This window comes from Microcaecilia unicolor, chromosome 7 (genome assembly GCF_901765095.1).
Source record: "Microcaecilia unicolor chromosome 7, aMicUni1.1, whole genome shotgun sequence".
NCBI lineage: Eukaryota > Metazoa > Chordata > Amphibia > Gymnophiona > Siphonopidae > Microcaecilia > Microcaecilia unicolor.
The window spans coordinates 282,448,610-283,511,723 of NC_044037.1; the positions used below are offsets into that span (position 1 = coordinate 282,448,610).

Below are 1,063,114 nucleotides of genomic sequence, written 5' to 3' on the forward strand. Positions count from 1 at the left end.
AAGCTGCCATACTAAAAACTCAGGAGTTGGGGAAAGCTTGCACATACAAGTGTCTTTTTAAGCACTTTTCTAAATTGCTGTATGGATTAACAAAATCAGGTATGACCCAATGATGCATTCCATGATATCAGACCAGCTGCAGAGTAAACGCAAGCAGCTGATTCAGGCCAATGAAATGTAGTTAATGCTGACACAAGAAGCTTCCTCTCAGTAGCTGAACGCAAAGAACGTACAGGGATATACAACTGAATCACATCTTTTAAATACTTTGGACTTCCCTGATATAAAATCTGATAAGTCAAAACCAGAACCTTATATAAGTACATAAGTAATGCCACACTGGGAAAAGACCAAGGGTCCATCGAGCCCAGCATCCTGTCCACGACAGCGGCCAATCCAGGCCAAGGGCACCTGGCGAGCTTCCCAAACTACAGACATTCTATACATGTTATTCCTGGAATTGTGGATTTTTCCCAAGTCCATTTAGTAGTGGTTTATGGACTTGTCCTTTAGGAAACCGTCTAACCCCTTTTTAAACTCTGCCAAGCTAACCGCCTTCACCACGTTCTCCGGCAACGAATTCCAGAGTTTAATTATGCGTTGGGTGAAGAAAACGTTTCTCCGATTTGTTGTAAATTTACTACACTGTAGTTTCATCGCATGCCCCCTCGTCCTAGTATTTTTGGAAAGCATGAACAGACGCTTCACATCCACCTGTTCCACTCCACTCATTATTTTATATACCTCTGTCATGTCTCTTCTCCAAGCTGAAAGCCCTAGCCTCCTTAGTCTTTCTTCATAGGGAAGTCGTCCCATCCTCGCTATCATTTTAGTCGCCCTTCGCTGCACCTTTTCCAATTCTACTCTATCTTTCTTGAGATGCGGCGACCAGAACTGAACACAATACTCAAGGTGCGGTCGCACCATGGAGCGATACAACGGCATTATAACATCCTCATACGGTATCTCACGGACACTGTAATTTCTGAGCAGTGGAACCAACGATAGTACTAAACCACCAGATTAAATAGCAGTAATTAAAAAGCATGGTATTTGGAGCTTTGAGGTTCCTTTTGGTTCAGTTTTGTAAATTGTGTTGTAATACAACATTTGCAGACTTTCCCTCTTGCCAGTAAACCTCAAGTCTGTGTATTTATTTGTAACAGCAGTGAGACATGCACACGTTTCCTAACTCCAAAAATCAATCTGACTGCAGAATTTTGCATCATTTGCAGTGCCTTACAGCATGTCCCTGCCAACCCTAAATACAATACATCACAAAACTCCAGTCTGGACAACACAGTGCTAAAATCATACCCTTCCGACACTGGCCTCAGTTTCAACAACATATGTAGATAGTAAAATGAGATTAAACACTGGCAAGTCGGTGCAGTAATAGGTCTGCTGAAGGGAAACATTGAAAGGACCTCTTTAATGGGAGGCGTTTCCAGAAGGTATCCTTGGCATTCCTTTGCAAAGGAAAGAATAAGTGCCTGTCTCCATATATGGCAACACTATTAAGTTTTTAACATAAACATGTACAAGCTGAGGACGCCTGGGGATTGGTTGCGCTATTTGGTGCAGCAGGGTTATTCTTCATATCACGATCATGTGTGAGGTTAAAAGGCTCCTTTGAATAAATAGACAGTAAAATGAATTTGGAAGGTTTGCAGAGTTTTAAAATTCTGGAACCTTTTACCATGCTTGGGTTTTAATTCCTTTTTTTTTTTAATTGGTTATGTGAGATTTTTTTTAAATGTACTTTTCAGTATGTTTCTCTATTTGGTCTATCACAATATGAAGAGTTGTACTGTTTCATGAGTAGCCCCCGTTCCTGATGTGTATCAGCATGACTAACTTATGGGCAGACCTGTTTAGGGGGAAGCAAAGAATGCAGTCTGATAAGAAATTGATGTTGTTAATCAGGTCTTTGAAAGAAATCCTATGCTAAATTTTTTGTGGTGCATGTACGCAGTTGCTTAGGGAAAGCTCTAGGATAAACTTTCTGTCATGCAAACCCTCACAGGAAACTTGAGCCTTTGAACAAGTCATCCCAAACTAAAAGAAAACTGGCAACCTGACTGATATTTGTGGGCCAAGACCAAACAGGGGTGGTGGGGGTGAAAGCTATCGTTTAATTATGGCATACTCGGTTGTTTTCCTTGAAAGAAAAAACATCTCTTGTGATTTGATTCAACTTGCAGGAATCCGGTTGGAGAATGCAGCTGCCAGGTTTCTCTGACGCTGAGCAAAAGTTCCTCTTGCAGAGAAGGAGCATTCAAAACGTAAGTACTATACGGTTCCCAGGGACTGCTTGTGTGGGTTCTATTTTTTACTCTGCTAATTCTCTGCCCTTCCAGACCCTGGCTAGCCATGACTCAAATTAATCCCCAAATGTGACCCAACAAATTGTTTTCATCATGCAGCTGAACCATTGTACACAGCCAGAGTAGAAGAGAACTTTTTTTTTGTGTACCCTTATATGGTCACTGAAGTCATCACTGATGCAATAAAATAATGAACTGTGTTCTTCTAATCACCCTCCTCGTCTATAAACACATTTCATCCTTGCTCTGAGATTGTTCCCTGAGGTTTAAACCAGCCCTTTCTGGTGCTTCTTTCTTTTCTTTGCTGATCCCAGGGGGAGGGAGGAGGCCGGCTCCAAAGGAAAAGAAGAGAGAGAGAGTGGTGATCATGGAGTAGCAAGATTTGGCAGGATCAGTGGTGGCATAAAGATCACTGGGGAATCCACTGAGGACGAGGAGGAGCAGGGCAACATTCGAGGATTGCTCAAGAGACGAACTGAGACCAAGGAGCACACAGAGGAAAAGCTCAGGGAGCAAGAAGCAGAGCAACTTGATTTCCGCAGCATTTTGGGGAAAAAAGTCGCCACCAGAAGCTTTTCTGAGGAGGAACTGAAAGAAATCCCAGCAGAGCAGATGGACTTCCGTGCTAACCTGCAACGACAGGTCAAACCAAAGACCTTGTCGGAAGAGGAGAGGAAAGTTCACACTCCCCAGCAGGTGGACTTCCGCGGAGTGTTGGCTAAAAAGAGCACCCCAAAACCTTCCATACCTGAGAAGGCACCCAAGCCATCCAATCCAGATTTCAGATCCATGCTTGGAACCAAGAAGAAGTCACCAACTGAAAATGGAAACAGCAATTCCAATGTCCAGGATTCCAAACCAGTGGAAAAAGAGGAAAAGAATGATCTTAACTGCGATCATGGGTGTTCAGTGGTAGAAGATGGAATAATTGAGAAGAAAGCTGAGAGCAAGGGAACCAAGCCATTGTTTGCAGAAAAGCTCCAGGATACTCGTGTGGTTGATGGTGAGAAGCTAGTGCTACAGTGCCGGATTTCCTCAGATCCCCCTGCAGCTGTCACCTGGACCTTGGATGGCAAAATCATCAAGTCATCAAAGTTCATCGTCATCTCTCAAGAAGGTAAGTGACCCAGTTTTCTGTTTCATGCATTATGAATTTTATTTCTTAAAATATGATGATATTAATGTTTGAATTTACTTAATTACAACTGCTGCTAGATTTGGGAATGACTCCAAATGTACTACACTTATTTTGATTTCTTTCCCAGTGCTCAAACAGCTGCATGTTGTTTGGCATGTTTGCTGTAAAGCCCTTTCAGCAGCTTGGTTTCAAGAGCTCACAGATGTCATATTTTTATACGATCTAGCGTACAGTACCTCACCAACACGAAAGTACCTTGTTTCTCTGAACTTCTTCATTTGAAAATCGCCTCTTCTACAGCACCCCCTTCCCAGGAAAAATGGAATGCTGTAGTTACTATCTGGATTAAAGTGTCAATGAAGACTTTCCAGTTTCTAATGTTAAGATAAATCTACACTGCTTCAGTATTTTGTGCTGGAATATGCTTGAGGTCAGAAAGTTGAAGAACTGATCCTTCAGTCTTTCTTCAAGTCTCCGTACAGTACAATATTCTTCCAGGATAAGACTCACAAGGCTTTTACAGGTTTTTGTTGTGTGCTTGACAATTCTTCATGTCAGGAACATTATTTTACAGCATGCTGTGATATTTTAGGTAATTGACTTGAGACCGTTTTAAGTTTCTCTGAAGTATACCAAAGTGCTGAAAGCCAAGAGCGTTATGTTTATGATAAAATTACTGTCTCATTCTGCTTCTGTGCAATTGAAGTGTCTTGCAGTTTATTATTTGGCAAAAGAATGAGTTTATTAATATATTGCCCAGGGAAAATTACATGAAAATATCAAAACACCCCCCCAACACCACCTTTGTTTAGTTCAAAATGGGTACATCAGTACCATAGTAGAGACATTCAAGGTCCTACAAAAATTCTTAACAGATGTATTGCTCCTGTAGGTAAAGCATATCAAGACCTATATTGTTCAGTGTTGACCTACAGTTTTTCTCTCATGGTAGGATAATGGTATTTCCAGCCGAGACTGGTGCTGCCATAGGGAAAATTCAGTCTGTATTACCATGTTAATAGACAAATAATTTGCAAAAGGTCACTGATTAGTGACTAGTAACCTGGAGTATTATGTAAACCTATTTTTGTTTATTTTGGTTACTTTCAAGAACTACTTTGTAGTACCTTTAGATAACGTTTAATATTGTCAAAGGATAACAGCTAAGTTGAATGACTTGCAGGGGCATTTTCGAAAGAGAGGGGCGCCCATCTTCTGACACAAATAGGGAAATGGGCGTCCTTCTCTCAGGGTCGCCCAAATCGGCATAATCGAAAGACGATTTTGGGCATCCTCAACTGCATCGCGGGGATGACCAAACTTCACGGGGGCTTGTCAGAGGCGTAGCGAAGGCAGGACTGGGGCGTGCCTAACACATGGGCGTCCTCGACCGATAATGGAAAAAAGAAGGGTGTCCCTGACGAGCATTTGGTCGACTTTACTTGGTCCATTTTTTTCATGACCAAGCCTCAAAAAGGTGCCCGAACTGTCCAGATGACCACCGGAGGGAATCGGGGATGACCTCCCCTTACTCCCTCAGTGGTCACCAGCCCCCTCCCACCCTAAAAAAAAATTAAAATTTTTTTTTTTTGCCAGCCTCTATGCCAGCCTCAAATGTCATACCCAGCTCCATGACAGCAGTATGCAGGTCCCTGGAGCAGTTTTAGTGGGTACTGCAGTGCACTTCAGGCAGGCGGACACAGGCCCATCCCCCCTACCTATTACACTTGTGCTGGTAAATGTGAGCTCTTCAAAACCCACCGAAACCCACTGTACCCACATGTAGGTGCCCCCTTCACCCCTTAGGGCTATGGTAATGGTGTACAGTTGTTGGGAGTGGGTTTTTGGGGGGGGGTTGGGGGGCTCAGCACCGAAGATAAGGGAGCTATGCACCTGGGAGCAATTTGTGAAGTCCACTGCAGTGCCCCCTAGGGTGCCCGGTTGGTGTCCTGGTATGTGAGAGGGACCAGTGCACTACGAATGCTGGCTCCTCCCACGACCAAATGCCTTGGATTTGGTCATTTTTGAGATGGGCGTCCTCGGGTTCCATTATGGCCGAAAACTGGAGACGTCCATCTCTAAGGTCGACCATCTCAACATTTAGGTCGACTATCTCTAAGGGCGACCTAAATGTTAAGATTTGGGCATCCCCAACCGTATTATCGAAACGAAAGATGGACACCCATCTTGTTTCGATAATACGGGTTTCCCCGCCCCTTCGCCGGGACGTCCTTAGAGATGGTTGTCCCTGTTCGATTATGCACCTCTTGGTCAATGTACCACTATGTAGTACTATTCGAGCGTCAATGTTATTTCATGTAGGTCATTATACACACAGCTGGTGCCAGTAGTTGTAATCAGTGCTCTGAGCTATGACACATGACATCTGAATACCACCTTTTCTGATGGCCAAGATATGAAAGTGATTGCTTAGGAATCTGGGGAGAGCTAGCAGTTACTTGCAGCTTGAATGACGCCCACTGACCAGCAGTAGTATGGGGATATTTTGTTTTGGTAGAAACTTTCTATCTTTTTACTTTCTGGAGTAAGAGGGAAGTATATTTTAGGGAGTAAGAGGGAAGTATATGGGTAGGGAAGAAGACAGATCTTGCACTAATACAATACCCTCTCAAGTAAACACACTTCAGTTACTACATTGAAAACATGAGTTCATGCAGGAATAGAAAGGTGGGGGACATCCCATTATATTATGACATATATTAATATATACATTTAGCAAAGCATTTTAGAGTTGTTCTTGGGGGGTTTTGTGTCCTCTCTCTCTCTCTCTCTGGAAGCTCTTCTATTTCCTATTTTACTAATGATCATGATGGAAGAACTGAGAACTGAGTTACCATATTTCCTGTCCAATGGTACTTTCTATCTAATGGGCCCTCTCCAATTAATAGAGGACTGTCTTTTCATGTATTGTGTACAGCGCTGCGTATGGCTTGTAGCGCTATAGAAGTGATAAATAGTAGTAGTAATGTAGAAGCCTGCCCTTGCAGATCAACAACACAGCCGCGCCGGCTTCTGTTTCTGTGAGTCTGACGTCAGGCTGTGTTGCTGATCTGCAAGGGCGGGCTTCTAGATGGAATGTTGCTAGTGGAGGAGTAGCCTAGTGGTTAGTGCAGTGGAACATGGAATGTTGCTACTATTTGAGATTCTGGAAAGTTGCTATTACTTGAGATTCTACATGGAATGTTGCTACTATTGGAGATTCTGTTGCTACTATTTGAGATTCTACATGGAATGTTGCTATTCCACTAGCAACATTCCATTTTTAGATTGTGAGCTCTTTGAGCAGGGACTGTCTTTTCATGTATGGTGTACAGCGCTGCGTATGCCTTGTAGCGCTATAGAAGTGATAAGTAGTAGTAGTAGTAATAGAGATCTCATAGAAGCCTTGTACAAGCCACTGTTTCTATCCTAGTAAACTAGGAGGATTATGAACAATCCCCCAGATTAAAGTGGCAACAATTAGAATTTACGTATCTGGCTAGGTTTATTCTATAAAGATGCGAGTGTAAATTCGAGTGTACGGATCTGAAAAGAGGGGGTATGAGTGTTCTAAGAATTTGCGCGCAGTGTTACAGAATGTGCCTGATCCACGCTTAATTTAAGCACAGGGATTTACACCAGGTTTCAGTTAGGCACAGCTCCTAGTCTATAAACGGTGTCCAACTCGGAGTGCTTAGCCAAGTACACTGCGGCGCTACAAAAATAAATACATTTTTTTAGCGCTGGAAACGACAACGTGCTGGTGTGGGAAGTTCTGCCAGCTGCTGAGGTAGCCCGGCGGTACTTCCTGTATAGCGAGCATTGGGCTTACCGCCAATTAGTAAAAGGAGCCTTGAGTTATCAAGTTGACTTACTTGGTAGGATTTAGGCATGAAGAAAACATTTATGGTTGATTTTTTTCTGCTGGTATTGATTTCTTATTTCCTTTATTTTTTTGTATTTATCAAGTTTTCTAAAGCTCTATGTATTTCCAACAAAGAACAAAAAGGTTCTCTGGAATGTACACAGTTGAAATACATGAGAAAGAGCTATGATTTTCTCTAAATACAGTACCAGATATGGTCATAAATTTACTCTCGTATGTAATGACCACTTGAGCAAATACTTACTTCATTGTTGTCCTTTACAGTATTCCTCTCTCTTTTGCCTTTCCCAGATAACTCTCAACAAAAATACTTCATGTGCAGTTTCCAGTATTTTTTTCCATTTTTCTCCCACAAATCTGCAGATTAATCATCAAAAATGCCTTTTGTGGCTGAGGGGCCGAGATTCATTCAGACGTCTAAGATACATGCTCTTTTTCAGAAAAAATGCCATATAATTAGAGTTAGGTTGCCTCAATTCTGTTGGGACTAATGATGATCTTTCAGGCCCAGCGAACCCGAGCAGCAGAAATCAGAAGCAGGGCCTAGGTACAGCTCTTTGGGTGCATTAGGGGCTTCACCACCCCAGAACTCCTTCTCGTGCCCAAGGAGGGATAATTTGTGTTGGGTTTAGCAACCTGTAATGTTTTGAAAAGCTGGTGCCTTTGGAAGCAGCGAGGGAGTACGAGGTCTCCTTCAGAGCAGTGCAGAGTACAAAGCTCTATAAATGAATGAGTTTCAATAATTATTTGCTTTACCGATGCTATGACGGCTTTGCCGATGTCTTCCTGAGCAACTGGAAGTTGTACAAAATCGCATTTCTTGCAGTAAATACTGGCAAAACTGCAGAAAGAAAACCCTAAGATGGCAGTTCTATAACTGGGTTACCTCTAGTTAGGTGATAGGAGCCTAATCTCTAATAGAACCAAGGTGCCTGGATTTTGTTATAGAATAACAGTGTAACTGGGATCAGCGCACCTAACGTGGGTTCTTGTACTTAATGCCAGCCATAGGACTGGTGTAAGTGAGAACACTAAATACAGCAGGGGCTCGGGTAAGTTACCCACTTTAGTGGGAACCCCACTCATGCTCAGCTCTTTTGTACGCTCCCTTGAGAATAACTGCTATGGGCCAGATTCTATGTAAGATGCCTAAAATATCCACGCGGTAAAGATTTCCTCCTAAGCACATTTTATAAGCAGTGCCTAGAATTAGGCGCAGTATATAGAATGCGCTTAGTTGATATCCCATCGCCTAAAACTACGCCCCTCCAATTACACCAACGAAAACACACACTGGGCCATATTCTATAACTACACGCGTAAATTTTGGAATATGCTTAGTGAGTTGTGTGCATAAATTCTAATTATTGACTCTTACCCTAGATTCTATATAGCGTGCCTAGAGATTCATGCCGAAATCCAAGCATATTCTTTAACAACACGCATAACCTAATTGGTTTAACAAGCTAATCAGCATTGATAACAGCTCTTAACAAGCAAAAATGAGCACTAATTGGCAATAATTAGAATTTACACGCACAACTCACTAAGCGTATTCTGTAATGCAATGCGCATAAAATTCTAATGCACACAGGGGAAAAGGGCCATGGTTATGGGTGGGGAATGGGCATTCCAGAATATATGTGTGTAGTTATAGTATATGGCCCAGTGCGTTTGTCTACGCGCCGAGATTTATGCCACATTTTCATTGGTGTAAATGGAGGCATATAGTTTTAGGCACTATGATATCAACTAAGCATATTCTATATACTGTGCCTAAATCTTAGTCCGCACTGATTTCCACGCCGATTATTTAGCCACCATATATAGAATCTCCCCCTTCCCCCTTACTACTCCTTATTGCTTGTTAAGTGCTGTTATCAAAGCTGATTAGCTTGTTAAGCCAATTAAGTTACGCACGTTGTTATAGAAAACGCCTGGATTTCGGTGCAGATCTCTAGGCGCGCTATATAGAATCCAGCAGTATGTAAATTAAGCGGGTATTTGCAGAATAGTGCTTAGAAAAATTAGTGGCATATACATGTGTATATTATTCTAACCATTTACACATGTAACGTACATGAAAATCTGTTCACCTGATTTATACTGTTACCTAATCCTTGCTTGCACTTGAATCTTTATAATTTAAGATACCTTTCCTTGGACCAACAGAAAAAAAACGTTGAAGTACAAATGGGGAAAAAAAGACATGGTAAAATGTGGTCCCCTGGTTTTTAGTGCTTGCCCACTTTTAAATTTACTACATTGTAGCTTCAATACATGTCCCCTAGTCCTAGTATTTTTGGTAAGCATAAACAGACGCTTCACGTCTACCCGTTCAACTCCACTCATTATTTTATAGACCTCTATCATATCTCCCCTCAGCCGCCTTTTCTCCAAGCTGAAGAGCCCTAGCCGCTTCAGCCTTTCCTCATAGGGAAGTCGTCCCATCCCCTTTATCATTTTCTTCGCCTTTCTCTGTACCTTTCCTAATTCCACTATATCTTTTTTGAGATGCGGTGACCAGAATTGAACACAGTATTCGAGGTGCGGTCGCACCATGGAGCGATACAAAGGCATTATAACGTCCTCATTATTGTTTTCCATTCCTTTCCTAATAATACCTAACATTCTATTTGCTTTCTGAGCTGCGGCAGCACACTGAGCAGAAGGTTTCAATGTATCATCACCTTTTACTAAGCTGTGGTAAGACTGGGCCTTAGAGCGCCCTTACATGGGTCTTTCCCACATGCTTTGGCCATTTTTAACTTGGTCATAAAAACCCTTATTTTCTATTTTTTTTTTCATTCATGACCATGTGCTAATGTTACTATTAGCATGCGTGGCCATTTAAAAAAATTATCACATGAGCACTTACCGTCACCTATTAAGGAGGTGAGAAGGGCTCCCGTATTAACCATGTGCTAACCAGTTAGCATGCGGTAACATAGATGCACTAACTGGTCAACGCAGGAACACCCACTCTGTGCCCCAGACACGCCCCCTCAAAAAAAATAAGTAACATGCTGTTTGCACATGAACATCCCCAAACTAACGCAGAGTGTGTCCCACATTAGGCATTTTTTTGTTGTGTTAGATGCAGGATTTGGGCGTGCGCCGATCCATTTTCAGCGCGCCTATAAAAAATGCCCTTTTTTCATTTTTGCCGAAAATGGACGTGCGGCAAAATGAAAATTGTCACATGTCCATTTTGGGTCTGAGACCCTACCGCCAGCCATTGACCTAGCAGTAAAGACTCACATGGTAATCGGGCGGTAATGACCTATGCGCGTCAAATGGCACTCGGAGCGCATCCGATACGCGCCTGAAAATAAAAAATATTTTTCAGATGCGCGCACAGGACACGCGCCAAAAATGAAATTACCGCAAGAGCCACGCGGAAGTCAGGCGGTAACTCCATTTTGGCGCACTTAGACACTTACGTGGCTTAGTAAAAGGGCCCCTGTGTTTCTATTAGTGATGCACGTGGCTCCATATTCACTAAGGGCTCCTTTTACTAAGCTGTGTTACTTTTATTCCCTAGAGCAGTGGTTCCCAAAACTGGTCCTGCAGGTACCCCAGCCAGTCAGGTTTTCAGGATATCCACAATGAATATTCATGAGAGAGATCTGCAGGTAGTGGAGGCAGTGAAATCCTGACCGGCTGGGGTACCTCCAGGTCCAGGTTGGGAACCACTGCCCTAGAGATTTGTGGCAAGACATGTGCATTCTTAAAATTCACCATGAAATTCCATGGTGAAATCTGTAATTTGCTGTAGGTTTGTAGTGTGCTGACATGTCGCAGCATGACTCTGGTATGCTCACATTCAGCAGACTGCCAAAACCTGTAGTTTCTTTCTCTATAACATCAGCAAAATTCGTCCCTTCCTCTCTGAGCACTCTACTAGAACCCTTATCTATACTCTTATCACCTTTCGCCTAGATTATTGCAACCTGCTTCTCACCGGCCTCCCACTTAGCCATCTCTCTCCTCTTCAATCAATCCAAAACTCTGCTGTGCGACTCATTTTCCGCCAGAGTCGCTACGCTCACATTAGCCCTCTCCTCAAGTCACTTCACTGGCTCCCTATCCGTTTCCGCATTCAATTCAAACTTCTCTTACTGATCTATAAATGCATTCACTCTTCTACTCCCCAGTACCTCTCCACTCTTGTCTCTCCCTACGCCCCCCCCCCCCCCCCGGGCACTCCGTTCTGTAGATAAATCTCTCTTGTCTGTCTCCTTCTCCACTACTGCTAATTCCAGACTCCGTTCCTTTTACCTCGCTGTACCTCACGCCTGGAATAGACCTCCCGAACATGTACGTGTAGCCGCGTCTTTGCCCATTTTCAAATCCAGGCTAAAAGCCCACCTCTTTAACGCTGCTTTTGACTCCTAATCATTGCTCACTTGCCTGTACCTGTTATCCCCACCTTTTTAGTCCCCTTACCTCTTAATTGTTCTGTCTGTTTGTCTGTCCTATTTAGATTGTGAGCTCGTTGAGCAGGGACTGTGTTTTACGTGTATGGTGTAAAGTGCTGCGTATGCCTTGTAGCGCTATAGAAGTGTTAAATAGTAGTAGTAGTATGTATGTGTGAGATGGAGGGAAGACACAGTTACTTCTGTCTATGAAGAAGAAATTTCCCGAGATGGCAGGAAATTGGCAAATCTGACTTTCATAGAGTAGATGGCCCAAACATGGTTCTAAGAACGAGTCAACTATAAATGACTTGGGTTTTTTTTTTATATCGGAAGAGATGAGCACAGAATGATGGGGTTTTCCATGAAACCTCAGATTTGCCGGGATCTGGTAAATGGCATGACTGAGTGTGTAGAGCATTAAAGTATCCCACTGAGATCCTCAGAATTATGTTTTTTTCCCCAAAACTATGGGAAAATAAACTGTTTCGTGGAGGTTACTGAGGGTCTTTCTAGAGGAAATACCACATTATTCACAAAGCAAGAACTTGGCTTACCGCCACGGATCAAGAGGCCAAACAGTTTCCCTTTCTTTCTCTTCAAGAATATTTGTTCAGGTAAAGAAAAATATGAAAAACAAAGAAAAAGTGAATGCCCCTAATAGGAAGGTAAAAATTACTTTCATCTGGTGATGTGTGATAGTTGCCATTACAGCTTATAAGATATACACAAATTACACTAATATATAGCAGCACCAATGCACTACTGTAGTAGAGGAGTCTCTTAATGGTTATTGCAATGAGCTGATCTCCCGGGGAGCTGGTTCAATTCCCACTACAGCTCCTCCTGACCCTGGGTAGGTCACTGAGGGGTCCGTTTACCAAGCTACAGTAACAGAACCCCTGTGGTGGCGTCAGCACGCGGGTTTGCTGTGCACTAAGACCCTCTTTTGCTGCTGTGCAGTAACAGTGGCGTAGCCAGAATGTAATTTTTGGGTGGGCCAGTGGGTAGGTTGGGTGGGCATGCATTTCTTCTTCCCTTCTCTACCCCCCCCCCTCCCATGAACTTTAAAAGTTAAATACTATAAATTTGAACCCCACCCCACCCCGACATCCCATCTGAGCCCCCCTGCACGACCCAGTCCCCACCTGCCTACCAGCTCCACGATCGACGAGCAAACGACCCTCGTCTTCCATCCGGCATCGTCTTAAAAAAAAAAAAAAAAAGCCCGGAGAAACGTTACGCCTTGCGTCTGCTGTGCACTGCTGTAAAGCAAGCAGCAAATCGTCTCGTCGGTCCTTCCTTCACTGTGTCCCGCCCTCTGATGTAACTTCCTATTTCCGCAAGGGCGGGCACAGTGAAGGAAGGACCGACGAGACGATTTGCTGCTTGCTTTACAGCAGTGCACAGCAGATGCGAGGCGTTTCTCCGGGCTTTTTTTTTTTTTTAAGACTCGATGCCGGATGGAAGACGAGGGTCGTCTGCTCGTCGATCGTGGAGCTGGTAGGCAGGTGGGGACTGCAGCGCCAGCAGAGCACCCCCCTCCCCACCTGCTGACACCCGGGGCTAGGCGGGCCTGGAGGGAAACTGGCTGGGCCTGGGCCCGTCCAGGCCCACCCGTGGCTACGCCCCTGTGCAGTAAGTTAACCGATAGCCGTGCAGCCATTTCCCAGAGGAGCCCTTATGACCACCTATTTATGTATGTATTATCTCACTTGTACCCCATGGTTTCCCAACAGCGCACCACAGAGGCAGACGTCAATGCAGTAAAAAGAAGCTAATACAGCAGAAAACCTACACAAAAAATAATGGGGAGGATGAGGAAGGGACGGGAGGAGTAGGGGAACCAGGAGAGAGGAGGGAAGGGGAATGTGTCCAAAATTGTCTCTAGATTGATGCGCATCCAACAGTGGAGACGCATGCTGAGTCCTTGGGATAAGCGTTTCCAAATAACATGGTCTTAAGTGATTTCCTGAAAGTTAGGTGGCTGTTGATGGGTTTTATGGATTTCGGCAAAGAATTCCAAAGTTGAGTGCTGATGAAGGAGAAGGATGTAGCATACGTGGATTTACTAATTTACTAATTTGTAGCTTCTATCGCGTGCCCCCCAGTCCTAGTATTTTTGGAAAGAGTAAACAAGCTATTCACGTCTACCCATTCCACTCAACTCAGTATTTTATATACCTCTATCATATCTACCCTCAGCTGTCTTTTCTCCAGGCTGAAGAACCCAAGCCGTTTCAGCCTTTCCTCATAGGAAGTTGTCCCATCCCCTTTATCATTTTCGTCGCCCTTCTCTGTACCTTTTCTAATTCCACTATTGGGCTCATTTTCGAAAGAGAAGGGCACCCATCTTTCGACACAAATCAGGAGATGAGCATCCTTCTCCCATGGTTGCCCAAATCGGCATAATCGAAAGCCGATTATGGGCACCCTCAACTGCTTTCCATCGCAGGGATGACCAAAGTTCCTGGGGGCATGTCGGAAGCTTAGCGAAGGCAGGACTGGGGCGTGCGTAAGACATGGGCGTCCTCGGCCAATAATGGAAAAAAGGAGGGCGTCTCTGACGAACGCTTGGCTGACTTGGTCCTTTTTCTTTTTACGACCAAGCCACAAAAATGTGCCCTAAATGACCAGATGACAACCAGAGGGAATCGGTGATGACCTCCCCCTACCCCCCCCCCAGTGGTCACTAACCCCCTCCCACCCTAAAAAAAATGTTAAAATATTTTTTCCAGCTTCTATGCCAGCCTCAAATATCATACCCAGCTCCATGACAGCAGTATGCAGGTCCCTGAAACAGTTTTAGTGGGTACTGCAGTGCACTTCAGGCAGGCGGACCCAGGCCCACCCCCCACCTATTAAACTTGTGGTGGTAAATGTGAGCCCTCCAAAATCCACCACAAACCCACCACTGTACCCACATCTAGGTGCCCCCCTTCATCCCTAAGGGCTATGGTAGTGGTGTACAGTTGTGGGGAGTGGGTTTTGGCTCAGCACACAAAGCAAGGGAGCTATGTATCTGGGAGCTTTTTCTGAAGTCCACTGCAGTGCCCCCTAGGGTGCCCGGTTGGTGTCCTGGCATGTGAGGGGGACCAGTGCACTATAAATGCTGTCTCCTCCCACGACCAAATGGCTTGGATTTGGTCGTTTCTAAGATGAGCGTCCTCGGGTTTCATTATCACCGAAAATCGGGGACGACCATCTCTGGGGACAACCATCTCTAAGGTGGACCTAAATGTGGAGATTTGGGCGTCCCCGACCGTATTATCGAAACGAAAGATGGCCGCCCATCTTGTGTTGATAATACGGGTTTTCCCGCCCCTTCGCGGGGGACGTCCTGCGAGGACGCCCTCAGGAAAACTTGGACGCCCCGTTCGATTATGTCCCTCTATATCTTTTTTGAGATGCAGTGACCAGAATTGCACACAGTATTCTAGGTGCGGTCGCACCATGGACTGATGCAAAGGCATTATAACGTCCTTGTTTTTATTTTCCATTCCTTTCCTAATAATACTTAACGTTCTATTTGCTTCCTTTGCTGCCACAGCACACTGAGCAAACAGTTTCAAAGTATTGTCAACGATGAGTCCCAGATCCTTCTCCTGGTCAGTGACTTCTAACGTGGAACCTTGCATCACGTAGCTATACTTCGCGTTCCTCTTTCCCACATTTGCCGAATTGTTCTGTTTCCACTGCTATGCAGGAGCGTTCTGAGTCTGAATTGTACCTCATGCAACATGGCTCCTATTGCCTCACCCCACCTACTACGCCACAGCCAAACAGGGGAGCATTAGAGGGGGAGTGATTTTTGCACCCCGTCTCCCACGCACCCTGTGAGGCTGTACCGCCCTTGGGATGGCCCTGCTGCTAAGGAGACATCCTATCTCCAACCATGGAATGTGACCACCTGGGGAAATTCTCTTTAGCCAAGACAATCTTTCCTGTCTGACTCGTTCTGTGCTCTACTGTCTTGGGTAGATAAGAATAAAAGATGAAATATGAGGGAGAGATAAATCCAAACAGTGTTGAGATGAAGTATGTGTTCTACGCAGATGACACTAAATACCACCTCTTCCACTGAATAATCCTGACAATGATACAAAAAAATCAGTGCTTCTGCTATGTTGTATTGAAAAAAATATTTTTTTATTTATATATTTTAAATTTATTGAGGAGGAAAAAAAGAGCTTCACAGTGCTCCTAGACTATATATTGGAGCTAAAACGGATACTTTTCTTAGCCTCTGTTCATCATTGGCTCAAAAAAACCCTCCAAAATACCATATTACTCTCAAATGCATTCAAACAATTAATGAAAATAACCGTAGTGACAATATCCTCTACTGGCATTTGAGAGTAATATGATATTTTGGAGGGTTTTTTTGAGCCTTCTCAATAAATTTTGAGCTGTTCTCAATAAATTTAAAATATATAAATAAAAAAATATTTTTTTCAATAGAACATAGCAGAAGCATTGATTTTTTTGTATCATTTTCAGGATTATTCAGTGGAAGCGGTAGTATAGTGATATTACACTAAACAGTGTGACAAGGCGGTGGCCGTAGCTAGAAGATTGCTAGGCTGTATAGGGAGAGGTGTGACCAGCAGAAGAAGGGAGGTTTTAATGCCCCTGTATAAGACGTTGGTGAGGCCCCACCTGGAGTACTGTGTTCAGTTTTGGAGGCCGTACCTTTGCGAAGGATGTCAAAAAAATGGAAGCGGTGCAAAGAAAAGCTACGAGGATGGTATGGGATTTGCGTTCCAAAACGTATGAAGAGAGACTTGCTGACCTGAACATGTATACCCTGGAGCAAAGGAGGAACAGGGGTGATATGATACAGACGTTCAAATATTTGAAAGGTATTAATCCGCAAACGAATCTTTTCCGGAGATGGGAAGGCGGTAGAACGAGAGGACATGAAATGAGATTGAAGGGGGGCAGACTCAGGAAAGATGTCAGGAAGTATTTTTTCACAGAGAGGGTGGTGGACGCTTGGAATGCCCTCCCGTGGGAGGTGTTGGAGATGAAAACGGTAATGGAGTTCAAACATGCGTGGGATGTGCATAAAGGAATCTTGTGCAGAAGGCATGGATCCTCAGAAGCTTAGCTACAATTGGGGTGGCAGAGCAGGTGGGGGGAAGAGGGGTTGGTGGTTGGGAGGCGAGAATAGGGGAGGGCAAACTTATACGGTCTGTGCCAGAGCCGGTGATGGAAGGCAGGACAGGTGGTTGGGAGGCAGGAAAAACTGCTGGGCAGACTTATACGGTCTGTGCCCTGAGAAAGACAGGTACAAATCAAGGTAAGGTATACACGAGTTTATCTTGGGCAGACTGGATGGACCGTGCAGGTCTTTTTCTGCCGTCATCTACTATGTTACTATGTTACACAGATGACATACAGTTCTACTATGAACTAGGGAAGCAGCGAGCGGAGAATCTTGTGGCAATAGCTTATTGTTAAACTTGCATCTGGAAATGATTGGCACAGAATAACCTTTTCTTAATTGGAGATAATTTGAATCGTTCTGGTTCACTAAATCAACTTATAGGTTTTTGACTGCAACAGTTGTTTTCGAGAATGTTGCTCATCTGGTGAAAGCTCCAGTGAAAGTCTTAGGGGTCAGTTTACATCAGGGGTTCTCAACCTAGTTCTCATGACTCACCTAGCCAGTCAGGCTTTCAGGATACCTACAATGAATATGCGTGAGATAAATTTGCATAGTGCATGCAAACGTATCTTATGCATATCCGTTGTGGATATTCTGAAAACTTGACTGGCTAGGTGTATTCTGAGGACTTGGTTGAGAACTCCTGGTTTAGATTAGATTTGCACAACAGGGTTGATCCAGTCTTGGGTTTATCCCATTGTATGCAGGGACTTGTAGTTCTGATTTCCCATTACATTCCTTAAGAAAAGCAAGACTACAACTCCCTGTATGCAATGGGGTTAACCCAGGACTGGATCAACCCTGTTGGGCAAATCTGGATCCAGTTGGCAACCTTATTTTAGATGCTGAACTAACGATGGATTTTCAATCTGTAAGTAGCAATTAGTGAAGATCTCATTTTGACAATTTGATTTATTTGGCCCAGATGTACTAAGTTCCCCGTTAAGAATCCATTCGTATTTTCAAATCGGTAAAAATTACTGATTTGGAAATGACAGATGGGCTCCCAAAGAGAATCGTATGCAAATAAACTGCTCATTGCTTTTGCGACCCAGCTCATTTGCATGCGATAGAGGGGGGAAGCCAGTTGGCCAGCTGAGCATGCACAGAGCAGCCCATCGCTAAGCGCGGCTGCTCTGCGCATGCTACAGTCGGCTCTCATACACAAGCTATGTGTATGAAAGCTGGCGTATATTTTTTTATTTTTCTTCAAAAACAAGCCGGGAGCCTGCACTCTCTTGCCGGGGGGTGGTCCACTGATGCCAGAAACCAGGGTGGGGGGGACCTGCTGATGCCAGGAGCCTGGAGTTAGCTCCGCTGATGCTGGGAGCCTGAAGTTAGCTCCTGTAGATTCCAGGGTTCTCTTCTCTCCTCTGCCACCCCCGCTTCCTTGCCAGGGGCAGGACAGGGCAGCGGCAGCACAAGAACCCTGTGGCTCTCCCTCATCTCTGCCTGGCCCCGGACGGCTGAAACAGGATCCTTTTCTCCCACTGCAGGGACTCACCAGCTCCCTACAGCTTTTCAGGTTGGAATTTTGTCACACGTTTTTGTGTTCTGATTAAAAAAAGTCCCTCTGCCCTGAAATTTTGTTGTGTGAAACTCACTCAAATTTCACGGGAGGTCTGGAGCTGTCAGGACCGACAGCTCCAGATGTCCTGTTAACTTTTCAACGATAAAGCTAGGGACTGCTTCTGTGCATCAGGTCAGAAAACGGCTATGCGTCACCTTGCATGCACATTTGTATAGTAATTAGCTCATTAAAATAGCTTTGCATTCCATTTTCATTAGCTGCTACCGTGATAGGAAAAGAGCTCAGAGAACCTCTTTGTGCATGTCTCGTTTTATGCCTTGCTCACTAAACCGGCTAGAACTGGTATAAAACCAACGTTGCTGGCTCGTTAAACCAGATAGAACTGGTTTTGTGCATCTGGGCCTTTATGAGCTGACTGGATTATTGTAGCATATTTTACGCAGAAGCAAAAAAGGATCCAATTTTGTAGATTACAGTTAGTGCAATCATGTAGTTCCTGTCTTTAAAGGGCTAAAATTAACTGGTCTGATGATGCCTATGATAAGAGAGCTGCATTAACTCCGTATAGCCTAAATAGCATCTTTGAAACTGTGTTCTTTGGCATTTAACATTCTCCATAAGAACTGTCCAGATTATCAGACTATGACGACATATCCTTGACGGACTCTAAGATTCGTACAGGAACTATTCTTATGAAGTTAAATATCAAGATACACAGATTCACAGTTTTTCATGTACAACTCCAAATGAATTCCTTTGTCAGAAAGGGTGGGGTTGATAGAAAAGTATTTGACTTTTTAGGAAGCATCACAAAACAGGATTGACTAATCTTTTGTATGAGGGTGGTCATACGTTTAGGATCATGTGGGTCCTATGGGATTCGTGTCTGTACAGTTATTTGTTGGTTTTATGTGTACTGTTCTATATATTAAAAAATGTAAACTGAATCCATGGGAAGATGAGATGTCTAATAATGAAATAAGAAATAAACACAGAGTAAACAGAGGAATGGATTTTTAGTGGTTGCAGTCAGTGTGTTAATTTAAATGCCGGCTACAGTGTGTAGTACATATATTTAGCATGCTATCAGGGGCATTTTCGAAAGAGAAGGGCGCCCATCTTCCGACACAAATCGGGAGATGGGCGTCCTTCTCTCAGGGTTGCCCAAATCGGCATAATCAAAAGCCAATTTTGGGCGTCCTCAACTGCAGTCCGTCATGGGGACGACCAAAGTTCAAGGGGGCGTGTCGGAAGCGTAGCTTAAGAGATGGGCATCCTCGGCCAATAATGGAAAAAAGAAAGGCGTCCCTGACGAGCATTTGGTCGACTTTACTTGGTCCATTTTTTTTTACATGAGCAAGCCTCAAAAAGGTTCCCAAACTGACCAGATGACCACTGGAGGGAATCGGGGATAACCTCCCCTTATTCCCCCAGTGGTCACCAACCCCCCCTCCCACTCTAAAAAAAAAAAAAAATTATTATTTTTTTTTGCCAGCCTCAAATGTCATACCCAGCTCCATGACAGCAGTATGCAGGTCTCTGGAGCAGTTTTAGTGAGTGCAGTGCACCTCAGGCAGGCGGGCCCAGGCCCATCCCCCCCACCTGTTACACTTGTGCTGGTAAATGTGAGCCCTTCAAAACCCACCCGAAACCCACTGTACCCACATGTAGGTGCCCCCCTTCACCTCTTAGGGCTATGGTAGTGGTGTACAGTTGTGGGGAGTGGATTTTGGGGGGGTAGTTGGAGGGCTCAGCACCAAAGGTAAGGGAGCTATGCACCTGGGAGCAATTTGTGAAGTCCACTGCAGTGCCTCCTAGAGGTGCCCGGTTGGTGTCCTGGCATGTGAGGGGGACCAGTGCACTACGAATGCTAGCTCCTCCCATGACCAAATGATTTGGATTTGGTCATTTTTGAGATGGGCGTCCTCAGTTTCCGTTATCGCTGAAAATCGGGGACGACCATCTCTAAGGTCGCCCATCTCAACATTTAGGTTAACCTAAATGTTGAGATTTGGGTGTCCCCGACCGTATTATCAAAAGAAAAGATGGACGCCCATCTTGTTTCAATAATAGCGGTTTCCCCGCCCCTTTGCCGGGACGTCATTACAGATGTGCGCCCTTAGAGATGGTCGTCCCCATTCGATTATGCCCCCCCACGTGTATAGTCGGTGGCACTGACCATATGCTGCTGACCACTGCTGTCAATACTAAGGACCCCTTTTACAAAGGTGCGCTAGCGTTTTTAGTGCGTGCTAAAAATTAGTGTGCGCTAACTGTATAGATGCCCATAGAAATATTATAGGCATCTAAATGGCTAGCACGCGCTAATTTTTAGCTCATATTAAAAACACCAGCACACCTTTGTAAAAGATCCCTAAGTGTATAAAATATCTGTTAGTGGCCAAATATGCTACTATACAGAGAGTTTCTGGTTACTTCCTTTGCTCTGCCTCTTAACTGTATGGATAGTGCCAGGGTGGAATATTTTCATTTTGGCATTATCTACCTAGTAATGTCTACAGATTTATTTATTTATTTATTGCATTCGTATCCCACATTTTCCCACCGTCTGGTAGGTTCAATGTGGCTTACATATTACTAAAAAGACGGTTACAAAATTTAGATTTGTAGAAGTCTAGTACATAATACAGAAGTACAATAAACGCTTAGGTTGATATATTAGCATATTGTGAGAGAGGTTAATATTATTGTTTTCCATTTCTGAACTTTTCGTGATGTATGGTGGTGTGGGATTAGGCAGATCCAGGGGAGAAATACTTCTTGAAAAGATGTGTTTTCAGCTTTTTTCTGAATTGTAGGTAGTTTTCTGTGAGTTTCAGGTAGTGAGTTCCAAAGCTGTGTGCCTGTAAAGGAGAGGCTGGTGGCATGTGAAGATTTGTATTTTATACCTTTGCAATTGGGGTAGTGAAGGGTTAGGTAGGTTCTTGCTATTCTCGTCACGTTTCTTAATGGTAGATCGATAAGTTCCGTCATGTAATCTGGTGCAAGTCTGTAGATGATTCTGTGGACTATTGTGCATATTTTGAATGTTATGCGAGCGTTAATAGGAAGCCAATGTAAGCTACTTAGGAGGGGTTTCGCGCTTTTGAAGCATGTTTTTCCAAAGATGAGTCTGGCAGATAAAGGACCTATATTTTGAACCCGGTTTTCCTTGGTCTCCAGCTGCTACACTAACCTTTAGGCTACTCTTCTTTAAACCGCTAGATCCTCAAACAAGGACAATTTCAAAAGTGCATTTCCATTTTCACCGTTGACAGACTGAGGCTCATCTATGTAATGGACTCAGTGGGGAAGAGGTGTGGTGGTTTGTTTCAGTACAGTGACGGGAAGTGTGTGTGAAGAACCGAATGTGGTGTGAATGTGTCTGGTAGGAGGTGTTGTACTGCATATGTATGTACTGCGATGGTCACTTTGAGTCTATGGGAAGGATGTGTGGGAATATGTAGTGGGTGTCTGTGCAAGCACTCATTTCCTTAAGTGCAGTTGGGTGTCTTTAGGAACGATATATTTTTATAGGGGGAATAAAAGGGACAAGTATTTTCCATTTCAACCCTTCCCCCCTTGCTTTCCTCCTTTCCCATTTCCCCTTTGTTGTCTCGGCTTCGTTTCTTTTCCCCACCTCTCCGTTTACTCACTACTCTTCAACTTCTTCCCCTTCCCCTTTGCTTTCTCCCTCCTCTCTCTCTCTCTCTAACTGCTCCGAGCACACGCTATTTCCAGGGGAAAAAGAAAACTCCCGGAAATGGCTTGCGCAGCGATAACCCGATGATAATCAGGCATCACCGCACACTGCCCGGTTACTGCTGGGTTAGCGCAGGAGCCCTTATCGCCACCTCAGTGGGTGGTGGTAAGGGCTCCCTGCTGCACGGCCATGATGTAAGAGTTCTCTTACCCCCATGGCCATGTGTGCTGGGGACGTTTTTACTCATTGCAGTAAAAAGAGCCCTGGTGCATGGGGGAAAATGACCTTCTGCTAGCGCAGGGCCCTTTTTCCTGCAGCTTGTTGAAAGGACCCTTTAATATTTAAAATTCTAGGGCCCTGTTTACTAAGCTGCGCTGTAGGTGTGCACACATTTTGGCAAACGCTGATAGAGAGCGCATGCTCATTTTTAGCACACGCTAAAAGGTTTGTGAGCCTACAGCGCGGCCTATTAAACAGCTTTGACAATGTCCAATAATGATTTGTCATGGCTGCTGTTAGGGTGATCATGATTGTTAGATTTTAATTGACAAAATTTCAGCAGGGAGTCTATGGGCCTGAAAGTTAATATGGGGGAGAGGGCAGGGAAGGGGTACAAGGCTCCTCTAAGTTGCCTTAGAGGTCACCAGAAAGGAGAGCATCACTTTGGTAAAACAGGAAGTGATCTTGAGCCAAGGACTTGCTCTCCAGAGAATGCAGTATCCTCTTGCAGTGAGGATATGTCTCCAGGGGCTTATGCCCAGGAGGAGAGGGTTAGAACAGCCATTTTAGTTGGAAATTCAATCATTAGGCATGTAAATAGCTGGGTGGCTGGTGGGTGTGAGATTCGCTTGTTCCCTTGCCTGCCTGGTATAAGAGTGGTGGACCTCAGTCATTGCCTAGATAAGATTTTAGACACTGGTTGGGAGAAGCTGGCTGCCTGGGTACATATGGGAGCCAATGTCATAGGAAAGTGTGGGATGGAGGTTCTGAAATCAGATGTAGGCTCTTAAGTAGAAAGTTAAAATCTAGAACTTCCAGGGTAATAGTCTCAGAAATGTTCCCTGTTCCATGCACAAGACCCAAAAGGCAGGCAGAACTCCAGAGTCTTACTGTGTGGATGAGACAGTGCAGGGAAAAGGGGTTTAGATTTATTAGGAACTAGGTTGCATTAGGGTGGGGGGAGAGGAAGCCTGTTCCACAAAGATGGGCACCAACTTCGCCTATGTGGAACCAGCCTGTTGATGCTAACAATTAAATGAAAGTAGATAAGCTTTTAAACCAGAACCTCAGGAAAAGCCAACAGTCATTCAGGAGTGAATGTTCTGGAGTAAGGTACCTTTGAAGCATATGAACATAAGGGTTGCCATACTGGGAGAGACCCAAGGTCCATCAAGCCCAGCATCTTGTTTCCAAGAGTGGCCAATCCAGGCCACAAGCACCTGGCAAGATCCTAAAACAGCAAAATAGGTCCTATGCTGCTCACCCTAGAAACAAACAGTGGATTCTCCCCAAGTCCATCTCAACAATGGCTCACGGCCCTTTCTTTAGGAAGCTATCCAAACCCCCTTCAATCCCCACCAAGCCAACTGCCCTCACCAAATTCTCCGGTAACTAATTCCAGAGTCCAGTCACACACTGAGTGAAGAAATATTCTCCTCAATTTGTTTCAGACTTGCCACTTAACTGCTTCACTGCGTTCCCCCTAGTCCCAGGCAAGGCTAGGGACTGCCATCTTTCAAGGTGACAGCGCCTATGATAGGCGCAAGTGGACATCGCTCCCGCCTCCCGAAGTCATGTCCCTTTATGCCTGGGGGACCCAGGGGTCAGGTTCGGGGGAGCGATGCCCACTGACTCCAATCATCGGCTCTGTCACCTTGGAAAATGGCAGTCCCTAGCCTTGCTTGAGACTAGAGAGGTTACAATAAAGGTAAAAGTAAGCCATGTCCCCTTAAGAGAAAAGTAGACAGAGATTAAGGTTGCAAATTTTCCTTGTCAGCTGTTAAGCAGATTGTAGATACAAACAAACACACTTTGTAATGGTATGGGGTTTATGTACAAGTCATACATGGAGAGACTTGTTGACCTAAACATGTATACCCCGGAGGAAAGGAAAAACAGGGGTGATATGATACAGATATTCAAATATTTGAAAGGTATTAATCTGCAAACAAACCTTTTCCAGAGACAGGAAGGCAGTAGAACTAGAGGACATGAATTTAAGTTGAAAGGGGGCCAACTCAGGAATAATGTCAGGAAGTATTTTTTCACTGAGTGTTTGGTAGATAACTAGCATGCCCTCCTGCGAGAGGTGGTAGAGATGCAAACAGAATTCAAAAATGCGAAGGGCAAACACAATGGCATCCCGTTTAGAAAGAATGGATCCAAAAAAGCTTAGATGAGATTAGGTAGGAAAGCCAGTGCTGAGCAGACTTCTGTGATCTGTGCCCTGATTGAGGCTGAACAGATTTGGATGGACTGGAGTGGAACTTTCAGTGGCTTTAACAACTTCAGAAATTTTAGAACAAGGCCTGTGCCAGACAGACTTCTATGGTCTATGCCCTAAAAATGGCAAGGATAAATCAGGATCAGATATACATATGATGTATTATATTATACCATATGTTATGAGTTTATCTTGTTGGGCAGACTGGATGGACCATACAGGTCTTTATCTGCCGTCATCTACTGTGTTACTACGTTACTATCAATTGTCTGCATGCAAATGCCAGAAGCCTAAAAGATGGGGTAGTTAAGAATATATAATACTAAGGGAGTCTTTTACAAAGGCGTGGTAGTGGTTATAAGTACATAGGTGTTGCCATACTGGAACAGACCGAAGGTCCATCAAGCCCAGTATCATGTTTCCCACAGTGGCCAATCCAGGCCACAAGTATCTGGCAAGATCCCAAAACAGTACAATACATTTTATGCTGCTTATCCCAGAAATAAGAAGTGGATTTTACCAAGTCCATTTTAATAATGGTCTATGGACTTTTCTTGTAGGAAGCTATTCAAACCTTTTTTAAACCCTGCTAAACTAACTGCTTTTACCACATTCTCTGTCAACGAATTCCAGAGTTTAATTACATGTTGAGTGAATAAATATTTTCTCCGATTTGTTTTAAATTTACTACTTTGTAGCTTCATTGTGTGCCCTCTAGTCCTAGTGTTTTTGGAAAGAGTAAGCAAGCGATTTACGTCTAACCGTTCCACTCCACTCAGTATTTTATATACCTCTATCATATCCCTCCTCAACCATCTAATGATTAGTGCTTGCTAAATACTAGAGATGCCCATGGGAATATATGCAACAGTATAACATTTTTTATCTAAGAATATTTTTTTTTTGGGGGGGGATCATCAGATCTTAATGCAACTCACACCATTAGAACATCTTGTTCCTTCTTCATATTGAAAAAAATGGTTGCGGTGCAAATCGTCATTAGATCACCCTGATTTTGTGATTTTTTTTTGGCATATATCTTATGTAATATTTTATAATTCTTTACAAGAAATGTAGTATAGCACAGCATAACACTTATCTTAGTAAGCTGGCGACAATATCTAATAGCAGGAGAACCTCCACCGACATGGCCAGGTTTCGTAAAAAAACTTCCTCAGGGGAGAGGTTCCCAAAAGATATGTCTCATATACTCCTGCATAGAAACAAAATGGCCGCCAATATTGCTGCAATATCAATGTTTGGGACATTTTATGTACTTTAGCTATATTTACGTCCCCACATTTGTTAAAAAAAATCTTTTAGGTCAATTAATTGGATTTTTCATAGGAATATATGGGCATCTCTAGCATTTAGCGTGTGCTTATTTTTAGCGTGCGCTAAACACATTAGTGCGCCTTTGTAAAAGGACCCCTAAATGAAGAGATAGATATAATAGACCTAAAGGAAGGAGGATAACCAATAGGACACTGATACTGGAGTACAAAGTACATTGAATTGATTGAGTGGATCAAATTTGAGAAGAGTGGTGCTATATGTTAAAGAGGACATTGAGCCATACAGAATAGATATTCTGCAGGAAAAAGATTGCAATGTGGAATCTTTATGGATGGAAATTCCGTGTTTGAAGGAAAAGAAAATAGTGGTGGGGTTATTCTACTGTCCAGATGGCCAGAATGACCAGCCAGATGATGAAAATTCACAGAAATGAGGGACGCTAACAAATCTGACGACAGTGTAATAATGGGTGATTTCAATGTCATATCAGGAAATGCCAGGGAGGTAAAGTTCCTAGATGAAATAAAAGAGGTTCAGGAACTGACAAGAAGGGGAACTATTTTAGATGTAGTCCAGAATAAAGGAGTTGGTGCAAGAGGTAACGGTGTTGGGGCCACTTGGCAATAGTGATCAAAACACGATCAAATCTGAGGCAATGACACTAAGCGATGACACTAAGGAAATATACTGCAGTGGAATTTCACAAGGACAACTATGAAAACATGAGGAAAATGGTTCAAAAAAGCTAAAAGGAACAGCTGCAAAGTTTAAATTGGGCATGGTTGTTGTTTAAAAATACTACCTTAAAAGCCCAGTCCAGATGTGTTTCATGTATTAAAAAAAGAAGGCCAAATGATAACCAGCTAGTTAAAAGTTGAGATGAAGCATCTTTCAAATAGAAAAATGATTTGAATGAAGAAAAAAGGAAGTAGCACAAGCACTGGCAGATGCAAAACATTGATAAGGAAGGCTAAAAGAGAATTTGAAGAGAAGCTTGCTCTGCAGGTCATGATGGCGTTCTAGACAGTTGTGCTGCTTCAGCTCCTGTGTACCTCCGCCTTGAGTGCTTGCCATTTCTGTCCCTAGGAGTTGTTTCAGATGGGGAAGAGGAAGGCGAAGTCTTGGGGCTGCCCTCCTCACCCTGGGGGGTTCTGTCTTGGCAGGCCAGCCAACGCTGGAAATGTTTGGTGATCGGGCATTAAAGGAGTCTGCGGTGGTTTTCGTAGACCAGAGTTTGGAGGGAGCTTCAGACAGCCCCACAAAGACCCAGAAGTGTTTCCAGCAGTGAGAGAGGTCATCGGAGCTGGAGGAGCGAGCACTGCTCACTGTGAATTCTGACACTGAGATGCTCCTGCTTCAGTATTTTCACCCTTGGAAGGTTCTGATGTATAGAGTTGAGGTCAGCTTGGAGCGCTTGCTCAGTGTTGAGAAGAAGCAGGGAGTGAAGTAAGCCCTTCAGTTTTGACTCTTGGCATTCTATCTAAACCAGCTGTTGTGACCACAGAGGCCTTGTGGGAAGCAATGCATGGTTAAAATTCCTCTTGTTAGCTGGGAAGCTATAAACTATCTAATACAGTGGATGTTAAGGTTCAGAGGATGGAGTAACAGGCCGCTGAAGTGAATGCTCTAGAGAAGAACGCGGAAGAACTCCAGAATGTTTGTGTTGCTCAGGCGAAGGACAAGGATGTTATAGCTCATAAATTGTAATAACTAAAGAACCAGGTAAAGGAAGAACAAGCTGAGGTTTCTAATTTCCCAAAATCTCATGTGGTAAGTCTGGTGTAACTGGTGAGGAAGTATCTAAAAAGGTGCATAGGCTTATTTTATTTATTACATTTGTACCTCGCTCTTTCCCACTCATGGCAGGCTCAATGTGGCTTACATGGGGCAATGGAGGGTTAAGTGACTTGCCCAGAGTCACAAGGAGCTGCCTGTGCCTGAAGTGGGAATTGAAATCAGTTCCTCAGGACCAAAGTCCACCACCCTAACCACTAGGCCACTCCTCCACTGTTGCTACTATTTGAGATTCTACATGGAATGTTGCTATTCCACTAGCAACATTCCAGTCGGCCCTTGCAGATCACCAATGTGGCCGCACAGGCTTCTGCTTCTGTGAGTCTGAGTACGTGCAGGACGTCAGACTCACAGAAACAGAAGCCTGCGCAGCCTTCTACATGGAATGTTGCTAGTGGAATAGCAACATTCCATGTAGAATCTCCAATAGTAGCAACATTCCATGTAGAATCTCCAATAGTATCTATTTTATTTTTGTTACATTTGTATCCCGCGCTTTCCCACTCATGGCAGGCTCAATGCGGCTTACATGGGGCAATGGAGGGTTAAATGACTTGCCCAGAGTCACAAGGAGCTGCCTGTGCCTGAAGTGGGAATTGAACTCAGTTCCTCAGTTCACCAGGACCAAAGTCCACCACCCTAACCACTAAGAGACTGCTTTTTGAAATTTTGCCATTATTTATTTATTACATTTGTACCCCGCTCTTTCCCACATACAGCAGGTCCAGTGCGGCTTACATAGTAAAAGAAAGCATCTTACATGGTAAAGAATACAGTAAAAAACAAGGAAATGTAGGAACAGTTTTATAAATTGTGATGATCATAACTACTTACATTATGAAAGGCATTACAAAGGACGTGAGAAGAATGTAACGAAGTAGAATAGGGAAGGTAGACAAGGATATGATAGGTGAAAGGGAAGGAGAATGGGAGGGAAATGGTAAAGGATGGAGGGAAGAAGATGAGGGATTGGGTATAACATTGGGGTCAGAGTAAGCGTCGACGTCTTAGCAGGAGTATCGTAGGTGATCTGGTGGAATTAAGCTGGTCCATTAGGGTAAACTTGCTTGAAAAAATGGGACTTTAACATTTTCCTGAAAGGTAAATAGTTATTAATAGCCCGGATGGGTCTTGGGAGAGCATTCCAAAGTTGACTACCCAGAAAGGAGAAACTGGATGCATAGTATGTTTTGTATTTGACACCTTTGCAGTTTGGGAGGTGTAGATTGAGGTATGTTCGCGATGACATTGTTCTATTTCTAATTGGGAGGTCAATCAGGTTGTTCATATAACTGGGGGATTCTCCTGATATGATCTTATGGATCATTGTATGGACCTTGAAGTATATCCTGTCTTTGATGGGGAGCCAGTGAAGCCTTTCTCGAAGGTTTCCAGCAGAAATTTTACTCCTATTATTTATTTATATCCCACATTATCCCAAACGAGTTTGAGTTCAATGTGGCTTACAATAAACAGTATAGGACACATAACAAAGAATAATGCATAAGAATTTGTTGTAAAAATCCAATTTTACAATACAGTATCATAAACGTATTGGGACACCTATGGATGTTTAACATGTAGAAAATCTATTATGAATGAGAAATTGTACGTGAAGCAAAGAGAAAGTTAATGGTAAATAGAGTAATAACCAATTCAGGTAATAATTAATTGTTTGAGATATGGTCGTTCTTTGTGAGGGTTTGTTTGAATCGGAACAATTTGAGGATTTTGCGGAATCTAGTCTATCCCTGTATATTTCTTATTTTGGGTGGGAAGGAGTTTCACCGTTTGGTTCCTAGGTAAGTGAAGTCTGCAGAGTGGACGGTTTTGTAGATCACTTTTTTGCAGTTTGGGAGGTGTAGTCTGAGATAGTTTCTTGCCTCATATTTAGTGTTCCTTTGAGGTAAGCTTATTAATGGTACCATATTGTCTGGAGCTGTGCCGTTTAGTATTTGAAAGATAAAGGTACAAAATTTGAAGGTGATTCTGGCTTTGATGAGAAGCCAGTGTAATTTGATTAATAAATAAATAATTATTAATTAATCATATTGTGCAAGCACAGTACTTATCCAGTGGCAGAAGAGGCACAGGAGAGCTGGGAGGATCACAGTCTTATGAGGACCTTACAGGATTCCTTGCGAGCTCTTTGGAAGTTTTATCGGAAAGAATTACTCTAGTGGAGAGTTTCGCCCTTGAACCTGAGGAGAACATCATTTTGCATTTATATTTTTGATATATAAACGAGCTGGATTCTAAGGTGCAGATCCTTCCTGACTTTACTTGGAATATGCAGAAAAAGTGGAGGGACTTCTTGGGTTTGAAGCCTAGATCCCTTGCTCTGGGGGCTAGTTTCCTGGTGAAATTTTCTTATAGATGTTTTATCACATTGGGGGGTAATTCTTATTATTTCTTTAATCCTCAACATTTATTGGAATTTTTTTGGTTGCTAAAGAAGAATTTAAATGTATGGCAACGGATGCTACGACAACCGTCAGTGCTGGCTGCAGTAGTTTGCTTCTCTGCCATCCATGGACTCCTTTTACAAAGCTGTGCTATTGATTAGTCGTGCACTAAATGCAATGAAACTCGTTCTATTCCCATGGACTTCTTTGCATTCAACATGCCACTAATGGTAGCGCAGCTTTGTAAAAGGAGCTCTATATGGTTTTATATTTGTTGGTTTTTTTATTTCCTATTATTGGCCACTATCCAGCTCATTTTCGCAAGTGATCGCCAGCCATCTTCTGACACAAATCGGGAGATGGCCTGCGATCTCCTGAACCCGGCCAAATCGGTATAATCGAAAGCCGATTTTGGCCGGGTTCAACTGCTTTCCGTCGCGGAGCCGGCGAAACATCAAGGGGGCGTGTCGGTAGGGTAGTGAAGGCGGGACGGGGGCGTGCTCACAAGGTGGCTGGCTTCGCCCAATAATGAAAAAAAAAGCCAGGCTTGTAGAGCATTTTGCCAGCTGTACTTGGTCCCTTTTTTTTCACGACCAAGCTTCAAAAAGAAGCCCCAACTCACCAAATGACCACCGGAGGGAATCGGGGATGATCTCCCCTTACTCCCCCAGTGGTCACCAACCCCCTCCCACCCAAACAAAAATTAAAAAAATGTTTTTTGCCGACCTGAAATGTCATACCCAGCTCCATGATAGCAGTATGCAGGTCCCTGGAGCAGTTTTTAGTGAGTGCAGTGTACTTCAGACAGGTGGACCCAGGCCCATCCCCCCCCTCCCCTACCTGTTGTGGTGATAAATAGGAGCCCTCCAAAATCCCCCCAAACCCACTGTACCCACATGTAGGTACCCCCTTCACCCATAAGGGCTATGGTAATGGTGTAGAGTTGTGGGGAGTGGGTTTTGGGGGGGATTTGGGAGGCTCAACACCCAAGGTAAGGGAGCTATGCACCTGGGAGCTATTTTTTTTTAAGTTTTAGAAGTGCCCCCTAGGGTGCCCGGTTGGTGTCAGGGGGACCAGTGCACTACAAATGCTGGCTCCTCCCATCACCAAATGCCTTGGATTTGGCCGGGTTTGAGATCGCTGGCATTATTTTCCATTATAGCCCAAAACCGATGCCGGCCATCTCAAACAAGGTGAACTCTGACATTTGGCCGGGCCCAACCGTATTAGCGAAAAAAAAGATCGCTGGCCATCTTTTTCAAAAATACGGTTGGCTCCGCCCACTTACGGCGCCGGCCCCGAAGATGGCCGGCCAGCTATTTGGCTGGCGCCATTCAATTATGCCCCTCTATATGGTCTAGAAAGCTTATATTTATTGTTTTTCATTGAAATGTTTTCCTTGTATATTTGGCTGCGTTTCTTTACGTTCATTTTGTTGTGAATGTAGATTATAAAAGTTAATAAACAGAAAATAAAAAAGTAAAATTTAAAACGAGATGAAAAGAAGCTAACAAAAACTCACGATGACTTTTTCAAGTACATTAGAAACAGGGAGCCTGTAAAGGAGTCAGTTGGACATTAAATCATCATAGAGTAAACGGGGCAGTCATGGAGGACAAGGTCATAGTGTAGAGGCTAAATGAATTTTTTGCTTTGGTCTCTTCCAAGGAAGATGTAACAGAGCTGGCCATGTCCCAAGAAACAAGTAGACAAGCTGTCTGCTAGCTCTGAAAGGAAAAAAAAAATTGTGAAAGCAGACATGGTGGATAGAAGACAAGAATTTATTCGTGGATTAGTAGCAGGGGTGTGCTGGTAAATTTTTAACAACGGGCTCTCTCTCCTGACATAGCCTGCTCTTAAATTTGGGGGGAGGGGGGAATCCATGCCTCTCTCTCCCCTCCCTTGTGCGGGCACACTAGGCATACCTTTGCCGAGCCCCACCAGCCAATAAATGGACTGCCACCATTCTCTGCTGCTTGTTTCTGGCTCTGAGCAGCATGATGGAACCTTCTTGCGCTTGCATGAAAAGTCCCAGCCTGATGCTCAGAGTCAGAAACAAGGAGCAGGGGGCAGCAGCAGTCTATTTACTTGGCTGGTGGGGCCAGCATCACTGCCAGCAAAGTAAAAGAGAATTCAGGAGGGGGCCCAAGCCCACATTTTGGGAGTCAGTTGTTAAAGTAGCCATGGGGAGGCCTACTTTAACAACCGGCTCCCAAAATTCTTAAAAACTTAACAAACGGCTCTCGCGAGCCCGTGAGAGCCCGCTCCAGCACACCACTGATTAGTAGTTACTATTGTGCCCAATACAGCTGTTTTTCCCCTTATGCATCGGGGCAATAAAAAGCAATTCGCCAGTAGGTATTACAGCTGGAGTCTGGTGGTTCTCTACTGGTGAAGTGCTTTTCATACACCATGTGGTTATTTATTTATTTGGATTTTGCTCACACCTTTTTCAGTAGTAGCTCGAGGTGAGTTACACTTAGATACACTAAGTAGTTCCCTGTCCCAGGAGGGCTCACAATATAAGTTTGTACCGGAGGCAATGGAGGGTTAAGTGATAATGTTTTGTCCCTGACGCAGCCCATGTAGGGCAAAACATGGCCATGTTGGGTGCAATTTTATCTGATCTACTAATAAATTCTTGGCTTGGACACTCTTTGGAAAACGGGATACTGAACTAGATGGACCACTGGTCTGATCCAGTATGGCTACTCTTATGTTCTTATAGTCTATCTACTGTGTCTGCTTTCGTGATGTTTCCTCAGGGAGCTGGCCATGCCAGGAATGGTATTTTAAAGGTCACGATTCAGAAGAACTAAAACAAACCTTGATGAACCTGAAAGGCCAAATTGACAAGTTAAAGAGCAGGCAATCAAATACACCGAATGATATATACTGCAGCGTACTTAAAGAACTCATAAATGAAATTGCAGTTCTACTATTAGTAATCTTTAACTATCATTAAAATTGGTTACGATACATGAGGAGTAGACGGTGATTAACGTAATGGCAATTTTTAAAAATGGGTTCCAGGGGTGATCTGGCAAATAGACTGATGAGCCTCATGTCAGTGCTGGATTAAATAGTAGAAACTATTATAAAGAACAAAGTTACTGAACACATAGACAGATATGGAGGAGCATTTTAGAAAACATATCCACTCAAAATATGAATGTCCAACTCGGAATATGTGTGACAGCCTGTTCTAAAATACATGAGAAATAGACATCCGTGTACTAGAAACATCCAGCACGAACATCCATTTTACAAACTGAAACAACCAAATTATGAACTGGGTAAACAAGGGGCATAGAGGTCTGTGTGACAACAGAGGGACATCCATCTTATGAAATGGCCACACAGTCATCTGTATAGAGCAAAGGGGTGAGAATCAGGTGATCCAAATTCAAGTCCCAGTTCTTCTGCATGTGATTTTTTTTTTTAATTGTGAGTCCTCCAGGAATGGAAAAATACCTATTGTACCTGAATGTACATCACTTCAGGCTTGGAGAAGTGGCCTAGTGGTTAGGGTGGTTCTGAGGAACTGAGTTTAATTCCTTCAGGCACAAGCAGCTCCTTGTGACTCTGGGCAAGTCACTTAACCTTCCATTGCCCCATGTAAGCCACATTGAGCCTGCCATGAGTGGGAAAGCGCAGGGTACAAATGTAATAAAAATAAATATATTCAGGTACAGTTGGTATTCTTCTATCCCTGGAGAGCTTATTATTTTAGACTCCTGAGGCAGGCCTGTGGCCGAAACACAGTACTGTGTCGAGTCATTGAATAAAGTGGTACCTTGTAGACTTGTATCCCATTTCCCTGGAGTCATTGGTCCACTTCCCACTTCCCTTATACTACTATCCCTTGTCAGTTTCACATTCGGGAGAAAGGGAAGGGGGACAGAAACCAATGGGGGATTAAAGAGGTGTCGTGCCTTAATCCCTCCAGCTGCTCAGTCAAAGCACCTTTCTGTAACCTGGACATGGCAAGGAACAGGTCTAAATATGAACATCCATCATTTTAGACTTGGACATCCCTTCCCCTTCTGTGATTGGAGTTGGACGTCCATATTTTGGGCCCTCCCTAGTCCCACCCAGAACACACTTAGACCACGCTCCCTTGCCATATGGATGTACTAGGACTAGAGGGCATGAGTTGAAGCTACAGTGTGGTAAATTTAAAACGAATCGGAGAAAAGTTTTCTTCACCCAACGTGTAATTAGACTCTGGAATTCGTTGCCGGAGAACGTGGTACGGGCGGTTAGCTTGACGGAGTTTAAAAAGGGGTTAGATAGATTCCTAAAGGACAAGTCCATAGACCGCTATTAAATGGACTTGGAAAAATTCCGCATTTTTAGGTATAACTTGTCTGGAATGTTTTTACGTTTGGGGAGCGTGCCAGGTGCCCTTGACCTGGATTGGCCACTGTCGGTGACAGGATGCTGGGCTAGATGGACCTTTGGTCTTTCCCAGTATGGCACTACTTATGTACTTATGTACTGCAATTTTAGACATCCATATCCTGCCTTTGTAAAATTGGAATTCAAGTATTATGGGCATTCTTAACAAAGCAGGAAGTAAGTCTGCAGAGTAGTCTAGTGGTTAGTGCAGGGGACTGCAAACGGGTTCACGTTCCACTTCTGCTCTTTTTATTTATTTGCTTGTTTATATTTCTGAGTCCTCCAGAAACAGAAAAGTGTCTAAGTATATAAGCCGCCTCAAAGTCTAAAGGCTTTAGAATTGGTGTACGTTCACTTACAGTAGGTATGTTGCTTTTCCTGGAGGGCTCACAATTACAAAATGAAAGAGTTTAGGTGGGATTTGAACCTCAGTCCCTTGGTTCACAGTCCACTGCACTAACCGCTAGGCTGACCCTCTGCATGAATGCTTATGTGGCCATTTTAAAAGAATACTGCTATACAGATGCCATGTCCCTTGTTTTCCCTGGTTCATAGTTTGAAAATTCCAGTTCGTAAAATTGATGTTCAAACTGGATGTTTCCAGCATATGGACATCCATCTCACATATTTTTTGAACACTGAAATCTTGATGTATTATTTCCTATTGGAAAATATATGTGAGATGGACATCTGTTTGGAATGTTCTGACTTGCACATCTTTTAAAATATTCCCCTCAAAATTATTCAGTTTGTTAAATTACATGCTGATTGTGAAAAATTGCAGGAGGACCTTTTTAGACTGGGCATCGAAATAGATTGAAAATTCTACAGGAAACAAAACACATCTTGGAATCCCTGTAGATTGAAATTCCATGTGTAAAGGGGAAAAGGATAGTGATAGGAGAGTATTACCGTCCACCTGGCCAGGATGAACAGACGAATGTAGAAATGTTATCGGAAATTAGGGAGGCTAACAAACTGGGCAACACGATAATAATGGGTGATTTCAATTACCCCTATATTGATTGGGTAAATGTAACATCGGGGCATGCTAGGGAAGTAAAATTCCTTCACTGAGTTTAATTTAGTTTTAGCATTTAGTTCATTTAGCAAAGCACTAAGGGGGTATTTCTATAAAAAAAAGGCACTAGCACGTTATACACGTTATATGGTTTCAGCATGTTATCTTATTGCTTGTATGTTGGGTAAATAGAGCATATTGAGTTGTTTACCATTGATGTTGTCAATAAATATATTTAAATTAAAAAAAAAAAGGCACTAACATTTATACAGCAAATGCACGCTCAAATGACCAGAATACTGGTATATATGTGTGCAGATAGGGCCAGACTACAAAGACACGCATAAACTTTACCAACTCGTGAACCAATGACTAAATACCACACTGGTTACCACAACCAACACAGACACCCCATCTGCAGACAAACTTGCTAAATACTTTAACGAGAAAATTATAAACCTACGCAATACATTACCACAGAACACCACCGACACCGAAAAATTCATTGACTGTCTGGACCCAATCCTCGGTGAATACCCAGCAGACCGAATCTGGACAAACTTCGATCTCCTCACCGATGAAAGTGTCACCCTAGCGATTAACAGGTTCGCCAAATCCCACTGTAAACTGGACATATGTCCCAATAACCTAATAAAATCCGCCCCTCAGCGCTTCATAACAGACCTCACATCATACCTAAACTACATGCTGCAACATGGACTCTTTCCTAAAGACTAAGGCAACATACTACTCACCCCAATACCTAAAGACTCAAAAAAACAAATGATATCACCAACTACCGCCCGGTAGCATCTATCCCTCTGGTAGTAAAACTACTGGAAAGCATGGAAACCAAGCAACTTACCGACTTTTTAAACAAATTCTCAATATTACTTGAATCACAATCAGGATTTCGCTCCAACTACAGCACCAAAACAGTAATAATCACTCTCCTAACCAAATTCAAACAAGAAATTGCAACTGGCAAAAATGTACTTCTCCTACAATTCAACATGTCTAGTGCGTTTGACATGGTAAACCATAAAATACTACTAAACATCCTAGAATACTTCGGGATCGGTGGAAGCGTACTTAGTTGGATCAAGGGTTTCCTAACCGCAAGAACATACCGAGTGATATCAAATTTGAACACATCATCACCATGGAAACCAGAATGTGGAGTACCCCAAGGATCACCGCTATCACCGACCCTTTTCAACCTAATGATGACCCCACTAGCCAAATCCCTATCCAACCAAGGCCTTAACCCTTACATTTACGCAGATGATGTCACGATATACATCCCGTTCAAACATGATCTAACAGAAATCACAAACGAACTCATGGGCGGATGCATTTCAATTAAAACTCAACGCAGAAAAAACACATTGCCTCACCCTCTCATCACAATACAACATGAACAAACACACCAATATAAGCACCCAAGACTACACCCTTCCTGTCTCAGACAGCCTGAAAATTCTCGGAGTTACTATCGACCGAAATCTCACGCTAGAAAGCCAAGCGAAAACCACAACAAAGAAAATGTTCCACTCAATGTGGAAACTCAAATGAGTAAAACCTTTCTTCCCAAGGGAAATATTCCGCAGTCTGGTACAATCAATGGTGCTAAGTCACCTAGACTACTACAACGCAATCTATGCCGGATGCAAAGAACAGATTATTAAGAAACTCCACACTGCCCAAAACACCGCAGCCAGACTCAAAAAACGAAATACGAAAGTGCCAAGCCCTTAAGAGAAAAACTACATTGGCTCCCAATCAAAGAACAAATTGCGTTCAAAATCTGCACCCTGGTTCATAAAGTTATCCACAGTGAGGCCCTGGTTTACATGACAGACCTCATTGACTTACCAACCAGGAACTCAAAAAGATCAGCACGCAAATACCTGAATCTCCACTACCCTAGCTGCAAAGGATTAAAATATAAATCAACATATGCATCCAGCTTCTCCTACATAAGCACGCAACTATGGAATGCACTACCAAACGTCATGAAGACAATGCACAACCTAACAAACTTCCGGAAATCATTAAAAACCAACTTGTTCAAAAACGCATACCATAATGATCCAACTTAAACACCTGAACCCTGCAACACAACAAAACTTACACCATAACTGAACAAAACTTAATTCCTTCTTCTTATTACTTAATTTACTCTGTCACTTATGAACTTTAACGCAATACTACCCTGTATTTCTCATACCGGAATTGGCGATCGCCATCACGGTACTATGTAAGCCACATTGAGCCTGCAAATAGATGGGAAAATGTGGGATACAAGTGCAACAAAATAAATAAAAAAAATACATGCCAGAGATCCAGCCAGACACTATTCTTTAATATGCACAAATCTTTGATAGTACGTAGTTTGCAGGTGGTCATTCATATGGGCAATGTCTGGGCGGAGCATAGGTGGAGTGAACACTTATATGTGTAATTTGTAGAATACTGTGAGTTATATGTGTATCTCTAGAATGTAGGTGTGAGCATTTACACCAACTCTGTGACTCACTGGTGTAAGTGCTCATGGCTAAATAGAGAGGCTTGCAAATTTATTTATTTATTTAACTACATGTATATCCCACACATTCAAACATCTGAGCAGGTTACAATATACCAAACACAATCATAAACAAAACACAATTCAAAATCAAAAACGTACCCAAACACATAAAAACCCCATAATCCCAACCTCCCATCTAAGAAGCAGAGAATGCCTTACAAAATAGAACCTTCAATTGTGTTCTAAACAAAGACAAAGAAGAAATTTGGCACCAAGCCAAAGGGAGAGGATTCCACAAACTAGGACCAACAACAGAAAAAATCTGAGAATGAACCGCCCGCAAACGAACATCATGAAATGAAGGAACAGCCAACAGATCTTGACCATGAGACTGAAGAGTTTGTATAGGACAATACATTCGCAATTTCTGAACTAAAGCCAACGGAGCATCATCATGTAGTGCTTTAAAAACCAACACCAATAACTTAAACTCAGTGTATATACCATTACATGAGTATTTTATAAAGCAAGGGGTCCTACTTTCTTTTAGAGAATAGGCTCCAGTTAGGCAACCTTTAGGCACCTAAATGTAGGTGCCCCATTATATAGAATCACCGTGGATGTTGACTAAGGTACACTAATGTTTTGCACATAACATGAGTTAACTTAAAAAATAAAGATGTGTTAGGTGCCATGAACCTCTGCAATATCTATTGGGGGCATTCTCTGCACTTTAGGGGTCAACTGTATCACTAATGTGGAGCATAATTCATTAATATTACTACTACTACTTATCATTTCTAAAGCGCTACCAGACGTACGCAGCGCTGTACACTTGAACATAAAGAGACAGTCCCTGCTCGACAGAGCTTACAATCTAATTAGGACAGACAAACAGGACAAATAAGGGATAAGGACAAAGAGTAGCAAGATTCCGGAATCCCAAACAATAGCAAGATTCCGTGCAGAATCCCAAAGAGTAGCAAGATTCCGGAATCCCAAACAATAGCAAGATGCCATGCAGAATCCCAAAGAGTAGCAAGATTTTGGAATCCCAAAGACTACTACTACTACTGCTTATAATTTCTACAGCACTTCTAGACATATGCAGTGCTGTACACTTGAACATGAAGAGACAGTCCCTGCTCGACAGAGCTTACAATCTAATTTAAATGTTTATATTTCGTAAACTGGATCATCATAGTCTTATTATTAGGAATTAGTTTACTGTCTCCATGTTTTTAGGGGTAAATTCTATAAATGGTGCCAAAATGTAGGTGCTGGGATGATGCGCACTGAGTGCAAATTCTATAATGGTAGTTGCACGTGGAACTGCTATTCTAGAATATTAGTGTAAGTTCACTGTTTCACACCTAACTTTAGGCACGGGCACTCACACCAGGTCTAAGGCTGTTGGAAGTGCTCACGCCTAGCAATTGTCAGTTCAGCGTGTAACATTTGTGTGTAACTCCTAGGCATGTCCCTGACCCGTCCATGCCTTTCCCACGGCCACATCCCCTAGAAGTTGCATGTGACAGAGATTGCGTACGCAGGTTCTGTTTATTTATTTATTTATTTTAAATATTTATGATCTGCTTTAATCCCAAAGCAGGTTACATTAAAAACATACATAAATTCCTATCAAAGAACGCATTGCTTTCAAAATCTGCACCCTGATCCATAAAATTATATACGGCGAAGCACCAGGATATATGGCAGACCTCATAGACCTACCAACCAGAAACACAACCAAACTAGCACAAACATACCTAAATGTCCACTACCCAAATTGCAAAGGACTCAAATACAAATCAATCTACGCATCCAGCTTTTCCTACATAAGCACACAACTATGGAACGCATTACCAAAAGCCGTGAAAACAACGTACGACCACCTAAAATTCTGAAAATCACTAAAAATTAACCTGTTCAAAAAGGCATACCCTACCGACCCAACTTAAATGCCTGAACCCTGCATCACAACGAAACTAAAGATCATAATGGACATAAAACAACTCTTCCTCTCTACGATTCCCTAACTGTCTATTCCACATGAACCTTTATTCTACCACAACATCTCTCTGTATTTGTTCATACCGGTATTGGCGATCGCCTTTACGGTACTATGTAAGCCACATTGAGCCTGCAAATAGGTGGGAAAATGTGGAATACAAATGTAACAAATAAATAAATAAAACACAACAACAAACATCAAAACCAACACATATTCAAAACATTTATTCTGTATCCCAACCAAAAAGATTTGCCTACAAATATGTGACTGCAAGAATAAATTTATTATGTTATTGGCAACTGTCAAATGGTGCCAATTAACACCCAATTATTAAATTAAGTTGTGCACACAACTGACCTTATTCTAGTAACATACCAAAGGCGGGACGGTGGGGGGTAGTTCATCCCGGGTGCGGGCAGCAATGGGGTGCACAGAGCAGTCTCACGTCTGTTGACTCAGCTGGTTCCCTGCCCCCTCTGATGTTACTTCCTGTTCCAGGGCAGGGGACCAGCAGAGCCGACAGCTGTGTGACTGCTCTGTGCACCCCCTTGCTAGGGGGAAGGGTGGTGAGGGTGATGCGTCTCGGGGGGTAATGCACCTTGAGAGGTGGGGGTGAGGGGGTGACGTGCCTTGGGGGTTCGGCACAGCGGCGACCTGCCCTGGGTGACAAGCACGCTAGGTTCGCCACTGCCTTATTCTATAAATTGGGTGCCCCACTTTGTGAACTAAGTTTAAAGTTAGGCAACCCAAGTTTATAGAATTAGGGGGTTAATGTCATGCTATACCTAATGTACACTGCTTTGGTGACTGCTAGTATGTAATGTAGTTTGCTCTACCTCTTGAGGTGATGTTAATTGTTTTGTGTTGGAGTCATCTTCAACTCCTCTCTCTCCTTCTCCACACATACTCAGCAGACTGCTAAAACCTGTCATTTCTTTCTCTATAATATCACCAAAATTCGCCCTTTCCTTTCTCAGCACACCACCAGAACCCTTGTCCACACTCTTATGACCTCTCACTTAGACTATTGCAACTTGCTTCTCATAGGTCTCCCACTTAGCCATCTCTCTCCTCTTCAATCTGTTCAAAATTCTGCTGCACGACTAATATTCCGCCAGTGTCATTATGCTCATATTAGCCCTCTCCTCAAGTCACTTCACTGGCTCCCTATCCGTTTCCACATACAGTTCAAACTCCTCTTATTGACCTATAAGTGCATTCACTCTGCAGCTCCTCAGTACCTCTCCACTTTCATCTCTCCCCGGGAACTCCGTTCACTGGGTAAATCTCTCTTATCTGCACCCTTCTCATCCACCGCTAACTCCAGACTCTGTTCCTTTTATCTTGCTGCACCATATGCCTGGAATAGACTTCCTGAGCCGGTACGTCAAGCTCCATCTCTGGCCGTCTTCAAATCTAAGCTAAAAGCCCACCTTTTTGATGCTGCTTTTAACTCCTAACCTTATTCACTTGTTCAGAACCATTATTTTATCATCCCCACCTTAGTAATTCCCTTATCTCTTATTTGTCCTGTTTGTCTGTCCTAATTAGATTGTAAGCTCTGTCGAGCAGGGACTGTCTCTTCATGTTCAAGTGTACAGCGCTGCGTACGTCTAGTAGCGCTATAGAGATGATAAGTAGTAGTGTTATTACTGTGTTAGCAGTTAATGCGTGGTAACGTCCCCCTGTAAACTACAAGGCACAGCCCCCTACCTATTCTACACCCACTTATGGTGATTTCTGTGTTACACCTTTAGCATGTACAAGCGACAGATTTTCTAATTAATAGTCATGAATTCAGAAGAACCAGCTTAGCAGTATTAGCTGTGGTTAAGTTTTCTAACGCTTATCTGTATATATATGTGCTAAATCTCATGATGACTGGTGATAATTTGAAATCAAAGCTGATAACTATTAATATGTAGGTTGTATGCGAAACCTGTAATGCATCTGGGCTTTTTTTTTTTCTTTACTGCTGGCTCAGGGCCCCTGTGTTCCCTGACTGTTGACAAGTCTTTGCCTGAAGATGAGGGAGAGTACAAATGCATAGCGGAGAACTCAGCTGGAAAAAGTGAATGTGCCTGCAGCGTTTTCGTGGACGGTAAGTGATACTAACTGATAGGGGCAGCCCACACCAAAGTTTTTATTTCCTGAAAAATATTTGTAAAGCGTCAGTCACTACAAGTTCTAGGCTTTGTGTCTCCTTTCTCTCACCCCATCCCTACCTCACTTTCCAGCCCCCACCCAAACACACATCCCTGGTCAACCTGTCCTTGCTGTTAAGCTGCAAGAAATAGCCACCACGCTTCCCCTGTGCATTCTTTCCATGAAAAATAAACTTGAAACTCAATCCTCGCAACAAAAGAAGCCGAGGAGCCCAGGGTATGGCGAGAGGAAACTTTCATGTCTCTCCCTGTTTCACTCATGTGGCTCACTCAGAGTATAAAAGTATTATGTAGAACTTGTGTGCTATTTCTCTCTCTCTCTCTCTCTCTTCCACCCTCTGTCTTTCTTTTTATCCAGACTGTATTTAGATGTGCTGGCCAATGAGCAGCTTTTTTCCTTCCGACCTTGCACACATGGATTTACCAAAGTCTGTTTCTAAAGGAAAGGTCGCGTCAGCCTGAATAATATGAATGAAGACAGTTTCGCCTTATCAGCTTGTTGTAAGGAAAGCTGAACCCTTTTACTGTTTTATTAGTTTCATGCTGCGAGTTCTGTAGCCTCACTCTAGACCCCCATATTTGGACTGCAATGCCGTAGGCGGCCTCCAGGCCCATATTTGGCTTGTGCTGAACTGAACAACATTCTGTATAGATGAAAGAAGCCTGAAAAGGCATGATTTTAAAGAAGGAAATGGCCTAACAATGCATTTTGTTCAGGCAAACGAGCAAGAATCAAGGAAATCGTCTTCCTACTGATGACACGAGGCCATATTTGGATTACGGAGTTCAGGTTTGGGGTACCCATTTACAAAATAGATGGATAGCCAAAGAGGGTTATTTTAGAAGCCCTATTTGCAATTTCAAATTCTGGCAGTCATACGCGCCTATCCCAATTTCAGAAAGTGCTATTTATATGTGAAAATCCACACTATGTAGAGATTTCAAGGGGACCCAGTTTGGACAGGACTCAAATGGCTTGTGTAGGTTTGTGAAATCGGACATTTACACAGCCTTCTTGTGTTTCCCAAAGGTTTGGGGTTTTGTCTTAATGTGAGTTACTTTCTGTCCTCCCTATTCTCTCAATTTCGTTAATTTTGTAACCTGCTTAGACATGTTTTTATGAATAGCGGTATATCAAATAATAAGTGGAACTTGAAAGGTTTGGCAATATTTATGGGATTGCTTCTTTTTATATGATCGACTTTGTTCACCTTATCCTAGGAGATAAAACATATCATTTTTGTAACCAGATGACGTTAAGCTTTCCAGCACTAAATAGGACCAAATCCTACAAATCTTTGACATTGTCTTCTCTTTATTAATACACTAGTAAAAAAAGGCCCGTTTCTGACACAAATGAAACGAGCACTAGCAAGGTTTTCCTCAGAGTGTGTATGTTTGAGAGACTGTATGTGAGAGTGACTGTGTGTGAGAGAGAGAGTGAATGTGCGAGTGTGTGTGTATGTGTGTGTGTGTGTGTGAGAGAGAGAGAGTGAGTCTAGGTGTGAGTGTGTCTGTGAGAGAGAGAGTGTGTGGGTGAGAATGAGAGTGTGTGCAAGTGCGTATGTGAGACACAGTGTGAGAGAGAGAGTGTGTGTTTCACACAGATACAGTGTGTGCGAGAGAGAGAGTGTGTGTGAGACACAGACTCTCTGTGAGACTGAGTGTATGAGACCAAGAGAGTGTGTGAGTGACTGTGTGACACATAGAGAGTGAATGTGATACAGTGTGAGACATAGAGTGTGTGAGAGAGAGAAAGACATTGACTGTGAGAGAGAGTGTGTGTGAGAGAGAGAGTGTTTGTGTGACAGAGATACCTCCCCCCCCTCTCTGGTGTCAGGCCCCCGCCCTCTCTCTCTGGTGTCTGATTGTTACTGTGCAGGACGCTGAGCTCTGGCTGTGCTTCAAGGAACTGACCAATCCTATTTAATAGAATGCACCTCCAACATTCTGAAGCCGAGAAACCTCGTGTGGTTGGTCACTTCTGCTTGTGACGAACCCGGAAGTACGTGATGTCAATTCAGCAGATGGATACAGAGAGCAGGAATGCCTCAGCCATGTAGTCAGCTTCAGAATGTTGGAGGTGCATTTTATTATATAGGATAAAAACATGGAACTCTCCCTGTATCAGTCAGAATGCTAAATAAATATCAGTTATTCAGAAAGGCAGTGAAAACCACTTTATTTCAAGAGTATTTGTTATCCAAATTATGATTTATCTTTTATTCTTATTATGTAAAACTTTTTAGCATAGGTCTTTTGTTGTGATTTCTAGATTGTCCTTGTCTTCTTAACTGTTAACTGCTTGGAACTCAATAGGTTGTTTGCAGTCTCTGTTCCCTGTAAGCTGTGCGGGTGCCCTTCTTCTGCATTACTACCAGTAGGAAGTGGTGCTTTAATATTGGGTTTTTAATTGCTAGGGAAAGGCAAGTTCCCTGGAGTCCTGCAGAACTTGCCTGTCCCTCAGTACAGAACATGTGATATTCAGTACTGGCAGAACTGTAGATGGAAGACTCCCACTTAGCTTAAGGGAAGCAGTGTTTGTGGTCTATAAGAACTGAAGTGTTCTGTTACGTTATATTACACATGGATGTTGTAAAATCACTACTTCTATATGTAATTGCTGATACCACCACGTGGAAGCTACCAGGCCCATTCTGTTTATTATTTCAACATGTATCTTTGTAAAATGACTACTCCCGCTCCATGTACCAGCAAATATATGTGCACTCCTGCAGGTATTTTAGAAAAAGCTCTACATTGGCAAATCCTTTTCTAAAGTACTACTGGAACGTGTAATTAAACTCTGGAATTCGTTGCCAGAGAATGTAGTAAAAGCAGTTAGCTTAGCGGGGTTTAAAAAAAGGTTTGGGTGGCTTCCTAAAGGAAAAGTCCATAGACCGTTATTAAAATCCCTGCTTATTTCTAGAATAAGCAGCATAAAACGTATTGTACTGTTTTGGGATCTTGCCAAGTACTTGTCACCTGGATTGGCCACTGTTGGAAACAGGATTCTGGGCTTAATGGACCTTCGGTCTGTCTCGGTATGGCAATACTTATGACCCTGGACATCCCAATTCTGATCTCTATGCTATATAAAAATGGGCTTCTGATGCACAATTCTACAAAGGGCACGAAAGGGGTCCTTTTACTGAGCTGCGGTAAAAAGGGACCTGCGCTAGCATCAGCATGCGCTGAGGCTCTCTCTTACCATGGCGGGTAAAAGGCTATCTTTTTTTGAAGCAAACAAATGGCCACACGGTAAGTGAAACACTTAACGTGTGGCCATTTCGGGGGGGGGAGGAGTCCTTACCGCCACCCTTTGAGATGGCGGTAAGGGTTCCCGCGCTAACTGCCCGATTACTGCCAGTTAAGTTCTGGCACTTCATAAATAGGACGTATTTTTGTAGCACCAGAAATGGTGCGCGTTAGGGGTAGGAACTACTGCCAGGCTCCTGCGGTAACCTGGCGGTAGTTCTGGATTGGCGCGTGGTAAGCCCTCAGTCGGCTTACTGCTGCTTAGTAAAAGTCCCCCAAAATCTGAGCAAAAAGGCCAATTTGGGCGCCTAATCCAGTGGTTCCCAAACCCGGGCCTGGAGGAACCCCAGCCAGTCAGGTTTTCAGGATCTCCACAATGAATATTCATGAGAGAGATTTGTATGCAGTGGCAGCAGTGCATGCAGATCTCTCTCATGAATATTCATTGTGGAGATTCTGAAAAACTGACTGTCAGGGTGCCTTCAGGATCAGGTTTGGGAGCACTGGCCTAATCCACGATCGAATACTAGCAATGTGTTACTTACCTGGGAGCTTTGTTTTGGATCATTTTTACATTGTTTGGACTCAACTGCTGAATATTTCTTTGGTTCATTTCAGAAAGTAACAGATGCAAAATTTGATTAACGAGCATAAAAAGTGCTTAACATGTGCGAATCCCCTTTATATAGGTCAATTCAGCATTTGAATTGGTCCTTACATTTTTTATGATTATTAACCAGATCCAGGGCTGGATTTCCCATTACACACAGAAGGCGTGTGAGTTTGCATGTACCTTTTCCCCTAATAGGTGTGAATACACGGGGCCTTGTAGTTTTGAGGGAAGCCACCAGATCTGTTTTTTCAGACTTCAAAATTAAGCAGGCAGAGGCAAGACCAATTCAGGATAGAAGTGCCGATTTCCAACCGCCTGCTGACCGGAGGAGGGGGAGGGAAGTGCCTTTGGGCAATGAGATGTACATCCAGCACTGATAATTCACCTATATATAGTATGAAGCTCCCTAACCAAAGGACCTTTGTATTAAACTGCGCTAAGCTGTAACGTGAGCTTAGCGTGCTGAAAAAGGCTTACTGTAGGACGCACTAAAACATCCTGCGGTAATTTCCCTGTTTGCATGCGCTAACCATGCGGTATTTATTGTTTCTATTTATTTTGGGGGGAGGGGGGCATGGCACGGGTGGAGAGTGGGCGTGAAAGTGTTAACCAGCTAACATGTTCACATTACTGCACGCTAACTGGTTAATGCAGACTTGATACAGGAGCATTTACTAAATGGGAGAGGGTAAGTGCTAATAGAAAAAAAAATAGCTGAGACAGGCAAAAATAACAAAGGAAAAAGCCTTTTCTTACAGCCAAGGTAAAAATAGGCATAGCATGCGGGGAAAGTCCCATGTTAGGATGCATTAAACCCATATTTATTGTTATCACAGCTTAGTAAAAGGGCCCCACGGTTATCCTTTCACTTTGATAGATAACACTACTTTTTGCCTTGCTCTTCTTTGAGCCCAGAAACTTTCCACAGTTTTGTGTACAATAAACATGCATGCAAGGTGCCAGATAAGACTTGGTACGACACACAAAGTCAGGTGCTCGGATTGCTGGAGACAGACAACGGCTGATCAGAGAGATTCTAAAAGTCCCTGTGTCAGGAATGGCATTGGGAAACTGCCAGTTATATCATTCATCAGCACTCCACCTGTGCATCTCATGTATTTTCATGAGTTTTCTAAGGACTTGTATTCTTGGCGTAGTGGTGGATACTACAATGAACAAACCCATGCAGTATCCCTAGCATTTTTTGTCTTAGATGTCCTTGCCTTGTTTTAAATTTCATTCGGTAGTATTGTCATCGTACATGTAAAAACTTTTTTTTGATTCCCCTTGACAACCTGCCTGGGTCACTTTGATTATGTTAGAAGTTTCCCCTTTGCCTAAGATCCCTTTGCTCTTTCTCTCTCTCTCTGCTGAGAATCCCCCTCTTTCCCTGTCCCCCCAAACCTCTTCTCCTTCCTCTGTTCCTCTATCATCCCTTCCCAGCACCGATGATCAATAAGATTTTTTTTCCCTTGCAAAAGAGCCAAACTCATTGCCGGAGAAGGTAGTGACGGCAGCTGGCCTTGCTAAGTTTAAAGGGGGTCTGGACAGATTCCTGAAGGAAATGTCCATTGATCGTTATTAAATTTGGGGGTTTTGCCAGGTTCTTGGGGCCTGGATTTGCCGCTGTCAGAGACGGAGTGCTGGGCTTGATGGACCTTTAGTCTTTTCCCAGCGTGGCAGTGCTTATGTGCGCGCATAAGAAATGCCAGAAAATTTCTTTAAAGAAAAGATTTATGAAAACATAAATGAATATGCAAAGTTTGGAAATGTGCCACATATTTGCCAAAGAATATGCAACGTTTTGCTGCAGAATCTTGAAAAATCTGCTAAAGGAAACCATGTTTTATCTCAGTGGTTAATTAAACAAAGTTCCACCCAAAACTGAGGTGCACATTCACAGTCCTCCTCACATACTCCTGACTCCAGAAACATCACTTCTTGTTATTCCCTGAAAACAGGGGTGGTTAGGACATCAAATAAAAGTCTTATTAGGGACACAGACATGCAAACATAAATTATATGCACTTGCACATACCTGACTATCTCATTAGCTTACGTTTTCTTCAGAAAGTAGGCTAATCAAAAAGCAAAAATTAATGAACAAAGCACTTTCTCCCATTCCCAGCCACCCAAATCTTCCTATTGCAAAAGACAATTGATGTTGAACTGTTTTCTATAGATGCTACTACAGAAGGAAAGGATGCAATCTATATAAATAAAAATGTAAATGTTCGTTTGTTCAAAATCTTAAATATCCGAAAGTTCTTCACTGATTGCTTTCAAATTTGGACACAACGTTGCATTCGAATACGTGCATGTTTTTATATACCTACTATTATATAGATGTCACAGCTGTCGTACTCGCGGAGCGGAAGCAGTGCGACGAGTAATTGCAAATCAAACTGAGGAAGAATGGCCATCACCGAACTAGCGAAACACACAAAGAATGGCTCAAATACGTGCCGAGGAAGCAGCAGAGCGACGTGCAGCCAGACTTGACGATGCACGGCTGCGAGCACGGCGATCGTGTTCTGCAGCTTCAAATCTGCTTTGTTCTCAACAGAATCAACGCGACAGGCTGAGAGTGGCTTAAATCTCCGAAAGTTCTTCACCGATTGCTTTGAAATTACGCACATGTTTTTATATACCTACTATTATATAGATGTCACAGCTGTCGTACTCGCGGAGCGGAAGCAGTGCGATGAGTAATTGCAAATCAAACTGAGGAAGAATGACCATCACTGAACGAGCGAAACACACAAAGAATGGCTCAAATACGTGCTGAGGAAGCAGCAGAGCGACGTGCAGCCAGACTTGACGATGCACGGTTGCGAGCACGGCGATCGCGTTTTGTTGCTTCAGATCTGCTTCGTTCTCAACAGAATCAACGCGACAGGCTGAGAGTGGCTTAAATCTCCGAAAGTTCTTCACCAATTGCTTAGAAATTTCGACACAACGTTGCATTCGAATACGCGCGTGTTTTTATATACCTACAATTGCAAATCAAACTGAGGAAGAACGGGCATCAGCGAATGAGCGAAACAGACAAAGAATGGCTCAAATACGTGCCAAGGAAACAGCACAGCGAAAAACATCGCTCGAGGCTCTTGATCGATCATTGCAAGATTTGCGTGGAAACATCAGACCATTTGGGAACACATTAATATTGCTTGCAGGAGATTTCAGGCAAACATTACCTGTAGTTCTTTCTTTTCCATTTAACCAGACTGAGCCACAGCAACGCGAGGCTGGGTAGAGCTACTTCATATATATTTTGTGACTGCTAAGCTTGAACTTGGAATGTCTTGGACAGCAGTGGACTTGCTTTCTTCCGACCCCCTCCAAACTGCTTTCAAAACAGGTGTGATGCCTGTGTATTAGCTAGTGAAGCTAAACTTCCACCAGGAGTATCATATCCTTTGATAATGTGAGTGGCAGCTCCCAATATAAACAGCAGTGAAGAGAAGAGGAATTTTGACTATATAACAATACCAGCTAGAGTTCTTAGGTACAAAGCACAAGTGGCTCTGAACCCTTACGGATACTCAGATGACACAATCAGCCAAAAAGTGCTTAAATGTATGTATGTATTTACTGTATTTTTTATTACACCTCTATATCAATGGTTCCCAAGCCTGCGGTGAAGCTACAATGTAGTAAATTTAAAACGAACCGGAGAAAATGTTTCTTCACTCAACGTGTAATTAAATTCTGGAATTCGTTGCCAGAGAATGTGGTAAAGGCGGTTAGCTTAGCGGAGTTTAAAAAAAGGTTTAGACGGCTTCCTAAAGGAAAAGTCCATAGACCGTTATTAAATGGACTTGGGGGAAAATCCACTATTTCTGGGATAAGCAGTATAAAATGTTTTGTACTTTTTTGGGATCTTGCCGGGTATTTGTGACCTGGATTGGCCACTGTTGGAAAGAGGATGCTGGGCTCGATGGACCTTTGGTCTTTACCAGTATGGCAATACTTATATACTTATGTAACCCCAGCCAGTCAGGTTTTCAGGATATCCACAATGAATATTCATGAGTTAGATTTATATGCAATGACGGCAGTACATGCAGAAATAACTCATGAATATTCATTGCAAGTATCCTGAAAACATGACTGGCTGGGGCTCCCCCAGGACAGATTTGGGAACCACTGCTCTATATATTTGTTGCTCAGAAGGAGAGACTAGGTCCATTGATAAGACACCATTACAAACCTAAGCATTTTCTTTAGTTTGCTAAATATAAGATTTAATATGTACTAATTGTAAGCCTCTGATCAGCATCATAACATAATAAATGATGGCAGCATATCTAGTCTGCCCATTAATGTCCTTAATATTATAATTGATCCAGTCCAGATTACCCCATGTCTTAGAAATGGCAAAAGTAATTTCATGGCTGTTTTGAGTTGAAACACTCTTGGCAAGATGATCAAAGGTAAATGTAGGTGCTAGAGGCCACTAGCATTCGCATTTACCTGAGCTGATTGATCAGCGAGCTTTGGCATGGCAAACAACGAGTGTGCCAAGAAACACCGGACCCCCCTCCCCTCCAAATAACAAAAACACCTTGGTGGACCAGTGGGGTCCTGGTCTTCCGGCCCTTCGATCATCCACCCTCCCCGGTGGCCAGTGGGGAGGGGTCAGGTCAGGTTGGACCCCTCTTGTCGTGGGTCCAGTGGGACCCACAAGAGGGAAGCCCGACCTAACCTGACCCCCATCCCCACCCCTGAAGGCCAATCTCTCTCATGAATATTCATTGTGGTTATCCTGAAAACCTGACTGGCTGGGGTGCCTTCAAGTCAAGAGTTATTAAGATGAGTATCAGAAATGCATTCAGAGATAAAAATAAAGATACATTTTAGATGAAGCAGAATAATTTTTTAGTTATTTAAAGGGCCCTTTTACTAAGTGGCGGTAAAAAAAAAAGTGGCCTGCAGCAGTACAAGCATGTCTTTTGGGTGCGTGCGGGGCCAGTTTTTACCGCATCCTGGAAAAAAAGGCCTTTTTTAAGGGGCTGGAAAGGGGGCAGCAAAATAAAAACCAGCATGTGTCCGTTTTCAGCCTAAGACCTTACTGCCACCCATTGACGTAGCAGTAAGGTCTCATGTGCTACCCAGGCAGTAGGCATGTAGTTTATTTTCTACTGCATGTTTTTGGAGCGTGCCAAATTCAGAATTACCACCCGGGCAACGCTCCAAAAATACGCAGTAGAAAATATTTTCCACCATGTGGCACGCAAATTCAGAATTACCACCCTTTTACACGCCTTTGTAAAAGGGCCCCTCAGAGGGGAATTTTTCAATGTGAGCTACCAATGATGGATTATTTTACCACAAGTCATGTTATTTTAGCAGTGGCGTACCAAGGGCGGGGCGGTGGGGGCGGTCTGCCCCGGGTGTATGCCGCTAGAGGGATGCAGAGAGCAGCCGCGCACCTGTCGGCTCAGCTGGTTCCCTGCTTCCTCTGCCCCGGAACAGGTTACTTCCTGTTCCGGGGCAGAGGGAGCAGGGAGCCAGCGGAGCCAACAGCCGCGCGGCTGCTCCCAGCAGCCAAGAATGCACCCCGGGGAGGGGGGGGGTTGATGTGCCGGGGGGGGTGTCATTGTGCTGGGGGGGGGTGTCGTGCTGTACCCTGGGGGGGCAGATGCCGCTGCATCTGGGGGGTGGGCAGCGGACCTAGGATCGTCACTGTATTTTAGCACATAAAATGGTACCGTCTGCTAAAATGGCATGACTTGTGGTAAATTAACCCATCTTAACTTCCCCCCCCCCCCCTCCCTCTTAATGGCACATCCTGGTCCTGAACCTTTTACCGAGATAACTTCCAGCAATACTGAGGCACAGGGGCGTAGCTACGGGGGGGGGGGGGCCATAGGGGACTGGGCCCCCGCAAATTTTGTCCAGGCCCCAGGTTTGGATGGCGGGGGTCCCCAACCCCCACTAGCTGAAACCTTCTTCAGCACCGGTCTCTGGCGCAGCCGCGTTCGTTGCCTGCCCTCTGCTCTTCTTGCTCCTCCTGTGCACGCTGAGCGTCAGCGTGCACAGGAGGAGCAAAAAGAAAGAAGAGCAAGGGGCAGGCAGCGAACACAGCTGCGCTGGAGTCTGGCGCTGAAGAAAGCTGAGGGGGGTGGGGGGGCGGCACTCAAAATGTGCCCCCAACCTCGGGCTCTGGTCCCCTCCCACCGTGAGGTCTGGCTACACCCCTGCTGAGGAGTAGTAACAGATGAATCTGACTGAACTAAATACAGAATAATGGAAACTTCAGCTTTGGTAATTCGGAAATTAAGAAGGAAAATGCAATTTTCAGAATCCCGTGTAAAAATATTGAACACATAATTCCCAAAAGTTTAGCTGTTGGTTTTCTTTCTCATGCCAGTGGTGCAAAAGAAATATACTCAGGTTGGCTGAAATCTATGTCAGAAATATTCCCCTATATCTAATTTTTAAGCACCTTCCAAATTCAGAGATTTGGCATGACAGTTTACAGGAACATTGTTAACTAGAGGACTATGCTGCAATGTTACTTTCCACGCCTGACTGCTTGATTTACATTACTTTACATTCTTCTCTGTGGCCCTTGTCCATTCTTTGCTGTTCTGTAATTTTGATTTCATGAGCACTGCCAATGCAAATAACATTTCACAGCGTTGGATACAAAGAAAAAAAAAATAAAAGTCACTTTCTTTTCTGTTTAATTTCAGATGCACCGAATACAGAAGTTACGAAGTCTGCTGAGAAAAGGGTCAAAAAAACCAAGCCCACAACTCCTTCCTTGCCAGCAACAGAGAGTAAGCCTTGATGATAGATTTATCTACTTTTTCTTTGCCAGGCCTCTAACGTTACGAGATTCCAGAAGACTCTCCCGCGGCTAGGTCCATCTCGCCTTCAGCAACCCCAGAATACTGTGATACGTTTGGGTTTTTTTAACACATTAGTCATTCCAGGTGAACCAAGACTTTTCTTTAAAGAAAACTTTTATTTATTTATTTGCATTTGTATCCCACATTTTCCCACCTATTTGCGGGCTCAGTGTGGCTTACAATACTTTGAGAATGATGGAAGTACAATTGGTTACAGTACGATTATGGATTACATTATGATGAGTTATAGAAGACAGAGTAAATACAGGATATCATTTGGGAACAGAACATCAGAAGATAACAGTGGTGAGTTGAGAGGGGGACAAACAATATCGAGGGAACATAAAGGTCTAACATTTTTATTTGTGGGTAGGGTTTTAAGGGTGGTGAGGATACGGGAGAAGAGACTTCAGGATAGAGTGTTTTGGTGCGTATCTATTAGTTTGTATGGACTTCATGTGTTTTGATCCTTGCCGTAGATTTCTCAAAGAGATAAGTTTTCAGTAGTTTGCGGAAGTCGGTCAGTTTATAGATCGTTTTCAGATTGCGTGGTAGTGTATTCCAGAGTTGTGTGCTCATGTATGCGAAGGTCGATCCATGCAATGCTTTGTATTTTATTCCTTTGCACTTAGGGAAATGGAGATTGAGGAAGGTTCGGGAAGATCTTTTAGCGTTTCTGGGTGGTAGGTCTATTAAATCAGACATGTATGCAGGGGCTTCACCGTGAATAATTTTATGGACCAAGGTGCATACTTTGAAAGTGATGCGTTCCTTGAGTGGTAGCCAGTGTAGTTTCTCCCGTAAGGTTTAGCACTTTCGTATTTTGGTTTTCCGAAGATGAGTCTGGCTGCTGTATTCTGGGCTGTTTGAAGTTTCCTCAGTATTTGTTCCTTGCATCCTGCGTATAATGAGTTGCAGTAATCCAAGTGACTGAGTACGAGTGATTTTCATAAAATCAGTGTTAAATGAATGCAAAATGAATCATCAAAGAAATAGTTCTAGACCTCCTTTTGTTTGGTTGCATTCACTTCATCTCCAGCACCATTCGTATTCCTTCTCATACTGTACTCCTTCAGATGGTGCCTTATTCCCCTCTCTGTTACTCTTGTATTTCTAATCTCCTGGGCTGGAGGAATTTATCTCCTTAGGTGGTGGTCAGAGGGGATATTCAGTGGCCCTGTGCTGTGGAATATCTGAGCACAGCCCATTAAGGGCCAGATTACTACTACTACTACTATTTAGCATTTCTATAGCGCTACAAGGCGTACGCAGCACTGCACAAACATAGAAGAAAGACAGTCCCTGCTCAAAGAGCTTACAATCTAATAGACAAAAAAATAAAGTAATCAAATCAATTAATGTGAATAGGAAGGAAGAGAGGAGGGTAGGTGGAGGCGAGTGGTTACAAGTGGTTACGAGTCAAAAGCAATGTTAAAGAGGTAGGCTTTCAGTCTAGATTTAAAGGTGGCCAAGGATGGGGCAAGACGTAGGGGCTCAGGAAGTTTATTCCAGGCGTAGGGTGCAGCGAGACAGAAGGCGCGAAGTCTGGAGTTGGCAGTAGTGGAGAAGGGAACAGATAAGAAGGATTTATCCATGGAGCGGAATGCACGGGAAGGGGTGTAGGGAAGGACGAGCGTGGAGAGATACTGGGGAGCAGCCCTTCCCTTACCGATTTCATAGCGAATCGGTATGGAACGGCCATGCATCAAGAGAATGGAATGCAAATGAGCTGCTCGTTGTAGCTCACTTGCATTCTCTATTCCCTCGGAAGCCAGTCGGCCAGTTGGCCGGTCGAGCATGCGCAGAGCAGCCAAGCGTTATGCCAGAGCCGGTGGTGGGAGGCAGGGATAGTGCTGGGCAGACTTTTACAGTCTGTGCCAGAGCCGGTGGCGGGAGGCGGGGCTGGTGGTTGGGAGGCGGGGATAGTGCTGGGCAGACTTATACGGTCTGTGCCAGAGCCAGTGGTGGGAGGCGGGGATAGTGCTGGGCAGACTTATACGGTCTATGCCAGAGCTGGTGGTTGGGAGGCGGGGCTGGTGGTTGGGAGGCGGGGATAGTGCTGGGCAGACTTATACGGTCTGTGCCAGAGCCGGTGGTTGGGAGGTGGGGCTGGTGGTTGGGAGGTGGGGATAGTGCTGGGCAGACTTATACGGTCTGTGCCAGAGCCGGTGGTTGGGAGGCGGGGCTGGTGGTTGGGAGCCGGGGATAGTGCTGGGCAGACTTATACGGTCTGTGCCAGAGCCGGTGGTTGGGAGGCGGGGCTGGTGGTTGGGAGGCGGGGATAGTGCTGGGCAGACTTATACGGTCTGTGCCAGAGCTGGTGGTTGGGAGGCGGGGCTGTGGTTGGGAGGCGGGGATAGTACTGGGCAGACTTATACGGTCTGTGCCAGAGCCGGTGGTTGGGAGGCAGGGCTGGTGGTTGGGAGGCGGGGATAGTGCTGGGCAGACTTATACGGTCTGTGCCAGAGCCGGTGGTTGGGAGGCGGGGATAGTGCTGGGCAGACTTATACGGTCTGTGCCAGAGCCGGTGGTTGGGAGGCGGGGCTGGTGGTTGGGAGGCCGGGATAGTGCTGGGCAGACTTATACGGTCTGTGCCAGAGCTGGTGGTTGGGAGGCGGGGCTGGTGGTTGGGAGGTGGGGATAGTGCTGGCAGACTTATACGGTCTGTGCCAGAGCTGGTGGTTGGGAGGCGGGGCTGGTGGTTGGGAGGCGGGGATAGTGCTGGGCAGACTTATACGGTCTGTGCCAGAGCCGGTGGTTGGGAGGCGGGGCTGGTGGTTGGGAGGCGGGGATAGTGCTGGGCAGACGTATACGGTTTGTGCCAGAGCTGGTGGTGGGAGGCGGGACTGGTGGTTGGGAGGCAGGGATAGTGCTGGGCAGACTTATACGGTCTGTGCCAGAGCCGGTGGTGGGAGGCGGGGCTGGTGGTTGGAAGGCGGGGATAGTGCTGGGCAGACTTATACGGTCTGTGCCCTGAAGAGCACAGGTACAAATCAAAGTAGGGTATACACAAAAGGTAGCACACATGAGTTGTCTTGTTGGGCAGACTGGATGGACTGTGCAGGTCTTTTTTTCTGCCGTCATCTACTATGTTACTGTATTCCTGGTGCAATGACATGTATCCCAACAGATCTTCAGTTTTCTCTTCACTTCTCCGCATCTAGGAAACCTGTGTCTATCCCACCTTTCTATGAATTATTTTATTCTTTCCTCTACCCAGTGACTATCCTAGGTCGGCTGGCACCCAGGGCGGATCGCCGATGTGCACCCCTCACCTCCGGGTGCAGCATGACCCCCACCCCCACCCCCGGTTGCATTCTTGGCTGCTGGGAGCAGCCACGTTGCTGTCGGGTCCGCTGGCTCCCTGCTCCCTCTGCCACGGAACAGGAAGTAACCTGTTCCGGGGCAGAGGGAGCAGGGAACCAGCGGAGCTGACTGGCGTGCGGCTGCTCTCTGCACCCCTCCAGCAGCGTGCACCCGGGGCGGACCGCCCCCAACCGCTCCACCCTTGGTACGCCGCTGCCTCTACCGCTTTTCCTGAAAAGTTACTCCATGCATCCACTATCTTTTCCGTAATTCTTTTTTTTTTTTGGCTGGGTTTTAGTGCCGAAAGACATAATTAGCAACTGTCCAGAATTTTCCCCACTAATTTATTTTATTTATTTATTTGCTACATTTGTATCCCACATTTTTCCCACCTCTTTGCAGGCTCAATGTGGCTTACAGAATACCGTAATGGCTAACACCATTTCCGGAATGAGAAATACAGAATATTATTGCATTTAGATAAATATACAATTAATTTCAGTTATTTGAGAGCAAGGGTAATGTATAACCAGTGGCGTAGGAAGGGGGGGCGGGAGGGGCGGTCCGCCCCGGGTGCACACGCTCGGGGGGGGGGGGGGGGGTGCCGGCCCCGCTGGTTCCCTGCTCTCTCTGCCCCGGAACAGGTTACTTCCTGTTCCGGGGCAGAGAGAGCAGGGAACCAGCGGGGCCGACGCAGCTCCGAGTGACATGCACTCAGGGCGGATCGGCTCTCCCGCAGGTAAGAATGCGGTCCGGGGTGGGGGGGTTGCGCTCCGGGGGGGGTGTGCGCCACAGAGGGGGGGTCGCGCCGTGCTGCACCCAGGGGAGGGGTACGCAGTGGCGACCCACCCCAGGTGCCATTAGTCCTCGCTACGGCACTGTGTATAACGGTCAATAATGAAAATTTGATAAAGTAAACAAATAAAAGAGTACAATTTTAACTTGTTCTAGTAAAAGTTTTGATGTCATTACATTTGAGGAGGATCTTTATGATAAGTTTCCTTGAACAGGTTAGTCTTTAGTACTTTCCGGAAGGCTGCCAATTCGTGCGTTGTTTTTATGGCACTTGCATAGGAGCCCAGTATAAGAGGCTTGGACAGGCTAAGCCTCCCCTGCTGTGCTCTCAGAGGTTTAAATTGTTGATTTACCTCCATCCTCACAGCAGGAGCTGCAATGAAAACCCTCTAGCCTTGTGTAACCAGTTGTAGAAATTGGTTTATGGTTTGTTTACCTTACTGCTGGGAGAGCAGGGGGAGGGGGGGTTGGCTGGGTTGCCAGGGATATATTTAAGGAGGATGACTTCCTGACCTGCACTGAGAACAGATAGCAGCAGGATCGGACAACCAGATAACAAAGGTAGAAAAGATCATTTTATTTTCATTATAGTGTTTGGAATATGTCCACTTTGAGAATCAGGTGCTCAACATTAAAAATTTATATTTATTTACTTATTTATGGCATTTTATCCCATATTAAACATGAATTAGGGTGTTTTGTGGCTCTACATGAGAATTGTGATGATATGATCCCTTGTTTCATATTGTTGACGGCCTGCATTTTCCGTTTGGGTGGTATATTGGTGTATTAGGTTCTGCCCGGTGTAATATTTATGGTACAGTAAGGTTCTGAGTGTGTTTTTGCACAAAGATGTGCATAGTGTTTTGCAGTTGAGCGATTGTGCTTAGAATATGCTTTGAGCAACCACTTTATTCTTTGACATATGATACATATCTAATATCTAAATTTAATAAAAGATATTAATTGTGACTTTTATTTTTATTTATTTTTTTCTGTGTGTTATCAGACAATTATGGATTTAAGCTCCACCCCTGGCCCCACACCTAACCCCGCCCCCTTTAGCCTCCCCAAACAGTTGGGCCACCGACCACCTATGGGCACTTGGTAATGCATTCCACAGTTGTGTGCAGGTGTAGGAAAAACTAGATGCATATTTTGACTTATATTTAAGTCCTTTGCAATTGGGGTAGTGAAGGTTCAAGAATGTGAGTGATGTTCTTTTTGTGTTCCTTGCTGGTAGATCTATAAGGTCTGACATATATATCGGGGCCTCGCCATGAATGATTCTATGAACCAGGGTGCAGGTTTTGAATGCAATTCGATCCTTTAGTGGGAGCCAATGTGATTTTTCTCTGAGGGGTTTGGCTCTTTCATATTTCGCTTTTCCAAATATAAGTCTGGCTGCAGTGTTTTATATGTCCTCTGTACTGATTTACCTTTTCTAGAACCCTGTAATTTGGGGCCCTAATTCTAGACACTAGGGGGTCCTTTTATTAAGCCGCGTAAGCATCTACACACACCCAACACACACCAAAATGGAGTTACCGCCCGACTACCTTGTGGCTCTTGCGGTAATTTAATTTTTTGTGCGCGTCTGCTACGCGCGTCTGAAAAATACCGTGTGAATCTTTACCGCTAGGTCAATGGCTGGTGGTAAGGTCTCAGACCCAAAGTTTTCGCCAACAAATAAAGGCCTTTTTTACAAGCGCACTACAAAATGGATCGACGTTTGCCCAAAACCCGCGCCTACACTACCGCAATCCATTTTTAGCGCGCCTTTGTGTTGTAATGGTGCAACGACTGTTACCCCTTTCTCCACAGGGGCCTTAAACCCTGCCTTAGTAGCACCTCCTGCTGGCTCAGGAAGCAAATGACCTGAGCTAGGAATAAAGGGGTCCTTTTACTAAGGTGCGCTGAAAAGTGGCCTGCGCTGGTGTAGACACATGTATTGGATGCACGCAGGTTCATTTTTCAGCAAAATGAAAATTGGCACACGTCCATTTTGGGCCTGAGACCTTACCACCACCCATTGACTTAGCGGTAAGGTCTCGCACGTTAACCGGGCGTACAATGCTGATTACTGCCCGGTTAGCGCCACGTGCCGGAAATTTCCCGGCACGCGTAGTAGGCGCGTGTAAAAAATGAAATTACCACCCATGCCAATTGGCACATGTTCGGCACGCATAGGTGCCCATGCGGCTTAGTAAAAGGGCCCCAAAGGTTACTCTGTTTGACAGTGCATAATTTATTTTTATTTTATTTTATCTATTACATTTGTACCCCGTGCTTTCCCACACATGGCAGGCTCAATGCAGCTTACATAGTATCAATATAAAGAATTACAAAGTCGTAAGAAGAATAAACAGTTTGTAGTAAACGCAAAATTAATGGGGTTAACGGACAAGTGAATTGAACATAGGAGGGACTGGGTGCAGAAGGAAATGAGTGTTGGGAGGTAGGCGTAGGAAGATGGAGAGGAATGGATATGGGGTAGCAATAAGGATAATGGGAAACATGGTCAGTGTATAAACAATCGTCAATAAGAATCATGTGGGCAAGCTTTGGTTAGGTTGAATCGTTAGGGTAGGCTATCTTGAAGAGATGGGTCTTCAGTGCTTTTCTGAAGGGCAAAAGGCCATTAATGGTACGGATAGGTCTTGGTAGAGCATAATGCTGCCACTGAGACATTGGGATGACCCAAGAAATATTCTTAAATGTTACCCCAAGTTTTTTCTAAAATTTACTTTCCATGTTTGCATTTTTTGCATTATTTATTGCTCTGTCCCTACAGATACGTGTGGATGTTCTGCATTTGTTTTTTTATATTTGTAGTTCTAATATGTGACCATCTCTGAGATTCTAAACAACAGTTATTCTTGTCATGTTTTAGCTTTTTGAATGTATATTTATTCCACCTCATGTGGGAAATGAAAAATAATTACGTTTACATGGTAAAATGATTTTTCTCTGATACAACTAAAATGGACTTAGTGGGTTTTGGAAATAAGCCCTTGAATTGCCCAAAAAGTAACAGTTCAGCATGTAAGCACCCTAAGTCGTGATATTGCCCGGAATCGATGCTGTTATATTTTAGGTGGGGAGACATACCCCACAGGGCATCAGGGCATCTAGGTACCCATTTATACAGTTGCCACCTAAGTGTCTACATGTCTTCCCTGCCTTGTTAGAAAATTGCCTTCCCTGTGAATACTTTCCTCTCTGAGCTAATTGCCCTTTCTCCTTTAGCACCTTGGCCCACTCTCACACTACAGCAGAGCATTCTTACCAGAGGAATTGTTTCCACTGGAAAAAATGCATGGGGGACTTGGAGTTCCTGTAAGCATTGTACCTGCTGCCTGTGCAAAATTAATCTTCTACCTGCTACTGCAGAGCTTCCATTTCTTGATTTCACTTCAAACTGGTTTCTAAGCCAGGTCATTCTTTCTCCCGCTGACAGATGTTAGCAAGATGTCAGCCGTGATTCTGTGAAGGATGAATTTGCTAATGAGCTTTGGGCCCGGTATCTCATGGTCAGTGGTGTGTGGATGTAACGCTGGTTAGGTCACAGTACCACTAAGAAAAGACATATAAAGGGTGGCATATCTGAAAGTAAATGAGAAATGAATTTGTGGATTTTACCTTCTAGTCTGTATTTCTAGAGGACATGTGCATGAAGTTTTAGGTTTCGGAATACGTGTCTGGATTCTTTAAGCAAATCATGAAGCGCTTGAGTTTATGCTCATTTTTTCCATTCCTTATCATATGTCAGCTGCTCTGAGTTATAAGCATTGTATAAACACACAGCGTGACTGTTAATGCATATGTCTGCCGTATAAAATGTAGTGCCATGTCTCCCTCGCTTTCGTCTTCTTGCGTAACTTAGTCAGTCTGTTTCTTGCCAGATATGATGCAGGGCCAGTGAACTGAGAGTCTATCCGTCTATGAAAAGAAAAGCTGCACATTTAACGATAATACCAGGATCTAAACCTTGGAACCACAGGGTTAAACATATGTTATGCTACTGTCGTTCTTAGCTGTCTGTCTGGCTACCAGTAGATTTGGGTGGCAGGGTTGCTCCTTCACTCCCAGGCCAAGCTTGGTTTTGTCTCATTGCATTCATGGATTTGTAGTTCTGATTTTTCCAATTCATTTCCCTGAGACAAACTCAGAACTACAAATCTATGCATGCAGTGATGTATAAATGGGATCATCCTGGCCAGTATGGATTTTGATTTTTTGGATTTCGTTCTTCAGTTAGAAAGTGCTGAAAGTCAAGTTATAGTACATAGGGCCAAACAGGTAAAGTGACTAGCCCAAATTCACAAGCAACATCAGTGGGAGAACTGGGATGTGAGCCCTGGTTTCTTTCATTTTCAGCCTACTCCTTTAATACCCCACAGCTAAGGTAAAGTAAGCGCACAACTATGGAACGCATTGCCAAAAGCAGTAAAAACTATGCTCGACCACCTAAATTTTTGGAAAGCACTAAAGACAGTTCAGAAGAACATACCCCACCGACCCAACATAAAAATACCTGGACACTTGCAACACTATCCAGCTTATTTTCGAAAGTGATCGCCAGCCATCTTCCGACATAAATCGGGAGATGGCCGGCGATCTCGGAAAAGCGGCAAAATCGGTATAATTGAAAGCTGCTTTTTTTACAGTATCGCCGCTTTCCCTTCGCCTTGCCGGTGAAAGTTCAAAGGGGCGTGTCGCTGGCAAAGCGAAGGAGGGACATGGGCGGGCATGGGCGTGGCTACCAGATGGCCGGCTTTCGTGGATAATGGGAAAAAAAGCGGCGTTAAGCAGTATTTTGCTGGGTTTACTTGGTCCTTTTATTTTCATGACTAAGCCTCAAAAAGGTGCCCCAACTGACCAGATGACCACTGGAGGGAATGGGGGATGACCTCCCTGTACTCCCCCAGTAGTCACCAACCCCCTCCCACATGAAAAAAATAAAAATAATGCACTTTTTTGCCAGCCTGTATGCCAGCCTCAAATGTCATACCCAGCTCCCTGACAGCAGTATGCAAGTCCATGGAGCAGTTTTTAATGGGTGCAGTGCACTTCAGGCTGGCAGACCCAGGTCCATCCCCCTCCTACCTGTTACACTTGTGGTGCTAAGTGTTGAGCCCTCCACCCCCCCCCCCCCAAATCCCACTGTACCCACATGTAAGTGCCCCCCCCCCCCTTCACCCATAAGGGCTATGGTAATGGAGTAGAAGTGTGGGGAGTGGGTTTGGGGAGGATTTGGGGAGCTCAGCACCCAAGGTAAGGGAGCTGTGCACCTGGAAGCTTTTTTTGTATTTTTTAAACATTTTTAGAAGTGCCCCCTAGGGTGCCCTGGCATGTGAGGGGGACCAGTGCACTACAAATGCTGGCTCCTCCCACGAGCAAATGCCTTGGATTTCGCCGGGTTTGAGATGGCCGGCATTTTTTTCCATTATCGCTGAAAAACAAAACCGGCCATCTCAAACCCGGCGAACTCTGGCATTTGGCCGGGCTAAACCGTATTATCGAAAAAAAAAGATGGCCGGACATTTTTTTTCGAGAATACAGTTCCGGCCAGCTGTTGTGCCGCCGCCAAAATAGATTGCCGGCGATCTATTTCGCCGGTGACGTTCGATTATGCCCCTCAATGTAACCAAAGACCGTAACGGACATTACCTGACTCTTCTTCCCCCTTTCCCTCTCTAAGTTCCCCCCAATTGTACCTACCATACATGCACCTCATTCTACCACAATATCACTTTGTATTCATTCATACAATGTATTTGTTCAGACCGGAATCGGCTAATGCCGTTAACGGTAATACGTAAGCCACATTGAGCCTGCAAAAATGTGGGATACAAATGTAACAAATAATAATAATAAAAGTAGGAACCCTATTCAATGGGCAACGAGCAATAAAACCAATTCCAGCTACATGTGATTATTCTCCTTAGTTGTGCTGCAGAATCTGAGCCAGAGAACAGTTTCCAATACTGCGTGAGCTGACAGCCTTAGAAACAGCCCCCAGGGGGAGGGGGAGAGACATTTGGCAACAGCATCAGGTCACTAGCTCCTTGGGGGCTGATTGTAATGTCTGTTTAGGTGACACAGTGCATTCTTATAGTCAAGAGGAGACTAGTCTATTGCCCTGGAAGGAAAGTCTTAGCCCTCTAATAGCTAAGGGTGCCTTGGGGAATAGCTGCAGCATATCACAGTGTTCAACCCTTCCTGTTTCCCAGCAGAAAGGGTAGGACATATGTGCCTACAGAAACATGACACAGACTAAAGGAGAAAGGGAAATATTCCTGTGCATCTTTTCCTTCTAGCAAATATGCATGGGATCTGCAATAGGATATACTCCCTGGAAGGTGTAAAAAAAAACATGAGAAAGGATCTAGTGAAGCTTGAGGAATGGTCTCGAGTTTGACAGTTATGATTTAATGATAAAAAAAAAATGCAGGATCATGCATTTAGGTTGCAAAAAAGAAAAAGATGAAGCAGTTCAGTATAAGGGATAAAATTCATTTGTTCACAAAACAATAGAAATCAAACAAAATAAAACATGGAAAAGAAAATAAGATGATACCTTTTTTATTGGACATAACTTAATACATTTCTTGATTAGCTTTCGAAGGTTGCCCTTCTTCGTCAGATCGGAAATAAGCAAATGTGCTGGCTGACAGTGTATATAAGTGAAAACATTCAAGCATTACTATGACAGTAAAATAGATACCATTGGAGATTCTACATGGAATGTTGCTACTATTGGAGATTCTACATGGAATGTTGCTATTCCACTAGCAACATTCCAGGTAGAAGGCTGCGCAGGCTTCTGTTTCTGTGAGTCTGACGTCCTGCACGTACGTGCAGGACGTCAGACTCACAGAAGCAGAAGCCTGCGCGGCCACATTGGTGATCTACAAGGGCCGACTTCTACATGGAATGTTGCTAGTGGAATAGCAACATTCCATGTAGAATCTATAGAAATCAAACAAAATAAAACATGGAAAAGAAAATAAGATGATAGCTTTTTTATTGGACATAACTTAATACATTTCTTGATTAGCTTTCGAAGGTTGCCCTTCTTCGTCAGATCGGAAATAAGCAAATGTGCTAGCTGACAGTGTATATAAGTGAAAACATTCAAGCATTACTATGACAGTAAAATAGATACCATTGGAGATTCTACATGGAATGTTGCTACTATTGGAGATTCTACGTGGAATGTTGCTACTGTTGGAGATTCTACATGGAATGTTGCTACTATTGGAGATTCTACATGGAATGTTGCTACTGTTGGAGATTCTACATGGAATGTTGCTATTCCACTAGCAACATTCCATGTAGAAGGCTGCGCAGGCTTCTGTTTCTGTGAGTCTGACGTCCTGCACGTACGTGCAGGACGTCAGACTCACAGAAGCAGAAGCCTGCGCGGCCACGTTGGTGATCCGCAAGGGCCGACTTCTACATGGAATGTTGCTAGTGGAATAGCAACATTCCATGTAGAATCTATAGAAATCAAACAAAATAAAACATGGAAAAGAAAATAAGATGATTCTTTTTTTATTGGACATAACTTAATACATTTCTTGATTAGCTTTCGAAGGTTGCCCTTCTTCCTCAGATCGGAAATAAGCAAATGTGCTAGCTGACAGTGTATATAAGTGAAAACATTCAAGCATTACTATGACAGTCTGACAGGGTGGGAGGATGGGGGTGGGTAGGAGGTATGCATGGGGACATCAAAGCATATCATTGATATTCTAACAGGATGGGTGTGGATAGGTGAGGGGTGGGGTGATCAACAGAGAAATACAGCTTTATGGTTTATAATGGGCTAGGAACCCCAGATCCTATTAAGTCCTTTCTCCTACCCACCCCCATCCTCCCACCCTGTCAGACTGTCATAGCAATGCTTGAATGTTCTCACTTATATACACTGTCAGCTAGCACATTTGCTTATTTCCGATCTGAGGAAGAAGGGCAACCTTCGAAAGCTAATCAAGAAATGTATTAAGTTATGTCCAATAAAAAAGGTATCATCTTATTTTCTTTTCCATGTTTTATTTTGTTTGATTTCTATTGATAACCTTAAGAGTGGACTAACACGGCTACCACACTCCTTCACAAAACAAGAATGGGATCTGTTTGCGACAGCCTCGGAAGCAGGTTGAATGCTGAAAATGCTTTGGTTTTTTGTTTGCATCAGGTGTTTTTGTGGAGTTCAGTGCTGACATCTGGAATTAGATAAGTGATCGCTTCTTTCTTTCATCTTTTGGATTGCTGGGATTTTTAATTGGTTGCATAGCGTTGCATTCATATGGTACATGATTTTTGGTAGTTAGCATACTTACACAAACTTTTCTACACATACAATAAAGTGATTCGGAAAATGACCAATGATTTAAACTTAGGTCCTGGATGTGGAATAGCTGTGTACTATAAGAGGTCCTATCACCTTGTTATTTATACTTTGATGTCATTTTTCCTCCATGTTTTTTATTTTATGTCCAGCGTTGGACACCTTTGAAAACATTGTGGCTACGCTGACTGAGAATATTTTATTGATTGACTTGTGGGCTCTTAGACATTTTCTTAAGTTAAACAGGCTGAAAACAAATGCTGTCTGATTTGGGGATTTCGATTCATTGCCACAGAAATTCCTGCAACTTACTACAGGGAAATTTTTAAATATCACATATAAGTCTAAAGTTTTAGGTATTGTACTAGATTTGAGGTTAACCTTCGAAGACCAGATTAATGCTCTTGTTAGGAAGTTTCGTCTTCGTCAATTAAGGGCAATTCAGTCCAGTCTCAGTGTAGAAAGTTTTAGAGGTATGAGGAGAGACTTGCTGACCTGAACATGTATACTCTGGAGGAAAGGAGAAACAGGGGTGATATGATACAGACATTCAAATATTTGAAAGGTATTAATCCACAAACGAACCTTTTCCGGAGATGCGAAGGCGGTAGAACGAGAGGACACGAAATGAGATTGAAGGGAGGCAGACTCAAGAAAAATGTCAGGAAGTATTTTTTCACAGAGAGAGTAGTGGATGCTTGGAATGCCCTCCCGCGGGAGGTGGTGGAAATGAAAACGGTAACGGAATTCAAACATGCGTGGGATAAACATAAAGGAATCCTGTTCATAAGAAATGGATCCTAAGGAGCTTAGCCGAGATTGGGTGGCAGAGACGGTGGCGGAAGGTGGGGATAGTGCTGGGCAGACTTATACGGTCTGTGTCAGAGCTGGTGGTGGGAGGCAGGACTGGTGGTTGGGAGGCGGGGATAGTGCTGGGCAGACTTATACGGTCTGTGCCAGAGCCGGTGGTGGGAGGCGGGACTGGTGGTTGGGAGGCGGGGATAGTGCTGGGCAGACTTATACGGTCTGTGCCAGAGCCGGCGGTGGGAGGCGGGGCTGGTTGTTGGGAGGCAGGGATAGTACTGAGCAGACTTATACGGTCTGTGCCCTCAAAAGGACAGGTACAAATCAAGGTAAGGTATACACAAAAAGTAGCACATATGAGTTTATCTTGTTGGGCAGACTGGATGGACCGTGCAGGTCTTTTTCTGCCATCATCTACTATGTTACTATGTTAGATATTGCTCAGGCTGTCCTTCTACCTTATCTTGATTATTGCAATTCTTTATACAGGCGAATTACTATGAAACTGTTAAGGAGATTACACAGCAGCCGGAATAATTTTTAAGTTGAATAAATATGAAAGAGTCTCTCCACTCCTTAAAAAATTACACTGGCTTCTGATCTCCTCTTGTATAAAGTTTTAAAATTGCTTGTATGTTTTTTTAAATCTTTGATGGGTCAGAACTCAGCAAGCCTATGTAAATATTGTCTTTTGCTTTCCTTGGGTAGGATTTCTATCGCAATTCACTCTTACACTTTAATGTTTCTCAGTTCTGGAGGCGTGCACTTGAAAAGTTATTTGACCAATTCTTTTAAATATTTGGCTGTAAAAATCTGGAATGATACTCCCCACCAGATTAGGTCTGTTTGTTCTTATTTTATATTTAGAAAGTACTTGAAGGCTTTTATGTACTCAGATATTGATTCTGCTTGATATTGTAATTTTCTTTTTTTGTGTGTGTTTTGCCTTACACTTCCATCTGAATGTGATGTTTTCCTCTCTTGTAATCCACAATCAATATGGCGGAATATGAACTTTGATTGCAATGGAATGTTTATTTTCATATATTATTATTTACAGTTGCATACAGTTTATAGACCACCTTTACTCCTTTCCCTTCCATTGATTGGTAAATATAACATCAGGGGCATGCTAGGAAGGTAAAGTTCTTAGATGAAATCAAGAACTACTTTATGGAGTGGCCTGGTTCAGGAACCAACAAGAGGGGGAACAATTCTAGACCTAATCCTTAATGGATCTCGTGATCTGGTGCAGGAGATTATGGTGCTTGGGCCACTTGATGACAGTGATTATAACATGATCAGATTTGATATAATCTCTGGAGTAAGTACACACAGGAAATCCAATACGTTAACATTTAACTTTCAAAAAGGAGACTATGATAAAATGAGGAGAATGGTTAAAAAATAAACCTTAGAGGAGCAACTGAAAAGGTGAAAACTTTACATCAGGTGTGGATGTTATTCCAAATTATCATCCTGGAAGCTCAGACCAGAGGTGAAGGAAGCTATTAGAGCTAAAAGAAAATCTTTCAGAAAATGGAAGAAGGATCCAACTGAAAATAATGGGAAACAACATAAGGAATGGCAAATCAAATGCAAAGTGCTGATAAGGAAGGCAAAGAGATACTTTGAGTAGAAGATTACGTTGGAGGCAAAAACACGTAGTAAAAACCTTTTTAGGTATATTAGAAGCAAGAAGCCGGTAAAAGAATCAGTTGGACTGCTAGAAGACCGAGGGGTAAAAGGCGCACTCAGGGAAGACAAGACTATAGCAGAGAGGCAAAATGAACTCTTTGTTTTAGTCTTCACCGAGGAAGATGTGGGAGAGAAACCAGTGCCAGAAATGGTATTCAGTGCTGATGAGTCAGAGAAACTGAAACACATCTCTATAAACTTGGAAGATGTAATGGGACAATTTAACAAAGTGAAAAGAAGCAAATCACCTGGACCGGATGGTATACATCCAAGAGTACTGATAGAATTGAAAAATGAACTTGCAGAGATGGATTTGGTCAATGTAAATGTTGCCTCACCAATCTAATACACTTCTTTGGGGGGAGTAAATAAACATGTGAGTAAAGGTGAGCTGGTTGATATTGTGTATATGGATTTTCAAAAGGCATTTGACAAAGTACCTCATGAAAGACTCCTGAGGAAATTAGAGAGTCATGGGATAAGGAGGTAGTGTTGTATTGTGGATTAAAAACAGATTAAAAGATACAGAGAGTAGGGTTAAATGGTCAGTATTCTCAATGGAGAAGGGTAGTTAGTGGGGTTCCCCAGGGGTCTGTGTTTGGACCCGCTGCTTCTTAACATATTTATAAATGATCTAAAGATAGGAATAACTAGTGACATAATTAAATTTGCTGATGACTCAAGGTTATTCAATATAGCTAAATCACAAGAGGATTGTGAAAAATTACAAGATGATCTTGAGAGACTGGGAGACTGGCCATCCCAATGGCAGATGACATTCATTGTGAACAAGTGCAAAGTGATGCATGTAAGAAAGAGGAACCCAAATTATAGCTGCGTCATCAAGGTTCCACATTAGGAGTCACCACCCAGGAAAAGGATCTAGGTGTCTATTTGCAGCTTAGAAAGCAAATAGGAATTATTGGGAAAGGAATGTAAAACAAAAATGAGAATGTTATAATTCCTTTGTATCCATGCTACGACTGCATCTCGAATACTGTGTGCAATTCTGGTCATTGCATCTCAAAAAAGATATAGCAGAATTAGAAAAGGTACAGAGAAAGGCGACAAAAATGATAAAGGGTATGACTTTTCTTGGAGGAAAGGCTAAACTGGCTAGGGCTCTACATCTTGGAGAAGAGATGGCTGGGGGGGGGGGGGGGGGGGGGAGACATGATAGAGGTCTATAAAATACTGAGTGGCATGGAATGAGTAGACATGAATAGCTTGTTTACCCTTTCCAAAAATATTAGAATAGGGGGCATGCAATGAAGCTACTAAGTAGTAAATGTAAAACAAACCAGAGAAAATACTTCTTCATTCAATGTGTAATTAATCTCTAGAATTCATTGCCAGATGTAGCTTAGCAGGATTTAAAGAAAGCTTTGGAAAATTTCCTTAAAAAAACAAAAAAAAAGTGAAGATGATAAGGACAACTGGATACTTCAATATCTTTAATAATCAACCGTCACTTGATTCAACATGGGCCATGTTTTGGCTGTAGGGCCTGTATCAGGAGTCTGGTGAATTACTCGTATATTAAGAAGGTCTATGGAGTGCTGAAGCAAGAATCGAGCACTTTATACCGTGATCTAATTATCTCGACAAAGGGAGGACTGTAAGCTTATCCCCCAAACTTAAGTTTGTGACAAAAAAAAAGTCCTAACTCATTATTAACATGGACCTGGGAAAATCCACTGCTTATTTCTAGGATAAGCTACATAAAGTATGTTTTACTGCTCTGGGATCTTGCCAGGTACTTGTGACCTGGATTGGCCACTGTTGGAAATAGGATACTGGGCTTGATGGACCTTCGGTCTGTCCCAGTATGGCAATTATGGCAATGCTTATGTTTTTATGTTCTAGAGTGTGAAGCAGTTGAGAAGGACAGAGGGTTGTGGATAAGGTGAGAGACAAAGAGCGGAAGCAGGTCTTTGAAGGAGGGGAAAAAGGGTATAAATGGGGCAAATGAAAGGGGACCAAAACAAAAACAGGAGGAGCCTCTAAGTCAAGAAGACCCAACAAAGTAAAGTAGAGTCTGACCAAAGGACGAATCCAACACTGGAGTTGTTATGTAGAAATGCTTTATTGATGCTGATATTGTGGGACCCAACATAGTCCGTGTTTCGGCATCATGAAACGCCTACATCATGGGTCAGATAAGTAATTCCTCAGGAAAAACCTTTATTCCAAATCAGTCGGGAAATAACAAACCGAGGAACTATAATATATCCAAACAGATAGACCGACACTGACAAACTCTGTGGGGTCTGCGTAACATAAGAGTAGCCATACTGAGTCAGACCAATTGTCCATCTAGCCTAGCAATCCGGGGGGGGGGGGTGGGTGGGCTCGGTGGTGGTGGTCCTGCCCCGGACCCAGCTCGGTTTCTCGGTGGCCCTGAATACTGCTGACATAGGCACTACACTATGGAGACAATTCTATAACTGGGTGCCTCCATTTAGGTGCCCCAAGGATGTGTGGTAGGAGCCTGTTCTATAACGGAGCCTGGGCAACTAGTCTTTTCTCTCCCACTGTGACATAATAAGAGAATCCCACCCCTAACCTGGCTGCAGTACAGGAGATTAACCCCCCTCACAGTAGCCCAGGGTGCCACTTTGATGTTGAGCCATCCTGGTAACAGGCCAGAAAGAGCAAGGGGAATTGGTTCATGTGTTACATCTCAGCTTCAGTAAGACTTTTGACTCATCTTGCACAAGGCACTCATGAACTACAAAAATATAATCTATACCAGGGGTTCTTTTTTCCTCCAAATATTTTATTAATTTCCAAGAATACAAATAACAGGAAAACAATGATGGAAAAACATAGGAAGCAAGAAACACAACAGGTGGGAAAGGAAAAAAAAAAGAGAAAGGAAAGAAGAGAAAAAAGGAGGGGAAAGCATCCAGGTGTTTAACAAATAAGTCCTTTGTACTGGTTTAAGGTGTGGCCTGAATAGTTTGGAGGTAGTTGTCCAAAATAGACCAAATTTTTTTCTTAGATACTATCATCCGACTTTTCGCAGCCATGGCGAGCTCAAACTCAGTCCTCAGGAAACACCTAGCCAGTCAAGTTTTCAAGATTTCTGCAATGAATATGCATGACATACATTTGCATGCACTGCCTCCACTCCATTCAAATCTATCTCATGTCTATTCATTGTGGATATCCACAATGAATATGCATGAGAACCCCTGATCTAGACTAGTGGTTCCCTGTCCTTAAGAACTATCTGTCAGTTACGTTTTCAAGATGTCTCATGCATTATTGTTATGGATATTTGTCTATGTTGGAGGCAGTTGCCCATTGATTTTCTTTGTGAAAATCTTGAAAATATAACCAACTTAGGACTCCTTGAGGAAAAGTTGGAGAACCATGGATCTAAACCATGCTTTTTTCAACCTGGGGTGGAGTGGACTGGAGAACACAATTAAAAACATAGGGGTTGATATTCAGCCGGCGGCGCTCAGCATTTTGCTGACAGCCGCCAGAGTTATGCCTGGAAATTCACGCCGGGTTATTGAATTGCCAGGTTTATGGAGCAGGCTAAACCATAGTCGGTTAAGTGCAATATTCCGCTTAAAGATAGGACTGACTTTTATGCAGTTACCATGGCTGGATAAGTGCTGAATATCGGCCCTTAACCAGCCAAATGCTGACTCTGTCCCCAGAACACACCCAAAATAGCTGGTTTTGAGAGTGGACCTTTTCAGTGGTGTTAATCAGTTAAGTGTCGCTGAAAATGAGTAGGTGACCCAAAACAAGTGATTTAACCAACCAGGATCCATTTCTGGCTGTTTAAGAACATAAAAACATAAGAATAGCCATACTGGGGCAGACTGATGGTCCATCTAGCCCAGTATCCTGTTTCCAACAGTGGCTAATCCGGGTCACAAGTACCTGGCAGAAACCCAAATAGTAGCAACATTCCAGAACCCCAAAGAGTAAAAGATTCCAGAATCCCAAATAGTAGCAACATTCCAAAACCCCAATGAGTAACAAGATTCCGGAAGCCCAAAGAGTAGCTCCATTCCATGCTACCAATCCCGGGGTAAGCAGTGGCTTCTCCATGTCCATCTCAATAGCAGACTATGGACTTATCCTCCAAGAACTTGTCCAAACCTTTTTTAAACCCCGATTCGCTACCACATCCTCCAACAATGAGTTCCAGAGCTTGACTGTTCTTTGAGTGAAAAAAAATATTTCCTCTTTTGAACCTAGCGGAATATAAGAATCATATAGCATAGCATAGAATAGAATAGCACTCTAGCACTTATTCACATAAATGTGCATTATATGCATTTAAATGCTAGTATTTGATAACATGGAGGGGCATAATCGAACGACGCCAGCCAAATAGATGGCCGGCCATCTTCAGGGCCGGCTCCGCAAAGGGGTGGAGCAAACCGTATATTCGAAAAAGATGGCCTGCCATCTTTTCTTTCGACAATACGGTTGGTGCCGGCTAAATCTCAACATTTAGGTCAAATGTTGAGATCGCCAGGTTTAGAGATGGCCGGCTTCGGTTTTCGGCCATAATAGAAACCGGGCCCGACCATCTCAAACCCGGTGAAATGCAAGGTATTTGGTCGTGGGAGGAGCTAGCATTTGTAGTGCACTGGTCCCCCTGACATGCCAGGACACCAACCGGGCACCCTAGGGGGCACTTCTAAAAATTAAAAAAAAAAATTACAATTGCTCCCAGGTGCATAGCTCCCTTACCTTGGGTGCTGAGCCCCCCAAATCCCTCCCAAAACCCACTCCCCACAACTCTACACCACTACCATAGCCTTAAGGGGTGAAGGGGCACCTACATGTGGGTACAGTGGGTTTGGGGGGGGGGTTTGGAGGGCTCCCATTTACCACCACGTGTAGGGGTAGGGGGGATGGGCCTGGGTCCACCTGCCTGAAGTGCACTGCACCCACAAAAAACTGCTCCAGGTACTTGCATACTGCTGTCAGGGAGCTGGGTATGACATTTGAGGCCGGCATAGAGGCTGGCAAAAAAATGTTTTTAATTTTTTGGTTTTGGGTGGGAGGGGGTTGGTGACCACTGGGGGACTATGGGGTGGTCATCTGGTCAATTGGGGCAGTTTTTTCAGGCTTGGTCATAAAAATAAATGGACCAAGTGAAACCAGCAAAATGCTCGTCAGAGCCGGCCATCATTTTTCCATTATTGGGCGAAGCTGGCCATCTCGTAACCACACACCCATTCCACCCCCATCCTGCCTTCTGTACCCTGCCAACATGCCCCCTTGAAGTTTCACCAGCTCCGGGATGGAAAGCAGTTGGCGCCGGCCAAAATCGGCTTTCGATTATACTGATTTGGCTGGGTTCAGGAGATGGCCGGCCATCTCCCGGTTTGTGTCGGAAGATGGCCGGCGATCTCTTTCGAAAATAAGCTGGATAGGCACACAAACAGTGCCTAACTTCAGGCACCCTGTTATAGAATTAGGGGATATATGATTTATATTAGTGGTTCCCAAACCTGTCCTGTGAGACCCCTTGGACAGTCTGGTTTTTAGGATATCCACAATGAATATTCATGAGTGAGATTTGCATGCACTGCCTCCACTGCATGCACATTTATCAAGTATATTCATTGTGGAAACCCAGAAAACCCAACTGGCAGAGGGATCTCCCAGGATAAGTTTGGGAACCACTGATTTGAATAAAATTAAATGAAAATTGGTGTGGGAATTGGAGATGGAGATGGGGGCAGAACTCAGGTCCCCCCAAACAAAAAGGTGATGCCCCTAAGGGAGGGGAGAGTAGAGAGAAGGGGAATGCTAGATGAGGGGGGAAGGGGAGAGTAGATGATAGGAGAGAGAAGAGAGAAAGGAGGCACTGGAACCGGGGGGCAGGGGGCACCAGAGACCCCAATACCAGTCCTGAAGGGTTGTTGGGTTTTTTTGTATCAAAACCAAGAGAATGGCATCGGATTAAGCATATGCGATGAGAAAATGACTTTCAATCAAAGTCGCCAATGGGCTAAGAAAACTGTTGAAAAAGAACGGAAGCAAGAATAGAGCCTTGTGGGACACCACAATGTAGATCAAAAGAGTAGGAGGTTGAAGAATAAGTCGCTACTAAAATTCAAAAGACTGCTGCAAGGCTGTTGTGCGATGCCCAGAAGTTTGATAGAGCAAACCTTTTCCTGTTTACGTTGCACTGGCTCCTACACAAGCTTGTGTCATTTTTAAAGTCTCTGCAATTGTATTTGTTCGCAGTGATCGCTAGTGACCTTTTATTGTCTCTGAGTTTGACTTTGTGTTATTTTCAGTGATTCAGTAGTATCATATGCTCAACAGAACATCAGCATATTGACCCCTGATGACGGCTTTATAGCCGAAACACGGACCATGTAGGGTCCTAATAAAGTCTACTTGGAGTTTTCATTCTGTGAGTTTTGACTGGTTTCTTGGATTGGATTTTCTTCCACTCTGCATTCGTTCTCCATTTTTAAAATTTGTACATCGTTTTTTCGATCTGTTTATGGCCTGGCTTCTCCTTGTATGAATGGTTCTATCCTTTTGCCTAAAACTAATAGATCTCTATGTAATCCTGATTGTTTGATTTTACATTTTCCTAAGGCAAAAGGAGTTATTACAGACTTGATACTTTAACTTTGGCTATCCAAGCTGCTTTAATGGTCAGTTCACTACCTTTACACATCCAATGAGAAACACAAAACATGCAATTTCACAAATAATCGAAAACCTATTTGTTCTCAAAATGTTTTAGTTGATTTGATTATCTAGGTTATATGTATTCCCAGTAGTGATTCCTATGTCTCTTCAGCTCCTAGAAATGACTAGTTCACTTGATATAATCTACATTGAGCCGGTTGTTAGTAAATAGTGGAATATAAGGATATTGTATTGTATTGTTATTGTATTGCAATCTTCACTGAATGCAAATCTATCTCATGTATATTCATTATACAGATAATATTGTTGATTCTATTTTTTGCTCCTTTTACTTTTATCTAAACAACCATTTTTAAATTTTATATTATGGTGCTCAATACATCTCCATATTTCCTTGCTGGGAGATTATAGTCTCAGATGAAAATACCATACCAGTAACACTAAAAAAATGTTTTACTATGAAGATATATATAGATAATATTTATCTTAAACTGACTCGATGTTGGTGTGGAGGAGTGGCCTAGTGGTTAGGGTGGTGGACTGAGGAACTGAGTTCGATTCCCACTTCAGGCACAGGCAGCTCCTTGTGACTCTGGGCAAGTCACTTTACCCTCCATTGCCCCAGGTACAAATAAGTACCTGTATACAATATGTAAGCCGCTATGAGTGGGAAAGTGCGGGGTACAAATGTAACAAAAATAAAATAGATACTATTGGAGATTCTACATGGAATGTTGCTACTATTGGAGATTCTACATGGAATGTTGCTATTCCACTAGCAACATTCCATGTAGAAGGCTGCGCAGGCTTCTGTTTCTGTGAGTCTGACGTCCTGCACGTACGTGCAGGACGTCAGACTCACAGAAGCAGAAGCCTGCGCGGCCACATTGGTGATCTGCAAGGGCCGACTTCTACATGGAATGTTGGAATAGCAACATTCCCTGTAGAATCTCAAATAGTAGCAACAGTGGAGGAGTGGCCTAGTGGTTAGGGTGGTGGACTTTGGTCCTGAGGAACTGAGTTTGATTCCCACTTCAGGCACAGGCAGCTCCTTGTGACTCTGGGCAAGTCACTTAACCCTCCATTGCCCCATGTAAGCCGCATTGAGCCTGCCGTGAGTGGGAAAGTGTGGGGTACAAATGTAAAAAAAAAAAACTCTTCACCCTTGTTACAAATTGAGTCCTGTGCTGTTGACTTGGAACTATAGATAATCCTCAAGATAAGGGTCACCATAAAGTCAATACATAAAATTCCTTATAGCGTGAGTATATATCAACTTGAAATATTTATAAATCTGGTCAACCAGCATTAAGCATGAAGTAGGAAAAAGTCTCAACAGGCTGTTTTTAATTATAACGGAGCTCTAGCTGTTATCATTGGCTGAAAATACCTCCCAAACTGCATATCTTTTTTCTCTTTTTTAGGCATACATTTTGCACATACTTTCCCCAAATAATACCACTTAACGTAAAACGTGCTGTGATGCCTTCTGTGAAGTGCTCCATGATCAATGATGGCCAGAGTTTTCTCTTGCTGCTTCGGGGTACATTGATATAGAAAAACGTTTTCCTCCCTTCTATGTTCTTTTTCCTACTTCATGCTTAATGCCGGTTGCACAGATTTATAAATATTTCAAGTTGACATATACTCACGCTGTAAGGAATTTCATACATTTGCCTGCAAGTATAGATCTAATTCTTTTTGAAACCCTAACTTTGAGATATAGTTGGTTCACCATCAAGTCACGCATTCCATTTATTCTTATTGCACGGAGCGCCAAAACAGATCTTCAAAAGTCCGAAAAACAACTGTAGCCAGAGCGCTCTGGTAAAATCCCCAAACTCATCCTCTGGTAGATCAGTTTCCCCCTCTTGCTATTTCTGTGGCTGAAATCTTCTTACTAAAAAAGTTCCAGTTCCAGTCCAATTCTTGCAAAGGATCCAAAAACTAAAAACATTCCAATCCAATGTGCTGTTGATCACGTCATTCAGTACTCCACCGTCATGGTCTCTCGGTCTCAACATGGACCATGTTTCACAATCTGCTTTATCAGGAGACCAAACTGCTAAAATTCCATACATACCTTTTATTTATCTTACAGTACTAAAATTCAAAACTTCATATCAATTACTGCTGCCGGATAAGAGCAAGCCTTTCATGCTATGGCATCTTCCTAAAGGACGCCTACACATGCGGTGTTAGGAAACCAACTGGGCTTAAAAGTACCCCATTCCTGGTGGGTGGGGTTATTGTCAACAATCCACTCCAATCTTTATTCAGTCCTTTAGGCATCACAGTGTCCCATAAATATATACATCTTTGTTCCTTATGGAGCAATCGCTTCTGAATATCTCCTCCAAAATGAGCTTCTACTTGTACTTAGAACCACAAATTGAAAAACTTCCAATTGATGTTTCATGTATACCCAATGTTCCATCAGGGGAGAATCCAAACATTGCAACCTGATGATACTTAAATGCTGAGCTATGCGATATTTCATTTTTCTAGTTGTTTCACCTATATGCTACATCGCACAGGGGCACTGTACCGTATATACCACTTGTTGGGAATCACGGTTCGTAGAAAAATTCAACAACAAAAAAATCTTTTCAATTTAGCCACCCAAATTTTATCAGTGTCCATTGCATATTTACAGTATGTGCAATGGTTACATTATGAGTGTCCTCCATGATGGTTCATTGAAGACGGAGCCCTCTAATGACCATTAAGTAATTCCCCTAAATTAGAGCCTATGGTGAATGCTATTGTAGGATATTGCTCAAATCCTGCATGTAGAGAAAGTAATCCACAATGTCTTTTAATGGAATTTTGTATTTCTTGCATTTGGGCATAATAAGGAGGAACTCGTTTGATTCTGGAATGTGCCTTCTTCATATAGTCTTCTGTAATAACCAGCAGCATTGGGTATTACTAACCCATTTACAGGTAAATGCCTGTTTCATTACCTTATGGGGATATCTTCTGTTCCTAAATCTTTGATATATGTGGTGTGCTTGCTCCCTATACTGTTGATTATGAGTGCATAATCCTTTTATCCTAATAAATTGACCCACCGGAATACTATTCTTTAAATTATTCAGATGATGACTATTATAATGAAGGATAGTATTCCAATCAGTGGGTGTTCTGTAATCCTGAGTATAAAATTATCCCTGCTGATGTTGAATCACAATATCCAAAATTTCTACTTCATATCTACTTGCATGAGAGGTAAATTTGATATTATTATCACACTGATTAAGAAAATGTATAAACCCTGGTAATGATATTTCATCTCCTTCCCATATCAACAAAATGTCATCTATAAACCTTGTACATGCTTTAATATGACCAGATTGGGGGCTATGATATACGTATTTCTCCTCAAACTCTGCCATATATAAACAAGCCACAGCTGGGGCTACAGTAGCCCCCATGGCCACCCCCTTAACTTGTAAGTAGAATCTACCCTCGAATGTAAAATATTTGTGTTTAATAACTAATTCTGCTAAATCACTTAATAAATCAACCAAATTACCCAAAATATGAATATTATGTAATGTCTGATTCTTAATATGTAATGCACTAAAAAAATTTTTAATCTGAAAATATATATACATAATACTTATCTTAAACTGATGCACTATTGGTGTTCCCATTATTATGATATTCTCCCAGCTGCAATTTCACTAAACTCGTCAACCTTGTGACTAATGCATAGCTCAGCATTTAAGTAACATCAGGTTGCAACATTTTGGTACTCTCCTGGTGGACCATTGGGTAAAGATGGAACATCAATTGGAAGATTTTCGATTTGTGGTCTTAGTACAAGTAGAACCTCATTTTGGAGGAGATATTCAGAAGAGATTGCTCTATAAGGAACAAAAATGTATATATTTATGGGATACTGTGATGCTTAAAGAATTGAATAAAGAAAGGGATTGGAGTGTATTATTGACAAGATTACCCTGCCCACCAGGAATGGGGTATTTTTAAGCCCAGCTGGGTTCTTCACAGTGCATGTGTAGGTGTCCATTAGGAAGATGCTACAGCATGAGAGACTCGCTCTCATCCGGAGGCAACAGTCAGTATGAGGTTTTGAATTTTAGTACTGCAAGATAAACAAAAGGTGATTTAAGGAATATGTTTTGTTAATACCTATGTGATTTTTGCAGTTTGGTCTCCTGACGAAGCAGATTGTAATACATGGTCCATGTTGAGACCGAGAGACCGTGTTAGTGGAGTATTGAATGACATGATCAACAGCACATTGGACTGGACTGTTTTTAGTTTTTGGATTCTTTGCAAGCATTGGAATGGAACTGGAACTTTTTTCAGCCACAGAAATAGCAAGAGGGGGAAACTGATTTATCGGAGGATGAGTTTGGGGATTTTACCAGAGTGCTCTGGCTATGGTTGTATTTTGGACTTTTGAAGATCTGTTTTGGCACTCCATGCAGTAAGAATCAATGGAATGTGTGACTTTGTGGTGACCCTTATCTGGAGGATTATCTATAGTTGGAAGCCATCAGCAAAGGACAAGGGTGAAGAATTTGATGAAATTGCAGCTGGGAGAATATCATAATGACGGGAAACACCAATAGCGCATCAGTTTAAGATAAGTATTATCTATATATCTTCATAGTTAAAAAATATTTAATGCTACTGATGCAGTGAGTTTCACCAGAGACCATAATTTCCCAGCAGGGCAATATAAGAACGTAAGAATAGCCAGAATGCCAAGAATCGGTAGCGCAGCTTTGTAAAAGAAGACCTGTGTAACTTTGTAAATCTATGTGCTTTGAAAATAAGTACATAAGTAATACCACCCTGTGAAAAGACCATCGAACCCAGCATCCTGTCCACGACAGCGGCCAATCCAGGCCAAGGGCACCTGGCAAGCTTCCCAAACGTACAAACATTCTATACAATCAAGCCATTGTGACATCACTAATGAGGTTGGCTCTTATTGGTGGAATGAGCCACTATGACATCACGATAGGTTAAATCACTGCTCTATGTAATAAAAGTGAGCCAAGTAGAGAACATAAGTACATAAGTAATGCCACATTGGGAAAAGACCAAAGGTCCATCGAGCCCAGCATCCTGTCCACGACAGCGGCCAATCAAGGCCAAGGGCACCTGGCAAGCTTCCCAAACGTACATTCTATACATGTTATTCCTGGAATTGTGGATTTTTCCCAAGTCCATTCAGCATTAGTGTGTGGTAATCATTAATAAACAACCCCCTGCTAAAGATCTCAATCACACAATTCTTCCTTGTGTGATCCTGGAAATACTTACTTTCTAGCATCAGAAGTAAGTTATTTTTGTTTTGTTTTTTACTGTGCTCTGCATTCAGGAGTAGACATGCCCCGGTAGCAGCATAGTGAAATATGCCCCTAAAAACTGTTTTATGTTTTTTTTTTAGCTAGGATCCATGTAAGAAAAAACCAGGGGAGGAGCTAGGAGGCCCCAAAGGTCATAAAATCCATTTTGGAGGGAAAAGTGTCTTTTGCCTTTTTTTCTGCTTCCCAAAAGGAGGCTGAGAGCTCAACAACCAGATGCCCCAGGCCTTGTGGAGGGTGGGCCCCTAAGGACTAATCTAGTCACAGGGCAGCCAGATTACCCAGTTCCAGGGAGATTTTTTGGCCTAGTTTAAAACATAACTCAAAGCAGTGTGGTATTTCTAGTCCTTGATTCTACCCACTGAAATTGGCACTGAAGGTCCCTTAATACATCAAGACTGGATTGTCAGAAATCCAGGACTGGTCTAAAATCTTCCTTCTTGGAATTGGGTAAGTTGGAAACTTGATCATCAGAGGGCAAATGAAAAGAGGGCAATCCCCCCCCCCCCCCCCCCCCCCCCCCCGAAGCAGGTAGCAGTCTACAGCCTGATTATGGAAAGGTCCAGATTCATCACTCAGGTTTCATGGAAGGTAAAAAGAGAGAGAGCTCCCTACAGGACCGGAAACTTCAAGGTAAAGAAGCTGGTGGATTCCCCAGAGTGTTTTCTGTCTCCCAGAAACACCTAGCAGTCCAGAGCCCAGATTCCTCTAGAAGGTACTAATCCAGGAGTAATCCTCCATGACCAGTAGTAGAGGCCCAGTATGCTTCAGATCCCAGTTGAGGTGAGGGTGAGAGAGAGCTGAGAGACTAAGGAAGTTGGTGAGGAGTCTGGATGTCATGGTAGAATATAGGCATGAGGACCTACAGAAGAATGAGTAGTTCTTAGAAGTATGAGTGAAGTAGCTACATCTCTACTGGGGTAATAGGAGAGGAACACGGGAGAGCATCCCCGTAGCTGTGGTTTTTTGCATGTGTTTACCTCCAGCTCACTAAAGGGTTAATGCTGCCCTGCTTGTTGTGATAGCCTGAGTACAATGGATCCTGCTTTGGAGTGCAAGGGATGGACTAGGTGACTTCTTAAGATCTGTTTCAGCTTCACTTACACAGAGCTAAACTAAACATCACATGAAAGGAAGCAAAACGAAAAGAGATTTCAAAGGGCATTTTCGATAAAATGTCTAAGTCAGATTGTAGACATTTTGCTAAAAACATACAAAAAACAAGTGGTGAACATAGCCATTTTCGAAACTGAAAAACATCATATCTTTTTAGTTTGAAAATCACCTTTTTCTAGACATTTTGCGCTCAATGCTTTTTTCTTTTGGGGACCACTTTGGAAAAAAAAAAAGTCCAAGAGAAAACTGCCCAAAAAACAGTCTTTGGGATGTCTGGAGGCCATCATTCTTAGTAGACTGGCCACACAGATGTCCTAGCAGAGCATTGGTGCAGTCTAGAGGACACTGCAGTGCACTTCACATACAAATAGCCATACTGGGTCAGACCAATGGTCCATCTAGCCCAGTCTCCTGCTTCTAACAGTGGCCAATCCAGATCACGAGTACCTGGCAGAAACCCAGTTACTAGATGCTTTCCATGCTACTAATCCCCGGGCAAGCAGTGGCTTCCCCTATGTCCATCTCAATAACATGCAATGGGCTTTTCCTCCAGGAGCTTGTCCAAACCTTTTTTAAAAGGTCCCAGGTACACATCTCACCATAACCCCCTTATCCCCCGGATTCTATATATGGTGCCTGGATTCTGTGCGGAGATATGGGCATAACTTAAATTGCATAACAAGGTAATCGGCATTTTTAACAGCACTAAAGCAATAATGAGCATTAATTGGGAATTATCACAATTTATGCGCAGGAATCACTAAGCATATTCTAAAAAGAACTGTGCCTAAATTGCAAAGCGCGCAGTTCAAAAGGGGCATGTTTATGGGTGTTTCAAAATTTCCACGTGTAATGACAGAATACAGCTCAGTGCGCCTAAATGTACACACATAGATTTACACCAGGTTTTTATTGGGATAAATGGGTTCAGGTAGATGTAGGCGCTATGGTATTCACTAAGCATATTCTGTACACCACGCCTAAATCTTATAGAATATGCTTAATTCCATGCAGAATTTTTAGGGACTATATATAGAATCTGGCCTTATTTGTATGGTAAGCCTTCCAGGAACACAGAAAACCCTACTATACTTCACGACACCACTATAATCACTAAAAACCAACCTGTTCAAAAAGGCATACCCTACCGACCCAACTTAAGTGCCTGAACCCTGCAACACAACGAAATCAAAGCTCGTAATGGACACTGATAACTCTTCCTCTCTACCATTCCCCAATGTGTCTGTAACACATGAGCCTTATTCAACCTGTATAATTATTTGGCAGCCCAGGCCTGAGACTTTGGTTCAGGATGTAAAATGATATAAAAACTTACAGGCCTGCATCTCTGACTTGAACTTCAGAGTTGCTCAATTTGGTGGTAACAGTTGCTTTTATAACTAGTACAAAATGGCTCCTCAGGAAGCTATAGCAATATGGTGGTCAGAACAGCCAGGTGCAAGGGAATTGCAAAAGTTTGTGGTTAAGCAAGCTAAGGATGAGAACATGTTTAGGATTTGAAGCTACTCATTAGCATAAGCCAATCAGTGTTAACCATGACATTAACTAGATCCAATCAGATGTGCTTACTGTCATATAACCAGTATCTTGTATGAACATATAAAAGTTAGGGTACTTCCTGCTTCAAGTTAGGGACGGCCATGGCTACTCTCTCTCCATGGGAAACAAATGCAGCACCCCAGAATTGGCTAAAAACCCAATTGCTTTCCCATGTATATCATTGAGTGGTGAAATAAATCATAAAAGACTAATACCCAGGTAGCACCTGTTTGCAACTGGGGAATTATATTCCTATAACCAATTGAATGGTATTTCTTTAGACAAATAATGTTCTGTAAATTGTGTCTGCAGACTAATGGCTAATTGTAATTATACTTGATGCCTAAGAAATAAAAGATACCTTCTTATACTCTTAACTATATTTAGTATGTGTTCTTGGCTACTTATGAGCTAGTACACAGCTCTGGTAAGTAAGGAGTTCAGATATTCGAGGTGAATATATTAGAAGCAGCCTTAGGGAGTTTCCTGTGCTCGAGATACCTCCATTTGGTCTGGGGGTGTCTCAGGGACTTGAAATAACCCTAGAAATAATTCAGACCACAACATCACTTTGTATTTGTTTCTCTACTGGAGGTGGCGAACTCCTTTATGGTACTATGTAAGCCACATTGAGCCTGCAAATAGGTGGGAAAATGTGGGATACAAATAAATAAATAAATAAATAAATAATAGCCCTCAAGCTTGCAGGTGTCACCTACATGTAGGTATAATAGGTATTTAGTAGTTTTTGGAGGGCTCACACATTCCACCAAACGTGTACCAGTTAGAGTGGGATATGGCAGTGGCGTAGCCAGACAGCCAATTTTGGGTGGGCCTGAGCACAAAGTGGGTGGGCACAAAATTTTCTCTCTTCCCTCCCCCATTGTCCAGCATTTTCCCTTTCTCTTCCCTACCATCCACTGTCTATCTTCTCTCCCTGGATCCATCTTCCCTCTTTCTCCCCTCCCTCACTTATGCATCTCTCCTTTCCTCTCCTCTTCTCCACCTTCATGTCCAACTTTTCTCCCTCTCCCTGCCTTGAGCCCCTGGTTTGACATCTCTCTCTGCCCTCCACCACCACCATCATCATCTCTCCATCCTTCCTTTCCCTCATGCCATGTTCAACATTTCCTCTCTCACCTCTCCCTTCCACTTCCATGTCCAAAATGTTTTTTTCTCTCATGCCCTTTCTCTCCCTCTCCCCATCCCACCCATATCCAACAATTCTCATTCTCTTTCCCCTTACAGCATCTCTCCGTCCCTCCCCAGCTCTACCCTGGCTCACTCCCTCATCCCAACAGTGCTCCTGTCTCTCCCCGACCCCCCACCCACACACCACCACCACACATACACACGTTTTTCCCTCCCTTTCCCCAGCGACAGTCTGACACCTGGCTGCAGGCGTTCTTTCCCCTCCCCTTCGGGCAGCGCCGCAGTCTATCCCTACAGCTGAGCAAAGCTGCACCGCACCGGGTCCGTCTCCGTCCTGCCGCTACTTCCGCCCTCCGGCTCCGTTGTGATCTTTGTTTGCTCTTCTGCAGCGGTTCCGGATCCGCGCGCTCCCAGGCCTGTCTGTATGCTGCCTGCGACTGCTTCCTCTGAGCTGATCCCGCCTACTCTTCTGAAGAGGCGGGGCCCAGCGCAGAGGAAGCAGTCGCAGGCAGCATACACAGACAGCCCTGGGAGCGCACAGATCCGGAACCGCTGCAGATAAGCAAACAAAGATCACGGAGCCAGAGGGCAGAAGTAGCGGCAGGACGGAGACGAACCCGGTGCGCTGCAGCTTTGCTCAGCTGTAGCGATAGACAGCGGCGCTGCCCGAAGGGGAGGGAGGGAGGGGAAAGAAGGCCTGCGTGCCGGCGAGGGATCAATTCTTTTGTCGTCGCTCTGCATCGTCGCTGGGTGGGCCTGAGCCCAAAGTGGGTGGGCCCAGGCCCACCCAGGCCCATCCGTGGCTACGCCCCTGGGATATGGGCCTGGATCCCCTTCTCTACGGTCCACTGCACCAACCACTAGGCTACTCCTGGGACATGTCTGCTGCTTTCACAAAAAGGGTCATGATACATGAAGCTGTCATACAGCCTGGTCATATAAGACACCATTTGGTCACTTATTCATGATTGAAACAGGTCTAGCCAAAAACATCTTAATTTTAGCCCTAGACATTTTCATTTTGTTTCACCAGTGGCGTTCCTAGGGTGGCTGACACCCGGGGCGGATCGCCGTTGCGGCCCCCTCCCCCCCCACCCTGGGTGCATCACGACCCCCCTCCCACCCCCAGCGAAACGACACCCCCCCCCCCCCGCCGTGCATTTTTACCTGCTGGGGGGGTGTCGCGCGCCTGCCGGCTTCGCTCGTTCCCTGCTCCCTCTGCCCCAGAACAGGAAGTAACCCGTTCCGGGGCAGAGGGAGCAGGGAACGAGCGCTGCTGACAGACGCGCAGCACCCCCCCAGCGGCGTGCACCCGGGGCGGACCGCACCCACCGCACCCCCCCCCCCCCCCCCACTTAGTACGCCACTGTGTTTCATTATTGCAGAAAAATGTCTACCTTTTGGTGCTTCCCATGTCCTGCCCTAAACACCTCCTCCAATATGCTCCATTGAAATTTGGACGAAACTGGGCAGAAAAATATCTACAATCGGAATGTCGAAAATTGCAGCTTGGAGATCTTTGAGAGAAAAATGTTCATCTGCCACCTTTTTTTGTCTGTTTTGAAAATGAACCCGTCACTGGATGCTCATATAATCAGTTATAAACTTTCTAGTCTCATGTTTACTATCGTTTAAGATGTGAATTTCTCTCAACAAGAAGCAGGCGTAAGAGTTTTTACTGAAATGCTATAACAGTTACAAAATATGACCTTTGAAGTCAGAATGATTGAATATTTTAACACCCAACAGAAAGGACTTAACCAGAACCTGGGGTTCCTAGCCCATTATAAACCATAAAGCTGTATGTCTCTGTTGAACACCCCACTCCTCACCTATCCACACCCATCCTTAGAATATCAATGATATGCTTTGATGTCCCCATGCATACTTCCTACCCACCCCCCTCCTCCCACCCTATCAGACTGTCATAGTAATGCTTGAATGTTTTCACTTATATACACTGTCAGCTAGCACATTTGCTTATTTCGAACTGACAAAGAAGGGCAACCTTCGAAAGCTAATCAAGAAATGTATTAAGTTATGTCCAATAAAAAAGGTATCATCTTATTTTCTTTTCCAGGTTTTATTTTGTTTGATTTCTATTGGCAGCTTAAAATGTAACTTGACGATGAGTTTACTAGTATCAGCTGAATCCCTAACAGCTGGTACCCTACAGAAATAGACAATGCTTCAAACCACACACATCTCTTCTGTAGTTTGCTTAGAAAGCCTGAGCCAAGAGCTTGAAGGAAGAATGGTTTATTGAAAGCATGTGCTGATGGGAAATGAAGACCTTTAGGTTAAAGTGCTTCCTGTCCTGTGCTGTGGGAGACCAACAGTTCTGTGCTTTTACTGTCTGTTCGTTTGTTGCAAGGAAGATCCAGACAAAGAATGGCCTGTGTTTTGTATTTGAGTCTTTCACCTGCAAACAGTTGTATGGTGTGGTGGGAGATATCTTTCCGAGTTTCAAGCCTTCACAGATAATGTCTTCTGGCCTTGCTTTTTCTGTTCCTTCCCAGGGTTACCAAAATATCTCATAGTCCTCAGGGAATGACTGAACTAGCCCTTCCGTAGCACTCAGTCCACTGCGTACAGAAACTAGGGAAAACAGATGCCGATATCCCAGAATGCAGTAGAACCAACATTAATGAAAACCTGGATTTACTCAGCTTGCCCCAAGTGACCCGGAACCATCTTAGAATCATTTTTCCCACTTCACATGCAGACATGTGCACTTGATTCCCACTGTTATGGCTGGTTAGAGCTGATATTCTGTTCTATTCTATACAGACACTTCTATACCGCTTATAAGCGTAACTTCAAAGCAGTTTACAATCAGGAAGATATCTTATTGAGACATGAATTACAATTTCAGAAGTATCAAGAAGTATACAATAAATTAAAATAGATGTGATTTTAAAGCTTCATGAAAGGAGATATAGTTTGCAATTATCCGTAGAGAAGCTAGAATTGAATTCCAGATCTTAGGACCTTGCAAAGAGAAGGAAAGTTCCCAGACTAACCTCAGCTTCAAGTTCTTTACTATTGGTATATCTAATGTTAGATTTTTGGAACTCCTCAAATGTCCTCTGGTACTTAGAGGTGGTATTAACTGACCCACCATTGATGAGGTTTCCCCATAAACACTTTTATGAACTAAGCATGCAATTTTAAATTTAATACGTGCCTTCATTCTTAACCCATGTAGTTTCTGTAATAAAGGGCTAGCTTACCTATATTTTCCCAATCCATATATTAAGTGAGCGGCCAAATTTTGTAATAGCTACAATTGATTCAACGGCTGTTTACCGATACTTACAGATGAAATTTAATGTGGAGAAATGCAAAGTGATGCACATTGGGAAGAATAATCCAAACCATAGTTACCTGATGTTAGGGTCCACTTTAGGAGTCAGAAGTACATAAGTATTGCCATACTGGGAAAGACCAAAGGTCCATCGAGCCCAGCATCCTGTTTCCAACAGTGGCCAATCCAGGTCACAAATACTTGGCAAGATCCCCAAAAAGTACAAAACATTCTATACTGCTTATCCCAGAAATAGTGGATTGAGTCAGCACTCAAGAAAAAAAATGTAGGTGTCGTATTCAATACACTGAAATCTTCTGGTCAGTGTGCGGAGGCAGCAGCCAAAAAAGTAAACAGGATGCTAGGAATTATTAGGAAAGGGATGCAAAATAAGACCAAGAATTTTATAATGCCTCTGTATAACTTTATGGTGTGACCTCACCTTGAGTATTGCATTCAATTTTGGTTGAAACTATATCATGTATTATTGCTCTCAAATTAGAGATTTACCTGAGCATTTGACCTAGAGATTGTTAATTAATAATAATTAGCCTCATACGCCCAGGGTACCTTTATGTTAGGATACCACTGACTGGCTCTCATCATTGGCTAACCACCAGCCCGAAACTGCAGAGAAAAACTCTCATGTTCAATCTTTCAATGAGAGAAAAGTCTGCAATCTCTAAGGCAATGGAAAAACAATCAAAATCACATAATATTTAGGTCAAAAGCCCAACCAATTCTCTTAATGACCAAAGAAACTCTAAATTTGGTCTATAAGGATCAGAAGACAAAAACTATAAATGTCCCAATCTATAAAGTGGCATCCGGATTGAAAAATACATATACTTAGCTTCACCACCAAAGGGTTTCCAAACTTCGTAATAATATATTTTTTCTCCAATCAATCCTGGTGACCAACTTCAAATCTCACTGTTCCCCCACAGGATTCATATTACTTTCTCTCCTCCATGTAGTTCAACATCTCCTCATTCCTCTCTTATTTCTCGACAGAAATAGGACTCCCACTGTTTCGCTGCTTCCTCAGGAAAAAAAATAAGAAAGAATGACCCAGTTTCTTCTTCTTATCCACGCGAACAACCATTACAAAATGGTGATAGTTTATATAGGACGCCTTGAGGTTGACGCCTCCTTCTGCTGACATCATTTCCTTAATAACCAATCATTGAAACACAAATTAATAGAATGCAACCCACTCCATAGGTCCATTCAACCCTTTCGGATTAACTGTTTGTAGACGGTAAATCCACCTTAGTTCTGCGTTTGCTCCTGCAGTGGCTAATATTTTTATGGACAATCTGGAGGAACATGTTATATATAAGTTACCACTGTTTCGCCATGCTTCCTGTTGGTGGCACTTTATAGATCACATTTTTATGATCTCGGATGCAGACGAGGTGTTGCTAGAAAAATTTATTCAGGATCTTAATAGGTGTCATCCGACTATTAAATTTCAATATACATCACATCCTTCTGAAATAATCTGAATCCTGTGGGGGAACAGTGAGATTTGAAGTTGGTCACCAGGATTGATTGGAGAAAAAATATACGATTATTACGAAGTTTGGAAATCCTTTGGTGGTGAAGCTAAGTATATGTATTTTTCAATCTGGATGCCACTTTATAGATTGGGACATTTATAGTTTTTGTCTTCTGATCCTTATAGACCAAATTTAGAGTTTCTTTGGTCATTAAGAGAATTGGTCGGGCTTTTGACCTAAATATTATGTGATTTTGATTGTTTTTCCATTGCCTTAGAGATTGCAGACTTTTCTCTCATTGAAAGATTGAACATGAGAGTTTTTCTCTGCGGTTTCGGGCTGGTGGTTAGCCAATGATGAGAGCCAGTCAGTGGTAGCCTAACATAAAGGTACCCTGGGCGTTTGAGGCTAATTATTATTAATTAACAATCTCTAGGTCAAATGCTCAGGTAAATCTCTAATTTGAGAGCAATAATACATGATATAGTTTCTACTCTTTTTGCTCTTAGCAGTCTTTTGAATTCAATTTTGGTTGCCATATTTCAAAAAAGATGTAGAATTAAAAACGGTTCAAAGACGAGCAACCAAAATGATAAAGGGGATAGAGGAAAGGCTAAAGAGTTTGAGGTGCTTCAGCTTGGAAAAGAGATGGCTATGGGGGGATATGATTGAGGTCTATAAAATCCTGAGTGGTGTAGAACAGGTAAAAGTGAATTGATTTTTCACTCTTTCAAAAAGTACAAAAACCAGGGGACACTCAGTGAAATTACATGGAAATACTTTTAAAAGAAGTAGGAGGAAATATTTTTTCACTCCGTAGTTAAGCTCTGGATCTCACTGCCAGAGGATGTGGTAACAGCGGTTAGCATGTCTGGAGGAAAAGTCCATATTCTGTTATTAAGATGGACGTGAGGGAGGCAACTGTTTGCCCTGGGATTGGTAACATGGAATGTTGCTATTAATTGGGTTTCTGCCAGGTACTTGTGACCTGGATTGGCCACTGTTGGAAGCAGGATACTGGGCTAGATGGACCATTTGTCTGGCCTAGTATGGCTATTCTTATGTTTTTTAATGGCATTAGCATCCAGTAACTAATTGGTGTTAACCACAGTCGGTATTCTACAAATTGAGCACATAAAATCCATAGAGCACAGCTGCTAAGGCAGTATGGACCTGGGAGGAGTATGGGCAGGTCAAGAGCACGCAGGTTATAGAATACTTTCGGGTTCATGCCTGTCAGTAGGTAGACGTGAGCATTTACACCGGGCATTGAGGTAGCATAAGTGCTCGCACCTAAAGTTAGGCGTGTAACTTTGGACTTATGCTAGTATTGTATAACGCAATTACATGCATAATTGCCAATATAGATGCCACTTGGTGCACATCATCTGGGCGCCTAACTTTAGGTGACCTGTAGAGGAGTAACCCCTAGACTTGGGGCAGCGGTTATAGCAGCAGAAGGTACAGATAGCCACTTAGGGGGAGGGGGACCCTAATCTGGCTGATTCACTGAGTTCAGCACCTCTCCTTGGGTCAACCCTGCACGAAGTGCAAGTTTCACTCAAGGCTGGAGTCACAGGATACATTGTATTGGACTTTACTGTGGATATTTCTTAACAATTGGTGAGAGTTAACTATATAAAATATCATGTATGTGTGTGTTGTGTATGTATGTGTATCATGTATGTGTATGTATGTATGTGGAGCTGGAGGAGTGGCTTAGTGGTTAGGGTGGTGGACTTTGGTCCTGGCAAACTGAGGATCTGAGTTCGATTCCCACTTCAGGCACAGGCAGCTCCTTGTGACTCTGGGCAAGTCACTTAACCCTCCATTGCCCCATGTAAGCCGCATTGAGCCTGCCATGAGTGGGAAAGCGCAGGGTACAAATGTAACAAAAATAAAATAGATACTATTTGAGATTCTATATGGAATGTTGCTATTCCACTAGCAACATTCCATGTAGAAGGCTGCGCAGGCTTCTGTTTCTGTGAGTCTGACATCCTGCATGTAGAAGCAGAAGCTTGCGCGGCCACATTGGTGATCTGCAAGGGCCGAGTTCTACATGGAATGTTGCTAGTAGAATAGCAACATTCCATATAGAATCTCAAATCGTAGCAACAGTGGAGGGGTGGCCTAGTGATTAGGGTGGTGGACTTTGATCCTGGGGAACTGGGTTTGATTCCCACTTCAGGCACAGGCAGCTCCTTGTGACTTGTCACTTAACCCTCCATTGCCCCATGTAAGCCGTATTGAGCCTGATATGAGTGGGAAAGCGCGGGGTACAAATGTAACAAAAATAAAATTATATTGCTATTTTTAGTAAAATTCCAAAAAAGGGAAACCGCAGTGTGATACACTTACGCCAAGCCCCCTCCCTGCCCATCTTTAAGTCTTTGCTTAAAGCCCACCTCTTCAATGCTGCTTTCGGCACCTAACTCTTACCTTTCAGGAAATCCAGACTGCCCCAGTTTGACTGCCCCTATCGAACTGACTGTTCACTTGTCCTTTAGATTGTAAGCTCTTTGAGCAGGGACTGTCATTTTATGTTAAATTGTACAGCGCTGCGTAACCCTAGTAGCGCTTTAGAAATGTTAAGTAGTTGTAGTACATCCGTCCATCCCTTCCTCCTCTACTTCCATGATCTTACACCAATGAGCATCCCAGGAAAATGTTCCAGTATTATCACCATTAGAAATCTGTCTATTTCAATACATTTCCTCCAGCTATAACAAACACCCTACCAGGCAAACTTCTCCATAAAGTTATGTAAATACAAAATGCACACTGTTTACATACTTACCCTTTATTCCAGATGATTTATGATGGGATTCCATCCAAGTGTTCTTCCTTTTACTAAACAAGCTCTCATCTTTAGCCATTTAATGTAAATGTCTTTATGTATGCATTTAAAATAATAAGTATTTTTGGACGAATTAGAAAGATTATAAAATGTGACAAAGCTGAATGTTTTCATAATGGCATTTCTTTTTCTTGGAAAATGCAATTTTTATGGGAACAGCCTAACGTAAAAAAAAAAGTCAATTAATCTTCACTTACATATTATATTAAATGGTCTAATGATGAGAGCTGCTTAGTGAGAAGAATGGTTCTTAAAAGGTAATCAAATACAGAAATATATATCGTTTATCGTTTATTTATTTTCTATACCGTTACTTAATTGCATACACAAACCAGAACGGTTTACATTCTTTAAAAATACACAAAACTTTAAAATAACCTACAGGAACTCCATTTCTTTAATAGGAAAGCACGGCAAACCAAAAGCATCCATTCTGAGAATTAAAAAAAAACAATAAAACAATCCATTCATAACAGATTTATATGAACAAACATATGGTTTTATCTACATATACATTCTGCCCCTGTTTCCCTTTTTCATCCCAGATTACTAAAACGTATTTTGGAACAGGTATGTTTTTAAAAGTTTACGAAACTTAACATACGACTCTTCTAATCTGATAATTTTGGGGAGGCAATTCCAGAGAGCAGGAGCTACATAGAAAAAAGCTGAATGTCTAGTAGATTCCCATCTAGCCTTTTTTGGTGATGGAATTATTAACTTATCATTTAATGATCGAAGTGTTCGTATAGTTGTATAGGGTAGAATGACATTCGCTAAATAGTTTATTTGGTGGGGGAGGGGTTGCAGTGGGGACCAGAATAGTATAAGTGAGAATTTAAGAGGAGGGGCTGTCAACAAAACACGTTCTGTCTGGTTCCTAAAATATGCGATAAAACATAATATAAAAAAAACATGTCAGGATACTGAGAAAGCTGTTGCTGATTTGGGTAAGAAACACGAGTAGTGTGCTCAAACGCATTACACAAATGCGTAAGTAATATAGTTATATTATTTCAAGGAATATTGCGGTACTTCAGGACATAATAGCCTATGCATTAAAATGCATTCTAAAACAGCTATTAATGGCTAAAGCATTGAGAGGTTTGGTATGCTTGCTAAAGCACTGCTGTTATAGTGATCATCCAGAACCAGGGTGCACACTGATTCAAAAAGTGTAGTGCAGGGATATCCATCCTCAGCCCTCACCCAGTCGAGTTTTCAGGATTTTCCCGATAAATATGCATGAGATCTATTTGCATATGGTGAAGACAGTGAATGCAAATAGTTATCGTGCATATTCATTGGGGAAATCCTGAAAACCCAATTAGACACCCTTGCCCTTGGGTGACCCAACCATGACAAGAAATGCGTCCCCATGGAAATCACTATGCCCTCACAGTAGGGGAGTCTTGCTGGGCAGCATTCTTGGAAGGAACATTGTAGAGGAGGATCTGCTTTGAAGGTCCCTCATTGCAGAACTTTGTGTGTGTGGGGGGGTCCTCTATGGGCCAAGAGATCTTGCAGGGAGAATATAACATAGTAACATAGTAGATGATGGCAGAAAAAGACCTGCACGGTCCATCCAGTCTGCCCAACAAGATAAACTCATACGTGCTACTTATTGTGTATACCTGACCTTGATTTGTGTCTGCCATTTTCAGGTCACAGACCGTAGAAGTCTGCCCAGCACTAGCCCCGCCTCCCAACCACCAGCCCCGCCTCCCAATCTCGGCTAAGCTTCTGAGGATCCATTCCTTCTGAACAGGATTCCTTTATGTTTATCCCACACATGTTTGAATTCCGTTACCGTTTTCATCTCTACCACCACCCGCGGGAGGGCATTCCAAGTATCTACCACTCTCTCCATGAAGAAATACTTCCTGACATTTTTCTTGAGTCTGCCCCCCTTCAAACTCATTTCATGTCCTCTAGTTCTACCGCCTTCCCATCTCCAGAAAAGGTTCGTTTGCGGATTAATACCTTTCAAATAAGGTGAGTTACATTCAGGTACACTGGATATCTATCTGTCCCAGGAGGGCTCATGGGTGTGTCATGGCTTACAGTCCTGACAAGGAATGGGGCTAGCCTTATGATGTGATCTTGCTGTCGTTATGAATCGAAACACAGCCTTACAGGGGATGTTGGACTGCCTTCAGGGGGGGTTGCAAATATGAGGGTATGATCTCAACGAAATATTAAATATCTTCATACCAGTCCTGTTGGCATACTCACATGTAACACCCAGTCCAAGTAAGTGTTAAAAGTTTAGGGCTCAGACGTGAAATTTCTATCTGACATTGCTTCCTGTACATGCACTTACATGTTAATTTTAAATGTGTTCTAAGACAATTTAGCATCCAGACTTGAGCCAGTGTATGATATACTATTCCAAACGCATGTTGAATGGTCTTTGTGTGTTCATTGAACTTTAGTGTTTTGGCTCTATAATATAAGCTGGTTCCAGTGTGTTTTATGAACAAAGATATCTAGGGCACCTGTTGATTGACCTTGGGTCTTAAAGGAGAAAAATGTTTCCTTCAGGGGCAGTGTCTCCAGATGAGTTAGTTTTGCACATACCATGACAGTAATGAACCTCAACTCCTATGCTGAGTATGAGCTCGGTCTCTCAAATGTATTGCCATAGTACTTGTATAATGCCAAGGAGAGCTTCCTTCTGGAGTTCGTATGATGTTACATGTCTAGGTGATTTATCCAGGTGTGCTTGGAAATTCTTCTTAATGAGGTCTTTGGCACCCAAAATGATGGGAAATATTTCTGTATCCTTCTGCCACATTTTCTTGGTCTCAGACTACATTTGTTGGTGCTTGAAGATCTTTTGTCTCTCTCCACACGGTTCACAGAGTAGACTCTTGGGAGTGACACCTCTATGATCAATTTCCATCCTAGTATTTTTCTATGTCCAGTAATGACCAATTAGGAATTTTATTATTGACTAGTGAAAAAGGCCCGTTTCTGCCTATGATGAAACGGGCGCTAGCGGACACAGGACTCCCTTCCCCTCCCCTTACGCTAGTCTCCCTGGTGGTCTAGAGGTACCTGTTCGGTCGGGGCAGGAAAGAAAGAGCGCCCTCTTTCCTGCCCGTAGCGGTGCTGCTAGCTGCCCTGCTGCATCGTGTGGGAGTCCGGCTCTCGGCGTTTCAAAATGGCCGCCGAGAGTTGAAGTCTCGCGAGGCAGCTTCAACTCTCGGCGGCCATTTTGAAACGCCGAGAGCCGGACTCACACACGATGCAGCCGGGCAGCTAGCAGCAGCGCTCCGGGCAAGAAAGCGGGGGCTGTTTCGTTCCTGCCCGAGCGAACAGGTACCGCTAGACCACCAGGGATAGTGGCGTAAGGGGAGGGGAGGTGACAGGGGGGAGAGAAGGTGATGAGGGAAGAGGGGGCGACCGGAGGTGGGGCGGTACCTTTAAAGGGGTGGGGCATTGGGGCGAAAGGGGCGGGGTGATGGGCACGTCCTCAGCGGCTGCGATTTGTTGGAAGGGGAGGAGTAGGGAAACACACTCCGCGTGTTTTCCTACTACTCCCCGTGCGTTCATTTGCCTTGTTGCTTACGTGTTCCGCCCTTCGACGTCATCACGTGTGACGGGAGGGCGGGGCATGAAGACATGGCGAGTGTTGTGGCTTCACCACCATGAACTTACGAACTGGTGTCTGAGTGCCTGCAGTGACATCAGTGTCCTCAGAACGTTGAGGGTGTGTTTTATTATAGTAGATGGTCTTTGCCCCAATAGTAGGGATCAGTATTTTCCTACCAAGACTGCTGGAAAAAGTAGAAAAGCTGGCAAAGATCACTATCAATTGCATTGTCCCCAAATCATTGCTTCTTTTATTTGTAGCCAAATCTATTAGTTATATTAACCAAATGGCAGAAAAAGTAGTGGAACTAGGAAAAGTGTTCCAAACAAACTATCTAACAACCAAGGCTAAGTGCTTTGTTTTGATTGCCTGTTCTTCCTAGTTAAAATTTTCTAATAAAAATTTTCAGTTTAGTTGTATTATATGAGAAGGCTAGATGATTGATGATTGTGGACTTATTTTTTTATTTTATTTTTGTTACATTTGTACCCCGCGCTTTCCCACTCATTGGCAGGCTCAATGCGGCTTACATGGGGCAATGGAGGGTTAAGCGACTTGCCCAGAGTCACAAGGAGCTGCCTGTGCCTGAAGTGGGAATCAAACTCAGTTCCCCAGGACCAGAGTCCACCACCCTAACCACTAGGCCACTCCTCCACATTCCATGTAGAAGTCAGCCCTTGCAGATCACCAGTGTAGCCGCGCAGGCTTCTACATGGAATGTTGCTAGTGGAATAGCCACCTACTGCGAGTAAGTGTAATAATAAACAGTTATTTCACCCGTATGTGATCAATAATTTTTATGTGTAGAGTACCCTCAGATATAAACCACCGTGACTGCAGTCAATAATGCTGCTACAACGTGGCATAGCACTTCTTTCATTGGGTAACTCTTACTATATTTTTTTGGGTAAAGAGCAACCTCTGCTCATATTTTTTTGCATCCCAATCACCACAGTGCTATAAAATCACTTATACATTTGTTTAAAAGATTACATATACTAGGTGAAAAAAACTGTACACTTATCTCGTAAGTTCTTGCCTCTCTGGCAGAACTGTGTTGCCTTGCTGAAACAATTAGCAATTGCCTTCCCCTGGATCCGCCCGACTCCGCGGGGTTTCAAAACAATTTCCTCAGGGACAAAGGGTTAAGGCTACATAAATCGCTTCTTCTTCTTTATTCTGTCTCAAGCAATCCACAAAACAAGGCAAAACCTGCTTTTACCTCGTGGCTTATAAAGCATCTGCGTCCATGTGAAATCGGAGATCACATGGACGCAGATGCTTTATAAGCCACGAGGTAAAAGCAGGTTTTGCCTTGTTTTGTGGATTGCTTGAGACAGAATAAAGAAGAAGAAGCGATTTATGTAGCCTTAACCCTTTGTCCCTGAGGAAATTGTTTTGAAACCCCGCGGAGTCGGGCGGATCCAGGGGAAGGCAATTGCTAATTGTTTCAGCAAGGCAACACAGTTCTGCCAGAGAGGCAAGAACTTACGAGATAAGTGTACAGTTTTTTTCACCTAGTATATGTAATCTTTTAAACAAATGTATAAGTGATTTTATAGCACTGTGGTGATTGGGATGCAAAAAAATATGAGCAGAGGTTGCTCTTTACCCAAAAAAATATAGTAAGAGTTACCCAATGAAAGAAGTGCTATGCCACGTTGTAGCAGCATTATTGACTGCAGTCACGGTGGTTTATATCTGAGGGTACTCTACACATAAAAATTATTGATCACATACGGGTGAAATAACTGTTTATTATTACACTTACTCGCAGTAGGTGGCTTTTGAGTCCTGGTTTGTGTTTATTAGCAGTTGAATGTTACCAGAGACATTGATATTGTGAACTCGTTTTCTGCTAGTGGAATAGCAACATTTCATGTAGAATCTCCAATAGTATCTATTTTATTTTTGTTACATTTGTACCCCACGCTTTCCCACTCATGGCAGGCTCAATGCGGCTTACATGGGGCAATGGAGGGTTAAGTGACTTGCCCAGAGTCATGGTTATGGTTGAGATCTGAAATGGGATGGCTCATAAGAGGCCTAATAACCTACAATAAAGTCCTTATGTATGAAACTGGTATTCTTCTCATTTAAGTTTAAAATAAACATTTTTCCTTGGTTCTTAGTTTGTTTGGAATACTTTTCCTAGTTCCACTACTTTTTGCTATTTGGATATTCCTTGCTAGTAATGGTGAATACCCCATTGTTGGTATATTGGGTCACAAAAAAAATTAGCTATTAGGAATCCTGCTGTTGTAACCTTCACTTGTAGGTGGTGGTAAAGCTTCCTTTCAGTAGTCATGCATGTGGAAAGAAATGCAACATCTGGCCAGCAAAAAGAAAAAGAGAGAGAGATTATGCTGAATCAAATTTAGCACAGCTTTCTAACCTTTATCGCAGTTAATATTGCTTGCCATATTTGTGAAAAAGTACCATCTCACAGACTCTTAAAGAGCTGTACAGTGCTCAGGCTAAGACTTCCACATGTAGTACCTTCAAAAGTAAATTGTTGTCTCAAATATATTTGTTACAGTTAAAGCATGTGTTGGCATGACCACCTGGTTTGAGATTGAGGGTTGCCTCCTCACTTAGATCATCTCAAAGATCCTAATGGAATCCTGGCTTGTGCCCATTTCATGTTTGGATTTGTAGTTCTCATTTTCCCGAGAAAAGTTGGATTGCATCTCCATGCTGATTTAGCTCCTCGGATTAACCTGGGTGTGGTGACCACATTGCTGAGGGAGCGTGCAAGTTGGTCCTGGCATTTTTAGCTTCTGTTGATAAAAATTCTAGGAATTGCTCAGTATTAAAAAGATGTTAAGCAGTCAGGACTGCTCCTTATGATTTTGAGACTGTTGGCCACCCTGACTTATGTCCATATCAAAATAATGGAATAAGTTATTATCGGACATCTTGCCTTCAACATGATGAGAGCTGAAATGAGGGTGCTGGAGTATGTCTCTGTATGACCCTGTACATTTGAAAGCACTCAGAATAAATTATATTAAACAGTAAACATGATTGGGGTAGATTTATCAGATTCTTGCTCCAAATACACCAGTAAAAATCTCCCTGGTATCTTCAGTGGACAAATTGCTGAGGGCAAAACAGGAGCTAATTTCTGGCAATAAGGCAAAATTTCATTTCATTTAATAAGAAAGAGGAGAACAAGGAGCAGAATCAGCTCCTTCCTTTCCTGTGTCAGTCTGCAGAATTAGCTCTTTCACCTTTTTTTAATCTGATTTTCATGTAATATTCCTTGTTGATGAATATTTCCCTTCATGTCAGGTCTTCGGATTTCACTTTCATCAACCTGTGCTCCAATCTGCAAAGGGAAGGGGAAAGGGGAAGGAAGGAGTTCAGGGAACACAATACATGCCATTTTTTGTATAAAGCAAAGAATCCCAGTTTTCTTATTAGGTTAGAGGTCAGTTCTGAATAGCCTGCTGAGGAGATAAGGTAACTGAGTATTTTTATCTGGGTTTTTTTTTTTTGTAGCATTGATCTGGCTCAAAGTGCCACTGAATATCCAGCCAAATCAAACCACACAAACAAAGAAAGCCTTGGCACTGACTCAAGCAGTAGAGATCACCTTATACCTGTAGAAGAACCTTCTCAAAAGGTTCCTACACTTCATCACCTTACGAACTTGTCCTATCACTCTCTTCATACCACTGCCCTCTGTTTTTGTGTTTCCACACCCCTCCTCCCCAAGAGCAGTAGACTCCCTCCCTACCTCTTTACCCCCTCCCAAAGAGCAATAGGTCTCTTCCTTCATGACCCTCCCCTCCCCCCCGAAAAAAGCAATAAGCCACATCCCTACCCACCCCTAAAAAGCAATAGGCCCCCTCCTGAAGCTCTCCTCACCCCTAATCCTTGTAGGATTCTTATGGTGGTCCAGCAAGTTCTTCAGGGCAGGACCAATCCTCAGTCACTTCTGCCATGTTGGCTACAGTCTCAAAATGACCGCTGTAACCTCTAGCAGCAGTCTCATGGGCCTATCATTCTTTGGGAGGTGTTGTAAGCTTATGTGGATATCAGCTGAGACCTGCATAAATGTCTTATATGGGTCCCAGCTGAATATCAGCCAAGGACCCACAGAAGTCCTGGCATCCAGCATATGTTCAGTCAAACTCAAATATTCAATGCTGGTGCCTAGACATGGCTCAGCATTGACTATCCAGGTCTAATTTTGCGGGCGACGGTCAGCGCTTTTAAAAGTTGAATATTGACTGGCAACTTGATATTCAGGTTCTGAAGTTAAAGACAATTAAATCATTTTTGGATGCCAAATTATTCTAGTCTGTCATTTTGGGGGGCTAGGAGGGCCACTGCTTTTATGTATTTTTGCGAGTAAAATATATCCATGTGGAATGTAACAGGAGGTCTGTGTTGCGTTTTTCTTGCAAAGATGCTATATCTGCATGGATTTGCTCGTAAAAGCAGCATTAAAGTAATTAACTTTTTAATGTCTTTTAGATGAAGCAACAGTGAAGAAAAAACCAGCCTCCAAGACACCACCAAAGGCAGGTAATTAGCTGCAATGTGAAACTCTTTGCTGCCTCTTTTTTTGTTTTTTTTGAAATTTTTCTTTTCCAATGGTGTCGGTAAGTATATAAAACTCAAACCTTCAGAGTAATGAATTCTATTATTTTTGTTGTTTCAGCTATTTACCTTTCTTTTACTGGACCAGCATAAAAGGGGATAGTGTAGACCTATATGCACATCATCATCTTTGGATAGGTCATATGTTTAGGGTTACCATATTTTGTCCTCTGAAAAAGAGGACACATGTCCCGCCCTGCCCTTGCCCCACCCACACCCCGCCCCTTTCGCATATTCCCCTCCCCTGCCCCCCATCACCTCCCCTCCCCTTACTTACTATCTACTGCCCTGGTGGTCTAGTGAACTCTTCGGGGCAGGAAAGAGCCCCCTCTTTTCTGCCCGGAGCTCTGTCCTTGCCCTGCATCTTGTTGCTGTGACGGTCTCGGGATTCAAAATGGCCGCCGAGAGTTGAAGTCTTGCGAAACCGCTTCAACTCTCGGCGGTCATTTTGAATCCCGAGACCGTCACAGCAACAGAATGCAGGGCAAGGGCAGCGCTCAGGGCAGGAAAGAGGGGGCTCTTTCCTGCCCCGAAGAGGTCACTAGACCACCAGGGCAGTAGATAGTAAGTAAGGGAAGGGGCTGGGAGGCTAGGATAGGCCGCCCGCCCGTTTGTCCAGAAATACGGACAAATGGGCAGACTGGCAAAACCCGTCCGGACGCCCGGACATGTCCTCAAAAAGAGGACATGTCCGGGTAAATCCATACATATGGTAACCCTACATATGTTGGCACCAGTCTAGTTTTCTCTTGGTCCAGTACAGATGTCTAAGGTCTGCAATGTGTTTCTGGTCATTTCATCACGGGGCCAATATAATTCCAAAGACAGATCCAAATGTAAGGCACTCTATATTGGAATATCACAGCAACACCATTTTGTTTTTTCTAGTTTTACCTCACGGCAGGAAACAGACTCTTCTGCAAGTTGGATAATTGCTTCATAAAGTATAGATTCTATCCTGTGAAGGGTAGTAGTCCAGTGAGCTAAGCAACAATGTTCATGATTTATCCCTTAATAGGTATAACAACTCTCTTTTTTATCTGTTCTATCATTCCTCTACTACCTGTATTACTACAGCTTATCATGTCTATAGCGTTTGTAGATACATACAGCACTGTGCAAATACATAAAACTGAGACAATCTTTCTCCAAGGCTCTTACAACCTAGATGTGATGCACAAAAATACAATTTCTAGTAATCACTTAATCGTTACAGTTAAAACACGTCTAGACTTGGAAAGAGTTGGGGGACGGGGTTGAATATAATCTCTGAATTGAGTCTTTAAGTGGGGTTTGAATGTGATCAGAGAGGAAGCAAGACATACCAATTCAAGAAAGTTGTTCCAGGTACACAGTATCGCAAGATAAAAAGAGCAGAGACAGGATACGTAGAAATACAGGTCGACAAGCAAGATGTAAGTGATACTTCCATACTTACTATACCCTAAATGAGAGACATGAGTGGTTTCTGTGTAGGCACAGGGATGTGTAGCTCCAATTTTCATTCAATTCTAATCAAAATTGTCAACCTCATCACAGGGTGTTTGACAGGTGCATAGATTCAGTATTGCCCAAGAGCTGTGAACATTTACTGTCTGATATTCAAAACCATTTAATTGGCCAGGAATGGCACCTGGCCGGTTGGTTGGTGCTTAACCGACTATCCACCAGTATTCAGTGGGAGATAGCTGGCTGCCTCCCGCTGAATATTCCCAGTTAGCAGATAGTCAATCATCTCATGCAATATAATTGGCATATTCACTGATTTTCAGCGCATCTCCGGTTAAGTTTGGTGGCCAAATCTGGCCATGTCAATAACAGGTCTATCTCTGGCCGCTATGAACTAACTGTCCAGTGCTGAATAGCGACTTGGCCAAGGAAACAATTATTCAATACCAGTCACTGGAAACAGCCCGGCATTGAATATCCGGCATAACCTCTGACCGCGGGAGTTAGCTGGGCTAAATCCCGCGGTCTGAATATAAGCGTCTTAGAGTATGCTGCACAATTTGCACATTCTGCTTGGACAGACTGTTTTACGAGTAATTGATAGTGGAAAGTACTGGTTAGAGTATATAGCGATGAACTGAACGTCGCATTGCACTTTTTTTGGTTCAGGTTCAGTTTATTTGATATACCGCAAATATATTGAAAATCTACGCGATTTAAATTGATAAAACTACTTTTCTTGGCAGCAGCAATGCAGTTTACAAAGGAGTTTAAAAAATAAAAATACTCTACACATAACTGAATTTGATACAGTATAGAGTAGAATTAACATCAACTACATAGATAGACATCAGACTATAATGGCATTAGCTGGCACGTGATTAATACTACTACTACTACTATTTAGCATTTCTATAGCGCTACAAGGCGTACGCAGCGCTGCACAAACATAGAAGAAAGACAGTCCCTGCTCAAAGAGCTTACAATCTAATAGACAAAAAATAAATAAAGTAAGCAAATCAAATCAATTAATGTGAACAGGAAGGAAGAGAGGAGGGTAGATGGAGGCGAGTGGTTACGAGTCAAAAGCAATGTTAAAGAGGTGGGCTTTCAGTCTAGATTTAAAGGTGGCCAAGGATGGGGCAAGACGTAGGGGCTCAGGAAGTTTATTCCAGGCGTAGGGTGCAGCGAGACAGAAGGCGCGAAGTCTGGAGTTGGCAGTAGTGGAGAAGGGAACAGATAAGAAGGATTTATCCATGGAAGGGGTGTAGGGAAGGACGAGTGTGGAGAGATACTGGGGAGCAGCAGAGTGAGTACATTTATAGGTTAGTAGAAGAAGTTTGAACAGGATGCGAAAACGGATAGGGAGCCAGTGAGGGGTCTTGAGGAGAGGGGTAGAAGGAATTAATAGGAGGAAGAGCTGGTACTATGCTCTAATGCTTGTGTATACAACCCAGGTCTTTAAATTGGTGTTAAAGTAGAGTGTCCAATTTACTTTTTATGTAGTGAAGAATAGAATTTCAGAGAAGCAGTGTCTGATAGCTAAAGCCAAGCTGGCGAGTGAATTCCAAGCATAGAATCAATACCCCCCAACTCCACCTTCCCTGGAACTAAAGAAGTAGTAGGAAGTGGTGAGAACATCCCAGGAACAGGAGAATCCAGAGTGCAAGCCCCCACCCCCCCCCAAATTTGCCAGTGCAGTGACCATTAGGAATCAAACGGTAGTGGTGGTTGGTAATTCCGTTTTAGGGGATACTGAGGTGTCCATCTTCCGACTAGACATGATGTCCCTGGAGGTGTGCTGTCTGTCTGGTACCAAGATCCAAGATGTTATGGAGACTTTGCCAAGACTCATCAGGTGTGCTGCTCATTCATGTTGACACAAATGATACGGCTAGGTATCCCAGCAAACATATCAAAAGTGACTTCATGTCTCTGGGAGAGAGGGTGAAGCAGATAAGTGTGCCAGAGATGTTCTTGTCAAAGCAAAAAGGCTTGCATCCTGCAGATGAGTGCATGATTGCATGGATTGTGTCGGAGAGCATTTCAGCTTCCTGAACCATAGGATTATTGATTTTCCAAGGGCTACTGAGCAGAGATGGTGCCTACCTATCAAAGAAGGAACAAATTGACTTTTGCAGCAGGCTGGCTAACCTACTGTAGAGGGCTTTAATCTAGGATCACTGAAGATGGCTGAACAAAGCCTCCAGGTGAGTACCTGTTCAACAAGGCATACCACAACGATCCATCCTAATTCTGGACAACGAAACTCAAGCCTGAACTGAATAAGACCCAACTCTCTAAACTCAACTACCAAAGCCTACTCTACCATGAATGAACTTTCAACGAAATACCACACTATCTCTTATTCCTAACATGAACTCTTTATACTTGACTGCTTAATCTGCTATGTCAATCATGATCTTTAATGTAATACCACTTGGATCTCTCACTCCGGAATGGCGATCGCCATGACAGAACAATGTAAGCCACATTGAGCCTGCAAATAGGTGGGAAAATGTGGGATACAAAAGCAATAAATAAAAGTAAAAGCCCTCAACAAGATACAAAACAGGATGGAGTCGGTCCAGAGGGTGGCTACTAAAATGGTCAGTGGTCTTCGTCATAAAGTGTATCTGTGTTCTTTGGAAGAAAGACTGGAGAGGGGAGATATGATAGAGACATTTAAATACCTATGTGGCATAAATGCACAGGAGGCAAGTCTCTTTCAATTGAAAGGAAGCCAGCACTCTGCAGCTCCTCAGTACCTCTCCACTCTCATCTCTCCCTACATTCCTCCCAGGGAACTCCGTTCACTGGGTAAATCTCTCTTATCTGCACCCTTCTCCTCCACCGCTAACTCCAGACTCCGTTTCTTTTATCTTGCTGCACCATATGCCTGGAATAGACTTCCTGAGCTGGTACGTCAAGCTCCATCTCTGACCGTCTTCAAATCTAAGCTAAAAGCCCACCTTTTTGATGCTGCTTTTAACTCCTAACCCTTATTCACTTGTTCAGAACCCTTATTTTATCATCCTCACTTTAATATTCTCTTATCTCTTGTTTGTCCTCTGTCCTAATTAGATTGTAAGCTCTGTCGAGCAGGGACTGTCTCTTCATGTTCAAGTGTACAGCGCTGCGTATGTCTAGTAGTGCTATAGAAATGATAAGTAGTAGTAGTAGGAATGAAGGGGCATAGGATGAAGGTGAAAGGTGATAGACTCAGAAGTAACCTGAGGAAACACTTCTTCACGGAAAGGGTGTTGAATTCCTGGTGGAAGTTGGTGGAGATGAAAACAGTATCTAAATTCAAGAGAGCTTGAGACAAGTATATAGGATCTCTAAGGGAGTGATAGGGAGAGTAGATGGCATGGATGGGCAGACTAGATAGGCCATATGGTCTATATCTGCATATATTTTTCTATGTTTTGATATAAATAAAATATTAAATATCTCTATAGAAATGGGAAAAAAGGACACCATCTGGAAAGCTGTGTATGATAATGTCCTTAGTATGGGAAATAAAGTTCTGGCTCTGGAAGAGGCTGAATTGGATTTAGTGGTTGTCATGGAAATATGGGTCATGGAAAACCATGACTGGGATATAGTTATACCTGGCTATACTCTATTCAGGAAGGACATGGTAGCAGGAAATGGAGGAGGAGTGATGTTATATGATAAAGCTAATATTAAAGTGACAAAATTACAGGACTTGCAGGGTGAGGAGGAGGCACTGTGGGTTAATTTGGAAAGAAGGAATAGATCAACTATTTACATTGGTGTGTATACAAACTTCCTTCACAAACAGAAGTGAACAGAGATTGGACTGAAGATATTTACAATATAGCTATGAAAGGGAAAGTTCTATTAATAGATGAATTGGTAAAGGTCCCAAACTCTGGAATAAATTGCCTAAGGATATTAGAAAGGTGCTCAAAACAATTCTGCTTTCTCAATATTTGAATGCTGCCTTAGTTTGATATTTTGATATTTAAGTGATGCTTTTATGTTTGCATTTTGTATTTCAATGGATTTTTGTTCCATTCTCCCCTTTGATATTGTAATCCATCCACCTTGAGCTCTTTTAGGTAAAGCAGTCTAGAAATGCCTGTATTACATTAGATTAGGACGTCCCTGTTTCAGTTGTTCTGCCCCCATTTGTATAGAAGCAGGGAATTGAGTCATGCCCTTGAACTACAAATCCCTGCAATCCAGTTGTTCCCTCTAATAGGCTGTTTTAGAGCACATGTCCGGTTCCCTGTTTCTTATGGGACTCTTTCTATTGGATTGGCTTGCTTTGTCCTCTGTGCATGCTGGGTTAGTTGCCCCCCTCTTTCTCTCTCCATCAGATCTGTTGAATTAGTCTGCAGCATAACTCCTCTGTGAACTGAAATTGCCTATGCTGTATTTTGCTGGATGCAGTGGCGTACCAAGGAGGGGGGGTGGGGGCGGTCCGCCCCGGGTGCACGGCACTGGGGGGTGCCACGGCGCGCGCCTATTGGCTGAGTCCGAGTTCGCTAACTTTGCTAACTTCGTTCGTTGTTCGCTGCAGCTCCCTCTGCCCCGGAACAGGTTACTTCATTTTCCGGGGCAAAGGGAGCTGCAGCGAACGAACGAACGAAGTTAGCAAAGTTAGCGAACTTGGACTCAGCCAACAGGCGCGCGCCGCAGCACCCCCCCTCCAGCGGCGTGCACCCGGGGGGGGGGGTGTCATTTCGCCGGGGGGGGGGAGGTGTCATTTCGTGGGGGGGGGCACATCGGCGATCCGCCCCGGGTGTCATGCAGGCTAGGAACGCCACTGGCTGTATGACCCCCCTTCAAGACAAGTAGGCACTGATATTTTCAAAGTGCATGCATGAATTATAGTATTTTACAATTTATGCATGTACTTGTGTACTCTGCTCAAACTCCATCCCTATGCATGCCCAACAATATAGGCATGTTCGCTGATCTGTGTTGCTGTCTCCTTGAGTCCTGACGTCGCACGTTCCTTTAAGTGAAACTGAGCATGCTCCTGAAGTCAGGAGGAAGAAAACACAGATCAGCAAACGTGGCACGCCTGCATGTTCCTTTAAGTGAAACTGAGCGTGCAGGACGTCAGGACTCAAGAAGACAGCAGCACAGCACAGATCAGCGAACGTGCCGAAGACCGGCACTGAAGAAGACTTCGGCTGGCAGGGGTTGGGGACCCCCACCAGCAAAGGTACCTTGTGGCAACAGCGGCGGTGGGGGGAGGTCGGAAGTGGTGGGGGGAAGGTCGGCGGCTGGGGGAGGCGGGCTAAAATGTGCCCACCCCACCTTGGGCTCTGGACCCCCCTCCCGCCGAGGTCTGGCTACACCCCTGATTAGCACACCAGCTAAATGCCGAGTGTGCCCTCGGAACACCCCCAAAATAGCTGGTTTTCAGTTTGGTTCTAACTACCTGATTATTTTCATTGGCACTAATCAGTTAAGTACCGCTGTTAGTCCCGAACAGACGATGTAACCGACCAAGCGCCATTTCTAGCCAGTTAAATCACTTTGAATATCGACCTCAAAGTTACTATCATCCTTGTGCTTGTTGCTTCAATTATTACCATTTAATGGAAGCTGGCGGAGCTCTTTGTTATATTTCCACAGTAGATATTAAAATACTAGGTATACAATCCAAATTGTAGAGGTGTGCACGGAGCAAACATTTTCATTTTATTTAAGCATTGTTCCCGGGTGTTTTTGGATGCTTTTCAGTTCATTTAATGCATTCATTCTAATCAAAACGTTTTAACTTGTTGTAATCAGCCTAACACACTGCAAATTGATTTAGCACACGGAAATTTTTTTAAGGCATCTTTTGAACCAAATGCACATTGATGATTGTATAGTCCTAATGTCTATAATATCCATCCAAGGAGATGACCTGCTAAGGCTGTTTTCCCCATTCCACGTCCGTTGAATCAGCTCAAACAGCTAAACTTCAACAGTACCAAAACCAGTATGTTATAATACATGGAGAGATAGCAGCAGGTCCTCTTTGACTCCAGTGTCGAGGAATACAAGAAATGTGCCACTTTTTCTAAAAACAGGTTTTTCTCATTCAGCTCTACCACCTCAGATCCATCAGTTTCCAGAAGACAGAAAAGTGCAAGCTGGTGAATCAGTTGAACTGTTCTGCAAAATTGCAGGAACCCAACCCCTGACACGCGCATGGATGAAATTCAGAAAGCCGGTAAGTAACATTTTATGACAGACAAAAATATCTGGTTTTGGAGCAACTGTTCAGAGACAAAAACATAGTAGCATAGTAGATGACGGCAGAAAAAGACCTGCAGGGTCCATCCAGTCTGCCCAACAAGATAAACCGTGTAAGTCTGCCCAACACTATCCCCGCCTCCCAACCACCAGCCCCTCCTCCCACCACCGGCTGTGGCACAGACCGTATAAGTCTGCCCAGCACTATCCCCGCCTCCCGCCACCGGCTCTGCCACCCAATCTCGGCTAAGCTCCTTAGGATCCATTCCTTCCGAACAGGATTCCTTTATGTTTCAAGCTATGGATAGATTTTTGGGTGAGTGTAAGAGGTAGTGCCTCTCCCCCAAAATCGGAGACAGTAAAGGTGGGCCATCCCAAAGCTGAAGATTTACCATTGCTGTGCTAGAGGTTGAAAGTCAATGAGTGAGGTTTTTCTCGTATGCCTGATCCATGTCACACCAGCTATGGCAGATGTACATTCTAAGAACTGACATATTCTAATCATTAAATAGAAAATAAAATTCTTTTTTCCTACCTTTGTTGTCTGGTTATTTTTTTTTTATTATTATTTTTGTCCCATTCTCTGGTTTCTGCTTTCCTCTGTCTTCTCTAAACTCTTTTGCCATGGTATCCTTGCCATATAGCATTTCTTCTCTCTCCATATCCGTCATCCATCTTCCCTCTGTTCCCATCTCCCCTGTGCGCATACCCCTGTCCTCCTGCTGTGTTCATCATCTCCCCTGTCAGCGTGCCTGTTCTTGCCCTGTCCAACATTGCCCTTCTGTGTCCCTATTCCTCCCCAAATCAAGCTTCTCCTGCACCATAGCCTCACCCCCCCCACACACCCCTTTCAAGGTCAGCATGTCTCCATCTCTCTTACTTCTCTCGTGTCCTCTTGCCCAGGGCCAGCATTTCTCCCTTTCTCTTCCCTTCCTCCTGATCCCCTCTCAGGAATCCTGCAAGTGTCCCAGAGTCTTTTCTCTCTCCTGCTCTCCCAACACCCCATGGGTCCAATCTCTCTCTCTCTCTCTCTCCCTTTATCCTTCCCCCATAGATGCCAGAATCATTTCATCTCTCCCCCCCCCAGGCGGTCCTTTAAACTTGCCATAGTTTTCCAGCAGTGGCAGTGGTCAAGACAGGCTGGCTCTGGCTGGCCCTAAGGCCTTCCCTCTGCTGCATCCCGCCCATATTGACACAACTTCCTGTATCTGGAGAACCTAAACTGCATCTTTAGAGGTGCATTCACTTTACTTTAAATCACTAATTTACTGTATATTCCATTGATCACCTCCAGTTCTCAGCAGGTTCCAAATTGACCACATTAAAAAATGGGGAAAACCAAATTTGTATAGGTCACCTAGGTCAGAAAAGATACATCCTAGGTGGCACATTCACAGTTAAGAACATGAGAATAACCATACTGGGTCAGACCAATGGTCCATGTAGACCAGTGTCCTGCTTCCAGTAGTAGCCAATCCAGGTCACAAATACCTGACAGAAACTCAATTAGTAGCAACATTGTATGCTACCAACCCCGGAGCAAGCAGTGGCTTCCCCCATGTCCATCTCAATAATAAAGTATGGACTTTTCCTCCAGGAACTTGTCCAAACCATTTTTAAACCCAGATACACTAACCGCTGTCATCACATCTTGTGGCAATGAGTTGCAGAGCTTAACTATTCTTTGAGTGAAAAAATATTTCCTCCTGGTTGTTTTGAAATGATTTTCATGTAATTTCATTGAGTGTCCCCTGGTTTTTTCACTTCTACCCATTCTACACCACTCAGTATTTTGTAGACCTCTACCATAACTCCCCTCAGCTGTCTTTTTTTCAAGCTGTAGTGCCCTAACCTCTTTTAACCATAACCTCTTTAACCTATTTTACAAAAGATGTGCTAAACACATAACATATGTATAAGACAATGGGAAAAATACATATATTTTGCAGTACATACAGCGGAAACAGCCATTTTACAAAAAATAGTGCTGGGCAGACTTATACGGCCTGTGCCAGAGCCGGTGGTTGGGAGGCGGGGCTGGTGGTTGGGAGGTGGGGATAGTGCTGGGCAGACTTATACGGTCTGTGCCCTGAAGAGCACAGGTACAAATCAAAGTAGGGTATACACAAAAAGTAGCACACATGAGTTGTCTTGTTGGGCAGACTGGATGGACCGTGCAGGTCTTTTTTCTGCCATCATCTACTATGTTACTATGTAAAAAGAATGGCATCACTCAGGACTTGTACGTGTAAGTACCACATTTTGCTACCTACATATATTAGTACCCACACATATCTCCAGCTGTGAGGAACTAAAGCCAGTGCAGAGCAGACTTCTATGATCTGTGTCTCGTATATCCGGATAGGCTGAAGAGAGCTTCGACGGCAACTCCATAGTAACATAGTAAATGATGGCAGATAAAGACCTGAATGGTCCATGTAGTCTGCCCAACAGTCACACTCATTATCAAGTCATGATTAAACCAACAATGAATGGAATGAAGTATACTGAAGTGACTGTGACATGACCCATTGCATTAACTGTGGATGGTTTTATATCATTTAGATTTTATTTTGATTGTATTTTAAGATGATTGTTGGTTTGTTTGTTTGTTTGTTTATTTATTTATTTATTTTATTGATATTATGCATGTTTTATTGTTACCTGCTTTGGGTTAAGGCAGATGAAATACTCGATCATTGTCTCATTTTGGCATTTCTAGGACATAGACCGTAGAAGTCCACCCGGCCCGTCCTTAGGTTTCAATTACTGAACTTGCTGTCGAAGCCCACTTCAGCCTTATCAAATCCGTCTTTTTATTTCTGGGACACAGAACGTAAAAGTCTGCCCGGCACTGTCCTCATGTTCCAGATTACTCAAGTTTCCATCAATACCCTCTCCAGCCCATCCTAAAATGGATTGCCATATACAGGATCCAGACCATATAAGCTTGCCCAGCACCAGCCTTAGTTCTTCACAGCCGTAGTCGTGATCTAAGCGCCACTTGACATGCAAGCACACCTGAAGCCATTAAAGTTTTGTTGTTTATACCATTCATTTTCTAGTTAGTGATCCTCTGTGTCATCCCATGCCATTATGAATTCCGTCACCATTTTTTTCTCCACCTCCTCCCTCGGTAGGACATTCCAGGAATCAACCACCCTCTCCGCAAAAAGAATTTCCTGACATTACTATCCAGCTTATTTTTGAAAGAGAAAAACGCCTATAGTGTGACCTAAATCGGGAGATAGACGTTTGTCTCGCAAAGGCGCCCAAATCGGTATAATCGAAAGCCAATTTTGGGCGTTTCCAACTGCACTCCGTCGCGGAAATGAATAAAGTTGATGGGGGCGTGTCGGAGGCGTGGTGGAGGCGGAACTGAGGCGTGGTTATCAGCCGAGGAGAGATGGGTGTCTTTAGCTGATAATCGAAAAAAAGGTGTTTTTACCATGATTTTGGGTCACTTTTTTTTTACCCTTTTTTTTCACGAACAAGTCCCAAAAAAGTGCTCCAACTGCCCAGATGACCACTGGAGGGAATCAGGGATGACCTCCCCGGACTCCCCCAATGGTCACTAACCCCCTCCCACCAAAAAAAACCCACTTTACAAACTTTTTTTCCAGCCGACATCCCCCAGCGGCGTGCACTCGGCGGATTGGCTCTCCCGCCCGCCCCTCACCGTCTTCCAGGTATGTTCTCGGGGGGGGGGGGGTGCACAGCGGCAACCCGTCCCGGGTGTCAGCTGCCCTTGCGACGCCACTGTATTGGAGGACATATTGGCGGAGTAGCCTAGTGGTTAGTGCAACAGACTGGGGAACTGGGTTCAATTCCCACTGCAGCTCCTTGTGACTCTGGGCAAGTCACTTAACCCTCCATTGTCCCAGGTACAAATACAGTGGTGGAAATAAGTATTTGATCCCTTGCTGATTTTGTAAGTTTGCCCACTGACAAAGACATGAGCAGCCCATAATTGAAGGGTAGGTTATTAGTAACAGTGAGAGATAGCACATCACAAATTAAATCCGGAAAATCACATTGTGGAAAGTATATGAATTTATTTGCATTCTGCAGAGGGAAATAAGTATTTGATCCCCCACCAACCAGTAAGAGATCTGGCCCCTACAGACCAGGTAGATGCTCCAAATCAACTCGTTACCTGCATGACAGACAGCTGTCGGCAATGGTCACCTGTATGAAAGACACCTGTCCACAGACTCAGTGAATCAGTCAGACTCTAACCTCTACAAAATGGCCAAGAGCAAGGAGCTGTCTAAGGATGTCAGGGACAAGATCATACACCTGCACAAGGCTGGAATGGGCTACAAAACCATCAGTAAGACGCTGGGCGAGAAGGAGACAACTGTTGGTGCCATAGTAAGAAAATGGAAGAAGTACAAAATGACTGTCAATCGACAAAGATCTGGGGCTCCACGCAAAATCTCACCTCGTGGGGTATCCTTGATCATGAGGAAGGTTAGAAATCAGCCTACAACTACAAGGGGGGAACTTGTCAATGATCTCAAGGCAGCTGGGACCACTGTCACCACGAAAACCATTGGTAACACATTACGACATAACGGATTGCAATCCTGCAGTGCCCGCAAGGTCCCCCTGCTCCGGAAGGCACATGTGACGGCCCGTCTGAAGTTTGCCAGTGAACACCTGGATGATGCCGAGAGTGATTGGGAGAAGGTGCTGTGGTCAGATGAGACAAAAATTGAGCTCTTTGGCATGAACTCAACTCGCCGTGTTTGGAGGAAGAGAAATGCTGCCTATGACCCAAAGAACACCGTCCCCACTGTCAAGCATGGAGGTGGAAATGTTATGTTTTGGGGGTGTTTCTCTGCTAAGGGCACAGGACTACTTCACCGCATCAATGGGAGAATGGATGGGGCCATGTACCGTACAATTCTGAGTGACAACCTCCTTCCCTCCGCCAGGGCCTTAAAAATGGGTCGTGGCTGGGTCTTCCAGCACGACAATGACCCAAAACATACAGCCAAGGCAACAAAGGAGTGGCTCAGGAAGAAGCACATTAGGGTCATGGAGTGGCCTAGCCAGTCACCAGACCTTAATCCCATTGAAAACTTATGGAGGGAGCTGAAGCTGCGAGTTGCCAAGCGACAGCCCAGAACTCTTAATGATTTAGAGATGATCTGCAAAGAGGAGTGGACCAAAATTCCTCCTGACATGTGTGCAAACCTCATCATCAACTACAGAAGACGTCTGACCGCTGTGCTTGCCAACAAGGGTTTTGCCACCAAGTATTAGGTCTTGTTTGCCAGAGGGATTAAATACTTATTTCCCTCTGCAGAATGCAAATAAATTCATATACTTTCCACAATGTGATTTTCCGGATTTAATTTGTGATGTGCTATCTCTCACTGTTACCAATAACCTACCCTTCAATTATGGGCTGCTCATGTCTTTGTCAGTGGGCAAACTTACAAAATCAGCAAGGGATCAAATACTTATTTCCACCACTGTAAGTACCTGTATATAATATGTAAACCGCTTTGAACGTAGTTGAAAAAAACCACAGAAAGGCAGTATATAAGTCCCATTCCCTTTCCCCTTTAATCCAAAAATAGTCAAAATATGCCTTTAGTCTCTAGGAAGTTTCTTTCTCCATTCCATACAACTTTAATACATGTTGACATATAATCAGGCTTTGATTTCATCTGGTAGCACGCTCACTCCCCACTTATCGTGAACTTGTAACATGCTGCTGGAATGCAATCTATTAACTGTGACCCACTGATATTTCCCCCTTCACCCAGTTCCACGCCTATGCAAGAATCTCTCTCAATAGACTCAGCCTCGTCGTCCGTAATTTGAAAAACTACCAAAATCCAGCTTAACTAGAAGAATCTTACTTCCCATCGCAAGCGTGCTGTGGGAAATTCTTAAAAAGCCCAGTAAGTTTGGCCTGGGGGGACACATTTCTCCTGAAGTCAGGCTGACTATTCTTAGTTGTTCCTTTCCCCTTCTTATAAGCAAGTATCTCATTTTTCACATGTCATTTTAGTATTCCCAAACCTCCCCCCTCCCCCCACCAAAACTCACCCCACATTGACATTAGATTCACTTGTCTGCTTCTGATTTAGGTCTGATGTTTTGGCTTTTTTTTTAACAATATGGAAAGAAACATGGGTCTGTGATTAGGCCTCAGGATTGTCCTCTGGTTTTTGACTAATTCCCAAAATATTAAGCAGAGTTAGTCCTGCAGCCTAATCTCCCATCCAGCACTGAATATGTCTTTTACATCTTATACACATTTAATGTATGTGATTTTCTTTTGTGCTCACTATCCTGCTTATTTTCGAAAGAGAAAAACGCCTATTGTGCGACCTAAATCGGGAGATAGACGTTTATCTCGCAAAGGCGCCCAAATCGGTATAATCGAAAGCCGATTTTGGGCGTTTCCAACTGCACTCCGTCGCGGAAACAAATAAAGTTGACGGGGGCGTAGTGGAGGCGGAACTGGGGCGTGGTTATCAGCCGAGGAGAGATGGACGTCTTTAGCTGATAATCGAAAAAAAAGGCGATTTTACCGTGATTTTGGGTCACTTTTTTAGGACCCTTTTTTTTCACGAACAAGTCCCAAAAAAGTGCTCCAACTGCCCAGATGACCACTGGAGGGAATCAGGGATGACCTCCCCGGACTCCCCCAGTCGTCACTAACCCCCTCCCACCAAAAAAACCCCACTTTACAACAGGGGCGTATCTGCGTGGGGCCACAGGGGCCTGGGCCCCCGCAGATTTCGCCCTGGACCCCCCTACTGCCGCCGTGGGTACCTTTGCTGGCGGGGGACCCCAACTCCCACCAGCCGAGGTCCGCTTCCTCCTGCCGCTGCAAGGTTTTTTAAGTTCATCAGGATTTGTCCTCCGTCACTCTGTGCTGCTGTTCAAAGAAGCTGCTAGCTGAATGCAGTTTCGGACTGAGTCTGACGTCGCTGCTGCACGTTGTACATGAGTCTGACGTCCTGCACGTACAACGTGCAGCAGCGACGTCAGACTCAGTCCGAAACTGCATTCAGCTAGCAGCTTCTTTGAACAGCAGCATAGAGTGACAGAGGATGAATCCCGATGAAGAACTTAAAAAACCTCGCAGCGGCAGGAGGAAGCAGACCTCGGCTGGTGGGGGTTCGGGTCCCCCACCAGCAAAGGTACCCACGGCGGCAGGGGAGGGGGTCGGAAATGGCAGCGGCGGCTGAGGGGGGCTATAATGTGCCCCCTCACTCTGGCTTCGGCCCCCGCTACCGCCGACTTTCAGATACGCCCCTGCTTTACAAACTTTATTTCCAGCCTGTATGCCAGCCTCAAATGCCGTACCCACCTCCATGACAGCAGAATGTGTTTGATCCTCTCACAGCCTTTCCCTGGGTCAGATGTGGCTCTCAGGTGCACTACAGGGTCACATCAGCATTGCATTGTGGTGGGTGTAGGGTATTGGGCTCCGTGATTTCATTAGCTTGTGTTACAGTCTCACGATGTTGGTAGTTGGTAGGCTCTTCTCCCATGGTGCTTTTCCCCCTGCCTACTGAGTCAGAGTGTGCCCTGTTGTGTTTCCTGTTGTAGTCCATGCGGTAGTGGCCATTTTTGTAAGCCAGTTTTAGTTCCCTTTCCTGTGTTAGCCATGTTACAGAACTTAGTTCTTCCCTTGAATGTGGCTGAAAGAGGGAATTGTACAGCATTCTGCCAGCTCTGACCTACTGCTCATCTCAGTACCAGGGAGACTCATTGCCAGTGGGGCACAACCTCTGATCTGCAGTTAACAGTGAGTAAAGGCGGTTATTCCAATAAAGGACGTTTTCGGAGAGATTAGTCTTCAGGTGTCAACTGGTGTGCCAATGTTATACAGCAGCAACAAGTCCTAGAGGCCTGCGTGTATGCAGGTCCCTGGAGCACTTTTAGTGGGTACCGCCGTGCACTTCAGCCAGGTGGCCCCAGGCCCATTCCCCCCCCCCCCCCACCTGTAACACTTGTGCTGGTAAATGGGAGGCCTCCAAAACCCACTGTACCCACATGTAGGTGCCCCCTTCACCCCTAAGAGCTATGGTAGTGTTGTACATTTGTAGGTAGTGGGTTTTGGGGGAGGGGGGTTGGGTGCTCAGCACCCGTGGTAAGGGAGCTATGCACGTGGGAGCGTTGTCTGAAGTCCACCGCACTGACCTCTAGGGTGCCCAGTTGGTGTCCTGGCATGTCAGGGGGCGAGTGTACTACGAATCGTGGCCCCTCCCATGACCAAATGGCTCGGATTAGGACGATTTTGAGCTGGGCGTTTTTAGTTTCCATTATCACTAAATAAAACAAACGCCCAGCTGAAAAACGTCCATTTTTTTGAAAATACGGTTCGGCCCGCCCCTTCACGGACCCGTTCTCAGAGATAAACGTCCATGGAGATAGGCGTTTCCGTTCAATTATGCCCCTCTATGCATCTGTTATTTTCAGTGTGTTGTTTTCTAGCGAAAATGGTACCGGTACTCAAACGCCAGGCCACCCTTCAGGGGTGGGGTGATCGCTGAGGGACCCACCCCACAATAGTCAAGCCCCCTGCAAACCAGTCACAGAATCTATGACAAGGCAGAATTTGTACGTAGAGCCTGAGCTCTTTCATTAAAACTTGGGGACCATGGGTCGATTTTAGCAGACAATAGAAAAGGTGCCGGTACTCAGTACCCATGGGCGTAGACTGGGGGGGGGGCGAGGGGGGGCAATGCCCCCCCAAACGCAGGGCCGGCAACAGGCAGCTCTCCCTTCACCCCACCCTCTCCCCGTTCCTTCTCCTCCCCCCCCCCCGGCCCCCCCGTGAGCCGGCTCTCCTCCCTCCCTCCGTATCCGTCCCTCACCGACCTGATCTTCGAATCCTTTGCCTGCCCGCTAGGCGCTAGCGCTCTCTCCCCTGCTGGTTCGCGCTTTAAAAATGGCCGCCGAGACTTTCAGAGGCGGCCTCGCGAGAAGTCTCGGCGGCCATTTTGAAGCGTGAACCGGCAGTGGAGAGTCAGCGCTAGCGGGCCGGGCAGGTGAAAAATTCGAAGATCGTTGGTGAGGGACGGATCCGGAGGGAGGGAGGAGAACTGGCTCGCGGGGTGGGGGTGGGGGTGGGTGGGGGGGGGAAGGAACGGGGAGAGGGCGGAATTAGGGGAGGGGAGAGGAGGGTCACTGCTGGACTAAGTGGATGGAGGGCAGGGGAAAGGAGGGCCACTGGGTATGGGGGCAGGGGAGAGGAGGGTCACTACTGGACTGAGTGGATGGAGGGCAGGGGAAAGGAGGGCCACTGGGTATGGGGACAGGGAAGAGGAGGGTCACTGTTGGACTGGGTGGATGGAGGGCAGGGGAGAGAAAAGAAATGCTGGACATGGATGGAGGGGAGGAAAGAGTGAGGAAGGAGATGAGATGAGGGAAAAGGAAGAGAGGAGAAAAACTGCACATGGATGAAGAAAATAGGCAGAAGCTGAGGACCAGAAATGAAGAAGAAAGGAAGAAAGAAATAAATAAATGGAAAGGAAGCCCTGGAAACGGAGTTAAGAGGACAGATAGCAGCAGAATCAGATACTGCACCAGCATGATCAGAAAAACAGTCACCAGACAACAAAGGTAGAAAAAAATCATTTTATTTTCATTATAGTGTTTACAATATGTTCACTTTGAGAATCAGGTGCTCAACATTAAAAGTTTATATTTACTTATTTATACCCCCCCCCCCCCCCCAGGCTCTCTCCCCGGCTATAGCCAGCTCTGCAATTTGGGGGGGGGGGGGCGCAGAGGGGGACTGGGGGGAGAGCCTGTTGTTAAACATTTGCCAGCTGTTGAGAATTGGGGGGTCCCGAGCCCCCCAAGAAGGCTAGAGTGACCTCAATCTGACTCCATCTCTAAATAACACTAGTACTGGGGTAATCCAGGAGTTATGAGGTTTTAAAAGGAATTGCCACTGAGAGAGACGTTAGGTCTCAAATACCCGCATTAGTCCGCCTCTCAGCACTGGCAAGGAATAGATACCAGCCTTATGACAAACTGGATTTAGGCTACAGGTTATATAATGCAGCGAATGATAGCCTGATGTAGCAAAAGCATTTATACTTACAGCCTTTCATCATTAAGTGAAGCCCACAAACCATCATTTAGAATGAAGAGTTTATTTGCATATCAGACTTTAATCAGATACATTCATCAGACAAATTCTGGATTCAGCTGACCGGAGCTCTGCTGCTTCCGAGGCGTTGGAGAAAAGTTCTCCTGAGTGCTTGCATGCACCCTGCTTTTATACAATTTGGTCACTATACAAGTCTATGGAGAGGGATTTTTTTTTTCTCTAATATTGCTTAATCTATGAGTCATGACCTCCGGCCAGGTGCTCTTCCGTTTTAGTATTGCAACCTGTTGTGCAATTTCCCTTTTTGTCAACATTTCCCTAGATACGGACATCCAAACATCCAAACATGGACATCTCCCTAGATACGGACATCCAAACATGAACAAAACAACTTTTTTTATGAAGATATCTAAATATAGATATCTCAGGTTCATATCATCTTGTAATCTGACTTAGCATTTTAGCCATCAATTCCTTGATCTTGGCTTTTGCACTGCTTTTGAATGTCACACCAAATTCTAATGAGGCCCAGTCAGTGCCTTTTAGCAGTTTAAGCTGTTTAAGGTATGTAAATTGATCCACCACTATTCCAGTGGATGGATCCCAAGCGGGGACACATATTAACTTACAGGTAAAGCACGTCCTTGCTCAGCCAGTCATAGATTTTTAAACCTAGCTGGTATTTTTACAGCCTGAGTCCTAAAATCTGGCCTTCCACCCTTCCGGTGGGCATCCAGTGAGGGCCTCTTGCTGTAGTATAATTATACATTCCCCACTTGTCACCCCCTCTGGAGAGGGGTGACACAAAGCTCGTCAAGCTTGTCATCATCCATTCCAGAAGGTGGCAAGCTATCAAACTAGAGGGGGAGTTTTGGTCTTACAAATTGTTAGAAGGTATGGTGCAAGATAGGAAACTTCATTCTCAGGTGATATATTATTTGGGCATATGGAATTCCCTTTATATTACCCAATCCCTTGGGCCTTAATCTTGATGTTACCCCTCTTGAGGCTTACTCAAACCTGTAGTGAGAGAGGTTTTATGAATGGGACAAATCCATGAGTTCATCTACAAAATCTCATGAAGTATAGGTATGTGGGTAATAGCAATTTAAGGTGGATCGTACTAATAAACACTTTCAGGTCTTTCTATGGCTTCTATTGTATCTGTTGCATAGTGCATGGGAGATAATCTAATGTATCTATCTCAGTGGTCTTGAGAAGGAACAGTGGTTTCGATCAAGCATTGTTATGGGCTCAACAAATACATGGTTAGTACTCTGTTTGCAGGCTGTTTTAGGTTGTAGGTATTCAGAATCCTTAAACAGGTCGGAATGCCTGGACCTTACTATTACTCATCATTAGCATCCAATCATGAGCACTAAAAAGTGGATAACAAAGGTCATACATGGATCTTGACATATGCATAATGACCTGGAAGTATGGGAAGCATTTTATATATCCGTTACCCCACTTGCAGCTTAGTCAAACCTACAGAAAGACATGCAGCTTAAGTAAGCCTACACCAAAGTTAAACAATTGCATAACTGGTTGATACTAACAGAGTTTACACCTACATTATGATATCTTAGCCAGTATTAGGGTTTGATGTTACCCATGTATCTGAGCAATATCAACTTCAATTTCAATTACATAAACAGAAATAACGGGGAAACTCTTAGAAAAACATTTAGAACAATAAAGGAAATAATAGGAAAATAAAAATAAAACCTTTTCCATATATAGACAGGATTACTGCTAAACTGAAAATAAAACAAAATATGAATGTATAATGTCCATAAACAGCAACAGTAATTCTCAAATTAAGTATCAGTTCTGAATTCTCTTTCATCGATCATGGTTGAGGCGGTGGAAGCGTTGAAGGATCTGGACGGAGATCTGGGTTTTCAGGCTGGCCTGCTGAAGGAAGTGGCCGGTCTTGAGATGGTTAAGCTGGTAACATCTGGTTCTGCGGCTGAGTAAACCCGTATATCTTTCACATGGACCCAGGACTTGTGGTCCAGTAGTTTGCAAGGTGTAAAGATTATTGCCACAACCTTGGGGGATCTAACATCATTTGGGCCTGGATAGATCTTGAAGACGTATTTATGGTGTACAAACTTGGATCTTTCCATGTCTTTATTCTAGGCAGGCACCATCATAATCTGTCCATCAAGATGACTGTATGCCTGAATGTTACATTGCTATATCTTGGTGGGCATAATCAGCGTGAACTGAATAAGCAAAAATAATATATAGATGTCAAGAGACATGAAAGACAATGTAAACATGGAGAAAACAGTGCTAATTAAGTGCAAAAGCAAAAGCGAAACCATAAGGGTTCAATAACGAAAAGCCAATTTACATAAATAGCAATAGTATATATGAAATTATATCTCCTGATTGGTAGGGGTCAGAGCTTCAACTGCAACCCTCTTAATACTAGGAATTGGGATCTGCATAATATATCCCCACTTCTGGCTTGCATAATGTGCAAGACAGATTGGTAATTACTACTAAGAGATGATCAAATAACAATAGGTCTGTATATGTAACAAAAGAAAAGGGCACCAAAAAAACAATATAAATTGAAAATTAAGAGATGATGTTGATTGTTCAAGTTATTGAGGTATGGAGAGTCAGAAATATGGTGCACAAAAATAGTCAAAAGGCACAGGCAATGCATTGAAATCTATCGCCAATAGGTATGGAATCTTCACCTGCGATGACTAAGATTGGGGACAATATGGACCGAGCTACTGATATTATTGGGAACACCAAGGGTTGAGCCCTCAGCTGCAGGAGGCCAGCAGGACTTACGAGTTAGATAATTCAGAAAGAAGGGTGGCTTAGGAAATAGTCATAATCAGAGCAGAAGGCTAATGTGTAGGAATTTAAAACTCATAACTAGTCCAGGTGATGGAAGTATCTTCTGGAATCACGGTCGCTGTCTGTTGTAATAGAGAGCTTATACGTAAAGTGCCATGTAGGTTCTGGAAAAGATGAGCCTGCAAAAATATTTAATACAGCAGAATATTTAAGAGCATAACCAAGAAGGTCAAAGTTAATGACATCATCTGGACAAAAGAAAATTCTCATTGGAGAAGGTAGCGCTTCTTTGTCTTGTCAGAGGTCAGTTGTAGCAGAAGTACCAAACTGGAATAGAGGCGGTAGGTCAGGAATTGGATTAGCAGTCTTCACTCAACCTACAGGACTTAATAAATAGAGCTAATATAAGAAGTAATATCAAGTGGTCAAATCTCAGCACAGGACCATTAGAAAGAAAAAATCAAAGAATGCATTGTTAGTTCCTTGGGGCACCAATAGGTGGAGCGTAGTTTAAATATATAATAGCTGACACTACGTATTTATTTACGTTTGTACTGTCTCTCTAGGCCTCTTGCTGTAGTATAATTATACACAGCACACCACTGCCTGTCGCCAAACCCGCTGCCTCTCTGATTCAGTGGCTATCCATTGGCAAACGAACACTGGTTATTCCCAAAAAAGCCAGCTCTTGCTCCCTTCCTTCCTCCATATTAGCATAATTTGCATATACATATATGCAAATGAATATGCTAATATGCCCCGCCCCTTCCTTTGCCCCCCCAAATGAAACAGTCAAACTACGCCTATGTCAGTACCCCCAAGTACCCCCTCAAAAAAAGCCCTTCTAAAGAGTGACAAGATTCCATGCAGAATTTCAAAGAGTAGCAACATTCCATATAGAACCCCAAAGAATAGCAAGATTCTGGAATCCTAAAGAACAGTATGTTTTTTCTAGCAAAAAAGGTGCTGGTACTCAAATGCCAGGCCACCCTTCAGGGGTGGGGTGATCACAGAGGGACCCACCCCACAATAGCCAGGTCCCCTGCAACCAGTCAGAGAATCTATGACAAGGCAGAATTGGTGTGTAGAGCCTGAGCTCTTTCATTAAAACTTGGGGTCCATGGGTCGATTTTAGCAGACAATGGAAAAGGTGCTGGTACTCAGTACCCCCAAGTACCCCCTCAAAAAAAGCCCTGGTTATTTTATCCATGGAAGGGGGTGGGGGGGGGGGGGGGTCAGCTAATTTCTGACCATATTCCTGGAAGGAGGAGGAATGTGGGAAAGTAAGAAGGAATATTTTTCCTATGTATTATTGGGCTCATTTTCTTTTTTTTTTTTTTTAAACTTTATTTTTGTGTATAAACAACTTAGAAATACAAACTTTGACATCCCTTTATACATCCTATAGACATCCCCTTTCCCTTCCCTCCTCCCCTCCCCCCCCCCCCCTAGTCTCTTCATATTTCTATGGATCTCTGTGGTGTCTCTGCTTTTATACTCCATACTTCGGGCCCATAAAAAGGACCGAGTTTGCCAAGTGATGTCACCTCCGTGGTATTATCAATTGCGGAGCATCTAAGTCAATTCCCGCTTGGGATCTCCAAAGCTTATATTTGTCCCATATTTTGGTAAATTGGGGCAGCTGATTGTTCTTCATCCCTGTAAGCTTTGCCATTTGATACATATAGTCCATTTTATGTAAAACTTGGACAATTGGTGGTGCCAGCGATTGCTTCCAGGCGGCCGCCAGTGCAATCTTTGCCGCTCCTAAAAACATGGAAGCCAAACGGTGAAGAGGTGTCAGAAGTCCAGGAGGGCGAAATTGCAACAAGCAGTAGTCCAGTGTTTGTGGATATTCTTTACCCAATATCTGTTTCAATAACTTAAGACATTCCTGCCAATACGATTGTATCTTTGGGCATGACCACCATATATGTTTCATATCCCCCCTCACTTGACATCCCCTCCAACATTGATTCGAAGAGCCTGGAAACATTTTCGCTACTTTATGTGGGGTATAATACCATCGGTATAGGATCTTATATCCATTTTCTATCATGGAACTACTTACTGATCCCTTTAATAGAAAGCCTATCGCCTTTTCCCAACTCTTCAATTCATGTGTGGCCCCTATATCTTGTTCCCATTTCTGTATGTATTGCTGAATTGGGGTTTTATATGAGAGTAGTGCCCCGTATATTCTTGACACACACCTTTTACGACTATTCCCTCCCATGGCCCGTTCTAATTCTGTTTCCTCCTTTTGTAGCTCCCCTTTGGCTTTTTGAAGAATATAGTCTCTAATTCTAGTGTAATATAACAGGTGATGTGCTGGGAGATTATATTCATCTTGCAGCTCATTATATGAACGTATTGTCCCCTCTTCCCATATTTGATCCAATTGTTTCAACCCTCTCTGTCTCCATTGCTTATATATTGTATCTCCCTCTTCCCATGGAAATCCCGGTGCCCCTTGTATATGCATTTTACGGAAATATGTTCTCTGTGGACAGACTTGTTGGCGTAATGTATTCCATGTCATTAAGGGGTATGCCACTGTTGGGGGTAGCAATGTTGCCATTGCCCTAACCCGTTTACTGGGGAGCCATAGTAATGCTGCTGGGTGATTAAGTCCTATCCAGTGTTTTTCAATTTGTAACCATGGTTTGTCTTCCTCATTAATCCATGCTGCTAATATTCTTAGCTGTGCTGCTTGAAAGTATTTAAAGAAATCCGGCACTCCCATTCCCCCCTTTTTTTAGGTTGGTATAGCATTTCTGCTTGTACTCTAGGCGGCTTATGGTTCCAAATGTACGCAAAGGTTTTTTTCTTTAGTTGTCTAAAGAATTTTTTGGGGATTTGGATTGGTAATGCTATGAAGAGGTATAAAATTTTGGGTAGCAACATCATTTTTATTGCTTGTATCCGGCCTAACCAGGACAACTCCAGCCCTTCCCACCTCTCTAATTCCTGTAACATTTCTCGCAATTTACCTGGGAAATTTGCCTCGAAAAGAGTGTTTAGACTAGGTGTCAAATTAACTCCCAGATATCGAATGGAGCGCTTTGTCCATCTATACGGGTGTCATTCTTGTAATTTATCTCTGTCTTCTGCATTTATATTTAAGCCCAATATCTCTGATTTTGTCATATTTATTTTAAATCCTGCTATTCGCCCAAATTGCCCCAATGTTTGTTCAATATTCTGTAATGATCTATGAGGATCTGTTAGAGTCAAAAGGATATCATCTGCAAACAGCATAATTTTATGTATCTTATGACCAATTTGGATCCCATGAATGGCCTCCTTTGCTCTAATTACCTGGGCTAATGGCTCCATCGTGAGGGCAAAAAGCAGGGGAGAAAGTGCACATCCCTGCCGTGTCCCCCTGTTTAATTTAAAAGTGGCTGAGCATTCCCCATTTATAATCAATTCTGCTAATGGCTGCTCATACAGACGCTGTAGCCATTTTATATATCGGCCCGTCATTCCCATTTTATGCAGAACCTTAAACATATAGGGCCAGTGCACTCGATCGAACGCTTTCTCAGCGTCGAGAGAAAGTAAGATTGTTGGTTGCTGTGTGCTATTTGCCTCTTGTATTAAATGCAGTGCCCGTCTGATATTGTCAAACGTTTGTCTTCCTTCTACAAACCCCGTCTGATCATTCTGTACCAATTCCGGCATAAGCCTCTGTAATCGCCTGGCTAGAATTTTCGTGAATATTTTATAGTCTGTATCTAAGAGTGATATGGGTCGATATGATCCACATTGCACCGGGTTTTTCCCAGGTTTTAGGAGAATACTAATATGAGCTAATCGCCATGAGTGAGGCAATTCTTTTTGGTGTTCTATCTTATTTAATACCCGAACCAACAAAGGCGCCAATATTTTCCCAAAACATTTATAGAATCTATTCGTGAATCCATCAGGCCCTGGAGCGGGCTCATTTTCAAAAGAGAAAAACATCCAAAAAGGGGCACAAAGCAGCAGATGGGCGTTTTTCTCGCAAAAATGTCCAAATCACTATTTCTGAAGGGTGGTGGGAAGCGGAGCTGGTGGTTGGGAGGCGGGGCTAGTGCTGGGCAGACTTATATGGTCTGTGCCCTGAAAAAGACAGATACAAATCAAGGGGCTGGTGGTTGGGGGCGGGGATAGTGCTGGGCAGACTTACACGGTCTGTGCCCTGAAAAGGACAGGTACAAATCAAGGGGCTGGTGGTTGGGAGGCGGGGATAGTGCTGGGCAGACTTATATGGTCTGTGCCAGAGCCGGTGGCGGGAGGCGGGGTTGGTGGTTGGGAGGCGGGGATAGTGCTGGGCAGACTTATACGGTCTGTGCCAGAGCCGGTGGCGGGAGGCGGGGTTGGTGGTTGGGAGGCGGGGATAGTGCTGGGCAGACTTATACGGTCTGTGCCAGAAACGGTGGTGGGAGGCGGGGCTGGTGGTTGGGAGGCGGGGATAGTGCTGGGCAGACTTATACGGTCTGTGCCCTGAAAAGGACAGGTACAAATCAAGGTCAGGTATACACAAAAAGTAGCACATATGAGTTTATCTTGTTGGGCAGACTGGATGGACCATGCAGGTCTTTTTCTGCCGTCATCTACTATGTTACTATGTTACATTTTTAGACGTTTTTCTGTGCAGTTCATCTGCAGGTCGTTCAAAAAGGTGACACCTGCAGATATAAGGGCTATTATAGTGATGTGCAGTTGGGTACACTAAGTTTTTGGTGGGTTTTGGAGGACTCCCTATACATTATTAGGGGATAACGATGAGATGTGTACCTGGGACCTTTTATGTAAAGTCCACTGCAGTGCCCCCTAGAGTGCCCCACTGCTCTGCTGGGATGTCTGTGGTGCCAGTCTACCAAGAATGTTGGCTTATCCTACATCTCAATAGCTTGCTTTTGTGCGTTTTTCCCTTGGATGTTTTTTTTTTTTTTTTTTTCGAAAGTGGTCACAAAACAAACCGCACTGAGCACAAATCCCCGGATTCTATATATGATGGGTAGATTCCATGCCCAAGTACAGGCATATCATAATTGGCAGAACAAAGCAATTAATGTTTTTAACTGCACTTAAAAAGCAATAATGAATACTAATTGGCAATAATTACAATTTATGTATGGAAATCGCTAAGCATCCTATATAATAATTCTCACCTCCAACATTCTGACTTGCCTGGGACCGTGGCTCATTCCGAGTTGGTCTGCTAGACTCCCTAGATCAGGCTGACATCACCGTAGCCATTATGATGTCAACTTCAGAACCCGGGGGGGGGGGGTGGGGAAACATGCCTCACAGCTGAACCATATCCAGAAGTGTGTCGCTGGACATGGGTGGCTGGAGGGGGGGCAGGGGAGAGAGGAGGGCCCCTGGACATGGGTGGCTGGAGGGGGGGCAGGGGAGAGAGGAGGGTCCCTGGACATGGGTGGCTGCAGGGGGGCAGGGGAGAGACGAGGGTCGCTGGACATGGGTGGCTGCAGGGGGGCAGGGAAGAGATGAGGGTCTAGACATGGGTGGCTGCAGGGGGGGCAGGGGAGAGAGGAGGTTCACTGGACTTGGGTGGCTGCAGTGGGCGTAAGGGGAGAGGAGGGTCGCTAGACATGGGTGGCTGCAGGGGGGCAGGGGGTCGCTGGACATAGGTGGCTACAGGGGGCAGGGGGGAGAGGAGGGTCACTGGACATGGTGGCAGGAGGAGGGGCAGGGGAGAGAGGAGGTTCGCTGGACATAGGTGGCTGCAGTGGGTGCAGGGTTAGTGGAGGGTCGCTGGACATGGGTGGCTGCAGGGGGGCAGGGGAGAGAGGAGGGTCGCTGGACATGGTGGCAGGAGGGGGGCAGGGGAGAGAGGAGGTTCACTGGACATTATTATTATTATTATTATTAACATTTGTATAGCGCTACCAGACGCACGCAGTGCTGAACACATGACATAGAGAGACAGTCCCTGCTCTATAGAGCTTACAATCTAAAAAATGGGTAGGTGCAGGGGGAGAGGAGGGTCGCTGGACATGGATGGCTGCAGGGGGAAAGGAGGGTCACTGGACATGGGTGGCTGCAATGGGCGCAGGGGGAGAGGAGGGTTGCTGGACATGGATGGCTGCAGGGGAGCCGAAGAAAACCTTGCTGCTAGCGCCCATTTCATTTGTGTCAGAAACGGGCCTTTTTTACTAGTATTCTATAAAGAAGTGCACCTAAATTGCAAAGCGCGCAGTACAAAATAAACATGCATAGCTTAAAAGGGGCGTGTTTATGGACGTTTCATGGGCTTTCCAAAGTTTCCTGTGCGTAATTACAGAATACGGGTCAGTGCGCCTAAATCTATGGTCAGGGATTTTGCACCATGTTTTTATTGGCATAAATGAATGCGCATAGAATTAGGCGCTATGTTATTGACTAAGCATATTCTATATACTGCTCCTAAATTTTATAGAATACGTTTAGTTCTTTGTGGAGTTTTTAGGCGCCATATATAGAATCTTCTCCAAAATGTCTAAAAACATCTAGAAAATGGCCATTTTTGAACCAAAAAGATAGACTTTTTTCAGGTTCGAAAATGGCCATGTTCGCCACTTGATATTTGGATGTTTTCAGCAAAATGTCCAAAATCGCATTTAGATATTTCCCCCTTCACCCAGTAATTTTTAAGAACATACAGCTAATTGAAGGTGAACATTTCAGTCCCATTGGTTAATGTTGAGCGGGTTATCCTATATAATAATTTGTACCTCCAACGTTCCATGGCTGGCTGTCTGGGTTTGTAACATCTCCTGACGTCAGAAAGCCTCCAGCGTTTCCTTCCCTCTCACTGTCCCGCCCTCGTGTAAACACATAATGACGTCAGAGGAGGACGGAACAGTGAGAGGGAAGGGAACGCTGGAGGCGAGCTGACGTCAGGAGATGTTACGAACGGAAGCCAGCCAGCCAGAGAACGTTCAGGTACAAATCGCTGGACATGGAGGGGAGGAGAGAATCGAAGGACATCGAGGGGAGGGGAGGGGAGTGCAGGGCAGAGGAGAATCGATGGACATGGATGGGAGGAGTGGAGAGAATCGCAGGACACGGATGGGAGGGCAGGGAAGAGGAGAATCGCTGTACATGGAGGGGAGGGCAGGGGGAAAGAGAAAAAAAACACACGAGAGCCTTCCTAGGGCCCGTTTCATTGTTGATGAAACGGGCTCGGTTCCACTAGTGAGGTAATAAATGAAATGAAAACTCTATTGAAGGTTGCCTTAGGTAGGAATGGTTTTACACAGTACTTTGCTCTTTATTTTATATCTGTGGAAAAGAATCTCTGAAAATTATTTGGTTCTCTGTGATGTGTAAATTAGACAGATTAATATTAAGGTGCCTCTGTCAGCTTTATAAAATTCCATCATAGTGTTTTTTTTTTTTTAAATACTGTCAGCATTTTTTAAACAATGCCATCACTTCAAAAACTATTCCAATATTTTTATTACATTTGTACCATGTGCTTTCCCACTCATGGCAGACTCAATGCGGCTTACATGTGGCAATGGAGGGTTAAGTGACTTGCCCAGAGTCACAAGGAGCTGCCTGTGCCTGAAGTGGGAATTGAACTCAGTTCCTCAGGACCAAAGTCCACCACCCTAACCACTGAGCCACTCCTCCACTGTTGCTACTATTGGAGATTCTACATGGAATGTTGCTATTCCACTAGCAACATTCCATGTAGAAGTCAGCCCTTGCGGATCACCAATGTGGCCGCGCAGGCTTCTGCTTCTGCGAGTCAGACTCACAGAAACAGAAGCCTGCGCAGCCTTCTACATGGAATGTTGCTAGTGCAATAGCAACATTCCATGTAGAATCTCCAATAGTATCTATTTTATTTTTGTTACATTTGTACCCTGCGCTTTCCCACTCATGGCAGGCTCAATGCGGCTTACATGGGGCAATGGAGGATTAAGTGACTTGCCCAGAGTCACAAGGAGCTGCCTGTGCCTGAAGTGGGAATCAAACTCAGTTCCTCAGGACCAAAGTCCACCACCCTAACCACTAGGCCACTCCTCCACTGTTGCTACTAGTTGAGATTCTACATGGAATGTTGCTATTCCACTAGCAACATTCCATGTAGAAGTGCAGGATGCCAGACTCACAGAAACAGAACGAAGCCTTGCAGATCAGCAACACGGCCACGCCGGAGAAGAGGACCTCAGTTGGTGGGGGTTGGGGTCCTCCGCCATCAAAGGTAGGCGATGGCGGCGGTGGCGGGAGGGGGATCGAGAGGGTCGTCAGCAGGGGGGGCCATGGCCAAATCTGCGGGGGCCCGTGGCCCCACGTAGCTACACTACTGAATCACAAGCCATAGTATGACTTATTTTCTGCATTTTTAAAAATGTTTAAAAGCGTGGCTATTCAATCAAGTGTTTTAGTTATTCTTTTATGTATTTTGAAGGGGGGGGTTGCTTATTTTTTGTGCTCATATTAATTTTATTTTATTGTCTGTTGTTCTCCACCGCCTAGAATTGCTTAGATACAATGAGTTGTAAAAAAAATAAAATCAATCAATAAATAAAGGCTACAGCATGGACAATGGCAGTCCATCCTTCCCCCATGTTGCCTGCCAAACATGTCTCAGACCTGCTGTTCATCTCTAGAGAGAAATTAACTTTCATGTCTGCCAGGGCTGTCTCTGGGGGAGGGGATGAGGTGAAATGAGACTACTGTCTAGGAGTCTGTGCACTTTGATCCTGTTCTGTCTGTCGGTTGCACTATAAAAATGTGACCTGTTGGGGCAGACGAGTGTCACGAGACTGCAGGGTACTCTGTGGTTCTGACTTTAGACTGAAGCCAGCAAAGGAAGCAGACACAGGTAAAATGTGTTGCTCTTCTGCAGCAGGGAAGGTGAGAGATATGATTGTGTCAATTAAGTCACATTTTAAAAAATGTGGCCTAGTGGTTAGGGTGGTGGACTTTGGTCCTGGGGAACTGAGGAACTGAGTTTGATTTCCACTTCAGGCACAGGCAGCTCCTTGTGACTCTGAGCAAGTCACTTAACCCTCCATTGCCCCATGTAAGCCGCATTGAGCCTGCCATGAGTGGGACAGCGCAGGGTACAAATGTAACAAAAATAAAATAGATACTATTGGAGGTTCCACATGGAATGTTGCTACTATTGGAAATTCTACATGGAATGTTGCTATTCCACTAGCAACATTCCATGTAGAAGGCTGCGCAGGCGCACGTGCAGGACGTCAGACTCACAGAAGCAGAAGCCTGCGCGGCCACATTGGTGATCTGCAAGGGCCGACTTCTACATGGAATGTTGCTTGTGGAATAGCAACATTTCATGTAGAATCTCAAATAGTAGCAACAGTGGAGGAGTGGCCTAGTGGTTAGGGTGGTGGACTTTGGTCCTGGGGAACTAAGGAACTGAGCTGGATTCCCATTTCAGGCACAGGCAGCTCCTTGTGACTCTGGGCAAGTCACTTAACCCTCCATTGCACCTTGTAAGCTGCATTGAGCCTGCCATGAGTGGGAAAGCGTGGGATACAAATGTAACAAAAATTAAAAAAAAAAAAACAAATCGGAGAAAATATTTCTTCACTCAATGTATAATTGAGCTCTAGAATCTGTTGCCAGAGAAAGTGTTTAGAAATGTTAGCATAGCAGGGTTTATAAAAGGTTTAGACACATTCCTGGATGAACATTTCATAAATCATTATTAAGGCGTATTTGGGAAAAAAAATCCACTGCTTATTCCTAGGATAATCTATTTACTCTTTTGAGATCCTGTCAGGTACTTGTGACCTGGGTTGGCCACTATTGGAAATAGGTTACCGTGCTTGATGGATCTGTGGTGTGTCCCAGTATGGAGATGCTTGTGTCGAAGGAAGCTGGGAGTTAAAAGATTGTACTGATGTATGTGAGGGGGACCCAGACAGGCTGACCTGCCCCAGTCCCTGAACCCCTATTGTGTCAGCCCATATACCTGCACTATGTTAGACCTCTCTGCTGACATTTTCAAGAAAGGTACTGATTAGTGCTAGATTGTGGTCAACTGTTCACCCAAAACATAACTAAGGCCACAATTCATTTTACATAGGCCACCATACAGCTTTTGCGTTGTAATGATTTTTGGTCTGTATCAGTATGAGTTGGATTTAAACTGGTGGCTTTCACTGTTTGAGTCAGGAGTGTAGCCACAGTGGACCCAGGTAGGGCTAGGCCCACCCAGCAGCCGCTAACCTGGAAGCCTCCCCTCTGCCACATCTTACACCCTCTGTGGCAACTTCCTGTTTCTGCCTGGGCAGGAAGCGGCAGGTGGGAGGCTTCTGAGTTAGCAGCAGGCAGCATGTGGGAATCGCTGCTGTTGCCGTGGACCCATTAAAGAGAGAGAAGAAATGCTGCAGGGAGTGGAGGAATAGAGAGGGAGAGTTGTGTGGAGGAAGGGGAGGAAAGGAGAGATGCTGCATTGGGGTGGGGGAGAGTGAATTTTTAGATATGGGGTGGAGGAGAAGAAGGGAATGTTGCTGCACGGAAGGGAGGAAGGGAGTGATGCTGCACTGGGGGAGAGGGACAAGAAAGGGTGAATTGTTGGACATGGGCGTGGAGGGGAGGAAGGGACAGATGGGCAAAGGGATAGGGAGAAGCAAGAAAGGGAAAATCGTTTGTATGGGGGTGGAGGGGAGGGAGATGTTGGGCACAAGAGAGGGAGAGAGAGAGAGATAGTGGACAGTGGGAGAAAGGTAGAAATGGAGGAAGGGAGAGTGCTGCATGAGGGAAAGGGGGAAGAGAGATGTTGGATCTGGGGTACAAGGGAAGGGGAGAGAGGGAGACATGTAGGACATGAGGTTGGATGAGGGGCAGAGAGAGTTGCATAGGAGGTGGAGAGGAAAGAGAGGGAGATTTTGGATCCAGGAGCAGATGGGAGTGATGTAGAAATCCCGGACAGTGGGAGTGAGAGAAGACAGAGGGAGAAATGCTGGACCATGGGGGACAGGACAAGAGGGAAGAGAGAAGGGAAAGGGATATGTCAGGCTATGAGGGTGAAGAAGAAAGAAAGAGAGAGAAGATGCTGGGCTAGAAGGGTGGAGGGAGGAAGATGCTGGGAATGGTGGAACCATGTGGGAGAGTCCAGGAGGGGGAGGATGAGAGTGGCAAGGAAATGGATGCGAGGATAATGATTACAGAGGGTAGAAATATGGTAATGTGGAGAAGAATAAAGATGAAAGGGAGTGGAGGGCTGGGGAAGGAGTGAGATGGGGAATGGGAGAGCTAGTGGGTGAGAGAAGAAGATGGAAATCTGATAGGTAGCTGAAAATTGAAAAAGAGGAGAAGGGTGAGAAAGAGGGTGAAATCTGAGTTGACAGAAAGGCAGAAAAAATAGAGAGGAAAGAGCTAAAACGGAATGATCAATAATCAGAGGTAGGTGTAGTGGGGTAGACGGCAGAGAGGAGAAAATACAAATGGACAGCAGCCGCTTGAAGGATAATTAGTAGACGACAGACAAGAAATTGGAACCAACATAATGGAAAAATAAAACATCCAGACAACAAAGGTAGAAAAAAGCATATTATTTTAAATGTTTTAAATGGAATATATTAGCTTTGGGAACTGTGCATAGCAAATGTCTTTGCATTGTGTTCAGTAAGAAGGAAATGCATTTCTGTTTTTATTTCTCCAGTTTTGTAGTACATGTTAAGTTCTTGGGTTTTCCCAATTCAATTTTTGTCTAAATATTTTTATTTGTTATTTGTGATCCCTTGTTCTGTATTTGGTGAGGGTCTGGTGGTGTGATTATAATGGCAGATGGGGAAATTGGAGGGGAGGCGGGGAGGAGAGGGGTTCAGAGAGGGTGCCTTCTTATATTTTCTGACCTGGGCCAGAGCATGTCTAACACTGGCCCTGATCCTTGCTGTATAGCTGGTGGGGATCCCCAAGCATCCCCAGCTAAGGACCTTTTCCAAAGGCGGCCAAAACTCTCTTCTACCAAGCTCTGCAGTTGGCGATCTCTAATCATGCATGTGGTGCTGGCAGCAGTGGCTCAGGGACATTGCTACTGCCTGCCAAGCTTGGTAAAAGGGAGTTCTGGCCACCTTCAGAGGAAGTCTTCAACCGACAGAGCTTGAGGATCCTCATGGGCTAAAGTATTTATATTCTGAAGTGAGGATAAGGCAGGGCAGAGAAACTTTTATGCCCACACCAAATTGGGCGTCTGGCTTTCCCACTGGTTTGAGTTCAACAGAAAATGCAGATCTTTCCAAGAATAGTGATCAAAGTTTCCCCACCAGATCTTAGGATACACCAATACAAATCTGGTGGTTCAAAAAAACCTCACTGGGTTTTCTTCGAGGCCTATATTAGATTTCTTTTCATCCGTCCTATGTTTTGACATCAGTGGATTTTTCCTTCAGAAGAGACTTGTCAAACCAATTTAATAAGCACCTCCAAAATAGACAGGCCAGGTAATACAATCAAATGCTATAGTAAATATTAAAGCAAGATCAATTCCCAAAACACAATAATGAGAAGCAATAATGTATTGCAACATGAAGATGGAAAAATAAAGAAAGGAAAAAGCCTTAAAGAGCTCCAAGTCAAACAGAACCTTCAAAACTGGAACTATTCATCATAGGCATTAAAAAAAACCTTGCTGATTAATAACCATTCTCTATAATTTATTAATCTGATCATCTGCAAAAGTCCAAAGTCCAGTCTCCAGTATCAAATAGTTCAAGTAATAGCTAACAAGTTTAGGGGTCCTTTTACAGAGGTGCGTAAGATTTCCTTTGAGTGAGACGCTCACTTTAGCTTCTCCAGTTGTTAAAGACAGCGTTTTAATGTCTTGAGTTCGAAGATCTTTGTAGTGACTGTTTGAAAGACTGTTTACACAGTATGATTATAAAGGTACAGCTTGTTTAATAAGGTTTCGTTTGACAGAACATTCCATATAGATTTCCAAACGACAAGAGAACACATACATGGTGTAAAGACTCCTGACGCAGGCCAGTTGGGCCGAAACACAGCTGTGTCGAGTCATATCACCTTTCAATAAAATTTGCATTTTTATGTTTTTGTGTGTCGTCTTGAGTTTTTTTTTTTTACTTTTTTTTTTTTTACCTTTTATTTTTATCATTTTTTTATTTTTTATTTTATACTTAGGTTTTTTTATTGTTTATGTTTTCCCTTTTTTGGGGGGGGTCATCTTCGCTGTTTTGTGTTATTATCTACACGTGTCTAGAGCACGCCAAATCAGCATTACTGCCTGGCTACCATGTGCCCCGGGCAGTAATTCTGAATTTGGCGCACGCCGAAAACACGTGGCAGAAAATATTTTCTAGCGCGTGGCACTTTCCCGGTGGTAAACAGCATGCCCCTTTCCTGTCCCATTTTTTTAAAAAAGCCTTTTTTTGCAGACATGGTAAAAAGTGGCCCAGTGCGCCCCCAAAACACGCGCCTACACTACCGCTGGCCATCTTTTACCGCGGCTTAGTAAAAGGAACCCTGAATGAGAATTGATGGGGGGGGAGCTTTCATTTGAAAATGCGCCAGCCACAGGAGTGAGACTCAGTTTCTAAAGTGTATATTTTCTCCTGCTATGAAAGGGAAAGGGAATTGGGACTTGATATACTGCCTTTCTGTGGTTTTTGCAACTACATTCAAAGCAGTTTACATAGTATATTCAGGTACTTATTTTGTACCAGGGGCAATGGAGGGTTAAGTGATTTGCCCAGAGTCACAAGGAGCTGCAGTGGGAATTGAACCCAGTTCCCCAGAATTAGAGTTCACTGCACTAACCACTAGGCTACTCCTCCACTAGCAACATTCCATGTAGAAGCCTGCCCTTGCAGATCAGCCGCACAGGCTTCTGTTTCTGTGAGTCAGACGTCCTGCACATACGTGCAGGACATCAGACTCACAGAAACTGAAGCCTGCGCAGCCGCGTTGCTGATCTGCAAGGGCAGGCTTCTACATGGAATGTTGTTAGTGGAATATCAACATTAACATTCCATGTCGAATCTCAATAGTAGCAACATTCCATGTAGACTGTCAAATAGGGAAAGGGAAATGGGACTTGATATACTGCCTTTCTGAGGTTTTTGCAACTACATTCAAAGTGGTTTACATATATTCAGGTACTTATTTTGTACCAGGGGCAATGCAGGATTAAGTGACTTGCCCACAGTCACAAGGAGCTGCAGTGGGAATCTAACTCAGTTCCCCAGGATCAAAGTCCACTGCACTAACCACTAGGCCACTCTGTGTGTACTGTGCTCTGCCTCTCCCAATCTCACCACACCCTTTTACCTGTGGGTATACAGCTGTTTATCCATAGAATTATGCCTTTCTGATTTCTCTAGATTAAAGAAAATGACTATATCAAAATAGAGAACACGGAGAATACCAGCAAGCTAACCATCTCCTCAGCGAGGCAGGAGCATTGTGGATGCTACACTTTTGTTGTGGAAAACAAACAAGGCAACAAGCAAGCACAAGTCAACTTGACCGTGTTTGGTAAGTACACTGTAACCCCCTCATGCTATTAACTTGCTCCCCCAAGTGATAGGTTAAGGTCAGTTACACATGGAACTTAAATAATCAGACACTAATTGGCTTTAACAACTGATTATTGGCTGTAATTGGTGTTGATACTAAATTTAGGCCTACTTTATAGAAGTAGCCTAAATTTCCACACGGATTATAGAATACGCCAAGCGCCTATCCAAGCGACTAAATTTAGTTGCGGGCAGTTACGCCAAGTAAATCGTGGTGCAAATGCCGACGCCTAAATTAGGAGCAGACCGGGTGTATTCTATAACCACGCGCATAGATTTTAGAAATGCCCACGACCTGCCCATGCCCTCTTTTTAACTATCACGCTTATTTTCAAACGAGAAGGACGCCCATCTTTCGACACAAATCGGGAGATGGGCGTCCTTCTCGCAAGGTCGTCCAAATCGGCATAATCGAAAGCTGATTTTTTTTGACACCCTCGACTGCTTTCCGTCGCAAGGACGACCAAAGTTCACGGGGGCGTGTCGGCAGGGTAGCGAAGGCGGGACTGGGGCGTGATTAGGAGATGGTCACCTCGGCCGATAATAGAAAAAAGAAGGGCATCCTTGACGAGCACTTGGCCGACTTTACTCGGTCCATTTTTTTTGGCGTCCAAGCCTTGAAAAGGTGCCCCAACTGACCAGATGACCGCCAGAGGGAATCGGGGATGACCTACCCTTACTCCCCCAGTGGTCACTAACCCCCTCCCACCATAAAAAAACAAGTTTGAAAATACTTTTTTGCCAGCCTCTATGCCAGCCTCAAATGCCATACTCAGGTCCATCGCAGCAGGTCCCTGGAGCAGTTGTAGTGGGTGCAGTGTACTTCAGGCAGGCAGATCTGGGGGGTGGGTTGGGGGGCTCAGCACCCAAGGTAAGGGAGCTATGCACCTGGGAGCAATTTCTGAAGTCCACTGCAGTGCCCCCTAGCATGCCCTGTTGGTGTCCTGGCATGTAAGGGGGACCAGTGCACTACAAATGCTGGCTCCTCCCACGACCAAAGGGCTTGGATTTGGACGTTTTTGAGATAGACGTCTTTGGTTTCCATAATCGCCGAAAACCGAGGATGACCATCTCTAAGGTCGACCTAAATGTCAAGATTTGGGCACCCCCGACCGTATTATCGAAACGAAAGATGGACGTCCATCTTGTTTTGATAATACGCGTTGCCCCGCCCCTTCGCGGCCCCGTCCTTACAGTTGGGCGCCCTTAGAGATGGTCGTCTCTGTTCGAAAATGCCCCTCTATGTGACTTAGAATTTACACGCATCACATTATAGAATACGCTTAGACAGTTCTGCGTGTAAATTCTAATTAATGCCAATTAGCAGTGGCGTAGCAAGGGCAGGGCGGTGGGGGCGGTCCGCCCCGGGTGTCAATGGGTGGGGGAGTGCTCCGTCCACCCCCCCCTGGCGCAGCGCCTCTCACTCCCCCCCGACAGTCCCCACCTGCCTACCAGCTGAGCTCCGGCCGGCACCTCCAATCTGCAGCGCTGCTGACTTTAAACGAAGAAAACTGTCTCGTCGTTGGCCCTTCACTCACTGAGTCCCGCCCTCGAGGAAATAGGAAGTTATATCAGAGGGCGGGACAGCAGTGAAGGGCCAACGACGAGACGGTTTTCTTCATTTAAAGTCAGCAGCGCTGCAGATTGGAGGTGCCGGCCGGAGCTCAGCTGGTAGGCAGGTGGGGACTGTCGGGGGGGAGTGAGAGGCGCTGCGCCGGGGGGGGGGGGCGTAGTTAGGGTCCACGCCAGGGGGGGGTGCCGACGCCAGGGGGGGTGCCGTGTTGCACTGCACCCGGGGGGGTGCACGCAGCGGCGATCCGCCCCGGGTGTCAGCCAAGCACGGAACGCCACTGCCAATTAGTGTCAATAATTGCTTGTTAAGTGACAGTTATCAGTGCTGTTTGGCTTGTTAACTAATTAAGTTGCATTTTATATAGAATCCAGGGGTATATCTGCATATATTATTTGTGCTTTATATCAGAAAGTCAGATGTTTATTTTGGGCTTAGAGGTTAGTGCGTATTTCCTGTGGGAGATTCATTGCCCTAAGCAGAAACAGTGTATCTGGCTCTGGGTTTGGAACAACAAATAATCAAGACTGCTAAGATTAATTCATGTAGAGCTTTTACATATAGATAAAGTGGCTAAATATATCTCTAGAAAGGAGGAAAAAAAGACCTCAGCAACTACCTCTATATCAAAAAAACTCTCCTTTAATCATCGATCTCAGATAAAAAAAAAAACCTTGTAAGTGAATTTCATTCCAACGGTCTTTGTGATTTGATTGTGGGTTCCCTTGTTTGGATTTTATAGCTTATCTGATTTGATTGAACCATGACTGGATGTGAATGTTGATCTTTTGGCTTGAGTACTCGGACTCAGATTACACAGGCTAGGCCCTGAGCAGGGCTGTAAAGGCAAGCAGTCTTTTTCTAAAATAGAAATAAACCCGATGTGGAAAGTAGGAATGGAAACCACAACACTGGCAATTATTAATAACTGAAATGGATTAAGAGCTCTAGGTCGAGAATATTCAAGACGTGTCGCTTCTTTCTCTTTAACATCAGCAAAATTCGCCCTTTCCTCTCTGGTCACACCACCCGAACTCTCATCCACTCTCTCATTACCTCTCGCCTTGACTACTGCAACCTACTCCTCACTGGCCTCCCACTTAACCATCTATCCCCACTTCAATCCGTTCAGAACTCTGCTGCACGTCTTATATTCCGCCTGGACCGATATGCTCATATCACCCCTCTCCTCAGGTCACTTCATTGGCTTCCGATCAGATACCGTATACAGTTCAAGCTTCTCCTTCTTACCTACAAATGCACTCAGTCTGCAGCCCCCTCATTACCTCTCTGCCCTCATCTCCCCTTACGTTCCCACCCGAAACCTCCGCTCACAGGACAAATCCCTCCTCTCAGTACCCTTCTCCACCACCGCCAACTCCAGGCTCCACCCTTTCTGCCTCGCCTCACTCTATGCTTGGAATAAACTTCCTGAACCCTTACGCCAAGCCCCCTCCCTACCCATCTTCAAATCCTTGCTCAAAGCCCAGCTCTTCAATGTTGCCTTCGGCACCTAACCTTTTTACCTATTCAGGAAATCTAGACTGCCCCAATTTGACTGCCCCTATTTGACTGTCTGTACATTTGTCCTTTAGATTGTAAGCTCCTTGAGCAGGGACTGTCCTTCTATGTTAACTGTACAGCGCTGCGTAACCCTAGTAGCGCTTTAGAAATGTTAAGTAGTAGTAGTAAGTAGTAATATTCTACCAGCTACTACAAAGCCACAAGTAACCTAGGAATACTGAGGATGTAGACTTTCCTTAGGAACATGCTTATTATAGTGAGGTATGTTTTTGCACTTTCTGCACCTTAAAGGCAAAACTTAAAGAAGCAGTAAGTACAAAGCAGATGGTAAATATCGATGACATGGCAAGCATCTACCCTACAATCACTACACAGAGCAGTAACCATGGGTGATCCCATGCTTTCTGCCGACTGCCAAGGCATGTAACATGGGCCCCAGCACAAACTTAAACACTAGAAATGGTATGGGGGTACAACCCCAACACCATGACAGCATCCCCTCTGACAATACCTCCCAGTCCGCTGCCCCCTGAAAAATGAATCCCACCTGCACTCAACTCCCTGATCAAGCCCCTCCCCTACACACACACACACACACACACAATGCAGCGCCCTCCTAGAGCAACCCTCTCTCTACAGGAACTCCCCCCCCCCCCCCAAAGCACTGTTTCCCCAAAGGCCCCCTCACCATACCCTGACCCCCTCATACCAGGACTTACTTGGTGGCCTCTCTGGTAATCTGCTGAGTCCAAAATAGTGCCTATGACCACTGTTCCCTCTAAGCTGTGCAGGAGTCCTCCACCTACAGTCCTGCCAGTGGGGGCGCTATTTCACTATCACATTTTTAATAGTGAGGGACAGGCAAGTTCTGCAGGACTCCAGGAAACCTGCCTATCCCCTAAGAATTGAAAATGCAATATTGAAGCACCAACCCCCCACTGGCAGCTTAGAGGGGAGAGTGCCTATGACCCCTAGCAGTAGGTCTTACAGTACTACTGCTAGGGGTCATCCTATAGGGGGAACAGTCTTACCCTGACCCAGTAGACTACAAGGGAAGCACCTGAGTTCCAAGTGGGAGAGAGAGTTGGGGAAAGGCTTGGGGGACTGTTTAGGGGCTTCAGCTGTGAGTTTTCTTGTGGGGAAGGGTTGATCTTGGGGGGACTTCATTGTGAGGGGGAGCCTGATCAGGAGGTTTTGTTTGGGAGGGTTTCTTTCTTGTGTTGGGGGAATCAAAGGGACTTTGCGACAGGGGCGTAGCCAGACTTTGGCGGGAGGGGGGTCCAGAGCCCGAGGTGAGGGGGCACATTTTAGCCCCCCCCCCCCCGCGCCACCACCAACTTTGACCCGCGCCTCCGACCCTCTCGACCCCCCTCCCGCCGCCAACCCTCCCCCACTGCCACCGTCGCCTACCTTTGCTGGTGGGGGACCCCAACCCCCACCAGCCGAAGTCCTCTTCTTCTGGCTCAAGGCTTTGTTCTGTTTCTGTGAGTCTGACGTCCTGCATGTTGTACGTGCAGGACGTCAGACTCACAGAAACAGAACAAAGCCTTGCAGATCAACCAGTAACGTGGCTGCTGGCTGATCTGCAAGGCTACGTGCTGTTTCTGTGCAGGACATCAGACTCACAGAAACAGAGCAAAGCCTTGCAGGTCAGCCAGCAACGCGGCCGCTGGCTGTTCTGCAAGGCTACGTTCTGTTTTTGTGTAGGACGTCAGACTCACAGAAACAGAATGAAGCCTTGCGCCGGAAGAAGAGGACCTCGGCTAGCAGGGGTTGGGATCCCCCGCTAGCCAAGGTAGCCGACGGCGGCGGCGGGGGAGGGTTGGCGGTGGGAGGGGGGGTCGAGAGGGTCGTCGGCAGGGGGTCCAGGGCCAAATCTACGGGGGCCCAGGCCCCCGTGGCCCCACGTAGCTACGCCAATGCTTTGCCCAAGTGACGTGAGGTTAAGTGCATTTACACTATTGGCAGTCATGACAACTCGTGCATAGTACTAACTCATACTCTTGCTGTCAGTTCCAGCTACGTTCTGTCACTGCCCAGATTCTGCTTGGATCCTGCCTTAACCTACATTAAGCAGCTAGCACGGGATATTTTACACGCTCACTGATTTTACTCTGCAGTAGCTATTAGTACAGTTCTATATTAACAGCTATTGCACATTAACACCCTTGCTGGCTGCTTAGCATGATTTAATGAATAAACCTTTTCAGCTGGGGATTCTCACCAAAGGCTGCAGATATCTGTGGTTTTCAGGAAATCCTTATTAAATATTCATCACAGGGATTTATGTTCCCATTGTCTATGGCTGTAGCTGAGTTGCAAAGCTTGATTTAGAAAACAGACCCTGAGATCTGGAGTTCAAAACTCTCAGTCTGATGGATTCCAGTAAGCCAGCTGTTTCCAGTTCTGACAGACACAGTGATATGGATACAGAAGTCCATAATACATGTTCCCTGAAAAATGTATATATTAAAGCATGAAGTTTTTGTTACGATACCCAGTAGCTACACTCTGCTCTGCAGCCCACTGGGATCCAGTCGCTTACTGTTTAATGCAAAACCTGAAATTATTTCTCTGTTATGTCCTTAATGCCTAAATAAATAGTTGGTTCTGCCCTTTTTACTTTTCAAAAAGTAAGGCATGTGGGAAGAAGTTACAGCTCATTTTGGAAATTCCAGGCGTGGGAGATGACCCCCAGTTACATAAGGAGGTCACATGATGCTGACTGTTAAAACAGTGAATTTGGCAGAAGGACTGTTTTGGCATTAGCTTATATAATGGGTTCTTTGATTTATTTCCATAATAAAAACATACTTTGGAACCCATTGTGTTCATAGAGGGTTTAAAAGGGGCAGATATTCCAAGGTGATGTAGAGTTTTTATTCCCTTCACAGCTAAACCTTCCTCCCAGCTAGAGGACAGCAGATTCTAAGATATTAATTCACAAAAACAAATGTAGAATTCAGAGACAAGATATGGAACTTCAAGGTGGCAAAGTCAGGAAAAACATTAGGAAGTATTTTTTTTCATGGAAAGGGTGATGGAAGACTGGAAAGCTCTCCCTGACATAGTGGAGAAAAAAACATAGTAACATAGTAGATGACAGCAGAAAAAGACCTGCACGGTCCATCCAGTCTGCCCAACAAGATGAACTCATGTGTATACCTTACCTTGATTTGTACCTGTCTTTTTCAGGGCACAGACCGTATAAGTCTGGCCAGCACTATCCCCTCCTCCCAATCACCAGCCCCGCCTCCCACCACCGGCTCTGGTACAGACCGTATAAGTCTGCCCAGCACTATTCCTCACCTCCCAACCACCAGTCCCGCCTCCCACCACCGGATCTGGCACAGACCATATAAGTCTGCCCACCACTATCTTCGCCTCCCAACCACCAACCCTCTCTTCCCCCCACCGGCTCCACCACCCAATTTCGGCTAAGCAGTGGTGGAATTCAGAAAGGTGTAAGCGAAGGAGCAGCCTAGTGGTTAAAACAGTGGACTGAGAACCATGGAAGTCCTTATAATCCTGGGCAAATCATTTAGGTGGCAATTTTATAAACTAGTGCCCACAGATGGGCATCCAAAGCTGCATGATTTGTGCCAATTCTATAATGGCATATGGGCACCCAGATTGCATTAAAGAACACTAGCACAAACTGGCATTGGCACATCAAAATGTATGCAAGCCCACTTATGGTGGGTTCATTGCTGGCAGATGTGGCAAGCTGTGTGGGTGTGAGTAGGAAACATTCCCATGCCCTTTCAGGCTCCTCCCACATGTGCATCCCCTTGCAGATGTGCACAGTGCCACTTATGCACCCTTATAAGAATATAACATAAGAACATAAGCATTGCCATGCTGGGAAGGGAAATGGGACTTGATATGCCGCCTTTCTGAGGTTTTTGCAACTACATTCAAAGCGGTTTACATATATTCAGGTACTTATTTTGTACCAGGAGCAATGGAGGGTTAAGTGACTTGCCCAGAGTCACAAGGAGCTGCAGTGGGAATTGAACTCAGTTCCCCAAGATCAAAGTCCGCTGCACTAACCACTAGGCTACTCCTCCACGCCAAAGGTCCATCAAGCCCAGTATCCTGTTTCCAACAGTGGCCAATCCAGGTCACAAATAGCTGGCAAGATCCCAAAAAAGTACAAAACATTTTATGCTGCTTATCCCAGAAATAGTGGATTTTCCCCAAGTCCAATTTAATAACGGTCTATGGACTTTTCCTTTAGGAAGCCGTCCAAACTTTTTTAAAGCTCTGCTAAGCTAACTGCTTTTACTACATTCTCTGGCAACGAATTCCAGAGTTTAATTACATGTTGAGTGAAGAAACATTTTCTCCGATTCGTTTTAAATTTACTACATTGTAGTTTCATCGCATGTCCCCTAGTCCTTGTATTTTTGGAAAGCGTAAACAGACACTTCACATCTACCAGTTCAACTCCACTCGTTATTTTATAGACCTCTATCATATCTCCCCTCAGCCACCTTTTCTCCAAGCTGAAGAGCCCTAGCCGCTTTAGCCTTTCCTCATAGAGAAGTCGTCCCATCCCCTTTATCATTTTCGTCGCCCTTCTCTGCACCTTTTCTAATTCCAATATATCTTTTTTTGAGATGTGGCGACCAAAATTGAACACAATATGCGAGGTGCCGTCACACCATGGAGCGATACAAAGGCATTATAACATCCTCATTTTTGTTTTGCATTCCTTTCCTAATAATACCTATTTGCTTTCTTAGCCGCAGCAGCACACTGAGCAGATCAACATGAAGAAAACCAATGTTTGGTTTTCTTCATGATCTCTAACTTTGGTGACTTTTTTTTAACGATTGTGATGAATTCATTAGTGCAGGAGTGAGAACAAGTTGTGCCTTGAACTCCATCAGAAGCAGCCAGATTCAGATACTGTATGAACACTATCGAATAGAGTGGCTTCTGACATTTAAGGGCTTTGAATGTTCAAGGCTGTTTTCTCCATTCTTGGCAATGGAAAAATCATCTTCTGGAAAGACTCCCAGGATTGAATTGTTATGATTTCCCACCCCCACCCCCCTGTGAATTCCATTAACATCCTTGAACTGTGCCTTTAAACCAGACTTAAAATGAGAGATTTGTTCAGACTGAAAGATGGAACCTGTAAACTAACAGACTGACTCAGATGAACTAGAGTGAAGATGCTCCCCCCGCCCTTTATTTTTTTTTACTTACTTTGAACCCTTAGTTTTCTGTCCACAAGAAGATGGCTTACAAGTGTCCGGTGAGAGTTCCAGGAGTCACTTGCTAAATTCTTTTGTGAAAGCAGTGGCGTAGCTACAGGTGGGCCTGGGTGGGCAGAGGCCCACCCATTCTTGGCTCAGGCCCACCCTGTCTGGCCTCCAAAACAGTTCAGCAGCAGCTGGCTCACTCCCCTCTCTCCCTCTCCTCCACCCGTGGACTTGGCATTTGCCCCCCCCCCCCCCCACCCACAGCTTGGCAACACTCCCCTTTCTTGTTCTAACTTGACACCTTTCCCAGCAGCAACAGTGATGCAGTCTGTTGCCTGCGCCAAACTCAGTCTTCCCTTTACCACTTCCTGTTTCCTCTCTGGCACGATCCGGCAGAGGGAAGTCTACAGGGCTGGTGCAGGCAGTGGATGTACATCACTACTGTTGCTGCTGTCGAAAGTACTAAGGTATGGGGGTTGTTTCAGAGAAAGAGGTATTGCTAGGCTGCAGGGGTGGGGGGTTAGAGAACTGCTGGATCTGGGGGCAGAGGAGAGGGAGATAGATGTAGGATAAAAGGGGGGGGGACTTTAGAAGGCCCACCCATCCAAACTCTGGGCCCACCCAAAATGACATGTCTGGCTAAGCCCCTGTGTGAAAGCAAAGAGCATCTCAATAAATGGCACGGGAGAGACGAGAATGCCTTCCTAAGGGATGTAGTTATCAACATGGGCTACCATTAAGACGGGTTAATTTTCCACTAACTCGTGCTATCTTAGCATAGCTCCCATTTTATGTAATGGGACCGAGTTACTAATAACCAGGGTCAACAGTAAAATAACTTATTTTAATGGTAGCCCATGTTGATAACGCCCCTCCCCCCCCATCAATTTGTCAGTAGTATATGAGTAGGTAGGTCACTTGTAGGTAGGCCAACAAAGTGATTAATTGGACATGGATAAAATCATGACTGTAGAAAAGTATATGTAGCACTTAAGAAATGAACCTCTTTAAGACTGTTGCTTTCCCTACTGGTAAGGTCATTGGCATGGTATACCAGGAACGGAAAGGAATGAAGAAGTGGCAGAGACATGCTAGGTAGAGGAAGGATTAAGCTTTTCAAGTTCCATTTGGCAGAGACATGCTAGGTAGAGGAAGGATTAAGCTTTTCAAGTTCCATTTGGCAGAGGTTCAGTATATCCTGTTAAGTATCCCCTGGAGAGTAACATGTCTTTGTTGGGTAAGAATATGGTCAGGTGTTGAATGAAAGAGTAGGAACTGCTCAGTAGTCAGATGGGGTCACATTGCACTCTGGAAAGGAGTCGCTAGTAGAGCACCCTTCTATCAGTTAGGGAGCTTCTTGTGTTTATTATAGACAATTAGGGTGTACAGTCATTTGAAAAGGACATGGAAACCCCAGCATATAACATGACATGCTGTGTCATTTTCAAGTGAGCCAATTAAAATATTTCATTTTTGGATTTAAGCATGTTCTAAAGCCAGCTAGCGTGCTCTGAAATCCTTTAGAATGCACTAAACTATTTAAATAGTTTTACAGCACACAATCTGCCGGATTCTGTATAGGTCACCCAACACCTGGGTGTGGATCACAGATCCGCTCGTAAACTAATTGACTAATTAGGTAATAATGATCAGTTATTGGCATTAACAAGCACTAATTGTTAGTCATTAGTTGTTTGCGTACGGATCTTCACTATTCCCCTATTCTATAACCTGCGCACTTAAAGTATCTTGCAGGGAACTCCAAAGGGAGCAGGGCCAAGGGAGGGGCATGGGTGGTTCAGGGGCATTCCCAGGATTTAGGCATAGTGTTAGGGAATCTGTACTGTATTGTATAATACAAATTGGCGCAACACGGCACCGTGTTTCGGCAATAGTGCCTGCCTCAGGAGTCGGTATTGTTGTTGAAATGTAGCAGTAGATGTTTCAAATAATGCAAAACATAGTTTAAGTCTTTAAAAAGACTGTTGGTTGCACGGTTGGCGTCTTCAAACAGTTCATAATTAGAGCCCCAGCTGAGAAAAGTCTTGATAAAGACTTAACCTATGTTTTGCATTATTTGAAATATCTCCTGCTACATTTGGGTACCATAACAACAATACAGACTCCTGAGGCAAACACTACTGCTGAAACACGGTGCCACGAGAAGTCAGTTTGTATTATGGAATAAAGTACATACTCCCTACTCTGTCTCCCTGGTCTTCTTGGAAGAGTCCTGTTGATCACGCTACTACCCCTTTCCTGACTCTTCTTGTTCGTAGTGGATCTTCTTTCTCTACCTTGGTGGTTGATCCACACGTTAGTTGGGTGTGAGCATTTATACCAGCCTTTGGTAGGAGTAAATGCTCACATTCAAATTTAGGAGTAAAAATGCACAAGTTAATGTACGCAGAATGTTCAAAGGGCTCTAGAGCAGTAAACAATATGCACGCTAAAGATGGCCGCAAACTGTATTTAAATGTACTCAAATGGATGTTAATGAGGTCATTTGGTATTCCATCCCAATGCTCAGAGAACAGCGCAGAAACAAATGCTGCCCTTCATGCTGGAAACTTATCAGCTTGGGGGTGGCATTAAAGGTTTTCAAGAGAGGATCTCTTCAGAATTTGCTGCTTTTGTTTTTTGGGGTTCTTTTTTTAAGAAGACGGAAAGAAGTCTGTGCAGCCTATAAATGTTGATAGCATACTGTAAGTACATAAGTAATGCCACACTGGGAAAAAACCAAGGGTCCATCGAGCCCAGCATCCTGTCCACGACAGCGGCCAATCCAGGCCAAGGGCACCTGGCAAGCTTCCCAAACGTACAAACATTCTATACATGTTATTTCTGGAATTGTGGATTTTTTCCCCAAGTCTATTTAGTAGTGGTTTATGGACTTGTTCTTTAGGAAACCGTCTAACCCCTTTTTAAACTCTGCTAAGCTAACCGCCTTCACCACGTTCTCTGGCAACGAATTCCAGAGTTTAATTACGCGTTGGGTGAAGAAACATTTTCTCTGATTTGTTTTAAATTGACTACACTGTAGTTTCATCGCATGCCCCCTAGTCCTAGTATTTTTGGAAAGCATGAACAGACGCTTCACATCCACCTGTTCCACTCCACTCATTATTTTATATTACCTCTATCATGTCTCCCCTCAGCCGTCTCTTCTCCAAGCTGAAAAGCCCTAGCCTCTTTAGTCTTTCTTCATAGGGAAGTCGTCCCAACCCCGCTATCATTTTAGTCGCCCTTCGCTGCACCTTTTCCAATTCTGCTATGTGTGCAAGTCCCAGCAAAACAGACACTGCAAGCACACATTGGTGCTGTTCTTCTGAGCTTAAATATGAGCCTTTCGAGTGAAAACAATTTTTGTGGCGGAGTGGCCTAGTGGTTAGGGTGGTGGACTCTGGTCCTGGGGAACTGGGGAACTGAGTTCGATTCCCACTTCAGGCACAGGCAGCTCCTTGTGACTCTGGGCAAGTCACTTAACCCTCCATTGCCTCAGGTACAAATAAGTACCTGTATATAATATGTAAGCCGCATTGAGCCTGCCTTGAGTGGGAAAGCGCGGGGTACAAATGTAACAAACAAAAAAAAAGGTGTAGAAGAATGGTGCCGATGTGTGCTTTCAGTTCCGGTCTTGCCCGGGCATGCACACAAGAGCTGTACTTACCATGAAACTCTTGTGCATGTGCACTGGACATTTTTTTGTTTTGTAGCGCACATATAATTTGAATACCATTTGCCTTGAGCATTGCAGAGCTAAGTTTCTGCACTGATCTTGCGCAAGGGGATCTGTGCTGTTGGCTTTAGCGCCGGACCTTTGAGCATCAGCCCCTTAGAAAGCAAGGGGTCTAACTTAAATAGTTACATGCAAAGTCTGAATGATGCATGAAAATGATCTCAGCTAGAGTACTATAAATGGACAATAAAGCAGCCTGTATCTGACTTATGTATTAGGGGCATGTGTGGAAAAAACATCGCTTCATGTCAGTCTTTTGTTTTGAGTGCATATATGCATGCAAAGGAGCGCCTAACTTCAGGCGCTTTGTTACTGAATTGCCCTTAAAAGGCTAGATTCTATATATGGCGCTTGAAAACTCTGCATGGAAAAAAATACACCTAGGCATATTCTGTAAAATATGCCCAAATTTTATAGAATAGGCTTACAGGTCCGCATGGTATATAGAATATGCCGAGTGGCACTCTATCCTGCTTATTTTCGAAGGAGAAGGCTGGCCATCTTCCGACACAAATCGGGAGATGGCCGGCCTTCTCCTGAAGCCGGCCAAATCGGTATAATCGAAAGCCGATTTTAGCCGGCTTCAACTGCTTTCCGTCGCGGGGACGGCCAAAGTTCAAGGGGGCGTGTCGGCAGAGTACCGAAAGCGGGACGGGGGCGTGATTAACAGATGGCCGGCCTCGGCCGATAATGGAAAAAAGAAGGCCGTCCCTGACGAGCATTTGGCCGACTTTACTTGGTCCATTTTTGTTCACGACCAAGCCTCAAAAAGGTGCCCGAACTGACCAGATGACCACCGGAGGGAATTGGGGATCACCTCCCCTTACTCCCCCAGTGGTCACTAACCCCCTCCCACCCAAAAAAAATTAAAAACATTTTTTGCCAGCCTCAAATGTCATACCCAGCTCTATCACAGCACTATGCAGGTCCCTGGAGCAGTTTTTAGTGGGTGCAGTGCACTTCAGGCAGGCGGACCCAGGCCCATCCCCCCCCCCCACCTGTTACACTTGTGGTGTTAAATGGGAGCCCTCCAAACCCCACCCGAAACCCACTGTACCCACATGTAGGTGCCCCCCTTTACCCCTTAGGGCTATGGTAGTGTTGTACAGTTGTGGGTAGTGGGTTTTGGGGGGCTCAGCACCCAAGGTAAGGGAGCTATGCACCTGGGATCAATTTGTGAAGTCCACTGCAGCGCCCCCTAGGGTGCCCGGTTGGTGCCCTGGCATGTGAGGGGGACCAGTGCACTACAAATGCTGGCTCCTCCCATGACCAAATGGCTTGGATTTGGCCGGGTTTGAGATGGCTGCAATTAGTTTCCATTATCGGCGAAAACCAATGGCGGCCATCTCTAACGCCGGCGATCTCTAAGGGCGGCCCAAATGTTGAGATTTGGCCGGCCCCGACCGTATTATCGAAACGAAAGATGGCCGGCCATCTGGTTTCGATAATAAAGTCGGGTGCGCCGCTTGACGGGGCCGTTATTAGAGATGGCTGCCCTTATAGATGGCCGGCCCCGTTCTAGTTCAGCGCTAATCACCTCTAACATCTACATTAGGTTTTGAGCATTGGCCTCTAAGACCTGTTACTGAAAATCTGGTGGCAGTGACACTGGAAGCAAGTGTTTAAAAGCAAAAATGAGAGAACATTCACCATGACATTTTTGCAGTATAGAATTTATGCTTTCAAAACCCTTTGTCAGCAATGTCTATCCCGATACAGCCCACAGTAGAGGGGTAATTTTTCATCTTAAAAATTTACCTCACAGTGCAGGTGTCTTTGGGAGGAGTGCAAGTGGAATCATGAAATACACCCAGTTTATAAAATACACCCCTACACTTGTGTTCACCCCTGTACATTTAAACTACTTCTGGGCAGATGTAAATGTCCAACTTGTTTAATAACCTCAACAGACATCACATGTCATGGTGGGAGGGGGGGCAGAATGACAAATTTTGGGCCAGCTTGTTAAAAAGGATTAAAACTTTTAATTTCATGTATTAAAGTTTCTGTTACATTCTTCTCACAGAGATCTAGACAGATCACAAGTTGATATGTGTATATTCATTGTACTGCTTGAAAACATACTAGATTCCGTAGTCCAACTTTTTTCAACTACTTTTTACTTTGTAATAAAAAAAAGTGTACCTGAATGTAACTCCTGTTGAACTGCTACTGAAAAAGGAGTGAGCTAAATCCAAATAAATAATCATTTTTATTTATTTATTTGTAACATTTATACCCCGCACTTTCCCCACTCGTTAGCAGGTTCAATGCGGCTTACATAGTAAATCAGGTTGACAAAGTAATGCAGAATGGTTGCAGCTGTAATATAGTAAGTAAAGAGGTGCTCATTTATGTATGGATAGGTAAGATGGGCAAGGAAGGAGGATGGAAGAGGTAGGGGAAAGGGAGGAGGGTGTGTATTGGGATTAACGTGTTACTTAGTATGGGGAAATGTAAGGGTGGGGTAGGAAAAAGAATGTACTAGATAGTGTAGGGAGAGCTGGAAGAGGGATATACTAGAAAGGATTAAATAGGGGAGCATGTTCCAGGTTCTGTTTTCATAGTCTGATCCGGTAGTGCTGATGGACAGGTTATTTGTGTAGGCTTGCTTGAAGAGGTAAGTTTTTAGTAGCTTCCGAAAAGGTAGAAGGCTATTGACTACTCGAATGGATCTTGGTAAGGCATTCCAGAGTTGGCTGCCTATGACGGAGAAGTTGGATACATAATATGTCTTGTACTTAAGTCCTTTGCAATTAGGAAGATGCAAGTTGAGATATGTTCGAGAAGATTTTAAGCCGTTTCTGGCTGGAAGGTCAATCAGATTATACATGTAACCCGGGGCTTCTCCGTAGATAATCTTGTGAATCAGCGTGTGGACTTTGAAGTGTATTCGTTCAGCAATAGGGAGCCTACTACTACTGCTGCTACTATTTAGTATTTCTATAGCGCTACAAGGCGTACGCAGCGCTGCACAAACATAGAAGAAAGACAGTCCCTGCTCAAAGAGCTTACAATCTAATAGACCAATGAAGCTTTTCATGGAGAGGAGTTGCGCTCTCAAATCGCGACTTACCAAAAATAAGTCTGGCAGCCGTGTTTTGAGCGGTTTGAAGTTTTTTCAGGATTTGGGCCTTGGAGCCAATGAAAATACTGTTACAATAGTCAACGTGGGTAAGTACAGTGGATTGAACCAAGTTGCAGAAGGTATTTAGGGGAAGATATGATTTCACTCGTTTCAGCATCCACATCATATTGAACATTTGGATTTAAAAGGATTTAACCTTTTAATATAAGGATGCTCTGTGTTTGTCCCATGCCTTTTTGAATTCAATCACTGCTTTTGTCCCTATCACTTCCAAAAAACTTTTGTTTCATTTTCAGGTCATTTTAGTGAGAGTTTCAGGAGTCATTTTAGGTTTTTTGCAGTTTTCTCAGCAACCACTTTGAATTTCAACGAGAAACTGTACATATTTTTTTAGTCATCATACTTGCGTAACGCCCTCTTACAAATACATTCCTGGATCTGGGGCCCAACCTAACTGGAGTCTCCCAAGGGGTAGTCTCTATCGGTCCCTTACTCACTTGGCACTCGGTGCCTCCACCTGAAGGAGAAAAGCATTAGCAAGTGGGATTACCCTCTTCTTCCCCCAAGAATCCAAAAGATAGCTGCGAACTGGGCTGGCCAATACATTAAAACAGGTTTTATTGAACTATTTACATAGACCTTTCTATTTTTTTTTAAATTACATTTGTACCCTGCGCTTTCCCACTCATAGCAGGCTCAATGCGGCTTACATATTATATACAGGTACTTATTTGTACCTGGGGCAATGGAGGGTTAAGTGACTTGCCCAGAGTCACAAGGAGCTGCCTGTGCCTGCAGTGGGAATCAAACCCAGTTCCCCAGGACCAAAGTCCACCACTCTAACCACTAGGCCACTCCTCCACTTATAACTTATAACTAAGAACTGAGGATTTCTTATCACATCAATTCAGTTACCATAAACAAACACCAACAAATGTCAACAGTCTTGGTACTTAACCCAGTAGTAATGCACTTAAACCAATAGCATTAGTCTATAACTCATATCTTTAGAACCAGTCTTTCACACCTTTCAACCCCTTTCAGTCTTGCTTGTCAAGGTAATAGCTCTAAGATCCTCTCAGCTTCCTAGCTAAGTTAGTATGTGGGCATGGCTGTGTTGCCTAGGTCCCTTCTCTCCTTTCCTTTCAAGTCTACCCTTTCCCAATCCCCTCAGATCTCAGCCCTCCGCTGAAGACATCTTGGGTCGGTAGCTGCTGTTCTGAACTTCTAGGCGGGCTAAGCCTGTCCCTGCAGCCGCTTCCTGGAAGCTTTTCCTGAGCTCTGAGGACCCAAGAGCTAGCCTCCTCCACCTGGCTCCTAGTGCTAGCCATACCTATTGCCAGTTGCACTCCAGAGGTCTTCTCACTGGCTGGGCCCCCTAGTTCTGATTGCACCCCGGAGGCCTTGTCCCTTTCTTGTCCTCTCCAAGAGAATCCTCTGGTGTTTCGCCCTGCTGGGGTTCAGGCTTACAAGCCCTTAACAAGGCTCTGCAACCACAAGTACCAGAGTTCCCCTCTAGAGGGCTATCTCTGCTTTTGGGAGACTGTCCCAGATCATCTGCAGCACTTCCATGATTTTGGCGATTGTTTGCGGCTTTGGGTGGAGCTTGAGTTAGACCTCCAACTTTGTTCCCTAGACATGGTAGTCCAAAAGGTTTAGGTCCTACGAATTTTGAGTCCACTGGTCCTTTGCAATGAAATCTGGACAGTTTTTTCATATATTGGTAATTTTACAGTGCAAACATTTTTGACCGCATGAAAATTGCTGAGTGGTCACGCTAAAACGTTTCTAACTTCGTCTTGTCTAAAGATAATCTCATTCCACTTGGCACATAAACTTATATAGTAACTGCAAATAAAACTGTAAAATGTCACATTGAAATTCCAAGCGGTTGCTGAGAAAACAGCAAAACAAACTCTAGGGGATCACTTTCTTCTGCCTCACCCTGTGTATCATTGCTTTGCTAGAAATGAGTGGGCTAGATGAGAGCTAATGCTCCATCTCTAATGGAAGGAGTGACATGAACTAGAGTTGTGAACGGGGCGTAGCTACTATGGGGCCACAGGGGCCTGGGCCCCCATAGATTTGGCCCTGGGCCCCCCCCTGCTGTGACCCTCTCGACCCCCCCTTCCCGCCGCCAACCCTCCCCCACTGCCATCGCGTACCTTTGCTGGCGGGGGACCCCAACCCCCAGCAGCCGACGTTCTCTCCTCGGCTGCGCGGCATTGCTTGCTGAATGATCTGATCAAGTTTAACGTGCAGGACGTCAGACGCACGCACAGAAACTTGATCAGATCATTCAGCAAGCAACGCCGCACAGCCGAGGAAAGGACTTTGGCTGGCGTGGTTGGGGTCCCCCGCCAGCAAAGGTACGCAGCAGGAGAGGGTTGGCGGCGGGAAGGGGGGGTCGAGAGGGTTGCGGCAGCGGCGCTGGGGGGGGGTGAAAGTTGGCGGCAGCGGGCGGGGGGTTGGCGGCGCTGGGGGGCAGGCTAAAATGTGCCCCCTCTCCTCGGGCTCTGGACCCCCCTCCCGTCGAAGTCTGGCTACGCCCCTTCACAACTTGTGAAGTCATCGTCGTAAGTTGATAACAGTGTTATTCAATAGCAGAGGAGAGTGCACTTGCTATTGATTACTTCTCCAAATTTTGTTTACTAAGGAGAGGTTCAGGAAGTTATTTCTCTCAGTCTGTTTTCCATAAAATATGCCACTCTGCATATTATAATTTATGAGGAACAATGCTTTGAACCAACAGCCCTTTTGCTCTTGTAAAATAAGCCATCTTTTCTAGGAGAATAGAAGGTTTTACAGTGACCCTCAGGCCCTGTCAGCGATGGCGGAGGATACAGTTATGACCTTTTATGGTTCCGTTTCTCTTCCACTGATGAATTTGAAACCAGGCCCTTGCCAATGCTGTCGGCATGGATGGGGTCCAGCTGGCTCCAGCAATATATTAAATAGCTTCCCTGGCTAAACAGCCTGTGGAATGGAATTAAATGGTTGCTTTCTGTCTGCCCTTTATCTGGCACACAACTATCCCAAAAGCTAATAATAGTACTGTAATATGAGGAGTTGCACAAAAAAAAAAAACATTTAGATGAAATAAAAGACGTACCGTTGCCTTAACACTAGTTTTGAGAAGTTTAATACTGATTTTGGAAGTGACAATATGATATCGCTGGCTTTCAGCACAAATTCTCTGTTCTCGGATTCCCTTTATTCTTCCACGGAAAGGACTTTAAAAGTTGTATCTTTGCAAGGTGTCAGGAACTTCTAGTTTTCATTAGTCTCAAACTTTTTTAAATTTATTTATTTTTTTAATCTTAAGCGGATTTTCCTTGCATGATTCAGAGGAGATAAACCCTTTTTTTAAGGAACATTTCTCTATAGAAATACTACTGAAAACAGATCTGTTCAAGAAGGCATACCACAAACATCTCTCTTAAATACTATATAATAAGACTATACACGACCTAGACACAACCGAAATCTTATCACTTAACTGATTAACCTCTTTGCTATTAGTGAACAAGCTCTATCACTTTTATCCCTATGTCGAATAGGGTCTCTCAATAGTTGATGACCTAATGTATGTTATAATCCAGTTATCACTCAGGAACCTGCATGCAATACCATAATGTATTCTTCTTTACCATGTGTGTACGCACATGGTATATATATAGACCATGAACTGTTCCATGTACAGTGGCGTAGGAAGAGGGGGGGCGGTGGGGCGGTCCGCCCCGGGTGCAGGCCGCTGGGGGGTGTCGGCGCCTCGCTGGTTCCTTGCTCTCCCTGCCCCAGAACAGGTTACTTCCTGTTCCGGGGCAGAGAGAGCAAGGAACCATCGAGGCGCCGACACCCCCCAGCGGCGTGCACTCGGCGGATTGGCCGTCCCGCACCACCTTCCAGGTATGTTCTCGCGGGGGGGGGGTTGCGCTACGGAGGGGGGAGGGCGCGTCGCGCTGCACCCGGGGGGGGGTGCGCAGCGGCGACCCGCCCCGGGTGTCAGCTGCCCTCGCGACGCCACTGTCCATGTATGTTATGTTCCATCTATGTTACCATGTATGTACGCACCTTAATGCAACACCATTTGTAATTCTGTTACCCGGAAATGGCAACCGCCATTACGGCAAATGTAAGCCACATTGAGCCTGCAAATCGGTGGGAAAATGTGGGATACAAATGCTACAAATAAATAAATAAAATAAATAGTGATAGGGCCTATCAGGAAGAGCTGGTCTGCCTGCCTGTCTCTTTGTCCGTTATGCGGGTGCGTAAACAAACCTGGTTTGTAATAGGATGTAGGTGCTAGCAGGAAGCAGAGTGGTGACTGAGAGATCGGGTTCCGCCCCTAAAGATGCTTGGGGTTGTCTGCAGGAGAAAAGTTCCAGGCCAGACTGGAGCAGTGCGCAATGAGAAGCCCAAACCCCATAGCACGAGAAGAACCATCCTGACAGTGCTGCAGAAAAGAGAGAAGTGTGATACAGTGAGCTGAAACCCCATGGCCCAGGAAAGGGAGGCCCTACTGCTACCAACAGTGTAGCAGTATAGCGGCTGGACTGACTCCTGGAGAAACAGTAGAAGGAAACGAGGGGAAGGGGAAGGGGAAAGGAGATGATGCAGAGAGAATGCAGTGTGAGTATGTACAGGCAGAGGAGGGAGATAGTGCGAGGGGAAAGAACGTGGGAGGAGGAAGAAAAGTAAGGATACCTCAAAACACACTCTCACTCCTCCAGACCTCAACTCTGTAGATGTAGTTTGGGGTGTGGACATGGTGGGAACAGCATGCTGAAGTTAATGATGTGTTACTCCCCTTGCTTCCTCTTCCAGTATAACTTCCTTACCCTCTGTATATCCTCCCCCCCCCCCCCCCGAATAAACAGTCAAACTACACCTATGCCCAGCACCTTGACATCTCCACACCCTATTACATCCTCCAACCATAGCCGCTGAGGGGGGGGGGCAGGGGAGACAAAATTCCCCGGGCCTCCATCGTCGACCGTCTGCCACTGGGCCGGGCCCCCTGCATTGAAGTCACAGCGCCTCTCACCTCCGTGTGAAAGTGCCGCAGGCAGCAGGGCAGCAGATCGCCTCCCTTCGGGCCTCCTTCTCTTCCTGTGTCCCACCTTTGTCTGATGTAACTTCTGCGAGGGCGGGACACAAGGAGGGAAGGAGGGCTGAAGGGAGGCGATCTGCTGCCTGCAGCGCTTTCACACAGAGGTGAGAGGCGCTGTGATTTCAATGCAGGGGGCCCGGCCCGGTGGTGGACAGAGGGGGGCAGGTGCAGGGGGGGGGGAGCGGTGGCAGCGACCTCGGGGGGTGGAGGGGGGAGCGGCAGTGGCGACCTTAGGGGGGCGGCGGGGCAGGGCCCCGGGAGTGGCCTTGCCCCGGGCCCGAGCCATTCTCTCTGCGGCCCTGTCTCCAACCCCGAAAAAACCCAATGCTCCAAAACTGCCCACAGTGACACACCTTCCACCACACCCCACACAAACCCTCAACCCAACATCACATGTGAATCTCACAGACAAATATCTACTTTTTCCCTATAAACCTGCACAGATACCAGGTCAAAATAGAACTGACAAAAACAAAAAGACAAAAAAGCCCCTGACAAAAGGGCCTTCCCACAATTTAGCCTCCGACAAATGGGCCCAGCCCTGAGTATTTTACCTGTTCTGCTCCTGTATTATAAGGGTGAAATAACATATTTTGAATGTGGTTGTTGTGAAGGTTGAATTTATTACTTTAGTGGGGAAGACATTTTTTAAAAATAGCAGCCTGCCAATCAGTTCCACGTAAGTCTCTAGGAAATGAAGGAGTGTTTATGGTAAAACAATTTTATCAAGATTTGGGGTTGAGTTTATTGAAATTGATTCCCTTGAATAAATTCTCAGTTACTATGTTTTGGAAATTATTATAATAATAATGTAGTGGGTTATTATCCTATAAATTAAGCTTGGGCAGTATATCAGCACTGCGTCAGTTATATGATTTTGCTGTCTGTAGGTTCACCAGACTATTATGGAAATTGTGAAGGATGTGGACATTGATTATAATGGATGGCAGTGTTTCTATTATAGGATATCAAGTGATATATGAGATTATTTATAGAACGATATTTGTAAGTCTGTAAATAAAAAAGAAAGATTAAATTGTAAGAGATATTTCTGCCAGTGTAGGGATGAGTATGAGTGTATGATATGAGTGGGCTGATTAGTGTGGATGGGGCTTTTTCGATATGATGTCTAAATCCGATTCTAACTTTCCAGTTCAGTTTTTTACCTTCATATTACTTGTCTGTGATTCCTTGTTCATGTTTGCAGCTTCTGTATACAGATCTTTAGCCATTCCTTTTGTTCTGCTTTCTTAACGGATAAGGCTGTTTAGGGGCTATTTCTCAAGAGCTATTTTGTTACAGATGTTATTTTGTCAAGGGCTGTTTTGTTACAGGGCTATTTTGTCAAGGGCTGTTTTGTTCCAGAGGCTATTTTGTCAAGAACTATTTTGTTACAGGGCTATTTTGTCAAGGGCTATTTTGTTACAGATGTTATTTTGTCAAGGGCTGTTTTGTTACAGGGCTATTTTGTCAAGGGCTGTTTTGTTACAGAGGCTATTTTGTCAAGAGCTATTTTGTCAAGGGCTGTTTTGTTACAGAGGCTATTTTGTCAAGGGCTATTTTGTTACAGATGTTATTTTGTCAAGGGCTGTTTTGTTACAGGGCTATTTTGTCAAGGGCTGTTTTGTTACAGAGGCTATTTTGTCAAGAACTATTTTGTCAAGGGCTGTTTTGTTACAGAGGCTATTTTGTCAAGGGCTATTTTGTTACAGATGTTATTTTGTCAAGGGCTGTTTTGTTACAGGGCTATTTTGTCAAGGGCTGTTTTGTTACAGGGCTATTTTGTCAAGGGCTGTTTTGTTACAGAGGCTATTTTGTCAAGAACTATTTTGTCAAGGGCTGTTTTGTTACAGAGGCTATTTTGTCAAGGGCTATTTTGTTACAGATGTTATTTTGTCAAGGGCTGTTTTGTTACAGAGGCTATTTTGTCAAGAGCTATTTTGTCAAGGGCTATTTTGTTACAGAACCTATTTTGTCAAGATCTATTTTGTTACAGAGGCTATTTTGTCAACCAATTCTACGACCAATGGGTCAGCTTTATAGCAATTTAACATATGGGTGAAAAAGGAGGAAAATGTCTCATAAATCACCCAGTCCATTCTCCATTCATATAACTATAAGGAGCAATGATGAAGACTTTCAGTGATAAATGTAATCATCGACCAAAAACTTCCACTATCCAAAACCATATGTTATGCACAAAGTTTTACTTAAACAAATAAAGAAACTGTGCAAAGTAACTAGTGGTACACTAATAAACTAGGCAGTGTGGTACTTATCTTCGGCTCCGCAGGTCCGAATGGACATCTGTTTCGCCGTCGTTTTGTGAGGTTACTGTCATAAGCTCATTTCCCTTGGCAAAGCGATCGCGAAACGGATGTCCCTTGGGACCTGCGGAGCCGTTGGAAGTGTACATCTTTCAACTTGTTACTCCTTTGGACCGTGTTTGTTTAAAGTGGGCTCTGTAAGAAAGATGCTTATGAAGGCATTAAGGAGGTAAGGGGAGGTTGGTTTCAGGTGAAAGTGGGGTTAGCTTCCTTTTATTTATAAACTAGTAAATAAGGCCCGTTTCTGACACAAATGAAACGGGCGCTGGCAAGGTTTTCCTTGGAGTGTGTATGTATGAGAGAGAGAGAGAGAGTGTATGTGTGAGAGAGAAAGTGTGTGTGAGAGATGGAGTGTGTGTGTGAGTGAGAGAGAGACAGACAGAGAGTGTGTGTGTTTGTGTCAGAGAGAGAGAGTGTGTGAGAGACAGAGTGTATGTGTGTGTGAGAGAGAGAGAGAGAGTGTGTGAGAGAGAGTGTATATGAGAGACAGAGAGTGAGTGTGTGTGTGGGGGGGCTCCGAGTTCCATGAACTTCTCCTTCCCTCCCTCCCTCTCCTCCCCTCCGAGTTCCAGGCCCCCTTCCGTCCGAGATGCAGGCCCCCCTCCCTCCCTCCCTCTCCTCTCCCTCTCTCTCCTCCCTTCCGAGATCTTGCCCCCCCTTCCCTCCGAGTTCCATGCCCCCCTCCCTCTCCTCCCCAGCGTGTTCCATGCCCCCCTTTCCTCGGAGTGTGTATGTTTGAGAGAGTGTGTGGGTGAGAGATGGAGTGTGTATGTGAGAGAGAATGAGTGAGTGAGAGAGAGAGAGACAGACAGACAGAGAGTGTGTGTGTGTGTGTGTGTGTGTTTGTGTCAGAGAGAGAGTGTGTGAGAGACAGAGTGTGTGTGTGAGTCTGTGTGTGAGAGAGAGAGTGTATGTGAGAGACAGAGAGTGAGTGTGTGTGTGTGTGTATGTGAGAGAGAGAGAAAGAGAGAAAGTGAAGCCTTCAAGCCTTGAAGCATTTGTGTGCTCTGTAAGGCTCCATCTCCTCAACTGACGACACGTAGTTCCGGAACGTTGCAGGAACGCTTCAAGGCTTGAAGGCTTCACTTTCTCGGCTTCAGAATGTTGGAGGTGCGTTTTATTATATAGGATGTTCTAAACAGTGCAAACTGCGCTCAAAAGAAACATGACAGTCAGTTCTAGGCACTAATATGAGCAAAAGCAAAAAAAGCTGCTTCTTAGTTCACATAAAGGAGGTGATTCTATATGAAGCCATCTGCGTGCAGCAAGGCCTGTAAATAACAGGTTTTTTTAGTCATTTGCATATGTAAGTGCCCTCTTACAGAATACCAACTAGCAGGAAAGTACATGCCATGCTTTGCTGGTGGATGTACACCTGGGTGGAGTTCAGGCAGAGCATGGCTATAGTATACAGGTAGCTGCTTAAATTACTTATTTGTTACATTTGAATCCCACATTTTCCCACCTATTTGTAGGCGCAATGTGGCTTACATAGTACCGGAGAGGCGTTTGCAGACTCCGGTGAGAACAAATACAAAGTGATGTTGTGGTAAGATCAAGTTCATGTGGCACAGCCACACTAGGGAATCGTACAATGGAAGAGTTGTGTTATGTCCATTACGTACTTTAGTTTTGTTGTGTTGCAGAGATCTGGCATTTACGTTGGATCGGTAGGGTATGCCTTTTTAAACAGGTTAGTTTTTAGTGTTTTCCGGAAGTTTAGGTGGTCGTTCATAGTTTTCAAGGCTTTTGGTAATGCGTTCCACAGTTGTGTGCTTATGTAGGAAAAAACTGGACGCGTAAGTTGATTTGTATTTGAGTCCTTTGCAGCTTGGGTAGTGCAGATTTAGGTACGTAACATAATTACAGAATGTTGTTACGTGTGTACGTGCTAATACAGTCATTCCCAACCCAGTCCCATCGGGTTTTCAGGATATTCACAATGACTATGCGTGAGATGACAGTGCATGTAAATCTATCTCCGACGAGATTAGGCTGTGCTGATATCTAGGTGTGATATTTTACTCCAGGCATAGGGCTGGTGTAAGCAAACGCACTTTAACGTGCAATGCATTTTTGACCCTTTGTGCTCATATTCAATAAAGGAGATTAGATGCCTACTTTTCTTTATAGAATAGACTTAATGTAGGTGCCCTATGCAATGCCCTGATATAGAAGAACCCTCAGAGTTGTTTTAGGAAAACTCTTTTAATTTCTAGTTATTTATGGGAGATTATTATTATTATTAACATTTGTATAGCGCTACCAGATGCACACAGCGCTGAACACCTGACATAGAGAGACAGTCCCTGCTCAATAGAGCTTACAATCTAAAAATAATACAGACAGACAAGACAATTAAGGGCGAGGGAAGTACAGGGTGAGAAGGAACAAGGGGGGAGACAATTGAGTAGGAGCTAGGAGCCAAAAGCAGTGGTGAAAAGGTGGGTTTTCAGCATAGATTGGAAAACAAGTAGAGATGGAGCTAGACGTACAGGCTCAGGAAGTTTATTCCAGGCATAAGGTGCCGCAAGGGAAAAGGGACGAAGCCTGGAGTTAGCTGTGGAGGAGAAGGGGGACGACAAGAGAGATTTGTCCAATGAGTGGAGTTCACGGGGAGGAATGTATGGAGAGATGAGAGTGGAGAGGTAATGGGGGGCTGCAGAATGGATGCATTTAAAGGTCAGTAAGAGAAGTTTGAACTGTATGCGGAAGCGGACAGGGAGCCAGTGAAGTGACTTGAGGAGTGGGCTAGTGTGGGTATAACGATTTTGGCGGAAAATAAGTCACGCTACCTTTTCTAGGACCCGCATCATGATGTCATTGTTCGATGAGAAGTCATTGGTAGTCTCAAAAGCCTTCACGCTAAACATCCACGGTTTAAGAGATCCTCTCACAGGTTACTTTCACTTCTTTTAATGTCATCTGAACATTTTTTTAAACCTTTCTACTACTACTAATCATTTCTATAGCACACATTATGTGGCCCTGTTACTAAGCTGCAGCAAAAAGTGGCCTGCGGCAATGCAAGCACTTCATTTGGGCATGCGCTGGGCCATTTTTTTTACCGTGTCCTGGAAAAAGGGCCTTTTTTTAAAGGGCTGGAAAATGGACGTGCGGCAAAATAAAAACCAGCGCGTGTCCATTTTCAGCCTGAGACCTTACAGCCATCTGTTGACTTAGCGGTAAGGTCGCACACGCTACCCGGGTGGTAGGAATGCAGCACGCGCACACTGCCGTTTGCAGCAGGGTAAGCGCCACACGATAGAAAATATATTCAACCGCGTGTTTTTGGCGGGTCCCAAATTCAGAATTACTGCCTGGGGCACGTGGTAGCCGGGTAATGCTGATTTGGCTCACGCTAGATGCGCCTTTTTAAAAAGGCCCCTATATGCAGGTACTTTCTCTGCATATAGGGGCCTAACCATTAGGATTCTGAACAATGATAAAACAGGAAGACTTGTCAATGTTAACCATGTTGGCTAGAGTACATTCATTTCATAAAACTTCTTGTCTTTATTGTGTGTGTGGAGTAGATTATAACCTTCATCTCTTATATCCATCCAGTCTGCCCAACCAGATAAACTCATTACATATGGTATGTATACCTAACCTTGATTTGTCCTTGACATTTTCAGGGCACAGACCATAGAAGTCTGCCCGGCACTGGATTTGCTTTCCAAGTACCGGTGTTGCCACCCAATCTCTGCTAAGCCTCTGTGGATCTATTCCTTCTAAACAGGATTCCTTTGTGTGTATCCCATGCATTTTTGAATTCCATTACAGTTTTCATCTTCATTACCTCCTGCAGGAGGGCATTCCAAGTATCTACCACCCTTTGAGTCTGCCCCCCCTTCAACCTCAGTTCATGTCCTCTAGTTCTATCACCTTCCCGTCTCTGGAAAAGGTTTGTTTGCGGATTAATACCTTTCAAATATTTGAATGTCTGTATAATATCACCCCTGTTTCTCCTTTCCTCCAGGGTATACTACTACAACTACTATTTAGCATTTCTATAGCGCTACAAGGCATACGCAGCGCTGCACAAACATAGAAGAAAGACAGTCCCTGCTCAAAAAGCTTACAATCTAATAGACAAAAAATAAAGTAAGCAAATCAAATCAATTATTGTGTACAGGAAGGAGGAGGGTAGGTGGAGGCAGGTGGTTACAAGTGGTTACGAGTCAAAAGCAATGTTAAAGAGGTGGGCTTTCAGTCTAGATTTAAAGGTGGCCAAGGAAGGGGCAAGACGTAGGGGCTCAGGAAGTTTATTCCAGGTGTAGGGTGCAGCGAGACAGAAGGCGCGAAGTCTGGAGTTGGCAGTAGTGGAGAAGAGAACAGATAAGAAGGATTTATCCATGGAGCGGAGTGCACGGGAAGGGGTGTAGGGAAGGACGAGTGTGGAGAGATACTGGGGAGCAGCAGAGTGAGTACATTTATAGGTTAGTAGAAGAAGTTTGAACAGGATGCGAAAACGGATAGGGAGCCAGTGAAGCGACTTGAGGAGAGGGGTAGTATGAGTAAAGCGACCCTGGCGGAAGACGAGACGGGCAGCAGAGTTTTGAACCGATTAGAGAGGGGAGAAGTGACTAAGTGGGAGGCCAGCAAGAAGCAGATTGCAGTAGTCTAAACGAGAGGTGACAAGGGTGTGGATGAGGGTTTTGGTAGAGTGCTCGGAAAGAAAGGGGCGGATTTTACGGATGTTGTAAAGAAAGAAATGACAGGTCTTGGCGGTCTGGTGGATGTGAGCAGAGAAGAGTCAAAGATGACCCCAAGGTTTCGAGCCGAGGAGACAGGGAGAATGAGAGAGCCATCAACAGAAATAGAAAATGAGGGGGAGTGGGGAGGTGGGTTTGGGGGAAAAATGAGAAGTTCGGTTTTGGTCATGTTTAATTTCAGGTGGCGTTGAGACATCCAGACAGCAATGTCAGACAAGCACGCTGAAACTTTGGTTTGGATGCAAGGTGAGATATCAGGGGTAGAAAGGTAGATTTGGGAGTCATCAGCATAGAGATGGTAGGAAAAGCCATGGGATGAGATTAATGAACCAAGGGAAGAAGTGTAGATAGAAAAGAGGAGGGGACCAAGAACAGATACATCTTCAGGTCCGCAAGTCTCTTCTCATACGTCTTGTAACGCAAATCCCATACCATTTTTGTAGCTTTTTCTTTGCACTGCTTCAAGTCTTTTTACATCCTTGTGCATATCTGTACAGTGCTGTGTTCATCAGGCAGTCGCTATAGAAATGATAATTGGTAGCAGTACTGGGATTTATCCTGCGTTGTTTGCGCCATTTGCACAGGGGGTCCCGGACTCTGGATGAGTGCAATACTCATCTTTCCTTCTTCAAAAGGAACTGTGAGGCAAATTGTGCAACAGGTTAATGCAGTGGAAAGTACTGCAGCCCAGGAAGCATCTGGGCTCCAAGTCAAATTCTGCTCTTAAATGGAGATAATTTAAAAGCCAACTGGATGCTGCCTGTGCACTTTTCCGTGCTTAGCAGTTCAGCAACAATTGGAAAGATTCATTGGAGATTGTGCTGGGTAAATTTTCAAAACTTGTTTACCAAATAGTTTTGCCAGGGATTAGTTCTGTTGAATCTCATGGTGAATTGGAAGCATAACTTCATAGAGGCTCTATTTTAACTGATTTGGCTATAACCAGTGTGTTTTTTCTAGCAAAAAAGGTGCCGGTACTCAAATGCCAGGCCACCCTTCAGGGGTGGGGTGATCACTGAGGGACCCACCCCACAATAACCAGTCCCCCTGCAACCAGTCACAGAATTTATAACAAGGCAGAATTGGTGTGTATAGAGCCTGAGCTCTTTCATTAAAACTTGGGGGACCATGGGTCAAAATTACCAGATAATAGAAAAGGTGCCGGTACTCAGTACCCCCAAGTACCCCCTCAAAAAAAGCCCTGGGTATAACTAGTAGAAATGTGATGGTCCGATTGACTGTGGGTTTTGTGCACACACAGAAAACAAAAAGAGTTTAAAAAAATCTAAGGTAGGTAGGACTGAATAAAAACTTTCTGGTCAATATTCAAAATAATTTAACTGCCCAGAATTGGCTGCTGGTCAGTTAAATCTCTTTTTTCGAGGCTGTCTGCTCATTTTCGGTGGCACTTAACCGGTTATCTATGCTGAAAATGAATGATTAGCACCTAAGCGAAAACCAGCCATGTTGGGGGAGTTCCATGGGCAGAGTCAGCACTTGGCCGGTTAAATGCCGCGTTGGTGCCTACGTGCACACAACACGTGCCAGTGTGGAATTACCACCTGGCTACTGTGTGACCCGGGCGATAATTTCATTTTTTACTCGTGTCTGCTACGCATGCCGGAAAATATATCTTATTTTCTGGTGCACAGCACTAACCGGGTGATAATCGGCATTGTACACGCGTAGATGATTACCATTCAGTTAATGCGTGAGACCGTACTACTAAGTGAATGGGTGGCAGTAAAGTCTCAGACCCAAAATGGATGCGCATCAATTTTTACTTTGCTGCACGTCCATTTTCAGTCAAAAAAAAAGGCATTTTTTACAGGCCCACTGAAAAATGGATCAGTGCGCGTCCAAAACACGTGCCTACACTAGCGCAGGCCATTTTTCAGCGCACCTTAGTAAAAGGACCCCTTTATGCAGCAACTCATGGCCGGTCAAGTTCTCAATATCGACTGGCTCCGCATAAAACAGATATTCATTGCCAAATCCCGGACATGGCCTGGAACTGAAAATTTGGGAATAACATCAGCGGCGGTCAGGAAAAATGCTCACCACTGTCAGCTAAATATTTATCCCTCTGCATGAATAATTAGATATGTTTTATTAGGGGGACTTTATAGGACATAGCTCCAGTGCTCATATTAGCCCTCTCCTCAAGTCACTTCATTGGCTCCCTATCTGTTTCCGCATACAATTCAAACTCCTTTTATTGACTTACAAGTGCATTCACTCTGCAGCTCCTCAGCACCTCTCCACTCTCATCTCTCCCTACATTCCTCCCCGGGAACTCCGTTCACTGGGTAAATCTCTCTTATCTGCACCCTTCTCCTCCACTGCTAACTCCAGACTCTGTTCCATTTATCTTGCTGCACCATATGCCTGGAATAGACTTCCTGAGCCGGTACATCAAGCTCCATCTCTGGCCATCTTCAAATCTAGGCTAAAAGCCCACCTTTTTGATGCTGCTTTTAACTCCTAACCCTTACTCACTTGTTCAGTACCCATGTTTTATCATTCCCACCTTAGTAATTCCCTTATCCCTTATTTGTCCTGTTTGTCTGTCCTAATTAGATTGCAAGCTCTGTCGAGCAGGGACTGTCTCTTCATATTCAAGTGTACAGTGCTGCGTACGTCTAGTAGCACTATAGTAATGATAAGTAGTAGTAGTAGTCTTTGGGATTCAGTAATCTTGCCACTCTTTGGGATTCCGGAATCTTGCTATTCTTTGGGATTCTGCACGGAATCTTGCTACTCTTTGGGATTCTGCATGGAATCTTGCTATTCTTTGGGATTCCGGAATCTTCCTACTCTTTCTCCTTATCCCTTATTTGTCCTGTTTGTCTGTCCTAATTAGATTGTAAGCTCTGTCGAGCAGGGGCTATCTCTTCATCTTCAAGTGTACAGTGCTGCGTACGTCTAGTAGCACTATAGTAATGATAAGTAGTAGTCTTTGGGATTCCGGAATCTTGCTATTCTTTGGGATTCTGCACGGAATCTTGCTACTCTTTGGGATTCTGCATGGAATCTTGCTATTCTTTGGGATTCCGGAATCTTCCTACTCTTTCTCCTTATCCCTTATTTGTCCTGTTTGTCTGTCTTGATTAGATTGTAAGCTCTGTCGAGCCGGGACTGTCTCTTCATGTCCAGTGTACAGCACTGCGTACGTCTAGTAGTGCCATAGAAATGATAAGTAGTAGTAGTAGTAGTAGCCTACTGGTATACTACAGATCTGAAAATGCATCATCTTAATACTGTGTGAACAATGATAGTTACCAGTGCCAAATTTATTAGCTCAGTATTAAAAAGAACATATACATCTAGGGGCCAATATAAAGCCTGCGGAAAGCAGCCCATTTAAGTGCCGCGATCGGCGCTGACCCTGGATATACTGAAAACATTCTTGTGCTCCTCAACAGCCGTACAGTTCAGTGTGGATGTGGATCACATAAATCAAGGAGTTCAGACAGACCTGAAGAATCAGCGATTAATTCTAATATCCAATAAGCTTGCAATATTATATTCAACCTGTCACATTCTTGCAAATATAAAATAGAATCCTAAACAGTTTGTAAATATTTATTTAAAAAATATGCCTTTAACTGCTTCCTAAAAACCATATAATCTGGAATAATTTGAATATCAGCCAGAAGAAAATTCCAGACTTGAGCTGCTAAATATTGAAAACTGGTTGTAAAACTTTGTTTAGAATGGGCATGTTGAGGACTGGGAAATTGCAAAAGTAAGGGGTTCCTTGAGGAGATATTCCTAGACCGTAGAAGTCTGCCTGGCCCTATCCTTATGTTCCAACTGCTGGAGTTGCTCTTAAAGCCCACTCCAGCCTATTCTCTCATTTGTGGGACACAGACCATAAAAGTCTGTCCGGCACTGTCTTCATGTTCCAGCCACTAAAGTTGCTGTCTAAACCCTTTCCAGCCCATCCTGAACCAGATTGCATTGTCTAAATCCCGATTGTGCCCCATGCAAGGTGTTATGTCTAAACAGATAACATTGTAATTGTTCCCTAACTATTCCTTCCAGCATTTTAGTAAACATTATAGATGCTACTGGTCAATAGCTGGATACTTCTGACAAATTTCCCCTGCAATTCATGGATATAAGAGTAAGAATAATATGACCCCAAGTTTGAGGGAAACTCCCCTTTTGACAGTGGTTGATTAGACCACTTAAACACAGCCTTGCCCCAAAAAAGATGATGCCAAGGCTAAGGACAAAATTAAGACGTTTTTGGCTATACCTGTCATTCACAAGTGACCAAAAGGTGCCCTAAATGACCAAGAGGGGCATAATCGAATGGGGTGCCCAATTTTTCATGAGGGTGTCCTCGCAGGACAGCCCCGCGAAGGGGTGGGGAAACCCGTATTATCGAAACAAGATGGGTGTCCATCTTTTGTTTCAATAACACGGTCGGGGATGCCCAAGGGGGGGGGGAAGGGAATGGGGCTTGATATACCGCCTTTCTGTGGTTTTTTAAACTACTTTCAAAGCGGTTTACATAGTATATACAGGTACTTATTCGTACCTGGGGCAATGGAGGGTTAAGTGACTTGCCTAGAGTCACAAGGAGCTGCAGTGGGAATCAAACCCAGTTCCCCAGGATCAGAGTCCGCTGCACTAACCACCAGGCTACTCAACATTTAGAGATGGTCGACCTAAATGTTGAGATGGTCGACCTTAGAGATGGTCGTCCCCGGTTTTCGGCCATAATGGAAACCGAGGACGCCCATCTCAAAAACGACCAAATCCAAGCCCTTTAGTCGTGGGAGGAGCCAGCATTCGTAGTGCACTGGTCCCCCTCACATGCCAGGACACCAACCGGGCACCCTAGGGGGCACTGCAGTGGACTTCACAGATTTCTCCCAGGTGCATAGCTCCCTTACCCTGGGTGATGAGCCCCCTAAAACCCACTCCCCACAACTGTACACCACTACCATAGCCCTAAGGGGTGAAAGGGGACACCTACATGTGGGTACAGTGGGTTTTGGGTGGGTTTTGGAGGGCTCACATTTACCACCAGAAGTGTAGCAGGTAGGGGGGGGGAGGGCCTGGGTCCACCTGCCTGAAGTGCACTGCACCCACTAAAACCGCTCCAGGGACCTGCATACTGCTGTCAAGGATCTGGGTATGATATTTGAGGCTGGCATAGAGGCTGGCAACAAAAATATTTTAAGTTTTTTTTAGGGTGGGAGGGGGTTGGTGACCACTGGGGGAGTAAGGGGAGGTCATCCCCGATTCCCTCTGGTGGTCATCTGGTCAGTTCGGGCACCTTTTTGAGGCTTGGTCACAAGAAAAAATGGACCAAGTAAAGTCAGCCAAGTACTCGTCAGGGACGCCCTTCTTTTTTCCATTATCGGCCGAGGACACCCATCTCTTAATCACGCCCCAGGCCCGCCTTCGCTACGGTGCCGACACGCCCCCGTGAACTTTGGTCGTCCCTGCGACGGAAAGCAGTTGAGGATGCCCAAAATTGGCTTTCGATTATGCCGATTTGGGCGACCCTGAGAGGACGCCTATCTCCCAATTTGTGTTTGAAGATGGGTTCCCTTCTCTTTCAAAAATAAGCCTGCAAGTGACCACTGGAGGGATTAAGGCATAATCTCCCTTACTCCCCCAGTGGTCCCTGACCCTCTCCCAGCCCCCTAAGATGTGACACCCAGATACACCTGCCATTGAACAGGCATAACTGACTGCGCCTATATTTAGGCATGACCATGTAGGTTCATGCTAGCATTTTATAATGGAATCAAGGCATCCCGGTGCTGTTATAGAACAGGATCTCCCTGTGCGGAATAGAATTGCACCCAAGTGATTGCAGATAGCCTGGAGATTATAGGGTACCTTGAGGATTCTTCAGAAGAGATCGCCAGCTGTGCCACTATCTTGACATTGTTTGTCTTCAGACAGGAAAGAAATGACTAATGAGACTTTTTAGAGATAGAAATGCTTTGGAAGAGTTGGCTCTTCTTCGTTTTAGTAAATTGATGCCGAGCAAGCACAAGATGTTCCTGCAGATACATCAAAGCGATATATCTCTGTAGGGGTGAGTTTTATGTACTCTGGCCTTGTAAGTTCTTGAGTAAGGCTCCTATTGACTAACCTGAGCAAATTTGTGCACTGGGATTTACTAACTCAGAGGTTAGTGAATATCATGGAAAATGTATTTTGTGTTGCTGCAGCCGGGAGCATTGTTCATTCCAGGTCGCAGTAATACAAAGGTAGTGGGCCCCATCCAGGGATGTGCTGGTAAATTTTTAACAACGGGCTCTCTCTCCGGACATAGCCGGCCCTGAAATTTGGGGGGAGGGGGGAATCCATGCCTCTCTCTCCCCTCCCTTGTGCGGGCACGCTAGGCATACCTTTGCCGAGCCCCACCAGCCAATAAATGGACTGCCACCATTCTCTGCTGCTTGTTTCTGGCTCTGAGCAGCATGATGGAACCTTCTTGCGCTTGCATGAAAAGTCCCAGCCTGATGCTCAGAGTCAGAAACAAGGAGCAGGGAGCAGCAGCAGTCTATTTACTTGGCTAGTGGGGTAAAGTAAAAGAGAATTCAGGAGGGGGCCCAAGCCTATGTTTTGGGAGTCAGTTGTTAAAGTAGCCATGGGGAGGCCTACTTTAACAACCGGCTCCCAAAATTCTTAAAAACTTAACAAACGGCTCTCGCGAGCCCGTGAGAGCCCGCTCCAGCACACCACTGGCCCCATCTCAGGCTCGCTACTGCTCTATAGCAAATGCAGATGTGTCCGTGTACTCTAAAGTGTGTACACATGTATTTTATACGTCACAGCTTCATCCCCCCTACCCAAAGTGTGCCCCCAGGAACATTAAAGAAGGTGTTGTGTTTCTTCATACTTTCTTTTTGCACGTGCATAGAGTTTTTGCTATGCATTACATGCAGAAAATGCTTTATAAATGTATCCCCCAGGCTAATGTAAGGGTAGACATGCTTTCTTGCAGTTCTTTCCTAGTCTTGTTTCAGTTTCAGGGATGAAGCAGCAGAAATAGTACATTTGGATGCGGTGAAAGTTGGTTTGGAGCTCATCAAGCCAGGCGTGTGCATCCTTGTGTCTGTGGTTGTTCGGCAGAACATAGTGAAGGGCTTCCTTGACGTCAGCCCCCACATGAATTACTGATAATCTATGTATTATATGACATGTTTCAGTAAGTTAGAGAAGAAGCTACAGCTGGCCAAACCCTGGATATCTGCTCTGGGAGCCACTTGTCATATTAGAAAAGATTTACACATTTCTGGAAGGAATATTTTTTGGCAAAAGATTTTAGTGTTAATGGATATCTTCATTGTAGACAAATGAAACACAGAATAACTGTTCTAATTCCTAAAAAGAAAACTGTAATAATAGGAAGTTATCAAGGTGCTATATTTATACCCTTTGCTAACAATAATCTACCTCGTATAGTCCCTTTTTAGGACATTATGAAGTTAAGTGTTTGGTGTTTCTCAACAGCCAGTCACTTTTCTGATATACACACGATAAAATACATGAGTGTTGTGCATGTATGACAGCCATTATTATATGGAAATTTGCCTTGTGCCTATCCATTGTGGATATCCTGATTTATAGCTGTGTGTCTGAAATTCCGTATCAGTTTTGCTTATTAATCTTTAACGCCATTCACCGTATGAGCATTGAAGAAGCATTTTGTTTCTTAGGCTTAAAAGTTATTTAGGACCAGTCCGATGGCGCTGTTCAAAATGCTGCACATTCCTACGTGGAGAGGACCTGGATTCAATTCCAAGGCCAGGCTTTTAATCCTAGGTTGGCCAGGGTTAAGGGTGCTACAGAGGAAGCATCCATGATCTTTGTGTGAAACCTGTCTAGCCATCATTCAGTGGTGACACATAGGGGATAATTCTATAAAGAATCTTCGAGAGAAGCACAGTTAGATGTCGACATCTTGCTAACATATATGCAACATATACCATATAAATGACCAGAGGACCAACAAATATGCATGTAAATGCCAGACATCCAGCTGCGTGCTCTCGTCGGTAGCTCATAGTTTGCAAGGTGTGTACATAGTGCTTAGGTGGGAATTTGGCAGGTGAGAAGTCACATGGGTAGATCACAGGCAGGGCATAGAATTATGCACTTAATTATACCGTGCTATAAGTTTCGTACATATCTCTAGAATCTAGGTGTCATCATTTACAGCAGCTGTATGGCAGGCGTAAGTGCTCATTGTTAAATGCAAATGTAATCCCCTGGAGAATTTGAGTGGGCAGAGACTGGGTGAATTCTTCCACGGGAGTACTAGAATCTATGATTCTCTTACTCAAAGGTATTGGGGGGAGCGGTTGTTGTCTGGTCAGGACGGTTAACCCAGCCAGGGGGAGTGTAAAAATGGTAAGATTGGCAGATTGATGTCACTGGGGGAGAGGAGTGTTGGGAGAAATAAAAAAGGTGGGGCCACTTTAAGCACCTAGTCTTTGGTTGTCCACACCCCCTGCCAAGACCCATGAGGAGAGGAGGTATCCTGTCTGGCGTTACAGCCCGGGACCTGAGGTGGAAAGGGAGTCCCTACTGAAAGAGCACTGACTGAAAGAATAGCTCAGAGAGAGAGGAGAGGGGATTCTTCCTGGGAGCAGAACAGGTGAAGAAGACCTGTTTGGGGTCAGAGGTGGATGAGAAGAATTGCATCTGTGAGTGGAAGTAAGAATGGATTGGGAGGTCTGGTCCTGAGGTGGTCCAGTGGCTGGAATAACCCCAGCAGGATGCTTGTTTGACGAGTTGTCAGACAAGCTGCAGCCCCAGATTGTGATTGGCTGTTGTAAATAGTTATCTACTAAGGATTTCTTATCACATCAGAACTCCTCAGGGGGGGGAGTATCCCCTGAGACAAACACCACATCAATTGAATTACGTTGTTTATTATTGAAAGACCACGTTGGATTGTTGCTGATCTGTTAGTAAAGTTTACCGGTTTGAAATATAACTTGGAGCGGAAGTGTTTTTTTTTTCTCCATGGGACTATGATACAGAAACAGAGGTAGTGACTTGGAAACCCCATGGCCTACCATGATGTAGCCCAGCCCTGGCCCACATCCATCTCAACATCTGAACTCTGTTTGTATATCCTGGTCCCAGGTACCTGACCCAAGATGCTTAGCCAGTGCCTGTGAACTGAGTGAGTGGGACCAGGATTACATATATGCATGTATATATCTGATTATGCTAACCATCTAGAAAGGAAATTAGGTGCCTGTTTTGAATAGGCTCCAATTAGAATTACCCATTTAGTGGCCATCTTAGCTGGTTCCTGAAGAGAGCCTTATCCCCTGACCAAAGACTGTTGCAATGACTGGGCAAACTGAAGTTTAAATATTTATCTTGTGTATGCATGGTGAATTTCCTCAGTAGTGTTCTACAATCGATAGATAATAATCTAAACATAAAATTTGCAGTTACGGTATTTGGTATACAAGTATGAATACTGATATAGCAGATCCAGATAGTAAGGTTGCTTTGTTATCTGGTCCTGGCTATGTAACCTGTGTTAAGGACATGAGTCTTTCTTGACTTTTTCTGATCAGAAGGTCGTGACAATTCCTAAATCTTTGTCCTGACCCCGGGATAACATCAGAGCATGAGCAGAATGATAATGGAAATCTGAAGGGCAAATGGTGTCCTCGCCTCTCCTTGGCAAGGGTTTAAGTGATATTTGATGGCTAAAAACTGTGCCTCTATCTGGCTTCTATTTACCTCTATTGAAGAGGTTTCAATTAGGTTGTAACTAGAGAATGACACAGGGACAAAGTTTGTCCCTGGCCCATCCCTGTGGTCTCTGTCCCCATCCCCGTGAGCTCTGGCCCTGCCCCATCCCCACAGGCTCTGTCCTCATCTGCACAAGCATCAAACATTTATATTTAAATCTTTTTATTAACGTATGAAAAGGAACAATATTCTGTACAACTGTTGTTTATAAATCACAAATAGAAAACACAAATAACAATGAACATCTATAATAACCCTCCCCCACCCTCTACCCTTCCAACCCCAACAATAGCTGACTTCCACCACCCCAAGGAACCCTAATCCACCCTGTTAAAATGTTCAGGGATACAAAATAGAAACCGCTCTATATGTCCTGACAGGGGAGAAATATGCCTTATGAAGCACTGTTGTGATTTTTTTAAATCTGTGGATGAATAATATGCAGAGATGCCAAGTTACCCATTCTAGGAGGGAGACTCTTTGACTGGTCCTGGATTTCTGCCAATCTCATTCAGGTGCATTATGGGACCTGCAGCACTGATTACAATAGACAAAATCACGGACTACAATTACTACATCGCTTTAGGCTGTAAGTTTAAAACCAGGGCCGGTCAAAAAGTCTCCCTCCTGGAATGGGTAACTTGGTAGCTCTGAATAAGTTAGCAACAATCTCAGGATTCAGTCTAGATCTCCCGTCTTCCACAATCCTTCCCACAATAGAAAATGTCCTCTCAGAAGATGTGCTGGTAGCAGGAATGCACAGGAGCCCCTGTGAAAGCTTTGTCAGTTTTGGCCAGCGCTTTTGAGTTTTTCCAAAAAATCAAAACATTGTTGTCTGCATGAAAGAATGACACAGGGATGAGGAAGTTTGTCCCCACCCCATCCCCACAGTTACTATCTCCGCCCCGTCCCATCCCCGCGGGCTTTGTCCCCATCACACCCGCGAGCTCTGTCCTCTTCCCTGCTGTTATCCACGTGTCTTCGTGTTATTCTCTAGTTGTATCATCCAAGAAGCACTTTTTCCCGTAGACAGAAGATGGAGAAAAAATCTTTAGTACAATTACCTGTAAGGTAACGCAGGTTCAATTTATTTATGAAGTCAGCCTTGCCACAAAGTGGGAAAAAGGGTTTTAAGAAGCCAAGGGCCTGATATTCAAAACTATACAGAAGGGTAGAGTAGAAATAGAAAGTGAAGCAATTGAATTGAACTCTAGGGGTAATGAGGAGGGCTGTATTCTGCTTTTGTATATATTACTAATGTTGTATTAATGAATACAAAAATACAGTCCTGATGACTCTTGTTCCTTGTGTGTGCAGATAAACCGGATCCTCCAGCAGGTCAGCCATGCGCATCGGATATACAGAGCTCCACCCTCACTCTTTCCTGGTATGGCCCCACATATGATGGCGGAAGCGTGGTACAGTCCTACAGTGTGGAATGCTGGGACACGGTGGAGAAGAAATGGGCGGACCTCACTACTTGTCGTAGCACTTCCTACAACATCAAAAACCTGCTGCCTGACAGGGAGTACAAATTCCGTGTGCGAGCTATCAACATACATGGCACTAGTGAGCCCAGTCAGGAATCCGAACTTGTTAAAGTGGGAGAAAAGAAGGAAGGTGAGAGTAGCGATCGTCTCATTGGTATAGAACGAGAGAAGTCTCAGGTTCAAATCTGCTTTACGCATAGAACAGCCTGAGATGGTAGAGAGCAAAACAGTAACAGAATTTAAGAAATCCTGAGATAAACACAGACAGCTTTAATATTTAATAGTTGGGGTTTATTTTAAACAGAAGAACAAAAACCTTGCAGGAAAAATATCACTCAGAAGACAGCGAAGGTGACAATAAAATGATGATACTGTATAGTCAATAGTTTATTAATCGATAGAAATAACTCAGCAGTGATGACTCAACATAGCCGTGTTTGTCACGTACTCAAAACTGGAAACTGGGTTTGTGAGCCCTTGGGCCACTGCCAAGGAGCAGCAGTGGCAGGCAAAACCACCCCACACCAGAAGCAAGGCAGAACAGACGTACTGGCAAATCCAGGCTAGGTCTCTGGTGGTCAGCCAGCAAGCGGAAGACTGGTCCAGGCAAAGGTTCAAAAGGCAGGCGGCAAGCAAAACAAAGTCCAGGTCCAGGCAAAGGTTCAAAAGGCAGGTGGCAAGCAAAGCAAAGTCCAGGATCAGGCAAGGTTCAAAAGGCAGGAAACCAGCAAACACAGAATCAGGTCCAGACAAAGTCTCTCAGGCAGAAGTGCACCAGCACTCACATACCAGGGCCTAAGACGCAATGCAAAGGCAACTGACTGCAGTCTCTAGGTGATTAATAAAGCCCATCCACACCTGAGATGCAGCTGCAGCAACTCTGAGTAACAATGGAGGCTGTTCCCACAGGAGATCTCTAAGGACCAAATAAGGGCTTCCTTCCTGTCCTCGTTACTCCAAGATGGCTTCCTATGATGTGATCTATCCAAGATGGCTGTACCCCTTGAGCTATCCAAGATGGCTACGACTCTTGAGCCATCCAAGATGGCTGCCGCCATTGATCCAACCCAGATGACGGCGGCCAGAGATAGGAAACCGAAACAGATCTTCCCAAAGACAGAACTATTCCAGAAAGGATAGGCAGAAGCCAGCTCAGAAGCTGACCCCCAGAAATCAGGTAGAGGCTGTGAGGGGTCACGACCACAGACGTGACTAGTGTTTCAGCAACTGGCCTGCCTCAGGAGTCTTCTTGAGGTATGCAGCTCAGCGGCTGAGTCTATCATCACTTTCTGTTTTATGGTATTGCTATTCTGGTTGATAGGGTACATTAAAAAAAGGCAGGAAACTTCTTCTAGACTAATGACTGCTGGTCTTTGTCTTGAGACAAAGACTAACAGTCTTTAGTCTAGAAGTATCTAACGCACATGACAAGGGCGTGCAAATCTACTGACAAGAGTTTCCCACTTTTTTTTATATACTCTATCAACCAGAATAGCAATACTTGACGATAGTCTCAGCTGCATAACCCAAGAAGACTCCTGAGGCGTTATTACTGCTGAGTTACTTCTATCAATTAATAAAATGTTGACTACACAGCATCATCGTTTTATTGTCACCTTCGCTGTCTTCTGAGTGAGGTTTATTTTAAAAGCCAGGAACTACATTTAAATTAGTCACAGATGTTTAACGCTGCTATCTGTAAATGAGTGGCGCTGAGAATACTACCACTATCCGGATAGTCAAGCCACTATCTGGATAGCTCTCCAGAAAAAAAACAAGACAGTGATTTTTCTGTTCTAACTTTATGTAGATGGTTATCCAGATAGTGGTCTGAATATCATCACTCTCCAGATGACTTCCTGCTTTATCCAGCACTGTCTGGAGAGTACCCAGGTGCTTTGTGAGGATATTCAGCAGTACTATTTGGTGAAGGCCTGACTGTGTTCTGTGTGCATAACCTAGGTGAGATATTTTACTAGTACATAGGCCACTATTATTAATTGTGGGAGTCAATATTTAAGATTATTTTCATATATACAATCCATAGCTATTAAACCAGGTGAACTTACATTTAGAAAAATTATTTTAAAAAATGTTTGTCATGTGCTTAGAACACAAATGTGGCTATATTAATAGAAGTGATACCAAAACATGGCCACTGTTATCTATCATTGCACACGTGGAGGGGCATTTTCGAAAGGGACGTCCATATTTTGATATGGACGTCCTCGCAAAATGTCCCGATCTAGGGGCGGGGAAACCCTTATTTTCGAAACAAGATGGACACCCATCTTTTGTTTTGAAAATACCGTGAGGGGCATCCAAATCCTTAAATTTGGTAGTCCCTAGATTTGGTCGTTTCTGATTTTCGGTGCTAATCGAAACCAAGAACGTCCATCTTACCCATTGGCTTAGCGATAAGGTCTCATGCGTTAACTGGGAGGTAATTGTCTGCTCTCGCACATTGCCAATTACCGCCCAATTAGCGCCACGCGGTTGAAAATAAAAAATATTTTCTGCTGTGTGTATCAAACGTGCGTAAAAATTGGAATTACCTGCCCGGGGCATGCAGTAGCCAGGTAGTAGTTCTAATTTGACATTCGTTGTACGCACATAGTCGCCTACGCACCTTAGTAAAGGGGCCCCTAAGTATGCGTTTAAATAAATGTGTGTAATGTGCATTAACGTGTGTTAACTATTTAATGCACTTTAGTCAAAGAGTTCCTAACCTTTGATGTGAATAAGAACAGGTAGGTTTCACTACTACTTTTGTTCAACCAAGAAGATCTTGTATGATTCTCGTTATCCATTTCCAATTTTTGTATTTCAGAGCCTAAAGAAGAAGCTGAGGTGTCAGATGATGGTAAGTTTTATTGAACAGGGCAGAGCAATCCATACAGCTTGAATACATGTATGCCATTAATGGGAATTCCTAACTCTCTTGTAGAAGAAAGTGAACCAGACTATCGGACTGTTAACATGAATACAACCGAAAAGGTGACAGAGTTTTATGATATTGAGGAAAGATTAGGAACGTAAGTATGCTTTTTTGTTATTTATTCTGGAAAGTGTGTGTGTATAATTATTATATTATGTTATTATATTATTATTATTATTATATACCCCTCTCCTCAAGTCACTTCATTGGCTCCTGATCAGATACCATATACAGTTCAAGCTTCTCCTACTAACCTACAAATGCACTCAATCTGCAGCCCCTCATTACCTCTCTACCCTCATCTCCCTGTACGTTCCTACCCGTAACCTCCGCTCACAGGACAAATCCCTCCTATCAGTACCCTTCTCCACCACCGCCAACTCCAGACTCCGCCCCTTCTGCCTTGCCTCACCCTATGCTTGGAATAAACTTCCCGAACCCATACGCCATGCGCCCTCCCTGCCCATCTTCATATCCTTACTCAAAGCCCACCTCTTCACTGTAGCTTTCGGTACTTAACCACTTACCTCTATCCAGGAAACCTACACTCCCCAATTTGATTGACTGTTTACCTGTCCTTTAGATTAACTGCTTACCCGTCCTTTAGATTGTAAGCTCTTTTGAGCAGGGACTGTCCTTCCTTGTTTAAAATTGTACAGCGCTGCGTAACCCTAGTAGCACTTTGGAAATGTTAAGTAGTAGTAGTAGTATATAATATATAATTATTATTATTATCTATTGGCACTATAACACGTGCACTAACTGGCAGACCAAGGCAATGCACAATCTAAAAATTACATGTAAAAACACTTAGAAAAGGAACTACAATATTTTGATAGGAAAGAAAAACTCACACTCAGACCATTGGGGGATTAACGGATTAATCCCTCCAGTGGTCAATTAGGGCATCTTTTTGTGACTTAGTCGAGATTAGGTACAGATAATTAAAAAAGTCCCAATTATTGCCCTAGACGTTTTTATCTTGTTCCATTATTCTGGGAAACCATCCAAATTCCGGCCCACCCAAATCCAGCCCAAAACATGCCCACTTGCGGTTTAGACAAACTCAGACAAAACCGTCTCAAATCTGAGTTTTGAAAATTGCAACTTAGACGTTGTCCTGTGAAAAACCCCAATCTGGCGCATTGTGCTGCTTTTCGGACATTTTTCTCTTTTGAAAATGAACACTATAGATTATAAAATCTTACAATCTACATGCATTCTTTTGCAGTCTAGGTGTGAGCATTTGCACCAGCTCCGTGGCTGGTGTAAAATGTCCATGTCTGCAAAATAGGCACATCTAAGTTGGCTTCATTAGTATTCTATAAAGAAAAGTAGGCTAGGCGCCCCCTTATGGAATTATCCTCACAGTTTCATGCACATACTTTTTAGATGTGCATGTGGTTGTGCAATTTTATAAAAACCTATGCTTTATAGGGAAAAGAAACATTATAAAATGACCTGCTTAATAGGTTATGCTCCAATTTATTAGCGTAGAGAAACAAAAATAGTTTCAGTAGTATATACATTTTCATAGCATTCATGTTAGTACAAAAAGCATAACATATACACCAATGTCTCCCATGCTAATTAGCTCAAAATGAAAGGGCAGATGAGTGCAAAGAGTTTCACCTCCACTAACAAAGAATGCTTCCTTTTATCCCCACCCCCCAACCCCAGACTCCACTCAGAGTGGAGGAGTGGCCTAGTGGTTAGGGTGGTGGACTTTGGTCCTAGGGAACTGAGGAACTGAGTTCGATTCCCACTTCAGGCACAGGCAGCTTCTTGTGACTCTGGGCAAGTCACTTAACCCTCCATTGCCCCAGGTACAAATAAGTATACAATATGTAAGCCGCATTGAGCCTGCCATGAGTGGGAAAGTGCGGGGTACAAATGTAACAACAAAAAAAAACCCTCTGAATGCTGACGTACCTTAACTACCTCTCTAAGAAAAACTCAGCCCAACCCCCTCACCCTGGTCAAGAAAGTCCAATTCTCCCAATGCTTGTCAAGGTTGTGGTCGTGCCCTTATGTTCAGACCTACTGTTTCTCTGAATCTAGCTCTGTGACCTCTTCAGTCTGCCTTTTTTCCTGTTGTTGTTCTTCCTGTTAGCCAAGCCTCGCTTTGGTGTCCCTGAAGCCAAGCCTCGCTTTGGTCTCCCTGCTTCTGCTTCCTTTCCTACTTGTGACATCATCAGCCTACTCCTTTATAAGGACCCAAGGAGCTTTCCTGCATTGTATAAAGGTACTAGTTACCTGTAACCTAGAATGTCCAGCACTCCAGGGATTATGGACCTAACGCCACCAGGTGGAGAGACAGAAAGACGCAGAAGGCTATAGTAATATGAGAATAATCAGTAATTGTTTATTACACTTACCAATCAGGATTACAATTAGAATATGTAATATAATTAATTAATTCTCATATGAGACAGCAACCAGGACACAAACTTGACCTCTGACATTAGCTCCCTGATTGCCTCTCTCCATGATTCTCCTTTTATACCCTTTTCTCTCATAGGCTAGTATTGGAAGTACAAAGTCAGCATATTCTAGTAAATTCTATCTTACAGAAGCAAAGTTCTTCATAACATATTTGCTTATCATAAGTAAGGTCACTAAGGTTATCCTACTTTGCAAAAAATATCTTCCCAGCAACCAAAGTTGTGTCTCTTCATTATCTGCTTTCATGGTCAGCAGCAAATTCCCCCTTACATTACTACATTCATGCACAGTATTCTCCTGCCACACATATCTCTGTTATGACTCCATATCTGCCTGTCTCTCCAACAGAAGGGCAAGCTGACATGAGATTCACATTCTGTGTAATTCTTATTATTTAGCTTCTCAGTGACTCTTAACCTGTTCATAGCCTGTTCACAGAGGCCTAGCTTTGCTCATAATTCTCAGTTACTGTTGTAAAGTTATTTTATGGTTCATGACCTGCATGTCCCATATAAACAGTCTATTTTCCTTTTCTTGTTGTACTGTTGTTTGATTCTGAGGGAACTGGTCTTCTTGTTATGCTGTGTCTTTGGGCACAGCCCTGAGCCCTGTGTGAGTGGTTTTGGTTTGAATCTGTATGGATTACTTCCCTGTTGGGTTTGCTCTCAAGCAAAGCCCTCTTCTGTTTCTCTGTGTGTGTTGTTCTGCTTTAAACCTGTATGGATTACTAGCCTGTTAACTTTGCACCCAAGCAAAGCCCTGTTCTGTTTTGCTGTGTGTGGTTCTGGTTTGAACCTGAATAGATTCCTTTCTTGTTATGTAGGCTCTCCAGCTTAAGCCTGCTCTCTTTCCTTGTGTGGTTTCCCCTTGTTACCTTTCACTGTTCAGAGAGTCGGTTGTTGCCAGCCCAGCTGCTTTCCTTGATTACTTTGCTTCCACAGCCTAGCTGCTTTCCTTGATTACCTTGCTTCCCGTGCAGCTGGGTGTGCTCTGACGCTGCCTGCCTTTCCTTTCCCTTCCTGGCCGAGTTCTGGTAAGAACATTGTATGTTTATCTCTTTGTTTGTTTTAAACCTTTGACTGCAGTGTAAGCCCTGCTTCTTTCTGATGTGTTTTAGAAGCAGCCCTTCCCTTTAGCCTGCTTTAACCCTTTAGTCTGCTGTGTATGTCTCCTGATTCTTGTGAGCATTCCTCCTTATCTGATTTGTGTATGTAAAGGCAGCTTTCCCTGTTTGCTTACTTTTCGCTTTGTCTCTAGTGTCTGGTATTTGACTCTGTGGCACAGCCTTGTGAATTCCTATAAGCGGCTTCCCTTTATCCTTGTGTTGTGTGGCCAGCCTTGTGTATTCTTGTGAGTGGCTCCCCTTTACCATTGAGTGCTGTGTGGCACAGCCTGGTGTATTCATATGAGTGGCTTCCCTTTACCTTTGAGTCCTGTATGGCCAGCCATGTGTATTCTTGTGAGTGGATTCCCTTGACCCTTGAGTGCTGAGTGGTACAGCCTAGAGTGTATTCCTATAGTTGGCTCCTCTTTACCCTTGAGTGCTGCGTGGCCAGCCTTGTGTATTCTTATGAGTGGCTTCCATTTTCCCTGAGTGCTGTATGGTACAGTCTAGAGTGTATCCCTATAGTTGGATCCCCTTTACCCTTGAGTGCTGCGTGGCCAGCCTTGTGTAGTTTTATGAGTGGCTTCCCTTTTCCCTTGAGTGCTTAGTGGCACACCTTTGAGTATTCCTTTGAGTGGCTTCCCTTTTCCCTAAGTGCTGTATGGTACAGCTTAGAATGTTCCCTCATGAGTGGCTTCCCTTATCCTTGAATTCTGTATGGCATAGCTGTGAGTGTTCCTCTGTGTGCTTTCTGTTTGAGTTCTCTTTGTGAGATTTCTGATTGTGTTTGCTTTTTCATTTAGCTGTGGCTACCAGCACAGCCTTGAGCGGTCTCTCTGTGTGGCACGAGTGGGCTGTTCTTCTGGTTAGCTGTGTCTACTAGCACAGTCCTGTGCATCCCCTCTGTTTGAGTGGGTTGCTCGTCCTGTTAGCTGTAACTACTAGCGCAGCCTTGAGGGGTCTCTCTGTGTGGCATGAGTGCTCCGTTCTTCCATTTAGCTGTGTCTACTAGCACAGTCCTGTGCATCCTCTCTGATTCTGTTTGAGTGGGTGGTTCTTCTGTTTGCTGTGACTACTAGCTCAGCCTTGAGGTACTTTTCTGTTTGATTTTCTGTTTGACTTGGTTAGGACTATTTATTTATAGCTGTGGTTCTAGCCCAGCCCTGTGCTGCCTTCCTGTGTGGTTTTCTTATCTTTTACTCGTGGTTTTTACCATGTGAATCTAATGGGGTTGTCTCTCCCCCTTCAGTTTCTCTGTGCCTGTTTGTAGGGTCTTTTGACCCTGTGTTTTTGGCTCTGTTTAGTGCAGTGTGTATGCACTGCTTAAGTAGTACTTGCTCAAGAGATTCCGTTCTGTTTCTATCCCCTTTCCTCTGGTATGCTTTGGTTCCAGTTTGGCCGTGAGGCTCGTACGCTTGGACTCTGTACGAGTGGGTTCCGGATTGGCCGTGAGGCCCGCCTGAGTGGTTTATCTCCCTTTTCTGGTGGTGCTTTTGCTTGTCTTGAGTGTGCTTTATTTGCCATGTCTGGTATCCTGTTTGTATTCAGTGCCTGGTTCTCCTTTGCTCTGCGCCTCCCCAGAGGACTTGTCTGCTGCAGCCCAAGGGCTCACCATCCCGGGTTCCATGACAATGCTGACCAGACCCCACAGCATAACCACATTCCATTCAAGGTAACCCGCAGGCCATCTCTCACCTACTTAAAATTAGTCTGTGCTACTTCAGAGGGTCCTTCACTAGCCAGGGGGACCTGAGGGCACAATTATAATTATAGACAAACATTTCACAATTGATACTCAAGTTTTCTCAGTAATCACAAAATCTGTCAGGTCTCTTTGGAAGCTAAACAGGATCAGACTCTATTTCTCATCAGAAACATTCAGACTATTGGTACAATCATTAACATTATCCCAGTTTGATTATTGTAAATGCCATATATGCTGGCTGTAAGGAGTACTTGTTGAAAAAACTCCAAACAGCTCAAAACACTGCAGCCAGGTTCATATACAAAATCTCTCATTTTGAAAGTGCCTCCCTTTTATTAAATTACACTGGCTTCCCATCAAAGCGAGAATCACCTTCAAATTATGTACCTTTATCTTTCAAATGCTTAATGGCACAGCTCCAGACTGTATGATACCATTAATAAACTTACCTCAAAGAAACACTAAATATGAGGCAAGAAACTATCTCAGACTACACCTCCCAAATTGCAAAAATGTGATCTACAAAACTGTCCACTCTGAAGGCTTCACTTACGTAGGAACCAAACGGTGGAACTCCTTACCACCCAAAATAAGAAATATACAAGAATTTACTAGATTCCGCCAAATCCTCAAACCGTTCTTATTCAAACAAACCCTCACAAAGAACAACCATATCTCAAACAATTAATTATTACCTGAATTGGTTATTACTCTATTTACTTTCTCTTTGCTTCAAGTACAATTTGTCATTCATAATAGATTTTCTAAATGTTAAACATCCATAGTTATCCCAATATGTTTATGATACTGTATTGTAAAATTGGTTTCTTACAACAAATTACTTTCTTATGCATTATTCTTTGTTATGTATCCTATACTGTTTCTTGTAAGCCACATTGAACTCAAACTTGTTTGGGATAATGTGGGATATAAATGTCACAAATAAATAAATCGCCGCTATCACATTCCAGAGCTTTCTAAAATATTCTGGAATAGCTTCCCAACCTCTCCAGCTCTTCAGATCCACATGTAGCCAAGCTTTGGAAAGGAAAAAGAGTCAAAACAACATCTAAGGGAAAGTGGGTGAGATACGTAACATGTTCAGAGGAAAAGAAAAACATGAAAAGTTGTCGTTTTTTTTTAAATCAGAACCACAAAAGTTTGGCCCAGATGTACATACTAATGAGTTCTCTGTTGCTCTTGCAGAGGAAAGTTTGGCCAGGTTTTCAGAATCGTTGAGAAGAAAAATGGAAAAGTGTGGGCTGGAAAGTTTTTTAAGGCATATTCAGCAAAGGATAAAGAAAGTATACGGCAGGAAATTAGTATCATGAACTGCTTACACCATCCCAAACTGGTTCAGTGTATAGACGCCTTTGAATTCAAGTGTGACATCGTCATGGTCTTGGAACTGTGAGTATTAAACAAAAAATACATTAATTGTGTCTAAAAAGTGTTCGTTTAAATAATTAGTAGCAATATTTCATAAATTACACTGCGCTGTCTGAAGAACAAGCCGCTGTGGACTCAAGATATCCACCCTGAATAAGTATATTAATTCTCCTTAGTAACTTTAACTGTTTTCAATATTTAACAAAACTTTATTTATTCAATGTTTCTTTTACAATTTACAAAATCGTAAAATCCTCCTTATCCTCACTGTTTCAATCACATGCATGCATACCATACACTTCTCTTCATTCTAACTACATTCAAACATAAAATCCATCAACATCACAGTGTGAGTAAATACAGATTATTCATATTCATGATTAAAATTCAACTTGTGCATTGGTAACTCTATTGATTACTCCTATCTCTGTTATATCCACTGGGATTCTCTATACAGCTCACAATTCTCGATATTAAATCTAACAGTCAAATAGATTCTGCTTGGTTTTGTAAACAAGCTCTTATCTTGAGTCGTTTGTTCAATTCACATCGGGTTGTTAATTGCCTCCTTCTCTCAGACTCAGTTCTTTTTCCAATACACAGGACTTCGATCAGAGGACTGCTCTTTATGCCGTTTCACTTTGTCATGCTGAGCACTGCTCTATTTACTCCAGCCAAGCAGTTCCTTGATTATCAATCCCTCCTCTGTTTGTAGGCTTCACTCTGTATTTGTGAATAATATGTGTATACAACCTGAATATGTATGAGATAGATTTGATTACAGTGGAGACATTGCACATTCAGGGTTGATATCCTGCATGTTCATTCTGAAAACCCAACTAGCTTGTGCCTTTCAAGGGCTGGAGCTGCCTGCCTATGAACCAGAGCCGTAGCGAGGGGAGCTGACACCCGGGGCCAGTACTGGTGGGGATGTAATTCATCCTCCTGGATATTCCCATCCCCACCAGTACTGGCCTTCCGACAGCCACCCAATTTAAAACACAAGCTAATCAATCAGAAGTAAACTTCCATCACAGACTGAAAAGAAACAGAAGGGCACACTTCCCTGTAATTTATCCAGTTGCAAACTATGCCAAAATATTTCACAGGACCCCAAAGTCATCCACAAAGGAAAGATATTCAACATAAAGGGATCTTTCACTTGCTCATCTTCCAATGTGGTATATATCATTCAGTGTAAAAAATGTAACGAAGGATGCTATATTGGAGAAACAGGCCAGATGTTTAAGACAAGATTCAATTTACTTAGACATCACATGAACAATACTGGTGCCAGCAGGGTTCCCACACCTGTTGGTCAACATTTTACAGGAGAAGGACACTGTACCTGTGACTTCACAGTGAGAATCCTGAAAGGTAACTTTAAAACCATACAAGAACGTAAGACCTTTGAAGTCAGAATGATTGAATATTTTAACACCCAACAGAAAGGACTTAACAAGGATCTGGGGTTCCTAGCCCATTATAAACCATAAAGCTGTATGTCTCTGTTGATCACCCTCCCCTCACCTATCCACACCCATCCTGTTAGAATATCAATGATATGCTTTCATGTCCCCATGCATACTTCCTACCCACCCCCCTCCTCCCACCCTGTCAGCCTGTCATAGTAATGCTTGAATGTTTTCACTTATATACACTGTCAGCTAGCACATTTGCTTATTTCCGATCTGAGGAAGAAGGGCAACCTTCGAAAGCTAATCAAGAAATGTATTAAGTTATGTCCAATAAAAAAGGTATCATCTTATTTTCTTTTCCATGTTTTATTTTGTTTGATTTCTATTGATAACCTTAAGAGTGGACTAACACGGCTACCACACTCCTCTACAGTAAAATGATGGAAAGTAAAAGCAGAAAGGTTCATAGATTGCCCAGAGACCAATGATTGGGGTATAGTTCTACCAGGCAATAATCTGTCCATGGAGAACAGAGAAGGAAGAAGTGGTGTTATAGCAACAGGATTTCAGGACTTTTATGGAAGGAAGAGGCAATGCAGGTTAATCTGGAAAAAGGGAATGGAAAATCTATTTATATTGATGTGATGTACAATTAAATCTCTGTCCATCAGCAGAAGTGGACTTTCACAATATACAGTAGCTGTGAAAGAGTAAGTTATGGCATCCTCTGGCAAAGAGTTCCTTCCTCCTATTTATTTTAAAAGTATTTCCATGTAACTTCCTTGAGTGCCCCCTAGTCTTTGTACTTTTGGAACAAGTAAAAAATTCATTCACTTCTACTCGTTCTGCACCACTCAGGATTTTGTAGACCTCAATCATATCTCCCCCTCATCCGTCTCTTTTCCAAGCTGGTAAATAAATCCTAATAATAAATAATAAAATAATAAATATTAGTGAAAGCTGAAAAGTTCTACAATTTGGTTCCCCCCCCCCCCCCCCCCCCTCCCCGAAGCAGCAAGTCTCTTGCAAAACAAGGAGCTCTTGTTGAGGGTGTTGGAATAGTGAGTTTTGTCAACTGTATTGTGCTGGAAGAGCTATCCATGGCCATCAAGGAGTCTTCATGGGGTTTTCTGACATCGGCGGTTTGAGAATGAAGAGTGAAAGCTGATGCTATGCGGATGACCCTAGGTGGAACGATGCTGTTGGAAAGGACTGAAGGATGTTTAAGTGTTTGTTGGCAAGCTTGTGTTTGTATTTTGCAGAACCCTTTCATTTGACATGTTTATACTCATTCACTTAGGAGACATTTGGATTTTTGGTCCTGGGGAACTGAGTTCAATTCCCACTTCAGGCACAGGCAGCTCCTTCTGACTCTGGGCAAGTCACTTAACCCTCCATTGCCCCATGTAAGCCGCATTGAGCCTGCCATGAGTGGGAAAGCACAGGGTACAAATGTAACAAAAATAAAATAGATACTATTGGACATTCTACATGGAATGTTGCTACTATTGGAGATTCTACATGGAATGTTGCTATTCCACTAGCAACATTCCATGTAGAAGGCTGCGCAGGCTTCTGTTTCTGTGAGTCTGACGTCCTGCACGTGCGTGCAGGATGTCAGACTCACAGAAGCAGAAACCTGTGTGGCCACATTGGTAGGGCGGGCTTCTACATGGAATGTTGCTAGTGGAATAGCAACATTCCATGTAGAATCTCCAATAGTAGCAACAGTGGAGGAGTGGCCTAGTGGTTAGGGTGGTGGACTTTGGTCCTGAGGAACTGAGTTCAATTCCCACTTCAGGCACAGGCAGCTCCTTGTGACTCTGGGCAAGTCACTTAACCCTCCATTGCCCCATGTAAGCCGCATTGAGCCTGCCATGAGTGGGAAAGCGTGGGGTACAAATGTAACAAAAATTTAAAAAAAATAATAATCTTTTGAATCAGTTGTTTTTCTCCTGTTTGGAGGTTTTTACGCTGATGCTTTTTTTCCTGGTCTCTGACGCCAGTGATAACAATGGGACTCCTTGCATGATAGAGGGTTCTTTATGGAGTATCTATAGGTCCCCTATCAGGAGCTTTGAGTTGTCCATTGTTTAATTATATAATTGAGTATATGGTGTAGTTTATTACAAACTTTGTTACTTTTTGAGTAGAAACAAAAGGTAAAATTACGCTGTTGCTTTTTAATCCACGTCCCTGTGGTATATGCAACAAGGAAGATATTCATGACTCAGCAGATATTTCCAGAGACATGTCTGGTAAAAGTAACTAATATATAAGCAAACTTGAATTCCACCTTTGCTTGTCTTGGAAGAAATGAAAGTATTATTTTAATTCTGGGTGCAATCTGTATAATTTCCCTCTGTAGCTTGTCAGTAGCTTATCAAAAGGCAGCTGCATTAACCACTGTAATTATGGATTTGCTAAAGTCCTGCAGCACAGTGAGTCCAGCTGTTTCTATTTCTGGCTTAAATCTTGCTGGATAGTGCTTTTTCTGTAGCTGGCTAAGAACATGTAATAACTGGAAACACATTCCTTGAATTTAATTTTCCCTTCTGAAATTGATTTATATGCGGAGAAAGTGGTGAAGGCGGTTAGCTTAGCAGAGTTTTAAAAGGGGTTGGACGGTTTCCTAAAGGACAAGTCCATAAACCGCTACTAAATGGGTTTGGGAAAAATCCACAATTCCAGGAATAACATGTATAGAATGTTTGTACATTTGGGAAGCTTGCCAGGTGCCCTTGGCCTGGATTGGCCGCTGTCGTGGACAGGATGCTGGGCTCGATGGACCCTTGCTCTTTCCCAGTATGGCATTACTTATGTACTTATAGCATATAGCCAGTCACTAGTACCAAACCAGTGTACTTTCAGAGGCAAAGGACGATAGTATTTATTTGTAGCTCAAGGTGAGCTGTATTAGGTGTTTTCCTGTCCCCAGAGAGCTTATAACCTATATTTGTATCTGAAGCAATGGAGAATTAAGTGCCTTGTGCAAGATCACAGAGTTGCAGTGAACTGGGCTTCCTCAGTGCTCTAATGGTCAAAAGTGCAGTATCAGTACCTTGAGAGTTTTCCTTCTCACAGGAGGCAGAGTTAGTGAGGTGAGATCTTCCACCATAAACTGCATCAACTGATCTGATCTGAAAAGCTGACTGTATTATGCCCGTTGGTGATGCAGTACTAAAACATTGTGCAACGTAATGCAAGGTTCCACGTTAGGAGTCACCTACCAAAAAAGGGATCTAGGTGTTGTCGTTGATGATACGTTTAAACCTTCGGCTCAGTGTGCTGCTGCTGCTAAGAAAGCAAATAGAATGTTAGGTATTATTAAGAAAGGAATGGAAAACAAAAATGAGGACGTTATAATGCCCTTGTATCACTCCATGGTGAGACCGCACCTCGACTATTGCGTTCAGTTCTGGTCACCGCATCTCAAAAAAGATATAGTGGAATTAGAAAAGGTACAGAGAAGGACGTTGAAAATGATAAAGGGGATGGGACGACTTACCCTATGAGGAAAGGCTAAAGTGGCTAGGGCTCTTCAGCTTGGAGAAAAGGCGGCTGAGGGGAGATATGACAGAGGTCTATAAAATAACGAGTGGAGTTAAACGGGTAGACGTGAAGCGTCTGTTTATGCTTTCCAAAAATACTAGGACTAGGGGACATGCGATGAAGCTACAATGTAGTAAATTTAAAACGAATCAGAGAAAATGTTTCTTCACTCAATGTGTAATTAAATACTGGAATTCGTTGCCAGAGAATGTGGTAAAGGCGGTTAGCTTAGCAGGGTTTAAAAAAGGTTTGGATGGCTTCCTAAAGGGAAAATCCATAGACCATTATGGACTTGGGGAAAATCCACTGCTTATTTCTGGGATCTTGCCAGGTATTTCTGACCTGGATTGGCCACTGTTGGAAACAGGATGCTGGGCTTGATGGACCTTTGGTCTGTCCCAGTATGGCAATACCTATGTACTTATGTAAATCTCGATCAAAGGAAGGAAATAAAGTTCACCACCCTGAGCTGCTGCTGAGCCAGGGAGCCACTGCCACATAAAAGCTGACATTGGGCTAGTGTATAGCCTGGCCTGCATGACCTGAAATGAAGCCCCAGGATTTCTCTTTCTGATCATGTTTAGTGTCATATTTTACTGCACTGACAGCTAAAATGACAAGCTCATTAAGTTTCTTTAGCGAGAGGAAGTAACCTGGTCAGTTAAAATAACAAGATGACAACCAGGGAAGCCAGGGTTCATGTCCCACTTCAGCCAGTGTTGCTCTTTACATTACTCTGGTACCCATATGGGTTGTAAGCTCTTTAGTGAAAGGACAGTATGTCTCTGAATAATTATTATCATTGCACAGTGCTGCATTAATTCAGTAGCACAGTAGTTCACAACCCAGTTCTCTGGACACACCGAGCCAGTTGGTTTTCAGGATGTCCAGTTATTACCCACGCAGACTATTGCAATAGTGTTTTCTTGGGATGTAAGACCCAAGTCCTGAAAAGACTTCAGACTGCCCAGAACACGGCAGCCAGACTTATCTTTGGCAAGTCAAGATTTGAAAGCACATCACCTCTTCGAGAGAAGCTTCATTGACTCCCCAACAAAGAAAGAATAAATTTCAAGGTCCATACAATGATTCATAAGATCATATACGGAGAATCCCCTTGCTACATGAATGACCTGATCGACCTCCCAATCAGAAACAGATCAAAGTCCTCACGTACTTACACCTTCCCAACTGCAGAGGAATTAAATACAAAACCTACTATGCATCCAGTTTCTCCTTTCTGGGCAGCCAGCTTTGGAACGCTCTACCAAGATCCATCCGAACAATTAACGACTATCTACCCTTCAGAAAAATGTTGAAGACACATCTGTTCAAGCAAGCTTACCCTAACGACCCAACTTAATTTTATAAGCCCACCCACACAATTCCTAATCTGACACTGATTGTACCTTAGAACTGTCTCCCAATCTCCTTATACCTATCCCCAGTCTTTTCTTCTCCATCTTCCCTACACCATACCCCTCCCAATCTCTTTTCCTTTTGCTTATCCTATCTTTGTTTACCTTCCCATATTCAAGTCATATATTCTTAAAACCTTACTATTACTATGTTTATTACAGTTTGTAATATTCTCTTTACAAAACTTTGTAATTCTATTTACTATGTAAGCCGCACTGAACCTGCTGTGTGTGGGAAAGCACGGGATACAAATGTAATAAATAAATAAATATGAATCAGGTAAATTTGCATACAATACAGGTAGTGTCTTCATGCCTATTCATGGTGGACATCCTGAAAATCCAACAGATGGGTGTGTCCAGAAAAGTGGGTTGAGAATCACTACACTAGCACCGTCAAATGTTTGATTTACAAGGTCCTCAGACAAAACGGGCCAGAGTAGCAACAGAATAAGTTAGCTCTCTACATGCCTTTGAGACCTCTAAGGAGTATCACTATTTGTACCCTCGTCAAAAGAAATTGCACAATGTGATGGCTGCCAGCGAGCCTTCTCAGGGGTAGCCCTCATACTCTGAAACTTACTTCCAGAGGGGCTACACCTAACTGAAAAATTACACCTAACTGAAATTCCAAACCACCTAGAATACAGCAGCCAGATTAGTTTATCAAAATTCGACAGTTCTAGACCCCCTTTGTGAGAAACTACACTGGCTTCCAGTAAAGGACCGAATCACTTTTAAAATTTGCACCCTGGTCCATAAAATTCTTTATGGTGAAGCCCCAGGTTACATGGATGCCATTATCAATCTGCCATCTAGGAATTCTTGCAGAACATCTCGTTCATATTTAAACCTACATCATCCTACCTGTAATGGTCTCAAATATAAATCCACTTACGCTTCCACCTTTTCCTTTATTAGCAGTCAACTATGGGATGCATTACCTAAATCTGTGAAAATTATTCATGATCATCTGAACTTCTGAAAATCTCTTAAGACCAGCTTATTTGGAAAGGCTTACCCTAATGGACCCGTCTTAAATCCATAATTCCTGGAACATGACTAATGTATGGACCTCATGGACCCTAGTACCCTTCCCCTCTTTTCTGTCGACCCTTGTAATTACTATCCTTCCTATTCACCTTACTGTACTTTCCACCTTATAATTGAAAGAGAAAAACGCCTAGATTTCGACCCAAATCGGGAGATAGACGTTTATCTCTCAAAAACGAATAAATCGGTATAATGGAAAGCTGATTTTGGACGTTTTCAACTGCACTCCATCGCGGAAGCGTACAGAGTTGACGGGGGTGTGTCGGAGGCGTGGCGAAGGTGGAACTGGGGCGTGGTTATCGGCCGAGGAGAGATGGGCGCCTTTCGCCGATAATGGAAAAAAAGTATGCGTTTGTAGCTAGAATTTAGGGCACTTTTCCTGGACCCTGTTTTTTCATGAATAAGGCCCCAAAAAGTGCCCTAAATGACCAGATTACCCCCAGAGGGAATCGGGGATGACCTCCCCTGACTCCCCCAGTGGTCATTAACCCCCTCCCACCACAAAAAAATGATGTTTCACAACTTTTTATTTTCACCCTCAAATGTCATACCCACCTCCCTGGCAGCAGTATGCAGGTCCCTGGAGCAGTTGTTAGGGGGTGCAGTGGACTTCAGGCAGGTGGACCCAGGCCCACCCCCTCCCCTACCTGTTACAATTGTGCTGCTTAATGCTTAGTCGTCCAACCCCCCCAAACCCACTGTACCCACATGTAGGTGCCCCCCTTCACCCCTTAAGGCTATAGTAATGGTGTGGGCAGTGGGTTTTGAGGGGGATTTGGGGGGCTCAACACACAAGGGAAGGGTGCTATGCACCTGGGAGCTCTTTTATCTTTTTTTTTGTTTTTGTAAAAGTGCCCCCTAGGGTGCCCGGTTGGTGTCCTGGCATGTGAGGGGGACCAGTGCACTACGAATCCTGGCCCCTCCCACAAACAAATGCCTTGGATTTATTCGTTTTTGAGCTGGGCGCTTTCATTTTCCATTATCACTGAAAAACAAAAACGCCCAGCTCACAAATTGTCGAATAAAACATGGACGTCTATTTTTTTTCGAAAATACGGTTCGGTCCGCCCCTTCACGGACCCGTTCTCGGAGATAAATGCCCATAGAGATAGACGTTTTCGTTCAATTATGCCCCTCTTTGTCTGTTTGTTTACCGAATTGGCGATTGCCTATACGGACTGATGTTAGCCACATTGAGCCTGCCAATGGGTGGGAAAATGTGGGGTATATTATGTTATAAATAAATAAATAAATAAATAACTGAAGACCACCTCTACTTCAGGAAGCAGGTGAAAGCCTGGCTCTTCTCCCAAGCCTTTAATTCATGTGGTGATTGACTATCCACTCACTTCGCACCCGGACTAGCTTGCTGCCACCCTCTAACTTAGTCCAGTTCTTCATATCTTATTTAATTGTACATATGATGTGCCTTCAGTTTAGCCACCCATCTAGTTATCCCAGTTGACTATGTATTATTCATCTTGTCCCCTGTATAAATGTCAACGGCCCTTGGCCCCTCGGCTACATAAGATATTTCATTGTATTGTAACAAGAGTATTGGCATCATATTAATGTTTATGCAGTACTAAATAAGTACTAAGGAGGTTTTTCAGCCTATGATAAATATCAGATCCCTGTATAGGTCGAGTAATCGGCAAACGGGATTGATTTAGTACCGAAAGGGACCATCATAGACCTTGGTACTTTGAGGCGATTTTCCTCCATTAAACAAAAAAATTCCCCATTCTTACTAGATAGTGGTGATGTAATTATAGTACTATATTGAATGAGTGAACCCCACTACCACGTTATTGCCAGGCCCGTGCCAAGGGTCTGTGCCGCCCCCCGCAGACGAACAGTTGGCGCCCCCCCCCCCCCCCCCCCGCAGATGAACAGTTGGCGCGCGCGCCCCCCCCTCCCTCCCCGTGAAGATAATCGCGGCGCGCCCTGGGGGCCTTTAAATCTTTTACTTGCAGTCGCAGCAGCGTCTGTGAAAGCGGAGCGCTGCCGACGTCTCCCTTCCCTTCGCGCTGTTGGTTCCCTCAGTGTCCCGCCTTCTTCTGACGTCAGAAGAAGGCGGGACACTGAGGGAACCAACAGCGCGAAGGGAAGGGAGACGTCGGCAGCGCTCCGCTTTCACAGACGCTGCTGCGACTGCAAGTAAAAGATTTAAAGGCCTCGGCGGCGCGGGGCGAGGGTAAGCACCGCGGCGGCGCCCTCCAGAGGTGGGCGCCCTCCTGCGGTGCTTACCCCGCTTACCGCATCGGCACGGCCCTGGTTATTGCGATTTAGAGGATCATATTAATGTTTGAATGTTCTAATGCCTGCCATTAGGGTTAGATGTTTCATTGGTGTTATGGTGATATTGCTTCATATCTGTGTTGTTTGAATGTCCTTCCATTCTATTTGTATTCTGACATTTTATCATATTTCTGTTATATGATTGTTCTACAGTGCTGTTAAATGTGTACACTTCTAATACTATATCATACTAGCCCTATTACTAGGTTTCAATTTGCCATTTCCAAGTTTACCTCATTAATTGTATTTATGCTTATATTTGGGTCATTTTACTATTATTGTGCTGTTAACAAAATTGTAAGTTTGATCTAAAACTGTACCTGCTATACGCTGCCTCGGGTGAATCTCTTCATAAAGGCGATTTATAAATCCCGATAAAGAAAAACAAATGAGAAGTATTATTATTACACCACAGATCTGGCTTATCTACGGTATGACTGCAATTTTTTCAAAAGCGCACAGTTGTTAAAATCAGCAGACGAAAATACAAATGTTATGACTGGCTGCAGCGTTTTCAGTCTGGTCCAGGAGTGTACTCTGGTTTTCATGATATCCACAAGGAACATGGATATAATATTTATTTATTTAGGCTAGTGGAGGAGTGGCCTAGCAGTTAGGGTGGTGGACTTTGGTCGTGGGGAACTGAGGAACTGAGTTCGATTCCCGGCACAGGCAGCTCCTTATGACTCTAGGCAAGTCACTTAACCCTCCATTGCCTGCCATGAGTGGGAAAGCGCGGGGTACAAATGTAATAAAAATGTATTTATTACATTTGTACCCCGCGCTTTCCCGCTCATCGCATGCTCAATGCGGCTTACATAGTAACAAGAGAATACAATCTGTAGTATCAGAATCAACAAAGGAGGTATGCGATAGGACAAATGAACGAGGAGTAAATGGGATAGAAGAGGTATGAGAAAAAGGATAGGGATAGGTAAGGAGGTGGGGCGATAAAGGAGAAGTTGGGAAGAACATGGAGGGTAAGAAGGTTGGTAGGAGATATTTTCCTGAGTCATTGTTGTTAATGATTAGTTGAACCGGTAAATAGATGGATTGCTTATGATTACTTGTGGTATGTCAGGTCATTCAGGTAAACCTGTTTGAATAGATGGTTTTTCAATAGTTTCCTAAAGGGAAGATATTCACTAATTGACCGAATGTGTCAACTAATAATGCTACAACTATAAGTTATTCCAAAATCTTTATTACATCCTTCAAAATTTGTATTAAAATATTATGAAAGTATAACATCACATCTTTATAGTGCTGTTCTCTACCTAACCTAAACATATATCACCACTATCCTTTATATTATACCAAATACTGCTAATAACCCTTCTGCTCAATGGGATTAATAAGAATCTTCACAAAAAATGATGTACTTATCTCAACAATCCTCCAACAATTTGTCCAGATAGGATATCCGCGTTGCTCTGCGCCATGCTGACACAGTGCAGTAATTATAGATCAGTGTATTAGTCAGTTCAGTCAACTTTCAAAGATATAACAATCCCCAAGATGTTATATGTAGTCGGGTGCCGCAACGTTGTATATCACCATAAAACAAGGGCCCTTATCGTCTTGTCTGTCTGTATTACTTTAGATTGTAAGCTCTATTGAGCAGGGACTGTCTCAGGTGTTCAGCGCTGCGTGCGTCTGGTAGCACTATACAAATGCTAATAATAATAATAACTCAATAAAAAGAAAAATAAATCCACGAGAATGTTAAATGAAGGAGAATCTACATTGGAGGTAAATGGCCATCACCAGGTTGAAGAAGCCAGAGAAAATCCTATAGAAATTAGCTTTTATTAATGCTGCCAAATTATACAGGAAGCAAACCAAATGTAGCTGCCAGAACAATGATTCTCAGCCCAGTGCTCTGGACATTTACTGTCTGTCAGGGTATCAAAATGTCCATAATGAATATTCATGAGAGAGATTTCAATTGCATTGCCTCCACTGTATGCAAATCTACCACATACCTGGTTTTTTTATTATATGGGTTTGATATACCATCATTAGCACTGTATTGCAGCAAAATGTTTTTACAATAAAAACATAACAAGGAGAGGAAAGGAGATGATTTGAAAAGGTAATACATGAGGGATGAATAGACGGGGAGAATGTGAAGAGATGGGAGGGTGGGGGTTGAACAAAGCCAAGTGAGGGGAGGAAGGAAGAATAAGAAGAGTGGGAAGGAGGCTGCCAGGAAGGTCTAGGAGTCCAACCATTTGAAAGAGCCAAGATTTCACCACTTTCTTAAACTTAGGAAAAGAATCTTCAATGTAAATGTAAAGAGGAAGAGAATTCCGTAGGCAAGAGCCAAGATAACCGAAGGCAAAATCTCTAGCCATGTCAAGACAGAATGTCCTGAAAAGCCCAGTTGACTGGTTGTATCCTGAGGAATGTATTAAAGCAGTAACCTAGTCTTCACGACACATACAGCCACTTAGGTTTTTAGGATATACACTTGCATGCACATTTAATTCATGTATATTCATTGTGGTTATCCAGAAAACCTTACTGGCTGGTGCTGGTGCTTCTCCAAGCCAGGTTGGAGAACCACTGTAGTGTAGTCAGTTCTCTTTACAGAGCCGTTGTTAAATATGCTGGGGCTCAGGGTAAAAATTTCAGAGGTGAGGCGGGGGGCACAGAATCCACCAGTAGGCTGTGTCTTTTTCAGTTTCAGATAGGTTTAAGGCTCCCTGTCACAGGGGCGTAGCCAGACAACAGATTTTGGGTGGGCCTAGGCAAGAATTGGGTGGGCACCAAGTGTTCTCCCCCCCCCCCCCCCCAAAAAAAAAAATTATCTCAGCCGGTGGGAAAACGCTTCTTTCCACCTTGGCAGCAGGCATGCACTGAAAACTGAGCATGCGCAGGTGCCGGTGTCATGGAGAGTAGCGTTTTCATTACCATCAGGGGAAAATCTTCAGCTGGCGGAGCTTGGGATTCCCACCAGTTACCACTAAACATGTGCTACTGTTGGGTGGGCCTGAGCCATAAATGGGCCCCTGTGGCTACGCCACTGCCCTGTCGCTTGGAGGCTCAGGACACTTGCCCTGTTTGCAGCCCCCCTAACACCGGCCTTGCCTCTTTACTTATACATGTTTGATCTACCCTGAATGATTGCGTATTTGGTGGCATGTGAATATTATTTATAGCATGTTGTCAGCAAGTGACTGTAATGAAAATTGCTTTGTACTTAAAATGCCATTGGCAGCTTTACGAGCAACGGTATTTGGTTGCAGTTTTTTTTTTTTACCACAAACTTTTACTATAGTGTTAATCTAAGCCTAATGTTTTGATTTCTAGTGTTTCCGGAGGAGAGCTTTTCGAACGAATCATCGATGAAGACTTTGAACTGAGTGAGAGAGAAGTTATCAAATATATGAAGCAGATTGCAGAAGGCGTCGAGTTTATCCATAAGCAGGGAATTGTTCATTTGGACCTGAAACCGGAAAATATTATGTGTGTCAACAAGACAGGCACAAAAATCAAACTGATCGACTTTGGACTTGCCAGAAGATTAGGTAATATGCTTCTATGTACTGATATTACTTAGAATCCTACAGGTCAATATTCAAATGTCATGGTTAGCATTTAAGTCTATTCCGTATATCCAGCACTTTTGTCCAGATAGTACCTTATCAACGACCATCTACCCTTCAGGAAAATATTGAAGACCCACCTCTTTAAGAAAGCTTACCCAACTGACTGTACTTAAACTTTTAAACTTATCCACTTGATCCTGGTCCTGAGGACTGTTATACCTTTGACTTTCCAGCTTATAATTGAAAAAGAAAAACGTCTATATTGCGACCCAAATCGGGAGATAGACGTTTATCTCACAAAAACGAATAAAGCGGTATAATCGAAAGCCGAATTTGGACGTTTTCAACTGCACTCTGTCGCGGATGCAGACAAAGTTGATGGGGGCGTGTTGAAGGCGTGGTGAAGGCGGAACTGGGGCGTGGTTATCGGGCGATCAGAGATGGGCGCCTTTTGCCGATAATGGAAGAAAAATATGCGTTTTTAGCGAGAATTTAGGGCACTTTTCCTGGACCCTGTTTTTCCACGAATAAGGCCCCAAAAAGTGCCCTAAATGACCAGATGACCACTGGAGGGAATCGGGGATGACCTCCCCTGACTCCCCCAGTGGTCACAAACCCCCTCCCAGCACAAAATATGCCGTTTCACAACTTTTTATTTTCACCCTCAAATGTCATATCCACCTCCCTAGCAGCAGTATGCAGGTCACTGGAGCAGTTATTAGGGGGTGCAGTGGACTTCAGGCAGGTGGACCCAGGCCCATCCCCCCCCACATGTTACACTTGTGCTGGTAAATGGGAGCCCTCCAAACCGCCCCCAAACCCACTGTACCCACATGTAGGTGCCCCCCTTCACCCCTTAGGGCTATAGTAATGGTGTAGACTTGTGGGCGGTGGGTTTTGAGTGGTATTTGGGGGGCTCAACACCCAAGGGAAGGGTGCTATGCACCTGGGAGCTCTTTTACCTTTTTTTTTTGTTTTGGTAAAAGTGCCCCCTAGGGTGCCCGGTTGGTGTCCTGGCATGTGAGGGGGACCAGTGCACTACGACTCCTGGCCCCTCCCACGAACAAATGCCTTGGATTTCTTCGTTTTTGAGCCGGGCGCTTTCATTTTCCATTATCACTGAAAAACAAAAACGCCCAGCTCACAAATTGTCAAATAAAACATGGACGTCTATTTTTTTCGAAAATACGGTTCGGTCCGCCCCTTCACGGACCTCGGAGATAAACGCCCATGGAGATAGACGTTTTTGTTCAGTTATGCCCCTCTTTATCTCCCAGTTCTACTCATGCACTTCCCTCTATCCTTCCTTATCATCCTTCCTATTCCTTATCCTTCCCTATCTCTTTTCCTTTTGGTATTCTATCTATTTGCTTGCCATTTACATTTTTAACTCACATTTCCTCAAAACCTCACAATTACTACGTTTACTACAACTTGTAAGATTCTCATCTAGATTTTGTAACTGTATTTACTATGGAAGCCGCATTGAGCCTGCAATGTGTGGGAAAGCGCGGGGCACAAATGTAATAATTAATAAATAAATAGTAGACCATGGAAAGCAAGGACTGCCGCTATCACTGCTATCCTTCTAGCTTTGTGGTTTAAGTTAGGACAACCTTTTTCTTGACCTAAATTAATCCACATAGCTAATCGGATAGCAGCTGGATATGGCAGTTTGGAGGAACGCCCTTGTTCCACCGGGGAGGTCTGTAAGATTTTTAAGCAGCGCTATCCAGCGGATGTTAGTGAAAATTGGTGGCTCTGGCACTTAACCTTATAGGGGCGGTTCTATAACAGGGCACTTGGTAGGCATCTACTTTTCGTTGTAGAATACAAGCCTAACTGGGTACGAACGCACCTGTCATTTAGGTGCGAGTACGTGCCACAGTTCTGCGCATAACTTAGAGACTGTATAAGTTTGGCTCTGCCCATGCTGCGCATCTGTCTGTGCTCCCCTTGCAAATGCACGCTATGTTAATTAAGCAAGTATTTGTAGAACAGTGCTTAACATTTATGCATGTCAGGCACACGTAACTGTTAGCGCCTTCTGAAACCCTGACCAGGATTGGGCGTAGCCGGAGAAAATAACACAGCTGGACAAAAGGAAGAATGCAAAAATAAGTATTTATTTAGAAAAACAGAAATTCCCGGGCCTGTTTCTTCACAGAGCCAAGTCGTAGCGAAGGTAAACCTCTCCTCAAGACCCTTCACTGGCTCCCTATCCGTTTTCGCATCCTGTTCAAACTTCTTCTACTAACCTATAAATGTATTCACTCTGCTGCTCCCCAGTATCTCTCCACACTCGTCCTTCCCTACACCCCTTCCCGTGCACTCCGCTCCATGGATAAATCCTTCTTATCTGTTCCCTTCTCCACTACTGCCAACTCCAGACTTCGCGCCTTCTGTCTCGCTGCACCCTACGCCTGGAATAAACTTCCTGAGCCCCTACGTCTTGCCCCATCCTTGGCCACCTTTAAATCTAGACTGAAAGCCCACCTCTTTAACATTGCTTTTGACTCGTAACCACTCGCCTCCACCTACCCTCCTCTCTTCCTTCCCGTTCACATTAATTGATTTGATTTGCTTACTTTATTTATTTTTTGTCTATTAGATTGTAAGCTCTTTGAGCAGGGACTGTCTTTCTTCTATGTTTGTGCAGCGCTGCGTACGCCTTGTAGCGCTATAGAAATGCTAAATAGTAGTAGTAGTAGTAGTAGAGGAGTAGCCTATTGGTTAGTGCAGTGCAGCTCCTTGTGACTCTGGGTAAGTCACTAAACCCTCCATTGCCCCTGGTACAAAATAAGTACCTGAATATATGTAAACCACTTTGAATGTAGTTGCAAAAACCTCAGAAAGGCAGTATATCAAGTCCCATTTCCCTTTCCCTTATGACATCACAATATCAGAAGTGAGCCCAAGTATCGGGCAATCAAGCCATTGTGACATCACTGATGAGGTTGGCTCTTATTGGTGGACTGAGCCTCCACCTACCCTCCTCTCCTTCCTGTACACATTAATTGATTTGATTTGCTTACTTTATTTTTTGTCTATTAGATTGTAAGCTCTTTGAGCAGGGACTGTCTTTCTTCTATGTTTGTGCAGCGCTGCGTATGCCTTGTAGCGCTATAGAAATGCTAAATAGTAGTAGTAGTAGTAGTGGTTCAAGAACACAGTTATTAGTATTTATGTTCATGTACCCTCGGGCTCTGGCCTGTTTCCTCACAGAGCCCAAGGCATAAAATGGGAAACCCCCTGCAGTTTCTGCAAACGGCAGTAAGCCGCCTCTGGTGGTAGTCCTGTAGTTGCGGGGTTGCCATGCCCCAAACACAGCCTTTCAGTTATATTTTACATGTCAGGTCTTCCAGCAAACTTGCAAAGTTTAAACAGTTAGCAGCAAGGGCTTACCTCAGCCCAGTCACAGCACTGGGATGTCTTCAGTCAAGGCATACTCTAGGGCCTCTCCTCTTTCTCCTCTGGGCTCTCTCTAACCTCTGCCTTGCCCTTCCCTTTTAAACTACCCGCTTACTTCCTCCCATGGCAGGACCTGTGCTTTTAAGGTGGCCCTGTTTCGTTATAGAAGGATCTTTCTTAAGGTGGCCGTGTTTCGTTATAGAAGGATCTTTCTTAAGGTGGCCCTGTTTCGTTATAGAAGGATCTTTCTTAAGGTGGCCCCGTTTAGTTATAGAAGGATGTTTCTCAAGGTGGCCCCGGCTATTGAAGGGACTTTCCTTAAGGGAGAGGGGCAATGTTCTGTAGACCCCATCACATGCCTATTGTATAGAATTGCCCAGTACAGATAAGTGCGTTTGAGTATTGACCTGATTTTTTTTTTATTAAGTAGTTTTCCTCATTCTTTAAATATTTATTTATTTATTTGCAGCATTTGTATCCCACATTTTCTCCCACACAAGCAGGCTCAATGTGGCTTACAAGACAATAAGAAATAGGGTCAGGTAAGGAAGGGATACATGTGTAAAATAAGGTACAAAATAAGAAGGATTGAAATTGTCCTTTGAGGCAATATAATGTAGGGTCTATTGAGTAGCACCAGTAGGGTAGGCCTTACAAAACAGAAAGGTCTTTAAAGATCGTCGAAATTCTTGACGATCATGCAGCGTTTTCACACAGTTCGGTAATGCATTCCACGTGTGCGTTCCCAAGTAGGAGAAATTAGACGCGTAGGTGGTTTTGTATTTAAGACCAATGCAACTGGGATAATGAAGATTCATATAATTACGAGATGATCTGATTCTATTCCTCGCCGGGAGATCAAGTAAATCAATCATATAACCCGGGGCTTCACCGTGGATTATTTTGTGGTTTGAAGGTAATATGGTCCTTAATTGGGAGCCAGTGATATCATGCAGTGATCCGCAAAGTATATTTTCAAACTGATAATTCCAACAAAATATTAGTATAATTAGAAAGTTATGACTCCTTTTTCTAAACCAACCCAACATAATTTTTCCAAAGATGCTGCATAGGTGCGACTGAGGACACATACTGCCGGATTCTGTATAGTGCGCTTAGAGATCCAGGCGTATTCTATAACAATGTGCATAACCTAATTGGCTTAACAAGCCAATCAGCGTATTTAACAGCACTTAGCAAACACTAATGAGCAATAATTAGCATTTACGCGCATAACTCGCTAAGCGTATTCTGTAATGAACTGGGCCTAAATTCTAAAGCTTGCAGTTCAAAAGGGGTGTGGCTATGGGCAGGGAAATGGGCGTTTCATGAGTGTTCCAAAATTTACACGCGTTGTTATAGAATATGGCCCAGTGTGCGTAAATCTACGCACAGGGATTTACACCACGTTTCCCTTGGTGTAAATAGATGCACATAGTTTTAAGCAATGGGATATCAACTAAGCATATTCTGTATACTGCGCCTAAATCTAGGTGTCGCTTATAGAATACGCTTTGGCAGAAATGTTTACCACACTGATTTTTTAGGCACCATATATTGAATGTAGCCCATAATTCCTTCTCTTCCGATGGTTCCATGAGATTGCAAAGGCTTATGCACAGCATCGTCAGTGGATAGTCCTCCAAATGCTATAAATGACGCGTAAAGCTGGGTGCGTAAATGCATGCCCAGTTATAGAATAGGGACAGTTATGTATGTAACGTAATTAGCTAAATGTTGCTAAATTGGCTCTTAATTGGAGATAAGTAACAGTGGCATTATCAAGTGATTATTTATTTATTTATTACATTTGTACCCCACATTTTCCCACCTATTTGCAGGCTCAATGTGGCTTACATAATACCGTAAAGGCGTTCGCCAAGTCCGGTAGAGAAACAAATACATGGTGATGTTGTGGTCGATTAAGGTTCAGGCACAATGTGAATCGAGTTCAGGCACAATGTGGATCGAAGAGAGGAGAGATTATGTGGAGGGGCATTTTCGAACGGGGACGGCGCCCAACTATAGTTGGATTTGGACGTCCTTAGATTTGGATGTCTTTCAGTGATTGGTAACAATTTGGATTCATGCATCTTGCTAAGCGCTAGTCTATAAAGATCTGCATGCAACTCATAAGGGGCGTGGCCATGGGAGAGGCATGGGTGGATCAAGAGCATTCACTAATGTGTGCAATATTACTGAATACCGGGGATCTCCACTTATGTGTCAAGATTTACACTAGGTTTCAGTTAGTGTAAATCCTTGCGCCCAAAGTTTGGCATGGAAATTGGCTCGAAGTACTATTCTATAAACAGTGCATAACTCAGAGTACCGTTTATAGAGTAGCGCTCCACGCAGATTTTTTTTTTAAGCGGATAAGGGGAGATATGATTGAGGTCTACAAAATCGTGATTGGTGTACCACGAGTAGAAGTAAATTGATTTTGCACTCGTTCCAAAAGTACAAGTACCAGGGGACACTCGAGGAAGTTACATGGAAATACTTTTAAAACAAATAGGAGGAAATATTTTTCACTCAATGAATAGTTAAGCTCTGTAACTCTTTGTCAGAGGAGGTGGTAACAGCAGTTAGCTTATCTGAGTAAAAAAGGTTTGGGAGAAGTTCCTGGAGGAAAAGTCCATAGTCTGCTATTGAGTCAGATATGGGGAAGAAACTGTTTTCCCTGGGATTGGTAGCATGGAATGTTGCTGCTAATTGGGTTTCTGCCAGGTACTTGTGACCTGGCTTGGCCATTGTTTGGAAAACAGGATACTGTGCTAGATGGACCACTGGTCTGACCCAGTATAGCCACTCTTATGTTCTTACAAATCTAGTCCATGTTGTGCAGTGCTGAAAATACATGCATACTCTGTACGTATATACATAGTAGATGATGGCAGAAAAAGACCTGCACGGTCCATCCAGTCTGCCCAATAAGATAAACTCATAAGTGCTACTTTTTGTGTATACCTTACCTTGATTTGTACTTGTCCTTTTCAGGGCACAGACCGTATAAGTCTGCCCAGCACTATCCCCGCCTCCCAACCACCAGCCCCGCCTTCCACCACCGGCTCTGGCACAGACCGTATAAGTCTGCCCAGCACTATCCCCGCCTCCCAACCACCAGCCCCGCCTCCCGCCACCGGCTCTGCCACCCAATCTTGGCTAAGCTCCTTAGGATCCATTCCTTCTCAACAGGATTCCTTTATGTTTATCCCACGCATGTTTGAATTCCGTTACCGTTTTCCTTTCCACCACCTCCCGTGGGAGAGCATTCCAAGCATCCACTCAATAAAAGATTAAAAGGACCAACTCAATGTGCAGGGAAACATAAATCATAGAAACACTACCCCAGCATCTACATGCTACTTAATAATTGTCACCAATGCCCCAAAACTCATGAAAATCTTTAACACGTTTTTAAATTTTTGTTGTGGATCCTCAGAAGCTTGGCTAGCTGAGTGCATGTAACTGTTTCAGTTGCATACGCTGTCTTTTTGTCCAATTTTTGATTGTTAATGGCTCTTTAGTTTGCATGCAGATCTGGGATCCACACCCAAATTTGGGCACCCAACTTTGAACAACCTATAGAATTCAGGAGTATCCGAATAAAAATATCTAGCATAACTGGTCCCTCACTCTGGAATGCTCTACTGACTCACCTTAGATTAGAATGCTCCTTAGAAGTGTTTAAAAAGAAACTGAAAACATTTATTTTCCCAAGACACTTTCAATTAATTATTAAGGACTCTGCTCCTGCTTCTGCATTCCTCTGGGAGGCTTTCATGGAATCATCGCTGGTTCTGTTGCTACTTTTCACTGTTAGTTCTTTCTACATTTATTCTTTTTTTAATGCGGAGTTTTAAGCATCTGCTTAAAGCTTATTTGTTTTCTTTGGTTTTCCCTATTGTAGGCCAAAATGAATTATGAGCTGCTTGAATGGATGTTTCTGGTGTGCTATGGGATGTTAGTTTAATCTTGAGTGGATGTCTTCTCTGTGCTGTGTACTTTCCTATGCCAATGTATTTTTATTTATTTGTTTGTTTGTTTGTTGCATTTGTACCCCACATTTTCCCACCTATTTGCAGGCTAAATGTGGCTTATATAGTACCGTCAAAGGCGTTTGCCCAGTCGGTGGATAGCAAATACTAAGTTGTATAGTGATCGTATGAGGAATAAGTGGAGGGTCGGAATGGATGAAGATTGCGTGTTGTACTGTTCGATCATAGTCATGCTGTGTTGGTAGGTGAAGAGGGTTACGTGGGGTCGTTGGGGTAGGCCTTTTTGAAGAGGTTGGTTTTTAGTGATTTCCTGAAGTTCAAGTGGTCGTGGATTGTTTTCACAGCTTTTGGGAGCCCATTCCATAGTTGTGCGCTTATGTAGGAGAAGCCGGCTGCGTAAGTTGTTTTGTATTTCAGTCCTTTGCAATTTGGGTAGTGTAGGTTTAGGTAGGATCTTGATGATCTGACTTTGTTTCTTATTGGTAAGTCTATGAGGTCTTTCATGTATTCTGGGACTAAGCCGTATATGATATTGTGGACTAAGGTGCAGATTTTGAAGATGATCTTTTTCCATGCCTTTTTAAAAACTTATTTTATTGTAAACCAACTTGATATGTAGTGTGGGTATACTGAATTTAATCAAACTGTAAAGTGTAAACTGGCCAATGCTAAATATTCACCTAGCCAGTTAAAGGGCCCTTTTACTAAGGCATGTAGGTGCCTACACATGTCCAACGTGCATCAATTCGGAACTAGCACCCGGCTACTGCATGCTCTAGGCTGTAATTCTATTTTTTATGCGTGTTCGATACGCATAAAATTTTTTATTTTATACCATGTGGCACTAACCGGGCGATATCCGGCAGTGTATACATGCTGACGATGACCGCCTGGTTAACGCATGAGACCTTACCACTAAGTCAATGAGTGGCAGTAAGGTCTCAGGCCCAAAATGGACGTGCGCCAATTTTTATGTTGCTCCACTTCCATTTTCGGCCCCAAAAAAGGCCTCTTTTGCAGGTGCGCTGAAAAATGGACCTGCTTGCATCCAATACACGCGCCTACAACAGCACAGGCCATTTTTCGACGCACCTTAGTTAAAGGACCCCCAAGTTAGCACTTGCCAAAAAAAAATCCTGGATATTCAATGCTGGTCTTTGAGAAGAGCCCGGCATTGAATATCTGGGGTCAGTTCCAACCGCGGAACTTACGCAGGATGCCTCCCGTCAGCAGAATATCGGCAACTAAGAGAAAGAGAGCCAGGTAAGCTCTAACGTAGTAGGGTAGGTTGAAAGAAGACCACTGGTCTATTGTGTTCAGACTACCGTAGGGTAATCTGCATTTGATAATTCGGAAGAACAAGTTTCAAGAATGCGATGAACATGACCCGCTTTTCAGGCTAAGTGAAGAACAAACTAACAACATTTGCGATATAATAGAGCGACACCTGTAGGAAAAATTAAGAAAAGAAGAGAGTTAATATGGAATGATGCAGTTTTTGAGTATAAAGATCTTTTTTGACTTTTAAAACCTTTATATTCCTATTGCACAGATTCTTTTCTCGGTCTTTGCTTCTTCCTAAGTAAATGTCACAAGATGGTTTATGGTTTATTATTTTTAATTTTATATTTATGCATTATTATTATTAGCATTTGTATAGCACTACCAGACGCACGCAGCGCTGAACACATGACACAAAGAGACAGTCCCTGCTCAAAAGAGCTTACAATCTAAATAATACAGACAGACAAGACAGTTACGGATGAAGGAAGTAAAGGGTGAGAAGGAAGGAAGGGACAAGGGGAGGGCAGTTGTGGCTAGGAGCTAAAAGCAGCAGTGAAAAGGTGGGTTTTCAGCATAGATTTGAAAACAGGTAGAGATGGAGCTAGACCTATAGGTCCAGGAAGTCTATTCCAGGCATAAGGTGCCGCGAGAGAAAAGGAACGAAGCCTGGAGTTAGCAGTGGAGGAGAAGATAACATTTGACATCTGAAACAAACTCCTCATTACAGGTAAATATAAATATTACAGAAAACCATCCAAAGAAAAAAAGCACATTGTAACAGGGAGTATAATCTCAGAAAACTTAAGAAATAAAAAGGAAAAAGAAAGGTGGAAGAGTCACTGAAAAAGGCTAGTTAGCAGGAGACTTTTAAACTAGTACCTGAAAGAAAGTATAGGAAACATCTCATTAACAGCACCAGCTATCCATTTAAAACTGCCATTACATCAAGCCAGTAGAGAGAGTGGATGCCATAATGATGCAGTATTTGAGTATAAATGGTTTTTGAGTCTTTCTGTTAGCCAGAAAATTTTTAGAATGTACTGGGTCATGAAAAACATAATTCTTGGAATCTAATTCAATAAAACATTTAAATGGATACTGAAGGAAAAATGTTCCTCTAAGGGCCAGAAGTTCAGATTTACAAGCCAAAAAGGCCTTTCATCTAAGCTGAGTGGCCCTACAAAGGTCAGGAAATATTTGCACGTTTGTGACCCAGAAATTCAACATGCTTATAATGAAAATCAATTTAAGGATCCAGTTTCTGTCTGACTCCAGCACAAAAGATACAATCAAAGTATCTTTAGTCACTACAGAAATAGACCCTCCAGAAATCCAGATCACTCAAAACTATCAGATGGATCATCTTTTCTTGCTCCAATCTGGGAATTTCCTCTCCAGACCACATAGTACGGATGGGTTACTGGTGGCAAGGACTCCTTAGGCACTTGCTTAAAAATATATTGGCGATTTTGCATTTCAATTGGTTTAATAACTGGAGATATGGGAAACTGCAAATTCGAGCATCTCTCATAGTTCTCCAAGGTTTCCAGTTTCTGACGAGTAACCATATGATCTTTAATTAACATATTATGCTCATATTTCAACATTTTCAAATACTTTTCAAAAGCCGAAACTATTTCTCATACTGAGTCAAAAGTCCATCATGCCGAGTTACCTGGAACTGCAAGAAATCTTTCCCCATGTTCAAATAGTAATTTTTATAGTTTGTTTGTCCTTTTATACTTTGTATGTGGTTTGTTCTCTGCTTAGACTCTTGCAGACATAGCAGGTTATAAATAACATTTTATGATTATTATTATTATTACTATTAATTGTTCAAATCTATTAAGCAAGGAATCTTCCAACTTCCCAGTGGTGTCCCAAATCTCCTCAAATGTGGTTTTCTCTGGTCTCCTCTTTCTCCCCACTACTACTACTTGACATTTCTAAAGCGCTACTAGGGTTACGCAGCGCTGTACAATTTAACATAGAAGGACAGTCCCTGCTCAAAGGAGCTTACAATCTAAAGGACAAATGTACAGTCAGTCAAATAGGGGCAGTCTAGATTTCCTGAAAGGTATAAAGGTTAGTTGCCGAAAGCAACATTGAAGAGGTAGGCTTTGAGCAAGGATTTGAAGATGGGTAGGGAGGGGGCTTGGCGTAAGGGCTCAGGAAGTTGATTCCAAGCATAGGGTGAGGCGAGGCAGAATGAGCGGAGCCTGGAGTTGGCGGTGGTGGAGAAGGGTACTGAGAGGAGGGATTTGTCCTGTGAGCGGAGGTTACGGGCGGGAACGTAAGGGGAAATGAGGGCAGAGAGGTAATGAGGGGCTGCAGACTGAGTGCATTTGTAGGTAAGAAGGAGAAGCTTGAACTGTATGCAGTATCTGATTGGAAGCCAGTGAAGTGACCTGAGAAGAGGGGTGATATGAGTATATCGGTTCAGGCGGAATATAAGACGTGCAGCAGAGTTCTGAACAGATTGAAGGGGGGATAGATGGCTAAGTGGGAGGCCAGTAAGGAGTAGGTTGCAGTAGTCAAGGCGAGAGGTAATGAGAGCGTGGACGAGAGTATGGGTGGTGTGCTCAGAGAGGAAAGGGCGAATTTTGCTGATGTTGATGAGAAAGAAGCGACAGGACTTGGCTATCTGCTGGATATGCGCAGAGAAGGAGAGGGAGGAGTTGAAGATGACTCCGAGGTTGCGGGCAAATGAAACAGGGAGGATGAGGGTGCCATCAACTGAGATAGAGAGTGGAGGAAGAGGAGAAGTGGGTTTTGGTGGAAAGACGATAAGCTCGGTCTTGGACATGTTCAGTTTCAGGTGGCGGTTGGACATCCATGCAGCAATGTCGGATAAGCAGGCCGATACCTTGGCCTGGGTCTCCGCGGTGATGTCTGGTGTGGAGAGATATAGCTGGGTGTCATCTGCATAAAGATGATACTGGAAACCATGAGATGACATCAGTGAGCCCAGGGAAGAGGTGTAGATTGAAAAAAGAAGGGGTCCAAGGACAGATCCTTGGGGAACTCCAACAGAGAGCGGGATGGGGGTGGAGGAAGATCCATGAGAGTGTACTCTGAAGGTGCGGTGGGAGAGATAGGAGGAGAACCAGGAGAGGACAGAACCCTGGAACCCAAATGAGGACAGTGTGGCAAGAAGTAAATCATGATTGACAGTATCAAAAGCAGCGGATAGATCAAGGAGGATGAGGATGGCGTAGTGGCCTCTGGATTTGGCAAGGAACAGGTCATTACAGACTTGAGAGAGTGCCGTTTCTGTCGAGTGTAGAGGGCGAAAACTGGATTGAAGCGGATCGAGGATGGCATGAGAGGAGAGAAAATAAAGGCAGCGGCTGTGAACAGCATGCTCAAGTATTTTGGAGAGGAAGGGTAGGAGGGAGATGGATGGAAGCTCCATTGAGGATCTGAGCCAACTACTTCAAGTTGTTCAAGCTTCAGATTCAAATCTCCCTCAGCAGGGGAACCAGAATAGCTCTCCGTATCAATTGAGATTCCACTGCCCTATCTTCAGATCGAACCATGGCAACTACATTGGCATCTACCGGTTTCCCCTGCAACGGCATTGTGTCACCAATTCTTCACCAATTCTGGGTCGAGGAGGAGTCTTGTGGCATTCAAGACTCAGAGTGATGTTGAAACGCAGTGTACCATGCCTCCTTCTTGGGGCACCCCTGCCCGAGCTTCAAGGCTGGCCATGGAAACCACAAAGCTTAAGATCTTCTTTTGAACAAGAGTTGACCTCCCTCTGGGTTCAGACGGGAGGTCCGGGTTTTCCCCTTGCATTTAACCAATGCAGACCCCACAAAACTCACAAACTAGAAGATTCATGTGTGCCTGTGGTACCACCTTATTTATTTATTCATGACATTTATACCCCACATGCTAAAAATGCTACCGTGCCTCTGTAAAAGGACCCCTTAACCGGGTAAATGATAGCCACTCACACATGCCCAGACATGGCCTGGCATTGAGTATCCAAGCATAAAGCTGCTGGTAGCCAAAAGAATGCTGACCACCGTCAGCTGAATATTTATCCCATATTTTATTGCAGGTCAGGTGACTTTGTCATTAGCGTGCGGTACCTGCATGGAGTTAACGCGGGAGCACCTACCACTGCGCTAAGTGCTCTCGCGTTAACTCTGTGTTAGCCAGTTTGTGTGCATTAAGTATAACATACTAGCTGGTGAATACTCCCTTGCCCATTCTCCACCCATGATACACCCCCTCCCAAATATATTTTTAAAAATTCAGAAGCATGTGGGTTAGCACACGCAAACAGGCAATGTACCACAAATGACTAGATTCAATACATGGCACCTAAATAATTAAAGCCACATATAGAATCTATCCCGTTGCAGTATATTACCGTATTTTTCAGACTATAAGACGCACTTTTTTCCCCCAAAATTTGGGAGGAAAATGGGGGGTGCGTCTTATAGTCCGAAGGTAGCGAGTTCGGGATCTCCCTCCCCTACTTACGTCACGCGATGTTCCCTGGTGGTCTAGTGACGTCGGGGCAGGAAAGAGCCCCCTCTTTCCTGCCCAGCGCGCTGCTCTCCGTCCTCCTGAATGCTGCCTGACGGTCTCGGCGAGATTCAAAATGGCCGCCGAGACTTCAATTCTCGGCGGCCATTTTGAATCTCGCCGAGACCGTCAGGCAGCATTCAGGAGGACGGAGAGCAGCGCGCTGGGCAGGAAAGAGGGGGCTCTTTCCTGCCCCGACGTCACTAGACCACCAGGGAACATCGCGTGACGTAAGTAGGGGAGGGCGATCCCGAACTCGGACAAGACGCACCAGAGCACCTAGGTTTTAGAGGAGGAAAAAAGGAAACATTTTTTTTTCCTATTTCCCTCCTCTAAAACCTAGGTGCGTCTTATGGTCCGGTGCGTCTTATAGTCCGAAAAATACGGTACCTGTTTGCACGTGCTAACCCACATGCTTCTGAATTTTCCAACCAAGCATATTCTGCAAGCGGAGCCTAGATTTAAGCAAGGTATACAGAATATGCCTAGGTAGAAATCGCAGGGCATAAAACTATGCACATCCATTTACATCAACAAAAACGTGGCATAAATCCTGGCACTTAGATTTACACGCACTGGTGCGTTTTCTATAACAGCGCGTGTAAATTTTAGAACTCCCGTAAAACACCCGTTTTCCTGACTGTAACCATGCCCCTTTTTGCGTGTCCGCATTAAAATTTAGACACAGTGTGTTATGGAATACGTTTAGGGATTTGTGCGCGTAAATTCTAATTATTGCCAATTAGTGCTCATTATTGTTCTGTTAAGTGCTGTTAACAATGCTGATTGGCTTGCTAAGCTAATTAAGTTACGCATGTTATTATAGAATCCACTTGGATTTTGGCGTTGAACGCTAGGCGCGCTATATAGAATCTGGGGGAAAATGCTTCACCATGTTTCTGCGGCAACCTGTTCGTGCACACTAATCCCACTTAACCTCCTTTAATAAAAGGGCCCCCTACTCACAAAGGGGGCCTTTTACTAACTTGCACTGAAAAATGGACTGCGCTAGTGTTTTGGGCACGTGCAGATCCATTCTTCAGCGCACATGTAAAAAAAGGCCATTTTTTTAAAAAATTTTTGCCGATAATGGACATGCGGCAAAATAAAAATTGGAGCACGGCCATTTTGAGTCTGAGACCTTACCGCCAGCCATTGACTTATCGGTAAGGTCTCACACATTAACCGTGCGGTAATCGTCTACGCGCGTAGAATGACAAATAACCACCCTGTTTCTGCCGCGCGCCAGAAAATAACATTTATTTTCCGTCACGCATAGCGGATGTGCATCAAAAATTAAATTACCACAAGGGCCACGTGGTAGCTGGGCAGTAACTCAAAATTGACACATGTTAGGCACGCATAGAGGGGCATAATCGAACAGAAACGCCTATCTCCATGGGCGTTTATCTCCGAGAACGGGTCCGTGAAGGGGCGGACCGAATCGTATTTTCAAAAAAACATGGACGTTTATCTTTTTTTGAGCTGGGCGTTTTTGTTTTTCAGCGATAATGGAAACCGAAAACGCCCAGCTCAAAAACGAATAACTCCAAGACATTTATTCGTGGGAGGGGCCAGGATTCGTACTGCACCGGTCCACCTCACATGCCAGGACACCAACCGGGCACCCTAGGGGGCACTTTTACAAAAAAAAAAAAAAAGGTAAAACAGCTCCCAGGTGCATAGCACCCTTCCCTTGGGTGTTGAGCCCCCAAAACCCCCCTCAAAACCCACTGCCCACAAGTCTACACCATTACTATAGCCCTAAGGGGTGAAGGGGGGCACCTACACGTGGGTACAGTGGGTTTGGGGGGCGGTTTGGAGGGCTCCCATTTACCAGCACAAGTGTAACAGGTGGGGGGGGGGGATGAGCCTGGGTCCACCTGCCTGAAGTCCACTGCTCCAGTGACCTGCATACTGCTGCCAGGGGGGTGGGTATGACATTTGAGGGTGAAAATAAAAAGTTGTGAAATGGCATATTTTGTGGTGGGAGGGGGTTCGTGACCACTGGGGGAGTCAGGGGAGGTCATCCCCGATTCCCTCCAGTGGTCATCTGGTCATTTAGGGCACTTTTTGGGGCCTTATTCGTGGAAAAACAGGGTCCAGGAAAAGTGCCCTAAATTCTCGCTAAAAACGCATATTTTTTTTCCATTATCGGCGAAAGGCGCCCATCTCTGATCGGCAGATAACCACGCCCCAGTCCCGCCTTCACCACGCCTTCGACACGCCCCCATCAACGTTGTCCGCATCTGCGACGGAGTGCAGTTGAAAACGTCCAAATTCGGCTTTTGATTATACCGCTTTATTCGTTTTTGGGAGATAAACGTCTGTCTCCCGATTTGGGTCACAATATAGGCGTTTTTCTCTTTCGATTATAAGCAGGTTAGGCGCCTACGCGGCTTAGTAAAAGGGCCCCAAAGAGACATGTGAAAACTGGCCCAATTCAGTGGGAGAAGGAAGCTCATATCTATTGCAATGCTCTTCAAAAGGTTATTGTAGTTTTCCGCAAGAATGCCCATCTGCAAACAGTTCATCGTTGCAACAATGTCAATGATATTAACAGCACATATGGATTTGTGCCTAAAACTACACATGCAGCTGGGTCCGTTTGTACTTAATTTTGCTTAACAAAAGAAAAATAAATAGCTAAAGAACCCCAAGAATGCAAAGCATTAAGTTCTGCCCTCAGACACAACAGTTCTTTTCTTTCAAGCACAAAGTTTGGTTTGTTTTAAAATAAATGACAAAGTTGTGGTCTGCGCTGGAGGATGGATGGATTTCCTTTTGTCCCATCTGTAACTTTTGCCCAGAGTCCTTCAAGACTTAAATACACTTTCCATTTCCAAATCGGGGGGGGGGGGGGGGGCTTTTACTAAGCTGTGCTAAAAGGGGCCATGTGCTGTGATTAGCACGTGAGTTTCCCCGTGCGCTAAGGCCACTTTTAGCGTAGTTGTAAAATGGACGCATTTCTATTTTTTTCTATTAATGGCCAGGTACCCTATTGCTTTAAGAGAGATTTTCCTTTGGTTCTTCTTAATTTTCTGCACTAAGTAGCACATATTTATTTATTTATTTATTACATTTGTACCCCGCGCTTTCCCACTCAAAGCAGGTTCAATGCGGCTTACATAGTAATTGGGATTACAAAGTATTGGTGGAGAGAAATAAGTTGAGTATTATCGGAGTAATAAAAGAAATAGGAATGTAGAAATGCAGGGATGAGGGGAGTGGGAGAAGGATGAGCAAGGGTGAGTGAGCAATTGGAGGGGTAGATGAGGCGGAGGGGAATGGGCAAGAGTGAAGGGAGTAGAAGAAGTATGAGCAAGGGTAAGTGAGCAGTTGGAGGGTAGATGAGGCGGAGGGGAATGGGCAAGAGTGAAGGGAGTAGGAGAGGTGTGAGTAAGGGTAAGTGAGCAGTTGGAGGGTAGATGAGGCGGAGGGGAATGGGCAAGAGTGAAGGGAGTAGGAGAAGTATGAGCAAGGGTAAGTGAGCAATTGGAGGGTAGATGAGGCGGAGGGGAAAGGGCAAGAGTGAAGGGAGTAGGAGAGGTGTGAGTAAGGGTAAGTGAGCAGTTGGAGGGTAGATGAGGCGGAGGGGAATGGGCAAGAGTGAAGGGAGTAGGGGAGGTGTGAGTAAGGGTAGGTGAGCATTGGGGGAGGGGTCGATGAGGCGAAAGGGGATAGAACAGGGGAAAATGAGGTGGGAGATGTAGTCTAGGTCATTGTCATTGTCTCCTGGATATGTGATGAATAGATGGGTTTGTTGTGGTATAATGATGTTATTCTTTTTTTTTACTATTTTTTATTTCTATTATGTGCTTTTCTTTCAAGTGTTTTTGCTTGTATAAACTTACAAGTGCAAATATAAAGAATTGGCGGCCAGGTACTAGTTTCCCAATTAGCACATGGCCATTAACATGTGAGCCCTTATCGACGCTTATTTAGAAGGCGCAAAGGGCTCACGCATTAACCGCATGCTAATTAGTTGGCTTTGGCAGTGTAGCTGATTAGCACTGGGCACACCTACTCTCTGCCCCCCCCCCAAAAAAAAAACCCCACACCCACGGCACTAAAAAGTATTTTTTAGAACCGGAAGCATGCGCAGATGCCTGAACTACCACTGGGCACCTGATCACACCCCGCGATAGTGTATTATGATGCGCAGGAGACACATTAGTGCCCACATGACTCTTAGTAAAAGGACCCCAAGATTTGGAAATATCTTTAAAAAGGTTCACAGTAAAATGTCATGAACCCGTAGAAATCTTAAAAGTCCATTCAACCTTTTTTGTTTCTTTAAGTAGAGGAGTGTGGTAGCCGTGTTAGTCCACTCTTAAGGTTATCAATAGAAATCAAACAAAATAAATCATGGAAAAGAAAATAAGATGATACCTTTTTTATTGGACATAACTTAATACATTTCTTGATTAGCTTTTGAAGGTTACCCCAAAGTGTGTAAAGGAGAGGGAGAAAAAAATGTATTTTTCAAATCTCCCTTGTGGTATTGTGAAAACACTCTTTAGCTGATTTTGACTAACTGATGGATCAATTTTGGAAGTCTCAAAAATTCAAAGTAAATGGCTTGTGTTTGACATAGAAATTTTTTGCACATCTTAAGACCTGAATAGTTCAAGTAGATTTACATTTTTTTTGACTTACTTGCATAGTTACAATTTAAGGACGGAATTTCACTCTTATTTAAAAAGTTTATAAATACTGGGGAACCAATTTTCAGACAAGGTTGAGTTCCGCAACAAGGTTTGCTAAACTTTGGCTTTCTCTACATTTTTGATCATTTTCAGCTGAAAATTCACCTAAATCTAGGCAATCCGATTTAGGTCACTCAGCCTTGGCCAAAAATATGACCCTAAACGTTTTCCCATTCCCCCATTCCAATCTATTTTACTAAGCTGCGTAGGTGCCTATGCGTGCCAAATTGGAGTTACCGCCCAGTTACCGCATGGCCCTTGCGGTAATTTCAATTTTGGCGTCCGTCCACAAAATATTTTTTATTTTCTGGCATGCATAATGGACACCCACCAAGTGGCATTTGACGCGCGTAGGTCATTACCGCCCAGATTCGTTACCACTAGGTCTATGGCTGGCGTAAGGTCTCAGACCCAAAATGGACGTGCAACAATTTTCATTCTGCTGCACGTCCATTTTCGGCAAAAAAAAGAAAGAGGCCTTTTTTATAGGCGTGCTGAAAAATGGATCGGCGCGCATCCAAAATCCGTGCCTACACTACCGCAAGCCATTTTTCAACACGCCTTTGTGAAAGGACCCCAAAGTGTATAAAGGAGAAGGAGAAAAAGAGAGGTGTTGGAGGTGGAGAAGCCATTATAGTCCTTGGCTTTTGTCTTCTTGGGGTTGGTTTTGGTTTTGGTTTTTTTTTTTTTGCTTTCCGTCTTCCCTTCCCCAACTCTGATTTTTCTTTTGCGCTCTTTCTACCCTCCTTGGATTACTGTAAACATTTTTTTTTTCTGATTCCCTTGTTTTTTATTGTTAACCACCTAGTGGTATCATGTGTAGTTTTGGCATTATATCAAGCTAGCATAAAATAACAAAATAATTATTAAAATGTTTTAGTTACACTAGTTGCTCTGAGTGTGCTTGATGAGTCAGGCTAGTTGTATTATTGGAGGGAGATTCCTCCCTTTCTTCTCAGGCATTAATTGCTATATCCAGCAATAGTCCTGGCTCTCACAATTACTTTTGTTTGTTTTTAAATTGAAGGTCAATTGAATAGTGTCCACAGTCACACAGCAAGTAGGTAGAGACAGCAGGACAGACATGATGAGCCAAAAGGCAATAAGTTGTGTGTCACATCTCAGAGGTTGTATAAATATAACTGCATTACAGAAGAGATAGTTGTATTTCTGTTTAAAATCCTATGTGCTCACTGTATTTGAGCGTCCGCTAGGGCCACCTTACTACTGTACTATCCTATCAAATCCTAACAGTGAACTGTCCCTATGATATATGCTACAACGGAGGAAAAAGCCTCAACAGACTCCTTAATTTGGCTTTACAGCTCTTTAATTGCCGGAGTTCTTGCTGTCATCATAGGCAAAAAACCTCCTCTTTATATATTTTTCTCAACCAATTGTTGTTTTATAGCGAATCAAACCAGCTGTGTTCAAAACTACTGCCGCTTGGTCTCTCCTCTCCACGGCCGACATTGGCCAAAGTTTCGGTACTTCTCACTCGTCCTGCCTCAGGGTCCGTGGTATTGGCGACTCTGTATGAAAACAGCAGCAGAATTACAACAACGGCCGTTCTCACGAATTCAAACTATGCCTAGTTCCTTCTATAACCCTCACTTCACTACAGTCTGTTCTCCTCTCCGGAAGTGGTTAACCTCTTCCTGCTCTCATTTTATGCGTTGACGTCTGACGTCATCTCAATTCATCCTCAATGGCCCGGTCTTTTCCGAAAAAATGGACCCATTCTAAACTAGTATCCAACCTCCTTGGGTGCACTGTCTGTAACCGAAAGATCCATCTTTGTTCTTGTTGAACTAACACCAGTTTCTTATCTCTGTTAGGATTTGATGGGATAGTAAAATCCTATGTGACGATAAATGATCATCACAGCAGTTTCCTAAGGAGGAATAGGCATTTAGCAGAGTGGAGGTACAAAAAGGATTTTCACGTCCAATGGTGCACAGATCTTTTGACCTATTTGTTTAAACAAAAATGAGTGTTGTTAACTACTTATGTTCTTTTTCTTTCAGAAAATACTCCAAACTTGAAAGTTCTCTTTGGAACGCCTGAGTTTGTGGCTCCAGAAGTGATAAATTATGAACCTATTGGCTATGCAACGGATATGTGGAGTATAGGCGTCATTTGCTACATCCTGTAAGTTCACTTGGTTGTCTTTTGGATTGTGACTGTCTTCCTGAGCTCAGTGGCAGAATGTTCTCAATGAAAATAGCTAACTCACGTGAACTCATAAAATCATTCATGGAGAGGCCCCATCATACATGTCAGACCTAATTGACTTACCAGCACGAAATACCAAAGGCTCATCACGTACTTTCCTAGACCTTCACTACCCCAATTGCAGAGGTCCTAAATACAAATCAATACACGCATCTAACTTCACATACTTCTGTACACAATGATCGAGGTATATAAAATAATGAGTGGAGTGGATCAGGTGGATGTGAAGCGTCTGTTCACGCTTTCCAAAAATACTAGGACTAGGGGGCATGCGATGAAACTACAGTGTAGTAAATTTAATACAAATCGGAGAAAGTTTTTCTTCACCCAACGCGTAATTAAACTCTGGAATTCGTTGCCGGAGATCGTGGTGAAGGCGGTTAGCTTGGCAGAGTTTAAAAAGGGGTTAGACGGTTTCCTAAAGGACAAGTCCATAAACCGCTACTAAATGGACTTGGGAAAAATCCACAATTCCAGGAATAACATGTATAGAATGTTTGTACGTTTGGGAAGCTCGCCAGGTGCCCTTAGCCTGGATTGGCCGCTGTCGTGGACAGGATGCTGGGCTCGATGGACCCTTGGTCTTTTCCCAGTGTGGCATTACTTATGTACTTATGTACTAACTACCGAATACTATAAAAACAGCACACGACTTGACAACCTTCCGGAAATTATTGAAGACGCGCCTGTTCAAAGAGACTTACAAAAAGAATCCTCCTTAACGATTTGATTCCAATCTATACCAGAACCAACTAATACTGATCCCTTCTAATCTGATTATTTTAATTAATTATACTATCATCATTGAACATTATATCCTATTCTGCTCTCGCTTATATGTTATGTATTATCATTTTATTTACCCTATTTACCTGATATTCCTGCATATTAATTGTAACAATATGCTGAACCTCTTACTCTGTTAATGGTGATGCCATTGCAACATAATTTAAGCCACATTGAGCCTGCAAATAGGTGGGAAAATGTGGGATACAAATGCAGCAAATAAATAAATAAATAAATAAACTATTCTTTAGTTGGAAAAGGTACAGCGAAGGGCGACGAAAATGATAGTGGGGATGGGACGACTTTCCTACGAAGAGAGGCTGAGAAGGCTAGGGCTTTTCAGCTTGGAGAAGAGACGGCTGAGGGGAGATATGATAGAAGTGTATAAAATAATGAGTGGAATGGATCGGGTGGATGTGAAGCGACTGTTCACGCTATCCAAAAATACTAGGACTAGAGGGCATGAGTTGAAGCTACAGTGTGGTAAATTTAAAATGAATCGGAGAAAATGTTTCTTCACCCAACGTGTAATTAGACTCTGGAATTCGTTGCTGGAGAACGTGGTACGGGCGGTTAGCTTGACGGAGTTTAAAAAGGGGTTAGATAGATTCCTAAAGGACAAGTCCATAGACCGCTATTAAATGGACTTGGAAAAATTCCGCATTTTTAGGTATAACTTGTCTGGAATGTTTTTACGTTTGGGGAGCGTGCCAGGTGCCCTTGACCTGGATTGGCCACTGTCGGTGACAGGATGCTGGGCTAGATGGACCTTTGGTCTTTCCCAGTATGGCACTACTTATGTACTTATGTACCAGACAGCAATTCTAGTAACTTCAAATTGCACTAGTAATGAAACGATAGACACCACTCACATATAGTAACTAGTTCCCAAACCTGATCCTGGAGGCACCCCAACCAGTCAGTTTTTTGTGGGGGGATATCCACAATGAATATTCATGAGAGAGAGTTGCATGCAGGGGAGGCAGTGCATGTAAATATCGCTCCTGAATATTCATTGTGAATATCCCAAAACCCTGACTGGCTGGGGGGCCTCCAGGACCAGGTTTGGGAAGCACTGCACTAACAGGTGTCAAGGTTTATGCACACATTTACCCCCTAATTCTATATAAGTTGCCAAAAATTGTGCACGCAAATTTGGGCACGTGCCCAATTTAGCACACCGTTTAATTGAATAACAAGCCAATTATTGTCACTAATTAGATTTAGTTGGCATGCAATGCCAATTTTTTAAAAAGGTTCCAGAGGTGATCCGGGAAAATATAGACTGGTGAGCCTGATGTCAGTGCCGAGCAAAATGATAGAGACTATTATAAAGAACAAAATTACATATTCAAAAGGCCTTTTTTCAGGCCGAAAATGGACGTGTGGCAAAATAAAAATTGGGTCGTATCCATTTTGGGCCTGAGACCTTACTGCCACTCATTGACTTAGCAGTAAAGTCTCACGCATTATCCAGGCGGTAATCGTCAGTGCGCGTACACTGCTGATTACCGCCCGGTTAGCACTGCACGCTGGACATTTTCCGGCACTTGTAAAAATTAAATTACCGCTCGGGCTACGTGGTAGCCAGGTGATAGTACCAAATTGGTGTGCATTGGGTACGCATAGGCGCCTATGCAGCTTAGTAAAAGGGCCCCTATATGTTTGAATAGATCGTCGAAAGCTAGTTTCTTTGGAGCTGTAACAAATTTTTTCCCAGGGGGGTATTTTATGCCAGTGACGTAAGAGCATCCTATGCAATCCTACCATAACTTTCTTCTGTTATACAGAAGTGGAGGAAAGGGTTCTGAGGATTTGTACTCCATCAAACAATGTTGGACATTTAAATCCTACTACTACTACTACTAATTATCATTTCTGTAGCGCTACTAGACGTACACAGCACTGTACAGTTGAACATGAAGAGACAGTCCCTGCTCGACAGAGCTTACAATCTAATTAGGACAGACAAACAAGAGATAAGGGAATATTAAAGTGAGGATGATAAAATAAGGGTTCTGAACAAGTGAATAAAGGTTAGGGGTTAAAAGCTGCATCAAAAAGGTGGGCTTTTAGCTTAGATTTGAAGACGGCCAGAGATGGAGCTTGACGTACCGGCTCAGGAAGTCTATTCCAGGCATATGGTGCAGGAAGATAAAAGGAACGGAGTCTGGAGTTAGCGGTGGAGGAGAAGGGTGCAGATAAGAGAGATTTACCCAGTGAACGGAGTTCCCTGGGAGGAATGTAGGGAGAGATGAGAGTGGAGAGGTACTGAGGAGCTGCAGATTGAATGCACTTATAGGTCAATAAGAGGAGTTTGAACTGTATGCGGAAACAGATAGGAAGCCAGTGAAGTGACTTGAGGAGAGGGCTAATATGAGCATAACGACCCTGGCGGAATATTAGTGTTGCAGCAGAATTTTGAACAGATTGAAGAGGAGAGAGATGGCTAAGTGGGAGACCTGTGAGAAGCAAGTTGCAATAGTCTAAGCGCAGGTGATAAGAGTGTGAATGAGGGTTCTGGTAGTGTGCTCAGAAAGGAAAGGGCGAATTTTGCTGATATTATAGAGAAAGAAACGACAGGTTTTACTGCTTGCTATCTTAATTTTGAGAAGAGTGTTTGGTGAAGAATTTAAAAAAAAACATTGCCACAAAAGAAGAAAAAGCAACCTTTCTTCACTATATCCAAGAGGCAGGCACAGTGACTTTAGTCGACTTTGCAGATGTTCCAGAATTTTATGACTGTTCCCAAAACTGGAAGAAACATCTTCTCAAAGGAGAGTCTTTTTCAGACTGTCTGGGGGGGAGTTTTGCTATTAAAGTTGTAAAAGTTACTGGTAGGAAAATAATGTGTCTTTCGTGGAAAACAACGGTTCTGTGTTGTTTCCAGGAAACTCAATCTGATTGGCATAAAATCAGAACAGAAAACATAATGTATAATCGTTTAACTTCCCCCAGGCCATACTGTGCATACTATAGTAACACTCTACTAAGAATATTTCGTTGGTTGTTTGTTTGCTTGTTTGTTTTGGGGTTGTTGTTTTTTTTGTTTGTTTTCTGTTTTGTAATTCTGTATAAAACTGATTTCTCCATTTGTGCTCCAGTTTTAGGATGAGCTCGGGCATCTGTTGTGTGTGTCCGTGGAAGGCAGCCATTTTAAATCACAGGGCCAGAGGGCTCATAAATCACAATTGTGCTGGAAGCAGAAGACAGGGCTAGTTAACAGCTTTCTGATGGGAAGATAAGGAAAAGGAAATGTGAGGTTATTAACAAGGATGGGGTGCTGTACACTCATATATCCGCTCTTTATTTATCTGAAGAATTGCAGCTGGGACTCATTCCTTTACTTAAACCAGTGACTTACTACAGTTCTAGGAAGCAGCACATCTACTGAATTCCATCACTAAGATTAGACCCTAGGAAGGGGAATTCAGATGAGGAGCTATGAACACCAGTACCTTAGGGGCGTATCTGGAATCCGGCGGTAGGGGGGGCCAGAGCCAGAGAGGGGGGGCACATTTTTGCCTCCCTTCCCCCCCCCACCGCTGCCGCCGCTGCCTCTCTCCACCCCCCTCCCCGCCGTCAACCCACCCCCACTGCTTACTTTTACTGGCGGGGGGCCCCAACCCCCGCCAGCCGAGGTCCGACCCGCAGTCTTCATATTTCATCTTCCTCCGACTCCTCCGTGGCCGTGCTGCAAGGAAGTAACGCTGCAGTGCTGATTCGTTGAATCCAGTTCGGAGTCTGACGTCGCAGCACGTTGTACGCGCGTACAATGTGCTGCGACGTCAGACTCCGAACTGGATTCAACGAATAAGCACTGCAGCGTTACTTCCTTGCAGCATGGCCACGGAGGAAGACGGAATATGAAGACTTCGGGTCGGACCTCGGCTGGCGGGGGTTGGGGCCCCCCGCCAGCAAAAGTTAGCAGCGGGGGAGGGTTGACGGCGGGGAGGGGGGCCAGGGCGAAATCTGTGGGGGCCCAGACCCCTGTGGCCCCACGCAGATACGCCCCTGGTACCCATAGGATGCCCCATCTTCCTTTATAAAATGTGCCCACAGCAAAACTTTTAAAATGTTTCTCAATAGATTGCTTATTTGGCAAATTGGCACTCTGCTTACTTCATAGTGCAAGAGAACAGGTGTTCTTAGTACTGTAATATATCCAAGCACTATAACCAGATCCCTAATTTCCCACAGGTCTATATGGCTTACTGGAAGGGGCACAAATTGTAGCTCTTTCTGCAGATTTTCCCCATTTCCCTGTGTAATTCCTGTAGGAGACTGGGGTCAGAACATTAGCAGTAGCAGCGGTGTTGGCTCTTGCACCTCTTCCACTTTGTGGCATCATCGTGGCTTGCCCACGGTGAAATTCTTCAGGACATGACCTCCTCCTGTTGCTGGGCCCAGAATGGAATGTGCAGAACTGTGCTGTCCTGTATGGTTCAAAGTATGACAGTGGCCCCAGGCAGCACAGAGGGGATGACACAGCCTGACAGGCACTGCCCTCCTCGTAAAGTCGCATTGCAATGGGAGGGCAAGTGAGGAGATGAGAAGTAGGAAACTGGGGAATGTAGGGTTCCTAAAGAAATGGGGAACCAAGAATGTGAATGGAGAGGGGACAATAAATGAGGGGGAAAGAGTGGCAAGAAAGTGAACGGGGGGGTGAGTAGGTGAGGATACTGGTGGTGCTCTGGGGTATGCGTGAAAGGATCTTGTGGGAGCTATGAATGAGAAGATAGGACGAGGGAAGAGTGAGTGAGGAGCTCCGAGGAAATGTGGTGAGGGATTGGAAGGGCTATGGGGTGTAGGGAGAGGACTGAAGGGGGTGTGAGTGAGGTAAGGAATGGAATTGGTATCAGAGGAGGGTTCTATACTGACCCCATTTTGCCCTCTGAGATTTCAGATCCTGTCCTCTGCCCTGTACTTCCTCCCCCTCTGTCAGCTCCCATTCCCTCATCTTCTTTTGATTCCTGATTCTCCCTATCCTCCCCTTGGTGCCTCAGTCCCTCGTCTGTCTATCCCTCTGCTCTGAGATTTCTCCTCCATTCCCTCCGATGCCCCATGTGAAATACAGGTCTTCAGGCAATGAGGTACTTCCAGGACAGGATTAGCTTGTCTTGAAAATCTGGAGTCAGCGACCTTAATATCACCAGCCCCTGCCAACCTGAGGCGTATCAAGCCTGCATCTCCACACACTGTAATGCTCAATTATAGCATTGAGCCATCAGATCAGCCAGTCCTCTCCCACCTTGAGTTCACGTACATTTGGAGCTATATCAGTCTTACTGAAAAGGGTTAATAGCCATCAGTGCAATGAAAGAAAGGTTTGTAGTAGCTGATGGCAGTTTGCGCCTTACAAAATACTCCTGTGGAAACGATTTAAAATTTTTAGAAGTTTATATTAAATATTGTGTGAGATTCCAGGAAAGCTCCAAGTTAAGTATTTTGTGAGAGACTTTGGTAAACAAGCTGTGTCCTGGATGTTAATGTAATTGTAGCATTATGGCTTGAGTACAAAATGCATTTTTGAGCTCAGAGGGCACAGCTTTATCAGTTTACTCTTACATTCCAAGCTAGAAATTGTTTCCATAATCTGTCAAAGCGATGGCTGTTCCCTATTACTTTAAATGGTTACCAAAAGACCAAGGACTGAGGATCTTGGTCAAGCAGATAAGCAATAGAGAACAGTGCAGTTCTATTTTATGGCAGGACAGACAGTGGCTGTGGATTTCTGTACTATGGGGCTCATTTTCAAAAGAGAAAAATGGCCAGAAAGTGTCATAAAGCACCATTTGGACGGATTTCTTCTCAAAACCTCCAAATCAGTATTTTCGAAACCTGTTTTTCAGACGTCTTTATCTATGCATTTCATCTGACGTTTGTCCAACTGACAAGAGGGCGTGTTGGCGTGTTTTGAAGGGGATTAGGGCATGCCTAACACTTGGATGTTTTACAGCTACAATGGAACAAAACAAAACGTCTACGGCGAAAACGTCAACGTGTTGGTCTAGACCTGTTTTTCTAACGAATAAGACACAAAAAGGTGCCCTAAATGACCAGATGACCACTGGAGGGATTCGGATATGACCCCCCTTTACGCCCCCAGTGCTCATTGACCCCCTCCCACCACCAAAAAATGTGAATAAAAATAGTACTCACCAGCCTCTATGACAGCCTCAGATGTTATAAGCAGGTCCGTTAGAGCAGTGTTTCCCAAGTCCAGTCCTGGAGTACCCCTTGCCAGTCAGGTTTTCAGGGTATCCACAATGAATATGCATGAACTTGATTTGCATACACTGCCTCCATTATATAGGAGTGGTCTAGGGTTTAGGGTGGTGGACTTTGGTCCTGGGGAACTGAGGAACTGAGTTCAATTCCCACTTCAGGCACAGGCAGCTCCTTGTCACTCTGGGCAAGTCACTTAACCCTCCATAGCCCCATGTAAGCCGCATTGAGCCTGCCATGAGTGGGAAAGCGTGGGGTGCAAATGTAACAAAAATAAAATAGATACTATCTGAAGTCAGTTCACTGGCTTTCGATCCGTTACCGCATACAATTCAAGCTTCTCCTACTAACCTACAAATGCTCTCACTCTGCTGCCCCCTCCTTACCTCTCCACCCTCATCTCCCCCTACATTCCTACCCGGAACCTTCGCTCACTGGACAGATCCCTCCTTTCTGCTCCCTTCTCCACCTCCGCTAACTCCAGACTCCGCCCTTTCTGCCTCACTTCACCCTTTGCCTGGAATAGACTTCCTGAACTGATACGTCAGGCCCCATCCCTACCCATCTTCAAATCCTTGCTCAAAGCCCATCTTTTCGACTCTGCTTTTGGCACTTAACCTAACCATTACTCCTCTATTCAATACCATTACCAATCTGTCTGTATTATGCATTTGCATACCTTAATTGTCTTTAGCTGTTTAGATCTATTAGTCTGTCTCTATGAACTATTGTGTAATCAGATGTACTATGCTGTCCTAATTTGATTGTCTCTGTTATGCCCTTTAGATTGTAAGCAGGGACTGTCTCTCTTCATGTTTGATTGTACAGCACTGCGTAAGTCTGGTAGCGCTTTAGAAATATTGAGTAGTAGTAGTAGTAGTATTCCAGGACCAGACTTGGGGAATACTTCATCAGAGCAGCATGCAGGTCCCTGGAGTAATATAGTGGTGGGTGCAGTACACTGTAGACAGGTGGACCCAGGCCCATACCTCCCCTTACCTGTTACATTTATGGTGTAAAGTGTGAGCCCTCCAAAACTCATCAGAAACCCACTGTACCCACATATAGGTGCCCCCTTCACTCATAAGGGCTATTATAGTGGTGCACAGTTGGGGGTAGTGGATTTTGGAGGGCTCATCAGACAAGATAAGGAAGCAACAGTGATAAGTGTACTTGGGAGCATTTATATGAAATCAACAGCTGTGCACCCTAGGGTGCCCCATTGCTCTCCTGGGATATCTGGGGAGCCAGTCTACTAAAAAATACTGATCCATCCTACATCCCAATGACTTGATTTTCTATGTTTTTTTACTTGTGCATTCTTTTTTTTGAAAATGGCCTAAAAAGATAAATGCACAGAGCACAAAACCTTGTTACAAATGGCATTTTAAAAAAAAAGCGTTTTGTAGTTTTGAAAATGGTCATGTTTTCTATTCGGATTTTGGACTTTTAGAGCAAAACGTCCAAAGTTTCACTTAGACGTCATATCGAAAATGCCGCTCCACGTAAGTTAGGGATGTGCATTCATTAGCGAGCATTCAGTTTGTCAGTGTGCCTTTAAAAATTTCAGGCATGCCAAGTCACACACATTAGGCGTGTGACACACGCATTTGCAGGGGCATGTGGTTAAGGCCTTCAGGAGATTCACTGAATCCCCACCCTGCTAGGCAGACTTGCCAGATGGCGAAAACATTTTCCAGCCTAATTTGTGGCCAAAGGTAGCCCAAAAAATAGCCCAGTATTAATAAGATGAATATTAATAACTTTGATATGAATATTAATAAGGTTGATATGAATATTAACATTGATATTATTGATATTGTTTTAATATTGATAACGCTAATATTAATAATTTCACATTTTCACACTATCTTCAACCTGTACTTTCTTCTTTATGCAGAAAGCAAACACACCTCAAGGGAATCCACTATCATGCCTTCTAATCAGCACACATGGGCTGGGGACAGTGCATCTATCATATTTCCAGGAATATTCTCTTAAGATAAATACATAATACTTGTCATAATCATAACCGCAAAATAATCATAATCCACATAATAATAATATCGAACTAACTTCACTTTTCTTTTTCATAAAAAGTAGACTTTACAATTAATTTACGTAAGCACTTAGCAGTCCAAAACACAGTTTATACCTAATCGTGCAACCACCCTTAGGTATTTTTAATTTGAATTTTGATAGGGGACAATGGAAGGGAGGGACGAAGAATAGGAAAGCAAAGGGAGGCAGAGAAAATGGGGTGATCAATGCCCAGGTGCTCACCAATGCTAACCTTTGCTTCCCCCACCAAAAACATTTCATTTCTCCAAGTGCTTCATGGGATACAGTGGAACCTACTGTGGATCAACAAACACAAGTTCAAGACCAAAATGCCTCAAAAGATCTGTCAGCAGATTTGGAAGAGACATTTTCTGATGTTCAAGAAAGAGCTACATTGTTCGTTTCATTTGTTTTTGAGCAAGACTTGAACTCTGTAATGAAACTGTATTTTCGTAATTCCAAAGCAATTTTTTGTGATTATACCCTGATGTGACTAAGGCAACTCTGGATAGAAGAAAAGAGTTTTTGGTGATGCGTATGGAGGCGAGAAACTTGGGGGTCTTCATTTTATTTGCTTATCCCTACAAGTGTTTAGTTCGATGGTTAATAACTAGTCAGATTTAATGTTAAATAAGCTGAGGATTTACCGTGTTAAGGCTTACACCTTTTTTCCTTTGTTCCTTGTGTATCTCCTGTTTAATTTTAGGCTTCTACTCCATGTTTTGTGGTCTGAAAAAGAGGTTGAAGATATTTCCTTTGTTAATTTCTTATTAAGAGTTACTTCTCTGTTTTTCTGTAGCAAGTAATGTTGCTTGTGTGATATATTGCATTACTGAAGAGTTCTGTGCACTCTTAAGTGCCTATGGTAAACAGAGTAGAAATAGGTTGATCGTGACTGCCCTCTGGAGGCCATTGTATTTCCTGCTGTGCCTGATTTTAATAGAAACCTATAACCCCAGACTCATCTGGTCCTTCCTGTGGCAGTTCTATTGTCCCCAGCTTTCTCTTTGTATCCCTGTACTAAGGATCCTCTGTTGTTAACCTGTACTTTCTTCAAATATATTTGTGTGTTTGTCTCCCCTGCATGTTGCGAGAGGCCATTTCATTTTCCTACCACCCTTTTTGCAAATGAAAAGTGCCTTGCAGTGCACTAAGGGGGTAATTTTTAGTTTCAATCATTTTTACTGATCACACATCCAATCAAACAGCATACAGATAGATGCAATGCATGTATAACCATTGAACATCTTACAAATAAATGCGAAAACAATAAAATCGTACTCGTCATCAAAGTTTTTCTTTTAGGACAATAAACCCCCCTTCCCCTGAAACTGAAATCTCCCCATCCACTAATCTCCCCCCTAACCACCCAACTGTAAATCCACATGTAATCTTTGAAGTTCCCTACCTCCCCCTCCCCACCCACCCACCCAACTAGGAACTCAGAATTCCCCCAATAGGAGTATAACATACAAACAAACAAACCCCTCTCATGTCACATTGAGGAGTAGGCTACGACCTCGAGGGTGTAGAATCTGGAGATAATGGCCAAAAAACTTTTCCGTCTCTTTGGTGCTGACCGGGACTCCTGTGCCTCTCAGGTCGCCAAGAGATGTACCTGGTTCCTCCAATGCCAATAAGCCGGGGGGTCCTGTAACGTCCAGTATTGCAGGATACACTTGCGGGCAAGCAAGCATAACTTACGCTGGAGCATCACTTCATTTTTATTGTGGCTCCTAAAGGCCCCCGGCACATCCAGTAGCAGCTGTTCTACCGTTCCCATAACCTTAATTCCCAACTCTAATTCCATAAAGCGTTGTATACGACGCCAGAAGGCTTGCACTGAACGGCAACTCCACAACGTATGGTATAGTGAGCCCTGGCCTCCCCCAGATTTGAGGCAGGTAGGCCTCACCAACCCCCCCCCCCCCCCCACGTGAAACAGCTGAGAGGATGACATGTATGCTCTGTGAATAGTGTGATAGGTACATTCCCTTAGTCGTGCATCAGTGGTGAGGGTGGGTATACGTGCTACTGAGAGTAAAATGTCCCATTGTGCCAGGTTAACAGGTGTAGGTCTGCCATCTGATTATATTGAGTGGACACACTCTTTGCTGTTAAATTATAAACAGAAGGTAGAGTATCTTAGAGGCTCATCTATAGTTAAACCTGATAAACAAATGTCTTCATTGGGAAATGTGTAATTGTATACCTGTATGTGGATATCTTTGGTAAAATTCACAAGCACCTGTGTTGACATCTTTACTCATAACATCCTTACTCATAAGATGAGGTTCTGGAATGATTTCTCTTTTCTCTTTCTTTGTTCCAACAGGGTCAGCGGACTTTCTCCATTCATGGGAGACAATGACAATGAGACTTTAGCCAATGTTACCTCAGCAACTTGGGATTTTGACGATGAGGCCTTTGATGAGATCTCCGAGGATGCTAAGAAATTCATCAGCAGCCTTCTGAAGAAAGACATGAAGTAAAGAGATGAAAATGTGAAATGTTGTGATTCTGCATATTTTACATCTCTTTCCAGTCTAGCGGAAGCAGGTGTCCTATGTTGCCCTCCCCAACCATAGCAGTCAATAGCAGCATCCAGACCAGTTATTCCCAGACTGTGAATTGGTATGCCAAATGGGATCACATCATCAGTGGTTGGGGGGTCACAGAAACAGGGCCACTCCCCCTCTCACTGGACTTCTACTGTGACCTATACCATTTGTGGCAGTCAACATGGGGGCCTGTGAGTCCATGAACATTCACAAGCCCTGGAAACCCATACTGAATAATGGCGTCTGTGAGGGCACACCTCCTCGTAGGCCCAACGCTGGCTGGTTCCACTGCTTCCATCACTACTGCTGCTGGCTTCCTGCTTTGGACGATTGTAGGGTGGGGAAGTGGCGACCTGATATTTTTGTTTTCATCATCATCTGGAGTCACATACATTTTCATTTGTCAAATGAACTATTCTAGAGCCTGTGACATAGTGTCAGATCCTTAAAGATTGATATTTGAAAAAATCTATCTGATTAAAATCTGCTTATAACTGCATAACTCTAGTTAAAAATTCATCCAACTTAAAATCATTCCACACAAAATCACTGTGCGCATACACCGTGTTTCCCCGAAAATAAGACAGTGTCTTATATTAATTTTTGCTCCCAAAGATGCACTAGGTCTTATTTTCAGGGGATGTCTTATTCGGGAGTAGTTGGGGGACTATGGCGGTCGGGAACAGTATTGAAGTGGGGGGCGGTATCCTGCAGGAGTAGGCCGTGGCTCGCCTATCTGCCCACAGTGACTGCAGGACTCGAGCGGAGCAGAGCCACCCTGGCCAGGCTGGGAATGGAGGAGGGGTATGAACTAGGGAAGGTAATGGAATGTGGGGCCGGGCTGCTCTGGCTGGGGGTCTCGGGAGGTTGTGAGGGCGCAGGATCATCCCTACCGTATTACAAACGTTAAAAGAAAAAATTCTACGGTAGCTCCGTTCCCCGTTGGTGGCGCTTTATGCACTCCTCCTGTACATTCGCAACACTTTCCATCCTTCTAGTCTGACTTAGCCCTTGGCGATGGAGCAGCGCCGAAAGGGCTCAGTTACTCATTTTCTTTTCTTTTATTATTTCTGCAAGGGGGATGTTTCTTTTCTTTCCAGGCTCACTTACCGGTAGTTGATCTTCACAAAAGCGTAAAGGAGGATGGTAGGAGTCTGCTGGACAATAGATTTTCCACCTCAGTCTTGTTCCTTTAATGTTATTTCGTCTTTGGGTTGCAGCGAAAAAAATTAAGGTTTTTGTGTCCATGTCCCATCGGGGCCAAACAAAAACTTTGCTAGGTCTTACTTTCGGGGGAGGCCTTATATTTAGCAATTCAGCAAAACCTCTACTAGGTCTTATTTTCAAGGGATGTCTTATTTTTGGGGAAACAGGGTACCCCCAACCCCCGGTTTACAAAACTGTATGGCAATGCCGACACAGCCCATTCAAAGTGAATGGACTGTGTAGAGCACCAGCAGCCACTAGTGAAGCTTTGTAAACACGGGGGATATTTAGCCAGACAAGAAAACCTCCCGGTTGAGTTGTGCCCAAGACAGACATCAGATTTATCCAGTTTGTGTATAATCAGCAGTAGCACACTTAATTATGTGGACAGCTCCATTAGCACAAATATCGACTCCTTGCTCTTTATTTTCATTTTGACTTCCTCCATGTGGCATAGAGAAAAGAAGATATTTTGGGTTACATGCCAGGAGATGTTTGTTGGCCATAATGTAGAGCAATTCATGGTATAATGGTAAGGAACATCTTAGTGAAAAGTATGAGCTCTACTGTGGTGAAGGCCCAAAGCACACTGTACTCTATTTTAAGAACAGTTTTTGTTACGCTTTTTGGTTTTAATCTAATTTAACACAGAGACTTAGAACCTGCCACTTTCAGCAAAAAAAACCCCAAAAAACTCTGTGCACAGAATTTCCCTGACACCTACTCCTACCCCCACCCCCAATCTAGCCACCTAAAGTAGGGCCTCTACATGTCAGCTTATGCTACCGTTCTATAACAGATTAGGGGGCCCTTTTACTAAGGTACACCAAAAAAGTGGCCTGCACTGGTGTAGGTGCGTGATTTGGACACGCGCAGGTCCATTTGCTCAGCGCGCCTGGAAAAAGGCTTTTTTTTTTGGTGCTAGAAAATGGACGTGCGGCAAAATTAAAACCGGCGCGCATCCATTTTCAGGCTGAGACCGTACCGACACCCATTGACTTAGCGGTACGATCTCACGCGCTAACCAGGCGGTAAGTGCCCAGCGCGCATAAACTGGCAATTACCGCCGGGTAAGCACCACATGGTAGAAAATAGTAAATATTTTCTACCACATGCTTTGGGCGTGCATCAAAAATGGAATTAACGCCCAGGGCAAGCAGTAGCCAGTTGGTAGTGCCAATTTGACACGCATGTAGGCGCCTACGCGCCTTAGTAAAATGCCGCTAGGTGCGCTAACGTGGCATTATAGAATACTAGATCCTGCAGTGCCTGTTAGATTCTATCTGTTAATGCTGTGGTACAAAGCTTTTAAAACTGAGTGGAAAAGACTATGGAGATTAGTTGTTAAAATTTGCTTTTTATATTTTTATTTTTGCCTAACACTAACCTACAATTCCTCCTTTAAACCCCAATCTTTAAGTTCCCACAGCACAAAGCAAAGTAGCGTTCACTTACCAGAGAAATGTCCTCTTCTCTCAGAACTTCTCAGAAGCGGGTAAAAGGGAAGGCCTCACTTTCCTACAGGAGATGGCTGAGCGGCAAGTAAAGCACTTGCTGTGCGGCCATTTCAAGGGGAGCCCTTACTGCCACCCATTGAGGTGGCGGTAAGGGCTCCTGCGTTAAGCCAGCAGTAACCTGGCAGTTCGTGTGACTGCCCGATTACCTCCGGGTGGACTCCAGAGCTACCAAAATAATTAAATAAATACATTTTTTTGGTGCCGGAAATGATGGCGTGGTAGGGGTGAGAAGTACTGCCAGGCTGCTTGTGGTAGCCCAGCGGCACTTCCTGTATAGCGAGAGGTACGACCATATTGGGCGTTGGGCTTACAGCTTCTTAGTAGAAGGACCCTAAATTGCATACATAAGTGGGAGCCCTCCCTGTATCCCACCTATGCTCCGCCTTTGAATGCACCCCCCCCCCTTGCAATTCGTACTTTGTAAGTTAAGCAGGTATTTGCAGAGTAGCACAGAGGCAGAATTTTGTATTCACATGCATATGTGCGCACATGTGCACTTGCGTGTCAACTTTATAAATGTGATCCCTTAAGAGAGTAATGGTACAAATGCAGGTATGGGTATAATTCTCTGTGTGGACTTCACTGGATTTTTCAAAGCAAAAAGGACATACGTAGTACCACTATGAAAATTACCGCAGGAAAACTATGCGCTTACACGTACGCCTACTCCATGTGTCACACAATTATTCTGAGCTAATTTGCACGTTGTATGTTTGAACTTTCAGAAGTATGTACATAACTACAAACTCCACCTTAGCCCCTCCCCAGTAAAGGCTCTGCTCTCTGCAACTAAAAGTATACGCACTCTTTAATCCACATCAGGGAAGTAGTTTCGTTAATGGCCATTATCATGGATAACACTGTTTTATCTATGAAAATTGCTTGGAACATTATTCTACCTCTGTGTGTGAGAGAAATGCTTACTACATCTATGCTACAATAACAGGTTCAAAATGATAATAATTCACAGGATTATCTACGGTGAAGCCCCAGAATACATGTACAAAATTGATTGACCTTCCTGCCAGAAACGAATCAATATCTTCTCGAACTTATCTCAATCTGCATCTCCCTAATTGCAAAGGACGCAAATACAAGACTGTTTGCGCATCCAACTTCTCCATCTTAGGCAGCCAACTATGGAATGCCTTACCAAGATCTATTCGAACAATCAGGGACCTGCTACCTTTCCGGAAACTTCTAAAAACTTACCTCTTCAAACAAGCCTACACAAATGACCGGACTTAGAATATGAGTCCAAATGCACTACCGGATCTGACCATGATGACTGAATCTAGAATGTGCTTTCTAACACATCCCTCTTCCTTCCCCTACCTATACATTCTCGCATACTCAACAATACGCCATTCCCAATATACACCCTCCTCTTTTTTCCCCTACCTTTACCTTCCTCCCTTCTTGTCCATCTTACCTATCCATACCTAATCGACCACCCCTTTACTCATCAGTTTATAGCTACATCCAGGGGTGTGCTGGTAAATTTTTAACAACAGGCTCTTTCTCCGAACGTAGCCAGCTCTGCAGTTGGAAGGGCCAGGGGTGGCCAGGGATGGGGGGGGAGCAACACTTGCCTCTCTCTCCTCCCTCCCTTCGTGCGGGCACGCTAGGCATACCTTTGCTGGCAGCCACCACTCCCAACGTCTTGCTCTGAGCAGCATGCTGGAACTTCTCTCACATGCTCGAGAAGTCTCAGCCTGCTGCCCAGAGCTGGAAACAAGGAGCTGGGAGCAGCAGTAGTCTATTTACTTGGCTGGCAGGGCTCAGCATCCCCACCAGCAAAGTAAAAGAGAATTCAGCAGGGGGCCCAAACCCACATTTTGGGAGCCAGTTGTTAAAGAAGCCATGGAGGGCCCTACTTTAACAACCAGCTCCCAAAATTCTTAAAAACTTAACAACCGGCTCTTACGAGCCTGTGAGAGCCTGCTCCAGCACACCACTGGCTACATCCACCCTATGTTACTCTGTTCACCTGATACGTAAGCCGCATTGAACCTGCTATTGAGTGGGAAAGTGCGGGGTATAAGCATTACAAATAAATAATGAGCAGAATCTGAAATCCCTGAGCTTTATTCACCAGCACAAGTTGAACAAACCGTTACTTTTCAAGAAGGATGTTGAGGAGTTTGCCAGAGTTAAAAGTTCTTTGTTTATAGTGTGGTAACCTGTTTGTTCCTAGGCCTTAAGCTCCCTGTTGCCTGATATATTTTGCTTCAGGAAGGACTGAGCATTCTCTTGTCTCTTTTGTGAGCAGGAATCGCTTGAATTGTACCGAGTGCCTTCAGCATCCCTGGCTGCAGCAAGACATCAAAACCATGGAGGTCAAAACTCTTTCCAAAGACAGAATAAAGAAGTATATGGCAAGAAGAAAGTGGCAGGTATTACGCAGTGGCATAGCCAGGGGTGATTTATTTTGGTGGGGCCTCAGGTTAAACCTGGGTTGGCATTAGACAGTGCAGATTTTGGCATCACCTCCAGTTCTGCTCTCACTGACCCATGCCACTGCCACTGACTGGGTGGGCCTGACTCCAATGTGGTGGGGCCAAGGCTCACCCAGGCCCACCCATAGTTACGGCCTTGGTATCAGGGGCGTATCTGGACTTCGCTGTTAGGGGGGGGGTCCAGAGATGAGGTGAGGGGGCACATTTTAGCCCCCCCCCCCCAGCGCCTCTGACAACCCCTCCCCGGCGCTATTGCCGACGCCACCCGCCATTGCAGACACCCCCCACGCCGCCAGAACCACCTCCAACAACTGTGGCCCGCCCACCGTCGCCGTGACTTCGCCTACCTTTGCTGGCGGGGGACCCCAACCCCCACCAGCCGAAGTCTTCTTGCTTCGTTTAGTTTCTGAGTCTGTCTGACGTCCTGCAAGGCTTCGTTCTGTTTCTGCGAGTCTGACGTCCTGCACGTTGTGTACGTGCAGGACGTCAGACAGACTCAGAAACCAAACAAAGCAAGAAGACTTTGGCTGGCGGGGGTTGGGGTCGCAAAGGTACTAGACGGCGATGGCAGGTTGATGGCAGGTTGGCGGTGGGAGGGGAGGGGGGTTGAGAGGCTCGTTGGCAGGGGGGTCCAGGGCCAAATCTATGGGGGCTGTGGCCCCGTGGCCCCATAGCAGCTACGCCCCTGCTTGGTATTACAATTAGGCTGAGTACACAGGGCATGATTTCTTCACCAATAAGGGGGAGAGTATCAGATTACTAAGATCTGGAGCAATGTTTGTACTATTGTATAGTATTCGATGTGTACTATAGCATTTGTTCTAACAAAAGAAAGAATTTGAATTTTTTTGGGCACCATCTCGCCGAGTCCTAATTTAAACTGTTACGCACCCATAGAAAATAAAGTCATATGTTTGTATTCGTTTTTGACTGATCCAAAACCCACACATTGGAGTCGTTTCAGTTAAGTGGGTTATTTTTATTTTTTTGAGGGAGAAGAGAGAGAGGTTTTTTTTTTTTTAAATTGAAAATAAAACACAAAACTTTTTTGTAACAGTACCCGAACCACAAGAGTGTGGACCATCTTGGGTTTGGCGCTTAACTACTACTACTACTATTTAGCATTTCTATAGCGCTACAAGGCGTACGCAGCGCTGCACAAACATAGAAGAAAGACAGTCCCTGCTCAAAGAGCTTACAATCTAATAGACAAAAAATAAATAAAGTAAGCAAATCAAATCAATTAATGTGAACGGGAAGGAAGAGAGGAGGGTAGGTGGAGGCGAGTGGTTACAAGTGGTTACGAGTCAAAAGCAATGTTAAAGAGGTGGGCTTTCAGTCTAGATTTAAAGGTGGCCAAGGATGGGGCAAGACGTAGGGGCTCAGGAAGTTTATTCCAGGCGTAGGGTGCAGCGAGACAGAAGGCGCGAAGTCTAGAGTTGGCAGTAGTGGAGAAGGGAACAGATAAGAAGGATTAACATTAGCCGATCCTGTTTTCATCCTTCAGGGCTATATCTCAGTCACTGCTCTTGCATTAATTATGTATTTTAATTTGTGTTTTAACCAATTAAAGCACCATTTCCACTCCTAACCAACAAGGAAGCCAATTGCTATAGCTTTCTAGAAAATTTCCTGCGTATCTGGTGGGAAAATCTTATTGTGAACTCTATAAAAATGCATTGCGCAGGTAAAATGATGGACTAACTCCCCGCACAGAAATAGCATGTTTCATTTCATTTTTGCTTTCTATTTCAGAAAACAGGCCATGCTGTCCGAGCCATTGGACGACTTTCCTCCATGGCAATGATGTCTGGTCTAAGTGGAAGGAAGTCCTCCGGAAGCTCACCTACCAGCCCTTTAAATGCAGAAAAGCTAGAAACAGAAGGTAACGATCCCATCGCATCTCTGGCTTGATCGGGGAAAGAATTCACAAATCTTAGGCCAGGGATTGGGCTCAAAAGCTGCTCCATAAATAAAGTGTTCTATTACATAGTAGCATAGTAGATGACGGCAGAAAAAGACCTGCACGGTCCATTCAGTCTGCCCAACAAGACAACTCATGTGTGCTACTTTTGTGTATACCCTACTTTGATTTGTACCTGTGCTCTTCAGGGCACAGACCGTATAAGTCTGCCCAGCACTAGCCCCGCCTCCCAACCACCGGCTCTGGCACAGACCGTATAAGTCTGCCCAGCGCTATCCCTGCCTCCCAACCTCCAGTCCCGCCTCCCACCACTGGCTCTGGCACAGACCGTATAAGTCTGCCCCGCACTATCCCTGCCTCCCAACCTCCAGCCCCGCCTTCTATTGCCAGCTGCTGAATTCCCTCAGCCCAGTGGTGTGCTGGAGCCGGCTCGCACCAGCTCACAAGAGCCGGTTGTTACATTTTTCAGCATCTTGTGAGCCGGTTGTTTACCGAGAGCGAGCCGGCTTGCCTCTCCTCCCCCCACCCCGCGAGCTGCAGGCTCCCCCGGCTGCTCCCCAGGTCGTCCACCATCTCCTGCTGCCCTCAGCTCCCCGATAGCCCTCGTTTCCTTCTTGCCGCCGCCCTGCCTTTAAATATTGTATTTTTCCTTGAGTCGCGGTGCTGGCATTGAAAGCAGCAGGCTCGGCTCGCCTCCTGCCTTCCCTTCCCTCGCTTGGTTCCGCCCTCGCAGAAACAGGAAATACATCAGAAGAGGGCAGAACCATGCGAGGGAAGGGAAGGCAGGAGGCGAGCCGAGCCTGCTGCTTTCAATGCCGGCACCGCAACTTGAGGAAAAATACAATATTTAAAGGCAGGGCGGCGGCAGGAAGGAAACGAGAGCTATCGGGGAGCTGAGGGCAGGCAGGAAATGGTGGACAACCTGGGGAGTGGGGGATCGGGGGCGAGGGGGATGGAAGAAGGCAGGAAAAGTAGGCTACTGGCGTTAAGTGGGGGGAGGGGCCCAGGGAGAGAGGAGAAATTGCTGGACATGGAGGGGAGGGCAGGGGAGAGAGGACAGCTGCTGGATATGGATGGATGGAGGGGCAGGGGAGAGAGGAAAATCGCTGGGTATGGTTGGCTGGAGGGGGGCAGGGGAGAGAAGAGAATTGCTGATATGGATAGATGGAGGGAGGGCAGGGGAGAGAAGAGTTGCTGGACATGGGTGAATGGAGGGGAGGGCAGGGGAGAGGAGAGTTGCTGGACATGGGTGGATGGAGGGGAGGGCAGCGGGGAGAGGAGGGTTGCTGGACATGGATGGAGGAGAGGGAAGGGAGAGAGAAGAAATGCTGGACATGGATGGAGGGGAGGGAAGAGTGAGGAAGGAGATGAGATGAGGGAAAAGGAAGAGAGGAGAAAAACTGCACATGGATGAAGAAAATAGGCAGAAGCTGGATCCACTGGACAGTCAAGTCTGCGGAGGACCCAGCTTTTACTTACAGTTGTAGGGCAAGAAATGAAGAAGAAAGGCAGAAAGTAAAGAAATAAATGGAAAGGAAGGCCTGGAAACGGAGTTAAGAGGACAGATAGCAGCAGAATCGGATACTGGGCCAGCATGATCAGAAAAACAAAGCCACCAGACAACAAAGGTAGAAAAATCATTTTATTTTCATTATAGTGTTTGGAATATGTCCACTTTGAGAATCAGGTGCTCAACACTAAAAGTTTATATTTATTTACTTATTTATGGCATTTTATCCCACATTAAACATGAGTTAAATTGGAACCTGGGATCATTTAAAATTTTTTTTTCCTGGAGTAATGCATTGCCCCCCCCCCCCCCCCCAGGCTCTCTCCCCAGCTATAGCCAGCTCTGCAATTTTTTTTTTTTGGGGGGGGGCGCAGAGGTGGACGGGGGGGGGGGTGCAGAGGTGGACCGGGGAGAGAGCCTGTTAAACATTTACCAGCATACCACTGCCTCAGCCCCTTCCAGAACAAGTATAATTCACTCATACATTGGTTGTACCCAGGGCTGTGGAGTTGGTACTCCAAACTTTCATCTCCGTCTCCTCTGTTTTTCTACTGTCCGACCCCGATTCCTACTGATAACGAGCTTTAAAGTTTTTCTTCTGGTTCTAAAGTACTTGTAAATTTAACTTACAATTTACCAGTACTTAGGTCTAGGAAAAATATGTAAGTATGAAATGATAAATGTACTATATATTATAATGTTGTAAGCTTTCGTTTTGAAGCTGGAGTCGGAACATTTTTATCAACCCCAACACCACCCAAAATTACTTCCGACTGACTCCGACTTCTCAGCCCTGTTTGTACCATATCCTGAAACATATGACAGAATGACCCCACTTCTGTCCAAATTGCATTGCTTCCGCTTGAGGTTGAGGCTTGACTATTATTTAAATTGTGGATATCTGTGTATTGAGATAAGTACTTTCATCAACACAACTGTTTGACTCTTCAGTTTACCTCACTAACACAAGTCAAGTTGAAAAGGATACACTCTCTAACCTTGTCTTATCAGGCAGCTTTAGCGTGGAACTCTCTCCCACTAGAATTAAGGTTAGAAATTAATTGAGAGGCCAACTGAAGCCAGGCTTTTCAGTTTCAGCCAAAACCAAATGTGTGGCTGAAATCCACTGATTGGTTTCAGCCAGAACTGATACTGGCCAGGCTCCACCCCCTCCCAGACAGTACCCACTCCCCGCCGCCATCACCACACACAGCCTTCCTCTCCCTCCCTTTCTCTCAGACCCACCTGTCAACACCCCCCAGGCCTACCTTAGGTGCTGGTGGCTAGTGGCCCAACCAGGGCAGGAGCAATTCACAGCTCCAATCTCAAAATGGCTGCTGTGACCTTCAGCGGCAGTGTCAAGAGACTGCAGCTAAAGGCAGCCGTTTCCAGAGAAAAAGCTCTTCAAAAACCAGGTAAATGTGTTTCTATGGGAGAAGCAGTTCTGATTTCTGCAGCATAGAACCTTTATTACAGTGATACTTAGCCCTTAGGGAATTTCTCCTTTCAAACTATCTCTCGTCTGTTCTCTACTCTACCAGTCACAGACCTGAGCCAACAACACAGAGCAGTAAAAAGTATACCGACAAATCAGTGGCCAAAAACTCTGTGATCCTCTGTCTCAACCCTTCATGTGATGATGAGGAGGGCAGGCAAGTCTTTAGCCTAAGCTCTATATGAACATGAAATCAACCCCTTATGAGCCATTCCAATAGAGACAACATTTTTAGACTTTAAGGATAACAGAGTGCAAAGCAAAATATGTGATCAGAAAAATGGGAAAAAGGTATACCACTCACGCATCAAGTTTCCTAAAACTTCCAGTGAAGCAAAAGCGCCATCTGTAAAAACAGGGAAAATCTAAATGCACATAAGTCATCCTCCTGGGACTGCCAGAATTTTCTCCCCTGTCCCTTACAAATTCTAAAGCTATCAGCAGAATACAGGAGGTGGATATACGGGGACCCTTTAAGTATTAGGTATTCTAAATTCTGCCCCAGAGGTTGAGTGTCGCAGGAATAAAAGAATGTTTTTTGCGGATTCTTCATTCAAGAGCAAAAGTGCACCACTTTGGTCCTCAAGGGCCACAATCCAGTCAGCTATTCAGGATTTTGACAATGAATATGCATGAAATCTATTTGCATGCACTGCCTACATTATATGAACTAGATCTCATGCATATTCATTGTGGAAAGTTTGAAAACCTAACTGGGTTGTAGCCCTCAAGAATTGAGTTTGTGCGTCCTCCGTTCTAGATGGGTAACGAGTACATATGCCGATAATGGGATAGGATGGGCCGTCAGACTCTCCAGTCCAATCCAGTGGATATAGGAAGAAGAAAGAGACCAGAAATAGACAACAATAATATATCTTGAAGTTAAAAAAGACCTCTCCGTCCTTTTTCTCTAAGGGAAGATAATGTGCTGAATCTTATTTCAAATCCTTTCCATTGCCAAACAATATATACTGTATTTCAGTTGTATCAGTCAAAGCAGTTCACTGACTAAAATAAATAAACCAGAGAAAATTAAAAGAACTATAAAGCAAAAGAGGAAAATAGAAAGTTACCAGGAAGGTAAAAGTTAAGTTTCCCCAATGTTGAGGGCAGCCCCCACTGTCCTAGGATCCTGAAGGGAAAGCAAGAGAGAAAAGGTGGGTTTTTAAGGCAGATCTGAATTATAAATAGGCTTGTTCTGAGGGGACAGAGGCAGGGAGGGAATTCCAAAGGAAAGGGGGCCCCCCGAGAGAAAAAAGCAGAGTGGCAAGTAGAGTTGAGAGCAGTAACCAAAAGGAACAGAAGGGGAGATGGGGTATAAGGAGCGATTAAAGAAGATAAATAAGCAGGAGTCCTGGAAATAATTTTTTTGAGTATAATGATAACTGAGTAAAAAGAGAATCTGGGGGAGAATCAACATTTTACAAATATTGAACTTCCCCTACCAAGTAATGGTCAGATCTTTCCAGGAGCTCAGATCCATTATAATACTATGGGCTGACATAACCTGGATAATGCCACTGAAAACTAGCCTTGCTTGCCCTAGCACTAGCCGGCTAATGCCAGCTTGGTCTAGGGGTGGAGCTAAGGTGGACCCAGGAGTTACCTGGTTACAGACAGCAAACCCTTTGCATTTATACCTTAGAGGTATTATATATCTCCTTTGCAATCTTTCCTCCAGAATATACATGTTTAGACCTTTGTCTGTCCCTTAAGCTTTATGACAGAGACTATTGACCATTTTAATGGCCTCCCTTTGCTCCAAGTCTATCTGATTTATGTCTTTCTGATGGTGCAGTCTCTAGAATTGCACACAATGGGGCCGATTACATAACTGGGGCAACCCCTTTTAGAGGTCCCAGTGCCGTGTAGTGAGAACCCATTCTATAATAGCATCTAGAATGCTATTGCAACATAGACCTGGCATAACTGTGGTTGCATAAATGCAGCAAGAGCATGTTATGTAAGTTGCATGCATAAGTGGTAAACATACATATGTCCAACTCATGTGAAGAATACTTCCTTTGCATTTATGCACTATCCCCCAGATTCTAAATAGTACGGTTAGAGATCCGTGCTGAAATCCAGCAAGATTCTATAACAATGCACGCAACTTAATTGGCGTAGCAAGCTAATTAGAGTTGATAACAGCACTTAACAAGCAATAATTAGAATTTACGTGCTAAACTCGCTAAGCATATTCTGTAACGCAGTGCACCTAACTTCTAACACATGCAGGCAAAAAGTGGCGTGGTTATGGGTGGAGAAATGGGTGTTTTTGTGGGCATGCTTAGTTATAGAATATAGCCCATAGCTTTGTTCTAACATACACAGTGATTCTTATGTTGCCTAAGACTTCCAAACAATTCTTGCCATAGTTTCAGAATTCATACCACGCATGTTTGAATCCCATTACCGTTTCATCTCCTCCCGCGGGAGGTGGTGGAGATGAAAACGGTAATGGAATTCAAACATGCGTGGGATAAACACAAAGGAATCCTGTTTAGTAGGAATGGTTCCGTGGAATCTTAGCGGAGATTGGGTTGCGACGCCGGTAATTGAGAAACAAAACGGGAGCTGGGCAGACTTCTACGGTCTATGCCCTGATCGTGACTGAATAGATAGGGAGGGGCTGGAGTGTAAATTTTAAGGGGCTTCGATGTTAGCTTCAGAACTTAGTACAAGAACAGTGCTGGGCAGACTTCTATGGTCTATGTCCTGAAAAAGGCAAGGACAAATCAACACTCGGGTATACAGTGGGGGAAATAAGTATTTGATCCCTTGCTGATTTTGTAAGTTTGCCCACTGACAAAGACATGAGCAGCCCATAATTGAAGGGTAGGTTATTGGTAACAGTGAGAGATAGCACATCACAAATTAAATCCGGAAAATCACATTGTGGAAAGTATATGAATTTATTTGCATTCTGCAGAGGGAAATAAGTATTTGATCCCCCACCAACCAGTAAGAGATCTGGCCCCTACAGACCAGGTAGATGCTCCAAATCAACTCGTTACCTGCATGACAGACAGCTGTCGGCAATGGTCACCTGTATGAAAGACACCTGTCCACAGACTCAGTGAATCAGTCAGACTCTAACCTCTACAAAATGGCCAAGAGCAAGGAGCTGTCTAAGGATGTCAGGGACAAGATCATACACCTGCACAAGGCTGGAATGGGCTACAAAACCATCAGTAAGACGCTGGGCGAGAAGGAGACAACTGTTGGTGCCATAGTAAGAAAATGGAAGAAGTACAAAATGACTGTCAATCGACAAAGATCTGGGACTCCACGCAAAATCTCACCTCGTGGGGTATCCTTGATCATGAGGAAGGTTAGAAATCAGCCTACAACTACAAGGGGGGAACTTGTCAATGATCTCAAGGCAGCTGGGACCACTGTCACCACGAAAACCATTGGTAACACATTACGACATAACGGATTGCAATCCTGCAGTGCCCGCAAGATCCCCCTGCTCCGGAAGGCACATGTGACGGCCCGTCTGAAGTTTGCCAGTGAACACCTGGATGATGCCGAGAGTGATTGGGAGAAGGTGCTGTGGTCAGATGAGACAAAAATTGAGCTCTTTGGCATGAACTCAACTCGCCGTGTTTGGAGGAAGAGAAATGCTACCTATGACCCAAAGAACACCGTCCCCACTGTCAAGCATGGAGGTGGAAATGTTATGTTTTGGGGGTGTTTCTCTGCTAAGGGCACAGGACTACTTCACCGCATCAATGGGAGAATGGATGGGGCCATGTACCGTACAATTCTGAGTGACAACCTCCTTCCCTCCGCCAGGGCCTTAAAAATGGGTCGTGGCTGGGTCTTCCAGCACGACAATGACCCAAAACATACAGCCAAGGCAACAAAGGAGTGGCTCAGGAAGAAGCACATTAGGGTCATGGAGTGGCCTAGCCAGTCACCAGACCTTAATCTCATTGAAAACTTATGGAGGGAGCTGAAGCTGCGAGTTGCCAAGCGACAGCCCAGAACTCTTAATGATTTAGAGATGATCTGCAAAGAGGAGTGGACCAAAATTCCTCCTGACATGTGTGCAAACCTCATCATCAACTACAGAAGACGTCTGACCGCTGTGCTTGCCAACAAGGGTTTTGCCACCAAGTATTAGGTCTTGTTTGCCAGAGGGATTAAATACTTATTTCCCTCTGCAGAATGCAAATAAATTCATATACTTTCCACAATGTGATTTTCCGGATTTAATTTGTGATGTGCTATCTCTCACTGTTACCAATAACCTACCCTTCAATTATGGGCTGCTCATGTCTTTGTCAGTGGGCAAACTTACAAAATCAGCAAGGGATCAAATACTTATTTCCCCCACTGTACATATAAAGTATCACATACCATGTAAAATGAGTTTATCTTGTTGGGCAGACTGGATGGACCGTACAGGTCTTTATCTGCTGTCATTTACTATGTTAGTATGTTAGTGCAAATGATCATATTCACAAAACATTGGGATATACTATCAGGTTCATTTTCAAATGAAATAGATGTTCAAAAAGTGACATAAGTCAGCATTTGGAAGTTTATCTCACAGCAACATCCAAATCAGTATTATCGAAACCTCTTTTTGGACGTCTTTCTCTGAAGTTCATCAGAAGGACGTCCAAATCGCAAGGGGGCGTGCTAGGGATGAGTTCAAGGCGAGACTTTGGCATTCCTAAGACATGGACGTCTTTCAACAATAATGGACAAAACAAAGACGTCCAAGACTAAAACTTAGATGTTTTGAGCTAGACCAGTTTTTATAGCAAATAGCTGCAGTGGGAATTGAGCCCACTTCCCCAGGATCAAGGTCTGCTGCACTGGCCACTAGGCTACTCCTCTAGTCCACACAGGAGGTGCCCCAAATGGCCAGGTGACCACCTCCCCTTACTCCCCCAAATCACAAAACATTTTTCCAAACAACATTTTCAAAAAGAATAGATAGACTTTGTTTTGTAGAAAATGACCTTTCCTGTTCTGATTTTGGACGTTTTACAAAAAAACGTCCAAATTCAGACTTAGATGTCATATCCAAAAATGCTCCTTCTGCATTTGACTTGCCCAAAGTCACAAGGAGCAGCAGTGGGAATTGAACCCATGTGGCCGGGGATCAAAGCCCACTGCACTAACCATTAAGCCACTCCTCCTCTGTTTTGGACATCTTGCATTTGGACACCTTTTGTTCGAAAATGGACCAAAAGAAGGGAAGTCCAAATCACAGGACGCCCATAGTATTTTCGAACACAAAAGATAGACGTCCATCTTTTTCGAAAATGACCTTCTTTCCTGTTTGGAATTTGGACGTCTTTGTAAAACGTCCAAATTCTTATTTAGACGTTTCTTTTGAAAATGCCCCTCTATGTCATGTTGTAACCTCTCGTTTTGGTGCCCTCTCAGATGATGCTGCTCATGTTTTCCTTGAAGAAGTTGATGAAGAAAAGGCCAATGTCAAACCCTACTTTACCAAGACACTGACTAATATGGAAGTTGTAGAAGGAAGTGCTGCTAGATTTGACTGTAAAATCGAAGGTAATGTGCCTTTTTGTTTCTTTTTTTGGAGGTGGGGTCTCCTTCTATTCTTTTTTATTTTGCTGCTATCTCTTCTTTTCAGAAATTGGCCGGAAGCAAGACTGTACTGATGTGCTTAAAAATTATGCTCAGAAATTAGGCCTGCCATTCATTTACATAAATTTATCAGCCTAGTGCTAAACTCCTTTTTTTTCCCCTCCCTAAATTCACCCCTGTTTCTCCTAACTTTAGGAGTGTGAAAGACAATTCTATAACTGGGCACATGCAATTACCCCCCGGGTGTACGCCTCAAGGGGGTACAGGGAGCAGCCGCGCGGCTATCAACTCCGCCGGTCTCTCTCTGACATTACTTCCTGTACTGGGGCAAGGAACTGACAGAGCCGACAGCCGCGTGACTGCTCCCTGCACTCCCAGGAGATGGTGTGCCCGGGGGGGGGGGGGGGTGGAGGTGATGCACTGCAGGGGCATAGCCAGACTTCAGCGGGAGGGGAGTCCAGAGCCCGAGGTGAGGGGGCACATTTTAGTCCCCCCCCCCCCCCCCGGCACCGCCGACTCCCTCCCCGCCATTGCTGACCCCCACCACCACCACCAACTTTGACAACCCCTGCCGACAACCCTCTCGCCACCAACCCTCCGCCGTTGCCGTGGGCTACCTTTGCTGATGGGGACCCCAATCCCTGCCAGCCGAGGTCCTCTTCTTCCCGCGAAGGCTTCGTTCTTTTTCTGATGTCCTGCATGTTGTATGTGCAGGACATCAGACTCACAGAAACAGAACGAAGCCTTCGCGGGAAGAAGAGGACCTCGGCTGGTGGGGATTGGGGTCCCCCCACCAGCAAAGGTAGTCCACGGCGACGACGGCAGCAGCGGGGGAAGGATGGCGGTGGGAGGGGGGTCAAGAAGGTCGTCAGCAGGAGGGGGGGTCAAGAGGGTCATCGGCAGGGGGGTCCAGGGCCAAATCTACGGGGGCCCAGGCCTCCGTGGCCCCATATAGCTACGCCACTGATGCACTGTGGGTTGCACCCTGGGTGGCAGCCAACCTAGGAATGTCACTGAAGTGCACAGAAAAGCCCCACTTACACATGTAAGTGCACTATGCACTATTCTATGAAAGGACATGTAAGTACCATAGCATATAAATTATCAGTATGTATAGAATTGATTACTATGAAAATTAGTTGTTTGTAAGAAGCAAATAGATAATAAAACACTAATAAATGACATTACTAAAAAAAAAAAGGACAAATATATAGATCATAACGTGCCAATTTTAATGAAGAAACAATCTATATATATAAAACTCACCCTCAACGTTCTATTGGCTTCTGACGTCACTGAAGCCAAGGTTCGTATGTTCGAAGCTCTGAAGCCTCAAAAATCACAGTCTCTGGGCCCCGCCCTCGCGTCAAACGTTATGACGTTGAGAGCGGAGGCGGAGCAATTCACCGCCCTCGCGTCAAACGTTATGACGTTGAGGGCGGAGGTGGAGCAATTCACCAACATCGACGACGGGTTGGGGGGGGGGGGGGGCCACAGGAAAGCCTTGCTAGCGCCCGTTTCATTGGCTCCAGAAACGGGCCTTTTTTTTTACTAGTCTGCAATAAATGTATAGTGCAGTGGTTCCCAAACCTGGTCCTGGAGACAATCCAGCCAGTCAGATTTTCAGGATATGTACAATGAATATTCATGAGAGAGATTTGCATGCACTGCCTCCACTGTGATATTCAGACCGTGGGCGTTAAGATTGGCTAACTCTCACAGTTGGTGCTGAGCCCGGATATTCAATGCTGTGCCATGTCTGGTGACCGCCATTGAATAACCAGTTTATTTTTGGCCAGGACGGGCCAAAGATATCCCATGTTTTCACGCGGCGAAATATGGCCGCTACGCCAGCTTTAAAAAATCGGCGGATAGCCAGTTATGTCGGGGCAGGGGCGTATCTACGTGGGGCCACGGGGGCCTGGTCCCCCGTAGATTTGGCCCTGGACCCCCCTGCCGACGACCCTTTCCACCCCCCTCCCGCCGCCAACCCGCCGTCGCCTATCTTTGCTGGTGGGGGACCCCAACCCCCGCCAGACGAGGTCCTCTCTTCTGTTGCAGCAAAGCTTCCTGTTCTGAGTCTGACGTCCTGCATGTACAACGTGCAGGACGTCATACTCAGAATTTGAAACTGAAGGAAGCTTTGCTGCAACGGAAGAGAGGATCTCGGCTGGCGGGGGTTGGGGTCCCCCGCCAGCTTTGCAACGGAAGGACCTCGGCTGGCAGGGGTGGGGTTCCCCCGCCAGCAAAGGTAGGCGACGGCGGCGAGGGAGGGTTGGCGGTGGGAGGAGGGGTGGAGAGGGTCGTCAGCACGGGGGGGGTCAAAGTTGGCGGCGGGGGGGTCGGCGGCGCCGGGGGGGTTTATAATATGCCCCCTCACTCTGGCTCTGGCCCCCCCTCCCGCCGATGTCCAGATACGCCTCTGATGTCGGGTGATATAACCAGCTATCTGCTAGACACTAAGAGGGAATATTAAGCGGAGTGTAGACGGTTATTCTCAGCTGAATATGGGCATATAAGGTAGTTAAGCACTATTTAACCGGTCAGCAGTCATTCAGGCCGGTTACATAGTGCTGAATATCGAGGGGGGGAAGGTGTTTAAAAACACAAGGCCCCTTTTACCAAGCTGCGACAAAAGGGGGCCAGCGCTGGCATCGGCACGTGTTTTACATGCACGCCAAGGCCCCCTTTTACCGCAGCTGGTAAAAGAGAAGTCTTGCTTTCATATAGGAAATAGCTAGGCGACAAGTAAAGCACTTGCCGCGTGGCCATTTCAGGGGGTGGGGCCCTTACCCCCACCCACTGAGTTGGCAGTAAGGGCTTCCGCGTTTTTGTAGCGCCGGAAATGACAGCGTGCTAGGGGTGGGAAATACCACCAGGTTGCTGCAGTAGCCTGGCGGTACTTCCTGTATAGCGAGCCTGTTAGGCTTCCTGCCGCTTAGTAAAAGGAGCCCGCAATGCGCATTTAAAAAATGAAGTATCACATTACATTGATATATGTAAAATAAAAGAGTGATCATACCGTCTGTCTCTACACAGTTCCAAAACGCTGCGCAACCTCATACTGTGAACCATTCTGTGATGATTTTACTTGAAAGAGTGTCTTGCCTTCATGAGATATAATTTGCTAATGAAATTTTAAAAAATGACTGAGAATGTAGGCGCCATGTAGGCGCCTATAGGGATATTGTAGGCATGTACATGGGTAACATGCATAAATGGTTAATGCGCGTTAAAAACATTAATGCACCTATAACGCTGCTCAGTAAACAGGGCCCTAATAGAGCAAATACAGGGGTGTATTTTAAAAAGTCGGTAATGTCTAAGATGCCTTTTAAAAAGAAGAAACTCCTGCACAAATTTGATTGGCGTTTTATGTAGGAGTGTTTGGTATCACCTGCAGTCACTGTCGGTTGACTAATATGTTTTAACAAACATAATACTATGAATTTCTAATAGCTCACTGAGAAACAGGAAATACATGCTTGCATACAGATAAATTAAACATATCCACTAATGTCAACTCTTAACAAGGATTAAAAAAATGTAATGAATACGTGAATGGTGAAATGGATGTATGGGTAAGGAGTGAAATGATATAAAATAAATGTTACTGTGCAAAAACCAAGACTGTCTGTGACTTATTTAATCAAATGAAAAGGGGACTGATAAATATTGTGACACACAATGAGGGGCATAATCAAAAGGGACGCCCAAGTTTTGCTGAGGACGTCCTTGCAAAACGTCCCGGTGGAGGGGCGGGGAAACCTGTATTATCGAAACAAGATGGACTTCCAGCTTTCGTTTTGATAATACAGTTGGGGACGCCCAAATCTTGACAATTAGGTCATCCTTAGACTTGGTCGTTTCTGATTTTCAGTGATAATCGAAACCAAGGATGCCCATCACAGAAACGACCAAATGCAAGCCCTTTGATCATGGGAGGAGCCGGCATTCGTAGTGCACTAGTTCCCCTCACATGCCAGGACACCAACTGGGCACCCTAGTGGGCACTGCAGTGGACTTCATAAATTGCTCCCAAACCTTGTGTGCTGAGCCCCACAAAACCCACTACCCACAAAACCCACTACCCACAACTGTACACCACTACCATAGCCCTCACGGGTGGAGGGGGGCACATAGATGTGGGTACAGTGGGTTTGTTGTGGGTTTTGGAGGGCTCACATTTACCACCACAAGTGTAACAGGTAGGGGGGAAGGATGGGCCTGGGTCCGCCTGCCTGAAGTGCACTGCACCCGCTAAAACTGCTCCAGGGACCTGCACACTGCTGTGATGGACCTGAGTATGACATTTGAGGCTGGCACAAAATATTTTTAAAGATGTTTTTTTAGGGGAGGAGGGGGTTAGTGACCACTGGGGGAGTAAGGGGAGGTCATCCCCGATTCTCTCCGGTTTGTGTCGAAAGATGAGCGTCCTTCTCTTTCAAAAATGAGCTGCAAAACCGTTTCTCACGTGTGCCGTATTATGCCTTTGTTCCACCAAATCTCTGAGCAAGTGAATTTCCTAAAATGTTAAACAGAAAACAAGTGGTAAAAACCACCGTTCTTTTGTCATATTACAGGCTATCCTGACCCTGAGGTGATCTGGTACAAAGACGGTCAACCGATCAAGGAGACCCGCCACTTCCAGATTGACTATGACGAAGATGGGAACTGTGCTTTGACCATTTCGGAGGTTTGTGGGGATGATGATGCTGAATACACTTGCAAGGCTGTTAACAGCTTAGGGGATGCAACTTGTACTGCAGAGCTGATTGTGGAAGTGATGGGAAAAGATGAGGAAGAGGAAGAAGAAGAAGAGGAGGAGGAGGAGGAAGAAGAATGAAACATCTACAAGGAGGGGAAATGTCCAACATCACAACCTAGGGGACTGTTCATTGTGACTGTGTAAAATGAATTGTTAGGTTCACCTACAATGAAGAATCCTGGTTTAGGTTTTTGGCAGAGGTGGGTTCTTCAGCGTGATCAGTTGACACCTGTTTGCTGTATTTCAGGGCATTACTCTGGATTGCCAGGCACTTTATGTTGCTGTAGGGATCAGATTTAATTTAAGAAAACCAGATCTTGGATGCCCAGCTCGCGCTGATCCACCATTTTAATAATTACATGAGTTTTAAAGCAGTTCATTCTGTGAGATCGTTAGCAAAAGCTAAGACAAAGCAGAATTGATGATAAAACCCTAAAGCCACTGCTCGTCAAGAGGGGATCCTTGCTAGCCCAGTTGTTAGGGTATCTTACGTATCGATCCCCATAGAAATCTTTTGACAGATGACCTCAGCAGTTCTGTATATTTAGAACATAGATTTCCTGACGCATTCTTCTCTGTGTTTAGTGCCTAATATATTGCTGAAAATTGATCCAAACGCGCCTTGGTCTTATCAAAACTCTCTGGATGTTTTCTTTCTAACCACATTTTTTTTCTCCCTACCACCATACTCCAGGTACATTTTCACCTTAATGCCACCCTTCCCAAGCATACCTATGTTATCTGTACAACATGCATGTTTCTTCAGGACATACAGCCTCATGTTTCTAAATAGATTTCCTCTCAGCTAGCCTGCATGTGACCTTACACTAAGCTGAACGGCACTCTGCCAATATGCATTGACTTAGTACGGGCCCAGTCTGGTTAAAGGTCTTAAGGTTGTTTGGGTTCCATCGTATCCTCTATGTTCATTCACCTTTCCACAAAGTTTTCACCATCTGCACAAACCCAAATTCTCACCAGGAAGTGAGGAAGAAGAGTATTTAGTAGCTACAGAACAATGTATTTTTTAGCTGCGCCTACTTACTGGAGCCTGGGATGTAGCATTACAACTCCACAGGTTGAAGCATAGCTGTCTGCCTTTTGGCAAAAGGCTTCACTCTTTCTCTGGCCAGAAAAGTAACTGAACACGTAGAAGTCTACTGAGGTAGTAGTTTATTTAATACTTCATATAGTGATGTGAAATGTTAGTTGTGAATACTCTATAGGGGGTAGAGGACAGTATATATGTTTGAGTATGCAGATGTATTTCTATATGGACTAATAGGGTCCACTACAAAATCCAAAATGAGTGTGAAGACATGAAATATAATAATTGTAAAAAAAAAATGTCTCACAGTGACAAATTACTTTGAGACATTTTTTACTATTTCTAAATGGACTAATCGGTGCATACATCGGCAGGAAAGTTTGACAAAGTCCCTTATGAGGACTACTGGATTGTAGAAACTAGTTATATAGATTGAAAAAAAAAAAACATTGCATCATCGTTCAAGTCCTCATAAACATTACTAGTACAGAAAAAAAAAGATTTACGTGCCAATATGCTTAATGAAACATTTCAAGTTGGACTTTTGGACTAGTCCAGATTTAACACTTACCCAAAACCTCTAGATTTGCAGTCCCAATAGTTCCTGTGTTCTGAATGCCTTTCAGATAAGGGTTAAATCATAAATTTAAATAAATACCCGGAGAAACAAGTAGATATCTGATCATCTAGCTCTAGTCCTCTTACATTTTATGCATTGTTTGAGGTTTAGATTGGTAAGTGCAGCTTTGGTAAGGTTTTGTGTGCTGTCCTCATAAGGACTGTTCTGTATATGAACGTATGCGTATATGTATATAGACAAACAGATACATAACAGTAAATATGCAGAATGGCAAAACGTTAAGGCCCCCATTTCTGGAGAAATTACAAAAACAGATTTCAAATGATGTTTAGCTGGAGACGGCCATAGGTTACAGAAACGTAGTCTGGGTTAAATGCATCTTTTTCAGATATCTTTGCATAAACCATTCTGGCGTTCATTTTGGAGTTGTATCAGAAAGGCCCCTGGCCTTAGGGCTCTGTTTATCAAGGAGCTGAGCTTTTTTTTTTTTCTCTTCACGATTAGAATTTGCGCTGGAATTACGTGAAACTCAGCACATGTTAATGTTCGTGTCAATCTCATTCTGCACTAAGGCTTGGCCTCTCTTCCCAAATTTGCACTGTGCCGCTCTCCACTCACCCGTTCTTTTCCTCGAGGAAAGCTTGCTGGTGTGACATACTGACTTTTGAACAAGCAAGCCAAAACTTTACTAGAAGGCAAATCACAAATTTGAGAGAGATGTAAAGTGTATTTCCACAAACTTCCTTTTTCATGGAAGAATGAATAGTCCTTTGGTTTTGCTTCAGCAGTTAAATTAGATATTATCGTAAAATAGTACATCTATAAAACTAAACCAAATAATATCAATGAATCACTCCATTACAGTGTCAACTGTATGTCTTTACGTGCCAAAAAAAAAAGAGCCCAAATCCATGTACACAAAATCGTTCCCTTTAAATATTTCTGCATCCTTACATTCTTCAACTGCAACAGCAGAGAATACTTTGGTCTAAGAGAAGGAGATAAAAATCAGAAAATTGTGAGCCGAAGATAAAGTGCAATTGTAGGTATGCCTAGGTTTGCATGGATAGGCCCTTACCTGGTATGCCAAAACGCCTACCGTGTCTGCTAATATAAAGGAAGATATGAGAAATGTAATGTTCTGACACGGTTCAGAGACACCTCACAGCTAAACAGAAAAAAAGGGGAAACGGCCCCCCCGGAAAAAGAACTGTGATCTCTTCTCATCAGCAATAAAAGTGATTTATGCACACGGACTTTGCAGTACTTCCACAGAATTCGCACTTTCCGCCTTTTGTTATTTGTGTGCAGGTAATATCAGATACCATAAGCTGATATGCATACAGAGGTCCAAAGAGAGTTGCTGCATATCATTCCAAATAGATATAGATAGATATATACATTTTAACTATTTTATCCTCTTCCAGATTTTGTGTGTGTGAAGACCATTTTGAACTTCAAGGCTGTATCTGTAAGAAAACTTTGTGTGGACTTTAAGTCGGGCAAGCAAACTAACTATGTGTTTGTTTATGCTGTCATTTCACTATCAACCTTAGGATATTTGATATTACCTAGTCTTATGCATCATATCTGAATTCTGACTCTAGCACGGTGGATCGCACAACTGGTTTTTATGACCACTTTGCTTTTTTTTTTTGTTGCTTGGTTTATATTGCAGGCATGTCTTATTTGTAATGGGTAAAGGAAAAAAAAACCAAACTTTTCTTAAAATAACCACGGCATTGACACAAGCGCCCTTTCAAAGGAAGGTTTTGAAACTGACAAGAGTTTTTCTCACTGTTAACTGTGCTTAGGCAATTTTTTTATTTTTTATGTTTTTTTTTTTTTTGCTTTGTTTTTTTTTTTTTTTTTTGGTTTGGTTTGGTTTTTTTACTTTTACCTTATCAAAATTACATGATCAGTTTCTGAGTCTATTAAAATATCTGGATTGCAAGAATTGAGAACACAACAAGTTCTAGCTACTCACTCTTTCTGAATAAATATTTCCACAAAGCAACGCTGTTTGTATAATCCATTGCAGACTCTCTGTTTTATTTAAAATAAGAAAGCCAAATATAATTTTCAAGTCTGTTTGAAAAGGCATGTGTCTGTAGTCTTCATGACAATGGAATAAGTTGTCAAAATTGTGCTAATGCTTGTTTTATTTAAAATTGACTTGGAGGGGCATAATCGAACGGCGCCGGCAAAATCGATGGCCGGCCATCTTCAGGGCCGGCGCCATAAGCGGGCGGAGCCAAGCGTATTTTTGAAATACGCTTGGCGCCGGCCAAATCACTCACCGGGTTTAGAATAGGATCGCCAGTGGATCGCCAGGTATAGATGAGATGGCCGGCTCTGATTTTCAGCCATAATGGAAACTGGACCCGGCCATCTCAAACCCGGCGAAATGCAAGGCTTCTGGCCATGGGAGGAGCCAGCATTTGTAGTGCACTGGCCTCCCTGGCATGCCAGGACACCAACCGGGCATGCGTTGGGCATGGGAATGGTGCTATTCTATAACAATGGCCAAGAGTTGAGCGCCAGCATATTGGCATCCAACTTTGGACATGGGAATAGGCTCTAAGCACTACTCTATAAATAGCGCTTAACTCGGAATGTTATTTATTGAATAGCGCTGCACGCCAATCTTTTTCTTTCACAGATTTGTCAAAGCCATTTATAGAATTTACCCCCCCCCCCCCCAAATCTATTGGGATTTTAGTCCATTCTCTGGTTCTTAGTCAATCGGACTACTGTAATTCCCTTTCTAATGGCCAGCTAATGCAGGACTTGAGGTACCTTTAGACAATCCAGAATACAGCCAAATGGAACCACGCAACATCGTTGCTCAAAGAAGAATAATGACTGCCCGTTGCTACCAGGATCAGCTATAAACTCCTCATGTTAACCTATAAGGTTCATTTCTCAGTATTCCCATTGTTTCTTTTTCGCTATCTTATCCTCTCTGTACCTAATCGGGCTCTACGCTCCACCAACCAGCAATTGCTGGTAGAACCGTCCTATTGACAAATCTGTTTATGAGCATATACGTAACATTGTTCAGCGTGACTGTCCCATCTTTATGGAATATCAAACACAAAGGAAAACAATCCTCCCATAGAACAGTGCAAAGGTTAAAAAAAGAGGATGGAAGGAGCCAAACCACAAAGCAGGATGATGTAAACTGGCTCAATTTATCATCCAAATGTAAATCCAATATACAATCTTCTTGGAGTAATATCCAATATTAGTGAAAAGGAACAGTGGCACACAGATGTTACTTCCAGGGGCATAGCTACTATGGGGCCACGGGGCCTGGGCCCCTGTAGATTTGGCCCTGGACCCCCCTGCCGACGACCCTCTCCCGCCGTCGCCGTCTGCTACCTTTGCTGGTGGGGGACCCCAACCCCCACCAGCCGAAGTCTTCTTCCTTTGTTTTGTTTCTGAGTCTGACGTCCTGTACGTTCTACGTGCAGGACATCAGACTCAGAAACAAAACGAAGGAAGAAGAGGACCTCAGCTGGCGGGGGATTGGGGTCCCCCGCCAGCAAAGGTAGGCGGCGGGGGAGGGGTCTAAGTTGTTGGTGGTGGTGCTGGCAGCAGGGGTGTCGACAATGGTGGCACCCGGGATTGGCGGCGCTGGGGGGCTAAATTGTGCCCCCTCACCTCGGGCTCTGGACCCCCCTCCCGCAGAAGTCTGCCTACGCCCCTGGTTACTTCATCATGAAAGAAACCCAACACTGCAGTATTTCAGGAAAAAAACTTGCCTTCATCAGGAGTCCATAATTATTGAAATGCTCTTAAAACATGTACTTAACCACGTCACTGCAGGAATATCACCGAGGAGCAAACACTGGCAAAACACTGACGGCATCTCACCTTTAGCACATATAACGGAATTAAGGTGGGATTTGTACCTGGGTCCTGTTGTATTAAGTCCACTGCCCTGCAGAGATGTCTGTTCTGATGCCAGACAGATGTTTTTGTGCCTGCTTTTTTGGTGTTAATATTTTGGATGTTTCATTTTGAAAAACGGCTGTTCATTTTGGACGTTTTCAACACAAGAATGTCCTCGTGTATTTTCGAACAGGAAATCCCAACATTTTTCCTGTTTAAAAATGGCTGTAAGATGGACGGGGGGGTTTTAAACATTATGAACAGGTCGTCCCAATTCTAGCTTGAACATTGTTTCGAAAATGCCCCTCGGTCGCAGAAAGAGATGTATCAGTGTAAGTGTGTGTCAATAGTACTTTCCTTGCCATTGTGACCACAAATGTGTGTTTTCATATGCATTCTCTTAATGACAAATTGTGCCTAATGGGGGGTAATTTTATAAATGCATGCACACATAAAAAAGTATATGCCTAGGAGGAAATTTTAAAGAAGACTTACATGTTCAAAAACAAGCCATTTACAAATATAAATCGGCACAAACATAGAGGCAGATTTTAGAAAAAATTCATAAATTAGAGCTGAGACGTCCAAGTCGGGATGTGTCAAGTTCCGCTAGAATTTTAGAACACTATTGGGCTCATTTTCAAAAGAGAAGGATGTCCATCTTTCGACATAAAACAAGATGGGCGTCCTTCCCCCAGGGACGTCCAAATCGGTATAATTGAAACCCGATTTTGGACGTCTCTAGCGGAAATCCATCGCAAGGATGTCCAAAGTTCAAGGGGGCATGTTGGAGGCGTAGCAAAGGCGGGACTTGGGCGTACCTAACACGTGGATGTCTTTGACCCAAAATAAAAAAAAACAAGGACGTCCCTGACGAACACTTGGATGTTTTCACCCTGTCCTGTTTTTCTTACGAATAAGGCATAAAAAGGTGCCCGAAATGACCAGATGACCACCGGATGGAATTGGGGATGACCTCCCGTTACTCCCCCAGTGGTCACTAACCCCCGCCCACCCTCAAAAAACATCTTTAAAAATATGTCATGCCAGCCTCTATGCCAGCCTCAGATGTTATACTCAGGTCCATGATAGCGCATGCAGGTCCCTGAAGCAGTTTTAGTGGGTACTGCAGTGCACTTCAAACAGGCGGACCCAGGCCCATACCCCTCTACCTGTTACATTTGTGGAGGAAACTGAGCTCTCCAAAACCCACCACAAACCCACTGTACCCATATATAGGTGCCCCCCTTCACCTGTAAGGGCTATGGTAATGGTGTACAGTTGTGGGTTTTGGGGGGCTCAGCACATGGTAAGGGAGCTATGTTCCTGGGAGCAATTTATGAAGTCCACTGCAGTGCCCCCTAGGGTGCCCGGATGCTGTCCTGGCATGTCAGAGGGACCAGTGCACTAGAAATGCTGGGTCCTCCCACGTCCAAATGGCTTGCATTTGGACGTTTTTAGACATGGACATCTTTGGTTTTGAAAATCACCGAAAGTCAAAGACGTCCATGTCTAGGGACGTCCAAATCCAGGGACGTCCTTGGTATTTTCAAAATGAAAGATGGGCATCCATCTTTTTTCGAAACTACGGAAATCACTAAAAACCTACTTGTTCAAAAAGGCATACCCCACCGACCTTACTTAAATACCTAAACCCTGCAACACTAAGAAACCAAAGAACGTAATGGATATAACTTAACTCTTCCTCTATACTATTCCCTAATATGTCTGTTCCACATGAACCTCATTCTACCACAACATCACTGTGTAACTGTTTATACCGGAATTGGTGAACGCCTTTATGGTACTATGTAAGCCACATTGAGCCTGCAAATAGATGGGAAAATGTGGGATACAGATGCAACAAATAAATAAATATATAGAATCCCGAGGTTAGCGCCAGTTCTGGAACGGCAATTGCATATGAAATTGCCGTTATAGAATATGGCTTACGTCGTCTCACGTGGGCTTAACTTTGGACAAGAGCATTTACACCATATGAAAGGCTGGTGTCAATGGCCTGCACCTAAAGTTGTCAGTTGAATCCATAAATGATAATAGCATTCTGTAACTTTCATGCACAACTGCATGACACACACCGACCTACCCATAACCTACCTCTCTGTAGTTGTGCACTAAACCATTTATTCACTAAGATCCTGATATTCATCCGCCAGCGGTCAGCATGTTTGCCATCCGCCACTGGCGTTAAACGGATATTCAATGCCGGGCTATTTCCAGCAACCAGCATTGAAATAGTTAACCAGCTAAAAAGTTAACCAGCTATGCTGATATTCAGTGCTAACTAGTTAACTTTGTAGCAGTCAAAGATAGGCCTATTTTGTCTACTCAACATAGTTGGTTTGGCACTGAATATCCACCTAACCAGCTATGTCATATGATATAACAGGTTAGCGGTTAGCTGCTAACCAAGATATTCAGCGGGAGATAACCAGTTATCTCCCGCTGAATATCCGTGGTTAGGTGCTATGATCCAGCGAGCGAGGGTTGGGGATAGACCTACGCAATAACACAGCCGCATAAAGGTGTAAAACTGAAAATAAGTTTTCTGTTAAAAAAATACCTGAGGCCTGTTACATCACAGGGCCAGGAACACAAGGTGAACAGTCTCTATGGTTTAACGAATACAGGGTTATCCAGAGCCTGTGGCTGACAGGACCCAAATACAGCCTGGGGCTGTTGACTGCCACGCCTCAAACACAGTTTGTAAGCTCTTCTCTTTGAGTTCTAGGTAAGGCTTACAAGTCTCCAATGTTCTCATCAAAAGTGGCTTACCTCAACTAAGTCATGGTCACTAGACATAAGTCGTGGTGGGCTTGAACTCTTCCTTTTCTGGGTCTCCTTAACCCCAATCTGGCCCTACCTTTTATACTTCCTCTTTCCTGTACCTTCGGCTCCACTCCTCCCAAGCAGGGTTGCCAAATAAAAAAAAAAATTCCCACACAAAACAGCCCAAAACCCGCCCAAAAACCGCACACACCCCACCCCCTCCGTCATCAACCCCACCCCTTCCGTCATCACCCCGCCCCCATCGTCATCAGCCCTGCCCCCACCGTCATCGTCCCGCCCAAAACGTCAGCAAACCCCGCCTAAAACGTCACAAACCCCGCCTCTGTTGCCATTAGCCCCCCCCCCCCCCCACCGGCCGAAAAACCGCCCCAAACCCGCACAGAAAAAACAAAATGAGCCCAAAAAACCGCAACCCGCCGCAGGCAAAAGTTTCCCGCGGCGGGTTGCAGAAAACCGCCCAATTGGGTGGGAAAACCGCCCATCTGGCAACCGTGCTCCCAAGGAGATTTGATTGAGAACATGAGATGGCATGATGTCAAAAAGTTGAAGCCACTTAGGTTAGTCTATGTTTCTCCTTCCCCTCGTAGCTGTCATTCTGTGTACACTCAAAACAAAGCAAACAAACCTACGAGCCGCTGCATCCACATTGTTCTTTATTGTTGGCAGCATTTTTATTTAATCTAATATTTTCAAACGTCAGCTTGTACAGCGTACTGATATTCACAGAGGAAGTATAATAACGGAATAGCTTTTCATAGGTAGAGTAGGAATTTGTTATAAATCGTAATCAGTGTGTCATTTGGAGGGGACACCCTAGCATGTGTTATATTTGTGCAGAGATTTGTTTCTCCTGGTAAAGGGCCACTAAAACAGACATCATGTTATGAGAATCAGGTGCTCAACAGTCAGAGTTTCTATTTATTTGTTTACTTATTTATGGAAGTTATATCCCACATTAAACATGAATTAGGTTGAAACCTGGGAGCATTTAAAATCTTTTTTGTGTGTGTGTGCCTATATCAAAAGAGAAAGATGGTTTGTGAGAACTTGCTCCTTTTGTTTTGTGGAATGCAGTGGTATATTATAAAAATGCACCCAATATTGTTTATTACTACTGTTTAAAATAAAGTTATTAAATAATGATGGCAGAGCTACCTTCATGCAGAAATAAGTCATCACAAGGACACAATATAAGAAAACCAATGGACTGCATTAGCCCATTTAGTTAAACAAATGAGAGATCAGCATGAAAGAAAATATTTATTTTTGTTATTTTGACTTATGAAAACCACTTGTCCCTGAAACATTCTCAAAACAGAATAATCCATTTGTACAAAAGAGATGAGTTGAAGATGTGATTCCATGCGCCCCAATGAAAGGAGAGTTTAATTTTAATTCCAAACTTTAGAACACCAGGCTTCCCAAGAAAGATTACAACAACAGTTAAGAGGAACCCATCACTAAACAGAATATCCTCACTGATATTTGGCCATGTATTACTGTATTGCATAGAACAGTGTATACAAATTAGTACAAATACAGCCTTTATTAGTGCTGTTTCCACCACCTACAATAAAGTTTGAAGCTGTTTTAGTGATATTCAGTTTTGATATCATGATATTTATATCTACATATGGGATGATTTCAAATAAATTTAGAAGCTGTCAAATAAGTACAAAAAAAAATTATATACATATATAGTACTCCACCCTTTAAGGCACTGCCTATCCAACTGGAACAGCTTTTGACTTTTTACAGATGAACCACGCATAGGCAGTCCATTATTTCTAACAATCTTTTACTATTGCTTTCAATAGAGTTTGCTATTGCTTTGGGTGTACTTGTGAGTCCGCCTGCTGTCAGCAAGCTACGCCTACTGGCTTCAACCCATATAATGGGCTAGATAGCCTCCTACCATCTCCTGTTCTCAATCTAACCTCCTTGACTTCTCCCACCCTCCCTGGGCAGACTAATGGGTTTAAGGCTATCTGAGGGACTAGGGTGAGGGGCAGTGTTCTGTGTTTAAATGCTATTTGACCGGCCAGGAGCACACAGAGAAGGAAGATAGTTTATTTCCCTTTTATTTGATTAAAGATAACACAGGTATCAAACGGCAAAGCTGGAAGAAAGAAAAACCGCTGTGCCAAGACAGATGAACAAAAGAAGATAACAAGAGAGCTAGAAGACAAGGATGAGTTGGGATCCCAGAGCACATATGGATATTTCTTTCTTTTATTTTTTTTTATTTACAAGAGTAAACAAACAAACTGGGTTCAGTAATACTTATCCTATTGGGTTTCTATCAGAACCTGAGATGCAGAAACAGGTCTAAAGGCAAAACATTTTTTAGTTGATTCTTAGGGTCCTGTTTACTAAGCCACGCTGTAGGCGTACTAACATTTTAGTGTGAGCTAAAAATTAGCGTGCACTAATGATAGAGACAACCATTATATTACTATGGATGTCTCTAGTGTTAGTACACGCTAATTTTTAGTGCACGATAAAAAGTTTGCATGCCTACAGCGCAGCTTAGTAAACAGGGCCCTTAAAGATTCCAAGAAGGTTATAGGTACTGAAACTGGATCCAGTACTAGGATCATATGCTGTCTTACATTTCATATGCAGTTTGGAAATATTCCAACTATCCCCCCCCCCCCAATTATCAATCTGTTTACTGAATTGACTATCTCACAGTTAATTCTACGAAGTTCTGAATTAAACGTTGAGCAATAAAATATGTTTCGCACATTTTTAACCTGTGTCTTCTTTGAGAATCTTGTAGCACCTTGTGATTTTCCTTATTACAACATCCATCCCCAGATTTTCCTGGAAAGTCTGGCATGTTCTCAGTCCCCTCCCCCCTCCCCCCTCCCCCCCCCCCCCCCGGCTCTATCCACCAAAGCACCGCCCGAGGTAGTTGGCCACTTGGACTACAACTTATCATTCTGGGTATGCAGTAAGGGATGCTGTTGGTGACAGGCAGAGGTGCAGGTTAGATTAATCTAACCACTAAGTCACTCCACGTCACTCCACCACGCTGGCTGCTCTTCTTTTGCTATCACCTCTCTTGCTGTCCTAAGATCTCTCTGACTCATTTTTAGGCTCAGTAACCATTCTCTCTCTCTCTCTCTCTATGACATAGACAGTAATGAGCCTGGTACAAGATGGGGTAAAATGGAAAACTGTTCTCTGTTTTCTGTAATGTACTGCTTCCCCAATCTGTCCTAGGGACTCCACAGCCAGTCAGGGTTTCAGGATAAGTATGAATGAGATAAATTTGCATCCAATGAAGACAGTGTCCACCCTTGAAGTGTTGAAAATCCCAGGAGAGCTGGCACTTTTATTCATTCATTCAGATGGCACTGAAAAACAACTGAATTGTTCTCATCCATGGAGTTTGTCAGATATGTGTTTCAACATACACTAATTGACTTACAGTGTCCTAATTCATCAGTTAATTCATGTTAAATAAACTTTGCACAGTAAAAATTTTTAAGGCATACTAATAAATCGAATGCACACTAACAAATGTGCATCTCTACCGTTGTGTTTGCATCTCTTTATTCCTCCATGACCCCAGTTGAAATTAATACACTTGTATTATTATTATTATTATTATTATTATTATTATTATTATCAATGCTGTAGTACTGCCAGTCATATGCAACTCTTTACAGACACATTTACAGCAAGTCCCTGCTTCCGAATGTTACAATCTAAAAAAAATAGATAAAACAATCACAGACAAGACAAAGGTCCTTCACTTAATTTCTATTTTCTAATCGAGAAACTGAGAAAATAAATTATGACCTCAGCACTAATATACACCAATAGTAATGAGAGAGTATGAGGTCACTTGTGATTCTCTTGCTCCAAAGGGGGTTCAAAAATTGCTGGAGAACTGTTGAATATATCCAATAAATATTTGTTAACCCTTTTTTACAGCAGTTTGGAATCTGCCTGACTGCTTATTGTAAGACTTGTGGAATAATGAATGGTACACAGAGATCACAGGTGCTGCTTCTATCGTTCTCCAGCAGAGGGCAGTGATGGCAAGTTTCAGTTTTATATCTTTTCCTAAATGAAAAAAAAAATTGCATAGCCTCAGGAAGCCTGTCTTAAACACTGCAATGGATGTCACCCAGATTTGAAAAGCCATGGTATTTATTTTGTAGAACATTAAGATGAAAAGAACTGGGTCAGACCAAAAAACCCAGCATCCTGCTTCTAACAGTATTCTCAAATACCTAGCAACATAGCAGCCAAATATTCAATACTAGTAAAAAAGGCCCATTTCTGAAACAAATGAAACGGGCGCTAACAAGGCTATTCCCCTCCATTCACCCAGGCGGAGCAACCCTCCTGTCCCCTCCATCCACCCATGTCCAGCAACCCTCCTGTGCCCTGCATGCACCAATATCCAGCAACTGTGCTGTCCCCTGGCTTCCCCTCCATCCAGGCCTGTGCAGCAAGTGTCCTCTCCATTGCCGTCCCCTCCAGTTCCACGTCCCCTCCCCCGTCGATGTGCACACGCCGTCTGTCCCTCCATGCCTCCCCCTTCGAGTTGCACGCTCCCTCCTTCCCCCATCAAGTTCCGTTGGATGTGCTTTCCTCCCAGTGTGTCCGTCACACTGGGAGGGAACAGGTGGATGTGAAGCATCAGTTCACGCTTTCAAAAAATACTAGGACTTGGGGGCATGCGATGAAACTACAGGGTAGTAAATTTTTAAATAAATTGGAGAAAATGTTTCTTCACCCAACGTGTAATTAAACTCTGGAATTCGTTGCCGGAGAACGTGGTGAAGGCGGTTAGCTTGGCAGAGTTTTAAAAGGGGTTAGACGGTTTCCTAAAGGACAAGTCCATAAACCACTATTAAATGGAGATGGGAAAAATCCACAATTCCAGGAATAACATGTATAGAATGTTTGTACGTTTGGGAAGCTTGCCTGGTGCCCTTGGCCTGGATTGGCCGCTGTCGTGGACAGGGTGCTGGTCTCGATGGACCCTTGGTCTTTTCCCAGTATGGCATTACTTATGTACTAATGAACAGGGCCCTATATGTTCCATCTTTGCTTATACCTTATGCTGTCTATTAAAGTGTTCTATTACGTATTGTGTTGACATTGTAAGTAATGCAAAGGTGGAAGTGTCAGTGGAGTCAGTACTATGTATTTATTAGGATTTATTTACCGCCTTTTGAGTGACTTCTTTCAAAAAGGTGGTAAAGAAATCCAAATAAATAAGTAATACTGACTCCACTCTCCCGTGGCCAAAACCGGTTTCACCTCAAGTAACCCTGATTAATATTAGATACATTGAATTGTTTTTGGGTGTGATGATGACTGTAGCCCCCTACTGCGATTATGCCGTCTGAGCAAAGAAATAAGGGGGTTTTTTTTAGGGCTCTTTTCAATGAGCACCCAGTTAATAATAATTGAAGTATTTTTGAAATAATTTTAAATAACAATAAAAAATATATATTTAGAATGTGTATATACATTTTATGTGATGCTTAGTGGGGGGGGGGGGGGGGGGGGGGGGGGGGGTCTTTTCCTCCAGGAATTTGCCCAACCCTTTTTTAAACCCAACTATGCTCATTTCTGCTGCCACATCTTCCGGCAACAAATTCCAGAGCTTAATTGGGCATTGAATGAAAAAATATTTTCTTTGATTTGTTGAAATTGAACTGCTAATTCATTTCATTGAGTCTCTCCCGTACCTGTACTTTTTGGAAGAGTAAACAACTGATTTGTGTTTACTGATTCCCTCTACTCATGACTGATTTTATAAACCAAAATTCAACTATAAAGCCTGCTTAACTTCACCGTGTACTGACCAACTGACCTGCGCACTCAAAGATCAAAACCAGTCACCAATAGGTCAAGTCTCAGTGCTACACACCCCAAACAGGAACAACTTCTCAACATAGGGCTACAGTAATTCTAATCACAGGCAGACTAAACTGACTCACAATAAGTAGAGCAGTGGCATAGCCATGAGGGGCCTGGGCCCCCCCCCCCCTGTTTGAACTCAGGCCCCTTCGTCAACCATAGCACCTGTTGAATGACTGGCATGAATCTCTATGTTTTTGCACCTTTTTTTTTTTTTAAATGGACCAAAAAACAAAACATCACAATACCTTGTTCAAAACGATATTAAAAAAAAAAAGATATTTTTTTATCTTTTGAAATGACTTTTTCCTATTCGGATTTTGGATGTTTTGTGCAAAGCGTCCTTAATCGGACTTAGACATCATATCGAAAATGCCCCTCCACATATCCCTTTGGGACCTAACTGTGATAGACATCTTGAGAAATTACAAAATTGTTTGATCAAAATAAACCAGATGATTTTGAATAGACTTAAATCAGACCCTTCGAAATGTAAATTTTAGTCAGAATCAACTGACTCTGGTTCCTCCAAAAATGTACGAGTTAACAGTATTGAAGTCAGTTGGTTCAAAATTCATAAGATTTGAAGAGAAGACTATTGATGAAGTTGTTGATCAATGGAATACTGTCTTGATTGACTCATTGAATGAAGTAGCACAAAAATAAAAACAAACCTATGTGCTGTAAAGCACTCTCATTCTGTGCCCTGGTTTGATGATGAGTTCAGAGTACTTAAGAAAGACGCTTGTAGATCTGAGCATGCTAGGAGGAAACTTACAGTTTAAAAATGGAGTTGTATAATTATGCTACGTTGAGTGAAAACGTATTTTTATAAGATGATAGAATCATCTCCCTCTCAATCTAGAGAGCTTTTTGCCACGTGGAGGGAGTCTTGATGTGGTGATTCCTAGTCAGCAATTTGATGATGCCTTCATGAGTAAGGTTTCTAATACTATAAAGTCTTTTGATATAGTTCAGACAGTGGGTTTTAATAGATCCTGCTTTACATGTTGAAGGGATTTGGAATGAGTTTGCTTGTGTGAATAGTGAGCAAGTGACAATGGTAATGAGCAAAGTCAGATCAGGCTCTGTCATGCCTCTGTTGCTAAGGCTTTAGGTGAGGTGACAGTTCCTTTTGTTACCCATTTAGTTAACAAATCATTGACAGAGGGTAACTTGCCAGATTCTTTAAAGATTGCGTTTCCTAAGTTGATACTAAAGAACAAGCTTGATGCTTCTAAGGTTGAGGCCTATTTCTTCTCTTCAATTTTTAGCGAAGGTGATTGAAAAGGTTGGTTTTTTTCTCAATAAGTAGACTCCGAATGAATATCAAATTCTTGATCAATATCACTTTGGCTTTAGGTGTGAACATGATACCGAATCTTTATTGTTACCTATGACACGTATTATTAGGGCAGACTTTGATAAGGAGGCTTCCTTTATATTAGTCTCATTGGAATTTCTGTTGCGTTCAACTCGATCAACCATGCACTGCCATTGCAACGTTTGCATTTAATTGGCATTGCTGGCATTGTTGAAAATTGTTTTTTTTTGTATTTTCCGAAACAGGTTTTGTGTTGTGCAAGGAATAGAAAGATCAGAGATTATACACTTAACGACAGGTGTTCTCCAAGGCTCTGCCCTTTCAGCAATCTTGTTTAGTATTTTCCTTCTTCCTTTTTGTGCTCTTTTGAAGGGTTTGGGTCTTCATTATAGGATTTATGCGAATGCTATTCAATTCTCTTTTTAAAATTGAAAATTCTGCGACAGAAAGTATTTAGTTGCTATGTCTATATTTGAGGATTATAAAACAATGGATGACAACAATTTGTCTTAGGGCCCCTTTTTACTGGGAATACAAAAGGTTTACATTTTCCTCTCCTTAACTGTAAGATGAGCAATTGATAATTGCAGCTCAGGACTGCAAATTACAGACAAAATTCACATCACCTTCTAACGCCCATCTCCTTCTACACCTAATTCCTCCTTTGTTCAATTTACTTATTTGTTAACCCCATTAATATTATGTTTACTACAAATTGTATATTCTTCTTACGACTTGTAATTCTTCTTTTTGTTACTATGTAAGCCGCATTGAGCCTGCCATGTGTGGGAAAGTGCGGGGTACAAATGTAATCAATATATATAAAAGGCGAGTGTCGTACTCACTCGCAAATGTGCAGTAGAGACCTTCTCTGCCCCGCCCCCGCGTCAATACGTAATGACAGGGGGCGGAACAGAGAGGGTCTGTACTGCGCATTTCTGAGGGAGGGACACCGCCGTTTAACGCTCCCCCCACCCGAGTCGCCGCCGCCACCCACCTTCTACCCGGTCGGGCCCTCGCTCCACTATTGAAACAGCGAGGGTCCGGGAACGCAGCACTGAGCTCTGCTGAGCTGCCGACATCGCCCTTCCTTCTTCTTCTCGCAATACATTAGCTGTTCCATCATTTAAAGCTGTATATTTTGATGAGTATAGGAATTTGATTTTTTATATTGCTGGACCGAGGCAGTGGCATTCTTTATCTTTAGAGATGAGGGCTTTGAAGAATTTGAATGATTTTAAAAAGCATTTAAAGACCATGCCATAACCTCCGCTCTCAAGACAAATCCCTCCTTTCAGTACCCTTCTCCACCACCGCCAACTCCAGGCCCCGCCCTTTCTGCCTCGCCTCACCCCATGCTTGGAATAAACTCCCTGAGCCCATACGCCAGGCCCCCTCCCTGCCCATCTTCATATCCTTGCTCAAAGCCCACCTCTTCAATGTCGCCTTTGGCACCTAACCACTATTCAAGAAATCTAGACTGCCCAACTTGTCATTTCGTCCTTTAGATTGTAAGCTCCTCTGAGCAGGGACTGTCCTTCTTTGTTAAACTGTACAGCGCTGCGTAACCCTAGTAGCGCTATAGAAATGTCAAGTAGTAGTAGTAGTGGTTAATATTTCTATAGAATAATTGTTGCTGATTAGGACTGTTGCTCTTTGATAGTAGTTTTATTGCTTTTATGCGAGTTTGTCTTTGTATGTGAGGTTTATAGTCTTACCCCCCTGTTTACCAAGCCACTTTACTGTGAATCAGTCACTGTTTGATGTGTGTTCATTAACTAAAAGCCATTTTACACATTTGCTACGACTGAATATTGCTTTAACAAAAGTAGCCCCAATTTTTATTTTTTGTGTCCTCTTTTTTTTGTTTTGTTTCCACAAATATGGTAACCCTACCTTTGCAAAACCATGCATCAACTTGACTCCTTGATTTATGCCGTTGTCACTCCCAACGATGCAACTGCTGTTGTAACATCTGGAATCCTTCATGAAACCAGCCTGTTTGCGGAACCTGTTGCCCTTGAACAGATACTACCCTGCCCCAAGCTAAGCCCTCCTATGTCTGCATTCCCCTCTTTCAATGACACTCCTCCACCTATGGAGCTAGAGCCTCAAAACGTTCTACAAGTTTCTCTCCAGCCACCCTTCTGTGAGGCAATGTCTATTTCCTCTGGCCATTACCAACCTGTAATCCTCTACACATACATGCAAAACAAAAATAAGTGGTCATACCAAAAGACTAGGCATAATTCTCTCAACCTAGTTTCTGTGGAGAAAGAGGAAATCAAAAATGATATCCAAATCCTCCATATGGGATAATAAAACATAAGAGTGACTCTTATGTAAGGGTGTTTATAAAACACTGCCCTTCACCCTTAAGAAAAGTGCCTCTCTAACTAGCCTGGGCCACTTTAAGAGCACTGATCCCGCCCCAGAAGAAAGAAGCAAGAAGGGGTGGAGTCAATACCTGGGAGTTTAAAAGACAGGGCCAGGATAAGGTTAAGGAGGCCCAGGGAAGGAAGAACTGAAGCCTTTATGCCTCTACTGAATACATTTAAGTGCTCTGGCCTGGCTGAGGTAAGCCAACTTTTGTTTCTTGTTAAGACTTGCAAGCTTTGTTGAGGTCTGGCTGTGGTCCCAATACATCTAATCATTGTACACCGATTTTCAAAAGAACGTCACCAAACATCCACCATATGTGATCAAAGTCTTATAAAAAGACAAAGCACTTAGCTTTGTAGTTCTTTTGGGTTCCAACACGGACCATGTTTTGCAATGGAGCTGTCTCAAGGAGCTCAATTGACAAGTGTTCTGGTTATGTTAACAGCATTCAGTTCACACACTTACACAGAACACCGGTGTAAGTGTGTGAAGTGAACTGGGTTCCTTGAGACAGCTCCATTGAGAAAAGACCCGAAAGAACTTCAAAGCTAAGTACTTTGTCTCTTTGTAAGAGTTTCATCACATATGGTGGATGTTTGGTGAAGCTCTTTTGAAAAATGGTGTGCTATGATTAAAAGCAGGGCTTTTTTTGAGGGGGTACTTGGGGGTACTGAGCACCGGCACCTTTTCCATTGTCTTCTAAATTTGACCCATGGTCCCCAAGTTTTAATGAAAGAACTGAGGCCCTACACACCAATTCTGCCTTGTCATAGATTCTGTGACTGGTTGCAGGGGGCCTGGCTCTTATGGGGTGGGTCCCTCAGTGATCACTCCACCCCTGAAGGCTGGCCTGGCATTTGAGTACCGGCCAGTGGCGTTCCTAGGGAGGCTGACACCCGGGGCAGATCGCAGATGCGCCCCGCCCCCGGATGCAGTGCGCCCCCCCCCCAGCGAAAGGACACCCCCCCCCCCACGAAAGAACCCCCCCGGGTGCATGCCGCTGGGGGGGGGGGGGGTGCCGCGCGCGCGCCTGTCCTCCGTTCGTTCCATGCTTCTCTGCCCCGGAACAGGAAGTAACCTGTTCTGGGGCAGAGAAGAAGCATGGAACGAACGGAGGACAGGCGCGTGTGGCACCCCCCCAGCGGCGTGCACCCGGGGCAGACCACAACCACCGCCCCCCCCTAGGAATGCCACTGGTACCGGCACCTTTTTCGCTAGAAAAAGTACACTGATTAAAAGTATTTAGACCGATTTGGTCTGTGAGTGTCCTTTGAAAATATATGAGCACACTTAAAGATTTTTTTTCCACAATTAAATATGTCATTTAATAGGAAGTCTTCATTTGATGATGTTTCTCTGTGGATTAGTTAATAATGTGAGCCATCTAGTTTTCCCCAGAGATACTTTATACATTGTACCTCTCAGAAGTTTTTACATTAGCAGCAATATTAACACAGAATGTGTTATGTTTAAATGAGCTCTTGAATAATTTTAAATAGTAAAGAGCTTGGCACAAAATTCCACACTACTTGAAAAAATTATGATACTGTTATCACAAATTAACTTGCATTCACTGCTAACACACAATAACGTCATTTAGGTACTAGACCCTTAGTGAAGGTTACAGAGAGCAGATGTCTTGTTTTCAAGGCTATTGTATATTGTTGGCTCTTTGTCCAGCTCTGGTGAACTCTGTTTAAACTCAGCATGAGAAGATTATAACATATTGCACTGTGTATTTCCTTCATTTAATCTGAAGTTCTCAATTGCAATCCAGTGTAAAAATAGAGCTTTATTTTTGGCTCAGTGGTGCTGCTGTTAAACCATATCCAGCAGGGGGAAATGAGCTGGTACAGGTAGAAAAAGAAACCTGTTGGCTTGTTAATCCCTCAGCCTGAGTGCCTTTCGGCTTTCGAACGTCAGCAGTCCTGGGGCATAAATAAACCTTTTCACTTTCTTTCAGCATACTGCTCTGCAGGTTCCAGGTCATCTCCACTTGGTTTACCGGTGCAAAACCAGTTTACTTATAGCACAGAAGGAAAAACAGCATGCGTGGGATAAACATAAAGGAATCCTGTGCAGAAGGAATGGATCCTCAGAAGCTTAGCCGAGATTGGGAGGCGGGGCTGGTGTTTGGGTGGTGGGGCTAGTTCTGGGCAAGACTTCTACGGTCTGTGTCCTGAAAATGGCAGATACAAATCAAGGTAAGGTATACACAAGAAGTAGCACGTATGAGTTTATCTTGTTGGGCAGACTAGATGGACCGTGCAGGTCTTTTTCTGCCATCATCTACTATGTTACTAGGTATGTCCTCAGTACGTGATCAACCGACAGCATTTGCAAAATGATTCCCACCAATGTTACTTCTAAGTGGAGCACATGAACGATTGCTCATACATTTTAGGAGCGTTGCTCACAGATTTTAGAGTTCAGTAATGCCAAGGAAGAGTTGAATCCAACTCAAATGGTCTCGTTTCTCACCAGCAAGGGCTTTCACTCACAGAAGTTACAAATTCTTCTTAACACTCAGTGGCATGTGAAGTTAAAGATTCTTTATTCATAATTCACTTATAAAAAGTGGGATATGCATAAAGGAATCCTGTGCATAAGGAATGGATCCTCAGAAGTTTAGCTGAAATTGGGTGGCGGAGCAGGTGGGGGGAAAAGGGGTTGGTGGTTGGGAGGCTAGGATAGGGGAGGGCAGACTTATACGGTCTATACCAGAGCTGATGATGGGAGACGGGACTGGTGGTTGGGAGGCGGGAAATACTGCTGGGCAGACTTATACGGTCTGTGCCCTGAAAAGGACAGGTACAAATTCAAGGTAAGGTATACACATATGAGTTTGTCTTGGGCAGACTGGATGGACCATGCAGGTCTTTTTCTGCCGTCATCTACTATGTTACTATGTTACTATATGTATGTCAACATGGCCACGTTTCGCCATAGCTACATCGGGACACTGGCCCTGGTATGAAACGCTGACACTTCACAGCGGATACACAACGTTGCACTGGCTTCCTGTTCTGGCTAGAACACAATTTTTAAATTGTGCACAATGATTTTTAAGGTCATGTATAGAATGGCACCACTATAACTTAGCAATTTGGCTATTCTGTTACATGATCCTGTTGCAGGTAGAACTTGAAACCAATTTATGTTGCGCGTTCCTTTTGTGAGTCAGATAAAATCAAAAAGAATTTTTGATTCTTCTGTTCAATATCAAGCAGCATTGATATGGAATTCTTTACCGTTAGAAATTCGTACACTTACTGGGATATTTCGTAAATAACTGAAAACGTTCTTATTTTCTAAATATATAGCTGTTGATAATTACGCCATGGATTTTATTTATTTATTTATTTGTTGTATTTGTATCCCACATTTTCCCACCTATTTGCAGGCTCGATGTGGCTTACATAGTGCCGGAAATGCATTCGCAGACTCCGGTGTGAACAAATACAAAGTGGTGTTGTGGTAATAAAAGTTTGTGTGGAGCAGTCAACGGAAGAGTTGTGTTATGTCCAGTACGTACTTTTCTTTTGTTGTGTTGCAAGAGATCAGGCTTTTAGGTTGGGTCGGTAGGGTATGCCTTTTCGAACAGGTTGGTCTTTAGTAATTTCCGGAAATTTAGATGGTCGTATGTTGTTTTCATGGCTTTCGGTAATGCGTTCGACAATTGTGTACTTATGTAGGAAAAACTGGATGCGTTAGTTGATTTGTATTTGAGGCATTTGCAGCTTTATGGCTTTATAGAGTTATATTATGCTTTTAGACTGTTTATTCTACTTCTTGCAATTTCCTGGCTTGTTTTGCCAGTCTTGTTTTTCATTGTTATCCGCAATGAACCAGCATATGGTATTTGCGGAATTCTGTATTTTAACAGTAGCAGCATTTACAGGAGAATTTCATAAATGGTGCTGAAAATTGCACATGCAAATTTGGGTGTGTGCCCAATTCACATGAATAGTTTAATTGAGTAACGAGCCAATTAACGCCAATAATTGGGTACTAATAATTATTGGCTTTAATTGGCAACAATTTGGATTTACGTGTGCATCTTCCTAAATGCTTTTCTATAAAGATTATTATTATTATTACATTTGTATTATTATTATTATTATTATTACATTTGTATCCCGCGCTTTCCCACTTAAAGCAGGCTCAATGCGGCTTACATAGTAATGGCTTACATAGTAATGGAAGTATAATATAACAATATACTATAAGAAATATAACAGAGTAATACAAGAGATAAGTGGGTAGAGATAGGTAATGTGGAAGGGAGAAAGATGGGAGATATAGTCTGGAGCAATGTTGTTGTCTTCTGGATATGTGTTGGGTGGATGGGTTCATAAGATTAGTCTGGGTCATTTGGATAAGCTTGTTTAAATAGATGGGTCTTTAGTGTTTTCCGGAAGGGTAGATAGTCACAGATTGAGCGGATAGGTCTGGGGAGGGTATTCCAGAGTTGGCTGCCCAGGTAGGAGAAGTTGGATCCAAAATAAGTTTTGTACTTGAGTCCTTTGCAATTGGGGTAATGCAGGTTGAGGTAATTTCGCAAGGATTCCGACATGTTTCTGGTTGGAAGGTCAAACAGGTTAAACATATAGCCCGGAGATTCACCATGGATAATCTTATGGATTAATGTATGGACCTTGAAGTTGATTCGCTCTTTGATGGGGAGCCAGTGAAGTTTTACACGAAGAGGTGTTGCACATTCAAAATGTGATTTGCCCAAAATAAGTCTCGCTGCTGTATTTTGGGCAGTCTGAAGCTTTTTCAGGATATGCACACACAAGTCCTTAAGGGCTAGATTCTATATATGGTTCCTGAAAAATCCATGTGGAAAAAAATACACCTAGGCGTATTCTCTAAAGTATGCCTAAATTTTACAGGATAGGCTTAAATTTCCATGCAGTTTATAGAATACTCCGAGCACCTCTCCATGTAATCAAATTTAGTTGCAGCCATTTATGCCACGTTTTACTTGGCATAAATCCCGATGCCTAAATTAGGCGCAGAGTGGGTATATTCTATAACAACGTGCATAGATTTTAGAAACACTAATGCCCCGCCTATGGCCACGCCCCCTTCTCAACTATGCGACTTAGAATTTACACGGACCACATTACAGAATACGCTTAGCACGTTCTGCACTTAAATCTTAATTAATGCCAATTAGTGCTGATAATTGCTTGTTAACATCCAATTGACTGCGCTGATTAGCTAGTTAACCAATTAAGTTACGCGCATTTTATAGAATATGCTTCGATTTCCATGTGGAAATTAAGGCACGATATATAAAATCCGGCAGTAAGTGCAAAACTGAAAAGGGGACGTGGCCATTTGGGGACACTGGCAGGTCAGGGGCTTTCACTAATTATGAATGCACTATTATAGAATTTGGGGCATTCGCACCCTATTGAGGTGCGGGGATTTACACCAGGGCCCAGCTGGTGTAAATCCTCATGCCTAAAGCTGGACGCGGATTCCAGTGCTACACGCTATTCCATAAACAGGACCCAACAAATAACATATGTAGGGCATATTTCAGGTTCACATGGGATGTGTTACTGGGATAACTCTGAGTGCCACCAAATCTGGGGCTCCAAGTACCAGGAATGAATTGACGAAGGGCCCCAGCAGGGTCTTTTTACCTCCAAAATGTTTCCACAAGCACATCAAGTCCATGGTAATATTTCTTAAGAGAGTGTTAAGACTGTTAGATTCTGTAATTGTTCAGCCTAGGGAACTTTTTCTATTTCTGCATTCTTATTGCCTGCGCCGGCCCTGCAGTCTTCCATCAGCCAGGTCCCGCCCTTGGTGATGTAATTTCCTGCTTCCTGTCTGGCTGGATCCGGCCAATGGAAGCCTGTGGGGCTGGCACAGCAGCAATAATGGGTCACTGCAGGAGCTGGGGACGCCTGTAAGGTACACCAGGGAGGGACGGGGTTCAGCGACAGGCAGACAGATGCTGAGATGCCGCGGAGAAGGAGAGATGTTGATGAGGTAGGCACAAAAAAAAACAACCCTATATTTTTTAGTCTAAGTTAACTCTGGTCCCATCCAAAATACTGGGTCTGGCTACACCACTGGTTTGCAGGCATCATGCACAGATTTAAAGGAGAACTTTTCTGGAACTGGTTGGTATGGTCCTTCAAAATGTACATATGTTTAGGGCCCTGTTTACAAAGGCGCGCTATAATATTCCGATGGGCGTCTACACGGTTAGCGTATGCTAATTTTTAGCACGCGCTAAAAACGCTAGTGCACCTTTGTAAACAGGGCCCTTAATATTTATGATGATAGTGCATTACACTTTAAAAAAATATCCACACTGGCATTTATACCTGCTCTGAGTCGCGCTTAACTGTCACCCACCTGTTCATTTAGACCTGCGCTTCAGAGGAGGGCTTAAGGATGGAGTTAGGCTTATCTTTTGGGGGTTAAAAACCACCTGGATTCGGAAGAAAATGAGGTTCGGAGCTCAGCTCCTCAAACGGTCCATGTTTGCAAGAGGGTAGTGGTGCTTATGGGTAAATAGAAAAATTGCTGAATATTTACATAAATGCTGCTAATTTACATGCACAAAGCTCCAGAAAGATGCCACTAATTTTTGAAATATTTAAGTTTGTAAAGTGGCTTCTTCTCATGTGTGTGCTACCAAATATATACATCTTATTTTTTTGTCGCACTATACATATTTTGCAAAAGGCTTCATGTGCTGAGTGCTGGGTCCAAGCCAAAAGCAGCATAATAGTGTTTTTGCCTGTGATGTGACTCGGGGTCTTCTCCTGATGGGTAATGTACGCTTTTAACTACTCAGCTCTTTAAAGCTTGCTGTTTAACACCTGTGGGCACCACAGGGTAGCTGAAGATTCATACAGTGTCTCTTTCTTGATTGCTTGGCTCTCACATGCTGAGCAGACAAATGGGGAGGGAGGGTGGTAACCTCCTCATGGCAGACAGCTGTAACAAGCTGCAGTCTTTACATTTCTTTTTTTTGTCTATTAGATTGTAAGCTCTTTGAGCAGGGACTGTCTTTCTTCTATGTTTGTGCAGCGCTGCGTACGCCTTGTAGCGCTATAGAAATGCTAAATAGTAGTAGTAGTAGACTTACCACCTAGGAATGCCAAAAGATCATCCCGCACATTCCTTGAGCTGCACTTCCCCAGCTGCAAAGGAATGAAATACAAACTAATGCATGTGTCAAACTTTAGCTACCTGAGCACACAGTTATGCCGCGCAGCTTAAAATCAATCTACGAAAGAACGAACGTCCGCATATTACTGAAGACCCATCTCTTTAATAAAGCATACCACAAAGATCAACCAATGTGAATATGCACAACTCGCCCATCTATGTTTAGAACTGTTTCACTATATCTGCTTGTATATTATAACTTTGTTTAATTATCATCATGCTAACCAAGACTTTGTAATACTAAGAGGCATATTTTCAAAGCACTTAGCCTCCCAAAGTTCCATAGAAACCTATGGAACTTAGCCTCCCAAAGTGCTTTGAAAATATGCCTCTATTTGTTTATTTACTAATATTCTTCCAACACTCATGATGTATTGTAAGCCACTTTGAGCCTGCAAAGAGGTGGGATAAGGTGGGATACAAATGCAACAAATAAATAAATAAACTCTGGAATTCGTTCCCAGAGAATGTGGTAAAGGTGGTTAGCTTAGCGGAGTTTAAAAAAGGTTTGGAAGGCTTCCAAAAGGAAAAGTCCATAGACCATTATTAAATGGACTTGGGGAAAATCCTCTATTTCTGGGATAAGCAGTATAAAACGTTTTGTACATTTTGGAGATCTTGCCGGGTATTTGTGATCTGGATTGGCCACTGTTGGAAACAGGATGCTGGGCTTGATGGACCTTTGGTCTTTCCCAGTATGGCAATACTTAGTTATGTACTTATGTATGAACTTCAAAACTAGTAAAAAATGTAAAACATTTAAAGATAAAAGTGATCAAACACTTGAAAGCAAAGGGACATTACAGAAATATGGGTTTCCCCGACTCATTACAAAGAGCCTGATTCACTAAAGCTGTTCTCCCATGCTGTGGAGAAAAAGCCTTAGGGGCCCTTTTACAAAGCAGGGTTACTGCATGCAAAATTGGAACTACCGCTGGCAGCTCCGGCTCAAGAGTCTGCCATTTCCAGCGTGCTGACAAAACATTTTTATCTATTACGGCACTATCCCAGCGGTAATCAGGCATCGCCACATGCTGCCCAGTTACTGCAGGAGCCCTTACCGCCACCTCAGTGAGTAAATGCGCCCCGCCACATGGCCATGCAGTACGAGTTAAAAGGGACCCTGACAAGCGGTAGAAATCAGCTAGCGGTAAATGGCTTGAGACCTAGGAATGTAATGGGCATTGCAAGTTGATTTCTACTGTGAGCTAAAAATGCTATATGCAGTCCCTATAGGGCTCACAATCTAAGTTTGTGTACCTGGGGCAATGGAGAGTTAAATCAGGGCAGTGGCGTACCTAGGGTAGTTGACACCCGGGGCCGGTCATTTTTTAACACCCGCCCCCCCCCCCCCCTCCAAAATCTAGTACTAGGCATGCCGAGAATACAAAACACTCAGGACCTATAGAGCAATTCTAGCATACCATAAGCAGTAATTTCTACAAGTCACACAAGGAAAAGGAAAGCATCTTAAACACTACAGTGAGCACTAGAACATCAATTCACCTACTGTAAAACGAAACCAGGCAGAATAACACAGATTGTCCATCTTGCACAGTCAATGCCAACCGAAAGCCATGTCTTTTTCACAAACACAGATACACCCTAATCCACTATAGAATAAGCAATAATAAACTTTCTATTTAGACAAAAATTAAACTGAACCCCCAAGATGCCAGACTCTGCATACAATGCAACACCACAGAAACAGAAAATGTCCCCTAGTTTTGCACAACATAAAGACAGCAGATGTAAATTTGAAAAAACTAACAAGTACCAATCACCACGTTACAAATTAACAAATAGAAATAAAACAAATATAGAAAATAAAATAATACCATTTTATTGGACTAATACATTTAGCTTTCAGAGGCCAAAACATCCTTCCTCAGGTCAATACAGTATAGTGCTGTTACAATATCCTATCCGGACCTGAGGAAGGGGGTTTTGTTCTCCGAAAGTTAGCCAAAATGTATTAAAATTAGTCCAATAAAAAGATTACCTTGTTTACATGTTCTATTATAAACATTAACACAGCTACAATACTACTTTATCCTAAAGCAAAAAAATAAAAATATATATTTTATTTACAGTTTGTTGTCTCTGGTTTCTGCTTTCCTCATCTTCTTTTCACTGTCTTCCTTCCATCCAGCATCTGTCTTTCTTCTCTCTCTGCCATCCAGTGTCTGCCCTCTCTGCTGTCCCCTCCATCCAATGTCTGCCCTCTCTCCCATCTACATCCGCCCTCTATCTCTGCCCCTTCCATCCACCATCTGCCCGTCTGCCCTCTCTCTCTCCCCCTTCCATTTACTCTCTGCCCTTTCTATCGCTTCCATCCACTGTCTGCCCTTTCTCTCTGTCCGCTCAATCCACCATTTGCCCTCCCTCTCCCATCCATCTAGGGTCTGCCCTCCCTCTCACTCCCCCTTCCATCCAGGATCTGTCCCCTCTCTGCCCCTTTTTTTCAGCCCCCAGTTCCAGCCCCACTATCCCACCAGTCCCCAGTTTCAGCCCCAGTCCTTTTCTCCCACCAGTCCCGAGCTTTAGCCCCCAGCCACTTCTCTCTGTCCCCTTTTTAGCCCCCAGTTTCAACCCCAGCCCTTTTATGTCACCAGTCCTGAGCTTCAGCCCCAGCCACTTCTCCCTGTCTCCTTTTCAGCCCCCAGTCCCCACAATTTCAGCCCCTGCCGCCTTTCAGCCCCCAGTCCAAGTACTAGCCCCCTTATCCCACCTACCCTCCTTCAGCCCCCAGTTTCAGCCCCCTTCATCCACATGCCTTGCCCCCCTTTTCAGCCCGACCCATTCTCCCACCTGACCCAGGCATGCCCCATTTTCCGTCATGACCCCTTCTCAAAATCCGTTCCAGCCCCCTTCTCCCATTTGAGAGCCCCCTCCTCCCATCTGAGAACCCCCACCCCACCCCATCTCCCATCTGAGAACCCCTCCCCTCCCCAGTCCCCTTCTCCCATCTGAGAACCCCCTCCCTACCCCAGTCCTCCCATCTGAGAACCCCCAGAACACCCCTCTCCTCTCCCATCTGAGAACCTCCTCCCCACCCCAGTCCCCTTCTCCCATCTGGAAACCCCCTCCCCACTCCAGTCCCCTTCTCCATCTGAAAACCCCCTCCCCATCTAAGAACACTCACAACTGAGAACCCCCTCCCTACCCCAGTCCCCTTCTCCCATATAAAAAACCCCTCCCCTCCCCATGTAAGAACCCCCACAACACCCCTCTCCCATCTGAGACCCCCTCCCCACCCCAGTCCCGTTCTCCCATATGAAAACCCCCTCCCCTCCCCATGTGAGAACCCCCTCAACACCCCTCTCCCATCTGAGGACCCCCTCCCCACTCAGTCCCCTTCTCCCATATGAAAACCCCCTCCCCTCCCCATGTGAGAACCCCCACAATACCCTTCTCCCATCTGAGAACCCCCTCCCCACTCAGTCCCCTTCTCCCATATGAAAACCCCCTCCCCTCCCCATGTGAGAACCCCCACAATACCCCTCTCCCATCTGAGGACCCCCCCCACCCTGACCCGACTCTCCTGCTCCCACCCTACCTTTAAAAAAAACTTTTTGAAGCGTCGTTGCAGGCAGCGCCTCGTGTCTGCCCTGCTGGTAAAAGAAGTAAATCTCTTCGCTTCGAAGTTCGTCGTCGTCGGGCCTCACTATGTCCCGCCCTCCTCTGAGGTAACTTCCTATTTCTGCGAGGGCGGGACATAGTGAGGCCCGACGACGACGAACTTCGAAGCGAAGAGATTTACTTCTTTTACCAGCAGGGCGGACACGAGGCGCAGCCTGCAACGACACTTCAAAAAAAATTTTTTAAGGTAGGGTTGGAGCCGCGGGAGCGAAGCAGATCACCCCCCCCCCACACCCACTGACACCCGGGGCGGACCGCCCCCACCGCCCCCCCCCTTGGTACGCCACTGAGTCAGGGCCTCTGAGAGGGGGGGCAGAGGGGACAAAATTCCCCGGGCCCGGGCCTCCAAGGGGGGCCCTACGCCGGTCTTACCTGCCTGCCTCCTCGGCTCCGGGCCCCCTTCATTCAAAGCGGCAGTCGCAGATCGCGTCTCTTCTGGCCTTCCCTCCCTGTGTCCCGCCCTCGCGGAAACCGGAAGTTACATCAGACGAGGGCGGGACACAGGGAGGGAAGGCCAGAAGAGACGCGACTGCCACTTTGAATGAAGGGGGCCCGGAGCCGAGGAGGCAAGCAGGTGAGACCGGGGACTGCAGTGGCAGGGGGTGCGACGGGGGGCGGCGGCGGGGGGGGCCGAAGCGGGGCAACGGGAGGGCGGAGGCGGGGCGGCCTTGTCCCGGGCCCGGCCTAGTCTCTCAGCGGCCCTGAGTTAAGTAACTTGCCTAAGGCCACAAGGAGCTGCAGGGTCACCAGAATCCAAGCCTACTGCACTCCATGAAGCCCAGCAACCTGTTTCCAACAGTGGTCAATCCAGGTCACAAGTACCTGGCAAGATCTCAAAACGGTACAATACATTTTATGCTGCTTAAATAAGCAGTGGATTTTCCCCAAGTCCATTGTAATAATAGTCTAAGCTAACTGCCTTTACTATATTCTCTGGCAACAAATTCCTCCATTATTTTACCATTAAATCTTGCTATTTTAGCACAGGTCCCATGAGATCTAGTTACTAATAACTGGGGTTAACTGTAAATAACACATCTTAAGGATACCCTTCATTGATAACTTCCCCCATGTATATCATTGTGGGCTACTATTAAAATATGTTATTTTACTGTTAACCCCCGTTATTAGTAACATAGTAACATAGTAGATGACGGCAGAAAAAGACCTGCACGGTCCATCTAGTCTGCCCAACAAGATAAACTCATATGTGCTACTTCTTGTGTATACCTTACCTTGATTTGTACCTGCCATTTTCAGGACACAGACCGTAAAAGTCTTGCCCAGTACTGGCCCCACCATCCAAACACCAGCCCCGCCTCCCAATCTCGGCTAAGCTTCTGAAGACACAGACCGTAGAAGTCTTGCCCAGCACTGGCCCCATCATCCAAACACCAGCCCCGCCTCCCAATCTCGGCTAAGCTTCTGAGGATCCATTCCTTCTGCACAGGATTCCTTTATGTATACTCCACGCATGTTTGAATTCCGCTACCGTTTTCATCTCCACCACCTCCCGCGGGAGGGCATTCCAAGTGTCAGTTGTTGTCAGACATAGGACAGGAAGGAGGTGCTGTCAGAGGCTCTGAGGAAAGGGAGCCAGGCCTGGTCCCTTCCCCAGCTAGGCGGAGGGGTCCTGGGGAGAGAGGCCCAGGAAACTCCCAGGCTATGGGGCCTACAAGGCCGAAGGATCTGAAGGCCCGGCGGAGTAGCTCTCAGCCAGCCCCTCCTCCAGCACGAAGGGAGCGTAGTCCCCTGGACCGTAAAGCTTCCAGGGCCAGGGAGGATTGTGGATCTGGCGCCTCCTCCATGACCCAGCGGCGTCCAGGTAAGGAGCCTGAAGATCATGGGGGAGGAAGGAGGAAGGTTGAGGCCCTAAAGGTGCAGACCCAGAAGGAGCAAGGACAAGAAGGAATGGAGGTGGGGCAGGAGGCCCAGTTGGGATTTGAGGAAGCCGGCAGTGAAGAAGAGTGGTCAGAAGAAGGGGAGGAGGCCGGTGAGTGGGAGAAGATGGACCCAGGACAGTGTGCCAGAGAAACGGTGGAGCGGGTGAGGCACATCAAGTCTCTGGAGAAGGAAATAGAGGAGCTGGGGAAACGGTTGAAAATGACTAAAGCCATGAGTAGGCTTGCCCCAGCAGAGCATGGTCAAAAGTATAAGACGGAAGAAAAGCGCTTAACAAAGTTGCTGAAACAGAAGGAAAAAAGAATTGCTTGTTTTAAAACAGGCTCTGCAAATCCCTTGAGGGAGGTTTATGAGAATCAAGAGAGGATGCAGGCTGGTACATCTAAAACTATGAGCCAGGAGGTTTTCTCCCCAGCACAGGAATCTACCAGTTTAAGCTCAGGAACATTGTTTCATAAAAGGCAGTTGGTAACAGAGATTGTACAAAGTCCAAACAGTCAAAGTACATTGCAAACTATGAAAGCCCTGATGAGCCCAAGGGAAGAGGGAGTACTCAGGTTGGATACGGTTCCAGGAGAAGGGGGAGGGGCGGATTGTTTGGCCTCAGGTATTCCGGTAGAACAGAAAGGAAAAGACACAAAGTTACAACACTGTCATATTATTGAAACGGATGGAGACAGGCTTTTCACCCAGGACAATTGTTCAGTACCCACTAGTGGGGAAGAAGAACAGGGTGTGGAAAAAAGTATTGAACTTACCTGTATGGAGAGATTGCAAGAGAAGCAAAAGCCAGCAGGCTTCCAACTGCAGGAGCACTCCAAAGGTGCTCTGATTGAGGCAGCAGTTTCTGGTAATCAATTATCATCAGCTGTGCAGCTTGGCTCAGAGCAGGTCTGCCCGCGAGGTCAGGACGGACAGGAGGAAGAATCAGGAGAGGTCTCTGTTCAATCTGCAGTCAAGGTTGCAGGGGACCTGCTAGGGTATGGTTCCCAGGACATGGAGAATCAGCAGGAGAAAGAGGAGCGGGAACAGGAGTTGCATGGAATGGAGCAGGACATTGGACCAATTGCTCAGTCCAGAGTAGGCTCTGAAAGTGCACTAATTGTTAAAGCTCCTGATGTCCCAGTTGAAGGTCTGGGTTTGAACTGGTTGAGGGGGGGGCTGTGGGCGAGGGGAGGGTGGGGGGCGGGGGGAGGGTCTTGGTCAAGAGAGGGGTATGCTTTCTTGTCGGCAGGTGGGGGAGGGGGATGTGGGGAGCCGGGATTCGGAGGAAGGGAAGAAGGGTATGGGAGAAGTGAGGGGGGCGGGGGAGGGGCAGGGTGCTCTTTCCTTTGCGGCGGTGGTGAGGGGTGAGGGGGGAGGGGAGATGGGGGGGGCGGCCAGTGCCTGTGGAGGGATCAAGGGGGAAAGGGGGGGAAGGGAGAGGGGCGGGGCAAATCCCCAAACGAAGGAATGTTGTGCAGATTAGATGGGTGGGGGAGGGGGCTATGCCTTCTCGGGAGATGGTTTTGAGGATGGTCATGGGTCTGGGGTTTGTGCCGGAGGACTTCTATGCCTGTATTCACCCAGTTAATTTGCCTGAGTACGATGTTAGTTTTCTAACGCAGAGGGGTATGGAAATCTTTTGGGAAAGGTATGAGGAGGTGAAAGGAAGGGGAGATTGGAGCAATTATGTGGTTATTCCTATTAGTAGACCTGACTTGGTGCAAGTCACTGTATTGGTACGAAACGAGTCCATTTCAGGGGCAGACCTGGCCTACTGGTTACAGAGGCATGCGGATTTGAGAACCCCGTTATCCAAACTCCCGGATCCAAGTAGGGTGTGGGCAGGGGGGTGGGGGGCTTGGGTTAAGCTAAGACAGGAAGGGCAAGTGGTCAAGCACATTCCTTCTGCGGCTTTTATTGGCCGGGACAGGATTCTCTGTTTTTACAAGGGACAGCCACGGCAGTGTTTCCGTTGCGGATCCTTTCGCCATTATAGTATGTCTTGCCCAGTACAACAGTGTGTAAAGTGCGGGAGTAAGGAGCACTATACAGAAAATTGTTTCTCTATCCGTTGCAATTTGTGCGGGGGTCTGGGGCATGCCTTTAGAGACTGCCCGAGGGCGCGTCATAATAGGAGGGATGAGGGCAGGGGGAATATGATTCGGGGAGAGGGGCAGGATCTAGGTCAGGGTTCTGGGGGTCTGGGGGTTGGGAGGGCTTGGGAGGAAGGGGGAGGAGAGGGAGGTTTGGGGGTACAGGGGAGGGGTGGTTTGCAGGGGGAAGAGGAGGGTTTACGGTTAGAGGAGGGCGGGGGTCTAGAGAATAGAGGGGGACAGGAGGGGGAGGGAAAGGGAGAGTGGGTTCAAGTGTCAAAATTAAAGAAACGGAAGGTTTCAAAGGGTAAGGGTTTGACATTACAGGGGTCGCCTGGGGTGGGGCAGGGGGGTAATCGATTTCAGATTTGGAAGAAGAGGATGGGGGGGGCAGAGATACAGGGGGAGGGGGATGATGGGGAGAAGGGACCTCAGGAAGAGGGAGGAGGGGAGAGGAGTCGGGGAAAGGATAAGGGGGAAAGGAGTCAAGGTAGGAAGGGAAGGGGTACCCATGACGAGGAGGGGGGGATGGAAGTGGAAGATGCTGGGGTTGGGGAGGAGGAGGGGGTTCCGGTAGGGAAGGGTGGGGGGGGTAAGAGGAGGATGGGGCAGGGGGTGGTTAGCCAGGAGCAGGCTCAAGGGGACGGTAGTGTAGAGGTAGGAAAGGAGGGGGAGGGGGTGCAGAGGGGAGAGGTTCAAGAGGGGAAGGTTGCAGGGAGGGATTCCGTAGGGTTTAAAAAGAAGAAAGGGAGGAAGAAAGGAATGAGGGAGGGGGGAGGGGAAGGTGGGGATCAGGATACAAGGATAAGGGACTGGGCGGCAGAGATAGGGGATAATGGAGAGGAGGATTACATTCTGGGTAGCAGGTTGCCACAGAGAGTAGATAGTATGCAAAGGAAGGAGGAGAGTGAGGAGTTGCATGAGTCCTAATGGGGGGTATGGCAGGGCTTCTTCTGACGTTCGCCACCCTAAATGTAGCGAGTGTGGCTTCCCAGAGAGCTCAGTGTTTGGCCTATGAGTGCTTTTCTCAGGTTAAGGCCGATTGTTTTCTGATTCAGGAAACGCGTTTGCAGAACCTGGAGCAGCTGAGAAGGGCGCGCAGGGATTGGAGATGGGGACCCTCGGTGTGGGGGCTGGCAAGGGAAAGATATGGGGGAGTGGGGATTTTATTTAAGTCACATAAGGTGGAAATTCAGCGTGTGATGGAACTCGGGGTGGGGAGGTGTTTAGTGGTAGACGTATTATGGCAGGGTATGGCGTTGCGAATTATTAATCTTTATGGGCCACAGACTAGGAAGGAGCGCAGTTTGTTATTAGGGAAGATCAGGCCTTACTTGTTTACTGCACGCCAGGTAATTTGGGGGGGAGATTTCAATTTAATTCTTAGGAAACAGGATAGTGGGGGCACTAAGGTACAGGTGACATATGATGGGGTGCGCTTGCTCGGGATTATGAAAGAGGGGGGGTTGATAGATGTTCACATAGAACATTTCCCAGATGAGGATGGATTCACGTTTAGCAGGGGGAGATGTAGGAGCCGTATTGATCGGTTTTTGGTTCGAAGAGGGGTATGCCAGCGGGGGCCTCGCCTGCTGGACGTGGATTTTTCCGACCATAAACTGCTTCTGGTGGAAGTAGGGGGGTCGGCGGCTCATAGGATAGGTAGGGGGTTGTGGAGGATGAATTTAAGATGGGTCCAGGATGAGGAGGCTCAAAAGAAATATTTGAATTTTTTAGAAGACCAGTTATCCTTACGGGGGATCTTTCCCTCCAGAGGAGAATGGTGGGAGGTGGTGAAAAAACGGACGCGTTTCCTTTTCATGGGACAGGCACGGAGGAGGGGAAGGGAAAGGACACGTTTGGGGATGGCCTTGAAGCAAAGGAAGGATTATTTGATTTCCAAGGGAGGGAGGAAAGAGGATATCCAAGAATTGCAGTGTCTGTTAGAGAAGACTCAATACGATCGGTATTCCTCTTTAGTTTATGAGAGGGACTTTGGTAAATTGATTAGCCCAGATCCCTTCGTTTGTTGTAGGGAAAGAAGAGAGCATAGGGTGGTGGAGGGTTTTAGGGATACTAGGGGGGTGATGCAGGATTCCAAAGAGGGAATACTGAAGGTGGTGGAAGAGCACTTCAGGGGTTTTTTTTCGGATCAGCACTTGGATGGGGGGAGGATGGATCAGTATGTGGAAGGGACTCCGGGGGTGGGGAATTGGGGGTCTCATTTCCAGGCCCTTTCGTGCCCCTGGACACTGCAGGAGGTTGAGGAGGCTATAGGGGCCCTGAGAAAGAGGACATCTCCGGGGCCGGACGGGCTGCCGGCAGAATTTTATCATACGTTTCGCAGGCGCCTGGCTCCGATTTTATTGGATCTCTGGGAAGAGGCACGTCAGAGGGGGTCTCTTCCAAAATCCTTGTTGGAGTCTGCATTGATTTTGTTAAGTAAGGGCAAAGATCCGCAGCTGTTAACTAACTGGAGGCCTATTGCGCTACTAAACTGTGATCGTAAGATCTTTGCGCAGATGCTCTTCAAGCGTATGCGGCAATTCTCGGGGGACTTGTTGGCAGCCTCACAGGCTTGTGGGGTGCCGGGTAGAGGGGTTCTGGAGGCTGCGGCATGGGTGAGGGAAGGTTTAGAGCGGAGTCGGGAGGAGGGGTCAGGGTGGCTGATGGTGGCGCTTGACCAAGAGAAAGCCTTTGACAGGGTCCAATGGGAATTTCTCTGGCGGGTTTTAGAGTATTACGGGTTCCCTAGGGATTGGGTGGCACAATTACGATTGTTATATTCTCATGCACAGGCATTTCCATTGATCAATGGGTGGAAAGGGGGGGAATTTGAGCTGACGGCAGGGGTTCGGCAAGGGTGCCCTTTAAGCCCTTTGCTGTATGCATTTTCTATAGACCCTTTTATTAGGCGTCTGGAGCAGGGTGGGGTGGGAGGATTGAGGGGGGTGGAGGTAAGCACGGGAGAACAGTTGCGGGTGGTGGCATACGCAGACGATATTACTGTGTGGGTGGCGAACAAAGCAGAAGGGGATAAACTTTTGGAGTTCATCCATGATTTCGCAGGGGCTACAGGGTCACGGGTGAATATCCACAAATGCAACAGTTTGTGGTTGGGGCCAGGAGGGGAGCAGTTTGAATTAGGAGGGGGTTTCCCGGGGTGGTGGATAGAATGAGGGTTTTGGGGATTTACTTTGAGATAGGAGATTATGCTAAATTCAACTGGGACAGTTGTCTTCAGGAAGCAAAGGGGCGGGTGGACAGGTGGAAGAGGTGGAAAATGTCCATGGAAGATCGGGTGAAACTCATCAAGACCCATTTGGTGCCCCTCTTTTTGTTCATCAGCTACATTTGTTTGGTACCTGAAAAGTGCTATGCCTCGTTGTATAGCATTTTCTTCCAGCTGCTGTGGGGCAATCGGTTGAATCCAGTTAAACGAAACACCACATATCTATCTAGGAAGGAGGGGGGGGTAGGGATGATCAATCCGGTTTTGTTTTTTAGTTCTTTGTTTGTGCACTTTAATCTAGGGAGAGCGGTGGGTCAGGCTCCTCCAGGGTGGGCGAGTAGTGTGCTGGGGTGGTGGGAGAGGGTTTGGGGGGGGTGGAGGAGAGGGGAGAGGGTAGGGGTATTGCGGAAAGGGGCTCCGGAAAGGGTAGGGTACTATAAAACGTTGGTAAAATTAGTACGGGTCTGGGGGATTCTAGTGGGGGAGATTAGGGATGGGAAGAGAGGAATCTGGGTGGAGAGAGTGCGCTCCCAGATGTTCTCTTCCCCTCTGGTACTTAGGGATGCTCCTAGGGAAGTGCTGAGGCAGGGGCTACGGAATATCAATTCGGAGAGGATTCCGGCTAAATATCGGGACATTGCCTGGCTGTCCCTACACGGCAAATTATATGTCAGAGAGAATCTGAGAGATAGGAAGATCCAGGACAGGAACTGTCCAAGGGGGGAATGTGTGGGGAAGTTAGAAACCATGGACCACTTTTTGAAGGACTGTCCCTTTTCCCGGGGGGTGGGTGACAGGGTTTCTGCTCTCCTCCAGATCCCCACGTTCCGTTCCTATACGTATGCGGACTGGGTGTATGGATATCGATTCAAGAGAGGTCAGCTGGATCCGGGGACAGGGTTCTTGATTTCGCTCATTCTCCGGTTCTGTCTTTGGATGGCTCGTTGCCGGGTATCCTTGCACCAAGAAGATAGATCCATTGAACAGGTCAGTTGGGATGTGGTGCGGGCGGTACAGCAAGTGGCGCAATGGGAAAGAGTGGAGAGGGATTCACCGATGGTGTCCTTGTGGTGGAAGCATGTGAGGTTAAAGGCCTTATGATTATAGTTACTGTGATGTTGTGTTGGTTTTAATTGTAGGGGGGGAATAAGGGGGGGAAAGGGAGGGGGAGGGGTGTATATACGTATAGGGGAAGAAGGGATTGTTTTGGTGATAGAATGGTTTGTGTTAGGCATGTGAATAGTGGTATTTATATGATTTCTGTATTTTTGTTATTCGTTGCTGTAAATAAAGAAATCTCCAAGTATCTACCACTCTCTCCGTGAAAAAGTACTTCCTGACATTTTTCTTGAGTCTGCCCCCCTTCACTCTCATATCATGTCCTCTCGTTCTACCACCTTCCCATCTCCGGAAAAGGTTCGTTTGCGGATTAATACCTTTCAAATATTTGAACTAGTAACTAGGTTTCACTGAATAAAATGAGAGCTGTGCTAAAATTGCATGAGTTATTGGGAAAAGAACTTGTCTTAATGGTAGCCCACGTTATAACATCATTCCTAATGCAGCTTAGTAATAAGAACCTTTATGTAACCCAAGGACCCATCATTTGTCATTTTGGGCCACATGGGCTAGGCAATTTTCTCATAGACAAAATTTGCAAAACCTTTAAAACATTTGGCCCCAAATGGGAGAAAACCTTTAATAATTGGGTCCTTTTTTTAGGGGACCTTTTACTGAACAGCAGTAAAACGTGGCCTTAGGACGCCCTTACATGGGTCTTTCCCTTGCGCTGAGGCCATTTAATCGCTAGGGTAAAATGGTCGGATTTGTTATTTTTTATATTAATGGTCACACATTGATTTTGCATTAGCGCTTAAGGGCTCATGCGCTAATTACGCACTAATCAGTTAACGTGCGGAAATGTAGCTGCGCTAACTGATTGGCACAGAACACATCTACTCTCCTCCCCCAGGGGTAACGTGCACTCATTTATTTATTTATTGCATTTGTACCCCCCATTTTCCCACCTATTTGCAGGCTCAATGTGGCTTACATAGTACCGTCAAGGCATTTGCCCAGTTGGTTGATAGCAAATACAAGGTTGTATAGTGATCGAATGAGGTATATGTGGAGGGTCGGAAGGGGTGAAGATTGTGCGTTGTCCAGTACGATCATTAGGCATGCTGTGTTTCTGGGTGAAGAGGTTTACGTAGGATCGTTGGGGTAGGCCTTTTTGAAGAGGTTGGTTTCATACTGAAATGACCATGGGATGCATCAGTGCACACCCCATGGTATGCCTTTGCTTGCTGCACTAACATCCTTTGGTGCTTACTGCAGCTTTGTGAAAGGGCCCTTAAATGATTTAAAGGTGATGAATAGAAGCAGGGCCGCCGAGAGGGGGGGACGGGGGACAAAATTCCCCGGGCCTCCGGGGGGGGCCCGGCGCCGCCGCTGCAGTCCGGCCCGCCCGCCCTCCATCACTCCCTGGCATTGAACTTAAGCGCCTCACCTTCGAAAGCACAGCAAGCAGCGGCAGACCACTCCTTCCTTCCATGTCCCGCCCTCGCCTGATGTAACTTCCACGAGGGCGGGACACGGAAGGAAGGAGTGGTCTGCCGCTGCTTGCTGCGCTTTCGAAGGTGAGGCGCTTAAGGTCAGTGCAGAGGGCCTGGGGGTGGAGAGATGGCCCGGTGGTGGGTGGAGGGGGGCCCAATGACCTCGGGTGGGGGGGGGGGGCCCGGGGGCGGCCTTGTCCCGGGCCTGGCCCAGTCTCTCGGCGGCCCTGAATAGAAGTAACACAAAACAAAAAAGAAGATAAGATGATACCTTGTACATTTTTTTCACTAGCTTTCGAAGGCAGTACTTTCTTTTTTTGAAAGTATTGCCTTTAAAAACTAATAAAAAAAAAGTATTAAGTTAGTCCAATAAAAAAACGTGTCATAGATTTGTGGAAACTCCATGTCATGTAACACTATACACGTGGATTAGCCGGGAGAATGGTGGCTATAAGAAACAACGCTGCCGGCCTGGCACCTTAATTGGAGTGATCAAAATATGCCACATGAAGGGCGTCGTGGCCCCGCGCAGATGTGGAAGGGATACCGTAGGTTACGATGAATATGGCTATGAAAAGAGGAGGTTATCAACATCACGTTGGTTATTGTTTAGAGACAGGGACAGGTTAGGAGGTCGCCTCACCCCATGCTTGGATTAAACTCCCTGAGCGCATTCGCCAAGCCCCCTCCCTGCCCATCTTCAAATCCTTGCTCAAAGCCCACCTCTTCAATGTCGCCTTCAGCACCTAACCACTACACCTCTCTTCAGGAAACCTTGACTGCCCCAACTTGACATTTCGTCCTTTAGATTGTAAGCTCCTTCGAGCAGGGACTGTCCTTCTTTGTTAAACTGTACAGCGCTGCGTAACCCTAGTAGTGCTCTAGAAATGTTAAGTAGTAGTAGTAGTATTACATATAGCAGTGATTTAACCAGAGCTGAGATTGTGATGTCATAATGCCTCATTCCACCAATGCCTAAGAGCCAACCTCATCAGTGATGTCACAATGGCTTGATTGTCCTATATTTGTCTCACTCTTATCTATTAGATTGTAAGCTCCTTTGAGCAGGGACCGTCCTTCTTTGTTAAACTGTACAGCGCTGCGTAACCCTAGTAGCGCTCTAGAAATGTTAAGTAGTAGTAGTAGTAGGTGTTGATGAGCTGTTTTGTGATAACTTTAATAAAATGTTAAACCTTGAAACTGGGGGGGGGGGGGGGGAGGCCTATGGGATGGGGTAGGGAGTGGGGGGAAGAAAACAAAAAGTTAAAACTTTGATGATGAGCTTATTATTTTGTACTTATTTAGATGCTTGTGTTTCCATCCATGGTCATATGAGCTCGTTGGATGTTTATTTGTTGACTTTTCAATAAAATTGTTGAAACATAAAAAAGGTTTCATCTTATCTTCATTTTACTTTAGTATAGTTTAGGGTTTTTTTTTCTTCTATTTATTACCTTTAAAAGTGGACTAACATGGCTACCACACCATTTTATCCATATTAGTGATTAAAAATGCGACTACGGATTTACATTTAATCATTGTTCAGCCTCTACTACTACTACTATTTAGCATTTCTATAGCGCTACAAGGCGTACGCAGCGCTGCACAAACATAGAAGAAAGACAGTCCCTGCTCAAAGAGCTATGTAATAAAAGTAAGCCAAGTATAGGACAATCAAGCCATTGTGACATCACTGATGAGGTTGGCTCTTATTGGTGGCCTGAGGCATTATGACATCACAATATTAGCTCTGGTTACAAGAGACTACTACTACTACTACTATTTATCACTTCTATAGCACTACAAGGCATACGCAGCGCTGCACAAACATAGAAGAAAGACAGTCCCTGCTCAAAGAGCTTACAATCTCTCCCCCTCCCCTCAGCCCTATAGCAGCTCTCCCCTCTTTCAATGATTTGTTATCTGCCTGATTTCACTCATCTATTTTCAGTAAATAAAATCTCCTGACTTTTGCCTGAAATACGTTTCTGAACAAGCTCTGTCACCAGGAGAGATCAGAGTACAGCAAGGAGCCGACACAGCAGGAGGAAAAGGATGAGTCGCGCTCAAATCAAGGTCAGAGCTGAACAATGGTGAAGACGCAGTTCAAATCAGTTCTATTTTCTGCTCCAGCAATTACATTCTTAGGCTGAAATAAATTGAAATTCATACACATTGGTAGGTCAAAATGACATTGATATGCCGTATGAAATGGAATCCAAAGCTGAACCACTGGAAGTGAAGATTTTGCTAAGCTGTATGATGTCTTCTGTGTCAGGCATCCATTTTTCAAAGCCCTTCCCTTTCACAGACTCATTTTATGACAGGTCACCTAGCTTTGGAGGTTGAAAAAGTGCCTATTTTGAGCCTATTTTATAAGGAAACGTGGAGGGGCATTTTCAAAAGAACATCCAAGTCAGATTTGGGACGTCCTGCTCATAACGTCCCTAAAAAAAAAAGTCCATCTGACAGCCGCTTTCCATCAGGAAAAACATTGAGATTTCTTGTTCGAAAATACGTGAGAAGGACGTTCTTGCGATGAAAACACCCTAAATGAACAGCCATTTTCCAAAATGAAATGTCCAGAATATGAACGACAAAAATGCAAGCACAAAAACATCTGTCTGGCATCAGTTGTACCAGAGCAGAGGGGCATCCTAGTGGTCAGTGCAGTGGACTTTGAGGAGTTTCTGGGTCCCATTGCTTAATCAGCACATCAAGCAGGCTTCCAGAGTCAAATCAGCTCTCTAAGAGACTGATCTATTTTTAAACTCATAATTTCCCCCGTTTTTCGTAAGGACGCTTCCTTCTATTACCTTTCAGACATAGAAAGTTCCTTGGTTTTAGGCAACTGCTTTACCTAACAGAGCCACTAGAGGTCTCTGCACTATCAACACCACTCTAGCAGTGTGGATAATGATGGGAAACCTTTTTATCCTGGGTCACATCCTTATACTTTATGTATTTTAAAGGGCAGTTCTATAATTCTGGCAGACTCTTTGAGTGCATAAATATCTAGAATACTTATGTATATAAATGTACACTTAGCTGTACAAGTGCTAGCAGGGTGCCAGAGTACTAATATTTATTTATTTAGATTTTGCTCACACCTTTTTCAGTAGTAGCTGAAGGTGAGTTACACCCAGGTACTCTGGATATTTCTCTGTCCCAGGAGGGCTCACAATCTAAGTTTGTACCTGAGGCAATGGAGGGTTAAGTGACTTGCCCAAGATCACAAGGAGCAGTAGGGGGATTTGAATTGGACACCTCTGGATTCCAAGGCCAGTGCTCTAACCACTAGGTCACTTCTCCACTAGCAACATTCCATCTAGAATCTCAAATAGTAGCAACGGAATCTCAAATAGTAGCAACATCCCATGTTCCACTGCACTAACCACTAGGCTACTCCTCCACTAACAACATTCCATGTAGAAGCCTGTCAGCAATGCGGCCGCGCAGGCTTCTGTTTCTTTGAGTCTGACGTCCTGCACGTCTGCAATGGCAGGCTTCTATTGCTAGTGCAATAGCAACATTCCATGTAGAATCTCAAATAGTAGCAACAGAATCTGAAATAGTAGCAACATTCCATGTAGATTCTCAAATATTTATTTAGATTTTGCTCACACCTTTTTTTCAGTAGTAGCTTAAGGTGAGTTACACTCAGGTACACTGGCTATTTCTCTGTCCCAGGAGGGCTCACAATCTAAGTTTGTACCTGAGGCAATGGAGAGTTAAGTGACTTGCCCAAGATCACAAGGAGCAGCAGTGGGATTTGATCCTGCCACCTCCTATCTCTGGATTGCAAGACCGGTGCTCTAACCACTAGGCCTAAAGTACAGAGCACGTAAGAGCAAGGCGGCCACGTTTTCGGGCCTGCAGTTACACCTGGTCTAATAGTTGCTGTAGTGTGCGGCAGCAGCCAAAAAAGCAAACAAGATGCTAGGAATTATTAGGAAAGAGATGGTGATAAGACCGAAAATACTATAATGCCTCTGTATTGCTCCAGGGTGCGTCCGCACCTTGAGTACTGCATTCAGTTCTGGTCACCATATCTCAAAAAAGGTATAGTGGAATTAGAAAAGGTACAAAGAAGAGCGCCCAAAGTGGTACACAGTTTTGGAACGCACTACCCAAGGCCCTAAAAACCATGACCAATCTAACCAGCTTTCGCAAAGCTTTGAAAACGCATCTCTTCAACAGAGCCTACAAAAGTCACCCTCAATGAAACAAATCATTCCTTAAACCACCCAAGTACACCAAATCACCTCTCTCACAACCTTACCTAACACCTTCTACCTAAATTCCTCTTTCACCTCAGCTTATGATCGAACAACTGTTTTCTTAGATCATGTAATGACGTTCTCATTTCCACACTCTTTAAGCCACATTGAGCCTGCAAAAAGGTGGGATAATGTGGGGTACAAATACAATAAATAAATAAATAAATAAAGGGGATAGAACTCCTCTCGTACGAGGAAAGGCTGAAGAGGTTAGGGCTCTTCAGCTTGGAAAAGAGACGGATGAGGGGGGATATGATTGAGGGTGTAGAACGAGTAGAAGTAAATCAATTTTTTACTCATTCCAAAAGTACAAAGGCTAGGGGACACTTGAGGAAGTTACATGGAAATACTTTTAAAACAAATTGGAGGAAATATTTTTTCACTCAATGAATAGTTAAACTCTGGAACTCTTTGCCAGAAGATGTGGTAACAGCGGTTAGTGTGTCTGGGTTTAAAAAAGGATTGGACAAATTCCTGGAGGAAAAGTCCATAGTCTGCTATTGAGACAGACATGGGGAAGCAACTGCTTGCCCTGGGATTTGTAATTTGGAGTGTTGCCATGATTTGGGTTTCTGCCAGGTACTTGTGACCTGGCTTGGCCACTGCTTGGAAAACAGGATACTGGGCTAGATGGACCATTGGTCTGACCCAGTGTGGCTACTCTTATGTTCTAACTGTGGGCACACAAATGGTAGGCGTACCGAAACTGGGTGACATTAGTATTTTGTAACAGAACCTGGGTGCCCAGATGTCATTATAACATGGTGACTCAATGGAGGCACCTAGCAGTAGAACTGTAGAGATTAATTCTAGAACAGGATAAGAGGGTAAGCAGGCACCTATTTCAAGCCTATTCTGTAATGAAAATTAGACGCCTACATTTCTTTCTTTCTTTATTTATTTATTTATTGCATTTGTACCCCACATTTTCCCACCTCTTTGCAGGCTCAATGTGGCTTACATAGTACCGTGAGGCAGTGGCGTTCCTAGGGGGGCTGACACCCGGGGCGGATCGCCGATGCGCCCCGCCCCCCAGGTGCAGCGCAACCCCCCCCAGGTGGACGCCGAAGTAACCTGTTCCGGGGCAGAGGGAGCACAGAACGAATGTAGTCGATGGGAGCGCGGCACCCCCCTCCCCCCAGCGGTGTGCACCTGGGGCGGACCGCCCCCACCTTGGTACGCCACTGCCGTGAGGTGTTAGCCACTTCCGGTGATGAAACAAATACAGAGTGATGTTGTTACAGAACATTAGAGAATCAAGAGAAGAAGAGAGATGTATTGTTCATTGCAGGTTACAGTTTCGTTGTGTTGCTGAGTTCAGTTCCTTAAGATGGATCAGTAGGGTATGCCTTTTCGAACAGATCGGTCTTTAGTGATTTCCAGAAGTTGAGGTGATCCTGCATTGTCTTTATGGCTTTCCGTAATGCGTTCCATAGTTGCGTGCTTATACAGGAGAAGCTGGATCGTTTATCAAATGCTAGCAGAAATGGTGGAAAACACTTAACCTCAGCCCTATCCCTAGTGTAAATGCTCGGGTCTAGATGTCAGCCAGAACACATAGAAATTGTAGACTACAGTGATTTGCGTGCATATTTTGATGTGCCACCCAAACTCCTGGTCCACTTGCAAAGTGCGCCCCATTGAAACATGGCACATAGTTTCGTGTTGGTTGGTATTCTGTAAAAGGCCATTTGAATGCGCAAGTGGCCACTTATGTCTGCATATGGCTTTCCACCAGCTCAAACTAGGCAGCTCCTTAAATAATTACTCCCTTTGAGGGTAACTTTATAAAGTCGTGCCAGTTCATGCACGTTCTCATGCACCTACATTATGCCTATCTTGTAAGGTCATGTACATTCCTTCTTGTGTCTATAAAATACTAGCACAGGCACAAAAGAACGTTTACACATGCAGACGCTAGTACTACTACTACTTATCATTTCTAAAGCACTACTAGACGTACGCAGCGCTGTACACTTGAACATGAAGAGACAGTCCCTGCTCGACAGAGCTTACAATCTAATTAGGACAGACAGACAGAACAAACAAGAGATAAGGGAATATTAAAGTGAGGATGATAAAATAAGGGTTCTGAACAAGTGAACAAGGGTTAGGAGTTAAAAGCAGCATCAAAAAGGTGGGCTTTTAGCCTAGATTTGAAGACGGCCAGAGATGGAGCTTGACGTACCGGCTCAGGAAGTCTATTCCAGGCACATGCTGCAGCAAGATAAAAGGAACGGAGTCTGGAGTTAGCGGTGGAGGAGAAGGGTGCAGATAAGAGAGATTTACCCAGTGAACGGAGTTCCCGGGGAGGAGTGTAGGGAGAGATGAGAGTGGAGAGGTACTGAGGAGCTGCAGAGTGAATGCACTCATAGGTCAATAAGAGGAGTTTGAACTGTATGCGGAAACGGATAGGAAGCAAGTGAAGTGACTTGAGGAGAGGGCTAATATGAGCATAACGACCCTGGCGGAATATTAGTCGTGCAGCAGAATTTTGAACAGATTGAAGAGGAGAGAGATGGCCAAGTGGGAGACCTGTATGAAGCAAATTGCAATAGTCTAAGCGAGAGGTGATAAGAGTGTGGATGAGGGTTCTGGTAGTGTGCTCAGAAATGAAAGGCCGAATTTTGCTGAAATTATAGGGAAAGAAATGACAGGTTTTAGCAGTCTGCTGAATATGTGCAGAGAAGGAGAGGGAGGAGTCGAAGATGACCCCAAGGTTATGAGCTGATGAGACAGGAAGGATGAGAGTGTTATCCACAGAAATAGAGAATGGGGGAGGAGGAGAGGTTGGTTTAGGGGTAAAGATGAGAAGCTCAGTCTTGGTCATGTTTCGTTTCAGATGGCGCTGAGACATCCAGGCTAGCAAGTACACACATAAATTAAAGACGTTTATAATCGACATGCATAAGTGCAGACCCTGCTCATGATCTGCTCAAACTCTGCCCCTGTGCACGCCCCAAAATGAAAGTGCACGCCATGAAACTTACACGCGTACTTTCACACCAGTCATTATTTTATGAGGTCATTTATGCACCTAAGTAGATGACTCAAGTACTATCATTTAGACACATTCTTAGTACTTGTAACCTGCATTGTAACACGTGGCAACTCAACTGGCAAAGGATTGGGCATCCGAACAAAATACCCCAAATAGAACAGCATAGCAGAGAGGAAGAAGAAAGCAAGAGAGAGAGAAATCTCCCAGAGGAAAACAAATAAGTCAAAGACAGCAGAGGATGAGAAGAGATGAGGAGGAGTGGTCTCATAGGCGGTCGGTGGCCCAACTGTTTGGGGAGGCTAAAGGGGGCGGGGTTGTGGGTGGGGCCAGGGGTGGAGCTTAAATCCATAATTGTCTGATAACACACAGAAAAAATAAATAAATAAAGATAAAAGTCACAATACCTTTTATTAAATTTAGATATTAGATATGTATCGTATGTCAAAGAATAAAGTGGTTGCTCAAAGCATATTCTAAGCACAATCGCTCAACTGCAAAACACTATGCACAAATTTGTGCAAAAACACTCAGAACCTTACTGTACCATAAATATTACACTGGGCAGAACCTAATACACCAATATACCACCCATACGGAAAATGCAGACCGTCAACAATATGAAACAAGGGATCATATCATCACAATTCTCATGTAGAGCCAGAAAACACCCTAATTCATGTTTAATGTGGGATAAAATGCCATAAATAAGTAAATAAATATAAACTTTTAATGTTGAGCACCTGATTCTCAAAGTGGACATATTTCGAACACTATAATGAAAATAAAATGATCTTTTCTACCTTTGTTGTCTGGTGACTTTTTCTTATCATGCTGGTCCAGTATCCAATTCTGCTATCCAGCTTATAATCGAACGAGAATAACGCCCAAGTTCCGACCTAAATCGGGAGATGGGCGTTCTTCTCACAAAAACAAATAAAGCGGTATAATCGAAAGCCGAACTTTGGACGCTTTCAACTGCACTCCGTCGCGGGTGCGGACAAAGTTGACGGGGCGTGTCGGAGGCGTGGTGAAGGCGGAACTGGGGCGTGGTTATCGGGCGAACAGAGATGGGCGCCCTTCGCCGATAATGGAACAGTTTTGAGCTAGAATTTAGGACACTTTTCCTGGACCCTGTTTTTTCACGAATAAGGCCCCCAAAAGTGCCCTAAATGACCAGATGACCCCCAGAGGGAGTCGGGGATGACCTCCCCTGACTCCCCCAGTGGTCACTAACCCCCTCCCACCACAACAAATGATGTTTCACAACTTTTTACTTTCACCCTCAAATGTCATACCCTCCTCCCAAGCAGCAGTATGCAGGTCCCTGGAGCAGTTGTTAGGGGGTGCAGTGGACGTCAGGCAGGTGGACCCAGGCCCATCCCCCCCTACCTGTTACAATTGTGCTGCTTAATGCTACTAGTCGTCCAACCCCCCCAAACCCACTGTACCCACATGTAGGTGCCCCCCTTCACCTCTTAGGGCTATAGTAATGGTGTAGACTTGTGGGCAGTGGGTTTTGAGGGGGATTTGGGGGGCTCAACACCCAAGGGAAGGGTGCTATGCACCTGGGAGCTCTTTTACCTGTTTTTTTGGTTTTGTAAAAGTGCCCCCTAGGGTGCCCGGTTGGTGTCCTGGCATGTGAGGGGGACCAGTGCACTATGAATCCTGGCCCCTCCCACGAATAAATGTCTTGGATTTATTCGTTTTTGAGCTGGGCGATTTCATTTTCCATTATCGCTGAAAAGCAAAAATGCCCAGCTCACACCTTGATGAATAAAACATGGGCGTCTTTTTCTTTTAAAAAATACGATCCGCCCCGCCCCTTCACGGACCCGTTCTCGGAGATAAACGCCCATGGAGATAGGCGTTTCTGTTCGATTATGCCCCTCCATCTGTCCTCAGTGCAGTTCAGGAAGTCATCCTCTTTAAATATCTCCCTGGCAACCCAAAATGATGTGCTCAAAAAAAATCATTGATTGTGATTGATATAGTAACACCCTACACAGATGTAGAGGAGTATTACAATAGAGGGCCACTGTCAAACCAGGACAGTCATAGAGAGGAGCTTTAGCTTGATGAAAAGCTGCTTCCAGGGGAGGGGGGGGAGGGGTATAGCCCAGCCAAGATATATCACATAGTCATGGTAGTATGAGCATGCTCTATAATGTGGCAAAATGCGCAGACTACCCCTTCCTGAGGCAGAGGAAGTTCAAGAGCAGACAAAGGAGAATGTCAAACCACCTATACAGAAAGAGCTAGCCCATCTCTACCAGCTTGCCAGACAGCAAGCAACAAACTCATACAGAGGCATTTCCAATGAAGTTATGTGCATGTATTTCTCCCCAATGGTAGAGCACTGGTCTTGAAATCCAGAGGTGGCCGGTTCAAATCCCGCTGCTGCTCCTTGTGATCTTGGGCAAGTCACTTAACCCTCCATTGCTTCAGGTACAAACTTAGATTGTGAGCCCTCCTGGGACAGAGAAATATCCAGAGTACCTGAATGCAACTCACCTTAAGCTACTACTGAAAAAGAGGTGAGCAAAATCTAAATAGATAAATAATGCTGGATACCAGATAAATAATAAACAGCAACAAAGAAAGCAGGAGAAAATCCAAAATAGACCTTTTTGGTGCTCTTACTCTTTGTGGTTTCTATCTGGTCTATTTTGGTTTTTCTCCCGCTTTCTTTGTTGCTTTATGTGTTTTGCGGGAGACCTGGACCTTCTTTTGTTGGTTAAATAATAAACAGCACCATATTTGTTTTTAAATGAAACAAGTTTATTTAGAAGCAGATTGTTCCAAAAAGCAGGGAATTCACTTAAACTAGACCCAATGAAAATTTACATATTTAAAAGGGAAAAAAATCATCATGTTTCATGCCTTTTCAACTTCTGTTGCCTTTGGCTTGTAGCTGAAAGTAAAAACAGTGTGTCAAGGAACCTGCTGATAGATGCCAAAATTCCTGACAAGTTCTGAGAAAAGGTGCTGTGACTGCATATTATTTGCAAAACCTGCTACCAACAAGAGGAAATGAATTAACTCAGCTGAATTACCTGAGCTTATACAACTGCATGACCCAGGTGCATGTCCTGAGAGGCAAGTGTCTCAGAGGCTGTTAAGATAGAGGGAATGAGGCCAGGGGTACAGAATTCTGCTTTTCAGGATAGCTGAAGTGACAGCCACCCAGAGTGCAGACTTGACCGCACCCTTGCCAGGTGTCATGACTCCAGTGAGTCCTTAGTAGATGGTGTCCGTGAATATTATGGTCAACACGAGCAAGGTGAAGGTAGGGAGCATGTGATGCTTCTGCTGTCATGTTTCTACGTTTCTATCGTGGGATCCCTTATGAAAAGGAAGAGTTAGGGGTTACAGAGGATGAGCAGATTGGATGGGCCATTTTGACCTTTATCTGCTGTTGTGTTTCTGTGCTTCTATGTTTCTGGACAAGGACTGAGGGAGTGGAAGTGGGGAATGCTGTGTTGCAACCACCCCTGATAAATCATCAAGGGAGTGGAGGGAAATAACTAATTCTGAATATCTATCCAAGGTGCAGAAAAGGCTGTTCCCAGCAATATTACTACTACTACTACTATTTAGCATTTCCATAGCGCTACAAAGCATACGCAGCGCTGCACAAACATATAAGAAAGACAGTCCCTGCTCAAAGAGCTTACAATCTAATAGGCAGAAATAAAGCAAGCAAAGCAATTAATTTGTAGAGGAAAGAGGAGAGGAGGGTAGGTGGAGGCGAGTGGTTGCAAGTCAAAAGCAATATCAAAGAGGTGGGCTTTTAAACTAGATTTAAAGATGGTCAAGGATGAGGTAAGACGTAGGGGCTCAGGAAGTCTATTCCAGGCCTAGGGTGCAGCAAGACAGACGGAGCGAAGCCTGGAGTTGGCAGTAGTGGAGAAGGGAACAGATAAGAAGGATTTATCCATGGAACGGAGAGCACGGGAAGGGGTGTAGGGAAGGACGAGTGTGGCGAGATACTGGGGAACAGTAGAGTGAATACATTTATAGGTCAGCAGACGAAGCTGTCTGTCTATCCAGTCTGTCTATTGAAAGCCAACCAAAACATGGATTTAATACAAATTTTCTAATACAGAAGAACTCTCCAATGGCCTCCCTCTCCCCACACAAACACACACAAATAGAAAATAGCAGGCCACATGCAAATAATTATTGACTCTGTGGCTTGGAATTAGTTGCTTAAGTATACCAATTACTGTATCACTGTGCCTCATCGCGTCGGCACCGCTTTAACCAGGGCCAGTACAAGCCTTCAGGCAGCACAAACCAAGCAGCACATCACGCTTCAGCTCTTCTACGTGCAAAACAGCTGTGCCTCAAACACTCCGCAGTCTAGCTCCTACAGCAAAAGCTGAGTGCACTTTTTTCCCTTCCTCTGCAAATTAGATATTGACTTTTTCAGTGCTAGGTTAACCTTGTCCTTGTCCCTCCCCAGCACCCCAGCCCTTCACTTGCTAAACTTTCCGAGCTGCCTTACTGATTTATAGCCCTTGAACCGTGCAGCATGATGGACATGGCTAGTGTAAGACTATCAGGAGCCCTAGGTAAACCTTCAGTCTTGCGCCCCTCTAAATTAATTTTCAATCTCACTCCCCTCCCCCCCCCCCCCCCCCCACAGATTAATCCTGTACAAAAAAAAGCATAATTTGACATCATTTATTAGCTCATACCTTTTGCAGTAGTTACATCCAGGAACAGTAGGTATTTGTCGCTAGTGGGCTACAATCTAAGAGGCCCTCTTACTAAGCTCAGTGTGTGCTAACAAACATAAGTATTGCCATAGAGGGACCGACCAAAGGTCCATCGAGCCCAGCATCCTGTTTCCAATAGTGGCCAATTCAGGTTACAAGTACCTGGTAAAATCTCAAAACAGTACAATACATTTTATGCTGTTTATCCTAGAAATAAGCAGTGGATTTTGCTCAAGTCTATTTTAAGAATGGCTTATGGATTTTTCTTTTAGGAAAACATCCAAACCTTTTTTAAACCCTGCTAAGCTAACTGCTTTTACTACATTGGTGCCACATGGCCCTTAGGTATAAAATAGGACGTGCATCATTTAGAGGGCACTAAGCTCTAATAAAAGGGCCCCTAAGTTTGTATCTGATAAAATGGAGGGTTAGGTGACTTGCCTAAGATCAGAAAAAGCAACAGAGGGATTTGAACTGGGATTCTCGGTTTGTCATTCCAATGCTCTCACCACTTGGTTACTCCTCTGCTCCATACCTGTAAATATTTGGGTTGATATTCAGCGGGACTTAAGCGTCTCCTACCCGGATGAATCTCATTGACTGGGCCATACCCACATATTCAGTGGCACTTACCCAGGTGAACAGCAATTTCATAACCTAGGCACCCGTATTTATTTATATAATTTAGATCCTGCTCAATCTCACCATTCTTGGCAGGTAACAGTTTAAAACATACATAATCCATATCCAACTTAACGTAAATCAAAACATCAAACATCAAAACCCATCTCCACAACCTTCATAAAGTCTAAATTATAAAATAATCTTCTTATGCATCCTCCAATAAACTTCTACTCATGCACCTTCATTCTTGATTCCTACCATATGTCTGCTCAAAGAAAATTGTGTCTTCGGGTCTTTTTTAAATGCTCCCAAATTCTCAACACTTGTTAATTTAGAACGTTTAGAATAATGGCCTATAAACATAACTTCATAGGCTCCTTCGGAACAACTGTGGAGATCTCAGATGCTCTTCATTTTTGCAATGGAAAGACAAAACAAATTAAAGATGTGTCTTCTCTTCTTGGACAGTGGTTCCAGCAAGTCTGGTAGCCATTTTGCAATACTATTGATGCCCATTGCTCACAGCCGGGTCTTGAACTGTTAATTGCTGAAGCTCTCTTATGAGATGTAGCCTTATAGTCTCACAGAGTAATGCTATCTTGTGGTACCTAGGGGGGGTGGGGGTTGGAAGGAAGGGGGTGAGAGAAAGGAGCTTCAAGGAGTTTGGGGTACATTAGCTGTTGTACAATTTCCTTTATCATGCCCCTCATTATTTTTAATGTATGTACTGCAATGGAGTTTTGTCTGTTTCACTGAAAGAATAGCTAAGCTCTGGAACTTGTTGCTGGAGGATGTGATAACGGTGATTAGCATATCCGGGTTTAAAAAAGGTTTGGACAAGTTCCTGGAGGAAAAGTCCATAGTCTGCTATTGAGACAGACATAGAGATTGGTAGCATGGAATGTTGCTACACTTTGGGGTTCTGTCAGGTACTTGTGACCTGGTCTGGCCACTGTTGGAAGCAGAATACTGGGATAGATGGACCATTGGTCTGACCCAGTATGGCTATTCTTATGTTTTTAAGTTGCGCTTGTTGTCTTTTCTTGTTGGACATGAAAATAAAAAATACTTTTCCATAATGACATATCCTATATAATAATTCTCACCTCCAAGGTTCTATGGGTCTTGCTGCCTGTATTCGTGACTTCTTCGGGGTGTGCTAGGCTCCGTAGCACAGGCTGACGTCACCATAGCCATTATGATGTCAACAAAAGGAGAAAAACAACCACATGCATGCCTCACAGCTGATCCACCCCCCTCCCAAAAAAAAAAAAAACTGGCTCGCGCGTATTTGAACCACCATACAGCTTGAGAGCAAAAGAAAAAAAAAGTGGCTTGAGCCTGCCTGACGCCACTGACGCGCTCAACAGCCGCCCTCACAACTTACCGCAGTGGCTAAAGCCTGCCTGCCTCGCGAATTAGCCGCCCTCCTGATTAATGAGTGACGAGACACGACCCGACGAGGTAAATGAAGATGACTTTTAAAATTCGTAGGGAGGGGGCCTGGAACTGGAAGGGAGGGAAGGAGGAAGGGAGGAACGACGATTCTGGAACTGGGAGGGGGGACCTTGGAACTGGAAGGGAGGGACCCTGAAACTGGGAGGGAGGAAGGGAGGGGGGACCCTGAAACTCAGAGGGAGGGAGGGGGGACGACCCTGGAACTCAGAGGGAGGGGATGACCCTGGAACTGGGAGGGAGGGAGGGCCCCTGGCACACACTCTCATTCTCACACACACACACTCTCTCTCACAGACACACTCACACCCAGTCTCACTCTCTCTGTCACACTCACACACTCGCACATTCACTCTTTCTGTCTCACACAGTCACTCTCACACGCACTCTCTCAAACATACACACTCCGAGGAAAACCTTGCTAGCACCTGTTTCATTTGTGTCAGAAACAGGCCTTTTTTACTAGTAAGCATATAAGTACCCACAAATGCAAAAGTTCTGCCTAAGTGCTATTCTGCAAATACCCAATTCACTTACATAGTGCGTATCTGCAAGGGGGCATAGACATGGGTGGAGACATAAGCAGGGCTCCCCTACGGCTGGTGTAAGTGCGGACACCTGAATGTGAGGCTCAGGTTCAAATTTATTCATTTTGATATACTGCCTCTTACAAAGGTGTAAGCAGTTCACAAAGCAGCAATAAAATACATAACACACAATAAAATAGGCCATTAACAGCAACACAACTCCAATGCAATGTTGGAACTATCAGTCCTACTGTATCCCAGGCTCCACACCCACGATCAGCAATCAGGCCCAGAAACCCACTTTAGAAACTTTCATGAAAAAATATGGGTACACTAGAATTCTATAACGGAGCCTGTGTGCCTAGGTTCCTTTATACAATCAGCTCCTACACATGCCCTTGGGACACTTAGGGGGAGGAGTCCAGTAATAGAATTGCCCCCATTTTGCCACTGAATATCTGGGCATACCACCATAGTATTATCCCATTAGTGTTGTGACAGTCCAGGGATGGATTTGAGCCAGACTTGGAAGTAATCCGGACACCACCGATATTCAGTGCCGGCCTGGATAATTAACCAGGCATGTCAAACCATATAAAATGCAGTTTTATCAATGTCCGGTTCGCTATCTGGGAACAGCACAGAATGTCAACCATATCCAGATAACTCCTGATCGCCAAACGTCTAGAAGTTCAATGCTGGTACACAGAGAGGGGCTGGCACTGAATATCTGGGTCCAGAAATGTCCATGGCAGTCAGCTTTTCAAAATATGTTGACCACCACGGACTCAGTATCGCTCAGATTAAATTTACGAAAGTACCCATACTGGGACAGACCGAAGGCTCACCAAGCCATTATCCTCTTTCCAACAGTAAGCAATCCAGGTCACAAAATACCTGGCAAGATCCCAAAAGAGTAAAACAGATTTTATGCAATGGATTTTCCCAAATCCAACTTAATAATGGTTTATAGACTTTTCTTTTAGGACTTTGTCTGTACTTTTTTAAAACCCTGCTAAGTTAACCACTTTTACCACATTGGCACCAGAGCTTAATTACACATTGAGTGAAGAAATATTTTCTCCGGTTTATTTTAAATTTACTACTTAGTAGCTTCATTGTGTGCCCCTAGTCCTTGTATTTTTGAAAACAGCTGTGTGTGTGCGTGTGTGTGATTATGCCTATGCATTGTTTAAGTAAGTGTATAATTTATCTAATTGCTAGGAAAAAAGGCCCATTTCTGACACAAATGAAATGGGCGCTAGCAAGGTTTTCCTTGGAGTGTGTGTGTTTTACAGAGTGTGTGTGAGAGTGAGTGTGTGTGACAGAGCGAGAGTGAATGTGTGAGTGTGTGTGACTGTGTGAGAGAGTGAGACTGTGTGCGAGAGTGTGTGTGTGTGTGTGAGAATGAGAGTGTGTGCCAGGGGCCCCCTCCCTCCCAGTTTCAGGGTCCGCCCGCGCCCCCTCCCTCCCAGTTCCAGGGTCCGCCCCCCCCTCCAAGTTCCAGGGTCCGCTGTCCCTCCCACCCACCCAGTTCCAGGGTCCTCTCCCCCTCCCTCCCAGTTTCAGGGTCACCCCCTCCCTCCATCCCAGTTTCTGAGTCCGGCAGGCCCTCCTCCAAGTTCCAGGGTTGGCCCCCCTCCAAGTTCCAGGGTCTGGCCACCCACCCTCCAATTTGCAGGGGCCGCCCACCCAGTTCCTGGGTCGTTGGCCCCCCTCTCTCCCTCCCTCCCAGTTCCAGGGTAGTTGCCCCCTTTCTTTCTCACCCCTCCCCTCCCCTCCAGCCACCCACCTGCAACGTTGTGAAGCTGACTCCTTGACTTCATTGAAGTGAAGGGTTCGTAATTTTCGTCAGGTTCATCGCTCTGTAACCATCTCTGTTTACCGAGAGAGATGGTTACAGAGCGACGAACCTAACGATGCTTATGAACCCTTCACTTGAAGCCACGGAGTCAGCTTCAGAACGTTGAAGGTGCCTTTTATTATAGTAGAGAAATGGTTATTTACCTCTGTAAATGGGATAGTTGAAAACTGCCCCCCCCTCACCCTTCCAGCAGGTAAAAGTAGATGCTGCCTGTTCTTCGGCTTAGTGTAGCTCTCAAGATCTATTTTCCTTTGCCTGCAGCTGCTATTTGCCACCTCTCAGAAGTTGTTGCTGCCCTAGGCGACAGCCTAGTTTTTGTCATTGTTAAGCTGGCCTTGACAGCGAAAGGTCTTTTCCAAACACAACAGGGCAAATTAAGATGCTAGTTGTGAATATCGGGATCCGCAACTTGATTTGAATATTGCCTTGGCTTGCAAATCTTACCTTGCCTTATCCCGAGCTGCTTCTGAAAGATGGACCTACAAAAATTTAATGGAACTTAATGGAGCTGTTAAAAGCTTTTAAGACTTTTAATAGTCTTTAAGGATTGAGGATTTACTTAATTAAATCTGGCCTCCCTCATGTTATTGCTGTTTTTTTTTTTTTTTTTTATTTTAATGATCCATTCACATTGCTCATAGTAACTCTACAATAAGCACAGACTAGTGAATACATGGATAGAATGAATGTTTAATTCAAGTCATACAGAAACGATAGGTACTCCCTGAAAAGCTTACAGTCTAACTCTGACAAAACGCACATAAACTTCATAATTACAGTTGCAGAGTTGATTAGCTTGGCGGAAGTAGAATATGTCAAAGGATTCCCAATTCATACGCTTTACAAGTTAGCGTGTTCCAGCCGGGTGCTATTCCATTCCAAAAGTGTTAACATACATATGTAGGACCCTCTGGTACCTCCTATGTTCAGAGGCGTCTGCGTCTTACCTTCCAAGCTCATGTGGAACAAAGTGGTGGGGGGAGGGGAAGATTTACACCAAAACTCTATGTTCTGTGGTTGCTTTATGTGGAAGCTGTCACCCACTCCCACAACAGTCCTTCGCCTGCCCCTCGCCTTCCTGCATGCCGCCCATAACTTAAAAGTCATCTTACCGGGGTCCCGGCGGCAGCAGTAGTGAAAGACGAGCAGGCTCGGCAACTTGGCGCTAAGTTCAGCCTGCCTTCCCTTCTCGTTGCTCTCTGGTCCCACCCTCATTTCCTGTTTCCGCAAGGGTGGGACCAGAGACAGAGCTGAGAGCAATGAGAATGGAAGGCAGGCTCAACTTAGCGCCGACTCGCCGAGCCTGCTCGTGCTCGCCTTTCACTACTGCTACCGCCGGGACCCCGGTAAGATGACTTTTAAGTTATGGGCGGCATGCAGGAAAGCGAGGGGCAGGCGAAGGACTGTTGTGGGAGTGGGAGAAGAGGTCGGGCTGGACATAGTAACATAGTAGATGACGGCAGAAAAAGACCTGCACGGTCCATCCAGTCTGCCCAACAAGATAAACTCATATGTGCTACTTTTGTGTATACCTTACCTTGATTTGTACCTGTCCTATTCAGGGCACAGACCGTATAAGTCTGCCCAGCACTATCCCTGCCTCCCAACCACCGGCTCTGGGACAGACCGTATAAATCTGCCCAGCACTATCCCCGCCTCCCAACCAGCCCCGCCTCCCACCACCGGCTCTGCCACCCAATCTCGGCTAAGCTTCTGAGGATCCATTCCCTCAGAACAGGATTCATTTATGTTTATCCCACGCATGTTTGAATTCCGTTACCGTTTTCCTCTCCACCACCTCCCGTGGGAGAGCATTCCAAGCATCCACCACTCTCTCTGTGAAAAAATACTTCCTGACATTTTTCTTGAGTCTACCCCCCTTCAATCTCATATCATGCCCTCTAGTTCTACCTCCTTCCCATCTCCGGAAAAGGTTCATTTGCGGATTAATACCTTTCAGATATTTGAACGCCTGTATCATATCACCCCTGTTTCTCCTTTCCTCCAGGGTATACATGTTCAGGTCCGCAAGTCTCTTCTCATACGTCTTGTAACGCAAATCCCATACCATTCTCGAACTCGAGTCAGAGGAAGGGAGGGGGGTCTGGAACTCAGAGGGAAGGAGAGAGGGGTCTGGAACTTGGTGGGAGGGAAGGAGGGAGGTCTGAAACTCGGAGGGGGGTCTGGTACTCGGAGGGAGGGGGTCTGGAACTCAGAAGGGGGTCTGGAACTCTGAGGAAGGAGGGAGGGAGAGGGGGCTGGAACTCTGCGGAGGGGGGGCTGGAACTCTGAGGAGAGGGGGGAGGAGGGGAGGGGAGAGGAGGGGTGAGGGAGAAATGCACCACCTGTAAAAAAAAAAAAAAAATTAAGCACCCCCAATCATTTTGAAAAGTTGGCTCCTCTGAACTCACACCTGAACACTGTGGTTTGCTGAAAGATTTCTCCTGGTATTAATGCAAGCGTTTGGTTGCTGTTTCAGGGTAGACGGTGAGGACTCTTGAGGAAGCACGAGTGAAACGGGTCCGTCGGGACCTCACTCCACAAGCGAGCAGCAACGGAGCAACCAGCACAGGTAAGTTTTTTGGCTTTAAAGACATTGCCTAAGTCATTTGGGTTAGAGATCATAGTAAAAAAAAACATTTTTTTGAGAGGTTTTTGTGCCTATGATTACTTTTTCACTGTCGGCTCAGAGCGATTTCATTATTAGACTGTTTTAAGTCTTTGTTAACTGGTCCGGTTTCAGTAACCGAGTTGAGCCACAGTGGTATGAGGTTTTTCCTCTCATTTCCGCAATAACATAAGCAGTGGTTGTCAATGTGTTTATTTGATTCACAGTGTGTTTGGTTAAATGACTTATACTGTGCCAGAACTGAAAACTCTTCTCTTTTCTATCTGGTCTATAATATAATGAGCTCATTGTGAACATTATCCACCCTAAAAAGTTGTTTTGTGGATATATATATATTTTTTCTTACATTTGTACCACGCGCTTTCCCACTCATAGCAGGTTCACTGCGGCTTACATATTATATACAGGTACTTATTTGTGCCTGGGGCAATGGAGAGTTAAGTGACTTGCCCAGAGTCACAAAGAGCTGCCTGTGCCTGAAGTGGGAATTGAACTCAGTTCCTCAGGACCAAAGTCCACCACCCTAACCACTAGGCCACTCCTCCACTGTTGCTACTATTTGAGATTCTACATGGAATGTTGCTATTCCAACATTCCATGTAGAAGTCGGCCCTTGCAGATCATCAATGTGGCCGCGCAGGCTTCTGCTTCTGTGAGTCTGACGTCCTGCACGTACGTGCAGGACGTCAGACTCACAGAAACAGAAGCCTGCGCAGCCTTCTACATGGAATGTTGCTAGTGGAATAGCAACATTCAATGTAGAATCTCCAATAGTAGCAACATTCCATGTAGAATGTCCAATAGTAGCAACATTCCATGTAGAATCTCCAATAGTATCTATTTTATTTCTGTTACATTTGTACCCTGCGCTTTCCCACTCATGGCAGGCTCAATGCGGCTTACATGGGGCAATGGAGGGTTAAGTGACTTGCCCAGAGTCACAAGGAGCTGCCTGTGCCTGCAGTGGGAATCGAACTCAGTTCCTCAGTTCCCCAGGACCAAAGTCTACCACCCTAACCACTAGGCCACTCCTCCACTGTATTGACTAAATAAGTATATGTTTTTGTTCCTAGTCATGCATTCAAAGGTTATATAATCGTTTCAAGAAAGCCAGTTAATCATTTAACTTATTAGTGGAACATAATCACAGAGTCATGGTATGGTCGCATATTCACTATGGTAATACTAGATCTCAACTGAGAAACAGGTTACTTTCATTTAGTCTTCACTGGACCAAACTTGCTTAAAAGGCGGAGGATAAAGAATTTTTTTGTCCCACATTATCCTAAGCAAACTTTGGTTCAATGTGGCTTACATTTGAGTAATGCGGACGATGTTCGCCATTTCTGCATATCCTCTCCTGAAGAAGTAACGAAACAGTGAGAATTCTATGACTGTCGAGAGAAAGACAGAGATTGAAAGGGAAGATTTGTAGGGATTTGAAAAGACTATATATGTAATACCATCTTGCTAGAGAACTGACAGAGGTGCCCCTCGGATGTGGATTTTTTCCTGCCCGAGTTATAATGCCATTGTATCACTCCATGGTGCGACCGCACCTTGAGTATTGTGTTCAATTCTGGTCGCCGCATCTCAAGAAAGATATAGTAGAATTGGAAAAGGTGCAGCGAAGGGCGACCAAAATGATAGCGGGGATGGGACGACTTCCCTATGAAGAAAGACTAAGGAGGCTAGGGCTATTCAGCTTGGAGAAGAGACGGCTGAGGGGAGACATGATAGAGGTATATAAAATAATGAGTGGAGTGGAACAGGTGGATGTGAAGCGTCTGTTCACGCTTTCCAAAAATACTAGGACTAGGGGGCATGCGATTAAACTACAGTGTAGTAAATTTAAAACAAATCGGAGAAAATGTTTCTTCACCCAACGTGTAATTAAACTCTGGAATTCATTGCCGGAAAATGTGGTGAAGGCGGTTAGCTTAGCAGCGTTTAAAAAGGGGTTAGACGGTTTCCTAAAGAACAAGTCCATAAACCACTACTAAATGGACTTGTGAAAAATCCACAATTCCAGGAATAACATGTATAGAATGTTTGTACGTTTGGGAAGCTCGCCAGGTGCCCTTGGCCTGGATTGGCCGCTGTCGTGGACAGGATGCTGGGCTCGATGGACCCTTGGTCTTTTCCCAGTGTGGCATTACTTATGTACTCTTTTCAGCCATACGGTTTTTTTACATTTCATTTTCCCTTGTGAATTGTATTTTTCATTCATTCGACACATGACATTACATATCTTTCTAGGCCTATTTTGATATTATCTGTGCATATAGTTGTTTAATTATCTATTAACTCTACGCCGTTTTTTTTTTTTTTACTACAGATTGGTTTAGTTACCCCACTCTGTAGGTTTTTCGGAGGTGGCGGCTGGCCCATGATTGAAGCCTATACAGGTGTGTCCACTGAAATGTTACCCTTGGCCACTGAGGCCTTTTATTTAAATCAATTATGATATACTTTTTGAAAACAGCACAGATAATTCTAATAGTCAATTAGAGCGAGTCGTCGTTTTAGTTTCTTACATTTGAGCCACCGTCAAAAAAAAAGTATCCAAGTGGCTCTCTGCCCAAAACAAGGAACTATTTCACAGCAACAGTTTGGTCATGAAGTCCTGTTGATAATTGTAGAAGCTGCGGCTTGCAACAATTGAATGAAGTGGCTTCAGAAAGTTTTGCCAGCGACGTATGCCTGCTGCCCAACTTCCAAGCAGACGCGATCTAACACAAAGCTTAAACAAACTGTATGACATTCACAAGAACTTGCTTGTTACAGAGTTACAACAGGCGGAATATGTTTCTGTAAATATTAGATCTTTGGAGCAGCCACAAAAGCGGCTTTCTTGGAGTGATCATTCATGACGTAGACAAGGAGACACTTTTGCACCATTCCCATGCTTAGGCTGTTCGAGGGCTTAAACATTCCCATACAGCAGGGGCGTAGGCAGACCTTACGGTGGGAGGGGTTTGGGGCACATTTTGAGTGCTTCCCCCCCCGGCATCCCCCCACCGCCATGCCCCGCTTCGCCTCACCTCCCCCCGCCGCCACCGCCTCGCACCTTCTTGCACCCTCCCCTCGTCTCCTTGCACCCTCCCTCGCCTTGCAAATACCTTTGCTGGTGGGGATCCCCAAACCCCACCAGCTGAAGCCTTCCTTCAGCGCTGTCTCCGGCGCAGCCGTGTTCCTGCCCTGCTCTTCTTGCTCCTCCTGTCCTATGCACGCTGACGCTCCTTCTCAGTTTCACGTAAAGGAACGTCAGCGCGCACAAGACAGGAGGAGCATGAAGAGCAGGGCAGGAATGCGGCTGCGCCGGAGACGGAGCTGAAGAAGGCTTCAGCTGGTGGGGTTTGGGGACCCCCGCCAGCCAAACCAGAGGCCCGGACATAATTTGTGGGGGCCCAGGCCCCCATGGCCCCCCGTAGCTATGCCCCTGCCACACAGGGAAGAAGATTACCCAAATGATGGATGAACTATTTGCAGAATTCCACATAACTAAGATCACTGACAGTGCAGGAAATATTACAAAAGCCTTGCGTCTTCTGAATGACATTTGTCATTTCCGAGTCAGACGTGTTCGAAGCTGCTGATGTTAGATCTCTGTTTGATGCAGTCAAAGATGAATCATGTGCTGATGACCATTGACTCCAACTGGTTGCACAAGCACAATAGATGTGCCAATCACACACTCAATCTTGTAGCAGCTGTTGACAGCCGCCAAGCACAAAAGATTTGTGGTACAAGCAAATGTTTGACAGGACCACGGGGAAAGTACAGGTTCTTAGCAATGCACTCAATTGGAGGGATGTTGTTGAAGAGGTGGCTGGTCTTACATTCTTCAATCCAACCTGCACAAGGTGGGTTTCGGATTCCTTTTAGCCATCAGTCAACTGGTTACAATTGGAACGGAGAAGATAGGAGAATGTCATCCTAAAATGGGACTAGAACTAATGACTGATACAGAGAAGGACTTTCTGAGGAACTAGGTCAGCAGTGCTTTTTTTGTAGGGAAAAAGGTACCGGTACTCATTGTGGGCGGGGCCACCACCTATGGCTCTGCCCCTATGATAGCCACACCCATGTTAGCCACACCCCTTATACCAACCATGGCGCATATAAACAGGCATCATTGAAAATATTATATCAGTATAGGACAAAAAAATAACTTTGAATTTTTTCATTATAAATAATTTCTGTAAGACGTTACAGCTCCAGTATACCCAGTGCAAAATAAGATAGCAGATGTAAATTCTCAAATTGGACATATTCCAAACACTAAAATGAAAATAAAATTATTTTCTCTACCTTTGTTGTCTGGTGACTTTGTTTTTCTGATCATGTTGGTCCCAGTCTCTGATTCTGCTGCTCTCTATCTGTTCCCTTAACTCCGTTTCCAGGGATTCCTTTCCATTTATTTCTTTACTTTCCTCCTTTCTTCTTCATTTCTTGCTCTACATCCATAGGTAAAAGCTGGGTCCTCTGCAGACTTGACTGGAGGAGGTATAGAGAGGATCCAGTTTTTGCCTATTTTCGCCATTCATGTGCAGTTTTTCTCCTCTTTTCCCTTTCCCTCATCTCCGTCAGTATGCATCTCCTTCCTATTCTTCCCTCCCCTCCATCCATATGCATTTCCTGTCCTTCCTCTCTCTTCCCTCTCATCCATCCATGTCCAGCATTTCTCCTCTCTCCTCCCCTCCATCCATGTTCATCTCACTTCCTCTCTCTTCCCTCCCCTCCATCCATGTTCATCTCACTTCCTCTCTCTTTGCTTCCCTCCATCCATGTCCAGCCTTTCAACTTTCTCCCCTCCATCCATGTCAAGAATTTCTCGTCTCCCCTAAATCCATGTGCATCTTCTCCTCTTTCTTCCCTCCCCTCCATCCATGTACAGCATTTCTCCTCTCCCCCTCCCCTCCATCCATGTTCATCTCACTTCCTCTCTCTTTCCTCCTCTCCATCCATGTCCAGCATTTCAACTTTCTCCTCCCCTCCATCCATGTTCATCTCACTTCCTCTCTCTTCCCTCTCCTCCATCCATGTTCATTTCACTTCCTCTCTCTTCCTTACCCTCTATCCACGTCCAGCCTTTCAACTCTCTCCCTTCCATGTCCAGAATTTTTCATCTCCCCTAAATCCATGTCCAGCATTTCAACTTTCTCCCCTCCCCACCATCCATTTGCATCGCCTTCCTCTGTCTTCCCTCTCCTCCATCCAAGTCCAGCAATTCTCCTCTCTCCCTTCCCCTCAATCCATGTGTATCTCCTTCCTCTGTCTTTTCTTCCCTCCAACATTTCTCTTCCCTGCCCTCCATTCAATCCATGCCCAGCATTTCTCCTCTCTCCACTTCCCTCCATCCATGCGCATCTCCTTCCTGTCTTCCCTCTCCTCCATCCATGTCCAGCATTTTTCCTGCCCTCCCCTCCATCCATCCATGTCCAGCAACTCTCCTCTCTCCCCTGCCCTGCCCTCCCCTCCCATCCATGTCAAGGGTAAACTTCTACAAAACAGATGAGGATGTGATTCCATGTGCCCCAATGAAAGGAGAGTTTAATTCTACTAACATTTAATTTTAATTTATTCCATCGTATTTATAAGCACCAGGCTTCCCAAGGCAGATTACAACCAGTTAAGATGAACCTATCAGGAAACAGAATTTTCTCACTGACATCTGGCCATCTGAATTGTACAGAAGCACAGTGCAGAAAAATGAGCACAAACTACAGAATTTATAATTGCTGTTTCTACTAGCTACAATAATTTTTTGAAATTGTTTTAGTGATATTCAATTATGTCTTTTCTCCTCCACCTTGTAAGGCACTGCCTATCCAACAAAAACAGTGTTAGACTTGTTAAAGATGGACCAACAATAAAGAACGACAACGTGGATGCAGCAGCTCACAGGTTTGCTTGCTGTGTTTTGAGTGAACAGCAATGTCGACTGCGCGGGGGAGTAGAAACAGAGATTAATCAAATGTCTTCCTAACTTACAGTGGACTAGATAGGCTCACTTCCACTCCACTCTCTATTTACCCGAAGTCCCAGCGGCGAACCGGTGGGCGGCGGCAGTGAAAGCAGCAAGCAGGCAGGCCCGCCTCCATCCTTCGCTTCCCTGCCCTCTCAACGTCCCGCCCTCGCGGAAAGGAAATTACATCAGAGGACGGTGGGACGCAGAGAGGGCAGGGAAGCGAAGGATGGAGGCGGGCCTGCCTGCTTGCTGCTTTCACTGCTGCCAGTTCGCCGCTGTGACTTCGGGTAAATAGGTTTGCAGGGGGCAGAACGGAAAGTCGGGGAGCTGAGGGTCAACAGGTGAGCCAGCCTTCAGAAAAAAGGTGCCAGTACATCGTACCGGCACAAAAAAAAGCACTGTATGTCAGTGTCATGAAGCTGTTGTCAGCCATAACCGCAGGGCCGTGCCTAGGGTCTCTGGCGCCCCCCTGCAGCCTATCAGTTGGCGCCCCCCCTGCAGACTATGAGTTGGCGGCGGCGGCCCCCCCCCCCCCCCCCCCCCCCCCCCCCGTGAAAATGATCGCTCACCACTTGCCACACTGACTTTCTTTTTCTGATCATGCTGGCCCAGTATCTGATTCTGCTGCTATCTGTCCTCTTAACTCCATTTCCAGGGCTTCCTTTCCATTTATTTCTTTCCTTTCCTCCTTTCTTCTTCATTTCTGGTCCTCAGCTTCTGCCTATTTTCTTCATCCATGTGCAGTTTTTCTCCTCTCTTCCTTTCCCCTCATTTCATCTCCTTCATCTTTCTTCCCTCCCCTCTATGTCCAGCAATTTCTCCTCTCTCCCTGAACCCTGCCCTCCCATCCATGCTCCTCTGTCCCCTGCCCCCTCCATTCATCCCTTTCCAGCAATTCCCCTCTCTCCCTGAGCCCTGCCCTCCCAATCCATGCCCATCCATGCTCCTCTGTCCCCTGCCCCCTCCATTCATCCCTTTCCAGCAATTCCCCTCTCTCCCTGAGCCCTGCCCTCCCAATCCATGCCCATCCATGCTCCTCTGTCCCCTGCCCCCTCCATTCATCCCTTTCCAGCAATTCCCTCTCTCCCTGAGCCCTGCCCTCCCAATCCATGCCCATCCATGCTCCTCTGTCCCCTGCCCCCTCCATTAATCCCTATTCAGCAATTCCCCTCTCTCCCTTCCATGACCCCCCCTCGCATCCATGCTCCTCTCTCTCCCATGTCCCAGCCTGGCCCGCCCTCTTCTCCCCCCCCCCTTCGCATCCATGCTCTCGTTTCTCCCCTGCCCTCCCGCTCCCATTGTTCAACTGCCCCACCCTCTTCTCTCCCCCCAACATCCCTTTTCTTTTTTTTTCTTTTTAAATTTACCTCCGTGGTGGTTCCGGCAGCGCAGCGTCAGGGAAGGAGGCGGCGCTCTTTCGGCGGAACACAGCGAAGGGAAGGCTAGAGACGTCGGGAGCGCCGCCTCCTTCCCTGACGCTGCGCTGCCGGAACCGCCACCACGGAGGTAAATTTAAAAAGAAAAGAAAAGAAAAGGGATGTTGCGGGAGGGTGAGCGAGGTGACCATGGTGTGGCGGCGCCCCCCAGAGGGAAGCGCCCCCCTGCCATGCTTACCTCGCTTACCGTGTTAGCACGGCCCTGCATAACCGATATTCTGTAAGCTGAAAATGATTGCTATATTGAACGTGTAATCCCCACGATAATGGGAATTCAGTCAAAATTACAGGGATTGGCTAATGATGTAAGCTTAGTTAGGATAATGTAGCCACTAATCACTGCTCTGACAAAAGGAAGTGCTTCAAGGGTTGGTCCAGTAACATAGTAACATAGTAGATGACGGCAGAAAAAGACCTGCACGGTCCATCCAGTCTGCCCAACAAGACAACTCGTGTGTGCTACGTTTTGTGTATACCCTACTTTGATTTGTACCTGTGCTCTTCAGGGCACAGACTGTATAAGTCTGCCCAGCACTAGCTCCGCCTCCCAACCACAAGCCCCGCCTCCCAACCACCGGCTCTGGCACAGACCGTATAAGTCTGCCCAGCGCTATCCCTGCCTCCCAATCTCCAGTCCCGCCTCCCACCACTGGCTCTGGCACAGACCGTATAAGTCTGCCCAGCGCTATCCCTGCCTCCCAACCTCCAGCCCGCCTCCCACCACTGGCTCTGGCACAGACCGTATAAGTCTGCCCAGCACTAGCTCTGCCTCCCAACCACAAGCCCCGCCTCCCAACCACCGGCTCTGGCACAGACCGTATAAGTCTGCCCAGCACTATCCCTGCCTCCCAACCTTCAGTCCCGCCTCCCACCACTGGCTCTGGCACAGACCGTATAAGTCTGCCCAGCACTAGCTCTGCCTCCCAACCACAAGCCCCGCCTCCCAACCACCGGCTCTGGCACAGACCGTATAAGTCTGCCCAGCACTATCCCTGCCTCCCAACCTTCAGTCCCGCCTCCCACCACTGGCTCTGGCACAGACCGTATAAGTCTGCCCTCCACTATCTTCGCCTCCCAACCACCAACCTCTCTTCCCCCACCTGCTCCGCCACCCAATTTTGGCTAAGCTTCTGAGGATCCATTCCTCAGTATTTGAAGATGATGACAATCATATTCCAACAATGCTTGTTCTGAAGTTCAACTAAGCAGAGAAATCCATGGTTTGGGCTCTTCAGCTTGGAGAAACGACAGTTGAGAGGAGATATGATAGAGGTCTATAGAATACTGAGTGGAATGGAGCGGGTAGACGTGAATCGCTTGTTTACTCTTTCCAAAAATACTAGGACTAGGGCACACAACGAAGCTACAAAGTAGTACATTTAAAACGAATTGGAGAAAATATTTCTCTATTTCTCCACTCAACGTGTAATTAAACTCTGGAATTCGTTGCCAGAGAATGTGGTAAAAGCAGTTGGCTTAGCAGGGTTTAAAAAAGGTTTGGATATCTTCCTAAAAGAAAAGTCCATAAGCCATAATTACAATGGACTTGGGAAAATCCACTGCTTATTTCTGGGATAAGCAGCACAAAATCTATTGCACTGTTGGAAACAGGATACTGGGCTTGATGGACCTTCAGTCTGTCCCAGTATGGCAACACTTATGTACTTATGTATGTACTTATGTACTCAATAGAAAAGCTAAACAAAAAAAATACAAAGGCCATAAACACTAAGACACTTCAAAACTCTTCGTAGGTTTTATGGAGGATAACTGAGAAAGACTGGAGGGTGTTGAGGCTTCATTTCATTTCATTTATTATCATTATGTCTTCTTGAGTCAGTCAGTGCGTAAGGCGAACAGATATATCTTCCACATTTGTTGTCTTGTGTTTCATCAACTGCTTCTGACTAATAGATATACAGCTTGGTGAGATCCTTTTCACCTGTTTGATGCCATCCAATATTCTATCAGGTATATTTATTTTTTATTTTTTTTTGGGGGGGGGGGGGTTGTCTAGGGACTACATAGTTTGTTGAGAAGTATTGCTCCCTTAAAATTAGTTTTAGTCTAGCAGTTTCTTTATCCTGCTTTGCGCTTCCTGCTTAGTGGAAACCCTTCTCTGGTGGGCTACGGTGCCATCAGCTTTTATTTGCGACTGCCAGGGATTTAGCTCAGACCTTTTCAGTAGTGGTTCAAGGTGCATTACATTCAGGTTCATGAGGTATATCCCTATCCCTGGGGGCCTTAAAATCTAAGGGAACCTTTTATTAATGGTTAGAATGCGCTAAGCGCCACATGGCCCTTAGGAATAAAATAGGATGTGCAGCATTCAGCATGTGTTAATGTCCATCAGCTAAGTTCGCACCTGAGGGCATGGAGGGTGAAGTGACTTGTCCACAGCAGCAAAGAGTGTGTGTGGGATTTGAACTCTGGCCACCCTGGTTCTTGGTCTGCTGTAAAACAAAGGGGGGTGGGGGTGGGGAAGATAGGCTCTTTCCAAACAATGGAGAAGACGTATGATTTTAAGTAAAAAGTAACGTTGACTCAACACAGCCGTGTTTCGGCGCTGTAGCACCTTCTTCAGGAGTCTATGAAAACAAATATAAAACACGAATAGTGCAAACAAAAGGCAATCAATAATAAACATTAAAAACATTTTATAAGACATTTACAGCAGAACCCGAATCGGCGGAACCACTCCTAAACACCTATGAGAAATCAACTTGGAGTTTTTGGCTCCCGTGGAGGTTACATTGAATACCATCTGGAAGGCGCTTCGGGACCTAACGGTGGCAGTAAATAATTTTGTTTCAGATATAATTTTATTAGAGAGTTGCATGGACAATTTAACTGAACCCTTTGAGAGTGAAAAATTGATATAACAAATAATTCTACATGAGCAAGAAGTGGTTATGATTTTGAAAATGATAATAGACCAGAAATTTTGAATAATAAAATGAATATTATTATAGATGATTAATATTGAGATTATTGTTTTTCCCAGAGTTCCGGGTATGACTCCTAAAGTTTTCCTCAGAAATATTTCCTCAAATTATTACTTTAAAGGAGTGAAGCCTGTGAAAACTGGGATTGCTTTAATCAGTGGGATTTGAATTAGAGACTTAAGTATATGTATTGTTAAATAACTTCTGGTTTTTAAAAGAGAAAGAATGTAATCAGATCTATTATTTCTAACTAATATTGGACAATAGGAATGTTTTCAATGAAGTGATTTGACTATACACCGTATTGGCCTTGAAGAAGCCAACCAGATGATCAATGTGGAATAATGAATTAGACGAGTAATATCTAGGGATAATCAGGTTAATACCACGTTTTTTTTCCTGTTTACTGTTTAATTGAGCTCCTTGTCTTGTTTCACTCTCCCTATTTAGTGGTCTAAGGAAGAGAACAGAATTACCTGACTGAAATAATTCCTACATATTACTTTCTCTGTATTTCCAGCAAGTTGTTTTATCGCTTGTAAAAATTTAAATGGTTATAAATAAAAAAAACATTTTATAAAAGAAATATAAAAAAAAGTAATGGAAATCATCATGCATAACATATCAAAGGTGTGAAAACAAGATATTAAAAATTAAAATACACTTAAAAACACATAAAATGGTGTTGCAAGGACATAAGAATGTTATATTGTATACCATCATGTACATATATCATAAAATATAAACAAGAATACTGTATAATGATTTACATGTCTAAACAAACAATACAGATATTCTTCACATAAAAACAATATGTATATGTATTTGGCAATACATGACAGCTAGGAGACACACTTGGTCTGCTGTAACCACAAGGCCTTCTCCTCTGCTGATTTTATTAGATCCTACCTCGGAATTCCCAGATCTGTCATATGGACTCCAGAGTCAGTCAGGTTTTTAACATATCCAAAATGAGTATTTATCAAATACTTTGGAAACTGAGCATATGCAAATTTTGTTCATGCATATTAATTGTGGATATCCCAAAAGCCTCACTGGCTGTGGGGACCCCAAGACAAGCTTGGGAAGCCCTAAATTAGCCCGTTCCTCGCAGCAGAGAAGCCAGCTCTGTGGGTGCCAGTACTGAGCAAGTTCCTTTATTGTATATGATGTAGCCCAGTCATTTTTGTAAAGTTGGAGCCTATGCATTGCAGGTGCCACAGACAGCAGCTGTCTCAGGAAGCTGATTAATGTGCATTGGAGCCGACTCTGTGGGTGCTGTGGGTGCTTGAGCACCCCCAATATTGAGAAAATTCCTTGTATGTGTCCAGGGAGTGGTTATTTTCATTGGGTTTAGCACCCCCAATAATTTTGAAAAGTTGACTCCTATGTTAATGTGGACTCTAAGCCCGGTGAGTTGAATGTTGAGCCCTGTGTCTGCAGTGTCCATAGAACTGGTGGAGCCAATGGAAGACCTGATCTGTGAATTCAGCATGCCCCTGAGATCAGTCTTTACCACTTTGGAAATGTAGTCTGAGACATTAATGGGAAAGATTTGAATGTTTCTATTTTTGGGCGAATCTTGAGCTACAACTGATGATTATTTTGGTCTTGCAGGCTCTTTACTTTCTATTCTGTTAACATAGAAATGCAATACTAATAACACTTCAAAGAATAATGTTTAAAAAATCACTATAATGTATTTCCTCAGTTCTTTGCAAGACGTTTAGGGGGTTGTTATTAAGGTACTCTACACTATTAACGTGTATTATTTGCCCCTTAACATGAGTTACACGGCAATAACATCTGTTATATTATTGTAATGAATGAGTGTTATCATTAGTTAATGCAGGATACGTAGTAATGAGATACAAAGCACGCAAATGCATGCAAAACACTTCATAACTATAAAAATTGAATAATGCAGCTATGGTAAACATCACAAGCCATTTTATTCCTTGAAAAATAAAGACAGCTAATAGTTGGCATTATTTATGCTCCCAGGCCACATATTAAAGAGCCCAGGTGTTAGTTTTCTCTGCTATCCCTGATGCTCCCCCATATGCTTCCCAGAGCTGGAGGTGAGGGGCGGTGCTGGTGGTTGGGAGGTGGGGCTAGTGCTGGGCAGACTTCTATGGTCTGTGCTGTGAGGATGGCAGATACTAATCAAGGGCCAGGTATACACAAAAGGTAGCACATATGAGTTTACCTTGTTGGGCAGACTGGATGGACCGTACAGGTCTTTCTCTGCCGTCATCTACTATGTTACTATCTAGCTTATTTTCAAAAGAGAAGGACATCCATCTTCCAACACAAATCGGGAGATGGGCGTCCTTCTCTCAAGGTCGGCCAAATCAGCATAATCTAAAGCCGACTTGGCCCTTCCTCAACTGCTTTCTGTTGCAGGGACGACCAAAGTTCACGGGGGCGTGTCGGCAGTGTACCGAAAGTGGGACAGGGGTGTGGTTAAGAGCTGGGCGTCCTCGGCCGATAATGGAAAAAACAAGGGCGTCCCTGAAGAGCATTTGGACGACTTTATTTGGTACCTTTTTTCCAAGTCTCAAAAAGGTGCCCGAACTGACCAGATGACCACCAGAAGGAATCGGGGATAACCTCCCCTGACTCCCCCAGTGGTCACCAACCCCCTCCCACCCAAAAAAAAACAAATTAAAAAACATTTTTGCCAGCCTGTATGCCAGCCTCAAATGTCCTACCCCAGCTCCATCGCAGCAGTATGCAGGTCCCTGGAGCAGGTTTTAGTGGGTGCAGTGCACTTCAGGCAGGCGGACCCAGGCCCATCCCCCCCTACCTGTTACACTTGTGGTGGTAAAGGTGAGCCCTCCAAAACCCACCCGAAACCCATTGTACCCACATGTAGGTGCCCCCGTTCACCCATAAGGGCTATGGTAGTGTTGTACAGTTGTGGGAAGTGGGTTTTGGGGGGGGGTTGGGGGGGCTCAGCACTGAAGGTAAGGGAGCTATGCACCTGGGAGCAATATCTGAAGTCCATTGCAGTCCCACCTAGGGTGGCTGGTTGGTGTCCTGGCATGTGAGGGGGACTAGTGCACTACGAATGCTGGCTCCTCCCACGACCAAATGCCTTGGATTTGGTCATTTTTGAGCTGGACGTCCTCAGTTTCCATTAGCGTCGAAAATCAGAAATGACCATCTCAAAAACGACCTAAGGACGACCATCTCTAAGGTCGACCTAAATGTTGGGATTTGGGCGATCCCGACTATATTATCGAAATGAAACATGGACGCCCATCTTGTTTCGATAATACGATATGCCCCGCCCCTTCGCAGTGCCATCCTCAGAAATGGACGCCCTTATAGATGGGCGTCACCATTCGATTATGCCCCTCCACGTTACTATATCAGATCACCCCCCCCCCCCGAAGGGCTCTCCCTCTCCTCTCAAGCCCTTCCCACAGTTTCCTGTAGCCCCCACCTCCACCCCAGGACCTACCTTTACTAATCCCTGGGGTCTAGTGGGTATGGCACAATAGCAATCCTCATTTGCTCCTGCTCCTGCCAGCATTGGGTTCAAAATGGCACCAGTGGGCCCTAGCAGAAGTCTTGCAGTACTTTTGTCCTTATAGAGCAGCTTGACAAGTGGTAGTACCAGAAGACTACTGCTAGGAGCCACCAGTGGCATTTTGAACCCAGCACCAGCAAGAGTAGGAGAGACTGGTAATTGCTCCTGCCCCCTACCCTCTAGATCCCAGGGATTGGTAAATCTAGACCCAGCAGTGGGCTTATGAACAGGGCCGCCGAGAGGGGGGGGCAGGGGAGACAAAATTCCCGGGCCTCCAAGGGGGGGCCCAGCGCCGGGGTCAGACCACCGGCGCTGCAGTCCCCGGTCTCACCTGCCTGCCTCCTTGGCTCTGGGCCCCCTGCATTTAAAGCGACAGTCACAGATTGCCTCTCTTCGGGCCTTCCCTCCCTGTGTCCCGCCCTTGTGGAAACCAGAAGTTACATCAGACGAGGGCGGGACACAGGGTGGGAAGGCCAGAAGAGAGGTGATCTGCGACTCAAGAAAGGCAATCTGTGACTGCCGCTTTGAATGCAGGGGGCCTGGAGCCATGGAGGCAGACAGGCAAGACCAGGGACTGCAGCGGCGGGGGGGGGGGGGGGGGGGCGGCGGAGGTGGGGCGGCCTTGTCTCTTGGCAGCCCTGCTTATAAAAGGGTGGGAGAAGGCTTGGGAGGAAAGGGGCCAGGAGAGGGATCTGATATGGGGGGGATCTGATATGGGGAAAATAAGGGGGAAAACTAATGCCCAGCTCCTTTAACATGTGGCCTGGGAGCATCATGCCCGATATTCTTGGTCAGTCTGAATAGCATAGCTTCGGAGGTTGATCACAAGTGGTCTTATTCGTATACCAAAAGAGTGACTAACCTGTGGTATTGACCTACAGGTCAGCCACTACCATGGGAAATTAAAGTAGGGTAAAAGCCCGTCTTTTACTGCTCCTTAATAACTACCTCCTTGCTCTGTAGTATATATAAATCTAACCTCTCTAAAAATCTGGTTCCGTATCTAGCAAGCTGCTGCAGAACAACAACTATGAAATCCTTCAAAATAAACATTTCCCATAAACTGAGCTACAAAAACAAAACCATGATTGCTATGATTGGATGAAATTGTATCATGGGAACGCAGCTATAATTCCAGGTCTCATGGCATTTCTCTGTGAAATGTCCATTTCCAGTTGTTGATGACTTTATATATGTTTGTTTGCCCTGAAAATTGGTGCAAACATTTTCTTTTTTCAGCCCTCGGCAATCTTCCAAACGTGAGAGCGTTTGTTGCATGTAGTGGTTTTCAAGAAAGATGAATGTAAATTAAATGATGATTTTGTTTGTTTTTCTATCTTCTCATCTTACCTGTCTCAGGCTCAGCAACCCTTCAGATACTGCGCATAGTTGAAAACCAGTGCTCTCTAGTTTTCAGACGTTTAGCTCTACATAAGTACATAAGTATTGCCATACTGGGAAAAGACCAAAGGTCCATCGAGCCCAGCATCCTGTTTCCAACAGTGGCCAATCCAGGTCACAGATGCCCGGCAAGATCCCAAAAATGTACAAAACATTTTATACGGCTTATCCCAGAAATAGTGGGTTTTCCCCAAGTCCATTTAATAACGGTCTATGGACTTTTCCTTTAGGAAGCCGTCCAAACCTTTTAAAAATTCCGCTAAGCTAACCGCCTTTACCACATTCTCTGGCAACGTATTCCAGAGTTTAATTACACGTTGAGTGAAGAAAAGTTTTCTCCGATTCGTTTTAAATGTACTACATTGTAGCTTCATCGCATGCCCCCTAGTCCTAGTATTTTTGGAAAGCGTGAACAGACACTTCACATCTACCCATTCAACTCCACTCATTATTTTATAGACCTCTATCATATCTCCCCTCAGCCGCCTTTTCTCCAAGCTGAAGAGCCCTAGGCACTTTAGCCTTTCCTCATAGGGAAGTCGTCCCATCCCCTTTATCATTTTCGTCGCCCTTCTCTGCACCTTTTCTAATTCCACTATATCTTTTTTGAGATGCGGCGACCAGAATTGAACACAATATTCGAGGTGCGGTTGCACCATGGAGCGATACAAAGGCATTATAACGTCCTCATTTTTGTTTTCCATTCCTTTCCTAATAATACCTAACATTCTATTTGCTTTCTTAGCCGCAGCAGCACACTGAGCAGAAGGTTTCAACGTATCATCGACGACGACACGGGGGCAGTTTGCCATATGCAGTTTGCATCCTTCGTGCCTGAGAATTATCACCTGCCAGGATACGTTCAGAAAAAAATCCATCGAATTCAAGACATTGATAAGATATTCATAGTAACATAGTTTTCTCCATGGAGACTGACAATAAGAATTTTGACATTCATAGAAACACAATACTTGCATGAAAATTGACACTAATTGGAAATGAAATGGTCCCATCATTGCAGATGTTCTTATAGTTGCTAGGGGGGTCAGGCACTAATTATGAGTGGAAATGTTGATAGCAGAACGTGTTGCCATGGAGAATAATATGAACATCACTGTTGACCTGTTATTGTCGTGCAGAATAAGACATAATCAAAGCTATCAACATACTGATATTATAATATTATTTTGGCTATGATATGACAGCTTAACCAGAACACCTTACGTATTGTCTCATGGTGCATGTATTGACGTACGTGGTGATAAAGGACTAAATTCTATCAATGAGCACTTAGCACTGCTGTATAAACGGCACTCAAAGTTGAACGCCATTTACAAAGTAGCACTTAACAGAGGGATCCATGCGAAGATTTACACCAACTGAAACCTGGTGCAAATCCTCACGCCTAAATTTTAAAGTCTATACTATGATTCACAGGATTATATATGGAGAATCCCCCAATTACACGAACAACCTTATTGACCTCCCAGCCAGAAACAGATCATCGTCGTCCCGTACCCATCTTAACTTACACCTCCCCAGTTGCAAAGATATTAAATATAAGACTTTCTATGCACCCAGTTTCCCGTTCTTGGGTAGCCAGCTTTGGAATGCTCTGCCAAGATCCATCCGAACAATCAATGACCATCTACCCTTCAGGAAAATGCTGAAGACCCATCTCTTCAAGACAGCTTACCCGCCTGACCCTACTTAACTTTAAACTCTCCCTCCTTATTTCGGTTCTGATGATCATTATACCTTAGACTATATTTCCCAATCTCCTTCTCCCCTTATCTTTTCCCATCCATCCTTTACCCTTTATCTTTTCCTCTCCATCCTCCATCTCTACACCCCTCCCAATCCTTTTTCCTTTGGCTTATCCTACCTTTGTTTGCCCCGACATGCTCAACTCACTTATTCCTCAAAACCCCACTCTTACTACATTTACTACAGCTTATAATATTCTCTTTAAAGACTTTGTGATTGTGATTATAATTATATGTAAGCCGCATTGAGCCTGCAATGTGTGGGAAAGCGCGGGGTACAAATGTAATAAATAAATTAGGCAAGGATGGGGTCCTTTTACTAAGCCGTGGTAAAAAATGGTCCGTGGTAGTGTGAGTGCGTCTTTTGGGTGCGCGCTGGGCCATTTTTTTACCGTGTCTAGGAAAAGGGGCCTTTTTTAAGGGGCCGGAAAATGGACGTGCGTTAAAATTGAAACCAGCACATGTCCATTTTCAGCCTGAGATCTCACTGCCACCCAATGACCTAGGTCTACCCACACAGTAAGCATGCAGCATGCGCCAGCTGCTTTTTACCACCGGGGGAGCAACCCATGGTAGAAAATAGAAAATTATTTTGTACCGTGGTATTCGGCACGCTTGAAATTCAGAATTACTGCCCGGCTCACACACCAGCCGGACAGTAGTGCCGATTTGGCACATGCCGTATTCACGTAGACCCTTCCATGGCTTAGTAAAAAGGCTCCGATCTGCCTTATTCTATAACACTGCGTACAAATTCCATGTACATCCCCGCCCTGACCATGCCCCTCCCATGGCCATGCCCCCTTACGGACCATGCGTAAAAATGTACGCACACATCTTTATAGAATGCTGACTACAAAGACGTGTGTGTAAATTCTAATTATTGCCAATTAGACCCAATATTTGATTGTTAGCGCCCAATTATTGACACTAATTAGCTCACTGTTCAATTAAATTATGTGCGCAAATTGGACATGTACCCAAATTTGCGCACGTAATTTTGAGCACCACATCTAGAATTAGGGGGGAAAGTGTCAATGTAAAGACAGAGACACCAAAGAACTGGTACTGAAAGCTAGTACATTGGAAGGTGACACTAACATAGAAGGCAGAATGTCAAACTGTGGTCTACATGGAAACTCAAGTGGCTCTATAATTGCTTTATTACAGGTCTTTTCTTCTGCCAGTACTCCCTTCCCTCCTTCACCTCTGCTCCACAATGTCTGCAAGTAAATGTGTGAAGTAAACTTCATTTACTCACAGCTTTATTTATTATTATGGAAGTTGAATGATGCTAGAGGATGGGGGGGGGGGGGGGGGGGGGAGAGAGAGAGAGAGGGATGGAAAGTACTGAACTGGCAAAGTTTAAAAAGGGGTTAGACGGTTTCCTAAAGGACAAGTCCATAAACCACTACTAAATGGACTTGGGAAAAATCCACAATTCCAGGAATAACATGTATAGAATGTTTGTACGTTTGGGAAGCTTGCCAGGTGCCCTTGGCCTGGATTGGCTGCTGTCGTGGACAGGATGCTGGGCTCGATGGACCCTTGGTCTTCTCCCAGTGTGGCATTACTTATGTACTTATGTACTTATATGATGAGTGAAGTTGGAGGTCTCATTCTCTCTGTGTGCATAAGACTATCAATCATATGGAAGGTGGAAGGGCTGCTGTGGGGATGTTATTTTTCATTTTGCTTATTTTTGGGATATGCAATACGTTGCGATAGTGAATTATTGAAAGAACTGTGAAAGTAGAAGGTTCATACCAGGGAGCTCATGGTAAAAAGCAGGACAGCAGTCTGTTTAGGCCTTGAGTTGCTTTTCCTCTTCCAAAAAGGCAGTACAAATGTGGTCGTGATTCTTCTGGGAAGAACACCATGAGCTAAATTTTATATATGCTGCCTAAAAAAATCAGCACCGAAAAGTACCCGCTTATGCGGTATTCTCTAGGCCGTGCCTAAAGTTCAGTGCGGTTTATAGAATAACCGCTTAAGTGGAGAGGTCGCGTGTAAATCAAGGAACGCATTACCTTCAAAATGTGCTCTTTGGTCCACAAGATTATCTACGGTGAAACTCTAGGATACATGGTTGACTTGATAGATCTTCCGACCAGAAATAGAACGAGTACATCACGTACCTATTTGAACCTCCACTATCCGAGCTGCATAGGACTCAGATATAAATCAGCCTATGCATCCAATTTCTCCTATTTAGGCACACAAATGTGGAATGCACTATCAAAGACTGTGAAAACGATTTATGACCATCTTAACTTCAGGAGATCATTAAAGACTTACCTGTTTTGCAAGGCCTATCCCATTGACCCTACTTAAATGCATCAACTCTGCAACACAACATAACCTTAGATCGTATTGGACATTATATATTCCTTATTATCGTTGACCCTTATTGTACCTTAGACCCTAACCTTACCTGACCCCTATTTCAACCTACAGTAATACCTCGGTTTTCGTTGACTTCGGTTATCGTTGGTTTCGGTTTTCGTCGATTTTTTTCCGCAAAAAATTTGTCTCGGATTTCGTCGGTTGCCTCGGATTTCGTCGGTGTGCCCACGTGACCTCGCTGCTAATTTTGCGAAAACAAAGGGCGATCCATGCGTTCTTCTGCTCAGTGATCCATATATAATTGCCTCGGTTTTCGTCGGTTTCGGATTTCGGCGATTGTTTTCAGACGGATTATCGATGAAAACCGAGGTATCACTGTATATTTGTTTACCCCTACCGGACTTGGCGTTCGCCTTTACGGTATTTTGTAAGCCACATTGAGCCTGCTAATGGGTGGGAAAATGTGGGATACAAATGTTACAAATAAATAAATAAATAAATAAATTAATTAATAAATGTATGTGCTGTCATTTGCACCAATGAAAACGTGGTGCAAATGCAAATGCCTACATTTATATGCCGAGCACCCAGATTCTGTAATGACGCGTGTAACTCAAAACCATGCCCCCCCTGTTCTACCCCAAAATGTCCAAGCCCCTCCCATTCCCTTGCCCTCTTTTTTGCACCATGCATAAATTTTAAGCACAGATCCTGCATCTAAATCAGGGGCTTAGCTACGTGGGGCCACGGGAGCATGGGACCCCGTAGATTTGGCCCTGCCCCCCCCCCGCCGCCAACCCCTTCGACCACCCCCCTCCCGCCGCCGCCAACCTTCCCCCACCACAGCCGTCGGGTACCTTTGCTGGCGGGGGTCCCTAACCCCCGCCAGCTGAAATCCTCTTCTCCAGCGCGTCCGCGTTGCTGATCTGCAAGGGCAGGCTTCTGTTTCTGTGAGTGACGTCCTCGTGCAGGACGTCAGACTTACAGAAACAGAAGCCTGCGCGACCTCGTTGCTAATCTGCAAGGGCAGGCTTCTGTTTCGTGAGTCTGCGATAAAAAATAATTCTGTGTGCGCCCAGAACACGCGTCTACATTAGCGCAGGCCATTTTTCAGCGCATCTTAGTAAAAGGACCCCACGGAGAGGACAACAAATTGCATCCCTCTCCCCCTTAGACATGGTATCCACTGCTTCTACTCATAATAATATAATTCTGCCCCCTGCCCCCCACCTTATCTCGTAAGGGATAGCCATGCATAAATTTTACCTTCACTCATAAACAGTTCACAATCTCATTCTGTGCTCTGAGAGGGAGCACCTGTAAATATAGCTCCCATACTCTTAAAAATGCTTGCCTAAGCTTTGAGAAGGCCCCACACCCGTACTTTCCAAGCACACCAAGTTATGTAACAAATTCCTCCAATGCCAGAATGATTTTTAAATAAGTAAGTAAATCCTCTATACCAGGTGACCCTTCTGCTGGAGAATCAAAGCCATTCTTTCCAGTCATTGGGGTCCTTTTACAAAGGCGCGCTGAAAAATGGCTTGTGATAGTGTAGGTGTGGGTTTTGGGCGTCCGCCGATTGTTACGTGCACCAGAAAATAAAAATTATTTGTCAGGTGCACTTAGCGGACGCATGCCAAAATTGAAATTACCACAAGGGCGACACGGTAACAGGGCAGTAACTCCAATTTGGCGTGTGTTTGGTGCGCCTAGGTGCCTACGTGGCTTAGTAAAAGGGGCCCATTGTTTTGAAACTGGGTTTCATCCAAGGATACATAAAACCTCTTAAAGTTCATTTCATCTTTAAAGAATTTAGACAGTTTCTTTTAAGGTAATTCTGCATGAAAATTGTCAATGGGTTTTTGAAGATCTGTAGTTGTTTAAGATGTAAAAAAACAGAAGAAACCAGTCTTCGCAAAACATAATGTCAAACAAAACAGCGAAGATAACTCAAAAAAGGGTAGATGATGCTTCTAACGTAAAAACAAGTTTCTTTAACATGAAAAACTATATTATATAAAAGGTGGGTGAGACTCGACACAGCTGTGTTTCGGCCTATCTGGTCTGCATCAGGAGTCTTTACACCATGGGATAGCTCACTCCCTATGTTTTATTTCGTTTTATTTCTCCTGATGAGAGACGCTGACATCAGCTCTGCTCATTTCCCCTGGTTTGAATCTACATTCGCTGCTATATGCTTCTCGAGATTTTTTTTTTTTTTAATTGAGAAGTCGATCGCACAGATGCTAGAGTACAATCATATGTACCACCTTTAAAAGACGAAAGTAAACTTTTCTAGAATAGATGACATAAACATAGGGAGTGAGTTATCCCATGGTGTAAAGACTCCTGATGCAGACCAGATAGGCCGAAACACAGCTGTGTCGAGTCTCACCCACCTTTTATATAATACAGTTTTTCATGTTAAATAAACTTGTTTTTACATTAGAAGCATCATCTACCCTTTTTTGAGTTATCTTCGCTGTTTTGTTTGACATTATGTTTTGCGAAGACTGGTTTCTTCTGTTTTTTTACATCTTAAACAACTACAGATCTTCAAAAACCCATTGACAATTTTCATGCAGAATTACCTTAAAAGAAACTGTCTAAATTCTTTAAAGATGAAATGAACTTTAAGAGGTTTTATGTATCCTTGGATGAAACCCAGTTTCAAAACAATGGGCCCCTTTTACTAAGCCACGTAGGCACCTAGGCGCACCAAACGCACGCCAAATTGGAGTTACTGCCCTGTTACCGTGTCGCCCTTGTGGTAACAAGAAGCGTCGTCTACCCTTTTTTGAGTCATCTTTGTTGTTTCAGATGTAACACCACTTTTTCCATCTTCAGTTGGCTCCCAAGCCCTTCAGTCATTTCAATGACCTATGCAAAGAGTCTACCGAATGCTTATTATTAAGTATGGAATTACAGAGTTCTCCACAGTTTTATCTTTTGTAAATAATTTAGGCTCCTTCAAAATCCTTAACTTCCATGAAATTCTCTCTCGTTTGCAATATTCAACCCTGATAGATCTTTTGAGCAATGCAGCCCTTTCTGATTACTGTGAGCACAAAGAGAAGTCTGAAAGAATGAAGTTATTTTTAGGACATTTGTTACATGCACTATACCAGGAATTATATGTCAGGCATCAGCATCAAAACACAATGTCCAATAGAAATTAGAGTACAGAGGTGTGGTAGCCGTGTTAGTCCACTTTTAAAGGTAATCAATAGAAACACAATAAAACATGGAAAAGAAAATAAGATGATACCTTTTTTATTGGACATAACTTAAATACATTTCTTGATTAGCTTTCGAAGGTTGCCCTTTTTCCGATCTGACGAAGAAGGGCAACCTTTGAAAGCTAATCAAGAAATGTATTTAAGTTATGTCCAATAAAAAAGGTATCATCTTATTTTCTTTTCCATGTTTTATTTTGTTTTATTTCTATTGATTACCAATAGAAACTAAGAAGCCCTTACGCCAAGCCCCCTCCCTACCCATCTTCAAACCCTTGCTCAAAGCCCACCTCTTCAATGTTGCTTTCGGCACCTAACCTTTATTCCTTTCAGGAAATCTAGACTGCCCCTATTTGACTGACTGTACATTTGTCCTTTAGATTGTAAGCTCCTTTGAGCAGGGACTGTCCTTCTATGTTAAATTGTACAGCGCTGCGTAACCCTAGTAGCGCTTTAGAAATGTCAAGTAGTAGTAGTAGTGAAGAAATCAAACACTGTTGTGTCGTTCCAATATTGTTGTTTGCCTAGACTTGAGTCTTTTCTCTGAATTGAATAATAGGCCTTTGGCGACAATGGACAGATGCTGTTCCAGAGAATCCGTGAAGCTATTTTTTTGGGGTTTTTTAAATAGTAATTTCTGAATCGTAAATATTTTTATGACTTGTTGTGATTAAGTTGTTTCAGAGTACTACAGAAATAAATAAAGAAAATTCTCTGCAGGCAGGCGAAAAACTGGCCATGTCAGAGCTGTTTTCATTGCAGCTTGATGTCTGACTCGCAGGTAGTTTTTCAAGAATTTTCACATAGGCGCTGTATGAACTGACTGTGAGTGCAATTAGAAGTTGGAAGCAGAATTAAACGCTAATGGGGAAATTGATTAGACTGATCATTACAAAGACCATTTTGGGTGCAAACAACTTGATTGGTTTTTTGTTCTAAAGTCTTATACTTCTCTTTAATGGTAAATTTCTCTGTGGAATTGGTTCGTTTTGCAATTATTTATAATTTAAGTGACGTATTTTGTTTAGGTAATGGTACCCACTGTAAGCGTCTACTCTACTTCAGAGAATACTAGTGAAATGGCCGAAAACGCACTCACATTAGGTGTAATCCCCCGGATTCTATATAGCATGCCTAGAGATCTGCGCTAAAATCCAAGTGTATTCTGTAACAATGCGCATAACTTAATTGGCTTAATAAGCCAATCAGTGTTGTTAACAGTACTTAAGTACATAAGTATTGCCATACTGGGAAAGACCAAAGGTCCATCAAGCCCACCATCTGTTTCCAACAGTGGCCAATCCAGGTCACAGATACCTGGCAAGCAATAATGAGCACTAATTGGGCAGTAATAATTAGAATTTACACACACAACTCCCTCGGTGTATTCTGTAATGCACTAGCAGGCTTATTTTCGAAAGAGAAGGGCGCCCATCTTTCGACACAAATCGGGAGATGGGCGTCCTTCTCCCAGGGTCGCCCAAATCGGTATAATCGAAAGCCAATTTTGGGCGTCCTCAACTGCTTTCCATCACGGGGACGACCAAAGTTCACGGGGGCATGTTGGAAGCGTAGCGAAGGCGGGACTGGGGCGTGCCTAACACATGGGCATCCTCAACCGATAATGGAAAAAAGAAGGGCGTCCCTGACAAGCACTTAGGCCTACTTTACTTGGTCCATTTTTTCTTGCGACCAGGCCTCAAAAAGGTGCCCGAACTGACCAGATAACCACTGGAGGGAATCAGGAATGACCTCCCCTTACTCCCCCAGTGGTCACTAACCCCCTTCCCACCCTAAAAAAACTTTTTAAATATCTTTTTCCAGCCTCTATGCCAGCCTCAAATGTCATACCGAGCTCCATGACAGCAGTATGCAGGTCCCTGGAGCAGTTTTAGTGGGTGCAGTGCACTTCAGGCAGGCGGACCAAGACCCATCCCCCCCTACCTGTTACACTTGTGGTGGTAAATGTGAGCCCTTCAAAACCCACTGTACCCACATGTAGGTGCCTCCCTTCACCCCTTAGGGCTATGGTAGTGTTGTACAGTTGTGGGGAGTGGGTTTTGGGGGGGCTCAGCACCAAAGGTAAGGGAGCTATGCACCTGGGAGCAATTTCTGAAGTCCACTGCAATACCCCCTAGGGTGCCCGGTTGGTGTCCTGGCTTGTCAGGGGAGCCAGTGCACTACGAATGCTGGTCTGCTGCCCCTCACTATCTTTCTACCCTCATCTCCCTTACGTTCCCGCCCGTAACCTCCGTTCACAGGATAAATCCCTCCTCTCAATACCCTTCTCCACCACCGCCAACTCCAGGCTCCGCTCATTCTGCCTCGCCTCACCCTATGCTTGGAACAACCTTCCTGAGCCCTTACGCCAAGCCCCCTCCCTGCCCGTCTTCAAGTCTTTGCTTAAAGCCCACCTCTTCAATGCTGCGTTCGGCACCTAACCCTTACCGTTCAGTGAATCCAGACTGCCCCAATTTGACTGCCCCTATCGGACCGACCGTTCACTTGTCTACAGATTGTAAGCTCTTTGAGCAGGGACTGTCTCTCTTTGTTAAATTGTACAGCGCTGCGTAACCCTAGTAGCGCTCTAGAAATGTTAAGTAGTAGTAGTAGCAGTAGTTCCTCCCACGACCAAATGGCTTGGATTTGGTCGTTTCTGAGATAGGCGTCCTCGGTTTCCATTATCACCAAAAATCGGGGCTGACCATCTCTAAGGACGACCATCTCTAAGGTCGGCCTAAATTTCGCGATTTGGGCGTCCCCGACTGTATTATCAAAATGAAAGATGGACTCCTATCTTGTTTTGATAATACAGGTTTCCCCGCCCCTTCGCCAGGATGTCCTGCGAGGATGACCTCAGGAAAACTTGGGCGCCCCTTTCGATTATGCCCCTCCACATCTAAATTTTAATATGCTCAGGCAAAAAGGGGTGCGGTTGTGGGCAGGGAAATGGGCGTTTCAAAATTTACATGTGTTGTTATAGAATATGGCCCTCTGCGCCTGCATCTATGCGCCAGGCTTTACGCCATGTTTTCATTGGTATAAATGGAGGCGCGTGGCACTAGGATATCAACTAAGCGTATTCTTTCTACTGCACCTAAATCTAGGTGCCGCTTACAGAATACTCTTAGGCAGAAATGTTTTCTGTCTGGATTTTCTAGACGCCATATATAGAATCTGGCCCAATGTGATCATAGATGGACATAAATGATAAAAAACAAGTTCCCTCGGGATCCTATATATGGCACTCAAAGATGCACAATGAATTTATTCATGATCCAGAAATGTGTGTGCATCTTAATTACTTAACGAGCTCATTAATACCAATAATAAAATGCAAATCATCAATTATTGGTGTTCATTGGCCTCAACTTGGACATGCACACACATCTCACTGCCTGCTACTCTATTGGCGTGCAACTCAACAGGGTCGTGGTCTTAGAAGGGGCATGGGCAAGTCCAAGGCATTCTTCCAAGACGCATGAAGTCTTATAGAGTCCAGGGGATCTGCGCCTAACTTGCGTGCCAGGATTTACACCAGGATTTAATTGGCATAAATTCTCGTAACCAAAATTCAGCGCAGGAACTGGCTCTAAGTGTTATTTTGTGAACAGCGTGCAACGCAGAGCACTGTTTATGGAATAGTGCTCCACGCAGACTTTTTGGCACCATTTTTAAAAAATGCCATTTAGTGAATCTACCCCCCCCACCTGTTTACAAAGCCGCGCGGCAATGCCGACACAGCCCACTCAAAGTGAATGGGCTGTGTTGGCATTAGCGTACCGGCAGCCACTAGCAGGGCTTTGTAAATAGGGGGGTAGTGTTTTATGTGCTTACCTGTGTGCGCTGCTGATCTGCCCAAACTCTGCCTACGTGAATATCCACCTGCAAAGTATACTCCATCGAACCATGGAAAGTACTTGTTCTGCTAGTCATTTACATGTGTAAGTGGCCACTTATGAATTGGAATAAGTAGTAAACTGCCATTTACATGCCTTCGAGGGTCCATCGAGCCCAGCATCCTGGATTGGCCGGTGTCGTGGACAGGATGCTGGGCTCGATGGACCCTTGGTCTTTTCCCAGTGTGGCATTACTTATGTACTTATGTTCCTACCACCTAAAATAAGACAGCTCCTTGGTCTAAGCTGTTTGAAACCCAGAGGTTCTGTAATGATTTCCAAAAAGTACATACATGTCATGGTTTGATACTTGTCTGCAGGGGCGGACTGAGAGTAGGCCTCTGGCCACTGAGAGTACTCTGGGGCCCCCCCACCACATGCTACCACTGCCCTCCCCCACACATGCTACCACTGCCCCCCACATGCTACCGACGCCCCCACACAAGCTACCACCGCTGCCCCCCAATGCTACCGCCAACCCCGCAGCCCTTACCTTCCTCCATGTCCAGCATGTCCTCCGATCTCCCCTTCTACCCTCCTCATGCCCAGCGTGTCCCTCTGACTCCCCTTTCCCACCTTCTTCCATGATGCTGCTGAGCGTGCCACTGCTTCTGCTGTCTACAGTGGCTCCACAGTTTAAAATGGTGTTTGTGACCTCTCACGGTAGTCTCGCGAGAGTTCACGGCCAGCATTTTAAACCGCGGAGCCAGGCAGTGGCGGGGAGAATCATCACTTTGCCAGTGCAGCTCTAGTATGTGGTGGCAGCGACGGGCAAGGGCAACCAGGCAGAGACTCTAGGCTCCCCGGAGCCTCTGGGCCCTCGGGCACTGCCCGGTTGCCCGAATGGTCAGTCCGCCTCTGCTTACCTCACATTCCTTAAGAGCCTTGACATTACAAATGCATGTTGGCAACCTGCATTGCCAGAAACATGTAAAGAAGGGCTATATCACTACACAGTTTTTATCTTTGGTCTTTGTGCTGCACCAACTAGGTTTTAGCAATTAATGGATAGACTCTTAAAACCCCCAAAAGCAGGGGTCTCCAAACATCTTGCATGAAGGGCACCTAACACATTCCGAATCACTGAGGGGTCCTTTTACTAAGCTACAGTAAGCGCTAAGACACGCTTACTATAGCATAAAATGGTTTACCGTGGGACGTGCTCAGACGATCTACGGTAATTTTCAAATTTGCATATGCAAATTGTGTGCTTAAAATTTTTTTTAATTTTATTGCGGAGGGGCATGTCTGGGGGGGAGGGGTGGAGAGTGGGCATTCCTATACTAACCAGTTAGCGTACATAAGTACATAAGTAATGCCATACTGGGAAAAGACCATAGGCCCATCGAGCCCAGCATCCTGTCCACGACAGCGGCCAATCCAGGTCAAGGGCCCCTGGCAAGCTTCCCAAATGTACAAACATTCTATACATGTTTATTCCCGAAATTGTGGATTTTTCCATTTAGTAGCGGTCTATGGACCTGCCCTTTAGGAAACCGTCCAACCCCTTTTTAAACTCTGCCAAGCTAACCGCCTTCATCACGTTCTCCGGCAACGAATTCCAGAGTTTAATTACGTGTTGGGTGAAGAAAAATTTTCTCCTATTTGTTTTAAATGTACTACACTGTAGTTTAATCGCATGCCCCCTAGTCCTAGTATTTTTGGAAAGCGTGAACAGACGCTTCACATCCACCTGTTCCACTCCACTCATTATTTTATATACCTCTATCATGTCTCCCCTCAGCCGTCTCTTCTCCAAGCTGAAAAGCCCTACCCTCCTTAGTGTTTCTTCATAGGGAAGTCGTCCCATCCCCGCTATCATTTTGATCGCCCTTCGCTGCACCTTTTCCAATTCCACTATATCTTTCTTGAGATGCGGCAACCAGAATTGGACACAGCATAAACTGACCAGATGACCACCGGAGGGAATCAGGGATGACCTCCCCTTACTCCCCAGGTGGTCACCAACCCCCTCCCACCCAATAAAAAAATACAACACATTTTTCCAGCCTCTATGCCAGCCTCAAATGTCATACCCAGCTCCATGACAGCAGTATGCAGGTCCCTGGAGCAGTTTTTAGTGGGTGCAGTGCACTTCAGGCAGGCGGACCCAGGCCCATCCCCCCCCCACCTGTTACACTTGTGGTGGTAAATGGGAGCCCTCCAAAACCCACCCGAAACCCACTGTACCCACATGTAGGTGCCCTCCTTCATCTCTAAGGGCTATGGTAGTGGTGTAGAGTTGTGGGGAGTGGGGTTTTTTTTTTGGGGGGGGGGGTTGGGGGGCTCAGCACACAAGGTAAGGGAGCTATGCAGCTGGAAGCAATTTGTGATGTCCATTGCAGTGCCCCCTAGGGTGCCCGGTTGGTGTCCTGGCATGTCAGGGGGACCAGTGCATTACAAATGCTGGCTCCTCCCACTACCAAATGCCTTGGATTTGGTCGTTTTTGAGCTGGGCGTCCTCGGTTTCCATTATCCCTGAAAACCGAGGTCGCCCATCTCTAAGGTCGACCTAAATGTTGAGATTTGGGCGTCCCTGACCGTATTATCGAAATGAAAGATGGACGCCCATCTTGTTTCGATAATACGGGATGCCCCGCACCTTCGCCGGGGCATCCTTAGAGATGAGCGCCCTTAAAGATGGGCGCCCAGTTCAATTATGCCCCCCACGGCTCCCCCCCTATGGTAGCCACACCTTACAGTAGCCACATCCCTTTTACCGGCCATGGCGCATATAAATAGGCATCATTGAAAATATTACACCAGTATAGAAGAAAAATAACTTGTTTTCTTTTTCATTATAAATAATTTCTGTAAACTGTTACAGCTCCAGTATACGCAAAATGACAGAAACCAAATGAGCATAAAGACCAGGAATTAGGAGAACAGTCTTGCCAAACTTGAAACAATATGTTATCAAAATCTCAGAACTTAACAAACAAATCCCTATTCAGACACTTGGCCTTGCAGTCACACATGCAGAACAGAGATAGCCCCTCTTCAAATTTTAACCTGAAATCCTAAGAAGCTAGACTCTGCGTGCAGCACAATACCAGAAAAACAGAAACACATTGCTATACATTGCAAAATAAGAAAGCAGATGTACATTCTCAAACCGGACATATTTCAAACATTAAAATGAAAATAAAATGATTTTTTTTTCCTTTGTTGACTGGTGACATTGTTTTTCTGATCACGTTGGTCCCAGTCTCTGATTCTGCTGCTTTCTGTTCTCTCAACTGCATTTCCAGGGCTTCCTTTCCATTTATTTCTTTACTTTCCTCCTTTCTTCTTCATTTCTTGCCCTACATCCATAGGTAAAAGCTGGGTCATCCGTGGACTTGACTGGAGGAGGTATAGAGTGGCTCCAGCTTTTGCCTATTTTCTCCATCCATGTGTAGCTTTTCTCTTTTCCCTTTCCCTCATCTCCTTTCTCTTTCTTCCCTCACCTCCATCCATGTCCAGCATTTTTCCTCTCTCCCTCCAATGTCCAGCATTTCTCCTTTCTCTCCACCCCTCCATGTGCATCTCCTCCTCTGTCTTCCCTTACCTCCATCCATGTCCATCATGTCTCCCCTCTCCTCTCCCCTCCATCCATGTGCATCTACTTCCTCTGTCTTTCCTCCCCTCTATGTCCAGCATTTCGCCTCTCTCCTTTCCCCTTCAGCCATGTGCTTCTCCTTCCTCTGTCTTCCCTCCCCTCCATGTGCAGAATTTCTCCTGTCTCCCCTCCATCCATGTCCAGCATTTCTCCTCTCTCCCTTCCCCTCCATCCATGTGCACCTCCTTCCTGTCTTCCCTCTCCTCCCTCCATGTCCAGCATTTCTCCTGCCCTCCCCTCCATCCATCCATGTTCAGAAACTCTCCTCTCTACCCTGCCCTCCCCTCCATCCATCCATGTCCAGTAACTCTCCTCTCTTCCCTGCCTTCTACTCCATCCATATCAACAATCCTCCTCTCTCCCCTGCCCTCCCCTGCATGTTCTGCTGTCTCTTTTCTCCTCCCATCCATGTCCAGCTATTGCCCTCTCCTCTCATCCATGTCCAGTAAATTCTCCTCTCTCCCCTGCCCTCCCCTCCATGTCCAGCGGTTCTCCTCTGCCCTTCCATCCATGTCCAGTGACTTGCCCCAGCCCTGCAAGCAAGTCTGGGGAAGTGTAGGGCACTGAAGCAGATAAACAGAGGGAAGGAGGGATTCTGGAGCAAGCTGGGACACAGGAGAAGCTGAGCTATAGGAAGGCAGGGAAGCTGGGAAAAGGAGCAATAGCATCCACAACAGAGACCAGCCCAGACGAAGATCAAGGCAGAGGAGCTAGTGGAACTGTGCTGAGAAGCAGTGTCCTGCCGGGACTAGGGCAGATCTACCTTGGGAGAAGTGCAGGGATGTGCTGAGTGTAGTATTGTCCACGAGGGGCCGTGCAGTCCGGGGCAGTGCTGAGGAGATCAGGGCCAAAGCAAGAAGCCGGGAGGGAGTGGTGTGGCTGGGGGCCCCACATCCCTGAAGAGTTCAGCCTGTGTGTGGGTCCAGCCATGTATGCCCTGGTCCAGAGAGAGTGAAGCTGACCCCTTGAGATTTTGCCTGCTTATTGCAGAGTAACTGTGAATATTTATCCTTGAAGTATTTATTACAGAGAGCCTGAGTTTTAGTAGCAGAGATAGGTAGGAGCAAAGTATTAATTGAGTTTGTGCACGTTTGGGATGTCGTGTTATTGCAGATGTCGGGTTGGGGTCTTGGTACATTTTATAGTAAATTTGAACACCTTATTGACTTTGTAATTTATTGAAAAGTATGTAATACCTTGTACTTATCTTTATTTAATGCCATCACACTTAACAATTGGTACCAACTTAAAGAAACATATCCAAGCATTTCCTTTTATTTTGCTATTTAATAAAATATTTAATATTACTTCCCTCACCCATAACTGTCTTGTCTGTCTGTATTATCTAGATTGTAAGCTCTTTTGAGCAGGGACTGTCTCTTTGTATCAGGTGTTCAGCGCTGCGTGCGTCTGCTAGCGCTATACAAATGCTAATAATAATAATAATAATAATAATTTCTTGTGCAATCTCTAGGTTTCCTGGAGCTTATTTGGGAACCCCGCTTGACATTTCTATTTTCATTTATCTAGTTATTGTAATTGTCCACTCTACCACTAGGGGGTCTACAGTTACTTCATACATTCTTCCCTCTAGGATCTCATAAACATATTTTGGTTTAAGCGAATCCGCTTTTCCTTTGCACAAAAAGGGTGGTCACCTATCCTTCCACGCGAAAGCTAAAAAAAAACAGCAAACCAAACAAAACATTAATCTATCCAGCTCCAGCTTTCCAGCTCCCCACAGGTTCAGATTCAGGCACGGGGTTTTGGAACAAATCGGGACATGAAAACAAACAAAAAAAGTCAGGTAGCAGATATCCAATTGCAGTGCAGGAAAAGGATCTGACAGCCACAAAGCACCAATCACCTGCATCTAGGGGCGGGGAGAGGGGCTGCAGTTTGGTTGAATGGGAGTACAAAGACTAGTTTGAAAGGTGCAGATCGATGGTGCCCAGGGCGAAAGTGTGTGCGCGCGCGCCTCGTTCTTCTTGCTGTGCTGCTGCTGAGTGGGGCTGGAAATACAGAGAGGGAAGCCTTGCATAGGGAAAGCTGCACTTGCAGGCTCTGTTTCAATTTACCAGTGTGGGTTTTTTTTCCTCCTCCACTTCTGTATAAATATGAAAGAGTGATACTTTTTACAATTTTTTATTTATTATTCACGTTCAAGTGCACGAGTAGAAACAATCTTTGTGTGGAAGACGCTTGCCAGTGTGACTCTGCGATTGAAAAAAAGCCTGCATGTTAGGGGAATGTGGTTGTGCATGACCTGTTTGATTTCATTGCCAGGTCTTACAGATCTCGGTTTACAAGCGATGCAAAGGGGGACTTAAGAACTCGTGAAGACCTTTGATGTGTGGCGAATTTGGGGATTGCCTTTTCTGTGCTGTGCATTGGCCCAGCACTGGATGGGAAATGCCCCTGCTCGGCTAGTGGATGTATTTCTCCTTCCAAGAATCGACTCGTTCCTGCATGTTGGTGCATTTGACCTGAAGGACGAGGAACTGAAATTTGACTTTGTTGTTAACAATTTGTGGAAAGATGCATCAGCTCAGTTGTAAGGAGAACTAGATGTACCGAAAACCCAAGTGGAGAAAGGTTCTTCTCGGGATCATCTCATCTGTCCTGCAGCCCTATTTATTGGCTTGGACTGGAGGTGGGCTGGAGGGAGAGAGGAGTTGCCTTTACAAAGTATTCCTCCTTCTCCCAACACCTTCTTTTAATACCAAATGAAAAATCAGCATTACAAATGCCCTGCCTGCAGTTTGGGCTTTGCATTTAGCCAGCTGATAAATCACAATCTGCTCTTCTGACGACGGCCAGCAACAGACAGTTTCTTACAGATATAAAGTGTTTTTGTTTTCTTTTACCTATCTTGATAATTAAATCTAAGAATACACACACACGCATTTCACTTTCGATCTCTGAATTTCCAGCGGATGAACCGTCCAGTGGAAGTCAATGCACTTTTTTTTTTCAAAAAAAATCCAGTTTACGTTGGGATATGTCCGAAAATGAGACGCGTAGCCTGGAATACCGAGGAGCTCCGATTTTGAGCAGCTCTGCAGCTAGAGCCTTTAAGTAGAGATGCCTTAATCTAGTTGCCGCCCCCCTTTCTTCATAAAGTGGATTATTTTACTTGGACGCATATGTGATTCATCAGAGACAGCTTCCTCTGCCCTGCTGAAGATTAAGCGATCGTGTTGAGAGACCTCCACCAAGACTTAAGACAAGTGTGCAAATCCCCTTTTCTGGGGAAACATGATTTACTGCAGACAGGCTACAAGTGATGTGGAATTACTTAGCTGCTTCCAGAGAATCAGGTTCTAGGAAGAAATTGATTCCCGGTTCACAATAGTGATCTCTAAGAGAGAATGATGGCAATAAGGCAGCTGGACCGCACCGTTATTGGCAGCTGGTGAATGGTGTATTTGCAGGCCATCATTATCAAAGCACTCTTTAAACATGCTGGCTTTCTGTGACTGTTGAAAGATGTGAGGGTTGGACTTTTTGTGGTTTGGCTGGTGTCACTGTATTTAAGAAGAGGCTTGCTGAGCAAAGCCATGTCTCGATCTAATAGCGTCAGCCCTCCTGGTTTTGGGACTTCTGGTCCAAGGGCCTGTGCTGAGCACAGGTCCGCCTGGGGAGACCCAGAGTTCAGGATCAATGGGTACTCCACCAGATCCTCCAGGAAGACAAGCTCCCGGATGATGAGCAGATGGAGGAGCGAGGAGGACTATGAGGCTCAGCCGGGAAAGAACTCCACGCTGGAGAGCAGGGTGAGTTTCAGGTCGAGGTCTGCCTGGCAGGACCGTGGTGAGGAGAGCCGGAACAACAGAGCCAGCATCACCCCCAAGCATCCTGATGGAGAAGTGAGGCCCAAGTCTGTGGAGCTGGGGCTGGAGGAGAGGCGAGGAAAGGTGAAGGCTGACGAGGACCAGAGCTCCGAAGTTCACTTCTCCATGGCAAGCTGCTGCACCAACCTCCTACAGATCTTCAGGTCCAAGAAGTTCCAGTCGGACAAACTTGAGCGCCTCTATCAGCGTTACTTTTTCAGGCTGAACCAGAGCAGCCTGACCATGCTGATCGGCGTGCTTGTGCTGGTGTGTCTGGTGATGCTGCTTTTCCACTCCATCCCTGGAAATTATGAAATACCCTATGTGGTAGTCCTTTCGGTGGCCATTTTGGTCATCATAGTGCTGATGGCCGTATGCAACAGGAATGGGTTTCACCAGGACCACATGTGGATTGTGTGCTACTCCGTCATCCTGGTTATTTTCATGGTACAGATCGTGGGGGTGCTGTTGGTGAATCCCAGGAGCGCTTCAGAGGGGGTGTGGTGGACAGTCTTTTTCATATATGTGATCTATACACTGCTTCCTGTGAGGATGAGGGCTGCTGTTATCAGTGGAGTTATTTTGTCTGCTACCCATCTAACCATTTCTCTCAAGATAAATGAAAAGGATGATTTTCTCGTCAAGCAGGTGAGTTTGTATGTTTTTGGTTTTTTTTTTCGGTTTCGTTGGAATTATTCCCTCTGAATTGCTTGTATTCTACTGCGAAAAGTAAGTAGAGGAGCACATATTTGATCTGCTGAAAAAAGTCGATAACCTGCTTTTGGTGACTAGAAATGGGGCAAAGCCAGGTGGTAAAATCCTCTCAGACTTCAGCTTAACAACTGCAGATGAGGCAGGGTCTCTGAGATTTCCCTACCAGCCATTCCCTCCCCCCCCCCCCCCCCCCAACACCTTCACGCCCAGCACTAGACTGAAATAGCTGATCTGAACTCTACTGCTTCTGGTGAAGCAGGGTGGCATGGTGCCCTTTGCCTTCACCCCCTTATCAGTCGGCGGAGTCCCATTCCTGTTGACGCTGACATTTCTGTCCTCTGCATGCGATTTGAGCTGTAGGATGCTGGTTCCACTGCTTCTTACCCTCCCTCTCCTCTCCCTTTCCCTCACAGCAGCATGTCTGCCCCGATACTCCTGATGTTCGTCTCCTCTGTTCTCACCCCCCCCCTCTGAACTCATAATCGGAGTTGCAGGACCCAGTCCTAACTGGTATTGATGCTTTATCAACCCCCCCCCCCCCAACTCAATTCAAATAGCAGGAGCCTATTTCCCAGTTTCCCTGATACCCTCGAGTAGTGTGATGTGGTAGCCATGTTAGTCTACTTTTAAAGGTAATCAATAGATTATTTTATTTGTATTGATTACCTGATACTCTAGATGCTGCCTTCCTTTCCCATTCCTAAAACAGTAGTGGGGGAGAGCTCCTAGCATCCAGCTCTGCTCCATGATCCCAGACTATGCTGCCATTTTAAAAAAACTTGCGGCTGATGTACGGAACTCACAATGTGGAGGGTCCTGGCACAAAGTGAATTTGGGATTGGGCAAGGGAGAGGAAGGGAAAAGGTATTGGATGCAGCTAGGAATGAGTGCCTGTCTTTCCGAACGGGGACGATAGATGAAGATAGGTCAGATGAAATAGAGAGAAATCCACAATGGGAATAGAGTGGATAATCAGACGCAGGAGAGAGACACAGAGAGTCTGAGGATGAAATGGAAGATCAGACAGATCAGGGGACTGACACCAAGATAATGCCTGTAGTGGAAACCGAAGCTGTGGTCGGAGGGAGAAAGAGGCTTACGGGTGACCGTACACAGGGAGTGGAAGAGAGGCTCTTCTGCCAGGGAGGAGGATAGGGAGAGGAGAGAGAATGTAAAAAGCGGAGATGCAGGGAAAATAAAAAGGTACAGGGTAAAAAAGAATGAGGAAGAAAGACATGAGCAACAGTGGAAAGAAGCTTCCCGGGAGAGAAAGTGACACCGCCTAGGCAAATAGCAGAGAGGGAAAAAGTTTAAGGAAACAGGAATGAAAAAGGGAACCGTAAAACAAAAGAGAAACAAAGGAAATGGAAGATACATCGTCAAGAATAAACGACAAAAGGTATTTGATGGGTGTGGGAAACTCGAATCGCTAGATAACTGCAATTATGATATGTCCCACTACTTAATGGGTATCCACCAAAATCATATAATATTCCTTACTTTGTGGAAGAGAGGAGAAATGAATAAATGACAGCCAGACAGGTTAGAAACTAGATTTCTCTTTGCAAAAGACAAGTATATCCAAATATTTCATGTGATATTGTGGCACATAATGTTATAAAATGGACTTAATTTAAGAATGACACTACCGCTTTGGTAGAAAACCGCTTTACTAATGCTCTGTAAATTCTGTTTGCATTCAGTTGCCTCATTTTTGCATTACTTGGTGGCTTCTCATTAGTGTCCGTGACCTTCACTATATTGCACTGTGTCTTGACATTTCTTAAACAGAGCCTAAAGAAAAGCAAATGAGGGAAAAGTGCTTTTTCAACGAGGCCCTCGGGACCTTTTATTAAAAGTACAGTAAGAAGTTAACGTGAGAATTAGTGCAGGCCATAGGTGCCAGCTTTTCAAAATGGTTGGGGAGGCAGCTCGTCTCTGGCCAGGCTGTCTTTAAAGGAAGAGCACCGCAGGTGGTGCCACAGAGGGAGGACTTATGGGTAAAAGAAAGGCAAGGGGGAGCACCTCAAGTCCTACCAGTCTCTCTTCATCCCCAACCTCAACTCATTGCCACAGTTCACCATCCTACTCTCAGTCCACCTACGCCCAGGGCTTTTTTTGTGCCGGTACGCATCGGTACGGCGTACCGGCACCTTTTTTTCCCTCGGCCAGTCCTACACCCTTCCTCTCACTCCCCTACATGCTGTTTTTTTACAGACTCAGCAGCGCAAACGGTGCAGCGATTGAGAGAGGCTGGCAGCGTCGGAGCTTCCCTCTGCGAGCCCCGCCTACTTTGTTTCAACTTCCTGTTTCCGCAGAGGGAAGCTCCGACACTGCCTGCCTCTCTCAATTGCTGCACCGTTCGCGCTGCCGAGTCCGATGCTGGCAGCCTTTATCACTTCACTGGCTGGCAGGCAGTGGAGAAGGAGGATGGGCTGGGGGTAGAAGAATCGCTGGACATGGATGAGAGGGGAGGGCAGGGGAGAGAGGAGAATCGCTGGACATTGATGAGAGGGGAGGGCAGGGGAGAGAGGAGAATCGCTGGACATGGATGAGAGGGGAGGGCAGGGGAGAGAGGAGAATCGCTGGACATCGATGAGAGGGGAGGGCAGGGAAGAGAGGAGAATCGCTGGACATGGATGGGAGGGGAGGGCAGGGAAGAGAGAATCGCTGGACATGGATGGGAGGAGAGAGCAGGGAAGAGAGAATTGCTGGACATGGATGGGAGAGGAGGGCAGGGAAGAGAGAATTACTGGACATGGATGGGAGGGGAGGGCAGGGGGAGAGAGGAGAATGGCTGGACATGGATGGGAGAGGAGGGCAGGGAAGAGAGAATTGCTGGACGGATGGGAGGGGAGGGCAGGGGAGAGAGGAAAATCGCTGGACATGGAGGGGAGGGGAGAGAGAATTGCTGGACATGGATGAGAGGGGAGGACAGGGGAGAGAGGAGACATGCTGGACATGGATGGGAGGGGAGGGCAGGGGAGAAAGGAGACATACTGGACATAGATGGGAGGGGAGGGCAGGGAAGAGATTCGCTGGACATGGATGGAAGGGAAGGGCAGGGAAGAGAGGAGAATTGTTGGACATGGATGAGAGGGGAGGGAAGGGGAGAGCGGAGAATCGCTGGACAAGGATGGCAGGGGAGGACAGGGGACAGAGGAGAATCGCTGGACATGGATGGAGGGGAAGGAAGAGGAAGGAGATGCACATGGAGGGGAGGGCAGGGAAGAGAGGAGAAATACTGGAAATGGATGGAGAGCAGAGCAGGAGATAGAGGAGAATTGCTGGACATGGATGGAGGGGAGGAAAGAAAAAAGAAGAAGAAGATGCACATAGATGGAGATGAGGGAAAGGGAATAGAGGAGAAAAACTGCACATGGATGGAGAAAATAGGCAAAAGCTGGATCCATGTTATACCTCCTCCAGTCAATTCCATGGAGGAGGACTCAGCTTTTACTTATGGATGTAGGGCAAGAAATGAAGAAGAAAGTGAAGAAATAAATGGAAAGGAAGCTCTGGAAACGGAGTTAAGGGAACAGATAGAGAGCAGCAGAATCAGAGACTGGGATGGACAGAAAAACAAAGTCACCAGACAACAAAGGTAGAAAAAATCCTTTTATTTTAATTTTAGTGTTTGAAATATGTCCAATTTGAGAATTTACATCTGCTGTCTTATTTTGCACTGGGTATACTGGAGCTGTAACAGCTGACAGAAATTATTTATAATGAAAAAAAATCACGTTATTTTTTTCTCCTATACTAGTATAATATTTTCAGTGATGTCTGTTTATATGCGCCATGGCTGATATACGGGGTGTGGCTAATGTAGGTGTGGCTATAATAGGGGCGGTGCCATGTGTGGTGAGCCCGCCCATAATGAGTACCGGCACCTTTTTTTCTACAAAAAAAGCACTGTCTACATCACACTGTGCCTTCCAGTCCACCCTGACCCATCTTAAGCAAGAAGAATGCTGTGATCCTGTTCGGGGCAAGCAAGCATTTTATGTATTTTTAGTGCGCCACGGTTGATGTGAACTCAGCCTTCAGCTGTTCTCTTCATTTTAGAGGATTAAGAACCAACAACCCCCTGACACAGGCGCTTTGCGCCGAAACACAGCCTGTGTCGGGTCCGTGATACATGACGTACAGTTAAAGACTTTGCCCCACTTGTGAAGGCTCCTGGTACTTTTTTTTTGTTTTCTGGCCTTCTATACAACCCACAATCTCCCCCTCCTAGCCAGTCCTCAATAGACCCTCTTCCCTACCTAACCTGTGCACACCATACACTTTCTCTTCTCTCAGACAATCCCCCCTTCTTTCTCAGTCCCTCACTGCCTTAAATGTCTTCTTTCTTCTCTCATCTATGTATTCTGTTTTTCCCTCACTTCTTTCTCTCAATTCATAGTTTGATTTTTGTTTTGGGGTAGGGTGCTTAATACCCCTCCGTACCTACTTCTCTCCCCCATTCTACTCTTCTCTGTTCCCTGCTTCTTCTTGACCTGACCTGCCTTGCTCTCCACTGATTCCTCCCCCCATTTAACTTCCCTCTCACTCCACCTTGGTCAGTGCCCCTCCCTGCGGGCTGGGCTTACATCCCTCATACCTCCTAAGTGGATTCATCTCACATTTAAAATTTTTATCTCCACTCTTCCTGGCAAGGACCATATTCTTACTCCCAGGGCCCCAGAGTTTCTCTATTCCATGAACTCAAATCTTTCCATCCTCTGGGACTCACAGATTGAAGTACAAAAGCAGTTCCACATCCAGAAAGGCCCTATGAGCTGCCCCACCGCCTACATGCACAAACCTTGGAAGTTCAGCGTCAGTTGTTCCATGGCCCCCAAGGGCTCCATTTGCATGTGATTCTTCCTGCCTGCTTCAGGGTCAGACTGACCATTCGGGCAACCGGGCAGTGCCCGAGGGCCCAGAGGCTCTAGGGAGCCCAGAAGCTCTGCCTGGATGCCCGGCGTACCGCTGGTGATCTAGTGGCCTCAGCAGGGGGGGGAACTACTACTACTACTACTATAAATCATATTCTTTCCTGCCTGGCCCACTGGGTTGCCGTATTCCCCCCCCCCCCCCCCGGTACCACTGTATTTTAAAAATGGCGGCCGAGACTCCCTGCAAAAGTCTCGCAAGACTGTCAAGACCTGCGAGACTACCGTGGGAAATCTAGGCCGCCATTTTGAAAACACAGTGGCACCGGCAGGCGGAGGAATAGTGGCAGTGCAGCGGGCATGAAAGAACATGCCCCCCTCCCCCCCACAGAGGCCACCAGACTACCAGGACCCTTCAGGTAGGACCGGGCAGCGGGGACGGTGGCTGCGGCAGCAGGGGTGGCAGTGGGGGGGAGGGGGGTCAGGCAGCAGGCTAGGTGGGGGGCCTAGATCACCCTCAGTGCTCGGCGGCTCAAACCGCCCTCAGTCCACCCCTGACCTTCAGACTGAAAAGTCCAAAGATCATATTCTGAGCAGGAAACCAGTGAACCCAAAGGTGTGTATTCACATCAACCCGCTGTGTACCAGCCCATCCGCTCAAGGTCTAGAGGTCACAGAGTAAGTGGTTGGCTGACCAGTGCCTTCTGCAAAAATGGAAATTGGCACCTGAGTTGGCACAAGCCCCTTCCTTTCTTATCCTTCTTTCTCTCTCCTTTTACCAAACGTGGAGGGGCATAATTGAACGAAAACGTCTATCTCCATGGGCGTTTATCTCCGAGAACGGGTCCGTGAAGGGGCGGACCGAACCGTATGTTCGAAAAAAAAAAAAAATAGACGTCCATGTTTTATTCGACAATTTGTGAGCTGGGCGTTTTTGTTTTTCAGCGATAATGGAAAATGAAAGCGCCCAGCTCAAAAACGAATAAATCCAAGGCATTTGTTCGTGGGAGGGGCCAGGATTCGTAGTGCACTGGTCCCCCTCACATGCCAGGACACCAACCGGGCACCCTAGGGGGCACTTTTACAAAAACAAAACAAAAGGTAAAAGAGCTCCCAGGTGCATAGCACCCTTCCCTTGTGTGTTGAGCCCCCCAAATCCCCCTCAAAACCCACTGCCCACAAGTCTACACCATTACTATAGCCCTAAGGGGTGAAGGGGGGCACCTACATGTGGGTACAGTGGGTTTGGGGGGGTTGGACGACTAAGCATTAAGCAGCACAATTGTAACAGGTAGGGGGGGATGGGCCTGGGTCCACCTGCCTGAAGTCCACTGCACCCCCTAACAACTGCTCCAGGGACCTGCATACTGCTGCCAGGGAGGTGGGTATGACATTTGAGGGTGAAAATACAAAGTTGTGAAACATCATTTTTTGTGGTGGGAGGGGGTTAGTGACCACTGGGGGAGTCAGGGGAGGTCATCCCCGATTCCCTCTGGTGGTAATCTGGTCATTTAGGGCACTTTTTGGGCCCTTATTCGTGGAAAAAACAGGGTCCAGGAAAAGTGCCCTAAATTCTAGCTACAAACGCATACTTTTTTTCCATTATCGGCGAAAGGCGTCCATCTCTCCTCGGCCGATAACCACGCCCCAGTTCCGCCTTCGCCACGCCTCCGACACGCCCCCGTCAACTCTGTACGCTTCCGCGATGGGAGTGCAGTTGAAAACGTCCAAAATCGGCTTTCCATTATACCGATTTATTCGTTTTTGTGAGATAAACGTCTATCTCCCATTTTGGGTCGAAATCTAGGCGTTTTTCTCTTTCAATTATAAGGTGGATTGTCTTCTATCTCCTTCATTCTCTGCCCAGCACCCTTATCCGCCCACATGACTCAGAAGGATATGGGGATGGCACTTCACTGTAGAAGCACTCACTCATTCATGGTGCCCTGCACAGCCATACGGGTCACGTACCCCCAAACCTAGCCTGCGCTGAGTCAGAAGTTGAGCAGCAGAGCTGGTGCTGGAAGTGAGAATGGAAAGCCTGGGCTTAGGAGCTGAGCCAAGAAGGAAACCAAACCAAGAAACACACACACAGTTGGAGGGCAGTGAACCCCCTTGCCCCCTTCTAAACTCTGTCCTGTAACCTCTTTCTGTGGCTGCCGTATGATTTCTTTGGACCAGTACAGCACAATGAGCCTAATTAGTTCAACACCAGAAGAGGTAACGGTGGAACGACTGTTTTATTTTTGTGGGGGAAAAAAGGAGAGGGGTGTTACTTTATTCCCCTTTCAATCGGAGACTTGATCATAATAGCGGGGATGGGACGACTTCCCTATGAAAAAAGACTAAGGAGGCTAGGGCTATACAGCTTGGAGAAGAGACGGCTGAGGGGAGACATGATAGAGGTATATAAAATAATGAGTGGAGTGGAACAGGTGGATGTGAAGCTTCTGTTCACGCTTTCCAAAAATACTAGGACTAGGGGGCATGCGATGAAACTACAGTGTAGTAAATTTAAAACAAATCGGAGAAAATTTTTCTTCACCCAACGTGTAATTAAACTCTGGAATTCGTTGCCGGAGAAAGTGGTGAAGGCGGTTAGTTTAGCAGAGTTTAAAAAGGGGTTGGACGGTTTCCTAAAGGACAAGTCCATAAACCGCTACTAAACGGACTTGGAAAGATCCAAGATTCTAGGAATAACATGTGTGGAATGTTTGTACGTTTGGGAAGCTTGCCAGGTGCCCTTGGCCTGGATTGGCCGCTGTCGTGGACAGGATGCTGGGCTCGATGGACCCTTGGTCTTTTCCCAGTGTGGCATTACTTATGTACTTATGTACTTATAAATCTCTGCTGCCAAAGAGAAGCAATTTTGAGGATATTTTTTCAGACCATGGCATCAAATACTGGCACAATTCCCTCTTTTTCTCCCATGTCCTTCCAGTAGAATAACGTATTAATTCTGGTGGCTACAGGGCTGGGGGAGAAGGGCGAAATACAACTACTGCCTACCCTTGATCCAGCTCACTAAAACAAAAACAGTTTTCCAAACTTTGTGTCTGTAGTTTAACTTCCGTCCTCTGTCTCTACTTGTTCTGGGTTTTCTTCGCTGCCCTCATATTCCTTCTTTACAGAAAACTAGCTTAGCGCAGATTCTGCACCAGACTTTGGGTGCGGCACTTGCGCCGGCTGAAAACCTGGCGGAAATGCTGGAGCGCAACTAATGAGAGTCGGGGCACATAAATTACCCAATTCTATGTAATTTAATTTAACGTGAGCATTTATTTTCTGCTTTACCTTCCAGCTCAAGTTGGGTTACGGTAATGTAATAACAAACATTAAAGGCTTCTTTTACTAAATTGCGCTACCGATTCCCACGCAACAAATGAAAGGAAGCCCATTCAGTTCCTATGGGCTTCCTTTCATTTGCCATGCTGGGAATTGCTAGTGCAGTTTAGTAAAAAAAAGGACCAGAATATCTTAGCTAGACATTAACCCCCCGGCCCCCCCCCCCCCACCCAATTTGCTAATCTGCTGTTGTGGCTGCTGTGTTCTAATGTCGACATAGCCCTTTCACTTTGAATGGGCTGTGTCTGCATTGCTGTGTGGTAACCGCTAACGTGGCTTAGTAAACGGGGGGGGGGGGGGGGGTGTAATTCAACTAACTGACAAATATTCCAGTGTTGTGTTTGAAAAAGTCTTCAAACCATGTTTTCACATATCCCGAGACATCAGTCTCATTTAACCTATACAATATAGTATTACTAGTAAAAGAGGCCCGTTTCCAACAGAAAGGAAACGTGCGCTTGCAAGGTTCCAGGGCCCCTCCCCCTCCTCTTCCCCCCCTCCTCCCCCTCATCATCCCCCTCCTCCTCCCCCCTCCAACCTTCCCCCTTCCCCCCTCCTCATCACCTCCCTCCTCCCCATCCTGACCCCCTCCTCCCCCTTCCCCCTCCCCTCAGGACCCCCCACTCTCTCTCATCTGAGGACCCCTCCCCCCTCTCTTGTCTCAGGACCCCCCTCTATCTGCGCCCCCCCTCTCCTTCAATTTCCGCAGCCCAGCACCTCCCTCCCTCTGTCTCTGTGGCCTCCGAGTGCAGTTTCTGCAGTTCTGCAGTTCCTGTGGTCCCGTCCTTCTGCAAACAGGAAATGAGGGCGGGACCAGAGGAACGGCTGAAAGAAGCGGCGTCTGTACTTGCTGGACTTCAGTGTTGCCGGCCGAGCAGGAGATAAAACTTTTTAAACAGCAGCTGCCACGTACGAAGGGCTGGGGCACCCGCACACGTCCTCCTTGCACTCGGAGGCCACAGAGACAGAGGGAGGGAGGCGCTGGGCGGTGGAAATGGGAGGAGGGGGGCACGGAAATGTGAGGGGGGGCGTGGAACTCGAACAGCAGTGCAGCCATCGCGGCCCGTGGAACTCAGACGACAGGAGTGGAAGGAGGAAGGGAGGTTGGGGATCATGGAACTCGGGGGGGGGGGGCGTTTGGTTACTCACCTCCGGTGGCTCCTGCTGGGTTCCCTTCCCTCTCACTCCCCATTGGTCCGTCCTGTGACGTCATCCCCAGGGCGCACCAATAGGAACTGTGTTACGAATCCAGGTAGCCAGATGAATGTACAGAGGTCCAAATTATTATATAGGATAATTCACTGAATCAGGCTTGTCCAACCTATGGCCTGTGGGTCTCAATCCGGCCCACCAAATACTCTTTTCTGGCCCTCAGATGCTTGCTAATTCTTGTGGTGCTTATAGCGGGATTCCTGCTTCCCCGCCACAACTTGGTTCTCTGTAAGCATGAGCCACACAGTGCTAGAAATTCAACTTGAAACCGCGAGACCAACCCAAATTCTAGCACTGCATGGCTCAGACTTGCAGATAGCCAGTGGGGAAGCAGGAATCCCACTGTTTCTTCTGCAGCTGAAGCCAGGTGAAGGAAAAGAAACTAGGTGAAGGCTGAGGAGGTTACTTGAGCAAGAGAGACTGGGTGAAGGCTGGAGGGGGGGGGGGGAGATTACATGAGCAATAATGAGACTGGGTGAAAGCTGGGGAGAGGACAATTCACCATCATATTTTGCTACTATTTGATGAAACATATAACAGTTCGTTTCTGGCCCTCCGAATGTTACAAAATATAAAATGTGGCCCCTGACAGAAAAAGGTTGGACAAGCCTGCACTAAATGAAAGGCAGCAGATAAATCTAACTGCGCAATGAATGTCTGAATACCTTTATCTATACATAATCTTAGTTCTGTTAACAGTGCTGCCAATACAGTCTCTGTACTAAACAAAGTTCGAAATCTTCTACTACTTACTACTTCTTATTTCTAAAGCGCTACTAGACATAAGCAGCGCTGTACACTTGAACATGAAGAGACAGTCCCTGCTCGACAAAGCTTACAATCTAATTAGGACAAACAGGACAAATAAGGGATAAGGGCAAAGAGTAGCAAGATTCCAGAATCCCAAACAATAGCAAGATTCCGTGCAGAATCCCAAAGAGTAGCAAGATTCTAGAATCCCGAAGACTACTACTACTACTACTCATTTCTATAGCGCTACTAGACGTACGCAGCGCTGTACACTTGAACATGAAGAGACAGTCCCTGCTCGACAGAGCTTACAATCTAATTAGGACAGACAAACAGGACAGACAAGAGATAAGGGAATATTAAAGTGAGGATGATAAAATAAGGGTTCTGAACAAGTGAATAAGGGTTAGGAGTTAAAAGCTGCATCAAAAAGGTGGGCTTTTAGCTTAGATTTGAAGACGGCCAGAGATGGAGCTTGACGTATCGGCTCAGGAAGTCTATTCCAGGCATATGAAATCCTGACTGAGAGTCATCAAAATGTTATACTCCTCTAGATAATCCTGCAGTTGAAAGGCTGCCACTCCCTCTTGTATTTTAGTAAGAGCTGGGAAGTGTTCTAAGGTCTATAATTAAAATAAATAATATTGCGCGTAATTTCTGGGTATGCCAATACCAGCTTACGCTACTGTTCTATAACTGAATCTGAGCACCCAGATGTCATTATTGAATAGGCTTTCACGATAAAGCATCGGACACCTAAAACGAGGCACCTACTTATAGATTTGTCCCCTAAAAGGGCTGATTCAGTTGTATAAGCGGTAAATGCTATGCACTGGCAGGTGGAAGATCCCCAGTTCGAACCCCCACTTCTGCTGTCTAGGGGGGAGATGCATTTAACATACCAGGAAAGCAACCTGCTTTTTGACTAGTTCCAGCTGGTTTAGCTAGCATCTTATTCAGCGGGAGATGCACAAAGGGGTTCTGCAGGCTGTTTTCTGTTTGTGTCAGCAGTCAGTGGGAATGGCATGCAAAGTTATTAAAAGGAGCTGATTACCATTCAGATGTGCAGTCCGAGCGATGGATAGACTACAGCCCCTGCCTTTTACGACAAAAGTTTTATGGGAGGTCAGGAGCTGTCGTAGCAGCACAGTGGTAAGCTGAAGAGGCAATTTCTGTCTCTTCTGTGTTGAAAGGACGCTAGTCCTGGACAGTGCTGCTGGAGGGGAGCCCAGCAGGTAGGTGAGGGCTGTCTCCGCTTGTGCTGGTTTCTTTTCCTCTGCTCTTTCTCCTCTTTTCCTTATTCTTTCTTGCCTTCTCTTGCGGTAGAGGCAGCTGAGCTCCGCGCTGCGGGGGATCGTGGAAAATTCAATGATTGAAAAGTAGGAATAAATCAATTCTTTTTTGCCTTTCTCTTCCTCCCCTCCCCAGCTGTGGAGGCGTTCAAAGTTTGAAAAAAAAGTTACACACGACTCTCATGCAGCTTGTATGTGTGTATGAAACCTGTGGAATGCTGTGGAGGGTTGTTCAGGGCATGTGCATAGCAGCCACGCTTAACGATTGGCTGCCCTATGCATGCGCTGGCATGAGCTGCATGATAAAAGTCTGTGCAGCACATTTGCATGCATTTTATTTTATTTATTTATTTTTAACATTTTTTTAAATTTATAACCATTTAAATTTTTACAAGCGATAAAACAACTTGCTGGAAATACAGAGAAAGTAATATGTAGGAATTATTTCAGTCAGGTAATTCTATTCTCTTCCTTAGTCCACTAAATAGGGAGAGTGAAACAAGACAAGGAGATCAATTAAACAGTAAACAGAAAAAAAAACACGTGGTATTAACCTGATTATCCCCAGATATTACTCGTCTAATTCATTATTCCACATTGATCATCTGGTTGGCTTCTTCAAGGCCAATACGGTGTATAGTCAAATCATTTCATTGAAAAACATACTTATTGTCCAACATTAGTTAGAAATAATAGATCTGATTACATTCTCTCTCTTTTAAAAACCAGAAGTTATTTAATAATATATATACTTAAGTCTCTAATTCAGATCCAACTGATTAAAGCAATCCCAGTTTTCACAGGCTTCACTCCTTTTAAAGTAATAATTTGAGGAAATATTTCTGAGGAAAACTTTAGGAGTCATACCCGGAACTCTGGGAAAAAAACAATAATCTGGATATTAACATTCTATAATAATAATCATTTTATTATTCAAAATTTCTGGTCTGTTATCATAACCACTTCTTGCTCATGTAGAATCATTTGTTATATCAATTTTTTACTCTCAAAGGGTTCAGTTGAATTGTCCATGTAACTCTCTAATAAAATTATATCTGAAATAAAATTGTTTACTGCCACCGTTAGGTCCCGAAGCGCCTTCCAGATGGTATTCAATGTAACCTCCACGGGAGCCAAAAACTCCAAGTTGATTTCTCATAGGTGTTTAGGAGTGGTTCCGCCGAGCATGCATTTTCTTTTTTGAGAATCGCTTGCTATTTCCACCACTGTAATTTTCGAGAACGATTCTTTCTAGGGACTTCAGTGCATCAGGTCCTAGGTTGGCTGGGGATTCTGTAGAGGCAGCATTACAGCCCCAGTTGGGCGGGAGTTGTGGTCATCGCTTAAGGGCAGTACCAGTGATCGGGTTCAATACCCAAGACTGAGCGCCGTCAGGGCAGTGACCACACTAGGTGTGTTGGCGGATCTAATGGAACCAAGGAATTGCCAGGTAGTTGCTATCGGTGGCATAGCCACGGGACAGGAGGCCTCGGGGTCTAGGTTCCCCTCCCCCCCCACACACACACATTGGACCCAGGCCCCCTTCAAAATTGTGGTACCAGATGCATGGCTGGAGGGGCTGCTCAAGCCTCACCAGCCAAACAGATGCTGTGCCAGAGCCGTGCCCTGTGACCGCTGAAGCGGCGAGGAAGCCGGAAGGGTACTCCAGCCGCCGGTGCTGGCACTTCCGTTCATACTCTGTTTATGCATTGAACTGAGCATGTGTCGGAAGCTGGAGAACTGAGCAAGCTGCTTCAGAGATCAGGGGTGCAGCTCTGGCAGAGAATTTCTTCCTCTTGTGCGGCTTGAGCATCCCCACCAGAAAAGGTATCATTTCAGGGGAGAGGGAGGGAGGGAGGGAGGAGAACTGACAGGAAGTACTTGGCCCTCCAGTCCATCCCTGGGCCTCCCTCCCCAAAAAAACTTAAGTACATAAGTAATGCCATACTGGGAAAAGACCAAGGGTCCATCGAGCCCAGCATCTTGTCCACGACAGCGGCCAATCCAGGCCAAGGGCACCTGGCAAGCTTCCCAACGTACAAACATTCTATACATGTTATTCCTGGGATTTTGGATTTTTCCAAGTCCGTTTAGTAGCGGTTTATGGACTTGTCCTTTAGGAAACCGTCCAACCCCTTTTTAAACTCTGCTAAGCTAACCGCCTTCACCACATTTTCCGGCAATGAATTCCAGAGTTTAATTACACGTTGGGTGAAGAAATATTTTCTCCGATTTGTTTTAAATTTACTACACTGTAGTTTCATCGCATGCCCCCTAGTCCTAGTATTTTTGGAAAGCGTGAACAGATGCTTCACATCCACCTGTTCCACTCCACTCATTATTTTATATACCTCTATCATGTCTCCCCTCAGCCGTCTCTTCTCCAAGCTGTATAGCCCTAGCCTCCTTAGTCTTTCTTCATAGGGAAGTCGTCCCATCCCCGCTATCATTTTAGTCGCCCTTCGCTGCACCTTTTCCAATTCTACTATATCTTTCTTGAGATGCTGAACACAATACTCAAGGTGCGGTCGCACCATGGAGCGATACAACGGCATTATAACATCCTCACACCTGTTTTCCATACCTTTCCTAATAATACCCAACATTCTATTCGCTTTCCTAGCCGCAGCAGCACACTGAGCAGAAGGTTTCAGTGTATTATCGACGACGACACCCAGATCCCTTTCTTGGTCCGTAACTCCTAACGTGGAACCTTGCATGACGTAGCTATAATTCGGGTTCTTTTTTCCCACATGCATCACCTTGCACTTGCTCACATTAAACGTCATCTGCCATTTAGCCGCCCAGTCTTCCAGTCTCGTAAGGTCCTCTTGTAATTTTTCACAATCCTGTCGCGAGTTAACGACTTGAGTTGATATCGCAAGTTTGCGATATCAGATCCCAGCTCTGGTTCTGACAGAGCTAGAACTCTAAACAAGCAGGAGAAAACTGTTGTGTGTAAAAAAAAAACAAAAATCAGAACAAAAGCAAACCACATTAGACGTGCTATCAGTGACCCCACATGAATGCAAAAGATACTGGGCCACCGCACAGTAAAACATTAATGAGAAGCAATCCTTATATTTGTTTGTTTTTACAGTTTTGCGTAAAGCACAGCAAAATAACACGTTGTTACAGCATGTTTTCTCGTAATTATAATTAACTTGTTCTTGTAGGTGTTTGTGCAGCGATGTGTGGATTTTGCATTGGAACTGGGTATTTTTATGCACCATTATTCACAGGGCCGGGTTAAAATTGTGGGAGTCCATACGCCTTGATGGGGAAGGGAGGGGAGGAATTTAGTGCAGCAGCTTATCTCCTGCAAGCACTTTCAGCACATGTCCAGTCAGTCCTCGTGTGCTGATAGGCCCTGTGGTGGCCTGAACCCTAATATGGAAAGATGATCCTTAGTGGTAGTAATGCAAGACTACCACTAGGGTTTGCTGGGCATCATTTTAGATCTGCACTGTCAGTGCAGGAGAGACTGGGAATTGCTTCTTCCCACTCCCTTGACCATCACTGATTTGTTAAGGTAAGGGTGAGGGTGAGCCATGGGGGAGGAGGGTGCAAGGGTCTTTATGGACCTGGGGGTGCCACTTGGGATAGGGAGGCATACCTTGGGGGGGGGGGGGTAATTGGAGACATTATTGGGGAAGACCTATGTAGAGGACTGGTACAAATAGGTGATGCCTTTTTAAGAGGCAGCCCGGAAGCATCGGGCTGCAGCTTGGTGGCCTGATGCTCCTGGCTGATTGACTATCCCTGTTTGCAAGGTGACGCACAGGTAGTACAAGTCCATTGCCACAGCAAACAGCAACCTATGGTACAGAGATTCTGCAGGTTGATGATTCTCATGGTAAGTCATGGTGTGTGGTAAAGGCTCGCCTGTTAGTGCACCTTGATAACTTCCAATGGAAAACAAGAATTTATGGTCATGGCAGGGGTTGTTAGTAACGATTTGTTACATAGGATTTTTTTTTTTATATAAATTGAAAATGTGCCTGTAGTCTTTACTGACTCTATGTTTCCTAGGTTGTTCTTTCTGCTTTCTTTTTGTCAATTGTGCCAGAAGCGCTGTTGACTCCTCAGCTTGTCTAGGGTCTGTCTGGAAGGGTATTTTCAAGCCAGAACCCTTTGGCATCATTTTAGTGTTAGTGCTAGTTTTTGGGATATCCCCAATAAATATTCATGAGATGGAGCCACCCTCCTTTTGGTCCATGAGAAAGGCCTGATCTACACATTCTGTTTATATGGGAAACCAGATTTCCATTATGTGGCTTCCCACTATTCCAGAACCTGTGAGAATAGTTGTGTCCATCAACCAGTAGGTGAAGATAGAGAACTGAAACTGAGCTGAGACATATCTCCCTTGGGATCCAGTCCAGCTCCTCAGTATTTTCTGTCTCCAGCAGATGAACGGGCACACTTTTTTCAGCCTCTAGTTCTAAGTGATTTGCTCCTGGTCCAGTTGGTCTGCTGGTCCTCAGTTGAGCTTTGCAGGTGACTTGAGTCTGCAGAGTCATATCTGGAGGTCCTCAGATCCCTGTCTTTGACGCCCTGCAAATTTACTTCTTCCCTCCTTTCACCTTACCCGTTTCCTGTATAGCTCTCTTTTTCCAGCACAACAACCTTTAAAAAAAAAAGAAAGAAAGGAGAAAGAAAGAGGTTTATGTTGAAAGTGGGACAGAGTATCAGTCCTGATCCTTTGTTATCTGGGGTAATTGTGAGCTTCAGCCGACAGTGGTAAGCCCGACTAAAGTTTGACTCAGGACCGCTTGGAAGGCTGTAAGTTCTACTTGGTGCAGGGGAGAGATCCTGAATCACCACTTAGGACCACATTGTGCTGTGTTTGTGACTGTGGGGGTGAATGGCGACTCCCGCAGAGGCAGTTAAGCATTGTTCCAGCTGTGGGACCTGCTGGCCAATGTCGGGGCATTTCAGTGTGTGCAAGCCAGGAATCCGAGAGATGTGGAGGAAAAGGTTGGTGGCAGCACATCTTCGGATTTGGCGCAGCATCTGGTGGACTTTGAGCTCTCTGGCAGGGCCGATGCGCATTTGATGCAGGAGAGCGCAGGAACAGGCGCCATGTTGTCCAGGCCGACTGGCAGTGAGGAACAGCCTCTGTCTGATCATGCACCGAGCAAGCCACCATTTTATAGCCTCAGGGCTTGACAGGGCATTTAGCTGCATGGAGATCTTTGTTTTCTCTGGAATTTATATTGCTCTTACAATCACACCAGTCTTCCTTTTGTGCGGATGGAAAGTCTTCCTCAGAGTCAACTAAAGCACCCAATGCTTTCCGAGCTTCACAGTGATGCGAGGCTGGCCCATTCTTCTCTTCCTCTGGTGGGAGGATGTCTTTAGAAGTTTCGGGAGGAGTTGGCCGAGATCACATGAGATCACTGGGTTCTGAATATTCTTACAGAAGGTTACAAGTTGGAGTTCTCCCGCCTGGTCGTTCCTCTCTTCTTGCAGCCTACTTGATGAAAGGGAGCCAAGGCAGTCAAGGTTCAGGTCACTACAGATTTCTTGCTGGCACGTTAGGCCATTGTTCCAGTTCCCCAGGCCGAACAGGGACAAGGCAGATACTCCGTATTCTTCATTGTCCTTCCCGCTATTCCAGAGGCCCACCCAAGGATTCTGAGATGTTTATTCGCTGCAAAGTAATGGATCAAATAATGACTGACACCTTGCATGGTGCTTTCTACACAGTTGTCCAGAGATGAGAGAAGTCCACATATGTTTGGTCATCTGGTTAATGTTAGGTTAGCGAGGTTGCTGTTTTTGTTCTGAATTTATCCTTACTGCTTGTCTATGTAAGAGCTGGATTGGATGCCAGGAGAGAGATATCTCAGCTCAGTTTTCAGTTCTCTATATCCACCTGCCGGTTGGTGGACACAACTATTCCCAGAGGTCCTGGAATACTGGGAAACTACATAATGGAAAGAGATTTCACAGGTAAGGCCTAATTTCTGCATTTTGAGGACCTCCAGTGTGGTCCAGGGGCTGATTTATTAGAGTATCAACAGTTTAAACTCAAAATTGTTTATGCATTTGCAATACGACTTTTCTTTTACTGCTGTTCAGTGAATGTTGAATTTCTCTAACAGCATGAGGGTGTTAATGTAATTTATTTGACATGTTTGCTATCACTACGGGTGGTGGGGTGGTTAATGAAAAACGTTACTTGTCTGCATGCATATGGAGCCTTTTAGTGTATCTGCAAAGCACACCCGCCTCACGACGGTTCAAGTCTTGGTGATGCGATGGCCGGTTGCCATAGAGATCTCATTCTTGTTTAACTTGGCCCCACTGCTTCCTATAAACCCTTCCTTTTTCTCTTTTTCTCTTTTCAATCCAAGTTGTGTGGAGGTGGATGGGAATGAAGGCAAAATAAATGAACATCCTGAATCTGTTTCAGCTGCCATTCCTTTCCCCAGTGCTGAATCTTGTGCTGGATGTTACGCTAATGCAACACGGCCGATACCAGCGCTTCTGAGTTCAAGTGGTGAATCATTGAACTACTGACAGATTGTCTAATTAATGTTTTTCTTCTGCTTGTTTGTGGATTACAGACGTACTCAGGGGCTTTACTGAGGTTTTTTTTTTTTACCACATATTCTTTCCAGGGCTGCTCTGAAAAAAAAAAAAAATAAGAAACGTAACCTATCAGGCCATTAAAATAGTTTAATATATCTTTGCTTTATTAATTGTTAAAAGCATTATTTGTGAGTGTTAAAATCCAACATGTGTGGCTACGTTTCTGTGTGTACACCAGCCCTTGCGTCATCACGGGAAGAAACTAGTTTTCTCCGACTAGCAATTTTTGGATTTTACTACTACTACTACTACTTATCATTTCTATAGCGCTACAAGGCATACGCAGCGCTGTACACCATACACAACAAAAAACAGTCCCTGCTCAAAGAGCTTACAATCTAGCATCCAGAGCGTTAAGATTTTTATACCCCTTGGAGAAATTTTGGAACACCGCTCTAACAGTGTCTGACCTCCAAAAATGGTACCTTTTGAGGGTTTGAAAACTCATATTCAGTAGGACCTTTGATTTATGTTGCCTGAACAAAATCTCTCTATATAATAATTGGTCAATCTGTGTCCCTGGATGCTGGCTGGCTGGGTTCGTAACAGTATGCAAATGAGCTACTACGTCATCGACTACGTAATCGGCTTGCCTCCAGCCTTCCCTTCCCTCTCAGTGTCCCGCCCTCGCAGGAAGAGGAAATTACATGAGAGGAGGGCGGGACACTGAGAGGGCTGTTGTGGGAGAAGAGGGTGGGCAGGTGAGGGCTGGGGTTGAACTGGAACTCGGGTGCTTACAAGGGGGGCAGGTGGGGGTTGAGTCACTGAACATGGATGGGATGGGATGGGAGGGAAGGGCAGAGGAGAATCGCTGGACATGGATGCGATGGGAGGGGAGAGCAGGGGAGAATCCCTGGACATGGAGGGCAGTGGAGAGAGGAGAAATCACTTGACATGGATGGGAGGAGAAGGCAGGGGATAATCGCTAGACATGGATGGGAGGGGAAGGGAGAGAGGAGAAATCGCTGGACATGGAGTGGAAGGCAGGGGAGAGAGGAGAATTGCTGGCTATGGATGGATGGAGGGGAGGGCAGGGGAGAGGGGAGGGCAAAGAGGAAACAATAGAAAAAGAAACGCTGATCTGGAAAGGGAGAGAATTTAAAACATAATGGCGATTAGACGATAGCCTTACTAGGGTCTGTTTCATTTTTCGCAAAATGGGCTTTTTTGCTTGTGTATCATAATTGCAGAGAATCCAATCTCACATTACTAAGTGTTACTAATGTATCATCACAGCACTGTTTATTACTGTTTCCCCTTGCTAGAATGTTGGTCTGCCCTGATAGTCAACCCATTGGAATGGAATTAGGAAGGGCTCCATTCCATACCACTGATGGACCTGTGCCTGGGGAAGGACATTTTTGTGTCTACCATATATGAATGTGTCAGAAGTCTAAAAAAATAAGATTGTGAGGGAATATCCTTAAGGGGACGTGGCAGCATCCCGTAGACCAGGGGCGTATCTGCGTGGGGCCACAGGGGCCTGGGCCCCCGCAGATTTCGCCCTGGCCCCCCTCCCCGCCGTCAACCCTCCCCCGCTGCTTACTTTTGCTGGCGGGGTCCGACCCGCAATCTCCATATTTCGGCTTCCTCCGTGGCCATGTGCTTCCAGGAAGTAACGCTGCAGCGCTGATTCGTTGAATCCAGTTCGGCGTCTGACGTCCCAGCACGCAGCGCTGCAGCGTGTTCTTGTACACGCTTTTGTAATTACTAGGTTGGATTATTGTAATGCTCAGTTGTTGGGTGTAAGCTAGAAGGAAATCAAACAATTACAGATTATTCAAAATGTTGCATCAAACATGGCCTAACGTGGAATGCACTAAAGTGTTACACCTTAGTTTTTGCATGTGTGTGTGCTAATCATGTAGGAAATATCTTTTGCATTTTTAAGAGACGTCAGGCGGAGAGTGGGCGTTTCTGTGCTAAACAGCGCGTCTACATTACCATATGCTAACTGTTTAGCACATGGCTAACACGAGAGCTCTTTCCACCTCCTAAATAGGTGGTGATAAATGCTTCCACAGTAATCTTTTTAAATGACTGTGTGCTTATAGTAACAATGCACAGCCTTAAATGACATAAATAGGAAATAGGGGTTTGCTACAGCCGTGGTAAAAACGGCCTTAGCGTAAGGCAAATTCTTGCTGCAGCTTAGTAAAAGGACACTTAAGTACACAGTACAGTGTACTATACTCATAGAGACCACTAAAGCACTAGCTCTGTATCTTATGAGTACTGTTTTTCCGAATATGCGAACATATACTGTAGGCATATCTGACAACTATTAGCTGTTTCAAGTTACTCTACAAATACTCTCCCCGTCATCATCGTGACCTCTGACGCAGGTGCGGAGCACCGAAACACGGCCCATGTCAGGTCTTTCTTCAATGATTGTTTTTATCAAAGTTTATAATTTAAAGAACTGTGTCCCTCTTTTTAAGGCCCTTGGTGCTGTTTTCTTTGTCTGGATTCAGAAAATGGCATGCAGTGTTAGGTGCTGGAAAGATCCACAGTAACCCCCCCCCCCCCCCGCCCGATATTCAAAAGCATTTAACTGGACAGGATCGGCACCTGGCCAGTTAAATGCCCCATAACCAGCTATCTGTGAATTTTCAGTGGGACCTGGTGTGAATCCTTGCACTCAACTGATGGCAGTTGGGTGCACAAATAACCCCATTCTATAACATTGTGCTTAAATTTTGCAAATGCCCCTGACCCTCCCATGCCCATCCCATGGCCACACCCCATTTTGAAGCCTAATTAGTGCCTATTAAGGGCAATAATTGATTAATGACTTGGTATCTAATTTGCAAATGGATCTGTGTCCCAAATTTGGGAACCATTTAGTGAATCGGGGGTTATATTCCTGCTAGGAAGAAAATATTCTAAAAGAGTTGTAGAGTCTAAAAGTGATGTCAAGAAGACAGTCCTGCTCAGTCCTTCTGGGCTTGTTAGCAGTGCTGTGCTTTCAGTTGAAATTAATATTACCGTGTGGTATGTGTTACTGGAGTGCGAGCTGTTGCTGGTCTGCTGCGAAAATGAGCTCAGTGTTTTCTTTCCCAGGTCTTGAATGCAAAAATTATAGGGACAGGCTTATGAACCTCAACATGTATACGCTGGAAGAGAGGAGGGAGAGAGGAGACATGATAGAAACGTTTAAATATCTCAAGGGCATTTATGTATAGGAAGAGAGCCTTTTTCAACTGAAGGAGAGCTCTGGAATGAGGGGGCATATGACAGAGTTAAGAGGGAATAGACTTAGGAGTAACCTAAGGAAGTATTATTTCACAGAATGGGTGGTGGAGGCGTGGAATGGCCTCCCGGTGGAGGTGGTGGAGTCGAGGACTGTTCCAGAATTTAAAAAGGCATGGGATAAGCATGTGGGATCCAGTGGCGTAGCTACAGGTGGGCCTGGGTGGGCCAGGGCCCACCCAGTTAGGGTTCAGGCCCACCCAACAGTAGTACATGTTTAGTGGTAACTGGTAGGGATCCCAAGCTCTGCCAGCTGAAGACTTTCCCCTGATGGTAACGATAACGCTACTCTCCACAATGTCGGGGACCTGCACATGCTCAGTTTTCAGCGCATGTCTGCTGCAGACTGCCAAGGTGGAAAGAAGTGTTTTCCCCACCAGCTTGAGATTTTTATTTGGTGGGGGGGGGGGGGGGGGAGAAAACTTGGTGCCCACCCACTGCTTGCTTAGGCCCACCCAAAATCTGTTGTCTGGCTACGCCCCTGGTGGGATCGCTTGGGAACAGGTAGAGTTGGGGGTTACAGAGGATGGGCAGACTGGATGGGTCATTTGGCCTTTATCTGCAGTCATGTTTCTATGTTGATGTTCAGTTTACGCTAGTGTACGTTTTCAGTTTCTGAAACCTGGTGCGATGGCCGAAAACTGCTGAAAAGTTTGGCAGTCTCTTCCCTTCAAATTCCCTACCCCCCCTACTTTTTCCTGATATGAACATTGAGCTCATTATTTTATGTGTCCCTTATTTTGCCAAGTAAATTAAAACAAAGAAAACAGTTTGTGCTCTTATGTTGGGGAACAGCTGAGATGGACAAAGCATGCACTGTCATGGTCTCCTGGAAAGATGTAAAGTGGGTGTTTTGTCATGAAATGAAAGCATTTCTCAGTTACAGGGAATACATGCAGAACGGTATTGCAGTCAGTGGTACCTAATTTTTTTGGACTTATTGACATACCAGTTTGTATGTTTGTAACCCCTTTTTGCCCAGTGAACGTCAAGGCGGCTGGATTATTTTAAGGATTTTTAGGACTGTTTTGTGAGGACAGAGCCGGGACCGGCAAGCTGAGAGGCTGAAAGGCACTGAAAGTCCATTCATGCAGCACTCTTCTTGCATTTAATAGCTTTACTTAAACTTGGATGAAGCAAGCAAAAACTTAGCACAACTTTTCATAATCAACTATTTACAGTCACTAGTAGAAGAAGGGTAATATTCAACATTTACAGTCTCTTGTTAGGTTGTCTGCCAAACCACCTGCCATTGTGGAGGTTCTTTGCAAAAGTCATTTACAGCTGTCCTCTCTTTGAATCCTGTTTCCAGAGATTTGCTGCTTCAGTAAATCTCGTCCAGGGAGCTGAGGTCTGAGAGCCTACGGGTTCAAAGTCCTTTGTAGGAATTTTCTTTCTTGCTGGGAGCTCAACCGCTGGGGTTCTCGGTCCTGATGTTTCTCCTGGGCAGATGTTTTCCATTGCTTCACCTCTTTCTCCTCTTGCAAAGGCAGTGTTGGTGGTCTGGTTCCCACTTCAGTTCCACCCGGAATCAGTGCATCACCTGTAAAAGGTTCTGTTACTGTTGTTTCGCACCTCTCTTCGCTTCTGCATTGGCTGTGTTAGTCAGTCACGCTCCCCCCTTGCCTAATGGTGCAATGGCCAGAGGAGCAAAGAGCAACATCACTCCCTGGACTTGGTATTTATAGTTAAACCTTTTTTATTAAGTGGACAACCGGAATAGCCAGATGACCAGCCAGAACACTCCAGAAGAGAAACAGGATTACAGAAATAAAAACAAAGGGCAAACAACAAATAGCAAAGGTGTACACACTTGGGTATTTCACTGTAGAGTACACCCTGCCCGACCCCCCCCCCCCCCAGCCCCCTCCTCCTCTGTGCATTCCGATACAATGAGCCACTCAATGTCCGTAAAATGAGAGGTCCAAGATCCTACTCCAAGCAGTAGGAGTTAGTGTAGTCCAGAAGGGCTCCCAGGTGACCTGGAACAGGCGTCCCGCCGTAGAGTCTAAAGACTATGTGGCATCTCTCTATAGCAAAAACATGGATCATGACTGCCCGCCACGTGGTGTCTTCTCCAAAAGCCACACTGCCAAGAGCACCTTCAGCACCATCATTGCAGCCCAGCTGAGAAATCTGACCATGCCCCACTGGTGAGGAATCTCTGAAGGGGCAACTCCCAATATGAGACTAGAGTGAGCTGGTATAGACAAATGCCAGGTTCTGGAAGCAAAAGACAGAATTTGTCGCCAAATAGATTGAATTTGAGGACATGACCAAAGCACATGACCTAAGGATGCATCCAGTTGACTGCACTTGGGAGAAGCAGAAGAGGAGTAGATCTTCATAACAAAAGCCCAATGTGGAGAATAATAAAGTCACAGGTTAATTTTGTATTGTAACTCCCATTGTGGTAAATGCTTCGTCAGGCTCCGAATGTGGGTGAGGCTAGAGAGTAGACAGCCCTCCGGCAGCTCAACGCCCAAGTCAGTCATCCAAATGTCGTGTCCAGTGTCTCGTATACTTCTGCCGTAAGGCATATATGATCAATTGTGGCATGATAGTGCTGAAGCTGCAGGTGCGAGAATACAGCCTGGTGGGACAGGTGAAATTTAGTTCTCAGGGAATCAAAGGACTTGAGTGAACCATTCTCCAGTAACCCGTGATGCAAAAGATAATAGTTTAGAGTCAGTGCCTGGTGGGAAAGCTGGATTGTGGCAAAGTGGCAACTAGGGAGTCATGGTGGGCTCAACACCATGAAAGTGGCAGAGCTAACACCAAATGACACGCAAGGGCCAGTAGTGTACATAAGCTTGGGGCACCGGTGGTACTGCAGACAATGGGGCATGTAGATAGTAGGCAAGGTGAATAGGACCCATGATCTCCAATTCCAAGGCTGTATAGATGAAATACCCAGTGTTCCTAAACCAATCATGAATGTGCCTCATTCCACAGCTAACAGTCAAGAAGCAAAGGCTAAGGAGGCCCAGGACCCCCCCCCCCCCCTCTCACGCAGCAACACGGATGTCCTGAGGGAAAGCTGGGGCCTCCTCCCTGCTACAAAAATTGTTGGAACAATGAATTTAACAGCTTGGAAAGCAGCTTGGAAGTGAACTCAGTTGCCTCTACCGGTGTTAGCTATGTGGACTCTTGACTTGGAAAGATCTCAGCTTGCAGAACCATTAATTTATTTTATATGTTGCAAGGAACATATTAAATAAACTCATTTCCCTAACAAAGAAAGGGGGTAATGACGCCACCTATGTAATTCCTGGCCTTAGTATTTGTAGTCTCTCGTATTTTCCCTCCAAAGGATGTCTCTTCTTCCTACTGTTATTCATGCAGGAGGGTCAGCCCTGGTTCTGGAAGCTGAGGTCTTTCCAACTCAAAAGTCCACATAGCTAACTCTGGTAGAGGCAATTGCAGGGGTGTGCTGGTAAATTTTTAACAACGGGCTTTCTCTCCGGGCATAGCCGGCCCTGAAATTCTTTTTTTGGGGGGGAATACATGCCTCTTTCTCCCCTCCCTTGTGCAGGCATGCTAGGCATACCTTTGCCGAGCCCCACCAGCCAATAAATGGACTGCCACCATTCTCTGCTGCTTGTTTCTGGCTCTGAGCAGCATGATGGAACCTTCTTGCGCTTGCATGAAAAGTCCCAGCCTGATGCTCAGAGTCAGAAACAAGGAGCAGGGAGCAGCAGCAGTCTATTTACTTGGCTGGTGGGGCCAGCATCACTGCCAGCAAAGTAAAAGAGAATTCAGGAGGGGGCCCAAGCCCACATTTTGGGAGTCAGTTGTTAAAGTAGTCATGGGGAGGCCTACTTTAACAACCGGCTCCCAAAATTCTTAAAAACTTAACAAACGGCACTCGCGAGCCTGCACCAGCACACCACTGGGCAATTGAGTTCACTTCCAAGCTGCCTTCCAACAGGCAGAATCTGTATGTCCTCGACGAGTTTTTATACAGTACTTTTCCAACCAGGTTAAAGAAATACAGTTGTGATATTGTGGTAGAGATGAAGGGCCTGCCTGTTGCTTCTTGCATGCACAACGTTTTTGTAGTCGTCAGCTTGAAGAGACAAGGTTGCCGGGCGACTGTTTAAATGCAGGAAGTGCAACACCTGTAGCGTGTTTTATCATTAATGGCTTTGGAAAGTATGCCATCCCTGCTAATGTACCATATGTTATCAGAGGCATTGTGTGAGCTGTACATGCCATAGATGCTTGAAACAGGGCTACAGTGGCAGCCAAAATCACGTGCTTGACTCCAGAAATAACATCCAGGCAACTACAGTGAAATTGAATGTTTGCTGTAGGCAAATAATGGGATGATTAATGCATGTTTATGTGTAGATATATATGTGGGCCACGTAATGGAGGAGTAGCCTAATGGTTAGTGCAGAAGGCTGAGATCCTGGGGAACTGAGTTCAGTTCCCACTGCAGCTCCCTGTGACCCTGGGCAAGTCACCTAGGGGCCCGTTTACTAAGCCGTCCGTGTAGGTGCGTATGCGCACCCAACACGCGTCAATTCAGAGTTACCACCCAGCTACTGCATGGCCCAGGCATTAATTTCGTTATTTACACACATCCACTACGTGCACCGGAAAATCATTTTTATTCTGTAGCATGGCGGAAACTAGGCGGTAATCGTCATTTTACGCATGTAGATGACTCCAAAATGGACGTGCGCCGATTTTCATTTTGCCATACGTCCTTTTTTGGCAAAAATTTTAAAAAAGTCTTTTTTGCAGGCACGCTGATAAATGGACCTGCGCACGTCCAATACGCGCGCCTACAACAGCGCAGGCCATTTTTCGGCACACCTTAGTAAAAGGACCCCTTAGGGGAAGATTTAGTTAATGGCACCCAAATTTTGGCGCCTGAAAAAAAGTGCACTGAGCACTTTACTGGAAACAGCACTCTTGAGTTGAGTGCCGTTTTTAAAAATAGCCCATAGCGCCAGGATCCACGCCCAGCTTTTAGGCGTGAAGATTTATACCAAACAAAACCTGGTGTAAATCCTCGTGGCGTAAATTAGGCGTAGACCCCCCCCTTCTAAGTTCCTGCCATGGCCACACTCCCTTTTCAGTTACACGCTAAAGGATTTGAATGCACGTCGTTATAGAACGCGCAAAGCCAGAAGCGCGTGCAAATTATTATTTATTGCATTCGTATCCCACATTTTCCAACCTATTTGCAGGCTCAATGTGGCTTACATAGTTTAGTAATGATATTGTCATTCCAAGATATCAGATACAATTAGTAATATGTAGAGATTAAGTAAGGGGAAGAAGAAGGAAGTGATTGGTCGGGTAAGTTTAGAAGGTGGACTTTCATAACTGGATGGATTGGTGAGGTGGATTATTGGGGCCATCGATTCTCTTTGTAGGCCTTGTTGAAGAAATATGTCTTCAGAGATTTGCGAAAGTTAGTTAATTCCTCAGTTGTTTTCAGGTCTGTGGGTAATACATTCCATAACTGCGTGCTCATGTAAGAGAAGGTACTGGCATACATCAGCTTGTGTTTTAGACCTTTACAGCCGGGGAAGTGCAGATTGAGAAATTTGCGGGACGATTTTGTGGCGTTTCTGGGAGGTAGGTCCACAAGGTTTAGCATGTAGATTGGGGCATCTGCGTGAATGATTTTGTGTACAATCATGCAGATCTTGGACGCAATGCGTTCCTTAAGTGGGAGCCAATGAAGTTTCTCTCTTAGGGGTTTTGCACTTTCATATTTAGTTTTTCCAAATATGAGTCTGGCGGCAGTATTCTGGGCTGTTTGGAGTTTTTTGATAGTCTGTTGCCAGTTAGCACGTTAATTGAATGCGGCCTTGGCACTAATTGTAATGTTACTCAAACTGCACATGCAGCTTGGACGTGTGCCTAAATTTGTGTAAGCAATTTTTAGCGCCATATATAGAATTTAGGGGTTAACCCTCCATTGCCTGAGGTACAAAATAAAAATAAACCCTTTAGACTCTGAGCCCACTGGGGACAAAGAAAGTACCTGCGTACAATGTGTACAGCGCTGCGCATGTCTGGTAGCACTATAGAAATGATTAGTAGGAAAACAATCACTTGAGTCTGAAGTCTTGCATAGAGGTGAAACAGTGTAACTCTTGGAAGCTGATCAAAAATGTAGTAAGGTTATCTCAGTGAAAGGCTATTGCCTACAGCTTGCCTGACTCTTATTTCTGCATATCCGAGTGGACCAACATGACAACCACAATTCATTGCTCATAAACAAAACAAACTATTTACCAGATATTGTGGTTCACCAAAACACAAGCAAAGTGTAATCACATTGTTCTCATATTTCCCATCCCTTGTGTCACTAATTTGTTCTGTGACTCTGATGTCATTTATGATTTACTAGTTAAAAAGGCCCGTTTCTGAGACCAATGAAAAGGGCGCTAGCAAGGTTTTCATCATAGTGTGCATGTTTGAGAGAGAGTGTGTGATAGTGACTGTGTGAGAGAGAGAGACTGAGTGAATGTGTGAGTGTGTGTGTGTGTGTATGTGTGACATAGAGTGAGGTTGTCTGTGTGAGAGTGTGTTGGCTGGCTGGTTGGTTGGTTGGTTGGGTGGCTGTCTGTCTCCCTCCGATGTTCAGGCTGGCCGCCTGTCTGTCTGCGTGCCTACAGGATGCGAGGGCCGGGCAAACACTCATGGGCAAACTTTGATCTACACCACCACAGATTTAGAATGTTGGGACTTATGGAAGCTTCATTAGAATGTTGGAGGTGCGTTTTATATATAGAGATGGTGGTATCTGTGAATATGGGTTTGTTTACCTTTTTTTTTAGCTTTTCGTTCATATGCTCAGTCTGAATTTTCAGTAGAGCACAGCTTAAGTCTATCTCGGATAAAATGCTACAACATCTAGGTGTGAAGACAGGATGTTCACAGTTTCCCATATATGTTCCAAAAGGCCACTCTCAGAACAAACTGAAGTCCTTCTTACCACAGACTGCATTCCAACTTCGCCTGGAGTCAGTGTGGGGTTGGGCGTTAGCTGGCTGCTCTGTTGTGAATGTGGTTGGCGGTGCTCAGATATGAGCCTAGTGTGATATCATGCTTCAAAGGGCCGTTTGGAGCTCCTGTGTCTTGGGGTGCTTCATGCAAGCCTATAAATCCATCGCTCAAAACTGTTCAATAAGCTACAAATTGATCTGTTGGGCTTCTTCCACTTGCCAGACTCCTAAATCTCTCCCATCCAATTTTTGGACTCTTATCATCAAACGTTTCAGAGAATGTGGATTCCTAGTTAGGGCACATCCATAATTGATAGAGAGCTACCAGAAGAAAATCTAACAGCTTCCAGTGTATTTGAATTACTGTTAGAATTTGACTATGGTATGAAGACAAAGAGAAGGATGTGGTCCTCACGAAGAAGACTAGGATGCAAAAGCAGTGAGGAGTAATGCCAAAAGGAGTCACAGTAAATGACAGCAGATAAAGACCTGTGTGGTACATCCAGTCTGCCCAAAAAGATAAACTCATTTTTCATGGTATGAGATACTTTATATGTATACCCGAGTTTGATTTGTCCTTGCCATTCTCAGGGCGCAGACCGTATAAGTCTGCCCAGCACTGTTCTTGTACTAAAAGTTCTGAAGCTAACATCAGAACCCCTTAAAATTTACAATCAAGCCCATCCATAACACGATCAGGGCGTAGACCCTAGAAGTCTGCCAAGCACTGGTTTTGCTTCCCAATTACCGGCGTTGCTACCCAATCTCCGCTAAGATTCCATGGATCCATTCCTTCTAAACAGGATTCCTTTGTGTTTATCCCATTCATGTTTGAATTCCATTGCCGTTTTCATCACCACCACCTCCCGTGGGAGGGCATTCCATGTATCCACCACCCTCTCTTTGAAAAAATACTCCTGAGTCTGCCCCCCTTCAACCTCAGTTCATCTCCTCTAGGGCTACCGCCTTCCTGTCTCCGGAAAAGGTTTGCTTGCGGATTAATACCTTTCAAATATTTGAACGCCTGTATCATGTCACCCCTGTTTCTCCTTTCCTCCAAGGTATACATGTTCAGGTCGGCAAGTTTCTCCTTGTACGGTTTACAGCGCAAATCCCATACCATTTTTGTAGCGTTTGTTTGCAACGCTTCCAGTCTTTTTATATCTTTAGTGAGATACGGCCTCCAAAACTGAACACAATACTCCAAGTGGGGCCTCCCCAATGACTTGTAGAGGGCCATCAATACCTCCTTTCTTCTGCTGGTTATACCCCTCTCTATGCAGCCTAGCATCCTTCTGGCCATGGCCATCACCTCGTCACATTGTTTCTTCACCTTTAGATCCTCGGACACCAACACCCCAACTAGTAAAATAAAAATACTTTAATAAATCCTCAATTCAGCAACCAGGTTCCACAGTTTTAATCAATAAATAGTAATGTGATTGTTTGTTGGCATCGATTTCAGCATCAGTGTACAGCCTGACTACATTATAAACTCAGATTTATCTTTTCAATTAAGCAACACAACTTCTTTAGAGTTATTGACTTCTGACACAAGCCTTGGAACTGAAAACGGCCATGTTGAGGCCTTTGTACCACAGGCTATCACTGATAGACGAGTCTCTTGTGCCATGGGCTATCATTCATGGTTATTGATGACTGAGTTCTTGTATCATGGATTATTGCATCATGGATTTTTATTGATTAGTGCTATTGATTAACACTGTGGAACTTGGTTGCTGAGTTGAGGATTTATTAAATTATTTTGGACTCTTTGGTATATCACTGCAGGATATTTTATTTTAGTATGGTTGACTTCTGAGTATATTATTCAGCACTGAAAGTGTAAAATATCTTTATTTAGCATATTAACATTGACAGTATGACATTTTTATATGTTAAACCGTGGAATTCTATAGAGGTGCTATTAATAGAATTTCAAGGTTAACTGTACATAGTCAAATGAAATCATGTTCCAAATTAGTGAGATTCCCCCACTCATCCCCCCTCCCCCACACACACATATTTGAGCTTTTCTGTAATACCTCGTGAGTTGTGTAGGTTTCAGGGGTTGGAGGAACCAAATAAAATCCTTCCCCTCAAATTCTAGAGAATGAAAGCTTTATGAGTCAGAGGAGAGAGAGCTTTTCAAGAGCATGCATATGATAAAGGCATGTGATGCCTGCATGTATTTTTTGACTTGGAAGAAAAGAAACCGCCTTCCTGGTGGCTACCGGTGAGGAGCCATTTATGTTATGCAAAATTGTGAGGCATAGAAGCATTTAATCCAGCCAAAAGTTTGGTTAAATGAATTGAAATGCTTCTTAATTTCATATCCAAATTATCTTCAGGCATTGTTCTTTCACTTCTTTTTAGGGAACATCATTAGGCTAGGATTATATGAAAATAGGCTGGATGATACAGATTTAAAAGTGCGTGATGAAGCTGGAGAAAAGAGTGTGGACTATTAACTTGCAGTGGGATTTCAGTAATTCCCACTCACACATAATATTTCATTTAGGGTGATATATGTATTATCCCAGTGTGTTAATTGCTATGGCAGGAAAAGTCAACACAAGAGCATTCCGCCTTTTTAATTATTTCTTTTCCCTTGAAAATGAAGGATAATGATCAGGGAGCCCCAAAGGAATGAGCTTTTGTTCAGACACTAATTAATATAGGTAAGACTCAGGGTAATGTTACCTTGTGCTTTGCTTTCCCTGTGGGAGCAATGAAAGGAACCAGTAAAGAAATCGGCACATGTGGTGTGAGCTGATCCTGAAGCTTCCTGTCAGCAAATTCTGCTGTGCAAAGAAAAAGAAAAAAGCAAACACAGTTTAAACTGATGTTTCACTTTTAATTTAGATTCCCAGACTTTTTGTGAAGTGAAAATGTGTTTAAACCAATTTTCACCCAGATTTTATCACCCCAAACCTACATTCGGCCTCTTCATATAGCTCATATGCTGTTTGATTGATTAAGGGTGCATCTCAGACGTGTCATATTACTCCTGTGTTATAAGAGCTACATTGGTTACCGATTGCTTTGTGCAATCAAATCTTGACATTAGTGTTCAGATCTTCAGCTAATGTTGCACCCTTGGTTACCATCCTACTAGAACTTTGAGATCTCAGGAGAAATGTGTATTAGATGTCTCCTGTTCATCAGATCCATTTGGAAGAAGATCAGAAATACTTATTTTGTATTGCTGGTCCTACTCTGTGGAATATTCTCCCATTGGAACTAAGGCAAATGACCTAATGTCTTTCTGTTAGGAAACTATTGATGGTGTATTTGTTTCAGCAAGCATTTGTTTAATCCTAGTAACATCTGAGCAAAATGAGATTATGATTTATTGCATAGCTGTGGGGACTGTATGTGGTATTTGTTTTAATTGTTGTTTGTTTAATCATAGTAACATTTGATCAAAATGAAATTATTGATTTATTGTATAGCTGTGGATTGTATGACTGAATTGATAGGGATGGGATGGAGTGTAAATTTTAAGGGGCTTTGATATTAGCTTCAGAACTTAGTACAAGAACAGTACTGGGCAGACTTCTACGGTCTGTGCCCTGAGAAAGGCGCTGCGTATTGTGATAGTCACATCCAGGATAGTTGGGTTAAGGCAGTTTCAGTCTGAAATACAAGTCCCAGAAGGCATTGCAGGCAATGAGCCAGGGGGTGAGATGAAGAACCTGGACTGGACTCCTAGCTGCAATAGGGGAAGACATGGGTGTAAGCTGGCAGGATGTGTAGATTGGCAGCCACTAGGGGGAAAGAGAGATAGGAAACCCTGTGTGCAGGAGCTCATCATTAGTCTAATGCTTAACTCAGCTGGTATGGATGTGGGGGAAGCTAATGAGAGGAGAATGATTGGTTGTGGTAGCAGAAGTCAGGGATTGATTACGTAGGTGGGAAGGAGTCTCAAGAGAGAGAAGCAGTTGCAGGCTGAAAACCCTTGGGTAAGAGAGGTCCCTAACGTCTACCAGTGAAGCAGATGCAGGGTGGAATCCCTTGGGTATGAGAAGTCCCTAAAGTATGGAACCTATTATGAAGGTAAAGAGAGTAGAAGGTAGAAACCTCTGTTTTGTGATTTAACTGTGATGATGAACTCAATGAACTGCTTTTATTTGGAATTGAACTACTGTTATTGTGCACTGGATAAAGAGCCCAGACTGGAGCTGACTGTGAGCCTGTATTGAATCCTGGTATGTGCTGATAGCCTACTGCTTAAAGGGGACTATTTGCCACACACTTTCAGGTGGCTTATATGTGTTTAAGATGGAAGGTGTATGCTGCTGTTGGAACTGTGTTTCAGGTCTACTAGAAACCTGCATGGAATAAAGTCCTTAAGATTGAAGTTGCTGGTGGACATTTATTTCTTGACTGTTCCAGGAGCCTGTGGCTAGAGGAGATTGTTCTATCCTTGGCTGCACCTAGAGGTACCTGGTTACAGTATGTCTAGTAGCACTATAGAAATGATAAGTAGTAGTAGTAGTAAAGGCAAGGACAAATCAAACTCGGGTATACATATAAAGTATCACATGCCATGTAAAATGAGTTTATCTTGTTGGGCAGACTGGATGGACCATACAGGTCTTTATCTGTCGTCATTTACTATGTTACTATGTTACTATGTATGTGATATTTGTTTTAATTGTTGTTTCCATTACGTTCATTCCTACTATTCCAGGACAAGTGGGTAGTTATGTCCATCGACCGGCAGGTGGAGATAGAGAATACAGAACTGAGCACCACTACATAGCTCCCTGCTCGCAGCTCAGCTGCTCAGTATCTTCTATCTCCAGCAGGTGGATAGACAGACTTCCTCTGTCTCTGGTTCTGAGGCCTTGCTCCTGGTCCAGTTGGTCAACTGGTTCCCGGTTGAGCATAGTGGGCAGACATACCTGGTGGTGCTGGGTCCCTGTCGTGCTTTCCCCCCTGGAGTGTTCTGCATTCTTATGGGAGCCTGCTCCATTCCCTACATTGGACTCAGTGTCTGCAGTCACCTTGAATTTTCCCTTCCTGGTTGCTGGCGGCATTGCCTCGCGGAATCTGCTAGATGGGAAGCTGAATCAGACCTTGTAGCCCGTCTTGGAGGTGTTTGCATTAGGAGCTGCAGGCTATTGGTAACCCTTTATCTTTCCCGCTGTGGGCTGTCTTGGGTCGAGAGCTGTGGCATGGGCCTGTTTGCAGTGGCAGCAGCAGTCTGTTTCCCGGGGCAGTCCCTGGGCTGCCTGGTTGGAGGCACGTTTTGCCTGTCTGGTGGACGCTGTGTATGACATTCTTCGGGCTTCGGCCTAGGGTATGTCTTTGGCATTCACCACAAGCTGTCAGTTCTGCCTGTGGCTGTAGGCAGTGATTGCCACCTCCAAGGCCTGCGTGGTCAGGTTTTCACTTTGGGGCACCTTACTCTTTGTGTACACCCTCAGCGATTTGGTTCAGGAGCTCGGTAAGTTGGGCTCCAGCGTTTGCCAGGGGACGCTCCTCGTTCTTGGACCGCCCTGTGGGCTCGGCAAGTGCCTGGTTTCGTGTCAGCACTAAGGGTAGGCCTGGTCCTCAGAATTTTGGCCAGAGGGCTCGGTTTCGAGCCTGGCATTCTCCCTTCTGGGGGACAGGGAACCTGGAACCAGCAGGGCACTCGGGGTAAGTGGCTGCTGTCACCCGGCCATCCTTGGGTGGCCTGGCATGAAGCCGCTTTCGGGCATTTCGGGATGCGTGGACTACCTTCTCCTCAGCTTAGGTGCTGGATTTTCGGGGTGCTGGCATCTGGTTGGCGTTTTCCCCTCTGGTAGCCCCTCTCTTCTTGCAGTCTCCTTGTCAGAGGGGGCCTCTGTCTGCTCAGAGCGGAAGAGCAGTGCAGGTGCTGCTATCCTTTTGGGCCATTATTCCTGTCCTTCCTGCCGAGCGCTGTTTGGGTCGCTACGCCATCCTTTTTGGGGTTCCCAGGAAGATGGGAACAGTGCAACCCATTCTAGATCTCAAGGGATCCACAGGTATCTATTTTCGGATGGCGGCCCTCAGGTCTCTGATTGCCTCCGTTTGGGAGAGAAAGTTTCTCTCCGCTCTCGATCTTCTACTACTACTACTACTACTACTACTACTACTACTACTACTACTACTACTACTACTACTTAACATTTCTAAAGTGCTACTAGGGTTACGTAGCGCTGTACAATTTCACAAAGAAGGACAGTCCCTGCTCAAAGGAGCTTACAATCTAAAGGACAAAATGTGCAATCAATTTGGGGCAGTCTAGATTTCTTGAATAGGGGTATAATGGTTAGGTGCCGAAAGCGATCTCAGGGAGGCATACTTCTCTTTCCCACTACGGGCTGTCTTGGCAGTTCATTCCTGTTCTGGACCCTGCCACTTGGTTCCGTCGGACCTGAGGACCCTTTTTGAGGTCATGCTCATAGTGGCGGTCTTTCTGCGGAGACACAGGTTTTTGTGTTCTCCTGTACCTGGATGACTCCGGGTCTCTTCTTGCCTAGCCTGAGTAAAGACCCCTTCAGCGCTGGTTCACCCCCAGTTTTTTGTCTGGTTTGGATGCTTAATTTCAACAGGAGCAGGCTGGCACCAACATGCCAACTTTTATTCCGATGATCTTGAGTGTTTCTTCAGAGGGACAGCGCTTTAAGTTAGCTTCCAAGTTTCTCACTCCTGCTTTGTCACCAGCCACAGGCCTGGTATTTCGTGCAGGTCCTTAGATCTATGGCAGCGGCCAAGGAAGGGGTTCCTTCTTCTCTCATGCGGCCGCTTTAGGGGGCCCTGCTCAGCCGCTGGTCTCAGGTTTTAGAGGGTGGCGGCATCTGGCTCTTTTGCTCTCAGTGCATGAGGGGGTTGCTGTTTCCCCAGTCATTGTCCCTGGGAAGGTCCTCATCGAGCCTGCTTTGGGAGGTGGTGTCTATGGATACCAGCTTCTCGAGCTGGGTAGTGCCCTTTGCTGGGGTTCCTTGGTGCAGGGCTTTTGTCCTGGAATAGTGGGAGTGAATGTAATGGAAGGAGAAATTAGGTCTTACCTGATAATTTTCTTTCCATTAGTTCTTCACACTATTCCAGGAGCCCTCCCATGGTGCAATGCTTTTGTTAGTGGCTCTAAATACTGTCTTTGTATCCTGTTTTCCAGGGGCCTTATCTTTGAATGGTTCTTGGGGCTGGATATGTTGATTGCTGGCCATGCTCCTGATTGGGTGTGTTTTCTTCCTTGCTTGAGGACGGATACTGAGGAGCTGAGCTGCTAGCAGGGAGCTATGTAGTGGTGCTCAGTTCTGTATTCTCTATCTCCACCTGCTGGTCGATGGACATAAACTATCCACTTGTCCTGGAATAGTGTGAAGAACTAATGGAAAGAAAATGATCAGGTAAGACCTAATTTCTCCATGTTTGTTTTTTATATTAAATATTTTATGTGTGTTTTATTGTAAGCTGCTTAGATTTTTGAGATGATGCAGTCTATACTTTAAATAAATAAATAAATAAAATAGTGTAGCTGCCTTTTAAAACTCAGATGTGATTGTGCTCTTAACCATGACCACAGCATAAAGTTCTACCAGTCCAGCAGAAGAAGGCAGGCTGGGCCCCCAGGACCTCCCTAATGAACATTCATGAGATGCATTCCAATAGGTCCCACCCACATCCACTGGGGAAACCCTGAAAATCCAAGAATTGCCATGTACATGGGGGGAAAAATATGCAGCACTACCCCATTTAGAGGTGAAAGCAACTTTTTTCAATTGCTGCTCCTGACACCAGCCATGTCCTTACCCCCAGACACCCAATCCCACAGCACCAATTGACCAATCAATTCCTCCCCCTCTCCCACATTACAGCCCACTTTTAGCCACCTCCCCAACCCACATAGCAATCTGACCCCTATCAGTACCACCTTGATGCTACCATTAGGGGCTGTGGGTACCTTTTTGAATCTGGGATTTTGCGGAGTGGGAGTGATTGGGCATCACTCCCGCTCCCCGCTAGACACAAAGGACCTCCGGTAAGAGATAGAGGTTGGAGCTGTTTGTCTGGGGGGGGGGGGAGTTTGAATGGAGTAGTCTTATGATTGACGGTGGCAGGGTTATGAGTGTGGAGGAGTTTGCCCTTGGCCTTTGCAACTGCCCTTCCAGCAGGCACTTATTTGTGCCTCAGGGCAGTTGGAAATGTGAATATTGTTTCCCCTTCTAAAATGGGGAATAGACATTTAGATGTGGTAAGTTTCTCCACATGTAAATAGACCACTTCCTAAAAGGACTTTGACATATGCATTTCAATCTGCATGTGTAAAAGCTGTTACAGTATTTACAGATGGGGTGGTTCTAAAATAAGGACCTAAGTCAATTTTGTGCAAGGTTTTACTAAGTCGATTCAAGAACTACTACTACTACTACTACTTAGCATTTCTATAGCGCTGCCAGGGTTACGCAGCGCTGTACAAGTTTAAACACGGGGAGGGACAGTCCCTGCTCAAGAGAGCTTACAATCTAACGGTAACAGACTACGTAGTCAGTGTAGGTAACAGGAATGGGGAAGGTGATTCAAGAAACCAAATGCATACTAATGAGAGCAGTGTGTTGATCTGCAAATGTTTAGAATGCAAATGAAAACGTGGTTATTCTCCCAGGCATTTCAGACGTGAAGGCACATTTAAGGTAAAGCTTAGAAATCCGAATTGATATGTCCAGGTTGGGATGTGTACAGGTCCAGTTATATTTTAGATGAGGATGTGCTGACGTAAAGACTTTTCAAAAATACACGCAGGAGTGTTTATGTTTATTTAAAACAAATACCCTATGATCCATGAGGAGACCCATGTTTCGAGTCTCTTTATGTATATTGACCCAATGGATTCATCCAGAGGCTTCCCATTTTGATGCAGTGGCGGAACTATGCGCATGAGCCCTTGCGGATGGCGTGTTTGTCTGTTAATACTCGTAGTTGAATGTTTAGGAGGCGATTCCTTAAGATTTGGACACCGTTTGTGAATACTCTTACTGCACAAGTTTGCTCGGTAATATTGAATAATTTGGAAATGTAAATTTTGTATGTATTAAGCAGTCCTGTTCGTTTTCTCTTGCTTTCTTCAGTGTTTAGTGTTGGGAATGGGGGGTGGTGGTGGAGGATGTGTTTTCTTATCATAAGCTACAATCGATACATATGCTTTGTTGGTTGGTGATGATTTAGCTGTTGCCTTTTTCATTGTGTACTTTGCCATTGTAGTCTTTGGTTATAGACGTATTTTCAAATAATAAAATATTATATACTGCCTACCTTTTCTAAGACCTAAGAGGTTTACAATAAAAATTTACATAATTAAAACCAGAAAATGAAAAGCACTCTATGAAATCACAGGAAAGACCAATGACACTTGCATGCGACTAAAATGATAGAGGGGATGGGACGACTTCCCTATGAAGAAAGACTAAGGAGGCTAGGGCTTTTCAGCTTGGAGAAGAGACATGATAGAGGTATATAAAATAATGAGTGGAGTGGAACAGGTGGATGTGAAGCGTCTGTTCACGCTTTCCAAAAATACTAGGACTAGGGGGCATGCGATGAAACAGTGTAGTAAATTTAAAACAAATTGGAGAAAATGTTTCTTCACCCAACGCATAATTAAACTCTGGAATTCGTTGCCGGAGAACGTGGTAAAGGCGGTTAGCTTGACAGAGTTTAAAAAGGGGTTAGACGGTTTCCTAAAGGACAAGTCCATAAACCACTACTAAATGGACTTGGGAAAAATCCACAATTCCGGGAATAACATGTATAGAATGTTTGTACGTTTGGGAAGCTTGCCAGGTGCCCTTGGCCTGGATTGGCCGCTGTCGTGGACAGGATGCTGGGCTCGATGGACCCTTGGGCTTTTCCCAGTGTGGCATTACTTATGTACTTATGTCCTCTACTTGGCACACTTTTATTACATAGAGCAGTGATTTAGCCTATTGTGATGTCATAGTGGCTCATTCCACCAATAAGAGCCAACCTCATTAGTGATGTCACAATGGCTTGATTGTATAGAATGTTTGTACGTTTGGGAAGCTTGCCAGGTGCCCTTGGCCTGGATTGGCCGCTGTCGTGGACAGGATGCTGGGCTCGATGGACCCTTGGTCTTTTCCCAGTGTGGCATTACTTATGTACTTATGTCCTCTACTTGGCACACTTTTATTACATAGAGCAGTGATTTAACCTATTGTGATGTCATAGTGGCTCATTCCACCAATAAGAGCCAACCTCATTAGTGATGTCACAATGGCTTGATTGTATAGAATGTTTGTACGTTTGGGAAGCTTGCCAGGTGCCCTTGGCCTGGATTGGCCGCTGTCGTGGACAGGATGCTGGGCTCGATGGACCCTTGGTCTTTTCCCAGTGTGACATTACTTATGTACTTATGTCCTCTACTTGGCACACTTTTATTACATAGAGCAGTGATTTAACCTATTGTGATGTCATAGTGGCTCATTCCACCAATAAGAGCCAACCTCATTAGTGATGTCACAATGGCTTGATTGTATAGAATGTTTGTACGTTTGGGAAGCTTGCCAGGTGCCCTTGGCCTGGATTGGCCGCTGTCGTGGACAGGATGCTGGGCTCGATGGACCCCCACTCTTTTCTTTTTCTCCCTCTATTGTTTCGTGGGGATTAAGGATGCACCTCCACACTTCGTGTGGCTTCCTTTTTTAGCCATTTTACAAACCTACATGTGTTCCTGCTGCTAATTTCCAACAGTGTCCGCAGTCTTTTTTTTAAATTTTACTATGATTTATTTATTTATCCCACTGGTAGTCTGCCAGCAACCTAAGCGGATTCCAGTATGAAAACATACACAATGTAAAACTCACCTACAAAAACAACAAAACACAGCTGCTCCTACATATTAATAACACTGTACTGTCTTACTCGCTCCTCAAAGTAGTACACAGTCAACCTACTAAAAAACGCACACCTAAATAAGTATTTGGAGGGGGCAGTGCCGTAGCGAGGGTGCCTGACACCCGGGGTGGGTCGCCGCTGTGCACCCCCCCCCGGGTGCAGGGCACGGCGCCCCCCCTCCGGAGCGCACCCCTCCCCCCCGAAACGCACCCTACCTTTCAGCGGGGGGCAGGCGGGAGGGCCGATCCGCCCCCAGTGCACGTCACTGGGAGCTGCGTAGGCTCTGCTGCTTCCCTGCTTTCTCTGCCCCGGAACAGGAAGTAACCTGTTCTGGGGCAGAAAGAGCAGGGAACCAGCAAGCCGACATCCCCCCAGCGCGTGCACCCGGGGCGGACCGCCCCACCGCCCCCTCCCTCCTTACGCCACTGGGAGGGGGGAATTAACAAGGGGAGATTATGATTTAGAAAGCTATTTACATATGCAAATACATAGTATGTAGACATTTCAAGGGAGCGTGGATTGGGTGGGACTTGAGCAGGACTAAAATCTACATGTGAGCTCCCAATTTCAGAGCAGTAACGCACGTGTATGAGGGGAAAAAAAAATCTTACATTGAGATTCACACCTACAAAATGACATATAAGTTTTTAAAAAGTGATTGTTTCAGCCAACCCTTTACAGACAGGATTAAGAGAACAATCTTCCTTACAATAAGTATTGCCATAGTGGGACAGACAGAAGGTCCATCAAGCCCAGCATCCTGTTTCCAACAGTGGCCAATCCAGGTCACAAGTACCTGGCAAGATCCCAAAACAGTACAATATATTTTATGCTGCTCATCCTAGAAATAAGCAGTGGGTTTTCCCCAAGTCCATTTTAATAATGGTTTATGGACTTTTCTTTTAGGAAGCTATCCAAACCTTTTTTAAACCCTGCTAAGCTAACTGCTTTTACTACATTTTCTGTCAGTCAGCCTTGTACCTACATCTCATCGCCAGTCAGGTAGGCCACACACATCACTCATGCTGCCCATGTACTTCACTCACCCAAATATGGAAAACCTTTACTCATATCACCGTAGCAGCCAAAGGAGGGTCCTACCTTTAGGATCACTTCCTGCCACACTAACAGGTGATGTTCTCTTGTCTGATGACCTTATTCCTAAAAGGCAGCAAGAAGCTTCCAGATGGGAGGTGTAACAGCTTTACTATATCTCTGAAGATTTCCTTTTTATACCTGTCTGTTTGTCTCAGTTCTTTCAGACCAGCCACTTGTATTTCCAGAGATCATACTCATTCTGTGAGTGCCATGAGCTCTTTGCAGCGGGTGCACACATATGACCTCTCTCCAGTAACTGCCAGTATCAGAACCTTGCCCCACTGTGAAAGACACAGGTACACAGGAAGCATGCAAGAAAGCTTTAAAAGGGTTCACTAGTGCAAAACAGATGAAGGACACTCAACACCAGAAGCACAATCAACATATTGGAGGGTGGGAGAGAAACTCACGTGGCAGGCAGTGGAAAAGGCTGAAGCCGGGGAGAAACCAGGCATTTGAATTCTGCTTTCACTGTCGCCATGCTGCCCTCCCCTGCTGCCACCAACCAATCCGAGAAGGGGGTCCCGATGATGCCACAGCAATATACTGGTTGTGTCATGAGACCCCCCCCCCCCCCAGAGTACCAGTGAAAGCCGGGAGGTTGGAGATGAACCCTGAGCACTGAGTGTGGCCACTGCCGTTACCTGGCAGTCATGTTCAATATACTCACTACCCTCACAAAGAAGATTACAAACAGTGGAGGAGTGGCCTAGTGGTTAGAGCACTGGTCTTACAGTCCAGAGGTGGCCAGTTCAAATCCCACTGCTGACCCTTGTGATCTTGGGCAAGTCACTTAACTCTCCATTGCCTCAGGTACAAACTTAGATTGTGAGCTCTCCTGGGACAGAGAAATATCCAGAGTACCTGAGTGTAACTCACCTTGAGCTACTACTGAAAAAGGTGTGAGCAAAATCTATATAAATAAATACATACATACATTTGGCATGCCAGTGGAAAAGAATTGCCACTAGTTTGCTGCTGGACTTTTGTCTGCATTTATTTCTTCTAACTCAGAAGGAATTTAATTATGTAATTAATTAGAAGGCTAGTATAAATTAGAGTAATCCGGTACTAAGTTTTGACTCGGGCAAAGGAATAATGCCGTGGTAATCTCCTAGCAGGACTTTGCTAATGACTGTGCTAATTTTCTACAGGAAAGCTCACCCACACACAACTTTAGTAAGTCTATATAAGAGGGACAGATACAGGAACTTGGGTGGGTGAGAGATAAATTAAAAAAAAATCTAGTACTTAAATTCCAATAGTAGATTCTAGCTGGCCACAACAGAATGTACTGCACAAGAAGATAAGAAAGAGAGAAAAAGATATGTTTAAATTTGGAAGGCACACTAAGGGCTGGCTCCTTTTACAAAACCATATTAGCGATTCCGGCGTGGCAAATGCGATGAAGCCCATTCAGTTCCTGTGGGCTTTGTCACATCTGGGGGGCTCTTTTACTAAGCCACATAGGCGCCTGCGTGCATCCAACGCACGCCAATTTGGAATTACCGCCCACCTACCGTGTGACCTGTGCGGTAATTTCATTTTTTACGCGCTTCTGTTAAGTGCGCCGGAAAATCGGGCGTTAATCAGCGTTGTACGTGCGTAGATGATTACTGCGCGGTTAACGTGAGAGACCTTACCCGCTAAGTGAATGAGTGGCGGTAAGGTCTCAGACCCAAAATGAACGTGCGCCAGTGTTTATTTTGCAAAATATTTTAAAAAAGGCCTTTTTTACAGGTGCACTGAAAAATGAATCTGCGCACGCCCCAAAACACATGCTTATACTAGCGCAGCCCATTTTTCAGCGCACCTTAGTAAAAAAGACTCCTAGCTGCGCCTGGAATCACTAGCGCAGCTTTGTAAAAGGAGGTCAAACATTCTACAGAGGTTTGGGAATCAGGTTTAAAACCACGGAAAGACTGCAAAAATTAGAACATAGACTGCAAGGTCGTCTCACCTTTTCTATCTAAATTACTCACTAGTAACTGTTTAACATTTTAAAATATGTTTCTTTATTAATAGATCAATACAATTTTCCTAAAATAAAATCCATTCCCTTAACCCATAGTTATTAACCAATCCATACACCAATACATTTAAAACCAAACAATTCTCCACAATACTCTTTCAATACACATTCAAATAGCATATATCTGGCAATCTTTTACATCAATGTGTGATCATAGCTCTTTAGTCATGTGTTAACCCATTGCTCCAGAGTCTCCCACAAGATTCAGCCTTGCTTCAAATCAGACTCATTGAATCACCAACTTGTAAAGTAGTTCTGTCCTTTTTTTTCAACAAACCGTTGTAACGTTAGTGATAAATCTTGAACAACCATTGATGATGTCAGTCAGCAACATCCAAAACTGTCCATTTTCATTATTGGCAGTATCGTGTGTTCCAGATATATATATTTTTTTGAAAATGTTGTTACATTTGTATTAGAGTTTCAATCTCTCCTGTTCTTATAGTATTCCACCATACGACCAGGACCCAACATGCTCATGTTTCGCTATAAAAGCGTCATCAGGGGTCTTGAATTCTAAACACAATAACAGTGGGTTTTTCTATCTAGAGGTATTGACTGGGTGAAAAAAAAAATCATGCGGAGAATGTTTATTTGATTTTTCCAAGAAAACTAGGTACTTCATCCCAGGTATTTATTTAACAGTGAGTATATGTCTACGTGGTTACTGCGGGTTGTACACTCAACTTACTGGCCAAGCAATGCCCCTGGAGTTAGACCCCGAAGGAGCGCAGTGACGTGACAGGCGAGAGGAGGAGCAGCTACAGAGACTGCGTTTTAAGACTCGGGCATTTGCGAATGATTTGGGCTGGGTTTAAAAACATTTATCGCTTCTTTTCTTTTTGTAGCGGCCGCTGCTGCTCAACAGGAGAAGCAGCAGCGACCGGACAGCGTTACCACTGGCAGCTGCGGGTGGCGAGGGGGGGGGGTCTGATGCGCTGGGGGGGTGGAGGGGAGGGTCGCTAGACATGGGTAGCTGGAGGGGGGGAGGGGAGAGTCGCTGGACATGGATAGCTGCAGGGGGGGCAGGGGGAGAGGAGGGTCCCTGGACATGGATGGCTGGAGGCGGGGCAGGGGAGAGGGAGGTGGGGAGGGGGTCCTGAGACCAGAGAGGTGGGTGTAGGGAGGGGGGCCCTGCGAGAGGGGGTGGGGGCTCACACTCACTCACTCACTGTCTCTCACATACACTCTCTCTGACACACTCCCTGTCTATCACACTCTATCTCTCTGTCACACACACACAGTCTCACACAGACAGATACTCTGTCTCTCACACACTCTGTCACACACACAAACACACACACATGCTGTCTGTGTCTCTCTCTCACTCTCTCTCTGACACACACACTCCATCTCTCACACACTCTCTCAAACATACACACTCCAAGGAAAACCTTGCAAGTGCCCATTTCATTTGTGTCAGAAACGGGCCTTTTTTTTACTAGTTTTTAATGCATCTGCGTCTGTTGTCCTATGTATAAATATTAGTGTCACATAAACTTCAAATGCAAGAAATTATTGCAAGGCTATTGTTTATGTGCAGATAAACCCCAGCGGATGTATGCTAGCCCTTTCATTTTCTTTGGACATGTGCACAAGAAGCTGTGTTTATTGGCAGGCATCCCCTAATTAGTATGCGAGTTCTGCAGGCATAAGATTTGCATAGAATTAGCTTTCTGCATGGTGCAGTTATAAGCTTGTGGTTAAAGCCATGTGCTCAGCCATCTACATGCAGAGCTGTTCCTGGTGGCTTTCTGTATCAGTCTCTAAGACTTTCTCTGGTTTTGTTTTTGCTACTTACAAATTTCCATTGCTTTGAAATTATCACCAGCTCCTTCACCTCCAAATCTGTTCCCTAGCTGTTTAACCTTCTCCCACCACTGCCATCCACTGTGGGGAGTGTCCTGAGAACCAGGGGAACTGGGTTTGTTTTCCACTGCAGCTCCTTGTGACTCTGGGCAAGTCCAGGGCCGCCGAGAGGGGGGGCAGGGGGGCAAAATTCCCCGGGCCCGGGCCTCCAGGGGGGGCTCGGCGCCGGGGTCAGGCCGCCGGCGCCGCAGTCCCTGGTCTCACCTGCCTGCCTCCACGGCTCCGGCCCCCTTGATTCAAAGCGGCAGTCGCAGATCGCGTCTCTTCTGGCCTTCCTTCCCTGTGTCCCGCCCTCGCGGAAACCGGAAGTTACGTCAGACGAGGGCGGGACACAGGGAGGGAAGGCCAGAAGAGAGGCGAAGGCCAGAAGAGAGGCAATCTGCGACTGCCGCTTTGAATGAAGGGGGCCCGGAGCTGTGGAGGCAGGCAGGTGAGATCGCGGACTGCAGCGGTGGGGGGAGTGGTGGGGGGAGTGATAGGGGGGCAGAGGTGGGGCGGCCTTGCCCCGGGCCCGGCTTAGTCTCTCGGCAGCCCTGGGCAAGTCACTTAACCCTCTATTACCCCAGGTATAAATTAAATACCTGCATATATTAGGAAAACCACTTTGAATGTAACTAGAGAAAGGCACCCTCTCGGTAACGAAGCATTTTATTACATATGAATTAACCTAGCCAGCTTTTTAAGTATTTTGAATATAGATTTTCATAGTAACATAGTAGATGACGGCAGAAAGAGACCTGCAAGGTCCATCCAGTCTGCCCAACAAGATAAATTCATGTGCTACTTTTTTGTGTATCCCTTACCTTGATTTGTATCTGCCATTTTCAGGGCACAGACCTTAGCAGTCTTGCCCTGCACTAGCCCCGCCTCCCAAACACCAGCCCCACCTCCCCCCACCGGCTCTGCCACCTAATCTCGGCTAAGCTTCTGAGGATCCATTCCTTCCGAACAGGATTCCTTTATGTTTATCCCAAGCATGTTTGAATTAAATGCTAGCTAAGGCGAGGCCACCCACATGTGTGTTTTGTGATCAGCTACCGTCAATGATTCTCCGAAGTGCAGATCAGATTTTTTTTCCTACCGAGAGAAGCATCCCAAACAACAGCATAAGCTTCTGTCCCACAGATATAAATTGTGCAGACACACCCACCCATTTCAGATTTCATGCATACTTATTCTAAAAATTACCATTTCAATTAGCATTTATACTAAATCTAGAAAGGGATTTTGTGAGTCACCGTTATTAACGTTGGAAAAGAAATAATGAAAAGAACCAGAGAGACTGGAAACTATTTTGTGGGCGTACTGGAAAGAGAAGAATGATTGCTGGTACCCGCAGCCTGCCTAATGAACCTCAGGGGTGTGGCACACTCTTGCAAACGTCATATTACTCCCAGAGAGGCTACGTATAACTCGAGACTACCTCTACTTCAGGAAGCAGGTGAAAGCCTGGCTCTTCTCCCAAGCCTTTAATACTTAGGGTGACTGACTTGTACATCCATTCTGTACCTGGACCAGTTTGGTAGACGTGGAGGGACATAATCGAATGGTGCCGGCCAAATAGATGGCCGGCCATCTTCAGGGCTGGCTCCGCAAAGGGGCGGAGCAAACCGTATTATTGAAAAAGATGGCCGGCCATCTTTTCTTTCGATAATACGGTTGTGGCTGGCTAAATCTCAACATTTAGGTCAAATGTTGAGATCGCCGGGTTTAGAGATGGCCGGCTTCGGTTTTCGGCCATAATGGAAACCGGGCCCGGCCATCTCAAACCCGGCGAAATGCAAAGTATTTGGTCGTGGGAGGAGCCAGCATTTGTAGTGCACTGGTCCCCCTGACATGCCAGGACACCAATCGGGCACCCTAGAGGGCACTTCTAAAAATTAAAAATAAAAATTGCTCCCAGTTGCATAGCTCCCTTACCTTGGGTGCTGAGCCCCCCAAATCCGCCCAAAACCCACTCCCCACAACTCTAGACCACTACCATAGCCCTAAGGAGTGAAGGGGAGGACCTACATGTGGGTACAGTGGGTTTTGGGGGGGGGGGGGTTGGAGGGCTCCCATTTACCACCACAAGTGTAACAGGTAGGGGGGGATGGGCCTGGGTCCACCTGCTTGAAGTGCACTGCACGCTAAACTCAAGACAAGTTCTTTGTGTAGTTAAGCAAGAGATAAGGAACTGATCTAAGTTACAGTATCCAGTTTATTTTCGAAAGAGATCGCCGGCCATCTTCCGACACAAATCGGGAGATGGCCGGCCATCTCCTGAACCCGGCCAAATCGATATAACCAAAAGCCGGTTTTGGCCGGCGCCAACTGCTTTCCGTCGTGGAGCCGGCCAGACTTCAAGGGGGCGTTTCGGCAGGGTACAGAAGGCAGGACGGGGCAGGACAGGGGAGTGGTTATGAGATGGCTGGCTTCGCCCAATAATGGAAAAAATATGGCCGGCTCTGATGAGCATTTCGCCGGCTTCACTTGGTCCATTTATTTTTACGACCAAGCCTCAAAAAAGTGCCCCAATTGACCAGATGACCACCTACTCTGACTTTGTAGAGTCATAAGAACATAAGCGTTGCCATACTGGGTCAGCCTGAAGGCCCACCAAGCCCAATATCCCGTTTCCAACATTGGCCAATCCAGATCACAAGTCCCTGGCAAGATCCCAGAAGAGTAAAGAGATTTTACGCTGCTTATCCTAGAATATGCCGTGGATTTTCCCATCTTAATAATCACTTACGGACTTTTAGGAAATTATCCATACCTTTTTTTGAACCCCGCTAAACTTACTGCTTTTGCCACATTCTCTGGCAACAAATTCCAGAGTTTAATTACACATTGAGTGAGGAGCATATGGGGTTAGTGAGAGTCCTGCAAAATGCTTGTTGAATACTGTAAAAGTACTCAATGGCTATCAGATCTTCAAAATTCTGCTACTGCTTAAATGACTGAATATCTAGAGATGATCTGCGTGTGGCATTCTTTTCTTCCTCCTGGTGTAAAAATAATCAAGCAGATACCTGTTTTTTTCCCCCACATAGATGTATCCTTCTTGAGATAGCACTAAGGGAGGAGATAATATAGTACCCCTCTGTGTATAATCTTGCAAATGAATATTAAATAACTTTCAGATTTTTTTCTGCCCCAAATTACTGTTTGATTTAAATTAGCAATTCATAAGACACCTGTAACGATTGTGCAGTTTAATCATCTCTACAGTGTTCCAGCAGGCTGAGGTTTTGTGGGGTTTTTTTTTGTTGCTGGGTTTTTTTTGGTGGTGGTGGGGGGGGGGGGGTGTGGGGGTCAGTCTCTTCTGTGGTCCTCCCTGTGGTTAATCTTTAGGGATGGCCTTAGCCTTGGTAATGCTTTATGTGGAGGGAGAGGGGTTGGAAAAGAAGTGGAGTCCCTTTCTGCCAGAGGTCAAGGCGTATGACCCTTGAGAACTACAGTGCCCCGCTTCCTTTCAAAGGCAGAAGAGCCCTGTTCATACTGTTCCTTCTAAGCTGAGTGGGAGTCCACCACCTACAATCCTGCTTGTGGAGGGGGGGGGGGGGGAGCAAGTGGTGCTGAGGAGTAGCCTAGTGGCTAGTGCAGCAGCCTGAGAACCTGGGGACTTGGGCCTGATTCCCACTGCAGCTCCCTGTGATCCTGAGCAAGTCACCTAACCCTCCATTGCTCCAGGTAAGTACCTGTGTATAATATGTAAACCACTTTGATTGTAACCACAGAAAAGCAGTATATCAAGTCCCTTCTCCATTCACCATTACATTTTCAATAATGAGGAGCCGGCAATTACTGCAGGAATCCAGGGAACCTGCCTGTCCCCAGCAACTAAAAACACAATACTGAAATACCCAGTGCTTATTTTTTTGGGGGAAAAAAGGTACCAGTACTCATTGTGGGCGGGGTCACACCTATGGCTGTGCCCCTATGATAGACACACCCACATTAGCCACACCCCTTATACCACCCATGGCGCATATAAACAGGCATCATTGAAAATATTATACCAATATAGGAGAAAAAAATAACTTGTCATTTTTTTTTCATTATAAATAATTTCTGTAAGCTGTTACAGCTCCAGTATACCCAGTGCAAAATAAGACAGCAGATGTAAATTCTCAAATTGGACATATTCCAAACACTCAAAATGAAAATGAAATTATTTTTTTCTACCTTTGTTGTCTGGTGACTTTGTTTTTCTGATCATGTTGGTCCCAGTCTCTGATTCTGCTGTTCTCTATCTGTTCTCTTAACTCCATTTCCAGGGCTTTCTTTCCATTTATTTCTTTACCTTCCTCCTTTCTTCATTTCTTGCCCTAAATCCATAAGTAAAAGCTGGGTCCTCCTCCGTGGAATTGACTGGAGGAGGTATAACGCGGATCCAGCTTTTGCCTATTTTCTCCATCCATGTGCAGTTTTTCTCCTCTATTCCCTTTCCCTCATCTCCATCCATGTGCATCTTCTTCTCTTTCCTCCCCTTCATCCATGTCCATCATTTCTCCTCTCTCTTCCCTCCCCTGTATCCATATCCAGCAATAATTCTGTCACCCCTGTCCTCCATCCAAGTCCAGCATTTCTCCTCTCTCTCCTGTCCACCCCTCCATTCATCCATGTCCAGCAGTTCTCTTCTTTCCCCTGCCCTCCCCTCCATCCATCCATGTCCAGCAGTTCTTCTCTCTCCCCTGCCCTCCCCTTCCATCCATGTCCAGCGATTCTTCTCTCTCCCCTGCCCTTCCCTCTCATCCATGTCCAGCGATTCTCCTTCCCCCATCCTCCCCTGCCATCCATGCCCAGCAAATCTTTTCTCCCCCCCCCCCCCCGTCCTCCCCTGCCATCCTTGTCCAGTGATTCTTTTCTCCCCCCCCATCTTTCCCTGCTATCCATATCCAGCAATTCTTCCTCCCCCTTCCAATCCTCATTCTCCCGCTGTCTTCCTGCGATTCCAGACCCCAGCATCAGCCAGTGCATAGTTCTGCATAGGCGGGACTCACAGAGGGAAGGCCCCAATGCCGACAGCGTTTCTTAATTGCTGCACCGTGCACTGCCGAGGGTAAGGAGGGTCGCAGGGAAGAGAGGAGGAAGGATGCAGGTCAAACTCGCCGGGAAATAAAAGGTGCCGGTACGCTGTACTGGTTCGTACTGGCACAAAAGAAGCCCTGGAAATACCACCCATCACTGGTGACAATGTAGTTGGAGGACTCTTGCTCAGTTTAGAGCGAACAAGGCCTGAGCAGCCTCACCTTCCTAAGGCTGGTCTTGCCACTGACACTTTACTGGCTTTTAAGCTCTCTGCAGAACAAATCATCTAGGCTAGCCCAAGTCCTGCAAAATTACGTTTCAGTGCTTTACTTTTTGAAAATGCCTTCCTTTTTAGGATCTTTGCTCCTAGTCTAGGCGATAACTACTACTACTACCGCTACTTATCATTTTTAAAGCGCTACTAGACGTATATAGCGCTGTACACTTGAACATGAAGAGACAGTCCCTGCTCGACGGAGCTTACAATCTAATTAGGACAGACAAACAGGACAAACATGAGATAAGGGAATATTAAAGTGAGGATGATAAAATAAGGGTTCTGAACAAGTGAATAAAGGTTAGGAGTTAAAAGCTGCATCAAAAAGGTGGGGTTTTTAGCTTAGATTTGAAGACGGCCAGAGATGGAGCTTGACGTACCGGCTCAGGAAGTCTATTCCAGGCATATGGTGCAGCAAGATACAAGGAACAGAGTCTGGAGTTAGCAGTGGAGGAGAAGGGTGCAGATAAGAGAGATTTACCAAGTGAATGGAGTTCCCGAGGAGGAATGTAGGGAGAGATGAGAGTGGAGAGGTACTGAGGAGCTGCAGAGTGAATGCACTTATAGGTCAATAAGAGGAGTTTGAACTGTATGCGGAAACGGATAGGAAGCCAGTGAAGTGACTTGAGGAGAGGGCTAATATGAGCATAACGACACTGGCGGAATATTAGTCGTGCAGCAGAATTTTGAACAGATTGAAGAGGAGAGAGATGGCTAAGTGGGAGACCTGCGAGAAGCAAGTTGCAATAGTCTAAGCGAGAGGTGATAAGAGCGTGGATGAGGGTTCTGGTAGTGTGCTCAGAAAGGAAAGGGCGAATTTTGCTGATATTATAGAGAAAGAAACGACAGGTTTTAGCAGTCTGCTGAATATGTGCAGAGAAGGAGAGGGAGGAGTCGATAAATGGATTCTTGGTTGCAGAGGAGTGAGCAATTGTCCTTTTCCGTTGAAAGGACTGAAATCAAAGCGAGTCAGGTGGAGCACTCCAATCTGTTGATTCAGCTCTGACCTAAAGACAGAATGATAGGTTTGACTCACTTGCTTTTTACTCTAAGAGAAATGGTCCTATAATTGTCCTTAGCCTGATAAGGTTCTGAAGAACCACGGGCTCAACTGTCTTCGAAAACTCCAAAGTGGGAGGTAGTAAAGGATATAGACAGAATATGTTGTCCTCTGCCATGAACATGCAGTTGAGGAGGGCAAACATTCATTGATTTAAAAAAAAAAAAAAAAAAAAAGGATGCTTCCATCGTAAATGGAAAAATTGAACAGTTCTGTACAGGAAAAGCTTCTATATCCCAAGTGACTCTAGAGATCTATGAATTTCCTCAGGCTGTGAGGCGTTGCGGTGTTCACGTAGGCAGCACCACGAGTTTCCTGCATAGATGATCCGTAATCTCTGGATTGCCTAAAATCAGTCTTCCTTTTTCTATAGACTATATATAAGCAGTCATTACAAGAAACCAAAAATGTTAGATAGATCAGTCCAGTAGCTGACCAAAATGATTCAAATAATTAAAATTCCATCTTGTGTTCTGATTTGTTTTTCTTTCCTGCCAAGTTACCCCACCATGGGCTGCTCTGCTGAGCCTGACCAGACCCCCAGACAGATACTACACTGATATTTGTAAAACCTCAATCCAGCACTGATGACAGAAGAGCTGGCAGCACACTGCTGTTACGTGTAGAATGTGAACTGTGCATGTGCAGCTGAAGAGAAGACTTGGTATTTTTGACCCAAAGCCCAAACAGAGTCATGAGAAAAGAGGATTTAGGTCCCCAGATCCCCTGCTTACTGCCCTGGGGCATGTCACGTTCAGTGACAGTGTCTTGGCCTGCTTCGTTTCCAGACAGCTGTTTCTGGCTCTCAGAGGAGTAACATTTCCCTCCCTAATTAATCCTGCTTCTTTTCTAGATAACGCACAGTGAAACAAGTCAGGCGGCTTCCACTTCATAATAAGCTTACTATATATAGGCACTAGAGATGTGCACAGGGCAAAACCTTTTGGTTTGTTTTCTGTTTATTTGGTCTTTTTTTCCTGATTTATGTTGACCTTTTTTGGTTTGTTTTACACGTTCATGTTAATACAGGCGTTACAGCTGTTCAACACACACTAAGGGCCCTGTTTACTAAGCCGCGTTAACATTTTTAACGCGCATTAACTATGTACGCACGTTACCTGTGTACGCGCCTACGATATCCCTATAGGCGCCTACATGGTTAGCACGTGCGCTAATGGTAGACGCGTTAAAAACGCTAACGCGCCTTGGTAAACAGGGCCCCTAATTAACTTAACTAGACCGTTCCAAACCAATGGCTATGCACCCCAACCAGCAGATGGCGATACGACATGGACTAGTTAGTCTAGCAGGATTCAAGGAAAGGAAATTAAAAGGTCACCTTCTGGTCTTTTGTGCATATTGTCATTCTATACACCAGTGGCTTTACTTATTAAGAGCTTCTAAACTTGCAGGGCTGGAGAAATCTCATGCACCAAGGCTGGGTCTGAAGAGTGGTGGCCACTGGCCTGAAAAGAGATGCAACATCTGCTGTTAGTCCTTTGGAAGGACACTACTGCTGATGTCAGCCTTGGCCCAAGCTTTAGGAGAGATACCAGTAGTGTAGCCAGCCCAGGCTCCAGGAGGGAGACAGTGGCCCAAGGTTATCCCATTCCACAAAGCTGAATAAAGGGTGGAAGGTGAGGTGAAGGGGAAGAGTGTAAGTGACTGGAGGGAGGGAAAGAGTAGGGAAGACGATAGAAGGGTGGGGGAGAAGCTGTAGGGGTAGGAAGAAGGCTAGAGAGTAATTGAATGGAAGAAGGTGAAAGAAGTGAGGGAGGGGAGCTGATTGAAAAACCTGGAGGGACTTGGAGGATGAGATCTGAGCAGATGAAGGAGGGGGATAGAGAGTGCCCGGAAGCAGGAAAGTAGGAGACAAGGGGAAGAGATACCTTAAGCTCCCCGCGCCTTCCTATCCTGGATAACATAGGGGTCCTTTTACTAAGCCGTGTAGGCACCTATGTGCATCCTACATTCATCAGTTTTGAACTACCACCCGGCTACCATGTGGCCCGGGTAGTAATTTCATTTTTTACGCACGTCCACTAAGCAAGCTAGAAATTTTCAGCGCTAACTGGGAGGTAATCGGCATTGTACATGTGTAGACCGTTACCAACCAGTTAACGTGTGAGACCTCACCGCTAGGTCAATGGGTGGCAGTAAGGTCTCAGGCCCAAAATGGATGTGCGCCAATTTTTTCACTGATGTATATATATGTTTATTTGTGCTTTAACCCTGTATTCATACATGTTTTTGATTATCGTAATATCTTATCAGTTTTTATTTTGTAATATCTTCCATTACCATTTGTTTTTAGTACACTGGTATTTGAGTTTTTACTTTAGATTTGGTTTGCTTTTATTCAATTTTTATTCAATGTTTATTTGTATAAATGTGTGTTTTGTAGACTCCTGATGCAGGCCTAACGGCCGAAACACAACGTTTGTGTCAAATCTTTTTTTCATCAATAAACAAGTATTCTTAAGATTCATCTCTCCAGGCTTTGTTTTGCCGTGGTCAACCATCCCAGTGGAGGAGTGGCCTAGTGGTTAGGGTGGTGGTGGTGGACTTTGGTCCTGAAGAGCTGAGTTCGACTCCCACTTCAGGCAGCTCCTTGTGACTCTGGGCAAGTCACTTTGCCCTCCATTGCCCCATGTAAGCCGCATTGAGCCTGCCATGAGTGGGAAAGCACAGGGTACAAATGTAACAAAAAAAAAAAAAAAAAATTACCAATTTTTATTTTGCCACGCGTCCATTTTCAGCTTAAAAAAAAGAGGCCTTTTTTGTAGGTTCTTCTGAAAAATTAACCATGTGTCTACACCAGCACAGGCCATTTTTCGGTGCACCTTAGTAAAAGGACCCCACAGTGTGGGCGCTTTGTTAGTTCACTTTGAAGGTAATAAATAGAAATAAAACAGAGCAAAATAAAGGAAAAGAAGGTGATAACTTTTTATCGGACTAAGTATATTTTTGAAAAACTTTCAAAGGTAGAACCCGAAGAAGAAAGAGGATCTGTTTTTCAGTTGCTGGGAGGGGAACAAGTAGTTGAAGGGAAGGAAAAGAAGCGGATAAAAATAAAGACCCTGATAATAATCAGCCTTGGGAAGTATACACAGAATATATCATTAACCAGAGTTTTGGTGATGTTAAATACTGTATTTCACAAATATTTTCAGAATAGTTACTCTAGCAGTTTGTTTTTGTTGTTTGTAGTTAAATATTTACTTTTTTATTATTTTAACACAGAAAGTCTATGAAGCGTTGTGCATTTCCAGTTCTGACATTATGTAATGTTGCAGTCTGCTAGGCATAGTACTGACATTCATGTGGCCAGCTGTGTATATTATTGCACAGCAAGTCAAATTGGTTTACAATATAAAAACAAAACAAGCAACATTAAAGAACTCCATTAAAATAAAGAAAAGCACAAAAATACATCGTTTAAGTCAAGACAGCACAAATTATACATACATACATAAAAAAAAAAAAAGAATACACGACAAACGTAACCATCATTCTAAAAAAAAATTATACATAATTACAAATTCCAAAAGAATACAAGACAAACATAAAACAACAATCATTTTTAAACAGCACTCACAACCGTATGGGGGGTGGGCTCTAGTAATTCCGCTGCAGAATTTAGTGAAGCTGACATGAAAGGAGAGTTAGGAAACCTGAAAAGTGAAGTGAAAAAAGTGTGTTTTCAGAGCAGTGTAAAATAAAGTAAATAAACTTTCCAGCCAAATATGTTGGGGAAGTGAATTCCATGAAACTGGAGAAAGAAAGTAGAAAGCAGAATTGCATGTGGATTCCCATCTAGCACTCGATGGAGATGGTAAAACTAACCTAGTGTCAATCAAAGATCGAAGAGTACATGGCTGGGATTTAGGGAATAGTTAGAGAAGCTAGATAAGAGGGAATAGTTATATGCAGATCTTTGTGTGTTAGAATCAGAACTTTGAACTTAACCCTATATTCTATTGGAAGCCAGTGAAGGCATTGAAGAAGCAGGGTAGCCCTATCACATCTTGAGGCCCTACAGAAGATACGATCTGCCATATGTTGTAATGTCTGAAGTCTTTTAATGTTTGCTTTAGTGATACCTGCATAAGCTACACTACAGTAATCATTAACATATGCATAGAAAAGCGTATGTAAAGAATCTTGGTCAATTAGATATCTCATTGACCTAAGACAATGTAAGAAGAAGAAACCAACCTTCATGACATTAGAAATTTGTGGTCCGAAGGAAAAGGCCGAGTCAGTAATAATTTCCAGATATTTAAATGAGGATACTGGAACAATATGCCTATCGAACAGAAATGGATCCACCAAAGGGGGAGGTAAAGAACCTGAGATCCAAATAGCTGTGGTTTTATTTCGGTTAAGGACTAAACAGTGTTCCAGAAGCCAATTGGCTGCTTCCCTTTTTAAAGGGGTTAAGTCGATTGAGTATGGATCAGTATAATGAACTGACAGAAAATCGTCCGCATAAGAATAAGAACTTATACCATGTGACTGAATAAGTAGGGCTAAAGGAATGACAAATAGATTGAAAAAATGATGGTGATAGGACAGAACCCTGCAGCACATCACATGAGAGGGAGTGAGAAGAGGAAACAGAAAAAGATTGTGAAACCTTGAATGAACGACCAGTCAAAAAAGACGAGAACCATTTGTGTACAGAACCGGTTAATCCAAGCGAATGCAGATGTTGGAGAAGATCATGGGTGATTAAATCAAATGCAGTGGATAGATCCAAAGACACAGTGAGTGTTATCTGTCCTCTCTTTAAATGGGAGTGTGTTTAACTCAGCTGAGCTGCAACGACCGTTTCTGTACTATATCCCGGCCTAAAGTCAGATTGACATGGTTGAAGAGCATTAATAGCTTCTAAATGCCTCTGGAGTTGAGAAAAAAAAACACAGATTATAATATTTTTGACAGAAATGGTAAATTTCGTACAGGACGATAATTGTTAGGTCTTCCTGACCAGATCTCCTTCCTTAAGGCACTCTGCGTCTCAGAAGGGCTGCAACCTAGCTGACCTCCCCGATCAATTCTCGTAATTTGGGAACAGTTCTCTTTGTTCCTTTGTGGATCTGGAGAACATAGGGTTAACATTTGTCTTAAATAGAGAATGAAACGGAGACAAACTTTGTTCCCATTCCCACCCTGTCCCTGTGAGCTCTGTTCCCGTCCCCATAAACTCTGTCCCTGTCCCTGCGAGCTCGGTCTGATCCCATATGCAAAGGCCTCGAACAGTTATGATTTTATATGTAAATCATTTTATTTAATTATAAAAAGAAACAATATTCTGTACAACTGTGGTTTTATAAATCACAACAATACAGAACAAGGATGAACAAAAGCCCTGTCTCCCCTCATAATATCCCTTCCACTGTCGGGAAAACTGACAAGCCAAATTACTACAGAGTGCTACATAGAAAATTTATGCTAACAGAATACCTCTGCCAAATAAATAATAGCATCATCCCTCTGTGTCCATATATCATCCGCATGCAGCATCTCACCCTCCCTCTGGACCAGCATCAGCCCCCTTCAGCTCCCTCCCTCCAGTGCTGCCTCTGTCCCCTTCAGCTCCAGCCCTCCCTCTCATGACAACCTGTCTTGTCTGCAGCTTTCCCCCTCCCACCCCCAGAACTGAACTTGTTCACCAATTTACTGAGGCATAAGCTTTCCAGGACAAGAGTTCACTTTTGCAATGAGGTAGCTGGTCTCAAGTAGGAAAAATTTTAAACTACTAAATTTCGATCTTCAAATGGGCACCCTACTTAATATACTTTCATTCACCAAGACAACTTGTGAACATAACATGTAAGAACTTGGCAATATTAAACTTTGATTACTTGAACGATAAGAGTACTTTGATGCTCCACAAACCCTCTCCTCTCTAATGTACCGTACACTCTCCATGTCTACCCCACTGCCCACCCATCACTGATGGGATGCAGTAACTGTGGTTTTCCCTATGGTCACTGACCAGAGTAACTTCTGGGTCAGGTGAGGCTGAAGGGGATGTCATCGTTGATAGAAGGGAGAGCTCTGGCGTTACTGCCAGCTGTTCCCGCAACATCGAGCACAGCACGAACAGCGCCGGAGCACCAAGCAGCCCACAGGTCCTCACCCTCCATTTCCCTATACCGCTTCGCAAGCCGGCCCAGTCCTGAGCAGTGCAACCAATTAGACGGCAGCGCTATGGCCAAACCAATGCCACCACGCCATGTCAGTTTGAGGTACGCTGTGAGAGGACGTCACTGCCAGTTGGAAGATGAGCTAACATCTGGGTGTGTGTTAGTCCTCAAATAGTTGGAAGAGGTGGGTGGAGCCTGGAAAGCAGCGGCAGAGCAGGGAGGGGAGGGATGGAGAAGGAGATGCTGGACCACGTTTTTGTTTTTTACTGCGGGAGCAAGGCGTTTTACTACTCTTGCAGGGAGGTAAAAAGTTTTGCTTCTGCACCTGCAGTAAAATTTTTGGTTTTTTTTTACCACAGATTTACCGTGGATTTTCCCCTTCTTTCTCTATCCCCCCTAACTCAGACCCCCCCCCCAATTCTCTGTGCTCCTTTCTGAGCCTGGAATCTCCTCCTTTCCCAGTTCTCTTCCACCCCATCTGAACCTCCAACATTTCTTGCTCTCTTTCCGCCATTTTGTCCTGCCTCAAAGCTATGCAGAATTTCTTTCTTCCTCCCTCCCTCCTCGTTATCGGTCTAGTTATGTTTTTATCTTTCTAGGTGAACCAGATGCTTCATTGAAGATTTAAGATTTCAGGTCATCAGGGTCAGGCTGAATCAGTCCTGGCTTTGCCTTGTCCCAGCTGTAGGCTTATGGTTCTCTTCTAAGAAACACTGGAGCTAGAAATCCATAGATGGAATTGGGGCACATCGCTGACCTCTGCTTTGAAACTCTGCCAGGTTTGCATTCTGAGACTTCCAGTGAGAACTTCCAGTGGTAGCTGACACTTTGGAAAACAGATTATGGTGGAAAAAATCTTTTATTTGAAGTGTTGAAACTATGGTTCATGTTCTTTTCTTCACCATGTTCCCTCAGTTTCTATGTTGCAGGTTATACGCAGCTGGTTAATTAGTCTGGAAGCATTTGTGTGGTGATAAAACGCAGATCCGCGACTCTGACTCTTGGTGATTATACAGCAGAGGCATAAAATAGGCACATGAAAACACATTAACTAGGCATGGATTTATAAAATTACCCTCTTTATGTAATTTGATTTTTAAAAACTTATTTTAACAAATATTACCTCGCTAGTTACTCCCATCTCTAAATCATTTATAAATATATTAAAAAGCAGTGGTCCTAGCACAGACCCCTGAGGAACCCCACTAACTACCCTTCTCCATTGAGAATACTGCCCATTTAACCCCACTCTCTGTTTCCTATCCTTCAACCAGTTTTAATCCACAATAGGACATTTCCTCCTATCCCATGACCCTCCAATTTCCTCTGTAGCCTTTCATGAGGTACCTTGTCAAACGCCTTTTGAAAATCCAGATACACAATATCAACCGGCTCCCCTTTGTCCACATGTTTGTTTACTCCTTCAAAGAATTGAAGTAAATTGATCAGGCAAGATTTCCCCACACAAAAGCCGTGCTGACTTGGTCTCAGTAATCCATGTCCTTGGATGTGCTCTGCAATTTTGTTTTTGATAATAGCCTCTACCATTTTCCACGGCACCGACGTCAGACTCACCGGTCTATAATTTCCCGGATCTCCCCTGGAACCCTTTTTAAAATGGGCGTTACATTGGCCACCCTCCAATCTCCGGTACCACGCTCGATTTTAAGGATAAATTGCATATCACTAACAGTAGCTCCGCAGCTCATTTTTCAGTTCTATCAGTACTCTAGGATGAATACCATCCGTCCAGGAGATTTGCTACTCTTCTGCCCCATTACGTCCTCCAGGTTTACCGTGAGTCAGTAAGTTTCTCCGACTCGTCTGCTTGAAATACCATTTCCGACACCGGCATCCCACCCAAATCTTCCTTGGTGAAGACCGAAGCAAAGAATTCATTCAGTCTCTCCGCAACGCCACCCTGATGCCGGCTAGGAGAAGAACGCTGTCAGACCGTGATCCCCCCCCCCCCCCCCCCTTGCCAGTTAGGTGGAAGGACCATTAAGGCCAGGGGCCGTGACATTCTGGCATTCAGGTAAGATGAGCTAGTACAGGCTGTACTTTAAATATGAAAAATTCTGTATCCTGTAAGTAGCAATCCAAAGAGATAAATTAACTGGTGTCAGTTCCATGACTTTGTTTTCTAGAAGTCATAGTTGAATTGGGAGAGCTCCGGCCTCTGTGCTGATACAAGTAGGCCATTGTGTCAGATTTCCCCTCTACAGCAGCGTAATGTACATTCCTCCTGCACTTCAATTATGTTATAGTGTTTCAGTAATTTTATCCCAGCAAAATCTCGCTTCCAGTGAGCCTCTTGTTTGTTCCTGATGTCTGTTCAGGAGAATCGAGGCCACATGGCTTTCTGGCCTTTGTTATTTTAGTATAATTGTAAATAGATTTACGGTTACCATGATCATCTCGGCTCATCATCTTCCATTCTCCCTCTCACGTCCTTTTAACAAATGCCCCCCTCCCCCACTGCTCCAAGCTGCTCCTTCAGCAGATCAGCAGTGTGGGATCTCTGTTCCAGTTCCAGAAGGGAGGGGGAAAGGTGGCATCCTCAAAATCCATCTTCAGTGTCATTTTGGGCTCTTTTTGGGCTATAATATCTTATTTACTTTGGATAGATTATTCAGTACTGCACAGTGGCGTAGGAAGGGGGGTGGTCGCCCCGGGTGCACGCGCTCGGGGGTGCCGGCCCCGCTGGTTCCCTGCTCTCTCTGCCCCGGAACAGGTTACTTCCTGTTCCGGGGCAGAGAGAGCAGGGAACCGGCGGGGCCGACGCAGCTCCGAGTGACGTGCACTCAGGGCGGATCGGCACTCCCGCAGGTAAGAATGCGCTCTGGGGGGGGGGGGGGGGGGGCCCGCAGAGGGGACCGGGTCGCGGCTGTGGGAAGTTCAGTAGCTGTTTGAGATGATGTCATTAGAAAAATTATTATTTTTGATGATCTAGGACTACTGCATACTTCTAGTGCTGCCTTTGCCTAGGCATTTACGACTCGAACTCTGTACGACTGTTAAATACACAATTTGACCCCTGAGGCAGGTGCCTTGTTGGCGCCGAAACATGGCCCGTGTCGGGTCTCTGGCTAATAAAGTACTCCTGTTGTCCTAGTCTTGAAGGCCCAGTGTTACTTTTTTTCTTTTGGTTTCTCTGATTGTATACTGTATTACCCTCTCTGTCTGTATTATTTTACTGTTAACCCAGGTTATTGGTAACAAAGGGGCCCTTTAATTTAGCTGCATTAAACGCGAACGAATGTTAAATTAAGTAAAAAAAAATAGCCTTATGTGGGACACGCTACAGTGTTCTGTATTAGCTGTGGGATCTGTGCACAGTAATTAGTTTTTATTTTATTTATTGCATTTGTACCCCACATTTTCCCACCTTTTTGCAGGTTCAGTGTGGCTTACATAGTACCGTCAAAGGCATTTGCCCAGTCGGTTGATAACAGATAGAAGGTTTATTTATTTATTATTTTTGTTACATTTGTACCCCGTGCTGTCCCACTCATGGCAGGCTCAATGCAGTAGGCAATGGAGGGTTAAGTGACTGGCCCAGAGTCACAAGGAGCTGCCTGTGCCTGAAGTGGGAATCAAACTCAGTTCCTCAGTTCCCCAGGACCAAAGTCCACCACCCTAACCACTAGGCCACTCCTCGTATGAGTTCGAATTGGAGGGTTGGAAGGGATGAAGATTGCGTGTTGTCCAGTACGATTATAGTCTTGTTGTGTTGCTGGGTGAAGAGGTTTACGTGGGGTCATTGGGGTAGGCCGTTTTGAAGAGGTTGGTTTTTGGAGATTTCCTGAAGTTCAGGTGGTCGTGGATTGTTTTCACAGCTTTTGGGAGGCCATGCCATAGTTTTGCGCTTATGTAGGCGAAGCCGGATGCGTAAGTTGTTTTGTATTTGTATTTGATTTTGAGGGGGGGTGTATTGGGGTGGGAATGGGCGTGGATGCGCTAAACAGCTTGCGCATTCACATTACCACCATAATAACTGGTTAGCACATCCATAAATAGGAGGCAGTAGGTGCTGTCTTGGTAATTTTTTTTTAATGGCCATGTGGTAATACTTCGCATAGAGGGGCATAATCGAACGAAAACGTCTATCTCCATGGGCGTTTATCTCCGAGAACGGGTCTGTGAAGGGGCGGACCGAACCGTATTTTGGGAAAAAATAGACGTCCATGTTTTATTCGACAATTTGTGAGCTGGGCGTTTTTGTTTTTCAGCAATAATGGAAAATGAAAGCGCCCAGCTCAAAAACGAATAAATCCAAGGCATTTGTTCATGGGAGGGGCCAGGAGTCGTAGTGCACTGGTCCCCCTCACATGCCAGGACACCAACCGGGCACCCTAGGGGGCACTTTTACAAAAACAAAAAAAAAGGTAAAAGAGCTCCCAGGTGCATAGCACCCTTCCCTTGGGTGTTGAGCCCCCCAAATCTCCCTCAAAACCTGCTGGTGCTGGGAGAGTGAGTGTAGTGTGCTGGTGCTGGGTCTCACTAGGTACAGTAGGTGAAGGTGTGCACAGTGTGCACAGTGGTGTTAATAGGTTTAGTGGGTTGCAATTGTGGTGGTGGGACACCTGCATGTCAATCATGGATGTGCTGAATGCTGTGGCTGACACTTTGCTAAATGTGGATGAGAGTTTGAAGGGGAGACCCCAGAGGAGATGCCCCTATCTGAGAGTATTTAGGCTCTGGACTCTCATCCTGGATATCCATGCCCATTCTCTGCCCTCGACATGACCCGCCCCCAAAAATATAAAAAATAAATATGTCATGCTTGGTGCATTTAGATGACAAAACTAATGTGGAATGCTTTAGTGTGTCTTACATTAAGCCATTTTTGCTGTGTTAGGCACATGGCAGTGGCTAATACAGCTTAATAAAAGATCCCCTTTAATAGATGCAGACTAACTCATGCTATGAGGTAAAATGCACAAGTTCCCTTTTTCCAAATCACCGTGAATAAATGTATACCATATCAGTTTTTACCCTTTATTCACACTATCCAGCTTATTTTTGAAGGAGACTGCTGACCATCTTCCGACACAAATCGGGAGATGGCCGGCCATCTCCTGAACCCAGCCAAATCGGTATAATCGAAAGCCGATTTTGGCCGGCGCCAACTGCTTTCCGTCGCGGAGCCGGCCAAACTTCAAGGGGGCGTGTTGGTAGGGTAGCGAAGGGACGGGGGCATGATTTGAGATGGCCGGCTTCGCCTGATAATGGAAAAAAAGAAAGCCAGCCTTGATGAACATTTCGCCGGCTTCACTTGGTCCCTTTTTTTTTCAGGACCAAGCTTCAAAAAGGTGCCCCAACTGACCAAATGACCACCGGAGGGAATCGGGGATGACCTCCCCTTACTTCCGCAGTGGTCACCAACCCCCTCCCACCCGAAAACAAAACAAAACATTTTTTTTGCCAGCCTCTATGCCAGCCTCAAATGTCATACCCAGCTCCCTGACAGCAGTATGCAGGTCCCTGGAGCAGTATTTAGTGGGTGCAGTGCACTTCCGGCAGGTGTACCCAGGCCCATCCCCTCCTACCTTTTACACTTGTTGTGGTAAATGTTAAGCCTTCCAAAACCTCCCAAAACCCACTGTACCCACATGTAGGTGCCCCATTCACCCGTAAGGGCTATGGTAGTGGGGTACAGTTGTGGGGAGTGGGTTTTGGGGGGGATTTGAGGGGCTCAGCACCCAAGGTAAGGGAGGTATGCCCCTGGGAGCTATTTTTGAAGTCCACTGCAGTGCCCCCTAGGGTGCCCGGTTGGTGACCTGGCATGTCAGGGGGACCAGTGCACTAGAAATGCTGGCTCCTCCCACGACCAAATGCCTTGGATTTGGCCGGGTTTGAGATCGCCGGCATTCGTTTCCATTATCGCTGAAAACCGATGGTGGCCATCTCAAATCCGGCGAGCGATCTCTGACATTTGGCCGGGCCCAACCGTATTATCGAAACAAAAGATGGCCGGCCATCTTTTTCGATAATACGGTTCGGGACCCCACTGTTTGTGGCGCCGGCCAAATAGATGGCCAGCCATCTGTTTGGCTGGCGCCGTTCAATTATGCCCCTCTATGGCAGTTTGAAGATAATTGGATTGTGCTGATACTGGAGTCAAGCTTTTACCCTGTACTGGCATACGTTTCTTTATAGATTAAGGATGTAGAAGAAGAGGGAAACATTAAAGTTGGTGTGCTTAGCTGGTTAATTTTAGATGATTAGCTTTCATGTCAGGCACCCTTCCATTAGAGTGAGAGAGAATTTTTTTTATCACGTTCATCGCAAACAACAGCGCTCAGAGAATGTTCTGTGGTCTGTCTCATTACAATAAATGGCATTTCGTTTCCCTCGACTGCTAGAGCTGTCATTTGCACAATTAATTGTCACTCTCTAACATTAGGATTTCTTGTTTATGTTATTAGCATCATTTTTGATTATAACTTGAGAGGGCTTTCCTCTTCCAGTCCTCGGTTTCCAAGCGGAGCTATGCCAGTTTAGCTAATGCTGTTTAACGGATCCAACAGCATACACTGAAAAAGTATTTATTCATTTGAACATCTGTTATACTGTCAAATGATCCAAAGGTATCATGGCGGTGTGCATTATAAAATTGGTTCAGAGAATGAAAACATTGAAATACAGTGAAACGAAAGGAAGGGAAAAGCATAGCATAACATAATGAACATAATTAAAATGTACAATCGCTAGTGCTCAGTCACTTTACGCTGGCTGTAAAGAACAAATCATCAAGAGACTACGAACTGCCCAGAATACTGCAGCTAGATTCATATACGGAAAAACAAAATATGAAAGTGCTGAGCCCCTGAGGGAGAGATCACACTGGCTTCCACTTAAAGAACGCATCACGTTCAAGATATGTTCTCTAGTTCATAAAATCATCCCCGGAAATGCCCTAGCATACATGTCAAATCTGGTAGACCTACCACCCAGGAATGCTAAAAGGTCATCCCGCACATTCCTAAATCTACACTTTCCCAGTTGTAAAGGCCTAAAATACAAACTAACGCTTGCGTCTAACTTTTCCTACCTGAGCACACAGTTATGGAACGCATTGTCGCGCAGTTTAAAAACTACCTATGAACTAACTAACTTTCGCAAATCCCTGAAGACCCACCTATTCAACAAGGCATACCAAGAAGAGCAGCAACCATAAATGTAATTCATCGCAACCTTACCTAATAGCAACACTGTCCGTTTATAACTACTTGTTTTGAATTTCGATCGCTATTTTCTATGACATCTCCACCCTACCTACTATCAGGAATGTTTTCTATTTATTTTACTTGTTTAAATTTTGATTATGCTCCTCCTTATGTAATACTAACTGTCATCTCCCAATCTACCATCTACTAATAACAACACATTGTAAGCCACATTGAGCCTGCAAAGAGGTGGGAAAATGTGGGATACAAATGCAATAAATAAATAAAATAACGTTAATATATTGCTGGAACCATAGGACAGATTTGAAGATGTCAGAACCTGGGTTTAGCATATTTCCAAATCATCATTCCGGTATAAGGCCAGACCTAATACTGGAAGTACATGGAAACAGAAACTTAATGAAATTACATGGGTCTTTTTTTATTATTATTATTTCAAATATAATTGATAAACAATCGTTATCAAGCCTAAGCTTGTACAGAAAAGTATATATTACAAGCATAATTAATATAAAGAAGAAAACAAAAAGAGAAAATGAAAAAGTTATGAATATGTATATATACTCAAGTCCTCATTTTGGATCCAAGACTACCAATAGTGGAGTAAAAAGGAAAAACAAAAGGAACATTTTCAAAAGTAATTTAGAAACCTTTCTAACGTCTAAGTGTCGTATTTTAACAGAGCTCTAATAATGTCAATAAACATTAACATTATCTCAACCCCAAAGAGCGTTTAGTTACAAGGAATTCTGTAAGCTGGGATGGCTCAAAAAAACCCCCAATATTTAACTGATTGGAATCTGACTATACATTTACACGGGTATCGAAGATGAAAAGTAGCCCCAGTCTGAAGAACTCCTTGCTTGAGCAGCAAAAACTACCTACGTCTTTTTTGAGTCTCACCCCATGCTTGGAATAAACTCCCTGTGCCCATACGCCAGGCCCCCTCCCTGCCCATCTTCAAATCCTTGCTCAAAGCCCACCTCTTCAGTGTTGCCTTCGGCACCTAACCACTATACCTCTCTTCAGGAAATCTAGACTGCCCCAACTTGACATGTTGTCCATTAGATTGTAAGCTCCTTTGAGCAGGGACCGTCCTTCTTTGTTAAACTGTACAGCGCTGCGTAACCCTAGTAGCGCTCTAGAAATGTTAAATAATAGTAGTAGTCTCTTTAGTTACATCTGGGAATATTGATATTTTAAGACCCATAAATTCTTTATCTTTGTTTTTAAAGAACATTTTCATAATCCATACTTTATCCAAAGTTAACGCACAGTTGCCTATAAAGTAGAAGAAATACATGGGTCTTTATACTTATAAGGAATGCTTTTCCCTAGTCTGATATTATAAGTACGTCATTTTTATTTGTATGTCAGTTAGATTTAGAAGACAGGGAAGGGAGCATGTGCTGTTTTAGTTCAGGACCTTGAAAAGGAGGCGTACCCTAATGGTTAGAGCAGCGGGCTGAGCTGCAGCAAAGCTTGGTTTAAAACCCGCTGCTGCTCACTTTTGATGTTGTAATTACGTCACCGGTTTTGCCAGTGAGGTGCTGTTTGCTTTGCAGAGCCATTTGTTTTGTTAGGGATTACACGGCATTTTATCAGCCAGGATTTTGATGTCTTCTCTAAGTCAAGTTTTGTCGCCATCATACAAATGATTTGTTCGACCCCTGGGGCAGGCCTTTGCGCCAAAACATGGCTGTGTGGGGTCGGTTTTATGCCTTTTATTATCATATAGAGGGGCATTTTACTACTACTACTATTTAGCATTTCTATAGCGCTACAAGGCGTACGCAGCGCTGCACAAACATAGAAGAAAGACAGTCCCTGCTCAAAGAGCTTACAATTTTCGAAAGAAACGTCCAAGTTGCGATTTGGACGTCCTTCCAAAACGGCGAAATCCAGGGGCGGGGAAACCTGTATTTTGAAAACAAGATGGACGTCCATCTTGTGTTTTGAAAATACTGTCAGAAATGTCCAAATGCTTAAATTTGGACATCCCTAGATTTGGATGTCACTAGACATAGACGTTTCTGACTTTTGGCGATTTTTGAAACCAAAGACGTCCATGTCAAAGATGTCCAAATGGAAACCATGTAGGCGTGGGAGGAGCCAGCATTTGTAGTGCACTGGTCCCCCTGACATGCCAGGACACCAACTGGGCACCCTAGGGGGCACTGCAGTGGACTTCATAAAATGCTCCCAGGAACATAGCTCCCTTCCTTTGTGTGCTGAGCCCCTCAACTCCCCCCAAAACCCACTACTCCCAACTGTACACCACTACCATAGCCCTTACGGGTGAAGGGGGGCACCTATATATGGGTTTGTGGTGGGTTTTGGAGAGCTTGCTGTTTTCTCCACAAATGTAACGGGTGGTGGGGGGGTATGGGCCTGGGGTCCGCCTGTCTGAAGTGCACTACAGTACCCACTAAAACTGCTCCTGGGACCTGCATGCGCTGTCATACACCTGAGTATGACATCTGAGGCTAGCATAGAGGCTGGCATGACATATTTTTAAAGATGTTTTTTGAGGGTGGGAGGGGATTAGTGACCACTGGGAGAGTAACGGGAGGTCATCCCCGATTCTCTCTGTTGGTCATCTGGTCATTTTGGGCACCTTTTTGTGCCTTATTCGTAATAAAAACACGTCCGGGTGAAAACGTCCAAGTGTTTGTCAGGGACATCCTTGTTTTTTTCGATTATGGGTCAAAGACGTCCAAATGTTAGGCACGCCCAAGTCTCGTTACGCCTCCGACACACCCCCTTGAAATTTGGACGTCCTTGCGACAGACTGCAGTTTGGAGACGTCCAAAATTGGGTTTCGATTATACTGATTTGGACGTCTCTGGGAGAAGGATGTCCATCTTCCATTTTATGTCGAAAGATGAACGTCCTTCTCTTTCGAGAATGAGCCTGATAGTCTCCTATCCATAGGGTCGGTTTTATGTCTTTTTATAGTAAAGACTCCTACAATTTTGACTTCCTTTTTGATTTCCTCTTTGAGGTTGCCTTACTCTTTTGTTTTTTTTTAAGTAAGTAAACCCTCTATTGCCTCAGATACGAACTTAGGGGCCCTATTACCAAAGGGCGGCGGTAGGGCTACCATTGGCCTAGCACACAGCAAATCAACACTACCACCGGACTCGCCCAGGAGCCGGTGGTAATTCTGACGCACCATTTTCAGCACTAAAAAATATATCTCACCGGGGCTCCAGCAGTGAATGACCATGCAGCAATTTTTAAAGTACCACACAGCCATTTACTGCCCTTTAATAAAAGGGCTTTTTACTGGTGACAGTAAAAGGTGACCTCAATGTGTGGCAATCCCATGCAGTGACACTACTGCGAGCCACCTTGTACCGCCATTTGGTAAAAGGGGCCCCTTAGATTGTAAACCCCCTTTGGATAGGAAAATGCATAATATACTTGAATGCAGGGGCGTAGCCAGACTTCGGCGGGAGGGGGGTCCAGAACCCAGAGTGAGGGGGCATATTTTAGGCCCCCACGGTGCTGCCGCCCCCCCCCCCCCCCCGGTGCCATTGCTGAACCCCGCTGCCATTGCTAACCCCCCACCAACTTTGACACCCCCCCGCCATTGCCGACCCCGCCTGCCGACGACCCCCCTCCCACTGCCGCCTACCTTTGCTGGCGGGGGACCCCAACCCCCGCCAGCCGAGCCAAGGTCCTCTTCTTCCCAATCCCGCGCAAGGCTTCGTTCTAGTCTGACATCTTGCGCGGGATTGGGAAGAAGAGGACCTCGGCTCGGCTGGTGGGGGTTGTGGTCCCCCGCCAGCAAAGGTAGGCGGCAGCGGGAGGGGGGTTCATCGGGTCGTCGGCAGGGGGGTCCAGGGGCAAATCTACGGGGGCCCAGGCCCCCGTGGCCTCATACTAGCTACACCCCTGCTTGAATGTAACTCACCTTGAGCTTCTGAGAAAGGTATGAACTAAATCCAAATCTGTTAGGAGAAGGATCGTTTAAGCTTAAAATTCATGGTAGTGTGTCCTGTTTTATTAGCTGGATAAAAGTCCAGTGTATAATTAATGATTAGGGGAGAAGCAAAAATGAGGGAAATGTTTTAGACTTTGAAGGAGATGTAGACCAGAAAATCTTCCTGTCATCTGATGTCTCATGTCAGTACAAGCACATTTCCTAGAGAAAAGAATGTCACCGGAAGTCGTGAGTTCTGCTAATACCTACTTCACACATCTGGCAAGAAATGGCAACTAGAGCCAACTGCAGAAGTGTAGCCAGGCTATGACGCCAAGGGGAGCAGAGAGCAGGCATGCATTTGCACTACGTAGGCTTCACGGACTGCTGTGAAATAGGCGACGTTGGAAGTCCGTTTAGGGAGCGGTTGCTGTCCTAGTGCCCCACCTAGCTATGCCTCGGGCCAGCTGGAGACATCAGCAAAGCAAGCATTTTGGCCATTGTTTTGACAAGTAAAGACTAGGGATGTACATTCACGAGCTCACATTCAGTATAGTAGCAAGTCCTAAAAATTTAAGGGGGCAATTCTATAACTGGGTGCCCTCTTTTAGATGCCCTGGAGGGGCATAATCGAACGTCGCCGGCGAAATAGATCGCCGGCAATCTATTTTGGCGGCGGTGCAACAGCTGGCCGGAACCGTATTATCGAAAAGATGGCCGGCCATGTTTTTTTTTCGATAATACGGTTTAGCCCGGCCAAATGCCAGAGTTTGCCGGGTTTGAGATGGCTGGTTTGTTTTTTCAGCGATAATGGAAAAAAATGCCGGCGATCTCAAACCCGGCGAATCCAAGGCATTTGGTCATGGGAGGTTTTGTGGTGCACTGGTCCCCCTGACATGCCAGGACACCAACCGGGCACCCTAGGGGGCACTTCTAAAAATTTTTTAAAAATACACAAATAGCTCCCAGGTGCATAGCTCCCTTACCTTGGCTGCTGAGCCCCCCAAACCCACTCCCCACAACTCAACACCATTACCATAGCCCTTATGGGTGAAGGGGGGCACCTACATGTGGGTACAGTGGGTTTGGGGGGGGGGGTTGGAGGGCTTAACATTTACCACTACAAGTGTAAGAGGTGGGGGGGGGGGGGATGGGCCTGGGTCTGCCTGCCTGAAGTCCACTGCAACCAACAAAAACTGTTCCAGGGACTTGCATACTGCTGTCAGGGAGCTGGGTATGACATTTGAGGCTGGCATACAGGCTGGCAAAAAAGTTTTTTATTTTTATTTTTTTAGTGTGGGAGGGGGTTGGTGACCACTGCGGGAGTAAGGGGAAGTCATCCCCCATTCCCTCCGTTGGTCATCTCGTCAGTTGTGGCACCTTTTTGAGGCTTGGTCGTAAAAATAAAGGACCAAGTAAACCCGGTGAAATACTGATGAACGCCACCTTTTTTTTCCATTATCCGTGAAAGCCGGCCATCTGGTAGCCACACCCATGCCCGCCCATGTCCCCCTTTCGCTACGCTGCCGACACACCCCCTTGAACTTTCGCCGGCTCGGCGACGGGAAAGCAACGATGCTGTCAGAAAAGCCGCTTTCGATTATACCGATATCACCGCTTTTGAGAGATCACCGGCCATCTCCCGATTTATGTCGGGAAATGGCCGGCGATCACTTTCGAAAATAAGCCTGCTGGTGCCATGTAGTGAAAGCCTATTCTATAATGGCATCTTGGCACCCAAATACCATTATAGAATGTTAACATAACCACCGTTCCCTCTAAGCTGTGCAGGAGTCCTCCAACCACATTGCTACCAGTAGGGGGTGCTGCTTCAATATTCTGTTTTCAATCACAAGGGACAAGTAGGTGCAGATGACATACAAATACTATGGGGCTCATTTTCAAAGCACTTAGCCTCCCAAAGTTCCATAGAAACCTATGGAACTTAGCCTCCCAAAGTGCTTTGAAAATATGCCTCCATGCCTCCTAGATCGTTCTAATGTCTCCGATATTCAGTATTTTAATGACAAGCTCTCTATACCATTTCTGGCTGGCTAAAAAGCAGTAAATTGAAGCTTAGTCTTGAAAAATCCAAGGTGCTTCTCATATCACACTGTGAAAAGAATGTTGTTGTTTCACACCTTATTCTTATATTCAGGGTACCTGTTCCTTTTATTCCTATGCACAAAATCCTTGATTTCATAATAGACAACACCCTCAACTTTAGGACACAGTTTTCTTCAGCTGTGTAAAAGTGTTTTTTTCATACTCAGGGTGATCAGATCTATTTGACATCTATTTATACCACCAGCTATATAGACTTTTGACGCACTCGCTTCTCCTTAGCCACCTGTAATGCACTCTGTAAGGGCCTCAGGGTCAAGGACTTAAACCGCCTACTACTTTTGCAAAATACATCAGTTAAGTTTATACAGGGGACCAAGAAATACAACCATGTCACACCCTTACTTAACAGTACAAAGACAGTGGGAGAGCGACCAAAGATACCAAAGACAGGAAGATGTTCCTTAATAAAAGAGTTTATTTGGAGTATGAGGACTCGACACAACGTCGTGTTTCGGCCGTTAGGCCTGCATCAGGAGTCTATAAAAATATACACATGTATATATAATATAATATAAAAATAATAAAAGAATAATGAACATATATAATACACACGTATTTAATATAAAAATAATAATAATATATAAGACTAGTAAATGAGGCCCATTTCTGACACAAATGAAACGGGCGCTAGCAAGGTTTTGTCGGAGTGTGATGTTTGAGAGTGACTGTGTGTGAGAGAGAGAGAGAGTGAATGTGTTTGTGACAGAGTGAGACTGCTGGGTGCGAGTGTGTGTGCTCTGTCCCCTGCCCCCCCCCCCCCCCCGCAGCCACCCAGCGATTATCCTTTTTTCTTGCCCCCCCCCCGTATCCACCCAGGGTTGCTCTACACTCCCCTGCCCCCCCTCCCGCCACCCAGCGAGTCTCCTGTGTCCCCTGCTCCCCCTACAGCCACCCAATGATTCTCCTCTCTCCCCGGCTCCCCCCTCCAGCCACCCACTGATTGTCCTCTCTCCCCTGCCCCCCCTCCAACACCTAGTTATTCTAGTTTTTCCTTTGGGCCCCCCTCCAGCCACCCAGCGATTCTCCGTTTTCCCTTGCCCCCACCAAGGCTCTTCTCTCCCTGGGCCGTGCCCCCCCTTCCAGGCACCCGGCGAATCTCCTGTCTCCCCTGCCCCATCGATTCACCGCTGTGCACCCGCCCTCCCACCTGTGGTTGGTCAGCTGTTGCGTGTGACGTGCGTAGGGTGAGCGATGCGATTCGGTGTCATTGCTCCGCCCTCAACGTCATCATGTTGTGACGCGAGGGCAGGGCAGACACTCATGGGGCAAACAGCGATCTACACAACTACACACTACTTCCGGCTTCAGGCTTCATTAGAACGTTGGAGGTGCGTTTTATATAGAGAGATATGGAAAAGATAGAGGTAAAAAAATAATAATGATAATTCTAAATAAACTTTAATCAATAATATAAAACATTAGGCTAAATATTAAAAACGAATCAAATTTAGAGGACAATATATATGAAAAACATATACATATATGAACTTTATAAAAAGAATAATAAAATAAAATGTGTGTGTATATTAGTAATGTTTGGATGGTCATAATCGTTTAAGGTACTTTTGGCTGAAAAGCAAAGCATTAGATAAACGTGTCAACATAATAAAAAAGGGGTTGTTTAAAGTACACTATGCTAGTGAATAAACTGCCGTTGTGTGAATAAACTATGTGACAAAACAGAGCACATGATCAAATACTGATTTAATAAATTTGAAGTGAGGGATGAATAAGGGCCTGATTGCAAGTGAATTAACTATGGCTAAAGACTGTGTGGATGTAGAAGAAAAGCCTATATAAATGTAAATGGCAAATTTAATGAGGCGTCGATTAGTCCTCATACTCCAAATAAACTCTTTTATTAAGGAACATCTTCCTGTCTTTGGTACCCTTGGTCGCTCTCCCACTGTCTTTGTACTGTTATATTTATCGTGGGACATTTTGAGTTCTCCGCCTGCCAGCGGATTTCTTTTCACACACACACCCTTACTTAAAGCAGCTCACTGGTTACCCGTTGTACCTAGAATTACTTACACAATTTTGCTCCTTAAATTTCAAATTCAGAAGTCAGACTTCTCCCTCTTCCTCTCATGAGTTCTTATCCCTTATTCTACCTGTCGTGCACTTAGATCCTCCCAACAGTATCTTTTAGTAATTCCAATATTTAAGCAAATCAAATATGAGAGTACACATTGCTCCATCTTTTCTGTCACTGGTCTCAGCTTATGCAATGCATTACCTTCACACTTGACTTTAAACATCCCTTGACAAATTTAAGGCTGCATTAACAACCTTTTTATTCATGAAATCCCTGACATTGCAACTCACAATTCATCGTTCTTTCCTTTCCCTTTCTCCTCTTCTGCTATACCTATATCTTTCCTATTGAAAATTGTAGTTTTCTTTCTTCATTTACTATCCCTTTATTGTGTACATATCCACTTTCCCTTAACATTTCTTGCTGTCTGAGGATGTTCTCATAACGTGCGGGAGATCAAGACATGAATAAACTTGGAAACTTGCTCTGGAGTCCTGCAGAACTTGTTTGTCCCTTGCAATTGAAAATGTGATATTGAAACAGCACCCCCTTCTGGCAGGAATGTAAGTGGAGGACTCCCGCATGGATTAGAGTGAACATTGAGCGTAACCCAGCATTGCTGCACCTAACATTTTTGCACCTGCAGTTGCACCAGCCTTAGACCTGGCATAACTGTGGTCACATAACTGAGGCAAGGGCACATAAAACCTACAGTATTCTGTAAGTGGCAGCTCCTCCTGTGCCCCCTCATCCTCCCTCTACCCACCTCCTTGCATTTACACAGAATGCCACTTAAGAACATAAGAGTAGTCATACTGGGTCAGACCAGTAGTTCATCTAGCTCAGTATCCTGTTTTCCAAACAGTGGCCATGCCAGGTCACAAGTACCTGGCAGAAACCCAAATCGCGGCAACATTCCATATAGAACCCCAAAGAATAGCAAGATTCTGGAATCCTAAAGAGTGACAAGATTCCATGCAGAATCTCCAAGAGTAGCAACATTCCATGTAGAACCCCAAAGAATAGCAAGATTCTAGAATCTAAGAGGGACAAGATTCCATGGAGAATCTCAAAGAGTAGCAACATTCTATTCTACAAATCGCAGGGCAAGCACTTGCTTCCAATGTCTGTCTCAATAGCAGACTATGCCCTTTTCCTCCAGGAATTTGTCCACACCTTTTTAAAACCCAGATATGCTAACCGCTGTTACTACATCTTCCGGCAAATAGGTCCAGAGCTTAACTATTCGTTGAATGTTGGTATTCTTACATTTACGCATCCAAAAGGCATGTACATGCTGCTACCCAGTTACAGAATTGCTCTTTCATTTTTCACAAAACCGATTTTAACATGTGTTTAACTTGTGAATTAAAACATGCAATTGATTGTCGTGTATTAAAAAGTTCTATTGCATGTTAAAAAGTTCTAATGCATGTTAAAAAAACATTGCTAAATACAGTCCTGGGAAAAAAAACAAACAAAACATCCATAGAAGGGGTGGCAAAAATTGTTTTGCATGAGGCAGAAGCAAACCTAGTGTTGGTCCCAGCAGCAGCTCCTAGGTAATTTATTTATGTATTTATTTAAGAGATTTTATAGCCTTTCTGATCCACAATGTTCTCAGTGGTTTACAATAAACATGATAGCATTAAAATAGGACAAAACAACTGAAATTTAAAAAACAAAACAAAACAGAAAAAGCCTGCCTAAATAAAAAAGTCTTATCTATAACTGTAGCTTGTGAATAAAGAGAATAGATTCTGATGTGGCTGATGTTCAAAGTGTGAGAAGTGATACAGAATTTGATCTGACTGATATAGATGTGAGTGAGAGAACAACTGAACCTACACGTTGTTCTTCCAGGTCAACAAAAGGAAAATGTCCTACCTTTCTCAGCGAACATTATGTCTTGAAATGAAACTGGTTGTAAGAAATGTAGTACCTGTTTTGATCTGAAGTTGGAATATTTGTGTGAAATGTTGGGGACAACATTTGGTTAGAGGGGCGCAAATGTAACCCGGTGGGTTATATTATTTTTATTTTTACCTGGGTTCCCAGAGATTGTTGGTGGTCAGTGCTGTGACTCCAGAAGCAGTTCTGGACTTCCTGCATGGAGCTGCGCTGTCTGCGGCTTGCCCCAATGCTCTGAGTGTTGGATAAGTCTGTAAATGTATTTAAATGTGTGTTTAAACATATAAAAAATACAATGTATGTATAGTTTGATGACACTACTACTACTACTACTACTACTTGACATTTCGAAAGCGCTACTAGGTTTACGCAGCGCTGTACAATTTAACATAGAAGGACAGTCCCTGCTCAAAGGAGCTGTATAGTTTGATGACACCAGTGATTGTGGGATGTTTTGATCTGAATGTATAGAAATTTTATGGGGTTTTGTCTGAAAGTATAGCTTTTCTATTATTTCCTATGGAAAGTTATTTTCAAAAATGGAGATTGTGAAAAAATGTTAATTAGTGTCCATGAGGCAAACACCCTGTGTTCTGACACCTTATTGGCCAGCAGAGGTCAGCTGGTGATTCAGAGACCCAGTGTCCCTTGGAAACATGTTCTTAACACATTTGGTTCTTTTGTAACATAAAAATACATTTATACGTAACACAAAAAGATAACTAATCCATAATCTCTTGTAAATACTACTACTACTACTACTATTTAGCATTTCTATAGCGCTACAAGGCTTACGCAGCGCTGCACAAACATAGAAGAAAGACAGTCCCTGCTCAAAGAGCTTACAATCTGATAGACAAAAAATAAATAAAGTAAGCAAATCAAATCAATTAATGTGAACGGGAAGGAAGAGAGGAGGGTAGGTGGAGGCGAGTGGTTACAAATGGTTACGAGTCAAAAGCAATGTTAAAGAGGTGGGCTTTCAGTCTAGATTTAAAGGTGGCCAAGGATGGGGCAAGACGTAGGGGCTCAGGAAGTTTATTCCAGGCGTAGGGTGCAGCGAGACAGAAGGCGCGAAGTCTGGAGTTGGCTGATCGCTGCCTGCAGCGCCGCGCCCGCTCTCCAAAAACATCTCTGCTTGTCCAAACTACCTCCCCCGTTTCCGCAGCAGCCGCTGCCGCCCAACAGGAGAAGCAGCAGCGGCCGGAAACGGGAGCCGGCGCCGCGTGTATTGCAGCAGACACAGAGAAGGCCCTTGCTCGAGATTTCTCCTTCCTGATTGTCCAGGCACTTGGAACCATGTAAACCAGTATGCAAGAGCCTAAAATGTAAATGGTGTCGACCTCAAAGAGGCAATGGGAGCTGCTAAACAGAAATTCAGCATATACCTGAGTATGTGGACACATATACTACTACTACTACTAATAGCATTTATATAGTGTTACCAGACACACACAGCGCTGAACATTTGACATAGGGAGACAGTCCCTGCTCAAAGAGTTTATAATCTAGGTATACAGAAGTATATGCCAGTATTCTAACGGTTTAGAGAAATATTTCCCAAGTCCAGGCCTGGATTACCCCCTTGCCAGTCAGGTTTTCAGGATATCCACAGTGAATCTGCATGAACTTGATTTGCATGCACTGCCTCCATTATATGCAAATCTCTTTCATGCAGATTCCTTGTGGATAGCCTGAAAATCTGACTGGCAAGGGGGGACTCCAGGACCGGACTTGGAAAACACTGGTTGAGGGCATATCTGGCGCTTTCTTTGTAGTATATAGTATAATATTACCCACTGAGTGGCATAATTGATGAGACCAGGCCCTGCCCATGGAAAGGGATAGGCTCAGGGCCACCGAGAGGCTAGGCCAGGCCTGGGGCAAGGTCGCCTCACCCCCCCCCCCCCCCTCCGCTGCCCCGCCTCCGCCCCCCCGCCGCCTTCGCCCCCCACCGCTCCCCCTGCCACTGCTGCCCCCTCCCGTCGCTCCCCCCCACCGCTGCAGTCCACGATCTCAACTGCCTGCCTCCTCGGCTCCGAGCCCCCTTCATTCAAAGCAGCAGTAGTTGATTGTGTCTCTTCTGGCCTTCCCTCCCTGTGTCTCGCCCTCGTCTGATGTAACTTCCGGTTTCCGCGAGGGCGGGACACAGGGAGGAAAGGCCAGAAGAGATGTGATCTGCGACTGCCGCTTTGAATGAAGGGGGCCTGGAGCTGTGGAGGCAGGCAGGTGAGACCGGGGACTGCAGCGGCAGTGGCCTGACCCCGGCGCTGGGGCCCCCTTGGAGACCCGGGCCCGGGAAATTTTGCCCCCCCCCCCCGCCTCCCCCCTCTCGGCGGCCCTGGACAGGCTAGAGATAATGGTCAGTGGTGTGGCCAATAGCGGAATCAGAATGTGCCAACTGAGAGAGAACTACTGAGTGGCATCACAAACAAGATCAGGCCCCACTGGTGTAGGCAGCGAAGCCGATGTGACGTGCAGGTGGGCCAAGTACTAACATCCAGCTTACAGGGAAAAAATAGAAGAGGTGGGGACAGGAAGCGAAGGAGGGAGATAACTGTGAGGAGGAGAGGGGAGGAGAATATGGAGGAAGACCAAGATGGGAGAATGCACATTGCTCTTTCAACAACAGACACCCCCGTCTCCTCACTCATGTACACACAGCCATAAGGTACCCCACACATAGCCCCAAGCCACACACACACATGCCTGTTCACCATATGCACACTTCCAGCCATGCATGCACACAGAGAAATGCCCAACTACATATACATGCACAGAAGTGCACATACTGCCAGGCACACATGTGCAAAAGTACAAACACTGCCACCTACTCTTTCCCCAGCCCATCGTATTAACAGACACCATCTACCAACGCATCCACACCTCTCATGACCTAGTAGGTAGGAAGTATGTTACTGGTTGGGAGTCCTATATATTGTTGAGTAACGTGCTTTTGGAGGGGGAGTTGTCCCAACCTACAGATAACCTTCAGCCAGATGTACAAGGTTTATTTCTGTCCACTGCTCCTTCTGCATGAAGGGATGGAAAACCTAGATGGAGTTTACACTAATACAGAAGGAGCAGTGGACAGAAGTAAACCTTGTTCTGGCTGAAGGTTTTCTGTAGGTCGGGACCAGTCTGCTGAAATGATGACAGCTCGACATGCTCATTTGCCAACCTGCGAGCCCACAATCTTCATTGCTGTTTAGGAAGTTCTAAGTTCTGCCATCACTGACAGTGAACGGTTTGGGCCTAAATGTTGACTTTCTAATGGAGAATTGCTGGGTTCTCTGGGCTCTGATTACAGAGATAAAGTTAATGTCAGCCACTGCAGCTGCACAGCCTGCAGGTGGTATACAGCTGTACTACTCAGGGCTTCTTTTAAAGAGAATACTTAATTATAAGGCTCCGGTTGAGTACTTTGTCACTTAATAATAGGGTTATGGATTGGAGAATCAATTTAAGAAGTAATACTTGAGACTTCAGACTATCAGCTTTTCTTGTGTCTGCCGTCAATTTAACTTACGAGTATTATTTTCATTTTACATAGTAACATAGTAGACGACGGAAGATAAAGACCTGCACAGTCCATCCAGTTAAACTCATAATATAAGGTATAATATGTGTACTTGATCCTGATTTGTCCTTGCCATTTTCAGGGCACAGACCGTAGAAGTCTGCCCAGCGCTGGCTTTGCCTCCCAATTACTGGTGCTGCCTTCTAATTACCACTAAGCTTGTTTGGTTCCACACCTTCTATACAGAATTCCTTTGCGTTTATCCCATGCATTTTTTAATTCTGCTACCGTTTTCACCTCCAGTACCTACTGCGGGAGGGCATTCCAGATATCTACCACCCTCACTGTGAAAACTAGTTCCTGACATAATTCCTGTGTCTTCCCCTCTGCAACCTCAGTTCATGCCCTCTAGTTCTATTACCTTCCCATCTCTGGAAAAGGTTCACTTGTAAATTAATACCTTTCAAATATTTGAATGTCTGTATCGTATCACCTCTCTCTCTCCTTTCCTACAGGGTATACATGTTCAGGTCATCAAATCTCTTCTCTTATGTCTTGTGACACAAACCCCATACCATTTTTGTAGCTTTTCTCTGAACCGCTTCAAGCCTTTTTTACGTCCTTAGCAAGATATGGCCTGTAAAACTGGACACAATAGTCCAAGTGGGGCCTCACCAATGACTTGTACAGGGGTATCTACACCTCCTTTCTTCTTCTGGTTATACCCCTCTCTATAGAGTGTAGCATCCTTCTGGCTGCGGCCACCATCTTGTCGCATTGTTTCGTCACCCTGAGATCCTCGGGCACCATCACCCCAAGGTCCCTCTCCTGAGCTGTACTAATATGCTTTTTACACTAACTTCACCTCATGATGTATACCCTTTTGCATTTCCAGTATCTCCCTTTCAGAGTATGTTTTCCCTGCTGAATTTATCTCTGGAGGGTTCAGATAAGGAAGTGGGCAGCAGTACCCTGAATCATATAGAGATCTGAAATTGTTAGAAGGAATTAAATTTCTTTCATGGGTGAAATATAAATTGGAATGAAAAAAGATAGCTTGAAATGAATTTTCCTAAAAAAGAAAAGGCATATTTATAGTGCAGTGATTTTAAAACAATATCCCTCAGAAAGTACAAACTTAGATTGTGAGCCCTCCTGGGACAGAGAAATATCCAGAGTACCTGAATGTAACTCACCTTGAGCTACTACTGAAAAAGGGGTGAGCAAAATCTAAATAAATAAATTATTTGAGATTCTGTTGCTACTATCTGAGATTCTACATGGAATGTTGCTATTCCACTAGCAACATTCCATGTAGAAGCCTGCCCTTGCAGATCAGAAGCCTGTGCGGCCGCATTGCTGATCTGCAAGGGCAGGCTTCTACATGGAATGTTGCCAGTGGAGGAGTAGCCTAGTGGTAAGTGCAGTGGAACATTGAATGTTGCTACTATTTGAGATTCTACATGGCATGTTGCTAGTGAAAGAGTGGCCTAGTGGTTAGAGCAGTGGTCTTGTAATCCAGAGGTGGCCAGTTCAAATCCCACTACTGCTCCTTGTGATCTTGGGCAAGTCACTTAACTCTCCATTGCCTCAGGTACAAACTTAGATTGTGAGCCCTCCTGGGACAGAGAAATATCCAGAGTACCTGAATGTAACTCACCTTGAGGTACTACTGAAAAAAGTGTAAGCAAAATCTAAATAAATATTGAAGATTCTACATGGAATGTTACTATTATTGGTGATTCTACATGGAATGTTAATGTTGCTATTCCAACTAGCAACATTCCATGTAGAAGCCTGCCCTTGCAGATCAGCAACGCGGCCGCGCAGGCTTCTGTTTCTGTGAGTCTGACGTCCTGCACGTATGTGCAGGACGTCAGACTCACAGAAATAGAAGCCTGCGCAGCTGCATTGGTACAAACTTAGATTGTGAGCCCTCCTGGGACAGAGAAATATCCAGAGTACCTGAATGTAACTCACCTTGAGCTACTACTGAAAAAAGGTGTGAGCAAAATCTAAATAAATATTGAAGATTCTACATGGAATGTTGGTAGTATTTGAAATTCTGTTGCTACTATTGGAGATTCTACATGGAATGTTAATGTTGCTATTCCACTAATAACATTCCATGTAGAAGCCTGCCCCTGCAGATCAGCAATGCGGCCGCGCAGGCTTCTGTTTCTGTGAGTCTGACGTCCTGCACGTATGTGCAGGACGTCAGACTCACAGAAATAGAAGCCTGCGCAGCTGCATTGGTACAAACTTAGATTGTGAGCCCTCCTGGGACAGAGAAATATCCAGAGTACCTGAATGTAACTCACCTTGAGCTACTACTGAAAAAGGGGTGAGCAAAATCTAAATAAATATTGAAGATTCTACATGGAATGTTGGTAGTATTTGAAATTCTGTTGCTACTATTGGAGATTCTACATGGAATGTTAATGTTGCTATTCCACTAATAACATTCCATGTAGAAGCCTGCCCCTGCAGATCAGCAATGCGGCCGCGCAGGCTTCTGTTTCTGTGAGTCTGACGTCCTGCACATACGTGCAGGACGTCAGACTCACAGAAATAGAAGCCTGCGCAGCTGCATTGGTACAAACTTAGATTGTGAGCCCTCCTGGGACAGAGAAATATCCAGAGTACCTGAATGTAACTCACCTTGAGCTACTACTGAAAAAGGTATGAGCAAAATCTAAATAAATAAAATAAGTGGGTGCATTACCAGCAGACTGGGACAGCTGATGAACACTCTTGTCACATTATGAATCTGAGAAGCCAAACACATTAGAAAACAAAAAACATATGAATTAACCTCGTACAGAACAACAGTGCAAAAATCCAGATCCAGACCACATTAACCCATTACAAGCTCAGAGAAAGCCTCCAAAATCCAGTACAGATAAAACAAATAAGATGAAAATGACTACGACAAAGCCTGTGTCTTACTTAGGCTATCACATAGAAGCAAGAGAGAAAGACCAAAAAACCTTTTATACCAAATATGCACTTAACCCAATAGCTACTCATTAAAAATGGAACAAGGGGGCTAAATTAAGAGCCCATCACTCAGCTGATACATAATTAAGCTGTGGAATTTATTTCAGGAGGATGTGGTACAGCTCACTTTTTAAAAGATGTGGGTGAGTTTCAAGAGGACAGTTTATTAATAATTGTTTGCCAGCTACATAAGAACATAAGCGTTGCCATACTGGGACAGACCGAAGGTCCCAAACCCAGTATCCTGTTTCCAACAGTGGCCAATCCAGGTCATAATTACCTGGCAGGATCCCAAAAGAGTAAAACAGATTTTATGCTGCTTATCCCAGGAATAAGCAGTCAATTTCCCCAAGTCTTTCTTAAGAATGGTTTATGGACTTTTCATTTAGGAACGTTTCCAAACCTTTTTTTAAACCCTGCTAAGCTAACTGCTTTTGCCACATTCTCTGGCAATGAATTCCAGAGCTTAATTATATGTTGAGAGAAGAAATATTTTCGCTAATTCGTTTTTAATTTTCAGCTTAGTAGCTTCATAAGTAGCTATGTTTGAGAAGTATCACCTCTTCTGGCACTGAACAACAGGGAGTGGCTATCCCCATTAGGACTTACTGGTTCTTCCAAGCCATTGGCAGAGACAGGATCTGGCTTCCACAGAGCATTGGACTGAAGCAGCATGACACTTCTCATGTCCTTCAGACCCAGATGCATTAAAGTCGTCGGTAATTCCCGTTCCCTACCGATTCCATAGCGAATCGGTAGGGAACGAGAATTCACTAAGGAAAGGGAATGCAAATGAGCTACTCGTTGTAGCTCCGTTGCATTCACCATTACCTCGGTAGCCAGTCGGAGAATCATTCGGTTATGCTCCTCTTCCAGGTCTCTTCAGCCAGTCAAGCGCGTCTAGCTTGCTGGTGTCAGCTAAACGCACTCTGATTGGCTGAAGAGGCCTGGAAGAGGAGCATAATGGAAAGGGACGTCCCGAACTCCGGATCAACTCGCACGTCTCCGATTCCCTTCTCCTCGCACAGCTACAGAAGGTGAGCAGCGCCGGGGAGACAAAACTTTAAAAAAACGGCGAAAAGACAAATAAAAGACGTCCCTCACAAGCGCAGGCAGAGTGCGTCCATAAAGGACGCCCCTCACGTGCGCTCGCTGCTTTTTTTCTTCTTTTTTACCTTTTTTTGGGGCCCTTTTTGTTGGATTATTTGTAGTAAATAATTAGCAGATTTTAGTACACACAGCTTCAGCTTTAGAAATGTTAATTTCTTTCTTCATCTCTCTCTCATTCACCCCTGAATAATTCACTGCTGAGTCACTTTAAAGTTGAAGTAACAAAACATCTGTTTACTCACAGTTTGTAGTTAGATTATAATCAGACAGGCTTATATATACATATTACTATACATTTGTATTATCAGCTCCTTCCATGTGCTTAGATGGTAATGGATGCTCACACCACCATAGATCCTCTCAGGTTAGGAGAGATCATGAGCTCCATGTGCTGCATCTGCTGCATCTAACCCCCACAGGAAGTTGCATAGCAGTGTGACCTCTCTAAGTAATTCACATCAGAGGTCACAGAGTAATCACAGAGAAATAATAGGTGACAGGCAATGCATGAAAAATATAATACATTCCAACAAACCCCTTCTCATGCATAACTGTCATGCAATTATTTATTCATACAAAGTCCAAGCTTTATACGCAGATTCACAAAACGTTCTCTGGGTAACGGTTTGGTCATGATGTCAGCTGTCATCTCACTGGTGTGACAATAGTGTAGACTGATGACCCCTTCTTTCGCCAACTCTCGCACGTTGTGGTATTTCGTTGCGATGTGCTTGGTGCGTGACTGAACCTTGTCATTCTGTGACAGTCGGATGCAGCTCTGATTATCTTCCATTATCTGGATTGGTCTCTGTTCAGCTATTCCAAAATCCAGCATAAGTTTTTCAATCCACATCAGTTCTCTGCACGCTTCCGATACGGCCACATATTCAGCTTCTGTAGAAGACAAACTCACAATACTTTGTTTATGACTGGCCCATGAAATTTGTACATTTCCATACATAAACACATATCCACTTGTGGATTTATAATCAGAATGATCCCCTGCCCAATCTGAATCACAGTAACATATTAGTTTTGGATTACTATTGGCTGAAATCTTTAATTTACAATCAATGGTACCCTTTAAATACCTTACCATCCTTTTAACTGCAGTCCAATCTGATTTGGTAGGTGAGCTGACCCTTCTGCTCAAAATTCCTACTGCATTTGCTATATCAGCCCTGTATGTGGTAGCTAGATATAAAAGCTTACCTATGGCTGATCTATATTGGATGTTATCTGGTAAAGGTTCTCTTACTGTTTCATCCTTCAGAAAATCAGTGATCATGGGAGTGCTTACAACTTGGGCATCTTGCATACCTAAACTTTCAATAAGCTCATTTATTTTCTGCTTCTGGCTTAGAAGATAAGAACCATCATTTTGTTTCTCAATTTCTATACCAAGATAGTATGACACATTACCCAGTTCTTTTATCTCAACATTGTGGTTTAAACACTTTACAATGTCCTTGTACTCTTGCTCACTTTTGCTTGCAATGAGCAGATCATCAACAAAAGCTAAAATGTATGCATATTGTCCATTTGTGCACCTAGTGTACAAACATTTATCTGCTTCACCTTGCTTAAATCCTAAATTTGTCAATATTTCATGCAATTTATCATTCCAACATTCTGCACTTTGCTTTAATCCATAAAGACCTTTGTTTAATTTACACACTAGCTGTCTTTGTTTTGTATTTATGAAACCTGTTGGCTGTTCCATATACAAGTCTTCAGTTATATCTCCGTGAAGAAACGCTGTTTTCACATCAACGTGTTTGACTTGCATGCCTTTTGAGACTGCAATGCTCAGAAGTGTTCTGATTGTCGTGTGTTTCACTACAGGTGCAAACACTTCATCAAAATCTTCTCCATATTTTTGAAGATATCCCTTTGCCACTAATCTGGCTTTATACCTTTCCACTTTTCCTTGTGCATTCCTTTTTAACTTGAATACCCATTTGCATCCTATAGCTTTCTTGCCAGGAGGTAATTTTGTAAGAATCCAAGTATTATTTTTATCCAATGCATCAATTTCTTCTTGTGCAGCTTTATGCCATTCAGCAGCTTCTTCTGCTGGCATTTTCTCAATCTCATCCCATGTTAAGGGCTCTTGAGCTTCTGCTGACTTTGTTAGGTAAGACAGTCTTGGGGGTGGAACACCTTTGTTTTCCCTGGATGATCGTCTGACTACAGGTTGGTCCGACCTTTCTGCATCCTCTAAATCTGAGAGTTCTTCTCCAATTGATTCCCCTTCTCCAACTGTACTGTCTTCTTCAATGATCCTTTCTGTGTCTGCTTCCTCTGCCTGTTACTCGTTAGATATAGGTGAGTTGCTTTCAGACATCTGCCTTGGTATGGCATTTATATACACTGGCATGTCTATTATGGTTCTAGTTTCATATTCTGGATGATAAGGCTCATCTGGGATAATCCAGCCTTTATCAACCCTTTTGTTTTCATCAAAATATGTAACATGTCTTATGCCAACAATGCCAGTTTTCAGATTCAAAATTCTATATCCTTTGTGTCCTGGAGCATAGCCAACTAAAATGCCCCTTTCTGTTGTGGAATCCAGCTTATGCCTTCTTTGCTTTGGTTCATGAGCATATGCTGTACTTCCAAATGTTCTTATGTGTGACAGGTTTGGCTTCCTACCATGCCATGTCTCATGTGGTGTGCGCTCAGCGCCTTTAGTTGGCATTCTGTTTTGTAGGTACACTGCTGTGAGAATGGCTTCCCCCCATAGTCTTTTAGGGAGATTGCTATCTGACAGCATACATCTGGTCATTTCCACAAGTGACCTAAATTTTCTCTCTGCAACAGAATTTTGCTCTGGTGTATAAGCTACTGTTGTGATATGCTGAATGCCTTCTTGTTCTAGAAATGTGCGCATGCTTTGTGAAGTGAACTCACCACCATTGTCGGTCTGAAGAACCTTTGGTTTTCTTTCAAATTTATTGCTCACCATGGCTACGTATTTCTTCAGCATGTCTGTGACTTGACTTTTCTCTTTCAGCAAATAGGCCACACAGTATCTAGAGAAATCATCCAAGAATATTAGCACAAATCTGTTATTTCCCAATGATGGGATATTAAACGGTCCACATAAGTCACTGTGTATTAAGTCCAGTACTTTATTACTCCTATTTCCTGTGTATGCGGGAAATGAGGGTCTCACACCCTTTTGAGTAACACAGTCTATGCATTTCTCCATTTTACCAGCATCTGCACTTATCTGAATGCCAGTGGCTAGTTGCTTACTGTAAAGATCCTGGATCACCTTAGAATCACGATGTCCCAGGCGGCGGTGCCAGATTTCCAGACTACATTTACCATCATTCTTCCTTACTTGCGCCATATGTGAGGCTTCACCTGAAATGTTCAGCTTATAAACATCATTATGCATAAAAGCTTCAGCATACACTTCATCATTTTTAGAGATTGTGCACTTACTGTTTTCAAAATGAATCACAAATCCCTTCTTATCTAATGTAGATACACTAAGCATATTGCAAACTGCTTGGGGAATATACAAGACATCACTTACAGGAATTTCTTTAACTTCATTAGACACTTTGCATTTTAAGAATCCAATACCTTTTGCTTGGATCTTAGCAGTCCCTGCGTTTGCAGTTTTAAGACTACCTTCCTCTGGACACATTTCCTGAAAGAAATCCTTACAATTGGTTAATTGGCATGTGCTCCCTGAATCCAAAATCCAAGTACTTTCATTTGAATTATTATTTACCATAGTCAAAGATTTTTCTGCCATTAGAAAGCCCTTGTGTTTATCTTTGTCCTTCATACATTTCCTGGTTTGAAAATTCTTTAGTTCCATTGGCTTAGGTGAGCTAGAGGGAGTGTTTTGTGTTTCCTTACACCATTTAGATACATGTCCCTCCTTTCCACATGAGTAGCAAATCAGCTTGCCCTTGGGTGGAGTTTTCCCATAGCTCCGCCTTCCTCTGTTCTTTGCCAAGAAATTTGTTTCATTTCTCTCTGACTGACTTTGAGAACACATCTCCTCAGAATCATTTATTATGCATTCCTGCCTTAGTTTTGATGTTGTCTGTTCAAAAGATTGCCCTTCAATGGCCTCATTTACAGACCTAAAAACATCAAACTTCTTTGATAGTGAGGTAAAAAGAAATGCTCTTTTCAATGCATCACACATGGGAATTCCAGAAAGTTCTAACTTTTGAAATGAAGACATAAGATGCATAATGTGATCATTACATTTACTTTTATCCCTTAATTTGGTTTCATTCAACTCTGCCAACCAAATTGGTTGCTGCTTTGCATATGTAGTTGCATACATAGTTCTCAGTTTATATAAAATGTCCTTTGGTGTATCTTTTCCCTCCACTAATATGGCTTGTTTCTCTGAGAGAGCTTCCAAAAGCATGCACTTCACATAATAGTTTGCATTGTCCCATTCAGCCATATTTTCAGCTGTTCTGTCTTGGTCTAAGCATATATTTAATCTTTTTGCTCGAAGGAGACATATGAATCTTAGTTCCCACTGCCGATAATTAAACTCAGTTAATTTAGGCACCTTGAGAGAATAGAAAAATGGTGAATTTCTTCCCTCAGCCATTTTCTTAGCCTTCTGTCTGCTGTGTGGGGGGAGAGAGAGACAGACTGAATCTTTCCTTTAAAACTTAAGAGAAAAATGTGGCCTTTTTTTCTGCCTGGTAATATTTCTCTTCTTTTTCAATTCCTGGACCCTGGGCCCATAACCCTTTTGTTGGATTATTTGTAGTAAATAATTAGCAGATTTTAGTACACACAGCTTCAGCTTTAGAAATGTTAATTTCTTTCTTCATCTCTCTCTCATTCACCCCTGAATAATTCACTGCTGAGTCACTTTAAAGTTGAAGTAACAAAACATCTGTTTACTCACAGTTTGTAGTTAGATTATAATCAGACAGGCTTATATATACATATTACTATACATTTGTATTATCAGCTCCTTCCATGTGCTTAGATGGTAATGGATGCTCACACCACCATAGATCCTCTCAGGTTAGGAGAGATCATGAGCTCCATGTGCTGCATCTGCTGCATCTAACCCCCACAGGAAGTTGCATAGCAGTGTGACCTCTCTAAGTAATTCACATCAGAGGTCACAGAGTAATCACAGAGAAATAATAGGTGACAGGCAATGCATGAAAAATATAATACATTCCAACACTTTTCCTTTCCGATTCCCTCACAGGAGTCCTAACGAGAGGTGCAGACCTCCCGTTGGGGTTCCCACGGTAAGGGAATCGGAAAAACGGTAGTGCAGCTCATTAAAATAGCCTTTGGATAATTTGCATTCCGTTTTCGTTGCCTGCTACCGTGACAGGGAAAATGCCCTTAGTGCATGCATGCCCCCGGTAAACTACTTGCATTTTAAACTGGCTGGAACCAGTTTAAAACGCAAGTTGTGAGCTCGTTAGGTTTAGTGCATCTGGCCCTCAGTCCTCTAAGGCCTGCTGGTGCTCTGCACCTGTTTACAGGCCCTGAACAGGAAAGGTGTATTGCTTTCTGAGCTTTGTTGGATTATGTTCTGCTTATATGACCAAAGGCAGTGTGAAAGCATCTAGAGGGTGATACCCTCATTAAGGGTTTCTTCCTGACATTAATTATCTTCCTGGACTTTATGCTCATTAGCATCAGAATCATTTCTATTGTACTATCATTTATCTCTCTAAGCAAAGTCATTTGTTACTAAATTAGCAGGTTGGAAGGGTTAAGCTTGAAATAACAATTATCAGTCTATTAGTGGAAGGCACAGGCATGAATTTCCCTCCTATTCCTTTGGCCTGTGGAATGAAGCCAGTAACATTTATATGCAAATTTAAGAGCACTTTGCAAGTAAATTTCATGGGAGCTGTTGGCTGTTCTCTTGGACACAAGAAGGCCCTCAGCATTACTCATCCTATCCATATGAAGAAATGAAAACAAGGAAATTATGAACGAGAAAAGAACATGCAAAAACCTAAAATATAAATGGTGTCAGGATCAAAGAGGCAATGGGAATGATAGAGATTCTAAAGATGGCGGACGGCAAGGCCTACTCATGCTCCTCAGCTTAAGCTTCCGATTGATTGATTGATTGACTTTTGACATGGTCTATTGACTTAAGTTATTAAAACAGGGCTTCCCAAACCATACAGATTTTTATAGGCTCCTCGATGACTATTAATGAGATAGTCTGAATAATTTGGAATAACAGGAAATGCAAATTAGGGATATTGTGAAAGGGTTAGTTAACATAACCATGGGTCTTGAGAGTGTATTCAGGAGCAGCCTGTGAGGGTTGTGGAGGGATACTGGGTCATATGCAAAGACGTATCGCAGGGGCTCATTTGCAAAGATCAGTAGGACCAAACAGCGGAACCATGAGTGAGAAATGGTTCCTCGCTTGTAGGGCCAGCCCTGAGGATATTATGTCCTGGATAGATTGGATACTTTTTAAACTGGTGAGTTATGTTTTCAAAGACGACATTTAGCATCTTCTTTTACAAACAATTGAAAAGTGTGCTCTGGAGGTAGTGCACTCTGGGAAAGCGGAAAGAAAGATGGCTACTGTCCCTTTGATAACCCCTACTAGAGGTTGTGTTGTGTAGAAGACAGGCCTTGAGTCAGTAAGAGCTCCTAGCACCACTCAGACATTTAGGGGCCCTTTTACTAAAGGGCGTTAAGCCCTAATACGCAGGGCTGCCGAGAGGGGGAGGGCAGGGGGGACAAAATTCCCCGGGCCCGGGCCTCCAAGGGGGGCCCGGCACTGCAGGCCCCTCCACCCGCCCCGCTCCATCCACCACCGGGCCGGGCCTCCCTGAATTCAAATCATAGCGCCTCACCTCAACCTCGCTCCGTGTGAAAGAAGTGCAGCAGCGGCAGTCTGCAGATTGCCTCCCTTCGGGCCTTCCCTCCCTGTGTCCCCTCCTTACCTACAAATGCACTCAGTCCGCGGCTCCTCACTACCTCTCCACCCTCATCTCCCCCTATGTTCCCGCCCGTAACCTCCGCTCACAGGACAAAGCCCTTCTCTCAGTACCCTTCTCCACCACTGCCAACTCCAGACTCCGCCCATTCTGCCTTGCCTCACCCCATGCCTGGAACAATCTTCCTTCACCCATACGCCATGCCCCTTCCCTACCCATCTTCAAATCTCTGCTTAAAGCTCACCTCTTCAATGCTGCCTTCGGCGCCTAACCACTCGAGATATATAAAATACCCCAATCTATCCACCCTATCAGACTAACTGTTCACTCGTCCTCTAGATTGCTCACTTGTCTTTAGATTGTTTTCTTGTCTTTTAGATTGTAAGCTCTTTGAGCAGGGACTGTCCTTCTATGTTTAAATTGTACAGCGCTGAGTAACCCTAGTAGCGCTTTAGAAATGCTAGTTAGTAGTAGTAGTAGTAGTGTCCCGCCCTCGCGCTTCTTTCACACGGAGTGAGGTCGAGGTGAGGTGCTATGATTTGAATTCAGGGGGACCCGGCCCAGTGGTGGACGGAGGGCGGCGGGTGGATGGGGGGCGGCGACAATGATGACCTCGAGGGGGTGGGGCCCTGGTGGTTGGGAGGCGGGGATAGTGCTGGGCAGACTTATAAGGTCTGTGCCCTGAAGAGCATAGGTACAAATCAAAGTAGGGTATACACAAAAAGTAGCGCACATGAGTTGTCTTGTTGGGCAGACTGGATGGATCGTGCAGGTCTTTTTCTGCTGTCATCTACTATGTTACTATGTAAATGGACTTGGGAAAAATCCACAATTCCGGGAATAACATGTATAGAATGTTTGTACGTTTGGGAAGCTTGCCAGGTGCCCTTGGCCTGGATTGGCCGCTGTCGTGGACAGGATGCTGGGCTCGATGGACCCTTGGTCTTTTCCCAGTGTGGCATTACTTATGTACTTATGTCCTCTACTTGGCTCACATAGAGCAGTGATTTAACCTATTGTGATGTCATAGTGGCTCATTCCACCAATAAGAGCCAACCTCATTAGTGATGTCACAATGGCTTGATTGTATAGAATGTTTGTACGTTTGGGAAGCTTGCCAGGTGCCCTTGGCCTGGATTGGCCGCTGTCGTGGACAGGATGCTGGGCTCGATGGACCCTTGGTCTTTTCCCAGTGTGGCATTACTTATGTACTATATAAACAATATTAAAATATGCACATAGTGAGGAAAATGTGGGATACAAATGCTATAAATAAATAAATAAATAGATAAATAAATAAATACATAAAATGTGCACAAACATTTATGCTCTCTCCTGATCAGAGACATATATTTGTATATATGTCTAATGTACTAACTACACCCTCTCCAAAAGACATTACACGATGTGATACCCGCAAGCGAGCCTTCTCTGGAGTAGCCCCCACACTCTGGATTGCATTGCCTGAAAGACTCCGCTTAACACAAGACTACCTCTACTTCAGGAAGCAGGTGAAAGCTTGGCTCTTCAACCAAGCCTTTAACGGAAGAAGTAACTAACTTGTTAGTCTCACTCACACACACAAGGATTGACTCGGGTTGCACATACTGTTTATCCACTCCTACCCTAGCTGAGATAATATTTAACCATCTCTCTGACCTCATGTGCAACTTTCTTCAAATCAGTCACTTTCTAATTCTTCCTACTTTCTTACTTATCTATATGTTACAACTTTGCCTTACCCTTCACTACCAATTATAACGTTCTAGTACATATTGTGTTGTCATTGCAAGTAGTATACTATCCAGCTTATAATCGAAAGAGAAAAACACCTATATTGCGACCCAAATCGGGAGATGGGTGTCTTTCTCCCGTGGGTGCCCAAATCGGTATAATCGGAAGCCCATTTTGGGCGTTTCCAACTGCAATCCGTAGCGGAAAAGGGTAAAGTTGACGGGGCATGTCGGAGGCGTGGTGAAGGCGGAACTGGGGCGTGGTTATCGGCCGAGGAGAGATGGGCGTCTTTAGCTGATAATCGAAAAAAAAGCGTTTTTACCGCGATTTTGGGTCACTTTTTTTGGACCCTTTTTTTTCACGAACAGGTCCCAAAAAAGTGCCCCAACTGACCAGATGACCACTGGAGGGAATCGGGGATCACCTCCCCGGACTCACCCAGTGGTCACGAACCCCCTCCCACCAAAAAAAAACTCCACTTTAAAAACTTTTTTTCCAGCCTGTATGCCAGCCTCAAATGCTGTACCCACCTCCATGACAGCAGAATGTGTTTGATCCTCTCACAGCCTTTCCCTGGGTCAGATGTGGCTCTCAGGTGCACTACAGGGTCACATCAGCATTGCATTGTGGTGGGTGTAGGGTATTGGGCTCCGTGATTTCATTAGCTTGTGTTACAGTCTCACGATGTTGGTAGTTGGTAGGCTCTTCTCCCATGGTGCTTTTCCCCCTGCCTACTGGGTCAGAGTGTGCCCTGTTGTGTTTCCTGTTGTAGTCCATGCGGTAGTGGCCATTTTTGTAAGCCAGTTTTAGTTCCCTTTCCTGTGTTAGCCACGTTACAGAACTTAGTTCTTACCTTGAATGTGGCTGAAAGAGGGCATTGTACAGCATTCTGCCAGCTCTGACCTACTGCTCATCTCAGTACCAGGGAGACTCGTTGCCAGTGGGGCAGAACCTCTGATCTGCAGTTAACTGTGAGTAAACGCGGTTATTCCAATAAAGGACGTTTTCAGAGAGATTAGTCTTCAGGTGTCAACTGGTGTGCCAATGTTATATAGCAGCAACCAATCCTAGAGGCCTGCATGTATGCAGGTCCCTGGAGCACTTTTAGTGGGTACCGCAGTGCACTTCAGCCAGGTGGCCCCAGGCCCATCCCCCCCCCCCCCCCCCCACCTGTAACACTTGTGCTGGTAAATGGGAGGCCTCCAAAACCCACTGTACCCACATGTAGGTGCCCCCTTCACCCCTAAGAGCTATGGTAGTGTTGTACATTTGTGGGTAGTGGGTTTTGGGGGAGGGGGGTTGGGGGCTCAGCACCCGTGGTAAGGGAGCTATGCATGTGGGAGCGTTGTCTGAAGTCCACCGCACTGACCTCTAGGGTGCCCAGTTGGTGTCCTGGCATGTCATGGGGGCGAGTGTACTACGAATCGTGGCCCCTCCCACGACCAAATGGCTCGGATTAGGACGTTTTTGAGCTGGGCGTTTTTAATTTCCATTATCGCTAAAAAAAAAAAATGCCCAGCTCAAAAACATCCATTTTTTCGAAAATACAGTTCGGCCTGCCCCTTCATGGACCCGTTCTCGGAGATAAACGCCCATGGAGATAGGCGTTTCCGTTTGATTATGCCCCTCTATGCCATACTTTGTATTGTTGTTCGAATATTTTTACTGCTGTAATTGCCTATTGCTCATGTTTGATCTATTCTTACTGTACACCACCTTGAGTGAATTCCTTCAAAAAGGCGGTAAATAAATCCTAATAAATCCTAATAAATAAATATAATTATCTATATCTATATATCTGCAGCTTCAGTCTAGGCACAGTTTTCTGCCACTTTGCCCTTAGTATTTTATGAAGACGTACAGGCACCTATATGACTTTATATAATGCCTTCAAAATAGGCACCTACTTGGTTTTCACATGCGGGCAGCCTGTTATAAAATTATCCTCTCACTTCATGGTTACTCTCTGCTAGTGGTTACAGTGTTAACCCAAATCAAGTACCCTCCCCCCCCCCCCCCCCCCCCCCCAACACCAAATACCATATTCTTTGAGTTTACTAAAACATGAACAAGTGGGGAAATCATGAGAGCATGGATCATGGAATTCTTTCTGTGTGTGCGTGTATGCACATGCGCACATGAGTCTGGGCTTGTATCGTTGCTCTGTATGTTTGCCTGTGTGTCTGTATATTTCTGTTCCATATGTTTGTGAGTGAATCTCCGTTTTGTTTGTTTGTTTGAATATCTGGGCTGGTATGTCTGTAAATGTTTGTATGTATAGGAACATGTGAGTCTGTCAGTGCATGTGTGTGTATGCATGTTTGAATTCTTACATATATGCAGGGCTTTTTTTGAGGGGGTACTGAGAACCGTCACCTTTTCCATTGTCTGCTAAAAGTGACCCACGGACCCCAAGCTTTAATGAAAGAGTTCAGGCTCTACACAACAATTCCGCCTTGTCATAGATTCTGTGACTGGTTGCAGGGGGCCTGGCTATTGTGGGGTGGGTTCCTCAGTGATCACCCCCACCCTTGAGGGGTGGCCTGGCATTTGAGTACCGGCACCTTTTTTGCTAGAAAAGACGCGCTGCATATATGTGTGTGTATTTCTATCCGTGCTGGCTCTCTGTGTGTCTGTGATCGGGAGAAGAGATGAAAGCAAAGTGTTGTTCAAAAGGCCCAATTCTTTTGTCACTGTATTACAGCGAATAAGTGGAGGGTAATAATCACACATTTGCTGCGTCTTAATTTACCATGGGAGCGACTGCTTGCAATCTACCTCATAATCAGCATTATTCCATCCCTGCTACTCTATACTGAGAAATACAGTTTAAACAGTCAGTATTTCTGTAAAGATTTCCGACAGGTTCGGGAAAATATTTTCCCATTGCTTTTCCTTCATAATATAAACCAAAGAACGACCCCAACAGCAAACCTTATTTAAAGTACGTTGCAGGATTGTGTTAGCAAAATTGTCAGCAAACCTCCCTCTTCATTCTGTCAGGTAAAAGGGTTTCCATGGGAATTACTCATCTCGTTATTTTCTATGCCATTCTTCTAACTCGTTTTATTTTATTTAAGGACTATCCATTACCCTGACTCTGTAAACAACCAAAACAGTTTTATGCTAATGTAAGAGAGAGTTAGAAAGCCTATTTTATCCTTAATAACGGACTAGGAAGAGTCAGGAAATGTTCACATTTTGCCCTTCCTGAATTAGTCTTATCTCTAAAAAGCAGCATCGGTTGAGAAGGCTCAAAAACCACATATGATACACCCCGATGTGTCGCCAGACACTATGGCTATAGATCCCTGGGTCACATGAGCAGAAAGTGAAATATTGGGGGTGCTCGAGCACCCACGGAGTCGGCGCCTACGGTGCCCATTGGAGCCGACTCTGTGGGTGCTGAATATTGAGAAAATTCCTTGTATGTGTCCAGGGAGGGGTTATTTTCATTGGGCTTAGCTTTAAAACAGGGGTGTGCTGGTAAATTGTTAACAGGGGGCTCTCTCTCGCCAGCAAAGTAAAAGAGAATTCAGAAGGGGCCCAAGCCCACATTTTGGGATCCATTTGTTAAAGTAGCCATGGAGAACCGGCTCCCAAAATTCTTAAAAACTTAACAAACGGCTCTCGAGAGCCTGTGAGAGCCTGCTCCAGCACACCACTGGCTTAGCACCCCCAATAATTTTGAAAAGTTGGCTCCTGTGATGGTGCCCACTAGTCTGTTTGGGATATCTTTGTGGCCAGTCCATTAAGAATGCTGGGCTCCCGTACATCGTAATGACTTGACTTATTTTTGTGCATTTTACCATAGGTTTTTTTTTTTTTTTTCAAAAATGGTCCTAAATGATAGACACACAGAGCACAAAAACGTCTAGCAAATGGCCATTTTCAAAACAAAAAGTTGGACATTTTTCTAGAGTGCTACTGGATTTTTGGACCATTCTTGCAAAACATCCAAAATCGAATTTAGATATCATATCGAAAATGCCCCTCCACGTGGATTCCTGTCTTCCCCTTCAGTCATTGGACGGTCAGGGCTTATTATTTTGAAAGAGAATCTCAAATGTCATGTTTAAAATAATCTGTTATTTATTTATTTATGACATTTATATCCCACAGTATTCCCATCCATAGGCAGGCTCAATTTATTTATTTATTTATTGCATTTGTACCCCACATTTTCCCACCTTTTTGCAGGCTCAATGTGGCTTACAGAGTATGGAAATGAGAACGTCATTACATGATTTAAGAAAACAGTCGATCATAAGCTGAGGTTAAAGAGGAATTTAGGTAGAAGGTGTTAGGTAAGGTCGTGTGAGAGGTGTTTTGGTGTATTTGGGTGGTTTAAGGAATGATTTGTTTCATTGAGGGTGACTTTTGTAGGCTCTGTTGAAGAGATGTGTTTTCAAAGCTTTGCGAAAGCTGGTTAGATTGGTCATGGTTTTTAGGGCCATGGGTAGTGCGTTCCAAGACTGTGTACGCAAAGGTAGTAGCATAAGCCTGTTTGTATTTCATTCCTTTACAGCTGGGAAAGTTCAGGTTGAGGAATCTGCGGGCCGATCTTTTGGCATTCCTGGGCGGTAAGTCCACTAAGTTTAACATATAGGGTGGGGCATCTGCGTGAATGATTTTGTGTACAGTCGTGCAGATCTTGAACTCAATTCGTTCCTTGAGCGGGAGCCAGTGCAGTTTCTCTCTGAGGGGTTTCGCACTTTCGTATTTAGGTGTTCCAAAAATGAGTCTGGCTGCGGTGTTCTGGGCTGTCTGGAGTTTTTTGATGGTTTGTTCTTTGCAGCCTGCGTACAGAGCGTTACAGTAGTCCAATTGGCTTATTACCAGTGACTGTACTAGGGTGCGGAAGATGTTTCTTGGGAAAAAGGTTTTATTCTTTTGAGTTTCCACATCGATTGGAACATTTTTTTCGTCGTGTTCTTCACGTGGGTGTCGAGAGTGAGGTTTCGGTCAATGGTGACTCCAAGGATTTTCAGATTTTCTGAGATAGGAAGTGTGCAGTAGGGTGTGGTTATTGTGGAGTATTTGTTTGTATTGTGGGGTATTTGTTTGTATTGTAATGTGGCGTACAATAATTAATAAGCAACAGTAGTACAAAGTACAGTAGACAAGGTCACAGGAGAGAGAGAGAAACAACGAAGAAGGAAGAGAGGGGAGGAGATAAATCAGCAAGGAAGGAGTCGTGGGCTAAAAGGGTATGGCACCTGTAGGGCTCTTAGCATATGCACTGCCAAAGAGGAAGGTCTTGAGTCGCTTCTTGAAGGTCGGGTGATCAGAAGTGAATTTGACCTCTCGAGGCAACCCGTTCCACAATTGGAGTGGAGGAGTGGCCTAGTGGTTAGGGTGGTGGACTTTGGTCCTGGGGAACTGAGTTAGATTCCCACTTCAGGCACAGGCAGCTCCTTGTGACTCTGGGCAAGTCACTTAACCCTCCATTGCCCCATGTAAGCCGCATTGAGCCTGCCATGAGTGGGAAAGCGCAGGGTACAAATGTAACAAAAATAAAATAGATACTATTGGAGATTCTGTTGCTACTATTGGAGATTCTACATGGAATGTTGCTACTATTGGAGATTCTGTTGCTACTATTTGAGATTCTACATGGAATGTTGCTACTATTGGAGATTCTACATGGAATGTTGCTATTCCACTAGCAACATTCCATGTAGAAGGCTGCGCAGGCTTCTGTTTCTGTGAGTCTGACGTGCAGGACGTCAGACTCACAGAAGCAAAAGCCTGCGCGGCCACGTTGGTGATCTGCAAGGGCCGACTTCTACATGGAATGTTGCTAGTGGAATAGCAACATTCCATGTAGAATCTCAAATAGTAGCAACAGTGGAGGAGTGGCCTAGTGGTTAGGGTGGTGGACTTTGGTCCTGAGGAACTGAGTTTGATTCGCGGCATAGGCAGCTCCTTGTGACTCTAGGCAAGTCACTTAACCCTCCATTGCCCACTGCATTGAGCCTGCCATGAGTGGGAAAGCGCGGGGTGCAAATGTAAAAAAAAAAAAAAAAATTGAGTGCTGAGGTAAGGAATTGATGTGCTAAACAGCTCACTGCCTATTAATGCACTGAAAAATAATGCACAGCGCAATGTGAAATAAAGATGCATTGACACCAGAAAGCTACAGTTACAGTTTTGTATTGTCATCCTCATTCACATACCCAATTTTACCAACTTATGGCCTTGTTCGCATTTCATTATAATATGCATGCTAATGGATAACATTAGTATGTTGGCAGTTTTGCAAAATTAGCAGGATTGCATGATGGGAAAGTCAGTCTCTATTCACTTGCTATTTAGCAGCTGCTTTGGCATGTGAAAGATGTCAGTAGGATTTTCAAGTACAGCATGTGCCGGTGGACAAGGCCGTGTCACAGGAAGATAATGGCTATAATTAGACTAGAGGAAGTCCTGTGCTGTAGGACAGTGGCAGAGAGGTGGCCCTTAACTTCAGCAGAAGCTGCACTTGTATCAAGTGTCAGTGATAATAAATTCTCATTCATTGGTAATTAGCCCGAACTGACATCGCTTGTAATGTCTGAGATGTCCTTTGCAGTAACTGAAAACTACATAAGTTTTGCCATACTGGGACAAACCGAAGATCTATCAAGCCCAGCATCCTGTTTCCAGCAGTGGCCAATCCAGGTTACAAGTACCTGGCAAGATTCCAAAACAGTACAATACATTTTATGCTGCTTATCCTAGAAATAAGCAGTGAACTTTCCCCAAGTCCATTTTAATAATAGCTTATGGACTTTTATTTTAGGAAGCAATCCAAACCTTTTTTAAACCTTGCTAAGCTAACTGCTTTTACTACATTCTCTGGCAACGAATTCCAGAGTTTAATTACATGTTGAGTGATGAAATATTTTCTCCAATTTGTTGTAAATTTACTACTTTGTAGCTCCATTGCGTGCCCTCTAATCCTAGTATTTTTGGAAAGAGTAAATAAGCCACTCATTATTTTTATAGACCTCTGTCATATCTCCCCTTAGCCGTCTTTTCTCCAAGCTAAAGAGCCCTAGCTGCTTTAGCCTTTCCTCATAGTGAAGTTGTTTCATCCCCTTTACCATTTTTGTCACCCTTTTCTGTACCTTTTCTAATTCCACTATGTCTTTTTTAAGGTGTAGTGATCAGAATTGTACACAATATTCAAAGTGCAGTCGCACCATGGAGTTATACAAAGGCATTATAATGTCCTCATTTTTGTTTTCCATTCCTTTCCCGATAATACCTAACATTCTATTTGCTTTCTTAGCCGCTGCACACTGAGCAGAGTATTCCAACATATCATCCATGATGACGCCTAGATCTCTTTTCAGGTCAGTGACTCCTAATGTGGAACCTTGCATTCCATAGGGGGTTCCTCTTTCCCACATGCATCACTTTGCACTTGCTCACATTAAAAGTCATCTGCCATTTAGACGCCCAGTCTCGTAAGGTTCTCTTGTAATTTTCCACAATCCTCTTGCGATTTAACAACTCTGAATAACTTTGTGTTGTCAACATAGTAACATAACATAGTAGATGACGGCAGAAAAAGACCTGCACGGTCCATCCAGTCTGCCCAACAAGATAAACTCATATGTGCTACTTTTTGTGTATACCTTACCTTGATTTGTATCTGCCATTGTGTTGTCAACAAATTTAATTACCCCACTCTCATCATTAGATCATTTATAAATATGTTAAAAAGCAGCGGTCCCAGCACAGACCCCCCCCTGGGGAACCCCACTATCTAGCCTTCTCCATTGAGAATTCTGACTATTTAACCCTACTGTCTGTTAACCAGTTTTTAATCCACAATATGTTATCAATAGAAATCAAACAAAATAAAACATGGAAAAGAAAATGATACCTTTTTTATTGGACATAACTTAATACATTTCTTGATTAGCTTTCGAAGGTTGCCCTTCTTTGTCAGATCGGAAATAAGCAAATGTGCTAGCTGACAGTGTATATAAGTGAAAACATTCAAGTATTACTATGACAGTCTGACAGGGTGGGAGGATGGGGGTGGGTCGGAAGTATGCATGGGGACATCAAAGCATATCATTGATATTCTAACAGGATGGGTGTGGATAGGTGAGGGGTGGGGTGATCAACAGAGACATACAGCTTTATGGTTTATAATGGGTTAGGAACCCCAGATCCTTGTTAAGTCCTTTCTGTTGGGTGTTAAAATATTCAATCATTCTGACTTCAAAGGTCTTACGTTCTTGTATGGTTTTAAAGTTACCTTTCAGGATTCTCACTGTGAAGTCACTGGTACAGTGTCCTTCTCCTGTAAAATGCTGACCAACAGGGGTGGGAACCCTACTGGCACCAGTATTGTTCATGTGATGTCTATGTAAATTGAATCTTGTCTTAAACATCTGGCCTGTTTCTCCAATATAGCATCCTTCGTTACATTTTTTACACTGAATGATATATACCACATTGGAAGATGAGCAAGTGAAAGATCCCTTTATGTTGAATATCTTTCCTTTGTGGGTAACTGTGGGGTCCTGTGAAATATTTTGGCATAGTTTGCAACTGGATAAATTACAGGGACATGTGCCCTTCTGTTCATCGATGACATTTTTATGATTTGGACGGAGGGTGAAGAAACTCTGAAACAATTTTATTCTGCCTTCAATACATACCATCCTACAATCAGATTCAAAATTGACTTCTCCCCAGAAAAAGTCAATTTTTTGGACACCACGGTCTCAATTAGTGATGGCTGTATACAAACATCTATATACAAGAAACCCACAGACAGATGCAGCTACCTCCACAACTCCAGCTTCCATCCTTCACATACAAAAAGATCCATCATTTACAGCCAAGCCACAAGATACCACCGTATCTGCTCTGACCCAGGGGACAGAGACAGACACCTTAAAAGCCTGAGTGCATCCTTCAAACAGAAAGGCTACAACCCCAAAATAATCTCCAAGAATATTGCCTCCTCCCTCAAAACACCCAGGGAGAATCTGCTACAGTACAAGGAGAAAAAAATCCACAGACAGAATCCCACTTGTAGTGACATACAATCCAGAGCTGGAAAAACTGAGGAAAATCATAAGAGATCTACAACCTATACTCCAGGAGGATGAATTACTGAAAGAGATATTCCCATCCCCACCAGTACTGGCCTTCCGACAACCACCCAACTTAAAACACAAGCTAATCAGAAGTAAACTTCCATCACAGACTGAAAAGGAACAGTGATTTCATAGTGAGAATACTGAAAGGTAACTTTAAAACTTTAAGACCTTTGAAGTCAGAATGATTGAATATTTTAACACCCAACAGAAAGGACTTAACAAGGACCTGGGGTTCCTAGCCCATTATAAACCATAAAGCTGTATGTCTCTGTTGATCACCCCACCCCTCACCTATCCACACCCATTCTGTTAGAATATCAATGATATGCTTTGATGTCCCTATGCATACCTCCGACCCACCCCCATCCTCCCACCCTGTCGGACTGTCATAGTAATGCTTGAACGTTTTCACTTATATACACTGTCAGCTAGCACATTTGCTTATTTCTGATCTGACGAAGAAGGGCAACCTTCGAAAGCTAATCAAGAAATGTATTAAGTTATGTCCAATAAAAAAGGTATCATCTTATTTTCTTTTCCATGTTTTATTTTGTTTGATTTCTATTGATAACCTTAAGAGTGGACTAACACGGCTACCACACTCCTCTACTTAATCCACAATAGAACACTACCTCCTATCCCATGACTCATCAATTTCCTCTGGAGTCTTTCATGAGGTACTTTGTCAAATGGCTTTTGAAAATCCAGAATGTCGACCGGCTCACCTTTATCCACATGCTTGTTCACCCCTTGAAAGAAATGTAATAGATTGGTGAGGCAAGATTTCCCTTCACTAAATCCATATTGGCTTTGTCTCTTTAATCCCTGCTTTTGAATATGCTCTGTAATTTTCTTCTTTATAATAGTCTCTATCATTTTGTCCTGCTACAGAGACATTCACTAAACGTGGGGGGTGGGGGGAAGCAGGGCTTTGCAGAATGCAACATGGAGTTTTCTTACAAAAAATTACCCACAGAGAAACAAGTAGAAACCTAAGGATAAATTTTCCTTCAGCAATAATCGGCACAAAATCTATCATCGTATTTTTTCTTTTGCTTTGTCTCACGAGTGCAATCGTGGATTTAAAACTGGTTAAAAGATAAAAACAGAGAGTAGGGTTAAATGGTCAGTATTCTCAATGGAGAAGGGTAGTTAGTGGGGTTCCCCAGTGGTCTGTGCTAGGGTCTCTGCTTTTTAGCATATTTATAAGTAGAGGAGTGTGGTAGCCGTGTTAGTCCACTCTTAAGGTTATCACTGACTCCCGTGCGGCAAATGAGAGGAAGCCCATATAATCTGCTAGCTGTTTACCGGGGATATTCTAATCAACACAAAAACAAAAGACGTGAAACTGATAGTTCAGGTTGTTGACACCAATCTTTCCAAACACGTACTGAATTGAAGACTTAATATTGTTATTTGAAAGAGCCCTCAGCATAAACCACCACTTTTAAGGCAGTATCATTTGTTTTTTTTGCCTGGTGGAATAGCACCTCTTTCATAGGGCTTTTTCTTATATGTGCTTGTACGGGCTATTGCAGCGAACCAAACGTGCTAACAAAATATTAGTGAATAAATCAGTGATGGGCAACCTTTTGAGCTTGGTGTGTCAAAATTCACCAAAAAACCGAGCATAACTCGGGTGGTGTGTCACTTCAAGAAAAATCACTGCTACTAGGACCGCCCCCGGGCCCCCCCTACCCGAGATCGCTGCCCACCCGAGGTTGCCGGGCCCCCCCTCCACCCGCTACCGGGCCCGGAACTAACCTTAAAGCCTCCTTTCACGTCGCAGCAAGCAGCAGCAGGGCAGACCTCTCCTCCTTCCTTCTGTGCTCCGCCCTCGCGGACGTTACGTCAGGCGAGGTCAGGACACGGAAGGAAGGAGTGGCCTGCCCTGCTGCTGCAACGTGAAAGGAGGCTTTAAGATTAGTTTCCGGGAGCGAGGAGGGAGGGCGGACCACACTGCGGCGGCGCCGCGTCATCGAAAATGGTGGCTTGTAGTTTTTTTCAACTGCCGATCTCTCGCTTATGAGTCCATTAAATTTCCCCTAGTCACGCCCGACACTGCGGGTTTCACTGCTTTCCTTAGGGACTCGGGTTAAATGTCATGTTGTCTTTTGCCATTGGCTTAGACCACAACGCCATGCTCATTCAGCAGGGGGTAGCCAGCTATCCCCGCAGAATATCTTTGGATAGCCAATTAAGTGCCATTTAACAAACCAGGTAATGATCAGTTAAATGGTTTTAAATTTGGTGGGGGAGGGGGGATGTGTTTCAAGTTAGGCGAGGTTTGTAGAGTAGCGCTTACGTCCTGGATTCGCGCCCAACTTTAGGAGCGGCCATTTGCACCAACTAAAACATGGTGCAAAATACCCGAACGTAAATTTAGGCGCTGATGCCCTTATTCTCTAACTACGCTCGTAACTTAAAGGAACGCCCCGATCTGCCCATGACTCTCCCATTTCCACACCTCCTTTTTTGTCTCGTGCCCAAATTTAGGCGTGTGCATTTCAACTAAATCTAATAAGTGCCAATAATTGCTTGTTAAAAAGCCAATTAATGGCGCACACAAATTGTTTTGCATGCACAGGCTTTAGCGAACTTTATAGAATTAGGGGGTGTCCTGTGTGGCAATGGTGTACCAAGGGGGGGCGGTGGGGTCGGTCCGCCCTGGGTGCACGCCGCTGGGGGGTGCCGCGGCGCGCGCCTGTGGGCTCCGACTTCGCTAACTTCGCTCGTTCGCTGCAGCTCCCTCTGCCTCGGAACAGGTTACTTCCTGTTCCGGGGCAGAGGGAGCTGCAGCGAACGAGCAAAGTTAGCGAAGTCGGAGACCACAGGCGTGCGCCGCGGCACCCCCCCCCAACGGCATACACCTGGGGGGGTGTCATTTCGCTGGGGGGGGAGGTGTCATTTCGCAGGTGGGGGGGCGCGCATCAGCGATCCGCCCCGGGTGCCATCCAGGCTGGGAACGCCACTGCTGTGTGGTTCAAATTGGCAGTCAAAGCCAGCGTGGCAAAAGAGGAGGACACGGCCTGTCATGAACCTGCTCTGCTGTTTCTACTAAGAAGTTCAGGAGAGGGAAGAAGGGACAGTAGGCCGGGGGGGGGGGGGGGTTGTTGCAGGAGGGGGCTGTGCGTGCCTGAGCCACTGAAGGGAGGGGGATGGGAGAAGAGATTTGGGGGTGTAGTACTCTGAGCCAGTGGCTCACCCGTGTCATGACTTAAGCTGGCCTTATTGATAGACTTTGGTCTGAAGGGAAAGGGGGAAAGGGAAATGGGACTTGATATAATGCCTTTCTGAGGTTTTTGCAACTCCATTCAAAGCGATTTACATATATTCAGGTACTTATTTTGTACCAGGGGCAATGGAGGGTTAGGTTAAGTGACTTGCCCAGAGTCACAAGGAGCTGCAGTGGGAATCAAACTTAGTTCCCCAGGATCAAAGTCCACTGCACTAACCACTAGGCTACTCCTCCACTAGCAACATTCCATGTAGAAGTCGGCCCTTGCAGATAACCAATGCGGCTGCGCAGGCTTCTGTTTCTGTGAGTCTGATGTATGTGCAGGACGTCAGACTCACAGAGACAGAAGCCTGCACAGCCGCGTTCCTGACCTGCAAGGGCAGGCTTCTACATGGAACGTTGCTAGTGGAATATCAACATTAACATTCCATGTAGAATCTCAAACAGTAGCAACAGAATCTCAAATAGTAGCAACATTCCATGTAGAATCTCAAATAGGGAAAGGGAAATGGGACTTGATATACAGCCTTTCTGAGGTTTTTGCAACTACTTTCAAAGTGGTTTTACATATATTCAGGTACTTATTTTGTACCAGGGGCAATGGAGGGTTAAGTGACTTGCCCAGAGGCACAAGGAGCTGCAGTGGGGATCGAACTCAGTTCCCCAGGATCAAAGTCCACTGCACTGACCACTAGGCTACTCCTCCACTAGCAACATTCCATGTAGAAGCCTACCCTTGCAGATCAGCAATGCGGCCGGCCGTGCAGGCTTCTGTTTCTGTGAGTCTGACGTCCTGCAGGACGTCAGACTCACAGAAACAGAAGCCTGCGCGGCCGCGTTGCTGATCTGCAAGGGTAGGCTTCTACATGGAATGTTGCTAGTGGAATAGAAACATTAACATTCCATGTAGAATCTCAGATAGTAGCAACAAAATCTCAATAGTAGCAACATTCCATGTAGAATCTACAAATAGTTTCAACATTCCATGTAGAATCTCAAATAGGGAAAGGGAAATGGGACTTGATATACAGCCTTTCTGAGGTTTTTGCAACTACTTTCAAAGTGGTTTTACATATATTCAGGTACTTATTTTGTACCAGGGGCAATGGAGGGTTAAGTGACTTGCCCAGAGTCACAAGGAGCTGCAATGGGAATCGAACCCAGTTCCCCAGGATCAAAGTCCACTGCACTGACCACTAGGCTACTCCTCCACTCATTCCACCAATAAGAGCCAACCTCATCAGTGATGTCACAATGGCTTGATTGCCCGATACTTGGCTCACTTCTGGTATTGTGATGTCATAAGGGAAAGGGAGAAAGGGAAAGAGGACTTGATATATTGCCTCTATGAGGGTTTTGCAACTACATTCAAAGTGGTTTACATACATTCAGGTACTTATTTTGTACCAGGGGCAATGGAGGGTTAAGTGACTTGCCCAGGGTCACAAGGAGCTGCAGTGGGAATCGAACCCAGTTCCCCAGGATCAAAGTCCGCTGCACTAACCACTCGGCTACTCCTCCACTCTGTGAAGCAATATGGCACATCTTTTGTTCTTATTGTAGGTGTATAGCTGGCATCCTCATTGTCCTTCTGAGACAAATTTCTTCAGCCAGGAAATGTGTAAATGCAAGCAAGTTTGAAAAATTGTTTGTGTGGCATTTTTGAATATGTTTTTCCCCGGGCTGAGGCTGTAGCAGAAAGGTGTACTGCCAATATTTTTGGCCAGCTCAGAAGGCATATGGAGAAATCCAAGCATGTAAAACATTAAAATAAAATATTAATACCTTTATTTCATCCCAGTTGAAATAGTCCATGGGGAAACCCCTGGTGCAGAACAATTTTAACTTGATGAAATAATGGTATAATGCAGGTTATACATCTTCAGCTCCCTAATCACGGGGAACTTTACATTAAATAGATATCGAACTGAACCTAATACTTAGCAGCCTCAGAGTCATCTTCAACTCCTCCCTCTCCTTCTCTGCGCATATCCAGCAGATAGCCAAGACCTGTCGCTTCTTTCTCTTTAACATCAGCAAAATTTGCCCTTTCCTCTCTGATCACACCACCCAAACTCTCGTCCACGCTCTCATTACCTCTCGCCTTGACTACTGCAACCTACTCCTTACTGGTCTCCCACTTAGCCACCTATCCCCCCTTCAATCCGTTCAGAACTGTGCTGTACGTCTTATATTCCGCCTGAATCGATATACTCATATCACCCCTCTCCTCAGGTCACTTCACTGGCTTCCGATCAGGTACCGCATACAGTTCAAGCTTCTCCTTCTTACCTACAAATGCACTCAATCTGCAGCCCCTAATTACCTCTCTACCTTTATCTCCCCTTACGCTCCTACCTGTAACCTCCGCTCACAGGACAAATCCCTCCTCTCAGTACCCTTCTCCACCACCGCCAACTCCAGGCTCCGGACTTTCTGCCTCGCCTCACCCTATGCTTGGAATAAACTCCCTGAGCCCTTACGCCAAGCCCCCTCCCTACCCATCTTCAAATCCTTGCTCAAAAGCCCACCTCTTCAATGTTGCTTTTGGCACCTAACCTTTATACCTTTCAGGAAATCTAGACTGCCCCTATTTGACTGACTGTACATTTGTCCTTTAGATTGTAAGCTCCTTTGAGCAGGGACTGTCCTTCTATGTTAAATTGTACAGCGCTGCGTAACCCTAGTAGCGCTTTAGAAATGTCAAGTAGTAGTAGTAGTAGCAGATCCACAGCAACTTTAATTCTATTCTAGACTGACTTTCATCCCCCCAGTAATACATAGATTAAATCCATACAATAAAATCACTAACCGAACACACATTACCTGAGGGGGTCTTTGACAAAGGCACAGTAATGTTTTTAGCATATGCTAATGATTCGCACATGCTAAAAGCTAGAGACTCACATAGGAATATATGGGTGTCTCTAGCGTTTAGCGCACACTTATTTTTACCGTGCGCTAAAAATGCTAGCGCGCCTTTGTAAAAGGACCCCTGAATTTTTTGAAGACATTTCTACCCATTGTCCAACCCAGAGGCAAGCTGGTCAAAAAGAGATCTAACTTACTATACGTGGAGGGGCGTAATCGAACGCGAACACCCATCTACATGGGCGTCTATCTCCGAGGACGGGTCCGCGAAGGGGCGGGCCAGACCGTATTTTTGAAAAAGATGGGCGTCCATCTTTTGTTTCAATAATACGGTTGGTGCCGGGCAAATGCATCGGATTTGGGCGGATTTGAGCTGGGCGGTATCGGTTTTCAGCGATAATGGAAACCGAAGGCACCCAGCTCAAGAACGAACAAATCCAAGGCATTTGGTCGTGGGAGGGGCCAGGATTCGTAGTGCACTGGTCCCCCTCACATGCCAGGACACCAACTGGGCACCCTAGGGGGCACTTGTAACAATTTAAAAAAATTAAAATACCTCCCAAGTCCATAGCTCTCTTACCTTGGGTGCTGAGCCCCCCAACCCCCCCCCCCCCCAAAACGCACTCCACAGAACTCTACACCATTACCATAGCACTTATGGCTGAAGGGGGGCACCTAGATGTGGGTACAGTGGGTTTTGGGGGTGGTTTGGAGCGCTCCCATTTACCAGCACAAGTGTAACAGGTAGGGGGGGATGGGCCTGGGTCCACCTGCCTGAAGTCCACTGCACCCACTAACAACTGTTCCAGGGACCTGCATACTGCTCTGATGGAGCTGGGTATGACATTTGAGGCTGGCATACAGACTGGGAAAAAAAAGTTTTTAAAGTTCTTTTTTTTTGTGGGAGGGGGTTAGTGACCACTGGGGGAGTCAGGGGAGGTCATCCCCAATTCCCTCCGGTGGTCATCTGGGCAGTTGGGGCATTTTTGGGGGATTGTTCGTGAAAAAAAAGGGACCAAAAAAGTGACCCAAATTCTCGCTTCTGCACCCTTCTTTTTTCCATTATCGGCCGAGCACGCCCGTCTCTCCTCGGCCGATAAACACGCCCTAGTCCCACCTTCACCACGCCTCACACATGCCCCCGTCAACTTTGTCTGTTCCTGCGACAGACTGCAGTTGGAAGCGCCCAAAATCGGCTTTCGATTATACCGATTTGGGCGCCCATGAGAGAAAGTCACCCATCTCCCGATTTGGGTCGAAATATGGGCGTCTTTCTCTTTCGAAAATAAGCTGGATAGGCCTTTTGCAAATGTTTCTGTAACCAGAATGAACTCTCATAAGTGCAGGTTGCTGCTACTGCTAGTTATCATTTCTATAGCGCTGCTAGACGTACGCAGCGCCGTACGCTTGAACATGAAGAGACAGTCCCTGCTCGACAGAGCTTACATCTAATTCATTAGGAAAAACTAGTCCTGAGCAAGCTGATTTGAAAATGGAGCCTCCATCCCTGAGTACACTGACTTGAGTTTCCTTATTGGCAGAGATTGGAGAGGTATGATCAGTGGTAGCCTGAGGGTTGTTGACGCTATGGACATGATGATAATTTGGAGCTCCTTGGAGCCTTCATTTTGATGATCCGTAAGCAAGTTGAACATTTTCATTTTCTATTTCACTTGGCCGTAACCATTGTAATGTTTGATAGCAACTACGGACATTTGATAGCAATTGCAAACAATAACACCACAGATAACTATTTGCCCAAATATCTGAAATACCCACTTAGATCACCTGTCTGTCATGACATCTACGTAAACACTGAAGAGTCACGGTTAGCGGGAATTAGGGTGGGAGACATTACAGTAAAGATGTTTCTTGTCATAACATCAGCATAAATTTAAACAGAAATGAAAGTGTGTTAAAAATGTTTATGTCATAATATTTTACTGTTCGTTTGCAGAGAATATCCTAAATATTAACAAAGCCTATTCACTCCTGGTTATTACTAAAGAGTGTACAAAACAAGAAGCAATCAGTGTGTGTGAACGTAGGTAAATATTAACCCACCGCAGTCGTATCCTGAATCTTTTTAATATTCTTTAGGGGAATTAGATAACTAGTTGGGTTAAAATGCAAATGCATTCACTTCCTTGCGAAAATTTTAAAGTATGGGGTCCTGAACAGCTATCTAGTTTGCGCTAGGGCCAATACATAGGGTGGACAAGTTTCCTGGAGCACCATTTTATCCAGTTTGCTGTCCTGTTAGGCCAGTCTTGGGATCACAAACTTAAAATTTAAGACAGACCCTTTCTGTCACGCTCTAGTTCTTCAGGAAAGCAGAAAAACACTTGTCATTAGTAGTGTGGATTACAGCAATTTCTTTGCTGGCAAGTGTACACCCCCCCCCCCCCCCCATGTCCACTTAAGCTGTCTTCAACTTGTGCAACATAAAGCCATTGACATCCTGTATAATGCCAAATGCTCAGACCACATCACCCCTCTGTGGTAACAGCGGTTAGTGTACCTGGGTACCCTCATCCTCTCCGTCTCATCTGCCCGCAACCTCGGAGTCATCTTTGACTCCTCCCTCTCCTTCTCTGCGCATATCCAGCAGATAGCCAAGACCTGTCGCTTCTTCTTCTTTAACATCAGCAAAATTTGCCCTTTCTTCTCTGAACACACCACCCGAACTCTCGTCCACGCTCTCATTACCTCTCGCCTTGACTACTGCAACTTACTCCTCACCGGACTCCCACTTAGCCATCTATCCCCCCTTCAATCTGTTCAGAACTCTGCTGCACGTCTTATATTCCGCCAAAACCGATATACTCATATCACCCCTCTTCTCACGTCACTCCACTGGCTTCCAATCCGATACCGCATTTAGTTCAAGCTTCTCCTTCTTACCTACAAATGTACTCAATCTGCTGCTCCTCACTACCTCTCTACCCTCATCTCCCCTTACGTTCCCGCCCGAAACCTCCGTTCACAGGACAAATCCCTCCTCTCATTACCCTTCTCCACCACCGCCAACTCCAGGCTCCGCTCATTCTGCCTCGCCTCTCCCTATGCTTGGAACAACCTTCCCGAGCCCTTACGCCAAGCCCCCTCCCTGCCCATCTTCAAGTCTTTGCTTAAAGCCCACCTCTTCAATGCTGCGTTCGGCACCTAACTCTTACCTTTCAGGAAATCCTGACTGCCCCAATTTGACTGCCCCTATCAGACTGACTGTTCACGTGTCCTTTAGATTGTAAGCTCTTTGAGCAGGGACTGTCCTTCTATGTTAAATTGTACAGCGCTGCGTAACCCTAGTAGCGCTTTAGAAATGTTAAGTAGTAGTAGTAGTGGTTGAAAAAATGTTTGGAAAAATTCCTGGAGGAAAAGTCCATAGTCTGCTATTGAGATAGACATGGGAAGCATGTAGTATGGGATTTGTAGTATGGAGTGTTGCCACGATTTGGGTTTCTGCCAGGTACTTGTGACCTGGCTTGGCCACTGTTTGGAAAACAGGATACTGGGCTATATGGACCATTGGTTTGACCCAGTATGGCTACTCTTATGTTCTTATTTGAGACCGACATGGAAAGCAACTGCTTGCCCTGGGATTTGTAGTATGGAATGTTGCTACTCTTTGAGATTCTGCATGGAATCTTGTCACTGTTTAGGATTCCAGAATCTTGCTATTCTTTGGGGTTCTACATGGAATGTTGCCATGATTTGGGTTTCTGCCAGGTACTTGTAACCTGGCTTGGCCACTGTTTGGAAAACAGGATACTGGGCTAGATGGACCATTGGTCTGACCCAGCATGGCTACTCTTATATTCCCAGAAGGGCATCAAGAGGTGGGATGCCCCTGATAGGGGCTTTGTCCTTAAGCTGGAGGTCTGCGGACTGGGAAGGAAGCTGCAAGGATATAGCTTTGCTAGCATCAATCACCTGCTCTTGAACAGGTGGCATATTGAAGTCCCGGTAGACTTATCATCGAAGATGATAACTGCTGATGAGCTCATTATCATCATATTTGTATACTTTGCATGCAAAAATTTTAGCATGCAAGCAAATGACTGATTAATTGCAGCTTTTCACTTGTGCTAAGCCTTTAGTGAATCAGTTGACGTACAGTTTGTGCACTAAATATAAGCAGCCTTCAGTGAATTTGGTCCAAACATGTATGTACTATACTTGGTTTGATGCAAAGAAATCAGTTCTTTCAAGTTTGACCGCTCCCAAATCAACCATGTTTGAGCAATCACTGGGGTTTGTGACTATCCATCAAAAAGCAAACTGGTTAATAAGTCCTTTATATAAACGAATAAGTTCAGTTTCAGAGAAGGCAATCTGTTAGAATCTCAATATCCAGTCATGCTGGTAACTTTCAAGATGTCCTGTCTTTAAGATTCCATGAGTACTTGAAGACCTCCTCGTTCTCATGTCTTAGGATCGAAAAGGGAGGAAGGGCGGGGCACACAAAAGTTAAGGAGTTCCTATTTTTAAAAAAAATAATTTTTTAATACAATAAATAGTTTTGCTGGGTCTAAATTTGTCTTTTTTTTGGCATTCTCAAGTCTAGTTAGGTCCAAGGTAGGAGGAAACGCTGGCTGAGATATACTTCCTGTGTTGAGTTTCCTAATGGAATTTGGCCTGATTCTGCATTGTGCCAGAACTGAAGGGTGTGTCTTAAATTTGTTTATCTATCCATCAGCTGTATAATCCCCAGACACAGCCTGCAATGGCCATATGTGTGCACAATGCGGTAATACAAGAGACTTCATGTACCCCAGGTCTACTGAGAGATACTGATCATTCCTCTTACATCTCACTTCTGTATGAATAACTAGCAACACAGATAGAAAGGTTTGATACCCAAAAGACAAGGCAAGGACCAAATGAAAATAAGTACTTCACCAAGTCCTCTACTGCCCTGAATGTAATTTACCTTGAGCTATTGATGAAAAGGCATGAACTATGTCCAAAGTAATGATTGCAACCTAAAAAGTTACCAATAATAAAGAATGACTACGTAGATGCAGCAGCTCATAGGTTTGTTTACCTTGTTTTGAGTGTATGCAGAACGATGTCTGCGGGGGGGGGGGGGGGGGGGGGGGGGGGAAACATAGACTAACCTAAGTGCCTTCAACTTTTTGACGTCATGCCGTCGCCTGGTCTCAATCAAACCTCCTTGGTCTGAACCATCATTCCACTTCTGTTCCTGTGCAGCGAGGCACTGACTGAGTAACTAGGATTTAGCATAAGAATCAGGTCCTGGGTGCTTTGTTTCCATGGAAGTCGTTTGCGTTATGGATTTCAAAGTGTTCAGAGAACCAGATGTTCATACTGTCCACTGTATTGTACATTGAGACTCACCATTTCCTTTGTACAAAGCCACGTTTAGCAGTCTCTTTGTTTACTTACTAAGTCGCTCTTCACAGCAGGGAGCCATTTAATAATCTGGTTGGGGCTCCTTAGACTACATAACTACACCATAGCAACATCTCTACCCTACAGAGCTCGCCTTCTAAGTAAAGAATGATCAAGGGATCAGCACAGAGACCTTGAATATAGGCGAATCACATGACTGAAGGTGGCTGCCTACTGTGATGAGCAAAAATTTGGAGCGCATACCCCTGGATTGTATATAGCATGTCTTAGTTACCCACAGTTATGCACGTAAATCTAGGTGTATTCTATAACTACGCACGTAGGTTAAGTGTTTTAATAAGCTGCTAAGCGCTGTTAACAGCTCTTAACAAGCAATAATGAGCACTGATTGGCAAAAATTAGAATTTACACACTTGCATTGCTAGACGTATTCTGTAAGGTACTGCGCCTAAATTCTAATGCACGCAGACAAAAAGGGGCTCGGTTAGGGGCATTTAAACGGGCATTTTGTGGGCGTTACAAAATCTACGCGCGTTGTTATATAATATAGGCCAGTGCACGTAAATCTATGTTCAGGGATTTACGCCAGCTTTTGTTGGTGTAAATAGATGCACGCAGATTTAGTCGCATTAACTATGCCTAAATGTATTCTAAATACCGCACATAGATTTGTATCGCTCCATGGTGCGACTGCACCTCGAGTATTGTGTTCAATTCTGGTTACTGCACCTCAAAAAAGACATAGTGGAATTTGAAAAGGTGCAGAGAAGGGCAACAAAGATGATACAGGGGATAGGACGGCTTCCCTATCAGGAGGAAATTTTTCTTCACTCAACGCATAGTTAAACTCTAGAATTCGCTGCCGGAAAAGGTGGTTAAGGCTTTTAACTTAGCGGACTTCAAAAAAGGGTTGGACGGCTTCCTGGAGGAAAAAGCCATAGAATGTTATTGAATGGACGAGGGAATACAGTATTTCTAGGATGGGCGGGACAAATTGCTTGTTCTTTTGGCCGCTGTCGGTGACAGGGTGCTGGGCTCGATGGACCCTCAGTCTTTCCCAGCATGGCGATGCTTATGTAGATTTACGTGCGGTATTTAGAATACGCTTAGGTGTGATTGTCTACCATGCATTAATTTTTGGTGCCATATATAGAATCAGGCCCTTAGGCTGTTTCCATGTTCGCAGCCCGGTGTTTTAGTAGTTGGCACTGCTAGGTTCGTGTAGATTGATGAGGTTAATGGATCTGCAGAAATACCGTTCATTGTTTTTCTCCATTCATTGTTGCTCATTATCTGCTGGGACGAAAAGAACACTGACTACAATGGGCGTCACTGTAACAAATGAACCAATAATGCATATCACTACCGACTGGGCATGTTTCACTTGCTAAACAAAGTATAAACTCTTTGTTACTAGGAAATTTACTGTATTGTGGAAGGTGAACTTATTATTCCCTAATGATAGTAATGCACAGTAAATTTGTTGCTACTAAGTTTTGCTGTTTATTTGTTCTGCCACTGCCTGGATAAGGGAGGACTTTCTCGTGTGGTGAGCAGGGCAGATGTTCTTTCTGGCGTAAAGTTTGCTCATTGTTCGGTGAAGTGGAAAAGGCAGGTTCAGAAATTAGCTGATGAGTGAACCTGCTGGTCATGCCTCATGCCAATTTATTTGTATCAGTACTATGAGCTAAATACGCCCCACAGTGGTAGTGAAATTCCATAAAAGGAGGAGACAAAAGATTGCCATTAACCAGCTCTTTCAGAAGACAGGAATGCGTGAATTTTATCCATAACTGAAAGATTAGCAGGCTCATTTTCAAAAGAGATTGACGTCCAAAAAGTGACATGTCAGCATTTGGACGTTTATCTCACAGAAACGTCCAAATCAGTATTATCAAAACCTCTTTTTGGCCGTCAGAAGTATGTCCAAATCTCAAGGGGGCGTGCCAGGGGTGTGTTCAAGACGGGACTTGGGGTGTTCCTAAGACATGGACGTCTTTCAGCCATAATGGAACAAATAAAGATGTAGTTGTTTTGAGCTAGTCTTGTTTTTATGACGAACAGCTGCAGTGGGAATTGAACCCATTTCCCCAGGATCAAAGTCTGCTGCACTAACCACTAGGCTACTCCTCACAAGAGCTGCCCCAAATGACCAGATGACCACTGGAGGGACTCGGGGATCGTCTCCCCTTACTCCCCCCAATATTTTTTGTAGAAAATGACCTTTCCTGTTCTAATTTTGGACGTTTTACAAAAAACATCCAAATTCAGACTTAGATGTCATATCCAAAAATGCCCTTTCTGTATTTGACTTGCCCAAAGTCTCAAGGAGCAGCAGTGGGATTTGAACCCATGTTGCCAGGATCAAAGCTCGCTGCACTAAACATTAAGCCACTCCTCCTCTGTTTTGGATGTCTTGCATTTGGACGTTTTTTTTGTTCGAAAATGGACCAAAAAAAAAAAAGGACGTCCAAATCACAAAGACGTCCAAATCCAAGGACGTCCTTGGTATTTTCAAAACGAAAGATGGACGTCCATCTTTTTTTTTTTTAAATACGCTTTTCTCCGCCTCCGGATTTGGACGTTTTACAAAGACGTCCAAATCCAAACTTAGACGTTTCTTTCGAAAATGCCCCTCTAGGTTACTTGCAAGTTAGTTCCAGGTTTTTAAGGGGCCCTTTTACTAAGCCGAATGGCGCCTACTTGCGCCCAATGTGCATCAATTCGGAGTTACCACCCGGCTATCGTGTGGCCTGGGTGGTAATTTTGTTGGAAAATAATTTTTATTTTTCGGCCTGCGGCAGAAACCAGGCAGTAATCGTCATTGAGACCTTACCGCTAAGTCAATGGGTGGCAGTAAGGTCTCAGACCCAGAATGGACGCACACCTATTTTTATTTTGCCGCACGTCCATTTTCGGCAAAAATTTTATTTTTACAGGCGTGCTAAAAAATGGATCTACACGTTCACGAAACACGCGCCTACACTACCCCTAAGAGCAGAGAAAATGTAGAATACAGTTCGGCTTTGTTGGCCAACATTGATGCCGACAAACAGCCCCGAGGGCAAGTGCCTTTAATTTTATGCAGTATGCTGACGATGATGGAATTATGTTGTTCACTGTGTCTCTTTGGAAATGTTTGCTGTTATGCATTAAGGGGGTAATTCTACAACCCAGGTGTTAATATTTACAGTCATTTGTTGTGAGTATAATTAAATAACAACCAAATGACGGAACACAAGTCTCAGAAACAATAGAAAATGTGTAGAGTCAAATTTGAAGATGAAACACAGCAGGCTTCAACGAAATTAGCTCCCAGCTGATAGAAGCAGAGATTGCAAATACTTTGCACACTTCAGTGGCTTAAGCGTGTTTATAATATTTTCATTGCACCTGTACCAGCTGCTACAGTTTCCTAAAGAAGCCATAATGTAGAGCAAGATCAGTAACGTAGGATGGGCGTAGGCAAAGCTGTTTTCATATTATACTGACGCTGTACACTGGACATCTCCTGATACAGGTCAGAGGAAGGATAAAAACAATTCCGGAGCCTGAAACTGCACAGTTACTACTGCAGGGGGTAATTTCATAAATTTTTATCATGCGTAAAACTTTGTTTTATATGTAAAAAAAAAAGAGTTTGTTTCAAATCTTTTCCAGAGAAGGGGAAGCGGTAGAACTGGAGGACGTGAATTGAAGTTACAGGGGGGTTGACTTAGGAGTACCCCCAGGAAGTACTTTTTTTCACAGAGAGGGTGCCTGGAATGCCCTACTGCAGGTGGCGGTGAAAACAAAAACAGTAATGGAATTCAAGACTGTACGGGATCAACACAAAGGATTCCAATATGGAAAGAGATTGGAATCAAAACGATACATAGCCGTGAAGCAATTCCAGTAACCAAGAAGTAAAGGCTAATACCAGGAAGACTTCTGTGGTCCGTGTCCCGATTGTGGTTGGGCTGTAGTGGGGCTTCATCAGCAACTCCAGTAGTTGAAAATGAAACTACGGCTGGGGGAGATTTCTATGGGCTGTGCCTTGGAAATGGCAAGGACAGCTTAAGATCATATGTTATCATCAGTGCGTTTTTTTCTAGCGAAAAAGGTACCGGTACTCAAACGCCAGGCCACCCTTCAGGGATGGGGTGATCACTGAGAGACCCACCCCACAATAGCCAGGCTCCCTGCAACCAGTCACAGAATCTATGACAAGGCAGAATTGGTGTGTAGAGCCTGAGATCTTTCATTAAAACTTGGGGACCATGGGTCGATTTTAGCAGACAATGGAAAAGGTGCCGGTAGTCAGTACCCCCAAGTACCCCCTCTAAAAAAGCCCTGGTGATCATATGCTATGAGTTTATCTTGTTGGTCAGACTGGATGATCCAATGTCATCTACTGTGTTACCCCATGGGTTACCTGCATTGCCAACAAGGTGTGTAGGTGTGTTCTGGGGCAGAGTTTAGGTGTACAGGGGAGGTGCAGCCTAATGGGTAGTTAAGTGGCCAGGGAATCAGGTTTGGTTCCCACTGCAGCTCCTTTTGACTCTGGACAAGTCACTTACCCTTCCATTGCCCCAGGTACAAAATAAGTACCTGTATATTTATTTATTTAGGTCATTTATACCCCGCCTTTTGCCGCAGTGTAGCAGCCCCAAAGCGGCTTACAATGATCTAGTAAAATAAATACAGTTACAATAAAATAGTTAGGATCGGAAAATCAGGGAAAGAAGGGAAAGGGAAGAGAGACCAAGAGGGACGGCAGAGATCCAGGCGAGATGATGAAGATCCAGGTAAGACAACGGGGCTGGAGCCGGTCCAAGCAAGATGATCCCCAAACGAGCACTAAGAAAAACAGCAACAGCAGGCGGCCAGGAGTGAGGTGACGAGCACCAGAGGCTGAAGAAAGCTGAAGACCAACGGCGCAGGCACCAAGATGGTGGATCGAATGGTCCTCCTCCGCAGCTCCAACCGTCAGGGCCTTCCAAGCCAGGGCAGCACAGGCAGCAAACTCCCAGACGGAGGTGGTGAAGATTGGGAGTAAGGCAGCCACAGCAAACAAACAGCAGACCACGGCTCCCCGGACCATAACGATGAACAAACGCCGACGGACGTCCCGAGGGCCCTCAAGAGCAGCTGAGCAGCCAGCCCACCGACACGCAGGCAGCGAACCATGCTGGCCAGTGCTTCCCCACAAATCACCACAGTGATTCGGGAGAAAAGGAGCGACATCTGGACACCGCAGCACCCAGGAAAACCGGCGTGACCGAAATCGGGCCATCATTCGGCCAACAGGTAACCGGACGATGGCGAGCTCCGAAGTGGTATCAGGAGCTTGCGGATCATTAGCCCGTTAATCAGCCGGTTAATCAGCCGCCATCTTTCGAATATAATGGAATAAAGTCAGCAAATGAAATTATTTGGGCACCAAAAAAAAAAAAATGCACATCGAGCCCTGTTCTATAAATGACACTCTGAAAGCCCCTTTTACAAAGCAACATAAAATGTGTCGTACTTTGTTGGGATCTTGCCAGGTTCTTGTGACCTGGATTGGCCACTGTTAGAAACAGGATGCTGGGCTTGATGGACCTTCGGTCTGTCCCAGAATGGCAATTCTTACGTTTTTAGAGAATCCTAGTGGTACAGGCATTGGTGCGCCTAAAATTTAGGTGTCCGCAGTTCCACCAGCTATTGAGCTTGCATTTTTGTGGGCGCCAAAATGCAACAACAACGCATGACCTGTAGGTGGGAGCCCCATCTATGCCCTGCCCATGCTGCTCCTCTATGTGCGCTCCTTTGGGAATACGTGCTTGTGTAAGTTCAGTGGGTATTTGCATAGGCGCCCAGCTGGGGCTTTTGCATAAGTGCTAGTATTCTAGACATTTACATGCACAAGTGTTATGCAAATGTGGGTGCTTAGATTATACAGTTGCTCTTGTAGGCCCCTATGGGCCTGATATTCAGCCAACAGCGGCTTTGCTGTCCGCCCCCAGCGGTAAACCCGGATATTCATTGCCGGGCTGTATCCGGCAACCGGCATTGAATATCCGGGTTTATTTTGTTCGCTAAAAAGTTAACCTGCTATGCCAATCTGCAGCGCTAACCGGGTAACTTTTTAGTGGTCAAATATAGGCCTGCTGTTTAAGCGGCCTATTTTGACCGTTCAACATAGCCGGTTTGACGCTGAGTATCTCTACACCTTCCCGTCTAGCTGCTAACCATGGTATTCAGCGGGAGATAACCGATTATCTCCCACTGCATGTCTGTGGTTTGGCGCTTAAACGCTATTTAACTGACCAGGAGCCGTTCCTGGCCAGTTAAATAGTTTTGATTATCGGGTGGGGGGGGGGGGGAGGGGGTATGTGTCTTTATAAAATAGGCTAAACACACTTAGGTGAGCCTCCATAAGCACATCAGTGCGGACCTGGCACACATGAAAGCTTGAACACGTGCATTTCCACGCATACTCTTGCATCCTGTAGTACAGAGCAGGGGCTTAGTCAGACTTCGGTGGGAGGGGGGTCCAGAGCCCGAGGTGAGGGGGCACATTTTAGCACCCCCCCAGTGCCACTTCCACCCCTCCCCGTCCCTTTTGAACCCCACTCCCGCCGCCAGGTACCTTTGCTGGCGGGGGTCCCCAACCCCCGCCAGCCGAAGTCCCTTTCAGCGCCGGTCTCCGAGTCCGGTGCGTTCGCTGATCTGGATTCTGTTTCTGTGAGTCCTGACGTCCTGCAAGTAGGAACGTGCAGGACGTCAGGACTCTCAGAAACAGAATCCAGATCAGCAACGCGCCGGAGACTGGCTGGCGGGGGTTGGGGACGCCTGCCAGCAAAGGTACCTGACAGCGGTGGTGGAGAGGGTTGGTGGCGGGGGGAGGGGGGGTCGAATGTGGCGGGGGGGGGGGGGGGGGTCGGCGGCGGGGGGGAAGTGAAAGCAGGGGGGCCAGAGCTAAATCTGCAGGGGCCCATGCCCCCATGACCCCACCTAGCTACGCCCCTAGTACGGAGTTCTAATAGCTTGCTTTTCTCTTTCTTTCTGACGTAATATTGGCACTTGCATTGCATCTGTTCCTGACTCACACATGAACAAAGAATACTATGACAACCTTATAAATTGGAGAAATGACTTTGGCCGCAGCTTTATTAACCAATCAAAAATTCATAACCAACACAAATAAAAATGTTATTATCAATATTTCAATGCAACCTTCACGTTTCTTATTACCTTTTATAAAGCTAGTCAGGGCCAACCTAGCTGCACATATTTACTCCATCAAATGTATTAATACTCCATGAACCACCTTGTAAAGTGAGACCTGCGGTGACATCAAGGCCTCACTTCTGCTTCTGGCGGTTTCGCACACAATCAGGTTACACTGTAAAATCCATATAGCCAGTACCTTCATTGTCCTTAAATGAAGGCTGCTTGAAAAATTCTCATTTAAATTACCGCAGCTGTGACTTAAATTACCCCTTTTAGCCTACCCTAAACATCGCTATCCCAACTACAAAATTACCCAAAATCCCAATCCTCACTCTTCTAAATTTTGGGGAGAGATAGGGTGGGATGAAATTTCTTTGCTTCAGTTCCCTTAACTAGATTTCCTCCTTGCCGCCCACCAATTTTCCTGATTTTCTTGTGCTGTTTTGCTCCGCCCCCAACCTTTAACAAACAAAGTTACATATTTTATTTATTTTGGTTACATTTGTACCCTGCGCTTTCCCACTCATGGCAGGTTCAATGCGGCTTACATGGGGCAATGGAGGGTTAAGTGACTTGCCCAGAGTCACAAGGAGCTGCCTGTGCCTGAAGTGGGAATTGAACTCTGTTCCTCAGGACCAAAGTCCACCACCCTAACCACTAGGCCACTCCTCCTCCACTAGCAATATTCCATCTAGAGGTCGGCCCTTGCAGATCACCAAAGTGGCCGTGCAGGCTTCTGTGTGTCTGACGTCCTGCACGTACGTGCAGGACGTCAGACTCACAGAAACAGAAGCCTGCGCAGCCTTCTACATGGAATGTTGCAAGTGGAATAGCAACATTCCATGTAGAATCTCCAATAGTAGCAACATTCCATGTAGAATCTCCAACAGTATCTATTTTATTTTTGTTACATTTGTACCCTGCGCTTTCCCACTCATGGCAGGCTCAATGCGGCTTACATGGGGCAATGGAGGGTTAAGTGACTTGCTCAGAGTCACAAGGAGCTGCCTGTGCCGGGAATCAAACTCAGTTCCTCAGGACCAAAGTCCACCACCCTAACCACTAGGCCACTCCTCCACTCCACATACCCTTTGAAGTCACATTCTTTCTGCTCTAATTTGGGTGGTTTACAAAATCTCAACATCTCTTCTCAGAAATCCCTTCTTGCTAATTAATTTGTTAATTAATTCAATTACATTAAATTTCATTAATTTTAAGTTTTAATTCCTAAAGTCTTTATAAGACTCACATTGCAAAACAATTAAATTATCTTTATATCAAGTATATTTCTCCCCCGCCACCACCCATTTTTCTTTTATCCCTTCACCATAACAAGATAAATATAGGCACTACTGCCGTAATGCCTATATTGTCCACCTGTAATTGATCTTATGGGTTTTCTTGATATTTTATTCATGAGAGCACTTAGAGGTTGATATTCAAAGCTATTTAAACGTCACGAGAAGCTCCTGGCTATTTAAATCATGCTGTTTTAAATCTTTTTTTTTAATTTAAAAATGCTTACAACTGATTTGTCTGATTTGACAGATGACACCATTGATGCTTCTAACTTGTCTATCGGCCACCAGGCTTATGGTCAAAAATTCAGCAAAGATGATTTGAAGTGATTTCTTATTATTCTTCATTTTTAAATGAGTTATTCTCTTGGGTGACTTTATTTTGTACCTTGAGAATGATGAGTTTCTGACCTGGTTATATTTTCCTGATTTTGTTCCAGTTCAGATTCATAATAAGGGTCACTCTTTAGACCTAAATGTTTCCAATTCATCTTATGTTAATATCAAACAATAATTGGAGTCCTGTTTTATGATCAGATCATTTTACATTGCCCTTTTATTTCAAAATAAGTTTATTGTATTGCTGTGTTTAAGGGATGTTGTGGGTCCTAAACTGAGAGTGGCTTTTTTAGAGGTAAGAGAGATAAAAATGTATTCTGGAAGGCTCCATCAGATAAACTGAAGGATGATATCTTAATGGTATCTCATTAAAAATAGAATGTAGATGCCTTGAAAGATTGTATTAAGGAGTCTTGGCATATAAAAATGCCACGTTATAAATCTAAGATCTCTTCATCAAAAAATTGTATTATGCTGAACTTACTGAATCTAATCCACTGTCCTCTAAAGTTCTTTTTCCAACATTTAATAAGTTGATTTGATTTCCTGAACCTAGTAAAGATGCTCAATTACTCGCTGATTATTTTGCTACTAAGGGATACTAAGATCTGTAAAGACCTTGAAGTAAAGCAGCACTCAGAGGGACGTAACGAGGATGTTTTATTAAATGACTAGTAAAACATGCCCGTTTCTGGAGGGAATGAAACGGGCGCTAGCAAGGTTTCCCTCCCGAACCCCCCCCCCCCCTCCCTACCCACCCCTTCGGCGTTTTGAACCCACTCTCCGCCATTGCTCCGCACCTCGTTAACGCACGCCACCTTCATCCACTGACGCCATTGCTTCGCCCTCGTTCTTTGACGCCATTGCTCCGTCCTCGACGTCATCACGTTTGACGCGAGGGCGGGGCCCAGACACAGTGATTTCGGTGGCTTCACCACCATGAAACCTAAGGAAGTGCCCGCAGGAACTGACAGTGACGTCAGTGTCCTCAGAACGTCGAGGGTGAGTTTTATTATATAGGATGAGACTAAGCAAATTTTTGTGGATCGATGCTGGTCCACTTTTGACATGGTCTCAGGAACTGAAGTTGTCTCGCTGATTTCGGAAATTTTCACGTAAACAAAGTTTACTAGATTCTTGCCATTCATATCTATTAGGCTGTGCCCCTACTGATGTGTTGTCTTGGAGAACCACTCTAATTAATCAAATTCTGCATCTGGGATGTTTTCCAAAGGAATTGGGACACATAACATTGACACCTATTCCAAAAGTTAATAATCTGAATATGTCTCTACCTGCTAGTTTCAGACCAGTTGCCAGCATTTCACTGTTTGCAAAAGTGGTTGACGCTATTGTTGGGATTAAGTTGACCAGCTATCTGGATAAATTTTCATTACTTCGTGATTCACAATTCGGGTTTAGAAGTAACCATAGTACAGAATTGTTTCTTCTTGTATCGTTAGCTGAAATAAGGACATCTTTAAGTCATGGTGTTCAATCTTTATTGCTTCAGTTTGGTACAGTGGATCATTCAGTTTTACTTGCTAAGCTCGCGGAGATTGGAATAACAGATACTGTCTATTCATGGTGTGAAGGTTTCTTAAGTAATCGCAGTTATTGTGTAAAGGAGCAGGGAAAACAGTCGGAGCCTTGGAGACCAGCCTGTGCTGTCCCTCAAGGTTTACCCCTCTCACCTGTTCTGTTTAATGTTCTCATGAGCATGTTGAGTATGATAGTGTTGGTCCCTGGAGCACGTTTAATATCACACGCAGGTGATATTTTCATATGGTTTCCTGTTGCAGGAAATATTGATCAAACGTACTCTGATATTTCGACCTGTATCACTAAAATAGGACATTGGACAACAAAGCATATGTTAAAACTTAATGCAGATAAAATGAAAATGTCATGGTTTGGTACAGATCTGGCCTCTATTCCTGTGTCTGTTCCAGTCGATCAATCTCATAAGTTACCAGTGGTAAATACTTTTAAAGTTTTGGGAATCGGTTTCAATTCTACACCGTCATTTGAACCTCAAGTTAATAATGTAGTAAAAAATTGTTCTTTAAATTGAGGCAATTGAGATCATATTTTCTTTAAAAAAAAACCTCTATGCTCTCATGATTCAATCTTTCATAATGTCACAATTAGATTACTGCAATTCTGACTACATAGGACTTTCCAAGACACACCTTGACAGATTGCAGCTATTGCAGAACACTGCAGCTAAGTTGGCTTTTAGTTGCAATAAATATGATGGAGTAACTCCTTTATTGGTGAGCTGCATTGGCTCTCAGTTACAGCAAGGATAATATACGATTGCTTGTTTTGTTTATAAATCTTTATATGGTCAAAATTCTTGCCATGTTTATAATCTTCTAGGTTGATGTTTAAGCTTAAGGATAATAATTACCTTATGTATCTATCTATTCAAAGCATAATATCTAAGAAAAATCACATAGTACATAAGTACATAAGTAAGTACGTAAGTAATGCCACACTGGGAAAAGACTAAGGGTCCATCAAGCCCAGCATCCTGTCCACGACAGCGGCCAATCCAGGCCAAGGGCACCTGGCAAGCTTCCCAAACATTCTATACATGTTATTCCTGGAACTGTGGATTTTTCCCAAGTCCATTTAGTAGTGGTTTATGGACTTGACCTTTAGGAAACCGTCTAACCCCTTTTTAAACTCTGCCAAGCTAACCGCCTTCACTACGTTCTCCGGGAACGAATTCCAGAGTTTAATTATGCGTTGGGTAAGAAACATTTTCTCCGATTTGTTTTAAATTTACTACGCTGTAGTTTCATCGCATGCCCCCTAGTGCTAGTATTTTTGGAAAGGGTGAACAGACGCTTCACATCCACCTGTTCCACTCCACTCACGAATGATCTTATTCCTATCAAGCTATAAAAGTTTGGAATTCTCTGCCAGCAAATCTAAGATATAAAACTCATTCCGATTCCTTTTGAAAACAGCTAAAAACTATTTTATTCATTGATTATTTGATCTCTAAATCGAGAAATTTAGATATTTGCATTTATTTGGCTGCTCTTTTTGTATTTTTGTCTGTATATAGGATTTATTTGTTATTTTTATCTCTCTGTTCGTATATAGAAGGATTATTTTAATAATTTTCATTTTTAATGTATTACTATGTATATTTGTACACCGCTTTGGACCCATAGAGGAATTAGCAGTTCATAAACACTGGATTAGATTAGATTAGATAAGGTTAAGCATATGCCCCTGAATTCAATAAAAGTCACTAAAACTTGCATGCCCACCCAATGTAATTGAATGAGCCAAATAGCACGAATAGTTGTCTTGCTAACAAGCAATTATTGGTACTAATTAGATTTAATTGAAATATACATATGTAAATTTAGGTGTGGGATCCATGCCTAAATTTTATGTGTGAGTTCAAAAAGGGGGCACAGAAATGGGAGAGTCATGGGTAGAACAGTGGCATTCCTAAAATTTATGCATTTAGGGTCTCCTGGACCACCATGAGTTTTAAAGGTTGGAGGGGGGGTCGGGAGGTGTACAGTCATCACTGGACAAGCAGCTCTTGTGGGCATGCACCAAGAATGCTCGGATCCTTTTACTAACCAATGCTCAAAACTAACAGCGTGCATATAATTTGCATGCTGTTAGTTTTGAGTAGGGTTGCCATATATCCGGATTTACCCGGACATGTCCTCTTTTTGAGGGCATGTCCGGGCAACCGGGCGGGTTTTGCCAATCTGCCCGTTTGTCCGGATTGCTCAACAAAGGGGCAGGCTCGCGGGCGGATGGCCCACCCGCCTGCCAGCCTGCCCATTTGTCCAGAAATCCGGACAAACGGGCAGATTGCTAGCCCCCCCTCCCCTTACTTACTAGTGCCCTGGTGGTCTAGTGACCTCTTCCGCCTTCGGGGCAGGAAAGAGCCCCTTCTTTCCTGCCCGGAGCGCTGCCCTGCATGCATCCTTCCTGTTGGTGATCCTCGGCGCTGATTCAGAATGGTCGCCGAGAGTTGAAGTGACCTCGCGAGACTTCAGCTGTTGGTGACCATTTTGAATCGGCGCCGAGGATCACCAACAGGAAGGATGCATGCAGGGCAGCGCTCTGGGCAGGAAAGAGGGGGCTATTTCCTGCCCCGAAGAGGTCATTAGACCACCAGGGCAGTAGTAAGGTAAGGGGAGGGGGTGACGGGGAGGGGGGGTGACGGGGTATGTGACAGGGGGAGGGGAAAATGTGACAGGGGGTGGAGTGAGGGTGTGACAGGGGGCGGAGCGAGGGTGTAAAGGGGCAGGGTGGGTGTGAAAGGGGTGGGGAGGGTGTGTGGTGGGGGCGGGGCATGTGTCCTCCTTTTGGGGGGACAAAATATGGTAACCCTAGTGTTGAGCATTGGTCGGTAATTGCAGCTCGTTTTTTTCCGGCACTGTAGGAAACTGGAGAGAGAAGCAAATAGCAAGTGTTGCACACAGGTCAAGAGAGCAGACGCTAAAGCTGTCCTTAGAAGAGAGACTTGGGGGCCAGAGAAGGGGGCTAGGCAGAGAGCACACAGAGGAGCCCTGCACAAAAAAGCCCCATGCAAGCTGTTTGTGAGGGCCAGGAGAGCAGCTGAAGAGCCACTCATCACAATCTGTTTGATACAGTTGCCATCTGACAATGTCACATTTTGTTTATATGTCGCTCTCCTTTTGTACCCCATCGCAAAGCTTGATGGAAGATTTATAGCATTAATCGATGCATTAAAATACGTAGCCGTACTACGCTTTTTATCCAGTCCTGGGTCACATTGCATCAGTCAAATGGAGAAGATGATGGAATAATCAGATTACTTTTGGCTTCTTTTCCTTTTGCCTCACAAAAAAAATTCAATTACTTTGTAAGATTTGAAGTTGTCCTCTACTGTAATTTGTTAACTTGCAAAATAATCAGATTGCTTTAATAACCCAGCCATCCATTGGGACTTAAGAGTCAAAATCATGTTCTGAATTCTCAGAACTGATTCAGTCCTTTCCACTGCCCATAAAACAGCTTCTTACTCAATCTCACTTACTTGGTTGATATCTTGGTTTGGAAGGAGTGCCCAGGGATAGCACTCTTATCTGTGCCCTTCTCCTTCTCTGCCAACTCCAGAATCCAGTCCTTCCATCTCGCTGCGCAGGACACTTGGAGGAGACTTCTTGAGTTGGTACGTCATGTTCTGTCTCTGGCCCTATTAAAATCCAGTCTAAAAGCCCACCTTTTTGAGGTTGCTGTTAACTCTTAACCCCTTATTAGACTGTTTAATACGTTCCCATAATTAATGAAACTCCCTAATCTTTTACTTGTCCTGTTTGTTTGATTTGAAGAGGCTGTAAGCTCTGTCAAGCAAGGACGGTCTCTTATGTGATTTTGTACAGTGCTGTGTATGCCTAGTAGCGCTGTGGAAATGATTAGTAATAATAGTAGTGTCTTTGCAGAATCAAAACTATTTATATTGAGTATTGTACAGTAACCAGCTGGATTCTATACAGGTCGTGACACCTTTAGAAACATAGAAACATGACAGCAGATAAAGGTCAAATGGCCCATCCATTCTGCCCATCTGTAGTATCCATTATCTCCTCCTTTCCCTAAGTGATCACACATGCCTGACCTATGCTTTCTTAAATTCAGATACAGTTCTTGTCTGCACCACTTCCACCAAGAGGCTATTCCACGAATCCACCACCTTTTTCGTAAAATGTATTTCCTTAGATCAGTGTTTCCCAAATCGGTCCTGGAGTACTTCCTTGCCAGTCAGGTTTTCAGAATATCCACAATGAACATGCATGAAATTGATTTGCATACACTGCCTCCATTATATGCAAATCTCTTTCATGCATATTCATGGTGGATAGCTTGAAAACCTGACTGGCAAGGGGGTAGTCCGGGACCGACTTGGGAAACACTGCTTTAGATTACTCCTGAGCTTATAACAACCTTATGACCGCTCATTCTGGAGTTTTCCTTCATTTGAAAAAGGCTCATCTCCTGTACATTAATGCCACAGAGATATTTAAACATCTCTACCATATCCCCTCTCTCCCACCTTTCTTCCAGAGTATACATATTGAGGTCTATAAGTCTGCCCCAAACTCCTTATGACAGAGACCATTGACCAATTTTGTAACCGCCTTCTGGACCGATTCCGTCCTGTTTATATCATTTTGAAGGTGTGGTCTCTAGAGTTGCACACAGTACTCTAAATGGGGCCTCACTAGAGACTTATACAAGAGCACTATCTCCTCTTTTTTCCTGCTGGCCATTCCTATCCCTGTGTGTCCTTCTGGCTTTGACCATCGCTTTTTCTACATATTTCTCACCTTCACCCTTGAGCCTCACAATGCATGTTTTCCTCTTCTCAATCCTGTCTTCTATTTAGAAGGAAGATTAAAACATTCTTATTTTAGAAATATGTATTATAGGCTGGTATTGTTCATTTTTAAGAGGGTTTTGTAATTTCCGGAGTTTTGTTCTGGTCTTCTTGGCCGTTTGTGACCTACTTAGAACTGAAAGGTGGTAGGGGGATACAAATCCAGATGTTAATATTAATTTTGTCACTTCATGGAGTTAATGTTAATGTTAATTTGGCACTTCATTTAGTTGCTGAAAGACCTCCAGGCTGGTTATTCAAATGTACGGTTTGAGGGGAAGGTTGTTTACTCTTTCCAAAAATACTAGGACCAGGGGGCACACAATGAAGCTATAAAGTAGTAAATTTAAAACAAATCGGAGAAAATATTTCTTCACTCAATGTGTAATTAAACTGTGGAATTCATTGCCAGTGAATATGGTAAATGCAGATAGCTTAGTGAGGTTTTAAAAAGGTTTGGATAGCTTCCTAAAAGAAAAGTCCATAAGCCATCGTTAAGATGGGGAAAATCCACTACTTATTTCTATGGTAAGCAGCATAAAATGTATTGTACTCTTTTGGGATCTTGCCAGGTACTTGTGACCTGGATTGGCCACTGTTGGAAACAGGATGCTGGGCTTGATGGACCTTTGGTCTGTCCCAGTATGGCAACACTTATGCACTTATCCTATTACTTACTTATCTAAAAAATTTCTTGTCCCCCAATTTACCATATTAGCAATATTTTCTTCCATTTGCATCTTTGCTTTCCTGACAGCTTTTCCAACTTCTGTTAGATTTTCTAGGTATTTTTGCCTGTCTTTCTCTTTCTGTGATGTATTGTAATTTATGAAGACTAACCTTTTTCCCATACCTTTTCAGCTACAACATTTGAGAACCAAAGTAGCCTTCTTTTCCTCTTAACTTTTATGTACTTTTTTAACATAAAGGTTTGTCGCTTTTAAAATAGCTCCTTTCAGTTTTGCCTACTGATGTTCTACTTCCTTCAGCTGTTCCCGTCCAACTAACTCCTCCTTTAGGTATTCTCCCATTTTGACAAAGTTAGTTCTTTTGAAGTCTAGAATATTCAATCTTGACTATGCCCTCTCCTCCTGTGTCTTAATATTGAAACACATCATTCGGTGATCACTAGATGCCAAGTGATCTCCCACCGTAACATCACAAACACTCTCCTCATTTGTAAGCACCAGGTTCAGAATAGATCCATCCCATCTGAGTTCTATTACCAACTGCTGGAATAGTTCTTCCTGTAGTGAATCCAAGATCCCCTTGCTTCTAGATGATCCTGCAACAAGAGTGTATCAACGTCTGGCATATTAAAATCACCTATCAGTAGTACTTCAACTTTCATAGCTATCTTGTGAATGTTTTCAATTAAATCTCTGTCCATTTCTTCTGACTGTGAAGGGGGGCCTGTTTATCACACCAATGTATTGCTCCATGGTGCGATCGCACCTCAAATACTGTGTGCAGTTTTGGTCAAGGCATCTCAAAAAAGATAGAGTGGAATTTGAAAATGTACAGAGAAGGGCGATGAAGATGATTATGGGGATGGGACGACTTCACTATGGGGAAAGGCTTAAGCGGCTAAGGCTCTTCAGCTTGGAGAAAAGACGGCTGAGGGGAGATATGATAGAGGTCTATAAGATAATGAGTGGAGTGAAACGAGTAGACATGAATCGCTTGTTTACTGTGGACTACGGGGCACGCAATGAAGCTACAAAGAAGTAAATTTAAAACAAATCGGAGAAAATATTTCTTCACTCAACATGTAATCAAACTCTGGAATTCGTTGCCAGAGAATGTGGTAAAAGCAGTTAGCTTAATGGGGTTTAAAAAAGATTTGGATAGCTGCCTAAAAAAGAAGTCCACAAGCCATTATGAAGATGCACTTGGGGAAAATCCACTGCTTATTTCTAGGATAAGCAGCATAAAATGTATTATACTGTTTTGGGATCTTGTCAGGTACTTGTGACCTGGATTGGCCACTGTTGGTAACAGGATGCTGGGCTTGATGGATCTTCGGTCTGTCCCAGTATGGCAACACATTTATTCATATGTTCTCTTTCTCTACACACACACATCTCTCCGGTCTGTATTTAATTTTTCACACATGCTGCCTGTGACCAGCCCCGGAACCTTAATTGTGCCATGTCCCATCCCGCTAGAAACAGTGAGATACATTAGAGGGGGGCAGGACGTAGCAGAAGGAAGGCTCCGGGGCCAGCAGCAGGCAGCCTATGTGAATTACAAACACTGGTGGTGACCCCTGGTCTTAAAGACAAATTTAAAGGTGTCGGAGTGGGGATTGAGAGGGAGAGGGAAAGATGCCAGACAGCGGGCATGTTCTAAGAGCTGAGGTGCTCGTATTCCACCACCACACAATAATGTGCACTTGATGACCTCACAGCGGGCAAGCGCTTAGAAAGAAAACTGCTTGTCAAGTCGGTCCCCTCAGAATCAAGCATATTAAATTCTTTCCTGTCTAGTGGACAAGTCAGGCATCCTGACAGGTCAATCCACAGAAGTCGGAACCCTCTTGTGTTTTGGTGATCTGTGATAATTGACTCCAGCAAGTTGTAAATTGAAGTAAGAGATGAATGGCACTTTTGGGGAGGTTAGGGAATCTGCACTATTGCCGCAATGTATATTCTAATCAGTGCTGTGTCCTAAGGTCTTCAGAGATCTTCCGCTTCTTTTTGGCTTGTACTAATTGCTTATAGAGAGAGTAATTTTATGAAAAGATCAGTCAGGCTCCTATGTCTTGCCTGTTTTATAAAGACAGATAGACATTTATGTGTCTGTATAAAATTGCACTGAGAAGCAGCAGAAATCAGGTTTAAGATAAGGCCACAGACATTTATACCTGCTCGAGAGCAGGTGCGAATGTTCGTGCATACAGTATGTATGAAAGCATTATCCCCCGGATTTCATATAGAGGGGCATAATCGAACGGCGCTGGCCATCTTCATGGGCGGCCATCTATATGGCCGGCGCCGCAAACAGTGGTCCTGAACCGTATTATTGAAAAAGATGGCCGGCCATCTTTCGTTTCGATAATACGGTTGGGGCCGGCCAAATGTCAGAGATGGCCGGGTTTGAGACAGCCGGCATCGGTTTTCGCCGATAATGGAAACCGAGGACGCCCATCTCAAACCCGGCCAAATCCAAGGCATTTGGTCATGGGAGGGGCCAGCATTTGTAGTGCACTGGTCTCCCTCACATCCAGGACACCAACCGGGTACCCTAGGGGGCACTGCAGTGGACTTCAAAAATTGCTCCCAGATGCAAAACTCCCTTACCTTGGGTGCTGAGCCCCCCCAATCCCCCCAAAACCCACTACCCACAACAGTATACCACTACCATAGCCCTTAGGGATGAAGGTGGGCACCTACATGTGGGTACAGTGGGTTTTGGGGGTGCTTGCAGGGCTCAACACTTACCACCACAAGTGTAACAGGTAGGGGGTGGGGATGGACCTGGGTCCACCTGCCTGAAGTGCACTGCCTTGGATTTGTTCATTTTTGAGATGATCGTCCTTGGTTTCCATTATGGCCGAAAACTGGGGATGACCATCTCAACATTTAGGTCAACCATCTCTAAGGTCGACCTAAATGTTGAGATTTGGGCATCCCCGACCGTATTATCAAAACGAAAGATGGATGCCCATCTTGTTTCGATAATATGGGTTTCCCCGCCCCTTCGCCGGGACGGCCTTAGAGATGGGCGCCCTTAGAGATGGTCATCCCCGTTCGATTATGCCCCTCTACGAGTCTACCCATACTTCCTTTTTTTTCTTTCTATCACTTTTTTTGTGGAATAATCTAACCCCCCCCCCCCCCTCAGATCCAAAATGTCCTTCCCTAAATTTAAGACCCTCTAGAAAGCTTAATTTTTGAGCTGACTTTTGGTACATCTGCAAAATGTCCCTGAGTTTGGGCATGGTATATGGTTTGCTGGTTTTATGTATATTTGGTTATGACTGGTCTATTGGTCTTTGTGTACTCCTTGGTATAATTGGTCTGTTCCTTTTCTTTATTTTATTTGGCGATCCTTTCCTGTTGTTTTTATAATTTCATTGTAAGCTGCTATGGTCTGTGCACAGTAATAGTTGGTAATCAAGTATTTTAATAAATATAAACATAACCATTCTGGAAGCTACCTGTATAACTACTACTACTTAACATTTCTAGAGCGCTACTAGGGTTACGCAGCGCTGTACAATTTAACAAAGAGAGACAGTCCCTGCTCAAGGAGCTTACAATCTAATAGATAAGAGTGAGACAAATATAGGACAATCAAGCCATTGTGACATCACTGATGAGGCTGGCTCTTAGGCATTGGTGGAATGAGGCATTATGACATCACAATCTCAGCTCTGGTTAAATCACTGCTATATGTAATACTACTACTACTACTTAACATTTCTAGAGCGCTACTAGGGTTACGCAGCGCTGTACAATTTAATGAATAAGGATGGTCCCTGCTCAGAAGAGCTTACAATCTAAAGGACGAAAAGTCAAGTTGGGGTAGATGAGATTTCCTGAGAAGAGATGAAGTGATTAGGTGCCGAAGGCGACATTGAAGAGGTGGGCTTTGAGCAATGATTTGAAGATGGGTAGGGAGGGGGCCCGGCGTATGGGCTCAGGGAGTTTGTTCCAAGCGTGGGGTGAGGCGAGGCAGAAAGGGCGAAGCCTAGAGTTGGCGGTGGTGGAGAAGGGTACTGAAAGGTGGGATTTGTCTTGAGAGCGGAGGTTACGGGTAGGGACGTAAGGGGAGATGAGGGTAGAGAGGTAAGGAGGGGCTGCAGATCGAGTGCATTTGTAGGTGAGTAGGAGAAGCTTGAACTGTATTCGGTATCTGATCGGAAGCCAGTGAAGTGACTTGAGGAGAGGGGTGATATGAGTATATCGGTTAAGGCGGAAGATAAGATGTGCGGCAGAGTTCTGAATGGATATAAGTGGGAGTCCCACCCATACTCCAACCCTCTGTACACCCCCCTTGCAAATACATATTATTTAAGTGAAGTGGATATTTGCAGAATAGCATATGGGCACCCTGCTAGCATTTACCCGCAGCACGTAGAATTGGCCTGTTAGTTTTGAGGAAATCAATCTGGTTTTCGTCACTCAAAACTACAATGAAATTGAAAAATAACCTCTGATTTTTTTTCATTTAACTTTGGAGACTAAGGAACATTAGTTATGCTAAAAATGAATGGATTATTATGGGTTTTTCAAGATAATGTATCTTTTTTGTACATTAGCTTAAAAAATGTAAACACGAATAAAAAGGCCATGCCACATTCACAGTGTCTTTCTAACAGTGGGATTTTTTTAACATGATATAATGGAAAAATCTTTCAAGTTGAATTAATTCCTCTGTGATTAAACTGTTTGGCAAGATAATCTGCAAAGTGAATTTCCACATAAGAATAGACATACTCGGTCAGACCAATGGTCCATCTAGCCCGGTATCCCTCTTCCAACAGTGGCCAATCTAGGTCACAAGTACCTGCCAGAAACCCAATTAGTAGCAACATTCCATGCTACCAATCCTGGTGTAAGCAGTGGCTTTCCCCCATATCCATCTCAATAACAGACTATGAACTTTTCATCCAGGAACTTGACCAGATACTCTAACCGCTGTTACCACAACCTCCGACAGAGTTCCAGATCTTAACTGTTCTTTGAGTGAAAAAAACATTTCCTCCTATTTGTTTAAAAAGTATTTCCATGTAATTTCATCGAATGCCCCCTGTTCTTTATACTTTTTGAAAGAGTGAAAAATCGATTCACTTCTACCCGTTCTACACCACTCAGGATTTTATAGACCTCAATCATATCCTCCCCTCTGCCGTTTCTTTTCCAAGCAGCAGAACCCTAACCTCTTTAGCCTTAACTCATATGGGAGGAGTTCCATCCCTTTTATCATTTTGGTCACTTTTCTTTGAATCTTTTTCTAACTCTGCTATATCTTTTTTGAGATACGGTGACCAGAATTGAACGGTTCCAGGTTCACCAAGGTTTCTTTCAGTTCCTCCACATTGTTGCCCTTGTAAACCATTTCCAGCACAGGTAGATTACATCTTCTTCTGTAAAGACCGAAGCAAAGAATTAGTTTAGGCTCTCCGCTATGGCCTAGTCCTCCCTGAGTGACTGTTTTTCTCCTTCATGATATAACGGTCCCGTGGATTCCCTCACAGACCTTCTGCTTCTGATGTACCTGAAAAAGGTGTTACTATGAAGTCTTGCAAGGCCACCGTTTGAAGTCTCGGCAGCCATTTTAAAGTGGCACCGGTAGCAAGCGGGAAACTTACTTGTCTTCTTTTTGAGGACACTGGGGGGCGTCCAGGCATGAGATTCCAGCCTGCCTGTTTGCCTTCAAACCCGGACAAACAGTCAGGCTGGAAAAACCTGCCTGTATGTCCCACAGTGTCCTCAAGAAGAGGACATGTCCGGTTAAAACTGGACATATGGTAACCCTACAAATGGTGTCCTGTGAGGACCAGTTCTTAGTTTTTTTCTTTTCAATATTTTTGTAGGTGGCATCATGGAGAGACTGTTGGGAAAGGTGATGATACCAAAATTCACAGGAGGGTAGACCCTCTGAAGGTGTGGAAAACGTGAGGAAGAATCTAGTAGCCCAAAGAATGGCCTACAGTTTGGAAGCTAAGAGTTAATGCTAAAAATGTGTGGTCATACATCTGGCAGTACAAGAGTGCAGTACAATATGGGGGTGAAATTCTGTGTACAAAAGAGTGGGATTTGGGGATGATTGTATCCGATGATCTTAAGATGGCCAAACAGGTAGAAAAGGCAACAAGAAGAATGGTTTGGTTCATTAGTTGAGGAATGACCAGCAGGAAAAAGGTGATACCACTTCTATATAAGTCTCTAGTGAGACCTCATTTGGAGTACTCAGCAATTCTGGATACTGCATCTAAGAAAGGATATAAACAGGATGGAGTTGGTCCAAAGGGCAGGTCAGTAATCATCGTCATTAAGTACACGGAGACAGACTTAAAGATCCAAACATACATTCCCAGGAGGAAAGGTGAGAAAGAGGAGATTCAGTCCACAGCGGTCAGCGTTTTTAAGCTGCTAATAACCATGGATAGAATTAATTCTCCGAGGACAAGCAGGCTGCTTGTTCTCACGACTGGGTGACGTCCGCGGCAGCCCCCACCAACCGGAAAGAAGCTTCGCGGGACGGTCGGCACGCAGGGCACGCCCACCGCGCATGCGCGGCCGTCTTCCCGCCCGTGCGCGACCGCTCCCGCCAGTTCCTTTTTTTCCGCGCATGGAGAGAGTCGTGCCTTGCCGCTCTCTCTGTTCAGCCGCCGGATTGTTCGATCGCGTGTACGCTGATCGTGTTTTTTTCTACTTTTTACTAACGGTTCGTTACCGCCCGGTTTCTTTTTACCAAAAAAAAAAAAAAAAAAAAAAGAAACCCTGCGCGTGTGGGGCACGCGCTCCCTTTTTTCCCTCGCTTCCAGCGGGGCCGCCGCGTTGCGGCCTAGTGGCCGCACGGTCGTTTTGCTTTTTCGTGGTGTGATTTCAGCCACCATTGACGACTTTGACTTCGCCGATGCGATTTTTCCGTCGATGTCCTCGAAGGTCCAGAGTGGATTTAAAAAGTGTGGTCGCTGCGGCCGGCCGATCTCGCAGACCGACACCCACGCTTGGTGCCTCCAGTGCCTCGGGCCGGAGCACAATCTCAAGTCGTGTGCTTTGTGTCTCGGTCTCCGGAAACGGACTCAGGTTGCGAGGCAAGTTCTACGGGACCGTCTTTTTGGAACTTGCGCCGGCCCCTCGACGTCGACCTCGAAGGCATCGGTATCGACGCCCGGTCCTTCGGTACCGGTATCGATGCCCGAGACATCGGCACCGATGGCAGCGACCCCAGGAGAACAGGTCCCGTCGGCCCGCCGGTCCTCCGGTGAGAGTGGGGGTGAGAGGCCGCGTGGGCAGTCGGCCCCGGTCACTCCCTCAGCTCGTGGGCCACGGGACCGAACCCTGTCTGACCCCTCCTCCTCCTCCATGCCCTCCGGCGCCGGTGACGGGCATCGGAAAAAAGACAAGAAGCGTCGTCACCGGTCGCCCTCGGTGCAGCCCGATGTCGGAGAGGAGGCGACGCCGAAGCGTCACCGTCGAGAGGAGCGGTCTCCGCCGGTTGTGGAGGTACCGACGCGTCGGGGTTCCGGCACCTCGTGCCGTCTCCTGGCTCCCAGCAGCTTCTGGCACCGACACCCCTACCGGCCCCACCGCCTTTCCCGGCAGCGGGCCTGGACGAGTGCCTCAGAGCCATCCTTCCGGGGATCCTGGAAGGGCTGATGCGCCAGGCTGTGCCGGCGCCAGGGGTGCTTGCGCCCTCAGCGCCGATGACTGTGGCGCCGGCGAGCTCTAGCCCGGCGCCGGGGCCGTCGACACCGCCGCCGCTTGCGGTGCCGGTCTCGACCGCCACGCAGGTGGAGTCCCCGTCGATGGAGGGAGCTCCGTCCCCGCCGGCGCGGGAGTCCACCGCTCGACGACACCGAGACCCTGGTGCCTCGACGTCGAGCCGGGCCCGGTTCAGGACTCAGCTACATGAGCTTATGTCCGACACCGAGGATGAGGACTCGTGGGGGGAAGAGGAGGACCCTAGATATTTCTCCTCAGAGGAGTCTACGGGCCTTCCCTCGGACCCCACGCCTTCACCGGAGAGGAAACTCTCACCTCCCGAGAGTCTCTCTTTTGCCTCCTTTGTGCGGGATATGTCTATCAGCATTCCCTTCCCCGTGGTCTCTGTGGAAGAGCCGAGGGCCGAGATGCTCGAGGTCCTCGACTATCCATCACCACCTAGAGAGTCCTCCACGGTGCCGCTGCACAATGTCCTAAAGGAGACGCTGCTTCGGAACTGGGTGCGACCATTAACTAACCCCACCATTCCCAAGAAAGCAGAGTCCCAGTACAGGATCCACTCTGACCCAGAGCTAATGCGGCCACAATTGCCCCATGACTCGGCGGTCGTGGATTCTGCTCTCAAGAGGGCACGGAGTTCGAGGGATACCGCCTCGGCGCCCCCGGGGCGGGAGTCTCGCACTCTGGACTCGTTTGGGAGGAAGGCCTACCAATCCTCCATGCTCGTGACCCGCATCCAATCATACTTGCTCTATATGAGCATTCACATGCGGACCTATGTGCAACAACTGGCGGACCTGGTCGAGAAGCTCCCGCCGGAGCAGTCCAGGCCTTATCAGGAGGTGGTCAGGCAGCTGAAGGCGTGCAGAAAGTTCCTGTCCAGGGGTATTTATGACACCTGTGACGTGGCATCTCGTGCTGCGGCCCAAGGTATAGTGATGCGCAGGCTCTCATGGCTGCGCGCCTCTGACCTGGACAACCGCACCCAGCAGAGACTGGCCGACGTCCCTTGCCGGGGGGATAACATTTTTGGTGAGAAGGTCGAGCAGATGGTGGACCAACTGCATCAGCGGGAAACCGCTCTCGACAAGCTCTCCCACCGGGCGCCTTCAGCATCCACCTCCACAGGTGGACGTTTTTTCCCGGGCCCGGCAGGCTGCACCCTATTCTTTTGCGAAGCGTAGGTACAACCAGCCGGCCCGAAGGCCTCGTCAGGCACAGGGACAGCCCCAGCGCGCTCGTTCTCGTCAACAGCGTGCGCCTAAGCAGCCCCCTGCGCCTCCACAGCAAAAGCCGGGGACGGGCTTTTGACTGGATCCATGGGAACATAGCCGCCCTACAAGTGTCCGTACCGGACGATCTGCTGGTCGGAGGGAGGTTAAAATTTTTTCACCAAAGGTGGCCTCTCATAACCTCCGACCAGTGGGTTCTCCAAATAGTGCGGTGCGGATACGCCCTGAATTTGGCCTCCCTGCCTCCAAATTGCCCTCCGGGAGCTCAGTCTTTCAGCTCCCGCCACAAGCAGGTACTTGCAGAGGAACTCTCCGCCCTTCTCAGCGCCAATGCGGTCGAGCCCGTACCACCCGGGCAGGAAGGGCAGGGATTCTATTCCAGGTACTTCCTTGTGGAAAAGAAAACAGGGGGGATGCGTCCCATCCTAGACCTGAGAGGCCTGAACAAATTCCTGGTCAAAGAAAAGTTCAGGATGCTTTCCTTGGGCACCCTTCTGCCAATGATTCAGGAAAACGATTGGCTATGTTCCCTGGATTTAAAGGACGCCTATACTCACATACCGATACTGCCAGCTCACAGACAGTATCTCAGATTCCGCCTGGGCGCACGGCACTTTCAGTATTGTGTGCTGCCCTTTGGGCTCGCCTCTGCCCCATGAGTGTTTACCAAGTGCCTCGTGGTGGTAGCGGCCTACCTACGCAAGCTGGGAGTGCACGTGTTCCCATATCTCGACGATTGGCTGGTCAAGAACACCTCGGAGGCAGGAGCCCTCCGGTCCATGCAGTGCACTATTCAACTTCTGGAGCTGCTGGGGTTTGTGATAAATTACCCAAAGTCCCATCTCCAGCCAACCCAGTCTCTGGAATTCATAGGAGCTCTGCTGAATACCCAGGCGGCTCAGGCCTACCTTCCCGAAGCGAGGGCCACCAATCTCCTGGCCCTGGCTTCGCAGACCAGAGCGTCTCAGCGGATCACAGCTCGGCAGATGTTGAGACTTCTGGGTCATATGGCCTCCACAGTTCATGTGACTCCCATGGCTCGTCTTCACATGAGATCTGCTCAATGGACCCTAGCTTCCCAGTGGTTCCAAGCCACCGGGAATCTAGAAGATGTCATCCGCCTCTCCACCAGTTGCCGCACTTCACTGCTCTGGTGGACCATCCGGACCAATTTGACCCTGGGATGTCCATTCCAAATTCCACAGCCCACGAAAGTGCTGACGACGGATGCATCTCGCCTGGGGTGGGGAGCTCATGTCGATGGGCTTCACACCCAGGGTCTGTGGTCCCTCCAGGAAAAGGATCTGCAGATCAACCTCCTGGAGCTCCGAGCGATCTGGAACGCACTGAAGGCTTTCAGAGATCGGCTGTCCTGCCAAATTATCCAAATTCGGACAGACAATCAGGTTGCAATGTATTACGTCAACAAGCAGGGGGGCACCGGATCTCGCCCCCTGTGTCAGGAAGCCGTCGGGCTGTGGCGTTGGGCGGGCCGGTTTGGCATGCTCCTCCAAGCCACGTACCTGGCAGGCGTAAACAACAGTCTGGCCGACAGACTGAGCAGAGTCATGCAACCGCACGAGTGGTCGCTCCATGCCAGAGTGGTACGCAAGATCTTCCGAGAGTGGGGCACTCCCTCGGTGGACCTTTTCGCCTCTCAGACCAATCACAAGCTGCCTCTGTTCTGTTCCAGACTTCAGGCACACGGCAGACTAGCGTCGGATGCCTTTCTCCTCCATTGGGGGACCGGCCTCCTGTATGCTTATCCTCCCATACCTTTGGTGGGGAAGACCTTACTGAAGCTCAAGCAAGACCGCGGCACCATGATTCTGATAGCGCCCTTTTGGCCCCGTCAGATCTGGTTCCCTCTTCTTCTGGAGTTGTCCTCCGAAGAACCGTGGAGATTGGAGTGTTTTCCGACTCTCATCTCGCAGAACGACGGAGCGTTGCTGCACCCCAACCTTCCATCCCTGGCTCTCACGGCCTGGATGTTGAGGGCGTAGACTTCGCTGCGTTGGGCCTGCCTGAGGGTGTCTCCCGGGTCTTGCTTGCCTCTAGGAAGGATTCCACTAAAAAGAGTTACTTTTTCAAGTGGAGGAGGTTTGTCGTGTGGTGTGAGAGCAAGGCCCTAGAACCTCGTTCTTGCCCTGCACAGAACCTGCTTGAATACCTTCTGCACTTATCAGAGTCTGGCCTCAAGACCAACTCAGTAAGGAATCACCTTAGTGCGATTAGTGCTTACCATTATCATGTGGAAGGTAAAGCCATCTCTGGACAGCCTTTAGTCGTTCGATTCATGAGAGGCTTGCTTTTGTCAAAGCCCCCTATCAAGCCTCCTACTGTGTCATGGGATCTCAACGTCGTCCTCACCCAGCTGATGAAACCTCCTTTTGAGCCACTGAATACCTGCCATCTGAAGTACTTGACCTGGAAGGTCATTTTCTTGGTGGCAGTTACTTCCGCTCGTAGGGTCAGTGAGCTTCAAGCCCTAGTAGCTCATGCTCCATATACCAAATTTCATCACAACAGAGTAGTGCTCCGCACCCACCCAAAGTTCCTGCCGAAGGTGGTGTCGGAGTTCCATCTTAACCAGTCAATTGTCTTGCCAACATTCTTCCCCAGGCCGCATACCCGCCCTGCTGAACGTCAGTTGCACACATTGGACTGCAAGAGAGCATTGGCCTTCTACTTGGAGCGGACACAGCCCAACAGACAGTCCGCCCAATTGTTTATTTCTTTCGACCCTAACAGGCTAGGGGTCGCTGTCGGGAAACGCACCATCTCCAATTGGCTAGCAGATTGCATTTCCTTCACTTACGCCCAGGCTGGGCTGGCTCTTGGGGGTCATGTCACGGCTCATAGTGTTAGAGCCATGGCAGCGTCAGTGGCCCACCTGAAGTCAGCCACTATTGAAGAAATTTGCAAAGCTGCGACGTGGTCATCTGTCCACACATTCACATCTCATTACTGCCTCCAGCAGGATACCCGACGCGACAGTCGGTTCGGGCAGTCGGTGCTGCAGAATCTGTTTGGGGTGTAAATCCAACTCCACCCTCCAGGACCCGAATTTATTCTGGTCAGGCTGCACTCTCAGTTAGTTGTTCTTCGTAGGTCAATTTCTGTTGTACCCTCGCCGTTGCGAGGTTCAATTGACCTGGGTTATTGTTTTGAGTGAGCCTGAGAGCTAGGGATACCCCAGTCGTGAGAACAAGCAGCCTGCTTGTCCTCGGAGAAAGTGAATGATACATACCTGTAGCAGGTGTTCTCCGAGGACAGCAGGCTGATTGTTCTCACCTACCCTCCCTCCTCCCCTTTGGAGTTGTGTGTTTCATCTTTTGCTAGTCATTCAACTGGCGGGAGCGGTCGCGCACGGGCGGGAAGACGGCCGCGCATGCGCGGTGGGCGTGCCCTGCGTGCCGACCGTCCCGCGAAGCTTCTTTCCGGTTGGTGGGGGCTGCCGCGGACGTCACCCAGTCGTGAGAACAATCAGCCTGCTGTCCTCGGAGAACACCTGCTACAGGTATGTATCATTCACTGCCTGGCTGTTCAGTACCTGGCCATGTCTGGTCCCTGGCATTGAATATCTTGGGTAAGTGGCAGCACTGAAAGTTAACTTGGCATCAGCTGATATTCAGACCAGTGCTTGGTTAGGTTGGCAGATAAAGTTAGGACAGCCTTTTTGCTGTCCTAACTTTATCCACTTACATAACTAGTTAGCAGATTAGACATTACCACTAACCAGTTAAGTTTCCAGCTCCACCCCCGGACTGCACCGGCACTAAAACTGGACAGTGCTGTGGTGATCAGAGACAGTGTTCAGTAGCACTACCCACTTAACTACCATTGAATATTGATGGATGAGCATCTCAGTGGGGTTTAACCAGGCAGGAGCCTCTCCTGTCCGGTTTAAACCCTTTTGAATATCAGGCCCTTAAATACCTCCAGGGTATAAATACATGGGAGCTGGTCTTTTTTTTCAGTGTAACTGAGGCTCTGGAACAAAGGGTCATTGGATGGGAGTGAAAGGGGGTCGAGAGGAGTAATCTAAAGTAATAGATTTTTTTTACAAAAGCATAGTGGACAATGGAACAACCTCCCAATGGAGATGGTTGAGATGAAGACAGCTTCATAGTTAAAGAAAGCATGGGACAAGCCCTGAAGATCTCTGAGGGAGAAGAAGGGATTGTAGAGGCTGGGCTGGTGGTTTGGATTCTCAGACCTGATTGGCTGTGCTCGTTTACTGCCTCTATGTTATATGCTTCTAAAGTCAGCGGTGGGTGTATAGCATTGGTGAGTGATTGCATTCCAAGGATTCCAGACACGTTGTATTGGGCACAGTCTACATATGCCCTTGAAATATGTATTTGTTTTGTTTTGTGCTGTTATTATGGCCCCTGCTTGTTCACTTCCAGTTTGCTGCCGTTCTGTACAAGGGCCCAATGAGGGGCATAATCGAACGCGAACGCCCATCTCCATGGGCAACTATCTCCGAGGACGGGTCCACAAAGGGGCGGGACAGACCGTATTTTCGAAAAAGATGGGCGTCCATCTTTTGTTTCGATAATAAGGTTGCTGCCGGGCAAATGCATCGGATTTGGGCGGATTTGAGCTGGGCGATATCGGTTTTCAGCGATAATGGAAACCGAAGGCGCCCAGCTCAAAAGTGAACAACTCCAAGGCATTTGGTCGTGGGAGGTGCCAGGATTCGTAGTGTACTGGTCCCCCTCACATGCCAGGACACCAACCGGGCACCCTAGGGGGCACTTGTAACAATTAAAAAATTTTTTTTTAAATACCTCCCAAGTCCATAGCTCCCTTACCTTGGGTGCTGAGCCCCCCCCAAATCCCCCCCAAAACCCACTCCCCAGAACTCTACACCATTACCACAGCACTTATGGCTGAAGGAGGGCACCTAGATGTGGGTACAGTGGGTTTTGGGGGCGGTTTGGAGAGCTCCCACTTAGCAGCACAAGTGTAACAGGTAGGGGGGGATGGGCCTGGGTCCACCTGCCTGAAGTCCACTGCACCCACTAACAACTGCTCCAGGGACCTGCATACTGCTGTCATGGAGCTGGGTATGACATTTGAGGCTGGCATACAGGCTGGAAAACAAAGTTATTAAAGTTCTTTTTTTTTTGGTGGGAGGGGGTTAGTGACCACTGGGGGAGTCAGGGGAGGTGATCCCTGATTCCCTCCGGTGGTCATCTGGGCAGTTGGGGCACTTTTTTGGGACTTGTTCGTGAAAAAAAAGGGTCCAAAAAAAGTGACCCAAATTCTCGCTTCTGGCGCCCTTCTTTTTTCCATTATTGGCCGAGCACACTCATCTCTCCTCGGCTGATAAACACGCCCTAGTCCCACCTTCACCACGCCTCAGACACGCCCCCGTCAACTTTTTCCGTTCTTGCGACAGACTGCAGTTGGAGGCGCCCAAAATCGGCTTTCGATTATACCGATTTGGGCACCCATGAGAGAAAGGCGCCCATCTCCCGATTTGGGTCGAAATATGGGCGTCTTTCTCTTTTGAAAATAAGCCTGAATGTCATCAAAAGTAAAATTTCAAGTTTAAAAAGGGAATAACGAGGGCCAAATCAGTGATAAATAGGCGTCCTGTGAAACCTTTGCTCAGGCAAATAGCTCTCTCAAATAGCTGTATTAATCACTTTCTGTCTGATCATCAAAGCCAGTTAAAAGGCCAGGAGAGGTTTCTGGCCATTCAAATGGCTTGTCCAGGGGTAACCACGGATATTCAGTGGCACTTAACTGGTTAGAACCACTGAATACCCCCGCTAACCAGCCATCTCCTAACTGGTTAGGTTAGGGGTGGGCCAGGGTCGGAGCACAGGTGGAGATTAGTGCTGGTTAAACAGTTAAGTAACCACATAAAGTTAGGACAGCAAAAAGGCTGTCGAATTTTATGCACTGAAGTTTACTGGGCAATGGTCTGAATATCGGCCGGTTCCCGGTTCACTTCTGGGCAGGGGCGTAGCCAGACTTCGGTAGGAGGGGGGTCCAGAGCCTGAGGTGAAGGGGCACATTTTGCCCCCCCCGGCGCCGCTGACCCCCCCCCGCTATTGCCAACACCCCCTCGCCATTGCCGATGCCACCACCACCACCAACAACAACAACAACTTTGACCCCCGCTGCCGACGACCCTGTCGACACCCCCTCCCGCCGCCAACCCTCCCCCGCCGTCACTTACCTTTGCTGGCGGGGGACCCCAACCCCCGCCAGCCGAGGTCCTCTTCTTCCTTCGTTCTATTTCTGAGTCTGACGTCCTGCAGCTTTTGCTGGCTGATCTGCAAGGCTTCGTTCTGTTTCTGTGAGTCTGACGTCCTGCACAGAAACAGAACGAAGCCTTGTGAGTCTGACGTCCTGCACAGAAACAGAACGAAGCCTTGCAGATCAGCCAGCGGCTGCTGGCTGATCTGCGAGGCTTTGTTCTGTTTCTGTGAGTCTGACGCCCTGCATGTACAACATGCAGGACGTCAGACTCGGAAACAGAACAAAGGAAGACGAGGACCTCGGCTGGCAGGGGTTGGAGTCCCCCGCCAGCAAAGGTAGCAGACGGCGACAGCGGGTTGGCGGCGGGAGGGGGGGGTCGAGAGGGTCATCGGCAGGGGGGTCCAGGGCCAAATCTATGGGGGCCCAGGCTCCCGTGGCCCCACATATCTACGCCCCTGCTTTCGGGTGATCGCTGATACCCAGATATTCAACGCATGCCCTGACATTAGATAGCTGAGGTCAGTTGAGCCTGCAGCTGCGAGCAGTTCAGAACCCCCTTACCACCATGGGCTGATTATTTAGCATTTGTCTTTTGTCTGTGGGATTCCTGCTTTGGATTTGTCTATGTGGGAGTGGAGAGGAATAACAGAACCTCATAGATATAGTAGCCTTGAATACGTGGACTTGACATTTCCTCATGTGGCTGTGTTGCTTTCAAATGCTTCTGTGCACACACAGGCACTCTCAACCCGCCTCCTAGTCCTACCAAGGGGTTAAGAGCATAAAGCAGACGACCCTGAGGGAGAGGTTGAGTGCTGCTAATAGGTTTGCATTATTTTAGTCCCAGAGGACAGTGGGTCACGGTTTCAAGATGACAACCTGATTTGCATATGATTGAGCCAATTAGCAGACACATTTGGAATTTTCATATGGATGAAATATCCGGAGTACTTTAGCCTGCTGGTATTGACCCCAAAGCGTGCAAAGAATGATGAAATGTGATATTAGGCCAGAAAAATGAGAGAGTTTTGTGTGTGTTTCGGGCACTTTTAGCCACTTGAGAGATGTGATTTTCTAGCCGCAGGATACTGTGTAGTGCTACTGTAGGGAAGTGATTTTTCCCCCTCAGTAATCAAGGTAAAATGTGAAATATTTAACTACTTCTCTATTGAATAATGGATATTTCCTCTAGTGTTTTACAGGGTGCACTGGATGTGACTCCCAGACCCTGTCCCACCCCTGGATGTGTCTGGCAGTACAGGAATTTGAGATATGAGACAGAACTACTCAGTCTGCCCTGGCAGACTCCCTGTTGTACCATGGGCAGCTGCTGACTTATTTGGGAAAACTGAAGCAAGAGAGTCCTGGGGGAGGGGAGGGTAGCCTGGTCTGCACAGATTTTTTTTTTTCATTCTGAACACCTCAACTCCAGAGAGCTCTCAAATTTACACAGAGGAGGGCAGAGGAGAGAGGAGACATGCTGGGCATGGATGGGAGGGGAGGGCAGGAGAGAGAGGAGAATCCCTGGACATGGATGGCAGGGGAGGACAGGGGGCAGAGGAGTATCGCTGGACATGGATGAGAGGTGAGGGTAGGGGAGCGAGGAGACATGCTGGACATGGATGGGAGGAGAGGGCAGGGAAGAGAGAATTGCTGGACATGGATGGGAGGGAATGGCTGGGGAGAGAGGAGTATCGCTGGACATGGATGGAAAGGGAGGGCAGGGGAGAGAGGAGAATCGCTGGACATGGAGGGGAGGGCAGGGGAGAGAGGAGACATGCTGGACATGGATGGGAGGGGAGGGGAGGGAAGAGAGAATTGCTGGACATGGATGGGAGGAGAGGGCAGGAGAGAGAGGAGAATCGCTGGACATGGATGGCAGGGGAGGACAGGGGTCAGAGGAGAATTGCTGGGCATTGATGAGAGGGGAGGGCAGGGGAGAGAGGAGACATACTGGACATGGATGGGAGGAGAGGGCAGGGAAGAGAGAATTGCTGGACATGGATGGGAGGTAAGGGTGCTCTCATGTCAGTGCAGGGGGCCTGGCACGGAGGGGGGAGGGAGCGGCGGTGAGGAGGGTAGCTGGACATGGGGGGAGGGCAGAGGGGAGGGTTGCTGGACATGGGGAGAGAGCAGAGCATAGAGGAGGGTTGCTGGACATGGGGGGAGGGCAGGGGAAAGAGGAGGGTTGCTGGATATGGGGGGAGGGCAGAGGAGAGAGGAGGGTCAGTGGACGGGGTGAGGCCAGGGGAGACAGGAGGGCTGCTGGACATGGGGGGAAGGTCAGGGGAGAGAGCAGGGTTGCTGGACATGTATCGATGGAGGGCAGGGGAGAGAGGAGGGTTGCTGGACATGAATGGATGGAGGTGAGAATTATTACATTTTGCAAAACACAAATCTTGCCCGTTTTAACGGGCTTAATGGCTAGTATGTTATAAAATATGTATGTAGATTGCAACTACACCCCTCTTGTGCCCAAACTGTGTCCCTGGGAGCATGCTTACTTCTACACGCACATATTGTGATGCAATTTTATAATGCAAAACAGGCTTTATACAGGAAATCCATTATAAAATCACCTCCTTAAAATGTGGGTTGGTGGTGACGACAAATACCCACAAACTTTGCACCTGCTTTTTTTTTTCTTTTCCAAGCTGGCAGTTTGTTTTTCAGCTCATTTGGAGCCAGTGCCATAAGCCTTCATTTAGAACTCCCTAGGAATTTTTTACTGAAGCCCAGGCATTGTAGTGACATTCCTGGCCACAGACCATTCACCAGGGTTCCTTTCGGAATCCCGCAATCCTGGACACTGAATCCAGCAAGGAGACGACTCCTCCCTCCCCCAGGAAGAATCCTATCCACATCCCCATCCCTGTCTGGCTCAGAAATCAGGAAGAAATCAGCTGGCAAGAAATCCCAGGTCCTCTCTGGCCCAACTATATGTTTTCAAGGTCCTCAGACAAAATGGGCCAGACTAATTAAAGAATAAGTTAGCCCTTTACACACCTTTGAGACCTCTAAGGTCCTCTTAAGGATCATCACTATCTGTCCCCTCATCAAAAGAAATTGTACGGTGTGATACCCACCAGCGAGCCTTCTCAGGAGTAGCCCCCACACTCTGAAATGTATTCACCAGGGACAGAGAAAATACCTGTATATAATATGTAAACTGCATTGGTTGTATCACAGAACGGCGATGTATGAAATGCATTGTGCTTAACCTTCATACTGATCCTTTAATTACAGAATAGAAGTCCCAAATGTTATCCAGGGCAGGGCAAATTAGGGCACTTTTGTTTTAAATCTGAGGAATTAGCTGATGAATGTTATTTGCATGAAAATGTTGATGATTTGCCTGAGCAAAGGGATTGTGCTAGTGTGGGCAGACATATACGGTCTGTGCTGGGGCTGGTGGTTGGGAGGGGGGACTAGTGCTGGGCAGACTTATACGGTCTGTGCCGGGGCTGGTGGTTGGGCGGCGGGGATAGTGCTGGGCAGACTTATACGGTCTGTGCCGGGGCTGGTAGTTGGGAGGCGGGGATAGTGCTGGGCACACTTATACGGTCTGTGCCAGAGCTGGTGGTGGGTGGCAGGGATAGTGCTGGGCAGACTTATACGGTCTGTGCCAGAGCTGGTGGTTGGGAGGCGGGGCTGGTGGTTGGGAGGCGGGGATAGGGCTGGCCAGACTTATACGGTCTGTGCACTGAAGAGGACAGTACAAATAAAAAAAAGTAGCACATATGAATTTATCTTCTTGGGCAGACTGGATGGACCGTGCAGGTCTTTTTCTGCCATCATCTACTATGTTACTATGTTACTATGATTTGCTTGCTGCTGGATTAGAAAAGAGTGGAAGGCGGAACCTCTCAGACTAATGTTTATTCATTGAGAGAAATTACTTCTAATAGTGTCTGAAACACTTGTTTGGCGGCTTTTCTTTTTCTCCATTGATTGTTCTATACCTCAAGTGCCTGAAATGCCTGACCAGGGGAACTCCAATGCAGCACCTATAATCAATTGTTAACAGCCTTCAGCACTCCAGTGCTCCAGGTCCTGATAAAATTCAGACCAGTTCAATGAGTCCTGAGCCTCAGAAAGAAAGGACCAGCTCAACCCTTGTTGCAATTCTCAGATATTTTACAGAGAACTCCCACCCTCCCCCAGCTGATATTCAGCCACATCAGTCAGCATTTGATTTAAATCTCAGCCACCCTGGTTTTTTAATAGCTGGATATTCAGTTCAAGTATCTGGACAGTGGCCGGAGCTAAATATCCAATTGAATATCCAGATGTAACCTAATCACTAGCAGTTATCCAGGGAACAACGATATTCAGACCAGTACCTGGATATATAACTGGGTAAAGTGAGGACAGTTTTTTTTTGCAGACTGGATATTAGGGATGGGCATTCATTTACAACAATATGGGAAAACCCCGTGTTATTGCATGTTGTTATCAAACGAAAACGAGCAGAAACCCCCCCCACAAAAATCAATGTTTTACCGTTTGCCAATAATAGTGCACCCTCTTTCACAAGAGTGCATACTGTTTGCAAAGAGGTCGTTGCCAGATTTAAAAAATTTTCCCCGCCCAAGACCAACCCCAAACCAGCCCAAAACCGCTCAAAGTCAAAACCCGCCTCTGAGATGTCATTAACCCCGCCTCCTGATGTCATTAACCCCACCTCCGATGTCATTAACCCCGCCTCCCGATGTCATTAACCCTGCCTCCGACACCGCCCAAAGCCCCCCAGCCTTCAAAAATTTCCCGCAGCCGGTCGCGGAAACCCGCCCAATTGGGTGGGAAAACTGCCCATCTGGCAACAGTTGCGCAGTCATTGTGCATGCGCCAACGACTGCGCAGGCGTGCATACTGTGCATTCTTTCAAACGGAGCGTGCCTTCTTTGCGCATAGAACACACTCTTTCAAAAGAGCGTGCACTTAATGAATGACTTTGCTCCCATGATGAAAATATGGCCAAATGAAAACTAATAAAATAAGCATTTCCAGAAAGAAGACGGCAGACGATAGGAAATGAAAAACTTCTGACGTCTGTCCCTACTGAGTATCAGTGCTAACCAGGTAACCTGAAACGACACCCAGGATCCACGTGGATAGTGCTGAGGCAATCTGGAAATTTAGGGGCATTATCCAGATTATGCAGCTGAAAATAATGTCATGCAAACAGGACTTCTCTTTTGACTTTGGTAGTGTTCCACTGTTGCTGATGTGAAATTTCTCTTGGTTCTGGGAAGGGGGATTCACTAGGGACCTACAGCGCTGGGAGTAGGTCTTCTGACACCAGGGGCAAAGATATACAAAATTAGATGGTTCCACTTGCAGCCCGGCTCTCGAGACCGGAGGTCACTGCCTAAAGAGATGGCAACTGGGGCAATGCTGCCCAAAACAAGATGGTTCCCCTTCCAGCCTAGCCCTAGAGACCAGAGGTTGTGCCTAAAGGATAATGACATTATCACCTGAAAAAAGTATAGCCAGTAAGTCGGCTCTTGCCACAGAGAATGTTACACAACTTCTTCAGGAAACTGTTTATATTTTTGTGACCCAGCAGCTTTTTCCTGCTCCCTTTTTTCCCTCCTGGGGATCAGCCTACAACATGGAGCTATGAGCCTTCATTAAGAACTTAAGGACATAAGAATAGCCATACTGGGTCAGACCAATGGTCCATCTAGCCCAGTATCCTGTTTCCAGCAGTGGCCAATTCAGGTCACAAGTACCTGACAGAAACCCAAATAGTAGCAATATTCCATGCTACCAATCCCAGGCCAAGCAATGGCTTCCCCATGGCTGTCTCAATAGCGGACTATAGACTTTTGCCCCAAGGAACTTGTCCAACAGCGCACATCCCATACCGCTGAAATAGTGCAGAAAAATACTCTCCAATGTTCATGGGAAATGCTAACCAAATTATATGCGCACTGTAAAAGCAAAAGCGGGGGAAGGAACGTGCTTGGCATATGCGCAGAAGCGTTTCGTGTAAGTGCAGCTCTTGTGCACATGCGTTAGGCGAGCCTGACTGTGCAACACGCATCAGCGCAATTTTTTTCCCTTGAAAGGCTTATATTTAAGCTCAGATAACAGGCGCCCATGTGTGCTTTCACTTTTGGATTTGCCTGGACTAGCGTACATTTCTTTCTCAATAACTGCGCTTACAGGCTTGCACGGGCTTTCTTCTGCTTCCAGCAGTAGAAATTCAAAACTGGCGGACTTTAAACTGGAAATCAAAAGAAAATCCTCTATCCAAACCTCCCACTGCCAACTCCGAGCTGGCGTAATTTTCCAACAGTAAGAGCAGGGTTGGTTTGTGCGCTGTTCTCTTGAGCATCTGGAAGGCATAGCAAACGACAACATTAGCATAATTTTGACTACATTTAAATACAATTTGCGACCATCTTCCCTGCAAGTTGTTTCCTGTGCTAAAGCCCCATGAGCCTTCTGCTCAGATTTATATACGTGCTATTCCCACGCTAACTGGCCTTACCGCTGGCGGTGGTTTTGAGAATGGGCTTGAAAGTTAAGGAGCATAATAAATGTTTTGGATATCAGACCCATTCCACCTTATAATTGAAAGAGAAAAACGCCTAGATTACGACCCAAATCGGGAGATAGATGTTTATCTCACAAAAACGAATAAATCGGTATAATGGAAAGCCGATTTTGGACGTTTTCAACTGCACTCCATCGCGGAAGCGTACAAAGTTGACGGGGGCGTGGCGAAGGTGGAACTGGGGCGTGGTTATCGGCCGAGGAGAGATGGGCGCCTTTCGCCGATAATGGAAAAAAAGTATGCGTTTTTAGCTAGAATTTAGGGCACTTTTCCTGGACCCTGTTTTTTCACGAATAAGGCCCCAAAAAGTGCCCTAAATGACCAGATTACCACCAGAGGGATTCGGGGATGACCTCCCCTGACTCCCGCAGTGGTCACTAACCCCCTCCCACCACAAAACATGATGTTTCACAACTTTTTATTTTCACCCTCAAATGTCATACCCACCTCCCTGGCAGCAGTATGCAGGTCCCTGGAGCAGTTGTTAGGGGGTGCAGTGGACTTCAGGCAGGTGGACCCAGGCCCATCCCCCCCCTACCTGTTACAATTGTGCTGCTTAATGCTTAGTCGTCCAACCCCCCCAAACCCACTGTACCCACATGTAGGTGCCCCCCTTCACCCCTTAGGGCTATATTAATGGTGTAGACTTGTGGGCAGTGGGTTTTGAGGGGGATTTGGGGGGCTCAACACACAAGGGAAGGGTGCTATGCACCTGGGAGCTCTTTTACCTTTTTTTTTTGTTTTTGTAAAAGTGCCCCCTAGGGTGCCCGGTTGGTGTCCTGGCATGTGAGGGGGACCAGTGCACTACGAATCCTGGCCCCTCCCACGAACAAATGCCTTGGATTTATTCATTTTGAGCTGGGCGCTTTCATTTTCCATTATCACTGAAAAACAAAAACGCCCAGCTCACAAATTGTCGAATAAAGCATGGACGTCTATTTTTTTTCGAAAATACGGTTCGGTCCGCCCCTTCACGGACCCGTTCTCGGAGATAAACGCCCATGGAGATAGACGTTTTCGTTCGATTATGCCCCTCATTGTGTTCTAAAGAAGCAGAAGTATTGATTTTCTTTCCAGGACAAGGTTGATGTCTGACTTGTTTGCTTGTGATTATGGGAAAAAGACAGCTTGGTGGCGGCAATAACGTTAAGCGACTTGGAAGTTGCAGTGACAGCTGGAAAGTGTTAACGTTCTTTGGTGATTAAAGTGTCATCATGTGAAGAATTTCTGACTATAAAATATGTTGACTGTGGAAAGCCCCTGTGTGTCTGAGCCCAGCAAAAATGCACAGACAGTTCTCTTTTCCTGACAGGTGAGAAGGAGAGTCAGCACAGTGCGTTCTCACTATCCACCGGTATTTGTGGTTTTGCATGTCAGTGACGGTGCGAATAGAGGACTCAATTCTCCATTTGCGCAGCCGTGTTCGCGTATTCGTGGACTTAACGTATTTCGAAACAGCCTTTTTTTTTTTTTTTCACTTTCTCTGTGCGTTTTTTGATGTTATTAACAAGTTAATTGTATATGTGTTTTAAGTGCTGTCCTATTCAGGAACCTAACCCTGCATTTCCCATAAAACTAATTGTTCACTTTATTTATTGCACTTGTAACCCACATTTTCCCACCTATTTGCAGGCTCAATGTGGCTTACAAAGATCTGTTATGGCATTGCCATTCCAGGGTAGAGATACAATTGGTCTTACAAAGAGATCGAGGATGCCAAAAAAGAGCTAGGCAAACAGTGTAGAAGGAAGACGCTCAGAGAAGGGGAGAGTGGTGAAGTATTATAATTAAGCTATGGCTTCTCGTGGTGGGCCTTGTTGAAGAGATAGGTTTTCAGAGATTTGCGAAAGTGAGTTTCGTAGAAATATAGGCACAACTGGAACCTAAACTCTATTTTACCATATTTATTTATTTGTAGCATTTATACCCCGCTCTTTCCCGCTGGGTAGCAGGTTCAGTGCGGCTTACAATGTATGGATTACAAAGTATCACAGAGATAACACAGTTGAATAGAGTAGGACAAGAGGAAGAGATGTGGGGGGAGGATTGAGGTATGGTTAATGTTAGTGGTGTGGATTAGGTTCGTAAATTAAGTCGGGTTGTTTGGATAGGCTTGTTTGAAGAGGTAAGTTTTTAACAGCTTTCGGAAGGGTAGGTGTTCGCTGGTTGTTCGGATGGATCTTGCTCAGTATTTTGGGCTGGTGGTTGGGAGGCGGGGATAGTGCTGGGCAGACTTATACGGTCTGTGCCAAAGTCGGTGGTTGGGAGGCGGGGCTGGTGGTTGGGAGGCGGGAATAGTGCTGGGCAGACTTATACAGTCTGTGCCAGAGCCGGTGGTGGGAGGCAGGGATAGTGCTGGGCAGACTTATACGGTCTGTGCCAGAGCCAGTGGTGGGAGGCAGGGATAGTGCTGGGCAGACTTATACAGTCCGTGCCAGAGCCGGTGGTGGGAGGCGGGACTGGTGGTTGGGAGGTGGGGATAGTGCTGGGCAGACTTATACGGTCTGTGCCAGAGTCGGTGGTGGGAGGCAGGAATAGTGCTGGGCAGACTTATACAGTCTGTGCCAGAGCCGGTGGTGGGAGGCGGAACTGGTGGTTGGGAGGCGGGGATAGTGCTGGGCAGACTTATACAGTCTTTGACCTGAAGAGCACAGGTACAAATCAAAGTAGGGTATACGCAAAAAGTAGCACATATGAGTTTATCTTGTTGGGCAGACTGGATGGACCGTGCAGGTCTTTTTCTGCCGTCATCTACTATGTTACTATGTTACTATGTAAGTCAGTGTGTAAAAATAAGGGCATGTTGTTATGTGGACCCCTGACTGAAATGGTGCTGATTTGATTATTAGAGGCTGCTGTTTTTGCTTGGTCACAACATCTGTCATCGTGAGCTTGTTATGTTACAGAATCATCTGTCAGGGGTGATAGAAAAGAACAATTTCTACATGTTCAATTGACCCAGTGCTTAAGAAACTCTTCCTTAATAAATATCTTTAACGCTAGAATTATTTGCTCAGGGTGTCTCTATATTGATTTAATAATCTTGCACAAATCGAGTAAACCTTTAAGTCTAGCTTATGCCTCATGAAAATGGAACACTTTGGCAGATGTTGACTGTATAATTCAAAATGCAAAAAGCCAGCAGCACTGTGCACTGACAAGGAGACCATCCCTAGTTTGATCCCCCAAGTAGGTCTTCCTCTCAAGGGAGACCTCTAGTGGCAGAATTCAGAGAGTTCCATCCAGACGGAGCCTTGGGGTTTGGCCCCTGGCCCACAGCCATCTCTGCAATGACAAGACTAGAAACACCGAGGGAGGAACAGTGATATAAAATAGAAGAAAAATCCCCCAGTTAGTTGCAAATGAAGGTTCGTGATGCTAGGATTCCAGCCATAGTTACAACTGAGCTGGAAGCCAAACAGAGCAGGAGGAAGCTGCCAGGGCAAAAAAAACCCCCAAACATGAGCATAAAATGGCTTGACAATTTTCCATAAGAACAAGTCTTATTTTAAGTGAGTCATATTTTCCAAAAGGACATATAATTTCTATTTGAGAGGTCACACAATTTGTAAAAGGACACTGGTATTTTATTTAATCTTCCACTTCAGCAGGAATACTTTTAGTATGGCTCACATGAATTTCCTTGTCATTAGAAGCCTTTCTCTCCAAGTTCCATTCCTGTCTCCCCCTCCCCTCCTCTTTCTTGCTGTCTTGTGCCTCTTGTCTTTGTTGCTATGAATTTTTTTTTTTTTTTTTACTTTCACAGGGTCACAGTACATTTAAGGTTAGATACAAAGAGACTTCAATCCTTGTACTTTACCAGGTGCTTATATTCCTAATGTATGTTCCTTACTGCTGCAGAGATACCAAAGTTACACACATTAGGTGTGTGACACACATTTGGCTGGCTGCAGGCAGCGTGCGTGACCTCTAGAAGTAAAGATACATTTTAAAGTAGACTGGCTGGGAGATTGAGAGGGGAAGAACACAGATTGTAGGTGGGGAAAGAGAAGTAGAGGGACAGATACTGAACTGCGAGTAGAGGGCGAAAGGAGAGAGATGATGGACGATGAGAGGGAGGAAAGGAAGAAAGAGGGAGAGATATTGAACCCAGGGGTTGAGGAGAGGGAGGAAAGAGAGAAGCAAAGATCTGGATCGTGAGGACAGAGGCGAAAGGGGATGGAGAGATGTCGGACTGTAGGAAAGAAGGAAGGAATGAGAAAGATGTTGGACCCAGGGGCAGAGGGGAGGGAATGAAGAGAGAGGAAGAGATGTTGGACTTAGGACAGCAGGGAGGGAGAGAGAGATGCTGGACAATGTGAGGGAGGGAACAGAGGGGGATTTTGGACCTGGGGTAGAGGGGAGGGAGGGATAGAGGCTGAACAATGGGAGGCATGGAGTTATACAAAGGCATTATAGTATTTTCGGTCTTAGTAAGCGCCAGTCTTCAGTAACGTATACTTTGCAGGCAGCCATTCATATTTATTTATTTATTTATTAGTATTTATTTACCGCCTTTTTGAAGGAGTTCACTCAAAGTGGTGTACAGTAAGAATAAATCAAACATAAGTAATAGACAATTACAGCAGTAAAAATATTCAAATAATAAAAAGTATGACATAGAGGGGCATAATTGAACGCGAACGCCCATGTGTAAAAACGTCCATCTCCGGAGACGGCTCCGCGAAGAGGCGGAGCGAACCGTAAAATCGAAACGAGATGGCCATCCATCTTCGGTTTCGATTATACGGTTCGGCCCGCTGAAATCCCATCATTTGTGTGGACTCTAGAGATAGACGACACAAATGGTGAGATCGCTGGACCTAGAGATAATCGAAACCGCTGCCGACCATCTCAAAAACGGACCTAATCCAAGCCATTTGGTCGTGGGAGGGGCCAGCATTCGTAGTGCACTGGTCCCCCTGAGATGCCTCTATGCCAGCCTCAAATATCATACCTAGCTCCATGACAGCAGTATGCAGGTCCCCGGAGCAATTTTAGTTTAGTTGGTGCTGCGTGGGACCCAAGCAGAGAGCAAAAATCGGAAGAAAAAAAAAACCATGCAAGTGCAGTCAGGGACGTCCAAAAAAAAAAACCATGCAAGTGCAGTCAGGGACCTCCAAAAAAAAAAAACATGCAAGTGCAGTCAGGGACGTCCAAATTAAAACAAGAGTAATAGTGGGATTTGAACCAGCCACCTTCTGATTACAAGACCTGTGCTCTAACCACTGCACCACTTAATCAGCTGCTTCCAAGTTTCTGTCAGCCAATCACAGCTCGTCTAGCTGACACCAATGTCAGGTAAATGCAGGGCTTTTTTTGAGGGGGTACTTGAGAGTACTTAGTACCAGCACCTTTTCCATTGTCTGCTAAAATTGACCCATGGACCCCCAAGTTTTAATGAAAGAGCTCAGGCCCTACATACCAATTCTGCCTTGTCATAGATTCTGTGGCTGGTTGCAGGGGGCCTAGTCCCTCATGGATCACCCCACCCTTGAAGGGTAGCCTGGCATTTGAGTACCGGCACCTCTTTCACTAGAAAAAACATACTGGGTAAATGAACTGTGATTGGCTGACAGAAGCTTGGAGGGACTTAATGGAAAGGGAAGGAATATCTAAGCACCTGAGTAAGTGGTGCAGTGGTTAGAGCACAAGTCTTGTAATCAGAAGGTGGCTGGTTTGAATCCCCTTACTATTATTGTTTTAATTTGGACGTCCCAGACTGCACTTGCATGTTTTTTTTCTTCCGATTTTTGCTCTCTGCGTGGGTGCCGCTCAGCACCAACTAAACTAAAATTGCTCGGGGGACCTGCATACTGCTGTCATGGAGCTAGGTATGGTATTTGAGGCTGACATAGAGGCTGGAAAAAATATTTAAACAGTTTGTTTTTTAGGGTGGGAGGGGGTTAGTGACCACTGGGGGAGACGGGAGATCATCCCCGATTCCCTCCGGTGGTCATCTGGTCAGTTTGGGCACTTTTTGGAAGCTTGGTCGTGAAAAAAACAGGACCAACTTTGTGTGGACTTATTGTTCGTCGGGGACATCTTGCTTCTTTCCATTATCAGGCGCGGAGGTCCATCTGTTAACCACGCCCCGGAACGCCCCTGTCCCACCTTCGCTACTGTTCGGCCACGCCTCCGAGAATTTCACCCGTCCCCGTGACAGAAAGCAGTTGGGGCCGTCCAAATTCAGCTTTCAATTATACATGTTTTTGAGACGGACGTCCATCTCCCGATTTGTGTCGGAAGATGGGTGTCCGTCTCTTTTGAAAATAAGCTGGATAGTATACTACTTACATTATGTAATAAAACATAGAGTATGGGCAGAACATGGGCGGAGTACATGTACATAAATTATAGAATACTATGATTTATACACATATATTCCCATGTATAGATAATTTTTTAAAATTGTAATTATATGTTATGTTTTTTTGTTGCTTGTTACTGCTTTAGTATTGTAAAACTGCTTTAAAGGCTTAGTTGTGTTAAAAGTATATTAAGTTGATAATTCAAATCAGTTCTAGGTGCGAGCAGTTCTCTCACTGGCATAAGAGCCCATGTGCTCAGGGAAGACTTCTCACTTCGTCCCCTTTCCTGTGGGGCACATAAAATGTTTTTAAAGACTGGAAGGAGGCAGACACACTCGGGCCAATATTCAAAGCGATTTAAGCGGGTAGGAGAGGCTCCTGCCTGCTTAAATTGCTTGTAAACGTCTATTCCCCGATATTCAGCGGCACTAAAGTTGCAGTATCGCTGAATGTCGCCTCTGACCGCTGCCAACAAAATGAGGCTGGTCGGAGCGGTATTGGGGGGGGGGGGGCGGCGTTAGGGAGGAGCCTGGGGTTATGTAGGTGCCGGTAATATTTAGTGCCGGCACCCACATAGCTAAGTGGCCAAATTTAGGACAACTCAAAAGCACTGAATATTGGCTGGGACCTGCATAACTTTTTAAAAAAGAAGTTCCCCCCCCCCCCCCCCCCACCCATGAGCACTACCACCCTGAAGCAGGCTGCCACTTCCCTCCCCCCAGGTCGCCGCTTGTCTCAACCCCCCCCCCCCCCCCCCCCCCCCCCCCCCCCCCCCCCCCCGCTGTCATTTAGGTAGGTTCTTTGGGGCCTACCTGAAATCCCTGGTGGTCCATGGGGGTCAGTGAGGCAGGAACGAAGGCCACGCGCTTCTTCTCCTTGTGGCCACTAAAGGAAAATGGCTGCCGCGACCTCTCTGGCCTGGCACTGAATATTGGGGACTAATTTAGCCAGCAATGGTAAGCGTTTTAAAAAACACTGACTGTCACCGGCTGAATATTGGGGAGAACTGTACTTAACTCTAGTTGTGCTGCTGCACCACCTCCCAGTGAGCCTTCAGATTTTCTCCCATTTAACCGGGCAGCCAATAAAATGCTTAAGCACTTAACCTCAGATTGCCTCAAGGCCAGAGTATTGTGGTATGAACCGCAAGATCTCATGATTGTTATCGAGAAATGTTAGCTGCATGGCAATAGGAAATGAGGCACTTTAGCGCTTTGCTTGCTTCTGGGCTTCACTGGGGAGAATTTGAGCACTGATCGGCAGATGACATGGGGCACAGCTAGACTAAAGGGTGGTGTGTCCCGCAGTCACTTCCTTCCAGCATGGCTACTACTGCCTCATCTGTTTTTTTGTTTGTTTTTTTAAGTAGGAGGCCTCTACCCTTTTGCCAGGCTTGCTTGATGATAGCTACACCCCTGCCTATTGCATTATGGGACTTGCAGCACTGATTTCAGTGGGTGGAATCAGGTACTAGAAATCCTACGCTGCTTTCGGATGTAAGTTCAAAACTAGGACTGGCCAAAAGTCTCCCTCCTAGACCTGGGCAACTCGGCAGCTTGGGTGTATATGGGTTATGTGTTGCACTCAGCAGGGAGTTGCAGGAACCGTTGCAACAATGATCACAGCACGCTTAATGGAATATAGGGTATCAACATGTTTTGTGAATATTAAGATCCATTGTGAGTCTGCGCTGATCCCAACAAAAGAACTCACCAAAGTGAGAGATGATAAAATATTAAAAGAAAAACAGTAAAACAGTCTACAATTTATCAAATGAAAGGTTTTTAACTTCTTACGGAATTGCATATAATTTACTTCTTGATGAATCAGAGTAGATAGATCATTCCAAATAGTAATGGCCTGAATAGATCGAACAAAGAATAGAGGGTCACATGGGTCAAACACTTTCAGGCCGGTCAACAGACCAGCCACCATATTCTGCATTGAATCCAGTGGTGTGCTGGAGCAGGCTCTCACAGGCTCGCAAGAGCCGGTTGTTAAGTTTTTAAGAATTTTGGGAGCCGGTTGTTAAGTAGGGCCCTCCATGGCTACTTTAACAACTGGCTCCCAAAATGTGGGCTTGGGCCCCCTGCTGAATTCTCTTTTACTTTGCTGGTGGGGATGCTGAGCCCTGCCAGCCAAGTAAATAGACTGCTGCTGCTCCCAGCTCCTTGTTTCCAGCTCTGAGCAGCAGGCTGGGACTTCTCCAGCATGTGTGAGAAGTTACAGCATGCTGCTCAGAGCAAGACGTTGGGAGTGGTGGCAGTCCATTTATTGGTTGCCAGCAAAGGTATGCCTAGCATGCCCACACGAAGGGAGGGAGGAGAGAGAGGCAAGTGTTGCTCCCCCCCTCCACCCGGCCACCCCTGGCCCTTCCAACTGAAGAGCTGGCTATGTCCGGAGAAAGAGCCTGTTGTTAAAAATTTACCAGCACACCCCTGATTGAATCCCTCATCCTATATACACTCATCAAATATTCTTCACAAGGAGTCGCCTACTAAAGGTATTTGGAGGCCATCTTACATGGAAACTGCTGCGGACAGCACTGATAGTCCAGTTCCTACACAGTTTTTTTGTTGTTGTTGTTGCATTTTTGTTCTGCAGTTGAACAATGCAGAGTATGTGTAAAGTCTTCATATAAATGATACCATTTGTTGCTTCAAAAGGAGCACTGCAACATCTTCAAGATGCAGCAAACGATACTTATCTTTGCACAGAAATATATGCTAGGCCCAACACAGGCCATGTTTTAAAGATGTTCTGTCATCAGAGGTCCAGGATTACCAAATACGGTGCAGGCTACACATCAGCACTGCGCTTAGTTAACTCTTGTGGCAGGCCCTATCTTCTCACTAAAGAACAACTACAAGACAATGAATGTAAGGTTGGCTGCAAACAGTTGTAAGAGGCACTGTAACCCTCTTTAACTCAATATATTGATGCCGACAGTGCAGCCACTGACATCTTGGTACACCCAATGCAGCAACCGCCATCTTGGTACACCCAAACCAATGACAGGACATCCAGATGATTGGCGTTCAGTCAGATAATCGGTGTTGTACTTTATATTATACTAGTCGTAAAGCCCGTTAAAACGGGCAACATTTTTGTTGTGAAAAATGTAATGAAATAGCCAAAGCAAGAAATGAGAGTTCCTCGGAGTGTGTATGTTTGAGAGTGTGTGTGTGAGAGTGACTGTGTGAGAGAGAGTGAATGTGCGAGTGTGTGTGAATGTGCGAGTGTGTGTGACAGAGAGAGAGTGAGACTGGGTGCGAGTGTGTCTGTGAGAGTGTGTGTGTGAGAATGAGAGTGTGTGTGAGTGCGTATGTGAGAGTGAGTGTGAGAGACAGTGTGTTTCACACAGATACAGTGTGTGTAAGAGAGAGTGTGTGTGAGATAGAGAGAGTGTGAGAGAGTATGTGTGCGATACACAGACTCTGTGAGACCGAGAGAGTGTATGAGACAGAGAGAGTGTGTGAGAGTGACTGTGTGACACATAGAGAATGAAGGTGATACAGTGTGAGACATAGAGTGCGAGAGAGACAGTGTGTGAGAGTGAGAGAAAGACACTGACTGTGAGAGAGTGTGTGCATGACAGAGATACCTCCCCCCCCCCACCCCGGTCTCATGACCCCCTCCCCCTCATCCCCCCTCTCTGCTGAAGAAATGAGAGTGGATGTGTACAGTACAGTTTTATATACTACATTCTTTGTGTGTGCGTGTGTGTGAGAGAGAGAGAGTCACTGTGTGTGTGAGAGAGAGTCACTGTGTGTGTGAGAGAGAGAGAGAGAGTATGTGTGTGTGTGGGGAGGGGGAGGGGGAAGAGAGAATGAAAAAAAGGGCAAACAACTTCAGCTGTGGTGGCAAGGGAGAGGTGTTGCGCTCTAAGCAGCCGCAAAAAAAATTGCCAGTGCCAGCCCCGTACAGCGGTGACAGGAAAGAAGCAGGCTGCACACATCTGCCAACTGCAACCTGGGGGGGGGGGGGGGGGGAGAGTTGTCCATCATAGTCTGACGTTGAGCACATCCAAAGTCAGAGCGAGGTTTTTAACGCTTCCCCTTTCATCTGTGAACGATGTCGTTACTCACAAATAGCCCCCCTCTTCTCTGGAAACACCATGTTTGGCGCATGCGTTAGTCACAGCGTGTGGCGCCGAGCTCGTGGGCTCCAGAGAAGGAGCCCAGAGGCAGTGGCAGGCTGGACAGCGGACATTTCAGCACTCCCGTCCCCACCACTACGTTTCACTACACTCGCCTTAGCTCTGCCGCCCCGTATTTCCACCTTCGCCACCCACTTCACTCCTCCCTTTGGCCTTCGGGGGATTTGTAATTGCTGCTGGCATTCGTGTGCCAAGAGTGCGGTTCCTTGTGAACAGCTTTTCCCCCGCCAGCACTTCCTTCTTCTGACGGCAGAGACCTGTGACGTGCCGCACATGAGCAGAACAGTTGCGCTGTTCTGCGCATGCACGGCACGTCGGTCACTCTTCATTTATATATTAGGATATTCAGTATCTGAATTATATTAAACTGCAATTATACCAACCCTCTTTCTATGGATCTTTTTAATTTTTAGCTATTAAATATGTAATTAAGGTCCCTGTTTACTAAGCCACGCTATAGGCGTGCTAGAGTTTTTAGCACACACTAACGCTAGAGACCACAGGAATATATGGGTGTCTCTAGCGTTAGTGCATGCTAATTTTTAGCACACACTAAAAATGCTAGAGCGCCTTAGTAAACAGGGGACTAAGTATGTAAGAGCAGCTTGCAATTATAGGTCGTTTCTTGTCACATATAAATAGTGTGTGTTTTTTTAAAGATTTCTTATTGAATTGTGTTTAGTGTGTATTTTGTCTTTGGCTTCTGTGCTCAGTTAGTCATGGAGTGCTTTTTAGTTTAGTCTTAATTTTGACTAGTGCAGACAGTCTTGATATTCCGTGTGCTTTAAGTAGACAGGAGAGTCTAAGTGGTCTGGCCATCAATATTCAATGACATCCAAGCAGGCAGTGAGGCTGAATATCTGCTCTGTCTTCCTAGGTGGAATCCAGGCAGTGCCAGTGTAATCCTGGGATGGAGTCATGGAGGAGCCAATATTTATGCAGCCATGGGCTGTATTCACTGCCGGGAACTGCATAGCTAAGCAGCCAGATAGGAAAAGGCAGTCCTAAGTTTGGTCACTTAGCTATGCGGGTGGCAGTACTGAAATTTGACCAGCACCCACATAGGTTCAAGGTTGCTGGCTGACATTCCAATCCCTCAGCTCACCCCTCAGATCTTATCCCACCCATACCCCTTCCTCTGTGGTTCCAGTCCCTACCCCTACCTCTGTTCTCCTTCAGACTCTTAGGACCCCTGCCTGAATATTGGTTGGGATCAGGGCTGCCAAGAGACTGAGATGGGCCAGGGGCAGGGCCGCTGTTGCAGGGCTGCTGCCGCTGCTGCCGGGCCCAATCAGGGCTGTCGCCCCCCTCCAGGATCGTCTCCCGCCCCCCCCCCCCCCCAGGATCACTGCCCCCCCCCTAGGATCGCAAGTACCTTGGCTGGTGGGGATCCCAAGGCCCCGCCAGCAGAAGAGGTCTTCCTCCAGCACTGACCTTTCCTCTGCCGCTTTGCCTGCCCCTGCGGCTGCTTTTCTCTCACGTCCTGCATGCTTGGTTTCAAAACCGAGCATGTGTGGCCTGAGGGCCCAGCAGCCGCTTGGCAGGAAATGCAAGGGGGGATCTGGTGCTGGAGGTTTCTCTCTCCTGCTCCAGTCAGGACACGGTCACCTGGGTCCTGTCTGGAGCAGGAGAGAGAGACCCCGGTGCCGGACCTCCCTTGGAGGCCCAGGCCTGGGGAATTTTCCCCCCCCTCTCGGCAGTCCTGGTCGGGATGCGCTTAGATGCCAGTGTCCAGCACATGCATGGTCATGCCTGCATATTCAATGCTGGTGTCCAGATGTGGCCCTGCATTGAATATTTGAGTATAATTTAGCTGGTGGCAGTCATCACTTAAAAAACGCTGACTGCCGCCGGGTGAATATTGACTAGTGAGAATTTTATCTTTGTTTAAAGTAAATTATGGGCCCTTTTACAAAGGCGCATAAGGGCCTTCACATGTCCAGTGAGTGCCAAATCTTATTACCGCCCGGCTACCACATGCCCCAGATGGTAATTCTGAATTTGGCACGCGCTTGCCCATTGGTGAACAGCAGTGACCGCCCGGGTAGCATCTGAGACCTTACCGCTAAGTCAATGGGTGGCATAAGGTCTGAGGCCGAAAATGGATGTGCGCTGGTTTTTATTTTGCCGCACGTTCATTTTCTGGCCTCTTAAAAAAGGCCCTTTTTCCAGGACGCGGGAAAAACTAGCCCGGTGCATGCCCAACAGACGTGCTTCCACTGCCACGGGCCACTTTTTGCCGTGGCTTAGTCAAAGGGCCCCTAAATGACTTATTCTCTTCCTTTCAAAGTTTGTTTTCATGATTTTTTTGGTATGAAGGTATGTTTTCTATTCTTCTTTTGTTCAATGATGACATCTATCTCAATATGTATATATATTTTTTGTGCATACATGCTGAATGTTTACATTTATGCAATCTGCATATAACCTGAAGTGGGATACGGGCTTCCGATTGAAAAAGGTTCCCTATCTCTGACCTAAGAGCATTTGTGGCCAAAACAGGAACTGAAGATTGCCACAGCTCCCCCCCACCCTTCCCCCATGAAAACCAGCAATATATCACATTGGCCAAAGTTAATAGGAATTGTGAGCAATGACATGAAGGACAATGGGAGTGGTGAAGAGAAAGGTCAAAGAGATTGCCAGTGTTGTTAGAAAACAAGCCCCAGTTGTGTACAGAAGCATTGGAAAAGCATTTATTTTTAAAATTTGTAATTGATACATCCCCTGAAAGGAACCAATAACAGCAGCTGTTCCAAGACCAAGGAAATATGGCCGTCTTCCAACATGGATATTTTTTTTTTTATAAGCAAAGTGCACTGTGTCATTTTGAGTGGAGCATAATTTGTTGTATGGAAAATGGTTCGTTATTGCATCTAGCTATTTAAAGCATAATAGATCATAATGTCTTTGTTTAGTACATCAGCTGAACCATCCTCTCATGTGGAACATTACAGTGTCTATGAAATATTGTACAACTTCAAGGCAGAAAGACTACCTCAAAGCAGTAATTGTTTTGCACATATTTTCGGTAGAGAGACTTACACCCCATATAGCCTCTGAGTTCTCTTTTGGAACGATTTCCACACTTGCACCTTGAGGGGCAATTCCTTCCCCTGGAAAGCACCTTCTCTATAGAAGAATATTTGTGCAGAGAGTGAAGAGAGGAGAGGACCGGGAAGAAATATACGATCTGTAGGCCCTGGAGTAGAAGTCCAACGATGGACCATCCCACAACTGTGATACCCATTTACGAATAATAATCTATAAAGCCACCAAAACTAGGGTAGTTGCTGTCTGAAGCCACTGGCCGCCTTGTTCTCATGCGCGTAAGTGTTATATCCATGGGCGCTCCATGCAAATTACTTCAGCCTTATGACTGCTTCTTCTGTCTTCAGGAGGCCAGTGCTTTTAATTTGCTTCTCCATTCTGCCCCAACTTCATTGGCTCTCAATTAAAGTGAGGATGTAAAGCATTATGGCCCGGATTCTATATATGGCGACTAAGGTTTGTGCGCAAGAGTGGCCAAATCGCACATGCAACTTAATGGAATAACAAGCCAATCAGTGCCGCTAACTAGCCAATAACAAGCAATAATCGACACTAATTAGAATTTACGCGTGCAACTTGCTAAGCGTATTCTGTAAAGTGGTGCACGTAATCCTAATGTGCAGATCTCAAAAGGGGGTGTGGCCAGGGGAGGGGCATGGACAGGTTGTAGGCATTCCTAACATTTATGTGCAGTTATAGAATGTGCCCGATCTGGGCCTAAGTTAGGCGCAGGCATTTACACCAGGTTTTACTTGGTGCAAATGGCCACCCCTAAGTTTTAGTCAAAGGGATGGGCGCTTCATGTATTCTATAAAATGCACCTAACTTTAGGCGAGTTTTATAGAATAGCGCCAAGCATGTTTTTTCACCGCCATACATAGAATCTGGCCCTATATGGCTTGGATCCCGGCTATTTGAGGGATCGTGGGGCATACTATTCTACTAGAAACCTGAGATCAACTCGGGAGTGCTTCCAACTAATAAATCCTGTCTTTTAAAGAGAACTAGTAATTGGACAGTTTTACGGAGAGGTCCAGAATTATGGAATTCTTTGCTGTTAGACAATAGGAATGACATTGATTATTTAAGATTTAGAAGGCTAGTAAAAAAAATCTTTGGCAAGAGTCTGGACTAGACTTGTTTACCTGAAATAGCATTATTTTGCTTCTTGCTTTATATATATGTACACTGGCTTTTGGGCTGGGTTCTATCATTTTTAGATGAGTATTTATATCATTGTTAACTCTTATTTTTGTGTACTACAGGCCCGTTTTCTCTGTCTAGAACTGTTTGGCTTAAGTGGAATATAAATGTCTAAATGAAATTTAAATTAAGTCCATTTTTATCTCTTCTCCCTTAGGGGTGATTATGAGTTGCTTTATGCTGAATTCATTCTCTAAACGACCAATATATTCAGTGCTATTTAACTGGCCAGAAATGGCTCCTGGCCGGCTAAATAGCACTTAACTAGCTAAGCGCTAATATTCAGCGTGAGATAGCTGATTATGTCTGCTGTGTATTAGCGCTTAGCGCATACCCCCCGATTGTATATAGAAAGCATAGAGATCTGCACCAAAATCCAAGCAGATTCTATAACAACGCGTGTAAACTTAATTGGCTTAATCAGCCAATTAGCGTTGATAACAGCACTTAACAAGCAATAATGAGCACTAATTGGCAATATTTAGAACTTACGCGCACAACTTGCTAAGCGTATTATGTAACGAGCCGAGTCTATCTTCTAACATGCGCAGACAAAAAGGGGCATGGTTATGGGCGGAGAAATGGGCATTTCATGGGCATTCTGAAATTTACATGCATAGTTATAAAATATAGCCCTCTGCACCTAAATCTATGCACCGGGATTTATACCATGTTTTCACTGGTGTAAATGGAGGCGCGTAGTTTTAGGCAGTGGGATATCAACTAAGCGTATTCTATATACCGTGCCTAAATCTAGGCGCCACTTATACAATACGCTTAGGCGAAAATGTTTTCCACATTGAAATTTTAGGCACCATATATAAATCTCCCCCCCCCCCCCCCCCCATAGCAGCTAACTGGCTATATCGTGTGATATAACTGGCTAGCCACAAATATTCTGCGCTTCGCCGGCTAAGTTTAGCAGCCAAATCGGACCATGTAAGTAGTGGTCCTGTCTTTGGCCACTATAAACTTAATTGGCCAGCACTGAATATTAACTTGGCTGGTTAAGTTTAAGCCGGCAAAAAAAAAAAATGGATATCGAATGCCGGTCACTGGAAACAGCCCGGTATTGAATATCCGGGCTCCACCGATTGAGGCATTTAGCTGGCCTTCCTCCTGCGGGCTGAATATCGGACGGTAGATGTATTAGAATGGTGACAACACCATCTCCAGACTTGCTTAAAAATTCAACAGTGGCAGAAAAGGTGAAGCATGAGGTGTTTTTATCAACATTACCTTCGTATAGCATTTTTGTGTACAAGCATAAAAGGCTGAAGCAGTAGTGCATATATTAATGATCTTGAGCTTCCACATGAAATATTAAGAATGTGGTAGGTGAAATTAGGTATTGACATTGTGGTCCTGGCTAGGCCAAAGCCTTCTGAGAGTAAGAATCAGTTGGTGTAGGCCCCAGCTCCAGAGCAACAACCTAGATCGCCATATATAGAATCCGGGCCGTAATGCTTTACGTTCTCACTTTAATTGAGAGCAAACGAAGTTGGAGCAGAATGGAGAAGCATATTAAAAGTATTGGCCTCCTGAAGACAGAAGAAGCAGTCATAAGGCTGAAGTAACTTGCATGGAGCGCCATTGGATATAACACTTAGGTTCATGAGGACAAGGCGGCCAGCGGCTTCAGACAGCAACTACCCTAGTTTGGTGGCTTTAGATTACTAGTGGAGCCCAGCCCATTTCCTCAACAATGAAATAAGCCTTAGAAAGGCCTTCTTGTAAGCAATGTTTTGTCTCTCCCCTCCCCTCCATGTCCAGTGATTCTTCCCTCCCCTCCCCTCCCCTCCCCTCCCCTCCCATCCCATCCCATCCCCTCCATGTCCAGTGATTCTCCTCTTCCCTGCCCTCCCATCCGTGTTCCGCGATTCTCTTCTCTCCTGTCCTCTCCTCCCATCCCATCCATGTCCATCGATTCTGCTCTGCTGTGCTCTGCCCTGCCCTACCCTTGATGTGCCGCGATTCTCTCTTCCTTTGTACCTCATCGTTTTCTGGCTGGTCTGGCTGGTTTCCCTTCCGTTGGTAACATCCTGACGTCAGCTCGCTTCCAGCGTCTCCTTCCCTCTCACTGTTCCGCCCTCTGACATCATTACGTTTTGATGCGAGGGCGGGGCATTGAGGGGGAATGAAACCCTGGAGGCTGGCTGACATCATGAGATGTTACGAGCCCAGGCAGCCAGACAGCGATGGAACGTTGGAGGTGCAAATTATTATATAGGATTATTGTAAAGGGGTATCCCAGTTGTGGGATGGTCCATCGTTGGACTTGTACTCCAGGGCCCACAGATCGTATATTTCTTCCCGGTCCTCTCCTCTCTTCACTCTCTGCACAAATATTCTTCTATAGAGAAGGTGCTTTCCAGGGGAAGGAATTGCCCCTCAAGGTGCAAGTGTGGAAATCGTTCCAAAAGAGAACTCAGAGGCTATATGGGGTGTAAGTCTCTCTACCGAAAATATGTGCAAAACAATTACTGCTTTGAGGTAGTCTTTCTGCCTTGAAGTTGTACAATATTTCATAGACACTGTAATGCTTCACACTCTTCTTTCATCTATGTCTGTGACAATTAGTTCTCCGGGGTAACAGGCCTCCCAGGTTCTAGGGCAAACCTATTCCCTGTCTGAATCCACACACAGTCTTTTCTCTCTGGGATCCACTTCCACACAGACTTCTTCCAAAGACATCCTCTGTGGTCCAGCTCTTGAGTGGGGCTTCTCTGTCATGGTCCTGTCGGATTGAGGGCCAAGCTGTACTTCTTTATTGACTGGCAGGCAGAGGGATGAGGAAAACCTTTGTCCTTTCACATTTGGTTCACTGAACTGAGAAAAGTCACGGGAGTCTTCACAGGAGACAGAAAATAAATAAGTAGACGGTGGCCACATGGATGCATCTTGGCCTTCTTCCTTTGAAAGGCAGTGAGAGACCAGGCAGGCGAGTGAAAGACACTTTGCAGACATAAAAACACTGTTCAAACTTAGAAATATACTCAGTTTACTGCTTGCTGGGCGGATCAGTACTGAAATAGGGAGGGCAAATTTTGCTGTCTGAGAACTAGCTACCATTTCCCTAGGATCAACAATGCACATACTTTTTCACCTGTGGGAAAAATTAGTTGGCTTGAAGTAAGGATTAGGTCAAGGGAACTCTGTGCATTGTCTGTGGAAGGGAAAGAGCAGACACACTTTTCTGCAGCTACTTTTTCCCTAGGCAGGTTTTGAAGGGAACAAACACACATGAAAAGCTCAACTGGTGTAAAAATACCCATGGATTTTGCAAGTACCTGAGCCATTTTGAAAACTGCATTCCATAAACCTTTCTTCTCTCAGCAGACATTTTTATTGTCTGGGTGTTAATGACATTGCGCTGGTTTGTTTGGAATTTGACCTACCTTGACGGGCCTGAGCTCTGCTATGGTAGAAAGGTGCCGAATTACAGATGGCCGGATTCCAAAGGCACTTTTCAAGCACAAATAACATCCTCAGTCTTTTTTATTGGAAATCCCGCTGCCCTGCCAATTGCGCTTGAAGTGTACAATCTGATCACTCCCTATAAAACATCACTGTTTATTGTAGCTAACTCCTCGCTGCTCCAAGGCCAGGCACTGCTCCCATAAATATAAAAAATAAAACTATATGGGTGAGAATTATGCGTCCTCGTTCTTGTTCCAAGGGTTTTTGAGCCTGAAATAGAGATACTGTTGAAAAACATTTTGAGACGCTATTTTAAGCTTCTCCAAAAATGGCCCTTCTTTCTGTATTTACAATGTTAGGTTTTTTTTTTCTCATTTGTAATCGGCTCTGCTAGAAAATAGAGGGGAAGTGCTTGCCTAAATAGTCCCCTGGGTGGTTAGATCAACTTCAAAAATAAATTCAGACAACTACATTTTGCACAGCACTGCTCTTTTCTCACTCTTTCCTATTTATAAGGAAAAAAGAACACTTTTCTAGGTTACCAGGACGCCTAATGCCCTTAACCAGCATATCAACTTTACGCGATTCCATAGTCCCGGGCTGTTCTTCCTCAAAATGTAATGTGTTAGCTACCAATGAAATGAGCTCCTGCAGATCGTCTTTGTGAAAGATCCGGACAACCGAAGGATCTTCACCTGGAAAAGAAGGCTGTGCCGCTGCTTCTGACTCGTCCGGATCCTCAAACTGTGGGGGTCCTCTCGCATGTCTGTGTCTCCCAGAGAAGGAATGTCCAGGTCCTGTTCACAATCCTGATCCTCAAGTCTCCAGGACTCTCTCGGCTTCTTAGCAGGAACTTCCTGCCTAGATGCACCCTCAGCAGAAGTAACACATGAAGGACCTGCTTGCCTCAAAAAAAAAAATGCCTGATACATTTGTAACACAAATTCTAGATGAAATCCTCCTTCCAGAACCCCCCCCCTGAGGCAGGCATGAGCACAGCGGGCTGAGCTTGCACTGAAGTAGCAGCTCTGTCCTCCACGTTGGATGCAGCAGACAAAATGGCCGACGTTCCCGCCCTGACCGGGGCGAGCCTCGTTTCAGGCCTCCGAGCAGCCAGCGCTGGGACGGCTGGAGCTGCTGGAGCTGCCGGAGCCGCCATCGCAACAGACACAGTCGGGACCGACGAAGGAGCCACCGCCCCCGAATCCTTGATCGCTGTGCAAAGTTTACATGCACCGAAGACTCCAACCCCCCAGCACTGGCAGACTGCACACCGGCGCAGCTTTTCGCTCATGGCGTGGTTCCAGAGAGCTGCTCTGCCGTTCGCGTCCGTTTTTTTTTTTCTTGGCTGCCTTCTCCCTAGGCTGAACTACTCTCCCACCGGAGAGAGTGACCCCTCCCCATCCCACAGAACAAACACTACCGCTGGCTGGAGGAAAGTAGGAGGTAGTTGAGGGAGGGACCTGGTGCCTCCGGGTGTAACACCTCAGGGCTGACTAGAGTATGCACTGCACCTTTCTACCCCTGATATCTCACCTTGCATCCAAACCAAAGTTTCAGCGTGCTTGTCTGACATTGCTGTCTGGATGTCTCAACGCCACCTGAAATTAAATATGACCAAAACCGAGCTTCTCATTTTCCCCCCCCAAACCCACCTCCCCGCTCCCCCCATTTTCTATTTCTGTTGATGGCTCTCTCATTCTCCCTGTCTCCTCAGCTCGAAACCTTGGGGTCATCTTTGACTCTTCTCTCTCCTTCTCTGCTCAATATCCAGCAGATTGCCAAGACCTGTCGTTTCTTTCTTTACAACATCCGTAAAATCCGCCCCTTTCTTTCCGAGCACTCTACCAAAACCCTCATCCACACCCTTGTCACCTCTCGTTTAGACTACTGCAATCTGCTTCTTGCTGGCCTCCCACTTAGTCACCTCTTCCCTCTCCAGTCGGTTCAAAATTCTGCTGCCCGTCTCGTCTTCCGCCAGGGTCGCTTTACTCATACTACCCCTCTCCTCAAGACCCTTCACTGGCTCCCTATCCGTTTTCGCATCCTGTTCAAACTTCTTCTACTAACCTATAAATGTACTCACTCTGCTGCTCCCCAATATCTCTCCACACTCGTCCTTCCCTACACCCCTTCCTGTGCACTCCACTCCATGGATAAATCCTTCTTATCTGTTCCCTTCTCCACTACTGCCAACTCCAGACTTCGCGCCTTCTGTCTCGCTGCACCCTACGTCTGGAATAAACTTCCTGAGCCCCTACGTCTTGCCCCATCCTTGGCCACCTTTAAATCTAGACTGAAAGCCCACCTCTTTAACATTGCTTTTGACTCGTAACCACATATGGTTAGGCAGCAAAAAGACATGAGTGCCTAGTGCATGTATGTTCTTCACTGCAGATTATTGGCACCAATGACGTGTGCAAGTGGCGTGTCCTAGTCGTCCGTTTGTAGAATTGCCCCATTTGCCTCCTCCTTCCCCATCTCTTTCCCCTGCACTTGCACACATAGGTGTCCTGAAACATATGTCCATACTCTTAGCCCCCGAGTGGAGAGCAATTTTCAGCCTGTCCTGCCTCCACATATCGTCAGAGACTCCAAGAAATGCAAATATTTTATGCTACTTTTTTTCATTTGCAAAGCAGTACTATATTTAAATATTTCTAGATTTATACCCTGGACGCACAGTCTTAAAATCTTACTCTTTGGCCTCCAGTCTCGCTCTTTCCAATGGTTGACCATTGATGTCTTTGGTATGTTGTGTCCTAGGTGAATCTTTGATTTTGCATCCCCTTCAATTAAACTTTCAAGCCCCTAGTCCACTCCAATCACAATCACCCTAGCTAAGGTTACCATATGGCTCCAGAAAAAGGAGGACACATTGATCCAGTCCGGGTTTTTGCTTCCATTGAACGCAATGGAAGTAAAACCCGGACTGGCTCAATCTGTCCTACTTTTTCTGGAGCCATGTGATAACCCTAACCCTAGTACCACCCCTCCCAGAATGAACTTGTAAACAAAAATAATTGGATATTTATTTATTTATTTATTTATTTGCTGCATTTGTATCCCACATTTTCCCACCTATGTGCAGGCTCAGTGTGGCTTACATTGTTCCGTTATGGCGATCACCATTCCAGAGTGAGAGATACAAGTGGTATTACATAAAGATCATGAGTGACATATAGTAGATTAAGCAATCAAGTATAAAGAGATCACAATTCGGGATAAGAGATAAAGTGGTATTGCGTTAAAGTTCATATGATGGATCGTTGCGTTATGCCTTGTTGAAGAGGCAGGTTTTCAGTGATTTCCGAAAGTTGGTTAAGTCGCACATTTCTTTCACGTTGAGTGGTAGTGCATTCCATAACTGCGTGCTTATGTAGGAAAAGCTGGATGCATGGGTTAATTTGTATTTTAGTCCTTTGCAGCTGGGGAAATGGAGATTCAGGAATGTGCGTGCTGATCTTATAGAGTTCCTGGGTGGTAAGTCTATGAGGTCTGACATGTAGACCGGGGCATCTCCGTAAATGATTTTATGAACCAGGGTGCAGACTATGAACGTAATACGTTATTTGAGTGGAAGCCAGTGTAGTTTATCTCATTATCTTATTACTTTATATAATAATATTAACAATAGATACAGTCTGCAATAAATAAAATCTTATTACTTTATATAATAAGTAGCCTTTGAGCCCGTAAAAACGGGCTATTATAGGAAGGGGGGGTTGAAAGGCCCACCCCCGCCGCCGAGTTCGCCGCTGCCCCTCCCCCTCCGAATTCGCGCCCCCCACCGAGCCGTCACCACCCACCTTCCACCCGCTCCGCTATTGAAACAGCGAGGGTCCGGGAACGCAGCACTGAGCTGTGCTGAGCTGCCGACGTCGGCCTTCGTTCTTCTTCTCTGCCTGTCCCGCCCTCGTGTGACGTAACATCGTCGAGGGCGGGACAGAGGCAGAGAAGAAGAAGGAAGGGCGATGTCGGCAGCTCAGCAGAGCTCAGTGCTGCGTTCCAGGACCCTCGCTGTTTCAGTAGTGGAGCGAGGGCCCGACCGGGTAGAAGGTGGGTGGCGGGGGCGACTCGGGTGGGGGGAGCGTTAGACGGCGGTGTCCCTCCCTCAGAAATGCGCAGTACAGACCCTCTGTGTTCCGGCCCCCGTCATCACGTATTGACGCGGGGGCGGGGCAGAGAAGGTCTCTACTGCGCATTTGCGAGTGAGTACGGTCACTCGCAGTTTATATGTTTGATATTAACAATAGATACAGTCTGCAATAAATAATCCTAATAATAATCCTAATAAATAAATAAAATATCAGCTTTTAAATATTAAGGACCCTGTTTACTAAGGTACACTAGTGTTTTTAGCGCATGCCCATACGAATATTGTGGACATCTACACGGTTAGCGCGGTCTAATGCTTAGCACACGCTAAAAACGCTAATGTGCCTCTAGCATGGCTTAGTGAACAGGGCTCAAATGTGCAATCCCATTTTATTTGGCTGTAACTCGCACCTTTTTCAGTTGAAGCTCAAGTGTATTGAATTACACTAGATATTTCCTTGTCCCCAGAGGGCTTACAATCTTACCCCTCTGTTTATTAAGCCTCACAGCAATGCCGACACGGCCCATTCAAAGTGAATGGGCTGTGTCGGTAGAAGCCCAGGGAAGTTGCTAGCACAGCCTAGTGAACAGGGGAGTAAGTTTGTACCTGAAGCAATGGAAAGTTAATTGAGTTGCTCAAGATCACTAGGAGCAACAGTGAGATTTGAACTTGGCCTCCCTGGTTTTCAGCTCAGTGCTCTAGGCTACTCCTCCGCTCACTTTAGATTGAATGTAGGAATCAGAATTCTTACGTCTAGGCCGGGTGTGTACAATTCCGGTAGTATTTAAGAAAAGGATCTGCTGACGTGTGTACTTGTTTTACAAATCTACATGTCGACATGCCACTAATTAACAACAGAGGCCATAATCCTTAATTATATACCATTTGGAGGGGGAAATTAGCAATGGAGGATCAAGGGGGCAAACTCCCTTCATCCAACCTGTAAAGAGGTGAGTGAAACAAGAACCTTTGCAACGGATAAAGGTGTGAAGGAAGAGCTGTAAATGCAGATGTTGAACTGTCAGCTCATACGTGTGTATTTCCTTTCTGTAGATGCAGTGGCGTTCCTAGGGGGGGGGGATGCCCCCCGTTGCGGATCGTCGATGCGCCCCGCCCCCCGGGTGCAGCGCCCCCCCCGGAAAAGCGTGACCCTCCCGGCGAAAGAACCCCCGATCCCCCGGTGAAAGAACCCCCCCCCCCCGGGGGCCCGCCGCTGGGGGGGGGGGGGGGGGGGTGCCGCGCGCCTGCCGGCTCTTCATTTTCATATTCCCTCTGCCCCGGAACAGGAAGTAACCTGTTCCGGGGCAAAGGGAGCTTGAAAACGAAGAGCCGACAGGCGCGGCACTCCCCCCAGCGGCGTGCACCCAGGGCGGCCCGCCCCCCCCCCCTTGGTACGCCACTGTGTAGATGTTTGGTCCTGCCCGAGCCGTGCCCAAATCACACCCCCTTGCAGGGCCATTGAGAGACTTGGCCAGGCCTGGGGCAAGGCCGCCCCCGGCGCCGCCGCCCCCCCCTCTCCACCCGCTCCCCTCCGTCCACCACCAGGCCGGGCCCCCTGAATTCAAATCACAGTGCCTCACCTCGCTCCGTGTGAAAGCGCAGCAGCGGCAGTCTGCAGATCGCCTCCCTTCGGGCCTTCCCTCCCTGTGTCCCGCCCTCGCAGAAGTTACGTCAGACGAGGGTGAGACACAGGGAGGGAAGGCCCGAAGGGAGGCGGTCTGCAGACTGCCGCTGCTGCGCTTTCACACGGAGTGAGGTGGTGAGGTGCTGTGATTTGAATGGAGGGGGCCCGGCCCGGTGGCGAACGGTCAACGGGAGGGCAGGCGGGTGGGACTGCGGCGCCGGGCCCCCCCTGGAGGCACGGGCCTGGGGAATTTTGTCCCCCCTGTTTCCCTCTCGGCCCCTTGTTATCTATTCATGGGTACTGAGCAGAGAGGCAGTAAGCACTTGGAATTCCCTGAGTGCTTCAGTAAAGCCATTTGCATTTGTGGTTGACCACCTATAACTAGTGGTCTGCTGTGTGGCTAGAGGAATCTGGCCAATGGACTCTTGTGTACATCCTTGTAGCCCAACTGGATGGCCTCCTGCAGCTGGGTATGACCACCTACACTCTACAGCTCCTGGCCATGTTGAATTTCTATCCTGTAACGTGACATTAGCAGCTGTGAGATGCAGTACAAGTTGTCTCTTGAGGGCTACTTGCTTATACACATATGGGAGTAAATATTCAGAATGATTTACCTGGACTGGAGAGGCTCCTGCTGGTTAACAGCTGAAGAGCGGGTGGGTAGATATTTTATTCTCATTGCTGATTCAGATGCAGATATTGCCACCATCAAAACCAAATCTTTTCTAAGGTTCTGTTTTAGTTCTGTTTATTTATTTGTTGCATTTGTATCCCACATTTTCCCACCTATTTGCAGGCTCAATGTGGCTTACAATTTTTCCATCATGACTTATGTCATTTCAGAATACATATACAATTGGTAATATATATAGAACACGAATGCTAAATGAACAGTCGGATAAAAAGGGAAAATATACAAATGGTATCACATATTGAACATGGATTGCATATTAAAATTAAAAATACGGTATATGAAGAGAGTAATCCTATTGTTAAGAAGATGATGGTGAATTGCAATTCCAATTATAAGTCATTGTGGTATGTCTTATTGTAGAGATGTGTCTTCAGTGCCTTACGGAAGTTAATTAGGTTGTGAATTGACTTTTAGCGTGCTAATCGGATCTCTGTAGTCAAGGAATATAAAACAATAAATTTAATAAGAATTGACCGTAACTAAGGGCCCCTTTTACTAAGTCGCGTAGGTGGCTACGTGCGCTGAACGCACACCAAATTGGAGTTACCGCCTGGTTACCGCGTGGCCTTTGCGGTAATTTCAATTTTGGCGCGCATCCGCTACGTGCGGCTAAAAAATATTTTTTTTTATTTTCTGGCGCACGTGACGGACGCGCGTAGGTCATTTCCGACCAGATTCTTTACCGCTAGGTCTATGGCTGGCGGTAAGGTCTCGGACTCAACATGAACGGGCGCCAATTTTGATTTTGCCGCACGTCCATTTTCAGGTGCGCTGAAAAATGGATCAGCGTGCGCTCAAAACCCGCACCTACACTACCGCAAGCCATTTTTCAGCGTGCCTTTGTAAAAGGACCCCTAAGAGAATGTTGTATATGAGATTCTGTTTTGTGGCCAGTCACGAAGCAGGAAAGGCATATGTTCTTTTTCTGATTTTTAATGATGTTTCTCCTTAGCTGCAGTCACCCCTGTGGCAACCAGTGTTCTCCTGTCTCTCCACTGCTCTGCTCTTTAGCTATTCTGTCACTCTAATTATAATATTTAGTGCTAAAATGCATCAGGATTATGTCATTTGTCCCCAGGCCTTCATGGCAGCTGTGGAACTCTTTGCCAGAGGATTTAGCAACAGCAGTTAGCGTATCTGGGTTTAAAAAAAGGTTTAGAGAAGTTCCTGGAGGAAAAGTCCATAGTCTGCTATTAAGACAGACATGGGAAAGCTACTGCTTGCCCTGGGATTGGTAACATAGAATGTTGCTACTATTTGGTTTTCTGCCAAGCAGGGGCGTAGCCAGACCTCGCCAGGAGGGGGGGGCCAGAGCCCGAGGTGGGGGGCACTGTTTAGCCGCCCCCCACCCCGCCGCCGCCGCTGCCACCACCACATCGGACCCCTCCCCCGCCGACCTGCCCACGATCCCCTTCAACCCCCCTCCCGCCACCAACTCTCCCCCGCCATCGCCGCCCGCCTCGTCGCCGCAAATGATACCTTTTTTGAAGAGAGACTGCCGGCGTCGAAACAGCTGATTGCCGGAACTTCGTTGAAGAAAAGCGCTACTCGAGCGCGGAAGGAAGTCTCTCTTCAAAAAAGGTATCATTTGCGGCGACGGCGGGGGAGAGTTGGTGGCGGGAGGGGGTTGAAGGGGATCGTGGGGCAGGGGGCCAGGGCCAAATCTACAGGGGCCCGGGCCCCCTCAGGCCCCACGTAGCTACGCCACTGCTGCCAAGTACTTGTGACCTGGCTTGGCCACTGTTGGAAACGGGGTACTGAGCTAGATAGGCCATTGGTCTGACCCAGTGTTCCTATGTTCTAATATGTACCTATTAATGTGGTTTCAGCTGTACCCCCAAAATTGCACTGGCCGCTCTCTTGCTGATATGTAGCAGCCCTTTACTGGATAGGTTCACTGAATATCAGCACTGACCACTGTAGCACTGTCCAGTTACTGCCAGGGTGGTTTGGGGCTCCAGTGCCAGTAACTGGATAGTTATCCACACACGTAGGGCCACGTATACAGGGTGAGACAAAAAAAAAAAAGTAACCCCCTAGAGTTTTTTTGCCATTTTCTCAACAACTGCTTTGAATTTCAACAAGAAATAGTCGTCATACATGCATTATTATTAAACAGCATTTAATTATCTTAAGCTCTGTTAATGTTACTGACATTTTAGTGTTACTTCTTAGCGATTTTTGCATGTTCAAAAATGTTCGAGCTAAAACACAGTAAAATAACGTCACTCAAATGATACAGTTAACAATGTGTCGGAATTTTGCAGTCACTGTGAATGCTCAAAGTGTCCACCTCCAGCTTTAAGATAGGCCTTCAGTCGCTTTGGGAAGTTCTGAACAGCCTTGATGACGGATGGGTCCCTGTGGCAGGCTGTCCCAGTGCATCTGCAGCGCTTCCTTGAGTTGGGCAATTGTTTATGGTTTTGTGTGGAGCTTGTGACAGAACTCGAACAGTGCTCCCCAGACAAAAGTCTATCCAGCTTATAATTGAAAAAGAAAAACGCCTATATTGCGACCCAAATCGGGAGATAGACGTTTATCTCACAAAAATGAATAAAGCGGTATAATCGAAAGCCGAATTTGGACATTTTCAACTGCACTCTGTCGCGGATGCAGACAAAGTTGATTGGGGCGTGTCAAAGGTGTGGTGAAGGCGGAACTGGGGCGTGGTTATCGGCCGGTCAGAGATAGGCGCCTTTCGCCGATAATAGAAAAAAAATATGCGTTTTTAGCGAGAATTTAGGGCACTTTTCCTGGACCCTGTTTTTCCACAAATCGGGCCCCAAAAAGTGCCCTAAATGACCAGATGACCACTGGAGGGAGTCGGGGATGACCTCCCCTGACTCCCCCAGTGGTCACAAACCCTCTCCCACCACAAAAATATGCCGTTTCACAACTTTTTATGTTCACCCTCAAATGTCATACCCACCTCCCTGGCAGCAGTATGCAGGTCACTGGAGCAGTTATTAGGGGGTGCAGTGGACGTCAGGCAGGTAGACCCAGGCCCATCCCCCCCCACCTGTTACACTTGTGCTGGTAAATGGGAGCCCTCCACACCGCCCCCCAAACCCACTGTACCCACACGTAGGTGCCCCCCTTCACCCCTTAGGGCTATAGTAATGGTGTAGACTTGTGGGTGGTGGGTTTTGAGGGGCATTTGGGGGGCTCAACACCCAATGGAAGGGTGCTATTTTTGTTTTTTTTTGTAAAAGTGCCCCCTAGGGTGCCCGGTTGGTGTCCTGGCATGTAGGGGGACCACTGCACTATGAATCCTGGCCCCTCCCACGAACAAATGCCTTGGATTTATTCGTTTTTGAGCTGGGCGCTTTCATTTTCCATTATCGCTGAAACCAAAAACGCCCAGCTCACAAATTGTCGAATAAAACATGGACGTCTATTTTTTCCCAAAATACGGTTCGGTCCGCCCCTTCACGGACCCGTTCTCGGAGATAAACGCCCATGGAGATAGACGTTTTCGTTCGATTATGCCCCTCCACGTCACTCTGACATCATTAACAGTAAGCTGGTACCCCCTTTTTTCTTTCAAAGAATGGTAGTTTTACAGTGCAGACATTTTTGAACCTGTGAAAATTGCTGGGTCTGTAACTTTTTCTGTGTTTAAAGGTCATCCCATTCCACTCAGCGCATAAACATAGAGAGTAACAACAGATAAAGCAGTAAAATTTAACTGACATTCCAAGCGGTTGCTGAGAAAACAGCAAAACACTCTAGAGGATTACATTTTTTTTGCTTCACCCTATATAGCAGACTTAACTTGCCCGAATAGCTATTGGAGTACTGGCACTGAATTTTGGCAGAAACTGGATCATTTTCGAGAGTCATGGAGAACTCAGGGATTCAGTGAGGTGTCCTGATTAGGTCCAGCACTGAATGTATGGGTCAAATTCATCTTGCAACAGTCAGCACTTATAAAAATTGCTGACCACTGCCAGCTGAAGAGCGGGTGGACAGGTATTTTATGCTCATTGCTGATTCAGATGCAGACATTGCCACCATCAAAACCCAATCTTTTCTCAGGTTCTCTTTTAGTTCTGTTGACTTTTAGTATGCTAATCAGATCTCTGTAGTCAAGGAATATAAAACAATAAATTTAATATGAATTGACAGTAACTAACTGAATGTTGTATATGAGATTCTGTTTTGTGACCAATCTTAAGTACATAAGTATTGCCATACTGGGAAAGACCAAAAGTCCATCGAGCCCAGCATCCTGTTTCCAACAGTGGCCAATCCAGGTCACAAATACCCGGCAAGATCCCAAAAATGTACAAAACATTTTATACTGCTTATCCCAGAAATAGTGCATTTTCCCCAGGTCCATTTAATAACGGTCTATGGACTTTTCCTTTAGGAAGCCGTCCAAACCTTTTTAAAACTCTGCTAAGCTAACAGCCTTTACCACATTCTTTGGCAACGAATCCCAGAGTTTAATTACACGTTGAGTGAAGAAACATTTTCTCCGATTCGTTTTAAAAGTCCTAGTATTTTTGGTTAGCGTGAACAGACACTTCACATCCGTTCAACTCCACGCATTATTTTATAGACTTCTATCATATCTCCCCTCAGCCGCCTTTTCTCCAAGCTTGAAGCAGGAAAGGTTCTTTTTTTCTGATTTTTAATGATGTTTCTCCTTAGCTACAGTCACCCCTGTGGCAACCAGGGTTCTCCTGTCTCTCCACGGCTCTGCTCCTTAGCTACTCTGTCACTCTAATTATACTATATAGTGTTAAATGCATCAGATTGTGTCATTTATCCCTAGGCCTTCATGACAGCTGTGGAACTCTTTGCCAGAGGATGTAGCAACAGCAGTTAGTGTATCTGAGTTTAAAAAAGGTTTGGACAAGTTCCTGGAGGAAAAGTCCATAGTCTGCTATTAATACAGACATGGGGAAGCTACTGCTTGCCCCAGGATTAGTAACATAGGATGTTGCTACTATTTGGGTTTTTGCCAAGTACTTGTGACCCAGTATGGCTGTTCTTATGTCAGACAGCCTGAAACTCCTCGGCGTTACAATTGACCGCAACCTTACACTAGAGAGCCACGTGAAATCCACAACTAAGAAAATGTTCCACTCAATGTGGAAACTCAAACGCGTGAAACCATTCTTCCCGAGAGAAACATTCTGGAACTTGATACAATCAATGATACTAAGCCATGTAGACTACTGCAACAGAATTTAAGCGGGATGCAAAGAACAACTCATAAAGAAACTTCAGACCACTCAAAACAGGGCAGCCAGACTTATACTAGGAAAAACGCGATACGACAGCGCCATGCCCCTACGCGAAAAATTGCACTGGCTCCCAATCAAAGAACGTGTTGCTTTCAAAATCTGCACCCCGGTTCATAAGATTATCTACGGCGAGACCCCGGGATACATGACAGACCTCATTGACCTACCAATCAGAAATAAATCCAGATCAACACGAACATAGCTAAACCTCCACTACCCAAGCTGCAAAGGAATTAAATACAAATCAATTTATGCATCCAGCTTTTCTTACATAAGCACACAACTATGGAACGCACTACCAAAAGCCGTGAAAGCAACGTATAACCACCTAAACGTCCGGAAATCACTAAAAACCTACCTGTTCAAAAAGGCATACCCTACCGACCCTACTTAAATACCAGAACCCTGCAACACTACGAAACCAAAGAACGTAACGGACTTAATGTAACTCTTCCCCTACACGATTCCCTAACATGTTGATCCACATGAACCTTATTCTACCATAACATCACTGTAAAACTGTTTATACCAGAACTGGCGAATGCCTTTACGGTACTATGTAAGCCACATTGAGCCTGCAAATAGGTGGGAAAATGTGGGATACAAATGCAACAAATAAATAAATAAATAAATAAATATGTACCTATTAAGTGGTTTCACTGTATCCCAAAAGCTTCAAAAGGGTAATTCTATAACTAGGCATATACAGTTATACACACCTTGTGTATGTAAGGGGTGCATTAATTGGTACCTATGCAAGCAAGTGCACCAGGTGCTATTCTATAAAGTAGCACTAAAGTGCTATAGCATGTAAGTGCAAGGGGGTGTACGTGTGGGCAGAACAGAGGCGGGCCATGGGCATGTTGCAACATAGAATATTATCAGTTGGGGGCATTGCATGGCACACTTTATTGGAAAGTTAAGTGCGCAATATCAGCACTTAACCAGCCAAGTGCTGACTCCACCCCCGGAATGCTCCCGCCTCCCTAAATAGCCGATTTTCAGTTCAGCACTAACTGGTTGTTTTCAGCGTCACTAACCAGTTAATTATCACTGAAAATTAGCAGTTAGCCCTGAACAGTTGATTTAACTGGCTAGGAGCCATTTCTGACTGGTTATAGCACTTCAGATATCGACCCCCACATTGATAACTCCCCCCTCCCTCTTAATTAAAGAAAAAAGAAATATCTCTAGAAATTGAAATCACTGTTATATGTAATAAAAATGAGCCAAGTATAGGACAGTTAAACCATTGTGACATCACTGATGAGGTTGGCTCTTAGGCATTGGTGGAATGAGGCATTATGACATCACAATATCAGCTCTGGTTACCAGAGACCGAAACTGTTCACACTAAAGGGTGTAGTTATCAATGTGGGCTACCATTAAGACATGTTCTTTTACCACTAACATGCTATTTTAGCAAAGGCTCCATTTTCAGCCTAATTCTATATATGGCACTCAAAATTGTGTGTGGAAATTTGGGTGTGTGCCCAATTTCCATATGCAATTTAATTGAATAACAAGTCAATTAGCTAATTGGGAACTAATAATCAATTATCAGCACTTATGGGCATTCACTTATGCGCTGGGATCCGAAAAGGGGGCACGACCATGGGAAGGGTGTGGGCGGATCAGGGACATTCTTGGAATTTACACGCAGTCTTATAGAATAAGGGAGATCCTTCCGTAATTTAGGTGCGAAAATTTGCACCAGATTTTACTTGGTGTAAAATCCTTGCACCTAAAATTGGGTGCAGATCCTGGTGCCAAACACTATTCTATAAACAGTGGCCAACTTTGAGCGCCGTTTATAGAATACTGCTTAGCAGGAAATTTTATCGGCGCCAGATGTTGCCCTGACAGGTCCTGGAGGCGGGCCGGCCCTTCAGTTGGCGAGGAGATGGGCAAGACAACTATATGTAGCAGAAAGCTACACTGGCTCCCAATCATAGAACGCATTGTGTTCAAAATCTGCACCCTGGTTCACAAAATCATCTATGATGAAGCCCCGGGATACATGACAGACCTAATCGACTTACCAACTAGAAACACATCCGAATCAGCATGAACATTCTTAAACCTGCACTACCCAAGCTACAAAGGACTTAAATACAAATCAACTTACGCATCCAGTTTCTCCTACATAAGCACGCAACTGTGGAATGCACTACCAAAAGCCTTGAAATCGACGTATGACCACCTAAATTCCCGGAAATCACTCAAAACTAACCTGTTTAAAAAGGCATACCCCACCGATCCAACTTAAATGCCTGACCTCTGCAACACAACAAATCTACATTGTGTAATGGACTTAACTCAACTCTTCCGTTCACGATTCCCTAATGTGGCTGTGCCACATGAACTTTATCCTATCATAACATCACATTGTATTTGTTCACACCGGAGTCTGCAAACACCTCTCCGGTACTATGTACGCCACAGTGAACCTGCAAATAGGTGGGAAAATGTGGGATACAAATGTAACAAATAAATAAAATAAATAAATATACAGAATCTAGCCCCTGATGCAATGAGACCTAGATACTATTAACTTGGGTTAATATTAAAATAATACATCTTAACAGTAGCCCATGTTGATAACTTCACCTCTAAGTGTTAGTGTGTTTGCACAAACATTTTTTTCTCTGTGCTGTAAATATGATATAGTTCTGTGCTTGTGATACAGAATGGTATAGAATGTACTGTGTGTGCCTTTGGTAATGAAATTAGGCATGTAAAGTATCTTTAACTATTCCCCAATCAGTCTCTGACTAATAATACTGTATATTATTTCTCATACATAATCATTATTATTTTAGTAGACCTCAGAGGTATTGTTGATGTTAAGCTTTCACTTTGATGTTATTAAACATCTAGAGATCAAACTTATTTGCCTCTCGTCATTGGTCAAATATCAATAACTTAAAAAAAAAAAAAAATTTTAACTTTTAAAGTGGAAAAGAAAAATCCGTTGTACTTAGCTTTGTATCAACTAAAGCTTCAAGTCTTTAAGACTTCTGCCACTCGTCAACTAGGGCTGCACACCCAAGTCTTTATGACTTCTGCCAGTCATCGTCTGGGGCTCCACACCGACACGTGTTTCGCCAACTAGGCTTTATCAAGGCTGAATGCCCCTAGAGAAAAACACTTATGATGTTTATCTTGATAATGTAAATTTTATAAATACATCTTAGTATCTTTAACTATACATTTAGGACTCTCTCCCTCCCCCCCCCCCCCTCGATCAGTTTTCAACATATGTACAAGGTCCTTGGATACACAAATTCCTATGTCTCTTGCACTTGTGATATCTGTGGGGCACTTTTGCTTGGGAAATTCCACACATACTCTCCCTTTCCAACCCCCTTGGGACAAATCCTTTTACCCGCAGCTAAATCTAGTGAAATGTAGGTGGCTAGATTTACCCTTGGTGAGGGGATCTAGAAGGGTAGCTACCTTGTTTCCCAACTAAAGTCCTTTGAAAAATGACCTTCTCTTGGACAGATAAGGGTATCAAGGATTAGGGCGGTCAGAAGGGGTGTGTGATCGTCATTGGCATCAGCTCCAGTGGACGTCAACGTGCCTTTTCAAGAGGGCTGGGCATTGGCTCTCCCTGCAGCTGCTTTAGCCGTGGCCACCATCTATCCTTGACCTGCCAAGCACCAAGAACATTTAGAAGTTCATTGGAAACCCCAACACTACAATGGGCTACAGTGGCACCTTCTTTTCACTGTGAAATATCAGTGTAAAATAGTATCTTGTAGATTGTACAGTTATGAATTTTTTTTTCTGTCAATTTCAAAGCTAGAACGTTGACAGGGAAGAGGTCTACATTTCACTTCATGAAAAGATGCTGACCACTGTCAGGAACCCTCAGGGAGAAAGTTCAAACATCACTGTGCATTCTGTAGCTTTTTATGAAGGAAACTGGTGTTTGAACTTTCTCCCTGAGGGTTCCTGACAGTGGTCAGCATCTTTTCATGAAGTGACATTATACAAAGAGCTACATTATATTTTCTATGTGATGTTTGTATTGCAAGAGAACAGTGGAAATCACTTGATGTTGCCCTGGGGCTGGATAGTAATGCAGTGGCGAAATCTGTGGCCACAGTTTGTTAAATGTTTAGATCACATATTTTCCATTACCATTTGGTGACATTTGGCTTTTTAACTTGGGGATTGCTAAGAAATGTGAACGTCTCTCCTCTCATTTAATTGCTTTCAGTAAATGACAAAGGCTAATGGAAAGTACATGTTGTGCGCGGAAGTCAGGCGCTAATGTGGATGGATACTCTGAAACCTCGCTTCTAAAAACTGACTGCTAACGGCAAAGAGTTAAGTGAGAAAACACACAGCTGGCATTTGGAGCATGCCAGCTTTAAATTTTGCCTAACTGTAAGAGACAGGCTCCCTTTTGCACAACATGGCCAGCGTCTGTTTTGGAAATGTTTTTCTTGCAAAGAATATCATCATATTTAATAATTGTTCCTATTTGCTCCTGTTTTGGAGAGCTGGCATCTGCTGTGGGAAAAGCAAAGGGAAGAAAACCGTCTGGAATGATTCTGCGTTTATAATTAACAGCATTGCCTGGCAGTGCTGTCTTTGGAAAGAGCTTCAGTGGGAAATGCTCTTAACCCTACCGGTTCTGTCCCCACGGATGGCTCTGCCCCTGGTGGTAGGTGTAAGAAATGCAGGGAGGAATTCTGTGAAGAAGGTATCAACATTAAGGCCCCCTTTTATCAAGCCACTCTAACGGCTGTCGTGCAGTAATGCCGACAAAGCCCATTCAAATTGAACGGACTTAGTCGGCATTACCGCAATGGCGGCCGCTAATGCGGCTTGATAAAAGAGGGCCTTAAGCACCAAGAACATACATAAATGAACAGAATACCAGCATATATTGGATACGTGTTCACATACGTGTTATAAATGCCAATAATGAAAAAGGTATGAGCAAAAATCTAAATCTAAAAAAAAAACCACTATTCGATAAAATGGTGCCTAATGTAACATAGTAGATGACGGCAGATAACGATCTGTGACGGCACATAGTTTGAAATTGGGCATTGCAAGGGTAGAGTCCAGGTAGAGTGTGAGCGGGATGTATAGATACAAGTTAAATTTATAGAATATATAAATTTACATCTGTTTATTTTAGCAATCTAGGTGTAGTCATGCTTAAAATATAGGCATGTATTTGCCCTGCTCAAATTATTCTATAAATGAAAATAGAGGCCTACTTTTGTTTCTAGAATAGGCTCCAAATAGTCACCTTCTTGACGCCCAAAAATAGGTGTCCCTTTATAGAATTGCCCTGGAGATACATTTATATGAACATCAAGGTGTGTTGTTCATCATTACATTAAAGTTAAGGTTATAGGCCACACATACCTTACAATAATTCTGCATGGCTTACAAAAGAATAAGAGAGGACAAACTCCTGAACTTACATAAAAATATATAAAATATTAAATCTTATAAATGGGTGAGACTTTTCAAATTTTAAAAACCAGCCAAGTTTTTAACCTGCAATTCAGAATTCTATAAAATATGCCTGTACTGACTTTAGCGCATATATGAAAGAGGGGTGTTCACATGGGCAGGCAATGGGCAACTCTACTGAATGCATGCGGATGTGGTGCCACCTAGCTGCCAACACTTACACCAGCTGTGGACATGGTGCAAATGATCACGGCTACGTGTTTATTTGAACGATTTGATAAACCGGTCTTCGACTAACCCTATCACAGCACTTACCCATGAAAGTACCCTTATAGAATACTGCTTGGAGGAAGTGACGTCACGTGCCAAGGTGGAGGGCTAAAAGACGAGCTCCGTTGGGGCGATTAAAGAATCGGCGATAAAATCCTCCCCGAACAGTGAAAAGTGGTCGGACAGTAAGGGAAGAAGTCCCTTTAGGTAATGCCTCCAAAGAAAGCGTTGGATCAATTCCGTTTTACGCCGGAACGGCGGGAAAAAAGTGGTGACGGGAAGCAAGGTCCAGAGCTGCGGGGAACAAAGATGGCGGCCGTACGATCAGCGCCGGAGCCGAAGGACAAGGGAGAAGACGGCCGAGAGGTGGCAAGTATGCTACCCGCGGATGTTGCCGAGCTATTCCTTGAGCTGAAATCGGAATTTGCGGGGGTCCGGCGTGATGTGCAGAATGCACTCAAAGAAATTCGAGACGAGGTACGAGAATTAGGAACCCGCATAGGTGAAGTAGAAGAGGGAATGGTGGCCGTGCAATCTGAAATGGACACTATGCAAAGGAAAGCCTCAGAGGACCAGGGGATGCTGTATCAACTTAGAGATCAAGTGGAAGATCTTGAAAATAGATCAAGGCGGAACAACCTCAGATTTAAAGGCATACCAGAGCTAGATCTCTTCACAAACTGTGTTAGCGTTATTAAGGAACTTTGCCAGTATATCTTGGCTTTGGAGCAAGAGACCCCACCCCCAGAGATTCACCTGCAACGGGCGCACAGAGCGCTGGGCCCCCGCAGAGATAACCAACCGTGGGATGTAGTGGCGTGCTTTCTTGACTTCCCGATAAAAGAGAGAATCTTGAGATTGGCTCGGATGCGTAAAGAGCTAATTTGGAAGAGCTATAAAATTGAGGTTTTTCAAGACTTGGCACGCACTACGCTCCTCAAACGGGGCACCTTTAAAGAGGTAGCCAGCTTTATGCGTGCCAAGGGAATTAAATACCGCTGGCTGTTTCCTCTCGCAGTATGGATTACAGTGGAGGGGAAATCCCGAAGAGTGCTCACGCCAGAGGAAGCATGGACTGCACTGCGGGCGCTGGGCTGTAAAGATGTTCCTGATCAGTCTCAAGAGCCACAGAACCAGGCTGCTCCCAGACAAGACTCGGCGTGGCAAGTGGTGGTCGCGAGAAAACAGAATAAGGACAAACATGTTCATTAGAGTGGACTACCTTGAAAAAGGTTTTGGGAGTTTATTCTGAATTTGGATTAAGCATTAAGAAGGGGAGTAAGGGGTTTGTTGAGGGGGAAGGTTATTTGAATTATAAAAACTAAAAACTAAGTTTAACAAGATATAAAAAAAAAAAAAAAGCAGGGTTGGAGAGGGGAGCAGGCAGTGGGAAATGTGAATGTATAGTGAATGGAGGGTGGAGAGGGGTGGGGGGGGGGATTAAAATAATGGATATGTTTTGGCCAACGCCTCAGGGACGAGATGTCAATTTTCCTACCATAGCTGATCAGGATACCCTAAGATCGGCAAGGGGAAGGGTGGGAGGGGAGGGGGGAAAGGGTAGGGGGAAGAGGGGAGGGAAAGGTCAGAAAGGGTTAGGAAAAGGGGGGGACTTGTTAACAATAGGCTCATGGAATGTTAATGGGCTTAATCACCCTGGGAAAAGGAGTCTGGTCTTTAAAGAAGTGCAAAGGATGCAATGGGATGTGTCCCTATTACAGGAGACGCATTTGCGTCCAAGAGATGGGCACCTTCTGAGGCATAAATCCTTTAGAGAGGTTCGGGTACATCAGGGTCGGGAACCCAGGAAAGCCGGGGGAGTGGCTATATTGGTGAGACACACGTGCGGGCTGCACATTCAGGAAGAATTCCGGGATCAGAGCGGAAGATGTTTGGGAATCAGAGGGTCGTTACAAGGAAAGGAGATTACTATCCTTAATATTTACGCACCTAATGTGGGTCAGAAGCAGTTCTTTGATGCATTAAAGGGAGAGGTCCAGGGCTTTCTTAGAGGACAAGTGTTCATTGGGGGAGACTTTAACGTTGCCCCTGATGGAGAGTTAGATCACTCCAGGGGGCACGGAGGGGTGGGGGGCCCGGGACGTAAGGCTTTGTTATCTTTCTTGAGGGACTGTGAAACAGTGGATAGCTGGCGCTTATTGCATGGGACTCAGAGGAATTATACCCACTTTTCTCATGCGGCCCAGTCATATGCGCGCTTAGATAGCATATGGATACACCGGAATTGCTGGCACCGGCTGGTAGAGGCAGAAATAGGGACAAGTCAGATATCTGATCACGCTCCTGTATGGATCAGATTGCAAGGGCTGCAGGGGGAGTAGAAGAGAGGATTTTGGAAACTTAATGAAACACTTCTGGGGGACGAGGTGGTGAGAGAAGAAGTTAGAAACACCATAGTGGAATTTTTTCAGCTTAATGACACGGGAGACATATCAGAAGGTACTTTATGGGATACAATGAAAGCGGTAGTGAGAGGGGTCTTTATTAAATGGGGAGCCCGCCGGAAAAGGAATAGAGAGAGACAATCATTGGAACTGCATGGTAAGTTGGTGTACTTGGAGAAACAACATAAAAGGAAACCTACCAGGCAGTTGGGAGAAGCGCTTAGACAGGTGAGGAAAGCTCTGGCAGAGTTACAAATACAAGAGATTGAATTTATGCAAACTAAATGGAAGCAGAGGGTGTTTGAATTTTCAAATAAATCCAGTGCATTTCTAGCGGGGAAATTGAGGGCAAGGAAGGTTAAGACCCTGATCCAGAAACTGAAAGATGGGAATGGGGGGTGGTATTATACGGATGGGGACATAGCCAGAGGATTTCAGGACTATTATGAGCAACTCTATACGGCTAGGGAGGAGACGGATAATGACAGTATGTTAGCTTTCTTGGACCGTATCCCACTACCGCATCTGTCAACAGAAGAGGAACGGCGTCTAGGAGAGCCGGTTAGGTGGGGAGAGTTACAGAGGGTTGTTGGGGCTCTACCGAATGGGAAGGCCCCGGGATTGGATGGATATTCCTCTCGTTTTTATAAATGCTATGTGGAAGAACTGGGACCTCATCTACTCAAACTTGGAAATGGGGTATTGGAGGGGGAGAGTTTGGCAAATTCTATGATGGAAGCGGGGATCTCGTTATTGCTAAAACCAGGGAAGGACCCCACAGCATGTGGGTCTTATCGCCCTATTTCATTGTTAAATGTGGATGTAAAGATCCTCGCCAAAGTGATGGCTAATCGGTTGGGGAGGGTCCTTCCTGGGTTGATAGGGGAGGAACAGTCAGGGTTTGTCCCGGGACGGCAGGTAGGGGATAATGTGCGACGTACCCTTCATTTGCAGTGGGCAGCGCAACAGGGACTCCCGGGGGCCCTGATGTTAGCAATAGATGCTGAGAAGGCATTTGATAGGGTGGACTGGGAGTTCCTGAGAGAAGTGATGAGACGAATGGGAATTGGGGAGGGTTTTTACAGTTGGTTCTCTGCACTATACAGGGCCCCAAAAGCCCGACTGCGGGTCAATGGGCATTATACACCATTTTTTGATATTCGGAGGGGGACTAGACAAGGGTGTCCCCTCTCCCCTCTCTTGTTTGCTCTATATATTGAACCTTTGGCTGTGCTTATAAGGGAACACCCAGATTATCAGGGTTTTATGGTGGGGACGAGGGAACATCGTCTGGCCCTATATGCAGACGATTTGTTACTATATGTGACAGACCCGGAGAAGACACTAAAGGTAATAGGGGAAGTGATGGGGGAATATGAACAATTCGCAGGGCTCCGTGTCAACATGGAGAAAAGTGAAGTCTTGGGTGTCACAGTGTCTCAAGATATGGAATACCAGTTGCAGCAACAATTTGCATTTAAGTGGGCTAAGCAGAGCATAAGATATTTGGGGGTGGTCATTCCTAAGGACCCTAAAATACTTTTTGATTTGAATTATGGGAAAATTGTGGAACGGATCCGACAGGATCTGTCACGGTGGAAAGGAATGTGGGTATCCTGGTGGGGAAGGATGGCAGTCATTCAAATGAATATTCTCCCCAGATTGTTATTTTTGTTTCAGTGTTTGCCAGTAGCGCTGGCAAAGGGGACGCTGCAAAAATTACAACGTCTGATACTACAGTTTGTTTGGGAGGGTAAGCATCCTAGATTGGCAAGGAGAGTGTTGTGGGGGGAGGTGGAAAGAGGAGGAAGGGCACTGCCACGCCTGGAGTGGTACTTTTACGCAGCGCAGGTGAAAATGGTGCTTGAGTGGGAGAGGAAACAGACTAAGTTGGTATGTCAGTTAGAACAGGAGTACTTCCCTTTGAGGAGCTTGAGATCCCTTTTGTGGACCTCTGAGGGATTGGAGGCTCGGCTAGCAGGGGTGGATAACCCGTTTTGTAGACACCTCTTACAGGTGTGGGAGCATTTTCGGAGGATGTGGGGACAGGGTGAGAGGGTGTCTACTAGGGCTGAGATTCGATGGGAGCCAAAATTTGGGGCGGGAAAGGAGAATAGGGTATTCCTGAGATGGGAACGTTTGGGTATCCTAAACTTTCGGGACCTGTTGCAGGGACAACAGATGAAACCCTTTGAAGAGCTTAGGGCTCAATATGGGCTGCCGGAAAGTGATCGGTTCTCGTATATACAAGTTAAGCATTTTATGAGATCCATGGGGTGGAGGGGGAACAAAGTACAGGAGCAGGAGAGCTTGGAGAATTTGTGGGGTATGCTACAGAAGGTTCCAAGGACTATCTCAGTAATTTATAGGTTTATTATGGGTAGTGATCCAACCCCATTCCGCTTCAAGGGAGCCTGGGAGTTGGATTTGAAATGTAGTTTCACAGATCAGGAGTGGGAACGGATATGTGGGGAGGTCTGGCGGGCTTCCACTTGTGCATTAGTACAGGAAAATGCATACAAAGTACTGTCTAGGTGGTACTATACCCCTGAGCGTCTTAGGAAGATGTATTCGACTGCTTCTGATCGGTGCTGGAGATGTGAACAGGAGAGGGGCTCCTTTCTACATATATGGTGGTCCTGTACCCGGATATTGCCATTTTGGATAGAGGTTATCAAAACAATGGTTAAAATGACAGGGATTTCAATGGTGTGTAGCCCGCAGGTGTGCTTATTGGGAATGCATAATGACAGTGATTCCTGGGAGCGAAGCAAGCTGTTACGCTGGGGTATGGCGGCAGCTAAATGTCTTATTGCCCGAAGGTGGAAAGATAGGAATCCTCCTTCCATGGGCGAGTGGAGGGAGAAAGTGGAGCAATTTGTACTCATGGAAAGACTCACGGCATACCGTAGGGATGGGGAATTGAGAAGGAAGAGGGGGTGGTCACGGTTACGAGGGTGGTTGGCACACATATAGTTGGGGGAAGTGGGAAGGAAGGGGAATTTATAATGATCAACAGCATGGGGTTTAAGAGGTAAAGGGAGGGGGGAGGGGGGGAGGGGGGGCTAGGGGGATAATAAGGGTTGAAAATTTATTGACTGAGGAAAAATTGGATGGTCTTTTATATTTGTATTTAAGAAAGTTGAAGTACAATGGTTGTTATTCAGAATTTGTATCAATAAAAAAGATTTAAATTAAAAAAAAAAAAAGAATACTGCTTGGCAACATGATTTTTGGGGCTAATTTTCTGGCGCCCCCTTAGGTGCCTTTCACTGAACTGTATCTTAAGTACTTGCCCAAACTATGGGAACCTTTTACTAAGTAAGGTGCGCTAACAGATTTAGCGCGTGCTAAATGATAAGATGCCCATATGAATAAAATGGGTGTCTTAACATTTAGTCCATGTTAATCATTAGCGCACTTTAGTAAAAGGACCCCTATGCTTTCAGTCTTAGTGTATGCCTGACATCAAGTACCTCCCCCCAAATTACTGTGTTCTCTGCTGTTCAGTGATTACAAGGTTATTTTTATTTTTTGTCATAATTGCCTTGATATTGTAGGCCTTAAAATATTTGTTGTGTATATATATATATATGTAAAGGGAAGATATACACGAGAGCTGAAGGAGCCAAATTTAATTACATCTCCTACTTCATCTTGGGATAAAAGTTCTTAGGTTTCCATAGTAACATGAAGAAAAAGATAAGCATCTACTTCAGCTGGGCACACAGGAGAAATATTCATCTGAGTTAAATAAATGAATTATACTGTGCAGTATATTATATCTGCATTATATCGATCAGTCGGATTCCTATTAAAGGAAGCAGTTTTACTGCAATACAACATTAATATGTTTTGGGAACATTTTTTAAAGAGAAACACAGCGTATACCTTGTGATGCCTATAAAAAAAACCTCACAAAGGAGCATTGTATACAGGAGAGAATAACGCTGTAAGATAACAACCCACCCATGAGAGCCTAGGGGACTAGTTACTAACCTGTGTTAAGGGAATAATGGCAAAATCGTGCATTCTTTTACCGTAACACCTATTAGTTTAGGACACCACAGGTGATATAATAATGAGATGCAAAGCACCTCATTATTATGCAAATCAAATAACACAGCTAGTGTTGAACTCCACATTGAGCTGTTGTTATTTTTCTGGTCTTATGCTCCCAGTTGCAACGGCATTATTAACGTTCACCATGGACCCCTTCCCCTCAGCTGACTCCCCTCTAAACATACCCCTACCCTTCCAATATAGTTTTATAAACCTCAGTCTAAGCACCCCACTCCTTTCAACCCCAGGTCAGTGACCTCCCTTGAATACCCCCTAGTCACCTAGAGGCCCCATCCCCCTGGCCTACCTCTCCAGGCCTTGGTTGTCTAGGGGGTAGAGGGCAGGATTGATCCCCAATCGCTCCTACTTCGTGTGGTTCTGGATTTAAAATGGCACCTCTCAACCCCTAGTGGTAGTATCACTGTACTATCATTAGGGGGTCAAGTTGCCATATAAGGACTAAAACATCAGATGACATATTAGTGGTCTGATGCTCCCAGGAAACAGAATAATGCAACTTGTGAGGTTGGTCGCAAAATACATTATTTCTTTACATGGAGAGTTATTAACCAGTGGTATTGAATTCAGTATTTTATTTCAGCTTAGTAACTAGCCCCCTCATGATCCCATGTTAGCCCTAAGATCCTAAGAGATCAACCAAGCCTGAAAGACTAAGGAGTCTAGGTTACATAAGTACATAAGTAGTGCCATACTGGGAAAGACCAAAGGTCCATCTAGCCCAGCATCCTGTCACCGACAGTGGCCAATCCAGGTCAAGGGCACCTGGCACGCTCCCCAAACGTAAAAACATTCCAGACAAGTTATACCTAAAAATGCGGAATTTTTCCAAGTCCATTTAATAGCGGTCTATGGACTTGTCCTTTAGGAATCTATCTAACCCCTTTTTAAACTCCGTCAAGCTAACCGCCCGTACCACGTTCTCCGGCAACGAATTCCAGAGTCTAATTACACGTTGGGTGAAGAAATATTTTCTCCGATTCGTTTTAAATTTACCACACTGTAGCTTCAACTCATGCCCTCTAGTCCTAGTATTTTTGATGAATATGTAAGGAGATCAGATGGGACAACCGAGCCACCTGCAAGGAGGGTACTTGTGGAAGAGCTCGCTGAGAAGACCTCAACTTGTCCTGATGATCTTGAAGTCTAGCACCATGGATCTGGAATTCTCATTGACCGACTTTCCTCATAATGTTCTGCACACTCTAAATTTCTCCATGCCTTGCAATAAACATAACCTTAATCGTCAAGAACCTCCCACATTTAATCTGTGGAGCATTCCTGAAATAACATGATGATGATACAATCAGTAAGAGTTTTATTAATTTAGTTTTGCTTTAAGATGACTTTGAAGAAACTCTTTATGGTTAGATTTACTAAAGCCTGCTACCAGCATTACGTTACTAGTGGGAGTGTGCAGCCACAAAATGTTTGGTTGTGCCATTTCCAGAAATGTTTGTTTTCTTCAGGTTTCCTTATGTCGTCATGTGAGCAATGAAAATTTTTTTTTGAACCAGAGCTAAATATATTAGGAGATCTACAAGTGAAGGGATTGACACAGAATCACTCCATATAAATAATTAAGATTTTTTGTTTATAGAGATGTTCTCAGAGTTATACACTCACCCAAGTGAGGCGCCACTAATCTGAGCGGCGCCTCTAAGGGTGGATAAGATTCGCAATCATAGAACTTATCTAAAGGTATTTTTTGAAAAAAAAATTTTTACACACCCTTGTGTCAATTAAATATTTCTATAAGTGTGTCTAATACCTTAAATAACATGGAGTGAAAAAAATGAGTCAATTCCTGCACTCCTCCAATAAAAACCTCAATGCACATCCAAACTCGCGTGTGCTGTTATTTTGTAATAAGAAAAAAGAAAAAATGTTAAATGTAAACTAATATCAGCATTTGATATCTTAATAAATATAGGCACTTAGCGTTATCAGAAGCCTTGTGTAGATTCCTCAGTGGTTATAATCCTTGAAAATCCATACTTGTAATCTTACTGGGATTCATCATTCTCCACTGAAAGCTTTTCATGCTTGTAACTACACAATAAAATCATAACGAGTCTGACTCTGCAGGGTTTCGAAAATCTTCCTCAGGAACTCCGTATATGATATTGGTAATCCAAAGCTGAAAAAATGTGCCTCTCTTCCACGATAACATGTGGGTCATGTGAGCAATGTCATTAACAGAGTACACTCTTTCGAAAGAGTGCACTTTTTGCAGAGTATGCACGCTTTCAGAAGAGTGTGCACTATTAACAGCATGAGAAAACATAAAAGTTGCCCCATGTTACAAAGCCACGCGGCAATGCCAACACAGCCCATTCAAAGGGAATGGGCTGTGTTGGCATTACCGCACCGGCAGCCACTAACGCAGCTTTATAAATGGGGAGGGGGGGGGGGTTAGTGTTTTCTCTGCCCATTTTCATTTGCCAATAGCATGAAATGACATTTCCTGTGTTGTTTCAAATGAATGCACATACTTAGTTGTTAGATAGGTTCCATTTCATGGACTTGCGGTAAATAATATTAATTAATGCGTATTAGCATATGCTGTTGTGGTAACACACTTTTTAAAATCTAGCTCTTAGGGAGTAAAACGCCCTTTAATAATTTCTATGATGAATTTGTTAAAGGCCCTAGTGGAACATCTATCCATTCTAATTTTCAGGATACTCGTAATGAATATGTGTGGGACAGATCTTCATGTGCAGCCTCCATTGCATGAAAATGTTTCTCATGAATATTCAGAGTAAACATCCGGAAAACCAGGGCAGATAGTTCCTGTAGGACAGGGTGGGGTTCACATGTCACAGTGAGTGATAAAGACATTAAGCAGCAATGGTCTTCAGACCAAGTATTTAGTGGTTGATTATGGTTGCTGGAAGAAGCAAAAAATAAATCTTTGAAGGTGAAAACTATTCATATTCCCGCCTTTGGGATTTCAACTGTATCAACAAACCTTCCAGCCTTCCTTAATCAAAACTGCTCCGATAAAACTGCCTGCCTTTAACTCCAGCCAATCAGACTTGACGACCCACTATATAAACACAACCTTCAGCCTTCACACCATCCTGCAGAAAGCCACAGCGCAATGGCTGAAAGGTCAGTTTCACTTACCTGGGCAGCCGCTGTGATCATATACACTCATCTGCAGCATTTTCCCAACACCTTGCATCAATCAATGTGCCTTTTTCATGTGTAACTGAATAAATTCCACGAAGAAAGCTCTGCAATTGGATGACGGATGATGCCTGGCTTGATGTAGCACCTTGAGTTCACCTTGGCAATAGTCAGACTCATTCTGCACAGGAAGGGATCTGTGTTTCACAAAAGAGATCTAGCCTAAGCAGTGGAGCCAAGAAGATAAAAGCAGAAATGCACATACTGGTCATTCCCAGGAGGAGACATGCTGTACTTTACTTACTCATTGAATTTGTCATTATCCTATTATGTGTGTAATGTGCAGTTTCGTAATGCTCCGAGAGAGAAGTGTTTCTGGAAAAAGAGCTGTGCTTCTCCAGACAACGTGCTAAGGTCGTATATATCCTGCTCAATATGGATCATTTCTTGATGCAAAAAGGGAGTCATTTTGTAAGAGAACACCTAGCAAAAATCCCAAAAGTACTTACTTTATAAAGGTAGCATAAAGGCCTGTGGGGTCCTTTTACTAAGCCGCGTAAGTGTCTATGCGCACCCAACGTATGCCAAAATGGAGTTGCCGCCCGACTACCACGTGGCTCTTGCAGTAATTTCATTTTTTGCGCACGTCCGATACGTGCGATTGAAAAATATTTTTTTATTTTCGGACGCGCGAGTCTTTACCACTAGGTCAATGGCTAGCGGTAAGGTCTCAGACCCAAAATGGACGCATGGCAATTTTCATTTTGCTGCACGTCCATTTTCGGCAAAAATTTTAAAAAGGCCTTTTTTTACAGACGTGCTAAAAAATGGATCGTCACGTGCCTAAAACCTGCGCCATTTTTCAGCACGCCTTTGTAAAAGGGCCCCTATGTGCCTTTGTAAAACAAACTCCCGGAATGACCCACCAATACCCCTGGATTCTTGATAACTCACACCTTCCTTTTTATTAGAACACTTTTGGCCAATAATGTTCAATGTGTGTGTCCTGTCTAAAGAAAGTGGCCATTTTGGTTGTGCTCAGAACCCAAGTTGGACTCGTCTCCCATCAAAGAACACACCAAAATCCAAAATATTACATTGGGACAAATGCAAATCCATTGTGATTTGCAGCAGACTTCTGCAGATCTGGCCCAGATCCATGACAAAACTGTGGATTTCTAGTGTTGATCTCAGGAGATCTGTGGATTTTTGTGGCTTTTGGCAGTCTTGTGCCATGGCTCTGGCTGGAGTCATGGTAAAAGAGAAGAAAGGAATGGAGGAAATGAGATTGGGTGGCAGTATAGCGCTGCGTGAGTCTGGTAGCGCCTTGGAAATGTTGAGTAATAGTAGTAGAGCCGGTGGGGGGAGGCGGGGCTGGTGGTTGGGAGGCGGGGCTAGTGCTGGGCAGACTTATACGGTCTGTGCCCTGACAATGGCAGATACAAATCAAGGTAAGGTATACACAAAACGTAGCACATATCAGTTTATCTTGTTGGGCAGACTGGATGGACCGTGCAAGTCTTTTTCTGCCGTCATCTACTATGTTACTATGTAAATACCGCTGCTCATCTTATATGTAGATCTTCTTGTTTCGCCAAAGCCACTCCTCTTTTATATCAGCTACTTTAGTTACCAATAAGTGACAGAATATCTTTCAAATTACGCGTTTTCATTCACCAAATCCTGTTTGGTCATGCCCCATTATATATGAATAATTTTATTGAATTAACCCCTCGTAATGCTGTTTCACCATCTAGAGAATATCTTGTCTTGCATTTCCCTACCTCTAAGAATGTGATATATAGAACAATTCACTCCGCTAATTTCTCCTATCAAGGCACCAAAATTTGGAATTCTCTTCCTAAATCAATTAAGTTTACAGATGATTACGTAACTTTTAGAAGTCTTCTAAAAACACATTTCTTCAGTCTGGCCTTTCTGAATACAAAGAACTCTATTTAAATTTTACCCACACCCTTTTTCTTAATCTCATTTCCCATCTAGTCCTGCCTCGTTATGCTCTCACCTGTCCACCCTTAATTATTTATTTTTCCTTGAGATAATTTACATCCCTTGTTACTTACTGCACATGTATTAATTTGCTTCTTGAACATATTGTAATTTGTGTTATATTCTGTACATTATTATGTTTTATTCACTTTATTGTTTGTTTGTAAGCCACATTGAACTTGAGCCTATTTCAGGCTAATGTGGGGTATAAATGTCATGAATAAATAAACAAACAGTGACTTTTACTATTGAGGGGTAATTGATCCATGGGGGACGTGGGAATTCAGAGAAAGAGAGAGAGAGACTGATAGGAATGACAGGGGGGGGGGGGGGTCTGAAGACAGAGATTGCTGTGGATGAGGGGAAAGGAGAAGGTCAGTTACCTGTGTGTGATTTATGACAGATTTGTGGATCTCGAAGCAAAAACCTGTGAAATGGCTCTTTTGTCTTGAACAGTTGCAGACCTTTAGCTTAAGTGGAAACAGGGCCGCCGGAGCCGGGCCCGGGACAAGGCCGCCCCCGCCCCCCCCCCCCCCCCACCTGAGGTCACCGCCCACCCGAGGTCGCTGCCCACCTGAGATCGCTGGGCCCCCCCGCTGCCCACCCACCTGAGGTCACCGGGCCCCCCTCCACCCGCTATCAGGCCGAGCCCTCGGAACTAACCTTAAGCCTCCTTTCACTTCGCAGCAAGCAGCGGCAGGGCAGACCTCTCCTCCTTCCTTCTGTGCCCCGCCCTCGCGGACGTTACGTCAGGCGAGGGCGGGACATGGAAGGAAGGAGTGGCCTGCCCTGCTGCTGCTTGCTGCAAAGTGAAAGGAGGCTTAAGGTTAGTTCTGGGAGTGATGGAGGGCGGGCCAGGTGGCGACAGAGGGCGGGCCGGGCCCCCCTGGAGGCCCGGGCCCCGGGACTTTTGTCCCCCCTGTCCCCCCCTCGCGGTGGCCCTTAGTGGAAATCGTTTTCTTCTGTAAAAATAACAGCTAAAATTCAGTTTCTAAGGTCTTCTTTATTTTCTTTTTTCAATTCTTTTTTATTGAACAATTCAATTAAACCATTAAGTACAAAAGAAAACTTCAAATGCAATTAAACAGTTACTTACTGTACATCGATTCAGTTTGACTTCAAGTCACAGAATGCACTGTTTTAAGAGCCCTTTTATTAAGGGAAAGGGAAATGGGACTTGATATACCACCTTTCTGAGGTTTTTGTAACTACATTCAAAGCGGTTTACATATATTCAGGTACTTATTTTGTACCAGGGGCAACGGAGGGTTAAATGACTTGCCCAGAGTCACAAGGAACTGCAGTGGGAATCAAACTCAGTTCCCCAGGATCAACTGCACTAACCACTAGGCTACTCCTCCACTAGCAAGTTCTGTGTAGAATCTCCAGTAGTAGCAACAGAATCTCAACATTCCATCTAGAATCTCAAACAGTAGTAACATTCCATGTAACATAGTAACATAGTAAATGACGGCAGAAAAAGACCTGCATGGTCCATCCAGTCTGCCCAACAAGATAACTCATATTTGCTACTTTTTGTGTATACCCTACTTTGATTTGTACCTATGCTCTTCAGGGCACAGACCGTATAAGTCTGCCCCGCACTATCCCCGCCTCCCAACCACCAGCCCCACCTCCCAACCACCGGCTCTGGCACAGGCACAGACTGTATAAGTCTGCCCAGCACTATCCTCACCTCCCCAGCCCTGCCTCCCAACCCCGGCTCTGGCACAGACCGTACAAGTCTGTCCAGCACTATCCCCGCCTCCCAACCACCAGTCCCGCTTCCCACCACCGGCTCTGGCACAGACCGTATAAGTCTGCCCAGCCCTATCCCCGCCTTCCAACCACCAGCCCCGCCTCAAACAGTAGTAACATTCCATGTAGAATCTCCAATAGTAGCAACAGAATCTATTTAGAATCTCCAATAGGGAAAGGGAACTGGGACTTGATATACTGCCTTTCTGAGGTTTTTGCAACTACATTCAAACAGTTTACATATATTCAGGTTCTTATTTTGTACCAGGGGCAATGGAGGGTTAAGTAACTTGCCCAGAGTCACAAGGAGCTGCAATGGGAATCAAACTCAGTTCCACAGGATCAAAGTCCACTGCACTAACCACTAGGCTACTTATATTAAGTGCTAATGTGTGCACTTAATGTAGGAAAAGAGGCTGACCGCAAAACACACTACAGCATTTTGTGGTAATTTGCCTGTCAGTATGTACTAATTGTGTGCTATTTATTTATTTTTTGGGAGGGGGAGTGGACTGGGCATGGAAGCGTTATCTAGCTAGCGTGTTTGCTAACTGGATAAAGCTGACTTAATAGGATGCATTAAGGGGTGAATTCTATAAATTGTGCCTAAAAAATTGCGCTAAAATACCCTGCTTAAGTGCTAGTCTATAAGCTGAGCCTAAAGTTAGGTGCAGTTTATAGAACAGCGATTAAGCACAGGAGTCGTACGTAAATTTAGGCATGTCCACGTGCACCAATGAAAACATGGCGTGAATGCCCCACCTAAATTTATACACAAAACCCCTTTATTTCTATAATTGCGTGTGTAACTCGAATCCATGCCCATGCTCCGCCCCAAAATGCCCAAGTCCCTCTCATTTCTGTGCCCATTTTCCTGTGGCGCCTGTAAATTCTAGGCACATACATGTTAATTGATTTCAATTACTGCTAATAATTGCTTGTTAAAAAGCCAATTATTGGCGCTGATAGGCTCGTTATTCAGTTTAATTGGTTGTGCACCCAAATTTGCACGTGAAATTTCTGACAACTGTAGAATCAGCGGTAAGTGCACCTGCCTTAATATTTTTGCAGATCTTGCACGCTAATGGAAAAATTAGAGTGGCACCTGCAAAAATAAAAAAAGAAAGCATCCCTATTGTAGGGACAAGATAAAAATGGGCTTAGCATGCGGGAAAGTCCCATGTTAAAATGCACTAAGCCCACCATGTCTTAGCAGTTTAAGTGAGTATGCTGTCAAAATGTAATTCATGGTTTCTTTCCATTCCAGCTCATTTCCAATGTTCTCATCTTCTCCTGCACAAACATTGTGGGAGTGTGCACACACTATCCGGCAGAGGTGTCCCAAAGACAGGCGTTTCAGGAGACCCGGGAATGCATTCAAGCCAGGCTGCATTCTCAGAGGGAGAACCAGCAGCAGGTAATGTGTAAACCAAACAAAACATTTGGAAGTATACTTTTGCTGTTACATGTAAGAAATAAATGTCTGCATTCTGTATAGATCGCCCAAATTTCAGTGTGGATCCCAGATCCACTTATAATTAGACAATTAGGTGCTAACAATTAATTACTGGAGTTTTAGTGGGTGCAGTTCACTTCAGACAGGTGGACCCAGCCCCATCCCCCCCTACCTGTTACGTTTGTGGAGGAAACAGCAAGCCCTCCAAAACCCACCAGAAACCCACTGTACCCACATATAGGTGCCCCCTTCACCTGTAAGGGCTATGGTAGTGGTGTACAGTTGGAGGTAGTGGGTTTTGGGGGGCTCAGCACACAAGGTAAGGGAGCTATGTTCCTGGGAGCATTTTATGAAATCCACTGCAGTGCCCCCTAGGGTGCCTGATTGGTGTCCTGTCATGTCAGGGGGACCAGTGCACTACAAATGCTGGCTCCTCCCACGACCAAAGGGCTTGCATTTGGTCATTTTTGACGTGGACACCTTTGGTTTCGAAAATTGCCAAAAATCAGAAACGTCCATGTCTAGGGACAGCAAAATTTAAGGATTTGGATGTCCCTGACGGTATTTTCAAAATGAAAGATGGACGTCCATCTTGTTTCAAAAATAGGGTTTCCCCTCCCCTAGATTTCTCCGTTTTGCAAGGATGTCCAAATCGCAACTTGGACGTCCCTTTCGAAAATGCCCCTCCACATCACGCGACATAGCTAGTTAGCGGCTAGCCACTAAGCGCTAAAATTCAACAGAGATAACTGACTATTTCACGCTGAATATTAGTGCTTAGCCGGCTAATCACTATTTAACCAGCCAGGAAAGACTTAGCCGGCTAAGTGCTCATTTTCAGCACAAGCCAGTTGTCTCCGCTATATCACACAATATAATAGGACGATATAAATTGCAGTCCTATTTTTGACCGCTATAAACTTAAGCGGCCAGCACTGAATATTAATTTGGCCGGCTAAGTTTAAGCTGGCCACAAGAAAACCTCGGATATTCAGTGCCAGTCGCCAGAAACGGCCCAACAGTGAATATTCAGGCTCAGCGCTGATCGTGGCTCCTGCAGACTGAATATCGGCCGGTGAGTGTTGTACAAAAGCTCAGCTGAACAGTAAGCCTTTTGTAAAATATATATAAGAATGATGGTAAATTTGTATCTGTTTGCCAGTGTATCCAGTAGCAATAGCCATTGAGGGGCATAATGGAACGAAAACGTCTATCTCCATGGGCGTTTATCTCCGAGAACGGGTCCGTGAAGGGGCGGACCGAACCGTATTTTCAAAAAAAAATAGACGTCCATGTTTTATTCGACAATTTGTGAGCTGGGCGTTTTTGTTTTTCAGCGATAATGGAAAATGAAAGCGCCCAGCTCAAAAACGAATAAATCCAAGGCATTTGTTCGTGGGAGGGGCCAGGAGTCGTAGTGCACTGGTCCCCCTCACATGCCAGGACACCAACCGGGCACCCTAGGGGGCACTGTTACAAAAACAAAAAAAAAGGTAAAAGTGCTCCCAGGTGCATAGCACCCTTCCCTTGTGTGTTGAGCCCCCCAAATCCCCCTCAAAACCCACCGCCCACAAGTCTACACCATTACTATAGCCCTAAGGGGTGAAGGGGGGCACCTACATGTGGGTACAGTGGGTTTGGGGGGGTTGGACGACTAAGCATTAAGCAGCACAATTGTAACAGGTAGGGGGGGGATGGGCCTGGGTCCACCTGCCTGAAGTCCACTGCACCCCCTAATAACTGCTCCAGTGACCTGCATACTGCTGCCAGGGAGGTGGGTATGACATTTGAGGGTGAACATAAAAAGTTGTGAAACATCATTTTTTGTGGTGGGAGGGGGTTAGTGACCACTGGGGGAGTCAGGGGAGGTCATCCCCAATTCCATCTGGTGGTCATCTGGTCATTTAGGGCACTTTTTGGGGCCTTATTCGTGGAAAAACAGGGTCCAGGAAAAGTGCCCTAAATTCTCGCTAAAAACGCATATTTTTCTTCCATTATCGGCGAAAGGCGCCCATCTGTGATTGCCCGATAACCACGCCCCAGTCCCGCCTTCACCACGCCTTCGACACGCCCCCATCAACTTTGTCCGCATCCGCGACGGAGTGCAGTTGAAAACGTCCAAATTCGGCTTTCGATTATACCGCGTTATTCGTTTTTGGGAGATAAAGGTCTATCTCCCGATTTGGGTCGCAATATAGGCGTTTTTCTTTTTCAATTATAAGCTGGATTGTACTCAAAAGAAAACAAAAAAAAAACCACATCAAAAAAAGAGCAACATCACTCAGGGCTTTACAGATGTAGACACATGTGCATTTGTCACCATTTACATATACTGTGCAAGTGCTGGATTTTACACAACTACATATATAAGAGGAATCAATTCATTTTTTTCCCATTTTTGAGGTGGCGTTAAGCACAATTTCCCCCAGTCACTGGAGGAAACCACAGGTCCAAATGAGAACATAGCTGACACATCTGCTGCCAGTGGGGAAATGTTCTAAAATATATGTATCTATTCTATAATATTGCGCCTAACATCTGGGAATGTCCCTCCCATATCCATGCCCTCTTTTGAGTTGTGCGCTATCAAATTTAAGAGGACATTTTATAGAACAGGGCGCAGGCCAGATCCACAAGTAAACCCGAATGAGTGCCAATAGACATCAATTATTGCTGGTTAATACCTCATTAACAAATTAGTGTGCTTATCTAGGATCCACGCCTCAATCTGGGTGCCCTGTATAGAATTTGGAGGGTACTGTATAATGTCTTAGACTGCTCAATCCACGCTCAGAACACGTCCCATTTAAATCTGTGTCCTGCAGCGTCTACACTTGTAAATAGCAGGCCTTGTTAAAACTTCCATTTACGTGTGTAACTATCGTGCAACCCTTCTAAAGCGGTTAACTACGGCAAGTGTTTGGGTTTTCTCTATCACTTAATAAGAGCAACAGAAGCTAATGAGTTGGTTGGGCGGGGTCCTGACACCTCAGTTTTAGCAGAGCAGAGGAGGGTTGAGTCGAGGTTGATGTTCTTTAGAGAAGTGCAGTAGCAGTTGAGGAAGACATCAAGATTGGAAGGCTAGAGCAACCTTTTTCAAGACCCAAGCACACATTCATTCATTATCAAAAAATATTGGAGTGGAGGAGTGACCTAATTGTAAGTGCAGTGGGTTGCGGACCTGGGGGGGCCGGGTTTGATTCCTGCTGCTGCCTAACGGTTGGCAGCAGGTTGAGATCCTGGGGAACTGGGTTCATTTCCCTCTGCTACTCCACGTGACCCAGGGCAAGCCACTTAGCCCTCCCTCCATTGACCCAGGTACAACATACTACTTAGATTGTGAGGCCATTAGGGACAGTGCCAGTACAGGTGGTATATAAATGCTTAAATAAATAAACTTCTGTTGACATAGAGAAACCTAAAATAGAGGTTGGAAAGACTCAGAAGAAGTGGTTGAGGTGGAGGGAAGAGGAGGTGAGCAGTGAGGGCTACTCGGGGACCTGACTCTCTATACCTTGCATTCTGACTGCTTATACACAGTCCATGGCACATGTTAAAACTAGAAGGGAAAGAGACATATGTGATTTAAGATGTGCTCAGAAAGGAGATACATTGAAGAGCTACAATTAGCCCGCTTATTAATGCAAGGAACTGACAGCAGAATCTGAAGTGTTGGTCCGGAGAGTGCTGAGTTCTCCATAGTACACTTGTTGGGAAACACTGAGATAGAGAAAGCTAGATTGACTGACTGTCATGTTGGTTCCTTGCCAGAGTATGTTCCCTTTGCTCAGCTGCAGGAAAGACATTTTCTTTAACTCTGAAAGGTAATACTTAATAATAAAGGGAAAGAAATGTAATGGACAGAAGCTGTTTGCTGCAGGTCTGTATCCAGAAGCTCTTACGGGGTCAGCGCCTGCTGGGCCTAAATGTGATATTCAGCTGCTATTCAGATAAATCTATCCACACAAATAGCAACCCTGATTTTAAATGGATAAATTACCCTTTTTGAGTTTACGACTGCATATTCAGTGGTCCTACCTAAACGGATATGGCTGCTGAATATCAATTATAAAACTAAGCAGATAAATTATCCACTTAAGCTTATGCAGCGGCCGTGGCTCTAAATATTGACTCCAGAAGTTCTACCGCCTTCCGGAACTAGAGGACATGAATTGAGGTTGCAGAGGGGCCAGCTCAGGAATAGCTTACTTTTTCACGGAGAAGGTGGTAGATACCTGGCATACCCTCCTGCGGGCGGTAGTGGAGATGAAAACGATAATGGAATTGAAAACACAAAGGAATCCTGTATGGAAAGAGAATGGAATCAAACAAACTTAACAGTGTTTAGACAGTAAACTCCAGTAACTGGGAAGCAAAGCCAGTGCTGGGCAGACTTCTACGGTCTGTGCCCTGATCATGGCTGGACAGATTTGGATGGGCTGGAGTGGGGCTTCGATGACAGCTTCAGTGGTTGGAAAACAAGGCCAGTGGGCGGGCAGACTTCTTCGGTTTGTGCCCTGAAAATGGTAAGTTAAAACAATGAGGCAGACCTTGTGAAAAACACACAGTCTTTATTAGTAGATGAAAAGCTCCCAGATATTTAACATAAAATGCTCGACATGGCCATGTTTCGCCAGTATAAAAATGGCTGCGTCAGGGGCAGTGGGTCACCAGCTGATTTAAAACTCCAAAAATAGCCAGCCTGGTGTGGCTGTTAAAACATAGAAAGCTAGATTCTGGGAACAGTCTCTCAAAAGAACGCCGTGATTGTAGTGAAAGAAAAAATTTTCTTTCACTACAATCACAGCATTCTATTTTTGGAGTTTTAAATCAGCTGGTGTCCCACTGCCCCGGACGCAGCCGTTTTTATACTGGCGAAACATGGCCATGTCGAGCATTTTATGTTAAATATCTGGGAGCTTTTAATCTACTAATAAAGACTGTGTGTTTTTTACAAGGTCTGCCTCACTGTTTTATATTCCACATTGGATTTGGCGGACCCACTGCCTTGTTGTTTTTTGACTCCTGAAAAAGGTAAGGGCAAATCAAACGCAAATGAGCCCTCGAGGCTGGATCAATGAAGAATCCTTTAATGCAATAAACCGGACACTGGCAATGTTTTGAAGCCAACTGTACCTGCCTCAGGGGTCACATTAGTACTTTCAGCAAAGTCAAATTAAATCCAAAAAAAAAAAAGGTCATTCGAGTAACACGCAAAAGTGGGCATCAACATAAATGAAGCGTGTCCACACACAGTAAAGGATTCTTCACTGTTCCAGTCTTGAGGGCTCATTTTTGCTTTTTTTTGTTTCTTCTTCTTTGTGTACTTTTGGACTCTCTCTTTTGCTATTTGGTAAGAGCAAATCAAAATCAAGTATACATATGTAATATCACATCATACTTAATGATATCAGTTTATCTTGTTGACCAGACTGAATGGATCGTACAGGGCGCTATCTGCTGTCATCTACTATGTTACTATTGGGCTCATTTTCGAAAGAGAAGGACGCCCATCTTTCGACACAAATCGGAAGATGGACGTCCTTCTCACAGAAACGTCCAAATCGGTATAATCAAAAGCCAATTTTGGACGTCCCCAACTGCACTCCGTCACAGGAACGGCCAAAGTTCACTGGGGCATGTCGGAGGCGTAGCGAAGGCGGGACTTGGACATCCTTGACCCATAATGGAAAAAAAGAAGGACGCCCCTGACGAACACTTGGACGACTTTACCTGGTCATGTTTTTCTTACGACCAAAGCACAAAAAGGTATCCGAAATGACCAGATGACCACTGGAGAGAATCGGGGATGACCTCCCCTTACTCCCCCAGTGGTCACTAACCCCCTCCTACCCTCAAAAAACATATTTAAAAATATGTCGTGCCAGCCTCTATGCCAGCCTCAGATGTCATACTCAGGTCCATGACAGTAGTATGCAGGTCACTGGAGCATTTTTAGTGGGTGCAGTGCACTTCAGGCAGGCAGACCCAGGCCCACCCCCCCTACCTGTTATGTTTGTGGAGGAAATAGCGAACCCTCCAAAACCCACCAGAAACCCACTGTACTCACATCTAGGTGCCCCCTTCACCCATAAGGGCTATGGTAGTGGTGTACAGTTGTGGGTAATGGGGTTGGGGGGGGCTTAGCACACAAGGAAAGGGAGCTATGTACCTGGGAGCAATTTCTGAACTCCACTGCAGTGCCTCCTAGGGTTGGTGTCCTGGCATGTCAGGGGGACCAGAGCACTACAAATGCTGGCTCCTCACATGACCAAAGGGCTTGCATTTGGTCGTTTCCGAGATGGACGTCCTTGGTTTCAATTATCGCTGAAAATCAGAAACGACAAAGTCTAGAGACGATCAAATCTAGGGACGACCAAATTTAAGGATTTGGATGTCCCTGACGGTATTTTCGAAATGAAAGATGTACGTCCATCTTGTTTCAAAAATAAGGGTTTGCCCGCCCCTGGATCGGGACGTTTTGCTAGGACGTCCCATTCGAAAATGCCCCTCCACGTATTTTTTCACATTTATTGCATACAAGGTATTCGCTCAGGAACTTGCTCAGCAGTGTTGTGTTGCTCATTGTGCTTTATCATTAAAGCATTTAGGTTGTCAGGGGTAAGAATGCAAAATTTCCTTTTCCCAACATAAATGTACATTCTTGTTGTACAAGTATAAGGATTCAGAATTCTAGTCCCTGGCCACAGTCCTGCAAATGACTTTTTATATAACTTTGAGATTCGTCCTGTTATTCCTTTCTGCCTTAATGTAGTCAACTGTACATACCTTTTAATAATAGAAAAGACCAGCATCTGTTCGGATTGTCCAGCACCAGGCACATTTCTAATATTCTAGCAAATTATGCGTGTCAGTAACGACTGAGTTATATTGCTAGAACAAATCCTTTTATTTTTATGTGCATGCCTCTCCATCAAATAGACATCACTTTGGAAAAATTAGCCCATCCGTGTATCGAGAGAATTACTGCAAGGAGTTATTATGGACTTCAGAAGAATATGACAGTCTGGGTCAATGGCTTCTGAAAACAGAGAAACCAGACATGATGCATGCTTTATGAAGCATGATCCCACTAATTTTTTTAATTACTGAAATCCGAAATACAGCTCTGTTTCTCCAGGGCGTAATGCAAAGTCTGTTAACTAGGCAGCAGGTGTTTTAATTGGTTCATCTGTTCGACTCCACAGGAGCGTCTTCTACTCTCGGTACTGCCTCGCCACGTTGCCATGGAGATGAAAGCTGACATTAATGCCAAGCAGGAGGATATGATGTTTCATAAGATTTACATCCAAAAGCACGACAATGTGAGGTAAGGCTTGTCATCATCTGGGTGCAGAGCAGGACTGCAGAGAGAGGAGGCGAAAGCCATCGGGTTTTCAATTTCAAGGATTATGCAAGAAAACCTTCGGTCACTTGAACCTTTAGGATAGACTTCTACACAGGCTTAGATTTTTTTCTTCTCTAGCAGGTGGGAGTGGTTTGCCCTGTTTCTTCTTTCAGTAGTATTTTTTTTACCTGAAAGCTGATCGTCCTTTTTCAAGTGGAGTCTTACAGAGGTCTTAGGTGGCCTTTTACTAAAGTGCGGTAGAATCTGGGCTTAGCACGTTTTAATTCAGGACTTTCCCACACTCTAAGACCGGATTTCACATGGCACTTTTTTAAGGGTCTTGGTTTTTTTTTTATTTGCAGGTTGTGTGCTAATGTTCCCATTAGCGTGTGGTACCTGCAAAAAATTAACATAAGAGCACTTATCACCTCCTATTTAGCAGGTGCACACTGACCCTAACACACCAGCTGGATAACACGGGAATACCCAATCTCTGCCCATGACTTGCCCCCTCTGAAAAATGTTTTATAAAAAATCAGTAACTTATAAGTTAGTCATGAAACAGGCAAAATACCGTACAGTGCTTTAATGCATTTCCCCAGTAACCTGCTTGTGTGTGCTAACCGCGTATTAACACCCTTTAGTAAATGTGCCCCTTAATTCCTTAGGTTCATCAAATACAAGTGCCTTTTCAGGGTTAAGAGGTCGTAGTTCTAGTCTCTGCCCCTCTCCCAGGCCCCAGGAATGTGTGTTATTGAAATATGCACCTTCTTGTCTGGAAATGGGAGGACTATGGGGTTGGGGATGTCACAGCTTGGGATATTTTCAGAAGTCACCCCTATATAATTTGGGCTGAATGAGGGGAATATTGCAAGTATTGTATTCTGTGTGGGGGAGCAATTGGGCCTATGTTTATCACCGTCATGTGCATAAGGGTGGGGGTCAACGCCTGGATTTTGGCGTTACCGTATTCCACATTACAAGAATTTGTCTCCATCATCATCTTGGTTAGTTCGTCACCGACTAGCTGGATGATTTTGTGGGTGGGTTATGTGATTAAAAATGTTAAAATGTATTAAGGGCCCAGTTTACTAAGTCGCGTTAGCATTTTTAACGTGCCTACAATTAGCGAGTATGCTAACTATGTAGGTACCTAGCCAGCCCATTTTCGAAAGAGAAGGGCACCCATCTTCCGACACAAATCGGGAGATGGGCGTCCTTCTCTCAGGGCCGGCCAAATCCGCATAATCGAAAGCCGATTTTGGCTGCCCTCAACTGCTTTCCGTCGCGGGGACGGCCAAAGTTGAAAGGGGCGTGTTGGCAGTGTACCGAAGGCGGGACGGGGGCGTGGTTAAGAGATGGCCATCCTTGGCCGATAATGGAAAAAAAGAAGGGCGTCCCTGACGAGCATTTGGCCGACTTTACTTGGTCCCTTTTTGTTCACGACCAAGCCTCAAAAAGGTGCCCAAACTGACCAGATAACCACCGGAAGGAATCGGGGATCACCTCCCCTTACTCCCCCAGTGGTCAACGACCCACTCCCACCCAAAAAAAAATTTTTTAAACATTTTTTTACAGCCTCTATGCCAACCTCAAATGTCATAACCAGCTCCATGACAGCAGTATGCAGGTCCCTGGAGCAGTTTTTAGTGGGTACTGCAGTGCACTTCAGGCAGCCGCACCCAGGCCCATCGTGTTTTGATAATACGGGATGCCCCGCCCCTTCGCCAGGCCGTCCTTAGAGATGGGTGCCCTTAAAGATGGGCGCCCAGTTCGATTATACCCCTTCACAGGGATATTGTAGGCGTGTACATGGTTAACGCACGTACATAGTTAACATGCATAAGAAATGCTAACGAGCCTATAATGCAGCTTAGTAAACAGGGCCCTAAGTCTGTTATTGCTGTGTTAATTGAGCAGGCCAATATTGGGATGTAGGAATTTTGCTGATAGTATTAACATTATGTCAATAAAGCTGCGGCTGGTTTATGTAACATAGTAACATAGTAGACGACGGCAGAAAAAGACCTGCACGGTCCATCCAATCTGCCCAACAAGATAAACTCATATGTGCTACTTTTTGTGTAAACCCTACCTTAATTTGTACCTGTCCTCTTCAGAGCACAGACTGTATAAGTCTGCCCAGCACTATCCCCGCCTCCCAACCACCAGCCCCGCCTCTCGCCACTGGCTCTGGCACAGACCGTATAAGTCTGCCCAGCACTATCCCCACCTCCCAACCACCAACACTGCCTCCCACCACTGGCTCTGCCACCCAATCTCGGCTAAGCTCCTTAGGATCCATTCCTTCTGAGCAGGATTCCTTTATGTTTATCCCACGCATGTTTGAATTCCATTACCGTTTTCATCTCCATCACCTCCCGCGGGAGGGCATTCCAAGCATCCACTACTCTCTCTGTGAAAAAATACTTCCTGACATTTTTCTTGAGTCTGCCCCCCTTCAATCTCATTTCATGTCCTCTCGTTATGTCACACAGTTTTTGTCTTGGGATTCTGATTTTTGGTTTGCACGGCTGGAGAGGTATGCAAGTTCCAATGTTAAGGGAATGAGCTTTGGATGGTGTTAGGAGGAGGTCATTGTGCTGAGGTAATGCAGTGGTGCTCATTGAGTTCGGTACTGCCCTACCAATCCATTGAAAATGATTTCCTGCAGTTACTGAATAAGCAGACACATTTCTTATATATTTAGCGGAAACAAAAGTGCCGTGATTTGTTTCAACCACATTTTTGGCTGTTTTCTTTTGATTTCTTAAGTAGATTACTGGCATATAATGGAACATTTGTTAGTGTTTAAAAAATAGTTAATAAAGTCAGAATTTTTTTTTTTTCTGTTATGTATGGGATTTCTGGTTTTCAGGTTCAGGTTCAATTTCCAACCGGTCTGTGTATTTGCAAAGTATTTTGCCACTTATATTTGAGGCTAATTTTCAGAGAGAAGTTTAAAAAGTTAATTTTACCATTTTGGGGGAATGGTAGAATACTAAACTATTGAAGGGTCAACCATAGGGGGAGGTTGCAACCTAAAAGGTTTGAGAAACAGTGCATCAAAAGATAGCCTCATCTCCCTCACTGCATGCCTGGATTTCTACTCTGGCTGTACTGGTGTCTGTAAGTCACCAGAGTACCCAAAAGTGGCATAGCCAGACATGCCAGTTTCGGTGAACTAAGCCTAAATTGGGTGGGCACACCCTTTTTTCCTTCCCCCCCCCCCCCCCCCCCCCCCCCCATGACCCCAAATTCAATAAATACCTAACTGGCAGGAATCCCTAAGCCTGCCAGCTGTAAAGGTCTTGCTCCAGCGGCCAGAATGCTTCTGTACTCACTGCAGCCAGTGGCATTCTCTGTGGTCTGCCGCCAAGTCAGCCCTCCTCCCTCCTGTGCATAAAAAGCTAAGCATGCATGAGGGGGGGGGGGGAGTGAGCCAGCGCAGCAGTGGCCCATAGACAGAGCCACTGTTCTTAGCAATTACAAGTACCGTGTTTCCCCGAAAATAAGACAGTGTCTTATATTAATTTTTGCTCCCAAAGATGCACTAGGTCTTATTTTCAGGGGATGTCTTATTTTCGGCGAAACACGGTACAAGCCATACCCAAATGCACCACACTAGAGAACCAAACGATTACACATACAAAAAAAAAAATCCCTACGATGGCCCCTGATAGAGGAAGAACGAGGAAAAGAATGCGGCTCTCACAAGGACACAAAAAAACAAACAACCTTCCCTAATAAACCACAACACAGTACCATATCGCCATCACTACCTCCACACTAATGGGAACTGGGCTGGGTGGCTAGTTGCCAAATAGTGAGCTTCTGGTGGGAGAGAGTGGGCACCCATCGGGGCCAAACAAAAACTTTGCTAGGTCTTACTTTCGGGGGAGGCCTTATATTTAGCAATTCAGCAAAACCTCTACTAGGTCTTATTTTCAGGGGATGTCTTATTTTCGGGGAAACAGGGTATGTTCTGGGCTGCCTGGTCAGGACCTTTTCAGTTGGCAGGGCTTGGGGATCCCTGCCAGCCTTAACAAGGGAGGCACCATTCTGGTGGGCCTGAGCCCAAAGTGGGTGGGCCTAGGCCCACATGTGGCTACGCCCACTGTCTCCCAAAGGTTAGTACATTAGTATTGCCACACTGGGACAGACCAAAGATCCGTCAAGCCCAGCATCCTGTTTCCAATAGAGGCCAATCCAGGTCACAAATACCTGGCAAGATCCCCAGAAAACTCAATACATTTTATGCTGCTTATCCCAGAAATAAGCAGTGGATTTTCCCAAAGTCCATTTTAATAATGGTCTATGGACTTTTCCTTTAGGAATCCGTCCAGACCCTTTTTAAACCCTGCTAAGCTAACCGCCTTTACCACATTCTCTGGCAGTGAATTTCAGAGTTTAATTACATGTTGAGTGAAGAAAAAATGTCTCAGATTTGTATTAAATTTACTACTTTGTAGCTTCATCGCATGTCCCCTAGTCCTAGTATTTTTGGAAAGAGTAAACAAATGATTCATGTCTACCCGTTCCACTCCACTCATTATTTTGTAGACCTCTATCATATCTCCCCTTGGGCATCTCTTCTCCAAGCTGAAGAGCCCTAGATGCTTCAGCCTTTCCTCATAGGGAAGTCGTCCCATCCCCTTTATCATTTTTATCGCCCTTCTCTGTACTTTTTCTAATTCCACTATATCTTTTTTGAGATGCAGTGACCAGAATTGAACACAATATTCGAGGTGCAGTCGCACTATGGATCGATACAAAGGCATTGTAATGTCCTCACTTTTGTTTTTCCATTCCTTTCCTAATAATACCTAACATTCTATTTGCTTTCTTAGCTGCCGCAGCACATTTCGCAGAGGATTTTAACGTATCATCAACAACGACGCCGAGATCCCTTTCTTGGTCAGTGATTCCTAACGTGGAACCTTGCATTACATAGCTATGGTTTGGGTTCCTCTTTCCCACATGCATCACTTTGCACTTGCTCACATTAAACGTCATCTGCCATTTAGACGCCCAGTCTTCCAGTCTCATAAGGTCCTTTTGTAATTTAACCACTTTGAATAACTTTGTGTCGTCAGCAAATTTAATTACCTCACTACTTACTCCCATCTCTAGATCATTTATAAATACGTTAAAAATCAGCCGTCCCAGCACAGACCCCCGAGGAACACTATCTACCCTTCTCTATTGAGAATACTGACCATTTAACCCTACTCTCTGTTTTCTATCCTTTAACCAGTTTTTAATCCACAATAAGAAGCTACCTTTTATCCCGTGACTCTCCAATTTCTTCTGGAGTCTTTCATGAGGTACTTTGTCAAATGCCTTTTGAAAATCCAGATACACAATATCAATCGGCTCGCCTTTGGGATCTTGCCAGGTATTTGTGACCTGGAGTGGCCACTGTCGGAAACAGGATGCTGGGCTTGATGGACCTTTGGTCTTTCCCAGTATGGCAATATTTAAGTACACATGTTTGTTCACCCCTTCAAAGAAATTGGTGAGACAAGATTTCCCTTCACTAAATCCATGTTGGCTTTGTCTCATTAATCCATTCTTTTGAATATTCTCTGCGATTTTGTTCTTTATAATAGTCTACCATTTTGCCCAGCAACGATGTCAGGCTCACCACTAGGTAATGCATTGGTGTTTTAGGGTCTGGTGTAATATTTACAGTATTGGCTTTTCATGTATAAGGTTGTTGCTGTTTCAGTCCTTGGAGTTAGTGCTTTTATTGTATGGTAAGGTTCTGAGTGTATTTTTGCACAAAATATGTGTATAGCGTTTTGCAGTGGAGGGATTGTGTGTTGGGCCTTACTGAGGTGACATCAGAACTTTAATCATCAGATAAGATGATGTTATGACAAACTAAAAATAGATTTGTAAGAGAGTAGGGAAGCAGACTGCCTGCAGGCCTCAAATGGAGGCCAAAGCATCCTCTATGAACACATTTTAAAATCTACTTTAATTAAATTTTGCACTGTTTAATTTTCTTGCCACTTTATTCTTTGCCACTTGATACATATCTAATATCTAAATTTTAAAACAGGTGTTACTTGCAACTACTACTACTACTACAAATCATTTCTACAGCGCTACCAGTCGCACGCAGCGCTTCACAATTGAACATGAAGACAAGACAGTCCCTGCTCAAAAGAGCTTACAATCTAAATCAGGACAGACACACAGGACAAATAAGGGATAAGGGTAGGACAGACAGATAGGACACATAAGGAAAGGGGACTATTGAAGAGAGGAAGACAAGATAAAGGTTATGAGCAGGTGACAAGTTAGGAATTAAAAGCAGCATCAAACAGGTAGGCCTTTAGCCCGGATTTGAAGGCGGCCAGGGATGGAGCTTGACATAATGGCTCAGGAAGTCTATTCCAGGCATAAGGTGCGGCGAGACAAAAGGAACGAAGTCTGGAGTTAGCGATGGAGGAGAAGGGTGCAATTAGGAGAGATTTGCCCAGTGAACGGAGTTCCTGGGAAGGAGTGTAGGGAGAGATGAGGGTGGAGAGGTAGTGAGGGGTAGCAGAGTGAATGCACTTATAGGTCAATAAGAGGAGCTTGAACTGTATACAGAAATGGATAGGGAGCCAGTGATGTGACTTCAGAAGAGAGCTGATATGGGCATAGCGACTTTGGCGAAATATTAATCGTGCAACAGAATTACTTTGTTGACCCTTCTTTCTGCATTATGTCAGACAATTATAGACTCAGGCCTCACCCTAGCCCTGCTCCAGCCCCACCCACTTTAGCCTCGCTAAAAAGCTGAGCCAGCGACCGCCTATATTTTAAATTCTTAAACATTGGAAATCTTAGCTGAAAGACATTACGAGCATTGTATCTGGAAGAAGACCCTTGTAACAGGGATACTAAATTCAGTATATAATCAAGTATTTCCACAATAAGAATTTTAAAGGTGTGATACCTAATTTAAATTGAATTCTCTCAGCAGCTGGTAACCAATGAAGTTTAGATTAATAAGACTGAAGTCACACAAATCGAGATAATCCAAAGATCGGTATAAGATCAGAATTTTGTACCAGTTGTAAACGGTGAATAAGTGATTTATTACAAATAACAAGTGTCAAGGGTATAATAATCCAGTCTAGGAAGAATTAAAGACTGGACCAAGATTCTGAAAACCTCTGATTTGAAATATTTTCTAAAAATCCTCAGCTTTCTCAGCATTATAAAAGAGTATTTGATGGTAAACTGAATGACAGTGTATAGACAATAAATGATCCATCTCCACCTTACACCTCGAGAACAGTGATGCTCACACTGGTATCAAGAAGTTTATATAATCTTGTTTCTACGCTTTTAAGGTCTCGTTATGAAAATCCAACATTTAGACGAGACTTTCCTTAAGAGAACCAACAGCATTTTGCTATACAGGGACTCCTGAGGCAGGCCTGAACGGCCGGAACACGACTCGTGTCAAGTCTGGGTTTTAAGAATAAACTCTTGCTGTGAACTTTTTCTGAGTCCAGTAGAAGTTTGTTTGGCATCATCTTTCTTGTCACCTTCGCTGTGTTCTTTTCTTGGCCATCTCCACCCCCAAACTTTTAGAATGAAGATGCAAAGGAAATTGGTTGCCATCTAAAGATATAAACTCAGCATGTCTTGGATCTGTTTTTAAGCCCAACCATAAAAATGTGGTTTTGCTCTTATTCAGTTTAAGCCTATGAAATGCAATCCAGTTATCTATCATATTAACACTGGTTCTAATATGGGATAACGTATCAGACCACAGTTGAGAAACAGGTGGAATCGCTGTGATGTCATCTGCATATATAAAGTGTTTTATCTTAGCCTGATCAAGAATGACACCCAGAGACTGCATTAATAAATTGAAAAGGGAGGGGGAAAGTGGGGGACCTTGGGGAACCCCGCTTAAAGGACTCCATCTTTCAGAAAAAAAATCCCCATTAAACCAAAAGAAAACTGAACCTTGGATGCCAAAATAATTGAAATTTTGAATCATCTATAAAGTAGTCTGCGTAAATTCTACTGCACAGATCTGAAAAGTGGGCATGGCCCTGGGACGAGCATGGGCAGGTCGTAGGTGTTCCAAACATTTACACACAGTATTACAGAATAACCCGTTCCGTACACCAGCTTTTCATTAGTGTAAACGGCTGCACCTAAATTTTAGTTGCATGGACGGCGCTGCATATATCTCTCTATATAAAAGGCACCACCAACGTTCTATGAAGCCTCCAGCCGGAAGTGTGAAGGGGGAGAGATATCCGGTTTCCCCATGAGTGTCTGCCCCGCCCTCGCTCTCTCTGTGACACAAACAGTGAAGGAAAACACAGCAAAGCACAAAATCAAATCGCTCTCTCTGTAACAGTGAAGGACTCAGAGGGGGGAGGGGACAGAGAGCAGAGGGGACAGACAGCACAGGGGAAGGGAGAGAGGGCAGAGGGCAGGGACACACACACTCCCACATGCACACAGAAGAAAACCTTTGCTAGCCCCTGTTTCATTTGCATCAGACACGGGGCTTTTTAACTAGTTCTATAATAAACCGCACCTAACTATAGAATACGCATAGGCATGTTTTCCATCGGTGCTGATTTTTCAGCACCAAAGATAGAATCTGGCCCCAAATGTTTTTAATGCACACGTGGGCCAGCAAATTTAGAGAGAACATTGGTTGTAGGGCTTAGAAGCTGGTTTGGATGGGCAGAGTATATAGGTCACATGGTCTTATCTGCTGACATTTTTTTTTCTTTCTGTGCTTTTTGTCAGCATGGTTTGTATACAACAGTGCCTGAATTAGTCTTGTGAAAGGGACTGTTGAAGAGGTTGAGGGTATCTGATATGCTTCCCTGACGTTTCCCAGTGTAGAAAGAAATATAAGATGTTATGATGACGTGTGCCATGAGACACCTGTGTTTATATGGAATATTTGATTTGTAAGAGCTTTGGTTCATAGAATCCAGTACACAAAGAATTATAATTATAGTCAACAAGGTTAAGGCCACTGTTCATGCACAGAGGGTAAAATTGTGATGAGGTGATACGACAGAGAAACAATCATTTTCATCTATCGACCAGTGCTGGCAAATCAGCGCTTGTGCACATACAATTTGAAGGTAATTTTATAATGAGACATTTAGTTTTAGGTGCTAAGTTATAAAAAGAAACCACCTTCATAAACCTGGTCTGCTGAAACGTGGAGGGGCATAATTGAACAGCGCCGGCGAAATTGATGGCCGGCCATCTTGGGGGCTGGCGCCGTAAGTGGGCGGAGCCAAGCGTATTTTCAAAATATGCTTGGCGTCGGCCAAATCGCTCGCCGGGTTTAGAATAGGATCGCCGGTTTTAGATGAGATGGCCGGCTCCGATTTTCAGCCATAATGGAAACCGTACCCGGCCATCTCAAATCCGGTGAAACACAAGGCATTTGGCTGTGGGAGGAGCCAGCATTTGTAGTGCACGGGCCCCCCTGACATGCCAGGACACCAACTGGGTGTTATGACCCGGTAGTAGTGAGCCCCTGTGCTCCGACTGAGCACGGCAGAGATGGAGTGACGCTGCACTCGGTCAGGCAGCCAGACAACCCCTAGCTTCACCTGGGAAGCGACCACCGTTCACCAAGAGTTGAGCTCCCAGCTGCAGGTGGCCACCAGGACTTCTGGAACCGGCGGGGTTGCACAGCCGCTGACCAGGCTGATGGGCAAGCAGACACAGCCCAATAGACAAGTAATCCGTAGGGCAAAGAATAGTCAAACCAGTCCAAGGTCTAGGCAGGCAGCAAACAATCGTGGTCAGTCTGGTACACAGGAATACAGGAACTGAGGAAAGCCGGTGAACAGAACTCTAGCGTGAACCTCTGAGACAATTGAGGCCGAAGCAATGAAGGACTGAAGGCAGGGCCTTAAGTAGTGGAGGAATTAGGCTGAAGCATGTACAGCTGATTCAAGATGGCTGCCCCCATCAGCAGAGGTGCCTACGTCCAAATATGGGCTTCCTTCCTGACCTCGTTACTCCAAGATGGCTTCCCAGGACCTGATATATCCAAGATGGCTGCGGCCATTGATCCAACCCAGATGACGGTTGCCAGAAATAGGAAACAGAAACAGACCCTCCTTCCTTCCTGACGCTAACCAACACCAAGGTGGCCGGCTATCTTCGCCGGGCCATGACTCGTCGGTGAATCGTCCACGCAGGCCTGGCACCAGGTGAGGGACGTAACACCGGGCACCCTAGGGGGCACTTAAAAAATTAACCCCCCCCCCCCCCACAATTAGCTTCCAGGTGCATAGCACCCTTCCCTTGTGTGCAGAGCCCCCCCCAATCCCCCCAAAACCCACTGCCCACAACTCTACACCATTACCATAGCCCTTATGGGTGAAGGGGGGCACCTAAATGTGGGTAGCTTGGGTTTTGGGGGGGTTTGGAGGACTCAACATTTACCACCACAAGTGCAACAGGTAGGGGAGGATGGGTCTGGGTCCACCTACCTAAAGTCCACTGCAACCAACAAAAACTGCTCCAGGGACCTGCACACTGCTGTCAGGGAGCTGGGTATGACATTTGAGGCTGGCACAAAAGGTTTTTATTTTTATTTTTTTTAGTGTGGGAGGGGTTGGTGACCACTGGGGGAGTAGGGGGAGGTCATCCCCCATTCCCTTCGGTGGTCATCTGGTCAGTTGGGGCACCATTTTGAGGCTTGGTCGTGAATATAAAAGGACAAAGTAAAACCGGCGAAATACTGATTAACGCCGCTTTTTGTTTTTTCCATTATGCGCTGAAGCTGGCCATCTGGTAGCCACGCCCATGCCCGCCCATGTCCCGCCTTCGCTACGCCACCGGCATGCCCCCTTGAACTTTCGCTGGCTCGGCGACAGGAAAGCAGCGATGGTGTCAAAAAAGCAGCTTTTGATTATACCGATTTTGCCGCTTTTGACAGATATGGGTAAGTCACTGCTTACCCTGGGATTTGCCGCATGGAGTGTAGCTACTATTTGGGTTTCTACAAAAATAATAGGGGAAAACTGTCACTCCTCAATAAGAAATTTGAAAAAAAAAACACCCAAAAGGAGTAACAGAACTGAACAACAGTGGTGAGGAATATAAAGCTGTATAAGCAAAAAAGCCCAACAAAACTTAATAAGGAAAAACCAGATAGGAGGCATCATAGAGCAAACCACATCGGCTATGTGATCTCCTATAGCACAAAGCTATTCCAGATCTGCAGCACTTCATACTATGCTGGGTAAATCCTTTAAATTCTACTTTTATTTAATTTCTAATTTTTTAATGTTTTTATAAGAATTTTCAGTAAAATAAAAAAAAAAAAACAGCAAAGATTTGACTCCTAGGGAGTTATTTAAGACAGTGAATTATTTGGTGGGGTTAGATCAGAAGAGAGAATCTATGGATTTATTTATTTATTTGCTGCACTTGTATCCCACATTTTCCCACCTATTTGCAGGCTCAATGTGGCTTACAAAATGTTACAATGACATATACACATTATAGAATAAGAATTTCAGAATAAAGATACAGATAGGAGCATAAGAATATCATAGCAATCATATTAACGGAATAATAATTTTACAATTGTTACAAATAAGAGTGCATGAGTAAATCATGTAGGATTGGAAGTGGATTGATAGATAATCATAACATAATGATATCAGGACAAGATATTTATTTTGTTACATTTGTACCCCGCGCTTTCCCACTCATGGCAGGCTCAATGCGGCTTACATGGGGAAATGGAAGGTTAAGTGACTTGCCCAGAGTCACAAGGAGCTGCCTGTGCCAGGAATCAAACTCAGTTCCTCAGTTCCCCAGGACCAAAGTCCACCACCCTAACCACTAGGCCACTCCTCCACTGTTGCTGCTATTTGAGATTCTACATGGAATGTTGCTACTATTGGAGATTCTACATGGAATGTTTATATTCCACTAGCAACATTCCATGTAGAAGTTGGCCCTTGCAGATCACCCGCGCAGGCTTCTACATGGAATGTTGCTAGTGGAATATAAACATTCCATGTAGAATCTCCAATAGTAGCAACATTCCATGTAGAATCTCCAATAGTACCTATTTTATTTTTGTTACATTTGTACCCTGCGCTTTCCCACTCATGGCAGGCTCAATGCGGCTTACATGGGGCAATGGAGGGTTAAGTGACTTGCCCAGAGTCACAAGGAGCTGCTTGTGCCTGGTGGGAATCGAACTCAGTTCCTCAGTTCCCCAGGACCAAAGTCTACCACCACCCTAACCTCTAGGCCACTCCTCCACTGTTGCTACTATTTGAGATGCTATTCCACTAGCAACATTCCATGTAGAAGTCAGCCCTTGCAGATCACCAATGTGGCCGCGCAGGCTTCTGCTTCTGTGAGTCTGACGTCCTGCACGTATGTGCAGGACGTCAGACTCACAGAAACAGAAGCCTGCGCAGCCTTCTACATGGAATGTTGCTAGTGGAATAGCAACATTCCATGTAGAATCTCCAATAGTAGCAACATTCCATGTAGAATCTCCAATAGTATCTATTTTAGTTTTGTTACATTTGTACCCTGCGCTTTCCCACTCATGGCAGGCTCAATGCGGCTTACATATAAAGTTCAGTCATGAGGATGTAATTAAGATGAACAAATAGGAGGGTTCGATAATAGTTGTAATTGGAATAATTTGGGAGTCAGATCGTTATGGGGAATCTTTTTTGTACGTCTTTATGAATAAGTCAGTCTTTAGTAATTTTCGGAAGGTTGTCAAGTCGTGTGTTGTTTTTATGGCGATCGGTAATTCATTCCATAGTTGTGTGCAGATGTATGAGAAACTGGATGTATGTATAGATTTGTATTTAAATCCTCTGCAGTTGGGATAGTGAAGGTTTAAGCAGGTGCGTGATGAATTTTTGTTATTTCTCTCTGGTAAGCCAATTAGGTCTGACATGTAGGATGGGGCATCTCCATAAATGATCTTATGAACCAAGGTACATGTCTTGAATGTAATACGATAGTTTAATTACATCAGCAATTTGCAGATGTTTTCTTTAAAAAAAAAAGTTGACGATATCGGTGTCTCTTTTCTGGCCTGTCCTCTTCCTAAAGTGGACAGGACTGATGTAGAACAATTATGATGGTGTGATTTATCTCCAGTGAAAGTATTTAGTGTGGTTAATGATTCCACGAATGCTTTGGATGCATGTTCACCTAAGATAGTAAACGCCTTTAAAAAAGAGATTTCTCCATTTTTTGCACAATTGGTTAATAAATCTTTTGAAGAAGGCATTGTTCCAGAAAAATTTAAACAGGCGATTGTGAAGCCCTTATTAAAAGATGTTCATTTAGATAATTCTGTGGTAGGAAATTATAGACCAGCCTCATCTCTACAATCTTTGCCAAATAAAGTAGTGAAATTAGTGTTGATTCAACTTCAAGATTTCTTAGATGAGTATCAGATCTTGGATGATTTTCAGTTTGGATTTTGTCCAAAGTTCTCTACGGAAACATTGCTTATCACAGTGTGTGATAGTATTAGGGCTGGATTTGATAGGGTCTTGAGCTACATTATGGTGGCTGTAGACTCTCAGCAGCTTTTGATATTTTACCTCATGGATGTCTGCTGGGACACCTAGAAGAACTGGGAGTGGGGGTAGGGTTCTGTCATGGTTTGGCTCTTTTTTGAGTAGTAGATTTTTTCGAGTACAAACTAATCAGACTACATCTAATTGGCTAGAAATTCACTCAGAAGTGCCCCAGGGTTCTGCTCTTTCAACTGTTTTGTTTAACATCTTAACATCTATATGTTATCTTTATATAAGCTTCTAAAAGGTTTGGGAGTATCTTATCGGCTTTATGCCGAAGACATCCAGTTCTTTTTTCCTATTGAGAAATCTGTTACAGAGGCATTTGATTGCCTGTGTCTTTTTCTGTCAACAGTGAAGAGCTGGATGTCGGCCAGTAGACTAAAACTTAATATGGCTAAGACTCAAATAATGATTCTGTTAGATAGATCTGATTTATCTTTTCCTATACAAATTGATTTGGAAGGTTCAATGGTTGATGTTCAATGGGAAATGAAATATCTTGGGGTATGCCTGAACTCTTCTTTGTCTTTTTCAGGATATGTCTGGAACCTGGTCAGACAAATTTTCTTTAAAATAAAGCTTTTGAGTAGATTAGGGGCCTGTCTGTCAGAGGATAACTTTAGGTCTGTTATTTTTGCTTATAGGAGCTTTGGGAACCCTGTTGCATCCTCTTCAGATGGCACAAAATGCATTAGCAAGGATAGTGACCAGAACAGCTAGATTTGACCATATCACCCCAGTTCTGATGAAACTCCATTGGCTGCTGGTTAAATGGCGCTCACGACTTAAGATTCTGACACTAATTTATAAGTGTCTGAACAATGAGGCGCCAGTCAGTTTGGCTAATTTATTATGAATTTATTGTCCAAAAAGGTCTCTTCGCTCTGATAACAAGCTGTTACTTGATATACCTACTGTGAATTATATGACTAGAAGATCATAGGTTGAGAATGTTTTATGCGGAAGGAGCGAGGCTGTGGAATCCAAGAACTATGGTCAATTTAGAAAATGTGTGAAGGCATTCCTTTTTTAGGGAGGTCTTTGGTATTGATCTGGCAGCTTAGGGATGTTTGCTATCTGTGATTTCTGTTTGTTTTGCTGGAAGAGCAAGTGTTATTATTGATCTGTTTTTATTGTGTATGTAGAAATTGTAAACCACCTAGATAGTTTGATAGTGCGGTATATGTGTAATAAATAAATACCAGGGAAGCTCTCAGTAAGTGCAGGGAGGGGGGTCATATAGAGGGGCATAATTGAACGAAAACGTCTATCTCCATGGGCGTTTATCTCCGAGAACGGGTCCGTGAAGGGGCGGACCGAACCGTATTTTTGAAAAAAATAGACGTCCATGTTTTATTCGACAATTTGTGAGCTGGGCATTTTTGTTTTTCAGTGATAATGGAAAATGAAAGCGCCCAGCTCAAAAACGAATAAATCCAAGGCATTTGTTCGTGGGAGGGGCCAGGAGTTGTAGTGCACTGGTCCCCCTCACATGCCAGGACACCAACCGGGCACCCTAGGGGGCACTTTTACAAAAACAAAAAAAAAGGTAAAAGAGCTCCCAGGTGCATAACACCCTTCCCTTGTGTGTTGAGCCCCCCAAATCCCCCTCAAAACCCACTGCCCACAAGTCTACACCATTACTATAGCCCTAAGGGGTGAAGGGGGGCACCTACATGTGGGTACAGTGGGTTTGGGGGGGTTGGACGACTAAGCATTAAGCAGCACAATTGTAACAGGTGGGGGGGATGGGCCTGGGTCCACCTGCCTGAAGTCCACTGCACCCCCTAACAACTGCTCCAGGGACCTGCATACTGCTGCCAGGGAGGTGGGTATGACATTTGAGGGTGAAAATAAAAAGTTGTGAAACATCATTTTTTGTGGTGGGAGGGGGTTAGTGACCACTGGGGGAGTCAGGGGAGGTCATCCCCGATTCCCTCTGGTGGTAATCTGGTCATTTAGGGCACTTTTTGGGGCCTTATTCATGAAAAAACAGGGTCCAGGAAAAGTGCCCTAAATTCTAGCTACAAACGCATACTTTTTTTCCATTATTGGCGAAATGCGCCCATCTCTCCTCGGCCGATAACCACGCCCCAGTTCCACCTTCGCCACGCCTCCGACACGCCTCCGTCAACTTTGTACGCTTCCGCGATGGAGTGCAGTTGAAAACGTCCAAAATCGGCTTTCCATTATACCGATTTATTCGTTTTTGTGAGATAAACGTCTCTCTCCCGATTTGGGTCGAAATCTAGGCGTTTTTCTCTTTCAATTATAAGGTGGATAGTGTATAGGATGTCGGTGGGCTCAGGAGATTGCAATAAGTTTTGTTTCTTTTTGTTACAAGACCCCTTTAAGAGGCTTCCTGGGACCATCAGGCCATGTCTTAGTGGCCAGCATACAGCTGGAGTTATCTTTCCATGAAAACTGCAACTTGTAAAGTTAAATTCAACGAGCTTTGCATTTCATTATTATTTTGCTTGCAATGAGACAAACTAATATTCTTTAAGAGCACATTTCATTTTTAAATAACTGCCTTTATGAAGAGATTCACCCAAGGCAGTGTACAGCAGGTATAGTTTAACATAAAACTTACAATTATGTTAACAGCACAAAAATAGTAAAATGACCAAATATAAACATAAATACAATAAATGAAGTACATAAGTACATAAGTAGTGCCATACTGGGAAAGACCAAAGGTCCATCTAGCCCAGCATCCTGTCACCGACAGTGGCCAATCCAGGTCAAGGGCACCTGGCACGCTCCCCAAACGTAAAAACATTCCAGACAAGTTATACCTAAAAATGCGGAATTTTTCCAAGTCCATTTAATAGCGGTCTATGGACTTGTCCTTTAGGAATCTATCTAACCCCTTTTTAAACTCCGTCAAGCTAACCGCCCGTACCACGTTCTCCGGCAACGAATTCCAGAGTCTAATTACACGTTGGGTGAAGAAAAATTTTCTCCGATTCGTTTTAAATTTACCACACTGTAGCTTCAACTCATGCCCTCTAGTCCTAGTATTTTTGGATAGCGTGAACAGTCGCTTCACATCCACCCGATCCATTCCACTCATTATTTTATACACTTCTATCATATCTCCCCTCAGCCGTCTCTTCTCCAAGCTGAAAAGCCCTAGCCTTCTCAGCCTCTCTTCATAGGAAAGTCGTCCCATCCCCACTATCATTTTCGTCGCCCTTCGCTGTACCTTTTCCAATTCTACTATATCTTTTTTGAGATACGGAGACCAGTACTGAAGTAAACTTGGAAACAGTGAATTGAAACCTAATAATAGGACTAACACGAATCAGTATCAAAAATATACACATTTAACATCACCGTAGAATAACCATATAACAGAAATATGATAAGTGTCAGTGCAATACAAACAATAGGCTAACAGCATAACAGTTGCTTTTGCATTTAAACACGTGCTATTTGGCTAAAAACATGCGTTACTCCCTTAATGCATGCTAATATCCGTCCTTCTTAGTGCCTGCCCTTCCAATCATACAAGGTGCAGCAAAGCAGCCGACAGTTCACAACCGTATCTGTAACTGAGTCTGGGATGCTGATGGCTGCCATCATCGTCTTCAGCGTGCAAGCCTTTCCTCGTCAGTGCAGAGAACAAAATGTACACAGTGCCTTGCAACAGGTTGTTTTTTTTTAAATTTGGATTGTGCTCACCCCTTTTTTTCGTTTTTAGTAGTAACTCAAGGTGAGGTACACTAGGTGGCTCCCAGTCCCTGGAAGAATCACAATCTAATTTTGTACCTGAGGCAACGGAGGGTTAAGTGAGTTGCCCAAGGTGACAAGGAGCAGCAGTGGAATTTGGACCAGGCACCCCTGGATATCAAGCCTAGTGCTATAACCGCTAGGCTATTGCTTCACTCTATGGTCTTGTACATATTTCACATTCTTCTGCTTAAAATATACAGGTCAAAGTGCAGTAAAGTATGAGTATGAGATGAAATGGTTACATTGATCTATTATTATTATTTTAGTTACATTTGTACCCCACGCTTTCCCACTCATGGCAGGCTCAATGTGGCTTACATATACTGGTACTTATTTGTACCTGGGGCAATGGAGGGTTAAGTGACTTGCCCAGAGTCACAAGGAGCTGTGCTTGAAGTGGGAATTGAACTCAGTTCCTCAGGACCAGAGTCCACCACCCTAACCACTAGGCCACTCCTCCACTGTTGCTACTATTGGAGATTCTACATGGAATATTGCTATTCCACTAGCAACATTCCACGTAGAAGTCAGCCCTTGCAGATCACCAATGTGGCCGCGCAGGCTTCTGCTTCTGTGAGTCTGACGTCCTGCACGTATGTGCAGGACGTCAGACTCACAGAAACAGAAGCCTGCGCAGCCTTCTACATGGAATGTTGCTAGTGGAATAGCTTTTCACATATCCAAAGAAAAGAACTAAGTGTGTGCAAACAGCATATTAAGCAAAAACTTTTTAATGTTTTTTAATTGTTTTATATATCTGTTTTTTTTATATATATATATAAATGTACTATTAGGGAACCCTCGGACAATACCACTTTAAGGCAACTTCATTGTTTATTGCCAAGTGGCGTGGTCTCTCTTCATCGGGAAATCCCTTATTAAACCATTTATAAGTGCTGTTGCAAACACACTTCACTAGTGCCCAAAAGTGTACGTGCTCTAAATGAAAATAATAATAAAAAACTTAAACTTATCTTGGACGTTACTTAGACGTTATCTTAGACGTTACTGCATGTCTCTCGCTGTTGAAGTCCACTTTGGCTTCCCCTAAATTACGCCCAAGGGTTCCCTAATAGTACATTTATATATATATATAAAAAAAAACAGATATATAAAACAATTAAAACAATTAAAAAACATTAAAAAGTTTTTGCTTAATATGCTGTTTGCACACACTTAGTTCTTTTCTTTGGATATGTGAAAAGCTTGATTGTAATTACCAAAGATTCGAGATTGGAGATTTTAGTGGTTTCAGCTAGTGGAATAGCAACATTCCATGTAGAATCTCCAATAGTATCTATTTTATTTTTGTTACATTTGTACCCTGCGCTTTCCCACTCATGGCAGGCTCAATGCGGCTTACATGGAGCAATGGAGGGTTAAGTGACTTGCCCAGAGTCACAAGGAGCTGTGCTTGAAGTGGGAATTGAACTCAGTTCCTCAGTTCCCCAGGACCAGAGTCCACCACCCTAACCACTAAGCCACTCCTCCACTTGTTGCATTTGTATCCCACATTTTCCCACCTTTTTGCAGGCTCAATGTGGCTTATATATTACCGTTAACGACATTAGCCGATTTTGGTCTGAACAAATACATGGTGTGAATGAATACAAGGTGATATTGTGGTAGATAAGGTACATGTATGGTAGGTACAATTGGGGGGAATTTAGGGAGGGAGGGAGGGAGGAGGAGTCAGGTAATGTCCATTACGTTCTTCGGTTACATCATGTCATAGTAACATAGTAGATGACGGCAGAGAAAGACCTGTACGGTCCATCCAGTCTGCCCAACAAGATAAACTCATATGTGCAGCTTTATGTGTATACCTGACTTTGATTTGTATCTGTCATTATCTGCCATTTTTAGGGCATAGACCGTAGAAGTTTGCCCAGCACTAGCCCGGCCTCCCAACCACTAGCCCTGCCTCCCACCACCGGCTCTGTTGCAGGTGTCCATGTATTTTTATGTTGGGTCGGTGGGGTATACTCTTTTGAACAGGTCTGTTTTTTGCTTTCCGGAATTTAAGGTAGTCTAGTATAGTTTTTACTATTTTTGGCAGTGCGTTCCATAGTTGTGCGCTTAAGTAGGAAAAGCTGGATGCATAAGTGGATTTGTATTTGAGTCCTTTGCTGCTTGGGTAGTGGAGGTTTAGGTACGATCGTGCAGATTTTGTGGTGTTTCTGGTTGGCAGGTCGATAAGGTCTGTCATGTATCCGGGTGCCTCACCGTAAATAATTTTATGAACAGTCGTGCAGATTTTGAAGGCGATACGTTCTTTGATTGGTAGCCAATGCAGTTTTTCTCGGAGTGGTTTGGCGCTGTCAAAACGTGTTTTTCCAAATATAAGCCTGGCTGCTGTGTTTTGGGCGGTCTGAAGTTTTTTTTTAATGATTTGATCTTTGCATCCCGCATAGATTCCATTACAGTAGTCTGCGTGGCTTAGTACCATTGATTGTATCAGGTTACGAAATATTTCCCTCGGGGGAAAAATGGTTTCACGCGTTTGAGTTTCCACATTGAGAAAAACATTTTCTTTATGGTGGATTTACATGCTCTACACTTGCAATGTGAAAGAACAATTATAGAAATATTCACTTATCCTAAGCAGCTCATGGCTTTTATTAGAGCTAAAGGGTCTTTAATCAGCTATTTAGTCAAGGGGTGTGAATGCTTACAGAATTAAGGGCCCTGCTTACTAAGCCGCACTGTAGGCGTGCTAACTTTTTAGTGCGCGATGATTTTTAGTGCACGCTAAAAAGTTAGCACACCTACAGCACGGCTTTATAAACAGGGCACTAAGACTTTGGTTTCTTATTCTAAATTACTTTTCAAATATCTCTATAATTGTTCTTTCGCAGTGAACATCTGGAGAATGTTTGTAGATCAGTGAAATTCCTGGTTTAATTCATTTGGAATTTTATTTTTTAGATAGTAGAGTGTAAAAAAAAAAGTTCAAGAGCATAAAGAGTTTTGCAAGGTATTGTATATAAGAACATAAGCATTGGCTTTCTGGGTCAGACCGATGGTCCATCTAGCATAGTATCTTGCTTCCAACAGTGGCCAATCCAGGCCATACAACTGGCAGCATGGGCATGTCGTGCCCCTCACCTATTTCCAGGTGCTCCCAAAGGGCTCCGACAGCCTCCCATGTCTGAAGACTCTGTTCTACTTCCTGGAACTCTGCACTTCTTTTTATGGCCTTGTTTCTGCATGCCTTGTTCCTGCATTCCTTCCTGCCTTGCCCTTTTCCATTGTCTCTGCCTATCTGTTCCTGCCTCGCCTCATTCCAGAGTCCATGCTTCACAATTCCAGAGTCCTTGCCTGTCTGTTCCTGCATCCTGCTCCATAGTCCCTACCTGTCTGTTCCTGCCTTGCCCTGTTCCAGAGTTCCTACCTGTCTGTCTATGCCTTGCCTTGTTCCTGTGTTCCTGCCCGATGCTCCATCCAAAGATTCTTTTAAGAACCACCCTCTGGCCTGTACCTGGCTTAATCTGCTTGCTGTCTGCCTTGACCTTTGGCCTGTTCCTGACCTTTCCTGTCTAGACCTTGCTCCTGGTTCGGTTTGTGTCTTCTTGCAGCCTATCCTGGACTTTGTCTAGTGGCGTCATCAGCCGTCAGTGAGGGCCTGTGCTAAGCTAGCGTAGTACAGGTTGTATTAAACTTGCTATGGCCCAAGGGCTCACATTTCTCAGACCGTGGCAGGGTGTAACCAGAACTGTCATTTTGGGTGGGCTCAGAGTTAAAATGGATAGGCCTTCCAAAACTCTCCCCTCCTCCTTTGTTCTGCATCTGTCTCCTTCTCCTCTGCCCCTGGATCTGGCATTTACCCCCACCTCGCAGCCCAGCAACTCCCTCCCCTGATCTACCTCAGCACCTACACCAGCAGCAACAGTAATGCATGTCTGCTGCCTGTGCCAAACCCACAGGATTCCCTCTGCTGCGTACCGCCAGAGAGGAAACAGGAAGTGACATCAACAAGAGCAGAATGCGGCAGAGGGAAGCTTTTGGAGCCAGCACAGTTAGTAGATGTACACTGCTGCTGCTGCTGGCAAAGGTACTGAGGTAGAGTGGGGAGGAAGGTTCGGGGGGGGGGGGTATTGTTGGGCTGCAGGCGGAGGACATGGAGAGAGGGGAGTGTGGCAGCCACCAGCGAACTGTTTTGGGGGCCATAAAGCATGGACCTGAGTCAAGAATAAGCTATCCTCTACCTGGCAGAATTTCGAAGCGTAGCAAGACTCCATGGGGAAAGTAGCGTAGAATCAACTCAAGGTAATAATAATAATAATAAAATTAATTTATAATCTGCATTATCCACAAGTTCTAAGTGGAGAACAATACACATACATAAAATTAAAAAAAAAATTTTAATTGACAAACATATCATCATAGCACGCAACACAAAGGTAGCATCGAATCAACTGCGGATACTTCGCTGATGGTATATCTTTGGAGTTGGCATTGTGGTAGATCATTGCTGATAAGTAAACTTTACTTTTTCAGCAGCCCCCCCCCCCCCTCCCCACCCTGCGGTCTGCCAGCAATTAGGATGAGGCTGTGATGTGTAATTCACACTCTGCTATTCTTAGTCAGCACTGGAGCCTGTGAAGTTCTCAGGGTGACAGTCTAGAGGGTGTTAAATTTTATAGTGATGAGACACTGTGGACACAGAAGGAGAGAGAATAATAGAACAGAGGCCCAGGAAGGTTTCTGGCTTGCTGAAGCTGTTTAAATTCTTTTGTCTTCATCACAACTGGAAGTGGCTCATTTTCCTTTGCCAAGACTTCAAATATGGCTAACACACACAGATGCTGTTGTCAGACAGTCACCATAGAAGGCCGTCCTGTAAGTTTTGAGCAAGTCCGCACATTGAAAAATAGCTTGGATGTAGGGGCATAGTTTTTTTTTTTTTTTTTTGGAAATGAGTTACTTTTACAAAAAACTTTGTTCTTTTGTTTTTGCTTAGGGTTCTGGGTCCTGTACATGGGGGTTAGAGAAGCCAGGGAGGCTGGGCTGGATCAATGGAAAAGGTGCCAGTACTCGGTACCCCTGAGTTCCCCCTGAAAAAAAAAAGCCCTGTAGCTAAGAGATTTAATTTAGAACAGATTAAAAAATAACTGTCCTAAATTAAACAGCTCATATACAGAACGTGGCTGAACGTTGCCGCTATCCCCTGGATTCTAAAAGCAGTAAATTAAAATAGAATAAAATAAAACATAGAAAAGAAAATAAGATGATACATTTTTTGATTAGCTTTCGAAGGTAGCCCTTCTTCGTCAGATCAGAAATAAGCAAATTTTGATAAGTAACAGCATATGTAAGTGAAACATCAAAATATTGCAGTGGTGGTCTGAAAGGATGAGAGACGGGTGGCCTAGGTGAGAAACAGAGAGGGCTGAGAGGACTGGAACACAATTTTAAACGAAAGAACACATATTTCACCCCACAATGTGGACAAAACAATAAACTAGACGGCTACATAGAAAGTTTCAGGTACAGGGTAAAATCACAACTTTCCAGCAAACAAAAGAAAGTCCTGTACAACCTTAGTCCACCAGAAAGAGCAGCCGTAAGCAACCTACAAAACAATCAACGCATTATCATCAAACCCGCAGACAAAAGGGGGCTCAGTCTTTAGGTATATTCAACATGGCTGACTATTGTTACGATTTTGCCCATGTTTCAGGCTCTCATTCATCTCGCCCCCTGCTGGCGAGACCTGGTGGCTGCAGTGGACTAACTACTTGCCGTTTCCCATGCTCCAGAAGTCATGCTGGTCCGGGTTTTCCAGCCTTCCAGGCTGGCTTGGGATTTTTGGAACTAAGCAGCACCCTTACCTGGGGAACTCCCTTGTTGCTTGCCTTTATTAACCACCTGGAAGCTTTCTAGTTTGCCTTGCAACAGAGGTCCTCAGTGGAGTCTTAGTCTGTGAGAGTTTTGTTGCAGTGCTACCTTGCTACTTTTTGTGTCAGCTTGACCTTGTCTGTTTTCTGATTTATTCTACTGCTTGCTGCCTGCCCCAGACCCGGCTTGTTTATTGGTTTTTCTTCTGCTTGCTGCCTGCCCAGGACCCGGCTTGTTCACTGGCTTATTCTTCTGCTGCTGCCTGCCCTAGACCTTGTTTGATTCGTGGACTTTTCTCCTGCCTGCTGCCTGTGCTGCTGTTCCAGTCCAGCCCTGCCCTGTCCGGTAAGCCCTGCTGGCCGCCTGCAGCCAGGGGCTTAACTCCTGGTGAATAGCGGCTAAGCGCAGGTGAAGACTAGAGTTCCTGCTTTGCCGGGGCCAGCTCGTTGCCTCTGCTGCTACTCCTGTCCAGGTGCTCCAGTCCGGTCCATGTCTTGCTGTCTGGTTGAGGGGTTCTCCTGCCACTGCTGGCATTGGTAGTGGTCCAAGGGCTCACTGTTCGTGTCAGGTGTGGAAGCGTGACAACTATCCAGATACTGGTACTGAATATATGTGGGGGGTTTTTAAGCCATAGCCAGTGTTTAAACAAATTTGCTGACTACTGTGGCTGAATATTGAGCCAAAAATCTTTCAATGGGATTTTAAGAGTGTTTTGAACAGATGGATTCTGCCTCACTTATTAAAAGTGCTATTGACTGCTGCTCTAGAACTTTGGTTTTGCTTGGAAATGTAGCTCAAATCAATGTTTCCTTGGGGCTTTTAACACCAAAGCTGCTAACACTGTGTTTGCTTTAGTAATTTAGACTTTAAAATTACAACTGGCATCCTTTTAACATTCTTGGATTTCTGGCACACTGTTTGTCTGCATTTCAGTGAAGGTCTTGTGAGGTCCAGCCTCTTCATCTCTTTGACTGAGGTGTCTTCCTTTGCCTCCATAATGGCTTCAGAAAGAGGTGTCTACCTCCCATGTTATCTGTGTGATGTACATTGAACAAGGGAGAATGAAACTTGTAGAATCACTCTCCCAAATTAAGATCCTTGCTCTGGTCATTTGTCAGCACTTTCTATCTTCCAGAGGAACTGTGATGTTTTGTTGAGTAGAAGGCTTTTTCCAACGAAATCCTATGTCCTTCTGAAACCATTCGCTGGCCCTCTGTCATTTACTAGTTTCTGTAGTTCATTGGTTCTCGATCTTTTTTCTATTGGGACATACCTAGCAAATTATTCTTTTACTAATAGAAAAGGCCTGTTTCAGGTACAAATGAAATGGGTGCTAGCAAGGTTTTCCTCGGAGTGTGTATGTTTGAGAGAGAGAGTGTGTGTGAGAGTGACTGTGTGAGAGAGAGAGAGTGAATTTGCGAGTGTGTGTGTGTGTGTGTGTGTGACAGAGTGAGTGAGACTGTGTGCGAGTGTGTGTCTGTGAGAGAGAGTGTGTGTGCCTGGGGTCCCTCTCTCCCACCCAGTTCCAGTGTCCCCCCTTCCTCCTTGTTCCAGGGTCGTCGTCCCCTTCCTCCGTGCTCCAGGGTTGTCGTCGTCCGTCCCCCCCTCCAAGTTCCAGGGTCGTCCCCTCTTTTTTTATTTTAGTTTTTATACAGGTGGTGCATTCCCCCTTCCTCCCCTCTTGTCCCCTCCTCCGAAGTCCAGACCCCCCTCCGAGTTTCAGACCCCCCCCTCCGAGTTCCAGACCCCTCCCTCCCGCTGTCTGAGTTCCAGATCCCACCTCCCTGCCTCCCTCCCTCCGATTTCCAGACCCCCCCCTCGGAGATCCTGACCCCTGGACCCCCCTGTCACGACCCTCTCGAGCCCCCCTTCCCACCGCCAAACCTCCCCCACCATTGTCGTGTACCTGTGCTGGCGGGGGACCCCAACCCCCGCCAGCCGAAGTCCTGTTCTCAGCCGCACAGCGTGGAGTCGTGGAGGAATGATAAAGTTGGACTAGTGTATTATTTTCAATTATGCCAAAGCTAGTAAAATGGGTGTGGCTACTGTAGGGGCAGAGACATATATAGTGACCCCGCCCCTAAGGTTGACCCTGTATGAGCACTAGTACCTTTTTTTCCTACAAAAAAAAAACAATTATTGCTTCTAAGGTATAAAAAGGTGCTTTGATTGAGCAGCAGGGCGTTGGCGTGATTAAGGCATGACACAACTGATTTAAACCACAGTTCTGTGGTTTTTGATTTTTGCTGCTAAAACCAAGTGCTCAGTTTGCACATCAGCTGTGTTACTTTCAGCAGTTGGTGTCATTTTGCTGCCACAGCCCATGTGGTGGTTGTCTGTTCTATGGTGTTGTGTTTGTATCTGTTTCTAAACAGTACAAGGGATTTACAAGTGCAATTGAAGTTGAGACTCCTGAGGCAGGTGCACCAAAACGCAGGACTGTGTCAAGTCTTGATATTACATTTTTTATGGATTTTATAGATCTCTATGGATTGTAGGTTTTTTAACGTGATTTTTAATAAATATCCCTTAGTTGGTACTTCTCTGGTCGTTCCCCTTTTTGTTCTGTTGTTATATCCTTAATCCCCCAGTGGTTGCTGCCGCCCACCTTCTCTCCTGAAAGTGAAACTGGAAAGGAATAGGCTGTGTAACATTTTCAGGTATTATGGGCATTCTTAATAAAGCAGGAAGCAGATCTGAGACATAGCTTAGTGATTAGTGCAGTAAACTGTAAACTAAGGGGCCCATGTTCAAATCTCACTTTGGTAATTAAATTTGCCGAAGACACAAAGTTATTCAAAGTCGTTAACTCGCGACAGGATTGTGAAAAATTACAGAAGGACCTTACGAGACTGCGAGAATGGCCGGTTAAATGGCAGATGACGTTTAATGTGAGCAAGTGCAAGGTGATGCATGTGGGGAAAAAAGAACCCGAATTATAGCTACGTCATGCAAGTTTCCATGTTAAGAGTTACGGACCAAGAAAGGGATCTGGGTATTGTCGTCGATAATACACTGAAACCTTCTGCTCAGTGTGCTGCTGCGGCTCGGAAAGCGAATAGAATGTTGGGTATTATTAGGAAAGGTATGGAAAACAGGTGTGAGGATGTTATAATGCCGTTATATCGCTCCATGGTGCAACCGCACTTTGAGTATTGTGTTCAATTCTGGTCGCCGCATCTCAAGAAAGATATAGTGGAATTGGAAAAGGTGCGGGGATGGGACGACTTCCCTATGAAGAAAGACTAAGCAGGCTAGGGCTATTCAGCTTGGAGATGAGACGGCTGAGGGGAGACATGATAGAGGTATATAAAATAATGAGTGGAGTGGAACAGGTGGATGTGAAGCGTCTGTTCACGCTTTCCAAAAATACTAGGACTAGGGGGCATGCGATGAAACTACAGTGTAGTAAATTTAAAACAAATCGGAGAAATTGTTTCTTCACCCAACGCATAAAAACTCTGGAATTCATTGCCGGAGAACGTAGTGAAGGCGGTTAGCTTAGCAGGGTTTAAAAAGGGGTTAGACGGTTTCCTAAAGGACAAGTCCATAAACCACTACTAAATGGACTTGGGAAAAATCCACAACTCCAGGAATAACATGTATAGAATGTTTGTACGTTTGGGAAGCTTGCCAGGTGCCCTTGGCCTGGATTGGCCGCTGTCGTGGACAGGATGCTGGGCTCGATGGACCCTTGGTCTTTTCCCAGTGTGGCATTACTTATGTACTTATGTACTTTAACTCTTGTTTTATTTTTTTTTAATTATGTGCTCTCTAGGAACAGAAAAATATCTAGTCTACCTAAATATATAAGCCACCTGCAAACCTATGGAAGTGGTGTACACAGGTACAGTAGGTATTTTTCTGTTCCTAGAAGGCTCATAATTGCAAAAAATAAATAAGAGTTAAAGTGGAATTTGAACCTGAGTCCATTGGTTTACAGTCCTGCACTAACCAGTAGGCTGCCCCGCTGCCCTGTGTGGAGGTCTGTGTGGCCATTTTCTATCCATGTCCCTTGTTTTCCCCATTCATAATTTGAACGTTCCATTTTGTAAATACGTCTGTTCTTGCTGGACGTCTCCAGCACACAGATCTTCGTCTCACGTATTTTTGAACTGGAGCTCTCTACGTATTTCCTCTTTGAACATGCATGTGTGTTGGATGTCCGTTTGGGATGTTCTGATGTAGACATCCTTTCGGAAATGCTCCTCCACCTGTATTTAAAAATGCTAGGGTAAGTGACAGAGATCACACCTGCCTTGCACTGTGGAAACTTTTGCTTACTCTCAGGCAGGTGTAAATTCAGTGTCTACATTAATCACATAGACATATAGATTAGCACATTTTGAAATCTATGTACATGCTCTGCCCAGTTCCACCCCTATTTCTTTGTTTAGATTTTGCTCACACCTTTTTCAGTAGTAGCTCAAGGTGAGCTACATTCAGGTACTCTGGATATTTCTCTGTTCCAGGAGGGCTCACAATCTAAGTTTGTACCTGAGGCAATGGTTAACTGACTTGCCCAAGATCACAAGGAGCAGTAGCGGGATTTGAACTGGACACCTCTGGATTCCAAGACCACTGCTCTAACCACTAGGCCACTTCTCCACTATAGCAACATTCCATGTAGAATCTCAAATAGTAGCAACGGAATCTCAAATAGTAGCAACATCCCATGTTCCACTGCACTAACCACTAGGCTACTCCTCCACTAGCAACATTCCATGTAGAAGCCTGTCAGCAATGCGGCCGCGCAGGCTTCTGTTTCTGTGAGTCTGACGTCCTGCACGTCTGCAATGGCAGGCTTCTATTGCTAGTGCAATAGCAACATTCCATGTAGAATCTCAAATAGTAGCAACAGAATCTGAAATAGTAGCAACATTCCATGTAGATTCTCAAATATTTATTTAGATTTTGCTCACACCTTTTTCAGTAGTAGCTCAAGGTGAGTTACACTCAGGTACTCTGGATATTTCTCTGTCCCAGGAGGGCTCACAATCTAAGTTTGTACCTGAGGCAATGGAGGCATAGGCGCCCCGTATAAGAGGCTTGGGGAGGCTAAGCCTCCCCAGCCCAGCTGTGACCTTCCCCGCGGCCCCACCTACCTCCTTCTCTAAATGCAGCCGGAGACAACACTCTGGACGAAATCTTCTGCTGTCCGCTTCTGTTGAGCAGCGCAGCGGCAGCCAGGAACGAGACATACGATCCGCTGCCGTCGCTACTCTCCACAGCCAGCATAACATAAGAAGAAAAAGAAGCGCGGGGCCGCAGCAGCCTTCAGACATGCGCTGTCGGCTCTGCCGGTCTCTGCCCCGTGACGTCAATTTCCCGTTCCGGGGGCAGAGGACCGGCAGAGCCGACAACGCATGTCTGAAGGGTGCTGCGGCCCGCGCTTCTTTTTCTTCTTCTGTCAGCGCTGCAGCAAAGAGGCCCGGGCTGGAGGGAGAGAAGAGAACGTGGCCACTGGCTGGAAACGGTAGGAGGAGAGAGAGGGAGAGCAGAGGAGAGCCAGGGGGCATGGATAAGAGCAGTGGAGAGCCAGAGAGCGATAGGGAGAGAAAGAGGGGCCATGGAAAAGAGCAGGGGAGAGCCAGGGACATGGAAAAAAAGCATGGGAGAGCCAGAAAAAGATGGGGAGAGAAAGAGGGGCCATGGAAAGGAGCAGGGGAGAGCCAGAAAGAGATGGGGAGAGAAAGAGGGGCCATGGAAAAGAGCAGGGGAGAGCCAGGGACATGGAATAAAGCAGGAGAGAGCCAGAAAGAGATGGGGAGAGAAAGAGGGGACATGGGCAGGAGAGAGAGAGAGAGAGAGAGAAGCTGCTGGGGAGAAACTGGGGGAGACCCTAGCTGTCAGACTGAGAAATGCTGGCTGGATGAAAGGAGGGAGAAAGAGGAAAAATGCTGGAAGGAGGGGGCAGAATGAGGGAAGACGCTGGTAGGGAGGGAAAGAGGAAAGACACTGGAAGGATGGGGTGAGAGAGGACATGCTGAATGGAAAAGGGTCAAGAGAGAGAACTGTCTAGAAGGAAGGGGAGCTAGAGGGAGACAATGGACGGAAGGATTGGGAGAGGGTAATGGGTGGAAGGATGGAGAGAGAAAGAGGGATGTCACTGGATGGCATGGTAGGAGAGAAAGAAGGAAGGTGCTGGACATGGATGGAGGGGAGTGAGGAGAAATGCTGGATATGGATGGAAGGAAAACTGTTGAATTTAAGAGCTGGATCAGGATACTGAAGGATAAGGACAGGGCTACAGATGGTAGACAGGACACATAAGGACACAGGAGGATGGTGGACACGGTGAGAGAAAAAATATCAAATGGAAAGAAGACGCTGCATAAAACAGAAGACACTGGGACCAAAGCAAATAGAAAAACTAAATGATCAGACAACAAAGGTTGAAAAAAGTATTTTATTCAGAATTTATTAACTGGAATATGTCAGCTTTTGGAAATGTGCATCTGTGATGTTTTGCATGTAAGTTTCAATTTTTCTAGTATTGCTGCATGCTGAGTCTGACTTCTTGAGGTAACTTTCCAGTTCAGTATTTTGCCTTCATATCTGTTGTGTCATGTGTTTTTCATTTGATCAAGGTGCAGTATTCTGCTAGCGTGTAGTATTTTCAGCCCTTTTTGAGTTTTTTTTGTTTCACTAGGTTGTGCACTGGTGTTTTAGAGCCCGGTGTAATTACAGTGCTGCCTTTCCATGCATAAGGTTGTAGCTTGTCCTGTCCTTGGAATTAGTACTGTTATGGTTTGGTAAGGTTATGAGTGTGCTTTTGCACAAGTTTGTGTATAGTGTTTTGCAGTGGAGTGATTGTGTATTGGCCTTACTGAGGTGGCACCAAATCATCAGAAAGGGTTTTAGAGCCAAAATCATGACACACTACCTCTTGAAGGATCTACATATAGTTGTTCATAAAAGGAGCTCATTGTGAACACTATCCACCCTAAAAGGGTGTTTTGTGGCTCTACATGAGAATTGTGATATTATGATCCCTTGTTTCATATTGTTGACAGTCTGCATTTTCCGTATGGGTGGTATATTGGTTTATTAGGGTCTGCCCAGTGTTATGGTACAGTAAGGTTTATGAGTGTGTTTTTGCACAAATTTGTGCGTAGTGTTTTGCAGTTGAGCAATTGTGGTTAGTACATGCTTTGAGCAACCACTTTATTCTTTGACATACGATACATATTTAATATCTAAATTTAATAAAAGGTATTAATTGTGACTTATTTTTTTTCTATGTTGTCAGACAATTATGGATGTAAGCCCCACCCCCTTCAGCCTCCCCAAACAGTTGGGCCACCAACCGCCTATGAATGGAGGGTTAAGTGACTTGCCCAAGATCACAAGGAGCAGCAGTGGGATTTGAACTGGCCACCTCTGGATTACAAAAACCAGTGCTCTAACCACTAGGCCACTCCTCCACTTTCATGTTGGTAGGCATTTTATAAAACGCCACACACGTATGTGACCACAAATGTGCAAAAGTTACTTTATAAAAATTAAGCTTCCTCATGATTTCTACATCCAAAATTATCCATTCAACTCCTAGGGAATTTTTTTTAAGGCACTTATGTAGCTTGTGCTGCTGCATAGTTTGCTTAAGTGCTTTTGAATATCAACCCAACCCATTTAAGTGTTTGATTATTTATATGGAGCCCAAGATGCCATACATGAAGAGGACGGTTTTCAGATAGCCTTTTTCTTTTGCACTTTCAGTTACCAAAGAGTGGTGGAGTGGCCTAGTGGTTAGGGTGGTGGACTTTGGTCCTGAGAAACTGAGTTCAATTCCCACTTCAGGCACAGGCAGCTCCTTCTGACTCTGGGCAAGTCACTTAACCCTCCATTGCCCCCTGTAAGCAGCATTGAGCCTGCCATGAGTGGGAAAGCATGGGGTACAACTGTAACAAAAAACTAAGCACATATTTTTTGCTTTCGTGTACCCAAGGACATTTACACTTGTGTTCTGTATGAGCGCTTTAAAGGCTTGATTTGACTGCCTTGCTTATGGTGTTTCATACATTGGCTTACACATCAAACAGACTCCTGAAGCAGGCGTTTTTTCACCGAAACACGGCTCCGTGTCGAGTCTTTTTAACTTTTATTCAATAAAGCATTTTGATTACTCGCCTCCACGGTGTTTTGGAAGTGTCGTGTGGATCTCGCTACTTTTTTGCTATTTATATGCTTTTTACAAGGAGAATAGAATTGGAAATATGATCTACTAGTAAAAAAGCCCCGTTTCTGATGCAAATGAAACGGGGGCTAGCAAGGTTTTCTTCAGAGTGTGCATGTGGGAGTGTGTGTCCCTGCCCTCTGCCCTCTCTTCCTCCCCCTCCCCCCTTGGAGTCCAGTCCTTCAGTGTTGTTTCCTGCTGTTCTGTGTTACAGAGAGAGTGAGGGCATCTCTCTCCCCTCCCCCTCTGAGTCCTTCACTGTTACAGAGAGAGGGATTTCGTGCTGTGCTGTTTTCCTTCACTCATGGGGAAACTGGATATCTCTGGCGCTTCACACTTCCGGCTGGAGGCTTCATAGAACGTTGGTCTTGCCTTTTATATATATAGATATGCAGTTTATTTAGCTCACACCTTTTCAGTTGTAGCTCAAGGTGGTCTGCTGAGTATTTCCCTGCCCCAGAGGGCTTAGATGCTAATTTTGTACCTGAATCAATGGGGGTGACTTGCCTGAGGTTACGAGAAGCAGCAGCAGCCAGTTTTGAACTGAGCTTCTCTGGTTGTCAGCCTAGTGCTGTAACCTCTAGGCTGCTCCCTCACTGCTTTCCTTTCTCCCCCATACCCCCTACAACCTGTACATGCAGTGCTTTTTTTGTAGAAAAAAAGGTGCCGGTACTCATTATGGGCGGGGTCACCACATATGACTCCACCCCTGTGATAGCCACACCCACATTAGCCACACCCCTTATACCAGCCATGGCGCATATAAACAGACATCATTGAAAATATACTAGTATAGGAGAAAAACAATAACTTGTGATTTTTTTTCAATATAAATCATTTCTGTAAGATGTTACAGCTCCAGTATACCCAGTACAAAATAAGACAGCAGATGTAAATTCTCAAATTGGACAAATTCCAAACACTAACATGAAAATAAAATGATTTTTTTCTACCTTTGTTGTCTGGTGACTGTTTTCTATCCATACTGGTCCAAGTGTCTGATTCTGCTGCTCTCTATCTGTTCTCTTAACTCCGTTTCCAGGGCTTCCTTTCCATTTATTTCTTTACTTTCCTCCTTTCTTCTTCCATGTCCAGCATTTCTCCTCTCTCCCCGCCAACCCCTCCATCCATCCATGTCCAGCAATTCTCCTCTATCTCCTGTTCTGCTCTCCTCTCCATCCATTTCCAGCATTTCTCCTTCCTCCCCTGCCATCCCATCCATGTGCATCTCCTTCCTATCTTCCCTTCCCTCCATCCATGTCCAGCATGTCTCCTCTCTCCCCTGCCCTCCCCTCCCCTCCCATGTCCAGTGATTCTCCTCTCTCCCCTGCCCTCCTCTCCTATCCAAGTCCAGCAATTCTCTCTTCCCTGCCTTCCCCTTCCATCCATGTCCAGCAATTCTCCATTCTCCTCTCTCCTCTGCCCAGCAATTCTCCATTCTCCTCTCTCCCCCTGCCCTGCCATCCCATCCAATCCATGTCCAGAATGATTCTCCTCTCTCCCCTCCCCTCCATGTCCAGCAATTCTCCTCTCTCCCCTGCCCTCCCCTCCTATCCAAGTCCAGCAATTCTCTCTTCCCTGCCTTCCCCTCCCATCCATGTCCAGCAATTCTCCATTCTCCTCTCTCCCCTGCCCTCCCCTGCCCTGCCATCCCATCCAATCCATGTCCAGAATGATTCTCCTCCCTCCCCTCCATGTCCAGCGATTCTCTTTTGCCTCCTATCCTCCCCCTCCCTTCCATGTCCAGTGACTCGCCCCAGCCTCCACCTGCCCCTGAGATCATTCAAACCCCAGCCCCATTTGCCCAGCCCCCCCAGCCCCACTTGCCACACACACACACACACACACACACACCCCCAGCCCCACTTACTCACACACACACACACACACCCCAGCCCCACTTGCCCACACACATACCCCCAGCCCTACTTGCCCACACACACCCCCAGCCCCATTTGCCCAGCCCCACTTGCCCACACACACACACACCCAGCCCCACTTGCCCACACACACCCCCCAGCCCTACTTGCCTACACACACCCCAGCCCCACTTGCCCACACACCCCCCAGCCCCACTTGCCCACCCTCCCCTGCCCGCTCCCTTCCGTTTGCTCCTGGCTGTGTTCCCTGCCTTGCAAAACTTTGCTTTTTTTACCGAAGTCGCGAACCGGCAGCCTGAAGACTGAAGAAAGCAAACAGCAGGCAGGCTCGCCTCCTTGCATCGCGTCGCTTCATTTCCGTGCATTCTCAGCGCGTCCCGCCCTCGAGGAAAGGAAATGACATCAGAGGAGGGCGGGACATGCTGAGAATGCAGGGAAATGAAGCGACGCAATGCAAGGAGGTGTGCCTGCCTGCTGTTTGCTTTCTTCAGTCTTCAGGCTGCTGGTTCGCGACTTCGGTAAAAAAAGAAAAGTTTTACAAGGCAGGGATCACGGCCGGGTGCAAACAGCAGGGAGCGGGCAGGTGAGCCCCCGGACCCAGAGAAAAGGTGCCGGTACGCTGTACCGGCGTGTACCGGCACAAAAAAAGCACTGTGTACATGTGTTACAGAACACCTCCTGTCAATGCGGCTAAAACTGTTTATGCCATGGGACAACACATGGACTTATAGCCGCATTGAAGGACCCCTTTACAAGGCCTTGGTGGCAAGCCCAACGCGGGCTTACTGCACGCTAACCCGGAACTACCGCTGGCCCAACATGGCCGCCGGTGGTAGTTCTGTCGGCACGCTGGACATTTTAAAAATTTTATAGCGCGGCGCTAACCTGGTGGTAATCGGGCATCGCTGCTCGGTTACCGCCGGGTTACTGGGGGAGACCTTACCACCACCTCAATGGGTGGCAGTAAGTGCTCCTCTCCCCCCCCCCCCCCATGACCACGCGGTAAGAGTAATCTTACCTCATGGCTGTTTGTTTAGGGGTTTTTTTACCTGTTGTGGTAAAAAGGGCCCTGGCGCATGGGGAAAAACAGCTCCTGCTGCTATCGCAGGACCATTTTTCCTGCAGCTGAGATAGGTGATTTCCAGAGAGTTGATATAAATGTATGAATGATTCTTATGTGTGTAAAAGGCTTTGAAAATCATCCTCCCATTACATACAGGGCCGGTCTTAGGCAGAGGCGACCAAGGCGACCGCATAGGGCCCCACGCCTAAGGGGGCCCCGCGCAGCGCCTCAACTCTGCCTCGCTCGTGCTTCCACTCCGACCTCCGCCGCTGCTTGCCATAGTCGCCTGAGATGATCCCCATTCCCGCGGCTCGGCCACTCCGCTCCTGCCACTACCAGCGCGGCATCCACCCTCGGCTTGGGCCCGCTACTAATTGTAGTGGACTTGAACTGAATAATTTCTGGGGAGGGGAGGTTTCATGATAGCATTGTGCTTATTATTTCAATCAGTTTTTTTTGTACAAGTTTAGCTTCATTTGTCTTTATTTGAAATTTCGTAAATAAAAAAATGTTCTAAAAATGGAATAATCTTATCAATGGGGTGGAGCTAGGGTGGGGGCAGGGCTAGGGTAGGCGGGGCTAGGATGGGGCCCCACCAAATTGGTCTGCATAGGGCCCCGCACTTGCTAAGACCGGCCCTGATTACATACATGTACAGTGAATCTCTGCTTCTAGGAGTTCAGAATCTTAAGTGAGTACTCGCGGATTGAGTCCAAAAATAATATGAGTTTCCTAAGGTCATGCTGAGGGTCACTACCAGAAGAAGGATTAAAAGTCCACTCTCTGGTTTCCTAATCCATTGTGCTAACCAGAAGACCACGCTCACTCTGGAGTAGAATATTTTGAAAATAGATCCCGCAAAACCTCTCTCTCTCTCTCTCTCAAGGTGGGATATATAAGCTAGGCAGTTGATTCAGCTAGGGTTCTTGGGTTAACTCTGGTTACTATGACTACTACTACTACTTATCATTTCTATAGCGCTACTAGACGTACGCAGCGCTGTACACTTGAACCTGAAGAGACAGTCCCTGCTCGACAGAGCTTACAATCTAATTAGGACAGACAAACAGGACAAAAGAGATAAGGGAATATTAAAGTGAGGATGATAAAATAAGGGTTCTGAACAAGTGAATAAGGGTTAGGAGTTAAAAACAGCATCAAAAAGGTGGGCTTTTAGCTTAGATTTGAAGACGGCCAGAGATGGAGCTTGATGTACCGGCTCAGGAAGTCTATTCCAGGCATATGGTGCAGCAAGATAAAAGGAACGGAGTCTGGAGTTAGCAGTGGAGGAGAAGGGTGCAGATAAGAGAGATTTACCAAGTGAACGGAGTTTCCGGAGAGGAATGTAGGGAGAGATGAGAGTGGAGAGGTACTGAGGAGCTGCAGAGTGAATGCACTTATAGGTCAATAAGAGGAGTTTGAACTGTATGCGGAAATGGATAGGAAGCCAGTGAAGTGACTTGAGGAGAGGGCTAATATGAGCATAACGACCCTGGCGGAATATTAGTCGTGCAGCAGAATTTTGAACAGATTGAAGAGGAGAGAGATGGCTAAGTGGGAGACCTGTGAGAAGCAAGTTGCAATAGTCTAAGCGAGAGGTGATAAGAGCGTGGATGAGGGTTCTGGTAGTGTGCTCAGAAAGGAAAGGGCGAATTTTGCTGATATTATAGAGAAAGAAACAACAGGTTTTAGCAGTCTGTTGAATATGTGCAGAGAAGGAGAGGGAGGAGTCGAAGATGACCCCAAGGTTATGAGCTGATGAGACAGGAAGGATGAAAGTGTTATCCACAGAAATAGAGAATGGGGGAGGAGGAGAGGTTGGTTTAGGGGGAAAGATGACTGATCTACAGTGTCATCCATCCTTTTGTGTCTTACTTTCTGCCTTTAAATTGTCGGGTCAATATTCAAAGTGATTTAACTGGCCAGGGTTGTAAGTGGTATATTAAATATAATAAATTCGAATACATGCATACCCCACCATGGTGACTCCAGCAGACACAGAGTCTTGAGCTGTCAGCAGGGCATTGGAAAATAGTGAACTGCTGGACCACAGAGACTGGTAAGAGGTTGCGAGATGTGAGGTAGATCAAGAAAGATGGATAAGAGGGTACACAAGTTCAAAAGGCCCCCTGATAGATTTCCCCCTCCTGCGTTGACAGCAGGAAAGTGACGGCAACATCATGGCCTTCTCCTTTCACCAGGGTTGAGTTCTGATTTGAATCAACCTCGTGTGGCAGATGAGGAGAAGGAGGACACTGTCCAGCATGCTTCTACTCTCCTCCTGTTTCTTAAGCTCAGTCTGTATTGAGATGTAAGGATGGGAAGGGGTCAGCTATAAGAATGAAAGAGGGTATGCAGGCTTAAAGTAGAGTGCTTGGGGGGTTGTTGTGTGAAAGACAAAAGAGACTGTTGAGTTTTGTGTGAAGGAGGGGCTGTGGGATGCAGGGCTGTTTATGAATATGGGTCTGGAGAATTGGGGTGAAGGGGCTGAAAGAAGGGGTAGAGCTTTTTGTGTATATATATTGGCATGGGATGAAAGAGAAGGTGCCTCATATAGAGCAAGAAAGAATACAAAGGGCACAGAGAGGAAAGGCATGAGAGAGTAGGTGGGTGAGGAAGAGGGGGAAAATGGGGCAACAGATAAGAGGAGAAAGGGGGGATTGCTCAAGCTGTGTGGGGAGGAGAGCAATAAAAATGCTGGATGGCACCAGAGCCTGGAGAAGAAGGAATGGATTTGGGAGGAGGAGACCTACAGAATCTACTGCCACACACACAAGTTCTGTGTATTAAAATGACTACATTCCTTACGTATGTGAGAGTCATTCATGCAGTATCATAATGAGCTAGTCAAGCCTAGCCTTTGTAGGGTAATTACTGAAACCATTTACAGGTTGTTCAGATATTAAGACTCAGCTACGGCTATGGAAACTGAAATAAGCAAAAGTTAAAATATTGAAAATGAACATTATTTCTGGAAAATTATGCATCGGAATGCCTTTTTGAAATGAGATCTGTGCCCGTGTTATATTGTGTCATAAGGTAATGAAAATACATCAAATATGAGGCTCTAGAATAATAAAAGAAGTTCCCAATTGAAATGGATAACCTTAATTTCACATCTCTGCCTAATTACATGAAGACATAAGAAATTGATTCTGTTTAACTCTCTTTATTTAATGTTCATCAGGAATGGGTTTTGTGGGGCTAATTAGAACTGCAGATAGAGCACCGCTCTGTAACCTTCCATATTTATGCCATTTTATATCATAATTTAGATTTTGAATGTATAGTGGTCTTGCTGCAAATGCGCAGTGTGTTTTCTGAAAGGAGAAGGAGCATTACCTTTTGCCTACTGCAAGATTACAATTTATAAAGAGTCCAATGGCTATTTGGTACTAACACATTAAGGCTCATCCTATATAATAATTCTCACCTCCAACATTCTGAGGCTGCCTGGCAGATTGGCCAGTAGAAGGGAGAGGGGCGGAGCCACGATACAGGGAGCAGCGAATCAGCACAACACGGGGAATGCACAGCAGCAGGAACAGAAGCCTCTCTCACACAGTCACTCTCACATACACTCTCTCAAACATACACACTCAGAGAAAAACCTTGCTAGCGCCTGTTTCCTTTCAAACAGAAACAGGCCTTTTTTACTAGTTTTCTCATAAAGCAGAACAATAAGTAAATTTTTGTTATCTTGTAATGAGATATCTGGGGGAAACAATGGCCTCCATGATCTCAAGGTTCTTTTTCTCTTCATTTTTCAATGTTGCCTTGTTTCTAGGTGCTAATTTGATGTCTAGTGATACAGGTATGAAGGCCCTATATACTAAAGTGTTTTAAGAATGAAAGGGAAAGGGAAATGGGACTTGATATACTGCCTTTCTGAGATTTTGCAACTACATTCAATGCAGTTTATGTATATTCAGGTACTTATTTTGTACTAGGGGCAATGGAGGGTTAAGTGACTTGCCCAGAGTCACAAGGAGCTGCAGTGGGAATTGAACTCAGTTCCCCAAGACCAAAGTCCACTGCATTAACCACTAGGCTACTCCTCCACTAGCAACATTCCATGTAGAAGCCTGCCCTTGCAGATCAGCAATGTGGCTGTGCAGGCTTCTGTTTCTGTGAGTCTGATGTCCTGCACATATGTGCAGTACGTCAGACTCACAGAAACAGAGGCCTGCGCGGCCGCATTGCTGATCTGCAAGGGCAGGCTTCTACATGGAATGTTGCTAGTGGAATAGCAACATTCCATATAGAATCTCAAACAGTAGCAACAGAATCTCAATAGTACCAACATTCCATGTAGAATCTCAAATAGGGAAAAGGAAATGGGACTTGATATACTGCCTTTTTGAGGTTTGTGCAACTACATTCAAAGCGGTTTACGTATATTCAGGTACTTATTTTGTACCAGGGGCAATGGAGGATTAAGTGACTTACCCAGAGTCACAAGGAGCTGCAGTGGGAATCAAGCTCAGTTCCCCAGGATCAAAGTCCACTGCACTAACCACTAGGCTACTCCTCCACTCAATGACAATAGAAAGATGAACCAAAAGGTGTACAGAGGAACAGTACTGCAAGCCAATTGCTAAGACACAGTGGAATGTATATGTGTCTCTGTCAGAGGCCAGATACCTTCATATTGTTTCATCTAGGGGAATGTTTTGACTTTAGCCAGACAGTGCTGATAATCAGTGGTTTCATATTTGGATTTTTTTTAAAATTTGAAATAGGTTTTTTAGGCCCCAAAAACAATTTTCCAGATGACCTTCATGCTTCAGAAAGGCATATGGAGCTTCCCCGTGGAAATCAGAAATTTCCATCAAACGCGAAAGAAAATTTGCTAGGTTTGAGTTAGATACTGTGGGGGGTCCTTTTACCATCAGCGCTAGGGCCTTTTTCCTGGAGTGGGCAAAAAGCCCCCAGACACACATTGCCACACACTCTTACCACATGGCCATGCGATGGGGAGCCCTTACCGCCACCCACTGAGGTGGCAGTAAGGGCTTATGCTTACTACCTGGGTAGCGCGTGAGACCTTACCGCTAGGTCAATAGGTGGCCGAAAATGGACACGTGCTGGTTTCAATTTTAGTGCACGTCCGTTTTCCGGCTCCTTAGAAAAAGGCCCTTTTTCCTAGACACGGTAAACAATGGCCCGGCCTGCGGCTTAGTAAAAGGGCCCCATAGTTAATTGGTTAGCATATCTAGTGAATTTAATTTTATGTGTGATTGACTTTCCGCATTGTTTGGAGATATTGTATTTATTCCTATCCCCAAAACCAATATGGCTAGATTTATCTCAGCCATTGAATTTTAGACCAGTTGCTAGTATCCCCTTTCTGACAAAACTTAGGCTAAAGTGGCTAGGGCTCTTCAGCTTGGAGAAAAGGCGGCTGAGGGGAGATATGATAGAGGTCTATAAAATAATGAGTGGAGTTGAACGGGTAGATGTGAAGCGTCTTTTTATGCTTCCCAAAAATACTAGGACTAGGGGGCATGCGATGAAGCTACAATGTAGTAAATTTAAAATGAATTGGAGAAAATATTTCTTCACTCAACGTGTAATTAAAATCTGGAATTCGTTGCCAGAGAATGTGGTAAAGGCGGGTTAGCTTAATGGAGTTTTAAAAGGTTTGGACGGCTTCCTAAAGGAAAAGTCCATAGACCATTATTAAACGGACTTGGGGAAAATCCACTATTTCTGGAGATAAGCAGTATAAAATGTTTTGTACTGTTTTGAGATCTTGCCAGGTATTTGTGACCTGGATTGGCCACTGTTGGAAACACGATGCTGGGCTTGATGGGCCTTTGGTCTTTCCCAGTATGGCAATACTTATGTACTTATGAGTTCTCAGTGGCTTCTCAACTTTCAGATTTTATTAATGATTCTAATATTTTGTTATATTCTCAACATGGCTTCAGGAGTTTTCATAGTACCAAGAGTGAAACGTTGGTAGTTAAGAAAGAACTAAGTAAGGGGGTCTTTTACTAAAGCTTAGCTCGAGTTATCTGCAGCAGGGCCATAGGAATAAAATGGGCCCTGCTGCAGATAACTCGAGCTAAGCTTTAGTAAAAGACCCCATAAAGGAGGTCAAATGATATTATTACACTTTGATGTCTTAGCAGCATTTGATACTGTTAATCATCAGATTTTATTGAGTAGAATGGCTAGATTTGGAATTTGTTTTGCAGTGGCTTTAAGGGTTTCTGAAGAACAGATGATGTAATGTTATTAATAATGGTCTTTCTTCTCCTTTTTGGACTCCTCCATGTGGAGTTCCCCAAGGGCCTCAGATTTCTCCTGTTTTGTAATAATATTGATATGAGCTCATTGAATTCAATTACTTTGGATCTGGGCGAAATAATTTACTCTTATTCTGATGGCATCTTTTTATTAATTCTGGTTAATTGGAAACAGGCAGTATTTGCTAATACACTGACAGCAGCTATAGAAAAAATTCAAATGTGGTCTTTAGAGTGGAGGAGTGGCCTAGTGGTTAGGGTGGTGGACTTTGGTCCTGAGGAACTGAGTTTCATTCCCACTTCAGGCACAGGCAGCTCCTTGTGACTCTGGGCAAGTCACTTAACCCTCCATTGCCCCATGTAAGCCGCATTGAGCCTGCCATGGGTGGGAAAGCGCAGGGTACAAATGTAACAAAAATAAAATAGATACTACTGGAGATTCTAGATGGAATGTTGCTACTATTGAGATTCTGTTGCTACTATTTGAGATTCAAGATGGAATGTTAATGTTGCTATTCCACTAGCAACATTCCATGTAGAAGCCTGCCCTTGCAGATCAGCTGCGCAGGCTTCTGTTTCTGTGAGTCTGACGTCAGACTCACAGAAACAGAAGCCTGTGCGGCCGCGTTGCTGATCTGCATGGGCAGGCTTCTACATGGAATGTTGCTAGTGGAGGAGTAGCCTAATGGTTAGTGTGGTGGACTCTGGTCTTGGGGAACTGAGGGACAGTTTGATTCCCACTTCAGGCACAGGCAGCTCCTTGTGACTCTGGGCAAGTCACTTAACCCTCCATTGCCCCATGTAAGCCGCATTGAGCCTGCCATGAGTGGGAAAAACGCGGGGTACAAATGTAACAAAAAAAAATCTTCTTAAACTTAATGCATAGAAAACCAAAATATCGTGGTTTGGTCTGAAGCAGCAGGAATCCTGCTTCAATCAAAATGGTGAATGGGTCATGTTTCAAGGTGGATAGAGTTTCTGAGGTACTGGGGATGCTACTGGATTCCTCTTTAAGTATGGAATCCCAAGTAAACGCTATAGTTGAGATCTTTCTTTAAATTAAAACAGTTATGCTTAATCCAAACCTATTTTTTTTATAGTTCAATCAACTATTTCTATTTCTGGTAGATTACTGCAATTTCCTTTATTCTGACATCTCGTTGAAACGTATGAAAAAAAAACTTTGATTCAAAATACAGCCACTAGATTGATATACAATCATGTGACCCCCTTTGGTTATGAACCTTCATTGGTTCCCTGTTGAAATTCGTATTTTACTACTATACTGCTACTATAAATCACTTCTATAGCGCTACCAGTCGTACGCAGCGCTTTACAATTGAACATGAAGAAGAAGGACAGTCCCTGCTCAAAAGAGCTTACGATCTAAATCAGGACAAACAGACAGGACCAAAAAGGATAAGGGAAGGACAGACAGAAGGACACATAAGGATAAGATAAAAGTTACAAGTCAGGAGTCGAAAGCAGCATCAAACAGGTAGGCCTTTAGCCCGGATTTGAAGGCAGCCAGGGATGGAGCTAGACGTAATGGCTCAGGAAGCCTATTCCAGGCATAAGGTGCGGCGAGACAGAAGACAAATGAACTGTATCAACTTTTCTGTACAGGAACCTGGTACCTATGAATCAGCTTGTACACTACTGTCCTGTCCACATCAGCAGTAGCAGAAACATACATACAAGATTGTATTGGTGAGACAAATAGCTTGACGATGACCACAACATTTCATAAATAAAATCCTGTTATATTTATTGCTAACAAGTGGTTTTGTGTGGTGTTTCTGGTGGCAGATTAACTGGGAAAGAGGCCTTTATAAAGGATACATAGTACAGTGCTGTTGAGTTGGTGTATCTTTCCAAAAAAACCAACACCAGCATATTAAATCTTGCTTTCTTTGAGTATTTCATTAGAAGGTGCAGATGAATGGCTTTTGTTTAAGTTGTTTTGTCTGACTTTTAAAACTCTGAAGGGGACGTGCCAGAGAACTTTCCAGCTATGCTTCAACTCAGGCTGTTTCAAAAGAGATCGTAATAGTGACCATTGTATTTTGTCCTTCCCATCAATGAAAGATGTGAAATCCAAGTCCATTCACGAAAAGTCTTTTTTGCTACTATGCAACCAAAAGTTTGGAATTTTTTACCACCAAATATTCATTTAATCTCTAATTATGCTATGTTCTGAAGGAAACTGAAGACTTATTTCTTTATTAAGTGTATTAACTCTTGATTTTGTAGTTTTATAATTTTATTATATGTGAGGATTGTATCTTTGTATCATTACCTGCTTTGAACCTGGTTTGTAGGGATTTAGCAGGATACAAATACTCAACATAACACAATATAACATATAAATTACTGAGTAAGTACAGTGGCGTAGCTAGCTTGCTTGCCACCCGGGGCAGGTTGCCGATGCACCCCCCCCCCCCCCGAGGTGCATCACCTCCACCCCTTCACTCTTCCTTCTAGCAAAGGGGTGTATGGAGCCACAGCCGGGCCCAGGGCAGAACAGGACCACCATGTGCCGCTCCCCCCACTCACGCCGCCGCTCGCTCCCACCCACTCACCTGTCCCCTTACCTTTATGTCTCTGCCTTCAAGGGGGGGGGCCCAGTGTTGACAAACCTCTTCCTGCCTACCTGCTCCCATGGTCTGCCCTCTCCTGCTCCTTTCTGTGCCGGGATTCTGGACCTGGATGATTTCATTACCACGATATCGTGCTAATGCAGTCATCCAGGTCCTGGGCGGCATGCAGGAGCAGGAGAGGACAGACCCGGAAGCAGGCAGCCAGGAAGAAGCTTGGCCCAGGCCCCTCCCTTGGAGGCCGGGCCAGGCCCTCTCTTGGAGGCTGAGCCCAGGGAATTTTGCTCCCAGTGCGCCCCCCCCCCCCCCCCCCCCCCCCCCCCCGTCTCAGCGGCCCTGTATGGAGCAATCACATGGCTGTCGGCTCTGCCGGTCCCCTACCCCGGAACAGGAAGTAACTTCAGAAGGGGCAGGGGACCTGGGAAACGACAGCCTCGTGACAGCTCCAGGCACCACCTTGCTGCCTGCACTCGGAGCAGACCGCCCCCACTGCCCAATCCTTGGTACGCTACTGGTAGAGTAGAACAGGTAGACATGAATCTGTTGTTTACTCTTTCCAAAAATACAAGGACTAAGGGAAACACAATGAAGCTTACGAAGTAGTAAATTTAAAACAAAACAGAGAAAATATTTCTTCACTCAGGGGCCCTTTTACTAAGCTGTGGTAACAGGGGCCCTGTGCTAGTGGCAGTGCATATTTTTGCCGCGTGCCGGGGCCCCTTTTACCACAGCGGGCAAAAAGGCTGAAAAATTAAATTGCAGTAAGTTGTGCTTGCCATTTGGCTATTTCAGGGGGGGGGGAAAGCACGCACCCCCACCCACTGGGGTGGTGGTGAAGGCTCCCCGCTAACCCAGCGGTGACCCCCTTTGGAAAAAGTTTTGAAATATTTCTGCTAGTGTCAGAAATGGCGCGCACTGGGGGTGAGCCTACCGCCCGGCGGTAATTCCAGGCTGCTACACGGCAACCCTTTAGTAAAAGGACCCTCAATGTGTAATTAAACTCAGAAATTCGTTTCCAGAGAATGTGGTAAAAGCAGTTAGCTTAGCAGGGTGGAAAAAAAAGGTGTGGACACGTTCCTAGAAGAAAAGTCCATAAGCTATTATTAGGATGGACTTGGGAAAATCCACTGCTTATTTCTAAGCAGCATGAAATCTGATTTACTCTTTTGGGATCTTGTCAGGTACTTGGACATGGATTTGGCCGCTGTTGGAAACAGAATACTGGGCTTGATAGACCTTCAGTCTGTCCCAGTATGGCAATGCTTATGTTCTTATATTCTTATCTAGCAGAGCCAAGGCAGTAAGCATCATTGGTGAGGGGGCTACAGATAGTGACTCCTTCTGGAAACCGTATGGGCTTACCAGGGGCGTAGCTATGGGGACCACGGGTGCTTGGGCCCGCGCAAATTTCATCCAGGCTCCTGGTTTGGTTGCCGAAGCCTTCTTCAGCACCGGTCTCCGGCACAGCCGAGTTTACTGCCTGCCCCCTGCTCTTCTTTCTTCTTGCTCAGTGGCATACCAAGGGGGGGGCGGTGGGGGCGGTCTGCCCTGGGTGCACGCTGCTGGGGGGTGCTGCGGCGCGCGCCTGTGGGCTCCGACTTCGCGAACTTCGCTCGTTCGCTGCAGCTCCCTCTGCCCCGGAACAGGTTACTTCCTGTTCCGGGGCAGAGGGAGCTGCAGCGAACGAGTGAAGTTCGCGAAGTCGGAGCCCACAGGCGCGCCGCGCCCCCCCCCCCCAGTGGCGTGCACCGGGGGGGTGTCATTTCGCCGGGGAGAGGGGAAGGTGTCATTTCGCAGGGGGGGGGGGGGGCGCATCGGCGATCCACGGTTCCATCCACGTTAGGAACGCCACTGTTCTTGCTCCTCCAGTGCACGCTGATGCCGGAGACCGGCGCTGAAGAAGGCTTTGGCTGGCGGGGGTTAGGGACCCCCACCAGCAAAGGTACTTGTTTGTGAGGAGGCGGTGGGGGGGGCGAGGATGCGAGGCGTGGGGGGGGGGGGTGGCGGGGCGGCACTCAAAATGTGCCCCCAACCTCGGGCTCTCCTCCCACCGTGAGGTCTGGCTACGCCCCTGGGGCATACCCTCAGTCTGACTGTGGCACCGGCCTAGGACACCCAGGCACAGAAACTATCCTCCAGATATTTTACTCTTTACCCAGTGTGAGAATTTTGCAGAATTAAAGTTTTTATTTTTACATCCTGCAAGCACTGCTATGTGAAGTTCTCATAAGTAGATCAGAAGAGAAGTAAACCGTAATACATTTGTAGATTAAGAGATTTTTGTTTTTCTTTGTGCTCACAATGCCAAGAACAAAATATCCGCCTATTTACACTACCTAGACTACAGAGAAATACAACTGTTATTTTTGTTAACTAAAAATAACACTGTGGGGGGAAAAAAGTCGCCAGATCTCATGGAAGGCATTTTTGAAGTGGATTGAGCTAGCTAGAAGTTAACTATCTAGATCAGGGTGGGCAACTTTTATACACAGAGGGCCACATGAATGTCAGCACTACCCCCTAGAGGACCACAGCATCAGAAATGCACAGAGCTCTATAGACCTTCTGCGATAAATAATCTGCAGGCTATTACTATTATAAATTGACTCTTTTTTTTATTGGGTCTAGGAATATTGGGTGTGGTGTGAGTGGTCTTGTTCATTGGGCTCTTTCCTGTTTTTAATGGTGGTGTTTCTATTTTATAAGCTTTTATTAAAAAGAAAATTATTTATGAGCATTTAGCATTTACAATCAAGCAATATATTTGTACAGAAAAGTTAACTTCCAAAAATAAACAAATAAAAAAGTGGGAAAGGTAAGATGGAACAAAACTATATTAGAATTCATAACTCAAGTCCACATGTTAAATCCAAGACTATGAATAATGGAGAAGCTAAATTTAAAGGAAAAAAACAATTTTAAGAGAAAAGACCTGACCAAGTAACAGGAATCCCAAAATTACACTAAAGAGTGCTAATCACAAGGGTATAAAGATGATAACTAATTCCCTGTGGTATGTTTACTTGCCAAAAAAGCTTTGAGATGAGAAAATTCAAAAAGACATATTTGATCAACTGATACCTGACTTCACATTTACAAGGATAATATAAGAAAAAGGTAGACCTTATCTGAAGGACTCCAGGCATCAGCAGTAAAAACTGCAGATGCCGTTTCTGAGTATCTCAAGAGATATCGGGGGAAAATCTGAATTCTGAGTCCCCAAAAAAGTCTTTTCTTTATTCTTGAAATACATTTGCAATAGCCAGTTCTTATCAGGGATCAAAACCACAGCGGCCACCAAGGTTGACGTGGCAGCTAATTCTGTATCGGAAGATTCTACTACCACCTCCCTGCCCATCTTCAAATCCTTGCTCAAAGCCCACCCCTTCAATGTCGCCTTTGGCACCTAACCACTATACCTCTATTCAAGAGTTCTAGACTGCCCCAACTTGACATTTTGTCCTTTAGATTGTAAGCTCCTTTGAGCAGGGACTGGCCTTTTTGTTTAAACTGTACAGCGCTGCGTGACCGTAGTAGCGCTCTAGAAATGTTAAGTAGTAGTAGTAGTACAGACACATCCAATGGTGGATCCACAGACACATCCAATGGCGAGAAAAGGGTGGAATATTTTCTTCAGCAACTCCAAAATGTTCCTTAATATATTTCTTAAGCATACCTCAAGGAGTAACTGCAAAAACCTTAGGAAAGTTCAGGAAACGTAAATTATTACTCCCAATGGAGTTCTCAAATGACTCAGCTTGCCTCCTCAAGTTAGATAAATCTTTCACTATATTTGTTTGAAGGGACTTAACTGCCTCCAGTTCCTTTTCCTGTTCAAGCACTTTTTCAGACAATATTTTTAACCCAGAGTCCGTTTCTCATAACTTCCTTTCCAAAAATAGCCAGTCCTTGGTCCATTTTTTGAACCTGGGGGCACAAAGCTTTACCCAGGTCCACAACTAAGGCCCAAAGACTGTCAAAGTAACCTCCCCAGAGACAGAAACTTAAGCCATCTCAGCTCCTGCTGGTAAACCCAAAGTCTCCAAGGTTTCCACTCCACCCTCGGGGTGATCCAGAGCCTCTCGCCATTCACTTGCCATGACACTTCCTGAACGCGGAACAAGTGGCGCTAGCATTGGGGAGCTGTTTCCTTGTGACTGAGGGGGAGGAGCTCTCAGGTTGGGGCTGGGTGTGTTGCCAGGTGGGCGGTTTTACTGCCCAATTGGGCGGTTTTCCGTGACCTGCCGCGGGAAATTTTTGCCCGCGGCGGGTCGCGGTTTTTTGGGCTTCTTTTTTTTCTTTTCCGCGGTTTTCAGGCGGTTTTTCCGGCCGCGGGGGGCGGGGTTAGTGACGTTATGGGCGGGGTTAGTGACGTTATGGGCGGGGCTGAGACGGGGAGGCGGGGCCGATGACGGGGGAGGCGGGGCCGATGACGACGGGGGCGGGGTTTATGACGGCGGGGGCGGGGTTGATGACAGCGGGGGCGGGGGTGATGACGCGGGGGTGGGGGTGTCAGGGGCGGGGTTTGAGTTTGGGCGGGTTTTGGGCTGTTTTTAGGCTGGATTGGGTGGGAAAAAAATTTTCCACCTGGCAACCTGACTTTGGAGTCTCCATTTACCCTGTGCTGCTCCTGCAGACTACCCACTGGTCCTATAGGAATCCTGGTTCTCTGAACAAATGAGTCCATTGTGACCACAGCAGAAGGAAGAATCTGCCTCTGAGAAGCTCCAGCCGCAGACCAGGCCCTGTGCTTCAGCATGATGAATGGACAGAAAAAAACACTCAGAGACACTTAACATGTCAGGTACGATCGGCCATCTTCGATTAGTCCTCATGGTCACTTATTCTGTATTTGGCATTTGTGTTCCGTGTGTGTGACAGAGGTCTTCTGTTAGCATTAATTTTTTATGTAGCATTCTGTAGTAATTTGGCTTTTCAGTTTTCCCAATAAAGGTATTAATATTTTAGAGCCCCACTGTAATATTTAGGTAGTTTTGGAATTTGTCATTTTGGAAGTTAGTGCTGGCATGGTAGATTTCCTCTAGGTTCTGAGTGACTTTTGTTCAAAAGATGTTTTAAAAATTACTTTACAAGATGTCTGTTATGAGATTACACTAGAAACCAAAATTTCTTTGGTGGTTTTTATGGGGAAATGTCATAGCTCTGCTCTGCATCTGTTGTTGGGGGAGGGCCAGGGGATTCTGCGGATGCAGAATGTATTTGGCTTCAATACTATATGGGGGCGGGGGGAAGCATATGTGTTGGGCAGTGTTGTTTTTCTAGCAAAAAAGGTGCCGGTACTCAAATGCTAGGCCACCCTTCAGGAGTGGGGTAATCACTGAGGGACCCACCCCATAATAGCCAGGCCACCTGCAACCAGTCATAGAATCTATGACAAGACAGAATTGGTGTGTAGAGCCTGAGCTCTTTCATTAAAACTTGGGTTCCATGGGTCAATTTTAGCAGACATTGGAAAAGGTGCCAGTACTCAGTACCCCCAAGTACCCCCTCAAAAAAAGCCATGGTGTTGGGGGACTGTGGCTAAATGGGGACTGAAGAGTGCAGTTTCTTGTACTTTTCCTTTCCCTAGCCCTCAATGTGGCCAGCAGCCACTGAAGCCTACACTGCTACCTTCATTGAAGTTATTAGGAGTGAGGTAGAGGTGGAGAATGGGTGCATCAGGTGACGGGTTTTCCTCTTTCAACCCTAGTGCCCACACATCCAACCTGTTGGCCCGCCCAAAAATTGCCTTCTGGCTACACCACTGGTATATTCAGTGCAGATATCTTGAAAGTCTGACCAACTTGAGGCACTCAAAGAGTGGGGTGCCTACTCAGCTCATTTCTCTTTGAAAAGTTTTGTTATAACTTTCAGAAGTGCCTGCAGACTGCCACGAGGCTGTTCACTCATAAGTGAACCAAAAGGCAAGATCTCCTAGTTCAGTGGTACGCAGTATGATATATGCATGAGATAAATTTGCATCTGTTGAAACCACTATCCTGAGAATTCTGATAGGTGAGGGATCACCACAGTGGCGTAGCCAGACAGTCAATTTTGGGTGGGCCTGAGCCCAAAGTGGGTGGGCACAAAATTTTCTCTCTGTCCCTGCCCCCTTCCTCCCCCCACTCTCCACATCTCCCCTGGCACCTCCCAATTCAAAATATACTTTAGCTCATAAAGATCCCCAAGCTCTGTCAGCTGAAAACTTCCTCCGAAGACAGCCAGAAATCCCTTTTACCAAGCTTGGCAGGCAGCAATAGCAACAATGCCTTGAGTCACCGATGCTGGCACCCCATGCGTGCTTAGTTATCGGTGGCTCAAGGATGTTGCCGCCATCTGCCAAGCTTAGTAGAAGGGAGTTTTGGCTGCTTTTAGAGGAGGTCCTCAGCTGATGTAGGTTGGGGACCCCACCAGCTACAGCAAGGGTCAGGACTAGTGTTAGACATGCTAGGGCCCAGACTCTCACCAAATACAGAACAAGGGATCACAAATTAGAAATAAAAATATGTAGACAAAAATTGAACTCGGAACCTCGGCATGTTACAGTGGAGAAATAAAATCAGAAATGTATTTCTTTTTTCTACTGAACACAATAAAATGATATCCGCTGTGCACATTTCTCAAGCTAACAAATTTCAGTTAATAAATTCAAAATAAAATGTCTTTTCTACCTTTGTTGTCTGGTCATTTTATTTTTCCATTATGTTGGTTCAAGTTTCTCTTTTCCACTTTCCTGTCTTTCTGTTAATTCTCCTTCAAGCAGCTGCTATTCATTTGTCTTTTCTCCACTCTCATTCCATTCCCTCACTACACTGACATATTGATGTTTGTTTCATTTTAGCTCTTTCCTATGTTTTTTCTTTCTTTCCTGCTCTCTGTCCACTCAAATTTCATCTTCTAATCCTTTTCCTTTTCAGATACCTATCAGATTTCCATCTCCTTCTTTCACCCACTAGCTCTCCTATTCCCCATCTCATTCCTTCTCCAGCCTTCCATCTTCAATCTACTCCCCGTAATCACTATCATCCTCTCGTTCATTTCCTTACCACCTCCTTGGCCTTCCACATGGTTCCACCATCCCAGTGTCTGCCTCCTTCCAACCCTTCTAGCCCAGCATCTGCTCCCTCTTTCTCCTCTCTCCACCCTCTATCCCCTCATAGCATCTTCCTGTCCTTTCTCTCTTTCCTCTTGCCCCTTCCCCCAGGGGCCAGCATTTCTCCCCCTCTTCCCTCCCACCCGCATTCCAGCATTTCTCCCTCACTGTCTTCTACCCCTGGATCCTACATGTCCCTCCTTCTTCCCCCTCCTCCGCCCTCATGTTCAACATTGTTCCCTTTTTTCCTCTTCTCTCTCACCCTTGCATCCCAAGTCTAACATCTGTTTCCCCCCTTGCAGCATCTCTTCCACCACCATGTAACATTTCTCCTTCATCCCTCTCTCCCCTGTGCAGTACCTTTTCCTCCCCTCCCTCCCAGGTCCAACATTTCTCCTTCCTTCCCCACCCTACATCCAGCAATTATCCCTCTCTCTCCCCCCATATCCCAATAATGATCCCCTTTCTTCTACTCTCCCATGCATGTCTTCCTCTCCTACACCCCCCTGCATCTCTCCCTCCCCTCCCTAACAATTTCCCTCACTCCTACACCCCCTGTGTAGCATCTCTTTTCTTTCCCTCCCCTCCACTCCCATGCCCAAGCAGCCCAACAATTTTATCTTCTCTCCAACCCCTCCCCCCCATATGCAGCATCACCGGCTTTCCCACTCGCTAGTCACCAAACAACTGAACGCCCAGCTCCTCTCTTGGCCCCTTCTGAGTCAGCTGGCAGCAGCGATTTTCTTCTAGCTTCGGTCCCTGCATTCTTTCCTTCGATCGTCGCCGGCAGCGCTGCCATTCACACAGGCAGCTCTGCTCCCCTCTGCCGCGTCTCTCCGGCCCTCCTACGTAAACAGGAAGTGCATCAGAGAGTACCGGATGGACGCGGCAGGTGGGGGCGGAGCTGCCTGTGTGAATGGCAGCGCTGCCGGCACTGATCAAAGAAAAGAATGCAGGGACCGAGGCAGCGCCGGTGGGGAAGACAAGAATTTCCGTTCCAGCCGGACGCCGGAGAAAAGGCAGCGAGCGAGCGACGTGGGCGGGCCTGGAGGGAACGTGGGTGGGCCTGGGCCCATCCAGGCCCACCCGTGGCTACGCCCCTGGATCACCAGGACAGGGTTGAGAAACACAAGGTTCTCTGTTTCCTGTGATTCTGCAACTGCACAAAACAAAATTGAACCCTTACCATGGAATTGCTATGGGATACCAGGAGCCAAGCCCGGATGAGGAGGGAGCAGCCAGCGCATGTGCATTTGCAACTCCTTTTATTCTTCAACTGTAGATTTCCCTTCTCACTATAGGGTCCTTTTATGAAGCGGCAGCAAAAGGGGGCTTACGCTGGCGTCAGCGCGTGTTTTTGACGTGTGCCGAGGCCCCCTTTTACTGCAGCGGGTAAAAGGCAGGTCTGTTTTTTTTCAAGAAATGGCCATGCAGCAAGTGAAGCACTTGACACATGGCCATTTTGGGAGAGGAGCACTTACCGCCACCCATTGAGGTGGAGGTAAGGGCTCCCGCACTAACCCGGTGGTAATCACTGTCCGATTACTGCTGAGTACGCACTGGCGCTACAAAAATTGAAATATTTTTTGCAGCACCGGAAATGACACGCGCTGGGGGGTTGAAACTGCTGCTGCTGTAGCACCACTTTACGGAATATGCTTAGAAAGTTGCAGACATAAATTAGTGCCGATGACTGCCGATAATTGTTTATTAGTGGCCAATTATCAGCGCTGGTTGGCTTGTTAAACAATTAAATTGCGCAACTTCAGTCGCCATATATAGAATCTGGGGGATTCTACTACTACTACTACTACTATTTAGCATTTCTATAGCGCTACAAGGCGTACGCAGCACTGCACAAACATAGAAGAAAGACAGTCCCTGCTCAAAGAGCTTACAATCTAATAGACAAAAAATAAAGTAAGCAAATCAAATCAATTAATGTGTACAGGAAGGGGAGGAGGGTAGGTGGAGGCGAATGGTTACAAGTAGTTACGAGTCAAAAGCAACGTTAAAGAGGTGGGCTTTCAGTCTAGATTTAAAGGTGGCCAAGGATGGGGCAAGACGTAGGGGCTCAGGAAGTTTATTCCAGGCGTAGGGTGCAGCGAGACAGAAGGTGCGAAGTCTGGAGTTGGCAGTAGTGGAGAAGGGAACAGATAAGAAGGATTTATCCATGGAGCGGAGTGCACGGGAAGGGGTGTAGGGAAGGACAAGTGTGGAGAGATACTGGGGAGCAGCAGAGTGAATACATTTATAGGTTAGTAGAAGAAGTTTGAACTAATTCTGCCTAATTGAACTAGTTCTGCCTAATTCTATAAGTGCTAACGTTTATGCTTGAGTTACACACAAAAATGTTTAGAAAGCTAGCATATAGGCACCTTTATAAAGAGAGAAAACCTAAAAATGTCACACAAGAGCAAAAACACACCCAAAAGAGAATTATCAAAGACTACCAAACATCTCTAGACACCCCTGTTGCATTACAGGAAATCAACAAATTACCTTCAGATACTTAAACCCAGAAACACCTGCAGCCCTGAAGAATATTAAATGAAATGCTCAAATATAGCAGTTTACTTATCCAGGAAGCACTGGCAAAACTGTTTATCCTGATTTTATTTTCTGGTCACTTACCTAACACATGGTCAAAGGGGTTAATTACACCAGTCTATAGGGGGTTATTACTAGCCCAAATAATTACAGAGGGATCTGTGTCAAAATTACTGTTGCTTAGTGTGCTGAACAAATGAATACCAAAATTCCTTAATGAACAGCAGGAGTCGGGGTTCCTTCCAAACCACTGACCACATCTTAACACACACGTAAAAAAAGCATTTCCTCAGAGTCCAGGAGAATATTTGCATGTTTTATCAACTGTGAAAAAGTGAAAAAGCCTTTGACTCTATATGGCACCCTGATCCCTCTCTTAAACTACTCAAACTGGGGGGGGGGGAGAGAGAACCATATTATATAATTGAATCAACGTATTCATCCATTAGCTGTAAGGTAAAAATAGCCAACACGCTGACAGACAGCTTCAGACAAGAATGAGGGCCGAGACAGGGATGTAGCCTGAATCTTACCCAGGGCCAGTGACTGTGCAAACCCTGCATTCACATGGGAGAGCAGCCCTGGAAGGGTGACATGGTCAGCACAGTGAGCTCCTTGAGGTCAGCTCTAGCCAGGCGGCAGGCAGCAAGGGAAAAAGCAGCATGTCCGCTCTGACACGTCTCTGACTCCCAATATATGCTTCTTGTTACAGAGGGGCAGTTGCTGATCAGACCCACAGCTGCCTTTTTCCTTTGTCATGGTGGACGTGGCAAGATGGGGAAGGGAAAGAAGAGGGAGATGTTAAGCTAAAAGGAGAGAGAAGGGAGGTCAGGAAGATGCTGTACTACGATAAGAAGAGATCGTGGATTTGATATACTGCCTTTCTGTGGTACAACCAAAGCGGTTTATATTTTTATTATAAGCGGGTACTTTATCTGGCCCTAGTAGGTTCACAATCTAAGTTTCTGTACCTGGGGCAATGGAGGGTTAAGTGACGTGCCCAGGGTCACAAGGAGCTGGTTAATACCCATAACCCAAACAGCAACAACAACAACACTAGCAGAACACCTGACCTCGGTGGTTCATGCAACACACAGACTGACTCTCACCAAATGCAGAATACGTGACCACAGACTGGAAATAGAGACAAAAACTGAACTGGAAACCCCAAAAAGCCAAATGTTGCATGCATCACAGTGCTAAAGAAATCTATATATATAAAACTCACCCTCAACGTTCTGAAGACAGTGACGTCAGTGAAGCCAAGCCCTGACTTCCCTCAAAAAGGTTCGAAGGTTCGTGGTGGTGAAGCCACCAAAATCGCTCCGGGCCCCGCCCTCGAGGGGGGAGCAATGGCAGAACAACGAAAGGGTTGGCAGGGAGGGAGGGAGGCGGGGGGTGGGAAATCGCTACGGGCCCCGCCCTCATGTCAAACGCCATGACGTTGAGGGCGGAGCAATGCCACAACATCGAAGGGGATGGCGGGGGGGGGGGTGTTGCTGACGAAAACCTTGCTAGCGCCCGTTTCATTTGCTCAGAAACGGGCCTCTTTTACTAGTAGAAACAGAAAACGCATTTCCTATTGCACTGTGCAAAGCATAAATATATCAGAGATACACATTTCTAAAACTAACAAAGGCTTCCCACAAAAGAATGAGCAGGAAGAACTCTGTAAAATCCTGGGGAGAGGGGATCAAGACCAGAACCTGGAAATTATTCTTATTGGACTATCTATACATACCTTTATGTACTGTTGTTACAAACGCTTTGAAAATTATCCCCTTCTGTGAACTGCATTACTTTGAGATAGGAGGGTTTAACTCTTGTACACAGTGGAAGATAAATTATACCATCCTCACTGTTTTGCAAATTGCATTGTTTCTTAGGAGATTTAGCCTGTAGGTACATCTACAGTGACTGCCGAGGGCTCTATGAGATAGGTGCATTTGTTTGCTTTACTTAGCATCAGGGCTTTTTTTGAGGGGGTACTTGGGGATACTGAGTACCGGCACCTTTTCCATTGTCTGCTAAATTTGACCCATGGTCCCCAAGTTTTAATGAAAGTGCTCCGGCTCTACGCACCAGTTCTGCCTTGTCGTAGATTCTGTGACTGGTTGCAGGGGGCCTTGGAATTGTGGGGTGGGTCCCTTAGTGATCATCCCACCCCTGAAGGGTGGCCTGGCATTAGAGTACTAGCACCTTTTCGCTAGAAAAAATGCACTGCTTAGCATCCAGCTCATCCTGCTTTGAGGCCTGGAAAGAGGAAAAAGAGGAATTGGAGTATCGTCTAAGGATCAGCCCTAACTTGCAATTCAGTTGCTTTGAGCCATTTTTCAGATTAAATTCACATCAAACAGACGGTGACTTGCTTAATGACAAAACCTGTTCAAAGGTTCAGTCTATTTACATAGTTGCTGCTGGGGTGTGACGACTGCTTTCATGGCCACAGTCACAAAATTAGGGAAACAAAGTCCTTGCTGGTAGCCAGTGGTTAAGCTCCCCTGACAGGGCAATTAGCAGCTCTGCAGAGAAAATTGTGAGACCTGCATATCTCAGAAGATTGTCCAAGCCTTCCAGAGCCTTTCACCACCAAGTCACCTGTTCAAATCCAGTTAAGATGACAGGAATATGGGAAATATAACATAAGTACATAAGTATTGCCGTACTGGGAAAGACCAAAGGTCCACCAATCCCAGCATCCTGTTTCCAACAGTGGCCAATCCAGGTCACAATATACCTGGCAAGATCCCAAAACAGTACAAAACATTTTATACTGCTTATCCCAGAAATAGTGGACTTTCCTCAAGTCCATTTAATAACGGTCTATGGCCTTTTCCTTTAGGAAGCCGTCCAAACCTTTTTTAAACTCCGCTAAGCTAACCGCCTTTACCACATTCTCTGGCAACGAATTCCAGAGTTTAATTACACGTTGAGTGAAGAGAACATTTCTCCGATTCGTTTTAAATTTACTACATTGTAGCTTCATCGCATGCCCCCTAGTCCTAGTATTTTTGGAAAGTGTGAACAGACGCTTCACATCTACCCGTTCAACTCCACTCATTTTATAGACCTCTATCATATCTCCCCTCAGCCGCCTTTTCTCAAAGCTGAAGAGCCCTAGCCGCTTTAGCCTTTCCTCATAGGGAAGTCGTCCCATCCCATTTAGGCATTCTAAATTGAGCCTGCAAATAGGTGGGAAAATGTGGGATACAAATGCAATAAATAAATAAATGAACTTTTTTTTTTTTGTGTCAGGAAGTTCTGTGCCCTTTACCGACCAATGCTCTACAAAAACAGCGTGCGTATATTTTGCATGCTGTTAGTGTTAAGCACTGGACGCTAAAAAATAAAATCGGTGCTCCACTCGTGTTTTTCCAGCACTGCAGAGAACAGCGCTGGGATTCTGCGTATCTTCCCCTCAGTCTGGCTCGGTGGGGGCTGTAGGAGGAAGGGCATAGCAAAAGCATTTGCATCAACAGCCCCTGTCAGACGTCTGTAAATTCTGCTGCACACCTTACCCACTGGTTTGTGACAAATTCACACAGAGGGGGAATTAATAGTCAAAGATAGATCAATGGGCAAATCTCAATGCTCTTCTCCACCAGAGACCTGAACTGGTAGCTGCTTGGTGGGATATAAATTTATGATCAGCTGACAGGAAACTAATTTGTTGGTGGATAGCTTCTAATAAAGTGATGATTATTTTGTGCATAAACGGCTGAAATTCCCTCTGCATCTTTGAAGATACCTTTAACATTAACATCCCCTGCTGTGGCTTGGCAGGTGGCCATGACAGATTCAGTTTATTACCCGTGCCTTTATAATCTAGCCTTCCAGCCAGAGAGATTTATTATAACTTGTAGTGCTTCCAATGAAAACAAATTCTTTCTGCGAAAGCCCTGGATGAGAATTTATCAGTACAGCTGGTTCAGCCCCTGGAGGGGACAAGCTGACATCAAATTTCTGATCCCTGCACCTGCTTGATTCATTTCGGGGGAGGGGTGGGGGTTGGAGTGCGCTCTGCTTTTTCTGACCTAGCTCAGAGGGAGTTCCATTCAGGTACATTTACCCCCCCCCCTGTTTACTACGCCGCGCGGCAATGCCGACACAGCCCATTCAAAGCGACTGGGTTGCGCCGGCATTAGTGCACGGCAGCCGCTAGTGCAGCTTAGTAAACAGGGGGGGTTAGGCATTACCCTGTCCCTGGAGGGCTCACAATCTAAAGGGCCCCTTTTAATAAAGGGCATCAAGCCCTAATACACGCTTAGTGCTTGAGAAAAGGTGTGCCATAAAACGTGTTAAACCATTTCGTGGTATTTTGCCTGTTAGCACACACTAACTCGCGGGTTAGCTATTTTTTAAAACATATTTTTCGTGGGAGAATGGGCATTGAAGTGTTAACCAGCTAGTGTGTCTATTTTAGCGCGCGCTATCTGAGCAAGGCAGAGCTCACAGGAGTATTTAACACCTCCTAAATAGGAAGCAGTAAGACCTCCCACGTAATTTTTTTTGCAAATAACACACTCTAATGTGAACATTAGTGCACAAGCTGCAAAAAAAAAATAAATAAAAGGAAAAGAAAAGAAATGCATGACCTTTAGGCCACTGTAAATCTGGGCATAGGTAGGAAAGCCCCTGGTTAGCACGCGCTAACCCAGATTTTGCTACAGCAGTAGAGAGGGATGTGGCTTCCCCAGGGTTACGAGAGGCAGCAGTGAGCTTTGGACCTTGCCTTGACCTAGTTCTCAGCCCACTGCTCTAACTATCAGGGCTACTCCTCCACTCAGCTTTTCTGTGCTCATCCCTCTCAAATGTGATTCAGTTATTGCTTTGAAACTTGTGGCTTTTGTAAGAGTACTTTCTCCGGCATCAATTGCCACCTACTTGCTTTGCATGAGGCAAGACAAATAAAAGCTTTTTATGATTGAACAGAATGGCTAGGCAGAGGAAAATTTCCCCTTCACCCACCGACCTATCCCTTTGAAAAACGGATGTTTGCACATTTAAAAATCATTTGATATCTCAGTGGTGATCAGAAAAGGCCAGCAAACAACTCAAGGAAATAAAAAGGTTTTTAAAACCTACTAAAATATACAGCAGAGAGTGCACCCCGCGTGGTATCCGACAACTGAGTCCATTCTACTATCGTTTGCACCTGAAATGCCTACTTCCTCCACTGCTCCTTCTGAATGACATCTATAACCAGAGATATAAACAAGGTTCTTGAGGAAGATCTTATCCGGTGCACCGGTACGTGCCAAACCAAACAAGACACCAACATTTGTGGTTTATTACTATGCAAATTCTTAAAAACCATCAATTCTAATAAACTTTGCTCCTTATAGGCGGCAAATCCAATTGTCTCAATAATAGGGCTACATTCCACCTTTGAGGGGCATGAAGAAGAAACTTAGCTAAAATATTCTGAGCTTTCTTTAACTTCCTCACCAACCCAACTGACAAGCCCACATATAGGGCATTGCAGTAATCCAACCACCAATTGGACCACTGCTCCATTCAGCTTACACCCGTCTAAGCCCTGTTTAAAGTGTGAAGATCATATAATTTTGCTTTGATTTCATGTACTTTCTATATAGGGATCCTCTGTATTTATCCCATGCATTTTCAAATTCAGTCACTGTTTTTGTTCCTACCACTTCACTTAGGAGAGTATTCCAAACGCCCACCATCCGCTCTGTGAAAAACTATTTCCTGATGTGACTCCTAAGTTTCCTACCCTGCAACCTCATGTCTAGTTTTACAGTTTCCCCATCTATGAAAAAGATTTATTTGTATATTAATACCTTTCTAGTATTTAAACATCTGTATCATATCTCCCCTTTCCTCTAGGGAGGGAAAGGTGAGGGAGAAGGGCGACAAAAATGATAAAGAGGATGGAACGAATTCCCTATGAGGAAAGGCTAAAGCGTCTAGGGCTCTTCAGCTTGGAGAAAAGACGGCTGAGGGGTGAAATGATAGAGGTCTACAAAATAATGTGTGGAGTGGAACGGGTAGACGTGAAGCGTCTGTTTACTCTTTCCAAAAATACTAGGACTAGGGGGCATATGATGAAGCTACAAAGTAGTAAATTTACAAACGAATCGGAGAAAAGTTTTCTTCACTCAACATGTAATTAAACTCTGGAATTCATTGCCAGATAATGTGGTAAAGGTGGTTAGCTTAGCAGAGTTTTAAAAAAGGTTGGAAGGAAGAGCGAAGGAGCGCATGGAGTTTGGACTTTGGAGGATGGAGTGGATGCGGGAATGAGTGTGAGAGTGGCTGTAGGGGAAGGGGTATACAGTATAATAAAAAAAGCCCAGTGCTGACTGTATTTCTCTTTCTTGTACTCTTTATAATATTTGCAGTGGTTTATTTTCTTGTTGTATATTGCACATACATTGGTGGGGTCGTAGAGCCCTGTATACAGATACAGTTGTATTGGGACAATAAAAAATAATTAAAAAAAAAAGGTTTGGATGGCACCATTATTAAAATGGACTTGAGGAAAATCCACTGCTTATTTCTGGGATAAGCAGCATAAAATGTTTTGTACTTTTTTGGGATCTTGCCAGGTATTTGTGGCCTGGATTGGCTACTGTTGGAAACAAGATGCTGGGCTTGATGGACCTTTGGTCTGTCCCAGTATGGCAATACCTATGTACTTATGTAGAAATGCTGGACCCACTGGGGAGGGGAGATCAAGCTTGAGATGTACTGAACCTGGGTGAGGGGGCAGGGGGGAGAGAGAGAGCGAGGGAACTATGCTGCATTGGAGGGGGGAGATTGAGATATGCTGGACCTGGTTAGAGGGGGATGAGATATACTGGACCTGGTTTTAGTGGGGAAGTAGATAGACCTGGGTTTAGTGTGGGGGGAGGAGATGGAGATATGCTAGACCTAGGTTGGGGGAGCAGATGGAAATATACTGGACATGGATTGAGGGGGAGGGAGATGGAGATGTGCTAGACTCACTGGGAAGGGGGAACAAGAGGTGGGAGAGAGAGACTGGATTGGAGGGAGAGAGATGCCGGACCCACTGGGAAAGGGGGACAAGAGGGAAGAGAGAGACTAGATTGGAGGAGAGAGAGATGCTGGACCTGGGGAGCGGGAACAGGAGAGAAGAGAGAGACCAGATTGGGGGGGGGGGGGGTAGAACAGAAGAGGAGCGATGCTGGACCTATTGAAGGAGAGAGGGAAATATGCTGGGCTGCAAGGTGGGGGGAAGAGAGAGGGGAAGAGAGAGGGGCGAGACAGGGCACAGAGAAGAGCTCCTGGGCATGGAGAAATCATAGAGACAGGGACATAGAGGGGCAATGCTGGAAAAGGGGCTGGATAGGGACACACAGGGGCAGTGCTGTACAGGACAAAATTGGAACACAGAGGGGAGAGCGTAATTTAAGGGGAGGATAGGGACACTAAGAGGATAGATGCTGAACATATGGGGAGGATAGGAGCAGGGTTGCTGGACAGGACACATAACACAGAAAAAAGATGGATGGTGGACATGGAGAGAGAAGAAATGTCAAATGGACAGGAGATCCTGGAAAGACAGAAGAGACACTTGGAAAGGGGATGGGAATTGATGTTCTGCCTTTCTGTGCTTACAGTCAAAGTAGTTTAAATATTATATACAGATACTTATTTTGTACTCAGGACAATGGAGGATTAAGTAACTTGCCTTGAGTCACAAGGAGCTACAGTGGGAACTGAACCTAGTTCCCCTGGTTTTCAAGGCACTGCACTAACCCTCAGGCTACTCCTTCACTTGGAGGAAATTAAATGGAAAAATAAAATGCTCAGATTACAAAGGTAGGAAAAAAAGTATTTTATTTTTAATTTATTAATAGAAATGTATCAGCATTACATAAGTACATAAGTACATAAGTAGTGCCATACTGGGAAAGACCAAAGGTCCATCTAGCCCAGCATCCTGTCACCGACAGTGGCCAATCCAGGTCAAGGGCACCTGGCACGCTCCCCAAACGTAAAAACATTCCAGACAAGTTATACCTAAAAATGCGGAATTTTTCCAAGTCCATTTAATAGCGGTCTATGGACTTGTCCTTTAGGAATCTATCTAACCCCTTTTTAAACTCCGTCAAGCTAACCGCCCGTACCACGTTCTCCGGCAACGAATTCCAGAGTCTAATTACACGTTGGGTGAAGAAAAATTTTCTCCGATTCGTTTTAAATTTACCACACTGTAGCTTCAACTCATGCCCTCTAGTCCTAGTATTTTTGGATAGCGTGAACAGTCGCTTCACATCCACCCGATCCATTCCACTCATTATTTTATACACTTCTATCATATCTCCCCTCAGCCGTCTCTTCTCCAAGCTGAAAAGCCCTAGCCTTCTCAGCCTCTCTTCATAGGAAAGTCGTCCCATCCCCACTATCATTTTCGTCGCCCTTCGCTGTACCTTTTCCAATTCTACTATATCTTTTTTGAGATACGGAGACCAGTACTGAACACAATACTCCAGGTGCGGTCGCACCATGGAGCGATACAACGGCATTATAACATCCGCACACCTGGACTCCATACCCTTCTTAATAACACCCAACATTCTATTCGCTTTCCTAGCCGCAGCAGCACACTGAGCAGAAGGTTTCAGCGTATCATCGACGACGACACCCAGATCCCTTTCTTGATCCGTAACTCCTAACGCGGAACCTTGCAAGACGTAGCTATAATTCGGGAAATGTGCCTCTCTGATATCTTCCATTTCAGTTTCCCTAGTATTGTTGTATATGCAAGTTTGACTTCTTGAGGTTTCCAGTTCATTTTTTTTGCCTTCATGTTGCTATTACTGATCTCTGAGCCAATGTTTCATATTTGCTGAGGGTCTCTCTCTGTTCTGTGTGTGTGATCAAGGTGTGGTATTCTGCTAGCATATAGTTTCTGTGTAGCGATCTGTAGCAGTTCCCATTCGTTCTGTTTTCTCCCTAGGTGGTGTATTAGTGTTTTCTCCGAGGACAAGCAGGCTGCTTGTTCTCACGACTGGGTGACGTCCGCGGCAGCCCCCACCAACCGGAAAGAAGCTTCGCGGGACGGTCGGCACGCAGGGAACGCCCACCGCGCATGCGCGGCCGTCTTCCCGCCCGTGCGCGACCGCTCCCGCCAGTTTTCTTTTTTTCCGCGCCTGGAGAGAGTCGTGCTTTGCCGCTCTCTCTACTTCAGCCGCCGGATTCTTGCGATCGCGTTTACGCGGATCGCGCTTCGTTAGTTTAATTTAATCAATCCTTTTACCTTTTCTTTTTACAAAAAAAAACAAAAAAAAAAAACAAAAGACTGCGCGTGTGGAGCACGCGCTCCCCTTTTTCCCTCGCTTCCAGCGGGGACGCTACGTTGCGGCCTAGTGGTCGCTCGGTCGTTTGTTTTTCGTGGTGTGATTTTAGCCACCATTGACGACTTTGACTTCGCCGACGCGATTTTTCCGTCGATGTCCTCGAAGGTCCCGAGTGGATTTAAAAAGTGTGGTCGCTGCGGCCGGCCGATCTCGCAGACCGACACCCACGCTTGGTGCCTCCAGTGCCTCGGGCCGGAGCACAATTTCAAGTCGTGTGCTTTGTGTCTCGGTCTCCGGAAACGGACTCAGGTTGCGAGGCAAGTTCTGCGGGACCGTCTTTTTGGAACTTGCGCCGGCCCCTCGATGTCGACCTCGACGGCTTCGGTATCGAAGGCCGGTTCTTCGGTACCGGTATCGATGCCCGAGACATCGGCACCGATGGCAGCGACCCCAGGAGAACAGGTCCCGTCGGCCCGCCGGTCCGCCGGTCCGCCGGTGAGAGTGGGGTTGAGAGGCCGCGTGGGCAGTCGGCCCCGGTCACTCCCTCAGCTCGTGAGCCACGGGACCGAACCCTGTCTGACCCGGTGCCTCGAGACCGAGGGGGATCGACCTCCTCCTCCTCCATGCCCTCCGGCGGCGGTGACGTGCATCGAAAGAAGGACAAAAAGCGTCGTCACCGGACGCCCTCGGTGCATCCTGAAGAGGAGTCGACGCCGAAGCGTCATCGTCGAGAGGAGAGGTCCCCGTCGGTTGTGGAGGTACCGACGCGTCGGGGTTCCGGCACCTCGGTGCCGTCTCCTGGCTCCCAGCAGCTTCCGGCACCGACACCCTTACCGGCCCCACCGCCTTTCCCGGCAGTGGGCCTGGACGAGTGCCTCAGAGCCATCCTTCCGGGGATCCTGGAAGGGCTGATGCGCCAGGCTGTGCCGAGCCGGGGGTGCTGTGCCTCGGCGCCGATGACTGTGGCGCCGGCGAGCTCTAGCCCGGCGCCGGAGCTGTCGACACCGCCGCCGCTTGCGGTGCCGGTCTCGACTGCTACGCAGGTGGAGTCCCCGTCGACGTCGATGGAGGGAGCTCCGTCCCCGCCGGCGCGGGAGTCCACCGCTCGACGACACCGAGACCTCGGTGCCTCGACGTCGAGCCGGGCCCGGTACAGGACTCAGCTACATGAGCTAATGTCCGATACCGAGGATGAGGACTCGTGGGGGGAAGAGGAGGACCCTAGATATTTCTCCTCAGAGGAGTCTACGGGCCTTCCCTCGGACCCCACGCCTTCACCGGAGAGGAAGCTCTCACCTCCTGAGAGCCTCTCCTTTGCCTCCTTTGTGCGGGATATGTCGATCACCATTCCCTTCCCCGTGGTCTCTGTGGAAGAGCCGAGGGCCGAGATGCTCGAGGTCCTCGACTATCCATCACCACCTAGAGAGTCCTCCACGGTGCCGCTGCACAATGTCCTGAAGGAGACGCTGCTCCGGAACTGGGTGAGACCGTTAACTAACCCCACCATTCCCAAGAAAGCAGAGTCCCAGTACAGGATCCACTCCGACCCAGAGCTCATGCGGCCCCAATTGCCCCATGACTCAGCGGTCGTGGATTCTGCTCTCAAGAGGGCACGGAGTTCGAGGGATACCGCCTCGGCGCCCCCGGGGCGGGAGTCTCGCACTCTGGACTCGTTTGGGAGGAAGGCCTACCAATCCTCCATGCTCGTGACCCGCATCCAGTCATACCTGCTCTATATGAGCATCCACATGCGGACCAATGTGCAACAGCTGGCGGACCTGGTCGAGAAGCTCCCGCCGGAGCAGTCCAGGCCTTATCAGGAGGTGGTCAGGCAGCTGAAGGCATGCAGAAAGTTCCTGTCCAGGGGTATTTTTGACACCTGTGACGTGGCATCTCGTGCTGCGGCCCAAGGTATAGTGATGCGCAGGCTCTCATGGCTGCGCGCCTCTGACCTGGACAACCGCACCCAGCAGAGACTGGCCGACGTCCCTTGCCGGGGGGATAACATTTTCGGTGAGAAGGTCGAGCAGATGGTGGACCAACTGCATCAGCGGGAAACCGCTCTCGACAAGCTCTCCCACCGGGCGCCTTCAGCATCCGCCCCCACTGGTGGGCGTTTTTTCCCGGGCACGGCAGGCTGCACCCTATTCTTTTGCAAAGCGTAGGTACACCCAGCCGGCCCGAAGGCCTCGTCAGGCACAGGGACAGCCCCAGCGCGCTCGTTCCCGTCAACAGCGTGCGCCTAAGCAGCCCCCTGCGCCTCCACAGCAAAAGCCGGGGACGGGCTTTTGACTGGATCCACGGGAACATAGCCGCCCTACAAGTGTCCGTACCGGACGATCTGCCGGTCGGAGGGAGGTTAAAATTTTTTCACCAAAGGTGGCCTCTCATAACCTCCGACCAGTGGGTTCTCCAAATAGTGCGGTGCGGATACGCCCTGAATTTGGCCTCCCTGCCTCCAAATTGTCCTCCGGGAGCTCAGTCTTTCAGCTCCCATCACAAGCAGGTACTTGCAGAGGAACTCTCCGCCCTTCTCAGCGCCAATGCGGTCGAGCCCGTACCACCCGGGCAGGAAGGGCAGGGATTCTATTCCAGGTACTTCCTTGTGGAAAAGAAAACAGGGGGGATGCGTCCCATCCTAGACCTGAGAGGCCTGAACAAATTCCTGGTCAAAGAGAAGTTCAGGATGCTTTCCTTGGGCACCCTTCTGCCAATGATTCAGAAAAACGATTGGCTATGTTCCCTGGATTTAAAGGATGCATATACTCACATCCCGATACTGCCAGCTCACAGACAGTATCTCAGATTCCGCCTGGGCGCACGGCACTTTCAGTATTCTGTTCTGCCCTTTGGGCTCGCCTCTGCCCCACGAGTGTTTACCAAGTGCCTCGTGGTGGTAGCGGCCTACCTACGCAAGCTGGGAGTGCACGTGTTCCCATATCTCGACGATTGGCTGGTCAAGAACACCTCGGAGGCAGGAGCCCTCCGGTCCATGCAGTGCACTATTCAACTTCTGGAGCTGCTGGGGTTTGTGATAAATTACCCAAAGTCCCATCTCCAGCCATCCCAGTCTCTGGAATTCATAGGAGCGCTGCTGAATACCCAGACGGCTCAGGCCTACCTTCCCGAAGCGCGGGCCACCAATCTCCTGGCCCTGGCTTCGCAGACCAGAGCATCTCAGCAGGTCACAGCTCGGCAGATGTTGAGACTTCTGGGTCATATGGCCTCCACAGTTCATGTGACTCCCATGGCTCGTCTTCACATGAGATCTGCTCAATGGACCCTAGCTTCCCAGTGGTTCCAAGCCACCGGGAATCTAGAAGATGTCATCCGCCTCTCCACCAGTTGCCGTACTTCACTGCTCTGGTGGACCATCCGGACCAATTTGACCCTGGGACGTCCATTCCAAATTCCGCAGCCTTCGAAAGTGCTGACGACGGATGCATCTCGCCTGGGGTGGGGAGCTCACGTCGATGGGCTTCACACCCAGGGTCTGTGGTCCCTCCAGGAAAAGGATCTACAGATCAACCTCCTGGAGCTCCGAGCGATCTGGAACGCACTGAAGGCTTTCAGAGATCGGCTGTCCTACCAAATTATCCAAATTCGGACAGACAATCAGGTTGCAATGTATTACGTCAACAAGCAGGGGGGCACCGGATCTCGCCCCCTGTGTCAGGAAGCCGTCGGGATGTGGCGTTGGGCGTGCCGGTTCGGCATGCTCCTCCAAGCCACATACCTGGCAGGCGTAAACAACAGTCTGGCCGACAGACTGAGCAGAGTCATGCAACCGCACGAGTGGTCGCTCCATTCCAGAGTGGTACGCAGGATCTTCCGAGAGTGGGGCACTCCCTCGGTGGATCTTTTCGCCTCTCAGACCAACCACAAGCTGCCTCTGTTCTGTTCCAGACTTCAGACACACGGCAGGCTAGCGTCAGATGCCTTTCTCCTTCATTGGGGGACCGGCCTCATGTATGCTTATCCTCCCATACCTTTGGTGGGGAAGACCTTACTGAAGCTCAAGCAAGACCGCGGCACCATGATTCTGATAGCGCCCTTTTGGCCCCGTCAGATCTGGTTCCCTCTTCTTCTGGAGTTGTCCTCAGAAGAACCGTGGAGATTGGAGTGTTTTCCGACTCTCATTTCGCAGAACGACGGAGCGTTGCTGCACCCCAACCTTCAATCCCTGGCTCTCACGGCCTGGATGTTGAGGGCGTAGACTTCGCTGCGTTGGGTCTGTCTGAGGGTGTCTCCCGGGTCTTGCTTGCCTCTAGGAAGGATTCCACTAAAAAGAGTTACTTTTTCAAGTGGAGGAGGTTTGTCGTTTGGTGTGAGAGCAAGGCCCTAGAACCTCGCTCTTGCCCTGCACAGAACCTGCTTGAATACCTTCTGCACTTATCAGAGTCTGGCCTCAAGACCAACTCAGTAAGGAATCACCTTAGTGCGATTAGTGCTTACCATTATCGTGTGGAAGGTAAAGCCATCTCTGGAGAGCCTTTAGTCGTTCGATTCATGAGAGGCTTGCTTTTGTCAAAGCCCCCTATCAAGCCTCCTACTGTGTCATGGGATCTCAACGTCGTCCTCACCCAGCTGATGAAACCTCCTTTTGAGCCACTGAATACCTGCCATCTGAAGTACTTGACCTGGAAGGTCATTTTCTTGGTGGCAGTTACTTCAGCTCGTAGGGTCAGTGAGCTTCAAGCCCTAGTAGCTCATGCTCCATATACCAAATTTCATCACAACAGAGTAGTGCTCCGCACCCACCCAAAGTTCCTGCCGAAGGTGGTGTCGGAGTTCCATCTTAACCAGTCAATTGTCTTGCCAACATTCTTCCCCAGGCCGCATACCCGCCCTGCTGAACGTCAGTTGCACACATTGGACTGCAAGAGAGCATTGGCCTTCTACTTGGAGCGGACACAGCCCCACAGACAGTCCGCCCAATTGTTTGTTTCTTTCGACCCTAACAGGCTAGGGGTCGCTGTCGGGAAACGCACCATCTCCAATTGGCTAGCAGATTGCATTTCCTTCACTTACGCCCAGGCTGGGCTGGCTCTTGAGGGTCATGTCACGGCTCATAGTGTTAGAGCCATGGCAGCGTCAGTGGCCCACTTGAAGTCAGCCACTATTGAAGAGATTTGCAAGGCTGCGACGTGGTCATCTGTCCACACATTCACATCACATTACTGCCTCCAGCAGGATACCCGACGCGACAGTCGGTTCGGGCAGTCGGTGCTGCAGAATCTGTTTGGGGTGTAAATCCAACTCCACCCTCCAGGACCCGAATTTATTCTGGTCAGGCTGCACTCTCAGTTAGTTGTTCTTCGTAGGTCAATTTCTGTTGTACCCTCGCCGTTGCGAGCTTCAATTGACCTGGGTTCTTGTTTTGAGTGAGCCTGAGAGCTAGGGATACCCCAGTCGTGAGAACAAGCAGCCTGCTTGTCCTCGGAGAAAGGGTATGATACATACCTGTAGCAGTTGTTCTCCGAGGACAGCAGGCTGATTGTTCTCACCTACCCTCCCTCCTCCCCTTTGGAGTTGTGTGTTTCATCTTTTTGCTAGTTATTCAACTGGCGGGAGCGGTCGCGCACGGGCGGGAAGACGGCCGCGCATGCGCGGTGGGCGTTCCCTGCGTGCCGACCGTCCCGCGAAGCTTCTTTCCGGTTGGTGGGGGCTGCCGCGGACGTCACCCAGTCGTGAGAACAATCAGCCTGCTGTCCTCGGAGAACAACTGCTACAGGTATGTATCATACCCTTTAGGGCCCAGTGTGATATTTACAATGCTGCCTTTTTATGGATAAGGTTGTTGCTCTGAGTCCTGGGTGTTAGTGCTATTATGGTATGGTAAGGTTTTTGTGCATAGTGCTTTCCAGTGGAGGGATTGCGTCTTGGAATTACTGAGGGGACATTAAAACTATAAGAACATAAGAAAAGCCAAACTGTGTCAGACCAATGGTCCAAAAAGCCATACTGGGTCAAATCAATGGTCCATCTATCCCAGTATCTTGCTTCCAACAGTGGCCAATTTAAGTCACAAATGCTTGACAGAATCCCAAATAATAATAAGATTCATGCTACTGATCCCAGGGACAAGCAATGGCTTTTCCCATGTCTATGTCATGACTTTTCTTCCAGGAACTTGTCCAAACTTTTTTTAAACCCAGATAACATTAATCGCTGATACCACATCATCTGGCAATGAGTTCCGGAGCTTAACTATTCGTTGAGTGAAAACATATTGCCTCCTGTTTGTTTTAGAAGTACTATCTAATGTCTTTGAGTGTCCCTTAGTCTTTGTACTTTTTGAAAGAGTAAATGATTTATGGTTACCTGTTCTACAGAACTCCGTATTTTGTAGACCTTGATCATATCCTACTACTAATCATTTCTATAGCACTACTAGATGTAGTCAGCACTGTATACATTATATGCAGGTACCTTCTCTGTCCCTAGTGGGCTCATAATCTAAGTTTTGTTGTGGTTTTTTTAAGCTGGGGCAATATAGGGTTAAGTGACTTGCCCAGGGTCACAAAGAGCTGCAATGGGAATTGAAGCTAATTCCCCAGGATCTTAGTCTGCTGCACTAGCCATTAGGCTACTCCTCCACCCTCGGTTATCTCTTTTCCAGGTAGAAGAGTCTAAATTTCTTAACCTTTCCTCATATGAAAGGAGTTTCGTCCCCTTAATCATTTTGGTCACCCTTCTTTGAACCTTTTTAAATTCTGCGATATCTTTTTTAAGATATTGCGACCAGAATTGGTCACAACTCAAGGTGTCATAACACCAGACAGGGTTTGCAAAATAATGATATAACATATGTATGTGTAATTTTTTTTCTTCTGAGATGGCAATCCTAGTGTGCACAGTTGGTTATAGAGGGGCAGACAGGAGAATGGTGCCAACTCCAGACTTCGCGCCTTCTATCTCGCTGCACCCTACGCCTGGAATAAACTTCCTGAGCCCCTACGTCTTGCCCCATCCTTGGCCACCTTTAAATCTAGACTGAAAACCCACCTCTTTAACATTGCTTTTGACTCGTAACCACTTGTAACCACTCGCCTCCACCTACCCTCCTCTCTTCCTTCCCATTCACATTAATTGATTTGATTTGCTTACTTTATTTATTTTTTGTCTATTAGATTGTAAGCTCTTTGAGCAGGGACTGTCTTTCTTCTATGTTTGTACAGCGCTGCGTATGCCTTGTAGCGCTATAGAAATGCTAAATAGTAGTAGTAGTAGTAGTAGCAAGGGACTTGGGGTGGGGCAAGGGAGGGGCATGGAGCAATGCAAGTATCAGGTTTTTCTCTGTCAAATTGTTGCCAACCCTAAAATCACCACTTTTGGCCCTAACTTCAGCTCACTCAATTTATTCACGAACCTCTTATGAGGAGCCATTTCAAAGGCTTTGATGAAATGCAAGTAGGCTACATCTAGTGCTTGTTCTCAAGCCAGTTCCCTGGTCACACAGCTAAACAAATCAATCAGACTTGTTTGGAACAGTTTTCCTGTGGTAAATACCATGTTGTATTGGATCCTGCAACACACTGGATTCTAGGAAGTTCACAGTCCTTTCCTTCGGCAGTGCCTCCATTTGTTTTCCAACCACCAAACCGACACTTGCTGGCTTGTGCTTTCCCACTCCTTTTCTGTCAACATTTTTGTGAAGAGGGAACCTCTCCTTTCTCCAAGAAATCTAGTAAATAAATCTTTTAAGATCACTTGCCAGGTTCTGTCTGAGCTGCCTCAATATCCTAGGATGTATCCCATCTGGCCCCATGACATTGTCCATGTTTAGTTTTTCAAGTTACTACTACTACTACTACTACTTAACATTTCTAAAGCGCTACTAGGGTTACGCAGCGCTGTACAATTTAACATAGAAGGACAGTCCCTGCTCAGAGCTTACAATCTAAAGGACACGTGAACAGTCAGTCCGATAGGGGCAGTCAAATTGGGGCCGTCTGGATTTACTGAACGGTAAGAGTTAGGTGCCGAACGCAGCATTGAAGAGGTGGGCTTTAAGCAAAGACTTGAAGATGGGCAGGGAGGGGGCCATTGTATCGCTCCATGGTGCGACCGCACCTCAAGTATTGTGTCCAATTCTGGTCGCCGCATCTCAAAAAAGATATAAAGGAATTGGAGAAGGTGCAGAGAAGGGCGACGAAAATGATAAAGGGAATGGGACGACTTCCCTATGAGGAAAGGCTGAGAAGGTTAGGGCTCTTCAGCTTGGAGAAAAGGCGGCTGAGGGGTGATATGATAGAAGTCTACAAGATAATTAGCGGAGTAGAGTGGACAGATGTGAAGCGTTTGTTTACTACTACTACTACTACTTGACATTTCTATAGCGCTACTAGGGTTACGCAGTGCTGTACAATTTAACATAGAAGGACAGTCCCTGCTCAAAGAGCTTACAATCTAAAGGACACGTGAACAGTCAGTCTGATAGGGGCAGTCGAATTGGGGCAGTCTGGATTTCCTGAAAGAGTTAGGTGCCGAACGCAGCATTGAAGAGGTGAGCTTTAAGCAAAGACTTGAAGATCTTCCTTGAACAGTGTAATATTTACGCCATTCCCATATATACATTTATCAGCTGAACAAGATCTTTCTCCAGAATTTTCTTCCGTGAACGCAGATATCCACAAGGAGTATGCATGAGACAGATTTGTATACAAATGAGGCAGTGCATGCAAATTTATCTCTTGTATATTCAGTGTGGATATCCCGAAAAGATGTGTTCTGAGGACTTGAGTTGAGAACCATTGCCTTAAGCCGTCGATCACACTTTTATTTGACCAGACATTTCAGTCCACACTGTACTGAAACCGGGTCATTTTTCCTTCTTTTACGGACTTTATTGCAGTATCACATATCCGTGCAAACCTTCCCTTCTCTTCCCTCCCTCCTCCCCAAAAAACCTTGACACTTTCCAAAGAACTGATGCTTCTAACAGCAGCCTATGAAGACAGATCTGAAGTGACAGACACAGCAGAGTATACACCCATTCAGCAAAATTTAAGAGCTGCCTTGTATTTAATCTTCTTCACTGCTGGCTGCAGAGTGTCAAATCTGTGTTAACTGCTACAAGAGATTCTGCAAAACTAGTAGCCTGTTAAAGCTGTCTGTATATCGCATGGCTGAGCGACAGGAATCTGCTCCCTTCATATTCTCTTATATAAGCACGCAATTCTGGAATACATTACCACGCAACCTGAAAACGATCTACGAACTAACCAACTTCCGCAAACTATTGAAAACTCATCTCTTTGAGAAAATCTACGGCAAGGCTCAAAACACATGAAGTCCATACACATCAATAGAAATGCACCAATACACTTCTCCTAAATTTCTCTTCCCATACTTTCACCACACTTAACAATTTACCCACAGATAAAACTGTGACACCCTAACGTTCTCTGGCTATTGTTCTATCGTCCTATCATTCCCCATTGTTATATTGTTATATCCCCAAATGATATTATGAACTGACTGTCTACCCTAAACCCTCACAATGTAACCCATAATCGTATTGTAACAAATTGTACTTCCATCAATCACAATGTATTGTAAGCCACACTGAACCCGCAAATAGGTGGGAAAATGTGGGATACAAATGCAAGAAATAAATAAATATTATTGGGTTTTTTTCCCACTGCCAGTGTCTGTAACTTTTGCCTGGGACAGAGAGCAGTAGTAGCTTGTGTATAGGTGCAATGCTACATCTAAAAATAAATTAGGAGACCAGAGGTGCAAAAAGGTAAAAGAAAAGGCTGATGGAGGGGAGATAAGAGGAATCCAGGCCTTTGCATGAGATCTTTTGTACAAAATAGAATCATAGCCTGGATCACCATTAGAGCATTTAATGTGAGTGGTTGGATAGAATTCATTTAATGCCAAACGTTGTGGTAATGTCTGTTTTTGTCTCATAAAAATGCCAACAGAGAATTAGGATCATTTATTTTATTTACTATACCGTTTCAAATTGCATTCACAAAACAGAACGGTTTACATCGTAATATAAAATCTCATATTAAAAAAAAAACATATAAGAAATCCATCAATTTAATAAAAAAGCACAGCAAAACTAAAAGAACCTTCTAAAATAATAACATAATAATAATAATAATAATAATAAAGGATAGCTTTAGGCTGGTCTTTGGGGGACATATATATATCAACAACCTCCAGCTTTCTCAACTTTGTGATCCTGTCTGACTTTGGTATCCATCTTAAGGGATAGAGTCTATGTTCTAATTTGAAGCCATGTTTGTGACTCCATTTACTGATGACATTTCAACCCACAGTTTGGGAAACACTGGTATAGAGGGATAACTTTTTTTTTTAAGTATTCTGGCTCATATCCCCTAAGGGCCTTGAAGATCAGAGGTAGGGTTTTAAATTTGGCCCTGTAGGGTACTGGTAGCCAGTGAACATTTACAGGAAAAGTGTGATATGATCGTGTTGCTTGCAACCATCTGTTAATCGTGCTGCAACGTTCTGAATTAATTAGAGCTGGTGCAAAGGTTTTGCTGTCAGACCATTGTACACAGTATTACAGTAGTCTAGCTATTACCTTATCACAGTATGGACCACTGTGATCAGTCTACTTCTTGATATACTGAGAGAGATTTTGTAGTTGCCACAGGTGATAGAAGCAGTTTTTAAAGGTTGCCTGAATTTGTGGGATCAAAGTAAGTGATGAGTCCGGTAAGGATCTTGACCTGTAATTTTAGGGGGATTTCATAGGGCCCAATATTCAGTCGGCAGCAACCAGTGTTTTGCTCTCACTGCTGGTTATTACTACTACTACTGCTTATCATTTCTATAGCGCTACAAGACGTATGCAGCGCTGTACATTTGAACATGAAGAGACAGTCCCTGCTCGAAAGAGCTTACCATCTAATTAGGACAGACAAACAGGACAAATAAGAGATAAGGGAATTACTAAGGTGGGAATGAAAAGTATGGGTACTAAACAAGTGAGTAAGGGTTAGGAGTTAAAAGCAGCATCAAAAAGGTGGACTTTTAGCCTAGATTTGAAGACGGCCAGAGATTGAGCTTGATGTACCAGCTCAGGGAGTCTATTCCAGGCATACGGTGCAGAAAGATGAAAAGAACGGAGTCTGGAGTTAGTGGTGGAGGAGAAGGGTGCAGATAAGAGAGATTTACCCAGTGAATGGAGTTCCCGGGGAGGAGTGTAGAGAAAGATGAGAGTGGAGAGGTACTGTGGAGCTGCAGAGTGAATGCACTTGTAAGTCAATAAGAGGAGTTTGAACTGTATGCAAAAACAGATAGGAAGCCAGTGAACTGACTTGGGGAGAGGGCTAATATGAGCATAGCAACACTGGCGGTATATAAGTCGTGCAGCAGAATTTTGAACTGATTGAAGAGGAGAGAGATGGCTAAGTGGGAGACCTGTGAGAATCAAGTTGCAATAGTCTAGGCGAGAGGTAAGATGTGGCTAAGGGCTGTGGTAGTGTGCTCAGAAAGGAAAGGGCGGATATGCCTGGAAATTCAATGCCAGGTCATGTCTGGGCTTTGGCATTGAACTTTCGGGTTTCAAGAGCTGGCTAATGCATAGCCTGTTAAGTGTGATATTGAGCACTCAACCGGCTATGGGTTACTGCATCAAGACAGGACTGACTTTTATGCAGTCCTATTTATGTGGTTAACCTGGTTGGTTAATGCTGAGTGTCGGTACTTAACTGGCCAAGTACTGACTCTGTCCCCGGAGTGCTCCCAGTTGCAATATAAGATCATGTGTCTAGAGGTGATTATTCCCTCTACCTTGTCATTAAAGCATCACATTTCTAATGTTTTAGAAAATCTTTTGGGGCCTTTAAGAAGCTGGGATATATTTTTGCTTTTTTAAATGAGTGTAATTAAAAAAAAAAACCAAAAAACAATACTTTGCCAGGTCTCCTGTTTTTCTCCTTAGGTAGGCAGTGCAGAAGGAACGGTTCCAGGGCTTGCAGGAATCATGGGGCAGATTCGGAGCCTGAAAGTCAGTGCTGTTGGTGCACCCCTTGATCCCAGAAATAGTAACGTATGCACGTGTTCAGGTTCGGGCCGCAGAGGACTGGAGAGACTCGCAGCTGTGAAGGGCCGCTAGAGTGAGGCCTTTAGGGCTCGGGAGCATGTGTGCAGATGTGCACTGACATCAGTGCGCATGTGCACATGTGTGATGACGTTGGCGGGCCCCGGAGCAGTGTTGGCTCATGCCGGGAGCAATGGGGCTGTTTTGGGACCTTTATGGCCCAGATTTAATTGCCGGCTATTGGGGCAAGGTGAGGAGAGTCTGGGGAGGCCTCCCTGAAGAAAATTACAATGTTTGGGAGCAGTCCATGGCCCCAGGGCACCCAGGAAGCAGCATGCACCTGGCCCAGCACTTGGGAAGCTGCAGGAGGCAGAGCCAGGCAGCAGGGAAAGTGCTGGTTCCTGGCTATGAATGAAGCAGAGGAGAGGCAATTAAAAAAAGAAAAAAAAAAAAAGAAAAGAACCACAGGAGACCCTGGCAAGGTAAAGGGGATTGTTGTAAAGGGGGTTAATTTGTTTTAACACAATTTGTGGCTACTGTTGTTCAGGGACTGCAGGCTACAGGGTGAAACAGGTTAGTGCAGGCATACACATGCCTGGTGGTTGCCCCGGCAACCAGAGTAAACATTCTGACAGCTACAGTTGGTTTTACAGAATCAGTTGGGAGGGTGACAGCTGACAGGGAAGATCCGTGTGTGAGGGAATCGTCAGCCAGAGAGGAAAACCCTAAAATCACATTGTACTCTGACTAAATTTGACAAAATGTGATGGCAGAATTATTGAATATATATGAGAAAGTGTTATTTTAAAAACTTTCTGGCTGAGGGTAAGTCAGTCTGAAAGTGAGAGAGAGACTGGAAAGAGAAATGACTGAAACAAGCTGCCATCAGATTCAGTGATTTTGTCATTTTAGTGGAAAATCCATTTCTGTGTGGAAGTCTTATAGAGAGAGAGAGGTCTAACGGCCCATGGAAATAAGAAACTGGGTCATATAAGTATGAACAGGTTCCAGTAACATTTAATTTTCCCTTGGTTTAAATAAACCCAGCCATTAAATGAAGCTGCTGGCTGATTCTGCTGGCTTGTAAAAAAATAAAAATAGTAATTAGATATAGATATATATATATCAGCAAATGACAGAACAAAATTAATGTGACAAGTTTTAAAAGTAATTGCAAGAAATTATATTTCTCACCAAAGGTGAGTGAGAATTGTGAGAAACTTTTGACAGAACAGTTGTTCAGGGAAATCCATGTGTATGTGAGAGAGGGAGAGAGTGAATCAGAAACAATCTCTGGAAGGGAAAAACAGAAGGGACTCATGCTTATCCATTCTTTTGATCGTTGGGGGGACAGTGACTTAGGGTGACGAAAATTCCACTCACCTGCACACCCATTTGGAATTTATACGAAATTCTAATTTCATTTGCAACCATAGTTTGTTTCTTTTGTTGAGTTCTTAGGTGCAGAGCCAGAATAATTAGCAAAACACAGAAGGCAGAAGACAAAAAGCTGAGACATAAGACAGAGAAACTAATCAGAGAGGATTCGCTGAGCCTCAACAAGAACTTCTTTAGGGGGTGAAGAACTTTTGTGCACGAAAGAGGAGCAGGACTTGGATGTGATCCTGTGTGGTGACCTTAAGATGGCCCAACATGTAGACAAGGCAACGGCGAAAGCTAGAAGGAGGTGCATAGAGAGAGAGAGGAATGGTCAGTAGGAAAAAGATGTGATAATGCCCTTGAATAAGCCTCTGGTGAGACCTCATTTAGAATATTGCGTTCAATTCTGGAGACCATACCTTCAAAAAGATATAAATAGGATGGAGTTGGTCTACAGGGTGGCTACTAAAATGATCAGTGGTCTTTGTCATAAAGCTCACGGGGACAGACTTAAACATCTCAATATATATAGTAACATAGTAAATGATGGCAGATAAAGACCTGAACGGTCCATCCAGTCTGCCCAACAAGATAAATTCATTTTACATGATACTTTATATGTATACCCGAGTTTGATTTGTCCCTGCCTGTCTCAGGGCACAGACCGTAAAAGTCTGCCCAGCACTGTTCCTGTACTAAAGGTTCTGAACCTAATGTCGAAGCCCCTTAAAATTTACACTCCAGCCCATCCATATCTATTCAGCCACGATCAGGGCGCAGACCGTAGAAGTCCACCCAGCACTGGTTTTACTCTCCAATTATTGGCGTTGTCACCCAATCTCCGCTAAAATTCCGCAGGTCCATTCCTTCTAAAGAGGATTCCTTTGTGTTTATCCCACGCATGTTTGAATTCCATTACTGTTTTAATCTCCACCACCTCCCGCATGAGGGCATTCCACTTATCTACCACCCTTATATACTTTGGAAGAAATGTGGGAGATGGGAGATATAAAGACATTTAAACATCTGTGTGGCATAAATGCATAGGAGATGAGTCTCAATTGAAAGGTAGCTCTGGAATGAGGGATCATAGGATGAAAGTGAAAAGGGACAGACTAGGAAAGGGTGGTGAATTCATGGAATGGCCTCCCGACGGAAGTGGTGGAGACAAAAACAGTATCAGAATTCAAGAGAGCCTGAGAGAAGTACATGGGATGTATAAGGGAGTTGATAGGGAGAGCAGATGGCATGGATGGGCAGACTGGATAAGCCATATGGTCTTTATCTGCCTACATTTTTCTATGTTTCTATTTGCTACTCTTTAATTTGTCAAATCGCCCCATTACATCTTCCAGGTTTACAGAGATTTGTGTCAGTTTCTCTGACTCATCAGCATTGAATACCATTTCTGGCACTGGTATCTCTCCCACACCTTTCTGGGTGAAGACTGAAGCAAAGAATTTATTTAATCTCTCCTCTATGGCCTTGTGTTCCCTGAGTGTCTCTCTTACCCCTCTGTCATCTAGCAGTCCTGATTCTTCTACCGGCTTCTTGCTTCTAATATACCTAAGCAAGTTTTACTATGTGTTTATGCCTCCAACACAATCTTCTTTTCAAAGTGTCTCTTTGCCTTCCTTATCAATGCTTTCCATTTGATTTGCCATTCCTTATGTTTTTCCTATTATTTTCAGTCGGCTCCTTCTATTTTCTAATAACTTCCTTCACCTCACTTTTTAACCATGCTGGCTGTCGTTTGGCCTTCCTTCCTCCTTTTTTAATACATGGAATATATCTGGTCTGGGCTTCCAGGATGGTATTTTTGAATAGCATCCATGCCTGATGTAAATTTTTGACCTTCACAGCTGCTCTTCTAAGTTTTTTTTTGTTTTTTTTTTTACCATTCTCCTCATTTTATCATAGTCTCCTGTTTGAAAGTTAAATACTAATGTATTGGATTTCTTGTGTGTAATTAGGAGATCACATCAAATCTGATTATGTTGTGATCACTGTTATCAAGCAGTCCCAGCACCATTACCTCCCGCACCAGATCATGCACTCCACTAAGGACTAGGTCTAGAATTGTTCCCCCTCTTGTTGGTTCTTGAACCAGCTGCTCCATAAGACAGTCCTTGATTTCATCAAAGAATTTTACCATCCTAGCATGCCCTGATGTTACATTTACCCAGTCAATCTCAGGGTAATTGAAATCACCCATTATTACCCATTATTATTGTGTTCCCCAGTTTTAGTCTCCCTAGTTACTGATAACATTTCTGCATCTGTCCATCCTGGTCAGGTGGACGGTAGTACACTCTATAACTATCCTTTTCCCCTTTTCCTTCTCCCCTGGAGGAGTAGCCTAGTGGTTAGTGCAGTAGACTTTGATCCTGGGGAACTGAGTTCAATTCCCACTGCAGCTCCTTGTGACTCTGGGCAAGTCACTTAACCCTCCATTGCCCCTGGTACAAAATAAGTACCTGAATATATGTAAACCGCTTTGAATGTAGTTGCAAAAACACCTCAGAAAGGCAGTATATCAAGTCCCATTTCCCTTTCCCTATTTGAGATTCTACATGGAATGTTGCTACTATTGAGATTCTGTTGCTACTATTTGAGATTCTACATGGAATGTTGCTATTCCACTAGCAACATTCCATGTAGAAGCCAGCCCTTGCAGATCAGCAACGTGGCCGCGCAGGCTTCTGTTTCTGTGAGTCTGACGTCCTGCATGTACATGCAGGGCGTCAGACTCACAGAAACAGAAGCTTGCGCAGCCACATTGCTGATCTGCAAGGGCAGGCTTCTACATGGAATGTTAATAGTGGAGGAGTAGGCTAGTGGTTAGTGCAGTGGACTTTGATCCTGGGGAACTGAGTTCAATTCCCACTGCAGCTCCTTGTGACTCCGGGCAAGTCACTTAACCTCCATTGCCCCTGGTACAAAATAAGTACCTGAATATATGTAAACCGCTTTGAATGTAGTTGCAAAAACACCTCAGAAAGGCAGTATATCAAGTCCCATTTCCCTTTCCCTATTTGAGATTCTACATGGAATGTTGCTACTATTGAGATTCTGTTGCTACTATTTGAGATTCTACATGGAATGTTGCTATTCCACTAGCAACATTCCATGTAGAAGCCTGCCCTTGCAGATCAGCAACGTGGCCGCGCAGGCTTCTGTTTCTGTGAGTCTGACGTCCTGCATGTACATGCAGGGCGTCAGACTCACAGAAACAGAAGCTTGCGCAGCCACATTGCTGATCTGCAAGGGCAGGCTTCTACGTGGAATGTTAATAGTGGAGGAGTAGCCTAGTGGTTAGTGCAGTGGACTTTGATCCTGGGGAACTGAGTTCAATTCCCACTGCAGCTCCTTGTGACTCCGGGCAAGTCACTTAACCTCCATTGCCCCTGGTACAAAATAAGTACCTGAATATATGTAAACTGCTTTGAATGTAGTTGCAAAAACCTCAGAAAGGCAGTATATCAAGTCCCATTTCCCTTTCCACATGAAATTTCTATCCATACAAGATGTGTTTTGTGTCCTGCAGAATTTTTTGAATATTTGATTCAAACCTATCTCTCTAACTGCTCCTTCCAACTCATACACTCTGGGTTTTTTTCTGACACTTTCTCCATACAGTCAATTTTTCCTCAGGGGTCCATTCTTTCTCCTGCACTTTTCAACATTTTTATGGCTCCCCTTTTGGCTGTAATTCAGGATAGCTACTGTCTCCCCTTTTGCTATGCTGATAATATACAAATTCCATTATAAAATACTTCTGCTTGTCTTTAAATGCCATGCCCCTTCTGCCCCAGCTTATTTAAATAAACTACTGATTCCCTATTCTCCCTCACATACCCTCCACTCCTCCTCAGGTAATCTTCTTTGCATTCCCCCTTACTTCTGCTCTCTGGCTTTCACTCTGTCTCAAGACCACATTTAGTTACCTGGGTCCATCTCTGTGGAATGCCCTCCCTCCGCCCTTTCCCTTCTGTTCTCAAAAAATTTCTTATCATCCTTTGACTCCTCCCCAACTTCACTCTCATTTCCTTCGCTGTCCCTACCTTCTTCCCTTTCCCTCACTAGCTCCTTCCTAGTTCTTCTATACCTATTTGACAAATAATTCCGTTTTGATTTGTTTTGTGGATTTTGTATTTTGTATTTTGTTTTTGATTATTATTTTATGTGTAAATAGTTTGATTAATATGTAATTTTGAATTGTAAATTCCTCCTTTCTGTTGGAGTTTTCTTTTATTGTAAATCGCTTTGAATCCTTTTTGGAATGTTAGTGGTATATAAAACTCTGATAGTATAGTATAGACAGGAACAACTGGAGATTGCTCCTGCTTCCAATCCCAAGATTTCATTTTTTTTTCATTTATTCATTCTTATATCCCACATTTTCCAAAGCATGTTTGGTTCAATGTGACTTACATCAGAGCAAAATTAACAGTAACAGCGTGTGTAGCTTACATTGCAATAGTGTGTTTACATTTAACAATGAACAAGTAATCAGTAACCGATTAATAATGAACAATAATAGCAGCAGTAGCATCGTGAGTAGCTTACCTTGTAACATTGTGTTTACATTTAGTAATGAACAGTAATGTTACAATTAACAAGAAGTAGCTCTAACCATGAGTATAGCAATAGACAACAATAGGCCATTTTAGGTGTGGTATGCAATGGGATGGATGAGCTAGTTAAGAGTTGCTGAATTTGCCTATATATCGAGACAGATGAGCAAATTTAGAGGTGCTGATCTAGGTGGAATGCTAACATTTAATACGCAGGAGCCTTGAAGTTAGGAGATCTCACACAGTGAACGGGTGTGGGTATAGTTCCCTGTATCCTAGGAATAGGGATTGGGAGGACCTTGTTGTGATTGTCTACATATTTATCCTGCATCAGTAAGAAATTTCTTGAACAGATATGATTTTTAACAGTTTGTGAAATATTAGATAGTCAGTGAGCCTTCTGATGTTTGACGGTAGGGTGTTCCATAGTTTGGTTGAGAGATAAGAAAAACATGTGGCATATATGGATTTGTAACGTATTCCTTTGTGGTGTAAGTGGTGGAGTGTCATAAAGTTGTGAGTGCCCGCTAAAGCGTTCCTCGGGGGGAGATCAATTAGTGTGATCAGGTGCTCCGGAGATAGTCCGTGGAGAATAGTGAAGATAAAGGCTGAGATCTTAAAGCTGATCCTGGCTTCTATAGGGAACCAGTGGAGTGCTTGTAACAGGGGAGAAGCATAGGGACATGAAAATCAGGCACGCCGCTGTATTTTGTATGGTTTGTAGGTTTTTTTTAGACTCAAGTCTTTGCATCCTGCATATAACTTGCTGCGGTAATCTAGCTGGGATAGTACAGTATCAGAGATTGGACCAGAAGATGAAAGGTTTAGATTAGGGTTGTACATCGATTAAAATTTGTAATCGCATGCATAGCTGTGATTACAATTTTCTGATCGCGGGATTAATCGCATGAAGTGTTCCCCTCACATTTTCACCTGTATAGTGCAAAATATAGACTGCAGATGTAAATTCTCAAAACTGACATACTGTACCTCAGTTACTAAACTGAAAATAAAATAATTTCTCTTACCTTTTTTGTATGGTGATTTTATTTGTCTAATCATCTTATTCCCCTGTCTTTGGTTCTGTTCCTCTGTCTGTGCTTTGAACTCTATTTTCAGGGCCCCCTCACTCTTCACTGTTTCATTTCTCTCCTCCTCTCTTCTTCACTTCTTCTCCTATAACATATTTCACACTTTCTGCCATTTTTCTTGTAGCCTAGTGGTTAGTGCAGTGGACTTTGATCCTGGGGAACTGAGTTTGATTCCCACTGCAGCTCCTTGTGACTCTGGGCAAGTCACTTAACCCTCCATTGCCCCTGTTACAAAATAAGTACCTGAATATATGTAAACCGCTTTGAATGTAGCTGCAAAAAACCTCAGAAAGGCAGTATATCAAGTCCCATTTCCCTTTCCCTTCCCCTTCATCTGTGGGCACCATCTCCTCTCTCCTTCGGTCTCTCTTCCCCTCCCCTCCGTGGGCACCATCTCCTCTGGTCTCTCCCCCCCTCCATGGGCACCATCTCCTCTCCTCTCTTTCCCTTCCTCTCTATGGGCACAGTCTCCTCCATCTCTCTTCTCTTCCCTTCCCTCTGTGCCGCCCTGCATTCTCCACACCCCCCCCCCCCCCGTACTGACAGAATTTTCTCTCCTGCCACCTCCGCACTCTGGCATCTCATCCCCTCCTCCCTGCTGCCGTACACCTGCTTCCTTTTCTCTCCTGCCACCCCTTGTTCTCTGGAATTTCATTCCCCATTCCGCTCAGCCCTCTGAACTTGACTTGTACACACGGTGGCATTAAGCACATGCTGTTCCACTCCTCTGGAACCGGAGCCCTCCCGCTGTAGCGTCCAACTCCTGCAGAAGGAAACAGGAGGTTTCATCAGAGGAGTCGGAGAGGGAGGGCTCCGGTTACAGAGGAGTGAAGCAGCGTGTGTTTAATGCCGCCGTGTGTACAAGGCAAGTTTGGAGGGCGGTGGCGGGGGGATGAGATGACAGAGAATGAGGTGGCAAGAGGGAAAAGGCTGCCATGTACAGCAGCAGCGGCTTGGGGGGGGGGGGCGGTGAGATACCAGAGAGTGGGGTGGCAGGAAAGAAAAGGGTGCCGGTGTATGGCGGCAGGTAAGAGACAACAATTTGCAGGAGGGAGGGTTCAGCAGTAGGAGAGAGCAGCATGACATGATTAGTGCATTAAAATTAATAAGACAAGTTAATAATTTTAATATATTAATCACGTTAAAACGTATTAAATAAACAGAGTTTGGATTGGGAAGAAGTTCCTGATTCTTCTTAGTTTCCAGAGTGTCCTGAAAGCCTTTTTAGTGACTGTTGTTATTTGGCCATCGAATGTCAGGTTTTGATCAAGTATAACTTCTAGTACTTTGAGGATATACTCTAAAGGGAACGTAGTTTGGAGGTTGTGAAATGGCTGTAGGGTATCGGATGGAAGTAGCTTGTCATTACCAAGAATTTGGTCTTCTCTCTATTAGTTTTAATTTGAATGTTGAGGCCCATGTCTCCATAATGTCTAGGCTGGTCTGAATTGTGTTTAAAATGTCTGTTAGGATTCCCATCAAGGGGACGTAGGTTGTGACATCATCTGCATATATGTGTGTTTTGAAACCGTTTTTCTCAAGCTTGCTGTCAAGGGGTACCATCATGATGTTGAACAATATTGGGGATAATGCAGATCCTTGTGGGACACCGCAGCCTGGGGACCACAGTGGGGGGGGGGGGGGAGGATATGTGGTTAAAAGCCTTGACTTGATATAGCTTTGAGGAAACTGGAAAATCAGCTCAGCACAGTCCCTCCAAGCCCATTGTTGTTCAGAAGGTAAAGGAGAGAGTATTGTGGTCCACTACATCAGAGGTGCTGTACATGTCGAACTGGAGTACCAGAACTTTGTTGCCTTTGCTAATCTCCAGTTTGATTTCATTTACCATTTTGATGGCCAATGGGACCTGCTTCCAATTCTTTGACTAAGGAACCTACAGGGGCAAGAACGACTAGGGATCACTTTTACCCAGAAGAAGCCACTAGACCACCAGGCCATTTAAAAGTAGGCCTGGGGAGGGCCTTCGGGTGGTGGAAAGGCAAAGAGGTTGAAGTTGGATGGCCGGCTTCCGATGGGGGGGGGGGGGGGGGGTGGCAGTGGCGGAGAGTGAAGAGGCAGAGAGTTTTGGCTTCAGTTGAAAATGCACAAGCATTTTCGGCAGAAACCCGAATCTAGATTTAGGGTCGGTTTCAGTGCCGAATGCGAAACCAAAATTCAGTCAGCCTCTATTTTGAATTAGTTTTCCACTGAGGAAAAAACATTGAGAAGTACATTATTTATTTTATATTGTAATTAATTCTCCTCAAAGGCCACATGCTCAGTTTGTATAAAGGTCTGTAGTGCATTGTTGTTTTGTTAGTTTTTTGGTGAGATTTATCTTGTAAACCAGCCCAAAGGCCTGAATGTTTTCATTGTATTAGTTGGGCAATTGGAACATTCCTCCTCTTTTGTCATTAGCCCTGCATTTGACACGGTGGATCCATAGGTGTAGCTAGGTGGGGTGCCAGGGGAGCAACTGCTCCCCCAAATGGACTTCAGATGGTGATGGCACCTATTTTGTAGGCAGTTTGTCACATCTATGAAGTGCACGCATGTGGTTCTCCGCTGCCCCTGGCGTCACAACCTGGCTACGCTTCAGTGGATCTCCAGAGGCTGCTCTATGAGCTTAAAAATCTTGGAGTGGTGAATGTAATATAAAAGGGCTCAATATTCAAAGCGATTTAACTTTAAATGACCTTTGCGGGGCTATCTGCAGTTATTCAGTGGCACTTAACCTAACCTATGGGATGTATTTTGCTTTCCTTGTGTTGCATACTATGGAGCAGGGCTGTGGAGTTGGTACACCAAATCTTTGACTCCAACTCCGATTCCTCAATTTCTCTAATCGCCAATTCCTCTACTTCTCTATTTTCCAACTCCGACTCCAACTGATGTTATGCTTTAAATTTTTTGTTTTGGATATAAAGTACTGGTAAATATAGCTTATATTTACCAGTACTTTAGATCCAGGACAAAGATATATATTATAGTGTTTTCTTATTTTGAAGCTAGAGTTGGAGTCGGTACATTTTACAGACTCCACCCAAAATTACTTCCAACTCTACAGCCCTGCTGTGGGGAGAGAAGAGTTTGTGTCTCAGGCCGTGATGGGTGAGCTCTTGGACCGTCATGGGGCCTCCAAACCAGAGGATCCAGAACGGTCCTACCAAATGGTTGATGAGTCACCTTGTCAAAGGGGATCCGGAGGGTGGCCCTGAAAATGACCCTTGGGGGCAGGCCTGGCGAAACAGCACCTGGAGTGGCCCTGAAAAGGACCCTTGTGGCCGGCCTGGACTGGAAACAGGACGTAGACATTGGGCTGAGCTGGATGAAGGACGTCAAGACAGGCTGGACTGGAGACACAGAGGTAGGCTGGACTGGAGACACTGAGACAAACTGGACTGGAGACTCAGAGGCATGCTTGACAGGAGAGACAGAGGCAAGCCAGCAATTGCAAGAGCAAGGGCTGAGTGGGTCCATGCACCTAAAATAGTTGGGCTGGCTGATATCACTGAGGAGAGCTGACGAATGCCAGTGGCCCTGTAACTGGGGCGCTAGGGCGTGTGTGCACCTTGGGAACTCAGTGACAGGAGGGAGGGGCCGACAGAGCCCAGGAAGGCCTCTGCCCGTATGGACCATGGCTGTCAGGGCACAGGAACCCCGAATACGCTGCCCGGTAAGTCGGGGAAGCGCATCGGGATACAAGAACACAGCCTTGGCCATGACAGTTTGGAACAGTGGTCATTTGAGAGGTGATTCTGTTTGGGAAGTAATTTAATTGTGGAACTGTGAAATTCCTGCTAAGTGCAACACACCTGTCAGTTCCAGGATATAGGACAGCAACAGGTATAAGAAAACAAAAGACTTCCTTGGGAAATGGTCCCCCATCTAAGCATTCCACATGAACTTTCTGATCCTTATTCAATAAAGATTATTTTTCCCATAGTCACAGAATTTTGAGTGAGGTCCATTGTGTCTACACCAACTTTTCCCTTTTAAAAATTTCAGAAGGTTTATAGTCTAAGATGAATCTAGACATTTTAGATTTGATTGCCTCTCTTTCCAAATCCAGGCTCAAGTAGATTTACAATTAGGTGCAGTAGATAATTGTGAATTCCAAAACTGAGTGAAATTCTCTGAACTCTTGACTGTTCCAAAAAAACAGTATAGCATGGCCAGAAGTTTCCTGTTCTTGCACAACAATGACCCCTGCTGCCAGCTCAAGTGCATGGTCATAGCAGGCTTTTAAAGATGCCACATTCACCATTTCAAAGAATTTGATGTTATAAATTCAGAGGAAAGTAAACTCCTGTAGATGTGAAGGAAAGTCCTACAGTTCCTCAGTTGTAAACATCTCTTTGATTAAAATACCCTGACATTCCAAAAGTTGAAAGGAGTTAAAATGCAAGAAAGATAAAGTCTTTGACTCCTATAACCAAAATATTGTTCGGTCAACAAGATAGTATGCAAGAATTTTAGATTGTATTTTGTTGTTGTGCTTCATTGTTTTCCCAAAGACTTCACTTATAGCAAGGGAGACCTTTGGTCTGAAGGCCACTTATAGTTAGGGCAGAACATTGGTTACCCATACAATACCAAATTCTCTTTATGGTTATTATAATTACCTTTCAAATTCTTCACTCTGGTCTTTCACTCTATTCAAACACTTTATACCTTATTCTCTGGCATACATAAGAACATAAGAATAGCCATACTGGGTCAGACCTATGGTTCATCTAGCCCAGTATCCTGTTTCCAACAGTGGCCAAGCCAGGTCACAAGTAGGCAGAAACCAACAACATATTCTGGTTGTACACTTATTTCTCCAGGTGCGCTCACAGCTTGTGAGAACCACATCATTCTCAGTTGTTTCGCCTACCCTATGGAACAACATCCTGTATAAGTCTCTGGTGAGGCCCCATTTAGAGTACACAAGAAATACCAGTGAAACAGAGTCATGGCACGCCCACTTATTACATGTATATGGCGGAAAAAGACCAAATCAAACTGTGGCAAGCTACGGTAAGTAAAATCGGACCGCAAAATCATCAGGTCAGCGTGCACACAGTGAAAGAGAAATCATTGGTCAAAAAACCTTCTGTAACATTCAATTACAACAAAAAGCTGTTTCTAGTCAAAAACAGTCTTAACACTTGAAAATCATACGTATCTAATCATCTACAAGCATTTATCTTTGATCGTGCGATGCATCAATGCTTCTACTCAATCAGGGCACAGTGTTGGTCTCCAGAAGAAGCTGGAGTGAAACGGGTCCATCGGGACTACACTGTTACTACCCTAGCAAGCTGGAGCAACTGAGTAGAAGCATTGATGCATCGCATGATCAAAGATAAGTGCTAGTAGATGATTAGATGCGTATGATTTTCAAGTGTTAAGACTGTTTTTGACTAGAAACAGCTTTTTGCTGTAATTGAATGTTACAGGAGGTTTTTTGACCAATGATTACTTTTTCACTGTGTGCATGTTGACCTGTCGATTTTGCGGTCCGGTTTTACTTACCGTAGCTTGCCACAGTTTGGTGAGGTCTTTCTCCTTATTATAATAAGTGGGCATGCCATTACTCTGTTTCAATGGTATTTCTTGTGATTTCTCACCTTTTTCTAATCAGTGAACTTGATCTGTACCTATTTAGAGAACTGCATGCAGTTCTGGAGACCGCACCTACGGAAAGATATAAACAGGATGGAGTCGGTCTAGAGGGCGGCTACAAAATTGGTAAGCGGTCTCCGTCATAAAACATATGGAGATAGACTTATAAACCTCAACATGTATACACAGGAAGAGAGGTAGGAGAGGGGATATGATAAAGACGTTTACCTCAGTGGCACCAGTGTACAGGAGGTGAGCCTGGAAAGAGAAGGCATAGGAAGAAGTTGAGAGGAAATATTCTTAGGAGGAATCTAAGAAAATACTCCTTCACGGATAGGGTGGTGGATGCGTAGAATGGTCTCCCGATGGAGGTAGTGGAGATGAAGATTGTCAGAATTTAAGGAAGCATGGGACAGGCATGTGGGATCCCTTAGGAAAATGAGGAGTTAGTGGTTACTGAGGAACAGCAGACTGGATGGTCTGCTCTTCCATATCTGCCGTCCTGTTTCTTTGTTTCTATCCCTCTTTACTTACAAACTGAACTTTCATTCTTAAGATTTAAAGCCAACCTCAAAGCTAATTTTTGTCACTAAAGCATTTACCCCTGTGTCTTGATGACCACAATGATCTCCCCTTTCTCCCTTTGCCACCCCTCGTAGCGAGAATACCCTCAGTTTTCTTTCTTACACTTCCCTTCCCCACCATATATCTCTCCCTAGGTTAATTTTAATGGCATTTTATATCTCTCTTGGACTTTATTAAATCTCCCATGTAACCCAGTTTACCTTTTGTTTCTATCCTCTTATTCAAACCCTTATATTTTAAATTTGTAAACAGCTTAGATATTTGTTTTTATTTACGGTATATTATATAAAGTGAAATTGTGAACTTCAGCTGTTCAAGGGTGACTTTGAATTGCCCTGGTGACAGCATCATAAGGCCCAAAACATCTGATTACACATGCATCTCAATACATCAAAGGTGGACGTTTCAGTCCTTTCATGATGATATCACCAGAGCAGCCAAAAAACTAGTGTCAGTGGACTGGATCATATATAATTTGGATCTTGAGGAGTGGGTTAGATCATGACCCTATAGGCTGGATTTGACCTGTGAACCACAGTTTGCTCACCATAGTAGAGCTTCACATCAAGGGCAGACAGTACAAGTCAGTCCTGGATTTGTTTCATGGCATGCATAGAGATTTGGTTCTAAGTTCTCAGTTGATTTTTTTAAGAAAGATAGGACTACATTGGGACTGGCCCAGCATATCACCTCTGGAGATGGCACTATGTGGTCACCTGAGCTGCCGATGTAAATCTGAAATATAGTATGTAATATTATAATTGTACTGATTGCAGAACATAAAGCAATAGCGCCTTCTGCCAATCATAGTTCCTACTCACTTTTATGTAGAAAAGGAAGCAAAAGTTCAGCTTGCAGAATTCTGAGCTTCTTGGGCATTTCCTTTGCAGCCCATTGCAACTGGTTTCTGCAGTCTACTAGTTGGGTTGGGCAACCACACAAATACCAACAGCACCATCTGTTTGCTAGTCTGGGAGAGTAACTCACTCCGTTGCGTGTTGGTTATGTTTCCTCTTTGGATCAAAAATCTATAAGAAAATGAAGAATCCAGACTAGTGAACTCAGATTAGAACAAGACTAAGATTCTGTAAACTGTTGAAGTTTTGGTTCTTTAAAAGACATTTGGATTTTTAGATGGTTCTTGTTAGATAGAACGGTTATATTTTAATGTAATTTGTTTATTTTTCATATTATTGTTTTGTTAACCATTCAGAGCTACTTGGTTTAATACGGTATACAAAAATCATCATGCTATGTTGTGAAAGTGTTGTGGTGTCTATGAGTAAGTGCCGTTCTTTTTTTCTCTCATATCAGGATCAAGTACAAGATGAAAGATTGTCATGTCCATGACATACATTTTTTTTTCTCTACAGCATCCTCTTTGCGGACATTGAAGGGTTTACCAGTCTTGCCTCCCAGTGCACAGCTCAGGAGCTGGTCATGACATTGAATGAGCTCTTTGCCAGATTTGATAAACTTGCAGCTGTAAGTTAAGTTTTTAGAGAGTTTTTTTTTCTTTGCATGTTTCTTTCTCTTTTTCAAATGCTCTCGTGTCTTTGCTGTAAGCTGTATAGAAGTTCAAACAACTCTAAAAGATAATCTATTGTGAACATGAAACCAGACCTCACGATTTCCCTCCATTTTTATCTAGGAGAATCATTGTTTACGCATAAAGATCCTGGGTGATTGTTATTACTGTGTATCGGGGCTGCCAGAAGCAAGAGCCGACCATGCTCACTGCTGTGTTGAAATGGGAGTGGACATGATAGAAGCTATTTCGTAAGTACCAGATTTCTAAAGGAAGAGTTGATGACAAAATATCAAACGCATTCAAGGCAGTCTGTCTGTCTCCAGTTTAAGGGGCATTTTCAAAAGACCATACAATTCAGGATTGTGTCGTCCTACTCATAACGTCCACCTCACAATTTTTGATTTTCTGTTTGAAAATAAACAAGAAGGACGTTCTTGCACAGAAAACATCCAAAATGATCTTTCAGGTCTGACGGGTGAGCTCTTGGGCCACTGCTGGGCTCCTAACAAGGAGGTCAGGGGGTCCCGAATGATTGTAAATGAGTCACTCCTAGAAGGTAGAGGCCAACAAGTAACTCAAAAGAGCCTTTGGGGCAGGCCCGGTGAAGTCGGTGGCTCTGAAAAGAACCCTTGGGGCAGGCCCGGCAGAATGTAGACCTGGGTTGGCTCTGAAAAGAGCCTTGGAGGCAGGCCTGGCAGAACCGGGACCTGGAGTGACTCTGAAAAGAGCCTTTGGGGCGGAGCAAGAGCAGGAAGAGGTCAGGCATGAGATAGGGCTAGGAAGGATTGGGACAAGGCTAAGTGGGCTTGGAGGCAAGGCAGGAAGACAGGGCAGGGAAGGTTGGAGACAAGGCAAGATGGGCAGGAAACAAGGCAGAAAGACAAGGCTAGACAGGCTGGAGACAAGGCAAGATGGGCTAGAGACAAGGCAGGGCAGGCTGAAAACAAGGCAAGATGGGCTAGAGACAAGGCAGGAAGACAAGGTTGGACAGGCTGGACAGGCTGGAGACAAGGCGAAACGGGCTAGAGGCAAGGCAGAGAGACAGGGCAGGATCACACAGGCAAACTGGAGACAGGAACATGCAAAAGCCAACACAGGCAGAACAACCTGTAGCGAAGGCAACATCAGGAGCACACAATGCCCCTGAAATAGGCCTGCCAGGCTGACGTCAATGAGCGGCATCCCTGCCAACGGCACTTTAAATGAACTTCTGGCACACACGTGCCTAAGGGGTTGACACCCGTCAGTTCAGGGAGCAGTCAGGCACACGCCTCAGGGTGCTTCAGGCCATGGTGTCGGTGGCCTGCCATGCTGATGAACCAGCCTGGGAGTCCTTCTAGGAGGCCATGGAACCCCTCCTGACCCCTGCCGAGGTCCGCAGGTAAGTCAGGGTGCAGGACATGGCTTGGACCATGACAAATGAAGAACCTTTTACCAAAATGAAACGTCCGAAATATGCATGCCAAAAACTAGGCACAAAAGTTCTGTCTGGCATCATTTGTACAAAAATGTTCACATAGATGTCCCTGCAGAGCAGAGAACCAGCCTAGTGGTCAGTGCAGTGGACTTTAAACAATGGGATCCAGGTATAAATTCATCTTAATTTTTTTATACGTTATTGTGAGCCCTCCAGGAACAGACAAAAACCTACTGTTCCTAAAGGTACATCAATTCAATAGCCATCACACTTGTAGGCATCTTATAAATTGAGGTACAGTAGGTATTTCTGTGTTCCAGAAGGGCTCACATATTTGTACAGAAATAAGAGTTAAAGTGGGAGTTACACCTGGGTCCCATTGTTCAAAGTCCACTGCACTGACCACTAGGCTACTCCTTGCTGCTGTATTAGGAATGGCCATTATACTTAAAGCTGTCATACAGCCTGGTATCCACTGTGGCTTTCACTTCTTAGGGGGAATGAAGGTGGTCAGTAACCCATGGGAAATTAAGGAGGGGTTATGCCTTCGTCCTTCCAGTGGTCAGCTGCTCAATCAGGGCACCTTTTTGTACCCTGTACAAGATTGAAACAGGTCTAGATAAAAATGTCCTTTTTTGCCTTGGAACTTTCTTCCCGTTCCATTATCACTGAAAGACATCCTAATTTTGGGACCACCCATGTCCCACCCAAAACACTCCTCCAGCATGCCCCCTTGCTATTTGGATGGACTGGAGTGTAAAAAGTCCAAATTCTGCCTTTCAAAAGTCGTGATATGGACAATTTCAGTAGATGGACCTTTTTTGGCCATTTTAAGATGTCCATCTCCTTCAAAAATGAGAGACTTAGCATTTTATAATGTGAAGGACAATGACATGACTTTTTGAGGTTGATGTCATGCAGCTCATACAAGGTTTTTTTTATTTCAAACCTGGTTCCTTTTTTCATGTTTATGGCAAATTTTCTCTAGATCCAAGTACAACTGAGGCAGTTGTTGACTGATTTTCCTCTGCATGATTTCATTAGTCGACCTCAGTCCTGTATCACTTCTTCTGAGCCTCGGTTTCAATAGAGGGATGCCTAATTGTTTTCAAAAGTAGGCTGCATGATCAAAATACATATATTTTTTATTTATTTATTGCATTTGTATCCCACATTTTCTCACCTATTTACAGGCTCAGTGTGGCTTACAGAGATTTGTTATGGCGTCGCCATTCCAAATGATCAGATACAATTGGTAATACAAAGAGATATGTATGATACAGTGAGTTGGTACAGAGATTTGTTTTGGCATTGCCAATCAAGGTTATTAGATACAATTGGTGATATAAAGAGATTAAAGATAAGAAAGAAGTTTTAGGAAAATAGATATTGAAAGAGGACTTTCAGACTGGGCTGGGTTGGTGAGGTGGTATATATGGCGGGCCATGTGAAGTTTTTGTTATAGTGGGACAAATCTGTGGATCTCTGCCCCATGTAAGCCGCATTGAGCCTGCCATGAGTGGGAAAGCGCGGGGTACAAATGTAACAAAAATAAAATAGATACTATTGGAGATTCTACATGGAATGTTGCTACTATTGGAGATTCTACATGGAATGTTGCTATTCCACTAGCAACATTCCATGTAGAAGGCTGCGCAGGCTTCTGTTTCTGTGAGTACGTACGTGCAGGACGTCAGACTCACAGAAGCAGAAGCCTGCGCGGCCTCATTGGTGATCTGCAAGGGCCGACTTCTACATGGAATGTTGGAAAAGCTCCTTGTGACTCTGGACAAGTCACTTAACCCTCCATTGCCCCATGTAAGCATTGAGCCTGCTATGAGTGGGAAAGCGCGGGGTAGAAATGTAATTAAAAAAAAATTGTGACTTCCTATCCACCAAAGAGCTCTATAGTACTTCAAAATCATGTGTTCTAGCTAATTTGGTAAAATGTTTTTGCTGAAAGCTCTCAGGTGGAGGGAGTATTCTGAATTCAGGTGGGCTGCACATTTGAATCCTTCTATAGAGTATGGAATGCTGGGCTATAGAATGGTTTTCTAATTTGTCCAAATGTCCACCAATAGCTAAACCACAAAAAAAAACTCTTTGTGTTTTGACATTGCATTAGGTCTTGCTTGGTAAAAAGCACCAGCACTGCAGTCTGTTCTCTGGGAAACAGCTGTGTCTTTTCTTCCTCCAAATTAAGATGACTGACTGGCTGGTGAGATTATACAGATCCTCTCCCCAGAGATCCTTTGAGATAAATGTGCTAACTTATCAATCATGCGGATCCTGTAATGCATCCTCTTCACAAAATTTAAAAGGAGAGAAGAAGAGGAAAACACAAATTCTTAGTGCTGCTAAAGTTTAAAATATCAAACCTGAGAGGAGAGAAGAGGAGGGATCTAGCCATATGGATGTCAAGACAAATGTGTTTTTCTTATTCTTTCTCAGCTCAATATTTAAACTCCTAAGATATCCAGATATCTGCTGCAAATTTTTGTACAGTATTATAAGCAATGGTTTCACCTATTTTGGATTATTGCAACTCTCTTTATCTAGGTCTTCCTAACTTGAAAGAGCCTCATTAGTATGGGGTATCACTCCGTTTTCCAGTCCACTCCTAAGTAGTGTTAACAACCGTACCTGTTCTCTTCATAAAGGCAATTAATAAATCCCAGTAAATAAATCATTCTGTGATGCATGCAATGCAGACTACACAGAACGCTACTGCTGGGTTGGTTTCTGGTGTGTCTAGATGTGACCATATCACACCAGTGTTGAAAAACCTTCACAGGTTGCCAGTTGAGTGGTTGATTAAATTTAAGATCGATGCATAACAGGGGCGTAGCTGCTATGGGGCCGCGGGTGCCGGGGCCCCCGTAGATTTGGCCCTGGACCCCCTGCCAATGACCCTCTCAACCCCCCCTACCGCCGTCAACCTGCCGTCGCCGTCTGCTACCTTTGCTGGCGGGGGACCCCAACCCCCGCCAGCCGAAGTCTTCTTGCTTCATTTGGTTTCTGAGTCTGTCTGACATCCTGCACGTACACAACGTGCAGGACGTCAGACTCACAGAAACAGAACGAAGCCTTGTTGCGATCTGCAGGGCTTCGTCCTGTTTCTGTGAGTCTGACGTCGTGCAGGACGTCAGAGACTCAGAAACCAAACGAAGCAAGAAGACCGGCTGGCGGGGGTTGAGGTCCCCCGCCAGCAAAGGTAGGCGACGGCGGGCGGGCCACAGTTGTTGGAGGTGGTTCTGGCAGCGGCGGGGGGTGTCGGCAATGGCGTCGCCAGTGGGGGGGGGGGTCGGCGTCGCCGGGGGGGGGGGGGGGGGGGCTACTACTACTACTACTACTATTTAGCATTTCTATAGCGCTACAAGGCATACGCAGCGCTGCACAAACATAGAAGAAAGACAGTCCCTGCTCAAAGAGCTTACAATCTAATAGACAAAAAATAAATAAAGTAAGCAAATCAAATCAATTAATGTGAACGGGAAGGAAGAGAGGAGGGTAGGTGGAGGCGAGTGGTTACGAGTCAAAAGCAATGTTAAAGAGGTGGGCTTTCAGTCTAGATTTAAAGGTGGCCAAGGATGGGGCAAGACGTAGGGGCTCAGGAAGTTTATTCCAGGCGTAGGGTGCAGCGAGACAGAAGGCGCGAAGTCTGGAGTTGGCAGTAGTGGAGAAGGGAACAGATAAGAGGGATTTATCCATGGAGCGGAGTGCACGGGAAGGGGTGTAGGGAAGGACGAGTGTGGAGAGATACTGGGGAGCAGCAGAGTGAATACATTTATAGGTTAGTAGGAGAAGTTTGAACAGGATGCGAAAACGGATAGGGAGCCAGTGAAGGGTCTTGAGGAGAGGGGTAGTATGAGTAAAGCGACCCTGGCGGAAGATGAGACGGGCAGCAGAGTTTTGAACCGACTGGAGAGGGGAGAGGTGACTAAGTGGGAGGTCAGCAAGAAGCAGATTGCAGTAGTCTAAACGAGAGGTGACAAGGGTGTGGACGAGGGTTTTGGTAGAGTGCTCGGAAAGAAAGGGGCGGATTTTACGGATGTTGTAAAGAAAGAAACGACAGGTCTTGGCGGTCTGCTGGATATGAGCAGAGAAGGAGAGAGAAGAGTCAAAGATGACCCCAAGGTTTCGAGCTGAGGAGACAGGGAGAATGAGAGAGCCATCAACAGAAATAGAAAACGGGGGGAGCGGGGAGGTGGGTTTGGGGGGGAAAATGAGAAGTTCGGTTTTGGTCATATTTAATTTCAGGTGGCGTTGAGACATCCAGGCAGCAATGTCAGACAAGCACGCTGAAACTTTGGTTTGGATGCAAGGTGAGATATCAGGGGTAGAAAGGTAGATTTGGGAGTCATCAGCATAGAGATGGTAGGAAAAGCCATGGGATGAGATTAATGAACCAAGGGAAGAAGTGTAGATAGAAAAGAGGAGGGGACCAAGAACAGAACCCTGAGGTACGCCGACAGGCAGAGGGATAGAAGTAGAAGAGGATCCACCAGAGTGAACACTAAAGGTGCGGAGGGAGAGGTAGGAAGAGAACCAGGAAAGGACAGAGCCCTGGAATCCAAGTGAGGACAGGGTATCGAGAAGTATGCTGTGATCGACAGTGTCAAAAGCAGCGGAAAGATCAAGAAGAATGAGGATGGAATATTGACCTCTGGATTTAGCCAGTAATAGGCTAAAATTGCCCCCTCACCTCGGCTCTGGACCCCCCCTAACGGCGAAGTCCAGATACGCTCCTGATGCATAATATATAAAGCATTGAAGATGATGCTCCATTCAGGTTGGCAATCTAAACATAGAAAAAATGTAGGCAGAAAAAGACCATATGGCCTATCCACTCTGCCCATCCATGCCATCTACTCTCCCTATTCACTATCAGGCCCGTAGAGATCCTATGTACTCCCAAGCACTTTTTAGTTCAGATACTGTTTTTGTCTCCACCCAGTGGCGTTCCTAGGGGGGCTGACACCCGGGGCAGATCGCCGATGCACCCCGCCCCCCCCCCCCCCCGGATGCAGCGCAGACCCCCCCCCCCCCCGGCGAAAGGACACCCCCCCGCTAAGGAACACCCCCCCCCAGGTGCACACCGCTGGGGGGGGGGGGGGTGCCGCGCGCGCGCCTGTCCTCCGTTGTTCCATGCTTCTTCTCTGCCCCGGAACAGGTTACTTCCTGCATGCACCCGGGGCAGACCGCATCTACCGCCCCCCCCTAAGAACGCCACTGTCTCCACCACTTCCGCCAGGAGGCTTTTCCACCAATGCGGCACCCTTTCAGTGAAGAAATATTTCCTTAGATTACTTCTGAGTCTATCCCCTTTCACCTTCATCCTATGCCTCCTCATTCCAGAGCTTCCTTTCAATTGAAAGAGACTCGCCTCCTGTGCATTTATGCCACATAGGTATTTAAATGTCTCTATCATATCTCCCCTCTCCTGCCTTTCTTCCAAAGTATACATATTGAGATCTTTGTCTGTCCCCATACACTTTATGATGAAGACCACTGACCATTTTAGTAGTTGCCCTCTGGACTGTCTCCATCCTGTTTAAATCTTTTTGACCCTCACTTCACTTCTACAGACCTTCCTGCAGCCTACGCTCCTTGAATAAACTTTTACTTGATATATCTTCCTATAAACATATTAGGTTGGACATTCATCATCTTATGACACTATCAGGCTCATTTTCGAAAAAGAAGGACGCCTATCTTTCGACACAAATCGGAAGATGGGCGTCCTTCTCACAGGGTTGCCCAAATTGGTATAATCGAAAGCCGATTTTGGGCGTCCCCAACTGCTTTCCGTCGTGGGGACGAGCAAAGTTCGCGGGGGTGTGTGGGAGGCGTAGCAAAGGCGGGACTTGGGTGTGCCTAACACATGGACGTCCTCGACCCATAATGGAAAAAAAAAAAAAGCGTCCCTGACGAGCACTTGGACGACTTTACCTGGTCCTGTTTTTCTTACGACCAAGGCATAAAAAGGTGTCCGAACTCACCAGATGACCACCGGAGAGAATCGGGGATGGCCTCCCCTTACTCCTCCAGTAGTCACTAACCCCCTCACACCCTCAAAAAAAATCTTTCAAAATATTTTGTGCCAGCCTCTATGCCAGCCTCAAATATCATACTCGGGTCCATCACAGCAGTATGCAGGTCACTGGAGCAGTTTTAGTGGGTACAGTGCACTACAGTGCATCTGCCTTTATTAGCTAATGCTTTTATTACTGTTGAATTTAAATGTGCTGCACACTGATGTCAGGGTCTCACAGTAGCACATCAAATCAGGGGCATAGCCAAACACCCAATTTTGGGCAGGCCTGAGCCCAAAGTGGTGAGCACAACAACTCAGCCCCCCCCCCCCCCCCCCCCCGACCCCCAGCCCAGCATCTCTCCCCCCCCCCCCCCCCCCCCATGACCTTTAAATCCTTTAATTCTTCGCTGGCAGCTCGTGCCGGCTCTGAGCCTTCCTTCTGACACAACTTCCTGGTGCTGTGAACAGGAAGTTGTGTCAAAGGGAAGGCTTGGGCCAGCACAAGTAGGGGGAATGAATTGCTACCCTTGAAGAACTAAAGAATTTAAAGATACCAGAGTGGGAGGTCAGGGGAGGGGAGTTAAGTAACCCTCCCCCCCCCCACCCAGGCCCACTCATGGCTATGCCACTGTATCAAATTGTGCGCAAAAGCCAGACTAAGCTGCGCACAAAGCCTAGCGCACTTTATTACATTGGCCTCACTGTATTCCTCATAGAGAAGAAACATTTACCAAGTCTCAGGGAATGGCATTAATTAAATGTTGAGTTCCACAGATCTATTTGTATTTTCTAAAGCACCACTCCTGTAAAAAATCCTTAAATATGCTATATTGGAGTAAATTACAAAGGCTAATTCTATAAACTTTGTGAGGGAATTATATTCCTATGTTAAATTTCACCAGTTACATTCCACTACTGTCCTAAATCCACAGGCCATTTTAGAATGGAAATAGTGAATTTGGTTCCCAGTTTTTGTCCCTAGTATATTACTGGGTTCTGTAATCGGAGGTAAGGATGCACCAAATATTTTTTCCAGGTTGCAAGTAACCAGGCCCTCAGGACTCCGGGTATATGTTAGACGACTCACATTCTGCCGTTAAACAGTTAAATAGATGCCAGTTTTGGCTCAGAAAAGAATTGTGTCAAAGGAATCTAAAAATACCACAGTTAATGCCTTTTCAGTTAGTCATCAGATAATTTAACGGAGCCAAAACTGGGCAGTCATAATCTTGTCTAAATGTAGAGTTTGGCTTCTTGGAAAAGACCTGTATTCAAGATCATTTAACTGAGTAAATGTCACTAAAAACTCAAATAGCTGTTTCACACAAGTATCTTGTTTCATCTTTGGAAAATGAGTTCGATTCCCGGCACAGGCAGCTCCTTGTGACTCTGGGCAAGTCACTTAACCCTCCATTGCCCCATGTAAGCCGCATTGAGCCTGCCATGAGTGGGAAAGCGCGGGGTACAAATGTAACAAAAATAAAATAGATACTATTGGAGATTCTACATGGAATGTTGCTACTATTGGAGATTCTACATGGAATGTTGCTATTCCACTAGCAACATTCCATGTAGAAGGCTGCGCAGGCTTCTGTTTCTGTGAGTCTGACGTCCTGCACATATGTGCAGGACGTCAGACTCACAGAAGCAGAAGCCTGCGCAGCCACATTAGTGATCTGCAAGGGCCAACTTCTACATGGAATGTTGCTAGTGGAATAGCAACATTCCATGTAGAATCTCAGCTAATAGCAACAGTGGAGGAGTGGCCTAGTGCTTAGGGTGGTGGACTTTGGTCCTGAGGAACTGAGTTCGATTCCCAGCACAGGCAGCTCCTTGTGACTCTGGGCAAGTCACTTAACCCTCCATTGCCCCATGTAAGCTGTATTGAGCCTGCCATGAGTGGCCTAGTGCTTAGGGTGGTGGACTTTGGTCCTGAGGAACTGAGTTCGATTCCCAGCACAGGCAGCTCCTTGTGACTCTGGGCAAGTCACTTAACCCTCCATTGCCCCATGTAAGCTGTATTGAGCCTGCCATGAGTGGCAAAGTGCGGGGTACAAATGTAACAAAAAAAATGGTAAAAGCATTGTATTGTGTGGATAAATTAAGAGTAAATAGAGGAATTCAATTTTGTGGAATGTTATTTTGTTTAATTAGATTTGTGGCGGTGCAGAACAAAGGTGAATTCCAGTCAGACAGGAGGGGGGGGGGGGGGGGGAGCAGCTGTTGTCCTCCACAATGAAGGCAGCCTCACCCCAAAGATGATTCCATTCCTTTCTGTGGACCTCTTCTAAGGATATCCAGCCCCATTAAAACTCTGCTGCCAGTCAACACATTGGGCAGTTTCTCTGTCTGTTTTCTTTGGGTATTAACAGTTGGAAAAATACCCTTGAATTAGACACTAGGGGGTAATTGCCTGTTCCACATGTTAAGCCCACTTTACCCACAGAAAAGGATTTTTATGATAGTGGGCGTCTGTATGTGTGGGTAAAAACTAGATGCATGGAAATATTGTGCCTACGTTTACATGAACTGTGTGTAAGCGTTCCTGGAGTCATAAGTATTGCCATACTGGGAAAGACCAAAGGTCCATCGAGCCCAGCATCCTGTTTCCAACAGTGGCCAATCCAGGTCACAAATACCCGGCAAGATCCCCAAAATGTACAAAACATTTTATACTGCTTATCCCAGAAATAGTGGATTTTCCCCAAGTCCATTTAATAACGGTCTGTGGCCTTTTCCTTTAGGAAGCCGTCCAAACCTTTTTAAAACTCCGCTAAGCTAACCGCCTTTACCACATTCTCTGGCAACGAATTCCAGAGTCATATGTGTAGAGTGTACACTCTGGGGATCATTCTGTACAGGTTGCCTAAAGTTGGGCACCGGGTTGCTGCACAATACGCAAGAATTTTATATTGATAATTACATGCGTACTTGCCGAACTCAATGGCTGGTGTAAATGTTTACGCCTAACTGCTCTTAGTTGAGTACGTAACTGATAGAATACTATAACCTGCATACAAAGTGCAAGGCATACACCTGACCTGCCCGTGTTGCGCTGTATGGATTTTGCATGCTCAGAGGACCTTTTACCAGCTACTGTAAAAATGGCCCTGTACTAGCGCCGGGGGCTGTTTTTGCCACACACTGAAGCCATTTTTACCACAGCAGGTAAAAAGGGCTGAAAATAGCCATGGCCATGCAGTAAGATTGCTGTTACCGCACAGCCATGCAAGGGGGAGCACTTACCACCACACATTGAGGTGGCATTAAGCGGCTCGTGCGCTAACCTGGCGGTAACTGGGAAGTGTGCTCCCAATTACTGCCGGGTTAGCGCCGCACTAAAAAATACAGGTCGATTTTCCCTAGCGCGGGAAATGGCATGTACCGGGGCCGGAACTACCACTGGTGCCCATGTTGGACCAGTGGTTGCTCCAGATTAGCGTGCGGTAAGCCCACGTTGGGCATACTGTCGCTTTGTGAAAGGGCCTCCCAATTTGTAGACTTCCAACTAAGGGTAGTTAAGTGCACAACTGCAATTTACTGCTACATAACACCAGTTATTGGTTATTAATGCCAATGAGCGGCTAATTCAACAATTAAGCTGTGCGTGTAACTGGCAATGTTCTGTAACTTGTGTGTGCAACTTTGTGCGGCAAGGGTTAATTTCTCAAAAAGTCGACAAAATTTGGTACTGGACTGATATGCCCTAAGCCTGAATTTGATAACAGCAGTTGTGTGTACATAGTTTCTTTATCTACAACATTAGCAAAATTCGCTCCTTCCTTTCTGAATATGCTACCAGAACCCTTATCCACACCCTTGTCACCTCTCGCTTGGACTATTGCAATTTACTTCTCACTGGTCTTCCGCTCAGTCATCTCTCTCCTCTCCAATCTGTCCAAAATTCTGTGGCACGACTTATTTTCCGCCAGAATCGTTATACCCACACTAGCCCACTCCTCAAGTCACTTCACTGGCTCCCTGTCCGCTTCCGCATTCAGTTTAAACTTCTCGTACTGACCTTAAAATGCATCCACTCTGCAGCTCCCCTTTACCTCTCCACTCTCATCTCTCCCTACATTCCTCCCCGTGAACTCCGCTCACTGGACAAATCTCTCTTGTCATCCCCTTCTCCTCCACTGCTAACTCCAGGATTCGTTCCTTTTCTCTCGTGGCACCTTATGCCTGGAATAGACTTCCTGGACCTATATGTCTAGCTCCATCTCTACCTGTTTTCAAATCTATGCTGAAAACCCACCTTTTCACTGCTGCTTTTTAGCTCCTAGCCACTACTCAATTGCCCTCCCTTGTCCCTTCCTTCCTTCTCACCCAGTATTTCCCTCACCCGTAACTGTCTTGTCTGTATTATTTAGATTGTAAGCTCTTTTGAGCAGGGACTGTCTCTTTCTATCAGGTGTTCAGCGCTGCATGCGTCTGGTAGCGCTATACAAATGCTAATAATAATAATAATAATAGCCATTATAGTCTACCAGTGTATGTCTGCATTTATGTGCCTAACTATAAGTGCGAGCACTTACACCCACTCAATGACCTATGTAAATGCTTGTACCTAACTGTACATATAGAAATCCCAGAAGTTAAATCTGTCAATAAGTAAAAAGTGTCACAGATATACTCATTTATTAAGTTGCATTTTTTTATTCATTAGATTATTCATCTTCAACTCTGATAAATAATGTTTTAGGGATCCTCCGAACAACTGGCATATTTAAGCATAGATATGTCTATAATGCAAAAATAGCCTCTTCCTCACAGGTCCCAATTTTAAACCAAACTTTACTTTTGCAATTGTCTTTCAAACTTCCAGGGTAGAAAAAGCATCTTCAAGTGCAATGTCATAGTACTTAGCTTATAAAACGTTACTTAACTGACTGATAAGACCAGATGTGCAAGTTTCGCGTCCTTCCTCAGGGTAGCAGTCCGAGAATCATAAGCACATACATATGATTCTTGGACTGCTACCCAGAGGAAGGACGCGAAACTTGACGTCCGGTCTTATCAGTCAGGTGAGCAACATTTTATAAGCTAAGTACTATGACATTACACTTGAAGATGCTTTTTCTACACTGGAAGGTTGCAAGACAATTGCAAAAGTAAAGTTTGGTATAAAAAATGGGGACCTGTGAGGAAGAGGCTATTTTTGCATTATAGACATATCTATGCTTAAATATGCCAGTTGTTCGGAGGATCCCTAAAAAATAATTTATCAGTAGTAGAAGGTGCATAATCTAATGAATACAATTGCAACTTACTAAATGCGTATATCAGTGACACACTTTTTACTTACTGATAGATTTAACTGCTGGGTGATGAGTGATCTTGCAGCATAAGAATTAACCTATTTCTTGTGGATGCGCCTAACTGTAGGCAACTAGGCGTGCAAATGATAGTATTCTATAATCTGCATGCACCTGCCTGACGTGCCAATGCCCCTCCTAGGACCACGCTCCCTTGAAGTTGCATGCTCTGTAATTTAAGCACATAACTTACAGAATAGTGACCGAGGGCACCAATTAAGGCCAATTATAGTCTTTTACTGTGTTAACACCAATTATCAGCTCATTATTAAATTAAGTTATACATGCATCTGACCTTATTCTATAACTTGCATGTGCAAATTTGCGTGCACAACTTTCTAGAACTAGGGAGTGTCAAATTGGGTGCACAAGTTTATAGAATTAGGAGGTGTGTGCAAAGAATGTGCATTCTTTCCTAGTAGTGCATGCATGCATGAACCATCTTGCATGCACTTTCAGGAAAACAATCCACTTACAAAGAGTGTGCACTCCTTCGAACATTTGTTCTGGAATGCCCCCCCCCCCCCCCTGAAAAAAACAACATTAATTTTTTGGCTGCCCATCCCTAGTAGTTGCATATCATCATGTGTGATAATGACAGTTGACTTGCATTCTTCTCAAGCTGACCTGCACTTTTTGCAGGTTGTTATGTAATTTATTGAAAGAGGATTATCTCCAAATGGTGATCTACATGGACCTTTTAGGCAGGGATGGATTTATTTGATGCGTGTTCCTTGAAAGGTGTATAATCGGTGGAAAGGGGAAGTTTGCCCTTCAAAGATATGCCATGATCGATAGCCGCTTTCTCTTCCATCCATGTCAGTTATATTGCTACTCAAATCCATCTGGTAAAAACACACAGCAACCCATAGATATATGCCCTTTCTACATGAGGGAAAATTTGATCATGCCTGGGAGCCACATTGACAAACATACCATACCATCAAGGATCTTATATTCCACATATTTCACAGAATTCTACATGGATAACAAAGGAATAAACTTCAACAATAGAGGGAAGTTACAAAATACGACCATTACATTCTTATGTTTGTCTAAAAAAGGATGCCACAATTTATATAGAATCTAGTTTTATCTAGGTCCAGCTTAAAGCTCTGCAATAATACCCTGGGCAGAACGAGTGATTACTAAATTCTTGACATGGTTGTTAAAGACAATTTGGATTAATATTTATCTGAACAATGTGGTAATTGAGAACAGGTTCATCTAATTCCATAAAATCTTTTCAGTGGGATATCGGAGAAGGAGCAGCGTTGTAGTTATTATATTTGGTACGAATGCCGGCATTTTCTTGTTTCTATGGTGTCTGGAAGCAAACATGACTTGCTTAGGAGAGTTACAGAGCTCCCAAGGTAGCCAGATTTTTGAGAGGGAAAGCCCCACCCTGCCCCACACCACCCAGCTCTGCACCCAGCCCACCCACTTTTCCTTCTGGAGCCACCCTCTGGTTTACCACAATTCTGCGGCCATAGCACCAACAAGCCACCTCCCTCTCTGGTAGCAGGGGACACCTTAATTAAATGTCATTGCCTGCTGCTACAAGGCCAGTTTCACATAAAAGCTGTGAGATTTTGCAACTGTTATCATGAGAGTGGTCCCATGGCAGCAGGAGATGGCATCTTTTAATGCATCTTCTACTGCCAATGGAGGAGGAGGCTAATGAGTAGGAGTTGTTTGCTTCTCAGCATGAAGGAAGGAGATGAACCTCAAAAGTGTGAATCTCGCACTGAATGTGGGAAACTTGGTAGGTCTAGTGCTGTGCTTCCTTCAAGTCAGTACAGACTGATCCTAAAAGAGACTTAATCCAATGATTTTATTTTAGCTTTGGCAAAAAAAAAATGTTCAGTATGAGAGCTAAGCAGTGTATTTTTTCTAGCGAAAAAGGTGCCGGTACTCAAATGCTAAGCCACCCTTCAGGGGTGGGCTTAACACTGAGGGACCCACCCCACAGCAGCCAGCCCCCTGCAACCAGTTACAGAATCTATGAGAAGACAGAATTGGTGTGTAGAGCCTGAGCACTTTCATTTTAAAACTTGGGGGACCATGGGCCAATTTTAGCAAACAATGGAAAAGGTACCGGTACTCAGTACCCCCAAGTACCCCCTCAAAAAAAGCCCTGGAGCTAAGGAACATCACTGCAGAAAGTAGCTTGCACCCTGGGCAAGGATCAGGGTGGTCAGCTTTCAACAGCAACTGTACCCTTCTCCACCACCGCCAACTCCAGGCTCCGCTCATTCTGCCTCGCCTCACCCTATGCTTGGAATAAACTTCCTGAGCCCTTACGCCAAGCCCCCTCCCTACCCATCTTCAAATCCTTGCTCAAAGCCCACCTCTTCAATGTTGCTTTCGGCACCTAACCTTTATACCTTTCAGGAAATCTAGACTGCCCCTATTTGACTGACTGTGCATTTGTCCTTTAGATTGTAAGCTCCTTTGAGCAGGGACTGTCCTCCTATGTTAAATTGTACAGCGCTGCGTAACCCTAGTAGCGCTTTAGAAATGTCAAATAGTAGTAAGATGCTCAGGCCTACAACATCACCTTGTTTAACTAAAGCAACTGTCTCCCCGTCAAGCCATTTTATCCCACTCTCTACCTCTCCAGCCCATCTCACTCAATATACTCTTTCTTTTTTTTGTTTCCCTCAAAACACTCTTCCCCATAACTGCTTTTTGCATATTAGTCTCAATGTATTTTAAATAAGGCATTTCTTCTCTTTCTCTATTTTTTGATATACAGAAGGTTTTGAGATGTTATAATTGCATTTGTGTTTAATTTTTCATTAAAGTTTTTGGACATTGTGTTTATTTCGATATTTTGAGTAAATGTAGCAATACTTAGAGGAACTTATCCATTATTTTGTCAACGATCAGAGGATGAGAAAAATAGTAAACAGAGAAATGAGCTTGAGATATAGGTAGAGGATCCCTAGTTGTTCACAATGAAAAACTGATGATCAGCAGTAGAGTCTGTGTCTTTGTACCAGGAATAAAATTGGGCTCACTAAATGGGCCTTATAGGTTCCTAACTATTGTCATGTTCTATATTTTTATGTTTCTTTTCCGAATGGGTTCTCATAAACACCGTACAACAATATGGCCTAGTCTTCAGATCTTCAGAGAGATAGTGAAGAGTATAGAATAAAACTGTTCTCTAATGGTTATTATGAACAAATGATTAAACAGTCTTCTGAAAAAAACGGTTTACCTTGACTTTCTAATTTTGTTGTTACCTGCTGAAGGAAGTATAACCCCTAGAAGCTAGCCAGTAAAATGATATTGCCTTATTATGTTGGCCTTAATTTCTGCATATTCAAATAGACTAACATGGCAACCACAGCACTAAATAATCATTTTTCTCTCTATTCCTCCTGTCTTTTTTCTCAGGCTAGTTCGGGAGGTGACGGGAGTGAATGTAAACATGCGAGTTGGCATTCACAGTGGTCGGGTACACTGTGGAGTTCTAGGCCTCAGGAAGTGGCAGTTTGATGTGTGGTCAAATGATGTTACATTGGCCAATCATATGGAAGCAGGAGGAAAGGCGGGGTAAGTAGTCCTTCAGCGGGCCTGTTATTTGTGAATCATTGGAGCACTTATTGTGGCTGCTACGCCAAACTTTTATCTTTAGAGAATAAAGTTAGTCTTACTGTGTGTGTGTGTGTGTGTGTGGAAACATACCCAATGTTTATTTATTTAATTATAAAGCCATTATATACCATCTTCCTGAATACTCATTCTAACTGGTTTACAGTACTTTAATAAAATGTGTGTTACATAGAAACAGAAAAATGAAGGAAGATAAAGTCCATGTGGCCTATCCAATCCACCCATCAATGCCGTCTACCATCCCTATCTCTCCGCTAGAGTTTCTATGTACTTGTCCCAAGCTTTCTTGAATTCATATACAGTTTTTGTCTCCACTACCTTCACCGGGAGGCCTTCCATGAATTCACCACCTTTTCCATGAAGAAGTATTTTGTTACTTCTGAGTCTGTTCCCTTTCATCTTCTTCCTATACTCCCTCATTCCAGAGCTTCTTTTCAATTGAAAGAGACTTGCTTCTTGTGCAGTTATACCAGAGAGGTATTTAAATGATTGGGCTGATGATGAATAAGTGCTTAACGGTAAGTTGAAACTATGAAGTGAATAAACCATGCAGTGGCGTTCCTAGGGGGGGGGGGCGGTGGGTGCGGTCCGCCCCGGGTGCACGCCGCCGGGGGGGTGCCGCGCGCGCCTGTCCTCCGTTGTTCCATGCTTCTTCTTTGCCCAGGAACAGGTTCCTGTTCCGGGGCAGAGAAGAAGCATGCAACAACGGAGGACAGGCGCGCGGGGCACCCCCCCCCCCCGGCGGCGTGCACCCGGCACGGGGGGGTCCTTCGCGGGGGTGTTCTTTCGCCGGGGGGGGTCCGCGCCGCATCGGGGGGGGGGGGGCGCTGCACCCAGGGGGCGAGGCGCATCGGTGATCCGCTCCGAGTGCCAGCGCCCCTAGGAACGCCACTGAAACCATGTATCTTGAAGCCCATCCATTAACTAAATCTTTTTAAAAATATTTATATATTGAAGAAGATTTAGAAGATTATGTAAATTTTAATAATTTAAATTGATACAAAGACATCTGATTCTTTTTGGAGCATTCATTTGAATTAGATTGAATGTATAAAGAGTTATAATTGCATTTTCAGGGCAGAGGTAGTTAAACATCTCAATCATACCACCCCTTTCCTGCCTTTCTTCCAAAGTATGCATATTGAGATCTCTTAAGTCTATCCCCATATGCTTTACGATGAAGACCACTGACCAATTTAGTAGCTGCTCTGTGGACTGACTCCATCTTGACTATATCTTTTTGAAGGTGCAGTCTCCAGAATTGTACACAATATTCTAAGTGAGGTCTCACCAGAGTCTTACACAGGGGCATCATCACCTCCTTTTTCCTACTGGCCATTCCTCTCTCTATGCACCTATACATCCTTTTAGTTTTAGCTGTTGCTTTTTCTACTTGTTTGACCACCTTAAGATCATCACATACGATCACACCCAAGACCCACTCTTGTTTTCATGTGCAAAAATTATTTGCTTCCTAAACTGTACCATTCCCTCAGGTTTTTGCAGCACCAATGAATGACCCTGCATTTTACTTTTTAGCATTAAATCTTAGCTGCTACATTCTAGACCATTCTTCAAGCTTCACTGGGTCCTTCCTGATGTTATCTACACCATCAGGGGTGCCTGTGCTATTGCAGATTTTCGTATCATTCGCAGGGAAGCAAACCTTACCAGACAGCCCTTAGCAATATCGCTTACAAAAATGTTTTAAAAACCAGCCCAAGAACTGAACCTTGTAGCACATCACTGGTAACATCCCTTCCCTCAGAGTGAGCGCCATTTACCACTACCCTCTGTTGACTTTCACACAACCAGCTCCTTCCTTAGCGTCCCTCCGGACCGGCCCAGAATGTGGCTGATGGGTTGTGCACGCCTTCCAGCAGGTGGAGACAGAGAAAAAAACTGTGACTCTCTAGAGAGCCAATAAGAGCCCTTGCCAGCTAGAGAGAGATCCAGTAATCTCAGTCTCCAGCAGGTGGAAGGTGGTGAGCCCTTTAGTCTCTTTACTATTATTCTCTTTCTTTGGTTGTTTGCTGGTTTTTAGGTGTTTTTTTTTTTTCCTTTCGTGTTCTTCTGTGCATCCTTAATAAATAAATAAATAATTAAAAAAGAAGCCTGTTAGTAGAGGCAGAGGCTCATGGGGGTCTCTTAGTGCCTCGAGGTTGTTAAACTCGGGTGGCCGAGTCCCTCCCCCCATGTCCTCCCTTGTCTTCTGTGTGTAACTGAAAAAAAAACAACCCCCTTCCCACAGAACACAGATTTATTCAGCCGTTTCAGCAAAGCTCTGCTCAGACGGAAGGTTTCCTCAGGCTGTTCGGGAGAAGAGCTTTAGAGGCAGGGAGAGGCAGCTGCTTTAAAAAAAAAAAAGAAAGAAATTCTAAGGGGAGCGTTTTTTTCTCTAAGCCTCTGTTGCTCTGCATTTTCTACGGGAAGACAGCTCCCGGTCTCCCCTGCTGCAGCTGACCTCTTCTTGTTTTCAGCTCCTCAGTGTTTGTTGCGTCTCGGGGCAGGGGCTGTTTGGGCTTGATGACCGAAAAGCAGGAAAAGTTCCATCGCTGTTCCGTTTGTCATTGACGGTGCGTAGGCGCAAGCGGTGCTTGTAAATTTTGCACCGTGGTTGACACATCGGTGCAGGACGGGGCAGGGGCAGTTAGAAAGTCAGTGCAGTCGGCGGGGGGGGGGGGCGGTTTGGCTTTGATGGCGCTGCTGGTTTCGGCGGGAAATGCCATTTTGGTTTCTCCTCTCGCTGATCCTTCTCTCCCTGCAGCGTCTGTCTCTGTGCCGGTTTCTCTGCCCCTGTCGTCTCCGGTTGTAGTTTCCTCAGCATCTGAAGGAGGATTTCCTCCTGAGTTTGTAGTTCAAATATATCAGGCTTTTTTTTATTACACAAATCTGCTCCTGCGGAAGCTCCGGTGAAGAGGCCTCAGGAGGGACAGTTAGTGGCTTCTAAAAGGCTCAGGCACTCCTGGGAAATTGATAAGGATTGTTATTCTGATCTAGACCAGGAAATGCCAGCTTTGGAGGACCCAGATGTGTTACCAGAGGAGCTGTCACAGCCTGAGGAGGATGTGGAAGCTCTCCCTCCGGCCAAAGATCCATCGGTGGTGAGAATTTTTCATAAGGATGACCTACAGGAGCTTATTTCATTGGTGTCCACTACCTTGCGTTTTGAGGTATTTGTGACCTGGATTGTCCACTGTTAGTAACAGGATGCTGGGCTCAATGGACCTTTGGTCTTTCCCAGTATGGCAATACTTATGAGGAACAGCCGACTTCTACCTCGGAACCCAGAAAGGTTGATTTACTGGTGAAAGGTATTCGGCGACCAGGTAGGACCTTCCCAATGCATCAGGATATTAGGGATATCGTTCAAGCGCAGTGGGAGGTGCCTGATTCTGCCTTTCTCCTTGCTAGATCTATGGTATGTCTATATCCGGTCCCAGATTCAAGCAAAGAGCTTTTGCGCCCTCCGGTTGTGGATGTGGTCGTCTCAGCGGTCACCAAGCGTAATACAGTTCCCGTATATGGGGGCACCGCTCTTAAGGATGTCCAGGATCGCCGTATAGAGTCCTTGTTAAAACACACATTTCCATATCATCAAGCTGATCAATCCATAGACTGGTGGGTTGTGTCCATCTACCAGCAGGTGGAGATAGAGAGCAAACTTTGCCTCCCTATATGTGGTCATGTGCTGCCGGAAACTCCTCAGTATGTTCTCTATCTCAGCAGGTGGTGGTCACGCACAGCAGCAGCTCTGGCTAGGCCTCCAAGCCTAATTTTTAGGTTTTGTTGAGTGCCTGGGGTTGAGGGCTCTTTTGAGCAAGTGCAAACCTGGTGGTGCCAGGTCCCTCCTTTTCTCCCCCCTCCCGCTGGCTCCGTTAAAAAAAAAAAAAATTTTGAACGTCCTTAAAGGCGTTTATTTCGACGTTTATTTAAGCGTCTATTGCAGCTACTCACTGGGACACCAGGTCGTTACAACTCGGAGCGGACAGCAGGTAATTTTTACCTTTTTATAGCGGGCAGGGGGTTCCCCGATTCTTCTCCTCGTGGCATATGGTCGGAGGGCGAGGGCGCAAAGGGTCGCTCCCCGGATCGCTTGAGCGCTTCTAGAGGGGATGCGGGGGTCTTACAGCCTGATTCGCCCTTGTTGGGTGACAGTTTCATGACCGATGAATGTCCCGGTCCTTCCTCCGGCGTGGCGGTTTTTCCCGCCATAAACGCCCATCCCCCGCTCCTCGCCTCCGCCATCTTGGCCGGCCACGCGGCTCGGACGGCTTCTTCGTGGGCCACCCTTGAGGTTGGAGACATTAATGCCATGAACGCCCTTAATTTGGGTGACGGCACAAAAGCGGCTAAAGTTAAGCGCCGTTCTTCCCGCGCGGCTCCTTCGCGGAGTGTCGCGCCGGACGCCATTTTGGATGCGCAGCATGTCTCTCTCCCGCTCTTGCGAGCGCCGGTTGAGGGTGCGTCTAGGGCTGTTGCCCAGGCTGCGGAAGTGCACAGTCTGGGGGGTTTCTCCCCCGAGTTTGTTTTGCTGCTGCATCAGGCTTTCCTCATGCAAAACGCTGCCCCTGCTCCCTCGTCTGGTAAAGAGGTTGAGGTTCCCAGAGGTAAACGCCCTCGGGTTGATTCCCAGGCCTTGGAGGAATTTGTCTCCTCCGATGTAGATGAGGGCAGCGTGTCTGAGATCTCCCAACGGTCCTTTGCGGATTCCTTGGAGGAGACGGATCCCCGCTCGGATGGAGCGGATGACCCCTCTGCAGCGCGGCTTTTTAGCCCAGGGGATTTGCCCAACCTGTTGTTACAGGCCATGGACACTTTGAAGATTTCCTCTCCGGAGGACGTCTCTCCCTCAGCCCCTGTTGGCTCTGCCATTATGCTGGGGACGAAGCGCCCGCCTAGAACCTTCCACGTGCATGATGCCATGCACACCCTAATTTCGGCTCAATGGGATGTCCCAGAAGTGAGCCTTAAAGTGGCTAGGGCTATGTCCCGCCTCTATCCTTTGGCTGTGAGTGAACGTGAGGCCTATCTGTGGTCTACCGTGGATTCTTTAATCACTGCGGTGACTAAGAAAACGGCGTTGCCGGTGGAAGGTGGCACGGCCCTAAAGGACGCCCAAGACAGAAGATTGGAGGCGGCCTTAAGGTCGTCCTTTGAGGCGGCTGTTAAGTTTGCAGGCCTCAGTTTGCGGCTCCTATGTGGCCAGGGCGTGCCTGACTATGGTGCAGCGGGCTTCCCCCTCGGATCATTCCTTGAGGGCTGATTGGCCGGCCCTGGAATCGGGCTTAGCCTATTTGGCAGACTTGCTGTATGATGTCTTGAGGGCCTCAGCGAAAGGCATGGCTCAGACAATCTCTGCGCGGCGGTGGCTTTGGCTGAAACATTGGTCTGCTGACCACGCCTCTAAATCCCGCCTGGCTAGGTTGCCTTTTAAAGGCAAGCTGCTCTTTGGGGTCGAGCTGGACAAAATCGTGACCGATCTCGGCACGTCTAAGGGCAAGAAATTACCAGAGGTCAGGGCTCGGGCTAGTTCTCGTCCCGGTACCTCCAGAGGACGGTTGCAGGAAGCCCGTCGGTACCGCCCGGGCAAGTCGGGTTCCTCTGCCCCCTCTTCCTTCAAGAGGAATTTCTCCCCCAAGCAGCATTCCTTTCGCAGAGACCGCCGTCCCGGAGGTGCTCCCTCCGGTCCTCCCCCAGGGTCTCGTACCCAATGACGGGGTCTTGGTCCACGCCCCAGTGCAGATTGGAGGACGGCTGTCCTCGTTTCTGGGCGAGTGGACCACAATAACTTCAGACGCGTGGGTGCTGGAAGTCATCAGAGACGGCTACAAACTAGAGTTCTGCCGACCCTTAAAAGACGGGTTTGTACTCTCTCCCTGCAAGTCTCCGGTCAAAGCTGTGGCAGTGCAGCAGATCTTGGACAATCTGATCCGCCTGGGCGCGGTCGTTCCAGTGCCAGAAAGTCAGCTTGGCAAGGGACGTTACTCCATTTACTTTGTGGTACCAAAGAAAGGAGGTTCTGTCCGGCCTATCCTCGACCTCAAAGGGGTCAATCGGGCCTTGAAAGTGCGGCACTTTCGCATGGAGACTCTCCGCTCTGTTATAGCGGCAGTGAAGGCAGGAGAGTTCCTGGCATCCTTGGACATCAAGGAAGCGTACCTGCATATTCCCATCTGGCCTCCTCATCAACGCTTTCTGCGTTTTGCAGTCCTGGGACGACACTTCCAGTTCAGAGCCCTCCCTTTCGGGTTGGCTACTGCTCCGCGGACCTTTTCCAAAGTAATGGTGGTCATCGCGGCCTTCCTACGAAAGGAAGGGGTACAAGTCCATCCTTATCTGGACGACTGGTTGATCCGAGCCCCCTCTTATGCAGAGTGCGGCAAAGCTGTGGACCGGGTAGTTGCTCTTTTGAGCTCCCAGGGATGGATCATCAACTGGGAGAAGAGCCAGCTGCGCCCGACTCAGTCCCTGGGAGTTCGATTCGACACCCAAGTGGGCAGAGTTTTCCTGCCAGACAATCGGATTGTCAAACTTCAGGCTCAGGTGGACCAGTTCCTAGTAGCCTCTCCCCTTCGGGCTTGGGACTATGTGCAGCTGTTGGGCTCTATGACGGCCACGATGGAAGTTGTGCCCTGGGCCAGGGCTCATATGAGACCACTTCAACACTCTTTGCTGCAGCGCTGGACTCCGATGTCGGAGGATTATGCTGTGCGCCTTCCCTTGGACCCAGCAGTGCGCAAGGCGCTGAGCTGGTGGATGCAGACAGACAAGTTGTCTGCGGGAATGCCTCTGGTGACCCCAGAGTGGATTGTCGTCACGACGGACGCCTCGTTGTCGGGCTGGGGAGCCCACTGCTTGGGAAGGACAGCGCAGGGGCTGTGGTCTCCTGCAGAGGCAAAGTGGTCTATCAACCTCCTGGAACTCAGAGCCATTCGGTTGGCGCTTTTGGAGTTCATCCCGGTACTGGTGTTGAAGCCTGTACGGGTCCTGTCGGACAATGCCACGGCTGTGGCCTATGTCAACCGCCAGGGAGGTACCAAGAGCGCCCCTCTAGCCAAGGAGGCTATGAATCTTTGCCAGTGGGCGGAAGCGAACCTGGAGCAGCTTTCAGCGGCCCACATTGCCGGAGTCATGAATGTCAAGGCGGACTTTCTCAGTCGCCATACCTTGGAGCCCGGAGAGTGGCAGCTATCTGCTCAGGCGTTCTTGGACATCACGAAGCGCTGGGGCCAGCCGAGCCTAGATCTGATGGCGTCATCGGCCAATTGCCAAGTGCCGCGCTTTTTCAGCAGAGGACGGGACCCTCGATCCCTGGGAGTAGATGCTCTTCTCCAACAGTGGCCGACACAAGAGCTTCTCTATGTGTTCCCGCCCTGGCCCATGTTGGGCAGGGTGCTAGACCGGGTGGCAAAGCATCCCGGCAGGGTAATCCTGGTGAGTCCGGATTGGCCCAGGCGTCCCTGGTATGCGGACTTGATCAGGCTCTCAGTCGACGATCCTCTGCGGCTGCCAGTGGAGCAGGGCCTGTTACATCAGGGTCCCGTGGTGATGGAGGATCCCTCCCCCTTTGGTCTTACGGCCTGGCTATTGAGCGGCAGCGTCTGAGGAAGAAGGGCTTCTCAGACAAGGTCATCGCCACTATGCTGAGAGCGAGGAAGCGCTCTACTTCTACTGCTTACGCCAGGGTTTGGCGTATCTTTGCAGCGTGGTGTGAAGCAGGCTCACTTTCTCCCTTCACTGCTCCAATTTCTTCAGTGTTGGCGTTCCTGCAAGAAGGTCTGGAGAAAGGCCTGTCGCTCAGTTCCCTTAAAGTCCAGGTAGTGGCTCTGGCTTGCTTCAGGGGCCGCCTGAAGGGTGCTTCCCTGGCTTCGCAGCCAGATGTGGTGCGCTTTCTCAAGGGAGTTAATCACCTGCGCCCTCCTCTGCACTCAGTGGTGCCTGCGTGGAATCTCAACCTGGTGCTAAGAGCATTGCAGAAGCCGCCTTTTGAACCCTTGTCGAGGGCATCTCTGAAAGACCTGACGTTGAAAGCAGTCTTTTTGGTGGCTATCACTTCAGCCAGAAGAGTTTCCGAGCTCCAGGCACTCTCATGTCGAGAGCCTTTTCTGCAGTTCACTGAGGCAGGAGTGACTATTCGCACAGTGCCTTCCTTCCTGCCCAAGATTGTTTCTCGCTTCCATGTGAATCAGCAGCTCTGTCTCCCTTCCTTTCGTAGGGAGGACTACCCAGAGGAGTACTCTGCTCTTAAATATCTGGATGTGAGACGAGTCATCATCAGATACTTGGAAGTGACCAATGAGTTCCGGAAATCGGATCATCTGTTTGTCCTGTTTGCAGGTCCTCGTAAGGGTCTGCAGGCTGCTAAGCCTACAGTGGCAAGATGGGTCAAGGAAGCCATTGCAGCGGCTTATGTGGCCGCGGGGAAGGTGCCGCCTATCCAGCTGAAGGCTCACTCCACGAGAGCTCAGGCGGCCTCGATGGCAGAGGCCGGATCCGTCTCCTTGGAAGAGATATGCAAGGCGGCAACTTGGGCTTCGGCTCATACATTCTCCAAGCATTACCGTTTGACTGTGGCTGCACGGGCGGAGGCCCGGTTTGGAGCTTCAGTGTTGAGGTCAGGGATTTCAATGTCCCGCCCTGGGTGAGTACTGCTTCGGTACATCCCACCAGTCTATGGATTGATCAGCTTGATGATATGGAAGGTAAAATTATGTATAATCATACCTGATAATTTTCTTTCCATTAATCATAGCTGATCAATCCATAGCCCCTCCCAGATATCTGTACTGTTTTTATTCTGGTTGCATTTCAGGTTCAAGTTTAGTCTTCAGTTACTTCAGAAAGACTTCGTGTTCAAGTTTTTTCACTTGGATTCTTCAAGAGTTAAGACGAGTTTGTGTTACAGTGAGCTGCTGCATTCCTCTCCCCTCCGTTTTACGGGGCTGGATTGAGACTTAAAATTCTGCCGGCACTCCCTCCCGCTTCGTGCGGCTGTAGGGCAGCTTTGTACCCCTCCCGCTTCGGCGGTGTTAGGGTCAGTCAGCTCCTCCCGCGGTTGCGGTTGCAGGATAAGCCAGATCCCCCCGCATCGGCGGGTGTGGTGTCCCTCCCCCGCTCCGCGGGGATGAGCTGGACGGATTCCCCTCCCCCACTTGTGTGGGGATGAGCTGGGTTAATTCCCCTCCCCCGTTTCGGCGGTGGTGAGCTGGGCAGAGTGTCCCTTCGTGGGTGTGATTCTCTAAGTGCTGAGTCCTGCGGATGGAGCTTTGATATCGACATACTGAGGAGTTTCCGGCAGCACATGACCACATATAGGGAGGCAAAGTTTGCTCTCTATCTCCACCTGCTGGTAGATGGACACAACCCACCAGTCTATGGATTGATCAGCTATGATTAATGGAAAGAAAATTATCAGGTATGATTATACATAATTTTACCTTGATGTCTCTGCTCTGGCAGTACAGGCGGCTGTTTGTGGTTCTTTGGTGGCGAGGGCCTGTTTTCGTTGGTTGGAGAAAGTTTTAGATTGTAATTCTGATGATCTTTCTGCAATAGATGCCGAAGTGGCAAAATTGGAGATGGGATCGGTATTTTTAGCGGATGCTCTTTATGATTTACTGCAAGCCTTTTCTAAGTCTATGGCATTATCTGTGTTGGCTCGTCGCTCTCTTTGGCTTCGTGGTTGGTTGGCGGATGCAGCTTCTTAGTCCAAGCTTAGTAAATTTCCTTTTAAAGGTTCTCTACTGTTTGGTGGTGAGTTAGATAAGCTGGTCTGCAGCCTTGGGGACACTAAGGGTCCCAGGCTTCCTGAAGATCGTCCCAGAGGGGCTGGATGTGTTGGTTTTTTGGACCTTGGTAGAGACAGGGATTTTCGACGTTTTAGACCCGGCAGGGCAGTTCCACTTCAACGTTCTAGGTTTTTCCAGAGGACCCATTCCTTTCGCGGCAGTCGAAGAGGTGGTCAAGAGATGGGAGCCTCCTTCTCAGCTTCTTCCCGTCCTCAGCAATGAAGGTTTGCGGGTCCAACCTCCTGTTCCGGTAGGTGCTCGGTTGGCCCAATTTCCGATCAGTGGGTTCCAGAGGTTATTTGAGACGGGTACGCCTTAGAGTTTGCTCATCCGTTGTCAGATGCGTTCTTGGAGTCTCCCTGCCGTTCTTGGCTCAAAGTGAGAGCTGTCAGGGACACTCTGTGCAGATTACTAGATCTTTGGACAATTTGTCCGGTTCCTTTGGCAGAGCTTCGCCAAGGTCGGTACTCCATTTATTTCCTGGTTCCCAAGAAGGAGGGTTCCTTCAGGCCGATTCTAGATCTCAGGGTGGTCAATCAGGTTCTCAGAGTGCCTTCTTTTCGCATGGAGACTTTGTGATTGGTCATTGTGGCGGTTCGTCCCGGGATGTTTCTGGTGGCTCTCGATCTCACGGAGGCTTATTTGCATATCCCGATTCGTCCTGCGCATCAGTGCTTTCTTCATTTTGCGGTGGTAGTGGCGGCTGCCCTCAGAACGGAAGGCATTTTGGTCCATCCTTATTTAGACGATTGGTTGATCTGAGCAAAATCATACCAGGAGAGCATTCAGGCTATGGCTCGCATAATAGACTTCTTGCAGTCCCTAGGTTGGGTGGTGAATGTGCAGAAGAGTCGTCTGCAGCCTGCTCAGTTGTTGGATTACCTGGGAGTATGTTTCGACACGCAACAGGGCCGAGGTTTTCTTCCACCGGCTCGAATTATCAAGCTACAGCTTCACATTTGCCAGTTGTTGCAGACCTCGAGGCCACCGGCCAGGGATTATCTTCAAGTCCTGGGTTCCATGGCGGCAACGATCAAGGCAGTGCCCTGGGCCAGGGCTCACATGAGACATTTGCAGAGCTCTCTCCTGTCAAGGTGGTAATCGTAGAAAGACTTGCTGCATCACAGATTGCCTCTTCCCGCTCATGTGAGGAGCAGCCTTCATTGGTGGCTTCGGGACACTAATCTGACCAAAGGAATGCCTTTGGAACAGCCCAGATGGATAGTGGTCACCACAGACGCCAGTCTCAAGGGCTGGGGAGCTCACTGTCAGGGGCAGTACGCTCAAGGCCTCTGGGTTCCTCAAGAGAGCTCTTACCCGATCAACCTGTTAGAGACCAGAGCAATTCAGCTAGCTCTCCAGGCTTTTCTCCATCTATTGAAGGGAGAGTCAGTCCGCATTATGTCAATCGGCAAGGGGGGATGAGGAGTCAGCTGTTGGAGCAGGAGGCATCACTTCTGTTACAATGGGTGGAAGTGCATCTGGTCGCCCTCTCTATGTCGCATGTGGCAGGAGTTCAGAATGTCCAAGCGGATTTTCTCAGTCAAAACATGCTAGATCCCGGGGAGTAGGATCTGGGCGACGTATCGTTTTGGTTGGTGGTGATGTGTTGGGGGCTTTCCATGATGGATTTCTTTGCCTCATCTCTCAATGCGAAAGTTCCGTTGTTCTTCAGTTGTCGCAAAGATCACAAAGCACAAGGGGTAGATGTTCTTCTTCAGCCCTGGCTGGCCGGTCTTTTTTACGCTTTTCCTCCTTGGCCTCTAATAGGACGTCTACTTCAGAAAATCGAGTCGTTCAGAGGACTCATGATTTTGGTGGCACCGGATTGGCCTCGCAGGCCATGGTACGCCGATCTCCGACGTCTGCTGGTAGGGGATCCTCTCAGGCTTCCGAATCTGAGAGGTCTTCTGGTGCAGGGTCCAGTAGATCTTCCCGATCCGGGTCGATTCTGTCTTATGGCCTGGCCCTTGAGCGGGCCAAGTTGACGAAGAAGGGATTCTCTGCTAACGTAGTCACTACTATGCTTCGTTCTCGTCGGCGCTCTACTTCCTTGAATTATGTTCAGACTTGGAGAATCTTTGAGGCATGGTGTGAGGAGCTTGGTTGTTCTCCGTTATGTACCTCAGTCCCGCAAATTTTGGATTTTCTTCAGCGCAGTTTTGACAAGGGCCTGGCTTTGGCTTCCCTTAAGGTGCAGATTGCGGCACTTTTCTGTTTTCAAGGTCGTGTCCAGGTAAGTCTCTAGCTACACATCCGGATGTTCTCAGGCTTTTGCGAGGGGCAAACCTCATTTGTCCACCAATTCGCTATTCGTTTTCCTCGCTGGGACCTTAATTTTGTGCTTTCGGTCCTTACCAAACCTCCCTTTGAGCCTTTGTCTTCCTGTTCTTTGAAGGATTTGACTCTGAAGGCAGTGTTCTTAGTGGCTATCGCCTCAGCTAGGCGAGTGTTGGAGTTGCAAGCTCTTTCGTGTAGGTCGCCGTTTTTGGAGTTCAGCTTGGATCGAGTAGTTTTGTGACCGGTTCCTTCTTTTCTTCCTTTCTTGATTCCTTTTCATTTGTCCCAACCGGTGGTGTTGCCAGTATTAGGTTCTTTCTCCAGATCTGAGGAGGAGCGTCGCTTGAAGTATTTGGATGTCAAACAAGTTTTGAAGCATTATGTCAAATCTACGGAGGAGTTTTGTCAGTCTGATCGTCTGTTTATTCTGACTGGCGGGACTCACAAGGGACTCATGGTTTCCAAGCCCACTATTTCACGATGGCTTAAGGAAATGATAGCCTCAGCTTACCTTCTCTCCGTGAAATCAGTTCTGGAAGGGGTTAAAGATCACTCTACCAGACGTCAGGCCACATCTTGGGCGGAGCGCGGTCTAGTGCCTCCTGAGGACATTTGTTGGGCGACGACTTGGTCTTCTCTGCATTCCTTCTCTAAGCATTATCGGTTGGATGTTCTCGGTCGTCAACAGCTCGTGTTCGGGACATCAATCTTATCGGCGGGGCTGCTAGGTTCCCACCCTTGATTTGCTGCTTTGTTACTTCCCATCAGTCAGATTCTGGGCCTGTCCGGAGGGACGCTAAGGAAGGAGAAATTAGACCTTACCTGCTAATTTGCTTTCCTTTAGTCCCTCCGGACTGGCCCAGATCCCTCCCTTTATATGTTCTGAGTCTTCAGTAACTAGCTATTCCTTTTTTCTTGGGTTGCTTCTTTGCGGTTCCATTGTTTAAAAAAAAATATATATGTCCTTGTTCTTTGTTGGGCATGATATGTTAAGGCATATGGTATTGTTCTCTAATATTTCGGTGGCACACACCCTCTGTTGGCAATGTGCCGGTGGCTGCTCAGGCTTTCGGATGCACAGATCATTTCCTTCCTAATTTGCTTCCTTCTGCTTTGGTACTTTATTACTGGATCTCTCTCTAGCTGGCAAGGGCTCTTATTGGCTCTCTAGAGAGTCACAGTTTTTTTTCTCAGTCTCCACCTGCTGGAAGGCGTGCACAACCCATCAGTCACATTCTAGGCTGATCCAGAGGGACTAAAGGAAACAAATTAGCAGGTAAGGTCTAATTTTTCCTTATCCAGTCAGTCACTTTAACGCCCATAACAAGGGCACTCAGTTTATTTATTAACATAGTAACATAGTAGATGACGGCAGAAAAAGACCTGCACGGTCCATCCAGTCTGCCCAACAAGATAAACTCATATGTGCTACTTTTTGTGTATACCTTATCTTGATTTGTATCTGCCATTTTCAGGGCACAGACCGTAGAAGTCTGCCCAGCACTAGCCCTGCCTCCCAACCACCAGCTCTGCCACCCAATCTCGGTTAAGCTTTTGAGGATCCATTCCTTCTGAACAGGATTCCTTTATGTTTATCCCACGCATGTTTGAATTCCGTTACCGTTTTCATCTCCACCACCTCCCGCGGGAATTTGTGAATTACCAAAAACAGATTCTAGAATATTTTATCATCATTTTGCTTTAGTCAACACTTATCCAGGATTTTTTTTTTGTTTGTTTGTTATTAATCAACTGTGGAACGAAGAACTCTAGGGCTGATGCAGAAAGCTAAGGTGTATGCAACTATTAATGGACAATGCAGAAAAGGGTGCTGCACAGAAGTCGTTGTGTAGTACACAATAATGGCTGCACAGTATATTAAAATGGATAGTAGACCCTTAGGTATTCCGCTGCAATGTCGTCTATGTAGAACTGTGTCAAAGACTTTGCTAAAATCTAAGGGGCCTTTTAATAAGGTGCGCTGAAAAATGGCCTGCGCTGTTGTAGCGTGTGTATTGGATGCGCGCAGGCCCATTTTTCAGCCGCCTGCAAAAAGGCCCTTTTTTGGGGCCGAAAATGGATATTTGAGAAAATAAAAATTGGCGCGCATCCATTTGGGGCCGGAGACATTACCACCATCCATTGACATAGCAGTAAGGTCTCAAGCGTTAACCGAGTGGTAATTGTCACCGCGCATACTGCCAATTATCGCCCGGTTAGCGCCTCGCGGTAGAAAATAAAAAATATTTTCAGACGCGCGTAAAAAATGGAATTACCGCCTGTGTCTCATGGTAGCCGGGCGGTAGTTCCAAATGGATGCGCGTTGGACACATGTAGGTGCCTACGCGCCTTAGTAAAAGGGCCCTAAATATACCACATCTAGCGTTCTCCCTTGATCCAACTCTCTGGTCACCCAGTCAAAGAAATTAATCAGATTTGTCTGACAAGACCTGCCTCTGATGAAACCATGCTTCCTCAGGTCCTGCAATCCATTGGATTCCAGAAACCTCAATACTCTGTTTTAAAAGCATTTCCATTAATTTACTTGCCAACATCATGCATCTTTTAACAAAATTTAAAAAAAAAAAACTGCACAAGCATTCTTTTCCAGTTTAAGGAGAAAATGCAGATGAGAAGCCTGTTTTTTTTTTTTTTAGATTTGTTTTTACAAGATAAATTAAAAATAAATCCCAGTGGTGGTGAGTAGGCAGTGTGCACACAGATACACTGCTGCATTTCTAGTTGCCCAGCAACAAAGGATACACTATCAGCCACATGACATTTAATAGACAGGCAGAGTAAATGGACAGCATGAAGCAGCCAGGTGAAAATGGAGATGTCTGCAGTTGGAAATTCCAGAAAGTTTAGAATCCTCCATTCTGTCCCTTCACTTGGATTATATCACTGTGTGCTACAGTAGAGAAGACTTGGGTTCAAGCCTGTTGTCTTCCTGGTCCACCTGGGTTCATCCTCCCCGTCTCATCTGCCCGCAACCTCGGAGTCATCTTTGACTCCTCTCTCTCCTTCTCTGCGCATATCCAGCAGATAGCCAAGACCTGTCGCTTCTTCCTCTTTAACATCAGCAAAATTCACCCTTTCCTCTCTGAACACACCACCCGAACTCTCGTCCACGCTCTCATTACCTCTCACCTGGACTACTGCAACTTACTCCTCACCGGCCTCCCACTTGGCCATCTATCCCCCCTTCAATCTGTTCAGAACTCTGCTGCACGTCTCATATTCCGCCAGAACCGATATACTCATATCACCCCTCTCCTCAGGTCACTTCACTGGCTTCCGATCAGATACCGCATTCAATTCAAGCTTCTCCTTCTTACCTACAAATGCACTCAGTCTGCTGCCCCTCACTATCTTTCTACCCTCATCTCCCCTTACGTTCCCGCCCGTAACCTCCGTTCACAGGATAAATCCCTCCTCTCAGAACCCTTCTCCACCACCGCCAACTCCAGGCTCCGCTCATTCTGCCTCGCCTCACCCTATGCTTGGAACAACCTTCCTGAGCCCTTACGCCAAGCCCCCTCCCTGCCCGTCTTCAAGTCTTTGCTTAAAGCCCACCTCTTCAATGCTGCGTTCGGCACCTAACCCTTACCGTTCAGTGAATCCAGACTGCCCCAATTTGACCGCCCCTATCGGACCGACCGTTCACTTGTCTATTAGATTGTAAGCTCTTTGAGCAGGGACTGTCTCTCTTTTGTTAAATTGTACAGCGCTGCGTAACCCTAGTAGCGCTCTAGAAATGTTAAGTAGTAGTAGTAGTATTTGCATTGTGGAGACAGTGCACTCGATCCTGAAGAAGGAGGGAAGGCAGCTGTCACTGCTGTGTGTGACCATAAAGAGCAGCACTGAGCGACCTTCTCAATGTCTCTGTCCCTGGAGGGACAAGAGGTTGAAGACAAAAATGTAGGGCCCTCTCTTCGCTTTGAGTATTTTCTTCCCCCTTCAAATAATCTCCCGTACCACTCCTGTGGTAGAACTCGTTCTTTGTGGTAGGGATGTGCATTCCTAAAGTCAGTTCGGTGGTGTGATTTGTATTCTAGTTCAACTGGGGAAGAGTGTGGTGAGGGAAGCAAGATGTTGGGGGAGATGGTCTGGGGAAGGGGAGAGAGAGAATGGGGTGGGGATGAGAGAGAGTGCTGGGGAGCAGACTTTATTTTAGTTAAGCATCACTTATTCCACAGGATTGAGTACACTAAATCAATTTAATGTGCATTAACCTACAAGTTATGGTGCATTAAGTTGATTAGCAAATGTTAAAAAGTTTTAGTGTATACTACAAACTTTTACTACTAGATATTCTCATATATAAGACTAGAAATGATGACTTCAAAATGCCTTTAAAGAAACAGGGTCATCTTCTCTATGGGTTATTTATCATAGCGGCTCATAAAATTAATTGCCCCCACACCCTCATCAGCTGCATCATCCAGCATCTCTCCCTTCACGTCCTGCCCTCTGTCAGCCTGTGGTTTGGTATCTCAGTCCCCCCCCCCCCTCCCCTCGTGTACCTTCAAACCTGTCTTCTATAGAGCAGCAGCAACATAGTGATATACCTAAGCTGCCTGCTGCTGCTCTGGACCACTTCCTGTGTGACCTGTTTTGCCCATTCAGAAACAGGAAATTGAGTCAGTCAGGGTAGAACAGGTGAGAGGGAGGGTTCCCAGAGCAGGCTGTAGGCAGCCTATGTGTATTGCTGTTCTGCCACTGCTCTACAGAAGGCTAGTTTGAAGGTACACAGCATGGGTGTGGGGGGGGGGGGGGGGGGGGGAATAGAGATGCCAAATCACGGGCTGGTGGAGGAAGAGGAGGGAGGAATGCCAGACAGTGCACTGGGGGAGTGGGGGTGGGAGAGAGAGATTGATGCTGGATAAAGGGAGGGAAGGATGGTGGGGAAGCACTGTTGGACCCAGAACTAGAGGGTAGGGAGACAGAGGGAGCAATGTTGGAGCAGGAGGTAGAGGGGAGAGAGGGAGAGGATGCAATGTTGAACTCAGAGGAGGAGGGAAGGGAGAGAAATGGAGCAACGTTGAACCCGTTTTCAACCTTGACTTATACATAGGTCACAGCAGAGTGTGGATGCACAAAACTCAAAGTACTGGATTTCAGATGAATTGATTTTAGTAAAATGGGAGAGTAGCTGAAGAAGGAGTTGACGGCATGGGAAGGCGTAAGTGAAGTTGAAAATCAGTGGTCCAAGTTGAAGGCTGCTATAAATATTGCAACTGATCGTTTTGTGAGGAAAGTAAACAAAAACAAGAGAAAAAGAAAGCCTATTTGGTTCTCCAAACAAGTAGCTGAAAAAATAACAGCAAAGGAGGCTTCGAACAAGAAATACAGAAGAACGCAACGAAAAGATCACGGAAAAGATTATCAGATTAAACTCAAAGAAGCAAAGAGGGAAATACGGCTAGTGAAAGTGCAGGTGGAATAAAAAATGGCTAAAGACGTAAAGAGAGGTGACAAAACCTTTTTCAGATATATTAGAAAAAGGAGAAAAGATAGGAATGGAATTGCAAGACTGAAAGATAATGAGAATGGCTATGTGGAGAGTGATGAGGGTAAAGCAAACGTACTAAACAATTACTTCTTTTCAGTGTTCACAGAAGAAAATCCTGGAGAAGGACTGTTGTCGGCCACCGAAGGAATATCTGGGAACAGAGTGGATATTACGCCGTTTACGGAAGAAAGCATTTATAAACAGCTTGAGAACCTGAAGGTGGACAAAGCTATGGGGCCGGATGGGATACATCCCAGGATACTGAGAGAGCTCAGGGAGGTCCTGGTGGGACCTCTTAAAGATTTATTTAATAGGTCTTTAGAGACGGGAGAGGTTCCGTGGGATTGGAGGCAAGCGAATGTGGTCCCCCTTCACAAAAGCGGACACAGGGAAGAAGTGAGAAACTACAGGCCGGTAAGTCTCACATCGGTGGTAGGAAAGTTAATGAAGTTGCTGCTGAAAGACAGGATAGTTAACTTTTTAGAAGCCAACGGGTTACAGGATCTGAGGCAACATGGCTTTATCAAAGGAAAATCCTGCCAAATGATTCTTATTGACTTCTTTACTGTGCGCAAGATGTAATCTACTTGGATTTCAGCAAAGCCTTTGATACAGTCCCTCACAGAAGACTCGTGAATAAGTTGAAAGGGCTGAACTTAGGACCCAAAATGGTGAACTGGATAGGAAACTGGTTGACTGACAGGCAGCAGAGGGTGGTAGTAAACGAAATCTACTCGGAGGAAATGAAGGTGAGCAGTGGAGTGCCTCAGGAGTCGGTGCTGGGGTTGATTCTGTTTAATATATTTGTGAGAGACCATTGCTGAATGGTTAGAAGGAAAGGTTTGCCTTTTTGCGGATGACACCATAAGAAGAGATCTCCAAAAGTTGGAAGAATGGTTGAGGGTCTGGCAGTTAAAATTTAATACTACTAAATCTCTGAGGTACAAAGTAGAATCCGTCTTCTAAATGGTATTAAAATATTACTAAAGCAAGAAACCACTAATATTCTATCTCAAAATACAAAACATACTTTAAATTTTCATATATATATAAATAAAGTGCTCAGACCAAGTGTATTCTGTGCTATAGGATCCATCTCCTCTATAATACACTTCTCCGACCATCATCACATTGAGTCCTGCCCTGCCTGCGTTATCACTAGAGTCAATTGTAAATCAGACACAAATTTCAAATTATCAAATGGTGAAATAGTCAAATAAATTCTCGACTTATCTGCAGAGCAGGTACTTCCAACTGTCGTCACTCAGTGTTCAAGAGAGAAGGATCCAAAATCAAACCCTTGTGCTTGTAATCCTAGCGTATCTCCTTATTCAACTTGTAACTCCTCTTCATTCTTGAATAAGGAGATACACTGGGATAGCAACCAGCAGAAGAAAGGAGGTGTTGATGCCCTTGTACAAGGAGAGCTACAAAAATGGTATGAGATTTGCATTGCAGACTATACAAGGAGAGACTTGCTGATCTGAACATGTATATCTTGGAAGAAAGGAGAAAAGGGGTGACATGATACAGACGTTCAAATATTTGAAAGGTATTAATCCACAAACAAACCTCTTCCAGAGACAGAAGGCAGTAAAACTAGAGGACATGAATTGAGGTTTAAGGGGGGGGCTGACTCGGGAATAATGTCAAGAAGTATTTTTTCATGGAGAGGGTGGTAGATGCTTGGAATGCCCTCCCGCGGGAGGTGGTGGAGATGAAAACGGTAACAGAATTCAAAAATGCGTGGGATAAGCACAAAGGAGTCCTGTTTAGAAGGAATGGATCCACGGAATCTTAACGAAGATTGGGCGGCAACACTGGTAACTGAGAAGCAAAGCCAGTGCTGGGCAGACTTCTCCGGTCTATGCCCTGATCGTGACTGAATAGATATGGATGGGCTGGAGTGTAGCTGTTTAAGGGGCTTCAACGTTAACTTCAGAAATTTTAGTACAAGAACAGTGCTGGGCAGACTTCTATGGCAAGGTCAGATCAAGACAGATATACATATGAAGTATCACATACCATGTGTAACGAGTTTTTCATGTTGGGCAGACTGGATGGATGACACAGGCCTATATCAGCCGTCATAGGCTATGTACTATGTACAGCATTTTTGACCATTTTTAGTTCCAGAAGTGCCCTTGACTTATACATGAGATCAACTTATGTTTATGGTAAAACAAATGTATGTGAAGTGAAACAAAAAAAAAGTCTGAAAACTATGAAAAAAACCCAAATGAACTGAAAGTTTTTGGTATGTTATTAGTACCACTTTTGTTATTTATCTTTCTGGAAGCTCGTTACGTTGTGGGAATACTATTGCACTCGGAAGAAGGTTAAGCATGTGAACACCAGCACTTGCAAATCATTTTTCTTTTTCTTCCATTAAGGCGAATCCACATTACGAAAGCAACACTGAGCTATTTGAATGGTGACTATGAAGTAGAACCAGGCTTTGGAGGAGAGCGTAATGCGTACCTTAAGGATCACAGTATTGAAACCTTCTTGATCGTGTGCTGCAGTCAGAAGCGGGTAAGAGGTTCAGCTTCATCAGTGGTTTACATAGAACGCTGAGATGGGAATTGAAATGCCCAGGTTGGGATGCTCACAACTCTCCAAGTATTTTACAAAAGGCTCTGCCAAACATGGAGCCTGTTGTGAAATACTCTGGGGATAGATAGATAGATATTGAGCATCAATTTTTAAAAACTGCACGTGGAGAACTAGAATATCCTGCTTACCCCAGATTGCCACATTTACAGCTTCTTAAAAAAAATGGATGCACCCTAAAGCAACAATACTCTCCCATCTCCACACCACCCCAAATCAGGCTCCCCCTGAATAACACCCCTCCACCCAACCTACATTGTTAACACAGAATAAGGGAGGAAAAAGCCTGAGCGAGCTCAGACTGCATTAGTCAAATATGGTTTGAGTTCTGTCATCAGCATAAAAAAATCTTTTTATTCACATTCAAGTTGCATTCTATATATCAATGCATTTTTATCCTATTATTTTATTTAAACTAAAATTGTTTACCCATCTCAAAATGCTTTTGGTAGCTTAATACATTTTTCTAAGGTTTATCACTTAAACATCCCTAATGAAGTCCCCTCACCCCCAACCCTCCCTCAGGTCCTGGCAGGGTCTCCCTGGTGTTTAGTGGGAGGCAGGAGTGATCCTCAGTTGCTTAGGCCTCTTCTGATGTCAGGTTCAAAATGGAACCGGACATCCCCTAGTGGTAGTCTTGTATTACTACCGCTAGGAATCAAGCTGCTAAATAAGAAGTGGACCGCTAGGGGTCAACTAGTTCAATTTTGAACCCAGCATCAGAAGGGGCAGGGGCAACCGGGGATTGCTTCCGCCCCCACTACACACCAGCAAGAACCCTGGTTGGATGGGAGCTGCCTGTGTCAGAGGGGTGCAAGGGTTGGTGGGAGTCCAGGGATTGACAAGGGCTCATGCCTTTGCTAGTGTGTGGCTTAGGGAGGGGTTCAGGGAAACTTAAATGAATATCAGAGGGTTTCTGGAATGCTTATATGAATGCCATCAGGGGTGTGTGGTGATAGGGGTTCTGTTGGTCTGTGCACCTGGCCCTCAAGGAAGGTGTAAAGGCTTACGTGGAGATGTTAAGGTCTCCGCATGTGTAAAGGTTGACGTGAAGATTTTAAGGTTTCCACATGTGTAAAGGCTGATATGAAGATATTAAGGTCTCCGTGTGTGTAAAGGTTGGTGTGGAGATTTTAAGTTTTTCACATGTATTCCACTTGTAAAATGGAAACTAGATGTGTAGATGTTCAACTCACTAACCACTTCCACACCACACCCCCTTATCTGTAGGTGGTGTGAGCTTCACATGTAAATAGCAGCATTCTAAAGTTGCTATTTGCACTGTTGTAGTTGATCTAGACAAGTAAAAGCTATTATTTATTCATGGAGATTCTTCTGTGCATGTGTAACTACAAGGTGTATTACTGCTACAACACCTGCAACTGATAAGTCAGCACCTTACTTTGTTTAATAGAATTGAAGAGTTTGACACAAGGCTCTGTTGGTTCTTTGCTGTGTAAAAGGCCTCTTCACAGACCGAGAACCTGGTCACTCACCCACACTATTATACTGCCTAAACACAGGCCTAAATTCTCCCTTTGGCAAATACCCCATGGAAAATACCCACACATACTTCCTTCTTGTATGTACACAAATGCTACCTCCCCCCCCCCCCCCCCCCCCCCACCAATGACTCCACTCAGGTTGGTAAAATTCTTCACATACAGGATGTATCTGTGTAAGATTTTGTACGTATTGGATTGGCACTTTTGTAAAAGGCCCTTTCTCTGCATAGAGCAGTTCTACCTGTGGAAATGCCCCTTAAATTGACTTCCTAACTGAACAAGACTAACATTGGAAATATTTACTATTCAGGATGTATTTTCAAAAACTTTAACCTGTTATCCTAAGATATTTATATATGGGATATTCTGATTTTAATATCATATCACCATACTCAGGTTAGGTTTTTAGGCATGACTCACATTTCAGGCCATAGAAACATTTTCAGTAGAAAAATATTCTTCATTCTTAGTGTGTAAAAATGAAATGCCCTGCATTTAAAACACCTGTCTCCAAAGCCCTGTGTTTTGTCAGGAATGTGGCTTTTCTTTGTGTTTGTTCAGAATATCTTTTTTTTAAAGACCATGACAAATGTTTCCTTTGGTGAATTCCTCCTGAATGTCAGCTATTACAACATTTACTGTTTGGATTTTTCTTTGTTGTGTGTATGTATATGTTTTTATTAGTAAAAATGTATTTTTGGTGGAGTGTGGGGGGAGGGATTTTCCCCTTGTTCAGTACCACTGCTGTGCTCTGCCATATGGAAGACCCATGTTTCATTCCCGGGCCTGGCCTTTGCTTAGGAAGCCTGCTGGCTGTGTAGAAGCTGCGGAGGTGGCACTCAGAGCCCCTGGGATGGGAGGAAGTCTGAGCCATTGCTCAATGGTGACATCTGCTGGTCATAGTAAAGTAAGAGATAACCATAGAGGAAGACCAATTGACCTGTCCAGTTTGCCCAGCTATACTACACTGAAAGGATATATCCCAGCGGTCAACTGTAAAGACACCTTCTTTAAAGCCAGACTTTAGTGTGTACACTTACCAGTTTCCAGAGGAAACGAAAGTCTCAGGCTTCTTGGCCTAATACTCTTATTGCAATGGCTGGGCTTGGTGGAATTTTCTAGAATAGGAGTGGGGGAAGAAATCTCAGGTGATTGTAGATGAAGGCTTATGGTGCCTTTCTCCAGTAGAGGCCAGTTCCAATTAAGTGAGAGCCCGAAGAAGCAGGGGAAATCTTTTGGGTCATAAAAAGTAACCAGCTATGTGAATAAATAGAACCCCTTGTGAATGAAGTTATCCAGAATCAGGGTTGCCAACTAGATCTAGATTCGCCCGATAGGGTTAATTCAGTCCTGGGCTTACCCCAATGCATGCAGGGACTTTGTAGTAGTGGCGTACCAAGGGGTGGGGGCGGTCCGCCCCGGGTGCACGCCGCTGGGGGGGTGCCGCGCGCCTGTCGGCTCTTCATTTTCATGCTCCCTTTGCCCCGGAACAGGTTACTTCCTGTTCCGGGGCAGAGGGAGCATGAAAATGAAGAGCCGGCAGCCCCGCGGCAACCCCCCCCCCCCCAGCGGCGTGCACCCGGGGGGGGGCATTTCGCCGGGGGGGGTGTCATACTGTTCCGGGGGGGTGCTGCACCTGGGGGGGGCGGGGCGCATCGGCGATCCGCCCCAGGTGTCAGCCCCCCTAGGAACTGCTTTGTAGCCTTGTTTTTCATGGGGAATCCAATGGGGAAATCAGAACCACAAGTCCCTTGCAGGCAATAGGGTAAGGCCAGGACTGGATCAACCCTGTTAAGTGAGCCTGTATCTAGTTGGCAACCCTATCCAGAATACATACCTAGCTCAACTTTGAGACAGAACTTTCTTAAAAAGATAGGCTTTTAGTAATTTCCTGAAAACAAAATAATTTGGGATTTTTCTCAGATGTAATGGAATCGAGTTCCAGATAGCTGGCACTTGATAGAGAAGGCTGGCAGAAAAAAACTGGTCTTATATTTCAACTTCCTGGGAGCGGGATAATGAAGTTGTAAATTGTCTCACAGACCTCTGCTTTTGGCAGTAGTCTGGACCCAGTTTGGCAGATAAGCTGTTGCTAACCCATGAAGAATCTTATAAACCGTTTTGCAGACCTTAAACTGAACATGTGCCTATGGACAATTTACTTTCCATGCCATCACCTGTGACTTGTCCACACCTGCCTTTTGCGTGCCTCCATATTTCCTGGAAATTTCTAGCATTTAGCAGTCTGCAATTATCTCACTAGCAAACTAGAGGGTATCTTAGGCTTTGCGTGATTTAAACCTGCTTTGAAGCCAGTGGAGGCAGTGAAATTTTGAGGGGATTCCGGTGGCCTCAGCCCTGACCCCCACGATTCTTTCACATTACTGCCCCTTCTGATGGCATCCTCTCACTCTTCATTGGCTTGATATGGCAACCTGAACAGCTGGGTCAAATAATCCAGTCCCCAGCATTGCTTGTCCTATCAGTGACTCCAACTCCCGGCATGGCTTGTTCCATCAGTGGTAGTGACTCCAGTTCTCAGCGTGGCTTGTACCATGAGTCGTAGTGACTCCAGTTCCCAGCGTAGCTTGTTCCATCAGTCGAAGTGACTCCTTCTCCCAACATGGCTTGTTCCATCAAAGGTGCACTAATGGACTTAGTGCATGCTAATGATTTGTGTGCGCTAAATGATAAGAAGCCTATTATATTCCTATGGGCGTTTTATCATTTAGCACATGTGAAACCTGTTAGCACACCTTAGTAAAAAGACCACTAAGTCTTACAATGCTTACAAAATACTGACAACTCAGCCAGAACTTTTAGGTCCAACGTAGAGGCCACTTACAGGAAAAAGTTCTTCGCTGTCTGATTACAAGGGAAATCCCATCTGGAATTTCTAGCAGAGCTTGGAAGGATGATCACAGGAACAAAACGTTTAATGGTAAATGAAATACAAGCAGGAGCATTATGGTGAATGATTTTGTACAACAGAAACAGAAGCTTAAAATCAATAAAACGTACCTGTTACTTAGTTTACCTCTTATTATCTTCTTCCCCTACTTGATCCAGTGTAAAGGTTTAAGTACTGGGGTAATGTGATCAATGGACTTAGTTCCGGTAATAATGAGAGCTGTTATATTTTGTACAAGTCGAAGTCTTCAAAGCTGATATTTTAGGAGACCCATTACAACAGTCCAGACAAGCTGAAATTAAAGTGTGAACTAATGTACAAAGCTCTACCAGATATGGGAGCAAATATAGTCCCAGGCTGGAAAAAACATTTCCATACAGTCTTATTAATCTGCTCGTGTCTGGAAAGGCGTCAGTTTAACCATAGTCGCAGAATTCTCACCGAATGATTTGGTTATAAAAAAGACATCCTCTAGCAGTTCAACTGCATCTGACATCAGACCCATAGCATGTCTGGTTTTTTTTGACAGGTTCAATTTCAATTTGTTTGAACATAACCAATGTTCAGCATTACATAGATATTCGTTCATTTTTTAAATTGACATTTCTCCATCTTCCTTTTAATGTAATTGTCTCTGCTATTTCTAATTCATCTTCTATTGGTTTGTGTATGGTTTATTCAATATTTTATATTTATTAAAGTTGGTCTGATCAGGGCACTATATATGAGAGGGGGAAAGGGAAATGGGACTTGATATACCGCCTTTCTGTGGTATTTTGCAACTACATTCAAAGCGGTTTACATATATACAGGTACTTATTTTGTACCTGGAGCAATGGAGGGTTAAGTGACTTGCCCAGAGTCACAAGGAGCTGCAGTGGGAATCGAACCCAGTTCCCCAGGATCAAAGTCCGAGGAAATTATTATTATTATTCCTAAATAGCAAGAGAGCTCCTCTAGCCTTGGAGTACCAGACACCAGTCAAAATACCATGCCAAACACAGTACATAAATATTTTGGTCATATGTACAATTCACCTTAGAAACTATGAAAAGAGACTAGATTTTGGCACCTGATTTTTATTTCACAATCAGTGGCCTTTTGGAACAGCACCTCCTCCAGGAAAAAAAAAACACCCTGTAAAAAGCCACTGGCCTTTCCAAACCCTTCCTTTGCCCCACCCTTCACTCATAGGCACCCGGTATAAGAGGCTTGGGCAGGCTAAGCCTCCCCTGCTGTGCTCTGAGAGGTTTAAATTGTTGATTTACCTCCATCCTCACAGCAGGAGCTGCAGTGAAAGCCCTCTAAGCCTTGTGTAACCAATTGTAGAAATTGGTTTATGGTTTGTTTACCTTACTGCTGGGAGAGCAGGGGAGGGGGGGGGGGGGTTGGCTGGGTTGCCAGGGAGATATTTAATGAGGATGACTTCCTGACCTGCACTGAGAACAGATAGCAGCAGAATCGGACAACCAGACAACAAAGGTAGAAAAGATCATTTTATTTCATTATAGTGTTTGGAATATGTCCACTTTGAGAATCAGGTGCTCAACATTAAAAGTTTATATTTATTTACTTATTTATGGCATTTTATCCCACATTAAACATGAAGTAGGGTGTTTTGTGGCTCTACATGAGAATTGTGATGATATGATCCCTTGTTTCATATTGTTGACGGTCTGCATTTTTCGTATGTGTGGTATATTGGTGTATTACTAGGTTCTGCCCAGTGTAATATTTATGGTACAGTAAGGTTCTGAGTGTGTTTTTGCACAAAGTTGTGCATAGTGTTTTGCAGTTGAGCGATTGTGGTTAGAATATGCGTTGAGCAACCACTTTATTCTTTGACATATGATACATATCTAATATCTAAATTTAATAAAAGGTATTAATTGTGACTTTTATTTTTATTTATTTATTTTTTTCTGTGTGTTATCAGACAATTATGGATTTAAGCTCCACCCCTGACCCCACCCCCTTTAGCCTCCCCAAACAGTTGGGCCACCGAGCGCCTATGCCTTCACTCCCTCATCTGCAGCAATGTGAGCCTCTTCCACACTGGCACCTTTTTGTTCATGTGTGGGTTTTTTTTACAGGCCCTATTGTCCTTGAGATTTATCCTACAGAACACTGATCAGAAGCAACAGCTTACTCCAAAACAAGAGTGGCCAGTCATACAGGAGTTTTACTGGAGCCACTTTGGGGGGAGGGAGTTAAAGGGAAGCTTAAAAGAGAAGGATTTTGCAGAAGGACTTGAAGGATTTTTGAAGGTTTTGAGACAGATTTCAGAGGGATTCAGAATAAGGACGGCAATTAATTATCTTCTTCTTCTCCCATCAGAAAGAAGAAAAAGCCATGATTGCAAAGATGAACAGACAGCGTACAAATTCCATTGGGCATAACCCTTCACCCTGGGGCATCGATCGACCTTTTTACAACCATCTCACTACACACCAGGTCTCCAAAGAGATGAAAAGAATGGTAAGTATTTTCTACAATGTTTATTATGTGATTGTTGGGTTAGTATGAAGGAGCATTCAGTTGGAAAGGACCTTCAACTAATTCTAAAGAGGGCAATTTTCATACGTCCCGTGTAGCTGCAAATTCTCCGAGGACAAGCAGGCTGCTTGTTCTCACATATGGGTCGACATCCGCGTCGGCCCAGGAATTGGCATTTTGCAAGCAAAATATTTTAAAAAGTTTTGCCAGAGTTTTCTGGTGCGCGTGCAGCGTGAGCGCGTTCCCTCAGTTTTCTTTTCTCCACGTTGAGGTGCGGTAGTTTTTTTTCTGCGCTCCTCTCAGACCCAGGAAAGAGTCTTCGAGTTTTCGCTTTTTTCTCCTAATTTTTTCTTTAGTTTATTATTATTGTCATTTTTAAAAAAAAGTTCCCGTAGTGTACTTCAAGTTTCCTTTGTTTTTCTTCGCGGTCAGGTTATTCCCTTATTTTTCTGCCCTTTTTCTTTTATCAGGCCCAATCGCGTCTTTTGATTTCGCCGAAGCCGTTTTTCCTTCCATGTCATCGAAGACACCCAGCGGCTTCAAACGTACTCGGTGCTGATACTCACGCCTGGTATAACCAGTGCCTTGGGCCCGACCATAGCCCAGCCGCTTGCAGTCTGTGTCTTCGTATGAAGAAGCGGACCCAAGCATCTCAAGAAGCCCAACGAGAAAAGCTTTTGGGGGCTCAGTTCGGTCCTTCGACGTCAACATCAGTACCGAGGTCAGTGGCATCGACATCGAGAGAAGCATCGACGTCGGGAGTGGAGGTAATGGCTGCTGAAAGACCAATTTGCGCTGGGAGCAGTGAGGCATCGAGTAGGTCTCCACCTGCCTCGAGGCCTCCTGTTATGCAGGCCCCCCAGGACCGACCTTCGTTGGACCCGGCCCCGAGGAGACGTGAGGATTCCACGTCCTCCTCATCGGTACCGAGGAGTCTCAATGACGGGCGTTGAGCGAAGGCGAAGAAGCACCATCATCGTTCTCCTTTGACACATGATGTCGGGAGCTCCGGGGTGTCGAGGAAATCGGCACCCGATAAGCGTCAGTGCCGAGAGGATCGCTCCCCCTCTGTTCAGGAGGTGCCGATGCGTCGGTCTTCTGGCAGCCTGGTACCTGCTCCCGAGCCTTGACAGATTCTGCCACCAGCTCCTTTACCGACCCCGCAGCCTTGTCTGACGGCGGCTCTCGACGAGCCCATCAGGGCCCTGCTTCCAGAGCTTCTGGAAGGATTGCTGCGCCAGTCTGCTTCGGTGTCGGGGGGTGCTTGCGCCTTCCGTACCGTCTGCTGCAGCGGCATCTGGCCCTTCGCCTGTGGTGAGGTCCCTGACCTCGGTGCCGCCTGCGGCATCGGTGTCGGCTGCCACCCAGGTCAACTCCCCTTTGACGTCGGTGGAGGAAGCTTCACCACAGTCCAGGCAGGCGTCGACTTCTCGGCGCCGCCATTGAGGACGTCGCTTCTCGGCGTCGAGGCAGGCTCACTTAAAGTCAGCCTCCATTGGCTAGCAGATTGCATTTCCTTCACTTATGCACAAGCTGGGCTGACTCTGGAGGGCCATGTCACAGCTCATAATGTTAGAGCCATGGCTGCGTCAATGGCTCACTTAAAGTCAGCCTCCATTGAAGAGATTTGCAAGGCTGCAACGTGATCATCAGTCCACACATTCACATCTCACTACTGCCTTCAGCAGGATACCCGACGCGACAGTCAGTTTGGGCAATCAGTGCTACAGAATCTGTTCCGGGTTTAGAATCCAACTCCACCCCCGCTAGACCCATTTTTGTTCTGTTCCAGGCTGCACTCCCAGTTAGTTGTTTATGGTTTCAGGTCAATCTATGTTATGTCCTTGCCGTTGCGAGGCCCAATTGACCAGTGTTCATTGTTTTGATTGAGCCTGGTTGCTAGGGATACCCCACATATGGGAACAAGCAGCCTGCTTGTCCTCGGAGAAAGCGAAGATACTTACCTGTAGCAGGTATTCTCGGAGGACAGCAGGCTGATAGTTCTCACAAACCCGCCCTCCTCCCCTTTGGAGTTGTTATTTGCTTCTTTTTATGCTTTTTGATTTGAGGGAACGCGCTCACGTGACGGGTGGGATATCAGTCCGCGCATGCGCGCTGCACGTGCGCCAGAAGACTCTGGCAAAACTTTTTAAATATTTTGCTTGCAAAATGCCGATTCCTGGGCCGACGCGGACGTCGACCCGCATGTAAGTATGTTCGCTGTCTGTGGGGACCTTCTACCTGTGGTCCTTGCAGCAGTTTCAAAGTGAAAGTTGTGCATTCTTTTACGCACATACAAGGTGGTCAGTTTTCAAGGAGCTTATTTCCATAGGAGGAAAGGCTTTAAAAATTGCCTTTCCAAATGGCTCAGGATAATGACCTCAAGTAGAAACAGGTCTGAGAAATGCGAAGGACAGGAAAAAAAAACTTTGAGTTTCACTTTGAGCATGGAAGTTATCAACAAATATTAAAATACACCATTAGATAGTACAGCACTGAGTGGGATTGTTGTATAGACAGTCAAAAAAACATGATGTGGGAGGTTTCAGGATAAATTAAGATTGCTGCCACTTCTCAGGTCAACCGAACAGAATGATCCAGCCTTGGCTTGCTCCAATTCATGCATTGATTTATAACTCTTATTTTCTTAAGGAAATTAATGGTAAAAGTGATGAAAGCAAGCATGGTTTCTGGGGATATAACTTCAGTGATTGACAAAACCCGTGTTCGTTAAAATCTATCAGTCGGTACAAAAAGATGGAAATGGTACACTCATAGATCTGCAATGTTTTCCTTTCCAGCTATCGTTACTGCTGTGTACACTGCTGGCTATTAAAAACAGACAGTATTACATAGTGACTAATGACAGGCTCACTGAAGATTTTTTGGGGTTTGACTTGAAAATAGTAATAAGCTTGTACCACCACAACCCAGTGTCTCAAAAAGGAAAATCTGTCATGCACTAAAAATATTAATGATTGGGTTGGAGTATATGAAAGACTCAGTTATGCAAGAGTTTGCTCCATTGTGATGTCATAGGTTACCCTTTAAATAGACTCTGCCTGTATGTGCAGGAAAATGGATGGTCTTCACATTGGGTGTGGCCCCAACTAGCACTTGTGTTCCTTCTCTAGTGACTTTGAACACCCAATTGCTGTCTGGTTGCTATAACAACTCAAAGAAAGGTGATTTGCAGCTCCCTCTGTTTTTGTTCCCACACAGGCCTGGATTTTAGAGTAATCACATTGAATGGCTGATTTTATAACAGGATGCCTAGGTTGTCAAGGCTCATGAGTGGATACTGTGTACTTATTTTATAAAGACGTCCAATAGACACCAATTACTTTCAAACTGTTCAGCTAGAATAGAATACGTAACATAGTAACATAGTAGATGACAGCAGAAAAAGACCTGCACGGTCCACCCAGTCTGCCCAAGAAGATAAAGTCATATGTGCTACTTTTTTATTTGTACTGTCCTCTTCAGTGCACAGACCGTATAAGTCTGGCCAGCCCTATCCCCGCCTCCCAACCACCAACCCCGCCTCCCAACCACCAGCTCTGGCACAGACCCTATAAGTCTGCCCAGCACTATCCCTGCCTCCCACCACCGACTCTGGCACAGACCGTATAAGTCTGCCCAGCACTATCCCCGCCGCCCAACCACCAGCCCCGGCACAGACTGTATAAGTCTGCCCAGCACTAGTCCCGCCTCCCAACCACCAGCCCCAGCACTGACCGTATATGTCTGCCCAGCACTAGCCCCGCCTCCCAACCACCAGCTCTGCCTTTTTAGCAATATGTAAGCCACGTTGAACCTATCAGACGGTGGGAAAACGTGGGATACAAATGCAATAAATAAACAAAATGGACTGATGATGGTTGAGGATGAAGATTACCCACTGTGGAAGGAATTTCTGAATGGGTAGACACCTCAAATGGTCCAATAAATTCCAGTGAAGATTGAGTTTGGGATATTTTGTGGTTCATTTATTGGACCATTTGAGGTGTCTACCCATTCAGAAATTCCTTCCACAGTGGGTAATCTTCATCCTCAACCATCATCAGTCCATTTTATTTATTTATTGCATTTGTATCCCACGTTTTCTCACCGTCTGATAGGTTCAATGTGGCTTACATATTGCTAAAAAGGCGGTTACAAAATTTAGATTCATAGAAGTCTAGTACGTAATACAGAAGTACAATAAATGCTTAGGGTGATATATTAGCGTATTGTGAGAGAGGTTAATATTATTGTTTTCCATTTCTGAACCTTTCGTGATGTATGTTGGTGTGGGATTAGGCAGATCCAGGGGGGGGGAAAGACATCTTGAAAAGATGTGTTTTCAGCTTTTTTCTGAATTGTAGGTAGTTTTCTGTGAGTTTCAGGTCTTTGGGTAGTGAGTTCCAAAATTGTGTGCCTACAAACGAGAAGCTGGCGGCATGTGAAGATTTGTATTTTATACCTTTGCAATTGGGGTAGTGAGGGGTTAGGAAGGTTCTTGCTGTTCTCGTCACGTTTCTTAATGGTAGATCGATAAGTCCCAGGATAACATCCTGAATTTAAAATAAAGAATGAATCAGAACCTGGACTTGTGTTCTAAATGTAAAAGCTTAACACAATCCCCAAATTTCTGTTTTGCTTAACATTCTTAATGGGCACATCCATTAATACCAGTTGCGTTGGCAGCTCTTATGAAGGATCCGAAACAATCCACATCATTTCGGTCTTAGCTACATTCATTTGCATCTATACATATATATTCTCAAAATGATCAAATATATTCCCCAAGTATGGAATTTTCCTTCTCCAATAATAAAAAATACTTTTTTTTTTTAAAGTTTGAGGGCAATTAATGGTATTTTCAATATGACATTCAAATTCGATTTTGGACGTTTTGCAAAAAACATCCAACAATACAGTGCCAAACGTGGTCATTTTCGAATCAGAAAAACATCCGGTTTTTGCTTTCAAAATAGTCCTATTTTAGGTGGTTTTATGCTCAATGTGTCTTTCTTTAAGGGACATTTTCAAACAAAAAACGTCCAAGGGAAAAACGCACAAAAACAAGCCATTGGGATGTTTGGGGGCCAGCAGTCTTACTAGACTGGCCATACAGACATCCCAGTAAAGCAGTGGGACAGGCTAACGGACACTGCAGTGAACTTCACATAAATGTTCCTATGTACACATCACAATATAACCCCCTTATATTATATGGTGAGCCCTCCAAAAGCCTACTGTACCCAACTGTACACAACTACAATAGCCCTTGTGCCTGCAGGTGTCACCTATATGTGGATTCAGTAGGAATTTTGTGTTTTTTTGGAGTGCTCACTTTCCACCACAAATGAACTAGTTAGAGTAGGATATGGGCCTGGGTCCCCTTCTCTACACTGCACTGACCACTAGGCTACTCTAGGGACCTGCTTGCTTCTCTTAGTGGAATGGCCAATATATCTGCAGCTGTCATAGAGCCTGGTATGTACATTCACTTTCACCTCTTGGGGGGTGGGAGGAGGTCAGTGACCACTAGGGGATTAAGGGGAGGATCGTGCCTTTATCCCTCCAGTGGTCATCTGATCAGTTTAGGCACCTTTTTGGCACTTAGTTGTTATTGAAACAGGTCTAGCCAAAAACGTCCTATTCTATTTGCTCTGGACATTTTTACAATGTTCCATTACTGCAGAAAAATGGCCAAATTGTAAGCCTCTCCGAGTCCTGCCCAAAACACACCCTCTTGAGATTAGACGAACTGTATTGAAAAACGTCTTAAAAATGGGTTTTGAAAATAGTGATTTGGATGTTTTTGCAAAATAAGAAACGTCTGATGGTCTGATAAATTCCAATAAATAATGAAAGCTTGCATTTCACTTTGCAACCTATGTTATTCCAGGAAAAATAACCAGAGCTCAGGGCTGGTGTTACTTTTCCTACCTGGGAATGTTAGTGGCCTGATATTTCTAGACACCAATTTAAAGGGGCTGATGGTGTAAAAAAGATGCATAGTTCACCCCTAGACTTCCATTCCATTGAAGTCACATGAAGGGCGATAAAAGCAATAAAGGGGATGGAATGACTTCCCTATGAGGAAAGTCTAAAGTGGCTAGGGCTCTTCAGCTTGGAGAAGAGACGGCTGAGGGGAGATATGATAGAGATCTATAAAATAATGAGTGGAGTGGCACAGGTAGATGTGAATCACTTGTTTACTCTTTCCATAAATACTAGGACTAGGGGCCATGCAATGAAGATGCTTAATAGCAAATTTAAAACAAACTGGAGAAAATATTTCTTCACTCAACATATAATTAGACTCTGGAATTCGTTGCTAGAGAATGTGGTAAAAGCAGTTAGCTTAACAGTGTTTAAAAAAGGGTTGGGTAACTTCCTAAAAGAAAAGTCCATAAGTCATTATTAAGATGGACTTGGGAAAATCCACTGTGTATTTTTCAGATAAGCAGCATAAAATCTTTTTTCTGTTAGATCGTGCCAGGTACTTGTGATCTGGATTGGCCACTGTTGGAAATGGGATTCTGGACTTTAGACCTTCGGTCTATCTCAGTATCAATATGTTCTTATGTATTGTGAAGGGTCAAGCGCTGCCTCCAACCCTTGTTCCCCCTCCCAAGCCTATCTGAAGTACTACTACTTATCATTTCTAAAGCACTACTAGATGTACGCAGCGCTGTACACTTGAACAAGAAGAGACAGTCCCTGCTCGACAAAGCTTACAATCTAATTAGGACAGACAAACAGGACAAACAAGAGATAAGGGAATATTAAAGTAAGGATGATAAAATAAGGGTTCTGAACAAGTGAATAAGGGTTAGGAGTTAAAAGCAGCATCAAAACGTAGTGCCCATGACCCCTCATTTTAGTCTCATGATACTACTAGGCTGCTATATAAGGTCTAATGATTAATTAAGTTAGGCCTGGGAGGCCTATGGGAGTGGAGGTCTAGGGGGCCAACAAGGGGTAGTGGTGGACCTTGACCCTTAACAACTCATGTGTCTTTGGGGGGGGGTCTTTTCTGGGGGGAGTTGTAAGGGGTAATTTCAGACCTTGTTTCTTTTCTACAGCACTGGCCCCTTTAAGTGAGGCTTCCTGTGAGCATTGGGCGGCACGTTAGCAGCCGGATGATCACAGGCATCAAGACAGCAGATTTTGCAAGTCACGTTACTCCTTTACTGCAGAAATCACTAACCTGCAATATAGCATTGCTGCAGGTTAGTAAATTCTGCAGTAATCTAATCTGCAGTAAAATGTCATTATTTTACTGTAGCTTAGTAACTTCCCCCCTAAGTCCTTAATTCTCATCTCATATGGCTTTTGATGTGGGTCCTACACCATTTTAGTAGCCCTTCTGTGGACTGCCTCTATCCTATCTATATGCTTTTGGAAGTATGGCTTCCAATATTAGTCATGGTGCTCCAGACGATGATTTGCTGACAGCCTGTACAGAGAAATTATCATTTCCCTTTTCCTTCTAGCTCTTCTCTGTATACTCTGACCTTCCTCTGCTACTTGTCACACTGTTTTCCTGTCTTGACATTATCACAAAAAGTAACACGTTGAGGGGCATTTTCGACCGGGGACGCCCATCTCCGAGGACGGCGCTGCGAAGGGTTGGGGCCGACCGTATTATCGAATGGGATGGGTGTCCATCTTTCGTTTCGATAATACGGTTGGGGGCACCCAAATCTCAACATTTAGGTCAACATTAAAGATAGTCGACCTAAATGCTGAGATTGCCAGATTTAGAGGTGGGCGCCCTCGGTTTTCGCTGATAATGGAAACCGATGGCGCCCATCTCAAAAACGAACAAATCCAAGGCATTTGGTCGTGGGAGGGGCCAGGATTCGTAGTGCACTGGTCCCCCTCACGTGCCAGGGCACCAACCGGGCACCCTAGGGGGCACTACATTGGACTTTGCAAATTGGTCCCAGGTGCATAGCTCCCTTACCTTGGATGCTGAGCTCCCCAACCCCCCCCCAAAACCCACTCCCCACAACTATATACCACTACCATAGCCCTAAGGGGTGAAGGGGGGCACCTACATGTGGGTACAGTGGGTTTCTGGTGGGTTTTGAAGGGCTCCCATTTTCCACCACAAATGTAACAGGTGGGGGGGGGGGGATGGGCCTGGGTCCGCCTGCCTGAAGTCCACTGCACCCACTAAAACTGCTCCAGGGACCTGTATACTGCTGCGATGGACCTGAGTATGACATTTGAGGCTGGCATAGAGGCTGGCAAAAAACGTTTTTAAAGTTGTTGGTTTTTTTTTAGGGTGGGAGGGGGTTAGTGACCACTGGGGGAGTCAGGGGAGGTGAACCCCGATTCCCTCCGGTGGTCATCTGGTCAGTTTGGGCACTTTTTTGGGACTTGGACCTGAAAAAAAAGGGACCAAATAAAGTGAACCAAATTCTCACCAGGGACACCCTTCTTTTTTTTCCACTATCGGCCGAGGGCGTCTATCTCTTAAGCACGCCCCTGCACGCCCCTGTCCCGCCTTCGCTACCCTTCCGACACACCCCCGGGAACTTTGGCCGTCCCGGCGATGGAAAGCAGTTGGGGACGCCCAAAATCGGCTTTCGATATTGCCGATTTGTGCGCCCCTGAGAGAATGACGCCCATCTCCCAATTTGTGTCGAAAAATGGGCGCCCTTCTCTTTCGAAAATGAGCTGGCAAGTCTCTCTTCTGGTTGGCACATAGAGGTCTCTCCGTCTCTTGCATTCCCGAATCCCAAATGACTCTGCACCTGTTTTTGCATTAAACCTTAGCTGCCAAGCACTTCTCCTGTCCTCATAGACATGCCTCTCAGGAATAACAATGCTGACACATCATTTATATGATTATACTTTTTGAGACTGATATTCAGCTGCATGGAGAAAGTACACTTTAATATATCTAACTTAAGCAGTTTCAAATCATATTTAGCGGTGCTACCCATTTAGATGGTACCACTGAATATCCGTCTTTTACTTGAAATGTCTAAGTTGGACATTTCAGGTTATACCTATCATTTGTGTAGGCTGCCAAGACATAAAGGACTAGATTCTATATGTCACACGTAAAACGTTTGCACTGAAACGAAATGCACCTAGGTGTATTCTATAGCATACTTCTAGATTTAGGCATAGTTTATAGAATAAGCCTAAAGTTACATTCAGTTTATAGAATATGATGAGTTCCTGTCCACACAACTAAATTTAGTCGTGGGCAGTCACGCCAACTTGTTGTAAATCCAGACGCCTAAATTAGGCTCTGGTGTATTCTGTAACAACGCGCCTAAATTCTGTACATCCAAAGTTTATCCATTCAACTGTCTTCAATTTTTAAAAAAAGTACTCTAGAAGTGCACTTGTATACAATAATGTGCTATTTCCTTGTTTCTTTATTTTTTGTTTGATTTTCTTGCATATTTCTTTATTTATTTTTATTTATTTATTGCATTTGTACCCCACATTTTCCCACCTATATGCAGGCTCAATGTGGCTTACAAGCGCCTGTTATGGCATCGCCATTCCAGGAGACTGATACAATTGGTGTTACAAAAAGATTTTAGATGAAGAGAAAAAAAGGTCTAATCAAAGTTATAGAAAGAGATAAATATCAGATTAGGGTGATGTGGTGAGGTGTTGTAATTAGCTATGGGTTTTCATTGTAGGCCTTGTTGAAGAAATAGGTTTTCAAAGATTTACGAAAGGTAGTTATGTCGTCAATTGTTTTCAAGTCAGTTGGTAGTGCAGTCCACAGCTGTGTACTCATGTAGGAGAAGCTGGTCGCATGTGATAGCTTGTATTTAAGTCCTTTGCAGTTGGGGAAGTGTAGATTAAGGAATTTGCGGGCTGATCTTTTAGCATTTCTGGGAGGCAGGTCTACGAGGTTTAGCATGTAGCTTGGGATTTCTCCGTGGATGATTTTATGAACAATCGTACAGATCTTGAACGCGATACGTTCTTTGAGTGGGAGCCAGTGAAGTTTTTTTCGTAGAGGTTTCACACTTTCATATTTTGTTTTGCCAAATATGAGTCTGGCTGCAGTATTCTGGGCTGTTTGAAGTTTCTTGATGGTCTGTTCTTTGCAGCCAGTGTATAGTGCATTGCAGTAGTCCAGGTGACTTAGCACCATTGACTGTACCAGGGTACAGAAGATGGATCTTGGAAAGAAAGGTTTTACTCTTTTGAGTTTCCACATGGAGTGGAACATCTTTTTCGTTGTGTTCTTCACGTGGGTGTCGAGTGTGAGATTTCTGTCTATGGTCACTCCCAGAATTTTCAGATTATTTGAGACTGGAAGAGATAGGTTTGGTGAAGAATTGTAAGCATTGTAAGAATTGTAAGCCACATTGAGCCTGCAAAGAGGTGGGATAATGTGGGATACAAATGCAATAAATAAATAAATATGGTGGTGAAGTTGCTTGTGTTATGTTGTGAGGTGAGTATAAGGCATTGTGTTTTTTCTGCGTTAAGTTTTAACTGGAATGCATCAGCCCAGGAGTGCATGATTTGGAGGCTTTGATTAATCTCATTTATTGCTCTTGTAACTTATTGAAAATTTTAAATAAAAAAAAAAGACATGTGCAGCTGCCACTGACAATGACTGTATACAGGGCCGGTCTTAGGCCGAGGCGACCGCATAGGGCCCCGCGCTTAAGGGGGCCCCGCGCGGCACGCCTCAGTCAGCCTCTTCCCAGGGCACCAACGTACGATAATTTTTCTTTTAAATTTACCCTCCGTCGCCGGAATCCAGCACAGCAGCGATCGTCAGTGAAAACGCTCCTCCCCTCCCGAGTCCCCCCGACGTCTGTAGCAGAACAGAAGCTCTTCCTGATTCGTTCATTCTCATTGTCCCGCCCCCGAGGTCTGCATAGGGCCCCGCACTTGCTAAGACCGGCCCTGACTGTATAAGTGCTTTTAAATATCTTCCAAATATTAAAGTGTATTCAAACTTGTAGAAACAAATACTGGCAGATTCCAACATTTGCAATGAGTCATGGCACGGACACTTTAAAGCAAAAATATAAATACATATGTGGTTTCTCTTTAGAGATCTCTGCTCCACGATAATATTATAAAATAAACAATAAATCCACCCTAGCTGTTATGACAAATCTAGTTGAATTTATTTATTTATTTATTGCATTTGCAGGCCTCAATGTGGCTTACAATCAGGGGCGTATCTGCGTGGGGCCACAGGGGCCTGGGCCCCCGCAGATTTCGCCCCGGACCCCCCCTACCGCCGTTAACCCTCCCTCCCCCGCCTACCGCCGTCACCTACCCCCGAGGTCCGCTTCCTCGTGCCGGCTTTTTAAAATATTGCTTCAGCTGGCGGGGGACCCCAACCCCCCGCCAGCCCAGCCGCGGTCTTCTTTAACTTCTTCATCCTTGTTGTGCTGTGAAAGCTGCATGCATTCTTAGTTCCAGTTGGACGGACTCTGACGTCGCAGTACGTTGACGTTACAATGTGCTGCGACGTCAGGCTCCGTCCAACTGGAACTAAGGGTGCATGCAGCTTTCACAGCACGACGAGGATGAAGAAGTTAAAGAAGACCGCGGCTGGGCTGGCGGGGGATTAGGGTCCCCCGCTAGTTGAAGCAATATTTTAAAAAGCCGGCACGAGGAAGTGGACGGACCTCGGGGGTAGGTGACGGCGGTAGGCGGGGGAAGGAGGAAGGGTTAACGGCGGTAGGGGGGAGGGTTGACGGCGGTAGGGGGGGCGGCGGTGGCCGGGGGGGCTATAATGTGCCCCCTCACTCTAGCCCCTGCCCCCCCTACCGCCGAACCTCAGATACGCCCCTGCTTACAATGTATCGATATTGGTAGATAATAGATTGGAAGATAACAATTAGTGTTACATAAAGAACCTGAATAACATAATAGAAATTAAATAGGCAGATATAAGAAAAAAAAAACCAGTTCTGATTATAGGTAAGGTGGAGATGTGTTACATTTACAATTGCTGATCTTTGTTGAAGAGGTGGGTCTTCAGAGATTTACGAAAGTTAGTTAGTTCATAAGTAGTTTTTAAGTTGAGCGGTAATGCGTTCCATAACTGTGTAGTCAGGTAAGAAAAGTTTGACGCATGCGTTAGTTTGTATTTTAGACCTTTACAGCTGGGGAAGTGAAGATTAAGGAATGTGCGGGATGACCTTTTAGCGTTCCTGGGTGGCAGGTCTACCAGATCTGACATGTAGGCTGGGGCATCTCCGTGAATGATTTTATGAACTAGAGAGCATACCTTGAACGTGATGCGTTCTTTAAGTGGAAGCCAGTGTAACTTTTCCCTTAGGGGTTTAGCACTTTCATATTTTGTTTTTCCAAATATGAGTCTGGCTGCTGTGTTCTGGGCAGTTTGAAGTTTCTTGATGATTTGCTCTTTACAGCCAGCGTAGAGTGCGTTGCAGTTATCAAGGTGACTAAGTACTATTGACTGTACCAGGTTGCGAAAGATGGTCCTTGGGAAGAAAGGTCTTACTCTTTTTAGTTTCCACATTGAATGGAACATCTTCTTGCTTGTATTTTTCACATGACTTTCAAGTGTAAGATTTCGATCAATGGTAACTCCAAGAATTTTCAGGGTGTCTGAAACGGGAAGGGACAAGTTTGGTGTATTTACGGTGATGAATTTGCTCGTATTATGTTGTGAGGTGAGTATAAGACATTGTGTTTTTTCTGCATTAAGTTTCAACTGAAATGCATCCGCCCACGAATGCATGATGTGGAAGCTTTGGTTGAATCCCATTGGACTCTGGTATTCACCACTTGCCTTCTCTTTGCCTGCAAAGTACTGGACATGCTGCTTTTGTTCAGTTTTTATTTATTTATTTGTAACACTTATACCCCGCGCTTTCCCACTTATTAGCAGGTTCAGTTCGGCTTACATAGTATAACAGGTTTACAAACCACCTTATAATTGAAAGAGAAAAACGCCTAGATTTCGACCCAAATCGGGAGATAGACGTTTATCTCACAAAAACGAATAAATCGGTATAATGGAAAGCCGATTTTGGACGTTTTCAACTGCACTCCATCGCGGAAGCGTACAAAGTTGACGGGGGCGTGTCGGAGGCGTGGCGAAGGTGGAACTGGGGCGTGGTTACTGACCGAGGAGAGATGGGCGCCTTTCGCCGATAATGGAAAAAAGTATGCGTTTGTAGCTAGAATTTAGGGCACTTTTCCTGGACCCTGTTTTTTCACGAATAAGGCCCCAAAAAGTGCCCTAATTGACCAGATTACCACCAGAGGGAATCGGGGATGACCTCCCCTGACTCCCCCAGTGGTCACTAACCCCCTCCCACCACAAAAAATTATGTTTCACAACTTTTTATTTTCACCCTCAAATGTCATACCCACCTCCCTGGCAGCAGTATGCAGGTCCCTGGAGCAGTTGTTAGGGGGTGCAGTGGACTTCAGGCAGGTGGACCCAGGCCCATCCCCCCCCTACCTGTTACAATTGTGCTGCCTAATGCTTAGTCGTCCAACCCCCCCAAACCCACTGTACCCACATGTAGGTGCCCCCCTTCACCCCTTAGGGCTATAGTAATGGTGTAGACTTGTGGGCAGTGGGTTTTGAGGGGGATTTGGGGGGCTCAACACACAAGGGAAGGGTGCTATGCACCTGGGAGCTCTTTTACCTTTTTTTTTGTTTTTGTAAAAGTGCCCCCTAGGGTGCCCGGTTGGTGTCCTGGCATGTGAGGGGGACCAGTGCACTACGAATCCTGGCCCCTCCCACGAACAAATGCCTTGGATTTATTCATTTTTGAGCTGGGCGCTTTCATTTTCCATTATCACTGAAAAACAAAAACGCCCAGCTCACAAATTGTCGAATAAAACATGGACGTCTATTTTTTTCGAAAATACGGTTCGGTCCGCCCCTTCACGGACCCGTTCTCGGAGATAAACGCCCATGGAGATAGACGTTTTCGTTCAATTATGCCCCTCAAAGTAACATAGAATGGATAACAACTGTAATAGAGTGTATAAAGAGGTGGACAATTAGATGTGGGTAAGTAAGATGGGTAATAAAGCTTAATCCACTTAGGTTGCCACAGTAATATCTTATGTGCCAAATGCAGACCTCTTTTTTTTTTTATATATACTTCAGGCTTCCAGATACTATTTTATATCTGCCAGGTTTTTGTAGGGCTGTTCTTACAGTTGAATTTGACTACCAGATAGCCACTCAGTAGCGGTTTTATTATTTGGACAGCCTAACCTGGGTAGCATACAATTAGAATTACAGCCCTTCTTTTCGACATTTGTGAAAGGCACTTCACTAACTGGATGTGTGTGGCTATTCACACCATCCAGTGTTTCCTTTATTGTTTATCGTTTATTTATTTACTATACCGTTTCTAATTGCAATTCACAAAACAGAACGGTTTACATCTTAAGATAAAATCATTAAAAAAAACCATATAAGAAATCCATTGATTTGATAGAAGAGCACAGCAAAAACTAAGACAACCATTCTAAAAGATACCAATACCAATAGACATTGGACAAGCATTCATAACATACTATATAAGCAAACATATTTTTACTGCGTATTTATTCTGCCTATTTGTCCCCTTTTTTATCTCAGATTATTATCAAAAGTATTTTGAAACAGATACGTTTTCAAAAGTTTACGAAACTGGACATAGGACTCTTCCAATCTAATAATTTTAGGAAGGCAATTCCAATGAGAGGGAGCTAGAAAGAAAAAAGCTGAGTTCCTAGTAGATTCCCATCTAGCCTTTTGTGGTGATGGAATTACTAATCTGTTATCTATGAGCGATCGAAGTGTTCATGTAGGTGAGTATGGCAGGGTAAGATTAGCTAAATGTGATGGAATCAATAAATATAAGGCTTTATGTGTCAGCGTAAGAATTTTAAATTTTATTCTGGCTTCAGCTGGAAGCCAGTGAAGCTGATATAGAATTGGTGTAATCCTATCATATTTTGAAGCCCTACAGATAATACGAGCCGCAGTATTCTGTATCATCTGCAACCGTTTTACATTTGTCTTTAAGGAGTGGCCTGATGGGTGCAAATTGTCTTTTTGTGTGAGCAACAAGTTTTAAAAACCAACAATTTTTGATCGCCAATATTAGGAATTCATTTCTGTATATAGCAAAAAAAATAAATACAATTTTGTGATCAACCATGTAAAATCGGTGAGCAACGCTCCCAAAATGTATGAGCATTAGCTCGTGCTCCCCGCTTAGAGGGAACATTGACACCATCCCCTAGATTCTATATACAGTGGGGGAAATAAGTATTTGATCCCTTGCTGATTTTGTAAGTTTGCCCACTGACAAAGACATGAGCAGCCCATAATTGAAGGGTAGGTTATTGGTAACAGTGAGAGATAGCACATCACAAATTAAATCCGGAAAATCACATTGTGGAAAGTATATGAATTTATTTGCATTCTGCAGAGGGAAATAAGTATTTAATCCCTCTGGCAAACAAGACCTAATACTTGGTGGCAAAACCCTTGTTGGCAAGCACAGCGGTCAGACGTCTTCTGTAGTTGATGATGAGGTTTGCACACATGTCAGGAGGAATTTTGGTCCACTCCTCTTTGCAGATCATCTCTAAATCATTAAGAGTTCTGGGCTGTCGCTTGGCAACTCGCAGCTTCAGCTCCCTCCATAAGTTTTCAATGGGATTAAGGTCTGGTGACTGGCTAGGCCACTCCATGACCCTAATGTGCTTCTTCCTGAGCCACTCCTTTGTTGCCTTGGCTGTATGTTTTGGGTCATTGTCGTGCTGGAAGACCCAGCCACGACCCATTTTTAAGGCCCTGGCGGAGGGAAGGAGGTTGTCACTCAGAATTGTACGGTACATGGCCCCATCCATTCTCCCATTGATGCGGTGAAGTAGTCCTGTGCCCTTAGCAGAGAAACACCCCCAAAACATAACATTTCCACCTCCATGCTTGACAGTGGGGACGGTGTTCTTTGGGTCATAGGCAGCATTTCTCTTCCTCCAAACACGGCGAGTTGAGTTCATGCCAAAGAGCTCAATTTTTGTCTCATCTGACCACAGCACCTTCTCCCAATCACTCTCGGCATCATCCAGGTGTTCACTGGCAAACTTCAGACGGGCCGTCACATGTGCCTTCCGGAGCAGGGGGACCTTGCGGGCACTGCAGGATTGCAATCCGTTATGTCGTAATGTGTTACCAATGGTTTTCGTGGTGACAGTGGTCCCAGCTGCCTTGAGATCATTGACAAGTTCCCCCCTTGTAGTTGTAGGCTGATTTCTAACCTTCCTCATGATCAAGGATACCCCACGAGGTGAGATTTTGCGTGGAGCCCCAGATCTTTGTCGATTGACAGTCATTTTGTACTTCTTCCATTTTCTTACTATGGCACCAACAGTTGTCTCCTTCTCGCCCAGCGTCTTACTGATGGTTTTGTAGCCCATTCCAGCCTTGTGCAGGTGTATGATCTTGTCCCTGACATCCTTAGACAGCTCCTTGCTCTTGGCCATTTTGTAGAGGTTAGAGTCTGACTGATTCACTGAGTCTGTGGACAGGTGTCTTTCATACAGGTGACCATTGCCGACAGCTGTCTGTCATGCAGGTAACGAGTTGATTTGGAGCATCTACCTGGTCTGTAGGGGCCAGATCTCTTACTGGTTGGTGGGGGATCAAATACTTATTTCCCTCTGCAGAATGCAAATAAATTCATATACTTTCCACAATGTGATTTTCCGGATTTAATTTGTGATGTGCTATCTCTCACTGTTACCAATAACCTACCCTTCAATTATGGGCTGCTCATGTCTTTGTCAGTGGGCAAACTTACAAAATCAGCAAGGGATCAAATACTTATTTCCCCCACTGTATGGCGCCCAGATGCACATGAAATTTAATTAACGAGCCTTTAGCTATCAATAATTGGGCGCTAACAACCAATTATCGAAGTTAATCGATACTCATTAAAATTTGTGCCCACATCTGGCTGTGCACTATTCTAGAAGGCATGGGCCCAACTCTTCTAGTGCGTAACTCAAAAGAGGACATTCCGAACAGTTGCGTCCGTAGTTATACGCCCTCAGCACACCTAACTTGGGCATCAGCGTTTATACTGGGTTTCAGAAGGCTTAAGTCTGGCACCTAAAGTTAGGTTACTACTACTAGGTACTACTTTTCATTTCTACAGTACTACTAGATGTACGCAGCACTGTACACTAAACATGTCAGAGAACGTCCCTGCTCAATAGAACTTACAATCTATTCCAGACAGGCAAACGAGAATCAGCGCTAAGCACAATTCTATAAAGAGCATGCTTAAAAGTTTTTATTATTGGCAGACTTTTAATATTGAATATGCTGCATTTGGGAAGATTTTGTAGAGAGGTGTGGTAGCCGTGTTAGTCCACTCTTAAGGTTATCAATAGAAATCAAACAAAATAAAACATGGAAAAGAAAATAAGATGATGCCTTTTTTATTTTATTTATTTTTGTTACATTTGTACCCTGTGCTTTCCCACTCATTGCAGGCTCAATGCAGCTTACATGGGGCAATGGAGGGTTAAGTGACTTGCCCAGAGTCACAAGGAGCTGCCTGTGCCTGAAGTGGGAATTGAACTCAGTTCCTCAGCTCCCCAGGACAAACGTCCACCACCCTAACCACTAGGCCACTCCTCCACTGTTGCTACTATTTGAGATTCTACATGGAATGTTGCTATTCCACTAGCAACATTCCATGTAGAAGTTGGCCCTTGCAGATCACCAATGTGGCCGCGCAGGCTTCTGCTTCTGTGAGTCTGACGTCCTGCAAGTCACTTAACCCTCCATTGCCCCATATAAGCCACATTGAGCCTGCCATGAGTGGGAAAGCGCAGGGTACAAATGTAACAAAAATAAAATAGATACTATTGGAGATTCTACATGGAATGTTGCTATTCCACTAGCAACATTCCATGTAGAAGGCTGCGCAGGCTTCTGTTTCTGTGAGTCTGACGTCTTGCACGTACGTGCAGGACGTCAGACTCACAGAAGCAGAAGCCTGCGCGGCCACATGGTGATCTGCAAGGGCTGACTTCTACATGGAATGTTGGAATAGCAACATTCCATGTAGAATCTCAAATAGTAGCAACAGTGGAGGAGTGGCCTAGTGGTTAGGGTGGTGGACTTTGGTCCTGGGGAACTGAGTTTGATTTCCACTTTAGGCACAGGCAGCTCCTTGTGACTCTGGGCTAGTCACTTAACCCTCCATTGCCCCATGTAAGCCACATTGAGCCTGCCATGAGTGGGATAGATACTATTGGCGATTCTACATGGAATGTTGCTACTATTGGAGATTCTACATAGAATGTTGCTATTGCACTAGCAACATTCCATGTAGAAGTCAGCCCTTTCAGATCACCAATGTGGCTGCACAGGCTTCTGCTTCTGTGAGTCTGACGTCCTGCACATACGTGCGGGACGTCAGACTCACAGAAACAGAAGCCTGCGCAGCCTTCTACATGGAATGTTGCTAGTGGAATAGCAACATTCCATGTAGAATCTCCAATAGTATCTATTTTATTTTTGTTACATTTGTACCCCGCACTTTCCCACTCATGGCAGGCTCAATGCGGCTTACATGGGGCAATGGAGGGTTTGGAGGGTTAAGTGACTTGTCTAGAGTCACAAGGAGCTGCCTATGCCTGAAGTGGGAATCCAACTCAGTCCCTCAGTTCTCCAGGACCAAAGTAACTTAATACATTTCTTGATTAGCTTACACCCCCACCCTCCCACCCTGTCAAAGTAATGCTTGGATGTCTCACTCATATATACTATCTGCTACCATGTTTGCTTATTTCTGATCTTTGGAAGATTTTGTGAAAGTGAGTTGAGTTCATCTCGGATGAAAGTGGTTAGGTCTTTCCTATGTGGTCATTTGGAGTTCCATTCACTATATAATAATTGCATTTTTACTTGTAAAACGCCTTGATCTGCCTAAGCTAGGTGGTATATAAAATGTTTAATAAACCATAAACCGCACTATATGCTGCACGAACAGAAGAAGAGAGCAAAGATTAGGTAAGAAAATAGTAACCGGTTGTGCCTTGCCTGCCGCTAGGCTAAGCTGTGGAGTGGGGAAAATAAAAGTAGTAAGCTTCATTTTCTTTCATTTTGTGGGCTCAAACAACTTGGGGATATGCTGGACAGGGTCAGGACAGGAAGTAAATGGAAATTAAAATGAGATGTTAGGGAGTATTTTATAAAGTTTAATTGATTGCTGTATGAACATTTTTATAGATCTATGAACATATAATAACCCATGAACGTTGATCTATGAACATATCGTAAATCAGCATGGTTACAGTGTACAGAGACTTGGCATTTAACTCACATTGATAAGAATTCAGAGAGGTTTGTTAATTCTGTTTTTCACTGTTAAAAGCACATGGTTGTGTCCAATGATGGTGTGAAGTTTCAGCTGTGGTAGTGAACATTATCTTACACGGCTGCGCATCTGAGAGGGGCATTGACTTATCAGTTTGAATGTTTACACTGAGGACTCAACTATTAAAACATTTAATTATTGTTATTATTTTTTGTTATCTCTCTGACAGTCTTTCTATAGAATTTTATAGGAGTTTTTTAAATGTTTATTATAAGTTTAGCACTGGCAGTTTGTTTTATATTCCTTATGTCAGCAGCCTGTAAAGTACACGAGAACAATAATAGTGTTGTGTGTGAAAGCAGTGGAATGACTCCGACCCAGCTAGAGACATACCCCCTGTTGAAAATGCCTGGTTATGCCACTGTTGTGCACAGATCATTTCTGCCCCCTAGCTCCTGGAGGAAGCAGGACAGAGCCAGCAGTGTTGGAGCTGCCTGCCCTTAGACAGGAGCGAAAAAAAACAAAAAAGCCAAAGTACCCCCTTTACAAAACCAACCAAGGAGAAACAACAGAACAAAAAGGGGAACGACCAGAGAAGTACCGACCAAGGGATATTTATTAAAAACCGCATGAAAAAAATATACAGTTCATAGAGACTTAAAAATCCATAAAAAAAGATAATATCAAGACTCTATGTAGTCCTGCATTCCGGTGCATAATGTACTTGCCTCAGGAGTCTCAATTTCTGTAAACAACATCAAAACATAACATAAATTTTACTCAAAAACATTTAAGGACAATGATAAGTAAATAAAATTAGCTAGAACTGTGTGGATAATTATATAAATATACATATATAAATAAGAATTATTACTTAAAAATACAATTATTAATAAAAAACAGTTAAAATTATTAATGAACTATTTAAATAAAAACATAGGTAAAAACATCACCAATAGGTACACAGGAATCAATGGCTAAAACATATTGATTATATTGAAGAGTTGCAATAATTAATAAAAAGCAGTATGATAGAGTGATATATTACAAAAGATGTAATGGCCTACCAAGTGGTCTTGTAAATCCCTTGTACTGTTTAGAAATAGATATAACTACTACTACTACTACTACTTATCATTTCTATAGCGCTACTAGACGTACGCAGCGCTGTACACTTGAACATGAAGAGACAGTCCCTGCTCGACAGAGCTTACAATCTAATCAGGACAGACAAAGAGTAGCAAAATTCTATGCAGAATCCCAAAGAGTAACAAGATTCCGGAATCCCTAAGGGTAGCAAGATTCCATGCAGAATCACAAAGAGTAACAAGATTCCGGAATCCCTAAGAATAGCAAGATTCCAGAATCCCGAAGACTACTACTACTACTACTTATCATTTCTATAGCGCTGTACACTTGAACATGAAGAGACAGTCCCTGCTTGACAGAGCTTACAATCTAATTAACCCAACACCATCTATTTTGGGAAAGATACAATAAAAAGTAGCATAATTGTAATTGGTTGTACAATCAGTGCAGAAAGTACACACAGATGGAAACATGGAAATGTGACTGCGCTTTCAAAACTGCAAAGGAATAAAAGTTGTATAGTAAAAAAGGATTGGACTATACTTTCCTCAATGAAAGTGAAAAAGACATTGACATGCGGCACGTAGAATGCCTATTTGAAACAACAAAGGGTTGAAGTGAAAAGCTGAGACGTGAATGAGACTATTTACAATGCCTGCAGCAATCCTCTATATAAGTGAATACCTAGTAAAATTGATCCGGGTGACAACAGAAGTGCTGACATTTTGTTTTATCATGTGATTTTTACTAAATATGCCTAAATTGGTACTTGTCTGGTCATTCCCCTTTTTGTTCTGTTGTTTATCCTTAGATAGGAGCAGCCACATTGACTTGATTTTTCACAGTTTCCCCACAGACTTGAGGAGGCCTTCATTTTTCACAGTTTCCCCACAGAATTGAGGAGGCCTTCATTTTTCACAGTTTGCCCACAGACTTGAGGAGGCCTTGATTTTTCAGTTTCCCCACAGAATTGAGGAGGCCTTGATTTTTCAGTTTCCCCACAGACATGAGGAGGCCTTCATTTTTCACAGTTTCCCCACAGAATTGAGGAGGCCTTCATTTTTCACAGTTTGCCCACAGACTTGAGGAGGCCTTGATTTTTCAGTTTGCCCACAGAATTGAGGAGGCCTTGATTTTTCAGAGTTTCCCCACAGAATTGAGGAGGCCATGAGAGAGAAAGGAAAACGTTGAAGGGACACTACTTCTGCTATTTCGTATGTCAGCATCCTGACTCCATTGCTGTTTATTGCGCTGGCTTCTTGGCATGACAGTACCAAGCAATAGTTGCATCCTGTGGATGTATTGGGGGAGGGGGACAGGAGAGTGAGCGAATTGATTGAAGGGGCTGGGAGTTGTGAGGGGAGGGATGTGAGGAGAGACAGAGAAAGACAGGGGAGTTGAGGGTCCTATGGGGTGTGAGTGATTGTAGGGGGATGGGATGGAGAGAGGAGAGTGAGGTGAACATGTGGTGCTGCTCCCTTTGCCCTCTGCCTTGGAGAAGGCAAAAAAGAGCTCTTCTTTTGATTTGAAGGACCCCCCCCCCCCCCCCCCCACTTCTGAGGAGTCTGAAGGAAACAGGCACTGCAATCAGTCCGCCTCATCTCACAGGGCAGAGTGAAAACAGGTGATTCTAGATACTAGACAGGGTGAGAAAGGAGGAGAGTTGCTGGAGAGGGCAGTTTTCAAGGGAGGGGGAATTAATGACCATTATGGGGGAGGGGAAGCAGGGATTGGGGGTTGAGACTTGAGAGCTGAGGCTAGAGGATATAGAGGAAGGGCAGACGAGTAGACCATGTCAGTGTTTATATGTCATTGTCTTTTATGTAACTGTTTCACCCTTCTCCTCCTCATTGCCCCCCAGTACGTCATGAGGATAAGGAGAAGAGTATGTTCATGTATGTGTGTATGAAAGAGGGCATTTATAGTTTATTTGGAGAGTGACAGCTCACACCCGGTCCTGGCCTGCCCCCTTTACCCATAGTCCATGCTTCCGCTTCCTATTTGTCTTCAAATTAAGCCCTGGAAAAGATAGACCATAGTGTAGCTATTGAAAAACTCTGAAAACAGCAGGACATACTTGATAAAAATTAATCTAGCCGCAGACAATGATATTCAGTAGAAAAGAGAAGGTGGATGTTTGGAGCCAGTAATAATCTTTACAAGTTTGAATTGTGTGAGAATGAAGAATTTCAGTTTAAGTGTGATATATTAATGAATGTGAAGATGTTAAATTCTCCTGGAAGAGAAAGGCTTCTGGTATGTTCTTTTGGAATCTTATTTTAAGAGAGAGTGTGATAGCTCAGTTTTGAGTTTCATATGTTCATTGTCATGGAAACCTTGTTTTTGGTTATGTTGCATATTAAGGTTGTACTGACCTGCACTCAGAAAAGAAAAATCTAATAAAAGTAAATACAAATATTTAAAAGTAGTGATGATAAAGTTCTCAGAATCCTTGAGGATCATATGCCTTTGAATTGGGAATAAAAAAAAAAAAAGAAATATATAGTGAGACACTGGAAAATCACATCCTCTATTTATGGTTAGTTTGTGTGGGATTTGATTAGATGAAGTGTTTAGACACGACAGGTGCATTTTTTTTTTTAATTTCCAGCATAAGATTTCCCTTTAAAAACAAAATAGTGAGAGCAATTCTTGCTTCCAGGTAAATGTACTGCAGCCATGATGACTAGTATGGCCTGCTATGCTCCATGCAGAGCCAGCTTAAGGGGTGAACCAAAAGCTGCCCTCATCGGATCATGCCCTCCTGCCACTGTCCTGCGCCTCTTCCTCCTCAGGCTGCCTTACAGATTTGACAAAATGTGAGAGGGTTGCCAGGTGGAAAATTTTTTTCCCACCCAATCCAGCCTAAAAACAGCCCAAAACCCGCCCAAACTCAAACCCCGCCCCTGACACCCCCACCCCCGCGTCATCACCCCGCCCCCGCCGTCATCAACCCCCGCCCCCGCCGTCATCGGCCCCGCCTCCCCCGTCACCAGCCCTGCCCAAAACGTCACTAACTCCGCCCCCCGCGGCCGAAAAAACCACCCGAAAAACCGCGGAAAAGAAAAAAAAGAAGCCCAAAAAACCGCGACCCGCCACGGGCAAAAATTTCCCGCGGTGGGTCACGGAAAACCGCCCAATTGGGCGGTAAAATCGCCCACCTGGCAACTCTGGAGAGGACTCAGGGTTGCCAGGTGGAAATTTTTTTTCCCACCCAATCCAGCCTAAAAACAGCCCAAAACCCGCCCAAACTCAAACCCCGCCCCTGACACCCCCACCCCCGCGTCATCACCCCGCCCCCGCCGTCATCAACCCCGCCCCCGCTGTCATCGGCCCCGCCTCCCCGTCACCGGCCCCACCTCCCTCGTCATTGGCCCCGCCCAGAACGCCACTAACCCCGTCCAAAATGTCACTAACCCCACCCCCCGCGGCCGAAAAAACCGCCTGAAAACCGCCCAAAAGAAAAAAAGAAGCCCAAAAAACCGCGACCCGCCACGGGCAAAAATTTCCCGCGGCGGGTCACGGAAAACCGCCCAATTGGGCGGTAAAACCGCCCACCTGGCAACACAGAGGAGGCACTTCCTGTTTCTCACAAGAAACAGGAAGTGCCTCTTCATGTTTCAAACTTGCCAGGCACTGCAGTCCTAGGAAGAGAAGCAGCACAGCTATAGGATGGAAAAATATGCCTCTGCCTCTTTGTCCACAGTGGTGCTGGAGTTGGAGCTGGAGCGGTGGGTTGTGGGCTGATGCTGGAGCTGGTGACTGGAGGCTAGAGATCAGTACTGGGGCAGGTAAGAGCTGGAGCAAGGGAGTGAGGGTTTGGGGCTCATGCTGGAACTGGAGCAGGGGATAAGAGGCTGGATACTTACGCTGGGGCTGAGGGGCTGGGAAAAGGGGTCTGGAGGCTGGGGTTTGGAGATTAATGCTGAGGACAGGGACTGGGAGGAGAGAGCTAGAAGCTGATGCTGAAGACTGGGATAGGAGAGCTGGAGTTAGGGACTGGGAGAAAGGAGCTGAAGGCTGACGCTGGGGGAAGAGGAGGACAGATTCTGTGATGGGGGAGAAGCAAGGACAGGACCATAGGGAACGAGAGGAAGTTATGGTGAAACAAGTGAAAGCTATGGGAGAAACAATAGGGGCAGTGGATGCCTAGAAAGGGGGAAAAAGAGGCAGGACAGATCTGAGGTCATAGGGATGTGGGAGAGCAGGAATTCATAATTAGACTAAGACTGGGTAGAAGACTAGAAAAAATTGGCTAAGTATTAGGCATGGAGGTGGGGGGGACAGGAGGACTCAAGGTTTGGGTGGGATTTTGAGTGATGACTAAGGGATTAGGTAGGATAGATGAGTGGGGATTTGGGGATTAGATGGAGAGACAGTGGAGGCTAAAAAGCGCAGCAGGGATTAGGGAGGACAGAGGGGAGTAGGTACATAAGTACATAAGTATTGCCATACTGGGACAGACTGAAGGTCCAGCCCAGCGTCCTGTTTCCAACAGTGGCCAATCCAGGTCACAAGTACCTAGCAAGATCCCAAAAAAGTACAATACATTTTATGCTGCTTATCCTAGAAATAAGCAGTGGATTTTCCCCAAGTCCATTTTAATAATGGTCTATGGACTTTTCCTTTAGGAAGCCTTCCAAATCTTTTTTAAACCCCGCTAAGCTAACTGCTTTTACTACATTCTCTGGCAACGAATTCTAGAGTTTAATTACATGTTGAGTGAAGAAAATTTTTCTCTGATTTGTTTACTGCTTTATAGCTTCATTGCGTGCCCGCTAGTCCTAGTATTTTTGGAAAGAATAAACAAGCGATTCACATCTACGTACATGTTCCACTCCAATCATTATTTTATAGACCTCTATCATATCTTCCCTCAGCCGTTTTTTCTCCAAGCCGAAGAGCCCTAGCTGCTTTAGCCTTTACTCATAGGGAAGTTGTCCCGTCCCCTTTATCATTTTCATTGCCCTTCTCTGTACCTTTTCTAATTCCATCTTTTTGAGATGCGGTGACCAGAATTGCAGACCATATTTGAGGAGCGGTACAAAGGCATTATAACGACCTCATCTTTGTTTTCCATTCCTTTCCTAATTAGACCTAAATTACACCCAGGTATTCAATGCTGGGATTACGTGTGGGGGTATCAGCGGACGCAGAAGTTACGCAGGTGCTGTCTGATATTCAGTACTGGTACCTGCATAATTAACCGGGCAAAAATAGGACTGCTTTTTTGTGCAGCTCTGTCTGCCCAGTCACTGAATATTGCAAGTGCCTGCATATTTTCCTGCTGTGCCCCTAGAATTCCCCAGATTGTGCCTGGGTAATTAGAACCGATTTTCAGCAGCACTAGCCAGTTAAGTGCCAGCAAATATTGGTGGATGGTTCACTCAGCCTACCTTAAGTGGGCAGGAGCCTTTCCTGCCCCCTTAAACCTCATTGAATATTAACCCCTTAGTTCATGCTATTAAAATCACAGGGTAATGCCCATGTTCTGTGACTGAATGTAACAAATAACATTGTTTACCCAGACCTTAGGAACATAAGAGTAACTATACTGGGTCAGACCAATGGTCCATCTAGCCCAGTATCCTGCTTCCAGCAGTGGCCAAGACAGGACACAAGTACGTGGCAGAAACACATATCATGGCAACATTTCATGCTGTGGGGGCAAGCAGTTGCTTCCCCATGTCTGTCTCAATAGCAGACTATGGACTTTTCCTCCAGGAACTTGTCCAAACCTTTTTTGAACCACTATTACTAAATCCTTGGCAAAGAGTTCCAGAGGTTAACTATTCGTTGAGTGAAAAAAAATATTTCCTCCTATTTCTTTTTAAAGTATTTCCTGTAACTTCCTTGATTGTCCCCTAGTCTTTGTACTTTTGGAACAAGGAAAAAAATCAGTTTACTTCTGCTTGTTCTACACCACTCAGGATTTTGTAGACCTCAAACATATCTCCCCTTAGCCATCTCTTTTCCAAGCTGAAGAGCCCTAACCTTTTCAGCCTTTCCTCATATGAATGGAGTTCCATCCCCTTTATCATTTTGGTCGCTCTTCTTTGAACCTTTTCTAATTCCGCTATATCATTTTTGAGATATGGCGACCAGAACTGAACACAGTACTCAAGGTGAGGTCGCACCATGGAACGATACAGAGGCATTATTGTATTTTCGGCTTATTCACCATCCCTTCCTAATAATTCCTAGCATCCTGTTTGCATTTTTGGCCGCCACCGCACATTGAGCAGAAGATTTCAGCATATTATCTACAATGACACCTAGATCTTTTTCTTGGTTGCTGACCCCCAAGGTGGACCCTAACATCAAGTAACTATGATTTGGATTATTCTTTCCAATGAGCATCACCTTGCATTTGTTCACATTAAATTTCATCTGCTATTTGGATGCCCAGTCTTTGCGTCACCCTTTGTAAGAAGTGAATACACATTGGGGTAAATTCTATGTAGGTTGCTAAAAGTCAGGCGCTAAGTTAATATTCTGTATTGGAAGATTTAGTACTAACGTAAGTTTAGACGTGACCACTTACACTTTCCCCTGATATTCAAAGCCATTTAACTGGCTAGGAACAGCACCTGGCCGGTTAAATGGCACTTAAACGTCTATCCGACGTTATTCAGCAGGGGATATCCCCTCTAAGTATTCCCGGTTATCTCCTAGGAGAAAAACAGCTATATCGTGCGATATAGCTGGCTATCCCCCAAAATTCAATTCATATCTGGCTATTGTAAGGAGCCACATTGGGCCGCTCAAATAGCTGGTTTATTTTTAGCCAGTTTAAAGATAACCGGCTACCTTTGAATATGGACTTAAACGGTTAACTTTAAACCACCTAAAAATAAACCGGATATTCAATGCTTGTCACTGGAAACGGCCCGGCATTGAATATCCTGACTGACCGCCAACCGTGGGAGTTAGCCAGGCTCTCTCCCGCATTCTGAATATCCGCCCCTATGTCTATTGCTGGTGTCTAAAGTGAGCAGTTGGACGCATAAATGCAACTATTTTAATAAAATGTGTGTAGGAGTCGCCCCAACATGCCCATCCCTCTCACTCACCCCTCCCACATTGATGCCTCCTTTGCATTAGCACGAAATAGAAGTTAGGTGCGCTTTTTATGGAATAGGAACGTAAGTGCTCCTTTTACCAAGCTGTGGCAAAAGAGGGCCTGCACTGTCGTCCACATGTTTTTCACACGTGCCGAGGCCACCTTTTACTGCAGCGGGTAAAAGGGAAGTCTCTCTTTCCTGCAGGAAATGGCTGTGTAGCAAGTAAAAGACTTACCGTGCGGCCATTTTGGGGGGAGCCCTTACCGCCACCTATTGAGGTGGCAGTAAGTGCTCCCACACTAACCCAGCGGTAACTAGGTGCCCGATTACCGCCAGTACATGACAGCGCACTAGGGGCGGGAAGTACCGCCAGGCTGCTGCAGTAGCCCACCAGTGCTTCCTGTTTAGCGAGCGTTAAGCCCGCATTGGGCTTACTGCCACTTAGTAAAAGGGGCCCACAGTCTGTAACGTACAGAATAGCCAATTGGTGCCAATTAGTGTTTTTTTAACCACAATTATTGGTATTTATTACCAATTATTTGCCAATTTAGTGCCAATTAGTTAATTATGGAGTCCTTTCACTAAGCTGCAGTAGAAATAGGCCTTAGCACACCCTGACATGAATCTTTCCCATACGCTAGGGCCATTTTTACTGTGGCCATAAAAATCCCAATTTTAGATTGTTCACATTAATGGCCATGCACTCATGTTACCATTAGTGCGTGGCCATTTTTAAAAATTAACACAGCAGCACTTACTGTCACCTGTTTTTTAAGTGGTAAGGGCTCCCAGGTTATCTGTGCACTGACCAGCGCATGGTAGTGTAGATGCGCTGACTGGTTAGTATTGGAATACCCACTCTGTGTCCCTGGCACACCCCCTAAAATACAAAAAATTATTTAGCATGTAGTTAGCATGTAGGGCTCTTCAGCTTGGAGAAAAGGCGGCTGAGGGGAGATAGGATAGAGGTCTATAAAATAATGAGTGGAGTTGAACGGATAGATGTGAAGCGTCTGTTCACGCTTTCCAAAAATACTAGGACTAGGGGGCAGGCGATGAAGCTACAATGTAGTAAATTTAAAACGAATCGGAGAAAATTTTTCTTCACTCAACGTGTAATTAAACTCTGGAATTCGTTGCCAGAGAATGTGGTAAAGGCAGTTAGCTTAGCGAAGTTTTAAAAAGGTTTGGACGGCTTCCTAAAGGAAAAGTCCATAGACCGTTATTAAATGGACTTGGGGAAAATCCACTATTTCAGGGATAAGCAGTATAAAATGTTTTGTACTTTTTTGGGATCTTGCCGGGTATTTGTAACCTGGATTGGCCACTGTTGGAAACAGGATGCTGGGCTCGATGGACCTTTGGTCTTTCCCAGTATGGCAATGCTTATGTACTTATGTAGCGTACACCCATATTCCACAGTATTCCATTTTTTGCTCTGTTAGCTGTGCATTAGTGCCACACACAGCTTACTAAAAGGGCTCATGTTCATAGCTGGCCCTATGCTATTATTGTATGCCCAGTTGCACACCCAAATTTGGGTGCTGTTTATTGAATTTGGGGGTAAAAGGGTTTTTTATAAGCATTTTTTGAGTGAAATAGTGTTTTATGCATAGAAAGATCTACTATAATAAAACTCACCCTCAACGTTCTGAGGACACTGACGTCAGTGAAGCCAAGCTCTGACTTCCTTCAAAAAGGTTCGAAGGTTCGTGGTGGTGAAGCCAACAAAATCGCTCCAGGCCCCACCCTCGAGGGCGGAGCAATGGCAGAACAACGAAGGGGTTGGCAGGGAGGCGGGGGGTGGGAAATTGCTCCGGGCCCCGCCCTCGAGGGCGGAGCAATGGCAGAACAACGAAGGGGTTGGCAGGCAGGGAGGCGGGGGGTGGGAAATCGCTCCGGGCCCCGCCCTCGCGTCAAACCTCATGACGTTGGGGGCGGAGCAATGCCAGAACAACGAAGGGGTTGGCCAGGGAGGTGGGTGTTGGCCACGAAAACCTTGCTAGCGCCCGTTTCATTTGCTCTGAAACGGGCTTCTTTTACTAGTACACTAATAAAACTGCTCAGTGGTAAACACACATAAATATATGTACTGCCAACCCATAGCATGTACACTTCTGTGGTATACTTGTTGATGTTCCTATGGGGTGAAGTTGGATGAAGCTAGGATTATAAACCGCATAATCCTATACTACTTGGCAGTGTACAAATAAACATAACAAAAACAAGAAAATAAAATTTCAACAATTAACATCCATAAAATACAGCAAATAAACAAACAAATGTTATAAAATATGTATGTATCTGTTCAAGCACCTGCTGCAAAGAAGGTATAATTTTCTGAGAAAACGTATGGGGAAACTATTTTATAAAGTTAAACATTCATTCGCCTATGCGACATCATGGCCCAGGCACCCTGTGACAGAATTACCCTTTTGAAGACATGGAAAGAAATTCCAGTTCAGAGTGCTAGCTTGCGGTTCTGCACATTGCCGTGTGGAAGAATTGCGCTCCTTTCCCGGGTCAGGTTTTCCATTCCTCTGCAGCTGGATGATGTCTTGAGGGCAGCATGTATCTTCTATTGGGTGCCCCAGATATTGCTCAATGGTGACACCTACTGGCCAGACTGAGGTTGCACAAGTACTAGGCTCAGAGAAAGCTGCAGCCTGTGGCTCCATGGCAAAGACCGTTATTGCAGTGCATGGATCAAGTGCAGATTATAAAATGGGGGAGGGGAGGAATTCCAGGTTGTTACGATTGAAGGCCTGTAGCACTGTAGCTCAATATTGGTCAGTTGTAGCTGAGCTGGACACACAAAGGAGCAAGAGAAAACTGCTGTCTTCTCCCCCAAAAAATCCATTCAGGGACATTCTTTTACAAAGCTGGTGATGCCTAACTCTCATTTGTTTTTTCTCTCTTTCAGGGTTTTGAAGATCCTAAGGACAAGTAAGTAGGAAATTTATTCATATGAGTTATGTATTTTACTGAAAGGAAATTACTATTAAAACTAATTTTCCTCTTGAAAGTTGTTCCTTAATCCTTACATCCTTAACATTTACCCTTAGAAAGGGAAAAAAAAAATGAAGCTTCTTGTAGTATTTAAAATGTGAAGTATATGTTTGACTGAGAGGAATATTAGTTTTTCAGTGCTTTACTTTACAAACCATTTAAAGCTAGGGCAAAAAGAAGCAAGTTGGAGGGAAAATGTGCCAGTTATGAACACAAATTTGCTAGAGGCAGTGGCGTTCCTAGGGGGGCTGACACCCGGGGCGGATGGCCCCCCCCCCCCCGGGTGCAGCGCCCCCCCTGGATGCAGCGCGATCCCCCCCCTTGGCGAAAGGACACCCCCCGCAAAAGAACCCCCCCCCCCCGGGTGCACGCCGGTGGGGGGGGGGGGGGGGGCGCGCGCGCCTGTCCTTCGTTCGTTTTGTGCTCCCTCTGCCCCGGAACAGATTACTTCCTGTTCCGAGGCAGAGGGAGCATGGAATGAACGAAGGACAGGCACACGCGGCACCCCCCCCAGCAGCGTGCACCCGGGGCGGACCACACCCACCGCCCCCCCCCCCCCTAGGAACGTCACTGGCTAGAGGCTGGTATGATGGGCTTTATTCCACCATGGTACCACTGTAAGAGGGTCTTGCAGATAAACATATGAAATCCCATATAGATTTACATTCTCATTTCCTTCAGTTTCAGTTTAGTGTACAAATATCATATGCTAACACAAAACAAAATAAGCTATATCACAACATTTTTTCTTAAGAACTCGAAAAGGGGTAGCTGTGTTACTCTGACGTAACAAAACCGACGGAGGCAGGAGGCCATTTTTAGACCAGTAATTCTCAATTTAGTCCTTGGGACACACCAAGCCAGTCATGCTTTCAGGATACCCACAAGGAATATGCATGAGATAAATTTGATACAGTGGAGGCATTGCATGCAAATTGATCTCATGCATATTCATGGTGGCTATCTTGAAAATCAGACTGGCATGGTGTGTTCTGAGGACTGGGTTGAGAACCCCTGTTATAGACCAATCAATTTACTTTCAAAGACCAGAGTCTGGTGATGTGGACCTAGGAGCTAGCTCTATGGGTGCCAGTGGGTGCTGAGCACCCCCAATATTATAAGTACATAAGTATTGCCATACTGGGAAAGACCAAAGGTCCATCGAGCCCAGCATCCTGTTTTTCAACAGTGGCCAATCCAGGTCACAGATACCCGGCAAGATCCCAAAAATGTACAAAACATTTTATACTGCTTTATCCCAGAAATAGTGGATTTTCCCCAAGTCCATTTAATAACGGTCTATGGACTTTTCCTTTAGGAAGCCGTCCAAATCTTTTTTAAACTCCGCTAAGCTAACCACCTTTACCACATTCTCTGGCAACGAATTCCAGAGTTTAATTACACGTTGAGTGAAGAAAGATTTTCTCCGATTCTTTTTAAATTTACTACACTGCAGCTTCATCGCATGCCCCCTAGTCCTAGTATTTTTGGAAAGCGTGAACAGACACTTCACATCTACCCGTTCAACTCCACTCATTATATGTCCCCTCAGTCGTCTTTTCTCCAAGCTGAAGAGCCCTAGCCACTTTTGCCTTTCCTCATAGGGAAGTCGTCCCATCCCCTTTATCATTTTCATTGCCCTTCTCTTCACCTTTTCTAATTCCACTGTATCTTTTTTGAGATGCGGCGACCAGAATTGAACACAATATTCGAGCAAACTCCTACAGTAGGTATTGAGATAGGGGGGGATAATTTGAATTGTGTTTGGCACTCCAATCATTTTCAGATGTTGGCACCTGTGGGTGGTGGCTCTGGCCCTCGAAAGCTGATGCCGCAATAAATTGGATAGCCTATAAGCTTCAAAATAATTAATTTATGTTAGAATGTGCTCACGTAAAGCAAAATACAAACAAAGCAACAATGAAAATGTTTCTCCTGCACTCTTCTAATATTCTAATAGGAGAAGAATGAGGAATTACTTGTATATGCGAAGGATAAACATAAAGGAATCCTGTTCAGAAGGAATGGATCCTCAGGAGCTTAGCCAAGATTGGGTGGCAGAGCTGGTAGTGGGAGGTGGGGATAGTGCTGGGCAGACTTATACGGTCTGTGCCCTGAAAAAGACAGGTACAAATCAAGGTAAGGTATACACAAAAAGTGGCACATATGAGTTTATCTTGTTGGGCAGACTAGATGGACCGTGCAGGTCTTTTTCTGCCGTCATCTACTATGTTACTATGTTATATATCAAGTATCACATACCATGTAAAATGAGTTTATTATCTTGTTGGGCAGAGTGGATGGACTGTTCAGGTCTTTTTCTGCCGTCATCTACTATGTTACTATGTATTTCTGAGGTCACTCATCAGAATTATGTGGTAACAAAAGTGTATTCTGAGCTCTATACAGTATCCCCCTCATTCTGTAACCTTTAGTGCCTAAATGGAAGCACCATTTGCACACTGGATTCTAGAAGATGAGCACTTAGGCATGTAAAAATAACATTCACGTATGTAAGTGCCGGTTGAGCACTAAGCAGTGTTCTACAAATTTAGTGCACAACCCCCGTAGTGCACAGCTACAGGGGGGGGTGTGCTTGTGGGCACGGCTTGGGCAGATCCCACACTTAGGCACGTAAGTTATTCGATAAAGTACAACATTTGCAAGCTCACATGTATGCCTGCCTTTTACATGGTGTAAGTGATAGGGCTAAATGTTAGTTCAAATGCAGGTTTATGCCCTATTCCATATTGGCATCTTGGGAACCTGCACTCTGGAACTCAAATTTAGGCTACAGATTCCTCTCTAGTGACGTAGCCACAGTTAACATAGAGGGGCATAATCAAACATCGAACGCCCATCTCCATGGGCATCTCTGAAAACGGGTATGTGAAGAGGCGGGACAGACCGTATTTTCGAAAAAAATGGACGTCCATCTTTTTTTTCGATAATACGGTTTGTGCCGGCCAAATGCATCGGATTTGTGCGGATTTGAGCTGGGCGGTATCGTTTTTCAGCAATAATGTTATCAATAGAAATCAAACAAAATAAAACATGGAAAAGAAAATAAGATGATACCTTTTTTATTGGACATAACAATACATTTCTTGATTAGCTTTCGAAGGTTGCCCTTCTTCCTCAGATCGGAAATAAGCAAATGAGGTAGCAGATAGTATATATAAGAGAAACATCAAAGCATTACTTTGACTGTCTGACAGAGTGGGAGGGTGGGGGTATGCATGGGGACATCAAAGCATTTCATTGATATTGTAACAGAATGGGTGTTGGTAGATGAGAGGAAGGTAATAAACAGAGAAATGCAGCTTTATGTTTTATAATGAGTTAGAAAACCCAGATCCTTATTAAGTCCTGTTTGTTGGGTGTCAAAATATTCAATCATTCTTATTTCAAAGGTCTTACGTTCCTGTATTGTTTTAAAATTACCTTTCAGTATTCTTACTGTGAAATCACCTCTCAGCGATAATGGAAACCGAAGGCGCCCAGCTCAAAAACGACCAAATCCAAGGCATTGGGTCGTGGGAGGGGCCAGGATTCGTAGTGCACTGGTCCCCCTCACATGCCAGGACAGCAGCCGGGCACCCTAGGGGGCACTTGTAAAACGTAAAAAACGAAAGTAACATACCTCCCAAGTCCATAGCTCCCTTTCTTTGGGTGCTGAGCGCCTCAAATCCCCCCAAAACCCACTGCCCACAACTCTACACCATTACCATAGCCCTAAGGGGTGGGCACCTACATGTGGGTAGAGTGGGTTTTGGGGGTGGTCTGGAGGGCTCCCATTTACCACCACAAGTCGAACAGGTGGGAGGGGCCTGGGCCCACCTGGGTGAAGTCCACTGCACTCACTAACTACTGCTCCAGGGACCTGCATACTGCTGTCACGGAGCTGGGTATGACATTTGAGGCTGCCATACAGGCTGGAAAAAAAGGTTTTTCAAGTTCTTTTTTTTTTGGTGGGAGGGGGTTAGTGACCACTGGGGGAGTCCGGGGAGGTCATCCCCGATTCCCTCCGGTGGTCATCTGGGCAGTTGGGGCACTTTTTTGGGACTTGTTCGTGAAAAAAATGGGTCCAAAAAGAGTGACCCAAAATTGTGATAAAACCGCCTTTCTTTTTTCGATTATCGGCCGAAGGCGGCCATCTCTCCTCGGCCAATAACCACGCCCCAGTCTTGCCTTTCCCAAGCCCCCGACACGCCGCCGTCAACTTTGGTCATTCCTGCGACGGAGTGCAGTTGAAGACACCCAAAATCGGCTTTCGATTATACCGATTTGGTCGCCCACGGGAGAAAGGCGCCCATCTCCCGATTTGGGTCGAAATATGGGCGTCTTTCTCGTTCGAAAATAAGCTGGATAGTAACATAGTAGATGACGGCAGAAAAAGACCTGTACGGTCCATCCAGTCTGCCCAACAAGATAAAATCATATGTGCTACTTTATATGTATACCTGACCTGAAGTGATTGTCTTATAGCAGACTTTTTATCTGATCAAGTTTAAATTAAAAGACTCTCTCTCTCTCTCTCTCTCTCTCTCTCTCTCTCTCTCTCTCTCTCTCTCTCTCTCTCTCTCTCTCTCTCTCTCTCTCTCTCTGGGGATAAATGATGTATGTATGTGGCTTTAGTGTTAAGTGCTTGAAATAACTGAGTTTAAAATATGTAGCATGCCATGATACAGAAATGTATTGTTAGGTTCATGTGAAGGCAGTACTTGTCAATAAAAGTAGCAGTAGCCAGCACTGCAGCCTTTCCTCAGCACTCTGTTCTTTCACCAGTCCAGAGTGCCAAATTTACATCCCAGATACACCAGGAGAAAAGACTCACTCATTGGCCTTCAGTCTTACTCTTTGGAAAACAATACTCTCGATGCACTGGGCGGGGCCTCACTAACATACCATTTTGAGGACCACCCAGAAGGAGCAGGGAAGGAGTCCTAGTCCCTCCTCCTTCAAGGTAGGAGGGAGTTGGGGAGGCAATCGCTAGGCCACCAAGGCTAGGGCCTGGGGTAAGCCTAGGCCAACCCACTTTGGGCTCAGGCCCACCCAAAATTGTGGTACCCTTGATAAAGGTTGCAGGGATCCCCTGCTTCAGCAGCCCAGAACACTCTTGTACTTCCGGCAACTGGCAGCACTCTCTATGGGCTGTTGTGCCAGCTCACCCTCCTCCCGTGCAAGCTCAGTTTTTGCGCATGTGCAGGAGGGCTGGCTTGGCGGTGGCCCATAGAGAGTACCACTGGCTGCAGTGAGTATGGGAGTGTTCTGGCCCACCTGAGCAGGACCTCTTCAGCTGGCACAGGATCCCATTTTATGCAATGAGACCCTGTGCTAAAATAGCACACCTTGTGGTAAAATAACCCAATTAACAGTAGCCCACATTGATAGCTTCCCCCCCCCCCCAAAATACTATAATTGATGCACATAGGTGACAAAAATTGGTGTGGACATTTTACACCTACCCTGGGGCTGATGGTGTGAATGTCCAAGCCTGCTAAGTCTTACATTTTCCGCCCGATATTCAGACCTCGGTAGATAGCTGGGCTGTCTCCTGCGGTCTGCGTTAAACCCAGATATTCAATGCCGGGCCATTTCCAGTGATCTGGTCTGCCTTTAAAAATTGGCAGATAGCTGGTTATATCGGGCAATATAACCGGTTATCTTTAAGCTACAACCCGGCAATTTTCAGTGCCAGATAGCCAGCCAAGTGCCGTTTTCGCAGCCATTTAAAAAAATATATATATATCGGGCCATTTATAAAGAAAAGTATGAGCGTACTCTTCTTTCTAAACTATCACCCAGGTAAGTTTCTTCTTACCTCTTATCCTAGGCACGTTGTTATAAAATTATTTTCCACATGCTTTGAAATTTATATGGGAGAGCAGTGGTGCCTTGTGACGGCTGGGATGCTCCCTGAACAAGCCCATGGAGAGTGAAACCGGTTGGAGCAGGATTGTTATGGCAGTTTGAAATATTGAAATGTGGTGGTGTATCCACTTTTAATTTGTGTGGAACTTATGCTTTTTGGAATGTCTTGAGGCCTGTTTCATACTGGAGAATCTTTTTAATCTCCTTCAGAGCATTCTGAGAGGGCTAGATTGTTGAATTAGTAAAGAATTTTCTTTATTATTTCCAAAGAAATATTTTTGATGTATCTGTAAAGATATACAATATAAGATATACAGGAATACCACCTTTTGGATTTTGTAATTAGACTTTCCTTTCCTTTTTCCAGTGTATTTACCTTCCCTTATTCTCATTTTCACAAGGTTGTGTGCTAGAATGACTAAAAAGTGCTATTTTATTACCAGATGCTAGTACTCATGAATATTACAGATGGAATCTATTTTCTAATAATGTACATTAAGGCATTAACACACAGTAACCTGGTAGTACAGTTTAATAAATTTGGCCTTGCGTCCACCAGGGGCGTAGCTACTATGGGGCAACGGGGGCCTGGGACCCCGTAGATTTGGCCCTGGACCCCCCTGCCAACGACCCTCTCAACCCCCCTCCTGCCATCAACCCGCCGTCGCCGTCTGCTACCTTTGCTGGCGGGGGACCCCAACCCCCGCCAGCCGAAGTTGTACGTGCAGGACTTCAGACTCAGAAACCAAACGAAGGAAGAAGACTTCGGCTGGCGGGAGTTGGGGTCCCCTGCGGGCGGACCGGAGGTCGAGAGGGTTGTCGGCAGGGGGGGGTCAAACTTGTTGGAGGTGGTGCTGGCGGCGGCAGTGGGGGGGGTGTCGGCAATTGCGAGGGGGGGGCTAAAATGTGCCCCTCACCTCGGCTCTGGACCCCCCTCCCGCCGAAGTCTGGCTATGCCCCTGGTGTCCACAAACCCAGCATCTACACACACAGGGAAACTGTTGCTGATTTTATGGGTCTTTACAGTTTGAACACTATCAGTGTTTCATTTTATGACTTTGTGTTTTGTTTTGAACTGTTTTCAGTAGACTTTGATGGTAAGCCCAACTTATTTGAAAGGCAAAAGCTTGAATAGAAAATGGTAATTTCACAGCAAAGCATATATACAGTTATCTGAAACCTTAATTTAAAAGGCACTTGGCATGTTGTGCTGTTTATAATGGATCAAGATTGGCAGCACAGAAAATATACTAAATAATAAGGGGAAATAAATATACAACACAGTACCTAGAAATTATTATGGGAAATGAGATACATACTTACTGATTACAAATATGGAACTAACCACATCTAATTTTATAAACATATAATAATTTTTATCATACATCACATGCACACAACCAATTACGTAACCAAATAAAATGGATTTGTTAAGGGGTGCTCAGTTCATATCAGTCAAAGAATACACGACTGAGTCAAGAACCATCATTACACCACTATGTACTTTCTCAAGTGTGAACTTAGTACAGTGATACCTCGGTTTTCGTCGATAATCCATCCGAAAACAATCGGCGAAATCTGAAACCGACGAAAACCGAGGCAATTATTTCCATATGAATCCACACTGGAAAGCAATGGAATTGTTTAGCTAGACGAACGGGGCGATGCTCACACAATGAGAAACAACGCCACACTGAGCAAGAGAACGCGTGGGTCGCCCTTTGTTTTCGCAAAATTAGCAGCGATGAAATCCGAGACAAATGTTTCGTAGAAAAAAATCAACGAAACCAACGAAAACCGAGGTACTACTGTAATACCATCCGCGCCCACCAGGTGGTGTCAATTATGATGGCGGTATCATTCATCCATCAGTTGTAGTATACTTGTTTAAAGTCATCTTGTTTCAGTGATAGCCTATCAGTACATTGTAAGCCACTTTGAGCCTGCAAAACTGTGGGAAAAACGTGGGGTATAAATGTGCAAAATAAATAAATAAATAAATTTGCAGGCATAAAAACTAACTCAGAAGCCTAATTGTTTTCCGTCACATCCTTAGAAGCATTTAGAGTGCCTGAAAACGCTGTTTATCCAGAGGTTCTTGCCTGTTACCTTAAACGCTATGATACATGGTCAACATCACATGATTAATCTGTTGTTTTTACCAGTCTTTCTGGCAGATTAGCAACATCACTAAAAGCTTCTGATTCTAGTCAATAGCTTATTCTTCCAATAATAACGAGCGATCTACAAGATCAAATACTGATGTTAAAATCAAATTGCAGGAGGATGACTTGATGCATTTTTTTTTTTGCTCTGTGATTTTATTTCTTGCAAATCTAAAAACAAAGCAAAACAAAAAAACATGTAGCTGAATTAGGAATTAGAAAAGGTACAGATAAAGGAGACCAAAATGATAAAGGGGATGGAAGAACTTCCCTAGGAGGAAAGGCTGAAGAGATTAGAGCTCATCAGTTTGGAGAAGAGATGGCTGAGGGGGAGCTATGATAGCCATCTGTAGAATCATGAGTAGAGTGGAACGGGTAGATGTGGATCACGTGCCTACTGTTTCCAGAAATATAAGAACTAGGGGGCATGCTAATTAGTGAAAATATTTCTCCGAGGACAAGCAGGCTGCTTGTTCTCACTGATGGGTGACGTCCACGGCAGCCCCTCCAATCGGAAACTTCTCTAGCAAAGTCCTTTGCTAGTCCTCGCGCGCCCGCGCGCACCGCGCATGCGCGGCCGTCTTCCCGCCCGAAACCGGCTCGAGCCGGCCAGTCTGCTTTTGTCCGCACTCGGTACGGTCGTGTTTCGCCGTGTCGAGCCCCGGAAAGTCGACCTCGCGCGTCCAAATTTATTTTGACGTGTTTTTTTCTTCGGAAAAGTCTTTAAAAGTGTCGGGAAGTGCTCCGGAAACCCCCCCCCCCCCCGGGTTTCGTGTCAACCCCTTCCCGTACTTCCAGCTTTTTGCCCCGATAAGTTTTCTTTCGTCGTCGGGGTAGGCCTCTTTTCGGCCTCGGTCGAGATTTTCTCCCTTAAAAAATTTTTGGTGCTCTTTTTCCGTCATTTCGGATTTTGATTTCGCCGGCGTGATTTTTCCGCCCATGACATCGAAGCCTTCCAGCGGCTTCAAGAAGTGCACCCAGTGCGCCCGGGTAATCTCGCTCACTGATCGACACTCGTCGTGTCTTCAGTGTCTGGGGGCCGAGCACCGCCCTCAGAACTGTAGTCTGTGTTCCCTGCTTCAAAGGCGGACTCAGGTAGCGAGATTAGCCCAGTGGAACGTGTTGTTCTCGGGCTCTTCGTCGGCATCGGCACCGGGATCTTCGAGTGCATTGACGTCATCAGCGTCCAGACCATCTTCCTCGGCCGCCACTGCATCGAGTGCATCGAGGCATCGGGCCTCTGCATCGGCGCCAAGGTATCGGGCGACTGCATCGACGTCGGTGGTACCGGGACCTCGTCTGCTGATGTCGTCGGACGGTGGTGCATCGTCAGGAGTGCAGGTGAGGGCTGTCCATTCCCCTGCTGGTGGCGGTGAGCCTTCGGGTGGGTCTCCTCCTGCCCTGAGGACTCCTGCGGTACAGCCCCCCCCCGAGACCGACCTCCTTCGGCCTCGGCCCCGAGGAAGCGACGGCTGGATTCTACGTCCTCCTCGTCGGTGCCGGGGAGCTCCGGTGACATGCTTCGGAAGAAGTCGAAGAAGCATCGACACCGGTCGCCTCCCCGCATCGGCACCGAGAGCTCTGGGTCACCGAGGGAGTCGGCACCCAGCAGGCATCGGCACCGAGAGGACCGCTCACCCTCTGTTCAGGAGGTGTCGATGCGCTCCACTCTGGACAGCCCGGAACAGCCTCCTCGCCCGGAACAGGTTCTGACGTCGACGCCTGCATCGACCTCTTTGCCTTTCTCTGCAGCCGCTCTGAACGAGAGCCTCCGGGCCGTTCTCTCAGAGATTCTGGGAGAGCTGTTGCGCCCTACCCCTCCGGTACCGGCGGTGCTTGCGCCTCTGGTACCGTCGAGCGTGGCGCCGGCTGGCCCATCGCCCGGGGTGAGGTCCCCGACGTCGGTACCGCGTGCGGTGCCGACTGCGGCCACCTCCCAGGAGGGCTCCCCGACTACGTCGGCGGAGGGAGCTTCGCCGATGCGGGCGAGGGAGTCTACCTCTCGACGCCCCCATCGTGGACGTGGCTCCACCGAGTCGAGCCGGGCGAGGTTGCAGACACAGGTTCGTGAACTTGTGTCTGACACCGAGGGTGAGGCCTCGTGGGAGGAAGAGGAAGACCCCAGATATTTCTCTGACGAGGAGTCTGAGGGTCTTCCTTCTGATCCCACTCCCTCTCCTGAAAGACAGCTTTCTCCTCCTGAGTCTGTCTTTCGCTTCCTTTGTCCGGGAGATGTCTACGGCCATCCCCTTCCCGGTGGTTGTGGAGGACGAGCCCAGGGCTGAAATGTTTGAGCTCCTGGACTATCCTTCTCCACCTAAGGAAGCGTCCACTGTTCCCTTGCACCATGTCCTAAAAAAGACATTGCTTGCGAACTGGACCAAGCCACTAAGTAATCCCCACATTCCCAAGAAGATCGAGTCCCAGTACCGGATCCATGGGGACCCAGAGCTGATGCGCACCCAGTTGCCTCATGACTCTGGAGTTGTGGATTTGGCCCTAAAGAAGGCTAAGAGTTCTAGGGAGCATGCTTCGGCGCCCCCGGGCAAAGACTCTAGAACCTTAGACTCCTTTGGGAGGAAGGCCTATCATTCTTCTATGCTCGTGGCCAAAATCCAGTCTTACCAGCTCTACACGAGCATACACATGCGGAACAATGTGCGGCAGTTGGCGGGCTTGGTTGATGCTCTTCCCCCTGAGCAAGCCAAGCCTTTTCAGGAGGTGGTCAGGCAGCTGAAGGCGTGCAGAAAATTCCTGGCCAGAGGGGTGTATGACACCTTTGATGTTGCGTCCAGGGCCGCTGCTCAAGGTGTGGTGATGCGCAGGCTCTCATGGCTGCGTGCCTCCGACCTGGAGAATAGACTCCAGCAGCGGATTGCGGACTCGCCTTGCCGTGCGGACAATATTTTTGGAGAGAAGGTCGAGCAGGTGGTAGAGCATCTCCACCAGCGGGACACCGCATTCGACAAGTTCTCCCGCCGGCAGCCTTCAGCCTCTACCTCTACAGGTAGAAGATTTTTTGGGGGAAGGAGGACTGTTCCCTACTCTTCTGGCAAGCGTAGGTACAATCCCCCTTCTCGACAGCCTGCGGCCCAGGCTAAGCCCCAGCGCGCTCGCTCTCGTCAGCAGCGTGCGCCTCAGCAAGGCCCCGCGGCTCCCCAGCAAAAGCAAGGGGCGAGCTTTTGACTGGCTCCAGCAGAGCATAGCCGACATCCAAGTGTCAGTGCCGGGCGACCTGCCGGTCGGGGGGAGGTTGAAAGCTTTTCACCAAAGGTGGCCTCTCATAACCTCCGATCAATGGGTTCTGCAAATAGTCCGGCAAGGATACACCCTCAATTTGGCCTGAAAACCTCCAAATTGTCCACCGGGAGCTCAGTCCTACAGCTTCCAGCACAAGCAGGTACTTGCAGAGGAACTCTCCGCCCTTCTCAGCGCCAATGCAGTCGAGCCCGTGCCATCCGGGCAAGAAGGGCTGGGGTTCTATTCCAGGTACTTCCTTGTGGAAAAGAAAACAGGGGGGATGCGTCCCATCCTAGACCTAAGGGCCCTGATCAAATATCTCGTAAAAGAAAAGTTCAGGATGCTTTCCCTGGGCACCCTTCTTCCCATGATTCAGGAAAACGATTGGCTATGCTCTCTGGACTTGAAGGATGCCTACACACACATCCCGATACTGCCAGCTCACAGACAGTATCTGCGATTTCAGCTGGGCACACGTCACTTCCAGTACTGTGTGCTACCCTTTGGGCTCGCCTCTGCGCCCAGGGTGTTCACAAAGTGCCTGGCTGTAGTAGCAGCGGCACTTCGCAGACTGGGGGTGCACGTGTTCCCATATCTCGACGATTGGCTGGTGAAGAACACGTCCGAGGCAGGAGCCCTGCAGTCCATGCAGATGACTATTCGCCTTCTGGAGCTACTGGGGTTTGTGATAAATTACCCAAAGTCCCATCTTCTCCCAGTGCAGAGACTCGAATTCATAGGAGCTCTGCTGGATTCTCGGACGGCTCGCGCCTATCTCCCAGAGACGAGAGCCAACAACTTGTTGTCCCTCGTCTCGCGGGTGCGAGCGTCCCAGCAGATCACAGCTCGGCAGATGTTGAGATTGCTGGGCCACATGGCCTCCACAGTTCATGTGACTCCCATGGCCCGTCTTCACATGAGATCTGCTCAATGGACCCTAGCTTCCCAGTGGTTTCAAGCGGCTGGGGATCTAGAAGACGTGATCCACCTGTCCACGAGTTTTCTCGAATCCCTGTATTGGTGGACGATTTGGTCCAATCTGACTCTGGGACGTCCTTTCCAAATTCCTCAGCCACAAAAAGTGCTGACCACGGATGCGTCTCTCCTGGGGTGGGGAGCTCATGTCGATGGGCTTCACACCCAAGGCAGCTGGTCCCTCCAGGAACGCGATCTACAGATCAATCTTCTGGAGTTGCGAGCGATCTGGAACGCTCTGAAGGCTTTCAGAGATCGGCTGTCCCACCAAATTATCCAAATTCAGACAGACAACCAGGTTGCCATGTACTATGTCAACAAGCAGGGGGGCACCGGATCTCGCCCCCTGTGTCAGGAAGCCGTCAGCATGTGGCTCTGGGCTCGCCATCAAGGCATGGTGCTCCAAGCCACATATCTGGCAGGCGTAAACAACAGTCTGGCCGACAGGTTGAGCAGGATTGTGCAACCTCACGAGTGGTCGCTCAACTCTCGAGTGGTGCGCCAGATCTTCCAAGCGTGGGGCACCCCCTTGGTGGATCTCTTCGCATCTCGAGCAAACCACAAAGTCCCTCAGTTCTGTTCCAGGCTTCAGGCCCCCGGCAGACTGGCATCGGATGCCTTCCTCCTGAATTGGGGGGAGGGCCTGCTGTATGCTTATCCTCCCATTCCTCTGGTGGGGAAGACTTTGTTGAAACTCAAGCAAGACCGAGGCACCATGATTCTGATTGCTCCTTTTTGGCCGCGTCAGATCTGGTTCCCTCTTCTTTTGGAGTTATCCTCCGAAGAACCGTGGAGATTGGAGTGTTTTCCGACCCTCATCACACAGGACGAAGGGGCGCTTCTGCATCCCAGCCTCCGGTCCCTGGCTCTCACGGCCTGGATGTTGAGAGCGTAGACTTTGCCTCTTTGGGTCTGTCCGAGGGTGTCTCCCGCATCTTGCTTGCTTCCAGGAAAGATTCCACTAAGAGGAGTTACTTCTTTCTATGGAGGAGGTTTGCCGTCTGGTGTGACAGCAAGGCCCTAGCTCCTCGCTCTTGTCCTACACAGACCCTGCTTGAATACCTTCTGCACTTGTCTGAGTCTGGTCTCAAGACCAACTCTGTAAGAGTTCATCTTAGCGCAATCAGTGCATACCATTACCTTGTGGAAGGTAAGCTGATCTCAGGACAGCCTTTAGTTGTTCGCTTCATGAGAGGTTTGCTTTTGTCAAAGCCCCCTATCAAACCTCCTACAGTGTCATGGGATCTCAATGTCGTTCTCACCCAGCTGATGAAACCTCCTTTTGAGCCACTGAATTCCTGCTATCTGAAGTACTTGACCTGGAAGGTCATTTTCTTGGTGGCAGTTACTTCAGCTCGTAGGGTCAGTGAGCTTCAGGCCCTGGTAGCCCAGGCCCCTTACACCAAATTTCATCATAACAGAGTAGTCCTCCGCACTCACCCTAAGTTCTTGCCAAAGGTCGTGTCGGAGTTCCATCTGAACCAGTCAATTGTCTTGCCAACATTCTTTCCCCGTCCTCATTCCTGCCCTGCTGAACGTCAGCTGCACACATTGGACTGCAAGAGAGCATTGGCCTTCTACCTGGAGCGGACACAGCCCCACAGACAGTCCGCCCAATTGTTTGTTTCTTTTGATCCCAATAGGAGGGGAGTGGCTGTAGGGAAACACACCATATCCAATTGGCTAGCAGATTGCATTTCCTTCACTTACGCCCAGGCGGGGCTGGCTCTTGAGGGTCATGTCACGGCTCATAATGTTAGAGCCATGGCTGCGTCGGTAGCCCACTTGAAGTCAGCCTCCATTGAAGAAATTTGCAAAGCTGCGACGTGGTCATCTGTCCACACATTCACATCTCATTACTGCCTGCAGCAGGATACCCGACGCGACAGTCGGTTCGGGCAGTCAGTTCTTCAGAACCTGTTTGGGCTTTAGGATCCAACTCCACCCCCCGAGGGCCCTGTTTGTTCTGTTCCAGGCTACACTCTCAGTTAGTTGGTAAATTTTTTAGGTCAATCTCAGTTATGTCCTCGCCGTTGCGAGGCCCAATTGACCTTGGTTGTTGTTTTGAGTGAGCCTGGGGGCTAGGGATACCCCATCAGTGAGAACAAGCAGCCTGCTTGTCCTCGGAGAAAGCGAATGCTACATACCTGTAGAAGGTATTCTCCGAGGACAGCAGGCTGATTGTTCTCACAAACCCGCCCGCCTCCCCGTTGGAGTTGTGTCTTCCCTTGAAGTGTATTGTCTTGCTACATAGTGGACTGGCCGGCTCGAGCCGGTTTCGGGCGGGAAGACGGCCACGCATGCGCGGTGCGCGCGGGCGCACGAGGACTAGCAAAGGACTTTGCTAGAGAAGTTTCCGATTGGAGGGGCTGCCGTGGACGTCACCCATCAGTGAGAACAATCAGCCTGCTGTCCTCGGAGAATACCTTCTACAGGTATGTAGCATTCGCTTTATTCACCTCCAAATTCTGTGTAGGTCACCCAAAGTTTGGCATGTCCCTTGGTAGTTGGTTCCTGAAGGATTTATAGCTGCTCCTCCCGAAGAAGGATCTAACGAAATGCGGCACGCATAGAGGAGCGAGGAGATAGAGAAATCTTATTATCGCCGGATGACCTGGAAGGGGTGCCGGTAGCTCCATTCTTGCTGCGTCAAGCCGTTCTGAGTCCAGTTGATCATTTAAGCAATACATGAGGTGCAGATGAAACAAGATAGCGGCGGGTTTATCTTGCCTGAAATTAATTTCAGAGTCAACCATTGGACATTGCGAGCGAAGCCAGCATTTATTTGCTTTATATGAACTATGCATGAACTATAATAAGGACTGGACTTTTTTCATTAGTGATACAGATTTATACTTTAGTTTTCAGTTAAGTATATATTTGTATTAAGTGTATGATTGAATGGCGAAATGAATGGCATGATTGAGAGAGTTCCGGGCTTTTCAGGATAACCAGTGATGTATGGGTAGTTGGGATTATATGTAATAAATTCAAATATTTTTTTAAATCTAATTGGGAGTACAGTTGTATGTGTTTATAGTGATGGTACTCTAGTTGTAATTGTATATTCCCTATTTTTTGTTAATGCAGTTTTTGGCACAGATCTCTAATCTGTGCCTATAATAATTGGATAAATTGGTGATAAATATCAGTAACTGACCTTAACATACACTAATTGGCACCAGTTACTGGTTATTCGTGGATCTCTGATCCGTGCCTATTATATAACTTTTGTGCTCAATTTAATCTGTCACTCATGAACTTTTACACAATGCCACTCTGTAGTTCTCATACCGGAATTGGCAATCGCCATCACGGTACTATGTAAGCCACATTGAGCCTGCAAATAGGTGGGAAAATGTGGGATACAAATGCAGCAAATAAATAAATAAAATAAAAATTCATCTCATGTGCAACTCCAAAGGGGGTGTGGCCAAAGGAGGGGCAAGGACGGATTTAGGTACGGAGTTATTGAATACTTCCACACCTAACCAACAGTAGTTAGGCACAGACATTTACATCAGCTTTTAGCAGGCATGAATCCTCGTCCCTAAAGTTAGGTGCAAAAATGACTTAAGCTAGTATTAGATAAAGATGTTATGCACAGTACTGCCTTTATAGAATTTGCCCTTAGTGTGCATCATTTCAGCACCTATCTTTGGGCGCCATTTACAGAATCTATGCCTCAATGTATAATTGAGCTCTGGAATTCATTGCCAGAGAATGTGGTAAAAGCCATTAGTGTACCAGGGTTTAAAAAAGGTTTGGACATGTTCCTGGAAGAAAAAATCCATAAAGTATTATTAAGGTGGACTTGGGGAAAATCTACTACTTTTTCCTGGATAAGCAATATGAAATCTATTTATTCTTTTGGGATCCTGCCAGGTACTTGTGATCTGGATTAGCCACTGTTGGAAACAGGATACTGAGCTTGATGGACTTTAGTCTATCCCAGTATGGCAATGCTTATGTACTTATGTACTGGAAGGAGAAAAACTCACTGGAAGAACTTTGTAAAAGCCAAAGTTTGTAAGAATAATGTTGTAAGACCATTGGATAGCCTTCTAAAGTAACAGTAGCCACCTACCTGAATTTGTAAGCTGAGTATCTGGCGACCATCCGTCGCCTACCCAAGGGTGTAGGCCGAGTATCCAGCAACTATTTACCACCTACCCGAGGGTATAGGCTGGGTCTCTTCCATAGTCTGTCCACCACCTACAACCAGCCAAAAGGTTAGTCCATGGTAATCCTCAGCAAAAGGTCCATCCACATCAATAATCTAGCACAAGGGTTAGTCCAATAGCAATCCTTAGCAGCCAGTCCATCCACATACTACTACTACTACTACAACTTATCACATCAAAAGACTTTTCCTTCCACAAAAGAGAGATGAGTCTCTAATCACCTGGGCTCTCCTGCTGTCAGGTCCTGATTAGAGCCTCACTCTTTAGTCAGGGTGAGTCCAAGACTCTCAACATTCCACACACCTGTGGGCTTAGTGCAGTCTGGTGGGGCACCAGTAATCCCACCCTGGCCCCTCTAGGACTAACAGGTTCCTGTTCCACTCCTCGTGGGTCTTGTGGACAAAGCCAAAATTCTAAGTTTGTCCACCTGTGCAAACCATATACTAATTAGGATGCAATTCAGTTTCTGAGTGTTCTATCACTCTCAGCGCTTAGGGAATTATCCAACTTCTGTACGGGTTGGTCCTCCCCTGCCACCTCCCCCATAGCCTTCCCTGTCTGGCTACAACCACCCAAACAGGGTTCCGGATGTTCATTCTAATTGTGTTAGTCAGACTATACCCAAGTTGTTCTCCTATACAGTCTAGTTGTGTTAACTCTCTGGGGTCAGGGGTCTTCCCTGTCACATCATCTATAACAAAGAAAATGCATAAAGATTGTTAATTAAAAAAAAAAAGAGCAGTACTGAGAGACATAAGAAATCAGAGTTGTCCTGCTGGGTCAGACAGATAGTCTATCTACGCAATAGGCTGTTTCCATCAGTAGGCAATCCAGATCACAAGTACCTAGAAGAGTTACAAAAACTAACAAGATTCCATGCTACTTAATCCCAAGGATAAGGGGTGGCTTTCCCCAGGTCTATCCTTAATAACAGTTTATGGACTTCTCCTCCAGGAATTTGTCCAAGCTTTCTTTAAACCCAGCTACATCAACTACTTTTACCATTTGCTCCTGGTGAGTCAGAAAATATTTTCTCCTATGTAACTTCATGGAGTGTTTTTTTGTTGTTTTGTCATATTTGTACCCTGTGCTTTCCCACTCATGGCAGGCTCAATGCGGCTTACATGGGGCAATGGAGGGTTAAGTGACTTGCCCAGAGTCACAAGTAGCTGCCTGTGCCTGAAGTGGGAATCAAACTCAGTTCCTCAGGACCAAAGTCCACCACCCTAACCACTAGGCCACTCCTCCACTCTAGTCTTGTTACTTTTTCAAAGACTAAACAATCAATTCATGTTCACTGGTTCCACTCCATTTAGGATTGTATAGATCTCATCAGGATCCAACTTTTCGAAACAATTGAGAGCGTCAAACTCCACAATCCTTGGACACAGTGCTCAGTTGTGGGGGTTGCTGAAGCACCCATGGCTCAACGTAGAAACATCTCCCGCTTCTCAAACAATCTTCAGCATGATAGTGGTTCAGCCCTACAATGAATCCTTCCAGCCCTTTTAGGGGGTAATTCTCTATAGGTCGCCTAAAGTTAGGCACTGGGATAATGAGCGCTAAGCACTAATTCTCTAACAGCAATTACACGTGCAGTTGCCATGCGTACCTAACTTTAGGCGTAACTGCTAAAATTCTAGAACCTGTGTGGGCGCTAAACACGCCCCTTGCCCGCCCATTTTTATTTATTTTATTTATTTGCATTTGTATCCCACATTTTCCCACCTATTTGCGGGCTCAGTGTGGCTTACAATACTTTGAGAATGATGGAAGTACAATTAGTTACAGTACGATTATGGATTACATTATGATGAGTTATAGAAGACAGAGTAAATACAGGATATCATTTGGGAATAGAACATCAGAAGATAACAGTGGTGAGTTGAGAGGGGGACAAACAATATCGAGGGAACATAAAGGTCTAACATTTTTATTTGTGGGTAGGGTTTAAGGGTGGTGAGGATACGGGAGAAGAGACTTCAGGATAGAGTGTTTTGGTGCGTATCTATTAGTTTGTATGGACTTCATGTGTTTTGATCCTTGCCGTAGATTTTCTCAAAGAGATAAGTTTTCAGTAGTTTGCGGAAGTCGGTCAGTTTATAGATTGTTTTCAGATTGCGTGGTAGTGTATTCCAGAGTTGTGTGCTCATGTATGCCCCTCCCAGGTCCACACCCCCTTGTAGTTGCACTGCTCATTATGATGGATTTTGCATGCAACACCTTTCCCCATCTGGAAGGAACACCATAGTAGGTGCAATAGTACTGTTAAAAGTTATTTTCTCCAGACTGTCTTCCTTGGCCAGACAGTAATTTTCTTTTTGCAAATCTGCATGAAAGCCAAAGTGGATTTCAAAGATGTTTGTAGTGCAGTGCAAACCAATAACATTAATGGTCATGTTGGTTTTACAAGATTTATAAAGTAGTGTGGCACCACTCTACCTCAATACTGGTTTTATTTTTTGTCACACATTTTGCAAGCAATTAAAATGATTATAAAGTGAAGATGAAATGTTATGTCTGGTCAAGATGCACTTGAGATCTTGACCTTGGCAGGATATAAAGCTGTAGTTATATCAAGACTGCTAGAAGTGTGCTACTCTAAATGTAATGTTCTATGCAAATCCAAGTGAGCTGATTGACTGGCTTCTTGTCTACCTAACTTGAATATATCTTTCTAGCCTTTCAATACACATTAGACAGAATCATATCCTCAGTTAGCTGTCAGTAAAGTAGGCTCCCTGCTAGGGCTGGAATCAACCAGTTTCTCCTTTATATGTTAAACTGGCCCCACCTGATGCATCCCAGGATGCGCTGTGCAGGGCGCTGCCATTTTTAAGATGATGGTGCCAGAGGCAGGAGCAAGTAAACATCTCTCCTGCCTTGAGTGTGTGTGTTGGGGGAGAGAGGTGCCTGGAAAGCTTGAAAAAGTGATCGGGTGATTAAGGGGTACCACTAGATCCCCGCATGACTTTCGGATAGTTAGTGATTGCATTAACACTCAGTTTCATGTGATCTGTGATCCAAGATGGCGACGGTTTGAGTAGCTTCACCAGACGTGCTGCGGAGCTGGAAACTGTAGACTTTGCTGAGAGCGACTTACCTATCCTATGATGGGTAAGAGGAGAGGTAAAGTCCGGGAGGTTCCCTCCGTCCCGAGCGGAACGCCCCAGCTTCATCAAACGACGCTGGACCGGTTCGCAGCCCCGTCTGGTGCTGAGATGGCGTCCACTCCTTCTGCTGGTAGCTGCGCGTTGACGCAGGACAGCAGTGTAGACGGGGCTTCTCTGAGCCCCGTCGAACGTGCGGCGCCCCCACAGCCCGGAAGGGAAACCCTTCTAGCAAGCCCTGTCGCCTCGACCCAAGGAGCAGTGCAGGCTGAACAGGGAGGGAGTTTGCAAGAGAGGACTGCTGGTGCCGAGAACTTGAGAGGACCAGAACTGATAACAGCTTCCGCTGTTTTGCAGAAAGCAGTGAGTACCCTGGAACAAGTATCTAAGGCCCCTCTACCGGACATTTCAGTGGGAGTGATAGAGAAACCAGCCATAGTGACCTTAGAGTCACTCTGGAACTTAACTTCCAAGACCCAATCTACTTTGCAAACTCTATTCGTTAAAAATATGGAGATAATTAAAGTTTTGTCTGAAACTGCGCTGAATCAAATACAATCTACTGAATTCCAAGCCTCCGAAGTTATGCGACTGACTGGAAAAGTGGAGAGTATTGAACTTACAGAACAAATCTTAATTAAAGACAAGAACTTTACTTCAAGACGCTTGGAATATTTGGAAAATCACTCTAAACGATTGACTTTAAGATTTGTAAATTTTCCGAGGTCTCCTTTAGTTACTCCAATTCAAATGGTAAAAAAATACTTAATTGAGACTCTGGGAATGCCTGAGAATGCACTGCCCCCTATAACCCATGCTTTTTATCTTCAAGTTGATGGTAAAACATCAGATAATCTACAAAAACAGGGGACAATGAACCTCTGAATCTTCTCTTGAGGTTATAACGCAAAGAATTACTCTTTTGGTTACCTTTGCGTTGGAAATAGATAGAGACACAGTTCTTAAACTTTCCTTAAGACACTTGGATTCTGAATTTTTGGGTTCAAAAATAAGGGTTTTTCCAGATCTGTCAAGGGAAACTCAAAAGAGGCGAAAGATGTTTTTAGTGTTGCGTCCAAGAGTAATTGCAATTGGAGCGGATATGCTCTTGAGATTCCCTTGTATTTGTAGAGTAAAATTTCAGTCAAAACAATTTCAGTATTTTGAACCAAAACAGTTGGAAGATTTCTTAATAAGTAGAGAAGAGGTCAATGTACAAGTTTAGTCACTTATGTAGCACTGTATGGCAGGCTTGAGGGAACCACTCGGGAATGAAACTACTTTTGATTTAATTCTTATGTGAAACTACTTGTTAATTCAGTAGGTCTATTTCTTTTCTTGGATCAATTACCTAATATGTTGGACGATAGTAGAATATACTTGTAAAATGGATTTTGTTTTCATATTTTGAATGAATTTCAAGTTTGTTTTTCACTCATATGTAATACTATGAATGATAATAAAGATAAATTTAAAATAAAATAATGCGATCTGTGGTAAGGGTTTCCACAGGAGTTAACACTCGCTCTGAAACCCTTTCTGCATTGCTGTCCCACAGTAAAACTGTGTTAAACCTACAGTAACTGACGCTTAACTAGCCAAGTGTCGACTCTGCCTCCTGTTTCAAAATACCCAGATATCTGTAGATTTTTGTCCCTGAGACATGCTTGTGGTAAACACTTCATTTAGGGCCTTTTTTACAAAGCCGCGCTAGCAATTCTCGGTGCGGCACATGAGTAGAAGCCCATTCAATTCCTATGGGCTTCCTTTCATTTGCCCTGCGGGAATTGCTAGTGTGGCTTTGTAAAAGAAGCCCTTAGGGCTAGATTCTATAAATTTTGCACAATAGTCACCAAAATGATGCACACTAAGGCCGACTTTTATAAAGGCAGTTATACACAGAACTCTCTATGGAATACTGTCTTAAGTCATTTTCACGCCAAAGGCTTGCGCCTGACTGCTGTTACGAAAGTATTCTATAGCTCCATACCTAAATCCTGGAAACTCCCCTGACCGTCCCATGCCATTCCCTTTGCCACACTCCCTGTGGAGTTGCATGTGAGATGAATTGGGTGCACAGGTAGGCTCGGAAAAGATCCACCTCGATAGCTTATGCTAGGGTGTGGTGTACCTTCGATTCGTGGTGTGCGAGTTCGGGATTGTCGGTGGCTTTGGTTTCAGTATCGGTTATCCTCGCGTTTCTTCAAGAGGCTGTACAAAAAATCACTCTCGTTGAGTTCTCTTAAGGTGCAGGTGGCAGCTCTGGCATGTTTTAGAGGCCGGCTTCAGGGGGCGTCCATCTCCTCCGACCCGGATGTGGTTCGTTTCTTGAGGGGCGTAAATCGTTTGCACCCTCCTCACGTGCCAGTTCTTCCATCCTGGAACCTTAATCTAGTTCTGAAAGCGCTTCAGTGTCCTCCTTTCAAACCCTTATCGGGGATTACGATTATAGCCATTACTTCCACTCGGAGAATTTCAGAGTTGCAGGCCCTTTCTTGCAGAGACCCTTTCCTGCGTTTTACGGAGGCGGAGGTATCGATTAGGACAGTTCCTTCGTTTTTGCCCAAGGTGGTTTCTCGTTTCCACTTGGGTCAGTCCCTGCATTTGCCGGCCTTCCGCCAGGAAGATTACCCTGAGCAATTCCGGGCTCTTCGCTGCCTTGCCGTGAGACAGGCTCTTCTCAGGTATTTGGAGGTGATGAATGAATTTTGTCTTTCTGACTATCTCTTCATCCTTTTTGGAGGCAGTAAGAAGGGTCATATGGTGTCCAAGGACACCATAGCCCGTTGGTTGCGGGAGGCCTTCTCTTCGGCATACGTGACATTGGGCAAGCAAGCCCCTTTGCAAGTTCGTGCTCATTCTACGTGAGCTCAAGCTTCCTCCTATGCAGAGTCCCATTTGGTTTCTGTGGAAGATATCTGCAGGGCAGCTACATGGGCTTCGGTCCATACAATCACTTGTCATTATCGGGTGAGTGTGGCAGCTCATCAAGATGCGGTGTTTGGCTCGTCAGTGATTTCTGCTGGGTTGGGGGTGTCCCGCCCTACTCGAGGACTGCTCGGGTACATCCTATAAGTCTCTGGATTAATCTGTTGGATGCCATGGAAGGAAAAATTAATTCTTACCTGATTATTTTCTTTCCATTAGTCCCAACAGATCAATCCAGAGCCCCCCCCCCCCCCCTCGGGTTTACTGTCTGCAGTTTTGTTGCGGTTGGTTAGTTTTTTTCGGGTTCCGTTCTGAATGTTCCTTCGTTGGATTAAAAAATAAAATAAATAAATATAGAAGTGGTGGAAGTATGTTGGGCCATTGGTCTGATAATGTCAGAAGAGTTTTCTATTGTTTCCATTCCACTGCTTTGGTATCGTTCATACTGAGGTTCTGCTGGCTGCACAGGTCCACAAACAGCAAACCTTGGAGGTTTTCTCTATCTCCACCTGCTGGTAGAGGGACACAACCCACAAGTCTCTGGATTGATCTGTTGGGACTAATGGAAAGAAAATTATCAGGTAAGAATTAATTTTTTCTTGGTGTCAATTAGCGCTTGTTAAGGCCGATTACTGAATGTTATCACCAATTTAGCCAATTACTTTAGGTGGGAATCTGTGTTCCGCACCCAAAATTGTGCACCAAACTTTGGGTGACCTATACAGAATTTGGGGGTTGGTGCAAAAGATTGACATGGAATCAAGTTATTAGACTGCCAGTATCTGTTTTCTGTGGAGTGCCACAACTGAGGAAGTAACTTTTGTTTCCAGCGCAGGGAGTTTGACAGCTTCATTTCTTGAGTCAAACAAAATGCTTAAAACCTTCTTTGGCGATAGTTTTATTAAAATGATTGCATAATTAATTTTCATTTTCCAGTGCATTGCTAGCATGTTCATGAAATTCTAGGAACTGTTTTACCATTTTGCATTGCCTCAATTACCTACATCATTAGTGGGGTTTTTTTTTTTTTTTTGGCAAAAACACAATGTTCAGTATAATCTAGGAAACGGAGAACATTTTGTAGGTGTAATAGTATGATCCAGATTTATCTCTTTTGTTTAAGTCCTTTACTGTTTCAAGCATAGGCATCATTCAAAAATGATGATTTTTCCATGAAATGCAGTCACCTATAAAACTGAGAACATAAAAATACAGACATAATAGCCCAAGATAAAGAATGAAACAGAGAGAACATCTGGAATATAGAAAAGAAAAGAGGAAGGGGAGAGGGGTAGTGGAAGAGACTATGCACTTTGCTATCAGTGCTTTTACCCTGTCTAGTCTTCACCAGAGCCTTCTAGCTTTATTCAGATGGCTGGATCATATTGTGTCATTATATATCTTTAAAGCATGATTCTGTATAGGAAGGGCAATTCTATAACCGAGTGGATGCATTCATGCACACCTTGCTCATTTAAGTGTGCAGGAAAGTGATACTTAAGTGTATTACTCAAGTTCATCTTTATTTCATATACCGCCACAGGGAGCATGCCATCATAGCAGTTTACAAAGTATTATATATTAACAGGAGAAAGAACAGCAAGAAAAAGAATAGGGTTGCGCGTTAATTGCGATTAGCACGTTAATTATTAATCACAATTTAAAAATTGAACTCAGTGCTGTCCCCTTCTGCCTCCTTCCCACTGCTGTGCATGGTCCGGCATTTTTCCTAGACCCCTACACCCACAGTACCTTCTTCAAACACAGGAAAGTCTTCAACCCTTCAGCGACAGCCTGTGGCCTGCACCAGGTCTTTCCTTCTGATCCAGCCCGCCCCCTTCTGACACAACTGTTGGAATGTAATTGTATTTTACATGCATTGCCTGTCACCTATTATTTCTCTGTGATTACTCTGTGACCTCTGATGTGAATTACTTAGAGAGGTCACACAGCTATGCAACTTCCTGTGGGGGATAGATGCAGCACATGCAGCACATGGAGCACATGGAGCTCATGATCTCTCCTAACCTGAGAGGATCTATGGTGGTGTGAGCATCCATTACCATCTAAGCACATGGAAGGAGCTGATAATACAAATGTATAATAATATGTATATATAAGCCTGTCTGATTATAATCTAACTACAAACTGTGAGTAAACAGATGTTTTGTTACTTCAACTTTAAAGTGACTCAGCAGTGAATTATTCAGGGGTGAATGAGAGAGAGATGAAGAAAGAAATTAACATTTCTAAAGCTGAAGCTGTGTGTACTAAAATCTGCTAATTATTTACTACAAATAATCCAACAAAAGGGTTATGGGCCCAGGGTCCAGGAATTGAAAAAGAAGAGAAATATTACCAGGCAGAAAAAAAGGCCACATTTTTCTCTTAAGTTTTAAAGGAAAGATTCAGTCTGTCTCTCTCTCCCCCCACACAGCAGACAGAAGGCTAAGAAAATGGCTGAGGGAGGAAATTCACCATTTTTCTATTCTCTCAAGGTGCCAAAATTAACTGAGTTTAATTATCAGCAGTGGGAACTAAGATTCATATGTCTCCTTCGAGCAAAAGGATTAAATATATGCTTAGACCAAGACAGAACAGCTGAAAATATGGCTGAATGGGACAATGCAAACTATTATGTGAAGTGCATGCTTTTGGAAGCTCTCTCAGAGAAACAAGCCATATTAGTGGAGGGAAAAGATACACCAAAGGACATTTTATATAAACTGAGAACTATGTATGCAACTACATATGCAAAGCAGCAACCAATTTGGTTGGCAGAGTTGAATGAAACCAAATTAAGGGATAAAAGTAAATGTAATGATCACATTATGCATCTTATGTCTTCATTTCAAAAGTTAGAACTTTCTGGAATTCCCATGTGTGATGCATTGAAAAGAGCATTTCTTTTTACCTCACTATCAAAGAAGTTTGATGTTTTTAGGTCTGTAAATGAGGCCATTGAAGGGCAATCTTTTGAACAGACAACATCAAAACTAAGGCAGGAATGCATAATAAATGATTCTGAGGAGATGTGTTCTCAAAGCAAGTCAGAGAGAAATGAAACAAATTTCTTGGCAAAGAACAGAGGAAGGCGGAGCTATGGGAAAACTCCACCCAAGGGCAAGCTGATTTGCTACTCATGTGGAAAGGAGGGACATGTATCTAAATGGTGTAAGGAAACACAAAACACTCCCTCTAGCTCACCTAAGCCAATGGAACTAAAGAATTTTCAAACCAGGAAATGTATGAAGGACAAAGATAAACACAAGGGCTTTCTAATGGCAGAAAAATCTTTGACTATGGTAAATAATAATTCAAATGAAAGTACTTGGATTTTGGATTCAGGGAGCACATGCCATTTAACCAATTGTAAGAATTTCTTTCAGGAAATGTGTCCAGAAGAAGGTATTCTTAAAACTGCAAACGCAGGGACTGCTAAGATCCAAGCAAAAGGTATTGGATTCTTAAAATGCAAAGTGTCTAATGAAGTTAAAGAAATTCCTGTAAGTGATGTCTTGTATATTCCCCAAGCAGTTTGCAATATGCTTAGTGTATCTACATTAGATAAGAAGGGATTTGTGATTCATTTTGAAAACAGTAAGTGCACAATCTCTAAAAATGATGAAGTGTATGCTGAAGCGTTTATGCATAATGATGTTTATAAGCTGAACATTTCAGGTGAAGCCTCACATATGGCGCAAGTAAGGAAGAATGATGGTAAATGTAGTCTGGAAATCTGGCACCGCCGCCTGGGACATCGTGATTTTAAGGTGATCCAGGATCTTTACAGTAAGCAACTAGCCACTGGCATTCAGATAAGTGCAGATGCTGGTAAAATGGAGAAATGCATAGACTGTGTTACTCAAAAAGGTGTGAGACCCTCATTTCCTGCATACACAGGAAATAGGAGTAATAAAGTACTGGACTTAATACACAGTGACTTATGTGGACCGTTTAATATCCCATCATTGGGAAATAACAGATTTGTGCTAATATTCTTGGATGATTTCTCTAGATATTGTGTGGCCTATTTGCTGAAAGAAAAAAGTCAAGTCACAGACATGCTGAAGAAATACGTAGCCATGGTGAGCAATAAATTTGAAAGAAAACCAAAGGTTCTTCAGACCGACAATGGTGGTGAGTTCACTTCACAAAGCATGCGCACATTTCTAGAACAAGAAGGCATTCAGCATATCACAACAGTAGCTTATACACCAGAGCAAAATTCTGTTGCAGAGAGAAAATTTAGGTCACTTGTGGAAATGACCAGATGTATGCTGTCAGATAGCAATCTCCCTAAAAGACTATGGGGGGAAGCCATTCTCACAGCAGTGTACCTACAAAACAGAATGCCAACTAAAGGCGCTGAGCGCACACCACATGAGACATGGCATGGTAGGAAGCCAAACCTGTCACACATAAGAACATTTGGAAGTACAGCATATGCTCATGTACCAAAGCAAAGAAGGCATAAGCTGGATTCCACAACAGAAAGGGGCATTTTAGTTGGCTATGCTCCAGGACACAAAGGATATAGAATTTTGAATCTGAAAACTGGCATTGTTGGCATAAGACATGTTACATATTTTGATGAAAACAAAAAGGTTGATAAAGGCTGGATTATCCCAGATGAGCCTTATCATCCAGAATATGAAACTAGAACCATAATAGACATGCCAGTGTATATAAATGCCATACCAAGGCAGATGTCTGAAAGCAACTCATCTGTATCTAACGAGGAACAGGCAGAGGAAGCAGACACAGAAAGGATCATTGAAGAAGACAGTACAGTTGGAGAAGGGGAATCAATTGGAGAAGAACTCTCAGATTTAGAGGATGCGGAAAGGTCAGACCAACCTGTTGTCAGAAGCTCATCCAGGGAAAACAAAGGTGTTCCACCCCCAAGACTGTCTTACCTAACAAAGTCAGCAGAAGCTCAAGAGCCCTTAACATGGGATGAGATTGAGAAAATGCCAGCAGAAGAAGCTGCTGAATGGCATAAAGCTGCACAAGAAGAAATTGATGCATTGGATAAAAATAATACTTGGATTCTTACAAAATTACCTCCTGGCAAGAAAGCTATAGGATGCAAATGGGTATTCAAGTTAAAAAGGAATGCACAAGGAAAAGTGGAAAGGTATAAAGCCAGATTAGTGGCAAAGGGATATCTTCAAAAATATGGAGAAGATTTTGATGAAGTGTTTGCACCTGTAGTGAAACACACGACAATCAGAACACTTCTGAGCATTGCAGTCTCAAAAGGCATGCAAGTCAAACACATTGATGTGAAAACAGCATTTCTTCACGGAGATATAACTGAAGACTTGTACATGGAACAGCCAACAGGTTTCATAAATACAAAACAAAGACAGCTAGTGTGTAAATTAAACAAAGGTCTTTATGGATTAAAGCAAAGTGCAAAATGTTGGAATGATAAATTGCATGAAATATTGACAAATTTAGGATTTAAACAAGGTGAAGCAGATAAATGCTTGTACACTAGGTGCAGAAATGGACAATATGCATACATTTTGGCTTTTGTTGATGATCTGCTCATTGCAAGCAAAAGTGAGCAAGAGTACAAGGACATTGTAAAATATTTAAACCTAAATGTTGAGATAAAAGAACTTGGTAATGTGTCATACTATCTTGGTATAGAAATTGAGAAACAAAATGATGGTTCTTATCTTCTAAGCCAGAAGCAGAAAATAAATGAGCTTATTGAAAGTTTAGGTATGCAAGATGCCCAAGTTGTAAGCACTCCCATGATCACTGATTTTCTGAAGGATGAAACAGTAAGAGAACCTTTACCAGATAACATCCAATATAGATCAGCCATAGGTAAGCTTTTATATCTAGCTACCACATACAGGGCTGATATAGCAAATGCAGTAGGAATTTTGAGCAGAAGGGTCAGCTCACCTACCAAATCAGATTGGACTGCAGTTAAAAGGATGGTAAGGTATTTAAAAGGTACCATTGATTGTAAATTAAAGATTTCAGCCAATAGTAATCCAAAACTAATATGTTACTGTGATTCAGATTGGGCAGGGGATCATTCTGATTATAAATCCACAAGTGGATATGTGTTTATGTATGGAAATGTACAAATTTCATGGGCCAGTCATAAACAAAGTATTGTGAGTCTGTCTTCTACAGAAGCTGAATACGTGGCCGTATCGGAAGCGTGCAGAGAACTGATGTGGATTGAAAAACTTTTGCTGGATTTCGGAATAGCTGAAAAGAGACCAATCCAGATAATGGAAGATAATCAGAGCTGCATCCGACTGTCACAGAATGACAAGGTTCAGTCACGCACCAAGCACATCGCAACGAAATACCACAACGTGCGAGAGTTGGCAAAAGAAGGGGTCATCAGTCTACACTATTGTCACACCAGTGAGATGACAGCTGACATCATGACCAAACCGTTACCCAGAGAACATTTTGTGAATCTGCGTATAAAGCTTGGACTTTGTATGAATAAATAATTGCATGACAGTTATGCATGAGAAGGGGTTTGTTGGAATGTAATTGTATTTTACATGCATTGCCTGTCACCTATTATTTCTCTGTGATTACTCTGTGACCTCTGATGTGAATTACTTAGAGAGGTCACACAGCTGTGCAACTTCCTGTGGGGGATAGATGCAGCACATGCAGCACATGGAGCACATGGAGCTCATGATCTCTCCTAACCTGAGAGGATCTATGGTGGTGTGAGCATCCATTACCATCTAAGCACATGGAAGGAGCTGATAATACAAATGTATAATAATATGTATATATAAGCCTGTCTGATTATAATCTAACTACAAACTGTGAGTAAACAGATGTTTTGTTACTTCAACTTTAAAGTGACTCAGCAGTGAATTATTCAGGGGTGAATGAGAGAGAGATGAAGAAAGAAATTAACATTTCTAAAGCTGAAGCTGTGTGTACTAAAATCTGCTAATTATTTACTACAAATAATCCAACAACAACTTCCTGTTTTCATAAGGAGTGTAATTCCCAACCTCCTCCTTCTGCTCTTATGTAAAGGATCACAGAAGGTTTCCAGAAGGTCTTTTTTTTTTGTAAAAGTGGGCTAAAAATATCCTATTTTTGGCGTTTTTGCAAAAATCATCAACTTTACACTCAATTTGTGAACTAATGGAAAATATTAGGAGAATGAAATTTTATATTCGAAAACCGTGTGTTGATAAGTTGTTGTGTGCAAAATTTCACGTTTATCACACCTTTAATTCCAGAGATATAAAAAGCCAAACTTTACAATTTTTTCGTGCCGCAAATTTTTCGGACCAAGTTTGCTCCAAGTTTTCTTCATGGAAATCGCTTATGTAGATTTTTTTTAATTATTTTGTTTAATAGAGCGCAAGAAGTTGTACAAGATGGCCAAGTTTTGTTTCTCTGAACAAAATATTGCCGGAGATATGGTGTCTCAAAGTTGCCGAAATCTCGGAGTCATACCATAGAAGGCTGCAGTATGGGGTCAAACAGATTACTATATCTCAGCAAGTATTGCATCGGCGAACATAAAACTTTACCAATGTTCATTGGGGACATGTATGAATGTTCACAGAAAATTTCATTGAAATCCGTGATGGTCGAGCAGGGCACTTCTCTGAAATCAGACCACTTGACATGGAATGACTCTTCAGCTTTATCCTTATCAGCATCTACATATTTGTCCCCCTCATGCTTGAGCCTCACAATGCTATTATGGCACTTCCTCCTATCACTTACATATCTAAAAGAAATGTCTTGTCTCCCAATTTTACCGTATCGGCTATCTTTTCTTCCATTTGCGTCTTTGCTTTCCTGACAGCTTTTCCAGCTACTCCTAGCTTTTCTAGGTATTTTTGCCTGTCTTCCTCTTTCTTAGTTGTCTTGTAATTTATGAAGGCTAACCTTTTTTCCCTTACCTTTTAAGCTAATGTTTGAGAACCAGAGCAGCCTTCTTTTCATCTTACTTTTATATACTAGTCTTACATAAAGGTTTGCCACCATTAAAATATCTCCTTTCAATTTTGCCCACTGATGTTCTGCTTCCTTCAGCTGTTCTCATCCAACGAACTAGACTAAAGAATTGCAGCACTCCATGAAAGAGTAGCTTGGAGGTAAAGGAAGAGCAGATCCAGCAGGCTGAGCGCTCCAACACGGGCCTCCAAAGGCGTGGAGAAGTAGGGAGGGACACCAAGGGACGATTCAACTAGTAGACTCAAATACCCGCCTGTATAAGTGGGTTTTAAGAGCTGCCTTAAAATCTTGGTGAGAGGACTGCATGTATAAGCTAAGAGGAAGGCCATTCCAAAGACTGAGGCCTGAAATGTTAAAACATTGATTTCTGGAAGATGTTCAAAGAAATCGTATGAAAGGAAGGGCATAGTCAGAAGATGCTACTGTTCTGTAAGAGGGCTCATAAGTGCTATAGCGTGTAACTGCAAGGGGCATTCACATGGGAGGGACATACACACATCCTATGGAATGCTATAAAGTTATGCACGTTGCATGGCACATGTAGGTACGTACGTTTATGCCTGCTATTGACATGACGTCAATGGTCATGCTTAACTTTATACACAAATAAATGACAAGAGTTCTCCTGTAGCCTGACCTCCAAATCCAGTGACATTCGCAGGAGGAAAAAACCTCAAGAAGCTCACAAGTGCAATAAGCAACAAGAGCAGGGCTGCTTCATTATTGGCACAAAAAAACCTCCTTACGAGCATACACGTCAAATGCAAAACTGCAAAGCTGTATTCCAAAAAATATGTGGAAGAGTACTTAGCTTAAACGGGTCTTCCTTAACACTCCTCTTCTCAAAATGAAGGGCCAGTGCTAAATATTGACATAGCCAGTTAAGTTAAAGCCAGCCAAACCACCCCCCAGATATTCAATGCTGGTCACTGGAAACAGCCTGGCATTGAATATCTGGGCAGAAATAAAATAGAAAAGGGACCAATACTTTAACTATTCCACCACTTTAAATACCACAAAAACCTTATATTTTTTATCCAAATTAGCTATTTATTATTTATATCTCTCTATCACATCTAGTACACATGAGATTATAAATCAACAATCGTATACATCATAATTTTATCTTCAATACAATACTGTATTTCTCCTATGTATTCCACTCTCAGAGTCCATACAATGCAAAGTCCATTCCAATTGTGTCCATGTTCTTCCAAAAGTCAAAATATGAGATGATTATTTAACTTGAAGTTATCACAATTTCTTCAGGTCCTTATATGTATATGATTGTTGATTTATTATGATTTATTTTTGTTACATTTGTACCCTGCACTTTCCCACTCATGGCAGGCTCAATGTGGCAGGCAATGAAGGGTTAAGTGACTTGTCCAGAGTCACAAGGAGCTGCCTGTGCCGGGAATTGAACTCAGTTCCTCAGGACCAAAGTCCACCACCCTAACCACTAGGCCACTCATATGTACTAGATGTGATAGAGAGATATAAATAATAAATTATATTGGAGGAGTGGCCTAGTGGTTAGGGTGGTGGACTTTGGTCCTGAGGAACTGAGTTCAATTCCCGGCATAGGCAGCTCCTTGTGACTCTGGACAAGTCACTTAACCCTCCATTGCCTGCTGCATTGAGCCTGCCATGAGTGGGAAAGCACGGGGTACAAATGTAACAAAAATAAAATAGATACTATTGGACATTCTACATGGAATGTTGCTATTCCACTAACAACATTCCATGTAGAAGGCTGTGCAGGCTTCTGTTTCTGTGAGTCTGATGTCCTGCACGTGCAGGACGTCAGACTCACAGAAGCAGAAGCCTGCGCGGCCACGTTGGTGATCTGCAAGGGCCGACTTCTACATGGAATGTTGCTAGTGGAATAGCAACATTCCATGTAGAATCTCAAATAGTAGCAACAGAATCTCAATAGTAGCAACATTCCATGTAGAATCTCAAATAGTAGCAACAGTGGAGGAGTGGCCTAGTGGTTAAGGTGGTGGACTTTGGTCCTGAGGAACTGAGTTCAATTCCCGGCACAAGCAGCTCCTTGTGACTCAGGGCAAGTCACTTAACCCTCCATTGCCTGCTGCATTGAGCCTGCCATGAGTGGGAAAGCACGGGGTACAAATGTAACAAAAATAAATAGCTAATTTGGATAAAAAATATTTCTATTCTTATAAGGTTTTTGTGGTATTGAATATCTGGGGTCAGTGCTGCCGGCAGCAGCTAACTTCGTTGCCTGCCGCCAGCTGAATATCAGTGGGGGGGGGGGGGGGGGTATGATTTTTAATTTTACATATGTTGTAATTTTAATGATGTTGTAATTCTGGATGACTGCTCCATTTCTTGTTATGTAGACCACAGTGAACCACACTTGTGAGGTATTCGCAGTATACAAAAACCAAGTGTAATGTAATATTGTTGTGGGCCGTCTCTACTGCGAAAGTGACAATCATAGTCATCCTCTGAGGCACAATTTCCACAAAAGATTCTAAGAAGCCTGCAAGGTCAAAACTAGATTGGCCTGGTTGTTTAAGGCCCACTGAAGCTTCTATACCCTTTCATACCAAATAGGAAGTTTCAAACGACTGGTGGAAGAGATTCCAATGGTAATTTGAGAATTTCCATGCAGTGCTTCTTAAGCATATCTCCAGGAGCAATTAAAGGTGACTAGGAGGGTTTAGGAAGTGTAAATTGTTACGCCGCGCAAAATTTTCTACATATTCAACTTTCCTATGCAAATATAAATGACCTCTAACAAAAGTTGAGATGTTTGGTTTAGTTCCTGGACTTTAAATACCACAGAATCTGTTCTGGTGTTATAATTTGTCAGTCCTTGAGACTGTTCCACAGAAGATTGACAAACACAATCCTAATTTCCTCATTCTCCTTAACCAATAACTTCTGCACTGGAATTTTTTTGAAGCTAGATAAGAAGCGTTTTCTTGCTGTTTGAATACGCTGAAGCACAAGGGAGGGTAATATTTATTTCTTGTTCTCTTTTTTTTTTTTTATCAATTATAACTTGGAACCTAGGTTTCCTTATATTGTGGACAAATGTTAAAGATGTGTTTTCCTTATTTTTTTCATATTGGGAAATTTATTTTCTTGATTCTTGTCATGGAATTATATTGAAATGAAGTATTATTGAAAGTTTGCATAAATAAATAAAAAATAGCATAGCTGACCCCTGATGGTATTTTTTTTACTACTAGGGGTCAAATTGTTACAAAGGGGGATGGAGTGAGTCATTGGGTTCACTGGGCCACCAGGGCTGAGAAGCCCCCCGGGAGGGGGGGGGGGGGGGGGGAAGGATCCAGGGGATACCAATTCATGTAAGCCACCAACATGCAAAAGTTACTTTTTTTTCCTGGCAGCTCTGGAAAAAATAATTGTACCTATTAAATTGTAGCTTTTTCTGTGAAAATAGACCTGCAAAGCCTTTTTTTTTCCCCATTCATGAGCTGCTTGGCATGATTTTGCATCACAGCAATTTATAAATGCAAAATGTGTATAAAGTTTTCCACAAAATGCATCTCACATGAAAGTTTACTTAAGTGCACTTCATGCAAAAAATAACATTGTGCATTTCCAAGCATTTTGTGATATGTTTTGCACAAAGTGTACTTTTGCAAAGTCACTTTGCACTTTATTTCATAGGGCCCAAAAATAGCTATTTACGTATGCAGGAGTTTTACATGTGTGAGCCTTCTGAAATTGTCCTTTCATATGTCAGTACTGGAGCTCCCTGTATTCTTTTCTTTGGGAGTCTTTTACTAAAGATTAGCTCAAAGTTATCTGCAGTAGGGCCCATAGGAATAAACTGGGCCCTTCTGCAGATAACTGGAGCTAATCTTTAGTAAAAGACCCCCTTTGGTAGCTGACAGCATTTGAATTACAATGCACCTGAATGTGAATGTGCTTATAATGGGGTCTATATTCAGTATTCAACAGTAAGCAGCTTACAAGGCACATCCAGCAATGGGCTGACCTACCTCTGGATATTCAGTGCCAGGGCGTGTGAGTCTCCTGTCTTGGAAGTTATATTGGCACCGACCAGTATTCGGACTGGTACCTGGTTAACTTGCTGCATAAAGTTAGAACAAAATGTTTTGCTGTCCTAATTTTATGCGGTTACTTAACCGATTAATGGATTGAATATCGCCACTAACCAGCTAAGTTGGTGCTCTGCCCTATTCCGCTCACAACCCGCCCTAACCTAGTGGATGGCTGGTTAGCAGAGATACCTCTAAACAACAAAACACTGTGGTGGTGAAGGAGGCAAAAAGTCACTGTCTCGAATACCAACAACACAACCTCCCCCCCACTTGAGAAGCTGGCATGCTATTGTTGGACCACCACCCATTTGGACCCTGAAGTAGCATTGCTCTTTTTAGCATGAGCGAAATGCTGGCCACTGTCCATCTGGGGGTTTGATGGCTTTTGAGCAGGAGATGAGACTGCACAGCTGAACGATCACACGAAAGCTAAGTGACATTCTTGCCTATTTTTGAGATAGGGGCTTTGACACCACTTGAGCTTAGCAACAACCAGTGCCACTATTTTGGTACTAATAACTAGTTTGATACAGATTAGAAGGAAGTTTTTCCTATCAATCCATATTGAAGGTATTGGGAAGATTTTTTGCCAGTGATGAGGAACAGATCCTTTTGAGACCAAGAGATAGGTCAACAGGATCATCTATAGCTCTGCAGATTGGTTGATCAAAAGCTCCTTGAGGCTTTTTCCTCCCTTCAACCATTAATCACTAGTCTTCACATTTCATTATTATCCGGAGTGGGGGGTTTGTGTTGTTGGTTAGCAGAGATATTCAGCAGCACAGCCAATTAAGTGCCACTGAATATCAGGAGCTGGGCTCGCTCAGAAATGTTTAATTGGACAGGGGCCTCTCCTGCCCAGTTAAACCCTTTTAATATTGACCCCAAAGTTACCCTGTCATATATATACATGTGCATAAATAAGCTCAAATCCTTTTATGTTGGCCCATATTGGCATTTTGGAAGCTACCATGAGCTGTTTTATGTATACATGGGATTCAGTTTTGGAAGAGTTTTGGATGTTCCACTCTTGATTCTCACTAAGGTAAAAGACGAAACATTTCTGAACATCCCATTTCATTGCTTGTGTTCCCCGTTCAGGAACACCCAAGAAAACATGAACCCAGAGGATGAGGTAGATGAGTTTCTAGGACGTGCAATTGATGCCAGAAGTATTGATCGATTGCGTTCTGAGCACGTTCGCAAGTTCCTCTTAACTTTCAGAGAACCAGACCTGGAGAAAAAGGTAAAGTGCTCAAAGGAAAAGAAGACAAGCTGAATTCAGATTCTGAAGTTACTTAACAACATGTGAATAAATATTTATGTATTTATTATGATTTATTAACCACCTTTTTGAAGAGATTCACTGAAGGTGGTATTTAACGCTAATATGAAACGTAGAATATGATGACAAATAAAGACCACAAGGTTCATCTAGTCAGGCCATTTTCCTTCTAGATGCATACCATAGACCCTGTGTGTCTACCACTTCCCTTCTACTAAGGATCCTCTGCGCCTAGCCCATGCTTTCTTGAATTCTGATGCTATTTCTGCCTTCATCTCTTTCACTGGAAGCCTGTTTCATGAGTTCAGTACCCTTTCTAAGAAGGAATATTTTCTTGTGTTACTCTACAGCCTAACATTTCAACCTTATACAATAACATGTTTTTGTAGAACACTCTTTTCATTGAATGATCATGCTTTCTAATGCATTGCAGTTTTGCTTTTGTTTTAGATATTTCAATGCCTGTATTGAATTTTATCTCTCTCCTCTTTTCAAGGTGTAAATGACTTGGTACCATTTTAGTTACCTTCCTCTGGACTTTATCTTATTTGCAGATGCAGCTTGCACAGTTGGACACAATAGTCTAGATGAGGTCTCACCAATATGTACATGTGCATTATTGCACCGGGTTATGTGCATTAATGCACCGGGTTATCCCTCTCTCTGAGCAGTGTAGCATTCCTCAAAAAGCTTCAGTCTTATACCCTTGTCAATTAACTTTCAGCCTCCCAAGGGACCTCCTGATATTTTGATAACTGGACTAAACAATCATAATCACTTCAACATCTCTTTCCCAGAACAATCCTGTAAACCCTACCCCACGCCCCACAAGAATAGCTGGAATGGTTACAGAAAGTATGAGAGGTAGGCGCCATTAGGGAAAAGATCACAGGGCTTCCAAATTTAGGGAAGTGGGGTCATCTTTTTTGAGTAGATGCAGTACCATCAGGATCTGCCTTTGGACATCCCAGCACTTGGATAAGGGATTGATATGGTATGTGGGATTTTTTTTTCTTTTTAGTGCTTTTTTTTCCCTTCACCCCTTTGATTTTCTGTGTTTTGTATTCTTCTAGCTGCTATGTTCCCCTTAAAGAAACATCTATCTTTATGGGGAGAAAGCAAGGGGTTGTGTTTTTTTCTTTCCTTTTTTTCCACAGTTCTGCTATTAGTTTCTTATTGGAGGTGTCATTGGGTTCCCGTGCTATTGCGTTTTTTTCTTATGATCCCTGTCCAGAGGGGCAAGTATATGGTATAGTTGATGAAGGGCAGAACATTTTCTTTGGTAGCCTTTATTAAGGCCTATTTTATATAGAACATTGAGATGGGAATCAAGATATCCAGGTCAAGACATTTACAATTCTGCAGGTATTTAAAGAAAGGCTCTGCGAAACGCAGATCCTTTTGTAAACTACTCTAAGGATGTGGAAAACTACACATATATTTGCTAGAAAGTCCAATGGGAGCAGTCATTTTAAAACGTTCATGCAGGAAAAAAGTGTTCTGATCCCCCTCAATTGTGCATGGGAGCAGCTTTTAAAATCACTGCCTCTTATATCCATGATTCTATCCCTGTGCCAGTCCAGACATCCCCTAATCCACCCAAGAAGCATACAGTCCCTTCTCTCCTGAATCCATTCCCTAAGCAGTCAAGATCCACCCCAAACCACATCAAAATCGATCAAAGATCCCCCTGAACCTTCTCCAGCACTGAAGACCTCCTCACCCCCTGCTCCACATCTCAAAAAAGATATAATGGAATTAGAAAAGGTACAGAGAAGGCAACGAAAATGATAAAGGGGATGGGATGATTCCTCTGAGAGGAAAGGCTGAAGCGTCTAGGGCTCTTCAGCTTGGAGAAGAGACGGCTGAGGGGAGATATGATAGAAGTCTATAAAGTAATGAGTGGAGTGGAACGGGTAGACGTGAATCGTTTGTTTACTCTTTCCAAAAATACTAGGACTAGGGGGCATGCAATGAAGCTACAAAGTAGTAAATTTATTATGAATCGAAGAAAAGGTTTCATCACTCAATGTGTAATTAAACTCTGGAATTCGTTGCAGAGTGGTAAGCCTGATGTCAGTACCAGGCAAAATATTGGAAACTATTATAAAGAATAAAATTATGGAACACATAGAAAGACATGATTTAATGGGACAGAATCAGTATGGATTCAGCCAAGGAAAGTCTTGCCTCACTAGTTCGCTTTATCTCATTGAAGGCATGACTAAACATGTCGATAAAGGTGAGCCAGTTGATTTTCAGAACGTGTTTGACAAAGTTTCTCATGAGAGACTTCTAAGAAAATTAAAGAATCATGGGATAGGAGGCAATGTTCTGTTGTGGATTATTTATTTATTTATTTTACACATTTATAGACCACTTAAATCAAAGTGGTTTACAATAAAAATAGGAATTGTTATTGGATAGAAAACAGAGGGTAGGGTTAAATGGTCATTATTCTCAATGGAGGAGGGTGAATTGTGGAGTGCCACAGGGATCTGTACTGGGACCAGTGCTATTTAACATATTTATTAAAGATTTGGAAATCAGAGCAAGTGAGGTGATTAAATTTGCAGATAACACAAAACTATTTAAAGTTGTCAAAACACATGCAGATTGTGAAAATTGCAGGAAAACCTTAGGAAATTGGAAGACTGGACATCCAAATGGCAGATGAAATTTAAGGTTGGCACATGCAAAGTGATGTACATTGGGAAGAATAATCCACATCATAGTTACCTGATGCTAAGGTTCGCCTTGGGAGTCAGCACCCAAGAAAAAGATCTAGGTGTCATTGTAGACAATATGCTGAATCTTCTGCCCAATGTGCGGTGACAGACAAAAAAGCAAACAGAATGCTAGGAATTATTAGGAAAGGGATAGTAAATAAGACAAAGAATACTCTAATGCCTCTGTATCACTCCATGGTGCAACCTCACCTTGAGTATTGTGCTCAGTTCTGATTGCCGTATCTCAAAAAGGATATAGCAGAATTAGAAAAGGTTTGCGACCAAAATAATAAAGGGAATGGAACTCCTCTCATTTGAGGAAAGGCTAAAGGGTCTTCAGCTTGGAAAAGAGTTGGCTGACGGGAGATATGATTGAGGTCTACAAAATCCAGAGTGCTGTAGAATGGGTAGAAGTGAATCAATTTTTCACTCTTTCAAAAAGTACAAAGACCAGGGGACACTCAATGAAGTTACATGGAAATACTTTTAAAAGAAATAGGAGGAAATATGTTTTTTCACTTAATGAATACTTAAGCTCTGGAACTCGTTGCCAGAGGATGTGGTAACAGCAGTTATCTGGGTTTAAAGGTTTGGGCAAATTCCTGGAGGAAAAATCCATAGTCTGCTATTGAGATAAACGTGGGGAAGCCAGTGCTTACCCTGGGATTGGTAGCATGGAATGTTGTTACTATTTGGGTCTCTGCCAGGTATTTGTAACCTGGATTGGCCACTGTTGGAAACAGGATACTGTGTTGGATGGGCCATTGGTCTGACCCAGTATGGCTATTCTTGTGTTCTTATGTTCTTATATACATGGTCTAGGGATGGCTTCAAGAGTGGGGGGTTCTGTCAGCCTTTCCACCCAACCCTTCAAATTGGGACCTGTGCATTCCTCAGGGTAGAAGTAAAATTCGACACTGAAATTTTTTGGTCTGCTGTATTCCCCTTGTAAAATGTGGCATACGTGTCTAGATCTTTATTCCATTTAAACCATGCCTGTTCCATTTCCAAAATATCCCTCCCCCCGACATCTCTACATGCTATAGTCATCCACATGTAAATAGCAGCTTTCTAAAATTGCTGTTTGCACATGTGGCTGATCTACATATTTAAACACCGCTATTTCCAGGTGGAGATGCTCAGAGATGGGTAGTAATGCCAGTACTTTTACTTGTAACTAGTTACTTTTTTTTTTTCTTGCAATACTTTTTACTTGTAACAAGTTTCATTTAAGCTGTACTTTTGTATTTGGTAACGAAGTACAAATTTTTGAAAGTAGTTTTTTAAAAAAGTATTTTCCATCCCTCTGCTTCTCCCCTTCTACAGGCTTTCCAAATGATGTCAGACACAGCTTGCAGCTGATTGGGCCTGAACCTTTGGTCCCAAAAACAGCTGAGCTGGGACTGGAAGTTCAGGCCCAAGTCAGGGTCTGACATCACCTGGAAATCCTAGCCCCCGCCCTCTACACCTGCCCAGAACAGCTGTTGATTGGCTATTACTTTGTTGTTGTCAAGCTCAGCTGCCTCCCCAGTCTGAACTGCACCTTCACTGTATGCAGGGCCCACTCCCTTTCCCTTCCCATCCACCGTGTCCCTGCAGGACAGTTTGCTCCCTCTGCTGGACTCATGCTAATAAACTACCATGGGAGATGTATGGAACATGGACAGGGGTGTGCTGGTAAATTTTTAACAACAGGCTCTTTCTCCGGATGTAGCCAGCTCTGCAGTTGGAAGGGCCGGGGGGTGGGGTGGGGGGGGGGGAGCAACACTTGCCTCTCTCTCCTCCCTCCCTTCGTGCGGGCACGCTAGGCATACCTTTGCTGGCAGCCAATAAATGGACTGCCACCACTCCCAACGTCTTGCTCTGAGCAGCATGCTGGAACTTCTCTCACATGTTCGAGAAGTCCCAGCCTGCTGCCCGGAGCTGGAAACAAGGAGCGGGGAGCAGCAGCAGTCTATTTACTTGGCTGGCAGGGCTCAGCATCCCCACCAGCAAAGTAAAAGATAGTTCAGCAGGGGGCCCAAGCCCACATTTTGGGAGCCAATTGTTAAAGTAGCCATGGAGGGCCCTACTTTAACAACCGGCTCCCAAAATTCTTAAAAACTTAACAACCGGCTCTTGGGAGCCTGTGAGAGCCTGCTCCAGCACACCACTGAACATGGCTCTCTGCAACACTGCTAGTGCTTCCTGAACAAGGCCCACCTCCTCTGATGTAAACTTCCAGCACAGGAAGCACTAGCAGTGCTGCAGAGAGCCGGGCTCTGCATGTCTCCCATGGTAGTTTATTAGCAGGGGCCCAGCAGAGGTGCACGGGGTGGAGCGAATGAGACTGTGCTGCAGGGCCGCAGTGGATGGGAGGTGGAGAGAGAGAGAGAACTTAGGCAAGACTGGATGAATGGGGATGGAGAGAGTGAGAGTGACAGAGAGAGATCGGGTGATACTGGATAAAAGTGGAGGAGCAGCAGACAGAGGCTGGGGGAGAGAGAGAAATTGGGCAAGACTGGATAGGTGGGGGCATTGGAGTTAACTTTTCAAAATGATTTGGGATGCTGAACCCAATAGAAATGACCCCTACCTGGACACAGTCCAAGTACTGTGGGTGCTCAAGCACCGACAGAGCTGGGACAGGTCAGTGTTGGAGTTGATTTTGTTGGAAGAGGTGAAGAAGAATGGGGAAAAAAATGACACACAGACAGGAGACCCTTGGATAGCGAGTTAAAAGAAGACAGGAAAGCAGTAACCAGAGACTTAGACCAACACAATTAGAAAAATTAAATGGCCAGTCAGCAAAAGTAGAAAAAAGATTTTTTTTTAGGATACGGTAGCCGTGTTAGTCAACTTAAAAACATTAATAAATATAAATAAAAGGAAAAAATGTAACACCTTTTTGTTGGACTATATACATTTGTTTTTACTAACATTTAGAGACCAAAACCTACTTCTTCAGGTCAGTACAGTACACTGCTGTAATAGTATGCTTGTCCTGACTTAAGGAAGGAAGTTTTGGCCACCAAAAACTAGTCTAAAAATATAACAAGTTAGTCCAATAAAAAGGCATCACTTTATTTTCTGCTTTTCTTTTATTTGTTAATTTTTAATTTTAGCAGTTGAATATGTCAGTTTTTGAAATTTACATCTGCTCTCTATCTATTTTGCATGGTACAAAGGGGACATGCCACTGTTTCTGTTTCTTTGGTTTTGCACTGTATGTAGAATATGGCTTCTTGGGGGTTCAGTTTAATTTGTGTCTACATATTTCTACTTTTAGTTTCTGGTTACTTATTCGGTACTTCATGAGGGTCTATCTCTATTCATATGTGAAAAAGGCCAGATATTCTGTTATCATCAAGTGTCTGTGTAGGACTAATCTGTACCAGTCCAGTTTGTTTTGTTTTCCAATAGGTGTATTAATGTTTTTCTGCCCACTGCAACATTCAGAGTGGTTTGTTTTTTTTCTAGAAAGGACCTTGTATAACCTCCTGGAAGTTAGCTTGTAAACATACTAGATTCTGTGGTCCAACTTGTTAAGAATACTTTTTACTTTGAAGTAAAAAAGTAGTTTGAAGAGCTGTACTTTTTACTTGAGTATTCTCTTTGGATAAGACTTTCTACTTTTACTTCACTACTTTTGAAGCCTGTACTTTTACTTTTTACTTAAATACTTTTAAAAAGTAACAAACCCTTCTAAAATAACCCCCATTGCCTTTTAAATAACTGTTTGGGATCTGTTTGCATGATTTGTTTAACTCTGCTCCAGGCTAGATATGGGGCTCCAATGTTGTTTGATGATTTTATATGACAATGGTGAGGTACGTTACTGTTGTTTTTTGGGGCTACCACCAGCAGTATCCTGCACATATTCAAGGCTGGACCATGTCCGGTCACCAACATTGAATGCCCGGGTATGCATAGCCGGTTAACACTTATCTGGTTAAGTGCAATATTCAGGACTGTGTTTTATGCAGGCCTGTTTATCCCATTAACCTCTAGATTCTATATAGCGAGACTAGAGATCCGTGCCAAAATCAGCGCAGATTCTAAAACAATGCGCGTAATTTAACAAGCTAATGAGCGCTGATAACAGCACTTAACAAGCAATAATGAGCACTAATTGACACTGATTGGAATTTAGGTGCACGACTTTCTAAGCGTATTCTATAACGATGTGCGCCAAACTTCTAACGTGCACAGGCAAAAAAGGGGCATGGTTATGGGCGGAGGAAATGGGCATTTTGTGGGTGTTCTGAAATTTATGCACCTAGTTATAGAGTGTGGCCCAATGCGCCCAAATGTATGCGCTGGGATTTATGCCACTTTTTCATTGGGGTAAATGGATGCACGTAGATTTAGGCGCTGAAATATCAATTAAGCGTATTCAATCAGTGCCTAAATCTAGGCACCAATTATAGAATACACTTAGTTGGCACTGATTTCAGCAATCTCCGCCTTTGTGCTCAATATTTATTTATTTATTTTGCTGCATTTGTATCCCACATTTTCCCACCTCTTTGCAGGCTCAATGTGGCTTACATTATGCCGTAATGGTGATCGCCATTTCCGGAATGAGAAGTACAGAATATTATTGCAATCAGCACTTAACCAGATAAGTGCCAACTCCAAGCAAATAAACCTGGTTTTGGTTTATTTATTTTAATTATTTATCTAAAACATTTATTACCCACACATCTACAATCCTGAGCGGGGAACAATTGACAATCATAACAATAATACACATTTCACAGACATACATCAAAACAATATCTGATAAAACATCAGAATCCAAACAGTCCAAGACTAGCCCCTAAGAAATATGAAATGCTTTCTGAAACAAAACATTTCAATTCATCCATATTTCTTAAGGCTCAGATCCAAGAAGGTAGAGAATTCCACAGTCTTGGTCCTGCGATTTAGGTGCTAACTGGGTATATTCAGCGGCACTATCCGAGTACGTGCCACTGAAATACCCAGTTGCACCGGACAAGCAATTTAAATAGCCAGGAGCCTTTCCTGGTCATTTAAATCACTTTGGTATCAACCTCAAAGTCAGCATTCCGTATGATAAAGGCAAGAAGGTGCAGGCATTGTCCACGGTGAGATTTAATTGAGGTGCTCTTTTGAGAGGTATTGAAGATTGGGGGTGAATATAACTTAAGGGCCAAGGGCGTAGCCAGTCAGCAGATTTTGGGTGGGCCTAGGCAAGAAGTGGGTGGGCACCAAATGTTCTCACCCCACTACCAAAAAAATATCTCAGCTGGTGGGAAAATGCTTCTCTCCACCTTGGTAGTCTGCAGCAGACATGCGCTGAAAACAGCATGCACTGGTGCCAGTATTGTGGAGAGCAGCATTTTCATTACCATCAGGGGGAAGTCTTCAGCTGGCAGAGCTTGGGATCCCCACCAGCTACCACTAAACATGTGCTACCGTTGGGTGGACCTGAACTCTGAGTGGGTGGGCCCCGGCCCATCCAGGCCCACCTGTGGGTACGCCACTGTTAGGGGCCATTTTAGAAAGGGACGCTGAAAAATAGCCTGCGGTAGTGTAGACGCGTGTTTGGGCGCATGCAGAATCATTTTTCAGCTTGCCTGTAAAAAAAAATGCCTTTAAAAATTTTTTGCCAAAAACGGACATGCGGCAAAATCAAAACTGCAGTGTGTCCATTTTGGGTTTGTGACCTTACCGCCAGCCTTTCACCTAGCGATAAAGTCTCACACAGTAACCAGGCGGTAATGACCTACACGCGCCAAATGCCACTTGGCGTGCATCCAATACACGCATCTGAAAATAAAAATTATTTATCAGCCGCGTGTATCAGACGAACGTCAAAAATGAAATTACCGCAAGAGCCACGCGATAGCCGGGTGGTAACTTCATTTTGGCCCTCGTTGGGCGCACGTAGAGCCTTACGCTGCTTAGTAAAAGGGCCCCATAATTTATAAGTGGGTTAGTAGAGGGGGCAGTTTGAGAAAAGCTGAATTTGACAAACGGTTTAGTCAGTCTAATTATTCTACAATGCTATTTATTATTTATTTTATTTTACAACACTTATACCCCACAATTTCCCACTGCTGGCAGGCTCAATGTGGCTTACAACATTTTAAATAACAAATAGGCGAGTACAATAAATGGAAAGGGATAAGCGGGGTGGAGAGGTAAAGATAAAAAAGGGTCAGTCCATAAGAGCAGTGTCCTAAGTGGTTTGGATTCTTATGGTTGTTTTTCTAGTGGACGTCTGCACACACGGCAGAGCTTCCACGAGACACTGATTAACGGTGACGCCTTGTGGTAGTATGTGTTTTGTCATGCAAGTTGGCACAGCTGTCCAAAGTACAGTGGAAAGCTGTTAGACTTGTAAACATCGCTCATTAAAAATATTCTTTTGACAGTTTTCTCTGTATTGTTCAAGGAATTCAACAAGTGACTCTTTCTTTGAACTGACTTGAAACACTTTTGTTTGGAATTTTTGCTGCACTTTTTTTGGCAAATGTGCGTCTCATGAGTTGTCATTCTTTTCCATGCAGTACTCCAAGCAAGTGGATGACCGATTTGGAGCATATGTGGCTTGTGCCTCTCTCGTCTTCCTCTTCATCTGCTTTGTTCAGATCACTATCGTACCACAGTGAGTAGATAACCTCTGTCCTTTTGCATTCCCTCCTTGATAACTCCAGTTAGCACGCCCAAGTGAAATAATACGTCTCTCCCATAAAAACATAAGTACATAAGTACCGCCATACTGGGACTCATATTCGGAAAAACAAAATATGAAAGCGCTAAACCCCTAGGGGAAAAATTACACTGGCTTCCACTCAAAGAACGTATCGCGTTCAAGATATGCTCTCTAATTCATAAAATCATTCACGGAGATGCCCCAGCCTACATGTCAGACCTGGTAGACTTGCCACCCAGAAACGCCAAAAGATCATCCCGCACATTCCTTAATCTTCACTTCCCCAGCTATAAAGGTCTCAAATACAAACTAACGCATGCGTCCAACTTTTCTTACCTGGGTACGCAGTTATGGAACGCATTGCCGCGCAAATTAAAAACTATTTGGGAACTAACTAAGTTTCGTAAATCCTTGAAGACCCACCTCTTCAACAAGGCATACCACAAAGATCAACAGCTGTAAATGTGACACTTCTCCACCTTACCTATATCAGAATAGTCTTCTTTATTATAAATGCTTGTTTGAACTCTTTGTTATGCTATTCACGCTCTCTATGCAACACTGATTGTTATCTTCCAATCTCTGTCTACCAATAACGATTCATTGTAAGCCACATTGAGCCTGCAAATAGGTGGGGAAATGTGGGATACAAATGCAATAAATAAATAAAAGACCAAGGGTTCATCAAGCCCAGCATCCTGTCTCTGACAGCGGCCAATCCAGCAGTGGCGTAGCTAAGGGTGGGCCTGGGTGGGCACAAGCCCACCCAGTCAGCAGCCCATGAGGCCCCCAAAGCTCGTCACTGGCAGCGCCTCACTACTCTCTCTCCCTCTTCTCCACTCGTGGCCTGGCATCTGCTTTCCATCAGGTTCTGCCCTCAATAATGTCACTTCTTGTTTCTTTGGTGGGGAATATAGTAGAGAGAAGCCTGCAGGTTGCCTATAGGAATTGTGACAGGCAATGGCTCTGAGTTATGACTGGGGGGGGAGGGGGTTCAGGGCAGCCGTCTGGTCATTAAAATAAAACTATATTGTATGTATGTACAGGGGTAGGAGACAGTGGGGTCGGGGGGTGGGAAGGGCCCACCCAGATTAACTGTGGGCCCACCTAAAATGGCAGGTCTGCCTACGCCCCTGCAATCCAGGCTTCAAGAACCCGGCAACCCCCCCCCCCCCCAAAAAAAAAAAGGTTCAATGGACTTTTCCCTAAAGTAGTATAGCTGCTGTTCATTACTAACGCTGTGAAAATTTCCCAGTCCTGGAATTAATAGAATAAAAATTATATTCTAATTGATGGTTAACAAAATTATAGGGCCCAATATTCAAAGCTACTTAACAAGTAGGAGAGGCTCCTACCTGGTTAAGTAGCACTGACTTGGTCGTACCTGGATTTTCACAAAACCAGCTAATACTGCTGCAAATCCGAGCAGAATGATGTAGCACCAATGTTCTCCCCCCAAGAATACTAGCATAAGTGACAGAGAATGTACCTTCAGTTGAAGCCATGATCGAGAAAAGGTGTAATTGTTTGCACATACTTTGCACTTCTACTCTTGTACTCAGGGCTTTTTTTGAGGGGGTACTTGGGGGGGTACTGAGTACCGGCACCTTTTCCATTGTCTGCCAAAATTGACCCATGGTCCCCAAGTTTTATCTGCAAATTTTAATGAAAGAGCTCAGGCTCTACACACCAATTCTGCCTTGTCATAGATTTCTGTGACTGGTTGCAGGGGGCCTGGCTATTGTGGGAGTGGGTCCCTCAGTGATCACCCCACTCCTGAAGAGTGGCCTGGCATTTGAGTACCGGCACCTTTTTTGCTACAAAAAAAAACGCACTGCTTGTACTGTACATTAGCTTAGGGGCTCTTTTACTAGGCTATGGTAAAAAGTGGCCTTAGTGTGTCCTTACATGAGTCTTTCCTACATGCTAAGGCCATTTTTCCTGTAGGGGTAAAATGGCCGATTTTTCTGTTTCCTGCATTAATGGCCATGTGATAATTTTCTCATTAGTGCATGACCTTTAGCACGTGAGCACTTGCCAACACCTATTTTTAGGCATAAAGGCTCACGAGCTAACCACACGTTAATCGGATAATGTGCGGCAATGTTGCTTTGCTAACGGATTAGATCACAACACACCCACTCTTCGCCCAGACCCGCCCCCAGCACAAAAAAATATAATCTGTTCTTTAATGCTTGGGAATTGCATGCTGATCACTAAATTACCATGGGCACCTGAGCTCGAACCGCAGTAAGACATTTTAAGCTGCAGTAAGCATGCATTAGTGCTTACTGCAACTTAGTAAAAGGACTCCTTACTTTGCAGTCTACTTGCATATATGTGAAGTACTCCCATTCCCTATCAAGACTGCCACCTGGCCACACCTTACCAGCAGAGTACATACAATTCATGCCAATACTCATACATTTAAGGCAGTCAGTGTTTTAGAAGAGACCATTTGTGCATATACTGTAGGTACAGCAGTGACATTGTAAAATTACCTCCTTTATTCTTAACTTCACCTAGAGATGGGAGCAGGAATCATGGCTTTGCAGAACAGTTGGAAATCAGACCCACCCATGGCCATGCCTCCTTTTCAGATCCACATGGAATAATTTACACTCACCTCTTTATAGAATCATGACTAGGAAGATGCATGTTTAAATTCAAATAGCTGCCAATTAGCGCCATTAATCGATAGCACCTAATTACTGGTGCTGATTGGTTTGTTATGCAATTAAATTGTGCACACAATTTTGAGTTCTATATATAGAAATCAAACAAAATAACACCCTTCTAGAAGGGTGTTTCCGATCTGACGAAGAAGGGCAACCTTCGAAAGCTAATCAAGAAATGTATTAAGTTATGTCCAATAAAAAAGGTATCATCTTATTTTCTTTTCCATGTTTTATTTTGTTTGATTTCTATAGATTCTACATGGAATGTTGCTATTCCACTAGCAACATTCCATGTAGAAGTCGGCCCTTGCGGATCACCAATGTGGCCGCGCAGGCTTCTGCTTCTGTGAGTCTGACGTCCTGCACGTACATGCAGGACGTCAGACTCACAGAAACAGAAGCCTGCGCAGCCTTCTACATGGAATGTTGCTAGTGGAATAGCAACATTCCATGTAGAATCTCCAATAGTAGCAACATTCCATGTAGAATCTCCAATGGTATCTATTTTACTGTCATAGTAATGCTTGAATGTTTTCACTTATATACACTGTCAGCTAGCACATGTGCTTATTTCCGATCTGAGGAAGAAGGGCAACCTTCGAAAGCTAATCAAGAAATGTATTAAGTTATGTCCAATAAAAAAAGGAATCATCTTATTTTCTTTTCCATGTTTTATTTTGTTTGATTTCTATAGATTCTACATGGAATGTTGCTATTCCACTAGCAACATTCCATGTAGAAGTCGGCCCTTGCAGATCACCAATGTGGCTGCGCAGGCTTCTGCTTCTGTGAGTCTGACGTCCTGCACATACGTGCAGGACGTCAGACTCTCAGAAACAGAAGCCTGCGCAGCCTTCTACATGGAATGTTGCTAGTGGAATAGCAACATTCCATGTAGAATCTCCAATGGTATCTATTTTACTGTCATAGTAATGCTTGAATGTTTTCACTTATATACACTGTCAGCTAGCACATTTGCTTATTTCCGATCTGAGGAAGAAGGGCAACCTTCGAAAGCTAATCAAGAAATGTATTAAGTTATGTCCAATAAAAAAAGGAATCATCTTATTTTCTTTTCCATGTTTTATTTTGTTTGATTTCTATAGATTCTACATGGAATGTTGCTATTCCACTAGCAACATTCCATGTAGAAGTCGGCCCTTGCGGATCACCAACGTGGCCGCGCAGGCTTCTGCTTCTGTGAGTCTGACGTCCTGCACATACGTGCAGGACGTCAGACTCACAGAAACAGAAGCCTGCGCAGCCTTCTACATGGAATGTTGCTAGTGGAATAGCAACATTCCATGTAGAATCTCCAATAGTATCTATTTTACTGTCATAGTAATGCTTGAATGTTTTCACTTATATACACTGTCAGCCAGCACATTTGCTTATTTCCGATCTGAGGAAGAAGGGCAACCTTCGAAAGCTAATCAAGAAATGTATTAAGTTATGTCCAATAAAAAAGGTATCATCTTATTTTCTTTTCCATGTTTTATTTTGTTTGATTTCTATTGATAACCTTAAGAGTGGACTAACACGGCTACCACACTCCTCTACTTTGAGTTCTATATATAGAAGTTAGGCAGGGGCTAATTCTATAAAGAGCACAAAAGACACAATGTCTTATCCTTTCATCGCAATATAACAAGATTAAACATACCACTATAAATATCCCAAACCATACTCTCCCTGTTTCAGACACCTTGAAACTTCTGGGAGTCTCAATTGATAGAAATCTCACACTAGAAAGCTATGCGGAAAATGTAACAAAGAAGATGTGGAAACTCAAAAGAGTTTAACCTTTCTTCCCTAGGGAGATATTCCGCAACCTGGTGCAATCAATGGTGCTGAGCCACTTAGATTACTGCAATTCCATCTACGCTGGATGCAAAGCACAAATCATTTAAAAAAAAAACTCCAAACGGCTGCGGTATGCAGCTAGACTCATATTTGGAAAAGCGAAATACGAAAGCGCCAAACCCCTCAGAGAAAAGTTGCGTTGGCTCCCATTAAAAGATCGAATTGTATTCAAAACCTGTACCCTGGTTTATAGAATTATTCATGGCGAGGCCCCGTTATACATGTCAGACCTCATAGACCTACCAGCAAGGAACACAAAAAGATCATCACGCACTTTCATGAACCTCCATTACCCCAGTTGCAAAGGACTTAAATATAAATCAATTTATGCATCTAGCTTCTCCTACATTGGCACGCAACTGTGGAATGCACTACCAACTGCCATAAAAACTTCCGTAAGTTACTAAAGACTAACCTGTTCAAAGAGACTTACCTAAAGGATCCTTCATAAATGGCCAGATATCAAAACTTTATCAAAACAAGATAACATTGAACTCTTTTATTTGTCTACTTTATTCACATTGTTACTGTTGAATGATTTACATTTACCCTTGATCTTTAATGCCTGAATTGAACTGTATATCTACTTCTTATAACCTATTTTCTATATTTTATTTTATATTCTATTTTCTTATAACCTATATTCCTGAACCCTTACGCCAAGCCCCCTCCCTGCCCGTCTTCAAGTCTTTGCTTAAAGCCCACCTCTTCAATGCTGCGTTCGGCACCTAAGCCTTACCGTTCAGTGAATCCAGACTGCCCCAATTTGACCGCCCCTATCGGACCAACCGTTCACTTGTCTATTAGATTGTAAGCTCTTTGAGCAGGGACTGTCTCTCTTTGTTAAATTGTACAGCGCTGCATAACCCTAGTAGCGCTCTAGAAATGTTAAGTTGTAGTAGTTTATATTTTCTGTACTTTACATGTACTTTAAATATTCTGTATTTCTCATTCCGGAATGGCGATCGCCATTACGGCATAATGTAAGCCACATTGAGCCTGCAAATCGGTGGGAAAATGTGGGATACCAATGCTGCAAATAAATCAATAAATAAATATATATATATATATATATATATGTGGAGGGGCATAATGGAACAGAAACGCCTATCTCCATGGGCGTTTATCTCCGAGAACGGGTCCGTGAAGGGGCGGGGCGGATCGTATTTTTTAAAAGAAAAAGACGCCCATGTTCTATTCGTCAAGGTGTGAGCTGGGCGATTTTGCTTTTCAGCGATAATGGAAAATGAAATCGCCCAGCTCAAAAACGAATAAATCCAAGGCATTTGTTCGTGGGAGGGGCCAGGATTCATAGTGCACTGGTCCCCCTCACATGGCAGGACACCAACCGGGCACCCTAGGGGGCACTTTTACAAAAACCAAATAAAAGGTAAAAGAGCTCCCAGGTGCATAGCACCCTTCCCTTGGGTGTTGAGCCCCCCAAATCCCCCTCAAAACCCACTGCCCACAAGTCTACATCATTACTATAGCCCTAAGAGGTGAAGGGGGGCACCTACATGTGGGTACAGTGGGTTTGGGGGGGTTGGACGACTAATAGCATTAAGCAGCACAATTGTAACAGGTAGGGGGGGATGGGCCTGGGTCCACCTGCCTGACGTCCACTGCACCCCCTAACAACTGCTCCAGGGACCTGCATACTGCTGCTTGGGAGGAGGGTATGACATTTGAGGGTGAAAGTAAAAAGTTGTGAAACATCATTTGTTGTGGTGGGAGGGGGTTAGTGACCACTGGGGGAGTCAGGGGAGGTCATCCCCGACTCCCTCTGGGGGTCATCTGGTAATTTAGGGCACTTTTGGGGGCCTTATTCGTAAAAAAACAGGGTCCAGGAAAAGTGTCCTAAATTCTAGCTCAAAACTGTTCCATTATCGGCGAAGGGCGCCCATCTCTGTTCGCCCGATAACCACGCCCCAGTTCCGCCTTCGACACGCCTTCGACACGCCCCCGTCCACTTTGTCCGCATCCGCGACGGAGTGCAGTTGAAAGCGACCCAAATTCGGCTTTTGATTATACCGCGTTATTCGTTTTTGTGAGATAAACGCCCATCTCCCGATTTAGGTCGGAACTTGGGCGTTATTCTCGTTCGATTATAAGCTGGATAGGCACCCAGAGGGTTTCTATATGGTGCTTTTTTCTTAAAGGAATAAGTATATGTGCCTAAGTTCAGGAGATATACGCATAACTTATAGTAGTCTATAAGTTGCATGTGTAAGTGTGTCCAGCACATGCTTTGCCCTGAATCTGCCCACCTGTAAACTGCGCACTATTGGAGCTAACCCTGGGATTCTATATAACGCGTCATAATTTCCACGTGGAAATCGAAGCATATTCTTTAAAAAATGCATGTAACTTAATTGTTTAACTAACTAATCAGCGCTGTTAATTGAATGTTAAGCAATTATCAGCACTAATTGACATTAATTAAGATTTACACACACAACTCGCTAAGCGTATTCTGTAATGTGGCGCACCTGAATTCTAACTCGCGTAGTTGAAAAGGAGGTGTGGCCAGGGGTAAGGCATGAGAGTTTTTAAAATCTATGTCCGTCGTTATAGAAGAATACAATCGCTGTGCATTTAATTTAGGTGTCAGGATTTGTGTCAAGTAAAACTTAACGTAAATGGCCGTGACTACATTTCATTGCGTAGAGAGGCTTGCAGTGTAATTCTATATACCCAGTGGCATAGCCACAGGTGGGCTGGGGCCCACCCAACAGTAGCACACATTTAGCAGTAGCTGGTGGAGATCCCCAGCTCCACCAGCTGAAGATTTCCCCCTGATGGTAACAAAAATGCTACTCTGTAGATAAATCTCTCTTGTCTGTCCCCTTCTCCTCTACTGCTAATTCCAGACTCCATTCCTTTTATCTTGCTGCACCTTACACTTGGAATAAACTTCCCGAGCCTGTACGTCTAGCCCCGTCTTTGGCCGTTTTCAAGTCCAGGCTAAAAGCCCACCTCTTTGACACTGCTTTTGACTCCTAACCTCTCCTCACTTGCCCTGTACCCCACCTCTAATTCCCTTTAATTCTCTTTAATTCTTAGTTGTTCTATCTGTTTACCTGTCTTTTTAGATTGTGAGCTCTTTGAGCAGGGACTGTCTTTCGTGTATGGTGTACATGGTGTACAGCGCTGCATATGGCTTATAGCGCTATAGAAGTGATAAGTAGTAGTAGTAATGTAGAAGCCTGCCCTTGCAGATCAGCAATGCGGCTGCGCAGGCTTCTGTTTCTGTGAGTCTGACATCATCAGACTCACAGAAACAGAAGCCTGCACGGCCGCGTTGCTGATTTGCAAGGGCAGGCTTCTAGATGGAATGTTGCTAGTGGAGGAGTAGCCTAGTGGTTAGTGCAGTGGAACATGGAATGTTGCTACTATTTGAGATTCTGGAATGTTGCTATTACTTGAGATTCTACATGGAATGTTGCTACTATTGGAGATTCTGTTGCTACTATTTGAGATTCTACATGGAATGTTGCTATTCCACTAGCAACATTCCGTTTTTAGATTGTGAGCTCTTTGAGCGGGGACTGTCTTTTCATGTATGGTGTACAGCGTTGCTTATGCCTTGTAGCGCTATAGAAGTGATAAGTAGTAGTAGTAGTAATAGTACTCTCCACGATACCAGCACCTGCAGAAGCTCAGTTTTCAGCGCATGCCTGCTGCAGACTGCTATGGTGGAAAGAAGCGTTTTTCTGCCAGCTGAGATATTTTTTTGGTGGTGGTGGGGAGGGGGAGAACACTTGGTGCCCACCCACTTCTTGCCTAGGCCCACCCAAAATCTGTTGTGTGGCTATGCCCCTGTATATACCACGTGGAAATTTAAACCAATTCTATAAAATTTAGGCATATTTTAGAGAATACTTGTAGGCATATTTTTTTCCACTCTGAATTTTCAGGCACCATATATAGAATCTAGCAGTCAGTGCATAGTTACAGAACAGCATGTGGACACGTGTGGGTATGCTAGCATTGTAATCATTTAAACACATCCTATATAATAATTCTCACCTCCAACATTCTGACTTGCTACCTGGGACCGTGGCTCATTCCGAGTTGGTCTGCTAGGCTCCGTAGATCAGGCTGACATCACCGTAGCCATTATGATGTCAACTTCAGAACCCGGGGGGGGGGGGGGAACATGCCTCACAGCTGATCCATGTCCAGAGGAGGGTCGCTGGACATGGGTGGCTGGAGGGGGGGCAGGGGAGAGAGGAGGGTCGCTGGACATGGGTGGCTGAAGGGGGGGCAGGGAAGAGAGGAGGATCACTGGACATGGATGGCTGCAAGGGGGACAGGGGGTCGCTGGACATGGGTGGCTGGAGGGGGGCAGGGGAGAGAGGAGGGTTGCTGGACATGGGTGGCTGCAGGGGGGGCAGGGAGTCGCTGGACATGGGTGGCTGGAGGGGGGGGGCAGGGGAGAGAGGAGGGTCGCTGGACATGGGTGGCAGGAGGGAGGGCAGAGGAGAGAGGAGGTTCGCTGGACATTGGTGGCTGCAGTGGGCGCAGGGGGAGAGGAGGGTCGCTGGACATGGGTGGCTGCAGTGGGCGCAGGGGGAGAGGAGGGTCGCTGGACATGGGTGGCTGCAGTGGGCGCAGGGGGAGAGGAGGGTCGCTGGACATGGGTGGCTGCAGGGGAGCCGAGGAAAACCTTGCTAGCGCCCATTTCATTTGTGTCAGAAACGGGCCTTTTTTTTACTAGTAACTTATAAAATTATCCCAGAATCTAGTAAAGTCCACATAGGGAAAGTAAACACATAGGGCAAGCCTTGTCAAATTTTCTGAGGACCTAGGAGCCAGCCCAAAAATCTCACAGCCAGATTTGGACCACCAGGAATTTATTTATACATGCATACTTATGGATCGCCCAACAGACTACATACACAACAGACTACATACTACAGCAGCAGTTGAAACATAGAAAAATGCAAAAAAGGTATGAAACAATTGTAAACACAGTGATATAAAAAAAAAAGTATTTGTCCCCCTCGTGATTTCCACTATTGTTGACATATGTGTCACACTGAGTGGTTTTTGAAGTTTAAACAAAATGTAATATTAGACAAAGGTGAACTGGCATTGAAACAGAAGGGAAAGTGTTGTGCGAATGCGCTACTGTTAAACATATTGATGAAGGTAGAATCTGTATGGTTTGCTATGCTGTGTTTACACATAACAAGGGATACAGTTATAGGTAGTTTCTCTCTGTATCAAGAGTTTCAGCCTGCCCTCACACAATCTTTAAAGCTCTTACCATCAAAAGTTCTGTGCTTTTTCCATCCCAAGAAAGCATATCTTCCCCAGACATCTTAACAGTTTTCAAAGCATTCGCTTGTGTTTGTTTATCCTGTCCCTCATCTGGCTGAGTACATGTTATCCTGACCATCAGGGCTAGAGCTTGTTGGAGAAGAGGTAAATTAAACTGAAGCTACAGAGGCCTGCAGTTCTTTGAATTTTCCTCTGGGATGTTTTGTGACTTCCCAGATGAGTTGTTGCTGTTCCCTGGCCTTGGAGTTTTTGCAGGCTGGCCACTCCTGGGAGATAATGGCTCTTGCATCAAGTTCCAGAGCTTTAAAAATAGCTTTGTAATCCTTTCCAGACACATTACTGTATATCCCCAGAATGCAGCTTGCAATAATTTACTTCACAAGCTATATCTGTGTCTCCTTTTCTTCCCCAAAGCAGTGCAAGAACATTTCTTAAAACCTCCAAGTAGATTTAAAAATATATATGAACAAAAATATAAAGGAAATTGTTCTTATGCCTTCAGACCTACATCACATGTGGTCTTTTGTGGCCATGCACATGTCTTGTAATTTTTAAACTAAAATACTACTGGTCCAAAGCAGGGGCGTATCTGAACTTCAACGGTAGGGGGGGCCAGAGCCGAGGGGGGGCACATTTTAGCCCCCCCCCCCCCCCGCTGAAGACGACGACACCACTACCACCCCCCCTGCCCGCCCGCCGCCACCACTGCCTCCAACTACTTTAAACCCCCCCCCCCTCTTGCCGAAGACGACGACGACACAACCACCCGCCCGACGATGACACCACCACCTGGCTCCAACTACTTTGAACCCCCCCCCCCTCCCGCTGTCACTCCGCCGTCGCACCTCACCTCCCTTTGCTGGTGGGGGACCCCAACCCCCACCAGCCGAAGTCTCCTTCCTTCCTTCCTTCCTTCCTTTGGGTTTGGTTTCTGACGTCCTGCACGTACAACATGCAGGATGTCAGACTCACAGAAACAAGTTCTGTTTCTGTGAGTCTGACGTCCTGCACATTTACGTGCGTGCAGGACGTTGGAAACCAAACCCAAACGAAGGAAGGAAGGAAGGAGACTTCGGCTGGCGGGGGTTGGGGTCCCCCGCCAGCAAAGGGAGGTGAGGTGCGACGGCGGAGTGACGGTGGGAGGAGAGGAGTTGAGAGGGTCGTCGGTAGGGGGGCCAGGTGTAAATCTACGGGGGCCAGGCCCCTGTGGCCCCATAGCAAATACGCCCCTGGTCCAGAGCCTTTGAAGGATCAAATTCCACCATGGAAGGGCCATTCATGTTGATAATCAACAAGTCGTTTAAGCTTTCTGTTTCCATTGATGAACTAAATCTGTTGTTCACAAAATTAATGAGACTGAAACCCCTTTCAGGCAGCACATACACTAAGGACATCAATTTTTCCAAAATAGGAAACATTTCATTATTAGTCAGTGCTAAATTCAGCAGCTTGCCAAGTTTCTTTCTCTTTCTCAGGGCTTTGAATTCATACCACTCATTATGGACATCATGTATGCATTCATTATATATGTTTGGTGGTGAAAGTTGTTTCTGGTAATGTTGAACCAATGTTGTTATTTCACTGATACCATACTCCTCTTCCAGATTAAACTGTGGTACCCCTTTCAATGCTTCCATGATGACTTAGAAACCGTTCCTCCAAATATTTGATTGCATGCATAGAATATAAAAGCGTAAGAACATAAGAATAGCCACACTGGGTCAGACCGATGGTGCATCTAGCCCAGTATTCTGCTTCCAACAGTGGCCAATCCAGGTCATAACTACCTGGGAGAAATCCAAATCGTGGCCACATCCCATGCTACAAATCCCAGGGCAAGCAGTTGCTTTCCCATGTCTGTCTCAATAGCAGACTATGGACTTTTCCTCCAGGAACTTGTCCAAACCTTTTTTAAACTCAGATACACTAACTGCTGTTACCACATCCTCCGGCAAAGAGTTCCAGAGCTTAACTATTCGTTGAGTGAAAAAATATTTCCTCCGGTTTGTTTTAAAAGTATTTCCATGTAACCTCCTTGAGTGTCCCCTAGTCTTTGCACTTTTGGAATGAGTAAAAAATGGCGTAGGTTACTGACATCAGACGGGGGCAGGCCCAGGAGGAGAGAGACGCGCGACCGAAGCTGGGCGAAGACAGACATCGGCTTTTCTTCTTGCCCATGCAGCGCCTTCGGATGGAGGAGAGAGGCGCTGCACGGGCCCGGTGGAGGGGGGGAATGGCAGCGACGACCCCAAGAGGGGGCGGGGCACAGGGCGGAGGATGTTGGGAGGCGGAGCTGAGGGGAGACAGAGTAGTGAGGAAGGGAGGGGGGCCGGGGCTGCTAACGGTATGTTTTGCTTTTTAATTTATAATGCAGGGGGAAGCGGGGGGGGGGGGGGAACGGCGACCTCGGGCGGGGGGGGGGCAAGGAGGGCCATACAGGACGCTCCTGACGAGCGCCTTTGCCCCCTCCCGACCCTTTTTTAAATTTTTGTTTTGATTTGGGAGCCATGTGCTTGTGTTTTGACTGTTTGTGGCATGCGCAGAGCTGCTAACATAACGCTTGGCTGCTCTGCGCATGATTTAGGGGCCGATTACCGACGTATATTATGATTCTTTGATACATTGTACTTTTCAATACCGATCCGAGCATGTGTGACTTGTTGTTTTGGTGCATTCTTCGTTTTTTAAAAATCGTTAGGGACTTTAACGATTTAGATTTTTTTAACGTTTGCTTGATGCATCTGCCTCTCAAAGTGTAGAGAGGGCATTTGAAGGATAAATATGGTATGATAGAGGAGGGTCTGAGGCCTGAGGAAGGGCTGCTGGCTACACTTATTGATAAGAAACACCTACACATACTAGAAATTACTAGCAGCTAGCAATACCACGCCTTGGTCACAGACAAACCCTCAACAAATATAAAACAAGGTAGCAAAGAGCTTTTGGCGCCTAACCACCTTCCCCTTTCCTGATACCTACACTGGCTACATAGCTTGTTACCATTAGATTGTAAGCTCTCTTGAGCAGGGACTGTCCTTCCCCATGTCTAAACTTGTACAGCGCTGCGTAACCCTGGCAGCGCTATAGAAATGCTAAGTAGTAGTAGTAGTAAAAGCAAAAAAAAGAGCCTCAGACTCTGCATGCACAGCAATATTAGAGACATAGGAACTGAAATGAAAGATTTCAGAAATGTATGTTTCCCCATACTGAAATCTATATAAATAAAACCCACCTCAAACGTTCTGAAGCTCACTCCATGGCAGTGAAGCACTCAACTCCTGTACTGTTCAGTAGGCCAGGCTATGACCTATGAGGACCACTCACCCTCACTCATAGACCCGCCCTCCGCCACGCCCCATCTGCACATAAAACGCACCCTCAACGTTCTAAACCTGACTTTGTGGCTTCAGGGTTCGTAAGTTCGAAGCTCTGTAACCCACTTTTAGTAATCAGGTATCTGTGCCCCGCCCTCACGTCAAAACTTTATGACGTTGAGGGCGGGTACTAATGACCACAACTACACTCGCCGACATAGGCCCCGCCCATCCCCCTACCTCCCCATCCACACACGTCACTCCCTTCCTCCATCCGTCCCACTTCAACACCCCTCACGCCCCTCCCACCGACTTCACCCCTCCCTCCGATTTGAACACCCTCCCTCCCTTCGTGTTACTGCCCTCCCTTCGCGTTCCTTGAAAATCTCCCCCGAAGCCTCTGGCTGCTACCCACCACCCCAGGTCGCTCGCTCACTCCCCCACCCAGGTCACCGCACCACCCACAACTTTACCGCTCCACTCGCCTCCCCCCCCCCTTTTCTAAGAACGGCCCACGCCCCCTCCATTGAACTAACACAGCCAATACCTCAGAAACGCAGCAGTACACAACATCGCTTCTCTTCGGCTCTTCTTCCCTCCCTGTGTCCCGCCCTTCCGGAACTTACGTCACACGAGGGCGGGACAAAAGGAGGGAAGAAGACCCGAAAGGAAGCGATGTGCTGTACTGTTGCGTTTGTGAGGTATTGGCTGTGTTAGTGCAATGGAGGGGGCGTGGGCCGTTCTTAGAAAAGGGGGGGGAGGCATGTGGAGCGGCAAAGTTGTGGGCGGTGCGGTGACCTGGGTGGGGGAGCGAGCGACCGACCTGGGGTAGTGGGTAGCGTCCACAGGGACGGAGGATGTGGGGGGAGAACCGGTCACCGACGATCTCGGGGGCTGGGACGACTGCACAGCTCTGGGGGAGGGGCATAGATGGCCTGGCCTGCTGCCATGCATCGGAACAGAAACACCTTGCTAGCGCCCGTTTCATTCGTTTGAGAAACAGGCCTTTTTTCCTAGTATTTTGATAAATTCAGAATACAATTTTTTTCTACCTTTGTTGATACAAGGGTCAACCTTAGGAGTTGGCACTCAAGAACAAGATTCAAGTGTCATTGTAGACCGTACACTGAAATCTTCTGCCCAGTGTGTGGCGGCGGCCAAAAAAGCAAACAGGGTGCTAGGAATTAGTAGGAAAGTGATGCACAATAAGAACCAAGAATATTATAACGTCTCCGTATCGCTCTGTGGTGCGACCTAAACCTTGAGTATTGTGTTCAGTTTTGGTCACCATATCTCAAAAAAGATATGGCGGTATTAGAAAAGGTTCAAAGAAGAGCAACCAAAATGATAAAGGGGATGGAGCTCCTCCTATATGAGGAAAAGCTAAAGAGATGAGGGCTCTTCAGCTTGGAAAAAAGATGGCTATGGGGGGATATGATTGAAGTCTATAAAATCCTGAGTGGTGTAGAATGTGTATCACTATTAGATCTGCCTTTATTCTAGGCCAGGGTTTCTTAGTCTTTTTTTGGTTCCCTCATCCCTTTTATTGATTAGTGAAACCCTTGCACCTGCTTCCTAAACCACGTTTTCACTAGTGAGTACTGATCAGGGGCGTATCTGTAATGGGGCCACGGGGGCCAGGGCCCCCGTAGATTTGGCCCTGAACTCCCCTACCGACGGCCCTCGCAACCCCCCTCCCGCCGCCAACCTGCCGTCGCCTACCTTTGCTGGCGGGGGACCCCAACCCCCGCCAGCCGAAGCCGTCGTCCTTCGTTCGTATGTTTTCTTCTTTCTGAGTCTGACTCGTCTCTGACGTCCTGCACATACACAACGTGCAGAACGTGTGCAGGACGTCAGAGTCAGACTCAGAAAGAAGAAAACAAACGAACGAAGGACGACGGCTTCGGCTGGCGGGGGTTGGGGTCCCCCGCCAGCACAGGTAAGCGACAGCGGGCGGGGGGTCGAGAGGGTCGTCGGGCGGGTGGGCGACAGTTGTTGGAGGTGGTTCTGGTTCTGGCGGTGGTGACGGCGGCGCCGGGGGGGATGGTGGCGGCGCCGGGGGGGGGGGCTAATGTGCCCCCTCACCTTGGCTCTGGACCCCTCTACCGGCGAAGTCCAGATACGCCCCTGGTACTGATAGCTACATATGTCACTACCTGTTAGCTACTAACATGCTAAGTGCTAACATACTATTAAAATTACAGTCGTACACAGTTATACTACCAATAACTGCCTCCCTTTGTCTAGAAAGTTCAATTAATTGCATCAGTTTGCAAGACCCTTCTCTGCACTCCCCGTTTGACCTCTTCCCACACGCTACCTCTGGTTAAGAAACCCTGTTCTAGACATTGTGGAGTAGATTAAAAAAAGAGCGCCAAAACTTAGGCTCCGGGATGACGCATACTAAGCATGAACCCTATAATGGCAATTCCACACGTAAGTGCAATTATAGAATTACTAGTAGTCCTCAGTTTCTCGCCCAACTATAGGCACAAGCCGTTACATCATGTCAATGGCTGGTGTAAGTGTTTGTGCCTAACTGTTGGCATTTAGACATACATAACATAGTAACATAGTAGATGACGGCAGAAAAATACCTGCACGGTCCATCCAGTCTGCCCAACAAGACAACTCATATGTGCTACTTTTTGTGTATACCCTACTTTGATTTGTACCTGTGCTCTTCAGGGCACAGACCGTATAAGTCTGCCCAGCACTATCCTCACCTCCCAACCACCAGCCCTGCCTCCCAACCACCGGCTCTGGCACAGACCGTACAAGTCTGTCCAGCACTATCCCCGCCTCCCAACCACCAGTCCCGCTTCCCACCACCGGCTCTGGCACAGACCGTATAAGTCTGCCCAGCACTATCCCCGCCTCCCAACCACCAACCCCGCCTCCCGATCTTGACTAAGCTCCTGAGGATCCAATCCTGTGCCAAAGGAATGGATCCTCAGGAGCTTAGTCAAGATCGGGAGGCGGGGCTGGTGTAATTCCTAGTATTCTATAACCAGTGCGCCTAACTGCTAGGCACAACCCTGATCCACCCATGCCCCTCTCATGTCTAGAATAGCGACTAAGGTCATTTGCGTGCACAAATGCTAATATTAACATCAAATAAAGCCAATAATTGGCTATAAAACTCCAATTAACAGCCAGTTATTACATTAAGTTGTGCAACGCATGCAGCCAACCTTGTTCTATAACTTTCACATACACAAATTTGGGCACTAAGCGTAAATTTGGGCGCACAAGTTTATAGAATTAGTGGCATGTGCCATGGTACAAGTTGACAAACCTATCAAGTGTGCCCTAGATATACTGGATACCTTGAAGTTAAAAGTAAATGCTTTTTTCTTAATGTGGTGAAATAAAACCCCTGATTCCTTGTTTACAGCTCTTCGTTCATGCTGGCTTTTTATCTGACCTGTTTTCTGATGCTAGCAACATTGGTATTCATTTCGGCAATTTACTCCTGTATAAAGGTGAGTACCGAAAGCAGCTAGTGTATTATTTTTGTTCCTTCCTGTCCTTTTGCCCCCATGCGTGTTTCCTCTTTTTGTCATAGCACAGTAATACAGTAAATGACGGCAGATAAAGTTACCTGCAAGGTCTATCCAGTCTGTCCAACAATGTGGTCAGAGCTGTGCCCACCACCCTGTGCTTAAACATTATGGACTCTGTTTACTAAGCTGCGCTGTAGGCTCGCTAGCGTTTTTAGCTCCTGCTGTTAGAGATACCCATGGAATATATGGGTGTCTCTAGCGTTAGCGCGAGCTAAAAATGCTAGCGTGCCTTAGTAAACGGCCCTAATTGTCAAGTCTCCACCATGCTAACCATATAGGCAGCCTTGGTATAACTATATGGTGTGTGTGTGCACATAAGGGGTAATTCCATAAAGAGCACCTGTATATAGACACCCAGAGGGTTCTGTGTATCCAGATGATTTTCTGTAAGCTGACATTAGGGGAAAGCAAGTCTGAGGAGCAGCCTAGTGGTTAGTGCAGTAGACTGTGACCCAAGAGACACTGGTTCAAATCCCACTTCAAGTCTTTTTTGTTTAATAAGTGAGCCTTCCAGAAAAAAAAAAATACCTACTGTACCTAAATATATAAACCACCTGCAAGCCTGAAGTGGTATACATTCAGAAACAGTAGGTACTATTTTTCTGTTCCTGGAGGGCTCACAATTACAAAACAAAGAGTTTTCCGATCTGACGAAGAAGGGCAACCTTCAAAAGCTAATCAAGAAATGTATTAAGTTATGTCCAATTAAAAAGGTATCATCTTATTTTCTTTTTCATGTTTTATTTTGTTTGATTTCTATTGATAACCTTAAGAGTGGACTAACACGGCTACCACACTCCTCTACTTAAAACAAAGAGTTAAAATGGCATGTGAACCTCGGTCCCTTGGTCCACTGCTCTAACCACTAGGCTGATCCTCTGCTCTGCGTGGATGTCGATGTGGCCATTTCTCTAAAAATGCTGCCAGACAGACATCCTTGTCCCTGGAATTTTGGCATTCATAATTTGGACCTTTCAGTTTGTTAAATGGCTGTTCATGTTGGACATTCTTGCATATTTTCAAACAGTCACCCAGGAGCACATGGTTCATTCTGGAGTACCCCTGAAGCATACTATTGAAACAGGGACATTTAAGGAATCCCAATAGAGAAGTTTCAATAATAGTGAAAGAAAGCCAGGTGTGTTTAAGGAGAGAGCAGGGTAAAGGATGCGCATTATCCCCGTCAACTTCTAAGCAGCTTGTAGATGCAAGGAAAAAAACGCAATTTGGAAGTATATACAAATGCTAGTAACTGGGAGAGTTAGAGTATATAGCGTTAAATGATGAGGTAGATATAGCAGGCATCTCAGAGACTTAGTGGAAGGAGGACAAACAATGGAACACTGTGTTAACCGGATACAAATTATATCGCAATGATAGAGGGAATCAAATTGAAGGGGAGGGGTTGCACTATATGTTAAAGAGAGAATTGAGTCAAAGTAAACATTCTACATGAAACAGATAACAGCATGGAATCATTATGGATAGAAATTCCATGTGTGATGGGAAGGAGTATTGTTGCAGGGCTGTACTACTGTCCGCCAGGACAGAAAGAAAAGACAGATGAAGAAAACTGGCAAATTGGGCAATAGTATAATAATGGGTGATTTCAGCCATATAGTTCAATGCAGCAATTCTTCCACAGCGAAAAGAGTACTTACCTGAAGGCTGAAACCATCAAAGATTCCCAACATGAGATCCCTGTTTCACCATGCAGTATCCTCAGGGGAAGATCGGAAACTAAAAGACTCAAAATGGCAGCCGTTTTGAGTCTTTCAGTTACCTGTCTTCCCCTGAGGATGCCACATGGTGAAACAGGGATCTCATGTTGGGAATCTTTGATGGTTTCAGCCTTCGGGTAAGTACTTTCTTTGGTATGGAAGAATTATTTCTGACTTTGATTGCTGCATTGAACTATATGGCTAAAACATTTTGCTGACTGGGACAGATATTGCCTATTTATATGGTATGTTTGACAGCTTTTGCAATGTTGGAATAGTTGGGATTTTGTGGAGTTTTTTTTCTTTGACCGATGATTGAATGAGAGCTTTTACTATTTTCAGCTTTTGCTGTATGTTCTAAGGTCTGAGAATTCTGAGGTAATTTTTCTCCACTATTATTATGAGGGCAGCCATTCTGTACCCTTAGTAGAAGAGAGGTGATTGTATATTTGAGTACTGATTTGATTCCATCTCTGCTCCTGTCTAAATTTTCTGATTTCAATTACCCCAATGTTGACTGAATAACCGCCTCATAATCGAAAGTGAAAGACGCCCATATTTTGACCCAAATCGGGAGATGGGCGTCCTTTTCCCGTGGACGCCCAAATCGGTATAATCGAAACCCGATTTTTGGCGTCCTCAACTGCAGTCCGTCACGGAGACGAACAAAGGTCATGGGGGCGTGTCGGAGGTGTGGCGAAGGCGGGACTGGGGCGTGGTTATCGGCCGAGGAGAGATGTGCGTCTTTAGCCGATAATCGAAACAAGGGCATTTTTGACGAGAATTTGGTCCGCTTTATTTGGACCCTTTTTTTCCAGGTCCAAGTCCCAAAAAAGTGCCCCAACTGACCAGATGACCACCAGAGGGAATCGGGGATGACCTCCCCTGACTCCCCCAGTGGTCACTAACCCCCTCCCACCAAAAAAAACCCAGTTTAAAAACTTTTTTTCCCAGCCTGTATGCCAGCCTCAAATGCTGTACCCACCTCCATGACAGCAGAATGTGTTCTATCCTCTGACAGCCTTTCCCTGGTTCTGATGTGGGTCTCGGGTGAGTGTGACACCTTTTCTGTTATGGGCACTGCAGAGTCACATCAGCAATGCATTGTGGTGCGTGTAGGATATTGGGCTCCGTGATTCCACTAGCTTGTGTTAAATGCTCACGATGTTGGTAGTTGGTAGGCTCTACTCCCATGGTGCTTTTCCCTCTGGGTCAGAGTGTGCCCTGTTTTGTTTCCGGTAGTCCATGAGGTAGTGGCCATTTTTGTAAGACAGTTTTAGATCCCTTTCATGTGTTAGCCACGTTACAGCACTTAGTTCTTACCTTGAATGTTGCTGAAAGAGGGCATTGTACACCATTGTGCCAGCTCGGACCTACTGCTAATCTCAGTACCAGGGAGACTCGTTGCCAGTGGGGCACAACCTCTGATCTGCAGTTAACTGTGAGTAAAGGTGCTTATTCAAATAAAGGACGTTTTCAGCGAGATTAGTCGTCAGGTGTGAACTGCTGTGCCAAGGTTATACAGCAGCAACAAGTCCTGTCCCTGGAGCACTTTTAGTGGGTACTGCAGTGCACTTCAGGCAGGCAGACCCAGGACCATCCCCCCCTACCTGTAACACTTGTGGTGGTAAATGGGAGGCCTCTAAAACCCACTGTACCCACATGTAGTTGCCCCCTTCACCCCTAAGAGCTATGGTAGTGTTGTACATTTGTCCCTCCCACGACCAAATGGCTTGGATTAGGATGTTTCTGAGCTGGGCGTTTTTAGTTTCCATTATCGCTTAAAAAAAAAAAACGCCCATCTCAGAAAGGACCAAATCCATGGAATTTTGGTCCGTCCAAACCGTATTTTCGAAACGAAAGATGGACGCCCATCTTTTTTGAAAATACGGTTCGTACATCGCGGGGATGTTCTCGAAGATGGACGTCCTTAAAGATGGACGCCCCTTTCGATTATGCCCCTCTCTATATGTTACATCAGGGAGCACCAGAGAGATAAAATTCCTAGATGTAGTAAATGATTGCTTCTTGAAACAGTTGGGCCAGGAACTAACAAAAGGGGGAGCCATTTTAGATCTAGTCCTTGGTGGAGTGCAGGGCATAGTATGAGAGGTCAGTGGTGTTGGGTCCACTGGGAAACAGTGATCATAACATGATTAAGTTTGAGCTACTCTCTGGAATGAAACCACAAAGGAAATCTACTGTAGCAGCATTTAATTTTCAAAAGGACAACTATGATAAATTGAGGAAAATGGTTAAAAAGAAGCTAAAAGGATCAACTGCAAAAGTTAGGACATAAATCAGGCATGGTAGGGGCCCCTGACGTGCCTGGTCCGGATCTTCTCGGGTTGTGACAATAGTCTGCATTGGATGTCGTTCCTCCTTCTGAAGCAGCAACATGAAAAAGGAGTCCCTTTTGTGGGGGTATTGGATTTGAGCTATTGGCGTTACAGAATGTTTTTCAACATGAGTTAAAACTAATGTTGTGTGAACATTGAAGCACCGCATGTTTAAAGTTAAGTACTCATCTTTATTACAAGTTCCACTGTAGCTCTATTTTAAGGAACTGTGACATTAAAGACTTCAAACTAGAACTGAGATTGGAAGACGCCTTACTTTCATTTGGATGTATAATTCTTGTCAGACTGGTTTTTTCAATGGTGGCTTTTACTCCCAGGGTTGGGAGTTGTTTTCCACCATTGTTTTTTCCATTGGACAAAAGCCAGTGATAGTTAACCCCACTGAGGTTTTGTGAAAAGTCTACGACTTCCCTCGGGGCAGTTGAGGCTTCAGTATGATACAGTTCAACAGTTGAAGTTCTAAGAAAGGTGCCTTCCTTAACAGTTCTTTGAGCAAAAAGTAGACCTAGTCTGACAGTTTTGAATTTTGCCCTCCAAGTTGTGCATTGTTTAAAAATACCATCATGGAAGCCCAGGCCAGATGCATTCCACGTATTTACAAAAGTGGAAAGAAGAGAAAATGGCGGCCAGCATGGTTAAAAGGTGAAGTGAAAGAGGCTATTAGAGCCAAAAGAATGTCCTTCAAAGAATGGAAAAAGGACCCAAATGAAGAAAATAAGAAGCACATAAGCATTGACACATTATATGCAAAGCATTAATAAAGAAGACTAAAGAGAATATGAAGAGAAACTTGCCGCACATCAAAAACTCCCAGAAAGCCTGATAGGGAATCTGTGGGACCGTTAGATCATGAAGGAGGAAAGGGGGCACTCAGGGAGGCCAAGGCCAGAGCGGAGAAAATGAATAAACTTTTTGCTTTGGTCTTTACGGAAGAAGATATAAGAGATCCACCTGTACCAGAAATGGTTTTCAAGGGTGAGGACCTGAAAGAAATCTCAGTGACCTGGAAGATGTACTGAGCCAAATCGATAAATTAAAGAGTAGTAAATCACCTGGACTGGATGGCATGCATCCAAGGGTACTGAAAAAGCTCAAACATGAAAATGCTGATCTGCTGTTAGTAATCTGTAACCTGTCATTAAAGTTGTCTGTAGTACCTGAAGATTGGAGGGTGGCCAATGTGAAGCTGATTTTTTAAAAAGGGTTTTGGGGTGATCTGGGAAATTTACAGACCGGTAAGCCTGACATCAGTGGCCAGGTAAAATAGTGGAAACTATTATAAAGAATAAAATTATAGAGCACACAAACAAACATGGTTTAATGGGACAGAGTCAGCATGGTGTTAGCCAAGGGAAGTCTTGGCTTCATGTGGATAAACGTGAGCCGGCTAATGTAATTTATCTAGATTTTCATAAAGCTTTTGACAGACTTGCTCATAAGAGACTCCTGAGAAAATTAAAGAGTAATGGAATAGGAGGCAATGTTCTGTTGTGGATTAGGAATTGGTTGATGGGCAGAAAAGAGGGGTGGGCAGGCCGGAAACAGAAGGAGGGGCTGGATTTCTGTTCCCTTCTCCACTACTGCCAACTCCAGACTTCGCGCCTTCTGTCTCGCTGCACCCTACGCCTGGAATAAACTTCCTGAGCCCCTACGTCTTGCCCCATCCTTGGCCACCTTTAAATCTAGACTGAAAGCCCACCTCTTTAACATTGCTTTTGACTCGTAACCACTTGTAACCACTCGCCTCCACCTACCCTCCTCTCTTCCTTCCCGTTCACATTAATTGATTTGATTTGCTTACTTTATTTTTTGTCTATTAGATTGTAAGCTCTTTGAGCAGGGGCTGTCTTTCTTCTATGTTTGTGCAGCGCTGCGTACGCCTTGTAGCGCTATAGAAATGCTAAATAGTAGTAGTAGTAGTCTCTTGTAACCAGAGCTAATATTGTGATGTCATAATGCCTCAGGCCACCAATAAGAGCCAACCTCATCAGTGATGTCACAATGGCTTGATTGTCCTATACTTGGCTCACTTTTATTACATAGCTCTTTGAGCAGGGACTGTCTTTCTTCTATGTTTGTGCAGCGCTGCGTACGCCTTGTAGCGCTATAGAAATGCTAAATAGTAGTAGTAGTAATCTCAAGGAGTATCAACATTCCATGTAGAACCCCAAAGAATAGCAAGATTCTGGAATCCTAAAGAGTGACAAGATTCCATGCAGAATCTCAAAGAATAGCAACATTCCATGTAGAACCCCAAAGAACAGCAAGATTCTGGAATCGTAAAGAGTGACAAGATTCCATGCAAGATTCGTAACCACTTGTAACCACTCGCCTCCACCTACCCTTCTCTCCTCCTTCCTGTACACATTAATTGATTTGATTTGCTTACTTTATTTTTTGTCTATTAGATTGTAAGCTCTTTGAGCAGGGACTGTCTTTCTTCTATGTTTGTGCAGCGCTGCGTACGCCTTGTAGCGCTAAATAGTAGTAGTAGTAGTAAAACAGAGGGTAGGGATAAATGGCCATTTCTCTCAACGAAGGAGGTTGAATAGTGGAATGCCAAAGGGATCTCTACTGGGACCAATGCCATTTAACATATTTAAAAATGATCTGGCAATCAGAATAATGAGCGAGGTGATTAAATTTGCAGATGACACAAAACTATTCAAGGTTGTTAAAGCACATGCGGAGTGTGAAAAATTGCAGGAAGACTGGCATCCAAATGGCAGATGAAACTTAACGTGGACAAATGCAGATTGCTGCACATTGGGAAGAATAATCTGAATCATAGTTGCCTGGTGCTAGGGTCCACCTTGGAGGTCAGCTCCCAAGGAAACGATCTAGGTGTCATTGTAGACAATACTTTGAAATATTCTGCCTAGGAATTGTTAGGAAAGGGATGCAAAATAGGACTAAGAATACTATGATGCCTCTGTATCGCTCCATGGTGTGAGCTCGTCTTGAGTATTGTGTTCAGTTCCGGTTGCCATATCTCAAAAAAGATATAGCAGAACTAGAAAAGGTTCAAAGAAGAACGACCAAACTGATAAAGGGAATGGAACTCCTCCCATATGAGGAAAGGCAAAAGAGGTTAGGTCTCTTCAGCTTGGAAAAGAGATGGCTGAGAGGAGATATAGGGGTCCTTTTACTAAGGCTCTTAAAAGTGGCCTGCAGTAGAGTAGACACGTGCTTTGGGCGCGCGCAGAATTATTTTTCAGCGCACCTACAAAAATATGCCTTTCTAAAATTTTGGCCGAAAATGGAGGTGCGGCAAAATGAAAATTGACGCGCATCAATTTTGGGTCTCAGACCTTACCGCAAGCCATTGGCCTAGCGGTAACCGGGCTGTAATGGTCTACGCATGTCAGAAAAGAAAAAATATTTTTCGGACACGTGTAGCGGACGCGCACCAAAATTGAAATTACCGCAAAGGCCACGTGGTAACTGGGCGGTAACTCCAATTTGGCGCACATTGGGCGCACATAGGCGCCTACGCGACTTAGTAAAAGGGCCCCAAAATTGAGGTGTACAAAATCCTGAGTGGTGTAGAACGAGTAGAAGTGAATCGATTTTTTAATCTTTCCAAAAGTACAAATACTAGGGGACACTCGTGAAGTTACATGGAAATAGTTTTAAAACAAATAGGAGGAAATAGTTAAGCTCTGGAACTCATTGCCGGAGGATGTGGTTAACATATCTGGGTTCTAAAAAGGTGTGGACAAGTTCCTGGAGGAAGACAGACATGGGGAAGCCACTGCTTGCCCTGGGATTGGTAGCATAGAATGTTTGCAACTATTTGGGTTTCTGCCAGGTACTTGTGACCTAGATTAGCCACTGTTGGAATCAGGATACTGGGCTAGATGGTTCATTGGTCTGACCCAGTATGGCTATTCTTATGTTTTTAGGAAACCCTGATGTCTTTCCTGTTTGAAAATGGCTGAGAGATAGATGGGGAGTTTTTACGACATTATGAGCAGGATATCCCAATTCTGATTTGGACGCCTTTTCAAAATGCCCCTCCATGCTGTTGATAATATTAAAACTACTCTTAGGACTATTGGTATCCTGTTGTGGAAGTTTACCTTGTATGAAGTATTGTGTTCCAGACTGCATCATGTATAAATACCCATATGTGGTTGTCATGGTGACAAATTGCCAGCTACACTGTTTGTGATACCAGTGTTTGGCAGATGCCATTATGGCTGCATTGCTCCTAATATAGAACAGTGCTTAGCGCTGAATTTCTTTTGGTGTCTAACCTTTGGCACCATTTATTGAATTTCCTCATAAATGCATTCCATGTAAAAGTATCAGGACAAGCTCTCCATCTTCTCTCTTTTTGGTGCAATCACTGTTTTGGGGGTCTGTGCTAGGACCGCTGCGTTTTAATATATTTATAAATGATTTAGAGATGGGAGTAACTAGCGAGGTAATTAAATTTGCTGATGACACAAAGTTATTCAAAGTCGTTAACTTGCGACAGGATTGTGAAAAATTACAAGAGGACCTTACGAGACTGGGAGACTGGGCGGCTAAATGGCAGATGACGTTTAATGTGAGCAAGTGCAAGGTGATGCATGTGGGAAAAAAGAACCCGAATTATAGCTACGTCATGCAAGGTTCCACGTTAGGAGTTACGGACCAAGAAAGGGATCTGGGTGTCGTCGTCGATAACACACTGAAACCTTCTGCTCAGTGTGCTGCTGCGGCTAAGAAAGCAAATAGAATGTTGGGTATTATTAGGAAAGGTATGGAAAACAGGTGTGAGGATGTTATAATGCCGTTGTATCGCTCCATGGTGCGACCGCACCTTGAGTATTGTGTTCAATTCTGGTCGCCGCATCTCAAGAAAGATATAGTAGAATTGGAAAAGGTGCAGCGAAGGGCGACTAAAATGATAGCGGGGATGGGACGGCTTCCCTATGAAGAAAGACTAAGGAGGCTAGGGCTATACAGCTTGGAGAAGAGACGGCTGAGGGGAGACATGATAGAGGTATATAAAATAATGAGTGGAGTGGAACAGGTGGATGTGAAGCGTCTGTTCACGCTTTCCAAAAATACTAGGACTAGGGGGCATGCGATGAAACTACAGTGTAGTAAATTTAAAACAAATCGGAGAAAATGTTTCTTCACCCAACATGTAATTAAACTCTGGAATTCATTGCCGGAAAATGTGGTGAAGGCGGTTAGCTTAGCAGAGTTTAAAAAGGGGTTGGACGGTTTCCTAAAGGACAAGTCCATAAACCGCTACTAAACGGACTTGGAAAAATCCAAAATCCCAGGAATAACATGTATAGAATGTTTGTACGTTTGGGAAGCTTGTCAGGTGCCCTTGGCCTGGATTGGCCGCTGTCGTGGACAAGATGCTGGGCTCGATGGACCCTTGGTCTTTTCCCAGTATGGCATTACTTATGTACTTATGTACTTGGGTAAACCATAGCACAGTCAACTGTTGGGTAAACCACATTGCGTATCTTACTCGATACGAGCTTCTCAGGTGCTAACTCATATCGTTCAATAAGCATTCAAGGTGTAGTTTTTACAGGAAGGGTGTGATGTGGTCAAACCGCTTGCAGCCTTCTATCAGTCGTGCTGCAGCATTCTGAATTAATTGGAGCTGATGCAAACTCTTTTTGGTATGACCAGTGGACAGGGCATTTCATTAGTCTGATCGTGATGTTACCATGGCATAGATCACTGTGGTCAGACTCGTTTTATCAATATATGGAGAGAGATTTTGTAGCTGCCGCAAGTGATAAAGACAGTTTTTAAAGGTTGTTCGAATTTGTGGGCTCAGAGTGAGTGATGAGTCTAGCAGTATCCCAGGATTCCTGACCTGTGATTTTAGGGGGAGTTCATACTTCCCAAAAAGCATTTTGAAGTAAGGTATTTGTCCACTTGTGTTAGGTACCAAAGAATCTCTGTTTTGCTTGGGTTCAGGCAGAGTTTGTTGTTGTTTGCCCATTCCTGAGTTGAGCTTAGACGGGCAGTCAGTTTACTCAAGACTGTGGGTAGATCTGGTTCAATGGGTATGATTAGTTGCACATCATCAGCATAGATATAGAATTTTGTGTCCATCGACTGAAGCAGTTGAGCCAGAGGCTTGAGGTTAGATATTAAATAAAATGGGAAATAATATGGATCCCTGTGGCACCCGACAGTTCAGTGCCCAACATAATGATGCTGTTCTTGAACAGAACTGATTGTTGTCTGATTTGAACCGTGTGAATACTGTGCCACTGATTGCTGTTTCTGCCAACCTAGTAAGCATGGTATTATGATCCATTGTAAGCATGATATTATGATCTACAGTGTCGAAGGCTGCTGAGAAATCCAGCAACACTTGTATCAAGGCAAAGTCACTCTGGGCAAGTCACTTAACCCTCCATTGCCTTCCGCATTGAGCCTGCCATGAGTGGGAAAGTGCGGGGTACAAATGTAACAGAATAAATAAATCATCAAGATGAGACCCAAGAACTATCTCTGTTCCATACCAAGGTCTGAAGCCAGATTGACATGGGTCTAGCCAATTACTTTCAGTTAGCCAGTCGTTGAGTTGAATGCAGACTGTCCATTTGACAAGTTTTCCCAAGAAAGTAATGTTAGAGACTGGTTGGTAGTTTTTGAGTTTGTCCTGGTCAAGGGAGCTTTTTTTTTCAGTAGGGGGCACACCACAGCTCTTTTTAGTGTTGTTGGCAGCTGCCCTTCCACAAGAGAGGAGTTAACAATTCTAGTGGCCCCTTCACAATGGGCAGACTTATACGGTCTGTGCCAGAGCCGGTGGTGGGAAGCGGGACTGGTGGTTGGGAGGCGGGGATAGTGCTGGGCAGACTTGTACAGTCTATGTCAGAGCCGGTGGTTGGGAGGCGGGACTGGTGGTTGGGAGGCGGGGAGTGTGCTGGGCAGACTTATACGGTCTGTGCCAGAGCCAGTGGTGGGAGGCGGGGCTGGTGGTTGGGAGGCGGGGATAGTGCTGGCCAGACTTATACGGTCTGTGCCCTGAAGAGCACAGGTACAAATCAAAGTAGGGTATACACAAAAAGCAGCAAATATGAATTATCTTGTTGGGCAGACTGGATGGACCGTGCAGGTCTTTTTCTGCCGTCATCTACTATGTTACTATATGTTAGTGGCCCCTTCACAATGAGGCCTATGCAAGTTGTTGGCCGTAGACTTTTCAGGATTTTTTTCAAGAGCTTTCTCTGTGACCTGACTGAATGAGTCTCAGATGGCTGTGCATGGTGGGGAGAAGCAGCTTTGATGAGACTTGTCTGTAGGTCTGGATGGAGACTTTTAATTTTGTTGGCAAAGTATGTGGCAAAATCATTGCTGGTTAGTTGTGACTGGGAAGGCTGGTTCTTTTGTGGGGGCAGATAGTAAGCACTGACCACAGACACGGGTGCAGGGGGGGGGCAATCAATGTGTTACTAAGAAATCCCACTGAAAGCCAAAATACGTGTATTGAACTGCGTAGTCCATTATTCGGTTTCATGTTAGCCATGTATCAATGTGTAAAAGATGCTGTACACTTAGAAAATGTTTCATAAAATTTCCCCCATTGAGATGAAGTGCCTAAAGCAGAAAAAGAGCTTAGCTCACTTAGATGCTGGCATGAGCCTGTGGAGTTCATGGATTAAACCCTAGCAGGAGTATGTCTACTTAATTATCCATTGAGGTTGATGAAATGAGTAGTAGTGATTTGATAAAATACCTTTCCTTAGAAGAAGGTGCTATTTATATGTAATCTAGTTCTTATCATTCTGCCATAATTTGCCATAAGGCTCTGGTAGGCACAATGGGATCGCTATTCAAGAGAAGTTGTCACCTGGATTCACTATATGGTGCTGAAGGACTGGCACTGGAATTTGCATGCAGATCGCAAAGATCTGCTTGAAAGTTGATTGGCTATCGGGTCCAATTATTGGTGAATTGGGTCAGTTATGACTGTTAAGCACTTATTGACAATAGCTACATAAGTACGTAAGTATTGCCATACTGGGAAAGACCAAAGGTCCATCAAGCCCAGCATCCTGTTTCCAACAGTGGCCAATCCAGGTCACAAATACCCGGCAAGATCCCCAAAAAGTACAAAACATTTTATACTGCTGGGAGACACGCTCTGTCCACTATGCCAAAACTGTTGACGCGCCTATCTAAAAAGAGGACATGGCCAGGGGAGGTGCATGGGCATTTCGGGGTGGTCCCGAGAGTTACGTTCTCTTTTTCAGTATAATGTCTGTCCCGCACCTAATTTTGGGTACGAGACCTACACCTGCTTTAATAAGGTGTAAGTCCAGTATCAAAAGTTAGGCACGACTTTTGCGCTAAAACCCTATTCTATAAAGGTCACATGACTTTTATAGATTAGCGCTCAGCACAGATTCTTTTGGTGCCGTTTATAGAATCTGGCTCTATATGTTCACTGATGGCTGATGAATATATCATTTCTTTACTTACATGGATAGTATTGGGCTGAAATTCAGACATAACGGCTCAATAGATAAAGGGCCAGGTTTGGGTTAGAGCAAGCGTGGATAGTGGTACTAAATATACGTATTAATTTATATGATCGTTGCGCTAGCTGAAAATCCAGCCCAGTGTTTACATTTTTATTTTCCAGCAGAAACCTCTCGGAGTTTCTAGAACCACATCAATTACGGATACTATATACCTGCAATGAAACCGCAAAGGATGGTTAATTTAGAAATAACATTTTTGTTCTGGCTTTTATAAAATGTTAAAATAAGACAGGCAGTATTCCATGTGCATTCAACAGCTAAGTGTCATGCATTGCTAGAGCCCAGGCATCTGCATTAAGCAGTTATGGTTCAATGAAATCCGATTCAGGTACTCTTCACTTATGCCCTGAATAAGGCTGAAATTGATTTTCTGCTACGTTTCAAATGCATTTGAGGTGATTTGTACAAAGAGGCCAAAATTGTACTATTAAGCTGGAATGCATTTGAAACTGGAAAGTAAGCGTAGTTCAGGGTCATTTTGTAGCTCCCTTTAAGTGAAGAATAAAATGGAAATGCATTTCATACTATCTTTAGTTTAAGTTACATAATGTCGGTCCTGCATTTCGTGACTATTCCTAATGAATTGGAGCTTAAATATACATATGCCTGTTTCTTGCGATTCCTTTCGAATATACATCAAAACATAAAGAAGTTTCTAAGTGTAAACAAGCACCATAACATTGGCCTTATTTCTCCTTCTGAATTCCTAGTTGAGGCCATAGAGGGGACTGTTTTCTTTTCATATTTGTCTGTCTTCCATATTACACACGACGCGTGGGAGATCAACACAAGTCACATTAAGACGGTTTTCCAGAAGAGAAATGTATTTACAAAAAGGCCCTTGCCAGATAAATATCTGAAGTTGGAAGCACATTCTACTCTCTTAAGCTTACTGCTTGATAAGAGAAATATTCCACTGTTCTTTGAGCAAACATGACCATATGTGGTCAATGGGTGGCTCAGAAGTGAGAGAAAGAAATATGTTGTTTCGTTCTGCTCTACATACATTAAGTATCTTGCATGAAAGAATGAGTTTTAAAGATTGATTGTAATGTACACAAGAGCAAGTGGTTGGGTTGGGGGGAAAGTGTTTATATATTTTAAAGGAGCTTTACTCCTCTAGTTTGTTCAGGGTCCAAATGATTTTTTTCCCTTCGGTGGAATTTGTTGCAATATATTGATCCTCTCTGCAATCAGTGACAGATTTTGCTTTTAACGCCTTTAGGTACTGCTTGTGTGCCTTCCTTTTTCCCCTTCCCCTACTACAGACCTTGGACCACTCTTCTCCTTCTCCCCCCTCATTCCCATTCCTCCCACCTTTCAGATCTCAAGTGCTGCTCCTTGCACAGACCTCCAGTCCCTCCTACCATGCTCCCATCTCCCTGTCTGCAACCTTCTGGTTGTAGTAATATCAATAGTAAGTTGAGTGAGCACAGAGATTGAACCAGCCCATACTCACAGCTCCCACGTATCACGTGGATGCCAAGAAACAGGGCCATTGGGCTGATGAGGGCTGGTTTAGTCTCCACGCCCACCCAACAAGCTACTTGACACTGCCTGCTACTGGAGCTGGAAGCCAAGACACAAGGGACAGTGGTAAGGACTGGAGATTCACGGAGCTGGTGGAGATACTTGGAGTTTTAGGGGAGGGATGAACTGTCATTTGAAATGAATGTCATCCTCTAATAAGAACATACACTGCACACATAGGGGCGGATTCTATAAATAGCACTGAAAAATAGATGCCATAAGAGATCAGCACTAAATATGATTCTATAAATGATGGACCTATCTCTTTGGGGAGGAATTCTTGACACAGCTGAACTGCGAAACATGATGTCATGTCGGACAGAGTAAACTCCCTGGAGTGGATACATTAAAGCTAAGTGAAAGCTACTATTACTTAGCAAAAAAGTTTGGGACAGCAGTTGCCCTATTAAAATCAGTAAAAAAAAATATAAGAAGCTCATATAACAAATTTTTTAAAACTAAAAGAGGACCGGTGACTATAGGAGAGTGGTTGCTTGAACTCACTAATACACCATAGCTCCGTTTGACTGAGGTCTTCAAGATGCATAATCGAAGTTATATGATATACTAGTGGAACCATGCCCGTTTCCTCAACAATGAAACAGGCCCTAGAAAGGCTGTCATGTAAGCTTTTTTTTCTCTCTCCACAGCCCTCCCTTCCATGTCCAGCAATTCTTCCCTCTCCTCCCCTCCCCTCTATGTCCAGCAATTCTTCCCTCCCCCTCCTCTCCATGTCCAGCAATTCTCCTCTTCCCTGCCCTCCCATTCGTGTCCCGTGATTCTCTCCTCCCCTCGATTTGTACCTGAACGTTCTCTGGCTGCCTGGCGCCAGCTTCCGTTCCGTTCGTAACATCCTTTCTGACGTCAGCTCGCCTCCAGCGTTCCCTTCCCTCTCACTGTTCCGCCCTCTGACATCATTACGTCTTGACGCGAGGGCGGGACAGTGAGGAGGAATGGAACGCTGGATGCTGGCTGACATCAGGAGATGTTATGAACCCAGGCAGCCAGACATGGAACATTGGAGGTGCAAATTATTATATAGGATAAGTGTTTTCTGTGTATGATATTATGTGTTATAGAATAGCACTCAACCAAAAGTGCGCACAAATCTTAATTGGTACCAATTTACATCAAATAATTGGTTGTTGGCATCCAATTATTGCTCATTAATGGCTTGATAGCCATTTAAATTGCACGTGCATCTCAGGATCGTGCCCCAATCTGGGCGCCATATATATTGATTCGGGGGAGAGTGTGCACTCTCCTTAAAGAGTGTGCATATAGGGGTAGATTCAAGAAAGGGGGCTCTAAAAGTGCCACGATACCGCATGCTAAGTGCAGATTCTATAATGGCCACTATGTGCCCCTCCCATGGCCACATGTGCCTGTTACAGAATACTGATGGCCAGTTGTGTGCATAACTTCTAATTGGTGGCAATTAAGGCCAATCGTGGCCTATTATTGTTTAACACCAATCATCAGCTCATTATTAAATTAATTTATGGCACAACTAACAAGTTGAGTTTTAATGGTAAAATTCGGCGTACAAGTTTATAGAATCTGGGGGATAGTGCATGCTCTTTCCTGACAGCATGCACATCCCTTGGGAAAGAGTGTGCACTATATACAAATAGTGCATGCTCTTAATGACATTTATTTTGACACCAAAAAAAGTGAACACAAAATGAAAATGAAGAGAATTTTCCATTCTAGTTACAGGTCTGTTGGGATGGTAAATAAATCCAGGCCTCCCTTATATTTCATCCACAGAGGGCGTGTATTTTCATATGCTGACCCTTTCCTCTGGAATTTCCTACCTAAGGAACTTCAAAACGTTCCTACTATGCATTTTATCAGCTTCTAAAAACCTGGATGTTTTATTTAATGTGTTGTACTGTTTGCTTGTAAGATTGTATTGTAATTGTAAGTTCAAGGAGTACTATAATTGTAAAACGCTTTGACACTTAATCCAATCAGATCCTACACAGGTGCTTAGACTCCACCAAAATATAAGAAGCTCATATAACAAATTTTTTAAAACTAAAAGAGGACTGGTGACTATAGGAGAGTGGTTGCTTGAACTCACTAATACACCATGTCTCCGTTTGACTGAGGTCTTCAAGATGCATAATCGAAGTTATATGATATATTAGTGGAACCATGCCCATTTCCTCAACAATGAAACGGGCCCTAGGAAGGCTGTCATGTAAGCTTTTTTTTCTTCCCTTGATCCGAGCTCGAATGTTAATGAGTGATCTCCCAGTTTAGAAACGAAACCCAAAAGAATACAAAGCACAGGGGTTTCTTTGTTCCAGCAATGTACATAAATAGGAAGGTGTTCTATTCCATTGGGATCCTCTGGTCATTTTCTTGGGCCGCTTATTGTCTCTCCCTGTTCTTACATAATAGAATGTACTTTTCTAGGAGGGTCTCATTGAGAGACTCCATTGGCTTGGGTATCACAAGTTATTTTTCAGATTCTGTTGAGTGTGATGATGAGAACTGCGTCTAGTACTGCGGACATACAGACTTAGAACATGATTGCTGATGACAAGCATAGTTTAACTGCTCTTCAACACATTCCTTTGCTTCTCTGGTTAGTGGGTGGTAGAGAGCCGAAGGTCTCATGCGGACTTCAGTATGACTTTTCCCAGTCATGGGAATCGGTATTGTGTTGTCTTACACGCCTGGCATCTGTTAAGCTCTTAAATTAACAAGGCACCCTTTTTTCCTAGGAAACTGCACCTTTTCAGGTTGCAGTTTCAAGACTTGACTGTGGCTGGTACTGAGAGGGAAGGCTGATTTCAAACTACTATTATAAGCTAATTTGTTTTAAACCAAATTATCTAACTACTGACCTTTATGAGAAAATCAATTTCTTGCCTCTTTTCTATGGCTTGCAACATTGGTTGGGTCAATACTGGCTGAACATTTTAAAATTATGTTAGATGTTTGCTTTAAAGCAACAGTTTGACTTAGTCATTGAATGGAAACCTTTGGTGCTCTTTTATCCAACTGACAATGGCCCATGTTTTCCCAGGATATTAACTGACTATTAATTGCTCAATACTGGGCCCCACAAGGATCCATTGTTTCACATAATCAGTCTCATTGTATCCTAGAAAAGGTTAGGTGTTCCAAGTAAATAACAGCCATGTAGGAACTTCCTCCTTGGCTGTAAAGCCCTTTAGGTGCAACTTTGACAGAGTAAAGAGAATACAAAGTACAGATGTGATGCATTTTCCCTATTGATCGTGAAGTACATCACAACTTTCCCCCTTGTTAGCCTATGCAAATCCATTGTAGGGCCTATTAATTTAGCTCAGTTCAATACAGCCCGACATTTATAATCTGCTTCACCAAAATAGGTTCATGGCGGATGACAATCAAATTCTGAGATGCCAAAAGTAGTCTCTCCCCCCCCCCCCCAATGAGTGAGATTAAAGGCCAGTAGGTGAGATTTTTTAAGGACATTAAGTACTTAGAAAGCTAAGCTAAAGCATGGGCTGGTGGTTGGGAGGCGGGGATAGTGCTGGGCAGACTTATACGGTCTGTGCCCTGAAGAGCACAGGTACAAATCAAAGTAGGGTATACATAAAAGTAGCACACATGAGTTGTCTTGTTGGGCAGACTGGATGGACCGTGCAGGTCTTTTTCTGCCGTCATCTACTATGTAAACCTTTATATACCTCTTCTTGAGAAACCCAGTCAAGCTGGCGTACATAGATAAAGGCTTTTTGATAAGCTACACATATCTTAAACGCGGTTCCATATTTCCATTGAGTTTATAAAATAGCTGTTTAGTCTGGTGCAATAAGCAGATTTATCCTCTCACAAGACAGATAATTTATGGTAGTATATGTTTTTTGTCACAGCACTTACCTAGATTCTTCAGGTTTACCATCTTTGTTAGCTATAAATCTACCTGTTTACTAAGGCGAGTTGATGTTTTTAACTCACCTACAATTAGCACGTGTGTTAACCATGTAGATGCCTCTAGGGATATTGTAGGCGCGTACACAGTTAATACACGCACATGGTTAATACGTGTTAAAAAAGTTAACGCGGCTTAGTAAACAGGGCCCTAAATGTCTTATGTATCACTTGTAGGCACTTCTATTCTTTTTTATAATCTTATGCTCACGTTCACTAAATATATATACTGTATATATATATATATATATATATATATATATATATATATAATGTGTGTGTGTGTGTTTTTCCATCTGACTATTTTGTATACCTTTTTATTCATGTTCTATCCATTTCACTTATTCATCCATATCTATTTTATATGTACAGATATTACTTTTGATGTTTATTCACGTTCATAGTCCTTTCATTTTCACTTGTATTTGCTTATTGTTTATCATTTTCTATTTACCATATATTCATTGAATCATAAGAGGACTCCTAAGGAAGGCTGGAAAGCCGAAACATGGCCGTTGTTGAGTCTCAGCTCACTTGCGACTGTATATCCGTATCCTGCTCTGCCTGAGACTGTGTGTCATACAACTAGAATTTGCAGGAGTGTGACTGATTATACACCATTCTGCACCTGGACTAGGTTGCTACACACACTGTAACTTAGACCAGTTGCTTATGTCTTTAATTAATATTATGCTGGCATTGCATTATGTCTCTGTTATTTGAATTTCAGTGCTATTAAATGTGTATATTTTTGATCCTGTTTCACGGTGCTGCTCTCAGGTTTATCTCATCTGCTAGTTATGTTTATATTTAGACATTTTACTATTGTTATGCTGTTAACAAAATTGTGAGTTTTATATTACACTGTACCTGCCATATACTGCCTTGGGTGAATCTCTTCATAAAGGCGGTTAATAAATTCCAATAAATAAATAAATAAAATAAACTATCAATTAAAAGGATGTTAAACTACTTTAGATCATCCTTGACATTTCATCCACCTTTGATACTGTTAATCATGATATCTTATTAAGTATGTTGTCAGATTTTGGATTGAATGGCTCGGAGTTTAAGTGATTTGAGTCCTTTTTGAAGAATAGGAGTAGCCTAGTGGTTAGGGTGGTAGACTTTGGTCCTGAGGAACTGAGTTCGATTCCCACTTCAGGCACAGGCAGCTCCTTGTGACTCTGGGCAAGTCACTTAACCCTCCATTGCCCCATGTAAGCCTCATTGAGCCTGCCATGGGTGGGAAAGCGCGGGGTACAAATGTGACTAAAATAAAAAATAAATAAGCATTATTTAGTTTTGAAGGAGGGTCGAAATTCTTCTACCTTGGAATCTCCTTGTGGAGTTCCTCAAGGTTCCTCCATTTCACCATTGTTGTATAGGGATGGGTAATCCACCTGGGTGGATGAACAGCAAAATCCCAAGGAACACACAAATCAGAAGAAAAAAAAGTGGGAAATGGACCAATGACTCCAGAGACTGGGACAACTGAGTGGAAAAGGAAAACTTTATTACGGACGCGCTGCTCCTTTTTTTTAATTCAGAGGTCTTTTTCAAGACCCCCTAGACAAAGTGGCTCTACACCCGAACCCATACTACAAAGACTCCTGAGGCAGGCCTGTGGCCGAAACACAGATCTGTGTCAAGTCCATAATAAAGTTTTCCTGTTCCACTCAGTTGTCCCAGTCTCTGGAGTCATTGGTCCATTTCCCATTGTTGTATAACTTGTATATGAGTTCTCTTGGTCATATAACAGACCAGACCCAGGTGAGCTCTTGTTGTCATATGCAGGTGATCCCTATCATTCATGGTAACGATTCTCTGTTTTCTCATATTAACAATTGTATACTTACGAGCAAAGATTGGTCTGTTAAGGTTAAACTTAAATGTTGACAAGACCAAATTTTTATGGTTTTTTAAAAATGAATTTAGCCTCAATTCCACAGATGATTTTGGGTGGTGATGGGTCTCATTTTAAGGTAGAGAGAACTAGAGTAGTTTTGGACTGCTCTTTCAACATGGAATCATAAGTCAATGGTTTAATTAGAAAAGTATATTTTAAGTTGAAGCAACTTTTACCTGACCACTTCAGGATTATTGTTCAATTAATAATCTTATCATTGTTGGACTGTGGGAACTCTATTTGGGCCTATCTGCTAAGCAGTTTTCTAGAATTCAGATGATTCCAAATTCAGCTACACAGTTGATATTTCGAAAGTCTTGATAGGATCATATAACCCCTTTGTTGGATACCCTGCATTGGTTGCCAGTGCCGGCTCAGATTGTTTATAAAGTACTTTGTTTAGTGTTTAAGTTTCTAGATGGCACTTACCCTGAAGATGGTTCCCAGCTGGTGAACTTATTAAATCTAGGATAATGTATAGGAGTTGTAAATATCTGTTGTTAGCTCTTCCATCTGTCAAAGGTGTACGGTTTAAAACTGTTTTCTCTAAATCTTTCGTTTTTGCTGCAGTCCATTATTGGAATAAAGTTCCTTTTGAGCTTTGCTCATTAAATAAATATTTTTTGTTCCGGGAAGCCTTAAAAACGTATTTGTTTGCTAAACCCTGGGGGTTTTAGTATTACTATGTTAAGTTTTTTATTTTGTTTTATCTGTATTTCCTGATAGTTTGTTATCAGTTTCTTATCTGTTTCAGGGGCGTAGCTACCCACCCAAGCGCACACACACACTGCAACTGCAGCAGCAGCGTCTACCATGGCAGAGACGGCACGGCACCCGCTCGCGCTCTGTTCAGCTCTCCAGGTTCCTTCCAGCCCGATTTCGGCTCAGGCCCGCCCACCACCACCCAAGCGCACACACTCACTGACTGCAGCAGCCTCCTAGCGTACTACACGTCGCGCCGTCGCGGGCACCCGCTCACTGCTGCGCAGCTGATCTATCATCTCTCCAGCAAGTTGCAGGTCGCATCAGCGCATCATTGTTTTCCATCCTACGTGGACGTGGCTGTGCGTGGCGGCAGGTGTGCTCAGCCTCGCTCTTGCTTCGCTTGGCCTCAGCTCCATCCGCTGAGCTCGCTCGTGGCAACTCAACTGGCATCTGAGGCGCGGGCATAGCTGCACGTGCACGCACGGCACGCAGGGTTAGTGCGAGCCTCAGCCTGCCCTGGCCCTGCCCTGAAACATGGGAATTTGGGAAAATCGAAATTCAAATCAAGATCATTCCAGAATAGAGTACCTTTACTTTACTGCCAACTCCAAGCAGCAGCAGCTGCCAGCCCATACAGATAAGCCCAGCTGCCAGGTAAAACAAATGTTTAGGGTTTTTTTTTTTTAATATGTACAATGTAATGCTGGTGGTGGGCTCTTCACTGCCTGGGGGGAGGAATATGTATTTAATCATTAAATATACCTTTTTCCCCCCTTGGCAGTAAAGACCCTACCCCCACCCAGAAACCCACCATTAAAACTTATCGTTGGTGAGTTTCTTGGTGGGGGTGGGCTCAGTGCCCAGGTTAAAATATTTTTATTAAAAAAAGGTATATTTTTCATGTTGGTGTGGGTTTTGGGGTAGGGATGGTTCTGCAGTACCCAGATAAAAAAAAAAAAAAGTTTTATATGTAATGTAAAGGGGTTTCTGGGTGGGGTTGGTCTCTGCAGTGCCCAAGACAAAAAAAAAAAAGGTTTTATATTTAATGTTGGTGTGCGTCCGGGTGGGAGGAGGGGAGATGCCAGACTATGGGGGGTGCGTAGGAGGTAGGACAAGGCTGATGCTAGGCTACAAGGAGGGGTGGGGAATAGGGTAGGCTGATGCCTAGCTAAGGGATGGATGGTAGGAAAGGGAATGGCTGATGCCGGGCTATTTGGATGGATTGTGGGGTAGGGAAGGATGGGGGATAGGAAAGGGGAAGGGCTGATGCAAAGCTACGGGGAAGGTTAGATGGGGAGAGGGAAGGGAAGGGCTGATGCCAGGCTATGAGGATGGATTGGGGGGGTAGGGAAGGGACGGGCTGATGCCAGGCTATGAGGATGGATGGATGGATGAATGGATGGGGAATAGGAAAGGGAAGGGCTGATGCTGGGCTACGGGGAAGGTTAGATGGGGAGAGGGAAGGGCTGATGCCAGGCTATGAGGATGGATTGGGGGGGGGTAGAGAAAGGAAGGGGTGATGCATGGCTAAGGGGATGGTGCCCACCCATATTAGTTTTGGGCCCACCCAAAATGTCAGGTCTGGCTACGCCACTGATCTGTTTGTGCAATTTGTAACTCGTCTTGAGTCTAACTTAAGAGAGTTGGCGAGTAATAAATCCCTGTTAACATAACATAACATCCTGGTTACTGATTACTTTCGCCCCTTTGTTTGTCTGTACATAGATAAAAACAAATAAAACAAAATCCACCCGATATTTAGCGCTATTTAACCAGTCAGAACAGATGCTGACTGGTTAAATAGTGCATAACTGGCTATCCACCGATATTCAGCTGAATATCCATGGTTGGCGGCTGGCAGACAGCCCAGGCCTTGGGGCTAGTCCTGACTAAGATGGAATAAGGAGAAAGAACAAATTACTGAGCCAAAGCTCTCTCTTCCGCCCCTCCCCTCTTAAAATGTTCTCCTGAAAGGTTGGAGCCTATCCTTGTTGACTCCATAAACTTGGGAGAAGAAGCTTCAGGCAAATTTAATTCCACCAAGCTGTTTTCAACTTTCTTGGAATGGGTTTATAATCGGTAGGGGCAAAATTCAGCCTGTGATGGTTAGTGGTTTTTTCCACTGATCATCAAGGGCTGAATTAGGCCCAGCTATTTCATAAATATACACATTAAGACTCCAGAATTATAGCACAAATACAAATTTTATTGCATCTATTTGCACATAGATGCAATAAAATTTGTATTTGTGATATAATTCTGGAGTCTTAATGTGTATATTTATGATATGACTCTGGTGATTTAACATTTCCCCTAGTTTGTAAGCCCAGATATTTCATGCCAGGTCTAATCCAGCTGCTGACAGTGACTATATGAATCTTTGCAGTTCACTAAATTTTATTTATTTCTTTATTTGTTGCATTTGTATCCCACATTTTCCCACCTATTTGCAGGCTCAATGTGGCTTACATTGTTCCATAATGGCGATCGCCATTTCCGGAATGAGAAATACAAAGTCCGGGTCTGGCCAATAATCAGTGCCAGTGCTCAGATAACTTACCGAGTATAGTTAGGACTGCATTTTCCCTTGGATTCTATAAGTGGCGCACAAATTTGGTCTCACGCTCAAGACGCACTTGCAAATTAATTGAGTAACAAGCTCTTAAATATCAATAATTGGGTGCTAACATCCAATTATTGAAGTTAATTGGCCCTCATTAATATTTGCATGTGTATCTGACTGCACATTATTCTATAATGGATATAACTCAAAAGGGGGCATGGCCATGGGTGTGTCAGGGGCATTCCGAAACGTTTCTTGTGTAGTTACAGAATACTGCCTCAGCACGCCTAGCTTGGGCGGCAGAGCATTTACAGCAAGTTTCAGCAGGCGTAAGTGTGACGCCTAAAGTTAGGCGCAGGAATCAGCACTGTGTGCTACTTGGTAAAGGGCATGGCCCTTTGTAGAACAGCACTTCACACTGATTTTTTTTCCAGCACCCATTTTTCTGCGCCATTTATGGAATTTTCCCCTTTGTGGTCCTACTTGCCTGGTCATTTTCCCAGACACCAGCACTGAAAATCAACAGTGCCCAGGTAACTTCCAGGGCCGCCCCATCTTCATCCTCAGACTGGCACGAACTGGTACTGTGGTGTAGAGCCCAACTGAAATTCGGTTTTGTTTCTGGTGCCGAAACCGACTCAAAAGAGCTGTTTTCAGCAAGTTTCTGTTTCTGCAAAAAAGCTTTCTGCAGGATATGGGCTAGGGCCGAAACTGGTCTCTTGTTTACAGTGGTTACAGAAACCCTGCCCCACCCCTGGAAGAGGAGCACACCTCTGGAAGCAAAAGCAGTTCAACTCCGGCAGAAAAAAAGAAAGCGTGCGGTAACGGCTGCTGCTATAGGCAAGACACCAACTTTCAGGAAATAGCCCCGAGAGTGCAATCAGTGTATCAGAATAATATCAAACAGAACCCAGATCCAAAGAGATTCAGATTTGATATATTTACTAGCAAAGCAGTTTGAAAATGTGAACAACGTAAGGCTCTGAAACTGCATTGAAATAACTTTTCCTTCAAGCAGCCTATCTACCTTAGTGCAGAATCTCCTACACATTCCAGCGTCAAGCGGTCAATTGTGCTCTAACTGCTGCTGCTATGGGCAATATGGATAGTATTAATAAATTTGTTGACATCCACACAACCAGACTCAGGCCTTTTTCTATTGTTTCACTTTCGGTTCCAGACGAAATCAAGCACCTAGTTTCGGCCACATTTCCACCGAAAATGGACAAACAATTTCAGTGGCAGTTTTGGTTTCAGCCAAAATGGAAAAAAGTTTCGGTCGGGCTTTACCGTGGTAATCACATCTAAAATTCAGTGGCAATCTCCAGAATAGTGCCGCTGAATATTAATGTTTGGACCAGCCAGCGTGATTTAACCGGGTAGGAGCCCTCTTCTCTTTGCTTAAATTGCTTTGAATATCAACCCTGGTATTTTTTTTTAAGTACTGTAGGGGAAAGCAAATGTGGAGGAGTGGCCTAGTGGTTAGAGCACCAGTCTTATAATCCAGAGGTGGCTGGTTCAAATCCCACTGCTGCTCCTTGTGATCTTGGGCAAGTCACTTAAACCTCCATTGCCTCAGGTACAAACTTAGATTGTGAGCCCTCCTGGCACAGAGAAATATCCAGTGTACTTGAATGTAACTCACCTTGAGCTACTACTGAAAAAGGTGAGAGCAAAATCAAAATAAATGAGAGTCCTACTCCTTTCTCTTGAGAAAAGGGGGGAAACTGCAGTTAAAGGCAGAACTACTTGAGATACATCATCTTATTAGTGGTGCTGTGTTTATTTATTTGTTACATTTGTATCCTACATTTTCCCACCTATTTGCAGGCTCAATGTGGCTTACATAGTGCCGGAGATGTATAGCCACATGAGATAGGATAAGGGCAGTGGTGTGCTGGAGCCGGCTCGCACCGGCTCGCAAGAGCCGGTTGTTAAATTTTGCAAGATCTTGCAAGCCGGTTCTCCAGGATGAGCCGGCTCCAGTGAACGAGGTAAGCATGGCAGGAGGGCGCCACCACAGGCCATGCTTACCTCCCCTCCCGCTCCCATCCATGTCCAGCGAGTCTCCGTCGCCCCCATCCTCCCCTCCATCTTTTTTTACGTGTTACTGGGTTGTTGTTTTTTCCAGTCCATGCAAACAGAGTTTTCTGCTATAAGAGTACTAGAAGATACACGAAACAGCTGCCTCTTGATCCATTTGCATGGCCCTTTCAGCATCTCAGGAATTTGTTTTCTTTGTTTTGTTTTTTGTTTTATTTCGAAGGGTGTATGGTGGATTTAAACTTTTGTTTTCAACTCCTCCAAAATCCATTTAAAAACCATTATTTGTTTTAATAAACTGATTCTGTTAGAAATAACTATTCCTTGTACTTTAATTGACACATCAAACATTCATTTCCTCTCAGTTATTAGACCAGAAAATGACAGCACTTAATAGCAAAAACAAACAAAACACACCCACAGTTTATATTTCTGACACATTTATTTGTACATTGCAGATACAAAGACTTGTAATTGTGTTCCTCATGAACACCTTACTGGGCTTGCCCTTTCACAGTCATTTCAATAAGACTTTATAAAATAATATTTCTTTCATTTTTGTCTGAAAAGAAATTATATTTATTGCTTCAATTGCTATTATGCAGTACAGACTAGTTCTAGACTGCTGGAGCACCATGACTAAACAAGGGGAAACCTCTAAATATATTACAAGGTGGTGGTGGAAGTGACCATCCTGCTTATAATCGAAAGAGAAAAACGCATATATTGCGACCCAAATCGGGAGATAGACGTTTATCTCACAAAAACGAATAAAGCGGTATAATCGAAAGCCGAATTTGGACGTTTTCAACTGCACTCCGTCGCGGATGCGGACAAAGTTGATGGGGGCGTGTCAAAGGCGTGGTGAAGGCGGAACTGGGGTGTGGTTATTGGCCGATCAGAGATAGGCGCCTTTCGCCGATAATGGAAAAAAAATATGCGTTTGTAGCGAGAATTTTGGGCACTTTTCCTGGACCCTATTTTTCAACAAATAAGGCCCCAATAAGTGCCCTAAGTGACCAAATGACCAATGGAGGGAATCGGGGATGACCTCCCCTGACTCCCCCAGTGGTCACAAACCCCCTCCCACCACAAAATATGCCGTTTCACAACTTTTTATTTTCACCCTCAAATGTCATACCCACCTCCCTGGCAGCAGTATGCAGGTCACTAGAGCAGTTATTAGGGGGTGCAGTGGACTTCAGGCAGGTGGACCCAGGCCCATCCCCCCCCACCTGTTACACTTGTGCTGGTAAATGGGAGCCCTCCAAACCGCCCCCCCAAACCCACTGTACCCACATGTAGGTGCCCCCCTTCACCCCTTAGGGCTATAGTTATGGTGTAGACTTGTGGGCAGTGGGTTTTGAGGGGGATTTGGGGGGCTCAACACACAAGGGAAGGGTGCTATGCACCTGGGAGCTCTTTTACCTTTTTTTTTGTTTTTGTAGAAGTGCCCCCTAGGGTGACCGGTTGGTGTCCTGGCATGTGAGGGGGACCAGTGCACTACGAATCCTGGCCCCTCCCACGAATAAATGTCTTGGAGTTATTCATTTTTGAGCTGGGCGCTTTCATTTTCCGTTATCGCTGAAAAACAAAAACGCCCAGCTCACAAATTGTCGAATAAAACATGGACATCTATTTTTTGCGAAAATACAGTTCGGTCCGCCCCTTCACGGACCCGTTCTCGGAGATAAACGCCCATGGAGATAGACGTTTCCGTTCAATTATGCCCCTTTATATATCACACATACTGGCACTCACAACTCCCACTGCATAGTAAGAAGGGGATGGTGTGTACTCACATATGGTGATAACAAATTGTATACAGCACTTGTGACTAGTGGGGGGGAAAAGCCTCAAGGTGCCTGGATCAAGAACGATCTCATAAGCAACAGTCGATCCCGTTGACCAATTGCTTGGTCTTAAGAGGATTCGCTCCTCATCATGGGTAAAAAAAACACCCCAAAGTCTCAAATGAAACACACAGGAGAAACGGTATCGGGAAACCTCCTCATCAATCCTTTAAGCTCCTGGTGTGTCAACCAACTCTTTTTACATATAAATCAAAAAGAAAATGAATGGCGCGCTACTTAGCTTTGTGGCGGTCTTTAGTATACATGGTTGCCACAGCTTCCTTGTCCCCGACCGACAATGGCCAGCGTTTCACTGTGCTCATTACAAGCTCTAGCTGCTTCAGGGTCCATGTGGGGAACAGGTTAACAATGGCGCCTCCTGCTTGGTTAACCTGTTAATCTGTTCCCCACATGGACCTCTTAAAATGTCCAGGGCCTGTTAGGATCGATTGAATCAGTCTCTCTGTACAGTAATCTCCCTTTCCATAGGATATAGTCTTTATGAGTCTCATCAGTTGGCTGACCATCCCTCTGCCACAGGGCTTCCAGGTCAGGGTCAGAGTGCTGTGCTTCCTGAAAAGCATGTCTCTGTCCTACATCAGTATCCATGGAAGGGTCTCTACTGGTGACTCTGACAAATTAGGTTCAACAGTCTGATCAATAGGTGTGTCGAATAAGTCAGGCTATCCCATACTCACGGCCTCTGTCACCTCAGGAACTGGTCCTGCTCCTCCTGTCGCTTGGTCAGCTGGTTCCACCTGATCGGGCTCAGGATCTGGAAATGGAGAGGTGGTCTCTGCTGCTTCCATGTGTTGGGCCGCCTACGGGTCACCATGGTGGAAATGCTGCCTCCGCTGTCAAGGGTAATGTTCATTGGATCCATGTCGGTCCCACACAGCATTGGTACCGGCATGTTTTTCATTATTACTACTTCTTTGTATCTAGGCTTGGTACCCCAATCCAGGAATACTCGAGCAATGGGTACAATACTACTACTACTACTATTATTTAGCATTTCTATAGCGCTACAAGGCATACGCAGCGCTGCACAAACATAGAAGAAAGACAGTCCCTGCTCAAAGAGCTTACAATCTAATAGACAAAAAATAAATAAAGTAAGCAAATCAAATCAATTAATGTGAACGGGAAGGAAGAGAGGAGGGTAGGTGGAGGCGAGTGGTTACAAGTGGTTACAAGTCAAAAGCAATGTTAAAGAGGTGGGCTTTCAGTCTAGATTTAAAGGTGGCCAAGGATGGGGCAAGACGTAGGGGCTCAGGAAGTTTATTCCAGGCGTAGGGTGCAGCGAGACAGAAGGCGCGAAGTCTGGAGTTGGAGAAGGGAACAGATAAGAAAGATTTATCCATGGAGCGGAGTGCACGGGAAGGGGTGTAGGGAAGGACGAGTGTGGAGAGATACTGGGGAGCAGCAGAGTGAGTACATTTACAGGTTAGTAGAAGAAGTTTGAACAGGATGCGAAAACGGATAGGGAGCCAGTGAAGGGTCTTGAGGAGAGGGGTAGTATGAGTAAAGCGACCCTGGCAGAAGATGAGACGGGCAGCAGAGTTTTGAACCGACTGGAGAGGGGAGAGGTGACTAAGTGGGAGGCCAGCAAAAAGCAGATTGCAGTAGTCTAAACGAGAGGTGACAAGGATGTGGATGAGGGTACAATCTCTCTGGATCCATTCACTGTCACTACCTCTGTAATGCGCCCTGCAAGAATAGCATCTTCTGGCACTAGCTCTGGTCGTAATAAAGTCATGCTAGAGCCAGTGTCCGCAAGCCCAGCCACCTGTGTCTGATTCAGTTACTGGGGTGCTATAGTGTTGTGCAAATCCATCTGCTTCCTTGTTTGATGAATGGCCAGTAACCTTTTGTGCTGTGGCAACTGCGTGGGCCTCCTCCATGGTACTGGAGCTACCCACGAAAGCCTCCAGCTTTGGTGCAGGAACTGGAATGCTCTTTAGTGCAGGTTTGAGATTATCTGGGCAATCTGCTTTCAAATGTTCTGTATGCCCACACTGGTAACAAGGACGTTCATGCCTAAAGTCTTTGGGTTTTTGAGGAACACTGGCGGGTTTGATGACTGTCTCTGAGGTTCAAGGAATACTTGGCTTAGGGCCCTGGCAACCCTTAGATCCTGGCTGCTGCGGATATGGATGGCTCTCTATCCAGCTTATAATTGAAAAAGAAAAATGCCTATATTGCGACCCAAATCGGGAGATAGACGTTTATCTCACAAAAACGAATAAAGCGGTATAATCGAAAGCCGAATTTGGACGTTTTCAACTGCACTCCGTCGCGGATGCAGACAAAGTTGATGGGGGCGTCAAAGGCGTGGTGAAGGCGGAACTGGGGCGTGGTTATCGGCCGATCAGAGATAGGCGCCTTTCGCCGATAATGGAAAAAAAATATGCGTTTTTAGCGAGAATTTAGGGCACTTTTCCTGGACCCTGTTTTTCCACGAATAGGGCCCCAAAAAGTGCCCTAAATGACCAGATGACCACTGGAGGGAGTCGGGGATGACCTCCCCTGACTCCCCCAGTGGTCACAAACCCCCTCCCACCACAAAAATATGCCGTTTCACAACTTTTTATGTTCACCCTCAAATGTCATACCCACCTCCCTGGCAGCAGTATGCAGGTCACTGGAGCAGTTATTAGGGGGTGCAGTGGACGTCAGGCAGGTAGACCCAGGCCCATCCCCCCCCCCCACCTGTTACACTTGTGCTGGTAAATGGGAGCCCTCCACACCGCCCCCCAAACCCACTGTACCCACATGTAGGTGCCCCCCTTCACCCCTTAGGGCTATAGTAATGGTGTAGACTTGTGGGTGGTGGGTTTTGAGGGGGATTTGGGGGGCTCAACAGCCAACGGAAGGGTGCTATGCACCTGGGAGCTCTTTTACCTTTTTTTTTGTTTTTGTAAAAGTGCCCCCTAGGGTGCCCGGTTGGTGTCCTGGCATGTGAGGGGGACCAGTACACTACGACTCCTGGCCCCTCCCACGAACAAATGCCTTGGATTTATTCGTTTTTGAGCTGGGCGCTTTCATTTTCCATTATCGCTGAAAAACAAAAACGCCCAGCTCACAAATTGTCAAATAAAACATGGACGTCTATTTTTTCCCAAAATACGGTTCGGTCCGCCCCTTCACGGACCCGTTCTCGGAGATAAACGCCCATGGAGATAGACGTTTTCGTTCGATTATGCCCCTCTATGCCAACCAAGGACAGTTAGGCACAAAAATGTCAGCCAGCTCAGCTGCCTTCTCTGGAGTATGGGGCTGGCGAACTTGAACATGGACGACAACGCTGAAGAAACTGCTCCAGGACCAGGTGAAATCAACAAACAATAACACATAACTGAATATGGATCAATAATAAAGCTATCTAAATACTTTATCACTACCTGGGTAGCACCTGGGGAGTTTCAGGAAAATAACTGCTCACAGGTCTGAACAGGGTCTCAGGGCAGAGATGCTTACCCTCTCCACTCCCTCTCTGAAACTGGCTGAATTTGAACTCCAGGGCCAATCAGAGCACCAAATTTGAAAGTATCTGTCCAATGGCACTGTAGGTTGCCTTCCCACAGTGATTAAACTGAAAAGAAAGCAGTCTTTTCTGCAATAGCTTTAAAACAGAAAACAAACACCACCTGCTGGCCAAACAAGAGAGGTACACTGCATGAAAAGGTTAGTACAGTTCACAGGCTTGAAAATCCCATTTCGCTACAATGCCTAAATAGTAAAATGTTTTATTGTGTATTGTGTTGACATTGTAAGTAGTATACTATACCATACTTTGTATTGTTGTTTGAATATTTTTATTGCTGTAATTGTCTATTGCTTGTGTTTCACTTATTCTTGCTGTACACCGCCTTGAGGGGCTCTTTTACTAAGCCGCGTAAGCATCTATGCGTGCCCACTGCACGCCAAAATGGAGTTACTGCCCGGCTACCGCATAACTCTTATGGTAATTTCATTTTTCGCATGCGTCTGATATGCGTGGCCGAAAATTAATTTTTATTTTCGGACGCGCATATCAGATGCACGCCAAGTGGCATTTGACACCCGTAGGTCATTACCACCCGGTTACTACGTGAGACTTTACCATTAGGTCAATGGCTGGCAGGCGGTAAGGTCGCAGACCCAAAATGGACGTGCGGCAAATTTGATTTTGCCGCACGTCCATTTTCAGCAAAAATTTTAAAAGGCTTTTTTTACAGGTGCGCTGAAAAATGGATCGGCACACGCCCAAAACCCACACCTACACTACCGCAAGCCATTTTTCAGCGCACCTTAGTAAGGGGACCCCTGAGTGGATTCCTTCAAAAAGGCGGTAAATTAATCCTAATAAATTAAATAAATAGTAGACACTAAGGTGTTTGTTTACTAAGCCATGCCACTTTGCCGACACAGCCCATTCAAAGCGAATGGGCTGTGTCGGCACTAGTGCACAGCCAGCTGCGCTAGCGGCCTAGTACTACTACTACTACTACTACTATTTAGCATTTCTATAGCGCTACAAGGCATACGCAGCGCTGCACAAACATAGAAGAAAGACAGTCCCTGCTCAAAGAGCTATGTAATAAAAGTAAGCCAAGTATAGGACAATCAAGCCATTGTGACATCACTGATGAGGTTGGCTCTTATTGGTGGCCTGAGGCATTATGACATCACAATATTAGCTCTGGTTACAAGAGACTACTACTACTACTATTTATCACTTCTATAGCACTACAAGGCATACGCAGCGCTGCACAAACATAGAAGAAAGACAGTCCCTGCTCAAAGAGCTTACAATCTAATAGTAAACCCCAACGTAAGTTACGGAATGAGGAGGAAGATGTTTAACCACAAGAAAGTAGGGAAATCCCTCCTTTCTTGAGAGAAACCCTAGAAATAAAGCATTGTTATTATGAAAATTCTACTATAAAACTCACTTCAGATTTAACTGCCATACGTGGCCACCAAATTCTTATTCTTCATGCAGAAAGATACCTTGAAAGTTTTGCATACTTTAGACCAGTACGCTACAGAGCGTTCCTTCACTACATCATGAGCCACAGAAGGTGTGCCAGAAACTCAAAGCTGATTTAATTAATGGATTCCCAGCACATCTCTCATCTTGTCACATCCTAAATAGAGAAGGAAGCCAAAAATGAACACCAAAAGAAGGCAAAATGAATAAGACTGTTGTGACTGACAGCCAATTCTTTTTTTATTAGTTTTTAATAACGTCAGTAGCAAGAGTCTCTATGTTTGGATGTCACTAATTTACAGTAATCAAATATGGAATGAAAAGAAATTTGGGTACCAAAATGAGTGACATTCTCTACTGGAACAGCATTCACCTCCCCCTCCCCCGAGCTGGCAATTATTCTGATTATAAAACGTGTAAAGATCTGTGATGACCTGGTTATTTTAATGCCTTCTGCTCTTTATTTCATGCCCAGCTTTTCCCATCTCCGCTGCAGACCCTGTCCAGGAAGATCGTCCAGTCCAAAACGAATAGCACCATAGTAGGAGTCTTCACCATTATGCTGGTATTTCTCGCTGCATTTGTCAACATGGTAAGCACATTATCCATCTCCTTATGGAATCGTAGTATTGCCCTGTGCTGAACTAGAGCCATAGGACAGTCCCAGCACTTTTACACTTTGAGAGACGTGGTTAAAGCATTCGGTAATGGGCATTTTAAACATAGGTTACTGCGGGAGATTTAGAGGTCTTAAAAACCACACTGCATTCACTGTTCAGCCTGGGAATTAAGTCATGCTATCAGCTAATTGTTGAAATAGCCATTCTCCGAGGACAAGCAGGCTGCTTGTTCTCACTGATGGGTGACGTCCACGGCAGCCCCTCCAATCGGAAACTTCTCTAGCAAAGTCCTTTGCTAGTCCTCGCGCGCCCGCGCGCACCGCGCATGCGCGGCCGTCTTCCCGGCCGAAACCGGCTCGAGCCGGCCAGTCTTCTTTTGTCCGCACTCGGTACGGTCGTGTTTCGCCGTGTCGAGCCCCGGAAAGTCGACCTCGCGCGTCCAAATTTATTTTGACGTGTTCCTTTTCTTCGGAAAAGTCTTTAAAAGTGTCGGGAAGTGCTCCGGAAACCCCCCCCCCCCGGGTTTCGGGCCAACCCCTTCCCGTACTTCCAGCTTTTTGCCCCGATAAGTTTTCTTTCGTCGTCGGGGTAGGCCTCTTTTCGGCCTCGGTCGAGATTTTCTCCCTAAAAAATTTTTGGTGCTCTTTTTCCGTCATTTCGGATTTTGATTTCGCCGGCGTGATTTTTCCGCCCATGACATCGAAGCCTTCCAGCGGCTTCAAGAAGTGCACCCAGTGCGCCCGGGTAATCTCGCTCACTGATAGACACTCGTCGTGTCTTCAGTGTCTGGGGGCCGAGCACCGCCCCCAGAACTGTAGTCTGTGTTCCCTGCTTCAAAGGCGGACTCAGGTAGCGAGATTAGCCCAGTGGAACGTGTTGTTCTCGGGCTCTTCGTCGGCATCGGCACCGGGATCTTCGGGTGCATCGACGTCGTCAGCGTCCAGACCATCTTCCTCGGCCGCCACTGCATCGAGTGCATCGAGGCATCGGACCTCTGCATCGGCGCCAAGGTATCGGGCGACTGCATCGACGTCGGTGGTACCGGGACCTCGTCTGCTGATGTCGTCGGACGGTGGTGCATCGTCAGGAGTGCAGGTGAGGGCTGTCCATTCCCCTGCTGGTGGCGGTGAGCCTTCGGGCGGGTCTCCTCCTACCCTGAGGGCTCCTGCGGTACAGCCCCCCCGAGACCGACCTCCTTCGGCCTCGGCCCCGAGGAAGCGACGGCTGGATTCTACGTCCTCCTCGTCGGTGCCGGGGAGCTCCGGTGACATGCTTCGGAAGAAGTCGAAGAAGCATCGACACCGGTCGCCTCCCCGCGTCGGCACCGAGAGCTCTGGGTTGCCGAGGGAGTCGGCACTCAGCAGGCATCGGCACCGAGAGGACCGCTCACCCTCTGTTCAGGAGGTGTCGATGCGCTCCACTCTGGACAGCCCGGAACAGCCTCCTCGCCCGGAACAGGTTCTGACGTCGACGCCTGCATCGACCGCTTTGCCTTTCTCTGCAGCCGCTCTGAACGAGAGCCTCCGGGCCTTTCTCCCAGAGATTCTGGGAGAGCTGTTGCGCCCTACCCCTCCGGTACCGGCGGTGCTTGCGCCTCCGGTACCGTCGAGCGTGGCGCCGGCTGGCCCATCGCCCGGGGTGAGGTCCCCGACATCGGTACCGCGTGCGGTGCCGACTGCGGCCACCTCCCAGGAGGGCTCCCCGACTACGTCGGCGGAGGGAGCTTCGCCGATGCGGGCGAGGGAGTCTACCTCTCGACGCCCCCATCGTGGACGTGGCTTCACGGAGTCGAGCCGGGCGAGGTTGCAGACACAGGTTCGTGAACTTGTGTCTGACACCGAGGGTGAGGCCTCGTGGGAGGAAGAGGAAGACCCCAGATATTTCTCGGACGAGGAGTCTGAGGGTCTTCCTTCTGATCCTACTCCCTCTCCTGAAAGGCAGCTTTCTCCTCCGGAGAGTCTGTCTTTCGCTTCCTTTGTCCGGGAGATGTCTACGGCCATCCCCTTCCCGGTGGTTGTGGAGGACGAGCCCAGGGCTGAAATGTTTGAGCTCCTGGACTATCCTTCTCCACCTAAGGAAGCGTCCACTGTTCCCTTGCACCATGTCCTAAAAAAGACATTGCTTGCGAACTGGACCAAGCCACTAAGTAATCCCCACATTCCCAAGAAGATCGAGTCCCAGTACCGGATCCATGGGGACCCAGAGCTGATGCGCACCCAGTTGCCTCATGACTCTGGAGTTGTGGATTTGGCCCTAAAGAAGGCTAAGAGTTCTAGGGAGCATGCTTCGGCGCCCCCGGGCAAAGACCCTAGAACCTTAGACTCCTTTGGGAGGAAGGCCTACCATTCTTCTATGCTCGTGGCCAAAATTCAGTCGTACCAGCTCTACACGAGCATACATATGCGGAACAATGTGCGGCAGTTGGCAGGCTTGGTTGATGCTCTTCCCCCTGAGCAGGCCAAGCCTTTTCAGGAGGTGGTCAGGCAGCTGAAGGCGTGCAGAAAATTCCTGGCCAGAGGGGTGTATGACACCTTTGATGTTGCGTCAAGGGCCGCTGCTCAAGGTGTGGTGATGCGCAGGCTCTCATGGCTGCGTGCCGCCGACCTGGAGAATAGACTCCAGCAGCGGATTGCGGATTCGCCTTGCCGTGCGGATAACATTTTTGGAGAGAAGGTCGAACAGGTGGTAGAGCATCTCCACCAGCGGGACACCGCATTCGACAAGTTCTCCCGCCGGCAGCCTTCAGCATCTACCTCTACAGGTAGAAGATTTTTTTGGGGAAGGAAGACTGTTCCCTATGCTTCTGGTAAGCGTAGGTACAATCCTCCTTCTCGACAGCCTGCGGCCCAGGCTAAGCCCCAGCGCGCTCGCTCTCGTCAGCAGCGTGCGCCTCAGCAAGGCCCCGCGGCTCCCCAGCAAAAGCAAGGGGCGAGCTTTTGACTGGCTCCAGCAGAGCATAGCCGACATCCAAGTGTCAGTGCCGGGCGACCTGCCAGTCGGGGGGAGGTTGAAAGCTTTTCACCAAAGGTGGCCTCTCATAACCTCCGACCAGTGGGTTCTTCAAATAGTCCGGCAAGGATACACCCTCAATTTGGCCTCAAAACCTCCAAATTGTCCACCGGGAGCTCAGTCTTACAGGTTCCAGCACAAGCAGGTACTTGCAGAGGAACTCTCCGCCCTTCTCAGCGCCAATGCGGTCGAGCCCGTGCCATCTGGGCAAGAAGGGCTGGGATTCTATTCCAGGTACTTCCTTGTGGAAAAGAAAACAGGGGGGATGCGTCCCATCCTAGACCTAAGGGCCCTGAACAAATATCTCGTAAAAGAAAAGTTCAGGATGCTTTCCCTGGGCACCCTTCTCCCCATGATTCAGCAAAACGATTGGCTATGCTCTCTGGACTTGAAGGATGCCTATACACACATCCCGATACTGCCAGCTCACAGACAGTATCTGCGATTTCAGTTGGGCACACGCCACTTCCAGTACTGTGTGCTACCCTTTGGGCTCGCCTCTGCGCCCAGGGTGTTCACAAAGTGCCTAGCTGTGGTAGCAGCGGCACTTCACAGGCTGGGGGTGCACGTGTTCCCATATCTCGACGATTGGCTGGTGAAGAACACATCTGAGGCAGGAGCCCTGCAGTCCATGCAGATGACTATTCGCCTCCTGGAGCTACTGGGGTTTGTGATAAATTATCCAAAGTCCCATCTTCTCCCAGTGCAGAAACTCGAATTCATAGGAGCTCTGCTGGATTCTCGGATGGCTCGCGCCTACCTCCCAGAGACGAGAGCCAACAACTTGTTGTCCCTCGTCTCGCGGGTGCGAGCGTCTCAGCAGATCACAGCTCGGCAGATGTTGAGATTGCTGGGCCACATGGCCTCCACAGTTCATGTGACTCCCATGGCCCGCCTTCACATGAGATCTGCTCAATGGACCCTAGCCTCCCAGTGGTATCAGGCTGCTGGGGGTCTAGAAGACGTGATCCACCTGTCCACGAGTTTTCTCGAATCCCTGTATTGGTGGACAATCTGGTCCAATTTGACTCTGGGACGTCCTTTCCAAATCCCTCAGCCACAAAAAGTGCTGACAACGGATGCGTCTCTCCTGGGGTGGGGAGCTCATGTGGATGGGCTTCACACCCAAGGAAGTTGGTCCCTCCAGGAACGCGATCTGCAGATCAATCTTCTGGAGTTGCGAGCGATCTGGAACGCTCTGAAGGCTTTCAGAGATCGGCTGTCCCACCAAATTATCCAAATTCAGACAGACAACCAGGTTGCCATGTATTACGTCAACAAGCAGGGGGGCACCGGATCTCGCCCCCTGTGTCAGGAAGCCGTCAGCATGTGGCTCTGGGCTCGCCGTCACGGCATGGTGCTCCAAGCCACATACCTGGCAGGCGTAAACAACAGTCTGGCCGACAGGTTGAGCAGGATTATGCAACCTCACGAGTGGTCGCTCAATTCTCGCGTGGTGCGACAGATCTTCCAGGTGTGGGGCACCCCCTTGGTGGATCTCTTCGCAACTCGAGTGAACCACAAAGTCCCTCAGTTCTGTTCCAGGCTTCAGGCCCACGGCAGACTGGTATCGGATGCCTTCCTCCTGCACTGGGGGGAGGGTCTGCTGTATGCTTATCCTCCCATACCTCTGGTGGGGAAGACTTTGTTGAAACTCAAGCAAGACCGAGGCACCATGATTCTGATTGCTCCCTTTTGGCCACGTCAGATCTGGTTCCCTCTTCTTCTGGAGTTGTCCTCCGAAGAACCGTGGAGATTGGAGTGTTTTCCGACCCTCATCACTCAGGACGAAGGGGCACTTCTGCATCCCAACCTCCAGTCTCTGGCTCTCACGGCCTGGATGTTGAGGGCGTAGACTTTGCCTCTTTGGGTCTGTCAGAGGGTGTCTCCCGCATCTTGCTTGCTTCCAGGAAAGATTCCACTAAGAGGAGTTATTTCTTCCAATGGAGGAGGTTTGCCGTCTGGTGTGACAGCAAGGCCCTAGATCCTCGTTCTTGTCCTACACAGACCCTGCTTGAATACCTTCTGCACTTGTCTGAGTCTGGTCTCAAGACCAACTCGGTAAGGGTTCACCTTAGTGCGATCAGTGCATACCATTACCGTGTGGAAGGTAAGCCGATCTCGGGACAGCCTTTAGTTGTTCGCTTCATGAGAGGTTTGCTTTTGTCAAAGCCCCCTGTCAAGCCTCCCACAGTGTCATGGGATCTCAATGTCGTTCTCACCCAGCTGATGAAACCTCCTTTTGAGCCACTGAATTCCTGCCATCTGAAGTACTTGACTTGGAAGGTCATTTTCTTGGTGGCAGTTACTTCAGCTCGTAGGGTCAGTGAGCTTCAGGCCCTGGTAGCCCAGGCCCCTTACACCAAATTTCATCATAACAGAGTAGTCCTCCGCACTCACCCTAAGTTCCTGCCAAAGGTTGTGTCGGAGTTCCATCTGAACCAGTCAATTGTCTTGCCAACATTCTTTCCCCGTCCTCATTCCTGCCCTGCTGAACGTCAGCTGCACACATTGGACTGCAAAAGAGCATTGGCCTTCTATCTGGAGCGGACACAGCCCCACAGACAGTCCGCCCAATTGTTTGTTTCTTTTGATCCCAATAGGAGGGGAGTGGCTGTAGGGAAACGCACCATTTCCAATTGGCTAGCAGATTGCATTTCCTTCACTTACGCCCAGGCGGGGCTGGCTCTTGAGGGTCATGTCACGGCTCATAATGTTAGAGCCATGGCTGCGTCGGTAGCCCACTTGAAGTCAGCCTCTATTGAAGAAATTTGCAAAGCTGCGACGTGGTCATCTGTCCACACATTCACATCTCATTACTGCCTGCAGCAGGATACCCGACGCGACAGTCGGTTCGGGCAGTCAGTTCTTCAGAACTTTTTTGGGCTTTAGGATCCAACTCCACCCCCCGAGGGCCCTGTTTGTTCTGTTCCAGGCTGCACTCTCAGTTAGTTGGTAAATTTTTTAGGTCAATCTCAGTTATGTCCTCGCCGTTGCGAGGCCCAATTGACCATGGTTGTTGTTTTGAGTGAGCCTGGGGGCTAGGGATACCCCATCAGTGAGAACAAGCAGCCTGCTTGTCCTCGGAGAAAGCGAATGCTACATACCTGTAGAAGGTATTCTCCGAGGACAGCAGGCTGATTGTTCTCACAAACCCGCCCGCCTCCCCTTTGGAGTTGTGTCTTCCCTTGAAGTGTATTGTCTTGCTACATACTGGACTGGCCGGCTCGAGCCGGTTTCGGGCGGGAAGACGGCCGCGCATGCGCGGTGCGCGCGGGCGCGCGAGGACTAGCAAAGGACTTTGCTAGAGAAGTTTCCGATTGGAGGGGCTGCCGTGGACGTCACCCATCAGTGAGAACAATCAGCCTGCTGTCCTCGGAGAATACCTTCTACAGGTATGTAGCATTCGCTTTAGGAGGCTCAGAAGGTGGAGTATTGTGTTCAATTCTGGTCGCCGCATCTCAAGAAAGATATAGTAGAATTGGAAAAGGTGCAGTGAAGGGCGGCTAAAATGATAGCGGGGATGGGACGACTTCCCTATGAAGAAAGACTAAGGAGGCTAGGGCTTTTCAGCTTGGAGAAGAGACGGCTGAGGGGAGACATGATAGAGGTATATAAAATAATGAGTGGAGTGGAACAGGTGGATGTGAAGCGTCTGTTCACGCTTTCCAAAAATACTAGGACTAGGGGGCATGCGATGAAACTACAGTGTAGTAAATTTAAAACAAATTGGAGAAAATGTTTCTTCACCCAACATGTAATTAAACTCTGGAATTCATTGCCGGAAAATGTGGTGAAGGCGGTTAGCTTGGCAGAGTTTAAAAAGGGGTTGGACGGTTTCCTAAAGGACAAGTCCATAAACCGCTACTAAACGGACTTGGAAAAATCCAAAATCCCAGGAATAACATGTATAGAATGTTTGTACGTTTGGGAAGCTCGCCAGGTGCCCTTGGCCTGGATTGGCCGCTGTCGTGGACAAGATGCTGGGCTCGATGGACTCTTGGTCTTTTCCCAGTATGGCATTACTTATGTACTTATGGACTGTACCTTGCTTTTGTTTTTTGCATTTTTGGAAATGTTTGAAAGCATGTCTATTTGGTCAAGCTTTCTAACAAGGCTTATAAGTATATAATTTTTTTTGTGCTTTTATTACTGCTAAATGTGGCACTTCAGCGCATAGCACAGTATTCTGTCAGCTACGCATGTAGATTAGATGTTGGTCCTGCTTATGCCCTCTCCCCATGCATTTACACAGTGTGGGACCTTTTTACTAACAGGCTCATTTTCGAAAGAGATGGACGTCCATCTTTCGACATAAATCGAACATGGACATCCATCTCCCAGAGACGTCCAAATTGGTATAATTGAAACCCGATTTTGGACGTCTCCAACTGCAGTCTGTTGCAAGGATGTCCAAATTTCAAGGGGGCGTGCCGGAAGTGTGGTGAAGGCGGGACTTGGGCGTGCCTAACACTTGGACGTCTTGGACACCAAAATCAAAAAAAGCAGGGACGTCCTAAAGTAAAACTTGGAAGTTTTGACCCAGACGTGTTTTTTTTTTTACGAATAGGGCACAAAAAGGTGCCTGAAATGACCAGATGACCTCCCATTACTCCCCCAGTGGTCACTAACCCCCTCCCACCCTCAAAAAACATCTTTAAAAATATTTTGTACCAGCCTCTATGCCAGCCTCAGATATCATACTCAGGTCCATGACAGCGCATGCAGGTCCCTGGAGCAGTTTTAGTGGGTGCAGTGCACTTCAGACAGCCGGACCCAGGCCCATACCCCCCCTTCCTGTTACGTTTGTGGAGGAAAAGGCGAGCCCTCCAAAACCCACTGTACCCACATCTAGGTGCCTCCCTTCACCCGTAAGGGCTATGGTAGTGGTGTACAGTTGGGGGTAGTGGGTTTTGGGGAGCTCAGCACATGGTAAGGGAGCTATGTACCTGGGAGCAATTTATGAAGTCCACTGCAGTGCCCCCTAGGGTGCCCGGTTGGTGTCCTGGCATGTCAGGGGGACCAGTTCACTACAAATGCTGGCTCCTCCGATGTCCAAATGGCTTACATTTGGACATTTTTGACATGGACGTCTTTGGTTTTGAAAATCGCGGAAAGTCAAAGACATCCATGTCTAAGGACGTCCAAATCCAAGGTCGTCCTTGGTATTTTAGAAACGAAAGATGGACGTCCATCTTTTTTCGAAAATACGGTTTTCCCTGCCCCCAGATTTTGACGTTTCTTTCGAAAATCCCCCTCTAAGGTACATAGGTACCTATGTGAATCGAACATGCGCGAAATTGGAACTACCGCCTGGCTACCGCGTGCCCCGGACGGTAATTCCATGTCCAAAAGACACAGTAGAAAATATTTTCTATTTTGTACCGCGTGGTGCTTACCCGCAGTAATCAGCTGTTTACCACCAGGTTAGTGCATGAGACCTTACCAGTAAGACAATGGGTGGCGGTGAGATCTCAGGCCAAAAATGGATGTGCGCTGGTTTTAATTTTGTCGCATGTCCATTTTTGGCCACAAAGAAATGCTTTTTTTTTCCAGGCACGCTGAAAAAATGACCTTCACGCATACACGCACCTACACCAGCACAGGCCACTTTTCACCGTGCCTTAGTAAAAGGGCCCCTAATCGAGTTGCATGCGTCATTTACAGACTAGTGCCAAGCACACACCTAGTAATGAACGAATGCAAGTGTACACTTAGCCGTATAAGTGCAGGTATTCTCTAATTGAAGCATGGAAATGGAGCTTAAATTTAGGTGTTGAGTTATCAAACGAGAGGGATAACTTATAACATGCCTGAAGTTACATATATGTACTGTTCTAGAATTACTTGGGAACCTAGAATATTAGATGAAAACTCAAAAATCTTAAGCACCACTTACATGAAGTGTTTTTTTAGACAGCTCTAAGATTAGCATCATCGTTTTATCTGAACCTTTCATTTCTTTCTCACCAGTTCATGTGCAATACCAAGGATTTGTGCAGCTGTGTGGCTGCAGAGAAGAACATCACACCCAGTCGAGTGGACGCATGCCTTGTCAAGAATTCGACTTTCAACTACAGCCTCGGTACAGTGGAGGGCTTCTGCGGGAGTTCCTTACCCAACTGCAACTTTCCAGAGGTAGCTATTGAAGCACAACTCTGAAAGACACCAGTAGAACAGGTCCATTGTACCTTATGCCAGGGTGGAAGAAATTCCTGTAATGTCCTGTATATTCATAACTTCCTCCATTCCTATGCTGCGGAAAATCTGAACATCACAGATGTTTCCTTATTTGTCTCTATTGTTGTTTGGCTGTGTATGCTTCTATTTTAGATTCACTTACATAACCTTATATCACACTCTTGTGTGTATCTGCACAGAACCATACACTCATAAGCAATGCCTTGTTTCATAAAAATTGCCAAGTTAATGTACTTATTTATAATTATGTGTTGTTGCTGTGGCATTCTTAGAGGGTAATTCAGTACAGGTCATCTAAAGTTAGGCGTTGGATGCTGCTTGCTAAGCGTGAATTCTGTATCAGCAAATACACACGTAATTGCTATTATATAATACTAGCATAAGTCTGTATTAGCACGCCAGCGTGTAGGCATGGCCACTTGCACCATGTCAATGGCTGGTGTAAATGCCTGTCATTATTCTGTAACTTTAGTGTGAAAGTGCTGGGCACCCATCCATGCCTCTCCCACGACCACACCCCTTTGCACTTACAGGCAGATGATCAAAAGCCCCGCGCTGTTCCAAACAGCGCTCTAAAATAGCGCTGGAACAGCATGGGGCACTATTAGACCTATGATCAGAGATAATGCATGCAAATTTAAGCAACACAATTATCTCTGATTATGGGGTAGAAGTGCGGGAGAATTTTGCCTGAGCATGCGCTCAGCACAAGCCTCCCGCACTTGTTTGACAGGTCTGGGCTGGAGACCAATGAAAAGAGAAGGAATCAGAAGATGGACGTCCTCAACTGCCCTGTTGCAGGGACGGCCAAATTTCAAGGGGGTGTCGAGGTATAGCGACAGGGCAGTTGAGGACGTCCAAAATTTGGACGTTTCTGTGACAGGACAATTGAGGACGTCCAAATTTTGGACATTTCTGCAATGGGCAGTTAAGGACGTCCAAAATTGGATGTTTCTATGAGATAGAAACATCCAATTTTGGACGTCCTTAACAGTCCATTGCAGAAACATCCAAAATTTGGACGTCCTCAATTGTCCCGTCACAGAAACGTTCAAATTTTGGACGTCCTCAACTACCCTCACTGGCAGGTTTGCTTTGGGGGGGAATGGGGGCCTGCCAGCATGCAAATGTATGCTGGACAGGGCTCACCATTCCTCCCCAATGATCTGCAAACCCTAACGCCAGCTCGGAGCTGGCGTAGGGTTTGTCGCAGCCAGCGACCCAATCTCTGGCGCGCTGGACGCTGATCATTGGGGATGAATGCGTTAAGCACTGATTAGCATGCATTTGCAAGCTACTTGCGCTAAGAGCCCTGTTTAGCATGCATTTGCATGCTACTTGCGCTAAGAGCCTTTGCGCTCGAGGGCTCTGATCATGGGGCGGTAGCAAACGCCAGCGCTAGTATGGCGCTAACAGCCTCTAGCGCCAGTGTTTGCTTTCGATCATCTGCCTGTTAGGCACCAAAGAATCTATGCTCAAAGGTTTTAGAATGATACTAACTACAAATTAGTGCCAATTAGTACTCGTTAACTCCAGTTATAATCAATTTTTGGTAGTTAGTGCTACTTAGCGCCTAATTATTCAATTAAGTTATGCATGTAACTGACACTATTTTATAACTTGCACGCAATAAGCACAAAAATGTGCTTGCAAGATTATAGAATGTATAAAATCATGAGAATCATGGTAATGCGCCGTGCCTCATGGGGTTAACCCATGTGGGGTTTCCGTTTAAAAACTGGATAAGCTGAAGGAATAGGCCACAACTGTTGACAGTGCATTCGTACCTATGCAAGGCTTTGAAAATGAAAGCCTTGTGTAGAGCCCTTTCCTCCCCTGTCCTAACGCCGCCTTCTCCACCTCTTCTCTGACACAGGTCACCTGCTTTACCCACAAAAGGGTATTTACAGTTTTGGGGGGGTCTTTTCCCAAGAGAAGCTTTCCCTCCGGGGGTGGGGGGGGACTAAATCTATAAATCTTTTCCCATATTTAAAGTCTAAATACAAAGGACTTTTATAAAATTGCATGACTGTGTATTCACATGAAAAGTACGCACACACAATCTGCGTGTTTTTTGGTGGTTCCACCCCTAAAGAATTTATTTGGTGGAGACGAGACGATGTGCCTTCTTGTTGGCAGGTCTTGTTGGCCTTTCTTTCTTTCTTTGCATGCAGAAACCAACAAACAAAAAAAAAAACAATGCTGTTTTTCTGCAACTCATCCAAAAGGCATAAACTTCCTCAGGTTTGCCGCATACATTCAGTTCTGTAGCATAAGAACCTAAGCGTTGCCATACTGGGACAGATCGAAGGCCCATCAAGCCCAGTATCCTGTTTCCAACAATGACCAATCCAGGTCACAAGTACCTGGCAAAATCCCAAAACAGTAAAACAGATTTTATGCTTCTTATCCCAGAAATAAGCAGTAGATTTTCCCAAGTCCATCTTGGACTTTTCTTTTAGGAAATTATCCAAACCTTTTTAAAACCCTGCTAAGGTAACTTCTTTTACCACACTTGTATATGGTTGTACAACATTGCATTCAGCAAGTCTGTATGTGCCTTGGAACAGAGATCTAGCAATCAGAGACCCTCCTACTGAAATATTCTAGTTTCAGTGTTGTGAGGAGGGGGGGGGGGGTCTGAAAGACAAAGACTGGACATAAAGAGTCATTTCATTTAAAAAAAACATTTGGGGGCTTTAAAGTGGAAAAGTCATTTTCAAAAAAAACTTGGGGGGTCTACCTGGCTTCTTTGTCTCCATGGGGAAGGAGTCTAATCCTTAATAAATTAGGGGATTAATTAGCAAGATCCCTTTTTTTTTAGTGGGGGAGCTGGCTAACCTCTCTGGAATTAGCTAGGGGAGTTCTCTGCAAGGAGGGGATGGAGGGAGTAGTTATTATGAAGTTAGGGGTACTGGGTCGAGGAGACTAGTTGTGCAACAACAGGTCATAGGGTCTAACTGGTATCTACGTAGAGTAATAGCAAACTCAACAAACATCTGCAGTCACAATAACAGTAAATTATAGCCCTCATTTACTTTGTACGTGGCAGAAGTATTGAATTCTAGGATAAGGCTATAAGAAGCAAGGCCCCCTTTTTGCTATATCCGGTTAAATTGTTTCTGCCAATCAAACATATAAACGGCGAGTGACCGACTCACTCGCAAATGCGCAGTAGAGACTTCCCTCTCTGTCCCGCCCCCGCGTCAATACGTGATGACGAGGGCGGGACAGAGAGGGAAACTGCGCCGCCGAGGTTGATACCGCTCCCCCCCCACCCGCCCACCCGAGGTCGCCGCTACCGTTACCCCCCCCCCCCCACACACACACACACACACACCCGGCCCGGGCCCTCTCTCCGCTACTAAACTTACACATCCATTCGCCGGAACGCAGCATGCACATCAGCTGAGCTGCCGTCGGCCTTCCTTCCCTGCCTGTGTCCCGCCCTCGCTGACGTTACGTCACAGGAAGGTGGGACACAGCCAGAGAAGGAAGGGCCGACGGCAGCTCAGCTGATGTGCGTGCTGCGTTCCGGCGAATGGATGTGTAAGTTTAGTAGCAGAGAGAGAGAGAGGGCCCGGGCCGGGTGGAGGGATGGCGGCCACTCCGGGGGGGGGGGGGGCGGTAGCGGTGGCGACCTCACGGGGAGGGAGGGAGGGGGAAGGAAGGAAAACCCCAATACCAGCCCGTTTTTACGGGCTCAACGGCTAGTATAATATAGTTTACTTGGATTGGAGGTCCATTTGTGGTTACAGTCTAGAAGTGTCAATCATCGGATTCAAACATAACTGAAGGAAAGTGGGGGGGAGGGAAGGGGGGCGAATTTATCATAATGTTCAGAGGGGATGTGGGGGAAGGGAGGTTGGACTTGGGTGGTGGTTGTATTTTGTGATGATGGAGATTGTAGGGGGGGTATTAAGAGGGGGATATGGTATACTGCTTTGGAAACTCTAGTTTGGTTGGTTTCCGTTTGTTTGGAGGGAGTTGTGCATTGGGTTAAACTTTGATGAGGGCACGTATTATGATGTGTTCTCTTTATTTTTGATATATATGGTAATTCTACTATCATTGTTCAATGCATTGCTAAGTAATGTGTACTTTGCTGATACTTGAATCAAAAATGTTTAAACAGTGTGCAGGTCCCTGGAGCAGTTTTTAGTGGGTGCGGTGCACTTCAGCCAGGTGGACCCAGGCCCATCCCCCACCTACCTGTTACACCTGTGGTGGTAAATGTTGAGCCCTCCAAACCCCCCCAAAACCCACTGTACCCACATGTAGGTGCCCCCCTTCATCCCTAAGGGCTATGGTAGTGGTGCAGTTGTGGGTTTTGGGGGGGATTTGGAGGGCTTAGCACCCAAGGTAAGGGAGCAATTCACCTGGGACCAATTTTTGAAGTCCACTGCAGTGCCCCCTAGGGTGCCCGGTTGATGTCCTGGCATGTGAGGGGGACCACTGCACTACAAATGCTGGCTCCTCCCACGACCAAATGCCTTGGAGTTGGCCGGGTTTGAGATGGCCAGCATCGGTTTCCATTATCGGCGAAAACCGATTCCAGCCATCTCTGACATTTGGCCGGCCCGAACCGTATTATCGAAATGAAAGATGGCCGGCCATCTTTTTCGATAATACGGTTCGGGACCGCCCTTTGCGGCACCGGCCATATAGATGGCCGCCCGTATAGATGGCCGGCGCTGTTCGATTATGCCCCTCTTAACCACCTAAGTTTAGCAGTCAAGTCAGATCACATAAAAGTCAGTCTTATCTTTCTGTGGTGTTGCTTATGCAGTTAAGTGCAAAATATCACACTTAACCACATAAGAGATAGCTGGCCATATAAACCTGGATATTCAATCCCGGTGCCTGGACATGGCCTGGAATTAAATATCCAGCAACAACACAGCTGCCAACTAAAAAAAAAAAGTGCTCGTTGCTGCCGACAGAATATCAACCCCTTTGTGTCATCTGCAAATCTTATCATTTCACTCATTGCTCCCATTTCAGATCATTTTAAAATATGTTAAGTTTCAAGTTTACTTAAATATTTGATATACCATCCGTCGGTAAATAACCATTTAAGCAGTTTATGGGTTTTTTTAAAAATAAAAGATAGAAAAGAACCACAATATTCCAATAGAAAAGAAGACGTCCATTTGCCACCTGAGAAAGTCCCCCACTGCGCGAGCCAGCATTGAGTGTTGAGGTTAACCAGCAATCAATCAGAATAACATTTTAAAAATAAGTGAATTAAAAAGCACTTTCACTTTTCACCCTTCAGAAAATTTGCCTTTTAACCCTACTCTCAGCCTCTGGTAGTATCCTGTATGTCCTGTACCACTAGTACTCGCTTCTGCTTCCTGCTATCTCCCAGGCTGGACCTTGGCAAATTGCCTTTGTCAGAATCCTGTTGCTATTCTGTGTTCTCTGCAAAGGCACATGCAGGCAATTTTGGTTTCAGTACTGGCTTGCTTTGGGCTAGTTTGGTGACAGTAGCCTCCTCATGCTGCCTCAAAGGAAAAGAGCAAGTGCTGATATAGCAGGTCACTGAACAGTCAAATTAGGAACATTCAACAGTCATGACAAAGCTTTGAGGTCACAGACAGTCCCTGAAAAATGAAGATGTCAAGTAGCCTTCTGTTCAGGCCTTTGACTAAGTTACTATATACAAAATTGTATCCATAATGTAGAGTTATGAGGACAAGTGCATGGTAGATTGACAACTCTGCCATCACATATGCGCTGTACTAAGGAGAAGATTGATGCTGACATGGAGGGGCATAATCAAACGAAAACGTCTATCTCCATGGGCGTTTATCTCCGAGAACGGGTCCGTGAAGGGGCGGACCAAACCATATTTTCGAAAAAAATAGACGTCCATGTTTTATTCGACAATTTATGAGCTGGGCGTTCTTGTTTTTCAGCGATAATGGAAAATGAAAGCGCCCGGCTCAAAAACGAATAAATCCAAGGCATTTGTTCTTGGGAGGGGCCAGGATTCGTAGTGCACTGGTCCCCCTCACATGCCAGGACACCAACTGGGCACCCTAGGGGGCACTTTTACAAAAAAAACAAAAAAAAGGTAAAAGAGCTCCCAGGTGCATAGCACCCTTCCCTTGTGTGTTGAGCCCCCCAAATCCACCTCAAAACCCACTGCCCACAAGTCTACACCATTATTATAGCCCTAAGGGGTGAAGGGGGGCACCTACATATGGGTACAGTGGGTTTGGGGGGGGTTGGACGACTAATAAGCATTAAGCAGCACAATTGTAACAGGTAGGGGGGGATGGGCCTGGGTCCACCTGCCTGAAGTCCACTGCACCCCCTAACAACTGCTCCAGGGACCTGCATACTGCTGCCAGGGAGGTGGGTATGACATTTGAGGGTGAAAATAAAAAGTTGTGAAACATCATTTTTTTTGTGGTGGGAGGGGGTTAGTGACCACTGGGGGAGTCAGGGGAGGTCATCCCCGATTCCCTCTGGGGGTAATCTGGTCATTTAGGGCACTTTGTGGGGCCTTAGTCATGAAAAAACAGGGTCCAGGAAAAGTGCCCTAAATTCTAGCTACAAACACATACTTTTTTTCCATTATCGGCGAAAGGCGCCCATCTCTTTTCGGGTGATAACCATGCCCCAGTCCCGCCTTCACCACGCCTCCGACACGCCCCCGTCAACTTTGTATGCTTCCGTGATGGAGTGCAGTTGAAAACGTCCCAAGTTCGGCTTTCGATTATACCGCGTTATTCGTTTTTGTGAGATAAACGCCCATCTCCCGATTTAGGTCGGAACTTGGGCGTTTTTCTCGTTCGATTATAAGCAGGATAGTAAGACAAGAAACTGTTGAGATGTCAACAGCTATTATCTTGATGTCTACAGCATACATAACTGTACTGCTAGTTCAGAAAGACTGATGTATATCAAACACTGAGAGGGTGACACAAAGACGGTAGTTGTGTAGCAGGTCATCTAAGGTAAGGAGGTGGAGAAGACACCTATTTTGTAAAGGCACCTAAGCATCTATCTTTATAACACTAGAGGTGAACTGGCAGAAATTGCACCTAGGTGAAAGTTGTAAACATTTATGCCTGCTCGGGAGCAGACAAAAATGTTCACATGTTTTATAACCCAAGGCCGGTGCTAGGGTTTGAAGCCTATTAGATGGCGCCCCTACCCATCCAGCATCGCCTCTCTCTTTTTCCTCCCAACCCCTCCCCTTCCCTGTCCAGCACCTTCTCTCTCCCCTCCCTTCAGTGAGAGCAACACAAACTCCTCCACTACTAGACAACTGCCCCCCCCCCACTCTTTTCAGCCCCAGCCCCCTTCTCTCACCTGCCCCCATTTTCAGCCCCAGCCCCTTTCTCCCACCTGCCCTTCTTTTCAGCCCCAGCCCCCCCTTCTCTCTCCTGCTCCACCTTTTCAGCCCCAGTTCCAACCCTAGCCCCCTCCTCTCACCTGCCCCCTTTTTCTACCCTAACCCCTTTTTTTCATCTGCCTCCCTTTTCAGCCCCCAAATTCCAGCCTGAGCCCCCTTCTCAGCTGCTGCTGCTAGTTCCAGCCCATCCTCTCACCTGCCCCCCCTTTCAGCCCCTGAGTTCCAGCCATAGTCCCTTTCTCAAATGCTGCTGCTAGTTCCAGTGCCAGCCCCAGCCCCCCCCCCCCCCCCCCACCTGCCCACCCTCAGCTTATAAGTACATAAGTAATGCCATACTGGGAAAAGACCAAGGGTCCATCGAGCCCAGCATCCTGTCCACGACAGCAGCCAATCCAGGCCAAGGGCACCTGGCAAGCTTCCCAAACGTACAAACATTCTATACAATCAAGCCATTGTGACATCACTAATGAGGTTGGCTCTTATTGGTGGAATGAGCCACTATGACATCACAATAGGTTAAATCACTGCTCTATGTAATAAAGGTGAGCCAAGTAGAGGACATAAGTACATAAGTAATGCCATACTGGGAAAAGACCAAGGGTCCATCGAGACCAGCATCCTGTCCACGACAGCGGCCAATCCAGGCCAAGGGCACCTGGCGAGCTTCCCAAACGTACAAACATTCTATACATGTTATTCCTAGAATTTTGGAGTTTTCCAAGTCCGTTTAGTAGCGGTTTATGGACTTGTCCTTTAGGAAACCGTCCAACCCCTTTTTAAACTCTGCTAAGCTAACCGCCTTCACCACTTTCTCCGGCAACGAATTCCAGAGTTTAATTACACGTTGGGTGAAGAAAAATTTTCTCCGATTTGTTTTAAATTTACTACACTGTAGTTTCATCGCATGCCCCCTAGTCCTAGTATTTTTGGAAAGCGTGAACAGACGCTTCACATCCACCTGTTCCACTCCACTCAGTATTTTATATACCTCTATCATGTCTCCCCTCAGCCATCTCTTCTCCAAGCTGAAAAGCCCTAGCCTCCTTAGTCTTTCTTCATAGGGAAGTCATCCCATCCCCGCTATCATTTTAGTCGCCCTTCGCTGCACCTTTTCCAATTCTACTATATCTTTCTTGAGATGCGGCGACCAGCAACAGCCCCTTTTTTTCCTGCCACCCTGCGTTTAAATCTCTTGTACTTCAAAGCAGCAGCGTCAGTGAAAGAAGCAGGCTGCCTCAGGCCTTCCTTCACTGTGTCCCGCCCCCACAGAAACAGGAGATTACATCAGAGGAGAGCAGGACACAGTGAGGGAAGGCCCAAGGCAGCCTGCTTCTTTCATCGATGCCGATGCTTTGAGGTAAAAGAGATTTAAATGCAGGGCGGCAGGAACAAAAAGGGGGCTGTCGCGGGAGCTGAGGATGAAGACCAGGGGCTGCGGCTGGGGCTGGAACTGTGAGCCGCCGGTAAGCATGACTTGCTTACCGTATTTACCAGGATGTGCCGTCCCTGATATAATTTATGGGCGTATTTCATGACATTCCCATGCCCTACCCAAACCTCACCCCTTTTGGTCGCATAACATTACAAGCCTTTGTTCACTGCATGTACGTTTATGCACATAGGAATAGATTAATTTTTTAAATGCACACTGAGCGCTATTCTATAAACGGCACTGCGAGTTGGGCACTGTTAACAGAATACCGCATAGCGCTGGGATCCACGCCTAACTTTGGGTGCAAGGATTTATAGTGTGAATCCTCACGCATAAGTTAAGCGTGGCTCCCCTGAATTCTGTAATACTGTGCACATCTTTAATGACCGCCTTAACCCACCCATGCCTTCTTTTCAGTTGTGCGCTAAAAGATTTGCGTGCACATTTTTATAGAATAGCACTTAGCAAATATGTACACACAAATCTAAATTGTTGCCATTTAGTGCCAATATTTATTTATTTATTTGTTGCATTTGTATCCCACCTTTTTGCAGGCTCAATGTGGCTTACATTATGCCGTAATGGCAACATTAAAGATCATAAATGTTAAAGTGAATTATAAACTAAGTTGGATAGACAGTTCATTTCAGGCATAAGAGATAAGGGGGTAATGCGTTAATGTTCTTTGGTGACAAATTGATTGATGGAATCAAGTGTAGAGAATTCGGTATTATCTGGTTCTGATAGAGTTTAGATGTTAGGTCATTTATGATGGTTCATTATGGTATGTCTTCTTGAACAGGTTGGTCTTTGGTAACTTCCGGAAGGCTGTTAAGTCGTGCATTATTTTTAAGGCCTTAGGTAGTGCATTCCACAGTTGCGTGCTGATGTAGGAGAAGCTAGATGCATATATTGATTTATATTTAAGTCCTTTGCAACTGGGGTAGTGGAGGTTCAAGAATATGCGTGCTGATCTTTTTGTGTTCCTGGTTGGTAAGTCTGTGAGATCTGACATGTATGTCGGGGCCTCACCATGAATGATTTTATGAACCAGGGTACAGATTTTGATCGCAATTCGTTCTTTCAGTGGGAGCCAGTGAAGTTTTTCTCTTAGGGGTTTGGCGCTTTCGTACTTCGCTTTTCCAGATATGAGTCTGGCTGCAGTGTTTTGGGCAGTTTGGAGTTTCTTAATGATTTGTTCTTTGCATCCGGCGTAAATGGCATTACAGTAGTCCAAGTGGCTTAACACCATTGATTGTACCAGGCTGCGGAAAATTTCCCTTGGGTAGAAAGATTTAACTCTTTTGAGTTTCCACATTGCATGGAACATTTTCTTTGTTATATTTTTCGCTTGGCTTTCTAGTGTGAGATTTCAGTCAATTGTAACTCCCAGAAGTTTCAGGCTATCCAAGACAGGAAGGGTATAGTCTAGGGTGTTTATAGTGGTTTGTTTGATCGTGTTATATTGTGATGAGAGGATAAGACGTTGTGTTTTTTCTGCGTTGAGCTTTAGTTGATTGTTAGTACCCAATTATTGGTGCTAATTCACTCATTACTCGATTAAATTGTGCACACAAATTGCATTGCACATGCAATTTTGAGCAACATATATAGAATCCGTGGATAATCCCTGAGGTAATTATATACAAGCCCTTTTCTGCACATAAAATGGCAAAACTTCCTTTATAAAATTACCTCCAAACTGCACAGATGAACTTTGTGCAGCAGTTGCATGAGGTGTTACTTGAGATCTTAGATGGTTTTGGCATTACTGATAAGGTGTTGTCATGAATCCATGGTTTCCTGATATATATAGAGTGAAGATACAAGGGTTGCTTTCAAAAAGCTGGATTCAGCCATCAGTAGTCCCTAAGGGATCTCCCTTATCATCCGTTTTGTTTAATGTGCTTTATGTCTTCCTTTGGTAGATGTCTGGAAAAGGAAGGTTATCAAGTTTATAGTTATACAGACAATATAACGATAGTCTTTCCTTGATCTTAAAGAAGCACACAGTACTATCTCTCATTGTTTTGCAACCATCACTGACTGGATGATAGCACACTATCAAATTAAATAGGGAGAAAACTAAATCTTTGTTGTTGGGGACCAAGCAGAGTTCAAACTTGGACTTCAATATTGACGGCGATTTCTATTCCCTAGAACTCTCAGTTAAGATTCTGGGTGTCCTGTTAGATGAGAATTTAAGTATGGAAAAGCAGGTCAATTCCTTATTATGTAGCTCTTTCCACACGATGAGAAGGTTGAGGAGTATTAGAAAATATCTGCCAAAAGATTTATTTGGGTTGGTGGTACAGTCAATCATTCTGAGTAAATTGGATTATTGTAATATTGTCTGTCTAGGCTTGTCAAAATACATCTTTAGAAAAATCCAATTTATTTACTACTACTACTACTTATCCTATATAATTATTCTCACCTCCAACATTCTGAGGCTGCCTGGAACCGTGGATCATGTTGGAGTAGATAATAGAGATGTCACACAACCCACACCAGATTGGCCAGTAGAAGGGAGAGGGGCGGAGCCACGTTACATGGAGCAGCGAATCAGCACAACACGGGGAATGCACAGCAGCAGGAACAGAAGCCTCTCTCACACAGTCACTCTCTCAAACATACACACTCAGAGGAAAACCTTGCTAGCGCCCGTTTCCTTTCAAACAGAAACGGGCCTTTTTTACTAGTCATTTCTAAAGCGCTACTAGACGTACGCAGCGCTGTACACTTGATCATGAAGAGACAGTCCCTGCTCGACAGAGCTTACAATCTAATCAGGACAGACAAACAGGACAAATAAGAGATAAGGGAATATTAAAGTGAGGAAGATAAAATAAGGGTTCTGAACTAGTGAGTAAGGGTTAGGAGTTAAAAGCAGCATCAAAAAGGTGGGCTTTTAGCTTCGATTTGAAGAAAAATTTAATTATTCAGGATTTAAAATGTGACTGTGCATTTGGTTTTCTCTCTTAAAAAGTACGACCATGTTACTCCGTTTTTTGTTATGTTGCACTGCCTACCAGTTGAAGCTAGGGTACTTTTTAAATTAGGGTGTTTACTGTATAAGATTGTTTTTGGCCTTATGCTTTTTTTTAGTATGCTGTGGTGATTCAGTCTTAAAATATAATATTTGTAAACCATCTTTTTTCTCCTTCCCTGGCCCTCGGGGAATTATTTCAAATAAATTGTTTACTACACTGTTTTCTTATCAAGCTGCTTTTCTGTGGCCAGTTTTGTCACCTATTGTAAGCCATATGCCTAGTTATGCCACATTTATGAAGAATTTAAAGACATTTGCTGTTCATAAACATGTAATAAGGAAGCACTTAGGGCCTCTTTTTCAAAGCCACCCTGCTGATTCTCTGTGTGGCAAATGAGAGGAAGCCCGTTCAATTCCTATTGGCTTTCTCTCATTTGCCTGTGTGGGAATCGCTACTGCGGCTTTGTAAAAGAAGCCCTTATAGTGTAGTTTATACTGTTATATGATTATTTACTGTTATTTATTTATTTATTTGTTGCATTTCTATCCCACATTTTCAAACCTACTTGCAGGCTCAATATGGCTTACAATTTTCCGTCATGACTTATGCCATTTCAGAGTACAGATACAATTGGTAATATATATAGAACATGGATGATATAATAAACAATCAGGTAAAAAAGTTGAAAACAAACAATTGGTATCACATATTGAACATAGATTATATAATAAAATTAGACAATAGGATATAGGGAGAAAATACTCCGATTGTTAAGTAAATGATGGAGAATTACGGTTCTAATTATGAGTCATTATGGTATGTCATGTTAAAGAAATGTGTCTTCTGTGCTTTACGGAAGTTGATTAGGTTGTTACACCCTAGATGTCTTATTAATCTAGTATCTTAGTTGTGATCTGCTATCAGCTATTTTTTTGGTATGAATGTAACATCAGGACATGCTAAGGAGGTAAAATTCGTTGACAAAATCAAGGACTACTTTATAGAGCAGCTGGTACAGGAGGAAAAATTCTAGACCTAGTCCTTAGTGGAGCGAATGATCTGGTGCAGGAGGTAATGGTGCTGGGGCCACTTGATAACAGTGATCATAATGTTGACCAGATTTGATATTGGCTTTGGAGTACGTACACACAGGAAATCCAATAAGTTAGCATTTAACTTTCAAAAAGGAGACTGTGTATCCAAATGGCAGATAACGTTTAATGTGAGCAAAGTGCAAAGTGATGCATGTGGGAAAGAGGAACCCGAACTATAGCTACGTGATGCAAGGTTCTACATTAGGAGACACCAACCAGAAAAGTGATCTAGTTGTCATCGTTGTTGATACGTTGAAACCCTCTGCTTAGTGTGCGGCAGCGGCTAAGAAAACAAATAGAATGTTAGATATTAAGAAACGAATGGAAAACAAAAATGAGGACGTTATAGTGTCTTAGTATCACTCTATGGTGTGACTGCACCTTGAATATTGTGTGCAGTTCTGATCACCACAACTCAAAAAAGATATGGTGGAATTAGAAAAGGTACAGAGAAGGACGACGAAAATGATAAAAGGGATGGGACGACTTCCCTATGAGAAAAGGCTAAAGCGGCTAGGGCTCTTTAGCTTGCAGAAGAGACGGCTGAGGGGGAGATATGATACAGGTCTATAAAATAATGATTGGAATGGAACTGGTAGTTATTTACGATCCCAAGATGGTGCTGTGACCAGACGCACCTGAGTCTGCTGCCGAGGTGACCCCGGTGTTTTCTGTTGGTTTCGCTGCCTTTGTGGTCTCCTTGATGGGGAAACGAAGGGGGAAAGTCAAGGAGCATTCCTCGGCTCCTGGGGCGTCCTTGGCGTTGCGACAGACGACCCTGCAGTTTTCCAGACAGCAGCCGGGACCTCGGGGAACTTCGACCCCTTCTGCCGCTCTCGACGCGTCGGCGTCGATTGAAAGCGCTAACGGGGCTTCCCTGAGCCCCGTAGAGCGCATTGCTCCACCTCAACCCGGAAGGGAATTACTGGCAGCCCAAGCAGGAATGGCGAACGGAGACGCTCAGCCTAACCTCCTCGAGGAAAGGTCTGCGGTGATAGAACACGAACCCCAACCTAGAGAAGCACTTTTCCAATCAGCTCTACAGATACTTCCACTGGATATTGTTTCAAAACTATCTCAGGTTGGTGATCAGGTTCAAGTCCTTCCTGGAATTTCTGGTGTGGTAAGACCTGCAATTGTGACTTTAGAGTCACTATGGGACATGGTACATAATATCCAAATCTCCATGCAACCTACTTTAAAAGAGAATACTGAAAATATAAGAACTCTTTCCGAAGCTGCGCTACTCCAAGCACAGGTATCTGCACAACAGGCCACTAAAATGGAAAATTTGAATATTAAATTGCAAGAGATGGGAACTTTAGAGAATGTTTTGGTTAAAGACAATATTTTTCTTCATAAACGGACGGAATACCTTGAGAACCAGATTCGTAGACTTAATCTTAGGTTCCTAAACTTCCCTAAGTCTCCTTTAATTTCACCTCTTGAAATGGTCAAGAAATATATGGTGGACATTCTTGGAATGGACAAGGATTCATTGCCCCCCATAACAAGGGCCTATTACATCTGGAACCCACAGGGAGACGATCGAAATCTCCCAAAGGTGGGGGATGGAATGAATTTAACTTCATTCCTTGAAAGCTCACTGGAGATAATTACACAGAGGTCTACTATGCTTGTTACCTTTGTATTGGAGCCTGACCGCAATGCAATACTGAGACTTTCTTTAAGACACTTAGAAAACTTGTTTATGGGCTCAAAGGTTCGTGTTTTTCCTGATCTCTCAAGGCCTACTCAAGCTAGACGCAGGGCTTTCTTAGATCTGCGTCCTAGAGCGTTGGCATTGGGGATTAACTTTATATTACGTTTTCCTTGTATATGTAATTTGATGCTTGAGGGCAGTCAGTTTCAATTTGTAGACCCTAAACAGTTAAAGGAATTTCTTGATGCTAGAGTAGATACGAATGTTATGTGCCCTCCATAATAGCAGGCTGGGATCAGTAACCCCGAGGTATGCAAAGGGAGGTTTTTCTTTTTATTGCCTTTGTAAATATAAATTTTTGATTCTTGGGATCAATTTCTTAATTTGTGGACGAACAGGCCTTAAACTATATTCTTTGTTTTGTTATTTCCTTGTCAATGCCTATTGCATATTCATAATTTGTTGTGAAATAATGATTAACATATAAATAAAATAATAAAAAAAAAAAAAAAGGAATGGAACTGGTAGATGTGGATCGCTTGCTTACTCTTTTCAAAAATACTAGTACTAGGGGGCACGCAATGCAGCTACAAAGTAGTAAATTTAAAAGAAATCAGAGAAAATATTTCTTTGCTCAATGTGTAATTAAACTCTGGAATTCGTTGCCAGAGATTGTAGTAAAAGCAGTTAGCTTAGTGGGGTTTAAAAACGTTTTGGGTAGATTCCTAAAAGAAAAGTCCATAAGCCGTTATTAAAATGGACTTGGGACAATCCAATGCTTATTTCTAGGATAAGCAGCATAAAATGATTTGTACTGTTTTGGGATCTTACCAGGTACTTATAACCTGGATTGGGCACAGTTTGAAACTTGATGGACCTTCGATCTGTCCCAGTATGGTGATACTTATGTACTTATGAAAGTGGTGATGCCAGAGGAGGGAGAGCAGAAGGGAAGGTAGTGATTAGAGATGTGTATTTTATTTTATTTTATTTTGTTTTGCTTTTATTTTATTGGGCCTTTTTTTGTTTGCTTTGTTTCATTAATTTTGTTTCAGTGATGATTTTTTTTTAATTATTTTATTTTTGTTCTATTTTGGGACTAGTGTCCATATAGGACAGAAAAAATTAAAGCCCTTATTATTCCAACAATTTCTTGATGCTAAAAAACTTCATGATTAATTTTTGTTGTTTGATTAGGTTTGTTGACATAGATCATATGTTTTATCTAGGAAATGTTCTAGACATTTAAGAAAGGTATTGTAACCCGCATAGAACTAAAAAGGTAAATGTGGGCCAGGGGGCTCATTTTCAAAGCACTTAGACTTACAAAGTTCCATAGGTTACTATCCACCTTATAATTGAAAGAGAAAAACGCCTAGATTTCGACCCAAATCGGGAGATAGACGTTTATCTCAGAAAAACGAATAAATTGGTATAATCGAACGCCGATTTTAGACGTTTTCAACTGCACTCCGTGGTGGATGCGTACAAAGTTGACGGGGGCGTGTCAGAGGTGTGGCGAAGGTGGAACTGGGGCGTGGTTATCGGCTGAGGAGAGATGGGCACCTTTCGCCGATAATGGAAAAAAGTATGCGTTTGTAGCTAGAATTTAGGGCACTTTTCCTGGACCCTGTTTTTCCACGAATAAGGCCCCAAAAAGTGCCCTAAATGACCAGATGACCAAACCCCCTCCCACCACAAAATATGCCGTTTCACAACTTTTTATTTTCACCCTCAAATGTCATACCCACCTCCCTGGCAGCAGTATGCAGGTCACTGGAGCAGTTATTAGGGGGTGCAGTGGACTTCAGGCAGGTGGACCCAGGCCCATCCCCCCCCCACCTGTTACACTTGTGCTGGTAAATGGGAGCCCTCCAAACTGCCCCCCAAACCCACTGTACCCACATGTAGGTGCCCCCCTTCACCCCTTAGGGCTATAGTAATGGTGTAGACTTGTGGGCAGTGGGTTTTGAGGGGGATTTGGGGGACTCAACACACAAGGGAAGGGTGCTATGCACCTGGGAGCTCTTTTACCTTTTTTTTTGTTTTTGTAAAAGTGCCCCCTAGGTTGCCCGGTTGGTGTCCTGGCATGTGAGGGGGACCAGTGCACTACGACTCCTGGCCCCTCCCACGAACAAACGCCTTGGATTTATTCGTTTTTGAGCTGGGCGCTTTCATTTTCCATTATCACTGAAAAACAAAAACGCCCAGCTCACACATTGTCGAATAAAACATGGACGTCTATTTTTTTTCGAACATACGGTTCAGTCCGCCCCTTCACGGACCCGTTCTCGGAGATAAACGCCCATGGAGATAGACGTTTTCATTCAATTGTGCCCCTCCACGTAACTTTGTAAGTCTAAGTGCTTTGAAAATACACCTCTATAAGTCTTAAACGTATTGTTATGTAAAAAGGTCTAGGGCTATATGTGGAGGCTGATCTTTTGTTCTCTTATCACTAAGGGGGTCTTTTACTAAAGCTTAGCTCAAGTTATCTGCAGCAGGGCCCATTTTATTCCTATGAGCCCTGCTGCAGATAACTCAAACTAATCTTTAGTAAAAAAAAAAAAAAAACCTTAAATTCTTCTCTAAGAGTGCCTTTTCCCATTTTAATTTAATTAAAATTAATGTTAAGCCTTAGTCTATGAACAAATATTTGGCAACTGTGATCTACACAGCACTAACATCAAAGTTGGACTACTGCAATGTCTTCCATTGGTGCCTTCCAGTAAATGTACTAAGACATTTGCAGATAGTCCAAAATGCTGCCGCTTCTGGCATTTTGGACAGGTAACTCTATTCCTACAAGAGAACGCTGGCTCCCTGTTCAAAGCTGGGCTCAGTTTAAGATGTTCTTCCTTATTTTCAAAGCTACTAATGTCTTTGGTCCCATTTATTTGAAAGAAAAGTTGTATCCATATATCTCCACTTGCCTTCTGATAATACAAAATACCTTTATGCTCTGGATTAAGGAAGTTGCTGTCTGCAATAGGGTGTTCTCTTGTATTGTGCCTGGGGCAGGAAATAAATTGTCTCACAAGATTCAGATTAGGAAGCATTGACTCTCATTTCGTAAACAACTCAGTACTTGGCCGTCAACCCACAGTCCTGCTTTTAAAGGCTGGTTGTTTCTAATTCCGCTATTAATTTTATTTTATTATTGTGATATATCATTGGGTTCTATGATTGTTGTTTTAATATGATTTCATTGTAATAGTTATGCCTTGATTTCTGCAGTTGCTAGAATGTTATGAGACTTTTATGGTGTAATTGCTGTCTGGCTTGGATATCGGATTGGATTTCACTTTCTGCAGTAATGTTAATAATAAAACCGTGTAAATAAATAAAAGACGTATGAGATGACACTTTCAGGTCTAAATATGTATATCCTAGAGAAGAGGAAAAATAGGAGATATGATGGAGACAATCCAGATAACAGAAAAGTATAAGTAAGCAAATCTTTTTCAGGAGAAAGAAAGGTCTAGAAAAGATATCCCAAACAACTACATCACACAACTGAATATCTCGTATTTTGTAAACTGCTAAAAACTTACTTGGTAAGTTCGTTCATCAGTGATGGAAGCAACCAATCCACTTCCTAATCTACAGGTTGTAATATTTATGATTCACAGTATTCTTCTTGTTATTTACCCTATATAAATTCAAGAAAGTATGGGATAAGTACAGAGGATCCCTAGTTATGAAGAAGTGAGAGGAAAGCCAGAAATGAGCTGGACAGACTAGATGGAATGAAATTGGACAGACTAGATGATCCGTATGGTCTTTATTTACTGTCTTGTTCTATGTTTCAGTGCTACCCTAATGGCTAGGAGCTTACAGGTTGAATTAGAAAGGTGGGAGGGTTGAATTTAAATTGCAATTCAAGCCTGATGATAATGGGCTGTTGAGTAACACTCAGAGCATCAGGGATGGAGGAATGAGAGATAACCAAGCACTGCTTTATACACCACAAGGTCAATGCTCACCTGCACGGAGAATGTATCCTTTGAAATTGTCTAACTTAGATGGCTTCAGATTGTATATGTAGGGGTGAATATACAGCTGGTGGTGGTGAGCAATTTTTTAGTTTAATGCCCAGATATTCAATGCAGGCCATGTCCAGACACCAGCATTGATTATCTGGGCATGTGCGGATAGCTGGCACTTTATCCCGTTAAGGGTCAGTATTCAACCTTTAACTAGATAAGTGAAACCGGACAAAAGTAGGACTGTGCTTTATGTGATTGGATTTGTCTGATTACCTTATCTAGTTAACTGCATAAATGCCGACTCCGACCACAGACTGTCCACAACGTATTGTAAGGTCTCCACCACCAGGAGACTCTTGGAAAAGTCTCCTGCACCAGGAGACTCTTGAGTCCCTCGGCCCTTTAGCTGAGCTGTGTGCTGTAATCCACTGCTAAAGAGCACACGGCAATCCACAAGGTCAGATCATTATACTTTATTGTAATCCCTTTGTGTCAACTGCTCCTCCAAAGGTAGTTCCCACCACAACATTTCTCAAGAAGCATAGCAGTTCAACAGCATAGTATTCAAAACAAGACAAAAAAAACCCAAAACGTTCCAAAATCTCAGCAGTTCATATAAAGCAGTTATGCAAAGCCATTCTTCAAACAAAGTAGCTCAAAAAGGGCTCACAATCCCAGCAGTTCATGTATAGCAGGTATGCAACGTAATTCTTCAAATACGGTAGCTCCAGAAAGGGTTCAAACCCTCCCCAGCAGTTCATGTCAGCAGTTAGGCAAAACAAACACAGCAGTTCAGAAAGGGTTCAAACTCCCAGCAGTTCATGTATAGCAGTTATGCAAAGTAATTCTCCAAACACGGTAGATCAAAAAGGGTTCAAACTCCCCAGCAGTTCATGTAAGCAGTTATGCCCCAAACCACCACTCCTCCTCTCTCCCTATCATAAGAAATCAACCTAGGGAGAGTGGCAAGGGTCCCTCCCTGTCACGTATGTGAATGTTTCCTTGTTTGTGCTCACCTCGCCCTCTGGTGGCCAGAACCGGTGGCTGCTATGGACTGTCACCCGTTCCAGACTTCAGCCGAGTCCGGTCCAGATCTTCCGGCTGCCAGACTTGCTTTTCTTGTTTGTGCCTGAACAGCACCCGTAGCTGCCTTGTGATTCCTGCATCTGAGCTTCAGCAACTGATGGGCTTTATTAATCACCTGGAAACTTCTGTGTTTGCCTTTGCATCATCTAAGGTCACTGGTTTGTTGGTGCTTTGTTGTACTTCTGCCTAGTCTGGTTTCTTGTATAGTTCCTTGTCTGATTCTAGTTAGTCTGTGTGTAGTTTAGCTTAGGTTTATTGCTTATTTCTTAGTCTTGTTTCTGGTTTGTATTCTTGGTCTAGTTTCTGTTTGTCTGTGTCTCGTGCTTAGTGGCTGCTCTGCAGCTTTCAGTCCTGTCTCTTTTCTGTTAGTGTTTGTACCCTGTTTCAGTGGCTGCTTGTCAGCTTTAGTTCCTGTTCTTTAGCTTGTCCATTTCCTGCTTTGTGTAGTTTTGCCTGTCTGTGACTCTTAGCCCAGTTTCCTGCCTTGCTGCCCATATATATTCCTTTCCCCTCTGACCCTCAGTCTCTGTTCAGCCTAGTTGGTATTCAGTTCCTGCCCTGTCCGGTAAGTCCTGCCGGCCGCCTGCACCCAGGGGCTCAACTCTTTCATTAAAACTTGGGGACCATGGGTCAATTTTAGCAGACAATGGAAAAGGTGCCGGTACTCAGTACCCCCAAGTACCCGCTCAAAAAAAGCCTTGCGCTTAGCGGTCATTCTTGCGACTAAAATTTAGGCACACCCATTTAGGCCACCTAAAGCCAGGTCTAAATACCTGCGCCAAACTTATATGCAGATCGGGTGTATGCCATAATAGTGTACAAAGTTTTTTGAAACTCCCACGACCTGCGCATTCCACGCCAATGGCCATGCCCTTTTTTGGCTGTACATATTAGAATGTATGCGCACCACATTACAGAGTATGCCTAGAAAGTTGTGCACCTAAATCCTAATTAAACCCAGTTAGTGCCTCTAATTGGTTGTTAAGTACCAACTATTGGCGCTGGCTGGCTTGTTAATCAATTAAGTTGTGCATGCAATTTGGCCATTTGGCCAAGTTAGGGCACACAACTTAAGGCGCTGTTTGTAAGCAGTAATCTAAAAGCTACGCCCATAAATTGGCGCACTTTATAGAATTAATGCTTAAGCGGAGAGGTCGCATGTAAATGTAGGTGCCGCCATTTGCACCAATGAAAATGTGGTGCAAATACCCATGCCTAAATTTATGTGCAGCACATTGTTATTCTACTATTACGAGCATAACTCAAAACCATGCCCTTGATCCACCCCGAAACACCCATGACCCTTCCATTTCTGCACCCCCTTTTTCAGGCAACGCGTAAATTTTAAATGTGGGTTCCATGCCTAACTTGACGCAGGTAAGTCCCAATTAAATCTAATTTTTGCCAATAATTGCTTGTTAAAAAGCCAATTATTGGCACTAATTGGCTATTAAATTGCATGTGTAGAGAGGTGTGGAATTCACCTAAATTTGCACACCCAATTTTTGGTTACTTTTATAGAATTAGGGGTAAATATACAATTGTTTGTGCAAGATTATAGAATTAGGAGAATAGAGTGATCAGCTGTACTTTTTAAAACCATCCGGTTTAGAGTCTTCCCATTCCCAGTGTAGTAATCCTGTTGTGTTGGTCTTAGGTAGGTGCACAAGTGACATCAGTTTTCAAAGCCAAAGTATACATTACTTTCTCTTTGAGAATTATCCCATGGAAATCACCAGCACACATTTACACTTGGCTGTTTAGCAGTGGCATAGCCACCGGTGAGCCCGTGTGGGCACAGGCCCATCCAGAAGTGGCTCATCTCTGATGTGGCTGGCAGGGATCCCCAAGCCCCACCAGTTGAAGACTCCCAGCATATCCCCCTCTTCTCTCTTGCAGACATTTCGGCGTCTCTCAACTCCACCCCCAAACCCTCCCCCCACCACTACCACCACATTTTCAACTCTACAGTGCTTTACCGGCAGTGTGCAGTGACTCGTTCCCACTGTTCTTGCTGGCCCAGTGCCTTCCATCTGATGCAACTTCCTATTTCTGCATAGGTGGGACCAGGTCAGTGGAAAGACTCTGGACCAGTGTGAGCAGTGATTATGAGTCGCTGCTTGCTGCCAGTGAAGAACTGAAGGTTTGGAAAGATACAAAGGGGCTGGGGGAATAGATCAGTCGCATAGAGGGGAGTGGAAGGAGAGATGCCAGGTGGGGAGGAAGGGAGATAAGGAGCCAGGATTCTTGGAGCCACTCAGTTGGGTGTCTGGCTACACCCCTGCTGTTTAGTACACACAAAGGACATATGTGTGTGTTTGATAAGATATGCCCTCAAATACTAACTCCCACCTCTAGCTACGCCTCCACTCAGGACAGATAATCTTATGTGCAAACAGCAGGGGGTAGCAGATCACCTGGTTGGAGAGACCAAACAAAACAACCTCTGGCGCTGTCCCCAAGCATGGTGTCCAGAAAAAATGGGACCTCCAACATTTTTCCAAATAACCCAAAAATGTCCTACTGAAGCAGAAACTTCTGCCTGAAATTCAAGACATTTCTGAGTACTTTATTTTTCAACAGGATAGAGCTCCAGTGCATGGAGCTCGCGAAACAGTCGCACTGTTAATTAATGAGATCCCACAATTCATTAAGCCAACGGCTCAGTGGCGTTGAAGACTTAGTGAGGAGGACACTTCGAACACAAATTATGAATTAACTAAGAGAAAAACCCCATTATACTAATGTGTTTTGAACAGTGGCGTAGCTACGTGGGGCCTGAGGGGTCCTGGGACCCCGAAGATTAGGCCCTGCCCCCCTGCCGACGATCCCCTTGAACCCCCCTCCTGCCACCAACCCTCCCCCGCTGTCGCCACCCACCCCGCCGCCGCATCAGATACCTTGTTTGCTGGCGGGGGTCCCCGAACCCCACCAGCCGAAGAGAGTCTTCTTCAGCGCCGGAGTAGCGCCTTCGTTCAACTAAGTTCCTGGTGTGATCAGCTGTTTTTGACGCCTTACATCCTGCACTGGGCTACACGCACGGTGCAGGACGTAAGGCGTCATAAACAGCTGATCACACCAGGAACTTAGTTGAATGAAGGCGCTACTCCGGCGCTGAAGAAGACTCTCTTCGGCTGGCGGGGTTCGAGGACCCCCGCCAACAAACAAGGTATCTGATGCAGTGGCAGGGCAAGTGGCGACGGCGGGGGAGGGTTGGTGGCGGGAGGGGGGGTTCAAGGGGTTTGCTGGCAGGGGGATCCAATGTGGCGGCGGCGGGGGCTCGGGAGGGCGGCTAAACAGTGCCCCCCACGTCAGGCTCCGGACCCCCCTCCCAGCGAGGTCTGGCTACGCCCCTGGTTTTGAAGGTCATACAATTGCAATGTATTTGAAACTACTTAAGGGGTCTTGTTTTTCAGACACTGTGTACTTGCTGATGCTGTGTTGAGCAAAATATTAACAGTGGCGCACCCCATTCTGCTGCCTGTAGGGTACAGGCTGTACATACATAGGTTTATGTGAATGAATTCCGGCCAATGTTATGAAAGGCTATTTCTGTACGTAAAACACTTTTCCCTATCATCAAGCCGATCAATCCATAGACTGGTGGGTTGTGTCCATCTACCAGCAGGTGGAGATAGAGAGCAATCCTTTGCCTCCCTATATGTGGTCATGTGCTGCCGGAAACTCCTAAGTATGTTCTCTATCTCAGCAGGTGTGTGGTCACACAGCAGCAGCTCTGGCTAGGTCTCCAAGCCTAATTGTTTAGGTTTTGTTGAGTACCTGGGGTTGAGGGCTCTTCTTGAGCAAGTGCAAACCTGATGGTGCCAGGTCCCTCCTTTTCTCCCCCCTCCCGCTGGCTCCGTTTAAAATATATATATATATATATTTATTTATTTTTTTAAACGTTCAAAAAGGACGTCCATTTGCAGCTGCTCACTGGAACAAGTCGTCGCTGCTCGGAGCAAGAAGCAGGTAATTTTTACCTTTTCCTAGCGGGCAGGGGGTTCCCCAAACAGTCTCCACGTGGCTATGGCCTTGGATGGCAAGGGCGCGAAAAGATGCTCCCCGGAACGCGTTCGTGCGCCTAGCAGGGAAGCGGGGGGATCAAAGGTAGAGTCGCCCTTTTTGGGCGCCCTTTCGGAACCGGGAGAGTTCTCCGGTTTTTCCTCTGGCGCGGCGGCCTTTCCCGCCTTAGGCGCCCATCCCCCGCTGGCCGCCCTCCCGGGCGTGACTGGCCACGCAGCTCGGTCGGCTTCTTCGCGGGCCGCCCTCAAGATGGGAGACGTTAATAGCTTGGTCGCCCTTGAATCGGGCGACAGTAAGAAGTCGGCGAAATTAAAACGCCCTTCTTCCCGCGTGGCTCCTTCTCAGAGTTTTGTGCCAGACGCCATTTTGGATGCGCAACACGCCTCTCCCCCGCTACTGGGAGCGCAGATGGAGGGCGCCTCTAGGGCCGCAGCACAGGCTGCAGAAATGCACAGACTGGGGGGTTTCTCCCCTGAGTTCGTTTTGCTGCTGCATCAAGCCTTTCTTATGCAGAACACTGCCCCTGCCCACCTCTCTGATCGGGGTGATGAGGCCTCTATACTTAAGCGCCCTCGGGTGGACCTTCCACCCTCGGGGGACTCAGTCTCCTCTGATGTGGATGACAGCAGCGTGTCTGAGTTCTCCCAGAGATCCTTAGCGGAATCGATGGAAGAGACTGATCTTCACTCGGATGGAGCGGACGACCCCTCTGCAGCCCGGCTTTTTCACTCAGAGGACTTGCCCAACCTGCTTGTGCAGGTCATGAGCATTTTGAAGATTGCCTCTCCGGAGGAAGGCCCTCTCTCAGCCTCTACTGGCTCCACCATTATGCTGGGAATGAAGCGCCCGCCTAGAACCTTCCACGTTCATGAAGCCATGCAGTCCTTAATTTCAGCGCAATGGGACGCCCCTGAGGCGAGCCTGAAAGTAGCCAGGGCTATGTCCCGTCTGTACCCCTTTCCTGAGGGGGAACGGGAAACTTTTGTCTGGCCCACGGTAGATTCCTTAATCACTGCCGTGACTAAGAAAACGGCGCTGCCGGTGGAAGGTGGCACTGCCCTGAAGGACGCCCAAGACAGGAGAATGGAGGCAGCCTTAAAGTCGTCCTTTGAGGCGGCCGCTCTGAGTTTGCAAGCCTCGGTTTGCGGCTCCTACGTGGCTAGGGCGTGCCTGACTGTTTTGCAGCGGGCTTCCCCCTCGGACCCTTCCTGGAGGGCGGAATGGCCGACCCTGGTTTTGCCTACTTGGCAGACTTGCTGTATGATGTTTTGAGAGCCTCAGCCAAGGGCTTAGCTCAGACAGTGTCTGCGCGGTGGTGGCTCTGGCTTAAGCACTGGTCGACTGACCATGCCTCTAAATCTCGCCTAGCCAAGTTGCCTTTTAAAGGCAAGCTGCTCTTTGGGGACGAGCTGGACAAGATCGTGACGGAGCTCGGCACGTCCAAGGGCAAGAGGTTGCCGGAGGTCAGGACTCAGGCCAGCAGTGCCCGCCCTGGTTCCTCTAAGGGCCGATTCCAGGAAACCCGTCGGTATCGCCCGGGCAAGTCGGCCTCCTCTGCCTCCGCTTCCTTCAAACGGAACTTCTCCCCCAAGCAGTATTCCTTTCGTAGGGACCGCTGTCCCGGAGGTTCATCCTCCGGCCCGCCCCCAGGGTCGCGTACCCAATGACGGGGACCTGGTCCATGGCCCAGTGCAGATAGGAGGAAGGTTGTCCTCGTTTCTGGGCGAGTGGACCAGGGTAACTTCAGACGCTTGGGTTCTGGGTGTCATCAGAGACGGCTACAAGCTAGAGTTCTGCCGACCCCTAAGAGACGGGTTTGTAAACTCTCCTTGCAAGTCTCAGGTCACAGCAGCTGCCGTGCAGCAGACTTTGAGCAACCTGATCTGCCCGGGCGCGGTGGTCCCGGTGCCAGTAGATCAGCTTGGCAAGGGGCGCTACTCCATTTACTTTGTGGTGCCAAAGAAAGAAGGATCTGCTTGGCCTATTCTCGACCTCAAGGGAGTCAATCAGGCCTTGAAAGTGCGGCACTTCCGGATGGAGACCCTCCGCTCCGTAATAGCTGCGGTGAAAAAGGGAGAATTCCTGGCCTCCCTGGACATCAAGGAAGCTTACCTACATATTCCCATCTGGCCGCCTCATCAGCACTTTCTGCGCTTTGCAGTGCTGGGCCGACACTTCCAGTTCAGAGCCCTCCCGTTCGGGTTGGCTACGGCTCCGCGGACCTTCTCCAAGGTAATGGTGGTCATCGCGGCCTTCCTCCGCAAGGAGGGAGTGCAAGTCCATCCCTATCTGGACGACTGGCTGATCCGAGCCCCTTTCCATGCGGAGTGCGGGAGAGCTACAGACAGGGTCATTGCTCTTCTGAGCTCCCTGGGATGGATCATCAACTGGGAGAAAAGCCAGCTGCACCCGACGCAGTCCCTGGAGTATCTGGGAGTTCGATTCGACACCCAAGTGGGCAGAGTGTTCCTGCCAGACAACCGGAGCGTCAAGCTTCAGACCTAGGTGGGCCAGTTCCTAGCCTCCTCTACTCTTCGGGCTTGGGACTATGTGCAGCTGTTGGGCTCCATGACGGCCACGATAGAGGTGGTGCCCTGGGCCAGGGCTCATATGAGACCACTACAGCACTCTCTTCTGCGGCGGTGGACTCCAGTCTCGGAGGATTACACCAAACGCCTTCCTTTGGATCCAGCGGCGCGAAAGGCGCTGAGCTGGTGGCTGAGACCAGGCAAGCTGTCCGCAGGAATGCCTCTTACGACCCCGGAGTGGGTTGTCGTCACGACGGACGCCTGCTTGACGGGCTGGGGAGCCCACTGCCTGGGACGGACAGCGCAGGGGCTCTGGTCTCCTGCAGAGACGAAATGGTCCATCAACCTCCTGGAACTCCGAACCATTCGGTTGGCGCTTCTAGAGTTTCTCCCGGTACTGGTGCTGAGGCCTGTACGGGTCCTGTCGGACAATGCCACGGCTGTGGCCTATGTCAATTGCCAGGGAGGTACCAGGAGCGCCCCTCTAGCCAAGGAGGCCATGAAGCTATGCCTGTGGGCGGAAGCGAATCTGGAACAGCTGTCGGCGACCCACATTGCGGGAGTCATGAATGTCAAGGCGGACTTTCTCAGTCGCCATACCTTGGATCCGGGAGAGTGGCAACTGTCTGCTCGGGCGTTCTTGGACATCATGAAACGGGACCCTCGATCTCTGGGAGTCGATGCTCTTCTCCAGCAGTGGCCGGCACAGGAGCTTCTCTACATGTTCCTGCCCTGGCCCATGATGGGCAGGGTGCTAGGCCGGGTGGCAAAGCAGCCGGGCCGGGTGATCCTGGTGGGTCCGGATTGGCCCAGACGTCCCTGGTATGCGGACTTAGTCAGACTTGCGGTGGACGGTCCTCTGCGGCTGCCAGCGGAACGGGGTCTCTTACATCAGGGTCCCGTGGTGATGGAGGATCCCTCCCCCTTTGGTCTTACGGCCTGGCTCTTGAGCGGAAGCGGCTGAGGAAGAAGGGCTTCTCAGACAGGGTCATCGCCACTATGCTGAGAGCAAGGAAGCGCTCTACTTCCACCACTTACGCCAGGGTTTGGCGTACCTTTGCGTCGTGGTGCGAGGCAGGCTCTATATCGCCCTTCACTGCTCCAATATCTTCAGTGTTGGCGTTCCTGCAAGAGCGGCTGGAGAAAGGCCTGTCGCTCAGTTCGCTGAAAGTCCAGGTGGCGGCTCTTGCTTACTTCAGGGGTTGTCTGAAGGGGGCTTCCCTGGCTTCACAGCCGGATGTAGTACGCTTCCTCAAAGGAGTTAATCACCTGCCCCCCTCTGCACTCGATAGTGCCTACGTGGAATCTCAATCTGGTACTATGGGCCTTGCAGAAGCCGCCCTTCGAGCCCTTGCCAAGGGCATCGCTGAAGGACCTGACGTTGAAAGCAGTCTTCCTGGTGGCTATCACATCAGCCAGAAGAGTTTCCGAGCTCCAGGCGCTCTCGTGTAGAGAACCATTCCTGCGATTCACTGAGGCAGGAGTATCGATTCGCCCAGTGCCTTCCTTCCTGCCCAAGATTGTTTCTCGATTCCATGTGAATCAGCAGCTTTACCTACCCTCCTTTCGTAGGGAGGCTTACCCAGAGGAGTACCCTGCGCTCAAATACCTGGATGTTAGACGGGTCATCATCAGATACTTGGAAGTGACCAATGATTTCCGGAAGTCGGATCATCTGTTCATGCTGTTCGCAGGCCCCCGTAAGGGTCTACAGGCATCTAAGCCTACAGTGGCACGTTGGGTCAAGGAGACGATCGTGTCAGCTTATGTGGTGGCGGGAAAGATTCCGCCTATTCAGCTGAAGGCACACTCTACTAGAGCGCAAGCAGCCTCGATGGCGGAGTCCAGGTCTGTCTCCTTGGAAGAGATTTGCAGAGCGGCTACTTGGTCGTCGGCTCATACCTTCTCACGACATTACCGCTTGGATGTGGCGGCTCAGGCCGAGGCCCAGTTTGGGGCTTCAGTGTTGCGTTCAGGGATTTCCATGTCCCGCCCTGGGTGAGTACTGCTTCGGTACATCCCACCAGTCTATGGATTGATCAGCTTGATGATAGGGAAGGTAAAATTATGTATCATACCTGATAATTTTCTTTCCCTTAATCATAGCCGATCAATCCATAGCCCCTCCCAGATATCTGTATTGTTTGTGTTCTGGTTATATTTCAGGTTCAAGTTCAGTCTTCATTTCCTGTTCACGAGGACTTCGTGTTCAAGTTCTTCCAATGGAAGTCTCTTCGAGTTGAGACGATTTTGTGTTACAGTGAACTGCTGCTTCCTCTCCCCCCGTTTCGGCGGTGGCTGGATTGATAACTAAATTATGCCGGCGCTCCCTCCCGCTTCGTGCGGCTGTAGGGTAGCTTTGTATCCCCCCCGCTTCGGCGGTGTTAGGGTAAGCCAGCTCCCCCCACGGTTGCGGTAGCAGGATAAGCCAGTTCCCCCCCGCGTCAGCGGGTGTGATTTCCCGCCCACCGCCCCGGCGGTGGTGCGCTGGAATATTTCCCCTCCCCCGCTTCAGCGGTGGTGAGCTGGGCAGAGTGTCCCTTCGTGGGTGTAATTCTCTAAGTGCTGAGTCCTGCGGATGGAGCTTTGATATCGACATACTTAGGAGTTTCCGGCAGCACATGACCACATATAGGGAGGCAAAGGATTGCTCTCTATGTCCACCTGCTGGTAGATGGACACAACCCACTAGTCTATGGATTGATCGGCTATGATTAAGGGAAAGAAAATTATCAGGTATGATACATAATTTTACCTTACTCTTGGAAATGCCCTTTAAAATTACTTCTCAACCAGCAGTGAATGCCCTCTCTTTCTCGCTCACGATATTCCTTTTTTGTTTTCACAGTACTTTTCCTACTGCGTCCTCTTGAGCCTTTTGGCCTGCTCCGTGTTTCTTCAGATCAGCTGCATTGGGAAACTGGTCCTCATGTTGATTATTGAATTTGGCTACGTCATCATTGTGGAAGTGCCGGAGGTGATCCTGTTTGACAACGCAGATCTCCTTGTGATGGCTAACGTCATGTAAGTAGCTTAATCCCCACTACTGTAAATGTTATAAAAATAGCCATACTGTATCAGACCACTGGTCCATCTAACCCAGTATCCTGCTTCCAACAGTGGCAAATCCATGTCACAAGTACCTGGCAGAAACCCAATTAGTTGCAACGTTCCGTTGTACCAGTCGCATCCAAAAAGGATTACTGTCAGAATGAGTGATAGTCAGGACTCCATGGTTTGACTTAGGCTCGGGATAACTTGCTTTGCAAAATCTGGAATCTAGTAGATCTTTGTGAGTTCAGGTTCTACATCTTGGCACCTCCAGTTAGACATGCTGATAGAATACTAATGTAAATCTGAATTGGTATGTCTATATTTAGGCATGACCAATTACGCCAGGTCAATGGCAGGCATCAACGAGTGCACCCAAGTGCGCCTGCAGCACACGGAACTTAAAATATTCTATAAGTTACATATGTAATTTGGAGACTTGGCCATACCCCTCTCATGATCTGCCCATGAAGCCCACTTTCATGCTACCTTATAAACCAGCACTTAGTGCAGTTAGGTGTGTAAGTGTTAATTTTCCGGCACTTATGTGCAAACTGCAGGTACCCAGTTTTAGAATTGCCCTGCCTGTATCTTAGCGTTTCAGTCTCATAACAAATAGGACACCTTCAACCAACAGAAGAGCTCTTCCACCTGTTTCTATCCAATTCACAGCTTCATAGTGGCTGAAGAGGTAGGCCTCCATCACTCCCTATGGTGGGTCAACTTATATGATGACAATGCAGTTTACTGTAGGAGGATGAACAGTAAGAGAGGGTGATAGATGGTTGTTTTGTGCACACACCAGGCTTCAGCTTAATGCAGAAGCTTTTGAACCCTTCTGAGGAATCATTAGAGCACTGGACTGTCTTGTGATGTGAAACAGGGGACAAGACCCCAGGCTCTTGATTCCAGGATCCCAGCTCTGGTTCCAATTATGTTGTAGTCTCAGAGGAGCAGGAAGAAGCTACCAGGTCAAAAAAGAAGGCTTACAAAAGATATGAATGTGTCATTTTAGTTATCACTAGCTAGTAAATATTATCCTTCATGCTTATTTTATGAAATCCCAGGTCAGCAAATACCATTGTTTGAGTTGTGGAGGATAATTTTCAGAAAATGCTAAAAACTCATATTTGAGTCCGACTGCAAGGGGCCTTAAAAAACGTTATTATCAACAAACATACACAGGCCTCAAAGCTTCCAGAGCATCATATGGCACACCAAAAAATGGGGCCAACCTTTAGCCTCCAAACCGAGTCCCAACTTTATTATCATTGGCCATTTATAACTATAATCCAGGAAAAAGAGAACAGTTACAAAAAACTCCACGAACTGGAGAAAAAGTAAACTGTTCCCAAAAAACCTGGAAAAAATGCCTAAACACTTACAGTCTGAAACAGACACAAGTTACAAATGACAAAAAATCAAGTTCGAAGAACAGGAGTTTAGGATTAGTTGGTGATCATGGACAAGGAGTTGAGAAGAATGGTCAGTTGTGTGTTGTCTAGCTGAGCTTCTGCTTGAGTTTCGACAGGGAGTCGATGGACACTCTGACAAGACTGGATGCCTCTTCTCCTCCGTTGAGCTAAGTTCCTTTGGATTTAAGTGCGCTGCTGTTTGTGCCACTCTTGATATTGATGTTCACCAGTGATTTTGATGCTTTTTAGAACTGTTCTTTGAACTTGATTTTTTTTGTAATTTTTAACTTGTGTCTGTTCCGTCCCCTTTATCATTTTAGGCGCCAGTATTTACACCAGCCATAGACATGGCATTAGTGATCACTCCTAAAGTTTGGTGCATAACAGCTGACTTGTGCTAGTAGTCTGTAACAGATTTGGCAACGACCTCTGCTGTTATAGAATACTAGCTTAGCACCCAATTTTTCGGCACCTGAGTTTAGGCACCATTTATAAACTTCCACCCAAAAACAGAAAACAATGTTTTCTGGGATAATTTTCAAAGCAAAACTATGTTTGTATGTTCACTTTGAAAATCCATTAAAGTTCTAATTTTAAAAAAGGATACACTTGTGTAACCCTGGTCCAGCTCATGGCAGTTCTGGATGCCGGCTAAACTCTTTGGGTTTGGCACCTGGACCAGGATCAGTGTTAAGTTTGATGTGCTGGGTGCAGGCCAGGGTTGAGCTAAATCATGGTAGGCTGGGGGGGGGCGGTGGTTGCCACCACCTTTTCAGATTCTCCATCAGTCACACAACAAAATCCATGCACACAATGGGAGATCTCTTTTAGAAAAAAAATGTTGAGCTTTTCTAATAGGAAATGCAAGAATCCAGATAAACAAATCTTGTCAACTGTCACAAAACTCTGTAGTTATGGCACTGCAGTTTAACTCATTCTTTAGTCCATTCCTCATTTCCCGCCACCGGACGTCTGGTGTCTAGCGGCTCTGACCCATCCCACCTGGCAGAACAACCCAGGGCTGCAGTCTGCCTTAAACCTCTCCAAACGGACTTTTCCTCAGCTGCTAGACCAAACCAAGGACCAGACCTCCCTGTCCGTCCTCTCCTACTGATGTTGGTCTCTTCACCCATCTTCAGACCAAACAGGTTGCCTCCCTGTTTCACTCGCAGGGGTTTCTCTCTTTCTCCCCAGAGTCACCACATTTCCCTTTGTTTAGAATAGCAGCTCCTATTTTTAATACAGAGCGGGATACCCCCTTAACTGCACGGGTCCTGGCAGGGGGTTTGGGCAACCAAAGACCTCATGCTCAGCTTGGCAGTAGGGTTTATCCCTACTCACCACATCCCCCAGTCCCAACTCACTGTAAATCATCTATCATTTTTCATATATCATTCCATAACCAGAACAACATATTACTCGGAAGTGCAGAAATGTCAACCAGGGTCCACCCCTAGTAGCCTGTCATCATATTAGCCCCTTCCTGCCTGTGCCCGTCGGACTGTGCTCTCACCTCTAGTAATCCCCTGCGGAAACTCACCCAGACACTCTCAATGTACCAGTTTCCCTGGGGTGAGTTCAGGGGCGTATCTGGACTCTGGCGGTAGGGGGGGCCAGAGCCAGAGGGAGGGGGCACATTTTAGCCCCCCCCCCCGGCGCCACCGATCCCCCCCCCCCCCCGCCATTTCCGGACCCCCCCCCCTCGCCACCAATGACACTCTCCACCCCCTCCCGCCGCCGCCAACCCTCCCCCGCTGCTGTCACTTACCTTTGCTGGCGGGGGACCCCAACCCCCCGCCAGCCGAGGTCCTCTCTTCCATGCAGGCTGCGCCGCTGCAAGTTGCAATGCTTCCTGTTCTTCTGAGTCTGACGTCCTGCACGTACAACGCGCAGGACGTCAGACTGAATTCCAAATTCTGAGTCTGACGTTCTGCACGTTGTACGTGCAGGACGTCAGACTCAGAAGAACAGGAAGCGTTGCAACTTGCATCCTGCACGGAAGAGAGGACTTCGGCTGGCGGGGGCTTGGGGTCCCCCGCCAGCAAAGATCGGCGACGGGTTGGTGGCGGGCGGGCGGGAGGGAGGGGGAGGTGGAGAGGGTCTGTGGTAGGGGGGTCCAGGGCGAAATCTGCGGGGGCCCAGGCCCCTGTGGCCCCACGCAGATACGCCCCTGGGTGAGTTACACTTAGGACCAAATTCTATAAATGGCACCGAGACAAATTGAGCGCTAAGCACTGTTCTTTAAACGACACTGAGTTGAGCTCCATTTGTAGAATAGTGCTTAGTGCCGGGATCCACATCAAACTTTGATGTGCAAGAATTTACACTAACTGAAACCTTGATGTAAATCTTCGCCCCTAAATTAGGCACGGATCAGGTGTATTCTGTAACACTGTGTGCAAATTATTGGAATGTCCATGACCTGCCCATATCCCTCCCATGGCCACACCCCCTTTTCAGATCCATGTGTAAGAATTTACATGCACAACTTTATAGAATAGCATCTAGCAAGATACGTAAATCCTAATTGTTGCCAATTAGTGCCAATAATTGATTTTTAACGCCCAATTATCGGTGCTAATTGGTTCAGTTTTCAATTAAATTGCATGCAGAAATTAGGCACGTGCCCAAATTTCCACACACAATTTTGAGCACCATATACAGAATCTGGGGTTACTTTTTGCCCATTCAGGCAATTTATGAGTGTTTTTCTGAGAATTGAAGCTTGAGAGCCAGGCCCATAAACCTTAGTGAGGCTTAAAGGTGAAAGCGTGTATATCCTAGAGGATGGAAAGGAGGAATGTGATCGACTGCTATTCACACAGTGCTGAGTTAAAAGACAAGCACTTTTCTAGTAGAAGGGGCCCTGATATGAGACTAAATGGGGTGGTGGGTGGGTACAAGAAAATATTTCTTCACAGACAGGGTGGAGGATGCATGGAAGAGCCTCTCAGCAGAGGTGATGGAAGCAAAAAGATTAACAGAGTTCAAGAGACTCTGCTAGAAGCTCACAGGATCCTTATCTGGGGGAACAAGGGTAAATTCTGTGATCAGTGATGGGCTGTGATATTGCAAAAGGAAGGCAGCATGCAAAGCCTAATGGTCTTGTCATTTTCGGACCCCACGCTTGGATTTCTGTTGTACAGTGCTTTAACTGGAACAAAATGACAGCCACAGAAATCTTTCTCTTTTCAACCTCTTGAAGGATTTACAGTTCTCCCAGTGTTATTATTTTGACGTATTTTAAGGTTTGCTGTGCATTTATAATAGAATGACATCAGCTTCTAAGTGCAGGCAGTCTACATCCCTATTCAAGCACAGATCTGCCAGCAGAACATTCTCTTTCTGCCTCTGTTAGTCACAGGGCTTAACTTTTTCCATTCTGCTTGAAGACTTAATCTAAATAATCATTGCACTTACAAGTTCTTTGCTTAGTCCTTGGGCTGATGTAGCCAAGCAGACCCAGTTCTAGTAAAACATAGGGCCCCCAGCCAGGCTGTGTGGTGTCTTACAACAATTTTGTGCTGAACTAGATTTATGCCAGGTTCCTAAGCTGCAGTAAGAACATAAGAATAGCCATACTGGGTCAGAGCAATGGTCCATCTAGCCCAGTATCCTGCTTCCAACAGTGGCCAATTCAGGTCACAAGTACCTGACAGAAACCCAATTAGTGGCAACATCCCATGCAACCAATCCCGGGGCAAGCAGTGGCTTCCGCCATGTCCAGCTCAATAATAGACTATGGACTTTTCCTCCAGGAACTTGCCCAAACCCTTTTTAAACCCAGATGTGCTAACCGCCATTACCACACATGCTTATCACAGGTTAAAATGCACTACCCTGGGGCACGCTCAGGCTTCTGTGTGTGCTACTCACAAGCTAAAAAATACTTGGGGGGCAGGTCTGGGGGCAGAGAGTAGGCATGTTCTGTGCTAATCGGTTAACGCAGCTACATTGCTGTGAGCTTATCAATTAGCATGTGGTGAGCCAATTCCTGACAGCACTAAAAGTGGTCTTAACGTATGGGAAAGACCCGCACTGGGCATAGCTCAGGCCACTTTTTAACGCTGCTTAATAAAAGGACCCCTAAATAAGGAAAATTAGCCTGTCCCATGTGTTGTTGTATTTTACACTCTGTATTATCTTTACATCAGGGGCGTATCTGAACTGCGGCGGTAGGGGGGGGCCAGGGCCAGAGTGAGGGGGCACATTATAGCCCCCCCCCCCGCCGCCGCCGCCATTGCCGATCCCCCTCCCCCCAGCCGCTGCACATTATAGCCCCCCCCCCCCGCCGCCATTGCCGATCCCCCTCCCCCCCAAGCCGCTGCCATTGCCAATCTCCCCCCCGCCGTTGCTGTCGCCTACCTTCGCTGGCGGGGGACCCCAACCCCCGCCAGCCGAGGTCCACGTCCTCCTGCCGCTGCCGGTAAAAGAATTCCGTCAGCTGGCGGGGGACCCCCTAACCCCCGCCAGCCAAGCCGAATGAAGCTCATTCTGTTTCTGAGTCTGACGTCCTGCACGTACAACGTGCAGCGATGTCAGACTCAGAAGAAACTTTCGGCGCCAGCTTTAGTGGAAGAAATGAAAGGACCTCGGCTTCGCTGGCGGGGGTTGGGGGTCCCCCGCCAGCTGACGGAATTCTTTTAAAGGCAGCCGGCAGCGGCAGGAGGACGCGGACCTCGGCTGGCGGGGGTTGGGATCCCCCGCCAGCGAAGTAGGCGACAGCAATGGAGGGGGAGGGTTGGCAGCGGTAGGGGGGTCCAGGGCGAAATCTGCCGGGGCCCAGGCCCCTGAGGCCCCACGCAGATACGCCCCTGCTTTACATGGTTTAATGTACTACTGATCTGCAATTCGTTGCAATTTCTGCTGCCAGATATGCTTGGAAGAGCTTCACACAGTGACACAGAACAAGGGGTATGCACATTCAGTCCTAAAGCACCACACACAGGCAAGGTTTTCAGGAAATCCCTAATGAATATGCATGGGAGAGATCTACTACTACTACTTATCATTTCTATAGCGCTACTAGACTTACGCAGCGCTGTACACTTGAACATGAAGAGACAGTCCCTGCTCGACAGACAAACAGGACAAATAAGAGATAAGGGAATTACTAAGGTGAGGATGATAAAATAAGGGTACTGAACAAGTGAGTAAGGGTTAGGAGTTAAAAGCAGCATCAAAAAGGTGGGTTTTTAGCCCAGATTTGAAGACAGCCAGATGTATGTATATGACATACTGGTTCAGGAAGTCTATTCCAGGCATATGGTGTAGCAAGATAAAAAGAACGGAGTCTGGAGTTAGCAGTGGAGGAGAAGGGTTGCAGATAAGAGAGATTTACCCAGTGAACGGAGTTCCCGGGGAGGAACATAGGGAGAGATGAGAGTGTAGAGGTACTGAGGAGCTGCAGAGTGAATGAACTTATAGGATAATAAGAGGAGTTTGAACTGTATGCGGAAACGGATAGGGAGCCAGTGAAGTGACTTGAGGAGAGGGCTAATATGAGCATAGTGACACTGGTAGAATATAAGTTGTGCAGCAGAATTTTGAACGGATTGAAGAGGAGAGAGATGGCTAAGTGAGAGATCTGCATATATACCACTTCCATTGTATGCAGATCTGTCTCGTAGATGTTCGTTGGGCGTATCCTGAAAGCCTGATTTGCTTGCAGCCCTTGAGGGCTCGACATGTGCACCCCTGACATAGAGTATGGAAACAAAAAAAGGACCAAGTTATGCCCACTTATACAAGCCCAAGTTGCTAAGGATATGCCCCAAATGCCAGTTACAGAGGCCCGACTGCTTCTAGGGTGTCACTCCTTAACTCCTTATTAAAAGTCAACTTTTGCTGTAAAATAGTAGATGATAACAAACAAGGACCAGCTGGTCCATCCAGTCTCCTCTGCTGTCTTTTTCTCTGGTTATCTATCATTTTGGGTTGATGTTCCTATAAATTCACATACGGAAATCAGTACCAGCTCCCCGTATCTTTCACTCAGCCTCTCATCCTTATTCCTTCCATTACCAATAAATGCCTGTCCCAAGCATGTTTAAATTCCACCATGGTGTTGGCTTTCGCCACCTCTGGTTGAAGGCTGTTTCAGCTCTTGCCATCTTCCGGTTTGGTTCTTACAAGTCCTATGCCCCATCAGACTCTCAACCATATTCCTTTCTCTAGTAATAAATATCTGACTCAAACATAGTAAAATAGTAGATGATGGCACATAAAGCCCTAAATGGTCCATCCAGTTTGCCCAACAGTCATATTATCAATTCATGATTAAACCAATAGTGAATTTGGTATAAAGTATGTATACTTGATCCTGATCTCTCTTTTTCCCATTTTCAGGACACAGACTGTAGAAGTCTGCCCAGCACTGTCCTTACATCCCAACTACTTGGAGTTGCTGTTCCTGCCCACTCCAGCCCATCCTGACCTGTCTTGCCATACACAGGATACAGACCGTAGAAGTCCTCCTGGCACAAGCCTTAGTTCCTCACAGCTGGGGTTGCCATATAAGCAGGTCTCCTGCCATCCTCTATTTAGAGATTCTTTGTGTTTATCCCATGCATTCTTCAATTCTGTCACTGTTTCTGTCTCCACCACCTCCCCTGGGAGTCATTCCAGGCATTGACCATCCTCTCTGTGGAAAGTATTACTCCTAATACCCTGTAACCTCAACTCTTGACCTCTAGTTTTACCACTTCCCTGTCTCTGGAAAAGATTTGTTTGCATTTTAAGTATTAAACGTCTTTATCATATGTTTAAATACGAGCAAAATGCAGGCCTCCGTCACCTCTGCTGGGCAGGCTATTCCAGGCCCTGTCGTCTTCCAGTTTGGCTCTTACACATCTCATATTTAATCCAGTACCAAAGTCCCATCCTATGTCTTTTGTTCAGCCTCTCGCCTCTTTTTGTACCACTTCCTTCTGTACCACAAAAGGCTTGGGCCAACTTGCTCTCCCCAATCTTTCATGTGATGTGAGATGGTTTTGGTGATGCAGTGTGTATCACAGGATTTTTGACTCTCTTGCTGTCAAGGCTGGCTCTTACTTGAAGGAACCATCATTAAATGCTGGAGAATTACAGGAAAATATTTCTTAACTGTAAAAATTGTGATCAACATAGAGTGAGCATTATTGCTTGCTGTTTGTACTGTGAAAGCCTTGAGCATGCACACAGAAAGAAAGAACAAGTGAATTAACAAAAGGCAGGAGTTACTTCATCTGTCTTATCAATTACAGTAAATCGGTAATATTAGAAAACTATCCCGACCAGGGCTAGAACTAGCACTTCTATGGTCTACAGGCAGCAGCTCTACAATGAACTTTTAAAGAGGACCTTGTCTAACACAAGAAACGCCTACTTTCTCATGAGCGAGGTTCTTTTTATTTGCCTTTAGGGGGTGCTACTTCCAAATGCCTCCTTCTGAGCAAGCATTGGATCCCAGAATATGCCACTCCACAGCCCAATTGTTCAGTTTTGTATGCTCCATTGGGTTTCTCCACCATGCAGTAGGGCACAATACAGCATCCGAAAGTTAATTTGCACCAGAAGAAACTAGCACTGGTTTCCTTGTGAACTAAATAAAGGTAGGAAGTCTACTTTTCAGTGTAAAGGAAGTCTTCCACCACAGCAGTACAAACTCTGTGATCCTCCTTAAGCTGCATATCTGTTCTCCGGCCTCTGAAGGGGTCTCATTTGAATGCATTAGACCAGGTCAATGATTAGCATGCGCTAAATGATAAAACAACCATAGTAATGTAATGGACTTGTTATCCATTAGTTCACCTTAATAAGAGGACCCCATAATGTGGTGGCATCGATGTTTTCCATCATAGCACATCTAACCATTCATTTGTACAAAACAAGTTATTAAGAAACAGTCAGTGGTGTACTTATTTGGAAATGTATCTTCTTTCTTATTTTTTCAGTAATAAACATAGTAATATAGTAAGTGATGGCAGAAGAAGACCTGAATGGTCCATCTAGTCTGCCCAGCAGTCACATTCATTCTCCTAGGACAAGCAGGTTGCTTGTTCTCACATGTAGGTCGACGTCCGTGTCGGCCCAGGAATCAGCAATTTGCAAGCAAAATAAAAGCAAAGTTCTACCAGAGTCTTCTGGCGCGCGTGCAGCACGCACCATGCATGCACGGACTGATTTCCCGCCCATCACATGAGCACGTCTCGTCAGTTTTTCTCTGCGTTGAGGTGCGGTAGTTTTTTCTGCGCTCCTCTCAGGCCCAGGAAGATTCTTTGAGTTTCGGCTTTTTTTCTTCTCATTTTTCTTTATTTTGTATCATCGTGTTAAAAAAAAAAAGAAAGCAAAGGGGTCCCGTATTCTGTGTAGTTCTAGCCCCCTTTTAAAGTTTTCTTTCTTTTGCGCGCGTTTTTTCTTTTATCAGGCACAATCGCGTCCTTTAATTTCGCCAAAGCCGTTTTTTCCTTCCATGTCATCGAAGACACCCAGCGGCTTCAAACATTGTACTCGGTGCAACCGGACCATCTCAGGTACCGATACCCACGCCTGGTGTATCCAGTGCCTTGGGCCTGACCATAGCCCAGCCGCTTGTAGTCTGTGTCTTCATATGAAGAAACGGACCCAAGTGTCTCGAGAAGCCCAATGAGAGAAGCTTTTTGGGGCTCGGTCCGGTCCTTCGACGTTGACATTGACATTTGTACTGAGGTGTGCGGCATCAACATCGAGGGAAGCATCGATGTCAGGAGCAGAGGTAATGGCTGCTGAGAGACCAACTTGCGCTGGGAGCGGTGAGGCATCGAGTGGTTCTCCACCTGTCTCGAGGCCTCCTGTTATGCAGGCCCCCCAGGACCAACCTTCATTGGACCCGGCCTCGAGGAAACGTGAAGATTCCATGTCTTCCTCATCAGTACCGAGGAGTCTCGATGACGGGCGTAAACAACAGCCTGGCCGACAGATTGAGCAGGATAATGCAACCTCACGAGTGGTCATTGAACAAGGGCGTAGTCCGCAAGATCTTCCGAGCGTGGGGCACCCCCTCGGTGGATCTTTTTGCCACTCAGATCAATCACAAGGTCCCTCAGTTCTGTTTCCGGCTTCAGGCCCACGACAGACTAGCGTCAGATGCCTTTCTCCTACATTGGGGAACAGGCCTTCTGTATGCGTATCCTCCCATACCTCTAGTAGGGAAGACTTTGCTGAAACTCAAGCAAGACCGCGGAACCACGATTCTGATTGCACCCTTTTCGCCACGTCAGATTTGGTTCCCTCTTCTTCTGGAGTTGTCCTCCAAAAAACCGTGGAGATTGGACTGTTTTCCAACCCTCATCACCCAGAATGAGGGGTCGCTTCTCCATCCCAACCTCCAGTCTCTGGCTCTCACGGCCTGGATGTTGAGAGCTTAGAAATTGCCTCTTTAGGTCTTTCTGAGGGTGTCTCCCGAATCTTGCTTGCTTCCAGGAAAGATTCCATAAAAAAGTGTTACTCTTTCAAATGGAGGAGGTTTGCCATCTGGTGTGACAGCAAGGCCCTAGATCCTTTTTCTTATCCTACACAGACCCTTGCTTGAATACCTTCTACACTTATGAGTCTGGTCTCACGACCAACTTCATTAGAGTTCACCTTAGTGTGATTAGTGCTTATCGCCGTATAGAGGGTAAGCCTATCTCTGGACAGCGTTTAGTAGTTCGCTTCTTGAGAGGTTTGCTTTTGTCAAAGCCCCCAGTCAAACCTCCACCAGTGTCATGGGATCTCAACATTGTTCTCACTCAGCTGATGAAAGCTCCTTTTGAGCCACTGAAATCCTGCCATCTGAAGTACTTGACCTCGAAGGTCATTTTCTTGGTGGCTGTTACTTCAGCTCGTAGGGTCAGTAGGCCCTGGTAGTGCATGCACCTTATATCAAGTTTCATCACAACAGAGTAGTCCTCCGCACTTACCCTAAATTTCTGCCAAAGGTGGTGTCGGAGTTCCATCTAAACCAGTCTATTGTCTTGCCAACATTCTTTCCCCGTCCTCATATCCTCCCTGGCGAAAGCAGTTTGCATACCTTGGACTGCAAGAGAGCATTGGCCTTTTTCGTGAAGCGGACGAAGCCCTTCAGTCAGTCCACTCAGTTGTTTGTTTCTTTTGATCCCAACAGGAGGGGAGTCGCCATCAGAAAACGCACAATTTCCAATTGGCTAGCAGATTGCATTTCCTTCACTTATGCCCAAGCTGGGCTGACTCTGGAGGGCCATGTCAAGGCTCCTAATATTAGAGCCATGGCTGCGTCAGTGGCTCATTTGAAGTCAGCTTTCATTGAAGATTCACATCTCACTACTGCCTTCAGCAGGATACCCGACACGACAGTCGGTTTGGGCAGTCAGTGCTGCAGAATCTGTTCGGGGTTCAGAATCCAACTCCACCCCCCTAGACTCATTTTTGTTCTGTTCCAGGCTGCACTCGCAGTTAGTTGTTTATGGTTTCAGGTCAATCTATGTTATGTCCTCGCCGTTGCGAGGCCCAATTGACCAATGTTCAGTGTTTTGAGTGAGCCTGGTTGCTAGGGATACCTTACATGTGAGAACAAGCAGCCTGTTTGTCCTTGGAGAAAGTGAAGATACATACCTGTAGCAGGTATTCTCTGAGGACAGCAGGCTGATTGTTCTCACAAACCCGCCCTCCTCCCCTTTGGTGTTGTTATTTATTTCTTTATATGCTTTTTGATTTAACTGATGAGACATGCTCACACGACGGGTGGGAAGTCAGTCCGCGCATGGGCGGTGCGCACTGTACGCGCGCCAGAAGACTCTGGCAAAACTTTGCTTTTATTTTGCTTGTAATTTTGCAGGCTGATTGTTCTCACATGTGGGTTGACGTCCGTGCCAGCCCAGGAATCGGCGTTTTACAAGCAAAATAAAAGCAATCAGCCTGCTGTCCTCGGAGAATACCTGCTACAGGTAAGTATCTTCGCTTTATCAATTCATGATTAAATCAACAATGAACATGATATTATATACTTGATCATGGTCTTTCTTTGGTGTTTCTGGGACACAGACCATAGAAGTTTGCCTGGCTCTGTCCTTATGTTCCAACTACTGGAGTTGCCGTCAAAGCACACTCCAGTCTATCCGACTCCTTCTTGTCATTTGCAGGACACAGGCTGTAAACGTCTGCCTGGCACTGTCCTCATGTTCCAAAGCTCTCTCCAGCCCATCCTAAACCCCAGCACCGGCCTTAGTTGATACAGCCAGAGTTGCCATCTAAGAACCACTTGACATGCAAGCAGGTGGGGGAAGAGGGGTTGGGGTTGGGAGGTGAAGATAGAGGAGGGCAGACTTATACAGTCTGTGTCAGAGCCGGTGATGGGAGGCGGGACTGGTGGTTGGGAGGTGGGAAATACTGCTGGGCAGACTTGTACGGTCTATGCCCTGAAAAATGGCAGGTACAAATCAAGGTAAGGTATACACATATGAGTTTATCTTGTTGGGCAGACTGGATGGACTGTGCAGGTCTTTTTCTGCCGTCATCTACTATGTTACTAAGTATTGTTTTTTATGCCATTCATTTTCTAATGAGAGATCCTCTGTGTTCATCCCACGCCTTTTTGAATTCAGCCACAGTTTTCCGCGAAAGGATTCCAATGATGCCTCTTCTAGTGACGAATTAAAAACAAATGCAAAAAAAGTCCACAACCCAGACACACATCTGCGGTTCACCGATGCAACTTCTTCAGGGGGATTTTATCCAAGACACGATCATCTGGAACTAAACACTGACATTATCACTATAATTTTATTGAACCCAAAAATCTTTTACTTCTATAATTTAAACAAAAAATCTTGAAAGTTTAGGCAACCTGCTGGCGGGTACCGTTGTCTAGGTACCGCTGCTGTTCTCACTGACATAAAATGCCACTCAAAATACATCACTCAAAAGTGATTACGTCATCAATGAAATTCAAACTCTTCTATAGAAATCTATTGCAATATAATTCTCTCCATTCTACCTCTTTATTTAAACCCCAGGGTTACAACATATCCCCCCAAAATATAAATTGTTCTTTCCATAACAAGGCTTTAGAAACATCATCCCATCTCGGTAGCTTCACTATGGACTATAGCACAAATCAAAAAGCTGTCAATTTATGTTGAGCTGTTACCTGGTGTTGGACCAATGGGGCTTCCATAGGTCTAGTTTCTTATACAACTAAGATGTTCTGCTACACTTAACTTTCTGACTGGTTTGTCTTATGCAGTATTTTCCACATGGACAAATAAATCCATAAATTGCATAATTAGTATTCTCCGAGGACAAGCAGGCTGCTTGTTCTCACTGATGGGTGACGTCCACGGCAGCCCCTCCAATCGGAAACTTCACTAGCAAAGTCCTTTGCTAGCCCTCGCGCGCCCGCGCGCACCGCGCATGCGCGGCCGTCTTCCCGCCCGAAACCGGCTCGAGCCGGCCAGTCTTCTTTTGTCCGCACTCGGTACGGTCGTGTTTTCGCCGTGTCGAGCCCCGGAAAGTCGACCTCGCGCGTCCAATTTATTTTGAGCGTGTTTTTTTCCTTCGGGAAAGTTTTCTCTTTGTCGGGAAGTGCTCCGGAAACCCCCCGCCGGGTTTCGTGTAAATCCTCCCCGTACTTCCAGCTTTTGCCCCGGTAAGTTTTCTTTCGTCGTCGGGGTAGGCCTCTTTTTGGCCTCGGTCGAGATTTTTCTCCCACTAAATTTTGGTGCTTCAAATTTCGCCATTTCGGCTTTTGATTTCGCCGGCGTGATTTTTCCGCCCATGACATCGAAGCCTTCCAGCGGCTTCAAGAAGTGCACCCAGTGCGCCCGGGTTATCTCGCTCACTGATCGACACTCGTCGTGTCTTCAGTGTCTGGGGGCCGAGCACCGCCCTCAGAACTGCAGTCTGTGTTCCCTGCTTCAAAGGCGGACTCAGGTAGCGAGACTAGCCCAGTGGAACGTGTTGTTCTCGGGCTCTTCGTCGGCATCGGCACCGGGATCTTCGAGTGCATCGACGTCGTCAGCGTCCAGACCATCTTCCTCGGCCGCCCCTGCATCGAGTGCATCGAGGCATCGGGCCTCTGCATCGGCGCCGAGACATCGGATAGCTGCATCGACGTCGGTGGTACCAGGACCTCGTCTGCTGATGTCGTCGGACGGTGGTGCATCGGGTGGAGTGCAGGTGAGGGCTGTCCATTCCCCTGCTGGTGGCGGTGAGCCCTCGGGTGGGTCTCCGCCTACCCTGAGGGCTCCTGCGGTACAGCCCCCCCGAGATCGACCTTCTTCAGTCTCGGCCCCGAGGAAGCGACGGATGGATTCGACGTCCTCCTCGTCGGTGCCGGGGAGCTCCGGTGACATGCTTCGGAAGAAATCGAAGAAGCATCGACACCGGTCTCCTCCCCGTGTTGGCACCGAGAGCTCTGGGTCGCCGAGGGATTCGGCACCCAGCAGGCATCGGCACCGAGAGGACCGCTCACCCTCTGTTCAAGAGGTGTCGATGCGCTCCGCTCTGGACAGCCCGGAACAGCCTCCACGCCCGGAACAGGTACTGACGTCGACGCCTGCATCGACCTCTCAGCCTTTCTCTGCAGCCACTCTAAACGAGAGCCTCCGGGCCGTTCTCCCAGAGATTCTGGGATAGCTGTTGCGCCCTACCCCTCCGGTACCGGCGGTGCTTGCGCCTCCGGTACCGTCGAGCGTGGCGCCGGCTGGCCCATCGCCCAGGTTGAGGTCCCCGACGTCGGTACCGCGTGCGGTGCCGACCGCGGCCACCTCCCAGGAAGGCTCCCCGACCACGTCGGCGGAGGGAGCTTCGCCGATGCGGGCAAGGGAGTCTACCTCTCGACGCCCCCATCGTGGACGGGGTTCCACGGAGTCGAGCAGGGCGAGGTTGCAGACACAGGTCCGGGAACTCGTGTCTGACACCGAGGGTGAGGCCTCGTGGGAGGAAGAGGAAGATCCCAGATATTTCTCTGACGAGGAGTCTGAGGGTCTTCCGTCTGATCCCACTCCCTCTCCTGAGAGACAGCTTTCTCCTCCCGAGAGTCTGTCTTTCGCTTCCTTTGTCCGGGAGATGTCTACGGCCGTCCCCTTCCCGGTGGTTGTGGAGGACGAGCCCAGGGCTGAAATGTTTGAGCTCCTGGACTATCCTTCTCCACCTAAGGAAGCGTCCACTGTTCCCTTGCACCATGTCCTGAAGAAGACATTGCTTGCGAACTGGACCAAGCCATTAACTAATCCCCACATTCCCAAGAAGATCGAGTCCCAGTACCGGATCCATGGGGACCCAGAGCTGATGCGCACTCAGTTGCCTCATGACTCTGGAGTTGTGGATTTGGCCCTAAAGAAGGCTAAGAGTTCTAGGGAACATGCTTCGGCGCCCCCGGGCAAGGACGCTAGAACCTTAGACTCCTTTGGGAGGAAGGCCTACCATTCCTCTATGCTCGTGTCCAAGATCCAGTCCTACCAGCTCTACACGAGCATACACATGCGGAACAATGTGCGGCAGTTGGCGGGCTTGGTTGATGCTCTTCCCCCTGAGCAAGCCAAGCCTTTTCAGGAGGTGGTCAGGCAGCTGAAGGCGTGCAGAAAATTCCTGGCCAGAGGAGTTTATGACACTTTTGATGTTGCGTCCAGGGCCGCTGCTCAAGGTGTGGTGATGCGCAGGCTCTCATGGCTGCGTGCCGCCGACCTGGAGGATAGAATCCAGCAGCGGATTGCGGACTCGCCTTGCCGTGCGGATAACATTTTTGGCGAAAAAGTCGAACAGGTGGTAGAGTCTCTCCACCAGCGGGACACCGCATTCGACAAGTTCGCCCGCCGGCAGCCTTCAGCTTCTACCTCTACAGGTAGACGATTTTTCGGGGGAAGGAAGACTGTTCCCTATACTTCTGGCAAGCGTAGGTACAATCCTCCTTCCCGACAGCCTGCGGCCCAGGCTAAGCCCCAGCGCGCTCGCTCTCGTCAGCAGCGTGCGACTCAGCAAGGCCCCGCGGCTCCCCAGCAAAAGCAAGGGGCGAGCTTTTGACTGGCTCCAGCAGAGCATAGCCGACATCCAAGTGTCAGTGCCGGGCGACCTGCCTGTCGGAGGGAGGTTGAAAGCTTTTCACCAAAGGTGGCCTCTCATAACCTCCGATCAGTGGGTTCTCCAAATAGTCCGGCAAGGATACACCCTCAATTTGGCCTCAAAACCTCCAAATTGTCCTCCGGGAGCTCAGTCCTACAGCTTCCAGCACAAGCAGGTACTTGCAGAGGAACTCTCCGCCCTTCTCAGCGCCAATGCGGTCGAGCCCGTGCCATCCGGGCAAGAAGGGCTGGGATTCTATTCCAGGTACTTCCTTGTGGAAAAGAAAACAGGGGGGATGCGTCCCATCCTAGACCTAAGGGACCTGAACAAATATCTCGTAAAAGAAAAGTTCAGGATGCTTTCCCTGGGCACCCTTCTCCCCATGATTCAGCAAAACGATTGGCTATGCTCTCTGGACTTGAAGGATGCCTACACACACATCCCGATACTGCCAGCTCACAGACAGTATCTGCGATTTCAGCTGGGCACACGCCACTTCCAGTACTGTGTGCTACCCTTTGGGCTCGCCTCCGCGCCCAGGGTGTTCACAAAGTGCCTAGCTGTGGTAGCAGCGGCGCTTCGCAGGCTGGGGGTGCACGTGTTCCCATATCTCGACGATTGGCTGGTGAAGAACACATCCGAGGCAGGAGCCCTGCAGTCCATGCAGATGACTATTCGCCTCCTGGAGCTACTGGGGTTTGTGATAAATTACCCAAAGTCCCATCTTCTCCCAGTGCAGAAACTCGAATTCATCGGAGCCCTGCTGGATTCTCGGACGGCTCGCGCCTATCTCCCAGAGACGAGGGCCAACAACTTGTTGTCCCTCGTCTCGCGGGTGCGAGCGTCCCAGCAGATCACAGCTCGGCAGATGTTGAGATTGCTGGGCCACATGGCCTCCACAGTTCATGTGACTCCCATGGCCCGCCTTCACATGAGATCTGCTCAATGGACCCTAGCCTCCCAGTGGTATCAGGCCGCTGGGGGTCTAGAGGACGTGATCCACCTGTCCACGAGTTTTCTCGAATCCCTGTTTTGGTGGACGATTTGCTCCAATTTGACTCTGGGACGTCCCTTCCAAATTCCTCAGCCACAAAAAGTGCTGACCACGGATGCGTCTCTCCTGGGATGGGGAGCTCATGTCGATGGGCTTCACACCCAAGGAAGTTGGTCCCTCCAAGAACGCGATCTACAGATCAATCTTCTGGAGTTGCGAGCGATCTGGAACGCTCTGAAGGCTTTCAGAGATCGGCTGTCCCACCAAATTATCCAAATTCAGACAGACAATCAGGTTGCCATGTACTATGTCAACAAGCAGGGGGGCACCGGATCTCGCCCCCTGTGTCAGGAAGCCGTCAGCATGTGGCTCTGGGCTCGCCGTCAGGGCATGGTGCTCCAAGCCACATATCTGGCAGGCGTAAACAACAGTCTGGCCGACAGGTTGAGCAGGATTATGCAACCTCACGAGTGGTCGCTCAATTCCCGTGTGGTGCGACAGATCTTCCAGGCGTGGGGCACCCCCCTGGTGGATCTCTTCGCATCTCAAGTGAACCACAAGGTCCCTCAGTTCTGTTCCAGGCTTCAGGCCCACGGCAGACTGGCGTCGGATGCCTTCCTCCTGGATTGGGGGGAAGGTCTGCTGTATGCTTATCCTCCCATACCTCTGGTGGGGAAGACTTTGTTGAAACTCAAGCAAGACCGAGGCACCATGATTCTGATTGCTCCCTTTTGGCCGCGTCAGATCTGGTTCCCTCTTCTTCTGGAGTTATCCTCCGAAGAACCGTGGAGATTGGAGTGTTTTCCGACCCTCATCACGCAGGACGACGGGGCTCTTCTGCATCCCAACCTCCAGTCCCTGGCTCTCACGGCCTGGATGTTGAGGGCGTAGACTTTGCCTCTTTGGGTCTGCCAGAGGGTGTCTCCCGCATCTTGCTTGCTTCCAGGAAAGACTCCACTAAGAGAAGTTACTTCTTTCATTGGAGGAGGTTTGCCGTCTGGTGTGACAGCAAGGCCCTAGATCCTCGCTCTTGTCCTACACAGACCCTGCTTGAATACCTTCTGCACTTGTCTGAGTCTGGTCTCAAGACCAACTCCGTAAGGGTTCACCTTAGTGCAATCAGTGCATACCATTACCAAGTGGAAGGTAAGCCGATCTCAGGACAGCCTTTAGTTGTTCGCTTCATGAGAGGTTTGCTTTTGTCAAAGCCCCCTGTCAAGCCTCCTACAGTGTCATGGGATCTCAATGTCGTTCTCACCCAGCTGATGAAACCTCCTTTTGAGCCACTGAATTCCTGCCATCCGAAGTACTTGACCTGGAAGGTCATTTTCTTGGTGGCAGTTACTTCGGCTCGTAGAGTCAGCGAGCTTCAGGCCCTGGTAGCCCAGGCCCCTTACACCAAATTTCATCACAACAGAGTAGTCCTCCGCACTCACCCTAAGTTTCTGCCAAAGGTCATGTCGGAGTTCCATCTGAACCAGTCAATTGTCTTGCCAACATTCTTTCCCCGTCCTCATTCCTGCCCTGCTGAACGTCAGCTGCACGCATTGGACTGCAAGAGAGCATTGGCCTTCTACCTGGAGCGGACACAGCCCACCAGACAGTCCGCCCAATTGTTTGTTTCTTTTGACCCCAATAGGAGGGGAGTGGCTGTAGGGAAACGCACCATATCCAATTGGCTAGCAGATTGCATTTCCTTCACTTACGCCCAGGCGGGGCTGGCTCTTGAGGGTCATGTCACGGCTCATAATGTCAGAGCCATGGCTGCGTCGGTAGCCCACTTGAAGTCAGCCTCCATTGAAGAAATTTGCAAAGCTGCGACGTGGTCATCTGTCCACACATTCACATCTCATTACTGCCTGCAGCAGGATACCCGACGCGACAGTCGGTTCGGGCAGTCAGTTCTTCAGAACCTGTTTGGGCTTTAGGATCCAACTCCACCCCCCGAGGGCCCTGTTTGTTCTGTTCCAGGCTGCTCTCTCAGTTAGTTGGTAAATTTTTTAGGTCAATCTCAGTTATGTCCTCGCCGTTGCGAGGTCCAATTGACCATGGTTCTTGTTTTGAGTGAGCCTGGGGGCTAGGGATACCCCATCAGTGAGAACAAGCAGCCTGCTTGTCCTTGGAGAAAGCGAATGCTACATACCTGTAGAAGGTATTCTCCGAGGACAGCAGGCTGATTGTTCTCACAAACCCGCCCGCCTCCCCTTTGGAGTTGTGTCTTCCCTTGAAGTGTATTGTCTTGCTACATACTGGACTGGCCGGCTCGAGCCGGTTTCGGGCGGGAAGACGGCCGCGCATGCGCGGTGCGCGCGGGCGCGCGAGGGCTAGCAAAGGACTTTGCTAGTGAAGTTTCCGATTGGAGGGGCTGCCGTGGACGTCACCCATCAGTGAGAACAATCAGCCTGCTGTCCTTGGAGAATACCTTCTACAGGTATGTAGCATTCGCTTTACAATCAGACCGTTGTCTGAGGAAAAATCTATTGCATATCTTTGGATGAATTGCAAAAGCTGTTTCCAGTGAATATCTACAATAGACACAATGGCTACATTTAAAATGTCCAAACTCATTATGAGCTTCCTCTGGAATCTGCAACTGAGAGTGAATGAGGAGATTCCCCAGATTTCTTCCCCTATGGTATGCAAATTTAGGTATTTGTTGAAAAAACAAAATGGTATTGCAATATATGCCAGTACTTTTTGGTTAATTTAGCAATCAATGTAGCCCGTGATGAAAAAGGTTAAATACACACTAATTTATTGTCCTGTTGATTCCAAGGCTTCGCTAGCCATTCTCTCTGAACATGCTTGTTTTAAGAGTTTATTAGAATGTCCACATTGTTTAAAACAGGTTTGCATTAAAGTAGCCTCAGACAACAGTCTGATTGTAATAGTAATTATGTGATTTATGGAATTATTTGCCCATGTGAAAAATAGTTTATAGGGCAAACCAGTCAGAGAGTTGTGTAGCAGAACATCGCAGTTGTATAAGAACTAGACCTATGGAAGCCCCATTGGTCCAACATTGGGTAAGAGCTCAACATGAATTGACAGATTTTCGATTTGTGGTACTTTCTATAGTGACATTGCCGAGAGGGGGTGATGTTTCTAAAGCATTGGTATGGAAAGAACAATTTTATAGTCGGGGGGGGGGGGATACGGTGACCCTATAATACACAAAACTTTCAAAAATGAAAGTTGCCCAAATTTACCCCTCCAATTTTTATAGCCTTTATCTCTGTTATTTGTAACTAGAGAGTTGCACGGGGACAGAAATCTTACCCATCCCCGCCCGTCCCTGCTGGAATCTTACCCGTCCCCACCCATCCCCACTGGAATCTTACCCATCCCCACCCATCCTCGCTAAAATTTAAACCATCCCAACCCGTCCCCACCCATCCCCGTAAGAATTTAACCCATCCCCACCCATCCTCGTAAGAATTTAATAGTACATAAAAGAAAGTTCCAGTCAGCTCCCTCAGTCTCTTTCTGGATTTGAGCCACAGCACTGTAGGCAAGGAAGGAACGGAACTTGGAACTCTGATGCGCACATGTAAGATTTGTCTCTGATTCACTGCCAGTGTGTGCTGAGAGGCCGCCACATGCACGCGCCAGTAGGTCAGTTGACATCTGATTCTCGTGCCTGTGTCAGAGCTGAGGTCTGTGCACCAGCCTGGGAGCAAAGAGGATTAATAGTAACATAGTAAGTGACAGCAAATAGACCTGAACGGTCCATCCATTCTGCCCAATAGTCACACTCATGATCAATTCATCATTAAATCAACGAGTGTGATATTATATACTTGATTATGGTTTTTCTTTCGTGTTTCTGGAACAAAGACCACAGAAGTCTATCTGGCCCCATCCTTATGTTCCAACTGCTGGAGTTGCCATCGAAGCCCACTCCAGCCTATTCATGTTCTCATTTGTGGGACACAGACCGTAAAAGTCTGTCCAGCACTGTCCTCATGTTCCAGCCACTGAAGTTTCTGTCTAAGCCCTTTCCAGCCCATCCTACACCAGATTGCCATGTATGAGACACAGACCATACAAGTCTGCCAGGTATCAGCTCTAGTCCATCACAGCCAGAGTCACCATCTAAGTGTCACTTGACATATCCACACACATGCAGCCATTTAAGGTTAGCTTTTATATAACTTCCATTTTCTAATTAGAGATCCTCTGTGTTCATCCCACGCCTTTTTGAATTCCGTCATCATTTGTGACTCTACCACCTCCTTAATGGGAGACTTTCCACATTTATGCTGTTAAAGCAAGGAAGAGGAGGAGGAGGAGGAGGAGACAGCACTCAAATAAATTGGCATTTGGTAGATGAGAGGCTGGTGCAGGTGCAGCTTACACTTCCACGGGAAGCCCACAGAACTGGTTCCATCCCCGCGGGAACCCCACAGAACTGGTTCCATCCCCGCGGGAACCCCGCAGGAACTGCCTCCATCCCCGCGGGAACCCCGCAGAACTGGTTCCAACCCACTTTTGATAGCTTTTTGCTCAATGGGTCACATTTATACTCAAAGAGAAGAGATGTAAACTTGCCTTTTTGTGGTACAGTCAAAGTGGATTACATCTTGCATTCAGGCACTTTCTCTGTCCCTAGTGGGCTCACAATCTAAGTTTTGTACCTGATTATTTAAACGTGAAGAGCAAGGACAAACATAAAGAAACCTTAAATACTGACAGGTTGTAGGTAATTTTGAAGTGGTTTACAGTGGATATTTTTGCATGGGTGATACAAGACGTGTACTGCCTGCATAGCAAAACATTTGCTATTAATATTTCTGCCTAACTTTTAATCTAAAAATGCTCTAATTTTAACAAGGTGCACCGTGAAAGCCACATGCATTAGGCTTATAACCAGTGATGGTTCGGGGTTTTAAATGTGTAGCTTTTTGTACACAGATCTGATTAAGAAGAAAACATAGCTTTGGTAAATGAAAGCAAGAATTATGGTTTCCGTCTTGGATAGTTGAAAATAATGACCTGCTTTTTTATTGGACTAATTTAATATAGCTGTGACAAGTTTTTGAGAGTTAGTCCTCTCTTCATCAGGTTAGTGACCTGAGAGTCATTCTATGATGGCTTGTCACAGCTAATATTAAACTAGTTCAATCACCTACAACTTCATTGTCCTTTATTTCCAAAAAGGAAAACAAAGCCCCACGTAAACAAGCCCTAAATGAGTTATTGTTCAACCAATCAAGATGTTCATTTTTCAGAGGAGCGGAGGGGAGGGGGAAGGGATGCAGAGAAGAAAGCGGAGATGGGGTTTAACCCTTGTTACTATTTCACAGTTAGTATGCTGAAGCATATATGTTTCATTTCAAATGATCACATCGCCACCTGCTGTGTGCTGTGTAAAACTGCAGCATTTTCATATAAGGAAAGGTCTACTGAAATTAATGGGCTCAACATTTCAAACACAGCCTCAATACAGTTATTTTTCTTTTGTTTGCTTTATTTTTAGAGAGTCCTTCAACTCCACTGTGATCTGGTAAGCTCTTGTTTTCATTTCTTTAATCCTTTTTTTCAGCATAGCGCTGATAATTTTATCTGTATGTAAAATGCACTCAGAGGCAGTGTGCATGAAATATTAAACAGTATAAAAATTCCACTGCCAAGCCAAATGCGAAAGAATGTCACAGATGAACACACAGTATAAAATATGTAATGCATTGAATAAAAACAAATTAAGGACTGTTTTTGCAAAGCCGTGCTAGTGATTCTAGCACGGCAAATGCAACAAAGCCCATAGGAATTGAATGGGCTTCATCACATTTGCCGTGCCAGAAGCGCAGCTTGGTAGAAAGAGCCCTAAAAATATTAACGCCACTGAAAATACCCAAATGTAAAACCAAGCTCCCAAAATATTTCTGTATCCCTGAAAAACTTCATACCCTAGAGCCCAGCCTTCATACCCCAGTTCCATATTGGTTGGGAGTAGCCGGGTTTTCACTTTATTAAAGCAGTTTGGTTCTAACTTTATCGGTCCCATTTTACATCGGACGTAGAGCTCGGAACTGAGATGTCCAGGTCAGGGCGCAGTCAATTCCAGTGGTATTTTTGGGGGCCCTTTTACTAAGCTGCGGTAGGGCTAATTTGTGGGTGGTGTCTGCCAAATCGACACTACTGTCAGGGTAGCGCGGGCGCCCAGCGGTAATTCCGAAGTTGACGCATGCTGTTTCCTGCGGTAGAAAATAAGTTTCTACTACTGCGGGGGGCATTCCCAGCGGTAATCGGCAGCTTGGCCACGTTGCCACGTGCTGCCTGATTACCGCACAAGTAGTGCGTGAGCCCTTACCGCCAAGTAAATAAGTGACGGTAAGGGCTCAGGCAGTAAATAGCTGTGGTAAAAAGGGAACGGAAATGGGACTTGATATACCGCCTTTCTGAGGTTTTTGCAACTACATTCAAAGCGGTTTACATATATTCAGGTACTTATTTTGTACCAGGGGCAATGGAGGGTTAAGTGACTTGCCCAGAGGCACAAGGAGCTGCAGTGGGGATCGAACTCAGTTCCCCAGGATTAACGTCCACTGCACTAACCACTAGGCTACTCCTCCACTAGCAACATTCCATGTGGAAGCCTGCCTTTGCAGATCAGCAACGCGGCTGTGCAGGCTTCTGTTTCTGTGAGTCTGATGTATGTGCAGGATGTCAGACTCACAGAAACAGAAGCCTGCGCAGCCGCGTTGCTGATCTGCAAGGGCAGGCTTCTACATGGAATGTTGTTAGTGGAATATCAACATTAACATTCCATGTAGAATCTCAAACAGTAGCAACAGAATCTCAAATAGTAGCAACATTCCATTTAGAATCTCAAATAGTAGCAACATTCTATGTAGAATCTCAAGTAGGGAAAGGGAAATGGGACTTGATATACAGCCTTTCTGAGGTTTTTGCAACTACTTTCAAAGTGGTTTTACATATATTCAGGTACTTATTTTGTACCAGGGGCAATGGAGGGTTAAGTGACTTGCCCAGAGGCACAAGGAGCTGCAGTGGGGATCGAACTCAGTTCCCCAGGATTAACGTCCACTGCACTAACCACTAGGCTACTCCTCCACTAGCAACATTCCATGTGGAAGCCTGCCTTTGCAGATCAGCAACGCGGCTGCGCAGGCTTCTGTTTCTGTGAGTCTGACGTCCTGCACATACGTGCAGGACGTCAGACTCACAGAAACAGAAGCCTGCGCGGCCGCGTTGCTGATCTGCAAGGGCAGGCTTCTACATGGAATGTTGCTAGTGGAATAGCAACATTCCATGTAGAATCTCAATTAGTAGCAACAGAATCTCAAACAGTAGCAACATTCCATGTACAATCTACAAATAGTTTCAACATTCCATGTAGAATCTCAAATAGGGAAATGGAAATGTGGCTTGATATACTGCCTTTCTGTGGTTTTTGCAACTACATTCAAAGCAGTTTACATATATTCAGGTACTTATTTTGTACCAGGGGCAATGGAGGATTAAGTGACTTGCCCAGAGTCACAAGGAGCTGCAATGGGAATCAAACTCAGTTCCCCAGGATCAAAGTCCGCCACCCTAACCAGTAGGCTACTCCTCCAATTTCACGCAGCCACACTAGTGCAGGCCACTTTTTACCACAGCTTAGTAAAAGGGTCCCTAAGAAAAGGATCTGCCCACGCAGAACCTTTTCTAAAATACCTTCCGATGTGCATATGTATTTGCTGATACGTACAATGGGAGCAGCCATTGTACAATGATACATGTTTTAAAAAAGGAACAAATTGGACCCTGCAGCTTCCGTGTAAAGGTTTCGCCGCTTCCACATGTAGCTACCCTATGTTTTATTTATTTATTTTTGCTTGAAATCAGCAAACAAATGACATTGCAAAAGAAACAAAACCATAGGATAATTTACAAAACTAAGAAATTACCGTAGCTGCCCTATTTTTGAACCCAACACAGGAGAAAGACAAACAGTCCCACAAAGTCAACAAAACCAAGGCGAAGAGATAGGAGGTGCTGGTCAAGTGTTTATTTCAGGCATCTACAAGCAACACATAGTCAAGAGAAGAATAATTATTCACTGATCCAAGGACTCAACACGGTCCATATTTCGACCTGTGCCTACCTCAGGAGTCTTTAACAGATATTTAAAAAAAAGAAGAGAAATAACTCTAAATAAATACTAGTAAGTGATAAAAATACCAATAAGAAAATAATGAAATAATATAGAATAAAAATAATAAAAGTGAAACACAACAAACTGAAGTGAGTGCTAGTAAAGAAGGGACAAAAAGGTGACCTAAATGAGAGGGACAGAATTAAGAGATGTAGAAAAGTGCCAGATATTTAAATGGACGAAAAGGCCACGTGAATCCATAGAAAACAACATGCAATGATCTAAAAAACGTATGTGCTCAAAAAATAGTGATGATGTGATATACCAGAAGTCTGTGAGTAAATCTTACCAGGCAAATAGACAAGAGCCGCTTGTCAGTAATCGGTGAAACATCCATGAAGTGTAAAAATGTTGCTGTAAATGAAGCAACTAAAATTAAGTATTTCCTAAGAATGATAAATAAGTAAACCATTAAATAAAGTAACAATAATATACCTAAAACATGAGCAAAAACTGAATGTAAACCCCGCAAAGATAAATAATAACACTATGTAAAAAACAGCACTATATAAAAAAGATGAAGCATGAAAAAAATAATAATAAAAATGGAATACAGTATAACTGCCTAACAAAAATGACTCCAAAATACTAGCGGAATATCTGGTAAGGCATCCTCTAACGCTAACCTCTGTTGCTGATCCCTGTCCAATGAAATGCAGTATAAGACTTGGCAAAGAATAAACATTAGGAAATATAGTTCACAACTGTAGGAACATGCAGCACCTTCAACATTTGTGTATATGTTTTTATGTATTGGATTGCATTTTATGTTTTTGTGTATTTTGGCATTGAATTTTGTGATTCTTTTTTTTGTACACCATTAAGGAATAGTTTTTGGAAGAGCAGCATTTAAGTATGAATGAATGAATGAATATTTGAATACAGATAAAGCTGTGATGATTTTTATCATCTGTTGTAAACCATTTCGTACCAGCCTTCATTTTATACACAAAACAATATAAGCATATTGAATGTGACATTCCACACTATTCAGAAAAAATGTTACTTATGTAACATACCTAGAGTATTCCAAAGTTGAGTACCCTCAAGCCTACAATACTGGTGATGGCCCAGAGAAAGTGAAAATGAGAAGCTGCAGAAATTGGGCCAGTGATGGAGTGGCCTAGTGGTTAGGGTGGTGGTGGACTTTGGTCCTGAGGAACTGAGTTCGATTCCCACTTCAGGCACAGGCAGCTTCTTGTGACTCTGGGCAAGTCACTTAACCCTCCATTGCCCCATGTAAGCCGCATTGAGCCTGCCATGAGTGGAAAAGCGCAGGGTACAAATGTAACAAAAATAAAATAGATACTATTGGAGATTCTACATGGAATGTTGCTATTCCACTAGCAACATTCCATGTAGAAGGCTGCCCTTGCAGATCAGCAACGCGGCCGCGCAGGCTTCTGTTTCTGTGAGTCTGATGTCCTGCACGTACATGCAGGATGTCAGACTCACAGAAACAGAAGCCTGCACGGCTGATCTGCAAGGGCAGGCCTCTACATGGAATGTTGGTAGTGGAGGAGTAGCCTAGTGGTCAGTGCAGCAGACTTTGATCCTGGGGAACTGATTCCCACTGCAGCTCCTTGTGACCCTGGGCAAGTCACTTAACCCTCCATTGCCCCAGGCACAGATAAGTACCTGTATACAATATGTAAGCTGCATTGAGCCTGCCATGAGTGGGAAAGCATGGGGTACAAATGTAACAAAAATGATGTGAAACTTGCACTGTTTTTTCCTTCCCTTTCCCCTCTGACTGCAGCCCTGATAATGTGTCCAGAGTGCCACTGAAGATCGTGACCCCCATCATCATCACAGTGTTTGTCCTGGCACTTTACCTGCATGCACAGCAGGTAGAGTCCACTGCAAGGCTCGACTTCCTATGGAAATTGCAGGTACAGCAGAGAGAAATGAATGTGCTGTATGTGCTGAGAAATCAAGTGTCAGAATATACACATAGGAACAAGGGCGGGAGCTGTATAATCTGGTGGCTAGCAATGCTGCCCCAATACACATTCTTGGGTCTAGATCAGTGTTGCCAGGTGGGCGGTTTTACCGCCCAATTGGGCGGTTTTCCGCGACCCGCCGCGGGAAATTTTTGCCCGCAGCGGGTCGCGGTTTTTTGGGCTTCTTTTTTTTCTTTTCCGCGGTTTTTCGGGCGGTTTTTTCGGCCGCGGGGGGCAGGGTTAGTGACGTTTTGGGCGGGGTTAGTGACGTTTTGGGCGGGGCCGATGACGGGGGAGGCGTGGCCGGTGACGGCGGGGGCGGGGTTGATGACGGCGGGGGCGGGGGGTGATGACGCGGGGGTGGGGGTGTCAGGGGCGGGGTTTGAGTTTGGGCGGGTTTTGGGCTGTTTTTGCGTTGGATTGGGTGGGAAAAAAATTTTCCACCTGGCAACACTGGTCTAGATCAAAGGCCTGCTTTAGCTTGTGTGATGGAAGCACTTTTGAATGCAGCCTGAGAAATAACTACAGAAGGATTTGGTAAGTATAAATAGAACCAGTTATTTTACACAATGGAAACCACAGGAGTTTATGTGATTGCACATGTACACAGTGGATGGTCCTGCCAGGGGTGGCCCAAGTCAATCTGCTGCCTGAGACAAGGGATGAGATACGCCCCCCCCCCCCCCCCCGGCATCTTGCCCACCCCCCACTCCCTCATCAAAGCTATAGTCGGGTAGTAAAGTGGTTGTGAGCGATAGAAAATTACAAACTGACAGGAGCCAAGCAAGTAAGTTTATTACAAAATCATGAAAATACATAAACCATATATACTTATATATTATGTGCACATAAAACCAAAGTGGAGCAGCCTAATGAAGCCAAAGCACACACAAAATAAAAATGCCTCGTTCATTCCTCCAGGGTGGAGCCCTCTGGTGCTGGCAGCTGCCAGGACTTAGCTGCGCACCTCTAAGGCCTGGGATGTGGAGCGCAAGTACTCAGAGAGAATACAGAATATAATTATTCATTCACGGAGCGTTCCCAGATCAATCAATCAAAACTCTCTCAACAAGAGAATGCTTCACCTTACAACTCAACAAACAAACTCTGGTGTCAAATCAGTGACAGCAACGCAAACTCCCTCTATTACCAGGCATCTCCCACCTGCCCCCTTGTTAGGCCCCAGCCCCCTTTACCCAGCCACAGCATCAGACTGGTCTCCTCAGCTCCCTTCTCCTACCTGCCCAGCACCACTAAATCCACTGCAGAGAATGGAGCTCCTTTCTTAGCTCAAGCCACTGGTACCACGCAGGAATTGAAAGTAGAGAACAAATACTTCCTATATTACGCATGAAGCAGTAAGTAGATTCTCTCCCATTTTAGCAGCTGTGTGGTGCTGACAGCCAGAGCAGCTGGACTGAAGAAAGGAGCTTCTCACTCTATAGCTGATTTAGTGGTGCCAGACCAAGCAGATAGTAGAAAGGAGCAACTGGCACAAATTTTGGTGGAACCAAACGAAGCTGATACACCACAACAGCACGAAAAGGGCGGCCTGTCCCAAAGAGTGACATTCACCACCGCAATGATTATTGAAGGCAATGGGTGAGATTTTCTACCGATGCATCCGGGGTATACATTTGGAAAGATCTGCATGTTTGGCTTTCTAAATACTGCAGCGACTCTATAGCAATGATTCTCAACCTTTTTTCATTTAGGACACGCCAGGTGGACACTGCTCGTATATGTGACACATTGCATATATGATCCTCAGGGACCTTTGGTCTGACACAAAAATGCAGCTCCCCCCCCCCCCCCAAACACACGCACAACAAGTTCAGATCATAACTAGGATAGTTCTCCATGGAACTCATAATACAATGATTCTGTCGTCATCGGAGCAGTTGCAGCATAAATCTGTGTACTAGGCACATTGTGGAATGCAAAACCTAAAGAAAATCCACTCAACATACATTTATCAAACATGTTATACAACTGTAGCAGTAATGCTATGATTCAAATAGCAAGTACCCTACCTATTACTCCTGGGGAAATTTGACACAAAATGAAAAATTCTGCACAAAGGGTTGGAAATTTGGTGCACAATATTTTGCATCTTTATTTGTAATTTTTTTAATGCAGAATTTTCCCAGTCATAACCACTCCTTCAGCTTCTTCCTTCACTAGCATTTATTTATTTAGGGTTTTGGTCACACCTTTGTCAGTAGTAGCTCAAGGTGAGTTACATTCAGGTACTCTGGATATTTCTCTGTCCCAGGAGGGCTCACAATCTAAGTTTGTACCTGAGGCAATGGAGGGTTAAGTGACTTGCCCAAGACCACAAGGAGCAGCAGCGGGATTTGAACGGCCACCTCTGGATTGCAAGACCAGTGCTCTAACCACTAGGCCACTCCTTCACTAGCAGCATTCCATGTAGAATCACCAATAATAGCAACAGAATTTCAAATAGTAGCAACATTCCATGTAGAATCTCTGATAATATCAACATTCCATGTAGAATCTCAAATAGTAGCAACATTCCATGTAGAATCTCAAATATTTATTTATTTAGATTTTGCTCACACTTTTTTCAGTAGTAGCTCAAGGTGAGTTACATTCAGGTACTCTGGATATTTCTCTGTCCCAGGAGGGCTCACAATCTAAGTTTGTACCTGAGGCAATGGAGAGTTAAGTGACTTGCCCAAGATCACAAGGAACAGCAGTGGGATTTGAACTGGCCACCTCTGGATTGCAAGACCGGTGCTCTAACCACTAGGCCGCTCCTCCACTCTCCAGGTGCCACCCTCCTCACCCTGATTTAGATTGAATCCCTTCCTTTCCCACAACTTTATCTGCCCCCTAGTTCTTTCTCTCCCCTTAGTCCCCAACCTCTCTGTATTCTCTTTCTCCTTGCCTCCACATTACCTTCTGGATAACGTGGTATAAGAAAGAAACAAGCATCTGTTTATCAGACCACTTCCTCCTCCTCTGCTGACCTGGGCCCACTACTTATTTGAACCATACGAGACTCTGTACAGCAGTTGAGTCCAGGCCAGAAGAGGGTGGAAAGGGGACAGGGAGAGATGGCGGAGGACGGAGGGGCAGAAGGGGCAGGGCTAGATGGGAAGCAAGAGGGAGAGAAAGATGGACTCGGTGGAGGGCAGAGGGGGCTGAAGAGGGATAGGGAGAAATGGAGTTGGGGAGGGTGGAGGGGGAAATGGGGAAAAGGAAGTGGAGAAGGAAGTAGTCAAACTATATACAAACAACTATCACACCTCAGTCACACGCAAATACAGAACAAGGGATCCCAAATTAGAGATAGAAATATGATAAATATTGAACTGGGGACCGCAAGAAGTTAAGCTGAACATATACTTCCACACTGGAAAAACAAACATATTTCCTTTTGTACTGAACACAGTACATAAACATCTGCAATGCACATTTCCCAAAGCTATCCAGTTATGTATGGGCATTTTATTTTTCCATCATGTTGGACCCAGTTTCTCTTTTCTGCTTTCCTGTCTTCTGCTAATTGTGTTTCCAGCGACTGCTGTCCATTTATTTCTCCTCTCTCCTCTAGTCTTGTTACATTCCCTAACTACATCTATCTCTGACATATCAATCATTCTTTTAAATTTCTCTACTCCGTTTTTCTCTTTTCTGTCTCTGTTCACTCAAATTTTACCCTCTTGCTCTATTCCTTTTCACTTTTCACCTACTTATCAACTTTTTATCTCCTTCTTTCATCCCCTAGCTCTCACATTTCCCATCCTCCTATTCCCTTTTATCTGCGTCCAATTAGCACATTTCTACCCTCTAATGCACTATCCTCCTCACACTCATCTCCTTGACAATCCTGCTATGGTCTCTCCCACATGGATCCACCGTTCCAAGCATCTCCCCTCCTTATAATCCACCATCTCCTCCCTCTCTTTTTCTCTCTCCCTCCCACCTGCCTCCCCTCCTCCAAGTCCATATTTTCTTCCTGCTCTTCCACCCCTCCTCCTGAGTCTGACATTTCTCCCTCCCTCCCTTCTGCACCTCCTGATTCTCACATATCTCCTTCCCCCTTCTGCCTCCCGAGTCCACCTCCCGTCTACCATCCCCTATTCATCTCTCCTTCTCTTCCTCTGCTCTCCTTGAGTCCATCTCTCCCTGTCCCCTTCCACCCCTCCTTCCCTTTCTGTGCTCTCCTTGAGTCCATCTCTCCCCTTCCACCCCCTCCCCATCTATCTCTCCCTCCCCCTTCTGTCCTCTCCCCTGAATCTCTTTCCTTTCCCCATTTCCCCCTCCACCCTTCCCAACTCCATTTCTCCCTCTCCCCCTTCAGCCCCCTCTGCCTTCCACCGAGTCCATCTTTTTCTCCCTGTCCCCCTTCTGCCCTCCCCAAGTCCATCTCTTCCTGTCCTGCCTCCATCCCTCCATCCTCCCCTCCATCCTCTGTCATCTCTCCCTGTTCCCCTTCCACCCTCTGCCATCTCTCCCTGTCCTCTTTCCACCCTCTTCCACCATTTCTCCCTGTCCTCCTCCACCATCTCTCCCTGTCCCCCTTCCAGCCCCTCCGCCATCTCTCACTCTTCTGCCCCCCCTCCCCATCCATCTCTCCCTGTCCTGCACTCTTCCATGAATCTAACATCCCTCACTCCCCAGAGTCTACCTCTCTCCTTCCCCCACTCTCTCCCCAAATCTATCTCTCCCTTTCACCCTCTGACATGTCTCCCTCCTTCCTTTCTAGCACCTCGTCAGCCCAACATCTCTTCCTTCTGCCTCCTGTAATCCAGCATCACTCACACTCTGTCACCCCACTCACCAGGCTGCGATCTGGCATTTGGAAGAGATGTCGCCCGGGGGTGGTTTAGGTTGGGTTAAGGAAGAAAAGGAGGAGGTGCCGCCCGGGGGGGGGGGGGGGGGGGAGGGGGAATGCGGCACAGCAGAGATCCCCTAAGAGTGCCACCCCTGGGTACTGCCCACCATTTGCCGATCATTTAGGGGCACTTTTACTAGTGGCCTAGTGGTTAGGGTGGTGGACTTTGGTCCTGGGGAACTCAGGAACTGAGTTCAATTCCCACTTCAGGCACAGGCAGCTCCTTGTGACTCTGGGCAAGTCACTTAACCCTCCATTGCCCCATGTAAGCCGCATTGAGCCTGCCATGAGTGGGAAAGCGCGGGGTACAAATATAAAAAAAAAAAGCTGTGTTAAGTGCTAACACACCCCTAAAACAGCTACAAATGGAGTACTGTGGGACGTACTCAGACGTCCTACAGTTACCGCAAAATATGCACGAACTAACTGCACACTGAAAAGTATTTCTGAATTTTTTTTGAGGAGGCGTGTCGTGGGCAGAGGGGAATAATAAGGAGTCTTAATGATGTATAGAGCTCTTTAAGTGAGCCAAAATCTTTGGCACTACTCACTGAGATTAAGCTCGGCTGTGGATTACAACCTATACTGAATTTTCCTTTTCCGCCTTCAAATATAAATATAGATAAAAAAATATATATATATTGACATACTTTTTGTCTAAGATTTGTTATCTACATTAAGTGCAGGTCCTTGGGAGGCTGCTAAGCATTTATTTCAGTGGAATTGATTCTTTTTGTGTTTTTGTGCAGATTTACCTCTCCCCCGGGGGGGGGGGGGGGTTGTTTTTGTTGAGTGATTTATATGGGCAGAGAGTGAACATTCATGTGGTAACCATTTAGCATATTTACATAACCGATTATCATTTATCCTTTATTAAAATGTGCTAAAACCACCTTTTTCACAAATCAAGTCGGGCTACAGTAAAAACTATTCACTCAGGAAAAGAACACCGTAATTACATAGGACAGTTAACAAGCATACGAGATTTCCACAACCATACCTTCCACCCAGAAATGTTAAACAATCTTCCCGCAACTTTCTCAACCTACACTTCCCCAGCTGTAAAGGGGTCAAGTATAAACTCACACATGCGTCTAGCTTTTCCTATATGAGTACGGAAGATGTGGAATGCGCTACCAACTCACCTGAGAATGATCAACGAATTAAATAGCTTCCACAAAGCTTTAAAAACCTATCTCTTTAATAAAGCCTACCAAGAGAACCCATAACGACTTGAACACAACCCTCACACTCCGTTATTCAGAATCTCTCACTGTACAGCTGCATAATCAGATCCTCTTGTTCTTTGCTATCTCTTGGTAATCACCAATTGTATTTCTTCCCTGTTGTGGCGATGCCATAACAGATCTTTGTAAGCCACATTGAGCCTGCAAATAGGTGGGAAAATGTGGGACACAAGTGCAATAAATAAATAAATAAATAAAATACCACCAATTACTGCAACAACATGGATACCACATGAGCCCTTACTGCCTACAAAATGGTTGGCGGTAAGAGCTCAGGCAGTGATTTTTTTTTAATGACCGAGCACTAATGGCAACATTAACGCATGGTCCCAAAAGCAGGAAAGCAATTGGTTCACAATATCCAGAGCAACAACCAGGTGAATAAAAACGGAATGTAGACTGAAATGATCCAAAGTAAGAGTTTGTTGATCAGACAACAGAACTGGAGGGGTAAACATACGCTCGACTTGGCCAAGTTTCACCCTGTGTCGGGTTGCACTAACAGAAAGAGTTTGCTGCCGGTGGACATTCGTTTTACTTCTCATTTGAGGAGAAGAGCTCTGCTTTGTGGCACTTTTAATTGACAACCGCCTGGATGAAACTGAATATCTGTATCCATGTGTTTTGTGCTTTTATCCAGCCTGGTTTTAGCAGCTATCCCACACTGGATTGGTATTCTCAGCCCCTGAGGCAGCCCAACACAGGGCGAAACTTGGCCGAGTCAGGTGTGTGTTTACCCCTCCAGTTCTGTTGTCTGATTAGTCAATTCTACTTTGGATCATTTCGGTCTACATTCTGTTTTTATTCACCTGGTTATAACATTAGTGCATGGCCATTAATGGGAGAAATAGATATTTGGCCATTTTACACTACAAAGGAAAACAGGCATACGTCTTAAAACACACAAAATAAAAATCACATATAAATTACAAACTTACTGCTCTAAATAATACAATTTCACTCATTTATCTGCCACTGATTTATCTGCATTAAATCATACAAGGACACTCATGTATTAATTAGCTCTTTAAAAAAGCTTCCTGAAACAAAGGTGTCTTTAACTGTTTTTATAATATGAATAAAGAGAACTGTCGTAACTCCAGAGGTCCAGCTTTTCCCCTAGATTTCTGATCCAGAGTTAGATTTAAGATTTTGGCTCCCATAGGCAAGACCAGAAAGTAGATCTCAGACAACAAGGGGGGGGGAGAGGGGGGTATTTGCCTGTGTCTAAATCTGGGCCTGGTAGCTTCAGCTGATCCCTCTTCCAAACAGCAGGCACTGATGGCTTTATCTTTTCTTCCATACATCAGGCCACGGAGGAGAAAGAGGAGATGGAGGAGCTGCAGGCCTACAACCGCCGGCTCCTACACAATATTTTACCCAAGGATGTGGCAGCACATTTCCTGGCACGGGAGAGAAGGAATGACGAGCTCTACTACCAGTCCTGCGAGTGTGTGGCCGTCATGTTTGCCTCCATCAGTAACTTCTCAGAGTTTTACGTCGAGCTGGAGGCAAACAATGAAGGGGTGGAGTGCCTAAGGCTTCTCAATGAAATCATTGCGGACTTTGATGAGGTAAAGCTTCGTACAGGCTTCCTTTTTATCTAAGGTAATGCTTTAGACTGGTGCTTCTAAACCTGGTCCTCAGGGACAAACCAGCCAGTTGGGTTTTCAACATATTCACAATCTATAGGCTGTATGTATAGCATATTGAATGAAGGAACAGAACAACTATAAAGAGTAGCCGATTGGCTTCATTTCTTTTCAGATCCGGCAAAACCCGTTCTTGCTCTACCCTACTCAGTGCATGAGCATGTACCTCCAATTTCTCCATGAAAAATAAGACTGACAATTCCTTTGTACAATAGACTAGAATCAGCCTGCCCTAAAATAGAGCCCTGTCTCAAAACAGTAGGACCTTTCCTTTTTTCTCTGTAACATAATAAATGGGTGTGTGTACAATGGAGGAGTGGCCTAGTGGTTAGGGTGGTGGACTTTGGTCCTGAGGAACTGAGTTCAATTCCTGGCCCAGGCAGCTCCTTGTGACTCTGGGCAAGTCACTTAACCCTCCATTGCCTGCTGCATTGAGCCTGCCATGAGTGGGAAAAAGTGTGGGGTACAAATAAAAAAAAATAATAAAACTTGGCTCACAGAATAGACCTATGAAATGATCATGCAAAAATATGTAGCGTGATAGAGGACAACCGAATTTCAGTTTTGGTTTTGAATTTTGGCACCGAAACTGACCCGAAATCTGGGTTTGGGTTTCAGCCAAAAATCCCCATGCATTTTTGGCAGAAACCAAAACTGTATAAAATATGTATTTTTCCAACCTGAACATCTTAGCGAATTTGTTAAAATCAAGAAATTGACTGCTGGTTAGTACCAGTGCTGAGATAATATTTAGAATGGATTGATGTGTGCTAAGCTATATAGTGCTTTGTTTTGTTTTTCCTTTTAAAGACTTCTGTTAAATTTTCTTTTTCACGTGATCTTTGTTATTGTGGTCTAACAAGGATAATATAATTATTTTGAAATTATTTTATTGTATAAAAATATGGTTCCGAATTACCTGTACAAGTTTGTATATGGCTTGTAAATAATTCTAAAAGCATAATAAAAAAAAAAAAAAAAAAACTGTAGCCCTGCCCCTCTCACTGCCACCACAAGCCTGTCCCCCAAGCCAGATTCCTCTCCCCACCTGACAGAAAACCCTATCCCCATGATTTGTTAAAGCAATCCCACTGAGTCAAAAGGCATGGGATATGCAGAGAGGATCCCTGTATGGGAAGAGGATGGAATAAAGATAGAGTATTCCCACTCAGAGTGTAAATGATTCAAACAAAGTTTTCAAAAAGGAATAAAGAGAGAAAGCATGGAGGGGAGTAACCGCACAGAGCACAGGAGCCAACTTTTCAAAATAATTGGGGGTGCTAAGCCCAATGGAAATGACCCCTCCCTGGACACATACAAGGAATTTTCTCAGTATTGGGGGTGCTCAAGCACCCACAGAGTCAGCTCCAGTGGCACAGAGTGACAACTCTGGCCACCTTTCTGCACAGACTACATGGACCATGATGGTCTTTATCTGTCAAACAGATAACACAAGTAGACCTCCAGGAACAGGACAAAAGGAAATACTTTATTGAAATGACCCGACAAAGGGCCATGTTTCAGTGACCTTGTGCCTGCGTCAGGGGTCACAGCAAAATTCAGTGTCCGAGTAAAAGAACCTTTCAGCATTGTCGAGTATCTTCTTGCATCTGATATACAAAACACTTCACAGATTTTGTTGCAAACAAAGTAATCCTGCTATATATCAAGAGTCAAGATCGCTTTTCAGTGCAGAATTAATTCCTCAGTCCTATAGTAAAAAAATGATGTCTGAGAAACTGCAAGAAAAAGGTCATTTCAATAAAGTATTTCCTTTTGTCCTGTTCCTGGAGGTCCACTTCTGCTTTCTATTTTGCTCCAGTTTCTTGGTGTACTTGGAACCCTCTCTTTTGTTTCGTTTTTTCTCCGAGGACAAGCAGGCTGCTTGTTCTCACATGTGAGTCGACGTCTGCGTCAGCCCAGGAATCGGCATTGTGCAAGCAAAATATTTAAAAAGTTTTGCCAGAGTCTTCTGGTGCATGTGCAGCGCGCACCACGCATACGCAGACCGATTTCCCGCCCGTCGCGCAAATGCGTTCCTCAGTTTTATTTTCTCCGCCTTGAGGTGTGGTAGAGTTTTTTCTGCGCTCCTGTCAGGCCCGGGAAAGAGTTTTTGTTCGTTTCATGGCTTTTTGCCTTATTTTCTTTCTTTCTTCACAATTCTACAGTTTAAAAAAAAAAAAACACTTCCCGTAGTTTCTTTATTTTTGCCCCCTTTAAAGTTTCCTTTGTTTTCGACGCGGCTGGCTTGTTCCCTTCTTTTTGTGTCCTTTTTTCTTCTAATAGGCACAATCACTTCTTTTGATTTCGCCAAAGCCGTTTTTCCTTCCATGTCATCGAAGACACCCAGCGGCTTTAAATGTTGTACTCGGTGCAACGGACCATCTCAGGTACCGATACCCACACCTGGTGTATCCAGTGCCTTGGGCCCGACCATAGCCCAGCCGCTTGTAGTTTGTGTCTTCATATGAAGAAACAGACCCAAGCGTCTCAAGAAGCCCAATGAGAAAAGTTTTTTGGGGCTCGATTTGGTCCTTCGACATCGACTTCGAGGGAAGCATCTATGTCGGGAGCAGAGGTAATGGCCACTGAAAAACCTATTCGCACTGGGAGCAGTGAGGCATCGAGTGGGTCTCCACCTGCCTCGCGGCCTCCTGTTGTGCAGGCCCCCCGGGACTGACCTTTGTCGGACCCGGCCTCAAGGAGGCGTGAGGATTCCACGTCCTCTTCATCGGTACCGAGGAGTCTCGATGACGGGCAGGATTGTCATCGTTCTCCTTCAACCCACGGTGCCGGGAGCTCCAGGGCGTCGAGGGAATCGGCACCCGAGAAGCGTCAGCACCGAGAGGATCGCTCCCTCTCTATTCAGGAGGTACCAATGTGTCGGTCTTCTGGCAACCCGGTACCTGCTCCCGAACCTCGACAGATTCTGCCACCGTCTCCTATACCGACCCCGCAGCCTTGTCCGACGGCGGCTCTCGACGAGCACATCAGGGCCCTGCTTCCAGAGCTTCTGGAAGGATTGCTGTGCCATTCTGCTTCGGTGTCGGGGTGCTTGTGCCTTCCGTACCATCTGCTGCAGCGGCATCTGGCCCTTCGCCTGTGGTGATGTCCCCGACCTCGGTGCTGCCTGGGGCATCGGTGTTGGCTGCCACCCAGGTCAACTCCCCTTCGACGTCGGTGGAGGAAGCTTCGCCGGAGTCCAGGCAGGCATTGACTTCTCAGCACCACCATCAAGGACGTCGTTCCTCTGCGTCGAGGCAGGCTCAGTTTCGGACTGCTCTGAGAGATGTCTTGTCCGATACTGAAGATGAGCGTTCGTGGGAGGAAGAGGAGGATCCCAGGTACTTTTCTTCTGACGAGTCCTATGGGATTCCCTCTGAACCTTCCCCTCCACTAGAAAGGAGACTTTCTCCACTGGAGAGTCTATCCTTTACCTCCTTTGTCCAGGAAATGGCTGTGGCTATTCCCTTCCCTATGGAGGTTGAGGATGAGCCCAGGGCTGAGATGCTTGAGGTCCTGGATTATCCTTCTCCGCCTAGAGAGGCTGCAATGGCTCCTTTGCATAATGTACTGAAGGAAGTCCTTATGCGGAACTGGTCGTTCCCTCTGTCTAATCCTGTGATCCCGAAAAAGACTGAATCCCAATATCGGATCCACGGAGAACCTGGATTGATGAGGTCTCAGCTACCTCACAATTCCATGGTGTTGGACTCCACTCTCAAAAGAGCCAAGAGCACTAGGGACTATGCCTCGGCGCCCCCAGGCAGAGAATCTAGAACCTTGGACTCTTTTGGGAGGAAGGCGTATCAGGCCACTATTCTCGCTGCCAAAATCCAGACATACCAGCTTTTCACGAGCATCCACTTGTGGAACTCAGTGAGGCAACTGTCTAGCTTGGTTGATGCACTCCCTCCGGAGCAGGCCGAGCCTTTTTGGCAGGTGGTCAGGCAGCAGAAGGTGTGTCGAAAATTCCTGGCCAGGGGTACGTTCGACACTTTTGATGTAGCATCCAGGATCGCTGCCCAAGGTATAATGATGCACAGACTCTCATGGCTGCATGTCTCTGACCTGGATCATTCAATCCAGCAGCAGATGGCGGATGTTCTTTGCCAGGGGGATAACCTTTTAGGTGAGAAATTAGAGGATCTAGTTGACCAGCTCAAGAAGCACAATGATGCTATGGATTCTCTCTCCCGCCGGGCGTCTTCTGCTACTACCTCCTGATCTAGGAGGTTTTTTGGAGGGAAGAGGAGTGCTCCCTATTCCTATGCTAGGCGTAGGTACATTCTTGCTTCTTGGCAGCCTGCCCAGGCTCATTCCCAACGCGCTCATTCTCGTCAACAGCGTGCACCTAAGGCCACTGCAGCTCCCCAGCAAAAGCAAGGGACGGGCTTTTGACTGGCTCCAGTTCAGCATAGCCTCAGTAAACGTGTCCGTACCAGACGACTTGCCGGTTGGGGGGAGGTTAATGTTTTTCACCAAAGGTGGCCTCTTATAACCTCCGACCGGTGGGTTCTTCAAATTATCCGATTAGGATGCACCCTCAATCTGGACTCCAAGCCTCCAAATTGCCCACCGGGAGCTCAGTCCTACAGCTCCCAGCACAAGCAGGTACTTGCAGAGGAACTGTCCGCCCTTCTACAGGCCCAAGCGGTCGAACCCGTTCCACCAGGGGAAGAAGAGCTGGGATTCTATTCCAGGTACTTCCTTGTGCAAAAGAAAACAGGGGGGATGCGTCCCATCCTAGACCTAAGGGCCCTGAACAAATTTCTTGTCCGAGAAAAGTTCAGGATGGTTTCCCTAGGCACCCTTCTTCTCATGATTCAGGAAAACGATTGGCTATGCTCTCTGGACTTAAAGGATGCTTACACACACATCTCGATACTTCTAGCTCACAGAAAATATCTTCAATTTTGGCTGGGAACACGGCACTTTCAGTACCGTGTACTGCCTTTTGGCCTGGCGTCCGCACCCAGAGTGCTCTGGAGTCCATGCAAATGACTATTCGGGTGCTAGGGCTACTGGGATTCATCATAAATTATCCCAAGTCCCATCTCACCTCAGTCCAAAAATGGAAATTCATTGGAGCTCTGTTGAACACTCAGACAGCTCGAGCTTATCTTTCCTCCTGGAATTGCGAGTGATCTGGAACGCTCTAAAGGCTTTCAGAGATCGGCTGTCCAACCAAGTAATCTTAATTCAGACAGACAATCAGTTTCCATGTTTTACACCAACAAGCAGGGGGGCACCTCGCACTCTGTGTCAGATGTGGCTTTGGGCTCACCGTCACGGCATGTTTGTCCAAGTCACTTATCTGGCAGGCGTAAGCAACAGTCTGGCCGACAGACTGAACAGGATAATGCAACCTCACGAGTGGTCACTGAACATGGGTGTAGTCCGTAAGATTTTTCAAGCGTGGGGGCACCCCCTCAGTGGATCTTTTTGCCACTCAGATCAATCACAAGGTCCCTCAGTTCTGTTCCAGACTTCGGGCCCACAACAGACTAGCGTCAGATGCCTTTCTCCTACATTGGGGTACAGGCCTTCTGTATGCATATCCTTCCATACCTCTAGTAGGGAAGACTTTGCTGAAACTCAAGCAAGACTGTGGAACCATGATCCTGATTGCACCCTTCTGGCCGCGCCAGATTTGGTTGCCTCTTCTTCTGGAGTTGTCCTCCGAAGAATCGTGAAGATTGGAGTGTTTTCCGACCCTCATCACCCAGAATGAGGAGTCGCTTCTACATCCCAACCTCCAGTCTCTGGCTCTCATAGCTTGGATGTTGAGAGCTTAGAATTTGCCTCCTTGGGTCTTTCAGAGGGTGTCTCCTGAGTCTTGCTTGCTTCCAGAAAAGATTCCACGAAGAAGTGTTATTCTTTCAAATGGAGGAGATTTGCCGTCTGGTGTGACAGCAAGGCCCTAGATCCTCTTTCTTGTCCTACACGGACCCTGCTTGAATACCTTCTAATCAGAGTCTGGCCTCAAAACCAACTCAGTAAGGGTTCATCTTAGTGCGATTAGTGTCTGTCATCGCCGTGCAGAGGGTAAGCCTATCTCTGGACAGCCTTTAGCTGTTTGCTTCATTAGAGGTTTGCTTTTGTCAAAGCCCCCTGTCAAACCTCCACCAGTGTCATGGAATCTCAACATCATTCTCACTCAGCTGATGAAAGCTCCTTTTGAACCACTGAATTCCTGCCATCTGAAGTACTTGACCTGGAAGGTCGTTTTCTTGGTGGCTGTTACTTCAGCTTGTAGGGTCAGTGAGCTTCAGGCCTTAGTAGTACATGCACCTTATATCAAATTTCATCACAACAGAGTAGTCCTCCGCACACACCCTAAGTGCCTGCCAAAGGTGGTGTCGTAGTTCGATCTGAACCAGTCAATTGTCTTGCCAACATTCTTTCCCTGTCCTCATATCCACCCTGGCGAAAGCAGTTTGCACACCTTGGGCTGCAAGAAAGCATTGGCTTTTTACGTGGAGCGGAGAAAGCCCTTTAGACAGTCCGCCCAGTTGTTTGTTTCTTTTGATCCTAACAGGAGGGGAGTCGCTATTGGAAAACGCACAATCTCCAATTGGCTAGCAGATTGCATTTCCTTCACTTATGCCCAAGCTGGGCTGACTCTGGAGAGCCATGTCACGGCTCACAATGTTAGAGCCATGGTGGCGTCAGTGGCTCACTTAAAGTCAGCCTCCATTGAGGAGATTTGCAAGACTGCAACGTGGTCATCAGTCCACACATTGACATCTCACTACTGCCTTCAGCAGGATACCTGACACGACAGTCGGTTTGGGCAGTCGATGCTGCAGAATCTGTTTGGGGTTTAGAATCCAACTCCACCTCCTTAGACCCATTTTTGTTCTGTTTCAGGCTGCACTCTCAGTTGTTTATGGTTTCAGGTCTATCTATGTTATGTCCTCACCATTGCAAGGCCCAATTGACCAATGTTCATTGTTTTGAATGAGCCTGGTTGCTAGGGATACCCCACATGTGAGAACAAGCAGCCTGTTTGTCCTCGGAGAAAGCGAAGATACTTACCTGTAGCAGGTATTCTCCGAGGACAGCAGGCTGATTGTTCTCACAAACCCACCCACCTCCCCTTTGTAGTTGATTTGTTTCTTTTTATGCTTTTGATTTAACTGAGGAACGCGTTCGCACGACAGGTGGGAAATCGGTCCGCGCTTGCCCGCTGCACGCCCGCCAGAAGACTCTGGCAAAACTTTTTTTATATTTTGCTTGCAAAATGCTGATTCCTGGGCTGACGCAAACGTCAACCCACATGTGAGAACAATCAGCCTGCTGTCCTCGGAGAACACCTGCTACAGGTATGTATCTTCACTTTATCTGCAATCATTTACTATGGGATCCTTTTAGTAAGCTGTGGCAAAAAGTGGCCTTAGCGTGCCTTTACACAGGTCTTTTCCATGCGCTAAGGCCATTTTTACCGAAGCTGTAAAAATCTTGATTTTTGAAATTTTTTTTTGTATTAATGGGCATAGGCTAATGTTGTTATTAGTGCAACACCATTTTTAAAAACTACCACGTGGGCACTTATTGCCACCCATTTTGTAGGCGGTAAGGGCTCACGCAGTATCCACTTAGCATGTAGGAATATAGATGTACTAACTGGTTAACACAGGAATGCCCACTCTCCCTCCATGACACATTCCCTTAAAAAAAAATTCTGAAATTTTTTAGCATGCAGTTAACAAGCACACATTTCAGAGTTACTGCAGGATGCCTAGCTTTAGCAGCTGAAGTGCGCCTTCTGAATTAATTGCCCCAGGTACAAAATAAGCGCCTGCATATAATATGTAAACTGCTTGGATCGGTGGCATAGCCAGGAATTTCCAACAGGGGGTGCATCTCAGGCTGCATTTGCTTCCCTTCTCACTCCCACCACATCTCTCCCTTCCCAGCCCTGCAAAGCTCTTGAAGTTCCCTCTCTCCGCTCTCCCCCGTACCATAAATCCTCCCCAGTCTTCGCCAGGGCTGTGCCAGCGGCAGTGGCACTGATAGGTAGCCTGCACCAGGGCTTTCTCTGTGAACCGTCTCGCCCTTCAGAAAACAGGAAATTGCATCAGAACCGATGCAGGCCACAGGCAGCCTATGAGTTCCGCTGTTGCTTCCACTGCTCGGGCGAAGACTGGATGTGATTTTAAGGCACGGGGGGGGAGGGAATTGTGAGTGCTTTGTGGGACCAGAAGTGGGAAGGGAAAGATAAGGTGGTAGCGAGAAGGGAGGAACTGACGGGATTCATACACAACACACGCACTTAGAATGGATATGCCACTGGCTTTGATTGTAACCACAGAAAGGTGGTATATCAAATCCCATCCCGTTTTCCTTCCCTTTTCCCCTTTCCTGCACCTCACAACATACCATGCCCAATTACCATAGCCACCGAGAGGGGGAGGGCAGGGGGAACAAAATTCCCCGGGCCCGGGCCTCCAAGGGGGGTGGCCCAGCGCCGCAGTCCCACCCGCCCTCCGTCGTCGACCGTCTGCCCCCTGCTTTGAAATCACAGTCTCACCTCCGTGAAAGCAGCGCTGCAGGCAGCAGAATGCCTCACTTCGGCCCTCCTTCCCTCCCTGTGTCCCGCCCTCGTCTGACGTAACTTCTGCGAGGGCAGGACACAAGGAGGGAAGGAGGGCCGAAGGAAGGCGTTCTGCTGTCTGCATCGCTGCTTTCACGGAGGTGAGACTGCGATTTCAATGCAGGGGGCCGGCCCGGTGTCGGACAGAGGGGGGGAGCAGTGGCAGCTACCTTGGGGGGGGGGGGGAGCAGTGGCTGCGGCAATCTCGGGGGGGGGGGGAGCGGTGACCTTGGGGGGCGGGGCCCCGGGGGCGGCCTTGCCTCGGGCCCGGCCCAGTCTCTCTGCGGCCCTGCCAATCACATGTTGCTACATAGTTATCCTTTACGGTAATGAATGGTTCTTCATTGGAAGATGAGTGGCCTGCCCAGTGCAGAACTGAAAGCCTTCTCTGTATTGATCTCTCTTGCAATGCAGATAATAAGTGAGGACCAGTTTCGACAGCTGGAGAAGATTAAAACCATCGGCAGTACATACATGGCTGCTTCTGGTCTCAATGATTCTACCTACGACAAGGTTGGAAAATCGCACATTAAAGCACTGGCTGACTATGCCATGAGATTAATGGACCAAATGAAGTACATTAATGAGCATTCGTTCAATAACTTCCAGATGAAAATAGGTAAAGTGTCCCACTTGGTTGTTTTCTATAAAGCTTTATTTAAAGATGACCATATGCATAAAAACAAGACATTTCACCAAATAAAATGTGCGTTTATTGTAAAACTACTAAAAAAGGCCCGTTTCTGACACAAATGAAACAGGGGCTATTAAGGTTTTCCTCTGAGTGTGTATGTTTGAGAGAGTGTATGTGAGAGTGACTGTGTGTAAGAGAGAGAGTGAATGTGCGAGTGTGTGTGTGTGAGAGAGAGAGAGTGAGTCTGGGTGCAAGTGTGTGTGAGAGAAAGTGTGTATGTGAGAATGAGAGTGTGTGCAAGTGCGTATGTGAGACACAGTGTGTGAGAGAGAGAGTGTGTTTCACACAAATACAGTGTGTGCGAGAGAGAGAGAGTGTGTGTGAGACACAGACTCTGTGAGACTGAGTGTGTGAGTGACTGTGTGACACATAGAGAGTGAATGTGATACAGTGTGAGGCATAGAGTGTGTGAGAGACAGTGTGTGAGAGTGAGAGAGAGAAAGACATTGACTGTGAGACAGAGTGTGTGTGTGACAGAGATACCTCCCCCCCTCTCTGGTGTCAGGCCCCCCCTCCCTCCCTCACTCTGGTGTCTGAGCTCTGGCTGTGCTTCAAGGAACTGACCAATCCTATTTAATAGAATGCACCTCCAACATTCTGAAGCCGAGAAACCTCCTGTGGTTGGTCACTTCTGCTTGTGACGAACCCGGAAGTACGTGATGTCAATTCAGGAGATGGATACAGAGAGCAGGAATGCCTCAGCCATGCAGTCAGCGTCAGAATGTTGGAGGTGCCTTTTATTATATAGGATAGGTACACGATAGATGAATGGAGGACACATGGCAGTAGCAAGAGAAGTCTCCCTTGTAGATTTGTTTTCAGTTTACAAGCTAAATTTATGTTGTACTGTACACAAGAGTCCTTGTAAAATGCAACCACTTGCTTCACGCATTTTTGACAAAGGCATTACCATCTGGGCAGAACTTCATTTGTGCAGCAAGAACAGTGTATCTTTCATCTCTTACCCGTCCAGCTTACCAATTTGATAGACGCAAAGGAAAAAAATACTAAATATTTATCACCCTGTCTTTCTGGAGAAGCATCTTTTGGTAATTCTATAACCTGAGGATATTAACTTTTTTCCTTTAAGCTTTTTTGGCCAGGACTTCTGGAAACTCTGCTCTGACATCAGTCTATATCAGTGGAATCTTAAACTACCACACCTGCACTCCAGAAATCAGTCATAGGAGATTAATCTGTCCAAATTAACATACATATACATAGTAGATGACAGCAGAAAAAGACCTGCACGGTCCATCTAGTCTGCCCAACAAGATAAACTCATATGTGCTACTTTATGTGTATACCTGACCTTGATTTGTTTCTGCCATTTTCAGGGCACAGACTGTAGAAGTCTGCCCAGAACAAGGTCCACCTCCCAACCACCAGCCCCACCTCCCCCCACCGGCTCTGCCACCCAATCTCTGCTAAGCTTCTGAGGATCCATTCCTTCTGAACAGGATTCCTTTATGCTTATCCCACGCATGTTTGAATTCCGTTACCGTTTTCATCTCCACCACCTCCCGCGGGAGGGCATTCCAAGCATCCACCACTCTGTCCATGAAGAAATACTTCCTGACATTTTTCTTGAGTCTGCCCCCCTTCAACCTCATTTCATGTCCTCTTGTTTTACCGCCTTCCCCTTTCCGGAAAAGGTTTGTTTGTGGATTTATACCTTTCAAATATTTGAATGTCTGTATCATATCACCCCTGTTTCTCCTCTCCTCCAGGGTATACATGTTCAGGTGCGCAAGTCTCTCCTCATACGTCTTGTAACGCAAATCCCATTGTTAGCTGGCAGTAACTTTGACAAGCTGCCTCCCACTGGTATCACCCTTGAACTTCTTCACCTAGGACTTAGAACTGTTGAAGTGTAAAAATCTCAAAATATGCTGATAATCTGTAGGAACTGAAGAGAAGGAAATGTTAATTATGGAATGCAGAAGAAACAGCATTGGTTAAGAAGCTTGGAAAAGAGATAGCTGAGGGGGGGATATGATAGATGTCTACAAAATACTGAATGGTGTAGAACAGGTAAACATAAATCGATTGTTGTACTCTTTCATAAAGTACAAAGACTAGGGCACACTCAAGGAAATTACATGGTACTACTTTTAAAACGAGGAAATATTTTTTCACTCAACAAATAGTTAAGCTCTGGAACTCGTTGCCAGAAGATGTGGAATCAGCAGTTAGTGTATCTGGGTTTAAAAAAGGTTCGGACAAGTTCCTGGAGGAAAAGTTCCATAGACTACTATTGAGATTGACATGGGGAAAGCCGCTGCTTGTCCTTGGGATCAGTAGTATGAATCTTGCTACTCTTTGGGATTGTATCAGGTACTTGTCACCTGAATTGGCCACTGCAGGAAGCAGATGGGCTAGATGGACCACTGATCTGACCTAGTATGGCTATTCTTATGTACTGTGCATTTTTTCGTGGTGGGCAGCTGCCCCTTTTGTAGAGTTCAGGTGGTCCCCAAGGCACAGCTCAGCAGTGCAGCTCTCTTTGTAATCACAGTTTGTTATGCCTGTATTACACATGTCAGTATTCAGCCAATTACGGTCAATATATTTTTAAATACTGGCTGCAGCAGTCAAATGTATCTGGATATTCAGCGCCACGATGCAGATAGTGGTCAACGCTGAATATGCAGATAAGGCAGACAGCATCAGAACTTAGGGCAGCAGGCGTAAACCGAATGGATTGTAGAGGTGGTGGCAGCGTACAGCAGTGCTGTATATACATATTTATTTAAATGCCATGGCTACCGTTTAAATATCCTGACAGCCACTGGTGAATATTGACCCGTAATTTTCAAAAGGCATGTGCGTATTTAAGTGCAAGACAAGGCAATAGTCAAAAACAATGCACGTGGTTAATTTATGTTTAAAAAAAATTGGCTGCTTTTGGGTAGGTTGAAACGATGGACGTACGTACTCTATTGAAAATATACCCTTATGTAGACCTTCTAGAACAGGGGTGGGCAACCTTGGTCCTTGAAGGGCCACAACCCAGAATATGCCTAAGATCTATTTGCATACAAACCCAACTGGGTTGTGGCCCTTGAGGACTAAGGTTTCCCACCCTTGTTCTAGAACATGCCATCTCATTTAAGACTTATCCAAGAGGTAACCATAAAATGGGGTCTGACTGGTGGACCCAGATGATCATGAGATATTCAGACCTCATCTGAAGCAGCTTGTCTTTTCTTAGAACTAAGGTGCCCTTTTACTAAGGCGCGCCACAAAGAGGCCTGCGCTGGTGTAGGTGCGTGTTTTTGACGCGCGCAGGGCCATTTTTCAGCGCGCCTTGGAAAAAGGCCTTTTTGTGGTCGAAAATGGACGTGCAGCAAAATTAAAAACCATCGTGCATCCATTTTTGGCTTGAGACCTTACCACCACCCGTTGACTTAGCGGTAAGGTCTCACATGCTAACTGGGCGGTAAACGTCAGCGCACGTAAACTGCCGATTACTGCCAGGTAAGCACCACGCGGTAGAAAATGGAAAATATTTTCTACCACATGCTTTGGATGCACGCCAAAAATGGAATTACCGCCGCATGGTAGCCGAGCGGTAATTCCAATTTGATACACGTTGGATGCAATTAGGTGCCTATGCGCCTTAGTAAAAGGGTCCCTAAATTTCCAACTGTGTTACTGGGGTCCTATGAATGCATTTCCCAATCCAATAAATATGTGCTTAGAGCAGGCTTGTTCAAGTTCAGTCCTCGAAGGCTGCAAATAGACCAGGTTTTTAGGATAACTCTAATGAATATGCATGAGAGACACCTGCATACAATTAATGTAGTGGGCATGCAAATCTTTCTCATGCATGTTCATTAATTTACCTATAACTCTAGGCTCTATATGCTCAATTTGGTTACTCTCTATATATTGTTGTATAGTTACTACGTAACCACTTTGTATATGTAAATAATTTTTTCTTTATTTATCTTAAATGTTATTATATATAACTTAAATACGTGTTATCACCCTATATTCCACCTCTTGATTTATCCTACTGCATTCACTCTTAAAGCACGGGGACAATTGAACAAATACATCTGTGATAAGAGGTGGTGTCTCAGATGTAATAAAAAGACATTTAGGTTTAAATCAGTACAGAACAACTTCCTGTTAGTACATGTGTCTGTATAGTATGTATTTGAATTTTATGTTTTGTTTAGAAGAGTGTCTGATTAGAGTGAATGCAGTAGGATAAAAGAAGAGGTGGAATATAGGGTGATAACACGTATTTAAGTTATATATAATAACATTTAAGGTACATGCATATTCATTGGGGATATCCCGAAAACCTGGTCTGCCCTCGAGGACTGAACTTGGACAAGCCTGGCTTAGAGGGTGACTTTGTAACGCCCATCCAACTTGTTCCAACAAATATCTGCGTAAGTTACACCCGTTTTCAAAGGGGAAGTACGTACATAATTTCCCTTTAAACAATATCCCACCAAACAGATCCGCACACATTTGCATTTGATATTTAGCTCCCACAGAATTTTCAAAAGTCCAAAATTGTGTATGTAAATGTTCCCAGTCAACATGAGTAGAATCTGTGTGTGTGAAATGGCATTACATAAAGTCCGAAAAATTATAGAGTAGGCCACGCCTATACTTAAAAATGTGGTTTATACACAAAGGATCCCTTTTACCAAGCTGCGGCAAAAGCGGGCCTGTGGCAGTGTCGGCTCATGTTTTTTGACACGCGCTGAAGCCCTCTTTTAATGCGGCAGGTATAAGGCTGTTTTTTCTTTTAAAGGAAATGAACCTGCGCTAATCACAGGGATTGTTGCTTTGGCCATTTCTGGGGGAAGCCCTTACCGCCACCTATTTAGGTGATGGTAAGGGCTCCTACAATAACCTGGCAGTATCCAGGCAGTGCATGGCACTGCCCAATTACCACTGGAGCTACAAAATGGCACACGCTGGGGGTGGGAACTACTGCTGGGTTCCTGCGGTAGTTCTGAATTGGCGCAAGAAAAGCCTTTTATAAAAGGGCCCCAAAATTGCATTGAAGATTATTCTGGTGGGGGAAATTCTATAAATGGCCCTCAAAAATGAGCACGGAAACAAATGGGCACTAAGCACCGTTGTATAAAGGTTGCACGCCCTGTATAGAGTAGGGTTTAGTGCCGATTCCAATGCCATAACCTTAGGTGCCAGACTTGCACCTGTGGAAACTTGATGTAAATGCTGGCACCCAAGTTAGGCATGCAACTTTTCGGAATGCCCCTGACATGCCCATACTCCTCTCATGGTCGCGCCTCTTTTGAGATATGCGGTATAGAATAGCAAGCAGCCAGATTCGTGCACAGATTTTAATGGGTGCCAGTTAACATCAGCAATTGGTTGTTAGCACCCACTTATTGCTGTTTCTGAGCTCATTATTCAATTTATTTGCATGCGCATCTTGGCCACATGCACAAATTTGGACGTGCAAATCTGAGCGCCATCTATAGAATCCGAGGGTTAACATCTAAAAGCATGCAAGAAACATGAAGATACAAGAAAACAACAGGGCAACCCGTCTGCAAACTCCAAAATGGAAAAACAAAAGAGCAGATCGATAACAGAGAAATAACAATTTATTATATGATAAAAATATTCAGAATCAGCCCGACACTGGCCGTGTTTCGCCCAGCAGGGCTGCGTCGGGGGCTATATAATATTCCTTTACAGTCGAGGAAATATGTGGAAGCATATATCTTCAAAGGGTTGTTGAAAAAAAACAGCATAACGGATAAGTCACAAAAGGTAGCGACGCGAGGTCTGTCCTACACCCACACGTCGCTACCTTTTGTGACTTATCCGTTATGCTGTTTTTTTTCAACAACCCTTTGAAGATATATGCTTCCACATATTTCCTCGACTGTAAAGGAATATTATATAGCCCCCGACGCAGCCCTGCTGGGCGAAACACGGCCAGTGTCGGGCTGATTCTGAATATTTTTATCATATAATAAATTGTTATTTCTCTGTTATCGATCTGCTCTTTTGTTTTTCCAGAAACATGAAGATATACAGAGGAGAAGGAAAATAGACTTGCTTTCTCTCAAAGGTCTGAATGGGTGAACTGCGTAGCAAACACTGCACATTCGATCACTGACAAAGTTTTGGGTGGCCATTTTGTTTTTCGTTACTAGGACTCAATATTGGCCCAGTGGTGGCTGGGGTAATAGGTGCACGTAAACCGCAGTACGACATCTGGGGAAACACTGTGAATGTAGCAAGTCGAATGGACAGTACAGGTGTCCCTGAGAGGATTCAGGTGAGTTCAAATTTTTATATTCTTTTTCGGGGGTGGGGGTTGTGACCATACACTCAATGAGGGGGGAAGCTATCAAAGTGGGCTATCTTTAAGACGTCTCATTTTATCCCAAGTTGTGCTATTTTAGCACAGGGTCTGACATAAAATGAGGCCTTGTGTGTGGAGTGGAAGAATGGCCTAGTGGTTAGAGTGGTAGACTTTGGCCCTGAGGAACTGAGTTCAATTCCCACTTCAGGCACAGGCAGCTCCTTGTGACTCTGGGCAAGTCACTTAACCCTCCATTGCCCCATGTAAGCTGCATTGAGCCTGCCATGAGTGGGAAAGGGCAGGGTACAAATGTAACAAAAATAAAATAGATAATATTGGAGATTCTAGATGGAATGTTGCTACTATTGAGATTCTCGTGCTACTATTTGAGATTCTACATGGAATGTTAATGTTGCTATTCCACTAGCAACATTCCATGTAGAAGGCTGCGCAGGCTTCTGTTTCTGTGAGTCTGACGTCCTGCACGTACTTGCAGGACGTCAGACTCACAGAAGCAGAAGCCTGCGCGGCCACATTGGTGATCTGCAAGGGCCGACTTCTACGTGGAATGTTGCTAGTGGAATAGCAACGTTCCATGTAGAATCTCCAATAGTAGCAACAGTGGAGGAGTGGCCTAGTGGTTAGGGTGGTGGACTCTGGTCCTGAGGAACTGAGTTTGATTCCCACTTCAGGCACAGGCAGCTCCTTGTGACTCTGGGCAAGTCACTTAACCCTCCATTGCCCCATGAAAGCCGCATTGAGCCTGCCATGAGTGGGAAAGTGTGGGGTACAAATGTAACAAAAATAAAATAACCTGTCTTTCTGGTAGCCCATGTTGATAACTTCCCACCTAAATGTTCCATACAATACAATCTAAGCATTTATATTCTGTCGACTCTCCATATGGACCAAAAACAAATTGCAAAAGTGAAGCCAGAACAAAATACCAGGAGGCACACTTACATCATATGATATTTATTTTTGTTACATTTGTACCCTACGCTTTCCCACTCATGGCAGGCTCAATGCGGCGGCTTAAATGGGGCAATGGAGGGTTAAGTGACTTGCCCAGAGTCCAAGAGTCCCACTAGCAACATTCCATGTAGAGGTCAGCCCTTGCAGATCACCAATGTGGCTGCGCAGGCTTCTGCTTCTGTGAGTCTGATGTGCTGCACGCATGTGCAGGACGTCAGACTCACGGAAACAGAAGCCTGCGCAGCCTTCTACATGGAATGTTTCTAGTGGAATAGCAACATTCCATGTAGAATCTCCAATAGTAGCAACATTCCATGTAGAATCTCCAATAGTATCTATTTTATTTTTGTTATATTTGTACCCTGCGCTTTCCTACTCATGGCAGGCTAAATGCAGCTTACATGGGGCAATGAAGGGTTAAGTGACTTGCCCAGAGTCACAAGGAGCTGCCTGTGCTGGGAATTGAACTTTAAATATCTTATCTACCAAATATGCAGTTTAGATATAATTCTGTCCTGACTAGGTACCCAGTGAAAATGAGTTAATAAAGGTGTCACTGGATCATATTTACAAATCAGCTGTATTCAGTATTCTCCGAGGACAAGCAGGCTGCTTGTTCTCACGACTGGGTTGACGTCCACTGCAGCCCCTCAAACCAGACTAAACATCTCGCGGGAGGTCCCGCACGCAGGTTACGCCCACTGCGCATGCGCGGCTGTCTTCCCGCCCGTGCGCGACCGTTTCCCGCTCAGTTTAATAACAAGCAAAGAAATAAGGAAAAAACACAACTCCAAAGGGGAGGAGGGAGGGTAGGTGAAAACAATCAGCCTGCTGTCCTCGGAGAACACCTGCTACAGGTATGTATCATTCGCTGTATCTGAAGTTTAGAGTGTGGTTGTGCAGACAAGCCCATCTACAAGGCATTTCAGTAATTCAAATGTGACAACGTCAATGCCTGAACTAGGACTCGAAAATCTTCTGCATTTAAAAGAGAACATATTGATCACAGTTGATTCACTCTGAAAAAAAAACATTTTTAACAACTGAATTTACTTGTAGCTCCAATCTAAGCTTGGTAGCCAGAACCACCCCTAGTACTTTACTACTACTACTACTACTTAGCATTTCTATAGCGCTACAAGGCGTACGCAGCGCTGCACAAACATAGAAGAAAGACAGTCCCTGCTCAAAGAGCTTACAATCTAATAGACAAAAAATAAATAAAGTAAGCAAATCAAATCAATTAATGTGTACAGGAAGGAGGAGAGGAGGGTAGGTGGAGGCGAGTGGTTACAAGTGGTTACGAGTCAAAAGCAATGTTAAAGAGGTGGGCTTTCAGTCTAGATTTAAAGGTGGCCAAGGATGGGGCAAGACACAGGGGCTCAGGAAGTTTATTCCAGGTGCAGCGAGACAGAAGGCGCGAAGTCTGGAGTTGGCAGTAGTGGAGAAGGGAACAGATAAGAAGGATTTATCCATGGAGCGGAGTGCATGGGAAGGGGTGTAGGGAAGGACAAGTGTGGAGAGATACTTTAATAGACTTTTCTTCTGGAAGAAAGATCTCTGACTATAGCTTACCTTTGTTTTTTTAACTCATTAACCCCCCCCCCCCCTGTTTACTAAGCCACATGGCAATGTCGACACAGCCTATTCAAAGTGAATGGGCTATGTCGACATTCTCTGAGGACAAGCAGGCTGCTTGTTCTCATGTGAGTCGACGTCCGCGTCAGCCCAGAAGTTGGCAAATTTTTGCAAGCAAAAAAGTAAAGTTTTGCCAGTCTACTGGCGCGAATGCGCAGATAACGTCCCGCCCATCGCGTGAGCGTGCCTCAGTTTGTCTCGTCGTTTTTTGGCCCAGGAAGAGTCTTTCGACGATTTATCTTTATGTTTCTACTTTCATTTCGTCATTTCTTTAAAAAAAAATAAAAATTACCTTCCAGTATTTTTCTTAGTTTTTAGACCTCTTTTGTAAGTTTTCTTTCTTGTTCGAAGCGGCCATGTTTTAGGCCGCTCGGTCGGGTCTATAGGCAGTCCGCCCAGTTTTTTTTTTCTTTTGATCCGAACAGGAGGGGAGTCGCCATCAGAAAACGCACAGTCTCTAATTGGCTAGCAGATTGCATTTCCTTCACTTATGCCCAAGCTGGGCTGACTTTGGAGGGTCATGTCACGGCTCATAATGTAAGAGCCATGGCTGCGTCGGTGGCTCGCTTAAAGTCAGCCTCCATTGAAGAGATTTGCAAGGCTGCAACGTGGTCATCAGTCCACACATTCACATCTCACTACTGCCTTCAGCAGGATACCCGACGCGACAGTCGGTTTGGGCAGTCAGTGCTGCAGAATCTGTTCAGGGTTTATAATCCAACTCCACCCTCCTAGGCCCATTTATGTTCTGTTCCAGGCTGCACTCTCACTTAGTTGTGTTTCTTTTTAGATCAGTCTATTTTATGTCCTCGCCGTTGTGAGGCCCAATTGACCAATGTTCATTGTTTTGAGTGAGCCTGGGGGCTAGGGATACCCCAATAGTGAGAACAAGCAGCCTGCTTGTCCTCGGAGAAAGTGTAGATACTTACCTATAGCAGGTATTCTCCGAGGACAGCAGGCTGATTGTTCTCACAAACCCACCCTCCTCCCCTTTGGAGTTGTCTCCAGTTTCTGTTTTGCTTTCTATTAAACTGATGAGGGCACGCTTGCGTCGCAGGTGGGAAGCCATTCGCGCATGCTCAGTGTGTTCGGCCCGCGCGACGCAGCGTTCTCGAGAGTTCTTTCGTTAGCTATGAAAGTGTTTTGCCAGTCTTCTGGGCCGTTGCGGACGACGACCCAATTGTGAGAACAATCAGCCTGCTGTCCTTGGCGAATACCTGCTACAGGTATATATCTACACTTTATCATTGGCATGCTGTTCAGTTACAAAGAAGGTTTTCACAAAGTTGGAATCATCTGTTCTTGTTCTAACAATTTTTTGTGTTTGAAAATCTTTGAAACCCAATGCAAGAACATCAAATATGTGGGAATCCTTCAGTTTTAAGGCCAGCAAGAAAACTTCCTCTCTAAAGACTTTATTACTCTAGTGGACAGTCATCCCAATGTAAAATTTTCTTTGCAATGACCAGCAGTCTGTTGTGATAGAAACATATGTCTGCTCACCAAGCTTCCTACTTCAGACCAGTAATCACTTCAACAAACACAGGCAGCTCCATTGTTCTTATAGGCTATATTCACTAAACAGCAAAATCTAAGATGAGATGATTCACTGTTTGCTGACGAGGTTTGCAATAGCCAAAATCTGATCCCAATTTTGCTGTTTCATTTGGCTTACTGAGGAATCGTTGTTTACATCTTGTTTCCGCTTTTAAATTCTACTTTTAACTGCAAGCGTCAGATGTAACCGAGTAAAAGTAGTTAAAATTGGCAAAATTATTACGTCAGTAAAAGTAACAAATTTTTACTTGTAAAGAAGTACAGGAAACATGAAAAAAGTTAAGTAAAAGTTACTTAGTTACAATACAACACTTACCGCCTCCTGTTTAAGGGGTGCCAAATTATTATTATTAACATTTGTATAGCGCTACCAGACGCACACAGCGCTGAACATCCAAATGTTCCCACATTAACTCAGCATTAGCCATTTGATACATGGTAATCCCAACACGCTAGCTGGTTAATGCTTCCAAGCCTATGACACACCCCCTCCAAAAAAATAATTATAAAAAATTGTTAACATGCAGTTAGCATGCAGAAAAGGGTAAAATACTGCAAAACATTTAACACACATTTTCCCACGCTAAATGCACACTAAGGGCCTAACGTGGTTTAGTAGAAGGGTCCCTAAATTATTAAAATAGGGAATTATTTAATGTAATAGTTTAGAAAATCAACTTATCGGTTTTATTATTTCATGGGGAATTTTCTGAGCATTGTTGAGGGGGCAGTCTCAAAACAGGCAGTGCTGGTACAAACCTCAAGATGCTTTTACCCACATGATTTGCACCCATTATTAAAAAAAAACAACTGCTTACATAGATTTGCACCTGCTTTCTGTGGGTAAAGTTCTGGTACCAAATAAAGCACATAGGGATCCTTTTACTAAGGCACGATATGCCTAATGCAGGGCACTAACGTGGGACGCGCTGAGGCGTCCTGCAGTAGTTTTCTGCTCAGTGCGTGTAATCCCGTTCTGGGAAATATTTTCCAGCACGAGAGTCGTGCCCATGGGCAGAGAGTAGGCATGCCTGTGCTAATCAGATAGCACGGGCACATTACCATACTGTACTCGATTAGTGTGGGAGTAGCACGGGAGCCCTTACTGCTTTCTAAATAGATGGCAGTAAGGGAGCACTAATGGGGAAATTAGCACGTGGCCATTTTATGCAGCCATTTTACTGCCACTCAAAAAGTGGCCGCAGTGCGCGGAAAACCCATATACTGGCATCAGCGTCAGTCACATTTTAGTGCAGCTTGGTAAAAGGACCCCATAGTTTTATGTAACCAAAACTACATGCATTGTTCTATTCTCTGCCCTCCCAGGCCCCATGAATGTCTGTGCTATGTATGCATTGTTGAGAAACTCGCATAACTTCTGTCTGTATGCAGGGTGAACAATAACCAAGGAGTCCATTTTGGCAGGTAAAATACAGGAAAGTGCCTTTATTGTCCTTTCTATAAATTTAACTGCTGTATATACAGGGTTTAATACAGAGCCTTAAAATGGAGTAACAGGTTTTAGGGGGTTTTTTGACCACACAATCCAGTCTTAATATAACTTGTCAATTTCAGACCTGCCGGCTGACCCAAGCAAAGTCAACTGATTAATTCAGAGAAAGATACCCCTGTTTTTGCTTTACTTTGAGCATTTTCCTTTCTCCCAACAGGTGACTGCTGACCTCCACCAGGTATTAGCATCCAACAATTATCATCTGGAATGTCGAGGGGTTGTGAAAGTCAAAGGTAAAGGGGAAATGACAACCTACTTTCTAAACGAAGGACCTCCAATGAGTTAGCAGAGAAGGTTTGAGGAGATGTTTACGACAAAGGTCACAGGAGAATTGCTTTCTAAGAAAGAACCCACAGCGTGAAGCAGATAAGCATTTGACAGAGATCTGGAGATTATTTGTCTTCAACGATACTTTGAGATGGACACTGCATTGCAAGTCACACTGCCAACAAGCAAAGACTGAGGAACAACTCTTGGATGACTGCCAAACTGACCAAAGATGTATCTTTTATGGAACCAACAGATAAAAAAACACTCAAATGTAATGTTTTTAACACAAGTTTGGGCTGCTACACAAGACTTAAGAAGCTATTTAAGTATTTATTGGAGATGCAAGAAGTTTTTCCCTCAGCAAAGGAATGTATATTAATTTCAGATCGTCAGCTATCTGACGTGCACCAGTTATTTTATACCCAGCGTGAGCAGGCTGTTTTATAGGTTAAAATGGACACTCACTAGTGCTTTACACAAAGGCCTTTAAGAATTATTCTATGAACACTATTTTTATCTGGAGGACATCTAGCCACGGAAAGCCCTTCCTCCCCCTTGCAAAAGCAAGAGAGTACTGATCTAGTTGACGCCAACTGCTAAGGGGGCAAGAACCAAGGAAATGGCCAACCTGAATGACAAAATCACTGTTCTGCAAACATATTTATTAAATCAAGATGTCTTCTGTGCTCTTCATCTTTGATATATAGATATATATCAGTTTACATGTTGGGGGAAAAGATGTGAACAAGGGACACTTTGAAAAACAAAACAAAAAAAGTCTGATAATGCATCATTTTGTATTTTTATTTTGTAATAATATTGCAACTTGGAGATCTAGAAGATATACCAAATTCTATATTTTGTAAATGATATATATTGAAAGAAAAAACCCAGCTGATGGATAATATGCTATGCTATTGTATCACATTCTGTACATTCTCTTCTGACCGCAGACTTGGTAGTTTTTAGTTGGGCAGTCCGTGGATAATTTTATAACTAAGGGCCCTTTTATCAAGCTGTGTTAGGTGCTAGAATGTGCCTAATGCAGCTTTAAAAGGCGTACTGACGCTTCCTGCATGCCAAAAAAATAAAAAAAAGAATTTTTGAGGGGATGTATCTGGGGGATAAAGAATGGAAATTCCTATGCTAATCAGTTATCGCAGCTACATTATCATATGCTCACTGATGATAAGAATAGCCATACTGGGTCAAACCAATGGTCCATCTAACCTGTTTCCAATAGTTGCCAATCCAGGTCACAAATACCTGGCAGAAACCCAAATAGTCGCAACATTCCATAACCCCAAAGAGTAGCAAGATTCCGGAATCCCAAATAGTATCAACATTCCATGCCACCAATCCCATGAGCCCTTACTACCTACAAAATGGGTGGCAGTAAGTGTACATGCGCTAATTTCTTTTTAATGGCTGTGCACTAATGCAAACATTAGCACGTGGCCATTAATACAACAACTAGAAAAAGGCCATTTTTACGGCTGCAGTAAAAATGGCCTTAGTGCACAGGGAAAACCCGTGCAAAGGTGCTCTAAGGCCACGTTTTACACAGCTTAGTAAAAGGACCACTAAGGGCTCCGTTTACTGATTTCTGTTGCGGTAAATGCAACGAAGCTTCGTCACATTTGCCTAGCAGGAATCAGTACCATGGCTTTGTAAAAAGATCCCTAAGTGCACAAGTAGCGAAAATGTACCTAATTTTCCCTTCTGGAGGTATTGACAAATTTTCAAAGCAACTATATATGCACATATTTCCATTTTTAAAAATTGCCCTAGGAATTATTATTCACACTTATAGCTGCTCATAGGCAGGCACAAATGTCTTGGGTTAATTTACATGCATATGTGTGTACTTTTAAAAGTATACGTATAAATGCAAACCCCCTCCTTTGCCCCTCCCCACTGTTCCAGTAAACCTATGCATAGAAAGGCTGTGTGTGCATAATTTTATGCACATATTGAAAGCATACTTTTATAAATGTCTAATGCCACGCACAAAGCACTGCTTTACATGCAGAAACAGCTTTTAGAACTGTCCTCTCTGTGATCAAATCAATTCACACCAGTAGGATTATTTATGTTAGATATGTTAGTCTTGTTGGGCAGACTGGATGGACCGTGCAGGTCTTTTTCTGCTGTCATCTACTATGTTATATGTATTTAAATGAAAACCCATAAGAGAGTGATCTAAGGGTAATGATCATTATGAGGAAATGTCCTTCCAAGTGTGAAATTATTTCACTCAACAAAAATAAGACATTGTATATTTGATGGAATCTCTTAACAGTACAGGCAAGACCGACATGGACCAGCCACTCTGCCCAGAAATATGTTTACGGTTGCGGCTGCCACTTTGGGCTTCTCACCCCGATCCACTGCTACCCTGTGCTGTATGTCATTCTGTTGACGGTTGTAGCTGCTGAGCAGGTTTTTTCCCTCCCCCACCCATACCTTTTTGGAAGCACAGAATAATCCAGCGGTGGGCAACCTCGGTCCTCGAAGGCCACAATCCAGTCATGGTTTTAGGATTTCCCCAATGAATATGCATGAAATCTATTTGCATACAATGGAGGCAGTGCATGCAGATAGATCTCCTGCATATTCATTGGGAAAACCTAAAAGCCCAACTGGTTTGCAGCCCTCGAGGACCAAGGTTTCCCACCCCTGGAGTAATCATTTTGCAGCTGTTCCATATCCTGACCCCCCAATATCCTTTTAAAATGATTAGTTCATGCATTATTGATACTATCATTCAGGTATTTGAATGGTGCCTGTTCTCTTAATGTAAAAGATCAAACATACAATCATGTTCACCTGCATATAAGGTCTTAGGGTAGAGGGCTATCATTCTGTTTCTAGCTCTCTAATCACCTTCTGTGATCAAACCTACATAGACAAAAAGGTACCAATCAGTTATTACAACTGTTTGGGGTTTTTTTTAATCAAGTGATAAATGGAAACAATGGGTTAAAAGTGTCTGTTAATATTGGTATCCCTGTTTTTACTATTCAGCTAACATTTTGTGTTTTTTATTCACACAAAAACACTGAATTTTGTTTTTAGATAAATACTAAAAAGACAATTGTTAAATTCACGTAGGAAGTTATTTTGAAACTAAATTCAACTACCTTTAAGATAGAAGTGATGCAGATAGTGTAGTACTTCTTTCAACACCCTCCCCTCCCACCCCTCCCCCACTGAGGTGATGAAACCCACTGGTTTCACTGCTGTGATAGATAACCCAAGTAAATTATTCTTCATACGGAATTTTGCTCACACTTCTCATTCTAATAGAGCTTTGTGACTAAGGGGTGTGTTATCAATGTGGGCTGCCATTAATATACATGCTATTTTATTACTAACTCATGCTGTTTTTAGCACAGGTCTCACTTTATGCAGTAAGACCTAGTTATTAATTATCTGGGTTAACAGTAAAACACATGTCCTAATGGTAGCCCACATTGATAAGTTTCCCCTTAATTAAACAAAAAAAGAAATGTCTCTAGAATTCAAAATCACTGCTATATGTAATAAAAATGAGCCAACTATAGGGCAATCAAGCCAAGGAGGTTGGATAACAGGAGACAACATGCTGTCACAAGGCTGAAGCTGGTCTTCACCCAAGGATGTTTTAATTCTTCTCAGTGCAGCTGCCACCATCTTGGTACACCCAAAACAATTAAATTGATAGAGTGACAACCTCCGCCTATCGGCTTCAGCCCATATAATGGGCCAGATAGGTTCATGCAGTCTCCTGTTATCAAACCTCCTTGAGTCAAGTCATTGTGACATCACTGATGAGATTGGCTGTTAGGCATTGGTGGAATGAGGCATTATGACATCGCAATATCAGCTCTGGATACCAGAGTCTGAAACTCTTCACATTAAAGGGGGGGAATTATCAATGTGGACTATGATGTGTTATTTTATCACTAACTCATTTTAGCACAGGTCCCATTGTATACAATGAGATCTAGTTTTTAATAAATAAGGTTAGCAGTAAAATAACACATCTTAACGGTAGCCCATGTTAATAACTTCCCCCTCTAAGTAACAGCATTTCATGCCCTTTGATTGGGTTTTATACTAAGTATTCCATCACAGCAGACTGGGAAATGCCTTGGAAAATATATTGCACTGCAGCATACTTACTTAAAACTTTCCAAGTCTGTGGTCAGTACTGTGTGTTTTCTCTTACTTTGCACTTTCTTATTTGCAAACTACACTTACATCACCACAAATTCCTTCTTCCTTCTTTGTTTTTTTACCCTCCCACAATATATTGAATTTGATTATCATCTACAACATAAATTCACATTACTTTAAAAGTGTGTATATTTATCATTAGCAAGTCCAGAGGTCAGCAAATCAGTTTTTGTGTTTTTGATGACTTTTTTCAGTCTCAAGTATTGCTGAATGTGATTGTTGACTGTGAGTCAGGGTCCTTTCTAAGGGTACGTATGCACTTTCTATTCTGGGTCTTGCAAATTGATATAACTAATGATTTCCCATGGAAACTGATAACTGTTTAAACATTTTAACTAAATTAAACACTTTCACTGGTAAAACATGCTCCAGTTCATTTTGTTATTCAATTATCAGAAAACCCCCAACTCGAAGAACCATGAGGCCAGTGCAGAAAGCTTGCGTTAGAGCCATGCCCTGACAGCTTAGCACACAGCTTCCTAGTGGAAGCATATCTCCGAATTCTGTATAGGTTGGCCAAAGTTGGGCACAGATTCCAGATCTACACATAAACTAATTAGCCAATTAAGCACTAATAATCAAGAATTGGTGTTGACAAGCACTTAATTGGCAGCAATTAGGACTTATGCATGGATCTGCCCTACATCCTAGACCAGTGGTCACCACTATGTGGCCCCAGCAGTTTACTTTTGTGGCCCCATAATCATCAGGAGGTGGATAGAGAAAAGGCCCCCGCAAAGCTCCTCTGGGTCGTGTGAGCCTGCATGGTCACATGGTTGCACACACACGTATCCATGCATTTCCGTATGTGCATGTGTGTCAATAGGATGCACACGCTACCCAGCAGAGCTTTGCGAGGTGTTTTCTCTACCCGCCTGCTGACGGTGCCGCATCCCTGGTTAATGAAACTCTGGAAAACCTTCTGGCTGCAGAAGGTACTAGACAACCATTGGTGGAAGGCAACCTGAAGCAGAAACTGGTAGAAATGACAAATGCCATTAGCCACATAAGAGGTCATTTTAGAAATCTTTTCCGTATGATTTGCAGCCATACCTAAATGTACATGCTGTAGGCTTATACTAGTAGAGTAGGAATGCTCCAGAGAAGAGTTTGCTTTAATGAGACACTTCAGTTTCACTGTGCCAAGTCTCATTTATTGGTTTTGCAACTGTTAATAAGCCAAAATAAAGTGAGTTTTTAAAGAGTCCTTGCAGATTCAAAATTAGTATTTCAAATGACATGTGTAAGCCTAAAAGCATTTGTGGCCCCCCTGCAGCTTTCTCATAACCCCTTTGCAGCCCTTTACACTGTCCTAGTCTATAACATACACGCTCAAATTTCAGAGTGTGCGGCTCCAAAGGGTAGGGAGGGCATGAGCAGGTCCAGGGCTTTCCCAGAAATCATAAAGTACCTGCATTTATTTGCCTAACTACTATCAGTTGGGCACGAGTATTTACACCAGCTTTTGGCAGCGTCAAGTGCTCACACTAGAGAATGACACGGGGACAAAGTTTGTCCCCATCCCAACCCTGTCTCCATGGGTTCTGTCTCCGTCCCCACCCCATCCTCGCAGGTTCTGTTTCCATCCCTGCAGATTCTGTCCCTGTGGGCTCTGTCCTCATCTGAAGAAGCCTCGAACAGTTATGATTTTATATTTAAATCTTTTTATTAACTTATAAAAGGAACAATAAGCTGTGCAACTGTTTATAAATCACAAATAGGAAACAATAACAATGAGCAACTATAATAACCCCCTACCACCACCTCTACCCTTCCAAACCCAACAGTAGCTGACTTCTACTACCCCAAGGAACCCTAGTCCACCCTGTTAAAATGTCCAGGGGTACAAAATACAACCTGTTCTGTATGTCCTTGGGGGGGGGGGGGGGGAGAAATATGCCCTATGACGCACTTATGATTTTTCAATCTGTGGATGAATAAGAAGTCATCAACAATCTCAGGATTCAGTCTAGCTCTCCTGTCTTCCACAGTCCTTCCTGCAATGGAAAATATCTTCTCAGAAGATGTGCTGGTGACAGGAATGTACAGGATCCCCCGAACAAATTTTGCCAGTTGTGGCCAGCACTTTTGCTTGTTTTTTCAAAAAATGAAACCATCATCACCTGCATTACTGGAACATAAATAACTCTCCAATTCATTAACAGCCTTCAAAGTACATAATGACACGGGGACATTTGTACCTGTCCTCACAGGCTCTGTCCCCATCCCCGTGGGCTCTGTCCACATCCCCACCCCTGTGGTTACCATGGGTCCCCGTCCCCATGTCATTCTCTACCTCACATCCAATTTTAGGCATAAAATGCACCCTAAGCTAGTTTTACTGTAAAGGTTGCTCCATGCAGAGCGCCCTTTACAGAACACCATCTTAGCGTGGATCACAATGATGCCTAACTTTGGGTGCCATTTACTGAATCTAGCCAATAATCACAAATGCAGTAACCAAATTGTATGCAAATGTGTGCAAACGTGTGCTAACCTGGGAGAGTACACCTGTGCACACAGTTCTGCATTAAGGATAGAGATGTGCACAGGTCTGAGCAGCCAAAAAGTATCAGCACATATCTCTCATCGTGTACTGGAATGCTATTCTGTGTACAGCATTTTTTGCAATAGAGGCAGGGACTGTCTTTTTGTGTATGGTGTACAGCGCTGCGTATGCCTTGTAGCGCTATAGAAATGATAAGTAGTAGTAGAGTCCCTTTGTTTTTATCCCACACATTTTTTAGTTCCGTTGCCATCCCTTCCACGGGAGGGCATTCCAGGTATCTACCGCTCTCTCCGTGAAAAAAAGTACTTCCTGATATTATTCCTGAGTCGGCCCATCTGCAACCTCAATTCATGGACTCTAGTTCTACCGCCTTCCCATCTCTGGAAAAGGTTTGTTTGTAGATTAATACCTTTCAAAGGAGTGTGCAGGAGGTGTAAAGATGGCACACTCTTTTTCCGATAACACATGCATGCACGAATAATCACACATGCGCACTAAAGGTAAAAGAGTGCACCCTTTTTAAGAAGAGTGTGTACTATTATCGTTGAATGGCATTTGAGTGGAGGAATGGCCTAGTGGTTAGGGTGGTGGACTTTGATCCTGGGGAACTGAGGAACTGAGTTCGATTCCCACTTCAGGCACAGGCAGCTCCTTGTGACTCTGGGCAAGTCACTTAACCCTCCATTGCCCCATGTAAGCCGCATTGAGCCTGCCATGAGTGGGAAAGCGCGGGGTACAAATGTAACAAAAATAAAATAGATACTATTGGAGATTCTACATGGAATGTTGCTATTCCACTAGCAACATTCCATGTAGAAGCCTGCGCGGCCACATTGGTGATCTGCAAGGGCCGACTTCTACATGGAATGTTGCTAGTGGAATAGCAACATTCCATGTAGAATCTCAAATAGTAGCAACAGTGGAGGAGTGGCCTAGTGGTTAGGGTGGTGGACTTTGGTCCTGAGGAATTGAGTTCAATTCCCAGCACAAGCAGCTCCTTGTGACTCTGGGCAAGTCACTTAACCCTCCATTGCCCGCTGCATTGAGCCTGCCATGAGTGGGAAAGCGTGGGGTACAAATGTAGCAAAAAAAATTTAATTGCAAACGATAGCCCATCCCTACCCTATACTTGCTCTCTTTTTGAGCTAAACACCAAATAATGGTCAGTAGGCGTAATGAACACACAATTCAACACATATACGATAAATAAGATGAAAAAGTGAGGGGAAAGAAAACTGGACATCTTATTTGCAAGGATCAAGAATTATTTTATCAATAGTTTTTATCTCAGATACTAGAGGAGCCACTGTACTAAACCACAGGGCAGACTGATGAAATGGAACACAAAACGTGTTATTTTTCTCACTAACAAACCATTTGCACAATCTGCAAATCAGGTTCCCATGATTTCTTTTTTTTTTTTTTTGCATTAAAGTTGGCACACAATTGTAGACTTGAATGCAAAAAATCGTAACTAAATCTGTCAGTGGTACTGTTGAAGTTGCTCATGAGGAGCTGATGCTGTGGATTCAACAAAAGAAAATTAACTTTGCAAATGTAGTTAGCTGAGGTGCATGATTCTTCAGCTAATACAAAATAACTGTTAAATGAGGTGATAACATGCATAATCACATTAACTTGTGGTTTTGTGCACATTATCATGTTTGCAAATGCAGGTTGGTATATCGACCTTATCTCCAATATGCTTTTACATACATAGTAAATGACGGCAGATAAAGACTTGAACAGTCCGTCCAGTCTGATTCGGGCTTCCACCCAGCCCCTAAATCTGGGACCATTTCATTTTATATATTTTAATTATTATTACAAAATTAAATTCTTTTGTTCTAGTTATCATTCTTTAGCACATCCTGGAAGAATAAATATGCAAAATAAAAAGCCTCACATGATACAATGAGAAGATTTTAAAGGATAAATGTGATAAGGATGCATATTAACATTTGATTACCTGCTTTAAAAAAAAACAATAATGGCAACAAGGCAGGGTACATCATACACAGTAAAGAATTCCACATCTAAAAAATATTTGAATGTCACTTGTAAATTCATGCAAACTCCGAGCTAATTTGAAGCAGAAATTATAATGGACAAAGTAGTCTATGCATCATTCTGTGAAATATGGTCTTGAAATATAAGGTTTCGAGAGCCATTCAACCAACCAGCTCATTACATCAGCCTAATGTTCCATATTATTCTGTGTAGTGCATATCACACTCAGGCAGAGAAACAAGGCTCGGGTTAAGTACTCTAGAGCAGTGGTTCTCAACCCACTCCTCGGGGTACATCAGCCCACAATGAATATGAATGTGAGAGATTTGTACACAAATGGAAGTAGTGCATACAAATTTATCTCATGCATATTCATTGTGAACATCAGTAGTATACCTTACCGGCTTTTGTGAAAGCTAATTTGCATATTTTTGACAGGTAGCCAAAATGCACTCGACATTCCTTCCAGCAGTCCCTTCTATTGCTATCTCCTCCTTCTGTACTTTGACTGGAAACAATCTGTGACTCAGTGTTGGGTCATATTCCTCCCAAAATTTAGGAACTCATTGCCCGTTGCTCTCAGGCAAGAATCACCTTACATTAACTTCAAGGAAGTGCTCAAAACCTGGCTTTTTCAACAAATCTCTTTACCCCTCAGCCACATGGTAACCTTTCTCTACCAAGGTTTTTCCATACCTCTGTCACTTATCTCCCCTACTCATCTCTGCAAACCCTTCCTTTTTTTCCTTCTGCTCATCCTTCCTGTTTTTCAATTTGTAAATTGTCTAGATGTATGACTTTGTGCGATTGGCAGTATATCAAAAATATGTTAAGTAAAATAAATTGGCACTGATAGGCACTAATTATAAAAGTTAAGCGTGTAACTGCACTTAGTTGCTATTCTAAAAACAGCGCAAGTGCAAGGGGGCATACACACGGGAAGGGCATGGACAGTGCTCACCACTTTTCATGCTTAGATTCTAGCATACTGTCAATTACAACATGCAACTGCAACATTTCGTCACAGTCATTTACACCAGCCATTGACATGGCTCAAGTGGCCGTGTATAAACGTTGGCAGTACACACATAATTGCTTATACAGAATTATTTTTTTTTAATTACATTTTTACCCCGCACTTTCCCACTCATGGCAGGCTCAATGCAGCTTACATGGGGCAATGGAGGGTTAAGTGACTTGCCCAGAGTCACAAGGAGCTGCCTGTGCCTGAAGTGGGAATCGAACTCAGTTCCTCAGGACCAAAGTCCACCACCCTAACCACTAGGCCCTTGCAAATCACCAATGTGGCCGCGCAGGCTTCTGCTTCTGTGAGTCTGACGTCCTGCAGGACGTCAGACTCACAGAAACAGAAGCCTGTGCAGCCTTCTACATGGAATGTTGCTAGTGGAATAGCTTGTATACACAAACCAGGACTCTTAGCCACCAACTTCAAGAAAGTGCTAGCAAAACAGTTCACACCAGTATAATGTGGCAGATCTATAATTTATATGTATAGAGTACCCTCAGATATAAACCACTGTAACTGCAGTCAATAATGCTGCTAAAAAGTGGCATAGCACTTCTTTCATTGGGTAACTCTGACAATTTTTTGGGGAGAGCAACATATGCTCATTTTTTTATGCATCCCAATCACCACAGTGCTATAAAATCACTTGTAACTTTTAAAATAGTATATACTAGGTGAAAACTGTGCACTTATCTTTTGAGTTCTTGCCTCCCAGGCAGAACTATCTTGCCTTGTTAAAACATTTATCAGTTGCCTTTCCCTGGAAGATTCATAGTGGAATAGCAACATTCCATGTAGAATCTCCAATAGTATCTATTTTATTTTTGTTACATTTGTACCCTGTGCTTTCCCACTCATGGCAGGCTCAATGCAGCTTACATGGGGCAATGGAGGGTTAAGTGACTTGCCCAGTCACAAGGAGCTGCCTGTGCCTGAAGTGGGAATCGAACTCAGTTCTTCAGGACCAAAGTCCACCACCCTAACCACTAGGCCACTCCTCCAGCTTGCAGCATCCTAGCACCTAAATTTCAATGATGTTTTCAGAATTACCTCCCATGTGCTTGTTCAGTAATTGTGCCAGTGATGAAGAATCAATGTTGAAAGATGAAGCTAATCTTGTCAGCATTCCATAAAAATTAAAACGTATCTTTTCCTAGTTTAGGAGAAGACACTGCTTGGTTTTGCTGTAGTCTATCAGTATAGACTTTAATTTTGCCAGGGTGGTGTTTCTCTGTTACAATGCTTCTGTCAGTCTCTGGGTAGGGGATTGGAGGGTTCAGAACTCAATTTTAATGGTAACTGCATTGAATGAGTGTCGGGATGGTGGTATATAAGGTAAAATTATGTATCATACCTGATAATTTTCTTTCCATTAATCATAGCTGATCAATCCATAGACTGGTGGGTTGTGTCCATCTCCAGCAGGTGGAGATAGAGAGCAATCCTTTTGCCTCCCTATATGTGGTCATGTGCTGCCGGAAACTCCTCAGTATGTCGATATCAAAGCTCCATCCGCAGGACTCAGCACTTAGAGAATTACACCCACAAAGGGACACTCTGCCCAGCTCACCACCGCCGAAATGGGGGAGGGGAATTAACCCAGCTCATCCCCACACAAGTGGGGGAGGGGAATCCGTCCAGCTCATCCCCGCGGAGCGGGGGAGGGACACCACCCCGCCGATGCGGGGGGATCTGGCTTATCCTGCAACCGCAACCGCGGGAGGAGCTGACTGACCCTAACACCGCCGAAGCGGGAGGGGTACAAAGCTGCCCTACAGCCGCACGAAGCGGGAGGGAGTGCCGGCAGAATTTAAGTCTCAATCCAGCCCCGTCAAACGGAGGGGAGAGGAATGCAGCAGCTCACTGTAACACAAACTCGTCTCAACTCTTGAAGAATCCAAGTGAAAAAATAACTTGAACACGAAGTCTTCCTGAACAGGAACTGAAGACTAAACTTGAATCTGAAATGCAACCAGAATATAAACAGTACAGATATCTGGGAGGGACTATGGATTGATCAGCTATGATTAATGGAAAGAAAATTATCAGGTATGATACATAATTTTACCTTCCATATCATCAAGCTGATCAATCCATAGACTGGTGGGATGTACCGAAGCAGTACTCACCCAGGGCGGGACATAGAAATCCCTGACCGCAACACTGAAGCTCCAAACTGGGCCTCCGCCCGAGCAGCCACAGTCAAGCGGTAATGCTTGGAGAATGTATGGGCCGAAGCCCAAGTTGCCGCCTTGCATATCTCTTCCAAGGAGACGGAACTGGCCTCTGCCATCGAGGCCGCCTGAGCTCTTGTGGAGTGAGCCTTCAGCTGGATAGGCGGCACCTTCCCCGCGGCCACCTAAGCCGCTGCAATGGCTTCCTTGACCCATCTTGCCACTGTAGGCTTAGCAGCCTGCAGACCCCTACGAGGACCTGCAAACAGGACAAACAGATGATCCGATTTCCGGAAATCATTGGTCACTTCCAAGTATCTGATGATGACTCGTCTCACATCCAGACCTCTGAGAGCAGAGTATTCCTCTGGGTAGTCCTCCCTACGAAAGGAAGGGAGACAGAGCTGCTGATTCACATGGAAGCGAGAAACAATCTTGGGCAGGAAGGAAGGCACTGTGCGAATAGTCACTCCTGCCTCAGTGAACTGCAGAAAAGGCTCTCGACATGAGAGCGCCTGGAGCTCGGAAACTCTTCTGGCTGAAGTGATAGCCACCAAAAAGACTGCTTTCAACGTCAGGTCTTTCAGAGATGCCCTCGACAAGGGTTCAAAAGGCGGCTTCTGCAATGCTCTTAGCACCAGATTGAGATTCCATGCAGGCACCACCGAGTGCAGAGGAGGGCGCAGGTGATTAACTCCCTTAAGAAAGCGCACCACATCTGGCTGTGAAGCCAGGGAAACACCCTTCAGGCGGCCCCTGAAGCAAGTCAGAGCCGCTACCTGGACTTTAAGGGAACTGAGCGACAGGCCTTTCTCCAGACCTTCTTGCAGGAACGCCAACACTGAAGAAATTGGAGCAGTGAAGGGAGAAAGTGAGCCTGCTTCACACCACGCTGCAAAGGTACGCCAAACCCTGGCGTAAGCAGTAGAAGTAGAGCGCTTCCTCGCTCTCAGCATAGTGGCGATGACCTTGTCTGAGAAGTCCTTCTTTCTCAGACGCTGCCGCTCAATAGCCAGGCCGTAAGACCAAAGGGGGAGGGATCCTCCATCACCACGGGACCCTGATGTAACAGGCCCTGCTCCACAGGCAGTCGCAGAGGATCGTCGACTGAGAGCCTGATCAAGTCCGCATACCAGGGACGTCTGGGCCAGTCCGGACCCACCAGGATTATCCGGCCCGGATGCTTTGCCACCCGGTCTACCACCCTGCCCAACATGGGCCAGGGCGGGAACACATAGAGAAGCTCTTGTGTCGGCCACTGTTGGAGAAGAGCATCTACTCCCAGGGATCGAGGGTCCCGTCCTCTGCTGAAAAAGCGCGGCACTTGGCAATTGGCCGATGACGCCATCAGATCTAGGCTCGGCTGGCCCCAGCGCTTCATGATGTCCAAGAACGCCTGAGCAGATAGCTGCCACTCTCCGGGCTCCAAGGTATGGCGACTGAGAAAGTCCGCCTTGACATTCATGACTCCGGCAATGTGGGCCGCTGACAGCTGTTCCAGGTTCGCTTCCGCCCACTGGCATAGATTCATGGCCTCCTTGGCTAGAGGGGCGCTCTTGGTACCTCCCTGGCGGTTGACATAGGCCACAGCAGTGGCATTGTCCGACAGGACCCGTACTGGCTTCAACGCCAGTACCGGGATGAACTCCAAAAGCGCCAACCGAATGGCTCTGAGTTCCAAGAGGTTGATAGACCACTTTGCCTCTGCAGGAGACCAGAGCCCCTGCGCTGTCCTTCCCAAGCAGTGGGCTCCCCAGCCCATCAAAGAGGCGTCCGTCGTGACGACAATCCACTCTGGGGTCACCAGAGGCATTCCTGCAGACAACTTGTCTGTCTGCAGCCACCAGCTCAGCGCCTTGCGCACTGCTGGGTCCAAGGGAAGGCGCACAGCATAATCCTCCGACATCGGAGTCCAGCGCTGCAACAGAGAGTGTTGTAGTGGTCTCATATGAGCCCTGGCCCAGGGCACTACTTCCATCGTGGCCGTCATAGAGCCCAACAGCTGCACATAGTCCCAAGCCCGAAGAGGAGAGGCTACTCGGAACTGGTCCACCTGAGCCTGAAGTTTGACAATCCGATTGTCTGGCAGGAACACTCTGCCCACTTGGGTGTCGAATCGAACTCCCAAATACTCCAGGGACTGAGTCGGGCGCAGCTGGCTCTTCTCCCAGTTGATGATCCACCCCAGGGAGCTCAAAAGAGCAACCACCCGGTTCACAGCTTTGCCGCACTCTGCATAAGAGGGGGCTCGGATCAACCAGTCGTCCAGATAAGGATGGACTTGTACTCCTTCCTTTCGCAGGAAGGCCGCGATGACCACCATTACTTTGGAAAAGGTCCGCGGAGCAGTAGCCAACCCGAAAGGGAGGGCTCTGAACTGGAAGTGTCGTCCCAGGACTGCAAAACGCAGGAAGCGTTGATGAGGAGGCCAGATGGGAATATGCAGGTACGCTTCCTTGATGTCCAAGGAAGCCAAGAACTCTCCTGCCTTCACTGCCGCTATAACAGAGCGGAGAGTCTCCATGCGAAAGTGCCGCACTTTCAAGGCCCGATTGACCCCTTTGAGGTCGAGGATAGGCCGGACAGAACCTCCTTTCTTTGGTACCACAAAGTAAATGGAGTAACGTCCCTTGCCAATCTGATTTTCTGGCACCGGAACAACCGCACCCAGGCGGATCAGGTTGTCCAAGGTCTGCTGCACTGCCACAGCTTTGACCGGAGACTTGCAGGGAGAGAGTACAAACCCGTCTCTTAAGGGTCGGCAGAACTCTAGCTTGTAGCCGTCTCTGATGACTTCCAGCACCCAAGCGTCTGAAGTTATTGTGGTCCACTCGCCCAGAAACGAGGACAGCCGTCCTCCAATCTGCACTGAGGCGTGGACCAAGGCCCCGTCATTGGGTACGAGACCCTGGGGGAGGACCGGAGGGAGCACCTCCGGGACGGCGGTCTCTGCGAAAGGAATGCTGCTTGGGGGAGAAAGTCCTCTTGAAGGAAGAGGGGGCAGAGGAGCCCGACCTGCCCGGGCGGTACCGACGGGCTTCCTGAAACCGTCCTCTGGAGGTACCGGAACGAGTACTAGCCCGAGCCCTGACCTCTGGTAACTTCTTGCCCTTAGACGTGCCGAGATCGGTCACGATTTTGTCCAGCTCGACCCCAAAGAGCAGCTTGCCTTTAAAAGGCAATCTAGCCAGGCGGGATTTAGAGGCGTGGTCAGCAGACCAATGTTTCAGCCAAAGCCACCGCCGCGCAGAGACTGTCTGAGCCATGCCTTTAGCTGAGGCTCTCAAGACATCATACAGCAAGTCTGCCAAATAGGCTAAGCCCGATTCCAGGGCCGGCCAATCAGCCCTCAAGGAATGATCCGAGGGGAAAGCCCACTGCACCATAGTCAGGCACGCCCTGGCCACATAGGAACCGCAAACCGAGGCCTGCAAACTTAAAGCAGTCGCCTCAAAGGACGACCTTAAGGCCGTCTCCAATCTTCTGTCTTGGGCGTCCTTTAGGGCCGTGCCACCTTCCACCGGCAAAGCCGTTTTCTTAGTCACCGCAGTGATTAAAGAATCCACGGTAGGCCATAGATAGGCCTCACGTTCACTTTCAGGCAAAGGATAGAGGCGGGACATAGCCCTAGCCACTTTGAGGCTCGCTTCCGGGACATCCCATTGAGCCGAAATTAAGGTGTGCATGGCATCATGCACGTGGAAGGTTCTAGGCGGGCGTTTCGTCCCCAGCATAATGGCAGAGCCAACAGGGGCTGAGGGAGAGACGTCCTCCGGAGAGGAAATCTTCAAAATGCCCATGGCCTGCACTAACAGGTTGGGCAAATCCTCTGAGCTAAAAAGCCGCGCTGCAGAGGGGTCATCCGCTCCAACCGAGCGGGGATCCGTCTCCTCCAAGGAATCCGCAAAGGACCGTTGGGAGAACTCAGATACGCTGCCCTCATCTACATCGGAGGAGACAAGGTCCTCCAAGGCCTGGGAATCAACCCGAGGGCGTTTACCTCCGGGGACCTCAACCTCTTTACCAAACGAGGGAGCAGGGGCAGCGTTTGGCATAAGGAAGGCCTGATGCAGCAGCAAAACAAACTCGGGGGAGAAACCCCCCAGACTGTGCACTTCCGCAGCCTGGGCTACAGCCCTAGACGCACCCTCAACCGGCGCTCGCAAGAGCGGGGGAGAGACATGCTGCGCATCCAAAATGGCGTCCGGCGCGACACTCCGCGAAGGAGCCGCGCGGGAAAAATGGCGCTTAACTTTAGCCGCTTTGGTGCCGTCGCCCAAATTAAGGGCGTCCATGGCATTAATGTCTCCCTCAAGGGCGGCCCACGAAGAAGCCGTCCGAGCCGCGTGGCCGGCCAAGATGGCGGAGGCGAGCAGCGGGGGATGGGCGTTTATGGCGGGTAAAACCGCCACGCCGGAGGAAGGACCGGGACACTCAACGGTCACGAAACTGTCACCCAACAAGGTCGAATCAGACTTTAAGACCCCCGCATCCCCTCTAGAAGCGCCTAAGCGATCCGGGGAGCGACTCTTTGCGCCCTCGCCCTCCGACGCCATATGCCACGTGGAGATCAATCAGGGAACCCCCTGCCCGCTATAAAAAGGTAAAAATTACCTGCTTTCCGCTCCGAGCTGTAACGACCTGGTGTCCCAGTGAGTAGCTGCAATAAACGTTTAAATAAACGTCGAAATAAACGCCTTTAAGGACGTTCAAAAATTTTTTTTTTTTAACGGAGCCAGCGGGAGGGGGGAGAAAAGGAGGGACCTGGCGCCACCAGGTTTGCACTTGCTCAAGAAGAGCCCTCAACCCCAGGCACTCAACAAAACCTAAAAATTAGGCTTGGAGGCCTAGCCAGAGCTGCTGCTGTGTGTGACCACCACCTGCTGAGATAGAGAACATACTGAGGAGTTTCCGGCAGCATATGACCACATATAGGGAGGCAAAAGTTTGCTCTCTATCTCCACCTGCTGGTAGATGGACACAACCCACCAGTCTATGGATTGATCAGCTTGATGATATGGAAACTACATTTTTATGTCTAAACAAAATAAGTTCACATCGTACAGCTGAAACAACTTGTTTCTTCATCTAGAAGGCTTTTGATCAGCTCAGCCACTGTGATTGGACACACGTATGAGCCTTGTTACTGAAACTTTCGGAAATGGAGCAAATTTGGCTTTTCTATGATATAAGGGTGTGAACTTATGCACTCAAAACTTTTTCAATTCTTATTCTTAATTCATGAATGTTTCTATAGAGTATATCTTGTAGATGAGTGAAGCAAACTCCTATCTCAATGCATTTTGAATTGTTTTAGAAATGTGAAAAATGTACAAGGATAACATACAAGGTACTTCTGTGTACTAACATTTGCACTTGAATGTAGACCTCAACTAAGTTATTTCCTCCTTATTTATTTCGGACTATTCATGCCTTCAGGCATGTTGAAATTCCATTTTTGCTTTCCATATACTAAGGCTGTACTAGCCATTCCTCTAGAAAATAACTTTTTGTAACACACTGATTACCTTTCACCCATACAAAGTACATACATAAGTGTTGCCATACTAGGCCAGACCGAAGGTCCAGCAAGCCCAATATCCTGTTTTCAACAGTGGCCAATCCAGCTCACAAGTACCTGGCACGATCCCAAAACAATACATTTTATGCACCTTATCCTAGAAATAAGCAGTGTATTTTCCAAAGTCCATTTTAATAATGGCTTATGAACTTTTCTTTTAGGAAGCTATGCAAACCTTTTTTAAACCCTGCTAAGCTAACTGCTTTTACCACATTCTCAAAGAACAGTCACACTGCAGGAAAAGTAAACCGTGGGTGCTAAGTTTATAACCCATGTTCAGCTTAACACTTTCCTTCATTTAAAAGGTGATGTCCCAGCCTGAGCAATAACAATGTGAGTGGGTGAGGTTTATAGTAATAAAGTATAAATGTTTCGGTGGATGATCTACACATGCCTATGATGGCCTACAGGTGACACCAGGAGCAGCCCCCAGAATTCTCAGCTCTTTCAGCAATTGATACTGTGTGAACAGATACAGAGTGTTTCTAATGCACTCTGTTTTCTTCCTTAGAATGCATAATTTTGGGATGTTATGTGTGTAATTTTTTTAAAGTTTTTTTTAACTAGTGGTTTCCATGTACTCCTTTGGATTTCTGGCTAAGTCTTATATGTTTTTTTGTAAATTTAAAATGTTTTATTATCATTAGTGTCTTGAATGATATTGTGTATGTATTGTAACCCACTTTGAATAGTTTGCAAAGCAAGCTATATAGCTTTTTATTATTATTATTACTACTAAAAAAAAGGCCCGTTTCTGGAGCCAATGAAACGGGCGCTAGCAAGGCTTTCCTGTGCCCCCCTCCCCACCCGTCGTCGATGTGGGTGAATTGCTCCGCCTCCGCCCGCAACGTCATAACGTTTGACGCGAGGGCGGTGAATTGCTCCCCCTCCGCCCTCAACATCATAACGTTTGACGCGAGGGCGGGGCCCAGAGACTGTGATTTTCGAGGCTTCAGAGCTTCGAAAATACGAACCTTGGCTTTAGTGATGTCAGCAGCCAATAGAACGTTGAGGGTGAGTTTTATATATATAGATAGATTATTGTATCATAACTGAGGTCTACTGAGGTTATCATCAGTCATTTCTTTTTACAGTTACCTGGGTAGCTCATTTTTGTTTCTCTAATTGTTTTTTTTTTTTTAACACTTCACCTTTGTTCACTTTCCAGGTTCTCCATTTTTCCCTTTGCTACCTCTTTCCAGCCTCATTACCTCTCTCACCAGCCTGGGATTGTGGCAGCAGCAATAGGATTACCACCTCACGCCAGGCAACCTGAACAGACTGAACCCATTTCAGCTTTGTCCAATTACATGGATGGACTTATAGAACTGATTTTCTTGGAAGAAAACTACTACAATTCGATGAGTGAAACAGGGCAAAACCGGGACTGGATTAGAAATCAGAAAGCCATGGGACAAATTAGAAACTCCAGTACTGAAGGAAGGCAGTCTTTCAAAACAAACGTTAAAACCTTGAATTTTATCCAGGCAGAGAAAGGTAGCCAATGTTCTGCTATGAGAAGAGGTGAGAACTGGCCAAATCGATAGGCCCTGTAGAGAAGTTTGATGGCAGTGACTAAAATAACTGAAAAGGTTTAAGAGTGATAAGGGGAAGGCCAGAAAAAAGCCTGGGTTACAGTGTTTGATATTGGTGGTTATCCCCACTTAGCACCTAACTTACCAATTAGCGAGCATGAAAATGTGCGAGAAAGATTATACAATGAGAGGGATCATGTCCAATGGCCCAGTTATATCCTTGTTGGAATGGCCAACTATACCATAGCTGGTACCAAATTAAATTTGAGGTAAGGTATAAACATACCAACCATGGCACCAGGATAAGGTTATTCAAAGGTAGAGGTTGAGGAAGTGCTATAGAAAAAATTATGTGTAATTCAATATTCCTGTCAGATTCAACATGACACCGCCAAAACACTTCCTTGATAAAGCTGTCTCTCCAAAGTCAGTAGCCAAGAGTTAAGGCAACTGCTGAGGAAGGTCACTGTGAAGCATAAGGTGAGACTTTAAAAGGTCTTTTTCTAGGTGAAACCAAGGAAATGTTAACTGTTCAATAATTTCAAGGTTACTCCACATAAGACAGCTAAAGAAAAACCACAGCATGTGCCATACACACTGTATGCATGTCAGATGTTTCGTGGTCTGAGACCAAAATTGAATTATATCAAGCAATGAGTTGCATGAAACAAATACAGCACATCACCCTGTTAACACCACCCTCGAAGTAAAGCATGGTGGTGGCAGTGTTATGTTGTAAGGATGCTTTGTAGTGGTGAGATCCCTATCCATAACTTCTGTACCTTACTTCCCAGCACTCAATTTCTTTTCTATATCATTTCTCCACCTCCCCTTCGTCTTCAGCTCTTCTTTTCTTGCTTCAACCCTTTCCCTCCTTTATCCTTCATCCCTTGTCTTTCTCACCTGTTGTCCACTTCCTTCCATTGTTTCCTGGTCTCTCTTCCTCCCATCATGATGCCCAAACTCCCCCATGCTCATTAGAACAGCAGCTGCAGGAAGTGTCCAGATAAAGGAGGGGGAGGCAGGCAGTACTATATCCACTCCCACACACCTTGGGCAATTCTGCTCCTCACAAGCTTAAATGGAACAGATGAGGCAATGACAGCCAGATCAAGGAGAGTGCCTTACTGCCTTGGACTTTGTTTGTGGAAGACAGCTCTGGGCCACCTTTGACCAGCAAGCAGAACAAACATGCAGTGCAAAAGATACCAGACTTAATACTGGCATATACCACCTTGAAAAAAAGTTCAGAACAAGATCATGATTCTCAGCACAAAGCAAAAGCAGCAATGGAATGAATGGCTCACCAAGAAGAATATGAATGTTGGCGTGCCTACTCAAAGCCTAGGGTCGCAACCAAAAGAATAGCAAAACTTGAAGACTGTGGCCTATAGACAATCCTTGGCCAACTTGGAAGAGTTTGAGTAAATGGGCATAGGTTGCATCATCCCGCTGTGTGAAGTTGGTATCCTTTAAATGACTTAAGGCTGCTATTGTCAAGGGGTGTGATTCTGTAATTTGTTTTTCATGTTGAACACACAGAGTATGTTAGGTAGCCCAGGATATTGTAGCCAACCAAACAGGCTTACAGATGCATGAATATGCATGTTGGTATATCAAATTATGCACATTGTGTTTTAGTTAAATAAAGTAGCAGATCCTCTGAGCTATGCTGAATTTCTTTGCTTTGCTACAGCAGCTTACCATAGAGCCACTGTAACCCAGGTTTAGGGGATACATTCCCCCTTCCCCCCCCCAAAAAAAAAAATTAGCCACAGTGATATGAAGGGAGGAAGTGGGCAGGGGGAATCTTTTATTCCTGCTCACCCATCAGGCTCCCTCATCCCTTCACTAATTTGTGACAGTGGGGAGAAGGCATGGCTCATTTAAGCAGCCTGAAGTCATCAGCAGTCTCCCAAGTTGCAAGCACAGTGTTCATTTAATTATATTTTAAACTGCACTGACTTAAGCCTATATCCAGGAGGGTGCCAAGGCAGCTATTAAAGCAGAGCTATTTCCCACAGTATCCAGCATTGAGTACACAAGTGAATAAGCAACAATCTTGAAATCTGCAGGTTAGCGATGCAAAAGATCAGCGTTACCATCCTATAACTTCAGCTGTGAAGGTATTCAAATGGTCTTTAGCAGTGGATACTGAAAGAAAAAGCTCAGCTCCACTAGGTGCTCTGGAGGGGCATAATCGAACGGCGCCGGCGAAATACATGGCCGGCGATGTATTTTGGCGGCGCCGCAAACAGTTGGCCAGACCTGTATTTTCAAAAAAAGATGGCCGGCCATCTTTTGTTTCGACAATATGGTTCCGGTCAGCCAAATGCCTTGGATTTGGCCGGGGTTTGAGATGGCTGGCTTCGTTTTTTAGCGATAATGGAGTTATGTCGGCCATCTCAAACCCCGGCCAAATCCAAGGCATTTGGCCATGGGAGGAGCCAGCATTTTTAGTGCACTGGCCCCCCTGACATGCCAGGACACCAACCAGCCACCCTAGGGGTCACTGCGGTGGACTTCAGAAAAGCTCCCTCGTGCATAGCTCCCTTACTTTGGGAGCTGAGCCCCCCAACCCCCCCAAACCCACTACCCACAAATGTACTGCACCCACTAAAATTGCTCCAGGGACCTGCATACAGCCTTTAGGACTTATTGCTGCTGTATAACTTTGGCACACCAGTTCACACCTGAAGACTAATCTCTCTGAAAAAGTCCTTTCTTGAAATAACCACATTTACTCACAGTTAACTGCAGATCAGAGGTTGTGCCCCACTGGCAAAGAGTCCCCTGGTACTAAGATTAGCAGTAGGTCAGAGCTGGCACAATGGTGTACAATGCCCTCTTTCAGCACCATTCATAGTAACATAGTAGATGACGGCAGAAAAAGACCTGCATGGTCCATCCAGTCTGCCCAACAAGATAAACTCATATGTGTATACCTTACCTTGATTTGTACCTGCCTTTTTCAGGGCACAGACTGTACAAGTCTGCCCAGCAGTATTTCCCGCCTCCCAACCACCAGTCCTGCCTCCCATCACCGGCTCTGGCACAGACTGTATAAGTCTGCCCTCCACTATCCTCGCCTCCCAACCACCAACCTCTCTTCCCCCACCTGCTCCGCCACCCAATTTTGGCTAAGCTTCTGAGGATCTATTCAAGGTAAGAACTACGTTCTCTAACATGGGTAACACAGGAAAGGGAACTAAAACTGGCTTACAAAAATGGCCACTACCCATGGACTACAACAGGAAACAAAACAGGGCACACTCTGACCCAGTTAGCAGGGGGGAAAAGCACCATGGAAGTAGAGCCCAGTATCCTACACCCAACACAATGCATTGGTAATGTGACACTGCAGGGCACCTAACAGAAAAGGTGTCACACTCACCCGAGTGCCACATCGCAACCAGGGAAAGGCTGTCGGAGAATACAACACATTCTGCTGTCATGGAGGTGGGTATGGCATTTGAGGCTGGCATACAGGCTGGCAAAAAAGGTTTTTGGTTTTATTTTTTTAGTTTGGAAGGGGGTTGGTGACCACTGGGGGAGTATGGGGAGGTCATCCCCCATTCCCTCCAGTGGTCATCTGGTCAGTTGGGGCACCTTTTTGAGGCTTGGTCGTGAAAATAAAAAGACCAAGTAAAGCCGGCGAAATACTGCTTAACGCCGCTTTTTTTTTTCCATTATCGGCGAAAGCCGGCCATCTGGTAGCCACGCCCATGCCCCGCCTTCGCTAATCTACCGACATGCCCCCTTGAACTTTCGCCAGCGATGCTGTCAAAAAAGCAGTTTTCCATTATACCGATTTCGCCACTTTTCCGAAATCGCCGGCCATCTCCCGATTTATGTTGGGAAATGGCCAGCGATCACTTTTGAAAATAAGCTGGCTGGCCTACAGAATTCAGCAGGGCTGAAGTCAATATATACTGCACAGGAGGGAAGATGAGAAACAGAAAACAAGGTGGGTTCACTCCTGTTTCAGTGCTTTCTGAGCCACAGTGATTTAATTGGGGAGAGAGGAGCACCGGTCTTGCAATCCAGAGGTTGCCGGTTCAAATCCCACTGCTGCTCCTTGTGATCTTGGGCAAGTCACTTAACCCTCCATTGCCTCAGATACGAACTTAGATTGTGAGCCCTCCTGGGACAGAGAAATATCCAGAGTACCTGAATGTAACTCACCTTGAGCTACTACTGAAAAAGGTGTGAGCAAAATCTAAATACATAAATAAAAGGGCTGCTGATGGCATCACTGATTCCCAGAACTACACAGGAAGCTGGATCAGAGACATCATTATGTTTGGCCGCCCTGGGAAACAATACAGGAAGAAAGGACCTGGGGGGTGGGTTCCCATGTTTAAAGTGATTGGGTGCAGTTTTACTTCATTAGCAGATGGCTTTGTGTCTTTCAAGGTAGGTCCAATGATCACTAGGAATCATAGGGCAAATCTTGAAAGACACAACAGGTTGCAACATAGGTGGAAGAACTCACTCCAATCTTCAAGGGGTTTGGGGGTGGGGTGACCAGGGACAGAGGGAGAGAGCCGCTCTTGAGAGGTACACCATGTTACAGTTTATAGTCTGACCAATCTCGCAGCTAGAATCCTAAGAAAAAAAAAAGCCACAACCCATCTGGAACCTAGGATATGTGTGTTTACCCTGACCATGGGAAGTCAGGTGTTACTGTTGCATAACGGCCAGCATCCTCTCCCTCAAGATATGAAACGTCACTAAGAAGCAGAAACAAAAACAGCAGCAACTGGAGACGGTCAGGGGGATAATGATGTTACTGGAGCCACACACTGGTTATAAATTTTATTGTTGACCTGACATGGCCGTGTTTCGCAAGTGCCTGCATTGTGGTCCTAGCATTAAAATAACATTATCTAAATAAATTGGTGCAAAGAGCTTCATACATTTAAATATAAAAATACATATAAAAACATTATAATTCAATCATAAGCAATACTTTAAAAATAAAAAAAAGCATACTTCATATAAAAAGACATACTGAATAAACTAAATACATACATAATCTCAATAAGAAAAGAGTTCTAAACCAAGTACAATGCATATTATACTATCAATTATATAAAGATGTATATTATGGTACAGCTGACCTTGTTTTTCAATGTGAGTAGACACAATGTGTTTACAAACCTTAGCTTCTCATTTAGAAAGTAATCCTTTCCTTTGCTCACAAGGGACCTGAGTTTGGCAAACTTGTCCTAAGGGTTAGATTCTGTGAAATCTTATGAAAAGAGTTTCATACACAGGGGCCCAGTAAGAACTGGTGAGAAGCTATGCACAAGGAAACCCAACATCTGAGCATCTACCCCAGTGGTCTCCAGCCTTTGTTCATGTAAAGGGCTGCAAAGTCGTCACGAGAAAGCTCCGGGGGCTGTCAAAAGATTTTAGGCTTACACATTTCATTTTCAATACTAATTTTATTTCTTTCGTTAAAATATTTATTACCTGACAATCCAAAAGTACTTGGTGGAGAACAAACCCAACATACATACTACAATATAATCCCCCCAAATAAAAATACATTAGGCCACAACACAACACAGAACTTACATAAAATATACTCACTTAACAACAAATGTAATGCTCCATCTTAGAGATATCCCTACTTAAAGTAGTATACTGATGTTATATTGTTTTACTCATTCTGGGGTCCTTTTACTAAGCCTCGCTACACAGACTCCAATCATACTTGAGACAGCGGGAGAGGGGGGGGGGGGGGGTTGGATGTTTATTTGTGTGGATGGAGCTGGATGGGAGGTGTGAGCAAGGGTGCTGGACGTAGAGGTTGTATGGAAAGTTGATTGTTTTAAAATTATTTCCATGTAAGTTCATTGACTGTCCCCCTGGTCTATGTACTGTACTTGCTCATCATCACTGGCTCCCAGTTCCTTTCTATGTACAATTTAAAATTCTTACTTTAGCTCTATTCTGGCACCCCCTCCTATCTCAGCTCTCTCTCCTCTCAGCTCTTTTCCCCCCTATATCCCTTCCCATGTTCTTCGCTCTTCTCTTGCTTCTTGTCTCTCCGTCCGTTCAGTTAATCTTTCCCGTTTAGAATCCACTCGTTCTGCCCTTTTCTACAGTTCCCTCCCTTTGGAATGCCCTTCCCTATGACCTTTGCTCGGAAGAGTCCTCCTTTTATTTTAAATCTTTGCTGAAGGCCCATCTGTTTAGATCAGCATTCCCCTCTTTCACTTAATTGGGGGGTCCTGGTGCTGAGCTGCAGTCTGCATAATAACTTAAAAAAATCTTTTTACCTTTATTCTTTCACAAATATTTTATAGTTCCTTTCTGTTTTTTATTGGTTTATTGTACAGTGCTCTGACGTTTGTGAAGGGCAGTAAATCAAGTTTTTATAAACTAAACTTGCACGATCCAATTTCGGTAGATCATCCAGAAGAAAAGGCTCTAATTTGATGCAAAAATCATAATTTATGAAAAACAGAAGATACAACATGATTAACCTGAGAGCTTCCTTCCATAGTAGAGTATATCCAAACCCCTAGACTATTCCTTGGAGGGCTATGGTATTACCCTCTAAGCTAGATGTAATTGTAGGTAAATGATTTGATTTCTCTTCCACCTACAGTAAACAGGAAAGATAATCTGAACATTGTTTGCATAGATATATGACAATGACAGACCGAGAGAACTAAAGAAAACATTATGCAAAATAGTGAGAGATGCCAGGATAAAAAGTGGAATAAACAACAAGAGATGCTAGAAAGAGAGGTGAATACATTTGTCATCTAGCCTTGTTAATGATTTGTAAAGTGATGTGGTTTGTCATATAAGTTCAGGAGCATCTCCTCTGTGATCCTACATTGACTTAATATAAATTATTTAAAAACTAGGAAAAAATGCCCGTTTCTGAGCGGAATGAAACGGGCGCTAGCAAGGGGCCCCCTCCCTCCGTCCCTTGAAGCTACTTGCCTTGTTCGCTGTGGGCCGTTTCGGCCCTCGAGTGTCAATAGCTCCGCCCTCGACGTCATGACGTTTTGACGCGAGGGCGGTGCAGACACTCCAGGGCACACCAGATATCTCGGGCGCCTCAACTTCCGTGGAGGCTTCAGAACGTTGGGGTTGCCTTTTATATATATAGATATAAAAATTTGTCCCGGCTTCTGTTCACCTAACTAAACCGATATTTACCTGGAAAAGGGAATAATTTTTCCACGGATTTTCTCCCATTTTTTCTTGCTATAATTACTGATAAATGTCAAGGAAAAAAAAATCAAAACTGAAAATGAAGGGCCCGAATTACTGATTAATTCACTTTCACATCGGACCTGCAGTACATTATAAGAGAAGTAATTTGGACAGATGGTTTCTCGGGTTGTATGCTAACTTACACACGCTTGGATATGTGCAGATGCAACACAATTCGCTCAAGGGCCCTTTTAATAAGGCGTGGGAGGGCTACCGTGTGGGTGGTGTGCGCCAAATCGTCACTTCCACCGGGCTAGCACATGCACCCGGCGGTAATTCTGAGTTTGGCACATGCCAAATCCCACGGAAGAAAATTATTTTCTATTTTCTACTGCGGGGGGGGGGGGGGGGGGGGGGGGGGGGGAGAGATTCCCGGCAGTAATCAGCAGTTGGCGCTCGACCTGTATGGTTACCGCGCAGGTAGGGCGTGAGCTCTTACCGCTAAGTCAATGGGTGAAGGTAAGGGCTCAGGCCGTAAATAGTCATGCAGCACTAGCTTTAATTTCAGCGCACATGCCCATTTCCCGGCCCATTAAAAAAAAACCCTTTTCCCGCAGCTGTAGTAAAAAATGGCCCAGTGTGCGCAGGTTACTTTTTACTGCGGCTTAGTGAAAGGACCCAATTTGGTTAGGGGCCCTTTTACCACAGCAGTAAAATGGGCCACATTTCCTGTTTTTTTTTTTTTTTTTTTAATTTTAATGGTCACATGTTAATTTTTCCATTAGCACATAAGCCCTTACCACCAACTATTTTGTAAGTGGTAAGGGCTCACCTCTTATCAAGCGCTAACCAGTTAGTGTGCGGCAACGCAGCTGAACTGTTTAGTGGAAACAACAAAACAAAGCGGAAGAAATCCAGAAAGACCAGACTGAAACCACAGATGGTAAGAGCACTAAAAGAGTTTTATTTGGACCCTACACAGTCCGTGTTTCGGCCGAAAAGGCCTTCTTCAGGGGTCTTCAGATTTGATGTATACAGATATTCCAGCCAAAGTTCTCACAGAATGAGACAAACTGAACGCTGGTGCTGTCCAAACGGAGCATAGACAGGCTTTAGTGTCTATGCTCTGTTTGGACAGCACCAGAGTTCAGTTTGTCTCATTCTGTGTGGAGGAGTGGCCTAGTGGTTAGGGTGGTGGACTTTGGTCCTGAGGAACTGAGTTCGATTCCCACTTCAGACACAGGCAGCTCCTTGTGACTCTAGGGCAAGTCACTTAACCCTACATTGCCCGCCGCATTGAGCCTGCCATGAGTGGGAAAGCGCGGGGTACAAATGTAATATAAAATAAAATCACCACTAGCTGAAAAAGAAAGCTCCAATCTCATAGCATTTAAAAAAAATTCAGCTGATCAGGGTACAAATGTAACAACAACTTTGGATGGAATATCTGTATACTTCAAATTTGAAGACCCCTGAAGAAGGCCTTTTCGGCCGAAACACGGACTGTATAGGGTCCAAATAAAAATCTTTTGGTGCTCTTACCATCTGTGGTTTCAGTCTGGTCTTTCTGGATTTCTTCTGCTTTGTTTTGTTGTTTTCTTGTGTTTTTTTGCAGGAGATTTGGACTCTTGTTGTTGTTCTTGAACTGATTCGTGGAGTCACACCTACTCCCCTCTCCATAAAAATACTGACTAGTTTATAGGGTGAGTTTGTGTGCATACACATTCAAAAATGACTGCAGGAGGTCTCAGCATGCCCCGCAATATGCCATTTAAAGCTGAAGTCAGCATGTATTAATGCTTATCGCAGCATGATAAACCTTTCACAAACAGTGAACAACAAAACAGGAGATAATCATTTTATACCGTTATTAAACAGAATAGCCAAGGGCCATCCTATTTATCAAGAGCACATTTAGCTTATTTTTTTTTTTTTTTTGGGGGGGGGGAGCCCAAGAATTTAAAATGCATTTATTGTACCCAAAACATTTTTGTTTTATAAATTACACTGGGAATAGAAAGTGATCACTAAGAATAGGAGATCAATATCAAGTTACATTACAAAACTGAATATATGTAATAGGATAGAGTATGTAGAACTATCAGAAACCATACATACAGTCAACAGTTACACAGGTCACTATTCACTCTGAGCACTGCCTTCTAACTGAAAGGATTGTCAGTAACAATGCAGCATTGTTACTCAATGGGGGGGGGGGGGGGGGAGAAACTGCAGCAAATAGAGATGTGGAAGGGCATAATCGGAGTGCCCAAGTCTTCCTGAGGACATCCCGGCGAAGGGGCGGGGAAACCCGTATTGATAATACAGTCGGGGACGCCCGAACCTCAACATGATGATCGTCCTTAGAGATGTTCGTCCCCGATTTTCGGCAATAATGGAAACCGAGGACGCCTATCTCAGAAACGATCAAATCCAAGCCATTTGGTCATGGGAGGAGCCAGCATTCATAGTGCACTGGTACCCCTCACATGCCAGGACACCAAGCGGGCACCCTAGGGAGGCACTGCAGTGGACTTCACAAATTGCTCCCAGATGCATAGTTCCCTTACATTGGGTGCTGAGCCCCCCCCCCCCCCCAAACCCACTACTCACAACTGTACAACACTACCATAGCCCTAAGGGGTGAAGGGGGGCACCTATAAAGTGGGTACAGTGGGTTTCTGGTGGGTTTTGAAGGGCTCCCATTTTCCACCACAAGTGTAACAGGTAGGGGGGATGGGCCTGGGTCCACATGCCTGAAGTGCACTGCACCCACTAAAATTGCTCCAGGGGCCTGCATACTGCTGCGATGAACCTGAGTATGACATTTGAGGCTGGCAAAAAATATTTTTTAAGTTTTTTTTTTTTAGGGTGGGAGGGGGTTAGTAACCATTGGGGAAGTAAGGGGAGGTCATCCCCGATTCCCTCTGGTGGTCATCTGGTCAGTTCAGGCACCTTTTTGAGGTTTGGTGGCAAGAAAAAATGGACCAAGTAAAGTCGGCCAAGTGCTCGTCAGGGACGCCCTTCTTTTTTCCATTATCGGCTGAGGACGCCCATGTGTTAAGCACACCCCAGTCCCGCCTCCGACATGCCCCCGTGAACTTTGGTCGTCCCTGCGACGGAAAGCAGTAGGGACATCCAAAATCGGCTTTCCATTATGCCGATTTGGGCGACCCTGGGAGAAGGACGCCCATCTTGCGATTTGTGTCGAAAGATGGGCGCCCTTCTCTTTCGAAAATAAGCCTGATAGTGATCTGCACAGGGAACGAATCAAGATAAACACAGGAGTTTTTTCTAATGCGATTCAGATTTGCTCGTCCTCCTCTTCTTCCCCATAATGTAAATCAGCGTTCTTCATTGCAAGGCCTAGGGGCCAGTGGCAGCGACACCCATTAACCCTAAGGGTGAACTCCGATTCTCTCTCCAGTACACAATCTCCTTCCACTTTTTCCTCAGACTTGCTGCTGGCATCCCTACTTCTATTAGCTATTAATAATATCTGTACCCTGCAACTTGGTCAGTTTGAGCTGTGCTGTCCAAAATCCCACTTTGTTCTTACAAGGCTGAGAGAGAACCATGCAGTTCAAACTTACTGAGAGTTTATGTGGTACTGGAGGATAAAAAAGAGTAACTGTTCCAAAGACGGCATCAGAAACAAGCCTCCAGTGAAAGTACAGGGAGAGATTAAATACTGGAGGGAGAGGGGGAGCTCATCCTGAAGGGGATAAGGATGGAGACAGGATGGTGGAAGCCGACAGGGTGTCTGCCACCTTGCCCCAGTGATGGTCTTGGCTCTCGCACTGAACATTTTTTTTTTCCACATACCAGCCACTGCTTGAAAAATGGCTGAGATCTCTGATGTAAGTAATACAGAGGCATACCAATTTGTTCTTTTTTTTTTTATTTGGCCTACTGAATACTACTGCCTCACAAAGGCAAATGTGCTGATATGCAAGTAATAAACACCTTTAATATTTCTGTACATTTCAGTGACCTTTCAATGCTCTGAACCAGTCAGCGGAACCTTTCTACCATTATTTCCTTGAACAAAGGATTTCATCTTTATTAAACAATATATTCCAGAATGTTCACCTTTTCTAGTCAATTCTAGAATGTTTAGCTGTCAACCTGCAAACGGTTATAGGCATAGTGTTTTTCTTCCGGGGGAAAAGGCTTTTCAGTCCTGAGCTGGAACGTTCTTGAGGTGTGGCATGTTCCACAGCTTGTGTCAGACATTGTAATCGTGACATTTTTCTAGCGGCCGTCGTATTCGTACCTGCAATGTTGCAAATGCTCCCACCGTCACATGGAAGAATAGTTGCCATAGGTTGCGCAGTTCATACAGGTACATGTTGCATAAGCAGATTAAACCAAAAGTCAGAAAGGATTTGACATTCCGCCAGCCAGTCCAGTAAGCAAACAGATAACACTGGCCAAAAAAAAACAAAGGTTTTAAAACAATCACTTGACTGAATGTTAGTTCATCATTCATATCATTTGTGGAATCGCAAAAGAAGGAAACAGAATAAAATCAGACTCACTGCTGTGTGTCAATAAAGAAAAAACAGTGCCTGAAGCATTATATGTGAATTTTACAATGCAAGGGCTGAGTGGATTCAATCTTTAGCATATCAATAGAAATCAAACAAAATAAAACATGGAAAAGAAAATAAGATGATACCTTTTTTATTGGACATAACTTAATACATTTCTTGATTAGCTTTCGAAGGTTGCCCTTCTTCCTCAGATCGGAAATAAGCAAATGTGCTAGCTGACAGTGTATATAAGTGAAAACATTCAAGCATTACTATGACAGTCTGACAGGGTGGGAGGAGGGGGGTGGGTAGGAGGTATGCATGGGGACATCAAAGCATATCATTGATATTCTAACAGGATGGGTGTGGATAGGTGAGGGGTGGGGTGATCAACAGAGAAATACAGCTTTATGGTTTATAATGGGCTAGGAACCCCAGATCCTATTAAGTCCTTTCTCCTACCCACCCCTATCCTCCCACCCTGTCAGACTGTCATAGCTTGAATGTTTTCACTTATATACACTGTCAGCTAGCACATTTGCTTATTTCCGATCTGACGAAGAAGGGCAACCTTCGAAAGCTAATCAAGAAATGTATTAAGTTATGTCCAATAAAAAAGGTATCATCTTATTTTCTTTTCCATGTTTTATTTTGTTTGATTTCTATTGATAACCTTAAGAGTGGACTAACACGGCTACCACACTCCTCTACTTAATCTTTAGCATAGAAAGCAAAGTTATTTAGTTGTAGCAGGTGTTCTCAAAGGACAGCAGGACAAATATTCTCACATATCAGTGATGTCACCTGACAGACCCTGGCATAGACACAAACCAACAGTTTCTTAAAGCCTGCACATCTACAAGTGCCTTCCTACCCAATACGAGCATGTGGGACTAGCAGTGTAGTAAAACAGCTGAAGGAATATAACTCTTTGGAGAGGTGGGAAGGTATATGAGAATATATGTCCTGCTGTCTTTGGAGAACACCTGCTACAGGTGAGTACCTTTGCTTTCTCCGAGGACAAGCAGGCCATTATCTTCTCACATATGGAAATTCCTAGCTACCAAGTTCATCGAAAATAATCACAAAAAGACAACAGGGGCTTGCAATTAACCAATAACTTTTCTACAATTCTGCTGTGTGCGTGCACCTGGAACAACATAAAATTGGACCTTAGGAGGGTGGAGTTGGATTTTAGACTCCAAACAAATTCTGCAGAATGGTCTGACAAAAACCGGACAGTCACACTGAGAATCTCATCCAAGGCAGTAATGAGATGTGAATGTGCAGGCTGAAGTCCACGTTGCAACCTTGGAAATCCCCTGAATGGAGGCTGACCTCAAGTGTGCCACCAATGTAGTCATGGCTCTGATATTGTGAGTCATGACATGACCCTCTAGTGTTGGCCCAGCCAGGGCATAAGTAAAGGAGATACAATCTTCCAGCCAACTGAATAAAGTGTGTTCATCAATGGCTGCCCCCATCCTGTTTGGGTCAAAAGAAACAAAAGCTAGGTGGACTATCTATGGGCATTAGTCTGGTCCAGATAGAAGGCTAAGGCTCGCTTGCAGTTCAAGGTGTGAAGTGCACTTTTGCATAGGGTTCAAGAAAAAGATATTGGTAGAACAATTGACTGGTAAAGGTGGAAGTCCGACACCACCTTCGAAAGGAACTTAGAATGGATGTGGAAAACCATTCTACTATGATGAAACTTTACATAGGATCAGCTACTTAGGCCTGAAGCTCACTAACTCTGTGTGCTGAAGTGATCGCCACCAGAAACAGAACTTCAGATGGCAGGTATCTAGAGGCCCAAAAGAAGCTTTCATCAGCTGGGTGAGGATGACACTAAGGTTCCATGACACTGTGGGAGGTTTGATGGGAGGGAGGGCTGGGTCAATAGCAAACCGCTCATAAGTTGAACTAAAGGATGTACAGAGATGGGCTTACCTTCCACACGGTGATGGTAAGCCTTACAGAGTTGGTCTTGAGGCTAGACTCAGAAAAATTTAGAAGGTATTCAAGCAGTTTTTGTGTAGGGGAAGAGAGGGATCTAAGGCTTTGCCCTCACACCAGACAGCAGGATTCAGGAGGCACCTTCATGCAGTTGGAGAAATACAAACTCTATGCTCTCAACATCCAAGCTGTGAGGGCTAGGGATTGGAGACTGGGATGCAAGAGAGACTCCTCATTCTGAGTGATGATGGTTAGAAAGCACTCCAGCCTCCATGTCTTTTGATGATAACTCCAGAAGTAGAGGGATCCAGATCTGCCTTGGCCAGTAAGGGGCAATGAGTATGATTTCTCTGATTCTGCTTGAATTTCAGTAAAAATTTCCCCACAAGAGGTATTGGAGGACATGCACAAAGTAGACCCTCTTCCCAATGAAGGAGCAAGGCATCTGACTAGTCTACCATGTGATCTCAGTCTGGAGTAGAAGTGAGGAACTTTGTTGTTAAGATGAGTGGCATAAAGATCTACCACGGAGGTGCCCCACTCTTAGAACATCTGACGGGCTACACCCATATTCAGACACCACTTATGCAGTTGCATTACTCTGCTCAGTCTGTCCACCAGGCTATTGTCTTTGGCAGCCAAATACTTGGCTCTGAGCACCATTCCACAGCTGGAGGCTCAATGCCACATCCTGACTGCCTCCTGACACAAGAGGTACAAGCCTGTGCCTTCCTGCTTGTTGACATAGTATATCTCAACCTGGTTGTCTGTCTGGATGAGAATACATTTGTGCAGCAGCCAATCCCTGAAAGCCCTCAGTATGTTTCAAATTGCTCTCAACTCTAGGAGACTGATGTGAAGCTGAGTTTCCTAAGTGTACCAATGACCCTGGTTGTGAAACCCATCCTTGTGAGCTCTAGGTCTGTCAAAGTCTTGTGGGGAGGGGAAATTTGGAATGGAAGTCCCAAGATCAGAGTGGATTGAAATGTCCACTACAAGAACAACTTTCAGAATGGGAATGACAGAGATGATGTCCACTAGGTTCTCTGAGGTTTGAGACAACTGGGAAGCTAGGATCCATTAAGCTTTCTCAAACGGTGATATGCCTTGGGTACAACATGCACCATGGAGGCCATGTGGTCCACAACCTCAACATCTACCAAAAGGGTGATTGCTATCAATGCTTCTGCCCTGAAATCTGGAAGGAAGGTCTGTGCTTGAAGCACATCTAGCAGGGTTCCAATAAATTCTAATTGCTCAACTGCAGAACGTGGGACTTTGGGAAGTTTATAATGAGCCCTAGAAGCAACACCCAAATGGTTCTCTGCATTGATTTCTAAATTCCATCTCTGGATGTGTTCTTGATCAGTGAACCAGCACGAAAATACACGTACTCCTAGTCTGCACAAACACACTGCGACTAAAGTGAGGTATTTTGTAAAGACTCAACAAGCAAATGGCATGGACATATCTGTATATGAGTGTAGGCATCCTTTAACTCCAGAGAACACAGCCAATTATTTGCCTAAATCATGGGGAGCAGGGTGCCCAGAAAAAACATCTTGAACTTTTCTTTGACCAAATATTTGTTCAGGGCTCTCAGGTGTAGGATTGAACGAAATCCCCCCATCTTTTTGGGCACAAGAAGTACATGAAATAGAATCCCTTCCTCTCTTCTCCTGGTGATACAGGCTTCACAGCATGGGCCTGTAGAGAGGATGAGAGCTCCCCTGTAAGCACAGTCTGGTGCTGAGTGCTGAACTGTGACACTCGTGGTGGGCAATTTGCTGGTAGTTGACAACAGTTTAGAGCATTACCCCCCCCCCTCAATTGGTTAGAGGTTACAAGGGGCCATCTTGCATGGAAAGAATTTTGCCTCCCCCCTACCAGAAGGCCGTCCAAGACAGGTCACTTTTATCACAGTTTTGCTCTCCTGGAGCCAGTCAAAAGCTCATCCCTTGCTTTGACTGAAAAGTTGGCTGGGCTTTTTGGGGCCTCTGCTGCCCAGATCTGGAGGGAGTCCCCTGAGACTGCTGGGAAGGGTGGACCGAAGAAGAATACCTATGCTTTTAAGAGTAGTAGGATCTCCTTTGGTTTCTGAGAGTAAACCTCTGAGAAGTGGAGGCCATAGAATGAAAGGACTGCTTCCAACAGTGGCCAATAGAGGTCACAAGTACCTGGCAGAAGCTCAATTAGCAGCAACATTCCATGCTACCAATCCAGGGGCAAGCAGTGGCTTCCCCCATGTCCATCTCAATAACAGACTATGGTCTTTTCTTCCAGGAACTTGTCCAAACCTTTTTTAAACCCAGATATGCTAACTACATCCTCTGCCAGCAAGTTCCAGAGCTTAACTATTCTTTGAGTGAAAAAATATTTCCTCCTATTTGCTTTAAAAGTATTTTCATGTAATTTCATTGAGTGTCAACTGGTCTTTGTACTTTTTGAAAGACTGAAAAATCAATTCACTTCTACTCGTTCTACACCACTCAGGATTTTATAGATCTCAATCTGTTCTTGATGAGGTCTGCAACCTCCTCCACTTCCCCCCTCCCCACAAAAGATTGTCACCTCAACAAGAGACATCTGCTAGCTTTTCTTGAACCATTGGTTCTAGGTCTGAGACACGTAGCTAGGTGAGCGTGTATGCCAATCCTAATGCTGAAATATTGGACGCCACATTCAAAGTATCGTAGGTTGACTGGGCCCAGTGTTTTCAGCACTCCTTCTGCTTGCCTACTAACACACTGAGTTCTGTAGCTTTATCAGATGGTAAAGAATCTGCTAACTCTGCTAAACTGTGTGCCAAGTTCCACAAGTAGATGCTGATGTAGAGCTGGTAGGACTGTATGTAAGACTGGCACAGAGGCCTAATAAACCTTTCTCCCAAAAGAAGCAAAGATTCTAGAATCTTGCCCTGGAGGCCTCGAAGTGCGAGTTTGAGAACTCTTAGCTCTCTTGAAAGTGGATTCAACCACCAGAGTGGTGGGGCAGTTGTTGCTTCTCAAATTCGGGAGCCTTTTGGATTCTGCACATAGAGTTCGCCTTCCTAGGAACTGGCTGCACAGAGAAAGGGGTCCCGAGGAGGATGCTCATAATCAAGGACATCCAACATTTCAGTCCCTGAGCTCATCCTCAACCTCTAAATCAAACGGGATGACTTAGCCATCTCCCTCAAAAAAACTAACAAAGGAGAAGTCCTCTGGTATGGACTTTCTCTTTTCTCGAGTTGGGGAGGGATCTGATGGTAGACCAAGGGAGCCCTCCTTTGAGACCTCCTCTGGCTCGAAATGCTCAGGAACAGTCATCAGACTAAGCAAAGTATTCCTCTTGAGTAGGCTAAGTCTGGGTCTGCCTCGGTCTACTAGACTGATGTCTACACTCAGGGCGAGAGTACCGAGGGACAGGTCCTGTCCTGTACACCGGGGGAACCTCTTTCCTGATGGATTGGAGAGGAGCGCCACATCTTCCAAGGCTGATGCTGATACCCCAGCCAGTTAGGTTTTCAGGATACCCACAATGAATATTCATGAGAGAGATTTGCATGCAGTGGAGGTATGCATGCAATCCTTTCTTATGACTATTAATTGTGGGTATCCTGAAAACCTTACTGGCTGGGGTGTCTCCAGGACCAGGTTTGGAAACCACTGGCATAGATGAGAGACAAAGTATGGGCCTCGAGGATGGGATGGGGTAGAACCATGGTAAACATCGATGCCCTTGAGGTTTTGAAATCATTCTGAGTCAGGACCCACTCCAAGTCCACCTGCAGAATGGCCTGGAGCTGTTCCTCAGGGGCAGGCATCAGTAAAGGCAGGGTCAGCGTTGGGTTAGTGACAGCCTGCGAAGATGTTGGAGACAAATCGGAAGGCTGATCCTGGCATCTAGGAGACTGACACATCAGCATTTACTCCATAGAAAGGGAGCAGTCCTTTCAGCACCAACTCCTCTTGGGTACTGGTGGTGCTGATGTCCCAGAGCTCCTGCCACCTTGCTTCAAATAGAAACAGTGTCAATGCAGGACATCGGGATTCCTTGGTGCTGAAGAGGATGATGTTGAATCCTAACATGTCCTGTCAGGTCTGATGAAGGTCCATCTGATGGGACCCTACCGGTGCACAATGCTGATGCAGAGAAAGACCTCATCGATGTTGGTGTGCCCCCAGTGTCTGATGCAGCTCTCACAGCCATAGGGACCAACGGTGCTGGACTTAAGAGGCACAAAAACTTTCTCCCTCTGAGCCTCTTGACTTTGTGTCCTCTTCTGCATTTTAGAAGAAAGATGACAATTAGAAGATGTGTGGTCATGTCCTAGAAACGGCAACCACCAATTGTGCATGTTGTCATAAAAATGGTCTTGCCGCACCTAGTACATTTTTTAAAACCACTGGGAGTTTTAAGTGACATTAGGAGAAAAATAGCCAAAACAAAATCAAACGGTTCAAACTTTTATTTTTTAAATAAAAAAAGTAATCCAAATGAGTGTTCTGGTCTAAGAGCTCAGAGGAGCTGCGCAAATATAAAAGGAAAGTTAAACAAACCGAAAATTACTAAGAAAAAATAAAAAGGGTAAAACTAAAGAAAATAAATGAAAAGGATCCCACGTACCACTTGGGAAAGCACCAGAAACTGTGAAGAAAAAACACGCTGAGGAGCGCTGAGAATGTGACTGTTCTGCAGGGAAATAAAGGACTGCTGGTCCTGCACACTCACGTCAGGTGAGAAAGAACTCACACACGGTACAGCGTAGCCAAAGTCTTTAAGAAACTTTCTGAATGCCAGGTAGCATCCGTGATGGGCTCCATTGGATGATGTCACCCATATGTGAGAATATGTCTTGCTTGTCCTTAGAAAAAAGTAGATCCTCTATCAGAAGCACGTTCAGGATAACAAAGTACAAGAAATCTCATTTGTCTTCATACTAGCTACTGAACACAAATCTCCACATGCATTACTCAAAATTATATATATAGCCACGTTACAATAAGAACATGTTAAACTAGGTGGTGTGTGAAAAACAAAAATCAAATCTGACTTACTCAGTTGGCTCAAATCAAACCCTCATAAGATGAGCTTCAACTGGTAACTATAGTATATTTATTTATTACATTTGTAACCCACATTTTCCCACATAGCAGTAGGCTGAATGTGGCTTACAGGTTCCGGAGAGGAGAGTACCAACTCCAGGAATATATACAGAGTGGAAAATAGAGTAACAGTAGGTGCAAGGAAGCTGATATGCAGGCTCATTTTCAAAGCACTTAGCCTCCCAAAGTTCCATAGAAACCTATGGAACTTAGCCTCCCAAAGTGCTTTGAAAATATGCCTCATGGTGTAGCAATCTGGATATTAGAGAAAGATTTCATTCTGGCTACTTCAAAAAGGTATAGTAGGTAGTGAGGTTGCAGACTTGGTATTGTATATTTTGTGGTCTTCCGTTGATATTATTTTATTACTTCAAAAATTGGCCAAGTAGAAATGCCTTTGTCCCTCACAAGGGAAGAATATTAAACTCCAGTGCCATGCACTTCCAAAAAGTGAAAATAACTTTTTAAAATTTGGGGCGCTCTTCTGGATGCAAGGAAACCAGCCACAGGAATATAAAAACCCTCAGCTGGGTCAGCAGAGTACTGAAAATCTGGTGGTAGGGAGCAAATTTTTCCTTGGTGCACAGCAACAAACACTGAAGTACAAACAAACCTTTTTGAAGAACATATTCTCTTTTACAGTCAAATTTAGTATTATATGCTATTAAGTAGTAAAAGCACATTTCAACCTAGAAGACAAGACTATAAAACCAAAAATTAAAATGCTTCTACAAAATATATTCCCACATGAGTGCCCACATTATTATCTGCATAATGCTGATAAAACTATTATAGACAGATAATATACAGAGAGCTTACCTGGTATAAACAAGCAATCATTCCAAGGAAAAATGCAATCACACAATTGAAGTCTTCCTCCTCGTTCTATGAAGGGGGGAAACATAGCAAATTCAGCTACAATTTTATATGCTTGTAGTTTATGAAGTAATTCTAATCCTCTCCAAGTAATAAAGTACCGAAAAAAAAAAAAGAAATACACATTCAAAGGAAAGTATAGTGCACTAAAGCAAAGCAAAAGTGTTATTTTTCCAACAAAAGCCAGCAGTGGCATAGCCATGGGTAGGCCTAGGCCCTCCTACTTTGAGCTCAGAACCACTCAGCAGCAGCACACCCTTGCAATGGCAGGAGGAGATCCAACAGCCACCTACTGAAGACTCCCAGCATCTTTCTTTCCCTGCCATCAAGAGATCCAGTATCTCCTACCATCTCTCAACCCCTTGAACACCACCCCCATGTAACTTTTAAAAACTTCTCTTCACTTCCAGAAGTTGCCGGCAGCAAACAGCGATTCATACATGCTGCTCATGCCAGCACCACAGTCTTCCCTCTGATGCAACTTCCTGTTTTTGCATAAGTGAGACTGTGTCAGAGGGAAGGCTCTGGTGCTGTGGGCAGCAAGTATGAACCACTGCTCACTGCCAGTGACCACCAGAATTGAAAAAGATGTTTAAAAAAAAGTACACGGGGGGGGGGGGGGGGGGGGGGGGAGACAGGGAGAGATGCCGGATTACCAGCATGGGGAGGGGAATGTGAGATGCCGGTCGGAGGGAGGGGTGTGGAGTAGAAGAGAGAGGGAGTAATGTCGAACTGCGGGCAGGGGTGGAGTGTGGGAACAGAGAGAAAATTCCACGCCCACTCAAATTGGCCATCTGGCTATGCCACTGAGCCAGTCAAAGTCTTTAATGTCCATCCAGAGCTTACAAACAAACAAAAAAAAAGGTGAAAAAATACAAATAATAATAATGTCCACTTGAGGGCACTACAGCTCTACAAACATCAAATAGGGAAACCACCTATAAATGAAAAATAAATATTCAGACAGTACAAAAAAAAATGCCATCAGATACATCTTACGAGCAATACACAGATCACCAGAACACTGATGCCACTGTTTATATGACGGTGAAAATGAACAGAAAAATTAAGAACTGCCTTGTTGGTTCAGACCAAAGGTCCATCAAAACCAGTATTCTGTTTCTAACAGTGGCCAAACATGGTCACAAGTACCTAGCACAATCCCAAAAAGTGGCAAGTTTCCATGCCGCTAACACCAGTGATAAGCAGTAGATTTTACTCAAGTCTACTTTAATAATGGTTTATGGCATGGGCCCTCAAATCCAGTCTGAGGTCCACAAACCAGCCTGATTTTTCAAGATTTTCACAATGAATATGCATGATATCTATTTCCATTCATTGCTTCTATTACATGCAAATAAGTATCACATACATTCATTGTGGAAATCCTGACAACCACTCTGGATTGTGGACCTCGAGGACTGTGTTTGAGGACCCCTGGTTTATGGACTTCTCCAGGAACCTGTTCACATTTTGTTTAACCCAGCTACACTAACAGCTTTTACCACATAGTCCAGCAATTAATTCCAGAACTTAATTATGGGTTAAGTGAAAAAATATGCTTAAAAACTATTACTTGGTTATTGCATATCCCCTTGTCTTTGTAAGAGTAAACTACTGATTCACGCTCAGCCATTCCACTCCACTAATTTTACAGACCTCTATCATATCTCACCTCAATCATCTCTTCTCCAGGCTTCTTCCATTTCTCATAAGGGAGGCATTCCATTCATATCTCCTTTTGGTTGCCTTTCTGTATACCTTCTCACTATACCTTTGAGATGCAGGGACCAGAAATGCACACAATACTCAAGGTACAGTTGCAATATGGCATAGAGAGGCGTTACGTTTTAGGAAAAAAGTCTTGCCTAATAATGTTTCTTCCTAACAGTCTATCAAACTAGCCAGAATGAATAGGATGTAACAGAACACCCTACAAAAACTGGGAGGGACCTAACCACCCTTGCCCTGAGTATTCCTACTCCAAAGACTATCTTCTCTGTCAGGGACATCTAGTCTGTAATGCTTGGAAAAGGAATGCAGCCAACAACCACATCACTGCCCTGCAGATCTCTGGTGGCAAATCTGTGTGAGCTTCAGCCAATGACACTGCCAATCCTCTAGTGGAATGAGCCCTCAAATCTACAGGAGGCACATGCCCCTTCAAAAGCTATGCCAAGGAAATTGCCTCTTTAAGCTAGCTCTCTATTGTGGCCTTCATAGTGGCCTCACCCTTCCTAGGTTCGCCCAACAGTACCAAACAGTACCAACAACCCACCTGAGTAGAGAAATTCACTCTAACAAACAAACAACGCAACAAATTCTTCCCCAGAATCTTAATCCCAGGAGGAGGATAAAACTAATTCGGATGAAAAGCACAGACAACTCTGGAAAGAAAGGAGGCACCATCTGAACGAAAACTCCCGCCTCTGTGAAACACATAAAACAGTTCTGTGTGCAGCGCTTGAATTTCCGAAATTCTCCTGGCTGAAGAAAATCACCACTAAAAGCACATGTGCAGCATCAAGTCTTTCAGTCACCCTGGGAAGTGGTTCAGAAGGGGGATCATAAATAAACCAACAACATATGTCTACAAATATGCAATGCTATATTTGGGTGCTCATTAAATAATAATAAATGTGCGCAATTCTATCAGGACTTACATTCTTATTCTACTTAAAAGCAATCAATGTAACTAGTGTAATCATTCACCATACCCTGTCCAATAGTTAAAGCTCCTGCTTGCTAAATCATTTTGAATGCCCTCCCGAGGGAGATGGTAGAGACAAAAACGGTGATGAAATTCAAAAAGGCTTGGGATGATCTCGAATTAGAAAATGGATGGTATATTTTAAAAACCCTTAAATGGCTGCCTGTGTGTGTGCGTGTGCAAGTGATGCTTAGGTGGCAACTCCGGCTGTTACGAACTAAGGCCGGTGCCAGGCAGACTTTGTAGATCTGTGTTCTGTATATGGCAATCCAGTTTAGGATGGGCTGGAAAGGGCTTCAACGGCAACTTCAGTAGCTGGAACCGAAGACAGTGCTGGGCAGACTTTTACAGTCTGGGGTCCCGCAAATGAGAAGACGGATTTGGATAGGCTGGAGTGGGCTTTAACAGCAACTCCAGTAGTTGGAACATAAATACAGAGATGGGAGGGACTTCTACTGTCTACGTCCCAGAAACGCCGAAGAAAGACCATGATCAATTATAAATTACCACATTCATTGTTGATTTAATCATGAATTGATGATGTGTGTCTCTGTTGGGCAGACTGGGTGGACCATTCAAGTCTTTATCTGCCGTGATTTAATACATTACTTGGAGACTGCTAACTGCCAATATTCAGGAGCACTTAACCAGGCAGTGCTGCTGAATATTGAGGCATACCAGACATTTTGGAGCTGGGCCGCGCAGGAGCATAACAAGTGTGGAATCAGGAAGGAGCCAGGTGTTTTGAGAGTGCTGGAAATATTCAGTGCCAGCAACCACATATCTTGCAGGGCACACAGGACCACATAAAGAGAGATCATGAATTTGCCCTGATAGCTATGTGGGTGCCGGCACTAAATATCAGCCAGCACCCGCATAACCCTCAGTACCAGTTGGGAAGTTTCCAATGTCCTCCACCCCCCCCCCCCCCCCCAAAAAAAAAAGCAAGGTTGAGAACCCCACCCAATCCCTGGTCATAACAGTTTCCTCCCCGGGCCTACCTTAACCTCACTGGTGGTCCAAAAGGCTATTGGGGAAGGAGTAAAACTCACTCGTTCTGCCCATAGTGGCCACATCTCGAAAATGGCTACAACTTCTAGAGGCTATTTTCAAGATGCACCCACTAGGGGCAGGAGCCAATGGGCTTCGTTCCTGCCCCCACTGCCCTACTGGGCTATCAATGAGGTCAAGGTAAGCCCAGAGGCCTATTCTGACCGGGAATGGGCAAGAGGGGGTGGCATTGGAAAGGTACCCAATGGTACTGAAAGTTATGTTAATCCAAGCCAATATTCAGCTGGGACCCACATAAGTGTTTTAGGCATGTTCCAATTGAATATTGGCTGGAACCTGCGTAAATCCTGGCAGCCAGTTAATTCTGTCTGTGGACCAAAGCATTAAAAAACAAACACAAAACAACAAAACCGGACAGCTATGGACTGAATTTTGACCAGATCATTTTTCTTTAAATTTCTGAATTTTTAATTATAAATCATCTACAATCAAGAGCCTTTATGTGAAGCCACATTTCACAGTGTTTTGCCATTCCCAAAAAGAAACCATATCAGTGCAAATCCTATTAAAACAAAGCACTTAAACTGACGAGTAAAGGTAAACATTTTTGGGTCAAGAAAACCAAGCAGCCATCATTCATAAAACTTTGCCTGACAGTAGTGTTTCAGCACACACTGTACCTGTGTTGGGGACCGTGTTAAGTCACATCCCAATATATTTACAAAAGATATATCAAAATTAAAATACAAAACTAATTTATTCAAATGTAATTAAAACTGCAACCTAAATACGACTTAAAAGATGCAAACTGTGTGCCACCAGCTTTTGAATCAAGCCCTTCTTTTAAAAACAGTCAATCAACAACCCTTGTAACTACAGACCAGCCAAACTCAACATAGGACCAAGATCGCTGCCACAGAGTGAGAAGATGCTGTAGCTCTCTCCTGTGTTGTTGTTCTAAACTTTACCTTTGCTGATGCCTAAGGGAAGAGGGGAGAGAGTGGACGAGTAGCCTAATGGTTACTGCAGTGGGCTTTGATCCTGGTGACCTGGGCTCAATTCCCACTGCAGCTCCTTTTGGACCTTAGGCAAGTCATTTAACCTTCCATTGCTCCAGGCACAAAAACTTAAGATTGTGAGCCCTCCAGGGACAGAGAAAGTACCTGAATATAATGTGTACAGCGCCTCGTACGTTAGTAGTGCTACAGAAATTATTATTAGTAGTAGTGTCAACACACGTGTGTCGCCTGATGGGCTCCCATCTTCAGCAGGCTGAGATCACAGCATTTTGCACCCCAAGAGACGTACCAGCTGCTGAGGACAAGAAGGACCCTAGCTTCGGGAGCGAAGCTTCACTCAGTCCTGCAGGCCCTGTGCCATTCCCTTGCCCCAGAATGGAGCCGTCAGTGCGGAAGTGAGGGCAGAAGAGATACTGGAGCAAGCATGTGTGAGCGGGACTCTCACTGCAGACGCCTTGGTTTGAATTATAGCAGCTTTTACAGCTTCGGTAGGAGCTCGTTTAGGGGCTGCTATGGAAGATGAGGACGCTGGCTTGGCTTTTCAATTGCCACCTCTGGTCAAACCAGTGACTTCATTTGGCAAGTTCTGGAGTCATCTTCAGTGGGTCTGTCGTTAGGCCCTCTCCAACCTACTCATGAAAAAGGTCACTGTCTAGACTTTATAACCTTTACACAAGAAAGTACTGCTAATTCTTCTGTTTCTCATGTTGAATGGCTTCCAATACTTTGGTCAGATCATTTTGTTTATCGAACTTTATATTCTCACTTAAGAAATTTAATGGCAATCATCATTTTACTGTAAAGTCACCAGAAAACACATAGATGCTGATAATTTCTTGGGATTAGTTTTACCTCAATTAGATTTTGACTTTTCTACTCCTCAGATTTATTTTTTATAATAATTGGCACAAAGTTCTATCAGAAACCAGGGATGCTCTAGCTCCTCTGGTGAGGAAAACAGTCCTGCTTTCTCATAAGGCAAAATAGTTTACACAAGATCTTGCCAAATTAAAATCTAACTGCAGTAGAGTAGAATACCATTGGCGTCTTTCTCATGATGATGTTTTGACTGGATTGGAAATCAGCCATGAACGTCTAAAAAACAGCTTAATTTTCAAAATGTTTGATGGCTCTGCTCCAGAATATTTTTTTATTTGACTTCTTTTCCTCCTGCACACAGAGTCTGAAAGTAAGAATTCATTCCATCTTTTACTGCCCTCTTGGTGTTAGATGCAAACAAACGAGATGTCGTTTTCAGGCACTACGTTTATGGCTTTCGCTTCTTTTGGAACTGCACAGGTCTTCCAGTTATCTATCCTTTAGAAAGCAGTTAGGAGTCACGTGATGCTAGGCGAGGGGTAGGACGCCGCAAGACTGAGCTCTGAGCCCCGCTATAAGATCGCCCCCCTAGCAGCTTAAATCGGCGAATTCGAAATTTATAACAGGAAAATAGACAGACGGGATATCCCAAACTAGCGAATGGTAGAACTTACAGAGCGAATTCCAAAATTATGTCCTCCAAAACGTTGCGGAAAGATGGAGCACGAGGGAGAACGGGAGAAAATAAAATGGCGGATCCCGGCCCCTCGGGGGAAACAGTGAGCTCCGCATGGGCTAATGAGATTGCAATGGAGGTATCGCAACTATTGGAATCCTCCGTGGACCTGAAATTGCAGAGAATTTCGGAGAAACTTGATGTTATGGATGGGAAACTAGAAGTTTTAAAAACTGACCTGACGGGATTCCAACAGCGATTATCGGAGCTGGAAGATAGGAGTACCCAGCAGGAGGGCCAACATAAAGAATGGCAGCAGCGGATTACCCAGTTGGAATCAAAGGTGGATGATCTAGAGAATAGATCACGCAGGAACAACATCAGGCTGGTGGGAATCCCAGAGACTGTAAGAGAAGTAGATTTGAGGGCCATGCTGGAAACATGGCTGCCGAAGGCGCTTGAAGCACAGGAGTTGGCGAATAATTTAAAGATTGAACGAGCACATCGTCTGGGTCAGCTGAAGCCCGAAGCACAAAGGCCTCGAGTGGTAATTTGCAAATATTAAATTACAGCCATAAACAGGAGATTTTGAGGCTATGGCGTTCCCGGGGCACAGTGAACTACGAAAAGCACAAGGTGTTGTGCTTTCAAGATTTTTCGACCGCAGTGGCGACACAGCGAAAACAATTTGTAGAAGCATGCACTGAGTTCCATAATAGACGGATCCGGTTCGCACTGCTCTATCCGGCAAGATTGAGGGTCCAGCACGAAGGTCGGACCCGTTTTTTTGACACCGCAAAGGAAGCGCTGCAGTATGCCAAGCAGATAAAAGGAAGCATGGAACGGACGAGTGAGGATGAAGTGAGTTGAAGGAAACAGAAGGAATTATTGCAAGAATGAAGGCTAAAGAACTTTTACAATGATCTGCCGCAGAGGCAGAGGATTTAGAACGCAGCAGCAGGAGCAGAACTTTGAGAGCGCCACTGCTGTGAGACATTTTGGACAATGGCTTAATTCCATGAGAGTTGGGGATTTGTGGAGAGGTAAAGTTAAATATACATAACAAGCTGTTTTAAGAGTCATGGTTATATTTAAATTGAAGGTTAATTAGAAGGGAATGCCTCAAATGTTTAAGGGAGGAGGGAGTTTTCAAGTTAAAGATGTTGAATATGCATGTTGTTCGAAATGGGAATTCCCAAATATGTAAACGAAAGAGGAGAGTTGGCAACATAAAGGGGCACAGGGAAGTGGGCCCTGAACATATTGATAAAGACGGAGCTGCAGGGGGGAGGGGCAGGGCGGCAGCGTGACCGGTTCTTAGAGAACGCAATGTATATAATACGAAAGAGGGGGAGGAAGGGTGGGAGGGAGGGGGGAAGGGAACAGCGGGTAGAGGAGCGGGGGATTTTTAAGCTGATTTATTTTTATTTTATTTGGTTTAAGGTATGTTATTTTAACGTTTTGTCATCAAAGGCTTCGCGAATGGAGGAATGGCAGGAGAGGACATTGTGGATAAAAAGAGGGGTACCTAAGGGCTGGGAGGTACGTTCTCTGTGTAACAAAAAAAGGCTGAGACAAGGGAAATGGATGAAGTGGAGTGTTGGGGTCAGTTAAATTGCTCTCCTGGAATGTAGGGGGAGTTTCCTCGCCTATAAAACGGAAAAAAATTTTGCAGGCATTGCAGCGCCAGGCGGCTGATGTTGTGTTTCTTCAGGAGACACATCTGACGGCACAAGAACATGATAAATTCCAACAGGGCTGGGTAGGAGCGGCAGTGGGCGCTCCCGCTTATAATAAAAAGGCGGGAGTGTTGGTATTATTTCACAAGGGACTACCAATAACAGTAAAAGCGGTTAGGAGGAATGCAATGGGTAGATATGTCCTGATAGAAGTGGAGCTGGGGGGAACTCCCTATGTATTCTGTAATATTTATGCACCGAATGTATATGAAAAAAATTTCTATAAAGAAATTGTAAGCCTGCTAGCCCCATATCAGATGGGTAATGTGGTACTGGGAGGGGACTTTAACATGGTATATGACCCGGAGATGGATAAGACCAGCAAGGGGGGCTTGGGACCACGACACTATCAGAGGGGGTTACCATTCTTATGTTCTACATTGGAATTGGTGGATGTTTGGAGGGTGCTACATCCAGGGTGCAAGGATTATACTCATCTATCTCGGGCACACTCTTCACTATCCAGAATAGATTACATACTCATTTCAACTCCCCTTTTTGCTAAAACTGTGGAGGCAGAGATAGGCCCAAGTGAAATTTCGGATCATTCTCCCATATGGGTGCGGTTGGAGTTGGGAGGTGACCGAAGTGGATATAGAGGGTGGTCTTTCCCATTTGAACTGTATAAAGATGCGAAATTTCGAGAAATGTTGCAGAGTAAGTGGAGAGACTATGAACACAATAACAAAGAACACAAAAATCAATATGGGTTGTATTGGGAAACGGCAAAGGCAGTCCTGAGAGGAGAAATTATTAACTATAAGGCCTGGACGCGGAAGCGAAGGGATAAAGAAATATTACGGTTAGAAAAAGAAGTCCGAACACACAGACAGAAATATGGGGCTACACAAACAGAAGAACAGAAACTAGTTTATCTGACAACACAGAGAGAGTTAAATGAGCTCCTACATGAGAGAGCTAAGAAATCCATAATGTATTATAAACATCAGTTGTTCCAACATGGGAACAAGGCAGGAGCGTTGCTGAGTCGTTTGGCCAAGGGGGAAAAAAGAATGACCCGACTATTGCAAGTAAAAAGACAGGATGGCACAGTAGTCAGATATGAAAAAGATATAGTAGAGAGCTTTGGTAGATATTATGCGGACCTGTATGGGGAGCCATCGGGGATAGTAACAGATAGCACATTATTTTTGGAAAATATTGATCTGCCACAAATATCGGCGAAACAGGGAGAGATATTGGATGCCCCTATTGAGGAGGGAGAATTAATGTTGGCCATGCAACAGAGTGAGGTGCATAAGGCGCCAGGACCAGATGGTTTTAGTATGGCCTTTTATAAGATTCTGCAGGAACAGGTGACCTTACCTCTGTTAAATTTATTTAACCACATGGCTAGTACCGCTACGATGCCGGAGACTCTTGGCCTGGCCAAAATTGTTGTTCTACCTAAGCCCGGTAAGGATCCAGGGGAAATGGAATCGTATAGACCGATCTCCCTCTTAAACTGTGATGTTAAATTATATGCAAAAATTTTGGCAAATAGATTGGCACGAGTGCTGCCGGATCTGGTGGCCCCTCCGCAAGTGGGGTTTGTAAAGGGAAGATCGGTGGTGGGTAATGTCAGAGCCCTTATCGCTTCCTTGGAGAAAGTGAGGGAACAACAACGGCCTTCTCTGCTGATAAGTTTTGATGCAGAGAAGGCATTTGATCGGGTGGTGTGGCGCTTTGTGCTCCAAGTATTGCAGAGAGTGGGTATTGGGGATTTTTTTAGGAACGCAGTGGAGGCTCTTTATTCAGACCCCCGAGCGTACATGTGGATAAATGGGGTAAGGTCACAACCGTTTTCAATAAGGAGGGGAGTACGGCAGGGGTGCCCCCTCTCTCCGCTATTATTTGTACTAGCACTAGACCCACTAATACGAGAGATTGAGTCCCACCCGGAGATAGTGGGAGTTAACTGGGGTTCGGTTGGCTTTAAAATATCAGCATTTGCGGACGACTTATTAGTGCATCTTACAGAACCCAAGAGATCGTTGGGAGCTCTGTTGGAGTTGTTCCATGAATATGGAGATTTTGCTGGTTTTAAAATAAACTACTCCAAGTCCTTGGCATTGACAGATACAGATAGTGTTAAAATGGAGTGGGGGAATGATTTTCCGCTAAAGTGGGCCAAGGAAAGTATCAAATATTTGGGAGTACAGGTGGCCATGGACACAAAGATTTTTTACACTCTCAACTTTACTAAATTGCTGGAAGATATGAGAGGTCGGCTGAAGCAATGGGAGGCTTTGCCGCTGACATTACATGGGAAGATCCAGTTATTCCGCATGGTGGAGTTTCCCCGATGGCTTTATACACTGCAGGTTTTGCCGCTGCGATTAAAAAACAAAGATATTAAGCAGTTCCATAAATACTTAAGGCAGTTTCTGTGGGGGGGAAGAAAACCTAAAATACCATTAGACATACTGGTAGGCCCCTGGAAATTAGGAGGTATAGGGCTCCCAGATATTAAAAAATATAACCAGGCGTGTCTATTGAGGCATCTGGGAGACTGGTTATTAGATAAACAAGATTTTACCCCATGGAAACTAGAACAGGTATATTTCCTGCCATTTCACCCACACTACTTATTACATGCGGAGGGGCACAAGTTGCCAAATAAGTTTAAGGGAAGTTTGCTACTGGAACCAATGCGGGCGGTTTGGCGAGATCTCAATGGCTACTGGGGGATGGAGGGAGATGTGTCGGATATCATGCCATTACAGGGCAACCCAAACTTCTCACCTGGGTCAGAGAACAGGGTGTTTAGAAGGTGGGGCTCACAGGGGATTACGCGGTTGGAGCACGTACTAGGGACCAATGGAGGATTGTTAAATTTGGGTGCTCTGGGGGTTGGATTCAATACTAGTCACATATTTGCTTATCAGCAACTAGCTCATTATGTTCGATCTCTAAATAGTATAAAGCTGACCAGTGGGCATGGGAAGAAAATCAGGGAATTCTTTAAAACAGTAACTGGGGAGAGACTTACAGTATCAAAGCTACACAAGGCCTTATGGGAGATGGGTCCAGGGAAAAAAACCGAAATTATTACTGCACGTTGGGCACGAGAAATACAGCAGCCCAGTTTAGTGCTGGATTATAATAAATTGACATCCCGAATACCTGAGATATCGATTAATGCGACACTAAGGGAATGTCAATATCGAATTTTGCACCGAGCATACATGACTAAATTACAGGTTTTTAAGATGGGAGGAGTGCAAGATCCACTATGTTCTAAATGCAGGCAACGGGAAAGCACATTTTATCATTGTCTGTGGGAATGCCCTGCAGTGCAAAGGTTTTGGCACAATATAATACAATACCTGGAGGGCTTAGTGGAATCTCGAATAAATTGTTCTTTTATGGGGGTTATTCTGGATAAACACGAGCTTTTCGTCCTCCAAAGAGGAAATCAGAAGTCATTGGTGCGCAAGGCCTGCTTGTTGGGGAAAAAATTGATTATGACTGGGTGGTTGAGTGAAGACCCACCAGAATTTTGGCATTGGAGAAACAAAATTCATGAGCTCTTAATACACGAGCGTAGGATGGTGGGAAACTCCCCGAAGAAGAGAGCACAATTCCTGGAGGTTTGGAAACCTTACATCCAATCCCTGGCACCGCGTGCGCGAAGCCTAATATTGGACACACTATAAAAGGCTGTGGGGGTTTTTTTTTTTTTTTTCCTATATATAGCAAGTGAGCATAGAGGGATTCACTTACGGGGCGGCGTAGCTGAGTGCGGGGTGAGCAGGAGACCACCCCTGATTCAGGCGCAGCTATTTGTACCAGGGTGCCATATTGGCGGCCCTAAAAAGAAAGGGCAAGATTCTCATAGGCTAGGATAATAAGGATAATGAGGTTACCCTGGACAATCTGACTGTACAAAAGCTGAGTGAATTCCTTCGCTGAGCAATAGGTGAAGGGGAGGAGAGAATGGGAATGGAGCTAAAAAGGATTAGATAAGAGGAGGGAGGGAAGAGGGGGGGGGAGGGACAAAGGGGGGGGGGGGGGGGGGGAGGGGGGGGGGGGGAAATTGCTAAAAAGTTGATGATGGCATTTTTGATGTTCGAATATAAGTTTAAGATGTGGTTTCAATAATACCTGTAAACCTTTTCGTTCTGTCCAGTATTGTATCATCAATAAAAATCGTTAAAACATAGAAAGCAGTTAAAGACCTATCTGTTTAAATGGCTTACATCATAATCATTTTCCTTTTTCTGGTTGTAATTTCTTTTTGTTAAACCGCTTTGAACCTCTGTTAAGAGGAAGTTAGCGGTATATAAAAAATCCATCACATCACTTTACAGAGTCTGTTCTGTGGCTCTACCTGCAGTTCTCCAAGATTCTGGAAAACATTTCAAGCTAGAGAAAGGATCTTGATGCTACAGGAGTTGCTGTGGAAGGTTTGTCTGACCAGATTCAGCAGGTGAAATCTTTGCAAACTACTTCTATTCAAGATGATATTATATAGAAACATAGTAACATAGTAGATGACGGCAGAAAAAGACCTGGACGGTCCATCCAGTCTGCTCAAGAAGATAAATTCATGTGCTACTTTTTTATTTGTACTGTCCTCTTCAGGGCACAGATCGTATAAGTCTGCCCAGCACTATCCCTGCCTCCCAACTACCAGTCCCGCCTCCCACCACCAGCTCTGGTACAGACCGTATAAGTCTGCCCAGCACTAGCCCCGCCTCCCAACCACCAGCTCTGCCACCCATTCTAGGCTAAGCTCCTGAGGATCCCTTCCTTCTGCACAGGATTCCTTTATGTTTATCCCACGCATGTTTGAATTCCGTTACCGTTTTCATCTCCACCACCTCCCGTGGGAGGGCATTCCAAGCATCCACCACCCTCTCCGTGAAAGGGTGGTGGAGTTCTTTGAAAATTATATACGAGTTTTAAGCTTAGGGCTGCTGAACTTTCCACATTTAATGGCAGTAATACTCAGAGATGTGTTTCATAGATTTCTTAAAGAGGTCTTTAAATATGAAGATTCTGGACTGCCTCCCTTGAATAAAATATATTACATTCCTTTGTCATTAAAAAAAGTGACGCAGTTCTCTGGTAAGATCACAGCAAGTTGAGCTTGTATTTGACTGGAATTCTGGAGGCTTCAGCGGAAGAGTAACATATTAGATCCATTTTGTGTCTTTTGTATTTCTTCAGGATAGGGATGCTTTACTGCGATTATTTTTAAGAAAGTGGATTGTGACTTTTTAGGAGGTAAGATCTTGATTTTCCCAGTTGAATCTCAATGGACAGAACAGAAGGAAGTTTTTTTTTTTTTTACTTTAGGTCAGTGAGTATTGGCTCTAAGTGCAACATTTCAGTAGCGCTATCCATGTGTTTAGTGAATTTGAATGAAGCTAGATATGTGTTTTATGAGCCTTCTCAGCTGCAATTTTTTCTAGATGGCAAAAGAACTGTATTTGAGTGGAGTCTTACTATCATTTAATTCAGGGCTATTATATATGGGTTGTTTCCCATGTTTTCTCTCTTTTCTATAATTACCTATTCTTGGTCTCCCATTTGTGGGCTAACAAAGAACATTGATAATGTATTTTCTTTTTTCTTAAGATTGATTTCCTTTTTTTCTTTTGTTGATTGATGTAATTTTCACTCAAAGATTTAATTTCTTTGTATATAGGTTTTCTAAAATCAAACAAATAAAACCTCAAAATACAAATTAATGGATATGGCTTATACCATTCATTCTTGCACTTTACACATAGCTAAATCAACCACTAAACAAAAACAAGACATTATTCCTGCACTTAAAGACCTTCACTGGCTGCCTGTACAATGGCATGTTAATGAATCTACCATCCAACATGCTGTTTACATTCCATTGATAAAATGTTACTTGATGTACTTTTGCTCAGACAAACCAGATTGGACGTTTACCGCTTTGCCATTTTTTTATGTTGAAAGTGTTTGTATATGGAACACTCTACCTTCCGAAATATGATGTATTCGCTTAGTAGCACAGCTTAGGAAACAGCTTAAGGCCCGTTTATTTTCTCAAGCCTTTTTGTTATAAATCTTATGTCTTGGCATTGCTTTCTGATATTGTTTTAAATATTATTAATTATTGTATGTGCGTTTTATTGTAACCTTCCTGGAGTGGGAGGATAGTGCAGGCTACAAATATTTCAAATTAATAAAGAAAAACTACCTAACCATGGCAACCGAACTAATGCCACTTCCCTCCAAACACCTTCTCCACAAATTCCATAATAAGTAAATTTGGGGGATTTTGATTACCTTCGGTTTTGTCTCCTAAGTTGATGTCTATTGATGCTATTTTAATGATTTAGACAGTCATGTGTTAAAAGAATTTTTTTTTAATGTGATTCTATCTATTTTAGCTTACATTTTCCATACCAAGTTGTGAAAAAGTGTTTCTTTTCTGGACATTTTATTTTTTCAACTACAGGAAAACCACAGATCAAAACACTTTACTGATGTACTGGAGCTGTCACCAAAAACATTTACATGAATAAGGGTTGGGGGGGGGGGGGGGTCTTTTACTAAGCCACGGTAGCATTTTTAGCTCGCAGTAGAAATCAGCTGGCAGTAAACACCAAAACGCCCCTACGAATATAATGGGTATCTTGGCATTTACCACCAGCTGATTTCTACCATGAGCTAAAAACGCTATCACAACTTAATAAAAGACCACCTAAGTCACTTGTTGACCATTTGTTCTACAGTTAGAGAGTTCTTCTAATGATACAGCTATTCTATGAACATGGATATCTGGAATCTTCGATTAAGATAGCATAATACAGAGCTGATAACACAAGTACAGATTATTAGAGCCTCCGTTTTAAAAAAAATATTTTATTGCATTGTAAACATAATCATACAAGTATTACATATGAATCTGAAAAGCATTTTTAGCAGAACAACAAGGTGAGTCTTTCAAAATTAACAAAAACACAAATTTAGTGCTATATAGACCAGAATCTAGGAGAAAGATTCAAAAAGAAAATTTCCCCAAAGCTAAGGGAAAAAACAAAGAAGGAAAAAAAAGTACTATCATAAGAATCAAGACGAGGAGTCAAATATTAAACTTCAAGCAGTTGAACCTAATGCACCAGTGGAGGAGGTGGCCTAGTGGTTCGGGTGGTGGACTTTGGTCACTGGGGAACTGAGTTCGATTCCCGGCACAGGCAGCTCCTTGTGACTCTGGGCAAGTCACTTAACCCTCCATTGCCCGCCGCATTGAGCCTGCCATGAGTGGGAAAGCGCGGGGTACAAATGTAATATAAATAAAATCACCACTAGCTGAAAAAGAAAGCTCCAATCTCATAGCATTTAAAAAAAATTCAGCTGATCAGAGACAAAAAAAAAATGAAACTATCACACATGTAAGAGGAAATTGCAGGAAGAATTTACCACCAAGGGCCAAGACCTGTTTCATCTGAAGAAACCTTTTTGTACGTTCTTGTGTAATTTTTGTTAAAGCACACCAATTTTTTCGTCTAATATAAAGATTATGCCTGTGGCGAAAAAATAACTTCAGAACATGATCCCGGTGTTGGGGAAAACCAAGTTACAATGAGGGTTGCCTGGCTTACAGATTCTGTTTCAGATCTTTCCAAGAAATCTGTAAGATTCAAGCTGTCTTGAGATATTTCCTCTAAATTTAACTGAAACACAGCTCCTTCATTAACTTCTTGATTTGAAGCATTCATAGTTTTTAAAGATATAAATATATAAGACCTAGTAACTGAAGGTATAGCTTTTTTTTTTGATACTGGAAGAATTTCTTACAGGTATTTCCAAAAAACTGAACTGATGACAAACTTGGGTTTTTGTTTAGGGAAATTCAAGAAACGCAAGTTTAAGTATCTCATAGAATTTTCCATATTTTCAATGCATTTATGTACAGATACCTTACCTTTAATTAGAACAGACTGAACCTTCTGTGGTTCTGCTGTTTCCTCCACAACTTTCTGATCTTTCATCTGTATTTCTTTAAAAATTCTCTTCCATATTCACAGCATTAGTATTTGAAGCAGTCGCCACATTAAAGTTGCAAGAGCTCCATGCAAAGTGGTTAGAACGCCTCATACCAAGTCTAAAGTGATACTTGTCAGATAGGGGTGACAAAATTTAACACAAGAGGCTCCAGATTTCCACCACTCTAAGTCTTGCAGCAGAGACAATCTGCCGTTCGACAATGCAGGGACAATCTGCCGTTCGACGATTAGTGTACTTACTTGTTTGGTCCCATCATGCGCTGAACCGAAGTCATCTCCTCCATTAACAGTGATCCAGGCATTTCCTCAGCTGGGAGCACCCCTCTCCAGAAACTGGATCATCCTGTGATAACGAATACTGTAGCTCATTAACAGCTTGCAGCGCCAAAGCAGGAGAGGGAGGTGCTTGCTGCTGTTCCGAGCTTGAGGTAACATTAGCATCTCTCATGGCCGTAGATTCCACTGGCTCTGCAGGAAGGATCAGCATATGCGCACGGGTGAGTAACTCAAGAGATAGTAGGCTGCCGTGACTTCCCTTTGTGCTTCTTCCTCATAACTTCAGGGAGTTGCAGAAGGAAAAACACTCATAGCTCACGTCAACAAGCCATCTGGTCCAAGCCTGAGTTATAACTGATCTTTGTACTTCCATATACTTTTAAACCATATTTGATCCAACACAGCACCAAGCAACACTGAAATATTTTAAAATTTCACCCCATATCTTCTCAAAGTCCAGTTTCTGCTTACAAACAGAGAAATAATTTGGGAGAACAAGAACATTTACCCTGAAAAGAAATATAAGGGACATTATTGTTATTATTATACAAACTTATAGCCTTCTGTTCTAATATGCACAGCGGGTTAAAACATACCATACATAATAAAATAAGACAATAACCTTGGCCAAGAGCTCTGTTTGCCCTCAATCCTTCTGTGACAAGAAGATACCAAAATTTGTGGACCTCAAACGTTTACATTTTAAGTCTTCATATGCCACGACCAAAGTTGTCTATATCATTTAGTGCCCATACAGTAAATTCTATGTTGGTAAAACCAATACGCTTTTAAAGCCAGAATTTGCAGATACAGGAGATGCACTGAAATACAGGTCATTAAGGCTAATTCGGTGGCTTACAGTATGGTCCAGCAACATGAATTTCAGATATTAACATTCTCTGTTCTTAGCATCTAACAGAAAGATCCTAGAGGAAACAACTATAATTGCCAACTTATAACAAGTGAACAAAGATGGATTTGTAAATGGGGGGCAGCAACATCTGTTTAAATGCCGAGGTCTAATTGTCCACTTTTCTGGGATATTTGCTTTATTTAACAGATGACGTATCGGGAGTAATTCAGTACAGATTGCCTACAGTTAGGTCCAGGATACTATGCGTTAAACAGGAATTCTATATTGGCAATTACAAATGTAACTGCTATAACACAATAGCTTCTTAAGTTGGTATTTACACGGCAATGGCTGTTGTAAATGTCTGCGACTAAATGTTACAGTTTCGCATTTATCTGTCAGTATTCTACAACCCAAGCATTTAAGTGCTGGGTACACCCCTGACCCACCCATTCCCCTCCCATGTCCCTTGCATTTATGTGCTAAAGGATTTCAACGGTAAGGTTATAGAATTACGGCTAAGTACAATTATGTGCAAATTAGTACCAATCAGCACCAATTAACTCCAATTATCACTGATTATTGGTAGTTAGCACAAATCAGTGCCTAATTTATCAATTAAGTTACACACATAACTGGCACCATTCTATAACGTGCAAGCTCAGCCATCTACTAAATCTATAACGGCACCTCAGCTGACGGACTATAAGGACTGGGCGGGGAAGGGGGAATAGGGGAGGAAGGTTGGGAGGAGGGTAGTGGGAGGGAGGGGGGCTCTGGGGGGGGGAGGGGAAAAAGTTGTAAAATGTTGAGGATACCAGTTACCAGCTGAAGCACGTTAAACTGTTGGTTGAATTACGTTAGTTAACAGCGAATGCAAATGTTGATTACATTGTGACCTCAATCCTTTAATAAAAAAAGATTTAAATATAACATGCACGCTCAAGTTTGCACACTAAGCGCAAAAACGTGCACATAAGATTATAGAATGAGGACTGTTACCTAGCAGTGTGAACATGTCAAGATGAATATGTTTAAGAACAAATCATATTTGAACCATTGTCAATTACTTATATACTGAATTGAGTGGCTTATATGTTGTGTTCAACTGGGCTATGGCAACGTGACAATACAAACATTCATAAGTTGTGAATGATAGGAGATGAACAATTTGAACGTATCTGTCTTTAAAAGAAGGGCTTGGTTTAAAAGCTGGTAGTGATAGTCTGTTTAAGTCAGTCACCTTTGTTTTTTGTTTTTATTTTAAGTTGTGAATCATTTATTTTTGTATTTTTGTATTTATGCTGTAATTCTTACATCCCTTGCAACTTGTGCAAAATTTGGCTATACGGTTCCTGATGAATTCTCACAGGCATGACCATGTCACACCTCTTCCCATTAGTGAGCACTGGCTCCCTATTTCTCAACGGATTGCCTATAAACTAATTTTTCTGATTTTCAAGGTGCTCCACTCTGGACAGCCTTCTTATCTTGCTCGTTTATTGAAACCATACGTGCCCCGGAAAGACTTTTGCTCTTCTACTCATAATCTGCTGTTTGTGCCCTCCTTGAGGTGTGTTCACTTTGCTTCCACTCGCCCCAAGAATTTTGATGTAACTGGTCCCCAGCTCTGGAGTTCCCTTTCATTCCAACTTCATCTAGAAAATGACCTTGATAAATTCAAAATTGGCCTTAAGATGTTCCTGTTTAAGGTTGCTTTGGGTGTGGGTCTTCTTGAGTCCCATCATTGAGTCCTCAAACTTCATTTTGAGCTCTTTGACCGTTGCCTTTGTGGTGGCTTGGTAGACCGTGTGTTTATGACTGCCTTTGTTGATTCTGCAATGCAACACTGACTTATCTAAGTTTTCTTCCTCCTCAAGTGGTCCTAATATTATTATTGTAGTTCTTTCCTATCTTTGTATTTGTTGGCTGTAAACCACTCAGACGGTATGATGCAGTATATCAAGAATAAACAACTTGGTAACATTACATTTTCACAAAGTCTGCATGGTGTGTGCCGAAACACTGGTGTCAGACACTTTCATGAATAGCTGCTTGATGTACTTTATGCCCCAAGATATAGAAAAGTTACTTACCTGTAGCAAATGTTCTCCAAGGACAGCGAGATGAGTATTCTGACTGATGGGCAATGTCATCTAACACAGACTGGTGTGGGAAATGATCCCCCGAGTCTATTCCAGAGGCGAATGTAAGTGGCTCACCGCACATGTGTACATAAGTACATACGTACACTTGTGCCGTTGCCAAGTGAGACCAATTTTATTTATTTTTGTTACATTTGTACCCCGCACTTTCCCACTCATGGCAGGCTCAATGCAGCGGGCAATGGAGGGTTAAGTGACTTGCCCAGAGTCACAAGGAGCTGCCATTGCCGGCAATCGAACTCAGTTCCCCAGGACCAAAGTCCACCACCCTAACCACTAGGCCACTCCTCCAGTCTGATACAACAGCTGATAGAATTCAAATCCAAAGGAAGGTGAGACCTGCTACAGGTGAGTAACTTCACTTTCTCCAAGGGCAAGCAGGATATAGTCTTCTCAGTGATGGGAATTTCTAGCTACCAGGTTGTCTTAAAAGAAAAAGAGGCTGCAACTAATATCTGTGACAGGCAGGACCACAAATCAAACCAAACAGCATAATTTGCCTGAAAGAGAAAACAAATGGGCTGAGGGTAGAGTTGGATTCAAGACCCCAAATAAATTCTGAAGAACTGTCTGTCCAAACCGGCTGTTGCTTTGGGAGTCCTGTTCTAGACAGTTAACATTAACAAACAATATGGCTTGTATTCTGCTAATACCTTGCAGTTCGAAGCAGATCACAACTCACAAGAAAATGGATATTCCCAGGAAATACAAACCATAAACATGAATTATACATACACCTAGTTTGAAAAAACTAGCCTAATCCAAGCTAGTTAATAGATTGTAACACAAATGTTCTAAGTAGGTTTGGACGTGTTTTCGAAACTGGAAATAATTTAAAGTAGCAGATAAAAGGATTTGAAAGTCTTTATTAAGGCGAGTGGCTTGGAATGAAAAAAGGTTGTCTAATAACCTGCATCTTATTATAGTTCTTAAAGAAGGAAAAGCGAATAAGGCAATTGACCTAGTGACCCTTGATTTTTGAGAGAAAGCAAAGTGAACTGAGAGATACAATGGGGCCAGTCAATGCAACATTTTATAAATAAGACAGAAAAATTTGAACAGGACTCTAACGTAAACCGGAAGCCAATGGCTCTTTATATAATACTGAGATACAATATAATACTCTTTCAAAGAGTAAATCAGATAGAGCGCAGTATTCTGAATGGATTGTAACCATTCAGTAATTGTTTAGGGGATGATGTTACAATAATCCAGCATACTTAGGATCAATGATTGTACTATCAAATAAAAATGGTCTTGATCAAAGTACTTGCGAACCTGCCGAAGATTGCACATGATAAAAAAGGTTCTTTGAGAGAGTGTATTTATATGGGATTCAAATGATAACTTACAGTCCAGTAAAATGCCCAGCACTTTTATCGATGGAGAAAAATGATAAAGGGTCTGATTAATCTTAACACTTTTTTCCTGTTCCAATGTAGCATGAATAATCAATAAGAATTTGTTTTTTCTGCATTCAGCTTAAGCTTATGCATTTTCATCCAGAAATCTAAAGTATCAATGAAGTTATGAAGTAAAACTGAGTGAGATTCAACCACCGATGTAATGGGAACCATAACTGTGATGTCATTGGCATAACTATAGAAGTAAACCCCTAACCTCTCCAATGCACAGCCCAAAGAATGCATACTGACATTAAAGAGGAAAGGGGGAATTGCTCCATTTTTCTGACAAATTACCATCTAACTTTAGTCTAGGAGTTGCTTGGAAGGTAATCAACTAGATACTATATAGTATCTAGTTGATTACCTTCCAAGCAACTCCTAGACTTGCCAGAGATTGAAGAAGAATTTCATGGTCCACTAGGACGAAAGCACTGGATAGGTCAAACTGCAGCATCAGAGCTTTCCTGCCTTCACGCAACAATTTACAAGCATTATCTTTCAATGAACCAATGACTGTCTCAGTGCTGAAGTCTGACCTAAATCCAGATGATGAAAAGTGGAAAATACTATGGCAATCTAAATAATTAAACAACTAGTGGGCCAAAGAGTCTACTGGCCTATAATTTGAAATTAAATTACTAGGCTCTTTGTTATTCTTCATAATAGGAGTAAAAAAAATTCTGCCAAGTCCAGGGGAAACTCCCCTAAATCTAATGAGGTATGTAACCAGTCCAATAACATAAATTTAAAATTACTTGAAGCAGTGGAGGAGTGGCCTAGTGGTTAGGGTGGTGGACTTTGGTCCTGGGGAACTGAGTTCGATTCCCGGCACAGGCAGCTCCTTGTGACTCTGGGCAAGTCACTTAACCCTCCATTGCCTGCCGCATTGAGCCTGCCATGAGTGGGAAAAGGTGTGAGGTACAAATGTAACAAAAATAAAAATAATCATAATATAAGGAGGGAAAACGCCGCGATCTCTGAAACAAAGACTTAGTGATCATAAGCATCATTTGAAATATTCATGCCCTTTAGTTACACACAGTATAGAGAAAACACACAAGTTTGAGGATTTCAAATGCATAGTGATTGATCATATCCCAGAATCGTTACGAGGCAGAGATAGAGACTGATAATTAGTCCTGAGGGAACAACGCTGGATTTATAGATTGGGATCCTTAGCTTTAGCAGGGTTAAACAATCGAGTGGAATGGAAGGTTTTCTTATAAAGTATCTTCCAATATATAAGAAAAGAGTAGTATTTTGGGAGCAATTGATTAAAAGGTTAAGTCCCCTTTGAAGTTTTAGTGAAATTTGATTGGTTGACAAAGTCAGCATTGGTTTAAAATCCAGCTGCCATCTTAGGTCAAAAAGATGGTTAACAAGATAGATGCCGACATGTATATCAGGTATGTGTAAGGATTTATGGAGCATAACTATGAGTTCTCTAATCTCTCTGAAAAATTTCAAAGTTAATGCTGTTCACTTGATTGCAGGGTGTTGTAGAAAACTATGGGTTCAGCTCCTTAAGAAGCACCAGCGAAACAGGAGCTTGCTGTCGTGCGTACCCACTAGTTCCAGTGCAACAGCAGCTAAGTGGCAGTTTATTTTCATTATAATAATCTACAAATAAAAATTATAAAAAGAGTTTTGAATAATGAGCACAAAAAACAAGGTTTTTGACTTACGAGGATGCTCGCCAGCTGGTTTACAAAAGAAAAAAATAAAATTTCAACAGTAAACGCTGAGCAGCGCGGTCCACTGTTCAATAAAAAACAGTGAGCACCAAGTATCTGAAGTCTTTTCCTCATGGTTCGCTCGCCAATATAGAGAGATATTTACTTGCAAGTTGTGGACTTAGATAATATAAGGAGGGCAAGTATCCAGAATACAGTAAGAGGAAGCATACTTTTTATATAAAGTATCAACAAGGGACCAAGATATGGGAGAACATTCCCCCCACACTCTATCAACAGATACTAAATCAGGTTTGGAAATAAAAACCTGGATTATTACTCATAAAGGAAGTCCCTAATGGTTGTTATTTTAGAGCTGAAATAATCTGCCAACTGGGAGGCTGAGGGTCTTTTAACCATCGGTGATGTTGTACAAGTTTCATCACTATTAAGATCAGTAAGTGAGTAATAAGTGTTTCTTTTCAATTTTAGCATATTCTTGTAATCTTTATTTACTAATTTCCAACTCAGTTTACTCTCATCAGATGGATGTTTACCATATAGTCTTTCTGAAGACTTGCATTTCCTCTTTAGAGCTAGCACCTTGTCAAACCATTTAACTGAGGATCTAACTATTCTGGTTCTGGATTTATATGGAATCAAATTATCTAGACTCTCCTTACTAAAATAAAACCAATCATTAATAAAATCAAAGGAGTCCTGAGATACACTTCTTTTCATTAAACTAGGACCAAAATGCAACATGATCTATAACTCTTCAAGATGGATATGAAATTCTCTGTGATATTTCCCTGTCTCCAAACTATGTTAAATTGATATAAAAGGTTGAGGGAGAGGGGCATGGGGAGTAGGGTAGGTAATTAGGTACGGGACTTTACATTTTCTTGGGGATGTTAGCTGTTCACTCTGTACTACAGCAGAATACTGGTTGTTTTTAAAAATTGTACACCTATCAGTTATGAAGTTTATATTGTATTGCTATGCTTTAATTATAATAAAACGTTGAAATATAAATTGATATAAAAAATGGTTGGACCAGGGAACCTCAAGCCAGGTACCTTCTGGGAATGAAATATCTAACGTGACATCATCAACTATAGAAAAGGCAATTAAATCCAACTGATGTCCTTTGATGTGTGTAGGTCTGAAAATAGGAACTTGATAGTTCAAAGCTTTTAAATAGGAAAAGAGGTTTGATGTATTAGAGAAAATATCAGCCTTTTCTAAATGCAAGTTGATGTCTCCCAGTAATAAATTATATTTTGAATGTAAGGAATTTCAAAATACAAAATCATAACATTTCTCTTGAACAGATGTCCATTTTCCTGAAGCCACATAAAATACCATACAAATAACTGTATTTATAAGAGAATTAATTATCCTTGATCTAATAAGCGATTTCAAATTCTGATGAACCAGTTCAGCCTGAGCATAATAAAGGAAATGCAGTCTGTGAGCTAATTCGAAAGAGTGCATTTATTGATGGCAGCCCCCATCCTTTTGTGAGTCAAAAGAAATAAAAAGCTGGGTGGACTGTCTACGAGCTTTAGTTTGTTCAGACAGAGGCAATGGTTCTCTTGCAGTCCAGAATGTGCAGTGTGTTTTCATCTTGATGGGCATGTGACTTTGGGAAAAATGTTGGCAGACGAATTCCAATACTACCTTAGGAAGGATCTTGGCACGCATAAGTAGAACTACTCTGTTGTAAAACTTAGTGTAAGGTAGATCGGCTACCAAAGCCTGCAGCTTACTGACCTGGTCGGCTGAAGTGATCACCATCAAAAACAGGACCTTCCAAAGTCAGGTACTTCAGGTGGCAGGTATCAAGCGGCTTAAAGGGAGCTTTCATCAGCTGGATAAGAACAAAGTTGAGATCCCAGTAGGGAGCTTGATTGGGGCCTTTAGAAGCAAGCCCCTCATAAAACTATAGCTAAAGGCTCAGCAGATATGGTTTTACCCTCTACACGGTAATAAGCTCCAAATGCACTGAGGGGAACCCTTACAGGGTTGGTCTTGAGACCTGATTGACAGGTGTAGATGGTATTCAAGCAGAATTTGTGTAGGGCTGGAAAAAGGATCTAGGGCCTTGCCCTCACATCAGGCAACAAACCTCTTCTATTTGAAAGCATAGGAGACAGTTTAGATCGGAGACAGCAATGCGTTCATGTTTAGAGAAAGTGAATTATGCAGATACTAGATCGGCCGGATTTTCTGTGGCCAGTCCATTACTGCAAAATGCCTTGCCAGGATCTCTATATTTATGTAAGAATTTAGCACAGTTTAAGAGGTTGTTAAAAATTCATCTATTTTTCCAGGCATTTTAAAAATGTCTGATTAGTAAAGTAATATGTTAGCTTAGTGGCAGACCAATGTAGCAGTATGGCAGATGGCTGGTACTACTACGGTGTCAGCAGTGTAAGAGCATGGTTGATTTAATATTCTGGAGTAATAGTGAAGCAGAGACTCAATGGGGTGTATTTACGTTTGTGTGTTGATTGTATTATGTGTGTTTTATGCTTATAACCTGTCTAGGAAGTAGGCAGGTTAGAAATTTTAAAAATCAATCTCCTAGTGGAATCTCTCCTGAGATACATCCTCTGGCAAGTTCAAGAAGTTCACTTCTAACCTTTCAACATTCAAGTCTGAACCACCCTCCCCAGGAGCATTGAGAAGTGACTCTTGGAATTCTTGGTTCTTTCGAGAGCAGATCAGACTACCATGAAAAGGAGAGAAAGTTGAAGTTTCTTGAATCCCGGAACCTTCTGTACGCTACATATTGAGTCGACTTTCTTATTGACCTGCTGAATGGGGGGAAGGGGGTGTCTTCTACTGCTTCATCTGTACAAGCTTACAGATTCTGCACATGGGCACTGTCATAACCCGCTGGGAGGGGGGAAGGGGGGTTGTCAAGCTAAAAGATGTCCAATGTCTCAGCCCTAGGATCATCATGCAGTGTCCAAATCAAATGGGGCGAACTTAGTCATCTATCATACAAAGTCGAAAAAGGAGAGCACTTCTGGCTGTGACCTTCTCCTCATGTGAAGGGGAGAAGTTTGAGGGAAAACCAAGGGACACCTCTCTGAGAGGGCCTCTGGTGCCTCCTCAGCCCCTCAAGAGTGGTCAGAATCAGACTCATAAGATTAATGCCCTGGAGACATCCAAGTCTCTGCCTGCCTTGAATGACTTACGCCTTTGGTCAGGCCTGGGTGGGGATATCCAGGCACTGAGAAGCTCCGGTTCTCTGAGGAGGCTTCCTTTCCCAAGGCACCAGAGATTGGCATTCCAGGAATTCCATGTATAGAATGTTTGTATGTTTGGGAAGCTTGCCAGGTGCCCTTGGCCTGGATTGGCCGCTGTCGTGGATAGGATGCTGGGCTCGATGGACCCTTGGTCTTTTCCCAGTTTGGCATTACTTATGTACTTATATTGTTTGGTGCACACCAGCTCTAAGCCCTTTGAGGCCTCACTGTTGATGAACTCTCCACAGGCCACGCATGGGCCTCCAGAATAGGCCGTATCACCTGAGGTGTTGGCACCAATGCCCTCGATGCCATAGCCTCTGGCTGGGTAAATAGGTGGTACATCTCTTCTTGGAGCATGGCCCTTAGCTGCTCCTTAAGTGATGCCATAGATGAGGCCTGGGCTCAGTGAGCCCATTGACCCTCGATGTTGAGAATGTAGTGCTAAGTGCTGCAAGCTGTGTGGGAGTACCGACAACATATGTCCTCACTGCTCTGCAGAAAACTAAAGACTGAGGCGGTTGCACAGAGTGACAGCAGGCAAGAAGGTCACATATGCACAAGTGAGCTAATTCTAAAGGCTTCTATAAAACCTTGAGCATTCCCATGTCGGGCTTTATCAGACTTGTCCTGTTTGTCTGTCATGATTAGGATTATAAGCTCTGTCGAGTAGGGAATGTCTCTTACGTGTTCGTGTACAGCATTGCGTACTTCCAGTAGCAATATCCAAATGATATGTAGTAGTAGTAGATGATGTCGCCCATCAGTGAGAAGACTATATCTTGCTTGTCCTTGGAAATAAATGTTGTTTCAATAGGATTTGCATTGATAAGGACCTTTTGAGGGTAACGGCAAGACAAAGACAGTAGTATGTAGCTTCATATAGAGGCTCTTAGTTTTAAGATTTATAACTTAGGGGTCCTTTTACTAAGCTAAGTGCTAGCGCATGCTTACCATACCTTAAAAGGGCTTACTGTGGGACATGTTTAGGGTCCTATGAAGTTTCTAAACGGGGCACACTACCTGCATAACAACAATTTTTAAAAATTTTTGCACAGAGGATGCGTGTCTGGGGAGGGTGGAGCATGTGCTCTCTAGCTAAGTTAGCATGTCGACATTGCCGCGTGCTGCCTACCAAAGAGGTATCGGTAAGTGCTCCTGCAGTAAATTTTTGTAATGGCCGTATGCCAATAGCAACATTAGCGCATAGCCATTAAAGCAAAAAAGGGAAAATCAGCCATTTTACTGCTGTGGTAAAAATGGCTTTAGCACAAGCGAAAAATCCATGTAAGGGCACACTAAGGCCACTTTCCACCGCTGCTAAATAAAAGGACCCCTTAAATTAAAAAAATTTAAAAACAAGTGGTATGGTAAATGATTATATTAAAATGCTTATTGGTTAATGTGATTGTTTTCAGTTACGTAAGGACATAAATCCTAATGGAATTATACACATTTATATGACATCAAAATGTTTTCATGCGCATTCAAATGTAACACTGCAAGCTTGTAAAAGTTCATTTTTTTGACTATGATAAATAAACAGTTAAACTGGTATGGATAGCTTGTTCTCCATTCTTCTTTGGTTGGTTCTGATTTAGTCAATACCTCGTTTTACTATATACCCCCCCCCCCCTTATGATATATTTTAAGTACCATTTCCTGGCAGATGTAAGGCTTAAGAGAACAGTATGGTACAACCTGCAAGCTAGGCAATTTTAGGGTTCTCTTGCATATCTGTGGCGGGACAGCTACGGCAGAACATGGTAAGTAGGTTTGTCACTGATATGGAAGCATGCAGTCCAATTTCATCTTCTCTTCTGCAAATGGCACTGGCTGATAACCAATAGGTGCAACTCAAAAACATTACAAATAATACACAAAGTCCTAAATTTCACCAACCATGCAACCTAGAAAATCACCTGATGAATTGTGCTGTTGTGAGAATGAAGCTAACCTTGAGTTAAAGGTGACAACCTATCTTGACATCTGTCATTATGATGTCATGATGTCATCAGTTTGGCAGTGATTAAAAGTTTGTTTATTAAGATAGATTATTCTTTTTGTCACTATTTATGCAATAGGTATGTGTTGAGAATTGAATGATGTGAAGGTATTAGTTTTTGATGTTTTTTTTAGTAAGTAATGACCTTTGACCTGGATATGAGGTTTTAAAATAGCAAGCCACAGCACAGATGGTAATGCTGTTGCACTTTGATCCAGAGCAGTGTCTGTTAACAAGCACAGTAAGTAGCTAGCTTGAATCTATGTGATGTTTGTGAGATGGTAGCATGGAGTAAAGTAGATGTACAAGTATATCTAGTAAGAATGAGCTTGTTTGGTGATTGAGGGAGAAATAGAGTGTTTTCTCTCTGAAAAAAAGGGAAAGCCACAGCACAGATAGTATTGCTGTTGCATTTTGATCCAGAGCAGTGTCTGCTGACAAGTAGTCAGCTATAATCCATGTGATGTTATGGGAGATGGCAGCATTGAGTAAAGCAGATGTATATTTACTATAGAATAAGTTATGGCTTTTGAAAGTTAGTTTCATTTATGCAGCCATGTCTTTTGATGATGTTATATAGTAAAGGCTGATAAAGTTTTAGGATTCAAGGTGGTCTATTTGTAGAAGATTTATAACAGTGAGTAATTGAATGCTTTACACCATGAAATATAGTCAATTGTTGATATGATGAGAATTTTAATTGAGCTGACTGGTGAGATGTAGAGTTTGTGATACATGGGCTGATCAAGATGGGATTAATGTATATCTTTTTAATTTTGTTTTAGGCTTTTTTTGAAGGGGTATGTTGATCACCCCTGATTTTTAGGTATGTATTGATACATTATTAGATTTGATTAAATCCATCCAACGTTTTATACACTTTTATATGTTGTGAAAGTGGCTTGTCTTATCTCCTCCTCCATTTTACTTTTGAATGTGTAATGTGTAATGTATTTATTGTACTTTATTTTATCATTTGCTGTTATGACTTTTTAATTATGCTTTTAAACAGTAGGTAGCATTTAGTCAAGGAAAATAAATAATACTCTCCTACTGGTTTTACATTTCTCTGCAAAATTATGTACAATATCTAACAACTAAAGAAAAACTGCTCAGTGTATTGCCAGTCTATACATACAAGTCCTTCAAAAACATTTGCAGCATAATAAAACCTACTTATAAAAAAGAAGCTGGAAAATTAATGGAAATTGTCCTTTTATCCAGACAAAATAAGCATGTGCAACACAGTACTTCTCCTGTCCCCAAAGCAGTGGTGTTCCTAGGGCGGCTGACACCTGGGGCGGATCGGCGATGCCCCCCCCCCCCCCCGGCAAAACGATACCCCCCCCCCCCCCCAGCGAAACGACACCTCCCCCCCCCGGGTGCATTTTTACCTGCTGGGGGGTGGGGGTGGGGGTGCCGCGCGCCTGTCAGTGTCGCTCGTTCCATGCTCCCTCTGCCCCGGAACAGGAAGTAATCTGTTCCGGGGCAGAGGGAGCACGGAACGAGCGGCGCCGACAGGCTCGTGGCAGCCCCCCAGCGGCGTGCACCCGGGGCGGACTGCACCCACCGCCCCCCACTAGGAACGCCACTGCCCTAAAGTGTTACACTCTGAAAAACAGACACTGAACTTTTGGTAGGGAGAAATCAAAATGTTGAGGCCTGTTTGTCACACTGAGCATTAGACACTCACCCACAATGAGTAGTATCCAGTACAACTATTGAGACCAGTGGCCTCAATACCATTACTGACAAGAATGATGAAGGACCTTGCAGCATAGCAACTAATGGAATATTTGACATATTTCTCAGTCCTACATAACTCTCAAACAGGCTTCAGACCACTTTACAACACCAAGACAGTTATAACAACCCTGATAACAAAATTCAGAAGCCTAATATGCCAAGGCCAGAAGATTATACCACTACAATTTGACATGTCAAGTGCTTTCAATCTAGTAGACCACATAGCACTAATGACCTTGCTTGATAACATAGGAATAAGCAGAGCAGTGGAAACCTGGTTTAATGGTTTCCTAAGGACCAGAGACGATCTCGTAAAGATGTCCAATCAGTTCTCAGCCTCCTGGATCCCTGATTGTGAGGTATCACAAGGATCCCCAATATCACCAATACTATTCAATATCATGATGGCTCCACGTGGCAACAAATTGGAAAAAATGGGACTTAACCCATTTATAAAGGCTGATGACATCACTATATATATATATATATTTTTTTTTTTTCATAACAACATCACAGAAATTTTGGATAAGGTTAAGAAGGATTGGACCTTATGGAAAAATGGGCAACACAACCTTCAAATGCAAACTACTAAATAGAGATTAAAAAAAACAAATTTCTGCTCTTAACCAGCCCTCACAACCCAACCACCTATAAAAGTATTAGGAATCATCCTTGAAAAACACATCTCTTGAAACTCAAGACAGCTCACAGTAAATGTATTTTTTGTGAAGTCATAAAGCATTTTACACAAAGCACTATAAATGGTTAAGACAAATACAGTACACACAAACGGAATCAAGAATTAAAGGCACAGAAAGCAATGCGTAGACAGGTTATGAGGTTAAAGTGCCTTTGTGTGAACCTTAGCGCCTTCAGCTTCCCAACACTTCTTCCATTAACCTCCTCCTATGTTCATATAATTCAAATAAATAATACTTTGACTAAAATCTGAGTTGAACCAGTGTATAAATTAAACAACTGAGGAAAGCATGCATGATATTCTTTCCAACCCCTCCGCAGGTGTGTGAGGGGGTGTGGCTACGTATTTTTCTTCTTTACTCGTTGCACTAGAGGACCGATGATCAAAACTCAGGAACTATTCTGAATAGCACCATAAAAATACCGCCAGAACAGCGCAGAAAACACCACCCTAATGCTCAACGCAAATGACATGAAAATAAAGCACGCTCATAGCTTTGAGCATTAGGGAGATTGGCAGGAGGATTGTGCTTGGCGCATGTGCAGAAGAGTTCTGTGGTAAGCTTAGCTCCTCTGTGCTTGTGCTAGTAAAAACTGAACGTGAAGTACACATTGGCGTCTGTTTTCTGCAGCCTAGATGTTTTGTCTACAGGGTGGGGGAGTTTGGGAGGGGGGTATTTTTGGGTAGTCTAGGCACTTCATGGGATAGTAGGGCAGTTTCAGGGGTTAGGTTTTGAGAGGTGCGGTAGTATGTAGGGAGAAGTAGTTTTGGGGCTATTTTTTTGATGGAGGGGCTGTTTGAGGGATAGTGGGGTGGCTGCAGGGTAGGTTTGGTGGGTGGAGCAATTTGCAGTGTGGTCAATCAGTTGCAGGGCTAGACCTGTTTTTTAGGGGGTAGTTTTTGAAGGTAAGGAGAGTTAGCAGGGAAGTATTTTTTGGGATGTGAGGCAGTTGCTGGATAGCTTTTGGGAGTGCAGCATTTTGCAGGGTTGTAGTTTTGGGCTTAGTGTGGTTTGCAGGGCAGTAGTGCAGTTGAAGGGGGTAGTTTTTGAGGGTAGGGTGATTTGTGGTGTAGCAGGGCAAGGAGGGGTAGCTTTTGGGACTGGGGCAATTTTCAGGGTGGCACTTTTTGGATATGGGGCAAATGCAAGGGGTAGGGAAATTTGAGACAGTAGTAAATTTGCAAGGAGCGGTGTGTGGGGTTTTGGGCAAGTTTTTAGAGGGCAGTTGCAGGGGATATTTATTGTTGCGGGACAGTTGAGAGGGAAAATTCTTGGGGGTGGTACAATTTGTGAGGAAGTAACAGAGGAAATGGTGCAGCTCGCAGAGTGGTGGGCCGTTGCAGTAGAAGCTTGTGAGGTGGTGGGTAGTAACACTTAAAGTCCTTTGCACTAAAGTGTTGAAAAAAATGTGAATTTACTATGTGTTAACTGCCAAAATTAATGCACAATAAACATATAGCCTCTGATCAGACTAGTAGGCAGCAATCCCAGCAGTCTACTATTCAGGTTGGAAAGTGGAAATGGCATTGCTGTATTAACTGTACTGCAGATAACACAATGCAGCTATCTGTTCAGGTGGTGTTAATGTGCTATATGCCTCATTTGTACTTAACATGGGATAACTAACACCCCTTTAACTGTAAGGTGCAGTTCCCACCCACTCTATGCCTATTCCATACCCCCTTGTGAATTAACATGCAGTGCCAAACAATGCTGTCTAAAGGTTAAGTTAGTTGTTAGCTCACATATACAGGCTCCTTATTTGAAAATGGTGCCTCTAGTTTTATGTCCAACATAAAGACATTTTTTTCTCTGGTGGCTTTTGCTGTATGAACTTTACAAATATTTGGTTTCTTTGGATAGTCTTTAATTTATGGATTTTTAGGATACTATTGCATTTTTTTAATCGTTGCTGTTTGTTTTAACTTAAGTAATTCAAATCATACCCTAAAAACTAAAGTAGGCTTTTACTGGTATTATCTTGACTTTTTTATATGGTTTCGTTACAGTGTTGTTGTGAAACTTTAGAAAATATTTGTATAACTGATTTGTTATATCCACTCTAGGCAAAAGTGAACAATAAAAATATATAATGAAAAACTGGTCTAGTCCAGTGGCTCAGATGGTAAAGGGCAGTGCCACTGACTGAATCCAGTGGGGGGGTGGTAGATGTAGATTAATGTCTGCCACTGAACACTTGCAGACTCAGGAAAAATGTCAGGAAGTACTTTTTCACGGAGAGAGTGGTGGATACTTGGAATGCCCTCCCGCGGGAGGTGGTGGAGATCAAAACGGTAACAGAATTCAAACATGCGTGGGATAAACATAAAGGAATCCTGTTCAGAAGGAATGTATCCTTGGGAGCTTAGCCGAATTTAGGTGGCAGAGCTGGTGGTGGGAGGCGGGGATAGTACTGGGCAGACTTATACAGTCTGTGCCGGGGCTGGTGGTTGGGAGACGGAGATAGTGCTGGGCAGACTTATACAGTCTGTGCCAGAGCTGGTGGTGGGAGGCGGTGTTGGTGGTTGGGAGGCGGGGATAGTGCTGGGCAGACTTATACAGTCTGTGCCAGAGCTGGTGGTGGGAGGCGGTGTTGGTGGTTGGGAGGCGGGGATAGTGCTGGGCAGACTTATACGATCTGTGCCCTGAAGAGGACAGGTACAAATAAAAAGTAGCACATATGAATGTATCTTGTTGGGCAGACTGGATGGACCGTGCAGGTCTTTTTCTGCCGTCATCTACTATGTTACTATGTTACTTGCAATTCTGCCAAAATATGGAGGAAGAGGTGAAGTCATGACAATATAGTGTTGTAAAACTTCTCCATATTCTTGTTTGCTTACCCTATGTGGCCCTGCACTGGACATATGATCCCATGGATCATGAGACTTAACCCTGCAGCACCAGAAGTTGGGCTTAAGCACACCTCCTGCTGCAGGCTACAAGGCACGAATGAATGATAAGATCAGGAGGTGGTGTGGCAACACTGCTAGAGCTAAAGAGAAATTAGGTCCTACCTGATCATTTTCTTTCCATTAGTCCTTCCCACTATTCCAAAACCTGTATGATACTTGTGTCCATCAACCAGCAGGTGGAGACAGAGAACTGAAAAATGAGCCGAGACATCTCTCTTGGCATCTAGTCCAGCTCCTCAGTATTTCTGTAGGCAAGCAGTAAGAAAAAACGCAGAACAAACACAACCAACTTAAAGTTGCTAACCTAATGCTAACCAGACGAGCAAACATGTGGACCTCCCTCATCTCTGGGCAACTTGAAGAGAACAAAACCTATGCCTGAAGCACCATGCAAGATTATAGTCGTTGTTTGTGCCATTACTTTGCACCAACTAAACATCTCAAAAACTTCAGGTGGATCTATGGAATAGTGGGAAGGACTAATGAAAAAAAATTATCAGGTAAGACCTAATTTCTTCTTCCATTACAAAGCTCTCTACTATTCCAGAACCTGTGGAATGTTTAAAAGCAATCCTTAGAGTGGGTGAAATCCTGGCGCCACTGTCGGCCACATCGCAGCCTTGCAAATATCTGCCAGAGATAGCAAGGTAGTCTCTGCTCAGATGTCGCTGTACCCCTTGTAGAATGAGCCACAAGGCCTGAGGAGCCTGCTTCTCTGCAAGCAAATCTAGCAATTGTAGGCTTAGAAGCCATGATGCCAACCTTCTGCAACCTATACCTCGATAACCAGGCAGTGAACACCACAAAGAAAATGTTCCACATAATGCTGATTACTGCAATGGAATCTACGCTGGATGCAAGGACCAAATCCTAAAGAAATTACAAATGGCACAAAATACAGCAGCTAAATTCATATTTGGGGGGAAAAAAACGATTCGACAGCATTAGACGTTTACTCCAAATACTCCATTGGCTACCCATCAAAGCATGCATATTCTTCAAAATCTGCTCCTTGACCTACAGAATAATCTTCTGCCTCTCAATGGGCTACTGACCAGACTAATAGATATTCCAATTTAGAATGCAACCAAAAGTACGAGGTCATACCTCACCCTCCACTTCCCTAGATGCCAAGCCTAAAATACAAAGCCACATACACCACCGGCTTTTCTTATATATGCACCAAACTCTGGAACACTCTACCAAAAACCATAAAATTCATGGACAACTATCTATCCTTTCGAATACACATGAATGTCCACCTATCCAGACAATTCCTCTCAGACAACCCAATGTAGACAAGAAGATCACCGATATACACTCCATCATCATGAAAATGGACAGAACTGAACCAAGCCTGCGTCAATCTAGATGGCTCCAAGTCACATAAAATGTTCATTCTAATGATAACTGTAAACGACATTGCAACCAGCTTACTATAAGATAAATGTAATCCTCGCATAATATTAATACCTATAAAGGGTATGATACATACCTGTAGCAGTTGTTCTCCGAGGACAGCAGGCTGATTGTTCTCACGACTGGGTTGACGTCCGCGGCAGCCCCCACCAACCGGAAGAAGCTTCGCGGGACGGTCGGCACGCAGGCCACGCCCACCGCGCATGCGCGGCCGCCTTCCCGCCCGTGCGCGACCGCTCCCGCCAGTTGAATGACAAGCAATAAAATATGAAACACACAACTCCAAAGGGGAGGAGGGAGGGTAGGTGAGAACGATCAGCCTGCTGTCCTCGGAGAACAACTGCTACAGGTATGTATCATACCCTTTCTCCGAGGACAAGCAGGCTGCTTGTTCTCACGACTGGGGTATCCCTAGCTCTCAGGCTCACTCAACACAATAACCCAGGTCAATTGAACCTCGCAACGGCGAGGGTACAACAGAAATTGACCTACGAAGAACAACTAACTGAGAGTGCAGCCTGACCAGAATAAATTCGGGTCCTGGAGGGTGGAGTTGGATTTACACCCCAAACAGATTCTGCAGCACCGACTGCCCGAACCGACTGTCGCGTCGGGTATCCTGCTGGAGGCAGTAATGAGATGTGAATGTGTGGACAGATGACCACGTCGCAGCCTTGCAGATCTCTTCAATAGTGGCTGACTTCAAGTGGGCCACCGACGCTGCCATGGCTCTGACACTATGAGCCGTGACATGACCCTCAAGAGCCAGCCCAGCCTGGGCGTAAGTGAAGGAAATGCAATCTGCTAGCCAATTGGAGATGGTGCGTTTCCCGACAGCGACCCCTAGCCTGTTAGGGTCGAAAGAAATAAACAATTGGGCGGACTGTCTGTTGGGCTGTGTCCGCTCCAAGTAGAAGGCCAATGCTCTCTTGCAGTCCAATGTGTGCAACTGACGTTCAGCAGGGCGGGTATGCGGCCTGGGGAAGAATGTTGGCAAGACAATTGACTGGTTAAGATGGAACTCCGACACCACCTTCGGCAGGAACTTTGGGTGAGTGCGGAGCACTACTCTGTTGTGATGAAATTTAGTATATGGAGCATGAGCTACTAGGGCTTGAAGCTCACTGACCCTACGAGCTGAAGTAACTGCCACCAAGAAAATGACCTTCCAGGTCAAGTACTTCAGATGGCAGGTATGCAGTGGCTCAAAAGGAGGTTTCATCAGCTGGGTGAGGACGACGTTGAGATCCCATGACACAGTAGGAGGCTTGATAGGGGGCTTTGACAAAAGCAAGCCTCTCATGAATCGAACGACTAAAGGCTCTCCAGAGATGGCTTTACCTTCCACACGATAATGGTAAGCACTAATCGCACTAAGGTGATTCCTTACTGAGTTGGTCTTGAGGCCAGACTCTGATAAGTGCAGAAGGTATTCAAGCAGGTTCTGTGCAGGGCAAGAACGAGGTTCTAGGGCCTTGCTCTCACACCAAACGACAAACCTCCTCCACTTGAAAAAGTAACTCTTTTTAGTGGAATCCTTCCTAGAGGCAAGCAAGACCCGGGAGACACCCTCAGACAGACCCAACGCAGCGAAGTCTACGCCCTCAACATCCAGGCCGTGAGAGCCAGGGATTGAAGGTTGGGGTGCAGCAACGCTCCGTCGTTCTGCGAAATGAGAGTCGGAAAACACTCCAATCTCCACGGTTCTTCGGAGGACAACTCCAGAAGAAGAGGGAACCAGATCTGACGGGGCCAAAAGGGCGCTATCAGAATCATGGTGCCGCGGTCTTGCTTGAGCTTCAGTAAGGTCTTCCCCACCAAAGGTATGGGAGGATAAGCATACAGGAGGCCGGTCCCCCAATGAAGGAGAAAGGCATCTGACGCTAGCCTGCCGTGTGTCTGAAGTCTGGAACAGAACAGAGGCAGCTTGTGGTTGGTCTGAGAGGCGAAAAGATCCACCGAGGGGGTGCCCCACTCTCGGAAGATCTTGCGTACCACTCTGGAATGGAGCGACCACTCGTGCGGTTGCATGACTCTGCTCAGTCTGTCGGCCAGACTGTTGTTTACGCCTGCCAGGTACGTGGCTTGGAGAAGCATGCCGAACCGACACGCCCAACGCCACATACCGACGGCTTCCTGACACAGGGGGCGAGATCCGGTGCCCCCCTGCTTGTTGACGTAATACATTGCAACCTGATTGTCTGTCCGAATTTGGATAATTTGGCAGGACAGCCGATCTCTGAAAGCCTTCAGTGCGTTCCAGATCGCTCGGAGCTCCAGGAGGTTGATCTGCAGATCCTTTTCCTGGAGGGACCACAGACCCTGGGTGTGAAGCCCATCGACATGGGCTCCCCACCCCAGGCGAGATGCATCCGTCGTCAGCACTTTCGTGGGCTGCGGAATTTGGAATGGACGTCCCAGGGTCAAATTGGTCCGTATGGTCCACCAGAGCAGTGAAGTGCGGCAACTGGTGGAGAGGCGGATGACATCCTCTAGATTCCCGGTGGCTTGGAACCACTGGGAAGCTAGGGTCCATTGAGCAGATCTCATGTGAAGACGAGCCATGGGAGTCACATGAACTGTGGAGGCCATATGACCCAGAAGTCTCAACATCTGCCGAGCTGTGATCTGCTGAGACGCTCTGGTCTGCGAAGCCAGGGCCAAGAGATTGGTGGCCCTCGCTTCGGGAAGGTAGGCCTGAGCCGTCTGGGAATTCAGCAGCGCTCCTATGAATTCCAGAGACTGAGTTGGCTGGAGATGGGACTTTGGGTAATTTATCACAAACCCCAGCAGCTCCAGAAGTTGAATAGTGCACTGCATGGACCGGAGGGCTCCTGCCTCCGAGGTGTTCTTGACCAGCCAATCGTCGAGATATGGGAACACGTGCACTCCCAGCTTGCGTAGGTAGGCCGCTACCACCACGAGGCACTTTGTAAACACTCGTGGGGCAGAGGCGAGCCCAAAGGGCAGCACACAATACTGAAAGTGCCGTGCGCCCAGGCGGAATCTGAGATACTGTCTGTGAGCTGGCAGTATCGGGATGTGAGTGTATGCGTCCTTTAAATCCAGGGAACATAGCTAATCGTTTTTCTGAATCATTGGCAGAAGGGTGCCCAAGGAAAGCATCCTGAACTTTTCTTTGACCAGGAATTTGTTCAGGCCTCTCAGGTCTAGGATGGGACGCATCCCCCCTGTTTTCTTTTCCACAAGGAAGTACCTGGAATAGAATCCCTGCCCTTCCTGCCCGGGTGGTACGGGCTCGACCGCATTGGCGCTGAGAAGGGCGGAGAGTTCCTCTGCAAGTACCTGCTTGTGATGGGAGCTGAAAGACTGAGCTCCCGGAGGACAATTTGGAGGCAGGGAGGCCAAATTCAGGGCGTATCCGTACCGCACTATTTGGAGAACCCACTGGTCGGAGGTTATGAGAGGCCACCTTTGGTGAAAGAATTTTAACCTCCCTCCGACCGGCAGGTCGTCCGGTACGGACACTTGTAGGGCGGCAATGTTCCCATGGATCCAGTCAAAAGCCCGTCCCCGGCTTTTGCTGTGGAGGCGCAGGGGGCTGCTTAGGCGCACGCTGTTGACGGGAACGAGCGCGCTGGGGCTGTCCCTGTGCCTGACGAGGCCTTCGGGCCGGCTGGTTGTACCTACGCTTCGCAAAAGAATAGGGTGCAGCCTGCCGAGCCCGGGAAAAACGCCCGCCCGCGGGGGCGGGTGCTGAAGGCGCCCGGTGGGAGAGCTTGTCGAGAGCGGTTTCCCGCTGATGCAGTTGGTCAACCATCTGCTCGACCTTCTCGCCAAAAATATTATCCCCCCGGCAAGGGACGTCAGCCAGTCTCTGCTGGGTGCGGTTGTCCAGGTCAGAGGCACGCAGCCATGAGAGCCTGCGCATCACTATACCTTGGGCCGCAGCACGAGATGCCACGTCACAGGTGTCAAAAATCCCCCTGGACAGGAACTTTCTGCACGCCTTCAGCTGCCTGACCACCTCCTGATAAGGCCTGGACTGCTCCGGCGGGAGCTTATCGACCAGGTCCGCCAGCTGTTGCACATTGGTCCGCATGTGGATGCTCATATAGAGCAGGTAAGATTGGATGCGGGTCACGAGCATGGAGGATTGGTAGGCCTTCCTCCCAAATGAGTCCAGAGTGCGAGACTCCCGCCCCGGGGGCGCCGAGGCGGTATCCCTCGAACTCCGTGCCCTCTTGAGAGCAGAATCCACGACCGCTGAGTCATGGGGCAACTGGGGCCGCATGAGCTCTGGGTCAGAGTGGATCCTGTACTGGGACTCTGCTTTCTTGGGAATGGTGGGGTTAGTTAGTGGTCGCACCCAGTTCCGAAGCAGCGTCTCCTTCAGGACATTGTGCAGCGGTACCGTGGAGGACTCTCTAGGTGGTGATGGATAGTCGAGGACCTCGAGCATCTCGGCCCTCGGCTCTTCCACAGAGACCATGGGAAAGGGAATGCTTACAGACATATCCCGCACAAAGGAGGCAAAGGAGAGACTCTCAGGAGGTGAGAGCTTCCTCTCCGGTGACGGCGTGGGGTCCGAGGGAAGGCCCGTAGACTCCTCTGAGGAGAAATATCTCGGGTCCTCCTCTTCCCCCCACGAGTCCTCATCCTCGGTATCGGACATTAGCTCATGTAGCTGAGTCCGGTACCGGGCCCGGCTCGACGTCGAGGCACCAAGGTCTCGGTGTCGTCGAGCGGTGGACTCCCGCGCCGGCGGGGACGGAGCTCCCTCCATCGACGTCGACGGAGACTCCACCTGCGTGGCGGTCGAGACCGGCACCGCAAGCGGCGGCGGTGTCGACAGCCCCGGCGCCGGGCTAGAGCTCGCCGGCGCCACAGTCATCGGGGTGCTTGCCTGGCGCATCAGCCCTTCCAGGATCCCCGGAAGGATGGCTCTGAGGCACTCGTCCAGGCCCGCTGCCGGGAAAGGCGGTGGGGCCGGTAAGGGTGTCGGTGCCAGAAGCTGCTGGGGGCCAGGAGACGGCACCGAGGTGCCGGAACCCCGACGCGTCGGTACCTCCACCACCGACGGAGATCTCTCCTCTCTGCGATGACGCTTCGGCGTCGACTCCTCTTCAGGGTGCACCGAGGGCTCCCGGTGACGGCGCTTCTTATCTTTTTTCCGGTGCACGTCACCGGCGCCGGAGGGCATGGAGGAGGAGGAGGTCGATCCCCCTCGGTCTCGAGGTACCGGGTCCGACAGGGTTCGGTCCCGTGGCTCACGAGTTGAGGGAGTGACCGGGGCCGACTGCCCACGCGGCCTCTCAACCCCACTCTCACCGGCGGACCGGCGGGCCAACGGGACCTGTTCTCCTGGGGTCGCTGCCATCGGTGCCGATGTCTCGGGCATCGATACCGGTACCGAAGAACCGGCCTTCGATACCGATGCCGTCGAGGTCGACGTCGAGGGGCCGGCGCAAGTTCCAAAAAGACGGTCCCGCAGAACTTGCCTCGCAACCTGAGTCCGTTTCCGGAGACCGAGACACAAAGCGCACGACTTGAGATTGTGCTCCAGCCCGAGGCACTGGAGGCACCAAGCGTGGGTGTCGGTCTGCGAGATCGGCCGGCCGCAGCGACCACACTTCTTAAATCCACTCGGGACCTTCGAGGACATCGACGGAAAAATCGCGTCGGCGAAGTCAAAGTCGGCAATGGTGGCTAAAATCACACCACGGAAAAATCAACCGACCGAGCGGCCACTAGGCCGCAACGTGGCGTCCCCGCTAGAAAGCGAGGGAAAAAAGGGGAGCGCGTGCTCCACACGCGCAAAAAAATTCTTTTTTTTTTTTTTTTTTCTTTAAAACAATACAAATAAAAACAGAGGGACCGAACGGTCCAAGCGACGATCCGCGTAAACGCGGTCGAAAATCCGGCGGCTGAACAGAGAGAGAGGCAAACGCACCACTCTCTCAGTCGCGGAAAAAAAGTAACTGGCGGGAGCGGTCGCGCACGGGCGGGAAGGCGGCCGCGCATGCGCGGTGGGCGTGGCCTGCGTGCCGACCGTCCCGCGAAGCTTCTTCCGGTTGGTGGGGGCTGCCGCGGACGTCAACCCAGTCGTGAGAACAAGCAGCCTGCTTGTCCTCGGAGAACCTATTGTACTCTTTGATGACTGTAACCCACATTGAACCTCCTAGTAGGCGGGAAAATGTTGGGTTCAAATGCAGAAATAACAATAATCCATGTGACTATACGGACCTATGTGACATACATGGTCCTACGAACATGGCACTATCCAGCATTAAGAACCTGATTGTAATGTGCAAATGTAGACATTTCCTCTATAAAGACTCTACTGTGGAGACAACAAATCTAACAGAACAACAACTCTTGTTTACTGTAAAGAAGATGCTGATAAAGTACAGTGTTATCAGCTTTGACGTAGGTTGTTATCAGAATTGACATCAATGCAGCAAGCTGTTATCAGAATTGACATCAACATAGGACACTTGGCGCTGCTTGTTTATGTCCTTCAAAGATAGAACATACGTCAGCAATAGAGATAAGGCTCCCGATTTCTCTATAAAAGGCAGCTCTTATTACAGCTACAGGGCTGTGTGTCCACACCACATCAGAAGGACAAGATCTGCATTGGACCAGACGGACATCTGAGGGACACGCTGACATCTGAAGAACTACATCAGGTTAGGTGCCATGTATGTGTGTAACAGTGCTATGCGGTTAGAACGACTCTTTATATTTTTAGAGTCTAGCTAGGGATGCACATACCTTTGTTCCAAGCTATTTCTGTAATAGGACTGTCTTTGTCTTTATTCTTGTTTACTCTATGTCATTTGCTGCTACTTTAAATAAAATAAGACCCTATTTTTATAATATTTGGGTGTGGAGTTAGTTTATTTTATTATTTTGGTGAAGTGGGCTTGTATCTAACGATAAAGTGTGATACACTTACTTCTAACACTTCCCTAACCAATGCTAGTCTGGTTGGGACCCATTTTTGTTATAACTTACATTGTGTCAGGTATCCCAATAACACCCCTCCTATAATGGCTCCTCTGAATAGATCAAGGCCACATCAGATAAGGAGGGAGAAGCAGAAATAGCCTCATCTGCCCCACTCTTGGAATTCTAAATGAGATCTCTTAGGAGCTGGAGCAGCAGCAGGGCAAGAAACTGAAGCACCCTGTAGCAAATCTGACTGTCCCTGCTTCAGTGAATAGGCCTAGCATAAGAGCAATATAAACTTTGGAGAAAAACAAAGATCCCGAAGCAGCTGAATGCTCTGTCGGGCCCTGAGGTTGTAAAATGGCAGCTGTGCTCTGCACATGATCAGATGCTGCACCTTACTGCCCTCAGCCCCGAGAAAAAGGTGCCCATTCCCACACCCTCCTGCATCAAACAGTGCACCGGCCCTGCCAGAGAGCCCAAAGTCCCCAGCAAAGAACAGCGACCAAAATGATAAAAGGGATGGAACTCCTCCCATATGAGGAAAGGTTAAAATGTTTAGGCCTCTTCAGTTTAGAAAAGAGATGGCTGAGGGGGGATATGACTGCAGTCTAAAAAATCCTGAGTGGAGTACAGTGAGTAAAAGTGAATTGACTTTTCACTCTTTCAAAAAGCGTGAATGCACTGCCAATGCCCTGACACCGGCTGGTGGATCCCATAGTGGGAAAACTGCTTAACTGCCTCCACAGGAGTTGCCATTTACTTCAACTGTCACAAGCGCAGAACAACGTGTCCCAAGCAGCAAGTTAGAATCCCTCCCCTGCACCAAGTAGAACTTGCAGCCCTCCAAGCAGTCCCCAGTCAAAACTTTAGTCAGATTTACCACTGCTGGCTGCTCCTCTCTAGCTCACAGTCGCCACAAATCTAATCCCAGATAAGAAAGAATCAGGACTGATACTCTGTCCCACACTCTCATGTAAATCACTTCCTTTTTTTAATTTTAAGGTTGTTGTGCTGTAAAAGGAAAGCTCCACAGGAAACAGGGGAAGAGGTGAAGATAGGGAAGAAGCAAATTTGCAAGGCACCAGAGACAGGGATACAAAGACATGACCCTGCAGACTCAAGCCACCCGCAAAGCTCAACTGGGGACTAGCTGACCAACTGGACCAGGAGCAAATCACTCAGAAACAGAGGCTAAAAAGTATGTCCATCCACCTGCTGGAGATAGAAAATACTGAGGAGCGGGACTGGATGGCAAGAGATGTCTCAGCTCAGTTTTCAGTTCTCTCTCTCTATCTGCTTGTTGAGGGACACAACTATTCCACAGGTTCTGGAATATTGGGAAGATATGTAATGGAAGTACAGTTTTTGCTGTACTCACCTCTTGCCAATAACCCAGACTGAATAATGACTTTATCTGTTCATAGAGGATGGGGGGAATGGAAGAAGAGTTCACCTGAACATCCACTTCAGACACCTACTTCAGACCAGACTCATCACCATGCACACATACGTTGTACACCTGACACCCTTCTCTCTTTGTTTCTTCACACACCCACACTGCCTCAGACAGCTCACCTACAACTGAGGCCCACGACATATACACACTCCCACATACTGTAACCCTGCTCTACACACACTCCTACTTACCTACAGCAGATACCCCTATCCCTGACGAACTCTGATAGGAAGAATATTCTTAGCTCCCATTACCATGGGCAACATTGTGTTACAGGAGCCCATCTTAAATTTTTCACCAGAGGCCTGACCAATCCTAGTTATGTCACTGAACTGTGCAAACCATGGGGATGGTCCTCATTTCACTTCCAGAGCGGGGTCCTCATTCCCATGGTCAGTGAGGCTGGGGATGATGCAAAAGTATCATTCACAACGGGGGGTGGGGGGGGGGGGTGGAGAGAGAGCACTCATGGGCACGGTTGCAAGATTAATCCTGCAATGACCCAGAGAAGGTATATTGGGGGAAAGATACAAAATAGCAGGAAAATATATCCACAAACTAGTTATTTGGCCATTCACAGTCAAGAAACCAAAATACAACTAGAATATTTACGTTACATATACAGATGTGCCTGCATTAAGGAAATGTGGAATACAGTACTATGCACACCAAACACCAGTGTCTTCTAAGGTGACATTCATGCATAAACAGCGATTGTAAGAATGGAGGTTGGGACATCTAGAAGAACCACAGGATCAGAATATCTGAAGACACATTTTAAAGCTCTGTTTTTCCAAACACTTTTTCACATCTGCTTACAGTAACATGAAAACCTCACAACAGATTCAGTATTTGTACACAAAGTGCAAACATAATCTCAAACAAAAGATGCAGAACAGTAAATGTTTTAATACTGACTTTTAGACTGTAAACCATCTAGGCTGACTTGTTCAATTGGTGTCTAATAAACCTTTATAACTAAAATAAATGCAATGGTATGTATATCGGTGCATATACATGACTTTAAAACAGTCCAGTGACAAAAGCTCTATACTGACATAAGGAAGAATCTGATTCAATTTCCAAGTCAGATGTTTTGCTCCCCCCCTGGACCAGATAGGGCTGGGAAGGCTGTAGAGGCACTATTCAAAGCCTCTGGTGGGGGACAGTCAGTCATCATGCAACTGCGACATTCAGTGGTTTTCAAAGGATCCTGGTGCACAGGAAAGTTTGAGGAAGATATAGTTACTTACAAACAAAGGCTCATACAACTAGACCTCAGCCCATCTTATGGAAGGTCAAAGAAACAGGAAGGAATGGTCATAAAAACAAATGTTAATATATTTTTGCATGCAAGACTGAATTCATACTTCATTTTCTAAAAAGCACGAATTAGCAGATCTAAAATCTTTACAGGTTTGGTAAAAAGGGTTTTAGCTGTTCCTTTAGATGTCCAGCTTAAATCAAAACCAGCCTCTACTGGGGCTATAGTCTTCAATCACTTCACAGTTGGGTCGTAATAATAAAAGTTGGCAATTGTGACCACAGATCAGGTTTCACACCACTACTCAACTGGAGCCTAGACACAACATGCTACAATTGTATAATCCAAAAACTCTTCATAAACTGATGTTGCCATTTTTAAGATATTTTGACCTTTAGACATGGGGAAAACGTTTCTCTCTAAAAAAAAAAAAACCTGTAGATGAATGTTACCTGCAGTAGACTTTCAATAGCATGTAAGCCTCGAATTAAATTCAGAGCCCCACATAAGAGGCTAAGTATAAATGAGATGATCCCAGCCAATGTCACTGGCTCCAGTTGCAGATAAGGCGCTTTAAAAAAAAATGAGGAATAGACACCATATGAAAGCATTAAAAAATCATTCTTCATTTTGCATATGCCCTATCATAACTGGTCTTTGAAATACTTTTCAAATAGAAAACATTAAATTAATATACTATTTACAAAAAGCACAAGTCTGAAAATAAAAATACATTCCTGTTTTTCAATATCTTGATGACTGAACAGGAAATGTCACCAGGACAGAGGCTTAGAAGTGGACAATGCAGAGAAAATAAGGCACATACTACTGTATGATTAAAACCAAAAATATAAGGCTCCTTTTACACACAGCAGTGCTACCGATTAACAGCGCGCTGAATGCGAAGAAGCCTATTCAATTTCCATGGGCTTCTTCGCATTCAGCGCACATCTCTCTATATAATAAAACGCACCTCCAACGTTCTGAAGCCGAGAAAGTGAAGCCTTGAAACATTCATGCGCTCTGTAAGGCTCCATCTCCTGAATTGACGACATGTAGTTCCGGGTACGTCACCCGCTGTACTGACCAACCGCAAGACAGCAGGACGAGGCCCCATCCCTGCCGCCCTCGCCGCAACGTCACGCACCCCCCCCCAGGTCGGAGCACATGAATGCTTCAAGGCTTCACTTTCTCGGCTTGCTGCCCTCGCCACAACGCCATGCCCCCCTAAGTCGGAGCGCACGAATGCTTCAAGGCTTCACTTTCTCCGCTTGCCGCCCTAGCCGCAACGCCACGCCCCCCCAGGTCGGAGCGCACGAATGCATCAAGGCTTCACTTTCTCAGCTTCAGAACATTGGAGGTGCGTTTTATGATATAGGAAGTGGAGGAGTGGCTGGAGGGGGGCAGGGGAGATAGGACAATCGCTGGGTGGCTGGAGGGGAAGTAAGCAGCATTGGTGGGTGGCTGGAGGGTGGCAAGGGAAAAAGTAGAATCGCTGGGTGGCTGGAAGGGAGAGCAGAGGAGAGAGGAGAATTGCTGGGTGGCTGGAGTGGGGACAGAGGACACACACTCGCACCCACCAGTCTCACTCTGTCACACACACACACTCGCAAATTCACTCTCTCTCTCACACACACAGTCTCTCACACACAGTCAATCTCACACATACACACTCCGAGGAAAACCTTGCTAGCGCCCGTTTAATTTGTGTCAGAAACGGGCCTCTTTTACTAGTTAATCAATAACGCGGCTTTGTAAAAGAAGCCCACAGTATGGAAGACAACATTAATTTAACACAATTTTGAAAGTCCCATTGAAATTTTTTTTGCTGCTGTCATGCAAGTGTTTAAATCTACTGTGTAACAATGCCCTTCAAAATGAAATGGTAATGAATGAAAAGGAAAGCCTATAAACAGTCTGGACTGCAAAGGAGGTCAAAAGGTTCGCTGAACCATATCTAAATCATTTTGTTTAGACTGCTGAAGTGTAAAGTGGCAAACAATGAAATTAATGAACTGTGCAGTATTAATATAGAAAAAGGTGTCAAACCCGGCAGCTTGCATTAAACAGCTACAGCAGACAAGTTCAGAAAGAAATGAATGGAGTTTTGTTTTTTTTTGATTGCTTCAGACCTTATTTGTTTTCTAACATTTTGTAGTAGCTCAAGTTTTATATTTTTAAAGGTGGGTAAAATCCCATTTCAAAAGAAAAGCCAGTTCAAAATGTAGTAACCAAAATACCAATACAGTATAAGGCGACAGCATGAATGCTGTCTGTAAAGATTAAGCAGATCGATGTAATAAAGCTATGCTATCCTTTAGCACGGTGTTTTACTTTTAATTTTCCCATGCAAACTTTACTCTCAATACAATAAGGATTTTAAAGCAGAAAAATCAATAACAATACCATCGTGCTAAAAAGGGCAGCATGGCTGGCATATAAATCCACCAAAATCAGGAAAAAGCTCCAGAATTCAGCATGGTTAACTTTCCCTCCGGCACATAATCTTTACTTTAGCTCAAGGCTGAAGAAAAGATTCTACATGGGAGAAGAAGTGCAACACTTCACCTCAGAGGACTCATAGCCCAAGTGGGCCCAGCAGCCATCCAATTCTCAAAACTATCTTGTCCAGGGCGGACCTCGAATAGAGAGCTTCTAGGATGCTGGACACTCAGGGCAGTACTGCTTACTGGTCATGGGAAATGCCCAATGGTCTCCTTTCCTTCCTGCTTCCATCTTGGAAAGTGACAGCACCTGACCCCTAGCAGTCCGCTAAATAAGGGATCGATGTTCACTGCTAGGGTTAAGGCACCATTGTTTCTCCAAGGTGTTGGCGGAAAGAGAAGGATGCTGTTGGATGGCTTCCTAGACAGTTAAGTCCAGGTGGTGGACGGCTCACAGACAAATTCTCTGGTTGAGAGCCTTCTTCTGCTAGGTGCCTGGGCCAAACAGCCCTTAGAAAGAGGGTCAGACAAAAGAAATCCAGATTTTTTTTTAAAAATGTATCCTTTTCTGCAATATGTAAGCCAATTCCTGGTCATGCACTAACAGGATGAGAGACATTCTACTCCCAATGTAGCAAAGTGCTGAAGAATACCACACTTTTTAATGACACAGTAATTCGCATGCCATTAGTCTACTGTATTGAAGTAAAAAAGCTTTTTCATCATGTGCTTTAGAACACTGTGAGCTGAAGCTCAGCATACCATTTTTAAAAAGCTAGTCATGCTGAACACAGCAGCGAGGGTCAAGTGCTAAATACCCACTATACCTGAATGTAACGCGCCTTGAGCTACAATTTAAAGGTAAGCGCTTCCCTTCTCTAGTTACAGGGTTGTACATACTTAGAACACTTTGTGCGCTGCTTCCCCTTTCCCCCCCACCCAAACCAATATCATTTTATTGCAACCAGAGGCACATAATAGACAGAATAAATTCTAACCCTAGAGCAATTTTCTGATACACTGAGGTGTATTTTCAAAGCACTTAGACTTACAAAGTACCGTGGAGGGGCATAATCGAATGGCACCGGCCAAATCGATGGGCCGGCTCCATCCCCTGTCCCGTCCCACCTTCGCTACCATGCTGGCACGCCCCCTTTCAACTTTCGCCGGCCCCGTGACAGAACGCAGTTGAAGCCGCCCAAAATCGGCTTTCCATTAGGCCGATTTGGGCGGATTCAGGAGATCGCCGCCCATCTCCCGACTTGTGTCGGAAGATGGGCGGCAATCACTTTAGAAAATCAGCTGGATAGTGACCTATGGAACTTTGTAAGTCTAAGTGCTCTGAAAATGAGCCCCATAGTGTTATTTTCACATTGTTTAAAATTTGTTCAGATTTTGAAAATTTCTTCTTGATTGTAGAGTTAGGACAATGCTGTTTAGAGTTCCAATTACATTCTGGGTTTTCAATTTCTCTCCTATGTAAAAGAATTTAAAATCTAACTCGGCATTTGTGTTTAAAATCAAGATTACTTTAAAAAAAGTAAACAGAAGGCGGTACAATTTAAAAAGAAAAAATGTTTTCATATGAAGTTATTAACTGGAGCTAGCAGACTGGTGGGCATGTACATAAGTACATAAGTACATAAGTAATGCCATACTGGGAAAAGACCAAGGGTCCATCGAGCCCAGCATCCTATCCACGACAGCGGCCAATCCAGGCCAAGGGCACCTGGCAAGCTTCCCAAACGTACAAACATTCTATACATGTTATTCCTGGAATTTTGGATTTTTCCAAGTCCGTTTAGTAGCAGTTTATGGACTTGTCCTTTAGGAAACCGTCCAACCCCTTTTTAAACTCTGCTAAGCTAACCGCCTTCACCACTTTCTCCGGCAACGAATTCCAGAGTTTAATTACACGTTGGGTGAAGAAAAATTTTCTCCAATTTGTTTTAAATTTACTACACTGTAGTTTCATCGCATGCCCCCTAGTCCTAGTATTTTTGGAAAGCGTGAACAGAAGCTTCACATCCACCTGTTCCACTCCACTCATTATTTTATATACCTCTATTATGTCTCCCCTCAGCCGTCTCTTCTCCAAGCTGTATAGCCCTAGCCTCCTTAGTCTTTCTTCATAGGGAAGTCGTCCCATCCTCGCTATCATTTTAGTCGCCCTTCGCTGCACCTTTTCCAATTCTACTATATCTTTCTTGAGATGCGGCGAAATGTAGATTTCAAGGCACAATTAAATGATCTGTGTCTCAGAACAGTCTACAAATGATGACCAACAAATGTTTGTTTGTTTTTTTGTTACATTTGTACCCCGCGCTTTCCCACTTATGCCAGGCTCAATGCGGCTTACATTGGGCAATGGAGGGTTAAGTGACTTGCCCAGAGTCAAATTATGCTAAGGATATTAAAACGCAGGTCACACAAGGGCTAACACCTGGCACTCCCCCCAGGTCTTCACATGGCACTCCAGAGTACTGCTGTCAAGCCACACTGTACAGATTTTGTTGGTTCATTTACAAGGATGATATTCAGTATCCATGAGTGGTGGCATAACCTATACCTGCGCTGTCTCCAAAATTCAACCTCTCTCTACTTCTCCCTCAGCTTCATTTTTCACCTGCATCCTTTGCATATCTAACAGATTTTCAAGCCGCTAATCACCCCTTTACAGTGCAGCTCTACAAGGGAATCAAAAGCACTGATGTTTGGTCTCTGCATATCACTTATGTACACAGAAAATGGCAATTACTATTCCTAACACAAAGTAAGAAGCTTGCTTACCAATACCCTTGTATTTTGTTGCTGTTCCTGGTGTAAATCCATTTGATAATCCAAGTTCACACAAAGAAATTTGATAAGGAGGCCTCAGTTTAATTTCAGTCTGCATGTCAGCAAGATTGATCTTAGTTGAAAGAGACCGTGGGTTGTTATATCTTTGCTTAGTCTTTTGAATAAAATTATCTGTGTCAAAAAAAAAAGGATAGAAGTCTTAGTATGTATCTGCTAGCTACGTTATTCAGAAGGAATTAATGTTATTAAAAATAGTTACCCACATCACACTAAAAATCACCTGACTGCTATAATATTAATAATATTTTGCTACTGATATAAATGGGCTAATTCAACTTTAGTGAAAAATTCAAGATCATATCTAATTGATGAAGGGAGAATAAATGGCAATTTTCTGCTTTCCCAGATATTACAGTACACTTTCCTTAGCAATGAAGCAAGTATAACAAGAAATGATCATGGTCTCCAACCACTGAGGAAACAAATGCATGTGAAAGGCACTTCTTTAACTGGATGCCTACATTAAACGCGTAAGCGCATACTTACCCATACAAGAGCCAGCAGAGTGCCTCAGTGTTATTCTGTAAGGTTGCGAGTACACGGTATAGGACATAAGTGCTGGGGGGTGGGGGTACACAATGGCAGAACATAGGCACGTCTCCCACTTAGGGGGGAATTCTATAAATGGTGCCTAAAAAAATGCATGTAGCGTATTCTATAAACCGCTCCTAAAGTTAGGTGCAGTTTATAGAAAAGCACTTAAGCCCAGCGATTGCGCCTACATTGAGGCACAGCTATTTCCACCAATGAAAACGTGCTGCAAATGCCCATGCTTATAGTTCGGCGTGTGGCCCACTTCTTCTATAATTAAGCGTGCAACTAAAAGTCACGCCCCTGATCCACCTATGGCTCTCCCTGTCAAGGTAGAGCTGTTTTCTACCACCACAGAAGGGAGAAAAAATTAAAAAATGTTTAAATACACAAAAAATGCAGACAAAAAATAAATGTAAAAAATGAACACAAAGCAGCAACACCGTCTAAAAAACTGAAGCAAAAAAGAACAAAGACAGGACAAACAAGAAAAAAATAAAATGTTGCCCTAAAGTATTAAAAATATTCTGGCTGCCATCCAACTTTTCTAAATTTTTACACCCTTGCTTCTTAATTCTGCTAGTTCATCAGCAAGATTTAGCATTGTTTCTCTCCTGTAACAGATGTTTTCCGAAGACAGCAGGATTGATCATACACACACAATTGAGGGAATCTTTTACTAAAGATTAAAACAAGTTATCTGCAGCAGGGCCCATAGGAATGAAATGAACGTAAGAAGAAATTAGGTCTTAATGGATCATTTTCTATTAGTCCTTCCCACTATTCTAGAACCAGCAGAAGGAGACAGAGAACTGAAAACTGAGCTGAGACATCTCTCTTGGCATCCAGTCCAGCTCCTCAGTATTTACGTAGACAAGCAGTTAGGAGAAACTCAGAATAAATATAACAACCTTAAACTCACCAACCTAACACTAATCAAACAGGCAAATGTGTGTTCCTCCCTCATCTATGTAGAGAACAAGATTTATAGAGGAAGCACCATACAAGGTAACAGTCATTATTTGACCCATTACTTTGCACCGACTAAACATCTCAGAAACCTCAGGTGGGCTTCTGGAATACGGAAAGGACAAATGGAAAGAAAATTATCACGTAAGACCTAATTTCTCCTTCCACTGCATAGCTTCCCACTATTCCAGAACCTGTAGGACTTTCAAAAGCAATCTCTAGAGTGGGTGGGATCCTGGCACCACTACCCTAAGGACCGAAGCACCAAAACTGGCTTCCAAGTGTGCTCTATCGTCCACCCTGTAGTGCTCGGCAAAAGGTATGCAGGTTGACCGTGTCACCGCTTTGTAAATATTTGCCAGAGACAGCCCAGGATGTTGCTGCACACTTTGTAGAACAAGCCTGAAAGCAAGCAAATAAGCTGACGCGTTAATCTCCTTCAACCATCTAGCAAGCCCATGCTTACCAAAAAGCACATGCAGTCTGTCCAATTTGCGAAACTACTACTACTACTACTACTACTTAACATCTCTAGAGCACTACTAGGGTTACGCAGCGCTGTACAGTTTATTCGTGACTTCTAGATATTTAATGAGGACACTATACACATCGAGAAGCTACAAGGAAGAGCCTCTTCGTCCTCTCTGCGAAAGGTCAGAAGCGCCACAGATTGGTTGAGATGAAATGCTGGTACCACTTTCGGAAGAAAGGAAGAAACCGTGTGCAGGGAGACCCCTGTCTTTGAAAAGTGAAGAATAGCATTCTGACAAAAAAGCCTAAAGCTCCAAAACACTACATGTCAACGCAACACACTAAGAATGCTGTATTTAGCGTAAGATCTTACAAGGGGTTCTTTTTCCGGAGTGTCTCAAAAGGAGGCTTCTGAAGACCTTGAAGTACTAAATTAAGGCTCCACTCTGGACACAGCGTACAAAACGGAAGCTGCAAATAGCCCATTCCATACAAGAATCAAATGATAACTGGGTGAGCCACACGAGAGGTCTTCTGTAGCTGGACAGTTAAACGGCTAAAGCTACAACCTGAACTTTTAAAGAAGGGAAAGGGAAATGGGACTTGATATACCGCCTTTCTGAGGTTTTTGCAACTACATTCAAAGCGGTTGACATATATTCAGGTACTTATTTTGTAACAGGGACAATGGAGGGTTAAGTGAGTTGCCCAGAGTCACAAGGAGCTGCAGTGGGAATCGAACTCAGTTCCCCAGGATCAAAGTCCACTGCACTAACCACTAGGCCACTCCTCCACCCCAACACCAATCCTTTCTGAAGGCTGCCTGGAGAAATGCTAGGATGTGAGCAATCTGAACAGAGAAGAGAGATAGTTCACATTCAGAACACCAGTCCTAGAATGTCTTCCATACCTTTGCATACACCATGGAAGTAGAAAATTTCCAAGCCTGAAGCAAGGTAGCAATGACTGAATCAGAATAATCTTTTCGTCTTAACTGAGCCATTTCAATGGCCAAGCCATAAGACCAAAGGGGAATGGATTCCCTACAAGCACGGGACAGTCCTTCAATAGGCCGTGTACCTGTGGAACACGGAGAAGACCCCCATCCAGGAGACGAATCAGGTCCATGTACCATGGCCTCCATGGCCAATCCAAGCCTATAAGAATTATTTGACTCTGGTGAAATGCGATCCTTTTCAACACATGGCCTACCATTAGCCAAGGAGGAAAGACATACAGTACATGTATCTCCAGCCAGGGCATCAATCTCTGTTGAGCACAGTTCTTTCCAATGGTTGAAGAACTTGGGAGATTTGGCATTCCTTTTCATCACCGTCAAGTCCAGAAATGGAGAACACCATTGGTCCACTATCAGCTGAAAACCCTGGAAGGATAGTTCCCATTCTCCTGGGTCCAAGGAGTTCTTGCTGAGAAAGTCTGCCTCCAAATTCAAGGATCCAGCGATGTCAAACTGCCAACAAGCAGAGAAGGTTTTTCTGTGCTCAACTTATGCGGGTGTTCACCTCCATTGTCACTGGATCCCTGCAGATCCTGCCTTATTTGTTGATATACACAACCGCCGCTGCATTGTCGGAGAAAACTCAGACCGGTGCCTCTACCAGAAAGGGAGCAAAGTTGCTTTCTACACTGCATTGAGCTCCAAGAGATTTATCAACCACCAAGACCCTATTCAGTCCAGGTGCCCTGTGCCAGATGGAACTTGTAATGGAGCTTCCCAACTCGATTTGCTGGCATCCACTGTCACCACCTCCCATTGTGTTATCGAAAGGGGGCTCTGGTGGTCAAATTCCTGGTGATAACCACCCCTACATATTCTGTCTGGCAACCAGCATGCAAGGAACATGAAGGTCGTACTTCTGTGACACCAGTGGCTGAGAAAAGTTTCCTGTAACTGCTGCAATATGAGACCTTGCCCTTGGCACCACTTCCATTGCTGTCATCCATGACCACAGAACCTGGATATAGTCCCAGGCCCTGGGCCAGATTTTTACGAGATGAAGGCAAATCTACTGAACCAGCTTCAACCTCCTGTGTTCCGTGGGGAAGATCATCTCCCATGCGGTGCCAAACAGAACTCCCAGAAATACCAGCGTCTGTGATGGAGTTAGTCTGTTCTTCACAAAACTGATCACCCAACCCTGTCCGTCACCACCATGCTGACCGAACAGGACAACATACAAAAGAGCCAGTCTTCGAGATAAAGGTGAACTCTGATTCCCTGGCGCTGAAGGAAGGATGACGCCACCACCCTCATAACCAGAGCAAGAGCCCTGCGGTTGAGGTAAAAGTGGGGAGAGAGGGAGTGGGTCTGCGTTAAAAAAAAATTTGGAGGGTGGATGAGAAAAAGATACCAAGAAGGTGAGAGAGACAGAGATGACTGTGCTCAACAGGAGAGAGAGCCAGTAGGAAAAGGCGAGAGAAATGCTTAAAACACATGCCATCAAGCACGATCAACTGTACGATTAAAATCTTTAATTAGAATTAGAATTTATCGTTGCCCACTCCTACAATTAAGTTTTTCTGTTTTTGTTCATTTGTTTTCATAATCTTTTCCCCACTCCCCTTTCAGTCTCCTATTTGGTTTGTCTGGCTCAGTAGTTCTTTTTTTTTCTTCTAGCTCAATCGGAACCAGAGCTGGGATGTTGCCCCATGAACATTCACTTACAACTATCCAGGTATTTTATATTTCAACTTTTTTATTGTGAAAAATCAAAGTAATACAATATAAACTTCAAGCATAGTGTATACACAATTTGCCTCTCTTATTGCTCTATTTAAATACAACATTTACAATTGACAACTTTAAGATAATATGATCCCCTTTCCCTGCTCCCCCTCCCACCCTCTTACCCCTCCTCCTTCCCTCCTCCCCCTCATCACTTATCTCCATTCCCCCCCCCCCCCCCCAATTATCCCATGTACACCATACACTGTAGTTGTTATCTATTATTCTATGATAAGGTATTAACAATGAGACTTCGTCCTTTCTGGGTCATTTTATCTAAGTAGCATCCCCATATTTTAAGAAATCGGATTTTCCTTTTGCAGTGCCCTTTAGCCTCTTTTGCCTCCCATACCAGTAATTGATGTACCCGGTTACGCCAATGCCAAAAAGTCGGTGGATTGGCCACAGTCCAATATTGCATAATACATTTCTTCGCTACAAGACAATTTTCGATATAATATTGTTTTGTCAGCGTTCAGTCTCGAATGTGACTCTTTCAGATCTAGCACTAACTGCAGTGGATTCATTTCTACTCCTCTGCCCAGTATACAAGATAGGTAGTTAGCTATTTGTCTCCAGTAGCGCTGTATTAATACACATCCCCAAAGCGCATGATATATAGTGTTATCATATCTATTACATTTCAAACAAAGAGTTGTCTCAATACCCCCAGACTTATATAATTGAACTTGGGTAAAATAAGCTCTATGAAGCACCCTATACGCACATTCCCTATAATCTGCACCCCCTATTATGTGTGGGATATCTTTTATCTGTGCAATAATATCCCAGGATTCCAATTCCCGCCCCCACATCCTTTTCCCATTTCTGTCGAAGCTGGGTCAGCTCCTTCCCAGGAGCCAAACCCCATAGCTTCTGATGTATATGAGATATAGACGGAGCATTTTCAGAGATCTCATCAAAAAAATTCTGTATTTTATTGCCTAGTTTGTCCTTCGGTGCTTCTTTATTTAATGTTTGTATGTAATGTTTAAGTTGGCAGTGCGTGTATCTGTCACCCCATCCTTGCACCCCCTGTACTATCCAGGTATTTTAAACTGTTATTTAATAGAACCACCCCTGGTCAGGTTACTGCAAAAAAATAGTCCTGTGGCCAGGAGCCATACACCGGGGTTAATTATAGAATTGTGTTTCATAAACTCTAAATCCAGGTGTCACCCTTAATAACAATGACTTCTTCCCTGTCCAGACACAATATCCTCAGCCCTAGCTAAACTGGAGTGCAGAAGACTCAATTTGGAGATCAAAATTGGACACTTTCTGCAAGACAGAATACAGAACTGCCACTGAGCCTCAGCCCCCTTTCTTTTAAGATGTATTTCTACAACAAGGAGGTGGTACTATTGCTGTCAGTCGTGCTCTTGTGAAGAGTACTGTTCTTTTTTGACAGTCTAATATACTCAGCCGAGGTAACATAGTAACATAGTAGATGACGGCAGAAAAAGACCTGCACGGTCCATCCAGTCTGCCCAACAAGACAACTCATGTGTGCTACTTTTTGTGTATATCCTACTTTGATTTGTACCTGTGCTCTTCAGGGCACAGACCGTATAAGTCTGCCCAGCACTATCCCCGCCTTCCAACCACCAGCCCCGCCTCCCACCACCGGCTCTGGCACAGACCGTATAAGTCTGCCCAGCACTATCCCCGCCTCCCACCACCGGCTCTGGCACAGACCGTATAAGTCTGCCCAGCACTATCCCCGCCTCCCACCACCGGCTCTGGCACAGACCGTATAAGTCTGCCCAGCACTATCCCCGCCTCCCACCACCGGCTCTGGCACAGACCGTATAAGTCTGCCCAGCACTATCCCCGCCTCCCACCACCGGCTCTGGCACAGACCGTATAAGTCTGCCCAGCACTATCCCCGCCTCCCACCACCGGCTCTGGCACAGACCGTATAAGTCTGCCCAGCGCTATCCCCGCCTCCCACCACCGGCTCTGGCACAGACCGTATAAGTCTGCCCAGCACTATCCCCGCCTCCCACCACCGGCTCTGGCACAGACCGTATAAGTCTGCCCAGCGCTATCCCTGCCTCCCAACCTCCAGTCCCGCCTTCCATCACCGGCTCTGGCACAGACCGTATAAAAGTCTGCCCTCCCCTATCCTCGCCTCCCAACCACCAACCCCTCTTCCCCCCATCTGCTCTGCCACCCAATTGTAGCTAAGCTTCTGAGGATCCATTCCTTCTGAACAGGATTCCTTTATGTTTATCCCACGCATGTTTGAATTCCGTTACCGTTTTCCTCTCCACCACCTCCCGCGGGAGGGCATTCCAAGCATCCACCACTCTCTCCGTGAAGAAATACTTCCTGACATTTTTCTTGAGTCTGCCCCCCTTCAATCTCATTTCATGTCCTCTCGTTCTACCGCCTTCGTATCTCCGGAAAAGGTTCGTTTGCGGATTAATACCTTTCAAATATTTGAACGTCTGTATCATATCACCCCTGTTTCTCAAAATACATCCTGCCATGTCTCATTCCTACAACTATACCACATTGTGACACTCAAAATTCAACATCAACTCATGAATATGTTAATAGACTATCATTAGTTATAGTTTAAGCTGCAGAAATAAAGTTTAAAAGTACTTGGATGGAACGTACTAACGTAGGGAACCATCAAACTCTTACCAAAGTCAATCAAAGAATATGGCCTGACAGCAGCATTGATCCTTCCTGTGTCATAGGTGGTTATGAACTCTTTCTGTAGCTCATCCAAGAAACAGAAGGAGAGGACACCTGGGTAATTTTCAGAGCAGAGCATCATGTAGCTGACTCCCAGAGAACTAATAAAACTACAAAATAAAAAAAAATGGATTAGGCTTCTAAATGACATTTATCTGGTTGCTGGCTTCACATGTGCTATATAAAAAGGTCATGTTCAAAACTGCTAATGCAGTAATAAAAAGAAAAAAATAACGATAAAGAACAGCATGTTTGTAATCTTATAGCTAGCAACACTGGTGATTTTATTATATTTGATAGAGCTTCTGAGAAGTGAACAAATCTACAGGCCAAACATTTTTTTCTCACTGCTGTTCCAATAACTCACAAAGACAAATGTATACACACAGCTCCTTAGTCATAGTAAAATCTATGGACTGATGCCACAAGAAGCTCCTCAAAAAAAAAAAAATAAATAAAATAAAATCACCCACCACAAATCTTCCAGAAATCTTTAATTAGGTCAAAGAGGGATGGGGGTTTGTCTATCTCATAACACCACCAATATTTGTTGCAGCACTGATGACAGCTGTCAAAGTTATTTATTTATTTTCAACCCTCTAATAAATATAATGTGAAGTCTGAACCAGAACTTAATGATCCTAATTTTAGGAGCTGGGAAAAACAGGGACTTTGTAGAGTAGGTCAAATTCTGGAGGGCGGAGGGGAGACCTAGGTTTTGAGGAGATAAGAGGTACAATTGTCATTTGACTGAAGGAGATTTTTCAGTGCATTCACATCACACACCAAGAGGAGCATTTTTGACATCTAAATCTGATTTTGGATGTTTTAGGAAAATCCAGTAGTGAACATGGCCATTTTCAAACCAGAAAAACGTCCAACTTTTTGTTTCAAAAATGGCCATTTCTTAGAAGTTTTTGTGCTCAGTGCGCCTATCTTTTAGACCATTTTTGGAAAAATAAAGGTCAAGAGAAAAACGCACAAATGAGCCACTGGGATGTATGGGGGGGGGGGCAGCATTCTTAGTAGACTGGTCACACAGACAACCCAGCAGAGCAGTGGGGCCACCCTAGGGGGCACTGCAGTGGACTTCACATAAAAGGTCACAGATACACATCTCACGTTAGCAGGCATATAATCTACCCTCAAGCTGGTTCCTCACATCCTCATGGCACACCTTTAAACTTGCTGTGTTCCCACTCTTAGCACACCATCAATCTTGCTTCCCCTGCCACATGGCACACCATCAAGCTTGCTCAGCCCCAATACTCCCATGGTGCACCCCAAAACTTGATCTAACCCATTCCCACCCTCTCCTAGCTCCCCATATTTTTTTTTTTAATTTTTGTTACATTTGTACCGCGCTTTCCCACTCATGGCAGGCTCAATGCGGCAGGCAATGGAGGGTTAAGTGACTTGCCCAGAGTCACAAGGAGCTGCCTGTGCCAGGAATCGAACTCAGTTGCTCAGTTCCCCAGGACCAAAGTCCACCACCCTAACCACTAGGCCACTCCTCCACTCAAGATGGTTATGCCCTCCCACCCCTAATCAAATTGTTTTGTTATATTTGTACCCCGCGCTCTCCCACTCATGGCAGGCTCAATGCGGCTTACATGGGGCAATGGAGGGTTAAGTGACTTGCCCAGAGTCACAAGGAGCTGTGCCTGAAATGGGAATTGAACTCAGTTCCTCAGTTCCCCAGGACCAAAGTCCACCACTCTAACCACTAGGCCACTCCTCCACTCCAAAAGAAACTAGAAATATATCACACAATTCAATTACTTTTCAGGAAGATGCTTTAAAGGAATTATTTAACCAATAACACTAAAAACTCGTAACTCCTTCGGACCGGAATCGAACCAGTGACCTAAGAATATCAGCAGTACAACTTCTACAGTCCTCCGCTCTACCAACTGAGCTACCGAAGGAGACATTAGTACACCCCTAAGCATGCTCTTCTCCCTAGCCTATTCCAAACCCCCTCCCCACCCCCCTCCACCCAGTACTTACTCCAGCCTGGTCTGTTTTCCCTCCCTGAAGCAGCTGCACACGGTGCACATCCTCTTTTTCTATTGTCCTGGGCCCAACTGATCATTTGAACTATAGAATTATATGGAAGCAAAGCAGAGGTGGAGGACACAGAACGATGCACACCATGTAGAATTCTGCACAAATTCTGTATTGTAGTTACACAGAATTCCTCCAGGATTAGCCATATGGCTGGCCCTGCCTACACTAGTTTGGAGAGGATAGAAAACACATTATTTACCTACCTATTTGAGCATTTGAATGCCACAGTACTACCCCACAACATGCGCATCTTTGAGTTTTTGGGTTTGTTTGTTTTTACTCCATCCAAGATTCAATGGATTATAAACAGGTTACAGTGAACATTACTCCCCTCTGGGATAAAATATGGCTTTTATGGCTCTGTAACAGTCACCCTTTATCCTTCTGCAACCCTCCATCCACCCACTATTTGCATAAGGTACAATGCACTGTGACCTGGGGTTCACGGGTTCTTATGACAGAACTTAAGAAAGGGGAACAAAATAAGGAAAATAAGTTCTGCAACACTGAACAGTGGGAAAGGGAAAGAGGATGGGATTCGATATACTGCCTTTCCGTGGTTACAATCAAAGCGCTTTACTTATTATATACAGGTACTTATTTTAAACCTGGGGTAACCAAAGGTTAAGTGACTTGCCCAGAGTCACAAGGAGCTGCAGTGAGAATCAAACTCAGTTCCCCTGGTTCTCAGGCCACTGCACCAACCATTAGGCTACTCCTTCACTCCTGAGGCAGTCAGAATTAACAGAGAACAGAACATTTTAAAGCAAGCTTGATCAAGTTCAGTCCTTGAGTGCCACATACAGGTCAGGCTTTCAGAATATCCCCTAATGAATATGCATGAGAGAGATCTGCACACAATGGGCATGCAAATGTCTCTCATGCATGCTCATTACAAAGTATAATGTTTTGGGTTAAATAATTAGGGTCTACCTTGATATTTCCTTTGAAACAATTTCTTTCTTTAATATCACAGGGTACATCTTTTTGGGAAGCCTGGACTGCTCGCCCATATCATAAAAGACATGAAAAATTTCTGGCCATTTGGAGACCGTATCTGGCTTCCATCTCTGCTACAGCCCGTAGTCAAGTGCTTAATAAATTTCACAGAACTTAGATTTCTATATAGATTTTAGTTGGGGGGGGGGGGGAGGAGGTTTCAGAATGGGAACTGGGAAAGGGGGAGGGTTAGAAACTTAGATCTAGGACTCTCAGAGTCATGGTCTTAGATCTTAAGATTTAAATATTTGGGAATATGGGGATAATTTGAGGGAATGGGGACATATTTCTACTCAAAGATTTTATCTTGTAACTGGAATTATGATTGTCGAATCTTACTTTATGTATTACTGGTTTGTAGTGGTTTGCTCAAAAGTTTTAATAAATAGAATATTTAATAATATCACAGAGTCCCTCAATTGACTAAGGAGATCAAGTGGGTGGGAGGAAGAAACCAATAACTGTATCAGTTTGGGTTTTTTTTTTCTTTTTCTGTAGCTCTATTGGCTCTGTGTAATAGTAGGTGTATAACTATGATGTAATGAGCTATGGCTCTATTGTTATTGTTGAGTTTACTATACCTTCTTATTTAAAAAAAAAAAGAAGAGATCATGGGTTCGGCAAAGATGCCACCTTTTCTCTGCAGTATCTGTGTAAATATACGATCCTGCAGAAAATCAGGTCAAAAACCTCTGTTCTTTTTTTTTTTTTTTTTTTTACAGCTGTGAGGAAAGCAGAGGTATTGAAGACTCCGGAGGCTCAGATGAGTGGGAAAGGCAGGGAAAGGGCGAACCTATATGCCTGCATCCACTGTTGGTGGGTAAGGACAGGGAAAGCAAGGCAATATGTCCACATCCACAGAGGTATGGGTAAGGCAGGGAAAGGGCTAACCTATGTGCCTTTAAAGTGAAGCTGCTATAGCCTCCAACACCCCGGTTAACAACTGGCAAGCCAGGAACCACCTCCCGGCAGATTTTTCTGGAGCTCGAACAAGCTGCAGCCACCCTGCTAAGGGAGATAGAGAATACTGAAGAGGTAGTGGAGCTAGCTGGCCAAGAGGGCACTGTGAAAGTTTGAGTGCTCTCTATCTCCCCTGCTGGTTGATGGACATAACCCATACGTAATGGCTTCATCTGCTTGATGACAAGGAAATTTTTATTTATTTAACACATTTATACCCCACATTTTCCCACTAGTTGTAGGCTCAATGTGGCTTACACAATACCGTAGTGCAGGCTACAGTTAGTAAAATACAATTAAACAATGTAATAATAAGATAGTAATCATATATGCAACGTATAAAACAACAGAGATAATTAAAGATAATAGAGTCCGTGAATTTTGCTGTAACAAAGAAGAACTAAGTTAGGTTGAGTCTGGAAGGTAAGCCTTCTATAAGGTCAAGAACCTTTAGAATGTGTATTTGTTTTTTGGATCCTGATCACCTTTAATTGGTTTTGCAAAATCATGATAGATGGCATCCCATGGGTTATTTGTAACCTTTATTTTCCTTTATTATTGTTTTTTTATGAAGCCTTTTATTTCTCCCTTTGATGTGGACTCAATTTAAATGAATTTTCTTTGGTTCTTTCCTTTTTCCTCGTGGTTACTCTGCTAATATTTCATTTTTTGTTTCTAATTTATTTAGAATGGATTTTTTTAAATTTCAATTTTAAAAGTTTTGATTGCTTATTTTTCTGGCACAGCATTGAGTTTGGGCTTCCAAATCAACAGGAACCAGCTTCACTTATGCAAGAGAGTGACCTAAACCTTCATTCACAACTACATGTCCCCGTTCCCCTACTTGATACGGGAGAAAACAGTTCTTCATTCAATATGTAATTAAACTCTGGAATTCGCTGCCAGAAAATGTGGTAAAAGCAGTTAGTTTAGCAGGGTTTAAAAAAGGTTTGGATTCTTTCCTAAAAGAAAACTCCATATGCCATTTTTACGATGGATTTGAGAAAATCCACTGCTTATATCTAGGATAAGCAGCATAAAATCTATTTTACTATTCTGGGATCTTGCCAGATACTTGAGACCTGGATTGATCACTGTTGAAAACAGGATACTGGACTTGACAGACCTTCGGTCTGTCCCAGTATGGCAATGCTTATTATACTCTTAACTCACTTAGGCCAGTCATTGAGGGATGATGCTTGGACACCATACACCAGGTTCTCCTTCTGGAATACTGCAATAATGGGACCCAAGTCTGCCAAACAGCAATCACTTGTACAGTAAGAGGGATTTCTCCTCCTCACCTCCCTGGGACCAGTTTCACCAGACCAAGCTTGGGCCAGATGACAAATCTCAGTCCTCCTCATGGCACTGTGATGCATTTACCACAAAGGCACAGACTGGTTTGATATTGTTTACACTTATCTCCTGCAATGTATTTAAAATCTGAATCTAGGACTACCTTATTCTGTTTTATACTCATAACTTCAGAGCCAATATCAACCCCACCTCAGTGAGATCCAGGGTGTAATGTAATCTGTGAGACTGCTCCAAATCTCCCAAGGAGTTCAAGGAAATTACACAACTATTTACAAAATTCTGATTATAACAAATTAGAGCTGTGTGGCATTCCTGCTAGATGGAAAATAAACTGAAATTTATCAGTGATTAACCAGATACAATTTCAAAATATCCAAGCGGTTGCTGGAAAGTTTAACTAGTTCCAGAGATAAGAGGATATGGGAAATATCACAGCTGGGAGGTACATTTTGAGTCCTTTAAGGACAACTTAATATAAAAAGGTTTTCAATTTTCCCAAACCACTGAATAGGGACATTTTAGCACATACATAGCACTATTTACTCCACTGTATGCTCATCAAATTTAAAATCTTACAGAAAATAAGAAACTGTGCTTCAAAAGTAAAACTGTAACCAATTCAGTGCCACTATTTGCCATATGAACTTTGGATATAACTGAAGTTTCTGTCAATTTCACTTATATAAGCACACACAAAATGAGAGAGTGTAACTGTGGAAGCCTCAAAGAATAATTAAAACAGAAGACTTACTTGATAGTATGTGGTCCAGTTTTCATTGTGCATCTGTCAGGGAACTGGGCAAGCTTCTTTGAGAGAGCCTTCACATATTTCTTACTCTCCTGCACGCCTACATTGTGCTCATAGTCTGTAGAGGCAGACAGCGGCAGCCCATCTCTCACACGGACCACCGTTGCAAAGAAGACCATCGACATTTTCAACTGATTTAGCAAGTATCTAAAATAAAAGAGTTCAAAGAATGAGGAATATTATTCTTTCCCAGAATATCCACTTCTGATGCATCTCATTCAGATTTGTTCAGACCCTCATTCAATACTGCTAGCAATTTCTGTGGCAAATAAATTGTGTGTGTCAAATCCAAGCAGCAACTGCCATATAAACAGCACATGTACTCTCGAAGCATAAGTACATAAGGAATGGTCTATTGCAACACTAAACTAAACTGCTTGCGTTAAATAAGGTTCACCACCCAATTACAGAAAAATCTACTGTGTTGGGGAACCCAGAAACCCTCTTGAAAACAGCCTAAAGGTCCTAGGGGTAATCATAGATCAACACTTAATGCTTGAGGCACAGATATAAGCATTCACCACAAAGGCATTCAGGACTCTCTGGAAACAGACGAATTAGAAGCTTCTTCTTCACAAACACATTTCGAATTCTAGTTCAATCACTCCTCTTATTGCAGATTGACTATTATAATGGGATCTGTGCTGGATGTAAGGAATCAAGTATAAAGAAACTACAGACAGCTCACAACATCGCTGCATGTCTGATCTTTAAAATGTCCCAGTATAAGTTCTGAGGAACAGTTTGGGGGAAAAAAGGGGGGAGGGGTAAAAAAACAACGAAGATTAACAGAAACAGAGTAATGTGTATGTAAAAGTGAATTTAGACACTGTTATTTGAAATTGTTTACGGAAATCTGTATGATGGTAATCTTCAATAAAAACCATTGAAATATAAAATGTCCCAGTAGCAAAGAGCCAGCCTTTTATTACGAGCTTCATACCGGCTCCCTGTGAAAGCAAGAATCTACTTACAAATTTCTGTAACCATTTTCAAAATACTATATGGAACAGCCCCAGACTACTTGAGCTCCCTCATAAACCTTCTGTAAAAGAATGCTCTACAAGAAACTAGACAGTTCCTACTACTACCCCTCCCCAGCTTCAAGGGCATCCGTTACAAAATCCATCCACTCTACAGGATTCTCCTAACTGATCACAAAAATAGGGAGCTCATTACCAAGAGACATAAAGCAGATAGTTGAAAACCTAAGATTCCGAAAATGCTCAAAGCTGGCTTTACAAAGATGTTCCTACTAGATGCAGGATAATCTGCAGTCTAAATGTGTCACTAGTTAATAATAGTAAAAGTCTAATTCTAATACCCTCTCAAGACACCTAGATTGACTACAGTTTTTGTTAAAAGGATTGAATGTACCGTAATTGTTTTTATTTTTCTGTAAGCCACACAGAACCAAACCAAGTTTACATAATGTGGGATATAAGAAACACTAGCCGTTGAGCCCGTAAAAACGGGCTGGTATTGGAGTTTTCCTTCCCCTCCCCTCCCCCGCAAGGTCGCCACTGCTCCCCTCCCCCCTAGCGAGGTCACCACCACCACCCCTCCACCCGCCCCGGGCCCTCTTTTCGCTTCTGAACTTACACATCCATTTGCCGAACGCAGCAACGCACATCAGCTCAGCTGCCGTGGGCCCTTCCTTCTCTGCCTTGGCCCCGCCCTCCTGTGCGAGGGCGGGACACAGGCAGAGAAGGAAGGGGCAGCTGAGCTGATGTGCGTTGCTGCGTTCGGCGAATGGATGTGTAAGTTCAGAAGGGAAGAGAGGGCCCGGGCCAGGTGGAGGGGTGGCGGCGGCAACTCCAAGTTGGGGGTGGGGGGAAGCTATAGCAACCTCGGCGGCGCAGTTTCCCTCTCTGTCCCACCCCCCTCCCGTCATCACGTATTGACGCGGGGGGGGGACAGAGAGGGAAGTCTCTACTGCGCATTTGCGAGTGAGTCGGTCACTCGCCGTTTATATGTTTGATAGAAAACACTAGTAAAAAAAGGCCCGTTTCTGAGACCAATGAAACGGGCGCTAGCAAGGTTTTCAGCGGAGTGTGTATGTTTGAGAGAGTGTGTGTGAGAGTGACTGTATGAGAGAGAGAGATGGAGTGAATGTGCGAGTGTGGGTGAGTGTGTGAGAAAGAATAAGAGTGTGCGGCAGGGGGCCCCCCCCCCCCTCCGTCAATGTGTTTTGGAAAAGAAGCAGGAGATCCAAAGGGGTCACGTTGTGACGCGAGGGCGGGGCAGATACTCATGGAGAAAAAGCGATCTACACCATGACACATTTAGAATGTTGGGAAACTTGAGGCTTCATTAGAATGTTGGAGGTGCGTTTTATATAGAGAGATGACAGCAGATAAGGGCCAAGTGGCCCATCCAGTCTGCCCATCCTCGGTAACCACTAACTCCTCCTTTTCCTAAGAGATTTCACATCTGTCCCACGCTTTCTTAAATTCTGACATAGTCCTCATCACCACGACCTCCACCAGGAGGCCATTCCATGCATCAACCATCCTTTCTGTGAAAGAGTATTTTCTTAGATTCCTCCTAAGCCTATTTCCTCTTATAACTTCATCCTATGCCCTCTCGTTCCAGAGGTTTCCTTCATTTGAAAAAGGCTCACTTCCTGTACATTAACACCACTGAGATATTTAAACGTCTCTATCATTTATCCCCTCTCTTCCAGCACATACATGTTGAGGTTCATGAGCCTGCCCTATGGGCTTCTTTTACAAAGCCACGCTAGCAATTCCAGCGTGGCAAATGAGAATAAGCCCATAGGAATTGAATGGGCTTCCTCTCATTTGCCGTACCGAGAATCAGTAGCACAGCTTTGTAAAAGAGGCCCTATATGTTTTATGACAGAGACACTGACCAATTTTGTAGCCGCCCTCTGGACCAACTCCATCCTGTTTATATACTTCCGTAGGTGCAGTCTCCAGAATTGCACACAATATTCTAAATGGAGCCTCACCAGAGACTTGTACAAGGGCACTATCACCTCTTTTTTTCCTGTTGGTTATCCCTCTCATTATGCACCCAAGCATTCTTCTGGCTTTGAGTGCTGTCTTTTCAACCTCTTTGGCCACCTTACGTTCATCAGACACAATCACCCCTAAGTCCCGCTCTTCTTTCATATACAGAAGCACTTCACCCCCTATACTGTACCATTCCTTTGGGTTTCTGTGACCCAAGTGTGTGACCCTGCATTCCTTAACATTAAATCTTAGCTGCCAATTTTTGGACCTTTCTTCAAGCTTCGCTAGATCCTTCCTCATGCTATTCACACCTTCTGGGGTGACCACCCTATTACAGAGTTTAGTATCATCCACAAAGAGGCAAACCTTACCAGATAGTCCTTCCGCAATATCACTCACAAAGATGTTAAAAACAGCCAACCCAAGGATTGACCCCTGTGGTACACCACTGATAACATCCTTTTCCTCAGAGCAAACTCCATTTACCATTACCCTCTGTCTCCTTCCACTTAACCAGTTCAAATTAAAATGAAAAACACAGAAAAGCCAAGAGAGCGATTTTATGCTAGAACTTAAAAAATCTGAAAATATCATTACCATAACATAACATAACCATAACCTGACTCAAAAAAGATGTCAGGAAGTATTTTTTCACGGAGAGGGTGGTGGATGCTTGAAATGCCCTCCCGCGGGAGGTGGTGGAGATGAAAACGGTAACGGAATTCAAACATGTGTGGGATATGCATAAAGGAATCCTGTGCAGCAGGAATGGATCCTCAGAAGCTTAGCCGAAATTGGGTGGCGGAGCAGGTGGGGGAAGGGAGGTTGGTGGTTGGGAGGCGAGGATAGTGGAGGACAGACTTATACGGTCTGTGCCAGAGCCGGTGATGGGAGGCGGGAAATACTGCTGGGCAGACTTGTACGGTCTGTGCCCTGAAAAAGGCAAGTACAAATCAAGGTAAGGTATACACATATGAGTTTATCTTGTTGGGCAGACTGGATGGACCATGCAGGTCTTTTTCTGCCATCATCTACTATGTTACTATGTTACATAGTAGATGACGGCAGAAAAAGACCTGCACGGTCCATCCAGTCTGCCCAACAAGACAAACTCATATGTGCTACTTTTTGTGTATACCTTACCTTGATTTGTATCTGCCATTTTTAGAGCACAGACCGTAGAAGTCTTGCCCAGCACTAGCCCCCCGCCTCCCAACCACCAGCCCCACCTCCCACCACCGGCTCTGCCACCCAATCTCAGCTAAGCTTCTGAGGATCCATTCCTTCTGAACAGGATTCTTTTATGTTTATCCCACGCATGTTTGAATTCCATTACCGTTTTCATCTCCACCACCTCCCGCGGGAGGGCATTCCAAGCATCCACCACTCTCTCCGTGAAAAAATACTTCCTGACATTTTCCTTGAGTCTGCCCCCCTTCAATCTCATTTCATGTCCTCTAGTTCTACCGCCTTCCAATCTCCTGAAAAGGTTCGTTTGCGGATTAATTCCTTTCAAATATTTGAACATCTGTATCATATCACCCGTTTCTCCTTTCCTCCAGGGTATACACGTTCAGGTCAGCAAGTCTCTCCTCATACGTCTTGAAACGCAAATCCCATACCATTCTCGTAGCTTTTCTTTGCACCGCTTCAATTCTTTTTACATCCTTAGCAAGATACGGCCTCCAAAACTGAACACAATACTCCAGGTGGGGCCTCACCGACGACTTATACAGGGGCGTTAAAACCTCTTTTCTTCTGCTGGTCACAACTCTCTCTATACAGTCTAGTTACGGCCACCGCCTTGTCACACTGTTTTGTCGCCTTCAGAACCTCAGATACTATCACCACAAGATCCCTCTCCCCGTCTGTACATATCAGACTCTCACCGCCTAACACATACGTCTCCTGTGGATTTCTACTCCCTAAGTGCATCACTTTGCATTTCTTTGAAATGAATTTTAATTGCCAAACCTTAGACCATTCTTCTAGCTTCCACAGATCCTTTTTCATGTTTTCCACACCCTCCCAGGTGTCCACTGTTACAAATCTTAGTATCATCCGCAAAAAGGCAAACTTTACCTTCTAACCCTTCGGCAATGTCACTTACAAACATATTGAACAGAATCGGCCCCAGCACCAATCCCTGAGGCACTCCACTACTCACTTTTCCGGTCCCTGCACCGATCCTTGAGGCACTCCACTACTCACCTTTCCCTCATCCGAGCGAATTCCATTAACCACCACCCTCTGGCGTCTGTCCGTCAACCAGTTCCTAATCCAGTTCACCACATCGGGTCCTATCTTCAGCCCGTCAAGTTTATTCAAGAGCCTCCTGTGGGGAACCGTGTCAAACGCTTTGCTGAAATCTAAGTAGATTACATCTATAGCACGTCCCTGATTCAATTCTCCAGTCACCCAGTCAAAGAATTCAATGAGATTCGTTTGGCACGATTTATCTTTGGTAAAACCATGTTGTCTCGGATCTTGCAACTTATTGGCTTCCAGGAAATTCACTATCCATCCCTTCAGCATCGCTTCCATTACTTTTCCAATAAACGAAGTGTGGCTTACCGGCCTGTAGTTTCCAGCTTCTTCCCTATCACCACTTTTGTGAAAAGGGACCACATCCCCCATTCTCCAATCCCACGGAACCTCCCCCGTCTCCAAGGATTTATTAAACAAATCTTTAAGAGGACCGAGAAGGATTTGGGGGGGACACCGGTGCCGGAAAGAATATTTGAAGCGGGGGAGTCGGAGAAACTAAACAAATTCTCTGTAACCTTGGAGGATGTAATGGGTCAGTTCAGCAAGCTGAAGAGTAGTAAATCACCGGGACCTGATGGTATTCATCCCAGAGTATTAATAGAACTAAAAAATGAACTTGCGGAGCTACTGTTAGAAATATGCAATCTGTCCCTAAAATCGAGTGTAGTACCGGAAGACTGGAGGGTAGCCAATGTTACTCCGATTTTTAAGAAGGGTTCCAGAGGAGATCCGGGAAATTATAGACCGGTGAGTCTGACGTCGGTGCCGGGCAAGATGGTGGAGGCTATTATTAAGAATAAAATTGCAGAGCATATACAAAAACATGGACTGATGAGACAAAGTCAGCACGGATTTAGTGAAGGGAAGTCTTGCCTCACCAATCTAATGCATTTTTTTGAGGGGGTAAGCAAACATGTGGACAATGGGGAGCCGGTTGATATTGTATATCTGGATTTTCAGAAGGCGTTTGACAAACTGCTGCACGAAAGACTCCTGAAGAAATTGCAGAGTCATGGAATCGGAGGTAGGGTATTATTATGGATTAAGAACTGGTTGAAAGATAGGAAGCAGAGAGTAGGATTGCGTGGCCAGTATTCTCAGTGGAGGAGGGTAGTTAGTGGGGTCCCGCAGGGGTCTGTGCTGGGTCCGTTGCTTTTTAATGTATTTATAAATGACCTAGAGATGGGAATAACTAGTGAGGTAATTAAATTCGCCGATGACACAAAATTATTCAGGGTCGTCAAGTCGCAGGAGGAATGTGAACGATTACAGGAGGACCTTGCGAGACTGGGAGAATGGGCGTGCAAGTGGCAGATGAAGTTCAATGTTGACAAGTGCAAAGTGATGCATGTGGGTAAGAGGAACCCGAATTATAGCTACGTCTTGCAAGGTTCCGCGTTAGGAGTTACGGATCAAGAAAAGGATCTGGGTGTCGTCGTCGATGATACGCTGAAACCTTCTGCTCAGTGTGCTGCTGCGGCTAGGAAAGCGAATAGAATGTTGGGTGTTATTAGGAAGGGTATGGAGTCCAGGTGTGCGGATGTTATAATGCCGTTGTATCGCTCCATGGTGCGACCGCACCTGGAGTATTGTGTTCAGTACTGGTCTCCGTATCTCAAAAAAGATATAGTAGAATTGGAAAAGGTACAGCGAAGGGCGATGAAAATGATAGTGGGGATGGGACGACTTTCCTATGAAGAGAGGCTGAGAAGGCTAGGGCTTTTCAGCTTGGAGAAGAGACGGCTGAGGGGAGATATGATAGAAGTGTATAAAATAATGAGTGGAATGGATCGGGTGGATGTGAAGCGACTGTTCACGCTATCCAAAAATACTAGGACTAGAGGGCATGAGTTGAAGCTACAGTGTGGTAAATTTAAAACGAATCGGAGAAAATTTTTCTTCACCCAACGTGTAATTAGACTCTGGAATTCGTTGCCGGAGAACGTGGTACGGGCGGTTAGCTTGACGGAGTTTAAAAAGGGGTTAGATAGATTCCTAAAGGACAAGTCCATAGACCGCTATTAAATGGACTTGGAAAAATTCCGCATTTTTAGGTATAACTTGTCTGGAATGTTTTTACGTTTGGGGAGCGTGCCAGGTGCCCTTGACCTGGATTGGCCACTGTCGGTGACAGGATGCTGGGCTAGATGGACCTTTGGTCTTTCCCAGTATGGCACTAATTATGTACTTATGACCCGCCAGAACCTCTCTGAGCTCCTTCAATATCCTGGGGTGGATCCTGTCCGGTCCCACGGCTTTGTCCACCTTTAGATTTTCAAGTTGTTCATACACACTCTCTTCCGTGAACGATGCTATATCCACTACATTCTCATTTGTACTTTTGCCAGTCAATCGCAGTCCTTCTCCAGGATTTTCTTCTGTGGAAACAGAACAAAAGTATCTATTGAGCAAATTTGCTTTTTCTTCATCATTATCTACATAGCGGTTCGCAGCATCTTTCAGTCTCACAATTCCCTTTTTAGTCTTCCTCCTTTCACTAATATACCTGAAGAAATTTTTGTCACCCCTCCTTACATTTCTAGCCATTTTTTCTTCTGCTTGCGCTTTCGCCAGACATCTCTCTCTCTTGGTTTCTTTCAGTTTCATCCGGTATTCCTCTTCTTGAATTTTTCTGTATTTCAGGAACGCCAACTCTTTGGCCTTTATTTTCTTGGCCACTTGCTTAGAGAACCATATCGGTTTCCTTTTTCTCTTGCTTTTATTTACTCTCCTTACATAAAGGTTTGTGGCCCTATTTGTAGCTTCTTTGATCTTGGACCACTGTCCTTCCACTTCTCTTTCGTCCTCCCAGTCCATCAGCTCCTTCCTCAGGTATTCCCCCATTTTACTAAAGTCAGCATGCTTGAAATAACTAAACTCTTCCTCCTATGATTCTCAATGTGCCTGTCACACATGAACTTTACTCTACCATAACCTCATTCTGTATTTGTTCATACTGCGGTATTGGCGATCACATCTACGGTACTATGTAAGTCACACTGAACCTGCAAATAGGTGGGAAAATGTGGGATACAAATGCAACAAATAAATAAATAAAAGGTGCTGAAGATAATATGCTTTCCCTAGCTGGGCAAGATGACAATGTTATTACACTTTCAACTGCTTGAACTCCCAACTCTGTTCCTTTTCTTCTTATACATTTACACAATGAACCATTATGTAATACTGGAATAGATGAAGAAAATAATTTGCAGTTGTTTATTAGTAAGCTAGAAAGCTCATAGAAAATGCTTCGATGCACTGGTAAACTGCAACATGGTTAACAGCATAAACAGTCGGGTACATTTTCAAAGGAAAGCTTATTTACTTCAAGATCCAGCACACTTGGAATAATTATTGAGTGCCCAAGAAGTTAAGACAACTGGGAACCCTTGATGGAAGAAATTACTTTTGTTAGTGCCATGCTGTGATATGAGCTGTCGTAATTAGCTTCAATGTCAATTTTAAATGAGAGAAATATCCAGAAAACAATTTACTGATCAATTGTCAAGTTTCTTCTAGGCACGTTTGCCAGATGGTTACAGGACTGATGCAGTCAATAACTTTAATAAAGAAGTTTTGTGTTCAGTCTTGTTCTTATACACTAAATCAGGATTCACTTGAATTAAAATTTGAGGTACCCACATCATCTAAAAGGTGGGAAAATGTGGGATACAAATGCAATAAATAAATAAATAAATCTATTTAATTGCAATCTATTCTCTTATGTTAAAAAATAAATGCACAACTGGCCGGCTCTTAGCAAATATTGTGAGATACAGGGGGACCAGACCATTAATTACAGAGGTGCTAGATAACAGAGGGGACATGATATCCTCCCAAGAGGGAATCTCTAAAATATTTTATGACTACTTTACTAAAACCTTTTCAAACGAACCACAAGGGAAAGGCCCTGAATTGTTAGATTATCTGGAGGACTCGGGTATCCCGAAGTTGCCTCAGATAGCTAGGGCACGGCTGGGGAAACCGATTACAGCACAAGAAATACAGCAAGTAATAAAGTCGCTCCCTCTGGGGTCCACTCCGGGCCCTGATGGATTGCCCAATGAATACTATAAGCTACTGCCACCACAGGTCGGGGGGTATCTTTCCCAATTTTTTGAGGCTGTGGTTCAGAGAGGTTTCTTCCCGCAAGAAATAAACACAGCCCTAATTACATTGATTTTAAAACCGGGAAAACCCAGTAACCAGGTAACATCCTATAGGCCGATATCGTTGATGAACTCTGACCTAAAAATTCTTACGAGGGCAATGGCGGCACGACTCGCATTCTATATGCCAGAGTTGGTTAGTTCGGCCCAGATGGGTTTTGTAAAAGGCAGACACTCCACCTTAAATGTACGTAAGCTATTGCTGGCTATGGCTCACTGTCATACAATAGAAAAGCCTTTGTTAATAGTGGGCCTCGATGCTGAGAAAGCATTTGATAAAGTGCATTGGGACTATATGTTTGAAGTTTTGGAATATGTGGGGGTGGAAGGATGGTTCATGGAAGCACTTCAGGCGCTTTACGAGGGACCCTCAGCGAAGCTATTAATTAACTCATTCATTTCCCCTTCCTTTAAAATTCAAGCAGGGGTCCGACAAGGCTGCCCACTGTCACCATTATTATTCCTGCTCTATTTAGAGCCCTTGATACGTACTATTGAGAAAGATCCAGATATAGAGGGCGTAGAATTGCCATTCCAAAGTGTCAAGACACTGGCCTATGCGGATGACCTGTTGTTAACACTCTCTTCCCCTCAGAAATCGCTTTATAAACTGCTCTCTGCGGTGGAGGAGTTTGGGTTTTACTCCGGCTTCAGGTTAAATTTGCAGAAGTCGGAGGCACTACCCATATTCCCTGCAATTAAAGACCAGTGGATGGGCTGCTTTCCGTTAAAATGGGCATCAGACTTTATTACTTACTTAGGAGTGAAGATCCCCACGGACTTAGCGAGGATTTATACTTTAAACATTGAACCTTTGAAGATGAAAACAGCAGAGATGTTGAAAAGTTGGCAGGGTTTACCGCTGTCTCTTTTAGGGAGGGTAGCTTTATATAATATGGTCCTTTTTCCTATGTGGATATACAAGTTTCAAATGCTTCCTATATATCTGTTACGGAGGGATGAACAATGGCTACATAAAAGATTAAATGGGTATTTATGGAATGGGAAGAGGGCTCGTCTGAACATAAAAAGGGCACAACTGCCCAGGGCCAAGGGAGGTTTAGGCCTCCTAAGTTTGCGGCTTTTTTCCATTTCCAGTAACCTAAGGCACTTGTCAGATTGGTTTCGTTCCACATCCTACTTTTCTTGTACAAAGACAGAAACACAAATGCTTGGGAAAACCCATTTTGCAAGTTGGGTGCATGGGAGGGGATATCGGGGAAATACCCTAGGCCAGGCCAGATTTATATTTCAGCCACTAAAACAAACTTGGAAGTGGGTGACCAGGTTCCTTTCTCTGGATAGTAAAAATTCCCCGCTTCTGTCGGTTAGGGGGAACCCAGATTTTCCGGTAGGAGACACATCTATTGTATTTAGGGATTGGGAAAAACATGGGATAACTTACTTGTTTCATGTTGTAACGGAACAGGGGGAGATGAAATCTTTGCAGGACATATGTACAGAATTTCATATTGATCAAGTAGATGTATTTGCATACTATCAACTGAGACATTATGTGGCCTCTCTCCCCAAACAAGCTTTGACTGTGGAGATAGGAGACAAACTTACTGAACTGTTGGGTCTGGAGGCCCAACAGAGAGTACCATTGAGATACTTTCACTCTTTTATAAGAGAATCTTTCCCGAATTTTGACTTTACCAAAATAATTGAACAATGGAATGCAAAACTGGGACTTAACCTACAGGAAGAGCACTTACACAGCCAGTTGCTATCGGTGACTAAGTTTACAGAGAACGTAGCCTGGCAGGAATTGCAGCTAAAATTTTTGCTGAGGCTGTACATCTCGCCGTATAGGGCCTGGAGAGCAACCATAGCAGATGTGGATTCTTGCCCAAAATGTGGAGTTTCCGGAGCACACCTGGGGCACATGTTCTGGACGTGTCCCGGGGTGCAACAATTCTGGAAAAACGTGGGTCTACACGTATCTAACTGTTGGGACACAAGATGGAAGATAGCCCCAGGACAACTATTTGAGTCCTTTGCCAGTGCGGGGTGTATGCCAGCGAAAATGAAAGCCTTTTTAAAGCGCGCTGTGCTGATGGGCAAGAGAACGATACTACAACTATGGAGAAATGCGGAAAGCCCCTCTCTGGCGCAGTGGCGTATAGCAATGATTCAAATGTGCTCTCTAGAGAAAAGGAAAATAAAGGACTTGGCGTCGGACAAAGGAGACATTTTTTGTGCCACCTGGGCACCCTTTTGGGACACACTTACCCCTACTGCTCGAAGCCGTATCCTGAACCTATGAGGGGGGGAGGGCAGGGGGGTAATAGGGTGGGTTGGGGGGTGGGGGGGGTGGGCATGTTTCTCTGGGAAGGGGGGAGGTGCAGGAAGGGGGGAAAAAGTTTAAACCTTGGCAGAGTTGTTGTTTGGTTTGGGAATACCAAGGTTTAGTAAACGCTGTACCTACAAGCTTGTAACTCTGTGTTAATTCTGTTTCAATAAAAATGAATGGAAAAAAAAAAAATAAATGCACATATTACACTGTGGAATTTGTAACTCGCTTCAAAATATGCATTGGAATCTGTACTAAAATACAACTAAATACTACTATGAGGCATATTTTCAAAGCACTTAGCCTTCCAAAGTTCCATAGAAACCTATGGAACTTTGGAAGGCTAACTGCTTTAAAAATATGCCTATATGGCTCCTACTTTATAAAATCCATTTATGATGCTTTTTTGAGAAAAAAGGATGGAACATGCTTCATATTATGATCACATTATGTTGTTTTATTGATGACTAGTAAAAAAGGCCCGTTTCTGGCTGAAATGAAACAGGCGCTAGCAAGGTTTTGCGCGGAGTGTGTACGTTTGAGAGAGTGTCTGTGAGAGTGAGAATGTGCCAGTGTGTGTGTGTGTGACAGAGAGTGGGTGTGAGTGTGTCTGTGAGAGAGCGTGTGTGTATGTGAGAATGAGTGTGTGCGAGTGCGTATGTGAGACAGTGATAGGCATATTTTCAAAGCACTTAGCCTTCCAAAGTTCCATAGGTTTCTATGGAACTTTGGAATGCTAAGTGCTTTGAAAATATGCCTCTCCTTCCCTGTCCCCCCTGTCAGGTGTCAGGACTGGGGGGGGGGGACTGTGGACAGTCATGAAGGCAGCCCCTACCAAAATAATGAAAGCAAGACCATTTGTATAATAATCACTGCATTCCAGAGAACAAAATGGAGCAAGTTCCCACATGCTATCTTTTGCTTTCTGTATTCAGTAGCTGACAGGCTTGCTAGACTTACCTAAGTGGCTGCAGCTGCAATACACTGAAAAGAAAGCAAGGAAACCTATGAGACGTAGATACGGCCGTCCCCTTGGCCTCTGAAGCTCCTCCCTTCTTCTATCTGACTTCCCTCTGATAGGTCCATTCGGTGTGACGCTCCTCCCTTTTCCTGTTTCAGTTCCCTTTGATAGGTCAGAGTGGTGCAGCTGTGACACTCCTCCCTTCTCTGATAGGTCAGGGCGGGGCAGAGATGTAGTGTGCTTAAAAATGGTTACAGAGCTTCGAACATACGAACTGTTGAAGCCTCAGAGTGTGCTTTAGAACGTTGAGGGTGCTTTTTATGTGCAGATGGGGCATGGCCTACGGCCCAGATGGGCGTGGCTGAGACTGAGGGTGAGTAGCCCGAATAGCCTAGCCTACCAGGAGGCAGGAGTTCAGGACAGATGGAGTGAGCTTCAGAACGTCTGAGGGGGGATTTTATTTATATAGATGTGTTCATACTGTAGGATGGTTCATTAGATTCACTTCAAGTTAATTCTTGTCACCCTTCTATACAATTTTCAATGGAATTTAATTTTCCTACCATATTTTATTTAGATTTGAGAATAATGAAAGTCAATCATCTCACTACTTCCATTTATAGGAAAGAGATCGAAAGGGATTCTACTTTTACATTACACTAGTTAACATCCTAGACCAGGGGTAGGCTACTCCGGTCCTCGAGAGCCACAGGCAGGTCAGGTTTTCAGGATATCCACAATGAATATGCATGAACTTGATTTGCATACACTGCCTCCATGGTATGCAAATCTATCTCCTGCATATTCATTGTGGATATCCTGAAAACCTGACCTGCGGCTCTCGAGGACCGGAGTTGCCTACCCCTGCCCTAGACACTTAAAACATGGCCAAAAAGTTGAAGCCATCTCCCCTGCGCTGTCCCCATACTGAGTGACCCCAAACATATAAAATGTCCTTGTTCAAAATTTGTTACAAAATATGTTAAAATCAAATCTGCAATAAAAATGAATCTGGGATTGAAAGAAAATTGGCATCCAGTGTTATTCTTTAAAGACATCATCCTATATAATAAAACGCACCTCCAACATTCTGAAGCTGACTGCATGGCTGAGGCATTCCTGCTCTCTGTATCCATCTCCTGAATTGACATCACGTACTTCCAGGTTCGTCACAAGCAGAAGTGACCAACCACACGAGGTTTCTCGGCTTCAGAATGTTGGAGGTGCATTCTATTAAATAGGATTGGTCAGTTCCTTGAAGCACAGCCAGAGCTCAGTGTCCTGCACAGTAATGCTCAGACACCAGAGAGAGAGGGGGGGGGGGCTGACACCAGAGAGAGGGAGGGAGGGGGGCATCTCTGTCACACACACACTCTCTCTCTCACTCTCATACACTATGTCTCACACTGTACCACATTCACTCTCTATGTGTCACACAGTCACTCACACACTCTCTTGGTCTCATACACTCAGTCTCACAGAGAGTCTGTGTCTCACACACACTCTCTCTCTCTCTCACTGTGTCTCACATATGCACTTGCACACACTCTCATTCTCACACACACACACTCTCTCACAGACACACTCGTACCCAGACTCACTCTCTCTCACACACACACTCGCACACTCTCTCACACACAGTCACCCTCACATACACTCTCTCAAACATACACACTCCGAGGAAAACCTTGCTAGCGTCCGTTTCATTTGTGTCAGAAACGGGCCTTTTTTACTAGTATTGTCATATTTTGTTTCAATGGAACACACCTGACAGACTGGGTTACTGTATTACAATTTAATATTAAAGCTTTAGATCTGAAGTGTGAAGACAAGATCTAACTGATTTGTTCAGACAAAGAGAAAGGGACCCTTTCCCTAAAGGGTAATAGGGCTACCGCAGGGGTAGTGCAAAACAAAACATCACCATGGGGCCACTGAGGCATCCCGCAGTATTGCTGTGATCAGCACGTGCCGATCTCTGCACTAGAAAATAGAAATTATTTTCTAGAGTGAGGAGCAGGGAGTAGGTGTGCCCTGCAATAATCAAGCAGTGCACAGCCATCACTACACACTGCCCAATTACTGCAGGAGTAGCACATGAGCCCTTTCTGCCATTTTCAAATCTAGGTTAAAAGCCCACCTTTTTAAGGCTGCTCTTAACGCCTAACCCCTAGTCACTTGTTCAGTACTCATGTCTGTTTTATGATTCCCACCTTAAGAATTTTCCTTATTTGTCCTGATTAGATTGTAAGCTCTGTTGAGCAGGGACTGTCTCTTCAGGTTTAAGAGTACAACGCTGCGTAGGTCTAGTAGTGCAAAAGAAATGAAAAGTAGTAGTAGTAGAGCTCAGGAGGGAATAGTCGCACACCAATTGTGAAATTAGTGAACGGCCATTACTAACACAAATTCAGGCATTGTTCCGCCATGCTAGTGGCCAGAGCATGGGGCAAACCCACGCATTAACTGCAGTGCCAGCTACTTTCTAGCGCGGCTTGGTAAAAGGACTCCTTAGAGTGTAAAACAAACTTTGCCCTATATTTGAAATGTGAAATGGAAGAAAAATCCTTAAAATTGACTGGAATATCACATTTAAGCGGGGATAGAAAGAAGTTTAAAAAGTATGTCTACAAAAACTAGCAGCTGTGGATTTTGTAGGATTCAGCTTCAACTTGTGGTTAAAGAGACAGGAAGCCACTTAGTCTAGACTCATTCAACTGATTAATCATACACTGACAGCATTACATCACAGCAAGGAACAAATTAAAAACCAAGAGAAAATAGAATAGAACCCTGAGAAACACCAGAAGTAAGGGAGAAAGAAGCAGATAAGAAATAAGCGTTGGACCTTCGATCACACTGAATGTCCATCGAGCCCAGTATCCTGTTTCCAACAGTGGCCAATCTAAGTCACAAGTACCTGGCAAGAACCCAGAATACTAAAACAGAGCTCATCCAAGAAATAAGCAGTGGATTTTCCCAAGCTTCTTGCCACTGAATTCTAAAGGATCTATTAGAAGGATGCAACATGAATCATTTCAACACATAATCCGGTAAATCAATATATTTTAAGTGGGACAAAAGGAGCGCATGGTCAACCAAATCATCCAAACAATATCAAAATTGCATCATTGCCATAATCCAAAACTGGAGCAGATAAAGCATAGAATGCCTTATATATAACTGACTCAGTACAGTGATCTGGTCTAAACCCTGCTTGTCTGGGGTGTAAAGAATTTGTTTTAACACTGTCCACTAATTTAGTATGCAGAATCTTTTCTATAATTCTTAGAAATCAGTAGGAGATTAGACATAAAGCATTAATTATCCAGAACTGAAAAATCAGAAACACCACTCTATAAATGCGGACAAATTTATGCTGCTTTCCAGATAGTATAGCCACATCTTATCATAAGATTTTGTTTAATCATGTAACATAGTAAATGATGACAGATAAAGACCTGTATGGTCCATCCAGTCTGCCCAACAACTCATTTTACATGGTATGTGATACTTTATATGTATATGAAACCAAAAAGAGAGGAGAGTGAACGAGGATACCAATTAGTTTGTTTATTCACATAAAAAAATGACGTAATTCACATTAAAAATGACCCGACACGGCCGTGTTTCGGCCCAAAGGCCTGCCTCAGGGGTCTTTAAAACCTAAGTAAAACAATAAAACAAATAAATGATTTTGTTACAGATATATCATAGACATAATATAATGGATACAACAACAGACAATAGCTTAATATACAGCATGAATAGACAAGTAAACAAACAAAAAATTGTCAATAACTAAATCTAAAAACATAACTTTGAGTGGTAATAGTAAAACATGTCTGAGAAATATATAAAAATATTTTGCCAAATGTTTTACCAAATATGGATTATTGAAACGCATGAATTGTACATTGAATGATACATCAATCTATATAGAAAATAAACATTGTGTCTATGTACAAATTACAATAAAATTTAAAGATATTTAAAAATGTGTGAAATGTATATAATTAAAAGATGTATGATTAAAATATATATATTTAAATGAATGAATATAAGAATATTCGTGCATTTATAATAAGAATTAAATATTCGATGAAAATGAACAAAATCTTATATATTTATCACAACAAACTTCAATTACTACAAATTAACACATAAATATGGTAGATTAACCATATTCGCTAGAAAAAGTTTTTTACATAACTCATTTTGTAGTTAAGAATGAAATAAGTGAATTGTAAAGTACCTCAAAGAGTATGGCTTGAGATGTGTACTCCGAGGAAAATAATAAGAAAGAACTCTCTTGGGTCTATATATGTAAAGATAAAAACAAGCATGAAATGCCAAATGATTAATGAAATACAGAAGAATAAGATAAATCATGTGAAATGATGCTGGATGAAGCTATGTAAAAGTATTTATTGTGATGTGGTGTACCTAAAAAATGGTACATATGAGATGACGCAGAGGTTAAACTAAGCAGTAAATGAAGAAACTTAAATAATTACAACAAATAATGCAAACTCTATGCTGAAAACTAGATATGATAAGTGTATATGAGTGAAAAGAAGATTCTGTGTGAGGGTGTGTACGTGATGTAATAAATCAATTATCTCTCTATATAAAACGCACCTCCAACGTTCTAATGAAGCCTCTCTTAGCAAGGTGAAAGGGGTGAGATCGCATTGTGTCTGCCCCGCCCACGCGTCAAACGTGATGACGTCGTGGGCGGAGCAATGACACTCAACCAATCGCATCGCTCGGCAGCGAAGCATCAGGGAAGGAGGCGGCGCTCCCGACGTCTAGCCTTCCCTTCCATGTGTTCCGCCTTCTTCTGACGTCAAGGATGACGTCAAAAGAAGGCGGAACACAGCGAAGGGAAACCTACACGTCGGGAGCACCGCCTCCTTCCCTGACGCTTCACTGCCGGAACCGCCACGGAGGTAAATTTAACAACAAGAAAAAAACAAAAACACGCATGTTGGGGGGAGAGAAGAGGGTGGCCAGTAAAGTACAACAATGGGAGCGGGAGGGCAGGGGAGAAACGACAGCATGGATGCGAAGGGGGGGGGGGGGGAGAAGAGGGCGGGCCAAGCTGGGACATGGGAGAGAGAGGAACATGGATGCAAGGGGGGGTCATGGAAGGGAGAGAGGGGACTTGCTGGAAAAGGATGAATGGAGGCGGCAGGGGACAGAGGAGCATGGATGGCCATGGATTGGGAGGGCAGGGCTCAGGGAGAGAGGGCAATTGCTGGAAAGGGATGAATGGAGGGGACAGATGGGCATGGATGGATATGGATTGCAGGGCAGGCCTCAGGGAGAGAGGGGTATTGCTGGATAGGGACGAATGGAGGGGCCAGGTGATAGAGGAGCATGGATTGGACTCACACTTTCACTCTGACTCTCAAACAGTCACTCTCACATACACTCTCCCAAACATACACACTCCGAGGAAAACCTTGCTAGCGCCCGTTTCATTTGTGTCAGAAACGGGCCTTTTTTACTAGTGGAGAAATAAGGCAGGCTTACCTCCTCTCTTTTAAAAAAATTTTTGTTGAGAAACGGAACAAACTTGTTATACTGCGAAAGGAAGAAAAAAGAAAAAAAGGGGAAATAAATCAAAATACGTGAATATTTAGGAAAACCTTGTGGTAAAATCAGTCTAGAGAAGTTTTGAATGGCATGATTATATGAAATGGACAAAAAAGCGTAATATAATGGGCACTGAAATATCTGTTAAGACATCTACTGATTGTTTGCCACTATGTTATTTTATATATCTACAACCGTTTGAGCCCTAAATCACCAAAGGGAATATCTATATAAGACTGTCGGGAGTCTATGAACAGAAATTATTCTCGGTGAAGATTTTTCAAAACCATTACTAAATGAGTGCCGCTGTATTAAGTTATGTGTCTACAAACATTTGGACCCTAAGTAACCAAAGGCTACGTCTATGTCAAACTATCGAGGGTCTGTGAGCAACATCATTAGATTATGTACTTGATGGTTAAATGCTAAGGAACGTAAAAAATATTCTGTATTCTAATTCTTAGTGCTTACCTCCTCTCCAAAAAGATGTGTACAAATGTTGGATACAGTGAAAAATGGCGGTAATGTCAGTGCCTCTTAAATAGATAAAATAAGGGAAATGACGTTTTTCAAAAAGATGGAGGGAAAAAGCTAACGTCTGATTTTCAAGTAATAACAGTTAATTAAAAACGGAAATGAGATAGCACTAAACTTGCTTAATTGTGCAATGTTTGTGAGAAATGCTGCAGGACTCCTCATTAGCGAATTGAAAAGAGCATTACGAAACAGAACTGATTATATATATAATAGGCAGAAATTAACGAATAAAGTGACCATGGTTTGGAGAAGAATCAACGCTGTCATTATTTAGAACTAAAGGGTAATTCTCACCCCATTGAATGATTGCTAATGAACATGATGAATGCATGATATAGAGTAAAATGTCAACGATGTCTAATTATAAAATGATGAGATGATGAACTAAAATGTGTTTATTGAGATATTTGGACAAAATTCTACTTAGATTTGAAAAAAAAAAAAAAAAAAAAATATATATATATATATATATATATATATATATATAATAATTATTTAAAAAGTGATGTAATTAAATATAATGTAAACAAGCTGCATTCTTGTTGTTAAGCTACTGAATAGTCCAAGAAATGCCTAATGAATATAATTCAGTTTGACAGTGAATGAAGCTGAATCAGGGAAAAACTAGCTGAATTAAGGGAAAACAAACAGGCTAGACATCTCAGACTTAAGAAATCCTCAAATGAGAAAATAACTACAATTGAATCTATTAATAAAACATGAACACACAAAAGAGTAAAGCGTTTTTTTAGAAACTATATTTACACGAAACCTATGAAAAATGAAACCATGGACTGGTTTATTTTTAATGTGATGTGAATATATGAAAAAATGATAAATGCCAAGAAAACATTTTTTGAATTGGAAAAACATGCCCAAAGAGTAATAATAATTTGAATGAATGTAAAAAAATGCAAGAGTGCATGTATGTATGTGAATTTAAAGTGAAGAATCTTGTTCTACACTAATCTGCCATGATGCTAGAGTGACGATATTATGAAAAAAACATGATTGGGGAAAGTGTATATGATTGAATGTGAAGAGAGAAAGGTACTGATGTGGGTAAAAATGATTTATATGAATAATGTATGTATGAAAAGTGTTGAGTAAGAAAACATACCCACAGGGTGATAAAACTGAAGATGAATGTGAAAGAATGCATGTGTATTTATAGTTAAAATGAAGAAACATATTCTGCACAAATCTAACAAAATGCGAGGTGACGATGTCATGAGTAATGACATAATTGGGTCAATAGTGTATGTGATAAAATGTGAAAGAACGAAATAGCTGAAATGATTGAAATGTATAGGTGTTGTGTGTAGAAAATTATCACACAACCAATGTGGAATACATGTCAAATTGAAACTAATGTGACTGTGAACGAATAATGCGAGAAGACGGGTGGAATGAATGAAAGATTGTGAAATATAAAAAAAAAAAAATGCACGAAATATGAAAAGTAAAATGGAAAGACGCAAGATATGAAGGAAAGGGTACTGTGTGTGATGTGTATAATGAGATACTAATGTAAAAAAATATATATTGTGAAAGAACAAAAAATATGATAATTAAAAAGTGTCTACAAACTGCACAAAATAGTTGTGGAAAAATAAACGATGAATCAAAATCATTACTAATAGATCGAAAAAGAAAAAGTAATGAAGGCTGAAATATAAAAACGAGTGGATGTATTAAAATGTCAGCTATGTCTGTGGAAACTTAAAAAAGTATATTATAGAGGTACTCGAATAACAGTTCTGACAAAGTGAGCTACCGACCACAGTTGCACATAGTTACAGTGAAAATGTTACAGAAAGACATTATAATCAATTTCTGCATTGAGACCGTTAGGATGTAAACTATTAAACAGAAAGATAAGTCTTTGCTCTTCTCTTAGAAGAATTATGTCCAAATTGCCTTTACGCCATTTGGGGATGAATTTCCTGAGGACAAAAAATTGTAAATCCTCTATGGAATGATTATGTGAAATCCAGTGATCTGTCAAAGGTGCTGATGCTATCTTGCGCTTAATACAGCTCCTGTGATCAATTATGCGTGTTTTCACCTGACGCTTGGTTTTCCCGATGTAAATCTTCTTACAATATTCTTATTGTACCCTGCCTTGAGTGAATTCCTTCAGAAAGGCGGTAAATAATTCCAAATAAATAAATATGAGTTTATCTTATTGGGCAGACTGGATGGTCCATGCCAGTCATTATCTGCTGTCATATACTATGTTACTATATATTATCATTTTATAACATGGTAGCACCAGGGTGAAGTCAGGTGCACACGTGAGAGTGAACTGGCTAGGGCTAGGCGAGGAGGAAGGTAAGAGAATCAAGGACTACCCAACACAAGTTTTGTTTTCGTTGGCTCCCCCCCCCCCCCCCCCCTAGGAATTTGAGGCCCTCATGCCTCAGGAGGTGTTTTCTAATTTAAATGAACTATAAATGTGTTTTGAATAGATACATAGACGTTAAAACATCATTTCTAGGGTTATTACTATTTTTAAAAACGGAGTACCGAAAAGCAAAAAGCGGGATTCAAGTTTTAAACGAACTCCTTTACAAGCTTTGTGGTTTCTTGCACTAGGCATGTAATTCCATAAATCCATGACCACCTACCATTCAGGAAAGCACTAAAAACCCATTTATTCAAGCAAGCCTACCCAAAGGACTCAGATTAATCTTATGAACCCATCTACCTTACATATACCGAAGAGAAAACGACATTGACCCAGACTTTATCTCCCACCTTACCTTCCTCTCTATCACCTATCTCTACCTACATAAGTACATAAGTAATGCCATACTGGGAAAAGACCAAGGGTCCATCGAGCCCAGCATCTTGTCCACAACAGCGGCCAATCCAGGCCAAGGGCACCTGGCAAGCTTCCCAAACGTACAAACATTCTATACATGTTATTCCTGGGATTTGGGATTTTTCCAAGTCCGTTTAGTAGCGGTTTATGGACTTGTCCTTTAGGAAACCGTCCAACCCCTTTTTAAACTCTGCTAAGCTAACCGCCTTCACCACATTTTCCGGCAATGAATTCCAGAGTTTAATTACACGTTGGGTGAAGAAAATTTTTCTCCGATTTGTTTTAAATTTACTGCACTGTAGTTTAATCGCATGCCCCCTAGTCCTAGTATTTTTGGAAAGCGTGAACAGACGCTTCACATCCACCTGTTCCACTCCACTCATTATTTTATATACCTCTATCATGTCTCCCCTCAGCCGTCTCTTCTCCAAGCTGAATAGCCCTAGCCTCCTTAGTCTTTCTTCATAGGGAAGTCATCCCATCCCCGCTATCATTTTAGTCGCCCTTCGCTGCACCTTTTCCAATTCTACTATATCTTTCTTGAGATGCGGCGACCAGAATTGAACACAATACTCAAGGTGCGGTCGCACCATGGAGCGATACAACGGCATTATAACATCCTCACACCTGTTTTCCATACCTTTCCTAATAATACCCAACATTCTATTCGCTTTCCTAGCCGCAGCAGCACACTGAGCAGAAGGTTTCAGTGTGTTATCGACGACGACACCCAGATCCCTTTCTTGGTCCGTAACTCCTAACGTGGAACCTTGATGACGTAGCTATAATTCGGGTTCTTTTTTTCCCACATGCATCACCTTGCACTTGCTCACATTAAATGTCATCTGCCATTTAGCCGCCCAGTCTCCCAGTCTCGTAAGGTCCTCTTGTAATTTTTCACAATCCTGTCGCAAGTTAACGACTTTGAATAACTTTGTGTCATCAGCAAATTTAATTACCTCGCTAGTTACTTCCATCTCTAAATCATTTATAAATATATTAAAAAGCAGCGGTCCTAGCACAGACCCCTGAGGAACCCCACTAACTACTCTTCTCCATTGTGAATACTGCCCATTTAACCCCACTCTCTGTTTCCTATCCTTCAACCAGTTTTTAATCCACAATAGGACTTTTCCTCCTATCCCATGACCCTCCAATTTCCTCTGTAGCCTTTCATGAGGTACCTTGTCAAATGCCTTTTGAAAATCCAGATACACAATATCAACCGGCTCCCCTTTGTCCACATGTTTGTTTACTCCATCAAAGAATTGAAGTAAATTGATCAGGCAAGATTTCCCCACACAAAAGCCTACCCATCCATCCTATTACTACCCATCATTACTATGTTATCCTTAATTTCCTACTTTACATAACAAAATTCTGTGTTACCTATTACTATGTAAGCCGCATTGAGCCTGCTTTTAGTGGGAAAGTGCAGGATACAAATGTAATAAATAAATAGATCTTTTCTGTGCATGGGCATGGAAAGAATATGCAGCTTAAAACACATTTTTAACACAAACCTGAGCTTTAAAACAGAAATATAGAAGGTGAATCAGCACCGAAACTGGATTGCGTGCTAAAACCCAATCAAAAAAAGGCACACTATTACACTAAGGCCATACGTTATATAGACGCCTACCTCCACCCATTTTCAAACTCCCCCACACATATTAGATTGTAAGCTCCTTTGAGCAGGGACTGTGTTAAACTGTACAGCGCTGCGTAACCCTAGTAGCGCTTTAGAAATGTTGAGTAGTAGTAGTAGTATATTCAACTCCCAAGCCTGGCCCCACCCTTAGTAACGTACACAACACACGCAATGACGCACATTACAAACACCCATCCCCCCCTCCTTCAATTACACGGGCAACCCCTCCCCCTCCAGTCATACACAAATACCGCTCCTCCAAGCCCCGCTACACACCTGTAGACGTCACTCCGAGCTTAACCGTACGCTCCGGGAGCACTGGGCCCCGCCCGTCCCTCTCGGGAGCTCCCCCTGGCCGGCGGCGCCACCGGCAGCTCCCGAGTTCCCTTCACGCAGCGCGTACGGGCCGCTTCCCGTTTGCGCCTGACGTGGCTGTGTGCGCGTGGCATTGTGGGCAATGAGGAGCGGAGGAGGCCCCACCAGGCAAAGGGGGCGACGTCAAACTAGGAGGTCAGATTCTTTGACGTTAAACATAGGTGAGCGCGGCCACGCCCTAGCACGCAGCGGCAAATTAGAACGAGGCGGGGGCGGGGCATAGAGTATTGGTCTCAAGCCAAGCTGCATAGGCGCGGGGGGGGGGAATTGGAGTGTTGTGGCGGTTACATACGGGCTAAATGCAAAACAAAACTATTTCTCCTAAAGGTGAAGAAGTTTGCTGAGAGCAGTGGCACTGTGTGAGTCGGTCGCCACGTGAAATAAAAAAAAGTCTGCTTTGTGCTAGTTTTGTTTAATCATGTTTTAGCACTTGTCCCTTGCATCAGATCAGAGTGTTCAAATGGAGTTAAGACACCAGTATTAATAGTGTAGTTGAAAGTTGAAAAAGAGTAGGGTTACCATATGGCTCCAGAAAAAGGAGGACGGAAGCAATGGAAGTAAAACCCGGCTGGCTCAATCCGTCCTCCTTTTTCTGGAGCCATATGATAACCCTAAAAAAGAGCACTTCTCATTCGCATTCAACTAACATCTTTCTGCTTCCACTCTCCTTTTCACCTCCCTAGACCTTCCATTTCTTCCTATGTCTTTTTCTCTGCTTTTCCTCCCCCTTTCTCTCCCACATAGTCCTTAATCCCTTATTTAAACTTCATTTATTTTATCCAATTTATCCTACATCTGCAGAGCTGCCAAGGGATCCCAATTTTTGAGAGGGAGATTTTAGAACACGCCCCAGCCCCACCCCACTTTGCATTGGCTCCGCCCCTGGCACCTCAAACCTGCAGCCATTTCAGAAAATATTTTATTTAATAGCCTAATACCCTTTTCAATTAGCTTTCAGAGGTCAAAACCTTCTGCCTCAGGTCAGCATGTTATGGTATCCTCTCTGCACCTGAGGAAGGAAGTGTTGGTCTCTGAAAGCTAATCAAAAATGTTTTAAAATCAGTGAAGGTATCACCTTATTTTCTATTTTGTGTTTTATTTGCATTTATTAAACTTCATTAACACAGCTAACACATTACTTTATCCTAAATTAAAAATAAAATTATTTTCTTTACCTTTGTCTGGCCATTGACTTTTTCTAATTGTGTTACTCCCAGTCTCTTGATTCTGCTTTCCTTCGTCTTTCTCTTGCGAGGGTTTCCTGCCATTCACCATTTTCTCTCCTTTTTTCTTTGTTTTCTTCAATATTTTTCTGCCTCTCTCTGTCCAGATTTAATTCATTCTTACTATCCATTCTTTAATTTCCTTCTTTTTATTCATCTACCTATGGCTTTTCATCTTTTCCTCACCCATGTTCTCCACATGCCCCTTCCTCTTATTCTCCAGTCTTTCACTACTCTGTCCTCTCCCCAATTCCATCCAGCAGCTCCCCTCTTTCTCTCCTCATCCCCTCTTTCTGCATCCTTCCATCCAGTGTCTCCTTTTTCTCCCTACCCTTCCTTCCAGCGTCTTCCCTCTTTCTCTCCCCATCTTTCCACCCATCTACCCTCTCTCTTGATCCTTCCATCTAGTGTCTCTCTCTCTCCCCCTCCTATCCAGTGTCTCTCTATCTCTCTACCCTTTTCTGTTCGGTGTCCCCTCTCCACATCCTTTCAGTCTCTCTGCATCCTTTTCATCCATCTCCCCTCTTTCTCTCCCCATCCGTTTTCCCTCTCTCTCTCCCCATCCTTTCGTCTTCCCTCTCTCTCTCCTTATTCTTCCATCCGTCTACCCCCACTCCCGATCCTTACATCCAATGTCTACCCCCCTCTCACGATCTTTCCATCCATTGTCTCTCTACCCTTTTCCATTCATCATGTCCCCCCTCTCTCCCCATCCTTCAGTGTCTCTCCTATTTCTCTCCCTACCCTTCCTTCCAGTGTCTTCCCTCCTTCCCTCTTTCTGCTCTTAGCCAGGATCCCCCCCCCCCATCTTCAGCAGCTTCTCTCTTTCTCCAGCCCTTCTCCATGTCCCCTCTTTCTCTCCCCATCTTTCCACTCTCTCCATTCTACCTGCCTCACGCTCCCCCTTCCACCCGATAATTATTTCCTTGCCACTGCTGCTTCTCCTGTTGAGCAGCAGCGGCCGTGACAAAAACAAAAAAAAAAAAGAGCTAACAAACAAAAAAATTAAAAAAGCAAGCGCGGGCCCGCAGCAGCCTTCAAGCATGGGCTGTTGGCGCTGCAGCCGCTCCTCTCTCTGTCCCCAGAGTGGAGCAGGAAGTCGATGTCAACTTCCTGCTCCTCTGGGGGCAGAGAGAGAGAAGAGAGGAGTGGCTGTAGAGCCGACAGCCCATGCTTGAAGGCTGCTGCGGCCCCGCGCTTGCTTTTTAATTTATTTATTTTTTTTGTCTCGGCCACTGCTGCTGAAGAGGGGAAGCAGCAGTGGCTAGGAAATTAATATCGGGTGGAAGGGGGAGTTGCCGACGCCGTGTCTCAGCAGGAGACTTTCCCACTTTGGCAGGAGTGCAGGAGATGACCCGCTGAATGCAGGAGACTTGACAGGTCTGCATCTGCCCCTCCCTCCCCTATCACTAGAAGGACTAGGCATCTGCTTAGGGCAACAGTCAATATGGTCATCTTCAACATCTTCCTTCAAGGTGGGCAGTAGCTTCCCTTTCTTTACCTCTTTCAGGTAAACACAAGCATATCAGTCTGCTTGCGAAACACCACTCTCTTAGTCTTTGTTTCAAATGCCTCTACCAACACTGTGCAGATGAGACACCTCATAAATCAGTAAGGCCATCTCTTCTTTGAAAATCTCCAACGGTGGTCTGCTTTGGGCCACCAATAGAAATGAGGTGGTCAGGAATGACCACCTCATTAGTACATTTTGCAGTTCAAAAGAATAGGTCTGAAGTCGAAGTGCTATTCACTGTAGTCGTTTTGTATTGTTGCCAAGGGTTTCTTAAGATAAAGACCAAAAGCTTGTGATCGATTTGAACAGTCACTTGTCCAGCTTAGATGAAAGTATGGAAATGCTCCATTACAAATTATGGCTAGAAGCCCTTTACATGTGCATAGTTTAGTTTCATCTTTATCAGGCTGCATCACATTGAACTGTATGATTAGCATTGGCATCATAGAATCTTAACACCAGAGCCACACTCAGCAAACATTTCTGCTCATCTAGCATTGTGCTATGTCTCTCTGGTTGCTATATGAAAGTGTTTTCCTGCTCAAGCAGCTCTCTAAGGAGTGAACATATTTCAAAAACTCCAGGTACAAACGTCTCCAGATATGTTGCCATGCTAAGTAATCTTGAGCTGGAAAAGTTATTCCTCTTGTAGGTGGCTGTTAAGTGCTGATGGTGAAAAATGTCTTTATGCAAAAGTACAAAGTGTCACACCTCGTTCCTTGGAAACTTTGTAAACATTACATTACTGTACTGGAAAAGCATTGGGATCATGACCCTAAGACAATATGGAAAATGAAGAGGTTATAATAACCTGGGACATCCCCATTCTGACTGATAAAAAGCTGGATTCAAGGAAGCTGGACATAGCAGTACAAGAGAAAAACACCAGAACAGCATTGATTATAGAGGTGTCAGTCCCAAGTGACAACTCTGTGAATTGTGTGGAGAGAGAGAGAAGATACTCAAGTACCAAGAACATGTGGCAGAAAGATATAGAAATATTTCCCATCGTATTGGTGCTATTGGCTTGATTAAAAAGAATTTCCAAGCACACCTGGATAAGTTGCCTATACCCTGTTTTAGGAATGAGGTTCATTACTGTCATGGTATGCTCAAAAATGAATCTAGAGACTTTGCCCCTGAGAGAAAACAAAGAGATCCAAGAGCTGGGCCCTAACCCACACTCAAGTTCCACTAAGGAGTTTAACTTCTCATTGCAACAAACTACTCCACACCACCACATTTGCTCACTAGTGGTTCTGACTTATATAGAGTAGATCGTACAATTGCAGCCATCCAGGAAGGGGGATGCTGAAACCGCTCTGTGGTATGGTCTTCAGGGCTTTCCTTAGGTATACGTTAATAACCTAGTGATTAGGTGTGAGGAGAACTTTACTGAAATAAAAGTAATATTCTAGAGTGGATTGAGGGGGATGTAGGTACTGTAGATTAGCAGAGAATAATTTACACAGTAAATAATCTGGATTCATTTGACAAGGGAATGATCAGTACCTGGTATATGTGGCTCATAGGTTATTGTCAGGCTGCCCTACAATGAAAAGAATAAGACCAAAATAGAAGTGTTATTTATTATAGATATTTATTTATTTTTATTTATTTGTTACATTTGTATCCCACATTTTCCCACCTATTTGTAGGCTCAATGTGGCTTACATAGTACCGGAGAGGCCTTTGCAGGCTCCGGTGTGAACAAATACAGGGTGATGTTGAGGTAAGATCAAGTTCATGTGGCACAGCCACATTAGGGAATCGGAGAATGGAAGAGTTGTGCTATGTCCATTATGTGCTTTAGTTTGGTTGTGTTGCAGAGATCAGGCACTTAAGTTGGATCGGTAGGGTATGCCTTTTTAAACAGGTTGGTTTTTAGTGATTTCCGGAATTTTAGGTGGTTGTACGTCATTTTCAAGGCTTTTGGTAATGCGTTCCACAGTTGTGTGCTTATGTAGGAAAAACTAGATGCGTAAGTTGTTTTGTATTTAAATCCTTTGCAGCTTGGGTAGTGCAGATGTAGATAACATCGTGTTGATTCGGATGTATTTCTAATTGGTAAGTCGATCAAGTCTGTCATGTAACTCGGGGCTTCTCTGTAGATGATTTTGTGAACCAGGGTGCAGATTTTGAAGGCAATGCGTTCTTTGATTAGGAGCCAGTGTAGTTTTTCGCAGAGGGGTTTTGTGCTTTCAAATCGCGTTTTGCCAAATATAAGCCTAGCTGCCATGTTTTGAGCGGTCTGAAGTTTCTTTAAGGTTTGTTCTTTACATCCTGCATAAATTCCATTGCAGTAGTCTAAGTGGCTTAGTACCATTGATTGTATCAGGTTGCAAAATGTTTCCCTCGGGAAGAATTGCTTCACGCTTTTGAGTTTCCACATTGAGTGGAACATTTTCTTTGTTGTGGATGCCACTTGGCTCTCTAGTGTTAAGTTACGATCCATTGTAACGCCGAGGATTTTCAGGCTGTCTGAGATAGGAAGGGTGTGATCTGGGGTGTTGATACTTGTGGGGATGTCCGCGCTGTGTTGGGATGAGAGGATGAGACATTGTGTTTTTTCTTTATTGAGTTTTAGTTGAAATGCATTTGCCCATGAATCCATGATGTTCAGGCCGAGCTTGATTTCGTTGGTGATTTCTGTCAGTTTGGTTTTGTAAGGAATGCATATTGTGGCATCGTGTGCATATATGAAAGGGTTAAGGCCATGGTTGGATAAGGACTTGGCAAGTGGAGTCATCATTAAGTTGAATAGGATCGGTGATAGCGGTACTCCACAGTCTGCTTTCCACGGTGATATGTTTGAATTTGATTTTACTTGATATGTTCTTGTAGTTAGGAAGCCCTTGATCCAGTTAAGTATGTTTCCACCAATCCTGAACTTATCTCGTAATCTTATTAATATATTATGGTTTACTATGTCGAATGCACTAGACATGTCGAATTTGAGGAGAAGGATGTTTTTACCTGTTGCTATTTCCTGCTTGAATTTGGCTAGAAGAGTGAGTAATACTGTTTCCGTGCTGTGGAGGGGGCGAATGCCTGACTGTGATTCGTGTAATATTGAGAATTTGTTTATGTAATCTGGAAGTTGTTTGGTTACCATGCTTTCCATCAGTTTGACCACCAACAATGTGGCAAAATGCAAAACAAGTTATAAAACAATGTGCACAACCAAAATACTGTTTATCAATAGATATGAATATGATATATGTAATTACACAACTATAATATATCCTGAGAAAAGATTACCACCTTAGTAGCAATGTTAGGCTACTGACCAGAAGTCCTGGGACAACCAATCAGTTACAGGCAAAAACCAATTCTAACTAAAACCTGAGCCAAAAGGAGGGAAGTCCTGAATCTCACCCTTGCGGTCTCGTAGGTCCCAGTTCAGGTGATATGCAGATTCGGCTTCTCTTCTAGGCTCCAGCAGATTACCTGCGAGCCCTTATAGATCAGGAATTGTCCAAGGTCCATGCTCTGTGCAACTGGTTACTCAGTCTTTGGGGAAGCCTCAGAGCTGCGGCTGAGCTGGACCTTGTCAGCTCTTAGCACAAGGAATTGCATTTTACAGGTGTTTTGGGCAAATCAGTCTCTATCTCCTCTGAGAGAGATCTTTACACCAGGTGATCTTTTTCTCTTCTGATTTCCTTCTCTCTCTCATGCCCAGCATTGGCATTCCTCTGGGTACAGGTGACACACATGGACCAATCACCAACCATGTATCTCTCTGTCCAGCTGATTACCCATGGTCATGACAATGAGGCCTTGTGAGCTTTCAGCAAGAATCTCTTAAGCAAACCTATGAGCTGCTGCATCCATGTTTTCACTCTTTATTGTTGGTAGCATTTGTATTTAATCTTACTTATATTTTCAAACATGACAACTTTTGTAGTATACAGATGTACAAGAAGTATAATAACGGAATAACTTTTCATAGGTAGAGTATTAATTTGTTATAATTCGTAATCTGTCATTTGGAGGGGCTTGTTATAGGGACACCTTAGCATGTGTTATATTCATGCAGAGATTTTTTTTCTCCTGGTAAAGGGCCACAAAAACAGACATGATATGAGAATCAGGTGCTCAACATTCAAAGTTTCTATCTATTTATTTGATTTGTATACTCTTAAACATGAATTAGGTTGGAACCTGGGAGCATTTTAAATGTTTTTTTTTCCTGTGCTTACAACAAAAGAAAAAGATGGCACGTGGGGACTTGCTCCTTTTGTTTTGTGGATTGCAGAGATATATTATAAAAATGCCCTTGGTGTTTTTATTACTATTATTTAAAAGACAGATATTGAATAATGAGGTCAGGGCTACCTTCATTCCAGAAGTCCACAGTCAGTCTAAATGTGCCAACATTGTTCAGTTTATATAAACTTTGGATGCATGACTAGAGACACAAACATACATTTATTCAATATCACAGTTCCTCATGTACAGCCACAAAACAACTTTTTAGGGTGGATAGTGTTCCTTTTATTATCGACCAGATAGAGATAAGAGTTTTCAGCTTTGGCACAATATAAGTCATCATGAAGGAGTGGAACGCCGGTACTACCTGAATACTACTGAGCAACAGGACAACCTCATGTTTTGTGCCTACTGATGGACTTTTACTTATGCACTCTACCTCTGCTTTTGGCTGTTTGGCCACACCTTATTACTGCACTGGACATTTGTGCCTTATCCAGTTTTACTGTTTACTAACAAGACAAGTTTGCTGTTTACTAATGTGCAGACAGAATGCAGGGCTATTAGATATATATCTTGTAACAGTAGTTTGCAAGGCCTATACAAGACCAGCTTGCACGTAGCAACGCCATCTGAATAGGCGACCTTGGAGGGTGCTGACACCCCCCCTGCATTCCTGAGCCGCACCTTATCTCCTGTGCTAGAAAGGAGTATTGTGTGTACAGAATAAGCTGCTAAGTTTCGTTTTTCTTGCCAGTATCATTTCAGTGTTATGACGTGTGTACGTACTGGGACTACAATTTTGTACTGTAAGAACTACAAATGTTTACTGCGCATGATAGTTGTGACGTGTAAGGGGCCAAATGCGCAGGCCCAGAAGGGAAGTATAAATGTAAGTGTCAGATGATTTATGACACACAGTGTCCCGAGACTACTCGGTGCTGTTCACTTGCTAGCAATAAAGTTGCCTTGTTTGGAACCAAAATTTGCCTTTCGTCTCCTGATTTCCCACCTGTTTCATTGGCGACCCAGATGGGACAGAAGTAGAAAGGGGAATCGGATTATATTCTTCCCCTCCCCCACTGCAGTCGGATCGGGTCATCGATTCCCACCCGAGGAGGTGGTGAGTGGCCACCGCTGATTTCAGCGTCCATCTCCCGGAGGAGGGCCGATCCACTCCGCCTGACTGTAGAGGGGGCTGTGTGGTTCCAACAAGGCACCTTTTTCCATTTCAGGGAGAAGCGCACGACGGCGCGGCCTGCGACCCCGGCGGACAGGCGAGTATACTCTACGTAGTGACCGGCCCAGTAAGGACCGAAGAAGAGGCGTGATCACCCTCTTTTAGCCAGTGACTAATACGGACTATTGGTATCCGACTAGGTCCCGAAACTCACTAGGCTCCGGCGACGAAACCGAGCGGCGAACGAACGAGGGGGGGTTTCTTGTGGCGTATGAAAGTGTGTGAGTGGGCTTGCAGTTCCAGGCCGGGCGACCGCGTCCTGGTCAGGCCGAGTGTTGACCCTTCTGTGTCTGGTGGAACGAGACCCCTTACTCCTCCACCTCCCTTTTCCCCCTTTGTCCGTCACCTGTCCTTTGGCACTCAGGTTAGGATGGGCGGGGGTGGGTCTTCACCGTTAGATTTAATGACGGAACACTTCAGCGAAGTGTTCGACCTAGATAAATGTAGCAGGGCCGGGATGATACAGAGATGTCAATTTATGTGGCCAGGGCTAGGAATTGCTGGATGGCCCCCGGAAGGGTCATTCGAGTATGAGAAAGTGGCGGCGGTCATGAATATTGTTATAATTGAGGGGAACCCAGGCTGTCCAGAGGACATTCCATACATAGAAGCGTGGTTGGATGTAGTCCGGGATCCGCCGGCCTGGGCCCAACGGAAGGTAGAAAAGGCCGCCCTTATGTTGGTAAAGCAGAGAAAAGGCCGGAAAACCAAACTTAGAACCCTGCCGACCCACGCCTTCGCTCTCCAAAGCTCGGCAACCGCTGCCGTCCCGAAGGCCGCAGGGACCGCCCCCATACGGCCTACCGCCCCTAGCACTGAAGCCACTGAGACCACGCCCCCTGCTACCAGGGTGAAAGCAGGAACTACGCCCAGTACTACCAACACACTTTCTAGGAAAAAACCCCCAAAGAAAACCGCAGGGACAGTTCAGGGTTTGGCCGAGAAGAAGCTTCCAAAAGCCCCGATACTTGCTACGGCGGAAGCATACGAAGACGACATCGCGCCGCCGCCCTATGCTCCTATGTACCCTGACCTTACGGGCCTAGCAGAAGGCCCCGCTGATGCCGGGACTTCCGGGTCAGAGTCGGATGCCGGGGAGACGTCCCGCCCAGCCTCACCTGAGTCACCTGGCCCCGCAACCACACGGAAGAGTAAACGGGTTGTGAAGAACATTACTCGGTTCCCCCAATCGAGTCCGCAACAGGCCCTTCCGTCCAGCCGAAAAGAGGGAACCTCCCACTTATTCCCAGTTCGACAGTCCACCACCTATACCCCTAACCCGGCGGAAGGGGGGGGCCAGCCCATCGAATCAACCGTCTATAGCCACGTTCCCTTCTCAAGCGCCGATTTGTATAACTGGAAATTCCATGGGCCGTCCTACGACCAGAAACCCGAGCAGCTGATAGAGCTGGTGGAAGGTATTATATACAGTTATAATCCAACGTGGGCAGACCTTAGGCAGTTGAGCGCCCACATCCTGACCTCTGAAGAACGCCGCCTTTTACAACAAAATATGGAGCAAGCCATTCGGGATGCGAATCCGGCCCATGCCAATTTACAGAACCTACTAGAAACGGAGGCACCCATCGCTGCCCCCACGTGGGATTACCGAACCGCCGAAGGCCAAACCTTTATCCGCCGATACCAACAGGCGTACCTGGCCGCCTTAAAGAAGGGGAAGCAGAAGGTTACCAACATGGGAAAAATCCACAGTGTAGTCCAACAAAAGGAGGAGAGTCCAGGGGACTTCCTTGAACGACTTATGGAAGCATTTAGGAGGCACAGCCCGATAAATCCCGAGGACCCTAAGAACCTCCCAACCGTGGTTATGAGTTTTGTTAGCCAGTCAGCACCGGATATACGAAGAAAGCTACAGAGAACGGAGGGGTTCGAAGGGATGAGCCTAAGCCAACTGAAAGCTATAGCTGATCGTGTATTCGGATATCGAGACCAGGAGGAGAAGGTGGAGGCCCGGAAGGAATCGACCAGACGGATGCGGGAGAAGGCAGATGTGTTGGCCACGGTGCTGGAAGAACGAATGAGGTCTAGACCAAAGGGGAGGGGCAGGAGAACAAGAGGAACGCGGTCCCCCATAGGGCGTAACCAGTGTGCAAATTGCCGACAAGAAGGACACTGGTGGGCTGATTGTCCAGAGGAGATACGGGACAACCCGAGAGAAGAGGAATCATGGGACCGGCAGAGAGAGGAGGAGACCGGCGACCGCACGGGGGCCCCTAGGCGAGGCCGTGGAAGGGGCCGAAGAGAGAGAGGACGGGATGACCGGAGGGAATGGCAGATGGCTGTGGACGCTACCCGAGACGGCACAGCATGAAGAAACCGGGAGGGCAAAGTCCCCACTGACCCTCTGGTGGAAATTCGGGTGGGGACAGAATCTATGAAGGCCTTACTAGACACAGGGGCCCAGCGATCTGTTATCACCACTGCCATAGCCCCAGCCACGAAAGAAACTATACCAATTGTGGGAGCCTCCGGGAAATCCCTTGCGGCCCCCCTCCTCAAAGAGCGCCAAGTCCAGATCGGAGGGACGATGGTGTCCCATCAGTTCATACACATCCCTGGATGCCCGGTCCCCTTGATTGGTCGAGACCTACTCTGTAAGCTCCAGGCCACCCTGAAGTTCAAGACTACGGGTGAAGTGGAAGCTCGCTTTGAAGATCGGCCAGTAACACTTATCTGTCCAGTAAGAGAAGAATGGAGACTACACGCTCCCCCAACTGTGGGACCCGGCGACTGCCGTTACGACCAGAATACCCCTTTCGCCCAGCAGAGGCGGGCCATAATGGATGAAGTGCCTGATGTATGGGCGGAATTGAACCCCGGCGGACTGGCCGTAAACGCTATCCCCATCTGGATTGAGCTCAAACCGAATGCTCAAGTTGTTAACCAAGGACAATACCACATCCCCTATGCAGCCCGGCATAGTATGCACATACATCTACAGAAACTCCTTCAACAGGGAGTCCTTAAGCCAATCAGATCCGCATGGAACACCCCATTGTTGCCCGTTAAGAAGCCAGGAACATCCGAGTACAGACCCGTCCAGGACCTGAGGAAAGTCAACAACCAGGTAGCCGACATAGTTGCCCTCGTACCGAACCCATACTCCATCCTAGCCCAAGTGCCCTCTCAGACCAAGTGGTACAGTGTCATTGATTTGAAGGACGCCTTCTTCTCCATCCCTCTTGCTGTTGACAGCCAAAAGTTGTTTGCCTTCACGTGGGAAGACTTACAGACGGGAACCAAGCAGCAATATACATGGACCCGGCTTCCCCAGGGGTTCAAGAACTCCCCCACCCTCTTTGGTGACCAGCTTGCCCAGGACCTGAAAACGTACCAAGACGAGTACGGGCCGGTCGTCCAATACGTGGATGACCTGTTGGTGGCCCGTGAGACGTACACGGACTGTGCAGAAGCCACCCTTTACCTCTTGAAAACCCTGGAAGCCCAGGGGTACCGGGCCAGTCGCAAGAAGGCGCAGATATGCGAGATCGAAGTCGAGTATCTGGGGTTTCGCCTCCGAGAAGGAACCCGACGGCTCGGTATCCCCCGAACCCAAGCCATCCGCAACCAACCCACTCCTGCAAATAAGAAGGAACTACGGGCACTCCTCGGAGCCGCTGGATATTGCCGCATTTGGATTATCAATTTTGCCATCCTGACCCACAGTTTGTACGCCAAACTGAAAGGACCTGAACTCGAGGGCCAAAATCTCCAGTGGGAGAAACACGAACTGAAAGCCCTTCAGGACCTCAAGGAGGCCCTTGTGGCCCCACCAGCGCTCGGACTGCCAGATGTGACTAAGCCGTTCTACTTGTTCATCGACGAAAAGAAGGGATTGGCACTTGGAGTTCTCACCCAACTGGTCGGCACCTGGCAACGCCCTGTAGCATACCTCTCCAAGAGCATGGACAACGTGGCACGAGGATGGCCGGGCTGTCTCCGAAGCATTGCAGCGGCCTGTCTCCTGATACACGAGGCCAATAAACTCACGTTTGGTCAAACACTTTTTGTGACCACACCCCACACCATCCGCGGCCTACTCGAGAGCCACGGACCCAGATGGATGACCAACTCCCGATTGGTCAAATACCAAGCCCTCCTGTGCGAAAATCCGGAGGTGCGGATCTTGGACACGACCAACCTCAATCCTGCCACCCTCCTTCCGGCCCCTGAACCACCACTCCACGACTGTGAAGAGGTCATGGCCACTGTGCACTCGAGCAGACCTGACCTGAAGGATCAACCCTGGCAAGGGGGCATCACCCTTTTTACCGATGGAAGCAGCCAGGTGATAGAGGGAATTCGAAGAGCTGGCTATGCGGTGGTGTCTGAGGACCATGTGATCGAGGCCATGGCTCTGACACCCGGAACATCAGCCCAGAAAGCGGAGCTAATCGCCCTCACCAGAGCCCTCCTGTGGGCTGAAGGGAAAGTTGTCAACATTTACACCGACTCCAAATACGCTTTCCTCACCCTCCAGGTGCACGGAGCCTTGTACAAGGAGAGGGGATTTCTGACAGCTGAAGGGAAAGGACTTGCAAATGCCGCTGAAATCTGCCAATTACTCGAGTCGGTATGGAAGCCGAAGAAGGTGGCTGTGATGCACTGCAGGGCCCACACTGGAAGAACGGACCCTATCGCCCGGGGAAATCAGCGGGCAGACGACGCTGCAAAAAGGGCAAGTCAGCTCCCCTACTCCTCTCACCCTCCTGACCCCGTACTCGTCGTCCAGCTCCCTACGGAGACCCCTATTTACACCCCCCAAGAAACGGAATGGGCCCAACAAGAGGGTCTACAGTCACGCAATGGCTGGTGGATACTACAGGATGGGCGCATATGGATACCCGAAGCCTTGGCCTGGACGGTGGCCAAGGAGGCTCACGACCGCACCCACCTGGGAAGGGACGCCCTGGGGCGCTTACTTGAGAAGACCTACTACATCAACAAACTATCCCTGTGGACCAAAAACGCTTCCAGCCGATGCGCGACTTGTGCCCGGAACAACCCTCGAACGGGGCCCGGCCCTATGCCAGGACATGTTCTCCGAGGCACCAGCCCTTTCCACGTGTGCCAGATTGACTTCACACACATGCCCCCGGCGCGCGGTTACAAAGCTATCATCGTCGCCGTGTGTACCTACACCGGATGGATTGAAGCCCAGCCCACTAGAACGGAAATGGCTAAAGAAGTTACCTCCCTACTGCTTCATCAAATCCTACCCAGATACGGCCTCCCCAAGCAAATAAATTCTGACAACGGCCCCGCCTTCGCCAGTGAAGTAACACAACAGCTCAGTACCAGACTGGGCCTCGATTGGAAGTTGCATTGTGCCTGGAGACCCCAAAGCAGTGGAGTAGTAGAGAGGGCTAACCGATTCCTGAAGAACCAGCTTGCCAAGCTATGCCAAGAAGCAAAAGCCAAGTGGCCCGACCTGCTTCCACTGGCCTTGCTGCATCTTAGGTGTACCCCCAAGGCTACAGGCCTTACTCCTTACGAGATGATGTACGCTAGGCCACCACCACTGCCCTCCTTTCCCGACTCCTTGCAGATACAGGGTGAGAGTTCCCTAGTAAAACAGATGAGAGCCTTACACCAGGTAGTGCAAGACATCCAGCAGTACACTGAAAGAGTAGCTCCCTTGGTCCTCACCAATCCGACGCACCGGTTCAGGGTGGGAGACGAGGTATGGGTAAAAGAGTGGGATGAATCTGACTGCCTAAAGCCAAAATGGAAGGGGCCCTCCCTTGTTCTCCTAACGACCTCCACCGCTGTTAAAATTGCAGGAAGCCCAGTGTGGATACATTGGACCCGATTGAAGCCTGCTGCTCCCACTAGCAGCTCCCTGAAGCGTTGGACTGCGCACCAACATCCTGACGCTCCATTACGGCTGACTCTAAGAAAGACGTGAACCACCAGATTCATGCCTGCCCAGCAACAGGAACTCAGTTTCTGGACCCACTGCGTTTTTGGCTCTCTCTTTATCGCAGCCATAATCGTGGGCCTTATCATCTTCTTGCTGCAAAGGCTCGGATACCTTCCACCGCATATATGATGCTTAGCCTACTACTCCTCCTTTGCTCAGTCCCGAGCTCTTACCCCTTGAGCCCGAACTGTACTGAATGTCTGCGCCTCGTGCGCCACCGTATAGAGAAAGGATATCACCTAGTCACTACCCTCATTCACCAGACGCAGCCCCCGGAAGGCGATTGCCAGTTTCTCCCGACTTGTGCCCTCATCACTCCGAATGGCCTCCAACAGTTCCACAGATGCCTCCAAGGAAATCTCACTATCTGCCACAGCCCTACCAAACCAAGATACTACAATGTCACCCTCAGCGTAGGACTCCCTGCGTATGTGGCCGGACCTCCGGGAGTCGAGGGAGATGGCATCCTGTATTACATTAATTCCACTCGTATCCTTGTCGGTGGCATCCAAACTGTGGCAACCCTCACCTTCGACGTCTGTGCCGCCATGGACAAGCACCCTTGGTCTCGCAAGTGTGGTAGCCAGAGTTGGCGAGAGGCATACGTTAAGGACCACAAGTATGTCTGCCCCTTCAGTCCGGACATGAGATGCTGCTCCCCATGGGTGTGGCTCCCATGCGCCGGCGACACTCGAGCCTCCGGCTGGGACCGAGTATGTGCTTATACGGGAGGAGGATATGCCGGATGCGCCGGCCTGGGTGAATTTCGTCGAGGTTCTGGTAACTATGTGTCCCTAGACTGGCCCATCCGAGGACACGACATGCCCTGGAGAGGAACGTGGGGCCTCGGCATTGACGGCGGAGGAATGGATCCGTTGACATATATTACCATATATCAGAGTCTCGAAACGAAGCCTCCTACGCACTACCAGACTACTGTTGTCGGCTACCAAGACGTATTTGATGAAATTGCTCGTGCTGAGCAGACCGAGACTAAATTCCCCATTTCCCCAGAAGCCCGAAATATGTTCCTCAATTTGGCTGAAAACATCGCCCTCTCCCTCGGAATTGCCAACTGTTTCGTCTGTGGAGGCACCGACATGGGTGAACAATGGCCCTGGGAAGCGAGAGAGATCCGACAACACACATGGGATGCACTCAACACCACTAACATTACCTTTCCCCAACGGCCGAAGCCGTACGAATGGGCCCTGAGAACAAATATCATAGGTACCCTCTGCGCTAGTCGAGCGCCATCGAAGCGTTACTCTGTACCAGTGGGAGACTCTGCTTGTACGGGGGTTCTTCACTACAATGGCAGCCGGACGACCTGGTGGCAAACGGACAACCTGCCCGCCCCGGAGCCTATCTGGACAGAACCCACCTTGAACATGACATGGACCTACGGAGGGAACGCTTCCCTCAAGTGGGTAGCCCCGGCGGGCTACTACTATATCTGCGGACGCAGGGCCTATGAACAGCTCCCGACCCGCTGGTACGGTACCTGCCTCTTGGGCACGGTCCGACCTAGTTTTTTCCTTCTGCCCATACAAGTCGGCGAAACTTTGGGAATCCCCCTATACGTGGAAAAGGGGCCTGATAACCCTACCCGACGACGACGGTCTTTCCCACCCGTCAAGCCCAAGGTCCAAATTGGAGACTGGAAAGACAATGAGTGGCCGCCTGAACGCATCATTCATTACTATGGACCGGCCACGTGGGCTGAAGATGGTACCTGGGGGTACCGCACCCCTATCTACATGCTAAATCGCATTATTCGCCTACAGGCCGTACTCGAAATCCTCACTAACGATTCTGCCCTGGCCCTCAATATCCTAGCTCGACAAAACACTAAGCTCATTACCGCCGTCTACCAAAATCGCTTGGCCCTTGACTACCTCTTAGCCCAGGAGGGCGGGGTGTGTGGCAAGTTTAACCTCAGTAATTGCTGCTTACAGATTGATGACCAGAGCCATGTCATCAGGGAGATAACTGACCGGATGGTCAAACTGGCCCACGTCCCCGTCCAGACCTGGAACAGTGCGTGGGATTGGACTTCCTCCCTCACCAGCTGGCTCCCAACCTCCGGGAGCCTGCGAGGCCTCCTCGTCATGGGTGGCCTGTTCTTGCTGTCTTGCCTAATAATACCTTTGTCTCTTCCCTTAGTTCCCACCTGTTTCAATCACAAGAACAAAATAAAAGAAAACCAATGACATTATGGGCTTATAGCCCATTTATGTTTAAACAAAAGAGATCTGCATGAAACAAAATATTTATTTTTATTTTGACTTATAAAACCACTTGCCCCTGAAACATGTTCAAAACAGAATAATCCATTTGTGTATCTAAAAGGTAAACTTCTACAAAACAGATGAAGATGTGATTCCATGTGCCCCAATGAAAGGAGAGTTTAATTCTACTTCCATTTAATTTCAATATATTCCATCATCTTTATAACACCAGGCTTCCCAAGGCAGATTACAACAACAGTTAATATGAACCCATCAGGAAACAGGATCTCCTCACTGAAATCTGGCCATCTGCACTGTATAGAAGAACAGTGGAGAAAAATTAGCACAAATTACAGCGTTTATAATTGCTGCTTCTACCAGCTACAATAATTTTTTGAAGCTGTTTTAGTGATATTCAATTGTTATTTATTTTCGCCTCCACCTTTTAAAGGCACTGCCTATCCAACTGAAACAGCTTTAGGCTTGTTACAGATGGACCAACAATAAAGAACCACAACGTGGCTGCAGCAGCTCATAGGTTTGCTTGCTTGCTTTGTTTTGAGTGAATGACAATGATGGCTACGCAGGGGAGTGGAAACAGAGATTAACCAAATTGGCTTCCTTGCTTACAGTGGACTAGATAGGCTCACTTCCACTCCTGTCTATTAAACCTTGAACTCTGCTTCTCTTGATAAAACAATTTAACACAGATCATTAGCAGCGATGAATGATGCCAGAACCTCAGCCAAAAAAAGACTTGTTTGGATAACAAGTGCCAAGACTGCTCATAAACAAAACTAACATCAAAATGATCTTTAAAGCCTTTTGCTCTTTCCCTTTAAGTTTGCTACACAACTTCACCTTAGACCTTTGTTTTGAAAGAAGACAAAAATCTGCATGAAGGCAATGAAGTGTCTTCCACGTGGACCTGACAAATGTGAATCAAAATAGTCACTGTTCTTTAAAGGAAATCACTGCTAATGAATCACACAGTGTATGGCAGCTCGCCGCTGTAACTCTTCAGCCCTGTCGTCGTAACACAGAGTGCGCTCCGCCTCTTAAAAGTAATCTGCACTATTGCATTTCAATTAGTCTGCAGAGCCTCTAGCCTCATGTCAGATAGCATTATCAGAGCATGAATATATTTGCATTTTTCAGGCACAGCAACATTTTTGGATTTACACACATAATAAATAGCAAACATTACCATATATTAACCGTCCTGGGAGTAATTTCCAAAGGTATTCTGTACTCACTATATCAGGTATATGTGCAATTTAGATAAAGAGATGTGTTCATAGACGGTGTCTGGGCCGGCTTAACCTTTAGGCACATAGGTGGTTGGCAGCTTCTTGAGGGTGGGAGAGTGGCTGCAGTCATAAAAACATAAGGATAGTCATAGTGGGTCAGACCAGTGGGCCATCTAGTCCAGTATCTTGCTTTCAGCAGTGGCCAATCCAGGTCACAAGGAGGGGCATAATCGAAAGGGACGCCCAAGTTTTGATGAGGACATCCTCGCAAAACGTCCCGATGGAGGGGCGGGGAAACCTGTATTATTGAAACAAGATGGATGTCCATCTTTCGTTTTGATAATACGGTTGGGGACATCCAAATCTTGAAGTCATCCTTAGAGATGGTCGTCCCTAGACTTGGTCGTTTCTGATTTTCGGCGATAATGGAAACCAAGGACGCCCGTCTCAGAAATGACCAAATGCAAGCCCTTTGGTTGTGGGATGAGCCAGCATTTGTAGTGCACTGGTCTCCCTGACATGCCAGGACACCAACCGGGCACCCTAGGAGGGACTGCAGTGGACTCCCAGGAACATAGTTCCCTTACCTTGTGTGCTTAGCCCCCCCCCCCCCCCCCAAAAAAAAAAAAAAAAAACCCACAACTGTACACCACTACCATAGCCCTTATGGGTGAAGGGGGGCACCTAGATGTGAGTACAATGGGTTTCTGGTGGGTTTTGAAGGCTCAAATTTACCACCACAAGTGTAACAGGTAGGGGGGATGGGCCTGGATCTGCCTGCCTGAAGTGCACTGCACCCACTAAAACTGCTCCAGGGACCTGCATACTTCTGTCATGGACCTGAGTATCACATTTGAGGCTGGCAAAAATATTTTTAAAGATTTTTTTTTCAGGGTGGGGAGTTAGTGACCACTGGGGGAGTAAGGGGAGGTCATCTGGTCAGTTTGGGCACCTTTTTGTGGCTTGGTCATAAGAAGAACAGGACCAGGTAAAGTCATCCAAGTGCTCGTCAGGGACACCCTTTTTTTTCCATTATGGGTAGAGGACGTCCAAGTGTTAAGCACGCCCAAGTTACACCTTCATTAAGCCTCCGACACGTCCCCGTGAACTTTGGCTGTCCCTGCAATGGAAAGCAGTTGGGGACGTTCAAAATCAGCTTTCGATTATACTGATTTGGACGACCCTGTTCCGATTTGTGTCGAAAGATGGGCGTCCTTCTCTTTTGAAAATGAGCCTGAAGGTCTTTTAAGTTGTGCTTTAATTGGATTCCATCCTTTTTCTATATAGTGTTCCTCTGTGTTTATCCACGCATTCTTGAACTCCATTTTTGAGATGGAACTTCTTGCTGCTACCTGTCATAAGACTGTGGCTAAATGGAAGAAAACTTGGCGTTTGTTAAAGAAAAAGCCATGATTGATTGCCCCATATTTTGGAGTCTTTTACTCCTTTTTCCATTAGCCCCTCTTTTTCTTTTCCTTTTTTTTTCTCTTTTGTAAACAAACTGTGTAAAGGGGGGGGGGGTATAAAAAAATTGTATCAAACAATAGGTTATGATAGTTAAGTTCTTTTGCATTTTTGCTAATTTTAATTGTCCATTTTGTATGGTTTGAATGTTTTTGTAGTTAGAGTGTACTTGTCCACTTGATACACTCTGGAGTAGTGTGGTCCTTTTGCTTCTGTTCGCATGCATATTGCTTTTCTGCAGTAGCTTGTTGAAATAACCACCCCCCCCCCCCCCCCCACACACACACACACAAAGTAGCTAATAGTGGGCTTCTTTTCCAAATCTGCAGTAGTGATTCCTGCGTAGCAAATGCAAAGAAGCCAATTCAATTCCTATGGGCTTCCTCTCGTTTGCCGCACAGGAATCGCTAGCGCGGCTTTGTCAAAGAAGCCCAGTATGTATAATTTAGACGTGACCACTTACAGCAGCCATAGAGCTAATGAAAATGCTCCTATCTAGATTGCTATAAAAATGCATGCAAGTTATAGCATTCTATAATTCACACATTATAATTCTATAATGCAGTCTGCTTATATTCCACTTATCTTCACATTCTGTGCCATCACATTTAAGTGCTGTTTTGAATAATAGCTGGAATACTGGCATTTATGCACATATATACCAGTATTCTGGTCAGCTAAAGTTCAAGTTAGTATATACCTATGATCAGTGCTTTTTTTTTGTAGAAAAAAAGGTGCCGGTACTCATTATGGGCGGGGGTCACCACATATGGCTCCACCCCTATGATAGCCACACCCACATTAACCACACCCCCTATACCAGCCATGGCGCATATAAACAGACATCATTGAAAATATTATAGTACTATAGGAGAAAAAAATAACGTGATTTTTTTTCATGATAAATAATCTCTGTAAGCTCTTACAGCTCCAGTATACCCAGTGCAAAATAAGACAGCCAATGTAAATTCTCAAATTGGACATATTACAAACACTAAAATGAAAATAAAATGATTTTTTTCTACCTTTGTTGTCTGGTGACTGTTTTTCTTTCCATATTGGTCCCAGTCTGTGATTCTGCTTTCCTTTGTTTTCGCTTAACTCTTCTGTGCCATTTGTCATTTTTGTCTCCTTTTTCTTTGCTTTCTTCAATATTTTTCAGGCTCTCTCTCTGTCCAGATTTAATTCATTCTTACTATCCATTCTTTAATTTCCTTCATCTACCTGTGGCTTTTCATCTTTTCCTCACCCTTGTTCTCCCCATGCCCCTTCCTCTTATTCTCCAGTCTTTCTCTATTCCCCTTTTCCATCCAGCAGCTCTGCTTTCTCTCCCCATCCTTCCAGTGTCTCCCCTATTTCTTTCTGCATTCTTCCATCCAGCGTCTTCCCTCTTTCTCTCCCCATCCTTCCATCTGTTTTTCCCTTTCTCTCCCCATCCTTCCCTCTGTTGGTTTCCCTCTTTCTCTCTCTCCCCAATCCTTCCCTCTGTTGGTTTCCCTCTCTCCCCAATCCTTCCCTCTGTTGGTTTCCCTCTTTCTCTCTCTCCCCAATCCTTCCCTCTGTTGGTTTCCCTCTTTCTCTCTCTCCCCAATCCTTCCCTCTGTTGGTTTCCCTCTTTCTCTCTCTCCCCAATCCTTGCCTCTGTTGGTTTCCCTCTTTCTCTCTCTCCCCAATCTTTCCCTCTGTTGGTTTCCCTCTTTCCCCAATCCTTCCCTCTGTTGGTTTCCCTCTTTCTCTCTCTCCCCAATCCTTCCCTCTGTTGGTTTCCCTCTCTCCCCAATCCTTCCCTCTGTTGGTTTCCCTCTTTCTCTCTCTCCCCAATCCTTGCCTCTGTTGGTTTCCCTCTTTCTCTCTCTCCCCAATCTTTCCCTCTGTTGGTTTCCCTCTTTCCCCAATCCTTCCCTCTGTTGGTTTCCCTCTTTCCCTCTCTCCCCAATCCTTCCCTTTGTTGGTTTCCCTCTTTCCCTCTCTCCCCAATCCTTCCCTCTGTTGGTTTCCCTCTTTCCCTCTCTCCCCAATCCTTCCCTCTGTTGGTTTCCCTCTTTCTCTCTCTCCCCAATCCTTCCCTCTGTTGGTTTCCCTCTTTCTCTCCCCAATCCTTCCCCCCACCCTCCCCCCGCGACACTCCGGGCGAGTCCTGCACTTAGGTTTTTTTTTTTAAGACTCAGAACGTGCGAACAATGCAGCCGGCAGCGATTGAAGGAGGCTGTCTGGGCTGGCGTCTGCGTCAGAGCTTCCCTCACCCTCTGCGAGTCCTGCGAAACAGGAAGTTGTAACAACGAAGGTGGGACTCGCAGAGGGTGAGGGAAGCTCCGACGCAGACGCCAGCCCAGACAGGCTCTTTCAATCGCTGCTGGCTGCATCGTTCGCACGTTCTGAGTCTTAAAAAAAAAAACTAAGTGCAGGACTCGCCCGGAGTGTCGCGGGGGGGGGGGGGGCGGGGCGGGCAAAAAAAGGTGCCAGTACGCCATACCGTTGCATACCGGCACAAAAAAAAGCACTGCCTATGATGCAGTATATCAAGAACAAACTGAGTGGTTCACAATCTACTATAATAAAACTCACCCTCAACGTTCTGAGGACACTGACGTCAGTGAAGCCAAGCCCTGACTTCCTTCAAAAAGGTTCGAAGGTTCGTGGTGGTGAAGCCACCAAAATCGCTCCGGGCCCCGCCCTCGAGGGCGGAGCAATGGCAGAACAACGAAAGGGGTTGGCAGGGAGGCGGGGTGGAAATCGCTCCGGGGCCCACCCTCTCGTCAAACGTCATGATGTTGGGGGCGGAGCAATGGCAGAACAACAAAGGGGTTGGCCAGGGAGGGAGGGGGTGGCAACAAAAACCTTGCTAGCGCCCGTTTCATTTGCTCTGAAACAGGCCGCTTTTACTAGTGATAATATAAGAAGGAAAGGAACTACAATACTAAGAGGACAGAAAAGAGAGAGCGAGAGAGCCCCCTCTTCCTCACACCACGTTTCAAAATTGCTGTAATTGCTGCCACAGGCACCCGGATTCCCACAACATGGGCTAAAGAGGAGTCAAGGGGGGTTCGGTCCCAAAGGCTTTCTTAAACAGGCATGTCTTTAGGCTGGATTTGAATCTATCAAGACTAGTTTTGAGACAGAGATTCAGTTGAAGCAAATTCCACAGCTGTGGGCCATTCACCTCAAAGATCCTGGAACAGGTAAATGGCAACCAAATATGCTTAACAGAAGGAATGACCAAGAGATTGTGAGTCTGTGACCTTAGGCTTCTGGATGGTGTATATGGAGTGAGCAAGCAAGACAGAGAGGGGGGTTTCTCAGAAAGACACATGGAATCAGATAAACCCAGGCCAGGGTAGACCCAGTTAGGCCAATCTGGAACCAGTTGCGGCCTCAAGAATACTGTACTGCATTCAGTGAGTGACCAAGTTTCATCCGGACCTGACCCTACCAGTCATTATCTAAGGCGCTCAATCAACAAGGGTTAACCCCCAAATTCTATATATGGCACTCAACATTGTGTGCACAATTTAATTGAACAAGCTAATTAGCACCAATAATTGAGCGCTAACAATTATTGGCACTACTTGGCAACAATTTGAATTTACATGCGCATCTTCCTAGTCGGTATTCTATAAAGACGTGCGTAAAGTTTTAAGTGTGGATCCAAAAAGGTTGGTGTGGTCATGGGAGGGGCACGGGCGGGGTGGGAGCAGTGTTAAATAACAGATCTGGATTTGCACCAGGTTTCACTTGTTGGAAATCCTTGCGCCCAAAATTGGCGCAGATCCCAGCGCTGAGCACTGTTATATAAACAGCACCTAACTCGGAACATCCTTTATAGAACAGTGTTTAATGTTATTTTTTTGGTCCCCAAATTTGGGCATCATTTATTGAATTTAGCCCTAAATGTTTAGAGCCAGATTAGTGTTTTGTTTTCTAAAATCTGGCCATGGTGGTCAAATAACTATCTGGATAGTCACTGCCTGTATTTGGCTAGTGGTTGGTGCTGAATGTTTGGGTAATGTGGTCAGCACTGGAACTTATCTGGATAGACTTTTTTGAATTATTAGGGAGATGTGGGTGAGAACTGGTGTTGGCAACCATAGTGTAATTCTGGTTTGTTTGGGGGTTTTTTTTTTTCTGTTTAAGGGATGTTTATAGTGCAGTGGTTCCCAAACCTGGTCCTGGAGGATCCCCAGCCAGTCAGTCAGGTTTTCAGGATAGCCACAATGGAGATTCATGAGATAGATTTGCATGCACTCCACTGCATGCAAATCTCTCTCATAAATATTAACTGTGGATATCCTGAAAATCTGACTGGCTGGGGTTCCTACAGGACCTGGTTTGGGAACCACTGTTATAGTGTGTAAACGATTGACCTTCAATTTAAAAATTGCTTTGGAACAGAACAGTAATAAATATGGATCTCACAATGCATAAGAAAAGGAGCAGCCATGTGTACTATGAAATCCAATCCTGGGTGTAACAAGTACTGCAGCTGCCAGGAATTGTTTATGTCGCTGCATTAATGTATATGAGGAAGGTGATTATCAGCTAAGAAGTATAATACTCTCTTTCACTCACCTTTCATTGCAGTTCCAATACATTCTGTATGAGCAGAGCTCATGAGTACAAGGAGGAGGATTCTGCCCAGACTACAGCTCGTAATCCTTGTATACATGGATGTGTACATGGACACGTGGACTGATTTCTGAAACTGTGATTTCTTGGATCCAGGTTTTCAGTCTACTATCCGGATATCTTAGGCCAATCTTTTAACTGTTTATCAGCCCTGGCTCTAAAAATTTAACTCATATTTTTTTTTGATTGAACCTCCTTAAATAACAGCTAGTAGGGTCAGGTACGGATGAATGCAGGACACTCACTCAGGGCTCCTTTTACTAAGCGTCGGGAAGCAAAATGCAGGCTTGCCGCTCGCTGCACCTCACGCCTGGAATAGACTTTCCGAGTCTGTACGTCTAGCCCCATCTTTAGCTGTTTTCAAGTCCAAACTCAAAGCCCACCTCTTTACCACTGCTTTTGACTCCTAACTCACTTGCCCTGTCCTTTTATCCTCACCTCTTTTATTCCCTTACCCTTAATTGTTTTGTCTGTTTACTTGTCTTATTTAGATTGTGAGCTCTTTGAGCAGGGACTGTCTTTTGTGTATGGTGTACAGCGCTGCGTATGCCTTGTAGCGCTATAGAAATGATAAGTAGTAGTAGAACGGAACTACCACTAGGCCTACTGCAGCAGCCCGGCAGTACTTCCCACCCCTACCACACTATCATTTCCGGCACTACAAAAATTAATTTCTTTTTGTAGCATTGGACTGTACCCAGCGGTAACCGGGCAGTGCTGCGCGCTGCCTGGTTAGCATGGGAGCCCTTACCACCACCTCAATGGGTGGTGGTAAGTGCTCCCCCCCCCCCCCCCGAAATGGTTGCCGCCTGGCCATTTCCTGCTGGAAAGTGAGACCTTCTCTTTTACCAGCTGCGGTAAAAGGGGGCCTCGGCGCATTTGGACGTTTTTCTCACAAAAAGTCCAAATTGGTATTTTCAAAACCAATTTTGAGACATCTTTCTATTAAGTCTGTCAGAAGTGCGTTCAAATCACAAGGGGGGGGTGTGTGTGTCAGGGGCATGTTAAAGGCGGGATCTGGGCGAGAGGAGAGACACGGGAGAAAAGATAGAGATGTTAAGGTATTAAGGAGAACAACAAATCTTTGTTAAAGAGGGGAGAAGCTACAGAACTAGAGGACATACATCATGCAATGAAACTGCAAAAAAGATAAACTCAAAAGCAACATCAGAAAATACTTTTGGATGGAAGGGGTGGTGGATGCCTGGAATGCCTTCCCGGTGGAAGAGGACTGAATGAAAACAGCAACAGAATAAAAAAAAAAAAAACCAAATGCTTAAACATAGCAGATCCCTATATCAAAACTAATGACAAAGAAGGGGATATAGCCTGCACAGAACAACAGGTACAATCCTAAACAGAGGTGGCCAGTTCAAATCCCGCTGCTGCTCCTTGTGATCTTGGGCAAGTCACTTAACCCCAGTGCCGTAGCGAGGGCTAATGGCACCCGGGGCGGGTCGCCGCTGCGCACCCCCTCCTCCGGGTGCAGCACGGCGTGACCCCCCCCCTCTGAGGCGCACCCCCCCTGGAGCGCAACTCCCCCACCCGGACCACATTCTTACCTGCGGGAGGGCCGATCTGGCCCGAGTGCACGTCACTCGGAGCTGCGTCGGCCCCGTTGGTTCACTGCTCTCTCTGCCCCGGAATAGGAAGTAACCTGTTCCGGGGCAAAGAAATCAGGGAACCAGCGGGGCCGGCACCCCCCGAGCACGTGCACCCGGGGCGGACCGCCCCTCCCGCCCCCCCTTCCTACGCCACTGCTTAACCCTCCATTGCTTCAGGTACAAACTTAGAATGTGAGCCCTCCTGGGAAGAGAGAAATATCCAGTGTACCTGAATGTAACTCGCCTTGAGCTACTACTGAAAAAGGTGTGAGCAAAATCTAAATAAATATTGAAGATTCTACATGGAATGCTGCTAGTGGAGGAGTGGCCTAGTGGTTAGAGCACCAGTCTTGCAATCCAGAGGTGGCGGGTTCAAATCCCACTGCTGCTCCTTGTGATCTTGGGCAAGTCACTTAACCCTCCATTGCCTCAGGTACAAAATTAGATTGTGAGCCCTCCTGGGACAGAGAAATATCCAGAGTACCTGAATGTAACTCACATTGAGCTACTACTGAAAAAAAGGTGTGAGCAAAATCTAAATAAATATGGAAGATTCTACATGGAATGTTGGTACTATTTGAAATTCTGTTGCTACTATTGGAGATTCTACATGGAATGTTAATGTTGCTATTCCACTAATAACATTCCATGTAGAAGCCTGCCCTTGCAGATCAGCAATGCGGCCGCGCAGGCTTCTGTTTCTGTGAGTCTGACGTCCTGCACGTATGTGCAGGACGTCAGACTCACAGAAATAGAAGCCTGCGCAGCTGCATTGGTACAAACTTAGATTGTGAGCCCTCCTGGGACAGAGAAATATCCAGAGTACCTGAATGTAACTCAACTTGAGCTACTACTGAAAAAGGTGCGAGAAAAAATCTAAATAATAAAATAAATAAATAAAAGGTAATAGGGCAGGTAAACTACATGTTCTGCACAGAGCAACAGGTACAACTCTAACCACATTACTGGGCAGACTTGCTGGACCATGCTAGTCTTTCTGACATTTGTTACTAACCTGCAGGACTTTTTTTGAGGGGGTAATGAGTACTGGCACCTTTTCCATTGTCTGCTAAAATTGACCTATGTACCCCAAGTTTTAATAAAAGACCTCAGGCTCTACACACCAATTATGCCTTATCATTGATTCTGTGACTGGTTGCAGGGGGCCTGGCTATTGTGGGGTGGGTCCCTCAGTGATCACCCCACCCTTGAAGGGTGCCCTAGCATTTCAGTACCGGCACCTTCTTTGCTAGAAAAACCGCACTGCTAACCTGCCCCCATTGTGGCTTGTTTGCTCATGAAGGTGACAGTCCTGGGCTGGGGGGTAATCCACTGGCACAAATGGAGCCCTATTATGAGGTGTTGCCTGTGAGCAATGACCATCCTCAGCCAATCCAAGGAATGAGGGTCCTGATTTGGGGACTGATGCAGAGAATCTGTCTGGCCCTAGATGATGCTATTTAAACCATTATCAAAATTGGGTTATTAAAAAAAAACAACCAGGAACTAGGAAAGATAAATACAAAAATAAGCGTGCAATGCATCCTAAAACAAAGCCACAGGGCTGGCTAAATATGCACAGAGATCAACTTTCCTTCCTGGTTTGTCACTGTTTTGCTTCCTTGGCAGGTCATGTGGAAGGGCATTTTTGATATAGTAACATAGTAGATGACGGCAGAAAAAGACCTGCACGGTCCATCCAGTCTGCCCAACAAGATAAACTCATATGTGGTACTTTTTGTGTATACCTTACCTTACCTTGATTTGTACCTGTCCTTTTCAGGGCACAGACCATATAAGTCTGCCCAGCACTATCCCTGCCTCCCAACCACCAGCCCCGCCTCCCACCACCGGTTCTGGCACAGACCGTACAAGTCTGCCCAGCACCATCCCCACCTCCCAACCACCGGCTCCGCCTCCCACCACCGGCTCTGGCACAGACTGTATAAGTCTGCCCAGCACCATCCCCGCCTCCCGCCACTGGCTCTGCCACCCAATCTCGGCTAAGCTCCTTAGGATCCATTCCTTCTGAACAGGATTCCTTTATGTTTATCCCACGCATGTTTGAATTCCGTTACCGTTTTCATTTCCACCACCTCCCGCGGGAGGGCATTCCAAGCATCCACTACTCTCTCTGTGAAAAAATACTTCCTGACATCTTTTTTGAGTCTGCCCCCCTTCAATCTGATTTCATGTCCTCTCGTTCTACCGCCTTCGCATCTCCGGAAAAGGTTCGTTTGCGGATTAATACCTTTCAAATATTTGAACGTCTGTATCATATCACCCCTGTTCCTCCTTTCCTCCAGGGTATACATGTTCAGGTCAGCAAGTCTCTCCTCATACATCTTGTAACGCAAATCCCATACCAGTCTCGTAGCTTTTCTTTGCACCGCTTCAATTCTTTTTCGTCTAAGTCCAACTTTAGATGTTTTGCAAAAACCGCCCAAAATCTGAATAAGAAAGTTCATTTTCCAAAAAGAAAAACATCTATCTTTTGTTTTCAAAAATACTATTTCTAACAAGGCGTTTTGGACGTTTTATTTTTTGGTCCATTAAAAAAAAAAAAAAAAAGATGTCCAAGTGAAAAAAACGTAGAAAATCAAGCCATTGGGATGTAGGAGGGGCCAGCATTTTTAGTAGACTTGTCTGCCTGACATCCCAGGAGATAAATGGGGCACCCTACTGGACTTCAAAAACATGCTAGTCTTATTCTTCGGGCACAGACCTCATACCATATTGGTCACCTTCCTCTGAACTGCTTAGAGTGTTTTATACGAAGATGACCGAGGCGGTATGAGGTTATGAAGATGACCAGGAGATGGTATGAAGTCTAAGTAGGACAAGAGACTTGAAGACCTTAACGTTCAGTGTAAAAGTCCTAAAAATAACCTATATTTTACATAGAAACAAATAGGATGGCAGCAGAAAAGGACCACAAAACAAAGGAAACAAAATCCCCAGGTAGTTGTAAATGAAGGCTCATAGCAGCAGATCACAGCTCTACTTCCAGCTCAGCTGGAACCATAAACAAGCAGCAGGAATCACAGAATCAATTTTAAAAAGCATTATCTGTTCCAGATATCCAGGCAAACAGCCAGATGTACTCATTTTTCCCCATTGTTTTTCTGGTTTAAGCAGAAAGCACCTACTGTATCTTAAAAATAGTCAGGACGGCATCACAGTGTTAGGAGCCTACCTGCGGTCTATTCAGAACTTCCTTTTTTGTTTAATTTGCAGAATTTGATTATACTTCTTTTTACCCAGTGGTTGAGGGAAAACTGTGCTATCTTCCTCAGCTTGTGCCCAAGACTTTTATTATATGTATAGCAAATTAATTTTCTCACTTCAGTAAGACCCAAACACCTCTTCTCTGAGGGAAGACATATCCTAACACAAAGTACCACCTGCAATAAATCTATGTAATTATATTTGACTTTTTAATTCAATGTGCAGCTGAAACAGAAACCATGTACAGTTAAAAAAAAAAAAAAAACCCCAAACACTCTGCTTTTCACAACATGCTAAGAAATGAAATACTGCCTTCTGTTCCTAATAATAGTGGAAAGAATTCAGGAAGCAGGGTAACCACAATATTTTAACTAACTACTAACATTTCTAAAGCGCTACTAGGGTTACGCAGCGCTGTACAATTTAAACATAGGACAGTCCCTGCTCAAAGAGCTTACAATCTAAAAGACAAGAGTACAATCTAGAGGACAAGTGAACAGTTAATCTAATAGGGTGGATAGATTGGGGCATTCTATATTTCTCAAGCGGTTAGGCACCGAAGGCAGCATTGAAGAGGCGAGTTTTAAGCAAATTCATATTCGTATGATGGGCAGGCTGGATGGAGCTAGTGATCCTTTTCTGCTGACATCATCCATGATTTTATGTAAAATTCAAGATCTATATTGGACTTTTACACTACAAATTACAGATAGGTTAGTTATTTGATAGGCCCCTGCCCAAAATGGCTTATACTCTAAAAGACCAATGTAGAAAACGGGATTTTTTTTTAATAAGTGTTAGTACAAAAGAATGCACCGAACACCTGAAAAAAAAAAAAAAGCAGAAAAAGGCCAACATTTTGATGTTTTATCATGCAATCACCATTTCTGCAAATTATGGTACATATAAATTTATACAAATTCAAAGCCGGTGAGCTGCTACAATGCAAAAGCATGCAAAACAGATTTATGAACTTTTTAAGTCTTACAAGCCAAAATATGTTCACAGATCAGTTTCTGCAAAAATAAAAAAAAAACTAGTTTACTTTTTTTCCCCATGCAACACATCTTGCAAAAGCTGACTAAATAGCTCATCTGAAGTAAACATTTGGAACAGCAGACTGCAAACCTATGTGATAACAAAACCAAATCATGGAGTGAAGCAAATATGTATTCAAACTTCACTAGTGAAGAGTTTGTGAACTTATGTGATAATCAGGGCTGCTAAGAAGGGGAAGCGGGGGGGGGAGGGGGGCAAATTCCCCATATCCGGCACCGGGGTCTGTCTCTCTCCTGCAACTGTTGGGACCCGAGTGATTGCGTTAATGTGCTAACTTGGAGGCAGATGCAGCAACCAAACGTAAAAAAATCTAAATCGTTAAAGTCCCTAACGATTTTAAAATAACGAAAAATGCACCAAAAAAAAAAGTCACACATGCTGAGATCGGTAGTGAAACGTACAATGTATCAAAGAATCACAATACACATCGTTAATCGGCCCCCAAATCATGCGCAGAGCAGCCAAGCGTTATGTTAGCTGCTCTGCGCATGCCACAAACAGTCAAAACACAGTCAAATCGCAAGCACATGGCTCCCAAATAAAAACAAAAATAAAAAAAAAGGGTCGGGAGGGGGCAAGGGCGCTCATCAGGAGCGTCCTGTACTGATGGCCTTGCCCCCCCCCCGCTGCTCCCCACTTTCCGCCGCTCCCCCCACCCTGAAAAAGCAAAATTCTAGCAGCCCCTGCCCCCTCCCCACTTTCCGCCGCTCCCCCCACCCCGAAAAAGCAAACTTCTAGAAGCCCCTGCCCCCCTCCCTTCCTCACTACTCTCTCACCTCAGCTCCGCCTCCCGACATCCTCCGTCCGTGCTCCGCCCCCTTTTGGGGTCGTCGCCGCCATTCCCCTCCTCCATCGGGTCCCCCTTCCTCTTACCGGGCCCGTGCAGCGCCTCTCTCCTCTGTCCGAAGGCGCTGCACGGGCAAGAAGAAAGCTGAATCAGCTGATGCCTGCCTTCGCCTAGCTTCGATAGAGCGTCTTTCTCCTGCTGGGCCCGCCCCTTTCTGACGTCGGTAACCTACGTAGGTTACTGACGTCAGACAGGGGCGGGCGCAGCAGAAGAAAGACGCGCCATCGCGAAGGCAGGCATCAGCTGATTCAGCTTTCTTCTTGCCCGTGCAGCGCCTTCGGACAGAGGAGAGAGGCGCTGCACGGGCCCGGTAAGAGGAAGGGGGGCCCGATGGAGGAGGGGAATGGCGGCGACGACCCCAAAAGGGGGCGGGGCACGGATGGAGGATGTCGGGAGGCGGAGCTGAGGTGAGAGAGTAGTGAGGAAGGGAGGGGGGCAGGGGCTTCTAGAAGTTTGCTTTTTCGGGGTGGGGGGAGCGGCGGAAAGTGGGGAGCAGCGGGGGGGGGGGCAAGGCCGTCCGTACAGGACGCTCCTGATGAGCGCCCTTGCCCCCTCCCGATCCTTTTTTTATTTTTATTTTTTTTATGTGTTTTCTGAGGTCCTTTGGACCAATCACAGCGCTTTTAGCTCTGCTAATGCGCTGGGATTGGCTCAAAGTTTGTTTATTTTTTCACTTAACACTTTTTCCTGCCACGGAGCTGTCCTAACGAGAGGTCCAGACCTCTCGTTAGTTTTCCTGCCTTTTTCCTGCGTAAAGGCAATCGGAAAAGGTTAGTGCATGTCGTTTCAATGGGGTTTTCACACTAATTGCTCATCTCCATTCCGTTTTCGTTAGCTGCTACTGTCGTCGGAAAATAGGCTTAAGTGCATGGAAAGGATAGGAAATTCTTCCCTGAGGGCTCATTTAACGATGAAAAACGTTTAGTGCATCTACCTCTTGGTCCTGGCACACATGAGCAGGAGAGAGACAGACCCCGATGCCGGGCCCCCCTTGGAGGCCAGGAGAAGCAGACATACCAATGTAGAAGGTAGGGGGTGGGGACAGTGAACGAGGGGTGGTAGCGACAGCCACATCTCGTGGGGGGAGGGGCGGCAGCTGTGTCCCGAGTGGGGGAGAGGGCACAAGGCATTGGCTGCGGCTGCCCTGTCCCAGCTCTCGTTGGCCCTGGTGATAATACATCAGACTGTAGGTTTGTATCCGAGGCACTGGAGATCATGCAGAGCATCAGTGGGAGACAGACCACAAAGGAGTATGGGTAGAAGAAAAATGTGAAACCTTGCTTTCTGGTTCTCAGTCCACTACTCCAACCACTAGGATAGTCTGTTAAAGGATATGTGCATCCTGCAAGCACCCTCTCCTCTGTATCTGAAGCTCAAAGTAAGTATTTAAATGAGCTGCTTCTGTTTCAGTATAGCCAAAACAGAAAATTTTTTTTCTTTTCCAGGAGCCTCTAAAGATTTCATCCTGATTTCAAGGACAAAAGTAGGAGTTTTGCTGTGCCTCGATCTGATTGGCTAGCATGTTCTGTAACTGATCTGTTTTATTCACTTTTCAGTACATGCATTTTCTGTGTGTGTGATAGGAGCATCTGGAGCTGGAATTACATACACCCTGTTCAACAAACCCCATGCCAGGAGAGATAATGGAGAACGAGAAATGTTTCCACTCCTATATCCCGTGGCTACTCTGCCCACACAACCTTTGGGATGGCCCTGTGTGATGCACTCTGGACATCTTGTTAAAACTTTTAACCATCCTCTTACAAAAAAAAAATCCTTAGGAACTCCTCTAGTTATAACAAGGGTTCTGCTCCCCAATCTGTACCTATGAGGGTGAAACAAAATCCAAAATCTGAATTCATAACCCCCCCCCCCCCCCCCCAAACACACAGATTACTTATTTACTTCCTTTTTTAAGAACATAAGAATCGCCTCCTGTGCATTTATGCTGCATAAGTATTTAAACATATTTCCTATGTCTCCCCTCCCACCTTTCTTCCAAAGTAGACATATTGAGATCTTTAAATCTGTCTCCATACGCTTTATGATGAAGGCCACTTACTGTTTTAGTAGCCGCCCTCTGGACTGACTCCATCCTATTATCTTTATGAAGGTGCGGTCTCCAGATTTGTACACAATATTCTAAAAGAGGTCTCACCAGAGACATCACCTCCTTTTTGACCATTCCTCTCCCTATGCACCCAAGCATCCTTCTAGCTTTCGCCATTGCCTTTCCTACCTGTTTGGCCACCTTAAGATCATCACATACGATCACATCCAAGTCCCTATTTGTGAGGGTTTGCCCGTACTCTAGATGTGTGACAGAAGTGAGGTATTTTACTAGAACTTGGCTTTTGTGTATGGATCTTTACTTTTTGTTTGTTTTTGCAGTAGGAGATTGATTGGTATTCTAGGGTCTGGTGTAAAATGATGTTTTAGTATTTGAGTTGGTGCTGTTTCGGTATGGCAGATTTTGGAATATATTTTTATTATACACACTTTCTAGACTGTTTTTAACCGACGCAGGCCAAAGGGGTTTATAGTTCTAAAAATAATTTTTGTTTCCTGGCACATGGCGCTACTGGGCGGTAAAAGGCATTCTACGCGCATAGACCATTACTGTCCAATTAATGTGTGAGACCTTTCCGCTAAGTCAATGGGTGGCGGTAAGGTCTCAGGCCCAAAATGGAAACGCACCAATTTTCATTTTGCTGCACGTCCATTTTCAGTCAAAAAGCATTTTTACAGGTGCACTGAAAAATGGATCTGTGCGCATAGTAATAAAAGGACCCCTCAAACTAAGTGCAAGACAAAAAAAAATAGAGACTGAGTAAATCTTCACATAGAGATGCCCCAACAATCCCAAATCACAGATTATTACAGGCCCGATATTCAGACTGTGGGAGGAAGCCTGTGTAAGTACTGCGATCGGTCTAAGGTTTGGCAATGAAAATTCAATGCGATGAAATGCAAAGTGATGCACTTAGGGAGTAGAAATCCACAGGAGACGTATGTGTTAGGCGGTGAGTCTCTGATATGTACAGACAGGGAGAGGGATCTTGGGGTGATAGTATCTGAGGATCTGAAGGCGACAAGGCGGTGGCCGTTGCTAGAAGGTTGCTAGGTTGTATAGAGAGAGGTGTGACCAGCAGAAGAAGAGAGGCCCCACCTGGAGTATTGTGTTCAGTTTTGGAGGCCGTATCTTGCTAAGGATGTAAAAAGAATTGAAACGGTGCAAAGAAAAGCTACGAGAATGGTATGGGATTTGCGTTGCAGACGTATTAGGAGAGACTTGCTGACCTGAACATGTATACCTTGGAGGAAAGGAGAAACAGGGGTGATATGATACAGATGTTCAAATATTTGAAAAGTATTAATCCGCAAACGAACCTTTTCCAGAGATGGGAGGGCGGTAGAACGAGAGGACATGATATGAGTGTGAAGGGGGGGCAGACTCAAGAAAAATGTCAGGAAGTATTTTTTCCACAGAGTGTGGTGGATACTTGGAATGCCCTCCCGTGGGAGGTGGTGGAGATGAAAATGGTAACAGAATTTTAAAATGTGTGGGATGAACATAAAGGGATCCTTGTTCAGAAGGAATGGATCCTCAGAAGCTTAGCGGAGATTGAGTGGCAGAGCCGGTGGTTGGGAGGCAGAGCTAGTGCTTGACAGATTTCTACGGTCTGTGCCCTGAAAATGGCAGATGCAAATCAAGGTCAGGTATACACAAAGTAGCTCATATGAGTTTATCTTGTTGGGCAGACTGGATGGACTGTGCAGGTCTTTCTCTGCCGTCATCTACTATGTTACAATGACCCTGTATATTCAATCCTGGGCTGTTTCAGTGACCGGCATTGAATATCTAATTTTATTTTGGGCTGCTCAAACTTAACCATCTAGGGGGTCCTTTTACTAAGGTGCGCTGAAAAATGGGCTGCACTAGTGTAGACGCATGATCTGGGCGCGTGATCCCTTTTTCAGCGCACCTGTAAAAAATGCCTTTTTTTAAAAAACACTTACCAAAAATGGATGTGCAGCAAAATAAAAACCACCACATGTCCATTTTGGGTCTGAGAACTTACCACCAGCCATTGACTTAGCGGCTAGGTCTCTTGTGTTAACTGTGCGGTAATCGCCTACGCACGTGAAGTTGGAGTTTCCACCTGATTTTCACTGCATGCCAGAAAATAAAATATATTTTCTAGTGTGCATAGTGGACGCAGGTAAAAAAAATGAAATTACTGCACGGGCCACGCGATAGCTGGGTGGTAACTCCAAAGGGCCCCCTAACTGAATATTCAGTACTGGGCTGGTTAAGTTTATAGTGGCCAAAGATAGGACTAATAAATAGGCGGTCCTATTTGGTCACTAAACCTAGCTGGCCAGCTCTTGAATATTCACAATATAGCCGGTTTAGCTGCTATGCGCTAATCTCGAATATTCAGCAGAGATAACCGGCTATCGCCTGATGAATATTAGCGGTTAGATGGCTTAGGGGTCCTTTTACTAAGCTGCGGTAGGCTCTATGCGCAAGCAGCACGTGCCCAAAATGAGACTACCGCCAGGCCAGCGCCCTCCTGGCAGTAATTTCAGATTTGGTGCACACCCATGTGTGGATGACTTATTTCCTCCTACGCATGCCGGTTCCGGCGGTAATCGGCACCTGGCGCTCACCGACCAGTCACCGTGCAAGAGTCTTCACTACTAGATCAATGCTTGGTGTGAAGGGCTTAAGCCAGTTTGGGGCACGTGCTTGTTTTATTTTTACATAGTAACATTTTTACCGCAGGCCCTTTTCCTATAAAAAAAAAAAAAAAAAGCCATTTTTTGAGATGCAGAAAAAACTGGCCCAGTGTGTGCCAATACATGGCTCCTACACACTACTGTAGGCCACTTTTTACCGCGGCTTAGTAAAAGGACTCTAATGCTATTTAACCAGCCAGCGGCTGTTCCTGGTCGGTCTGTGGGTTTTGTGTTACCTCTAAAGTAGAGGGGCAGACAAGACAAAGTTTGCCTGGGGTGCTTAATATTTTTGCATTGGCCCTGCCTTTATATTGCTTTTCTTTTAGTTATAACCGTACTTCATTTCAAACACCGTTCTTCTTTCAGAGCTGGGGCTTAAGCAGATGGGCGAAGGAAGTCTGACAACAAAGATTAATGTTAAAAATATTTTCAAATCTTTAATTCAGAGATCAAAATGAATCACAAGGTAAATTCATAAGGACATAAGTTAACTCCAGATCCAAATTACATTTCATGTTATCAAGAGAACAACAAAAGTGTGCCAAGTTTTCGGTCAGGTTTTCTATAGCCAGATTTCTGCACAAATGTTTGTAATCTACAGAAGAACATCTGTTATCATGTGGGTTTTCTTCAGAGGGAAGGGTGAATTTAAAATGATATATCGATATATATATGTATATACTTTTTGTAATTGTAAACAAGTTATTTGTTCTGTATATCAAAAATATTATGCATCTGTTACAGGTACAAGGAAATATGTTTTGCAGTATGCATTTCATATGGCCAGCTGATAAGTTAAACAAAAATAATTCTACACCCTATATACATTTCCCAATTTCGAATCAATAACGCACACGACACAAAACCCTGACAAGTCAAAACATATTCGGTCCCAGCTCTGCAAACAGGCAGTAACTCAAAACACATTATGTCAGGTTACTCCTGCCACACGCACCCCCACCACACATAGAACCAGTGCATCTGAAACAATGTAAACATTTTCTGGTTCAATGGATGACGTGTTGATCTAGAACAGATGATTAGCCCTCATGTCTTCAGCAACACATGTTCACTGTTATCCCTGAGCAGCTTAGAATCGTTTTCTCACACATCTTAGGATTTTTTGAACATATTTATGAGTCAATGAACAGCTTTGCCAAAAAAAAAAATATATATATATATAAAAAAAAATTTGTTGGAAATGTTGTACAAATATTTCAAAGATTGGTTTCCATTAAAGTAACACTATTCCTCCAGCTGGAGCATGCATTTTCTGTGCTTGGACTATAAATACAGAATGAACATATTGTGTGTGTGTGTCTATATCTTGCTGCTGGTTCTCGGTCCGTGCTATTTTGTCTGTGCTTATGAGATGGCACTTGAGCTGTTTAATGCGTGCTTTTGGAAAACTAGTTAAGCAAGAGTAGAGGCTGGCCAAAGGACGAATCCAACACTGGAGGTAGTGCTTAAAAGACGCTTTATTGGCTGCAAGGACAAAAGGACCAGACATGGTCCATGTTTCAGCGTCACAAAACTCCTGCCTAAGGGGTCACGATAGTATTCATCCTTTGGGCAGATCCATTATAGGTACAAAGGATATACTGAACAAACAAAGCTGCCTGAAGGTATCCGCTCTTCAAAATTATCTTTCGGGTTGTCCATGACTGGCAGGTACCGCAGTTACAAAACTGTGATGCCGAAACACGGACCGTTTATTTGTCCAAGCAGCAAATAAAGCGTCTTTTAAGCACTCTCTCCAGTGTTGAATTCGTCCTTTGGTCAGCCTGTACTCTTGTTTGATTGGATTAGTTGACGTAGAGGTTATTCCCCTTTGGAAAACTATATTCAATCGCCGAAAAACACAGCCATGTTCTTGGAGAGAGGTAGTGGGATGGCTGGGCAGCAAGGAAGATGTTGTCTAAGTGGAGCTGCACAAGGAGGCAGGGAGAGTGGGGAAGAGTGCTGAGGCTGATCTGAGCCAAATATCCTCTGACAAAATTTTACTGGGTTGCATATGCACACACGCACACGGGTCTATGCAGAAGCGTAGTCAAGCTTTGTCATCAGGGGGAGCAGACCTTTTGTAAAATAGGTACCATGTGAGACTGAAGGGACAATCCACATAGGCTCTATTTCATTAAACATCCATTTGGGGGAGTGATTGTTCCCCTCCCCCCCCCCCCTTTTAGCTACGCCTCTGGATCTATTTACACAGAAAAATACAAATGAGAATAAGCAGTAAGGTAGGGCGGGATAAAGTTAAAAATTTAGTGGTGCAGGTGCAACTCTACAGGCAAAAATCTACTGCTGAGGGTTTAGAAGGGCTTAACCCTAAAAACTAGATTACTTTGTCCACACTCCCCCCCATGTCTCCCTGCATGCCATGACAGTGGAAGCCACAGACACATTTACACTGGAAGGTAATGAGAATCTAGTGGTTCAGTAATCCGCTAATCAAGCAATATAGTGCCTGCATCGATAGGCATTATCAGGAGATCAGTGCCCATACTTATCGGTGGTAACTGAAGGCGTCTACCAATTACACCAGGGCACCTGTAGGATAGTGGCCATGACCAAGGGCAGCACTGCCCATAGAAAATGGGACTCCAAAAGTAACAGTAATTTCCTTGCTTAAATCAGTGGCAAGATCCAGTAGTTATATGTCCCGTGACTCATTCCAACAGTGCACATAACAGGTGTCAGCACACACTTAAAAGTACACCGACATACGCTCCATTTTGTCCCTTAATTCTAAAAAAAATGTTTTAATTTAAAGGGCGTAAAGAAGACACACTGGCAGAGAATGAAAGGATTCCAGCAAGCACCAAGCTGTGACAAAAGTGATACACAAATTGCGTCAGCACCTTGTCACAGCAAAAAT

The 1,063,114-nt window shown here is 45.0% G+C and overlaps 3 protein-coding genes and 1 non-coding gene across 4 annotated transcripts; 2 read left to right on the plus strand and 2 right to left on the minus strand.

The window, feature by feature from the left end:
- Positions 1–2,208: 2,208 nt before the first annotated feature.
- LOC115473940 (myosin light chain kinase, smooth muscle-like) lies at positions 2,209–249,287 on the plus strand. Its single transcript, XM_030209146.1, has 18 exons — positions 2,209–2,285; positions 2,642–3,444; positions 42,062–42,178; positions 52,818–52,904; positions 99,521–99,571; positions 107,173–107,300; positions 134,570–134,723; positions 173,136–173,438; positions 176,139–176,171; positions 176,256–176,343; positions 182,708–182,911; positions 195,948–196,165; positions 216,161–216,284; positions 227,779–227,931; positions 233,000–233,123; positions 234,942–235,071; positions 243,525–243,656; positions 248,276–249,287. Exons 2-18 carry the CDS (start codon positions 2,940–2,942, stop codon positions 248,536–248,538), a joined length of 2,814 nt encoding a protein of 937 aa, XP_030065006.1. The 5' UTR covers positions 2,209–2,285; positions 2,642–2,939; the 3' UTR covers positions 248,539–249,287.
- A 90,505-nt stretch (positions 249,288–339,792) lies between these two features.
- LOC115474547 (adenylate cyclase type 5-like) lies at positions 339,793–901,019 on the plus strand. Its single transcript, XM_030210051.1, has 21 exons — positions 339,793–340,736; positions 539,410–539,559; positions 546,807–546,928; positions 635,665–635,776; positions 635,943–636,070; positions 652,000–652,158; positions 672,198–672,339; positions 679,171–679,311; positions 709,740–709,762; positions 745,453–745,597; positions 754,884–754,981; positions 771,568–771,655; positions 804,323–804,439; positions 813,450–813,614; positions 842,706–842,881; positions 865,833–865,859; positions 870,277–870,409; positions 877,882–878,145; positions 887,237–887,441; positions 893,678–893,802; positions 899,670–901,019. Exons 1-21 carry the CDS (start codon positions 339,816–339,818, stop codon positions 899,796–899,798), a joined length of 3,570 nt encoding a protein of 1,189 aa, XP_030065911.1. The 5' UTR covers positions 339,793–339,815; the 3' UTR covers positions 899,799–901,019.
- A 28,952-nt stretch (positions 901,020–929,971) lies between these two features.
- On the minus strand, positions 929,972–1,025,117 carry SEC22A (SEC22 homolog A, vesicle trafficking protein). The gene is made up of 7 exons (XM_030209462.1): positions 1,024,954–1,025,117; positions 1,001,333–1,001,536; positions 995,179–995,342; positions 987,738–987,917; positions 982,956–983,074; positions 938,419–938,484; positions 929,972–930,450 (listed from the first exon to the last, which is right to left on the minus strand). Exons 2-7 carry the CDS (start codon positions 1,001,512–1,001,514, stop codon positions 930,250–930,252), a joined length of 912 nt encoding a protein of 303 aa, XP_030065322.1. The 5' UTR covers positions 1,001,515–1,001,536; positions 1,024,954–1,025,117; the 3' UTR covers positions 929,972–930,249.
- On the minus strand, positions 997,072–997,160 carry TRNAY-GUA. Its single transcript is given in 2 exon segments — positions 997,072–997,107; positions 997,124–997,160. It is a non-coding gene; the product is annotated as a tRNA-Tyr (tRNA).
- Positions 1,025,118–1,063,114: the final 37,997 nt, after the last annotated feature.

What these genes read in the sequence shown, in the direction of transcription:
- LOC115473940 (XM_030209146.1), top strand. Translation starts at nt 2,940, where the DNA reads ATGGACTTCCGTGCTAACCTGCAACGACAGGTCAAACCAAAGACCTTG. An exon ending in CAAGACACCACCAAAGGCAG is followed by an intron (nt 99,572 to 107,172) that starts GTAATTAGCTGC and finishes TTTCTCATTCAG; the next exon opens with CTCTACCACCTCAGATCCAT. An exon ending in TGGCAAGAAGAAAGTGGCAG is followed by an intron (nt 233,124 to 234,941) that starts GTATTACGCAGT and finishes TTTCTATTTCAG; the next exon opens with AAAACAGGCCATGCTGTCCG.
- LOC115474547 (XM_030210051.1), top strand. Translation starts at nt 339,816, where the DNA reads ATGTCTCGATCTAATAGCGTCAGCCCTCCTGGTTTTGGGACTTCTGGT. An exon ending in CAGATCACTATCGTACCACA is followed by an intron (nt 754,982 to 771,567) that starts GTGAGTAGATAA and finishes CCTTGTTTACAG; the next exon opens with CTCTTCGTTCATGCTGGCTT. An exon ending in CAATTTACTCCTGTATAAAG is followed by an intron (nt 771,656 to 804,322) that starts GTGAGTACCGAA and finishes TTTCATGCCCAG; the next exon opens with CTTTTCCCATCTCCGCTGCA.
- SEC22A (XM_030209462.1), bottom strand. Translation starts at nt 1,001,514, where the DNA reads ATGTCGATGGTCTTCTTTGCAACGGTGGTCCGTGTGAGAGATGGGCTG. An exon ending in AACAAAATACAAGGGTATTG is followed by an intron (nt 983,075 to 987,737) that starts GTAAGCAAGCTT and finishes TTTTTTTTAAAG; the next exon opens with CGCCTTATCTGCAACTGGAG. An exon ending in TGATTGCTTGTTTATACCAG is followed by an intron (nt 930,451 to 938,418) that starts GTAAGCTCTCTG and finishes TTTTTTGGCCAG; the next exon opens with TGTTATCTGTTTGCTTACTG.